At 37.6% G+C, this 1,153,433-nt stretch overlaps 5 protein-coding genes, 6 long non-coding RNA genes and 2 pseudogenes across 60 annotated transcripts, besides 22 other annotated features; 6 read left to right on the forward strand and 7 right to left on the reverse strand.

Moving 5' to 3' along the window:
• Positions 1–7,047: 7,047 nt before the first annotated feature.
• Positions 7,048–28,218, reverse strand: PRANCR (progenitor renewal associated non-coding RNA). Of its 3 annotated transcripts, none has more exons than NR_120460.1 (5): positions 28,170–28,218; positions 27,682–27,751; positions 27,039–27,087; positions 10,069–10,248; positions 7,048–7,235 (listed from the first exon to the last, which is right to left on the reverse strand). It is a non-coding gene; the product is annotated as a progenitor renewal associated non-coding RNA (long non-coding RNA). The 3 variants fall into 3 exon arrangements; NR_120461.1 differs by lacking the exons at positions 7,048–7,235; positions 27,039–27,087 and adding exons at positions 9,851–9,890; positions 27,924–28,062 and having other exon boundaries at positions 27,655–27,751; NR_120459.1 differs by lacking the exons at positions 7,048–7,235; positions 10,069–10,248; positions 27,039–27,087 and having other exon boundaries at positions 27,164–27,751; positions 27,924–28,218.
• Positions 27,577–28,776: an enhancer, noted in NCBI's record as "CDK7 strongly-dependent group 2 enhancer chr12:70636499-70637698 (GRCh37/hg19 assembly coordinates)". NCBI's record gives its function as "activates an origin of replication core promoter dependent on BRD2, BRD4, P300/CBP, MED14 and CDK7 cofactors, with strong dependence on CDK7, by STARR-seq in HCT116 cells {active_cell/tissue: HCT116}" and the evidence as "EXISTENCE:reporter gene assay evidence [ECO:0000049][PMID:35650434]".
• Positions 27,710–28,249: a silencer, noted in NCBI's record as "fragment chr12:70636632-70637171 (GRCh37/hg19 assembly coordinates)". NCBI's record gives its function as "represses an EF-1alpha promoter that drives an FKBP-Casp9 reporter gene in an ReSE screen in HepG2 liver carcinoma cells {active_cell/tissue: HepG2}" and the evidence as "EXISTENCE:reporter gene assay evidence [ECO:0000049][PMID:32094911]".
• Positions 27,876–139,851, forward strand: CNOT2 (CCR4-NOT transcription complex subunit 2). Of its 24 annotated transcripts, XM_047428882.1 has the most exons (19): positions 28,191–28,338; positions 62,990–63,132; positions 70,258–70,444; positions 79,095–79,152; positions 82,617–82,737; positions 92,556–95,875; positions 104,156–104,222; positions 114,281–114,428; positions 115,145–115,327; positions 117,625–117,704; positions 120,296–120,421; positions 122,247–122,371; positions 123,301–123,421; positions 123,524–123,680; positions 126,965–127,026; positions 127,116–127,165; positions 128,986–129,086; positions 131,038–131,182; positions 138,687–139,851. In XM_047428882.1, exons 6-19 carry the CDS (start codon positions 95,765–95,767, stop codon positions 138,771–138,773), a joined length of 1,563 nt encoding a protein of 520 aa, XP_047284838.1. In that variant the 5' UTR covers positions 28,191–28,338; positions 62,990–63,132; positions 70,258–70,444; positions 79,095–79,152; positions 82,617–82,737; positions 92,556–95,764; the 3' UTR covers positions 138,774–139,851. The 24 variants fall into 24 exon arrangements, 23 of the variants coding, with proteins under 23 accessions (NP_001186231.1, XP_047284838.1, XP_016874837.1 ...); XM_017019348.2 differs by lacking the exon at positions 82,617–82,737 and having other exon boundaries at positions 95,753–95,875; NM_001414655.1 differs by lacking the exon at positions 82,617–82,737 and having other exon boundaries at positions 28,291–28,338; positions 78,929–79,152; positions 95,753–95,875.
• Positions 27,951–28,150: an enhancer, noted in NCBI's record as "active region_6657". NCBI's record gives its function as "activates an Ori minimal core promoter by ATAC-STARR-seq in GM12878 lymphoblastoid cells {active_cell/tissue: GM12878}" and the evidence as "EXISTENCE:reporter gene assay evidence [ECO:0000049][PMID:35858748]".
• Positions 28,321–28,580: a silencer, noted in NCBI's record as "silent region_4655". NCBI's record gives its function as "represses an Ori minimal core promoter by ATAC-STARR-seq in GM12878 lymphoblastoid cells {active_cell/tissue: GM12878}" and the evidence as "EXISTENCE:reporter gene assay evidence [ECO:0000049][PMID:35858748]".
• Positions 28,881–29,020: an enhancer, noted in NCBI's record as "active region_6658". NCBI's record gives its function as "activates an Ori minimal core promoter by ATAC-STARR-seq in GM12878 lymphoblastoid cells {active_cell/tissue: GM12878}" and the evidence as "EXISTENCE:reporter gene assay evidence [ECO:0000049][PMID:35858748]".
• Positions 40,293–40,493: a silencer, noted in NCBI's record as "peak1799 fragment used in MPRA reporter construct". NCBI's record gives its function as "represses an SCP1 promoter by STARR-seq MPRAs in K562 erythroleukemia cells {active_cell/tissue: K562}" and the evidence as "EXISTENCE:reporter gene assay evidence [ECO:0000049][PMID:32103011]".
• Positions 41,940–42,440: an enhancer, noted in NCBI's record as "H3K4me1 hESC enhancer chr12:70650862-70651362 (GRCh37/hg19 assembly coordinates)". NCBI's record gives its function as "activates a minimal SCP1, AML or CMV promoter by ChIP-STARR-seq in naive H9 embryonic stem cells {active_cell/tissue: H9 hESC(naive)}" and the evidence as "EXISTENCE:reporter gene assay evidence [ECO:0000049][PMID:30033119]".
• Positions 43,424–43,957: an enhancer, noted in NCBI's record as "NANOG hESC enhancer chr12:70652346-70652879 (GRCh37/hg19 assembly coordinates)". NCBI's record gives its function as "activates a minimal SCP1, AML or CMV promoter by ChIP-STARR-seq in naive H9 embryonic stem cells {active_cell/tissue: H9 hESC(naive)}" and the evidence as "EXISTENCE:reporter gene assay evidence [ECO:0000049][PMID:30033119]".
• Positions 136,893–137,093: a silencer, noted in NCBI's record as "peak1802 fragment used in MPRA reporter construct". NCBI's record gives its function as "represses an SCP1 promoter by STARR-seq MPRAs in K562 erythroleukemia cells {active_cell/tissue: K562}" and the evidence as "EXISTENCE:reporter gene assay evidence [ECO:0000049][PMID:32103011]".
• Positions 150,964–151,203: a silencer, noted in NCBI's record as "silent region_4656". NCBI's record gives its function as "represses an Ori minimal core promoter by ATAC-STARR-seq in GM12878 lymphoblastoid cells {active_cell/tissue: GM12878}" and the evidence as "EXISTENCE:reporter gene assay evidence [ECO:0000049][PMID:35858748]".
• On the forward strand, positions 151,148–219,150 carry KCNMB4 (potassium calcium-activated channel subfamily M regulatory beta subunit 4). 3 transcript variants are annotated; one of them, NM_014505.6, is made up of 3 exons: positions 151,148–151,928; positions 185,067–185,194; positions 215,343–219,150. In NM_014505.6, exons 1-3 carry the CDS (start codon positions 151,593–151,595, stop codon positions 215,509–215,511), a joined length of 633 nt encoding a protein of 210 aa, NP_055320.4. In that variant the 5' UTR covers positions 151,148–151,592; the 3' UTR covers positions 215,512–219,150. The 3 variants fall into 3 exon arrangements, with proteins under 3 accessions (NP_055320.4, XP_047284657.1, XP_011536490.1); XM_047428701.1 differs by lacking the exon at positions 215,343–219,150 and adding an exon at positions 207,565–207,704; XM_011538188.3 differs by lacking the exon at positions 215,343–219,150 and adding an exon at positions 194,301–207,483.
• Positions 154,703–154,903: a silencer, noted in NCBI's record as "peak1805 fragment used in MPRA reporter construct". NCBI's record gives its function as "represses an SCP1 promoter by STARR-seq MPRAs in K562 erythroleukemia cells {active_cell/tissue: K562}" and the evidence as "EXISTENCE:reporter gene assay evidence [ECO:0000049][PMID:32103011]".
• Positions 186,493–186,693: a silencer, noted in NCBI's record as "peak1806 fragment used in MPRA reporter construct". NCBI's record gives its function as "represses an SCP1 promoter by STARR-seq MPRAs in K562 erythroleukemia cells {active_cell/tissue: K562}" and the evidence as "EXISTENCE:reporter gene assay evidence [ECO:0000049][PMID:32103011]".
• RNU4-65P (RNA, U4 small nuclear 65, pseudogene) lies at positions 228,642–228,781 on the reverse strand (annotated as a pseudogene).
• Positions 252,666–253,638: an enhancer, noted in NCBI's record as "H3K27ac-H3K4me1 hESC enhancer chr12:70861588-70862560 (GRCh37/hg19 assembly coordinates)". NCBI's record gives its function as "activates a minimal SCP1, AML or CMV promoter by ChIP-STARR-seq in naive H9 embryonic stem cells {active_cell/tissue: H9 hESC(naive)}" and the evidence as "EXISTENCE:reporter gene assay evidence [ECO:0000049][PMID:30033119]".
• Positions 252,937–356,308, forward strand: PTPRB-AS1 (PTPRB antisense RNA 1). Of its 3 annotated transcripts, XR_001749196.2 has the most exons (9): positions 252,937–253,185; positions 292,753–292,859; positions 295,070–295,142; positions 298,043–307,488; positions 310,218–310,284; positions 312,533–312,596; positions 342,838–342,936; positions 345,463–345,854; positions 354,356–356,308. It is a non-coding gene; the product is annotated as a PTPRB antisense RNA 1 (long non-coding RNA). The 3 variants fall into 3 exon arrangements; XR_007063360.1 differs by lacking the exons at positions 310,218–310,284; positions 342,838–342,936; positions 345,463–345,854; positions 354,356–356,308 and adding an exon at positions 322,908–327,899; XR_945075.4 differs by lacking the exons at positions 252,937–253,185; positions 292,753–292,859; positions 295,070–295,142; ... (1 more) ...; positions 310,218–310,284; positions 312,533–312,596 and adding an exon at positions 335,180–335,305.
• Positions 300,728–422,287, reverse strand: PTPRB (protein tyrosine phosphatase receptor type B). 10 transcript variants are annotated; one of them, NM_001109754.4, is made up of 34 exons: positions 422,199–422,287; positions 420,529–420,924; positions 407,248–407,504; positions 393,927–394,197; positions 380,907–381,185; positions 379,325–379,582; positions 377,140–377,403; positions 374,822–375,091; positions 371,865–372,125; positions 365,894–366,160; positions 361,240–361,503; positions 356,682–356,945; positions 355,884–356,147; positions 354,533–354,796; positions 351,293–351,562; positions 347,702–347,965; positions 345,529–345,792; positions 344,201–344,482; positions 340,728–341,006; positions 340,018–340,167; positions 337,635–337,878; positions 329,415–329,521; positions 325,716–325,815; positions 324,797–324,880; positions 324,685–324,702; positions 324,483–324,564; positions 323,782–323,872; positions 323,013–323,089; positions 320,883–321,017; positions 319,691–319,813; positions 319,346–319,509; positions 316,893–317,028; positions 309,329–309,449; positions 300,728–306,369 (listed from the first exon to the last, which is right to left on the reverse strand). In NM_001109754.4, the coding sequence occupies exons 1-34, from the start codon at positions 422,251–422,253 to the stop codon at positions 306,347–306,349; spliced, it is 6,648 nt and encodes a 2,215-aa protein (NP_001103224.1). In that variant the 5' UTR covers positions 422,254–422,287; the 3' UTR covers positions 300,728–306,346. The 10 variants fall into 10 exon arrangements, 9 of the variants coding, with proteins under 9 accessions (NP_001103224.1, NP_001317133.1, NP_002828.3 ...); NM_001330204.2 differs by lacking the exon at positions 361,240–361,503; XM_006719528.2 differs by lacking the exon at positions 300,728–306,369 and having other exon boundaries at positions 309,147–309,449.
• Positions 422,931–705,596, reverse strand: PTPRR (protein tyrosine phosphatase receptor type R). 9 transcript variants are annotated; one of them, XM_011538615.3, is made up of 14 exons: positions 688,522–688,583; positions 677,537–677,835; positions 549,523–549,636; positions 546,329–546,484; positions 539,049–539,159; positions 530,676–530,944; positions 485,995–486,181; positions 483,123–483,207; positions 469,562–469,641; positions 468,985–469,122; positions 447,353–447,463; positions 445,798–445,955; positions 441,562–441,675; positions 422,931–424,135 (listed from the first exon to the last, which is right to left on the reverse strand). In XM_011538615.3, the coding sequence occupies exons 1-14, from the start codon at positions 688,553–688,555 to the stop codon at positions 424,042–424,044; spliced, it is 1,950 nt and encodes a 649-aa protein (XP_011536917.1). In that variant the 5' UTR covers positions 688,556–688,583; the 3' UTR covers positions 422,931–424,041. The 9 variants fall into 9 exon arrangements, 8 of the variants coding, with proteins under 8 accessions (XP_011536917.1, NP_001193945.1, NP_002840.2 ...); NM_002849.4 differs by lacking the exon at positions 688,522–688,583 and adding an exon at positions 705,191–705,596 and having other exon boundaries at positions 422,937–424,135; NM_001207015.2 differs by lacking the exons at positions 677,537–677,835; positions 688,522–688,583 and adding an exon at positions 573,674–573,778 and having other exon boundaries at positions 422,937–424,135.
• FAHD2P1 (fumarylacetoacetate hydrolase domain containing 2 pseudogene 1) lies at positions 456,647–457,890 on the forward strand (annotated as a pseudogene).
• Positions 504,054–558,655, forward strand: LOC124902960 (uncharacterized). Of its 2 annotated transcripts, none has more exons than XR_007063361.1 (2): positions 504,054–504,681; positions 558,295–558,655. It is a non-coding gene; the product is annotated as an uncharacterized LOC124902960 (long non-coding RNA). The 2 variants fall into 2 exon arrangements; XR_007063362.1 differs by lacking the exon at positions 504,054–504,681 and adding an exon at positions 539,152–539,453.
• Positions 542,675–543,481: an enhancer, noted in NCBI's record as "OCT4-NANOG hESC enhancer chr12:71151597-71152403 (GRCh37/hg19 assembly coordinates)". NCBI's record gives its function as "activates a minimal SCP1, AML or CMV promoter by ChIP-STARR-seq in naive H9 embryonic stem cells {active_cell/tissue: H9 hESC(naive)}" and the evidence as "EXISTENCE:reporter gene assay evidence [ECO:0000049][PMID:30033119]".
• Positions 608,093–608,293: a silencer, noted in NCBI's record as "peak1808 fragment used in MPRA reporter construct". NCBI's record gives its function as "represses an SCP1 promoter by STARR-seq MPRAs in K562 erythroleukemia cells {active_cell/tissue: K562}" and the evidence as "EXISTENCE:reporter gene assay evidence [ECO:0000049][PMID:32103011]".
• Positions 620,733–620,933: a silencer, noted in NCBI's record as "peak1809 fragment used in MPRA reporter construct". NCBI's record gives its function as "represses an SCP1 promoter by STARR-seq MPRAs in K562 erythroleukemia cells {active_cell/tissue: K562}" and the evidence as "EXISTENCE:reporter gene assay evidence [ECO:0000049][PMID:32103011]".
• Positions 720,953–721,153: a silencer, noted in NCBI's record as "peak1810 fragment used in MPRA reporter construct". NCBI's record gives its function as "represses an SCP1 promoter by STARR-seq MPRAs in K562 erythroleukemia cells {active_cell/tissue: K562}" and the evidence as "EXISTENCE:reporter gene assay evidence [ECO:0000049][PMID:32103011]".
• LOC124902961 (uncharacterized) lies at positions 895,074–903,443 on the reverse strand. Its single transcript, XR_007063363.1, has 2 exons — positions 902,928–903,443; positions 895,074–900,816 (listed from the first exon to the last, which is right to left on the reverse strand). It is a non-coding gene; the product is annotated as an uncharacterized LOC124902961 (long non-coding RNA).
• Positions 902,564–903,102: an enhancer, noted in NCBI's record as "H3K27ac-H3K4me1 hESC enhancer chr12:71511486-71512024 (GRCh37/hg19 assembly coordinates)". NCBI's record gives its function as "activates a minimal SCP1, AML or CMV promoter by ChIP-STARR-seq in naive H9 embryonic stem cells {active_cell/tissue: H9 hESC(naive)}" and the evidence as "EXISTENCE:reporter gene assay evidence [ECO:0000049][PMID:30033119]".
• Positions 909,954–942,857, reverse strand: TSPAN8 (tetraspanin 8). 2 transcript variants are annotated; one of them, NM_004616.3, is made up of 9 exons: positions 942,788–942,857; positions 942,477–942,645; positions 929,009–929,071; positions 924,569–924,706; positions 923,014–923,088; positions 922,811–922,918; positions 917,551–917,682; positions 914,189–914,272; positions 909,954–910,245 (listed from the first exon to the last, which is right to left on the reverse strand). In NM_004616.3, exons 2-9 carry the CDS (start codon positions 942,534–942,536, stop codon positions 910,192–910,194), a joined length of 714 nt encoding a protein of 237 aa, NP_004607.1. In that variant the 5' UTR covers positions 942,537–942,645; positions 942,788–942,857; the 3' UTR covers positions 909,954–910,191. The 2 variants fall into 2 exon arrangements, with proteins under 2 accessions (NP_004607.1, NP_001356689.1); NM_001369760.1 differs by lacking the exon at positions 942,788–942,857 and having other exon boundaries at positions 942,477–942,667.
• Positions 949,835–951,034: an enhancer, noted in NCBI's record as "MED14-independent group 3 enhancer chr12:71558757-71559956 (GRCh37/hg19 assembly coordinates)". NCBI's record gives its function as "activates an origin of replication core promoter dependent on BRD2, BRD4, P300/CBP and CDK7 cofactors, and independent of MED14, by STARR-seq in HCT116 cells {active_cell/tissue: HCT116}" and the evidence as "EXISTENCE:reporter gene assay evidence [ECO:0000049][PMID:35650434]".
• LOC105369831 (uncharacterized) lies at positions 1,001,692–1,005,692 on the forward strand. The gene is made up of 3 exons (XR_945081.2): positions 1,001,692–1,001,968; positions 1,004,251–1,004,364; positions 1,005,160–1,005,692. It is a non-coding gene; the product is annotated as an uncharacterized LOC105369831 (long non-coding RNA).
• A 56,517-nt stretch (positions 1,005,693–1,062,209) lies between these two features.
• LOC105369832 (uncharacterized) lies at positions 1,062,210–1,100,227 on the reverse strand. 2 transcript variants are annotated; one of them, XR_001749199.1, is made up of 3 exons: positions 1,100,181–1,100,227; positions 1,067,574–1,067,677; positions 1,062,210–1,062,270 (listed from the first exon to the last, which is right to left on the reverse strand). It is a non-coding gene; the product is annotated as an uncharacterized LOC105369832 (long non-coding RNA). The 2 variants fall into 2 exon arrangements; XR_001749198.2 differs by lacking the exon at positions 1,100,181–1,100,227 and adding an exon at positions 1,080,738–1,080,928.
• Positions 1,066,897–1,067,429: an enhancer, noted in NCBI's record as "NANOG hESC enhancer chr12:71675819-71676351 (GRCh37/hg19 assembly coordinates)". NCBI's record gives its function as "activates a minimal SCP1, AML or CMV promoter by ChIP-STARR-seq in primed H9 embryonic stem cells {active_cell/tissue: H9 hESC(primed)}" and the evidence as "EXISTENCE:reporter gene assay evidence [ECO:0000049][PMID:30033119]".
• Positions 1,106,473–1,106,673: a silencer, noted in NCBI's record as "peak1815 fragment used in MPRA reporter construct". NCBI's record gives its function as "represses an SCP1 promoter by STARR-seq MPRAs in K562 erythroleukemia cells {active_cell/tissue: K562}" and the evidence as "EXISTENCE:reporter gene assay evidence [ECO:0000049][PMID:32103011]".
• Positions 1,142,338–1,142,838: an enhancer, noted in NCBI's record as "H3K27ac hESC enhancer chr12:71751260-71751760 (GRCh37/hg19 assembly coordinates)". NCBI's record gives its function as "activates a minimal SCP1, AML or CMV promoter by ChIP-STARR-seq in naive H9 embryonic stem cells {active_cell/tissue: H9 hESC(naive)}" and the evidence as "EXISTENCE:reporter gene assay evidence [ECO:0000049][PMID:30033119]".

The raw sequence follows: 1,153,433 nt of genomic DNA on the forward strand, positions 1-1,153,433 counted from the left end.
TATTTAGCAAGAGCCTAGGGCAATAGGACAGAAGACTTGGCAGGTTTGTTGGACAAAGTATAACATGGTCATCAAAAATAAGGACTCTGGAAAGAAATGAGACACCAAAGCGAATATACTATATAATTCCACTTCTAGGAAGTTCAAAAATAAACAAAGTTAATCCATAGTGAGAGATAGCAGAATGTTGTTTACCTTTGGAGGCCTGGAGCTTGTGTCCAAGGGGCTGGCCTAGAACCTAAGGCTGCAAGGTCAAGCCTGTCTCTCGGTTGGGCCTGGAGCCTGTGACCACATGAGCTGGTCTGGAGACTGGGACAGTTGGCCTGGAGACTCCTGGTGCTGGGGTGGTCCTAGAGTCTGGGCTTACTGGGGTAGGCCTGCTGCCAGGGTCTGAAGTGAAGGTGAGAGCTCACTTCACACTGCTTTTCCCACATGAAGGGTATTTATCTGCATGATGTGTTGCCCAGGCTTGTGAAAACAGTGACATGGTGTCTTTAGTCTGTTTTGTGCTGCTATAACAAAATATCTGAGAGACTGGATAATTTATAAATAGCAAATTTATTTTCTCATCATTCTGGAGGCTAAGAAGTCCAAAATCAAGGCCCTGATAGGTTTGGTTGTTTGGTGAGGGATGCTCTCTGCTTTCAAGATGGCATCTTATTGTTGCATCTTCTGGAGGGGAGTAATACTAGGTCTTCACATGGCAAAAGGTGGAAAGGCAATGAGGTGAACACTACACAAAGCCCCTTTTATAAAGGCCTTAATCATGAGAGAAGGAGAGCTCATGACCTCTTAAAGGCCCCATCTCTTAATACCATCATATTGGTCATTAAGTTTCAGCACATGAAGTTTGGAGAGGACACATTCAAACCATAGCACACAGGTAATGTAAAACTGTCTTTCCTGTCGTCATGAATACATGTTTTCTTATTTCCATGCTACATCCAGGTGCTATAATCCCTCACTTGAATTTCTTAGTTCTTGTAAAGGTATTTTTTTAGTGTGGATAGATGTTTAAATTTATGTTTCTGTGAGATGAGTACTAGGAACTTCTGTTCCACTATTTTGCTGATGTCATTCTTCAACAAGTTCCTTGTTCTAATCTCTGAACATAATTGTTTTGTTTGTCAAACATTGTCTGACTTAATTTACCAGTAGATGGCAGTCCAAAGTAAAGCGGAACATATTATTACTACCCATCCTCCTACCCAGCGTGCCTCCCCACCCCACGCCAATTTTTTTAAATTGGCTATAAATTAGTAAGTGGTTATCAGCAGGGCACGGTGGCTCACGCCTGTAATCCCAGCACTTAGGGAGGCCGAGGCAGGCAGATCATCTGAGGTCGGGAGTTCGAGACCAGCCTGACCAACATGGAGAAATCCCATATCTACTAAAAATACAAAATTAGCCGGGCATGGTGGCGCATGCTTGTAATCCCAGCTACTCAGGAAGGCTGAGGCAGGAGAATCACTTGAACCCGGGAGGGGGAGGTTGCAGTAAGCCAAGATTGCGCCACTGTACTACAGCCTGGGCAACAAGAGCGAAACTCGGTCTCAAAATAATAATAATAATAATAATTGGTTATCAGTATGAAGTCTTTCACATTTTTCTAATAAATTCTTCACACTCTTACCTGACAATTAAATAATTCTTGTTACAGGAGAATCCCTAGGCAAATTCACGTGTGACATGCAAGAAACTCTAAGGAAAAGGGTAAAAGTAAAAAAATTATGTCTTGCTTTCCAACAAAATTTATCACTGAGAAGAGGTGAAATGTAAAAGCAAAAGGAAATGGGAAAGAAAATTGCTCTTGTATTTTTCCAAATCCATTCATTTAGAGTTCTGACAAACTTGAACTGAGTGACTGGAAGCCTGGGTTATTAAATTAGAAGTTCTTCAAAAACAATGTCATTAAGACTTTCTATTGCATCAGGTGGTTACAGTATTCAATTTTTCATATATCTAATATTGTATTAACTATTTTATGACAGTGATATGTGTATATATATAAAGCTTCATATATGAGACTTTATAAAGCACATTAATATAAACTAGCTTATTTCATATTTAATCTTCACACCAATCCTGTCAGGCAGGGTAAATGTTTTTATGCATATACTGAAGTTGACTCAGAAAGATTAGGTGATTTAAGCGAGGTAATTAGCTGGTAAGCTGCAGAGCAGTGACTAGAACCCAAAACTTTTGACAACTTCAATGTTCATTTTTCTATATGACATTAACATTTCTTTTTATACATCTAAGATTTCTTCTGTGGTATTTCAATTTCAGTTATAGATACAACATTTACATTTTAGAAATAAATTTTAAAGGTCCACAATTAGTGTACCAGTGCTATGATTTGAATATTTGTGTCCCCTCCAAAATTCATGTTGAAACTCAATCCCCAATGCAAGAGTACTAAGAGAGAGATGATTAAGTCATGAGGGCTCTGACCTCATAAATGGGATTAGCACCCTTATAAAAGGGCTCAAAGGTTGAAGGGAGCTCTCTCTTGCCTTTCTGCTCTTTTGCCATGTGAGGAAAAAACATTTGTTCCCTTTTTGCCCTTCTACCATGTAAGGACACCTAGATGGCACCATCTATGGAAAATGGGGCTTTACCAGTCATCAGACTTGCTGGTGCCTTGATCTGTGACTTCTGAGCCTCCAGAACTAAGAGAAATAAATGTCTATTGTTTATAAATTACTAAGTCTCAGGTATTTAGTTACAGCAGGAGAAATGGACCAGGACACTCCCCTCTCCCAATACCATAAAACTCATACAGCCTTTCTTTGCCCAGAAGTATTTACATACTTTCAGTTTCCCCCTTTTTTTCAGCTTTTGCTTTCCTTCTATGCATTCATTTATGAGCATCTTTCCTAAAGTTAACAAACCATATAAAACTGGAACTAGCTAGGCCCCTTTTGCCTAAAAGTCTCTCAGACTCTACTTAGAATTTTCATAATAGTCATTCTTCTCAGCTTAAGGTCAGTTATGATACTAATAAGTTATCCCCCCAAAAAAGTAACTTAAACAATTTTCACCCACTAATATTTTAGCAAGAATTAGCATATTACATCATCAACATAGGTTACTTAGCAAGAGCCTAGGAAAATAGGACAGAGGACTTGGCAGTTTTGTTGGACAAAGTATAACATGGTCATTAAAAATAAGGACTCTGGAAAGAAATGAGACACTGAAGAAAATATACTATATGATTCTACTTCTAGAAAGTTCAAAAATAAAGTTAATTCATGGTGATATATAACAGAATGTTGTTTATCTTTGGAGGATTATCTACTGTTAAGGGGGGTGATTAAGGAGTCTTTCCATCAGGGAATGTTCTGGGTGATGATAATTACACAGGTATAGAACATATCAGAGTTCATCATACTAAATATTTAGGAGTTGTGCATCTTAAATCATGTAAGTTATACCTTGGTTTTACATCGAATTTTTTTAAAAGTAGAAGCTTTGAAGTCAGACAGATCCAACCAACCCAGGGTCTGCCATTTATTAGTATTATGATCCCACATATGTCACTTAACCTCTCTAAGCCATAGAAATATCCTCTGGAATATGAGGATGATAATAGTATCTACCTCATATGGTTGTTGTTTGAATTAAAAGAGCTGGCACACTTAGTGCTCAATACATTTAGCAATCTGTACTACTATCATTATAAAGGAAAAGAGGAAAAGTAGGAGACAAAAAAGAAAAGCTAAATTTCACATATGAGACTGGATTCCATGGGATATCACAAAAAAGGACACCTTGGAAGCTTGTGGGAAGAATGAAAGCACACTGCATAAGGTTGAGAATAGAGTCAGTATAACCTGATGGTTTAAATTACAGGCTCCTGAAGCTAGGTTACCTGAGCTTGAATCTAGGCTCTGCTACTTACTAGGTCTAAGTTCCTTAGCCTCTATATAGTAAGTCTGAATATTAATGCCTACTTCATATAGTTTTTGCAAAGAAGGACTTTGGAGTGCAAAGAAAAATAATGACTTTATTTTAGAATTATTTAAAATACCAGTAGAACATTTACCACTGAGCTGGAATAACACCAGTGAGTTTGATTCCCAGTGATATTTTTAACTTGGCTGGGACAGTCTCATCATTTATGTCTCTGTTTAAATGTCATATAGTTCAAGAAGCCTTCCTAACTGATCTAAAGTAGTTTATTTGTTTCCCAGGGCTTCTATAACAAATTAATACAAATTGGGTGGTTTAAAACAATGGAAACTTACTCTCTCACAGTTCTAGAGGCTGGAAGTCCAAAATCAAGATGTGGCAGAATCATGCTTTCCAAAGGCTCTAGAAAGTCCTTTCTTGCCTCTTCTAGCTTCTAGTAGTTGCTGGCAATTTTTGGTGTTCCTTGGCTTGTAGATGCATCACTCCATTCTGCCTCCATTTTCATATGGCACTCTCCCTTGTGTGTCTGTGTCTCTATTTCTGTTTTTATAAGGATACCAATCACTGGATTAGGGCCAATCCTAACCCAATATGACCTCCTCTTAACTAATTATATTGGCAAAGACCCCACTTCTAATAAAGCCACATTCTGAGGTTCTGGGTGAACAAGAATTTTGAGGGAACATTATTCAATCCAATACAAGTAACTTTTGCCAAAAAGACCAAAATAAAGTAGTTCCCTAACAAACTGTAAGTATTGTTTATCAAAAATACAGATTTTCGGCCGGATGTGGTAGCTCACGCCTGTAATCTCAGCACTTTGGGAGGCCGAGGCAGGTGGATCACCTGAGGTCAGGAGTTCGAGACCAGCCTGACTAACATGGTGAAACCCCGTCTCTACTAAAAGTACAAAAATTAGCTGGGCATAGTGGTGGGCGCCTGTAATCCCAGCTACTAGGGAGGCTGAGGCAGAAGAATCGCTTGAACCCGGGAGGCGGAGGTTGCAGTGAGCCAAGATTGTGCCTTTGCACTCCAGCCTGAGGGACAGAGCGAGGCTCTGTCTCAAAACAAACAAACAAACAAACAAAAAAACAGATTTTCTTTATAGCACAAATTGATTTTTTTTTCACTTCTTTATTATCTGTCTCTTCCAGACAGATTCTAGACTTCTTGAAGGTAGGAATCAGTATAGTGCCTGGCATTTACTTGAAGTTCAAAAATCATTTGATAGAATAAATTTATTGATTCTGGCTGGGAGAAACAAGGAAAGATAATTCAGTATAACATAAAAGTGAGCCATTGCCCCAGAAACTGTTTCCCCCTTTCAAATCACTTTTTTTTTTTTTTTGACATGGAGTCTCGCACTGTCACCCAGGCTGGTGTGCAGGGGTGCGATCTCAGCTCGCTGCGGCTTCCACCTCCTGGGTTCAAGCGATTCTCCTGCCTCAGCCTCCCGAGTAGCTGGGACTACAGGTGCGCACCACCATGCCCAGCTAATTTTTGTTGGCCAGGCTGGTCTCAAACTCCTGACCTCGTGATCCGCCCACCTTGGCCTCCCAAAGTGCTGGGATTACAGGTGTGAGCCACCATGCCCAGCCCAAATCACATTTTTTAGATAACCAAAATAAATCAGTTGAATATTTAAAAAGTAAGCCAATCAACCAAGTGTTCCAGCCACAACATGGCCTATTAAATGACATTCTGAATTCTGGAATTTGTAAATTTTTCTTCCGATGTTACATGGAGAATTAGAGGAGAGAACTGGGTAGGGAGCAAATAGAGCTACATCCCCCCCATCTTTCACTTGTACCCCCACTTCAACCATTTTCACTTGTTTTATGTAGCTTTCTGTGGGGGAAAAATAACTTTTTTTTTCAACTTTGAAAATCACTAATGTAAAGACAACAAGCAAACATCTCACCAGATTTTCTTCTCTTAAATATTTTGTCTAAGTAGATATTCTCTTACAGTTAAAACAGTTAATTACTATATAGCACTGTCTTCCTGATAATGAGAGCTAATTTATATCCTTATACTTACCTTGGGCTATTTAGTGTTTTAAAAGTAAAGCAGTCATGTGGTTGATGGTGGTTGGTTGGTTGTTTTGTTGTTGTTGTTGTTTACATTTTAACTACTATAACTGCTTACAATCAACATTACAGATGTGTCAAACTGCTCTAATGCTTGGATCCCAATCTCTTAAGCAGCACAGTATGGTTAAAAGAGTATGGGCTTTGAAGTCAGAAAGAACTGGGCTTGAAATTATCTTTGTCACTTCCTACTTGTGATACTAAGTAAATCACTTCTCTTAGTTTCTTTGCTTGCAAAGTAAGGATAATATCTATTTCACAGATTATGACAATTATATGCACAAATTATACAAAAGCACCTCACACACAGCAGTTATCAAATAAATGTTGGTTTCAAAATATTTTTCAAGGATATGTTATAGCATTTTCCTAATTTCAACTTTCTCATGTTGAAGAAGTCTATTATTCTATTTATTAGTTAGTAAAGTTAAAATTTTGCTGATAATGTTGCTTTCCATATATGCCTAATTGAAAGTTATCTCAAATTGGTAAGTGGCTAAAGTTCTTTCTAAAAACATAATTCAAAAAGTTCAAATAATAGATTATTTATACCTCAAGGAATATATATTTCCAATCTTGGTTTACACATGACTTTTTGAAACTGGAATAAACCTCATGAGTGGGCATAATGCCCTATAAACAGATGGATGTGAATGCTCAGGTGCCAGAAATCCAACATGGCCACAGCTGATGGAGAATGTTAAAATAGTGACAGTTCTTGCAACTGGTCATCTGTTCCTGGTAATAACTAAGTCTATCAGAAATAGAAAACAAATTCCAAAATACATGAATGTTTATTTAGTCTTCAGTAGGAATTTATATATAGTTCATATTCAAATATTTTTGGCACCCTTTAAAATCTATCAATATGCATCTGATATAATCTTTTCTTTCTACGGTTATAGATGGGAAAAAACCCAATGTACACTGTACCCAATGTGTAGACTTTTATCCTTCATCCAGCCCCCACCCTTCCCCACTAGTCCCCAAAGTCCATTGTATCATTCTTACTCCTTTGTGTCCTCATAGCTTAGCTCCCACTTTTAAGAGCTCCCACTTATAAGTGAGAACATACGATATTTGTTCTCACTGAGTTACTTCACTTAGAATAATGGTCTCCGACTCCATCCAGGTTGCTGGGAATTCCATTATTTTGTTCCGTTTTATGGCTGAGTAGTATTCCAAAAAACCTATCCACATAACCAAACACCACCTGTTCCATAAAAACTACTGAAATAATAAAAAAAAGAAAAAAGTAATTCTTTGATTAAAAATAAACACAATGAAAAAATAAATATGATGAAAAAAATTGTTTAAATAGGCAGAGATTCCTAAGTAATACAGTGACCACATTTTCAAAGATATAGCAATGCAGATGTTCATTTAAGTGGTATTTATAATACAGAAAAACTGGAAAATGTATAAATGGCCAACAATAGAATACTGGATAAATAAACTGTTCTATCTATAAAATGGCTAAATTATGCTATATCCAAACTACATTATTCAGCCACTAATACTATGGTGTGAGAAAATATTTAAAGAAATAGGAAATTATCACAATATATAAAAATACATATAATGGGTAATAAAATGATTTTTGTATGATCACATTTGAATAAATATAAGCTACATACACACATACATTTAGAAAAAGTGAAAGACTATCCATCAAATGTTTAGAGTGAGGTTCTGAGTGATTTTTACTTTTTCACCTACCTATATTTTCAAACATTTTACTATGAAAGTATATATCACAAATAATTATAAAAACAGTACTTCAGTCAATGATAAGCTAAATGGATTTAATGGCTCTTTATTCTACATTCAGAAGCTGACTGCTTCTCACCACCACCTCTGTTACTGCTCTGTTTCAAGTCATTATCTCCTTTTACCTGGAATATTCCTATAGTATCCTACCTGGCCTTCCTCCTGCTTCTGCTTCTTGCCCCAATTCAGTTAGCTCTTCTTAATAAAATAGATCATGTCACCTCTCTACTTCAAGTCCTCCAAAGGCTTATTTCACTTAGAGTAAAAATCAAAATTACCAAAATAGCTTAGAGTGACTTATGATTGGAACTCTCTACTCTTCTTCATTGGACTCCTTCTACTCTCACCTCATTACATCTTTTACTTCGTCTCCTAGTGAGCTTCCACTTTGCACACTACTTTCCAGCCTCATTGGTCTTCATGCTGGACCTTGAACACACTGGGGTTTTGCATGTGCAGCTCCCTTTGCCTGAAATGCTCCTCCCTGGATATTCAATGGCTTGTACTTTTCTTCCTCCAGGTTTCTATGTAGTTGTCTTTTCAGACTTTCTTTTTATCGGATTTAGTATTATAATCCTCCATGCTCCTACCTCTACCCAGACTCCTTACATTCCTTCTTTGCTTTATCTTTCTCCCATAGTACCTAACCACATCTAACATACCAAAATTTTACTTGTGATTTTTCTATTGCCTGCCTCACTCTCTCTAGGGTTGAAGCCCTCTGAGGCAAGGGTTAGGGTATCTCCATCTGTTAAACAGTGGATTGCTAGAGAGAAGGTAGTGTGAAAAGAGATTTCATTCAGCGATCCAGTTTCTCAAGGGCAACAGTAAGTTGTAAAGTCCAAGGGAGCAATTTAGGAAGGCTGAAACTTAAGTTCTGCATTTTAAATTTATTTCACAACAAACTGTCACAGTGAAAATCATCATGCCTATTTATCAATTTCATCCACTAGTTAGGTAGCTAACCTAAAAGTCAAAATCAGAAATTTAAAAAAACTTTAGCTTAGCTTTCTTAACTGTCATAAAGTTTTTAAGGACAGAAGGGCAATTAAATCTGTTATAATAGATTGGGTTGAAAGGTTCTTGGTCAAATTCCACTTTCCACATTATAACAATATGTAAACTGAATAAGCTCGATTAACCACACTGCAATTTAGTTGCTATACTTTTTAGGTTTTAAAGTCATAAGCTTGTCTGACAAATGTGAAATGTGGTGTTTTTTCCCTAGTTCTTTGTCTAATGATTATTAATGATCAGGACAATGAAGCAAGTCCTTGGCATAACACTGGGTTCCCTCAGTAAAGCATATTTTTTTTTATTAGTGAGGCCAAAATAATGTTCTACTAAAACTATGATAACTTCAACCTGATGCCATTCACATAGAAAATAAGACCAAAAACTGATAATTTTTTCTCCTTAGAGAGTCTGAATTTTTGTTATTTAGAAAAATATTAAAAATATGGTTTAACTAGGACTAATATATGAATTTTTAACATAGCTATACATTTTAACTTGCATTAGGAGAAAACAGCTAATAACTCTTTATGATTACGATATCAAATAATTTTCCAAGTAAAACCTTAATAAGCATACATACTCTTAAGAGTTCTCATAGGAGACAAAACTAGAAGTTCTGTTAGTTAAAGTAATAGACTTTTAAGATTTTCATTATTTGCTTGCACTTCTTATTTAGAGGATCTGCTTCATAGGCATGCAACCTGTGCAGTAAGTAGCACAGGGCACCATGTTTGGTTATATTATTAGATTAACTGCTTGGTATCCTTTTCAAAGTAGCGATCACTGGACTTTGAGAAGATCATGTATCAAACAAGTAAATTTCAGCTCTGCCCAAAGGTGACACTTCAATCATGGTTAGTTTTTCCTAACAAGTGACAACACTGACCTGTTCAAACTTGTTAGGAAAAACTGAAGAAGCGCAGTGTCCACAGCTCAGATAACTCTGCATCAAGTTAATCTTTTTCCAACTTTCTGTAATAATTCTGGTCAAAGTAGTTGGATTGCTAGGCCTTGATAACTTGTACAATACCTTATTTCTCTAAGATTAGAGTCTATCCTCTCACCCAACTCCTAATCTCCTCTGGAACTGGATTATTCCTGCAAGAAATAAAGTAGTCATCAGGGATAAGGACCTAAAGTGAGTAGAGAGTGGGTGCTAAAGATTAACCTGTGAGTTTTTCCGAAGGACAGCTTAAACATAACTGAATCTTACACATGATCTAAGATAAGTAGGATGAGGATATGTATTTTTGGGTAGAACCAGATAATATGTTACCTTAGTTGTTGCAAGTTGAAGTCTATCAAAGAGCAGAGTTCTCATGGCTGCTTTTAAAGTACAATAATCATATTTTGATGGCCAGAACTGCTGCACTGCTACATTTAACCTTTTGTGCAGATTAGAGGGGAAAGAAGTAAATGGAAGTCCTTTAAATTGCTTCTCTTTTGAATTTTCAGACTGTACAGATATAAAAGCAAAATATTTTGGTGTCAATATAAAACAAAAACATTTTAGGTTTAAATTTATTTCTATATAGTACTACTTAGGATCAACTTTTTATACGTACAAGCTGGTTATTGGCGCTTTGGCTACACAATTTTTCAGGTAATAGAACCTTAACCACCAAAGACAGAGGAGGGATGATGGAAAGCCTTTTTTTCTCTATCTCAAGGAGGTAGACTAAATAAACCCTTTCAATTTTAAAAAGATTTCAATTTTAGTATAGCATAATTTTGTATACTATACTATATCTATATTTAGATATAGATAGGTAGATATCTAGATAAAATATAACTTTGAGTTTTACAAGTATAGTGGAAGAATTACTTTGGGAAACAATCATTATGCTAACTGATAAGAATTGGATCTTTGTCCTTGGAAAATGTATGGTCTATTTTTGGAAGCTAAAACAGACACAAGACAACACATACTATTAGGTTGGTTTTTGCCATTAAAAAAGTAATTGCAAAAACTGCAATTCCTTTTGCACCAAACTAATAAGTGTCACATAGGTAATACGAAAGTAAATTCAGAAGACAGAAGGAGACACTGTAGACAGGATTTGAAAGGAAGGGTTTTATGAAGAAAAAAAGTTATTTTTTAAAGCAAATCAAATCTATTACTTCCAGGTTAGTAAAAGAAGTACAAAAAGTATATAAGCTTATGGAACATTTATGATCTTTTTAGTAAAATATTGTATCTAAAGTTACAAACAGTTACCTGTTATTTAACATTGATTCAAAAATAAAAACAGAACACAATTTGAAAATGGAAAGGAAATACAGTTACAATACCTAGATGCCTGGTTGTAACTGTGTGGTTACTTTTTTTAAAAGTCATGCTTTTAGAAACATAAAGATTAGAAGATTTTACTCTGCAGAATAACAAGTATATGTAGATTAATAATGTTAACTTTAAACACCTTTGTAATAAAGTCAGTGATATCTGGAAGGCAGATGGAATGAAGCAAAAATAAAAGAATTGAAAGTATTCTAATTTTATTGAATAAACTCATAAAAGTCAATTTTTCTAACTACACATACCAACATACCACACTTGTTAGCTCTGCACTCAATTTATAGCATGCAGTGAGTAATCTACCATGTCTTCCAACTTATCTTAAATTATTATTTTGGATTTCTAACATATCTTCAAGAACACCATTACCTTTTAACTGGAAAGCATAAAGTATATTTGTAGTGTGACCTACACATGCCAGTATATAAAAATATATGTTTTCTAATCATAAGTTATTTTTCAGTGCCTTTAAAAATAGTAGTTCTTGGCTGGGTGTGGTGGCTCACGCATGTAATCCCAGCACTTTGGGAGGCTAAGGTGGGCGGATCACTAGAGGTCAAGAGCTCAAGAGCAGTCTGGCCAACAAGGTGAAACTCCGTCTCTACTAAAAATACAAAAAAATTAGCTGAGCATGGTGGCGCACGCCTGTAATTCCAGCTACTGGGGGAGGTTGAGGCAGGAGAATCGCTTGAACCCGGGAGATGGAGGTTGCAGTGAGCTGAGATCGCGCCACTGCACTCCAGACTGGGTGACGAAGCAAGACTCCATCTCAAAAAAAAAAAAAAAAAAAAAAAGGTAGTTCTTCACACTTTCAGATGATAAAAATTTAAAATCATATATATGTCATATATATAAATCATATATGTATATATGTATGTGTGCATGTGTGTATAGTAGTGGCTACCTATGTAAATAAAAAATAAAATCACGTATTCAAGTAAATTATATACAGTGATGGTGTATCATAGCTACTCTATTTTTTTTTTGCTAAAAAAATAGTAAGAGTTGGAAAAAAGATAGTAACTTTCTTGGAGGCAAAAGCGTATGTAGATATGTATGAGTCAAGGAGAGCTGTTTTCTCAGACAGGCACTTGGCTAACTCCCTCAGGTCCCTGTTGTTTGCTCAGGTCTAACCTAATTGAGGGCCACTCTGCTAGCATACTTACTAATGGAAGCTGTTCTTCTCCAAGTAATTAGTACCTCCCTTTCTCTGGCCTACATACCCCATTACAGCACAAATCACCTTCTAACACAGTATATAATTTATTATGTTTATTGCTTATTGTCTGCATTTTCCTGCTAGAATGCAATCTCCAGGTAGCCAGGGTTCATTATTTTATTCAATGGTATATAGCAAAAACCTAGAATAAAGCCTTGAAGTACAGCAATTACTCAATAAAGATCTGTTGAATCAAAATGAAATGAGTAAGACCAGAAGCAACAACCAGATTTTATGAAGATATTACTGTACATAACAATATGCTATTTTTTTGTAAAGGCAAGTTAATTGTATTTCTCGGATGGGGTTGTTCAGAATATACAAAAAATACTGTCCTTAAGAAATATTAAATTCATAGTCTGACACCTAAATCATATGTACATCAACATGCACTTGATGCAACCTCATTTCCTGCAGATCTTTTGCTTCTGTTACCTGCTCAGAGATGTCTTCACTGACTTTATCTAAAAGAGCACACCATCCCCTTATCATTCTCTAGCTGTTATTTCCTTGATAGTTCTAATCACTGCATATTATATTGAATATTTATTGTTTATCTCCTCCATAAAAACAGGAACCTTATCTGCCTTCCTTACTGCTCTACTTTCCCTGTATTTGGATGAGTGCCTGGTACACAGTAAATACCAGCATGAATGCACTGGGAATTTGCATGGACCCATGTTGTCCTTCATATAAAAGAATGATCTAATTGTTTGTATCCAGATCTGAAGTTGGAAAGCAATCACTTGTATTATTCCCTCACCAATAAAACAAACAAACGAAGAACAGTTCTTCATGCTTCACACCATATAGACTGCGATGGTTAAAAGGCTTGACTAGATACATGCTAGATGTTATTGCACCAAATATCAATGAAATTCAATATTCACCTGGAAGATTAAATCTTCAATCATATTAAATACAAGTTTTAGATTTACTCTGTTTTTTTCTGGGGTTAAATTATATTCATTTAATTGATTAGAAGTGAAGATACTGATCTAAAATTCTGTGAAATTCTGTTTAATTTTAAAACTTCAGCAAGGTGAATGCTAAAAGTAAAGCAGTAGTTCAGACTCAGTTGCTCTTTCATCCCACTTTTCTGTTTAAAATATAAGACTGAGTGACAATATCTGGATTGAATGACATAGCTGTCTGTCTTTGTAATGGGTGGCAAATGCAAAGAGGAGCAAGATTTTTAAGAATAACATTCTGCAAAGGATGTTGCTTACCTAGTCTGCTCTGTCTGAACACCAGAATCTTCACTCAAACTGTTAATTGTAGATATCTTTAAAATTCTGCCCAGAATGTTTTCAATTGCAGAACTTTATAAAGTTCACCAAAGAAGTTGATAAAGACTGAAAGCACATTTTGAAATGAACTATATAATGTAAGCATACATGTTATTAAATATCTATCTGGTTTACTAAAAGTCCTGCTTCTTTTTGCATTTGCTACCCATTACAAAGACAGGCAGCTATGTCATTCAATCCTGATATTGTTACCCATAGGCAGCAAAATCATTCAATCTGGATATTGTCAGCCAGTCCAGATTTTAAACAGAAAAGTAGGATTAGAGAGCAACTGAGTCTGAACTACCACTTTAGCATTGGCTTAAGGTTTTTTTTGTTTGTTTTTTTTTTTTAGATGGAGTCTTGCTCTTGTCACCTGGAGTGCAGGGGCGCAATCTCGGCTCACTGCAACCTCCAACTCCCTGGTTCAAGCGATTCTCCTGCCTCAGCCTCCTGAGTAGCTGAGATTACAGGCACCTATCACCACACAAGGCTAATTTTTGTACTTTTTTAGTAGAGACGGGGTTTCACCATGTTGGCCAGGCTGGTCTCGAACTTCTGATCTCAGGTGATCTGCCCGCCTCGGCCTCCCAAAGTGCTGGGATTACAGGCATGAGCCACCACGCCCAGCCCTGGCTTTACTTAAGTTTTAAAATCAAATAGAAAAAAAGAGGGATGACTCCTTTAATTATATCCTACATAGATTCTCTGATTTTTCAGTTATTTAAAGTTATTAGAACAATCACAATATATTAAAGAATCATGTTGTTAACTTTAAAGCTTCAATCTCCAGCTCAATTCAAAGCTCTTTACACTATTCCCCTCTACTCTCCCCCGACCCCAAGTACAGAGAAAAGGGCGATTATTTTCTTACTTGACTGGGTAAGGATGCAGTCCTCATTAACTGGATTTTGATAACCTCTGTGTGACAGTATCCAAAAGCTAGATCTATAATGAGGCTTCTTTGAGGGAGCCTGCAGGGGCTTCCCATTATGTAGTTTCCTGATGTTGGTCATCTGGATCCAGTTTACTGAACCACTTTAATTTCTCTTGCTGCAGAGATTCCCTCTTGCTGAGGTCAGCGCGCATACTGACAAAATGGCTGAAGCTCACCTACTTTCCCTGGTGTTCATACCATCCATGGGAATCTCCGTTATTCTTGACACACTAAATGATGGGCATGAAGACCACTTTCTTGCTGTCCTGGCCTCTGTTAGTCTATCATCTCTTGCAAATTCTCTTTCCTCTACTCATATAGCTCCAGGAGCTCAGCAAGTCCTCTGTCCCAGCAAACACCCAACAGAGAAAAGAAATATGCCTCTTATTTTGGTAATCCCAATCTTTGGATATAATTCTCTTCATGCAACCCCGACTCCAATTATATATTGGGAACAGTCCTGTCCACAAACTGATTCTCCAAAAGGCCTCCTTATTTTCTCTCAGGCCTACCATTTTTTTAATGAAGGGTGAGTAGGAGTGGTGGTGGTGAGGTAGTGGTGGTGGTGATAGGTATGCTTGTGACACTACTTGGCTAATACTATGGGATTATTCAGTTATTTTAACTTAGAATGTGAAGTATTTAATAATTTTATTCTCAGTTTTGGGGCATAATCATAATTACGGGGCAATGGGAAAACTCCCACTCAATATTATATTATAAATGCATCAACAAAAAAGAAAGATTCTGTTGTACCTATAGTATTATGATATCAAGTGTTAGCCAGTCCTTGCCTAATGTATTGGCAAAACCTCAGTCCTAAAAGGGTAAGAGAAATATCTTATTTGGTCCTGTTAAAAACATCTTCTGTGATACCCAATTCACATCATGTGTCAACTTTTTCAGAGAGGAGGTCTCACTAGATTGCCCAGGCTGGTCTCAAACTCCTGCACTCAAGTGATCCTCCTGCCTAGGCCTCCCTACGTGCTGGGATTAGAGGCGTGAGCAGCCACGCCTGGCCTTGTGTCAATTTCTTATAACAAAGCTGTGGTAGAGAATTCTCAATCCCTATGTACAGGAACCCAAAATTCAGCCTTTCAAGTACAGTATCTCCATCAAATGTAGTTAGATAGCTTGTGGTTTTGTAAGATATTAATTAAAATCTTCAATAAAAAAGAACTAAGGTACTTAGGTACACATATATTAACACCTTAACATACCAATGGGCTGGGCACAGTGGCTCACACCTGTAATCTCAGTACTTTGGGAGGCCAAGGTGGGAGGAGTCTCAAACCCAGGAGTTTGAGAACAGCCTGGGCAATATAGGGAGACCTTGTCTCTACAAAAAAATTATTAAAAGTTAGCTGGATGTGGTGATGCATGCCTCTAGTCCCATCTGCTCTGAAGGCTGAGGTGAGTGGATCACTTGAGCCCAGGAGTTGGAGACTGCAGTGAGCTCTGATTGCGCCACACTGTACTCTAGCCTGGGTGACAGAGTGAGACCCTGTCTCAAAAACATACGGGGAAAAAAAAAAAAAGAAGAAGAAAAAAAAGTAACAAACAAATTTGGCAATAATGAAACCTCTTAATTCAGAGCATTACAATGAAATCCTTTGCTTTTTAACAGAATACTTACCAGTATCTTATGGAACTAGTGTACTGAGGAATCTAGTTTAGAACCTTCCTTTCCTTTTACTTTTTCCTTTCCTTTTTCCTTTCCCTTTTCCTTTTTTTCTTCCTTCCTTTTTCCTTCCTCTCTCCCTCCTTCATTCCCTTTTTGTAATTTTTGTTTCTATAAGGAACTAGGCAAAGCCAAGTAAATTCTTTAACTTAATTAAAGAAGTGTAATAGCTCTCTTTTGCTCCCACTCCACCATGTTGAGATGCCTGCTCACCCTTCACCTTCCACCATGATTGTAAGCTTCCTGAAGCCCTCATTAGAAGTCAGGCAGATTCTGGTACCATGCTTCCTGTACAGCCTGCAGAACTGTGATCCAATTAAATCTTTTTTTCTTATAAATTAAAAAAAAGTATAATAAATATGTCTGTTGTTGTTGGTTCATTCAAAACAGATTTTCTCTTCCCTCTGCTCTATTGTAAGTGGTGTTGTTTTTAATAAGATTCTAAGATTCCCTAGCTTTTAGCAAGAAGAGATGTTTTCAGGATAAGGCTTTCAAAAAGGTCTTCCTTACTAAGTATTTAGAAGTCCTGTGTTTTACGGTATCTTTTTGTGCTACATTATCACCTGTTTCTTCAGTGGCAGCTGCTGAGTTTGTAAAAGATCAATTGGCTGTTTCTCTGGATTTTGCCATTTAACTATTACATGCTCGCTTATATGGGTTATGCTTATGAAGAGTTGTTTCCTAATTGCAGGCTGCTTCATTAGAAGGAAAAGAAGAGGTTTTGGGATAATATTCCTCCAGAATCACCTTCACCAAAGTTATGGCAGCTGTAGCAACTTTTATAATCTAGAATCTAATGGAAACTAATCTTACTCTTACTGAGGAAGTACAATAAGTGTTTTATAAAATATGGTGTTTACCTCTACATTAGGCAGTGTTTTTAAAAATCTTAATTAACACTATCAATTCTAACTACTTCAGAGTTGGACATCATATTAAAAATGTAAGGTTGTTTAAGAACTGTTGTAAATATCTGGTAACTATCTTCTTCTAAACAATGTCTTTAAAAAGTGGTGCGTCTTTTAAAACCCTCTTAGTAATTGTGAAAGGGATGCCATTACATAAACTCAAGATTAGTTAACATGTTTATTTTTTAAAGTGACTTAAAAACATATTTTTATGGCAGGAAAATAAAACATGATCACTAGTTGACGCTATAAAATGTAATCATTTAGGGATATGTTTTACGTCCCCACCTTACCTGATTTTAGTTCTCAACAGAAAATATTTAACTCAACTAGCTAGCACATTTATATTTCTGTTGTTGTTTTTTTACATGGCTGTCTATATAGTCTATTATTTTCTTGCATTTTCCTTTTCAGGTGCCTCATTAGTAATTTTATTAAAAATTCTTAGATTACGTGTGGTTTTCCACATAAAACTATTATCATCATCATCGCAACTATTTGAGTGGTTGGTTCATTCCATACACTATACTAAGCATTTGCATATGTCGTCTGATGAAATTTTTTTTTTTTTTTGAGATGGAGTCTCGCTCTGTCATCCATGCTGGAGTGCAGTGGCGCAATCTCGGCTCACCGCAAGCTCCACCTCCCGGGTTCATGCCATTCTCCTGCCTTAGCCTCGAGTAGCTGGGACTACAGGCGCCCACCACCACGCCGGGCTAAGTTTTTTGTATTTTTAGTAGAGATGGGGTTTCACCGTATTAGCCAGGATGGTCTCGATCTCCTGACCTCGTGATCTGCTCGCCCCGACCTCCCAAAGTGCTGAGATTACAGGCGTGAGCCACCGCGCCTGGCCCATCCGATAAAATTTTTATGACAATCCTGAAAGGCATAGTCATATTTTTATGCTCGAATTTTAGGCAGCAAAACTGAGGTTTGTAGAAGTAATTTTTAAAATACTGCATTTTTTTCAAAGGGCACTGAAGCTTGCATGTGTTTCGGTTAGATAAAATTGCAGATCTTAGCTATTCAAAACCCTTACGCTCATAATCTTGCTTCTTAAATCCCTAGTGGCCCACTAACATATTCTTTAGTATTTGTGAGTTCTCACAAAAAATCTTTAGTTTTGTAGCTTTATTTCAAAGGTAATCTAAAAGTTAACATAACTCTGTTTTGGATTAAAAAAACACCATTATATAAATAAATACTTCGACTTGAGTGCCCATGTTTTTGTTTGCTTATAATGGAGTTGGAGCCAGACTATCTAACTTAAAATTGCCCTGGACTACAGTAAAGAGTAAGTTAATTAATGATCCATTTATGCCAGGTAAAGGTCAAATACTGTAATTGCTTGCTTCTGGTATAAAGGTTTCAAAAAAATCGTAAGAGAAAACTGTTAGGAAAATTGAGTTATCACATAGCAACATAGGTATCTCAAATTCAAATAAATCTGTGCTCTATTTCCAGTGATGATTTAGGCTTAACAAAAAACTTACACATTAATGTTAACTTAAAATATTTTAGTTTTATTTCATTCCTAATTTTTTTCTAGTTTAATAGTTAAAATAGAGCTAAAAACCTAAGTTTACTCCTAGTTTTCTATTTGTACATATTAGGGTAACTTTATAAGAAAAATAGTTTATCACACTGGGTATCCACAAAAATTCATAAAAGGTGCTCCTATAGTACTCAAGACTGAGAAACAGTAGTGTATAATCTGTGAGGCCAGTGCATAATAGCAATTCAATAGTTAGTTGAATCAGAATTTTAAGCATCTACCTAGGTTCTCCATATTTATTCATTTGATTGATTAGTAACAATTAAAAAATATATTCTGTGGCCAAACTATGTCAGAGTTACTTTCTTCCCCATTATTAAGTGCACTAAATTCATAGTAGGGAGTTTTAGTGGTTCTTAGACATTTTTTTTTTCAGTAAGGACCCCTTCGAGAATCTTGTGACATCTATGGATCCTCTCCCAAGAAAACGGATATACAAAAATATTACACACAACATTTTAAAAATTACATACATTTAAAAAAGAAAGAATAGGTTCTGTAGTTACAAAACCTGAATTCCAATCCTCTCTCTTTATAATCTTTGTAATCTAAAGCAGCCTCGTTTTTTTTTAAATTATACTTTAAGTCTTAGGGTACATGTGCACAACGTGCAGGTTAGTTACATATGTATACATGTGCCATGTTGGTGTGCTGCACCCATTAACTCATCATGTAACATTAGGTATATCTCCTAATGCTATCCCTCCCCCCTCCCCCCACCCCACAACAGTCCCCAGAGTGTGATGTTACCCTTCCTGTGTCCATGTGTTCTCATTGTTCAATTCCCACCTATGAGTGAGAACATGCAGTGTCTGGATTTTTGTCCTTGCGATAGTTTGCTGAGAATGATGGCTTCCAGTTTCATCCATATCCCTACAAAGGACATGAACTCATCCTTTTTTATGGCTACATAGTATTCCATGGTGTATATGTGCCACATTTTCTTAATCCAGTCTATCATGGTTGGACATTTGGGTTGGTTCCAAGTCTTTGCTATCGTGAATAGTACCGCAATAAACATACGTGTGCATGTGTCTTTACAGCAGCATGATTTATAATACTTTGGGTATATACCCAGTAATGGGATGGCTGGCTCAAATGGTATTTCTAGTTCTAGATCCCTGAGGAATCGCCACACTGACTTCCACAATGGTTGAACTAGTTTACAGTCCCACCAACAGTGTAAAAGTGTTCCTATTTCTCCACATCCTCTCCAGCACCTGTTGTTTCCTGACTTTTTAATGATCACCATTCTAACTGGTATGAGATGGTATCTCATTGTGGTTTTGATTTGCATTTCTCTGATGGCCAGTGATGATAAGCATTTTTTCACGTGTCTTTTGGCTGCATAAATGTCTTCTTTTGAGAAGTGTCTGTTCATATCCTTTGCCCACTTTTTGATGGGGTTGTTTTTTTCTTGTAAATTTGTTTGAGTTCATTGTAGATTCTGGATCTACATTGTAGTTCATTGTAGCCCTTTGTCAGATGAGTAGATTGCAGTAGATTTTCTCCTATTCTGTCGGTTGCCTTTTCACTCTGATGGTAGTTTCTTTTGCTGTGCAGAAGCTCTTTAATTAGATCCCATTTGTCAATTTTGGCTTTTGTTGCCATTGCTTTTGGTGTTTTAGACATGAAGTCCTTGCCCATGCCTATGTCCTGAATAGTATTGCCTCGGTTTTCTTCTAGGGTTTTTATGGTTTTAGGTCTAACGTTTAAGTCTTTAATCTATCTTGAATTAATTTTTGTATAAGGTGTAAGGAAGTGATCCAGTTTCAGCTTTCAACATATGGCTAGCCAGTTTTCCCAGCACCATTTATTAAATAGGGAATCCTTTCCCCATTGCTTGTTTTTGTCAGGTTTGTCAAAGATCAGATGGTTGTAGATATGCAGCATTATTTCTGAGGGCTCTGTTCTGTTCCATTGGTCTACATCTCTGTTTTGGTACCAGTACCATGCTGTTTTGGTTACTGTAGCCTTGTAGCATAGTTTGAAGTCAGGTAGCTTGATGCCTCCAGCTTTGTTCTTTTGGCTTAGGATTGACTTGGCGATGTGGGCTCTTTTTTTGGTTCCATATGAACTTTAAAGTAGTTTTTTCCAATTCTGTGAAGAAAGTCATTGGTAGCTTGATGGGGATGGCACTGAATCTATAAGTTACCTTGGGCAGTATGGCCATTTTCACGATATTGATTCTTCCTACGTATGAGCATGGAATGTTCTTCCATTTGTTTGTATCCTCTTTTATTTCATTGAGCAGTGGTTTGTAGTTCTCCTTGAAGAGGTCCTTCACATCCCTTGTAAGTTGGATTCCTAGGTATTTTATTCTCTTTGAAGCAATTGTGAATGGGAGTTCACTCATGATTTGGCTCTCTGTTATTGGTGTATAAGAATGCTTGTGATTTTTGCACATTGATCTTGTATCCTGAGACTTTGCGCAAGTTGCCTATCAGCTTAAGGAGATTTTGGGCTGAGACAATGGGGTTTTCTAGATATATCTAGCAACCTCTCTTAAAGCCTCCATTTCCTCATCTGTAAAATGCAAATACCACCTATCACACAGAAATGTTACACAGATTGAGTGAAATCATGTAATTATGGTGCTTGCCATTTAGCAGATGCTAAACTAAGTGGTTAACTATTTTTCTATTGTTAGAGGTTTTATTATGCTGATTGGTTACAGCCATTTTTTAGATTCCAAGGATCTTATATTCTTTCCACTGATTACCTCATTTATTTGGCTTCTCCTTTTAGGATATTTTTTATAGATGATAGTGACCCACAAAAGCACTGGAGGGGTAATAGCATCTTTAATGTTCAGTTCAGAATAGAAGTGCCTTTAATACTGCCATGATCAATTCCAAAGGTGATGAGTATTAGAGAGATTCAATATATGGACAAGGATATTTAAAGGGGGGGAAATGTGGTTCACCAATTTAAATGATATCTGCTACATACATGTAGCATACAAGAAAATGGAAAAAATTATACTATTATTCTGACATCACATAGTTTTCTTGAGAACTAAATGACAAGGTGATGTGATTTATAATATTATATATATAGATCTATCTTCTGTATGCACGTTTTAGTTTTCGTCTCTGTTTCCTAGCCCAGAGGTCCTAAAACTTCTAGATAAAGGGCACTAGGAGAATCTTATTCTATTCAGTCTTTGACCCTTGGTTCCTGACAGAGCTCCTAAGCCCCTTGGAATTTCCTGGACGATAGGAGAATCTTTTGTTCTAATGAGGTAACTCTTGATGGGCTCCTGGGTAGCCTCAGGATGGGAGCTGGTTGCCAGGGAAGCCAACCATGTGATTAGGGAGTTGGAACTTTAACCTGGCTCCTCACCTCCAGGGAGGGGAGAGGGGGTTAAAGGTTATTTGCTCACCAGTGACCAATAATGTAATCAATCATGCCTACATAATGAAGTATCCATAAAAGCCCAAAAGGACAGGCAGGGTTCAGAGAGCTTCCTGATAGCTGAACACTAGGAGGTTCCTGGAAGCTGGCCTGCCTGGAGAAGGCATGGAATTGCCACACCTCTTCTCCCTACCTATACATAGGGCAAGGTATGGGAGAAAAGGTGTGCAGATTCCTCTTCCATCCAGCTGTTCACCTGTATGCTTTGTAATATCCTTTATAATAAATGGGTAAATGCTAGTAAAGTGTTTCTCCGACTTCTGTGAGCCACTCTAGTGAACTAATTGAACCTGAGGAAGGGATCATGGGAATCCTGATTTACAGCTTGGTCAGGAGTATCGGTGACAACCTACTACTTGTGGCTGGTACTGGAAGTGGTGGGGGCAGTCTTGCAGAACCGAGCCCTCAATCTGTTCGATCTGATGCTGCCTCCAGGTAGATAGTGTCAGAACTGAATAGAATTGAGACACCCAGCTGATGTCTGCTAGAAAATTGATGGTTTGATGTGGGCGGGGGTGAGGGGGGACCGCTATCCCACCCCATCTTGTTGCAGAAGTATTGTATTGAGTAGTATTTGAGAACAGGGAAAAAGTTTGGTTTTTCCTCTCTCAGAGACAAAACATAGTGCCTGGAACATGACTGAGATTTCAGCTACATTTGAAAAATAAATGGCAAATGAATACTGAGTCAGAACAGAACATCTTATTAAGGTGAGAAGGCATTTATTCTATTATTCTCAAAACTGGTAATATTAAAAACATACTTTATGTTCATATCTGAAACACAAACAAATAACTCTAAGGAACTATCCAAATTTCTTTCATTTTCATTGTCACTTTGGTATTTTAAGCATCAAATATTGCTTGAAATATTTGAGCATAAACATATTCTGGTTATGTGTTTTATATAGTGTCACTATAGCCATCATAACAAGATTTCACAGAAGGCTGAAGAAGTTTTAATAAAGATCCTCAGTCAATATAAAATGCTCCAATAACAGTAACTGATATAAAAATAATGAAAAAATAGTTACGTTTGCAAGGCTGACTTAACACCTCGTGTATATTTCGTTAGATGATGTTTGTGAGACTTACAAATTAAACATTTGTATTTTAAAACTTTTTCTTTTGCTCTTAACAATGTATCATGTCAATAAAATTTCCTCCACATCATTTCAAATGGCTGAATACTGTTCACTGTATGGATGTTGCTTAACCAATCTCCTAATAAATGATGCAGTAAAGAATACTCTTGCAATTAACTTGTTAAACACACCCTTATTTGCTTATAATACATTTCTCTTTTTTTTTTTTTTTTTTGAGACGGAGTCTCGCTCTGTCACCTAGGCTGGAATGCAGTGGCACAATCTCGGCTCACTACAACCTCTGCCTCCTGGGCTCAAGTGATTCTCCCATCTCAGCCTTCCCAATAGCTGAAACTACAGGCACCCGCCAGCATGCCCAGCTAATTTTTGTATTTTTAGTAGAGATGGGGTCTCACCATGTTGGCCAGGCTGGTCTTCAACTTGTGCCCTCAGGTGATCCAACCCCACCTCAGACTCCCAAAGTGCTGGCATTACAGGTGGCTCTCTGAGCCACCGTGCCTGGCCTTTTCTTTTGGACAGAGTCTTGCTCTGTCACCCAAGCTGGAGTGCAGTGGCATGATCTCAGCTCACCGCAACCTCCGCCTTCCGGGTTCAAGCGATTCTCCTGCCTCAGCCTCCAAGTAGCTGGGACTACAGGCGTGCACCACCACACCTAGCTAATTTGTTTGTATTTAGTAGAGACGGGGTTTCACCATGTTGGCCAGGCTGGTCTCAAACTCCTGGCCTCAGGTGATCCACCCGCCTTGGCCTCCCAAAGTGCTGGGATTACAGGCATGAGCCACTGCACCCAGCCTGCTTATGACACATTTCTAAAAGAATCGCTGGGTCAAATGCACATGGCTCAAGGCTTTTGATACATATTGCCAAACTGCACTCTAGAAAAGTGCTGCCAACATACACTCTCAGCAATATAAGCAGCCCTGTTTCTCTGAATCCTTGCCAGTATTATCAAGAAATAACCACTTGTTAAAATAGTGCCTGAAGACTAAATTAATGTTTAACATGTTTTGTCACTCATAAGTTGGGCTTACTATTAAACTTTTAACTGTTATAGTATTACCATTCAAAGCTTACACATATTTAAGATGAAGAAACTGAGGTCTAGTAAATTATAATTCAGACCCCTTTTAGTGTGAATTTTAGCCCTGGATATACTGCAGTGCAGTCTTTTTTTTTTTAACTTGTACTAGCCTTACAGATTTCCCAGAAAAAGGTAGACATCTTCTTTATTAAGTTGGAGGTCAGGAATATCCTATTAGTTTAGTACTGTTTTTCCTGTTTCCTAGATTGGATTTTACAAATTTTGTGTTAAGGATATCTGTTGACATTTACTCATTTATTATTTAAAAAGTCTAGCTAATCTTGGATAAGAATTTTGTTGATTCATTCACTCACTAATTTAACAGCATTTATCTAATGCCTACCATGTGTGAAGGATAAAGTAGTGGAAAAAAACAGGTGTAGTTTATATTTTTGTAGGGTGAAGGGAGGTAGAAAATAAACAGTGAATAAACAAGATAATGATAAATTATAAATGCTATTAAGAAAATAGAGGGGCACGTGATTGACAGAGAATAAATGGGAACGTGAGCTATTTTAGATACGGTGGCCAGGGAAGGCCTGTCAGAGATATTTGGGTTAACCTGAAGGAAGAGAATGAGTCAGCCATATCCAAGACAGAAGACCACATCCCAGGCAGAAAAAAAATAAATAAATAAAAAATAAAAAGCAAGTGCAAAGGCCCTGAGACAGAGTATCAGGTAAGATTAAATTCAGTTGAGAACAAGAGACTCCAAAATAGTGGCTTTAATAATATAGACATTTACGACTGCAGGGCTAGCATGGTGCTCTGATCCATAAAGTTCTCACAGACCCTGGTTTCCACCAGTTTAGTTTTGCCATCCCTAGAATGAGAGAACTTGCATGAGGCACAAATTGGCAGCTACAGTTCTAAGCCATCACATCTATATTCCACGGTACAGGATAAAGGAAAAGCCGCATTGAAGGTGTGCACCAACTATCTTTTAAGGATGGTTTTACAAGTGTGCCACATGATATACTGCTTACATCCCATCAGCCAGCACTATTACATGGCTACAAGGAAGGCTGCAAAATATAGTCTTTGTTCTGGGTAGCCATGTATCCATGTCTATTACTATGAAAAAAATGGAGGAATTTTTGGGGACAACTAACAGACTCTGCTACAGACTAGAAAAAGCACAGCCCACGACAGAAAGGAGGCAGTAAGAAGGGTGAGAACAACTTCCTGTGCTGCTTCCTGGGAAGATGGAGAAGTGGGCAGGAGCCAGATTATGCAGTCTTGAAGGCTATGGTAAGGAATTCCGATTTCATTCTGTGTGCATAAGGAAGCTATTGGAGGGTTTTAAACAAGGGAGTGACATAACCTAATAACATTTTTTAAGTGATTGCTTTGGTTGGTATATAGAGAATGGTTTAAATGGGAAAATATTCATGAGGGTACAGATAGAAAGTGATAGCAACTAGTGTGGTTATTGCTGTGGTCCAGCAACAGATGATGGTGGCTCCCAAGGGTTGTACCAGTGGAAGTGATAAGTAGCTAAATTCAGAATGTATTTGTCAGGAAGAACTGATGGTACTGTCTGATGAGTTGTATGAGTGTGAAGAATCAGAAAATTCCAAGTTTTATGCCTGAGCAAATAAGTGAATGGTGGTACTATTTATGAAAATCAGGAATTCTAAAGGAGCAGCAGATTTAGGGAATGAACAAAGGGGATTCAAATGTTGTTTCAGACACATTAGAGAAGCCTGTCCTTTTTATCCCTTGCCATGGCAAAATTTTCAATACCATCCATATTTTTCTAAAAATGGGTGGCCTCCTTCTTCTACAAGTTATACACAAACTCATTCTTCCCTTAATAGGGTATTTTTTTTCCCTCAACGTCTGTAATTTTTAAATAAAGTGTACAGAGAATTTAACATAATACATATTTTGGAAATATACAAAACATGTGCCTATTAGTAAGGACTACTTTTCAGGTAAAAGTAAGAAAATCTAGTAAGATAGTTAAAAGAAACCAAACTACCAAATGGGCAAACTTAATCAACATTACCAATAAAGATGAACTTTTTGATGCAACAGGACAATTTAAAAAATATACCATCTATTGGTAAGAACTCTTACTATAAGAATTCTTACTATACAAGCCTTTAACAAATGCTAGCTCATTAAATACCTAGAGTACCCTCTAAGGTAGGTATTAAAAATTTTTTAACAAATTTATAATAGATTTGGCACAAATAATAGGACAATTAAAGGCTTGTTCTTCAACCCGGCTTAAAGTGAATTCATCCTAAACAAATAGGTGTTCAGTGAGAGTCAAAGTAAGTAGTATCAAATATTGAAAGTAATAGTATCAGTGTATTTTCTCCTAACACTCCTAACCCACACATTTATTATGAAAATGTTTGTTGTTCTATCTCTTCCAGTAAAATACTCAAGGTAATAAAACTCTCATATCAGACTTACACCCTCTGGAAGTCATTCCATAGAGGTATATTCAATCTTTTAACACACCATCTTATGGTTGAAGATGTTAACATGAGAAGGAGGAGAAAGCAGGAAGAGGAAGGGACTATTTGCAGAAGACGGGGAGAAAGAAAGGAAAGACACTAGTATGTGTTGTTCCTCCTCGAATTTTCCTGAAGTGAAAAAAAAACAGTGAAGTAGAGTGTTTGATGAAATGAATAACCAAGCAAAACATTTTCTACCTACACCAGTACCACTAGGAGTTGAAATAAATTCACACAATGTCTGCTGATATGTCAAAACACCTTACCTTCAAAAACATGACAGTTACCTTTTATTTTATAGTATGCTTGTGTTTCTTCCTATTTCTTGCTTTTGACCTTCAATGATAAATGTAAACTGGATTACAGTGATTCTTTTGTAAGTAAAAGGTGACTTTTTAAAAGAAACAACCAATGGAAATAGAAATTTTATTTACTTCAAATTAACTGTACTTTACTCAAATAGAAAAGAATAATTTTCACATTATGAAGCTACACAATTCCAAAATACACATGCTGAGGCTCTTTTTAAGTCCGAATTGTCTAGTAATTACAAAAAAGTGAAGAGTTTACAGATATACAAGGAAATAAAGGCGAATTATTGCAAAGAAAACAAGTTTAATTTCACTTTGAATGACAACGATTTTTCTGGAAAGCAGATACTTCACTCCTTTAAGTTTCCACCCAAGCCACAATAATTTCAAACGGTCTTGCGGATGACCCAGCTGGTCACTCTTGTTTATGTGGGGACTGGAGGTAATGAGAGCCAAAAAAAGTGCTATAAACCTAATTTGGCTAGAGCAAGTTCACACGACACGACCGTGCTTTAAAAACTTGCTCTCCATTATGTACTTCCTTCCATCAGGTTGGGGAAAAAAAAATGGTGGGGATGGTGAGTAAACACACCAGTGGTTTCATCAGAGGGGAACTCACTACTCAGGAGGTGACGGTGACGTGGTGCCGGTCCCTGAAGTACGCGCACAAGCTCCGGAGGTTGCGGGAGCTGAGGGAGGAAACAGGGACACGATCAGATTCGCTCCAGGTGGCGGGAGTGAGGAGGGGAGGAGTGACGAGGCGGACGTGCGGGGGCGGGGGTGTCCAACACAAACACAAACACAAACACGAACACGAACACGCTCAGCGTCCCCGGGGAGGGCGGACTGAAGCCACCTCACCATTCATCGCCCCTGGACCCCGCAGTCCCCCTCGGACTCAGGGCCAGAGCCTTCTGCGAAGCAACCTAGCCCCAGGGAAACGGTAGCGGCCGCAGAAGCCCCGCTCTCTGTAACGGCCGCGGAGGAGCAGCAAGCCTCCCTGTGAGTCGGTGGGAGACAAGACGGAGCGGCGGTAAGGGCGGTAGGGAAGTGAAGCGCCTCTCTCCACCTTGTTAGAAGCGCGCTGAAAGCGGCCTGCCTACCCACCCCATCGCTGCCGTTTTGCAGTCGTCGCTCCCACCTTCCGCTGCCGCCTGGAGGGAAGCCGGAGCGACGGGGGTCACGGCGGCGGTCAGAGGGTAAAGGTCTTGCTCCCAGCAGCCTCCGCGGTGGATACGTCGCCATCTTGGATCCGCGGGACAAGAAAATTCATGCGGTGAGTTTTTGGTAAATTTTCGGAAGTCTGGCAGCGGGGCGCGCGGCGGGGGCGGCAGATTCGGGGCCCCCGCAAGGCGGGGGAATGCCCCGGGGCCGGTCCGGTCGCGCCCAGGGTCCGCCGGTAGCGTCCCGGCCCACCGCTTCCCGTTGCTTTTGTCTCGGCTCCAATCGAGAGACGGAGAGCGGAGCGGGCGGGGAGGGGGGTGGCGGCGGTGGAGGGAGGGAGGGGGTGTGTATGGGGGTGGTGGTGGACCGGACGTAAAGCGTCGCTGTACTCGGGCCGCTGCAGCAGCAGCAGCTCCAGATCCTAGGCCCGGTCCCATCCGCGAGTGGTGGGGCTTCCCCAGACTCCACTCCCCTAGGCTCCCGCCAGCGCGGAGGAGCCGCTGCCGCCGCGCTGCTTCCTGGGGGAGAAGAGAAGGCGGCAGCGGCCGTGGCCGTGGCCGACGAGCTCGAGCCCGCTTTAGACGGCTCTGCCGCCTTCCCGGCAGCTGGTGCTGTCTGTGGCTTCTTACCTTCTCTCAATACACGTATATCATCTGCCAGTTATGTGTATTTCTGTTAGTGTGTTTGCAAGTGTCAGATGGGAGACACTGGACTGGCTAACGGGTGTCAGGATCCTGCAGGCCCTGGGATACCGAAGGCTGTGCATGGTGGAGGGAGAAGGAATGCAACTGCGATGCCGCCTCTGCCACCGCACCAGGAAGGTGAAGCTTCCGTAGTGTCGTAGACTGAGTCCGGATGATCCTGGGGCGGCGGAGGAACCACAGACGCTTCTGTCTGTGAAGTTGCAAGTCCTGGGTTTCTACTTCCGCAGGGGCCTCTCCACCTTTTGCTGTCGTAGGTCTCGCTTAAAAGTTTAACAGAAGAAAAGAGTAGGGTTAAAAGAGGCCTTTGTAGTTCTTCATTGAAGCACTGTTGTCTGTCCGGGTGAAAGCTGATAACTCTTGGTAACTGTGGTCCTTAGCAAAAGAGAATTGGAGTTTTCTTTTATACAAAGTATTTCCAAGGTTTTAGACCTTATATTTATTCCAGGCCTGTAGGTACGGTATTACTACCACAAAAGTCTTACATTAAGGGTACCACCCTCTCAGAGGGAACCTAAACATCAACTTCCTTCGAATCCTTGGAGACATCTTCACTTTTCAACATCCGGAAGACTGAGTGCAACATATTTTGTTTCATTTTCATAAAAGTCTTGGTCAGAGAATCCCACTCCTTTTAAAATCGTTTGGGCAATTCCTCATAATTAAGTACACTGCTTTGAACCCTTAGTTCTTGGCGAAATGGTAAAAAGTACTCAGTTAAAATCAGTTCACGAGGGAGGCCAACTTGAATTTAAGGTTCAAAGTTGAACATATTTAGTGTCATGCTTAATATTAGGAATTTTTAGAGCTCGGAATCATAAGTGTGACTGTTGATTTCCCTTTTGAAGCAATATAAATGGAAAGAATAAAGTATGGGGTGAGGGATGAGATAGAAATTTTAAAGTATCCATTTACATGCAAGGTTGATGTTGAGTTTGGGAATGCTTGGCATAATTGACAACAGTTCTTTCCAAACGTCAATGAATAAATCTCACAATTTTGTAAGGTAACTATTGCAGATTGAAAGGGTTAAGAATCATAGTTGGCTGAAATGGTTAAGTGTCTATATTCACATCCCAGTTCATTGAAATGTTTTATAATGGACCAAGATAATTAGTAAGCTCTGTATGTTGAATTTGTTTAGTTTGTAGTTCTATTATAATGTTAAATCTAAAGAAAAAAATACAAAATACACTTAAAGACAAAACATGTTCCACTCTACTCACTTATTTCTTGACTTTGTAAGATCCTTACTGTAAAAAAGGTACTTTTCTCTCATATTTTCTGAGAGCTTGAATTGTAATAATTTTTGTGAATACTTTGTATTTTAGAGAGGAAGTGAGAAACTGCTGAAGTTTTTTTTGCATCTTGATTAGTGCTTTATCAATACAAATAAGTTAATGTAAACATTTGTTGGCAGGAATCTTTTTCTAAGTATACAATGTAGAGATATCTGTAACCTAATCTGATCTCAGGGAATGAGAATTGCCTGTTTAACCAAGCAACAAATACAGCCTATACAATTTTTCAATTTCTATAATACTTTAATTTACATGGTGGAAAAATGAGGGCAAAATGCTTGTGTATGAGTGATTTATATCCCCAAGTACCTGCTCTTGAAGATAAAACTCAGATTGTGGCTTATCTTCTGATGCTGGGCAAAAAACAAAAACAAAAAAATTCAGAATGATACAACTTCCCATATACCTCCCTACAAGAACTAATTACCTTTGTTTTTGCTTTATAACTTTGGATGTTGCACTTTTTGATTTTTCAGAGATGCTTTACAGTTATTGTAATCTGAAAATTATTTGTTCAAAAGTAAATAAAATTTTCAGGTGTATGAATAGATTTTATTAGAAGTGATTCTAACCCAGTTCTCATTTGTATTCCTTTAGTAGATACTGGTGTTAAAAGTACCTGTATTTTGAAAGACCATTACAGAATTTTTTACAACCTGTATAAGTTATAGTTTTATCTTTTCTAGTGACAGACTTACTTCATAAGATTTTCTGATAATATGAATAAAATGTATGCTTCACATGTATATATGAAATAATGAGTAAGCATTAATAGACCAATGAAAAGAACTTAGCTTACAATTTATTTTCTTGCTCTTTAAAAGCAGTGGTAAATAATAGCTTTTTTTTGTTGTTAAAATTTGTAACTGTAGAAAGTTCATTCTGTTGGGATCACATATTTGAAGGCAAACTAACAATGCCATGTGCTTGCTTGAATAGGCATTTGAGGACAGGTTATTTTCCTGAGATTTCAGGAAAATATACCACCAAACATTTATGATGTTATTTGTTACCTGGATCTGTAGTGGATTTTGTAACACAAAGAGGCAGAATATCCAGGGTACCAGGTAGGGCAGTTTAGGGGCAGAGTTAATATGAGGTGTACTGTAATGTTTGAGTGGAATTACATACAGTGTTAATCAAGAGATCTAGTGCTATGGTAGAACTTATTCTGCTTGATGATACAGGTGACTGTTCTTCCTTACTAAGAGCAGTTTCTACCTGTGATACTTAAAGGGATTGAATTTCACTGTGACTTATATCAGATATTTTGAAAAGAGCTGTGCTAAAGTTGATGTCATTGTAGAAAGTTTGCCTTGAAGTGGAATGAAAGTTAGGTTTTTATTTCTTTGGTTTTTCTGTTTGACATCCTTTGATTTCTATTTTAGAATTCAACTCTTATGACTAATCATGCTGATGTGGTTTGTTCATTTATTTTCTTTGTCTATACTATTAGGAATGTCCTGGAAATAGAATTTGTACTGTGTTTTCTGAGAGCTTGTTCTCTGAAATACAGATGCAAATCTGTTGGTATCTGTTGGTATATCCCTTGGGGGTGTGCTGCATTATAAAGTAATAAAACAGTTTACAATGTTTGCTTTTTGTCAAGAGCTTATGACATATAATATGGAAATACAAAAAAGTGAATTATTTAGGAAAAAATGGGAAATTTTTCCTTTTCTGGGCACTTCAGGGTTTTGTATATGCGTAGACTCAGGATCTAAGTCCACTTAGATATATAGTTAGATATTTTGGACTATTTGCCACTTAACCCTGCACATTTTCTTTTCCTTATTCTTTTTTTTTTTTCTTTGAGACGAAGTTTTGCTCGTCGCTGAGGCTGGAGTGCAATGGCGTGATCTTGGCTCGCTACCACCTCCGCCTCCCGGGTTCAAGCGGTTCTCCTGCCTCAGCCTCCTGAGTAGCTGGGATTACAGGCATGCACCCAGCTAATTTTGTATTTTCAGTAGAGACAGGGTTTCACCATGTTGGTCAGGCATGTCTCAAACTCCTGACCTCAGACGATCCGCCTGCCTCACCCTCCCAAAGTGCTGGGATTACAGGCATGAGCCACCACGCCCGTCCTATTCTTTTTATTCATGTGTATGTTATTGCATGTATGTGTGTGGGGGGCAGGTGGTAGTGCATATTTTATGTATCTTTCACTTCTCTGTTGTTTGATGAACTTCTTCCATACTCCTCTTTGGTATCACTTTCTTCATAAATCTTTCCTGACTCCCCAAATCCTTTGCTGTATTGCTTTTTACTCTTCAAACTTCTATTATAGAATGTCACACTGTATTGTAATTTACTGTCCATCTGGACTGGGAGCACCTGAGAGGTATGGCCTTGACTTGTTTATGTTTATGTTTTGAATGCCTCTATAGTGCATAATACTTAATAGGTTCTCAATACGTATCTATTAAACTGAACTGTTGCTAGATTGTCATTTGACAGTGCTGTTTCACAATCCACAGATCTGAAGCAACAGATTGGAAAAGTGGTGGGGAGAATAGCTTCCTGTATTCCTTCACTTCCTTGAATCCTTTCTTACAGTTTTGCTTCTTAATTACATATGGAAAAATAGATAACTAGCTTCTTAGGGAAGTGTGTGTAAAGTTAGTATGGAATTAGGGAAGGATGTTAGTAATAGAGTGATTAATACCCTGTTTTGCTTCTGGCAGGATGTTTAGATCTGTATTTCTTGCATTTCTCGCTGTATTTTGTATGGTTATGGCTATTATGTGAAGGAGATATTTTGTATTTGTCTTTACAAGGTATCATGTTTACCAGTACTTACCCATGAGCTCATATTAGATTTGGGGCTTCTGAAGATAGATTCTGTTTTTCTCACCTTTTTCCTCCTAATGCCTGGCCCATTGGTTAGTAGAAAGCAGGATTTCTCTAGTTTGAATAAAATTGCCCTTATGGAAATAAGGTGAGATGTGTCTTATTGGAGGTCCAAAATTTAAAAAGCTCTGAAAGTTGATCATTTCTTTTGTTTTGTTTTGAATAAGCAAGGTGAGAAAATATCAACTGGAATTATACCTGTGAATTTGATTATTATTATCTTTCTTAATCTGATTTTCCTACATTTTCATATGGAAATGTTCACGTGTTTGACTGCAGGTGTTGCCATTGGCAGATGTTACATCATATATGATACATACAACATTTTACCTTTCTCAAATCTGAAACTGTGTTTTGAGAAACATCTGGCCTTTATAGGTTTGTTTAAGAGATTGTGAGCCAATTTTCTGCCCATTTTAGAGATGTAGAAATCAAAACAGGATAGATGACTCTCAGAATTGCATTTTAGTAGATATGCTAATATTGATAATGATTTTAGGAATATTATGTCTTAATTGCCTGTATATGTTCCAGAGACCTTTTAGTGACTAAGAGCTGCCAAAGATACAGAGTGTATATTTTTAAAAAGGGAGTATGATCCAGTACTCAGGACACCAGTCCTTTCTCTGCCTTTTCTGAATGGAAATGTCTTTCCTTATACGTGAGTAGATGAAAATGCACATTTAGTAAGTTTTTACTAAAACTTAGTAAAAACTAATGATAAAATGAGTGAGGGAAAATTATGTATCCTGGCAATTTAGGTAACAGTGAGTAGACTTGCTTGTTTTTCAAACATATTGATATACTATTTTTCCATTTGTGTATTCAGATGTTGAAACAGCTCCAGTTTGTATTAGCATCTGGACAAAATGTAATGACTGATTATGTAATACAATGTGTTTGAGAGAGGAGCATTTGGTTTTGTGTCATATCTGGCAAGAATGTGCTTTTGTATTACTTTCTACATTGTAAATTATAATGCCTATCCTGCATACAAATTTTGTATTTAGTTTTCTGCTTGTAAGAATCTTTCATAGGTCAGTAAAATAAAATATTAAGTTTACTATGCCATTCCAAGCACCTGACTACTTTTGGCTTTGCTACTTAATATTTTTAAAATGTTTTACAGCTTGCAGAGAGGACTTTTATATACATTATCTTAATTTTATATATATTAAAATAAGTTTAAAACTTAGCATTTATGTTTATAAACAAGCTATTTTGGTCAATAAGAAAATTAGAAGTTGGGAATTATGAAGGCCGTTTTCATCTTCAGACTGGACTCAGAGTCTAATTTCTTTCTCATTTATTTTAGCGCTACTTTATAGAGAAAATCGTGATTTATTAAATCAAATAGATGTTAATGGAAGACTTGTTTTTGTTTGCATCTGATCATCTTGCAGATCCTGGATATTTAATCAAATTGATGCAGAAGTTTGAAAGACAAGCAGCAGTAGGAAATTTTTGTTTCAAGCTTGACTTTTCTGACAATATCCAACAGCTGCTCATATTTTTAAAAATTAGAAACATTCACTGAGAAACGTTAAAAACTTAAAAGCAAATACTGTGTTATAATGAGAATAGGTAATAACATATCATTGATGCTACACTTTACATATTATTGCACCATTATTCTGAGGTAATCATATGCCGAACAGATTACTGCACAAAGTAATGCTTTAGGGGTGTAGTTTTTATGGGAATGAACATGTCTGGCCTGAAATTAGAAAAAAAATTGGAGCCATAATCTTTCTAATCTATGCTTGCTTATGAGAAATTCTAGGTATATTTATGTCAGGCCAAACTATTTGCTACAGCAAACCGGTTAACCTGACATCTGAGATAGTCTTTAAAGTGTTTAAGTTTGGTATACAATGCACTTGTGTGTGTATATGACTCATCCTAAAATGGATGGATGTGTGTAAAAAAATTGTAATCCAATGCTTAAATGAATTTGTGAAGCACAAATAAGTGAAACACTAAGATGTTTCAGAGCATAGTTTGAAAATCCCTGTGCTCGATCACCAAAGTCACTTCCAACAGTAAAATTCTGTGTATTTTAAAAGTTCTTTTTCTATTCCCTGCACATGCAAAATTCATATAATTTAGCTGCTTTTTAGTAGTATTTGGATAGAAATTGTTTATTAAATTTAAAGTTGAGGCTCTGCTGGTTATATGTTAGCACTCTAGATGTTTTCAAGTAAATCCTTTAGTAATATGAGTGTTTAGTCTCTGCTTGACATTGTTATTGGATATATGACGGTGATCCAGACAAGTCTCCACCTTCATTAATGTAACATTCTGGAGGAGGAGACAGACAGTAAACAAATAAATAAACATAATTTCAGGTAATGGTAACTTAGGAAAAAATAAAGGGGGATAAAGGTACAGCAATTGATTAGAAATGGAAAAAAGATTAAGTAGGGTGATGAGAGAAGACTTCTGTGGAGGTATCAGTTGAGCAGAAAGGAGTAAGCCATGCAGAAATGTGGTTGAATGGTTTTCCAGGCAGAAGTAATAGAAGGCCCTGAGATAGGGTCAAGTTTTGTATGTTTGAAGATAAGAAATTTCATAAACAATTACTTAGTGCTTTCTGCATAAATGGGGGTAAGCTCTAAAGGGGAGAAGAGGTGATTAAAGCATAATGATCTGTGTCTTTCACTTCAGAAAATATTGTGGTGGACCCAGTAATCTGTAATAGGTTTTACAAAGAGCAATAGGAAGGAGGGATTATTTTTTATTAAGGTGCCTTGAAATTGTTTTCTACATCAGATGAATTGCAGGGGTTGAGGGGTGGTCTGTCTGGAGTACTGGAAAATGACATAGGAAAGCAAACTGAAAACTTTCCTTAATTCATGTGTTTATGTAGAATAATAAAACCTATACTTTTCTTAGAAATTAGTAATAAGTTTCATATTTAATTAGATTTTCTTGTACAGTCCAATAAATGTTACTTTGTGCTGTGCACTATTATAGTTGCACTGCGTAATTCCTCAAGTTAAATTTTTGTCATACTGTAGAAACATCCTAGAGTAGAGTAACTTTGTTTCAGGGAGTTAATGAGTTGGCTTCAAGGAGGTGATAAGTGAGCTCTGGGTTCTGAAGGGTGATTTGTAGTTAACTAGGTGGGGGAGGGTAGGGAATCAGCATTGTAAATGCACAAATCCTAGGAAAATGTTCTAGATTTGGAGAATGGTGAGGTAATCCTCCATAGCCCTTGATGGAATTCTGGGACCTCATAGGAGAAGTTAGTTGAAGGAATGAAGTAGCCACAGTATGAGGTCTTATCTTTTATGTGATGAGGGAACCATTAACCATTAGGAGGGGAAAAAAAAGCCAGTGAGATTGATAAGCAGATTCGTGTTTCAGGGGAAAGTTTAGATTCCACAGTCGATTTACAATTAAAATTATAAGCTTAATGGTGTATGTTTATGACATTTTTGAAAGATTATTTTCTCTCCATTAAACAAATTGAGTACTTTGCATTCATATAAGCAGGATTTTTATTTGTTAAGAACTGTATGACTTTGAAACTCTGTAGTCTATCTTTTAGAGAACTTGTTATATATGTAAATGAATGCCAACTGTTCAAGATTTTTCCGTTACTGGGGTGGAATTTTTGTATACGTTTTGGGGCAGGCAAAGTTTGAGTATTATCATCTGATGTAATGTGTTAGGCATGAGATTTAACATTCTTGGATAAATTGAAATAATACCAAGAAAATCTAAATCAGTGATAAAATCCCTACATAGGTGCTGATATTTATGTTATGTTACTAGAAGTGCTTATTTTACAATGCTATGATATGTGTTTGTGTGTTTCTCAAAATATATAACACTTGGATATATTAGGTTGCTAGCATTATCTGTTAATTGACATGCAGAAACAAATCCTAAATTAATGTTTTTAAAGAGAAAGAATTGCTTCTCTGAGAATGTAGTTTCAGCAAGTTATTTTTATTTTTATTTATTTATTTCTTTTTTTGAGACAGGTCTCACTTTGTCACCCAGGCTGGAATGCAGTATCATGATCACGGTGCACTGCAGCCTTGACCTCCTGGGCTTAATCAATCCTCCCACCTAAGCCTCCTGAGTAGCTGGGACTACAGGCGCATGCCACCATGCCCGGCAAATTTTTGTATCTTTTGTAGAGACAGGGTTCCTCCATGTTGCCCAGGGTGGTCTTGAACTCCTGCGCTCAAGCCATCTGCCTGCCTCATCTTCCCAAAGTGCTGGGATTACTGGCCTAAATTATTGCTTTTATTGTATGCATTATATACTATTTTATCATAACAAAAGTTAATGGTTCAACTATGGCATTTAGAGCTGCCCACGTAGCCTGATTGTCTATTTAGTTCACTTTTGACTGAGTAAAATGGAGCTGATCTATCTGCTATTAAAGAGAGTTATATTCTGAAATTTTACATGATGTTCATAATGCCTGGAACTAACCAGCCTGAAATGGAATCACCGTTGTACTGTTTTCAATTGGCTAGGTGACTTATTCTCCCTATACTTCAGTTTTCTCATTTGAAAAATGTAGATAAAAATAAATAAATAAAAACAAAGAAAAATGTAGATAAATAACAATACTTACCCAGTAGAACTGATGTAAGGATTAAAGTTTTTTGTGGGTTTTTTGTTCGTGTTCGTTTTGGAGTGGGACTTGTTAGGTTAAAGAGGAGCTTCTGGGGTATACAAGAATTAGCCACAATTTATTTCATAGAGTGCACTATACTCTTTTTTGTATCAGATTCGTAAATGTAAACAAGAATGCAGTCTTGCTCTTAGAGTCTAAACATGTTTTTCCTACCAGGAATTTTGTTTAGATGACCTTCTGTGAAGTAAGATGTGTAATATTTTGAGTAACATAAATAAATCGTCATATTGCTCTGTCTGTAGTACTTGGCAAAGCACAGGGCACATAATAGGCATTTAATAATTCCTGTGTTAAGTGGGATAAATCTAATGGGTTAGGATTCAGACAGACTGGTGTCTACCTTTTTCAACCTGAATAGTGCAGAGTTAGTTACCTGTAGTAGTTTTTTCTTCTGTGCCTGTTTTCTTCCTTAAAATTAATAAAATATTTTCTTCCCTTAAGTGTATTTAGTAGGTTTAAATATGACCCTGTAAAACTCCTGACAAGTAGGTATTTACTGTTGTTGGTTCCCATGCCATTTCCTTTATTTAGAGCAAAAATTGCAAAAATCCTGGAAGTTCAGAAGAAACACTTAGCACCTTTTATTTATTTTTTTGAAAGTTGAGAAATGTACCATTGAGTACGTGCTCATCTTTAATGAAGAGATAATATATTATTTTGGAAAGACTTCACACTTTGATTCAGATGATGGGTTCCAGTCTGGGCTCTATAAACTTACTAGCTGTGTGCCTGGACAAATCAATTAGTATTGAAGAGCCTCAGCTGTTTGATAATTTATACCTCCCAGTGTTGCTGATGGCAACTCAGATAATGAAAGAAAAAGTGTTTAACTGTAGAGCATGTCAAAGTATCATGATAATTATTCCTGATTATTAGTTACTGTAGTGAAACTAGTATAGTAGTTTCCCCTTAATTCAAGGGGAAATATGTTCTGAGACCCCAGTGGATGCCTGAAACTACAGATAGCACTGAACCTTATATGTACTGTTCCCCCCTATACATACATACCTATGATAAAGTTTAACTTGCACATTAGGTACAATAAGAGATGAGCAACAATAGCTAATAATAAAATAGGCCAGGCGCAGTGGCTCACGCCTGTAGTCCCAACACTTTGGGAGACCAAGGCGGGCAGATCACGAGGTCAGGAGATTGAGACCATCCTGGCTAGCACGATGAAACCCCGCCTCTACTAAAAAATACAAAAATTAGCCGGGAGTGGTGGCACGCGCCTGTAGTCCTAGCTACTCAGGAGGCGGAGGCAGGAGAATCGCTTGAACCCGGGAGGTGGAGTTTGCAGTGAGCCGAGATCACGCCACTGCACTCCAGCCTGGGGGACAGAGCGAGACTCTGTCTCAAAAAAAAAAAAAAAAGAACAATTATATAATATAAAAAAGTTAAATGAATGTGATCTCTCTCTCAAAACACCTCTTGTACTGTACTTCTTGTGATCTGTCAGTCTGATAATCAAGATAGTTACTAATGTGAATAAGGGGTGGGTAGCATATGTAGCAAGGATATCATGTCCCAGGTGGGATGGAGCGGGATGTCAGAAAATTTCATCACACTCCTCAGACTGGTGCCCAATTTAAAACGTATGAATTATTTATTTCTGGAATTTTCCATGTAATATTTTTGTACTGCGGTTCACCATGAATAACTGAAACTGAAGAAGAAGAAACCGCGGATAAGGGGAGAACTACTGTAGTTTCTTAAGTTGTATGATTGAATGATTCATTCATTTTTACCTGGTGATGCTGCTGCATTTGGGTGCTTTGCCCTTTATGCATTTTTATTTAAATAGATATCTGGTTTATTAGGCTAGGCGCAGTAGCTCATGCCTGTAATCCCAGCACTTTGGGAGGCCGAGGCGGGTGGATTGTAAGTTTTAGGAGTTCAAGATCAGCCTGGCCAACATGGAAAACCCTGTCTCTACTAAAAATACAAAAAATTAGCCAGGCATGGTGGCACGTGTCTCTAATCCGAGATGCTTGGGAGGCTGTGGCAGGAGAATCGCTTGAACCTGGGAGGCGGAGGTTGCAGTGAGTTGACATCATGCCAGTGTACACCAGCCTGGGTGACAGAGCAAGACTGCATCTCAAAAAAAAAAAAAAAAAAGAAGAAGAAGAAAAAAAGAAAACTGGCTTATTGGACTTTGGGAGGGGAGTTTGGAGAGATTGTGGGAGTGGTAAAAAAAGATTCTGCTATGTTCATCGGAGCAGGCCAGTTAATTGAGTATTTTTGCATGCTGAGGTCCTGATGCTTTCTCTATGTATCTATAGCAGGAAATTTACTTCATCTTAACTCCTGCTTCATTAGGGTAAAATATCATGATAATCTTTGGGGTATTCCCATTTTTGTAACTGTATTTGTGTCCTTTCTCTTTATCATTGTTAGCCAAGTGTATTTTTTGTGAACATCGTGTCTGTTTTTTTGAAATTCATTTTTAATTTATAGTTAGAGCATTGAGAATGTCAGTGCAGTAGTTTGAAACTCTTGTGTATTCTTGTGCATATGTGTATGAATAACTTACGCTGTTCTTTGTCCCTTAAATCTGTAAGATCTCTTGGGTACTGAGCCTTTTGAAGCATTAAAAGTAAATACCATATAAGGCAAGCAGAATAGTACTAAATAGCTGCAGTAGCAAAGCAAGGAAAGTGAATCACAGAGTAATGAATTTGGAAAATGACTGTCGTGCATTGTAGGAAAAGGCATTGCTTTTACTATCATCCTTGTAAAATCTAGTTGCTGACATTAAGTATTTGTTGTATGTGCTGATTATTTAATCGTGTACTGTAACAAAGGCACTTACAAGCAAAATACTTTTTCTTCTAAAAACATATACTGAAACTCTAGAAATTGGAGTACAGCTACCCTAAATCCTCAGTTAGTTTGCTATTCAATTCTTTCATATTAACTAAGGCAAATAATTTAAAATTGAGCAAATAACTCATATCTAAAACTTATTTATAAAACATATTTGTAATATAAAACATGAACTTCTAGAAGATCTACAGATTCTGGTCAAGATATGCCCCTTTATAATTTCAATAGTTTAAATAATGATTGTCAGGCACAGCAAAATACTCAGGCATCAGATACTCAGTTAACTCTGTTATGTTTGCTATTCTTAGAAGATTATTACCACACTTTAGAACAGTTTTCAATATCCAAGGCTGTTTGCTTATTTCACTGGAATTAACTAAAAGTAATTAGGGAATTCATTCCTCAGAATAATTTATATCCTAAGCTTTATGATGAAGAAGGCTTTTATTTCTAATTGTATATTCCAGCCTTGGACCAAAAATGTACATGCTAAAATATCAAGACAAGGCAAAGATATATTTTTGCTTTTCTGTCACTTAATACTATTTCAAAATAGTTTCAGATTTATCAATTGGCCCAGAAAAAGAGTATTTAATTCCTTTGATTTGGAACATCTGATTCAAATTAATGATTTGAGAAGTTTTTAATATACTTTGGGAACTTCAACTTGGAATTCTGAGGTAAATTGTTTTAAAGGGAAGATTCTTTTGTAATAGAAAGTTTCTCTATAACTTACCTATTTTGTAATTTTGGATTCTTGTATATTGATATGTATTATTACAGCATACCAAGGAAGTAATAGTGTTATTTACTGGTTTTTAAATTTTTATATGGAGTGAATTAAATGTGAGGTTCTGCTGAAGGAGACCTGTGGGTAAAAAAAAAAAAAAAAAAAAAGTGGTAATAGCATATACTTATTACAGAAAAAGTAGAAAGGTTGGTGAGAGAAGAAAATAAAAATCACTTCCAAGCCTATAACCTAGAGAACCGTTGTTAACTGAGGCAAACATTGCCATTTCCTTTGCATGCATGTGTTTGTAAGCTCTACAGTCTCTCGTTTTTCTCTCTGATTATTAAGGTAATATGGGGGATGTGAAAATGCAGGAGAGTTGTAATAAAGAGAGGAGAAAAAGCCACTCAGAGACATCCATGAAAGTTTGCATTTTTGTGATGAAGAAATTGGAGTAGACATGGTAATTTGTAACCTGTATTGAAAAAACAAAACTGACACCATAAGCATTTTCCAGTGTCATATATTTATCCAAAACAGGATTCTTAATGGCCAGAGCATAACTGATTTAATGATTGTGTATGATTGAACATTTTATTTTTTTTTTACTTTTATAAATAGCACTGTGATGAACATTCTTGTACCTGAATTGTTTGTACATTTATTTCTTTAGAAGAAATTTCTATAAGTACAATCATTTCAAAGTATATGAATTTTGGAGGTAAGCAGGTCCAGTGCTTAGCCAATTGCTGTGTCCTTAGTGAGATTACTTTTCAAGCCTTAGTATTCTCTCTGTAAGAACAGGTATAATATACTTAACTCAGAGGTTAGAAGGAGTAAATGACAACATATGTATAGCATTTAGCACATCCGATAGTATACAGGATACTCTCAGTGAGTCTTTCCCCAACTACCCCCTTTTTTTTTTTTTTTTTTCTTTTTGAGACGGAGTCTCGCTCTTTCGCCCAGGCTGGAGGGCAGTGGCACCATCTCGGCTCACTGCAAGCTCCGCCTTCCGGGTTCACGCCATTCTCCTGCCTCAGCCTCCCAAGTTGCTGGGACTACAGGTGCCTGCCACTGTGCCCGGCTATTTTTTTGTATTTTTTTTTTTAAGTAGAGATGGGGTTTCACCGTGTTAGCCAGGATGCTCTCGATCTCCTGACCTCGTGAGCCACCTGCCTCGGCCTCCCAAAGTGCTGGGATTACAGGTGTGAGCCACCGCGCCCGGCCCCAACTACCCTTTTCTTAAGTAGACTCTTCTTCCCTAGCATCTATTGTAATTAGCTATTACGCTAAAAAAATTTTGTCTTTCATTCCACCACTAGATCATGAGTAGGGACAAGTTCAGTCTAGTTCATTAATGTATATTGAAAACTCGTACAGGCCTAACAAATGTAAATATGTTGGATGTATGAAAAGTTATCTTCCAAAGCTTTTAATATTCAGTTGCTTTTTTTCTTACAGCAAAGCTGTGCCAGTTTACATTCTCTGCAGCTCTGTGTAAATTGTGTCCTTTTTAATTTACTGTCACTGATACTGAGTATGTTGTGTTAACAAAAAGTTCTAAATTTCAAAGTTATAAACTGATAATTTTAAAAACTTGTATTTTTTGGCTTTTTCTCTGAAGAAGCAATATTTTATATTCACTTCTATTTTCACGTTTTCTGTTTATGTTTTTCATTCTTACTAATAAGAATAAAGACAAAATAAGAGTAATATGTTATAGTCCTGTCCGTGGTCCCCTCCCAAGCATTATTCCATACTTCCTGGGAAGAAAAAGTAAATAGCATCACACAATTATGAGACAGGGTTAATATACAGAAGTACCATATCAAAACTGATCTCCAAGGGGTTTAAACTGGATAAACTTACGGTGAAAAAGTTTAAAAGAATTTTTGCCTAATTTAATTTACTGTATTAACACTGAAAATGTAGGTTAAGATGTTATGTTAAAATCAGATTGTATTTTCAGTATTAAGCTTATGTTTTCTGGAGGGCTTCAAAATCACTTTCATATCTGTGGATGTATTTGAAAATAGTATTTTGCTTGTGGGAAGTAGGCAAAGACAAGTAATATTTAGGTATTGTATTAGATATTTTATGTTACTCATTCATTAATTTAACAAATATTTATTTAACTCCTACCGTGTGCCCCAAGTGCTATTCCAAAAGAATATAGCAGTGTACAAAATAAAATCTATATAGATACATATAATCTGACAGATGGTGGTAAGGATAAGGAGGAAAAGAAACTAAGGGAAAGTATGGAGTGTGTATGAGGTGCAGATTTAAATAGGCTGGTCAGGGAAGTCCTTTCCCACTGATTTCCCCTCAAGGCGTGAGCCTGTGGTGAGGGAGCAATCCTGTGCTTGTTCAGGAGAAAGGGCTTTCAGGAAGGGACAACAACAAAGAACAAAAAACCTGAGAGAGACGGATTCTTGATGTCTTATGATTAAAAAATTGCAAAGCAGTATGTGTGGCTAGAGTGTAGTGGGAAAGGAAGAGAATGGTAGATGGGTACAGAAAAGGGCAAATGAGGAAAGACTTTGCTAGGCTACCATAAGGACATTTTTACTTACAGTAAAATATACCTTGTATATACTCTTCACAGTTGTTACACGAGGTTAGCTGAATTTTTCCCATTTTACAGTTGAGTAAATAAGGTAGGTTCTAGCATATAACTGGTAATTAACTTCTTCAAGGTCACATAAGCTAGCCAGTAAGATCCAGAGTCAGGTCTTTGACTTCAAAACCTCCTGAATTTTTGTTTGTACTGTTCTTGTTCAAGCATACTTACAGAGCCTTTCACTTTTACAGTGAAATTCAGACCGGGCTTAGTTTTTAGTGTTGATCTAGGGTGAGTTTTCATGCAGGGCTTATTTTTTTTTAATATCCATAGGAACTAATACCATTCTTATTTTTAAATCAACTTTGTCAAGGAAGTTTACATATAATACAAGGTACCCGTTTAAGTGTCCTTTTTTAAATTAGTTTTCACAAATTTATACACCCGTTTAACCATCACCATCATTCAGATACAGAATATTCCCATCAACCCTCAAGTTCACTGATTCCATGGAGACCCCAATCATGGCCCTGGCAACCACAGATCTGCTTTCTGTCAGTATATTTGAGATTTTTTCTAGAGATTCGAACAAACGGGTTTGTAGGTACTGCATTGTTTTGTGCCTTCTTTTGCTCAACATAATTTCATGACTTATTTATGTTGCATGTATCAGTTGTTCACTTCTGTTGGATATTGTTTTGTTGGCTAGTACTCTTCTAACTGGTGCCTGAAACGTTTGTTGAATGAATGCATATAATAAATATCCTCTTCCCCCAGTTTTGCCGCTTTCCTTTATCATGAGACTGCTAAAACCTCTTCTAGATTTTGTATGTTGCTAGACTTAAATTTGTGTATAGAGTATTTGAAGAGATAATAGTGAAAAATGTGCATGATTTGGAGCTCAGTATTTGTTAAAAAGACTGTTTTCTCTATTTATTTATCTTAGTACCCTTCTCTAAAATGAGCTGACTGTATATGTGAAGCTTTATTTCTGGACTCTCAATTCTGTTTCATTGATTGGTATGCCTATCCTTATGCCAGTATCCCTTGATTACGATCTGCAATTTTGAAAACAGGAATTTTTGAGAATCCTCCAACTCTGTTCTTTTTCGAGATTGTTTTATTAGTATCTGCTCCATGAATTTCCATATGAATTTTAGAACTAGCTTGCTAATTTCTCCAAAGAAACCAGGTGGAATTTTGATAGAATTGTGTTGAAACTGAACATGGGATGTCTTTCTATTTATATAGTTATTTAATTTCTTTTTTTTTAATCAATTGAGTACCAAAATAGACTTTAATTTCTTTTAAGAATGTTTTGTAGTTTTTATGGTATGTTTTGTATTACTTTTGTTAAACTTACACCTAAGTGTTTTATTCTCTTGGATGCTTCAGAAATGGAGTTATTTTCTTAATTTCATTTTTGGATTGTTCATTGTTATTGTATAGAAATGCAATTAATTTTGGCGTATTGATTTTGTACCCTGCAACCTTGTTGCACTTGTTTACTTAATTATTATAAAACATTACTATTAATAAAATCTTAAGTATTAAACTGCTATGTAAACTGTTGTATATTTTCAAGTCTCCTGTTGACTTATCTTGTATCTAGTTGTTGTATTCATTATTGACATGGAGTATTAAAAGTCTCCCAACCACTGTTGTTGAATTGGCTATTTTCTCTCTTCAGGTGTCAGTTTTTGCTTCATTCATTTCGGTGCTCTTTTGTTAGGTTTATGTGTTTATAATAATCTTTTTAGTGGCTTCTTTAGGATTTTCTTATCTATGATATCATGTAATCTGCAATTAGAGGTAGTTTCACTTCTTCTTTTCCAATCCAGATGCATTCTATTTTTTTTTTTTTTGCCTAATTGTTCTGGCTAGAATCTTTAGTACAGTATGAAATAGAAATGGCAATTCTGTTTAGTGGACAACCTTGTATTATCTCTGATCATATAAGGAAAGCATTCAGACTTTCACCTTTGAGTATATACCTGTGTTTTTGTTTTTTTTTCCATGGATACCTTTTATCAGTTTGAGGATGTTCCTTTCTATTTCTAGTATGTTGAGTGCTTTTATTATGAAGGGCTGTTAGATTTTTTCAGATGCTTTTTTTGGTGCATCTTTTGAGATGATCATGTGGTTGTTCTAATATGTTGTATTACATTATTTTGTTTTTATGATGTTGAACAGTTCTTGAATTTTTGGGATAAATCCAACTGGTCATGTTGTATAATCCCTATTTTGCTGTATTTGTTTTCTGGTATTTTGTTGTGGATCTTTGTGCCTATTTTCTTTCTTTCTTTTTTTTTTTTTTTTTTTTTTTTTTTGAGACGGAGTCTTGTTCTGTTGCCCAGGCTGGAGTGCAGTGGCATGATCTCGGCTCACTGCAACCTCCACCTCCTAGGTTCACGCCATTCTCCTGCCTCGGCCTCCTGAGTAGCTGGGACTACAGGCGCCTGCCACCATGCCCAGCTAATTTTTTTGTATTTTTTAGTAGAGACGGGGTTTCACCATGTTAGCCAGGATGGTCTCAATCTCCTGACCTCGTTGTCCTCCTGCCTCAGCCTCCCAAAGTGCTGGGATTACAGGCGTGAGCTACCACGCCTGGCCAGTTTTTGTGCCTATTTTCATAAGATATATCAGTCTGTAGTTTTCATTTCTTGAGATTTCTTTGATGTTGTTAACTGGATAATAATGGTCTTGTAAAATGAATTAGGAAATGTTCCAGGTTCCAAAACTCTTCTCTGTTTTAGAAGAGTTTGTGAAGAATTGGTATCAGTTTTTCTTAAAATTGGTACAATTCACCAGTGAAGCTGCCTGGGCCTGAGATTTTTTTTTTTTTTTTATGGGAAGTTTTAAAATTACTAATGCAATCTCTTCACTTGTTACAGGTTTATTCAGATTGTCTGTTTCATCCTAAGTCAATTTTGATAGTCTGTGACTTTGTAAGAATTTGTCCCTTCCCTTTAGTTATTTAATTTGTTAGTATTCAGTTCACATTATTTCTTTACGATCCTTGTTATGCCTACCCTACAAAGTTGTAGTAATGTACTGTTTCTTTCCTGTTTTTAGTACTTTGAGTTTTCTTTTTTTTTCTTTTCTTGGTCAGTTTAGCTCAAAGTTTGTCAATCTCTTTATCTTTTTAGATAATAAACTTTAAAAAGTATTTCTCATTTTTTTATTCTCTAGTTCACTTATATCGGCTCTCATCTTTATTATATCCATTGTTTGCTTTTGGTTTAGTTTGCTCATCTTTTTCTAGGTTTTGTTTTGTTTTGTTTTGTTTGAGACGGAGTCTCGCTCTGTCGCCCAGGCTGGAGTGCAATGGCGCAATCTCGGCTCACTGCAAGCTCCACCTCCCAGGTTCACGCCATTCTCCTGCCTCAGCCTCCGAAGTAGCTGGGACTACAGGCGCCCGCCACTACACCCGGTCAATTTTTTTGTATTTTTTAGTGGAGACGGGGTTTCACCGTGTTAGCCACGATGGTCTCGATCTCCTGACCTCGTGATCTGCCTGCCTTGGCCTCCCAAAGTGCTGGGATTATAGGCGTGAGCCACGGCGCCCGGCCTAATTACATAATTATTTTTATCAGTCTGTCAAGTTTGCTAGCAGTGAATTCTGCCAATCCATCTTAATCTCCAAGTTTATTTTGCCTTATTTTTTTTTCCGGTTATTTGTGTTTTTTGCGATGGAGTCTTTCTCTGTTACCCAGGCTGGAGTGCAGTGGTGTGATCTCGGCTCACCGCAACCTCTACCTCCCGGGTTCAAGCACTTCCCCTGCCTCAGCCTCCAGAGTATCTGGGATTACAGGCGCCTGCCACCACACCTGGCTATTTTTGTATTTTTTGTAGAGATGGAGTTTTGCCATGTTGGCCAGGCTGGTCTTGAATTCCTGACCTCAGGTAATCTGTCTACCTCGGCCTCTCAAAGTACTGAGATAACAGGCATGAGCCACCACACCCGGCCTATTTTGCCTTTTTTGAAGGATGGTTTTGCTGGATATAAAATTCTTTATTGACAGTTTTTTCTTCATTGTTTTGAATATGTCATCCTACATCTTTCTGGCCACCATTATTTCTAATGAAAAGTTAGTTGTGACAAGTCACTTTTCTCTTGCTGCTTTCAAGAGTCTTTTTGTCATTGGCTTCCAACGTTTTGTGCTATGATGTTTCTGGGCATGAATCGTTTTGTTTACCCTACTTGGTAACTCTTCTTGGATGTGTAGATTAGTGTTTTTCTTCAATTTCAGAGGTTATCAGCCATTATTTCCTGAAATATTTTTCTGTTCTTTTCTCTCTCCTTTCTTCTTACTCCCATTACACATATGTTGATTCACTTAATAGTATCCTATGCTTTTTTTTCCTGAGGTTTTGTTCACATTTTTTAATTAATTTTTCTCTGAATTGCACAACCCTATGAATCTGTTGTCAAATTTACATTCTCCTTGTTCTCCTGGTTCAGATATGCTTTTGAGCCCCTCTTATTTTTGAGCCTCTGAATTTTTCAGTTCATTTTACTTGTTAACTACATAATATCTCTTTTTTTCTTATCTCTTTCTTAAAGATAAGACATTGTCACATCACACTTTCCTTTACGTCTTTGATCATGATTTCCTTAAATTATTGAATATATTTTTAACGACTGCTTTGAAGTCTTTATTAAGTCTGACATCTTGGCTCTTAAACAGGCAGTTTTCGTTGACTGCTTTTTCACCCTGTGTATGAATTACTTCTATTTATTTGCATGTCATAATTTGTGGGCGAGAGGCTGGACATTTTACATGAACTTTGCAGCATCTCTGGATACTGATCTTTCTTCTCCTTTGTGCTTGTTTGCTTGTTTAATGGCTTGGCTGGGCTTTTTCAATGAAGTTTTATATTTCTTGCCGTGTGAAGTGCCTGATGTCACCCATGAGAGGGTACAGCCTTGGACATGGGCAATTATATTGGGATGACAGTGATTTTAGTAGGACCATTTCCGATTGTCTTTTTCACTTATATATATCTGTTAAAACCTCTGCTTCTGTTGGTGTCACACCCAGATATGATAGCCTTTACTAACTGCTGGTGACTGCTCTTTTGTTATTAACAGTTCTCTGGAGCATAAATTTCTCCACAGTGAGATCAAATTAAATTTTGGCCCCTTTGTAGGGGCATTTTTTTGAGGCTAGTCTTCAGTGTTTGTTATGAACTGCGGAGGTCTGTTCCTAGCTATCTCTCTTCCCAGTTCTCTTTGGTACACTAGCTAGCCCGTGGTTTAACTTGTTCCTGTCTTAGAGCTACCAGCTTCCTTTTAGTTGCTTACTGCCCAAATCTCCATATTTTTGAGGGTACCCTTAGGCTTGAACTTCTCTACACTCTGTCCCAAATAAAGTCTTTTCTTTTTGGGAGGCTTTTAGAGTTCTCTGCTCTTAGGTCTGCTCCTGCTCTGCAGCAGAATCTCTGAGCCACTACCAGTGGGCAGGGTGGTAGCCTCTAGTCTTTTTGGCTTACCTATCCCTGTGTGTAACCACGGTCTTATGAGTGAGATGGGTTGAAGGCAAATGGGGCCCCTGTGTTCTAGGCCTGTCATGTTTACGGTAGAGCCTCTGCCTGTGTTTTGAGGCTGGTGGCAGAAGTGAGGGAGTTGAGTATAAGAAATTCTGTTGGCCTGTCTGTCCTGGAGAGATACTCTAACCCTTGACTGGAAACTAGGCAGGGAGAGAGCCCTGTCTTGACCCCATCTGCCAGGATTAGAAATTTCATTATGCTGAGCGGGCAGAGGGAAGAAAGGGGCAGTGTGGCTCAGATACTATAGATTCTTGCTATTTCTATTGAGATTTAGTAGATTATTTAAAATAAAATAGTTTTTCGTTTGCTGTATTCCCTTAGAACACTCCCCAGAGCACTGAGTTTTTGTTTTCTTTTCAAGCAGTTTTCTCCAATTATGTTTTTTTTCATTGATTGAATTTTGACAATTAAGTCAGTCTTATTTTCTCTGGATAAACCTTACTTGTTCGTAGATCTTTGGGCATTTTATTGAATTTGATTTGCTAATATTTTGTTGAGAATTTTTGCCTTTATATTTATGAGGAATATTGGTCTTTAATTTTTTTTTGTTTGTTATTGTTTTCTTGTTTTTAGTTTTGGTATCAGTAATGCCTCAAAAATGACTTAAGTGTTTTGTGTCCCATTTTCTGGAAAACATGTCAAGTTGGTATTACTTCTTCTTTAAGTGTTTTGGTAGAGTTCACTAGTAAAACTACCAAACCTGGAGTTTCGTTTTGTTTCTTCTCTTCTCTTCTCTTCTCTTCTCTTCTCTTCTCTTCTCTTCTCTTCTCTTTCTTTCTTTTTTCTTTCTTTCTCTCTTTCACTGTGAGTTCATTTGTTTCTGTAGGTGTAAGACTTCAGGTTTTTTGAGGAATAGGTGCATTTCATCTAAGTTGCTGATTTTATTTTTATAGAGTTGTTCTGGTATTATTATCCTTTTAATGCCTGTGGGTTCTATATTTTCTCTTTTATTCCTGATAGTGGTAGTTTCTGACTTTTTTCTTTGTCAGTCTGCCTTAGAGGTACATCAGTTTTGGTGATTTTCCTTTTAAAGAATTAGATTTTCTGTTTTGTTTAATTCTTTTTTTCAATTTCTGTGTTTTTTCCTCTCATCTTTATTTATTATTTTTGTTTACTTTTGGTTTATTTTGTGCCCTTTTTCAAGGTTTTTGAGATGTAAGCTTAGGTGATTGACCTGAGAGCTTTTCAAAGATAAGCACTTGAAATTATAAATTTCCCCTTGAGTACTAATTTGGTTACATCCTACAGATTGTATGTTTTATTTTTGTTTTCAATCAGTTCAAAATATTTCTAAATTTCCCTTTATAATACCTCTATGACCATGGATTACTTAGATATGCACAGTTCAATTTTTATGTATTTGGAGATACTTTCCAGTTTCTCATGTCACTTTTTAGTGTAATTCTCTTATAGTCAGAAAATATTTGTATGAATTCAATTCTTTTAACTTTTTTTTTTTTTTTAAAAGAACTAAGATGCAACTAATTTGATGAATGTTTCATTTTCTCCTTTTAGGAATTTGTAATCTACTGTCGTTGATGTTGTATTATTATTATTATTATTATTTTTCAGACAGAGTTCTCTCTTGTTGCCCAGGCTGGAGTGCAATGGCGCCATCTTGGCTCACCACAACCTCCACCTCTGGGTGGAGGCTGAGGCAGTAGTTCAAGCGGTTCTCCTGCCTCAGCCTCCCCAGTAGCTAGAATTATAGGCATGCACCACCATGCCCAGCTAATTTTGTATTTTTAGCAGAGATGGGGTTTCTCCATGTTGGTCAGACTTGCCTCAAACTCCTGACCTCAGGTGATCCGCCCACCTTGGCCTCCCAAAGTGCTGGGATTACAGGCGTGAGCCACAGCACCCGGCCGTTGAAATTATATTCTATAAATGTCAATTAGATCTAGTTGGTTAATGATGGTGTTCTGTTTTTCTGTATCCTTGCTGACTTTTGTTTACTTGCTTTATAATTACTTAGAGGAGTATTGAAATTTCCAAATGTAATGCTGGAATGGTCAGTTTCTCCTTTCAGGCTTATTAGTTTTTGGTATTTTTAACTTGAAGCTCTGTTGTAAGTGCGTACACATTTAAGGGATATTATGTCTTCCTGGTAAGTTGGCCTTTTTATCATTATTTAACATACATTTCTTAGCCCTGGTAATATTTTTTAATTGCTCTGAAGTGTACTTATTCTGATGGTAAGGTAGCCACTCCAGCTTCTCTTTGTTTACTTTTTGCATGGTATATCTTTTTTCACCTGTATGTTTCCTGTAGACAGCATATAGTCTTTTTTTTGTTTTTTTAACCATTTTGACAATCTCATTCTTTTGGACTATCTATATCTAATATAATTATTGTTCTATTTGGATTTAGATAAACCCTTTGCTTTTTTAAATTTTCTGTTTGTTCCATTTGCTTTTTCACTCATGTGATTGATTCTTCTTTCCTGCCATCTTTTGGATTATCTGACTACTTTTAATATTGCATTTTACTTATTGAGTTTTTTAGTATATTCTTTGTGTATTTTTTTTTAGAGATTACTTTAGGGATTACAATGCACATTCTTAACTTTTCAGAATTTACTTATTATGTCAGTTTCCTGGGGCTCCTATAATAAATTGCCACAAACTGTAGCTTAAAATACCAGAAATTTATTCTTTCATGGTTCTGGAGGTTGGAAGCCCCAAATCTCAAGGTATCATCAGGGCCGTAAATCCTTTGAAGGGTATAGAGAAGAAACCTTCCTTCTAGTTTTGGTGGTTGCCAGCAATCGTGTTCCTTGGCTTATCCCTGCATCACTCCAGTCTCTGCCTCTGTTTTCACATGGTCTTCTTTCTCTTCCCACTGTGTTTCTGTACTTAATCGCTCCTTTCTTTTGTGAAGACACAAGTCATTGGATTTAGGGCCTTCATAAATCCAGTATGACTTCCTGTTAATTTGGTGAGATTTGCAATGACTCTGTGGCCAAATAAGGTGAAATTCAGAGGTCCTGGGGGTTAAGTCTTGAACACATCTTTTTTGAGTACACAACTCACTGCACTGCACTTATATCACTTCAAGTGGAATGTGGAAACCTTGTCAGCATGTAGTTCCCTTTACTCATCCCCTTTTATGTTGTAGTTTCATATGTATTACATTTGTATACTTCAGATACTCGTCACACAGTGAGGTCACTTGCTTTCAACTATCATCATGTTTTAAAGGATTTAAGAGGAAAAGAATAGTCTATCACAGGGATTGCAAACTATGGCTGCAGGCCAAGTCTAGCCTGACATCTGCTTTTTGTAAATAAAGTTTTATTGGAATACTGCCACATTTGTTAGTTTATATATTGTCTCTGGCTGCTTTTGCACTACAATGCAGAATTGATTAGTTACAATGGAGACTGTTAGGCTTGTGAAACTTGAAATATTTTCTATCTGGCCCTTTACAAAGTATTTACTATCTGACCCTTTACGAAAAAGTTTGCCAACTCCTGGTCTGACATGTACACACACATATTTTCCATTTTTTTCCCATTCATTCATAAAACTCTAAGTTTTCTACCGGTATTATTTTCATTTTGTCCAAAGAATCTTCCTTTCTTTATAGCAGGTCTGCTAGCAATGAATTCTCTTAGTTTCTTTCATCCGAAAGTGTCTTTATTTCACCTTTGTTTTTGAAGGATGCTTTTGATCCATGTAGAATTCTGGGTGGACAGTTCTCTCGGTAGCAATTAGCTAGAGTAGAGTAGCAGCAACTGCCTTCTTTAGGTGGTCTGTGGACCTTCCAGTTTGCCATACTTTTTGATACTTTCTCTTGTCTCTTTGACATTGATACCCACTGCCATTCTTGATATTTACTATTGTGCCTATGTGGTGGTTTTTCTTATCAAAGGATCAGAAGAAAGTAAAATTTATTTGTTATTTTCTGAGACAGGGTCTTGTTCTTTTTCCCAGGCTGGAGTGCAGTGGTGCAGTCAGGGCTCACTTGCAGCCTTGAACTTCTGGGCTCAAGTGATCCTCCCACCTTAGCCTCCCAAGTAGTTGGGACTACAGGGTGCGTGTGCCATCACGCTCAGCTTATTTAAAAAAAATTTTTTTTTTTTTGGTAGTGATGGGGTCTCACTATGTTGCCTGGTCTGGCCTCGAACTCTGGGCTCAAGTGATTTTTCCTACTTTGGCTTCCCAAAGTGCTGGGATTACAGGTGTGAGCCACCACACCTAGCCAGAAGTAAAATTTTTACTGTACTCCTGTTTCTATGTAGTGGGAAAACAAAATCATAAGTCCGTGTTTCAAGAAATGTGGGAGAAACAATAATTTTTAATGGCATTTGGAATGTTTATACATGTCCGGTATGCAAAAAGGATCATACCTGTTTTCAGACTTGTCTTTTTAAACACTTGAGTTGGCATCTTATGCTGCAACATATATTTTCAAAATGCTTTAACATCTCACCCATCATTTTCTTTTTCAAAGTAGCACTTTTTCCTGTATAATTTATGTCTTTCCCTAATAACTTTTTGGCATATATTTTCAGTGTCTTTGCCCTGTCTTGCTTTCTTATAGCCAAGTCACATCAAAGTTGATTTAGCCCTGGGTTGTGAATCAGAAATGCTGGATTCTGTTTTCTCTCACTCTGTCACTAATTAGCTGTGTGTATGAGACCTTGAACAAGGTTAGGCCTACCAGACTACAATGTATCTCTGAAACAAGGTGTTTAAACTCAATTTCGCTCTGAAGCTTTTTTTTTTTAAGCTTTTTTTTTTTTTAAGGTCTTTACTATTCGAAGTTACTCTCTGCCAACAACCTTGTTCATGCTGTGATATTCTCATCCAGAGGTTATTAATATTTTTTGTTCCATGAACCTTTTTGGCTCTCTGGTGAAGAATGTGGACCCCTTCTCAATAATAGTTTACATGTGCAAAATTAAATACATATGCTTATGAGGTCACCAGTTATATTGGAGTACAGTTTTTAAAATATTGACTAAACAAACTCAGTAACATGCATATCAACACGAAGTCTACTGGTATATAGTATTAATAACTTTTAGACTTGTGATGAATATAAATGATAATTTGAGATTTGAAGCAACTAAAGTGATATGAAAATATCTGTGGTTTCTAGTGGTAACAAAAATCATCACAGGTGCCTCTAGCACCACTGTGGCTTGTTACCTACATTTTAAATTAAGGAAATACTAAATTTCAGTTAGAGGTTTGTAAAATTAAAGCTCTAGCTTTTTTACCCCAGCCAAGTTTATGTACCTTCTGCATTCAGTCAAAAGACTGAAGATTTATAGAACCTGGTTAAGAATTCTGTCTTTTCCAGCCCATGAGACATTTGGCTTAGTGCCTAATATATATTAGGTGAACATAAGTTATGTGTAATACATATGAAATACATTCCTCAGTGAAAAAGTATTGCTAATAAAGGTTTTAATATTATTGCCATTTGTGACCTTGTGTTAATTATAATTAGTGCTTTATAAATCCATAGAGAACAATTGGCAAACACAGAGTTTTATTTACTACCTGGCATATAGTAGGGCTCAGTATTTTTGGAAGGAAGTTAGAAGAGTCTCTGATTATTAGTATCAATGATTTTTGACCATTTTATTTTTAAATACTTGTTTCAAAATCTCTGGTAAATTTCTGTGTGAAATAATTTGTTTACTTTAGTATTTCTTGACAGGGAATACAGGTATCCCCTATAAATGGCAAGCTGCTATAGTTATCCTTAGTATAACACATGATAAACTGAAACTTAGTTCTTAGATAAATAAAGCAAACAATACGTTTGTCTGCACTGCCTGAAAATTTTGAATTGCACAATTTTTCAAATATTCTCAATTCAGTAGCAGTGAAACAACACATATTGAGGTTAAAGTTCTTTACATTAATAGTATACTACCACTGTTCTTAGAGTAGACTCATACCCCTACTTCTTTGATTCTAGGTTTACTCTAATTTTAATGTTTCTCCTGGAAATGTAAGTCCTAAGTTTTTATAGGGCTTTTTAGTTGCCTTCTTCCTCCTCATAGGAAAATATCCATTTGTTAAATAAAGATATTAATATATACAGAAATATGTTTGTAACCAATATTCTTAAACCTACACTTAACTGACCCACTCTTTTAAACAAACCATTATTTTAGATTCTTAGTCCTGAGTATTCTGAGCATTTATAGCTAGTAAACTACTCTCTAGTTTACCCTTGTACCCTTTTCTCCACCAGGTTAGTTATATGCCTAACAAGAATCAGTTTTTATGCCAATGTTAATGTAATTTTTACTTTAAATGTGATCTAAGTGAATAAAATATGAGCACAGAAAGATAGAACTATTGTTTTAATGAAAAGCACGGTGAATGGTTCGGAAGGACTTATATAAAGTTCTTTACAAATTGCTAAAGGATTAGGTGTGGATAAGCCCAGAGGTTTAGGAAACTTTTGGTTCAATTGACTAAACAGTATGGAAAACTATTTTCTCACATATCTGGAGGAATGGAAGCTTTTGTGTGGTTGGTTAATGCAGTGGTTTAATAATTAATTCCAGGGTCAGATTCTTTCTGTTTGTTCTGCCATTGTCAGAGTGTCAGCTTGTCCACAGGCTAGCTCTCTTTATGGTTACAAGATGGATATAGTAGCTCTAGTTGTGCTATTCTGATATAACAACACCTATTGGGGAAAGAGGGTCTGTTTTTTCTTTCTTTCCTAGAATCCTACCATCAGTTTTTCCCTTATGTCTCACTAGCCAGGATTGGTTTAAATGCCCTTTCATAAATCAATTACTGACAAGAGGGATAGGATTACCAAATTGGCTTACACTGATCACATTTCCTTTTTTTTTTTTTTTTTTTTTTGAGACAGGGTTTCTTGCCCAGGCTGGAGTGCAGTGGCACAATCTCAGCTCACTGCAACCTCTACCTCCCAGGTTCAAGCGATTTTACTGCTTCTGCCTCCTGAGCGACTGGGATTACAGGCACCCACCATCACGCCTGGCTAATTTTTGTATTTTTAGTAGAGATGGGGTGTGCCATGTTGGCCAGACTGGTCTTGAACTCCTGACCTTAGGTGATCAGCCCGCCTCAGCCTCCCAAACTGCTAGGATTACAGGCGTGAGCCACTGTGCCCGACCAGCATTTACTCTTGAACCATGTGGGAAAGTTTGAATATTTGGACAACTATGGTGGTCACAGATAGAAGGGCTTTTAGAGTGTCAACCAGGAGTGTTTGCTATGGTGAGACAGCTATTAAAAAATTAGAAAGTATTTGTTAAATTTCAGAAAGATTCTGCTATTTATTTGCCTTTAAGGTCTTGTTCAACTTTAAACAAAATTGAAACTGGACATCTTAAAAGATGCATTATAGATGTGCATTATACAAAAAATGATGTGAAAAGTTAATTACTAATCCTACACTCAAAAGCTTGTCCTACGTCAGACTATCAAGGGGGAATAAATGTCCATTTGTATTTTAAAAGTATTTGATTTGGCAGGAACTAACTTTTAAAATTAACCTTCCGGTTGCTGGTCTTTTTCTTACTAGACAAGGTGCTTCTGCTGCAGTCCTTGTAAGGAAAATGATGTTTCCATAAAATTAAAGTTAGTAAAGGATTTAGTATATTTCTTGTGCTTCATTTATTCAGTAAAATGTATCTGTTATGTATCACTTATTGTAGGTACTTGTGATAACAGTGATAAGCTTAATAGACAAGGTTCTTCTGCTTAAGGAACTTCAGGGATACAGACAGAAAACAAATGAGAACAAAATTCAGACTGTTGGGTGTTCAGTGAAGGCCTTTCTGAAAAGAGATAGTCAAGCAGACATGTTAACGTCAAGAAGCAGTTTGGCATTTGGAGATTTGGGGTAAGATCGTTGAAAAGGAGCAGCAAATATAAAGGCCCTAAATTGAGAACTGACTGGATGTGTTTGAGAAACACAAAGAAAGGCAATATGGCTAGTACTTACTGAGATATTCTCACTTCTTTTCTTACTCTTTGTTTTCTTACCTATCATTAGTAATCACTATATTGCTTATACCGTTAAGTCTGTTGCTTCTCTCATGCTTCTTAATACTCACAACTTTTGGTTAAGTCTGCTTCTACCTATACTGTTCCTGCATCCCTGCAGTTGTGTGTGGCTAGAGAACACCAGCCTCCCATGGGTCCTTAGTACTACTTGGCAATTCTACCTACTGTCGTTCCTCTAATCCCTTCACTCTCCCTTTCTTAGAAGACCTTTTCCTCCCTCCTCAGACCTGTAACACTTCCTCCCATATTCTTATGCTCACCCGATAACTTCATTTCTTATTTTACTAAGAAAACAGAAACAGCTGAATGAGAACTTCCATAGCTTTTATTACTATGGCCTACCTGAATCTGTTCCTGTTTACTATCTTTGTTTCTGTTTCTATTGATGATATATCTTTGTGCCTATCTAAGGCCATTCTCTTATTAATGCCATCCACATCTGCTCAGAGTCATTACTCCAGTAATTTCTCTCTCTCCATCTTGTATCATCAGCATTTCCCTCTGTGCCATAATTTTTCCTGTCTTTAAAAAAAGCCTTCTGTCAACGCTAAATTTTTTCAGCTATTACCATTTTTCACTTTTATGGCAAAACTTCTTGAAAATGATGTCTGTACTTTGTCTCCAGTTTCTCTCTTCCTGTTCTCTTGTGAATCCAGTCTAGTTAGTACATTTATTTCACCAAAGCTATCTACGAAGATTACCAAGTAGGTGATCTCCATGCTGCAATCCAAAGATTAATTCTCATCTTTTTTTTTTAGTCAACAGCATTTTGAAACAGTTGATTACATTCTTCCTTGAACCACTTATTCCAGTTAACTTTCAAGATATCTACCATACTCTCTTTGGTTTTCATCTCCCTCGCTGGCTGCTCCTTCTCTAAACCATGAACTAGACCATGCAGATATATTATTTTCATTTATAATAGGAAATTAAATCACACAGAAGCTAAGCAACTTGTGTAAACAGATGTACTTTTCGGGCAGCAGGAAGACTAGAAACAGCCCCTGTTGTCTGAATTTCAGACCCCAGTTTTATTTAAGCCCATATCAAATGAAGAGCTTTTAATTTTCAAGCCTGTGGTTCAGAAATTATTGAACTTTTGTCGTTTAAGATCAGTAGGATTCCCTTTATAAGTATTCACTTCATTTGAAACTTTTAAGCCACAGTAGAAGAAAATTTCTGTCTCGAGATGGTGGGCCTTTTAGATAGACCTGACTCTCTACTTATAGTAAATTTTGTGTATCAGATGTGTAGAATCCTCCTTGGAGTATGGATGTGAGACAACTGTACAGTTGAGTTAAAAGTAGTACCACTGTGGAAAATGGAAGACACATACAACATTGTTATAAAACATTATGACAACCAGAGAGCAAATTCATTTCAATAGATTATTGTTAAGTTGTATTTGTTTTTCTTTGTAGATATAGGCAACTTTTCATTTTACATGCTAATTATAGGTCTGTGAAACCCATATTACTAAAATACTCAGAGAAACTGTTCTTAGTTAATATGGCAATTTTCCCAGACCAGGTATGGTATTCTTGAGTTTTATTTATTTTTATTTCACTGAAATTCTTGAGTTTTATTTATATTTATTTCATCTGTCCATCAACTCAGAATTTTTAAAACATCCATGTGATCAAGCAAAAAATTAGTTCATAAGGGCAAGGAAATATTTATGTGACTGCAGTCTACCTATTAAGAAAACATTGCTTGATGTAGTTCTAGAATTTGAGGAACCCTTATTTTAAAGATAATGGCTAAATGCATTTACTGCATGTTTTATTGAGCTCCAGTGAAATCGGTCACATCTTGTAGTTTGTCCTAATTAATAGCCACCCCAGAATGTAATGTCTTCTGTTAAAAAAAGAGAAAACCTGTTCAGCTGGTTCAGCTGTCTTAACCTAACCAAATTCATATTTTAACTTTGAGTATGGTAATGACTACCAAATTACAGATATTTTAGATACTATTTTCAGCTTCTAAAAGGTTTGGGCATTGTTTAAATACTATTGAGTAATGAAGTGGGATGAGGGGAACATGGGGAAGGTTTTTTAAAAAGTTTAAAAGAAGAAAAAGTTAAAAAAGATTCATCTAAGTCATTTTATTTTATAGCTTAGGAAACTAAGGCCAGAGAGAAGTAATTGATCTATTTTTTGGGTTTGTAATTTTGCCTTTTCCATAATGTCATATTAATGGAATTGTTCAACGTGTGGCCTTTGGGGTCTGGTTTGTTTCCTGTAATGTAGCAAAAATGCACTTAAGATTCATCCATCTTGCATGAATTAACAGCTTCTTCCATTTTGTTGTTGAGAGTATTCTGTTGTGTAGATACTCTGTTTATCCATTCACCTATTAAAGGACATCACGTCTTCACTGGAATGAAGTACATCTTCATACATGTACTGGTTTTGGTGTGAACCTGTTTTCAGTTTATACTGGTAAATAACTTTGGGGCATAGTTGCTGAGTTGTATGGTAAGCTTGTGTTTACCTTTATAAGAAACTGCCTAACCTTCTAACATGGCTGTACTTACCTTCATTTTTGAAAGATATTTTAGCTGGGCTTAGAATTCTTTGTAGATAGTTTTCTTTTCTTTTCTATACTTTAAATATATTGAACCACTCTCCTCTGATTTGCATTGTTTCTGATGAGAAGTCTGATGTCATTCCTACCTTTGTTACTCTATGTATTTTTTTCCCCTGCTTTAAGATTCTTGTTTATTGCTGTTTTGCAGCTATTTTACTCTGAGATGTTGTGATCATGTGGTTTTGTTTTTGTTATTCTCTTTAGAGGTTGTTGAATTTGGATCTGTGGGTTTATAGTGCTCATCAAATATATTTAAAAAATTTAGTTCCAGTTTCCCCTCCTTGTGCTTCAGCCTCAAAACTACAGGCAGTGAGCTGGGTGTACTACGTTTGTTCTTTTTCTTGACGATCTCTGTCCTGAGAAGATTGTTGTGTGATGTCTGGAAACCATTGTTTCATATATTTTGTCTAGTTTTCTGTTTATTTAAGGTAGAAGGGTAAACATAGCCTCCTTTTTTCATCATGAAATACATCCTTGCCTTATAGAAAATTTCATTGTAGTTTTGCAAATATTTGTCTTTTCTGAATTCTTGAATATAGGACTTGGTGGGAGAACAGTGTATAAACCTTAATAAATTTTGGCACCTAGGGTGCATGCTGTCTCTCATACTTGTTCCTTTTCACAGATTGTGTCTCTCTTTGACGTATTGTACATCCTTTCATTTCCAATATGAAGGTTATCAACAGAATTTATTGCTGAATATTTTTATTTAATATAGTACAGTGAAGATAGTGGTGACAGATGTTAACTTTTCATGTTTATTTGGAAGAAAATACAGTGTCTTCAGTCATTTTTCTTTTTTGTTTATTAAAAGGAGATAATGATTCTTAGTTCACTATAGAATATTAGCTCCCACATTGATTAGAGTATATAATGGCTATGGATTGAAACTCCAGGCCATGAAATATTTCCAGTTATCCCCAGAAGAGGAAACAAAGCAAATAATAAATAGATTTTCCCTTTATACAAAAATCCATAATTCTTCAAAGTGAACTTGTATCTGGTAAATTCTTACAGATTAAATATTAATACGTATTGTTGTGGTGTTAGCCTATAAATTTCAGTCATTATTTTTTGTATATAATTAGGTTGTATTAAAGATGTATACAGCATTAGGGTATTGAAAATTATCTTACCTGATTATAGATTTCCAACATTCTTTTGCTGACATTAATATAATTGGAGGTAATTCGTAGACCCTAAATATTATATAAGAAGGAAAACATTTTATTCTATAAGTACTGACTGAAATTTTGCATTTATTATCCACTGAATTCAGAGTCACCATGTATGTATTAATGGTAAGGCATGTACTACTTTACAATTTAATATTATACAACACTAATATTAAAACGGTTAATATTTAGGGGATGCATAATAAAATAATCTTGCTTTCTTTTTGTGACAATCGTGAAAATTTGAGTTGGAGCCAAATGTGCGTCATTTAACAATTCCTGAATATCCAATTCATTTGTAACTTTCCTTATGAATAACCTCATTGCTTGCTAAATGATAAAGATTACATTTATAATAGTAAATATGCTTTAAAACTTTACTCCTTTGTTATTTTTGAAAGAGATATTTAATTCCAAAGGTATTTATAAATTTGGTAATCAATAATTACAATTTTGTCATACAGCCTGACTGAAGTATTTTGGCTAAACGTACACTGTAAGATAGTCAGACTTAAGTAAAAATACAACTCCCACTACCTTTGTGATGAAACATAAAAGAGGAGCCAGAAGATAGGTTTTTGTCACCTGGGTTCTTTTTAAAACTTAAATTTAGTAATATTCATTTTTAATTTTTTTTTAAATGTTCTGCCCGTATAGATTGCTTTTTAGAGGTACTCCATATATATGTGTACATGTGTGTTTGTTGGTTTTAATAATTCTAATTCACTCTCCTTATAAATTATAGATTAGATGTTATCTCCTCACAAAATGTTTGTTGATATTAAATAATAGCTCTGAATTTGAATACCAATGTTTAGTGGCTAGCAAGATTATTAGTTCAGTAGGTATGCATACTACTTCCTTAGGGAGAATGCTTAACAAAACTTAGGTAAGAGATATCTGTCTTGAAAATGCATATTTACAAATTCTTTGTAGACCCACCTTTGAATATTTGAACTCTCATTTTCAATATTCATTTTAAAGACAGCATTTCTTGTGACTGTCACCTCAGCTTCAGTGCTTTTTTTATTTTTATTTTTTATTTTTTGGTGGGAGGTGGTACCTGGAGTGCAAGTCATTTTGACTTATTTATATCTCTGCAGTTTAAGAAATCATCCCCATTATTTTTTCGCCCAATGTAAAAAAGTGAATTCCCTATTGGAGTATGCATGAAATTGGATGACTGAAAGACAAAAGCATCAAAGGAAGTTGACATTTTTTGCTCTTCTTTTTGGAGTAAAGTTTAATAGATTATTGAGTTATGTTTGTATCTCTTAATCGTGTTAAGAATATATGTTGCATTCTCATTTTGTTGCATGGGAATAAACCTACACAGAATGAATCGGTAGCTGTGTGAATAACTTGTATTTCTATCTATCATATATAATCATTTGGAGGGGAAGGATTTATAGTTAAATGATTGAATGTGAATTGTATATTTTTGAGATAACTGGAGAAGATTCATGTAAAAGAAAAAAATATGTCAGTTGTGGGAGGGGTAAACTTTTTTGTCCACTTCATTTTTTATTCACTGTAAATTTCTCCCTTGTGTGTGATGTCTGGCAGACAGTCTTAATTGAAGAAAGTAGAAGTGGGTAGGAAGAATGTTTCATATTTAATAATTTCTGTTGCAAATAAAGTATGCCAGTCTAGCCCGCGAAAATGGTTACGAGGAAGACTAGAGTATAGAACAATTACTTTTTGTTTTTTGTTTTCTGTGTATCATATTGAATATTTTTGCTGCTGTTGATATATTTACATGTTAGTAATTTTGATGGCTTTTGGATAATTCCACTCTAGAGGGAGACGTGGTGGGCGGTCCTTCCTGTGACACGACCCTTGAGTGACAGTTCTATTTGATTGCCTCCGGTACTGTGAGGAAAGGACACGACTCTATGGTGAGGACTGATGGACATACATTATCTGAGAAAAGAAACTACCAGGTAAGACCAGTCTTTCTTCTTTTTTCTCTATTGGTCTTATAGCTACATTGAAACTGTTCAAATGTGTTATATGTAATTGGAACCAGCAAATTGGTTACACCTCAATTTGAAAATTTGGGTTTATAATTTTAAATTAAGTACTGGATTTGATAGTTGAAATAGTTGGGAACACTTTTCAAAATAAAGCATATTCATAATGTATATTTTTTAGTGTCAAATCAGGTTTTCTGAGATATTTGTCAAAACTTAGATTATTTGATATACAAGTTATGACTTCATGACTGAATTCAAAATGGTAAAAACAAAAGTGTTGATTGCTTTTACGTATATTATTCCTGGAAGACTAAACCCGAAGTCTTGTGCTATATTTTGGATAACAAAGTATATATCACAGAAATGTAGACAAAATTGAGTAGAGTATAGAAGAAATAGAAATGAGAAACCCAGGGTGCTTAGAGACCCAAATTCTATTGAATTTGTTATTAGTTTGCTGTCCTTAAATGCTAGATTCTTGTTTTCTCATTTAATAAGGTGGTTAATAATATTCATTCCTTATTCAGTGTGTAGGAAGGCTGGAAGAATAGTGGAAATGTAACATTGCTATTTCTGAGCTTTGAAAAGAAGGTGAATTTTAAAGATTGTGCTATTAAACAGTGATTTAAAGAAAACCAACATATTTGAATTTAGTTTTTTAAAGGAAATATCCTTTATTCATTTGATAGTGATCTGTTATCACATTTATTTAGTTATCCAGAATACAGAATACTTTAAAGTTTGAGTACAAATAAACTTTTAGGCTTCCTGCACAGATATGTGTCCAACCTCCCCACCTCCCACACTTCCTTTCACTCATCAGTTCATTCCCTCTAGGTTGTGAAGGCAGCTAGTATGATAGCAGCAGCTTTGGTTAACTAACTGTTTATCTGCTAACCATTTATTTTAGCCCAGTTAATCTTTTCTTCCCTCAAATTGGAAAAGTTAGCAGTGGAGCAAATTGTAAATTAGTCTTTTTGGTGTATGGTATAACAAAGAGGCTTTGATTATAAGATCTGGGTTCTGGTTTAGGCACTGTTCCTAATTAAAAATAATGTCATATTTAACCTTTCTAGAATTTCTTCTAACTTGGTATCTAAAGTTTCTTGCCAGATCTTTATGATTTTAATAAGCCAGAGAAAACTGAGGGTATGCTGAATCAGTTTTCTCTGTAACCTTTCTTCTGAGTTGTCCTCATAGACTTGACCAACATAGCCTTTGCTAATGATCTGTACTCAGGTGTAGCTCCTGCTTCCCACCCACTTCCAATTACCTTGACTCATAAGATTTTAATTGGTCACACTTCTTGGACTTCTGCATCTTTTGGTAGGTTCTGCCAAATTATTTTAAGAATTTTGTGATTCTGAATTATATGGCTTTTCAGTGCTCATAATCCAATTTGTAAAGTGTGAATGTAGAATTTTTATGTGATTACACACTATAGTTAATTTGTCTCATGGAACCACATTAATATAGAATTCCAAAATTTATACTTAAGAAAGAAAACAGAATTATGTTTTATACATGAAGAGATTTGCTTATTCTTGCTCTTTCTACACTAAAAGTACTCCATTGTTTCAGTCATATTATTTACAAATAATCCAGGTTTTTGAGCATACCTGGAAAATGCATTTTTGGTTATGGGTTTGCTGCCTCAAAATGTTTTCCCTTTTCTCTCTTCGTTTATTGATACATAATTGTACGTATTTATGGGGTACATGTGGTATTTTGTTACATGTATAGAATGTCTATATAAGAATGTATGGGAAATTCAAAGGAATGTTCATCACTAAAGTAACATTTATATTTGTACTGGTAGTCTAAGAATTTTTATATTCTTAATATATTCATCATAATACCAAACAGGAAATTTTGTTTCTATACATGTGCTTTTCAGAGTAGGGTTCAAAAATAAAATAATTTTACAATCCAGCTTTAAACAGCTGTTTCCAAGGTATACTTCAATATGCATTTAGCATCACTAAGTAAAAACAAAAGAGAAAAGGGACATAGAGGGATAAATTCTAATGTTCCATAGCAGAGTAGGGTGACTATAATTAACAAGAAGGTATTGTATATTTCAAAATAGCTAGAAGAGAGAACTTAAATCTTCCGAATTGATGAAAATGATTTTGGATTTTTAAAAATTCTACTTTGGAGGAAATTTATGTATTTTTCATAGATAAAGTAGAATTTCTTTGTGTCTATGTTTATAACCATTTTCATTTATCTTTGAGGGCTTTTGCTTTTGAGGGACACTTAATATTTTATATTTATTTGAACATTCTGATAATAGGCTAATATTGAAGAGTTTAACAAGAATTTTTGTAAAATTTATCCAGGTCTCATTTCCTTACAGACCTGATTAAAGCCTTAGGAATTAAGTTTAGGAAGGTGCATTCCCTTGGCTCTATACTAAAGATAGTGACTTTTAAATGGGCTTGGTTTGAAGTATTGATTTTTATGGTGGTATCTACTTTGTGTGTTTTCTTTCTTACTATAAGTTTAAGCCCAGTTAGGTATTTGGAGTTTGAATACAGTAGCTGAAGTTTATTTGCAGAGATAGACTGGCATATTAGTTCAGATAAAACAATTTATTATATGGCTCATGGTTCATTTTTGGATTGTCAAGCTTTTTCCAAGGAAATGCACCTTCAGTTTTTGTAACCATTTTCTTATCTTCCTCTAATTTAGACTAACTTACCCTAGCTATGAGCATGCACATGCACAAATGTAAACCATCTTAATTACCAATTTAACTAATCAATGGCTTTCCCTTTTTTTTTTTTTTTCTTTTTTTTTGAGACGGACTCTTGCTCTGTCACCCAGGCTGGAGTGCAGTGGTGCGCTCACTGCAACCTCCGCCTCCTGGGTTCAAGCGATTCTCCTGCCTCAGTCTCCTGAGTAGCTGGGATTACAGGCGTGCGCCACCACACCCAGCTAATTTTTGTATTTTTAGTAGAGATGGAGTTTCACCATGTTGGTCAGGCTGGCCTCGAACTCCTGACCTCGTGATCTGCCCGCCTTGGCCTCTGAAAGTGCTGGGATTACAGGCGTGAGCCACCGGTGCCCGATCCGGCTTTCCCTTTGTTACATAACATATTCAAGCTTCTAAACATTACCTTTAGACTTTCCAAATTCTGGCCTCCTTACATCCATTTACCTTTCCAATATATCTCCTGTTACTTTTTGTAGTAGATTTTCCCATTTAATAATACAACACTGCTTTTAATCTCCCTGCCATGCAGTTTCACACCCACAGGGGTTTACTTATATTGGTTATTTTCATGTAATGCCTCACCTTTGTTCACATGATTCAAGAATTAAGTATCAGTTTTTCCAGACGTCACCCTATGGTAGATTCAGTGTTCCTTTCCCTTTCTTTCATAGCCTTTACATACTTCTAGTTTAGTGTTTACCATAATACATTGTAGTTGTGTTTATTTGTCCTTGTCTTCCTATAGACTTGTGCAGTCCAATGCCGTAGGAACTAGTCACAAGTAGCTATTTAAATTTAAACTCATTTAAATTAAATAAATTTAAACTCATTTAAATTAAATAAATTTTAAAGTTCATTGGTCACATTAACCACATTTCAAATGCTCAGTGGCTACATGCTGCTAATGGCTACTGTATTGAACAGTGTAGATACAGAACATTTCTATCATTGCAGAAAATCGTATTAGATAATACTGCTGTATCTAATAAGCTTCTTGAAAACTGGGACCGTATCTGTTTATTTTGGTACTGCCAATACCTAGCTTGGTGCTTGGTATGTAGATAGGTGTTCAATGCATGTTGTTCCAATAAAATTAAATAAAACAGTGAAAGAAGGGAAAGGAAGAAATGGAAAGTATACTGGGTAACATACCAGTGTAAGTGGTATGGGAAGGTAGAGGTATTTGCAAGATATTTAGATGTTACTTTGAATGGAACTTTTCAGTATGAGGTCATTGGTCACATCATATGCTAGCTAATTCAATGCATTATCTACAAACTGGGTCTAATGCATCCTATTCCGTACGTTTCTGAAGAATGATTCATAATCTAAAACATTGTATTTTTGTGGAATATAGTATGTCAGAGAACTGTAAAAATGATTGTATTGCCATTTTCTTCCCCAACATTAAATATCTTACTTCCTTTTAATTAACTTTAAAAATCACAGATGCCTATTACCAAAACGTTGAAGAAAAATACGGAATATAAAATACAGTGTGAAAGTTTGCCTTGACAACTTTACTCTTAACAGTTTGGTGTGTACCTCTTCAGATCTTTACTAGTGACTATATAGTGTAGATGTGATTCATTGTCTTTGTCTCTAACAAATGTGTATTTTTCTGCATTGTACTTAATGGAGCTATTTCCGTTTCCCATTCTTTCCTCTGCCCTCTTCCCCAGAAGTAATCAATAGTTTTAATTTTGTGTTTCATTCTTTATATTTTTATAACTTATTACATATATGTTTTTCAGTATATTGAGGTACATCTTTTTTATGTATTGTGTGGCAATTTTTTGGAAAGTGGTGCCCCATATTTTATTATTTTGAGTAGGAAAAATCATAATTTCCAGCCCACTTAAGACCCTAAACAATTTCCTAGATATAGCTAAAGTACTCAACACCTACTTGATAATTCACCAAGGATTTCTGCATAATACAGAGTATTTAAAATACAAACTACTTAATATAAACAGAAACAAATGAATCACTAAGTATATTTCCATTTAGTATGTACTGTATTCAGATAATACTTTTTCTTTTATACTGCAATAAAATTGTAATTGTAAATAAACAGTTAAGTGTATTTCCTTTCTTTTATTGTTAAGTGGCACATTATTGAACATGTTTCTCTCTCTGAAGTCAGGATGCATCTTACAGCTGATGGTGACTTCAAGTCATAGTTGTGACAAACAGTACCAGCACCAAAGCATCTTAGAATCTATGATATATAGTATGTTAAAGATATATAATGAATATAAAGAACACTTAATAAAATAAAATCATAGCTGAGTGTAGTGCTGTGCACCTGTAGTCCTAGCTACTGGAGAGGCTGAGGCGGGAGATTAGCTTGAGCCCCAGAGTTTGAGGCTGCAGTGAGCTATCATCACACCACTGCACTCCAGCCTGTGTGACAGAGCAAGACCCTCAGTCAGTCGATTGATAGATAGATAGATAGATAGATAGATAGATAGATAGATAGAATTTTATTAAATTAATACTTAACAATTGAAAAGTTGTCAGATCTGGTGCCCAGAGAAGAAAAATTGAGTTTGTAGTTATTATTGCTGCTTGGTGTTAGGTGAAGATGAATAAGAGCGACCTAATGAAAGAATGAGTTTAAAAAAAAAAAAAAAAAAAAGGAAAAAAGCCTGAATCCAATGAATTGGTTCAGTTTCCTCTTCTTTGCTCTTGAAAGCCTTGCAACCAGATGGCTGTGACATGTTATCACTAGCCAGAGATAAAGTAAAGGGGTAGAATGACTTTTTATGTGCCCTTTACTTGCATTTATACAGCTGCTTAAGATGAAGTTGCTCTTATAATTACATTTTTGATTGTGAAAGCTCTGTTCATGTCATGATCACATGATCAGCAACGGAAGTCACTTTGACTTCATGATGTAAATTTTTTTTTTTTTTTTTTTTTTTGAGATGGAGTTTCGCTCTTGTTGCCCAGGCTGGAGTGCAGTGGCGCGATCGCTGGAGTGCTCACCACAACCTCTGTCTCCTGGGTTGAAGCGATTCTCCTGCCTCAGCCTCCTGAGTAGCTGGGATTACAGGCATGTGCCACCATGCCCAGCTAATTGTGTATTTGTTTTTTGGTAGAGACAGAGTTTCTCCATGTTGGTCAGGCTGGTCTCGAACTCCTGACCTGAGGTGATCCATCTGCCTCGACCTCCCAATGTGCTGGGATTATAGGTGTGATCCACTATGCCCAGCTTTTTTTTTTTTCTTTTTGAGACAGGGTCTCACTCTGTCACCCAGGCTGGAGTGCAGTGGCACCATCTCCGCTCACTGCAACCTCTGCCACCTGGGTTCAAGCAATTTTCGTGCCTCAGCCTCCCAAGTAGTTAGAACTACCTACACGCACCACCACATCCGACTAATTTTTGTATTTTTCGGTAGATACAGGATTTTACCATGTTGGCCACGCTAGTCTCAAACTCCTGACCTCAGGTGATCTCCCTGCCTTGGCCTCCCCAAAGTGTTGGAATTACAGGCATGAGCCACTGTGCCGACCTAATCTAAATTTTTAAAAATAAAATTTGACCTTTTTTTTTTTTTTTTTTTGGCATTCATGGCTTCTCTTTGTCCTCTTTCTCAGGCCAACCAGTAATGTCAAATCAAGTTAAATGAATTCCCAAGTTCCTCATTGGTTGGCTCATTGCCGTGTGATGCTAAGTGTTAACCTTTCTTTGAATGCATTATACGTTCTGATACTTTTTTTATTATCATCTGAAATCATCAAATAAGGTGACATTTGTTTTCCAAAAAATAAGTTTCACCAAGACACCTGGTTTATAGCACCCTTAGTGAATTGGTAATTTTTTCATAGTGCCCTTGGGCCAAAAGAAACTCTGCTAAATAAGTAATTAGGTCCAAATCACTTATATTCATATGATTATCTGATAGATATTGCTGTATTTCCTAAGAAGATATAAAATATCTAGTAGCACCCCTGTGTGTTCGCTCTGGTGTTCCTTTTGGCAACGTATGACGTAGACTTTATATATGAAATATGAAGTGTTCTCTTTCAGAAAAATAGTTTACATTTAAGTGGTTTGCCTTAATCATGAATGTGAAATGTGTACTCATTAAATCAAAAGTTAAGACATTAATGCGGATATTTCTGTGAATCAGAGAAAATACAGAAGCAAGCAAAGTTATGTTTTGATTTTGTTTTTGTTTTTGTTTTTTTTTTTTAGACGAACTCTTGCTCTGTTGCCCAGGCTGGAGTGCAGTGGCCTGATCTCGGCTCACCGCAAGCTCTGCCTCCCAGGTTTATGCCATTCTCCTGCCTCAGCCTCCTGAGTAGCTGGGACTAAGGTGCCCACCACGACGCCTGGCTAATTTTTTGTATTTTTTTTTTTTTAGTAAAGACGGGGTTTCACCGTGTTAGCCAGGATGGTCTCGATCTCCTGACTTCATGATCCGCCTGCCTTGGCCTCCCAAAGTGCTTGGATTACAGGCGTGAGCCACCGCACCTGGCCGCAAAGTTATCTTTTAAGAGGTTATCTTAGGTCTTGCGTGGAGTCTAGGATGATAGCACTGATGGTGGCAGGTTAGTTTTTTGTTTTTTTTTTTAAATCTTTCTGAATTTCCACATAAAAATAGAACCAGCTAGACAGCAAAACTAAAACTCGTGAAACATAACAGAACTTCTTGACAAAGTGTCCCCATGAACCCCAATATAAGCAGATGAGAACTAAGAAAAAGACCTACAGTTTTCAGTTTTTATGCATAAAATGAGACCCATTGGGATGTCTGATGGACCTGAGAGTGGAGGCACCCAATGTAGTCAACAGGTATTCACTGGTAAGTACAATTAGCCAGTTTGAAATTGGGAGAGATTTTGTCAACCTCATAAGGTGAGTGAGGAACCCATGGTAAGGCTAAAGTGATTGGAGCAGCTTAGCTCTCTGACCTCTTGAGAGTGACCCACCAGTGTGTCCTTCTAGGATTCCACTGAGGAGAGGAATTAAAATTGAGCAGGAAAGGGACAACAGTGACATTGGAAAGAGAAGGTCCAGATAAAAATGGGAGAGGGGAGCAGAACCAGGAAATCTCAGTAAATAAGCGATCATATTTTCAAACACTATGTGAAAATAACAGAAGAGAGAACTTTATGACGTTAGAGAAGTTTATCTGAACAAAGCAGTATTCTAAAACTTCAGGAAGATTACATTCCTAAGAGGTCTTCTAGGAATGTATTTGGGAGTGTTTATACCAATTTTGAGCCCCATCAGTAGTCCTCATATTCATCTGACATTTGATAATTTCAGAATTAAAATTTTTTTCCATCTATTGAGGTTGTGTTTGAGATATATTGAGATATTCTTCATAGTCTTTTAAAAAAGATTTTTTGTTTTGTCTTCCATATTTAATCTACCTGAAATTGATTTTTGTACATGGTGTTAGAAGTACAGTTTCCTTTCCCCTGCACCTAAATTATCATATTAGCATTGTGTACCAATTTATTCTAACCTCCTTAACTATTCAGTAGTGCTAGCTCTATTGTAAATCAAGTTTCTCTTTATATGCATGGATTTCTTATGTCTCTGTTACCTTGATGTGTTTGTCTGTGCCTATACCAATATCATGTTTTCTTAAATACTAAAGCTTTGTGTTAAATCTTCATGTCTGTCTGTCAACCTTTTTCTTCATAAGAGTCTTGACTTGGCCTTTTGCTCTGTGACAAATTTAGAATATTCATGAGAATGCTCCCCTCCAACACAAAAAGAAGTATTGAGTTTGTAAGTGGAATTGCATTGACTTTAGTTTTCTTTGTGGAAGAATCGATAAGTTTATGTATTCTTTCATGTTTTCTCTCAAAGTTTTATATTTTTTTCATAAGGGACTTAGAAATCTTTAGTCCAATTTATGACTACTTTTGTTGCTTTTCTTGGTTGTAAATTAAAAAAAAATTTTTAGTTATAGGTGTTATTGAAATATAGTTGACTTTTAAAATTGATTTTTGTATCTCAATGTTGCTAAACTTTTTAATTTTTATAATTTATCTGTAGGCTTTTTGGGGGGTTCATATAAGTAAACACATCCTTTGGAAATGACAGTTTTGAAATTGTCACCAGTTTTGAAGTTGTCATCATTAAATAATATTTGATACAGGATTTTTTTTATAGATATACTTTATCAGGGTAAAGAAATTGTTCATAATGCTACCTTATATATTTTTTTCCTCTGTAGCATCTTTTTCTTCTTAAGGTTGTTTACTATGTGCGTTTTCCCCTTATTTGGTCAGACTTACTAGTGATTCGTCAGTTTTACTAGGGGTCAAATTTTAGCCTTTATTTATTTCTAAAATTTAATTTTGTTTTCTATTCATCAGTGTTCTTTAATGTTTTCCTTTCACTTCTTAGGGTTTGTTATACTGTTCTTTAATCTTACGTTTTTAATTTTCCAGGTAATTATCAGGTTTGTCTAGTTATCTTTTTGTTGCTGATTTCTCATATAATTCCATTTTGGTTCAAGAATGTGGTCTGTATGATACAATTATTTGTTTATGTGTTTGAACAAAATGTATATTAACCAAATTGGCAGGTGTATTGCTTTGTTTCTCTCCATTAGATCAAGTGTTAATCTTATTATGTACATCTTATGTATCCATATAATCATTTATCCCTTTGTTTAGATCTAGATTCCAATATATCTTATTTCTTTAATTATTTTATAAATTTTTGTGTTTAGCCTGTGATAAATCCAACAATTGGAAGTTGTCACATATTATGCTAATGTTTTTGTTTCTGCTGGTTCTCATTGTGCCTTGTTTCCTTGTGTGTATATTAAGCTATCATTTCATGTTTCTTAGAACTCTGGGAATTCTTTGAGCACTGGGTAGAAGGGGACATTTCTCCCAAGGGGATTTTCACTTGTTTTTGCTAAGACCCTAAGGCACTACCAATCCAGAACCAATTCCAAATAAAATATTAGCTTGAGGTTGCAGTCCACATAGGCAATGTGAATTTATGCTTTTTTGTGGCTATAAATTTTCAGAGCATTCCTTCACCACTTTTTGCTTACCATAAATAACAGGAACATCAAGATTTTTTGCTGTCCTCTTTACTAAGGGGTTATTACAATTATGGTGTAGCTCTTTTTTTTTTTTTTTTTTTTTTTTGAAACGGAGTTTCGCTCTTGTTGCCTAGGCTGGAGTGCAATGGTACGATCTTGGCTCACTGCAACCTCTGCCTGCCTGGTTCAAGCAATTCTCCTGCCTCAGCCTCCCAAGTAGCTGGGATTACAGGCACCTGCCACCATGTTCAGCTAATTTTTTTTGTATTTTTAGTATGGATGAGGTTTCACCACATTGGCCAGGCTGGTCTCCAACTCCTGACCTCAGGTGATCCACCTACCTCGGCCTGGGATTACAGTGCTGGGATTACAGGCATGAGCCACCGCTCTCAGCCAGGGTGTAACATTTTAAGGTACATGATTTATAAAAAGCTTTTTTAAATAGCTTCTCCTTTAGGGATATAAGCTTGTGGCTTCTCTGGAATTCTAGCTTTTACTCTCATTTAAGGGTGTTGAATTTCCCTTCCTCCCTTGCAGGTTCAGCTGTACACTTAAAAATGTAACCTCTGTTAGTGTTTATTTTGTTCATTGCTGTATCCTCACCTGAGAATAATGTCTGGCATGTAGTAAGTATTGTTGATTGGATAAAGTTAGTATTTTATGGAGTGATTTTAGTTGTTATTTAGTGGGGCATTCTGGGTTCTTAGTTGTACTACCAAACAACATCTATTTTAATTATTCTTTAGATCTCAGCTGAAATCTCACTTCCTAAGGGAAACATTTTCTGCTTAGACTTCTGTTACATTTTCTCATTGTTCATGGTAATTTTAGGGATGGTGGTAATGTTATTTCTGCGTTTTATTATCATTCATAATGGAATAGGTTTGTTGACTCTTTTTCTCTTTTTCTTCCCATCTTTTCCTGTTTTTACTTCTTATCCCTTTCTTCTCTCCTTTCGCTTTTTTTTTATTCCCTCCCTTGCCCTGCTTTATTTTCTTGCTCACTTCTCTTCCTTTTTTCTTTCTTCCCTTCTTTCTTCATAATATTTTTCTTCTACCTAAAGGATTAAAAAATTTTTTTTCTAAGGCACTTCTAGTGGTGATGAATTATTTTAGGTTTTGTTTGAAAAGTCTTTATTTCACCTTTATTTGTAAATATACTTTCACTGAGTCTGAAGTTCAAAATTGACGGGTTTTTTGCTTTTAGAATTTTTTAAATGATGATTCGCTGTCTTCTTATTTCCTATGAAAAGTCTGCTGTCATTCTTATGTTTAGTCTTGTGTGTATAATATACCTTTTTCTCTCTGGCTAATATTAAGATTTTTAAATTTGTCACTTATTTTACACAGCTTGATTAAGGTCTATGTCGGTATAATTTTTTTTATGAGTCTTACACGTGGGATTTGTTGAGCTTCTTGAATTTGTATGTTTATACAAATTTAGGAATTTTTTTCATCCATTATTTATTTGAATATATTCTCTGTCTTCACTGTCCTTTGAGGACTCCAATTACGCATATACCTAATTGCCTGGAGTTGTCCCATAGCTTACTGATGCTTTGTTCATTTTTTTCTTTCTTTTTTTCTCACCATGCTTTAGTTAGGATAGTTTTTATTACTGTTTTTTTAAGTTTGCTAATCTTTTCTTCAGCATGCCAATTATTCTGCCTTCTTTTACATACAAAATGTAATTATAACTCCTTGCATATCATTGTCTACTAATTCTGTTACTCATGTTTACTAATAGAAACTATGTCTGTTTCTATTGAGTGTTGGTTTTTTTTTCCTCCTCATTATCTGTTCTCTTTTAGGGCTTCTTTGCATGGCTGGTGATTTTTGCTTGGATGCCAGTCTTTGGAAACTTTATCTTGTTGAGTGCTATATAATGTTTGTATTTCTGTTAATATTCTTTAGATTTCTTGTGGTTGCAGTTAAGTTACTTATAATAGAAGCCATTTGATCTTTGAGACATCCTTTTCTTTTTTTTCTTTTTTTTAGGTCTTGTTTAACAGAACCAGAGTAATCTTTAGGGTTAATTTTCTTCCAACTACTTAAGCAATTCTTTTCTGAATTATGTAAATTATGTTTTTCTACTCTGGCTCATAGGAAAATAAATGATTCCCAGCCCTGTCTGGGCCCTGGGGATTGTTTTCTCTGTTTCTTTCAGGTGGCCTTTTTTTTTTGTTTTTTTTAGCTTCTGGTAGTTTCCTTCCATGCATGTGCTAATCAGTACTTAGCTGAAATCTCAGAGGAACCCTCTGCATATTTTCAGAGATCTTTCTCTGTGCCAGTCATTCTTGTTTAGTATCCCAGCCTATTCTGGCTGCCTTTAATTGCCCTCTTCTCCACTTCCTCAATTCACAAAGATTGCTGGGCTCCACCAATCTGGAATCCCTCTCCCTCACTGCACACTGAAAATTCTTTCAGTCTTATAAGCAAGGGTAGTTGTTGAGCCCTCAATGATTCTTTCTCTGGTCTCAAGGATTATTGTCCTGCACGGCCTGATATCCTGTGTCTGAAATCAATTGTTTAATATATTTTGTCCATTTTCAAGTTGTTTTAGGTGGGCTGCTGCTACAACTAATACTACCACACTACTCTCTCGGTTGGAAGTGAAAGTCTTAATGTTTCATTTTTTAAAATTATTTTTTCTTATTAAAATTTTTTTTATAGAGACAGGGTCTCACTATGTTGCCCAGGCTTGTCAAGTGATCCTCCCACCTCAGCCTCTCAAGATGCTGGGATTACAGGTGTGAGCCACTGCACCCTTATTTCATTTTTAAAAACTATATTTTGGTTGAGAAGATGAATGAAAACCATCCCTGATAAAGAGAATAAGCTTTTGTGTCAATATTCAGATAAGGCTTGGATGCTTTCTCTTGTATAAAATACTATACAGTGTGCAATATACACAAATTTCAGACCATTTCTCAGCATTTAAGGTCATTTAGAATGAAAAATAAAACAGTACAGGTCAGTAAATGAATTCCAGTTCTTATGTAGAATTGTCATAGTCCTGATTCAATTTAACTTAAAAATTGGACTGTTTCCTCTGAATTTCCTGATTCCCTTAAGATTCCCTAGAATCCAGTAGGCCCATAGATACAGTGGTCATTCATTTTCTCAGCTGTCAGGTAAAAATTTTACCAATAAGCATTTCTTACTTTAAAAAAATCTGTGTTGTATAGCATAAAATAGTATATTATCTCTGTATTGTTTTATCTGGATCAGTAAATTAAAGACATTATAATAAATGTGCTAATGAAAATATAAGATGTTTTCAAGGAAAAAGGAAAGACCCTTATTAGGGCCAAAAATGCTACCGGCACATGAAATTTTACACCTATTCTTTTCTACCAAGGCACTTTTCTAAAGGCACTGTGATAAAACTAAAACAAATGTGCTTGGTAGAGTGAAGAGCCTTTAGTTTGAGCCACTAGTCTTCACATTCTACCTGAATCACTTGGGTCCATTTATGTAAAGTCTTTGACACCGTGTTCATAGTTAACAGTGAAACCTTTAAAAGATTTGGTTTGCTTTGTTAAAGCATTTCCATTAAATAGAGAAGGAAAGTAGAAAATTACCATTAAAACACCATGGTAGGCCAGGCGTGGTGGCTCACGCCTCTAATCCCAGCACTTTGGGAGGCTGAGGCGGGCAGATCACCAGGTCAGGAGATCGAGACCAGCCTGGCTAACACGGTGAAACCCCATCTCTACTAAAAATACAAAAAATTAGCCAGGCGTGGTGGCGGGCACCTGTAGTCCCAGCTACTTGGGAGGCTGAGGCAGGAGAATGGCGTGAACCAGGGAGGCGGAGTTTGCAGTGAGCCGAGATCGTGCCACTGCACTCCAGTCTGGGCGACAGAGTGAGACTCCGTCTCAAAAAAACAAAACAAAACAACACCACGGTAATAGATACTGCGAGCAATATTCACGGATGAATGCTATAAGGAGTGGACAGAAATGTAAGGGCAGACAGGTATTTGCATGTTCTCACAGTACTCCAAAACATTTCTTATTTAAAAAGAGAAAACTAGTAGTTTACAGTGGAGAAAACTTCCAGATGCACCACTTCACCTGTAATAAGACATATTAACATCATATGCACTCATATATTGGAATATATGCATCACATATGATGCACTTGAGAAGACTACATCAGCTCTGTGGTGATGTGGCTTTCAGAATGCATAACTTCAGTCTAATGAGAAAACATCTGACAAACCCCAACTGTGGGACATTCTGCAGTGTGTATGATATAACATCAATATTATGAAAGAAGAAAGACTAGGATAAGTCTCGGATTGGAGAAGACTAAGGAAATGTAAAACTAAATGTAAGGGGTGGGGGACAAAGTGTTGTAATTTTAAATACACAAGGAATTCCTTACTGAGATGACTTCACACCTGAAGTAGGTGAAGTAGGAAGCCATCTGGATGTCTAGAGGAAGAGCATTCCTGGAGGATAACAAAGGCAAGGGCTTGGAGACAGGAGTATGTCCGATGTGTTTGAGGAATAGCAAGGAGGCCAGTATGGCAGGAGCACATGAAGAGAAGGGGAGAATGCTAACAGGGGAGATTAGAGATAACAAAGAGTAAGGTCATGAAGGCCTTGGAGGCCTTGGTAATGGTGCAGGAGTCCATTGTAAATGTGTTTCACCTCTATTCCGTTTGATTTCTGATGTTCTTTTATTCTGAGCCTGAAGGGGATAAAGTGTATAAGTATAAAATGTAATACCTAACATCTAGCACTGTGTGTAGTAGATGCTAACTCAGTGATTATTGAATTAGTGTACATGGTGAGATGTTTAGAAACATTTTAAAGATCATGTCTTCCCTTGCTAAAGGAATACTTTTCATTTTTAATTACTTCCTGTAACATAAATTAGGATTCTGATACCTCTGTATATTTTTAAAATGTAAAGGTTTTAAAATAATTTGTCACCTTCAATAATATCTATTTATGCTATTGAACAGATGTCTTAAATAAGCTTCTATTTTTATTAGTTTTAGTATTTGTAATAGAGTTTATTTTTCTTTGAAAATAACTCACTTTTTATATTTTCAAGGATTCAACATTTTTGTAAAAGTGAATTGATTTCATATCTTTTTTTTTTTTTTTTGAGATAGAGTTTTGCTCTTATCACCCAGGCTGGAGTGCAGTGGCACGATCTAAACTCAATGCACCCTCTACCTCCTGGGTTCAAGAGATTCTCCTGCCTCCGCCTCCCGAGTAGCTGGGGTTACAGGCATGTGCCACCATGCCCGGCTAATTTTGTATTTTTAATAGAGAAGGGTTTCTCCATGTTGGTCAGGCTGGTCTCAAACTCCCGACCTCAGGTGATCTGCCCGCCTCAGCCTCCCAAAGTGCTGGGATTACAGGCATGAGCCACTGTGTCTGGCCTGGATTTCATATCTTATTTAAATCCTATATTCAGATTGTTTTGTTTTAAAATCTTAAAATTTTTCTCTTTATTATCTTGTTTGGTTAAAGTGCCAGGTTTTTTTTGATGGAGGGGTCCTTATTTGTTTTTATCAGCATGGAGCAGTTAAGAAATTCACTTTTTCCCAAGGATTGTACTTATATCAGAGTTATGTGTAGGTTTTAAAAGTTCACTGGTCCACCTTTACGAATTTTAAGTACATCCATATAGTACAACTTTAATTCTGCTTGTTGATGGTGTTAATGTGTATGAGAGCCTTAGATTTAATGTTGAGTACTCAAGAGAGCAAGAGAGTGTACAAGGAGTGGATAGGCACAAAGTATTTGAACACACTGTCTTACATGTTTTCATAATGGCCAGGTAAGCTCTGTCTTTGCATTTTCTGGAAAAGTGTGCAAGTTTGTGGTGAGCACTGCTTTTTTTTTTTTTTTTTTTTTTTTTTAAACTTAGTACTTTGAATTAGTCTGAAAGATGAATCTGGGTTTGGCCAGTAATGAAGAGGTGAACAGGGAGTCATAATGTTGAAACTGGACATTCAGATCTTTATAGCATGATTTCCTTATTTTTCAAAGAGCGGAAGAATCCCATCGTTTATCATGTTCTGGTTGGACTTTCTTACTGTTTGCTGGAGTTGAACTTCAGAGCTATGGCGTCAACCCTGCTGTAATATCTCAGGGGAGCTCCTAGGGTGGGGCTGGTGCCATGGCTCACCCTCCAACCTTTCCTTCTTCACTTCAGCCTCCAGCTCTGAGCTTTCCAATCCCCAGAGTAGCAAATGTTGAAAGAAGTTGCACAGGTAAGTATGTGGTGGGGAAAGCCGGGGGAAAAATGGTACTGTCATCAGTATTTTGAGGGTGGATGTTGGGCCATTTTATCAATGAGTCATTTTGTTAGTTTAGAAATATAATGTTTGTTATCAATTATTTTTCTCATAAAACTCATAAATTATTTAAAAAATAGTGAAGAAATAATTTTAATTCTTGTTAGATGTGAAATAAGAAAAAAACCTTAATAAACTATTAATATTATAATGCAAAGGAAGGTTCTTACATTTTTTTAAACTTTATATTCTCCACAGTGTATATAGCAGGTCCAGAAAACCCATGTTCAAAAAAGAAGCTAAAAAAAAAGTTGGGGAAGGCCTAAGTCCATAGACTATAATTTTGCCATATGTAACTTGGTCTCAGGAGGAGGCAAGTTTTAGTTTTCTTCCACTAGCTTTAGATGTGCTATTTTTTCCTGAGGTATTAGGCAGGTAGCTATGTTTTAATCTTTACAGAAATAGAAATTTCAAACATCTTTTTCCTTGAAGTCTTGACAGGAGGACTGGAACATTTCTACCAATCTCTAGGTTTGAAGTTAACAAAAATAAGTATAGATATCTGGTACGTAATTCAGCAAATGTTTGTTGAACGAATGAATAAACTCATCAGATCCTGTGTCGTGTGTGTGTGTGTGAGAGAGAGAGAGAGATGCCAACACTCCTGGCATTTTCTCCTTGTCTGCCTTGCACTGGAAATCATGATCTAAACATCACAGATTTAATTTTGTAGGGATGTAGCTCTGGGTCTTCACTACCTTACTTTTGAGCTTCTTCTCAGAAAGCTTTCAAAACGTGTTTCTTTCGTTCTCCTACATCTATCCCATATAATTCATGTTCATTGATTTATAGATTTTTGCACATACAAGACATTCACATTAAACCCAAGAAAAACAGACTCTTAAGATGGCCCATGGTTGCTAAGTTTCTTCAGAGAAAGTATGTGAGGGTTAAAAGAGATTGGGGTTCTAGTGTATTTGGTATTTCAGGTCTCAAAACAAGTCATCAAAATACAGACTTCCCAGCAGTTTGTCTCCCTTTTTTTCTTGAGTTTTTTAGATAACTGGACGCTCTATATAAACACATCTCCCTCAGCAAAGTACATCCCGTTTTTTTCTCAATATGTATTCATATTCCCTTCCTTCCTCCCTCTTTATCAGACCCATCTTTGCCTACCGTCTTTTAAGGATTTAAAATATTCTCATTAGAAGATTTTCCTTCTGTATGCATAGAGGATTTGTTTTTATTCTAAATGTAGAGATTTTCTACTGTTATATGTCCTTCCATTTGTATTTTATAGTTTTACATCCTAATATTTAAAGATAAAGTACTACTTTAATTTTAGGCTCTATTATGTGAGTTCTCAACTCCAACTTCTTACTGCTCATAAGAGGTACTAATTATATTTAGTTCTTTAGTATATGTGTACTTTTTTCCTATGGATTAGCACTTTTTGAATAATTAGAATTTTGGTTTTAGGATGATGCACTTAGCTTTTAAAGCTTATATATTAATTGTTCAAATGTGAATCTATATAAAGCATATTGGTGCAGCACATTTTAAGATTCTAGAAAACCACAAAATCTGTTTATTCATGTTGAAACATACAGAACATATTCTCCCTAGATCAGAGTCAAACTTGTGGAGGTATTTGTAGCATTTTGGTAACACTCCCTAGAGAATTTGTAGACTTTGGGGGTGCATATTAAGGGATAACATACATGGCTTTTCAGAATATTTTCTGAATAAAGCAGCTTCAGACACCAGATTTTAGTTTTTGGATTAGGAAAGAGTGATGTGTTTTTCCACCCTCCCCTCCCCCACCAACACACACACACATACCCTCCCCATCTTTCAGATATAGGCCATCTTGTTTTATTGGATGAGCCCCCCAAAAATACACAGAAATATGCTAAATATTTCTGTAAACCTTGGAAAGGACTCTGCCAGGATATTTATCTACTCTCCAAAATAGTGATTGTGGAAGTGTTTGTATAGGTCCCTAGCTTTCTACTAAAGCCTATTTCCAACCAGTCATAGATTTTTGTGTGTGTGTGTATCTACATGTTAACTATCTTTGGTATTCATTGAGGCCTTTTTTGCTTATTTATGGTTATTCTGCATTGGCTAAAACAATGAGTTGCTCTTATTTGTTTCCATGCTATCGATTTGATGATTTGTAATTCTAGACTTTAAAATTTATCTATATCTTCACTTTTCTTAGATCCATCCTAAGCAGATTCATGAACTTTTCATTATACCTATATCATATTAAAAATATGAAACCATAGTATTCTAGAACTCGGAGGACTTGAATTTGTTTCTCACATGAAGAGTTTTTTTTTTTTTGGTAAAGATTTCCAGGTATTAATATCTTTGTTCTTTAAGAAGCTAGAATTTTTTTGTGCAGTGTAGGTGCCTTTCTGTCCTTTATTTAAGCCCCCCCCCCTTTTTAAATTGTTTTTCAAGAATTAAATAAAATTAGAATTATTTATAGTAGTTGCGAAGCAGGATAAGCAGTTTAAAATCCTATCACAAAAAATACTACTGAAACAAAAATATCTTTGTTAACAAATATTTCCAGGTTGTAACAATATAATATTTGATATACGAATATTCTACTTCCATAGAATTTGGGCAGTCTGTGAGATTTTTACCTATCATGTTTTCCCTCTAAAGGGCAATTATAAAAACGCTAGATTATCTTCAGGTATTAGGACTCCTCATCATTGGTTTCAGATGTTAATTGGCTACACCTTGATAAAAGGCAGATAAGTGTTAATGGCAGTTGGCTGTGATTTTATATTAAGTTTCTGCCTATTTTATAGCCAAGAACTTGTGCATATTTGTATATTGTTTGTTGATATTGAATATGGAATTCAGAGAGAAAATAAGAACTCAAATTCTAAATTACTCAGATCTCCATTAGGAAAACAGTGCCTGAGAAACACTTTTTCCCCCTTCTCAGGTACTGTATATCTTGCAGTTAGCAGTCTTCATCTTGTATAATGCAAGCAGACTACAAACTCTGTAGCTGGGAGTGAAAATTTGTTACTCAGTATGAAGCAGTGAATGAGACAATTGATTTTATCGTGTGACACCTGTACCAACATGTTAGCAGTAAAACTCCTCCCTACATTAGAGAATCTACAATAAAAAGTTGCTACTAGGGAATTGTTTTTGTTTTAACACAAGTTCTAGATGTGCCCTACATATGTAATGCTATAATGTCTACATTAGAGCTATTATAATGAAATTAAGAGTTTGGTTATAATTATCCTAATTCCTTGAAAGGTTAAATTGTGTTCACTATACTTAAGTACCTAAAAATGTTAGTTCTTTGGGAACATGGAAACCAGGTATATATAGCTTTTAGTAGTTATTTCTACTTATCTGAAGCCCTCCTTGGATAATAATTTTTTTTTGTTTTCATTTTTGAGACGTGGTCTCACTCTGTCACCCAGGCTGGACTGCAGTGGCGTCATCTTGGCTCACTGCAACCTCCGCCTCCCAAGTTCAAGTGATTCTCCTGCCTCGGCCTCCAAGTAGCTGGGACTACAGGTGCGTACCACCACGCCCAACTAATTTTTGTATTTTTAGTAGAGATGGGGTTTCGCCATGTTGGCCAGGCTGCTCTTGAATTCCTGACCTCAGGTGATCCACCCACCTCAACCTCTGGGAGTTGAGTGGGATTACAGGCGTGAACCACTGCACCTGGTGGATAATAATTTTTAATTGGTATAATAGTATTTCTTTTAAGCATAACTTCATTTTCAAATTAATGCAACTTTCTGTAAAATACATGTGATTAGTCTTGTAGAGACTGGCTTTTGTCTCACATGTCTATAATCAGTCATAATCAGTCCATTCTTGTTCTTGTGCTAAAGTGATCTTTTTGACACACATAAATATTCGATTGTGGTATACCCTACTTACCATTGTTCACAATATAAGGACCTTCCTCCTCCAATCGGCTTTTTATTTGCTCCTTACTGCTTTTCCCTTTACAAATTCAAGAACAAAACACACATTAAATTGTTAGTTGTATATTTGAGAGTCAGTGTACTATCATGGTTAAAAAGGGGGACTCCAGCAAATTGGTCTGGGTTCAAAACCCATCTCCGCATTTATCAGATATATAACCTTAGGAAGTTAACCTAACTTCTCTGGTCCTTAGCTACAAAATAGGGATAGTTAATTGTTCTTACTTTCTAGCGTTATCTTGATAATTACATAAATAAATTTTAAAGCATTTAGAATATTCCCTGGCACAATAATTTATTATTATTTTATAGTTATGATAAAGTGTTTTCAGAGACTGTATAAAACAAGAGTCCTAATTTAGTGTGAAAGTTTCAAAGAATGGGAGAAAGGGCATTTTAAGTAGCCGTATCAGCATATGCAAAGACCGGGACATGGAAACTAACTTCTGTTCTGAGTAACTGAAGGTATGGCAAGGGTTTGGTGGTGTCAGGGGACTTAGGAGAGAAGTTAGAGGTTACAAAACATCTTATAAGCCTTATTGATTTGGGAGTGCTGTTGAGGAATTTTTATCAGAAAGTCCATGAAGATAAATAATTTTTACTTTAAAAAATCACTTTGATGTGGGAGAGTAGAATTGAGGGGAAGAAGAATAGATTAATAAAGACCTGTTTGGAGGCTATTGGAGTGGCTTGTTCTAGTGTATTATTAGTCCGTTCTCATGCTAACAAAGACGTACCCGAGACTGGGTAGTTTATAAGGGAAAGAGGTTTAATTGACTCACATGGCTGGGGAGGTCTCACAATCGTGGCAGAAGGCAAATGAGGAGCAGTCACGTCTCACATGGCGGCAGGCAAGAGTGAATGTGTGCAGGGGAACCCCCCTGTATAAACCACCAGATCTCATGAGACTTATTTTTTTTTTAATTTTATTATTATTATACTTTAAGTTTTAAGGTACATGTGCACAACGTGCAGGTTTGTTACATATGTATACATGGGCCATGTTGGTGTGCTGCACCCATTAACTTGTCATTTAGCATTAGGTATAGCTGCTAATGCTGTCCCTCCCCCCTCCCCCCACCCCCCAACAGTCCCCGGTGTGTGATGTTCCCCTTCCTGTGTCCATGTGTTCTCATTGTTCAATTCCCACCTATGAGTGAGAACATGCGGTGTTTGGTTTTTTGTCCTTGCGATAGTTTGCTGAGAATAATGGTTTCCAGCTTCATCCACGTCCCTACAAAGGACATGAACTCATCCTTTTTTATGACTGCATAGTATTCCATGGTGTATATGTGCCACATTTTCTTAATCCAGTCTATCATTGTTGGACCTTTCGGTTGGTTCCAAGTCTTTGCTATTGTGAATAGTGCTGCAGTAAACATAAGTGTGCATGTGTCTTTATAGTAGCATGATTTATAATCCTTTGGGTATATACCCAGTAATGGGATGGCTGGGTCAAATGGTATTTCTAGTTCTAGATCCCTGAGGAATCGCCACACTGACTTCCACAATGGTTGAACTAGTTTACAGTCCCACCAGCAGTGTAAAAGTGTTCCTATTTCTCCACATCCTCTCTAGCACCTGTTGTTTCCTGACTTTTTAATGATTGCCATTCTAACTGTTGTGAGATGGTATCTCATTGTGGTTTTGATTTGCATTTCTCTAATGGCCAGTGATGATGAGCATTTTTTCATGTGTTTTTTTGGCTGCATAAATGTCTTCTTTTGAGAAGTGTCTGTTCATGTCCTTTGCCCACTTTTTGATGGGGTTGTTTTTTCTTGTAAATTTGTTGGAGTTCATTGTAGATTCTGGATATTAGCCCTTTGTCAGATGAGTAGATTGCAGAAATTTTCTCCCATTCTGTAGAAGCCTGTTCACTCTGATGGTCGTTTCTTTTGCTGTGCAGAAGCTCTTTAGTTTAATTAGATCCCATTTGTCAATTTTGGCTTTTGTTGCCATTGCTTTTGGTGTTTTAGACATGAAGTCCTTGCCCATGCCTATGTCCTGAATGGTATTGCCTAGGTTTTCTTCTAGAGTTTTTATGGTTTTAGGTCTAACATTTAAGTCTTTAATCTATCTTGAATTAATTTTTGTATAAGGTGTAAGGAAGTGATCCAGTTTCAGCTTTCTACATATGGCTAGCCAGTTTTCCCAGCACCATTTATTAAATAGGCAATCCTTTCCCCATTGCTTGTTTTTGTCAGGTTTGTCAAAGATCAGATGGTTGTAGATATGTGGCGTTATTTCTGAGGGCTCTGTTCTGTTCCATTGGTCTGTATCTCTGTTTTGATACCAGTACCATGCTGTTTTGGTTACTGTAGCCTTGTAGTATAGTTTGAAGTCAGGTAGCGTGATGCCTCCAGCTTTGTTCTTTTGGCTTAGGATTGACTTGGCAATGAGGGCCCTTTTTTGGTGCCATATGAACTTTAAAGTAGTTTTTTCCAATTCTGTGAAGAAAGTCGTTGGTAGCTTGATGGGGATGGCATTGAATCTATAAATTACCTTGGGCAGTATGGCCATTTTCACGATATTGATTCTTCCTACGTATGAGCATGGAATGTTCTTCCATTTGTTTGTATCCTCTTTTATTTCATTGAGCAGTGGTTTGTAGTTCTCCTTGAAGAGGTCCTTCACATCCCTTGTAAGTTGGATTCCTAGGTATTTTATTCTCTTTGAAGCAATTGTGAATGGGAGTTCTTTCATGATTTGGCTCTCTGTTTGTCTGTTATTGGTGTATAAGAATGCTTGTGATTTTTGCACATTGATCTTGTATCCCGAGACTTTGCTGAAGTTGATTATCAGCTTAAGGAGATTTTGGGCTGAGATGCTGGAGTTTTCTAGATATACAGTCATGTCACCTGCAAACAGGGTCAATTTGACTTCCTCTTTTCCTAATTGAATGCCCTTTATTTCCTTCTCCTGCCTGATTGCCCTGGCCAGAACTTCCAACACTGTGTTGAATAGGAGTGGTGAGAGAGGGCATCCTTCTCTTGTGCCAGTTTTCAAAGGGAATGCTTCCAGTTTTTGTACATTCACTGTGATACTGGCTGTGGGTTTGTCATAGATAGCTCTTATTATTTTGAGATATGTCCCATCAATACCTAATTTATTGAGAGTTTTTAGCATGAAGAGCTGTTGAATTTTGTCAAAGGCCTTTTCTGCATCTATTGAGATAATCATGCCGTTTTTTTTCTTTGGTTCTGTTTATATGCTGGACTACGTTTATTGATTTTCTTATGTTGAACCAGCCTTGCATCCCAGGGATGAAGCCCACTTGATCATGGTGGATAAGCTTTTTGATGTGCTGCTGGATTCGGTTTGCCTGTATTTTATTGAGGATTTTTGCATCAATGTTTATCAAGGATATTGGTCTAAAATTCTTTTTTTGTTGTGTCTCTGCCAGGCTTTGGTATCAGGATGATGCTGGCCTCATAAAATGAATTAGGGAGGATTCCCTCTTTTTCTATTTATTGGAATAGTTTCAGAAGGAATGGTACCAGCTCCTCCTTGTACCTCTGGTAGAATTCGGCTGTGAATCCATCTGGTCCTGGATTTTTTTGGTTGGTAAGCTATTAATTATTGCCTCCATTTCAGAGCCTGTTATTGGTCTATTCAGAGATTCAATTTCTTCCTGGTTTAGTCTTGGGAGGGTGTATGTGTCAAGGAATTTATCCATTTCCTCTAGATTTTCTAGTTTATTTGTGTAGAGGTGTTTATAGTATTCTCTGATGGTGGTATGTATTTCTGTGGGATCAGTGGTGATATCCCCTTTGGCATTTTTTATTGCATCTATTTGATTCTTCTCTCTTCTTTATTAATCTTGCTAGCGGTCTATCAATTTTGTTGATCCTTTCAAAAAACCAGCTCCTGGATTCATTAATTTTTTTGAAGGGTTTTTTGTGTCTCTATTTCCTTCAGTTCTGCTCTGATTTTAGTTATTTCTTGCCTTCTGCTAGCTTTTGAATGTGTTTGCTCTTGCTTCTCTAGTTCTTTTAATTGTGATGTTAGGGTGTCAATTTTAGATCTTTCCTGCTTTCTCTTGTGGGCATTTAGTGCTATAAATTTCCCTCTACACACTGCTTTGAATGTGTCCCAGAGATTCTGGTATGTTGTGTCTTTGTTCTCGTTGGTTTCAAAGAACATCTTTATTTCTGCCTTCATTTCGTTATGTACCCAGTAGTCATTCAGGAGCAGGTTGTTCAGTTTCCATGTAGTTGAGAGGTTTTGAGTGAGTTTCTTAATCCCGAGTTCTAGTTTGATTGCACTGTGGTCTGAGAGACAGTTTGTTATAATTTCTGATCTTTTACATTTGCTGAGGAGTGCTTTACTTCCAACTATGTGGTCAACTTTGGAATAGGTGTGGTGTGGTGCTGAAAAGAATGTATATTCTGTTGATTTGGGGTGGAGAGTTCTGTAGATGTCTATTAGGTCCACTTGGTGCAGAGCTGAGTTCAATTCCTGGATATCCTTGTTAACTTTCTGTCTCGTTGATCTGTCTAATGTTGACAGTGGGGTGTTAAAGTCTCCCATTATTATTGTGTGGGAGTCTAAGTCTCTTTGTAGGTCACTAAGGACTTGCTTTATGAATTTGGGTGCTCCTGTATTGGGTGTATATATATTTAGGATAGTTAGTTCTTCTTGTTGAATTGATCCCTTTACCATTGTGTAATGGCCTTCTTTGTCTCTTTTGATCTTTGTTGGTTTAAAGTCTGTTTTATCAGAGACTAGGATTGCAACCCCTGCCTTTTTTTGTTTTCCATTTGCTTGGTAGATCTTCCTCCATCCCTTTATTTTGAGCCTATGTGTGTCTCTGCACATGAGATGGGTTTCCTGAATACAGCACACTGATGGGTCTTGACTCTTTATCCAATTTGCCAGTCTGTGCCTTTTAATTGGAGCATATAGCCCGTTCACATTTAAGGTTAGTATTGTTATGTGTGAATTTGATCCTGTCATTATGATGTTAGCTGGTGATTTTGCTCGTTAGTTGATGCAGTTTCTTCCTAGCCTTGATGGTCTTTACAATTTGGCATGTTTTTGCAGTGGCTGGTACCGGTTGTTCCTTTCCGTGTTTAGTGCTTCCTTCATGAGCTATTTTAGGGCAGGCCTGGTGGTGACAAAATGTCTCAGCATTTGCTTGTCTGTAAAGTATTTTATTTCTCCTTCACTTACGAAGCTTAGTTTGGCTGGATATGAAATTCTGGGTTGAAAATTCTTTTCTTTAAGAATGTTGAATATTGGTCCCCACTCTCTTCTGGCTTGTAGAGTTTCTGCCGAGAGATCAGCTTTTAGTCCGATGGGCTTCCCTTTGTGGGTAACCCGACCTTTCTCTCTGGATGCCCTTAACATTTTTTCCTTCATTTCAACTTTGGTGAATCTGACAATTATGTGTCTTGGCGTTGCTCTTCTCGAGGAGTATCTTTGTGGAGTCCTCTCTATTTCCTGAATGTGAATGTTGGCCTGCCTTGCCAGACTGGGGAAGTTCTCCTGGATAATATCCTCCAGAGTGTTTTCCAACTTGGTTCCATTCTCCCCGTCACTTTCAGGTACACCAAGTAGATTTGGTCTTTTCACATAGTCCCATATTTCTTGGAGACTTTGTTTATTTCTTTTTATTCTTTTTTCTCTAAACTTCTCGCTGCATTTCATTCATTTCGTCTTCCATCGCTGATACCCTTTCTTCCAGCTGATCTCATTGGCTACTGAGGCTTGTGCATTCGTCACGTTCTCGTGCCGTGGTTTTCAGCTCCATCAGGTCCTTTAAGGACTTCTCTGCATTGGTTATTCTAGTTATCCATTCGTCTAATTTTTTTTCAAGGTTTTTAACTTCTTTGCCATTGGTTCGAACTTCCTCCTTAGTTCGGAGTAGTTTGATCTTCTGAAGCCTTCTTGTCTCAACTCATCAAAGTCATTCTCGGTCCAGCTTTGTTCCGTTGCTGGTGAGGAGCTACATTCCTTTGGAGGAGGAGAGGCGCTCTGCTTTTTAGAGTTTCCAGTTTTTCTGCTCTGTTTTTTCCCCATCTTTGTGGTTTTATCTACCTTTGGTCTTTGATGATGGTGACGTACAGGTGGGTTTTTGGTGTGGATGTCCTTTCTGTTTGTTAGTTTTCCTTCTAACAGCCAGGACCCTCAGCTGCAGGTCTGTTGGAGTTTGCTGGAGGTCCACTCCAGACCCTGTTTGCCTGGGTATCAGCAGCGGTGGCTGCAGAAGAGCAGATATTGGTGAACCACAAATGCTGCTGCCTGATCATTCCTCTGGAAGTTTTGTCTCAGGAGTATCTGGCCGTGTGGGGTGTCAGTCCGCCCCTACTGGGGGGTCAGGGACCCACTTGTGGAGGCAGTCTGCCCGTTCTCACATCTCAAGCTGTGTGCTGGTAGAACCACTACTCTCTTCATAGCAGTCAGACAGGGACATTTAAGTCTGCAGAGGTTACTGCTGCCTTTTGTTTGTCTGTGCCCTGCCCCCAGAGGTGGAGCCTACAGAGGCAGGCAGGCCTCCTTGAGCTGTGGTGGGCTCCACCCAGTTCGAGCTTCCTGGCTGCTTTGTTTACCTACTCAAGCCTTGGCAATGGCGGGCACCCCTCCCCCAGCCTGGCTGCTGCCTTGCAGTTTGATCTCAGACTGCTGTGCTAGCAATGAGCCGGGCTCCGTGGGCGTAGGACCCTCTGAGCCAGGTGCGGGATATAATCTGGTGTGCCTTTTGTTAAACCTGTTGGAAAAGTGCAGTATTAGGGTGGGAGTGACCCGATTTTCCAGGTGCCATTCGTCACCCCTTTCTTTGACTAGGAAAGGGAATTCCCTGACCCCTTGGGCTTCCCGGGTGAGGCGATGCCCCGCCCTGTTTCGGCTCACGCATGGTGCGCCGCACCCACTGTCCCGCACCCACTGTCCGGCACTGCCCAGTGAGATGAACCCGGTACCTCAGTTGGAAATGCAGAAATCACCCATCTTCTGCGACACTCATGCTGGGAGCTATAGACTGGAGCTGTTCCTATTCGGCCATCTTGGCTCCACCCTCATGAGACTTATTCACAATCATGAGAACAGCACAGGAAATACCCGCCTTCATGATTCAGTCACCTCCCACGGGGTTCCTTCTGCGACACGTGGGGATTATTACAGTTCAAGGTGATATTTGGGTTCAGACACAGAGCCAAACCATATCAGCTAGGAAATGACCGTAGAGATGAAAAGATATTGATGATATAAATAATTTCAATAAATATATAGGGTTGGTTTGATCAGCTTGAATTTTAATTGTTGAAGATCACAAAGGTTACAGACAGCATTTTTGAGAGTTAAAGTGACATTTTTCAGAGATTACCATGAACAGTAACAACTGTGAATAGCCAAAATTAAGCTGAAACATAAGATTTGTGTTGGGTTCTAAGATAGTTAGTGCTGCAAAGTCATGTTGAGGTGATGATCTCAGGGATTTTTAGGTGTATCCTCTGTGTATCTTCAGGCCTGCCTCTTACTTCGTTGGTTCCCTAATTGCCATTCATCCTGCCTGTATCAGGGACCACTTTACCCGTCTTCTCTGAAGTTCTTGGTTATTTTATCTGAAGTTTGTTTTTTTTTTTTTTTTTTTTTGGTAAATTTCTGTGATTATTCTGATTTACCACATTTGGCTTTGAAATACTGTATTTAAATGTTGAGAATGTCATGCCTTAGGAATTCATAGCTAGTCTAAACTAAATAATGAAGGAGGAATATACTGGGAAAATCCAGCCAACTTAAGTGGCTCCATTACGTCTTCCAGTTTAATTCTTTATTACTTTCTGAGACCAATTCCTTTTGGGGATTTGGTTTGGTACAGAGGATTAGCTTACTTATCTCTGTATTTTTAATTTAATTTTATTTTATTTTAAGACGTAGTCTCGTGGTGTCGGCCAGGCTAGAGTGCAGTGGCATGATGATCTTGGCTCACTGCAACCTCCACCTCCTGGGTTCAAGCAGTTCTCCCACCTCAGCCTCCTGAGTAGCTGGGATTACAGGTGCATGCCACCATGCCTGGCTAATTTTTTGTATTTTTAGTAGAGACAGGGTTTCACGTTGTTGGCCAGGCTGGTCTTGAACTCCTGACCTCAAGTGATCTGCCTGCCTTGGCCTCCCAAAGTGCTGGCATTGTAGGCATGAGCCACCATTCCTGACCTCTGTTTACTTTTTAGAATATGCTGCTTAGTTCTTATGAAATCAAAGGAAAGATTAAATGTCTTGATTAAACGTTTTAGATCTGTGTTCAAAAAAGGTTTAAGAAACATTGGTTTTGCTACATGCATATATTCTTTCCTGGTAAAAAAAAATCTCAATTTGTCTTAGAAAGTCTGGTGTGAGTGTCAAGTAAAAAGGTGGTCACTTAACAAAGTATATATAAGCCCTTGACTTGTTTGCTTGAATAAAGCTGACAAATTGTACACACCAAAGATTCTAATGCTGTATATCCAAGATGAAGTCTGATTTAATTTTAAACTACAGCCATAGTTTAAACTACAGCCATAACAATGGGAGTACATTCTGAGAAATGCGTCAGGCACTTTTGTGAATGTGGACCATACTTAAACAAACCTGGATGATATAACCTCTTGCTCCTAGGCTATAAACATGTACAGCATATTGCTATACGAATTCTGTAGGCAGTTGTAACACATTGGTATTTGTGTATTTAAACATACCTAAACACAGAAAGGGTACAGTGAAAATAAGATACAAAACATTTTTTTAAAAAGGTTACACCTTTATAGGGCACTTATCATAAACGGAGCTTGCAGAACTGGAAGTTGTTCTGGGTAATTCAGTAAGTGGTGTGTGAATGTAAAGGCTTAGGACATTACAGTATACTACTGTGGACATTGGAAACACTGTACACTTAGGCTACACTAAATTTATTTAAAAATTTTCATTCTCGAATAATGAGTTAACCTTAGCTTACCGTAACTTTTTTACTTTATAACCTTTTTAATTTTTTAAAATCTTTTGGACTCTTTAATACTTGACTTAAACACGTACAGCTGTACAAAAATATTTTCTTCCCTTATATTCATACTTAGCTTTTTTCTATTTGAATTTTTTTGTTTTTTTACTTTTTAGATGTTTTTGTTTTGTTGAAAACTGATACACACACTCATGTATTTGCTTAGGTCTATCAAGGCATCACTAGGCAATAGGAATTTTTCAGCTTGTTTATAATCTTACGGGACCACCGTTGTATATATGGTCCATCATTGACTGAAATGTCATGCTGCACATGACTGTCGTTTATTAAAATTTTTATTTACCAAATTAACTTTTTAACATACGTTGTAACCAGTAATTTCAATGTATTTCGATATAATTGACATATCCTCTTTGAAATTTATAGAAATTGATTTTTATGTACCCTAATTTCTCTTTCAGGGAGAAGATGGGTATAGTTTAACCCTTTCATATCATCCATCCATCCATTCCTACTAGTTCTGCCTCAGAGTATATCCTTTATTCAACTACTACTCACCACCCTATTAGGCCATCATTATCTATCACTGGCCTCCTAATGCATTTTCCTGCTTTCGTTTTATACCCTCTTTAGCCCATTCCTCATGGAGTAGCTAGGACCTTTAAAAAAAAAAAAAAGCCAAATTAAGTTACTCTTAAGCTTCGCCTAAATCCTCTCTTGATTTCCCGTCTAACAAAGAATAAAATCCAAAGTCTCTCAGGCTCTCGAGGTGTACTATATGGTCTAGCCCCAACCAGTCTCTCTGACATGAGTTCCTACCCTTCACCACCTAAGTTCATGCTGCCTGAGCCATACCAGTGAGGGGTTTACTGACCCTCTGAACTGACTGCTTTTCCTTCAAGCATTTGCCTGGTCAGTTACTTCTCTGCTTGTTTTCATCTCAGTTTTATGTTCCCTGATTATTTTTAAATACTTCCTACCCTGTTCCATCATTCTATGTAGAATAAAGGACGGGCACTTTAAAATTAAATAAATCTAGCTTTATGAAAAACCTGTGTTGTCTTTTTCTCTTGTGATTTTGCCATGGATTAGAATTGTCTCATACCAGCACCCATCTCTGGATGGGGGTTTGCATTCATGGGGGAGAGTAAAACACCCTTACCTCTCCCTCCCTCCATCTGTCTTTCTCTCTGTCTCACTCTCGTTTTGTTTTTTAATTATTTGCTGAAGTCATGTAAGAATAATTAGTATTGTCACTGATGTGTAATTTCTGTGCCAGAGCACACAAAACAGAAATTAAGCTTAAGTTTGGTATATTTTCTCTCTCTCTCTCTCTCTCTCTCTCTCTCACACACACACACACACACACACAGTGACTCTTGAGAAAATCTGGTATTGATGGAAAAGGAACATTTCTTCATTTTCTTTCGTCTGGAACATATGTTTAATTTTGCCTTCAAACCAAACCTTTTTGCAAGATATTAAGCATAAAAATTTTAATTCTATACAATTAATTTCAATTTTAGAATTCTAGGAGTCTATAATGGTCTTGATGATAAGTGTTATACAAACAGTGTCAAAAGAAGAGTTTATCAATTTGAGCTTATTTATGTGTATAAAATTTGATGAGAGATGCCTTGATATTCACCTGAAACTTTATTGAATAATTATTGAATTATGCATTTTCCATGTTTATTCTTTCTTAGAATTAGAGCTCAATAGTAAGAGTTCTATAAAGATAATTAAATGTATCTTTAACTTTCAAAAAACAAACTTCTAAAATCTTATGTGTAGTGAATCTTAATTTGCAAGCTCTAAAGTGATTTTTTGCCACTGTTTCCTTTTTGAAATTACTCACTAAGAAACATCTGTTTTCCCCCTAGTAGGGACTACTTAGGGAGCTGGTGGATAGGCATGCGGGATCCTGGTCTGAAATAACAGAGTTACAGAATAGCATTCTGAGATTCACCAGGAGTCTGTTTCCCAAAAAAAGATTAAGTACCTGTGTTCTAATAAATTGTTAGACCCTTAAAAAATATCTTTGTATATTTCACACCTCAAGCGATTACTTGCCTAAAAGCATATAGCAAAGTAATAGGTTAGCTGTCCTTAGACTTTATTTATACCTGACTGAATAGGTTTTCAGACCTCAGGAGGAAAGACAGTCAAATAATTAAGTTTCCTACATATTTAACAGGGAACTTAAAATATATAAGAAATATTAAACAGCATGGGTGCTTTCAACAGAGTTACACGTAAAGTTTGGCCTTCAAAGTCTGCAACATAGTTCACCACGTCTACTGATATGTAATAGTGACTACAGCATTTTTTGAAATGAGACATGGAAATTGTTCACTCATTTATAATGGAAGGAAATATTCTTAGTCATAATGAATGTACAAGACAGATATCAAATTTGAGATGAGTTTTCCCCAAAAATGTACTTGTGAAAAGACATAGTCACCTTGTATTCAAGTCTTTAAAATCTCTTTTCTCATTGACATTGGTTTACCTTGATTTTCAAAGTACTGTTAGGAGAAAGACACATTGACCTTAAATAACTTTAGTCAGTTAATAGTTTTGATAATTTTATAGAGGTCACATTTTAAAAATAATTAAAAATTAAAATTAGCACAGATTTTAATAATTACAGTTGGCCCTTCATACCCATGGGTTCTGCATCTGTGGGTCAACCAGCTGCAGATTGAAAATATTTGGGGAAAAATAATGGATGGTTGTGTCTGTACTGAACATGTACAGACTGTTTTTTCTTGTAATTATTCCCTGAGCAATACAGTGACTATTTATATAGCATTTACATTGTATTAGATATTATAAGTAATCTAGAGATGATTTAAAGTATATGAAAGGATGTGTGTAGGTTATATGCAAATATTATAAACCATTTTATGTGAGAGAATTGAGCATCCGTGGATTTTATTTTTTAATCCATGAGGGGAGAGGTCCTAGAACCATTTCTTCACAGATAGCAAGTGACAACAATTTATGTTGGTGTGAGCTCAAAATTGCTAATGTTGGATGTTACAAAGACTGGAAAAACAAATGAATAAGCAGGTTATATCATTGAAATAATAACTTTATACCAGTATGATCAATGAAAGATTGTACTTCAGTTACATGAGTGGGTACTTGCTTGAGATAAAATTCTAGTATGCCACTATATATGCACTGATTCAAAAAACGGTATATTTCAGTAAACTTAGATTGTAAGGAAAGATGAATGCTTGGGAAAACAGATAACTGAGAAAATAAGGTGATGACAGATACACAAATGTGGAAGATGCATGTGAAGATTTTGAATAATTAAACCTAAACTTAATTTTTAAAAAATCTATGTATGGGAAAATGATATTGGCCATTTTTGAAGAGTAAGGTATACTTAGTTTTTTAAAAGGAAATGGAATTGTTAAGATAGGCTTTATGTGATTCTCCTACTTTTAGGGTCTGGAAATAAACATCTAACACTTTATTGTTATAATCAGATTTATGACTTTATCACATGCGCCACTAGCCATTAGTTGATCAATTTCTGTATCTTAGCAATGCTCCCTTCATGTTCTGTTTTCCACATAGGAGTAAGGTAACACTGAACATTTTCCAAAGTATTACCCCTGATAAAAGTAATATTTTTGTTTAGGTGACAAACAGCATGTTTGGTGCTTCAAGAAAGAAGTTTGTAGAGGGGGTCGACAGTGACTACCATGACGAAAACATGTACTACAGCCAGTCTTCTATGTTTCCACATCGGTCAGAAAAAGATGTAAGTTAATCAATTATGTTGTATTTTTTCAGCAATGTAAGTCTGTGTCTGGGTTCCTGAAAAACAGCATATCAAGTGCAGAATACTGTCTGTGGTTGAGTGACAATCTTTTCAGCACAGTGCTAGTCCCTTTGGTGCTTGTATCCTTTTGGGATACAAAGACAATGAATTTGTATTCTAATGGGGAAAATAAATATCCCATGATTCTCAAATTGGGATATGGTAATACTGTGATAGAAGTACTCAAAGACATGGAGTAAACATGGTATAACTTCTAGATCACTGATTTTTTTTGTTTGTTCAATATGGGAAATAACTTGTTTGATATTAAAACAAATGCAGATATAGAACAGAAAGCAGATTTACGCAGACTTGAAGATATAATGGCAAGCTGTAATAAAACTTTATGCTTATTGTGTCATCTAGCTGTAATTCTGGACCTCAGGTGTATCTCTCCTCTGTTCAGCCATAGGGATACTATAATAGGAAAAATTTGGAAGAACTGTATTCAAAATGTGATGGATGATATAGAGATATGAATTAAATGCTTTGGAAGGCTAATAGTTCAATAATCCCATTTGGGATAAAAGGATTTAGAATGCAACCAAGTCATAATTAGCAAATTTATAAAATACTTAAAAATGAATGTAATTACTAAAATTCTGTTAAGCTACTTTAAATTATACAATGTACTCTCTAGTCACACCAGTTGCATTCTTATACTTTGTACACCTGCCCAGCTTTTTTTACCTTTCACACTTTATAAACTTGCTATGCCAAATCTCCTTATGTATAAAACAATCTACTCTAGCTATTAACCTAATGAGATTTATACTGATGTTTGAAGCATTTATAAAGTTCTAAGATATGGAACAAATGCCCTTGTTTTTCTTTGAAGTTGATCATTAGTAAATCACTTCCTTTGACTTTGCAGAATTTTGCAAATCAGCTTAACCTACTAGGTTTATGTTAGGATGTTTGTTATTCTGTTTTTGTATTTTCCTTTTTTATTTTGATTTGAACATTCTTGTGTCATTTTGAAAACAAACTATCAATGGCATTATTGGGCTTTTTTCAACTAATGTGTGTTGTGGCTTTGTTGATAATTAGTGTGTAGTTTAATAGCTTATGGAATAATGTCATCTAATTTTCTGTTATCTTATTGCGCTTTTAGCTATGTGCTATGTAACTTATAATTGAATTATTATTTACACAGGTTTCTATTTAAGTATTGACCTTGTAAATAAAGAATTTGGGATATATTTTTGGTAGTATCGCCGCAGAAACGAAAACCTACAATTTGTGTGTATTGCTGTGATTATATAATGAAAGTTAAGTTTGCTTGGAAAATGTTAATGAAATATTTATTACTGATGAAATGCATTTATTCTAATTAGGAAGATAGGAAGCTTTCAGACTGAAATCTAAAAGTATATAAAGAGAATGAATGACAAAGAGATATATGTCTTCTCAAAAGCAGAAATACTATATGTCTACATTTTAAAATCAGAATTAGTATATATACTTACACACATACTCACAAATGTTGGCCACCATTCTGATCCAGCTGGTTGGCACAGAAGTAACAGAATGGTTTGATTCACAAAACCTTTTTTAAAAAAACATTAATTAAGAACATAGTATGGCATAGGAATTAAGAACTTGGACTCTAAAGCAATACAAATATGTGTGTTTGGATCCTGACTTTGCCTGTTAGCAAGAACTTCTCCAAGTCTCAGTTTCCTTTTCTGTAAAAATAGGAGTAATAATATATTGGCTACCTTATACATTGGCTGCTGTTGCTGTTACTTTTTTAAAATTACAAAATAGCACAGGTAAATTATACAAATTTTTAAAAATACACTTGAAGAAAAATTACCTATAATGCTATCAGAAATAATTGCTAAAATTCTAATTTTATGCTTTAAATATTTTTATTGAAAAATACACAATTATTTAAATCTTCTAGGTCATACAGACATATTTTCCATCAAAAAGTTTGTACCAGTTTTTACTGTAATCACCACTCTCCATGCCAACAAGAATACCAGCAATTACATTTAAGTCTTTGCTAATAGACAAGCTTATTGTTTTCATGTACATACAGTAAAACATCATTAATTTTACACACACACAGTGTGATGGGTCTTTTCCATATAGTTATTGGTCATTTGTATTTCTTCCTTTGTGTACCTTTTTTGTGTCATTTTCTATTTCTCTATTGAGATCTTAAGTCTTACTAGTTTGCATTCTCCATGTATTGAGGATAACAACCTCTTGTCATTCATTACAAATATTTTCCCAGTTTTTCACCTTTAATTCTTGGTATATGTAGTATACGTATATTTGTCATTTTAATTAAATGTGATCCATCAGTCTTATTTTTAAATGGCTTCTGTTTTCGAGATCATACTTAGGAAGACATTTCCCAATTACTTTCTTATAATACTTTTATGTTTTGTTCTTCACATATAATTTATGTCCATTAGAAATGTGTTTTGGTTTAACCTGTGAATTGTAGGGTTCCAAATACTTTTTTTTTCTACAAGCTTATCCAATTGCACCGACACCATTTATGCTTTAAATCACGGGTCAGAAAACTTTCCCTTAAAGAACCAGATAGTAACTATTTTAGGCTTTGTGGACCAAGAAGCAAAATCAAGGATATATATAAAATCAAAACCTATTTTGTATAATAGGCCTTTATATAACCATCTGTAATGTAAAAACTTTCTTAGTTCATGTATCTTACAAAAACAGGCAGTGTGCTGGATTTGTCCTGCAGGAAATAATTTGCCCACCCCTGGGTTAGATCATTAATTTATGGCTAATTAAAATATCCCTTTATTATATGTGCTAGTGTCTCATACATTCTTGGGCCTGTTTCTAAGATCTTGTTCTGTTTACCATACTGATCCTGTGTCAGAACTACAACATAATTGAATTGCCATAGCTTTGTAGACCACTTTAACATCTTGGGTAAGAATCTTTGACATCCTTTGTTTTAAAAAAATGGTTTTTGATTGTTGCACATTAATATCAATATAGATGGTTTTTCGGAAGGATATTTCTCCCTTTAATCTTGTTCTTTATGCGTTTTAATAGGGTTTTGCAGTTGCCATTTTCATTGCATTTTTCAGATTGGTTTTTACTGACCTATGGAATACTTTGTGTAGTTATTTTATAACAAACTGCCATGTAAAAGTCTTCTATTAGTTTTTGGTGATTGAGAATGTAAGCCCTGGAAATCCTACTATGTAAGTTTTTATGTCAGCTACCTGATTTGCTAGCTGTGTGTCTTAGGACATCAGTCTCTGTGTGTCTCAGTTTTCTCATCTGTAAAATAGGAACAATAGTACCTAGCTCATGAAGGATTTTTTTTTTTTAAGTGGGAGAATAGTTAGTGTTTGTGAGGGGGGCACTGAAGTGACTGCTGTAATTAAGACAGACTGTAGAAAATAGGTTAGCAATGAATATTGAAAACCTTTAAAATGTAAACATTCCTTGAGTCAGTCATATGTCTTTCCGTAAATTTGTACTTCAGCTGTAACCTGACATTCAGACAATATAATATAATGCCATACTTGTTTTTAACAAAAAATTTGAGGCTCAAGTGTTTAAGGAATTAAGTACATTGAGTATTACACTATTTTTCAAATGTTCCTTATGTAAGCTTAAGAATATTTTAATGAAAATTATTTGAAATACCTAGTAGATGCATATCATCAGTTACCTGATTTGTAAGCTACCCTGTTCTGTGACTTAATGACTATTTTATTTTACTGTCTGCCTCCTCCCTTGCCCCTTTTCTCTTTTGTTCTTGTTTGTTTGTTTGTTTGTTTGTTTGTTTTGGGGGATATTTTGAGACAGAATTTCGCTCTTGTTGCCCAGGCTGGAGTGTAATGGCACGATCTTGGCTCACAGCAACCTCCGCCTCCTGGGTTCAAGTGATTCTCCTGCTTCAGCCTTCTGAGTAGCTGGGATTACAGGCATGCATCACCACGCCCGGCTAATTTTTGTATTTTTAGTAGAAACGGGGTTTCTCCTTGTTGGTCAGGCCGGTCACGAACTCCTGACCTCAGGGGATCTGCCCTCCTCAGCCTCCCAAAGTGCTGGGATTACAGGTGTGAGCCACCGTGCCTGGCCTTGTTCTTTTTAATGTATTACCTTCTCATAGTTTTCTTTTTTTGTGCCTGTTTGCTAGATTTCATTAGTTTCATGTTTTAAGTTATCCGTTTTCCAATTTTAAAGGTTCTTTAGCTTCTGTCTAGATCTGGAACTCTTATGTGTGTGCATGCATATGCTTTCTTCCTTTTTCTTTGTCTCTTTTTCTCTTTGTAGATATGGTACAGTTAAAAAGTCATAATTCATTTGTGGTTTTTGTCCTGGAATAATAACATAGTGCTAGGAATTATATTATCACCATAATTTTGAGTATATTATACAGAGTCTTTTAAAAATAATATTTTAAAACTTAAATATCATTTTTTAATTGCTGTCATGGTCATGGAATTTTTATTTAACAAAATTTTGTTGTATTTCCTTGCAACAATTTGTGGATTTCTTTGACATTCTGTATATTAAAGGATAAAGAAGTTCTGTGAAGGGTTAGGGGAATAACCAGAATCACATTACTGTTTCTTCTAGTTGCTTCCTGGTTTTTATTGTTGTTGTTTGACTGCAGTGTGCATTGTAGATTTCTGAGAGATATGGAAGACCTGATTATTATGATGATTTTAGAGTGTGCTGTAACTTGTTGTTTTCAGCATTCTATTAATCTTTTTCTACCGTTTGCCACTCTTAAGAGCACAAGTTCTATGCCTTATTTTACCTGGAATTTGTGAAGATAAACTTTCTTTAGCCCCTTGGGCAAAAAGTTATATAAATTAAGGGTATTATTTAATACATTTCTCAAGAGTCTGAATGCCCCCTCTCACTCCTATTAATGAGAGTTCTGCAACTGAGGGGAAGATTAGATTATTAGCAGCTGCTGCTACCATTTATTGAGCACATACTATATGCCATATCTTATTTCATTTAACCTATACTTCAGCTCTGTGAGGTAGGTAGTTATTTTCATTTTATAGGAAGGAAACCAAGTATTGGTTGTTCCATAGGTAAGTGGCAGAACCAGGATTCAAACCCAGATTATTTCTGACTCCAAAACTAGACTCTTTTTACTTGTGCTGCATCCCCTACTGTAATGTGTTTCTTGATCTAAAGTTTTATATTTTTCTAAGAAATTTACCTTTATATTATTAACTTTCAGAATTTAAAAAATATATACATTTTGTTTTCTGCTAATAGTACTTACTGTTCTGTCAGAGTATATTTCTTGTGCATTTTCTATACTCATAAAAAGCATTTCTGTGACATTCACATTTCTTCACTGTGTATTAAATCCATTTTTAGCACCGATTTGTTTGATGAAATATTGCCTTCAGAATTTAAAAGTACAGGTTCTTAGGGATAGACTTTATAAGAAATTAGATATTTGCATTTTTGACACATTTTGAGGCAGTAATTTTAAGATATGTCTGTATAGCTGATCGATGCTTATTTTACATGAATGTGTTGAAGGTTACAAACTCTTAAATTTAACATTAAACTACTTTTATTATTCCTGTAAAGCTGTGTTTACTAACCACCTTCATGTAGTGGCACATAGAGAAAATTGTATATAATATTACACACTGTGGTAAGTGAATCAGCCTACGGTTCTTGATCTCAAGTAATTGGCCTAGGGACCTACCACCTCTTTACCTTCATGCTCTGCTTCCCCTCCCTACTTACTCCCTCCTCCCATTTTGAGAGGGCAGGTAGATACCCAGGCATATCTGTAACTCATGGATGTATAATCAGTGTGAGAAAGTAGACTAAAATGTGTGTTGTCTGGAGTTAACTATTCAATAAACATAAATATCTGATGAAAAATGTTTTAAGTGTTTTGTTTGACAATATTCACATTATGGATTGTTCTAAGTCATGCATTTATGTTGGCCAGCATCTTATATTTGCAGCCTTTAGAAACAACTGTACTTTTTCATTTATAGCTTATAATGACAGAAAATCATGATTCTTAAGAATTTTATATAAATCTTTTACCTCCTTTTTTTGATGGTTGATTTGTATTACTATTAGGAAAACCAGATTTTAAGATATCAAGCATTATTTGGGATAAAGAAGGCCACTACATAATCATAAAAGAAAACTTACTAAAAAGGATAAAACTTCCTTTTTTATTTTTTAATTTTACTTTTAAGTTCCAGGATACGTGCGCACAACGTGCAGGTTTGTTACATAGGTATACATGTGCCATAAACCTTTTACCTTCTGTGATCAACTAAAGCTTTATTATATATTCTTGTTCTTGCAATTTGGAAATGAACTTTTAATATACCTACAAAATATTTTCAGTTAATGCAGTAACAGTAATCTATAATACCTAAGAAAAGAACTTATCAGGCATCTTTTGATCTGTTGGGTTATAATTGGGAAAGAATATATAGTTTAATTGTATAGATAAAGGATGTTAGTTTAATTATCTAGGTTGCACAACCTCTGGATTTGGGAGGGAATATTTATAAGGTTTGATTTTTTTTTTTTTTTTTTTTTTTTTAGAAAAATCACTACTGTCGTATTAATATTACTGTTTTCTTTAGAGTGGTGTATAACTCAGCCCTACCTCAAGAGTTACTGATGTGTACCATTGGTCTAAAACTATAGTATAAAAAATTTTGCAAACTTTAGTATAATTGAAACAACTTAGAATTTTGACATGAAAATAGTATGAAATGTATATTGTAAAACCTCTACCCTTTAAATGTTTTACCTCAGCACCACAAGACAGGGTGAGAAAATAGAAAAAAAAACAAACAAAAATACATGTTTCACTTCTTGGTTTTTCTAACTGTGGTCAGTGTCAGCATGATTTTTCATCCCTGGAAACCACAGATCAGCCTCTGATAGTTCTCTCTTTTGTGAGTCTCCATTAACCTCCTTTTCCCGTTATACCCCAGCTAGTCAACAGGACATAAAATAACTGTTACTTCTACCACCAGAATGCGTCTTATTTTTAGTCTCACTTCTGCTGTTGTCGTTTAGTATCTCAGCATATCCCATTTCTGCTATTAGAGGTATCTTCCCAAAACCCATTTTGATTGCCACCTTCTTGCTTAATATTATTTTTCTTTTTATTGCTATAGTTGGTAGCCATTCTTGTATGACATTTATTTCGCATTCTTCTATGCCATAACATGGGTGAGCTTTATCTCCAAATAGAGATGAACTTTATCTCCTTTCATAGTTATCCTATCACCACTGTTTATGTTCTCTAATAATATTACAAATCTTTATTTTTTTTAACAACTGGATACTGGGTTTTTGTGTTCAATTTTTAAATTTTTGTTCAATTTTTTTGAATTTCAATAGTTTTGGGGGTACAGGTGGTTTCTGATTACATTACTAACCTTTGTTACACTTATACTCACTGCATATTCTTGAGGGAAGACCCCTTCATTGTATGTACCTAAATGTTACCACTCTATAGAGTATTCCTGATACCTTTGTGTAGCTCCAGTGATGTTTCATGTTTCCTTTAGAGCATTTACCACACTGTGCCTTAAAATATAATGAGTTGTATAATTCATTCTCTTTCCCCACTAGATTGTAAGCCCCTTGATGACATGGCTCATGTCTTATTTAATTAGGATGTTTTGATGGTTGTCTAATATAAGACAGGAAATACGCAAATATGCACACACACATATTTTCATTTACTCAGCTTCAGTATTTACTTTTGAGTATATAACACTGCTACATTCATTTCTATGAGGATATATATAATGAATGTATGTTCTGTGAACATATCTTCAAATAATTTACATCTACAAGGAAAAAAAAATGGATAAATTCAAAGGCATTGTACAAGTGCCATGAAGTTCACATCACAAATACATAAATTATATACCATGTCTATATAATTTTATTTTTTTAACTTGCTAAGTGAAAGAGTAGTGCTGCTGTAACTCAAGTTAGTGTGACTTTTAGAAAACTTATAGTATTAAAAATTAATTTCATTTCTACAGTTTGGTTTTATCGAATTGTGATATTCTCTTAAGAAACATGGAATATATTATAGAATGTTTGTTTTATGTTTTTCTGAAGAATGAGAAAATGTTAGATTTTCACATTTATGGTATGATTTACAGATTTGTGGAGTGTAAATGCAATGCTCTGCTCTGTTTTCTTTATGCTCTAATATAATTAATTTGTTTCTAGATGCTGGCATCACCATCTACATCAGGTCAGCTGTCTCAGTTTGGGGCAAGTTTATACGGGCAACAAAGTAAGAATTTTGTATTTATTCTGGGATACTTTATTTAAAGAGAAAAATAAGTAACTACCAAATAAAGAACAACCAGTACTTCCTTTGTGGGTTTATTGTATGACTTAAAAGGAAAAATGTTTAATTTTCAGAGTTTTATTTTACTTACATAGCAAAACCTCATTATTTCAGACCTTATTGATCCTATGGTTGCTATTACTTGGATATAGCATAGATTGAAATTTATTTCAACATCTTTTACATCTGTAAATTTTTTGCAGTATTTTTGAAGAATTTGCTAAACTAAAAATAGACATTCTCTGTGTTTTCAATTAAAGGAAGTTAAAAGCTTTTTTAGTTTATTTGACTGGCTACTCTGTGTGTGTGTGTGTGTGTATGTGCACGCCTGTTTATTAAGTAAACTCATTACTTAGCAGTTTGTAAAATGTTCTTTGTTTCACAAGTATTTCTTAAATATTTCTTCTTTTGCTTTAGCTCAGTCTGGATATAGAATCTAGATTTTTGACTCACGGTTTAATGCTTGTTCCGTTTTGCAGGCTTCTACTTCTATTTTTTTAAAGTGTTGTAATACTTTTAAAGCGCTTAGCACAGAGCCTAGTGCATAGTAAGTGCTCAATAAATGTTAGCTATTATCACATAAAATTTTTATAAAACTAAACAATAAAATATCTTTATATTTTCTCAAATTAACTTCCCAAATTGTTAAATATTAGTATGATTTTATCATCTCTGTTAATGTCAGATCTGTTGATCTCCCATTTCTGTTAATGTAATCTCTGTTAATAGAAGAAGGGAATTAAAAGTGTTATAAATTCCCATCAGACATTATAGGATAATTGAATAACTGAAGAAGACATCTGATGACTATCCTAACCAGTTTCAAGTAAAAATCAATAATTTGATTTGGAACTCTCCCAGTATAATGAAAAGCAAAGTTTTGACAGGTATCAGAATAGTTTGTCATAACACTTTACCTTCCAAATTGATTCGAAGTGGGAGGATGAAACTAATTTTGTATACAAGCATGGTTTCCATTTACTTTTTTCTGTCTATCTTTTGTGGCTTTTCTCTTTTTTGCTATGGAACACAATTTTGTTAATATAGAATTAGTAGATAAAAGTTATTCTGTATTAACAGTTTCTCCAATTAAACCAAGAAACGTATTTCCAAAGCTTATTACATAAAAAAATTGTTTATCTACAAATATTTATCCTAGTTGTTGAAGGACTATTATTAGCTAGTAATTTATTCTGCTTACCCTGTGTTTTAGTGTGGCTTTCACCCTTCTGGTAACCCTTACTATAGAAATATCTAGCTATTTTAAAGCTACCTTTTATTTCTTCAGAGCAACTGCAAAGAACTTACTTTACCTTTTGGAAGACCACCGTTTATCACAGCAGAAAGTAGATATGGATTGGAGAAAAATTGTATTTGAGAAACTAAGGTTATTTTGTAAAGGATAATGGCAATTACTATACTTATAATCAGCTATCTGGATTTTTTAAAATTCTGGTCTAATTTTTTTAGCCTACAAATCTGAAATTCTAACTGGGCTAAGATATGGAATGGGTTATGTTTAAAATGCAGTTATATCATTGGTATGACAGACATTTATGTTTTTGTTTTTAAGGACATACAAAGATTAATACATGAGAAAATTTATTTTCATTAGAAAAAGAATTTTTAAGGTACTTACTAGTTTAAAAAGAAGCCATGTATGGCAAACATTTTCCATTGGAGTTCAGTATATTAAATAACTATATTCCTGTAACATTGGTGAAGCAACATTTTGAATGTATGGCTTACTCTTTTAAAATGACATTTTAAGTGTTAGATAGAGTACAGAAAAATTGAATCTTAGATCAACTGGAACTGTAATGTTTCAGGTCAGGGTGTAATTATGTTTTTCCAAGATATCGATCTAGAAGCTATAACTAGTGGAAAAAGAAAGAGTCTAGGTTGCCAATTTCTATCTGTTAGGACAGACCCGAGAAGGCCAAATAGGTCATTCAGCTGGTAGGTAATCTGAACAAACACCTTGTCAGACAGCAGAACACAAGCTACCATGTGGGTCTTGAGGGTTAAGGTTTTAATAATTTAAGTCAGAATGACAAAACTTAAGGAACTGAGTTAAATGAAGGATGGAGAGATAAGGAATTAGTAGGTGAGTGTAGATTAGAGATATTATTCTTATGGCAACTTACTGTAATTGCACATTGAGATTGGTGTAACTAAAAGTTCGTTTCCCAAGTGCATTGAGTACCACTATTAATTCTGTTCAGTTGGCAAACTTTTATTGTAATTTGTGCCATTAAAAATGTGAGATCTACTATCTATTGTATGTTCTTGATGGTTAGAAAGGTTAGAGGTGGAAGAGATATAGAAGGAAGAGTGCCCTCTCTAGAAGTAAGAGTCACTGAGATTAAACAAGAAAGGGAGTTTGTCTTGGAATAGATACAGAAGTGCTTAAACTTAGATTTGGCTAGATTTGGGTGGAAGTGATTATGCAGTGCCATGAGGTAGCCAGAAAATGCTGGAACAGAGACCTGTATGGTCTTCAGTTCTAGTATAGTATGATTGTATCCAAATATGTAAATAATTGGACTTTTCATCCAATAATTCACGTGAATACTGTACATGGAATGATAACTATAGAAACCAATGAACATACTCTTGTATTCAAGTTGCATAATGTTTCCTATTTGTTATATTTGAGTGTGTGATAAGCTTTCAGGTGAATTAAGTCCTCACTTAACATAAGTTTTTTGAAACTGCGACTTGAAGCAAAACTACATATAACAAAACCAATTTTTTGTTCTCATCAACATTACAATGGAATGAAGTTGAATGAAACAACACTATTCAAGGACCTGCTGTATGTATTTTTGCCTGAAATCACAGTTTCCAAGAATGATCAGTGGCATTAAGTGAAGACTTACTGTACACCTTATAAGCTTCAAGACCCATGAGCTCCCTTAAGCTGTCTCCTAGATTAGAATCAACAGGGAACCAGGAATTAATTTCTCCTGGATAGTCAAAGCATTGGAATTAAGTGGTTGATAGTTGCATTTACCTTTTCTTAGTTACCAACAGGATCTAGGACCTTGTAAGATTGGAGAAAAAGGAAACTGTCATTTACTGAGTGCTTTCTGTGTGCATATTATCTTATAGGCACCTAGCTTAGCAAAATATCTGGGTGAATTCATTATACAAATTTGTGTCTGAATTCTCAGAGGACCCAGGCATCTAGATGGAAGAAGAGCTAAATCTGTCAGAATTTCTAAGTTCTGGACTCCTAGCTTGAGAACAATGACATAGTCTCATGCTTCCAGCAGACATTTCTTTGGCCTCCTGCTTTAAGAACACCTATGTGAAAGCTACTTGTTTCATAGAGAACCCAGAGCACAGGTGGGGTGGTTCAGAAGTGATGCTATCAGCTATGTAAATAGGTGCATGACATATTTTGGTTGCTTTCGGAAATTGTAGGACCATTGAACAGATACTAAATGCTTAGTAATAAGTACAGAGTGCTCTAGGATTTCTTGCTCTTTTGAACACATGTTTTATAGTTGGGGAAGATAGGACATATTTATATGTAAAATATTAAATAACAGCCTGTGATGCTAACACATAGATTAAAAGATACCATGTGCAGAATGGTGTAGACAGACTTTTAGGGAGCAAATTCTGTCTATACCATTCTCCTTGAGGAGAACCAAAAAAAAAGGGAAGCTATAGTGGTATGGAAAAACTTCAAAAAGCAGGTAGGAATTAAAGTTGACAAATACTTATGGGTCCCTACCATACATGTTGTGCCATTCTAGATACTGCAGATGTGTGGTAGAAGAGATCATCCTCATTTATGCCATCTCTGCATAGTGTACCTACTGCTATGGTGTTGCTGCATTATTTATTGCATGTCCTCATTGCCTTTGTATCCTCTGTACCTCGCATATGACAAGCACTCAGTAAATCTTGAATGCATGATGAACAAGAAGCAGTCTCATATAATCTAGTAGGATAAGTACACAAATGATTTTACTATGTAGTAGAATAAGAAGTTCGAGGTTATTTGGATGTTTCAGATGAGATAGGGCACATTCAGGATGGTACGGCTGTAGACTATTTGGATATTTCAAAGACAGGAGTAATCAGGTATCTTGGAAAATGATTAGGAAAAGAATTTACTGATGAGATTATATTTGAGATTAGCATTGAACAGACTGTGAGTAAAGTTGTTTTAGCAGTGGGAATAACATCCACAGCATGGGATAGATTTAGGAATGGCCTACTTTATCAAGACAGGAGACACCTGTTAGGCTGTTATATTGATTTCAGCAAGAAGTACAGTCTTCACATTTCTGAGAGATTTATTTCAAGATCATTGCTACTTTTAAAGTTCAAGAACACAGCTATAGAATAACATTTTCCACCATAAAACATCCTTTTTGTGTGTGTGAAAACCATCACTTGATTAGACTATCTTATTTTATCTTCACTTTTGGTACCACCTGTTGGCTTTCTTTTCATAAGTATGACACACGCACACACACACACACAGAGCTAATATTTATTGAATATTATCTACTGTGTATCAGATGCGATTTTAAGTATTTATGTGAATTAACTCATTTAACCTTCACAGCAGCTCCACAAGAGTTTAAGGAATTTGTTCAAGGTTACACAGATTGTAAGTAGTAGAACCAGGATTATATTACTTTGTAAGAGTAACTATGTGAACATGAGCTGAAAACATCAGTTTCTTTGATACCTGAATGCCATGACCCTAGAAAGCCATTTGTACATAGTAGAAACTACCAGTGTTAAATCCACAGGTGCCAAGAATCTGTTGAATTAAGACATTGTGATAGAATGTATTCATTCTAATAATTATGTATTTATTGGGTGCCTACAATGAATGAGGTATTATTTCAAGATATAGATAAGAATATAGCAAATAACAAATGTCCTGTTTTTATGGAGAGAGAGAGAGAGAATGTTAGTAATACTGCAGTAGTCCAGGCAAAAAAAAATGGGATGACTTGGACTAGTGGAGGTGTTGAGAAGTGATCAGATTTGGTACATTTTGTAGATAGAGCTAACAGGACTTGATGATGTAGGAGTGAAAGAAAGGGATCAAGAATGATTTCTAAGGTTTCCGACCTGCAAACCTTTGTGAATGAGTGCCACTAATCTAGAGCAGAAATTTAGGTTGAGGAAGTGTAGAGTGTACTTGGGAGATCCACACAGCTATTCCACAGGTAAAGATTCTGTGGCACTCCTCTAAAGATCCAGCCAGATGTTGAGACTCTCAGCTGATTCGAGCACAGCAGCCACTTCTCATAGTTGTGGAAGCCACTTAGCTCCATCCATGTTTCTTGTCTTATACATTCTTAGCACCTAGAAGGCAAAGCCTGTTCCTCCGCCAGGTGTATAACTTGTCCTCATTTTCATATATCTCGTCATTCTCTCAGACTGAACTATTGTAACATTTATACCCACCTGACTCCCCACCACTGCCACCACCAAACACCTGGCTGAGTCTCATATGTTATTTAATTCATATACTATCTTCTGTCTCCTCCAGGAAAATTTTTCTGCTTCCAGACTCACTCTATTCCCAAGTCTGAGTTAGTGTGGTCCCTCCTACAAGCAGTCAAGCACGCTATGTCTACTGCATGTAAACACCTTGGTCATAGCACTTATTTATTTTTAAGTAGTCTTTTATATCTCTAGAACAAGAGAAGGGAAAGTATTCTTGCTGAGGAGTTAGATATGAGTAGTAAAGGACAGATTTGAGGAAAGGAATAGAGAAAGAAGAAAGAAGATTATAAATCAGATATGTAGTGTGTAAACAGAGTAAAATGCTTGTTAAGGTTAGAAAACATCTTTGGGTCTTGACAGAATTTTAATACTCTAGAACAGTGGTTCTCAACCCTGACTGCACCCATGGAAACACCTGGGGAATTTTTAAAATTCCACTGCCATGATTGCCCAAAATCACAATTGCTGGAGAGGAGACCTAGACATTAAAGTTCCCTGGATGATGCAAACATTATTAACTACCATTAAAAAATGGAAAATGATATTGGTTGCAAAAAAGGCATTGAAATAGGAGTCAAGAAATTGGATCATTGTCTTTAATGCCTCATTACTTGTGATCTTGAGCAAGTCACTTAATGCCTAGTGTGAATTCTTTATCTGTAACCTACTTGGATAATCTCTGGAGTCTTTTCTATTCTAAAATACTTTGAATTTAATGAAGAAAATTGCATAAGGAAATAATTTTACAGGAATCATTAACCAGCTAAGTGCAAGACAGGTTGAAGGTAAGAAGCCATTGAGATAAAGCACCATTTATGTTGTCCTTTTTAGTATGGGCATGCCAGTGAGTTCCTAGAGGAAGCTGGCTGCTTTGCAAATGGAAAAGGGGACACTTTAAGGCATCAGTTAAGGACTACTCTCTCCTGCCCCTATAAAGATTTTAGGGGACTTTATTTAAGTATGAATATTCAGGGATTTGGTTGCTATGATTTTATTTTTTCATGTAACTTAATATTTTTTATTTCTAGCAAAAAATTGAATAAAGAATGACGTATTTTGCCATAAGTGTTTAAGTGATGTGCTGTTAATCAGTTTGTGCAGTGGAAATAATTAATGGAATAATTTCTTAGATCATATTCTTTAAGGGTTTCTGAAAAATGATCAATAAGGAATTTGACTAACACCCTGCCAGATAAGAGGTAGGAATCTATTTAGAATGTGTTCGTATAGTCCTCCTAATATTGTGTTGTTATTATCAATTGTTAGATTGAAAGAAAAATTTGACTCAAAATTATAACCTTTTAAACTTTTTTTAAAATTTGTTTTTATTCTTTGTAAAAAGGTGATAACCTTTTTTATAAGATGATTATAAGAAGGAATTGAGAGGAAGTAGTATAGTGCTTTGTTGATAAGTGCCCAATAAATTTTAATTTTACTGTCCTTCCAGTCACCTGCTCATATACAAGCTCATTTATACATATTTATATTTTTGCCTGTTTTAGTTTTTTTATGCCAAGAAAAACTCCTTGAGTTCTTCCCATTTTTCTTTTTTTTTCTTTTTTTCAGCTGTATGTCCTATTCTTGGCATAATATTTTAGAGATGATTTTTCTGTGATTGTTTCTAATTATACTAGTGAGAGATTAGATTTTTTTCCCCTTGACCCTATTCAGTTGTGTTAGTTTGACTCAAGCAACTCAAAGTTAATGACTTAGTATATTTAGTTTCCAAAAAACAAATCTTTATATATACCTTTCCAGTGCCATTCTTTATGTTTTAAAGAAATTCAGTTTTTAAAATAAATTTAAAGTAACAATTATTAAGTATTCAGGGGTTGATGATCCAATTTGAAGTGATATATTCTTTTTTGATCTTTTTATACTACTTCAACAAAATTAAACTTAGACTTTTTGAATTTATTAGCTGTTTTTGTGAAGATTAATTTTAGAAAGCTAAAATTAAACACTGAAAGTAAGTTACTTTATTCCATACGGTCTCTGTCCAGTTTTAGCACTAAAATCAGTTCAAGGATGCCAATCCCTAATTGGCCAAATAGCCTTACCATTCTTGTTTTCTTCTCCAAATTTGTTTTTTTGCTGGTCAGATAACTTCCAATTTCTAAAATATTCCTGAAATGATAAATTTTTATGATACAGCATAGAATAATATGTATGTGGAGACTTGAAGGAGTCAAATCTCAATGAGCCTTTTGTAGGGCTTAACGATTGTTAAAAGGGGGCCAAAAGGGCACTAATTTTTGGAAAGTGTATGTTTGTTTATGGTGGTGAATGTGTAGAGAGGGTGAAAAGTAAAGGAAAAGTAGAACAAGAAGAAAGAAAACTGATAGGTATGACGATGAGAGAGAAAGAAAATGGAAGAGAGCAAGACGTGGAGATTTAGAAAAAAGGTTGAGGGAAACATATTCAAAAGGGAAAAAGAAAGCAGGGGGAAAATACATTAGAGGTGTTGAAATTAGTAGGCACTCACAGAGGTGCTAATCGAGAGTTCTGTTGGGCTCCTGTCATGCTGCTATTAAAGAGCATTAGCAGCTAAGAGATCTAAATTCTAGTCCTAGTTCTTTGTGTTGCCGTGGAGAAGTCAGTTAACTTACATGAGGCTCAGGTTCCTTACCTGTGTGTAAAATGGGAACATTGAACTAGGTGATCTTTAAGATCCCTTCCGGCTCTAAAATTGTTTGACATTATCTTGGTGGTCAGTAACTGTGAGAAACACATTCCTGAGGAAAATTTGCAGCTATAGTTGACTTCAGGACAGCATGTTTAGGGAGTAGAATGTAAGCTCCCTGAGGGTAGGGGCCTTTTCTGTTGTGTTCACTGCCATATCCCCAGCAGCTAGCACAATGCGTGTTACATAGTAGGCATTCATTAAATGTTTGTTGAATGAATGATGTGAAAAGTATGTTGATGGTTTGTTAGGAGCACACCTAGAAAGCCTCAAAGAAAAATGGTGTGCTTTAGGGAGGGAAAAGACAGATTTCTTCTGAAGAAATCTTAAGCAAGCTGATTTTTAATCCTTATTCTTCCTTATTTTGTCCCAGATTCAAAGAAAGTGGCTTCAGCTAGTGACATTCTCATAGTCACAAAACTTACGGTGACTGTAGACATACATAAAAGTGTACATGTAATCTAGGCCAGTTCCCTTAAAGTATCTTACAGAAAGGCAGGACCAAGCTTAGGTCTCCATGGAATCTGAGTGAAAAGTATATACATGGAATATATTAGTTATATTGAATTAGATTGATTGGATTAAAATTCATTCAGTTGAGAGGCACAGTTAGTCTACAAGCTGAGATACAGGCTGCCAAATTTAAGATAACGATCAGTGAGATACTCGCTAACCACTCCTATCCCTAGGTTAGAAGGTGAAACATTATTATGCCAAAGGATAAAATCACCTTAAATCCCTAGCACTGAAGTCATCTACTTACTGATTAGTTCTCACTCTATCTTATCACTTTTATTTAATCTCCAGTTCAGAATAAGTTTGGTTGATGAAGCAGACTAGAAGTAGAAAGCACTAAAAAGTGTGGGTCAGGAAGATGGAGGAAAGGGAGAGGAATTCGTAGACAGATATAACAGTGTAAGTGATAGCTGTACTTCTTGACTTTGAAGCATAAAAGGGAAAAAAATAAACGTATGCTGTCTATGATAATTATCCTGGATTATTAAAAAATTTATAATTCCTATGATCTGAATAAAAACTCAGGAAATATACATTTCTAAAAAAAGTTTATCCACAGTGGTTTTGTTTGTTTGTTTCGTATGAGAATGATAAAACTCTTAGCAGTCTTTAAAAAAAAAAAAACCTATTAGAATGTATAGTCCATCCCCACACCTGGCTCCAGGGGTACTAGATAAATACAGGGGCATTATATTTTGACGTCTTTTTAAATGTTTTAAAATTTTGTCTTTTATAGCTATATCAGTTTGAGTTTTTTTTAACAGTTGCTGGCATTTTATGTTGGGTTTGTAAAAACAGTAATGTTGAGAAATATGTATAAATAGTAAATTGGCTTTTTCTAAAATATAATTTTAAAGGATCACATAAAATTAAAGCTACTTCAGCAAAGCGGGGTTAAATGTCTTTCTGTATACATTAGTTGTGAATAAAGACATAAAAACACATTACTGCAAAATTTCATAATGGCCTCTTTGTATATACACATGTACATATATGCAAATAGGCCTTTAAGAAATTTTAGAGCAATATCCATTCATAATATTGTAACTTGTTAGTCATTTACATACTTCATAATGAAATTGAAATATGAAAAATAGGAATATGAAAGAAATATCCATTCATAATATTAAATTTCAGACTGGAACATATTTTTTGTTAAAATCAGAGTTTATTTGGAGTGAATCGAATATATCCATTTAAAATTTGCGTACTATGTTAGGTCATTAAAAGTGTCTTAAATCGCCAACTCCAGAAGATGGATAACAATTTCATTCCTGATGGCAATGAATTTCCTTCTTCTGAATTTTTTTATTAGGTGCACTAGGCCTTCCAATGAGGGGGATGAGCAACAATACCCCTCAGTTAAATCGCAGCTTATCACAAGGCACTCAGTTACCGAGCCACGTCACGCCAACAACAGGGGTACCAACAATGTCACTTCACACGCCTCCATCTCCAAGCAGGTATTTATTGATGGACCAGAATATTTTTCAAAATGTATCTTGGTAGAGTAAACAAACTTTTAGTTTTTTAATAAGGTAATTAATTACTTGATTTTCTGGTTCAGTGCCTTTCACTGAGGAAGAAAATACCTATGCTCTTTTTATTTCAGTGCAAATTGTTAAGTACAGTACAAGTGGTTTTTATACTGCAGCTCGCATACTGGTTGTCAGTGGGGTGGATATCAAGGGTTAATCATTTCCTGGGGAGCTTTTTCAAAAGGCACCTGTCTTCCTCAAAGGAATATGTGCAATTTAAAATTCCTCCCCAGATGATTGTGATCATTGCTCCCTCGCCACACATCCATTGCTCTAATGAGCATAAAGTAAAACAGATGACATAGACTATACATTTAGTATGCAGAGGATAGAACGATATGCCATTGAAATGAAATTATTCTAAATATGTGTGTGAAATACATTTATATTTTATGTCACAGTCACACCAGTAGTTCTCTCATCTTAGATACCACCTTTTATCAGTTGCACTATAATTTGCCCTTTATTGTTTGTTTACTTTTTCTTTTCAAAGAGCTAGAATGACTAAAGAATTAATAAAAATTAGAACTGCAATTTGAAAGTATATTTGAGATTCTAGGGTTGGACCAATTGATTATTTAAAGAGAATTTTAATGAGTGATTGTAGAGAGCTTATTTAGTATAATGGACTTCTTTTTCAGGGGTATTTTGCCTATGAATCCTAGGAATATGATGAACCACTCCCAGGTTGGTCAGGGCATTGGAATTCCTAGCAGGACAAATAGCATGAGCAGTTCAGGGTTAGGTAGCCCCAACAGAAGCTCGCCAAGCATAATATGTATGCCAAAGCAGCAGCCTTCTCGACAGCCTTTTACTGTGAACAGGTAAGATGTTTATTGATACTGTGTATAATTGTCTTTCTGGGTATACTCAGATTTGCCTTTTCATATTTTCACTTTGTTCTTGAGGTGTGGCTTCTCTCTAATAAGTGTGTTTCATCATGCATTTATGTCCAAAGATTCTGTTACCCATCACAAAACGATACGTTTTCTTGAAAATCAGGTTGATTTTGGAAAGCACATTAAAACATTTTGTTGTTGTGGTTGTTAGAAAAGGATTGTTCTTGGATTCGCCACCAGGCAAATTTTGGTTGATATGTCCTCTCTTTATAAAATAAGTTGATTACCTGTGTGGTAAGAGTTCTAGGTTTATGAATAGAACTGGAGACATGTTTGACTATTACTACTTTGCTTTAGTTATACTTTGAGTACCTTCTCAAGTAAGATTTGGTTTTGTGCATTGGAGACTTACCAACAAAAGACTTTTTAAGATCACATCTATAGTATTTGAAAACCGTATCATGTTTAGGGATTCAAAACAAAAAAACGGGTTTTTGTACTTTTTCACTTCTCTTTGTACTGTCTGTTGCATATACTTTGCGAATAAGAGGAGTTACTCATTTTGTTAGGATTTTCAAGCTGTTTGGGTAATTTGTATGAGAATTATGTCTGAAATATAACACTTTCTTGCAAAAGTAGTATTTAAGCTTGATTGCCTACATGTATATATATGTATTTTTTAAATGGAGAAATGTAGGGGCAAAACTACCTTGATCTAGTTGTTATCATCATACCTGTTTGATTCACTTTATTCTGTCTAGTAAAATCTGAATTAAAATAGGTTTAGCACATTTACTGTTTAATCCTCATTCCATAAACTCCAGGTTTTGCTTTTATTTAGATATCTATAATTTTACTGCTCTTTTAAATTTTAAAAAACTTATTTGTGAAGGGTTATCAAAATTCTCATCTCCTTGATACCTTTCTAACCTTATATCTTTATCATAACTTTATCATATCTTTGTGCGTTCTCATAGTATTGGGCATTGAATGTATAAATTTTTACCTTTCCATAGTTTTTCACATTTTGTTTTTAAAATACACTTTGCTTAAATTGTCAATGTAACATGGATCTCTAAAACCCTGCTTATTTCTACTATTGACAGATTGTATTTATTATAAATTGTTTTCATCTCTGAGCACTTATTCCATGTTTGATGGTACCTGTAATAGCATCAGCAATTCTAATATGCTATTAAACAAAAATTTCCATTGACTTTCTGGCTCTTCTCTAGAGTGTTTGTTGTTTTGTCAGCTGCATGTTTTATCAAAAAATTGTTTCACTATAGGTTTATAGATTTAGTCAAAACCCAAAAAACCCTGTCATCTTCATACAGATTAACCCCGCTTACAGCATTGATACACTAAGTGCCTTTTATCAGAAGAATATATGACATTAAAGACATGTGGTTTCACTATAGAATCTGCATTAACAATTCCTGTTGACACTCTTAATTATTTGGCCTTGCTCTAAGTTCTGCCTTATTTTTTTTTTTTTCTTCACATGCTTAGTCTTGTACAAAAAAGGGAGGGAGGCAACTGTAACTATTTACGAAATACCAGTTGTGTATTAATTTAAAATTGGGGACACCATAGACTGTGTTTTCTTTTAAGTATATGAAAGGTAAACTATATTTAGATAAGAATGATGTATTTTTGAGCACTGAATTCAATTTTAAAACGCACCATTCAATTCAGGTCACTACATATTTATTGAATGTCTATTATGTCTTCCTGAACACTAAAGGGCAGAAGACACAGAGAGGAGTTTAACATGGGAGGAGTATGACATAAACTCCTGTGTCCATGAGGAGTTTATATTCTAGTTGGGAAGATGAATACTGTAAGAGAGAAGATCTATTATGAAAAGTAATATTTGCAAGCTTTACCAGTAAAGAAGAAAAACAACTATTTAGCAAGAATAATCTTAACACTAACCTGCATATTTTTGAGGTTAGGTAATTCAGGTATCCAGGAAGTTGGCTCTTCAAGTACACAAAATGGTGCCCTGAATCTGTTTTCCTCAAGGTTCATATATAAATTTTTGAGTTTTTGTTTTTTAACTAATCTGCCTAAAATGTTCTGGTTCTCATTTGTTCATGGAAGGACTTTAGAGAAGTTTTCAAGTAAAGATAAAGAATAGATTCAGAAAAATAATATTAGTGTTGGTTTTGAAACATATTGTTATTTTATATGGAGACCAAAAATACACACTTCTGTTTTTCTTCATCTGAAAGTTAGTGTTCTTACTGTATATCTAAAACTATTTTCTATGTACCCAGTATGTCTGGATTTGGAATGAACAGGAATCAGGCATTTGGAATGAATAACTCCTTATCAAGTAACATTTTTAATGGAACAGGTAAGCTTATTCTGGAGCTAGTACCCTACAAAAAGTATGATAGATTTATGAAATATAAAGCAATTCAACATACTGGTCTTTAAATACGGTAGGATTTTTTATTATGTTAGATGGTAGATTTTAATTCAGTGAAAAATAGGAATAGGATTCAATACAGTGAATAGTTGAGAGAGATGTAAATTTTTTTTACTTAGCATGGTAACGTAGTAATTTGTGTTATAACATCAGGATTATTTCCTTAACACCTGGAGAGAGCCTACACATTAACTTAGTTAGTATTTATGCCTCAAAATATTTTGCTTCATAGCTTTTACTGTCCTCAGCCCTGTCACTGTGAGAACTATAGCTTAGACTAGGTTGGGTGGTATGACATTCTGGCTATGGAGATCCAGATTGAAGAGAACCTTTAAAATTGTATGGAACACTTACGTTTTTTCTTAATAGTTTTAATAATACTAATGTTGGCATTTAACCTTTATGAATTGTTGATTCAGTTTTATGTATAAAATTTAGTTACATGGAAAACCAACTCTGATTTTGACAGTAAAAAATTCCTTCAGTCTTTTGGTTTATTTCTTTTATCAACTGCTTCAGATAGAAGAGAACAGGAAGCTTTGTTGCTATTTTGCTTTAGGTTTTACCTTCTCCACCCTACAGACCCTTTCCTGAGAAAGGAAATAAAGGATGTTATGATCATAGGAGCAAAAATGAACAGCATTATTGGAGAGGATTAAATGTAAAGGAAGTGGAAGGTAAAAGAATGCTCACTGAAATGGAGCATTTGTAGAGGCAAGAGAAGATTTAATAAGGAAATGTCATTTGTAGCTATGAGCTTTTAATTTCTAAATGTTAATGTATGCTCAGCAGCATAGATTAATCACACAAGATTAAAATCTTTGAAAAAAGATTCCAAATTTTAGCATTTGTAAGTGGTGGCTTGTGTTCAAGATGTAGTATGAAATACTGTATTCCATTCTTTCTAAAATGTACATTTCTTCATAATTTAATGTCTTTGAAATCAGGCTACATCTGCATATCATAGTTTAATTGTAGTTTTTTTCTAAATGTGATGTAAATTAACAGTAAAGATGTCTGACAGTGCCATCTTAGATTCTGCATTATGGTTTTATACAGTGCTATAAAACTTGAGAATTATTTTTTAAATTCTGTTTTAACTAAGCATATTTTATGCTAGGAAAATTCCCAATTCTTTCATAAAAATATAGATTGGGGGTTTATTAACTTTATTAGGTTGAAACATAGTCTCAAATAATAAATGGCAAATTTAAATTCCATCTTGGAGGACCTAAAGATATGTATTAAAAGTTAATATATATTCAAAATGTATGACTCATTTATAATCAAAGAATTTGAGAAATTATAAATTGAAACAGGATATAAATTTTTAATTTCTACTGTCTTATTCAGTGGTAATTTTTTATTCAAAGTTCTTAAGCTGCAGAAATAAATTTATAAACTGCAGTTTTTGTAAACAGCCAGGTATAAATGATTTATCCTTTACCCTTGTAATTTGAAATTGTCACCTGTCTTTGAATGTTAATAAATTAATGGTGTCTATTGTTTTTCTGTCAACAAAGTAATCTTGAGATAACAGTTACTGTTTGAGATTCTTACAGTTGTGAAATTTGGAGAAAACTAAAAATTAATTGGGAAGTGGCAAAATAAATTGAAAATGGTAAAACAAAAATTAAAAGCTATAGCGCAGGCTAAAAGGACGGTAGAAAGTTTTCTTCAAAAATTAAGAACCCAAGGTTATAAGAATACTAAAAAGTTAAGAAATTGAGATGATTAAAATAGACAAAGTAGAGAAGTTGGGTTAAATTTTAATTTTTAAAGGAAGCCAGCTGATTGTTTTAACTTAAAATGAACAAAAATACATTTAATTTATTCTATATATATTTATTGAGCGCCTACTGTGTAATAGGTAATATAAACTTCTGGGCTTTGTATCATATTTCTATATTTCCTATCCATTTACCATATATGGGAACCCTACTGCCACCCTGTTGTACCCCACCCTCAAAATGCGCACATGCGCACGCACACACGTTTGTATATGAAAGCGGTCAATTACAGGTGGAAGTCCTCAGGGCTTCTGCTTCACTGCCTGTGCCTCAGCTATATCTTTCTGGCCATTTGCAGGAGGCACTATCATTGTCACCATTTGTGTGTAACCGAAGCTTCAAGCATTCTAGATATAACCTCCATCTGAGCATAATGAAAAGACAAGTTATATCGTAACAATCTCCCTCTTGTTAGCTCACAAGCTATAATTTTAGGTTACCATCTTCCATGGGGGAAATATATGCTTTTTATTCTCTTTGTTACATCTCTAGGATTTGGGGTTTCTATTATGCTGGTTGCGTATTCCTTTGCTAAATTGTTCATGGAATTCTTTGACATGAAATCAATCTGCAAGTATCTTTTGAGCACCTACATACACCTAGTACAGTGCCGTGCATTATTTAGGAAGAAGGCGCAATCATTTCGAATTATATTATGGTTGGTTTTTATAATCTCTTAAAAAATATTTGTAGAATCAATAACCAGTGTCCTTTCTTATTATTTAGACGGAAGTGAAAATGTGACAGGATTGGACCTTTCAGATTTCCCAGCATTAGCAGACCGAAACAGGAGGGAAGGAAGTGGTAACCCAACTCCATTAATAAACCCCTTGGCTGGAAGAGCTCCTTATGGTAATTAAGCTTTTTAATGATGGCCAGTAGAAAGTTTCCATTGTATGTGCACACACATATACATTTACATGTACGTATACATATGCTTGTGTGTGTACACATGTATGTTTGCATTTTCTAATCAGGTTAGTGTAATTTTTTCAGAATTGATATATTAGAAGTGATTTTTCTTCCCAGAATACCATGATAGCAAAGTTAAATGGGAAAACTTTGTACAAAAACCCAAGAGGAAGTCCTCATTGGTATTCAGAAGTTATTTTCTTCTGTTATCCCTGCCTTAGTTTACCTTAAGTGTTTTATTTTGTGGTCTGCCTTTTCTCTCCTTAATTGATCACACATTTTTTCAAAATAATATATTCCTGGTGATTAATAATGACTGACTATACATTGAAGATGTTTTTCTGAGCCAAGGTTTTTCTCAACCTCCACACTGTTGACATTTGGGCCAGGTAATTCTTTGTAGAGAGGAGATGTGGGGGGCTATTGTGTTTATACAGAATGTTAAGCAATATTCCTGGCCTTGGCCTACAAGATGCTAGTAGCACTTTCTGTTTCTAACCCCCATAGCCTCTATTGTGACAGACACAAATGTTTTCAGACATTGGCAGATGTCACCTGGGGAAAAAAAATTGCCCCCTGTTGAAAACCATTGCTCATGGGTCATGTATAGCTTATGCAGACTCTTGGTCTCCGTTAATATCCTTCATCACCCTTTTTCACTGTCTCTAATAGATAAGAAATTTGGCTAATCAGGGATAAATGGAAATAAAGGAGGGGAAACATATGCAATAACAATATAACAATGTAGATATGAAAATTCTGTGACAGCAATGTAGCTATACTATTTTTATCACATAGTTTTTTTCTTTTGGGAAAACCTGATAGAGACCAGTAACAAAACGGTGAATTTAAAAGAATCAGTTCATCCATTATTTTAAGATAGAATTAATATTTGATCACATTTTCAACCAAGAAGGATTTCTGTGCCATTCAGATATGAATACAAATAACAGTATATGAAGAAGGGAAACATTTATTGTTTATATTCTAAAGTTTCCAAATTAGTCTCCCCAAAATAAAAAAAAAAATGATCTGCCCTGGAAGTTGAGTACCTAGCTACTTGATTCTCAGTTCAGACTCTAATGTTTTTAACCTTTCCTCATAGGTCCATTTTTTCATCCCTTTAATCATTCCCGTTGCTCTCCTTGGACCATCTCTAGTTTCTCCATATCGTTCTTGAATTGTGGAGCCCCAAACTGGATATTGTTCTCCAATAAGGGCCCGACTAATGCCAAGTATAGTGGGAGGATTATTTCCCAGTTCTTGCATGTTTTACATCTATAACATGGAGTCCAAGAAAATCTGAAATAATATGGAGTTGTTTTATAATTGATTGCAATTTGCTCACTCTGTAAGTCGCTTTCAAGTAGAATACTGACATATTCTTTTAAATTTTATTTTGTTCATTTGTATTTGAGAGTTAACTGGTATTTATAATATCTAGTCAAATATTTAAATAAAACAAGCTTTTAAACCAAAATTGTTAATAATTAATCCAATATCAAATTAAATTTTTAAGCACCTACGCATGACATGGATTACTGTTGATTTCCCTTGTATTATTTTGTATGTTGAGTTATTAATCAGTAAATGAAAATTTAGTTCTTCATTGTTACCCTGGATACTAATTTTTTGAAGTACGCTTTCATAGCATTAAAAAAAAGAAACCTTTTGGTGTATTATCATGAGGAAAGTTAACTTTATAATCTGTAGCAAAATATCATAAATATCAATTGCAATTCTCCGGATTATTTTCATTACATAGTTGGAATGGTAACAAAACCAGCAAATGAACAATCCCAGGACTTCTCAATACACAATGAAGATTTTCCAGCATTACCAGGCTCCAGCTATAAAGATCCAACATCAAGTAATGATGACAGTAAATCTGTAAGTAACTGAGAAGTGTGTATGTGAGTGATGTAGTTTTTCCCTTCAGATTTCTCTTATATTAACAATTACTTACTAAATACTATTACAAAACTGTTTTATCTTGATATCTGTAATAACCTAACTTCTGAAGAATGTGGAAAAGCTTTATAACTTAGAAGATAGCCTATTTTTTTCCTATTTCATATAGGTTTGCAAATTTCTGTTGAACTTCTCAGAGTTAATTTAGACTTTTATTGTAGTCCCTGTCAGCTGGATCCCATGAAGTTTGATAATATAGCCTTCTAAGGAGCTGTGTTTTTCTTGAGTAAGTTTTCTCCTTGAAGAATTTATACACATTTTTATACCTGTGTTGATTCAACCAACTCAGCTTCTTCTTTCTGACTTAACAAATATGTTTATTTCTTCCACATTTCACTGAAAATAGCTTTTCTCTGTGTGTGATGGGAGTTTATATATTATTAAAATAATTGATAAAGAAGATCGGTAAGAATTAAAATAAGTACAAAGTTTTAAAGCTTGTATGTCTAACTTATCTTCAAGGTAGCTTTGGTGATTTTAGGTAATATACTATATTTAGTTTCTCTTTTACATGAAAGCATTGAGGAGTGTAACTTCAAGTGTATCCCAAAGCATAAAGACCTGAGAAAGAGATAGATTTTTTTTTTTCTGTGACTGAAGATCTGAGATAAATAAGATATTTTCCCTTGATTTCTTTTTCTTTAAATACTCAAATGTGGATGATATAGGATTTATTTGTATACCATGGAACAATGATGGAAACAATTTTCTATAGAACTTGAAAAACAGGTAATAATTTAACTACCAATTTAAATGTAATAAAGAATAAATAGCAAGGTATTAATATGTGAACTTGAATTTGTATACTTAACAAATTTTAATGTCACATTTAATTTTTTTCATGCTAGAATTTGAATACATCTGGCAAGACAACTTCAAGTACAGATGGACCCAAATTCCCTGGAGATAAAAGTTCAACAACACAAAATAATAACCAGCAGAAAAAAGGGATCCAGGTGTTACCTGATGGTGGGACTCTAGAAATCTATGTCAAAGATATTATAGAATGCTTTTTTTTCTATTTTTTAACTTTTTCTTGAAAATAAAAGCAACTGTGTTTTTCCTACCCAGGTCGGGTTACTAACATTCCTCAAGGGATGGTGACGGACCAATTTGGAATGATTGGCCTGTTAACATTTATCAGGGCAGCAGAGACAGACCCAGGAATGGTACATCTTGCATTAGGAAGTGACTTAACAACATTAGGCCTCAATCTGAACTCTCCTGAGTAAGTTTTTTCTGTTTTTCCATGTCTGTATATAATACCTCTTCAGACTTCCAGTTTTTAATATCATGTCATCAAATTATCTCACCTACTGCTACTCATTGTTAACCTGCTGATTCTCTGGGTCATTCCCATTCATGTTAGCTCTTAGATCACTGTCACTCTGCAGTATTCCTTTTATAATTTGGCATTTTATGTGTGTGTGTGTGTGTGTGTGTGTGTGTGTGTGTGCATGTGCATGTATATATGTGTGTGTGTATATATATATATATACACACACACACACACACACACCTTCCAGAATCCTGAAATCTCAGCTCCTTGAATTTCTTTCCTCCAGGAATTTTTGTCCTGTAGTATACTTCAGCCACTCCTTTAGTTATCCCTTTGACCTAGTCATTGTTCGTAACTGCAGTCTCTCAATTTTAAAATCTGAGCTCGCATGCTTTCCGACTTCCACTTTCTATTTTCTATTTCTCTTCTTCTAGTACTGTGATTCCTGTAATCATTTCACTCCATTGGGACCTTCAATCTATTGATTCTTCGGTATTTTAACTGTTCTTCCAGATCCCCGTCTCTTTTCCCCTGTGATCAACTCCCTTCTTACCCATGAAATTCTGTGGTCAGTCATAATTGTTCATTTACATATCCCATGACTACTTGCCATTTTCTCATGTTGTTATACTTGCATGGCCAAAGCTACAGTACTGATTGTTTCTGCCTATTTCATTCCTGACCTGTGCTACTGAGCTCTGCTAGAGAAAAACACATGATATCACTGCCTGGTCTTCCTTTATTTTCATGCCCAGGAGCCTCAAAAGTAGGCTCTTAATTCTACCAGTGATAATTATACCTTGCATGCTTAGTCCATTTACTCTTTTGCTCTCTTATGCAACTATCGTACACTTCTGCATGCCCCTAATACCTTTTCTCCTTATTCTTACTATCAAATGATGATCTTGCTTTTCACTTTTACTGTACTAAGAAAGATGGAAGCAATTAGAAGAGCACATTTAGCACAGTCTAGCCAACAAATCTGACTACCTACAGCCACCTACACCTATGTTATTCTTGTTTTCCACCCTATTACCATAATTGACCCATGCGTTCTACTTACAACACATTTTCACACTTTGTTGGGTCATTTTCATCAACATAGAAATACATTGTTACTTCTCTCATCTTAGAAGAAAATCTTCCTTTGATCCAACCTCCTCCGTAAGTTACTTTCCCATTTCTTTATTTCCCTTTGAAGCGAAACTTTTCAAAGAGTCATCTCCATTTCTCCGACTTGGTCTTCTCCCATTCTCTGGTAAGCCCATTTCAGTCAGGATTTTGTCCCTGCCACTTCACTAAAGCTGCTTTTATCAAGGTCACCAAATGACCTTCATGTTATTAAATTCAGTGGTCACTTGGAGGAACTCTTGCTCCTTGATACACATTCTTGTACTTGAATTTGAGAGCACCATTTTTACCTCATCTTCACTGGTTGGTCTTTTTCAGTTTCCTTTGCTGGTACCTCCTCCTTTTCTTCTTGACCTCAGTGTCATTCCTCTTCTCTGCATTTACATCCTTGATGATCTTTTTCTAGTCTTATTGTTTTAAATACCATATATATTGAGGAATCCCAAACATATGTTTCCATTCCACACTTCTGAGTTTGAGATTTCTACATTCAATTGCCAATTAAATATTTCTTGAATGATCACCCCCCAACTTATTCTGTCTACAGCCTTTCCAATCTCAGTTAGTGGTAACTCTGTACTTCCAGAAACTTGGCATTATTCTTAACTCCTCTTTCTTTTATACCCCATAATCAGGCTTTTCCCAAAATATATACAGAATCTAACCAAAGCTCACTACTTTTAACTGCTACCACCCTTGTTTGAATCATTCTCTCTTGCCTGAATACTCCATTAGCCAGTCACTGGGGGTCCCTGATTGTCCTTATACCCCTTCCCGTACAATCTCTTCATATAACAGCCAAGACAATCCTTTTTTAATACATTACTCCTCTGCTCAACACCCAGTAAATGTTTGTGGTTTCATTATGATTAAAAACCCCAAATCTTTTTTTTTTTTTTTTTTTTTTTGAGACAGAGTATTGCTCTTGTCGCCCAGGCTGGAGTGCAGTGATGCAATCTCGGGTCATTACAACCTCCACCTCCCAGGTCCAAGCGATTCTCCTGAGTAGCTGGGATTGCAGGCATGTGCCACCATGCCCAGCTAATTTTTGTATTTTTAGTAGAGACGGGATTTCACCATGTTGGCCAGGCTGGTCTCTTAACTCCTCACTTTTCAAGTGGTCTGCCCACCTTGGCCTTCCAGAGTATTGGAATTATAGGTGTGAGCCACCGCGCTTGACCAGAAACCCCAAATCTTCACAGGCCTGCAAGGTCTTACATGATTATTGTTTGTCCCCTAACCCCACCTCAACAGCTTTTCCCTTTGTTCACTGTATTCCAGCTTCACTGGCCACCTTGTTATATCTCAGGCATGTCAGTCATGTCCCTGCCTTAGTTGCTCTAGGAGTTCCCTCAGACTAGAAGAGTCTTCTGCCAGATAATTAATATGACTATGTCCCTTATAGCCTTCAAATCTTCAGATCTGACCACCTTAATGAAACCTAACTGACCACCCTATTTAATAATTATGCATCCAGTCTCCCCTCCCAGTTCCCCTCTAACATGGGCCATTGTTTATTTATTTATTCTGTTAATTGATTTTGTCTGTCCCCCTCCAATCCACCATCCTCAACCAGAAAGTAAGTTTCATGTTGTCAGTGATCTTGTTTTGCTCACTGATGTGTCGTAAGCTCCTAGAACAGTGCCAGGCATATAATAGGCACTCAGTAAATATTTGATGAATTTAAACTTTTGCAAATAGTTACTCAGTTTTCTTCTTGCCACACAAATAAATGGGAAATTTATTTAAAATTTATTTAAAATTTAATTTATATTGGGAGCATGGTATTGAAGAATTTAAAGCATCTTGAGTTGAAATCAAGTAAAAGTAGAAAATTTTTAATCATGTTTTGTATATTGTGATATGTTGTGTTATTTATACTGTATTGCAAGAATACTGAGGGAAGGAGTCCTATCATATTTTACAGACACACACACAAACACACACAGTCTTCATTTGCTTCTGTATAAGTCAGTAAACCCAAGTAAGGGAATTAGAAGTAAAGATGGTCATTTTACAGTTGGAGTCTTTGTTTTTCCTGAAATAAAATTAGAAATCTCTTTTTCTGGATTTCAAAATGTTTTCTTTTCCTCCTTATTCAGAAATCTCTACCCCAAATTTGCGTCACCCTGGGCATCTTCACCTTGTCGACCTCAAGACATAGGTAGGAGAATCTATTTGTGTTTAGACCTTTTAAAAAGAAATTTACAATTGAGAATCAGTTAATAAGGCTTTTTTCATTTTATTATCCAGACTTCCATGTTCCATCTGAGTACTTAACGAACATTCACATTAGGGATAAGGTGAGTGTAGTTTATTATTCTACTCAGTCAGCATGAATTTATCTATTTTTCACATGTTTTTCAGTTCAGGCAGCATACTATTTTTGAAATAATTAGTAATGGTCTCAGGGATATGCTTTCATATGTCCATGTTAACTTGTTAAATGGTAAATGTTAGGACTGGTAAAAAATAAAAATTCTTACATTTAACAACAGGTTACAACCATAACCGCAGTTGATGAGAATAAACTAGATTGGAACATTTGATAAATATCCTTCTGATAATCTTATTTTATGACCTTACCAGTAAAAAGATTTTCGTTACAAGTATTACAGATACAGTGTTTTTAATGAGATGGTCTGTATCTTTAAAAACTATTTATGACCTTTGACTTTTCTCTGTATTTTTTCATTTCCATTTTTTTAAATCACCTAAAATTCTAATTCTAAAGTAGTTATTAACAACAGATTACAGCTTAATCTCTCTTTTTTCAATCTAAGAAAGAAAATGGTGGCACTTTTTGCTTTAGAAGAACTGAGAGTTTGTTTCTATTACCAAAAAATATTCACAATGGTACCTAAATTTTAGCCTTGGGAAACTACAATTTAGTGAAAAAATATATTTTTGTTATATATTTGTGTATAAATATCTATGTGTATGTGTATATATACAACAGCATTCTGAGTGTGCCTTACAGTTCTGTGGTCAAGTGGATGTTGATGTGGACAGGCAAGTAAAGGGATACCTTTCTCAATGTCTTCTAATACTTGAGTAGATAAAAGGCAAGAAATACAAGATGGAGAGGTCTCCTATTTTCTATTTGCGGATTGTGTGATTTGCTCCCACCACCACTGTAGAGCTCTTTCGCTCCAATTACCAAAGTGTTCCAGAACCTTTTCTTATTACCAATTTGAGAAATACTAATTTAGGAGAATTTGTCACATTGGGGCTGCTGCCTGAATAGGGATAACATGAATGGAGAGAAAAATTACATTCAGAGAATGTGTAATAACCAAATAAGTATTTCGATATAGGATCAAATAACGAGATAAAAATGTTGTTTTGGGACACTTTTAAGGTTTATTTAAATGTGAAAATTTGAGACTATTGAACCTATGTTTTACAGTTTGGTAAGCAGTTATGTTTCTACCTTGGGGAGAGAAATGTAAAGCAATCATCTTTCAGACATCTATTTAAACAAACTGAAAAGCCATTTCTTTATGATTTTTGTATTCATCATCTGTGATTTGCTGAAAGCATACAACTGACTTGTGAATCATTCACTGTCAGATATAGATTCAGTTTAACATTTTTTATAAGCCGTCTATATATTTGGCACTCTACAAGGTGCTTTCATATACCTTCACTCATTTTATTTACTTTCTTAGTAACCCTCATAGGTGTCATTGTCCACATTTGACAAGTAAAGCTAAGAGATTTTAAATAACTAGGACACAGTCATATTAATGAGTAATAAAACCAGGACTTGAATACAAGTCCTAGATCTCTGAGCACAATGCTATTGTTAGGTTCTTTTCCCCATTGGGTATTAAATCCTTTTAGTGGATCTTGCTTGGAAGTCTTTATTGAGCTTTTCTTCCAGTCAGCATATCAATTAGATGTATCAGAAATAATTGTTTAAATGACTTCAGTCATTTAAATGAGGAAATTCCCTTTTAGAATCTTAACTACCTATCTGTGTAATCATGTAATAACAGTTATCTACTACAAAGTGGGGAGTTTCTGTTTATCTCTCCATTTTTTCTTTAGTAGTAGCAACTATATATTAGGATTTGCAGATTTGTTTTATATTTCAGAATAAGTTATTTTTCTTTTTCAGCTGGCTGCAATAAAACTTGGCCGATATGGTGAAGACCTTCTCTTCTATCTCTATTACATGAATGGAGGAGACGTATTACAACTTTTAGCTGCAGTGGAGCTGTATGTTCAAAGTATTTTAATCACTTTTGTATTATAGTGGATCTTGACTATGCTGAAAACATCTTTAAGTGATGATGGCTATCTTTAAATGGAACTATTTCTCCATCAAGAAATTTATTTTTACATTATTAAAGTGAATTTAATTTAGATTAAAACCGTATCTTAACCATGGCTTCATAATCTATATACCTAAAAAGAATTTCAAACTTAATGCTGAAGCTGGGTGCAGTGGCTCACACTTGTAATCCCAGCACTTTGGTGAGGTGGACAGATCACTTGAGGCCAGAAGTTAGGGACAGCCTGGGCAACACAGCAAACCACATTTCTACAAAAAATAAAGGAAAATATTAGCTAGGTGTGGTGGCACACATCTATATAGTCCTAGCTACTTGGGAGGCTACAGCAGGAGGATCGCTTGAGCCCAGGAGTTTGAGGTGTCAGTGAGCTATGATTGTGCCATTGCACTCTAGTGTGGCTGACAGTGCAAGACCCTGTCTCTAAAAATAACTAATAAGTGCCAAATTTGTAAGAAGACAGAATTGACATAACTCATGGATTTGGTGAATCTAATTTTTGTAAATATGTGAATTATATGATATTCATGACTATGTTTTTTATTCCTTGTGGAACCATATGTATAAATAATTCGATACTGAATTTAATCATTTCATAAACATTATTACTTATAAGCAAGGCAGTGTGCATATTTGTTGTACGTTTTGAAGTGCTGATTAAAGTCCACATTTTCATTATCAGCAGTCTATTGGCCAGTTTAAACAAATATTAATGTAAAGAAATTGGTTCATTGATATTTTTTCCCTGAGCAGTTCTGTATTTACCTGATGCTCTAAAATTAAGTTTTCTGTCGTTACTCAAATGTACAGTTGGCAACACATTTTGTTATCAATAGACAATTATGTTTACTATAGAGTAAACTATTAGTAATTATTTATGACCTTATGATTGGGAGACCTTTTCACAAATTTAAGTATTTCATAACATTTCTAATAACATTTCTATAAATGGCTTTGGATCAAATAGTTTAAAGTATATAATTCAGTATGTTGATAATGAATTGTTTCGTTTCATTTCACAACTGAGAGGATTTTTCCCTTATGTTTTTCCTTCATTTTTGTGAGAATAGAGATTATTACCTGTTGTTCCTTTTAATTGTTCATAAGTAAATAAATACATTCAGGCACTCATTCATCTATCACTGGCAGTTCTGTTTTCATATTTTATTTATGTCTTAAAAACTACCTCATGACGTTGGTAGGAAAGCATTTCTTTACATGGAGGTTTATTTTGTGGGACATTACCTCCTCTGGATGTTACTTCCTCAGTTTACAAGTAGTGTAAATTCTCATTGATTCTTTTATGAATTGTAATGGATTTTCTCTTAGCTTTTGAGAATTTAGAATCTGAAATTTGAATAAAAAGTAAATATATTCAGTATAATTTTTCAAAATGCTCTAGTTTCAAGATAGTTAAAAAATTATGTGGAATTTACATAATTAATTCAAATATAGTTTGTATTTAGTTCCTTATCAAATAATGCAAATAGTTGGAGATACCTCAATTTCTTTTGAGTGTTAAGAAGAGCAAGAAAGGAGTGAAGTTTTTGCAACACATTGTGTCTTTATTTGGTCTGCCTATGTTTTTATCACATTGCTTATAAAACTTTTAAAATCCTTGTTTGTATAAAAAGTTTCTTTAGTTAAATAAAAGTGTGTGTATTAATTAGTGTGCCTTCTGGACAAATTAAGAAATATTTTTTCTATATTTCAATGCGGTTGTATTTAATAACTTATAATAAATGAGTAGGAAGCATTCATATTTATTTATTTTATGTGTAATTTTTTTTTTCCGGAGGAAAGCTTTACAAAATGTAGAACATGTTTGATGTAAGCCACAGGAAAAAGTTAATTATCTTTTCTTTTAAAAATTGAAGTTTTAACCGTGATTGGAGATACCACAAAGAAGAACGAGTATGGATTACCAGGGCACCAGGCATGGAGCCAACAATGAAAACCAATACCTATGAGAGGGGAACATATTACTTCTTTGACTGTCTTAACTGGAGGAAAGTAGCTAAGGTATATTTCTTTCCATGTGCAAATGTATAAATCTAAACTTGAAAAAAGAAGTGTCCTCTTTTATCTGTTTATAAGTACCAATACATCCAGTTCCAGTAATGTGCCACATATTTGCCAACTGTTTAATTCCATCTCCTTGGCTTGACACTCTTAGAAGAGTGTCCCAAAACAATTGGTTTCACTGATAGTTACATTATTGAATTTGGTAAGAGGTTTTGTAATTTTGCATAAGCCTTGGTAACATTTGAAATATTTTTTGTGTCTACTGCTTTGTAAAATAAAGATACTCTCTTGCAACCCCAGTCATATATTTTTATATTTTTGTAACTTTAAGCAAGGATGAGATTTTTCTAAAAGCAGTATATAAACAGGCTTTTTACACTTGGACTAGTTGCAGGAAATACATCTGAATGTTTATTTGCAAGTAATTTTAAGAAAGAAAATTACAGGCGTTAACTATGACTATTTCTGTGACTATTTTGCTAAATATTGGGGAGAAATCGGCTATGGAGAAATGTTGATTATTTTATTTTGGTTTTGCAACTTTTCCTCACTTAAACGCCTTTCTAACCGTCCCATGTGCAAAATTTTCATCAGTGTCAATGCATATTTCATACCTGCATTTAGTACGTTGTGTTTATTTAGTCTGCCTAGTAGAGAATATATTATTCTCTACATGTGGAGAGAATATATTCTCTCCACTCTATATATTATTCTCCACATTATCTGATTTCACAACTCCATGATTTTTCTGATACATTTTCCATCAATGATTCTGAGGTTTATAATTAAAGAGTTAAATTTGTTTGTTTTAAATAAATTTAAACAGCAGAAAAATGTTTCTGACAGTTCTTTGGACAATTTTTTAGTTGTCAATTTGTTTTTTTGTTTGTTTGTAGTTTTGAATCTGCTTTACTAAAATGATTATTTAAAAAGGTAAAACATTTTAAGAAGACAATGTAAAATGCCTACCAGATATTTATCACAAAAATTTTTACATCCCAAGATTTCATATAAAACTCAAAAAGCCGGGTGCAGTGGCTCACACCTGTAATCCCAGCACTTTGGGAGGCTGAGGTGGGTGGATCATGAGATCAGGAGATCAAGACCATCCTGGGTAACAGAGAAACCCCGTCTCTACTAAAAATACAAAAAAAAATTAGCTGGGCCTGGTGGAGGGTGCCTGTAGTCCCAGCTACTCGGGAGGCTGAGGCAGGAGAATGGCGTGAACCTGGGAGGCGGAGCTTGCAGTGAGCCGAGATCGCGCCACTGCACTCCAGCCTGGGCGACAGAGCGAGACTCCGTCTCAAAAAAAAAAAAACAAAAACAGATGTCCCCTAACAGACAACACCAAATAAGATCCACATAAGAAATTAAATCTTTTTTTTTAGATGTTTCTCAGTGGTAAATGTCTTTACTTCTCAGACCAAGTCCACATACTGTATTTTGTATCTGAATTATTTTAACAGTTCCAATTCATGTGACTATTGTGTTTTCAGAAGGTGTATTTATGAGTTAACCTTCTAGTTAAATAATCACATTAATTAAAAATAGTGCCTGAGCTATTGTATATGTTACCTGCTTTTTAAGATATGTAGTATACAGTAGAAAGCTATAGCCTTTGTATCATGGATTTGAATTTAACTCCTATTGCTGTTATTTATGCTTTGACCTTCTACAATTTTCTTTTTCATGCCTGTTTCCTCTTTTGTAAAATTGAGGTGAGATTTTCCTCTAAGTTTTTATGAAGATTAAATGAGATTTCATATATGTTTATATACACACACACATGCTGATTACAGTGCTTGGCACACGTTGGGTATTTGATACATGGTGGTGGTTGTACTAGTTTACTGCTATTGTTTTTATCATCGTTATTATAGCTACTGTTTTTGCAAGGATGAAAAAATTAGAGCTGATTGTTAATTAGGTTAGGTCATTGGTTCTCAAACTATAGCTTGTATCAGAATTACCTGGAAAACTTGTTAAAACACAAATTTCTGGACCATACCTCCATCATTTATGATTTAGTGAGTCTGTGGGTGGGGCCTGAGAATTGCATTTCTAACAAGCTCCTAAGTGACGGTAGTAATGACATGCTGGTCTTGGTCCAGAACTATATTTAAAGAACCTGTGGATTAGGTGATGCTACAGGAGTCAAAAACATCTTTGGAAGAAGAAAAAAATTTTATTAGGAAAGAACTGAAGTTTTCTCCATTCAATTTGAACATTTTTGCTCAATATTATTGTAAATTATTCCAAACTTACATATGTAAAAAGGGGTGGATATTTTCAGTAAACAGCTACATAATTTTAGTTAAATTTTGTTAGATATATGTATGAAGAAATCAATTTGTGAGAAAATCAGCTTTCCAGAATTAAGTTCTCCTCATGAAGTTAAATATTTAGAAAACAATGTTAACATTAATGTAGGACTCCTTTAATTTCCAGCAAAAGCAATTCCTCAGTCAGGTAAATGTCATTTTAAAGAAAATTGTATCTATTTAAATATGGATTTACATATTTTTTATATATTATATATAAAACATAATTTAGCTCAGTTTTATCTATCGTGTACAGTTGAGCTTTTGTCTTTATCTTTAAATTTTTTAACTGTGATGTGAAAAATGTGAGAAATAATATCATTAAGTTACTCCCTCAGAAATCTCTTTCAAGGTAATAGTTTGTTGGTACCTTGCACTGACACGCTTTAAAATTATTTTCATAGTAATGAAAACAGGCAGAATTGTTGGTATTAAGATATTAATGAGCAGCTCACTCTTGGTTATATTAAAATACAAATTCATGCACTTAAAATTTTGAAGTTGCAGTATATTAACGGGATAAATTTTTCAAAAAATTCTTTAAAGGATGTGTTCAGTGCTTTCCCAGAATATTGATTAGTAATTAAGAAATCTGGGACCTGTTCATAAGTATATTTATTAACAGCCTTCATCAAATTATAGAAAATCCATTAACATGTCATGTCACAAGTTGAGTCCCCATCTGTAAAGTGGGTGTGCCTTACTATTCACAGTTAAAGAACGTATATTAAATAACCTCAATTCACTGTAAGAAGCCTACAGTATGAATTAACATTTTAAATAATAGCTGATATTATGGTGTTCTTGAAAGGTACTGAACTGGTCTACACCATAATCCTGGAGTCCATTCATAATATTTTATGTCCATTCATAATATTTTGTATGAGCATTTTTCCCCAAATCACTTACTATTTTCAGATAATTGTAATATTAAATAAGGGATTAGATAATCTAAACCAGAAGTATTTCTTATCCTCTAAAAATTTTGTGACCCTGAGTTCTAGAATCCAATCCATTATTTATTTACATAATTTCCTGTAAATAATATATACATTAAAATGTTGACATTGGTTGGGCATGGTGGCTCATGCCTGTAATCCTAACACTTTGGGAGAATGAGGCAAGACGATCACTTGAAGCTGGGAGTTTAAGATCAGCCTGGGCAACATAGCAAGACTCTGTCTCTATAGAAAGAGAGAGAGAGAGAAACATAGCCAGGTGTGGTGGTATGCTCCTGCAGTCCTAGCTACTTGGGAGGCTGAGGTAGGAGGATTGCTTGAGCCCAGGAGTTCAAGGTTGCAGTGAGCTGTGATTGCATCACTATACTCCAGCCCAGGTGACAGAGCCAGATCCTATTTTTTTTTTTAATTTAACATTGTATTTTGCTTATTCTTTCCTTTTATATACTCATTAACTTTTTAGCAGGCCATGTTCTCCTGTGTCGTTTTGCTGGAATTACTCATATTTTACTAATTTTAAATTTGCAGCAATTCAGATAGTATATATAATCTTCATGCATTAAATTTTTAAAATAATTTCTTCCACAGTTAATTTTTAGGTGATAGAGGCTGCCTTATTATCAGTAGCTTTCTCAAAGACTTAAAATTTAAGAATTCTTTCGGCCTAATTTGACCTCGTGGATCTATCAGGATTTCTAACAGTTAAGATTTTTTATGTCACAGTCTGATATAAATGTGATTTTTCATTAATTTCACAGTTACATATTAGTACATCCTTATACTTTAGTAATGTGTACTTTTCTTCAAAGATTATTTCTAATAACTGTATTTAAGATAGTTTGCTACTTCCTAAAATTTAAGTTAATATGGATTTATTATACAGGTTGAGCATTCTGATTCAAAAATCTAAAACCTGAATACTCCAAAATCTGTAACTTCTGAATGCCAACATGGTGTCACAAGTGGAAAATTCCATACCTGACACCTTTGCTTTCTGATGGTTCAGTGTACAGTGTAAACAAACCTTATTTTCTGCACAAAATATTAGTAACATTGTATAAAATTACCCTCAGGGTATGTGAATAAGGTATATATAAAACATAAATGAATTTCATGGTTAGACTTGGGTCCCATCCCCAAGATACCTCATTTTATATGTATAAATATTCCAAAATCCAAACACTTCTGTTCCCAGAATAAGCAAAATCTCAGATAAGAGATACTCAACATGTAGGTAAGAGAAAGCTGACATTTCATGAGAATTTGAGAAAACACCTCTGCAGTGTGTGTTTCTCTACATAACTAGATCAGTGATTACATTAATGTTTTTGTAATATTATTTGACTATATGAATCCATTGCATTCAGTTTTGCTTGAATTGAACAAGTAACCTTTGGAGAATACATAGCCTAATTTTATTAATAGAAGAACTAAGGTATGAAAAAGTTGTCTAAAAAGTATTTGGAACTCTTTCTAGCCTTTGCAATCATATTATAATCTAGAAATCCTTTTTTTTCCACTAAAAGCAAATATATACATAGACCCTCTAATGTATCATTTGATAATATTAGAAAAATTAAATGTTTTGTTCCTAAAACAAAGGAAGAAAGCTTGTGTTTATTCATCATATATTAATTACACATCCATTAGGGGCTTGGCACTATTCCAAGTTGTAGGTAGTAGTATACAAAGTAGATAGACACTTGCTCCTACAGAATGTATGAGGTTGTGCATGTGTGTAGTATGTGTGTGTATATATAACAAACATGTAAATGGTGTTACCAGTAATCAAAGTAACTTATGTATTTTAAGAAGAATAAAAGTACGTGGAAAACAAGATTTTAAAACGTGGAAGGCAAAATTTTACCTATGTAATTTCTAAATCTCTGATCTCTATATCAAAATTTCTAAATCTCTATATCAAAATTATTTACGCTGCTTAGGTTTAAACTATATTTTTCTGGGGGAAAATGTACATTGATAAAGTTAATCTAGTTTGAATTCCTAGTCATACATTGTAGTTCATCAATGTGAAAAATTTTAGTTAACTTACTCAGTATAACTTACCACTTTGTGGAAGTTACAATTAGACTTTTTTTCCCTGTAACTACACATTTTGAAAACAAAAATGCCAATTTTAATTTCAGAAGAATGATAACAAATTTTCTTCACGAATTCAGATAGTCAACTTGAACCAAGCAATAAAATTATTTTAATTCCTAGCTAGGGCTGGGAGAGGGGGAGTAGTGCTACACAGTGTATTAGGGCAGGATGTCATGGTTGTGGTGGTGATTCTGGTGTTTGCTAATTTTTACTGATAAGCAAATAACCTCTGTGTCTTAATTACTGTACCAGTCACATGAAGGCAACCTTTTCAGGCTAAAGTCACCATGGTGTACCTTCTTTATAAACTCTCAGGGGACTGATTTTTTTTTTCCTTTTTCTTCACCTTATACCAAGAGAGAAGGGGACTGAATTCTTTCAGCATTTCTGGATTGCCTTGTAATGAAGTAAATGAATCTGTTTTGGATCTTGGACTAAAAATATTAAAAATAATGTGTTACACTACAAAAGACACAGGCTTTTTGTCACATGGAGGCTTTTTGTCACATGGGTCTGGATCCTAATGCTAGGTGTGCCGCTTACTGATGACTTGTCCAAGTTACTTGTAAGCCTCATTTTCTTCAGGTACAAAATGAAAATAATGATATCTGCTTTACAGAATTATTACAAAGATTAGAATAAAATTAGCTGTATCTCTAATTTTAGCACATACTAGGCTTTCAATAAATTCTGCTGTTAGGTCTGTAATATCTTTAAATTTATTTAAGTGTAATATCTTTAAATTTTAAATACTTGGTGTTCCATCTTAAAATTTGGTCATTATAGTCTAGGTTTTCATTTTAATTTAATAATGGAAATACTCATCATGGAATCAGTTTGAAACCAGACAGATAAGGTAAAATATGTTAACCCATGGTAGCTAATGTCACTTGTTGCCTTAATCTTTAATACATAATACATATTAAGCTTCATAATTCTTTAAGTTGGATTATGCAGTAATTTGTGCTAATTCAGATGGTAGAATTGGTAAGAGGCTTTTAGAGCCTCTTGCTTATTGGGGTTGCAGAGGTATTTGTTGTTTGCATTTTTTTCTAATATACATAGCTATTCTGCATCTCTATTCTTGATCTTGGGTGGGAAGTATCATGAAGAAATTATGTCACCATTCTTAAATTTTAAAACTCATGAAGTTAATACAGTATTTTGAAAGTTTGATTAAAGTGAGCTGCTATCTAGTTTTCAAATGTTCCTACAGCAGAACCATTGTCTAGTTTTCGGTGGCAGTTGATTTATATTTGAGTCAGGGTTTTGGGTTTGTGAAATGCAAGTCTAGTGATGTGTGAGTTTTAAGTTCATTATTTTCCCCAGATTTTAATGAGGTTAGAATAATTTTATGTGTTTTCCTTTTTTTTTTTTTTTTAGACGGAGTCTTGCTTTGTCATCTGGGCTGGAGTGCAGTGGTGCAATCTTGGCTCACTGCAACCTCCACCTGCCAGGTTCAAGCGATTCTCCTGCCTCAGCCTCCTGAGTAGCTGCTACTACAGGCGTGCACCACTACGCCCAGCTAATTTTTGTATTTTTAGTACAGACGGGGTTTCACCATGTTGATTGGTAAAGATGGTCTTGATCTCCTGACCTCGTGATCTGCCCACCTAAGCCTCCCAAAGTGCTGGGATTACAGACGTGAGCCACTGTGCGCGGCCCTGCTTATTTTTTAATATAAATGTAATAAAGACAATTTGGAAAATTATTTCTAAACTTTTTTCATGGACAAAATCTTTAGGTTTTTATACTTCGTTGAAGGGGGCTTTATTTTAAATATCCTGTAATTTCCAGTGATTCAGAGATACAGTAATTGCCCCCTCTTTTTTTAAGTTAAAAACAATACACAACATTTCAGTGTCAAGTGGTCCATTAGTAGTCTCTTGACTTACACACAGAAAGCCTGTCTGTATTTTTTGTACTCATTGGTTAGAAACTACAGCACATTATTTTTCTTCAAGCTGTATTTTATGTAGAGGAAAAACAGTTGGTATATCTGTGTTGATGTTGATTCATATATATTGGGTATTTTATTTATTTTTATAGTAAAATGTATTTTGACAAATGTAAAATGAAAAGGGGAAGATATCTAAATTCTTGAATTTGTTTTTATAGGAGTTCCATCTGGAATATGACAAATTAGAAGAACGGCCTCACCTGCCATCCACCTTCAACTACAACCCTGCTCAGCAAGCCTTCTAAAAAAAAAAAAAAAAAAAAAAAAAGACTTCCCTTTTCTTGGGGTATGGCTGTCTCAGCACAATACTCAACATAACTGCAGAACTGATGTGGCTCAGGCACCCTGGTTTTAATTCCTTGAGGATCTGGCAATTGGCTTACGCAAAAGGTCACCATTTGAGGTCCTGCCTTACTAATTATGTGCTGCCCAACAACTAAATTTGTAATTTGTTTTTCTCTAGTTTGAGCAGGGTCTGAATTTTTTCATTTATTTCCTTTTTTGCCAGCAGACAGACTTGAGTCTGTAAAGACAAGCAAATACACTGACAGAAGTTTACCATAGTTTCTAAAATGTAAAAAAGAAAACCCCCAAAAGACTCAAGAAAATTAGACCACAAATTTTGCATTGTTCATTGTAGCACTATTGGTAATAAAATAACAAATGTTTGTGCATTTTTATGTGAAGATCCTTCTCGTATTTCATTTGGAAAGATGAGCAAGAGGTCTGCTTCCTTCATTTTACTTCCCCTTCTGTTTTTGAAAGGCAGTTTCGCCAAGCTTAATGCAAGAATATCTGACTGTTTAGAAGAAAGATATTGCCACAATCTCTGGATGGTTTTCCAGGGTTGTGTTATTACTGAGCTTCATCTTTCCAGAATGAGCAAAACACTGTCCAGTCTTTGTTACGATTTTGTAATAAATGTGTACATTTTTTTTAAATTTTTGGACATCACATGAATAAAGGTATGTATGTACGAATGTGTATATATTATATATATGACATCTATTTTGGAAAATGTTTGCCCTGCTGTACCTCATTTTTAGGAGGTGTGCATGGATGCAATATATGAAAATGGGACATTCTGGAACTGCTGGTCAGGGGACTTTGTCGCCCTGTGCACTAAAAGGGCCAGATTTTCAGCAGCCAAGGACATCCATACCCAAGTGAATGTGATGGGACTTAAAAGAAGTGAACTGAGACAATTCACTCTGGCTGTTTGAACAGCAGCGTTTCATAGGAAGAGAAAAAAAGATCAATCTTGTATTTTCTGACCACATAAAGGCTTCTTCTCTTTGTAATAAAGTAGAAAAGCTCTCCTCACTGCAGTGTTGGCTTTGATTTGAAATTGCGAAATTATTTCTTCAACATGAAAAATAGAGGAAACAAACTGAAGTTTTACAGATATCAAACTGAATGGTGTGACTCAAATGTCTTTTTCAGCTTCCAACAAGTAATTTAATGGAAATATAGTGAACCGTTTCACTTGTAGGTTAAAAATGTAGACAGTATTAATCAGAGAAAACTTTTTTAAATGGGTTGTGGCAGCATTAGAAATAAAACATTCTGAATACTCTTGGAACCCAACCAAAGTACTTCTGTGAAAAATTTATGAGAAATTTCTTGATAGACCTTTAAATTTATCTTTAAGAAGTAATGTGCAAATGAAGGTAAGCCATAAGGTGGGAATGGGTAGACTTTACCTTCAGTTTGCTGGCCTAGATATCTCATATTTACAAGTTAGTGGATTCTTTTCCCATCTAAATACAAATACTGTATTTTAAAAATCAGAAGATTGAAGCTTCCAAAGCAGAACTAGAGAGTAGAAAAAAGGCAATGAGTTTTGATCCTTTAAATTTTCATTTTTAACCTATTTTTCTATGAAGAGTAAAAGTCTGTTGGCATTAACCAAATCTTTTGAAAATGAAACATTTATGACATTGCTGTGTTTGTGTACCAGGAATATAAAGTGGCTTAAAATTTACCTTTTTCTATGCATTTTGAGATATGAGAAACACTATAAAAAACAGGATTTTCTATCTTTCATAATTAAACCAAAGCATCTCCTCAGTAAGAAAGATAGCACTATATAAATCATTTTATCTATTGTGCACAAACCTTCACAGAACACTATACCTTATTTGACATAAACCAGAGTCAAAGCATAGAAATCAATCTAGAAAAAAAAAGATTACATTTTTCCTAGTAATTCACTTTGTAAAATAAAATGTAATTTTTCCTACATAACCACAAAAAACAAGTAGGAAGAAAAATGTGGAAGGGGATCTTTATTCTCATGAATATAAACAACAATATAGATTGAAGTCTCAGCTGAAGCGTGATCATGACTGGTACTGATGAATGACTCCGAAAAATAAGATAGCTCATACCAAGTGGTTTGTTGTCTTGGCTGTAATCTTTTTTTCTCTTTTTTTGTTAACTGCCATATACAGAGTTTTAAATGCACACTTTTCCATTTTTTTGAGTTCTTTTTATCCTGAATCATCAAAATGAAGAAACTCTTGCATGTTAGCCAACTTTTTATAACTTGTTAATATCAGAAATTACCATGCTATGGACTTCAAAATACAAATTACTCTATTTGAAATATTTAAAACACTACTTTGAACTTTTTAAATGTAACAGTTATAATACGCCTTGATTTTATAACGTGGTTATACATGTAAAGAGGCTGAATCCAACTAATTATATTTCACATTTTCTTTCAAAGCTTTAATTCTGTTAATTTCCCCCTATATAGCTAGTGAAATAGATGTGTACACTATGTTAAATAAATTTTTTAGATTAAACTATGATTGGCTTTCTGGGAATAAAAGCTATTTAATTGCAAAGGGAAATCCTTTATTTGGTTTCAAATATAATTATTTAGGTGGTATTATAATTTATATGCTAAAGCTCTATTTTCAGAGACTTAACTACACAAATAGTTTTCCTTAGATATAATACATTTTAAGAACTGAAAGTTTATGTTAATTCTTAAAGTATATATAACTAGTCTGTTTCTTTTTGACACTGAAATTGGGACAAAGCAGGTGCTTGATAGTTGTTGACTGATAAAAGTTGATATTTCAATTTGAAAATAAAGTATAAAGCATTGGGCTTTGAGATAGCTTACTCAATTATCATTTGCTATAATTTCATTTTCACAATAATCTTTTTAAGCATTTTCAATAACTTTTAAATATTTCAAATTTTTCCAGTCTATAGCTTCTCTAATTGATAAATCCTCTTCTATTCACAAGCCATAGATCTTCCACTTTGTTATATCCATTGCTCATAAAATATGTGGCATCTGAGCATGGCTGTACAGTAGGACTCATTTCATTTAACTTAGATTTAATAGCTCAATTTTGCAAAAAGTTGCTGAAAACCTATACGTGTGTGGAAACAGGATTGTATAATACATTAACCATGGTTTGTCTATGTAGTTAATAAGATCTAGAAATATCTACTAACTAGGTTCCATTGAGATAGTCTCTGGAGAATGAACTAAGCCAGACATTGAGATGCCTTTACTTTCTAAAAGTTGGATCCTAATGGCAGGTCACAAGGCTGTCTCCTTGCCACTGGCATTACCAGTGACTTTGATTATACCATGAATACATGACAGATCTGGAAGATGAAGCAAATAAACTCACTGAAGGTTAAAATTGGGATCTAAATCTAACCAAGTAGTTTGGTGTGTAGAGTTGAATCAAATAGGATACATTCAATCAAGAAAATTACTTAGTTTTGCACTTTGATTGTTAATAAAGAATGGTGGAATATAACATGATTTGAGTGGTTCATATATAGATCAGTAAGAATTGTGATCCTGTTGCCAAAAATACTAATGTAATCTTCAGCTACATTAAGAAAAATATAGCACTCAGAAAAAGATAGGAAGCCCACTCTACTGGAAGTAATCACTCATCTGAAATGTCATCTTCTGTTTGAATGCTGTATTAGAAGAGCTGCCATGCCTGGGGAAGGCAGAAGGGGATGGAGAAGTAGCATGCCTTCTAGCTGCCTGGCAAATGCTGTGTGTTTTTATATACATTGTTGTCTGAAGAATAGCATCATGAGGTGAAATTTAGTGTTCCCATTTTAGAGTAAATTTTAAAAACAAATAGGAATACAATTTTGGAAACATGGTATTTGTCTTCAGGTATCAAATTCAAGAGCTGTCAATGAAAGGCAATTAAGCTCATTCTTGTGACTGGAAGAGCAGAACTAGGACAAATAAGGGATTTCAGTGCAATATTAAAAAGTAACTGAGTTAATTCAGATTTTTAAATCAGTTGCTTTGTAAGGCGTTAGATTTAACTTCATAGGACATAACCTAGGAGAGACTGGCTGGATAGTGTTCTGTGCATAAGGTAAGGAGTTGAATGTCTTAATGTTCCTGTGGCTCATTGAAAAAGTGTTAAAGTAAGTGAGATAATTACTGTATTTCAGCAAATCTAATTGCCATCAATTGTAAGGGACACCATTTTATGTACCACTAAGACAAGCTGCCAATTACAGAATGTATCTATTATGTGAAGAAAGAACGTGCATCTTAGAATTGATGAGATGTAGGTCTTGGAGACAACTAAAGAATACTAAGGGGAGGCATGACAGTTGTCATCAAACACAGGAAGAACTGGAATAGGGCAAGTCTCAAACCAATAAGGAGAAGTTGAATGAAACAGACTTTTTCTATATTAAGGTGCTACACAGTACTAGCTGCTTCATGAAGTAAAGGTTCAGTCAATGTGCAAACAAACTGAATGACTCTCAATTAGTTGACAGGACTGCCTTTTTAAATAAAAAGTTGAATGTGATTACTTCCAGACCTCTTTTCAGCTCTTTAAGGTACTGATACCCTTTTCTTGATTTGAAGTTGGAGACTATGATGTCATCAGGGCTAAAAGGTATATACTTAAAGCATTGACCTTTAAGTACATAAGAATATGCTGTTCTGTGAATCATGGATAAGGTATACTTAAAATCACTGCTATATCTTTGGAAAGAAATTTAAATCAAAAAAGAATTACAAAAGGCAACTTTATTGAACTTACATGTAGAGTTGTTTTGATGTTAGGAGTAGGAATGTGAAACATTAATAAAGCACAACAAATAGTAATCATATGTATGTGTGTATTCACCAGATTTATTTATGTGTATATTTCTACATTTGAAAGAGGAAAAAGACAATTTTTAAGTTTTGACGTAAATGTTTAGTCTGAAATTGTACGTTGCATTAGTGTGCAATCTCCTGGGTACAAGTACTAAGTAGAATAAAATCTTGTTTCTTAAAATCCCACTAAATATTATAATCCCTGTGTATCAGGGGCATTCATTTACTTTTTCCTATAACATCCAATGTTCTAGGGCAGAAACCATGTTACTACAATAGTATTTGTTAGCAGAACAGGAGGAAAGCTGAATCCATATATAAATATAAAACAGCAAAAGTGCTTTTATCTCAGTTATTTCCTGGGAATATTTCTGCTGATCTTAAGATTTCCTCTTCAGTTTGTATGTATAAAAACTGATAATGTAATGGGAATTACATTATCAGTTATGTATGCATTAATTGAAGGTTTTTTAATCCAATTAAACAGTTGTGTAAATACTGTGACAAGATTTTAGTGACATGTCTCTTTATCATAAGAACTCAAGATTTATAGGGCTTTTTAAAAAGCTAGTCATTTCCATGTTTATTGTACAGTTTTCTCTCAGTTATTTAAATGACTTCTTGAAAGTGTCAAAATTCACAAGGTCCTAATTGTCATAATTCTCTATCTTGAAAATCCAAATTATTGCATAGTCAAATAGCATATGATAACCAGTTGACATGTGCTAAAATACTTAAACTATCTTCTACATAGCAAAGCCAATTTTTCATTCTTTTTGAAATTTATCTTAGTTTTCATTTCTAGGCCTGAAAGGCCATACCATACCACCAAAATGTTTTGACATCTTTCTTAGAGAAGATTAAATAAAACTGGCTTTATGCCAAAAGTGTTAGTTCTTTTAGACAATAATTGAAGGCACTAGCTGAGGAAAACAAATCTTTACTATGAATCAGAGCTGGTCTCTAATTTGTATGTGTTTCCTGAAATGTAATGTTTTTGTGATTTGCATTTATTTTTGGCCTAAGTGACATTTTGACCATATAATTTACTTTTAAAACTTACAATACATGCTTTTTTCTTCCAGGCCAAACTATTTCCTAGTGCATAATGAAGATAATTTTGATGATAATACATGAATTCTTCAAACATTTTGGAAGAATACTTCAAATTTCAAGGGTGGTATGATGTCCACAAATCGCTGAGTCTGCTTGATTCTTTTTAGAATCAGGCCTCTTGATACTAATTTATAATGAGAAAACTATTTTAAATTAAACATTTATTCTTCAAAATTATACATCTGAATGAGAAAACATTACATGAGGGAATGATATAAATAGTTTCATCTTCTTATGTATAAAAATAAAGATTTGGGGCAGCCAGAATGTTTCAAAGCTACCTTTAAATCTGTTACATACTGAACATTTATTTTAAGATGGAGTTTTAATTACCATATGTAACAGTGCATGAAAAATGGGCTGTCTTTGAGTTAAATATTTCCCCTCTTAAGAGAAAGATATGTTTGTTTTTTTATTTTGAATGTTTTAACTTATTGTCTTCAAGTGGTTAATATTCTTCAAATATAACATGCTGTCTATTGCATGAGTTATATCTCAGTTTTAAAAAATGCAAGTCATGTTACTCCTCTGCTCAAAAAGTTATTTCCAGATTTCCCTTTTTTTATCTAAAGTTTTGTATAATTTTTTTCAGTTCACTCTAAATGACTTAATATAGGTCTAAAATTTGAATATTAGTTGACTTGTATATCACTATTAGGAATCCAAATTCCCTACATTTGCAATGACACTGTCATTGAACAACAAAATCCATTATCCTAGAAGTGTTTGTAAATTGGAATATCATGGAAAAGAAAAGCTCAGACTTTCGAATGTTAAAGTGGGGCATCCTTTCCAACTTTGACTTATTATTCTTAGCATTTTGGACTAAGGGTAAAACCTTAGTTTCCTACATCATATCAAAAGAGAATACTGAAGAAACTGGAAGTTGTGCATAACAAAAGGCCTAGGAGAGACATAATGGCTGTCTTCTCACCTCTGAGGTAGAGTCATTTGTAAGGCTTAATCCTTTTTTTTTTTTTTTTTTTTCTTGAGACGGAGTCTTGCTCTGTCGCCCAGGCTGGAGTGCAGTGGTGCGATCTCGGCTCACTGCAAGCTCCACCTCCCAGGTTCACGCCATTCTGCCTCATGTAAGGCTTTATTCTTAAAAATATCTTTATCCTACATAACGCCAGAGGACAGAATAAGGACCATTACATAGCTGTTATGGCAAGGCAAATTTCAATCTACAGTAATAAAGTACCAGTTTATAATTTTTCAAAAGTTCCAGAAATCATTAGGAGTTATATCTTTCCATCACTGGAAGTGTCCAAGAAAAGGCAAAAAAAAAAAAAAGTATTATTAGAAATATTCGATGATGCTTTTCAGTCTGCAGAGGATAGGATTTCCTTCTGCCTTATAACTATTGCACATCTAGTTATTCCCTGTATTTACTTCTACCTTGAATTTTAGCTTGAATTTTTAGCAAGCCACTAGAAACCTAACTTAATCTCTCTGTTCCACATAAAACAGTACTACTACTATTTGCTAAGCATCTGAAGAGGCTATTTTCAACACAAATGTGATTCAGAGTAAAATTAAGCAGGGGGACCAGATTAAATTATTAGTTCCTTCAGCCTCTACTCACCGTCCCCTTCATAATCGTTTCACAGTAGAGATTTTGATTAAGCCTAACTGTACTTAAATATAAGTATAGAAACACATTTTAAATCCATTCATAAATGCTTTTTGTATTATCTACACTTCATTTTTGTTAACAAATTTCTTAGAAGTGGCATAGTATAGTAGAAAAATTGTTTTAGGTAATTTATTATCTTCGAGTAGTTAGTATTTCTTAAATATAAGATACTATGTAAAATGCAAATATAAAATCCCCTGGCCCTGTCACAATATGTGTGCAGTCTTGCAAAAATTACCTAATCTCTGAATGTTTTTCCCTCTTCTTCTCATGGGAAGGTTAAATTAAGGCATTTGTAAATAACCTAGCTTATATTAGGTGTTGCATCGACGTAGGTCCATTTCTCTAAAGACAAACACTCTTCCTGTTAGCCATCATGCTAGGACAGGCTCTCCATGTTTTTGGATTCTGTTCAAGACCTTTTAACTTCACTAGATACTGTTATATAGCAATACCCAATTTTCTAAAGTGCATGGCAAAACAAAAATGGGAATTAGATACTAGAATACTAAAACTCTTCTAGACCAACCCTTTTGTACGACAAGGAGGAAACTAATATTGCTATGGTTTAAAAGTGTCCCCCAAATTTAATGTGTTAGAACATATTCCCCAAATTCATATTTTTGATGGCATTTCGAGATGGGGCCTTTGGGAGATAATTAGGATTAAATAAGGTCATCAGGGTGTGGGGCCTGATGGGACTGGTGGCTTTATATGTACAGTGGCCTGAGTTAATAGGCATTCTTGCTTTCTTGCTATGGAACTGCCTTCTGCCATGTTAGGGTACACAAGGACCTGACCAGATACTACTGTCATGCTCTTGGACTTCCCAGCATCTAGAATTGTAAGAAATAAGTTTCTTTATAAATTACCCAGTCTCAGGTATTCAGTTATAGCAACAGAAAATAGACTAAGAGGATTATTTACCTTGTGTCAAATTATTTACTACTAAAGCTGGGACCAAAACCTCTTGGCCTCTATGTTTCAAGTTCCAAAGCTGATTTCCCTTTTACTACATACCTGTGTATATCTCTCCCATACAGATTCACTGCAGTTAACATGAAAGACTCAACAGTTGGTGAGATTTTAGGAACTCTAGAGCACTACCAGTATGGTATTAAAAATTTGCTAATCTATCCAGAATGTAAATTTTAATGGAAAAAATGTGAATTGATTGTCTGTGTTTTGCTTTCCTCAGTTGCAAACATAAAGGCTATACACAAACATAAATTTGAGCTTTTAAAAAATATTTTAAATAACTACAATTACAAGCAAAATGCAAAGTCTGGGAGCTTCTTGGTTAATGTTGAACTAGGCAATGGTTAAAATCCCTTCCTGTTCTAATTTACTGTAATTAGAGATAGTAAGTAGTGTTCTTAGTAATAATTATATGCTCATTTTAATAGGTGAAGTTTATGGCCAGGAAAAAACAATCAGAAAAAATAGTGACCACATAGGAAATGTATTTTGAATTTAAAATTCTGAGGCTAATAACAAATATTTAACACTCATAATGGAGCATGGCAAGGAAATTAATTTGGTATCAGCAAGCTGGAACTCAATTTCCTATGACATTAACAAAATCTATAATTATAGCTGCTGAATCAAGAAGAAAATATAAAATGGTTTTATATGGTTTTCTTTGTTGGATCACTCATACTTTCATCATGTGTAATATCTAGTAAAAAAGGTCTAAACTCTAGAACGTAAATTTTAATAGAAAAAGTGATTATACATTATTTTCCTATGTATTTTCGCTTTTCAAGTGTTTAGTGGCAGTTATCAAAAAACTTCATAATGTGCCAATTTTTGAAAAAATTTTCCCACCTGCTGTAAATTCCCTTCTATTCCTAGGATACAAAAGCCTGCCTTAAAATTATTTTTAGAATCTTTTATTAAAAAGTATATATACATATGATATTGTATACTGCAACTTTAGCATCAGCCACAGGACTTTTTGAATATTGATCATGAGAACAAATTATAAGTAACATGGCTTTGATGCCCTTGTTTAGACAGGCTTTATTTTTCTTTTAAATTGAACTTTATCAAGACCTGGCCATGATCCTACTGGAAAAACTACTGCAGACGATGTACATCAAATAAGTCAGTCTGGTTCTTAATATTACATTTTTAATCTTAATTGGTGGAACACTATTCAAAGAAAGGACTAGCTGCTTTTTCTGTGCTACTTCCACCTTTCACAGGGAACAGAGATTTTAAGTGACCTCAGATCTTAGCATTTCTGAGCTTTCCTGGAGTTCTTACTACCATTCTGACTTAGTAAGTGGTGACCTGTATTCTGAAACTGAGGGGCTGACATATCCAATCTTCCTTGGGAATGTGATAAAGCAGCTCCGCTTCAAGTAAGTAAAACTAATAAACACTTCCAGTGTTTCATTAAGAATAAAATAGAAATTGATTTAATTTGTGAAGTCTTAATACGTTTGACTTTCAATAAAGATGTGAAGATAAAAGTGTTCAGAGAAAAGCTAAATTAAAAACAGGAAACAGGAGAAAAAAATGTCTAGAGAACAGAAGACACAAGTTTCTTTAAATACTTTAAGAATAATTGCCAAGAAAGAAATTGACTAAATGCAGAACTGAAAGAAAATGAATTTTAAAACTTCAAGAATTTCAGTTAAAATAAGATAGAATTTTCTGATTTTGTTCCCTAGACTTAGACCACCGTACTTCAGTTTTGAGGCAGAGGTTTCATTCACAGAAGACTTTGAGCTCTGGAATCATTGAAAAACGAACCATATTCATTAAATTATTGGTAGTCCCCCAACTGCTGTGCATTAATAGGAATTAATTCTGCCTCATTTCAGTTCCTCAACATACTGAGCTAGAATAATTGTATCTTGTTATTTGTTCATCATTGCTTCAGATCTTAGACATAGCTTTTCCTTTCTTGGAAAAGAAGATTATAACAATAGAAAAAAAAGATTATTTCCTATGTTTTTTATTTTTCCTGCAATAGGAAAAAGATTCAGATTGAAGATTTGTGATTTTCGGTTATGCTATTTCAATTATTAAACTCACTTTTAAGCAATGTAATCACAATTGTCTTTATGCTAACAGGAAAAGAATACAATTCTTACATTTAAATTAAAAAAAGAAAATCTCAAAACCTGAAAGGTATTAGAGAACAAAGCATCTTCCTAATTTGGACGTTTTTCAAACTCTACATCTTCTTAATTTATTGAGAAAAAGACACTTAGGATCTTCCTGTAATTAATTTGCCCATTGCTGGGAAATACTTGTTACCTGTCATAATGTAGTGCTTCAAAATAACGTTATCAGAACTGCAGTCGAAAGGTACTCAATACCAGTTAAGTAACATTTGAAGTCCAGGAAAGAGAAGTCAAGAATTCCATGATTCCATGTTTCCGTATTCATCAGGAACATAATTAAGAGTTTATTCATTTGAGACTTACAAGCAAACAAAAAAAGTTTATGTAGTTTGCAAGGAAGTTAATATTCTGATTTTATTCTTCGAAATGTACATATAAATAGTTCTCAAGTTTGATTTTATGATAAAAGTGTAGTTTGGGAAAAGGTCATTCTAACTTTAAAAAGGTCGCGAAAACAATAGAGGCTGAAGCATTGTTAGCGTAATTGGGGGAGGAGGGAGCAACGGCAAGAATTAAGAGCAGAACACAGGTCTAGAAACAGTACCTGTCCCAAAGTGGGTCTGCCCGGCGCTGTCGCTTTAAGCAGCGCTCCTGGAAACCTCATCTACAAATCCTGGGGCGGGTCAGGGGTGGCAAGACTCCTAAGGAGGGAAACGACAGAAATGATTCTGTTCTTGCGAGCCCCAAAGCAAGAGTACTTTTCTGATGGGTAAAGTGGTATTTCTTTCCAGGCTGCAAAGCTCTCCACCTTTTTCCTTTGGTCTCAGTCAGCCCCAGCCATGGGGGCAAATCAAGTTGGGGTCAACTCGGCTGCCAGAGACCTAAGTTGCCACAAGGGTCACCGACGACCTAAGCAGCAAGTTTCCTTCGTCCAGCCTCCTGCCCCCACGCACATTGCCTCCACAGCAAACTCCACCTGACTCAGCTTGTTTAACTCCAATCCTGCAGCCCTCCCGGCCTCAGCAGGGTCAGGGGGCGCGGGTCTGCGCCAAGACGGTTAGGAGGCCCAAGTCCTGGGACTGGACGGTTACTGCGCTCCCTTGGGCGCAGCCGCTGGCGGCGTGGGCGCGGCTGGGTCACGCCTCCGGCACCACCGCGCGCCAGCCCGCCCGTGGCATGGGAACCTGCGATTCAGTCGTCCCCGGGGACCTCCCAGCGCACACCGCTAGCCTGGGGCTTTCACCTCGATCCGCCCGGCCTGGGCGGCTCGTGTCCTCCCACACCGCCACCCGTGCCCGCTTCCCGGGGTGCGCCCGGAGCCTGGCCGCTCTCCCTGCAGGTGACCAGTACTCGTTTGGAGTTCAAGATTCCCGCCGCTCCACTTGAACTCCACCCTCCCCTCTTATTATTATTATTATTTTAACTTCCCTCCGGTTAAGCTAAATTGATCTTAATCTTTCATCTCGGACGTCCCTCTAAGGGGAGTGAGCGAAGATTCCGATTGCAAGTCGCCGCTGTCGCTTGTGCCCGTCAGCCCCTCGCCCAAAGGAGACGCCCCCGGGCGGGGCGGGGCGGAGCGGGGCGGGGCGGAAGGGCCCGGGTCTGCTGCGGACGGGGCGGGGCGGAGCCTCCTCCTGCACGGGGGAGCCCCCGGGCTCGCCCCAGCTCAGACACTCCTAGCCTTGGGGCAGCTGCCGGGCGAGTCAGCGGAGTAGCGGCCAGCGGGCGATGGAGACAGAGAGACACCCGACGAGAGGAGGCGGGGTGGGGGAGGCGGGGAGAGTGCGGGGGCGGAGGCTGGCAGGGGGCGCTGGAAGCTGGAGCGGTCCGTGCGCTCCCCGCGCCCGAGGGTGCAGGAGGCTCTGAAGCGGCTGCTGCACCGCGGGGCCCAGGCGGCGGCTGGGGGGCTGGGGGGCGCTGCCGCCGCCGCCGCCGGGGGCGTCGCTGGCCTCGGCCCCTTTGTTCTCGCGCGCTCCCCCTCGCCGCCCACTCCCCTGCTGTCGCGCGGCGGCGGCGGTGGCGGCGGCGGCTCCTCCCGCCCGAGGCAGTCGGGCTCGGCGCCGGGGGCGGGAGGGGGCGGGGGGAGCACGCCAGCCGCCGAGAGTGGGGGGCGATGGCGAAGCTCCGGGTGGCTTACGAGTACACGGAAGCCGAGGACAAGAGCATCCGGCTCGGCTTGTTTCTCATCATCTCCGGCGTCGTGTCGCTCTTCATCTTCGGCTTCTGCTGGCTGAGTCCCGCGCTGCAGGATCTGCAAGCCACGGAGGCCAATTGCACGGTGCTGTCGGTGCAGCAGATCGGCGAGGTGTTCGAGTGCACCTTCACCTGTGGCGCCGACTGCAGGGGCACCTCGCAGTACCCCTGCGTCCAGGTCTACGTGAACAACTCTGAGTCCAACTCTAGGGCGCTGCTGCACAGCGACGAGCACCAGCTCCTGACCAACCCCAAGGTAAGAACGCCCCGCGCACCCAGGGGCTCCCCGCGAGGGAGGTTTGGAGGCAGCGTCGGTGTTAGACTCCGCGCGGGGAGGGTTCGGCGTGTGCTCGCATTGCTAGGAGGAGACCAGGTGGCGCAGGCTGTGCTCAAACCAGGAATGACTACATCAGGGAGCCCCAGGGCTCCGGTCTTTTCAGGTGGGTTTACGCGCGGCGACCAGTGGTGCCCAGAGGCTTACTTTAAAACCTGTCTTGCCTGGTCTCAGATTTTGAGGCCTCGACCCAGTCCGGGTCCTGCGCCTACCGGACTGGGTTTGGAGAAGTGCAAGGAGCCAAGAAAGTTAACTTTTCCTCCATTTAAAGCCAGTGGTTAGCGGGGATCCACCTACTCCAGCTCACGGTCAAGGTCCGAGCTTCAGCTGGTCTCATCTAGAACTCAGATGGAATGACCTTCCTTGAAAGGTCGAGGGGACTCTCGAAAGTTGTGAGAGAGTTCCTCACCTTTTCGCTCTACATAGGCATTTTCAACTTGGGGTTCAAAGATAAGCTTTTGTGGCTTGACAAACGACCCGGAATCAAATGTGGAATATTGCGGGTCCATTTTGGGAAGTACAGAGGGCTCCTAGTTTTCATGAAATAGATTCTCAAAAGAGTCTACAGGGAGCCTAGTTACCCTTTGTGTTTAGGGACAGTCAGGAGTCGTCTGGAGAACAGTAAAACTTGCTGAAAATAGAAAACCTTCAGTGAAATGTACCTAATATGACTTCTCTGACAACTTCTATTGGTCTCGAAAGCAAGCAAGAAGAAAAAGAAAAAGAAAAAAAAAAAAGATAAAACCTGGTTAGGACTCCCGGGATGGAGAGCAGAGAGAGGAAGTCTCAGAAAACTGTTCCCAATGGAGAAAAATAACTTATAAAAAGCAGTGTCCTTAGCCTGTGAACTAATTGAGCTTTGTAGTGCACCTGGTTCTGGTTCCGTTTCTACTTCCCTTGATCTTTTCTGCTCTCCTTGTTGCTTAACTATCAAAGGTATGTATCTTTTTAAAAGTTACTGACATTTTTCCTTTTTTTGAGGGATCAAGCAGAAAAACAGTCCAAAAGGGAATGCATCTTGTGTTCACAGGAAAACTTTCTGTTAACTCTAACAAGATATATTTATATTAATCCAAAAGAAAAAAATTCTACATTAATATTATAATAGTATTTAAAACAGCTTACCGTCACTCTGCAATAAAACTTGTGGTCTTACCTCCTGAACAGTAAATTCTTGAATTTGAGACATTTAGAAAATATTTCTTTTTAAAAATATGAATGACTCCTCTCAAAAAAAAAATGCTCCTGTCGACAAATGAATATTGATTTACCTTAAAAAATATCAATAATACATAAGCAGTAAATATAGGACTAAGAATATAGAATTTGGAGTATAATGTTAAAGATCTTGAAGAGGTGATAACGTCTCAAAGACAAATGTTGTAACTTGATCCTCTTAATGCTCAGGAATTTAAAAAGAAATCTCAGGGTTTTAGAAACATTTTTTTTTTTAGAATTAAATCAATAATGTCAAAGATGAGTGCCAACCAGTAGTAATGATTTAGAAATTATATGGCAGTTCATCATTTAGAAGTTGTTATAGTTGGTGAAACGTTGCTAATTATTTTAAGATAGTGGTTCAAGCACTAATAAATTTCATATCTATATATACATATATATGCACACACACATTAATAAATGGCTAATATCTAATCAAGACAAGGACAAATTATAATTTATTACAAAAAGACTGCTTCACAATTTTCAGGCAGTTTGAAGTATCTGGCAGAAAAAGTAAATTGAAATCATTGGGACGTTGATTTTTAAATTACCTAGAAGCAATCCCAATGCTTTATGTAATACTAAAATTTCTCCTCTCTCTTTTCTTTATCTCTCTCTCCCCTGAAAATAATCATTTTTTTTCCAGTGCCAGTTCAGATCTTGGCAACAGTTGTTTTGAAAAAGTACCTGAACAAAATACATTTTATAAAGTAAAGTATTCAGGAACTGACAGAACTGGAGAAGAATATATTTATGTTACAGAAGTCATGGACAACATCCTATTCATTTTAGTCAAGGTTTTCTCAGCCAAACCAATTTATATCTCTTTATCCAGATTATAATTATGTTGTATCATTTATAGACTGTAAGTTTGTTCTTTAGCATCACCTTTCTATTTTTGACCAATAAATTCTCAATTTGGAAATTCTTATAGGCAGTGTGATGGAAAAATTCAATGTAATAAAAATATTATGCCAGAGTCATGTACATAAGCAGAGTGTTTCCACAGTGTCCCTGCAATTAGGCAATACCCATTGTCCATTCCTGTTGGCTCTTGGCTGCCTAGATCTTTTCTTTGCCTTACTTTACCTCTTTATTGAAGGCCTATGCTTCCCCTCTGTTTCTTTGTAGAATGTCTAGATTCCCAACAGTGTCTTGAATCCCAGCCGCCTCCAGGCTTTTCTTCATGACCCACCAACACAAGAAACCACTTAGGAAATCACTTCTTAGAAAAAATAGAATAAGGAGTTTTTTCCTCTCCCTTGAGTTTCCTGCATTAATTACAGTAAGAGGCAGGAGAGGGAAAGAATACATTGCAAATACAGAATTTCTTAAGCCATAAGCTGCTGAAGAAGATACTGTGAGTAAATTTGATCTTTGACTAATAATTTCTTTAAAATACCTTGAGTTCCTACTGAATTTATTTGTATTTTGAATCATATCCTTATTGTCTAAAGCAATCACTATATCCAGTCTTGTAATAGAGTATTCAAGGCAACAAATTGTCCACAGGGAGATTATCTCTGTGGATTAACCATAGCAAAATCTAAATTCGGGGTCAACTTCCTCTTGCTACTATTCCAGTCACTGCACTATCTCTTGGTGACTCACAGTTGTATATGCTAGGAGCTTTGGTTCTCACCTATGGCTGTACCTTAGAATCACCAGGGGAACTTTAAAAAGAAGTTCTTATGGCTGGGTCCAACTCTCCAAGATTCTGATTTGGTCTTGGGTGGGGCCTGGGCATTGATGTTTTTTAAAAGTTCTGTGATGATTCTAATGTGAAGACAAGATTCAAAAACCACTGTCTTAGAAAATGTTCTCATCTGCTGTGCAAGAAAAACAACCTGAGAACCAAAAAGGAGTCATTGTGATTAATATTTGTGTTTTCAGATTAAAAGATATTGTTGGTGCTACTGAATTTTTTGTTTTTTTTTGTTTTTTTGTTTTTTTTTTGAGACAGAGTCTCGCTCTGTCGCCCAGGCTGGAGTGCATTGGCATGATCTCGGCTCACTGCAAGCTCCGCCTCCCTGGTTCATGCCATTCTCCTGCCTCAGCCTCCCGAGTAGCTGGGACTACAGGCGCCCACCACCACGCCTGGCTAATTTTTTCTATTTTTAGTGAGATGAGGTTTCACCATGTTAGCCAGGATGGTCTCGATCTCCTGACCTCGTGATCCACCCCTGCCTTGGCCTCCCAAAGGGCTGGGATTACAGGCATGAGCCACCGCGCCCGGCCAGTGCTACTGAATTTAGGGAGTCGGTATAAAAGGAAATTCTGAAGGAAAGGGAGAGTATTATTTAAAATTATTATGTAAATAATAGTTTAAAACCAATAAGTTTAAATGAAATGAACTTGATTCCAGACATTTGCATTTGCATAATTATATACATTGGATGGCCAAAAAAAAAAAAAGGTGAGTTTTTAAAACTGCCCTCTTGTATGTGAGACAAGACAGAGTGAGTGATTAGAGATAATATGGTTATTTCATTTATTTATTTATTTATTTTTGAGTCTCATTCTGTTGTCCAGGCTGGAGTGCAGTGGCATGATCTCAGCTCACTGCAACTTCCGCCTCCTGGGTTCAAGCAATTCCCCTGCATCAGCCACCCAAGTAGCTGGGCTTACGGGCATGTGCTACCACACCCAGCTAATTTTTGTATATTTAGTAGAGACAGGGTTTCACTATGTTGGCCAGGCGGGTCTCCAACTCCTGGCCTCAAGTGATCCCCCTGCCTCAGCCTCCCAAAGTGCTGGGATTACAGGCGTGAGCCAACACGCCCGGTCTATATGTTTATTTTTATTTTGAGTTTTTTTTTCCCCTTCCTCTAATAATAAAAACCTAGAAACAAAGGATAAAAGGCTCCTTCTAAGAAACCAGTACTCTAGAAGTGAGAGAAATGCATTAAGGAGAAGAAAAACTTAGGTGGGACTGAATAAGGCTTCAGGCATTACGTTTGCTGAAGTTGGATGTACCTAACTACAGGGCGTGGTGGCTCACAGTCACCTAGGCCCTCTCCACATCCACTCATGTACCCTGTCCCAGTGCACTGTAGGAGAGGCAGTGTGGCCTGCCTGGAATTGTTTCTGAACTCCTTCCTGGAACATTCAGTTTGATACATTTTGCGCTCTAGAGACATCCATCATATCAGAACTACATGATAAAAGGCTAAGCAGAATTGTGATGACTTCTTTGTAACCTTTATTTATCTTGAAAAAGTGGCATTTCTTGGTTGTTTTTCCTTTGGAGATGATGTTATATAATGTTTGGTATATACATAAAATTCAATCAGGAAATCCTTTTTCAGCATCTATTATAATGATCAAAGAACTGGGCAAGAAACTAGAGGGCATACAAAGATGAATATGTTCACTTAACAAATATTCATGAAACACGTATCCTGAGCTATGTGTGCATTCAGGTGCTGAGACTAGAATATAGGTCAAAACAAAGTTCCTGCACTCATGGAACTTATATTCTGCTGGGAAGTAACAGACAAGAAATAAATGTATAATGCCATGTCATGTAATGATAGGTGGATAAAGAAAATTTGGGCAGGATAAGAGTATAGACAGTGACAAAATACGTGAAGGGCTCTTCTTTTGGACAGGGTGGTCAGGGAAGGCCGCTCTGATGAAGTGACATTTACACAGAGACCCAAAGAACATGAGGGGATGAGCAGAGACAGAAGGGATGTAAGTAATGAATCATGTGGCTATCTGGAGACAAGAGTGTCCACCAGCTGAGGAAATAGCACATGCAAAGGCCCTGTGACAAGTGTCTGTGTGAGGAACTATGAGGGCGAAAGTGAGGTTGGACCACAGTGAGCAAGGTGGACAGTGGGAAATGAGGTTAGGGTCCTAAAGAACACGATACGGACTTTGGATTTTATTCCAAGCATGATGGGAATCTGTGACATTAAGCGGGGCTGAAATATCATCAGACTTAGACTTTTAAAAAATGCAAATGATCCCTCTCGCTGCTGAGTTGAAAACAGAATTTATATGTATGTTTACATGCACATGCACACATTCTGACTTGTGCAGTGAGAGGTGCAGAGGCAAGACTTGAAACAGGAAGTCCTGTAGGACAGGCAAAAGATGGTGGTGGCTTAGATCAGTGGGTAGCACTGGTAAAATTTACTAATGAATTGGATATGAGGAATGAGGGAAAGAGGAGTTGAGAATGGCTCCAAAGTTTGTGTCAAGTGCAACTGGGTGAACGGAGGTGCTTTTAGTGATGGGAAAAACTAAAGGAATAGTAGGTCTGGAGGAGTGTGGATGAAAATCAAGGGTTCAGTTTTGCATATGCCTAACAGACATTAAATATGAGGATGAATCCATGAGCCTCTGTCCTCAAGGAAATTATTACCTAGCAGAGGAGATAAGGACACAAATAACTGTCAAACAAGGCAGAATGTCAAGTTCTACAGAGAGGTACAAACATTATGATATGAACATCCAGAGGGAAAAAGTTAGGGGGAAAGCTTCATGGAGAAAGAAGCATTTGCTATAAGTCCGAGGATGAACAGAGTTTCATCTTGGTGGTGAGTAAAGGGAGGCAGGGTGGAATGAAGAGAACATCAAAGAAGATAAAATGCAAGAAACAAAGCTATGAGCTGTGTGAGTGTGGGGTGTGTTGGGGGATCTGGATGGACTGGTGTGTGTGGAACACAGGGCACATAGAATGAGGTCTTGGGGGTAAGGCTGGAGAGTAAATTCGAGCCCACAGTGTAGAAGACCCAGGCAGCCAGGATGGGTTTGCTAGATACTGGGAAGCCATGGTAGGAGGAATAATGTCTCCCTTCCACGATGTCCACATCCTAACCCTCAAAAACTGTAAGTGTCTTATGTCACATAGCAAAGAGAAATTAGAGTTAAAGAGGGAGTTAAGGTTGTTAAACAGTTGATGTTAAAATAAGGAGATTATCCTGAGTTATCCAGACAATCCCAATGGAATCACAAGGTACTTAAAAGTAGAAGACAGAGGCAGGTCAGAGTGATAGAGTTTGAGAAAGATCCAACCAGCCATTGCTAGCTTTGAATACAGAAGAGGGCCATGCGCCAAAAAAAGCATGTAGACTCCTTCTCCAAGGAAGTGGTAAAAGGCAAGAAAATGAATTTTCCGCTAGGCATTCAGAAGAGAACGCAGCCTGGCATCTTGGTTTTAGCCCAGTGAGACACATTCTAGATTCTGACCTCCAGAATTGTAAGATAATAAATTTGTGCCATTTTAAGCCACTAAGTTTGTGTTACAGCAGCAATAGGAAACTAATACAGAAGTCAAGGACGGTTTTTGAGTAGGTGACTTATGATTAGATATTTAAAGGCGTGGTCAGAATATCTCTTTAGAAACAATCTAATTTGGGCTGGGTGTGGTGGCTCTTACCTATAATCCCAGCTACTTGGGAGGCTGAGGCCTGTACCACGTAGTAAGATCCCATCTCTTAAAAAAATATCAAGGAAATTGGCTGGTCATTGTGGTGCACACCTGTAGTCCCAGCTACTCTGGAGGCTGAGGAGGGAGGATTACTTGAGCCTAAGAGTACAAGACTGCAGTGAGCTAAATTTAAGTATGTGCTTTAGGACTTTAGCTTGGGTGACAGAGCAAGACTCCATTTCTAAAACAAAAGCAATCTAATCTGCAGGATGCTATGATCTATCTGTCTGAGATTATCGTAATGTATCTCCAGCCCCCATTTGTGGATGTCATTTATGAAGATCTCAATTATATCTGTAAGGTCCCCAAAACTTATGCATAAAAAAGAATCAGAAACTAAAAATCAAAAGAGATTTGTGACATTACAATACATATCAGTTATAATTTGCTTACAAAATACATTTATTTGATCACAAACTTGCCTCGTTATATAGCTTTTTATAAGTTGACACATTTTGTTTATTTAAAATGTTTTGGGCACTTATTTATGAATGAAGATGTCAAGTTTTATTTCCTTTGGGTTTAAATTTTTTTTCAGTCCTTAGCAGAATTTCAATTCAGTTTAGTTCCTAGATCAGCAGTACATTTATATTACAATTACCATAATTACTCACAGTAAAATACTGAACAGAATAGTTTTTAACATTGCATATGTTTCCAACCATTCCTCATGCTGAGCCTTAGGTATTCTCTACAACACATAAATTAATGTGTAAAAAATTGTACTTGTGAGTTGTAATATCCTCTTCTATTCTTTTAAAATAACCAATATAATACTTGTAAATCATTGTGTTTATTAAGTTATTTAATTCTGTGGCCATTTTTATAAATAAACTAGGATACATTTATTTTAAGTAAGTGCTTTCTTGAGTACTGTAATCCAACAGATTAGGTTACTAGATGGTCTCTTTATACTGAAGCACATGTGAAAAAATATCTAGACTTGCTTTGTCTTCATGTAATTGATGTAGTTGATCAAATGGACTTTGAAACCTCATCTAATGTCCAGTTTACTGGTTTTAATCTAACTATATTGCAGCAGCATATATTGATATTATATTTCACTGGAGAAAACTAAATCCTAGAAAGTAAAAATTTAGTCCATTTTGTTCTTTGTAATAAATATATTTATGATTGTCTTTATCCAAACAGTTTTATTTTAAAATAGACCTAAAGAAGGGAAAACCAGACAATAATACTCTATAGTGAGTGCTAAATTTGTAATTCTTATTTTAATTACCTTTTGTTTTCTCTGTTTCAAGGATAAAAATGGCAACAAAATTCATCACTATTTCTCCCAAACCCACTTTTATTCTGGAGTTTTTTGTTTCTGTTAATTGTATCATCATTCTCTGGTATTAATATTTTTTATAAATTTCACTGCCACTCTCTTGTTTAGTGCTGTCTTTTGCTTTGATTACCATATCTGTTCATTGAGTTTATGGCTAGTCTATTTCTTCCTCCAAACCGGTGGTTTTCAAAGTATGGTCAGTGGACGGGCAGCATCAGAATTATCTGTGAACTTGTTAGAGATGCACATTCTGGCTGAGCGTGGTGGCTCACACCTGTAATACCAATACTCTGGGAGGTTGAGGCAGGAGGATTGCTTGAGGCCAGGAGTTCAAGACCAGCCTGGGCAACATAGCCAAGACCACATCTCTACAAAAATTAAAAAAAAAAAAAATTAGCCAGACATGATGACATACACTGGTAGTCCTAGCTACTCAGGAGGCTAAGGCTCCTTGCTTGAGCTGAGGAGGTCAAGGCTGCAGTAAGTTGTGATCATACCACTGTAATCCAGCCTAGGGAACAGAGCAAGACCCCATCTCTAAAAAGAAAAGAAATGCACATTCTCAGGTCCCATCCTCGACCCAATAAATCAAAAGCTCTACCTGAGTTTCAGATTTAGTAGTTCCGTGTTGGGGTTCAACAATGTGTAGGGGTCCTATACGTATTAGCTCTCACTCCTTATTCCTCCAACTTGGTCATGGTATATAATTCTTTTTATAGATTCCTGGATTTTGTTTGCTAATATTTTATTGAGGATTTTTGCATTTATATTTATACAGGATATATGTCTGTCCTTTTCTTGTGATGTCTTTGTCTGATTTTGGTATCATAGTAATAGAATGAGCTGGGAAGTGTTCCCCCTTCTGTTTTTTTGGAAGAGTTTGTGATTATATACCATGATGAAGTGGGATTTATTCCAGGAATGCAAGTTTGGTTCAACGTGCTAAAACCAATCAATGTAATAGATTACTAGCATAAAGAACAAGAAAAGCATAATTATCTCAGTATATGGAGAAAAAAACATTGACAAAATTTAACAATCCTTTCATGATAAAAAAAAAAAAAACCAACAAATTAGGAATAGAAGGGAACTTCTCAACCTGAAAAAGGACACCTATGAAAAAGCCTCAGCTAATATCATACTTAATGATGAAACATTGAAAGCTTTACCCCTAAGATCAAGAAGAAGACGAGGATGTCCACTCTTACCACTCTTGTTCAACATTGTAGTGGCAGTTCTAGCCAGGGGCAGTTAAGCAAGAAAAAGAAATAAAAGGCAACCAGATTGGAAAGGAAAAATAAAACTATTTTCAGAAATCACATGATCTTATATATAGTAACTCCTAAAGAACCTCCCCTAAAATTTATTAGAGCTAATAAATGAATTCAGCAAAGTTGCAGGATACAATATCAATATACAAAAATTAATTATATTTTTATACACTAGGAATGAACAATCCTAAAATGAAATTAAGAACACAATTCTGGCTGGGCATGATGTCTCACGCCTGTAATCCCAGCACTTTGGGAGGCCAAAGCAGGAGGACCGCTTAGCCCGGGAGTTTAAGACCAGCCTAGGCAACATGGTGAAACCCCACCTCTACAAAAATTAAAAAAAAACAAAACGCCAGATGTCATGGCACGTGCCTGTAGTCCCAGCAACTTGGGAGGCTGAAGTGGGAGGATCACTTGATCCTGGGAGATTAAGGCTGCAGTGAGCTGTGATCATGCCACTGCACTCCAGCCTGGGCAACAGAGTGAGACCTTGTCTCAAAAAAAAAAAAAGAAAAAAGAATGTAATTTTATAATAACATAAAAATAAAATGTCTTGGAATAAATTTTATAAATTTAACAAAAGTACAAGACCTATAACCTGAAGACTACAAAGCACTGCTGAGAAAAATTACAGAAGACTTAGATAAATGGAAAGACATCCTTTGTTCCTGGATAGGAAGACCCAATATTGTTAAGATGGCAGTATTCCTCAGGTTGATCTACAGATTCATTACAGTCTCTAGCAAAACCCCAGCTGGATTAGTTATTTTTTTCTTTTTGCATAAATTGACGAGCTGATTCTAAAATTCACACGGAAATGCAAGAGAACCATAATAAACAAAACCATCTTGAAAAAAGAGAACAAAATGGAAAGATTCACATTTCCTGAGATACACTGGAAATATTGCAGATTTGGTTCCAGACCACTTCAACAAAGCCAATATTACGATAAAAGAGTCACACAAATTTTTTAGTTTCCCAGTACATATAAAAATTACATTTATACTATATTAATGTGCAGTACCATTATGTCTTAAAAATGTACATACCTTAATTTAAAAATATTTTATTACTGAAAAATGCTAGTAATGATCTGAGCATTTAGAAAGTCATAATCATTTTGCGGGTGGAGGATCATGCCTCGATGTTGATGGTTGCTGACTAATCAGGGTGGTGGTTGCTGAAGGTTGAGGTGGCTGTGGAAATTACTTAAGCTAAGACAACGAAGTTTCCTGCATCAATTGACTCTTCCACAAAATGTTTCTCTGTTGCATGTGATGCTATTTAATAGCATTTTACTTACAGTAGAACTCCTTTCAAAATTGGAGTCAGTCCTCTCAAATCCCTCCACTGCTTTATCAACTCAGTTTAGGTAATATCTAGGTTAATTGTTGTCATTTGTCATTTCAACAGTGTTCACAGCATTTTCACCAGAAGTGGAGTCCATCTCAAGAAACCACTTTCTTTGCTCATCCAAATGAGGATTTGCAAATCCTCACTTGTTCAAATTTTATCATGGGATTCCAGAAATTCAAGCTATACTTCTAATTCTAGTAGAATCTCTTCAAGCTCTACTTCTTTTTTTTTTTTTTTGAGATGGAGTCTTGCCCTGTTGCCCAGGCTGGAGTGCAGTGGTGTAATCTCGTCTCACTGCAGCCTCCACCTCGCGAGTTCAAGTGACTCTCCTGCGTCAGCCTCCTGAGTAGCTGAGATTACAGGCATGCACCACCACACCCAGCTAATTTTTTTTTCTGTATTGGTAGTAGAGACAGGGTTTCATCATGTTGGTCAGGCTGGTCTCAAACTCCTGACCTCAAATGATCTGCCTGCCTTGGCCTCCCAAAGTGCTAAGATTACAAGCATGAGCCACCGCGCCCGGCCTTCAAGCTCTACTTCTAATTCTAGTTCTTTCCTATTTCTACCACATCTGTAGTTACTTTCTCCATTGATGTCTTGAACACCACAAGTCATCCATGAGGGTTGGAATCAACTTCTTCCAAACTCCTATAATGTTATTTTAACCTCCGTTCATGATTTACTAATGTTCATAATGGCATCAAATTGTTGAATCCCTTCCAGAAAGTTTTTCATTTACTTTGCCCAGATCCATCAGAGGAATCACTATAGCTACAGCTTTATGAAGTGTATTTTTTATTTTTTATTTTATTTATTTACTTTTTGAGATGGAGTCTCGCTGTGCCACCCAGGCTCGAGTACAATGGTGTGGTCTTGGCTCGCTTCACCCTCTGCCTCCTGGGTTCAAGTGATTCTCCTGCCTCAGCTTCCTGAGTAGCTGGGACTACAGTTGCACGCCACCATGCCCGGCTAATTTTTGTATTTTTAGTAGAGACAAGGCTTCACCATGTTGATCAGGCTGGTCTTGAACTCCTGACCTCAAGTGATTCACCCATCTCGGCCTCCCAAAATGCTGGGATTACAGGTGTAAGCCACCACACCCAGCCCAAAGTGTATTTTTTAAATAATAAGACATGAAAGTCGAACTTACTCCCTGATCCATGGGCTGCAGTATGGATGTCATGTTAGCAGGCATGAAAACAACATTAATCTCCTCATACATCTCCATCAGAGCTCTTGGGTGATGAGGTACACTGTCAGTTAGCAGTAGTATTTTGAAAGGAATCTTTTTTTCTGAACAGTAGGTCTCAACAGTGGGCTTTAAATATTCAGTAAACCATGCTGTAAACTGATGTGCTATCATCCAGGCTTTCTTGTTCCATTTCTAAAGCACAGGCAGAGTAGACTTAGCACAATTTTTAAGGGCCGTAGGATCTTTGAAATGGTAAATGAGCACTGGCTTCAGCTTAAAGTCACCAGCTACACTAGCCTCTAACAAGAGTCAGCCTGTTCTTTGAAACTTTGAAGCCTGGACTTTATAGCTATGAAAGTCCTAGATCTTCTTCCAATAGAGGGCTGTTTCATCCATGGTGAAAATCTGTTGTTTAGTGTAGCCACCTTTATAAATTATCTAAGCTAGATCTTCTAGATAACTTGCAGCTTCTACATGAGCACTTGCTGCTTCACTTTGCACTTTTTTTTTCTTTTTGAGACAAGGTCTGGCTGTCACCCAGGCTGGAGTGCAGTGGTGTGATCTCTGCTCACTACAACCTCCACCCCAAGCTCAAGCCATCCTCCCACCTCAGCCTCCCAAGTAGCTAGGACTACAGGTGCACTCTACCACACCTGGCTAATGTTTGTATTTTTTGTAGAGATGGGGTTTGGCCATGTTTCCCAGGCTGGTCTTGAATTTGCTCAAGTGATCTGCCTTCTTCTCCCTTCAGAATGCTGGGATTACAGGCATGAGCCACCATGCCCAGCCCATTTTGCACTTTTATGTTATGAAGATGGCTTCTTTTCTTAAACCTCATGAATGAACCTCTGTTAGCTTCTGTAGCTTCCTCACTTCTGGCAGCCTTCATAAAATTAAAGAGGGTAGAGCATTGCTCTGGATTAGGCTTTGGCTTAAAGAAATGTTGTGGCTGGTTTGATCCTCTATCCAGACCACTAAACCTTTCTCCATATCAGCAATAAGGCTGTTTCACTTTCTTATCATTCGTGTGTTCACTAGAGTAGCACTTTGAATTTTTTTGCAGAAGCTTTTCCTCTGCATTCACAACTTGGCTGTTTGGCAGAAGAGGCCTACCTTTCAGCCTGTCTCAGCTTTTGATGTGCTCTCCTCATTAAGCTTAGTCATTTCTAGTTTTTAATTTAGAGTGAGAGACAATGACTCTTCCTTTCACTTGAACACTTAGAGGCTGTTGTAGAGGTATTAATTGGCCTAATTTCAATATTGTTTTGTTTCAGGAATAGAGAGGCCCCAGAAGAGGTAGAGAGACAGGGGAACAGGTGGTTGGTGGAGCACTTAGAACACTCACACATTCATTGATTAACTTTGTCCTCATATGGGCATGGTTTGTGGCATCCCCAAAGCAATTATAATAGTAACATCAAAGATTACTGATCACAGATCACCATAACAGATATAATAATCATGAAAAGTTTGAAATACTGTGAAAATTACCAAAATGTGGCACAGAGACATGAAGTAAGTGCATGCTGTTGGAAAAAATGGTGCCAATGGACTTGTTCTCAGGGTTGCCACAAACCTTCCATCTGTAAAAGAATGCAATATCTGCAAAACACAATAAAGCAAGCAATAAAACGAAGTGTGCCTGTACAACAAAGCTACAGTACTCAGGACTGTGTGATACTGAATAAGGATGGACCTACCAACCTATGGAATAGAACTGAGAGTCCAAAAAAAAAAAAAAACCTATACATCATGGACGGTTGATTTTTGACAAGAGTGTCAAGAGCATTCAATAGGGAAAGAACAGTCTTTTCAATCAGTGGTGCTTGAACAGCTGAATATCCACATGCCAAGGAATGAAGTTGAACTCTGATTGCACATTAAAATAATGGATGGGAGACCTAAATATAAGTGCTAAAACTTTAATGCTTGAATATGATACTAAAAGCACAAGCAACTAAAGGACAAATAGATATGTTGGACTTAATTAAAATTAAAAACATTTGTGCTTCAAAGGACACCATCAATAAAATGAAAAGACAAGTGTAACAGAAAGAAAATATTTGCAAATAATGTATCTGATAAGTGTCTAGTACCAAGAAAATAATGAAGAATGCTTACAACACAACAAGACAAATAATCCAATTTAAAAGTGGGCAAAGGATGTGAATAGTTTTTTTTTTTCCAAAGAAGGTATCCAAATGGCCAATGAGCACATGAAAAAATGTTTGACATTTTTAGTCATGAGGGAAATGAAAATCAAAACCCCAATGAAATACCACTTCAGATCCATTAGAATGGCTGTAAAAAAGACAATAACAAGTGTTGTCAAAATAAATTGGAATCTTCATACAAGAATGTAAGAATGAAAAAGATAACAGCCACTTTGGAAAACAGTTTGACAGTTCCTCAAAACGCTAAACAGTTGCCATGTGACCAAGCAACTTTTTCCTAATTATATATCCAAGAGAAACGAAAACATGTCCATGCAGAAACTTTGTACATGACTCTTCATAGCAGCATTATTCATAATAGCTAAAAGGTGGAAACAAACCAAACATCCATCAACTGATGAATGGATAAATGAAATATGCTAATTCATACAATGGAAAATTACTTGGCTGTAAAAAGAATGAAGTGTTAATACAATATGGATGAACTTCAAAAATATGGTAAGTATAGGAAGCCAGCCACAAAAAAACACACGTTATATGAGTCCATTTACAGGAAATGTCCAGAATAAGGAAGGAAATCTATAGAGACTGAAAGTAGATTAGTGGTTGCCTAAAGCTAGAAGGCATGGGAAGATTGGGAATGACAGCTAAAGGGTACAGGGGTCTTTTTGGTGTAATGAAAACATTCTAAAATTGATTGTGATGATTGTTGCACACCTCTGTGCAATCTACTAAAAACCATTAAATTGTACACTTTTAATGGGTAAATTGGATGGTATGTGAATTATATTTCAATAAATCTCTTGCCCAAAAAATAATAATGAATGATTGCTTTGCAAATTTCAGCATTTCAAATAACTTGTAAAGCAATGTATTATTCAGCAAGTGGTGTTAAAACTGCCTATTATTTTTTGGAAATAAATTTTAAAAAACTAATTTTCTAAATTTAAAAACTTGTTTGGAAAATACTAGGAATCATCAAAATGTTATTTGGAAAATATTTACTTAGAAATATACATCTAATTAAAATTAAAATTTTAGTTTTGATGGAATAAAATTTTAAAGGTGGCCGGGCGCGGTGGCTCACGCCTGTAATCCCAGCACTTTGGGAGGCCGAGGCGGGCGGATCACGAGGTCAGGAGATCGAGACCACGGTGAAACCCTGTCTCTACTAAAAATACAAAAAATTAGCCGGGCGCAGTGGCGGGCGCCTGTAGTCCCAGCTACTCTGGAGGCTGAGGCAGGAGAATGGCGTGAACCCGGAAGGCGGAGCTTGCAGTGAGCGGAGATCGCGCCACAGCACTCCCGCCTGGGCGACAGAACGAGACTCCGTCTCAAAAAAAAAAAAAAAAAAAAAAAAATTTAAAGGTACAAAAATAAATTATGAAAGTACTAAATAAAATTTGGGTAAATATATATTTTATACATTAATATTGTATATATGGGGTGGGCAAAGCTTTTCTAAACATGTAGCAAGGACAGAAATCATAAAGGAATACACTGATTAATGATATAATAAGGGAAAACTTACACATTTTTTTGAACATTAAAATTGAAGGAAAAATGATAAATTTGGACAAATGTTTGCAACATGGTGGGGAAATGATTAAAAAGTCAACATATGAAGTACTCTTAGCAATAAAAGACCATCTCTTCAGTAAAATACTAGGCATGAACATGCGTAGGCAGTTCAGTAAAGAATTACAAATAAAAACATGAAAAATATGTGGTATCTCACTAAAAATCAAAGAAATACAGTCGTTCATTGTTTAAGGTGATTTTGTCCTGTGAACATCATAGAGTGTACTTACACAAACCTAGATAGTATAGCCTACTACACACCCAGGCTATATGATATAGCCTATTGCTCCTAGGCTACAAACCTGTACTATGAGTGTACTGAATACTATAGGCAGTTGTAGCAGAATGGTAAGTTTTTGTGTATTTAAACATAGAAAAGGTACAGTAAAAATACAGTATTATAATCTCATGAGACCACAGTCATAAATGCAGTTCATCATTGACTGAAATGTCATTATTCAGCACAGGACTGTACTAATCAGATCATAACTATGTAAGGTGATGGACGTGCTAATTAGATTGTGGCAGTTATTTCACAACGTACACATATATCAAAACATCACGTTATATACCTTAAATATGTGCAATTTTTATTTGTCAAGTATATTTCAGTAAAGCTAAGGGGAAAAAAGAAATATTAATTAATGCAATGTTGAGATACCTTTTCTGCCTATCAAGTTGGTACATATTAAATTGGTGGCAATATGGGGATGTGGGCAGTCTTGTGCACTGCTGGTGGCAACATGTTGCAGGAGCAATTGCATGTCAACTTGGAAATACATATCAAAATCCTGAAAAATACATGTCTTAGGGTCTTAGGGCTGCCATAACAAAGTACTACAAACGAGGTTGCTTAACTCAACAGAGATTTATTTGTCCACAGTTCTGAAGTCTGTAAGTCCAAAATCAAACAGGTCCATGCTCCCCTGAAGGCTCTAGAAAAACACCCTTCCTTGCCTCTTCCTAGCAATGGTTGTTTCCTGCAATCCTTGCATTCCTTGGCCTGCAGTTGCATCACTCCAGTTGCTGCCTCTGTCTTCACATGGCCTTTTTCCCTCTGTATGTGTCTCCGTATCCCTTTCTTCTTTCTCTTATAAAAACACCAGTACAGCCAGGTGCGGTGGCTTACGCCTGTAATCCCAGCACTTTGGGAGGCCAAGTTGGGTGGATCACTTGAGGCCAGGAGTTTGAGACCAGCCTGGCCAACATGGTGAAACCCTGTCTCTCCTAAAAACATAAAAATTAGCTGGGCTTGATGATGTGCACCTATAACCCCAGCTACTCAGGAGGCTGAGGCAGGAAAATCACTTGAACCCAGGGGGCAGAAGTTGCAGTGAGCCGAGACCGTGCCACTGCATTCCAGCCTGAGTGACAGAGCAAGATTCCATCTCAAAACAAACAAAAAACACCAGTCATTGAATTTAGGGCCTACTCTAATCCACTGTGACCTCATCTTAACTAATTCCATCTGCAAGACCCTATTGTGTTCATGTAAATTGAACATTTTTATATGAAAAAAGACTATATACAAAGATCAAAGATAAATGACAAAATGGAAAAAATGCACACCATAAATACGATTTTTGACCACCTGTAGCTTCTAAATTTCTCCAATAAAGAAGGCTTATTTTTGTGAGAGAAAACTGAGAACTGTTACTTTAAAATAAATGCTCTGTGAAACACAAGAGACTAAATATTACAATGGAGAGGATCGATGTATTAAGATAAAACTACCTTCTTACAAAACCATGCTGTTTTACTTAAATACCCCTCTCCCATCCCAACTTGTCACCACGATAATGAATGACTGAAAAGGCCTCTCACAGTCCCCGTTGGGGAAACACCTCGGGATTCACTAACAGAGTCTAGGACAGAGCTGGGCACATAGACATTTGAGAAGCTACCTGGTATAATGGAAAACGCCAGTCTAAGTGTAGTGGCTCATGCCTGTAATCCCAACACTTTCAGAAGTCAAGGTGAAAAGATAATTTGAGGAGAGGAGTTTGAGGCCAGCCTAGACAACATAGTGAAACTCTGTTTCTAAAACAATTTTTTTTTAATTAGCCAGGCATGGTGGTACACACCTGTAGTTCTAGCAAGACGGTAGGATCGCTTGAGCCCAGGAGTTTAAGGTTACAGTGAGCTATGACTATGTCGCTGTACTCCAGCCTGAGCAACACAGTGAGACCCTGTCTCAAAAAAAAAAAAAAAAAAAAAAAGAAGAAAAAGAAAGAAAAGGCCCATGTGCCTGAATCTAGATGCTCCCTATTTAAAGGTGAACATCTATAGGTCAGTCACTTAACCTCTTGATCAAGAAACCTTTACAAGCTGAGGACTATAGATGATATATATAATGTTCCAAGCAGATATTATTGATAAATACTTCTGGAATAAATACATCTTGGTATTTGTATTTGTAGTTACTGAGGTGTCAAGCGGGGGGAATTTCACAGATGAGGACAGAGTTTAGGGACTTTGTCACAAACTTCAGAATTGTTAGTTCAACAAATGTTTATTGGGTATCTGCCATGTTACAGGCCCTATCCTAACTGCTGTGAATGCTGTCTGATTCACAAAACCCCTCCTGGGTTGGAGCTTTCTTTCTGGCACAGTCTCTGGAGGACATCACACAGTGTTGTGGTGGGGTGCATTTACTCTTGGATTTGAGAGCATCTACCTCCTCAATCTGTTGAGCTTTCTTTCATCTAGCTTTATCTCCCATGTCCCTGTGATGTACTGAATATTTTCTTCGGTTAATGTCAAACACCTTTCCCTTCAATGTTTTTAATGAACATTTATTTGATTTTGCATAAGAGTTGGATAGAAAATTAATAGCACAACTTTATAGCCTTGAAATTTTTCAGGGCTTCAAAATTCCCATTGAAGATATGCTGAGCATCTTCAACGAGTGCAGAATTGTCTTTATTTTTGGAAAGATAAATTCAGTTATGAATCCTCAGCAAGTTTAATTGCCAAAGAAATGTTCTTCAAAAATACAAAATTAGAAACAAAAATGAGGAAACAACCACAAATACAGGAAAAGTTAAATGAACTTCAAGTGAATACTTCGATCAATTCTATGCCAATAAATTTGAACTCATAGGATGAGATAATGATTCTTAGGATAATATAAACTTCCCAAATAAAACAATCTATAGAGATTTCTAAAAAATAGACCAATTACCATAGAGGAAATGGAGAAAGCTGTCAACGAACTACAACTGTAAATGTTTCCAGGTCAACTCTGTGAAAACAGGTAACTTTAATCCTACTTTGAACTATGCCAGAGAAACAGAAATAAGGAAAACTTCCAAATTCTTTTCATATATTTATGATTACATTGAAACAAAAACCTATAATAACATATATATACAGATGAAAGTTACAGGACAGCTTCTCTTCAAGAATATTTACTTAAAATCCAAAATGAAATTAGTAATCTCAGTGATGACGGTATCAGAGGTTTCTAAATTTTATTTTTGCTTATCTCTATTTTCTAAAAACCTTTTTCAGACAGTCACATACCTCATCTTGTAAGTCTGAGGCATTGTGATAGTGGAGATCTTGTTTCAGAGATTACAATATATGTTTTTATAGATAATGGGTCTGTCTTCAAAGTGGGTCTAATTATATAAATTTTCACAGATTGATTTCATAAAAATTAATTTTTTTATGTAGTAAATGTACCACAAATAAAGACAAGAAAAATCAGGAGGGAAACTGGGATTGTGAGACAATTTTTTTTTAACTATATGAAGACTTTTAAACATCAATGAGAAAATGACCAAGATAGGCAAAGATCATGGATGGTCAGTTTGCAGAAAAGAAATGTTCATTTAAAAATGTAAATTAAAATAAGAAGCTCCATGTTTCACCATCAGAAAAGTTTAATTGTAGCCTTTTTGTTTGTTTGTTTGTTGTTTTTTTTTTTTTTAAGGAGATGGGGAAAGGTGCTTTCATGAACTCTCATGCAGGTTCTTTGGAATACCATAATTACAGTTTTTGAAAATACATGCCAGCTTTTATTCCTGTTCTCACACATGTGTGCATAGATGCTGGTACAAGGAAGTTTGTTGCTCTTTTGTTTGTAATTGCAAAAGACTAGAAACTTCTATAATGTTTTTCATTAGAGGACCAACTGATAAATTTTGACACAGCTATGCAGTGAGCATTCAAAAGAATGAGACCTCTATCTGTACACATGAGAGCACTAAGATATTTTGGTTAGTGAAAGAACAAAGCAATAAACAGAAGAGTGTGCTCACATTCTTGTTAAGATAGAGTATAGAGAATATCTGGAAGAATGCACAATGACTGTTAAGCATAACTGCCTGGGGTAAGGGTCAGTCAGAGGGAGACATTTCATTTTGTAACCTTTCCCACTGTTTGCATTTTTACGTTGTGTGTCTATTATGCTTTATTTTTGTTGTTTTTTTTTTGAAGGGAAACAAAGCTTATTGCTTTCTTAAGCTTTTATCATATATTTCCAAATTATACTAAATAAGTAATAAAAATGTATCATTCCGACAGCTGTGTGTGAAAGAGCCTATTTTTTGCAGATACTTGTCTGCACGGGATATTGGCTGTGATTTTCATTTTTAGCAGTTTAATTTTGCCAGCACCTTTGGTATCTAGTTTGTTTGAACATTTCATCACATATTTGTGGGCCATTTTATTTCTTCATTTGTGACTCACTGATTCGTCTTTTTTAAATTTTTTAATTTTTTTTTTTTTTTTTTTGTGAGATGGAGTTTTGCTCTTGTTGCCCAGGCTAGAGTGTGGTGGTACAGTCTTGGCTCACTGCAACCTCCTTCTACCAGTTTCAAGCAATTCTCCTGCCTCAGCCTCCCAAGTAGCTGGGATTACAGGCGTGCACCACCATGCCCAGCCAATTTTGTATTTTTAGTACAGACGGGGTTTTACCATGTTGGTAAGGCTGGTGTCAAACTCCTGACCTCAAGTCAGCCACCATGCCTGGAGTGTTGTTTTTTTTTAATTGTTTTAATTTTTGTGGATACATAGTAGGTATATATATTTAAGAGGTACATGAGATGAGTTTTGATGCAGGCATGCAAAGTGACATAAGCACATCATGGAGAATGGGGAATCTATCCCCTCAAGCATTTATCCTTTGAGTTACAAACAATCCAGTTATACTCTTTAAGTTATTTTAAAATGTACAATTAAGTTGTTATTGACTAGAGTCACCCTACTGTGCTATCAAATAATAGGTCTTATTCATTCTTTTTATTTTTATTTTTTGTACTCATTAACCATCCCCACCTCCCCCACAGCCCTCCACTACCCTTCCTAGCTTCTGGTAACCATCCTTCTACTCTCTATCCATGAGTTCAATTGTTTTGATTTTTAGATCTCTCAAATAAGTGAGAACATGTAACCATTGTCTTTCTATGCCTTGCTTATTTCACTTAACTTAATGATCTCCAGTTCCGTCCATGATGTTGCAAATGATGGGATCTCATTCTTTTTTATAGCTCAATAGTACTCTATTGTATATATGTACCCCATTTTCTTTATCCATTCATCTGTTGATGGACACTTAGGTCACTTCCAAATCTTACCTATTGAAAACAGTGCTGCAACAAATACAGGAGTGCAGACGTTTCTTTGATATACTGATTTCTTTTCTTTTGGGTATATACCCAGCAGTGGGATTGCTGAATCGGATGGTAGCTAAATTTTTAGTTTTTTGAGTAACTACATTGTTCTCCAGTTTAGTTACTCAAAACTGTTCTCCAAACTGTTCTCCCTAGTGGTTGTACTAATTTACACTCCCACCAAGAGTGTACAAGGATTCCCTTTTCTCTACATCCTTGCCAGCATTTGTTATTGTCTGTCTTTTGAATAAAAGCCATTTTAACTGGGGTGAGATGATATCTCATTGTAGTTTTGATTTGCATTTCTCTGATGATCAGTGATATTGAGTACCTTTTCATATGCCTGTTTGCCATTTGTATGTCTTGATTATTAATTTTTAATTAGAATAGCAGTGTGACTTCAGATGTGCCTCAGTTCCCTCACCTGTAAAATGAGAATTATAATAGAGCCTGTCTCCTTGGGTTATGAGGAGTAATGAGTTAATATATGGAAAGCTCCTAGGATAGTTCCTTGCATATGGTAAGCCTTCAGTGAATGTTTGCTCTTGTTATTATGAACATAGTTTTGAAAATCAAATTGCACTGTACTTTTATTTGAGGGTAAGGAGTAGTACTCCACTGCTCCAAACCCTTGTGCCACCCAGAGATAACTGGTTTTAACTATTTTTAGGGCTTTTTTTTTTTTCTGGTTTTTACCTCTGTGTTTCTAAACAATAGGTTTTCTGATGTATGCAGTTGAGATACTGTTGACCACCTATGATGGATTATATGGACTTAGCTTTCTTGCACCACACCATCCTACCCCATTTTCCTCTCTTTATTCTTTAAATAAATATGATTCTATCATAATTTTTGGATAAATTAATATTGAGTGCTCAACTTACTTTAACTATGTAAAGTACTGTTCACTTCTATAACTTATTTTCCTTGAGGTAAGAATCATCTCCCTTTTTTATTTTCTTACTTTCCTGTACCTTTCCTGTGTACCTTTCTCTTATTTTTCCAAAATTCTCCTGCAGAATTGTAAAACCCATTTGTATACTGTTTGTCATATGACCATTCTCAATAGGTAGTCATTTAGTTCCACATTTCTCTCATTCTTTTTAAAAATTTCTTAGCCAGGCATGGTGGCTCACGCCTGGGATCCCAGCACTTTGGGAGGCTGAGGCAGGCAGATCCCTTGAGCCCAGGAGTTTGGGACCAGCCTGGGCAACATATTGAGAATCTGTCTCTACAAAAAATACAAAAATTAGCTGGGCATGGTAGCATGTGCCTGTAGTCCCAGCTACTTGGGGGGCTAAGGCAGAAGGATCACTTGAGCCTGGGAGGTTGAGGCTGCAGTGAGCCAAGATCACACCACTGCACTTTAGCCTGGGTGACAGAGTGAGACCCTGTGTCAAAAAAATAAGATCAAATAAAAATTTCGTGGGACACCCTTGCTGGGCCCCATCTGCCTACTTCTCATACTGAACTGGATGCACCTTAGGCCTGCTGCATCTTTCTTGTGTTGAGTACCTTGTTTCCTTGATCCCATGCCTTCCTCTTTCTTAATTTATTTCTTTGTTTTGTTGGAGTACATCCTCAAATAGCTTTCCGAGAATGGGTGAATGGGAAATAGAATTTGTAGGCCCATGTATAGATCAGAGTTCTATTTCTGAGGATTTAACACACTCTAATCATGTTACTTGAAACAAGTTTACTATTTGTTAACCAGTGTCCATAAAATATTGTAGGACTGTACCTCCATCATTTCTTTCAAGAGAAATAAACAATCAGATGTTCTGCCCAGAGTTATGCTCAATGAGCTCAAATTTGCTCATCCATCAAAACTGATCATAGGCTTTAAGAACCTCCTGGCACACTGCAGAGTATTCCTTGGGGTCTGTATATCCCAGTATGAGGAAAACCAACCCAGATTAACAACTGCATTTTAGCACAAGATGGGGCAGGTGGTGGTATAAAAAGAGAAGGTGCCTTGGGAGTGTGAGCCATTTGCTTCTGAAATTTATTTGCCAACAAGTCCTGCTTCAGCCCTGTAAATCCCAACTTTATGTTTTAGTGAGTCAAAATAGCCCAGCATACAGTGGGTAAAATGGTAAATTGATGTTGCATGTTCAGGCATTCAGACCCTACTGGGACCCAGTAACAAACCACTTGTTTCTCAAAAGGAGAATAGTCACTTGCCAAAGAAAGCATGGGTTTGCTTTATACCATCAGGGCTCTCTCTGGGCTCCATATATCCGCTGATCTGTCATAGACTCTTGTTTGTTATTGAAGCCACTGAGCCATAGAGATGAATTGAGACAGCTTCCTGCTCTGTAGCCTTGAGCAGGTTTTCCTGCTCTGATTGCTACTGAAAGCTGGCAGGTTCTGGGTTACTCAGTATATTGATCAGAGAAGCAATCCCAAATGTCAGTATATGTTTCCTCCAAAATGTGAAGACGCTATACTTTCAGGATCTGTAGGAACAATCGTGAAGAGAGTTCATGGACTCCCTGGGCCTATTGTGACACTAACTTGGACCAAAACTTCATTTTCCCCTGACCCCCATGAGCTCTCATTCTAAGCACAGGTGTACTTAGAGTCCCCAGGGATTAGCATTAGCGTAGAGCCAGTGTTCAATACTATTCTGAATATCTGCCCTTTCTGCTCTATACTACTCTGCTACATGTCGGCATGTTCTGCTGGGAAAGGCTAGATTTTCAGTAGGTAGGACTTGAGGTTCTACCACAAGGGCTTTAAGTATAAACCAGCCCCCTCACCCTTCCTCTAAGGAGCTTTGGGCCTGGGATTGGCTGAGGAGTCCTACCTTACATCACAGTGACTCATAGACTTCATTTCATCAAACCTCAAGTGTTTTTATACTTTCAGGTATGTAAATAAAGAAGAACCTTAGAAGGTTATCTATTTATTTTAATCTTAGATGTCCTGTGATCTCAGCCACTGTCAAAGATCCCTGTGGCTCAAGTCATTTTTCATATGTTCACACATTCTTTTATTTTTTATTTATTATTATTTTTTTTTAGAGAAAGGGTCTTGCTCTGTCACCCAGGCTGGAGTGCAGTGGCACAATCATAGCTCACTGTAACCTCAAACTCCAGGGCTCAAGCTATCCTCACCTCTCAATCTCCTGACTAACTATGACTAAAGACATATACCAGTACACCCAGCTAATTAAAAAAATATGTTCTGTAGACAGAGGGTCTTGCTATGTTGCCCTGGCTAGTCTCGAACTCCTGGGTTCAAGCAGTCCCCCTGCCTTGGCCTCCGAAGGCTCTAGGATTACAGGTGTGAGCCACTGCGCCTGGCCTATGTTCACAAATTCTGTGGGTCAGAAATTTATAAAGGACACAGAGAAGAATATAGTCTGAGGTCCTCTCCACATAGGCCTTTCATGTGATCTCTCATTATGGGCCAGTTTGGGTTTCCTTGTAGAATACTGTCTGGAGACCAAGGATGAGCATTCTCGAGAGAGATGCAAGCAGGTGCTTTATCACCTTTTCTGATCTAACCTTGAAGTCACACTGAATCATTGCTGTAATCAATGGCTCATTTATGTGCTAAGGAAGAGAAGCTAGACCTCCACCTCTCAATTGAGGAGTGCCAACATCACATTGTAAGAGTATGTGAAATGGGATGTATATTAATGCAGCTCTCTTTAGAAAACATATTCTGCTACAAATAGGAAGCACCAGTTTTTTTTATCATCACCATACTGGTTCTAGAGGACTTACAATAGACAGGGCTTGTTGATCCCCTTCATGCAGAAATGATGGTTGTAATATTTCATTGTATATATATCCATACATACACACATTGAATTTGTGTACCTTACAGTACACAATATAGCTACAAATAATGCCATCAATGAAGCCATCTGAATGTGTGCATGAACATTTAAGAAAGTTTTATTTCATTTCAGTGTCATAAGAGTATTGACCATCTCCATTAGAGAAATGCAAATCAAAACCACAATGAGATACCATCTCACACCAGTTAGAATGGCAGTCATTAAAAAGTCAGGAAATAACAGATGCTGGAGAGGATGTGGAGAAATAGGAATGCTTTTACACTGTTGGTGGGAGTGTACATTAGTTCAACCATTGTGGAAGACAATGTGGTGATTCCTCAAGGATCTAGAACCAGAAATACCATTTGACCCAGCAAATGGTATACTGGGTATACTGGGTGTATACCCAAAGGATTATAAATCATTCTATAAAGACACATGCACACGTTTGTTTATTGCAGCACTGTTCACAATAGCAAAAACTTGGAACCAACCTAAATGCCCATCAATGATAGACTGGATAAAGAAAATGTGGCACGTATACACCATGGAATACTAATGCAGCCATAAAAAAAGATGAGTTCATGTCCTTTGCAGGGACATGGATGAAGCTGGAAACCATCATTCTCAGCAAACTAACACAGGAACAGAAAACCAAACACTGCATGTTCTCACTCATAAGTGGAAGTTGAAAAATGAGAACATAGGGACATAGGGAGGGCAACATCACACACTGGGGCCTGTTGGGGAGTGGGAAACTCGGGGAGAAATAGCATTAGGAGAAATACCTACTATAGATGAGGGGTTGATGGGTGCAGCAAACCACCATGGCACATGTATGTCTATGTAACAAACCTGCATGTTCTGCACATGTATCCCATAAAATATAATAAAAAAATAATAAAATTTAAAGAAAGAGTATTGGCCATCTCCTCAGGATTTTAAATTCTGATCAGGAGTTATTAAACAAATGTTTATAGGCCCTGTCATGTTTGTTATAATTATTAATAACTATTGAACTTCTTCCAGATTAAAATTTCTTGTTTTGGTGTGATTGCTTCTATTTGGATTCAACTTCTATTTTTGGCAAAGACTGTGTGTTTTTATTTTATTTTATTTATTTTATTTTATTTTTGAGAAAGAGTCTCACTCTGTCGCCCAGACTGGAGTGCAGTGGCGCGATCTCGGCTCACTACAACCTCTGCCTCCCGGGTTCAAGCGATTCTCCTGCCTCAGCCTCCTAAGTAGCTGGGATTACAGGCTCCTGCCACCATGCCTAGCTAATTTTTGTTGTTTTAGTAGAGAAGGAGTTTCACCATCTTGGCCAGCCTGATCTTGAACTCCTGACCTTGTGACCCACCCGCCTTGGCCCCCCAAAGTGCTGGGATTACAGGTGTGAGCCACCACGCCCCGCCGTGTTTTTATTTTCTAACTCTAAAACTAAATGAACTATTTTGAAGATGGAATGCCATGCCGAACTTTTCAGTCTTAATAATATAACCAACCTTAGCAGTCTGCCTGAATGCAGAAGTTAAGTGAATATTATTAAATTCCAAAAATCCAGATATCATATCAACATATGATAGTAAATTCTAACTAAAAAAACTATGCATTGGAGCGTGGGTGTATTCTCTGGGAGGTAGTGAGCAACTTTTTACAGAAACATTTAAGGAGAGAGGAACAATTCTTCAGTGAATAGTAGGTCAGATAATTTGGGCATTTTCCAACGCCATCTCCTATGCCCCTTGTCCTCCAAGGCACATTAGATGACTCAGTCTTTCTGGAACATCCATACACAGCCTCTGTACATTCCATTTCTTCTTGGGATGTCACCTTCCCAGCCCATTCTCTGACAAGCAAATTCCTGTTCAGCCTTAAAGACACAAATCAAGTCATCTCTTCTGTGAAGCCTTCTCTTATACTCTGGAGGCCAAAATATTCATGTCTTCTTTTGTAGTCACAAAGCACTTTGTAAATATGCTACTATTACTACACTGCTTGCTTCGGGGGAGGTGGAGAGGGAGAGAGAGGGAGAAGGGAGTGAGTAATAGCTAATCTTTGTTTCCTATGCAGTACTCAGCAATCAAGAATAGTTTATTGCATAAATTATCAATTCTAAAAATCTGTCATTCCAAGGGCAGGAGAGCTGTTAATAATGCAGATTCCTAGTCTTAATCACACTTTGAGGAGGGTGGATCTTTTTGACAAGCAGTTCAAGTGATCTGTGGAACAGACTTTGACCATCTCTGCTCTAGGCTGGGCACTACTCTTTCTGCCCAGCCTACTCTTGCCTAAGAGCTCATTTTAGCTTCTCCTGTTCTTAGTTAACCTTGCTTTTCACATTTTCTAAGCCATTTATTTAACTCTGAATTCTTCCATAAGATTACTTTCATTTAGCTTTCAGATGTGGATAAACATTCTGGACTACCTGCCCTAGAATTTAGTTTTTTAGCTGACATATAATTTCGTATATATTTGTTCAATTAACCTACATTCATAAGGACTCTGTATGTGTGTATGTGTGTGTGTGTGCGCGCCCATGCACATATGCACCCACAACATTTGAAACATTATGGAGTTTATTTATTTATTTATTTTTGAGATAGGATCTTGCTCTGTTTCCCAGGCTGGAGTACAGTGGGACGATCACGGCTCACTGCAGCCTTGACTTCCTGGTCTCAAGCAGTCCTCCCACTTCAGCTTTCTGAGTAGCGGTGACTACAGGTGTGTACTACCATGCCTGGCTGATTATTTAATACTTTGTAAAGATGAGATCTCACTTTGTTGCCCAGTGTGGTCTTGAACTCCTGAGCTCAAGTGATCCTCCTGCCTCATCCTCCCAACATGTTGGGATTACAGGCTTGAGCCACTGCACCTGACTGTTAATGGAGTTTATAAATGGCTCAGTTATACTTTTTATTTCACAGTGTTTTCTGATTATATGCTCATACTGTCAAAAGTATCACTAAAATTACAATGATAGCTGACAGATATTTCTTATAGGAGTTCAGAAAATGAGGGATTATGGTATAAAATATAATTAAACATGTGTTCCAGTAGATAATGTTTTAAGAATTCATTTTGTAACCAAATTTATTTGGAAATCATTTAATCAGCTGCATGCATGTTTTCAGCTGTATTATGTCTTTCAGTACTACCCTCCCTAACCAAATGAAGTCAATGGAAAACTGGAGAAACAAATTTCCTCATTTCTGTTTCTTAGATAATTCCTAACATAGAACCCAGTCCCTGATATTTAACTAAGTAGACCACAGGATTTATGCAATAATCTTTAAATGATTCAGTAACAGAAGAAAGTTAATTCTGCCTACTCTGCCCAAATGATTGAAATGCAGTCCTCTCAAGACACTTATCACAAAGAACCTACTCAAAAACGATTCTATTAAAATATAAATCCCATTGTGGTTGGCAGAAAAAAAAATGCTGTTATAAATCTTGACAAACCCTAACATATGATAATGGAAAACTAAGTAATAATAAGTACGTAATCAAGCATTCCATGTTGTGTGATGATACTGTCTTTTCTTAATAAACTCATTGGAAGACTTTATGTTATTCTTGTCAGGATAGCCCACTCGGTTCCATGAACTTTGTTCATGAATGCAAAAGTTCAAAAAATCTTTTTCGAAAATATTTTTTCAAAGAAGTTATTTCATCCAAGTTCAGGCAGCAAACAATATGGGCTCTAGTGAAGGTTATTTGTGCAATAATGATATTAGAAGCCTGGAAATGCTGCCTTTGCAAATGAAAAACAAAATAGGTCAGAACTATATGAAGAAATTTCTCTAAGGAAATGCTATTGTCCTCCATGACCAAAGGCATTATGTCTATAAATTCACCTAAGTGAAATTACATCCATGGCACCGGAAACCAACCCTGAAGCCAAATTGAAACAGGAGGGAACAAGCAAAGACTTACAGTGCATTTCTCTGAGGATGTACCAGGAAGACAAAGGACTGCAACAGACTTGCCTCAACCCATCAGCTCTCAGGAGGACTACATCAATTCCATTCCAATAAAAATACTACACTGGTGCTCCAAGAGAGGGATGCAGAGGGCAGGGGATCTCCTTGTCCTAAATCAGGAGCTCCAAAGAGAGAAGACTAGGAATCCCTAAAGATAGAGATATGGAAAGCAGTAGTTAGGACCACTCTGCAGTCTGAATCCCAGCTTTTCCATTTGCCATTGGGACCTTGAGAAAGTTTTCTTCTTCTTTTAGACAGAGTCTTGCTCTGTCACCGAAGCTGGAGTGCAAGTGGTATAATCTCAGCTCACTGCAGCCTCCGCCTCCTGGGTTTAAGTGATTCTCTTGTCTCAGCCTCCCAAGTAGCTGGGATTATGGGTGTGTGCCACCACGCCCTGCTAATTTTTGTATTTTCAGTAGAGATGGGGTTTTACCCTGCTGTCCAGGCTGGTCTCAAACTCCTGACCTCAAGTGATCTGCCCGCCTCAACCTCCCAAAGTGTTGGAATTACAGGCGTGAGCCATGGTACCTGGCCAAGAAAGTTTTCTTAAGTCCCTCTGTCCCTCAGTTTCCTCATCCAAAAATGGAAGTAATTATAATATTTGCTCGTTTGAATTAATGCAACACTTGACATATAGTCAATAAATGCTGGTTGTGATGATGACGTTACCATGTAGGTTGTTATTTGTGGTCCTCCCCAAATGAGAGACATCCATGGTGGAACTATTATGAAGCCTCGAAAACCACCAGGCTTGAACAATCTAGAAATAAAAGGCATTTGTGTGACTGGATTCTCGAGTTCTTTTTCCAGCACCGTGCTTTGGACTTTCATTTCTAATTTATGTAAAAATTCTGGCAATCTACGATGATACACTAAGTGAATTGAGAAGGAATCTAGGGAGGATCTGAGTTAGGCTTCACGGTAACTTGAGAATAAAGATTTAAGGAAATGGAGCCATAATGATTTTTAAGAATTTGATGTTTGCCTTAAAATGTAGCTTTTCAGACCAGGTGTGATGGCTCACACCTGTAACCCCAGCACTCTTAGAGGCCAGGGTGGGACAATTGAGCCCAGGAGTTCGAGACCAGCCTGGACAACCAAAGGAGACAGACACCTTCTCTACAAAAAATTAGCTGGGTGTGGTGGAGTAGCTGTAGTCCTAGCTACTCAAGAGGCTAGGCAGCAGGATTGCTTGAGCCCCAAGAGTTCAAGGCTGCAGTTAGCTATGATCTCACCACAGCACTCCAGCCTGGGTCACAGAGCAAGTCCTTGACTCTTGAAAAAAAATTCTTTCCAGGCAATGTTAGTTTTAAAAAGTTGCTAGAGTATTGTTAAGTATAGATCACTTAATCTATGTCACTCTTTGGAAAGAATGCAGTGCATAAAAAGAATACTCAAATTTTGATCTCAGATTATTTTCTCCAATGTAAAAAAGTACTTTCCATCCAAAAATCCATCCACACAACCTCAGACTTTCCAAAAAAGCAAGAATTTTTTTAAAAATCTCACATGAAACTTCAGCATACCTAATACAGAACTTTACACACTCAGTGAAAGTTTTTGACCTTTTCAGAAGCATGTCAATGTAATTCTTCTGGTCAAATCTTAGGTTATCATTTGAGAGAGACATTTCTTTTAAACCCATTTCTCCCCAAAAAACTAAATAGCAAAGAATTCAAACTGAGTTAACTTAGAAATATTTAAAATCTGTTTTGATTACATGTGGTTATGAATTGTTCTTTCCTAACGCACTTAGTATATCTCTTGTGTCAAGTATTTACCCATTGCAAAAAGGGCTCTGATGAATTTTTAGGCCTTCACACTTCACAGCTTCTACCTCCAAATTGGGAAATTTCTCCTTCGTAGAAGAGCACAATAAATTGGCACTTGCTCACACTTTATAAACTAATTGACTATAATGTAGAAAAATATATATTTTAATAGAAGGAAACAAAATATCCAACACCTTAGAGAAAGTAAGCAATAAGAAAATCATGGTTCTCTTGTGAACATTTTTCTAATGCAAAGTGCTGGCCCCTAAGGAAGGACCTACCACACTCCTCCTCTTTGCTGGCTGGAATACTGGCTTAGTCAGGGTTCCCAGCCATCTCCCCAGTGGGCAGGATCTCTTCTGGGAAAAATACTGTGACAGTGTTTGTAGTCCTGCCTTCTGCTGGGTTCTTTCTTGGTGTACCTCCAAGAATAGAATCATAGAAATGTAGAGCTAGAAATTATTTTGGAGATTTTGCATATTTGAAAAAATGAAGTCCAGAAAAGGGAAGTAATTTACCCAAGGCCTAACACCTAATAGACAATAGGACTGGAGCCCTATCTAATGGTCTCCATTGCTTCCAAACCCAACTGCTGCTTTGGAAGAACTCAGAATCCATAATTTCACAGACATTTTTAGCTTCGTATTATTGTTATTAATAGATGTAGAACTATATGTGCAGAAGATAAACATTCAGTGATTCAATCATTAAAATAACATTTGCATAACATGTTGTGAATGTATTGTATATAATAGACAACCAAATTTACTAAAATTTATAATGTCTATATTTTTTAAAAGTTTAAACACTGTGAAAATAATGTCATCATCTTGAATAAAAATGTATCCGTGTTATCATTAACGAATTCAACCAACATTTTTGCAGTTTCACCATTAGCAGACATAGTCATAAGTGTGAAAATATAGAAAAGACAGAAAACAGGTCTTGTTCTCACCTCGCCAGCAAATTGGGAAGGCTGACATAAAACAGGCAAGTATGATACTGTGTGTTTCCAGCTGTGATATCACGTGGCGTGAGTCCCATGGCAGCACAAATGAGGGGCACTTAACTGTGGTAGAAGAAAAAGAAGGCTCCCTCAAGTAGGTAACACCAAACTTGAAGCTTAAAATAAAGGAGATTTAGGAACAAAGGGCATTAAAAGGAGAGAGAACAGCCTGTGCCAAGCAAGTAGGTTGACAGCACGTGGCAGATTTGGAGAGCAAGTACATCCATATGGCTGCATCCCAGAATTAAATGAGGGTGAAGACAGGCAGGGACCAGATCACAAAGAGCTTTGTGCATCATGCTAAAACATTTCAGTTTTACCAGAAAATAGTGAGAAGGTGTTGAATAATTGTATGCTGTAAATTAAACAATGTGACTGAAATTATACTATAAAACTCTATGTTGTGTTGGTTTGGTTTTTCCCTGCTCCTTAATATCAGATACCTTGGTAGAACACCTAAGAGTAGAATGTGGTAAGACCACCAGAATCTAGTTGTGGTTGTAGAGCTGACGAAAATCTCAATGTCTGCATCTATAAAATGGAAATTGTTATAGGGTTGTAAAAAGTACACAAGTTAAGTCCTGTTAAGCATTTGCGTCTGCTGTATTGCAAACACTCAATAAATAGAAACTGGCATCATCTTCGTCATCGTTGTAAAAAGCTGAATTGCAGAAAATGGATTAGAATGCCGAGAGTTCATTTTAACATCTGGACTTAAGAACAGTTGTCTGATTCTGCTTAATCTATATTGCTTACGATAATAGAGCTCCTTTAAGAGAACTACTTTGTCAGAGGCATGGCTAGGAAAAGACATCAGTTAGCAAAATACACTGATTATGTATTTGAAAGGAAATTTTCCACTGATTTTGTTGTCCAAGAGAATGTACGAAAAGAAAACTTGGGTTTCAGCAGTTAGGAGCAGTATCCTGAGAAGAGCTATGTGCTTGAATTTATTAGTTACAGGTAGAAGACAGAAATGCCAAGGTTCATAGATAGCAATTGGGGATAAAAATAAACTTTTTTATGCCTCCCTCTGTTGACGGACAGGTCACCAAAAGAGAGAGTATATTATGCTTTTAATTTGCTATTACATGGTAACTAATAGTTTATAAAATACCCTTACACCATAATGACTGAAGTTTATTTTTTGCTGTGTTTTTGTATTTGGAATACTTTCTGTCCTTGTGCCAAATTGGAAATTTGGAATATAGTTTAGTAATTTCAATTTGGTTGTATTTAAAAATTAGGGAGGCCTAAATTAGATTTACTGTCTTTATAATGCCATCTTTCTATAAAAAAAGACTGTATCTCAATGTTCCATAAAATAATAGGTTTACTTTCTGTATTCTATTTTGTTAGTGCTCCTATATCCCTCCCTGTAAGAGAGAAAATCAGAAGAATTTGGAAAGTGTCATGAATTGGCAACAGTACTGGAAAGATGAGATTGGTTCCCAGCCATTTACTTGCTATTTTAATCAACATCAAAGGTAAGTCAATATTTGCATGTGCGTGTTAAAATTGTTTGTAGACTCTGCAGCTTATTACACTGTTATATCGTAGATTATGCCCACTTGACAGCATGGAGATAGCCTCAACTCTTCTTTGCGTGTAATTAGGGAAACCCATATAATGAATCTGCAGGACAGAGAAAAAGACTTGTGTTGTACACCTTACCCTGTGAATATACTACAAAATGATAGTGACTTTAGGTAGGAACATTACTTTGCATTTCCTAAGAATTGCAGATTGATGCACATAAGCTAAGCAATGTGCAGATTTGCCAGCACTTTTAGACTGCATCGAATCTTACCTTTCCTTTTCCTTTCTATTCTGATGAAGCGTCAATAACGTGAGTTCACACCATTAAAACCTTACTTGACTTAGTACTCAGTTTATACCATATAAACCATGTAAAGATGGTTCCTTGGACTAGGGCACTTTGGTACCCACTCAGATTAATCAGTAATTTATTCATCAAACATTTATTGAGTATTCACAATTCCTTGCTGTACATCTCCACTTGGATGTTCCAGGGTTACCGCAAACCTTCACTTGCTCCCATAATCTCTGTCTTAGAAAATGGCATGACCATTCACTCATTTACCAAATCCAGAAACCTTTGAGTAATGCTTAGTTCATTTTTCTCCTTTGTACTTTGTAACCTATGTCACCATCATGTATTTTTGTTTGTTTTTAGACAGAGTCTCACTCTGTCACCCAGGCTGGAGTGCAGTGACGAGATCTTGGCTCACTGCAGCCTGCACCTCCCAGGTCCAAGTGATTCTTGTGCCTCAGCCTCCCGAGTAGCTGGGACTACAGGCACACACCACCACAGCTGGCTAATTCGTGTATTTTTAGTAGAGACAGGGTTTCACCATGTTGACCAGGCTGGTATCTAACTCCTGACCTCAAGTGATCTGCCTGCCTCAGCCTCCCAAAGTGCTGAAATTACAGGCGTGAGCCACTGTGTCCAACACATCATGTTGATTTTTACCTGTATCATGACTCTTCTCTGCCTCCCCACTATCACTGTCTTAGTTTACATCCAGATTTCTCAGCTCCATTAACGCAATAGTCTTGTAACAAGTCTTCCGCCTCCACCGTGGACCCACTCCAAGCCACTCTCCATAGTACTGCCAAGGTAATCTTTCTAACACATGAGTCTAATCAGGTTACTCTGCATAGTTTTCAGAATAAAGCTCAAACATCTTGGCATGGCCTATGTCAGATACCTATTGCTGCATAACAAACCACCCTAAACGTAGTGGCTTACTACAGCAATGACACTTTTTTTTTTTTTTTTTATGATTCTGTGGGTTGGCTGTGCTCATTTGTAGTCGGATGATGGCTGAAATAGCTGCATGGTTCAAGATGGCCTCCTCCCTCACATGCCCAGCAGTCAGTGCTGGCTGTCAGCTGGGGCGCCTCAGTATCCCCACCACCTGGCCTCTCATTCTTCAGTAGGCTAGATTGCCTTCCTTACAACGTGGCAGCCTCAGATAGCATTTCAAGAGAGGTAGGCCTCGGCTCTGGAATTTGAATAATATCACTTCTGACACCTTCTATTGGTCAAAGCAAGTCATGAAGCCAGCCGTATTCATGAGGTTCTGGAGTAGGCTTTGCCTCTTGATAGGAGGAGCTGCAAAACATTTGTCACCACATTTAATCTACCACAGGATACAAGGCTTCTCAAGATCTTGTCCCAGACTGTCACTTCTCCAACCTCATTTCCTTGCTCAAACTCTTTGCAATAGCCATTCTGAACTATGTGCACTTCCCAGAATATTTTATACTTTTATATGTATGCCTTTTTATTTGCTTTTCCTGCTTCTTGGCGGCCATACTGGAAATTCCTCAGATATCACCTTCTCTGGGGTGCCTTCCTTGATCCCCAATTTTGATTTAGTTCTGTATCAGTTGAGATGTGATGTGTTGCAGGTAATCAGAATTTTGACTCAAAGCATCATAAAGAAATTAGGAAATGTATTATTTTATACATCAAGAAATGCAAGGCCAGGCATGGTGGTTCACGCCTGTAATCCCAACACCGTGGAAGACTGAGGCGGGAGGATCACTTGAGCCCAGGAGTTCAAGGCCAGCCTGGGCAGCGTAGGGAGACCCTGTCTCTACAAAAAATTTTAAAAATTAGCCAGGCATGATGATGTGCACCTGTAGTCCCAGCTACTCAGGAAGCTAACATGGGAGGATCGCTTGGGTCCTACTAAGCCTTGGGAGGTTGAGGCTGCAATGAGCCATGATCACACCACTGCACTTTAGCCTGGGTGACAAAATGAGACCCTGCCTCAAAAAAAAAAAAAAAAAAAAAGGAAGAAAGAAAAAAATGAAAATGAAGGAGAAATGCACAGGTGGACGGATGTCAGGGTTGTTTGATGCAATGACTTAATAGTGTTACCAAAACCCAGCTCCTTTTCAAATCTGGCCTCAAGGTGGCTCTTTTCACAGTTATAATATAGTTGCTTCAGTTCCAGATGTCCCAGCCAGATGCAGCAGTGTCCAAAGAGAGAAAGAGCCTGTCTTTCTTGATGCATTTTTCTTGGGATTTGGAAAACTTTTCCCATCTTCCCACAGGCAACCTCCCTTCATGTATCCTTGTTCACAGTGAGTTCCTTTGCCCACACCTAAACCAATCACAAGAAAGAACAATCAGAATCAACCCCTGACTTGGGGCTAGTGTTACATCTCTTAAGTCACTTGGAGACGGGGTATACCCCTGAGTAGATTTGGGAAGGAAGAAGAAAGGGAACAAGGTGTTGTGGAACAACCAAAAATGCCAATGAAAAGGTTGTCTCCCATATTCCATAGTCATCGTCTTTTATTTTATTTTATTTTATTTTATTTTATTTTATTTTTTCAGGAAATGTTTCTGAGTCATAATATTCCATAGGCTTCTATTTACAACTCTCTCCCAGGAGCTTGCAAGGGTTGCTTCACATAACTAGGCCAGAGGAGCTTTTTATTTTATTTTCTTTTTGTTTTGTTTGAGTAGGAGTCTCGCTCTGTCACTCAGGCTGGAGTGCAGTGGCACGATCTTGGCTCACTGCAACCTCTGCCTCTCAGGTTCAAGTGATTCTCCTGCCTCAGCCTCCCAAGTAGCTGGGATTACAGGTGCATGCCACCATGCCCAGCTAATTTTTGTATTATTTAGTAGAAACGGGGTTTCACCATGTTAGCCAGGCTGGTCTTGAACTCCTGACCTCAGGCGATCCTCCCATCTTGAAGTACTGGGATTACAGGCGGGAGCCTCTGTGCCCAGCTAGAGGAACTTTAAAAAAAGAAAATTTACCACAGACCAATTAATTAGAATCTTTGGTGGTTGAAACCGGGCATTAGCATTTTGTAAAATCGATGCTAGGGATTCTAATCTATAACCAGAAACTACAGTCACTGTTCTGCCCTTTCACTTTTCACCCATTACTGGAATTGTTTGTATGCCCATTTTCCTCACCAGGCTGCACACTTGTTAAGGGTATGGGCCAGTCTTCTTTGTTTATGTATCTCTAATATCTAGCACAATGTCTGGGTTTCAGGTAATAAATATTTGGTGAGTGAATGAATAAGTGAATGCAATGTGTCAAATTAAAAGGAGGGTTCTTTGCTTCCAAGGAATTAGGACTTATTGCTGAAAGCATATGCATATGCACATATAAATATGATTACATCAGCTAGAAATAGAAGGGGGAAGACTGAACATTGAGGTGGCAACAATAAAGAAATTAAGGCTTGACAATGTAAGATACCTTAGGTAAATAAGTTATGTAATATGGAGTAATGAGTTTGTAAGCTAGAAAGGTAGCTTGGGGTTAGATTTCTAATGGGTCATTAGTGTCAAACTAAAGAGATTCTTTGTCATATAGGCAATAAAAATTTGTCAAAAGTTTTTTTTTTTTAATTGAAGACTGACATGAGTAGACCTTTTGAGTTAGAAAGTAACTGGTGTGAATGTTGAATGTATACTGGCTGGGAAAGATGGGTTAAAGGCAGAAAGAAAGGAGAGTACTGAGTGAAAAACATTTTTGAATGGTTACTGTGTGCCTGCCATTGTGAATGACATTTTGTTTAGATTACTAAATCTCTAAATACTAGCCCCATTTAACATATGAATAAATTGCATATTTAAAAAGTTAAATAACTTCTCCAGTGCACACAACTGTTAAGTGCAAAAACTGGAATCCAGTTAGTCTGATTCCCAAAGTTCCCATCGACTATCTGCTGGTCCTCGTAAGAGACTTTGAGGGCATAAACGAGAATAGTGGTGGTGAAAGTAGCAACAAGGATTATAGCAGTAAGATTTTTTAGTTAGAATCAACAGAACTTAATGACAATGTAAGTGATAAGGAAAAAGGTGTCAAACTTGACTGAGTGTTAGAAAAGGACAGTCTAGCTCTGAGTATGCTGAATTTGAGAGATTCTTAAAATATCCAGAAGATGCTTTGAAAGAGTTAGAAACACAGACTTTTAAGTTGAGGAGCAAGAGGTCAGAAGCAGTGCTATTCAGATGTGGGAATCATGGCGCACAAGCTGTAGTTGAAGCGAAGACAAAGAGTGCATATTGTGAACATTTAGAGTGAGGAGGGAAATGTTGACAGAATCTTAGGATCATCTACATTTAAGTTATAGGCAGAAGGAGATGAAGGAAGAGTGGCCAGAGGGTGAAAGGAAAATCAAATAAGAACGTCTTAAAAGGAGAGTATTTTAAGGAGAAGAAGTTAGTCAAGAAGAAGATAATTTAGGTACAGCCTTTGATAAGTACAGACTACTCATTCAAGAAGTTTGCCATGGACTACATCATACTAAATAGCAAAGAAAACACTCAACAGAGTGAAAAGGCAACCTACAGAATAGGAGAAGATATTTGCAAACTATATATCTGCTAAAGAGTTAATCCCCTGAATACATAAGGAACTCCTACAACTCAATAGTAAAAGAAACTAATAATCTGATTTAAAAAAAGGCTAAGGGCTTAAATAGATATTTCTCAAAAATAGACATCTAAATGGCTGACAGGTATATGAAACATTGCTGAACCTCACTAATCATCAGAGAAATGCAAATCAAAGCCACAATGTAATGTCACCTCACGCCTCTCAGAATGACTATTAACAAAAAAACAAAAGACAGGTATTGGTGAGGATACGGACAAATTGGAACCCTTGCATACCGTTGGTGGGAATGCAAAAGGATGCAGCTGCTATGGAAGACAGTATGGATGTTCCTCAAAAAATTAAAAGTAGAACTACTGTATGATCCAGCAATCCCACTCCTGGGTATTTCTCCAAAAGACTTGAAATCAGGATCTTGACTCTTCAAGATCCTGAAGAGCACTCCTCCTTTTACCACAGCAGTATTCACAATAGCCAAGATGTGGAAACAACCTAAATGTCCATCAGCAGATGAATGGATAAAGAATATGTGAAGCCAGGCGCAATGGTGATACCTGGGGTCTCAGCTAGGGGAGGCTGAGGCGGGAGGATTGCTTGGGGCCAGGAGTCCAGCCTGGGCCACATAGCGAGATCCGATCTCGAAAAGAAATAGAAAGAAAATATGGTATGTACATACAATGGAAGTGTTCAGCCTTTGAAAAGAAGGAAACTCTGCAACATGTGACGACATGGATGAACCTGGAGGACATTATACCAAGTGAAAGAAGCCAGACACAAAAAGGCAAATACTGTATGATTCCACTTATATGAAGTATCTAAAATAGTCAAATTCATAGATTAAAAAAGTGGAATGGTGGTAGTTATCAGGGGCTGGGAGGAGGGGGTAACGGAAGTTACTAATCAATGGCCATAAAGTTTCAGTCAAGTAAGATCAATAGGCTCTACAGACTTGTACAGTACAAGTCAACACTTGTGTACAACAATACTGTACTATCACCAACAGTAATGTATTGTACACTTAAAAATTGAAGAGGGTATATCTCATCTTAAGTATTCTTACCACAATAAAATAAAATTAAAGTTTCCTATGACTGGAAAAAGGCTTGGGGAGGAGGTGAGTAACTGAGGAGTGGATATAGAGAAATAAGCCTCCTGCAGATGAAAACTGTTGGAGGGAGAGAGAAAAATGGAATGTATATCGTAAAGTAAAAATGGAACGTGCCCTGAAGAAAACGAGACAGAATGAAATAAAATGCTGAAGGAGTACGCAGATTTCTTTTTCTGTGAGGTGGGACTCTTTGAGCCTGAACCCACTGCTGTGTGAATCAGGTGCTTCCTTGAAGCTTCCTGCCCTGGACTGGGAACTGGTTTCAGAACGTTCCTGAGCTTGAGCTTGCAGTTGGAGGTGAACAAGGCACCCCTTCCATGTGCTGTCCTGACTAGCTGGTGACCATGTTGATGAACGTCCTCTCACTCCCCACTTGGGAACTGCGTGTTGTAAGGGCTGCCTCCCCCTGACAGGGTTGTCTCCTCCTGTCAGGGCATGAATTTTGAATATTCTCAATACCCAGTCAAGAAGGACTATTCCTCCAGAAGTGTGAGGTCTACCTAAAAAGAGCTAAACCAAATTATATACTAAAAGTATAAAAGTATTTTTTTGTACTCTCGCAACAATTCTGACACCAAATGTGTGGGGTATTTCCACACCAAGCAGTTCAGTTCTCTGGTGACACTAGCTGGTGTCCTACAGTTCAGTTTGTTTCTGGAGTTGGCATCAGATCCCACAAATTAAAGGGTCCAGCCCCACAAGATGACCCCCACTTCAGATGTCAAGCGCATGTCCCAGCTATCTACCTGTACTTCTGGCTGACCTTCTCTAAGTCAGGGGTTCCCACATCCTCCCTCCTTGCATTCAATAATTTGCTAGAATGGCTCACAGAACACTACTTACTATTCCAGTTTATTATAAAGGACACAACTCAGGAACTGCCAGATGGAAGAGATGCATTGAGCAAGGGGCCCTCTCCAGGCACACCACCTTCCCAGCACCTTGATGTATGCACCAACCCAGGAGCTCTGGAGTTGTTAGGGTTTTTATGGCTATTACATAGGCACGATTGATTACAGCATTGGCCCTTGGTGGTTGAGTTGATCTCTAGCCAACTCTCCCTTGCCTGGAGAGGTGGCTAGAGAGAGGTGGTGCTGAATTCTTTTTTTTTTTTTTTTTTTTTTTTTGAGATGGAGTCTCACTCTGTCGCCCAGGCTGGAGTGCAGTGGCTTGATCTCTGCTCACTGCAAGCTCCGCCTCCCGGGTTCACACCATTCTCCTGCCTCAGCCTCCCGAGTAGCTGGGACTACAGGCGCCCGCCACCACACCCGGCTAATTTTTTGTATTTTTAGTAGAGACGGGGTTTCACCGTGTTAGCCAGGATGGTCTCGATCTCCTGACCTCGTGATCCGCCCGCCTCAGCCTCCCAAAGTGCTGGGATTACAGGCGTGAGCCACCGCGCCCAGCCTGAGGTGGTGCTGAATTCTAATCCTCTATTCACATGGTTGGTTCTTCTGACAACCGGTCCCCATCCTCCAAGAGTCACCTCACTAGTATAAACTTGGGCATGGTTGAAAGGGGCTTACTATGAAAAAACGAAGATTCTCCTCTCACCCCGACTACTCAGGAAATTACAAGGGTTTTACAAGTTCTGTGCCAGGAACCGGGGCAGAGACCAAATACAAATTTCTTATTATGTCACCTATAGCAGTTGTGTTAACTTCAGTACAGTAAATTTAAGCTCATTATACCTCCTTCAGAACGGATACACATTCCCTATCCATCATCTCACTGTCCCATTCCCAAACGGTGGGGGTGTAGATAGAAGCGGGGGTGGTCTATCACAGCCCAGCAGCACTCAAGACAGGATTTTTCAGCGACTCTGGGAAGGCAGGCGTTCGGAGTTTGGCTCTTTTACCATGACATATGTGAGAGGAAACAGGAGTGCTGTTTGGAGGTGTGAAAAATGGCAGCTCCCTGGTGCCATCTACTCTTAGTACACTTTTTACTACTGCTAAATATGAAATTAAAATAGACTTACTGTAGGGACTCCCAGATGCTCTTGAAAAGATGAACTTTATATTTAAAGAAACCTTTCGATTTCGCTCAAATGCAGGAAATTAGGGAGAATAGTCCAGTTTTGACTTTCAAGAAAAGGGTGTTATTTTAAAAATCTAAGACAAAGATTAGAGGAGTCTTAGCTTTCCACTGGTTAAGTCCTGTTGAGGCAAGCTGTATTCCAGTGTTGAGTCTGCAGCGGCCGAAGCAGCCCCGAAGCAGCTGTGCCTGCCGTGGGCAGTCAGTCTCGGTGCGGCCATCCCTCTCTACACCCAGGAAGGATTCTGCAGAGGCGTCACTGGGGTGAATTCATGCCAAGGGTTGAGTCCATTTGTGGCCCTCCCATATAACCTTTCCACTCTTTGCCTCCCTTAACCTCGAGGCTCAGTCTCCTTCCAAAATGTGTAGATTTTGTTTTTACACTTTTTTATTCAGGTAAGTTCACAATTCTCCCTATATCATGTTTTCATTTTTTTTCTCAGTCTTTCCCTGGCTTATTCCTTCTCAGCAAAACCTAACTTATACCCCCTTAACGAGTATACTTTGAAACCCCCTTTTCATTGCCAGAAAACTTCTCTGTATTCTCAATCTTTTCATACAATTTCCTTTCTTCATCTTTGCCTTAACTGGCTTCTCCTTGAAGAGGGCTTGTCCCTTTGAAAATAACTATTCATTCTTCAATTCCCTTTGGATCTAAAGGCCAAAAGGAGTGATCAGTCTTTTTATCTTTTCCTCTTGTTGGAGAGCATAGAGTTTTTCTATACAGGTTTACTTTTTAGTACTTTGTTTTATACCTCTGGATAGTAGGTCACAGAGTACACGGAGCAGGCTTACACAAACACACACGTCAAATGAACAAATCCAGCCACACCACCTGTGCAGTCTCTTGAATTCACTTCCTCCACCACTGCCTGGATTCAGGCTCTCACCTGGCTTGTTGAAGGCATCCTCAACTAGTCTGTCAGCCTTGGTCTTTCTCTTGTCTGTCATCCACACCACGCTAGGTTTTGTTTTGCTTTGTTTAAGCCTCCTTTTGATCTTGTCACAGTCCTTGATTAAATTTTTCTGCCTTCTTCTTATCTATAGGATAAAGGCCATGCTCTTCCAATTCCAACTTAAACTTCTGCCATTGAATTATGTGCCAGTCAAGGAAAACCAAAGACAAAACAACAAGAAAACAACAACAAAATAGCAGACACGGTCCTTGCCTTCATGGAGCCTATAGTCTGTAGTCACAACAGTAGTATAATTACAAAGTAGGGTAGTGCTATGAAGGGGAAGCTGAGGATGCTGCTATGAGATATTACGGCATGATGGGGAATTTCAAAGACCTTTCTGTGTAAATTAAAATTAGGTCAAGACCAGAGGATGTTCAAGAATTAGCTAGGTAAAAAGCTAGGGGGAGAATATTTCAGAATGAGATACTACCATGTGCCAATGTTCTGCAGCAAAAAAGAGCTTGGTGGTTTTAGGTACTGGAAGGCCAGTGTGTCAGGAGAACTGTGAATGAGTGGGAGAGTGGAGCAAGAACTATACAGGGCTTAGATTTCTCTTAAAATGTAGTGAGCAGCCAGTCGTTGGTTTTAAGCAGAGTGGTAATATGGTCTGCTTTACATATTTTAACTTTTATTCCAGCTGCATCAGTCACCTCGAGTCATTCTGTTTCCCATACACCTTGATGCCTTTGCTCCTGTCTCTTTCTCCTCACCTGGGGACACCTTCACCTTTTTTACTTCTGGGAATTAGCACAGCACAGTAGTCCTAGAATGAACTCTAGAACCAAACGCTTTCTAGTGGCGTGGTCTTAGATATGTTACTTAAATCTATCTGTGCCTCAGTTTCCTTTGCAGAAGTGGGATATAATATCAAGGAGATGGCATGTGCCTAACCCACAATAATTCCTACAAAAGTGTTTGCTATTATTGTTTTTATTACTATTATTAAGATTCACCTCAAATGTTACTGTGTAACCTTCTCCCACCTTTTCAGGTATAATTCATTACTTCCTCTTCTGCAGTCCCACACTGCCATGGTTGCTTTTATCACACTGTTAAGAGAGTTGAATATGTACTTTTTTGTTGTTATAGATTATGAATTCCTTAAGGGCAGCAGTCATGTGACATCAAGCATCGGGATTTACATTTCTCCTCTATCACTGATTAATTGTACGACCTTGGATAAATTGTGCAGCTTCTCCATCTTGGTTTCCTCGCCTGTAAAATGAGGATAGCATTACCCATCTTAAGAGCTTCTGTTTTGGTTTTGTAAGAAACACATTTGCACCATAGCTAATACTTAGTAAACACATATGCTTTTCTTCCCTGCCTCTGTAGATTTCTAACAACTAAGTTAGAAACAAAGTTGGGCCTGGTTATTTACTGATTGGAGGCTGAGGTGTTGAATAAATAAATAATGAGGGTTTTATGAATGAGTAAAACAACAACACAAAAAAAAGGAAGAAAGAAGAAATTCTGTTGTTAAATATGTTGTACTCCTGATGCTAACAGATATATCCTAATTTCTAAGTTCACTCAAAGTGTGTTTATCCTGTAGCATATGTTTTTAAATCCAGTTTACCCTTAGCATTTTAAAGAAAGATAAACATAATGGCCTGAGCTCAAATTGAGTAGTGGTTTCTTCAGAACACAGTTTTAAAGCCATTAAAATAGAAGATGAAAAGCAACTGATTAGAAAAAGACTGCTCACTTACTTAGGGTTTAGTTTTCTTAACTATAAAATTTGATAGACTGATGGATGAAATGATCTCTAAAATTCCTTCAAACTCTCAAATTCTATGGTTTTATGATTCCCTGGTTCTGAAGACTTGTACAAAATTACAACAACTTAAGATGCTAGATAAAATCCTAATGGTGAAAGGGAGAGGCAATTAGTAAAGAAATAAATGGTTAACAGTCTAGAGCCATTTAATGGAGAGGGAGACAGCCCTGCTACCTCAACGGTAATTGAGTTTCATAATGATGACACTGAGTCATCAAAAAAGGTTAAATTTGGTTCAACCTACTCTCCTTAAAAGGCAAAGAAATGTGTAATGCATTTTTAGGAAGATTTTTACCAATAATATTTTAATATTTTATTAGTTTTTATTCAACTTAAAATTTAAGCTTTAATTATTTGGAAAATTCACTTTTGTAAATGTCTATTTCCTCTCCGTGAAGCAAGCCCATTTCAGGGGCTACAGAGATCTTCCTGCCGCCACAGAATAGCTTATCACTCTGGTATCATGGTTGTTACTCTTTTTGTAATTTAGTGTCCTAAATTTTACACATAAAAATGCTACCATCTCAAGCTGGGAACAGTGGCATATACCTGTAGTCCCCACTACTTGGGAGGCTGAGATGGGAGGATCATTTGAGTCCAGGAGTTTAAGGCTAGCCTGGGCAGCATAGGGAGACCCTGTCTAAAAAAAGAAAAAAGAAAGTGGTAGATGAACTGAAGAGGTTGAAATAGATAATACTGTGCGTGTATGTCATGCTAAGGGGTTTAAATTTGTCTTAAGGGCAGTGGAGGAGTGACAGTCACATTTAAGTTTTAGAAAGATGAGTCTAGTGGCAGCATGGAGGGTAGATTGATAGAAGCCAAAGCTGGAGGATCCATGAACAATTTGGAGACTGTTGTACCAGTCTAGACAAGGGATGGTAGGAGCTTGGACAAAGGTAGAATTAGTGGAGGAAGAAAAGGAGGAATGGACATAGGACTTGAAGGAAGTGGAATCTGCAGATTTAGAGAAGTACATGATGCTTGATAGGGGTTGAGGTTAAGAACTGGATGGAATTGGATCCAGTTCTGGCTTTCTGTCCTGGGTAACTGTTTTGGAGGCACCATTAACTGGAATGTTCTGGGAAAGCCTTTGCTTTTCTGATGTGAGTGCTGCTGCCTCCTGCTTTCTGATGCCACAACAGCAAAAGGCATCATGCAGCTTTGAGGTGATAAACAGGAGAGTGGACATCTACACATTAGTAAGAGTGGAGCAAAAAGAGCCAGCTTCCTGGCACTCTTGTGGAATAGCTGCCCCTGCCCTGGCCATGCTACCTCTGGATTTCTTGTTATGTGTGACAGACAACACTTACATGCTTAGAAATAGGCATCTGAATATGTTTATAACCAATAGAGTGAAAAATGATTGGTCAGTTGTAGTTTATTTTCCGGACGTCTTTGCATTCTAAAAACAGATTGAGCTCTAAAAACAGATGCAAGCTCAAAAAAAGATTTATTTTAATATATTTATATGTTGAATTTAATTGTACCATTGGCTTCTAAGTTTTTCTTTTGGCTTTTTTATAGAGCAAATTACTAAAGAAAAAACTTTGTTTTTACTAGCAGACCTCTTAGTATACAAATGGGGAAAATGTGCATATAAAGATGGGACCTAAGATTTGGAACAAATTCCAGAGGAAAATTTTGTTGACATTGGAATGAATTACTAAATACTGTGTTTGATATTTGGTAAAAATTACTTATTTTTGTCTTCTACTCTGAGAAGTATTTCTTACAGTCTTATCATTAGAGAATAGACTGGTTCTAAGGCTATTTTTTACAGGAACATATTGGCTTTTTCTTTAGACATTAAACCCAATGATATATCCTGTATCTTAAAAAACAAAACAGTAAATCTGGAATCTTACCGAAACCAAGTATTTTCCATATACATTTGTGTCTGTCTCCATATTAAGAGAGATTACATCAGAGTTGAAGGCTTTCTTTGGTCCCAAAATCTGTACTTTTTAAAAAAAGCAGTGATTGCTGTGGCTTCTCCAGTATGCTGTGGAATATATATGGAAGTTATTCCAGTGTTTTTTCTCAGTCTGACATCCAAATGGCTGTACATTACTTAAAATCTACATTTGAGAGTCTGTTTTCTAATGGTTAATCAAAGTGTTTTCATGCTTGCAAATTCATCTTCTAACAGCTTTTATCATCGTGGCATTAAAGTTAAGAATTTGATGTTATTAAATCACTTTTCATTTAAGATATTTTATGCAGCCTTCAAACAAAGCCCTGAGGGAATTTGGGAGGAAAAATACAAGAACCGTAGGACAAGTAGGTCATAGAGTGCAGCATCATCAGATGGTGGAATGCAGGGCAGGGCTGTGCGTCAGGAGACTCCACTCCATTTCTATCCATGGCTCTCTTCGTGACTTAGTGATTGACCTTGGGCTACTTATCAAAGAGCTCTTGCCTCAGTTTCATCTTAGATAAAATGGGGCTAGAAGTCACCGGAAACACATGTCAAATGTATTGTGGAGTTCACAGACTCATAGACTGTCAAATCTGGGAGACACTTTTCATTCATTTGCTGCAACCCAAAATGAATCCCCACCACATAATTTTTTGAAGTGTTTTCTGTTCTCTACTTGAACGACTCTTGTGACAGTGGACATCACCTCCTCCTGAAGAAACCCACTCCATTTTTAAACGTTTTTAGTTGTCAAGAAATTAATCCTGGGAAATACCTAAAATAGGCAAATTCATAGAGACAGAAAGTATATTAAGTTTATCAGGGACTGAGGGAAGTGGAAAGTGGGGAGCTATTGCTCAATGGCTAGAGAGTTTCTGTCTGGTGAGATTTAAGTTTTGGGCTGGGTGCGGTGGCTCACACTTGTAATCCCAGCACTTTGGGAGGCTGAGGCAGGCAGATCATGAGGTCAAGAGTTCGAGACCAGCCTGACCAACATGGTGAAACCCCATCTCTACCAAAAATACAAAAATTAGCCAGGCGTGGTGGTGCATGCCTGTAATCCCAGCTACTCAGGAGGCTGAGGCAGGAGAATTGCTTGAACCCGGGAGGCAGAGATTGCAGTGAGCTGAGATCGCACCACTGCACTCTAGCCTGGGTGACAGAGCGAGACTCTGTCTCAAAAAAAAAGATTTTGGAAATAAATTATGTGAATCTAATTAATGCCACTAAATTGTGAGTCTAATTAATGCCACTCAGTTGTATACTTTACCACAATTTTTAAAGATTCACTGTGGTTAGTTCTATAATCTCAGTGTGGAGGTAGACCATATTGTCCAAGTTTTACAGAAGAGACAACAGAGGCTTTAAGATCACATGGCTAGGGAGGAGCAGTGTCAGGATCTGCACCTGAGTACTTGACCTTCAGACTGTGGGTGTCACCAAGTTCATATTGCCATCACTGTTGGGAACAGATTTGTTCTCATCATTTGGGATGCTTTTCTTACTGTGCCCTGAGCTGGCCAGTGCAGAGGAAGGCAGAACATTTCTACCACCCTTGATAAATCCAGAGACTGAAACTCAGTTAACGACATGGCATGAGCTTTTTTGGCAGCTACAGCACACTATTGATTCATATGGAGCTTATACTTAATTAAATTTGCTCTCCCAACATTTGATTTATACATGCTGCTCTTTATTAAAGCAGGTTCCCTCCATTCTTAAACTGTTGAGATTTGTGTAGCATTTAAATACGCAAGAATTTAAAATTTATTCCTATATGTGACTACATCTTGTTGCTTTTGACCGATTGTTCCAGTCTCATGATTATTTTGACTCTTGATTATGGTACCCATCATATTTGTTATATCTTCCATCATAATTCTATCTTAATTGTAAGTCAAAATGGCTTTGATTTTTCTCATCCAAGTTATCGATAAAAATGCTGAAAAGGACTAGGACATAGACCTATTTCACTGCTGATCTTCCTTTGGCCTTTCATAATAGCCGATACCTGTTTACCATGCTGCCTCTGTACCAGAAACTATTTAAATGTTTTTTACATATTAACTCATTGAATCTGCACAACACCCCTACAAGGCATTATTAACACAATCCTCATTTTATACATGAGGGAACTGGAACACAGAGGTTAAGCAATATGACCAAATCACATAGCTGGCAAGTGACAGAGCCAGGATTCAAACCTCTTAGTTCCAGAAGCCTCTTCTGTAAAACTTGGACAATATGGTCTACCTCCACACTGAGATTACAGAACTAACCATGGTGAATCTTTAAAAATTGTGGTAAAGTGCACAATTTAGTGGCATTAATTAGACTCACAATTTAGTGGCATTAATTAGATTCACAGAGTCTGTTCTCTTAAGCATTCTGCTCTGGTGCTGCTAACATCAGCCAGGATTCTAGTCCATATTGGGTTAGGATAACATAAGGGACTGTATTAAATCTAATTAATAAGATTGCTATTATAACATTTTTTAAAGTGCGTTGTTGGTGGCAAAATAATCTGAAATGCCAGACCAAAGCATTTGTGCTGTATCTTCTACCAAGAAATTCTTTCCCCATTTTTTCACCAAACTCTAATCTGTTCTTTCATGTCTGCTGAAAAGATACTTCCTTTTTATTTTCCCAGGCAAACTTCAGTTCTCCTTCTTTAATATTACCTCTGCACTTTGTACAAATGTCCATTGCATTTTGAAATGGATTTCAACAGTAAGCCAACAACAAACATTTATGAGCACCTAGAGCACATGCCAAGCATTATTCTGGGTAATGGGAATATAAACATGGGAAAATGGTGCTCCTGCCCTCGGATTTACAGCTGACTAGTGAGAGCCAACACACAAATATGGCCCTGGTCCCTGCTACATCATAGTTGTTCTGCAAATATCACATGGCTGAATGGAAGAGAGCTGAGTACCAAGAAAGTCTTTTAAAATGCCCAAATAAACATCTCTAAACTTTTTTGTGCTTTAGATTAAGATTATTTTTGACCATCATGGCTGTTTCCTTAGTGAAACCATTGGATCCTCAGCCCTTCCTGGTGTGTGTCAATGAGCTTAGGCTAAATTAGGCTGTGGTAACAACCTGAAAATCTCAGAAGCTTGTAACAACCAATGTTTATTTCCTGTCTAGGTCTGTCTTGGGTCGTGTGCAGCTCTGCTCCATGTCAGTTTCACTATGGGACCCCAGATGAAGGAGGGGCACCTATCTGGGACATTAATGCTAGTATCAAGGTGAAAGAGCAGAAAACAGGTTTCTGTAGGAATACCTGTGGCTATACTTTTTAGTGATTTTCAAATTCTTTACCATGTTTATTCCACCAATCTGACAGTTATTTACATGTGTTTTCTTGAATTTTGAATATCACATGCTACCAGGATAAAGTTAAGCTGCTGGCACATCTAAGAGAAACTTGAAGACTGATAGGGTCTTTTTCATTACTCAAGTTTTAAAATTCTATTGTTGAACTGTAAGTCACCACTTTAATTGTTATGCATATTTCTGTATAGTATTTTTGTTCTCCAAACATATTTGTAATCCTTCATTTAGGAAAAGAGCCTCAAAATTAATTTAGCTAATTTTACTTTGCAAAGGCATTTCAAGATGTTTAATGCATTTTAACTGAGAGATATTGCTTGACAGACTACAACAAAATTGAATGTAAAAATTGAATGTATAGTAAAGTATTCTTTACTATATAATTTAGGGGTTAGGATGAATGATTCATTGCTAGCCTTGATAGAAATGCTAGCCTATTTCTGTCTTCCTACAAGCAATAGCAAAATATATATAAGCTGCTAATTATTTAATTTAAAAAAACCGGTGTGTAATACACTTTAATGAAATAGGCTGTTAACAATTGGGAATCTTCTAGAATGATGATATTATAACAGAAGGTAGCGCTTTCTTCAGAAAGACATGCAGCTGACTTTCCCTTCACCCAGGATATATTTTTCAAATCCTTTCTCCAGAGCTGCCAAAATAATGGTACAATACTGATGCTGGAGCTATAGAAAAGAAAATAAATTGTGGTGATGGGTAGATTTTTCTTCACTGAGGATCTAATTACAGGGAATTGGACTTAACCTAATCAGACTTTAACGACAATTTCCTAAGAGTAAATTAGGGAACAAATTACTGTGAGATGAGTTGCAGAATCTTTTTCAGAGGTTTGGAGAAAGACAGAATGTCTGTTCACCTGTTTGGCCCCATTTAGTATTGGCTTAACCAGGCGCTGGCAGCAGTTCCTAGCATGCTGGGTCTGAAATTGTGACATGTATAGGAGCAGCAGCATTGGAGGCTCCTCAAGGAGGACAAAGCACCTAAACAGGGATGGGGCAGGTGAGTTGAAGGAACAGGAACTGCTTGTGACAGTTGTTATGCACACATTGGGGTTGGCTGGGCTAGATAGAGATCGATTAAAAGATGAAGCAGGAAGAAGAACAGTAATGACAGAATGAGTAGTAAATATGATCATTCATTCTTGGAAATTATCTGAAAATAGTTGGCACAGTCTGTAAAAACACAAGCAAATACACATGCCTGTTTATGCAAATACATCCATGATATTTGCAATTTCAAACAAATATATGTGGCCTTTGGAAAAAACCTCCATGAAATCTAAGATCTTGTTCCCTGCCCGCTACCTTAATTTGCTTAACTGACACTCTATGGCACTGGATTTTCACTTTCTTCTTTGAAGTCTTTTCTTATTCCACTAACATTTACTGAGCTCTCACTTTGAGCTTAGCAGGGTGTGATGCTCTTCTAGGAGCGGGAATACTGGGAAAAAAATCCAGGTTATTGGGAGTTGAACAAACTCACTGAGACCACCGACCATTCTTTATGGGGGCATTTGTGGTTGAGCCATGGGAGACTCAGCTAGCCCGTGTTGCTATGCCCCACTTCAATTGTCCTATCTAAGAAGCCATCTTGATTTTATATCAAAATTCATGGGGAAAATGTGCCTTGACTTCCTTTTAAATGCCTTATTTTGTCTGTGCACATCATACCCAGGACTGTTGAGATGGTAAGAAGATACATTGGCATTTGGGGGGATTCCTTACCCACCTCATTTCCTTGAGAACCAAATTCTAAAGCTCTTGCCAGCCTTACAGACACCCAATGGAATCCCTGCTCATATGCATATTTTGGGTGCATCAGTATGTTTGTCATTTTCTCCCTGGAAACGGTTTCTCACACCCACGTTGCAAGTGTGTGATCTGTGATTATATCTCTTTTCTGTGTCCTCTTTGCCTGGAGCGAGGGCTGAGAACATGATTCAGCTTAGGGAAATGATACAAAATGTGGTTGTTAAAGTGATCTTTCAAAAAGCAGCTTTTTATATGTGTGCAGTCACTATGCTTGGTGTAGCCTATGACTTCATTCACCTGAAGCAATGAAGCAGATTCCAGGATTTTAGAATTATGGTCTTGGACAAACCTAGAAGACACCTGCTTTTAGGCCCTTGGATATAATCTTATTTCATTTAAAAGATTTTGAAGATTTTGAGACAAAGGCGCGTGCTAACTTTGCTCCGTGATTAATCCTTCCAGAGTTTGTTGCCATCTTGATTTTATATCAAAAATCATGAGGAAAATGTTTCTTGACCTCCTTTTAAATGCCATATTTCATCTGTGCACATTGTACCCAGGATTGTTGAGATGGTAAGAAGATACATTGACATTTGGGGGGATTCCTTACCCACCTCATTTCCTTGAGAACCAAATTCTAAAGCTCTTGCCAGCCTTATAGATACCCAATGGAATCCCTGCTCATATGCATACTTTGGGTTCATCGGTGATTTTTGCTCACTGTGACTAATCCTTCCAGTGTTTGTAGCCTTTCTTATAAGGAGAACTTCTATTTCAGCTTTGTTAATTTGGCTTCACAAAGTAAAATAAGGGGCCCCATTGTTTTGTCTTAATCAGTGAAGGGAATATGGGATGTCCTGATATAATTAGTCCTTTGATTTTTAGTCCTATCCAGCCCGGGCTTGCTTGAGAAGTCCCTTGTGTAGCCCTATATTATCAGACATGCTATATCACAGCAAGCACCTTTTGATGTTTAAGAATTAATTCCTTTAAGGAATTCTAAAAAAGAAAGATATTTTCAGCATTAACATCCTAAATCAACATTTCCATTTTCTGAGGATGTTTCTTTAGCACTAGGCATCGCTGAGATAGAAAATGAGTTCTGAGAGACTTTCTTTGGAAACAAAATGGCTCACCCTTAAATTTCCCCGTTTCTGGATGAAATCTGATTTAATAATACAGTATTGCTCTTCAAATATGAGAGAAATCATTGTAAGGAAGAATGTGGGTTTTAAAGAATAGAATGGGTTGGATAAATGTTTTTATAAAATAGAAGTGAAAGGATCAGAAATCAGCAGTATCAAAACAACAAGAAGAACTGATTAAACCATGCACTTGTTACCTCTGAATTTCTCTTTGCAGAAATTCTACTTCAATTTTAAAATTCAGAATTAAAAAAAAATATTCAAAGGATAGTTAATGAACAAAAACTTTAGGAAAGTCAAACATGGTGTGGCATAGGATTGGGGCTAAAGTGAATATGCAGTTTAGAATTGCTAGTGACATTGTATCATAAAAGAACTGAGTAAAGAAGAACCAAGAATCTTTGGGCACATTTGATAAAAAATAAAGTTGAAAAGGAAATATCAAAGATGTATTACAAAGACAAAAAGGATATTCTATAAAAAGTAAGGAGGCACTTAGGGAGGATGGATATTAAAATTGCAAAGTGTTATTAATGCTGTGGTTAGGAACAGCAGATAGTGGTGGAAATAGTGGAGATCTACCTAGGCAAAGGCACAATGTAGGAAAAGGATGAAGGAAAGAGAAGTATTTCATAACGTGTGCTAATCTTTGGGCAGGTGTGTCTTGTATGTAAATGCCTGTCATAAAAGGCAAACACTGAAAAAAGAATGAAAAAAGTAAATCTTATAACTCAGATTGTAGATCTGAGTTATAAAATAGAATTAATAGAAAACAGTTTATTCCCTAGGTTATTTTTAAATACTTCTGTTGATGATTTAATTCTGAATGACTAACTGGGAAAGGGGATAGAAAACTTGTGCTAGTAAGGAACTGATTACAGTATAGGAGAGCGGTTTATGGTACTGTGGCTGTCTGAATAGTGGCCCCCAAAGATGTCCACACCATAATCCCGATGGATTTATGTTATTTTACTTTGCTACCATGTTACCTTGTATGATAAAAGGAACTTTGCAGATGTGATTAAGGATTTTGAGATGGGGAAATTATACTGGATTGCCTGAGTGTGCCCCAAATGCAATCATGGGATACTTATAAGGGGGAGATGAGATCAGAGAGAGTAGTAGGGGATGTGATCAGGGAAAGGAGATTAGAGTGATGCCAGGGAGGGGGCCATGAGCCAAAGAATGCAGGAAAGGATGCTGGGAAAGGCAAGGAAACAGATTCTCTCCTAGAACCTCCAGAAGGAACACAGCCCTGCTGACACCTTCATTTTAGTCCAGTGAAACAGATTGCAAACCTCTGACCTCCAGAACTGTAAGAAACTACATCTGTGTTGCTTTAAGCTACTAGAGCAGCAATAGGAAATAGATACAGGCAGTAATTTGCAGATAGTTCTAAGTGTAATTGACTTTTACAATGAATATGAGCTTTTCTTCAACTTTGAGCTTTGAAAATACTACAGATTGCCAGGCGCAGTGGCTCACACCTGTAATCCCAGCACTTTGGGAGGCCGAGGCGGGCGGATCATGAGGTCAAGAGATCGAGACCATCCTGGCTAACACGGTGAAACCCCGTCTCTACTAAAAATACAAAAAATTAGCCGGGCGTGGTGGCAGGCACCTGTAGTCCCAGCGGGAGGCTGAGGCAGGAGAATGGTGTGAACCTGGGAGGGGAGCTTCCAGTGAGCTGAGATAGCGCCACTGCACTCCAGCCTGGGCGACGTAGCGAGACTCCGTCTCAAAAAAAAAAAAAAAAATACTACAAATTTTAAAAGGTTCTGGTTCTGTATCATACTCTTGGGGTTGTCAAATTCATTTCTTCAAGGTTGGAAAAGTTGGACTTGGACTAGATTTGAGGTCACCTATGCTGTGTAGGGTTTTGTAGAAAACTGCTTCCCAGCTGAGTATGGTCGCTCATATCTGTAATCCCAGTGCTTTGGGAGCCCAAAGTTGGAGGATTGCTTGAGTCCAGAGTTCGAGACTGGCCTGGGTAACATAATGAGATCCTGTCTCTACAAAAAATTGTAAAAATTAGCTGAGCGTGATGGTGGGCACCTGTAGTCCCAGCTACTAGGGAGGCTGAGGTGAGAGGATTGCTTGAGCCCAGGAGGTTAAGCACTCCAGCCTGGGCGACAGAGTGAGACCTTGTCTCAAAAAAGAAAAAAAAAAAAAAAAAAAAAAACTTTTCCCATACATACCCTCATTTGATCTTCTTAATGAGGGTTTTATTTCCCATTTTACAAATGAGGAAACTCCAAGGGTTTTTATTTATTTATTTATTTATTTTTGAGACAGAGTCTCGCTCTGTCGCCCAGGCTGGAGTGCAGTGGCGCAATCTTGGCTCACTGCAAGCTCCACCTCCCAAGTTCACGCCATTCTCCTGCCTCAGCCTCCCGAGTAGCTGGGACTACAGGTGGCCGCCACCACACCCATCTAATTTTTTGTATTTTTAGTAGAGACGAGGTTTCACTATGTTAGCCAGGATGGTCTTGACCCCCTGACCTCTTGATCCGCCCGCCTTGGCCTCCCAAAGTGCTGGGATTACAGGCGTGAGCCAGCATGCCTGGCCTTTTTTTTTTTTTTTTTAACGAAGTTATTTTTCTAGAGCATTCATAGTTTGTTTTTATACAGTTAAGGTTCTCATCCATCTGGATTTTTTGGTAAGTGTGGGGAGAATAAAATGAGGAGCCGCTGTTTTTTTCTCCAAATGGCATGTATTGTCCCAACACAATTTATTGAATCAATAATTCATCTCTCCCATACGAATTTAAACTATTGAACTTTCACATCAAATTTGGAACTACAAAGTAGGTTAACAAGGTGAGAACTATTATAAGAATAATCTGTCTCAAATGAAGAATGTAAATGTCTTCTTGTCTCCAGTTTATTTCTGCTTAAACCTTAAGTTTAAATGTTTGGACAGAAAAACACTTATAGTCCTCTATGAAATAAATAACTTGGTAACTCAGAGAAACCACAGACCAAATTACTCTGAAGAACAGCAATTCTTAAAGGAAACCTCTCAGGAATTTCTGGAACAAGGCTGTCAGCTAGTTTTCAAAATCCTGCACTTCTGATGAAATCAATGAATTGAAAGTCCTCCTCTCTGGTGTGGAGATAACGTTGAACTGATCCAGGTTCCTGAGCAGCTCAAGGAGGTCGATGGAAGAGGAAAAGGATTTAATGTAAATTTAATGCAGTTTCTTAGATCTGATCTTAGAGAATATCTAACTAGGTTGAAAATTCTCTTTCTGTTGTATTTTCAATGGAAGAGCAACAAAGGATTTCTAATTAATAAAGCCTTTTTGTGCCAAGCTGACTTTAGAATAAAATTCATTCGTTGATTTGCCTTTTTAAAAAAGACAGAAAGTCATAAGCATCCTTCTGGTTTGCAGGTCTTGATGATTACCCCTCTTTATTTCTGAGAACTCAGGAAGCATCTCCGGCAGGGGTTATCCTTAATAGGCCCCCGATCTCAGGGTTTTAAGAATCACATTGGGAAAACCGACAGATGGATAAAAAATAATTACCACACAGTGTGAGTAAAACCTTTTAAAAAGTCTATTACTCTGGGAGCACAGAGTGGCGACGGTTTCCCCAGGCCTCTACTTTAGGAGACTTGGTTGAGACAATTACTTCACTGGGCTGCATCTGAAGGGACGGTCATCTTAATCAGTAGGAAAACATTTGCCAAACCCAGCTACCGTAAGAATTTAATGCTGTTAAATGATAGTTTGTGGGATAAGTTTGGGGTATAACTTCTATTTGTAGTCCTAATCATGGGTCTAGTGCTACTGAATTATTTTTTTCCTTGCTGTACCTGAGATACATATATAACACTTTATTTCTCCAAAATAACATACCTGCCAGTTTTCTGGATATCCTGCCAAAACTGAATGCAAATTTTTCTCTCCAAAAACTGCAAGTTTGGGGCTTGATTTAATTTTCTCCATGAAGAATAGGCAAGCTTGATGGGCAGCAACTCTTGTACAATTAAACATTAGTACTTAAAATTAACCTACTTTGAGAAAACAGCTAAGGAAAATGTAAGGCTGTTTATAACATTCATACATCTATAATCAGCCTTTCGTTCATAGATAGGAAGCATCTGTGGAGCAAACCATAATCTTGTTATAATACCTCCCTAGCCTTTTTCTTTTTCATCTTTTTTTTTTGGAGAAGGTCTCAGTCTGTCGCCCAGGCTGGAATGCCGTGGTGCAATCTTGGCTCACTGTAGGCCCACTGCAGCCTCAACCTCCTAGGCTCAAGCGATACTTTCACCTCAGCCCCTAAATAGCCAAGACTACAGGCGTATGCCACCACGCCCATCGAATTTTTTTATATTTTGTAGAGACAGGGTCTCCCTATGTTGCCCAGGCTGGTCTTGGTCTGGGCTCAAGCAGTCCTCCCTCCTCGACCTCCCAAAGTGCTGGGATTACAGGCATGAACCACTGTGCATGGCCACCTCCCAAGCTTTTAAAAGCCCTTATCACAATATCATTGGTAGACCCCAGTGGGCAAAAATTGGCTCATGATACTGTAGGGGACAAAAACAAACAAACAAAATACTTTTCCTTTACATTTCAGGTTTAGTGGCTGGGGCCTGTGAATTAAACTGACAAAAGGTAAATTAACCAGAGAAAAAGCATACACATTTTATCAATGTTAACATTTTTATGAGCATGGGGCTTCACAGTAGTATATAAGAAGTGTTTAGACTCAGGGCTTGTCTACCTAACTTAGTAGGGAAAAGGGAGAGGAAGAAAAGTTTCCTATGGGAAGGACAAATGGCTTTTTAGGAGGACAAGTTAGTGGTAATGTTTTTCTTTATGAGTATTAGTGGTCTTTCTGTCTCCCTCAGGGCCACAAAATTCCCCTGGAGAAGGGATTTACAGTAGCCTCAAATCTCAGAAGCTACTGCTTTTAGTCAGATAAGGGAAGATCCAAGAAAGCTTTGTTTAGCACTTGTTGAATCTAAAATGTCTTCAGCTTAAGATAATCTTGAAACCAATGCTGGAGTTCTGAGTGGATCCCCACAACAGAGCAGTTCAATGTAAAGAATACTGCAAAGGTGAGCCGAGATCGCGCCACTGCAGTCCAGCCTGGGCAACAGAGCGAGACTCCATCTCAGAAAAAAAAAAAAAAAATATTGCAAAGGCTGGGTGCGGCAGGGCATGCCTGTAATCCCAGCAATTTGGGAGGCTGAGGCAAGGGGATCAGTTGAAATCAGGAGTTTGAGACCAGCCTGGCCAACGTGACAAAACCTTGTCTCTACTAAACGTACAAAAATTAGCCGGATGTGGTGGCACACGCCTGTAATCCCAGCTACTCAGGAGGCTGAGGCAGGAGAATCGCTTGAACCCAGGAGGCAGAGGCTGCAGTGAGCCGAGATCGTGCCACTGCACTCCAGCCTGGGCGACAAGAGCAAAACTCCGTCTCAAAAAAAAAAAGAATACTACAAAGGGTCTCTGTGTTCTGGTCTCTGTAGTCCCACTATAATTTATAACATAACTTGATATAGCTTTTAGGTTGCCTTCCTGTGATTGCATAGGAAGACAAGCACGCTCTGCTGCTCTCTTGGCAAGGTCTTACGATTGCCTCAAACAACAACTAGACACACTGGCTAATTACTCTCAGTAAGATCAGCTCAGTTATGCCAAAACCAAATCCAACACTTTTCTCAGTTAATTGTTAACATCTTTCAGTAGAAAACATCTTGGAAATCTTTTAAAAGTCATGAATCAATAGATCAAGTCAGATATTTTCATGGGTTGTGTTTTAATACAATCTCTTTCCAGAAATCCCATAGCATGGAGTTTTGCCAAAAAAACAAAAAACATTGAGGCCAGGTGTGGTGGCTCATGCCTGTAATCCCAGCACTTAGAGAGGCCGAGGTGGGCAGATCACAAGGTCAGGAGATCAAGACCATCCTGGCTAACACAGTGAAACCCCGTCTCTACTAAAAACACAAAAAAAATTAGCCAGGTGTGGTGGTGGGCGCCTGTAGTCCCAGCTACTCGGGAGGCTGAGGCAGGAGAATGGCGTAAACTCAGGAGGCAGAGCTTGCAGTGAGCCGAGATCGGGCCATTGCACTTCAGCCTGGGCGACAGAGCAAGACCCCATCTCAAAAAAACAAAAACAAAACAAAACACTGAATAATACTCGCATCAAGGCTTTCTAGATTACATATCGTGGTCAGTAACTTTTGCCTGAAAACCTATGACATAGGCACCTCTTTCACTTGTGGCATCTCATTTAAAGATTTGTTTATACACTTGACATTTCTGTAGAAGACTTTCTGAGGCTCTCTGAAACCCAGCCTCAAGCAAAGTTATCTGGGAAAGATCACATGTCAGGTCTTCTTTGGTTTTCATTATAAAAAAATCATTGTGCCACCTCCATGTTAGGAATCTAACCTGATGGGACACCCTCACCCAGAAACATAGGACACTTCAGGCACCTCAGTGATTTGAGTCTTGAACGATTTGCTCTTCAGCCATTGTCAAAAACTAGGCTGATGCATTTGATATTTAAAAAGCATTTTTAGCTGGGCGCAGTGGCTCACGCCCATAATCCCAGTAGTTTGGGGGGCCGAGGCAGGCGGATTGCTTAAGCTCAAGAGTTCAAGACCAGCCTGGGCAACATAGTAAAACCCCATCTCTACACAAAAATATGTAGAGATCATGAAAATGACCTGAACAGGCCAGGCGGGGTGGCTCACGTCTGTAATCCCAGCACTTTGGGAGGCTGAGGCGGGTGGATCACAAGGTCAGGAGTTCAAGACCAGCCTGGCCAAATATGGTGAAACCCCATCTCTACTAAAAGTACAAAAATTAGTGGGGTGTGGTGGCAGGCGCCTGTAGTCCCAGCTACCCAGGAGGCTGAGGCAGGAGAATCGCTTGAACCCAGGAGGCGGAGGTTGCAGTGAGCCAAGATCGTGCCACTGCACTCCAGCCTGGGTGACAGAGCGAGATTCCGTCTCAAAAAAAAAAAAAGAAAAAAAGAAAATGACCTGAACATAAGTGTCAATTAGGCAGTTTGGGAAATAGCTAGCTAAGTAGCATTGCATTTCATATTTCATTTTTTTAACTATTAGAACTTTACACAATGCTTCTTAAACCGAAGTGCACATAAGAATCATCTCAGAGCTTCTCCAAAATGCAGATTTCTGGATCCCACAAACTCAGATGCTGATTATAGTAAATCAAGGGTTGAAAACCAGGGAACTGTACTTCAACAAGCACCGTTAAGTGATTCAAATTTGAGAAAAGCTGGCTTAAGGGTAAATAAATAGTACAATTTAAAAAATCTTACAGACAGGGTTTCAAATCATGTCATTATTTTAAATTGTGTAATCCTGGGGAAACTAATCTTTTTTACCTCAGTTTCTTCCATTATAAAGTGAAAATTAAAAATTACTTGAGCAAAGGGTCATTTTAAGGATCAAATGAGTCTGAATGTCCTACCACAGCACCGGGAGGATAGAAAGCACATAATAAATGCTGACTGTCATTATTATCACCACATATTTTCAAACCTTGACTCAGGGTAGTGCCAGTGCTTAGGGAAGTTTTTCTATGGGTACCCACAGTATTTACTCTTCTTTTGTAGCCCTGACCCAGGGCTTAAAAGTGTTTTTCATTTGTGTTCCTGCATACTCCAAGAGAAATCTCTTGCTTGCTTTTTTGAAGTCCCTAGATATAGAGTAATTACCCCTTTTTTGCTTATTGTCCACATATTCTTGTCACCATCCTGGTTTTATTATGTCAGCTCCCGTCATGCCATTTATCCAGTTTGCCACATGTGGCAAACAGTGATTATTTATAAAGAAATTGTAGTTCATTCCCTACCATATAATTACGGCAAATTGAATTCTAAGCCCAAACCCCTTTGCAAATAGTTTTTGGCTAAACAATCTGAAAACTGCCTGCCTGATAAAATTGGAGGAAACTGAGACAGGGGAGTGCCTTCAATTAAGGCACTACAAGCCCAGTTTGAATGAGCTAGACTTTAATTAGGACACAAGAAGCAATTTAGAGATAATCTCACTAAATCAAAAAACTGAATGATAAGCGTGAGCATTACTGTGCAGAGAAATGATTTTCCTGTTGAAGGAGATTATGGAGCACCTTAGAGCTGTAGGAAGTGGAAACGGACATGAATTATTTTTAAAGAAATGTGTACATTTATATATAACATTTGCACCTCAAAGAACGCTTTTGAAGTAATTACAAATTCAGTATAGCTAACTCGGAGGGACTGATGTTGTTTTGTCATTTAAGATATTAAAATAAAGTTTTACTCCAAGCGCTCTGGTAGGAGGTGGAATGCCAAGAAGTTTCTGAATAAAACAAATATCTGGGTCCAGCATTTTCCAGTTATTATTTTTCTCTCCTCCTCTTCTTTTTACTCACATTCTTTTTTGGTACATGTTCTTCAAACTGTGTTTCAGAAAATATGTATGATTCCCACCACTGTCATCTGGGCTATTTTTCTGGCTCAATTGCACAATATTGTGAAAGCATTCAACATCAGTTAAGAGTGACTGGAGTATGAATACAAACGAGGATCCACGCTGAAGCATTTTACTAGAAAATTAGTTGCAAAAACATATTACTTATGGAAATTACATGCACATTTATTAAAATAATGTTAAAAAATCCAAGTCCCTCACCCTGAATCCTTTTTCTTTTTTTTAACATCAAAACCATTTTTTTTTCTTTTGGAGGCAGGGTGTCACTCTGTCACCCAAGCTGGAGTGCAGCAGCTTGATCGTGGCTCACTGCAGCCTCGACCTCCTGGGCTCGAGAGATCTCCCACCTCAGCCTCCCAAATAACTAGGTCTACAGGCATGTAGTTTTTTGTAGAGACAGGGTTTCGCTATGTTGCCCAGGCTGGTCTTGAACTCCTCATCTCAAGCATCCTGCCCGCCTCTGTCTCCCAAAGTGCTGGGATTACAGGCATGAGCCACTACGCCCAGCCATCTTAACCATTTTAAAATGTACACTTCAGTGATACTAAGTAAAATTCACATTGTTGTGCACCCTTAGCCATTTTGATGAAGAATTTAAGACTCATTTTTGTATCAGTAGATTATGGAGGAGCATAATAGTCCTTCACAGAAAGAAGGAAAGAGCAACCTGAGAGACAGCTTTTACCTTCCCTCACACTTAGGGAGAGGTTTTTGACAGCTATGAGCACTGTACCTGGGAAAAGAATCACGGCAGTGCTGGGATGGGGATTTCAGACTCTTAAATATGATTCTTTCTATCCTGTGTCCTGACTCTTTTTTTAGACCTCAGCCTTGACTTTTTTAGACTTTTTAGACAAGCATGAAGTTTCTTGAAAATTTGCATGGATAATAAGGCTGCAACAGAGGCAGGCTCCTCTTTCTCAGTAGCAACATCTATTTGTAGAATAGCAGCAATGACAATGTCATAGCCCTAATGGGCCTTACAGAAGAAAAGAATATATACATCAATGTATACACATATACTAATGGTAGCACAAGTCTTGGAGATAATTTCGTGCTATAAGAATTCCAAAAAAAGGCAATTTCTGAAAGCTGGGATGATTGTTGCCTAATTGTTAAAATGACTGCGTTTACTTAATATAAATTTTATTTGAAATACTATGAAATAAAACATCAATAGAAATCTTGTATTATGTGCAAAATTTGAAATTACACTGTGCATCAAAGGAAAAAATGCAAGGATTTTGTAATTTCAAAGCCAGTCTGTAAAACTATTTATGTTAATGGCACATGATAGCTCCACTATAAGTAAAAAGAAATACCCAACACCCTTTGTCAATCTTCAGGGAAAATGGGTTCTGAATTATGAGAGCTGTGACTAATGAGTGATTTTCAGGAATGCATTTCTGTGTTAGATGCACTGCCCTTGTGCTCTGAAGGCTTTGATGTTCTTAAGGGCAGTTGGACTCATTATTCTGCATTATTTTCATTTTTTTCCTGGAGGAAACATAGCTACTCTAGTGTAGCAGGGCAAACCTTGTGGATGAAACGGAAATATCTTACAAAATGTAAACCTCTTGTATTAAAAAGTTAAAATTCCGGCCGGGTGCGGTGACTCACGCCTGTAATGCCAGCACTTTGGGAGGCCGAGGAGGGCGGATCACGAGGTCAGGAGATCGAGACCATCCGGGCTAACATGGTGAAACCCCGTCTCTACTAAAAATACAAAAAAATTAGCTGGACGTGGTGGCGGGCGCCTGTAGTCCCAGCTACTCAGGAGGCTGAGGCAGGAGAATGGCATGAACCCAGGAGGCGGAGCTTGCAGTGAGCCAAGATGGCACCACTGCGCTCCAGCCTAGGTGACAGAGTGAGACTCCATCTCAAAAAAAAAAAAAAAAAAGAAAAAAGTTAGATTTCCAGGATCTCTTTCTAATGGCCGAAGATTAGAGATCATGGCTTGTGGAGCACATCTCATCTTCACTTTCTGTGAATGGGACCAATGCAGGAATTGAAAAATAGAGCCTCACATTGACAAGACAGAAATCTATTGCTAGGACTTTGCAAGATTTATTAAGAAAGTGGTCAGTGTTTTAAAATGACGGCTAATTTCACCCAGAAGCATGGAAAAAGGCACTCATTCAGCCATTGTCTGCTTATTAATAAAAACCTGTAGCTTACATAGTGAAGCTGAGTTGCCCTGAGAATTACACCAGCTGTCTTTCTGACTAAATTCAAGCAGTGGCTTTAACTGACCTTTTTTTTTTTTTATCTGAATTAAGATCATTTGGGCCACACCTATGAGCTGAGGTCTAGTTCAGATTTGTTGGAGAATGCTCACCCATCAGTAATTTTTTGACTGATTCAAGCCCCTTGACCAATGGACATTAGAGGATGAATGAGAAAGTGGAATACATTAAGTAACTTAGAATGAAGAAAAATCATAGCATAAGAGATACATTTTTGACACTTTGTAACATGTAAATTATAATTAATACATAAATTTGCACCAATTACTTGACTCAAGAGCTCAAAACTTTCTGTAATGGGTTTGAAGCACAAAAATACAGTGTTTATAGTCAGAGTGCAGCCTTTACTTTCAATAATGGTTATGGAAAGCAAGTTTGGCTTTAGGTTGTAAAGAGTTTTTCAGTGCCAAGGCATTTGACTGCCCTTTCTTTCTTATTCTCCATTGTCTTGCAGACCAGATGATGTGCTTCTGCATCGCACTCATGATGAGATTGTCCTCCTGCATTGCTTCCTCTGGCCCCTGGTGACATTTGTGGTGGGCGTTCTCATTGTGGTCCTGACCATCTGTGCCAAGAGCTTGGCGGTCAAGGCGGAAGCCATGAAGAAGCGCAAGTTCTCTTAAAGGGGAAGGAGGCTTGTAGAAAGCAAAGTACAGAAGCTGTACTCATCGGCACGCGTCCACCTGCGGAACCTGTGTTTCCTGGCGCAGGAGATGGACAGGGCCACGACAGGGCTCTGAGAGGCTCATCCCTCAGTGGCAACAGAAACAGGCACAACTGGAAGACTTGGAACCTCAAAGCTTGTATTCCATCTGCTGTAGCAATGGCTAAAGGGTCAAGATCTTAGCTGTATGGAGTAACTATTTCAGAAAACCCTATAAGAAGTTCATTTTCTTTCAAAAGTAACAGTATATTATTTGTACAGTGTAGTATACAAACCATTATGATTTATGCTACTTAAAAATATTAAAATAGAGTGGTCTGTGTTATTTTCTATTTCCTTTTTTATGCTTAGAACACCAGGGTTTAAAAAAAAAAAAAAGGTGAGGACATCTGGGTCTCATTTGCTTCTGCTAGGTTAAACTTTTACTTGACAACAAGGATTCCTGCTGAAGTCTGAACCTTACTGTGTAACCCTCAGTTTCCACTATTAAAGAGTATCTTTTGACGTCTGCTTGGAAAATGAATAGTATACTGGTAACTCAGTCTCCAGTCACCTCTGTGTCTCTTAAGCAAGAGATTCTAAAAGATTGGGAAAACATATCCTCCAACACCTGCCTTTGCCTAACCATTATTTTTCACCAGATTACTTCTTAAGAGAGGGAGGTGATTCTGAAGAAGGCTTCTATCTCAAAAAGCACTGGGCTTCCTTATTCATCTGTTCTTGTTGTTTTTGACGGAGTTAAAAAAGTTTGTGTGCAATACAATATACATGATGTGAAGGACACTCTTCAGCTTAGTGAAACGCTGTTTTCATTTTTTTTTTTTTTTGTAGGTCAGAAAAAAACAACAAAATCAGTTCAAGCATTTTTTTTTCTTTGTCCTTGCCTTGATGTTATGAGTATTAAAACCAGGAGGATTGCTGCCATTGTGCAGTTTGCTTAGACAAACCTGGAGATGCAACCCAGCTCACATCATTGCTACTGATGAGCTTTCTGTGCCTTTATCAAAAGTTGATTGAGAAGACCATATTTCTTTGTATCTTTTTATAAACTCAAATTCCAAGTATCAAATCGCAGGTCTCAGTGAACATCAAACCTATTTACTACATAGAATCAAACCTTTGTTTAGGTGAGATGTACATCGTTAGTGGAGGAAAAACTGACAACCTAATTTCATTTGTTTTCTTCTGATACTCTTCAGACATGCCTCTATTAGAATAAAGGTAAACTGGAATTTAAAGACAAGTTCCCCTCAGTTATTTCCATGGAGCTGTAATATGTATATATGGAGTGATGGTTTCCTGACCTTTAGTCCACATACCAATGTTTTCTTTTTTCTTTTTTTTTTTTTTTTTTGAGATGGTGTCTCACTCTGTTGCCAGGCTGGAGTGCAGTGGCACGATCTCGGCTCACTACAGTCTCCACCTCCTGGGTTCAAGTCATTCCTCTGCCTCAGCCTCCCGAGTAGCTGGGACTACAGGCACGCACCACCACGCCTGGCTAATTTTTTTGTATTTTTAGTAGAGACGGGGTTTCACCGTGTTAGCCAGGATGGTCTCAATCTCCTGACCTTGTGATCTGCCCACTTCACCTCCCAAAGTGCTGGGATTACAGGCCAATGTTTTCTTAATCTTAGAATGTGAATAACTGAAAATCATAGTCTGTGGAAAGGTGTTGAATTGAGTATAATCTTCTTCTGTTTATTTTTGTGTTTTGTTTTTTAACAGATGGGTATCTTGCTATGTTGCCCAGGATGGAGTGCAGTAGCTATTCACAGGTATGATCATAGCACACTGCAGCCTCAAGCTCCTGGGCTCAAGCGATCCCCCTCCCTCAGCCTCCCAAGTATCTGGGGTTACTGGTGTGCACCACCGTGCTTGGCTCCAATAATTTTTTTTCTAATTCAAAAGTTACAGTTTCACTGTGAAAAAGGCCTTGAACACACTATTTATGACATCTTTTGAGGCAGCTCCAGTGCCTTGACTTCAATCCCAGTTTCCGGTTGCAGCATCCTTGTTGTCTTAGCAACACAGTGAACTATTCTGAAGCATAGAGTAACACGAAACTGGGAGTCCGAGAAATAATCATCTCTGCATCACATTATGGGAGACGAAGTCTGCTTTATCCATTTTATCTTTATTCAGTTGTCTATGATTAATTGATTACAGAGTAGTAGATTAGAATAGTGCATGGATATACATTTGTGTTGAAAAAAGGGGAAGTTGATATATATCAATCTTAGTTTTCATTTATCAGTTTGATATTCATGCATTTACACTAAACGCTTCCATTTATCCCGAAAAAGTATATGCAACTGTATTCTGTAGGTTGATTTTTGGAAAAGGGGAGAAGCACACTGAATTCATAAGGTCACATGTAGTCTTAAGGTCTTACTTGCTTACAGCCAATTAAATTTGAAGCACCTTATTTATACTTGTTAAAGGTAAAACCCAAAAGAACAAGCAGAGGACATTTTAAGGTCATAAAAGGTAAATAAGCTTACCTTCTTAATGTTTTCATTCTCTTTTTGTATAAATCAGAAAATGATCTAAACTGCTGTAACAAAGAGACCCCAAAATATGATGGCTCATGTAAGATAATTTATTTTTTTCTCACATAGCAATCCAGAAGTGGCTTCATTTCACAAGGTATTCAAGGGATATAGGAGTCATCTACCTTGTTAGTTCTCTTAATACCCAAGGGTATTGTTCTTTCCATGGTCAAAGCTGGCTCAAGACTTCCTAGCCTGTGAAAAAAGAAGAAGGTGGAGCAAGCCATTTCCTTTTTAGGAAATTACAGCCATCACTTCTGCCCACCGTCCATTCATGAATACTTACTATATAGCTATACCTAGCTTCAAGAAAGCCTGGGACGTGTCTCTAACTAGATGGACATGTGCCCTACTAAAACTCCAGGGAAAGGGTTCTATTACTAAAGCTAAAAAGAGGGGAATGAATACTAGAGTTAAAGACAAAAATGATAGCAGCCAATGGCCCATGCCGTGATAATCTGCTGAGCAGGCATGATGGAGATCCCTTGCCCAGCAGAAAGTGTTCCTTGGTGAAATCATGAATCTGCTATCTAGGAGAAACTCCCTTGTCCATTGTCTTCTGTGGCCACTAGTTTGACCTCTAGGAAAGTCTTGCTCGTCAGCTTCTGTGGCCCCGTCTGAAACTTTTGAGGGACATCGCAGCTTTTGCAGCCCCTGCTTGCTGGTGCAGACTTTTAGACCTAGATTGCCTTAGAGACTGAAAAATATACGCTTTTATAGGCCGGGGTTTTAGTTCATTTGACTGTAATAAAGACGTCAATGCCGTTTTTAATGTTTGACTGCTGACATCTTTCAAGACTCACCTTTCCCTTCTCCCTTATGCTGCACATCTGGGCAAGCTGATGGAAGCATGGGTGCCTCCTCCTTTGGCCCCAGCAGGAAGTTCAAATCACGCAAGCCCTGGCATGCATGCAGGAAGCTTCACCCCAGCCTCACACTCTAAGACGGATAAAAGCCAAACCAATTAAGCCGTTTCTCGACCCTCCTGGGAGCCTGCCCTATCTCCCTGGAAAGTCTCAGTATGTGAGTAATAAACCTTTTTATACCCATTTCTTGTGTGTGTGGCATTATCAGTCTCAGCATCCGAACTGAATTCGTGGTAATTTTCTATGAATTTTGGGAGGAGGAAGTTCATCTGACATCTTAAGGGTCATCATAGCATTGGTGACATCATTTTATCAAAAATACTAGAGGTTTCTGGTTCATTTGCTTTCAGTCAGTTCATGTGAAAGTAGCCACAGCCAAAGAGCTGTTCTAGTTATAGTTCTTTAAGCCAGCAATGTGTTATTTATTAGTCACTGTGCCTGGCCCATACCTCTGTCCCTCAAATTAATGGCAGCCATCTTGAAGTCTTCTCCAACAATGAGTTTAAGTGGTGATGCAACATTCTTCATCTGATCTTTTCTGCCGAAATGACTCCCATTGTCTGACCAGTAACACAATGGAGACTTTTTTTTTTTTTTTTTTTTGAGACGGAGTCTTGCTCTGTCACTCAGGCTGGAATGCAGTGGCGTAATCTTGGCTCACTGCAACCCCTGCCTCCCGGTTCAAGCAATTTTCTTGCCTCAGCCTCCTGAATAACTTAGATTACAGGCTTCTGCTGGCTAATTTTTGTATTTTTTAGTAAAGACAGGGTTTCACTATGTTGGCCAGGTTGATCGTGAACTCCTGACCTTTGGTGATCCCCCCATCTCGGCGTCCCAAAGTGCTGAGATTACAGGCGTGAGCCTCTGCACCCAGCCACAGTGGTGACTATTGAACAAAACTGAATAATAGTCACATCTCCTGCTCCCTTGAATGCAGAAGCAATTGTACTTCAGGGCATGGTGTTATCTACTTGCAAACTTTTTATTTTTTGATCTTACAGCAACTACTTTTGATAGTACCTCACTAAAAACATCAGCAAGGAGCCACCAATATACATTAACCACTCTGGTTCTAACTGCTTTCCCCATAGCTAGTCTGCCTTTCAAATTGTTGCTGGTGTCAGTTTTACCTAGTGATTGGTCAAAACATAACAAGGGTCTCTAGTTTTTCATCCTGCAATATCTGTTTCCACACTGCCGGTTGCCTGGCAACACAATACCAGAGCCACATATTTTAGATTTTTGTTATGATGGCACTTTTCCATTCCTACGTATCAGTCAGCTAGAGCTGCATAACAAATAGCAAAGACTGGGTGGCTTAAACAACCAAAATTTGTTTTTTAACAGTTCTGAGGGCCAAAAGTTCAAGGTCAAAGTGTTGGCAAGTTTGGTTTCTCCTGAGGCCTCTCTCCTTGGCTTGCAGATGGCTCCCTTCTTGCTGTGTCCTTACACTAGGCACTTGTGCCCCTAATGTCTCCCTGTGTGTTCCAGTGTTCTCTTATAAGGACACCAGTCTTATAAGATTAGGGCCCCTCTCTATGATTTCATTTAACCTTAATTATCTCCTGAAAGGCCCTATCTTCCAATATAGTTACATTGGGGCTTTGGCCTTCAACCTATAAATTTTGGGGGTCTACAACTTAGTCCATAATATTCTGGTACTGAATTTAAAACTATTAGGGTGTCGGCTAAGCCACTGTAACAGAGAAACCCCCAAATACTGTAGTTCCAATAAGATAATTTATTTTCTTTCTTGTAGCCATCAGGAGGTAGCCCATGAAATTGTCCAGGGACTTATATTTATTCTACCATTATTTTTACTCTATTATTATTTTATATTATTATTATACTTATTCTACCATTTATTCTGCCATTCCCTAGAGTGTCCTCTTCATAGTGGTCAACCTGTGGGATGGAGAAGAGAAAAGTAAAGGGCAAGCACATACATTTGAATAAAATGAGATAGAAGTTGCACACATCAAGTTTGTATATTCTTTTGGTAAGAAATTAACTGCAGAGGAACCTCTTGCTGAGCAGCCATGCCTTCTAAAACCTGGGACAGAGATTTTATTATTAAAATGAGGAAAGGGAGAATGAACGGGGGGGAGGATTATCAGTTCCTTCCTACATTCCTCTTCTATACATCTTACATTTTGTATTGAGTATGAGAAGAGACCTGAAATTTAGATGATTCTTTACATTTTTATTTATCTAAAATTGAAGTTTACCTAATTTAGTTTAATTTAATTATTTTACTGATTTAAATTAATCAGAATTTTCTTAAAATTCAGTAAAAGAAAAAAACGTAAGGGAAGCTTTGTTGCTTTGCAAAATAGGGAGATATTTCAGGAAGGTAAGGGGAGAGGTCTATCCTACAGTATGGAGTACAGAAGTGGGACTTAGAGATAGCCAAGAGAGTTTGAAATATTCAAAGAATATATACAATAGAATCTGTAGCCTTTTTTAAAAAAAAAATTAGAATTTCCATCTCTCTGAATGTATTCCAGTTGTAAAAAAAAAATGTATTGAGTGTCCCATCATATGGAAGTTTTTAAAATTGTAGGAAATAAAATATTCAGAAGGCTACACAAGGTATTAAAAAAGGGGACAGGGATATAATAGCTTACTAGCTTATTAGAATGAATTTGGTTCCTTATGAGGGATAATCTAGAGAAAAGAGGCATAGAATAAGATCTTTGGAACCAAACAGTCTGAGTTTGAATCCTGGCTCTCCCTTTTGGCATCTGTGTGATCTTGGGCAAGCTACCTAATTTCTATTACAGCTTTGTTATCTCAACTGTAAAATGAGGCTGATATTGATATATCATTGGAGAGGACTAAATGAGACCATGCAAAATGTGTACTTGGCACAGTGCCTGATCCACAAATACTGATGATGATGATGATGATGATGGTGGTGGTGGTGGTGGTGATGATGGTGATAATAACAGTGATGATGATGGTAGTATAGCATTAGTGCAGCAAAAAGGAAAAATGGACTCAAAACTAATTTTTCCTAAAAATTTGTGCTTTTATTTATCAGATGCTTCTAACTTAGTCCCCACCAGTCTAAGACTAGAACAATATTGGGATTTTCCTTTTCAGAAGTTCTATCATTGGCAAGTTGTTTTTATTTCCAGAACTCCAACTCAGAAGAAATCACCTCTGAATTCATTGTCTATTTAATAAAGTCAAGATTCTTCAAATTCTCCATTTTATTCAGTATTAAATAACTTTCAAAATATGGCTATCTTGAAAGTCTCCACTTCCTCATACTTAGCAATTTCCAGCATTATTTAAAAAAAAAATGTGTCTTTTCTTTGATGCAAAGCAATTACTGGGATACTTTCTTCTCAGAGAGGAAATGCAAAGAACATGATCCTTTCTGCCTGGTCCCTGTACAACATTGAAAACAACTGGGGTAATTTTTTATTAATGCATTTGTTAAAAAGATGCAACATTTCTATCTCCAAGAAGTTTGAAATATATAAAATGTATTCTGTGTCTCATTATCAGGTCTCTGACTCAGAGTAACTTTTACAAAGGTTTTTATCTTTTTTTCCCCTCTATGCTTCCCAAAGCATGACTAATGAGGCTGATGAATGTCATCATAGGAGCGCCGCGTTTCTGGCAGGTAGAAAAAGATCACATTAGGGCTTGGACTTCCAAGTGACATCTAGAAGCAATGAGAAATTCAAACAAGACTACCCTGAGTCTATGCAGGAATTGGTAGTGTTTGAAATTTGGGAGAAATGTTTTAATTTTTGTGAAAGTCAGTGGTGTTAAAGGTCAGAAATGTAACTACCTCCAGAGTTCTAGCATTCAGGGTAGTGAAGATGTGGTGAGAGTTAATGAAATAAAATCAAGAAAGGAAAAACATACATGTTGGTGTCAGGAGATGTGTCTGGTTAAATGTCAGTTCTTGTTCACAGCAAGTAGAAATGTTCAGTCTTTCAGAGTCACTGCCAAAGGCACCATATACATTTCTCCACATCAGGAACCTGAGAATCGTTTTCTCTTTTCCCAATTCTACAAGGGTTTATAATTCACAGAACCGTGCAGGGATCGCTTTTGGACATTTGTCCCCTTTACCAGACAGCAGTTAATGAACTTGCATCTCTGCTTTAAGCTTAGGACACCTAGGTGAAAGCAGCCACTGCTGAATTAGTGTGTACTTCATTAGAAAACTAATGTGAGGAAGATTCCTGGTGGAAATATGGCAGTGGTTTCTGAGCCTGTGGGCTAGGCAGTGCTTAGTTAGAATCTCAGACCCTGATCCTCCCAGCTCACTCTACCCACAAAGAACAACATATACATATTTATTCTTCTGCCAGTGCTTGAAATCAAGCTTGATCAGCCATGGCAGTAGGATGGGAGGTGACCTAGAACAGACTATGGGAAAGTGAGAAGAGAGTCTCTGACTGGGATGATGTTGATGTGTTCTTGAGGATGTCTTTCTGCATACACCTAGCTGTCTGCAATTATCACTAAGGTGACCTAGAAAATACAGCCAAAGAAACATATACTGAATAATTGTGGGGTATAGTACTATCCTGTTATCTGGTAAATATTAGATATATTTCTTCTCTATAGGATTTTCCGTACATTACCATAATGGATGAGACCCATCCATTCCCTAGCTTTTCTGTGATCTCAGCTGTGATTACCAGATTATTATCTCTTGTCCCCTGTTTCAAGCTCTGGATGTATATCACAATAGCTCAGATGCATTCTTATGTCTCTGTCTCAAGCTTACTGATGGACGGAAATTACAATAACAGAGTAATGGGACAAAATATTCTCAGACAACATGGATAGGGAGCCATTTGCCTGGCTCAGATAATGTGTCCTTCTGAAAAGTTACCATATCAAACCATATAACAACCTTTTCCTAATACCTCAACATTTTCATTACACGCTCTGCAGTTCAGTTGCACTGTACTTTTCTCAGGACCTTGAGCCTCTCTTCTCATCATGTTTCAATATCTGGTTCTTCTGATCCATCAGGTCTAAGCTTAAATATTGACTCTTTCCTGAAGTCCTTTGTATGTATGGTGATCTTATGTAAGCAGATTTCTCCTGTCATTCTCTCCTCTTCATGCCGCTTTCTTCTTTTCTAGTACTTTTAATTGCTTTATTTATTTATTTATTTGTGTACTTGTCCATTACTTATCTCTCTTCCTAGTTCTAAGATTCATGAAGGTAGAACAATGTTGATGGGCTTTTTTTTCCACCACTGACACAGTGCCATATTTATGGAATGAATGAATGTCCTTCCCTGCCTTGGGAAATTTTATTCCACTTTCAAGGCCCAACCTCATCCCTTTATGCTTCCCCGAAGAATTAATCACTTCTTCCTCTGTGATCCCACAAAAATGTGTACATACATCTATCATTTTAAGAATTTAGCATGTATTACAATAATTTATCTTGTGTTATATGGCTGTTAATTCACTGATTCTTTCTTACCTCTCCACCTTGTGAGACAAAAAACATAATTTATTGACCTTTTTATCCATATGATAATAATAATAATTCCCAACTCTTATTAAGTGCTTTCTGTGTGCATTTAAGTTTTTTTTATCAAACATCATTCTAAACTCTTCATTAAAGGTTGGCAGAATGAGACATTAAGCATACTACCTAGGGCATAGTTAACCCTGTAAAATGTAAATGAATGAATAATAAATATCTATTCCAATCTTGGTCTTAAAAACTTATGATGAAGATAAGGTAATGTACTTAAATATTATATACTACTCTTTAAACAGATAGACAGCAGAAAAATTACTGTGTTCACTATCAAATTACCCTAAAACATAGCAACTTAAAACAACAGACGTTTTTTATCTCACACAGTTTCTGAATTAGGAAGTAAGGAATCTGGAAGTAGCTTAGCTGTAATTCTAAATTATTTTTGGTAAAATTATGCCACTTAGAAAGATAAGTCTATAGATTAGGGTTATAGTGGAATAAACATTAGCTCGTTAGCAGGAACCCTGCAGAATTATAGTGGGGAACTTTTTATAAGAATACTGGGATTTGATATATTTGATAAGAATAGTGTATTTGACAGACATCTTACAACAAAAAGTGAGCAAAGTCCAAGTGTCTGCTTTCTTTGGGGAGGGGAATGAAGAGTCTTCCAAAAGAAGTAACTGGAGACGTCAGGGATAGTCTTTTTAATAACTTCAGATAGCTTTCAAGAGTAGATACTGAAACATACATGACCCTTAAGCTTTCCTCACTTTTTGTGAACAGCCTTAAGCCAGAAATAGGGCTTAACACTGCCTTCCCCATGGAAACACTGAAATTGGGAATAGCCCTATGGCCAGATCTTTAACACCTAACTGAAATTTTTGAAAGAGGCCTAGACACTGGGCGCGGTGGCTCACGCCTGTAATTCCAGCACTTTGGGAGGCTGAGGTGGGTGGAACACGGGAGGTCCAGTCCGAGACCAACCTGACCAACATGGAGAAACCCCGTTTCTACTAAAAATACAAAATTAGCCGGACATGGTGGTGCATGCCTGAAATCCCAGCTACTCGGGAGGCTGAGGCAGGAGAGTCGCTTGAACCTGGGAGGTGGAGGTTGCAGTGAGCCGAGATCACGCCATTGCACTCCAGCCTGGGCAACAAGAGTGAAACTCCGTCTAAAAACAAACAAACAAACAAAGGGCCTAGAGCCCTCAGACCTAGAATAAACTTATGCCTTTACAGATAAAAACTAATAAAAGCATCCAGGGAAAGAAGACCCTTGATAAAGAAGTATGTAAATACTGTAAACAGAAAAGATATTGGAAAAACAATTGTGCTAGTTAACAAACTGAAGGGGGGAAAAGGTCAGTAAAAAATAAAGTTGCTCTAAGGGGGACTCAAGTACCCAATTAACCATTTTATTTTTATTTTTATTTTTTTTCTGAGACGGAGTCTCGCTCTGTCGCCCAGGCTGGAGTGCAGTGGCGCGATCTCGGCTCACTGCAAGCTCCGCCTTCCGGGTTCACGCCATTCTCCTGCCTCAGCCTCCCAAGTAGCTGAGACTACAGGTGCCTGCCACCACACCCGTCTAATTTTTTGTATTTTCAGGAGAGATGGGGTTTCACTGTGTTAGCCAGGATGGTCCCGATCTCCTGACCTTGTGATCCGCCCACCTCGGCCTCCCAAAGTGCTGGGATTACAGGTGTGAACCACTGCGCCCGGCCGCTTTACTCTTAAGTTCACGAGAAAAATTTATGTCAATGTTATAGAACAGTCTTGAAAATGTTTTTTTGATGATGAGTATTAGAATACCTCCCTTTAACTCAGGTGCTGAGATATCACATCTCCCAGAAGGTCAACAAACTACTCAGGTGGTGGGATCTATTGTGTAAATGAATCTGCCAGATTAACTGCTCCACTAAACACCTCTTCTTTGAGATCCATAGGGACTTCCCTATTAAAACACAGGCCAAGGCTAGTTTGAAAATGTACTGGTATCCTTGTGCCTAAATCAAGCTCACATTGAAGGTCTCTATAATGTCCTGTACTGGCCTCCTTATGGACTTAAAGTTCTACTGATATACGTAGTGTAGGGGAGGAAAAACTTTTCTTCAACCCTCGTTGGTTCAGTAACTGGGGCCCTGCAAATTAAACTGACCAAAAATAGGCTAGCAGGATAAATAGTTATGTATGCACCCAGAGGCATCCACAGAAACAAAATGAAGACAAAGAAACAGACTTGGAGGCTTTATATACCATTTTAACAAACAGCAGTATAAAGAAGTGGCAAGACAAAGGAAAGGGAGTTCAGCCTTGTAGGGGTGGTAAATTGTGGATTTTCCTGGTATGAAAGAGTGAAGGGAGGACGTTTTCTTAAACAAAAATTTATGCCCTGCTTTCAAGCAAGTAGGGGGAGGGCACAGAGCTTTTCTGTGCCTGCTATTTCTTGATTGCCTTCAGCTTAAAATAATTCTTATGTCAAAGAGGAAAATTTTGGGGTGGCATACTCTGATCTGTAGAATTCAGTAGAATTTTTAGGGCTGAATCTATCAAGGTTATGTTGACACATTCAAAACATATTCAAGCTTGCACAATAACTTCTAAAAACAGTAGATAAAGAACTAAAATCAATAGTTGAAAGCCTAATTTAAAAAAAAGACTCTCTGGCTGGGCGTGGTGGCTCACGACTGTAATCCCAGCACTTTGGGAGGCCGAGGCAGGCAGATCACCTGAGGTTGGAAGTTTTGAGACCAGCGTGACAAACATGGAGAAACCCCATCTCTACTAAAAATACAAAAAAATTAGCCGGGCTTGGTGGTTGCATGCCTATAATCCCAGCTATGCAGGAGGCTGAGGCAGGAGAATTGCTTGAACCCAGGAGGCAGAGGTTGCAGTGAGCCGAGATTGTGCCATTGCAATCCAGCCTGGGCAACAAGAGCGAAACTCCGTCTCAGAAAAAAAAAAAAAAAAAAAAAAAAAAAAAAGACTCACCATAACTTGTACTGGTCCTTACGTCAAATAACACAATCTGCAATGATATATATTAGTTTAGGACCTCAGGGTCATAAACAAAACTGCCATTCCTGAACTTTCTGTATACTGAGCTCTAATACTATTTTCTTGTGGGGTTACATATTCTGGACTTAGAAATCTGTGCTATGCCCTCTTTAGTGGTTCCTTAGGGTAGATTGAAATAGTTAATCGTGCTCACTTTTTCCTGGTAAAGTCAACGATATGCTTTGACAGTTATGCTTTAGTGATTTACCTTTTTTTCACAAGTTCATGATTAGGACCTTCTGAACCTTAAATTTCCTTGAAACTCTACTTGTATCCCATATGTAGATGACCACTTGTTATATTCTAAAAATGAGTTGAGCTCTCTTAGTCATTTATGTTCTTACAGTTTTAACTCAGAAAGGACTTAAAGTTAGAAGGAAAGTTACAATTTTCTCAAAACAGATTGTGTGACTTAGATCAAGATTTATTCAAGAGTAAATACCCCACTTAGGACAGAGGAAAAGCCATTCAACGGTTTTCCAGGCCAAAGCTACACACCATGATATACACCTGTAGTCCTAGCTTCTCAGGAGGCTGAGGCAGGAGCAGGAGGATCTCTTGAGCCCAGGAATTTCAGCCTGTCTAGGATTGCTCCAGTGAATAGCAACTGTACTCCAGCCTGGGCAAAAAACCAAGATCCCATCTCTAAAACAAAAACAAACACAAACAAACTTTTCTGGGCCAGTTATTCAGAGTCAATTAAGAGGATTCCAACTGTCCTAAAATCATCATGACTCTATCTGATTTAAACAAGTTTTAAATAATCAAAACTCTTCCTTGGGAGCCTAGATATGAGCCAGCATTTTATGATTTAAAATGAGATTTTTAACATCTTCATATGCTGAGTCATCTTAAGTATTTTAAACCACTTTACCTATTTGCATATAAGCAATGATGGACAAGCCCTTAGTATTCTGACTCAGCTTTATAGCATTTATCAGAGACTTGCTACAGCTTTCCTCTTGACCCAATGGCAAAAGTGCACCTTCCTTGTCTCAGGGCAATAGCAACTCAGCTAAATTAGTGAAGGCTACTGCTAACTCACTCGTAGGGTCTCCCTTAGACTCAATGGACCCTCATCATGTACAATAGTTGCATGCTAAAAATTCACTATATTTCTTTCTTTTTTTACTTTATTCAATCTGTAGAGATTGTCAAAATTTTCCGATGCCAACTGTATTGCAAATCATCACCACCGGGTATTGGGAAGTTTTCAATTAGCAATAATCACACCTCAGAAAAACCTCACTGGCTGCATGAAGCTGAAAATGTACTTAAAGGATATGCTTACTATTCATGAAATTTTATTGCTTTCTCACTTACGTTTCCTTCCCTGGTAGTACCATAATATATGTACTGTTGCTTTCCTTCTTTTACCAGAAGAAGGGGTAAATCATGACTGCCTAACCTCTGGCCAAGAACAGTCCATGCCCTAAACAGATTAGAAACTCTTCCAGAAAATTGAGAGTTAGCCTTGTTTGTTCATGGCGATACTGTTTGGATTTGTGTTCCTGCCCAAATCTCATGTCAAATTGTGATCCTCAGTGTTGAAGGAGGGGCCTGAAGGGAGGTGACTGGATCATGGGGGCAGATTTTTTCCCTTGCTATTCTCATGATAGTGAATTATCGTGAGATCTGGCTGTTTCAAAGTGTGTAGCACCTTTCCCTTTGCTCTCTTCCTTCTGCTGAAGCCATGTAGGACATGCCTGCTTCTACTTCACCTTCTGCCATAATTGGAAGTTTCCTGAGACCTCCCTAGCCATCCTTCCTGTACAGCCTGCAGAACCCATGAGCCAATTAAACCTCTTTTCTTTATAAATTACCCAGTCTCAGGTAGTTCTTTATAACAATGCAAGAATGGACTAATACAGAAAATTGGTACCAGGAGTGAGGCACTGCTGTAAATATACCTGAAAATGTGGAAGCAGCTTTGGAACTGGGTAATGGGCAGAGGTTGGAACAGTTTGGAGGGCTCAGAAGAAGACAGGAAGGTGAGGGCAAGTTTGGAACTTCCTAGAGACTTGTTAAATGGCTGTGACCAAAATGCTGATAGTGATATCGACAGTGACGTCCAGGCTGAGGAGGTCTCAGATGGAAATGAGGAACTTATTGGGAACTGGAGTAAAGGTAACTCTTGATATGCTTTAGCAAAGAGATGGCAGCATTGTGCCCCTGCTCTAGGGATCTGTGGAACTTTGAACTTGAGAGTGATGATTTAGAAAAAATGGCAGATGAAATTTCTAAGTGCAGCTTGCTCTTCAGTGAACACCAATAAATAAGTATTCAGACAGTTACAGCTGAACAGGGCGGGGAGCAGCTCCTCCAAGGGAGTGCTGCTTTAAGATCTGTCTGCCAGGTATTTACTGAGAAGGCTTGTTAAACTACAGTTTAGACAAATAAGAAACATCCACCAGGTGGCTATTTGGGGTCGGGTCATGAGGTGCATATGGCCTCTGTTTATTACGTCTGAAAGCACTCAAACCACATTCTTAGGAGGCTGTGTTCAGCACTCCTTATCACACATCCTGTTCCTTGTCTTGTTTTCAGGGTCAAGGAGTTACAGTCTCATGCACAAACAACATACACACAGTGCCTCAGTATTTTTCCATGCTTCGATCTCAAATGCCTTGTACATAAGCTTGACTGTATTGTTGTACACCCCCCCATATCGCCCCCTTTTTTGTTTATTAATATATACTTTAAGAGTTCGATGAGCTTGTTCAACAATGGCCTGACCAGTTGAGTTATAAGGAATACCAGTTTTATGTTGTATGTGCCAATGTTTCAATGCATATGCAAATCGAGCGCTAAGATAGCGAGGACCATTATCAGTTTTTATAGTTTTTGGAAGGCCTAAGGTCATAATAGATTTTAAAAGATGAGCAATTGCTCTTTAGTTTTTTGTCCAGTCCAGGGAGTAGCATGTTTCAGGCCCGTATAAGTGTCCACAGTAACGTGGAGAAATTTAAAGCATTCAAAGGTAGATGCTGAGTAATATCAGTGTACCAGATAGCATTAGGTACCAGACCTCATGGGTTGGCACCAAGTTCCAATGAAAAAGGGGAGAGAGAATGCCCTTGGCAATCAGGACAAGTTTTAATAATCATGCGAGCTTGAGCAAGCGTTAAATGAAACTGTTGTGTAAGACTGCGGGCGTTCTGATGAAAAAAAGGAATGATCAGCTTGAGCTCACAAAAAAGCAAGAGAGTCTGAAAACCACATCTGTGGTTGTACCAGAGCATCAACTCAAACATTCCCTTCTGACAGGGACCAGGTAGCCCAGAATGAGAGCGAATATGTGTGATATAAAGGGGGTGATGACGGGCACAGAGGAGCTCCTGCACTGTGAGAAGTAGGGTTAGTAGGGGTTCATTAGTAGTGCCTTTCAGATGTGCGAGATCTAAATGAGTAATACTACACACCGCATAAGAGGAATCACTAATTATATTTATGTCTTGGTGAGGAAAAGTTTGTAAGGCCAGCATTAGGGCACCTAACTTTGCCTGTTGCATAGTTTTGAAATGTTCCTGGATTTTGTGCTGCCAGTTTTGCATGGCATCTTGCACACTATACCTGCCTTTTTTGTTTTTCCTGAATCATCTGTAAAGACAGTAGTGGCGTGAGGCAAGGGCTCAGAAACAACAATAGATACGAATTTTTAACAGGTACAGTTTGTAAAAAGTTCAGGAGCTTAGAGGCTGGTAAATGGAAACTGATATTACCAACAAAGTCGGCCATTGCAACTTGCCAATCAAGATCACAAGCTAACAGAGTATGAAATTGTTCCTTGCTTAAAGGTAAGAAAAGAGTAGCAGGGTCATATCCTGACAATTGGATGGCATCCCTTTATGAGAAGAGAAGCTATTAAATCTGTGGTCTTTTGTATGGGTTTAGAGGGGTTATGAGGCAGGTAAAGCCACTCCAAAGGAGACACATCTGTTCCAACTTGCCCAAGCATCCTTGTAGGGCTATGAGAGGTATTAAAAAGATCTAGAGGTCTGTCAGGATCTAAACGCGAGATGCACCATTGGGCCAAGGCTTGCTCCACAGTGTTAAGGTCTGCCTGTGCTAGTGGAGAGAGGTCTCGCAGCAAATTTAAAGCAGGGTGACCTTTCAGGGTGACAAAAGATTAGTCAAGGAATTTGCAGGAATGCCTAAATAGGGACATATCCAATTAATCTGTCCGAAGACTTGCTGTAATGTATTAAGGGTTAAGTGCTGTGGAAGAATTGTTTTTGTAAGTTGTGGCCTAGGGGTAGTAGATAAAATAAGACTTCCTAGATAGAGCCACAGAGATGTCAGCTGGACTTTTTTGTGTGTGTAATAACAAGACCATACTATGACATACGCTATATTACCATTGTGTAAAGTTGATGCAGTAATGACTGGTATTGAGCAGCTATCAAAATATCATCCACATAGTGGAAGATTTTTGCCTGGGGGAAGGATGGACGCACAGAAAGTAAGGCTTCAAGTACGTAAAGCTGACATGTAGTGGGCTATTTATCATCTCTTGGGGTAGAACTCTCCATTGATAACGTTGAACTGGTTGCTGATTGTTATAAGTGGGAATGGTAAAAGTAAATTTTTCTCGATCCTCGGGATGCAAGGGTATGGTAAAAAAACAATTTCTTAGATTAATGATAATAAGAAGCCAGTCTTTGGGGATCATACCCGGAGAAGGCAATCTTGGTTGCAAAGGTCCCATAGGAAGCATCACAGCATTAATAGCACAGAGGTCATGCAATAACCCCCATTTTCCTGACCTCTTTGGAATAGTAAAAATAGGAGTGTTCCAGGGACTAGCAGGAGGCTCAATGTGGCCAGCATGTTGTTCTTGTACTAGACGTTGAATATGTTCCAATTTTTCCTTCTTAATGGGCCACTGCTCCACCCATACTGGGCTAGTAGTTTTCCTCTTAATTTTGATAATTTTCAAAGGAGCAGTGGCCCCTACCAAAAAGGTGGCAGGACAGAGAGGTTTAAGCCCCACTGTTCTAGGGCATCTTGTCCCCACAGAGAAAATGGAATTTCTAAGATAAAGGGCTGAACCTGGGCAACCTTGCCTTCCAGGCCCAAAAGTGGAAGGTTATGCCTACTTTTTAATGGCTGCTGATACTCTCCAACACCCATGATAGAACATAAGGCAGAAGAGGAGGCCCAATCTGAAGGCCAGTGTTTTTTAGCTATAATAGTTTGATCAGCTCTTGTGTCAATAATTCCCATAAACATAACTCCATTAATTTTTACTTCCAAGTATGGTTTATGAGATGACACTGGACTACTCCAAAAAACTTTCATGCCTGAGTGGCCGAATCCTGAGGCCCCACCATTTTCTGTTGAGTATTACCTTGAAGGTAAGGAATAAGAATAGTCTGAGCAAGGCGAGTTCCTTTAGAGATGGTGTGGACCCCTGACACCTGTGCCATAAGTTTTATTTCTCCTAAATAGTCTGAATCTATCACTCCAGGGAGAATTTGAATCCCTTTAAGTGTATTAGAAGACCTTCCAATAATCAATCCAAACATTCCTCTGGGTAACCGGTCACAGATTCCAGTTGAAATCAACTGGACCGCATCTTGCTCTTTAAGCACCATGACTGTTATGACTGCGAGGTCCAGCCCTTCGCTGCTGGAGGTGGCAGAAGAGAGGTCATGGATGCTATTTCTGGTCCTGACTCCGAGGAAAAAGCTATTCCCCAAGTCTGGGGATTGGTGTTCCTCCATGGATTTTTCTGGGCGCTGGAGATCTCACCCCTCTTCCTGTTTCTTGATAACGGGTTTCCATCCTTATCAAATTTTGATTTGCACTGGTTAGCCCAGTGCTTACCTTTACTGCATTGCAGGCATTCTTTAGAGGGTATTTTAGAGGCCTTTGATTTCTTTGGGACTCCCTTCTATCAGCATTCTTTGGCCATATGCCCGGTTTGGCCACAGTTATAACATGTGGCCCCAGTCATCATTGCAGCAAAAGTCTGGGCCAGATGAGTTGTAGTGCCTACATTCTGGCATGCTTTAATAAACACACTGATTTCAGTGGCAGTGGCTCGGACTGGGGTTATTGCTGCCTGACAATCCTTATTTGCATTTTCAAAAGCCAATTACAACTTAAGAAGTCTGGTGGCTTCAGGATGGGGTACCTGTCTTTTGATTGCAGCCTGCAATTGGTTGATAAATTCAATGTATGTTTCTGTTGCATCCTGTCTAACCATCACAAAGGAACCCTGGGATTGTCCCACGGGTATCCTCTTCCATACTTGTATGGCTAGCTGCGAGCATTGAGGAAATCAACTGCTGTCCACCTGAGCCTGAGCCTGAGCTGAAGAAAAGGCCCTGTTACCAATAGCATATAAAGCTGTATCAGGATATCATTATCCAAAATTTGTAATCATTGCTGCATGGCTAAATGACTGTACTCGCTCCCCCACACAGTATATTCGGCAGCTGAAACCAAAACTTTTACCAGAGTGTCTTCTTTATGCCCTACTGAAGGGAGTGAAGTGGGGCGAGGAGCCCCTCTTTGTTGTTCTGGTTCCTGTGTACCCTTTCCCTTTAAATCTTCTGAATTCCCTTCAGGTGAAGAAAATGGGTGATGTGACTCATCACAGTCTGGCATATCAAAAGGGTATAACGCAGAGTGTAACCAACTCCAGGTGGTCAAAACGGTAACATTAGCAAAATGGCCCTGCTCCAATCCTCTTTTCAGGCAGCAACGCACCTGCTCCCATAACTTTAAATCTAATGTTCCTTGATCATGTAACCAAGGGCATTCCTGCCAAATTAAAAGCATAAGCTTATGCAAAGCTTCGGACTCTACAGTGCACTGGATAGCCTTAAGTAATTGTTGCACCATTTTATAAAAAACTTTCTGCTCTTTGGTCAACTCCTGACTCATGGTAACCCGACCCTTGGTATTATACACTTTGGTCACATCCTCCTGAAAACGGGTTGGGACTGTTCCTTACTGGTATTCCCCAAAGATTGGTGAGTCATCCTACTCCACGTGTAACTTCAAAGCAGTCGCATCAGGGTCACCACTTGCAGGTTGCTCTGCAGTGAACGCCGAGAAATAAGTATTCATACAATTACAATGAACGGGGTGGGGAGCAGCTCCTTCAAGGGATTGCTGCTTTAAGATCTGTCTGTCAAGTATTTGTTGAGAAGGCTTGTTAAACTACAATTTAGACAAACAAGAAACATCCACCAGGTGGCTATTTGGGGGTCAGGTCATGAGGTACATATGGCCTTATTTATTACATCTGAAAGCACTCAAACCACATTCTTAGGATGCTGTCTTCAGCACTCCTTATCACACATCCTGTTCCTTGTCCTGTTTTCAGAGTCAAGGAGTTACAGTATCATGCACAAACAACATACACACAGTGCCTTAGTATTTTTCCATGCCTCAACCTCAAATGCCTTGTATATAAGCTTGAATGTATTGTCGTACACCCCCACACACTGAGCAGCAAAGCATTGAAGATGTCGCCTGGCTGCTTCTAACAGCATATGGTCATATGTGTGAGCAAAGAGATGTCTGAAACTGGAAGTTATATTTAAAGGGGAAGCAGGGCATAAAAGTTTAGAATATTTGCAGTCTGACCATGCACTAGAAAAGAAAACCCCATTTTCTGGGAGGAATTCAAGCCATCTACAGAAATTTGCATAAGTAACATTGCAGAATGTTAATAGCCAAGACAATGGGGAAAATGCCTTGAAAGCATTTCAGAGAACTTTGTAGCAGCCCCTCCCATCACAAGCCCAGAGGTCTTGGAGAGAAGAATGGTTTCATGGTCCAGGCCCAGGGCCCTGCTGCCCTGCACAACCATGGGACATTGCTCCCTGTGTCCCAGCCACTCAAGTGCCAGTTGTAGCTAAAAGGGCCCCAGATACATGTTAACCCACTGCTCTAGAGGGTGTCAGCCATAAGACTTAGTGGCTTTCATGTGGTGTTAAGCCTGCAGATGCACAGAGCACAAGAGTTGTGGCTTGGAAGCCTCAGCCTAGATATCAGAGGATGTATGGAAATGCCTGGATGTCCAGGCAGAAGTCTGCTGCAGGGGCAGAGGCCTCATGGAGAACTTCTACTGGGACAGTGCAGAGGGGAAATGTGGGGTTGGAGCCCCCACACAGAGTCCCCATGGGGGCACTACCTAGTGGAGCTGAGAAGAGGGCCAGCATCCTCTATATCCCAGACAGATAGATCCACTAGCAGCTTGCACCATGTACCTGAAAAAGCCACAAGCACTCAGCGCCAGCCCTGGGACCTGAGCGCAGCAGAGCCACAGGGGCAGAACAGCCCAAGGCTTTGGGAGCCCACCCCTTGCATCAGTGTGGCCTGGATACAGGACATGGAGTCAAAGAAGATTATATCAGAGCTTTAAGATTTAATGACTACCCTAGTAGTCATTATCTAAAGCTGGGCTTCAGAATTGTATGAGGCCTGTAGCCCCTTTGTTTTGACTAATTTATCTCTTTTGGAATGGGTTCATTTACCCAATGCCTGTACCCTCATTGTATCTTGGAAGTAACTAACTTGTTTTTTATTTTACTGGCTCATAAGCAGTAGGGACTTGCTTTGTCTCACAAGAAACTTTGGACTATAGATTTTTCACTTAATGCTAAAATGAGTTGAGACTGGGGGGATGTTGAGAAGGGCTAATTGTATTTCACAATATGAGAAAGACATGATATTTGGGAGGGGACAGAGGCAGAATGGTATGGTTTTGATGTGTCCCTGCCCAAGCCTCATGTCAAATTGTAATCCCTAATGTTGGAGGAGGGGCCTGATAAGAGGTGATTGGATCATGGGGGCAGATTTCCTCCTTGCTGTTCTCATGATAGCAAGTGAGTTCTCATGAGATTTGGTTGTTTAAAAGTGTGTAGCACCTCTCCCTGTATTCTCTTCTTCCTGCTCCAGCCATGCTTCCCCTTCACCTTCCACCATGATTGTAAGTTTCCTGAAGCCTCCCCAGCCATGCTTCCAGTACAGTCTATGAACTGTGAGCCAATTAAACCTCTTTTGTTTATAAACTACCCAGTCTCAGGTAGTTCTTTATAGAAATGTGAGAATGGACTAATACAATGAGTCATACTTTAAGACCAAACAGGAAATTATCAGGCTGAATATGTCATCACAGATCTCAACTAACACCTGGAATAATAATTTGTTATTATCATTATTATTTCTTTCTTAGACAAGATCTCACTTTGTCACTCAGACTGGAGTACAGTGGTGTGATCATGGCTCACTGTAGCCTTGATCACCCGGGCTCAAGCAATTCTCCCACCTCAGCTTCCTGGGTAGCTGGGACCACAGGTGTGTGCCAGCACACCCTGCTAATTTTTAAATTATTTGTAGGGACAAGGTCTCACTATGTTGCCCAGGATGGTATTGAACTCCTGGGCTGAAGTGCCTCAGCTTCCTAAAGTGCTGGGATTACAGGAAAGAGCACTTTCCCTAGAATAAAGCCCACCCTAGAATAATGATATTTTACTGAATCCAAAGTATATACAGGAGGCAGAATTTATTGTATTCACCATGACTTGTCAACAAACTAGAGATAAGAGAATTAATACCAATGGCAAGAGGTGGGGAAAGTTTTAAATAACTAAGAATATTGATATCTGCAGAGGAAAAAGCAAATAAAAATAGTCAAAGGATTAAGTGTTCTAATGTTTCTTAAGGAGGTAGAATGCCAAACAAAAGGGATAATCCGAAGATTGAAGGAAATGCCTTACCTGGTCATTATGACAGATGAACGACTCCCACTAAGAATCCTGTTTTCGTAATACCACAGGAGGCCATATTATTGGAGAGTTCAAAGAAGTTACTACAAAATACCAAAGATTAGCTCCAAAATTAGGAAAAAAGTTTTATTAGGACAACAATTAATCAAGTTTTGCCTCATGATCCTCACCTTTGAACTTATCTTAGTTACAGAAAATTATTTGCCTTCAAACACCTGTCTTGTCTGGGCACAGTGGTTCATGCCTGTAATCCCAGCACTTTGAGAGGCCGAGGCGGGCAGATCACCAGAGGTCAGGAGTTTGAGACCAGCCTGACCAACACGGTGAAACCTCGTCTCTACTAAAAATACAAAAATTAGCCAGGCATGGTGGTGCTTGCCTGTAATCCCAGTGACTGGGGAGGCTGAGGCAAGAGAATCACTTGGACCCAGGAGGCGGAGGTTGCAGTGAGCTGAGATCGTGCCATTGCACTGCAGCCTGGGCAACAGAGCAAGACTCCATCTCAAAAACTAAAAAACGAACAAACAAACAAAACACACCTGTCTTAAACGATTTGCGTTCAGATGCCCAAACCGTATAAATATCCTTCCCTAACTTTCTCTTTTTGAGTCACTGCGAAGACTTTGTTAAAATAGTCTCCTTTGGAATAAATTTAATAAACTCAGCTTTGTTTGGTCAACAGCTTTTTCTGGGATCTCCAACCAAATTCTTCTGGTTGAAACCATGAAGCAGCCTTTGGTTTCTTTAGAAGTTATTTAGTACTACTAGCCAGATTGACTAAATGTCTTTCTTGGAAGTGTGTGAGACACTTTGAGATAAAAGATGATTGGTGACATAATGTATGGAAAGATAATGTATGCAAATGCTTAATGCTTGGTATAGTTTCTGGCACAATGTAGGTGTTCAATGAATGTTAGCTATATTAAAATCCCCTAATTTGGCCAGGCACGGTGGCTCCTGCCTGTAGTCCCAGCATTTTGGGAGGCAGAGACAGGTGGATAGCTTGAGCTCAGGAGTTTGAGACCAGCCTGTGCAACATGGCAAAACCCCATCTCTACAAAAAATATAAAAAATTAGTTGGGTATGGTGGTGTGCACCCTGTAGTCCCAGCTACTTGGGAGGCTGAGATGAGATAATCTCTTGATCTGGGAGGCAGAGGTTGCAGTGAGCAGAGATTGTGCCACTGTACTGCAGCCTGGGTAATAGAGCAAGACTCAGTCTCAAAAAAAAAAAAAAATCCGAATTCTCCATTTCTTCCTTACTTGGACCCCCAGGCAGCCTTCAAATTCCAGGCTAATTGTCTCTGAATTAAAGCTCTGATTTATAAATCATCACTGGTTTCCATCGATGTGATTGGCAGAGATCATTTTTTTTTCTTCCCTCCTATCCTTTGACTCCTGTTCTCCTCTATTACCACCAGCAAGCTGAGGGAGGAATTCAACTCCACATTTGCCCCTCTTTAGCTGTCTTAGAGGAATTTTTCCTGAGGGGAATTAACTCTGAGTAGAGGACCTCGGTTCATTGATGTTTTATTTTAATGATGAAAGGTGGGCTGGGCGCAGTGGCTCACGCCTGTAATCCCAGCATTTTGAGAGGCCGAGGAGGGCGGATCACGAGGTCAGGAGATCGAGACCATCCTGGCTAACACGGTGAAATTCCGTTTCTACTAAAAATACAAAAAATTAGCCGGGCGTGGTGAGGGGCGCCTGTAGTCCCAGGTACTCGGGAGGCTGAGGCAGGAGAATGGCACGAACCCAGGAGGCAGAGGTTGCAGTGAGCAGAGATCGGGCCACTGCACTCCAGCCTGGGCAACAGAGCGAGACTCCATCTCAAAAAAAAAAAAAAAAAAAAGAAAGAAAAGGACGAAAGATGAAAAATACTTTGACCCTGATAACTGAACAGATTTTCTTTTCTGCCACTTTCCCTAAATAAAGGAACAAATCTACGTCTTCTCAAAAGCATTTTGGATGGCATTGCTGAACAGGAGAATCTTGGTTAAGTCATAAGGTTAATGAAATTGGGAGTCTAGGAGAAACCTCAGTATATATTTATTTTTATTTTAATTTTTTTTATTTTACTTTAAGTTCCGGGATACATGTGCAGAATGTGCAGATTTATAACATAGGTATACATGTGCCATGGTGGTTTGCTGCACCTGTCAACTCATCATCTAGGTTTTAAGCTCCACATGCATTAGATATTTGTCCTAATGCTCTCCCTCCCCTTGCCTGGCACCCCCTGAGAGGCCCCAGTGTGGGTTGTTCCCCTCCCTGTGTCCATGTGTTTTCATTGTTCAACTTCCATATATGAGGGAGAACAAGCAGTGTTTGGTTTTCTGTTCCAGTGTTAGTTTGCTGAGAATGATGGCTTCCAGCTTTATCCATGTCCCTGCAAAGACGTGAACTCATTCTTTTTTATGGCTGCATAGTATTCCATGGTATATATGTGCCACATTTTATTTAACCAGTTTATCATTGATGGACATTTGGGTTAGTTACAAATCTTTGCTATTGCAAATAGTGCTGCAGTAAACATATGTGTGCATGTGTCTTTATATTAGAATGATTTGTAATCCTCTGGGTATATACCCAGTAATGGGATTGCTGGGTCAAATGATATTTCTGGTTCTAGATGCTTGAGGAATGCCACACTGTCTTCCACAATGACTGAACTAATTTACACCCCCACCAACAGTGTAAAAGTGTTTCTATTTCTCCACAGCCTCACCAGCATCTATTGTTTCCTGACTTTTTAATAATCGCCATTCCAACTGGTGTTAGATGGTATCTCATTGAGGTTTTGACTTGCATTTCTCTAATGATCAGTGATGTTGAGTTTTTTTTCATATGTTTGTTGGCCATATAAATGTCTTCTTTTGAGAAGTGTCTGTTCTTATCCTTTGCCCACTTTTTGATGCAGTTGTTTGTTTTCTTATTGAAAATTTGTTTAAGCTCCTTGTAGATTCTGGATATTAGACATTTGTCAGATGGGTAGACTGCAAAATTTTTTTCCCATTCTGTAGGTTGCCTGTTCACTCTGATGATAGTTTCTTTTGCTGTGCAAAAGTTCTTTAGTTCGATTAGATCCCATTTGTCAATGTTGGCTTTTGTTGCCATTGCTTTTGATGTTTTAGTCATGAAGTCTTTGCCCATGCCTATGTCCTGAATGTTATTGTCTAGGTTTTCTTCCAGGGTTTTTATGGTTTTGGGTTTTACATTTAGCTCTTTAATTTATCTTGAGTTAATTTTTGTATAAGGTGTAAGGAAGAGGTCCGGTTTCAGTTTTCTGCATATGGCTGGCCAGTTTTCTCAGCACTATTTATTAATTAGGGAATCCTTTCCCCATTTCTTGTTTTTGTCAGGTTTGTTGAAGATCAGATGGTTGTAGACATGTGGTGTTATTTCTGAGGTCTCTTTTCTGTTCCATTGATCTATATCTCTGTTTTGGCACCAGTACCATGCTGTTTTGGTTACTGTAGCCTCATAGCATTGTTTGAAGTTGGGTAGTGTGATGCCTCCATCTTTGTTCTTTTTGCTTAGGATTGTCTTGGCTATATGGGCTCTTTTGTGTTTCCATATGAAATTTGAAGTAGTTTTTTTCCAATCCTGTGAAGAAAGTCAATGGTAGCTTGATGGGAATAGCATTGAATCTATAAATTACCTTGGGCAGTATGGCCATTTTCACAATATTGATTCTTCCTACCCATGAGCATGGAATGTTTTTCCATTTGTTTGTGTCCTCTCTTATTTCCTTGAGCAGTGGTTTGTAGTTCTCCTTGAAGAGGTCCTTTACATCCCTTGTAAGTTGTATTCCTAGGTATTTTATTCTCTTAGTAGCAATTGTGAATGGGAGTTCACTCATGATTTGGCTCTCTGCTTGTCTATTATTTGGTGTATAGGGATGCTTGTGATTTTTGCACATTGATTTTGTATGCTGAGACTTTGCTAAAGTTGCTTATCAGCTTAAGGAATTTTGGGCTGAGATGGCGGGGTTTTCTAAATATAGAATCATGTCATCTGCAAACAGAGACAATTTGACATCCTCTCTTCCTATTTGAATACCCTTTATTTTTTTCTCTTGCCTGATTGCCCTGGACAGAACTTCTGATACTATGTTGAATAGGAGTTGTGAGAGAGGGCATCCTTGTCTTTTGCTGGTTTTTTAGGCAAATGCTTCCATCTTTTGCCCATTCAGTACGATATTAGCTATGAGTTTGTCATAAATAGCTCTTATTATTTTGAGATATGTTCCATTAATACCTAGTTTATTGAGAGTTTTTAACATGAAGGGATGTTGAATTTTATCGAAGGCCTTTCTGCATCTATTGAGATAATCACGTGGTTTTTGTCAGTACATCTAATTAATGAGTTCCAGTATCATGAACATAAAAGGTAGTTTAGGAAGAGGGATGCCTCAGAAGGTTTCCCATGTTGTTTCATTCATCAGAGATCAAGAGACACCATAAATCACTGCAATATCCCCATTAGTTCCTAAAATTTTGCTTTCTGAGACAGCATATCTTAAATGCCAACTCTGGGTTATAAAATTCAAATTGACTCTGAAATTTAAAGAGGAAACATATGAACTGTAAATGTGTGAAGGAAATCTTCCAACCCCCCATCCCAAAATCCACTACAGCAATGTTTACTTTGTCCTTTATAATTATGGGATGAAATGATAAGACTGATGACTTCACTCTTTGATTGGGATGAGTGGGGTACAGTGTTTGTGTGTGTTTGGGGGTGGGAGTAGGAAGGTTTACTGCTGGGAATTGATGTGTTGGTAAATGCTTGACAACCAGCCAAGAGTGTGATGGATGCCCTCATTTACATCATTGCTGATTTCTGTGGTATCAGTACTCCCATTGTAGCTGATTGCAAGCTATCAGTGTGACATTACTGAACTTGGAGTTGGAAAGTAATGTGCAATAGCACACCATTATATAGTATTTCAACCATGCAAAATCAGTCAACAAAAATAACCTAAAGAGCAGAAGTAACAGTCAAATATGGTAAAAATATAAGGAAGTGATGAGTTTGGGTATTTATTACCTTTGGTTTAGATATAATTTATTAAGTTATAAGCTTATATCATTTAATTTTTAATAATGGCTGTGTTTAACAACTTGTTTAGAAAATTTAACATGTGGCCTGGCACAGTGGGTCATGCCTGTAATTCCAACACTTTGGGAGGCTAAGGCAGGAGGATCGCTTGAGCCCAGGAGTTTGAGACCAGCCTGGGCAACAGAGCAGGACCCCATCTCTACAAAAAAAAAATTTGTTTTAAATTTACTGGGTGTGGTGGTGCACACCTGGAGTCCCAGCTACTCAGGAGGATGAGGTGGGAGGATTGCATAAGCCTGGGAGGTTAAGGCTGCAGTGAGCTGCAATCATCATGTCACTGTACCCCAGCCTGGGTGACAGAGCAGGAGCCTATCTCAAAAAAAGAAAAAAGAAAGAAAGAAAGAAAGAGGAAAAAAATAGAAGAAAGAAAATTTGGCTGGGCATTATGGCTCACACCTGTAATCCTAGCACTTTGTGAGGCCAAGGTGGGAAGATGGTTTGAACTCAGGAGTCCAAGACCATCTTGGGCAATATGGCAAAACCCCATTATTACAAAAAAAAAAAAAAAATTAGCCGGCCACATTGGCACGTGCCTGTGGTCCCAGCTCTTTGAGAGGCTGAGGTGAGAGGATTGCTGGAGCTTGGGAAGTTGAGGCTGCAGTGAGCTGTAATTGAACTACTGCACTCCAGCCTGGGTGACAGAGTCTCACTCTGTCTTAATAAATAAATAAATAAATAAAAAGAGAAAAGAAGGAAAATTTGACACTTAACGCTTTTTTTAAATTAATCAATTTTATTTGCTTATTTTGACAGAGTGAGACCCTGTGTCAAAAAATAAATAAATAAAAATAGAAAAGAAAAGAAAATTTGACACTTACCTCTTTTTTTAAAAAATTAATCAATTTTATTGGCTTATTTTTATTTTTTTTCTTCCAACTTTTATTTTAGGTTCAGGGGAACATTTAACTCTCATGAGCCAACATCAAAACACTTTTGTGACAGCAGAGTACATTACTCTATCTCTTTTTGCCTGTCATGATGTACTAGCAGTTCTTATTGGCCACGTGGGTTATTTTAAACCTGAAGTCTCAATCTCCCACCCACTTTTTCTTACCAAGACCCTGCCTCTAATAGAAAGCATATGGTCCCATTGAATCTCAGTCTCAAGTAAAAATTTATTTTTTGGGGTGGGAAAAGGGTAGCCAGATGGACTGTACAGCTGTGCATTCTTCCTGAGGAGCATTCTACCCTTCAAGACCTAAGAGTTAGGGTGAGAAGGCAAGAAGGAAGCCTGCGCTATTAGTACTACAGCCAAGCATCAGGACTTTTTTGAAATGATCTGTACAGGGACAGAGCAGTGACATTTTGCTTAGAGTCATGTGGACTCAGCTGCTCAAATAATTAATGTTCCAACATAGATGACTCATTTTGTAAGAACATTAAGTTCATAGCCAATTTGTTAATACAAGAAAACTATCACCTCATTTTTTTAACTGAAAAAGTATTGCTTAAATTTTATGAGTTATAATTTTCATTTTGGATGAAGGTGGATTGAAATGCACAAAGATGGTGCTGGAGCCATACTGGCACTGTTTTCAATGTGGGTGTCTTATTTTCCAGGATGGTTAGGGGACAGAAAGCTGTCATCTGAGGATGGTTTGAAGAAACTGTGCTTTTCCTAGAGAAGACAGAAGGAAGCCATGATATCTACTTTCAAAAGCTAAAAACGTTGCCAGGTGGAAGAGGGATTAGAACTTGTTTTGCAAATTATCATGGCAGTTAGAAATAGGGGCCCTGTATTACAGACATCTGAGTTCCAATACTGGCTCTCATCACTTACTAGCTGTATGTCCTTGGACAAATTATGGAAACTCTTTAAACTTCAGATCTCTTATCTGTAAAATGAAGTGTATTCATTTCCTATTGCTACTGTAACAAATTACTACATATTTAGTGGCTTAAAACAACATAAACTTATTATCTTACAATTCTGGTGGTCAAGCTCCAAAGTGGGTCTCACTAGGCTAAAATCAAGGTGTTATCGAAACACCAGGGGTTTGGGCTAAGTCCTGCAGCTTGCTGCACAGAAAGCCAATGACTGAGACAATGAGTATTGCCAGTGGAGAAGGCTTTCATCTGGTGCTGCAGCTAAGGAGATGGGAAATCAGTGTCAAATCCATCTCCCTGAGTGACTAAAATTAGGGGTTTATATAGCAGGGAAGAAATGCAACTATGTATGGGAAAACAGAAACTTAGGAGGGGTAAGGAAGCAATCAGGATGAATGAGGGGCCTAGTATCTCATTGTCTGGATGGATAAATTGGTGAGCCACAGGTTTTTGATACTTTTTGAGAGGGTTAGAAGTCCTTTCCTGAGGAAGGAACTCAGATAAAAACAAATGTAAGTTTCAAGATTTAAGACCAAACTGAAGGGTCAATTTCTATGTTTATGTAACAAAAAAGTCTATGGGACTATTGAGATAGTTTCAGTTCCCCCTCTCCATTTATCAGTTCCTCAGTCATGGGGAATCTGGTTGTCAATCTTTCTGACTGCTTCATGCTGAGAAGAGGTGTTGTGGGCAGCTCAAAGATTAATCTAAAACTATAGTTTCATTCTGAAACACAATCTTTCTCTTTCCAGTCCCCCACTTCCACCAGAGACAAATCACAGCAGCACCAATCTACCTGAAAAATAAGCTTCAGTCCCATGTACTTGGCCTGATTACCCACACATAGCAGGAAGAATCAGTGTCCACATAGGCTTTCCTCAATCAGCTTTGTTGGAACCTCTCACAAGGACATTTCAGTCAAAGCCCTGGAAGAAAACCAGTTCCTCCAACTGTGTCCCATTATAAAAGAAAACAGATTCTTATTGAACTTATACAAACAAACACATTGCCATAAATTAAGAATATTCATAAATAATTTACAAATTCTGGAGAAATGAGGCACAGAAAAATATGCCTCAAATTCTGTTTAGAAGAGTATACTCTACTCAATTGTTAAAGGCTATAAATAGCTCGAAGGGATAAAAGTTCTCCAGACTCTGAGGAATCAGTGATGTTTCTTTCTTTTTTTTTTTTTTTTTTTTAGGCCAAGTCTCACTCTGTCACCCAGGCTGGAGTGCAGTGGCGCTATCTCGGCTCACTGCAAGCTCCACCTTCCAGGTTCACTCCATTCTCCTGCCTCAGCCTCCTGAGTAGCTGGAACTACAGGTGCCCGCCATCATGCCTGGCTAATATTTTGTATTTTTAGTAGAGATGGGGTTTCACCATATTAGCCAGGATGGTCTCGATCTCCTGACCTCGTGATTCGCCTGCCTCAGCCTCCCAAAGTGCTGGGATTACAGGCATGAGCCACTGTGCCCAGCCATCAGTGATGTTTCAAACAAACAAACAAACAAAAAGCCCTAAAAAGTTATTTCAGTCCTCCATTCATTCAGTCCATGTGCCCAAAGCCTTAGGATCCCACACCTTGCATCACTGTGGCCAGGATGTGAGACATGGAATCAAGGGAGATTATTTTGGAGATTTAAAATTTAATCACTGCCCTGCTGGGTTTCAGACTTGCATGGGGCCTATAGCCCCTTTCTTTTGGCTGATTTTTCCCCTTTGGAATAGGAGTATTTACTCAATGCCTACACCCCCATTGTATCTTGAGAGTAACTAACTTGTTTTTTATTTTACAGGCTCATTGGCAGAAGGGACTTGCCTTGTCTCTGATGAGAATTTGGACTTTGTACTTTTGAGTTAATGCTGAAATGAGTTAAGACTTTGGGGGTTCTGTTGCATCACAAGGTTAAAAAAGACTTTGGAGGACTGTTGGGAAGACATGATTATATTTTGAAATGTAAGAAGAACATGAGATTTGGGAGGGGCCAGTAGAGAATGATATGGTTTGGGTCTGTGTTCCCACCCAAATCTCATGTCAAATCCCCAACAGTGGAGGTGGGGCCTGATGGGAGGTAATTGGTAATTGGATCATGGAGAAGATTTTCCCCTTTGGTGTTGTTCTCATGATAATTAGTGAGTTATCATGAAATTTGGTTGTTTAAACCTCCCCACTCCCTCTCTTCCCCCTGCTCTAGCCACGTAAGACATGCCTGCTTCCCCTCTGCCTTCCACCATGATTGTAGGTTTCCCGAGGCCTCCCCAGCCATGCTTTCTGTACAGTTTGTAGAACTATGAGCCATTTAAACCTCTTTTCTTTATAAATTACCCATTCTCAGGTATTTCTTTAGGGCAGCACAAGAACAGTCTGATGCACTATGAAATCAACTCCTGATCTGCTTCATATTGGGTTAGAAATCTTTATAAATGTTTCTATCAGCCTTTAATTAGAATCCTAGTTTTCTCTCTAATCCAGTGGCAAAATCTCCAAATTTATCAGAAAAGAGTCCTTTTCAGGAAGGAAGGAGTCCTTTTCATGAAACCCCAAAGAAGCAAGGGACAGTAGCTGATTATAAGTCAATTTTTGAGAAGAATCCATGCAAAACAACAATTGTGGATGACAAAGTCTTAGGACAGCAATAGTTAAAGATACAATTGATAAAGAAATTTGGTTATTTCTATGGTATACAACAATTTAACATAATAATCATAATAATTACTGACAAGAAATATTAAAACATCAGAATTTCAGGAATCTCAAACAATTCTGGACACTTATTAACAACACATCTATATAAATGTAACACAAAAAAAGCTAAACACACCTAAGATTTTGACAATGCTTCCTGCATAATTCTAACATAATAAATAAGCCTAATAAGGCTAATAAGTCCCTCTTGGACTTCAGTGAACCTAATATTTGAAAAAGTTATTTTGAGGTCAAAAAGACTGAATTTAGAACTTGAAATTTTGCTCTTGGAAAGTCTGCCACCTATCAAAGGTTTAAGACACTTGATATCACAAAATAGGATTATAGGTGACTATAAAATAGTCATTCATTTAGCAAAATGCTAAAACAAGAATATTCATACTTTAATAGAGAAGATGACTTAATTTCCAAAACAATAAGACCTAATAAAGACAATATGAAGCCAACTAAATCTGTCTTTTGCCCTCCCTTTTTTCATTCTTCTGTAGTTTTATTCAAAAGGTAAACACAATATTTTATTATCTCTCACCTGAAAATTTTGTTCCAAAGACAAAATCAAATTTTTGCTTTGTATGGTGTATTACTAATGTTAAATGTTAATAAAACCTTATAAGCAAATCTGTCTAATGTTAATCAGTTTGACCATAAGGTAAGATTTCCATAATCTTTCTATACCCTATTAAATAGCATATCAATGATCCAAGAAAACCCTGTTATTCCAACAGACAGGCCCAGATGCTGGCCTTGCATTAGTGTGCTTTTGATATTAATGTTTAATTTATATAAAAATTCTGAATAAATCTTATCCCTCAGAGTTTGCCCTTACAATCTCATGTGCCCACCTCTTCCACAATAATCCCTGGGCCTAGAGGGGTTGAATAGTGTTAACATCTGGATCTGTATTTCACTAAAGCAGTTTATTTTGATTGTCACCTTCTCCTGGGACTGAAGACGAGACTTCGACTGATGTCAATGCTCAAGATTTAGCAGAGGTCAGTACCTTTTTCAATCCCAGGAGTCAAAGTCCTGTAACTTAACAGCACAAGGTTTAGTTAATAGGATATTTATACAACAGAAAGTCCTATCATGCTAACATGTCACAAATTAAAACACTGTGATTTGGTGTCCAGTAGTTATTGCCTGAAGCACTTCAAACTATTGTATTAAAGTGATTAGGTTACTCCTTGCATATATCTAATTGCTAGGATTCTAGTGACAAAACTGTGACCAAAAGCATCAAAAAGTGATAGGTTCCTTTTGTAGAGCAGCAGCATAAAAGCCTGAGTATGCAGAACTCCATCCCACTTTCCCATTCAAAAGCAAACTCCAGATTCCAAAGAATATTGGGGGTAAACAGTATTACAAAATAATATCAGTTTATCTAATTCAAATTTCCCATGGCTATATGGACACACACAAAAACAATCACCAAAACACAATCCAACTGCTGCAGCAACAAACAAGCCCCAAAAGTGTCCAAACTGAAAGAGTTAGGGTGCTTCATCTCTTCATTGGTTGAGCTTGATCAACCTACAAACAGAAATTCCTTCAGAATTTCTCAGTTGAGAGGAGCCAATCTCTCTGTCTGGTACCCACAAAAGATACTCACTTGCCTGGACACACACATACAACACGATTACAAACAAGACCCCAAGAATGTTTATACTGAAACAGCCAGGGTGCTTCCCTCATGTCAGTTGGGCTTGTTCAACCTGCAAATGAAAATTACTGAAAAAATTTCCCGAATTGAGAGGAATAGACCCTGCTGCCTGGGCACACAAAGAACTCTCACCTATCCAGATGTGGATGCCAAATCTCAAAGGCAGTTCTTCCTGGGTAATCAGGAATGCAACTGGGGCCAGCAGCAGCAGCAGGGCCGGAGAGAAACAGAAACTCACCTCCAGCCAAAATTGGGTGGGCAGCTGCTTAGCAGGGCTTCTGGGCCTCCTGGCCCATGGCAGCTGAGCACAAGCAATGCATTGTTGGATAGGAAACCAAAATCTGTTACTAAAACACCAGGGGTTTGGTGTAAGTCCTGCTGCTCACCACACAGAAAGCCGATGACTGAGACAATGAGTATTGCCAAGGAAGAAGGCTTTCATCGGGTGCTGCAGCTGAGGAGATGGGAGATCAGTGTCAAATCCATCTCCCTGAGTGACTAAAATTAGGGATTTTTATAGCAGGGGAGAAATGTAACTGTGTAGGGGAAAACAGGAACTCAGGAGGGGTAAGAAAGAAATCTTGATGAATGAGGGCTTAATGTCTCGTCTGGATGCTGTGACTTGGTGAGTTTCATTCTTTGATACTTTTTGAGAGGTCTACGGTTCCTTTTTTGAGGAAGGAACTCAGATAAAACAAATGTAAGTTTCAAGATTTAAAACTAAAAGTGTCAATTTCTATGTTTATTTTGAAAAACTGTCTATGTGACTACTGGGTCTGTTTCAGTGTCAGCAGGGCTGCATTCCTTCTGGAGGCTCTAGGAAAGAATCCATCTCCTTGCTTTTTGCAGCTTCTAGAGGCCACCTGCAGTCCTTGGCTCATTTCCCCATTCCTCTATCTTCAAAGCCAACAAAGTTGGGCCAAGTTCTTCTCACACTGCTATCTTTCTGGTTCACTATCTTCTGCCTCCCTCTTCAATTTACAAGGACTCTAGTGATTACATTCAGCTGTAACTTCCCCTCCATCTTCTGAAGGTTCACAGAAAAATTAACTCATAAAGAGCAGATAAATTGGAGAAAAGACATACAAATTCATTCACATGACCATGAGGGCAAATCACAGAATGGTTATCTATCCCTCAACTGGGTTCAGAAGCCTAAATAGTATCTTGAGGTTACAGAAAGAATGGGGGCTTGGATCCTGGCAAAACACATTATGGGAGGGGGGAAAAGAGGAATTCTGTTGAGGGGCAGTAAATCTTTCTGAGGAAAATGAATGGATTAGAGAACAGAGGTTCACTTGTAAATTAGTTCTCTTTGGAATTTTTATGAACCTGAGAGACAGACATTATCTTGTGAAAGGGTCTGCTGAGGTGTGGTTACATTCATGGTCATCCTTTCTGCAATAGATAATGAGATAGAAAGGAAGGCAAGAAAAAAAAAAACTATTGTTCTCCTTGGCGTGTCCTTCTGGTCTTTATGTAGATAGGGGAAAAGTCTCTTACAGTGTGTATTGATCTCTAAGAGCCTTTAATTCAAAATACTCATTATACCAAGTGATCATATTTTGGAGTAAAGTTCCTTGTGCTCCTTTATTCCACCTGTCTGGAACTTCCTTGCAAGTTTCATGCATTAAAAGCTGAGTTGGTGGCTGTGAAGTGAGAAATCAGATTAGTAGTCGAGTAGCAAGAGATAGGCAAAGGAGGGGGAAAAAAACAATTTGGGATAAGCAGAAAAGAGCAAATTTAAATATATTGTCCCATATCTGCCTGAATCAGTCTCTTAGTCCTGAGAATAGATCAGTTCAGTTAAACAGCTGTGTCCCATTTCAGGAGATGGCATTGCAGATGGGCTAAGCCTCTATATATAATGCAGGCAAACATCTTTAATAAAAAGGCATTTCTATGGAAACAGAATAAAAACAAAGGTTAATGTCTGGAGTAGTCTATAAACTAAGTTTTCTATAAACTAGCTTTTCTAGTTTATAGACTGCTCCAGAGTCTGTGAAGCATATTCAGATTATAGTGGCAATCTGACAGATATTCCCTGGATTATAGTTTGAATCAGGTGTTCAAGTCAACTTTTGGAATAGTTCATACACCAAAAGGCATGAAGGCCATTTATAAATAAGTTGCTGCGGTGATTTCTCCTGAAGTTTATATCAGGTTGTCTAGCTTCAGTTTGCAGGGCTTCAAGAAAAGAAGATTTAATTTCTAGTGATTTCAAATCAGTAAAAGGGGAGGAAATTTTGAAAACATTAGTTTGGAGACTTGTAGCAAGGAAGAAATTTAGAATTTAGTCCAAATTGTAGGCAAATAATAAAAACTTTAAAACAATGGAAAGGCTAGAACCTAATTACAGGTGTACTATGACAGAGCAGGAGCATCGCCATCTTGGACAAGCCCCTCATTCTAAAGTTCACCTTAATAAAAAACCACCTAAATCCAAAGGACATCAGCCTAATGGCTAAGGTCAGCATGACCATAAACCACAAATAACATCTCCAACCAGAAACATTCCAAACTCCTCCCTGACCAGAGACATGCCAGACCAGAGATAAACCCTGCTCTGGCCTGGAAGATGCTAGCCCTGAGATAACCCCGTTCCAGGCTGGAAAGATGTCTGTCCTAAGATAACCTCCCCTCCTCCCAGAAAGATTCTGCCATAAACTTTTCCACACACATAAACATTCATAAGCCCCCTCACCCTAAAACCAATATATACTCCTAGTCTGCAAGAGAAAGGGCTTCTGACCAAAATGGGCCGGGGATACCTCTCAGGTTTGATCTAAAGTAAACCTGTCTTCAACTGCAAGCTGTGTTTTGTGTTCCTTTCCTCTTTCTTTAACTCTTACATACTATAGTTTTCTTTTGACTTTTTTTTTTTTTTTTTTTTTTTTTTTTTTTTTTTGTCAGAGACAGGGTCTTATTCTATTGCCCAGGCTGGAGTGCAATGGTGTGATCATGGCTCACTGTAGTCTTGACCTCCTGGGCACAAATGATTCTGCCACCTCTGCCTCCTGAGTAGCTGGAGACAACGGGCACATGCCAGGACACCTGGCTAGTACTTTTTTTTATTTTTGTAAAGACGGTGGTCTCACTATGTTGCTTAGGCTGGGTCTTGAACTTCTGGCCTCAAGTGATCCTCCCACCTTGACCTCCCAAAATGCTGGGATTACAGGTGTCAGCCACTACACCCAGCTATAGTTTTCTTTTCGAAACATAGTTTTTCTCTCCAGTTCCTCATTTCTACCAAAGGCAAATCACAGTAGGACAAATCTAAGTTTTAGTCTTTTTATGCTTGGCCTGTGCTCCTTTGGGACACACACAGATAATTCAGGATAATCTCTCTATCTCAGGGCCAGCTGAGTACCAGCCTTAATTTTATCTGCAGTATTGGTTCTCCTTTGCAATGTAATCTAAATAGTCACAGGTTCCAAGGGTTAGGATGAGAACATCTTTGGCGGCCCATTATTCTGCCTGCCACATGAGGATACTAAAATATAATGAGGATAAAAATAGTACCTACTCACAGCATTGTACTGAGGAAAAGTACATTCTAGAGTTCTTACTTATCTTTGAGTAAGAATTTAAATATGAGCATTTATTATTATTAATAACAATCTATATTAGTTTGCTAGGGCTGCCTTAACAAACTACTGCAAAGTGAGTGGCTTAAAACAACAGGAGTATATTGTCTGTCAGTCCTGGAGGCCAGAAGCCTGAGATCAAGGTGTCATCAGCGTGGTTCCTTCTGAGGGCTTTGAGGGAAGAATCTATTCCATGCCTCTACCCTAGCTTCTGGCAGTTTATTGGCAATCTTTATGTTCCTTGGCTTGTAGATGCATCACTTGATCTCTGCCTTCATGTTCACATGGTGTTTTCCCTGTGTGCATGTCTGTGTCCAATTTTCCCCTTTTTATAAGGACACCAGACACATTGGATTGAGCTCATTCTACTTCAGGGTGACGTCATCTTAATTAGTTACATCTACAATAATCCTCTTCTCAAATAAGGTCACATTCTGAGGCGCTGGGGGCCAGGACTTTAACATATGAACTTTTGGGATATTTGGCTTAACCCATAACACAATCCAAAGGATAGGACTAGGACCATAGGATGGAAGGCATAGGAAGAGCATCATCATTTTCAGCTAATTTTTAAATTTTTTTTTAGAGATGTCTCTCTCTCTCTCTCCTGCCACCATGTGAAAAAGGTGCTTGCTTCCCAACTTTGCCTTCCACCTTGATTGTGAGGCAGCCAGGTGGGTGAGCGTCCCTGCAGAAACTCCAACCTGCCGGCCCACTGAGGTGGAGCCCCGGGAGGTTCACACCCTTTGCAGCAGGGAGGAGCCTGGCCCCTCCTCTTCCTGTTTGGAACCTGGGATTCAAATGGCCTGGCAGGAAGTGCTCTAGCAGAGGGACTCTGGCCTTGCAAGAGTCCCTATTTCCCCCTTTTTTTTTGCTTTTCACACAGTAAAACCCTGCTTTACTTCCCTTTGAGTCGTCTGTGAGCCTAAATTTTTGTGGCTGTGGGAAGGACAAGAACCCCATCTTTAGCTGAAATAAGGAAAAGTTCCGCAACATTTTTGGCACACACCCTGGGGGCTCCGGAAGTGGTGAGTGAAATGGTAACTCAAAACCTCTCACTGTTGCTTCTGAGCCTTTTCATCCTCAAACTTCTGAAGGTGGGGGAAACCATGTCCCCACCCCACCCCTCTTCACTCCTGGGCCTTTTCATGTCCTCCTTCCTTTTTTGGGACCGACTGGGGAACAGAAGCTCCCTTCTCCCTTATCTCCTTACCTCTCCCTTACCTCCAGGGGCTGAGACGCATGGACCAAGGGTCCGGCATAGCTGGTTGGCAGTCCCCACCCCACAGAACTGCTGGAGCGTTCTCCTTTCCCAGTCAAGGGGTTTTACTCCATCTGACAGTAATTGAGCTTTTCTCCTGGTGGAGGAACCACTTGCCTAAGAATAAGAGATTCTTCCCCAGGCACTTTAAAACTGTTCCTTTTCTTTCCCCTTCTCCACCCTGTCAACAGTTAACCTTTACAGTTTTTTCCCCCCATTTACTAGGCCAGGCCCCCAAACTATCACTGTTTAAATTTTCTGTAAACCTTTAATTATGAAAAAGGATTTGTGGGGCTAGTCTTAGGCTGTGGCCAATCTGGTGTGTTTTGCATGTCTATATGGTTTGTGCTACAAGCCTCCACCTTGCTTTAAATCCTGGGGGCATGGCCAGTAACAGCTTGGCAAGGCTTTGTTTAGCAACCCTGCCTTAGGGGATGAGCCCTCTCTGGTTCCTTATCTGCATGTTTTTTTTTTTCTTTCTTTCTTTTTTTTTTTTTTCTTTGTTGCCCAGGCTGGAGTGCAATGGCGTGTTCTTGGCTCACCACAACCTCCGCCTCCTGGGTTCAAGCGATTCTCCTGCCTCAGCCTCCCGAGTAGCTGGGATTACAGGCATGCACCACCAGGCCTGGCTAATTTTGTATTTTTGTAGAGACGGGGTTTCTCCATGTTGGTTAGGCTGGTTGCGAAGTCCCAACCTCAGCTGATCCGCCTGCCCCGGCCTCCCAAAGTGCTGGGATTACAGGCGGGAGCCACCGCGCCCAGCCAATCTGCATGTTTTCTTAACCCTGTCTCTTAAAGAACCCTACCTAGCGACTGGGCTTTCTCCTGTGTGTGTGTGTGTTGCGTGTAATGTCTAAAAAGAGCTCTGATTAATTTGGCCCAAAGACAAGCGCTTCCCTTTTTAAAGGGAAGTTAAAAGCTGTGGAGCCTTTCAGTTCATGTAACTTTAATTTTTGAGAAATAAAAACAGCCCTAAAGACTATTGGTAAAATGCAGGTCACATGCAAGGTTTGCTAAGAGTTTTGAGGTTATGAACTGCTTTTTGGGTTTTGAGAACTATTTGACTTGACGGTTTCACAATTGGTAAGGCCTGGGGACGTAGGGACCTAACCATACCCTTAATAAAGAAGGCAAACCTTGGCTACACTTAGCACACAATTAATACAACTAACCAATTTTTACGTTAAAATTAAAAATTGCTAGAAGTTAATTGAAACTACTAGAAATAGATTTACATGCAAGCTGTGTAAGAAAAGTAAAATGCATTTATTTGTAAAATGTTTTATATAAGAAGGCATGGAAATGTAAACTCTTGCCTAGGGTTAAATGATTGCTTTGAGTTAAATTAGGAAAAAGCTGAAGGTTCAAATAAGTAGTGGAAGAATTGTGGAAATTAATCTTGCAGAAGAGGTTCTCTGTGTGAACATATAGACTAAATTCAAAAACCGGTATTATATGGTTTTTCTGTAAATTGAGCATTGAAATAAAAGCATAACATGGTTTTCCTAAGGTGCTAATCTGCTCTTTGGCAAAATTTGTAAAGGATTATAAAAGGTTTTTTTGCTTCCTTAAAACTTCTGTGTCATTTTGGCAAAATAAATAGTTTCTGGTAATCTGGAACTCTATTTAAGTGCTTTAAACATATTTAACAGGTTTCCCTAAATCGAACTTCAGTTTCAAAATCGTCTTCCCTGGCACCTGGCTTTTTGAATACTTCAGAGGGCCCCTGAAGTGTCCAGAAAAGAGCGGTAAACAGGATTATTTGACATGTTTAGGTACATGGGATTGCCAAAATGATGTTCAATCTGCTTTAGGTTATATCTTGGTAAATAATGCTAACATATGTTCTAAAATTGTGTGGGATTTCTAAAATTCTAATGTCTGAGTATATCCTATCAATTATAATTAAGGTTGTTACGTTATCGTACATCACAGAGATAACCAAACTTCTTTGTCATTTGTGTTTCTGACTGTAACTACTCTGGACATTTTGCTATTCACAGACAGTTGTTGTCTTCTTTTAATCATTTTCAAAAGATAGTTTATAATAAGCTGTAGGACTTTGACAGGTGCTCTCAAATACAGTCTTCTGATAACTTTGGATATTATGACATTGGAATACAGGAAAATGTATAGGACTCATGAAGAGCTGAAATGCTCACAAATATCAAGCAAAACAAGAGTTAACTAAATGGACTGAACTCAGGAACCTGAAGCAACATTTTTGCTTTTGCTTGGAATATTGTTAACCCATGTTTTGTTTTGCAGAGTCAAGGAAACTTATTTTGAACTATTTAGAACCTTTAATAATTTTATAAGGTATGCTGCTATGAACACAATTTGAAGCATGTTTGTTTGTCTCTGCCTGTTTCCTCTAGAATTTGGAAACTATCTGTGGGTATTCTTATGGCAATATAGTTGTTTGCATCAGTGCAATAAAAATCCATTTTTCTTTTGCAACAGTGTACAATTACAGAAAGTAGTTATTTTACCAAGGCTTTGACTGGAAGGGTATGTTTCCCTTTAAGGGGTCAAGCTTGACTTGCAGAGCCAATAAAAGCCCCATGGAAAAACTGGACTCATATCCTTGTCTACACAGTCCCTGTACATTGTTCCTGACCTGTGGTCAGTAAAGAATGTTACTTTCTAACAGGTCCAGGAGCTCCAAGTTTATCTTGGGACCTTAAGAGGAAAGGATCACCCAACTCACAGGTGTTTGAGGATACAAACCCATAGTTGGGCTCAACTTTAAAAGGTCTTCTGTAAGATTTTTTGTGGAATAAACTTCCATCAAAGCCAATCCAAAAGGCTTATGTAGAAATAGTTATTCTTGCTGCACTTTATGCAAATAATCAGGCCAAGTACAAGACTAAAGTCTATTTTGCAAACCACTCAGTGCTATTATAATTTTTTTTATAACAAACATGAGGACTGGAGAGGGAGAAATCATGTTTCAAAACTTATCACATATTTATCATTAAATTCTAAACTCACTAGTTGTTTTAAAGTTTTCACCTACATTTTAGATTAACCCTACTTGTTCCTGTGAACCAATCAGCAATCTCTGGCTGCTGTTCAGAAAGAACAAAAGGGATGGGTAATGTAAAAATCTGGATCAATATTCTAGTTCTGAGCAATTATCCTGCAAATCCTGCAAGGCTGTGGGAATAAACAGGATGCCCAATACTCAGAGGTTCCCTTTTGGGAAAGTAAGACCCAGGGAACTAACAAAAGTCAGGCATCATGTACCCAAATTCTAGCAAGCATAACTATAGCTACAAGTTATCTGGGTGTGTCACAAGACATCCTTTCCTCTCCCTTGTTGGAAGAGGACTCAATTCCACAGCTTCACCTTAGCATTTGGCTTGTGATAAGGAGTCCATGCAACCCCCCTGAGATACATTTTTGTCTCAGATTCAATTCTAAGCTTCGGGTCAAAGCCCTAGAAAGAAAACTGGATCTAATTCTGTGAAGAAAGTCATTGGTAGCTTGATGGGGATGGCATTGAATCTATAAATTACCTTGGGCAGTATGGCCATTTTCACGATATTGATCTTCCTATCCATGAGCATGGAATGTTCTTCCATTTGTTTGTGTCCTCTCTTATTTCGTAGAGCAGTGGTTTGTAGTTCTTGAAGAGGTCCTTCACATCCCTTGTAAGTTGTATTCCTAGGTATTTTATTCTCTTTGTAGTAATTGTGAATGGGAGTTCACTCATGATTTGACTCTCTGTCTGTTATTGGTGTATAAGAATACTTGTGATTTTTGCACATTGATTTTGTATCCTGAGACTTTGCTGAAGTTGCCTATCAGCTTAAGGAGATTTTGGGCTGAGACAATGGGGTTTTCTAAATATACAATCATGTCATCTGCAAACAGGGACAGTTTGACTTCCTCTTTTCCTAATTAAATACCCTTTATTTCTTTCTCCTGCCTGATTGCCCTGGCCAGAACTTCCAACACTATGTTGAATAGGAGTGGTGAGAGAGGGCATCCCTGTCTTATGCCAGTTTTCAAAGGAAATGCTTCCAGTTTTTGCCCATTCAGTATGATATTGGCTGTGGGTTTGTCATAAATAGCTCTTATTATTTTGAGATACGTCCCATCAATACCTAATATATTGAGAGTTTTTAGCATGAAGGGCTGTTGAATTTTGTCAGAGGCCTTTTCTACATCTATTGAGATAATCGTGGTTTTTGTCTTTGTTTCTGTTTATATGCTGGATTACATTTATTGATTTGTGTATGTTGAACCAGCCTTGCATCCCAGGGATGAAGCCCATTTGTTCATGGTGGATAAGCTTTTTGATATGCTGCTGGATTCGGTTTGCCTGTATTTTATTGAGGATTTTTGCATCGATGTTCATCAGGGAGGGATGTTGGTCTAAAATTCTCTTTTTTTGTTGTGTCTCTGCCAGGTTTTGGTATCAGGATGATGCTGGCCTCATAAAATGAGTTAGGGAGGATTCCCTCTTTTTCTATTGATTGGAATAGTTTCAGAAGGAATGGTACCAGCTCCTCCTTGTACCTCTGGTAGAATTCGGTTGTAAATCCGTCTGGTACTGGACTTTTTATGGTTGGTAGGCTATTAATTATTGCCTCAATTTCAGAGCCTGTTATTGGTCTATTCAGGGATTCAGCTTCTTCCTGGTTTAGTCTTGGGAGGGTGTATGTGTCCAGGAATTTTTTCATTTCTTCTAGATTTTCTAGTTTATTTGCATAGAAGTGTTTATAATATTCTCTGATGGTAGTTTGTATTGCTGTGGGATCAGTGGTGATATCCCCTTTATCATTTTTTATTGTGTCTATTTGATTCTTCTCTTTTCTTCTTTATTAGTCTTGCTAGCGGTCTGTCAATTTTGTTGATCCTTTCAAAAAACCAGGTCCTGAATTCATTGATTTTTTTTGAAGGGTTTTTTGTGTCTCTATCTCCTTCAGTTCTGCTCTGATCTTAGTTATTTCTTGCCTTCTGCTAGCTTTTGAATGTGTTTGCTCTTGCTTCTCTAGTTCTTTTAATTGTGATGTTAGGTTGTCAATTTTAGATCTTTCCTGCTTTCTCTTGTGGGCTTTTATTGCTATAAATTTCCCTCTACACACTGCTTTAAATGTGTCCCAGAGATTCTGGTATGTTGTGTCTTTGTTCTCATTGGTTTCAAAGAACATCTTTATTTCTGCCTTCATTTCGTTATGTACCCAGTAGTCATTCAGGAGCAGGTTGTTCAGTTTCCATGTAGTTGAGCGGTTTTGAGTGAGTTTCTTAATCCTGAGTTCTAGTTTGACTGCACTGTGGTCTGAGAGACAGTTTGTTATAATTTCTGTTCTTTTACATTTGCTGAGGAGTGCTTTACTTCCAACTATGTGGTCAATTTTAGAATAAGTGTGATGTGGTGCTGAGAAGAATGTATATTCTGTTGATTTGGGGTGGAGAGTTCTGTAGATGTCTATTAGGTCTGCTTGGTGCAGAGCTGAGTTCAATTCCTGGATATCCTTGTTAACTTTCTGTCTCATTGATCTGTCTAATGTTGACAGTGGGGTGTTAAAGCCTCCCATTATTATTGTGTGGGAGTCTAAGTCTCTTTGTAGGTCTCTAAGGACTTGCTTTATGAATCTGGGTTCTCCCGTATTGGGTGCATATATATTTAGGATAGTTAGGTCTTCTTGTTGAATTGATCCCTTTACCATTATGTAACGGCCTTCTTTGTCTCTTTTGATCTTTGTTGGTTTAAAGTTTGTTTTATCAGAGACTAGGATTGCACCCCCTGCCTTTTTTTGTTTTCCATTTGCTTGGTAGATGTTCCTCCATCTACTTTAAAGTTCATATGGAACCAAAAAAGAGCCTGCATTGCCAAGACAATCCTAAGCCAGAAGAACAAAGCTGGAGGCATCACGCTACCTGACTTCAAACTATACTACAAGGCTACAGTAACCAAAACAGCATGGTACTGGTACCAAAACAGAGATATAGACCAATGGAACAGAACAGAGCCCTCAGAAATAGTACCACACATCTACAACCATCTGATCTTTGACAAACCTGACAAAAGCAATGGGGAAAGGATTCCCTATTTAATAAATGGTGCTGGGAAGACTGGCTAGCCATATGTAGAAAGCTGAAACTAGATCCCTTCCTTACACCTTATACAAAAATTAATTCAAGAGGGATTAAAGACTTAAATGTTAGACCTGAAACCATAAAAACTGTAGAAGAAAACCTAGGCAATAGCATTCAGGACATAGGCAGGGGCAAGGACTTTGTGTCTAAAACACCAAAAGCAATGGCAACAAAAGCCAAAATTGACAAATGGGATCTAATTAAACTAAAGAGCTTCTGCACAGCAAAAGAAACTACCATCAGAGTGAACAGGCAACCTACAGAATGGGAGAAAATTTCTGCAATCTACTCATATGACAAAAGGCTAATATCCAGAATCTACAAAGAACTCAAACAAATTTACAAGAAAAAAACAAACAACCCCATTAACAAGTGGGTGAAGGATATGAACAGACACTTCTCAAAAGAAGACATTTCTGCAGCCAACAGACACATGAAAAAATGCTCATCATCACTGGCCATCAGAGAAATGCAAATCAAAACCACAGTGGGATACCATTTCATACCAGTTAGAATGGCAATCACTAAAAAGTCAGGAAACAACAGGTGTTGGAGAGGATGTGGAGAAATAGGAACACTTTTACACTGTTGGTTGGGCTGTAAACTAGTTCAACCATTGTGGAAGACAGTGTGGCGATTCCTCAAGGATCTAGAACTAGAAATACCATTTGACCCAGCCATCCCATTACTGGATCTATACCCAAAGGATTATAAATCATGCTGCTATGAAGATGCATGCACACGTATGTTTCTTGTGGCACTATTCACAATAGCAAAGACTTGGAACCAACCCAAATGCCCATCAATGATAGACTGGATTAAGAAAATGTGGCACATATACACCATGGAATACCATGCAGCCATAAAAAAGGATGAGTTCATGTCCTTTGTAGGGACATGGATGAAGCTGAGAAACCATCATTTTCAGCAAACTATCACAAGGACAAAAAACCAAACACCACACGTTCTCACTTATAGGTGGGAATTGAACAATGAGAATGCCTGGACACAGAAAGGGAAACATCACACACCGGGGCCTGTCGTGGGGTAGTGGGAGGGGGTAGGGATAGCATTAGGAGATACACCTAATGTAAATGATGAGTTAATGGGTACAGCACACCAACATGGCACATGTATACATATGTAAGAAACCTTTACGTTGTACACATGTACCCTAGAATAAAAAACAAACAAACAAACAAAAAACTGGATCTAAGGGATCCAGAGGCAGAGAGCAACAGAAGTTAAAAGGCACAGCGCAGGTAAGCGTGGCTGATTCCTGATGAGTAAGCCAACCCCAAGCTTCCTGTTGCATTGATAAAGGCCACATTAGTATCCATGGCATAAATGAGGTCTAGGGAACTCCAGGGCTACTGACAGTAGGTGGGAAAGAGACATAAGTGAGAGTGGATAATTCCATTCTCTAGCCCCCGCCGCTTCATGGGTTTAAGCCACTTTGGCACTCGTGGTGGTGTCTGCCAAGGTCGCCGGGACTCAGGGATGCAAGGATGGAAGACAGAAAGAGGATGCTTTTCCCTCTCTCTCTTACTCTGGGTATCTGCTAGGAAGAGAAGAGAACCAGGTATGCCTGCTCCCCTCTTTCTAGGTGGGTAGCTATTCTCCTTCAGTCTGTACCCCTTTCAAATGCATGCTGAACCATTGGGACTTCTTTTAAAAATGCCTTCCTTTTCCTTTCTTCCTCTTGGTTCTCTCTTCACTGATAAGAAATTGTGTCTCTGTACTATGGGATGCTTCCCTCAGATGCATCCTCCAAACTGAAAAGAGTTAATTTCCCAGACCTTAAATTGGTTGGCTTAGAATTGAGCTTAGGGGAAAGGAACCCAGAAGCCCAACATGCTGGTAAAAAGGTAAATTTTTTTTTCATGTCAGGCTTTTGGCCTCCCTTTCCCTGTACAAACTGGTAAAAGGCCTCAGAATTTTTGAGCTGTTTTGTTTTGATAGATGTTTTTAATAACCCGGTTTGTCTGTTCTTGCCTTCAGGCCATCAGACTCCAAATGGTCATGCAACCGGAGCCTCCAACAATAACCCCTTTTGCCAGGAACCCTTAGACAGAACTCTGAGGGAGCTCTGACTGCTGTTTCCCCAAAACATTGCCCCGTGTCAGCAGGAAGCAGTTAAGATTGGTCTTCGTCCTTATCCTTCATCTATTGGCAGTTAGATGTACTTCTTATAGAAGGAGTAATGAGACAGTCAGGTGGGAGGGGGGTCCCTGAAGAAACTCCAACCAGCCTGCCCTCTGAGGTGGAGCCTCAGGAAGTTCACGCCCTTTGTAGCGAGGAGGAGCCTGGTCCCTCCTCTTCCTGTGTGGAACCTGGGATTCGAAAGGTGGGTGGGAAGCGCTCTAGCAGAGGGACTCTGGCCTTGCAAGAGTCCTTGTTTCCCCGCTTTTTCTCCTCTTTTCGCCCAATAAAACCCTGCTTTACTCACCCTTTAAACCATCTGCAAGCCTAAATTTTTGTGGCTGTGGGATGTACAAGAACCCCATCCTTAGCTAAACTAAGGAAAAGTCCTGCAACAATTGTAAGCTTCCTGAGGCCTCCCAGTCATGGTTTCTGTTAAGTCTGTGGAACTCTGAGTCAATTAAACCTCTTTTCTTCATAAATTACCCAGTCTCAGGTAGTTCTTTATAGTAGTGTGAAAACAAACTAATACAAGATCCTTATAGGTTCTTGATACTAAATCTTTGTAGGATACGTAGTTTGCAAATATTTTCTCCCATTCTATAGGTTGTCTCTTTACTCTGTTGATAGTTTCTTTTGCTATGCAGAAGCTCTTTAGTGTAATAAGATCCCATTTGTCAGTTTTTGTTTTTGTAGCAGTTGCTTTTGAGGGCTCAGTCATAAATTCTTTCCCAAGGCCAATGTACAGAGTGGTATTTCCTAGGTTTTCTTCTAGGATTCTTACAGTTGGAGGTCTTACATTTAAATCTTTAATTCATCTTGAGTTAATTTATATATATGGTGAAAGGTATGAATCCAGTTTCATTCTTCTGCATATGGTTAGCTAGCTATCCCAGTGCCATTTATTAAATAGTGAGTCCTTTCTCCATTGTTTGTTTTTGTTGACTTCGTCAAAGATCAGATGGCTGTAGATATGCAGCTTTACTTCTGGGTTCTCTGTTCTGTTCCATTGATCTGTTTGTTTTTGTGACAGTACTCTGCTGTTTTGGTTACTGTAGCCTTATAGTATAGTTTGAAATTGGGTAATGTGATGCCTGTGGCTTTGTTCTTTTTGTTAGGATTGCTTTGGCAATTTGGGCTCTTTTTTTGGTTACATATGAAATTTAGAATAGTTTTTTTCCTCATTCTGTGAAAAATAATGTTGATAATTTGATAGGAATTGTGTTGAATCCAAAGATTACTTTGGCCAGTAGAGCCACTTTAGCGATACTAACTTTTCCAGTCCATGATCATGGTGTTTCCATTTGTTTGTGTCATCTGTGATTTCTTTCAGCAGTGTTTTGTCATTTTCCTTGTAGAGATCGTTCACCTCCTTGGTTAGATGTATTCCTAGATGATTTTTTTGGTGGCTATTGTAAATAGGATTGCATTCTTGATTTGGCTCTCAGCTTGAATGTTATTGGTGTATAGAAATGCTAGTGATTTTTGTACATTGATTTTGTGTCCTGAAATGTTACTAATTTATCAGTTCCAGGAGGCTTTTGGTGATGTCTACTGGGTTTTCTAGGTATCGAATTACATAGTCTGAAGAGAGAGAGTTTGACTTCCTCTCTTCCTCTTTGCATGCCTTTTAGTTCTTTCTCTTGCCTGTTTGCTTTGCCTAGGACTTCCAGTACTATGTTGAATAGAAGTGGTAAAAGTGGACATCCTTGTCTTGTTCCAGTTCCCAAGGGAAATGCTTCCTGATTCTTCTTTTTCAGTATGTTTGCTATGCGTTTGTCATAGATGTCTCTTATTATTTTGAGGCATGCTCCTTCAACTCCTAGTTTGTTAAGGATTTTTAACTTAAAGGGATGTGGGTTTTATTGAAGGGATTTTCTGCATCTATAGAGATGATCATATGACTTTTGTTTTTAATTCTGTTTATGTGGTGAAATCACATTTATTGATTTGCATGTGTTGAACCAAACTTGCATCCCAGGAATGAAGCCTACTTGATCATGGTGGATAAGCTTTTTGATGTGCTGCTGAATTTGATTTCTAGTATTTTGTTGAGGAGTTTTGCATCTATGTTCATAAGGGATATTTGCCTGAAGTTTTCTTTTTTCATTGTGTCTCTGCCAGGTTTTGGTATCTGAGTGATGCTGGCTTCATAAAATGAGTTAGGGAGGAGTTCTTCTTCCCTAATTTTTTGGAATAGTTGCAGTAGGATTGGTGCCAGCTGTTCTTTGTATGTCTGGTAGAATTCGGTTGTGAATCCATCTGGTCTAGGACCTTTTTAGCTGGTAGGGTTTTTTAAATTACTGATTCAATTTTGTAACTAAATATTGGTCTGTTCAGGGTTTCAATTTCTTACTGATTTAATCTTGTGAGGTTTTGTGTTTCCCGGAATTTATCTATTTTCTAGTTTGGGTGCAGGGAGGTGTTCATAATATTCTCTGAGAATCTTTTGTATTTCCGTGGTATTGGTTGTAATGTCATCTTTGTCATTTCTGATTATGCTTATTTGGATCTTCTCTCTTTTTTTCTTTGTTTATCTAGCTAGTGGTCTATCACTCTTGTTTATCCTTTTGAAAAACCAATTTTTTGTTTTGTTGATTATTTTATGGATTTGGGGGTCTCAGTTTTATTCAGTTCTCCTCTGATTTTAGTTATTTTATTCTACTAGCTTTGGGGGTTAGTGAATATGGTTTGGCTCTGTGTCCCCACCCAAATCGCACTCAAACTAATTCTCACCATTGCGGGAGGGACCTGGTGGGAGGCAATTGGATCATGGGGGCAGATATCCCCATAGCTGTTCCTGTGACAGTGAGTGTGTTCTCATGTGATCTGGTTGTTTAAAAGTGTGTAGCATTTCCCCCTTCACTCTCCCTCTCTTGCCACCATGTGAAGATATGTTTGCTTCTCCTTTGCCCGTCTGCCATGATTGTAAGTTTCCTGAGGCCTCCCTAAGCCATTTCTCCTGTATGGCCAGTGGAACTGTGAGTCAATTAAGTGCCTCTTTTCTTTATAAATTACCCAGTCTCAGGTAGTTCTTTATAGCAGTGTGAGAACAGACTAATACAGTTAGTTTGTTGTTTTTCTATTTCTTCTAAATGTGATGTTAGATCATTAGTGATCTAACATCTTGAATTCCCACATGTTGTGAAAGGGACCTGGTTGGAGGTAATTGACTCATGGGGGCTGGTCTTTTCCGTGCTGTTCTCATGATAGTGAATAAGTTACACAAGAGCTGATGGTTTCAAAAATGGGAGTTTCCCTACACAAGCTCTCTCTGCCTGCCACCATTCATGTAAGACATGACTTGCTCCTCCTTGCCTTCCACCGTGATTGTGGGGTCTCCACATCTAGGTGGAACTGTAAACCCAATAAACCTCTTTCCTTTGTAAATTGCCCAGTCTTGGGTATGTCTTTATCAGCAGTGTGATAACAGACTAATAGTTTGGGATCTTTGTAATTTTTTGAAGTGGGTATTGATTGCATAAACTTTCCTCTTACTACTATTTTTCCTGCATCCCAGATTGATTGCTTTTAAAAAGTGTGAACGTTTTTTCCCTGATACATGGTTATCTATTTAATAAGATTAAATCTTTATCAAATAATTTCATGAAATAACTTTTAATATTTTGGTTCATTATTTTTAGTAACGTCAGGGTATATTATAAATCTATTGATTTAGAAACTATGAATGGAGCCCAACCATTTTTATTTTAATAGTAAGCCCTCCAGGTAATTCTGATGCACATTAAAGTTTTAGAACTACTAGTATACAATCTGAGCACACTTGCTGTGAAGCCAGATTGCCTAGGTCTGAATTCTGGCTTTGCCATTTATTGCCAGTGACCTCTGTAAGTCTTAGTTTCGTATCTCATAGGATTCTTGGAGGGATTAGTCCATTAAAATGTATATAAAGGCAATGAGTGATGCTGGATACTTTTGAAATGTTTCCATTAGTATTGTATATTATTATTATAACTATTATATATGGAATCAATCCAAATTTGTTTGCTTGGTGCCTTGAAAACCCTGCTCTCAAGCAGCTCACAGTCCAGCAGGGAAAACAGAACAAATAATTTCAATGAAATGTGCCATGGGCATGAGAAATGTCCTGTAGGTACAGACATAATGCCAGGGAGCAGGAAGTTTATGGAGTTAAGTTAGGGAAGAAGTCAGCAGCAGGTTTTAGAGGCAAAGAGAGGGTCACTGCCTTTTTTAAAATTTAATTTTTTTTTTTTTTTTAGTCTTCTGGTATGGTAAAAAATTTTAAAGTAAAAAAGGTGTGTAATCAGGGTTACAAAAATTGTGTAATTTACAAAATAAAGGATTTATTTTGTAAAATTTCTTTATAATGCATTATCGGTAGATTGATTTAATTATGGGACTGAGTTTAAAGTTATATGGAGCATGTCTTCATTTCCCATTACTGTCTGCATCTTTGTGACTCTACATTTAACTTTATTTGTAGATAAATTGAAGGGCTATATTCACAGCCCTTTGTGAGGGTGAGGCCTGGGCTAATAACCTTCCCTTTTCCCACCACCTGTCACCCCCAGGATGGGTCCTGGGTGTTAGAGTAGAGACGAAAACCATTTTAGGGGAGAAAATGGAATATACAGGAGCAAAAATATAAAAAACAGCAATGTGTATTCTGGAAGTCACAAGTGATTTAAGTCAATGAAGCATAAATTGCAAGGAGAGGAGTGGTTACTGCTAAAGCTGGGGAGAAAACTACAGGCCAAGTCATGACAGGCCTCATATGCTCATCAAGGAGCCTGGGTTTTGTAAATAATTGGGTGTCACTGGTCAATTTCTGAAGCATCATGGTCAGTTTTATATTTTAGATAAATCATTCTGGTGGCAGTGTGGAAGGTGGATGGAAGTGCCAGGCAGAGATACAGAGACCACATAAAGGACTTCTGGGTTTAGGAGAGATTATGGGACCTGAGCTCGGGCAGGACAGTGATATGGAGAAGGGTGGGCTGTCTAGAAGATTAATAGAAACAGTGGCACTTAAAGGCTTCCTGTTCAAGAGGTGTTAAGTAGGAAGATAATTGATCTTGAGACTTGTCCAAAATCACACAGCTTCTGACTGGGTCTAGAATCTACCACTCTACCTTCAATCCTGTGCTTTTCTCCTTGTGCTATACTGCCTAGCAAAGTGCTTGCACGGCCTTGAGTGCTGGGGCCCTGAGAAGCTGCTCACAGAAGACCAGTCCAGGGACATACCAGTGGATCTGGGAAGGCTACCTAGTACATTGCCGGTGGTTCCCTTGTTGAGTTCTCCTCATTACTCCATTTCAATATATCATGTATCTTTTGCTGGACCTCTGACTGATGTATCAATGTTCTCTTAAATGGAAGTGAGGAGTGAGCATTTCATCCCACCTTCCTTGCTCATGGCTGGGTTGAGGGATAGAGTGGCAGTGGCACCTTTGAGACCCTGGGCTTCCCATCCTTATTCTTGCTCTTCATGACTTGGGTAATGCTTAATTTCTTGTCTTGCATATTCTGAACAATGTTGAAGAAACCTGTTTCTCCTCTCCTTTTCTCCAATGGCTCAGCAATCATTTGGGCCTGACTTTTATATACTCAAGTTATTAGAATCTCTTGAGTTGGGAGCTAAATGTTAGGGCCCATTTCTTCCACCTTATTTGTGGAGTGCTTCTTTTTATGTCTCCCATTCTGAGTTAACATGCTAGTTCTACATGGGATAATCATTGTCCCTTTGCTCTAATAATTTATTATCATTCTAAGAGTTGTCTAGCAGCATATTCCTGGGCCCCAGAGGGAACATATGAGATTGAATTTAGAGTAGGTGAATTTAGAGTAGACACATTTAGTCTAAAATGCTGAGAGGGATGTCAACATCAGGGCTAATGGACACATGAGCTTTTTCTTGGCCAGAGTTGGATAGGATGAAGAAAGTGATTTGCAGCACATGTGAATCTGAAAAACTAAATTGAAAGCTGGAAGCCTAAAATTAAATTGAATTTAAGCTGTAGCACTTAAGCACTTAATCTGTCTTTTCTCTACCCCATGAAACACAAGGAAGTGGTTAAGAACATAAGTTCTAGAATTATATTGTCCGTATTCAAAGTAAGCCTCTGGCATTTGGTAGCTATGTGACAGAGAAAAAAGAGAACAGCTCAGAGCAGTCTGAACTGTAAGGTATGCAAAATTTATCAGGCATAGAAAGACATGAGTATGAGACTTCAGTCATGCACCCAGCACCCATGCCCAGGGGCAATTGTTTAAAGACATTTTGTTCTTCTTTTCTTCCCTGTAGTTTCCTGACTAGCAAACTCACCAGTTATTTTCATGTTCCTGAGATTTTTGATGCAAAGGAGAATGTATAGCCAATCAATAGCTTATGTTACTTTAATGTACATTTATTACCAAAATGCCAGGGGTTTGGTCTAGACGAAACCTGCTGCTCACTGCACAGAATGCCAATCACTGAGATAAGTATTGCCAGGGAAGAAGGCTTTAATTGTGTGCTATAGCTGTAGAGAATGAGAGAGAAAGTCTCAAATCCATCTTCCCAACTGATTAAAATTGGGGGGTTTATATAGTGCGGAAGGGAGGCAAACAGGAATTAAGGAGGGGTAAGGAAATATTCATGATGGATGAGGTGTCTGGCATCTCATTGTTTGGATGTGATGATATGATGAATTGCAGTTCCTTGCTTGAGGTTTGGTTTTCCTGAAAAAGAAACTCATGGGACAAATATAAGTTTCAAGTTTTAAGACCAGGGAGGGTCAATTTCTATGTATTTTATTTTTAAAAAACAACATAAATATTAGTTTTGTGGGAAAAATGTGCCAGTTTCAAATTCCTGGTAAACAACTTAGAAACTGCCTCTTCTTTTTTTCCTTCAAAAACCCACTTGTAACTGCTGTAAAATCAGAGCATATATTAAGGGCAGCTTGAATCTATCTTCCTGGGTTACAGTTCTTGAAGTTGGCTCAAAGAGACTCTCAACTTACATTAATTTTGCCTCAGCATTTTCCTTTCTGTCAACATTATCTGGAGAAAATGGACAGGACTCACAGTGACCTCCTCCTTACCACCTGGTGTTCCCTCTCAGGCTCAGCACTCAGTATCAGCATGAACCTAACATGTTCCTCTAACTCCAGAGGTTTGACTGGATGCAAAAAGGTGAGTGCTCCTAGATCCAGACCTTCCTTTTATATTTAGTTGAGGTCTAGATTTTATTTAGGTTGGTTTTCAAACCATTTCTTTCCCTTAGGAGTGAGGGCTTCAGTCTCAGTCTTTGGACAGGAGATTCAGGTAAAGATCTCTGCAGAGAACTGCCTTCTCTGCCTCTGCCTCAGGACAAGAGGTTTGGGGTCACAGTTAGACAAGGAGGTCTGCAGAGGACTTCTACTTTCTCTGCCTCTGACTTATAAAAGATTTGGGTTATAGTATCGGCATCTGGCACCAGTGATTTTACTTCTTTTGGTCTAAAATTACAAAGCATGCTTTTAAACTTGCAGCTGCTTTATATTGTTTGTAATTCAGACTTTATATTTTCATTTTTGACCAATTTCTGCTAGTTTCAGACCAAAAGATGCATAAGGGTGGGTTCTGTTGCCATTAAGAGAAAAGGCAATTGTTCCCTCTGACCCATTTGGGTGCTCCAGGTGACTAGAGACTTTGCAGAGGTGTCAGGACATTTCCCAGGATGTGAAGTGGCCTCATAAGTCATTCCTCAGCAGGAGAATATTTTAGGGACTCTTGCTCAATCTAAAGGGTATAAATAAGGAACTGGTTACTTCTATACCTTGAGCATCCTACTAACACCTGGCAGTTAGAGGTGGTCCGAGACACATAAAAGAGAGACTCATGACACTTGGGTGACACCTTGTGTAGTGACACTCATAAGCAGCATACTTTGACCCAAAACACATTTCTGCCCTTGGTCACTTTTAAAAAATTCCTAAATAATGGGAAATCAAGCTTTAAAATCTGAACACTTTTTAAAAATGAAATCTTCTTTAGAAACATCAGCTGGTTTTATGTACAAAACTTAATGTGGTGTCCTCTTGTAAATGTCTAGGAAAATGAGCCCATATAACCTGGGATAGTCATAAGTAGCAGTGGTTAAATGGGTCTTCTTTGAAATGCCTAAAATGTTTCATTTGTGCACATAATTGGAAAACTTGGTCTTAGAACTGGACAAATTAAATAGAAAACCTATTTTCTGTTTGTCTTGGCTGAAGTCTGATAAAAAGAGATTTGAAAAGCTTTTTTTTTAAAAAGAGCTCTGTGGTCAGAAATCACCTTAATCAAAAGCTGATATTCATGCTATAATTTAAAAAAAGCCTTTTTGCTTTTTCTCTTTTAGGTCTTATTTCTGGGAATGTTTTTCAGCCAACTGAAGCCTCTCTTTAAATACGTTTGGTCCCTCTATTTGCTTCCTTTCCTGTTGGCATGATTTTGCTTAGAAAAATGTGAAACTTTAGCCTTTGAGAAAGCTTAAAATCTCCCCAAATTGGTTCCTTTAAAACTTGATCTTCCATTTCTTTTTCTTTTTCGTTTTTTTTTTTCCCCCTGAGTCTTGCTCTATCACAAGGCTGGAGTGCAGTGGCATGATCTTGGCTCACTGCATCCTCTGCCTCCCGGGTTCAAGTGATTCTCCTGCCTCAGCCTCCTGAGTAGCTGGGACTACAGGTGCATGCCACCATGCCCAGCTAATTTTTGTATTTTTAGTAGAGACAGGGTTTCACTATGTTGGCCAGGATGATCTCGATCTCTTGACCTCGTGATCCACCTGCCTTGGCCTCCCAAAGATCTTCCATTTCTTCCCACTTGGCTTCTCCTTTTCCTTGCCATCTTCAGTACTACATAGGAGGTTTCTAGCAACCTCAAGACCCCTTGAGGAACACACAAAAAAAGCATCATTCATAACCCCTTTTTGGGAGTCTCGAGTCATGGGCAATTCTGTTAAAGTGAGGGCATTAGAAAAAAAAAAGTCATGGGCAGGCTTCTCTCAGATCTACAGTCCTGCTCTCTTTTGCACTGATTTCTTAATCTCTTTGGCTTGTGTGTTTCCAGAGATTGCTTTGTACTTTGAGAAGGAACTTGACCTTTGAGTGCGATGGCTGGCAAGTCACTAGTGAGATTTATAGTTTTGAAAGTGGCCTGTTACAGTAGGTAGCTAGTCATACATGAGCAGGGCAGGAGAGGGATTCCCATCACCAGGAATCACAGGTGACCATCAGGTGGTGGTCAGGAAGTTGCTAACTGTCTCTCTAAAATAATAATTGGTCATAGCCAACACCACGGAAAAGCAGTCTCCCAATAGATAGAAAATACCTGAAACTGGTGATCAGCAGCTTCCTGATAAAATCTCAGTAGTTGGGCAAGTGGGCTGAAGCATGTACATTAAGAGGCAAAATGGCAGAATTTAACTGGTACGTGACCTCTCAGGGACATTTGAGCAGTAAGGGAAGAACACCTCAAGTTAGCATGCATATAACTCCAGTAAACGCACTGTGCATGCTCCCCTCCCAAGTGCTAGCAGGCCACTGTGCATGTGGACAGCCACCCCAAGAGAAAAATCAGGGTAGAAGGTAATGCAAGACCCTAGAAGTAGGCCAGCAAATAAACCCCCATGTCAAACAGCACACTTGATCTCTCAAGTCACCCACCTGGCCGTCTTCCAAGTATACTTTACTTCCTTTCTTTCCTGCTGTAAAGCTTATTAATAAACCTTAACTCCTCCTCTAAAACTTGCCTCAGTTTCTCCTTCTGCATCATGCCCCTGACTCAAATTCTTCTGAGGAGGCAAGAATTGAGGTTGTTGCAGACCCATACAGCTTTGCTGCTGCTAACAGGCCAACTATGGTTGCAATGGGTGGTTATTACTGCAGAAAGCTATTTATTTGCACTTGTAGATAAGAAAAGTGGTTTGAACAATTCGAGGCTGTGGAAATACTTGCCAAAAAGAGAGAAGACTCTTATAGGGGTTGAGTTAATTACAGAGTGGACTGGTTGGTATTGGATTTCTAACCAGCCTTGGGGGAATACCCTTGTAGTGAGGAGCACTGCAGAACTGTTGCATGGGCAAGTCCCATGGCATTTCCCTATTTTGGGGACCCAGAATTCAATGTAAATGTGAAATCCTTAATTTTTAAAGATCTAGATGCTCTGCCTTCCGGTTGTGTCTGCTTCTCATATATTAGATATTAAACTCTAAAAACAGCAAATTTTTTTTTGTGCTATTCATTAAATGGCTCCACCCTGAAGCCAGTGATTCAATTAAGAAACAAGCTAAGCTGAAAAAACCAACTATCAAACTAAATCAGTCTCCAAAATACAACTTTCTACACTGGGATAGCTGGCAAGCTATATGCAGAAGAATGAAACTGGACCACTACATTTCACCATGTACAAAAATTAACTAAAGATGAATTAAAGATTTAAATGTAAGATCCTCAAACTATAAGAATCCTAGAAGAAAACCTAGGAAATACCATTCTGTACATTGGCCTTGGGAAAGAATTTATGACTGAGGCTGCAAAAACAGTTGCAATGAAAACAAAAATTGACAGATGGGAGCTAATTAAACTAAAAAGCTTCTGCATAGCAAAAGAAACTATTAACAGAGTAAACAGACAACTAACAGAATGGGAGAAACTATTTGCAAACTATGCATTCTGCAAAGATTTAATATCCATAAGCTATAAGAAACATAAGCAAATAAGTCTATTAAAAAGTGGGCAAGAGACACGAACAGACACTTCTCAAAATGACATACTAGCGGCCAACAAATATATGAAAAAATGCTCCACATCACTAATCATCAGAGAAATGCAAATCAAAACCACAGTGAGATACCATGCCACACCAGTCAGAATGGCTATTAGTGAAAAGTCAAAAAACAACAGATGTTGGCCAAGCTCTGGCAAAAAGAGAATGCTTATAAACTGTTGGTGGGAATGTAAATTAGTTCAGTTCCTGTGGAAAGCAGTTTGGAGGTTTCTCAAAGAACTTAAAACAGAACTACCATTTGATTCAGGAATCCCATTACTGGATATATATCCAAAAGAAAATACATCATTCTGTTACCAGAAGGGGGTCCCAGTCCAGACCCCAAAAGAGGGTTCTTGGATCTCATACAAGAAAGAAAGAATTCAGGGTGAGTCCATAGAATAAAGTGAAAGCAAATTTATTAAGAAAGTAAAGGAGTAAAAGAATAGCTACTTAATAGGCAGAGCAGCCTTGAGAGCTGCTGGTTGCCCATATTTATGATTAGCTCTTGATTATATGCTAAACAAGGGGTGGATTATCCATACCTCGCCTTTTTAGACCATATTGGGTAACTTCCTGACATTGCCATGGTATTTGTAAACTGTCATGGTGCTGGTGGGAGTGTAGCAGTGAGGACAACCAGAGGTCACTCTGATCACCATCTTGGTTTTGGTGGATTTTGGCCAGCTACTTTCCTGCAACCTGTTTTATCAGCAAAGTCTTTATGACCTGTATCTTGAGCTGACCTCCTGTCTTATTCTGTGACTTAGAGTGCCTAACCATCTGGGAGTGTAGCCCAGTAGATTTCAGCCTCATTTATCTCAGCTCCTATTTAAGATGGAGTTTCTCTGGTTCCAATGCCTCTAACGTTTACCCCCTCCCTTTTATAAGAGAACCGTTAATCCTAAGAGTTGCAGAAGGGCAAAGATCCATCACCTATAACTTCTTCATGCTGAATAGGGGTGATGATATTCCTGCCTAACTATTAGGGTCTCCTGCATTCAGGGGAGAGAGGAGCTCTGTCAGAAAACATCAGTATGCTGAGGACCATTCATAACTCCAAGTGCTAACAAAAAGTGATATCTGGAAGATTAGTATGTATTTAATTTAAGAAAACATTGAGTAAGCTTATCCTGTATTCCAACACAAAGAGTACAACAGCAAGACGTTCCACAACAGTAAAGCAAAATAACCCCATAGCAGCTAGCAACCTGCTATGGGGTTGCTAGCTGATTCCAATACATGCCCAGAATTAGAATATTGATCCAGATTTTTATGTTACCAATCCCTCTTGTTTATTCTGAGTAACAGCCAGAGATCACTGATTGGTTCACAGGAATAAGCAGGGTTGGTTTAATTGCAGAAGAAAACTAGAATCTAATACCAAGTATGATACAGTTTTTGAAACAATTTTTTTCTCTCTAGTCTCCCATTTTCACTAAAGACAAATCATGGTAAGACCAATTTGATTTATTATAGTTCGCCTGATCATTTGTATAAAGTGCAGCAAGAATAATTTTTTTTTTTACATAGGCTCTTTTAAAATTGGCTTTGGTGGAACTCTGTTCCATAAGGAATCTCATATAAGATGTTTTTGAAGCTGATCCCAGCCATGGGTTTGTACCCTCAAATACCTATAACTTGGGTAAATTTCTTTCCTCTTGAGACTCCAAGATAACTTGGGGCTCCTGGACCTGTCAGAAAGTGACATTCTTTACTTACTGCAGGTTAGAAACCTGCACAGGGACTGCATAGACAAGGTATGAGGCCAGTTTTCCCAAGGGGCTTTCATTGGCTTTACAAATCAAATTTGAGTCCTTAAATAAAAGTATGCCGTTCCAGTCAAAGCTTTGATAAAATAACCAATTTACTCAATTGTGTCCTGTTACGAATGAAAGCATTCTTATTGCACTTGTGTAAATAACTATATGCCATAAGTTAAGAATATGCACAAATAGTTTCCAAATTTTGGAGAAATCATATAGAGAGGAACAAATATGCCCCTAATTTTGTTCACAGGAGTATACTTTACTCAATTGTTAAAAGCTGTAAATAGCTCAGAAGAACAGTTTAACTCTGAAAAACAGAACAAAGGATCAGCAATGTTTTTAAACAAAGTCAAAAAGATTATTTCAGTCTTCTATTAGTTCAGTCCATGCAGTTAACTCCTGTTTTGCTATTCATGAACATTTCAGATCTCCATGAGAGTCCTGAAAAGTTTTCCTCTATTCTAATGTCACAATTTCCAAAGTTGTCAGAAACCTGCATTCAAGAACACCTGTTGGAGTCATTGTTTATTATAAACCACCTTCTAAAGAGGACCAAAAAAGACAATTGTCTATGGAAGAGATTACAAAAAGTCTTAGGACAGCTGCTATTAAAGCCATAATTGACAAGGAAATTTTGCTTCTGTGGCATACAACATTTTATATAACTCAATTATTAATAACATACACTAAGCCGTATCAGAATTGTAGGAGATTCTTATAATTTTGGAACACATACCTATAACATATTTATACAAATACAGCCCAAAGAAAGCCAAATACCACTTCATATTTGACAATGCTTCCTATATGATTTTATACTAAATAAACCAGATTTCATCTTTACATTAGTGTGTTATTAATGTCAAATCCAATTCTTAGTAAAACCTTATAGACAAATTGATCCAATTTTAATATCTGACTGTATGGTAAGATTTTTATTAACTTTTTATAACCCTTTACAATTTTTGTGAAAGAGATCAGTGCTCTGAGAGAAAACCTGTTGTATTTTAATTCCAATGTTCAATATATGGAAAAACTGAATAATACCTCTCTAACTTTAGCCAATGTGTTCACACATAGTTTTTTTTTAACCATTTTTTTTTTTTTTACAAACCTTCCACAACTTGCTTAAACCTTCAGCTATACTTTATCTAACTTAAAACAATCCTTTAACCTTTTAATCTAGGCCAAAAAAAAAAAAAAAAAAAAAGGCATGGAAGACATTCCCATGCCTTCTTATAATCTTTTACCAAAAAACACATTTCTCTTTCCTTGCACACCTTGCATGTAAAACTGTCTTTGTTTCCCAAAAATTACTTAAGTCACATAAACTAAAAGGCATTACAGTTTTTACTTTTCTGCCAAATATTTGATTTGAGCACTTACTAATTTCGAACCAATTAAAGCTTTTATATATCCCACACAAAACATATATAAATACGCAGAAGATCCTACAGTTACAAGGTTTTTCATTCACCAGTTTTTTTTTTTTTAATCTAAGTTCTGTGGTGCATGTGCAGAATGTGCAGGTTTGTTACATAGGTATATATGTGCCATGGTGGTTTGTTGCACCCATCAACCCATTATCTACATTAGGTATTTCTCCTAATGCTATCCCTCCCTTAGCTCCCCACCCCCTGAACAGGCCCAGGTGTGTGACATTCCCCTCCTTGTGTCCATGTGTTCTCATTGTTCAGCTCCCACTTATGAATGAGAACATGTGGTGTTTGGTTTTCTGTTCTTGTGTTAGTTTGCTGAGAATGATTGTTTCCAGCTTCATTCATGTTCCCTGCAAAGGACATGAAGTCATCCCTTTTTATGGCTGCATAGTATTCCATGGTGTATAGGTGCCACATTTTCTTTATCCAGTCTATCATTGATGGGCATTTGGGTTGGTTCCAAGTCTTTGCTATTGTGAATAGTGCTGCAATAAACATACATGTGCATGTGTCTTTATAGTAGCATGATTTCTAATCCTTTGGGTATGTATCCAGTAATGGGATTCCTGGGTCAAATGGTATTTCTAGTTCTAGATCCTTGAGAAATCACCACGCTGTCTTCCACAAAGGTTGAACTAATTTACACTCCCACCAACAGTGTAAAAGTGTTCCTATTTCTCCACATCCTCTCCAGCATCTGTTATTTCCTGAATTTTTAATGATCCCCTTTCTAACTGGTGTGAGATGGTATCTCATTGTGGTTTTGATGTGCATTTCTCTGATGACCAGTGATGATGAGCTTTTTGTCGTATGTTTGTTGGCTGCGTAAATGTCTTCTTTTGAGAAGTGTCTGTTCATATCCTTCACCCACTTTTTGATGGGGTTGTTTTTTTCTTATAAATGTGTTTAAGTTCTTTGTAGATTCTGGGTATTAGCCCTTTGTTAGATGGATAAATTACAAAAATTTTCTCTCATTTTGTAGGTTGCCTGTTCACTCTGATGATAGTTTCTTTTGCTGTGCAGAAGTTTTTTTTGTTTGTTTTTTGTTTTTGTTTTTTTTTGAGATGGAGTCTCGCTCTGTCACACAGGCTGGAGTGCAGTGGCATGATCTCGGCTCACTGCAAGCTCTGCCTCCTGGGTTCACGCCATTCTCCTGCCTCAGCCTCGTGAGTAGCTGGGACTACAGGTGCCCACCACCATGCCCGGCTGATTTTTTTTAATGTATTTTCAGTGGAGATGGGGTTTCACCATGTTAGCCAGGATGGTCCTGATCTCCTGACCTCATGATCCACCCACCCGGCCTCCCAAAGTGCTGGGATTACAGGCGTGAGCCACCATGCCCAGCCAGAAGTTCTTTAGTTTGATTAGATGTCATTTGTCAATTTTCGCTTTTGTTGCCATTGCTTTTGCTGTTTTAGTCATGAAGTCTTTGCCCATGCCTATGTCCTGAATATTATTGCCTAGGTTTTCTTCTAGAATTTTTATGGTTTTGTGTTTTACATTTAAGTCTTTAATCCATCTTGAGTTAATTTTTGTATAAGGTGTAAGGAAGGGGTCCAGTCTCAGTTTTCTGCATATAGTTGGCCAGTTTTCTCAGCCCCATTTATTAAATAGGGAATCCATTCCCCATTGCTTGTTTTTATCAGGTTTGTCGAAGATCAGATGGTTGTAGATGTGTGGTGTTATTTCTGAGGTCTCTCTTCTGATCCATTGGTCTATATATCTGTTTTGGTACCAGTGCCATGCTATTTTGGTTACTGGAGCCTTGTATAGCTTGAAGTCAGGTAGTGTGATGCCTCCAGCTTTGTTTTTTGTTTTGTTTTGTTTTCTGTTTTTTGTTTTTTTTTTGCTTAGGGTTGTTTCGGTTATGCAGGCCCTTTTTTGGTTCCATATCAAATTTAAAGTAGTTTTTTTTCTAAATCTGCGAAAAATGTCAATGGTAGTTTGATGGGAATAGCATTGAATCTATAAATTATTTTGGGTATTATGACCATTTTCACAATATCAGTTCTTCTTATCATGAGCATGGAATGTGTTTCCACTTGTTTGTGTCCTGTCTTATTTCCTTGAGCAGTGATGTGTAGTTCTCCTTGAAGAGGTCCTTCACATCCTTGTAAATTGTATTCCTAGGTATTTTATTCTCTTTGTAGCAATTGTGAATGGGTGTTCATTCATTATTTGTCTCCCTGTTTGTCTGTTATTGGTGTATAGGAATGCCTGTGATTTTTGCACATTGATTTTTTATCCTGAGACTTTTCTCAAGTTGCTTATCAGCTTCAGGAGATTTTGGGCTGAGTTGATGGGGTTTTCTAAATATAGAATCATGTCATCTGCAAACAGCCACTTTGACTTCCTCTTTTCCTATTTGAATACCCTTTATTTCTTTCTCTTGCCTGTTTGCCCTGGTCAGAACTTTCAATACTATGTTGAACAGGAGTGGTGAGAGAGGGTATCCTTGTCTTGTGCCGGTTTTCAAAGGGAATGCTTTTAGTTCTTGCCTATTCAGTACAATATTGGCTATGGGTTTGCCATAAATAACTCTTATTATTTTGAGATATGTTCTCAAATTAATACCTAGTTCATTGAGAGTTTTTAGTATGAAGGGCTGTTGAATTTTGTTGAAGGCCTTTTCTGCATCTATTGAGATAATCATGTCTGGTTTTTGTCATTGGTTCTGTTTATGTGATGGATTATGTTTATTGATTTGCATATATTGAACCAGCCTTGCATCCCAGGGATGAATCCCACTTGATAGTGGTGGATAAGCTTTTTGATGTGCTGCTGGATTCGGTTTGCCAGTATTTTATTGAGATTTTCGTGTCGATGTTCATCAGGGATATTGGCCTGAAATTTTCTTTTTTTGTTGTGTCTCTACCAGGTTTTGGTATCAGGATGATGGCTGGCCTCATAAAATGAGTTAGGAAGGATTCCCTCTTTTTCTATTGATTGGAATAGTTTCAGAAGGAATGGTACCAGATCCTCTTCGTACTTCTGGTAGAATTCGGCTGTGAATCTGTCTGGTCCTGGACTTTTTTTGGTTGGTAGGCTATTAATTACTGCCTTAATTTCAGAACTTGTTATTGGTCTATTCAGGGATTCGACTTCTTCCTGATTTAGACTTGGGAGGGTGTATGTGTCCAGGAATTTATCCATTTTTTTCTAGATTTTCTAGTTTATTTGCGTAGAGGTGTTTATAGTATTCTCTGATGGTAGTTTGTATTTCTGTGGAATTGGTGGTAATATCCCCTTTATCATTTTTTATTGCATCCATTTGATTCTTCTCTCTTTTCTTCTTTATTAGTCTGGCTAGTGGTCTATTTTGTTGATCTTTTCAATACCAGCTCCTGGATTCATTGATTTTTTTGAAGGCGTTTTCGTGTCTCTATCTCCTTCAGTTCTGCCCTGATCTTAGTAATTTCTTGTCTTCTACTAGCTTTTGAGTTTGTTTGCTCTTGCTTCTCTAGTTCTTTTAATTGTGATGTTAGGTTGTCAATTTTAGATCTTTCCTGCTTTCTCTTGTGGGCATTTATTGCTATAAGTTTCCATCTAAACACTGCTTTAAATGTGTCCCAGAGATTCTGGTATGTTGTTTTTGTTCTCATTGGTTTCAAAGATCATCTTTGTTTCATTGTGTCTTTGTTGTCATTGGTTTCAAAGGACATCTTTAATTCTGCCTTAATTTTGTTATATACCCAGTAGTCACTCAGGAGCAGGTTGTTTAGTTTCCATGTAGTTATGTGGTTTTGAGTGAGTTTCTTAATCCTGAGTTCTAATTTGATTGCACTGTGGTCTGAGAGACAGTTCATCATGATTTCCATTCTTTTGCATTTGCTGAGGAGTGTTTTACTTAGAATTATGTGGTCAATTTTAGAATAAGTCTGATGTTGTGGTGAGAAGAGTGTATATTCTGTTTATTTGGGGCGGGGAGTTCTGTAGATGTCTATTAGTTCTGCTTGGTCCAGAGCTAAGTTTGAGTCCTGAATATCCTTGTCAATTTTCTGTCTCTTGGATCTAATATTGACAGTGGGGTGTTAAAGTCTCCCACTATTATTGTGTGGGAGTCTAAGTCTCTTTGTAGGTCTCTAAGAACTTGCTTTATGAATCTGGTTGCTCCTGTACTGGGTGCATATATATTTAGGATAGTTAGCTCTTCTTGTTGCATTGATCCCTTTACCATTATGTAATGCCCTTCTTTGTCTCTTTTGATCTTTGTTGGTTTAAAGCCTGTTTTATCAGAGACTAGGATTGCAACCCTGTTTTTTTTTTTTTTTTTTTTTTTTTGCTTCCCATTTGCTTGGTAAATATTTCTCCATTCCTTTATTTTGAGTCTATGTGCGTCTTTGCACGTGAGATGGGTTTCCTGAATACACTACATTGATGGGTCTTGACTTTTCATCCAGTTTGCCAGTCTGTGTCTTCTAATTGCGGCATTTAGCCCATTTACATTTAAGGTTAATATTGTTATGTGTAAATTTGATCCTGTGATTATGATGCTAGCTGGTTATTTTGCCCGTTAGTTAATGCAGTTTCTTCACAGTGTCAATGGCCTTTACAATTTGGTACGTTTTTGCAGTGGCTGGTACTGGTTGTTCCTTTGCATGTTTAGTGCTTCCTTCAGGAGCTCTTGTACGGCAGGCCTGGTGGTCTCTTAGCATTTGCTTGTCTGTAAAGGATTTTATTTCTCCTTTGCTTATGAAGTTTAGTTTGGCTGGATGTGAAATTCTGGGTAGAAAATTATTTTCTTTAAGAATGTTAAATATTGGCCCCCACTGTTTTCTGGCTCATAGGGTTTCTGCAGAGAGATCCGCTGTTAGTCTGATGGGCTTCCCTTGTGGGTAACCTGACCTTTCTCTCTGGCTGCTCTTAACCTTTTTTCCTTTATTTCAACTTTGGTGAATCTGATGATTATGTGTCTTGGGGTTACCCTTCTCTAGGAGTGTCTTTGTGGTGTTCTCTGTATTTCCCGAATTTGAATTTTGGCCTGTCTTGCTAGGTTGGGGAAGTTCTCCTGGATAATATCCTGAAGAGTGTTTTCCAACTTGCTTCCATTCTCCCCATCACTTTTCAGGTACACCAAGCAAATGTAGATTTGGTCTTTTCACATAGTCCCATATTTCTTGGAGGCTTTGTTCTTTCCTTTTCATTCTTTTTTCTCTAATCTTGTTTTCACATTTTATTTCATTAATTTGATCTTCAGTCGCTGATATCCTTTCTTCCACTTGATTGATTTGGCTATTGACACTTGTGTATACTTCACGAAGTTCTCATGCTGTGTTTTTCAGCTCTATCAAGTCATTTATTCTCTTCTCCAAACTGGTTATTCTAGTTAGCAATTTATTTAATCTTTTTTCAAGGTTCTTAGCTTCCTTGCATTGGGTTAGAACATGCTCCTTTAGCTCAGAGGAGTTTGTTATTACCCACCTTCTGAAGCCTACTTCTGTCAATTCATCAAACTCATTCTCCATCCAGTTTTGTTCCCTTGCTGGCGAGGAGTTGTGATCCTATGAAGGAGAAGAGACATTCTGGTTTTGGGAATTTTCAGTCTTTTTGCACTGGTTTCTCCCCATCTTCATGGATTTATCTACCTTTGGTCTTTGATGTTGGTGACCTTTGGATGGGGTCTCTGAGTGGACATCCTTCTGTTGATGTTGATGTTATTCCTTTCTGTTTGTTAGTTTTCCTTCTAACAGTCTGGCCCCTCTGCTGCAGGTTTGCTGCAGTTTGCTGGAGGTCCACTCCAGACTCTGTTTGCCTGGGTATCACTAGCGGAGGCTGCAGAACAACAAAGATTGCTGCCTGTTCCTTCCTCTGCAAGCTTCTTCCCAGAGGGACACCCACCAGCTGCCAGCCGGAGCTCTTTTGTATGAGGTGTCTGTTGGCCCCCACTGGGAGGTGTCTCCCAGTCAGGCAATGTGGGGGTCAGGGACCCGCTTGGAGGAGGCAGTCTGACTCTTAGCAGAGCTCAAACGCTGTGCTGGGAGATCCACTGCTCTCTTAAGAGCCATCAGGCAGGAGTGTTTAAGTTTACTGAAGTTGTGCCCACAGCCGCCCCTTCCCCCAGGTGCTCTGTCTCAGGGAGATTGGGGTTTTATCTCTAAGCCCCTGACTGGGACTGCTGCCTTTTTTTCAGAGATGCCTTGCCCAGAGAGGGGGAATCTAAAGAGGCAGTCTTTCCACAGCAGTGTTGCTCCACCCAGTTCGAACTTCCCGGTGGCTTTGTTTACACTGTGAGGGTAAAACTGCCTACTCAAGTCTCAGAATTGTGGACGCTCTTCCCCCCACCAAGTTTGAGTGTCCCGGCTTGCCTTCTGACTGCTGTGCTGGCAGTGAGAATTTCAAGCCAGTGGATCTGAGCTTCTTGGGCTCCGTGGGGGTGGGACCTTCCAAGCCAACCACTTAGCTCCCTGGCTTCAGCCCCCTTTCCAGGGGAGTGAACGGTTTTGTCTCACTGGCATTCCAAGCGCCACTGGGGTATGAAAAAAAACTCCCGCAGCTAGCTTGGTGTCTGCCCAAACAACTGCTCAGTTTTGTGCTTAAAACCCAGGGCCCTGGTGGCATAGGCACTGGAGGGAATCTCCTGGTTTGCAGGTTGCAAAGACCATGGGGAAAGCACAGTATCTAGGCCAGAGTGCACTGTTCACAGTCCCTCATGGCTTCCCTTGGCTAGGGCAGGGAATTCCTTGACTCCTTGCACTTCCTGGGTGAGGCAATACCCCACCCTGCTTTGGCTCACCCTCCATGGGCTGCACCCACTGTCCAACCAGCCCCAGTAAGATGAACTGGGTACCTCAGTTGGAAATGCAGAAATCACCTGCCTTCTGCGTCGATCTCGCTGGGAGCTATAGACTGGAGCTGTTCCTACTCAATTATTTTGCCAGCGATCTCATTCACCGGTTTTTAAGTTGTCTTTAAAGCATGCAGTTTCTAAGGCCTAATAAGCAGACACAACTGGAAGGCAAAACAGATCTCCAGAAATTAAGGACTCCATTTTTATATCAGATCCTTGATCCCAAAAAGATTGAATTGGCCCTTCTCCAAAGGATGTTGCCTACCTAGTTATTACACACCACATTTTTCTTATTATGTGTAGTAATTTCTGATACCCTCAAAAGTCAAAAACATCAGCTAATGTAATGCAAAACAGAACATAGCCTTAGATTTTGAGAAGGATCTATCCACTTTTAATTCCTTGTATTCCATGAGGAAAACATTTATTTTTCCCGGAAACTGGGTCTGTGGTTCCACCTCTGTTTTTCCTAAGGAGTCCCAAGCTATCAGAGCTTGGATATCAACTTTTAGTTAAACTGACTTTTAATCATAGCACTCTAAAAAAAAAATCCTTTTAAATTTTTTATTACCCCACTTTAGCTAGGCCAAACAGTTGATATTTCTGGTTTTTGAACTGCAACAAAAATAACCTCACACATGCTCTGAAAAGGAAATTCAAGACAGTTTGCGGAAAAGAAGAGAATCAAAAGATGGCAAAGGTCACCCAAATATCAGTCAGATATGCTCGTCCCCTAAGGTAGGGGTTGAACTCTGAACCCAGGCCACCACTGTGAAAAGAGAAAGTACGGCCACATGGTTATAAGGTCAAGCTCCCAAGGACAAACAAGACAAGAGAGAAACCTCATCCAGTTTTTTTTTTTTTTTTCCTTTTCAGGACCCTTCAGCAAAGTTTATAACTGACCAATTTGCTGGGCCATCTTTAACAGCAGGCTTATGAGGTCCTAGGCCCGCATTCTATCCTACGGTACCCCTCTTTATGACAGAACAAAACAGAAAGACCCACAAAGCACATCAGATTCACTACAGCTTAAGACTAGCCTCACAAATCCTTTTTTCCATTAATCAAAACTTTACAGAGGAGATAAATAGTGATTTTTTAAAACCATTCATTCAACTGGTTTGCACAGAGAGAGAGAGAAAGAGAGGAAAGCATTGCCTGATGTAAGGTGGGGAAGGTGAAGAGCTCAGGGAGGCTAGAGAAAGATGAGATAGAGACAGAGAGAGAGAGAGAGAAGCATTGCCTGATGTAAGATGGGGAAGGTGAAGAGTTCAGGGAAGCCAGAGAAAGACTCACCCATTGCTCAAAAGTTCAGGCAACTGCTTGTTGGTCAGAGAGGGATCTTTTCCAGCAGTCTCATCAGCTGTCAAATTTCCTTTTTTTGGGAAGGAAAAAGCTTCCTATGTCCCATGGTCCTATATGTGCCTAATTCTGTCACCCATAGCTGTCAGCAAAGAGTGCAAGGCAGATTACTTCAAACAGAATAGTTAATATCCCATAGTGCCAAACTCGTTCTTAGGCAACACGGACTTTACCTGGAGGGGCCTCTAATCCCCTAAATCTTAGGAAGGACTCTAACCTTCCTAAGTTGTGCCTCAAACCCATGTTTGGTCAAGCATCCTTTTCTTTTATTGAGAGGAGTCTTTAACCCACACAGTCTTAGGAGAGATTCTAACTCCTCTATGTTGGGCCTCTAACCCAATCCCATCCTTTACCTGGTTAAATGCACCCCACTTACCCAAAGTCAGCCAATTGGTGTTGCATGCAGATGATTTTCCTTTGGATAGGGGGTCTCCTCAGTATGGTCCCTTCAGGGTTCACCATGAAGATGTTACTGGACCCTATCACTTACCCAAAGTTAGCCTTTGGGTCAAGGGTTTCCTCATTCTCATCCTTTCCATGGTTGCCAGAAAGATGTTACCACAAAAGGGTCCCAATCCAGATTCCAAGAGAGGTTTCTTGGATCTCATACAAGAAAGAATTCAGGGTGAGTCCATCGAGTATAGTGAAAGCATGTTTTATTTTATTTTATTTTATTTTATTTTATTTTGTTTATGAGACAGAGTCTCACTCCATCACCCGTGCTGGAGTGCAGTGTCACAGTCTCTGCTCACTGCAACCTCCACCTCCAGGGTTTAAGCGATTCTCCTGCCTCAGCCTCCCAAGTAGCTGGGATTACAGGTACCTGCCACCATGACTGGCTAATTTTTGTATTTTGTTTTTGAGATGAAGTCTCACTCTGTCACCCAAGCTGGAGCGCAGTGGCACGATCTCGGCTCACTGCAACCTCCACCTCCCGGGTTCAAGCAGTTCTCCTGCCTCTGCCTCCTAAGTAGCAGGGACTACGGGCATGTACCACCATGCCCAGCTAATTTTTGTATTTTTTTTAGTAGAGATGGGGTTTCACAATGTTGGCCAGACTGGTCTCGAGCTCCTGAACTTGTGATCCAGCCACCTTGGCCTCCCAAAGTGTTGGGATTACAGGCGTGAGCCACCACGCCCGGCCTAATTTTTGTATTTTTAGTAGAGACGGGTTCCACCATGTTGGCCAGGCTGGTCTCGAACTCCTGACCTCAGGTGATCCACCCTCCTTGGCCTTCCAAAGTGCTGGGATTACAGGCATGAGCCACCACACCGAAAGCATGTTTATTAAGAAAGTAGAGGAGAGCAATTACTAAGTATGGCTACTCCATTAGGCAGTGCAGCCCTGAGGGCTGCTAGTTGCCCATATTTATTTTTCTTGATTATATGCTAAACAAGAGGTGGATTATTCATGCCTCCCCTTTTTAGACCATGTAGGGTAACTTCCTGACGTTATGTCATTTATAACCTGTCATGGTGCTGGTGGGACTGCAGCATTGAGGATGACAAGAGGTCATTTTTGTCGCCATCTTGGTTTTGGCCAGCTTCTTTACTGCAACTTGTTTATCAGCAAAGTCTTTATGACCTGTATCTTGTGCTGATCTCCTATCTCATTCTGTGACCTAGAATGCATAATTGTCTGGAAATGTAGGTCAGTAGGTTTCAGCCTCATTTTACCCAGCTACTAAGATGGAGTTGCTCTGGTTACAACACCTCTGACAATTTCACCAAAGAGACACATACCCTCTTATGTTTATCACAGCATAGTTCTCAATAGCAAAGATGTGGAATCGATCTAGGTGCCCATCAACAGTGGATTGATGTGGAAATGTACATATACATATACACCATGGAATACTGGGCAGCCATAAAACAGAACAAAATCACGTTCTGTAGACCCTGTATCAAACAACAACATCAACAACAACAAACCAGACACTGGGGATTATTAGATGGGGGAGGGAGAGAGGGGAGTCAAGGGTTGAAAAACTAACTTTGGGTACTGTGCTCACTACCTGAGAGACTGGATCATTTGTACCCCAAACCTGAACATCAAGCAATACACTCATGTAACAAACCTGCAAATGTATCCCCTGAATCTAAAATAAAAGTTGAAATTATAAAGAGAAAAAAATACTACATTTTCTTTTTTTTAATACAACTTTATGAAATTTAGCTGGCTAGTTTGAGACTCTTTGAAATAAATTTACATCGATAAAAGAAATATTTATTTGTAAAGGTATCTTCTTTTCTGAACCTAAACCCCTTGAAACATTTAGTGCTTTGTTTGTTTTACTTTAAGTTTGGGATATATGTGCAGAACATGCAGGTTTGTTACATAGCTACATGTGCCATGGTGGTTTGCTGCACCTATTGACCCATCCTCCAAGTCCCCTTCCCTTGCTCCCCATCCCCCAACAGGACCTGGTGTGTGTTGTTCTCCTCCCTGTGTCCATGTGTTCTCATTATTCAACTCCCATGTATGAGTGAGAACATGCTTTGTTTGGTTTTCTGTTCCTGTGTTAGTTTGCTAAGGATGATGGCTTCCATCTTCATCGATGTCCCTGCAAAGGACATGATCTCATTCCTTTTTATGGCTGCATACTATTCATGATGTATATGTACCACATTTTCTTTATCCAGTCTATCATTGATTGGCATTTGGGTTGGTTCCATGTCTTTGCTATTGTAACTAGTGCTGCAATAAATATACGTGTGCATGTGTCTTCATAGAAGAATGATTTATATTCCTTTGGGTATATACTCAGTAATGGGGTTGCTGGGTCAATTGGTATTTCTGATCCTAGATCCCTGAGGAATCGCCATATTGTCTTCCACGATGATTGAGCTGATTTATATTTCCATCAACAGTGTAAAATGTTCCAATTTATCCACAGCCTCACCAGCACCTATTGTTTCCTGACTTTTTTTGTGTGTGTGTGAGATGGAGTCTCGCTCTTTCACCCAGGCTGAAGTGCAGTGGCGCGATCTCGGCTCACTGCAAGCTCCGCCTCCTGAGTTCACGCCATTCTCCTGCCTCAGCCTCCCAAGTAGCTGGGACTACATGTGCCCGCCACCGCGCCCAGCTAATTTTTTGTATTTTTAGTAGAGCCGGGGTTTCACCGTGTTAGCCAGGATGGTCTTGATCTCCTGACCTCATGATCCACCCGCCTGGGCCTCCCAAAGTGCTGGGATTACAGGCATGAGCCACCACGCCCGGCCTCCTGGCTTTTTAATGATTACCATTCAGACTCATGTGAGATAGTATCTCATGGTGGTTTTGATTTGCATTTCTCTAATGATTAGTGATGCGGGGCTTTTTTTTTTTTTAATATGTTCATTGGCCACATAAATGTCTTCTTTTGAGAAGTGTCTGTTCATATCCTTTCCCCACTTTTCGATGGGGTTGTTTGTTTTTTTCTTGTAAATTTATTTATGTTCCTTGTAAATTCTGGATATTAGACCTTTGTCAGGTGGGTAGATTGCAAAAACGTTCTCCCATTCTGTAGGTTGCCTGTTCACTCTGATGCTAGTTTCTTTTGCTGTGCAGAAGCTCTTTAGGTTAATTAGATCCAATTTCTCAATTTTGGCTTTTGTTACAATTGCTTTTGGCGTTTTCATCTTGAAGTCTTTGCCCTGCCTATGCCCTGAGTGTTATTGCCTAGGTTTTCTTCTAGGGTTTTTATGGTTTTGGGTTTTACATGTAAGTCTGTAGTCCATCTTGAGTTAATTTTTGTATTAGGTGTAAGGAAGGGGTCTAGTTTTATTTTTCTGCATATGGCTAGCCAGTTTTCCCAGCACCATTTATTGAATAGAAGATCCTTTCCTCATTGCTTGTTTTTGTCAGGTTTGTCAAAGACCAGATGGTTGTGTAGATGTGTGGTGTTATTTCTAAGGTCTCTATTCTGTTCCATTGGTCTATATGTCTGTTTTGGCACCAGTACCATGCTGTTTTGGTCACCATACCCTTATAGTATATTTTGAGGTCAGGTAGCATGATGCCAGCTTTGTTTTTTTGCTTAAGATTTTCTTGGCTATATGGGGTCTTTTTGGTTCCATATGAAATTTAAAATAGTTTTTTCTAAATCTGTAAAGAATGTCAATGGTAGCTTGATGGGAATAGCATTGAATCTGTAAATTATTTTGGGCAGTATGACCATTTTCACGATATCGATTTTTCCTATCCATGAGCATGGAATGTTTTTCCATTTGTTTGTATCCTCTCTTATTTCCTTGAGCAGTGGTTTGTAGTTCTCCTTGAAGAGGTCCTTCACATTCCTTGTTAGTTGTATTCCTATGTATTTCATTCTCTTTGTTGCAGTTGTGAGTGGGAGTTCATTTATGATTTGGCTTATAGCTCTTTTGTTGTTGGTGTAAAAAAATGCTTGTGAATTTTGCACATTGATTTTGTATCCTGAGACTTTGCTGAAGTTAACAGCTTAAGGAGTTTTTGGGCCAAGATGTTGGGGTTTTCTAAATATAGAATCATGTTGTCTGCAAACAGAGACAATTTGACTTTCTCTTTTCCTATTTGAATACCCTTTATTTCTTTCTCTTGCCTGATTGCCCTGGCCAGAACTTCCAATACTATGTTGACTATGAGTGGTGAGAGCGGGCATCCTTGTATTGTACCAGTTTTCAAAGCCATTGCTTCCAGCTTTTCCCCATTCAATATGATATTGGCTGTGTGTTTTTCATAAATAGCTCTTATTATTTTGAGATATGTTCCATCAATACTTGGTTTATTGAGAGTTTTTAACATGAAGGGATGTTGAATTTTATCAAAGGTCTCTTCTGCATCTATTGAGATAATCATGTCGTTTTTTTCTTTGGTTCTGTTTATATGATGGATTATGTTCATTGATTTGTGTATGTTGAACCAGGCTTGCATCCCAGGGATGAAGCCAACTTGATTGTGGTGGATAAGTTTTTTGATTTGCTGCTGGATTTGGTTTGCCATTATTTTATTAAGGCTTTTCACATCGATTTTCTTACGGAACATTGGCGTGAAGTTTTCTTTTTTTTGTTGTGTCTCTGCCAGGTTTTGGTATCAGGATGATGCTAGCTTCATAAAATGAGTTAGGGAGGAGTCCCTCCTCTATTGTTTGGAACAGTTTCTAAAGGAATAGTACCAGTTCCTCTTTGTACCTCTAGTAGAATTTGGCTGTGAATCCATCTCTTTTTTTTTTTTGGTTGGTAGGCTGTTAATTACTGTCTCAATTTCAAAACTTGTTATTGGTCTGTTGAAGGATTCGACTTCTTCCTGGTTTAGTCTTTTTAGACCATGGTGGCATGGGAAACAGGACCCATTTAGTGAAGCACCTCATCCCTTGGTAGAGGAGGTGTGCTTTGCTGGGGGGAAACCCACTCATCTGGGCTGCCCGGATTCCTCAGAACTTCCAGGAGGAAAGGCTAAGTCTCCTGGTCTGCAGAGGTGTGGCCACCCCTCCTTCTAGGGGCTCAGGCCCATAGAGATCAGGGTTCTGTCCTTGAGCCTCTGGATGGAATTGTTGGAGTACCTGCAGGAACTCCCTCCCTGCAGGCCTCCCTGCAGGGAGGCCTTACCCAGTGAGGAAGGATGGGTCAGGGTCAGGCCTAAAGAGGGGCTCTGGCCACAGTCTGCCACAGCTGGTGTTTTGGGCTGTGGGGGAAACCTTGGGACCAAGCCGTTCAGTCTCCCTTGCTCTGGCAGTGGAAAAGCACGGCCTGCAGCTATAGAGATGGCTGCCGTCCTTCCCCTGCCCAGGAGCTTAGCGTTTTAGGCAGTTAGCGCTGGCTGCTGACCCTCACGCAAGGAGCTCAAATGGCTTAGACAGCAGGCAGCTGCAGCTGTGGTACTGGTTTCCTCTCCCACGGGGAACTCAGCAGGCTTAAGCAGATTCTATCTGAGAGGCTGTTGAGAATCTGCGCAGCTCTGGGGTTTGGACCCTAGGCCTTGGTGGCGTGGGTTCATGAGTGGGATTTTCTGACCACGGGTTGCACAGTTCTGTGGAAAAAGCACAGTTTCCCTGGCTAGGTAGCACGCTCAACTCACTGCCTCCCTTGGTTGGTGGGTGGGGGCTCCCCTGCCCCATGTGGCCCTCAGGTGGGCTGCAGCACCACACCGCTCTTCCTTTCTCTCCATGGATCATGCCAGCCACTTAGTGAGTTCTGATGAGAGAACCTGGATACCTTGGTTGCTGGTACAGGATTCATTAGTTATAATCATTCGTTTCAATGACAGCCTCCAATTGCTGCTGCTTCTAGTCAGCCATCTTGGCCCCAACCCCCCATTTAGTGGTTTTTAATGAGAAAGACAGTGGCTTGAAGTTTACATAAGAAACCTTACTTTTGTTTGAGATACTTTTCCTGGTAATCTTGTCTTAACTGAGCTTTTACCTATGTCCTTCATTATGTCAGCAAAAATGATATTTAGATCTAAGTTCTGTGCCTTTGAGATGTAAATTTTCTGCCTGTCACTTAAGAGTCGCATCCTTGGAGGTACACATTTACAGTTGCCTAGCTAACAGTTATTTAGGGCAATGGAACAGGTAACCAAGAGATTGATAGTCTAAAGACAAGAGAGAAACTATATGAAAACTGGCAAATGAAGAATCTTATAAAAGCTATATGGGTCAGGGACAGTGGCTTACACCTGTAATCCCAGTACTTTGGGAGGCTGAGGTGGGCAGATCACTTGAGGCCAGGAGTTCGAGACCAGACTGCCCAATATGGCGAAACCCCGCCTCTACTAAAAATAAAAAAATTAGCTGGGCATGGTAGTGCATGCCTGTAATCCCAGCTAGTCAAGAGGCTGAGGCATGAGAATCGCTTCAACCAGGAGCCTGGAGGTGGAAGTTGCAGTGAGCTGAGATTGCACCACTGCACTCCAGCTTGGGTGATAGAGCAAGACTATCTCAAAAAAAAAAAAAAAAAAAAAAAGCTAGATGATCTGCTTCTATCTGTATGTCTGTATGTTTATGTGTTTATGTATCTTATATGTATGTGATATTTAACTGCCAAAATATATATTTAAAAAGCTCTAATTAATTGCATAAAGAAAAAGTAGTACTGTTGGCTGGGCACAGTGACTCATGCCTGTAATCCCAGCACTTTAGAAGGCCAATGTGGGAAAGTTGCTTGAGATCAGGAGTTCAGGACCTGCCTGGGCAACAAGGTGGGACCCCATCTCTACAAAAAATAAAAAAATTAGCCTGGCATGGCAGTGCATGCCTGCGGTCCCAGCTACATGGGAAACTGAGGTGGGAGGATCACTTGAGCTAGGGAGGTCAAGGCTGCAGTAAGCTATGTTTGCTCCACTGCACTCCAGCCTGGGTGACAGAGCGAGACCCTGTCTCAAAAAGAAGAAGGGCCAGGCGCAGTGGCTCACGCCTGTAATCCCAGCACTTTGGGAGGCTGAGGCAGGCAGATCATGAGATCAGGAGATCGAGACCATCCTGGCTAACACGGTGAAACCCATCTCCACTAAAAACGCAAAAAATTAGACAGGCGTGGTGGTGGGCGACTGTAGTCCCAGCTACTCAGGAGGCTGAGGCAGGAGAATGGCGTGAACCCTGGAGGCAGAGCTTGCAGTTCGTTGAGATAGTGCCCCTGGGTGACAGAGTGAGACTCTGTCTCAAAAAAAAAAAAAAAAAAAAAAAGGGAGGAGGAGGAAGAATGAAGGAAGAGGAGGAAGGAGAAGAAAAAGAAGAAGAACAACAACTAACAACTTACATCAAATATTTTATCAGGAAAATAGAAAGTAACTCAAATGCCTTTTAGTTCACATGACTTGGGTATATCTTTGGCAAATAAGAGTAGTTTAATATTGTTAATGAAAATAGTTTTGTCTTCTGATCAACAAAATACCCACGTATTTAACTTTAGGGTTTTTGCTTAAGTGGTTACTGCCTAACATTTTCAAGTTGTCAAAATTATTAAGAAAGAAATAACTTGAGATGATGGCTACCTTTGTTTAATAGACAGTTCAAGCATAATTGTTAAAAATGAATGCATTAGATAAATGTAAATGGAATAAATGAACTTTTTATTGTTTCAAAAATATTTTCAGTAACCTAATCTTACAGTCGTGTTAAATTAAGTTAACAAATAATCATAAAATGTCTGAGTCATTTCTAGGTAAGTTAAAATACTGGAATATTAATTGTTAAATATAGGTTTGTTTACATACTTCAGCATCTTATTTTTATATAGTGTAGGAAAGCTAAATATATTTAGATCTGTTAATAAATAATCAAACATCTTTCTAAAAATTATGAAGTGATTTTTATTTACAAATGCTGATATAAAACAGTTGAAAATTATGTCTAGGTTCTTCACTAGAAATTAAGGCTATTAAGAGTTAAAATTGTAGTTAAACTACTAGATAGAAGAGAAACAATTCTGTATACAGAGTGTATAAGGAAAAGTAGGATCCATTTTTGATAAAGAATGTTATAAAGAAGGCATGAGAGAGTGGTTTTTGTTAAAGGAAAAGTAATTTTGTCCTGAAGTTTTTAAAGGTTAAGTTGAAGGGATTTTAAAAAATAATAGCTAAAACTGGATGAATATAGAAAGTTGGTGAAAGAAAGAGAATGGGAAAAATTGTAGGAGATTGTAAAAGGCTTACAGATATCTTATCTTGTGTGGCCAAAGCTGATTGAGATTGGATGAATCAGCATTTCCATTGTGCATACTACCCTCAGTCTTCCAGACTGGTGGAAGGAGGAAATGGAATAATAAAAACAACAATCGGTAAGGCTTACAGAAACATTTAGACTATTGAGGCCTACGGCTCTTTTATTTGCTTAACTTACATTCTACCCCATTTGGAAAACAACAGCTTTCTCCCTTTGAAATGGTAACAGATGCCCCATGCACCTAGCTGAAGGAGTCTATGAACCAGCTCTCCTATGGTATTCTTCATTATTGCCAAGGCCTTATAAGTGTCTCTCTAAAAATTCTAAATTAATTATGGATTCTTTTGACAGAAAGTTCCCAGGAGATGAAGACATTGAAACTGCCATCATAAAATTAATAAAAGGTTCAAGATTAGAATTATGGTATTGGCCTGGATTTTGTTAAGACAGAGACATAGGTAAATCATTAGATGTTTCTTATACTTATTTTCCTTTCTTTGACCTTTTCTTCCTCCATGTCTAATTCCTTATATATAGTCATTTTAATAAATTATAGTTACTAGTAATTAATTATCTTCCTATTCCTGCCCCATCAGGCATGCTGCCCACAAGATTAATGAACTTGTTTTTCTCTTAAAGAACAATTATCTTTAGGTCATGTAGGTCTCCTTGATGGCTTCCAGAAGTTGAACTGGTGAAGGGGCCAAGAAGCTTTGACCACTGGGGATCTCACTTCCTGCAAACCTTTCTGCTAAGCTCTAGGCATAGTTAAACAATAACCTGCCATTGTTCCCTAGCTTGCTTTTCTATAGTAACAGCATTCACAAGCACTATTATGAAACCTAAGACTGGTCTCTGAGATATTTTTTCATACTTTGCATCCAAATGGACCAGCTGACACCAACCAGACAAGTGACCTATGACCTCAACCTAAGAACTGACTCAGTGCGTGAAGTTAGTTTTGATACTCTATGATTTCATCTCCAACTACTCAGTAGCACACATTCCCTAGCACTCCCTGCCTGCCAAACCATCCTTAAAAATCCTAGCTTTTGAATTCTTGGGGAGGTGGATTTGAGAAGCATCTCCTTGAGTGTCTGTCTCACTCAGTTGCCTTATAATAATTAAATTCTTTCTCTGCCGCAACACTTGCTGGCTTAGTGTTTTGGCTTCTTCTGTGCAGTTAGCAGGAATCCAATTAGGTGATAACAACATCAAATATGGTATCCAATCTGGAGATTTTATTTATTGGAAAAATCCATAAAATAAATGAACCATATCCAGCAGCCCCACTTGAGTGAACATCTTCATTACCGAAGGTTTTCAATACCTTGCTCTTCATATCAGGATAGGAAATAAATGAAATATTTATTTGGTTCCCTTCAGTAATAGGAACCCTTTTTGGATCTGCATTTCAGTTGTTTTGTTAATAATTGTCCTATTTGCATCATACTTTTGATTCTGAAATTGATCATGCTTTGTATTTCTAGATGTTTAAAGTCAACAACAAAAAAACTAATCATGATAGCAAGATCCTTAGAACTGATCCAACATGCTGCAGCTCCTTTGTAAGCAGATGGCCTGGTTAAGAACATTGCTGTGCCAGGCGTGGTGGCTCACGCCTGTAGTCTCAGCACTTTGGGAGGCCGAGGTGGGTGGATCACGAGGTCAGGAGATCGAGACCATCCTGGCTAACACGGTGAAACCCCGTCTCTACTAAAAAAATACAAAAAATTAGCCGGGCGTGGTGGCTGGTGCCTGTAGTCCCAGCTACTCGGGAGGCTGAGGCAGGAGAATGGCGTGAACCCGGGAGGGGGAGCTTGCAGTGAGCCAAGATTGCGCCACTGCACTCTAGCCTGGGTGACAGAGCGAGACTCCGTCTAAAAAATAAAAAATAAAAACAAAATAAAGAACATTGCTGTGTTCCTTGGAGTTGCCAATCAGTTTGACCTTGAGACCTCATGAAGATGATAAGCCATAGTGTCTCTCCTTTTTCTCTCTCTGTGGAATGAGATTACCTGGAAATGAACTTTCCTAGTAAAGTTTGTCAGACTTATATCTAAAATGTTAATCTTCAGTGCTTTTAGAAGAGAAAAATTTTAATCAAAAGGGGGAAGTGAGAATAAAAAATAGCTCAGATAAGTCTGAACTATGTGAACTTTGCAAAATGTGTCAGGCCCAGGGAGACATGAGTATGAGACTTCAGTCATGCACCCATTCCATGCCTAAATGCAATTGCTCAAAGGCATATTATTCTTTCTTTTCTTACCTGTGGTTTTCTGACTAGCTGCCTCACCCATTATCTTCATGTTCCTGGGATTTTTGATACAAAGAACAATGTATAGCAAATCAATAGTTTATGTTATTGTCATTTCTTGGTAAACAACCAAGGAAGTGCCTCTTCTTATTTCTTTTTTCTTTCTTTCTTTTTCCTTGGCTATGTCTTCTGCATGCCTGTTCTTTTTTCCTTTAAAAGCCCACTTGTAACTGCTGTAAAGTCGGGACATATATTTAGGGCAACTTGAGTCCATGCTTCTGGGTTTCAGTCTTCAAACTTGGCCCAAATAAACTCTCTCCTTATGTTAATTTTGTCTGTTTTTTCTTTAGGTTGACATGTCCTAGGGCAAAATTACTTACTTTCTGTATGCCTCTGTTTCTTCATTTATAGGATTATGTTGGCTCGGAGAATGATACCTCAAAGGCTGGTGCTGAGAGTTCTTAGAAGCTGCTTCAGAATCAAGGTTTAACCGTGTTTCTCCCCTTCCCTTACAACCCTAAGCTCAGGGAGGGACTCTTTGGATTTCCTTATCTGATGAAGAAAGCTTTCTAAAAGAAATTCTGTGGTCTTAATCCCCCTCCCTAAGGATCTCTCCAGAGATCAACCACTGGAGAAAAGATACTAGGAGTCATCACCACATCTAGACAGAGTGCTGCTCCAAGAGATTAACTGAGGGATTTCATCTGCATAATAAGTCAACCTTTTTTCCGGGCGCAATGGCTCACGCCTGTAATCCTAGCACTTTCGGAGGCCCAGGTGAGTGGATCACCTGAGATCAGGAGTTTGAGACCAACCTGGCCAACTTTGTGAAACCCTGTCTCTACTAAAAATACAAAAATTGCCAGGCATGGTGGTGCACGCCTGTAATCTCAGCTACTCGGGAGGCTGAGGCAGGAGAATTGCTTGAACCCGGGAGGTGGAGGTTGCAGTGAGCCGAGATCGCACCACTGCGCTCCAGCCTGGGTGACAGAGCGAGACTCTGTTTCAAAAAAAAAAAAAAAAAAAAAAAGACAATCTTTGTTTCTGTGCAGCTCTGCCCCTGTAATGTCTACTTCAACTTCCCAGGTCCATTCATTCTCCCTAATGGTTTATTGCGCCTCAAAAGAATTGTCTACATTCCCTATCTTCTCTTCTATGAAAAAGGATATATAAGCTTCTATACCATACTGGGTTATAGAGCAATCACTGTGATTTTCCCTCAAGCATGTTAATAATTTGTATGCCTTTTCTCCTATTAATTTGCCTTTTGTCAGTTGATTTTCAGCACATCTTCAGAGGACAAAGAAGCAGCTCTTTTCACTCCTACAATGGGAATGATAATCTCCACCTTATTTAGTTTTAAAAGAATTAAATGAGATAATGCAGCTAAAGCAGTTCAGAATAAAACCTGACATGTAGTAATACTAGTTGCTAATGATTATTAAGTGCTTATTATGTGCTAGGGCTCAAAAATATTACATGTTTCTATTCCTTTTTGTCAAACAGGGCATGTTCAAAGAGTTAAATTTGACAGATGAGAATCTACAAAGCAGGGAGGTTGCCCAAACTCAATACTGAATATCATGCATCAGAATCACCTTGGAGGACTTGTTAATAAAACACAGATTGCTGGGCCCCATCCCCAGATTTTCATATTCAGTAGGACTGGAGAGTGCTATCTAAGAATATGCATTTCTAACAACATCCCAGGTGATGCTGATGCTGCTGGTCTGGGGACCAAACTTTGAGCTACGTGGGCATAGAGGTTAAGAGGTCACATTTTGAAATCAGAAGGATTCATATTGGAAGCTGAGCTTTAATACTAGATGGCCTTGGGAAAATTACCTTGTCTTTTTTTTTTGAGATGGAGTCTCACTCTGTTACCTAGGCTGGAGTGCAGTGGCGTGATCTCGGCTCACTGCAACCTCTGCCTCCCAGGTTCAAGTGATTCTCCTGCCTCAGCCTCCCGAGTAGCTGGGATTACAAGTGCATGCCACCACGTCCAGCTACTTTTTTGTATTTTTAGTAGAGACAGGGTTTCACCGTGTTCGCCAGGATGGTCTCGATCTCCTGACCTCATGATCCACCTGCCTCAGCCTCCCAAAGTGCTGGGATTACAGGCATGAGCCACCGCACCAGGCCTACCTTGTCTTTTTAAGCTTCAATTTCTTTGTCTCCAAATAGGTATAACAACAAGAGTTGTATAAAGAGTTGAATTAGATGAGACATATAGAACATTTGGCACACAATTAGTGCATAATGTGCATTAGCCATTGTTCCTATTCTGCTAAATTTTGGGCCACTCTCCAGTCTTTTCTGTGCATCTACCTCTGTATTTGTAAAGTGAGGATATTAATCTGTATTGTATGGAAGTTGAAGGCACTCAAAAATAGCCTCAGGTGCCTTTTATTTATTATTATTATTATTATTATTATTATTATTTTTAGACAGAGTCCTGTTCTGTCGCCCAGGCTGGAGTGCAGTGGCACGATCTTGGCTCACTGCAACCTCTGACTCGCGGTTTCAAGCGATTCTCCTGCCTCAGCCTCCTGAGTAGCTGGGACTACAGGCACCCATCACCATGCCCAGCTAATTTTTGTATTTTTAGTAGAGATGGGGTTTCACCATGTTGGCCAGGATGGTCTTGATCTCCTGACCTCGTGATCCACCCACCTCATCCTCCCAAAATTCTGGGATTACAGGTGTGAGCCACCATGCCTGGCCTTATTATTATTTTTAAACTTATTTTTGGTTCAGGTTTGTTATCCAGGTAATCTCGTGTCACAGGATTTTGCTGTACAGATTATTTCGCCAAGTACCTTGGGTGCCATTTAAAAGTAAAAAGCTCTGTCTAAATCAGTGGTCCCCAACCTTTTTGGCACCAGGGACCAGTTTTGTGGAAGAAAATTTTTCTATGGACTTGGGGGGTGGTGGAAGGAGGGGGATGGTTTCAGGATGAAACTGTTCCACCTCAGATCATCAGGTGCTAGATTCTCATAAGGAGTGCTCAGCCTAGATCCCTCACATATGCAGTTCATAACAGGGTTCGCAGTCCTTTGAGAATCTAATGCTACTGCTTATCTGACAGGAGGTGGAGCTCAGGTGGTAATGCTCTCTCACCCATTGCTCACCTCCTGCTGTGCAACCTGGGTTTCTAACAGGCCACAGACCAGTACCTATCTGTCGCCTGGGGGTTGGGGACCCTTGCTTTAAATGTTACAGCTTTTAATGACCATCCTAGAGGTTGAACTTCTGGTCCCCTTAAACAGGTCTTGGAATGTCTTCCTCTTGGGTTGAATTTGAAAATCCTCTGCTATTACAAGAGGTCTAAGACTCCTAATAGCTCTTTCAGACCTGACTCTCACCTTTAATTTTACTCCCCAGTTGTCTTCTCCTCATAGTCCTCCACTAAAGCCTGAACAACAAGGTAGGACCATTCGTTTTATTTCCCCTTTTGTCCTGGCTCATCTTTCTTTATTGCTGATGTGTTATTCTTTGCAGGTAGACAGTTGTTTCCTCCCCCTGCTATCTGTTCTGAGTCAGGGAGAAACGTCAACTTGGGTGACGACTAAGTTAGTGGTCATTGCAAAGTTCTTTAGGAAAAAAAAAAAGTCTTAAAATGTTTAAATTTATATGTCTTACAAATAGTATTATCTGATTAAAGCATAGACTTAGAAATATTCCCTGGCTTCTGAACTTCTCCACTCTTATTGCACTTTGTTTCTATGGTTGTATTGTCAGCTTCTGTGATTTTTTTTGTTGTTGTTGTTTACTGTAACTCTTTGGCAAGCCCTAAGATACAGAAACTTCTTGGCCACCAGTGGTTTGCAGCAGGATAATAGAGATAGGAAACATATTTCATTGCCAATTCTTTCTTAAGATGTAAATAGATGCCAAGTTTCTTCCAGGGGCCAAAGAGGAAAGTACTTTTATATTAAGATAATTTACACAAAGGTTGTTGCATCATTAAAATTGTTGAAGAAAAATTATTCATGACACTTGTTAAAGACAGCAAGGCAGGCTTTATTTAAGAGGGGCCGTAGTAGTAAGTATAAGGACATCTGCAATGGGGTTTTGCAGTAGGGGAGAGAAATTGGACTCATCTTCAACTTCAGCAAGGACAAGTGGGGATTAAATTAAAAAGGAAAATTAAGCTTTCCTATTTAAAGCAGGAGCAGGATGGGAGGTCAGTGAATGAAAACTCACTAAGAGGAGGAAACATCAGGGGTAAAGGGAATTCCTGCTGAAGGCAGGCCAGGGTGATAAGATATCAAGGGTGGTCAGGTACCTCGGTTGGGGGATTTTCACTAACCTGACTTTAAACTGGAGTCTACAAGGACAGAGAGGGAAGCCCAAGGATGGGCCTAGTCAGGCAGAGGACACTGAGGAACCTAACTAAAGTTTTGGTCAAAGGAGAAGTTATTGTCACAACAAATCCTAGAAAAAAAGCAAGCTTCATTCATATCAGCAGTTCTCTATTATAATAGTAAAATTTTCCTTGGAAAATACTGGATTGGGAGATATTTTAGTGAGCACGGCCTTTGGGGTTTGTTACCTCCTTTGGGAGGAGGTAAATGTTGGTTAACTTCTATACAGAACCATCCCTGCGTGGTTTTCTCTTACTATTCAGGCTTGGATTCTACCAGTTAATTTTTACTCTTCTATTATGAATGCTCCTTTCATCAGCAGCATCAAAAGTCTTGCCAGGTCTCTGAAAATCTAGCTGTAGAAACTTCTGGATTCTAGAAGGTTTGATACAATTAGTTTCAATAATGTTTTATAATAATATTGTGTTAGAAAAATCCTGCCTTTTCCTTTTATATGTAATATTATTTCAGATTTCAGACTGTGATGACTTTTGTTCAGGTATGACTCTTAAATACAGCCTGAGATTTGTTTAATACATGGGTGTTTCCAGACATATGAGATACCAAAAAAAGAGGATTAACCATGCAAAACATTGAAGGTTCCACTGACAGTTCTGCCTTAGTGTTGGAAGTAGCTATTGTGTACATTGGCTTCTGAGCACCTTTCTTAAACTCCTGGCCTCGAGTGATCCTCATGCTTCAGCCTCCCAAAGCACTGGGATTACAAGTGTGAGCCACTGTGCTGGCAATGAGCAGCATTTTTATTTGTCTGTATTTACATATGAACAGGTCCTCCCCCTGAGTAACAGGAAAACCAGGTTTGATTTCAGCATTGTCTTATTTTGCTGTATTATTTTTATTTTTATATTTTATTTTATTTGCTGTATTGCTTTTAAACTTGTGTCTTGGTTTCCTACATTCTTGGTCCCAAGTTGGCCCTTCCAGCTCTAATATTTTATGATTATGGAAGATTTATCAGCAAAATTACCAAGTGATTAGTTCAAATTGCAATACCCTCTTTTTCTTTAAGAATAAATTCTGTCAAATAGCTACTTTGGAAAAAAAATCTAGCTTCATAGATGAATTTATTTTGTTAACCTACTTCTTTGAGTCCAGAAACTGTTTTAAAAGGAAGGATTACTTTGATTTAATGATTTTATTTGTAAATCTGCTACTGTACATTTTTTAAAAAAATAAAGGTTTCTGTGAACAAGTTATAGAAAAATGAAATATTGGAGTTGTGAAGGACAGTGATCTTTCCACTAAAATATGAAAAAGGCAAAAGGGCAAACTCATAACTCTGGAAATAGTCATGGCGTCTCTTTACCAAATGCCACACTGTCCGCAAATGTGTGAAGTGTCTCTGAAGGGCTCAGTGGAAATCTAGCCAGGGCAGTACCTCTGAGAGTACACCAACACTGTTGGTAACAGATGACATTTTGGTTATTAATGAAGTAAAGAACTGAAAACAGGAATTTAGTTGGAGACGGTCAGCTGGAGAGTCTATTATTATGTACACAATACTGTAGGTAACCAACTCAGTACTTACAGGACTAAAGGTTAAGACAACTATATTCTTCATGATAATGTCCTGGAAGATTTTTCTCATTTTAAAGCAGTCACTTTTGGCCTTTCTCCTGAACAGACAGATGACAAAAATTGATAAATGAGGAGCAGGTGAATAGAAGACAGAGCACTCTCCTTCAACAAACTGCAGTTTTATTCCTGTACTAGTGAGAATGTATGCAAGATGCTATATAGATTTTTTTTTTACCACAGTTACAAATATAAAAATGTATTAAGCAAATACATAATTTAAATTGAAAGACTAAGGAAGTTCTTTGTTCAAATACAGTTAGTTAGAAATATTGTGGGTAGATGCTATAATATGAAAAAATAGAATCATCTGCCATCTTAACTGGATTTTCAGAGAAATAATAAATGATATTAAAAACATAAAAGTGCTCTATTATAGAACATAAAAAGTTCAGTTGCTGTATTTACTTACATTATTTATGCTTCACACAAATGAAGGAATGGCTAGATTAACCTGCACGGACAACAGTATTATTGGACACTGACTACCTAACATCCAAAATATCAGGCCAGGAGCAATTTCAAGAAGTGTGTGTAGAATGTCTATGAGCTGTGCACTAATTTCCACAAGGTAGGAGTCGAGACGAGATTAAAGACTTGGTCCTTGTTCTTGAGGAATTTATAAGCCCAATAGTCCTGCATAGAAAACCAGAAATACTCTTCCAGTAGAGCACTGGTGCACCCTCTTGTCAGTGTGGCAGACTAGGACATTCCACAAAGGCTGGTACAGGCTTTCCTACTAACCTGCAGATGGAATGCTGTCCAACTCTGCCACAAACTCTTAAAGCCACAATTTCATGTGTTCCTTTCTTGATGGAGGTGCTTATCTACGCACACAGCTATTAGAACATCTCAGCATAACTGAACGTTTGTTCTTGGGGTGAGGATATTATTTATTAAAATAGCTATAACCAATTCTTTTTGTGACTGTTCTAGAAGGGACACATTGCATTTGTCTGACATTATTCACAGTTTTGAATAACTTATTTTGGTGTCTTATATAAGATCATGTGAATTGGCATAGAGGTTATAAAAATAATCTTTGGTAAACCTGTTAATCTCTTATTTCCATTACATAAGCCTCTATTTTCAGAGCATTCACCAACAATTTCTTTATTTAATAAGTGTATCTTATATAGACAATCTTTTAAAAAATAAAATGCCTTATTTGTGTTGCATACATTTATTCCGAGGGAGCCTCCCTACAAGTCAAGAGTATTCTCTTAGCCAGAAATACTTCTATTGCTAGAAACATTTTTAGAACAGAACAGATTTTTCCTGTTATCATGGCTGCATCAAATGTTACCCTGCATTTTAACTAAAATGGCCAAACATTTTCAAAGTCATCATGCACTACAAGAATCTAAGGCAGTGTGTCTAAAATGCCAAACCCAGTACATTTAGTTAAATATCTGGTCAATTCAAAAAGCAAAATAAATTGATTCAATTGTTTAATCAGTTAAACCATCTGGCCAACATAGAGTGAATCCTCAAAAGGGCAACATGTCCTAATAGAAACGTGTGACAGGATTGTCCAAGCACACCCAGGCCACACAGAAGAGATGCCATTTTATCTTCATGATGATGTCTGGTTAGATTCTGTTTTGCAAATATTTTCTCTTTGCATCATTTCACTTGCTTTTTGCAGTCATCGTTTACAGATTTTCCTTTGATAGGGAACATTCTTTGAATACCTGATGTAATTCTAAATTTCAGGTTAAAAATAGCAGGGCAGAAAATTAGCACGGCATTTTCTCCTTCAACTCTTCAGGAATGAGGTAGGCTTGAGGGCTTGCTCACTGCAACTTGGAGGAGGATCAGTTATTCCTTATTGCCACTCTGTCTTGGCTAATCAGTTATATTTTCATTTCCTCAGTGAAATGGAACCCAGAAAGCCCTTGAACTGCTATCATATACAAGCAGTTTATTACCTATTGATTTTCACCAGGTCAGGTTTGGTCTGGCTCATGTTTGTAAACTAAAACTCTAGAGCGTCTCAGAGTTTGGGCTCAGATACTACCACTGCTGTTGTGCAGATCTGGTAGCTTTATGATTTCAGGATTCCAACCTCAAAGAATTCTTAGAAAGCTAAGTGAATGAGAATTTAGTATATGGCCAATAATATTATTGCAAAAGGTAAGGAAAATGTTTAACATAAGAAACTGGATCCTTAAACAGCAAGGCAAGAGAATCAGCATGTGAAGGGTAGCATGTGAGGTCTATTTTTATATTGCTGGACATCTGGTAAATGGTTTAATATTATTTTCACATGTCATTTTGGGCTTTCTTCCGAGAGGTGATTACAAAATTTATCAAAGACCCTCCCAAAGAAAACTGCCCCGAAAATGTCTGTGTGCTGTGTGCCTTTTAGTATTTAAAAGTGAATTGGCCAGGTGCGGTGGCTCACTCTTGTAATCCTAGCACTTTGGGAGGTTGAGGTGGGTGGATCACCTAAGGTCACGAGTTCAAGACCAGCCTGGCCAACATGGTGAAACCCCATCTCTACTAAAAACACAAAAATTAGCCAGACATGGTGGCAGGCACCTGTAATTCCAGCTACTTGGGAGGCTAAGGCAGAATCGCTTGAACCTGGGAGGCGGAGGTTGTAGTGAGCTGAGATTGTGCCACTGCACTCCAGCCTGGGCAACAGAGCAAGACTTCATTTCAAAAAAAAGTGAAATTATGGTCATCTCTTTGATGATGTGGAACCTGAAAGGACTATGAAATTATACTCATGGGTATAAAAGATAATATGAACAGTAGATAAAAATCACATTCAACTGGGAAAACAAACATATTCAAGTAGGAGGAGTGGGGCAAGTAATAAAACAGAGGGACTCAGAGGTTTAAGGGATAGAGAATTACTTAGGACAAATATGTGCAAGCCCAGGTAAGAGAGGTGAGTCTTTGAAAATTCTGATTCAAGAGCTGAACAATTGGCTGCTTTCCAGAGAACAACAGAATGACAATACAAAATTGATTTAATGAGATGAGGTTAAAGGAGTTAATTATAACGAACTTGGAAAAATAATTATTAAGATGCTAGATGGGACTCTCCCAAGATTTGATAGCTCAAAAGCACTTTGAAGTCTTGATGATTAAAGTGTACTGCACAGGTACACAGACAGGATGCCCACCAAGACAGGAAATGGAGTGTTTACCAAGACATAACACATGATGCAATTAAATGGAAATAAATCCAATAGAGCTGAATGTCAAGGAAAACTTTTTTTTTCTCCTAAATTTAATAAATAAGTCAATTATATATTTAGTCTTCCCAGGAGTAGGAGCGAATAGTGAAATATTTGTTGCTAAGAAGGTTTAAAATTAGGTGTAGGGTAGGAATAAACATTTCCTGGGTTGGATTAGACTAAAAAAACCTACGATTTTTCCCTGTCATGTCCATTTACATAATTCTGATACTACCCTAGATGTTGCCAGAGTACGTGAGTGTTATTTACTATTACAGATGCATAGGTTTTTTTTATGGTTTTAACTCCTGGTTTGTGCAATTAATTGCTCTCTCTCCTAGATCCAGAGGTTTGCTATTAAAGTAGCATTAGCACTTTCCAGTGTGTGGCCTGTGGAAGGTGACCACTGTCCTAGACTGGCTCAGTTATCCCATTCCCTTGATGAGGCTGTCTTTTAAGCTCAATTGAAGGTAGTAACAACAATCCTAACTTTATGAGGATTCTCTTTATGTGAGTAGAAATGTGTAGATTCTGGAACAGTGCCTAGCAGGTTGCAGATACTTACTAGAAGTTTTCTGAGTGAATGAAAAGTCGAAAATGAATGTATCCTTCCAAGCATTAATGTGCTTTGCATCAAGCAACATTAGTGTAAAATTCTGCTTTTTCTCTTTTTTCTTTTCAATGTAGGAAAGGTGATTTCTAATGGATGCCACACGTTGTAGATCTCTGACCTCTATTTTCTCGCTGGTGGTACATCTACTGCACTTACACATATGTTGTTCCTTTTCATTTCCAGAAGATTCACTTAGTTCCTTGATACAGAATCAGAGCTTAAGACTGTCATTTCACAAGAGCATTGAGCACAATGAAACTGTGAATCTTTGAAGCTTATGATTATGCTTCACATTTTTGTAAACTTCAAATAACCTTGGAAAAATTTCCAGATTGGGTGTAGAGTTATTTAATTATAAAGAACTATTTTAGGTATAGTCAATGATTTTCAATTATTATGTCAATTACATTCGTTGTATTCACTTACGGACTTTATGGTAGGTTACAAAAATATATACTTTGAAAAGAAATATACTCTTTATGCAAAGGAAGCTATGCCATCAACAAACTTGACCTCTAATTCCCAAGTTTATTACAGAAAAATTTGTAGTGTGAAAAAGGCAAACATCTCCAGCTCATCTTCTCAGGTATCTATGAAGATTCCGTACAAACTCCTTTCAAATTTTTCCCAGGAATGCTGTCGGAACTGGACCTTGATGAAGGAAATACTTTCTGACTCATTGGAATTTGTTATAGTCAAAGTAAGTAAGGCACAAATATTGAAGATAAACTTGGTACAGTATGTAGTGCCTTTTGTTATTAAATGCAACTTTGGGTGATTACTTGACATTTTGACTTCATTGATTTACTAAAAGAAGTTTTGAAAATTTTACTGAAGACCACTGTTTTTGTTTTTGCTATTGTTTTTAAATTTACTATATATGATGTTTGTAGTCATTTCTATGAAAATGTTGGCATTAAGCCTTTTAATGAGGGGCACAATCTGCTACCATAATATTCTTTTAATGGGAAATCAAGTAGGAATGGATAATTGTGACTTTTCTAGGAATGGAGACCACTGAAAATGAGACAGAAACTAGTGTGTATAAATACATTACAGTATGGGTGTGGATGTTCACACTCCACACCATGAATGCAATGAAAGGATCTCTAATCACTGTAGATAGTGCTTTGCATGTTATGTTTCCAGTCTGGGTATAGCTGGCATCTTATTAACAAAAGGAATTCATCACTTCTGTTTGGAATCATTCTCTATCAGAACCCTCAACCCTGCATCCTACCATCCTGGGCTTGCACTGCAAGTTACATGATCCCTGAGCTGACCACTTTGGCTTGAATCCCTGGAAGGAGAAAGGAGAGAGAGAGCAACTAGTTCAGACACAAGCATCTAGTTCAGCTTTGGTACTGCTTAATTCTTTTTTCTCCCTCCCTCTAATCCTTTTTTTGACTGTCACATTTGTCCTAATAGCAAGTTAGGACATGTCTGTTGGCTCTCGAGATTCATGGGACAGCAATGCAGCAAATCTAGCCATAGTATTTGCTCTCTCTAGCCCTGCCCTTTTTCCTGTCCAGTGAATATCAAAACAGGTAGAAAACATGGCCTGAAGGATTGTCTCTGCCACCACCTCCATATGCATTTTACCAGTAGTCCTGTCATACAGGTTGAATTAGTTTTATGTAGAACAAGTCATGAACACTTTAGTGTGGAAAAATAGTATTATATAAAGCTTAATATTAAACATTATGAAAAATACATATTTACAGAAGAAACTACAAAATACAACTATGTACAATAATATCTGTTACCTTTAAATTATATAAAATTTTAAACATTCTCCAGATTAATAAATTATACATAGTATCAACAGAAATAGCTGGCACCTCTGTAGGGCATGAAGCAAGTTTTTAAAAACAAATCACACAGTGAATAATTTTTATCCAGGAGCTCTTCAGGTACATTCTCAATGCCTTGAATAGACTGGATCTGAAAGGAAGAACACTGTAATTAGAGACTGCCGCAGGGTGTGTCATAATTGTTTACGCTGTTTATGAAAATTACCAATGTGAAAGACCAGCAGAAACATATAGCTCAACCTAGTTTAAGATGAGACCATTCCTATTGGGACCAGGTAATTCCATTTAGAAAGACAGATTATTAGACTTGGAAGGGACTAGTGATTCTAGCCCATCGCCTCTGTTTTTATGGATGAAGCCATAGGCCCAGAGAGGCAGAGTAACTTACTCAGGGTTACACAGCTTGTTACAGCTAGTTAGTTCGAGAGTTCGGACCTGAATCTTAGCCTTCAGCTACGTGGTGGTTATCCTTTTCTATACCATAGTTAGCTTCTTTCAGGAGTGCTCAAGATTACTCTAAAAAAAGATTCTTAAGTCAAAACAAGACAAAGGAACCTCCAAGATCCCTCAGAACTTGCTCATACTGAAGCCTCTTAAGGAATCTCCCATGCAAAAACCTTAATTTACTATACAGATCAATTAGGGTGTAATTTGTAATTATTCATAATACAAAATAATTATCTGATTTACAAAGGACTCCTCTAAATAGTAGCTCTTTATTTGTGCTTTACAGATGCTAACTCATTAACATACTGGCTAGGCTGGGTGGTAGAGAGAACTAAGTAAAAGGTTAGGAGACACTACCTGTTGAAGATCATTTAGAATGGAGATAAGAGGGTATGAAATAATGTTTGTCAAAGAAAGATTATCTGATTTATAGAGAGATACCAGTCCACATGGCAAGGAATTGTGGCTGCATCTGCCCACAGCCATGTGAACAAGCCATTATGAAGCGAGTCCTCCAGCCCCAGTCAAACCTTCAGATAATGGCAGCCCCAGTCTAAGTCTTGACTGCAACCTCCTGAAAGACTCTGGGCCAGAGCCACCAGTGAGACAATAAATGCTGATTTAAACTGCTAAATGTTGGGGTAATTTGTTAGGCAGTAATAGATAACTAATACAATCCTCCTTCACATTTGCAGTTTGCCTATGTGATAACTTAGGTCTTCACGATGGCCCAGAGTAAGACGACGCAGGAGGACCCTTCTAGTCATTTAATTATTGCTTGACCAGAACTGTGCCTTGTAAGGTTTGTGTTTTTTTTCTATTGAATTTCCCACTTGAAAAGTGTTATGTGCTTATTCTAGAACATTTATAAAATACAAAAAAATAGAAGGAAAAATAATAATTTTTCTAATGTTCAGGGAAATTTATATTTTCTCCAGTCTTTTTCCTTATGCGTTGTTTTTGTTTTACATCCTGCTTTTCTTTATTTAGCTATTATAACATCCTCAAAAATAGCATTCTTTTGTTTGTTTTTTCTTTTTTTTTTTTTTTTTGAGATGGACTCTTGCTTTGTGGCCCATGCTGGAGTGCAGTGGCATGATCTTGGCTCACTGCAACCTTCGCCTCTCGGGTTCAAGCAGTTCTCCTGCCTCAGCCTCCCAAGTAGCTGGAACTACAGGCACACGTCACCATGCCCGGCTAATTTTTGTATTTTTAGTAGAGATGGGGTTTCGTCATGTTGGCCAGGCTGGTCTTGAGCTCCTGACCTCAGCTGATCACCCACCTTGGCCTCCCAAAGTGCTGGGATTACAGTCTTGAGCCACTATGCCCAACCTGTTTGTTTTTTGAGATACAATCTTGCTCTATCACCCAGGTGGAGTGCAGTGGCACAATTACAGCTCACTGTAGCCTTCAACTCCTGGGCTCAAGTGATTCTCCTGCCTCAGCCTCCCAAGTAGCTGGGACTACAGGTGCACACCATGCCTGGTTAATTTTTAAATTTATTGTAGAGAAGGGGTCTCACTTTGCTGCCCAGGCTTGTCAAACTTTTAGCTACAAAAAGCTTCATGCATAATTTTTTTTTTGTTTTGTATATAGTGTGGTAGGAGAAATACAGGGTCACAAGATAAGAACATATGAAGGACCCTGATACCTTGATTGACAAATTATTTTCCAAAGGGATTTTACAATTTGAACTAGTTGTGATTTCAAAGAATCCTCCCCAAGTAGTAAAGCTTATTGCTTGGAAAAGAAAGGTTAAGCAGAGTCCTTCATAGCAGGCATCCTCAGCTAGGCTGGAAGAGATACCTTGTGAAACTGCTGCTCAGCTGCAGGAACCCCCTCCCTACCCTCCCTCTCTTCCCCGTTGCCACTCTTTATGGGTAGGAGAAGAAATGGGTGGTGTACATTGGAAGAGCTTTAGGTTATTAATGGTTTCCAGAATCTTTTTCTTTTTTCTCTTTTCTTCTCCCCTCCCCTCTCCTCTTCTTTTCTTTTCTTTTTTTTGAGACAGAGTCTCGCTCTTGTTGCCCAGTCTGGAGTGCAGTGGTGGGATCTCGGCCCACTGCAACTTCTACCTCCCAGGTTCAAGCAGTTCTGCCTCAGCCTCCCGAGTAGCTGGGATTACAGGCGTGAGCCACCATGCCTGGCTCTTTTGTACTTTTAGTAGAGATGGGGTTTCATCATGTTGGCCAGGCTGGTCTCGAGGTGATCTGCCCGCCTTGGCCTCCCAAAGTGCTGGTATTACAGGCATGAGCCACTGCACTCAGCTAGAATCTTTTCTTTCTTTCTTTTTTCTTAGAGGCAGGATCTTGCTTTGTCACCCAGGCTGGAGTGCAGTGGTACGATCTCAGCTCACTGTAGCCTTGACCTCCCAAGCCCAAGTGATCCTCCCCCTCAGCCTCCCAAGTAATTGGGACTACGGGCATGCACCATGATGTCTGGCTATTTTTTTTTTTTTTAGTTTTTTGTAGAGATAGGATCTCCCTATGTTGCCCAGGCTGGTTTCAAACTCTTAGGCTCAAGTGATCCTCCTGCCTCAGCCTCCCAAAGTGCTGGGATTACAGGTGTAAGCCTCTATGCCTGGCCAGATTGACCATATCTTGATGAAGAAACTTGGGGAAGTAAGTGAAGTAAGTGCCCACCTCTGTGATACTCTGGATTCACATTTTCATAGATTGGAAACAAGGGGTTTTCTTGTTCACTCCGTAGCTTTCTTGCTCTGAGGACATCTCTTACACACTGATGTAGGTAGACATACTGACACTGTGGAAAAGCAGAAACATGTCAGAGGAGGGCCTGTTCTCATGCATAAGAAAGATGAGAAACTCACAAACTGTTGACAATGATGGGATTATATAGTTAGCAAATTTCTTGAACATCGCTTCACTAATGGTCTCTGGTAAATAAAAGAGTGACTGTCTTTTATTACCACTGAAAAGAGAACAATGGTAATGGGCAGAGAGGTGGCATTTTTCATTCTTTTTATATATATATGTGTGTGTGCATATATGTGTGTATATATGTGTGTATATGTGTGTATATATGTGTGTATATATGTATATATGTGTATATATGTGTATATATGTATGTATATATGTGTGTATATGTATGTATATATATGTGTATATATGTATGTGTATATATGTGTGTGTGTGTGTGTGTATATATATATATAAAATATTCTGTGAGAGCCTACAACTGTGTCTAGTACGTAGTAGGTCCTTTACAAATTGAGTAGATGAACAAATGCCGGACACTCCTATGTAGCTTACGTAAATTACCTCATTTAATGATTTCAAAAACCTTGTGAAGTAAATACAATTATCAGTACAAAGTGAGACTCAAAAGTAACTTCTCCAAGGTCACACAGCTAAGAAATGGGGCCCTAGGGTTTGATCTTGGAGATGTGACCTCAAAGTTCATGTCTTTTTCACTACACCAGTTTTCTTAGATGAATCCCAATTTCATTGCATTACTGAATGAGAAAATCATTTCACTGCATACTCTGCTGGTTTGTTCCCTTTATTCTAGGAAGATAGTGAAAAAAAGGAGGTGTGTACAATAAGCCCCGCTGGACTGTTAGTTCTTTGAGTGCAAGGTCAGTGTCTTATCCACCTCTGTTCTCTCAGCATCTGGGTCTGCCACGTGGAAGAATCTCAAAGATGTTGGCTAACTGCAGAGAACTACAAGGGTTACATAGCGAGGACAGACCCATCTGTTGGCTATTTAAGAATTTACTACTTTTGAAATATAAATAGATATAGAAGAGTCAGTGCTTTGGTGACCATAAAGACCTCCACTGCCACTGTGTCTCAGCCACAGGCAGCCAAGCTTGTGCATTGGGCCCCCTTCCTTATACTCCGTGAGTTCTCTTATAAGGAAATTGATTTCTGCGGAACCTTCCCTTGCTGATAACTTCCCTTGCTGAGCAACTGCTCAGAGGGAGTTGTGAGCAGTGAAGGAGACTGGGCTCTCAGCAGCCTCCAGCCAGGCCAGGCTGAGCCATCAGGCTTCTGGGGATCCCAGTTTCCCCACTTATTAAACAAGGAGGCAAAGGTCTCTTTTATAGCTAACATCCTTTGTCTATTAAAGGATATAGATTGATGTCAGACAGATAGATATTGAAAAATATTTCCAGACCTTGTGTTTAAGGCAATCAGTGTAGTCAGTCTTAAAAGTATTTTAGAGGTTTGAGATACAAAGTAGAACAATTAGCTCTTTCCTCACTAACAATCTTTCCAAGTAAACAGGTACTTATTTTTATGGGTTGGCACTAGATACTGTCCCTGATTGGAACCTAGCTTGGCCAGCTATCCATGGGACTATATAAGGTAGGTCTGGTATAATCAATAGATAAGAACATTTAATTTAATTAATTTATTTATTTTTTAAGAAACAGGGTCTTGTTCTGTCGCCTAAGCTGGAGTACAGTGACACAATCATAGCTCACTGCAGCTTTGAACTCCTGGTCTTAAGTGATTCTCACACCTCAGTCTCCTGAGTAGTTGGGATTATAGGTATGGACCATCAGGCCTGGATAAATTAAAAAAAAATTTTTTTAGCGACAGGATCTTGCTCTGTTGCCCAGGCTGGTCTGAAACTCCTGGCCTCAAGCCATCCTCCTGCCTTGGCCTCCCACACTGCTAGGATTACAGGTGTGTGCCACTGTACCCAGCCTAGAAAAGGACATTTTAAACAAATCAATAAGAAGTGAGGCCTGCAATAATATTGATAACTATTCTCTGCTTTTCTGCTCACAGACCTTTGTCATTTATTATGAATGTTACATGCAATCTCAATCTTGAAAATCTGAGAAAGGTACAATCTGAGAATGGTTGTTAGTATAAAGCAGTCTCTTTTTGCTACCTTAAAAAGGATCCACCAAATTATAGGCTGACACCTCCCTGTTTCCTCCCACCCAAAGCATAATTCATCTTTTCAGTTCTACTGGGATATTACATTACTTTGGGACTTTAGAGGTAAGCTGTGAATGAACTCTAGTGCATCTGTGCTATGGCCTATTAATAAATTCTTTAACAATGATTCACCGTGGGCTTTGAAACAAGTTAATATCTATTAATTTGCCTTGCCTTAAATACAAATTCTTCCTTTCCCAATAGAACGTCCCTTTGAAAATGATTACTACTAAAACGGTGAGATTGTTAATGTGCTTCTCACTTTATTCTTAATGAAAAGTAGACAAAATATATGAATCTCAGATCACAAAAGATAATTTTTTGTTAACTGGTGAAGGCTTGGCTTAGTGTTCACACATTCAGTTCCATTCAATTTCATCAATATTTGGAGTATTAGATATTATTTATAGTATTACAGTCTCTTTGTGATCCCTGAGTGCATGGCTTAGTATTTAGTGAACAAATACCTATAAGATGCTAAACATCAGATACAATTGTGTATAAGGTTTCATACAGGAGAGAAAGCCATTAGGCTCACTTTGAGGGAAGGAAACTATCAAGCTAAAGAGAAAAGGTGATATTTATAAGAATTCAAGCAAAGAAGTAAGGCAACATAACATACAATTTCACATATATTCTGGAAACCATGAGAAGTCTAGTGCAGCTAAAATGCTGGTTGCATGGGTCATGGGAAACCCCTCGAACAATGCCCCAAATGCAACCTGAGGTCCTTAGTCCTACAACATCTCAGTGTTTCCTTCCCAGGAGAAGCAAATGAGATGATTGAGACTGTGACTATCATCTATTGTTCTTTAACAGGTTATTGCTCCCTTAATGTGTCTCTCAGGGTCAGGCTGCAAATTTCCCTCAAAGCAGCATAAAAGAAGAAGGGACACTCACAAATCCCCTGACCAATGCCTCTTTGTTTAGAAATGCTTGCTGTTTGGAAACTTGTGAAGACCTGCATCCCTTTGTATCTCAAATAAAGACAGAGGTAAGTTGAAGTTCACTGTCACCATGGACCCAGAAAAATAATACAAGGGGTCCAAATGTCCTCTGTCTTTTGCTGAAATAGTCACCCACAGGGGCTCAGCCACAGATCACACCCCTCTGCACCCACTCCCATTACCAAATGCCAGCTCTAGCACCAGGGTTTCTGAGCCTGTAGAAACAACTCAACTTCAGCAGAGGCTTAAAGCAAGGCAGATGATACTAGGTTGATGCAAAAGTAATCACGGTTTTTGCCATTAAAAGTAATGCATTTAAATGCCATTAAAATGCAATTAATGCCATTAAAAGTAATGGCAAAAACCGTGACTACTTTTGCACCAACCTAATACCTGGATAGCATTTGGAATTTTGTTTGAGAAAAAAGGGAGAGAGAAAATTTTATCTTACTGCAATGTTTATTTCATTATGATGGAAAGACTGAAAGTGGATTCTGGCCCAGGTGGGTAAACCTTCCTTAATCTGGCAGACCCTAAACACTGGTGGTGGCTAGTACGATGACATGAAGCTGGAGGAGTAAGTAGGGGCCAGGTTATAAAGAAGCTTGTACCCAGGATGAGGTTTGAACTTCATTTTACAAGCAGTGGTGAGCTTTTCACGATTTTTTTGCAGGGAGCTGGCAGAGTCAGCAAGGGAACTTTGATGGTGGCAGTGGTGGCGAAGGATCATTAGGGCAGAGCTGGAGGCAGGAGACCCATTAGGAGGCTACTCATTAGCAGGGCTAATGAGAGTTGATCAAGGGCAGTGGCAGTGGGATGAGGGGCTAGCTCCAAGGGAAGGAAAGGACTTCGTGACTGCTTGGATGTGGGAACTGGAGGAAAAGAAATCCACTCCATTGAGCCCAGGAGTTTGAGTCTAGCCTGGTGAACATAGTGAGATCTTATCTCCCCACGTAAATAAACAAACAAAAAATAGAAATAATAAATAAATGCACATATCCATGCATGTAAGCATGCCAGGTGTGGTGGTGCACATCTGTAGAAGATTGCTTGAGCACAGAGTTTGAGTCCAGTCTGGGCAACATAATGAGACTGCATCCCTTAAAAAATATAAGAAGTCAGCTCCCTGGCTTGGGCAAACACATGGATGGCAATACTATTAAATGAAACTGGAAGGTGCAAAAGCAGGAGGAAGGTTTTTGTTGTTGTTTTCTGTTTTGAAAGAGAATGAGTTTGACTTTGATCTTTTTGAAGTTAGATGGCTATAAGGCTTTTGGGGGGATCCATCTGGTAGGCGGGCATTTACATGTATGCGGAGGCAGGAGATTAGATTTGGGTAACATGAGCATGTACAGGAATGGAGAATATCACAAAGAATGAAGACTGAGAGAAAGGGTGGTGCCTTGAGGACAAAACCTTGGGGAACTCAAACATTAAGAAGGCAAGCTGAGGAACTATGCCACAGTGTCCTCAGTGAGGCAGGAGGAAAAGGAGAACAGAACAGGGAAAAGATGGAGTTATTTCTAAGGAGAAGGAGGAAGAGGAACATTGTGTTACCTCTGCTCTGAAAGTCAGCCAGTGATATTGACAGTAGAGTCCCTCCTAGTTGCCAAAATGCATTATGAGTTTGGGGCAGGTGTATGGAGGTGATACATGGCCCAAGAATCCTTTGACAATTACTAGAGCACACAAATACACACAGTTTGAGACTATTTACAATACGATAACCTCCTCTTTCCCAAGTTACAAATTAATTAGGGTTTGAGTTTGTGAAAGTGACAATAAACTAACAAAATATTAATGCTGACTTTTTAGCAACATAATTGTAGGATATTTGTTCATTCATTTAAAAGATTAAAAAATATTGAGGATATAGAAGAGGAGGAAAACAGGCTCCCACCCTCTAGGAATGCATAGTCTTGTGGAGAAAGCTGAAGGATAATAATTAATAAGAAGGATAATAATTAATAATTATGATACAGGGTTATATAATTCTGCAACCTTTGATGAAATAACAGCGCTAGGCAGAGGTCATCAGTGGCTGCTAAAACCATTAAGTGAAGGGTTGATGGGGATAATGAAGGGTTCAGGCTGACACTGCCTGAACTCACTGTCAGTTTCCTCAGCGCTGAAAGAGAGACAGACATGGTGATCTGCCTTCTGATGTCATGCAACAGAAAGCCCTCAGCACCACCCATGAAGCATTGAGTTTAATCAGGCCTCTAGATCTAACCACCAGCTGACAAAATCCATGGGGAGTAGAGGAAAAATCCATGGGGAGTAGAGGAATATATTACCACCATGAAAAAGCAATCAGCCACATCTAGAATGTGGGAAAATCTGCCGAAGAAATCAGCTGGCTTCTTTAACAAATAAATATCATGGAAAACAAATGGGAGGGAGGATTATAGATTATAGAAAGATTTCAGAGACACTTCAACCAAATGAAATATGTAAACTCTGGATTCTAATGAAAACCAAATATAGTTTTTTATAAAAAGTAATTTTTTGAGATAATTAGGGATATTTAAATACTGACTGGATATTAGGTGAGATTTAGGAATAACGGTTAAGAAAGACATAGATGTGATAATGACATTGTGGTCATAGTTTTAAAGAGTATCTCAAATATACATATATATGTATACATGTTCACATGTACACACTTATATACCCGTACATATGTATATATGCAATATATGTAATATCACATATGCATACAAATGTACACATATAGGTGTATACATATACACATGCACATATACACATGTACACATATATGCAATATGACATGTATTACACACATACATATATACATACACACGTGTACACATACATATGTGTATATAAGTATATGTGTATTTAAGGATGAGATAATATGATAAGTGGGATTTGCTTTAAAATATTTCAGTGGGATAAGGTCATGGGGTAGGGGAACATTAAATGTGGGATACAGATGGGAAAAGAACACAGAATACTGATAATTGTAGAAGCAGGGGTTTGGGTACATGGAAACTCACTATACTATTTTTCCTAGTTTTGTGTATTTTCTTTTTAAAAATTTTTTGTGGAGATGGGCTCTTGCTATGTGGCCTAGGCTGGTGTCAAACTCCTGGCCTCAAGTGATCTGCCCCTCTCCAGGCCTCCCAAAGCACCAGGATTACAGGCATGAGCCACTGTACCCAGCCATGTTTTGTATATTTTTTCAAAACAATTTCATAATAAAACATTCAAAATATGGTAGAATCATTGTTATAATGAAAGTACTCCCAGCCCAGGACAATAGTGGTGGCAGAGGTTCCTGCCTGCAGGAGGCAATGATGCCATTGTTTTGTCAAATGTGAGTTCTGCAGAATATTTTTAATTTTTATTTTCATTTCTCTGGTTCAATTGTTACTGGCTTGAATGCAGGATATTAATATGTGCTGCACAAGAAAAGAATTCAGGGGTCAAGGTGGTTTTGGGATTAGTGGGTTCAATAAAGCTCAAAGGGGGCCTTGGCTGCAGGAAGCTCTCTTTTTATGGAGCATTGCTGTCTGTGCATTGTCCTTGGGTACTGTGGCTCTAAGAGGGGACACAGAAGCATGTAGAACTTTTTACTTTTCCAACCATGGATTTTTTTTTTTAATACAGAGGATTTTGCTTAGTTACTTGGAGAAAAACTTGTGAAACACGAGGGTAAGAGAATTTGAGCCTTAGAAGGCATTGATGCAGAGGAGTGAATGCTTGGTCTCTATTGAGGAAGAGATCTGACCCTGAGGCTAGTACGCTTATAGCACAATCAAGGGCCCAGGTTTCTCTAGAATAGTGGCCAAGCCACCTCAGCCACTTCATGGCTGTGGGCTTTGTGCAAAGCCCTTAAGCTTTTGGACCTTCATTTTCTAGTCTGGAAGTAGAATATAATATGTCTCGCTTGGTTATTGTGAAAATTTAATGAGATAACATGTTCAAAAATGCCCTGCAAATGTCAAAGTGCTGCACAAATGGAAGCACGTGGTCTTTACCATCTACATACACTCCCTTGGGGTCTCCTGAAATGGGGGTGTAGGTGGAGGGAGTGGGGCTGGGGGAGAGAAGAGATTGGGATCTTCTTCTTTCCTAAGTGAAGTTCTTATGCTCATCTGCCAGCCTATCTTAAAATGATCCCCAAGATGGTCACCTTCAAGACCAGTGAGATTTGTTTTAAAATAACAAGTCTTAGAAAATATCTACATGCAGTTCTTTTTTTCTCTTCCTAATGTGTCATAGTTATTTCCCCTTGTCAGATTAAGGTCCTGGATATTTTTTTGTGGGAATACAGTGGGGAGGAGGGTGGCCTGTAACTTTCAGTCTATAACTCTTACCTCAGTCTGGACCATGTGAACCCTGTGAAGTCTTAGGTCGTGCACTGCTCCATAAATGTCCACAGAGTCTTTGGAGTCTAACTGCTGGAGGATTCGGTCCAATGCAATAAAGGTTCCAGTCCTACCCACACCAGCACTAGAAGAGATGGCAAAGGAAGATTGAGCCTTTTTATTAAATTTGCCTTTCAAGATTGCATCTAGAGACTCTGGCACAATCTTTTTTTTCCCTTCCCAGTTATGGGAGAAGATAGGAATATTTCTTTCTCTCAAATAAGTTTAACCTAGAGTCCCCCAACCCCACCCCCCCACAGCCTTCTATCTCTTTCCACTCCCTTCCTGTCCCTCCTCCACTCTACCAGGGATAAGTACTGCTCTGCACTTACTGTGTATCATTTCCACGCATGTTTTTAATACTTTTCCTACATACAGGTAAATCTATAAACATTTATGTTTGAAAAATCTACTGAAATGGTAACATATGTGCTTTAGGTATCTTTTTGTCAACTTTCCTACTCAATATTATGTTTTCAGATTTATCTATATTGCTACATATAGATCTTCTCGTTTCTTCTTTCCTTCCTTCTTTCTTTCTCTCTCCTTCCTTCCTCCCTCCCTCTTTCCGTCCTTCACAGGGTCTTGCTCTGTTGCCCAGGCTGGAGTGCAGTGGCACAAGCATAGCTCACTGCAGCCTCGACCTCCCAGGTTCAAGCAGTCCTCTCACCTCAGCCTCCTGAGTAGCTGGGACCACAGGCATGTGTAACTACTCCCAGCTAATTAAAAAAAAAGACTTGTAGAGATAAGGTCTCCCTAATAGTTGCCCAGCTTGGTCTTGAACTCCTGGCCTCAAGTGATCCTTCCACTTTGGCCTCCAAAGTGCTGGGATTAGAGGCAGGATATACCACACCCAGCTGATCTAATTTCTTTTAATTAATTCTCTTCATAAACCACTGCTAATCCAGTGGCAGTGAGATCATTTTAAATTTTTCTCTATTAAAACATGTGTTGCAAAGAACATGAATATATGTGGAGATTTCTCAGGGGTCAACACCTAGAAGCAGAACTCTTGGGTTGGTCATGGGCATGAACACCTTCAGCTGCACTAGGGATTGCCAAATTCCTCCCCAAAATGGTTGTGTCATCTGGGGATTTTTGATACACACATTTATAAGATAACAGTTCTCCAGTGGTCCTGGACAAAAATGCCTGCCATTTTTCAAAAAGCAGAAAGCTCTGAGGTGAGTGCCTCACCTTCCTATTAAAAGTGTCAAGGTTCCAAGGACATAGGAAAGCAGGGCTCCTAGGGTGCTGGGCTGACAGGGAGGAGATGAGTACACTTGGCATTTCTCTTACTGCTGCAGTTCCCTGCTCCATATTTATTAGTGCCATTCAGTTAGGGCTATCAAAATGTTGCTGCAAACATTAATTTGCTAGATACCAGGCTCGCCAGAGAGAGAGAGATTTCACTTGTTAGGTTGATTTTCTGGACAGACTGAAGCAAAGAGAAATCAAGAGAACAAATTTAAGAGAAAAAATTAGGTGCTACAGGTGGCAATTGCTGTGCTGTGGTTTGAATGTTTGTGTCCCCTCCAAAAATTCATGTTGAAACTTAATCTTCAATGCAACAGTATTAAGAGGTGGAGGAGGTGATTAGGTCATGAGGGCTCTGCCCTCATGAACGGGACTGGTGCCTTGTGAAACAGTTGGAGGGAACTAGCTAGGTTCTTTTGCCCTTCCATCCCTCCCTCTATGTGAGGACACAGCCTTTGTCTGCTCTGGAGGACACAGTAACAAGGCACCATCTTGGAAGCAGAGACTAAGCTCTCAACAGACACTGAAGCTGCCAGTGCCTTGATTTTGGACTTCCAGCCTCTAGACTATGACAGATAAATTTCTATTATTTATTATCCAGTCTGTGGTATTTTGTTTTAGCAGCACAAATAGACAAAGACATGCTACTAGACCTGGAGGGAAGATTAGAAAATAAATCTTGAAGGATAGGTAGGACTTAGGTGGAGAAGAGAGATAAAGCCATTCCAAAATGGAAGAATGGCCAGAGGCAAGAATAAGCTTGTGTGCTCACTTTCCTGGCTAGAATGTGAAGGGAGTTATTGGGAACTTAGATTGAAGGTGATATGCCTGATGATGGAAAGCATGGAATTCCCATCAGGACTTTGCATTTCAGAAAGTAGGAAAAAAGCAAGAGGGAGAGAGAAGGCTGGAGAGTGAGGATGAGAGAGAGGCTACAGGGGAAGAAAGTGGAAAAGAAGTCAGGGAAGAGAAATGATGTTGGCAGAAGGGGAGGAACGTTATAAAACCCTCTGGGGGCGAGGCAGGCTGGTTGGTCCAGACAAATCCTCCACCCACCAAATTCCCCATGCTTATGTATTTTTCCAGACTCCCAGGCACAACCCCCTTATGGCTGCCATTTTATTGGCTGCTAGGTTTCCTAGTACCTGCAGTGCACCACAGTGGGCCCAGCACCCGGGCTTCTGTTGATGTAGTCCCTGACAGTTCTCACAAACTGGATCAGAGACTGGGTGGTTTCTGGGACTCCATGGTCTGGCCACACCGTATAGTGAAAGTGGCGGATGAGTCTGTGTGCATCAAGCTGTTCCTCCTGTAAGAGCAGAGAGCAGGATAAAAGAGGAACTGTCCAATGCAAACCTTCAAACTTGACAGCTGAGCCATGGAGCAACTCCTATGGGCTGAAACTACAAGAGAGGAACCAGCGAAAGTGGGGTTCACAGATCTCATTCATCTCCCCAAGCTCGGTTGTTAAGTCAAGCAAGCTAACATACACCGCATATCTTAAACTCCCGGATGGTCCACTCAGGCAGGACGGACTCTGAGAGCATCTGCAGGATGAGGTCCCCATAGTAGAGGGAATCCTGGTCCGCTGGCCAGTAATGATCACACTTTACCTAGAACAGGACAGACAGAAAAAACATGAGTCCGGAAAAGTGACTCCTTGGTGAACCTGGGGTTTCCCTCCTCTAAATGTCTTCCAAAGTTAGGAATCTGGGATCAGCTGCTAAAGCAATTTGACCATCTACTTTATATTAACCTTCTCATGGCCAGTGCTGAAGCTGAGGTGCTGCTCCAAGTGAAGGGGAGAGCCTGTACAAGGAGCACCCCTGACTCCAACCTTTGGGTTCACTCATTTTTTAGGCCCAGTAATATATGGCTTGAGTTTTTTTTTTTTTTTTTTTTTTTTTTCCCCTCAGCATTTCAGTTCCACTAGCAGGTAAACTGTGGTTCACAACGTATTGTTCTTTCTAAAGAAAGAAATATCTAGTTGGGTAGAGGAAGGCACTGTCTTCCTGGCCCTTCTTCGTTCATATTTTTATGTCACTGTCCTAACGTGGGCCGTGTGCCAAGAGATCTTTGAGAAGTTAGAACGTTTAGCTAAGCTCGCCTTTACATGTATACAGACAAGGGGAAGAGGAATGTAAGCATATGTTTACTGAGCGCAGATACTAGGCACTTTATACGTAATCTCTCTTTTAATCCTCAATCTTTTAATCCTCAAAATAACCATATAAAGTAGAGGATGGTAAGTGCATTACAAGGGGGTTTGGTTGATTTGTCTGGATTATTATTTTACTTTGTGTCTGCCAACACAGTCTACAACTCACTTCTCCTTTCCTGGGATGAGGGGCAGGTCCAGTGACTCTGGCAGGGTCTCTCCTCCAGCCAGACACTGAAGAATGGAGTAGCCAAGTGGCCAGGTAATTTTTGGTGTAATGGGCACTGCCACTAATCCCAGTCCTCAAATGGAAACAGCTTTGACTGGAACTTCAGACCCAGAATCAGAATCAGGCATCACTTGGGTTTACTATTAGAGTCTTTTGAACAGAGTGGTATAAGTCACTAACAATGCTCTCACATGATCCCTACGTTGTTTTGCGGGGTTTCACTTTGATGATGGGGCAGAATTCTATCCAGGTGGCAGAAAGCAAAGCTTTGATGCCAGGAAGGCTGTTTACTCACTCGGCCCTTCTCAACACACTGGGTCACCATGACGATGTTGTGAACGTTTTGTTCCCACACCATTTTCCAGAAGTCATCCTTGGTGCCAGGAAGCGGTCCCTGAGTGACAATGTATTCTCTTCTGAAGTTGTTGCCCTGCAATGAATTTACAATATGGAGAGTCAGAAACAATGGGCCTCTTCAGAACTATAAACAAAGAGTTCTTCAGATTAGATGATAGGGAGGTCTCTGCCAAGTCTCTGACTTCAGAAAAAGATACTAACACAAGTGTCAATGCTTGGGAGCAGGAAGGACAAAGGTCAGAACATTGAACTAGTGTTAAGAGCCACATTCCCTTTTACTTGCCTGGGTCTATTCTGAAAGCAAATGGGGGACTTAGGCAATGATCTAGAAAACACTTCACCCTCAATTATATGTGTGTGTTGGGGGGTATTTGTGTAGACTGTTGGAGGGACTGTAATCAGGCTCTTTCCCTATTTAATGTAGAAGAGTGTTAGTCATTTTGGATAATCAATGTCAGAATAATTTGGTAAGATATATCATCCACAGGAAGCATCACGGAAGAGAAACTGTTGACTGAGCGTCTACCATCTAATGTGTCGCAGGTCAGGACTTATTTAATCCAAACCACAGTCCAAGAGCGGGATATTTTCATCTACTCCTTCTGCACTCCGGCAATGACAGCAATTCCTTGTCAATTCTAATCGAAGCTCTTTCTCTTTGCCTTTCCTCAGGGTCTCCACATTATGTCACCTCTGCCATCGCCACCCCCGCCCACCCAAACACTGCTTCTCATCTGACCAATCCTTACTTATCCTCAGCATGGTGCCTGCTTGGCTGAGCCTTCTTTTATCTTTCTCTCTGCTGGGGGATATTCTCCAAGATGCCCCATGGCAATCTCTAGCCTCTCGCTACTGAGTGCCGTTCTCAGACCAGCAGCACTGAAATCACCAAGAGGCTTGTCAGAAATGCAGACTCGGCCGGGCGCAGTGGCTCACCCCTGTAATCCCAGCACTTTGGGAGGCCAAGGCGGGCGGATCATGAGGTCAGGAGATGGAGATCTTCCTGGCTAACACGGTGAAACCCCGTCTCTACTAAAAATACAAAAAAATATTAGCCAGGCGTGGTGGCAGGTGCCTGTAGTCTCAGCTACTCGGGCGGCTGAGGCAGGAGAATGGCGTGAACCCGGGAGGCGGAGCTTGCAGTGAGCAGAGATCGCGCCACTGCACTACAGCCTGGCAGACAGAGCAAGACCATCTCAAAAAAAAAAAAAAAAAAAAAAAAGAAAGAAATACAGATTCCCAGGCCCTGCCTCAGCCCTGATGGATCAGAATCTGCCTTTTCACAAGATCCTCAGATGGCGCAGACATCTTTCAATGTAGGAGAGGCACTGCTGTGGCAGGTTTCCCATGCCATTGCCTTTTCTTGCCTCAACTCTTCTGAGAGTTCCTTTAGGGTCAGGATTCCATCTTATCCCATGCCTGTAAACAGCTCAGTTAGCACTTAATTTCTAAGTGTTTATTGAGTGAATGGATGGTTGCTTGAGGTATGAGGTAAATATTATTATCATCAGTTTTTGGAAAAGAAAATGGAGGCCCAAAAAGGTGACATAATGTGCCCAAGGTCACAGAATCAACAAGGGGCAGAAGTGGGATTCAAACCTAGATTTGTTTGACCCGAAAGCTTTTTCCACTGCAGTATGCCATAGGAAGGTGGCAAGATGCTAACCAAAACCAGAGCCCAAAGATTTGATATAACCTTTGAGTTGTGTCTGTGGTTGTGAAGATTCCAAATAACATGGGATCAGCTTCTCTAGCTAGGCAGCTTTAGCAGGGGAGGTCCATCTTCCTTAGGAAGCTCTCATCTTGGTTAAGGACTGCAGAGAGTAGATGATCTATGAAAATGCATCTTGGGCTCATAATTTCATTTGACTATAGCCATTGTGAAAAATGTGGCGTAGCAGGAACTGAATTGGATACCCCATTTTTTTTATGGCATTCAGATGTGCTCTTCTGAAATCTACAGGTGTTTCCAGACCTAAGAATAACAGGAACATGGAGGAGTGGCATCTCCAGTGTAGCCACCCACCAAAGCCTCATCCTGAACACTATGGCCTAGTGGGTCACTTACAGGGATGTAGCTGGCATTGATGTAGTCAGAGCAAGGATCATCATCTACATTGGAGAGCTTCACTCGCGTGGCATCATCTGGAAGGAGAGATTTGCTGCTGAGTCTTGGAGTGACTTTTCTACAGTTTATGTGATGTGTGTGATGTGCCTTAGCTCTGATCCCCACAACAGCCACAGATGGGAAGTGATCTTATCTCCATTTTGCAGATGAGGCTCAGGCAGGATAACTAACTTGCCCCATGTTGCATAGGTGGCCTATAACCAGTCAGACACAGGAGACAACATGAAGCCCCATCTGTGCTTCCCTTTCTGACATTACCACATTTGCCTGATGGAGTGGCCAGCTCCCTTTCACTGCTGGAATGAATACAATCCAGAAAACCTACCTTCTATTGCTTTACCTAATGGGGTAAGGAAATTTAAGTAGAAATTGCTAACCGAAGACTTTGCTAAGCAAACCCAGGTCTGCTTGATGTCAGAGCCCTTGCTGTTAACCCCATTTACTGCTTAGCCTCCAAAGAGAAGCAATAGCATCACATGGGGAAATGTCAACAGCATAAGAGGACTTTCATAATCAGAATTTAAACTGGCTATTATCCCTCTGGAGGGAAGTGCAGGAATATACAAGCTATTTCTTATTAAAGGCATTCAGAGCTTGAGATTGTCCATATCGAGCTATATTATATTTCTTTAGCCTCATTTCATTTTTGGAGAAAAATGCAGAAATGGCTAGAGGAAGACAGTATTACAAATTTTGACACAAAACTTACAGGGCAATATATTGTTGTATCGATTTTTCCCTCTATTCTCCGGCAAGAGTGCAATGTCACATGACTGGTTTCGGCCCACGTCTTTTAACTCCTGTTAGGTCAAATATGAGTTTGTAAGTGGAGAATATGAAATAGAATAAAGCAAATCATACAGTCCTGGAGATAACATAATAACATGAAAATATATACACTAGCTATTGTTTATGAATGCCTAGTACTCAACATGCATTAGCCCTGATCCCCACAACAGCCCCACAAGGGAGGTGGTGGTCTCACTATTTTACAGGTGAGGCTCAGTCAGGATAACTGATGTGCCCCAGGTCACCCAAGTGGCAAACCTGAGAATCAGTTCCAAAAGCTACGTGCTTTTTGCGAAACCACGGCATCTTCCAGCCAAGCAAATGGCCAGGCTGAATATCTGACAGCTTTAGGTCTGCATTTGAGATTTGTTAATTCTTCCTTACTATCTGATCCAGGTAGCCCTTGGTTTGCTGTGTTATTCTGGAGCTCAAGCTGGCCTCTAAGATTAGATGGTATATTCTATTCAGGGCATAGTTTAGGCATAAAAGAGTGCTCAGCTGAGATTCTAAGCAGCCTCCTAACTTCTGAGCTCAATCAGCCTATGATGACACAGTAAACATTAGGAAGGAAATTCTGCTAAGAACTAGGGATGCTGAAGCTTCATTCTGCCTGAGTTGTACCTCGTATTCCTTGGATAGAAGGTAGTTGGAGTCAGCCTGTAGCTTCATGAAATGCCCTTCAAACTGATTTATTTTTATTGGACTGTAATTAAAAATGAAACAAACAGAAAAGAGTTACTGCAGAAAAGGGAAAGTGCCATAACTATTCTGACTCATATTTCAAAGGCAGATAATATAGTAATTAATGTGTTCTCTCTCTTACCAAGAAGTTTTCCGGTTACTGTGAAGAGAAGCCAAAAGAGGAAGACTTTGTTAGCAAATTTCACATAATACCATCTTTCAACAAATTATACGAAGGCAAATGTGGTGCTTACCCTTTCTGGCCCAGGTTTAAGTGGACAGATAATGGTCGATCCCTACGAATGCTCAGACGGGCAGAGGGTCTTTCTCGACCATGGCTGAAACATAAGGGAGATAACTTTTATTCTGATTATGATACTTGGCTTGAACAAATTTTTCCATTTATGGTAAGGCTGTGGATGTTTGTGCAAATATGGATTTTTCAGTATTCATACAGATTTGCACTCAGCCAACATCTCTGAGGGAGGGAAAGGAAAGAGAATAAAGTAGATCATTCCCACCCAGAAACGGATCTCTGCAAAAACTGAAGATTTGTCTCCTGGTTTTTGGCTACAGGTTATAATCACTTCCCACATTCTCAATAAAACTTTGCTTTAAAAAAATCCAGTAAATTTCAGATGCCAGACACGACTTCAATAAAGAGGAACATGTGCCAAATTAAGAAAAAAAATTCACTAAGAGAAGAAGGCACGACACTTGGGGCCACATGCTATTTGGTTCTTTTTGGTCCCTTCTTAAATTAGGATGGCAGATATGAACTACAAAATGGTGATGTCAACCACACTTTTCAGGATATTTCAGAAAAGCACTTGGGCATGCAATTTGCAAACATCTCTGTCTTCATGAGGATATGAACCACACACACACACAAAATATTTTTTTCCTGTGCAAAAGGAGTCACTTCATCTTTAAATAAAGCTATAGATGGCCCCTCAGTCCTTTGGTAAGGGCTGAATTCATCAATGGGATATAAAAGAGCTGAGAAAAGTGAGTCATGGCTTTAGAGTTTGACTTGTTTTTATTGAGAAAACAGTGACAATTTAACCTGGAAAAATTAAATTATTTTCCCTTCTTAGTTTTCAGCCTAAAGGGAATTTTCAGTTGCATTTTTAAAGTTGTGGGTCCAATCACCAAAAGGATCTTTGTACTTACCTCACTTTCTGTCTGCAGATCAATAAGGCAACAACAGCCACTAGCATGCCAATTAAAAACAGACCAGCACTCACACCTTCAATAGCTCCAAACAAGGGCTCTACAATAATCCAGATAGAAACAACAAACGCAGGTGGGAAAATTAGTGCTAGGGAACCAGTAAGAAAGCTATTGAAGCCATATCTCCCAAGTAATGTTATTACAAATAGAATTCAAGTGATGCCCACGATGAGGCATTTACTTTCCAAAGGCTCTGAGTATGCACCTAAGAAGATGATGAAAGGCTGGCTCCCACCCTGTAGCAGTGAGGCCAGGTGTCACTGCATACTTTTGAAGTTAATGTTGCATAGCTTATAGAGGAATTTTGGACTTTGCACTTGTATATAAAGCTTGGGGCACCTGAGATAAAGGCCATAAGTTTGCCACCAAGATAAAAATGCCATTTCATTTATATAAAACATGTTACACAGCATCTGGGGCTTTGGAAAATCCAGTGGATTGCTTGGAGCTATTCTAAGAAGTCTTATTTTTATTATCTGGTATGGTAACGCTACTGGGAGTTTATGAAGAGGTAAGAGTGGCCTCATTTTTAAAATAGCTTTATTGAAATATCATTCATATAGCATGCAACTCACCCATCTAAGTTGTACAATTCAGTGGTCTTTAGTATAGTCAAAGTTTTGCAAATGTCACCACAATCAATTTTAAAACATTTTCATCACCCTCAAAAGAAACCGCGTACCTATTAGCAGTCAGTCCCACTCCTCCCTCCCCGCGATCCCTGGCAACCACTAATCTACTTTCTGTGTCTGTGGATTTGCCTATTCTGGATGTTTCATAGAAATGAAATCATAAATCTGTGATCTTTTGGGACTGGCTCCTTTCATTTAGCATAATGTTTTCAAGGTTCATCCATGTTATAGCATATACCAAGATTTCATTCCTTTTTATGGTTGAATAATCGTCCATTGTATGGATATATCACATTTTGTTTATCCATTGATGGACATTTAAATTGCTTCTACTTTTTGGCGATTATGAATAATGCTGCTATGAACATTCATGTACAAGTTTCTATGTGGACATATGTTTTCATTTCTCCTGGGTATATACTGAGGAGTGAAATTGCTGGGTCGTATGGTAACTCTAGGTTTAATATTTCTATAAACTGTTTTTCAAAGCAGTGACACCATTTTACATTCTCATAAGCAGTGTATGGAAGGTTCTGATTTCTTCATATCCTCACTAACTCTTGTTACTGTCTTTTTGATTATAGCCATGCTACTGGGTGTGAAGTGGTATCTTCTTGTGATTTTGATTTGCATTTCCCTAATGATTCATGATGTTGAGCATCTTTTCATGTGCTTATTAGTCAACTGTATATCTTCTTTGGAGACATGTCTATTCAGAGCCTTTGCCCATTTAAATATTGTGTAATTTGGCTGGGCACGGTGGCTCATACCTGTAATCCCAGCATTTTGGGAGGCTGAGGCAGGCAGATCACGAAGCCAGGAGTTCGAGACCAGCCTGGCCAACATGGTGAAACCTTGTCTCTACTAAAAATACAAAAATTAGCCGGGTGTGGTGGCGCATGCCTGTAGTCCCAGCTACTGGGGAGGCTGAGGCAGGAGAATTGCTTGAATTTGGGAGGTGGAGGTTGCATTGAGCCAAGGTGGCATCACCGCACTACAGCCTGGGTGACAGAGCAAGACTCCGTCTTGAAAAAAAAAAAATATATATATATATATGGCCTGGCGTGGTGGCTTACGCCTGTAATCCCAGCACTTTGGGAGGCCGAGACAGGTGGATCACAAGGTCAGGAGATCGAGAACATCCTGGCCAACACGTGAAACCCTGTCTCTACTAAAAATATAAAAAAATTAGCCAGGCGTGGTGGCGGGCGCCTGTAGTCCCTGCTACTTAGGAGGCTGAGGCAGGAGAATGGCGTGAACCTGGGAGGCGGAGCTTGCAGCGAGCCGAGATCGCACCACTGCACTCCAGCCTGGGCGACAGAGCGAGACTTTCTCAAAAAAAAGGAAAAAAAAAAAGGAAAAAAATATATATATTACACTATATATATAGTGTAATTTGTGTTTTTATTATTAAATTGTGAGGTAAGAGTTCTTTATATGCTATTCAGCCCTTATCAGATATGTGATTTGGAAAATAAATATTTTCTTCCTATTCTGTAGGTTGTCTTTTTACTTTGCTGATAGTGTCCTTTGAAGCACAAGTTTTTAATTTTGATTAAATCCAGAGTATCCATTTTTTCTTTTGTAGCTTATGCTTTTGGTGTCCTATCTAAAAAGCTATTTTCTAATCCAAGGTTACAAAGATTTACACCTATGTTTTCTTGTAAAAGTGTTACTGTGTTATCCCTTAAATTTAGGTCTATGAAGTGGCCCATTTTTGAAGTTGCATTTTAAGATCTTAGATTTGTTTGTTCCATGTTGCTTTTCAAGACTCATCAAATCAACACAATCATCTTTCCTTGAATGTAGTTAATATCCTTTTTTGAATATACGTTTACTGTCTTCCTGTACTGGACTACATGCAATTTTTGTCATGTAACAGTATTTCAAAAAGGAAAGAATTGTGTTTACAAAGTCCCTACATTAAATTATAAGTAAAGACATCTAAATCCTCTTAACTGTGTTCTCATCCCCCTTTAGCTTGAAATTGGGAGATTATCCCTATATTTGGCATAAATAGATTGGAATGTTTGTGAGGCTGAGTCATCGTTTGTCATGCAGCACGAGAGACAGTTTTAGCTGTAAAGAACTTCCCAGACCTAGAGATCAAGCATTGCAGAACACGGATTACAGGAAAAGGCTACGCAGACGATGGTGTTGGGAGGGAAGGTGATGAAATGATGCTATTCTCAGCCTGGTGGAAGTATTCAGAGACAGGGCAGTGCAGAGGTTGTACGCTTGGGCAGAAAGTGCCAGAATTTCAGCTGCACCATCTTGGGCAAATTACTTAATCTCTTGGTGCCTCATGTCCTCATCTTTAAGATGGGGATGATAATAGCATCTAGCTCAAAAGACTGTCATGAGAATTGGACAAGTTATCCCATGTAAAATGCTTAAAACTATGTCTCCATAGAGAAGGTGAACAGTAAATACTAGCCACTATTATTACTCAGGCTTTCCCTCTAACACACTAGAGAAGTCTCTTTCAGAAATTGTTATGCACAGTCTTTTATATTAATGGTTTTTAGTACTACAAAGTCAACACATAATAAGCAAAAGGAAGAAAAATCACCTGTATTTCCATTACTTTGAGATACACATCATTAATACTTTGGTGTTTTTTTCTTTTAGTCTTTTTTTCCTGAGCATTTCTGTGTATATGCATATATACATTCTCACTTTTAACTGAAAGTGTTTTGTAGTAACTTATATTTTGGCCTGTGAAAACTCTTGATTTTAATGGTTTTCACTCACTATTTAGAAAATAATTCATTTTTAATAGAAAAAAATACTGTACTTCCACCTTCTTTTTAGATTAACCCCCTTTCAATCCATTCTTCTAGAGAGGTTGTACAATCCCTTTGATCCACATCAATTTTTGGTCACATAAAGATTAAGTTCCAAATGAAAATAAATGTTCCCCCCACCATCAGCCAATATCTCCCCATTAGAGGCTCTTGTAGGTGACATGGCAGTTGGTAGAACATGATGTAAAGGTTAGCCTTACCTGATTCAGTAGTGATGGGTAAAGAAAAAAATGTGTCTGAATAGAGTGGCTTTGTGAATTCCTTCAGGTCCTCATCAAAGAGCTGTGTAAAAGCTCGAATGCTGATTCTGAAAAGAAAACCGATTTATTTAAATATAAATTAGTTGTTGAACACAGTAGCTGAAAAATGTGTTCAAGGAGAAATAGGGCGGGTTCCTGGTCAGTGGGTAGCAGGGTAGAATATGAGTTATGGAATCGGATAGACCTGGGTTCATGCATTCATTCATCAATTTATTCATAAATATTTATTGAGCCCCTGCCACACGCCAATCACTGTTCTAGTAGCTGGGACTTTGCAAGGAACAAAACAAAGTCCCTGCCATTCCAGAGGTTACATTCTCATGGAGGAAGTCAGACAATAAACACACAAATATAATAAATCAGATGAGATGTGTGCTATGAAAAAGAAAAGAGCAGGGTAAGGAAGATGGAAAGCAATGGGAATAAAGCATGTGGGACTGCTTCATTCAGAATGGTAGTGATGAAGGCAGTGAGTGAGAAGTGTTGGATATATCAAAGGAAGAACTAAAAGATTTGCTGATGAATATAGAGTATGGATGATTCCACATGTTCTGGATGGGGAACAACTGGAAGAATGGAGGTGTCACCTACTAACATGAGGGAAAACTATTGAGAAGTAGACTGGGGGGTTTGGGAAGATCCAGACAGATCAGTTGTGGAGGAAGTAATTCCGAGATGCCCATTAGAGAAGTCAAGTGGCCCAAATATCAATATTATTGTTGTTGTTATTTTAACTTACATATCTTTTGGCACTATTTTCTAAAGATCATTTTATCTAAAAATATTCTAATATCATATTTATTGTCAACAGGAAATATTTGTTAAAGCACTGCTTTATAAATTGCTGAAGTTAAAAAGAGATGTATGGTCACTAGTCTTGGAAACTTGAAAGACAAAATACAAAGGAATCAGGCAAATAGCAAAATAAGAAAGCATATATACAATGGCAAATGAGGAATGGTAGAATATGGAGGAAACAGTGTGTGTGGGCATAGGAGGTGAGGTGGCTGGAGCAGAGAGCTCAATGAAGAGACTGCTGGGATAGTCAGGCCAAGGACACAGGGCCCTGGCCAGGAGCCCTGGCAATGAGAATGGAAAGAAGACTGTGAAAGGCACTGAGAGGAGGAACTAGATGGGGCCCAGACTGAAGAGAAGCAGGGGAGAATCAAGGATGGCCTAAGACTTGAGCTCATGTCACTCAAGAGAACAGTGGGATCATTGATAGAAATAAGGAGACAGGCTGGGAGCGGTGGCTCACGCCTGTAATCCCAGCACTTTGGGAGGCCAAGGCAGGCAGATCACCTGAGGTCAGGAGTTCGAGATCAGCCTGGCCAACGTGGCAAAACCCCGTCTCTACTAAAAATACAAAAATTAGCCAGGCATGGTGGCGGGCACCTGTAATCCTGGCTACTTGGGAGGCTGAGGCAGGAGAATCACTTGAACATGGGAGGTGGAGGCTGCAGTGAGCCAAGATCATGCCACTGCACTCCAGCCTGGGTGACAAAGCAGGACTCCACCTCAAAAAAAAAAAAAAAAATGACAGACTGGTGAAGGAGGATATGCTTTGCTTGGGATATACTCGATTTAGAGGGACAGTGAGGCATTGATTTACAACTATCCAGCTGACACTGGCATTATTCCAGTCACCTGAGCAGGAGAGTTGCTGAGGTGGCTGTCCACATGTCCATGTGGGATAGTGCCTGAAAATCAGCTGGTCCTAAATTCAATAAACAAGCAAGATGCAGCTACAAACACACAGATTTGTAACCTCTGCTTGAATGAGAAGCCTGTGATCCCTATCATAGGACCTAAGTTTCATGCTCTCTGCATAAGTCAGCCCAGTCTGGAGAGCTGCACTCAATTTCTGGGGGCATATTTTAGGATGAATTAGAGATCATTTGAGTGACTGACCTGAACAATGATAGAGAAGACTTCAAGGGACATAATATAGTTAGCTTCAGATTTAAGGAAGACTGCCATGTAGAAGAGGAAAACAACATGATTATTTTTCTTCTTGAAGGAAGAATTAGGCTCTGTAGGCTGAATTTATAAGGAAGGAGGAGTTTAGGAACATTAAGCTGTTTTCTAACATTAGAATATGAGCTGCCTCCTAGGTTGAGAGCTCCCAGTCACTGGGGGTTGGAAGATGGGAGTGGGATTCTAGTAGAGGCTGGAGGAGAAGCAGTCCCAGGGAGGCTGGAGGAGAAGCAGTCCCAGGGAAGCTGGAGGAGGGCATCGCTGCTCTAAGTTAAAGATTGGCTTGGGTGACTTCTTAAGTCCCTCCTACTGTGAAGATTCTCTAATTGAACTGATGGAGTATTAGGCTTGGTTTATGTGGGAAAACTTTTGCTAGTGTTAATTTCAATTCTATGAAAGTGACGAGAAGTACTCCTTTTTTTTTTTGTTTTTGTTTTTTTAAAATCTATATTTCTTGAACCCAAAGGTATCTGGGCATGTCCTGTGATAATGCTGAAGCGGTACTAGGCCAGGGCAAATTGTTCTGACCCTGCTCCCGCTTCTTCTGACTTATGCCCAGATCCGAGTGTAATCCTGTAAAATGAACATCAAGATGATATTGATAAATCACATCTATAACTTCCATCTCCAAAAGATCCATTCCAAGTCAAAAGGTGTTCTTCCAGGAATAACAGCCTGTTAATGGAAGTATATTGAGAAAGGTCCACAAAGGGAAACAAGTAGTCACCACACATTAAAGGGGAAGGTGAGGAGTTGGTGTGTTTTGCTAATTTTGGAAGGCAGCTATGCTAACCACCATAACACCAATGCCTTGGCAAATATGTTGCTAATTTATTATACATTTGGAAATTCAGTGTCTCTCTGATAAGAGTTTCTTATTTATAAGTGTGGAAATACTTTTTTTCTTTTTCTTTCTTTTCTTTCCTTCCTTTTTTTTTTTTTTTTTTTTGAGACAGGGTCTTGCTCTGTCACCAGGTTGGAATGCACACTGCAACCTCCACCTCCCAAGCTCAAGTGATCCTCCAACCCCAGCCTCCTGAGTAGCTGGGATTACAAGTGCACACTACCATGGCCAGCTAATTTTTGTATTTTTATTACAGATGGGGTTTTGCCATGTTGCCCAGGCTAGTCTTGAACTCCTGGGCTCAAGCTATCTGCCTGTCTTGGCCTCCCAAAGTGCTCGGATTACAAGTGTGAGCCATCGCGCCCAGCCATAAGGACTTTTTCAAACATGTTTCTGTTTGATCATGTTCAACCTCTCCAATATAATAAAGAAGTTTATTATATTACTTCAGAGGTTTGGAACCTGAAGCTAGGAGAGAGTCCATGTCTTCTCGAAGATCACACAGAAAGATATGAACGAAAACTGAACTTCATATTTCTGGCTCCTAGTGCAGATCTCTTTTCTTATTTCCTCATGGCTTAATTTTTGGTTAAAAGCAATGACTTCTGGCTGGGCACAGTGGCTCATGCCTGTAATTCCAGCAATTTGGGAGGCCAAGGCAGGCAGATCACATGAGGCCAAGAATTTGAGGCCAGCCTGGCCAACACGGTGAAACCCCATCTCTATTAAAAATACAAAAATTAGCCAGGCCCGTGTGATGCGTGCCTGTAGTCCCAGCTACTTGGGAGGCTGAGGCATGAGAATTGCTTGAATCTAAAAAGTGGAGGTTGCAGTGAGCTGAGATCACACCACTGCACTCCAGCCTGGGCAACACAGCAAGACTCTCTCTCTCTCTCTCTCTCTCTCTCTCACACACACACACACACACACACACACACACACACACACGCCATGACTTTTGTAGGAAGGATGAAAAAAGCCTGGGCTAGGAACAAGAGGATCTGAAGTCTAGTTCTCACTCTTACTCCATTGCTGGCTACTTGAATGGTCCCTAAAGTTCTTTATGACTCATCTGTAAAATAAAAGCATTGGCTATAACAACCTTGACATGGTCTGCTCTGAAACCACAAGTGTAAACACAAAGTACTGAATGAATGCAGATAAAAAGGACCTTTAGGAAGGAGATAATTACCTAGTATAGGTTCAGCTTAAAATTAATGGGTTATCAGGCACTCTTCCCTTAAAACTTTTCCAAAAATGAATATCACAACTACTTTCCCCAGCCCAGCACTTAGCACCCACCCACAGTCCTCTCTCGTCCTATCATCCCAGTCTACTCCTTTTTATTCACCCTCTGTTTGAAACTGGACTGTTTGTTCTTCTCTAAACAATTTGTGTATTTAAACCTCCACGCTTTGACTCCCACTATTCATTCCACATTGAATCTCCTTCTGTCCCTATCTGGGTATTTCTAAATCCTTTCCTATGTTTTAATTCCTGTGTTTTAATACATCCTTTGAGAAGCCTTCTGAACCTTCACAGAATTTATTTTCCTTTATTCCTTATGTCCTTCAACATTTCTGCCTCTATTTTGCAGATGTGGCTTCTTTCTGTCTCCACATTGTAAGCTTCTTGAAGGCAGTGGCTCCACCTTATTTATCTATCACCCAACAACACGTATTGCCAGATAAGGCAATAAAATGTGCTGAATATATTATAGAAAGATAATTATGAATATGACACAATAACAAGACACTATTTTTAATGAACAAATATCTGATAGATTTTTTTCCACTTTAAATGTGTCCAGAATCAGAATTCTATAGCAGAAAGTTAGAGATCATGTGGTTCAATTTCCTTCCTTTGAAGAAAACGAGGTCAGGAGAAGCTGACCACCTTACTATGGTCACACTGCTCTTCTATTTAGAATAAAAACAAAACCAGACCAGCACTTTCCTAACCTTCCAACTCTCTCTCACCATAATGATCTGCCCTTTCTCTTTCCATATGGAACAATGGAATAAAACATATGAATCATAGGAACCCAACAATGAATGAAACACATTATATCTGTTGACATAATAAACTTGCGTATCAGCTAAACCTAGCATTTCCCATTTCTCAATCCTAATTATTCTTTTACCGTGCTATTTCCTGTCCACCTATTCGCTTTGGAAAAAAGGATGCCTAACAACAAGGAGGGTCACTGTGGTAATGACTGTCTTGAGACAGGCAGAATTCTGACTGGACTGAGTTCAGCAGCCACCACGCAAGAGGCTGATTTGCATGTGGTTCTCTGATGTGCTTTGGGAGACGACACCTCCTCTCATCAAGCATTATCTGTCTGGCATGCTTTTAACAGGACTGAAGTAAACATATATATTGGAGAAATATAGGAAAGGTGTGTTCTGAAAAACAAATATGTACACAGAGATGATGAAGCCATAACACGAATGTGTTACATCCTTAGAGCATCTTGGCTCATTCCCGTATTTGTTCATAAACATTTCACAAGCACATCCTTTGTGCCAGGAACTTGCCATATTGTTTTGTAACCAATGACACATCTGTCTCCCCTGTTGGACTGTGAGTTCTTGCAGTCTAGTAAAGAGGGCAGGTAATTCGATAAAGGGTTAAAAGCCACTGTAAATGTAGGATTAGAGGAATGTAGGCAGACGGTGATGGGGACGTGGACATGGGGCTGATGGAGCACCCAACTGCCCAGCTGTGGGCTGACAGGATAGTGTGGGTGGTTGAGGGTTGAGCTGGCTTTTGAAGTGTACAGAGAATTCGCCAGCCAGATAAGAGCGGAACGCATCTGAGAGTGAAAAGATTATGCAAAGGCTCAGGCGTATAAAAGAACCATGTCACATTCAGGAACTCTGAGGAGTGAGGAGTAGCAAGAGAGCAGTGGGTACTTGGAGCAAATACGATTGGAGACAAGGCTGGTGAGGCAGGCGGGAGAAAGCAGGGCTCAGTGTGCCCTGTACTGGAATCTGCTCTTGCTCTGGTAAGTGAATGGGAACTATGGGGAAACCTTAATTTAGAAGGGACATGACTAGGTTTGATCTGTCACATACTCAGGACTACTACTTAGGACAACCTTATGGAGCTTTGCAGGTGAGGAAGATGAGGATTAGAGAATTGAAATGCTGCTTACACAGTTAAAAAGTGGCAGAGCTGGAACTCAAATGCAGGGGCTCTTCCAAAGACCTCCGCAGTTACTATGGGTGCTGGGAGATTGGTGGGCTCTGGTCCAGACACAAATTTTTTATAGCTTCTTACTCTCTTTGAAATTTAGTAATGAGTTATCTTCACCCCTCCCCTTTCCATAAGTAAACAAACTAAATCAGCTTCAGTTTTCCAACTCAAAAAGAAAATAGCCCTTAGGTGACTTTTGCTTGAGTTTCCTTGAGCCCAGGTAACCAAGGAGCTGAGGAATCTCTTGAATCTTTTTTTTTTTCTTTTTTATTTTTTAGATGGAGTCTTGCTCTGTCGCCCAGGCTGGAGTACAGTGGCATGATCTCAGCTTACTGCAACCTCCACCTCTAGGGTTCAAGCAATTCTCCTGCCTCAGCTTCCCAAGTAGCTGGGATTACAGGCGTGCACCACCGTGCCTGGCCAACTTTTGTGTTTTTAGTAGAGACGGAGTTTTACCATGTTGGCCAGGCTAGTCTTGAACTCCTGACCTCAAGTGATTCGCCCACCTCGGCCTCCCAAAGTGCTGGGATTACAGGCGTGAGCCTCCACGCCCAGCCGCATCTCTTGATTCTTACAGGAACTGATAAATCCTGGTTTTCTGATCTTTCATGTTTCTCCCTTGTTCTTCTGAAATCTTGTTTCCTTTAGGTAGGCTTGTATGGTCTCTTTTTGAAGTAAGTATGACTAAAAAGTTTGTGTTTGTTTAATCTGGAGGTGCTGACCTTGCCTGGGAGGTAACAGTAACTGTCTGGTGAGTCCTGGGTAAAGGTAGCTTTACAGAGTTCCTGCCAAAAATGAGTGCTTTGTTTTAGGAAAAACATCTGTCTGACTTTTTTGATGTGAGGGAGGGGCTAAGAACTCTCTTGGGTGTAACAGTACGTCATAGTCTCCTTTTGGAAGTGGCAGGAGAGTTTTTTTTTCTACTGAGACCTAGGAGTGATACTTCAAATATGTGAGAACCAATAAGACCTCAGCATCAACAAAGCAGAACGAACACTGGCCCATGGAAAACCTAATTTACTGCCATATTGGTTAGGTATCAGCTCTTCCAACACCCAACAGAGAAGGTACATCCTCTGCAGAAGTAATAATGTTGGATGTCAGTAGCTCTATATCCAAGATGGTAGCCTAGGTTCCCTTTCTCTTGAGGATGCTGATTGGGATGCTATATACTTCTGCTTGTACCTGCTTTCTGAAAACACAGTGCAGAACAAGAGCACTGCCAATTCCTAGGGCCGAAGGGCCTAGTGACTGCAGTGATGTTTCCTGGAGCCAAAGCCAGACAGCTGCTCCTTTTCATTAGTCATCTCCATGGGGAAAAAAGGGTGTTCCCATTCATTCAGGGGTCTTTGCCTTCCAGAGTTCTGTCTGGAGCAAAGAGCGCTTCCATCTTTAGATGCCTTAGAAGGTAAATAAGTGAGTATAATTTCAGTTCACATTATAAGTAGAAGATATAACTTCATATTGTTTTTGGATCTCCCTAAACTCAGTCATTTTATTTGGAAATTTTTACAATAATGAGCAAAGTAAAGTATTGGACTCATATTTAGAAAGTTGTAGAAGGGCCAGGCATGGTGGCTCACACCTGTAATCCCAGCACTTTGGGAGGCCAAGGCAGGCAGATCACTTGAGGCCAGGAGTTGGAGACCAGCCTGGCCAACATGGTGAAACCCCATCTCTACTAAAAATACAAAACTTAGCCGGGTGTGGTGGCGTGCACTTGTAATCCCAGCTACTTGGGAGGCTGAGGCAAGAGAATTGCTTGAACCAGGGAGGCAGAGGTTGCAGTGAGCCGAGATGGCACCACTGCACTCCAGTCTGGGCAACAGAGTAAGACTCTGTCTCAAAAAAAAAAAAAAAAATAATGAAAGTTGTAGAAGAAAGAACAATCTATTAAGAACCTTCAGTTCTTCCCTTAATGAACTGGAGCTTTTGCATAGTGCTGAAGTCCCTTTTGACACATTACCTGCAAGTGGAGGCAGGAATCCAACGTTTATAAATTACCCAGTAAAATGCACAGTACTCTTGTAACGTAGGTTATTAATCTATGGAAGCTCGCATGCATCAGTTGCTCAGACAGCTGAGTGCTTAGTAATGTAGCATGTCCCTTCTAGCAAAACAGTGGTAATATATCTAACCTGTAGGCAGTGTGTGGCTTCAGTGGTCCATCACAGAATTTTTGCTGAGTGGGATCGCATTTTCCACCTAGGCTCTCCATCTCTGCTCCAAGCTTAATGTTAAAACTCTTGGAGTTGCTGTTAGGATTTTCGGCACATTTGCTGGCAAAATAATTAGTCTGATACACCCGAATGGAGGCATTGTGCCTGTACTCCAGGTAGGAAGGGAGAGGGTGCTGCTGTTCTGGCTTCAGCTCATCACTGCCTGGAGGAGAAAACCCACAGTTAAGGACTGCCTTTCTTGTGACTTAGGTGATTTCAGTGATTTTAAATTAGGTTTCTAAGGCTGCCTCCACATCCACTATCTCTGGCCATTTCCAAAGTACAGATTCTGCAATCTCAAAGAACGATGTGAAATTCTCCTAATAAAGTTAATTTTAATTCACTTTTTCCAAAATACATAAATAGTGTGTATATAAAATACACACACACACAGCATCATTTTCCTAGGAAATAAAATAAGGGTAGCTCATTGCATTAAATGAGAGCATGTCTCACAACTCCAGAGTGTTGGACAACTCCCATTGTGAGTGAACCCACTTGATAAACTATCTTGCCAATAACCATTGTAGTTGAGCTAATAAGGAAACCCCTATGACCTGGGAAATAGGAAAAAGATAAGAGAAATCATGTCCTAGGCCAGAGCAGTCATCCCACAAGGCGTGCTCCACATGTCATGCCCAGTTTGATTATTGCTCTGCATGTGGATCTGTTATCTTGAGTACAGTTTAATCCCCATCCAAATTTGGCCCCTTACTCAGAGCACTTCCCAGAACTCTTCCCCTGTCCACCCAGCCTGCTGTGTGTTTTGGCACTGCAAACCAGTTTTGATGTTGGCTGGAGAAAAGCGTAAGTAGAAAGATAAATACTATAGAGATCAGATACTATTTACAATGAGCTTCAAGAAGTGGTGCAGTGAGGGTTTATCATAGCATCCTGGATTGTTGTTTAATAAAATTTGCTCATAAGTGAGTCTTAGAAATATTTTGTTGGCAGTAGTTAAAAAGAAATGTTGTCTTTAGCATGAGTGTGTACACTATAAATGGCGTTTATATGAGATGGATTGTTATCTTAGCTAACCTGGAAATCACAGCTCATCTCCATGGACATCAATAATGGGAAGGCTGTCTGGCTGGGGAACACAAGGCTACTTTCTGGGGTGTGACTTTTTTGGTTACTGTCTCATATTCATGTAGCAAAACACTGTCTTCATTGCAGTCTAATTAAGTCTAAAGTCTTTCCACAGTTCACTAATTTATCTTCAATTATGTGGTGTGAGGAAATCTGGGACACACCACTGACCCTTGAAATTATTTAATTAATTGTGCATAACCAGATTTAGTACAATTAAATAAACTGTGAAAGCACATAGACTGTTAGATACTGTGAGCCTAAAATACCCATTGGCCTAGAAACTCCTCACAGTTTGTCAGGTTTCAAGTTTCCCCCTTACCCACAAATGGGTCAAAATTATTAGGGATGCTTAAGAAACTCATGCAGCACCTTAAACAGTATAAAAATATATAAGAAAGGTAAACTATATTAATGTCATTCCAGGCACAAGCATCTCTTTTGGAGAAATAACACACAAGACCTCAATGGCGAATACATATATGGACAGGTGTGCCCCAAATACAACACTCTTACAGGTGGTTTGACAAATGCTGATATAATAAGCTTGAAAGCTCATACTGAGTGGTTGTATGTGATGTTGTGATAACTATTCCCTAGACTTTGTTCTTATCTGTAGGAATTAGGTAGATATTGAATAATTTAGGAAACTAGAGAATAAAACTATTCAAAATTCAGTGGAGAAGGGAAGAATGTTTTTCATGAACATCTTTTCCTTCTTTTAAGCTTTTGGTTATTTTTGTGACTTGGTGGGTGGTTTGCAAGCATGATCAGTTGAGGCATTTGAGACAGGGAGGGGTGAAGACAGTTGAGGCATATTAATGTTTAATGGTAGAACAAAAGAGTAGTGAACAAGACTGACCCAATAATGAAGAGGACTGAATAAGGCATTACATGCAATGCACTTCCAATAGTGCACAGCACGTAGTAAGGGCTCAATAAATGATGGTTATTGTTATTATCGTTGTGGTTGCTATTATCATTACTCTTCTATTTAATAATTAAACCCAGAGGATAACAGGCTTTATTGCCCAAAGAGCCTTTGAGCAGCTTTTTCTTACATCTCCCTGTATCCAGCAGAGAGAGGGGTGAATGATACAAAAATTACATTTTCTACTTAAGTTTCTTAAACTTTGTCACAGAAAGATCTCCCACATGACCTCTGAGGAAGCAATTCTGTGTCTCAGAGTGGAGTTAACTCATGATAACTTACCATCAGCCTCTCTCACCACCACTGTGAAGTATTTCACAGCTCCATTGGTGTCGCTGAACCAGCTGCAGTTGACAGTAAAGTTGATGGAAGACTTGCTAATTAGCACATCCTTTTCATTCACACGAATGTGTGGGGGTGGAGGAGGGGGGCCTGGAAAAAGAGGTGGGGAAGGAACCAAGAGGGGTCACAACTCTGCTTTCACAGCATAAACAACAGTTAGTGAAATGAAGGATTCTGCTCTCCTGCATCAGACTGTGTGTGTGTGAGCGTGTGCCTGTGTTTAATGCTGTAATCAAGAAACTCTCCCCTTCTCCTGAAGGAAAACAGGCAGAGGAAGTGATTTGCCAGTGGCACATTAAACATAATGAAAGAGGTAGCTCTTCAGCAGAATTTCCTGAAGTTGTAGCTTCAAATTGCTTAAGAGCTCCATTATAGCTCTAACTATATGAGGCAAAGTGATATATTTAAATACTAACTCATTCAGGTACTTTAAGACCATCTAACTTGTTTGCTGTCAGGGTACTTTACCCAGAGAAATGTTTCCATTTCTGGAGACTTTTAGGTCCTCCTCTCCAGGTGGCAATCAGACAGGCTTATGCAAAAGTGAAGTGTATGCAAGTGAATAGCAGTGATGGATATGATAGAGAAAGGTGCACAGCCCCTTCACTCCAGTGACAGGAGGCTCTGTGCGCACCTCCAGGGACACTTACGGTCTATCATTGTGATAGTGCTGTCTTCAACCACCTCGCTGGTCATGCCGGCCGACTGCACTTTGATGGACACCAGGTACCTCTTATGGGGCACTAGCATCATGATGTTGAGCAGAGATTTTTCTTTCTCCAGCTTTCTGGAAAACTCAACTTCTTGGGTGTCCATTTTCCGGCATTCAATACTATAACCATCAAAGTCAGAATCAGGAGGGATCCAAGAACAGGCAATGGCCGTGGAGTTCTGAGGCCGGCAATGCAGGTTTTGTATCTTGTCAGGCTCTAAAGGAAACAGAGGAGGCAACACTTTTCAGAACTCAGGGAGAATTTTTTTTTTTCAGCTCCTTTGGGTCCAACTAGCTCTGAGATCTAGGTATAGGAGGGACAGACAGGCAAATACAGAGTGTCGTGGCTCACCCTAGCAGAGACACATGAGCATAAATCTCCCAGGGAACCAAGGTTGGGGTAGGAAAAGCTGGAGGACAGGTGTGGACAAGTCTGAGTAACAGTTAAAGAATGCCTTGATGGGCTTATTAATAGTTAGACGTGGCTGAGGACAGTCTCTGAGCCTGAGGATATATCAATAGAGACCTTCCAAATGGAAAAAGCAAAGAAAACAAAGACTGAAAAGCAGAACAGAAGATCGAAGGACCATGGAACAACCACAAAAGGTGTATCCTACACAAAATGGGAATACCAGAAGAAGAAAGAAAGGAACAGAAGAAATATCTGAAACAAGAATGACTAAGAATTTCCCACAAATAAATGTTAGACACCAACCACAGATCCAGGAAGCTCAGAAAACACCAAGGAGGATATATGCCAAAAAAACTATGGCTAGGCATATCGTTTTCACACTACAGAAAATCAAAGATAAAGAAAAATTCCTGAAAGAAGCCAGAGGGGGAAAAACAACTTACATATAGAGAAGCAAAGTTAAGAATTATGTCCTCCTCTGAAGCCATGCAAACAAAAAGAGAGTGGAGTGAACACTTCTTTCACGTGTTGAGAGAAACAAGTACCTACTATGTGCCAGGTGCTCTTCTGGGGATTATGAACAGTACAGAGGTAAATAAGACGTTAGCTCTAACCTCTACAAATGGAAATGAGTCCAAAATAGCCATAACACAAGGTAGAAAGGAAAACATACCAGAAGAAATGGTGAGAGAAGGTGCTATGTGGTGTGACACACAACTTTTAGCTGCTGGCTATTAGTGATCAGCAGGAGTTAGTAAAAGCTGTAAGGCAGAGGTGACACTCTGCCAAGGTATCACGAAAGAGGCATTCTACGTAGAGAAAAACCAGAAACCCAGGTACCAAAGGAGGAGGTGCCGGAGTGGGATGGTAGAAAATTGAGAACTGCAAATCATTCATTATGGTTGAAGCATATTTGTGAGAAATTGAGTACTGGAATGATTTTACATGAAAATTATAAACTTCTATTCTATTTAAACTTCTGCTATTTTGGATTTTCTGTTACCCATAGCCTCACCCGATCCTAATAAATACAAGCCTCGAAGAAAACAAAACAAAACATAACAAAACAAAAACAAGTTCCACCATAATCATTCCTCATGAAACAGCACTGAGTCTCTCTTTCATGGCAGTTTTTGTCCTCTTGGGCACTCCCCCTTTTGGTAAATGCCTCCCTTAAATTCTAGCACCCGGGACTGAATACAACAGTCCAGTTGTGACTTATAAGCCTAGCCTCTAACAGAGTTGTATGAGCTCTTAAACTGAGCACCTGCGAGGCTGTTGGGAAAGGCAGTCTCATGTGCATAGTCTATCAACCCCCATTTGGCTGTGTAAGAAATGGCCCTTGAGCTTAAGATACTTTCTTACCAAGAGATGGAGAGCCTACACACCCTGTGCTGGGCTCATTGCCTTGTGTGGGAGTATCATTCCCTGTTGCAAGCTCAATGTATGCTCTTTTGTTCTGCTTAAGCATGTGTGTCACATGGTAGATGGCGAACACCAATGCTATAGTTGTCCTCTGAGGAGACAGGACAGGGTCCTTCTACTGTGGCCCGAGAGGGGTGCACTTAGCCAACTGCCCTCCATTGGCTGCTGGAAGAGACCACAGACAATGCGCCCTTCTGTTTTCTGTTGTCAGGGTTGAAGATAGCAAGTGCATCTCTGGGCAACTACTGCAGCTGGCTGTGGGGGACTGATGCATACTGTTGAGGCTGATCTTACTCTGTCTCCTCTCTATGTAAGTAAAGCTTTGTTCCATCCAGTGTTTGCATTGTGTTTCCCTGGCTACTCTAATACCAGATGCAATGGTCAGAAGTGTTTAGAGTTCTGCCCTGGGTTTGGTAACCAGTGCAGGGTGTTCTGCTTAGCAGATTTCATGAACACAGCCCACAGTCAGCCACGGAAAACTCATCCTGAGCTCGCCATAAACTAAAACTCTTAGTTCTTTTTCACATATTTCTCTTGACACACAAATAACTGCTCTTTGGATACAATGTGGCATAAAAGTTATACTTGTTATAGTATTAATGCTTATTAAAAAAATAAAACAACTACTTGCTTAAATTTCTAACTTTCAACTATGTATTTTATCAACAACCAATAACTATCTGATCTGATCCCAGAAGCTACTTATACTGGGTATTATTGAAACACAAATATTTGGATTAAAGTCCCTACACTGAATACCTGTCTTTCTTTGAGGGTGATAGTATCTATCCCAAAATGCCTTTGGGAAGAAACTGGTATATGCTTCGTCGTCGAAGTATTTTTATCTCAGGGACATACAGCAGTATATGCTAACTATGATCCCTCTGCTTCTAGTTTTGCCTCTTTCAATCTATTCTCTACACTGTACCCAGAGTAACTTTCTAAAGTGTAAATAATGATTATGATATCTCTGCTGAAATTGAGTGGCTCCAGTTGGTTCAAAATAAAGTTCAAAGTAGTTACCATGGAATACAAAATATTTTATTATCTGATTCCCTTAATCCTCACCTTTTATGCTATGGCCAAATAAACTTCTTTCTGTTCCCCTATTGGTAGATCTTGTACTCTCCCTCCTCTCTCATCTTGGAATATTTTATTCTCTCTACCTGGAATATTCTCCACTTCTTCCCCTACCTCTACCTGGTAAATCTCTTGCTTTAGGTTTCTATTTGGATGTTTCCTTTTCCAAGAAGTTCTCTTGTATTGGGTCAGATTACCTAACAAGTGTCTCCATAGTACCATTTACTTCCCTCATCACACCCAAAATATAATGTCTATTTACAAATAGTACGTCCTACCTAATTGTAAGCCCCATGAGGGCAGAGAGAGATTTATTGTCCCTTGTTGTTAATGTTGAATGAACGAACAAATCTACAGAGACTTCTGCCTGAATTCAAATCCAGACCAATCCCATGTAAAAATATGGATTTAATCCAAGCCCTATTTGAGTAAGATGTTGAACATATACTTCCTCTACTCCATTTGAGAAATAAGAGTAGCAAAACATGTCATACTTGTCCTCACAGATCCAAAAATTGGTTTGCTGTAAGTTTTCCAGGAATCACCACTGACAGTCTTGACGTTGAATTGATAGGATCTCCCTGGACGAAGACCATACACAATGCGTCCTTCTGATTTTCTGTTGTTGTAGGGGTTGAAGACAGTAAGTGCATCTCTGGGCAACCACTGCAGCTCAAAGTCGTTGTAGTCTGTCCAGTCTGGGGGCCCTTTCCACGTGATGGCCAAGGATGTGTTTGCAATGTCAGCAAATGACATAAGACTGGGAGGACTTGGAGCTGAATGTAGGAGAAAGTGAAAAATCACATAATCACAGCTATGCCATAACATATACAAATAAGATAGCTGAGCAACATCAGACACACTTTTAATGTACTTTGTAGGAAGAGATAATATGATAATAATATAGTAGCAGGAGCTTTCATTAATAGTGTTTATTATGTGTAAGGCACTGTCTTCGAGCATTTTATGTACTTTTTTTTTTTTTTTTTCACTTTTTTTTTTTTGAGACAGAGTTTTGCTCTTGCTGCCCAGGCTGAAGTGCAGTGGAGTGATCTTGGCTCACTGCAACCTCCGCTTCCCAGGTAGCTGGGATTACAGGCACCTCAGCCTCCCAAGTAGCTGGGATTACAGGTGCCCACCACTACACCTGGCTAATTGTTGTATTTTTAGTAGAGACAGGGTTTCCTCTCGTTGACCAGGCTGGTCTCGAACTCCAGACCTCAAGTGATCCACCCACCTCGGCCTCCCAAAGTACTGGGATTATAGGCATGAGCCACGGTGCCCAGCCTCATATACCTTTTCTTAAATATTCATAGCCAGATCTTCCTTACCATGGTGCTGTGGAGCATGAGTGTGCCCTGAATGGGTTACAAGTGTGTGAAGATATTAATTCCATCAGATTTTGGGGTACAGGGCTGACGTCCACAGACAATTATGTTCAGTTGCAGATAGCCTTGTTGATTAACTCCAGGGTGGCACACAGACCTCTGTGTGTGCCCATGACATAAAAACAGTTAGGAAGCACTGGTGATAGCCACACAGTGATGATGTATATGATTATTCCCACTTTGCAGATAAGAAAACTGAGGCCTAGAGATGCTCAATGACTTGCCCAGATTCATAGAGCTAAGCTAAGGACATATTTCTTTTGGACCAAAGCCTTGTCCTTTATCTGTTGTCCCACAGTCCCTTCCCAAATTCAGGGGCTAGCTCAGGGTATATCATTATTGGCTTTATCTCTTGTCATTAAAATCAGAATCAAAATGTGTCTCTGGAAGCTACTTCCCACCATCCCTTGGCCATTGGCACCTGGGCTTCTCACCTGTTCTGCTCTCCGCTGTGACTTTATTGCTGAGATCTCCACTGTGAGTTACCACCCACAGCACGTACTTCCTTCCAGGAACAAGGCCTTGAAACCGCCACTCCGTCAGGTCCTTGTCTTTCCAGTTTTCCTTCTTTGTGCCATTGGGATTATAGAGAATCAGCTCATAAAAGTCAAAGTCCCCAGAGGCTGGACTCCAGTTGAACCAAAGGCTGTCTGTCGTGTTCCGATTGGACCCCCTGAGATGACTCACAGAGGCTGGGACTTAAACAGAAGAAAAATTGTTACTGAGAACAAAACAGAAACACAGGCATTTTGGCCCACAGGTGAGAGTATATGCTATGTTGGGCATGTGGGTGAGTCGTACATATTGTAGTCAGATCTTGCCTACATTTCAGGCCATTTAACTTTAAGGGCATATGGACTAGAGATATGGTATAAATTAAAACAAAACAAACCAGGTGGTGACTTCTAGATGCTTGCCACATGGACCCTGATAGGCATGTAAAATGAAATCTTCATAAATGATGAATAAATCGTTGTCATTTAGCTTATGAAAAAGGCCCAGAAAATGTATATACGAGGTTCCAGCTCCTCCCAGTGTGGCCTATCTCATTGCAGCCACCATCCCATAACAACCCTCTCTGGGTCTCTTTACATCCTCTGTACCCTCCTTTAGGTTCTCAGTTCTCTTGTGCTCTTTTTTATAAAATCTGTATTGGTACAACTTCATTTAGGGAGAGAAGTGTTAACAGTCACTCCTATCACTGTATAGATTAGTCATGCTGCCACCTATCCCAATAGCTTTGCTATTTTTTGGAGAATGAAGACTGTTGCCACATTGGGAGACCTTTAAGCATTAATGAGCAGGTAAGGAAAGATGTGCAAAGGGTGGGTTGCCTCAGAAATGATGACATCTAGGCAATTCTATTTGTGGTTGAAGCTTATCGCTGCTCTTTTTCACTCCTTTCAAAAGACAAACAGAACTTCTGTTGGGTGCCCTTGGAATATGTTCCCACGTGGCTCCCCTCACCTTTAGGTCTCTGCTGAAATGCCTTCTCCTATCTAAAGCAGTTGCTTGTCCTGCCAAGTCACTATCATGACACATCATTTTTTTCATAGAATTTAAGGCATTCCCAGATCATCTCCCTTTGATGATCTGTCCTTGTCCTCTTCCCTCCCCGCTATTGCAGAGTTCTCTGAGGGCAGGGCCCTTGACTGTCTTGTTCACCGTCACATTACAGCAGTGGGCCATGTGCCTGGCACAGAAGAGCACCTAAAACTATTGTCAAATGAGAAAAAAGAATTGAATAGGTGGGCTGACCGTGGTGGCTCACGCCTCTAATTCCAGCACTTTGGGAGGTCGAGGCAAGAGGATTGCTTTAGCCCAGGAGTTCAAGACCAGCCTGGGCAATACAGGGAGGCCCCCATCTCTACAAAAAATAAAAATTAAAAAGTTAAAAGTTTGCCATGCATGGTGTCGTGTGCCTGTAGTCCCAGCTACTCGGGAGGCTGAAGCAAGAGGATCACTTGAGCCCAGGTGGTCGAGGCTGCAGGGAGCCATGATGGCATCACTGCACTCCAGCCTGGGCAACAGAGTGAGAACTCGTCCCCCCCCAAAACATTTTTTTTTGAACAGGAGATAAAGGACTCAAATTATGGGAAAAGGGTAGATTCTGTTTTTTGTTTGCAGCCCAGAGAGATGTCTCTCACTTTCCTGGAACTCTGTGTTTTCACTTCATCTAGCGCTGTGTTTCTAATTCGCAGCAGTCACTGCCTGTTTGTTATATTTGTGGTTGCCCTTCTCTGCTCCTGCTCTCCTCTCCGTCTATTTCTTGTTAGAAAGCTGAAGGGTGTAGCTCGAATTAAACTATGATGGGTTACAGCCCTCTTGTACAGTTTGATGGCAAGAGGAGGAACCGCATTCATTTTTTACCAAGCCCTAGGAAGTAAATAAGTGGAGGCAAAAGAGCAGAAGCCAGTGCAAAAACTAGCCACAAATTAGTTATATATAATCAAAGGTGCGATTTAGGGTCAAACAGCCTGAAAGTCACAAATGCCATATAAAGCTACATCCTGAATAGAATAGGAAACTAAGGACCAACCAAGGAAAAGCCAGTGAATACCGGGACAATTCCCCCACGATTCATTACTGCTTGGGTCTTGGTCTTACCTGTTCTACCAAATATGAAAGACTCATTAGACAGCTCCCCACTGTGAGTTACAATCACCATCTTGTACATTCTGCCTTGTAGCAAGTTCTGGAAAGAGAAGCTCTGGACTAGTGGGTCAACTTGAGCTCTCTCCTGGAGATTCCCATCTGGGTTGTACAAAAAGATGTTGTACCAGCTGAGCTCCCCCTCTGAGGCGGTCCAGCGGAAGGACAGGTGCCTGGTGGAGTTCTCTGTGATCCTCAGGTCGGTGACAGCTGCTGGGACTGGAAAAGTCGAGGAGCAAGAGAATGAGGGAGGGAAATGCAGTGAGGAGAAGGGAGCAGGTGGGGAAGAGGGAAAAGCAAACAGAAAGAGGAAGTTGGATTCAGTGATACGGGAAACAGTAACAATAGGAAAAGCCAAAAGCACTTTACAAAAATCTTCATGTTAGAATTTTGCAAACCCTTTTGGACTTCTGTGCTACCTCTTGGCAAGGTCAAGTGCTGCTAGCAACCACCTCCTTGCAAACTGCTGGCACAGATGCTGCCTGATTCCTCAGAAGTCTTAAGATGCCAGTAGAAACAGAACAGGACATCTGCCTTGATTTCGCCTGAGTTCTCTTTCCTCCACCCCAAATGCTCTTTCTCAGGCTCTCTTTGCTTTCTCCTCTCCTTTTGTCAGGCCCTTACAAGGTGTTATTTCCCATGGATCCATCCTTTGTTTCCTTCATATTCTATAGCCCCAGCTGAGCAATCAGTCTCATTCAATTTATGGATTTAACTAGCATTCTGGTCCAGATCTTTTTATGTCCAGCTCACTTCTCTTCTGAGCTCAAATCCATATTTCCAAATACCTATGGTCCCTTCTCTCTGCAAGTCACTCAGGCATCTCAAACTCAATACACAGCTGAACTCTGGAGTTTTGCTTGACCCTCTCTCCTCCTTCTTCTATCTCAATTAATGGCATCATCTTCTACCAGACATCCCAGGTGAAAACTCTGGAATCTTCTGTCCCTTCCTCTATAATCCACTCAGCCCCCAAGTGCCACTTAAGCTAATGCAAAAATATTTCTTGACTGTACCCACTATTCTTCACCAGGGCCCCTGCATTCATTCAGCTATTGGTCCTTATCATCCTATGACTGCAGTCATGTCATGACCCCCATTACCTGTCCATCTGCATCCCCACCACTCATCCTCGCTCACTCTGTTCCAGCCATATGGGCCTCTTTACTGTTCCTCCAACAGGTCAGACACACACCCACTCAAGGTCTTTGTGTTGGCATTGGCTCTGCTTATAAATACCCAAATATTTGCATGACTTTCTCATTTCTTTCAGATTTTTACTCAAATGTCACTGCCTCAATGAAGTCTTTGGGGACTGTACTATCTAAAATTGTAAGTCCCGACCAGGTGCAGTGGCTCATGCCTGTAATCCCAGCACTTTGGGAGGCTGAGGAGGGTGGATCACCTGAGGTCAGGAGTTCAAGACCAGCCTGGCCAACATGGTGAAACCCTGTCTCTACTAAAAATATAAAAATTAGCCGGGTGTAGTGGTGCATACCTGTAGTCCCACTCGGTATGCACTCGGGAGGCTGAGGCAGGATAATTGCTTGAACCCAGGAGGTGGAGGTTGTGGTGAGCTAAGATCGCACCACTGCACTCCAGCTTGGGCAACAGAGGGAGACTCCATCTCAAAAAAAAAAAAAAAAAATTGTAAGCCCCTTGACCAGGCGTGGTGGCTCGTGCCTGTAATCCCAACACTTTGGGAGGTTGAGGCAGGTGGATTTCTTGAGCCCAGGAGTGCGAGACCAGCCTAGGCAATGTGGAGAAACCCTGTGTCTACAAGAAAATACAAAAATTAGCTGGGTGTGGTGGCACATGCCTGAAGTCCCAACTACTTGGGAGGTTGAGATGGGAGGATTGTTTGAGCCCAGGAGGCAGAGGTTGCAGTGAATTGAGATTGTGCCACTGCACTCCATCCTGGGTGCCAGAGCGAGGTTCTGTCTCCAAAAATAATAAATAATAATAATAATAATAATAATAATAATAATAATAATAATAATAAATAGATAGATAAAATTGTAAGCCCCAACTCTTGCTATCCCACCTTCCTAACTTAATTTCCTTCTTGGTCTTTATTACCACCCAACCTCCTACATCTTTTACTTATTTATTTTATTTATTGACTTTCTTCCCCACTAGACTATAAACATAATGACCATGGGAGTTTTTTTATTCACTTCTGTATATCCAGCAGTTAGAACAGTGCCTAGCCTATAGTAGGTACTCAATAATAAATGAATTGATAGGTGGATCTCCTCACTTCTGGTTCATTTCCATTCAATCCATTCCCCCATTGCTATCTGATTTATCTTTTTAAAGATACATCTTTTATTACAAAACAATTACTCTCTGGCTAAAAGTTTTGTATTGCTTTAAGATAAAATTCCTGAGGAAGGCTACCAGGCACCCTCTAATTTGGCTCCAATCTGGCTTTCAGTCTCACCTTTCCATCATGCAACACACATTTCAGCCACCCACAACTTCTCCTTTCTCCTGTTCATACCTCTTGGCCTTTGCACAGGACAGACTGTCTGTACAAAGTATTCTACCTTCTCTCCATAAGGAGAATTTCTTCATCCTTCAAGGCAGTACTGAAATGTCACTTTTATGAAGATGTCTCAATTCTACCTGACCTCCATGCTTCCCTGAATGCCAGACATCCCTCTCTTATATGTACTCTTTATCACAATGCATTGCCATTATTTGTCCATGTGTCTGTCTCGTCAGTCAGCTCTTTAAGGACGAGAAGCATGCCTGATTCATCTTTATGTCCCTGTCAACATAACCATCCCCGCCTTCAGACCTATGTACTTAATAAATAAGTTATCAATCAATTAGGCCAATGTGGTTGTCTGAATAATGGCCCCAAAGATGTCCATGTCCTAACCCCCAGAACCTGTGAATATGTTACCTTCTGTGGCAAAAAGGGCTTTGTAGATGTGATTAAGTTAAGGATCTTGAGACGAAGGAATTATCCTGGATTGTCCGGTTGGTGACCAAGGTAATCACAAGAGTCCTTAAAAGATGGAAGAGGGAGGCAGGAGAGCAGAGAAAGAGATGTAAGGTCCCATGCAGAGATTGGAGCAATGTCACTGTTGGGAGGGGGACACGAGCCAAGGAATGTGGGCGGCCTCAGAAGCTGAAAAAGGCAAGGAGTGGATTCTCCCTCTAAAGTGTCTACAAGAAACACAGCCCTGTTGTCTTGATTTCAGTCCCAAAAAACCATTTTCAGATTCTAATCTTCAGGACTAGAAAATAATAAATTTGGGTGGTATTAAGCCACTAAGATTGTGATAGTTTATTATAGCAGCAATAGGAAGCTAATAGCACCAATATTAATGAAAAATCAGAAACAGAGTGTGGTGGGCTGAGTCCTGCGTGGATAGGGCAACTGACATGGAAGTGGCAAATCAGGGTGAATGTTCCCAGCGTATCAAGAGATAGATATCATCTCCCAATGTTGCTTCATCCCTCTCACCCTGGGGTTCTTACACAATAGCAGACATTGGCAATATGTGCTACAAAACATTATGCTGTGCTAATTACCTGTTCGGCCTTCAGTCTGGGCTTCCTTGCTAAAGAGGCCTCCACTGACAGTTAGGATCTGTATCTTGTATTTCTTGCCTGGTGTTAGATCTTCAAATTTGTGTTGCTTAGTGGTGGCTGGCTCTGATGTGTTGCGCAGAAGGATTCCATTTTCAGTTAGAAGCAGGATATCATATCTTTCTGCCACACCAGCAGCTTTTTGCCAACTTACTATTAAGGAATAACTGCTGTATGCATTGTCTGCAATTACTCCTTGGACAGATGCTGGAACTGCAGAGAGACAAGTGGAGCAACAAAATACAGATTTTATCACTTAGGGTAAAGTCATCAATTGAGAAAAACTCCTGAATCAACTGCAGGTAGAAGATGATGCATTTGCTTTATTTGTGTGTCATTGACACTTTCTGTGTGCCCTTATGGAGAAAAGAGGAGAAAGGATTTGTTGGCTTAACCTGTCTGTACAACTACTTTGATTCTCCATTTTTTCTCTGATTTTAAATAGGATCTCAGATAGAAAAGTTAGTGAAAATGGCCCTGATAAATATGCAGAGTGGTGCATACCTATGAATCTAGAAAGTGAAGAATGCTGAGCAAGTTCATGTTCAGTGAATGTGGGTTTGACAGCTGAATTATGTCTCTTGTTTAGACTTTTATTACTAACATTAACTAAGGTCAAAACTTCAAGACTTGACTTCAGCAGTAGTGGATACTAGTATTTGTTCTATAGCTCCTGAGGTGAAAGGCAAAATAGTATTATTGTTATTATAATAATATTTTCTGTACTAGGTTCATTTCTTTTCTCATTCTACATAATCTTCCTAGATTTCGTCTATGTCCATGGTTTGAAGTGTCATCCATAAGGTGACAACTCCCAAATTTAAACTTTCAGTTTAGATGTTTCTCCTGCTTTTGCAAATTACATCTCTCCCTGAATGTACCACAGACATCCAACACTCAAGACGTCCAAATTGGACTCCTCATCTCCCTCCCCCAATATTCTCATTGTTTTTTTGTTTCTATCTCTTGGTTCAAGTCAGAAACTTCAGTTATCACTCTCACCCTTGTATATATAATCAAATACGAGTTTTATTTCTGTATCCTAAATCTTCTATCTCTTGAATCTAGCCACTCCCTCTTTGTGTACTGCTACTACCTCAGGACCACATCATACCCTTTAGCAAGTATAAATGAGACCATACATTATTGCAACTGCCTATTGACCAGTCACTTGTGTCCTTACCTCCTACTCTTTCAATCTGCAGACTCTATCTAGCATATTTTCATAGCACTCCCATGCTAATGGCCCTATAGTGGCTCTCCATAATTCCAAAACACCTTCACAGGCAAACAAAGCTCTTTGTGATTTGGTCTCTCTACTTACCTGGCCACATGCCTCACATTTTTTATTCTAGTATACTTTTGCTTTTTATACTTTTAGTAGAGATGGGGTTTTGCCACGTTGCCCAGGCTGGTCTCGAACTCCTGGACTTAGGCTATCCACTCACCTCAGCTTCCCAAAATGTGGGATTACAGGCATGAGCCACCGTGCCCGGCCTTTATTCTAGTATACTAAAAAAGGTGTAGGTTCCCAAATGTGCCATCCTTTCTCTCACCTCCAGGGCTTTGTTTTCTCTGTTGGAACGAAGACAACTTACACTTCACCTGGATGACTTCTTAGTCTTTCTTTAAATATTACTTCCTCCTGAAAGCCTTCCCTGACTCTTCTTGTTTGCTCCTCTAACATCTCATAACCACTTTTTTCTTAGCACGTACCATGTTTTACTGTAATTGCCTTTTTACTTTTCTATCTCCTTCACTAGATTATAAGGTTCTTGAGGTCAGGGGCTTTGCCTTGCTACTGAATGCCCACTTTCTTTTTTTGGAGACAGAGTCTCACTCTGTCACCAAGCTGGAGTGCAGTGGCATGATCTCAGCTCACTGCAAGCTCCGCCTCCTGGGTTCATGCCATTCTCCTGCCTCAGCCTCCCGAGTAGCTGGGACTACAGGCGTCTGCCATCACACCCAGCTAATTTTTTGTATTTTTAGTAGAGACGGGGTTTCACCATGTTAGCCAGGATGGTCTCAATCTCCTGACCTTGTGATCCACCCACCTTGGCCTCCCAAAGTGCTGGGATTACAGGCGTGAGCTACCGCGCCTGGCCCGAATGCCCACTTCTAACACAGGATTTGTCATAGGGTTAAAGATATGCAGATATAGATATAAATATAGATATGAAATAGAGGCATAGTAGGGCATGGTATAGAAGCCCCAGACCCCACAACTAAATAAGTGGTCATGAGAATGGGAGACATCTAAGAAGTATTGTGTCACAGTGGAGAGGGCACGAGGTTTGGGGCCAGACAGACCTAGACTTGAATTATAGCTTTAGGTCTTGTTATATACGTATCCTTGATACTGTTTTACAAGCTTTCTGAACTGTTCTTTCCTCATCTGTAAGAGAACTATAGTATGGCTAGAGATCTTTCAAAAATAATACATGAATAGTGATATTGATATAAACAGATATATTATTCATACATTTGATACTTGTTTTTTTAGCTCTACCAGGTAAAGTAGATGGCACAGATGTGTACTCTTTCTTAAAAGGTAGAACTTTTGAAAAATGCATAATTATGGAAGTCTCCTTATTAAAATTTATTTATTTATTTATTTACTTATTTATTGGGACAGGGTCTCACTCCGGTTGCCCAGGCTGGAGTGCAGTGGCACGATCACGACTCACTGCAGCCTTGACCTCCCGGGCTCAGGTGATTCTTCCACCTCAGCCTTCCAAGCAGCTGGGACTACAGGTGTGCACCACCACGCCTGGCTAATTTTTTGTATTTTTAGTAGAAATGGGGTTTAGCTATGTTGCCCAGGCTAGTCTCGAACTCCTGAACTCAAGCAATCTACCTGCCTTGGCCTTCCAGGGTGCTGGGATTACAGGCGTGAGCTACTGTGCCCAGCCTGCTTGTTAAAATTTAAAATTTTATTATCCTTTAGCAAGTATAAAAATGTGTTCAAATGATTTGGTTTCTGATTCCCTTTCATTTGTTTTGCAGATCTCTATTAAGAGAAAAATACAAAGAATAAATGAGTAAGGCTCTTGAAACCATTGAATTGTACAAACTTTGGTGGTTTTAAATCTGGATTTGTGAATAGCTGAGCCCGTTCACTGTCCCATTTTGGAGAACCATGAGGCATTCTACAATCTAGCCCTTCTCCAGGTGGATGCTTACCTGTCCGCCCAACCACATTTATCTGATTCTTCAGGGACCCGCTGACTGAGGCAATCATGATCTGGTACTGCTCCCCGGCCTCCAGTCTGTGGAACGTGTGCTCAAAGACGTGCTTGGGAATAGTCTGAGAGTCAACCTTTTGACTGTGCCTGAATGCCGACACCGTGTAGGAATCAACGTCTCCCCCACCAGGAGTCCAGTTCACCGTCAGGCTATCTGTTGCTCCATTGGGAGAAATGTGAATATTTTTGACAGCACTAGGAACTAAAACAGAAAATAAATTTAAAAGTCATCACTTAGAGAATGAACTGTTGAAATTTTCAAACAAAGTTTTGAATGCTTCTGATGTTTTGGCACCCACTGAGAGAACTCACATGAAAAAGAAAGTAACAATTTGCCACTTTTCTCTGATTTTTCTGTGTGAACTAAAGTTGATGGGGGAAAGCTTAGGGGGAAGTCAAAGCCGGTGAGTGGAAATGAGGAATGCTAATTATATAGCGAGGGGCTAGTTAGGGTGTCTTGGTCCAAGTTTTGGTTTTCTCACTCACTAGCTGTGGGACTACAGGCAAATTACTTGACCTCTGTAAGTTTTAGTTTCTTCATTAGGAAAAATGGCAGTGATGATAATACTAACCAGCCCATAGAGTTGTGAAGATTGATTCTTTTTTAATTTAATTTTATTTTATTTTTGAGGTAGGGTCTCTGTCTGTTGTCCAGGCTGGAGTGCAATGGCATGATTATGGCTCACTGCATCCTATACCTCCTGGGCTCAAGTGATTCTCCCACCTCAGCCTCCCCAGTAGCTGGGACTACAGGCACGTAACACCGTGCCCGGCTAATTTTTTTGTATTTTTTGTAGAGACAGGGTTTTGTCATGTTGCCCAGGCTGTGCTTGAACTCCTGGGCTCAAGCTATCCTCCTGCCTTGGCTTCCAAAGCATTGTGAAGACTGAACAAGATGTAGACATAAAATGCTTTGCTGTGGGTCTGGTTCATGGTGAACTGTCAGTACATGTTAACTACTATGGCAACACTCCTAAAAGAGTTCTAAAGAAGTGATACCCAAGTAACACTTAATTCTTAATCTGTGTGCCTCAGAAGCACCAGCTGATCACATCAGTTCATTGCTATTTCTCTGAAAGCACCCTCCAACCCCGCCACTCTCTGCTGACATCATACTTTATTTTCATTCATCCAGGTTGGACAACATCATTGTCACTATCAACATGACTTTGTCCCTTCTTGCTGTCTCCCTTTTATCCCTCCAAATGCTCAATCGAAATACCTGAACTACCCGAAAGTTAAATGCACCACTGCATCTATTCAGGTTCAAGAACAGTATTTCACATTACCTGTGAAGCCCTCAATGAAGGCTGACTGCTGTACATCCCCGCTAATCGTCAAGACAAGAATTTTGTATTGGCGGCCTGGTGTTAGGGAAGTAAATCGATACTCGGTTGCGGTATTTACAAGGTGAAAAGGAGGAAATACTTTCATGTCATTGAAGAGCAGCTGGATCTCATATTGGTCGACATCCCCATTAGCTCCTGACCAAGTCACATGCAAGTCCTCAGTGCTCCTGTTGCGCAATGTTAGATCCTTAACAGGCTCTGGAACTAGGGAGAAAAATGAGAAGACATTTCAGGAAAGGAACTGATCAGAGTTTACCTACATAATAATTTATGAATCACATTCAAGGAACTGGCAACATCTCCCTTCCCCAAATAAACCACTAGCACTACTTCATGCATAATTAAACAAGAAAAATTGGAAGCAACTATTAACATTGTGGTTTTTTCCTGACATAAATGTTACATGATCAGCATTGGTAGAACATAATTATAAAATGAGTTATGATCTCAATCATAAGATAAAACAAGAAGTCTAGAATCTAAATGCCATGATGCAGGAAGATAGGGAAGAAAAATGGGACATTTAGCCTTCTTGCTCCCTCACTATGTTTGCTTTTATCTACCAATAAATATTCTGTAATTATAGGCCATGGCTTGGCTGAATGATGTTAGCACCAAGTGAGACTTACTGGGAATGTAATGTACTAATGAATAAGCAGAAAAAATTCAAGGTTCAGATAAATTACTAGAGACTTTCAAGTCCAACCAACTGTCAGATTTTGCAATCGTTCCACTTACTTGTTCTCCCATTCCCTTGTTCATTGGCTTCATATTGTCCACTTTTTGTAGTAACAGTGACACTGTACAACCGTCCAGGGACTAGCTGAACAAATACACATTCGTTTTCTGACTTGGGAATGCTTTTAGTTTGAATGAAGTTGTTTTTGTTTTTAATGGTGACTTCATAGTGATCAAAGTCTCCAGTGGCATGCACCCAGGATACCCTTAAATAGTCACTCCTGGCTGAGTTGCTAACACTGACTCCCTGGACTTTGTCAGGCACTGAAAAGGAAACAGAGAGTAACTAAATATTTATGAATTCTGAGTGAGTAATTGATCACAGATGACAAGCTGGGACAATAAAAAGAGAGAGTAGATTATTATTGTGTGCATTTAAAAGAAAAATCTTAGACCTTAGGTTACAAATTTCTGGAGGGGAAAGATTGTTACACTATGTGGAGTGATTAAACGGATCTTTTAACAGAAGCTGATGAACTCATTCTAAGCCTGCTGTTTGCCTGCACAAAGTGTCATGTATAAGATGGAACATTAAACATGATGGCTGATGATTAATATGAGTGATGGTAAACGATATAGATAATTCCAACATACCTTGCTGACTCAAAAGTTACTAAGAAGAATATAAGCAATCCCCCAACCCGCCCCCCTCAAAAAAATGAGGCTATGCATGGTGGCTCACACCTGTAATCCTAACACTTTGGGAGGCTGAGGAGGGCAGATCACTTGAGGTCAGAAGTTTGAGAACAGCCTGGCCAACATGGTGAAACCCCGTCTCTACTAAAAAATACAAAAATTAGCTGGGCATGGTGGTGCACACCTGTAGTTCCAGCTACTCGGGAGGCTGAGATGGAAGAATCACTTGAACCCAGGAGGCACAGGTTGCAGTGAACCAAGATCACATCATGCCCCTGCACTCCAGCCTGGGTGATGGAGCAAGACTCCATCTCATAAAAAAAAAAAAAAAAAGAAAAGAAAAGGAAAAAGAAAAATGGAAGAAGAAACACATATGGTTATTTGCATAATAAATGAAGAGATTTTCCACATCACTGGTGATCAAGGAAATGCAAGTCAAAACCACAGTGAAATACTGTTTTACATCCATTTGACTGGCAAAATTAAAAAACTATATAAAAACCACGTGTAGAAGAATATATACAGGAGACTGGATAATGAATACATACATATACACACATACACACACACAGTGAAATATTATATAATAGTTATAATTAATTCCTTAACTCAAAACACAAAAATATGGATTTCTTGTCCTTAACATCAAAATACAAAATATGGATGAATCTTACCTGTATAATAAGTAAAACATCTAAGTCCCTAAGATATTAAATACTACATTAAAAATACCTTTTTAAATAATGTTAAAAACAACAAAAAATTTTGAAACCCATAATTTTAGGCCTGTATATAAATGCAATAAAACTATGCAAGATGGAAAGCAAGGGAGAGGTGAACATAGGAGTCAAGATGTTGGCTACCTTTGAGTGAATTCACGAGGTGGGGACCACATACTTTGATGTAGGTTATTGTCAAGGTCCTAGCTTTTATTTTAGGTACTGGTTGGTTTCTTGTGTACATGTTAAATTATCAAAAATTACTAACTAGATGCCTAAAAAGTAAAGGTGGCAGTTGATGCATGGTTTCTTTTTTCTTTTCTTTTCTTTTTTTTTTTTTTTTTTTGAGACAGAATCTCACTCTCTTGCCCGGGCTGGAGTGCAGTGGTGCGATCTTGGCTCACTGGAACCTCTGCCTTCTGGTTCAAGCGATTCTCCTGCCTCAGCCTCCCAAGTAGCTGGGATTACAGGTGCCTGCCACTACACCTAGCTAATTTTTTGTATTTTTAGTAGAGATGGGATTTCACCATGTTGGCCAGGCTGGTCTCAAACTCCTGACCTCATGATTCTCCCGCCTCGGCCTCCCAAAGTGCTGGGGATGCATGGTTTCTTGAACCAAGAATTATGATTAATACAATTTTGTGCATGTGAGGTTCTTTCTAATATATGAACGAAACCATTCTGTATATCTGTGGTCCCCTCCCCAACCAGTAAATAAATATATGCATGTTACTTAGGAACACTGTGGAATAAGGCAATTCTGTATTTAGAGCATGATATTAAGGAGATTTCATTTTTCCATTTGGGGCTGAATTTTAATTCAACAGTAGGCCACAGATTCATTACTATTTCACGGTAACTGGACATTATACATATTAATGAGGAGGAGCATTGAAAAGAGGCATGAACTCGGATCCAGGGTACTAAACTCTTGTCCTAATACTAGCATGTCCTCTGTATTTGGTATATATTAGGGGTTTCTGATCTGACCACATGCCAAGGCTGTGTCCAATTTTTCACCTCTACTTTTTCTCAAATCATGAAATGATCCAGAAATTTCAGTATTTTGGCATGGAAGCTCCATTTTCTCACACCTGCAAGTTGCATTAGCATCCTTTGTTGCCTTGTGTTTACTGATTAGTGTTTGGAATATAGCTCACCACAGATATGGAGCAAGGACAGATATGCTTTCTCCAAGATATTTACCTAAAACCAATTACAGTGTTGTTAGAATACAGTCATCACAGAGTTAAGGAGAGGAAATTATGAAGTGGCATTTTATGCATGGGCTAAGAAAGGTCAATGATCCAGGCAATTTGCTAAAGGCAAAGCAACTATTACAGGAAGAAAAACCTGGCTGAATATCACGTTAAGTCAATAAGGAGCTCTCCAGGTGGAACGGGGTAATTTGTGGAGACCTGCCTTGCTACACAGTGAGATGATGTGATACAGAATTAGAAATATTGGTATTTTCACCCAAAATGTAGAACAAGAGCATCAGAAATGGAAAAGGGCATTAAGATAATCAGCCAAAATCATCAAGAGAACAACTCAGACATGACCCTCCAGTTAAACTGATTTGTCAGGGGCAATGATTTGCCTCCATTAGTCGTGTACCAAGTCCAAGTTCATGCCGGTCAAGGAGTCAAGAGGATGCACTGAATAAAGAATCACTTTCTTGCATTTTAAAACAATCTCAGCAAAAGACTTGGCAATATTAAAGTCATACGGATAGGAAATCATCATGAATTGACATTGGTAGGAAGCAAGGGGTTGGTAGTTAGGTAACACATCCTTTAATTTCTGGTGATTTTTAGGCTCCAAGTTGATCAATATGAGACCCTGACATAAGACTGCTTTGTAAATAGAAATCTGCTTTTCAGATCTAAGTCATTATTGTGATTGTCAGTGTAATTGGGCTTCAAATTATTCAAGGGTAGGGATAATCTCTTTATATCCCTGACTAGTGCTCTCGGATACAGCATGATGGAATGGACAGCACTGGAGCTAGACTGAACTCCACTACCAGTCAGCCCTGCAACCCTGGAGAAGCCACACTCCTTCTCTGGGACTTCCTTTATATCCAAATGAGGAAACAGGATTAGATCATTCTAAGGACCCCTTCAATGTCAGCATCCTGTAACAATATAAATCAGAGGTTCTTAGCTTTTTGGAGGTCACAGAAACCATAAGAATCTGATAAAAGCCATGGACTGTTTCTTCTCAAAGAAATGCATATACCTTTCCTATCCCCAGCAACCTCATAAACAATTTCAGGGGTTACTACATTCCTAAAGTCTCCCATGAACCATGGACTCCCAGGTGGGACCCCTGATCTAAGTGATTTCTGATTATTCCTTTGCCAAGTATTTACTGAGTGCCTACTAAGCCCCAGGTCCTGCGCTAGGTAACAGGATAAGGACAATTGTCTCAGAACCTCATGGAAAAACTGACATTTTAAAATACAGAAATCAACCCATAGCTTAGTAGGAAACATTTGACAATGTATTGATGCCAACCTTAAGCAGAAATCTCAGGTATAAACCCCAGAAAGCATAAATATATTGGGAAAATGGTAGCTATTTAAATTTAATTCTTTCCAGCACATTGGACTGAACATTCATTTCCTTTGCTAAGATTTTTGCTCCCTAGTCCCAGAACCATAAAGGTTCACATTTTCACCTTGTGTGAAAAAGGATGAATAGTGGTTTTGACCAACAGACATTTCAGGATGGATTTTAGGATGGAGAGCTTTGTAGGCACTGGAGTCATTCAGAACTGGGTTTAAAACCAGGATCTGAAACACACTGGCTGTTTAACAAGGTAAACAGTTGGGCGAGTTACTTGACCTCCCTGAACCTTGGTTTCCTGATCTGTAAAATGGGAATAATAACAATGACTACCTCAATAAGGAGTTCATAAGGGTTAGTTATAGTTAAGATATATAAAGCCAGGCCCTAGCAACCAAAAAGTACTCCATAAACGGGAACACTTTTTTCACTATTTGAATATAATATAAATTCTAGTCACACAGGGTCTGCTCACATAAGGAGTTTCTTGGGTTAAAATACGAAGACTTCATAACAGTTTTGTGATCTCAAGGGCCTTTCATCCCATCATTACAGAATTGCTACAGCTCTGTGGTGCCCTGAGCCACATGTGAATTGGTTCTTACGGAGCCCTGAACCTTCATACAGCCTTACCTGTCCGCTCTTGGCTGAAGGAGTGATTTTCATACTTGCCACTCCTTGTAGTTATGGTCACGGTGTAGAGGCGGCCTGGGGTGAGGGAGCTGAAGGAACATTCTCTGACAGACTTGGCAATGACAAGGGACTGAACCACCTTGCCGTCATGAGACAATGTTACCTCATAGTTATCCACATCTCCGGGCGCCAGCAGCCAGGAAACGCTGAGGTAGTCATTACGACCGGAATTGTTCACCGTTACTCCACTCACACTGGAAGGGACTGTGATTTTGAAAGGTGGGGGGCGGGGGGGGGGGGGAAGGGGGATTCAAAAAGAAAGACACAGTCAAAAGTTTGAGTCGTCTATTGCAGTCAGCACAAACCGTGGACTCACTCAGGAGATCTAATCTGATTATATAAGAGGTCAAGGAAGCGTGAGGATTTCACTCAGCTTCCAGAAGCTGAGTGTTCTTACATCAGAAAACTAATCAAAATAAAAATGTCCGGAGGCCTTTGGGATGCCTCGTAAATACAAGGATGCCACTACTGCATTTTTATGGGGTTGCTGTTTGTAAAGCATTTCAAGTGGAGACATCCTTATACAATGTTTTAGAAGGTTCCCTGTAAGAAAGGGAACAAATATTTCAACAATCTAAATGAATCAACTTGAACCAAACTTACCAATAAAGCAAAAATGTTTGAGTGGAAAGGGGAAGAATACGATAGCTTTTCTAAAGACCTTAAACTGGGATAGCTTCAATTTTTTTGTGATGAAGTTATTCATTCCTGGGAAGTAATAGCTAACACAACCAGAGGGACCGTTTTCCCTTTGCAAGGCATTTCCTGCCCTCTAGTGGTAAGAAATAAGCCTAAAAACCTATCTTGGAAGTAAGAAGTCTGGAAGCTGGACCAACCAAGGGCAGAGAGAACTGTTATGGCGATAATGGGTTTTCTGATGTCAACTATAATCATTTGCTTATATGAATTGGGGATTAGTGTCACAAACGTTTACTGAGAACCTACTATTTGCCAGGTATACAAAAATGAAAAACGCATGAATGTCTTCAAGAAGTTCTCTGGTTGGAGGTATAGTCAGCAAATTAGTAATTGCAGTATTGAGTAAAAGTTGAACCACATATCAGAAATAGGTGCCCATTAAATAGTACTGCCATAAATGAATATAGGGTTAAAATATTACAGTATATATGAACTACACTACTGTTTTAATCATTAGTTGATTAACTTAACAGTTTCATATGATTGTCAATATCAGTACATCACTTATAATGGACAGGATTTGGCTAGATGACTTCTGAGAATCCTTCTAATGTAATATGTTCGGACTTTGTGAATTAAGCCCCAAAGCATACCTTATACTTAAAAGCACTTATCCATCACTAAAAATTATAAACTGCATTCTAGTGAACAACTCTGGTAATGTTGATCCACATATATGGACATTTCCTAGATATAAAGTTGAACTTTTTAGCCAGAAGATTTATATATTGGTACATCTCTTCCTTCCTTTTCTTTCCTTCTTTTCTTCCTTTTTGCTTTCTTTCCTTCCTTTCTTCTGCCATCCAACCATCTATACATCCTTTAGTTGCTCTCAAAAGCAACTCATTATGCTTGTTTTTAAAAACTGCTGGAAATATTTGCAACTACTAACATTTTATTAGAAAAGACACAATTATCAAAAGTTTTCACAGAAATATGATTCACATGTTTAAGAAAAAATAGATACAAAATTTGTTTTTGCTTTAGGATGAGCATTTTCCCAGATTAGAATTAGATTTGTTAAGTATATCTAATATCTTTAATTTTAAATATTCTGCCATCTTATCTGGGCTGGGAGGGTTTATTTATATGTTTCAACTCAGTGGAAACAGGTGAAATATAAGAATACCTTTCAAAATTATTTCAATATTGACTAATGTTTCAGCAATTTGAGGAGATGATAAGGATTATCAAGGCCTTACCCACTGAATTCTTTACAATTGACTGTGTACAAAATTTACTAAAAGAGGCACCTTTCAAAATCCCTATTATTGTGCTTTACAGGAGTCTCCCATTTTCCCCTTTATCGTGATAATGTGCACTCTTCATATGTTTGAGTAAAATAACTCGTGCTCAATTTATTCATATTTGATTCTCTCCTCAAAACTTTATGACCATTCTTCAAATAATTTCTTGTCCCTTTTTCCCTTTTTTGAATGCTTCTATTATATAATATGGGTCAAATACTTGTACCTTTATTCTAATTAAAATATAAATAAAAATATAAATTAAAAAATAAAAATAATTTTAAGTCCCACTTACTTAAAGTACACAGTTATTTCAAGAGATAGCACAGACTAGACTATTTTAGTAGCTCACAATAAGTTGGACAATCCTTGTGGTATATAAAATGAGAATCAACCTGTGTGGCAGAATATGGTTCCCCGACCATTTCCTTTTCCTCTTGACACACAGCTAGACTGCATTTCTCAGGCTCCCAGGCAGTCAGATGTAGCCATGTAACTGAGTTCTGGCCAGTGGAATGTGGGTGGAAGTGAAATGCCTACTCCCAAGTCTGATGAGTTGTACCCCTCCCCAACCTCCATTCTCTGGAGAAATGGGGAGAGCTCTGAGGACCTACAGCAAAGAAGAGCCACTGATAGTAGGAGACTGTATCCCAACCAATAGAGGCATCCAATCATGAACACCCACATTATACAGTGTCTAAGCATGAATTAAATCAGTCTAATGTGACTGATACAACTGCAAATCACTGGGAAATGAATGCAAGGTCGTCCTCCACTCCTCTCCTCAGCTTTATTATTTCTCCTTCCCTATTCTGACACCCAGGGTAGGAGTGAATTATTGTGTGTGGATTAAAACACAGAAGCTTAGGGAAATAAGTTAATGGCAGAGCTAGGACCAAAACCTAGGCCTCCTGATTTCCATGCTAAGCTTTTCAGCTACCTACCCCCAAGTATGCTACACCAATGGATGGTGCCAAGAACCATTAAAAGAAAGGAAAGAAAATATCAGGGAGAAAGATGCAGGTGACAGGCCGGGCGCAGTGGCTCACACCTGTGATCCCAGCCCTTTGGGAGGCCGAGGCAGGCAGATCACGAGGTCAGGAGATCGAGACCATCCTGGCCAACAAGCTGAAACCCTGTTTCTACTAAAAGTACAAAAATTAGCTGGGCGTGGTGGTGCGTGCCTGTAATCCCAGCTACTCGGGAGACTGAGACAGGAGAATCGCTTGAACCAGGGAGTCGGAGGTTGCAGTGAGCCAAGATCGTGCCACTGCACTCCAGCCTGGCGACAAAATGAGACTCCATCTCAAAAAAAAAAAAAAAAAAAAGAAACATGCAAGTGACAATGTCAGCTGTCATAGAATGAGGGAAATGGGCATACACCAGTGAATTTCTACCAAGACTATGAAACATCTTCTCAGTGACTTCATTGTTCTTCTGGGAGAGTTAATGAAGTTAATGTCCTCTGGGTTCATTAAGTAGATGAGATTCATGATTTTGGAAAGAGATGCATCTATGATGCCTGCAGCTGATAAACAGAATTTGAGTGTTGAGGATGCAGAAGGAGAAGCCTGAAATCCAACTTAAAATAATTATATAAAATTAAGTAGACAAGGTCCCACTAATAATTATCAAAGCTTCTATTGGGTTTATGTAATTTTTTTCTAAGAAATGAACATACATTTTATATATCATATATATTAATTTTTTATGTTCTTTCATTGTATTACATAGAAAATTCTATGTAATTTCTTCCTCGGTGCCATGGCTCCCTGACATACATGACCATAATGACACTTATTTGTTTACTTAGCTTTCTAACAGGGAGCTATTAAGGTCAAGAAAAATTGTTTAGATAGCATATTAAGCACTTGTTTAACGTTGCTTATGAAAATATATGAGACCTGAAAATTAGATCAACTCCACCTCTAACCATATTAATTGGAGATCATTTTCTTTTTATGTCTTGCAAACCAAGAATATATAAGAGTGAAAGATGCTTTCTTTGGGAGGTTTGTTTTGTTTTTTATCCATTATTGTTTACCTTAACTGGAACATAAACATTTCAAAGGAAATCAACTGAATAGGGGGATAAGTCTAGACATCGAGTGAGGAGTTCTTACATGTTCATTGGAGATGTTAAAATATTCAGCCAGGAGTGGTGGCTCACGCCTGTAATCCCAGAACTTTGGGAGGCCGAGGCGGGTGGATCACCTGAGGTCAGGAGTTCGAGAGCAGCCTGACCAACGTGGAGAAACCCTGTCTCTACTAAAAATACAAAGTTAGCAGGGCGTGGTGGCACACGCCTGTAATCCCAGCTACTCGGGAGACTGAGGCAGGAGAATTGCTGAACCCAGGAGGCGGAGGTTGCGGTGAGCCGAGATCACGCCATCGCACTCCAGCCTGAGCAACCAGAGCGAAATTCCGTCTCAAAAAAAAAAAAAAAAATCAGAATTTATTCTCTCTTGCCATCACCCATCGCCCAATTTCCATTCCATATACCTTCTGGATGGCTAGCTTTTGTGAAACTTAGCTTTTGTAAAGGCCAGGGATGAGTCTGATTTTAGGATATTTCTATAATATTCTGATTAGGGGTCTCATGTACTCAGATCTTAGTTAAGTCACAGACACATATCTCTACTTCTTACCTGTTCTTCCCTCCACAACCACTTGTCGGGAAGAGATCCCTCCACTCACTGTTGTTACCACCACGGAGTACAGGCTGCCGGACTTGAGAGAGTGGAAGCTGTATCTGCTGGTCTCACTGGAGATGCTTTCATTTTTAATGACCACATTTTCATGGATCAGTAAGACTTGGTAAAATTCTACGTCTCCTTGTGCCTGGGTCCAGTTAGTAAACAGACTACTGGTCATTCCTTGGTTGGCCACATGCAAGTCAGTCACTTGGGCAGGCACTAAAACAGTAGACAGAAGAAAAAACAAATGACACTTAGTCACCTTAAGAAAGTGTAAGAAAAATGAGTCAAAAAATGGAGACAGACTTGAAAGTACTAAAAATAATTTTTGTGTTGTTGCTATAGACTCTCAGTTCTATTTCCTGTGGCATATGGAGAACTACTCCTCTAGAGAGGCTCTAGTACTTTGAAAAAGCTGCTTATATAGGGAATCAAAATTATTTAAGATCCAAAGATGAGATGATGCATGCTTATTAAGTGGTTTTGATTTTAAATTTTAGATAATGAAGGCTGCTATTTTTGAAAACTGCTTAGTTAATGTGATTTTATCTGTCCTTACCCCATGAGAATTCAAAGCTATCTAATCTACCTGAGCCAATGATTGTTATGGGGTGGTATTGGGAATTCCCTTCAGTCTGTTGATTATGGTCTAGCAAACTGATTAGTTCTATACTGGCACATTCTTAAAGGGGCTGTTATTATACATGAACATGTGATAATAATATAAATTATAATATATATATTAAAAAATAATGATAATAACAACAACTACTGAAGGCCTACTATGTGCCAGTTATGAGCTATATGTCTCATAAAGGTTACATTATTTGACACCCATTCAGAACTCTATAAAGTTGACTTTATTATTCCATTTATTAACAAGGAAACCAAGGATCATAAAATGTAAGTAATTTAGCCTATATCACAGTGCTAACAAATAGCCAACCTGGAACTGAAAGCTAGATTTATCTAACCCCTAAGCCTGTGTCCTTTTCCTAATTAACAACATTTATTTCTTCCAACTTATCATTTAACAAATCTTATACACAGATCTTGAAGTTGGCACTTGGTCAACATACATTCTTCTTTGTGCCTCTTTCCTGAATTACAATAATCAAAGGGACTGGAACCTTGGCACCCCTCTTTCTCAAAGTTCATTGACTTCTGGATTAAGATACAAAAGCGTTCATTAAAAAAATCCTACTGTATATGGATCAGATTCAATTCTAAAGATTCAATTATAATTCTAAATTTTATATGAAAGGCAAACAGCTACAGTGGCCAAAGCAATTTTGAAAAAGATGAATAAAGTTAGAGGACTAACACCACCTGATTTCACTAAAAATCTTGTAATCAAGACAGGATAATACTGGCAAAGGGCAGACAGAAACATAGATTGATAGAACAGAATTGAGAGCCCAGAGATAGAAGAATATGCTATCAATGGATTTTTTAGAGATTCAAAGGCAATTTCATGGAGAAAAGATAGTCTTTTCAATACATAGAGGTAGAATTATCAGATGTCTATATGCAAAGAAAAAAACCTTCACCTATATCTCACATCATATATAAAAATTAACTCAAAATGGGTCGCAGACCTACATTTAAAACCTAAAACTATAACCTTCTAGGAGAAAACCTTTGTGACCTTGATTTAGGCAAATATTTTTAGATATGACACCACAGCATGATTTATGAAAGAAAAAAACTGATAAATTGGACATCAAAATGAAAAACCGACAGAAAACATTTTGACCAAGGACAAACAAACAATCCTATTTTAAAATCCAGCAAAATATTTGAACAAAAACTTCCCCAGAAAAGATAAATGGGTGACAAATAAGCTTGTGAAAGGATTCTCAAACCCATTAGACATTAGAAAAAGGCAAATTAAAACCACATGAGCTATCATTATCTTATTATAATGGCTATTCCATTAGAATGGCTAAATTTTAAAACAAACTGCTAATACCATGTACTACATGCTGAGAACACGGAGGAAGTGGAAATTTCATACATTGCTGGTGGGAATGTAAAATTTTACAATACTTTGGAAAGCAGTTTGGCAGTTTTCTACAAAGTTAAACATGCATTTACCATATGACCCAGCAATATGGGTGGTGGGGATGATAAAAATGACCTTAGGTCTAAAACAATGTCTTGGACTTCCCTTTCTGGCAGTATGATAGGCTAGATACCATGAAAATCCTTCTAATAAACACAACTATACATATTGGATAAAATGTGAAAATGTAAATGAATGACTTGTCAGGAATGTAAGAGATTCTCAAAGGCCAAAAAGTAAAGGATAGAGAGGTAATTGGATCATAAAGCGAACTGTTGTGTTGAGAGCACCTTTCAAATGCAAATGTAAGCTTTGATTTTATAGCACTGCAGGATATTGGAGAAAGGAGGTAAAGTGTAGATTTTTCCAGGCTGAAGAAACTCATAGCTGACCTTGCATAACATTGGAAAGGCTACATTCTAAGTATAAGTGAAATAAATAGTCTCTCTTTACTCCCCATACAACTTCAGCCTTCTTAATACTGGATGGAGAAAACGATTTCCTCTGAGAACTCATAACCTTAAGATAGTTTCAATGTGTTTGCAACCTGAATTTATAAAACCCAGGTGATCAAAGAACCTAAAGTTGACAATTTAGATTAAAGTAGGTCTGGTTTGATAGCAGTCTTGTGCACCTGAAAGAATCAAATGAAAATTCTTTCTGAAACTCACCTTCAAACATGGCCTTAAATAATTTCCACAGAATAAAATTCTAGGGAAAACAGGCTTACAGTAAAAAGAAATCACATACATTTAAAGAAATAAAGCAACATAAACAAAAGGCAGGAAAATCAAAAGACAACAGAACTTAACTCCTGAAGATTTCAGCTATTATAATTATCAGACATAGGATGGAAAATAAACATTGTTAATTTGCATATAACAATACAGGAGGGGAATGAAAATATAACTAAAGAGCAACAGAGCACAACATAAATTTGAAAGAGAGCCAAAGAGAATGCTTAAAAGTGAACATAACAATTAAAATTTAAAACAGTGGGTAGATTTTAAAATAGATTAGACAAAGCTGAAGAAAGAATTAATGAAATGAATCAAAGATATGAGAAAGTTACCTATACTGTAGTTCAGAGAGAAAACACATGGAAAATATGAAATATATTGATGTGTTCATATATGTGTGTTCTAGAATACCAGAAGATGACAGAGTGGGGAATGGAGAAGGGGCAAGAGGCAATATTAGAGAGTTAATAGCTGAGAATTTCCAGGATTGTAGAAAGACACTAGTTGGAAAGTACAGAAATGCCAATCAATCTTGAGCAAGAGAAACAAAAAGAAATATATCTACACCTTGATCATTATTGTGAAACAACTGAACCCCAAAGGCAAAAAAGCAGTCATAGCAAACAGACTCATAGAGAAATAAAAATCAGACTGACAGCTGACTCAGCGCAACAATAAATCCCAGAAAGACTAGAATAATATCTTTTATGTGCTGAGAGAAAGTAACTTTAAACACAGAGTTGGAACTTAAGGAAAATATCTTTCAAGACCGAGAGCTATATAAAAATGAGAGCTATATAAAAATATGCCCAGCAAAAACAAAATTTGAGAGAGTTTGTCCCTAGAAACTCTCAATGAAGAAATTTGAATAACGTTCTCCAGGATAAAGGAAAATAATCCCAGATAAAACATCTCAGATGCAGGGGGAAAAAATGAGAAAAAAGGTAGTAAATTGGTAGGTAAATCTAAACAGATGTTGACTATATAAAGCAATAATTATATTTTTGTGGGATCAAAAGAGGAGAGAAAAATAAGATACAGGACAATAGTATATACATTGAAAAAAGAAATTTCTTTTTTTTTTTTTTTTTGAGGCAGGTTCTCGCTCTATCACCCAGGCTAGTGTGCAGTGGCAGGATCTCGACTCATGCAACCTCCACCTCCTGGGTTTAAGTGATTCTTATGCCTCAGCCTCCCGAGTATCTGGGATTACAGGTATGTGCCACCACTCCCAGCTAATTTTTGTGTTTTTAGTAGAGACAGTGTCTTGCCATGTTGGCCAGGCTGGTCTTGAATTCCTGGCCTCAAGATCCACCCATCTCGGCCTCCCAAAGTGCTGGGATTACAGATGTGAGCCACGGCGTCCAACTAAAAAGGGAAATCTTGATGACTTTGCTTCCAATTACACTGAAAAAAATGAAAGCAATTAGAAGATAACTGCTCACCCTACAACGATCCACCTATTGGCATCTGCACCCACATATTCTCTCTTTCCTAGCTGATACGGTTTGGCTCTGTGTCCCCACCCAAATCTCATCTTGAATTGTAATCCCCATGTGTCCAAGGAGGGAGGTGACTGGATCATGGGAGTGGTTTCCCCCATGCTGTTCTTGTGTTAGTGAGTGATTTCTCACAAGATCTGATGGTTTTATAAGGGGCTCTTTCCCCTTTCATCTCCATCACTTCCCCTCCTGCCACCTTGTGAAGAAGGTGCCTGCTTCCCCTTCACCTTCCACCATGATTTTTAAAAATTAATTAATTAATTAATTTTATTACACTTTAAGTTCTAGGGTACCTGTGCACAACATGCAGTTTTGTTACATAGGTATACATGTGCCATGTTGGTGTGCTGTGCCCATTAACTCATCATTTACATTAGATATGTCTCCTAATGCTATCCCTCCCCCGACCCCCGACCCCACAACAGGCCCCGGTGTGTGATGTTCCCCACTCTGTGTCCAAGTGTTCTCATTGTTCAATTCCCACCTATGAGTGAGAACATGTGGTGTTTGATTTTCTGTCTTTGGGATAGTTTGCTCAGAATGATGGTTTCCAGCTTCATTCACGTCCCTACCAAGGACACGAACTCATCCTTTTTTATGGCTGCATAGTATTCTGTGGTGTAATATGTGCCACATTTTCCTAATCCAGTCTATCATTGATGGACATTCGGGTTGGTTCCAAGTCTTTGCTATTGTGAATAGTGCCGCAATAAACATACGTGTGCATGTGTCTTTATAGCAGCATGATTTATAATCTTTTGGGTATATACCTAGTAATGGGATGGCTGGGTCAAATGGTATTTCTAGTTCTAGATCCTTGAGGATTTGCCAGACTGTCTTCCACAATGGTTGAAATAGTTTACAGTCCCACCAACAGTGTAAAAGTGTTCGTATCTCTCCACATCCTCTCCAGCACCTGTTGTTTCTTGACTTTTTAATGATCGCCATTCTAACTGAACTTCCACCATGATTATAAGTTTCCTGAGGCCTCCCTAGTCATGTGGAACTGTGAGTCAATTAAACCTCTTTCCTTTATAAATTACCCAGTCTTGGGTAGGATCTTTATAGTAGTGTGAAAACAGACTAATATACCAGCTGACATTGAGATTAGATTCCCCATGCTCCTTTCTAAAGCCAATTCCTTCACTTGTGCTCTAGATCCCAATACCTCTTGCCTACTCATGGAATAACTGCAGCAATTCTTCCCTCTCACTTTACATCATCATGATTTCCCTTCTACATCTTCTAGATCATTCCCTCCAGCATAAAACATGCTGTTATTTCTTCTGCCTTTAAAAAATCATCCTCCTTTCAACCATAGTTCCTCTTCTAGATGCTGCCCTATTTCTCTGCTCTCCTTTACAGCAAAACTCCTTGAAACGGTTGTTCTTTACTCTTTTTCAAGTTTAGCAAACTAAATCCAAGCAAAGTAAAAAGAAGGAACTAATAAAGATAAGAACTGCAATTGGTAAAATAGAAAACAAACACAATAGAAAGGATCCATAAAGCAATGCCCAGTACATAATAGGCAGTTAATGAATACTTGTAAATTGCATGTTAAATAGTAATTCAGCAGACAGAACACTTTAAAATGTAAAATTTATAAAGGTTACTACCTGTTCTTCCTTTTACTGAAGAGGAATTTTTTAAGTCTCCACTAATACTGGTGACTGTAGCCATGTATTTTCGTCCAGGCACCAGGTCAGTAAAAGTGAATTCTTTGGCATCTTTGGAGAGTGACTTGTGGATCAGTAAGAGGTCTCTGTCAGCTAGGGAAATGATGTATTTCTCCCATTCTGCTACAGGGGTCTGCCACATGATACTCAGTGAGGTTTCATTGGCATGTTTGACACGAAGCTGGAGGACAGCCAGGGGGACTGAGGAAAAAGCAATGGAGATGGGTCATTGATGGACTGAGGCATATTCATAGGGTATACTTTTGATAGTTCTCCTCTTCCATCCTTAAGCGTGTTTCAGTTCAACATTTATTTTATGAATGTCTCTGAGCATTAAAACAAAATCTTATCACAAAAAACTTTGTTCATGTAATGTAACCAGAAATACAGACTCAATTAGAAAACATCTTGCCAGAAGAGTCATTGATTTTTGACTGTATAATACTTTGAGTTTATCTTTTTGTATGAATTCTGTAATACAAAAATATTTACTCCAATCTTGTCATTCACAAAATCACAAAGAAAAGTTCCTGTTTAAGTATTTAGGTGGAGTTAGGAGTATTTGTTACCCCCATAGGTTGAGGAGACCAAGTGCAACTTTCCCTCATTTCTGAGGTGGGGGACACTGATGTGTTCATGGAAGGGCGAGTTGGCTGGCAATAATAGCATTTAATTGAGGACTTATCTCAAAATTGATTCCTTTAAAAGGTTTTATTGTTAAAATTTCTAGGAGACATTAAGAATAAACTGTTGGTTGGGTGCGGTGGCTCACATCTGTAATCCCAGCACTTTGGGAGGCCGAGGCGGGTGGATCACTTGAGGTCAGGAGTTTGAGACCACCCTGGCCAATATGGCAAAACTCCATCTCTACTAAAAATACAAAAATTAGCCGGGCGTGGTGGCTCACATCTGTAGTCTCAGCGGGAGGCTGAGGCATGAGAATTGCTTAAGTGGGGGAGGTGGAGGTTGCAGTGAGCTGAGATGGTGCCACTGCACTCCAGCCTAGGCAACAGAGCAAGACTCTGTCTCAAAAAAAAAAAAAAAAAAGAAAAGAAAAGAAAAGAAAAGAATAAAGTGTTGCTGCCTTAAATTATGAAAGAATCAAGTATTAAAAATTTTCTTGTAAATTTTGCATCCATAAATTTTCTATAAATCCATTCTAATTGAGTCCCTAACTCTCCATCTTCCTTCTTCGGTATAGAGAAATAATTTGATTATTTACATCGAGGCCTACTTCAAGTTACCTGAATAAGGTGAACCAGAGACACAGTTTAAGAAAAGTTTGGGCCGGGTGCAGTGCCTCATGCCAGTAATCCCAGCACTTTGGGAGGTTGAGGCGGGTGGATCACCTGAGGTCAAGAGTTTGAGAGCAGCCTGGCCAATATGGTGAAACCCCATCTCTACTAAAAATGCAAAATTAGCCAGGTGTGGTGGCACATGCCTGTGATCCTAGCTACTTGGGAGGCTGAGGCAGGAGAATCGTTTGAACCTGGGAGGCAGAGGTTGCAGCGAGCCAAGATCATGCCATTGCACTCCAGCCTGGGCAACAAGAGTGAAACTCTATCTCAAAAATAAAAAAGAAAGAAAAAGAAAAACAAAAGTTTGGCCTGGCGCCGTGGCTTGTGCCTGTGATCCTAGCACTTTGGGAGGCCAAGGTAGGCGGACTGCTTGAGGCCAGGAGTTTGAGACCAGCCTGGCCAACATGGTAAAATCCTGTCTCTACTAAAAGAACAAAAATTAGCTGAGCCTGGTGGCACACGCCTGTAATCCCAGATACTTGGGAGGCTGAGGCACAAGAATTGCTTGAACCTAGGAGGTGGGGGTTGCAGCGAGCCGAGATTGTACCACTGCACTCCAGCCTAGGCCTGGGAGACAGAGCAAGACTCTGTCTCAAAATGTAAAAATAATAAATAAATAAATAAAAGTTCTCCTGAGAATTATGCTGACATGCTGAGAGCCCCTAATGTTCTGTGATCTTCCATTTCCAAGTTATTTGAGGTGAGTGATAAAATATTGGAGATGACAGAGATGCTTGTCCTGTGAAATACTAAAAGTCGCTTAGTTTAAGCTCTGTAGGTCTTTGATCATCATCCAGTGGATATTAATATTTGGAAGATGAGGAGATTACTGCAAGACACATTGGCAAGCTAAGTGGGTGTCATGATCCTTTTCTTTGACATTGTTCTAAGAAGAACAGTGAATCCATGTAGTTATTTCCCTATTATCAGGCGAACTAAGAAAGAAGGTATTTGAATTTCACTCTAAATATGGAGTATTTCACATTACAAGGATTATCAAGCAAATGTTGAACTTGGAAGTGCAACTCTCTTATTTGACAATATGAGTACAAGTATTTGACAGTATGAGGATACTGAAACATGAGTCTTGGTATTCTTGCTGTCACGATTATATTGCAAAGCTTTGGGCAAGTTATAACCTCTTTGAGCCTGTTTTCTCATTTCAGTATCCTTATTCTTCCCTTCCCTAAAATCCAAATATATCCCTCTCCACTTTAATCACTCTTCATTGGTACCTGAAATCCCCACATTAGTCAACATGAGGTCAAGGCAATGGTTCCCTAATGCTGATCACTAGCAAAAGGTTCTTCTTTTGTGGGAAGGGTCAGTGTTTGTTTTCAGAATGTATGCATCTTACTCTTTTGGTGTTTGAAATGGCTTTCTTTCATGAAATAATGGAGTTACTAGTGGAAGTGATTTTAAATGTTCTAATTTGACAAATTAGGTGTTAGAAACCCCATGTTAGCCTTAAAGTCCTTAATATCTCAAATTCAGAAAACACCAGGGTATGATATTAGCAGTTACGGCAGTTACCTGGGTTACCTGGGAGAGGGAACAAATTACTCTTCCATTGGTATTAACATCTTCATATTTGCCTACCTGTCCTGCCTTGGCAACGCTCAGAATTCTTCAAATTTCCACTCTCAACAATGACTTCCACCTCATACTGTCTTCCCGGTACGAGCCCCGTGTCATCCATGACATACTGTGTTTCTTCCTTTCCCACAGTGATGTTGAGCAGCACCACAGAATCATTGAAGAGTAGGATCCGATACTGCTCCCAGTCTCCAGCAGGGGGCGACCAGCTCACTACAAGAGACCTCATCCTGCCATTATTGTTTGCCTCCAGGTTTGCAACTTTGTCTGGAACTAAACGGTGAAATGATGTCAAAAAGGAGATATTACAGACCAAAAGTAAGGATACTCATTTACTTTTCTTGGGCAGCAGTAGATAGGAGACACAATATCTGCAGTTCAAAACATTTCTATCCCCTCTTGATGTCTGTGGATTGCAAATGAGTGTTCTTTATTTCGGAGACATTTGACACACAAGAAATGTCCGCTAAAATCATTTTAGTGATATCAGTAATGTAATCTTCTGTTGTAGTGTTAATAATCTAGTGATATGTGGCATCCTTTGTAAGAGATATTGGATGTCGTGATCATGAGGCATTCCTTTCTTTCTTTTCCAACTAAAAAGATTAATGTTCTTGCAAGATTAAGTTCTTTTTTTTTTTTTTTTTTTTGCTTAAAAACATTCAAGGTCTCTCTATAATCTGCAGAATAAAATGTCAAGCCCTCTGCTTACATTTTTGGCTCTTTAAGTTCAGACCCCATATCCTTCCAGTCTTAACTGAGACTACTTTCTGAAGCCATCCTCTCTCCTTCCCTACCCTTTGGAAAGCTGGCTTCCGGTTGTATGTTCTGTAGACCTGCAAGTCTCCTGGGCCCTTCTGCCTCTGGGCCTTTGCTTATTTTGTCCCCTCCACCCCAAAAGCTCTTCCCTCTTTTCCCTCTTTGTCACAAACGTTACATTTTTTAGGTCCTTATTAAAGATCATTTCTATTTCCTCCAAGTTTTTTTTTTTTTTTTTTTTTGAGACAGGGTCACACTCTATTGCTAGGCTGGAGTGAAGTGATGCAATCATGGCTCAACCACAGGGCTCAAGCAATCCTCCCAGCTCAGCCTCCTGAGTAGCTAGGACCACAGGCACATGTCACCATGCCCAGCTAATTAATTTTTTTTTTTTTTTTGTAGAGACGAGGTCTCATTATGTTGCTGAGGTTGGTCTCAAACTCCTGGGCTCAAGCAACCCTCCACCTCAGCCTCCTAAAGTGCTGGGATTATAGCCATGAGCCACCGCACCCTGCTCCCATTTCCTCCAAGTTTTTACTGCTCTTATGAAAGAAAATTTTATCTTTCCTTTTTGACCATATATCTCTTACTTCAGATCTCTAATAGCAGAGAGAATGGACTCTGGAATCAAATAGCCTGGTTTAAATTCTAGCTCTACCACTTACTGGCTGGATGACTATGGACAAATTATTTGACCTCTTTGAATTATCTGTATAATGGTAATAAATAACAAGACATCTCTCACAGTTTTGTTGTGAGAACTAAATGAAATAATGGATATAAATTATTTAGTCAGTGCCTGATACATGCAAATATCAATACAGTCACTATTATTAAAATGTACTATTTTTATTTTTGTACATGTGTGTATTCCACATCTGTGTGATTAAAATGAAAGTTTTCTAAAGCAGGAGTTGGACAATTTTTTCTGTAAGGATCAGGTAGTAAATATTTCAGGTTTTGCAGGACACATATGGTCTCTGTCTCATCTTTTTCTTGTTTGTTTCCTTATTTGTTTGTACAACCCTTTAAACATGTAAAAACCACTCTTAGCTTGAGGGCTAAACAAAATCAGGCCACAGACCAGATTTGGCACCAGATGGGGTAGTCTGCTGGATCCTGCCTTAAAGGCAAGTAGCATGTCTTAGTCGTTTTAACAATAGTACAGTAATTTACATATATAAGGCACTGGATAGATAAGTGAGGACATAAATTAATAAAATAATGTATGGAAAACATGGTTAAATGCTAACTGGTTCTCACTGTAAGAATGAATCAGAAATGTTTTATATACTGGTATCAATGCTAATGCATTTATGCTACTTAAGTGACGTGACATGAAAAAGCATAAGACAGAAACAACATGCAGATCATTCAGAAATCCAAACTCAGTTGCCTAAGTGACTCAGAAGAATGGGCCATACTACAGACACCTTCAGTTACATAGGCTCCACTTCTCAGATTGGGAAAGGAGTTTTCCTGCTGACTTATTTTGTCCTATTTTAAGGTGGATCAGAGAGTGATTTGAGCAACCAAGGAACATTCTGGAGCCCAAGACTCACATGTTCTGCCCACTGCCATCTTCTGAGCAGACAGTTCACCAGAGACACAGCTGACAGTAACTTGATAAAGTCGACCGGGGACTAACTCTTTAAAGTGAGTTTCAGTAATCCAAGGTGCTAATACTCTGGATTCCTTGATGGTCCCTTTGTGAGACAGGGTGATATTGTAAGAATCCACATTTCCAGGAGGTCTTTGCCATTTGACTTTTAGAGAGGTCAAACTGCCATCATTTGTCACCTTCAGATTTGAGACTTCCATGGGGGCTAATCAGGAAAGAACAGAAAGGAGACTTTTACTCAGGATCTCTCACAAGTCCTATGGCCAAATTTTGACCTGTAATTTTATTTCTGCAAGCCACATTCCTTGCTCTGGAGAAAACAAGCACTTCAAGAGGCAAATATTATCCTCTTCAGATGGTGAAAAAATAAAAATAAAAAAAGGTTTTAAAGAGGCAAAAAGTAATGTTGTAAAACCAAAGGTAGGCTATATGCCTAGTGGCAAGGCCAAAACCTTGGCAGGCAGAAGCCTGGATTCTGGTTCAGACTGGGCCATTAGTCAGCTGGGAAACTCTGGACAGCTCTTTCTAGTTCACTGAGCCTTATGGTGTTTCTTATTGGCAAATGAGGCTAGGTCAAAGACCTACAATGGTCCTTTCCAGTTCAGAAATTCTTTAAGTGGAATGCACAAAAAGGTCTGCCATCTGCCTCATTTCTTATCGCCTTTATATATTAATATTCAATAATATTGAGTACATAGTAAATAGATCGATCAATTGATTGATTACAAAATTTTATGTGATAAAACTACTTTAATTTTTATATTAAATCATGATAAAGTTAATGAGTTGTGTTACTACTTCATCAGAGGAAAATGATTAAAAAGGAGATACCCTTTGGTGAATACTCTTTCTAGAATATAAATTAATGAAGCTTCCTTAACAGAATGGGCGGCCAGGAGCAGTGGCTCATGCCTGTAATCCCAACACTTTGGGAGGCCAAGGCGGGTGAATCACCTGAAGTCAGGAGTTCAAGACCAGCCTGGCCAACATGGTGAAACCCCATCTCTACGAAAAATACAAAAATTAGCTGTGCGTGGTGGCAGGTGCCTGCAATCTTAGCTACTCGGGAGGCTGAAGCAAGAGAATCACTTGAACCTGGGAGGCTGAGGTTGCAGTGAGCTGAGATCGCACCATTGCACTCCAGCCCAGCCAACAAGAGCAAAACTCTGTCTCAAAAAAAAAAAAAAAAAAAAAAAAAAAGAATGGGCACAGCACTCTGATTTTGCACAAGGCAGTCAGGAATGCAATTTGCTCTTGATGTACATAAATAACTTTTAAGATATATAGAACATTTTTGGCCAGGAATATCTACATATATTTGAGGTGTGTTATAAAAGGTATGTAAATGTACCGGTGTCCTCAAATATCTTTCCCACCAGCCTCCCATAGTTCCAGAAACTAATGTCTAAGGCACTACATATATTAGAGTTTCTCTTAAAATTAGATAACTTACCAAGAGAGGAGATTTAATTCACACATTAGACTTGCTAGAAGCATTAGATTCTACTAAAATGTAAGCGCTGTGAGGGCAAAGACTTTGTCTCTCTTGGATATTATATCAGCAATGCCCAGCATCTAGCTTACATTCAATAACTATTGGCTGAATGAATGAAAGTTTGTATAAATTACTCATTAATACTTAGCATAGATTCATTTATTAGTCTAGGGTAGGCTGTGGGAGTAGGTCCTGTGGTATTGGGTCCCAGGTCATATGGTTAGATAGAAAATTTTGGAAATGACTGTCACACAGGAGTAGGGTATGTATAGCATGGAGAAAGTAACTCTGGTTCACTGTGAGTGATGTCATAAAGACAGCAGTTGCCTGTTTAAGAAAAGGAAGTAGGAATCCTTAGCAAGGAGATAGAGTATTAAAAAGAGAAGAAGAGAAGCTAGGTCCATATCAGTAATTAACTTTGCCTACTTCAAAATGTTGCCAAGGGCTAGCCTAAACTTTAGAATAAAAGAGAATCCTTCTTTTTCTGAGTAGAAAAGTGGATATGGGTCTTCTATACCTTATAAGAATTTCAATTTGTCCTATATTACAGTTATTCATATAATAAACTTGACTTATTAAACATTCCCTTGATTTCACTTTATTCTTCTTCAGCTAGCTAGGGGGAACTTACCTGTCCTGACTAGTTTCCACCTGTAGTTTTGCAGCCCTGCAGCCTCAGTCATAACAGTGAGGTTGTAGAGGTAGCCAGGGGTCAGCCCGTGAAAAGCATAGGAAGTAGCATGTTTGTCCACAACACCGCCATGAACTAGGATCCCTTTATCCATTAGCATCAGCCGGTATCGTTCCACATTCCCAGAACCATGGGACCAGGAAATCAGGAGAGAATTGGCTTTTGTGGAAATACCAATATCTTTCACTGGAGATGGCACTAGTGGGATAAAATGCATGTCCAAATGTCATTAATAATTCCCTTATAGGAGACATAGACACATTTAATTAGAAGTCACATATTCATTTGTGTTCCTCTGTACATCTTAACTTGATAATAGCATTAGTAAATAACAGGATTCTGGAAATTTCACTGGAACTTTGATTAGTGCTCTTTTCAAAGTCTGCAGCCTCAAGTTACATCATAATTTACTTGTCTGCCTCCCCCACTTAATAGGTATTAAGGTGGCTTTTGCCAGTGAAGTATATAACATTGCACAGCAGTAAGTAGAAGAGAGAAAGGAAAGAACTATAGAAGATGAAAAATGGAGAGGAAGATTTAAAAAAGAGAGGGAAAATGTGGCACATATACACCATGGAATACTAGGCAGCCATAAAAAAGGACGAGTTCATGTCCTTTGCAGGGACATGGATGAAGCTGGAAACCATCATTTTCAGCAAACTAACACAGGAACAGAAAACCAAACACTGCATGTTCTCACTCATAAGTGGGAGCTGAACAATGAGAACACATGGACACAGGGAGGGGAACATCACACACGGGGACCTGTTGGGGGGTGAGGGGGATAAGGAAGGGATAGCATTAGGAAAAATATCTAATGTAGATGATGGGTTGATGGGTGCAGCAAACCACCATGGCACGTGTATACCTATGTAACAAACCTGCATGTTCTGCACATGTATCCCAGAACTTAAAGTATAAATATCCCAGAACTTAAAGTATAATAAAAAAATTTAAGAAGAGAGAAAATGAGGGGAGAGCAAATGACATGAAAGACATGTACTTTATGGAAGGAGGTAGTGATGTGCCATGTATATCATAATATGTGGGTGCACAGATGCCTTATTTTTCACCACATTGGAGAAACAAAGACTTGTTTCAAACATAGGAATAGTTAGGAAACATTATGACTTGATGTTATGAGAAGAGTATACAAAGAATAAAAACATCTAAAAAATAAGTTTTATGGCACAAACTTAGAAAATGGGGCAGAAAGTCTTGTTGCTTTGGATTTGAGTTAGAAGGGCCATTAGGGAGTATCCATTCCAAGTTGGAGAAAACTCCAATTCCACAGAAGTCCCATGACTTCTTCAAAACCACTCAACAAGTTACCAGCATAGCCACGCATCCTATTTTCAGTCCAGTCTGTCCACTGTATCCCACAAGCTCCTTTTAAAAATTTAACTAATTGCTAATTAATTAACTTTGCTCTGGAGTAGCAATCTTACTCCTATTCCTTGAATAAAGTATAACTTGAAAAGTATCCTATTAACTACTCAGCTATAAAATAAACAGGTCTTACCTGTTGATCCATTGGTATAAACTGAAAAAGAACGTTTTCCTCCAGAAACAGCTGTGATGGCAATATTGTATTTACTACCAGCAGTGAGATTGAAAAAAGTGTATTCATTCCATGAAGTACTTTCTTGAATTTGAACCCCCTGTATCTTTTGGTTATTTTCATCAAATAATTGCACCTCATATGAGGTGACTTTTCCGGAAGAAGGAGTCCACCAAACATGCAAGCTGGTTGAAGTCGTCTTCTCTTTACTGACTCCAAACCTAGCAGGAGGTAAAGGATCTGCAAGGCAAATACACACACACACACAAAAAAAAAAAAGAAAGAAAAAGAAAAAAAAAGAACATGGCTTGAAGACTTTTGCAAATAACTGCTTATTTTACTGCAGTCCAGGTTCATTTTTCTCAAAAATCTGTTATTTGTGAAATAAATTGCCATTTTGCTTCACTTCCAAACCTACCCTTTCACTTTCTTAAAAAAAAAAAAACCCATTTAGCTACTAGTCATATGAATTCCTTTTTCTACTGAAACTTTTTTTGTTGTTGTTAAGGTAGCTCTGATCTTGAAAGTCCAAGCAAAGTTATATTTTCTTTGGCTTGCAGTTTAGCAACTTTTTCAAACATTGACAAACATCCAGGTTATGCCTGGATAAATACTGAAGATCTCAACAGAAAATCTAGATATTAAGAAATAATTTGAAATATACACTGAACTTCTTCCTAGGTTGTAGATTGTTGGTGTCTAGTATATGTAACTTTGGGTGGTTTTTAGATATTAGACAACCACAAAAGATACACATCTGATTATAAACCTAGGATAGGGTTGCTTACCAAAATGGATTCTCCCAGTAGCTGGGATTCCCTATATCCCTAGATTTTTTTTTTTTTTTAAGATGGAGTCTCGCTCTTGTCACACAGGCTGGAGTGCAGTGGCGTGATCTCGGCTCACTGCAACCTCCGCCTCCCGGGTTCAAGCAATTCTTCTGCCTCAGTTTCCCGAGTAGCTGGGATTACAGGCACACGCCACTGTGTCCGGTGAATTTTTTTTTGTATTTTTAGTAGAGACAGGGTTTCACCATGTTGGCCAGGCTGGTCTCAAACTCCTGACTTCAGGTGATCTGCCCGCCTCAGCTTCCCAAGGTGCTGGGATTACAGGCATGAGCCACCGCATCTGGCCCCCTATATCCCTAGGTTTTTAAAATCTCAATTTTGGGGCACTTTGGTGCTGCCAGAGCACCCAGAGTAAGTGGGAATGGGCAAATCTTGCACCCAGCTGTTCACCTTATTTCAACTCTCAAAGCCAAGGATCAGTTTGAGAAGTCCTGCTTTGCCTATGTTGAATCTCCACCATTGAACTTGAATAGAATAAAAAGCATATCAGGATTAGGAACTAAGTCAATGATATTTAGTGAGCAGCCATTCTTTTGGTACAGTGGGGAGTAAAGTCTAAGAAATAAGGGGCTGCCCCTACCCTGAGTGCTGAGAGTAGAACTATTGAGAGACCTCTTTATGAGAAATTTTCAGAAATCCAACATGGTTCTTGGTCTAGAAAGTGGGATCAAGATATTGGAGACCAATATTGAAGGGTCAGGTCAGATATTATAATGGCATGGCTATAGAAACTTCACTACTTCCTGGTAGACTATATTGTGTTCACAATATAACACCAGGAATTCTAGACCTTATTAGAAGATATAACCTTCTTATATGTTTTAAGATGATATTCACTTGTAATTTACATATAAAAGAAATAAGATAGCCTTACTCTATATTCAAAAGGCAGTTATAAACAGACAACTCATAAGACTATGTATGGCTGACCAATAGACACCATAGGCTTAATAGAGCCTATGAAATCTAATGTTTCTATGTTTTATGCTATGATTTATGCTAAGTACATCATATTGCAAAATTATATATGCCACATTTATAACATCAATAATTAATAATAACATAAATGTTAGCTGACAAGCAAGCTGAGGCAGCAGTAACTATGACAAAAATTAACAGAGTGCCCGAAACACAGGTGAGCTTGGAAGACAAGGTTGCATGGTTCACACCACAGCACAGCCCTTTGGTTCACCTGAAGAACATATGTTCTAGGGTTTGACAGCCCGGGCTTGAATTGGGCTCTCCTATTTGTAGCTGTGTGCTTTGGGCAATTCCTTAACCTCCCTGTGCCTCAGTTTCCTCATTTATGCAATCCTGATAATAATATCTTTTTAGTAGAATTGTTATGAAGATTACATTGAATATTATATAAAAAGTAGTTAGAACTGTATCTGGCACGTAGTAAGTACTCAGTGTTAGCTGTTATTATTTTTATTATTCCTATAATTAGGTGAAAATATTGCCACAGAAGCAGTGAAATGTAATGGCAGACAGCATGGGCTTTGGAGTCAGAATTAAATTTAAATCTCAGCTCTAACAAAGTCATGAGACTTTGGGCAAGCTATTTAACCTGTCTAAGCCTCCACTTTCCTATCTGGGGAGTATAATAATAATACTTATATTCCAAGGCAGTTTTGAAAAGTAACAAGATATAGAGGAGTCTATGAGATTCTAATAGCCAGTGAAACTCAAGAACAATGCTGTCGTACCCAATTGAGATGACATACTTTTGCTGAAGTGGCATTTTAAGGACAAGGATGAGAGGGACAGCTGCTTCCAGTGATAGTTCAAAAGGGATCAATACTATCATCTACATGTACTATCAAGCCAGATAAAAATTTTAAAAAATAATGTCATGATCAGTAGAATCCAAACATATATAATCCACAAAATATGAGATATAGAAATAAATTTTAAGGTTGCGTGTCTAGAGGGTGAAGTTCAGAAATGCAGACTTTATCTAATCTTTCTGAGCCAGAAAACAAAACAGTCAATCCTTTGTACATCCGCTAGAACAAAGGAACAATGAGACTGGGAAGTGCCTGGGCTGCGAGAACCTGCACTGGAAACAAACACTTAAAACCCCATTTATACTGTGATAAAGCCCTTTGCTGGCAGTTGTCCACTATTGCTATGCATGCTGCAGAAACTAAATAGTTTTCAGACTCCCTTTAAATCTAAGCCCAATAAAAACTCTGATGGATTTAAAAAGTTTTCAAAATTTTATTAGATACTTCTATCAGGGGTGCACATTTCATATAATATGACTGTGTGTGTATGTATTAAATATATGTATATAGATATATATATGGAGAAAGAGAAAATTTTTAATGCTACTTGAAAATTTAGTCATGTACCTATAGTCTTCTGATCATATGACAGATCGTACATAATTAGGAAATCCTACTTGACTTATATAATTTATGTGAATGGTTAAAGGTATCAATGCACAGATGTGTGCATTTATAGCCTCTGGTTTTTCCAATCATCACACTCATACGCATAGTAACCAGTGAAGTATTATAAAATATGAGAACTAATAATAAATCAAATCAAAAAATAATAAATCAAAGCTTTAGTCTTGATTAATATATCAATATTTATCATTAGCCATAAATTTAGAGCACTTTGTAATTCTTGGTTCCCAACAGACCTGAAATATGGAATGACAAATGCATAGTCAAAATGAATAACAACAGTAAGTTCTATAATATTCATTGTATATACTTGAATAAATCTACCAGCACCAGAAAGCCCCAGAGTTCCATAAGCAGGCTTGACGTCAACACAATTTTTCTTTTCTCAAAAGAAAAGACAAAGTATGGCAAAATTCCTGAACCAAAATGAATTCTTTTTTCCTTTTCTTTTTTTTAAATGTGACTTAGGAAGCCAAGTGTGATGATGTGTGCCCTTAGTTCCAGTTACTCAGGAGGCTGAGGCAGGAGGGTTGCTTGGGTCCAGGTATTGGAGGCTATAGTGCATCATAATAGTGCCTGTGAATAGCTACTGCACTTCAGCCTGGGCAACATAGAAAGACCCTGTTTTTTTTTTTTTTTTAATGTTATTTAGAAAGAGAAAGAAAGCTATATTTATAGCACAAATGATATTTGCTTCTTAATTGTTTTTGTGACAGCATGGTCATTAAAACATTAGTATTTATTGATATAGAAATGTCTAGACTCTTTAGAATTAGAAGTGATTGTATTTGCTATAGAAATAAATTCAACCTTATAACAAAAAGGGCAGCCAATCCATGAGTTGGTGCCAAAAGCTTTTCTTAAAGGCACGACAGCACCACATTACATCTGTATAGGACCTGATAATCTACAACATGCTTTCTCAGTTGGAATAGGGGCTCAGAGACATTAAATGACTCACTCGTGTTGTATAGGAACAGGTAGTAAAGTTGAGCTTCCAATACCTGTCTCTAAATCCTGTTTTCTCTCTATCACACCTTAGCTGTCCTAGTGTGGGAAATGATGTCATGAATTGCATATTCAGTGTAATGACAAAAAATAAAAATAGATGTCTACGGAAAATGATAGGCATATTTATAGAATTTTTCAGATGTTGGTTTGCTACTGTAGCATAGTCAAAATGAGTAACAACAGTAGTAACAGCTAAATCTAATTCTGTGAGCATGAAAGTTCCCTTTTCGAAAATAATATTTTTCTTGCCTGTTCCCTTTTTTCCTTATTTTATTGCCTTTACCTGGAGTCCCTTCATTTTGTGTTGGATTACTTTGAAAGCCTTCTAAGTGTCTTCCTTATTTTCTTTTGAGACAGGGCCTTGCTCTGTCACCCGGGCTGGAGTCCAGTGACGTGATCATGGCTCACTGCAGTCTCAACCTCCTGGGCTCAAGTGATTCTCCCACCTCAGCCTCATGAGTAGCCAGGACCACAGGTGCACACCACCATGCCCAGCTAATTTTTGTATTTTCTTTTTTTTTTGAGATGGAGTCTAGCTCTGTCGCTGAGGCTGGAGTGCAGTGGCATGATCTCGGCTCACTGCAACCTCCGCCTCCTGGGTTCAAGCGATTCTCCTGCCTCAGCCTCCTGAGTAGCTGGGATTACAGGCGCCTGCCACCACGCCCAGCTAATTTTTATATTTTTAGTAGAGATAGGGTTTCATTGTGTTGGCCAGGCTGGTCTCGAACTCCTGACCTCGTGATCCACCCGCCTTGGACTCCCAAAGTGCTGGGATTACAAGCATGAGCTAGCGTGCCCAGCCTAATTTTTGTATTATTTTGTAGAGATAGGGTTTCGCCATGTTGCCCCAGCTGGTCTCAAACTCCTGAGCTCACATGATCCTCCCACCTTAGCCTCCCAAAGTGCTGGGATTGCATGCGAACCACCACGCCCCGCCTCTTCCTTATTTTCCGTCTTTCCTCCATGATTGCCAAATAATCTCTTTGTACATCTGCCCCATCTGTCATCTTCATTCCCCTTGAAGCATCAAAAACTTTTCATGAGTTTCTATTTCAGGATAAAGTCTAAGTTTCTTTCTAGGCACTTGAGTTCTTCTCAAACTGGATTTTATCCCTGCCTCCCAACCAAACAACAGCATCTTTACAGAAATTGGGATACCAATCTAGTAACAAGCAGAGTGGTGAGGAGACTTGATTGGAACTGCATTTATGTAGCATTTTATGTAAAATGGAGTAAACATCCACTATTCATATGAAATAATTGGAGGATTACTTGTAAAAATCAGGGTGGGATGGGGCAAAAAACCAAACCATCCTTTGGTGCAGGTTTTTGAAAATGAGAAGAAAAACAAAACGGAAAAGAATTGTGCACAACCTCCAGTTAATTAAATACATTTCTAGAGAGGTAATTTCTTTTTTTCTTTTTTCTTTTTTTTTTTTTTTTTTTGAGATGGAGTCTCACTCTGTCACCCAGGCTGGAGTGCAGTGGCATGATCTTGGCTCACTGCAAGCTCCGCCTCCCAGGTCCTGCCATTCCCCTGCCTCAGCCTCCCGAGTAGCTGGGACTACAGGCGCCCGCCACCACGCCCGGCTAAGTTTTTTTTTTGTATTTTTAGTAGAGACGGGGTTTCACCGTGTTAGCCAGGATGGTCTTGATCTCCTGATGTTGTGATCTGCCCACCTCGGCCTCCCAAAGTGCTGGGATTACAGGCGTGAGCCACCGCATCTAGCTGAGAGATAATTTCTTTTACTTTGTTATTATTGCTGTTTGACAATAGTCAGTTTTCTGGCTTACTTTAAAGATGATGCATTAAATTATGCTAATACATCAGGTTGCTGTGCATTTAATGTAACATCTGTATACACTAGATCTAAAATTAGAAGCTCACTTTTAGTGAATATTAGAGAACCATGTCAGCACTGAGGGCACCCAGACAACTTAACAAGACTAATGCACCCTCATCCCCATGATATTCTTCAGTAGTTCCAGCCCAATTATTTAATATCAATAACTGAGGCTTTTTCAATATTATCTAAAATGCTGTATAAATGCAATATACAGAGAAGTCCCCTGGACCCCTCTTCTAATCAGATTGCTGTCCAAAAGCCTTCTTATGTAGAAATTCATGAGCTGTCACTTGATATGTACTTCTAAACCTGGACATCTAGGCATTAAGGCATTATTGTTAATGTTAGATGTGATAATTATATTGTGGTTATTACTCAGAGATGTAGACTGAAATATTTACAAGTGAAATGAAATAATCACGACTTGGATTGTATCAAAATGATGTGCAGTGGGGGAGTGGGTGGGGATATAGATGAAACAAGGTTGGCCATAAATTGGTAATTATTGAAGGAAGGTGATGAGTACATGGTAGTTCATTATACTATCCTTTTTTACCCTTTTAGGTACTGAGTTTTTCCATATAAAAGGAAGAAAACACAATATCAAAAACAAAAATCCCTGCAAACCTAGATATATACTTACTGTGTTCATTTTAGTTTCATATTATATGTTTAGGGGTATATGCATCTTAATTTATACACATTCATACATATAGAATGGGATTTGTTTCTCCTACCAGGTCAGAAAAATCTAATATTATCTTTTATTCCCAGGGGGATTCCAGCAAACTGGCATCTAGGAATGGAAGGCAAACAGTTTTCCTTTGTTTTTTTTTTGTTTGTTTTTTTCATTCTGTCCAGACAAATTAGATTTTATTTCTTCCTAGCTAATGTGTAAAGTGCCATGCCTACCAACAGAAGTCAGACTAATAGAGAAATATTTCTAGGCACATAAAGGAAGACCAATTTCAGAGAACTGGGCTGGTTCATTCCATATAGGTAGCTCAGCTTGACCTTAAAATTCCTGAAATAAATGAACTGTAAATGGCTGATTACAAAATACTGAAGTCATCACCAAAAGTTCAACACAATCAGAGATCAATAGTGACTCGCAATTGCTTCACACTAAAACATATTTAACCATTATTCTATTTTTGTGTATGCTAAGTATATATATATTTAAAAGATTTTATAAGATATTTGGTCCTCTTTAAAAGGACTTGACTTTGAAAAATAATAAAATAACACGTGGTAATTTGAAAAAGCTAATGCCAACTTAAAAATAATATACTTTTCGCAGAGTAGTGGAAAGAATACTGGAGTTGGAGCCAGTAAACCAGAGTTCAAGTTCTGACTCTATTGTATGTTAGCTGTGTGAATTCGTAAACATTGTCAGTTAATTCTTATGAAGACCAATCTCATCTCCAACCTGGAAGTAATAATAGGAAACTCACTACACACTTCATATGTGACAAAAGCTTTTCTAGATTTGATGTATGAACCAATGAAAACCTCATAACAACCCCATGAGTTATTGTTATACTATCCCCATTTTGTAGGTTTGGAAACAGACCTGGAAGTGTTAAATAACTTGCCCAAAATAACGTGGCTAGTAAGCGGTAGAGGCAGTCTACCTTCAAAACTCAACTCTTAGTCTCTATGCAAACTGCCCTTTCACAATACCCCCTCCACAGGGTTGCCATGAGAATAAAATTAGGCTATAGATGGTCAGTATAATATGTATTTCATACTGTTACCAATTAAACATAATATGTGGTAGTCTTTTATATGCTATAAAAGCACAAAACAGGCTGGCCACAGAGGCTCAAAACCAGCCTGAGCAACATAGGGAGACCCCATCTCTACAAATAATTTAAAAAACTAGCTGGGTGTGGTATTGGGTACCTGTAGTCCCAGCCACTCAGGAGGCTGAGGCAGGAGAATTGCCTGAGCCTGGGAGGTCAAGGCTGCAGTGAGCTGTGATTGTGCCACTGCACTCCAGCCTGGGTAACAGAGCAAGATCCTGTCTGAAAAAAATTAAAAAAATAAAATAAAATTTTAAAGAAGCACAAAACAAATACTAGAGTACTCTTCTCTTCCTGGGAAAGATAATAAATACTCCTAGGCATTATAGATTTGATCATGCATTAAGAAGAATTGTATCAAAATCTTAATGCCAACAAATAATAGAAAAATTATGTCAATAGTTCTTAAACTTGTGTGCATCGATTCACTCTGATATTTGTTTAAAATGCAGATTCCCTCAGCTCTATTCCTTCTAAATTCTAATTCTTTCCATGTGGGGTAGAAACCAAGAATATGTTTTCATAACCAGCTCTGCAAGATATTTCGATGCAGGTAACCTACAGATATTAAGAAATGATGGCTTATGTTTAAAACTATAGAAGTATTAGGGGATGAATTGTGTCCCCACCAAATTTATATGTTGAAACCCTAAACCCCAGTACCTCAGTATGTGGAGATACGGCCTTTAAAGAGGTGATTAAGTTAAAATGGGGCCATTAGAGCGGGCCCTAAGCCAATATGACTGGTGTTCTTATGAGAAGACATTAACAGACAGACAACAGAAACAGAGGTACCACTATATGAGGACATGCAAAAAGGTGCCATTTGCAGGCCAAGGAGAGGCCTCAGAAGAAACTAAACCTGCAGACACCTTCGCCTTGGACTTCTAGCCTCCAGGATTGTGAGAAAATAAATTTCTGTTGTTTAAGCCACCTAGAGTCAGGGGTATTTTGTTAAGACACTCCTAGTAAACCAATACAATAAGAAGTGGAAATAATAGCTGATATGGTGATTCAACAATTAACGTTCCTAAAATGTTTTTTATTAAAGACAAGTTAGCCATATTAAAATAATTAAAATCATTTGAGAGGTTTTGTTTTTTATTTTTCTAGGCTGACTAATAAGTAGCTGAAACTGACTTAACAAGAGGGAAAATGCTTTTAAAATATTATTTCTACAGGTAAAGTTATCTACCACTACAACTCTTCCCTGGGCTCTGTAATCTACCCATAATCCAATGAGAATAGAATATATTTTTAGTATATGTACATTCTCTCACTAAAATATTAATTTCATTCATTCACATCTACATGCTTATCTGTATCTATATATTGGTCTATCTATCTCTTCTACTCATCATCCGTGCCCAGATCCACCATTCATCCATCTTTCCATTCATCCATCTATCCATCCATTTAATCAGTATTTACGGAACACCTACCATGTATTAGATGCCATTTAAGTACTGAAAACCTACTTCTTATTGCCAGACAAATAAATGCTCCCTAAAATTTTCAAATGAAAACCACAAAGTAGAAGTCACAAATTCAAATGTCTTTAGAATGCATTCAGGTAAGGAAATGAATGAAGTGGTATTCCAGTGAGTTGGTATCTAAAAGGAGAAGACACAAGTCAGCTCTAGAGAGTTTTAGGCACAGTTTTGCCAAATCTTCCAAAATTTTAAGAGAATCCATACATTTGGGTTTTAATGTGAATTTTTGATTTTTAATGCTGGTGAAATGATCTGGATGTTTTCACAAACACTACATGAGCCAAACACAACATAGTTATTATTTAGACACCTAGCTATCTCTAGAGGCTACCAGTTTGCAACCTCTGCTCTAGACTCTGAGTACAGTCTTCAAAAGTGCCAAGTTTAAGAAGAGCTCTACAAGAAGTGAAAAAAAAATGCCAACTTATTCCATATCTGGTATGTTCATTGTCTGATTTCTGGTGAGTTCACACTAAATACTTTGGCTTTCAAAGGATATTCTTGTTGCGTTGACCGTTTAATGACCAAGTAAACCTGAGAATTGCCAAATATCTTGTCCTCTATGGTTATGAAAGCATGGCATACATGAGGCAGAGTAAAGTCCTCATCCAGAAAAGATGAGATAAAGCTCTGTTGCCACTTTCATCATAACCGTCTCTCACCTCTGCACGAGACAACAAGGTCAGGAACCACTTTTTGTTAGTCATCTTTATAAGCTTACTAATCACTACCTGGCATAGTTCCCAACAGTATTATGTTTGATACATGTGCACTGAACTGGGTTTAAATCCATTATGTTCTTCGATTCTGATTTTAAATCTGGAATGGAAAATGACTATTGCTGAAATATTGCCCATTTAATTCAATTTTTTTATCCTTAAGGTCGTGTCTATATGACATGAAAATAATGAGCTATTTTAGACAGTTTATCAGGAAAAATAATCAGGCCAGTCACATTTGGAATGATATAGAGATCATCTAAGCAACAACTATATTTCTATCCAAATCATGTCTTGCTCTCATTCTATTTTGTTTTAGACTGATAAGACAGGCATAATAGAATAAAGAAAGCACAGATATTTTCAATTACTTTTTTGTTTGAAGTTTGTCTGAGTTTGAATATTATACTAGTTGGCATTGCTTTAATAACAGTAAAATATGATTTATGCATCTCATCTCTATAGCTCAGCAATTAACATAGGGGAATACTAGTACTTTGTATTAACTAAGTGAACAATTCACATATGTCCTTAAAATGTAGAAAGAACTACTGACAAATAAATAACAACCGACTAAAAAATTCCTCCCTGAAACAATTTTTAAAATATCTTATTTAAAAAAGTAATTTAAATCTAAACAACCATCATACAAATACATGTGGGAAATTTATCATTATGCAAATACCACCTGCAACTTTCATGCTTCACATTTATCATGCAGCTCATAATATTTGTAGACAAGTAAAGTGTGTCTCTTTAAGAAAAATGGTGAGAACCCTGAATGCTAGCACATTGTGGATGCTGATGAAGTCTTGTTTCACTCAACATGGTCAATAAAATGCAAGTATTTCTTACATTTCAGAAATGCCTCTGGACTTGAATACCTACTTGCATAATTAAACTCAAAGCCTATTCTAACTAATTACACCCACAGTAAGTCCTTTTCCATTACTGTTTTTCCAAAAAGTAAATCCTCTGGTTTAAACAACCATATTCTGGCTTCTTAAAGGTCTTAATCTTTTCTCCAACAAACTTCTGAAAGCTCAGCCTGCTTTTACAAATTGCTCTGCTCCACTGAACACATACACTAGTTGGCCAGATGCCTTTCTAAACACAATTAACACATCTGTAAGTTCTATGTTATGTATTTCACAGTATTAGCAATATGAGTATTTATAAGAACTATCCTGTAATATTAAGAAACCAACAACATTTGGACTAAAAACCCAGCCTTTCAACTTTTGTAAAATGTTCTAATTATGTGGTCTATTTCAGGCTCTCTGATTCCATATTAGAAACCACCAGATTCATTTTCCTTTTCTTTTTTTTTTTTTTTTTGAGACAGAGTCTCCTCTGTTGCCCAGGCTGGAGTGCAGTGGCACAATCTGGCTTCTCTGCCTCCTGGGCTCAAGCAATTCTCTGCCTCAGCCTCCCAAGTAGCTGGGATTACAGGCGCCCGCCACCACACCAGGCGAATTTTTTATTTATTTATTTGTTTTATTTTTAGTAGAGACGAGGTTTTGCCATGTTGACCAAGGTGGTCTTGAACTCCTGACCTCATGATCCACCTGCCTCAGCCTCCCAAAGTGCTGCGATTACAGGTGTGAGCCACTGCGCCCAGTCAGAGAAACCACCAGATTCTTAACAAGCGATTTCTCTTTTCAACTTAAGATGCTGCAAATCTCAGATATCATCTAAAAGTTTCATCTGAAGTAAGTTAAGTGATGTAATTGGGCATTTTGATTTTTTTCTTTGAAAAAAAAAGATAATATCTAGTTGACTTACTACATGAGCCCAGTTAAATTCTCTGAAACTGCTGCACCTGCCTTTAGAGCTGAAAGTTCTCACACCTCTTTGAAGAACTGTAGCAAAAGAAATGATCCTGTTTCAGGTTGAAATGTGAAAGAATACTAAGGGCAACACATTTCTAAATTTGACTTTTAAAATTTTAACATAAATTTGAATCTCTGGATGAAGGTAAGGATACACTGTTGCAACAAATAGAGATAATGAAGACTAATGAAGTCAGAAAACCTGAAAATTGTTAAAGAATTTAGAGCATGTCTGAGGGTAGCTCTGAGGATTAAATGAGGTAATGTACATGACAGCCCATACCTAAGTGTTGAGCACTTGGTAAGAACTTGGACTTGAATGACCTAAGTCTAACACTCCCATTTTACAGATAAGAAAACTGAGGCAAGAAAGGCAAACTCTGAACATATCCACATGGAGGGATTCAGCAAAAGTGTAAGGAAAATAATTGCTGTAAAGTAATCAAAGGACGTTCTCTGATACTATGCTGTTTGGGTTATTACTCAAGAGATACAAAACAATTTTCATGTCCTCATTTCAAGAGACTTTTCTAATTTTCCCTGATGAATGGCTCCATTCTATTCCTGCAGATTTTATGTACAGTTCTAAAAATAAAACTAAGTTGAGGAAAGGCATACCCCTAATATTGTACTTCTATTATTTATTCTAAAAACGTTTACTTAAAATTATTCCAGGGTTTGACAATTTAATGCAATGGAAGCGTAAACCACATCACTTTAAAAAATTCCCACCGCAGCCCAAAGTTTCTCTTTGCTGACCGCCCTGCACCCCACCCCGACCCTTTCAGTAGCTAGTTGGCTGTTTTCAGCACTAAGGGAGTCTCTGAAAGTCCACCAAGCTGCTTCTGGCTAGATCCGAGGAAACCAGACATTTCTGTCAATATTTATCTTCACAGGTATTTTTACCTTCATTTTTTGTATCCCTGGAACTCAAATGAAACACCAGCTTGAAAAGGCAGGGCCCAACCCCGTGTGGCTTGGCCATCCAATTGCACCTGTCATCCTTTACCTGTTTGCAAGACCACTGTTCTCTCTTCATCCAGAGAAATAATCCTGAAGTTATAGATGGTTCCTGCTTGTAAATCTTGAAGGTTACATCCGTATGTGGTGTTGTCTATCCGAAAGGTAGGGCACAACGCGGCCCCCAGGGTGTCACTGCTATAGATGAGGCTAAAGTTACAGGGTGAGCCCAAAATTCTCCACTGGATAGACACAGAATGGCTGGAGGCCTTGGACTCCGCCAGGGTGAAGTTACATCTCTCTGGCTCCGCCAGTCCAGTCTGCAAAGGAATCAGACACAACAGTTTAAGTCCACAGTCTGGACTGCTCAGGGACATGTCCACAGCAAGCTCCTCAAGCCACACTTTCTCCTCTACTTATCCTTTGTCCCTTGCCTCAGCCAGTCCTTTTGCCCTCTGGCCAGAGAAGAGGCTTGCAGGGGAGGTGGATGGCAACTTTCTCCCTAGCTGCTGTCCCTTGAGAGCAGCTGGAGAGAGAAGGTGGCTTTTTGCTTTGACAGCTGGATAAGCTGTCATTCTGGGTTGGGGGGCTCACCAGAGGATCATTCTTCCCAAGGCAGAAGAAGAAATTTTGCCACCTCCCTCTTCAAAGCACAACCCGATAGACGAGAAAGTGGAGTGGGAATTTGGTTTTCGGCGGGGAGGGGGCGCATCAGCTCTGACCCCTTCTCGGGCCACTCACCTGCAGCAGGCTCAGTGTGATCCACAAGGCCAACCCGGCTCCATGGCTCAGCATTGCGCTCAGTAGTTAAGATCCAGAGGAGACCGAGGGGGCTGGACGTGGGACGGCCCGAGGGCCGGGGCAGGGGGTCACCTGTTGCGCGCGCTCAGCGCGCCCCGTGGGCGCAGCGCGCTTCCCTCGGGGCTGGCGACGCGCAGGGGCCACTGCGGCCACCGCTGCTGCTGCTGCTCCTGCCGCCCCGGGCGGGCTGCGGACGCGAGAGGCGGCGGGGACAGGCAGCGCGCCGCCCTTCCCACGCTGCCATTCTGACCCGCGCTGCCTCGCCCCAGCCCCGTCCGCTGACTTCCGCAATCAAAAGGCAATTTCCTCGTCTCCCGGCAAAGGAACAATGCGCCGGCGAGGGAGGGAGCCCCGAGGAGCCAACGCCTGAGCCTGCCAAGGGGCCCGATGTGGGCCAAGCTGCCCCCGCTGCCCCGCGCCGATACCTTCCCGGCCAGGGGTCCGGTCCGGCTCCGCGGGGCTCTGCCTCCTCCTCCTCCCGTACTCTCCCTTTTCCCCAGTCTGTGGTTCTCGACCCAGTCGCCTTAGCCACAATTAGTGCTTGCTCCCTGTCACTTTCCAGGCCCCCACCCCCGCCCCTTTCCTCCCTCCACACCCAGCGTCTCCCCCTCCCTATCTTCCTTCCTATCTTCCTCATCTGCTTTCTCCAGGACCACTTTTTCCCAGGATTAAACTTGACCGCAGCATATTTCCCCAGGTCGCCTGCACTCTTTCCTGAAGTCTTTTATTAGAGAGCTTTTGCCCTTCTCACTTCAAAGCATTCATTTGTCCCGGTGGCATCCCCTGACACTAGCAAGAGAAAAAGACCCCAAAAGGATTGTCAGCTTGACCATTCTTTTCTCCCAATCACTTTCCCTTTTCTCTTGTATAGGTTTGTATCCTCCCTAAATCTTATGTAAATAGCGCTAACGACAAATATAATCACTACCAAGTGTTCAACCCACAGCTAACAGTTTTATCATCCAGTAGTTAAAGCCATTTCATCCCTAATTGTCCAGCCAAAAGAAGACAGCCATGTAAACTCTCATTTGTGGAAACTACTGTTGATAGTCAGCTCTCCACAAGTTAAAAAAAAAATGGCATTTATTCAGCGTTCAGCCCTAACTGTATGCCCTTTAGCAACTGCTTCAGTACCCAAACGGTTATTTATCTGAAAACTGATTTTAGAAAAGCTCCCAATAACTAAAGAGCAAAAATATTTAATTGTACACAAGTGAGAAAAGCAAAATATTGCAACAAGTTTTATAATTTTTTATTGCTTTTTTGGAGCACCATCCCTAACAACTGCCAAAAGAAATGAAATTCCACATTCTAATTTTCAAATCAGCGGGAAGGATGGCATATTCCTTTCTTTTTCAAATAGGCTATACATAAAGCTATGTTATTGTCTACTATATCTACTGTGTCTACTTTGAGGAAAGTTAAAACAAGAAAAAAGAAAAAAGTGAAAATTGTTTCAATTCTATTTATTTATTTATTTATTTTTGAGTCAGAGTCTCACTCTGTCACCCAGGTTGGAGTACAGTGGTGCGATTTCAGCTCACTGCAACCTCTGCCTCCCGGGTTCAAGCAATTCTTAAGCCTCAGCCTTCCGTGTAGCTGGGATTACAGGCGTGTGCCACTACACCCAGCTAATTTTTTTTGTGTGTGTGTATTTTTAATAGAGACAGGGTTTCACCACGTTGACCAGGCTGGCCTTGAACTCCTGACCTCAAGTGATCGACCCGCCTTGGCCTCCCAAAGTGCTGGGATTACAGGCGTGTGCCACCGTGCCTGGCCTGCTTCAATTCTTTTAGAAAACATGCTTTTAAAAATACCTCTTAATGAAAAAACGAAGTTTCTTCCCCTCGAGAGATTCTACAGACTTTTAATCTACAGCCAGACCAGAGATTTCAAATCCTTTCAAGTTAACAAACACTCAAAGAAGGTCAAACCTAGAACATCTGTGTATTTCTGGGAACAAAAAAACTCCCTATTTCTCTGCCTAGGTCACCTGAAGAGTAAAGAACTTTTACTCTGTATTTTGTGCCCAAGTTCAGTGGCTCTTCACAGCCTGGCATACCTGTCAGCCTCATCAGTGGCAGGGGTCCCCTCCTGCTCTCCACAGATACTGCAAGCCTTCTTACAGGCTCTGGCTGCCCTCAGCCTTTATAGGAGCCTTTTCCCAGTTTTATTCCTTTGCAACATTATGTTTTTCTTCTCTTGCTGTATTTAGATAACAATGTACTTTCCTCAACTGTAACATTGGAATAATACCTACTCTAAATACACCACACAGCTATTATGAATAAATAATATCACAACTACATTAAACTACCTTTGCAAACTTTAATGTGCTAGCAGAACCTTAAGGCTGACAGCAGAGCTCCCAAATGATTAGTGAGTCCTAAATGACCCATAAACATGAGCATACTATGAAACAAGAGGAAGAGTTTAAACTCAGGCTTTTACCGATAACATTTTTCCTTTTAAAAGTACAAAACTTAACATGAGAAATCCAAGAAAACTGTAATATATTCAAGGAAGTATAGGACTGAAAAAAGCTTCCAGATATCATCTTTTCTATGAGGAGTTTATTTGAAACTACTGGACAAAGTATAAATAAATTGGTTCATTTTGGTTTTTGTTCTCATCTTTGTTTGGAATTCCTCAACTTCTCTTGAGCCTGCTTGTCCTACATAAGGACACTATTTGAATTAGAAGTTGCATTCCAGAAATTTGGAATCAGCCACTCTGTACCATTTCAGGGGACAAGCTTTCTTCCTTGCCACCAGGAAACCTTTCCCAGACTACATGGGAAGGGTGGGGCTGCTTTTGATTAAACATGAGTGAACAAGCAGCTGTCTTAAAAAAAAAAAGTCATAGCAATTTAAAAACATTAATTGGCCAGGTGCGGTGGCTCACACCTGTAATCATAGCACTTTGGGAGGCTGAGGCAGGTAGATCACTTGAGTCCAGGAGTTTGAGACCAGCCTGGATAACATGGAGAAACCCTGTCTCTACAAAAAATACAAAAATTAGCTGGATGCTGTGGTGCGTGCCTGTAATCCCAGCTACTCAGGAGGCTGCAGCAGGAGGATTGCTTAACCCCAGGACGCAGAGGTTGCCATAAGCCCAGATTGTGCCACTGCACTCCAGCCTCGGCAACAGAGTGAAAACCTTCTCTCAAAAAAAGTTATTAATTATGAGTTCATGGCTAAAAGTATGAATCTTGTCACATTATGAACATAGATGTTGAATAATACAATGGGTCATCAAGGGGTCTGGGAGCCACTGTTTGAGAACCGTTACTTTGGACAGGGGTTTGAACTGGACATGGGGATGAGGGGCAGTGGTGTTGGATGGATGAGGGGAGGGCAGAGTAGACTGGTTAGGTTAATCCACACTCCCATCACCCATGACCTAAAAGGTCATGGTCCTTACCCCGGCCCCTCATTACCTGGCCTCTGCCCATTTCTTTCCTCCCTCCTGCTTGCCTCCTATTCTCCACTTGCTTGGGTCTGATAATTCATTTACTTTCATTCAGCGAACACTGACTAGCCACCTATTGTGTGCCAGGCTCTGGTATAGGTTTTGGAGGCTCTGCTCCCCATCCCGTGCCTATGGAACTGACTTGCCCTAGAGCTCTTGTGCCTGTCATTTCCTCTTCTTCAGCCACTCCTCCCCAGGCTCTCTGTTTGGCAATCTTTCTCTCGTCCTTTAGGTTTCAGCTTCAGCACACCTCTAAGGGGCCAGTCCCTTTCTGACCTCACAAGGAAAAATTATGTCTTTATTATTCTTCATCTCAGTGGCCATTTAATTCAGAGCAATGACTTTTGGTAATAATCTAATCATTTATGTATTTGTGTGCTGTCTACCTTTCCCGGTCATATGGAGGATTCTGTTAGAGCAGAATCTTTGTCTGTCCTGCTCTTCTTGCACAGGGATTTTCATAGAGTCTCAACCAACATTTGCTGAATCTTCATGTCAGCTTAGTAAATATTGTTACATGAATAAATATCCTAAACAAGTCCTTCTAAACATGGTCCTGTTGGTCCTGCTGGACCATGTTTAGAATGAATGTTTAGAATCTTAAATACTATCCTGGAAGGGAAGAGGGGAAAGAGAAGAGAAAAAAGAGGGAAGAGCAAAGGAATGACAAAGAAGAAAAGATTCATTTTGAAGACAAAGAGAAAAAGGTGGGAAAAGTGAAGAGAGGGAAGATGAAAGGAGGAAAAGGAGAAGGAGGAGGGAGGCAGTACCCGTTAGAACAGTGGTTCTCAAAGTGTAGCTCTCAAATTATCGTCATCTGAGAACTTGCTAGAAATGTAAACTTACCAGCCTCACCACAGACCTAGGAATCAGAAATGCTGGGGATAGAGCTCAATAATGGAGCCCTCTGTATTTTAATAGGCCTTCCAGTACTAGTTCATGAGAAGGAGTTATTCAAATTCTGAACAAAGTCTCAGATTATACCCTAAACCCTGTACTTGATATCATTTTACATTCAGGAGAGTTAATGAGATCTTGGCTTTAATTTTTTTTTTAATAAATTTTACTGAGCTCTTTGCTTATAAGAAAACTACATAGATGACTTAGAAGAACAATTTTAGAATGTATTACTTAAGTGAATTGGTGACCTTTATAATATATAATATGCATATTTTGATATATATAACTTCTCATTAAAAATTAAGTGAGATCGCACCACTGCATTCCAGCCTGGGTGACAGAGTGAGACTCCATCTCAAAAACAAAAACAAACAAACAAAAAAAATTAACTGTGAATACTTAAGCAAAAAGGATCAACATGTAGCAAACTTAACACATGTTAGACATAAGGCCAGTTTGATACCTTTCCTCCTAGGAGGTAGTTTTGTTATGCAAACCTCAGGTATTTATTAGAAGAAAGCATAGCAATCAGGGAAATGTGTCAATTAAAAACAACTACAAGATGGCAAATCCTTTTCTGAGTTTTACTTCGAACCGGCTCAATAGTAAATTCTGGCAAAAGTGAATACAATTTTAACCTGCAGCAGGTGTGATGCATTAAAATGTAGAGAAATGTTACTTTGATAAGTAGTTTAAAGCCAAAAACCATGACCAGCCTATTTTGTGTTTAGAGAGACAGTCTGAGATACTTACTTTTCAAGGAATTTTTCTAGCTAAACTTCCTAGATCATAGGTCTCCAGGAAAATGGAAATAATAGAAGCATTAGGAGAGGGCGGTTGTAAGGATTAAATGAGAAGTTGCATGTCATATGTATAGTACAGTTCCTGTCTAAAGGGCTCAATAAATATTAAGTTCCATGATTATTAGTAATAATACTATTCTATGAATAACATTAAAATAAACAATGAATGCTGCGCAGTCGGTAAAATTAGAGAATGACAAAGTTCATGACTGAGAACTCATCTTTCTGAGAACATCCAAATGACCGTAAATTATCATTGCTTCCAATCTCGTACCTAAAATCATACCCAAGAAACTCTTCAGTAGATCAACACCCAAAGACATTTAACAGCTGCTCAGTCTGTTAGACCAGCCAAGATTTTTTTAAAATACTGCAAGGGAGGGGTGGGAGTGCCGGTTACGTCTCTAACAGCAGGCTCCACTGTCTCTCTAGAACACATCTCTAAGGTTTCCTGGTATTCTTTTTTCCCACACCCATTTATCAGCCTCTTCCCCTCCCCTACTTTTTATTTTGTTTTAATTTGAAGGAAATGGGCTTTACATAGCTTTTGTTATAGCTCTGTAACTACAAACAGCCAAATAATTTATAATCAGATGTGAGTGCAAGTGAGCCACTCTTCCAATCAGGCACTTCTGCTGCATCTTCTTTCACACCACAGTTCCTGCCACCCCACCCTTGGAAGGGAGTCTACTCCCAGATGAACCCAGTTGAGGCAGTAATGCTTGCAATGGGGCAGTCTATATGGGTGTAGCTGCTGTACGCTATGGATTTAGGAGCTAGCAAACATTTATTACCAAACCCTAGGATAGCAGACAAATAAAGCATGGCTTATGATAACATTGGCTTTAAAGAAAAGGAAATCAAAAACAGTCACCCACAGAAATTATGGGTGGAGGGAATAGGCTGCATATATCCTGAATTAAGTGTGCAATCTCAATAAAGTTATCAAATTCAGGAAATTCAAAATGGATATACTTAAATCCACAGTCTATATTTCAATTTTGTCAACGATCTCAATAATATCCTTTTTTTTGCTTGTTTTCTCTCTAGATCCAGCCCCAAGGATCCTGTATTGCATCTAATTGTCAGTGTCTTAATCTTCTTTTTAAATTTTTTAAATTATTTATTTTATAGAGATGGGATCTCCCCATGTTGCCCAGGCTAGTCTCAAACTCCTGGGCTCATGTGACCCTCCTGCCTCGGCCTCCCAAAGTGCTAGGATTACAGGTGTGAGCCACTGCACCCAGCCTCTTAATATTCTTTAATGTGGAACAATTCCTCAGTCTTTTAAAATGACCATTCTGACATTGGCCTTTTCGAATGATACAGGTTGGTTATTTCCATAGCATCTTCCTCCATCTGAATTTATCTGATGTCCTTGTGATTAGATTTAGGTTGTATATCCCCAACAACACTTCCTCCTTTTTCCTGCTTTAGAGTTTTTCTTAACAGGCTGATTATTCAGTTATTCTCCAATGGATTGCAAACCTGATTGCACATTAGAACCACTCTGGCAGATTTTCACACAATAGGTGCTGAGGTCCTACCTCAGTAAATCCTGATATAGGTCTGAGGTGGAATCTTAGAATATGTATCTTTCAAAAGCTTCCCAGGTGATTCCGATATATGTATAACCAATGGTAAGCACCACAAGCTTCCCCTCTCAATCAGCATGTCCTGGCTTCTCTTTTGATCTCATTTTGCTTTCCCATTGCCATTCTCTCTCCCCACTGTATCAACTTTCATCTAGGGTAGAACTCGTCTGCCCAGGGAGACCAATGTGGCAGAGAAATACTGTCATGTTAAAGGGCCCATTTCAATGCATGTGTTCTGTTCATGGTTGTATTTTATGTGCATATGATTATACAGTCATCCCTCAGTATGGGGGTGGATTGACTCCAGGACCCTTATGTATAACCAAATCTCCACATACTCAAGTAAAATAGTTGGCCTTGCAAAACCTGCATATACAAAAGTTGGTCCTCTGTATACCTGAGTTACAAATTCCACCAATAATGTATTTTTCATTTGCATTTGGTTGAAAGAAAGTCCCGTATAAATGGACCTGCACAGTTCAAAACCATGTTGTTCAAGGGTTAACTATATGTTCACAAAATAGCAACATGGTCTTTTTGTGCACAAAATGGAAAACAATGCAAATCGCCCATCACTAAAAGAAAATGAAAGAGAATAAAAATCCTTGAGATTTTCAGGCTGGTGGGGTCCAGTGAATTGTAGACCATCTTTATGCTATTGGCACATGGTAGTCCACTTTAACTGGCAAATTAAGAAAACTATAGTCCATGTTAGAATTAGGCTTGAAAGATGTTAATTATAAATTAAGTTCTTTTGAAACGTATCCTCCCCACAATATGTTATTTCCCAAGTGGCCTTTTTTGTAGCATCAGCAGTCTCAGAGTCTGTTTATATAGTATCCATTCACACTAGTCAATCTAGGAGTCGAGATGAAGGATCAGAGGATGGTTTCCTTTCCCCCTCTCCCCCGCTACTTCTTTGCCCTCCTCCCTCCAGGCATTTGCCTCAGTGAAGGGGAATTTTTTCCCATCTTTAGTTCTGGCTACAGAACAGTAGTAGCAGCGGGGTGTCTCCCCTGCATACTTTAAGTGACCCCAATATAGGAGGTTATCCCAGACTTGCAGGGGGTGGAGTTTTCTGCATTTGCAGGGGTGGGGTGTTTTCTGCATTTGCCTCCTCATTTATCTGGAGACTCACACTGGGCTGTGATCTCTTTGAAGGCCAAATAGAAGGAAACACAAAACTGTGAAAGCCCAGACCAGTACCACAATGGCTATTCATGAACTGAGGAAATGCAATCCTTCTCCCAGGCCGGAGCAAGGGTGGGTGGGCAGGGAAAGATTTAGAGATATTTAGCAGTATCAGAACCAGCCAGTAACATTTCTAATGCATGTTCTGCATTTTATCCCTTTCAAAGTATTTTCACATAATATGTTGACTCATCTGGTTTTTAACACCCTGTGAAGAAGGCAAGGTAGGAATGATGAAGCAGGAACAAGGAGAAGCTAGTATTAATAGCTAAAACTATTGAATATTTATCATGTATAGCCAGTGTTCTTGTTTGTTTTTTGTTTGTTTGTTTGTTTTGAAACAGGGTCTCATTCTGTCATCCAGGCTGGAGTGCAGGGGCATGATCACAGCTCACTGCAGCCCTGGCCTCCTGGGCTCAAATGATCCTTCTGCCTTAGCCTCCCCAGTAGCTGGGATCACAGGCACGCACCACCATATCTGGGTAATTTTTAATTTTTTTATTTTTTCTTGCAGAGACAGGGTTTTGCCCTGTTGCCCAGGCTGGTCTCGAACTCCTGGGCTTGAGTGATCTGCTCACCTCGGCCTCCCAAAGTGCTGGGATTATAGGTGTAAACCACTGCATCAGGCCTAGCCAGTATTCGAAAACATTTTACTTAATCAGAATTTAATCCTGTCTTATGAGGCAGAGTGAGTACCCATAACTATCCTTAAGTTAAAGAAGAAATGAGTGGGACTTGAGTAACTAGTAGATATCACCACTGGGATTTAAGCCAGGTTTCTCTGACACAGAGTCCCAGCTTCTGATTTATTAGGTCTAGAATAGGGTCCAAGTGGTTGCATGTCTAATAAGTTCTGGGACTAGGGTCCATACTTGGCGAACAATTGATCAAAGTATTTCCTGACTCATACCATAGACAAGTTTCCTGTTCTATCGATTTTGTCCTTGTGAAGACACGCAATCCACATAATACTATTTATAAAAGTGACAATAACAACAATGGCAGCTAAAATTAATTAAACACTATTTTACTATCATTCAGGCACTACTCTAGGCCTATGATATGTGTTAATTCATTTACTGCTCAGGGTTGGGGGCTAGAAGAGAGAGAGCACCACAGAGTTTTGAGGTCAAGTACCGGCCCAAGTATACAAACTTCCAAAGTCAGACCCCTCACACTGGCAGGTAAGGATGTGAGAAGAGAGAGAGAAAAGGAGAACGGCAGGGAATACTCTGATCCCCAATAGCCAACATAGGACAATCTTGCAGTAGCATTAGAGAGGAGTGATTGCTGGATTTCAAATCATGTCCTCCTTGGCATTTACCTTTATTATCAGGCACACTATGTAAGAGAATATGTGACTAGATGTTTAGGGGAGTGTGTGTGTGTGTGTGTGTGTGTGTGTGTGTGTGTATACTCTTCTTGGTCTGTTATTCCCTAGTCATTTAATCTTGGGCAAGTTCCTTTTTAAGTTTCAGCTGGGTATCTATAAAACAGAGATAGTGGGTGGTGGTGGTGATGATGATGATGATGATAATGATAATGATAATGATAATGATGATACTATGGTAGATTGCTTAATGGTCACAGATTCCTCCCACTCAATATGCACGCTCCTTTACAATGTGACTTTGCAGCTCTTCCCATCAAGAAATGGAATCTATTTCTACACTCCCTGAATCTAGCCTGGTTTGAGAGTTGCTTTGATCAATAGAATATCGCAGAAGTGATGTTGCATGGTTCCAGAGCCTCGGCCTCAAAAGGCTTGTAGCTTCCACCTTTGACTTCTGGTGAGGCTGCCCTAACCCATCATGAAAAGGAAGCTGGTGTAGCCTACTGGCAGATAAGAGGCCATGTGGAGGAGAACCTAGACTCCCCAGCCTACACCCAGCACTGACTGCTAGTCATGCAAGTGAACCCTAACCCTAACCCATCGGTCATCACAAACCAGATGCTGTCTGATAAGGAAAACAATGGACACATAGAGATTTTATTTTTACACAATTCCAAGCAATTAAGTCAAATGATTTTACTCCTTTCTTATACTTTTCTAGGCATCCTCTGTCGAGACAGAGTACCTTTTGAAATTACTTTCAAGGGACAGGCAATTTATATCCCAAGTGACTCATTTTTACTTTTCAAAGTATCTAACCACAGCTGTTTATAATGGACTGGTATAAAGTTAAAGCTCTTGCTAAATCAAATAATAACCTCTCAGGGATGCTCAGTCTAAGGCGTTAGAGTCATGAGAGCTGCAATTGTAGAAACTGTCTTTTGAAAGAGCATAGCTTTTACACATTAGCTTACCAGGACATAGTTAAAACTTTGCTTAAGCTTCAAGAAAAAAACTGGAACATGACAGTTGGATGCATAGTCATTCTGATGCCCTACCTGGGAGCTCATATAAACACTGCAGTGAATCTCACTCTAGAAAAAGGCTACATGATCCAAAGCTGCAAGCCAGGTCTGGGGCTGGATCATGTGAGCTCTGTAACACAGTGCTGGGTTGGCCCACTGGGTATTGTGTTTGCAGAGCTCTGGAACTGGTTGTCCCAGACTCTTGACTGCAGCAGAGCCTAGCTACCCCTTGGACTTCTCTCTGTGTTTCACAATGGTTAAAGCTAGGCAAAAATTGGAGACTGTTCTTTTTGCTAAAAGACAACCCTTTAGTGTTCAAGGCAGATAAATGTTTATAATAGTTTTTATTCAATATTTTTCTTATTTGACACACTTAATTTTTTTTCTCTACTGTTACATATATTTAAGCTATGATATAAATAAAATCTCTTGTAAACTGATGTTAGAATGGAAGTTTTGGCTAGGCACATTCAGCCACAATGAGGAGGTGCTCCTCCAAGAAACATTCATTTTCAAAAGTAAGTGGTGATACTATTCAGCCATGAAAAAGAATGAAATCATGTCTTTCACATCAACATGGATGGAACTGGAGGCCATTATCTTAAGAGAACTAAGTCAGACATAAACACTGAATTTTGTTCTAAGTGAGAGCTAAATAATGTGTACACATGGACATAGAATGTGGATTGGTAGACAATGAAAACTCAGGATGAGGGGGTTGGAAGAGGGTGGATAAAGAGAAATTACTTAGTGGGTACAATGTATGTTATTTGGGTGATAGAAACCCCCAAAACCCTGACTTTGCCACTATGCGATCTATGCATGTAAGAAGATTACTACTGTAATTGTAACTTTAACTAAATTTAAACAAAATTTTTAAAGAAGTTTAGTTTAAAAAAAGTAAGCGGTGAATCTCTCACTCATGTCAGTGGTTGAAAGGGTTTGAGAGCTGGAGATTTAGGGAGAGCACAGTGCCAGCTGATGATGGTATCCTTAAGTCATAACTCTCTTGCTTCCATTTCCTGTCTTCCTTTCCCATTTTCCACGCCCAGATAGATCTGAAACCATAATTATCAGGCTAGGAGAGGTGGGTGAAAAGCTTGGTGGAGAGTGAGAGAATTTGGACATGTTTCCCTTTCCCTGCTTTAAGCCCAAACTGGGTGGGGTGATGGGAGAGGAGAAGCTAACATTTAAGTCAAATTTAGAGTTCACATTATTTCCTGGAGTTGGTATTTTTGTTAATGAACTGAGAGTAAGTATTGAGTTTTAAAGTGATATAGAGTGTCCAGAAAAGTAATGGGGCTTTTCTAACTTCTATTCAGAAGTGAAGGAAGAACTAGGTCACAGGAAAGATTTATAGTAAAGGCGAAGTAGAGACAAAAATAAAGTCCCATGAGTTATTCAATGCACTGGCTATATTTGTTTTATGATCAATAATGAAACATGTGCTCACCAGCCAGGAACCATATGCAATGTGAAATTCTGCACAATGCAAAAGATACCAGAATGCTAAATGGATGTGAAGTCATATGACTTCTATAAATGATTTGGGTTGTTTATTAGGAAAAAGCTGAAGTCTGCCAGTGGAACCTTAGCTTTTTTGATGTGCTATAATTACATGTATTGCCTAAATGGTGGACTAAAACTCTGCAAGGAAAGCAAAACCAAAGAGATGAACACCTGAAGCAGAATCACTATTTGAACAGACTCCTATGATGGTGCCACCCTGCTTCTCAGTCATTTGACTAATGTCACCTGGTGGAGGTGGTTCAAGGGTATTGATGTGGAAGTGGTACGTGACTTTTGTTTATCTTTTAATGTGCTCCTGAATCAATTATAGTGATTCTTGAATCTGCCATTGCTTTAGTCTCTCTCCCTTCCTTTGGAGCATAAATGATTATGACATATACTCAGGGTTGCCTGCAGGGCACTGATTTCAATTTCTATTTTCTGGTTTCAGGACATGTGTAACACCATGAACCCTGACTTTGGTTCAGAAAATATGGCCAACATACAGTTATTCCATGGCAGCCTAATTATCGGCATCTCATAAAGATATAGAAATTTTGAGTCAATTGCAAAGATTTTCATTATGTAAAATGCTTTCCTGTACAATTAGCAGCCAGGACACAGGGTGAGAGTGCCTAATCCCCCTACTGCAGCAGTGGCATTTTTAGCAAAGCAAGTCTTTTCAAGCAATGAGCCTCCTGAGACGTGCACAGACCACACTCCACACACCCCCTCCTTTTACCTCTTCAGTGGTGCTGGAGAAGGGCTGAGTAGTCGACAAAACCCATGATGTGTCTGTAATTCCAGTCATGTGCAGATTGGGATGCTGCCTCTCGCTGCTGTTTTGGCTGTAGTTTTCTGCAGCATTTCTGATGAAGGCCTCTGTGGTATTCCTAATAAGGAATACCAGGCCATCTGGAACTGCATTAAAGGTAGTGAGAATCTGGGGTGGAGCCGTGTTTCTAGTGCTCCTCACCGAAACTTCTGCTCCCAGGCCAGCTGAGGTAAAGAAAAGATAGTTGCAAAGATTATTCTCATGTTTTATGAATTCTTCACATAAAATCAATTTTACTTAGCAAAAGAGGGCCTTTTCAATAATGGGCATGTGGATAAGCTTCAGTTATATGAAAAAGCAAATATACTTTGAGTGTGTGACAATGTTCATTTGTCCTGTCCAATTCACCCATCCTTTATCTATCTATCAATTTTATAACCTGGAAGGAAAGTTGTAGAAACTGTGCTACCAAAGAAAAACCCAGCGCTGTGTAGAAAAGAGAATTAAACCTATTCTATGAGAATTTAGGGGGGGGGTCACTGAATTGGCTTCAGGGGAATCCATGAGTCTCCAAAAACTGTGCAAAATTATATGTATATGTGAATATGTACTTTTCTTCTGTGGGGTACTGTCATAGCTTTTATCAGCTTCTCAAAGCAGGTTTTAAACAAAATACCAGGTTGAGAATCACTGTTAATGACTTGCCTAACTTCACCACAAAGATTGACAGTTCCTTGGAAAGTAATGACACTTCGTTAGCCACAGTGCAAACTGTTTCTAATCCAACTGTATGAGTTACAAATGATGAGACTGTTGTATTTTCTAAGCTATCTATCTTCTGGAAGAACAGAGAATTGACTTATAATTTATGAGCTGGTGGGATTAACTTATAGCTTTGTTTTGCAAGGCTGAATTGCCCATATTAAAAAAAACATACTGGTTCATGAATTAGGTTCACTTAGCCATAATTTTAAAATGTGCTCTCCATCTCCTGGGAATCTTGCTAATGTGCAAATTCTGACGCACTAGAGATGGTCAGAGCCAGCCTTTTTAACAAGCTCTCAGGTGATGCTGATGTTGCTGGTTTTTGGGCTGCACTGTGTAAGCAAGACCCTAGAGCACAAGTGAAGCACTGATAAGTTCTGTAAATTATGGTTTGAGGTGGTATGTTTAGATCTTCCCATCAACTCCATAGTGCACTAGAGTTTTATGGGATAGAAAACCCCACAAAACCTTATACAATCAGATAACTGTGCCTTTGAAGAGTTTCTGGCTAAAAGACTGGGAGAGCGAGGATTTTATTTTTAACTACTCATTTACTGGTTATTTATTCAAACAACTGTTTATTATACAACTACTATGTGCCAGGTGAGGTCTCCTAAATAAGCTATTTATCATCCTATTTTCCCTGATCTGTTCTGCCTTACTTAGCCCTCTTTTGAGTCTCACTCCTTTCCATTCCAATTTCAACTGATTAGTGCATTTCGTATGATAATGGATGTAAAGAGGAGGGCGATGAGGGCACAAAAAGAAGATTAAGCTGGAAAAGGTATTTTTATAATTTATCAAGATATAAATATCAGCAGTTCTTCTGAAAGTTAATAAAATAATCTTGGCTATAAAGCAGTCTTTCCTTGAGATACAAAGGGTTGTGCAAAGTACCCTGAACATAAGGTCGATGGATTTAGCAAATAAAAATACATTCTATCCAGTCAAATAATTTTAGATGAATAGCCAACCAATTTTTAGTATAATTCAGTATATTTAGTGTATCCCACATATACAATAATACAAGGATGATAACATACTATGTATTAGTAATATACTTATACTAAAGATTATTTGTTATTTATCTGATATTCAAATGTAACCGAGTGCTGCGTATATTATCTGGCGATCCTACTTGTACATCTACTAGATCTCGGCTTTGATTGATTTTTGGACATTCCTCTTAGTTTCTGTTTGTTTTTGCCTTTCTGAATCCTGTGCCGCTATTACTGCCTTTGTGCCCAGGTTAGCCACTCCGGACATAGATCAGATTTATTCGTCCTTGGGGTGTTTTCTACATGACAAACTCAATTATACTATTAGCGAGATTCCTTTACAACAAACTCCAGGAAACAATCTTAATTCTGCAGTCTTGCTTAAGTTAGGTGCTTGAACGTTCCCTTAAGTAGACGTTTGTCTATTGTAGGGATGTAAACATTTCTGTATATGCAGATTAGCATTTTGGTTGTTTTGAGCTGTGGTAGATCCTGATCCTCTGAGTTGACTGCTACGTATGACAATTTTAGCTCTTAGACCCTCAAAAAAAATTTAACCGTGGGGTTAGGACAAAAACAAGCTTCTAAATACCTAGCATCTAATTACATGTCTTAGTATGTCAACCTATGCTTACTCTTCTTCACTAAAGAGCTGTTGGTAAGTTTCTATCCTAAGAACTTTTTAAAAAAATTAGTCAGCTTACATAATCCAGTGGATAAAACTGGACTTTCCCAAAAGTAGATAAATTTTCAAAACACTCTTGAAATTTCTCTGCAAATAACATAGGTTATTACCATTGCATGTAGCTTTGGACTATCCTATGGAAAAAATTTCAGTCTTATGTCATTATCTTTAATTAACCTTCTAAATATATTTTTAAAGCATCCCATACCAAGCAAGTTCATTTTCCATTTTAGACCACCACCTTTTTTCCAAAGAAAGAAACTACAGAATATTCAGGTCCAGTACCCTTTCATTTTGTGTCTGTGTTTTTAACTTGTGCTATTTAAGAAGCAAGAAAGAAGATTTAGTCTTAACATTCAACTTCCAAGTTTTGTCAAATTTAAAGCAGTGGTTTGCAAACTTTTGTAGCCATCAGAATCATATTTGGAGCTTGTTAGAATATTGAAGCCTTGGTCCTGCTCCTGGAAACTGCGATTTAGCAGACTTGGTGTGGGACCTGAAACCTGCTATTATAACAAGTTTCTCAGGTGATTCCTAATATACATGTACGTATATGGTTTTAGTCATATACATAATATGAACCAAAAAGAAATTTGAATCATTTCTTATGTGGTTACTGAAGGATTATAAAATGGATGGGAAGAAAGAAAATCCATTATAGAAATATATAAGATGATTAAGTTTTTTTTTTTTTATCTCCTGAACTCTTTGTTGAAACAGGTGCTGTGAAATTTTATTTGAAATAGTAGATCTTTGGATATTTTGTTATCCATGAATTCTTTGGGTGTTCTTAAAAAAGGTATATATGTTTCACAGTTCATGGAATAGCAAGATGTTTTGACAAATGCAAGGAAAACTTCTTATACAATGGAACAATATGTGAAAGCTATTTTTGAAAGCTTTATTGTGTCATTGTTACTACATTGTTTCCCTACTATAACACAATTTCTCCCAGAACACAATTCAAGGTAAGGTCGACCATTCTTGGTCAATCTAAAAAGTTTTAGCATTTAAGTTGCATAAAGCTCTTTTTATAGGGTACTATCACCTTACAAAGTGATTTGTAATGACTGCATAATATCAAGACTATCTTTCAAATTCATTTTTAAAAGAGCAATGTGTATTTTATCTTATAAATTCATCTATGGCTCAGAAATAATAACAGAAATAAAAATTTTTATAAAGATAATATATTGTGTAAGTTTCCCTTCTTTAAATGATACAAATAACTTTTAAGCATGTTGAAAACAAAATAACTTGAATGAAACTCATTTTTGGAATAGAAGATTTTAACTATACTGGTACTTTCTATTCTGTAGGAAGATGCCAAATATAATGTGCCTTTTTAACAGAGAGCAAATCATCTGGAAAAAAGATAACAAATGAAACAGGAGATACTTTAGAAAAGGATGATGTCTATCCATCCATCTATCTATCTATCTATCTATCTATCTATCTATCTATCTATCTATCTATCTATCTATCTATCTATCTATATTCCTGCCTGCCTGCCTGCCTGCCTGCCTGCCTGCCTACCTACCTACCTACCTACCTAATCTATCTAGTTGGCTCTTTGTATCTGCGGGTTCCTCATCGGTGGATTCAACCAATTGCAGATCAAACATATTAGGAAAAAAATGGATGGTTGCATCTGTACTGAACATGTACAGACATTTTTTCCTTGTCATTATTCGCTAAGCAATACAACAACTATTTATATTTACATTTGTTAGGTGTTATTAGTAATCTAGAGATAATTTAAAGTATATAGGAGGATGTGTGTAGGTTATATGTAAACACTACATCTTTTTATATAAGGAATTTGAGCATCCTTGGATTTTGATGTCTGCAGGAGGTGCTGGAACCCATCCCCATGTTACTGAAGGATGACTGTACACACACACATACACACGTGTGTGTGTGTGCATTAAATAAGACTTGACTGGAATAGATGGGAATGATAATGGACTAAATAATTATTGGAAATGGTTAAAAGAATAATTAACATTTCAGAAAATATAATTAGTGAAATAAAGAGTGCACCTAAAATACATATCTAAATTACTTTTAAAAGACCCATGATTAGAAAGAAAGTAAAATTAATAAATGGAAATTGATACAAGACATAGCATAGTAAAACACTAAAGCATAGCACAGGGAATAAATTAGACTAAAAAAATAATTGAAAGGCTAACTAAATCAAAGAAATACATTTCAATAGCCAACTATTACTCAACGATTCTACTATGCATGGCATTATGAAGATGTGCCTGTTTTACCTAACACCCTATGTTTTCTTTAGGAGAAAAGACTGAAATAGTAGGGTGGAAGGAAGGCATGCTGGGTGGAGGAGGAAGAATGGCTCCAAAGTTCAGGGCTATCAGGCTATAGGAGAGAGGTGTTGAACCAGAGACTAAACAGAGTCAGGGAAAGGGGAGCTGGAAAGGGGGTGAATAACTTGGCGTGCGCAGGACTGACTTGTCCATTAGACGCAATAGGCACAGTGATTAGGGCCCATGATAATTTTAGGGCAACACAATGATTTAATTTGTTTGAAAATAAAAAAGAAACTTTAGAGTCAAAGAAAATGTTTTAACTTTTTCATAGATTAGGAAAAATGACAATTTTAGGCTACATGAAAATCTATTATTTTACTTTTCTTTTTTTCAGCAGAGGAAAGGGACCATAGAGGCAAAAGAACCCAGGGCCCATGAAAGTCATACATAGCCCTGTGTGTGCCCTGATAAGTTCAGTGACATGTCACAGGCTGAATATGGTTGGGGAATGCTGGATGCTATACCTGCTATCTTCAATGATCATATAAATCATATATCAATAATCATTGATAACATTATTTTCAGACATTATATTTAAAAATGGTCCACTACAAGGCCCATGTTGTTACAATGATGCAAGAAGAAAAACCCTAAAATGACCGTGACAGCCAATTTAGTACAAGTAGGGTTTGTATACACAAAAGGCACTTTCTGTTTTGTTTTGTTTTTCCCCACAAGCTCTTCGTATTCACAAGTACTTCTGCCGGCCAGTAAAGCCAACAACTTCTACGAAAACTTTTTTCCCAAGGGTGTATATGATTGCTTATCTTTTACAATGTTCACACATTTTATTCCCTCTCCCAAATCACTACAACTAAACAATTACTTTAACCAGCAGTTAAATCGAGCCTGCCAACAATATGGTTTAGTTCATCAGCAAAATCTCTTTTAGGGATTTTACCGGTTCGGCCATATCAGGGACACTTGAAAATTTGCCTACAAATATTTGCCTGCTTTCCAGTGCAGCCCTTGGAATTAAAAAAGAAAATTCCTGCCCTCAGATAAAGGTGAGATTTGAATGAATGAATCTGAATTGAGTGGTAAATAAATGAATAAATGCTGATTGGTTGGCTGACATTCTATATTCAGTGTTACTTTCTTCACAGAATGAAATGTCTGAGTGAAAAATAACAATTTTAGACAATTGACTAGCTTTTTATAAATGTAAGGAGACTTGACATTCCTTCGAAAAGTTATCCAAACCATGGATGGAGTTCTGCACCCTTCACCTGAAAGTTCTGGAATGACATAGGCATGGCCTATCGGCCCATGGATTTGCGTGAATGTTTTTGAAACCAGTTTTGAGTTTATAATGTTTTAATTTCCCCCTGGCAAGGAATATTTGCTTAGATCTAGTAGCAAACCAGTAATTTCCTTTGAGTAAATTTCCCTGTTTCTGTACAGGCCAAGGCATGAGAAATTTTCCCCATCTGATAGATTCATAAAACTTCAATAACTGGGTCACTGTAAGCTTTGTTGTCTGCTTGGGGCCAGTGCTATTTCTTGCTGGAATAGATGCAACTGTAACTTTTTTTTCTTTTACAGATAGGGTCTTGCTGTGTTGCCCAGGCTGGTCTTGAACTCCTGGCATCAAGCAATTCTCCCACCTTGGCCTCCCAGAGTGCTGGGGTTATAGGCATGAGCCACTGTGCCTGGTCAACTGTAACATTTGATTGCTTGGTGAGTTTAAAAATTATACTTGGATTGCACAGAAGACAAAAGCAATAATTTATGATGCCATACACTAACTATTCATGGCATTCCTGAAAGTAGTCCTTAAAGCTTTATTATTCCTTTTTCCTTTACTGTTCTGACAGTAAACACTTTGCACAAAGTTGAAACATTTATTAATTTATTCAGGAAGAAGAAGTGGTTAGTAATAATGGTGCTAGCTAAACTATTAATATGATAAACTCTTGTGTGCCCCCAAAAGACTGTTTAAAAATATGCAACTTTAAAATTACCCTTGAAACATTTTTTTAAAGAATGACTGCGTACTCCTCAGCAAATGTAAAAGAAGAGAAATCACAACAAACTGCCTCTCAGACCACAGTGCAATCAAATTAAAACTCAGCATTAAAAAATTCACTCAAAACCGCACAACTACATGGTAACTAAACAAGCTGCTCCTGAATGACTACTGGGTAAATAACAAAATGAAGGCAGAAATAAAGATGTTCTTTGAAACCAATGAGAACAAAGACACAATGTACAGAATCTCTGGGACACATTTAAAGCAGCGTACAGAGGGAAATTTATAGCACTAAATGCCCACAAGAGAAAGCATGAAAGATCTAAAATTGACAACCTAACATCACAATTAAAAGAACTAGAGAAACAACAGCAAACAAATTCAAAAGCTAGCAGAAGGTAAGAAATAACTAAGATCAGAGCAGAACTGAAAGAGATAGAGACACAAAAAACCCTTCAAAATATCAGTGAATCCAGGAGCTGTTATTTTGAAAACATCAACAAACTACATAAGACTGCTAACAAGACTAATAAAGAAGAAAACAGAGAAGAATCAAATAGATGCAATAAAAAATGATAAAGGGATATCACCACCGATCCCACAGAAATACAAACTACCATCAGAGAATATTATAAACACCTCTATGCAAATAAAACAGAAAATCTAGAAGAAATGGATACATTCCTGGACTCATAATGTGTCCAAGACTAAACCAGGAAGAAGTGGAATCTCTGAATAGACCAATAACAGGTTCTGAAATTGAGGCAATAATTAATAGCCTACCAACCAAAAAAAGTCCAGGACCAGATGGATTCACAGCCGAATTCTACCAGAGGTACAAAGAGGAGCTTGTACCATTCCTTCTGAAACTTTTCCAATCAACAGAAAAAGAGGGAATCCTCATCCTGATACCAAAGCCTGGCAGAGACACAACAAAAAAAGAGAATTTTAGACCAATATCCCTGATGAACATCAATGCAAAAATCCTCAATAAAATACTGGCAAACCGAATCCAGCAGCATATCAAAAAGCTTATCCACCACAACCAAGTCAGCTTCATCCCTGGGATGCAAGGCTGGTTCAACATATGCAAATCAATAAATGTAATCCATCACATAAACAGAACCAACAACAAAAACCACATGATTATCTCAATAGATGCAGAAAAAGCCTTTGACAAAATCCAACAGCCCTTCACGCTAAAAACTCTCAATAAACTAGGTATTGATGGAACAGATCTCAAAATAATAAGAGCTATTTATGATAAACCCACAGCCAATATCATACTGAATGGGCAAAAACTGGAAGCATTCCCTTTGAAAACCGGCATAAGACAAGGATGCCCTCTCTCACCACTCCTATTCGACATAGTGTTGGGAGTTCTGGCCAGGGCAATCAGGCAAGAGAAAGAAATAAAGGGTATTCGATTAGGAAAAGAGGAAATCAAATTGTCCCTGTTTGCAGATGACATGATTGTATATTTAGAAAATCCCATAGTCTCAGCTTTGGGCTGAAATTTTGGATCTCCTTAAGCTGTTAAGCAATTTCAGCAAAGTCTCAGGATACAAAATCAATGTGCAAAAATCACAAGCATTACTACACACCAATAACAGACAGAGAGCCAAGTCATGAATGAACTCCCATTCACAATTGCTACAAAGAGAATAAAATACCTAGGAATCCAACTTACAAGGGATGTGAAGGACCTCTTCAAGGAGAACTACAAACCACTGCTCAACGAAATAAAAGAGGACACAAACACATGGAAGAACATTCCATGCTCATGGATAGGAAGAATCAATATCGTGAAAATGGCCATACTGCCCAAGGTAATTTATAGATTCAATGCCATTCCCATCAAGCTACCAATGACTTTCTTCACAGAATTGGAAAAAACTACTTTAAAGTTCATATGGAACCAAAAAAGAGCCCACATAGCCAAGACAATCCTAAGCAAAAAGAACAAAGCTGGAGGCATCACACTACCTGACTTCAAACCATACTACAAGGCTACAGTAACCAAAACAGCATGGTACTGGTACCAAAACAGAGATATAGACCAATGGAACCGAACAGAGCCCTCAGAAATAATACCGCACATCTACAACCATCTGATCTTTGACAAACCTGACAAAAACAAGCAATGGGGAAAGGATTCCCTATTTAATAAATGGAGCTGGGAAAACTGGCTAGCCATATGTAGAAAGCTGAAACTGGATCCCTTCCTTACACCTTATACAAAAATCAATTCAAGATGGATTAAAGACTTAAATGTTAGACCTAAAACCATAAAAACCCTAGAAGAAAACCTAGGCAATACCATTCAGGACATAGGCATGGGCAAACACCTCATGACTAAAACACCAAAAGCAATGGCAACAAAAGCCAAAATAGACAAATGGGATCTAATTAAACTAAAGAGCTTCTGCACAGCAGAAGAAACTACCATCAGAGTGAACAGGCAACCTACAGAATGGGAGAAAATTTTTGCAATCTACCCATATGACAAAGGGCTAATATCCAGAATCTACAAAGAACTTAAACAAATTTACAAGAAAAAAACAAACAACCCCATCAAAAAGTGGGCAAAGGATATGAACAGACACTTCTAAAAAGAAGACATTTATGCAGCCAACAGACACATGAAAAAATGCTTATCATCACTGGTCATCAGAGAAATGCAAATCAAAACCACAATGAGATACCATCTCTTGCCAGTTAGAATGGCAATCATTAAAAAGTCAGGAAACAACAGATGCTGGAGAGGATGTGGAGAAATTGGAACACTTACACTGTTGGTAGGAGTGTAAACTAGTTCAACCACTGTGGAAGACAGTGTGGTGATTCTTCAAGGATCTAGAACTAGAAATACCATTTGACCCAGTGATTGCATTACTGGGTATATACTCAAAGGATTATAAATCAAGCTACTATAAAGACACATGCACGTGTATATTTATTGTGGCACTATTCACAATAGCAAAGACTTGGAACCAACCCAAATGTCCATCAATGGTAGACTAGATTAAGAAAATGTGGCACATATACACCATGGAATACTATTGCAGCCATAAAAAATGATGAGTTCATGTCATTTGCAGGGACATGGATGAAGCTGGAAACCATCATTCTCAGCAAACTATCACAAGGACAGAAAACCAAACACCGCGTGTACCACTCATAGGTGGAAATTGAACAACGAGAACACTTGGACACAGGGCAGGAGACATCACACACTGGGTCCTGTCGGGGGGTGGGGGACTGGGGGAAGGATAGCACTGGGAGAAATGCCTAGTGTAAATGACGAGTTGATGAGTGCAGCAAACCAACATGGCACACGTATACCTATGTAACAAACCTGCACATTGTGCACATGCACCCTAGAACTTAAAGTATAATTAAAAAAAAAAAAGGAATGAGTGCTTAATGTGACATACTGGCAAGGACATATATTGGAAAGGAAAGTACTTTCTTCTCTCTACATTCTATTGTAATTACCTATTTATTTACTTATCTGATTTCCCCATTACTTTAAGGAATAAGATGTATTTAATGATTTGCAACCTTGGCTGCACATCAGAATCACCTAGGAAGTACTTTAAAAATACAATACCTCATTTAGTCAGCTTAGAGGATAAAGCTCAGGTTTTATACTCTAGTATTAGTTAAAAGCTGCCATGTGAGTCTAATATGCAGCTTGGGTCAAAAATCACTTGTGGAGGGCACCTTAGTACTAGCACAGGGTACCTGAGTGCTAGCACAAGCTCTGGCACATAGTAGGTGTTAAATAAATATTACCTGGAAACTTGAATACAATCATTAATGTGTCTTTTATGAAACAAATATGAAACATGTGGCTTAGATTTTTACCTTCATAGGTCTGCTTTCTTTCATGGAAGAACACACAAAAAAATTCACATCCCATAGATGAACAACACATGTATTTGTGCTGCTGTAGATTATAATACTTAGTTACCAACTTAAACAATGATTTGAAATCACTCATTGCAAACATATGAATGCATTTCGGTTAATTTTTCACAGTAGCTACTCTAGCAAGTCAGTGAGCTCTCATGATATAGGTCTACAAGTATTATTCTTAAACTTTTATCAGGGCTGGGCATGGTGATTCATGCCTGTAATCCCAGTACTTTGGGAGGCTGAGGTGGGAGGATCACTTGAGCCCAGGAGTTGGAGGCTACATTGAGCTATGATCACACCATGGCTCTCCTGCCTGGGCAACAGAGCAAGACTTTGTTTCTAAAAACAAAAACCAAAGAAAAAACAAAAACAAAAAGAAAAAACCCCACAATGGCATATTTAAGATGGAGCAGAAAAATATATCTGTTAGCTTATAATTGTGTTAAAGCAAAAGTATGTGTTATACTTATGTGTACTCAAATATAAGGGTGTTTTTGTACCACAATTGTGCAAATTTTAACTTCTGCTTTTTCTAGAAATTAATTTCTTTCCCCAACACATATTATCAGGCATTTTTTGAATATAGCATTGTTCAGTGGTTAATTGCAAATGGCTTATTCTAGTTACCTTATTTTCGAAGTCTATTACTAGACATATTTGTATGAGGGTCATAGGAGGTAGTTTTTCTATGAATTATCTTTTATCTTGAATAACTCACCACTGAGTCCATATCTACTTTTTTTTAAAGTTCCAACTAAGTAATCTTATGTTAAATAAGGTTTGATTGGGGTTTGGGGATGAATCTCACTTCTTGTGTAAAACAGTAAAAATGGAACAGTTATAATGTTTCTATATTATTTAGGAGAGGCCTTGATAGATGAACCACAGGAAAGGTATTGTACAAATTGGTGCTATATGCTGAATATTTTCTGATAAAGTTGAATTTTTGAGTAGGTTTTTTTCTCATAGGCAGAAATGATATAAGAACAGAAACTATAACTCTCAACTTTTATTGTAGCAAAGCATACCACTTATTGTAGAAAAGCATAACACATTCAAATGGCATCTAGTTAAATGCTTGTTTTAACTTACAGAATGAATGAGTGAGAAAAAATTGTCCAAAGATTACCATGGTGGAAAGACTAATATAAGCCTCACAAATCAACACCTAAGGAAAAGACTTAACAATACAGTGGATGCTGATCTCCATATTGGATTATGGATCAAAATTTTCTGGTGATTAATAAATATCAAGTATTATGCACAAATCCAGATTTCCTGAAACAGAATCTTGGAGGTGGTTGTAGAGGAAAAAATGGTGGGAAAGAATCCTGGGAATGTGTATTTTTTTTTAAATTTTTATTTTTAGTTTTGGGGTACATGTGCAGGGTGTGCAGATTTGTTACATAGGTAAACGTGTGCCGTGGTGCTTTGTTGCACCTATCAACCCATCACCTAGGAATTAAGCCCAGGATGCATTAGCTACGGGAATGTGTATTTTTAGTAAGCCCTCCCTTTTCTACCCCAGGTGATTCTTAGGCAAGCCATGGGGCAAGTCTGTGGTCAAGCATTTGGGAACCTCTGGTATAGTAAAATGTACACTGAACAAAGAGTCAAAAAACTTAGGCTCTAATCATAGATCTGCTGCTAATTTATCTGGGACAATTTACTTAACCCTGAAAAATTTGTCTTCTTAGTGAGGCGCTTCGTTTCTTGATAACTTTTCCCATGCTTTGTAAGGTTCATTGGTGCCTAATATATTGTGATTCATCAGTTTTATCTTTCATGACTTTCTAAAGCAAACCTCTAATAGAAGAGTAAATACACAATTGCATGATTAACTTCAAGAGAAGATTAAACTGCCTATATATTCCACAAGCAAAAATTCCTAGCTCAGGACTGAACTGTGTCCTGCACCAGGAGCTTGCACATGTGTATAACATATTTTCTACATGTGTCCATTATCTGGGTTATATCCATTAATGGTCAATAAATTAGAAAAATCTGTGGCTGCCCATTGATTCTTAACATTTCAAAAGTGTGTTACCTCCAAAAGATATCTACCCCTAAACAGCAATACAAGAGATTTGCAAAAACACAACTATCTTCCAGTCTTATCAAGCACCATTCTGATGTTCTAATAATTTATTATAATTAGCAAATAGAAGTGTCTGTCAATAAAATCTAATAATTTTCCGATTACTGACTTTAGTCATTACATATATAGGCTGTGTATATGCCTACATCCATATTCCTACATCTAACAGTGCTTAACTGGCAGAGAAGAGAGGCTCATGAAATAGTTGTTGAATTAATAAAAGAAGCAAGACAAGAAGGGAAGGAAGAAAAAGCAATAGAAAAAGTTGGGCTTATTTTAATGAGGGTCATGAAGTTTTCCATCATTGGGCACGTCACCATCCACCTCCATTAGCTTATGAATCTTCCATAGGAAATATGTTGGGGCATGTGGACTTCCCTTAAATGTAAAACAAACAAACAAACAAACAAACAAAACCCCCAAGATATTTAGTAGAAAGACTTTCAGGATTTGCTCTGAAAGGAATAGCTCACCTTTTTGTAAACAGAGGCTTTCATTGACCAGTTTTCCCTCCTTGTTGACATCTATTTTCATCCAGCTATGGAGGTATTTCCTGGCCTTCTTGACCACTACTCTGGAGCCTTGTTTCTGGAGAAAGAGAGAGGCATTTTCCACCTCAAGGAAGCCTTCCTGATCATAGCAGGTCCATCGGGGTGCCTGGGAACAGCGGTCCAAGATGGCTGAGCGGGAGGGGCCGCGGGAAGAGTTGGAGATGGCCAAGCACAGTGCAGATTTAACATGAAGGAGCTTTTCATCCTCAGTCCACATCCACTGCTGGTTCTGGATGGTCCTGTTGCATGAGCCCACGACCACTTTCTCATTTTTGAAAAGACACTGTTGTTTCTGGACATGGACAATCTGAAACCCTTCTGGAAGATGAAAAGCTCATAAAGCACTATGTAGCAAATTATGAGGCCCATTAGAAAACGGAAGAACCCACCCACAAATGAGCTAAATAAAATCACTAGTTTTACTTATATTTTGTTATTTCTATCATTTCAAGTGAACATTCTCATATTTAACACATGTGATTTAAAATTCCAAAGCTGACGATATAAAATGTCAATATGTTACACTTAACTCCCCATCTTTTTTTTTTTTTTAATTTTCACATGCTTTAGGGGAAAAAAGCACACCTCTTATTGGAAAATGAAAGGAAGCTTGGAAAGAAACAAAACCATCCAAAGTATATAGTATATTTTAGCCCAATTAGTTAGATATGCTGAAGTTATGAAATGCTCAGCTCCCTTTTTAACCATTTGACATATTCGATATAAGCTTCCTCCCTTACCTTAAAAAAGCACCCCCTTTTCCAGTCTTTAAATTCACATTGCAGTATTTATATACAAATTTCATAGTTTGAATAACAATTTTTTAAAATTGCATACATTTATCAAAAAATAAAACAAATTTTCCCACTTCTCCAAGCACAACCTCCTAGCTAATTGCAGCCAATGAAAGTATTGATTATCACAAACTAAATTTCCTTTAGTCGTGGAGAGGAGCATTTCTCTATTTTATGACAATATCTACAGTTTTCTCTCAAATACGAATAGATTTTCTAAAAATCATCATGTGCCAGTGTAAGAAAATTAAACATCAAATTGCTAAACATCAGTATTAAAGAGCAAGATACTCTGGCTCAGAAACCATTTTCAATGAGGTTTTACTTAAATTGCCCAGCTCGCTCATGAAAATGTTCAGCCCTCCCAAATGACAACTTCCAAATAAAACACACTACATTTCCTCACCCCCTTTAATCATATTCCTTCAATTTTCTTTCTTCAACACAAAAGAAAATAAAACTATAACCGGGTCGGAAAAAGGCTTGGGGAAAGCCACAGACTGTTATATAATAATACAAACTTTTCCTCGGGGTTCTTTACGCTCTGCTCTAAATGTATCATTTCAGGGGCTGCCTGAAGCATTTGGAGGATGAGAGGAGAGCATTTATTTTCTTTTGGAGAGAAATCTCAACAGTATGGGCATAGCTGGCTCCTTTTATTCCTGCTTTTCATCGTCTTTGGCTAAACTGCCATGGAGACCTGGCCCCTTCTACCTTATTTCAGACACTTCAAAGACCAGGGACTCCTTGGCTAGATCTTGAAGAAATGCCTCAGGACACTGAGGCAGACCCACTCACCTGAGTTCCTGAAGATCAAGCAGGTAAGAATCACCATGTAAAATTCAGCCTCCATTTTCCACTTAGCAACTGTTCATGCTTCGCTTGGGGAAAAAAAAAATTCTCCCAGATAAGAGAAGCAAAGACTAGGAAGGAAATGTGCCTTCATGGTGGGGGGAAAAGTCAGTGACGAGCACTTCCTCCTATTGAATTGTTTGGGGAAGTTTTACACCAGTGTCCTTTTGTCTGTTTCCTTAGAAAGAAGGGATTATGATTACCTCTTTTTTTTAATGTAGAAAATATTCCAGCCTTCAAGAGCAGAGTAAATCTCGTTAAGACCTCACCTACCTTTCCTTTGGCATGTGACTGCTTCTTAACCTCAAGAAGAAAGAAAGGAATTGAAATCTCAGATAATTGAATGTTCCTGAAACATTACATCTCTTCAGGTGATGTGATTCTGCTGAATAAACATAAGCCATGTAATTGATGAGGGTCTATGACAAGTGATATAAAGACATAAACATGTACTGTTTGTATAATGATATGCTGCGAGTCTATTGAGGAAAACCACATAATGATGGCACTTCTAGATCATTATCTCCCAAGTGATGACAATATTACATTTTGAGATCGTCATCTTCACTGGGGAGATGCAGACACTAAAATTAAACCCATCACATTATCTACTTTGGTCTTCCCCAAACAGAGGATGGCGTCTTTCCAAATAGAAAAAAAAAAAAGAATATGCTTTACTCAGTATTTAGTATTAAGAGTTTATTGGCAGTATGAAACAAAGTCAACATTGCTGCATTAAAAATTCATATATGAGCAGAACAGCTAGTGTTTGCTGAGGGTAGTTATTTTAATTTTTTTTGTCTCTTGAAGATTGAAAGCTTTCAGAAATGTAAGGACATACATGGAAATGTCCTTATAAGGAGCCTCGAAAATGGGACAGATTATATCATTCCTGAAGGCATATACCTTTTGTTGAGAGAGAGATTCCAGGTAGATAGCATATTCAAAAATCCCTTCTTAGCAAAAGAGAGACAAGTAGTTAAAACTCTTGATACTTCAGAGTTGCTACAAATTTGTTTTTCCCTTTTAAAGTAAAATGACTCACGATGTGGAAATACAGTGGATAGAGTTCTGGAGCAGAAGCCACCTTTATGCCCAATAATAGAGAGTAAATACATATATACCCAATGACAATCATTGTGCTCTGTAATTGTTTGATAGGAGGGACTATAAATACACATTTAATAGGTAATATTATCAAGACACATTTCCATATAAAATAGTTACTGTTTTTGATTTTTGTTTTTCAAAAACAAAGACTTCTCTGTTAAAAATCCATTATCAATCACTTGCAACTTTAGCAGCAAGATTCTGGTAACTGAGAAAGGTAATAGCACTTCAAAACAGGAACAGTTTAACAGCTGACAGTCCATTCACAAGACAGATTTTGCAAACATTAAAGCATCTAACACATAATACGAATGTCTTCAGCAGCTCATCCAGTCATCACCTGATGACATTTATTACTGAATATTACATACATACATTCTGTGTGGCAGATAGAGTCAGTACAGACAAAACAAAATCTGCCTTAGGCTGTGTGATAAACCTATCATACCTCCATCATCAAAAAACCTTCAGAATAATTTGGGGGATGCTTACAAATGCATTCATATACACAAGGAGCTGGAAATCTTAAATATGTTGCCCAGTCTTCCACAATCCATGCCATACATGGGCTTCAGAGCTTCTCCTTCCTTCCATTGCAGGAAGCTCCTTCTAGAAGCCTTGGGTGGGTAATTTGATTAATCACCCCAAGAGATTGATGGTCTGACAAGTCTTCAATGACTCACTGGACAGTCTCTGCTGAAAGTCTGCTCTCATACAGGCACAGAGCATGGTGCACAAATTCATACTGCTCACTGGTTTGCACCATTCCACCTCTGCAAGGAAGAAATCATAAAATAACTGATTTTGCTAAAATCTTGCAATTTCAAGTAACACAGAGATTTCATCCAAGCTAGGGTATTATGCCAAAGACACATAGAACAGTCGACCTAGTGGTTCTTTTGTTATCCCTCTTACCTGTGTCCAAATGTCTCAACTATCAAAGTTAACATGGTAATGTATATAAAGGGCTTAACACAGTTCCCAGCACACACTAGGCACGTGATTAATTTTTACCTGTGTAACATTACTGGGGAGGTGGTACAGCCTAATGATCAAGTACTTGGATTTGGCATCAGCCAAGGTGAGTTCAAATCCCTCCTCTGCCAATTCTTAGCTGTATGCATCTTGGACAAATTCCTCGAAACCCCTTGCACTTTAGTTTCTTCCTCTGTTAAAGCAGGATAGTAACAGTAACTACTGCTGTGAAGGTTAAATAAATTCATTGTAGCTGGTATATTTGTATTACTTCTCAGGTGCCTCATGATTCATCTCTTGTTAAAATGGTTTATACATTTGGCTTAAAATTGATTGACGGAGACAAACCAAACAAAACTCATCTGCAAAATGTTGCTTTCTACAAGTAAAATGAAGTCTACCTTGGAATGGTTTATTTGAATATGTTGTACAGAAGCAACCTTAGCCTTTTGGTGTACGGGGTGTCTAAACACAATAGTGGGTGGGTCCTTAAATGAGTTGGAAAAAGGGAATTGGCTCTGCTGTGACATTTTCCTCTTGGTTATCACCATTATCATCACTAGCTGCCCAGCACCCTCCTTGTCAATGGATTCATAGAAAGCACTTGCCTTCATGAGAAATAACGGTGCTTCTCATTATGTTTTTATATACATAATACCTATATCACATTTTCCCCCTTCATAATTATGATCCTTTTTTAATTTTAGTTTTTGAGAAAACGTCTCCTTAATTGCTTAGGCTGTTGTGCAGTGGCATGATCACAGCTCAGTGCAGCCTCAACTTCCTGGGATCAAGCAATTCTCCCACCTCAGCCTCTGGTGTAGCTGGGACCACAGGCACCACCACACCTGGACAATTTTTAAATTTTTTTTTTCTTGTAGAGACAAGGCCTCACTATGTTGCCCAGGCTGGTCTCCTGGACTCAAGTGATCCTCTTGTCTTGGGCTCCCAAAGTGATGGAATCACAGGCTTGAACGACGGTGTCCAGTCCTATAATTATGATTTTTTAGCTTGACAAAGTTACCAGACATTAATATGTTACTATTCCTGCTCACTGTATAAAAGCATCACTATCGGTAACTATTTAAAGTCTTGTAAATTCTCTGTAACTCTGCAATCATGCAACTGATCTTATCTTTTAGTTTAACTCTATGTTTTAACCAGATTTTTCCAAGTGGTTGTTAGTATCATTCAAAATAACTTTCAGATTATTTAGGCACTTCAACTTAAAAACAAGATATCTTGTCTCACTGTAACAAGACTTCTAGTTAATGGTAATAATAAAAACTGGGCTTCTATGTTTATTTGTCAATCTATGTCAATATTAGAGCAGTAAAACTTCCTTGTTTTAAACTAAACAGTGATTCCCCAGGAAAATTAACATGATGTCAAAATGATGTAATTGGCAAAAAATAAAGAGGTAAATTCACAGTTTTTGGTGACAGCAACTTATTGACAGAAGTATTTAATTGGTCTTCCTCCCCTAGAGCTGTACATTTTGTTGCATTGAAGGCAACCTTCTGGGCTAAGTATTCCTTGGTCAGAAGTGAACAACAGAAATGGCCAGCTGAGAATGTGGTAATGGTTTATCTTCTTAGCTGTGTGATGACATCTGGGCTCATCTAAAATCATAGCAGGTGTTCCGAAGATGCTGGCTTGAACTGTGAAGCTTGGGAGACACCACCACAGTAAATATTAGGGTAGCTCCAGGGAGCTGAGAGGTGCCTCCCTTCCTCTGGCATTTGCACAGCTCAGGGCACCATTACTCCCTCTTGAGCTGCAGACAGTATGTGGAAGCTTCTATGTGCTCCACCTCTTAGGCTCTGGTCTGTCAGCTTCCTCTCACCATTTACCTCACTTTGAGGCAAGATTTTCCCCTTCTTGTATGTTCTGGTCAGCACTGGTATTTACATGTCCAACTGGTGAATGAATGGAGACACAGTTTAGAATTTAATAACTGTTTCACCCTAAGTGGGTCAGTGGTGTAATTTAATGGTTGGAGTATATTTACTATGACATTCTGTTCACTAAATCAAGGTTGTTTTAGCCAGTGAAAGTGGGGAAGATGGAGAAGCATACTCATTAATTGTGGGCTGGCAAAATTCTTGCAGGTCTGAAGGCTTCAGGAAAGTATATGAAAAGTTCTCTTACCTCCCACTTAATTTGGAAAATAAAAATGAAAAAAACTGGCATCAGAGGAATTCTTAGAGATCATCCATTCTAGTCACTGACAATATAGCTTTTTTAGAAATCTTGCAATTTTAGAGGCAGCCTTTTCCAAGGTTGGCAGGAAAACTTTTAAGACATCAACATGAATCTGTCCTTTCTAACTTTCACCGCATTGGTCCAACTGAAATAACCCAAAAGACGTCTTAAGGCTCCCCTGTAGTCACACAACAGCTCTCCAAAGGCTGGAAAACAGCCATCAAAGTCCTATAATCTTTTCTTCTTTAGACTAAACATCCTGTGGTCACTCAATATTTCTGTACAGCCTGGTTTTTCTGTCACTCACCACTCTAGTCTCCCTCTTCTACAGGCTATTTTATCAAATATGACCTTCTTAGAGAGTTGTGTCTCCTTCTGATGAGATCTATGAAGCAGGCTTATTTTCTCTTCCAGCTGCACGTTAGAGACCAATAGATCTGTGTTTGCAGGTGCATCAGGTGGTGAGGTCCCCCAGTGCCTACATGGTGCCTGGTTCTCGGTAGTATTTTAAGATACTAACTGACGGTGTAGATTAAATAAAAAGTCAACAAGACTTTTTTTGAATGTGGACATTATAGCTTTCTCCCATCCTGTAATTATGCTACTGGATTTTTGAAACTAAATGCAAGGCTTTCTATTTATTCTTGTTAATTTCAACTTGTTAGTTTCAGCACAATGCTCTTGTTTACTGGATCACTATCTATCGTCAATATATTAGTCTTCCATTTCTCACTCCCAGCGTTGTGTCTCCCAGGTATTTAACAAGGATCCCTTACATCTTTTTATCTAAGGCATTATTAAAAAATAGAAAAAGAGACAAAGTAGGGTCTTTAATATGAGTAAGTTGATATCATGATATATACTATCTAATCCCATTCTATAATTATTTCCAACTAGGTTGTAGGTCCTTTAAAGACCTACAAGCATAATGGCATGGTCTTCTTCTACTTGTAACAATAAAAAGCACTTACGAGTCCTAGGTAAATACTTGTCAAATGAATTACCCAGGTCATGCTATTTTCATGTCATGTGAAAACAGATAAACTCTAGGCTAAAAGAAAGCAAAAGGTATTCCAGGATGCATTCACTGGAGGCTGGTTCAAATTCAGGAACTCATCATAATCATCTCTGAAAATATTAAATAAATGTCCTATTGCATATATTGATATATAGAATAGTCTATTGGCTGGATGCAGTGGCTCATGCCTATAACCCCAGCACTTTGGGAGTGCTGGATGGATCACTCGAGCCCAAAGTGGGAGGATCACTTGAGCCCAGGAGCTCGAGACCAGCCTGGGTAACATAGTTAGACCCTGTCTACAATTTAAAAGAAAAATTAGCTGGACATGGTGGTATATGCCTGTGGTCCCAACTACACAGGAGGTTGAGGCCAGAGGATAGCATTTGCTCTATAACAGGTAATCCATTCTTAGAAAGGTCAACAGAGTCTTCTTTCTTCTTATTTTTGATATGGGGTCTTGCTTTGTTGCCCAGGCTGGAGTGTAGTCATGCAATCACAGCTCACTGCAGCCTTGGCCTCCCAGGCTCAGGTGATTCTCCCACCTCAGCCTCCCAAGTAGCTGGGATGACAGGTGCATGCCACCATACTGAGCTAATTTTTTCTGTGTGTGTGTGTTTTTTGTGTTTGTTTTGTTTGTTTTGTTTTTTAAGAGAGAGAGAGGGTTTTGCCATGTTGCCCAAGCTGGTCTTGAACTCCTAGGCTCAGGCAATCCATCCACCTCAGCCTCCCAAAGTGCTGGGATTACAGGCATGAGCCACCATGCCTGGCAAATGCAGTTTTTTAGATAGGCTGGTCATAGCAAAAAAAGAAACACCTAAGAAGCTAGTACAGTGTCTGTATACAAAATATATTTATGGAATAAATGTATAAAGCTTGGTTAACTATGGAACTCTCAAGAGAGCTCTATAGTTATTCATCCTCAGGAGAGCTCTGACTTGACTCCAGGAAGCTCTTAGGTCAGATAGGTTTCATGGATTTGCTAAAATCTGGATCTATATTACTGATATAAAGTTCCCAATACAAAGTGGTTCTGGGAGGTGAGAAACAAGGGTACTCTTTTTCTTACTTTTTTTTTCTTTTTCTTTTTGGGGCAGGGTCTCACTGTGTCATCCTGGCTGGATCGTGGCTCACTGCAGCCTCAACCTCCCAGGTCAACTGATCTCCTTAGCCTCCCAAGTAGCTGGGACTACAGGTGTGCACCAATATGCATGCACCTTAAATTGCAAACAGAAGTGAAACTTACCTCAGGTTCATATCTGATAAATGCTTATGTTAGAACTAAAACATAACCCCAGCCAATCATAAGCATCCAACTCACATATTGTTATGTCAGTAAGGACTTTCCAATACAGTACCTGAAAAAAGGCAATTATGTAATTGCAAACCAACCAAATAAATTGTTTGTTTCTGTACTTTCCCAATAAATACTTGCCTCTGGCGTTTTGTCATTGGAACACTAAACCTCTTTTGGTCTGGTGTTTCCCAATGTATGACTGGCTTCTTACTAAATAAACTCTTTAAAATTTTATTGTGCGTCAGATATTTCTTTTCCAGTACACGTTTGTTTTCCCAGGAGGTATAATACATTAAGTGAAAATACCTACTGCTAAGCAGGAGTTAGTTTACCAAAAAAGAGTAAGGTCAAATAAAAATGTCAAGAGAACCCCAGCTAGCTGAGAGAATGGTGCCAAGTTCATTACCAGGGGGGACCAGAGTATGTTAAGAGGGAAAAAGACAGCATACACTGTTGTCAAGACAAATTCTGTCTCCACCACTTACTAGATATTTTACCCAACTACACAATCTCTGCAGTGCTCAGTTTTTTCATCTGCAAATGATGCGACAATAAAAACAATAGTTCCTACTTTATAGCATTGTTGTGAGAAATAAATGGGACTATCACTTAACATGTTTAGCACATAGCCAAGCACATATCAATACCATAAATGTCAACTATTATTATTGTTATTGTTATTGTTACTCTTTGGTACCATCTGGTCAAATAGGACTGGTTAGGAGGCTCTGGAGTGAGGCCCCCAAAGACCCTGGAGAACCAAGAGCAAATCTGGCAGAGGACATTAGTTTGCCCATTAAGTTCCAAATATCTTTCTAAATATTGACCAGCCTAGAAGACAGGCACAGTGGAGGCAGATGATGAAAATAGTAGGCTTGGAGTCTGACAGATTCAGGTTTGAATCCTTGTTTTTTTAACTTACTTAGCTAAATGATTTTAGACAAGTCATTTAGTCCTTCCCAACCTGGCTTTTCTCACTTGTAAAATGGCATAAATGACAAACGTCATCGGGTTGTGAGGATTAAATGAATCAGAGCATATCAATGTCTGGCTGAAGGCTATTCACAGAATCCCCAGAAGCCCAGGGTTCTACAAAGGTGGCTGAGGACCCTGGGCAGGGCAGAGGAGGAGGATGGGTCATTAGGACTAGATGCCAATCCCAGCTTTGACCAGGGAAGTTGTGTTTTTTATTGGTTTTCTGTGTTGGTGTTCTGTGGAAGATTCTGCCTGCAAAAAGTTTTCCATTGTTCACAAAGAAGTTTGAAAACCACTGGCCTGGCTAATAAGGTATTTAGGTATTTATCTAATAAGGCTTCAAGTTTTACAAGGTTTAAATGAGAGAATCCACAAAACTCTTGGCACAGTAACTGCCCTTCAGTGAGTACTAAATAAATGCTGTGTATTATTTTTCTTATTCTTAGTTAATACGACACCTAGGGTAACCATGTTTGGAAGAGTTGTGGTTCATTGGTGTTGTCCTGGTGTCATTATCAATTGGGTCACCTTTCACTCTCAGAAGTACCTTGGTTTGGATGATAAATTATTTGTTCATCCTAATGATGCCCCATTCCATGCTGTGGAAGAAAGTCATTCCCTTTATTGCAAAAGTGGTGTTAGCCACGTGGCTTGGATTTCTTTGTGCCCACAGACTATGAAATGCTGTGTTTGGCCAGGCCAGAGAGGATTCAGATATACTACCCTCCTATAAATGTCAGATAATCTCATATCACATTAGCCCTGCCAAATACAAAGATCAGTGTCGTCTCAGTCTCCGTGCAGAACAGCACGTAGCTGTGTCAGCTGGGGGTAAACTCAGGTTAGAAAGGGAAAAAAAAATGTAGTTTTTTCCCTTTGCTACTGGGAGGGTGTTTTGAAAAAAACCTCTCCAGATGCCCAGGAGAGAGATTTGGCTTTTAACATGTTAAAATTTTGACCTTTTGTGACTATTCACTCACACATACAGAGAGCAACAGCCTTTCCTGTCGTACCGCCCAGCCCGTATCCGGTCTAATCAGTAGACAGAAGAAATTCTGCAGTGATGACTCACTTCTGGGCTAACAATGAAACTTATGCTCCTTTGCTTTTTATTATTTTCAAATCTGGAATTCTTTTGGTAAAGTTTGGTACAGTAAATTTAGAACAAAAGGTGTGGACGTTAATGTGCCTCCTGGGTAAAGTTCCAAGAGCTTGGGCATGAGTCAAGTGAGGCTACTGTCTGCTGTGCTTAGCCGGGGTCAGCTGTAAGGTGTGTCTGGCCCCTTGGACAGAGGATTTCCCATGGCTTTACACAGATGTCATATCAAGGAGGGAGAACTTAAATGTAAATTTGGCCAATTCTGACCAGGTATTTTGAACATAGACACCTTCTCCAAAATAGATGTGTTCTAAAGTATTTGTAGGTCATAAAAATCAGCATATATCAAATGATAATTCAATTGATGAGTCTAACATATTTTGAGTTCCATTTTTTTTTCCTCTGAAAATTAGCCGTTTTCCTCTGAACACTCAAGTTAACACCTAATTAACTCCAAGCTAGGAAGAAGGAAAATGTCCTGGCAGCCACTTGGAAGATTCAGTCAGCATAATATGTTTTACAAAGTAGACCTCTTGTTGTGATCTCAGGAATTATAATGTCAAGTAAATCCACACCAATTTCTAGGGCTTTATCTCCAAGTGTCCTTAAAATAAGCAAATCAAAATGTTGAATTCCTGATCTTCAAATGAGATCTTTGAAGTTCATTAATTAGAGGAATCTTTGTGATTATTTGGGAATGCAGAGAAATATGGATAAATGTAAGGTTACAGTTGATAAACCTTAGACCAACAAGCAGAAACTTTAGTTTTGAAATTATTTCAACCAGGTTTTGGAAACAAAAAATATGTTGGGGACATATATTAGCCTTGGAAATTGATGGCATATATATTCTTCTGAGATGGCTGTAGTTAAAAAAAAAAAGAAAAGAAAATCATCGAACTGAAGTGACTAATCAAAACATTTAAACAATGATATGATGCACATTGGAAGCATCTTTTTATCCTGTGTGGGAAGCCACAAGTGAGGCCTTTGGATGTCATTCCAGTTTAAGCCCTCTAAGGTAAGGATGTACAGGCAACTACAAATTCCATCCTTGACTCTTAAAAAGAAGGATTTGACAGATAATTTCCTGCTACTCAGGAAGAAAAAAAAGAGGAAAAAAAAGGCCTTGGAATAAGATATTATTTTATATGTTTCACTTCCCAGGTTCTGTTTTAAAATTCTTCCAGTGTCCAGTTGCCAATGGGATTAAAAGGAAAACGATGAGGAAAAAGTTATCTGAGGTCAATCTGCAATGGAATATGTTCCTTTCCTGCCTGCTTAGATGTCTTCTGATAGTCACGAATTGATTTGTAGTCATACTTCTGTAATATCTATATGCATGTGAAGCACTGTCTGATGTTAAAATATAAACATCATCTATAGTAATAAACTGAGACACTGCATCTCTCATGCTAAATGTGTAAATGACCTTCTGTCACTATCTCAAACTGTAGAACCTTGACATACCCAAGCCTAAATGAATCTTTTTTAGCAAGAGCTACATGCAGCGAAGCTGGTTGGCTTAGCTTTATAGCAATTGGTATTTTTAACTAGGTGGTATAGTTGAACAATTTAGTGATATTTGAGATTAGAAGGTTTAAGTATTATATGGAAGGGCTTTCTAAGTAATAAAAAATGATTATACTGTGTTCAGTTTAGTACTAATGTTATGGATCTTTTTTTCAACTATAATTTTAAAAAATTGACCTATACATTTACGGTAATCTCCTGTTAATAGGAAAATGTGATTGAGCAAAATATCCCTTTTGCAACAATGCTGGCCAACAGAAAGTTCATTGTACTTATCATATTCAGATATTAATAAGTAATCTAAACTAAAATAATCAGAGATAAACAATTTTTCCTGGTTTATATAGCAACTAGTTCAGGGTCATTGCTGAAGGCAGGATTAGAATGTGAACTTCCTCTCTCTTCATCTTGAGTGTAACCCACTTAGGCTTCCCACTGCAGAAAACAACAGCAGAACCCCCAAAATCCAGAATTTAGTCAATCTAATTTGAGCAAAATTGAAAGTTCAGTTCAGAGTGTTTTATAAAAACTTCAAAATTGGTCATGTGGCCTTGGAGATGTCCCCTTTTTTGGTTTTGGATTCTTCCTTTAGAATGAAAACTTTGGGCAATATATTCCTGAGGCTAGATTTTAAAAAAAAACCCACCCTTTTCCTAGGAGATGTTTGGCAAATGTTATGACTATTGCGGCTATCCCATTGTTCTCCACATAAACAAATCTTCAAAGACTCAAAGAAAGCAAGAGCTGAGAGGGATCTCAGAAAGCCAGTTGGTCACTCTGCAATCACTGAATTCCAGCATGGAAAAGCATCTTGTTAGAGGAGTCCTGACATCCACTTAAGCTTTGTTGTGAGTCACACAATGAATATTAACTTGCAAGCATTAAAATACAACAATCAGGTGGAGGTCCATGAAATATCTTACTCTTGATAGTAAGATATTTCTGGTTTTTATACCAGAAAAGGTTGGAGATCACTGTTACGCCCCACATCTCCTTTTACTATGTAGACAGAGAGGCCTAGAGTGGACAAATGGTCACACAGAAAATTAGGGGGCAGAGCCACGCACCAAGCTCCTTGACATCTAGTCCAGAGATGTCCGGCACCTCATTCTTTTGCTAGTCTTACCAGTGTTCAGTTGCAATTGCCATACCACCCACTTCATCTTTTAATTAAAAGCGAATGCAGTGGGAATGAAGGGATGATCCCTTAATGCCCTTCTAAATAAAACATTCGTGGGTGCCTTGCACTGAATTTGAACTCCTACTTGGAAAAAAAAAAAGAAATCTTATTTTAGTTCAAAATATGCTCAAAAGTATTAGTAAAAGGAGAATCACAGACTCATGAATCTGCAATGAGAACTGAGCATCTATTAATAGAAGTTGTCACAAAGCCAATAAAAATAATGTCTTGCCAGAGAATGAGGAATCTACCAAATGGTTTTGTCATTGTTATACTGGAAATATCCATTCAGCATAACACATTCGTCTCTGAACCAGACCATTTGAATTTATTACTAAAATGCAGATTTTTAACTTGAGTAGAAATTGCTTGTTCTTTTCATGTTAAATTACAATGACCAGGCATTGTAATTTTTGGGGTGGTGGTGGTGGAAATCAAAATTTTAATCCTATCCAGTGTTCAAGCTCTTGACTGATCGGTCATGAAATGAGCCCCATTTCAAGTATCCAAATCACTGCCTTGTCTTTTTCTTTGCTGTTAGCCATACCTGGACTCCTCAGAGGAGGCAGCTACAAGTGGAGAGGGGTAGATTATAAGAATAAGATGCACAGTATGCAGCCTTCATTGCTAGTGGTTGGAGGTTGTTAAAAAAGAGTAGAAAAGGATAGAGGAAGGCCTGTGAAGCTCGTATTCTGCCGAATACAAAATATCAGCCTTCTGATATACTGGTTCTGTCTTTTCTCTCTCTTATTACACTTAGCTGCTTTTAATTAGTTGGTTCCACCATTCCTTTCCCACCACCTTTGTTTTTTTGAGTCTCACTCTCTCGCCCAGCCTGGAGTGCAGTGGCGTGAAGTCGGCTCACCACAACTCTGCCTCCTGGGTTCCAGCAATTCTCCTGCCTCAGCCTCCTGAGTAGCTGGGACTACAGGTGTGCACCACCATGCCTGGCTAATTTTTGTGTTATTAGTAGAGATGGGGTTTCACCATGTTGGCCAGGCTGGTTTTGAACTCCTGACCTCAAGTGATCTGCCTGCCTCATCCTCCCAAAGTCTGGGACTACAGGCCTGAGACACCGTGCCGGGCCCTTTTCCTCTTTTTAGGGGTCCAGGTTCAGGCTTAAATTACTATCCTATCTCTAGTCTTCTCTTCACCACAAAGCTTCTTGAAAGAACAGCTTATCTTTATTATTACAACTTCTTTCCCTCTCATTTAGATGGTTCTTGAGGAAATTCATCTGTGGTCAAATAAATGTGAAAGAGTGCTTAAATAAAATTAAAGGAGTTTCTACATTGGAAGATTTTAGATTTTTTAATGCATTAATGCTTATTGTGAGTCTCCGAGTGGGGAAGACTTCGAAGAAATATAGTGTAGGGCTGGGTGCCATGGCTCATGCCTGCAGTCCCAGCACTTTGGCAGCCCGAGGCAGGTGGATCACCTGAGGTCAGGAGTTCGAGACCAGCCTGGCCAACATGGTGAAATCCTGCCTCTACTAAAAATACAAAAATTAGCCGGGAGTAATCCCAGCAACTCGGGAGGCTGAGGCAGGATAATCGCTTGAACCCAGGAGGTGGAGGTTGCAGTGGGCCCAGATAATGCTACTGCACTCCAGCCTGGGTGACAAGAAAGAAATTCCATCTCAAAAAAACAAACAAAACAAAACAAAATATATATATATATATAAACAGCTTTTCCCCGAACTTAGTCAAGAACCTACTTTGTGCCTGAACGCCACCAAGAGGGTTTGGCTTAGGAGGCTCTCAGTAAATAATTGTTAATTAAACTATGTCCTGAGAAGGACAATCTGGGAAACTGGGAAAGCTGGTTAAGACACCCATTTTTCTACACCCAGGTGCCTGATTCATGCTCAGTAGCAGATGTCTAGTGATGCCTGTTGAATGGATGAATGTATGCAGGATTCAGGAGCACCACTCTGTGCAGAGGTCTCAGATGCCTGTTCCACAGAACACAGGATGCAGGCCCATCTATTAGGTTGGTGCAAAAATAATTATAATAGCAAATACCCCAATTACTTTGGCACCAAACTAATACAAACACTCATTCCATTCTAAAAATATCCTAAGACAGAGTTAGCTTCAAGGGATCGTGACCAGTGCAGTCATATACCTCTCACCTTCTTGTGCTGAGAAGGACCCTGAACTTGGGTTAATGCTTTGCTGTCACTGTCTTGAAGTATTTGATACTTTTTAATCAACAGATGCCACATTTTCATTTTATACTGGGCCTCACAAATTATGTAGCTGGTCCTGCCCACAGTGTCCCTTGGAGTGCTCTTCAGCTCTGTCTTAGTGCCGCTTGCTTTCCCAAGACAAGCCATGAGCTTATCTAACAGTCTCCTTGATTGAAGGACCTCGCCATGGCGTGTCCAGCATCGGAAGCCCTCTTCAATTTCCCTTCACCAAAACCCAAGTTCTGAATGTATTCCTAATGCCAGGAGTTACACTCTCTCCAGCTACCACACTGAAAAGAACAGATCACTTCGTTTAGATTGAAGCGTTAATAGCATAGTAGATATGAAGTGTTATGCCATCTCCCATCTCCAGATTCAATAAACTTTAGAAAAAGATAATTCTTTTAAAAGAATCCATCCAAGATTAGCTCTTTACTAGCAGTATTTTAGACATTCGCTATACATTTTAGCATCCTCCATAGATAGATATTTTAAGAAGCAGCAATGTTTTGTCCCTCAAATTGTACTCTTAAGGCAGTTGCCGACAACGTCACTCCAACTATTCATAAAGGAGCTCTCATTTATACTAAAAACTGTTTTAAAAATTATGGTGTCCCGTTGTCATTGCATTTTGTTTTTAAGAGGTGGAGTTTTGCTATGTTGCCCAGGGTGGGTGGCCTCGAACTCCTGGGCTCATTTGTTTAAAATGGCAGAGTATTATCAAAGAGATATGTTTTTGTCAAGAAGTTTTACAATAAACATATTCCAAAAGCCTATTTACTTTTCTATAAGATTGATAAAGATCAGAGAAATAATTAGAGATCAGGCAAATGTCCCAGATTCCAATAGGTCCATTTTGTTACTTCCCAAGCTACTTGACTTTGGACAAGTTACTCGCTATCTCGAATTCTTTGGTTCCTCATTAAAAAAAAAAAAATTAGGCCAAGATGCTTCTTTTCCTTCACTTGGGTTTATTTTGGGAGTTAAATAAGTCATGTGCTTTGAAGACCATGGTGAAGAGTCCATGATTAAATACATTCTGTATGTATTAAATACATAGTGCATTCTGGAATCTCTGGACAGATTCAGAGCTGAAGGTAAGGATAGCCAGGAAAATCGGAATTTGGGGACAAGGTTTGAACAAGTGATGAAGAAAGATATGCTGCAAGTGCATAACGGTAGACATTTGGATTGGCTGAGACCAGTTTTCCCTTTACTGCCATGAGCCAAAAACATGGTTAATGGCAGCAGTTAGCCACACATTGGAATTTTTAAAATGAGGTATGATAGGAAAAAGCTGAAGGACTGGAACAAGAGGCAAGAATAATGTGGGAGAAAAAGAAGTAAGATGAGGTGAAACGAAAGGGATAGGTTTTCTGTTCTGCTTTTCATAACAACTAGAAGAGTGTACAACAGAAGGAAGAGACAAGAAAAGGAAAACATATGTTGATCCTGTGAAGGAAGGAGGCTGGAGGAAAGACCTTTCAAAGGAAGGTTCAAGGAGAGGATCTGTTTCATAAACAACAGAAACAGCTGCTCAGAAAGAATGCAGAAAGGGTCTTGATGAAGAAATCAGAATGATTTTGATGCATATATTGGCAGTCATTCAAACTCAAGGGGGTTGGGTGCCTATAGGCTTCAGATCAGCAGAGAAGTTGGATGTGTTTTCAAGATCCTATCAGAAGTGAAAAGACAAGACCTCTGGGAAGACCTTGGTGGTGACGGAAGGCCAAGGCTAAGGTTTCTGACCATTTGCTTTAGGAAGGAAGGAGCAGATAGAGGAGGCATTGTGATGTGGTTTAAAAAAATGCATTTGTAATTCCATTCAAAACTAGAGGACAATTTGTTAGACCTGAAAGGGGAATGTGACTGGGAAGTGGAACCCAAGGTGGAGGTCAGGCTATGAAAGTGGGCAGGGGAGGTGGGAGATGGGAGGGTGAGCAGGCAAGAATTAATGGTAACATAACAAGAGCCAAGAAAAAGAGCAAACCAAGCCTGTTTTTCAGCACGTTCTTCCAAATAGGATCAGAACAGGTGTTGCTGGAGGCCAGCTTGGTTTGGAGTCACTTTAGATCCATGCATGTGTTTGGCATTCATGGAGTTCTGGCACTAAACAAGAACACAGGACTCCAAGGTATGAACTGGAGTCCCCGGGTGATTTGGGGTCTCAGGTGGCAGCCTTGTCTACAGAAGCACAAATCAGGACAGATGAAAGTCAATGTGGGAGCAGCTCTGGCTGACTGAGTGCTGCTTCTCCCCCTCAGAGTTAGGGCCCCTTTCCTGTGTGAAGACAGGCCCTAAAATTTGAAGTGAAGCAACTGATCCTATTCCAGCTGAGGTGGACTACACAGGATGGAAGGCAAAGGAATATCAGGAGATTAAGGCAGCAATTATAAGAGGAGAAGGGATAATTGGAACTGATCTTTTTTATGTACCAAAAGAAAACATTTTTGGAAGCAGTTACATGTGGGGTGTGGTAAGAGGGAAGCAGGATTGGGGGGTAAAGAGAGGATAAGCAATGTAGGCTGAGTGTTCTACTAAATACATTTCAGGTTTAATGTCATTTAAATGTGGCTGAAGTCCTGTGAGTTATACATTACTATTTCCAGTTTACAGGCACATGTTAGGTTCCTTGCTACGTATAGTGATAACAACTGTGGAAACTTGATTGAATGCTTATTACACACCAGGCATTTCACATAGGTCATATCATCTTTTCATCCTTACAATAATAATAGGAAATATATACTACTATTACTCCAATTTTCCAAATGAGAAAACTGAGGCATGGAGAAGGGTAGTAACTTGCCCAAGGCCATACAACCAAAAAAATGGTGGAATCTGGGATGTAAACTCAGGCAGGCAATCTGTTTCCAGAGCCCAGAATGTTAATCGCCATGATGAACTGCTTCTAGAGTTTACATGCTAACAGAAAGAGAAAATAATAAAGAAAGAAACAAACATAGTAGAAAACAAACAGGGAAGATACGGTTAGAAAGACTTAGAGGCTACTGTCTAAAAAGGAGACAAGAATGTTACAGATGGGAAGGGAAAAACTAATCTGGATAGGGAAATTTGAATGTTTATTTTTTTAGAGGTAAGAGAAACTTCACAGATAATTTTAATAATAAAGATGATAATAACATAACAAACATTTATTGAGGGCTTACTATGTGCCAGACTCTATTCCAAGTGTTTTACATATATTATCTCATTTTTCAGAATAATCTTCTTGTCTTTTTTATTGAAATGCCAGGACATAGCACATAGTGCTCAAAGCATATTTGTTGAAAAAAAAATCTCGAAAGGTAATTATATGGCCTGGCACGGTGGCTCACACCTACAATCCCGGCACTTTGGGAGGCCAAGATGTGAGGATTGTTTGAGTCCAGGAGTTCGAGACTGGCCTGGGCAACATGGCAAAGCCCCAGCTCTACAAAAAATACAAAACTCAGCTGAGTGTGGCACACGCTTGTACTCCCAGGAGGTCAAGGCTGCAGTGGGCCATGATCACGCCACTGCACTCCAGCTTGGGCAACAGAGCGAGACTCTGTCTCCAGGAAAAAAAGAAAGGTTAGTGTATAATTTTATCTTTTTAGAAAACTCTAGGTCATAGGGCTGAAGCTCAAGGGAATCAATGCCTGTGTCCCTCTTTGTTTTATTACTTCACAGCATTTATTTCTGTCTGAAATTATCTTGGTTTATTTTGCTTGTTTATTATCTTTTTCTGCTAGCATATAAATTCTAAGAGAGCAGAAAATTCTTGTTTAATGCTGTATTTGCAGCATCTAGACCAATGCCTAGGCATATGAGGTGATTAGTAAACATTTGTTGTTTGCTGTTTGTTTTTAGAGACAGGGTCTCACTTTGTTGCTCAGGCTGGTCACAAACTCCTGAACTCAAGGGATCCTCCTGTTTTGGCCTGCCAAAGTGCTGAGATTACAGGCGAGAGCCACCATACCTAGCCAACAAAACTCTTGTTCCACTGTAGTACACTGAATTACTGAGCAGAGACGCCTGCTGCTCATCATTTTGTGCCTTCTCTGAAGCAGCATCTGTCCACTTTCTCCATCACTAACTCAATCGTCCATTTACCCAGGCAGGCTTAGTTGTGGAGCAAGGAAGAAGAGAAGTTTCTTGTTTATCTTGTTTTCAAAACAAATGGAGATTATAACAAAGGTGATCAAACCATATCTCTATAAAAATGACTCTTCCATCTCACCCTCATAAGGATGGCTACTATCAAAAAAAGCAAAGCAGAAAATAAAATGTCAGTGAAGTTGTGGAGAAACTGGAACCCTCCTGTGTTGTTGGTGGGAATGTAAAACAGTGCAGCCACTGCAGAAAATACTATGATGGTTTTCTCAAAAAATTAAAAATAGAATTCCGTATGATCCATCAATCCCACTTTTTGGGTATATACTCAAAAGAATTGAAAACAGGGTCTTGAACAGATATTTGCATACGCATGTTCATAGCAGCAGTATTCACAATAGTCAAAATATGGAAGCAACTGAAGTCTTCATCAATTGATGAATGGATAAACAAAATATGTGTCCTAAAATGGAATATTATTCAGCCTTAAAAAGCAAGGAAATTCTGACACATGCTACAACATAGATGAACCTTGAGGATATTATGCTAAGTGAAATAAGCCAGCCACAAACAGACAAATACTGTATGACTCCACTTACGTAAAAGGTGCCTAGAGCATTTAAACTGACAGAGACAGAAAATAGAATGGCAGTTACCAGTTGGGCTGAGAGAGGAATGGGGAGTTTTTTAATGGATACTGAGTTTTTCAACATGAACAGAATTCCAGAGATTGGTTGTACAACAATGTGAATGTACTTAACCCTAATAAATTGTCCACTTACAAATGGTTAGGATGATAAATTTTGTCATGTGCATTTTGTCACAATTTAATAAAAGGATTAAAAAATAACTTTGGGAGCCAGATGCAGTGCCTTTCACCTGTAATCCCAGCACTTTGGGAGGCCAAGAAAGGAGGATCCCTCGAGCCCAGGCATTCTAGACCAACCTGGGCAACATAGTAAGACCCTGTCTCTACAAAAAAAAAAATTACAAAAATTAGCCATGTGTAGTGGTGCTCGCCTATAGTCCCAGCTACTTGGGGGGATGAGGTAGGAGGACCACATGAGCCCAGGAAGTCTAGGCTGTAGTGAGCCATAATCACACCACTGCACTCCAGCTTGGGTGACAAAGTGAGACCCTGTCTCAAAAAAATAATAAATAAATAAATAACTTCAGGCCAGGCATGGTGGCTCATGCCTGTAATCTCAGCGCTTTGGGAAGCCCAAGTGGGAGATTCACTTGTGGTCAGGAGTTGAAGAACAACCTGAGTAATGTAACAAGACCCCATCTCTACAAAAAACTAAAAAAATTAGCCAGGCATGGCGCACACCTGTAGTCCTAGCTACGTGCGGGGGCTGAGGTGTGAGGATTGCTTGAGCCCAGGAGTTTGAGGCTGCTGGGAGCTGAGATTGCACCACTGCACTCCAGCCTGGATGACAGAGCAAGACCTTGTCTCAAAAAAGAGAGAAAAAAAGGCTTTTTAATATAATGCATATACTTAAGCATTTTACAAGCATCTCTACAGAGATTTAGGACCTTGGAGCCTGAGATGTTTATGCATGAAGTCAGGCTGATGAGATCAGGCTGTGAATGAAAACAGTGCTCTGAAGGCAAGCCTCTGTGACACTCACCTATCCATACGAAGCTGGCAGACAATGCTTAGTGCATCCACAACTCCTTCTTCTTTCAGCTGTTGACAGCCAATGGATGTAGCAATAAAACACCCTGTTCTACCTATTCCTGCACTGAAAAGAAAAGAAAAGAAATTTAAAAAGTGGGGGAAAATGACAAAGATAAGAAACATTCTTTTACAAGGGTACTTTTAAATCTGAAACCACAGTTAAAAGTAGTATTCACATATTGAGTATTATAAACCTGGCCCTGTGCTAAGTGCTTAAAATATATTTTTACATTTAATTATAAGTAGTAGGATGAGAGGGGTGGGGGGAAGTGGTGAGTTGGGGGAACAGTAAAAAGGCATTATAATTGTTCTAGAAAAAATAAAAAATAATTAAGGTCTGCACTTAGGCAAGATACAGGCAGTAGAAAGGAGGGGGAAGATTTAGGCACATTCCCAGTGTGAATCTGAAGGACTGGAGCTGAAGAGGGAGAAAAGCAAAAAGTCAAAGATGACTAGGCCTGGAGAGAAAGAAGAATGGTGATGCCCTGAGGCCAAGTGCATGCTGGAATAGGGTGAATTTGAAGGAGGCAGGGAAGGGGAGTTTTGCCTTGGACATACTGATGTTCAGAAGTCTAGTGAATAATTGAGCAATTGAAGATTGGATTCATTTTAGGAGAGGGTGCAGCTAGAGGCACATATTTCCAAGAGATTTGTATAGACATGATAATTGAACAGAAATGATGTCTGTCCTGGTGGGTTTATACATTCAACTGCCTTAGACGATATGTCCATAAAATCAACCTCACAAGCACACGTGCTCTCTCTGTCTCTGTCTGCAGTTTTAACCACTAACAGTCTCTATGTAAAAGATTCTTTCAAATCTACATCTAGACTCCCTAAATTTCCTAAACTCTAGATTGTCATTCCATCTCCTCCTTACTATTTTGGACTTGCTTCAGTTCAATGTATCTAAATTCAATGTATCTAAAACAGAATTAATTATCTTTTCCCTCAATGGCATTACCAGTCTGCCACAAGTTTTCCAGCCTAGAAGTCTTGGAACCATCTTTTACATCTCTCCCTTTCTCACCTCCCACATCCAATCTGTTACCACTTCTTCTATTTTCCATCTCTGCTGAGCCTGTGGGATTCATGCTTTCCTTTCTATAGACTGTAATCACGTTTTCAACATCTCCTTTTTTCATGATTAGCAGTGATCTCATTATAGTTTCCAAGTCTCAAGTCTTTTCCTTGACAAATTCGCACAGCTGCTAAGTTCATCTTTCTGAAATAGGGACTTAATTATATCATTCCCTACTCAAAACCTATAGATGGCTCCATTAACTATAGCATAATGTCTAACCTCCCTACCATGGTATTCATGACCTTGCAAAATCTGAATGTGACTAACTTTCAAGCCTTATGTATTTTGCTGTCTTCCCTCCCGTGTGCCATGATTTTCACTTACGTCAATTGTTTGGGCTTTTGGTTTTCCAATTTTTCTGTGTTAACAATGTTTTCTTGGTCAGAAATGCCCTCCCTCCTTTTAAAACCACAACATTGATTATTTCAAAAGGCTCAGTTCAGCATTATTCCAATTTTTAGAGGTTTTCTTCAGCTCCCATGGTTGGAAATAATTGCTCCCCTCTTGGCACTCAAATAGCACCTATTTCTCACATTTGGCACTTGTTTTCTGTTGAATGTGAGTGCAGAGGAATTCAGAGGAGTGGCTCTCTTTTAGCTGAAGTGTCCACAGAAAGTTCATTTCATTGAAGAAATAGGATTGGAACTGTGCCCCATGAATGGCAGGTATTTTGGCTGTTATAACTGAGAGAGAATATTCTAGGTACGACAATGATATACAATGAAAGAAGAAAAGAATTAATGAGAAACAGCAAATATGATTTGCAACAATAAGTAGAACAGCTTGTCTTGAAGAGAAAGTTATTTTAGTGGAACTATGGGAAATAAAGATAGAGAGGTACCCTGGGATCTTATATGGAAGGCTAAGTGGTTTGAAATACATCCTTTTTTTTTTTTTTAAGTAAGAATTTGATGAAGACTATAAGCTTCCACTCTTCAGAAAAATTCACATAAGTTTACATACTCAAATGTGTCCAAATAATTTCAAGGAGTTCACTGACCTCTGCGGTTTATGGATAGGTTCAACGTTAGGGACTTTTGCTCTAGTTTTTTTTTTTTTTTTTTTTTTTTTTTTTTTTATAAGACAGAGTCTTTCTCTGTCGCACAGGCTGCTGAAATACAGTGGCGGGATCTTGACTCACTGCAACCTCTGCCTCCTCGGTTCAAGCGATTCTCCTGCCTCCGCCTCCCAAGTAGCTAGGAGTACAGGCACATTCCACCACGCCTGGCTAATTTTTGTATTTTTAGTAGAGAGGGCGTTTCATCATATTGGCCAGGCTGGACTTGAACTCCTGACCTCAAGTGATCTGCCTGCCTCGGCCTCCCAAAGTGCTAGGATTGCAGGTGTGAGCTACCGCACCTGGCCCATTGACAAGCTTTGAGCAGAGACTCCATGTAAGGTGAGACGGAGAAAGGGCACAGGTAGGCCATGGTGGCGGTGAGAGCATGGGGGAATGCGGTATGTGTGTGCATTTTACCAGCTACTTCTAAAATACATGGATGAGGTCAGAAGGGCCTGAACTATGGTGGCTGGACAGGAAATGGTGATTATGGGAGAAGCTTTGAAGGGAAAGCCAATCTAGTGACTGATTAGATACTGATGTTGGAGTTAAAAGGAGGACCAGAGATAACTGTCAACATGGGATCCTGAGTGACTGGAAAAAAGATAGTCTCATTCTCAGAAATAGTAATCAGAAGGGGAGCTGGTTTTATAGGGGAAGTGACTAGTTCATTTTAGATATCCTGAGTGTTTAATGACTTTGGGTGGGGGACAGTTCCAGCCCTAACGCATAGTCAGTTAGGCTGTTTTTTTGTTTTTGTTTTTTTGGCTCCAAGTTAAGTTTAGGATAAAGCCAGTATTATCTACCTTTGGATAAATAGACACATAGTAAACTTTACTCTTAATTAAACCACACAATCTCAAAAAAGGAGGCTAAAATTATACTCTAAAATAATATATTTATTAAATATATCATCAAAAGCTGACTTAAGAGACCTATGCGGTTAAACAAAGCAACCCAAATTATTTTGAGAAAGCATGAAGAATAAATGGCTGGCTGGGCATGGTAGCTCACACTTGTAATCCCAGCACTTTGGGAGGCCAAGACAGGTGGATCACGTTTGAAGTCAGGAGTTTGAGACCAGCCTGGCCAACATGGTGAAACCCCCGCCTCTACTAAAAATATAAAAATTAGCCAGGCGTGGTGGTGCATGCCTGTAATTCCAGCTACTTTGGAGGCTGAGGCAGGGGAATCACTTGAGCCAAGGAGGCGGAGGTTGCAGTGAGCCGAGATAGCGCCACTGCACTCCAGCCTGGGTGATAGAGTGAGACTCTGTCTCATAATAAATAAATAAATAAATAAATAAATAAATAAATAGTTGTTCATATAAATTACTTTAAAAATGCTGCCTTCAGTTTGGTTACATTAAAAGGAAAATTAGGGGAAGGAGGTATCAGTTTTAGGAAGAGAGCTTTGAACTAGAAATTAGGGACAGGAACCAGCACAGACCCTGCTGCTGTTGTTGGCTTGGCCTCTAGTGCTCCATGTTCTGGTAACAGCACTTTGTTTTCCTTTGGTGACTTGCTCACTTCTCATTTCATAAATTTGTTTCAACCTGTTTTTCTGGAGATAACTCTTAAAATAATTGACTGGTTTTCACCAAACTTGAAATAGTAATGTTACCAAGATACAAGCCAAGCAGAGTTCACATGTCATGTTGAAACAACAAAAAAGCCACTGATAATTTCAAAAAGTGCATCTTTATTCCTGGTGTGTACAAGACTGATGAGACTAAATCAATCAATATAAGTTTCAAAGCAGATAACTGCTGAATAGGTCTCCTGTTCACTGAGCCATTTATTACGAACTTGTATTTCGCCGACTGTGTAATTGTTGTTTGTGAAAAATGACCTAAAAGCATGACTTCACTTCTGTCAGCATAATCTTGATTCAGACTCAAATATTACAGACTTAACCAATTTCAATAAATATTTAATTTGCCAACAAAGTCACATCCAGGAAGCAAAACCCACTTGCACCTGCTCTGTGACTTTACAAAGAATGGGCCATTGCTTAGACAGAAAGGACCATACACGTCTTACCTGCAGTGGACAACCACAGGCCCTCGGCCCTGGGAAGCAAGTCTGTCTTCTTCTACATCCAGCATGAGCTGTAGGAGGGGCTGGGCACTGTCTGGAGTCTTGTGATCAGGCCATGAGGTGTACCAGTAATGCTTCACATGTTGGGTGTGGCTTCCTTGCTGAAAATAGCAACAGCCACCAAATGCCTCATTCACTTGTAGAACTAAAAGTCATCCAAACCACAATACTGAATGCCTTTTATCACCCCCATCTTGCTGGCAATTTATTTCTAGGTGGGAAAAAAATTTAGAAGATTTTTGAAGAGTGCCCTTTTACTTTGAGAAGACTTTACTGTCAGTAACCTGTTTGCAAAGTGAGAAAGTCATACCTTTGTTGAGATTTACATCTCTACCTATAGTTATAATATAGATCATATAAGTAACATATGCTAAATATATATTTATAATTTATTATAATAAACAAGATGGTAGGTGAAAATGTAGCCAAGAAAGAATGAGATATATTTTGTTTCCTGCTCTATGAGCATTCCTGACAAGTTATTATAAACATGTTAATCAATAGAACACTTAATTTCATATCAGTCATGCTAATACTTCTACACTCATCCAAAACTCCAGTATTTAATAGGAGTGAGGAATCACAGCAATAAAGAAGCTACATGAGATCCCTCTATTGGAAACACTTGGGTGAGGGCCCACACACCTCATCTCCAAACCCAGCACGGGTGAGGGTGTGGCATGAACCTCGCACTCCAGAACATGTGTTGAAAAATAAGTTTTGGTAAATGCCTTCCTATTCCAAACTTCCCCGGCACTCCAGAACATGTGTTGAAAAACAGGTTTTGGTAAACGCCTTCCTATTCCAAACTTCCCAACAAAAGCCATCACTGTAGCTCTGCCCCTGTTTTCTTCCTCTTTGTGATGATTCTATCCCAGCAGTGAGGCTGCAGATAAGATCGAAATTTTTGGGTGATTATTCTCCAGAAGCAAAAATAATACCATGGTAACATTTCTCAGCATCTGCTGCCCATGAGTTAAATAAGATAGTTTTCCTATGACATAATCTCGTCTGGGGAAAGTCCCTATAAATTACTGTAACTCCACGCTTCTGAAGATCTCATCAACACTTCAGGCTTGCCTTGCTTCCCACTGCCACCCACAAATGCAGATTTTCTCTTTCACAGCTTCCAGGCCTTACGCAAAGCTGCTTAGATCAAAATGACATTAAAAAAAATCATGGTAAAGTCTCCAGCACAGCCTTTAGTTAAAAGCTTTCAAAAGGTTAAATCAGAGATATTTTATTAACGCAAATTAGAGGATCACAACATCCTACATAATGAATTTTCTTAATGTCTACTTACATTCATTTAATTATACTGCATATTAATAGTAGTTGACAACAAAAAATACATGAGGGAATGATTATAGTTTCTCTTTGATCTTAACATTATTTAATTTGCTTAAATTGCATTTGTAGTACTTAAATAATTTCAAAGTAGAAATGTAATCCTCTAACATCATCTACTTTGTAGATGGCTATAGCTACATAATCTTACCTTTAAGACAAGGTTTCGAATGGTGTAGTTATCACATTCATTTACACTGATAACCAGAACCTCAACTTTTCCATATATCCCTCTCTTTTCCGGCCAGTATAGCACACATTTCTGGAGGAAGGGAAAGAGAATACAGCAAATATTAATGGCTTTTATTAGCCATGGAGTACTTTTCATTCAAGCATCTCAAGAGTTTTATATCATTAGTTTTAAAATATCAAATATCAATTTTTATAGTTTTGTAAATATACTAAAACCATTGAATTGTAAATCTTAAGCAGCTAGATTTTATGGTATATAAATTATATCTCAACAGTTTTTTTTAAAGTATCAGTTTCATATGTGCCTATTAAACACTGTCACTGCTGGCTCCATACAAAAAAAAAAGGCAGAATTACCCAAAACTCCTCAGAGAAATTAAGAACTAATTAAGAAGTTAAGAAATTTAAGAGTTAAGAAATTGAGATCCAAATATTAGAATTTATCATGTGCTGACTAGAAATAAAAGAATGTTTTCCCACAATAATTGAGGAAAGTTACATTTTCCTGCTTCAACAAACTTATGTCTAATGAGAATATCTAATATGTTAGGTGGCATACAACCAAGTTTCCTTTATATGTAAGGCAGATATAATGATCATTAATACAACTATGGTATTATATTTTCCCGGACCAACAGTTTTTTTCACTTATGGAACTAATTTACAAAAATTACGTTAAAAATATTTTTATAATGGATCCTCCTGAGGAGCTTTAAAAGAGTGACAATAATTATACTGCAAGCAAGGCAACATAGCATGGTGGTTAAGGCGCAGGCTTTGAACTCGGAACCTGAGTCCAAATTTTGGTTCTACCATTCATTACCTGTGAATCCACGAACAAGATACTTAAACCCTTTGGTTATAGTTTCTTTATTATTGGCTATCTGGAAAGTACTTAGGATAAAGCCAGGCATAGAGTAAGCACTTACAACATGTTATTATTGCTGTTGTTATTTTAAAACTACTGGGTGATAGGTTTTTGGCCCAAAGTGATTAGATCTTCATGCATTAAATATTATTTTGGTATTATTATAGTCAGTTATCATTATTAAATAAAAATTGCAAAATGAGATTCAAGCATACATATAATCTCATTTTGCTTTTTAAACAACTGTAAAATAACTATTTTTTACCACAAATTTTGATGATAAAGAATGTAAAATGACAAATGTTTATGTTTTATTTTGAGTGCTCTTGGAAGCAATGTTAATTTTAGAAATGTTTAAATAGCACTTATTTTCTCCCAACCATACATACATTTACATAGAAATTCTTTCATTTGTTGCCTTCAATCAGAACCTTTTAATACCCAGGACACTTGTTTCTTCACATCTTTGTCAAAGGCATATGAATACACTTGATAAAAATTTAAATACTTATAGATTTAAAAGAGCAGCAAAAGACTCACAAAATTATAGAACTGAAGGAAAAGTGACACAAAGTATCAGAAACACACCTCCAGGGCTCTATTATGCTAAGTACCACTACTCTACAAGCTAGCACAGCGAAGGAAGTCACTTCACCTAGCAGAATCAGTTTCTTTCATCCATTACAATAAAAACACATTTACATCCTCTACATTTTGACCCTTTTTCTAAATGAAGTAAATTGTTTCAGCTTTATTTACATGCCACCTGAGACTCTCAGGCTATCAGACCAAAAGACTTACTCTGGCTGACTTAATGTTAACATTAAGAGAAGAAACCTTTTTAAAGTAGAGCAACTCATTTCTCTCGAAATCTATGAGTTGCCAAATGTCTAAAATTTTCCCACTTTGTTAAAGGTAATCATACAAACCAATTTGCCTGGTTTCTTTCAATGAAGCATCAATTATTTCGCTGTAAGACCCGAGCTACTGTGTATCTTAAAACCCATGCCTCCCGATGAGTCCAAGAAGAATGACAAAGAATCTTGGAAAAGGTATTGAACAAAGAAAGAGGCATTCATTCAGTAGTCCAGCAGTCTGGCGTACGTGCCCCATTGTCCACGATCAGACCTGAGCAGCAGGGCCCTCTTTAGGAAGGTGGCTCTCAAAACCAGTAAGAAAAGCTGCAAAGCAGGAGCTTGCCGCCTGCACCCTGACTCTTAATACTTGCACAGGCTTCTGCACCTACTTGATAAATGGAAATGCTGCTCGCTTCTCTCCCAAGCTTGCCGGGGGCCCTCTTGAATGTTTTTTTTGACTCGTTACCAAAAAAGCAATTGGCAGTCAGCTCCCAGTAGACAATGCAATGTGACTTGTTCATTCAAACAACCCTTAATTAGCATCCCATCTCCTTTCTGAGATACAATAGCTTATTTTTACACACTGAATACATTTTTCCCTCATTTAGATGACAGAAAAAGAGACCAGATAAGTGTGGGTACTTTTGAATATGAGGTGGGGGACAGCTGCAAATGCAGTTGTTTCTAAGAGTACAAGTTCATGTTCAAATTATTTTCCTGTACAGCTTTTTAGGGTTTCTTTATTGTGGTGCTAACAATGAGATAAAAGAGGCAGAAAAGGCAGGGAAGAAAAATGCTGCCTTACAGATAATACTGTGAAACCACACTAATTGTAGGTGATTCAAAATAGCATGCTATTTAGCAGAATATAACCCCAAATCATCACTATTCTTTTGCTAGCTAGGCTTATCCTTTCAGTAAAATTATCTATTAATTCTAAGAATCCATAATTTGGAAGAAAAAAATAGGTTTCCAGAGGACAGTGTCTCTTGTGCAAACAAGTTATTATCAAACTCTGACTGAAAAGATTCTGGACATTAACCAGTGCTTTGTAACTGGTGGTTTACAGCAAAAGTAGGATGTAACACAAAGCAATGCAAATTCTTTTTTTTTTTTTTTTTTTTTTTTTTTTTTTTTTTGTGATGGAGTCTCATTCTATCACTCAGGTTGGAGTGCAGTGGCACAATGTCAGCTTACTGCAACCTCCACCTCCCGGGTTCAAGCGATTCTCCCGCCTCAGCCTCCCAAGTAGCTGAGATTACAGGTGTGCACCATCACGCCCAGCTAATTTTTGTATTTTTAGTAGAGACGGGGTTTCACCATGTTGGCCAGACTGGTCTTGAACTCCTGACCTCAGGTGATCTGCCCACCTTGGCCTCCCAAAGTCCTGGGATTATAGGCGTGAGCCACTGCGCCCGGCCGCCAGCTCATATTTTTGTGATCTTTTTTCTTCCCTTGATTCTCCTTCTGGCCCCCACCAAGTTAGGGCTATGTGAGGAGGCGGTCTAGCTAGTTGTTTAGTTGCCTGAAAAAAAAAAACCTATTTTTAAGTTATTTTCTTTTTAGTTTCTATATATTTAAATATCAGAGATATTGCTCTATAAGCTAAAGATCTGTATCATCACATAGAATGTGGCTCTAAGTAAATAAAATCTTCATACTTAGCTTCATTTGGGTTATATTAATACATGAGAGGGATAGAATGGGTCAGGTTGTCTAAAATTATTATTACTATAGCTACTTTTATTCCTGGTGCTCCGATGGAATATTACTGACATAGGCTCAGAGATTTAAGTACCTTCACCAACATCATATCATTTAGCCCCTTCCACAATCCTTTGAAGTAGGTAGGGTGGGTAGCAGGTATTATTATTATTTAAATTATTTTTCAGATGAGGACATGAAGGCTCAGGTGTTTTGGTAGGGGAAAATTGCCTTGGGGGGCTAGAATTTTCCAAGAAAATATCACTTTATGAATGAAACTTTCCATCTTTGATTTCCACACTGACTCTTAACCAATGCTACTTAACCACAGCATTGACCAATGACCTGTTCCCTCTGTCAAATATGTTGAGGCACATGCAACCTTGCATAGTCTTGGTTCACTCTCCTACTGAGCTCAGTACTTCTGTTACCATCTTTTGATCTCTGTGTTCCTCAAGTTGTTTTTATACCAAAACACCTTTATGGCAGGTGTACTTATTATTGAAGTCCAGTAATTTAATTACATATTACAGAAATCAATAAAATATGAGGTTTAAAAGAGAAAAGAGCTTTATGAGATAATTGAATAAGTTGCGTAAGTTTTTCACTGGTGAAAAAAGTAAACCAGTAAAGAAAACTACAGTCAAATCAGGGACAGGTGAGACAATGACAGAAATTTGTCTCTAAGTTAAAAAATCTAAATAGAAAACTGCATTTATATTGTTTCATAGGCTTTTCTATTTTCTCTTTCATTTTAAATAAACTAAAATGGAAAATTTTGATAATATATAAACAATGTGATTGACATAAACTATATGATCTAGAACTCCATCTTCAGACCAACACTCATAAGACTGAACCCCATAATAAACAAACACATTTGAATATGAACAAATGTACATGTTTTAAAATAAAATACTTTTTTTATGATTCTCACATTGACCATTTTTGATTAACTGTGTGTTTTTCTGTTTTTTTTTTTTTTTTTTTTTTTTTTTTTTTTTTTTTTGAGACGGAGTCTCGCTCTGTCACTCAGGCTGGAGTGCAGTGGCACGATCTTGGCTCACTGCAAGCTCCGCCTCCCAGGTTCACCCCATTCTCCTGCCTCAGCCTCCCGAGTAGCTGGGACTACAGGCGCCCGCCACCATGCCTGGCTAATTTTTTGTATTTTTTAGTAGAGACGGAGTTTCACCGTGTTAGCCAGGATAGTCTCGATCTCCTGACGTCGTGATCCTCCTGCCTTGGCCTCCCAAAGTGCTAGGATTGCAGGCATGAGCCACCGTGCCTGGCTGATTAACTGTGTTAAACAAGAGGGCTTCTAACTATAGTTGGAAGTAAAGCAGGCTAATGCAGTTTAAACATAACACTGTGGATTAAACATTAAGGTGCAAAGTTAGATTTGGAATATATGCATGCCTGGAAGGACAGGAGAGTAATTTTGTTTGGGCGCAGTCAGCATCTGAATTTCTAGCCACCCTTAATTGCTTGGTCAGCATACCCATCAACCCCCTGGTTACCCATGAAATGAAATTAGGCTGCCTGTCACTGCTGGACAGTGGTGGCCAGGTTGCCTCTCCACCAACATGATGGCCCTAAGTCAGAGGCTAGGTGGCCTTGGTCATGCTTGTGGTGGCTTTGGTCTCTTTGCTTCCTGTTGAATCTATCTTGAATGGATTCGTGTTTCATAAGCAAAGTCCTGCATGAGATCCTAATTTATCTTGTGACTCCAATTTATGCTCATGAATCCAGTTGACCAGCGACAGCATTCATAATATCTAATTCTGATCCTCCAAAGGAAAGCTGAATACCAGAAAGGGACTCTCTTCTGCTTGCTTGCTAGGTTGGACTCCCACAATAATACCTTCTCTGACCTTGTTTGGATAGACCCTCTGGTTGTGGGACTTGGTTTGCTCGTTTCTTTTCATTCATTTTCAAAGCATGAATCCTTTAGTCTACTCCACAGTGATCTGCAAATTGAGGACGACTTCTCCCTCATAATCCTAGTCCACACTTTCAAAATTGTCCACTAGTTTGAATAAACAGATTCAACGTTTTTTTTAAAACCTGATCAAAATGTCTTGTCTATCTCCTCTTCCAAAAGAGAATGGTTATAGATTTCTAACCTTGAATGTAAGCAATCATACATACCACTTTCTGGATGCAATCACTTCTTGCACTGTAGACTATCCTTTCCCACCATAAGTGGATTCCAGGCAGCAGCATAGTGTAATGGTGAGGAGGAGGAAGAGAAGGAAGAGGAGGAGAGGAGGATAAGGAAGAGGAGGAGGAGGATAAGGATGAAGAAGAGGAGGAAGAGGAGGAGGAGGAGGAGCAGCAGCAGCTTGGGAGTCAGCTGTTTGGCTTTGGGCAAGTTGCCTTCCTGTGCCTCAGTGTTCTCATTTGTAATGGGGTTTACAAATATGTTTACTATAAAGATTAATTTTCAAGCACACTGTTAGTGCTCCATAAACAGTTGTTCTTCAGAAGATCCAACAGTCCAATTTCTGAGCTTTCCATGTATATTTGTTGAACCTTCTAGATTACCTTTTACTCTACTTTTTAAGCTAATTATAAATGATAGAGAAGATATATTTTCATTTTATGCATTTAGAATTTAACATGGCACACTTAACATTTTCTTATTAGTATCTTACCAGAATAATTTATTTTCTCCTCAAACATATAGTTTAATAAAGTCCACTTTATTTTAAAGTAAAATTTACATATCTATTGAGTAGCCAATCTTTCTATCTGAATGAATGCACATCTGATTTTATAATGAAATTTAAGGCAATGTACTCCATTAATGTATACTTACTACATACCCACAAAATTAAAAATAAAAATTTAAATAAAGAAACTCTTTTGTAAAGGCAAACATGGGCTGTGCTCAGTTGCTTAGTCAATATTTATATTTCCAAAAAAACTTTCTTGGAATGTATTTAATTAATCAAAGACATATATGGTAGCTGCAATTTGACTTAATGAGGTCTTAAGGTTTTTGTGGACAATAAATTGGAAACAATTTAAGTACCTATCAATAAGGAAATGATTACATTTTAGCACATCCACACAATGAAATTCTAGTAATTTAACATTTTGATGAATTATTAATGACATGGAGAATACTCATAATGTTAAAAGCAGAATATACATCATAATACAATACCCTCTTTTATTGTCTTTACACCAATGCTGTACCTTCTCATGACATCTGATCTCTCTCACCTGTGCATTTCTCCAGAGTACCCTTATTTCTAACTGCTTAATAGACTTAAAAGACTTTACCAGCCAGAAGTCTCCAACATTTATCAAACTTAACAGGTTAAAGATGAAACTGATATCACATCCACTCAACCTCCCAAACCAGAAGTCCTGAAGTCAAGCTCTCACTTACTCCCATTCGATGAGAAACTAAGCACTGTGGTTTCTACTGCTGGAACACTTAAATATATCTTCCAAAGCTATTTTATATATATATGCTATTTATATATATATATATACACACAAGCTATGTGTGTGTGTGTATATATATACGAGCTATATATATATATAAGCTATATATATACACACAAGCCATATATATATATGTTATACACACACACACACACACACACACACACAAGCTTGCACACTGTCAGCCAGGCTGGAGTGCAGTGGCACGATCATAGCTTACCGCATCCTCAAACTCCTGGGCTCAAGCGATCCTCTGGTCTCTGCCTTTCAAGTAGCTGGGGCTACATTTGTACACCACCATGCCTGGCTTGTTTATTTATTCCTATCATGGCAATGGCTAATTAAAAAAAAATTTCATTTGTAGAGACAAGGTATCCTTATGTTGCCCAGGCTGGTCTCGAATTCCTGGCCACAAGTGATCCTTTCACCTTGGTTTTCTGAAGTGCTGGGATTACAATGGAACATCTTTTAAATGTCTCCCCCTTGGGCACCTACTCACTTTTCAGACCCATAGGTATCATATGAGCTTTCTGGCCAAACATGTGTAATTAAAATGAATATTTTCTATAATTTTAGCAGATAGAAAAGGGAAGAGAATGAAAGAAGGAAAAAGTTAATATATGGCTCCTTATGTGGCTTTTTGAGATTGAACCGTTTGCAAAGTACTGAATAAGTCAATGGGCAAAATGGGGCTTAGAGTACTTAAGTCAAGTAGTTTAACTCAGATGAAAGATGCATGTAAATGTAGAGAAAGAGTACAGCTGTGTTAAACTGAGAGCAGTGTGTTAGGCCAAATTATCCAGTAATTCCTTCACTTCATGAAAGATAGGTTCAGGGTCTTATTGCTCTTTGGGACCAAAAGTGGGTTGCTTGCCTTCTAATGTCTTAATTCTTTATTTGGCTCCTTATAATGTTGGGGCAATGATTAAGTGCCTGGGCTTTGGAATTAAACAAGCCTGGATTGAAATTTGGACTCCATCAACTCACTAACTTTGAGGCTCTCATTCTCTCTGAGCTTTGGTTTTCTCATTTATAATATAGGAATAGTAAAACCTACTTTGTAGAGTTAGAGGAAAATAAACTGAATTTATGTGTGTTCAAATTGTGCTTAGCACATATGATCAATAAATGGTAGTGGCTAGAAAACATCTTCCACTGTGTATGTAATATGGTCAACATGTATACCTACTTCCCTTCTTTTCTGAAAGGGGAGAGAAATGCAGTAAGTAACTTCCAGAAGTAGTATGGGGGCTTTGTTTCGCTGGAAGTGTGCAAAAACTACTTGCCATTTTGGATTGCTCTTGCAGTTCCAGCTTTATAGGTTTAAGCCACTATGTCTTCTCTAGCAGTGGAATTTGAACACTGTCATTTCAATGTTTCCTTCTCTGAAGAGGAATTCCCTTTCTCTTGAGATTTATCTAAATGAAGGAACTCAAACTTACCAGCAATAAAATCTCTTTAATTGCAACTTAACTGTTTTTTCAGCTATGTATATTTTCATTTTTAATTTATTTTCATTTTATAAACATTGAGGTCATGAGAATATTGGAGTTATTAAATAAGAGATGGCAATTATTCATTTATTTATTTGCTAGAAAGTAGAAAGTTGCATGAAACTATAAAGCCTGGGAATTTCTAAAGATAACTCCATCTCCATATGTTTTTTGGAGGAAATGATTTTTGTCTTTTCCAAACAATGACGCTTAACACAATTGAAAGTTGGCACATTTTTGGTAAACAGAATTTTCCTGGTAGTGTGAAGTCTACTGTGTATTTCTTTTGTGCCAGACTTCTCAGTATCATTTTGATCTGTAAAACATCAGCGTTTCCTGTATTGTATTATATTTACGTCTTTGGAGAGTCTAGACAGAAATTTTTATTTTAAAGAGTAATGAATAATAAAAAATAACAAAATTTTTATTGTAATATTTGGGATTATGACTGGCTGTAGGGAAAAAAAGCACAAAGCAGATTACACATAAAAGACATATAACATAAATGTTTGACTTTGATATCCCCAGAAGGTATATCTCAGACATTAAAAAAGACAGGAGGCTAAAAATTGTAACACGCAAACAAAAATCATTTCTCCAATTTCTGAATTATGTGGTCAAAGAAAAAAATTAAAACTTCAACCACCCATTGGTGTAGGAATTGTTAAAAAAAATTCTAGCTTTCCACAGATCCATTTGGCTCTCCTGTAAAGACTGAAATCTGAGAATGGTAACAACAGGTTATCTCTGAGGACAATTACTGCACTTGAGAAAGAAAGAACAAGATACGCTTTATTCCCTTGCAGATACTGAATGGAGAGCTCTGAGCATCATAGGTAAACCAACTCTGTGTCACTCTGAAATACATATTTGAGGCTGCTGCATGCAGTTCCCCGGCTAGCTGCAGTCATTGGTGCCAGTGCTCAGGCACCTGCTGTCCTTGACCTCTGGCCCCACAAGCACTAACCCAGCGCAGGAGGACCAGCCACCGCCGCCAGGCTCTGATGCTGGTCTCTGGTAGAAGAAGGTTGCTCACAGCTCTGCTGCAGGCTCAGAAGTGGCCCTTTCAACCCTCCAGAGACATGAGACTAGTCCAGTTCCAGGCACCCCACCTGGTGGGGCCTCACTTGGGCCCAGAGATGGAGAATGGTGGAAGGGTTATCAACCTCAATGCCTTTGACTCTATGCTCCCCAAAATGATGACACAGTTCCTAGAGCAGGGAGAGGCCATCCTCTCAGTGGCAAGAAGAGCCTTGGGTGCCCAGTTGCCAGTCCTACCATGGTTGGAAGTGACCTCCCTGGCTCCAGCCACATGGCCAGATAAGGTGGTGTGTGTGGGCATGAATTATGTGGACCACTGCAAAGAACAGAATGTGCCCGTGCCCACGGAACCGATCAACTTCAGCAAGTTTGCCAACTCCATTGTGGAGCCCTATGATGAGATGGTCCTCCCATCAGAGAGCCAGGAGGTAGACTGGGAAGTGGAGCAGCTGTGGTCATTGGAAAGAAAGGCAAGCACATCAAGGCCACAGATGCCATGGCCCATGTGGCTGGCTTCACTGCGGCTCATAACGTGAGTGCTCATGACTGGCAAATGAGACATGATGGGAAACAGTGGCTGCTGGGAAAAACCTTCAACACCTTCTACCCTCTGGGCCTTGCCTTGGTGACCAAGGACAGTGTAGCAGATGCACACATCTTAAAGACCTGCTGCCAAGTGAATGGGGAAGTGGTCCAGAGCAACAACACCAACCAGATGGTGGTCAAGACAGAGGAGCGGATAGCGTGGGTCTCCCAGTTTGTCACCTTTTACCCAGGGGATGTCATCCTGACTGGGACCTCCCCAGGTGTTGGTGTATTCAGGAAACCTTCTGTCTTTCTCAAGAAGGGAGATGAAGTCCAGTGTGAAATTGAAGAACTAGGTGTCATCATCAGCAAGGTGGTGTGATGGCTCCTGCACAGGCCCTGGTCATAGGATGGGGGCATCTGCTCCCACTCAGCTTAGCCCAGGGAAATGTCGAATGCCAGGTGTGGGCAGGTGCCAGCCCTGTAAGCCTCCTCTTCTAGGTAGAAGGGAGAAGGATAGAGCTCTCTTCAATAAATACGTCGGGCCAAAGCAAAAAAAAAAAAAAAAAAGAAAGAAAGAAAGAAATATATATTTGACTTATACAGCAGTTCTGGTACAATGACATCCTTGGTCTTGGAGAAGGAGGATGAGAGCAACCGTCTGCTGGGGCTTTGGCATATTAATAATTGCTCACATCATCCCTATTGGATTTCTTTAAAATATGTCACATATTACACACCCTCTAGGAAATGTCTTCTGCCTAACCAGCAATCTTAGTTTCTGTCCTGCTAAAACCCTGATTCAAGAATGAGGTAAAGCACTAAAGGCACATTCCTGACTTTTTCTATAAGAGTGAACACAGATAAACATACATTACAAGATTCAAAGATTGAAATGCTCAAAAGAACAAACACCGTAATGTATCTTACACAGTTATTACAATGTATTCTGTAATCCTTGTGAGATATTGTTTCACATATCATTTGCCAAGTGTTAATCCTTAGTACATATGCAACACTAAATTGCATGTAATAAGTAAGTAATTTTTCTGGGGAAAATATTATTTGTTTTAAAACATTTACATACTTATATTTACAAATAGTTTCATAAATTATGGTGCTATGTTGATTTTATAAGATTTTATTTGTAATAGAAGAAGAAATAGAAATAATAAGAAATATTTAAGGGCATGAATGCACTTTGAAATAATATTTATTTTATGACAATTTACTCAGAAAATTCAAACCAAAGTGGGCAGGGGTAAGGCATTTTGCTCAGATCTACGAAATGGTGCTAAATATTGCATGAAGTTGTTCATAGTGTCCTCTTTTATTTAAATCTCTGCTTTAATTATAGTCATTTTTAATGGTTTTTTTTGCATTTCCTTTAATTCTGCTAGTTTTGCCTATTTTATTAGACTTCAAAAAATTGACTTTTGTTTACATCAATCCTTTTTAAAAATTTTTTTTAAGGCAGGGTCTCATTTTGTTGGCCAGGCTGAAGTGCAGAGTAGCCCAATCATAACTCACCACAACCTCAATCTTCTGGGCTCCAGGGATCCTTTTGCCTCAGCCTTCTGAGTAGCTAAGACAACAGGTGCGCACCACCACCCCTGGCTAATTTTTAAATTTTTTGTTGAGATATAAGTCTCATTACATTGTCTAGGCTGGTCTCAAACTCCTGGCCTCAAGCAATCTTCCTGACTCAGCCTCCCAAAGTGCTGGGATTACAGAAATGAGCCACCATGCCTGGCCTCATCAATCCTTTTATCTTTGTTTTATGTTTAACATTTATTCTTCATTATTCCTTCCTTTTTTCTCTCCTGTTCATTTTATAGTTCTTTTACTAACTTAAGTCTGTTGCTTAGATCACAAATTCTTTTATAATATCATATTCATGCCTATAAACTTCCTTCTATGAGCATTTTTAGCAGCATCTCACAAGATTTGATGTGTAGTATTTGCATCATCCCTGAATTGCAGGTAATTTACAGTTATATTATAAATTCATTTTCATCCATGAATTGTGTGTGTGTTAAAACTTTTTTTAAGCATCAAAGTGTATTTTTTAATCTTATCTTTCTGCTTTTTATTTCTAACTTAATGCACTGTAATCGAAGCATATATGTACAGTTATTCCTGGAAATTTGCCAAGACTTGCTATATAGTCGTAGTTGGTCACTTTTCACAAAATCTCATGCTTTGAAAATTTATATTATGAGATTATTGATTGGAAGGTTCTATATATCTTTCTTAAACTAAGCTTGCTAATTTGAATAAAGGTTATGTATAAACTTTTTCTATATTTTTATTTTTTGTCTGCTTAATAAATACTAATATCTGATTTTTATTGGGTTTTCTCCCAGTGTGATGGTGATTTATCAATTCCTTCTTTAATTCTGCCCATTAATGCTTCAGATATTTGGGGGGAGGTTATGTATATTATGCATTTATATATTTAGAATCTTACTTGTGAATTTCACATTTTAGTGTTATAGATTGACATTCCTTATCTCTAGTAAGCTCTCTGATAATGATTGTTTTGATTTGAAATTCATTTTCATCTGACATTCTTTATCTCTGGTAACCTCTCTAGTAATTATTCTTTTGAGAATATTCTTTTGAGAATTATTCTTTTGAGAGTCAGTTTTATCTAACTTGACTTTTGATTAGTATTAGTTTGGTGTATTTTTTTCCATCCTTTCCATTTTAACATTTCTGTGTCCTCTTGTAGGCAGCATTTAACTGAATTTATTTATTTTATCAGTTTGGTAATCTCTGATATTTAATTTGCAAGTTATTTGTTTATATTTAGTATGATTTGGATTTTTTTCTATCTCCCAATTAGGTAAAAGTTTATCCTGATTTTTCTATATTACCTTTTGTTTTCCCTTTTATTTTGGTTTATTTTCGAAATTCTGTCTTTTCTCTCTTCTACCAGATTGGAAATTATACATTCTAATTCCATCCTTTTAGTGGCTAATCTTAAAATTTGAACATGCATATTTACCTAAAAGTCTAACCTTGGCTTATATTTCTCTTTTCGTGAATAACACAGAAATATTTTAACTTTCCTCATCTTCTCAAATTTTAAATACTATCATTATCCAGTATTTTAGTTTCACCTTCATATTTTACTTTCTTTGCTCACTATTATTTCTTGTATTTGAGTACTTTTTTTCTGGATTGAATTCTTCTTCATTCTGTTTTATCCTCCCTTGTAGTTGTTTTGGTAAGATTTTTTTTGGTGGTGAATTCTTACCATTTTTGTTAGTTTGAAAATGTCTTTCACACCTGGCCCTGTAGGATAGATTTGTTGGGTATAAAGTTCTGGGTAGTCAAGTATTTTCTTTCAGTTCTTTGTAGGTAATATTCTACTGATTTTTGGCTTCTAGTTTTGCTATAGAAAAGCCTTTTTTTTTTTGGTTAGTTACTCTGGTGGGAGTAATTACTTTCTTTGGTGCTTTTTCAGTTCCAGAGATGTGTCTAGCTGTGATTTACATTTACCTATTCAGCCTAGGATTTATTGTGCTTTTTAGATTTTTGAACTCAAGTCTTCCATCAGTTTTGGAAAATCCCTATCTATTATTTCTTCAAATATTACTTCTTTTCTCATATCCTCTTCTTTCTCCTTCTAAAACACCTGTTATGGTATATTGGATATCAAATACTATCCTCTATGTCTCTTAGACACTCTTTTTTATTTTTTTGTCATTTTGATCTTCTAGGTATTTTCCTTAGCTTTATATTTGAATCCATTAGTTATTCATTTAGCTGTGTCTTGTTTGATGCTAAACCTATCTAATAAGATTTTTTTAAACTTTAATGTCTTTATAATGTTTATTTCTAGTATTTGTTGTTTTAAATCTTCATAGCCTTTTTGGATAGTAACTTGTTCCTGTGTCAAATTTTTTATGCTTTTTGTGCTTAATTATTTAAAAGAGTAGCCTACATTTATTATTTCAGTTATTTTAATTTATGTGAATCTATTTAATTGTTGCTGCTTCTGATTTTTTCTCATGGTTTTTATTGGTTGCTTGTATGCCTCATAATTTTGATTGTAGGCTTATGTTTGCTGAGAGTTTTTTAATTTTATTTTAATTGACACAGAATTGTACATATTCATATTAATGTGATACTTCAGTGCATGTATATATGGGTTAATGATCAAATAAAGGCAATCAGTATATCCATCACTGCAAACATTTATTATTTGTTGTTTGTAGTGAGAATATTCAAAATCCTTTCTTATTTCTGGGCTCTATGTTCCATATTCCATTCCATTGGTCTATGTATTTGTTTTTTTTGCCAATATCATGTTGCTTTCGATACTGTAACTTTGGGGTATATTTTGAAGTCAGGTAGTATGATGCCTCCAGCTTTTTTTTTTTTTTGTCTCAAGAATGATTTGGCTAGTCAAGATCTTTTGTCGCTTCATACAAATTTTAGGATTAAAAATTTTTTTCCATGAAGAATGTTATTGGTATTTTGATAGGGAATGCATTGAATCTATTGATTGTTTAGCGTAGTATGGACATTTTAACAATATTAATTATTCCACTCCATGAACACAGGATATATTTCTGTTTATTTGTGTTCTCTACAATTTCCTTCATCAATGATTTATAGTTTTCAGTATAAAAGATATTTCACCTCTTTGGTTAGATTTATTTTTAGGTATCTCTATTTATTGGTAGCAATTGTAAATGGAATTGTTTTCTTGATTTTGTTTTTAGCTAGCTCACCATTAGCATATACAAATGCTACTGATTTTTGAATGTTAAATCTGTATCCTTGAACTTTACTAAATTTGTCTATTAGTTCTAACAAGTTTTGGTGCAGTCTTTAGGGTTTTCCATATATATGATCATATGATCTGCAAGCAGGGATAGTTTGACGCCTTCCTTTCCGATTTTGCCTTTTATTTCTTTCTCTTGCCTGATTACTCTGGCTAGGACCCCCAGTACTATGTTGAATAGAAGTGGTGAAAGTGGATATCCTTATCCCAGATCTTAGGAGAAAAGCTTTCAACTTTTCCACATTCAATATGATGTTTGTTGTGGGCTTGTCATATATGGACTTTTTAGTGTTGAGGTACATACTTTCTGTATCTAATTTGTTGACAGTTCTTATCATGAAGGGATGAATTTTGTCAAATTATTTTTCTTCGTCTATTGAAATGATGATATGGATTTTATCCTTCATTCTGTTAACGTGATGTATCATATTTATTAGTTTGTGTAAACTGAACCATTCTTGCATCCCTGGGATGAATTCCCTTGATCATAGCGGATGATGTTTTTAATGTGCTATTGATTTTTACTAATGGTTTACTAATATTTTATGAGCATTTTTGCATGTATATCAGAGTGACCTGTAGTTTCTTTTTTGGTTGAGTCCTTGTCTGGTTTGGGTGCTAGGGTAATGCTGGCCTTGTAGAATGAGTTTGGATATGTTCTCTCCTCTTTAATTTTCTTGAATAGTTTGAGGAGAATTGGTATTCTTTAAATGTTTGGTAGAATTCATTGGTGAAGCCATCAGGTCCTGGGTTTTGTCTTCAATGGGATACTTTTTTTTTTGAGATGGAGTTGCACTCTGTCACCCAGGCTGGAGTACAGTGGCATGATCTTGGCTCACTGCAACCTCCCAGTCCCGGGTTCAAGTGATTCTCCTGCCTCAGCTTCCCAGGTAGCTGGGATTATAGGCACGCACCACCAAGCCCAGCTAATTTTTGTATTTTTAGTAGAGACAGGGTTTCACCATGTTGGCTGGGCTGGTGTGGAACTCCCAACCTCAGGTGATCTGGCTGCCTCGGCCTGCCAAAGTGCTGGGGTTACAGGCGTGAGCCACAGCACCCGGCCAGGATAGGTTCTGTTACTGATTTAATTTCCTCACTCATTAGCGTTTTCAGATTTTCTATTTCTTCATTGTTCAATCTTGGAAGGTTGCATGTGTCCAGGAATTTATTCATTTTTTTTTAGATTATCCAATTTGTTCGTGTAGTATTGTTCACCATAGTCTTTTATAATTCTTTGCATTTCTGTGGCATCTAAAGTTTTGTCAGTTTTATGTTTTCAAACATGATCTTTTCTTTTTATTGATGTTTTGTATTTTTCTGTCTGTATTTCATTTATTTCTGCTTTGATCTTTCTTATTTACTTCCTTCTACTAATTTTGGGTTTAATTTGTTCTTGTCCTTTTTTATTTTTTGAGATGGAGTCTCTCTCTCTGTCTCCCAACTGCCCAAGATGGAGTGCAGTGGCATGATCTCAGCTCACTGCAACCTCTGTCTCCTTAGTTCAATTGATTCTTTTGCCTCAGCCTCCCGAGTACCTGAGATTACAGGTGTGTACCACCAGGCCCAGTTAATTTTTGTATTTTTAGTAGAGACAGGGTTTCACCATGTTGGCCAGGCTGGTCTCGAACTCCTGACCTCAAGTGATCTGCCTGCCTCGGCCTCCCAAAGTGCTGGGATTACAAGCGTAAGCCACGCTGCCCAGCCTGTTCTTGTTTTTCTAGTTCCTTGAGGTGTGTCATTAAGTTATCATCTTTCACTTACATTTCAACAAATGTAAGCATTTATTGATATAAACTTCTCTTTTAGAACAGCTTTTTCTGTATTCCAAAGACTTTGATATGCTGTCTTTCTATTTGTCTCAAGGAATTTTTAAGTGTCCCTTTTAATGTCTTCATTGATCCATTGGTTGTTTAGGAGCATATTGTTTAATTTTCATTAAACAATATTTGTAAAGTTTCTGAATTTCTTCCTGTTGTTGATTTCTAGTTTTATAACATTGTGGTCAGAAAACATATTTAAAATGATTTTGATCTTTTAAAATTTGTTAAGGCTTGTCTTGTGCTGTTAAGAAAAACGTGTATTCTGCAGTTGTTGGGTGAAATATTCTGTAAATATCTGTTAGGTCCAATTGGTCTATTGTGTGGTTTAAATCCAATGTTTGTTTATTTTCTGTCTGGATGATCTGTCCATTGCTGAGAGTGGGGTGTTGAAGTTGAAGTTCATGATTATTACTATATAGCAGTCTATTTCTTTCTTTAATCTAATAAATAATTGCTCTTTATATTTGGGTACTCTAGTGTTAGGTGCATACATATTTACAATTTTTTTTTGTTGAATTAACCCATGTATCATTATATAATGATCTTCTTTGTGCTTTTTTGTGATTTTTGATTTGAAGTCTATTTTATCTGGTATAAGTGAAGCTACTCCTGGTCTCTTTTAGTTTCCATTTGCAAGTGATATCAATTTTTCATCCCTTCACTTTCAGTCTATATGTCTTTACATGTGAAGTGAGTTTCTTATAGACGTCATATAGGTGAGTCTTGCGTTTTTTTCTTTCCCCCATTTGGCCACTCTATATCTTTTAATTGGAAAATTTAATCTATTTCCATTCAAGATTATTACTGACAGGTAAGAACTTACTCCTGCCATTTTGTTAACTGTTTTCTAGATACTTTGTTTCTTTCTTCTACTTTTATTGTTTCCCTTTGTGACTTGGTGGTTTTCCATAGTGATAAGCTTTGATTCATTTCTCTTTTTGATTTGTGTATCTGCTGTAATTTTTTTCTTTGTGGTTATTCTGGGGCTTATGTAAAAAGAACTTAGAATATTTTAAGCTGATAACAACTTAACTTTGGTCACATACAAATATTCTAGACTTTCCCTTCCCCCATCCACAATTCATAATTTCCTTCAGGTCATTATTTTAAATTCCTTTTCAGGCAATTTATAAATTTCCATTTCTTTAGGGGTCAGTTACTGGAGGATTCTTCTGCTTCTTTGATGGTGTCATGTTTCTTTGCTTTTTCATGTATCTTGTATCCCTGTATTGATATTTGTGCATCTGATGGAATGGTCAACTCTTTTAATTTTATGGAGTGACTTTTGAAGGGAATGACTTTCACCAGCAGATGTGTCTGAGGGTATTGGTTGGGTAGGGTACATTGGCTTTTGCTCTATGTGTGTGCAGTAGTGTAGTCTCTGCAGGTTTTTAAGCTGTAGTCAACTTTATTGATAACCTCTGAAGGCCTTGGTGTGGCTAGTTTGCTGGCTCAGGACAGGTCACCCCTGGAAACAGCACACTTGGCTGGTGAGCACAAGAACAAATCCACTGGTTAAGGTGGGGACCCGCTGTGAGATGCATACATGGCTGGTGAGCATGCAGCAGCCAGTCTGCCAGCTTGGGTTAGGGATTCTCTGGGGGCAGTGTACTTGGCTGGCAAGCATGGGGCTTGGCTTGCCAACTCAGAGCAGAAGTCCCCTGAAAATGACATGCCCAGCTGGTGAGCTTACTGGTGGTATATGCGGACAGGTCTGCCAGCTCAGGTTGGGGCATCCTTAGAAGTAGTGCACCCAACTGTTGAGTGCACCAGGGACATGCAGGGGCTGGTCCACTGGTTTGGGTGGGACTCGCTTTGGAATGGTGCATTCGCTGGTGAGCATGCTGACTGCTCATGAGGCCAGTTTGGACTTGGTTTCTCTGCTGATCAAGATTGTCTGTTCCTTTGAGGGCAAGGTGCTATATGGGCTTCATGGATGGGGCACTGGATCTAGGCTCTGAGAGACAGGGTTCAGGGTGCTGCAGTCACTAGGATGTGAAAGGTGGAACACCTCCTAGGAGCTTGTTCCCAGGGGGTAGGGAGCTGTAGCAACTCAGCAAGGGAATGGTGTACTACTGTGTGTGAAGGTAGTGTAATGGCAGTGTAGCCTTAGGAATGAAAAGAGATGGTGGCTACTGGCCCCTGGAACAGGATGTACTCTAGTTGTGGCTCTGGTTTCAAAATGGCATCATATAGCTGCAGCTTGAATCACAGGGATGAGGGGATACAATGTGGGCTCCTTCTCTGGGGCATTGCAGCCATGTGGCTGTCAGGCAGCTCCCTAAACTGGACTCAGGGTCTGTAGAAACTGCAGGATTCTCAGCAACAAAGAGTGCAGATGTCTGTGACATTAATGGGGGCTGCTGGGGCCTCTTGCTTGCCTAGTCCCCACTGGGGATGCATCTCCTTGTTCTGAGCTAATACTGGCTGGGGAGATGGCGGTGTGGCAGAGGCAGAGTGCTTCATTCTCTTCTCTATGTGACCCTCACTAAAGGTCTCCTTGTCTCACAGGATTTCTGTCTCTCTCCTACTGTATTCCAGTGTGCTCCCTCAAACACTCCAGTTCAAACATACTTTCTTATTTGTTGTTTTGGCTCTTTTTTTTGGTGGGAAGTATGAGCATTCGGCTTCTCTAGTCGGCTCTCTTGCTTTGCCCTGGCTGGGCTTTTCTATGGAAATCTGTGAGGTATATGCTGAGAGTATGTGCATCAGAAAGTTTTTGCCTTCGTTTCTGTAAAGTATCATAGGGCGTTACCAACCTAGTATTACTTTTTATGTTAATGACTTCACTTGGTGTTTCTTGATTTTTGAATTCTGTGATTTCTCAGCTTTAAATACTCAAGAGAGCCTTTTCGTTTATACCATAAGAAGGCCAGACTTAGGCGAATTTCTTAGCATCATCCTATATTAGTAGGCAGATTTATTTTTGTTGTTCACTTTTTTTTTTTTTTTTTTTTTTTTTTTGAGACGGAGTCTCGCTCTGTCGCCCAGGCTGGAGTGCAGTGGCGCGATCTCGGCTCACTGCAAGCTCCGCCTCCCGGGTTCACGCCATTCTCCTGCCTCAGCCTCCCGAGTAGCTGGGACTACAGGCGCCCGCCACCACGCCCGGCTAATTTTTTGTATTTTTAGTAGAGACGGGGTTTCACCGTGTTAGCCAGGATGGTCTCGATCTCCTGACCTCGTGATCCGCCCGCCTCGGCCTCCCAAAGTGCTGGGATTACAGGCGTGAGCCACCGCGCCCGGCCGTTGTTCACTTTTTTACTGGAGGTGTTACCTTTGAAGGTGCTCACTTTATGTAAGGTCTCAGTTCCAACACCTGGCTCCTGCAAGATCAGGCTTTGTCTCCAGTTCTTGTATTACCATTACAATATGTTTAATTTTCTGGTTTTATGCCTTTTAGTCTCTTTTTATTAAGCACTGGGATTTCCTTTACTTTTTTTCAAAGCTCTTCTTTGCATGCTGTTTCATATTCTGCACAGTGTAACTGGTTTTGTAGTGAGAGGTTTTTCAGGTTATCTAGTCTGCTGTATTACATAAGTTCTATGTAGGAATGCACAAATGTACACATACAGAGAATACACCTCTTAAACTTGAAAAATCTTTTCTATCATAAAAATGTCATGCATATTAAACAACTGTGAAGGAATTGTCAGTGGCTTAATATGTTGATAGATTGACACTGTGTGGGAAACAGCTGAGAATATTAGGGGTTATTTTTATAATGCCACCTCAGGCTTTAATATCAGATTCATAGAAGTGTGTTTAGTTAGTAAGCCATGTAGTGAATTGAGTATATAACCTTATCTACTGGCCAAAAATATGCTATTTTTCCAGAATATAGTGTGTTTAGTTAGTAAGCCATGTAGTGAATTGAGTATATAACCTTATCTACTGGCCAAAAATATGCTATTTTTCCAGAATATAGTTCAGGAAAAAAAGTTTTATCTATTGTAGCAAAAATATAAGAAAATCACAAACTTTAAAACACATATAAATTGCTGTTTTGTGAGCCTAGATGATGTCCATTAGCAGCAGGATTATGCTGTACTCAAGGATTATAATCACCAAAGGCTTATAAAGGAATGCTTAGTTTTCTTAAATTCTTACTGTCATGGTGAAGCTCTGGTACAATATTTTTGACAAGAAAACAAACACTGAAATGCTGATTAAAATTAGACTGTAAATAATCCCAGTAAGTTGTCCTAAAATGAAAGCGGTACCTCGGATATCAGCCCTCAGGAATATTACAATTGTATTTTTATAATGCAAAATACAGAATAAGTATTCTGCAAGCTAAATCCTTAGAAAAGACTACTAGTATGGAAATGAAATCAAATTCTGTCTTTCTTGGATTTCTTATTATGAAGATATTGAGAAAGTTGATTGGTTTCTGTAACTGTCCTCAAATCTCGTTTTCTTAATGAGGCTCACCTTGCCCACCCTCTTTGCATTATTAAATGTAATCTGCAATTCCCCATCACCCCCTCCTTACTGCCTGGTATACCCATTCCACTTAGCCTGCTCTACTTTCTTTCCTATAGCATTTAATCTCTTCTCATATATTACACTATTTATAAGTTTATTATGTGTAGTGTTGTTTGTCTGTCTTCTCCCACTAGAAAGTTAAAATCTACCAAGGGCAGGGATCTTGGTGTGTTTTGTTTACTATTGTATCCCCAATGACTACAGTAGTACCTGTCACATAGTAGGTGTTCAAAAATGACTTGGGTGTGAATGAATAAGGTTTTATTTATCTGCTTATAAATTAGGGTGATAATTCATGGCCCCTTATTTCTTTTGTGGGTACAAATTAGATATGTATATGCCAAGTATATTGACTTGTCTGAAAGAAAGTTGACATTCATAGGATAATAGCACTTATTATATTTGGGATGTATTAAGTGACTTAGCCTTTAAATGTCTCAGAGTTTCCATCTTAAATCTAAGTCCATGGCAATTTTACTAACACAGTATCTCTTCTATAGCAACAGAACACATATAACATTCAGAACTTGATTAAAGATCATACCTCATTTTTTTCTTTGAGTTTTGTGATCATAACAATCACAGGGCTGTCTTCCTGCCAAACCATCTGCCAGAAATCATCCACGGTGTTGATCATGGGGCCCTGCGTGGCAATGAAGGCTTTCTCCTTGCCACTGTAGCCCTAGATGGAGTAAAGAAACAAAAATATTGGTTTTTAAGTTCATGCCTTGCAGTGAAAGTGTAGGTGAAAGATCTTCAACGAAATAGCTGGGCTAGTACAAAAGCAACACAGGTTACGGCTTCACTGACTCTAGTACAACAATTTCCATGGGTATTTTGGCAGCAAGTTAAGGATAGCACATGGTACTGAGGGTTGTAATGCCCAGTCCCCAGCAGAGTACCCATATAGAGCACTGTTGCCAGAGACTCACAGTGAAAGGAAAGTCATCATAAAAGACCCATTAACAATGTTGATTATGACTAAGATAAAAAACCAAACAAAATGAAATCTTGCTGGTAATCAAGTTAAACCAAGCTTAATCTACTCTAGGAAAAAGAAAATAAAACCAACAATTCCAAATAGGAAGTCACCAGAAAGAAATTTGTACTTATTTACTTACCCTAATATAATTAGCATTAATGTAGGTGCTCAATGAATCGGTTACATTTTTTGGTCTTAAACACACTCTGCTGAGGGGATCTAATGAAGAAAACAAAAAAGAATATATTAAACAGATTTACCCTTTTTAAAGTTCCTTAGAATGCCAATAACCAGTAAGTAGAAACCTGTTATGTATTGATTATCTGGTGCATGTCAATGTTTGTCTTTGGTGTCCATTGCTTGATCCATATGTTTATTGAGGGACATTTGGGCCTGTCTTCACTCCTGACATAAAGCTCATCCATAAGCCTAAGCTGATGAGTTTATATTTCAGGCCATTTCTCATCTGTTCCGGTTCTCGACCTCATTTCTCATTTTTGCGCCCACTCTTATACTTTTGATCTGGAATTTGTACCAGGTCTCCTCACTCCCATCTCTCTCCTTTCCCTATGGAGGTAAATCAGGCTATACTCTACCAATTATTTATATTTTACTATCTCATCTCATTTAGACCCTCAGGTCTGAACCTCACCTTGTCTGACCATTATGTCCTGGCCAGATCTCCTGATCTTCCGAGATGGATGAGATTAATAATCTATTACGTGCTATCTGTGTGAGGATAGGCAAGCCAGGGGAAGAGGGAGGTTGCAAAGATAAAGATAAACATGATTCATTTCGAGGCTGGGCACAGTGGCTTACACTGTAATCTCAGCACTTTGGGAGGCTGAGGCAGGAGGATCCCTTGAGCCTGGGGCTTCAAGCCTAGGCAACATAGTGAGACTTCATCTCAAAAAAAAAAAAAAAAAAAAAAAAAAATTAGCCAGGCATGGTGGCTTATGTCTGTGGTTCCAGCTACTTGGGAGGCTGAGGCATGAGAATTGCTTGAACCCGAAAGGCCAAGGTTGCAGTGAGCTGAGATTGTGCCACTGCACTCCAGCCTGGACAACAGAGGGAGAGCCTGTCTCAAAAACAAAAACGAAACAAAACAAAACAAAACAAAAAACTATGATTCATTTCAGTGAGTTTTCAGTCTGCTCATAAAATAACAAACAACATACATTTATTGTTTATTAGATGTCAGAGTCTGTTCTCATTGCTTTACAGATATTATATCATTTAATTTTCTTGTAACTTTAATAAAAGTACCTAAGATAATGGGTAAGACTCCTTCCCCATTTTTCAGATAGGAAACTAAGATAGGTTAAATAATTTGCCCAAAGGTACACAGCCAAGAAGTAGGTAATGGAGTCAGGCTTTGAATCCACACGAACACTAGGGTACCATTAGCCACTACGCTGTGCTGCAGCTCTCATGCGAAGATAGCTATGTAAGCTGACGATTAAAATACAAAATGTTATATCCTAGTGGTTGCTTAGTTACTTTCTTAAAAAACAGCAAATTCAATGCTTTTCAGCTTCCTTTCTCAGTGGAGTGTGGTGTAAAAACAGGGGTGCAGCAAAGAAAAACTTCTCCCATTCCCATATTTTTTTAGTAACACACTATCATTGAACATCTTCTGGGTAAACACAATCTCTTACGTTCCCCACGAAAACTGAGACAAAGAGGAGGTGAGGTAGGAAGTACTAGACGAAGAAAGTTTCATAGAATATATTTAAATGGGAGCTAAAAATAATTAAAAATTTAACAGGACTTGGCAAGCCAACATTTGTTTTAAATTTCACTTTATATATAACTGGGGTTAAAGATAATAAAGGCCATAATTAGTTTCAGAAAAAGGCTAACCAGCCCATGAGGACGGTGATGGTTTAAAAATGTAGTCATCCAATTATCTGACACTCCTTCTAAAAGAATGTAGTAGAGACTAATTCCTCTCATCTTGAATGTGGGCAGAAATTAAATAGAATATGGCAGTAGGGATGGTGTGTGACTTGGTCATAAAAGGTATTACAGTTTCCTCCTTGCGCTCTTTCTTGAGTTGCTTGCTCTGGAGGAAGCTAATGGCCATATTTTGAGGGCACTCAAGCAGCCCAATGAAGAGAGAAATAGTGGGGAACTGAGGCCTCCAGCTGATAGCATATGAATGAGCCCTCTTAGAAGCAGATCCCTCAGTGCCAGCCAAGTGTTCAGCTGACCAAAGGCTTGGCCAACAACTCAATTGAAATCTCATGAAAGACCTTGAGCCAGACACTCAACTAAGCCACTCCCCAATTCCCGGCACACAGAAATTGTGAGATATAAATGTGTATTGTTTTAAGCCACTAAATTTTGGGGTAATTTGTTCCATAGCAATAAATAGGTAATATAGGGACCAATAAGGAGTCAGTCACAAAACTCTGGAGTGATATCATGATCACTGTTATTGTCATTGCACTCATTGTTGACTCCTATATGTGTCAGGTAGAGCAGGTAACAGCATTTTATTCATTAGGTCACTTAATTATTACAATTCTATAACGTACATACTGTTAACAGTCTCTTTATTTAGATTAGGAAATTGCAGCACAGAGAGGTTAAGTAACTCACCCAAGGTCACACAGTAAGAAATGAAGCAGAGAGTTGAAACCAGATTACCAAACTTAGAATTTAACAAGGCCATTATCAAAGATGATGTTGAAAATATATAGTAAAATTTTGCTAATTTGTCACTAGGATATTTGAAATAAAGATATTTTATATATATGTTATATATATAAATAAAACAAGTAATAGGAGCTTCTATCCAAGGATGGATAAAGTAGATTTGAGCTATAAGGGATCTGGCTTTGGCAGGAGAAAGTCCCATTCTGCTTAAAGCTTTAGATTGACTTGTGAAGACCAAGATGCTTATCTGATCTTATAGGCCACAGGTAAAATAGCTCCTGATCATGCCATATGGAAGCAATGTCTAGAAGATGTTAATAAATTCTGGAAATCAGTGGGAAGACCCTTAGGTGGCATCCAAGAATCCTGTTGATCGAGGCAGGCTTTCATTCAGTTTGAACCAAAACACTTTGCAAAAGATCCTAGCATGTCCTTTTGGGTGACCTAAAGGAAGTAGGGTGACTACAGAGAAACTTACAGTGGAACAGGTAAGGACTGTTCGAATCAGGATATAACCTAACTGTGAACAAGGAATTGTGGTCCTATGCTCATCAGCATGGAAATCTCTTGAGACATGGGCTTTGAACTTATCAAAATTCCTCCTCAAGAGATATGTTGGGGCTACTGGTACTGAAGCAAACTACCCTCTTTAAAGCATTCTGGAAATAAGTCCAATCTCAGTCTTGTCCTTCAGAGCTTTCAAAATGTAGACCCTATGGAGATGGAAGCTAGCACCAAACTTTCAAAAGCACTTCATTTTCCCCCAAATCTCATACAGTCTTAACAGATCTATCTCTACATTTCCTACAATTGTTGGTCAGGGGCAGACTGACCCTCACTTGCATGAGCCATTTTCAATAAGAACCTTGTATCTTATTTTGTATTCATAATGTTGTATTCATTTTTTAAGAGTGTCTTCCAGGGCAAAGTTCCATGACATTGATGTGGGCAAAAATTTCTTGGATATGACCCTGAAAGCACAATGAAAGCAAAAATAGACACAGGGGATTGCATCAAACTAAAAAGCTTCTGCACAGCAAATCCACAGATTGGGAGAAAATATTTATAAATCATACCTTAAGAAGGGGCTAATATCCAAAATATATCAGAAACTCAAACTACTCAATAACAAGAAAATAATCGTATTAGAAAAGGGATAAAGATTTGAATAGACATTTCTAAAAACAAGACATGCAAATGTCCAACAGATCTACGAAAAAATGTTCCACATCTCAAATCATCAGAGAAATGCAAATTAAAACCACAGTATCACTTCATACCTGTTAGAAGGGCTATTATCAAAAAGATAAAAGATAAATGTTGGCAAGGTTGTGAAGAAAAGGGAGCTCTGGTAGGCTGTTGGTGAGAATGTAAATTAGCATAGCCATTTTGGAAAACAGTATGGAGATTCCTCAAAAACTATGAATGAACTACCATATGATCCAGCAATTCCACTTCTGAGTATATATCCAAAGGAACTGAAGTCAGTATGTTGAAGGCATTTCTGCACTCCTATGTTCTTGCAGCACTATTTACAATAGCCAAGGTTTGAAAACAACTGGAGTGTCCATCAACAGATGAATGGATTTTAAAAGTATGGTCTATATACATAATGGAGTTCTATCTGGCCTTTAAAAAGCAGGAAATTCTGTCATTTGTGACAACATAGATAGACTTCACAGATATTATGCTAAATGAAATAAGCCAGGCACAGAGAGACATGATCTTCTTTATGTGTGGAATCTAAAAAAGTTGAACTCATAGAAATAGAGAGTAGAATGGTGGTTACCAAAGGCTAGGTGGGTGGGTGAATGGGGAAAGGGGAGATGGTGGTCAAAGGATACAAAATTTCAGTTAGGAGAAATAGGTTCTGGCGATCTATTATAGACCATGGTGACTATTGTTTAATAATAATATTATATATTTCAAAATAGCTGAAATAATGGGATTTTAAATGTTCTCACCACAAAAAATAAATAAATATTTGAGGTAATGGATACATTAATATTAGCATGATATGATCATTCCACAATGTATACATGTATCAAAACATCACATTTTACCCCATAAATATATACAACTGTTATTTTCAATTAAAAATAAAATAAAACCTAAAGAGTAATCTCCAAATAATATAAGCTTTAGCTCCCCTCCCTTCCAAAAAACTAAATCTACCCTTGTTGGTAAAACCTCTCAGTCTGCATAAAATCTATTACACCCTTTGTAATGTAGAAAGACTTCTGCTAGACTGCTTTTTGTTACCTTATCTTTTTCCTCCAAGGGGTCTTGAACACCTGTGGAGCTGAATTTTAACATTGAGAGTGAAATTATTCCATTGTTTATACGTATCTTCCGTCAATCCTATTGATCAAAACTCTTGGCAGATCACAAAATAACAAACAAGGAGGAGAAGCCACAGTGGAGCAAACAACATTTATTGCACACTCTCCACCAAGAATCTCATGGAGGAGGTTCCCTGCTGGGAGCCTTTGGCTATACAGCGCCCTAAAAGCTTCTTGCCAAGCATGCTCCGTGCTGTCTGGCATTTTTGCTGTCAATAGCTGGAGCACACAATAGTACGCATATCCAAATATGTACTTTAAGAGCTAGTCGTCTCCTAGTAGTCACCATCCCTGTCTTTCTTTAGCAATAAGATCCCAATTCTGGCTGAGAACTTGGTAGGATGCACAGCTTAAGACTTCCCTTCTTACCACCCCTTGCATTAGTTGCGGCCATGTGACTAAGTTTTCACTTATAGCAGGTGAGAGGAAGTGATGCGCGTGACTTTTAGATCATGAAATTAAAGTGAGGAGTGATGTTCTTCTTCTACCACTTCTGATTCCATCTTGCTGCCTGGGATGTGGTCATGGTGATCAGGATCTTAGACCATGCAAAGGTAATACCCTAGGGATGGCGAGGTAACCAGAGAGATTAGTCTGGAGGTATAACATGGCAAAGCTGCCATATCAACCCTGGCAGGTATACTTGAGAGGGAAAAACACTTTTAAATTATTTAAACCACTGTTATTTGGGTTGTGGTTAATAGTATATATAAGTTTTCTGGCAAAAATATTTCAGAAAAGAATAGTATTATCACAAAATCAGTTCTGCCTAGGGAGGCATTAATAGAATAGGTACATCCCAAACATCTGGGGTTTGTATATATTCAGAAGTCAAATTCAGGGTTTCTTAGAGTTGGAGTTCGCATGTCCAATAATTATCACGATCTATAAAAAATAACGTTTTAGCAACATAACAAAAGGTAATCATCATTTTAGTCTAAAACTAAGCCCTCAGGCCCCATAACATTGCCATTAGAATGCACGCAGTGATTAGTTCAGTCTGGATAGCCCTAAATTGCTTATTGCACTGATTTCCTTTCTTCTGACCTACAACAAACACATGGCCTGGACAGAAGTCTTTTTCACTATTTGGAAGAAGCTGTCTTTAGTTAGCATATGTAGCGGTTTGTTCACTGACAGCACAAGTATCTGATATTGGTTAGATTCGTTTAGTGCTAGCAACATTGTCTTAAATTCTAAAATCACTTTCCATCAAGAGTTGAAAGACTCTTTGTGGACTAAAGTGTTACGGAAAATGTGGAAATTATTTTTACCATCATTTGCATACATTAATATTACTAATTCGTCTCTTTATGATTTCTTTGACCTGGTACACTCTGAGCTTTTTGAAGGCAGGGATGGGGATTTTTCACCATCTTTATAAGATCTAATGTCTTGCATAGCAGACCTTCAGTGAATGTCTACTGCACTGATTTAAAGATCTCTTCTATTTTTTAAAAAAAGGTCAGTTCTATATATCCTTCTCTAGCAATTATTCTATTGCTTTTCTTTTTTAGACAGGCAAACTTCTGAAAGAGTTTATTATACACACACTTCCTCCATGCTCATCTGCAACTCAATCCTCCTCATGTACACTGTGATCTATCCTAACCCTAGCACTGTGCAGAGACTGCCCTTGCTAAGGTCACCACTGACCCTCTTGTTGTTAAGCCCAGTGATCCCATTGTGGTATTTTTGTTCATGTCCTCTCTGAAGCATTCAAAAACTGTTGACTGTATATCCTTTTTTCGAGTTTTCTCTTCCCTTAGATTCTGGGACACAACGTTCTGGTTTTCCTGCTCCCTTTTCGGTGGCCTCTTTCCAATCTCCTGCTCATTTAATCTGCCCCTTTTCATGTTGCTAATTCTAGGATTCAACTTGACCCTCTTTTATCCTCACTTGATACTGCCTTGTTGAGTGACTCATTCATTCCTGTGACTTTATTACGCACATCCTGAGGGCTCTCAAATACATACTTCAGACCAGCCCGGTCTCCTCATTTATAGTCCAGCTTTTTCTATTTATTATTTCCTTCTGAATGGACCACAGGTTTGTGAAACTCCTCATGCCCTTCATGTGTTCCTGACAGCTTTCTGCTATTGTTTAGGTTAGGTGTGCTGCCACAGCTCTACAGTCCGTGTAGAGTTTCTGTGCATTTGAATGTTAGCATATTCTGCCTGTTCTGTCTCCTAAAATACGCTGGGGTCTGTCTTGCCTCTCTGTTTGCATGGCTGTCTTCTTGGACTAGGACTCAAGTATCTCCTGGTCTCCCTGCCTTCAATCTTGCTTTTTTCCAATCCATCCTCCTCATAGCTGTCAAGGTGCTCTGTAAAACAAAATCTGATCACATGATTCCATTGTCTAAATGTCATCCATACTTCCCAATTGCCCATAGCAGTATTTCCCAAAATATTTATTACCTGTAAATCATTACCTCTATAACATATAGAATTATACTATATGACTTATAAATTAAGTCATCTTTTACAAAAAGAGGTTAGTACCCAAATAAATATGGGAAACATTGGGTTAAACAAATCTGAACCATATTCTTTTTACTGCAGGACTTCTCAGGGTCTTCAGTATGTTAATGGACCCTGTGAATTTCCAAGAAGGTATTGTATATAATCCTATTTGTCCGTTGGACTCAATTTTATTATACCTACTGTATTTACATACTTAACTATTATATTTATATACTTATTGATAATTCAGTTTAGAGCAGCCCTGATCAATAGAATTTTCTGAGGTGATGAAAATATTATCTATCTGTGCTGTCCAAAAAATGTAGCCTCTAGCTTTCAAGCACTTGAAATGTGGCTAGTAAAAACTGAGAAACTAAAGTTTTAATTTTATTTAATTTTAATTCATTTAAGTGTAAACTGACCTAGCCATAAGTGGGTTCTGGTTGCTCTACTTGACAGTGCAGGCCTAGAAGATGAATGCCAAGAGGGGTACTTAGCAAGATAGAGCAGATCCTTAATGATCATCCCAAGGCCTCACCAACAGCTGCTTTCCCACGTGTATCATATAATCTAGCCCCATGGACCTAGGGCAATCTCCCAAATGTTCTATGTTTTTGCAGATTTTATGCTTTTGCACATATTGTTTCCTTTGCCTTCTCTGCATGGTAAAGTCTTCCTCATTACTCAGGGCTCAATTCAGAAAATACTGTCTTTCTGAAGTTCTCCCTGACCTTCCCAGGCAGAATTAGGCATTCTCTTCTTTGCTTGGGTCCCCTGAGTTTTATTTTAGTATTTATCATCTTGTATTTTAAGTGCTTAAATTTCTGCCTGCCCTCAATGGAGTGTGGTGAGCCCCTAGAGGGCAAAGGCTGTATTTAATTCACTTTTGTATCCTTTGTGATTTCTATTTGGGATGTGGCTCACAGAGGGTTTAATGTCAGAATTAATTTCTATGAGAAAGAGTTAAAGCCCTGTTTTTGACTTTCTAGATATTTTTTTCTTTTCTTAGCAAAGAGGACAAGAAATCTTTCATGCCTTTCAGTATCCACTGATTGTTAGAAGTTTCCATAAACATCCTACACCATTCAGGCTTGAAAAGAGGCCTGCTTCCTTCAGTTTTTATAATGCCTATGATGTATATGATTTACTGGTAAAGCTAAAAACTGCTTAGAAACAGTTTCCCTGTAAAGCTAAATTATGTTGGTAATTAGTAACTTACAGTATTTTCCAAGTATTTAGAAGTTTCCAAATCCTTTTTATTAAAAATTCAGAGAGGGGAGTCTCACTTTGTTGCCCAGGCTGAATTGCAGTGGCTACTCCCAGATGTGATCACAGCTCACTGCGACCTCAACCTCCCGGGCTCAAGTGATCCTCCTGCCTCAGCCTCCCAAGTAGCTGGGACCACACATGTGCACCACCATGCCTGGCTACATTTTGTATTTTTTGGTAGAGATGAGGTTTTGCCATGTTGCCCAGGCTAGTAATTAAACTTTTTTTGTGTGTGTGGAAATGGGGTCTTATTATATTGCCCAGGCTGGTCTCAAACTCCAGGACATGAGCCACTGTGTGTGGCTCCAACTACTTCCTTTTACAAATGCAAGAATACAACATATAACTGAGTATGGGGAAATGTAGGTTTCCAAGAAAAACTCTTGTAATATATAGCTTGTACTAAAAAAAAAAGCCAAGAATTAAACAAAAAATGTATAATCATCATCGTTTTCATCACTACTGTTATAAATGAATGAAAATGGGGCTCTTGAGTACTTTGCTTTTAAAACTGTAAACTTCTCTATACATAGATGGTACCCCTATTTCCTGGAATTGGTTCTGAGGTTAGAAATGGATTCATCTTCAGTTAGATAGGGAGGGAAAGAGAAACTAACATTAGCTGAGGGCTTACTATTAGTTGGAACTTTGACAGACATTTTACACATACTATCATTTAATTTTCTCGGTAGCCTTGTAGGAGAGTATTGTTATCACTACTTTTGGGAATAAAGGATGGCATAGGGAGATTAAATATCCTGCCAAAAATTATAAATGTTTTTGTTGGGGTAGGAAATCAAATCTAATTCCAGTATCTTGCTTTAGCTACATAACTTGTTGCTTTAATGAGTGGTTCACTTATTTGCATATCTACTCTGTGCTAGGTACTTTATATAATAAAAAAGGAAACATAATTTAAGTAGGAAACATTATTAGATGTTAAAATTTTAAATATAAAATGATGACCTGAGTAAATGGCATTCTTTAAGTGTATCTATATTATCTTATATTTGTATCAACACACTGCATAAAAGAAATATGCATACAATTTATTATTATAGTGCAGCACTATTCACAATAACAAAGACATGGAAACAACCTAGATGCCCATCAACAGTGGATTGGATAAAGAAAATGTGGTACACATACACCATGGAACACCATGAAGTCATAAAAAAGAACAAAATCATGTCCTTTGCAGCAACATGGATGCAGCTGGAGGCCATTATTCTAAGCAAATTAACACAGGAACAGAAAACCAAATATTGCATGTTCTCACTTATAAGTGAGAGCTAAATTCTGGATACACATAGACATAAAGATGAAAACAATAGTAACTGGGACTCCAAAAAAAGGGAGGGAGGGAAAGGGAGAAGGGCTGAAAATCTTCCTATTGGGTACTATGTTCACTCTCTGGGTGTCATGCCGTCAGAAGAAGCCCAAACGGCAGCATCACACAATATACCCTTGTAACAAACCTGCACAGGTACCCCCTGAATCTAAAGTAAAAATAAAAAATTTAAACTTATTATTACAGTATTTTATTGTGTGCTAATAATTTTCTATTGATGTATGATTATTATTACAGTATTATATTTTATTGTCTGCTAATAATTTTCTATTGATGTATGATTGTTTTTTCCTACTACTTTTGTGATTTAGGATGTAGACATATTTTTATCACTAATATTTGTTTACACTGCAAAATAATTTGATATAAACTTGACTTTAGCATTTTAATCTCAGCCAAGATAACACTGTCATTAGAGAAATGACTATAATTTAATTTATAATTATAAATTGATTTATTCATAATTGATTCTTGCCTATCCATATATCTGTTGCAAGGCATTCTCAGAATTGTATAATGTTGCTATTATGTACAAGCTGTCAAGCTTTTAGAACTAAGAAGAGTTTAGTGTAGGTTAAAACTAAAAACAATCATAATGTTTAAATTCTTGATCATTTAATAATCATCATTTTATGTAATATTTCAAGTTTATCTCATATTACAGTCTAAAACCATAAAGAACATCTTTGTGTATTCATTCCAGGCTTTTTGGATGCTTTCACCCAATAGTGTGGCTTTTCTAAGCTATATTTCCTAAATTATATTTTGTGCAACAGAGGGTGGTGGGTGGGGCATTCAGCCTGCAGACATTTTCAACAGAAAATCCATCATTTGCAACATCAGCTGTCAGCACAGGTGCCCTGAATCCAGCGGTCCACCCAGTTCTGTGAACGGAAAAACTGACACAGGACTATGAAGCAGTTGTCTGATATCATCTGGGCAGGAAATGGAGAAGGCTGAACTTTGAACTAATGCTAATAATTTCCAAATCCTTCTAAAATTAGATGATGGTTTGGGTATATATAATTGTGATGGAGGTATATTCCCTTATTACTTATGTTTGGTATATTTTAGATAAAAATTTAACAGAGAGAGAGAGAGGGAGAGAGAAAACACAAATTCTAACACGCAGCACTTTCATCCCCTTTGGCCAAGTATAGTCATAAAATAACCTTCAATGGTGACTCTACCTTAGGTAAATAAATTTAACTATATAGAGCAGTTAAAAATATGTTATAGTTTAACAATGTATTTCCAATTCCACCAGAAGGGGAAGGCCAAAGATAGTATTAACAGTAATTGTTTAATTACTTTATTACATCACCATTACTATGAATATAAAGAATTTGGTGTCTTATGAATGAATTAATGAACTAAATTATGAAGATTGCTATTTCAATGTCAAAAGTTAAAAAGACTTTGTGGCTCCATCTTTCCTGAGCTTTGTCGTGAGATGTTTACTGATTTTGCCAAAACTCCAACTATATCTGTTTGTTTAGTCATAGAAAATATTACTTCCTCTCCATTTTTTTTTTTTTGCCTAATTTCTCTGGACAGAATTAATTACTCAGTCCTCTCTGAACTCCTACACTGCTTGGGCAGTATCTTTATTCTGGCCTATGCACTGAGCATAATTACCATTTATATGACTCTCGTTTCTAGTCTGTGACCTCCTTGATTTTATAGACTGTTTCTTATTTCTTACTGGTCCCTGGCATTCAGGTCATTGCTTGACGTTAATAAATTCCATGAAGCTCAATCTAGTTTCACATATAGTAGTGGTTCTCAAAGTGGATCCTGGTTTCATCTGGATTGGAATCACCTAGGTGTTTGCTAAAAGTAGTTTTCTGTGCTCAACAGCAGATCTACTTAAACAAAATCCCTGGGGTTGGGCACAGGACTAACAAGGACTCCAGGTCATTGTCATGCACAGCAACATTTTTTTGGTAATAGTTTTATTGAGAAATAATTCACATTCCATACAATCCCCCCATTTCATGTGCCATCACAGCATTTTTTTTTAAATTTTCACAGAGCTGTGCAACAATCACTGTAAATCAATTTTATAACATTCAATTAGCCCCAAAATAAATACAGGTCCTTTAGCAGTCATTCTCCATATCCCCTAATGCTAAGCAACCACTAAGATATTTTCTGTCTGTATAGATTTAGCTATCTGGACATTTCATATAAATGGACTACAAAATATGAGGTCTTTTGTGCCTGGCTTCTTTCACTTAGCATGATGTTTTCAAGGTTCATTCAAGGTTCATCAGTGCCTTGTTCCTTTTTATTGATTCTATTGTGTGACTATACTACATTTTATCTATCCATTTCTCAGCTGATGGTTGCCACTCTTTGGCTATTATGAATAATGCTGTTATAAATATTTTTGTATCATTTTTGTGTGAACACATTTCATTTCTTTTAGGTAATATTTACCTAGAAGTAGAGTGTCCAGGTCATATAGCAACTCAGTTTTATCTTTTAAGGAACTGCCAAACTGTTTTCCTAAGTAGCTGTAGCTGTACTTAAAACTGTAGTGTTAAGTTTCCAATTCTCTACATCCTTGCCAGCATTTTTTATTGTCTATTTTTAAAATTATAGTTATCCTCATGGATATAAAGTACTATCTTGCTGTAGTTTTGATTTCACTGATGGCTAGTGATGTTAAACATCTTTTAATATGCTTGTTGGTCATTTGTACATCTTCTAGGGAGAAATATCCATTGAAATCTTTTGTCCATTTTTTGGGTTGTTTGTGTTTCTATTATTGAGTTGTAAGATTTGCGTATTGTAGCTACATGTCCCTTATTAGATACATGATTTGCAAATATTTATTTTCTTCCATTCTATGAGTTGTCTTTTCACTTCCTTGAAGGTATCCTTTGAAGCACAAAATTTTTAGTATTAATGAAGTTCAATTTTTTTTTGCTGCTGTTTGTGCTTTTGTTGGCTTATCTAAGAAACCACTGACTAATTCAAGGTCATAAAGATTTACAGCTGTTTTCGTTTATGAGTTTTGTAGTTCTAGCTCTTATGTGTAGGTCTCTGGTCCATTTTGAGTCAATTTTTGTCTTCAACTTCATTTTTTTGCATGTGGATATCTGGTTGTTTCTGCTCCATTTGTTGAAAAGACTCTCTTTTTCCCATTGAATTGTTTGACCCTTGACAAAAATCAGGTAGCCATAATGTGTGGCACAACAAAATTTTAGAATATGTGTCTATTGGAATTGTGACCTGGACATTATAATAAGAGTAAAAAGGTAAAATCATTAACTTCAGATAGTTTTAATGATTATTAGTCTTGACATGTGTTTGTAATTCCAAATTTGATATGAAGTGGGTGTTGTAAGAATTGGAAATGCTGAGGTAAGGGTTAATGGGAAGACTTGTCTTGTGCTTTACAATGTAAATTATTATTATTATTTATACTTTAAGTTCTGGGATACATGTGCAGAATGTGCAGGTTTGTTACATAGGTATACATGTGCCATTGTGGTTTGCTTTTGCTGCATCCATCAACCCATCATCTACATTAGGTATTTCTCCTAATGGCTATCCCTCCCCTTGCCCCCCATACAATGCAAATTATAAAATCAAGAAGCTTACTTGGTAAAATGGTCTTATAGCGATTTTTAGTTCCATGACGCGGAATATCAATTTCTTTGGGATCCACAAAGTTCATTGGTATTTCCTGCAAAAATAAATAATATCAAATTAGTGTATCTAATACTGCCACAAAGAAAATCTTCACAGGGGGGCATCTGATCCAGAGTTCTATTGGACTTCAAAGCCACTTAAAAACAACAGATCTAGCACCTCTGGTGGACCAACACCCTTCCTTTCCTAAACATATCAGCTGCATCCGGACAAGCTGACTTCTAAGAAACAGCTCTGTGTGTTAGAAAATATTGCTTAATATGTAGTCAGTAAGGAGACATATAACACTGGTTAGATTTTAAGAATCCTGCTGTGACATAATTGCTAGAAAGATTAGACAGATGCTAAAAAGTGAATTTTTTTAAAAAACAATGTATTCAAATATATTCCAGTTTTTACATAACTTTAGTACCAAAAATTTTACTATAATAGATTATCTTTTCACACTAATAGTGACTCTTTTAGGATTATTAAAACCTCTTTCCCAAAATGGTAAATATAAAGGGCTTTTTTGTTAATTCAAGTGATGACATGACTTTTTTTTGAATTAAGAAATGGTTTATAACTGGACTGTTCCATTTTAAGTTATAAATGCACTGTTTTTAGTGAAGGGCATTCAAACACTGTTTCTCCCACTTAAGAACATTACTATTCTTATTTTATCAGAGTATACATTATATGCCTCAAGTGATTGGACAGGGAACAATAGGAAAAGAGTGGCTGTATGTAAGTGCATTAGATCTAAAAAGGTGTGTATCTGTAGCTAACCAGGACAAATAAAGCAACAAGCCAAAGTTTTCAAAAGGGTCCAAACAAACATTTGTTTAAAGATTTGATTATACAAAATAGTATGTTCTCTAACTTTGATAAGATTAACATGAACAAAATAACTTTTATGTTATTTAATGACTGATAAACATTAAATATTTGATCAAATAAGATATTTTTACTACTTAAACTTTCTCCAGTAGAAAATTTAACTTAACAGTCTAATATTGATTGAAATAGAAGAAATCATCTTTAAATTCATTCAAATTATCCTAGTTTTCAGTCATTCTGAAAATTTGAGAAAAGCTGGACTATACTATGAATTTGAGGCTTGTTCTACAGAGAGAAACAGCTATTCGTTTATTAATTAATTTATTTTTAGAGATGGGATCTCACTCTGTCACCTAGGTCAGTGTGCAGTGGCACAATCATAGCTCACTGTAACCTCAAACTCCTGGGCTCAAGGCATCCTCCCATCTCAGCTTCCTGAGTAGCTGGGATTACAAGCATGAGCCACAACACCTGGCCCCAAGTTACTTATTTTTAAAATAATTTTTCCTTTACCTGCATTATGCTAGCTATCCATGATATTTATCCCTATTCTCTGCTCCAACTAAATGTTTTAACCTGTTTGTTCCAAGTTATAAAAATAAGCAAAATTGTTGAATATTCAATGGAAAACACATGTTCATGTTTGGTAATTTCAAGCACGTCAGTGTCTTTGGGCAAAGCCACAAAGGTAATATCTTTATTCCTCCCCTTCTTCCTTCTCACCTTCTGTTTTCTGACACACACTGACAGTCTGTCATCTTCCAGCATTCTCTTTCTCCTGTGTACTCCTTCTGGCCTTCAATTTCCTTTCAGGAAAGTGGGCTATGGTAAGGTCTTATTTCATAAACAAAGAGCTGTCTGCAGTTCTAGAAAAAAAAAGCTCTAGGTGTGCCTTTGGCTAGCTGTGTGACCACTGACTTGTTCTTTCATTCCTACAGGTCTCATTTTCTTCACATGTAAAATATGATACACCACAGAGTCTGATTTTCATGTTTGTATTTTACTTTGGACACTTAATAATAGTTGATGGGGCTAATAGTAGATCCAACCCATTGCTGAATCTGTCACCATTAGGATGGCTGCAAATGCCTGAACTAATAATCAATTTATTGTACTCAACCAATACGGCTTAAGATGCAAGAGGTGATCAACAAAGTCAATATTCTCCTTGGGCAACAATTAGACCTAAGAAGGTTTAATCTTACTTCATGTTCTCTGAGTTGATGTATGTTATCATGCTTTAAGCTTTCACTAGCAACACTGGTATGTCTAAAACTGAATTCATCATTCTTTTTAGCCCACACTTGGTCTTCCTCCTGTGTTCCTTATTTCGTTAAAGGGCACCATATGCACCCTGTTGGCCAAACCAAAAACACGAATATCAATCCCTGACTTTTCCATTACTTTTGGCTGCCTCATTCAATTAATCCCACTTCTTGTAGATTCCTACAGATTCTTTCCATTTTCCCTTCTACTATATTAGTTTAGGCCACCAACGCAGTTCCACAGGATTAACACTAGAGCCTCTAAACTGCTCCCTTTTAGTGCCTACTCCACTGCAAATAGAATGATCTATCCAAAACATAAGATAAAGTCCAAGCTCCTAAACATATATTAAGGCTAGGGTTTCTTTTATACTTCTGAGGCTCAACTTTTGCCACTTCCCACCTTGATTTCAATGTTCCAGTTAAACTGAACAGTTTAATTCCCCAGACAGTGACAGCAAGGCTATTCTTTGTCCTGGAATGCCCCTTCTCTGCCCAGCTCCCTATACCACTTATTTGCCTCACCAATTCTTGCATATTCTGCCTTAATTTAGCTCTACATTCCAATTTTAATACTTATCAATAGTGGATGAGACTGAGTGAATCTAAAACCATTTCACTTTGCCATTTGTTTACTGTAGACTGCTTAAGTATAGGACAGTATCATTTCCATACGTCTCTAGTGCCCCATGTATCAAAATACCGACTGAAGAGTGAACAATAAATAGAAGGCTCACCATGAATTCACTTTGGAGTAAATGTGAACTTGCCACGACGTCCCTCAGCTGAGACCTTGTGAGAATTCGGCTGGCTGACTGCAGATACTCCATTGCTACCTTCTCCCGTGGTGTTGGTATAGACACAAAGGGTTCAATGTTCCCCAAGCTACTCATGTCCAATGTAAGAGATACGTTGGACCCTCTTCTACATTGGAGAAGAATGTTATGTTTAAACACCACATACTTATTTTGATTGCAAAAACTTGTCTTTCTGTACATGCACACAATTCAGTGAGAACTTTTACAGAAATAACAACCAACTATATTTTCTCTTTTAGTATCATGGTTGGCCATAGCAACTACCCATAGTTCCTTCACAGGAAAATAACAATTTTGTTGTTGGAAAGAACTCTAAATTGAGAAAATATGCTATAATTTATGAATGCATATACTTATTACAGAAATCATAGGTTGGCTAATAATATTAAGTGAAAAATTAAGTAAAAAAAAATTAGGAAAAGCTATATCTATATCTATATCTTCTGAGTGAATCCCTAAAAAATGGCTTCTGGGGCCAGATGAGGTAGTTCATGACTGCAATCCCAGCACTTTGGGAGGCTGAGGTGGGTGGATTGCCTGAGTTCAGGAGTTCAAGACCAACCTGGGCAACATGGTAAAACCCTGTCTCTACAAAACATACAAAAAGTAGCTGGATGTGGTGACCCACACTTGTAGTCTCAGCTACTAGGGAGGCTGAGGTGAGAGAATCATTTGAGCCCGGGGGGTTGAGGCTGCAGTGAGCCGTGATGGTGCCACTGTACTCCAGCCTGGGCAGCAGAGAGAGACCTTGGCTCTAAAATAAATAAATAAAACAATAGATAAAAATAAAAAAAGATGGCTTCTGTATCCTCTATTTATGTGTATATGTATGCACGCATATGTGAATTGACACACGAATTCATTTAATTTTGTGGTAAACTTATAAGGGGCCATAGAAATCACAGACCCTTAAAATGAGTTACAATTTATCTTCCTCTCATAATTCCCCTTTTCCCGCTGGGGGGCAAGGGGATGCTCTTACAACTTACACAGACCCTGAGTCCTGAGTAGGAAGTGAGGATGCCTTTTACAAGTAATATTAGCTGTGTGGACCAAGGGGTAACTATGAAATAGCATGTGAGAGACTGAGGATTGAAGTCAGAGATGGTGTTTACAAAAACTGTTACATTTAAAGGGGCCGTAGGTGTGTGTCAGATCAAATATAGTGCCAAGCAGTTGGCGGCTCAAGGAAGTAGAGAGCAGGGAAAAACAGGCCAAAATATGTGAGAGTAAAGACAGTAAGAGTAGATGCTAGGCCCAGCAAATTATTCCCTCTGGTATTTTAATACTTACTCTGGAATGCGACATTAAGAAATATTACAGTGGCTTGAGCTTAATTTCAAACAGTGGAAAATTATTGGAATATACAACAACAACAACAAAATCCATTAACGAAAATCTATCAGTTTTCTTCTCTGATGAATCTGCCTCTGGTTGCATTTTTGTTGTCATTCTATAATTTGATATGTAATGTCATTTTTGTTAATTTCTAAATGGTTTGTAATTGAGATTTTAATTTCTACTTTAATTTGATGGATATCTGTAAGTTTAGACATTTATTTTCCTTATAATTTCTAGTTATAGTTGTGGAAATTAGAGAATGGCTGGCCTTTTAATGGTTGAAACTACTTGATTTTTTTTCGAGATAAACACTACATCATTTTCTAAATATTTCACAGATGTTTTGCTGGCATCTAGTTTGATTATCTGTATATGTTCATAAGTATCTATCTGCACATATATACATATATATCACCTTATTTATTATACCATTATTTTATTGAAGATATTACTTTATTCCAACCTATTCTTTCCTTCCTTTTTTTTTTTCTACTGGATTTGTCAAAGCCTGAGATATGTATGTGAGTCTTCCACAATAATTATGCTTGTTATTTTTCCTTCTAACAGTTTTTACCTTGTACATTGCAGCCATTGTGTTATTTGAAGGGATTTAGTCATATCTTCACTATAAATGTTACCAATATTACTTTCTTTCCTGTTAATTTTATATTTGCCCTCACATCTGGCTTTAAAAAATGAATATTGATATGCCTATATGTTTTGGGGGGTATGTTTCTGAAAACTTTTTCTCATCCTATTATTCTTCTTAACTCTTTTGGATCACTGGGTTAGGGATTAGGGAATAGCATTTATTCTAGATGCTCATAAAATCCTGCCTACCTAATAGAGGGATATTTTTCCCACTCCACTTTTTCTTATTTGGTTTTTGGTGGTGGTTGATAGGGTTCCTGTGCTTCTGAGTAGGAGGCAAATAGTTGAAGAAGAGCAAAGAATGGTTCTACTCATGGACCAAGAATTTAATCTATTTTTAGTGGGAAAGTAGTTTTTAAAGTTTTTCAGTTCAGTTCTGGACTTCAAATTGATAGAAAATCCTTACGGATTCTGATAATAGTTTGCCGATTGGTCTTAATATTTAGGGCATTTGTGAGAATTCAGCTTTTGCAAGCTTTATAGATATTTTAGTATGAAGGTGAGAGAGGCCGCTTAAGGGATGGCTAGTCCTATGCCCTTTAAAATCACCATGCCATTCAGTCAAATTTTCAGCCTCAAGAGACAAAATTGTCTGCCCTCTGTCAATGGAGTGATGCTTGTGCTATAGATGGTGAGATCTCTTCCATCTGGAGTGGTCAGAGCAGATTCATGAGGTAGAAGTCATTTAAGTTGGGCTTTGAAAGCAAACGTTTAATAGGTGAGTTTTTGGTCTAGAGTTAAAGAATCTGGTAGGAAAAAAAGTGTAGGAGAATAAATTAATACAACTTTGAAGAACAGCATAGAAGCAGTTTGAGCTAGAGTTCTCTTGTATAAAAATGTATTTTGAAATTGGGGAGCAGGCTTATGTAAGAGAGATGAGAGAGAAGCAACAGTCATAGACACTATAAGACTATAAAAAGCCCAAAAATAGTCCAGGGATGTTGGCTGACATCTGTAATCCCAGCACTTTGGGAGACTGAGGCAGGAGGATCACTTGAGGCCAGGAGTTTGAGACTGGCTTGGGCAACATAGCAAGACCCTGTCTCTACAAAAAATAAAATAGCTAAGTGTTGTGGTGCTTGCCTGTAGTCTCAGCTATTCGGGAGGATGAGGCCGGAAGATTGCTTGAGCCCAGGAGTTCGAGGCTGCAGTGAGGTAAGATTGCACCACTGTCGTACTCCAGGTTGGGTGACAGAGTGAGACCCCATGTCAAAAATAAATAAATAAATAAATACATAAATAACGAAAAAAAAAGCCAGATAAAAGAGGATCCAGAACATCATCAGGGTGTATTAATTTCTGTTTTGACTTCCCACAGTATACGCTGCCTAAACCTGGGAGATTAGAAGCCTTTGACATCCCGTGTCTAAGGTCTATTTGATTTAATGAGTTAATTTTCTAAGGATTCTGTGGTAAGCAGAGAGCTGTGGAAGCATTTTCATGCTAACTGACTTAAATAATAACCATTTATATATTACAGTCAGAAAGACATTTCAAAAACAAGATAAACATATAAACTTATGGGAAAATTCTAATTAAGACGTATAAAAAAATTGACAGAATTTAGAAAAAAAATCAACATAAATAATAGGAGAACTATACCTTTAATAAAAAAGGAATGTGGAAAGCAAGAAAACGAACTCTACTGAAAGCTTTACTTTTATTTTGTCTTGGAACTGTGGGCAAACTGTTTAGCCTTTTTAATGCCTCATGATTGCTGTTGGACAAAAGGGAACATAATAAAAAGCTTTATCAAGCTCCTGCTGCAGCACCAATTATTATTTATGCCAAAAAATAAATAAGAGGGAGGAAATTCAAAAGATACCAATGCAAACAATTGAAGGAAAAAGCAAATTCTTAGGGAAAGGTAAAAGGAATGCAATAAACAGCATGCTAATTATAATTAACTAAAAAGGAAAATATGTATAAATATTATGGGCCAGGGCGACACATCCATTTCAGCAAGAGAATATAAACAACTTTGGGTCAAAATTGTTCAATTCTAATGACATCAGTTTCTAATGACTTAGAGGTGGGAAGAAAACGTAGCTAAAAATACAGTAACATTACAACTGAGTGTTGGAATAACTCAGAAACCAGGCATTTATTTTCCCGGTAGTTGGGGACCATAATGCTAGATTTTAGAAGCTGAATTTAGGAAGAAAGGGCTAAAATTTCTAGTATCATGTCTACGGGCTCTAATTCTCAGACATGCTACTTTTTTTGCAGTACTTTGGTCACTGAGAACAGTGAGACTTCAAGCAGTATACCTCATTTAGCAACCAATAAAGAATGGAAATGGAAGAGGACAAAATGAAACAGATGATCATTTTTTCTTGTAGTCCCGGAAGATGTACTTTTGAAACTGTTGGATTATGAAATTAAGTTTCAGTGGGAAATGGTGGCAGCTGCTTATCTTGAAATACTTGAAATGAGAACGGAAAAATATGGATTTTAAAGATTATAAGAAGAATTTAGTACAGAATGAAAGCAAACAGATTTGACTTCCGAGATTTTTTTTTTTGGTTCTGTGAAAAGTATATATAATTTGTCTGGAGTTGTCTTCATTAGTGTACACGTCAAATCTTATGTGGTGAGAAGCAAGAACTTTAATGTTGATGTTGTCTTCAGAACTGAAAATGTGATCTTGAATCCTTTAGTCCAACTATTCATCCTTGTGTGTTACAGTGGCCATGAATCTGACAATCTTGGCTTGATCATAAAAGGTGACCTTAAACCCTCTCACCCACAACTTATTTAATTTTGCACATACAATTTTTCTACATAGTTTTCTAGAATAACTCTACTTAAACAGAATGAAAAAGGAAAAAAAAAACAAGTTTTTGCTCATTTGAATAACAAAGGAGACAAAAGTGGAGAAATGGAGAGATGGAATTCTTTTACTTTGTGTGGACTGAGTGGCATAGGCAGTTTTTGCAACTCCCAATTCTATGACTTTTAAGTTCCGAGGTTAATGGCATTTAATAATGTTATGCTGTTTCCATCTCTTTATCTTCCAGTAAATTATACATAGTACCAACCCTCTTTCTGGATCACTTGAAAGATGATAGGATAAAACAGAAATAAACACGGACCACTAGGAAAGTTAAATTGTGACATAAATGGAGTGTTACCAATTTCGAGAACTGAAATAAATGAGTAGGTATTGTGACCATTCATAATAAAATTTCCCAAAGGAAATCCTGAAGGGAAGAAATAATAATAAATATAAAAGATGCCAGGCATGAACCCAGGAAGATGATATATGAATTTCACCCTAAAGTAAAAAGAAAATCTTTTAACATAGAGAACATTTTTAGTGTAGGAAATGATCCATTTTCCTACCTGAAAGGACCTACACCTCACTAGGTAGAATGTTGCTATGCCTTTTGATTGAATCTATAAAAGTTTTGAATTCATAAAAAGATGTCTGACCTTTTATATGTGTATAGGACAAGGCAAAATTTACTACACCCTTATTTTACAAAAAAAATTCAAAACAATCATTTAAAAGAACCAGATACATTGAACTTGTCACATTACTCTTGAAATATTGACCTTGGAAAATGCGTTCAATCATTGTTCTGCATTTCGCTTAAGCAACTTGGACCTTAGACTGCATAATCTGCAAATGGGAATAATAATAAAACTCACAAAATTGACTCACACCATAAAAGATAAATAAGCAAGAATATGTGAATACTTCCACCCTAATGTCTGGGATATAATAAACATATATGAATTATTATCATAATTAATAATAACATGGTGATTTTTGCTTCACTCTCTATTTACACAGCTATGTGGGAGCTACATGAGTACACACTGATGAACATTTGAGGGAGGTAAAGTTGAGAAAATTGGTTAGTGATTAAGAGTTAGCAGCAGTATCACACATGCAAAATCAATGGTCGTCTAAGTTGGGACTATTTTTCATACTTCAAGTCCTTAACATTTATACCTAATGTCTTTAAAGTTAACAATGTTTTCATGATTCAAAAATAATGCATGTTAACTAAAGCTAAAAATAGAGATTTTACAAATTTCATAATACCCATATTTAGAGTAACTGCTAAGAACATTTTTTGTGTATGTCCTTCAAGTCCTTATATGTATGACAAAAATCTAGATTTTTATTCAATATATTCTTTTATGATTTACTTTTAAAAAAAGGAAGTAGGCACAGAACCATTGCATATGATTTACTTTTTAAAAAAACTATATCATGAATGTCTTTTCATGTCCTCAAATTTTTTTAAACACTGTTTTCAAACATTTGATAGTATCCCATTATTGAGATGTGTCATAGTTATTTAACCAATACTTTATTTTTGGACATTGAGTCATTTTCAATTTTTTCACCATTATAAACAAAACTGTAATGAACATCCTTGTACTTCAATGTTTGTGCATTTCCCTAATTACTTTTCAGTCAAGAAGTCTTAAAAACTAACTCAAAATCTCTTGAGTTTGGAGAAGTCAGTGGGCACTCGCAGTGTGGAAGAGGCATGAAGACAGACTCTTGGAGCTCGCTGATATTGATGTAGCTCAAACTCTCTTCCTCTTTGGTTCAGACCTTTGCAGTTGTTCCTTAGCAAGGCTTCCTAACTCTAAAATCTCCTAGTTCAGTAGATTTTTTCCAGATTTCACTGGAATATCTGAGCACTGAAAATATGATAAAACCTGCAAGTAGCTACCCTTTTGACGTAAGATGCTTCCTAATCTATCTACTGTGTATTTCTCCATCCTCATCTCCTGTCACATTCTCATCCGGACCTGTGTCCCAGGCAGACAATCTACCTGCAGTTCTGTTCTCTATGCCTCAAATGTGCTTGCCCCAACACTTTCAGGTTCAATCCTCCAAATGCCAGGGGCTCTTTCCTCTGAGACTTCCTAGCAATTTTCCCAATATGTATCCAATATATATCATATTCACTAGAAATGATTTGCAGTAAAGTGTGAACACATTGAGGCCAAAGACTTTGACTTGAGTTCTCCTGTTGTACCCAGTCATGAACAGATGGAGAGCAACACTTTTGGCATCTGCGTGGATGAATAGTTGCAAATGAATTGGTTAGGGGGATGCTATATGTAATTACTGTGCTTTGACGGTTTTTCCAGTCCTCTGAAAATACAGGAATTGGGGGGACTATATTAAACAGGAGTCTGAAAATTTGGAGTGTAGAAGCCAAGCTTACATAGGTAAATGTTACAGTTGTGATTCAGTTTGAATCTTGTTTAAGCATCAATAAAGTCTGAGCATTAACATCCTAAAGTTACATCCTATGTTAATTTTATTCAGAAAAAGGAAGAAAATGTACTGCTTTGTTTTGTAACCAAGGATGATTAATTTTTACTCCTTTTTTTTTTGTCATTTGGTATTGTTTTGACTGTCATTCATGGTGAGGAGGCTGTTTCCCTTTCAACAAAATAACAAAATGATAGTAGTTCTATTTTTAGTTCCTAAGTTAATTTTTCCTAGTTTATATAATTATTTAAGAAAAAGATGCTAAAAAAATTAATAAATCTCAATGACTAAGCCATTCCTTGTGAAATGAGAAGTCTTCTTTGAATTTCAGCTGATTTAAATATAAATACAAATACAAACACACACACACACACACACACACACACACGGCATTTTCTAAGTAGCACAATACAATGAATAACCTCCTGTCTCTTTATGCAATCAACTACCAAAGAACCCTTTTAATCCTGATCATTACAAATAAATTAAATATATTCATTTATTTGTAAGGCCAGAAATGACACCTATTGTCCTGATACCAAAACCTGGCAGAGATTCAATAAAAAAAGAAAACTTCTGGCCAGTATCCTTGATGAACATTGATACACTAATCCTCAATAAAATACTGGCAAACGAAATCCAGCAGCACATCAAAAAGCTTACCCACTGTGATCAAGTAGGCTTTATCCTGGGATGCAAGGTTGGTTCAACATATACAAATCAATAAATGTAATTCATCACATAAGCAGAACTAAAGACAAAATCACATGACCATCTCAATAGATACAGAAAAGAATAAAATTCAACATCCATTCATGTTAAAAACTCTTAATAAACTAGGTACTAAAGGAGCATACCTCAAAATACTAAGAGCCATATATGACAAACCCACAGTCAACATCATACTTGAATGGGCAAAAGCCGGAAGCATTCCCCTTGAAAATCAGCACAAGACAAGAATGCTTTCACCACTTGTAGTCAACATAGTATTGGATGTCCTGGCCAGAGAAATCAGGCAAGAGGAAGAAATAAAGAGCATTCAAATAGGAAAAGAGGAAGTAAACTATCCCTGTTTGCAGATGACATGATCCTGTTTGCAGATGACATGATCCTATATCTAGAAAACCCAGAGTTTCAGCCCAGAAGCTTCTGAAGCGAATAAACAACTTCAGCAAAGTTTCAGGATACAAAATCAATGTGCAATGTGCAAAAATCACTAGCATTCTTGTACACCAACAACAGTCAAGCCAAGAGGCAAATCAGGAATGAACTCCCATTCACAATTGCCCCAAAAGGATAAAATACCTAGGAATACAGCTAACTAGGGAGATGAAAGACTTCTACAAGGAGAACTGCAAAACACTGCTCAAGTAAATCAGAGATGATACAAACAAATGGAAAAACATTCCACGTTCATGTATAGGAAGAATTAATATTATTAAAATGGCCATACTACCCAAAATGATTTATAGATTCAATGATGGCACTTAATATTAATTAAGCCAAGTTTGTAAGAAATGGCTTACCTGAATTATCTCATTTAACTGTTACAACAATTTTTGAGAAAGACTATTCACAGAACTAGAAAAACTATTTTAAAATTCATATGGAACCAAAAAGGAGCCCAAATAGCCAAGACAATCCTGAGCAAAAAGAACAAAGCTGGAGGCATCATGCTACCTGACTTCAAACTATACTACAGGGCTACAGTAACCAAAACAGCATAGTACTGGGACAAAAACAGACACGGAGACCAATGGAACAGAATAGAGATGCCAGAAATAAGGCTGCACGTCTACAACTATTTGATCTTCAACAAATCTGACAAAAACAAGCAATGGGAAAGTATTCCCTATTCAGTAAATGGTGCTGGGAGAACTGACTAGCCATATGCAGAAAATTAAAACTGGACTCCTTCCTTATATCATATACAAAAATTAACTCAAGATGGCTTAAACGCTTAAATGTAAAAACCCAAACTATAAAAATCCTTTAAGAAAATCCAGACAATACCATTCAAGCCATAGGCAAGGACATAGGCATTTCATGATGAAGATGTCAAAAATGATTTCAACAAAAGGAAAAATTGACAAATGGGATTTAATTAAACCAAAGAGCTTCTGCACAGCAAAAGAAACTATCAACAGAGTATAACAGACAACCTACAGAATGGGGGAAAATTTTTGCCAACTCTGCATCAGACAAAGGTCTAATATCCAGCATCTATAAGGAACCTTAACAAATTTACAAGAAAAAAAATCTCATTAAAAGGTGATCAAAGGACAGGAACAGACACTTCCCAAAAGAAGATATAGGTGCAGTCAACAATCATATGAAAAAAATCTCAACATCACTGATAATTAGAGAAACGCAAATCAAAACCATAATGAGATACCCTCTCACACCAGTTAGAATGGCTACTATTAAAAAGTCAAAAAATGACATATGCTGGCAAGGTTGTGGAGAAAAAGGAATGCTTATACACTGTTGGTGGGAGTGTAAATTAATTCAACCATTGTGAAAGACACGGTGGCAATTCCTTAAAGACCTATAGACAGAAATATCATTCGACCCAGCAATCCCATATACCCAAAGGAATATAAATTGCTCTATTATAAAGACACATTCACACATATGTTCATTGCAGCGCTATTCACAACAGCAAAGACACGGAATCAACATAAATGCCCAGTAATGATGGACTGGATAAAGAAAATGTGCTACATATACACCATGTAATACTATGCAGCCATAAAAAAAGAACGAGATTATGTCCTTTGCAGGGACATGGATGGGTCTGGAGGCCATTAGCCTTAGCAAACTAACACAGGAACAGAAAATCAAACACTGTATATTCTCCCTTATAAGTGGGTGCTAAATGATGAGAACACATGGATATGTAGAGGGGAAAAACACACACTGGAGCCTATTGGAGGGTAGAGAGTGGGAGGAGGAAGAGGATCAGGAAAAATAACTAAGGGGTAGTAGGATTATTTAGTATATTTATATTTAGTATATTTATTTATATTTAGGGGTAGTAGGATAACTAAGGGGTAGTAGGTATTAACCTGGGTGATGAAATAATGTATACAACAAACCCCCATGACACAAGTTTATCTACGTAACAAACCTGCACATGTACCCCTGAACTTAACATAGAAGTCAAAAAAGAGCCCTTTATTTTAATTCCAAATCCTTAAATTTGTTTTTAGTCATTGGAAAGAAACATTTATAAAGTTAAGTATTCACAAAGAAAATTTTTACATTTATGCCAAGGATTATGTATTTTTAAAAGTACCCTTTAATATCTATCTGAAAGATTCTAGATTCCATCTCAGTCATTTGATATAAAAAGCAGATATCTTAAGTCATTAAGCAGGGTACATCAAGGTCTGCCTTTACCTAAAATGAACTCTCAATCAAAATTATGAAAATCTACTCTCTCCAGAGTTTCTCCAAATGTTTACCCAAGAACAGTAAGTTATTTAAATATACATCTCTGTGTTTGTTCAGTGTTCATTTAAAAGTGTACCACCCGCCATGTAATCGTGGGCTTTGGTCAGTTAGGTGCTTTGCAAATAAACCAGGATGACCTTTGCTCCCTACAAGTCACTGGCCTTTCACCTTGGAATTTCAGAGTAGGGAGTGGCTTCTTTTTGGCCAGTGGAGAGTCAATGACTTTGCTGGGTTACTCTGTGGCCACAGATTATATTTAAAGTATCATCAGTCTTCAGGTGGAAGGAAGGAAGGCGCCAATTACCTGGAAGGGCTGTGTTAGAATTAAATGAAGAGAATGCACTTGATTTGATCACCGTGATCAGATTCTTGCCAGTATAAATACACAATCATGTTATCGGTGATGCCTAGTACATGGATGAATGCCTAAATATAAATTATTTAACACAGTTGCCAATAGTTAAAATAAACCTCTCCCCATAAGTAACTGGGATTTGTTGATTTGATGCCATTCATAATAATTCATTTTTTTCTGGGTCCTTCCTCATCCAGTGTCAGATAAAATAATTGCAAGATAACCCTGAAAATCAAATAGCCATTCACTCAAGTGCAGATATTAGGCATACCAGATGAAGTAAAGAGTTTTTATTTTTGATACTGTGTTTTATTATCTATATTATGTCCAAGGAGCAGATAGACTGGTAAAAAATAAGTATTTCTGGAATGCAAAATATACACATTTTAGAGTGAACTGAAATTTGTCACGTAAAGGACGTTTTTATGCTTGCTATAAGAAATATATCCCTTTGCTTTTCCAGAAATAAAAATGTTCTAAATTAGCATGCTTTAACCAAATCAAACAAAATGAAAAAATGCCCAGAAGCAATTCCCAACCAATTTTATATAATATTAATGAGTAATATTTATGATAGAAAACTAAAGTTATATATACTCCCTCCTCTTTTTTATTGAGATCAACTTATGTACAATAAAATTCACATTTCCAAAGTGTAAAATTCAATGGTTTTTATTATAGTCACTTAGTTGTATAAGCATCACTACAATAAATTTTAAAGCATTTTCCTCACTCCCCCCAAAAAAATTCTCCCTGCTCACTGGCAGTTACTCTGTATTTCTCTCTCTCTCCAGGCTCTAGAAACCACTAATATACATGCTGTGTCTGTAGATTTACCTGCTTTGGACATTTCGTATAAATGGAATCATACAACGTATGGCCTCTTGTGTCTTGTCTGACTTCTTTTACGTAGCATAAATGTTTTCACGGTTCATCCATGTTGTAGCATCTATCAGTACTACATTCCTTTTCATGGCACAATATAGTCCATTGTATGGATACACCCACATTTTGTGTATTCATTCATCAGTTGATAGACATTTGGGTTGTTTCTACTTTTGGCTAGTATGAATTATTTTGCTACGAACATTTGTGTTTAAGTTTTGCATGAACATATGTTTTCATTTCTTTTGGGTATACACCTAGGAATGGAATTTCTGGGTTATATGGTAACTACATTTAACTTTTTGAGAAACTACCAAATTCTTTTCCAAAGTGGCTGTACCATTTTATGTTTCCATCTGCAATGTCTGAGATTTCCAATTTCTCCACATTCTTGCTAATACTTGCTGCTGCCTTTTTTTTTTTTTAATAATAGCCATCCTAGTAGGTGTGAAGTGTATCTCATTGTGGCTTTGGTTACATTTCCCTAATGACTGACAATGTTGAGCATGTTTTCTTTGGCTTACTGGACATTTATATATATTCTGTGGATAAATGCCTAATGAAATCCTTGGCCCATTTTTAATTTGGGTTGTCTTTTTATTTTGCGTTGTAAAATTATGTATATATTCTGGACACTAGACCCTTATTACATATATGCCTTCCCATTCTATGAATTGTCTTTTCACTTTCTGATAGTATTTGTGATGATTAATTTTATATGTCAAGTTGAGTGGGCCATGGTTTGCCTGGGTATTTGGTCAAACCTTATTGTGGGTGTTTCTCTGAGCGTGTTTTGGATGAGAGCAACATTTACATTGGAAGACGGAGTGAAGCAGAGCAACCCTCCTAATGTAGTAGGTCTTATCCCATCAGTTATGGAGACACAGCATAGATTAAAAGTGAAGTTTTGGCACTAAGTTATTCTGAAGTAGATACCTGAAGGTATCTCTGTGGTCTTCATGACTGTGTCTGCCTACATTATTATTCAAATAATGTGGTTACTGTTCTAGTCTCACTTCATTTTATATTGAATAGACATATCTATGATATAAATATCTATTAATTCAAAGAAAACAATATCTTGTTTTAATTATTAAAATGTTAATTTAATTATAAAATTAATACATACTTATACTAAAGTTTTCAAATAATGCAGAAGGAAGCAAATGAAAAAGAAAGCCCTCTTCCCCTAGTTCTTCCCGCCTCCTGATTTTCTGGCTCTGCTTCTCACAGCTCACCACAATTTGGGTTATGTACCCTTCTTTCAATTGCCCACGCACTTACAAAGACAAATATAAATTGGATCATAAAATTTCATATAGTTTTGCAACTTTTTCCCTACTTTACATTATATATTGGAAAATTTGTCTTATTAGAACAACAATGTGGATTTCATAATTAAATGCACAATTATATATATATGTTAATAGATATTTATTTCCAATTCTTTTTGCTATTACCAACAATGTTGCCATGGAAAGTCTTCTACTGTATATTTGTTTATTCATGCAAATGTATCTGTACGAACATAATATAAGTTTCTCCTATAGACCAGGTGCAGTGGCTCTCACCTTTACTCCCAGCACTTTGGGAGGCTGAGGCGGGCAGATTGCATGAGCCCAGGAGTTTGAGACCAGCCAAGGGAACATGGCAAAAGCCCATCTCTACAAAAAATACAAAAATTCGCTGGGCATGGTGGTGTGTTCCTGTAGTTCCAGCCACCTGGGAGGCTGAGTGGGAAGATCGCTGGAGCCTAGGGAGGTTGAGGCTACAGTGAGCCGTGATCACGCTACTGCACTCCAGCCTTGGTGACAGAGTGAGACCCTGTCTCCAAAAAAAGTTTCTTCTATATATTGAGTATGCCAAAATAATTTTTTTTTTGTTATTTAAGACATTACGATATCAGGGAACCTGCCCCGATAGTCATGTAGGTTCTTTTCTATTTTCCCTAAGCATCGGCTGGTTTGAGAAATAAAGGGACAGAGTACAAAAGAGAGAAATTTTAAAGCTGGGCGTCCGGGGGAGATATCACATGTCAGTAGGTTCTGTGATGCCCCACAAGCCGTAAAACCAGCAAGTTTTTATTAGGGAGTTTCAAAAGGGGAGGGAGTATACGAACAGGGTATGGGTCACAGACATCAAGTACTTCACAAGGTAATAGAATATCACAAGGCAAATGGAGGCAGGGTGAAATCACGAGACCACAGGACTACAGGACCGGGGCAAAGTTAAAATTGCTAATGAAGTTTCCGGCACCATTGTCATTGATAACATCTTATCAGGAGACAGGGTTTTGAGAGCAACCGGTCTGACCAAAATTTATTAGGTGGGAATTTCTTCTTCCCAATAAGCCTGGGAGCGCTATGCAAGACTGGGGTCTATTTCACCCCTACAGTCTACAGACCATAACAGATGGCCACGCCCAGGGGGGCCAGTTCAGAGACCCACCCCCAGGCGCGTATTCTCTTTCCCAGGGATGTTCCTTGCTGAGAAAAAGAATTCAGCGATATTTCTCCCATTTGCTTTTGAAAGAAGAGAAATATGGCTCTGCTCCGCCCGGCTCACTGGTGGTCAGAGTTTAAGGTTCTCTGTCTTGTTCCCTGAACATTGCTGTTTTCCTGTTCTTTCTTCAAGGTGCCCAGATTTCATATTGTTCAAACACAGGTACTCTACAATTTGTGCAGTTAATGCAATTATCATAGGGTCCTGAGGCGACATACATCCTTCTCAGCTGACAGGATTAAGAGATTAAAGTAAAGACAGGCATAGGAAATCACAAGGGTATTGATTGGGGAAGTGATAAGTGTCCATGAAATCTTTACAATTTATGTTTAGAGATTGCAGTAAAGACAGGCATAAGAAATTATAAAAGTATTAATTTGGGGGACTAATAAATGTCCATGAAATCTTCACAATCCAGGTTCTTCTGCCAAGGCTTCAGCCGGTCCCTCCGTTTGGGGTCCCTGACTTCCCGCAACCTTACATAAAGCAGCCTCTTTACCTCTTTTATCTATCAGCTTCTAAGTGTTTATAACAGGATAAAATCATTAAAATACTGGAATTCTAGACATGCTAGAAAACACTCAGATTGGGTCCACTATATATGTACTCTAACTTTATCTCCCATTTTTGGGTAGAATTGTTAATAATTTTCAATTTTTTTCTATTGTCTGTCTTCTAAGTAAAAAAAAAAAAAAAGTTTGCCTCTAATGAAATTTATGTATTTGTAAATTATATACATGTACTATTATACTTATGTATTATGCAAATTATGAAATATTTACAAAATTTGAAGTAGGAAAGGGCAAGATAAATGTACTTTTTTTGTAATATATATGTTTTACACCCTAATGGATCATTTTACACATTTCTTGGGATGCACATGCCCCACTTTGAGACCACTCTCTCAATTATCTAGACTTACATAGGTAATGGTAACTTTTTTCAGCCACTTTGGATATACAAGACAGTAAGCACCTAGGACCTATGGTATCTACCATATCAGCTACAAGTACTATTCATCAAAGATTATTTAAAATAGCATTTTGCTGGGCGTGGTGGCTCATGGCTGTAATACCAGCTACTTGGAAGGCTGAGGCAGGAAGGATCACTTGAGCCCAGGAGTTCAAGGCTGCAGTGAGCTATAATTGTGCCACTGCACTCTAGCCTGGGGACAGAACAAGTCCCTGTCCCATAAAATAAAATCATTTTGTGTATCACAGAAGACACTTCAGTCTTCCCTATAGATATGCAACTGGTAATCATTAAGTTCTCACTGCAAGAATATATCATCCAAATCACTACTATAACCATAAAGACAAAATTAAAATGTTCTAAACTTACTATATTCAACATTTCTCTCAGGCAGATGGCAGTGAAGAATATGTAAAAACAGACTTTTAAACAACGGCTACAAGAATATTCTTTGTTTCTCTAACATACTATTCTTCCTCAGGTATTGTTTTATGAGTTAATTCATTATTTCTTTTCATCAGAGATCTTTTAATATAAAAATCATAATATTTATCTGGACAACTCTTAATTTCTGATACTCAATAATGACATTTTTATTATATCTCCAATATATGTTTCTGTGAATGACATAATAATGAACACAGAAAATCTTTAAAAACATTGAGCACTAACATTCTTTTCAAATAAAGAGAGAGTGTTAGGTGAGAATAACTTCTGATACCAGCTAACTCTGTCATCTTAGCATATTAAGCTGTCCTAAGCTATACCAGTGACATTTCATTCTGAAAATGATCATTTCTGATGAAAATGAACTCAAGAAATACACAAATGAGTCTAAGTACTGAAAGACTCTAACAAAGGATTACAAGGGATAGGGTCACCAAATTGAGCAAACACAAGCACAAGACTCGCCCCAGTTAGATTTTGAAAAATAGCTCTATCACATTTTTGTAATTTAATGAAAAAATGCTTAGTACAGGACATGCAGCACATCCTGACAAAGTCAATACAAGACACAGGACAAAATTGTTAAATACAGAACATGTCCCATATCTACAGAATGCCTGGCTAACCTAACAAGATGGAACACAATTGACCTAATTTTAATTTCTTCCATGCATCCGGGCATTTCCTGTGTGCATGGCAGGGATTTGTAGGTGTGAAAAGGAAAATAAGAATGAAATACAAAGGAGTTTCCAAACTGACTAGAAATGAATTATTTCTTCTGTTTATCATAATGTTTTGCATTGATTCCAAAGGAAAAAAAATAGTATTTGCTTTTATTACATATTAAACAATTATCATATAAAACCTGATAATTGGTCAGTAATTTTCCTGTAATAATGCTTATTGATTTCTGGCATGAATAGGCATCTATGCTAAGAAAAGAAAAATACAATCTTCTTTTTAAAAATACTATACAGCCATGGTATTTGAAAAGTCTCTCAAATACTAACTGTCTGAATCAGGATAAAATGACTTTTAGAAAACCCATTACTTTGATTTAAATGTTATATTTTTTATAGAATTGGAATTGCTTCTTGTCTGCCGAACATTTGAGACAACAAAGTATTGTATAGATTTAACACTGGAAGCTATACTTCTAAGAGAGATTTAAAATAAATACCTCATGGTCCACTGTTTTTTTTTTTTCTTGAGATGGAGTCTTGCTCTGCTGCTGAGGTTGGAGTGCAATAGCACGATCTCAGCTCACTGCAATCGCTGCCTCCTGGGTTCAAGCGATTCTCCTGCCTCAGCCTCCCGAGTAGCTGGGATTACAGGCGTGTGCCACCATGCTCAGCTAATTTTTTGTATTTTTAGTAGAGACGGGGTTTCACCATGATGGCTGGGCTGGTCTCAAACTCCTGACCTCGTGATCCGCCTGCCTAGCCTCCCAAAATGCTGGGATTACAGGTGTGAGCCACTATGCCTGGCCGGTCCACTGTTTTAAACACAAATACACACCTTTTTTGTGTCTTACCATTCAGGGTTGAATATTTGGTGGAATGTTTTAAAGAGTTAGATGTTACATTAATCCTTTGTATTTTATGTGAAGAAAATGTATTCATGCTAAAAATAGTTTTCAACAATTTAAATATTTTGAGTGTGTATATTGTAGATGAGGTGAAATGTTTACAAAACAAGGATTCAATTATAATGGGGAAATACTAGAAGAATACATAAATTTACAGATTGAAACATATTTATACCATTTTGCACATGCTTGAAATATTGTGTAAAACAATTTGAAGATAAGTCCTTTGGACTTTTTTGCTTTCGTATGTCTGAATTATCAATACGCACATTTTCCACCAATAATTCTCCATGTCAGATGAGGACATTCGGAGAAGTGTGAATGAGATAAAAACGAGGTGCTTAAGACATTCTGTTCAAACGGATAGAGTTCATTTACTGAATACTCCTGACCGGTTCCTGGAGTTCAGATCCACACCTAACAAATTCCCAAAGTTCTTCAGACCTCAGCAAGTCAAAATACGCTACGGAAATCATTTTTGACAAGAACTCTCGGGCTAAGCTTTAAGTAATCAGTATCTGGTTAGGACAGGAATCACCCAGTATCCTGTGGAGGAAAACAGCCGACATGAAGGCCATTTCAGCTTTCCCTCTTCTAATCATGCTTTCTAACCTACTGCCAATTCGCTCCTAGGCTGTCCTCGATAAGGCATGCCGTAGGATTACGGGAACCCAAAGTTCACGAATGCAAACTTCACGAGGCTGCCCGGCCCCATCCTTTCCAGAAGATCATATCTACAGCAAAACGGTGCTTTATCCTAGAAATCCCTTTTCAATCCAAATCCTAATGGAACTCCTTGACAACCCCTTGACTAAATTACATTAGTAATATAGTTCCTAACAATTTCCTTTGTTAGGAAGGGGAGCAAAAGGGCAAAAAAAAAAATCATTTTTTTAAAAAAATAATGAAAATTGCAAAGGCTTAAATACTGAAAGAATTGCTTGCCTCTACAACAAATCTGTATCATTACTAACAAGCGATAAAAGGCCTTCCGATGGATACCAAATGAGAACCTTCCAGAGGGCCACGGGCGCCCAGCTGGAAACCCCTGCTAAGAGCATCTGCAGTCTGAACCCACAGTGACTGCGCGTCTTCTCTGGATGCCATTAACAGACCTCTGCGAAGGGAGGCTTCGGCTGCTCCACGTCAGCTTTAGGATTGGTACGTGGCCCTTTCTTTGTTTATCTGATTTGCCTTTAAATCTTACAATGGCAACAAGTGTCTCAAGTAGGATTGTTGAGGACAGAGAAACAATGCTCAAATGTCCTTTGAACAAAACCAAGAGCCCACCCTGCCGACGACCCTGAAACCTCTCCTGTCTGTAAGTGGCGCACAAGCGCCACCTGGAGGGTGCAAGGCGCAACCATCGCTCTTCTCAAAGTGGAATTGGTCTGTGTTAGGCTGAAGAGATTATTTTATTTTAAAATGCTTCCATTCCTCCACTGAAAAAATTTAATATAGTCTAATTATGAATATGGAGAAGGTGGAAAAAGAAAAATCCTCGGGTGCCTTAGTCATTAGGGGAAGCAGGAAATAGAAACAAGCGTGAGATCTGGGGGCACATTACCTGGGCTCGAATCCTATCTCTGCAGTAATGTACTCTGCGACCATGGAAATGTGCTTGAATGCCTGTGTCTCCGTTTCCTTATCATTAAATTTGAGATGATATAATTTACCCACCTGAGGTGGATATGAGGAGGAAATGATTTTATATATCTGTGATGCATCTTGTACAGTACCTGGCATATAGCAACTGCTCCACAAATGTTAGGTATAGGCATAGACTTACCAAGTCTTTTCCAGTTTTTTCCTCTCTATGTAGAGGTATTGCTCTGTTACCCTGGTAATTTTTTTTTTTTTTTTTTTTGAGACAGGGTCTTGCTCTGTCGCCCAGGCTGGAGTGCAGTTGCATGACCTCAGCTCACTGCAACCTCCAACTCCCGGGTTCAAGCGATTCTCCTGCCTCAGTCTCCAGAGTAGCTGGCTAATTTTTGTATTTTTAGTAGAGACAGGGTTTCTCCATGTTGCCCAGGCTGGTCTTGAACTGGTCTCAAGTGATCCCCCAGGCTTGGCCTCCCAAATTGCTAGGACTTACAGGCGTGAGCCACCACACCTGGCTCAGGTACATTTTTCTTATTGGTACTACCACTAGGCCCTAGGATATTATCCTATATTTGAATATGCTTGATACATAATCTTATTTCACCCCACTCCCTCATCTTCGACTCCAATAACTTTTTCTATTTGGTTTCAGATTAAAGCTCAGATTTGGTTCTTCACTGAATAGGGTTTGCCTATATAGAGGTGCTCCTTAACAGCACTGCTTTCTAGTATAAGCATGTCAACACAGGTTTAGTTATTTAAAATGCATATCTTATATAAACCAGATAATCCACAAAAACACTCGTGCCATATTCCCCTAAAAGAAATGTGTTGCAGGCATATACCCATTGTTACTTCTCTTGCTTGGAAGTCCTGCAAAAGCTCTTACTTACACATGGTACTGCCAAATATCCTAAAGTTCTCCAGTTAGAAATAGGTTAGAAATATACCGAGGAGTTAGAAATATACTGAGGAGAACCAAGAGAACAGTTTTGATTAGAGTCTGAGTCAGTCAACATTGCACATATATAAAACTTCTGTCTAAGAATAGGTAATTTATCTATCCTGGCAGAGCATTTCATGAGGGGCACCGCTATTGTGAATAACAATGGACAGCCACCTCCCTTGGGCACAACCCTTTCCTCGGCTGATGGAACAGCAGGTGGAAAGAAGAGCAGGCACACGGTGGATAGCTCCTGTCCAAATAGATTATCACACAAATCAAAAGGTGGACTATTGTGGGGGAGGAATTATAAAATATATTTCAACACATTTTAGGTATTTGGCAGGATTCTGTTTGGGTTCACCATCAGCTTTCTTATAGGGCCTTGGCAAATGCAGTTTCCCTGACTGCTTAGAAATATTTATGATCTTGGGCTTTTTTCTACTAGGCAAAACTGGAATTATGAATTCTGCACAGTATAGGATTCATAACACCGCAAACTTTTCTAGCCCGTTTAATCTTTATTTCACAGGCCTAGCTTTTCTATGGAAGATACCGTAGTGAACAAATAAACAAAGTGGATTGAAATTCGCCCTGCTAATATATCCAGGAAAGGAATCGTTGGGAGGATAGTTGGATGATTATTGGAACTGGCAGGTCAGTGAGGGCAGCAGACTCTCAAAGAGCATGAACATGCTGACCAATTCATTAGAGACTCTACAGCCCAAATTGACCCCAATTTAAAATGTATCCAAATTTTGGCATGGGAAGTATTGTATTAAGAAATAAGAACAAACTAGCAGAGTTTGTTTTCAAAATGAGGGAGGCATAGATGAAAAATGGCTAAAGGCTTTTTTACCCTTTGAAAAATCTGTCCCGGCTATGCGCCCCCCGTGGACGCTTCCTTTCCCACCCACTCCTTTCCTGCTTTCTTACTACCAGAACCCAGGGTCCTTTTAGGTCTTGTGCCTAGGACTTGCAAATGCCTCGGGTGAATAAGAATGCTTTTCCTGTGTAAGAGCACAAGACATTTTAGGAACAGGAAAAGCCTATCCGGTCCAACATACCTGCCCTTTTTAGGTTTATCTAAATCCCACCTTCCTGCATTGTTACCTTCCTTCATCTTCCTATATAGAGATAACATTTCTTGTATGTTTCTCATGATCTCTCCTGTCACTAGACCTGATAAAATTAGACCTATATTTTAGTACCACTCTCGTTAAAACAAATGATTTCTGAAAAGAGTTCGCAAGGCTAGTAAACAGTTTGTAATTTTTCTTTTTTAAGAGTCATAAACCATGAGTTTGAAAGAGGAGACTCCAAAGAAGCTTGACTTGGAGGGACGCGGAGGTCATCCGGCTTGACTTTGTGCTTAGCTTTTATTTATGAGTTATCTTATTTGCCAGAATCTGGGTACCAACATTTTCTCTCAGAGTGTTCAGTGACGAGGGATATGTTTATTTGGGATAAGACTCATTATGAAGAAAATATGCAGGTGGCTAAAGATTAATTACAAGCAGCAGAGGCCTGTTAAAAAGCTTAACATTCTCTGAGCCCTTCCTTGCCCCCTGTTTCACAGTTCATATCTGGAATTTACAATAGAGTGAGGTAAGCCACCCGCCGTCATAAAGAAGGTGAGATATTTATTGAACAGATGTTTCATTACTCAAGAAAATTCACATTTTCAAGTAAAAAGCCAAAAGATGGGCCTTCCACCCAAGTCCCTGAAAAAGATTCTTGGCAGCATTTATATTTAGTGCCTACAAGTTTTACGCACTGAGTTTTTACTGTTTAGATGTGCGGGTCAACAAATCACTGAGAAGACACCAAAACTGTCTGCCAGATGTCGACCACTGATTAATTTGTCTTAAGTTCAGCCAAAAGGGAAGAAAATATGATGGGTGGAGCATGAACAGCAAGCACAATCAACATCTGACCAACCAGGGTTTCCTGTCACCTTGGGAACAAAATTGATTGGCACTGGTTTCCTGTGTACAAGTTAAAAACCAGTAGCAACTGCAGTAACAAGAATAAACTACAGATAAGAGACTTGGAAATTAAATCAAGGCACATCACCAAAATTTCAGCTTGCAACCCTAAGCAGAAAAGTTCCAAGAGAACTTTTTGAGGGCTTTTTTTTTTCCCCTTTTAAGCTATTTTGTATGTAAACTTAATTTTTCTAATTTTGCCACTTCTGGCAATCTGAAATCATTAAAAAGGACACAATTCAAATTTATGTTAGAGGTCATAAATTTTGCCCAGGACTCAATATTTTCTCATTTTTCCAAAGATAAAATCTTATTTATGCATTATAGCGACTTGGTTTTCACTTTATCTTGAATTATAGCTTTTAAGAGGCAGAAAGAATCCTTTTTATAAGGACAGTCTCAAGTGTACACACAGATTAAATATTACAAATATAGGTTGCAAATAAAACTTTCAAAATGTGGGATTATAGGAAGCAAAAGAGAACCAACCAAAGCATCAACAAATTTACCTTTTTGTTTTTTTTAAAGATTTTTCTTATTTCCTTAGCTGCTTTTGCATTAGCATTAAATAACATTCTTATTGGAGTGGTATGTGCATGGCCCAACTCAATTTTATTTGCTTTTAGTGTGAATCTGAAGTTTTATTTTTTATTGCTTTATTCATTTATTTACAGAAACTTGTTAAGCACCTAAATATGTAGAGGCATGTCTATAAATTAAGGAGCATGGCAATTTGCTCTTTATTTTTAAAAATTCACAGTGAGAGACTCCCCAAAATTAGACAAACACACAAAAAAAGATACAGATTTTTGAGGAAGAATGAAATAGGAGAGCAAAATGTTTGCAAAATATGCTTTCTTTGATAGTCTAAGTTGGAAGTTGTAAAAAATGACCATTTTGGTTATAAGAGGTTTTTTAAGTTACTTCATATCCTTTCATTCTATTCTTCCAATTTCAGAATCACTTCCAAAATGTATTCATTCATTTTATAAGTGTATATAAATTGCAAAATACTCCTCATACTGAATTTTAGAATTCATGCTACTTCTGCTGTCACTACCAGTATAGTGGTTAAGAGTGGATTATGGAGCCAGACTGCCGGGGGTTCAAATTCAGGTTCTACCCTTTAAGACTGTGTCACCTTGGGCAACTTAACCTGTATGTGCCCAGTTTTCTCATCTGTAAAATGGGGATACAACTTGTGCACGTGCTTCACTGGAATTCTATGAGGCTTAATTGAGATAATATGTGTGAAACACAACAGGGCTTGATAACGTAATAAATGCAACAGTGTAACTCTTAACTGGTATTATTAATGTTTTTTATTACTACTGCACTGCTATTGCTGCTGTTTCTGCTACCAAGACACCTTCAGTGCTACTGCTACCCTTGTTGCAGCTTCCTCTGTGTTTCTGGCCATTGTAGTGATATATTCTCAGGTTGTTGCTATTACTGACCCCTATTGGTAGTTACCACTGCTACTGCTACTGTTACAAGTAGTGTTGGTGCGTGCTCCTGCTGCAATTGCTATCATTGCTGTTACTATTATTAGCAGTTACTAGAGGTGTAGTGTGTGTATATATATGTATGTGTATGTAAGTCTGGATATATATATATACACACACACACACATATATATATTTATATAATGTTAATGGTGGCTATTTTGGTGGTGCAACTGGCTAGGAAATAATCTTTATTTTTGTTTTTGCTTAAATATGCTTTCAAAATTTCTATAAGATGTGTTATTTGCACAGTTCATTTAAAATTAAAAATATTAATAAGGGCTGGAGAAATATTGAAATCTCATATTCGTCAATATTTTGTACTGCCTCATGGCCTATTCCACCTTCCTGAGAAAGAAAGGGTGTTGAGTGCACCCTGCCCCGGTATGAGAAGGGCATCTTATATTATATCCTCCTATTATAAAATAAGCATGAAGAGACAGGGCTGGGAGACATGATTTATTTGCCATCTAGCTATGTACTAAGAGCATACGAGACATTCAGTCACTGACTGATTTTGTTATTTTTATCTCATGTCAAAATTTTCCTCACTTATCTTTATGTTTAAGAAGAAATATTTTTGATAAGAGGAGAGATTTTTGTATGTTTTAGCCAAACTATTCTCAGGAGAATGCCCTTGGGTTGGCCCATAGCTCAATTGTGAACAATTACCCTGACATTATCCTGAAAACAATCCCACAAGTTCTACTAAGAATAAATAAAGCACAATAGAATAAAATTATCCACCAAATCTAGGAAAAGCAGCTATATTTTAGCCAGGAAATAGAAGTCCCCCCACCTCCCCAATGTATTAAGTTCTTGTACTTCTGTCAGCAAAGAATTTAGCACATGGAAAAATTCAGATTCTCCAGTTATTGATTTGGGGACTGATTATTAGGGGGAAAAAGTACCGAGAGCCAACTTAGGTGAGTTGTTGTACCCTGACAATTGTCCTTGTGGTACAAATGGTTTTAATAGAACAGAGAAAATGGGGGAAAAGAATTAAAAAAAATTAGAATTGGTTATTTCTTTAGAGTAATGGTAAAACATCCCTTAGTCTATTTATTTTTTACCTTTACCAAGTGTTACAAAATTTTAAACGTCAAAGAGTTAAATATCTGGCTCTCTGAGACATACAGGCCAATATTTCTAGACTCTGTCAAATTCTAGGATGAATGCACAGCCCTGGTTGAAGGTAAATTCAATGATGTGTCTCTCTTCGCTAAGGAGGGACATTACTGCGCCTGTTGAACCCTAAATAGTAAAATCATTGTCAATACTATTGCTTATAATGTACACATCATAGATAGATGATGATCACAAGTGATATTTTTCAACATCTTCTTTGTATGACATTACCCAGAAGATCCAAGCTAAAACCCAGTAAAGAATGATGCTTTTTTTTTTTGCAGTCTGCTTTATGTTTTTGCAAAACATTTTACATTACACTTGTAAAATATATACATATGTATATATTTTAGTCAACTTAATTCAAGAAAATTATACAAAAAATCTAATTTAATGCAACAAAAACCTATCATATGCCCAGTTTTTAGGGCAAAATCAGGCTTAAAATTTGGGTAGAAATTTAAGGCCCTAGAAATGTATGTACAGTGGTTGACAATTTGGGGTCTGGAGCCAGGCCACCTGTATTCTATATTTATTGCACACCTCTCATGGCCAATTGGATGCCCTTGAGCAAGTGACATAACCTCCTGCAGCCATGGTTTTCCTTTCTGTAAAATGGGGAAAATAATGATAGGGTAGTTTTGACTCTTATGAGTTATACATGTAAAGTATTTATAACAGTGCCTGGAATGTAGTAAGTGCTTGATAAATGTTATCTGTTATCAGTATCATCATGGGATAGTCTGCATTTAATTTTTTTTTTTTTTTTTGAGACAGAGTCTCACTCTGTCACCTAGGCTGGAGTGCAGTGGCGTGATCATAGCTCACTGCAACCTCCACCTCCTGAGTTCAAACGATTCTTACATCTCAGCCTCCCAAGTAGCTGGGATTACAGGTGTATGCCATTATGCCAGGCTTATTTTTGTATTTTTAGTAGAGATGAGATTACACCATGTCTCTGCTAAAAGGTCTTGAACACCTGGCCTCAAGTGATTCACCAGCCTCGACCTCCCAGAGTGCTGGGATTACAGGCATGAGCCACCACGCCTGGCTGCATTTACAAAATGCATTTCTTCCTACTTATTCCCATTTTTTTCTCTCCAATATTTCTAAGATTTGTATATTTACGCAGGGGATGGCTAGGGGAGAGAAGGGGGAAAGTGGAATAAGCTTTTGGAATTTGGAAGAAAGAACATGTATGTTAAAATTCCTATCTAGTATTAAACATAAGTCACATATTCATTATTGTGTATTTGATCATGTACAGCATATATTGTCAGACTTCGGTATCGTGGAAGAAGAAATCTTGAAATTGTCTCACAAATTTTAAGGGTTTTGTGCTGTCATGGAAGGATCCTAATTGGATGGAACTAAGTTTTGGTTCCTAGTCCCGATTTTTTTTTTTCTCTCTCAGCAAAATAAAACACTCAGGCACTTATTAATTCAAATGTCCTCATGGACAGAGGTTTTTGCTAAACAACTATTGCTTTCTCTGGGAAACTATAGTAGTTTCCAGAAAAGGGATTGATTGAAGACCTTAATTATAAAGATAAGGTAAAACACAGCCTTTAAAATGGGTTATAAGAATTAAAAAAACCAGAATTAACTTCTAAGCATAAATGTACATAACTTATGAGTTAATTTGTTAAAAAATTATCAAAGAAAAATTCATAAAAGAAGCTATCAGATACTTTTGTATTGTGATCAGGTTTTCCAAGTGGCCAGTAAAAAGTGTGTCTGAGAGTATTTTCTAGAAAGAATTGAAAATTTTATATTAGTTATGAACAGCCCTGGGAAACTCTAAAGATGTCTTGGATACATTGAGGGGAATGATAGGTGGCAGAGAATACTGCCTAGCTACATCACTGCACCAATAGAGGACTCAGACCCAGAGTCTCATAGAAAAATGCATCCAAACGGCACAGAATGGCCAAAACGTGAGAAAGACACATGTACTTGAACATCACATGATCTACTTCACCCTCAGGTCTTTGATTTCACTTGAACATGTTTAGCCCGAGCAGACTGTCTGAGTAAACAACTGTATCAGTGGTAATCAAACTCTTTTCAAAGCTGGGGGCTCTTGGTTAAGAAAGAAAATAAGATCATACCTGTAAGTCTAATAATCAAAACAAGTGCATGCAGAGCTCAGCTCATTGAGGCATCAGAGAAGGGCCCAGGCCCCACTAGCCTACCTCTTCCCTAAGGCCCCATAGAGCATAATTGAAAAGTACTGATTTATCAAAATGTGAAATAATCCATAGCTAGCCATGAATCCAGCTACAGTTCTATTGTTGAATAACCCAATACAGGTTGAGTATCCCTGTATCCCTTATCCGAAATGCTTGGGACCAGAAGTGTTTCAGATTTTGGATTTTTTTTTTTTCAGATTTTGGAATATTTGCCATACATATATACAGAGCTCAGCTCATTGAGGCATCAGAGAAGGGCCCAGGCCCCTTCTCTGATCTCTCTCTCTCTCTCTGTCTCTAGATATATATATATGGCAAATATTCCAAAATCTGAAAAAAAAACAAAAAATCCAAAATCTGAAACACTTCTGGTCCCAAGCATTTCGGATAAGGGATACAGGGATACTCAACCTGTACTGGGTTATTCAATTATATATATATACATATATGTGTATATATATATATATATATATGTATGTATGTATATGGCAAATATTCCAAAATCTGAATATATATATATATATATATATATATATATATATATGCCAGTTGAGGATCCCTAATCCAAAGATTCAAAATCTGAAATTCTACAGTGATCCTTTCCTTTGAGCATCATGTCAATGTTCAATAAGTTTTGAATTTTGGAGCACTTTGGATTTTGGATTTTTGGATTAGGGATATTCAACCTGTACTGACAGATGGCTTCCTTCAATTCTCAAAGTTCTTTGTAAACTAATTAGTTAACTTCTTTATCTCCATTCCTTGTCCACACAACACTAAAGAGGATGCCTTCTGGCACCAACAGCCTGTGATCCTAACAATTTTAGTAATGAATATGGCTATAGGAACCCAGTATAATAGAGTAGGTAAGAGCTGTTGGAATACTACGGGGCCAAAAATGAAACTGATTTTAGAAAATTATTAGAAAAGCTTCCAGGTTTGCAATCCATGAGTTGTTTCAGTTCTAGAACTCTGCTTCCAATAAGGGTTATGGCCACTGCTTTCACATCAGAGGCTCTGCAACAGCTGTAGAGTTATGGGAACATCCTTGCGACCTGGACCAGGGAGACTGAGATTACAGTTCCCAAATAGGAATAATTTAAATACAGATTATAGAAATATATACTAATATAAATATATTCAAATACACCATAGACATTTAAATATATGCATTTAAACTTAAATGTATTTAAACACATGCATTTAATGAATATATTTAAATATGTTATACATGTTTGCATATATGTGTGTATATATAGATCTTTATACAGATTACATGTAGAGATGATCTATTTGTATCTATCTGTCTATCTATCTATCTATCTATCTATCTATCTATCTATCTGAGTATCATCTTTCCCCAACCCTGGACCAGAGCTGTTGAAGCTGAATTTGGATTGGACTCTAGAATATTTTCCATCTGGAAAGTCTGTTTAGATAGGAATATCTAGAAATATTACAAAGTTTCCCTAGAGGACTATGTTAAATGAGTTTTGGGGACCACTACTCTAAGGTTTCTCCCAACTGTAAAATGCTATATTTTTGGCCTTTTGAGAGGCCCCCAGCTCTAAAATATTAACACTTACTTCTAGATTATAACTATGCCCACCATAACCACTTTTACCAACAGTGAGTGGGAATGAAGGACGAAATTAAGCATTTATTAAGGTCTAATGTACACCAGGCACCTTAATAGGCAATACAAATACATGGACATGGCAATAAAAAAGAGACATCCTTACCTCCAAGCAGCTTACAATTTAGTTTACTGAATTACACAGTTTACTTTCTTATGAAGAATCATAATGATTTAAGAAAAAAAAAACCTGAGGAGTCCAATAACCATGTTCAAGCCATGTTTTAATTATTTTACTTGTTATTTCTATTTTGAGGATTTTGACGTTCTAATGTCATTTGATATTTTTCATAATGTCATTTGATATTTTTATCCTCTTGGGGGGATACAACTAGTGGATGACAAAAAAACAATGAAAAAATAATAATTCCAAGCAAACTATTATTGACATTGTGTTAAAGATTTTGTGAGACACCCTGCCCACACTAGATTTCACTAGTATCACCCTAGAGGATGTAAGTTCTAATGAGAATTTCTGTCACACCCAAGCCTCGATTTTTACTTTTACAGTATAGTGCTGTTTCACTCTGCCACCTGCAGGTCATATATGGAAGAACATATTTAAATTAGAAGGCCTGGCTTGGTGGCTCACTCCTGTAATCCCAACACTTTGGGAGGCCAAGGCAGGTGGATCACCTCAGGTCAGGAGTTCAAGACCTGCCTGGCCAACATGGTGAAACCCCGTCTCTACTAAAAATACAAAAATTAGCCGGGCATGGTGACGGGCACCTGTAACCCCAGCTACTTGGGAGACTGAGGCAGGAGAATAGCTTGGACCCTGGAGGAGGAGGTTGCAGTGAGCTGAGATCATGCCACTGTGCTCCAGCCTGGGTGACAGAGCAAGACCCCGTCTCAAAAGAATAAATGAATTAAAAAAAAAAGGTAGAAATCAGAGGCCAGGCACAGTGGCTCATGCGTGTAATTCTAGCACTTTGGGAGGCTGAGACAAGAGGATCACTTGAGACCAGGAGTTGGAGATCAGCTAGTGAGACCCCCATCTCTGCAAAAAATAAAAGAATTAACTGGACATGGTGGCATGTGCTTATAGTCCTATTTACTTAGGAGGCTGGGGCGAGTGGACTACTTGAGCCCAGGAGTTTGAAGTTACAGTGAGCTAGGATCATGCCACGCCACTCCAGCTTGGGGGAGAGAGAGAGAGAGACAGAGAGAGGAAGGAGAGAGAATGAGAGAGAGCAGAAGGAAGGAGGAAGGAGATAGAGAAAGAGAGAGGAGGGAGGAAGGAGAGAGAGAGACAGAGAATGAAGGAGAGAGAGAGACAGAAGGAAGGAAAGAGAGAGGAAAGAGAGAGGAAGTGAGGAGGAAGGAGAGAGGAAGGAAGGAGGAAGGAGAGATAGAGGAAGGAGAGAGAGAGGAAGGAGAGAGAGGAAGGAGACAGAGAGGAAGGAAGGAGGAAGGCAAGAGAGAGGAAGGAAGGAGGAAGGAGAGAGAGGAAGGAAGGAGGAAGGAGAGAGAGAGGAAGGAAGGAGGAAGGAAAAGAAAGAAAATATACTTTAAAGTGAAATAAACAACTCTCTTCTATGAAACTGTGATGGAAAGTTAAACCATTGGTCAAGATTATAATGATTACCTGGATCAAAAATTTGGATGGAAGAAAAATCCCTCCCCAGAAATGAAAAAAAAATGTTGGAGTTTAAACATGTACAAATAGGAAAGCAATGGTAAGGACAGTCACCCCTCTACACAATGTTCAAAGATGAGGAAGTATTGCCTCACCTGGAGAAACTTGCAATCGCCTTGTCTGAGACCTCTCTCTAGATTTCTAGACCATTCTTTCACTAATATGGAACCACTCAATTGTAGGATATTTTCTTAAGTGTCTTGATGCATATTTACGCTGTATTAACAGGTTCAGGATAGAGTCTCTTAAAGTTTACAAAGTTTATTCATTAAACAGGAGCAGAGGGGCCACGACCACAGACCTTAAAAACCAATTGGCCACATAGGGTGGTTGGATAATTTAAGCACCCGTGAAGGAGGTGGCAAGTGAGAATTTCTCCCTTTCTCTGGGCTTTCTAGAATCAACTGGATGTTTTAGAGCTGAAATAGACGAATATGTCTAACTCCCATGAGTAAGGCTAACTCTGTATCATTCAGTCAATTTTTAGAGAACCTCTATTATGTGTGTGGTATTAGGAAGTAGGAAAACAAAAACGAATAAGCTCTCAGGAGATCCTACTGTGTGCACGTGTGCCTACACACACATGTGTGAGTTCTTGATGGGGTCAGGGAACAAGAGAGGTAATTTAGGATGGTTTATTCCTAGATTCTGTATTTTTCTATGTATCGGATGGGAGAAGAGAATTTAAGGACAGCAACACTGATTTTAAAAAGCTGCCTTGGGCAATGAAAAAAAGAGCTGCCTGGAAAAACGGACAGGTGTTTGAGTAGGGCTGACCATCCTCTGGAGACTGACAAGATGAAGGATCCACATCTGAGGTATATTCCTTCAGGCAAAGTGGGCCTCTGCCATACTTTGAATGTATTCATTCTCATAGATCCTTTAGTACTTCATCATTTTTACTCTTATTTTTGATTAAGGTGGGTTTAAAATTCCAACTTTTTTTTCTTAGAAACCTTAAGTAGACTAAGGATTCTGTCAGGAAAAAATATTCCTCTGAATAGGGATTTGGTAACAACATGCTAAGTTAGGAGCCAACGTAACAAGAGTAAAACAAATGATTCAGAAGATCATATTCACAGCAGGGACCGTGAGGGTTTTAGGAGCTCCCCTCAGAGCCCCAGGTGCAGCGTGACATTGCCAAGGACATGCAGGGAGCACAGCTCCAAGGGGCTCCCTCTCGATGTCTAATGAGGCCAGGCAACCTGCCAGCACCACAGGCTTCTGTGGGGCAAGGGCGAGGTGGTGGTGAGCATCCATTTTTTTTTTGTTTGTTTTCCTCCGAGGCAGAGTCTTGCTCTGTTGCCCAGGCTAGAGTGCAGTGGCATGATCTCAGCTCATTGCGACCTCCGCATCCTGGGTTCAAGCAATTATACTGCCTCAGCCTCCCAAGTAGCTGGGATTACAGGCGCACGTCACCACGCCTGGCTAATTTTTGTATTTTTAGTAGAGATGGGGTTTCACCATGTTGGCCAAGCTGGTCTCAAACTCCTGACTTTGTGATCTGACCACCTCAGCCTCCCAAAGTGCTAGGATTACAGGCATGAGCCACTATGCCCGGCGCATCATCTATTTTTATTTTTTTAAAACATATTTCTTCCTATAAAATTAACTTGATGTCCAAGAACTTGTTCCTTTTTTCATATTGAGATTTAACAAATATTTATGGAACACGTACAAGGTGGTAGGCATTGTGCTACAGACACCGCCTTGAGGGAAATCAAAGCCGAGAGGGAAAACGCAGGAAATGAAAAGTAAGGCAGGTGGGATGGGGAGGGCCTGGAAAAGGGGAGAATCCTTGAGGGCTGTGTTTTAATCCATGATTTGGAAAAAAAGGTTTCCTTAAATAAACAAATGTATACACTATAAGACATTATTAGGGAACAATAATTTCATTTGATACACTGTTGTTAAAATTACTTAAAATAATGAGAAATGAAAATGATTGGATGCCAAGCATTGTTAGAAAGTATATCATATTTAAAAGTGTTCACAAGAATTTGTCAATTCTCAAGTTAAAGCTGTTTCATCACTACACTGAGACCTGTTTTCTAAGGTATATACCAAAAAAAGATTATGCCTTACCCGCCAGAGAGGACGCTGTCATAAAAAAAATACAAACAAACAACAACAAAAAAAAAAAAAAAAAAGAAAGAAAAAAAGAAAAATTATGGCAAAAAAAAAAAGAAAAAAAAAGAAAAAAAAAGATTTCACCTTTCTTTTCCTTCCATGAGACAAGGGGCTAACAACTGTGTCAACATGAAGTTCTCCACTAGAGGGAACTAATTCCACGTCCTCCAATCGTGAGCTTCATCAGGATGTGTCTGAGAACAGTGCTCTCTCCATGTTTAGATTGTACCCAGATAATCATGCTGCATTGCTAAATGGGAACGACACTTTAAAGTGGTTTTTATAAGATTTCCAGAAAAAGATAGTTTTATATTTATATAAATAAATTGAAGTGTATATTTTATGTTACAGAAAAAACCCACATCAGTTGAAAAATAATTGTGTTCAAGTCGCCTGCCATGAGTAACTTGTGATTCTTCACTGTTCTGCTCTAGAGGTCATGTGCTAATATCTGGGTGAATTTGATGAGAGGAGAGTGGTGCCTCACTTCCCAGGAAAACAATGTTTGGGCAGTTCATAAAATGCACATAGTGGGACCCTGAACTACATAGCTTTATGACACATTTCCAAAAACTCCTAAGGCAAAAGTCTCTGGCTGCAAGGAAAAACCTCCTGACACAGTATCTAAGATTCAGAACTGGTCGCTCTTAAAATAGGAAGCAAAGCTTATGCTGGGAATTATCTGTGCCTGCCCTGATTAAAACGCTTCTTCAGAACAGGCCATTTCACCTAATTCTGTCAACCTATACATCAAGATTTGGAACATGGTCCCCTAGCAAAAATAAAAAAAAATCTCATTTTAAAAAGCACTGCATTTAGTACCCTCCAAAGTGAAACTCTAATTAATCACATGTAGAGGAATCAGAGAATTTGAATCTCAAAAAATTGTACCACGACCACCTCTTCTTTAGGGTCAAGACAAAAAGAACTTTATAGAAATGCACACCCTACTGAATTGCCAAAAGAGTTCCCAGGGTAGTTAGATTTTGTCCCCCATGGTATGAGTGCAAATGGAGAGTACCCTGTAAAGCTGGAAGCAGTGTCCTGGATGGGGTTGCAGGCTAATGGATGTTGAAGGATTGTTGGGGGTCAGGGTGGAAGGGCTGAGAAGTCCTTTCTGCTTGAACCTCAGGGTGAAGCAGCCTGTATGAGGGGTGGTCTGGGGGCAGATACAGCAGTTAGAGGACTCAGTGGGACTTATTCCTGCTGCTCTGCCAGGGACCACAAGTAGAGAAAGGGAAGGCAAGGAAAGGAAAGGAGCAATTACTGTGATTCCTCTTAGAGCCACTGCCAGGTCTACACTTTCAGGACTCATTAGACTACAATGGCTTAAACATTTCAGGGTCTGCTTGGAGAGAAATTATGCCAGGCCTGTGCTTTCCAATGAGTAGTGGCCAATTTTTACCTTTTTAGGCAAAGCTCCTCTACTTTTAATTCTTAAATAATATATGTTGGCTCCTGTTTTACTCACCCTGGGTTGTATCCACTGTCATTTCTTTCACTTAACAAGATTACATTTTTGTCTCATGACGTACCATTAATTTTCAGGCAGGTTTCAAAACTTTTGCCTCCTTTTTCTTCATTCCTGTGGGGTCTTTTATTTTTTTAGAATAAAAAACCCTATGAAAATTTTGTTCATAACCCTCCAGAATTCCAACCTACCTATATAAAATCTGACAAATAAAGAGAACAGCTTGATGCTCACTGTTCATGAAGGGCTTGTGCATGTTTCCAGTGCCTCCCTCAGCTCTGGACATCCCCATACAAGTATAAGAATATGAAAATATTTTATAAAAATGTTAGAAGGTGATTAGTCCGTTCTCACACTGCTAATAAAGACATACCTGAGATTGAGTTAATCTATAAGGAAAAAGAGGTTTAATGGACTCACAGTTCCACATGGCTGGGGAGGCCCCACAATCATGGCAGAAGGTGAAGGAGGAGCAAAGGCATGTCTTACATGGCAGCAGGCAAGAGAGTGTGTGCAAGGGACCTGCCCTTTATAAAACCATCAGATCTCGTGAGACTTATTCACTATCATGAGAACAGCATGGGAAAAACCTGCCCCCATGATTCAGTTACCTCCCACTGGGTCCCTCCCATGACATGTGGGGATTATGGGAGCTACGGTTCAAGATGAGATTTGGGTGGGGACATAGCCAAACCATATCAGAAGATTAAAATTTTGTCATCTGTATCACCTAGAAAAAGGTAAGACATGGTAGTTACGTGCAGATTTTGTAAGCAGGTTGTCAAGATTGTATCTTTGGCTAGATTTTTATTTCTTTGTGACATTGAGCATATTACTTATCTCTCTAAGTCTCTCTGTTAGCATAACTGCAAGATGGGCATAGAAATACTGCCTGCCTCCAGGATGTTGTGAAGGTTGTCTGAGATCATACATAAGCACAGTGGTTGGCAGGTGGCAGGTTAGTGTCCAACCCATCAGCTGTGACTCTGCATCCTTCTATTACAGCAGCACGGGCAGCAGCTTAGTGCAGGCATGACCATGTGCTTCTCTGCTGTTCCTGCCACCTCCACTGACAATCACACACACAATGAAGTGGGCGAGTTATTATGCAGGATGTTTGAACAATATGGAGACCACTCCATCCTTTTCTGACTTGAGTATTCTGAATTATTGCCTTATAGCCCCCTCACTTTGGCTTCTTTGCTCTATTCGTGTTCACCTTCCTCTTGGTCATTTATGTCAGATTACCACCAGGCCTCCAGAATGGCAAAAATCAGATTAAGGAAAAAACTGAGACAGACAATGTGCTTCTAGAATGGCAGTGAAATGGTTATCTGTCATGAGTGTTTTGAGTCCACCTCATGAAATTGCACTTTGCTTGATTTAAAATCTGAAAAATATTCTGAAAGCCAAGCATAAAATTTGCTAAGAGGAAAAACAGTGTGACGCTCCATAATATACCTACTTGCTAAATATACTGATTTGTAGTTTATTTTAAAATTGATTTCCCACAGATTATAGGTGTGTACGCCTCCTCCCAACCCCCAAAGCATGCCAATTTATTATTAATTAGGAGTACAGCCTCTGGAGCAATACTGCTTGGGTTCGCATTCTATTTGTCACCCTCACAATCCTACTGACTTACTATTAAGTTATTAGGGCCATAACTTATACTCTCTGAGCATGAGTTTCCACTCTAAGGAGGGGATAAAAAGTCCCTTGGGTTGGTGAAATGAGATAATGCATGTGAAGGGTCAACAGGGCATACTGAGTTGTTATTTTTATTGATGTTATTTGGAGTTAAACTGGAATTTACTTCTACGTGTTTGCTATATTTTATGTTTATAAGCCCTCATGTTGTCAGGCTGAGCAACTGAGTCATGGTTGATAGACTGTGTTCAATGGGGCTGGGTCATAGGTTCCAATAGAATGAATGGTGTTTATTTGAAGGAGGCCGTGTGGTACGTGTATAATGGCCTGGGAAAATCAAAGGAACCTGGAGTGTAAACTTAGCTCTGCTGCGACCTTTGGCAAGTACAGTAATGCTGTTGGTGCCCCACCCAGGTCGCCTTTCTCCAGCTGGTGCCCCATCCTCTCCTGCCCCACTGCTGGGAGGGTAGCCTGTTAGTGGTGCCCAGCTGCCACTTCGCTGGAGCAGCCCCCTCAGCTGATGGGTGTTGCTGAGCCAGAGGTGCCTAGGAAGTTATGCCTCCACCATCCCTGGGTGGCCTGGAGTCAGTGGTTGGCTGGCATGAGGGTGCAGAGGCTCAGCCCCCTCACCTCAAGGTGAGACAACTGTCCATGAGGGGCCACTCATGCTCAGAGATCCCTGTGCAATCAGGCTGAGGGTAGATGGCTGCTACCACCACCTCTTTGCTTGTCCTCTTCTCTGTTCTGCTTGCCCTGCTTTCCTAATAAGCTTCCCCTGAGAGCATCTTCTCAACACATCATTTGGACAAGAGCCCTTGTCTCAGGCTGTGCTTTTACAGAACCTCACCAAAGACCTAAGAGAAAGATTCTGGGCCCCATTTTTATTTGACAGAAAATGAGAGAGTTGGATCCATTTTCGATTATGGGTCTATTTAATGAATATCTATCTATCTATCTATCTATCTATCTATCTATCTATCTATCTATCTTTCGAGACAAAGTCTCGCTGTTTTGCCCAGGCTGGAGTACAGTGGTGTGACACAGCTCACTGCAACCTTGAGCTCCCAGGTTCAGGATATCCTCCTGCCTCAGCCTCCTAAGTAGCTGGGAGTACAGGTAAACACCACCATGCCTGGCTAATTTGTTAAAAAATTTTTGTAGAGACGGGGTCTCACTATGTTGCCCAGGTTGGTCTCAAACTCCTGGCTTCAAGTGATTCTCCTGCCTTAACCTCCCAAAATGCTGGGATTACAGGCGTGAGCCACCATTTGCAGCCATGAATACAGATTTTAACTTCCAGGGTATTTTTTACACTTTATGCTCTGATATGCAGTCATATTAATTCTATTCCCTTCTCTTTACTCATATGTCCCAAAAAGAGATCAGTGGAGGAATGATTAAAGATTCTCCAAGTTAAAATCTTTAAGCATCGAAATGTACCTCTACTAGGGAAAGCGAGGCAGATACATCAGGACATTCTGCCTTGCCAGGAGGAAATTGTAATACACAAAATCTTTTGAGTTTGAATGTAGAATGGTCAACATTTTCATGGCATGTACTGTCTTTTCATTGCTTCCACCATTGCAGACAAATTTCTAGTTCTGATAAAAATCTCCCAAGCTCAGCAACCCCTAAGGAAACCTTTAGACTCACAATCCTGGGTGTTATATCATTTTCACAGTATTTATTGTAAATCATAACATGTATACCCTATTATGGTACAGCTGAAGAAAAGTTAGTGAATGTTTGTTCGTTGGATATCAGCAACCCTTGGGGGCCTACTGAGACCTCCGTTTTGATAGAAAAAAACACCCATTAATATCATAGTCCTGATGGCCCACCAACTGATTACTGAGAAATGAAGTCAGGATGGAGAGTGCTATATTACAGTGTGCCACTCTTCCTTCCTGGACAGTTTTCTACCTCTCCTTGCACAGTGTTTACTTGTAATAGAAAATCAAGTGAGAAAAATGAGGAAATAATGTGAACATATCCAATTTGCCTGTTGATTTCCTTTCCATAAAATTGGCCATTAGCCGTACAGTAGCCCAAAGGGAAAATGTGCAGAATCTTTCAGATTCATAAGTTCTAGAAAATGTACTTTCTAGAGTTTGAATGTGATTCCTCATTTAATGGGAATTTGGAACTCAGCATGTATACAATTTCCCTTAGAGTGATCAGTGGAGCATTTTGGGAGGGCAAGGATGGGACAAAAGACAAGAGGGAACATGAACTAACTGTGGCCTCACACTGTGCCAGCCATGTGACATTTGTCATGTAGCTTAACTGTCCCAAGAGCTGTGCAAGGCACATGCTATGCTCCTCAATACAGGTGAATAAACAGGTTCCAACTTATATATGTGGTAGTTACAGAGCAAGTGTTTGAATTTGTACCTGGACTCGCCATGAGAAATGAATGCATTTGTTAGACCAGAATTGATTAAATTGATACTGTTATTTATTAGATAACATTTACTGGCCAATTTATAAGTATGTACTTATAAATTACATGTAACTGTATATTTACAAATAGGATGAACAAAACTATGTTAATTGACAGTTAAAAATATAATGTTATATGACAGGCTCAACTGTAGCAATTCAGTAGAAAATTAGCTTCAACTCCTGAGTTCAAAAGTATAACTGACCTAGTGTAGGCTTGTGAAATGGAATCAGAGAACAAAAACAAAAAGAATATTAGATTTCCTTTTCCTTCTCAAAGACACCATGCCATTTTGTATTGATTGTTAATTTTGTAGTATCCTTTGAAGGTGGAGCAGATATTATTTTATAGATTGGGAAAACTATACTACAGAGGACTTAATTAATCCGTTGAGCCACTTATTTAATAAGTGTCAGAGGTAGTATTAGCTGAGACTCAGGTCTATAGTTTATCATTAAGCTATTGGTTCTTATGGAAGATTCTTTAGAAACAGACGAGATCTTCAGATGTGAAGCAACATTAATTAACTCCATAATATTTTTGAGTGTTTACTATGTACCAGGGTTTACAGGAACCACAGGAGACACAGAGTATCTTGAGCCATAGTACCTGTTCTTAAAATTCTTGTCATCTGCTGAAAACACAAGACAAACCACTTAAAAACCAGTTCAAGTCCCTTTCTGAATGATTGTTCAATTAAAGTCATTGCCAGAGGAGTGGTATATCTGAGAATTTATAGGTGTTATACATCACTGTGGGCACAAATAGGTTACATGGCCAGTGGTAGGGGGTAAGTTTTGTGTTGGGCTCTGGAGACTAGAGATCGGTAGGCTGAGGGAAGAGGAAGGACCAGGCAAACAGAAATGCAAATGTGGACAGGAGCGCAGCACTCAGAGGGGGATGGGGATGGAAACAGAGAGCATGGAATAGAAGGTTTATTTTAGGATGTAGTTGCAAATGGATTTGGAGCAAATGATCAGGGCCAGATGGTATAGGACATCTGAGGCCCAACAAGATGGTCTATGCCTTATTCTGTAAGAAAATGGAGCCAAATGGGGATTTTTGCACAGCAAAGTATGATAATGAAAGATTGTTATAGCAAGATAAACCTGAAGACTATTGAAGGGGGAAAGAGAATTAGATGCAGACAGATAAGATGAAATAAAATAATATATATGAAACATATTACATATATTAGTCCTAATATCATTTGTACAATTATATGACACAACAATTTAATCATGAAGTAATGAGAGCTGGGTCCAAGGTGATGATTACAGAAAGAGATAATCAATAATGAGAAAGTTGGAGGAGCAAGAATCAATATGATTTGGCGATTAGTTTGAAAAAGGGAGAAAAGAAGACTGAATTGCTATGTTTCTCTTTTTTTTTTTTCTTTTTGAGACAGGGTCTCACTCTGTCACCCAGGCTGGAATGCAGTGGCACAATCTCAGTTCACTGCAACCTCTGCTTCCCAGGCTCAAGTGATCCTCCCACCTCAGCCTCCTGAGTAGCTGGGACTACAGGCATGCACCACCATGCCTGGCTAATATGTTCTTCTTTTTATAAGATTCTTTAATCTTCATAATTTCAGAGTGTATTCTTTATACTCAGTTAAGCAATCCATTTAGTCTCTAGATCTTATTTGACTTATCTTTTAATTTTAAAATTATATTTTATGATTAATGATATCAAAGTGATAGATTCTCCCAATCAGGGATGAGAAATTTATATGACATGATCCAAAAGATTGGGACAAGTGACTTATAATGCAGTCTTTATGGTCTCCTGGTGATTTTAATGAAGCCATACTTTTATGCAATAAGTAGAAGATTATTACCTCACTCCAGGATCAAAAGATGGAGAGCTATTAAACATGAGCCTATTTTAAAGGCACCATTAGAACACACATATATATATATAAATTAAATTTTAAGGCTTAAAACTGCCAGAAAAGCTTTCTGCATGGAACACTGTACATTCTTCAAATTTGGTCACTCTTAAAACTCTTCATTATGCCATCTTGGCAGGGAATTGTGGTAGAAAAATGGGAGTGAGAATAGAACAGGAAGGGATGGTGGAATAAGCAAAGTGTTTCCCAGTAACTGCTGGGAGTTAACCTGAGGTTAGTCATAAAAAAGAATCATTAATTGGTTAATTCACTCATTCAGGCATTTATCTCCAGGAGCTCCTGGTTTCCAGAAATTATGTTCTATATGTAACAGATAAGGAGACAATTCAATCATATATGTGTCCTCAAGAAGCTTAGAGTCTATTGGCTACAACAGATTAGTAAACCAGAACTTAAAGACAACAAAGAAGTGCTATAAATACTGTATGCACACTGGGTTATGGAACTAAAGCAGCGGGGAGCCTCCATACAGAAGAGAGGTAGCTGAATCAGTAGTGGGCTGGAGGAAGGAGGAGGAGGCAGAGGGAGCCTCAAATTGGCTTCCAAGAGGAAGTGATGCTTGAATGCCCCTCCCTGTATTCCTACTCCCTCTTTCACCTTTGGACCTTTGCTGTATTCGGGCTGCCAGGGTTTTTTGGTGTTTTATTGCATTTGAAGAAATCTGAGAGCAGAAAGCAGGGAAATTTGAGTCCTGTCATGGGCTTTGTGTTCTAAAGGCCAGGACTTTGGTGGAAGGTGGCGTCTCGGGGTGTGGATGTCAGATAAGGTAGAATATGAAATAAGCCAGAGTAGGGTTTTCTATTCCCAAAGCCTAAGAAAACGCCCATGGGCTCAGGGGAGGGTGAAGTGTTAGAACGGCTGCTTTGTGGGTGCAGGTGAGACCCCTGGATCCTTCACCGCTGAGCCCTGGGAAGTGGGGGACCCTCAATAGGAGGACTGTGATCCTTGGTAGAGCCATGAGAAATGGCTGGAAAGTGTTTCTGGGGGATCATGCCTTAGATATGCCCAGGTTTTCCTATGCCTCCATTTGGGGTAGAATAGTGAGATGATTCTTGGGCATCTAACAGTGGTTTGGATACAACTGAAAAAGAGGAAGAGAGAGAGAAAAGGAGAAAGCAACTGCTGGAAATGAAGGGGCTGCATGAATAGCAACAGGGAACAACATGGTGGTAACTGTCCTGGGAATACTTATGAGAACCAAAGAGATAATGGACATTTTAGCAGATGACAATGTGCACAGATGACATCAAGGCAGATAGGGGCCTTACTCTTCATGTTGAGAAAGTCTCCTTAAAACGTAGAGGAAACCCTAGGAAACCAGAAGTAGGTTAGATGAATCAGAAAAGGGCTGAGATTGAGTTTCTACCATTTAGGTGAAATGACATCTAGCAAAAAAGCTTAGGTTGAGTTACAGAAAAATAAAATTGCATTTCTTGTTTTTTTGATTTGTAGACCCAGATTCATGCCCACTATATTGGTGGTAATTTTCAAGGGCAAGGAGTAGGGAAAAGGACAGGTTCTAGGCAAGTATTAATTCTTAGGCTTAAAAGAGAATGGCATGGTACCTGGAAAAATGTCCAAGTAGCAGGATGAGTCCAAGGGGGTGTTTAGCAGGAAATAGGGGTCAACATAGGCTGCCAAAGGCCAGATCAGAAAGGGCTTCATATTTCATAAGTAGAAGTTATCAGTTTCTTCCTGAAGGCAGTGTGGAAACACTGAGGAATTTTATAAAGAGAAAAACACTCAAATATAATTTAGAAAACCAGTTTAAGAGGTCTAGAGAGTGGACTGGAAAAAAACAGAATTCGAGGTGGGGACCAGGAGGAGACTGGCTAGAATTAGGGAGATCCTGAGTTCTCAGTGGGATTGGGGTTGGACGGGGGAAACAGTTGGGAGAAGGTGCCAGGTCTTCATAATGTTCGGCTATATGGGGAGGGGAAAAACAACACGGAGAAGCTGAGGATATTACTGGTTTCAGAGACTCACAATTTAAAAAGAAGAGAAAGGATTTGATGAGGAAGGTCTTGAGTTCCATTTCTGAATGTTGTAAGTTGGTAGTGTTTAAGAAAGGTCAGAGTAGTGACACAGAGTTCAGAGCTGAAATATGGGTCTGGATTTCAACAGAAAGGTAGATTGAGCTAAAGGTACTTTTTCAGGAATCACTAAAAGGTGGTAAGATAAGAAGTGGCCATGGTTGGGTGATTCAGGAAGGAGAGAAGAGGACACAGAATGAAACTCTGAGGTTAACAAGAGAAGGGAATCTGGAGGAGACCGAAGGTAGCCATGCAAGAAACAGAAAAATGATATATATGAGGCCAAAGGAGGAGAGAAGTTTAAGAAGGAGATAGTTACTAGTGCTAGATGGGAAATGAAACATGTGCTTTGGATTTGGTAGTGAGACCATTGATAATTAACTTGATAATCGAGGATGTGAGAGAAGCAATGAGAATGAAAGGTGGGAGAAGAACAATGAGGCAGCAAGTACACTCTGTTCTTTTAAGACATGTATTTGAGAAAGGAAGGAAAAACAATACCAGAGGAGGCACTGGATTAAGGGAGTTTCTTTAATACAAGAAAGAACCTATTTGTATGCTGAGGGAACAGCATTAGAAAAGAGGGTACAGCTGAAGGTAGAGGAGGAAAACTGATGAAGTTACTAGGGTTGAGGTGAATGACCTGGAGCCCTTGTGGAGAGAATAGTCTTTTCCTGCTCTGAGGTGGAACAAAGTAGGAGGTGAAGTGTGGGATGCAGTGAAGTTGTAGATAAGGGGACAGAGGATCTATTTAACACTGATTACACACTTGCTCTGCTAGAATCCCCCACGTGGACCAAAGAGATGGGTATGATTCCGTCCTTGTATTCGCCCTTCTCAAAGATTCACTTTAATGAAATGAATAAGTGAATATTTAACCTTATACTCCTTTAAACTGTAGACCAACATGTCCAGCAGTGGTCTACAGAGGGCAGGATGCTGGGAATGGCTACTTTCCTAGACAATTTTATTCTGACCTTGCTTAGAATTGGTAGTGCATGATGATAATAAAAATTTGTCTTTTAATCAGTTTCATTATGACCCTTCATTGTTATCTACTATAGATAACATGGCCTCCTATTGCCTGCAGACCCTTTCTTGCCACCGGCCCTTCGTTCATCACTGATGCCCAGGTCTGTGCTTCAAAGTTCCTCTTTGAAGCAAACATAAAAGCACAAAAATAATGTGGATGACCAGAGTAAAAGAACCAGAAAGAAGCTAAAAAATCAAGTTAAACCTCTTTATCTTTTAGAAGAAAATGAGGTCCAGATGAGTGAATGACTCAGGTGAGGCCACCAAACCCAGGAACGGCAGGGCTGGGTCTGGAATCCAGTTCTCCTGACTCCCAGTTAGCCTTAGGGAGAAAGTTCCATTTTCTCTACCTTTCCACACTGAATCACAAAAAGCAATTTAGTGATATCTACGTAAGTGAATGTCACATGGAGACCTACATTGCCCATCAAGAAACCACAGGTATTTTAGGGGAGGAGGTGGAAAGAATGACTTGATCAATCTCTGTTTTCTTCCTGTTGTGGAGTCAAAGGGTTCAGTGTTTAAGGACTTTTAGAGATAAACACATTCCTTTATTTTTATGTCATCCATTGTTCCTTGGCAATACTTTCAAATAATTATGAAGGATCAATTTTGTATTCTGCAGTTCTTAAAATCCCAAGCTATATTTTCTGAAGGGTGTGTTTGTGTGTGTAAACCATAACTATTTGCATAGGGCATTGTGATGTATCATGGGAAATATATTCAAAATTTATATATGTGATTTAAAAACCTCAGGCAACAAAATATATGGGGTTAGAAAATGGAGACATGGAAAATAAGAGGAGAATGAACCTGGGATATTACTTTGAGAACTTACTCTCCCACTACCCTGGTGTTCAAAGTTGGATACACTACAAGTCATGTTTTAAATATAAAATTAAAGCTTCTTATTTTAAGAAACGCCATGGGAAAGCTTTACTTAATATTTTTGAGAGGCAAAGAATTAGTCTCTCATTTATGTATTTTGCAAATCCAAGTTTTCTTACATTGGATTTGCGTTTAATGGAAATGTATTGGTATAAAGTGAATCACATGTATAATACATCACAAAAAAGGTAAGGCAACAAAAATAATGTCATGGATTTTTTTTTTCTTTAGATAGAGTTTCACTCTGTTGCCAAGGCTGGAGTGCAGTGATGCTATCTCGGCTCACTGCAACGTCTGCCTCCCAGGTTCAAGCAATTCTCACATCCCAGCCTCCCAAGTAGCTGGGATTACAGGCATGCGCCACCTCACCTGGCTATTGGCCAGGCTGGTCTTGAACTCCTGGCCTCAAGTGATCCACCCACCTCAGCCTCCCAAAGTACTTGGATTATAGGCGTGAGCCACTGCGCCCGTCCAGTGTCATGGATCTTGATACTGAATGTTTGTTGTGGTTAAAAAATGCAGAGCTAAAACTTTAAAAAAAATTAATCTGTGGCATCAACTCCTGCCTAACTCCAGACAACGTGGGCTTTTGCAGGAAACACTCTGAGTTCATTCTCAGTCTTCTACCTACCAGAGTTTCATGACAATTAAACAAGATAGCATCTTGTGAGGTCAGTGAACCTCAATAAGCTAGAAATTGTCTTGTAGTTGAAGATGAACTTTGCTTGGATCTATACCATCTTGAATCTAGACAAGCTTAGCAGAATCAGACATACCTAACAGATTTTATCTAACACAGTTGGATTCCTTTGGGAGACAAGAAACACTACTTCATCTGACTGTCCATTTAGTGGTGAACAATTCTACCCAATTATGTCAATCATTACTAGTTCTTTCTTTTTTAGTTGATGAATACTCTTTTTATAAAAAGCCACACGTAGGGTATACAGAACAAGCTCTTACCTCTCTTGAAGTCCTATGGGCTTCATTTTGAAAGGAGAAGGGCAAACAGAGGTAGCGGTGGTAGCTTTGATCTCAGGAGCACCTCGGCCTTGAGGGTCCACGACAACATTCAGTACCTTTGGGGCCTGCTCAGGTTGGACCATGCTGTGGACTGTCTTTGCCTCGGACAGTGCTGGCTGTAATGTGATGGGCGATAGGTGGATCTCCTGGTTTTTCTCTTTGTCTTGTCTTAAGGAAAGCTGAAATCTTTCTTTTAATCTGTAAAGAATCTATAGAAGGAGATATAAAAAACTCCTGTCACATTTTCTCACACTAAACAAGAGTATGATCTCCTCCACCCCACCCTGGCCGACAAACCAAAATAAAGGCTTAACGATAAAGTAAACAAAGCCCTCTGAGAGATGATTTCTCAGTTTCATGGTATTGAGATTTTTCTCAAGACAGTACACTTGGTATTTCCAGTTATGCTGCACATATGTATCAAATAATTGTGCACATGAATCTGTTCCACAAAGATATATTCAAAAGTAAATTTAACCAATTTTATGAAAAATGCCAGATGTTAGTTTGGTCACATGGGGAAATGGTAGGCTTACAGAAGGAATAACCGTAAAACACACGTCTATGACATTTATAGAAATGGAGATATACATCCAACATGGCTTAGTAGAAAAAAGTAGTCTTGCAAGTATTAATAAAATAATAGTTATGCCATAAACCACAGTTTCTTATGTTGGTAAATCTCTGCATTAGTCATATATCAACTTGAGTATCTGGTAAATACTTGACAAATTAAATTTAGGGTATCTATGAAAGAATAATTTGGACAACCAGAATTTTTATTCTTACCACTTTGCCCTCTTAAATTTTAATATTTATTTTATTTTATTTCGATACAGGATCTGGCTCTGTTGCCCAAGCGAAAGTGCAGTGCTGTGATCATAGCTCACTGTAACCTCGAGCTCTCCTTAAGGGAAAAGACTATGCACCTACGAGATAGAACTAGAAATGCATATTAAACATTGAACTCCTAAGAAAAGAAAGACATTTTATTGTTTTTTATGTCAGTCCACCTCCTTGTAATCTGGAAACTTTTATACTGGTGATATTCATTGACTCTGGTAGGGTAAAGTTAAAGCTTAAATTTTGAAAAAAGGGTGGATTTGGAATATTCACATGATAAATATTTATCACATGAATGAGAAAGAAAAGATGTCTGATATTAAGTAAAAGGTCTTCTTACCTTTATAATAACTACTTTCAAGCAAGTGTAATGTGTTTTTTTAAGCTATAGGATGGAAAAGACTGAAGATGAATGCCTTTATCATGTGCATAGTGTCTAAGGTTTTTAACTCACTGCTTCTCTTCAGTTTCCATGACCTTCACGGTGTAAAAACAAAACCTGCACTAGAACAGTATCAATCAGATGATACATATATTTTAGGCTTATTGTGTTCAGCTAAACATTTAATTACTAAACGATGAGGCAACAGAATTTAAAATATTGTTTTAGTTGCAAGAAAGTTATTTTCCCAAATGAAGAAACAAATATATCTGTACCTTTACAAAAATACACTTAGAAGATAAGGCATATATTATATATTTTAAGCTCTTCACATCTAAATATAATATGCATATGAGAACATTTGCTTGCCTGTTTACACTTGGATTTTGGAGAAATATGAATCAACAACGAAAATGGGAAAGCCAAGGAAATCTTGACCTTCTCAATTGTTCTTGACAGGTCAATTTTATGATTTATATTAGTGTAAAACAAAGTCTAGTCCAAAGTCCTTCCTTACCATTCATGAGCTTATGTTTTTGATGAGAAACCTTTGTAACATATTTTCCAATCAGTCATCTGTTTACTTCATGTCTGGTTACAGGTCAACTTTGCAACCTGTCTCTGTGTGGTACGTGTACAAACTGATTTCTACATCTTTAATTAGGGAAAAGTAGAACCTGGAGAATGTATGATGTATATAAGATAGTGTTTAAAAATACTCAAGAGATTGGGCTGTCTGAAAAAATATGGAAAAAATGGAAGAGATTGCTACTTGGCAATAGGGTAGTTGTCATGAAATTAAGCTATAAGGCAGTGATTCTCAACTGGCAGGGATTTTGCCCTCAGGAAACGTTTGGCAGTGTCTGGAGGTATTTTTGGTTGTCATATTTTCAGGGTGTGGGGGAAGGAGAAGGGAAAGGGTGCTACTGGCATCTGGTAGGCAGAGGCTAACTACCTTTACAATGCATTGGAAAGGCTCACCACACACCCCCGCCAACAGAAATAGTAACTCCGAAATGTCAGTAGTGTTGTTTGTAAAACCCTGACGTAAGGGATCATAAAATTTTTGTGGTGTAATCTCCTCATTTCACATTTAAGTCCTGAGCTATTGGATGAGTTATGGAGGTTTGGAAAGAAAACCTAGAATCCAAGTTTTGTGACTTCCAGGTATGTGATCATTCAACTCTATTGTTTCCTCCAAAGTCTCATGTCCTTCTTTGAAACCTCTTTCCGAAAGCATCTGGAAAAGTGTGTCAGAGATTTTTCTCTGCACAGATTGAGATCTGGAATATAGCATATTCATATTTCTCTATGGGAATTCACTTTGTTGAAAAACTCAACCTAAAAGCTTACCGTAGCAATGGCAAGTCAACATTTTGCCTTCATCTCCAAGAGCTTGTTTGACTCTTGGACTGGAATAAAGTCATGTAATAATTTAAAAAAGGAAAAGAGAACAGATTATTGAATGAGAGGAGCTGTAAAACTCAAACTATAGCAAGAGAAAGAAAATAATAGTGGGAATAAAAAAACCAGAGGAACACAGAAATGGGAGGAAGCTAAAAAAATTCGATGAAGCTTTTCTGCAGCTTAAAATTTTCGTTCAAAAATCTCATGAGTAACACAAAACATTCTGTCAAATGTGTTCAGATTTCAAAACGATGCCACCAACCACTAGTCTTTAACATTTGTTCTTTACAGTGTTTTACAATTAGTTCTGAAAGAGTTCATTCACTCTTTTAATTTAATAATCCTGAGTCAATCCCTACTACATTCCATAAACAAGATATTGTAGATGCAAAAGTAACACAGAACTCTGTCTTCTGGGAATTCATAGGCTTCCAGAAAAGATAAATGTGTAAAAATTATGTTCAGTACAAAGTACTAAGTGCAAAAATAGAGGTGTGCCCACAGCACAGAGGTATAATGTGGCACACATTTACCAGTTCCATCTGGGTAGAATGGCTCTGATAAATACAGCCATTCGCATCTGCTACTACTGGAGTTATTTGTGGCCAGAAATATATGTTCACAAGACAGAGTGATAAGACTAAAAACAACAACAACAACAACAAACAACAACAACCACAGTTTGACTCCTTTATGAAAACAAATGGAATTATGGTAAAGAATGCTGACTTTCAATTTAGATAGACTTGGGTTTGAATTTTTACCACTTTCTACTCTGCCACCCCCATATCCACCCATTGCATGTTCTTGGTCAAGTCATTTATTTTTTCTGAATCTTAGTTTTCTCATAAGTAAAATTAGGAAACTAAAACATGTTAGGCATTTAGCACTACAGTAAATTTAGTACCAGTTTAGTACCAATAAGTGTGCAATAAATGGAAGAAACTAATTTTTAATGTTATTACTATTAAGACAATTGTATTCTTCTTAATACAGAAAAAAAATTGAAAATTAATTTGAGATATATGCCTACCTAACCAATCATTCCAGTTAGGAATCTGGTCCTAGTTCCCTTCATCCCGAGGGATTATATTTAACAAATGAGAAAATTATGTCCACCTTTGACATGTATTTATTACATGATGTTAAGGCTATAGCAGGTGGTTCAATGTAGGATTTCTTGCTGCGGCTACCAGACTACAACTAGAGAAACTCTTTCCCTCCCATATGGATGACTCTCCTATGGGTCTAACATGCCAGTGTTTTTATTGATCCAAACAACTATTTTCATGTGATTTCTAAAACTGCTTTCCAGAAGCAATCTGGCCTGTAGACATCTCTAGCTATATTTCATAAATGTCTTTGTACTTGTTAATAAACCTGTAAGGACATTTGGATGTCTAATTTAGATGATAAATGGTGTTCTTTCTATTATTTGTTCAAGTTTAAGAACTAATTCTTCTTAGTAAGTTTCTTTCATCTAAAACAGACTGAATGGATTGGAAGTTGCCCACACATTTTTTCTTGGAAAACTGTATTTTTCTATTTGTCGCTCCACCCACTGCACATTCACATTTGTGAGGTGCTAAATAAGTCAGCATATTTGAAAATGTCATGCCTGTCTAATTTTATGCCTGGCAACATTTTTTTTTTGTATTTTAAGGAAAGTAAACAATATGCCACTTTTCAAAAATTCTGCCAAGTCTTATGTTGTTGTTACATAGCACATACAACCTTCCATTACAGCAATTTACCTATATAATTTTATAATAAAACCCATGCTTTTCATTTCTACGGCATGTAGGAATGCCAATGCAAATGGAGGCACTTGATTTGTTATAAATATAATCAATGCCAGGGGGAAAATTCTGAGTTATATCTTTCCTTTGTCATGGAATCAACAAAACTATGGGAAACAGAGTTGGAATACATGTGTTTCAGAATCACGAAAGTGATAGTACAAGTATCACTGAGAAATGCACGTGAAACACTTACTTTAAATCAAGCTTATTATCAAAATAATTTGAACACTTAGAAAGATGAGCTTATTTTAGATAATCGCTTTGACATGTCCCTAAACATGAACTCTTGACTCCTCTGTGGTAAGTTCCATCAGATAAACTTGGCTTTGTGCTAATCCTATTAGGTAGTACTTCTTTTCTTGTGAATATGAACTTCCCGTCTGTGTGCTGCGGGTTCCTCTGTTACTTTTCAGAATTTGTTTTTATTTATATATTTTTCAGAGGCAGAGAATCTGAAGCCCAGGCTGGAGTAAAGTGGCATGATCATAGCTCACTGTAGCCTCAAACCCCTGGGCTCAAGTGCTCCTCCCCGTCAGTCTCCTCAGTAGCTGGGACTACAGGCATGTGCCATCAGCCTGGATGATTTTTTAAACCCTTTTTTTTTTTTTTGTAAAGACAGGGTCTCACTGTGTTGCTTAGGCTAGTTTTAGACCCCTGGGCTTATGCAATTCCCCTGCCTCTGCCTCCCAAGTGCAGGGATTACAGGCGTGAGCCACTGCACTTGGTCCCCCTGTTACTTTTAAAAGTGACTCCTTCAAATTAAAATTTAAGACAGTGTTTGAAATCCATCTAATTATTTCTTTCATTTCTTTAAGAACCATCTGAACACGCTCATCCTCATTCTGAACGTGTCCCTCTCCCAGGAAATGAGAACATTTCCACACAGTCAGGGAAGCCAAATAACCTAGGAGTCATCCTTAATTTTACCCCTGTTGCTGAGGATTGGGACACAGCAAGTTTTGTCGGTTCTACTTTCAAATAGATCTCAATCCTTCACTTCTCTCCTTCCCCACCACCCACCCCTGTTCTATGCCACCAGCATCTTCTTCACTGGGATATTGCAGAAGCCTCCAGAAAGATCCTCCTCCTTCCACAACTCTCCCCATCCTCTGTCCACCACCACTTTCTACCAGAAGAAAATGTGATTTTTAAACACACACAGCAGATCATATCAAGGCTCTGCCTAAAACATTCTTCCCCTAGAGCCTGAACAGGCTAAGCTTATTCTAACTGCACCCACAGTACCCTCTGCCTAGGGGTCCTTTACTCACATATTCACCCATAGGTCTCAAACATCTCAGGTTGCTCTGCTCCACTCACTCATTATTATGGTTTCTTCTTCATAGCACTTATCAACATTTGATTTTTTAAATTAATATACTATTTTTTAGAGTAGTTTTAGGTTTACAGAAAAACTGAGCAGAAAATACCAAGTTCTCACATACCCTTCTTCCCTATCTCTTCATTTTCCCGTTATTAACATCTTGCATTGGTGTGATTCATTTGTTGCAACTGATGAACCAATATTGATGTATTATTATTAAAGTCCATAGTGTAGATAGTGTAGATTAGAGCTCATTCTTCATACCTTGTACAGGTTTTGACAAATTCATAATGTCATGTATTCATCATTACAGAAAATAGAATAGTTTCACTGCCCTAAAATCTGCTGTCCCCTACCTAATCGTTCCCTTTCTCTGAAATCTCTGGCAACCACTGATATTTTCTATAGGCTTGACTTTTCCTGAATGTCATATAGTTGGACTCACATAGCATGTTCACCATTTGATTTTTTAAAATTAACTTAATTATTTTCTATGTCTCCCTCTAGAGTAAAGACTTCAAGAAAATAGGGATCTTATCTGTCTTGTTTTCTCCTTTGCCCACAGCACCAGCAACAAATAGACCCGCAGAGAATATTCTGCAGGAATCTGTTGATTGAATGAATAGATGAATCCACCTGCTAACCCAATAGAGAGCAATCACCTATACTTCTGAAATGCTCCTTTCTTGATTTGTTCTAATAACGTTAGAGTCGACTTCCCTAAGTTTCTGACCTTTACATTGATGTTTTGCAAATATTGGGAAAAGAAGAGTCATCCTCTGGCCCCAAGTGGTTGAGGGTGTGACTACTATAGGTCCTTTTGCCACAAGACCAACATAGGCATTTATCTAGTTACATTCAGTACATGAGCACGCCCTGAGTTAGAAATGCAGAATCTGAAACACATTCTATATGTTAATAGCAAGCTCTGCTCTGTTTCTGCTGCCCTTTAGTACTCAAAGGCTGGGCATGACTCTGCTTTCCCACTTCCCTTCTTCTATCCTTGCCTTTGCTCTTCTGAATCACATCCATTGATCCCCTGAATATTTTCCACTTTTATCACTTTCAATTCCTTTCTATTCTCCCCCTTCTCTTATCCTTTCTCATCTGCAAAGCAGAAAAATACCCTAATTGTGACTGACAAGAGAGGGAACAGCACTTGAGATTTCCCATATAAAGGAAGAATCACGTATATTAAAATGCAATTAACCATAACAAGGAACTATGTCCTTTAAAACAGAGATGCCCAGAAGACGCTGCCATAATTTCCCAAAACCTCCCACTTTCTCTCATTAAAATTCTTTCCTCTTAATCTCTGCCATGTGAAATATAAAAATCAGTTTTTACTCAATTCTAAATTATTCTTTTGTTTATTGAGTCACAATTCTTAGAAATTTTTTTTTTCTTAATGCTTGACCCATAGGAGCTACCTCTGAATTCATTATGGTGGAAGATTTAGGGTACTCTTGTTACTTCACAGATTTTAAACTCTAGAAAACATGCTTATCTTCACCCTGTTTAAGACTGTGCTTGTTTTATATCCTCTAAGTTTAGCCCATGCAGCCTGTCTTTCCAGAGGGAGCCCCAATCTTTCTAACAGTAACCCCTTCCCAGTAGGGGAAGCAGAAATAAACAAAATCCAATAAAACACTTAGCAACATTGTTGATTGTGGAGAGAAATAAGTAACATAATGACTTTTGGGGGGCACTTAAAAACTAAGGAAGAAGTATTTATTTAAATGTACAAAATTAAAAAGAACATAGCTCACAGGGAAAAAGGACATTAAAACCTATTTGTAAACTCTAATTATTATATTACATCTTGAAATTTTCAAATGAGTAGAAACATCTTATTCTACCCTAAAGATACCGTTAGTTCATTCAATGCCAAATAGTACTGCTTAATTTAGTGGGTTAAGTTTGTTTTGGGTTCTATTTTTAAAATTAGAAACATGCTTTTAAAGGCTACACATTATTACTTACAGAGCTATTCCAGCATATACATTTATACTTTTGTACTATTTATCCACCTTAAAAATGAATTAGTAGTCTACCTAACTTAGCCTTTGAGGGTATAATCATCTCCTTTTCATAGAATGCTTTCAAGTCCTTTTAAAAATAAGGAAATCAACCATTCCTTAGGGAGTAATCTTGTCTCAAAGACATATCTCTTTTTAAATTTTTTCCTGAGTTCCATAAAGATGATATAAAAGGAGAAATAAAGTAAACCCAAAGTGTGCCCGTGAGACTTTACTGACTTTGAGGGCTTCAGTGACCTCAGTAAATCACTGTCTAAAGCTTCATTCTCAGAGTTGATCAAGTTACTAAAAACTGCATTGCAATTACAGCCTTATTATTCAGGTCAGCATCCTTAATTCCATAAGCTCTCCTTTAGCAATCGCTCTGATGTCAGATATGAAATATTCCTAATCTAGCAGGATCATAGTCTTCCTTCTGCTCGGAAGCATTTTAACATTCATTTGAATGGCAATGTACCCACTAATATCAAGCAGTGGGCTGAGCAAAGGATAAAATATACAAAGAAGCAAACTTACCATCAAACACGTTACTATAATAACAAAGATGCTGAGAAAAATGACAACAGCATAAAATCCTTCTTTGCTCCAGATTTTGTCCGCTTCATGCTGCCCTTGTAAAACATTTTTCTTTAAAAGCAAAACAGAAAGTCCGACGTTAAATGAGAGCTTGAGAAAACTGGCGTTCTTATCAGACACTAAACATATTTTTAGCCTTATTCCATTCAGTGTAGTGCAACACACCTACACCCCCCGCTGCCAGAGCTGCTTCTCAAACTGATCTAAGACAACAGACTGCCATCCTTATATATCGAGATTATTTAGTCTCCTATGCAGGAGCAAGCGTGCCTGACATGGCATCTGCAGGTCCCAGGCTTTCTAAACATCCCTCAGCGTCTCTCTTGGAAACTACCTGGTTCATAGGTAAGAGAGTTCTGTTCTTTTCTGTGTGGAGGAAATTGTTTCTGATTTCCTTACTCTGTTTTAAGTCCCCTCCCACAACATCAGCACCCTGGATTACGTGCTGTACTACCTCTTTACTTTTAAACAAAAGTGAAACAAGTGCAAACAAAAGCTTGTGGTGCATTAATAAATACAGCAACAATGCCAGCATTATTTCCTTCTTTCTTTTAATCACATCTTTTTTTTTTTTCAAATAGAGTCTCTGCTGTCAAAACCTGACTAAAATATCATCTCAAGAATACATATTGTTAGAATATCACATATTTTTCTAAAGTAATACGGAACATTAAAAAGTTCAGAATTATTTGTCAATAAAAGGTAGAATACACAGGTTTATCTTTATTTGTATCATTTTTGTTCCACTTTGGGGGTGGAAGAGCAGAGAAGAAGCATGAATAAAGTGTGCATGACTCTATTAATTTTATTTTATTAATTTTTTTAAAGAAGCACATTGACTAAAATCCATTCTTAGATTAAAATTCAGTTGTATAATTTAGTGACAGTATAGATTTATAGTTAACGAAACTAACTTGAAACCAAATAGTCCATGATTGGGAAAAACATATAAAGGCTAAATCAAGTCAAATGCTTTAACTCATCTAAAATTTCATTTTGTTGAAGGGTGCCTTTTTATTCCCTTTAGTGAGAGTACATGTCTGTCCTTGGTTATTGTTTCCAGTGATTAAGAAGGCCTGGAGTAAAACACGTCTTGTAGGTGTCTGAACTTTGAAATCATTGCTAATTTATTTTTAAGGCTTTTAAAAAATAAAATATACCCAACATTTATAAATCAGACAAAAAATTTACCTTGAAAAATATTTTATGAGAACTTTCATTCTGGAATGCAAGTGTGTTTTGGTGGGAAGATAAGCAAGGCTGAACAGAAAAGATTTTTGAGTTCAATTGTGATTACAAAAATTATTTGGAGAAAGCCTTTATTAAATGCTAACGTAATCAGGATTCTATTTTCTTTACTTGTAAAACAGCGATGTGCTCACTAATTATAGTAGAATAGTATCTGGCCTACTTTCTAAGACATAGATAGATGCATAGATACAAGAAATGATTTAGATATGTATTTTAAAGATATATAAATGATAAATCGATGGAGAATCTGAAAACACTTGATTGATAAATGATTAGAAACCAAGTACCCTGCTGCAAAACAACTTTGGGTTCAAGCGACAAATTTTCTTTCACCTCTTTGACGTCAGCCATATCGTTTTTTTAAATTCCAATGTCTCTATAAGCATAGCTGGAAACTAATAGAAAACTCTTGCAGAAATCAGGTATAAATATGGAAATGAATTTTTTACAGGCAACAAAATAGCATCCATTGTTTGCTATAAAAGCAAACTAGTTAAGCCTTCAAGTAGGCAGCATAAATTTGTCAAATTTAAGTATAAGGAGTTGAGCTTAAGCCCATGTAAAATTTGGATAAAAAGGGGTGGTTAGGTGGGTGGAAAGAGATTTTGTGTTCCTAACCCGATTTGGTTCATTTTTTTTTCTTGCTGTAGTTCTACAACTCCTAGAATATCAACATGTTCCTTTCTGCTTAAGACAAACCTGTTTTGTTTTCTTTTTTAACTGAAGCAGTAATGATGAAAGAATTAACTCCCACCCTCCCATCCCCCACTCCCAGTTAGAAAGACACGTTTTAAACTCCTAGAACTTAGTCACTGCACTTTCTTGGTAAATAGATTTCTTTCTGAGTCATGCTACTCCTGCTGAACACTACTATATTTGTACAGAGATCTAAAAAACTTGATAAGGGCAGGGTAATAAATGGACAAGTTTGTAGTTAAGAGCTCACAAATCAAAAGACTATAATTCACAAGAATCTTCAATCTAACCTTTGCATAGGGTTAACCCCATGCTTTTTATATTTTGTCAGGTGGCCGAGAGTTGAATAATTCAGAGGCTCTGTTGTTGGGTCAAGCCAATGCCACTATATCATCTTTATGTTTTATTATTTCATAGCTACATTTCTTTGCCCTTTAACTTAGTTGCAGTGAAAGAAGCTGATGGGTTTTGTTCTATTATTTAAAATTTGGTCAGTTTTCTGTATAGTTAACAATGGCTTCTCTATATCCTGTTTAATAATTTGATGCACTATAGCTCATTCTTCTTTCTTTTGTCCTTTCTTTTTAAATATTTTAATCAATTCTGATCTCAGATGCAGAAGGAGATCCCAAATGCTAGGAGAGACGATTCAGAGATACAGAGGATCTAGGAGATACACCTCTTTAAGAGAGAGGAAGTACACAGAATAAGAATGAAGTGCAAATGTTACAAAGTATCTGGTTAATTTGATTGACTTGGCAGATAAATGAGATGTATCCTATAACAATATGGCTTTGTTGGATAAATGCCAAGCTTCCACTGTACTGTGCACAATGTGAGCAATTGTTCTGAATGGTCGAATACAGGTTAATATTGATTGTATGTCTCCTCAGCACTGTATGGCTAGGTCTACACTAATTTAGACAAGACTACCTGCTAGTGTTCCTAGTTTGAAGGAATAATCATTAAACTCACACATTATTGTTTACATTTGTATGTAATGGCTTTTTTTCTTTGTAAATATTTCATGAAGGTATCAGTTAGCACATTGGACTTTTATTTAAAGAAGGTCACTTTCTCCTTTGAAATATAAGATTTGGAAACTGGAGTAATTTGCAATTGAACAACAACAAAATTCCTGAATCATTTTTAAAAATGTCAACACAGAACTTACCGTTTTAATAGGTATTTAATTCATTTTGTAAAAACATTTAATTTTATTTTCCTGGGATTTTACTTATTAGGCAAGAGGAGGTCTAGTTTTATCTATATGAGTGCCTATAATGTTCTAGATATCATATACAAATATATAAAGGAAATAATGTCTTTTCCTTTAAGAAACAGATTACAAATGAAAACAAATGACTAAACAAGAACAGTTTTCTAGTTGGGTTTTTTTGTTTCTGAAGAGTCATTTTCAATTTAAAAAATCAAGCATATGAAAAAACAATAAAAAACCATATCCTTCCATGAAAGTAATTAACGTAAGTTTAGGAATAGATGCTTTGAGACATCATTCACGATGTTCTATAATTCATGCAAAGGATGAAAAGCCAAAATACCAGTGATCCTTTTTTTCTGTTAATGAATATGTTGCCATAACATGTTATAATTTTAAGATTAAAATGTGAAAAAATGGGTTGAGGTATAAGTTGTTATAAAAGATTAACCACAGAAAAAATGAATAAAGTTGTAAGAAAACTCACAGAATAGCATTTACCAGTTTTAAGCAACTATCAATCAATATTTTTGCAGGGCTTCTTTAGGTTGTATCTGTACCAAGCACCTCCCCACTGGGGTGCCTGCTCACTACAGACAGCTTTTCCCTGTTTCTGCATTTAGAGATTCTGGTCAAAGGTCAAAGGGTAATGCCTGGCCCCTTCTAGGAGTACTCAAACAAAAGGTTCAAATAATCCCTCTGTCCTTCATGATATGCTCCTTATATCTGATTCAAATACTTCCTCATCTTCTGTAATGCATATTTTCTAAATTCTAGATTTCTAGATTCCAACAATTTTATGAGAATCTATCACATTTATCATCAAAACACTTTCCTTATTCAAATGTAGTCTATTGTGAGCTAGTAGCTCTGTGAGAGGCCATTAAGCTAAGTACCTCACCTTCACTGGACTGGGGTATATTGGAGGATGCCCAGGTACTTGCTTTAAAGCCAGCTCTTTTTGTATAGGGAGCTTCTTTTGGTTTGCAAATCTGAGTGACTCAGTAAGTTGCTCTATTCTTAAAGCCTTCAGAATGGCTTTTAAACTGAGAATAAAGCAACAGGGAAGGCCGTTTACATGATTCTCTAAAAGCTTATGGGAAGCAGGATACATTTATCCAACGGTCTTTCTAAAATTTAAAGAATTGTCCTAGGCAAGATGTGTACCAGTCAGTCCGTGTAGGGCCTTGACTGTGGGAATGGGGTTTGGCTTTGTGCACAAGCGGAACTGCTTCAGATTCAGACGTGGGCAAGGCTGGGAGGGGCCTGGTGGTTCACCTCCTCCTGACCCTCTCCTCTGGCCTCTCTAAAGCATAAGGGGTCTCTTCTCCAAGGCACCCATGGCACAGTGTAGTAACTTTATTCATAGAACTATATTCTTATTATCTCTTTGTGTCGTATTTGCCCTATTAGTGCATAAATTCATTGAGAACAAACATCATTTATTGTTTGTTTTCTTGTTTATTTATTTTTCTGGCTTTAGATATTAGCTAGCACAGTACTTGGCTATTTGCTCTTGTTGTTGTTGTTGTTGTTGTCTGTTTGTTTTGGGACTCCACCCAGGCTGGAGTGCAGTGGCCTCATCATAGCTCATTACAACCGTAAATTCCTGGGCTCAGGTGATCCTCCTGCCTCAGCCTCCCAAGTAGCTGGGACCACAGTTACACACCACCATGCCCAGCTAATTTTTAACTTTTTTTGTAAAGTCAGAGTCTTGCTATGTTGCTCAGGTTGGTCTCAAACTCCTGGCCTCAACCAATCCTCTTCTCTTGACCTCCCAAAGTGCTGGGATTACAGGCTTGAGCCAACGCGCCCAGCATGACTATTTGTTGACTCAGTTTTGTTGTGTGCCCATTGCATGCCAGGCACTAAATGAAGGCAATGAAGACACAGATCAAATGACATGTCACAAGCTCTCAAAAAACCCACAGTGTAGAGATGAGCCTAAAGACTAATATGGAATAAGGAGTTTTTGTTTTAAGCTTGACGGGAACACAGGGTAAGGAGCATCTTCGTCTGTGGAGGTACAAGGGATACTTTGCTACACAGTAGACTGATCTTAAGAAATGAAAGGTATGCATGGTGAAATCCCATCTCTACTAAAAATACAAAAAATTAGCTGGGCGTGGTGGCAGGCGCCTGTAGTCCCAGCTACTCAGAAGGTTGAGGCAGGAGAATGGCATGAACTCGGGAGGCAGAGCTTGCAGTGAGCCGAGATGCACCACTGCACTCCAGCCTGGGAGACAGAGCAAGACTCCGTCTTAAAAAAAAAAAAAAAAAAAAAAAAAAACAAACGAAAGGTATGTAGATGAAACAACACATACAAAAGCATGAAGGAAGGAGAGAATATGGTGTATCATAGATCTATCGAGTTTAGAATTGCTGAAATGTAAACTAGGAAAGTGTTGTTCAACAATTATAAAGCCCAGCATACAAAGGACCATATACCATATTAAGAAATCTAGACTTCATTCCGTAGTATTTTGAAAGCCAGAGAAGAATCACGAAATTAGGAGGGCATGGCCAAATTTATGTTGAGAAAGATTACTTTGGTGGCAGGAAAGAAAACACATTGGGTATGTTTGGAAACAGAACAGAGAGAGGCGCAAAACCAAATGCAGGAAGACCAGTTGGGGGTGGTTGTGACAGTGATGGTTCAATGATGACATATATTCTCATTGTGCCAAGTCATCCTGCATTCAAATTACATTTGTCTGCTACCTAGGCTGTGTGAGAATTTCTGCATATACTTTAAAAATTCAATCCATATTTCAAGTTTATAAGTGCTATACCCATTTTGGATTTGAAGAAACTAAGGCTCAGGGAGGTTGATACCATGCAAAGGCAGACAACCTCACAGAGATTAAATGGCCTGCCCATGGTCACACACATTTTACGTGTGGCTTTGGGATACAAACTCCATCTGGGTGCAAGTGATCCTGCTGCCTCAGCCTCCCCAGTAGTTAGGATTACAAACATAAGCCACCATGCCCACCCAGAGCTTTTTATACCACACCTGTGATACTAAAATGAGAGGCAGTGTGATTTACTGTAAAGGTGAATAGACCAGGGATCAGGACATCTAGATTTTGGACAGGGAAGATGGCTCACTCACATCTGTAATCCCAGCACTTTTGGAGGCCAAGGTGGGAGAATTGCTTGAGGCCAGGCATTCAAGACCAGCCTGGGCAACATAGTAAAACCCTGCCTCTATAAGAGAGAAAAAAAAGACACCTAGATCTTAGGTGGTGCTTTACGCCTCTCTTGTTCTGTCACCTTGAGGGAGTCACTTAATTTCTATGGGCCATACTTTCTGTATCTACAAGGTGTTACACATATTCCCTCCAGTTTAATTTCATGATTCCATGAATTGAATTACACGTATTTAGGATGATGATCCTTTCAGTAGGTTTGTTAGAGCGGGATGGAGTAATAGAATTGGAAAGGAAATTAAATCCATTCAGGAGTGAGATGGTGGAGGTGGTAGAGGAAATTTTTTAAAAGCGACAAATTTGGAAAATACTATGAAGAAACATCTATAGTTCTTAAGACTTAAGTTCTTTAAAAAACTATAGTTTCTTCAGAAAAAGAAAAATCACATTTCAAATTAATTTCAAAGTTATGGGAAAAGGCGAATATCTGGTGACCATTTTGACAATGACGACAATGAGGGGAGGGGTGCACCTGTAGAGAAAGAAAGGTTTAAATGTATTTTTGTTTATTTGACATATCAGTTTCAAGCGATCAATTGACAAAATACATCTAAATCTTCTTTCTTCTAGAAAATTTACTGGATAAGTCAAAATAAGTTATAAGGCCACAAAGGTTTGAAGAAGAAAAATGCCAAAAAGTGAAAACCTTAATGTGAAAGTGCATTTCCTTAAGAAGTAAACATATACAATGTAAAGATCAGAGAATTCTGACACTCAGGGAAATTTTTATTATCAAATAACATACAATAAACAACTTCCATCTCAAAGCCTCTTGGGGTTGAATTACCATAGCATGCTAACTGTTCACATTTTTAAATGAATTGTTTCGTGCAACAACATACCTCAGGAGAGACTTCTGTAATTCCAAACTGGGATAAACTTTGATGCAAAACATTGATATTAAGTGAACGAAGAACTTCCTCAGAGGGCAGAGCATCAGAAATTCCTGTTTTTCGGTTTATGGGAGACACAAACAGTTCAATACTGTTCTTCTTTCCCTAATAAAAGCAGAATATTTGTATTTGTTATAGACATTTTAAACAACTTTGGATAATATTTTTACCTGTCCTTTAGAAACATTAAAGGAAGTCAGAATTCTAGAATCCTAAAAGGCTTTGTGGAGATTATATTTATTAGTTATTCTCTGATAGACTTAATGTTACCAGTCCAAAGTCTAAAATCTTCAAATAGCTTTCTTGCCATTAGTTGCCACCCCCCAAGATTTGTAATTTTATATTTCAGTGCATGCTTGCATGCTGATTCATTTACCATTCCATATTGTAATTTTTTGATGTAGATTGTTCAGATGTTCCCTGAGTAATTATGTTTAAAGAAGCATTTTAAAATCAAATGAATTAAAGTCCAAAGTAATAGTAAAATTACAAAATTACATATTAGACATCACCACTCTCTCTATTATTTTTATAACTTGTGTTAATGTGAAGGCTTGGCTAGCTAAAGAAGATGGTGCCAGATGATCTTTGAAGTCCTTTTCCTGATACTGTTCTTCACGTCAAATATGTCACACATTTAAAATTGGTCATTTGGTGGAAATGCATATCTTATGTAGTGATGTCATGAGACTTTTCCTATTAGTATTACCTCATTAGCTGAAATGGAGTCAGAGAATTTCTTACCATAAATGTCTGATATCCTACACACACATACACACACACACACACACAGAGAGCAGACAAAACCATGGCGATTGATAATATTATCTTTCACAACTTACACAACACACTAATAGAAGGAAATTATTCTTAGCTTTCTTTCTGACACATGGAGAGCTCTCATGCTAGAAAGTTTTCTTTTAATGTGCTTTATCAGAATTTTAGCTGGTATAAAATGAAGTATCAGTTTACTACTAGCAAGCCAGTAAAAGTTTTTTCATGTTTGCAGAGAACAACAGACAATAACTAAATACTGATGTGAAACATGTTTATAACAATTTAAATAGTTTGTGACCCAATAACAACTACTGTAGGTACAGAGCACTTGTGTTGTGCCTAACATGCTATTTACCTTAAATCTTTTATCTCATTTATTGCTCAAAACACCGCTAAGCGATAGGTATTATGGTTATCTCTATTTTACAAATAAAACGTAAGAGGCTTGCCCACATTCACATACATGGAATATGGCCACACTGGAAATGAAGTATGGTTTTGTCTGTCTCCAAAACACATGATGCTAATCAACATGCTTTGCTATGTCAGGTATTGTAACTCTAGCTATTATAATAACTACTTTGAACCATGCTACTAACATTCTCTGAGGATATGATAAGCATATTCCTTCCTCAGTCTGGCAAATCCCTCCTTCACCCTTGCAAACAGCTATTATGCTCATTAAACCTAATATGTATAAAAGTATATCTAAGATATCTATATCATCTCTCTATATATCTTAGCAAAATATATATGCACAGGTTGATGCATATATATTTTTATATGTATATATTGTATATATATAAAAAATCTAGATCTAGATCCAAGACTTTTTTTCTTTTTTTTTGAGATGGAGTTTCGCTCTTGTTGTCCAGGCTGGAGTGCCATGGAGTGATCTCTGCTCACTGCAACTTCCACCTCCTGGGTTCAAGTGATTCTCCTGCCTCAGCCTCCTGAGTAGCTGGGATTACAGATGCCTGCCACCATGCCCGGCCAATTTTTTGTATTTTAAGTAGTAGAGATGGGGTTTTACCATGTTGGCCAGGCTGGTCTCAAACTCCTGACCTCCAGTTATCCACCCTCCTGGCCTCCCAAAGTTCTGGGATTACAGGCGTGAGCCACCGGGTAACCTTCACTCATTCAGGGGAATGTTGTATTTCTTCTTCTGTGGTATGAGTTAAAACTTTTTAACAGCTTGTTTACTTCTAGAACATTGTTGATTCACAGAATACAAATTTTTATGAAGAAATGAAACAACTCACTCTCTACACACAGAAAAAATAAAAAGAAACATAAACCCCAAACCAAAACAAAAAGCAAATTCCCTCCATAGTGAATGCAGATGGGTGCAATAGAAAGCTGAGCTCCATGCAGCAGAAGCACAGCAATTTAAGGCTGGGGGAACATGGAGTCCTTGCTTAGACTCCCATTGCAGTGGACATTAAGAGCAATTTAAAACCTGTACAGTGATCCCAAAGTTCCTTTTCACATAAAACTGAGGTGACTAGCTTTTTACAGAAAGACAGTCATCTGATCTGAATTTACTTTTTTTTTGGCCTTTGCTCACGCCCACTTTCCAGTGCAGATGGGAACATGTAGTTGCATGAAATCCAGGTTCCCAAACACCGAGGAAAGAGAGGAAATAATGGATGTGGGTGATTGACATATAGGCCTAGACTGGGCCCTATACAACAGATCCTTTGGGTTTACTTTTTTTTTTTTTTTTTTTACTTTACCCACTCAGATGCCCATTCAAGTTTTCTCTTGGTTTTCCTGGACTACCAATTCCTGCATTCCACCTGGGCTGCAGTCCTCAGGGTCAGTTCTTTATTCTTTATTTAAAATGCCCTGCCTTGTGCACTCAATGTCCATTGTTCTACTGATATACTTGAAAGTATATCAATAATGTCTGGAAACTGCCTCACCTGATATACTTGAAAGTATATCAATAATGTCTGGAAACTGCCTTACCTGATATAGAAGCTTTCACTCTAATGGAGAATATTTTCGGAGTAGTGTCAGGTTGGTAAGGCAAGTGTTTTGGGCTCTTTCATATTTACCACAGGACCTAGACTTGAACTATGACAGAGTTAACAAACTTCCTCTATAAAGGGCCAGATGATAAACAGTTTAGGCTTCATGAGCCAATCTTTTGCAACTACTGAACTCTGCCACTGTAATACAAAAGGCATCATGGGCAATGGGTAGATGAGCAGATATAGCTTGTTTCATAAAATTTTATTTGCAAAAACATGACGTGCCGGATTTGGCTCATTAGCCATACAACTATAGCATGAGCCCTTTAGTGATTAAAAAAACCACACACACGGCTTGAATTTTGGAAATGCGAAATGTGGGTATCTTACAATGAGGCGATTGATGTGCACTTGCTGGGGTAAGAGTCCTAAAGCTGCAGCCACTCCTTGGCGGAAGATCCGAAGCAAGGTTATGTTCAGCTTGTTTACATCCATTTGCAGTGTCTAGAAAATAAGGACAAAAATAAATCCAAATTATAGTATTAATTTGTATAGATGTATAGAATACATCCAAATAAGTATTAATAAGTTCACGACATTCAGTTCTTGACTCATGACTGACCACAGTTTCTGTGACTCTGCTAAGTTTACACTAATAATGCTTTATTGCATTTTTGATAGAAATAAAATTATAGGAACATTGCATGTGAAATTTTAAATGGTATTAGTTAAAAAGATGTATTATAGGGGTGGAGCCAAGATGGCCAAATAGGAACAGCTCCAGTCTACAGCTCCCAGTGTGAGTGATGCAGAAGATGGGTGATTTCTGCATTTCCATCTGAGGTACCAGGTTCATCTCACTAGGGAGTGCCAGACAGTGGGCGCAGGACAGTGGGTGCAGTGCACCGTGCACGAGCCGAAGCAGGGTGAGGCATTGCCTCACTCGGGAAGTGCAAGGGCTCAGGGAGTTCCCTTTCCTATTCAAAGAAAGGGGTGACAGACGGCACCTGGAAAATCGGGTCACTCCCACCCCAATACTGCGCTTTTCCGACGGGCTTAAAAAATGGCACACCAGGAGATTATATCCCTCACCTGGCTTGGAGGGTCCTATGCCCATGGAGTCTTGCTGATTGCTAGCACAGCAGTCTGAGATCAAACTGCAAGGCAGCAGTGAGGCTGGGGGAGGGGTGCCCGCCATTGCCCAGGCTCACTTAGGTAAACAAAGCAGCCGGGAAGCTCCAACTGGGTGGAGCCCACCACAGCTCAAGGAGGCCTGCCTGCCTCTGTAGGCTCCACCTCTGGGGGCAGGGCACAGACAAACAAAAAGACAGCAGTAACCTCTGCAGACTTAAATGTCCCTGTCTGAGAGCTTTGAAGAGAGCAGTGGTTCTCCCAGCATGCAGCTGGAGATCTGAGAACGGGTAGACTGCCTCCTCAAGTGGGTCCCTGACCCCTGACCCCTGAGCAGGCTAACTGGGAGGCACCCCCCCAGAAGGGGCAGACTGACACCTCACACAGCCGGGTACTCCTCTGAGACAAAACTTCAAGAGGAACGATCAGACAGCAGCATTCGCAGTTCACAAACATCTGGTGTTCTGCAGCCACCGCTGCTATTACCCAAGAAAACAGGGTCTGGAGTAGACCTCTAGAAAACTCCAACAGACCTGCAGCTGAGGGTCCTGTCTGTTAGAAGGAAAACTAACAAACAGAAAGGACATCCACACCAAAAACCCATGTGCACATCACCATCATCAAAGACCAAAAGTAGATAAAACCACAAAGATGGGGAAAAAACAGAGCAGAAAAACTGGAAACTCTAAAAAGCAGAGCGCCTCTCCTCCTCCAAAGGAACACAGCTCCTCACCAGCAACGGAACAAAGCTGGACAGAGAATGACTTTGACGAGTTGAGAGAAGAAGGCTTCAGACAATGAAACTACTCCGAGCTACAGGAGGAAATTCAAACCAAAGGCAAAGAAGTTGAAAACTTTGAAAAAAATTTAGACAAATGTATAACTAGAATAACCAATACAGAGAAGTGCTTAAAGGAGCTGATGGAGCTGAAAGCCAAGGCTTGAGAACTACGTGAAGAATGCAGAAGCCTCAGGAGCTGATGCAATCAACTGGAAGAAAGGGTATCAGTGATGGAAGATGAAATGAATGAAATTAAGCGAGAAGGGAAGTTTAGAGAAAAAAGAATAAAAAGAAGTGAACAAAGCCTCCAAGAAATATGGGACTATGTGAAAAGACCAAATCTACGTCTGATTGGTGTACTTGAACGTGACGGGGAGAATGGAACCAAGTTGGAAAACACTCTGCAGGATATTATCCAGGAGAACTTCCCCAATCTAGCAAGGCAGGCCAGCATTCAGATTCAGGAAATACAGAGAATGCCACAAAGATACTCCTCGAGAAGAGCAACTCCAAGACACATAATTGTCAGATTCACCAAAGTTGAAAAGAAGGAAAAAATGTTAAGGGCAGCCAGAGAGAAAGGTCGGGTTACCCACAACGGGAAGCCCATCAGACTAACAGCGGATCTCTCAACAGAAACTCTACAAGCCAGAAGAGAGTGGGGGCCAATATTCAACATTCTTAAAGAAAAGAATTTTCAACCCGGAATTTTATATCCAGCCAAGCTAAGCTTCATAAGTGAAGGAGAAATAAAATACTTTACAGACAAGCAAATGCTGAGAGATTTTGTCACCACCAGGCCTGCCCTAAAAGAACTTCTGAAGGAAGCGCTAAACATGGAAAGGAACAACCGGTACCAGCCACTGCAAAATCACGCCAAAATGTAAAGACCATCGAGACTAGGAAGAAACTACATCAACTAATGAGCAAAATAATCAGCTAACATCATAATGACAGGATCAAATTCACACATAACAATATTAACTTTAAATGTAAATGGACTAAATGCTCCAGTTAAAAGACACAGACTGGCAAATTGGATAAAGAGTCAAGACCCATCAGTGTGCTGTATTCAGGAAACCCATCTCATGTGCAGAGACACACATAGGCTCAAAATAAAGGGATGGAGGAAGATCTACCAAGAAAATGGAAAACAAAAAATTACAGGGGTTGCAATCCTAGTCTCTGATAAAACAGACTTTAAACCAACAAAGATCAAAAGAGACAAAGGCGGCCATTACATAATGGTAAAGGGATCAATTCAACAAGAAGAGCTAACTATCCTAAATATATATGCACCCAATACAGGAGCACCCAGATTCATAAAGCCAGTCCTGAGTGACCTACAAAGAGACTTAGACTCCTACACAATAATAATGGGAGACGTTAACACCCCACTGTCAACATTAGACAGATCAACGAGATAGAAAGTTAACAAGGATACCCAGGAATTGAATTCAGCTCTGCACCAAGCAGACCTAATAGACATCTACAGAATTCTCCATCCCAAATCAACAGAATATACATTTTTTTCAGCACCACACCACACCTGTTCCAAAATTGACCACATACTTGGAAGTAAAGCTCTCCTCAGCAAATGTAAAAGAACAGAAATTGTAACAATTGTCTCTCAGACCACAGTGCAATCAAAGTAGAACTCAGGATTAAGAAACTCACTCAAAACCACTCAACTACATGGAAAATGAACAACCTGCTCCTGAATGACTACTGGGTACATAACGAAATGAAGGCAGAAATAAAGATGTTCTTTGAAACCAATGAGAACAAAGACACAACATACCAGAATCTCTGGGACACATTCAAAGCAGTGTGTAGAGGGAAATTTATAGCACTAAATGCCCACAAGAGAAAGCAGGAAAGATCCAAAACTGACACCCTAACATCACAATTAAAAGAACTAGAAAAGCAACAGCAAACACATTCAAAAGCTAGCAGAAGGCAAGAAATAACTAAAATCAGAGCAGAACTGAAGGAAATAGAGACACAAAAAACCCTTCAAAAAATTAATGAATCCAGGAGCTGGTTTTTTGAAAGGATCAACAAAATTGATAGACTGCTAGCAAGACTAATAAAGCAAGAGAAGAATCAAATAGACGCAATAAAAAATGATAAAGGGGATATCACCATCGATCCCACAGAAATACAAACTACCATCAGAGAATACTACAAACACCTCTACGCAAATAAACTAGAAAATCTAGAAGAAATGGATAAATTCCTTGACACATGCACTTTCCCAAGACTAAACCAGGAAGAAGTTGAATCTCTGAATAGACCAAAAATAGGATCTGAAATTGTGGCAATAATCAATAACTTACCAACCAAAAAGAGTCCAGGACCAGATGGATTCATAGCTGAATTCTAACAGAGGTACAAGGAGGAACTGGTACCATTCCTTCTGAAACTATTCCAATCAATAGAAAAAGAGGGAATCCTCCCTAACTCATTTTATGAGGCCAGCATCATCCTGATACCAAAGCCGGGCAGAGATACAACAAAAAAAGAGAATTTTAGACCAATATCCTTGATGAACATTGATGCAAAAATCCTCAATAAAATACGGGCAAACCGAATCCAGCAGCACATCAAAAAGCTTATCCACCATGATCAAGTGGGCTTCATCCCTGGGATGCAAGGCTGGTTCAATATATGCAAATCAATAAATGTAATCCAGCATATAAACAGAGCCAAAGACAAAAACCACATGATTATCTCAACAGATGCAGAAAAAGCCTTTGACAAAATTCAACAACCCTTCATGCTAAAAACTCTCAATGAATTAGGTATTGATGGGACATATCTCAAAATAATAAGAGGTATCTATGACAAACCCACAGCCAATATCATACTGAATGGGCAAAAACTGGAAGCATTCCCTTTGAAAACTGGCACAAGACAGGGATGCCCTCTCTCACCACTCCTATTCAACATAGTGTTGGAAGTTCTGGCCAGGGCAATTAGGCAGGAGAAGGAAATAAAGGGTATTCAATTAGGAAAAGAGGAAGTCAAATTGTCCCTGTTTGCAGACGACGTGATTGTATATCTAGAAAACCCCATTGTCTCAGCCCAAAATCTCCTTAAGCTGATAAGCAACTTCAGCAAAGTCTCAGGATACAAAATCAATGTACAAAAATCACAAGCATTCTTATACACCAATAACAGACAAACAGAGAGCCAAATCATGAGTGAACTCCCATTCACAATTGCTTCAAAGAATATAAAATACTTAGGAATCCAACTTACAAGGGACGTGAAGGACTTCTTCAAGGAGAACTACAAACCACTGCTCAATGAAATAAAAGAGGATACAAACAAATGGAAGAACATTCCATGCTCATGGGTAGGAAGAATCAATATCATGAAAATGGCCAACTGCCCAAGGTAATTTATAGATTCAATGCCATCCCCATCAAGCTACCAATGACTTTCTTCACAGAATTGGAAAAAACTACTTTAAAGTTCATATGGAACCAAAAAAGAGCCCGCATCACCAAGTCAATCCTAAGCCAAAAGAACAAAGCTGGAGGCATCATGCTACCTCACTTCAAACTATACTACAAGGCTACAGTAAACAAAACAGCATGGTACTGGTACCAAAACAGAGATATAGATCAATGGAACAGAACAGAGACCTCAGAAATAACGCCGCATATCTACAACTATCTGATCTTTGACAAACCTGACAAAAACAAGCAATGGGGAAAGATTCCCTATTTAATAAATGGTGCTGGGAAAACTGGCTAGCCATATGTAGAAAGCTGAAACTGGATCCCTTCCTTACACCTTATACAAAAATTAATTCAAGATGGAATAAAGACTTAAACATTAGACCTAAAACCATAAAAACCCTAGAAGAAAACCTAGGCATTACCATTCAGGACATAGGCATGGGCAAGGACTTCATGTCTAAAACACCAAAAGCAATGGCAACAAAAGACAAAATTGACAAATGGGATCTAATTAAACTAAAGAGCTTCTGCACAGCAAAAGAAACTACCATCAGAGTGAACAGGCAACCTACAAAATGGGAGAAAATTTTCGCAACCTACTCATCTGACAAAGGGCTAATATCCAGAATCTACAATGAACTCAAAGAAATTTACAAGAAAAAAACAAACAACCCCATCAAAAAGTGGGCAAAGGATATGAACAGACACTTCTCGAAAGAAGACATTTATGCAGCCAAAAGACACATGAAAAAATGCTCACCATCACTGGCCATCAGAGAAATGCAAATCATAACCACAATGAGATACCATCTCACACCAGTTAGAATGGCAATCATTAAAAAGTCAGGAAACAACAGGTGCTGGAGAGGATGTGGAGAAATAGGAACACTTTTATACTGTTGGTGGGACTGTAAACTAGTTCAACCATTGTGGAAGTCAGTGATTCCTCAGGGATCTAGAACTAGAAATACCATTTGACCCAGCCATCCCATTACTGGGTATATACCCAAAGGACTATAAATCATGCTGCTATAAAGACACATGCACACATAGGTTTATTGCGGCACAATTCACAATAGCAAAGACTTGGAACCACCCAAATGTCCAACAATGATAGACTGGATTAAGAAAATGTGGCACATATACACCACGGAATACTATGCAGCCATAAAAAATGATGAGTTCATGTCCTTTGTAGGGACATGGATGAAATTGGAAATCATCATTCTCAGTAAACTATCACAAGAACAAAAAACCAAACACCGCATATTCTCACTCATAGGTGGGAATTGAACAATGAGAACTCATGAACACAGGAAGGGGAACATCACACTCTGGGGACTGTTGTGGGGTGGGGGGAGGGGGGAGGTATAGTTTTAGGAGATATACCTAATGCTAAATGACGAGTCAACGGGTGCAGCACACCAGCATGGCACATGTATACATATGTAACTAACCTGCACATTGTGCACATGTACCCTAAAACTTAAAGTATAATAATAATAAATTAAAAAAAAATAAAAATAAAAAGATGTATTATATACACCATGGAACATTATGCAGCCATAAAAAATGAAATTATGTTCTTTGCAGCACATGGTTGCAGCCAGACCATTATCCCAAGCAAAGTAATGCAGGAACAGGAAACCATATACTGCATGTTCTCACTTATAAGTGGGAGCTGAACATTGAGTACCCATGGACATAAAGATGAGAGCAATGGACACTGGAGACTGCTAGAGGAGAGAGGGAGGGAAGGGGGTGAGGGACTGCTTAATGTGTGCTGTGCTCACTGCCTGGGTGATGGGATCATCTGCACTCTAAATCTCAGTGTTATGATCCAGTGTTCCCATGTCGCAAACCTGCACATGTACCCCCTGAATCTAAAATAAAAGTTGATTTTTTAAAAAGATGGTATATTATATAATAAAGCAATTTGTCTAGTTATAATAAAAAGCACAAATTAATGGTCAATTCATAAAGAATTTCATTGAAATGTGCCTTGAATAATTTTGCTTTAGTTTAGTTCCAGATGACAGAATGGAATCTGTGGCCAAGTGTATTTCAGTTATCCATCTTCAATTTGTGTTCATACAAGTCACAGAGAGAAAGATGCTGTGTAAGTTCCATAAGGCCTGTCTTGGCAGTTTCTATACATAGTGATTTGCTGCCAGTGCAAGGCAAAAGAATGAGGTGCAAGAATACATTTTCAAACTCTGGTAAAAATGCCAGTGGTACTGATGATTTGGTCTAAGATAAACAATTCTTATTCAGTTGTTTGGGCAAACACTCAGCTTTCAGGTTTGCTTAGGAAAAAATCTAAATATTAAAGAATTCCTAAAATAAAATCAAATTATGATAATATCATAATTATCATAGTAGTAATAATAACCCTCATTGAAGCCCCAGCATGATTACTACACTGAAACCATGAAGTAGTTTACTGTATGTATTTTCAAAAATGCATCATTAATCATTTGAGAGATACTCAAGGTAGGGAAACCAAATCTTTATGCATTTCTTTTATTCTTATAATACTTAATTCACTAATTTGAACATAGTAGGCTATCAATAACTATTGAATGGCTGCAACATCACCTGTTCTGTAAAGCTAGGCATACTTCTGAGTACACACTTCTCTAATAACGAGATTGGTTTACATGTGCAATCTCCTATAGAGTAGGAACTCTTTAGGGGAACTTCCCTCAGCTTGCTTTAAAAAGAGATTAATACTGTTTCAAGGATTTATAGTCTCAAAAGGAAATACCATAATATATCCTCTATTTTTTACCTGCAAGTATATTCTCTATTTTGTACCTGCAAGTAGGTAATAAATAAGTGATTGGAAACTGGATTAAATGCTCAATGCTATAGGAATCAGAGAGAATTTGGAAAGTCAAAAGAGGTATAGGGTTCCCAGTCAAGATGATGGGCCCAGCTAAAGCTCCAGCCTGCATTTCCACCTTAGGGTCTCTCAATGCTTGCATGGAGGTAGGGGCCCTAAGATTTGGTTAATTTAGGTTAACTGGACTCCTTGTGAAAAATTAAGATCCAGAAAAGGGCAGAATCATTGAAAAAAACTACCTAAGAGAGCCCAGTAATAGGCAACAATTTGCTTCTGGGGAGGAGAAATAAGAATGATGTTGGAGTATATAGAAAGCTATATCAAACACAATCAGTAACACTTTAAAATTTCTTAAAATTTATCTTACTTTATTTTTTTTTAAGCTTAAAACAACAGAAATTTCTTGTCTTGTCATACTAGAGGCTGGAAGTCTGAATCAAAGTGTCAGTGGGGCCATGTTCCCTCTTAAATTTGTAGGGGAGAATCCTTCCTTGCTTCTTCTAGCTTCTGGTGTTTGCCAGCAATCCTTGGGATTCCTTGGATTACAGATATATTACTCTAATCTTTGCATCTGTCATCACTTGGCTTTCTCCTCCCTGTGTCTTCACGTCTTCCCTCTGAGTGTCTGTGTCCAAATTTTCCCTTTTTATAAGGGCCTCCTTATATTGGATTAGGAGCCCACCCTACTCCAATAAGACCTCTTGTTAACTTTTGTTACACCTACAACAACCTTATTTTCAAATAAGGTCACATTCTTAGGTACTGGAAGGCTAGAACTTCAACATATGAATTCTGGGGTGGTGGTGAGGTGGGATGTAATTCCACCTTTAACGAGGAGAAAGTCAGAATTCTGAGGAAAGAAGCTGCTAACTTGTAGCCAGAGAATTGACCAAGAACCTTAGTAATTTTGCACATTTTCTTCTGTTTTCTTTTAGGCTCTGAGTCAATACAAGTAGGAAGTTCAACTGGTTCCCTGGGTGTTCATTCCTGGTTGGAGAGCTGTTTGGGAGGCTGGGAAGGTCCATTAGAAGCATAATTCTATTCCAGAGGTGGCTTGGCAGATGGAGCATATCATGGGTAAAGGCAGTGGTAAAGTCTTGGTGAGGCAAAAATAAAAGAGGTACATGAATCCAGACACAATTTGAAATAGATCTTTCTGTTCCAGGTTAATTTCTCAGCATGTCACAGAAAGCAATTCCTACTAGACCTGAAGAAAGTGGCTTCTCTCTTAACAGAATGTTATCTTCTTCTAGAGAGTAATATGTTTTTATTAAATAAAAAGCATCTAATAGTACACAAGTGTTTGCTACATTATTTTCTGTATTTTTAATAGCCTAAATATGCATCCATTATATAACAGAATGTTTTAATGCAGAAAGTAAGACTTGAAGCCAACCTTAAAGGACAAGTAGGATTTGGAAATGCAGTGATCAGGAAAGTAGCATTATACTGTTAAGCACAATATACGCATCTACCTGGCATACCTGGGAGACTAGAAAAACTCAGTACACCTGGTCATCCTGAGAAACAGAGGCTTCCTTTCATCCGTGGCCTGTTTTCATCTCTGCCAGACTACAGAAGCTGCCATTAAAGATGAGACACTGTATTGGAGACTCTGTCTACTACCCTTCCCTTGCAAGGCCAAAGATGGATTCCTTAGTTTTCTCAAATGGTGAATGAGTAACCTCTGTCTCACCAGCAGTGTTTGTCAGGCAGGGTGAGCTGGCACACAGTGTGCCTGAATCCCCAGAGGCAGGATTTGGAGCCAATTGTCTATGCTGGGAACCCACAAGCCCCCTCAAGGGGGTTGTGTACACACTGCAGAACTCAATTCCCAGAGGCATGATTAACTTGAGGCTTGTAACTGTGGAAACAGTATTACAGTTTCAGACTGAAATGGTAAATGGGAAGTGAAATGGGAACTAAAGATTTAAAAATCACTGAAAAAGGCAACTTTGCAAAAATATGAAAGCTGTACAAAAGCTGTACATTTGAAACAGAAATTTAGACTACCCAACTATAGTGAAGAAGTGAGTTGAAGTAATTAGTTGAAATTGAAATCATCTGGTTCATTGCATCAAAACATTTGAATGATTTTCCTCAGTTCTCTGCTTGTCTGAGAAAAGCTGGATTTTGTAGAGCATGCACAGATTTCTGACTCTTCCCCATAAAAATAGTGATGCTAAAATATAGTACAAACAGATATCTATGTATTTGAAGGCCTAATATATGCCAGGCATTATATATGAGTGCAATTTGAGAAAAAGAAAGGATTCTAGATAAAAATGGGAATTTTATTTCAGACAAAATAAAAAATATATGACTTTATATAGTTAGAAGATATATGCTACCTCCTTCTGTCTGGATAGATGCTAGAAATGCACAGCCTCTCCTCATCCTATTATGTGAAACCATAACAAGTATGACAGGATATAAATTTTCACAGCAGTAACAAGGCAACAGCTTTCAAGTTGCTGTACAACATTCTGCGATATATTTTTGTTTGGATGCTAAACCCATTTGGTCATTTTTAACATTTAACATACAAATGATTTAACATTTTAATTTCAAAGAGATTAAAATGTTCTTTCCAAATGCAAATGGTAAGCCACTTTACAACAGTACATAATTTCATAGAGTTACTACATAAGAACAATTGAGTATTTTTATTGTTATTACAAATATATAAACATACAGAAAAAACATACAAAATTCAAAGTCTTCCAATTCTACCTATATTTAAATATACCAGGCCTCTGTCTTGTTAGATTCCTTTGTCAGTTCCCCACTACTGTTCCCCTCCACAAAGGAAATAATATTTTATGACAAGACTTTCTTTCTTTGGTTCCCAGACTGTCCACCAAAGTAGTTAAAGCCTATGGGCCTTAGGTACAAGTTGAGGTGATAGGATTGATGAAATGTAGCACTTTCAGGTACCAGCATTATGTTTGAATTATAAGTATGTGATTAGCTTTTAGCTATTTATTTTGTAAAGGATAATTGAATTATTTTTGCCTAGCAGGGAGGCAGTTAGTCCCCTCCTGAAGTTATTAGGCAGCCTGGACTTTCATTTGGTCATACCCAGTAAGAGTCAGGACCACACCCAGTGGTCCAGTTAGTGGGCAAAGGACAAATGTCCATCTTTCTTCCTAAGAGATGCCTCAAGGCTCCTTAGAGAAGTGCTGTCTCAATTCCCAACAGCCACAAAAGGACCAAAGCTTCCTTTTGGACCAAAAGCTTGCTAGAAGAAATCCATCCACTTCTAACTCAAATGTGCCCCCCAACCCTTTTTTTTTTAACCTGGAATCTTTAACTCCATTCTTGGCCAAGGAGTTGGAATGGCAAGAGATTTCCAGGAATAAAAGCAAAAGGTTCTCTGTTTATGCCTTTGAACTGAGTAGAGAACGCTGACCTGTTAGAGACATTTTATGCTTTCACCCCTTCCCTTCTCACAATTCTCTGCACTTGTCCTCTGCTATTAGTTACAGATTAATTATTTTTATTTCTATATTACACATTTCCACCTTTCTCATGGTCTTACACCTGCTTCCCTCTTCCTGAATGTCCCACTTACACTTCAAACTCAACATTACCCAAACTGAACTTACCTTTCTCCTTCTTCCTATCCACAATCAAATTTGCTTCTCTTTCTACATTCACATAATGGAATGAGCTATCATATTTGGGTATCATCCCGACTCTTCTTTCTTTATTCTTTACACCACCACCACGACATCCAGTGAATAGTCAAGTTCTGTCTATTCTACCTGCTAAATAGTCCTTGAATGTTGAACCCATATTTTCTTTATCTATATTTCCATCATTTTAGTTCAGATCATCACCATGACTAACTGGACTATTTGGCTAGAATCCTAATGGGTTGCCAGTTTTCTGTGGTCTCTAATTAATTCCCCATATGGACATCATAGTTATCTGTGTAAAATGCTATCCCAATCAAGCTACTATTCTGTTCAAAATACTCTGAAAAAATCTCATTTTCTAATGAATGATCTTAACTCCTCCATTCACCAAATTTGCCCTGTCCTTCCAGTCTTAACCTCTTACACCTTTCCACCACACATGTCATACTCCAGGCATCCCTAAGGTTTATTAAACATGCCATGTCCTTTTCACATTGTTAGCGCACACCGGGATCAGTGCTAGGGGCTCTTTCTTCTCCTTGGAGACTCAGCCTTTTTGCTACCTGGAATCTTTAACTCCAGGTAGAAGAGTTAAAGATTCCAATTCAAGATCCATGGTTGGCAAAGACCATTCTGCCAGCCTTCCCTGACTTCTCCCCCTTCTTTTGTTGTTCCTTTCAGTTCTCCAGTAGTACTGTGTTGGACTTTAGGATTTTTTGTTTACATTTTTATAAAAATGTCATGCTTATTACAACAAAATTTAAGGTACAGATGGATATATGGTAAAAAGTGAAAATATGCTTCCCCTTCCTAGCCCTTCATCCTAATCCGCAGAAATAATCCTGCTAACCATATCTTGTGTATACTTCCAAATATTTTCTATGTGTACATGGTATAAAACAATATGTATATATCATACATAATATATATTACTATTAAATACAAATAGGATTGAACTATACATTTTGTTCCACAACTTGCTTTTTTCACTAATATATCTGAGATAGAGTTCTATATTTATAATATATACCATCATCAAATATCATGCTTTGATTCTTATAATTTCTTATTTTTAACAGATTAGTTTATTCCATTCACTTCTGTTATTTCAACAGATTTAGATGTGTTTTATTGCTTTGCTATTTTATGTTTTTTTGTTTTTATTCTTCCTTGGTTTTCTGTCTTTTGCTATATTGTCTGTTTTTAGTTGTTATTCTACATTTTTTCTTCCCATGTCTATATTATAACATAAAATAAGGCATGAAAATATATTTAAGCCATTATTTCTTGATTTATAAAATTTAGGAAGTATTTATTAACTTCTGCTATGAAAGATGAGAAAATATGCCACTCTTCCCACCAATTCTCATAACCTCCCAGTTTTTGTAATTATATTATTATTTCTATATTGTTATATCTAATGCTATTGACATTATATTCTGTGTATTAGAGACTACCCAGAATTCTCCATGATCAAGATAAGTAAAAGTAAAGTGATACCTTCAGTCTTACGCAGTTAACAATGAGGATGCCTTCTCCACCCTCTCTTTCTTCCTTCTGTCTGCAAGCTGGATGGGTCCAGGGTCACCCTAAAACTGCATTAAAAATGGTGGAGCTACACAAAGGAAGACATCTGAGCCCCCAGATCACTGCGTGGAGAAGAGGGTCCCACTCAGAAACCCACATTAAATAGTGACATGAGTTAAAAACAAATTTTTATTGTGTTAAGCCACTAAGATATGGGTATGTGTTAACACTGTTTATGCCAATGAATATATGCTGAAACCATAATTTCTACAGTTCTATAGTGATAGTTATATATTCAAATGGATTCAATGCTCATGACCAGTCTTTTATTTTTAGAAGGATGTCACCATTCTTGAATTCTATATTTTGATTTATCTGTTTTTCAGTTGGGTTTCATTTCAAATCGCTTCTTTCAAGTGAGGCTCATGAGTGCTCTATTTCCTGAGGCATTATATGTTTGTGAATATATTTGTGGTGCTTTTAACAATAAATAACAGCTTGGCTGGATATTAAACCCCTGATTCAATCTTTATTTCTATTTTTTTTTCTCTTTGAACTCTGCTGCTATTTTCCAATGCCTTCTGGCATTGAGAGTTGCTGTGAAAAATACTGTGGCCTGAGGCTAGTCTGTCTTGCCTTTCCCACCCCTCATCTCATAGAAGTCTTTATCTTTAAAGTTAGAAAACTTCACCAGGATATTTCTTTGGGTTGATAGTGCCTGTAATGTGGTATGCCGTTATAGTCTACAGATTCCAGAGCCTATTTCAGTAATATTTTCTCCTATTATGCATTTGAATGATTTTTCATCTAAACATTTTGGTCTCATCTTCAAAGACACTAATTATGCAACTATATATTCTTCATCTTTCTATCTCAGCACATTATTTTATGTGCTTATTTTCTCTAATCACTTGTATGTTTTTATTCAGCTAAAATTCTCTGAGGTCTGCACTCTGTCCTTATGTTTTTTCAGCAGAATCTTTTCTATTTCTTTTGTTTTAAATGTGATTTCAATTTCTCTAATGTTTTTTTTTACTGCCATCATTTCACTTCTGAATTCTGTCAATTTATTCTTTGTGATTGTTGTAGACAAGACATGGACTGTCTTGATTGCATCAGACAGGAGATGACACAAAACTTGTGTTTATAGTTTCTTGGTCTTTTGCATTCATTTTTGTTTTTGTTTGTTTTTTAGACAGAGTTTTCACTCTTGTTGCCTAGGCTGGAGTGCAGTGGCACGATCTCAGCTCACTGCAACCTCCACCTCCCAGGTTCAAGTGATTCTCCCGCCTCAGCCTCCCAAGTAGCTGGGATTACAGGCATGCACCACCACACCCAGCTAATTTTTTTGTATTTTTAGTAGAGACAGGGTTTCAACCACGTTGGCCACTTGGTCTTGAACTCCTGACCTCAGGTGATCCGCCCACCTCAGCCTCCCAAAGTGCTGGGTTTACAGGCGTGAGCCACCCTGCCCAACCCTCCATTCATTTTTAAATCTTTTTTTTTTTTTTTCTTTCAGGAGTTCAGCTTCTGTTTCTCTCTTAAAATCCTGCAACAACTTTCTATCCTGTTTAGAGTTAAATTCCATCATGTGGGCTCTCAAGGCCCTGCTTTATCTGGCTCCTATTAACTGTGAGCTTCATCTCATAGACCTTTTTCAAGGCACTCTGTCCTTTTTCCAGTTCCTCAAGCCAGCTATGCTCATTTTTACCTTATGGGCTTGGCATGCACCTGCCTGCTGCCTGGGGAAGTGTTCAAGATTATTGGGTGGTGCCTCCTTCTGGTTGTTCAGCTCGGTCTTAACATCACTTCCTCAGAGAGGCCTTCCCAGCCTGACCACTCTCTATCAGATCACCCTGCTTTCTTTTCCTCATAGCATTTATCACTATCTGACAGTTTCTTGTTTACTTGTTTATTGTATATTCTCACTTTACAAAATGTGGGCTCCATTGGTGCGGGTCCATGTCAGTCTGGTTCTCTGCTGTCTCCTCAAGACCCAAAACAGTGCCTGGCACATAGTAGGTATTTAATAAATTCTTGTAAAATGAAGGAACACATGAGTCATGATAACCAACACTGTAGTTACCAAGTGAAAGCATCTGAGTTATATGATAGGCTTGGAAAGGGTAACAAACCCAGGCCTCGTGCTTGAGGAAGGTATGTTCAATTTAGTTTACCTGTAATACCTAATCATTAAAAAACACACAGAATTGATTTAGCATAATTTGTATTCTATTTAGAATTAACATGTCTCTGACACTTTGACTACTATAACATTTAAGAGGGAGCAAAATCAAAAGTTAGTCTCATCAACTTTTTGAAACTCACTTTTTTTTTTTTTAAGACAGAGTCTCGCTCTGTTGCCAGGCTGAAGTGCAGTGGTGCAATCTTGGCTCACTGCAACCTCCGCCTACTGGGTTTAAGTGATTCTCCTGCCTCAGCCTCCCGAGTAGATGGGACTGCAGGTGCCCGCCACCATGCCCAGCTAGTTTTCGTATTTTTAGTAGAGACGGGGTTTCACCATGTTGGCCAGGATGGTCTTGATCTCTTGACCTTGTGATCCACCTGCCTTGGCCTCCCAAAGCGCTGGGATTACAGGCGTGAGCCACTGCACCTGGCTGAAACTCACTTTTAGTAGGCAATATCAATATATATTTTATGCTATATTGGTTGTAAATTAAATTCAAATGTATCCAGTGTTAGTGCCCATTTCTTGGTAATTTGAGAGTTTTAAAATTTACCTTTCTAATTATATAGTTAATGCATATGATAGAAAATTTATAAAATATAATGATTAGAAAAAAGAAATAAGGATTATTTATTTTGGGATAATCATGTATCCCATCACGCTGGGATAAGGTTGTGGTATTTTTAGTGTTAGTTTTTTTCCTGATACATAGGTTATATATATCATATAATGTACATATGCATATATGAATATATATGCATATACCTACACATATCATACAAATATTTATCCATTTTCATGTGATGCTATAACTACCACATTTCTATGGCTTTCCCCTTTACATGATATTGGGAGGAAATGCTTTATTCCCCAGCCCTGATGTTTTATTCTGTGTGGTAGCAGTTTTAATATAATAATATTCCTGGATTCTTCCTCTTGTCAGTCTCCCTAGAAGAGGAAAAGTGACTTGTGTAACTGGTGCATTTGGAATAAGATAGTGGGGCATGTGCAGGTCTGTGCTTTCCTTTAGGATTCTGCCTACCTGTAAAGACCATATAATCTGGTCTGTTCTTTGCAAGTGGTAAAGTAAGCCCAAAGGCATTGTCCCTGCAGGAGAGTGCTGTGGTTTACCATTGCTGCCTGTGACTGGTGAGAAAATTTGCTTGAAGGAGGTGCAGTCATAAAAGAATATCACTTTCGTGATTTGAAGTCACAAATGCAGCAGCTCTATCAGCAATATAATTGACATTTTGATCTCTGTAGGCCCAGTTCCTACGTCTTTTTCAGGCAGGAGAGACAGCTGCTATGTCTTGGTCCACTAAAACACCAACATATGGCACCAAAAAGTCAGACAAAAAAATGGGCTGACAACTTTACAACTTTTCTTGTTAGGTAGCCTTATTTCAGCACAGATATCTATGCTTGTAGACAGGTCAGAGAAACATCATGGTAAATGGTGTTATGGAAGAAGTCAGGAGTAGAGAGGTTCCAAAAGAGGTTTCTCAACAGAGCCAGATACTGCTGGAGGTTAAGAAAAATGTGAACAGAAAAAGGCTGTTTGATGTGTTAATGAGTAGATAATTGGAAGCCTTCAAGTCCTGATTCTCAAAATGTGGTTCAAGGTGCATTGGGAGGGCATGTGATCCTCACTGCAACTCACATGAAAAGTGCAAGTTCCCTGTGCAGCCATATAGGTGCATTCTGTACAACTGCAGACTTTTTTATGCCAAAGCGTTATTGAGTAAGTTTTTAAGGGTTGGTACAATTTGGTCTTAGTAAACTAAAATTAGTATGTTGTCAGTATATTGACCCTTTTAAGAGGTGAAAGAGTGAGGTATAATGAAGAAATAGGCAGAACACGAAGACCAATTTTGATCAGAACAAAAGGATAAAGACAGGATGGTAAACAGAGAGAATTCATTTTTTCCCCATAGTTTTAAATAACTATGACCTTTATACTACAGCAATAGTGTCTTAGATGACTTACTCTTCCTTCTTAAGCTCCCTGCATTACTGATGAGCTACTCCTTTTAACACATGAAATAACAATACTAACAGTATTGGTAAGAATATGTTGAGACATTTCATAAACAGTTGCAATACCAACTTCATGAGTTTTTCATATCCTTGCTCAGTTGTTGTTATGATCAATTGATAAGCTAATTAAAACAATTAACAAAGAGCTAAATGGGTATTGATAGTGAGTGAGAAAAGATACCCAAATTTCTTGTTTAAAAAGGGTAAGATCTTGTAGACAAGGACAATATTCAGGAGCTTCTTGAATTTTGTGTTCACACATTTAAAAGTGCTTGCCTGTTTTCTCAGTTGCTAGGGAGCCTGAGCACAGCTTAACAAAATAAATGTGTTTGTGTGTTCAGATGTTGCAGGTAGGTGAGCGAATACCAATCAAAAACTGCCACATTCGATTCCTCAAGGATCTAGAACTAGAAATACCATTTGACCCAGCCATCCCATTACTGGGTATATACCCAAAGGATTAAATATCATGCTGCTATAAAGACACATGCACACGTATGTTTATTGTGGCACTATTCACAATAGCAAAGACTTGGAACCAAGCCAAATGTCCATCAATGATAGACTGGATTAAGAAAATGTGGCACATATACACCATGGAATACTATGCAGCCATAAAAAAGGATGAGTTCATGTCCTTTGTAGGGACATGGATGAAGCTGGAAACCATCATTCTCAGCAAACTATCACAAGGACAAAAAACCAAACACCGCATGTTCTCACTCATAGTGGGAATTGAACAATGAGAACACTTGGACACAGGAAGGGAAACATCACACACCGGGGCCGTTGTGGGGTGGGGGGAGTGGGGAGGGATAGCATTAGGAGACACACCTAATGTAAATGACGAGTTAATAGGTGCAGCACACCAACATGGCACATGTATACATATGTAACAAAGCTGTACGTTGTGAACATGTACCCTAGAACTTAAAGTATAATAAAAAAATAAACAAATAAAAAACTACCACATTATCAAATAATAGTTAAGATAGGGGTTAGTAAGGCAGACTTGGGTTCAAACCTGGGTTGAGTGGCCTTGGTCAAATTTCTTCTCAGTTGAAGAAAATGAGGCTCAGTTTCTTCACCTGGCACATGGGAATGGTAACTGCATCCCTTTCATAGTCTTTAATGTGGGCCCTACATGAGCTATTGATAAGGGATCATTGGGGTCCGATTTTCCGGCCAGAAACCTCTGTGGCTGGTGGCACCTTTGCCTGAGTTCTTGTCCTGCATTCAGGAAGAATGAGGTATGCAGACAAGTGAAGGGTGAACAAGACAAAGATGAGCTTTATTAAGTGTTAGAACAGCTCAGAGGAGACCCACTGTTGATAGCTCTTCTCTGTAGGCTGGTCATCTGTGGAGTGTTCAGCTCTCAGCAGAGAGGAGGCTCTGGAGAGGGTAGCTCCTCTCTGCTACTGGTTGTGCAGACATCTACTGCTCTCAGCAGAGAGGAGGCCCTGGAGAAGATTGTTCCTCTCTGTAGCTGGTAGTCCCATCTTCCCAGGTCTCTGAAACTCTCAGCAGAGAGGGTAGCTCCTCTCTGTAGCTGATCATTCTGTCCTCCTACTTTCAGCAGAGAGGATAGCTCCTGTCTGCAGCTGGTTGTTGCCTCTCCCTCTTCATCTCTTCACCCTCTGTCTGCTCTGGCTGAGGCCTTTATGGGCCTCAGAGGGTGGGGAAGTGCATGCTGACTGGTTCATGGGCAGCCATGGGTGGGCCCAAGAAAAAGCACCATGAGCTCCTGCTCTGGGTCTGCAGGACTGGCGGCCCCGGACCCCAGGCTTTACTGGAGACCTGCCCTTTTCTGCCCAGGAGCCTGTCTGCCTCCCATGGCTATCCATGGTGCCCAGGCTGCTGGCACCAAGAGACACCTGCAGTTCAGCACCCAGCTGCCCTTAGTCCCCTTTTAGCTTCCCTTCTTTTTGGCACCCAAAGTCTGGAGGGTCTAAGGCTGTGTGGGGGGGACGGGGGGGGGGGGCGGGGGGCGGGGGTTGGCACGTCAGCACTGCCCTGAGCCTGTGCACACAGCTGGGGCTGTGACAGAACCTGGGCTCAGCCCCAACCCTGCTCCCAGATTAGAGCGGGTGCCCGGAGTAGGGAGAAGCCCGGCAACAGAGACAGGCACTCCAAGCTTGCAAAGGTAAGAATGCAGGGATGCCTGGGTCTGCGGTTTGGGTGGCTGCAGCTGAGGGCAGAGGGAGCAGGGTTCCTGCTTGCTCGGTGGAGCGGGAGGCCTAGATCCGCAGCCCTGACTTGGGCAGCTGCAGCCTGGCCCAGGAGGGCGGGGCTTCTGCCTACTCCTGTCTCCGGAGAGCACAGGGGTACCCAGGTTGCAGTGGTGGCCTGGACACCTTGCAGTTGCACCTGGGGAGCTCCCACCTGCCAACTTGGAAGGGGCAGGGCTCCCGCTTATCCCAGTTCCGCAGGCTCCATGGAGCAAGGCACCTGGCCATGCCCCCTGGCAGCCTGGGGTGGGGGCTCCAGATCCTTGCTGGGCCTGGGCTAGTAGCGGGGTTGGGTCGATGCTGCCGAGAGCTCTCCCTGTCTCTCCGGAGCTCCCCCTGTGGCCCGGGAGCTCAGGGGCTAGCCAGAGCTCCCCCTTGTCCGGAGCACAACCTAGCCCCGCTCCAATGGGCGGTGCCCAGGGCAGCAGGCTGCTGTTGGGGGTTCTGTCTGCCTCCTCCCAGTACCCTCCCTGCAGCGGCCGGCATGATGGCAGCAGCCGCACCAGATGGCCGCCGCTGCCATCACTATTAGCTATAAAACAGCTAGAAGTGGCAGATAAAAAGTAACAGTAAACTAGGCTTAAAGATACGTGTTTACTGCACATCAATGTTGAAAATGAATAGTTTAGTGACTTGCTTCTTTGGATATTCAGTACAAGGGGAAGTGGAGTAACAGCTTTGTTGATGAAATGAAGGTCTTGAACATAGTAACCAGGATAGTAATAATATCAACATTAAAAAGTGGCCTGATTGGATTTGCAGTGTTTACAGTTACTGATTATTACACTTGTCAAGGAGCTTTCACCAAAAGTCAATCAAAAACTCTAGGCCCCAGGAAAAAGCAATGGTCAAAACAATTTGGTTTTGCTGAAATGCTATCATTTGTTTCTGGAGAGAATATATATATTCGAGGTTGAAGGTCAAAACGGCACATTTTAAGAACAGTTTTTGAATTCAAAATCTCTGCTTCCATTCACTCTCCATCCTGTCCCTTCACATTATGGCTTCTGTGAACATGCAACTCAAATCCTAAATCATGTAGAAGACTCTTTAAGGACATCTAATTAAATTCATATTCATCTTTCTTTTCTTCATTTTTACCACTACCAATTAAATATTAATATTGAAACAAAGCCAAATTTAATGATTTAGAATAGAATCTCTTATCCTACTCATTTGAAATGCTTTTTATAACCTAGTTTTTCCTTCATTAGTCTCTGCCCTCTATTTTAATATTACCTCTTAATTAGTGTCCCCTTTCACATCCCCTAATAACATTCTTGTGATAAAAACTTTTCTTTCATGTGCAGAGACCTAAAATTTAGAAATTACATGAAGAACTTTTGTATATTGTTCTGGAAACTTTAAATTCTATACAATTTTGAGTAAGCCCCTATCCTTATAAGCTGTTTTTAAAAATTATGAAATGGTGAAGGTCTCCACTCTTCCAAGTACAAATTCACTGGAGGAGATAAAGCTTCCATAAAATATAAAATAATACTCTATATACTTTTTATGATAGTATCATTTCTATGCTTTGTGACTTCATGTCCATTTATGCTTGTAAAAATATTTTTATAAAAGTTACAGACAGGTCTATGGATGAAATAGAAGAAAACAGATTTAACGCAAAGTTCCTCAGAGACAGGAGAAAAATCACGATTTAACCACAAATAGATATTATCCTGGGTACAGTAAACAAACATAATAGCAAGTTACTTGTTTTTAACAGAGTTTTCAATTCTCATTATTATATGTTTGAGTCAACAGAACTTTCCACCTTCCACTCCCCTGATTATGTTTTCTATCTTTTATTGGGATGTTATTTTTCCCAGTTATTCTTGTTCCTTGTTCTCTTTCAGCCTCCCCTCCCCTTCCTTCAGTATTTCTCATGCTGATGGCAGAACCCAGCAGCCAAAGCTTGAGTTGAAAATGACTGGAATCAGGGTCAGGCAGAAACCCTGTGTGGCCAAAAGCTCAACACTCAGGCAAATGTCTGAAAAACGAGGTCAGACAAATTCAGGTTTCTACATCCAGCCCTATCAAAATAACAAAACTCTAATCATCACAGCCCTGACCTCTTCATTCATGGAGCTTTTCTGAAAGGACAGAGACTTCTCACTACAGTGTTCAGTAAGAATTGAGACCATGATTACTTCGAAGAGGCTTTTAGGGATGCTTAGAAGTAGATATCCATGGGCAAAATAATAATCCTTCAGCCCCCAACGACTTTGCATTCTAGTCATAAACTGATACTTTCCTGAGCCATTGAATATATAAATACTACTCTTTTTTAAAAAAATTAAGAAATTAAAAGTCCTTACAGGTCATTGGAGCTTTATTTCAGATGTGGGTGAAATAAGGAGATGGGTACCTTTTATGTGCTTATATTCAATCAATAGGAATAGACTCTTTTGGGACTTTCAACTGATCACATGCAAAAGCTTAAGCTCTGAAGGGGCACAGAGACCACACAAGCTCTGAAACATCAGTCTGATCACAAGAGTAGTTTGAAGTCTAATGCTCCGTGGAAGTGTGTTATACATTTCCTTTCATTTTTATTCCCTCCATGAAGTAGTTTATGTTTCACTTCAATGGCTGTAATGGGATTCTGTGTTTTCACTTTTCTGGTGAACTATACAATTCTCCAAGAAACACGGTAAAATGAAATGAGGTTTATTGGCATGTGGTTTTAACATGCAAATAAAAACTCTATGATTTAATGTCTTTCAACTTTTTTCTTAGTAATCCTGATTTTTTCTGTCATGGGGGAATTAATAATTTTCTGCATGGTTAAAATGAATAAAGGCAGAGTGTGGAATAAGTTTTAGCTAGTGTTTTTGTGGTTCTTTCAACTGAAGAAGGATATGGAAAAATAACAATAAGCATATAATTTTCCACAATGTGTTATTTTAGTGATTAGCACCTTGAGAACTGTCTCATTTCTAGAAAAGAAAGATTCTGAGTGATGTTGTCTGCAGCATAACTTTGATGCACAACATGACTCTGCCTATTTCATCCTGTTATTACTTCTCAATTACCACAATAAGAGTCTTCTTTTTCTTTTAGGAAGATTGAGGTCCTGGTATTTATTAGGACTGCACTATGTCTGATCTAATTATTAACTGTTAGAAGTATATATATTGATCAGAAAAACAAGGGAAACTATTTATAGCTTATTCCTTTTTGTGACAGCCAAATATAGACATGGCTAATTTGATACAACACAATCCAGCATCAATTATCAACTGAGTAATTCGCAATAGCAATTTTTAAAATTAACTTGAAGAGTATGAATGCTGTAGGGCAAGGTATTTTAGTGTACAAGGCTAAGAAGCCACATCTTCTTTAAAGCTTAATTTCTTTTAAATGAAAGATTTAAACAGGTTAGTCCTCCTCATATTAAAAGCTATATAAGCAATAAACATTACAAGAAAATCACTAAAAAAACTTTCCTTTCCCTTTAGTCTAAAATCTTGCTGCTGAGCCCTAAATCCTGCTGGAAATTCTTGCCAAGCCATCATTTGGCATTATTACCTGCTCATGTCTCACACCAGAGTTGCACTTAAAAAAATAACATCAAATCTGGCAGCCCTATATTTTGTGGGAAACAGAGCTTGACTTCTTGAATCAAATAATTTATTTGGGCCATCTTGATGACTGTTTTCTGCAATATTGAATCAGACAGAAAGTTAATCCAATTTTATTATTAAGATGGATGTAAACACCAGATGCATTATTTTTTGACATTGTTATTCATCATCAAGGACCACAGATAAAATTAAAATTATCTATGACTTTGTACCAACACTAGAACCATTATATTGTTTTTAAATATTGAAACTAAATTCTTATTTTTAATCTTTGTTGTCCAGAACTTCGTACAATGCCTAGAACACAGTGGAAACTAAATACATACTTTTTGAAATAAAGTTAAGTGGAATAAACATTGGGCGAGGTTTTTCACCTCAGGATAGCACTTTCTATACAGATTAATAAATTTATACATCATTTTAAATAAGAGCCATATTTAAGCCAACATTAAAGAGTAAGGTTCTTGGTTTACTGATAAAAAACAACAAAGCTGAGTTCCCCAGCTGGGAATTTAGCTGATGATGTCTCATAGCACTGACTTTCACTCACTGGACCCTACATGCAATTATAACAGAAGATACTGACTAGTCTTTTAGTGAAGTCTGCACACAAACACAGGGTATCCGAGATGTCATTATTATAAAAATGTCTAGATTTAGTGAATTAACCCACTGTAACCCTCTCTCAATTTTCGTTTCTAGTTGTAGTCATCTTTTCCCTGATGTCAGTGTGGGAACCACACTAAACAAAACAAAGAAAATATCTGCTCCACTCAATGTCTTTTAAGAACTTTTGAGTTCTGTTCAAGTGAACATATTTATAATTCTACTCTCCTTAGGATGATTATGAACTTTACAAGAAACTCCTTATGATTATGGTAGATATTTACTGTTAAGATATTTTGAATGACTGCATAGCATTTTCTTTTAATTTCAGACTTTTAGGCTAAAGATATTTCCCTAGATATCACATAAGTTCTATGCTGACTCATTTTTCTACATTTACATGAACAGATATAGACATAAATCTTAATATTTACCCTCCTAAGCTCTTAACATTACACCGAGGACCCTCTGCCTATCATGAGAGATTATCTCACCTGTTTGGAAATTGACTGCATGTTGTGATGAAGTCGACTTCCATTTGCACTCTTCTTTGTGTTATTTCCTTACCATAGCAAGCAGGACTAATCGTAAAGCTTTCTAAGCTTGTGTGCTGAGATGAAGCCTCATTTAGTCACCTGGAGGTAACCGCCTGGTACTGTTTCTAGAGACACTGCGGATCCCAGGTCTACTGCAGCAGCCTGTGCTTTCCCAAGAGATATCCCAGGTGCTTGCTGTTTCAACAGTTTACTAGAATTGAAATTCATGGGGATTTTTTTTTTCCATGGGAATTAGCAAAACTGTAAGATGAGAACTTTATGGGCTGTGGACAAGGTGTGTTGCATGAGGAATGTTTTTATCTTCCTGACCAACATGGCACATGTATACATATGTAACAAACCTGCATGTTGTGCACATGTACCCTAAAACTTAAAGTATAATAATAATAAAATAAAATAAAAATATTAAATACTCATAAGCTAGTTTCATAATAAACATAAATTTCTTTTCAAAGTTCCACTATTTCCACCAAAATTTTCTTACTTGGTGCTAGGGTCTTTATAGATATCTTATTTTAGCAGTCAGCATGACTTAGAAACAAGGGTTATTATTAATTTTTATATTGATTGGCAAATTAAAGTGACTCAATCAGAGGCAAAGTAACTAATCTGGGATTCAAATATTAGCTGGTCTGATTCCAAAACTGATGACTTTTTTTTTCTTACCATACCATATGCATACCATTATGATTGAACCCTGAGGGATTTCAGATAACTGTTGTAATTATTATTATTAGAGAAATATTTTGTCTAAAAATAGATGGCAACAAAAAAATTAAGACATTATCTCTGTCTTTTAGAAGCTAATAGTCTGATAGAAAAAGGGTAGTTGAAACACTAGGAATTCCATGAATTATGGACTCAAGTTATATGGCATAACTCTAGGAAGGTTACAATAAAACAATCATTTATACATTACTGGCCACATGGAATTGATTTTAAGGCAATAGGGCAGTGTTAAGGGTATTAAAAATGTTCATAATCTTTAATCCAGTAATTCCCCATCTGCAAATTTATCTTAAGAAAATGATCTCAACGAATAAAAAATAAGTAGGCACAAATATTTTCTTTGCAACATAATAGTAAAAAATCAGAAGCAACTTAAATGAACATCAACAGTAAAAAGGATAATGTTACATCAACAGGAGATAATTGTTGTCTAATTCTCCCTCTCATTCCTGCATCATTAGTTCACCCTTTCTACTAGATTTTTCTAATTTATATTCAAATGTGTTATAATATTTCTCATATTAAAACAAAAGCTGAACAAATCCAAATATCCTGTTATTCAGCTACCATTCCTTTTTTTAATCTCCTTTATAAACAAAGGTCTCAAAAGAGTTGCCCATATTTATTGTTTCTAATAACGCTTTCCACCTCCCATTCTCCCTGTATCAGCTCCTGTTAAACTAAACCAGGATTGCTACATCCAATGTTCAATCCTTAATATTCCTCCTGTTGATCTTCCTTCTTAACACAAATGATTCCTTCCTCTGCCCTGATACCCTTTCCTGCCTAGGCTTCCAGGGTGCCACACTTTCTTAGTTTTTCTTCTCATTGGCCATTCCTTTTCAAGTTCCCTTTGCTTATTTGTCCTCATCTTCCTCACCTCTATACAATGGACAGCCCAATGCTCAATTCTTAGTCTCTTCTTTTCCTCTATAGTCTGAAATTTAGCAGGATCTCTCCCTTAGAACTCAAGACTCATGCATCCAATTGCATCCTTGACATACCCCCTTAAATAACCAACTGGATCTTGTCCACACTGAACTCCTGATTCCTACTCTACTCACCTCTACCCTACATCTGTTTCTCTGTCAATTCTCTTCCTTTCCGTAACTAGCAACTTCAATCTTTCATGTGCTCAGGTTAAAAAACCAGCCATCCCAGGAAGCGGAGGTTGCAGTGAGCCAAGATAGCACCACCGCATTCCAGCCTGGGTGACAGAAGGAGACTCCATCTCAAAAACAAGAGACAAAAAACAAAAACAAAAACAAAAAAACCAGCCATCATTCTTGTCTCCCTTCTTTCTCTCACCCTCCAGAGTTGGTAAAACCAGTTAGCATTACCTATCAACAATATTCAGAACAAGACCACTTCTACCACCTCCACATCTATCATGGGCCAAAGCCACATCTATCATGGACCAAAGCCACTGCCAAAGCAGTTCTCCCTGCTTCCACTCTGCTTTTATTGTTTATTTTCTGCAAAAACCTGGAGTAATTTTTGAAACCATAAATTAGATCATGTCAGTACTTTTTAAAAAACCCTCTGGAGGCTTCTAACTCATTCAGAATAAAATTAGAATCTGACATGGTCCTATTTGATCTCTCTAATAGCACCTCCCCATCTTCCACCACTCTTCTTTGACTTCCACTTCATTTATTCTAGTCTCCTTGCTGCTTTTCAAACACACCAAGCCCCCGCCAGCCTCAGAGCCTTTTTAAAAACTGTCTCACTGTTAGAAATCCTCTGAGATATATGCAGGGCTAACTCCCTCCCTTCATTCAGGTCTCTACTGAAACATTACCTTTTCAGAGATGCCTCCACTAATCAGACTCTTTTAGAATACCACGTTTCCTGTCACCGTCTGCCTGCTTACCTTGCTTTATTATTTTTTTCCTTAGCACTTCTCATCATTGATGTATTATATTCTGTTCCTATTAGAAGGTATGCTTCAAAAAAGCAAGGATTTTGACTGTTTTGCTTACTGATGATCCACAGAGCCTAAATAATGCTTGGCTTATGGCAGAAACTCAATAAATATCTTTTGGATGAATGAATAAAGCAGGTCTATAATATTAGGTAAAATAAACATAATGCAAATATATGTATATGGTAATTACAACTACATAAATATGTTAAAGTCTATAAGATGTAATGGTTTTTTAAGATACAAAAAAATGTAAAATAGTTGTGGGTGATGGAATTTGAATAAAATATTTTGTTGAGCTGATTTCAGATATTTTTAAAATACAAAATTACCATGTGTATCTGGAAAATGATTGTGGTTGACAGTTACAGAGAATGCAGTGGCTATTTTTGAGAAACGACTTGCTTCAACCACATATCTCAGAGGAAAAAAAACACAGTGATTTCAGAGTTAATACCACTCCCCACATTTGGACATCATCTCCCATTAGGTATAGCACACCAGTTAAGTGCTATGATTCAAAGTCAGACTGGGTCTGAAGCATAACTCTTCAACTCAGCTGGATAAACCTGGGCTAGTTACTTAACCTCTCACAAGGTCAGTTTCTTCATCTGAAAGAGAAGATAATGGTCTACTACGTCAGAGGTTGTTAAGGGGATTGATTGAGAAAGCTTCTAAGATGTGTAGGGTGTTGCCTGGAACCTAATATGTACTCAATAAATGTTACCATAAGATAGTTTTGTTATTATTAAGTTGGGCAGAGATTTTCAGCGATGAAATTCAAAATGGTTAAATGACAACTAATAAATGGCAGAATTAGGCCTTCTTACCCCATATTTAATTTTTCAACTATGTCATGTGGCTACTCTTCAGGTGACAAGTAAAGGTTGGACCCATTCTGCTTAGTATGGTTGTCTCTTGGTGAACTTTTCTGTCATATCTTGTATCTATGTCATAATTTACTAATAGTGGCATCTCATAAGTGATGTAAATTTCAAACTTATATCTTGCAATTAGCTTATTTTAAAAATATGGACAATAAGATGTAATTATTTTAAAGATAGTTTAAAACCTTTAAGTTTCAAATAATTTTCAAATTCTCATATAGGGGATAGGTATTAAGAAAAACACTAAATTTTGTACCCATGCTGACTTCTGTTATATGAGAGGTCTTCAAAATCTTCATGGAAAATGCATATTATGAAAAAAGATGCATCAATTTAAATTTTTTTTGCACAAAGTAAACTCAAATGAACTTGTTGTAACATGTCTGAACAGGATCTACTTTGAGGCACTAAGAATAATGAGATATCAGTTTGAAAAGAGCCCCTGTCAGAGCAACATTAATTCTTCCAAAATTGAAGAATTTTAGCAGAATTCTTTCCATTTAAGGAAAGACAAAAACCAAATTTATGGTGAAGTTTGGATAGAATAGTGAAATCATTAATGATCTACTAAAAGTTTATTGAGACAATGTACCAAAGAGATCAGCAGTTTACCAATGGATAACTCGTTTTAAGAAGGGATGAGACAATGTTGAATGTGAAGCCTGCAGTACAGATCATCATATCAATTTGCAAGGAAAATTTTTATCTTATTTGTGCCCTAATTGAAGAGGGACAATGATTAACAGCAGAAACAATAGCAAATACTATTGACATCTCAATTGGTTCAGGTTACACAATTCTGACTGAAAAATTAAAGTTGAGCAAAGTTTCAACATGCTGGGAATCAGAATCATGCTCAGATCAGAGCAGAGTTTTCAATGGAAATTCTAAATACGTGGGATCAGAATCCTGAAGCATTTATATGAAGAATTGTAACAGGAGATTAAACATGGCTTTATCATTTTTAATCTTGTACAATCTTAGAGACAAAGCATAATCAAAACAATGGCTACCAAGAGGTGGAAGTGGTCCAGTCAAAGCAAAAGTAGATCAGTCAAGAGTGAAAGTCATGGCAACAGTCTTTTGGGATGCTCGAGACATTTTGTTTGTTGACTTTCTGGAGGGCCAGAGAACAATGACATCTACCTATTATGAGAGTGTTGTGAGAAAGTTAGCCAAAGCATTACTAGAAAAACACCTGGGAAAGCTTCACCAGAGAGCCCTTCTTCACCACAACAATGTTCCTGCTCATTCTTCCATCAAACGAGGGTAATTTTGTGAGAGGTTTGATAGGAAATCATTAGGCATCCAACTTACAGTTCTGATTTGGCTCCTTCTCACTTATTTTGGTTGCCTAATCTTAAAATATATTTCAAGGGCACAAATTTTTCTTCAGTTAATAATGTAAAAAATACTGTATTGACATAGTTAAATTCCCAGGACCCTCAGTTCTTTAGGGATGGACTAAATGGCTGGTATCATTGTCTACCAAAGTGTCTTGAACTCAAAATGGAGCTTATGTTGAGAAATAAGGTTTATATTTCTTATTTTTATCTTTTAATTCCATTTTCCATGAACTTTTTGAAGTTCCCTCATATACCACAAGCTAACCACATTTCTTTACTAATGAACTATTTAACAAGGTTTGAAGAAATGAGGGAGAAGATGGTAGCTAGTTAAGCCAGATACTTTGTCTCTAGAATCCCCCCCATAGACAACAGATGAAAATTCTGGAATCATATGTGAAATTTTAAAAATGTACATGTAATCACATTATAAATATATTTTGTAAAAGGTGTTTGTTGCTTAACTCAGTTGCCAAAAATACAGACCTAATATGAGAATGGCCATTGCTAGAAATAATGGTGTGTCCACCTGGGGATTCAGGAAAATCTGGCATAACCAGAAGGCCTATGAGCTAGAAATAGTGATGTGTCTATTTACATGAATGACTAAAGAACTTCTTGGAATGGAATTTGTCCTAAGTGACATGAGGGCTAGGTCTCAAAAGAGGAATTTAAGGACAATAAACTGGAGTGAAATGGAGGGGAGGGAAGAGGAATGTAGATCAAAACTTGTGTCAGAACTCTGGGGAAATGAAGCTTGAAATAAAACAAAACCAAACGAAGCCTTTACGACATTTTGGGCAAATATATAACTAACGAACACACACAAATGGAGGAAAAGACACGAGAGAAGACTCCCTTTCCTTTGGTGGTATTTAGTGCAGAGCTTCAGCCCAGAGGGCCTCCGACAGCTGATCAATACACATGGGTCCTCAATGACACAGGACCTTGAACCCCAGCAGCAATCAGAGAACAGTGTCCTTGGTGCAGATATCAATGACATCAGGATCAATCCTGGAAACCTTGACATAGCCACAGGCAGATACTACCACTGCCAACAACTATGGCAATTTCCTATGCACAGGAGACCCCATAGAAGGTGACCCGGAGAGTAAGAGCAGAAAACTTCACTTCTGCATATGTCATGCAAAACTAAAAGAACCCTTCTTATGACAGCAAGTGGATGTCTTCTAGAGATTCAGGGTGGGACAGTTGAGAAGGGCTAGAGATCTAGTGATAGTTGATGTGTAGAGGTGTGGTAAGAGAGAGGGTAGGGAGATTATAATCTCTGTTATAATGCAAGTCTTATTGCCATGCTAGTATGGCTAAGGCAATATATATTTTTTTAAAATCCTTTTGGGATGCCACATACTCTAACATATTCTCCTTGTCATTTTTCACCTGGCTTACTATTTCTCAAAATTCTCAAAAGGTCTCAGTTCAAATGACCCTTTCTCAGGGGCTCTTTTGTTACACACCCAACTTATATTAAATTACATCTCCTATTTCCTAAGGTGACATTCTTTCTAAATATAACTGTAATATTCTTTGAAGACTCAAGCAAGTTCAAGTAAATAGGATGTTGGAATAGCTTCAAAACAGAATAATAAGAAATGTGATCAACCTTTGATGATTTTCCAGAAAGCCACAAATGAAAATTTCATAGTAACTCTAAAATAAGATAAATCCTCATCCACTGAATGTGTGAGAATAAATTCACTGTTTGTTATTAACTCATAAGAATTCTTCTGAGTATATTATTTTTGACTTTTTATTACCATGATAAAAATATAGCCACATCATTTATTATTTATACAGTCCATTAGAGTTTGTATAAATATCATTTCTATTTGTATCACAAACTAGAGAAATATATGAGTACCTCAAAATTTATTATTCTCTTTACCCCAAAGCCAGCGGCAAAATTTTAAGATTTATTGTCATTGTTAGAATCATTCTTGATACAAAAAGTAAACAAAAATCTTAAATATGTTTGGTTACCAAATGCATCTTATTTGATGTGCATACTTTACGGTGTTGATTTTGGAGTACTGCTCACTGTCATGTGTTTTGAGGAAGGCAATTGCTAAATAACAAACTGTCAGAAACATTTTATTGGGTCCTATATGTTCAAAATGTATTTAGTAGATTTTTTTTTTTTTTTTTTTTTTTTTTTTGACACAGAGTCTTGCCCTGTGACCCAGGCTGGAGTGCAGTGGTGCGATCTCGGTTCACTGCAACTTCTGCCTCCAGGGTTCAAGTGATTCTCCTGCCTCAGCCTGCTGAGTAGCTGGGACTACAGGTGCTTGCCATGAAGCCCGACTAATCTTTATATTTTTAGTAGAGACGGGGTTTCACTATGTTGGGCAGGCTGGTCTTGAACTCCTGACCTCAGGTGATCCACCTGCCTTGGCCTCCCAAAGTGCTGGGATTATAGGCATGAGCCGCCATGCCTGGCCGTATTTAGCAGATTTTTAATAACAGATAATCTGTCTTCCATTTCATTTGACTACCCTGACATAGGCACAATAAAAGTGAGTAAAATGAGTTTATGTGTCCCTCATCAGAATATACACTTTTTTTTAACATTATAGTTTCCCTAGCCTTGTAAACAAACATTGACTCTATGACTGTGAATTAAATCTTACCAAGTGCCAATTAGCACCTTTAAGACAAAATAGATATGTGATTTATAAATATGTGTTTTGGTTTAACATAATCAGTACTTTTATCAGTGCTAAAGATAATCATGGAAGCTAAGGAAAATTACATGCTTCTCAACAAATGTATTAGATCCCTGCCCTGTATCTCAAAATGAATTACCAAGGTAGAAAACACATCTCTTCCATTGAGAATTTACGTTTTTAGGGGATCACAATAGACATAAAGTAAACCATGAAAAGGAAATTAATGAAATGCCACAGTGGCTGTATATGTATATTAAAAAAAAATCCGGTGTGATTTAAAAAAAAAATTTAACTAAGGCCGGGCATGGTGGCTCACGCCTGTAATCCCAGCACTTTGGGAGGCTGAGGCAGGTGGATTATCAGGTCAGGAGTTCGAGACCAGCCTGACCAACATGATGAAACCCTGTCTCCACTAAATTAGCCGGGCATGGTGGCGTGCACCTGTAATCCCAACTACTCAGGAGGCTGAGGCAGGAGAATCCCTCGAACCTAGGAGGCAGAGGTTGCTGTGAGCCGAGACTGCACCACTGTACTCCAGCCTGGGTGACAGAGCGAGACTCTGTCTAAAAAAAATTGTCTAAACACATTATAAAATAAGCAATAACTGATGAAGGAGTATGGATAAGTCGTATCCTTCTCTTTGCTTTTGACTATGCTTTGCTCTTTCAAGCTCTCTCTTTGGATATACTGCTTGTTTTGTTTCCCTGGCTTGAAATGAATGTTTACTTGATTCACTCAACAAATATTTGAGTTTCTAATATATGCCAAGGAATGTTGGGCATACAGTAGTTATGAAGGCCTCATCTCTGCCCTCACAGTCCTGTGAAAGCTCTTTTCTTCTCTTATCAAAGGCAAAATCCCTCCAATTATGCTCCCATCCCCAACTGTGTTCTCAAGAATTTTCTTCCCTTTTCATTTTCTACATCATCAGTTTCTCCTTCACTACTGGGTTACTCCTACAAGCTTATAAATATATATAAGCTACCTTGAAAATTAAACCTTCATAGATTCCACATCTCTCTCTACCCATTGGCCCATTTCTTTGTTTCCACATAAAGTATTTTCAAGCAAATCATCTACAGTTTCTGCCTCATCATCATCTCTATTCTGCTCTTCAATCACTCTCATCTGACATTATCTCAACAATGGAAAGAAACCAATCATGTCAATGGTCTCACCAATGACCTCCAAACTGCCACTTCCAATAGACACTGTGTGTCCTTATCTAGTTCTCAGGATCATTTTGGCACCATTGAGTACTCTTGTCTTCTTGAAACTTTCTTCTCTTAGCTTCTGTGGCATCATATATTCCTGGGTTTTCTCCAATGCCAGTGGTGTTCTTTCTCATCTCCTTCACTGGCTCCTCTTCTTCTACTCAACTTCTTAATGCTGATGATGCTTAGGGTTCCTGCCTGGACACTTTCTATTTCTACTCTTTCTATTTTTTATACTCTTTCCCTAGGAAATTTTATTCAGTCCCATGTTTTACACATTCTATGTGCTGATATTTTCCAAATGTCTCTGTCTTCAGCCAAAGTCTTTCCTCTGAGTTCCATAGACTTTTATATTTAACTACTACCTGATATCTCGATTGAGATGTCTGAAAGGAATCTCAAATTCAAGGTGCCCAAAATTGAGATACTGATTATTTTTAAACCTGTTATTCTAACATTCCCATTTTAGTAAGTGGAACTACTAATCATTCAATTATACAAGTAAAAACCTGGGAAGTACCTGTGAATCATGTTCTTCCCTCACCACACCCACTCCATCCTCAGATATGTTAGTTCTGCTTCCAAATATACAATAAAATCTTCCCATTTTTATCTGTCTCCACTGTCAGCACCAAATTCAACTACTGTCATCTATGTCTTGGGATACTATTATAGCATCCCTGCTTCCATTCTTGTCCCTTTCCAATCCATTCTTCATATAACATCAAGAGAAATATTTTAAAAATATACACGAGATCAAATCTATTTTATCTATTCAGTGCAGAAACTCTTTAAGTTGTCTTTTCCTACTGCTTTTACAACAGGCTCCACAGCTCACCCTGGTTTACAAAGCCCTGCATATCTAAGTCTCTGGCTCACTTCACTGGCCTTGTCTTTCTTTCCAGTGCTCCAGCCACACTGGCCTAGTTTCTGTTTTGCAAACCCTTGTCCTGGCTCTTCCTTCTGTTCATAATGTGATCTGCCAAATCTTGAAATGCTGCTTACTCTGATTCATCAGATCTTGACTTAAATGTTCATTTTCATGGAGGCTGCTCTAATCATTTTATCTAAAGAAGCACCCCACCCCCACCCTCATCACATTCTCTATCTCAGTATCTGGTATGTATCTTACATAGACCTTATTATAGTCTCTAATAACCCCATTTGTGTGGGCTTATTTGTTGTCTCAATGTTAGCTCTTTGAGGAGTAAGCCACTTTGCCTTGTTTAACCCAGTACCTATCCTAGTCCCTGGTACATAACTAGGTGCTCAATAGATTTTTTGTTGGATAAATAAATGCAGGCAAACAGAAAATAATAAAAAGTGTAAAGAAATAGTAAATAACAAAAAGTAGTCTAAGGACCTTGGTAGAAGAAGTATAAGGGGCTCCATAAGCAATCTTTTAAGGGCACCAAACCCCTCAATCAGAGAAAGACAAGTCTAAGATCCGCTTACCTCCCTGACCATACCTGTACACATTAATTTTTATCCTCAAAAAACAGTCCAGAGTACCTATAGCTTAAAGTACACCATTTAGCCATGTAGGATAAGTCTATGTCTATGTGTGTTGGATATGTATACCATATACACATACCACATGTATGTTATATATACCTATATTAAACACTCTTAAATCTAGACATACCTCAATGTATTATTTCATAATTACTTAAGTATATTGTTCTTGATTCCTCAGTTGTTAAAATTTTCAATTGAGCTCCCAGAATCGCATGTTTATTTCCTCTAAAATAAAGCTTCATCTTTGTGTATTGAGCTTTGGCAAGATGACATTTCAAAGAAATTAAGAGCCATGAGAGAAATTAATATGTACTTCTAACAAGCAGTGTTCAGATGTAATATTTATATTTGTCATTAAAGATGTTACAGCACTGATTTTTTTTTACCCTATGGACATATATTTTCACATAGATATGTGTGTGTTTTCTTATGAAATTTCCATTAAGTAACAAAAAGTCAATTCTTTCTTGGAAATAAACATCAGAAAATATCTTTGGTGATGAGAAAAAGAAGAGCACTCTAAATGTTTGATGTGCAAATAATTTCAAAGAAGAGATGAGTTTTTATAAAATAAGCCCAGTCCAAGCCCCGTTTTTTAAATTTACAGCATCCACAATAATCCATGCCACAAACACTTTGTCAGGTAGCAGGGCAGGTCATGGGGCAGAATCTCAGAGAGAGCAGCAGCAGGTAGGCTTCTTAGCCAGCCCTTTTAATTAGCAGCTCATCATAAATATTAATCATATTATAACGGTGATTCAGAAGCCAATAGTCACAAAGATATGGTTAAAATACATGACAGCCTAGACAGTTCTCGTCTCTTTGATGTTCAGTCTACCTATTTACCTGGAGGTGCAGCCAGCATCTGGGAATATGCAACCAATGTTGGAAGGCACTTGAGACTGTAATGAATGTGGGCACATACATTAGTTTGGCTATTTCGCTAAAATAAAATACCAAAAGCTAGCAAAGAATAGGCATACTAAAACACCTGGAGTGCATGATCAAGCCGCTTCCTGTCTCTTGAAATCTGTCTAAACCCTTTCCCCCCTACCCACTGCATTTTAGACATACTGTTCTCTCTCTTTTTTTTTTTTTGTGCTGAGGTTATAGAGCTTGATGTGGAAGTCCATGAGTACTTACAAAATGCGATATGGTATCAAAGAGAAACAGGAACCTGCTGACACATTAGGCCAGTGAGTAGGGCAAAAAAGGATGGGGCTAAGAGGAGCAATAAGCAGAAACTTGAATATATAAAATTTCATATCAAGAATAATAAAAAGAGCTAACACTTAGGTAGCACTTGCTATGTCCCAGTCACTGCAAATACACTTAACACATTGACCCAATTAATCTTTACAGCAAACTCATAAAGTAGGTATTTTTTTCATTTACTAATGAGGTAACTGAGGCTCAAAAGTATTAATGAGGCCAGGCATGGTGGCTCATGCCTGTAATCCCAGCACTGTGGGAGGCGGAGGTGGGTGGATCACCTGGGGTCAGGAGTTCAAGTCCAGTCTGGCCAACATGGTGAAACCCCATCTCCACTAAAAATACAAAAATTAGCTGGGTGTGGTGACACGTGCCTGTAATCTCAGCTATTCAGGAGGCTGAGGCAGGAGAATCGCTTGAACCCGGGTGGCGGAGGTTGTAGTGAGCTGAGATCGCACTATTGCACTCCAGCCTGGGAGACAAGAGCGAAACTCCATCTCATAAAAAAAAAAAAAAAAGTATTAATGACTTTTCCTAAGGCCACATGCCTATTAAGTCATGCACCTTCTCCCCACAAACCCCACCACACATGGTGTGGTATTCATTAACATGGAGAAGATCATATTTAAATTAGTTTTAATAACAATTTTAAAAAAGAACTACTGTAGCATAGTAGAATGAGAGTTAAATAGAGTAAAAAGATCTATAATAAAATATAAAGATTTAGGTTATGACCCTGAATCTTCCTCTAATTGTACAAACTAGGCAGTTCCTTTATATATCTGTTGTTCAGCATTCTTAGTTGGAAACAGATGGAGTTGGGCTCTACCTTCTTAAAGTCCATTGTCATGGTTAATTTTATGCATCAACTTGGCTGGGCTATGGGGTACCAGATATGGGGCACCCAGATATTTGGTTAAACATTATTCTGGGTGTGACTGTGAGGGTGTTTCTGGATGACATTAACATTTGAATTGAAAAATGAGTAAATAAGATTGCCTCCCCATTGTGGGTTGGCTTCTTCCAATCTGTTGAAAGCCTGAAAACAACAAAAGACTCACCCTCCCCCAAGTAAGAAATAATTTACTTTCTCTGCCTGACTGAGTAGGTACACCGGTTTTCTCCCGCTCTTGTACGTGGATTCAGATTCGAACTTACACCATTGCCTTTCTTGGTTCTCATGTCTTTGGATTACAACTTAAACTTGTATCATCAGCTCTCCTGGTTTTCAGGCTTTTGTACTCAGACTGGAACTATACTATTGGTTCTCCTGGATCACCAGCTAGCTGACTGCAGACCTTGGGACTTCTCAACCTCCATAACCACATGAGCCACTCCTTATAATAAATCTATCTATCTATCTATCTATAGCTATCTATCTCCCTCCCTCCCTCTCTATCTCCCATTGGTTTTGTTTCTTTGGAAAATCCAGACTAATATATCCATCTAATATTACTGGCAATCCAGAATAAACAGCTTTTCCTAAGATATTATGATTGAACTCTTCTTTCTCCCACATCCTCCTTACAGAAGGTTTTGGCTTTCATCCTATAGATAGGAGGGTAAAAACAGATGGTGCAGGGGTGTCGCAGAGTAGGTTGTGGCCACAAAATTGAGAGAATATTTATTGGAAACCTGTAAGAATCAGTTTGTCTTTAGCTCACATTGCTGAACAGAATGATTGTACAGTATAAATAATTGTCACCCTCTACTTTAGCTCCTTTTCCTGATAGCAAAGAAAAAATGTTAGATCATATGGCGTTCTCATTGAAATAAAATAAATAATACTAAAAGAATTATTGAATTATTTATAAAATACAAGCAGCACCAGCTTAAAACAGCTGTCTTTGCAAACATAATTTGTTAAATTAATACAACTTCGTAAAGAGTAATATTTTCACAGATGTCTTTTCATGATTGATGAAATACTGTCTCATTTACTCTATCAGGTAATGATGAGCAAATTATATTGAGAAGACTTATGTAGGAGAAGTCATATTTTGTCAGATTTTAATCAATATATGGTCATGGGAATTAGGCACAAGATACAACCATTAAAATGGCTTTAAATAATAATGGCAATGACAGGGCAGTGATTTTGTTATTTACCTCCAAATGTACTGTTACACTTTTTGCAAACATCTGTTAGATAATAATTAAGAAATAAGTCACATTAAAGTGCTGAGATTTTTAGAGATTATATTGTCTTATCTCTCTAAATTTACAAATGCATTTAACGAAATTTAGAGTAAGTTAGTTTCCCATCTGGGGTCATGAAGCTATTGGAAGACCTGGGCTTCCAACCCAGGTTTTCAGATGTCTATGCCAGGGATTCTTTCTCTTTGTTTCCAACATTTATAATTGGTGTCTATATCTTGAGATGTAGCTTTTCAATATATGATTCTGTGAGACTATAAATAAGTAATTACTTTCAGTATTGAATAAAATTTCTTCCAATTTTGTGCTTTGGAAATTGCTGATTTAAGAAAAGTTAGACCTGAAATGTCAATGTGAATGTAACTTTTGGTCTACATATGTCAAATTTACCTACTTTAACTCATGAGAATGAGTATTTGGGCAAAATATTATCATGTAGATTTGGTTTATATTACATGCCCACATAGAATAGAAGCCAATTTGATAAGGCTATCTGTTAATTTTATCTTCAAAACCCAAATTTAGAAAGAATATTTACCATATCTTAGAAAAATAAATTTTTGATTCAGGGTATGTGAAGATTTTGTCACTAAAGCAGTTGCCATCAGCTCATGAGCCAAATTGCTGGATTGTGCCCCTAATCTCTGAAGCGCTCCGGGGGGCATAATACAGTAATTCCAAATTTCAAATTTTTACAGAATTTCATTTCTTTAAAACCTTCTCCTGGCCAGTAGAGTCCAGGGGCCAGTTCTGAGTATAGGGAGTTAGCACCTGCAGATCACAGAAATAAAATTGCAGGGCAATCACCAAAAGAAGCACTCTTTGGGTTTGTCAATACCAAGTCAATATGTCCAGAGTTGAATACTAAATCTAAGTGCAAACACCAAGAAGAAGCAGTATGCAAATTCAAGTAGACAAGAGGCCAACAAGTACTTCACAAACATGTAACAACTTGAAGCTTGTGGTAAAAAGATCAGTTGGAAGATCTCACAGGACCACTGGATAGGTGCTCTGGTAGCTTCCCATACAGTTCCCATAGGTTCTACTATGAGAATTCTAGGATCATGCCGAGACAATGCTGCCCATGGAGAAACAGAAGGAAGTCATGCAGAAGTAAAATAAGGAAAATATAATGCCTGAGGAAAGAGATTCTCTACCATTCTTTACTACCTATCAGAAGGCAGGTCAGTTTCTTCTTTCTAAGCATGATTAGGCCATTTGTATCTATTTGATGAGGAAACAGAATTGAAAATTATTCTCAGAAATTATTTGCAATTGATCTTCTTTACTGCCACTAAGGTGTGCATGCATGTGTGCTTGTGTATATGCCTGCATGGGTGTGTGTAACATGCATGTGCAGGTGTGTGTGTATTTATGTATTCAGGTGGATGGCGGGTCTAGGATAAGAGGCACATAGGATGAAAAATTTAAGGAGATACCTACTGTTAGGGGAGTGCAAGCATTTGGCATTTTGGAGGTTTAGAAATGGAATTCAAATAAGATAGTCTGTTTGCATGACCCTGAGAGTGAGTGTCTTCTTAAATTTTTTGCCCTCAATGCCTGTCTTGTTTCACCTGTTCCTGGCTCTGTGTGTGTGTGTGTGTGTGTGTGTGTGTGTGTGTGTGTTAAGGTTAACTTTAAATTTGAGTCTTTATTTCTTGTATGCTTGTTATAGTTAGGTTGGTTAGCTGGCTATTTTCTTTACCATTTGAAGACCTCTGGGCCGGGTGCAGTGGCTCACTCCTGTGATCCCAGCACTTTGGGAGGCCAATATGAGTAGATTGCTTGAGCTCAGGAGTTTGAGACCAGCCTTGGCAACATGGCAAAACCCTGTCTCTACCAAAAAATATATAAAAATTAGGCAGCCATGGTGATATACACCTGTAGTCCCAGCTACTTGGGAGGCTGAGGTGGGAGGATCACTTGAGCCTGGGAGGTTGATGCTGCAGCTGCAGTAAGCCATGATCACACCACTGCATTCCAGCCTGGGTGACAGAAAAAAAAAAGAAGACTCCTGATGCTAGCTAATTAAATAAGAAGTAAACTTACCTACATCTTCATAGAAATACTATACCAATATCCATATGGCTCAATACAATTTAAGAAAGTTTGCTCAGGGCCACACAAGAAGTTAAGGACAGAAATGGGATTAGAATCAGTCTGTTTCCTGGTTCCTGGCTTCCACCACACTACCCACTGACTTCACATGCAAAGACAGACTGTTGACAGCCTTGATGAACGTGCGAACATATTGTAAACCACGGGTCACTGCACTGGTGTTTGCAGAAACTCAAATTTCAAGATGATCATTGCTACAAAAAGAAAGTTTTAGTTTCCAGATTGCCCATTGTGAAAATTTGAAAAAACAGTATAAAGAAATAAAGATCATGTCCATATATTCACTAAAAGATAGCAAATAATATTTTATGTATCTCTCCCCATGCTTATTTTGTCACACACGAACGAGATAGTATATATCCTTTATATCATTAATTTTTCTTTCACAGGAATAGCCTTTTATTTTCTATGATGTTATTCTTTTGCTGTCACTTAATATTTGATGCCATTTTCTAAACCAAAAGTATAGGTTTATCTTAGCATTGTATAAATATTTTAAAACATTTAATTAGATCTTACTGATGGACATTTATGCTGTTTCTATTTTATCCTGTAACATTCTTTTTGTACTTCTTGCAGTGCTTTCTTAGAATTTATAGAATTAGTTAAAATCAATGATTTTTGAGGGAGTTTATGTATATATGTATATGTATATATATAATTTTATTATTTATTATTATTTTTGGGACAGGATCTCATTCTGTGGCCCAGGCTGGAGTAGAGTGGTGTGATCATAGCTCCCTGAAGCCTGGAGTCAGCTATGATCCTGGGCTCCTGGGCTTAAGCGATCCTCCCACCTCATCCTCCCAAGTGGCTGGGACTACAAGTGGGCACCCCCATGGTGGGTTCCTTTTTTACTTTTTAAACTTGTGCAGAGATAGAGTCTGCCTATGTTGCCCAGGCTGGTTGTAAACTCCTGGTCTCAAGTGATCCTCCTGTTTCGGCTGGGACTTTTTATAATTTTGCCAAGTTGCCCTTCAGGGAGGTTGTAAAATATGAATTTCCATTAGCAGTTTATTAAACATGAGTTGTCTCATTTAATCCTTGCAACAACCAAATGTGGTAGATAATATTATTATTCCCATTCTAAGGATGAGGAAATTCGGATGCATTGCTCAAGATTATATAGGTTGTAAGTTGTAGAGTTGAAATTTAAACTGTGGCAGTTTGACTCCAGAGCCTATGCTCTTAATCACTAGGCTATATACACATATATAGTTCTAATATTAGAAAAATTATGTATATGTATTTCATATAGCATGTGTGGGTCTTGGCCAGAAACAGAATGTGGAATATAATTGTGCCAAAGCATAAAGTTCTTTATATGTAATATATAGACCTTTAAGTTCTGATGTGGTCTGCCCCCTGGCCAAGTGGTACAAAAGGCATTGATCTGGTAGATTTCTTACCCTCACAGGTCTGAGTTGACCAACCAACCAATTACAGATGTGTCTTCAGGAGGGAACAGGGAGAAACTAGAGCATTAGATCCATTCACTTGCATCCAAATCCTATGTATATTGGCTGCCTGTTTGGAAATCATTTCAAATGAAAGCAACCTTGAACTGGCTCTGAGTCATTACTCTAGACAGACTCTAGAGAGAGAGAGAGAACATTTCAGCATTTCAATAGAACCCACAGTAGGAGACATTGTGTGGCTACAGGAAAGTCTTGTTTGGGCTTAGTAGGTGATAAGATACGCAGTTTGACCATAGATATTGGCATATATACAAGATATAGTGGTTGGAAAGAATGAACAAGTAATGCAGGTTAGGTCCAAATCATCAAGGACCTTGATTGCTGGGCTATGGAGTTTGAGTTTGATTTTGTAAGTTCTGGGAAACTACTGAAAGTTAAACCATTTGTCAAAGCAATAAAGGTCCCCTATGAATGAACCTCAAAATCTGTTTGTAAATTCACAGCACATAACTTCCTTATAAAAACACTTGTACATTCTCTTAGATCCAGACATATCATACTACCATTTGCCTCTTCCTCAGACATGCCGTGCCATTTTTACTCCTATTGCCTTTCCATTGTTTATTCTGTTCGGAATCGTAGTTCCCATTTCCTTTACCAAATCTTACTTATCCCAAAATCCCCAACCTAAGTGCTACTTCCATGATCTTACTCTAAATCAGAAATTGCTCTTTTCCTGTCCTACAACTGATTTCTTTCTGTTTGATTTAGTTGTTCTATGTGGGGATAGTACTGGGAGATTGACCCCACAGAAATTCTCAAGTCCCTCCTTTTCTCTTGCCATTTCCCACAAGACGGGTTGGAAAAACTAAGTACTCATTTCTGCAGCCTTCCTTACAGCTAGGTGTGGTCACATAGCACAGTTCTGAGATGTCTGCAAGGAACTTAATAGGAAAGCTTATGTTTCCTTATAAGAAAGACATGCAGTAGAAGGGAACTCTTTGTCTCTTTCCCCTTCCTTCCTTAAACACTGACATGATGCTTAGAGATGTGCAGCTATTTTACAACCATGAAGTAGAAAGTACAAAGCCAGAAGGCACATGCAAAGGATAGACAAGTAAAGGGATGGGACATTGTTGAACTACTGCATCTACTCAGGACTGCTCATGTGTAGACTTCTTATATGTGAGAAGTTAAAATTATTTATTGCATCATCCTCTTAACTGAATTTGTTGGTTTTTGCTGCTGAATGCATTTCTAATAAATGTAATCTACTTGCCCACCTTTTAAAAAAATGCATTATTAAGAACTATAGTCATCATGTCATACAATAGATAGCTTGAACTTATTCCTCTTCACGAAATTTTGTATCTTCTAACCAATATCTTCTCCCCCCACCCCACCAGATACAATGTACTTGTCCATTTTTACCACTGGATTCTAAATTTTAGTTCAGTATATTTTAAATTCCTTGATGGAAAGTTTTAAGTATCTTACAGACCGGCTGAAGCCATGGCAGAAGAACATAAATTGTGAAGATTTCATGGACATTTATTAGTTACCCAAATTAACACTTTTATAATTTCTTACGCCTGTCTTTACTGCAATCTCTGAACATAATTTGTGAAGATTTCATGGACATTTATCACTTCCCCAATCAATACTCTTGTGATTTCCTATGCCTGTCTTTACTTTAATCTCTTAATCCCATCATCTTCATAAGCTGAGGATGTATGTCACCTCAGGACTCTGTGATGATTGCGTTAACTGCACAAATTGTTTAAACAATATCAAATCTGGGCACCTTAAGAAGAGGATAACAGCGATTTTCAGGGAACAAAGGAGATAAGCTTAAAGTCTGGCTGCCTGTGGGCTGGGCAGGACAGAGCCATATTTCTCTTATTACTGAAAACGGGTAAGAGAAGTATTGCTGAATTCTTTCCCCAGTAAGGAATACTAATAATTAGCAGCCCTGGGAAAAGAATGCATTCCCAGGGGAGGCCTCTGAAATGGCCACCCTGGGAGTGTCTGCTTTTATGCAGATGTAGATAGGGATGAAACACACCCTACTCTCCTGCAGCACCCCCAGGCTTGCTAGGATTAGGAAATTCCAGCCTGGCAAATTCTAGTCAGACTGGTTCTCTGCTCTTGAACTCTTTTAAGATGTTTATCAATGACAATGCGTGCACAGTGGGACATGGAAGTTCATTAGTGATTCTAGTTGCCCTGAACTTGTGATCTTGCCCTGCTCATCTGCCTTGTGATCTTTTGTTGCCCTTAAAGCATGTGATCTCTGTGACCCACACCCTATTTGTACACTCCCTCCCCTCTGAAAATTGCTAATAAAAACTTGCTGGTTTTACAGCTCAGGGGGCATCACAGAACCTGCTGACATGTGATGTCTCCCTTGGACACCCAGCTTTAAAATTTCTCTCTTTTGTACTCTCTCCCTCTATTTCTCAGACTGGCCAACACTTAGGGCAAATAGGAAAGGACTCACGTTGAATTATCGGAGGCAGTTTCCCCTGATACTACTGAAAGTTAGACCATTTGTCAAAGCAATAAAGGTCCTCTATGAATGAATCTCAAAATCTCTTTATAAATTCAGAGCACATAACTTCCTTATAAGCACACTTGTACATTCTCTTAGATCCAGACATATCATACTACCATTTGCCTCTTCCTCAGACATGCCGTGCCATTTTTACCCCTATTGCCTTTCCATTGTTTATTCTGTTCAGAATTGTAGTTCCCAATTCCTTTAACAAATCTTACTTATCCTAAAATCCCCAACCTAAGTGCTACTTCCATGATCTTCTTACTCTAAATCAGAAATTGCTCTTTTCCTGTCCTACAACTGATTTCTTTCTGTTTGATTTAGTTGTTCTATGTGGAGATAGTATAGGGAGATTGACCCCACAGAAATTCTCAAGTCCCTTCTTTTCTCTTGCCATTTCCCGCCAGAAGGGTTGGAAAAACTACTCATTTCTGCAGCCTTCCTTACAGCTAGGTGTGGTCACATGGCACAGTTCTGAGATGTCTGCAAGGAACTTAATAGGAAAGCTTATGTTTCCTTATAAAAAAGACAGGCAGTAGAAGGGAGCTCTTTGTCTCTTTCCCCTTCCTTCCTTAAACACTGACATGATGCTTAGAGATGTGCAGCTTTTGCAACCATGAGGTAGAAAGTACAAAGCCAGAAGGCAAATGCAAAGGATGGAGAAGTAAAGGGATGGGACATTGTTGAACTACTGCATCTACTCAGGATTGCTCATGTGTAGATTTCTTATATGTGAGAAGTTAAAATTATTCATTGTGTTAGCCTCTTAACTGAATTTGTTGGTTTTTGCTGCTGAATGCATTTCTAATAAATGTAATCTACTTGCCCATCTTTTAAAAATATGCATTATTAAGAACTATAGTCATTATGTCGTACAGTAGATAGCTTGAACTTATTCCTCTTCACTAAATTCTATATCTTCTAACCAATATCTTCTCCCACCACCCCACCAGATACAATGTACTTGTCCATTTTTACCACTGGATTCTAAATTTAAGTTCAGTATATTTTAAATTCCTTGATGGAAAGTTTTAAGTATCTTCATCTTTGTATTTATTTTTTGTTGATGAACTTTGAATACAGATCCTCAATAAATGCTAAATTGATTGAATATGGTTTCATCTATCAATACGAACAATTCAAATAAAAGTGTGAGAGAGAAACTAAACATGACCACTAAATAAACATTATGTAAAGTCGTACTTTTAAAAACGATATTCTGTGAAACATTTCTTTTAGATTTTAACTTTTCCCTTGTTGATATATTATCTAATTTTGGACAAAGGTGAGCTCAGAATGTTGCTGAGCCAGTTTCCACCTTATTTAGATGGACTTCGAAATGGAAAGCATATTAGCAATTTGTTTTCATAAGATATCCCACAAGGAAAGAATAAACAATCACCAGCAGTCATGTAAATACAGTGGGACTTTTCTAGTGACGTCATCATGTTTCACTATTTATCACTCCTCATTTGGACTATTCCCTTATAAATACCGCCAGGTAAGCATCAGATGGTTTGTGAAGCCTTAAAGAGCTACCCTGAAGTTATTTTCGGTAGCTCTGTCCCCAAAAAAACCTCAGCTAAAATTAATAAGCAATTGGTGCAGTTGAATGGGATGATTCAAAGCACATACAGTCCCTAGAATTTGCTTTGCAGAAGTCAGGTATAAAATGTCAAGTGGTAGAACAGCTCAGTGTGTATTTCCTAACATTAGGTAGTAATATTAAAAACACTTATTCTTTAAGAACGTAGACATAATATCATTACTTTCACAGAGGTCTTTTCCCTCATTTTCTAGGTACACGCAAAAATTAGTGGCAAAAGGTCAATGCATTAATCTCTTTGAGAGTCATCACTTAACTTTTAACAGTTATTTGATTATCAGTTTTAAAAGATCACTTTCTTGAATACTGAATTAATGCAACGATGTTACTGTTATGTATAATAAATATGAAAATCATACCAAAACCTTAAGTTGCCTGGAGGTGCTTACTGAGAAATCATTTCTCTGATAAATTGTTTGGAAGTTAAGTAGTTTCTCAACTAGAATGAGAATGCTCTAGTGAGAAATGTACCTAAAATTTTAAATGACAATGGCAATCTCAGTGCCATGCCTATTTCTTTCTCCTTAACAAAATAGCATGATTATATGTCTATCTTTCACAGAAAGACAAAAACTCTCTGAGCCAATTACCTTTAAGACCTCATATGTAAGAAAAGCAAACCTAATTGAAATGCGCTATGGCAATTCTATGACTGCACATCCTGTCAGCATTAACTAGGATTTGATTTAACTGATTATTCTCCTAAAGAGAAATGCATGTTAGTGAATGTGCAGTGAAGCGTTTAACAAAAAGTCAGTGTGCCCTTAGGTATCTTTGTGATTTCTCGGAGACAGTGAGGACCGTAGGATGTAGATTCCCTATAATAAAACCTCACATCAATAAAAACACAAGATAAAAAAAAGAGCAACTTCAGAGTAAATGTTAGATGTTTGCATTTGATGGACGCCACTGCAGTTTCTCAACCAATGCATAACAAACAAGGAAAGGTACTGTTCTGGAATAATAATTTCACGGGACATTATTATGAACTGACAGGTGCCTACAAAATATGACATTCTCATCTACATTTTATGTGGATTTTATGACAGAAGTTCAGTAAACATTCTCCCAAATGTGAAATTCTTTGGGCAGCTTTAAAAGCAAATGAAGACAGACATGATATTTGTAGTCTGGCTGGTTAAATAGGTGAAAGTATGCATTTTTAAGAATGCTTTGGCGGTTTTCTGAGAAAAAACTGCCTGCAAAAGGTTCAAAAGCAAATGCTATAGCTCTTAAAATAAATGCTTCTAAGTGAACACCATTAGGTAGAGGCAGGCCTCCATGCAAAACACAGCAGAAACCTTAGACCATCAACTCAGGCAACGCTGGTCTCCAGGCCACTTTCATTGTATATTCGCAGGTATCTGAAGCAAATGTAGGTTGTGTTGGATATTTATGATTGTTAACAATGTCAACATTTATTGAACCTTTTGCATGTACTAGTTCATTAAATTGTTCCCACACCCTGATGCAGTAAGATCTATTGCCATGTCCACACTACCAATGAGGAAGCAACAGATGAAGGGCAGAGAGGTCAGTGACTGGCCCAAGGTCAAATAGCTCTAAGCAGTGGACATAAGGCCCAATTCTACTGCTAAAACATTATTCATTGTGTTTTCTTGTACAGACTTTGCCTGATTCCAAAGCAGCCAATTAAGCAAAATTTTAATGATGTCATCTAGCACTGACTGATAGTCACAAAAAGATTTTCATGTTTTTATAATATTACCTTATTTTAGCTTTTCAGCTCACTTTAATCAAGAACTCCTTAAAAGAGGCATTGGTCAATTGGTAGGGATTGTCAAAGTGATCCCTCAGTCTTTCTGCTATGCAAGAACAGTTTACAATTCTGCTTTTCTATCAGTTGATCCTTACTGATCACTTTTTTTAGATTAGAAAAAATTAGAAAGCTACAAAATCTCAGAGGTGTTAGATTAGAAAAGTGAGTCCTCGGTTCTATAAGATGCTGTTGTAAATGGCAATATAATTGCACAAGAGACACTGGCAGTAGAGTGGGTGAAAGAAGCACCTCAGTAATGCATGAATCATTAACATGGGCAGCCACGTGACACCCAAAAGGGCAAGTTTCAGAGGTGCCACAATGCAAATTGTTCCAGAACATGAGAGCTTTCATGAAACATTAACACTGATTTACTATCCCAGGTGGACTACTCGTGAAAGTGCTTTAAAGGAGGGAGAGAGAAAAATCCACATGCCCACTCCATTTAATTCCTCAAGGAATAGGTTTATTTTCTGCCATGTGATCACCTCTAATAATACTGCAGCACTTTTAGAAAGGATAGATATGATTTCCCTAACCCACGTTTCCCATCTGAGAAACTGCAATAACAATTAACTATTAATGACAAGAAGAAAATAAGCTTTCTTTTCCCTTGGCAATCTGTCACAGTGAACTCCGCTGGTAGCTTGAGAAGCAGTTCGATGTGTTTATCTGTCAAAAGGATATCATCTTAGAGGTAAGAAAAGCACACTCTTCAGAAAAATGCCCTCCTTATGGATAAAACTAGAGCTAAATGTATTTTATTCTTGCAGATAGGTTTCCATTTTCATAAATCACAGACAGATTAAAAATTTCACTGAATAGAGTCAGAAACAGGAAAATTGTACCCCTGGCTTTCTGGAGCCATAAAATCAGCCCCCAGTTTAATTGCTTGCTCATTGAGCTATTCTGCTTTCTGAAAATCAATTTTGAGTATCAAATTAGTTTTAACTTTTCAAATCTGAGAGAAAGAATTTTAGAACTCTCCGACATAATTTGCTATACTTTGGATTGTCTCAAAATCATGACTGGAAACCACTTTATCCAAACTCTCTCTTGTATAATATGTGATCGCTTAACTTTTTAATACATGCAGCAGGAACTAAGCTTTTCATCTTTTTGCCCAAGCACATACATTCATCATCTTGTACATGGACATTGGCTAAATGAGATGCTACAACTTTTACCTAATTTTCTTCAAAATGTTGATATGCAATGTATAGTAAAATGTTAAGATTAAATGAAAACTCTACCATCTTTGCAAAGCCTTCTTAAAAAAGAGGATTAACTTTTGCATTGACCTATTACAGGTCCTTTGGGAAGCCTTCCAAAAATTCTGTGCATCTCAACGTGGATATTTTACGTTTTTGACAATAGAACTTAAACCTGTTAGAAATTTCCCTTTGAAATCATATATTCATCTCCTTTGAACTCAACAATTTTCTAAATACCATGCATATTGTGTTTCTTGAAATGTGAGAAGTTAGGAATTCCACTTGCAGGTGTCAAAGAGTAACAAGAACTGAGTTAGTGACTCTTCTGCCTTAAATGAGTATAAAACTAGACCAAATATGTGAAGCAAAAGTTTTCAGATGTTGGACAACAGGCAGCACAGGACAGTGATCCTTGAGAGGAGGAAATAGTGGGATGAGCGTCACCAGCACCTCAGCTTCCTGCCTGAAGAGAGGCCACACATCTCCCCAAGTTCAGAATTCAAAGAGGCCAAGGAGGCTAGAATTCTCAGGGCAGAGTACCAGAGAGCAGAGTGCTGTATGGAAAAGAGAGACCTACATAGAACGATCGCTTGCTCTACAGGGTTTTCCTGGAGTTTTCAGGTGAGTCCTGATCAGCACAAGGATGGGAGGAAGCTTCCTGAGGCAGGGGGAATAAAACCAACCAGAAAAGAACACGGGGAATAGTCCTCAGAGTTCACACAGGAATGGGGATAGTTCCTGTTTCCACCAGCCAGAGTATCAAAGCCTTATCATATACAGGGTACTGACAAGAGTATTCAGAATGACTTAGGCAAAATTAACCGTAGATCAGTGTCCATAAATTTTTTCTATAAAAGCTTATCTAATTTTAGGCTTTATAGTCTAAGAGGCAAAAGCAAATTTATTTTGTAGGTGCTTGCATAACAAGAGAGAAAACTCTTTTTCTCCCTCTTCCTCATTTGACCTAGAGGGGCAGGCTGTCCCTGTTTTGGGAATGCCTTGTCCTAATTGTCATCTGGGAATGTTCTTGGGATGAAAGTAACCAGCCTTAATTAAGGGGGAGGGCTTGCCCTTAAGATTGTGTGGGAGGGGAAGGGTGGTCACCTTGGGCGATTTTGTTCTCTGCCCAGTGACACCTAGATCCCGGTGCCCCTTTCTCTCCTCCCAGAGAGCCTGGCTGTCTTAACAGGGAAGACAAGCATCTAAAGGGAAGTTGGCTTGCTAAATTTCCCACTCCCAGATTGAGATTTCTACTGCATGTTGTTTGGCAGTTGCCAACAGGGAGGTCCCCAGCTTATAGTGGAGATCCAGCTTATAGTGGAGATCCTGAACAGCAGCAAGGCATGGCTGCTAGCAGGCTAGCAGGCTCTGGGAGTAGAGGGGGCCGGCCCGGCTTTGGCTTTGTCTCTGTGTTTCACAGTGCTTAGAGATGCCTTCAAGACATGAAAACAAACTGTAGGCTGAATGTAGGTAGCTTCTAGGCTGTAGTTTGACAACTCAGCTTTAGAGTAAACTGCTCTGGTTCCACCTAGCAAAGTTTAATGTAAGTCTCAAAAGAATTAAACTGGTTTTAAGTAACTCAATTACTTGGAAACATAATTAAAAATTTTAACAAAGCTCCAAATATTTGAAGGCATAAAAATATTTGGCACCCAACAAGGTACAATTCCCAATGTTTGGAATTCAATAAAAAGTCCCAGATATGCAAAGATTTAGGAAAATAAAACCAATAATGCAGAGAAAATAATAAAAAAAATAGAAAACAGACCAGAAATGATATAGATGATAGAATTTGTAGATAAGGGCATTAAAACAGTAATTACAACTACGCTCCATACACTTAATAAGTAGAAGAAAGTCTGAACATTCTAAGGAGAGATAAGATATCAAAAAAAAAAAAAAACCCACGTGTCACTTCTAGAAAAAAAATTGCAATGTCTAGAATAAAAAATGCAGGGGACAGGATTAACAGCTGATTAGACACTGGAGAAGAAGGGATTGGTAAGCTTGAAGACACAGCAATAGAAACTTTCCAAAATGAAACAGAAAAAAGATTGAAAAAGAATATGAACAAAGCCTCAGTTAGTTGTGGGACAAGCTTAAGTGGCCTAATAAATTGGTGGGGGGGAGTTCTTAAGTATATTTTAAGACATAATGGATGAAAAATCTATAAATTTAATAAAAGTCTTATAACCACATATGCAAGAAGTTCAATGAACCTAATGTAGAAATGTAAAGAAAACTGTAATACAGCACCTGATATACCGAACGGTTTTAAAATGTCAGAAGTCAGACTGTCATAATTGAGTTTACCGTTAATATAAGGAGGGTGAGGAAAGTAAGGATGTATGAGACTACTTGGGGGGACAGATTTAGCATCATGAAAATGGAGACTTCAAAGAGAATATAAAACTTCTGGTAGCTTCTATGTGTTAAGCATTTAGGTTGTTACTTCTGACTGAAATTATATGTTTTGAAGTTGGAAAATGATGTAAGGTCTCATTCATTGATTAACTCACTAACATTCATTTAACACACATTTGAGCTCTTATTTCTACAAAAGCACATTAGGACACATAAAAATGAAGAGCACCAACACTGGCCTCAGACAGCTGATAATCTAGTTAACTTCCAAGTGCTATGGCCTAAACAATTTTACAAGTGTTTGACAGACACATATATAGCTTTTAGCTGTTTTTTCCCTATTTCCTTGTCACATATTGCGATGAACATGAAATTACAACTAATTTAAAAGAAACACTCTTTCCTGAGTTATCTACGTCTTCTTAATGTGTGAAATCATCCTTTAGGAGGACTGAGGGAGTGGCATTGTTTACGGTAAAAATAGTTTTCCATTTAGTCACCTCTTTAATTCATTATTCTTTACCTTTAGCACAAATGTTTCCTGAAGTGTCTTATCTAAAACTTTATGACAAGCAAAAAATGTAAGAGTCACACTGTGGTGCACAAATATTTATAAACAAATATGAAATAAATGAGTACACCCCAGGAAAATGATCCTTACCTAGGAGTATATGCAAATATGAAAATGAATGCACATTCCTCAAGAAAAATATGACCTTTAAACAGGTCTATGTACTATAGTAGTAGTCACCACCATAAAACAATAACCTGGAATAGATAATGAAACATAAAATAGTTCAGCCTTGAAGATAAGTCCTGGCCCAAGGAAAGCATGGTGCAAGAACCCCAAGGATTGTTCAAGATAATTCATTGAAGTGAAAAAAAACATTCAAAATTTATTTATATTTATTTTTATTTGGCTCCTTAAAATTTTATTTTTGGTAAGTTTTATAATAAACATGTAATACTAGTATACTAGTAATACTTTTATAAATAAACCAGCACATATGCATTAGAGATATAAAATTTTTTTTAAACATATGTGGTGTGTGACCAAAAACATCCAGAAACCACAGGTCTAGACAAGTTATCTTTAAGCATTATTAGAAACAGAATCTTTTTTTAATAGAAAATCTTATGTAAAATCTCAATAACAAGAGAAAAACAGTATTTATTTAAAATATTTTAAAATAGAAACTATGTTTTTCAACTTCTAAGTTACAATGTTTGATTTTAACAAAATCATCCAGAAATTGATGAAGATGATTCGATTTTAAGTGAATGATTATGGACAGCTGTAGTATTTTATCAGCCTCAGCTTCTAGGTTTATTTCTATGAATTCTGCAATATTTATAGAATGATCACAGTCTATTAACAGGTCATCTCATCCTGTTAATGTCTCATCCTGTCTCAGTGCTATATAGATCTCCAACACTACTAGTACTGCTAAATAGATGGGTGAACAAATGAATGAATACTATTATGTGTTATACTTTTTAATTCAATAAGGTAGCAGAAGACACTTTAAGGTCACTTTAAACTATTTTAAAAAAGTAACACCTATGTTAAAGTTTGATACATGGCAGCCCACAAACACTTTAATGTGTTTTAAAAGTTTTAAAAGTTACTTAAAGAGCTTAAAATATATGAAAAATTAAGTAAAAATCAAATATTTGCAGACTTTTTCCTTTTTGTTGCTACAAAAGATAGAATAGAGAAAGATGCCAATGGATAAGGTCTGTATATTAAGTAATAGTATTGTATCAACGTTATTTTCCTTATTTTAATAATTGTTTTATGGATATAAAAGAGAATGGTCTTGTTCTTAGGAACCATACACTGAACTACTTAGAGGTAAAGAGCCATAATATCTGTAACACATTCTCAAGTAGTTAATTTTCATCTATTTTTGAGTCAAAATTCACAACTTAAACCATGTTGAATGATCTGCTCAAGAGCTAACTATTAGGTGCCACTCTACTACTTTTATACACAGTCTTGTTGAACAGGCTGAGAAAAGATTGAGAGTGATTCCAAAGGAAATGCCGGTTCAAAATGATTGTTCTGAAGAACACCAGGCTGTTGTTCAGACAGTGCCACATCCTCTAAGAAAGGAGATGTGAATACTTCACGAGATATGTTTGTCAATAAGAGATACATTTGATACAGACCCACAAGCACATGCACATATAACTTAAGATGTCACTCAGTTTATTTGACCTAAACCATTTATAGCTTTAATAGCTTTCTGAAATTATCTTTTTAAAATTAGTTTATAACTTTATTGCCTTTCTACCACATACTAGAAAGTCAATTTGGTTGGCCAGGTGCAGCGGCTCACGCCTGTAATCCCAGCAGTTTGGGAGGCCGAGGAGGTCGGATCATGAGGTCAGGAGCTCGAAACCAGCCTGACCAACATGGTGAAACCCCATCTCTACTAAAAATACAAAAATTAGCCGGATGTGGTGGTGCCTGCCTGTAATCCTAGCTACTCAGGAGGCTGAGGCAGGAGAATCTCCTGAACCCAGGATTGAGGCAGTTCAAGCTCTTGAAATGCAGAGGTTGCAGTGAGCCAAGATCATGCCATTGCACTCCAGCCTGGGTGACAAAGTGAAACTCCGTCTCAAAAAAAAAAAAAAAAAAAGAAAATAAATTTGTGAGACAGGACATACACACACAGATATGTGCCTCTCTCTCTATCTATCATCTATCAACTATTTATTTATTGAGAAAGAGAAAGAAGAAGAGAGAGAAGGATAGGTAGCTGATAACATCAATGTAAAACATTAACAATGGGGAATCTAGATGAATATAAGCGTACTATGGGAATATGAGAGCATTATTCTCACACTTTTCAGAGAGCTTGAAATTATTTAGAATCTAATATTATTTGAAAATTATTTGAGATCATTGCAGAAGAAGATTGAACTTGAGAATCTTGAAAGGAGTTATGTAGAATGAGGCTAATATGATTGAAAATTATGAAGTTTCTTTATGTCTTACAGTGATTTAAGTCATGGTTGGCTCATAGTTGTCATGTTGCCTTAGAGGCCTGTTTCATTCTATCTTATAGAATACTTTACCAAAAATCTGTGTCAAATCACTTTAAAGGTAACAGATATTCAATCAATTTTAAGATATTTATATTAAAGATATTTTCAGAAAAAAATAAAAGAAATAAATAATGATTTAAAAACTCACTTCACAGGTATCTATTCCAAAAAAAAATCATGGTAAGCCAAAGATCAATTTTAGATTTTTTGTCTTTTCTCTACTTTTGAATAAAAGTGAACAGCCTTATCCAAACTTGTAATTTGATTAAATTCTACAAACATGTACACAAATGAAGAAGCATGAACCCTGTCTACAAGGAGGTCACAATCTTCCACAGAAGAGGAGGAGTAAAATAGGGTAAAAAATAAAGAGAAGGTCAGGTGTGGTGGCTCACACCTGTAATCCCGGCATTTTGGGAGGCCAAGGCAGGCAGATCACTTGAGATCGGGAGTTTGAGACCAGACTAGTCGACATGGTGAAACCCCATCTCTACTAAAAATACAAAAATTAGCCAGGTGTGGTGGCGCATGCCTGTAGTCCCAGCTACTCCGGAGGCTGAGGCATGAGGAGGTGCAGGTTGCACTGAGCTGAGATTGCACCACTGCGCTCCAGCCTGGGTGACAGAGTGAGACTCTGTCTCAAAACAAACAAACAAACAAGAAAGAATAAAGAGCAAAAATAGACATTGGCTCATAGAGGTATGGTCAAATTGTGCATTTATGGGCTTCATATGTTTTGCAAAGTATTTATGGTCAGGGTTAGAAATGGAGTCAAAATTACAAATCAATGAGCTGTAATTTGAGGGGCTGCTGGAAGATTCCATCTGCTCAAAATTTTCACTTCAATTTATTACACATTGCCTGAGACTACTATAGAATGAAAATGTCTCATAAGATGTAGACCAGTAAGTCACTATTCTCTCATGGAAATCTCTTTATTCAGGTGTTTTGGTCTTCATGATATCTAGAAGAGGATTTTAAAGAAAAAGCAGTTTGGGAAGATCAAGGGTAATTTGGACATAGAATGGAAGAATTGGGTGGAATCCTGGAAGGAACAGAATACAGAGACTCAGAAAGGGAGGATGGCCGAGAATACACATTGCCTCTTTATGCATTGCTTTTGGTCAAACTTATTTGTACAATGGCATTAAATTGTCCAATAATATAAATGTGTACACTTTCTACATCATAGAATAATGTAAAGATATTTTCTGTGTTCAGTCTAAACTACAGCTATGAAGAGAAGTTCTTCAATTATGACAATCTAATTTTATGAAATGTGAGAAAAGATCAACTATTTTTTGAAACCTTAAGCCAAAAAATTTAAAGAAAGAATAAAAAGCTATATTTATATTTGGGATAAAGAATATTAGAAATAGGTTGAAATAATATGAAAGAAATGTAACATTTTTTATGAAAGCATACTGGCTGTGCGCAGAAATGTATGGAGGGGTGAGTTTATTTATGCATACATCAACAACAAGGCTTGGCATTTATAATTTAATCCATAATAATGACTTGCTTAAAAATAATCACTAGACACCACTCTGTTCTATTGTCTTGGCAGAAAATGATACTCAATAGTCTGGGAAAAGACTGAGAGTGATTCCTAACAGAGACTCTCTTCTTGATAAAACTTCAGACAGGCTCCCCTGAGCTCTTTTTTCTTTTTTCTTTTTTTGGTGAGATGGAGTCTCACTCTGTCGCCCAGGCTGGAGTGAGTGCAGTGGCGCGATCTCGGCTCACTGCAAGCTCCGCTTCCCGAGTTCACGCCATTCTCCTGCCTCAGCCTCCCGAGTACTTGGGACTACAGGCGCCCGCCACCACGCCTGGCTAATTTTTTGTATTTTTAGTAGCGACGGAGTTTCACCATGTTAGCCAGGGTGGTCTCGATCTCCTGAGCTCGTGATCTGCACATCTTGGCCTCCCAAAGTGCTGGGATTACAGGCGTGAGCCACTGCGCCCAGCCACTGTTTTTTCAATGAGGTCTCATCCTTGGGCTCTGCCTTTGGCCAGGCAAGAGGAGTTTCAGCAAGAATCCTGTTAAGCCAGTTTAGAGAGAATCCCCACTTGGTATCTTATCACTTTCATTTTCTGATCAAGTTCCTCATTCTTTACCTTTGAGTCCTTAGCCTGCCTTCAGCAAGAGTCCTGTTGTTTTAGCAAGAATCACACCACTCCACTTTTCCTATCTCCTCTTAGTAATTTACTATTCACTGACCCTTCACTCTCCTTGCTGGGTATAAGTCCTCAACTCTCTTTGTTGTATTCAGAGTTAAGCACAATTTCTCTCATCTTTCACAATTGTCTTGACATCAAATGCAGTAGTCCTGAATAAAGTTTTTCTTACTGTTTTAACAAGGGTCAAAATAAATTTTTCTTTAGCTCTCCAAAGTAAATGTGAATGCAAAAAGATTAATGAAGAAAAAATACTAGACTGGTTGTCCATATAGGACGATGTCCTCCAAGAAAGGAGATGTGCTTCTTTCAAGAGATACATTTGTCAATATTGCCCATATAAATGCAAAACATGTTGAAAGGGATCACTGCTTTTTTTTTTTTTTTTTTTTTTTTTTTTTAGGACAGAGTTTCACTCTGTCCCCCAGGCTGGAGTGCAGTGGCACAATCTTGGCTCACTGAAACTTCCGCCTCCCGGGTACAAGTGATTCTCCTGCCTCAGCCTCCTGAGTAGCTGGGATTACAGGCACACACCACCACGCCCAGCTAATTTTTTTGTATTTTTAGTAGAGATGAGGTTTAACCACTTTGGCCAGGCTGGTCTCGAACTCCTGACCTTGTGATCTGCCCACTCCGGCCTCTCAAAGTGCTGGGATTACAGGTGTGAGCCACTGTGCCCGGCTGCGATCACTCTTTTATTGCCTTGACCTCAGGCAGGAATAAGTTTGGCGTGCTTAAGAACTAGCAGAAAGGCTAGTGCAGCTGGAGCTTACTCTGTGAGGGAGAGCGTGGGGAGAAACCTATGTATGTATGTATGTACGTATGTATTTATTTTTTTGAGATGGAGTCTCACTCTGTCGCCCAGGCTGGAGTGCAGTGGAACGATCTCGGCTCACCACTGCAAGCTCCGCCTCCTGGGTTCACGCCATTCTCCTGCCTCAGCCTCCCAAGTAGCTGGGACTACAGGCGCCCGCCACCACGCCTGCCTAATTTTTTGTATTTTTAGTACAGATGGTGTTTCACTGTGTTAGCCAGGATGGTCTTGATCTCCTGACCTCATGATCTGCCTGCCTCGGCCTCCCAAAGTGCTGGGATTACAGGCATGAGCCACCACGCCCGGCCGAAACCTATGTATTTATTAAGTGAGGGAAGTATTTGTTGACATGTTTGATTTCTGTGGTTAATGTGTAGAATTCCAAATGCTGGTAGAAAGATCAACCTTAACATTCCAGGAAGTTCTCACCTATTTAATAAGCATTTAATGAGCATCACTGTATACAAGGCATGGTGTTGGATGTTGCAGAAAATGCAAAGGAAAGGCTGTATTGAACATATGACACTTTAACCTAACATGGAGAACAGAGAACACAGAAAGTGGTATAAAACCTGAACAGTCTGGAATTATCAATTGGAATCCATACAAGTGAATGGTAACAACAGCAGACAGCAAGGATTTCCCTAGAAAATGGATTAGGCTTGCAAAACATACCACAGAGAGCTACGTTTTTCTGCATTTGTAGAAACAAATAATTTGTGCTGCCAGAGGAAGACAGTGGAAATTAATGCCAGAACTCAGGTTTAATTTTCTCTCAAATAAAAAATAATAATTATAATATTCATGAAAAACATGTGTCATGCCCTGTAGAGGCTCAGCCAATTATTCATTTATTCATAATTTTGTGTCTCTGGTATCAGACACATGGTGGGGAAGCAGCAAGAGGTGCCAGGATTCTGCATGAAATTAGATGGCAAGCCATGGAGCCGTCTCCCTCCCAGCTCACATTTATATAAATAACTCCTCCCACCTTCCAGGCAGGATTTGAATGAATGCAGAGGAAGGAAATTAAATCACTCTATCCATCAATATCAAGGCAGGGTTGCCAATAAATGCATCCAACAGAAAGCATTTTAAAATGCTCTTTTAGCCTGTAGAAAGTTGCCGCTATGGAAAAGACATGGACTTCATACGACCATAATTTATTGAAATGTCCTCTCATCTCTTAATTTATTGGTAGATTAGAGCGTAATGTTAATAAAATTAAGGTCATAGGGCATAATCCTTTTTCAGACCTTTTTTTGGGTGTGCATTTCTCATCCTTGGGTAGAACCCTTTCCTCTAAAGCCCAATTAAAAAAAAAGTCAAGTGAAACCAAACATTTTGGGGGCTTATCTCCTTTTCCCTTAAGTTTTGCTTTCTTTGCCTTTCCCTCAGCAACACAAAGTTCTCTCTCTCTCTTTTCTCTTCTCTCTTGCTGTCTCTCTCTCTGACACACACACACACACACACACACACACACACACACACACACACACAGAGTTGTCGTTTTTCTTTCTGAAATAACACGACTGGTTCTACAAGATTACCCAGCAGTTTAAGACTGCCTTTTAGTTAAACTAGAATAAGAGTGAAACAAAAGAGATTGATCAAAGAAAGGATGGCAGGCTCCTGAAACACATTGACCCACAGTACGGCAGAGCAGTGACAGAAATATCTGCTCTGTAGAAACCTGGACACTGCTGTCAAGTGACATGGAAGCATCCAGCCTAGCTGACCACTGTATCTCATGGAAAGTAGAGCAAGTGATTAGAAGTAAAACTGCCCTGAATCGAATTCTGAAACAGTGTCAGAATTATCAGCTCCTCCTCTATATTCCCAGAGTGCCCTACACTTATTTTTTGTTACTGTGTGTTTTTTTTGTTTTGTTTTGTTTTTTAACAACTTGTACTTATTATGTTCCTCTCCTAACTCTCTTGGCTTAGCTTGGAGCTCCCTCTCCCTTCCTTACAGTTCCTGCAGTGTGGGGCAGCAAGAAAGATGGCCTAGTTCTCTGGAAGAGAACAAAGGGCTGACCTTGCTTAGGGAGGTGGCAGCTGCCTGCCAAGGGACAGGTCCTTGTCTGAGAGAGTTAGGAGCACACGGAGGATTCAGAGGCAGGAAGGCAGGGCCAGCAGCAGCCAAGAGAGGGCCAGTGAGGGCCGAACTAGATAGAAAGGGGCTGCTCCTGGGTCTTGTAAGCGGGATGTGCTACTCGGCCTGTGGGCCCTACTTCAACTGTCTAAGGGGCCATAGTGGTGGGTAGTGAGGCTCTGAGGAGGGGCAAGTAGTGGTGGCAATTGAGCAGTGAGGGAGACACAAGGGGAAGGTATGAGTCAGGGTTCTTCTCAGCCTGGGAAAAGAAACCCCTCCTTCCTCAACAACGGTTCACAGAACCCTTAGCATTGATACACTACTCTGGGCCAGAGGTCCCAACGTTAGACAGACTTATTGGGAAACCGCCCCAGGTTAGGCGCTCTTCTTCTGTGTCCTTGGAACATCGCTTAGTCCTTACACAGCAGCTCAGCATGCTGTGTTGTAGTTGCGTAATTATAAACCTTTTAATAGAGGGGCTGTATTGTATTCGCTCTTATGTCCTTAAAGCCTAGCATGGCACCTACCATATAGTAATCACTTAACAAATACTTTTCTTTTTTGGTAAATGCTTCTCAAGTAGAAACAAATACTTTTTCAATCAGAGGAATACATAATTTTGAGCAGGACAATCCTTTAATTTTTTTTTAAAATGTAAGAAATAATCATACTATAAAATTTGTCATCTCCATCAAGAAACCATGGTAGCTAAAGGCTACTGTGAAGGAATTAAATAAAATTGTATTTGATTGTCTCAAAAGGGCATTAACATACATGTGAAAATACCATCCCACCTACATTTCAGCCTGGATTACAGACAATGCTTGGTTCCCAAATGGATCAGCATTCTCTTGAATGACCCTGATTTTAGTAGTTGCCTGTACAGGGAGAAGCCACAGTGTGTCTGGTGGTGTCAGCTGCTGGTTCGTGTTGCTTTCCTTATCCTTCCAGTGCTAGAGAGCAAATATTTGGCTATGCCTTTGTCGGGATGGGGTTGGTGGGGGCGGAGGGATATCTGTGTAAGAGTAAAGATGAAAAAAATCACCATTCCTTCGGGACTAAACAAAGCTGACTCTCACATACTGCTTTGACAGTGGGCTTGCTAGAATTAACAATCATGAACATCTTAAGTGCTTATTAAGATTTCATGGACTATTCTAAGTGCTTTACATACTCCTCACAGTAACCCTGCTAGGTAGGCAATATCGTTGCTCCATGTACAGTCAAGAAAGCTGAGTAGAAATCTTAAGTTAGGCTGGGCGCGTTGGCTCACGCCTGTAATCCCAGCACTTTGGGAGGCTGAAGGGGGTGGATCACAAGGTCCGGAGTTCGAGACCAGCCTGGCCAATATGGTGAAACCCTGTCTGTACTAAAAATACAAAAATTAGCCAGGCGTGGTGGGCCTGTAGTCCCAACTACTCGGGAGGCTGAGGCAAGAGAATCGCTTGAACCCAGGAGGTGGAGGTTGCAGTGAGCCAAGATAGCGCCACTACACTCCAGCCTGGGCGACAGAGCAAGATTCTAGTCTCAAAAAAATAAAAATAAAAAATAAAAAAATAAATAAATGTTAAGTTACTTGTCAAAATTCACTTACAGAGTAAGTGACGGAGGCAGGATTGCAATCCAGACAGCCTGGCCCAAGAGTGCCCACTCACAATCACTACACAATCCTGCTGCATGTGCAAACTGCATCCAAATCCAAACACATACCTCTTGATACCACAGAGCCAGAATCAGCCCTCTACCACCCAAAATGTGGATTTAGTGCTAATGGAGAAAAGAGGCCTGGGCCTGCCTTAAAGCATTTAGAGATGGAGTCATCTGGTCTTTTCTCAAATCCCTTTCCCTCTATTAGACCTCCTCAAGGCCTGGGTTGGAATTACTCTCCCACTCATTCCTCAGTGTTACCTCTCTAATATCCTTGTTACAGACTCTGTTGCACGGTGCTCCCTTGTGGGCTCCCTGTCGCCTCATTGGATGTTTACTTCTAAAGGGCAGGAAGTGTGTCTTTACCATCTTATATCGCCCTCAGTTATCTAGCACTGTGCCTGGTATGAAAAAAGTCTTCAATAAATTGGGGGAAGAAGCAATGGATATAAAATAACAACGTAAGGCAAAGTGGCTCCCACGTTACAGCTGGTATTGTAGCAATCCTGCTGTTTTTGGGCTAGAAAACATATCACAACTCTTTTTATAACATATTTTTAAGCTTTTATAAGTCTTCATCTCATGATTCATATAAATTGATTATTGATCTTTTCAGAAACTAAATTTCTCTATGACAGGGGATTTTAAACATTTTTAATATAAGACTTTCTGGAGTTCTGAGTGAGCCTCTGCTAGAGAAGGAGGAATGGAGAGAGGGAAAGAAGAAGGGAGAGAAAGAAGGAGGATAGGGAGGGGTAGGAAAGCAAGAGAAATATCAGTGTTATCAAAATCCTAGATTATTACTGAGAAGAAAGCTGAAATTTTGTTAACACCTTTCCTCCAATTAATCCGGAAATGGAATAGTGCTAATAGGGTGTGGAGAGAAGCAGTGAGGTGCAAATGGAACGGTGATAGTGGGAAAGGTGAGAAGAGGGTGGGAAGGGCTGGGCATTTACACCCATCTCATTGCGGCCCAGTGACAGAGATGGGGCTCATGCTGAGCACAACTTGTGCTAATGAGCACTGCTGCCTTATCTGCTCCCAACCCCTTCTGGGAACTCCTTGAAATTGCTACTCAATAGCACTTAGGAAACACTTGCTATAAATCATATAGAACCAAGAATCCAGCCCCATGACAGGATGCATACAGCTAGGCACAATTAGAGACAAGGTTTTCCCCAAACAGTTCTAATCTAAAATATTCTGTCCTGGTCACCCTAGAAGCACGTGTAAACTTGTCAATCCATGTGCTTTGATTTTTATTTGAAAATATATTCAACAGAAACTAATGACATGAATACTCTGAGATAGGACTGGCTGCAAAACATGTATGGCGTTCACTAGTCCTTTGCTCCGGATAATGTCAATACTCTGCCAAGACTCTCCAGTGACTTTTACTAGCTCCAGAAGAAAATCTAAAATCCTTGCCTCATCCTCAAGGCTCTATTGGATCTGATCCCTCCTCCTCTACCCTTTAATCACTGCCTCCCAGTGACACTGGCCTGCTTTCTGTCCTGTGAACATGCCAAACCTGCACCTGCCTCAGGGGTTTTGGCCTTGCTCTTCCACCCTCCTAGAATGTTCTTCCACTTGAAGCCATTTACAGTGGGCTCCTTCTTATGGTTCAGACTTGGATTCAGATGTTAGCTCCACAGGACACCTTTTCTTACAGCCAAACCTCAGCTAGCACTATCCCCTCCCCAGATACTTTCTTGGGCATGGCCCTCTAATATCACCTTCATGGCATTTATCATGATCTATAATCACCTTATTTACAGGTTTAGTTGTTTATTTTCTGTTTTCCTCACTGGAATATAAGTTACAGTGGGGCAGGGCCCATGTCTCTCCAGCTGCTAGGATAGTGTCTAGCACATAGCAGGTACTTAATAAATGAATAGTAGGTATCCGTCTTGATCATTTTGGACTGATATAACAAACTGCTCTAGACTGAGTGGCTTAAAAATAACAGAAATTTATTTCTCAGAGTTCTGGAAGCTGGAAGATCTAGATCAAAGTGCTGGTAGAGTCAGTGTTTGGTAAAGGCCCAGTTCCTCGTTCATAGACAGTTGTCTTCTTGCTGGGTCCTCACACAGTGGAGGGGGTAAGGGAGCTCTCCAGAATATCTTTTCTTTTTTCTTTCTTTCTTTCTTTCTTTTTTTTTTTCTTTTTGACAGAGTCTCACTATGTTACCCAGGCTGGAGGGCAGTGGCATGATCTCGGCTCACTGCAACCTTTTTCTTCCAGGTTCAAGCAATTCTCCTGGCTCAGCCTCCTGAGTAGATGGGATTATAGGTGCCTGCCACCACACCTGGCTTTTTTTTTTTTTTTTTTTTTTTTTTGAGATGGAGTCTTGCTCTGTTGTCCAGGCTGGAGTGCAGTGGCACAGTCTCGGCTCACTGCAACCTCCACCTCCTCCTGGGTTCAAGCAATTCTCCTGTCTCAGCCTCCCGAGTAGCTGGGACTACAGGCGCCCACCACTACACCCAGCTAATTTTTTGTGTTTTTAGTAGAGACGGGTTTCACCATGTTGGCCAGTCTCACTTGAACTCCTGACTTCAAGTGATCTGTCTGCCTCAACCTCCCAAAGTGTTGGGATTACAGGCGTGAGCCACCATGCCTGGCCCAGAATTTCTTTCATAAGGGCGCTAATCCCGGTCATGAAGGTTCTGCTCTCATGACTTGATCACCTACCAAAGTCCCTACATTGGGGATTAGGTTTCAACATATGACATTCTGAGGGACATACATATTCAGTCTGTAACAGTATCTAATAAATAGATTTGATAAATAAAACTGTCTTGTCCCCTTTAGTAGTTAAACACAGTGTTAAGGACATAATAAGCCTCAGAAATTTGTCTCCACATTCCTTTTCTTGCCCTTTGATCTGCTCCTTTGTCCTTTGGGAACTTCTCACTTGTCGTTTTGGTTCTTCAGCCCCTGAACTAATATTGTCTTACAGAAAAAACACATTCTTCAGTCCACATATAGTTATACTAACTCCTGCAATATTCAAAGATTACATCTAAGTAGCCCTCTCTTGGGAATGGGGTAAGTGGGAGAAGAAAATATCTTTAAATGGAAAGAGAATTAGATGCATTTTGGCTTCATTTTTCTCTTTGCACATTTCCACAAGACTCATAAACCACAGGCTGTAGGAAGGCAGAGAGGTTACTCAGCTGGCCATAGTCATTCCCAGGCTTACCCTTGGCCATGTTATTATTTCTCAGTATGTAGTACTTTCTTATGCATATTATATGCAGTGATTCATATCGATTCTTATTAGCTAGAAGAATGTGGTTAGCTTTCTGAATGTATTCGAACTCTGATTCCTCTATGTCTGCCAACAAATGCAAAGCAGCACCTAAAACAACTTGTCTTGTTATAAATTTCTCAGAATAAACCACTTAATGTTGATAGTGTCGTGTGACTAAATCCTTTATTTCTCACATTTGTGGGGCGGGGGACTCAACATGAAAGCCAGGTCTTCTAATTCATGATATTTACTCATTTGAAATAAACATTTACTGCAAACCTTCTATATTCCAGGCAGCAGGCAAGGTGCCGGGGATACAAAGTCTAATGAGAGATGCTTCTTTCATATTTTCAAGGATCTTGTACTCTAAACCTATGAATATAGTCCACAGAGACTGTGGACTGTGATGGAGACATGCATAGGGAACTATGGACACATGAAACATCAGTTCCCCTCAGACAGGTAAGCTCCATGTGGGCAGTAACTTGTCTATTCCATATCTCAGTGTCTAGAACAGTGGCACATAATAGGCATTCAATGAATACTTGAAAATTGAAGGAAAGAAGGAAAGAAGGAAAGAGGAAGGAAGGAAGGAAAGAGAAATAAATAAATAAATAAATAAATAAATAAATAATGCTGTCCAGTAAGATTTCCTGGAAGGAAGATTGAAAAGCGGTCTACTTGAGGAAGAATAGTAAGGAAGGACATTCTTACTGACCCTGACCCTGCTTTGCCCTGGGATTTCTAGGCTGGGAAAGATGCTCAGGCTATTGCAAACCACTGTGTGAGATGATGAAGCATCTGTGAATATAACTTGGGAATAAATACATTTATTTATGTACTTTTATATCAGAATTCTGTGTTCATTGATGGTGGGATCTAAGTTTTTCTCCCTGAGACAATGCAGTTAAAAGACTATTGTAGTATTATTTGCCATAAGAAAATGCGTCCTTTGAAAAACCAAGGGATGTTATCATCAAGTCTCTTCTCTCTGCATGGCACTTTTGGACTGAGAAGTGTTTTTCAATTAGGGATATACCAGTTGAGAACTTTGACCTCCCACTCACAGACTAACCTTCTAAGGAGGTTGGTCTTGCCTTTTGCAGTCATGTCTGTCAGTCAATCAATGGTGTTGGCTGAGGATCTCATAGGTGCATAGAAAGTAAGGACTTTCTATGAGGTTATAAGAACTAGAAATGATTTTCTACATTAGTATCAAGCTTTATAAGGTGCTTCCTAAGAACAATTTGGGATACATTGAGCAGATACTTTGGTGTTACTCTTCCTGTTTTACCAAATAAGATTGAGGCTCCAATTGATTAATTGATTTGCTGAATATAATGAAGCTAAATAATGGGAGAGTTGGGTCTTAGAGTTTGGCTCTAGGTCCAGCACTCATTCTCCTACTCTGCATTCCCTCCAAGGGAACAGCAAGACCTGATCCACCAAGGACATAAAACAAACAAAAAAGCGTGCTCCTGCGGCAGTATTAGGGCCTGGGGTAGAAATATTGATGTATTTGTTGATGTTTTGTGGCCATCAAAGCAACCAGATTTACCTGTTTCTGATGTGTGAGTTAAAATAAAATAGATTATGCTGCATTAAGAAATGATCTCAAAGTCTTAGTAGCCTTTACAATAAAAGGATATTTCTCACTCACGCACTCCATGTCCACAGGGAGTTCTGCTCACTGCCCCAGTCTGAGGGAGGCTCCACCTTGACATGCTGCCATAATAGGCACTCAATAAATACTTAAAATAAATACATAAAAGGCAGGGCAAAGGAGTATGGTTAGCTGTGCCTTGGCTGTTAAAGCTCCTGCCTGGAAATGACAAATGTCAATCCACTACCGTTTTGTGACCAAAGTCACATGGCAAAGTCTGTCATCAGTATTCTTCTAGGAAAGGGCAATTAATATGCATGAACAATAGTACAATCTAGCAAGGTTGCTCAAGCAGCTTTCATTATATTTTAAGCTATAAAAGTGATGGACAACACCATTGCCAAACCAGCACCTCTGCATCGGAAACACAGTCACCTGACAAGGCTGTCAACACTTTGTGCTTCTGCTGGAGGATATCTTTGGGCAGGGATATGATCTCTTTGCCAGAGAAAAAAGGAGCAGCTGCTAATCAGGGCTCTGAGTTCTCTATGCATGCAAATGACCTGCCTGAAATTGTTGAATCAAAGCAGCTATGAAATATCTTACACTTTTTATAGCCAGCCACTAGTCTAAGGTCCATGAAGGGAAGGACTCTACCTATTTTATTTACCAACGAATATTCAGTACCTAGCACAATGCCTGACATATACAGTGTTGATAATAGCCAATATATGTGCCACTCTTAAAAGACTTTATTGTATTAGCTCTTTAAATCCTCATGACAACTCAACACAAGAAGGAGCTGTTATTATTCCCATTTTACAGATGAGGAAACTGTGGCACAGAGAGCTTACATAACATGCTTGAGTTCCTTAGAACATTAGTGAGTAGGAATTTGAACAAAGAGAGTTTACACTTTTACCCCTATTATTTCCTTGATTGAACAACAAAAAAACTCATATTATGTTGCAAAGAATAAATGTTCAATCTATTAATTGAGTATTCATTTTCATTTGTGAATTTGGTGGTAGGAGTTAGGTTAAAATCACTTCATTGGCAATTTATCAGAAGGTACTACTTCACTATTTTGAACCCAGCAGTCTTACTATACTAGCAGTCATAATCATCAATCAATAGCCTAGGTAAAGGCTCAGTTAAGCTCTTCAAATATCATTTTGGCATTCTGTGTAAATGAGGAGCCAGGCTGGTAAGAAAATTGAAAGGTGATTCAATCAGCCAGCAGGTGGAGAAGACATAATCAGAGAAAATCAGGGGTCCAACCCATCTAATCACCCATGGAATGTGCTGGCTTCATTCTGGGTGAAGTGTTCTGTTGTTACAAATGCTACAAAATAGAGCAGCCCACACAAGTGTTACCATTTTCGTTTTGGCTGGTGTTCTGAAGAGCAAGCACATGAGGACAGATGGCAAGCTATCATTTCAGGCCTGCCTTCTGGCTCACCTGCATGTAGCCACATAAAGCTTTCTCATTTCCTAAGAAAGCCTTTCCTATCTCAAGTCATATTTATAGCCTCTGACTCATCCTCATTACTCCTCCTAGATATCTTAAAGCCTTTCTTAAGGTCAGAAAGTCTGCCAACATAGAGCTTGCCGCTTGAACTGAGGGGTTCTTCTTGTAGCACTCTAATTATATTAAAGCCTGGAGCTCCAATTTTTACTCACCAACAGGTCTAGTTTTAATGTTCACATTCTGAAACAAAATCGCTTTCCCCATTTCAGTGTTCTCTTTCAGGGTCTAAATAGATATAACTTTATCATAGCAAATTTGTTACTCTCAATGTCTAGAATAGGTAAGAATAACAGAGAAGAATTTCCTGATCACTAAAGCAGCACTATTCATTTATGGCATAGTGTTCCTGTCGCTCCATATGCTGGACGCTCTGTGATGCATTAACAAATGATTTTGTGAGCTTTTGCATTTCTCTGGGTCAGGGATTGTAAATTTAAATACCTTTGGTGGCTAGACAAGTATGTAAGTAGAGTAGGGCTTGGGCCTGCTGCCCCAAAGCTCTGCCCAATTTTTGCTGTATGGGGAAGCAGGCTCTATGCTGCTAGATCAGTTTTTTTCCAAGAGAAGGTCAACATTCAGGTTTTTAAAAATGTACAATCTTCTGATTTTTAAATGCTATCTTAATTTTAAAATATTATGGATAAAGGGCATTTCAGGTAAAGGGAACTAGAGAGAACATGATACATTTGGAGAAATTCAAGTCATTTGATGTGATAGGGTGGTGAGTGCTTAGTGGGGAATAGCAGGAAATGGGACTAGACATTCACTTGCATCTTACTTGCAGGTGACATGGTTAGATTTACATTTATATTAGAATGGTTAAGAGGTGGTCTAAGAGGAGAAAACTGGGGTGGGGATAGGAACCAAGAGGATATCACAACAGTCCCAGGGATCATGTTGAGAACAGAACATGGGCAGTGTGTTAGTCCATTTTGTGTGGCCACAAAGGAATACCTGAGACTGGGTAATTTATAAAGAAAAGAGATTTGGCTGATGTTCTGCAGGCTGTACAAGCATGGACCAGCATTGACTGGGCTTCTGGTGAGTACTCAGAAAGCTTCTACTCATGGTGGGAGGTGAAGGGGGAGCAGGCATGCTACTTGGTGAGAGTGGGAGCAAGAGAGAGTGGAGGAGATGCCAGGCTCCTTTAGACAACTAACACAAGGTTCCTGTTCCCTACAAATGTGCCAGGGCAGATTCAGAAACTATCTGAACTATTTTGAACTATCAGAGCAAGAACTCATTACCATGGGCAGGGCACCAAGCCATTCATGAGGAATCTGCCCCCATGACCCAAACACCTCCCACCAGACCTCACCTCCAACACTGGGGATCACATTTCAACATGAGATTTGGAGGGAACAAATATCCTAACCATATGAGGCAGGGACTTTGAGGGGAGATGGACTTTAGAGATAAGTAGCAGGAAAAGAAGCAGGACATGGTGATGGATTCAATATGGTAGTGAGGGATAAGAAAGCATAGAGGTTGCCACTCAGATTTCTAGGTTGGAAAGGTGGGTCTTGGCTCCTGTCATTTGTTGAGACTATAACAAGAGGGGCAGGAACAGGTAGGCTGGAGTGGTGGGTGGGGGTAAAAATGGAGGTGATGAATTCAGTGTTTGATTAGTTTTGTGCTTGTTAGACAGCCAGGTGGGCTGGAGAAAAGTTGCTGGAAGACATCAGTGTAAAGGTGAGCTTGAACTCATGGGAGCAAATGAGAAACAGCCTGGGAATGGGAGCTGGAGTGCAACAATTTAAGGTAAAGAACAGAGGAGGATGACTTGTGAGATTAATGAAGACATAGTAGTCTCACTCCGATCACTGTTGTTCCTCAGAGACTTAAATCCCACCATAAGCCTCAATTGGTGGGTACAAACAATTCTTCATCTTGCCTGCATATTGCAATGGTTTGGATCGAAGCTGACAAGCGGGAAGCTCACCTTGTATGTGGCAACCTGATGAAAGACTCCTGGTGGATCTAAGTGTGACATCTGTAATAGTCCCTGAAAAGGCCCCAGATGACATGTATTGAATACATAAAGAACTTCAAGTTTTTCTGGGCTGCTCATTCCCTCCCATGCAATTCTTCTTCAAAAGGCAGCCCCAGCCAGGCATTTTATCACACTTTTAAAAGGGCCTACAATGATCTTGGCTCTGACTCTATCAGTGGGCTTTCTAGATATTCAGACAGTTATTGATTTCTGAATCTGCCCTGGCACATTTGTAGGGAACAGGAACTTTGCGTTTTGCCATAGATAACAGCCTCCTGGGCTTGGGCTACAGTTAACTGAAAATATCGCTTAGCACTGGGGCACCAGAGACACCTTTGCTGTTATTATGGGACACATAGTACCTTTAGAATATGGCAACCATACAGCATTTCTGAAACTTATTTCTAGAGATAAATCTATTTACATTTTGCTTATGTAATCTTTAAAAAATGTTTTATTCATTTTAAGTTTTTATTTTTTACAGGGCTGTGTGCTTTTGCTCCATATTTATGGTGACAAGCTTGTATATCTGTATAGCAAAGCCTCATGAATGACAATGTTGTGAGCTGTCTGCCACTGCACATCCCCACATTTCTTAGACCACCTAAATGAAAGTTTCCACATTTGAGATCTCCCTTGTTCAATTTTGTCAGGCTGTTCAAATAACATGGTTAACGCAAAATGCAAAATTGGCTCACTTTCTCAAATGAGTTTGGTGTTGGCATCCAGTAGAGAAACTGCTTTCATTATCTCATGTTGAAATATATTCATAATATTCACTTCAATATTTCATATTTCATTATTTTAGTGGTTCAAACTACTAGAGTTCAAATGATGAGAATGTTATTAACTGTTTTATTCCATGGTTAGAATCATGCCTAGGACACAGCAGGCACTCAATATGTAATTATTGAATAGTAGAAGGAAGTTACTTCCAGGTAATCTTTCAGAGTAATTCTCTCAAAAAGAGCATTTTTAAGGAGAAAAATCATATTGTTATTCTAGGAGGCAGTATTTATCATTCTACAGATAAGGCATCCTGATCATTTGCCTTCCTGGCTAGAGAATATTTTTCTAGCATCTCTTATTGGAAGTAGTTGATGCTCAAAGTTACATTAGAGTCAAACAATATGTCTACGATTAGTTGTGGGGATGATTTAATGAAAAGAGCATTGACTTACAATCAAAGACTTGGGTTTGATACTTACCCCTTCTTACACCACTGTATGCTCTTAAGAAAGACATTTAACCTCTCCCAAGTGGACTTTCTCTTCTGTAAAATGGGATAATAGCTCCCATAAAAACTTGTGAGATAAATAAGTACTTCTCTTCAACTTTTCAGACTCAGGAACAAAGTAAGAGGAAAATAATTAAAAATAATTAATTAAGAAGGTATTGTAGGTTTCTGCCTACCTTTTGAGATTGCTTTTATGATTAAAAGAGACTATATGCATAAATGCCCTTTGTATACTTAAAATTGCTATTTGAGAGGTCAGGCAATTGCTTACTTATAATTAGTGTTGAGTAATTTGTAATTAGTGCTAAGGGATTACTATAAATTCACTTATAGTATAATATTATTATTTATAGTAGATCATGATTAGGATTCAAATAGGGTTTCAGCAGTTTCAGGTATAATTCCTGTGTACTCTATGTTCCATTTAATAACTGATGGTGACTGAGCAGAGAGATATGGCCTGAATACCTATTAAGTACATAGAAAGTGGCTGGTGAGTATTCAATATCATCATGAGATATTGTTACACTGCCAGCCAAGCTACTCATGTATTCCATGAACACTGATTAAAAACTGACTCTAAAGTATTGAGCACATGGTAAAGAAAACTGGTAGAGCACACATGTTTCTCTACTTTAATAGTCTCTCTAGGTACTGAAGACAAATATTAACTTCTAGTTCCAAGCTTTCATGCTAGAAAAGTAAAACCTTGACTCTTGATTTTTCTTCAAATTTCAGATGTGTCAAAATGAATATCAATTTTAATAAAATAAACATTTCATTATAAACATAAGTGGATTAATTGTTGGGGAAAGTGAGCCCAGATATTTTCATTTTTATTTTACTCTCCCCAGTACACTTATTTCATTGAAACGGTAGCTCAGTAAACTCCTACTTAGCTAACATTTTGCAGAGGTGGCCATTCTGGTTCATAAAGTCATACTTCTGTTAACAAGCTCTCCCTCATACTTGTCCCCTTTTTCCCCTTTCCACTACTGCTCCCACAGATTTGGCCAATATCTTCTCTTTCCTATTGGGATGCCCATTGCACTGGCCATCCTGTCTGTAGCCTGTCTTCCACATTGCTGCAGAAGGACTCCACTAATACTTGAACCTGGTGATGTCATTCACTAGCTCAGATAACCTCAGCGGTTTCTCATCACCTACAGGATAGAATCCAGGCACCCTTGAATGGCATGTATGAGTTGGTCCCTGCCTACCAGAGCTATCTCATCTTTTCCTCTCTGCTTATGAACTGGGAACAATTCTAATGGCAGTATCTCAAGACATGTGTTTTTTTTTTTTTTCTCGGACTGGTGTGCTCTTGCTTCATCTGCCTGCCTGGAAACGCCCTATTTTTCCTTTAAATCTGAATGCATACATTACACCTTCTACAAATGTTTTCTTTACCCTCTCTGGGAAGCTTAGATAATTTTGCTGCACTTCTGCAGAAATAGGACATATCACCACAAATCAAAAAATTGTTTTGGACTAAAGTCCAAAACCTTAACATGATCAACCATACCCCATGTAATCTAGCCCCTTCTCATCACTCTCCTGCCCTTCTTCCATTAGGATCACTATGTTCAACTCACACTGACCTTGAAAGTGCATGCTCCTTGCTGCCTCAGGACCTTGGTACATGCTATTTCTTCAGCCTGAAGTCTCTCTGGATCTCCACTCTCACTCCTCACTCCCACTCCCACTCTTTGCTTGGCTATCTCTTATTCACCCTTCAGATTTCACCAGCTGCTACTTTATCAGGGAAGCTTTTCTTAACCTCTCAGACTGTTTTCCCCAGTTATATGCTTACACAGCCTACACATTCAGAGAATGTTATTGACCATTCTGGTCTCAATGACAGTATGTGTTCAATATATAATTAATTGAATAAACCTCTATGTAAACATTTATCTTGCTGATTATACATGTAATATATTTTATCACTAAACTATAAGTTCTCTAAAGAAAAATTATCTTATTTAAAATATTTTGCAATATTTAAGGTATATAAATGTATAAAGCATAATACTCCAAATAAGAAGTCTGTTAAGGTCAATGAAGCCAGAATACAATTGGGAACAAAAGGCTTAAAAAAAAGGCAAGCAGAGATAAAAGAAATTGTGGGTATAAATGTAGACCCAATAGAAACCCAAGATACTGTACACTGCATTGAGCATCCACATCTGGTTCCACTTTTGGCTTTCCCAGCTGAAAATTTCCTCACATCCATGGATGTGGCTTTTAGTCAGTGAAATGAAAGATGCTGAGCTATATAATCTGTAAGTGCTTTTCTATTTCTTATATTTCATGCTGCTGAGACCATTTGGCTGCCTTGATAAGCACTAATCAGCTAGTCTGACAGAAAAGAAATATTCAATTCAGTGGATCTGAGAATACAGTAATAACAAACAAACAATTTCTTCTACCACATTCTTACAACATGCTTCTGACACAAGATATGTGGGGGTTGTCCTCCACACATCAAGCAAGAAATCAATTCTAAAGCAGCTCTCGGAACTCAGGGAAACATGTTTACTTGTTTATTATAAAAGGTATTACAAAGGATACAGATGAAAAGATGTATAGGGTGAGACATATGGAAAGCAGTGCTGAGGTTTCATGCCCTCTCTGGGTATGCCACCCTCTAGAAACCTCCACATGTTCAGCTTTCCGGAAGCCTACTCCTTTTTGGGTTTTCATGGAGGCTTCATTACAAAGGCATGATGATTAAGTCATTGCCCATTGGTGATCAACATAACCTTCAGATCCCTTCCTTTCCTTGAGGTTGAAGATTGGGGCTGAAAGTCCCAATCCTCTAATCCTGCCTTGGTTTCCTGGGTGACCAGCCCAGATCCTGAGCTACCAGTAGGTTGCCAGCCTTCAGTCAACTCATTAGCATACAAAAGATACTTGTCACTCTGAAGATTCTAAGGATCTTATGAGTTGTATGCCAGGAAATGAGGACAAAGACCACATACATATTTCACAATATTACAGTGGAATATTATGATTTCCCCACCATAAGTTCAATTTATGCATTTCTTTTGCTGACCATTACTACAGAGAGAGCTATTGACCTGAAATGTCTTGTCTTGTCTTTGATCCTGAAGACTGGATCTCATTTTCTCCGCATTTCTTTACAAAACAAACAAAAATTTCCAAATGCCACAAAGCATCTTAAGGATATTGACAATAAATAATGTATTGAGGGTTGAGTCCTCAAGACTCGCCCACCTCACTACATTAGGATAGATGTGTTTTCATGAATGAGGTTGCATATTTACAGTCTAACATGGATTTGGTCTCAAAGCAATCCAATTTGCTTAAGTAGGGCTACTAACTGTTTAGCATTAGTTTTATCTACTCTAAAGGTCAATAACACTAAAACATAAGACCTGCTGATGTCATTCTTTCCTAATGCATCTTGACAAAGGAGAAAGCTCTTGTCTGCTGTCAGCATAAAGATGATTTGCATCACAGGTCATTGATTGAGACTATTTGGGAGTGAAAGAGAAGAATCTGGGCTATTTGGAATTTCAGGTTATTTGGTTGGCTGGGAAAGAACACTTAAATTCAGAATATGGCGGAGGCATATAACTGGAAACAAAAATAAATAAAAATGATATCACAGGAACATAGTGAAGAAAAAGATTATAAGCTGGTAGCAAAGGCTAGTGAAGCTACCATGAGCAAACACAGACATAGAGTGAAGTACAAGGACAGTAAATGGGCACCTAGAAATGAATCAAAATTAGGAAAATTGTAGCAGAAGCCAGGGGAAGATACACCTACAAAGGCCTAGGACCAATCTGGTTTGACTAACGGGGATTGTTCTAGCTCTGTGGACCCAGATTGCTAATTAATCCTCTATTTTTTGTTAACTAGTAGAATCTTCCAAGTGTCCACTGAACATATGGACACAAATCTGTAGATTACACTTCCCTGAGTCCCTTGCAGCTTGCTATGGCTATGTAACTAAATTCCGGCTAATGAGATGTTTACTGAGGTCATGCATACACCTTCCTGCATACCTCAAACAGAAGCTGTTTGCTGTCCACTTCTTTTCTTTATCTATAAACTAAAATGTGAATGTTGTGATGCTGAACCATGTGGAAAAGGGTTATTCCCTAAAACATAATAGAGCTGCTAGAAAGACAACATGGGTCTCTGGATAAACTCATAGATCAGAACTATCCCACCTACCTGGTCTGCCTGCCAGGACAAATTTTTGTAGGAAAATGAAGTAAAGCCACTGAACTAATATCCCATCTCAGTCATTTTTTTCCTCTTTATTCTGGATATGTGTGTGTGTGTGTGTGTGTGTTAAAAGTGTCCAATACATCATTGACCATTTGAACAGCATTACTACAACTCAGATGACTTATATTACTTAAAATTAAGGGAAAAATCTTAGAAATGTGCAACTGCAACATTTTCTTCTGTAGTTGCAGCATATGCTTCATTTGTGAAGTTATACAGACTATTTAAAAACTATTATTATATCCAGTGTAATTGTGTCAGCATTGGTTTAGTTAATTAAAGTTAAGGAGGATAAAACATTCTATGAAACATTATCCATATGGTCTGCAACTACCCTTTGTTTTAATGGTGTAAGAACACCCATAGAGAGCAAGTAAAAGAAATTATTAGTGGATTACCAACTTTGTGATAAATCCAACAGAACCTGGCTATTGTGTGCTTCTGGGCTCCCCCTTTTGGTAACTGGCTGCTTGTATTCACATGCGGGCCAGGTATAGAGCTTCGCTTCTCTCCTCCTGTGGAGCCAGGATACTGGTTGGTACTCTTATTTGAGTTTAAAATTTCTTTCTTAGAACCAGATAAAACTACTAGTCGTTCAAAACCAAAGTGCCTATGCTGTCCTGAAACATTAATACCCTCTTCTTGGCCTGACTACTTCCCTATAAATGTCACCATGTTTTTGGATTTCAAAACATGAATTAAGTAACTGTCTGCCGCTGGATTCTGATTCTGTGATTATTCCTGATTGCCACTGTATTAATTTCCTATCATTGCCATAATGAATTACCTCAACCTGATTGGCTTAATTAATACAGATATAACTTATAGCTCTGTAGGTCAGAAATCTGACACGGTCTTACTAGGCTAAAATCAAAGTATCACTGGGGCCATATTCCTTTCTGGAGGTTCTGGAGGGGGAATCTAGTGTTTTTTTTCCTCATTCCAGCTTCTACAGGTTATCGTGTTTCTTGTCTTGTGGCCCCATTCTTCCATCTCCAAAGCCAGAATAGCCTTGCTATGTTCTGCTCACACTGCATTATTCTGACGTCCTCTCCTGTCTTTTTCTCCCACTTTTAAGGTCCCTTGTGATTGCTTTGGGTCCAGAAATCCAGGATCAGCTTCTATGTCAAGGTCAGCTGATTAGTAACCACAGTTCCATCTGCAGTCCTTTGCCATGTAAAGCAACACATTCGCAGTTCCCAGGAACTAGGATGTGGACATCTTTGTGGGGCCATTATTTAGCCTATCACAGCCACTTTTGAGCTAAGTAGATTAATTTTGGGGTTTCTGATTCTATAATAGCTAGATCGCTTTTTTAACTTGACCTTTCCCAGCACAGGGCAGAGGTTTAAGAGAGTGAACAACTGGGAATAAAAGCACATGAGAGGGTTAAAAATGAATCATCTTAAGAAAGCCATAGAACACATTTACTGCAAATTTCTCACTATGTCGAAAGGTCTGGGACCCTATGGGGAGGGGTAGGAGTTATCTTTGTGTCTCCATTTGAGCACATTAATACATCTCACTGAATTGCAAGGAGGTAAGATAAAGGGCATTCCAGAATAGTCTCTTCCAACAAAATTATCACAACAGGGGCCAGGTTCACTAGAGATACTATGAAGTCACCGTGCCATTCACAACCAATATTATCAATGTGGTAAGACCAACTGTCTTTCTGTCTTGAGTTTTTATGGCTTTTTTTTTTTTTTTGTCTAAAACTGGGCTTATCTCGGAGATAAAACAGCCCTGCAACCAAGTTCTTCTGCACTGTCAGTAACTAAGTCTTGAGTTGGTCCAGGAGAATTTCCTGCACTAAACCTTTTCCCTGCCCCAGAAAAGCCATATGGTCAGAAATTCCATTCCAGCTCATACTACTATTAGAGGCATTAGAATCAGACTCCACTCTACCCTTACCCCCCCAACAAAAAAATTGCAAAGCATAAATAGCAACAGCCAGCTTTATCCTGAATCACCTGTGAATCAGCAAGAAAGTAAAATACAGCTTCTCGGTATGCTAAATGAAAAGATTTGATTTTAAATTTATCAGTGTAGTGTGGGCACTCCAATTTCCCAAAGAGGTGTTGCATAGTTTTCCACATTTCTTATTTTTTTTCATTTGCATTACAGACCGGAAATCCTGCACTTCTCAGCTTGTTCTCTCAACTCTGTTGAGTGATTTTCCAGAAATGAATGGTTACTATTTCTAGAACTTAAGTCTCACAACCTGACTCCCTCTGAGTTCCAGAGTCCATAAAAAATAGCTGAAAACTGATGTGATTGCACACAATATGTTTAATATTGTAAAGTAAGAAAACTTTTTTCATAGGAATTGAAAATAACTTACAGAACAAAAGTAAACATTAAGTCTGACTTTACCTAGTAGAATAATACTTTTAAAAATATTCAATGTCTCAAATATTTTATTTAAGCTGAATAAAAGTAAAGACATCATTTTCCTAAATCTAATAGAGATTTCTAATACAAAATGCAATAGCCTTTATTTTTTCATTTAATTTCTCATGGTATTAGTTTTCACTGTAAATTCAAAACCCAATTATTATTTTCATAATGAGAATATATGAATGGGCACATGGTACTTAGAAAACAATTTACTAATACCTTGTGGATAAGCCTTCCCATTGTTATCTCCATGGTGGTCTATTAGCATTGTCAATTTCCTTTAGGTAATATCAGCACCAGGTCCCATATCTTCAAATTTAATTTTACAAAAGATTTTTTCAAATAACAATGTTAATATATTCCCTGAAGTAATTTACAGCCATATTTCCTCTTAAAAAGCCCTACAAAGCAATTCCTATGGAAACAAAAATGTACGTATGCCCAACTGCTATGACTTTTTATGCATGACTTGTGAATTTTGTTTTTTAGATTACTATATTTTACCTTTTCCCTATAATTCTCTGTAAGCAACACAACAGATTATAATGAGTATAATCAGATCTGTAGAATTATTGAATTCCTCAAATACTGTTCTTTTGGAACTGTTTGTTTAGTGACATCCCAAATACCTGCTCTATGCTTCATCTTGGGTTGTTCCCAGCATAAAGATGAGCTGTTAGATACTTAGTACATTTATTTATGACATGCATGTTGGTTTCCTGTGGCTGCTGTAAGAAGTTACCACAAAATAGGTGGCTTAAAACAAAGGAAATTTATTCTCACACAGTTTTGGAGGCCAGAGTCTGAAATCAAAATGTTGCAGGGCTGCGCTTCCTCCCCCCAAAAATGGAGAATCTGTTCTTTGCCTCTTCCAACTTCTGGCAGCTGTTGGCATTGTTTGACTTGTGACCATTTCACTCTAACCTTTGCCTCTGTGGTCACATTGCCTCCTTCTTGTGTCTTGTCTTCTGTCTGTTCAAATCTACCTCTGTATTTCTCTTAGAAACACACTTGTCATTGGATTGAGAGCTTTCCAGGATTGCTCAGTGTGACCTCTTCATGTCAAGAGTCTTAATCACATCTGCAAAGATTCATCTTCCAAAATAAGATAATAGTCACAGATTCCAGAGATTTGGCATGGATATCTTTTGGGGCACCATTTTTTGGCCTACCACAGCAAGACATTTAAAACTGTTTTGCTTGAAATCTAGTTCTTCTGCCTTATAACACCATTGTTCTCTCAGCATATTTAATTTGAAGAGCTAGAAATAATTCTAGAACATTTTGTGCAGATAGGCACTACTTAGATATCTTAAGAAGCTTGTTCTAATCAAGTTTGGAAAAGTATTTTACTCCAGGAGTTGAAATAAATCACCCACAAAATGAAAAAACAAAGACATACTTGTACAAAAAAGTGACAAGTGACAATTGTCTGTCTTTGTATAATTGACTTTGTCACACTGAGAACAGAGGCTGGCAAAGAGCAGCCACTGAAAAAAGGATGTGTTGATTTGTTAAAATAATGAATAGAAGGAATAAACTAGACTTTGACTTCTGCAGTCTCACCACTGTTAGTCTTTATGCTCTCTGGTTATGGTTCCTCTTATCCCAGAAATGTCGATTGCAAATTAAACAGGCTACAAAAGTCTTTATGAACTGAAAACATTTAAAAATGTTTAACTTTCTCATGAAATGTAAATGGCTAATATTTATCAAATATTTATTGTGTGCTAAGGCTCTCTGGACCTGAACATAAACATCTTAAATTACAATATTAATATTACACAACCATAGAAGGTAACCTATCTTCATAGTTAAGTGCACTTTAATGAACTCTCCAATTGCTCTGTAAGATATATGGAATGAAGTTCAGAGCTTGCCGAGGCCTGCTGACAAGTGGATTAACTCCTAGTAAGACTGTATGATTCTGCGCCGAGTAGTTGTCTGTTTACTAAAAGTCAGTAGATGTTTCCAAACCTGTTTATGCTAATTATCTTTGTTATTGTAATTGATGTAATTTAAGAACTGTTATATAGAATGACTAATATGATTACCAAAAGTGGATTGTTGTTATTTCTATGAAAATTAAGTTGAGAGCTTTGAAAGATTTGAGACATAAATGTTGCTGAAAATTTTTTTTTTTTTTTTTTTTTTTTGAGAGAGAGTTTCACTCTTGTTGCCCAGGCTGGAGCGCAATGGCACAATCTCGGCTCACTGCAACACCTGCCTCCCAGGTTCAAGTGATTCTCCTGCCTCAGCCTCCCGAGTAGCTGGGTTTACAGGTGTCTGCCACCACGCCCAGCTAATTTTTGTGTTTTCAGTAGAGGCAGGGTTTCATCATGTTGGCCAGGCTCGTCTCAAACTCCTAACCGTGGGTGATCCACCCACCTCGGCCTCCCAAAGTGCTGGGATTACAGGCGTGAGTCACCATGCCCGGCTTAAAAAAATTATCGAATTAGATTTAGGTAAGACAATTGTAATAGACTAGGAAAAGTTATAAAATTATTAAAGGACTCGGTACTTATTGTATCTTTGTGTTCTCACTCCATTTTAAAGAAACCAAAAATGAATTAGAGATGATACATTTTGAGCCTGTTTTATACAAGAAAGACAATATGACACTAACTAGGGCATCCATATGCAAAAGATGGGTCAAGGGTTATGTGTTTGAAGCTAAATAAAATAAGACTAAAAGGTGTATGATTTTTATTATTCCCTACTGTGATTGAATTCAAGTAGTCAACCTATGATCAGTTTTGATCATATCACATAAGAAGGTTTATAATATTATATATGTCTAACATGTGATCTCACCTTCATGTGGAATCTAGTAATGTTGAACTCATACAAGCCGAGTAGAATAGTGGTTACTCCAGGGACTGGGAGGTAGGGAAAATGGGGAGATGTTGGTCAAGGGCACAATCTTGCAGTTATGGGATGAATAAGTTCTGGAGACCTAATGTACAGTGTGATGATTGTGGTTAATATATACTATATTTGGACTTGACTTATATGATAGTTTTAGTTTGAATTTAAGGTTCATCATTTACAAAATTCCAATAGACTTCAGCTGGGTACTATGGAAAGAGTGCCCAATTTACAGAAAGTAAAAAAGTCAATACAATTTTTACATATGATATATGTCTAGCATTGCACTAGATATCATATGAAAATACCAATATAGTATAAGTCATGTTTCATGCTCTCAAGGAATTAGAATTTGGTTGAGGGTAAGACCAAAACAACAATAACAAAAATAATAATCAATACATAGGATGTAAAAGTCTCAGGTATATTTTGTAAATACATAAAAAGAATGTATAAGGAAGGATTTATGTGGGCTGTTAGAATCAAACAAAGTTTCCAAAAGGAGACTGGCTTTGAACTGGACATGGAAAAAGGAAGATTTGGAAAGTTAGGGAAGACAGTTGGAGCTAATTCTAAAGACTGTGAATGCAGATCTTATGGGCTGCAGATGTTCACTTCCTTCTAGGAAGGTTTCAGTGGTGGGTGAGAGTTGACAGAATACAAAAGTGGAGGGAGAAAAGAAGCTTATAGGTGTGCACAGGAAAATCTCCCTAAAACAAGAGAAAGTCATAAGTATAAAAAAGGGAACATATTAGGAAGGAATTATCTTGATTAGAAAAACAACCACCCCCCAAAAAAAGGACAGAAATAATACTGAACCATACTAGGGATTGCATTGGACAGAGCCTTAATGTATGTACATGATCTAAGAGTAAAGACTGAAAAGTTGGAGTCACAGTAGGACGCATTTAGAAAGGATTCCTTTATGAGCTTAGAGCAATAACATTTATAGTGCTTTTTTATATCCCTTTAGGATGACTCCTGTACGCTTCCAGAATTAATCCTATCTCTCTCTTTGCCTTCCTTTGCTTCTCCCAGCTCTCCGTATTTTTAAATTAACCTAAAAAGTCTATTATTTCCTTTAAGAATGACCTCAACTGCATCATGAATCTTAAGTCTTCATTGGATAAAATGCCTAAGAAAGGAGAAGATTCAGCACCTAGTAGTTATATAAATGGTTGCATGAATGCAACCTAGGAAGTTAAAATTAGAAAATCCAGAAAGAAGGGAGGGCAATTCGCTAAATTGCTACATTTCTCTCTGTGAAGTCACTACCACTGATGTTTGGTGATCTAGTTTTTCTATAATCTTCTGGAATAAGATCATAAGCCTGCCTTTCCTGAACCTAAGTGCCCTGAATTTGGATTTATGACCAATTGTTTCAGAGTGTTAACATGAATCACAGTGCTTCAGTGGGACAAGAGAAGAAAAGCAATTTCAATACTGAAAAATAACAAAATGAAATAAAATATAGACCAAGAATGGAAAATAAATGGATAGTTAAATACAAGTATATGTAACCCAACTAAGCAACAACTTAAGGATTATGGGATAATAATCACCAAATATTTGAAGAATCTAAATAACAAAGTAGAAAACAAATTAGTTGGCTTGAAGGATAGTGTTATGGTTAATTAACATGGAAAGAAATGAGCAAAGAAAACGCTTCCTTTCCACTAGCTACGGACCAGAAAAAAGCTTTAGGTTCATTCAAAGACTAGATTATGAGATTACATACAAAGAAAACTCATAGGAAGCTTTTTAGAGAGACCTGTAAAAATGTGGCTTATGAGCATCTTGGAGGCAGACTGGCATCTCACCAGACATGGCCCAGAGGAAATGTGGAGCCCTGAACGTAGGTACCTGGCATGGGTAGGCACTTAAGACTCACTTGTTTATTTTAAGAAATGGTTATATTAGTTACGAAGAAGAAAGCGTATATAGGCATTGCTATTGTGTGAATGTTTGTGTCCTCTCAAAATTCTTGTTGAAATCCTAACCCCCAAGGTGATAGTGTTAGGAGGTGGGGCCTTTAGGGATTGATTAGATCATGAGGGCAGATCCCTCATGAATGGGACTAGTCCCCTTAAAAAAGAGGCCAGGAGAGAAGGGGCTTGTTTGCCCCCTTCCACCATTGAGGATGCAAAGGGAAAGCACCACTTATGAACCAGAGAGTGAGCCCTCACCAGACGCCAAATCTGCTGGGTCCTTGATCATGAACTTCACAGCCTCTAGAAATCTAAGAAATCAAGTTTCATTGCTTAAAAGCTACTTGGTTTAGTGTATTTCATCGTAGCAGCCTGAGTGGACTCAGATAGGCATCTGTCTTTCCTCAATCTATCCACAGCTTCCCCTGCTTGTCTCAGTGCAATATTTATCCGAACTGAAATTGCTTATGGGTATCTGCCTCTTCCCTCCCTCTCATGCCACTGTGTAAACTCCTGGCATGGGGATCTTTCCTGGGGTGTCCAGGCACTGTACATCCTAGTGCCTGACATCTTGTGAAACTCAATGATGGAAGACTAACTTTCCTGCTTTGAAGGATGTGAAAAACAAACGCCTGACACGAGAACTTGGATGTTAAGCACAAAAGTTTTGACAAGAGACCTTGCTCTGCCACAGTTTATGCAGCTGTAACATCAATATAACAATGGTGCCTATATCACAGGAGTTGTGTGAGGCTTAAATGTAGTGCATGTAATGTGCTTAGCACTTTGCCTGGCTTGGAGTAGCTGGTCATTAATTGTTAGCTCATTACTATTTATTATCGATGCACAAAATTTATGGTCAAACCACAAACATAATCAAAACATTTGGTCCAACATATCCTCTCTAAAAGCCAATAGAAATTATAATATGGTCAGTCTAGTTGGCTCTGATATTTCAGATGACTGATAATATTTTTTCTGCTTGTATTATTGCAGGAAACTTGGAAATTTACATCTCAAAATATGAGGTTTTGGGGCTGTGGATGTATAATTGCCACCTCCTTCAATTTGCTTGGTGAGGTTAAATTTTGGAAAGACTGGGTGAGCCATACTCTTCCTCTCCATTCTCCACTTGAACCAAGTTTAAAAATTTTTTATTGTTCCTACTTCACCAAAATAAAAATGCCAATTAATGGGATTTGTCCATAATGAGCTTTGGATTTAATCCTCCTACAACCCTAATGCTTAGAGAGAGGGAATTTTTAAACTTCAAAATTTTGTGGCTCTAAGCACCAGATGGACACTTAGAGGTTCCAGAAAGACTCAACACAATAAAGAAATTTGGCTGTATTTTCACTTTTAAGAAGTATTTGTTCGACTTTTTGGTAAAGAACAGCTTAAAAATAGTTGTAACATATAATTTGTGTTACTTTTCATAAACATAATGATTTTCAGTGAAAATAACTTGTAGTCAGTTGCTTTCGGGGTATCCCCTTCATCTTTTCCCTGAGATTCTGAAAACTATTTCATATGGGCATGATAATAATCTACTATTGCCTAAACCTAAGTGTGTCCTGAGGGTCATTACTATAAATTACAAGAGATTCCCATCCACTCATATTACATATAATGGGAGGAATGTCATTAAAATTCACTTAGTTCTCAGATTGACTCAGTACAGGCCTAAACGAACTGTCAAACAACTCTAAAAATAAAATATAATGACTTGATGTGTAGACAATCGTACTAGCACTGAATAATCTCCATTTGCAATAGTTATCCGGTTCTATGACCAATTTTTATTCTCATAGTATTATTCCCTTCGAATATTTCTATGTTCATCTGTGTTCACACAAATTAATGGTTGTTTTTTTGAGATGGAGTCTTGCTCTGTCACCCAGGCTAAAGTGCAGTAGTGGATCTCGGCTCACTGTAGCCTCTGCCTCCTGTGTTCAAGAGATTCTCCAGAGCAGTTGAAACTATAGGTGCATGCCACCATGCCCAGCTAATTTTTTAAATTATTTTATTTTTGGTAGTGACAGGGTTCTACCATCTTGGCCAGGCTGGTCTGAAACTCCTGACCTCAAGTGATCTGTCCGCCTTGGCCTCCCAAAGTGCTGGGATTAGACATGAGCAACCACATCCAGCCAGATTAATGAATATTAAATTGTAATGATCAGATTAGAGAATTATCTAATAATTTAAGAATGCAGATGTACTTTAAATGCCATTTGGTTATACTAAAAATGTTTTGAATAATTTAAAACAATCATTCACAATTTAGATGACTTATAGTTACACCAAAACACTGGGGTAGAATATGTGATAGATGCTTAGAGTTACAATTTGAATCTGGGAAAATAACTTCTAATGATACTTTCTGTGTAGTATCACTCAACCAAACACAATTAACATATTAAATAACCTCTGTTGGGAATTATTAAAGTTTTCACAAATAATTTTTTAATATAGATAATTTCTGACTGCTTCATCTTGATGTAAGTTAAATAATTTTTTTATCTTGCCCACATCCCCAATCACCATTTATAATTTTTTGTTTATGTGAAAATATGCCCTTTATTCAAAAAAATTGACTAATAGCAAACTTTGGGAATACAATTTAGCCTGGAGAAGAAAAGATGTAGGTAGAATTTATTAGCTGTTGAATTATTTGGATGACTATTATTTGGAAAACAATGTATTAGAAATGACTATTTCCAAAGGTAGATATTTGAACCATGGAAGTAGATATAAGAGATAAATTTCTTAGCAAAAAAAAAAATTTTCCAACAGGCACAGCTGACCAGAAGTAGACTGGCTGCTTTGGATGAGAGTAGCTTTCCTGTTAAAGAGAGTTCTTAAGAATAGGCCAGATAGCCACTCAAGAAGAAAGGTTTGGAGGGAATCCAAGTCTGGAAAGAATGTTTAGACATAGCTGCTAACGTTTTGTCAGTTTGTAGTTGCCAAAAATAAGAGTGGAGATTGACAGTGGATTTTTTCAACTCAACTACCAGTTTCTTTCATTAACATAGCATGGCACTTCTTTCTGTAGTAACACATCACCAAATTTGAGAAGAGGGACATCTGGTGGATGAAATAAGCAAAAGGAAAGGGGTTTTGTTTTTACATTATAATTTACAACATATTTTGACATTTCCATTGATTTTTCCATGAAAAGAAAATCTATCAGTCTACAAAAATATGTGGTTGACAATGGGCAAAAATTATTTGTGACCAAGTGATTTGGGTATGGTGATCGTTTCATCTGGCCCCTTACTATATGTTTAATAAATGCCTTTTTAGTCATTTTTCCTTAATTAATTCAAATTAGGATATTTGAGGATGAACTTGCTTGTCTTAATAAAACATAAACATGTGACTTTCTTGGCCAAGTAAGAGCTGTTATTTTTAGCTAAATTACTCAGTAGACGGAATGACAAACAAAAACCAAAAGACATCCAATTGCCTAAACTATAAATGCAATTGTTTTTAGTCTTTACAAAAATATTCATTTCAGTTTTTCTATTCTAATAAAATCAAAATTAATTTGAACTTAGACATTTAAATGTAGTGATACATTTCTCTATTTAAAAAAAAGTAATTTTCTGGCTGGGCATGGTGGCTCACCTCTGTAATCCCAGCACTTTGGGAGGCCGAGGTGGGCAGATCACCTGAGGTCAGGAGTTTGAGACCAGCCTGGCCAAAGTGGTAAAACCCTGTTGCTACTAAAAATGCAAAAATTAGCTGGGTGTGGTGGCGGGCGCCTATAGTCCTAGCTACTCGGGAGGCTGAGGGAGAATTGCTTGAACCCAGGAGACAGAGGTTGCAGTGAGCTGAGATCATGCCACTGCACTCCAGCCTGGGCAACAAAGCGAGATTCCATCTCAGAAAAAAAAAAATAAAAGGTAATTTTGTATCTATTTCCAGAAAGATCAATAGGGCAGCAATTTAAAGCAAGGTTGCTTGAAATAATAAGCTGAATCCAACTCTACTAACTAAAATGACTACCTACCTCATTAGTGATGTTTTCCCATCACCGATTTCTATATCTAAATCACAAATAAGTATTGGAAGCATCATTCTTGAAAGCAGAGCTATTATTTTATTCTTTATATCCTGAATACAATATATTGTAGGCACTTAAATATTTGGTGGATGAATCTCTTCAAATCCATTGTGACCGGGAATAATTTCACCCTTCCTTGAAAACCCAGACCTCTCTCTGTGCCTCTCGACGCTTTTGGGGAATACGAAATTGATGTACCTTTCACTCTCGCATTTTACTCAGTGCCAGGCCCAATGCAGAAAACAGAAGCATTTTGCAAGTTCCTTTTCTTCTTCAGACCTAGCTATAAGGAAGATGCTGTCCCTACATTGCTTTGCACACAATACAACCTCAGTACATCTTTTGTTGAATACATGAATGAGTTAATAAATTGCTAACTCTTCTGAGTGTTTCTCCTGTTTTTTTTTCCTCATTCTCTTCCCTTTTACTTCAGTCTCATATACTATGATTTCATAAATAAGCCAACATTTGTTGGGTATTCATTATATTTAGGTATTGTTCTAAATATGTTATACATAAGTCATTTGATTTAATTCTCATGATAACCCTATGAGGTAAACTTAAAAAAATACTTATTTTTTAAAAAAGAAAACTAACGTTAGGTAATTTGCCCAAAGTGACAGGGCTAGTAAGAGTCAAAGCCAGAATTTGGACCCAGTTAGTTTCTGATTTCAGAGATAGGTCTCTTAAATATTGCATTTATCCTGACTCTAATAATGACCCTCTGGTAAAATACCCAGACACACAGACAAAAATAAGTGAGAATGAGAATCCATATTCCAATGTCTTCACAGAAGATGATGGAATATTCTAAAAGACAAACCAAGAGATGGGAAAAGTGTCCAAAGTCCTATATGGAAAAATCAGAAAAACGTTTTGGGTAGAGGTTAAGAGCACAGCCTAGGGAAGGAGTCTGGGTTCATATCCTGACCCCATTACTTACTAGATATGGCACTTTCTTACTAGATATGGCAACCTCTTTCACTGCCTATCTCTCCTTGTTTCTGCAATCTGAAAACAGAGAGAATAAGAGAATCCACTCTGTAGGTGTTTTGTGAAGGTTAAAGAAGTTAACATGTATAAGGCATTTATGAAAATGAATGGCACACAATACTTGCTAGTATTTCTATCATCACAGTTCATCATATTGAAGACATACTCCATTATAAAATGATCTATTTTCTATATGACTCTAATAAAAAATGCCTATTGTAAATGCAAGAAGCCATTGATGTTTAGATGTATCCTGATGTCAGAGATATTGAAATGTGAAAAGAAGTACACGCTGGAATTATGTGCAGAATAGACAAGAAAGAAAAAGCCAGCTGGCAGAATTAAATGTTTTCATACATTAACAATTTCATTTTTTTCAATTCTCTTTTTTACTTTCTTTTCATTATTTTTTCAAATATTTTGTATCTAATCATGAGGTTTCAGTACCATGGTTCTGGGAAAACTACTCATGTTTAGGCTTTAAAGTTAGCTGTGGTACTAAATCCTTCGATGAAAGACAGAATGCCCTGGAAGGAAGGCAGACAGTGTATGAGTGCATGAGTGGGTGAAGGGAAGGGAGCTGAAGGGTGTGCAGGAAATGAAATTTACCTGATGAGACCAGATGCTTTAAAAATTTTTTTCAAGTCAAAATCCAAAGTCACTTGGCAAATACGAGAACTAGGAAGATGTAAAGGGTTGGAAAAATGAATCAGGGACAAATCAATTATTCAAATTATTCATTCAACAATTGTTAAATTAAACACCAATGTCAACTCAACTGGCTTTGCATGCTATATGAAAGAAATTAAAAAATAAGAAAAGATTACAAAAGAAAAATATCTAAGAGAAAATTGACATTAAATTGCATTACAAATGGCATAGTTAACTGCAACTATGACCTAGTTTCTGCAGTGGTAGCATGCTGTTTTCCTGATTAATACTGTATTACTTCTTTTTATACCCTGATTATTATCAAAGTAATCAGCACTGAGCAAACAGCAATCGAATCCCTTCTCAGGAGAGGCTGATTCTCTACTGATGTTAAGCTAAGCCCCTTCATGGAGCTTAAATCAGCCCCTGAGGAGCCACCAGATGGATTGTGAGAATTTAGAAGAGGCAGTATTAGTGTGGAATAGTGGAATAGACAACAGAAAAGGAGTTCAAGTAATTGAGTTCAAGGATCACCTTTGTAACAAACTAGCAGTGTGACATTGTGCAAATTATTTACTTTTTTTGGACTTCTACATACTTGCTCATATTGAGGACTTTACATTTTCTCCCCCCTTCTATTCTTTAATTTTCTGATATTGCGTTTAACATGATGAGACAGGCAGGAAAGGAGCTGCTGTCAGACACTGGGCTTGGTGTGCATGCCTTATGATTTACGGGCAGGATCTTGGGGCTTTCAAAAGAAGTTCTGTCCTCATGGGAGATTACCGTGGCAAATTTCTATCTTATGTTCCTTACAATAATCATGACTACCGTTCACGGGCCAGGGGCCGCCACACTTTATCTCATTTATTCCTCACTACAATCCTCTGAGGCAAGTGTTAGGACTTTTATTTTATGGAGGAGAAACAGGAACACAAAAGAGATTATCATTATAATAATGAGGAGAATAATTATTTGTGTTTACTCTGTGCAATTACTGTGCTAAGGGCTTCTCATATATTAATTCTCTCCATCCTTACATCCACATTTTAAGAAAGGTTCTGCTATAATTACCAGCCTTACGGCATCTAATAATTAAATAATCTGTTCATGTCATCACATGGCTGGTAGTGGGAAAACAGGATTCAAATGTAAACAGCTAGATTGCAGAATCCAGTACTTGACCATTACACATTCTGCATTAAAACTACATAAGGTCGCACAACTAATATGAAGAAAAATAGAAATCCAAATTTGACTCCAAAGCATGGACATTTGCTTAATGGACATTGCTTAATGGTTATTAAGCAATACTGCCTTTGGCCCTTGCCCAACCATATGTTGTCTTCCTTTGGATTTTCTGTGGTTTCTGGCCTTTCCACTCAATATTGCTCAATCTTGGTCTCGGACTTGATATGTAACATTGGCCTGACCGCAAATATGCTTTTGCTTCTTGTACCAAGCCCTGGGGTCCTATTGTGCCTATCCCAGGACATGGACCCATCTCTGGTCACTACTTCTTACTTGGCTCTGGCAGCTCTAGGGCCCCAAGCTTTGCTATAGGACCCAAGTCAGCCAGCCATGTCCCCGCTCCGCCTCCCGCAAAATGAAAAACACTGGTCACATATGTTTGTGAAAAAACTTACTATAGATCAATAAGTGGGAAAGATAAGGAGATTAAATGCCAAGTGGCGAGTTGTTTCTACCTTACTCTTACTGTACATCAAAAAGTGGGACATACAGAAAAGGTCGTAGATGTGTGTTTGTGACTCAACAACAAATCTCTGAGAATCAAGTAGCTACAATATCATCATTATTATCATTATTACCAGATTTAGAATAGTGTTCTATCAAACCTTAACACTTACAAACATCCAAATCATGTCCCTTCTTTCCCATTCTAAAATTGCATGCCAGCAAGGAATAACCTAATTATTTCAAAGGCATATATTGAAGAAAGGATAACTTTCTCTCCCCTTTTCTTTCCATGACCACCAACAGTCCCCTAGTTTGAATGCTAAGAGTTTTTTGGGAATCACATTCAACTTCTGTGTGTCACTGAGCAATATTAAGGGCTGGCAAAGAAGAGCAAAATTTCTAAGAAGGAAAACGCAGAGCAAAGCCAGCTGTTCCTGCCAATGTACTAATTTACATTTTTGCAAAATCAAAGCACCACAACGAGACACACTGCATTCAGTCGACTTCATGAGGTCACTCTATGCCATGTGCCCTTTTCAACTTTGTGACTGAAGCAGTAGGCACATCTTCATAAGGCTCTCAGAGTCTTCTGTGTCCAAAGAGGTGTATGCTTAGTGTTGCACATGCAAACATGGCATTCTCAGTTCATTTACTCCAAGGCTCCTTAGCTCTCTTTTCATTTAGAAAAACTATTCTTTGACCTCCTCTGATGCTAATGATCTATTTTCTGTTTCCTTTCATGGATCACACAAAAGTTGAAATTGCATCCAGGCACCAGAGGGTAGAGGCTGGCTCTGGATCTAGACAGCCTGGGTCTGAATCTAGCTCTGCCATCCACAAACTGTGTGACTGGGCAATGTCCTTAATTCTCAGTCCTTTGATTTCCTCATTTGGGAACAATGAAATAGTACTTACTAGGAAGAGTTGTTTACCTGTTAAGCGTTTGTTGTGAGGGTTAAATGTACTAACATTTGTAAAATGTTGAAGACAGTGCTTGGTACATAGAAGATGCTTGATAAATATTAGCTGCTATTTTTACCCAATGTGGTATATTAATATCGGCAGGCAGGGGTTGCAAACTCAAATATCTTCTAGGGTCAGAAATGTAAACAAATGACATAATAGGGTCCACAGCAATTTGAAGAGTGCATAGTTTGCCTAAAGTCTTCCAAATTCTAAGTGCTTTTTAAAGCACTGTGAAATCCAAACCAAACACATCTGCTGCTGAATTTAGTCTGGTGCAGAGAAATGTGGGCTAGGAGAATTCTTCCATGAATGGTACAATAAATATTCTAGCTCTCTTTGCAGAATTAAGGAATTTCAGTTTATCCTTGTTTTTTAAGAAAATTACTGCGATGGATGTTTTACATCCAAGAAGACGGAACCATGCAGAATTGAAGCTTAGACATAAACCCAAAAGGAATAGTTATCATATGGGGTGAGTGAAAGGATTTGCTGGTGTCAATAACCAGAGCTGGCAGCTCCAGCCTCAGCTAGGGCAGCAGGGAAGCCTGTTAAGGAAAAGCACTTGGGAAATGAAGAACTCCCACAACATCCATGGTCTTGAGACTGACTAGGGCCAAGAGCAGCATTGTAGGAATGCAAACTGAGCTGTACTTGTCCTGTACATAGAAATACCAAGGAGGCTACAAGGATAGAAAGAAGAAATGAGTTTAGCAGCCAGAAGTCCTAAATTCCAGCTCCAGGATCACCACACAGAAACTGCCAACCTTGAGCAAGCTTCCTAGCTTCTTAGACCTATGCCATATATAAAAAGATGATCATTTTTGTTCTGACTACCTCACTGAGATACTTTGAATACTGAATAAAAATGGCATGTGAAAACTGTTCAGAAACTTTAGCATACTATGTGAAGAAAAGTTATTCGTTTTTAAGGCTTTTAGGCCAAATTGCATTTAAACAACAAAGCACTGCTTGAAAACCTGCATATAACAACAATGTTTTGCAACATCCCCATGCCCTATTTACACTGGGAATTTGCGATACAATTGAAGCTATTATAGGTAGTTGGAGACAATCTTCTGAAGTTGCTCCTAATGGAATGAAATCTGTGCACTTTAGTAAATAGAAGAAAATTGTCACCCAAAACCCACAGCATTTTTTTACTCCACAATATTTTTTTCCTCCTATATCTCTTCAAGGACTGTTTTAGAATAACTTAGAAGATATACTAACTTTAAATTAAAAAAAAATCTTCAGGACTCAATTCACTCACTCACTCTCACTCATGTATTCATTCAGATACAAATATTATCAGGCACTTAAATGCCATCCACTACACCAAGCTCTGGAAATATACTGATGAAAAGATATAACCCCTGCATCTAATTAATGTTGTCTATGGTGGGGAGAAAGACATTCCAACTACAGGACAATGGTACTGGCTACAGTGAAGGTGTGTGAAACAAGTAATGGGAGAATTGAGGAAAATCATCTAATCTGTCTGGGATGTGAGAATGCCAGGCTGGCAGATGCAGTGGCAGATACACAAGGGCAAGTCAGAATGAGCATGGTGACTTCTATGCCAGTAGTTCAGGTCAAATGGAGCACAGAGAAGAAAAGTGAGACCAGAGGGCAATGACATTGAACATATTTTCAGGGGTAAGATGTTGAAGGCTCTCTGGGACACAGAAAGCAACATGTGAACTATTTGATAGTGAACCATTATAGAATATGAGTAATATAATGATATTTGTCTGTGAAAATCACTTCGGAGATAACAGAGGTCACACCTAGAGCTAGGGATGTCAACTTGGAGGACACTGTGCTAAACAGGGCAGGAAATTATTAGTCCTTAATTATTGCAATTGCAGTTATGATGGCGAAGAGTATATCAGTTAGAATTATTTAGGGTTGGTGTTTGATTTGACTTAGAAAGCAAGGATAGAGAGGGAGGCAGGAAGAGAGAGAGAGAGAGAGGTGAGGAGTGGAGTGGGGGAGAGAGGGGGAGAGAGAGAGAGAGAGAATCTACTGTCACTTGGTACTCTATATGCCTATATGCTTTAGGCAATTGGGTAGATATATTTACCAATACAGGAAATAACAGAAGAGAAGATGTGGACAAATATGTGTGATTTGATTTTTAAATGACTAAATTTGAGTTACCTGTGTAGCATCTAAAGGCAAATGTCTATGAAATGGTCAAATGACCAAATGATTATTAATGGTGTTTGGTTCTGGAGCTCTAGAGAGGAGTCTATTTGGAGATATAGGTTTTGGGAATCATCAGTAAATACATATTTGATATCCTGGATGAAAATGATGTTGACTAGAGAGAATACATACAGTCAAAATAAAGGAGCTGGGACACACCTCTGAGGAACACCAGAATTTTGGAAAGCTGAGAAAGAACAGACAGAGTAGTAGTAGGAAAGGCCGGAGAATATAGTGCCATGAAGAAGGGAGGAGTCAACAGTGTCAAAATCTCCAGCTACACAAGAAGCGAACATTTAACTGTCAATTAGGTCATGGGGACCATTATGATACTGTTTCATTGGAGTGATGGAGGTGAATCCATACTGTAGTGGATTAATGGAAACTGAGAAAGTAGAGAATGAGGATAGACTACTCTTTCAAGGTGCCTGACTTTGAGGCTGTATAATAGAATATAAAGTTTTTAGTGATTATTTTAGCTTGCACAAAATTAGAAAGTATAAAATGTAGTAAAATGTTAACATATTTGCAGGGTGAATGTTGGCAGTGATGGTAGAACAAGAAAATGACCCATAAAACTGGCAAATAAATTGGTTAGACTTTTAAAATCTATATAGAGTGAATATGGTTGGCTGCTTGTAAGATTGTCTATGAATGCGATGGGGAATTTGGAAACACATAAAAGCCTAATTGAGGTGACAAAGTTTACCCTAGGGAGACAGGAGAAGAATATATGCATAACTTAGAAGGCAAGAACATAACTCAATTATATTGTTTTTGACAATATACTGCAAGGCAAAAGTCAGGCTGGGGCAAGAAGAGGAACCTATAAGCCAGAAGTTGGGGCATTTCTCTAGGGATGTGGCAGCCATGGGGTTGTGCTGCTCAGATCTCCCTTCAAGAAAGGACTTGTTGCTGATGATCTCCAGCTGCTGCATCTTCAAGATGTGCCCCAGTTTCTTGACATTATATTCTCTCTGCACCACTCTAGCCAATGACTGAGTAGATCAGGGGCACTAGAGACAGGCCATTCCTGTCCATTGAGAGATTCCGCTTATGGCCAGTTTTTGCTCTTTGGTTCCTCATCAGTCTGGCTACACTGCAGTGTGAGGCTCTTCTTAATTGATTCTTTCTTTTTTCCCTCTCTCCTTTCAAAAGTGTCAGACCAGCATCATGGTCCAATGACTCTTCCCACCTATTTCTGCTCCCTTTCCCCACTTTCCTTCTCAAGAATTTCCTCCAATAAATCTCTTGCCCATCTATTTCCATCTTGGACTCTGTCTTGTAGGATGGACACTGACACAGGATAGATGCAGAAGTTTTAAATTGTCAGGGCATAACTTTTCCAATCATAAGAGAAGTGTGATCTACCTAAGTCAGGGATCACTTAGCACATCCCATTGTAGCAGTGGAATGTTTCTCTTGAAGGTCCTACCTCCCTTTATTCTGATCCACCCAAGATCATGCCTTTTGTGGAGAGAAAACTATCAGGTTTCCTATTAGAGTTTGGGCACTTTATCCTCTATTTGATAGTCTTATTTTCTTCTTCTCTGCATTTCAAGTAACTCTCTCCCATGATCTATTATTCTATTTTCTATTATTTCAATCATTTTCTTTTCAATATCTTCAGCACCTTGCCCCATGACCTTTCATCCCATCCACCTAGATGAAGCCGAGTGTCCAACTGCTTACCTTCTCCATATCTTTATAAAGGCTACTCAATGTTGCTGGAGAGAATATTTAAATTGGTGCCATTCTAAGTCCATAATGAGTTTTAGCTGGCAACTGCTTATATATTCGGTTGAGTCCTGATAACTGCCTATACTTCTAGATATGCTTTGTAGGCATTTTGAACACAATGTATCTAAACTTCATCTGATTTTCTTCTAGCATTTCGCCCTTTTTTTTTTTTTACATTGGCTCTAACAGGAAGGGATCTTGTATTTCTTATTTAAATAAATGGCACCAAAGGCTTGAGCATTGGTTTCTTAAGCACCAGTTCTTCATACCAGGACATCCAATCTGTTGCCAACTTCTGCCAGTTCTGACATCTAAATAGATTTTAACTCTATATTAGCCTTCGTGAATTCTTTAAAATTCAGTGGAAATAAACAGATGAATGACTGGTTGTTAAGGGGAGAAGAGAATAAGATATAGAATCACGTATGCCAATGTTTGTCAACTCTAGCTGTGAGTTAGAATCAGTAGAGTAGCTTTAAACAATATCAGTACTTGGGCTGCACCCCTCAAAGATATTATTCCCCTTCATCTGAGTTGGGCCTCCAGGTTTCTGTTCAGCAATCTCCAGGTGATTCTAATATGTATCCAGGGTTGACAACTACTGACATAGAGTCCAAAGAGAAGTTGTTTGTTGTTAATTGTATCATCGTTTTATGATAAAAGCACGTTTATGTACTGAGAGAAAAATGCTAATGAAGAAGGTTGAAGATTCTCAGGGAGGGGGGTAATTGATGGAGCTAGTGAGGGTATAAGATTTATAATGAATAGAATAGTCATTTCTCTGGCACTCTGGGGAAGGAGGAAAGGAAATATACAGATCTAGAGATGTTTATAGATTTGAGAAGCAGGAAAGGAATTGGAGTGAGTTTCTTTGTGATGTCTTTTACTGTTTTCCAAGAAATAGGCAACAAATATATCAGCTGAGAGGGAGGCTGAAAACTCATTACACCAAGATCCTGGCACTGGGTAAACACGGACTTCTGTGGAAATCTTTTCTCCCAAATAATTTATCATTCTAATGGAAAAATAACTCATATGTTTCTGCCCCTCCCCAAACAGGTATTACAGTGATAACCACAAACCAAGTGCTCAAAAAACATTTTGATTGATCTCAACTCATAGCTTATTTTTTCCTTTTCTGTTATTGAAATAATTCTCCTTTATTTTTTCTTCCTTATCCTAAAAGCTTTTTATTATGTACCCACTCCAAGTCATTGCTTTTTTCCCCCTCCTCAGGGGTTAAGTTTAAACTCTTCCCTTTCATAAAGCTCACAGGTCTTCGCTTTCACAAAATCCACACTGGGATACTTTCTGGCAAAAGGATACAGTGACAGTTTTCAGTACTACAGATACATCTCTTTTGGATTCCACAAGGCAGCATATCATTTTGTGTGTGAACATCACTTTTAATAGAGTCAAACTAAGGAAATGAATGCATAAGTACATACATCTTGTGTAAAATATATTTTCAGTTTTTCAACACAATGACAAGCACATATGAACATACTCCTTTAAGAAATACTTTCTTAAATGAAATTCTGTGTGACATTATTTGATACAGACCAAGTCAGTTCAAATCAAACCTAGAGAGTTCAGACTGCCTTTCAATTAAGGATAGCCCAAAAGGCCCATGGACATTTCAGAAATTATACAGGTAGACAGAAAGTTCACTTTAATGTATGGATACTTAGTTACATGTGGAAACTTCTGTATTAGTATGAAATAAACTTTTGCTAGGTGCTCCATGTCCTGTACTTCATGTGTATGTGCTACCTTACTTATGTATGTTCACACTTACTTGTGAAAATCCCACAATAAGGTTTGGATTTATCAACCAGCAACATTCTGAGACCCAGCTCCATGTAGTGTTTTACAGAGATCTGAAAATAAATGTAAGGTCCAGTCTTCTTCTGTAAAACATATACAACATAGACTAGTCAGGATATTAAGGTATTTGAGACACAAAATATCTGATAAAAAAGCATTTACTTAATATTTAATGTACTGGATGTTTGAATTCCTATTATGTGTCATATGTGTGCTAGGCAGTATGAACAACTGAAGCCTCTTCCTTGACCAGTTTATATAAACCAGGTCTACACATAACTCTCTATTCCCTTGCTTGTTTTATTTTTATTTTTGCCATTTTAAATTGTTTTCTAGAACTTAGTGCTGGAAATAGTATGCATGCATTTGTTTATGGTCTGTCTTCCTCCATTGGAATAAAAGCAGGGATTTTTTGTTTGTGTTGAATTCCTAGAATTTAATGTAGTGCTTAGAACGTAAAAATGCTCAATAAGTATTTGTTGAATAAACGAAGAACTCCTGCAAACTAGAATTAGAGTAGGGCAAGACTAATATAAACTAACAGTGTTCAAGAAGCTCCATAGAGGAAAGTCCTCTTGGCCTAGCAGGGAATGAGAGGTGGGATGCTCACATGGGGAGAAGATTCCAGCTAAGGAGAAAGACAGAGTATCTCATAGCACAGTCTCTGAGGGCATCTGTTAATGTAATGGTTAAATCATTTCCTTGCCATGGGTTTCTGTAAAATTAGTTTCACATGTGGTCTTTCCCATTCCTAGAATTGGTAAGTATTTTTCAAATCCCCAAACGCTTTTGTTATGGTGGCTGTAAAGTTGAGTTTGAGAACTGCCTGGCATATGAAAAATAGGATAAACTTTTGTAGAAGTCATCAGTCGGATTGTAAAATTTATAAAAGCGTAAGAAGGATGGGCTTTTCTGTTCCAAATATCCTTATGGAGATTTAATTCCAATGGCATCCATGCAAATTTCCCAAAGCCTTATGGAATGACTGGGATTGATCGCAGTTGGGGCTGTGTTCTAGGCTGCAGTGAACACAGTTGGATCACAGAGACCTTTGTTTAGTCCTGGGGCCGGGTAAGCAGATATACCCATTCTCCTCATACCAAATTACAGTCATCTGTCTAAGGGAGTTATGATATTGTTAAAGGGCCATCAATCTCTTTCTTTATATGAGGATTCATCCAAGCACAACACTGTGGATACAAACAGGTGGCCTTAATTGGCTACTACCTTCCTAATCTAGTTCTTAAAGGGTACAGTTTGGATTTCAAAACCAGACTGTAAACTTGAGTTCAGAAATGGAGCAAATGCTCAGATGGTCATGCTCTTTTAAGGAAGAATTTTAAACAGAGTGACATCTGGTCAGAGAGTGAGGGCACAAGGTAAATATATCAGAATTGCTCATGACCAGACCTTTCCCACACCAAAGCACAGCCAGTTTAACAAAGTCCATGATTAGTAGTAGAGAAAGTAAGGTAGTTGTTCATAGTTCCCAGGAAAAAGTGAAGCAGTGTGCAAAAAATTAGGAGAGTTTGAGCAAATTCTCCAAGGCCTACTGAAAGCTATGTCTCCACCAGGTTAAATTCCAGCTTCAGCTCTGCAGCCCTGGATAAGTTACCTATGGGTAACCTACTTGAGTCTCAGTTTCCTCATATATACCATGAAGATAAGGGTACCTTTTCTACAGAGTTGTAGTATAATTAGTGTAGTTAAGTGGTCAACGATTGCTAGACTTAATTATTTTTATTAAAGAAAATGTGGCACATATACACCATGGAATATTATGCAGCCATAAAAAATGATGAGTTCATGTCCTTTGTAGGGACATGGATGAAGTTGGAAATCATCATTCTCAGTAAACTATCACAAGAACAAAAAACCAAACACCGCATATTCTCACTCATAGGTGGGAATTGAACAATGAGAACACATGGACACAGGAAGGGGAACATCACACTCTGGGGACTGTTGTGGGGTGGGGGGAGGGGGGAGGGATAGCTTTAGGAGATGTACCTAATGCTAAATGACGTGTTAATGGGTGCAGCACACCAGCATGGCACATGTATACATATGTAACTAACCTGCACATTGTGCACATGTACCCTAAAACTTAAAGTATAATAATAATAAAATAAAAAAAAGGGAACTAAGGTGGTTAGAAAATTCAAAGGGTAAAAATTAAAGAAATTAAATCAATAATTCCAGAACAAAAAAGAAGTACACCAGCCATTCCACCTGTTTCTTAATTTTTCAAAAAAGAAAGAAAAGATCAATCAACTTATGTTTTATAATAGCCTCTCATTTGGAATCTAAAGCATGTCCAAGTTTACCATAGCAATTGACAGATAAGAAAGCATAAAAGGAAGAAGGAAACTGGATGGAGGAACAGGTGGACTAGTGTCAAGGCTGTAGTAGAATATGTCTTTTAATCAACCAATTGCCCTATTCTCTACTAGAGGTCTAACCCTACTCTTTGCTTTTACAGACACTTATAATACGTAATAACTTACATTGTATCTAACTAGCATTGATCAAATTACAAACAAAATATAAACAATGTGCACTGACCAGAAGAAGACTATAATTAAAGTCTCTTGACTAAACATGACTATATAACTATGCTTAATATACCAGGATATCAGCCTCCTAAAATTAATTATCTCCCTAATGCAAGTTGTGTGCTATCAGAATAACCAATTTACTTTTTTCAACAATCTATTCACACCAGTTTGCAATTAAGATTCAAAAAGCCAAGTCCTGATGAGCAAGGAAGTCATAAATGATGCATGACTGTCCTACTTTTATGTAATGTTACATCTATTATTCTGCTTTAATTGCCTAGCATGCTTTTTAATTTGTGAAAAATTAATGCTGGGGTTATTTTATACAGATTATACCTACTTTGAAGGTAACCATTCTAGGAAGCATATTATAAATATAAGTATGTCATCTTTTTAAATTTAGCAAGCTGATTCCTAAAATGGTCAATTAAATTTTAATAGTTTTTTTTGTTTAACTGACATCCTTTTTAGTCCAAAGATTCTAATGAACCAATTATCTATTGTTTCATCTTGCTTCATAACAGGGTGAAATATTTCTTGGGTATTTTCATCACTGTTTTTGTGTTCAGAATTTAAGGATTCAGGAACACTCACATCTTAGAAAATGTCCAGTACTTTAAACTGTTGAATCTCCATTCTGTTCAGAACAACTCTCTGGGAGTTGTAGTGCCCAAAGCGAAACTCTTGGTTGCCTGTGATCTTGACTCTGGCAATGCTACTACTCCACAATCCCTCCTTTAGTAAATTCCACTGCCATGCTAGGATCCTGGGTTAAGGCAATGTTCCAGGCAAGTGTTTTAATTATAAAGAACAGATAGCCTCGCTGAGATAAGGCAGAAGAGGAAAGTTGTAAAGATACAAAAGGGTAATTTTGTAGACATCCAAAGACAGCCAAGACTCACGTATATTGTATCTGGAAGCTGCAAAATCAGAAAATGAAATTCTCTTCTATCTCCCAGTGACTGCATTAGTTGTGCATATTCCTTTTGTGCATGACCAGACTGGCAACCAGTCCCTAATCCCTAGCATGACCCATTTGACCAAGCATCCTCCACTTTGTTGTCTCTTGGTTTGGGTTATGAAAAGGGAAAAGCTCTGAAATGCTAAGCTTATTTCTTGGGAATGCTCTTTGCAACAGGCCATGCCATAGGTTTCTGGTCAGCCAAAGATAGGGAGTCCTTGGCTTAGGAATCTTCTGTGGTCCCCTAATCTGTGGTCAGAAGAGAGGGTCACATGATCAATAGGGTTGATTTTCCAGGGCCTGTGGGAGGCAGGCACTCACAATGAATTTGTCTCCATCATGACTGCTATTGTTACTTCAAGCAAATATGCATAATTAAGTTCTCATAAATGTAAGCTATCATTATAAATACCATCATCACTATCAGAGTTCATTCATTCAACACATATTTGTTAATATTCCATTATGTGCCAGTCACTCTCTGAGACTGGACATAAAGATGACGATATGGTTTGGCTGTGTCCCCACCAAAATCTCATCTTGAATTGTAGCTCCCATAATTACCATGTGTTGTGGGAGGGACCTGGTGAGAGAGAATTGAATCATAGATGCAGTTTCCCTCATACTGTTCCCATGGTAGTGAATAAGTCTCACAAGATCCGATGATTTTGTTGCTGTTGTTGTTTTTGAGATGGAGCTCTCACTCTGTTGCTCAGGCTAGAGTACAGTGGTGGGATCTCCACTCACTGCAACCTCCACTTCCCGGGTTCAAGTGATTCTCCTGCCTTAGCCTCCTGAGTAGCTGGGATTACAGGCGTGCGTCACCACACCTGGCTAATTTTTTTTGTATTTTTAGTACAGACGGGGTTTTACCATGTTGGTCAGGCTGGTCTCGAACTCCTGACCTTGTGATCCGCCCGCCTTGGCCTCCCAAAGTGCTGGGATTACAGGCATGAGCCATTGTGCCCGACCGAGATCTGATGATTTTATAACGGGTTTCTCCTTTTGTTTGGCCCTCATTTCTCTCTTGCCTGTCGCCATGTAAGACGTGCCTTTTGCCTTCTGAGAATGATCGTGAGGCCTCCCCAGCTACGTGGAACTGTGAGTCCATTAGACCTCTTTTTCTTTATAAATTACCCAGTCTCAGGTGTATCTTTATCAGCAGCATGCAAACAGACTAATACAGATGAAGAAAGTCTTTATTTGAAATAAAGCAGATCCTAAACATTAAGGAACTGATATACTTACGAGACAGATTGGGAAGAGGAAAGGATGGTCACCTTCCAAATGACAGAGGACAGGTGGAAAATTTTCCTCCAGTGAAACGGAAGGGATACTAAAATGATGATGAGAAATGCCTCGCCTAGGTGTTGGTGGATTAAAGGCTGAGAGAGTCAGGCAGAAAAAAGAAATATCCAAAGGGAAGATCCAGCTAACCTACAAATCTTAGGATGATACTGAATGATAACGCTCATCCTCTGCTTCGTCTGAACCCATGTGGATTAACTCAAAGTTTTCTAATATATATGAAGTTACAGTCCCTGACAAAATTATCTGAACAAATGTCCTCTAAGATGTATGTTAATGCTTTGTTTTAGAATCACTGTTGTAAACTCAGATACTTAATACAGGGTCCAAGCAGTTCAAACAAATGAGTAGAACATACCAGATATAATATGGCAAGATCTAAGGTGATTGAGAGAGCACGTATTCTGTCTAAAGAGAGAAGCCATGACGCAACCACCTCAAAACAAGACACTGTTATACCAGATCTCTTAATTTTTTAAAGAAATACTGGGTAGATAACGAAATGAAGGCAGAAATAAAGATGTTCTTTGAAACCAATGAGAACAAAGACACAACATACCAGAATCTCTGGGACACATTCAAAGCAGTGTGTAGAGGGAAATTTATAGCACTAAATGCCCACAAGAGAAAGCAGGAAAGATCCAAAATTGACACCCTAACATCACAATTAAAAGAACTAGAAAAGCAACAGCAAACACATTCAAAAGCTAGCAGAAGGCAAGAAATAACTAAAATCAGAGCAGAACTGAAGGAAATAGAGACACAAAAAACCCTTCAAAAAATTAATGAATCCAGGAGGTGGTTTTGTGAAAGGATCAACAAAATCGATAGACCGCTAGCAAGACTAATAAAGAAAAGAGAGAAGAATCAAATAGATGCAATAAAAAATGATAAAGGGGATATCACCACCGATCCCACAGAAATACAAACTACCATCAGAGAATACTACAAACACCTCTATGCAAATAAACTAGAAAATCTAGAAGAAATGGATAAATTCCTCGACACATACACCCTCCCAAGACTAAACCAGGAAGAAGTTGAATCCCTGAATAGACCAATAACAGGCTCTGAAATTGTGGCAATAATCAATAGCTTACCAACCAAAAAAAGTCCAGGACCAGATGGATTCACAGCCGAATTCTACCAAAGGTACAAGGAGGAACTGGTACCATTCCTTCTGAAACTATTCCAATCAATAGAAAAAGAGGGAATCCTCCCTAACTCATTTTATGAGGCCAGCATCATCCTGATACCAATGCCTGGCAGAGACACAACCAAAAAAGAGAATTTTAGACCAATATCCTTGATGAACATTGATGCAAAAATCCTCAATAAAATACTGGCAAAACGAATCCAGCAGCACATCAAAAAGCTTATCCACCATGATCAAGTGGGCTTCATCCCTGGGATGCAAGGCTGGTTCAACACATGCAAATCAATAGATGTAATACAGCATATAAACAGAACCAAAGACAAAAACCGCATGATGATCTCAATAGATGCAGAAAAGGCCTTTGACAAAATTCAAAATTCAGCAACCCTTCATGCTAAAAACTCTCAATAAATTAGGTATTGGTAGGACGTATCTCAAAATAATAAGAGCTATCTATGACAAACCCACAGCCAATATCATACTGAATGGGCAAAAACTGGAAGCATTCCCTTTGAAAACTGGCACAAGACAGGGATGCCCTCTCTCACCACTCCTATTCAACATAGTGTTGGAAGTTCTGGCCAGGGCAATTAGGCAGGAGAAGGAAATAAAGGGTATTCAATCAGGAAAAGAGGAAGTCAAATTGTCCCTGTTTGTAGATGACATGATTGTATATCTAGAAAACCCCATTGTCTCAGCCCAAAATCTCCTTAAGCTGATAAGCAACTTCAGCAAAGTCTCAGGATACAAAATCAATGTACAAAAATCACAAGCATTCTTATACACCAATAACAGACAGAGAGCCAAATCACGAGTGAACTCCCATTCACAATTGCTTCAAAGAGAATAAAATACCTAGGAATCCAACTTACAAGGGATGTGAAGGACCTCTTCAAGGAGAACTACAAACCACTGCTCAATGAAATAAAAGAGGATACAAACAAATGGAAGAACATTCCATGCTCATGGGTAGGAAGAATCAATATCGTGAAAATGGCCATACTGCCCAAGGTAATTTATAGATTCAATGCCATCCCCATCAAGCTACCAATGACTTTCTTCACAGAATTGGAAAAAACTACTTTAAACTTCATATGGAACCAAAAAAGAGCCCACATCACCAAGTCAATCCTAAGCCAGAAGAACAAAACTAGAGGCATCACGCTACCTGACTTCAAACTATACTACAAGGCTACAGTAACCAAAACAGCATTGTACTGGTACCAAAACAGAGATACAGATCAATGGAACAGAACAGAGCCCTCAGAAATAATGCCGCATATCTACAACCATCTGATCTTTGACAAACCTGACAAAAACAAGCAATGGGGAAAGGATTCCCTATTTAACAAATGGTGCTGGGAAAACTGGCTAGCCATATGTAGAAAGCTGAAACTCGATCCCTTCCTTACACCTTATACAAAAATTAATTCAAGATGGATTAAAGACTTACATGTTAGACCTAAAACCATAAAAACCCTAGACGAAAACCTAGGCAATACCATTCACGACATAGGCATGAGCAAGGACTTCATGTCCAAAACACAAAAAGCAATGGCAATAAAAGACAAAATTGACAAATGGGATCTAATTAAACTAAAGAGCTTCTGCACAGCAAAAGAAACTACCATCAGAGTGAGCAGGCAACCTACAAAATGGGAAAAAATTTTCGCAACCTACTCATCTGACAAAGGGCTAATATCCAGAATCTACAATGAACTCAAACAAATTTACAAGAAAAAAAAAAACAACCCCATCAAAAAGTGGGAAAGGATATGAACAGACACTTCTGAAAAGAAGACATTTATGCAGCGAAAAGACACATGAAAAAATGCTCATCATCACTGGCCATCAGAGAAATGCAAATCAAAACCACAATGAGATACCATCTCACACCAGTTAGAATGGCAATCATTAAAAAGTCAGGAAACAACAGGTGCTGGAGAGGATGTGGAGAAATGGGAACACTTTTACACTGTTGGTGGGACTGTAAACTAGTTCAACCCTTGTGGAAGTCAGTGTGGCGATTCCTCAGGGATCTAGAACTAGAAATACCATTTGACCCAGCCATCCCATTACTGGGTATATACCCAAAGGATTATAAATCATGCTGCTATAAAGACACATGCACATGTATGTTGATTGCAGCACTATTCACAATAGCAAAGACTTGGAACCAACCCAAATGTCCAACGATAGACTGGATTAAGAAAATGTGGCACATATACACCATGCAATATTATGCAGCCATAAAAAATGATGAGTTCATGTCCTTTGTAGGGACATGGATGAAACTGGAAATCATCATTCTCAGCAAACTATCACAAGGACAAAAAACCAAACACCGCATGTTCTCACTCATAGGTGGGAATTGAGCAATGAGAACACATGGACACAGGAAGGGGAACATCACACTCTGGGGACTGTTGTGGGGTGGGGGGAGGGGGGAGGGATAGCATTAGGAGATATACCTAATGCTAAATGACGAGTTAATGGGTGCAGCACACCAACATGGCACATGAATACATATGTAACAAACCTGCACATTGTGCACTTGTACCCTAAAACTTAAAGTATAATAATAATAAAATTAAAAAAAATACTTAAAATGTATTTTTAGACAATAGAATTCCAAATTTAAGAAAAAAGGCTCACTGAGGGTCACTCAAAATATGTCTGGTCCAGTTTGTGGTCTATAAATTGCAAGCCCTGTTTGACAGTGAAGAGTGCAGATTGACCTGGCAATCACAGTCTTGCTTTGAGGAGACTCACACGAGGGGAACTCCAGATGCTGCGTCCTAGAAGTTGATGGAGCTGTCCTGAGTTGCCCAAAGTGGGACACTATTATCCATGGAGAAATCAACAGGGTTAGCAACTGTGGTAGACTGAATAATAGGCCCCCAAAGAGGTCTGTGTTTTAATTCTTGGGACCTGTGAATATTACTTTATGTGGTAAAAGGGACTTTGTCGATGTGATTAAGTTAACTATCTTGCCATGGGAGATTATCCTGGATTAGTAGGCCCAATATAATCACTGGAGTTCTTACAAGAGGGAGGGTCAGAATCAGAGAGAGAAGGAGATATGATGGCTGATGAAGAGGTCAGATGGGGCATTGCTATAAGGGGACCATTAGCCAAGGAATGAGGTGGTCTATAGAAGGTGGAAAAGGCAAGGAACCAATTTTTCCCCTAGAATCTCCGGAAGGAATTAGCCTTGTAGACACCTTGACATTAGCCAAAAACAGTGATTTTGCACTTGTAACTTCCAGAACTATAAGATAATAAATTTGTATTCTTGAAGCTACCATGTTTGCAGTCATATGTTACAGCAGCCATAGGAATCTAACACAGCCATACAGAAGTTCACAAAGAGTTGGACAACCTCTTCTGGTCAGAGAGAAGGCTGTGGGAGGGGAGAGTCAAAGAGGAAACATTTTCACCGGACCCATGCCATGAATTTAAGAGCTCCTTGACCCTGAAGGAAACTACTGTCTATTAGAAGGCCCTCAGCCTTCTCTACATAAACAATTATTCTGCTGGGAGCCCAGGACAGTAGCCATCAATCATCTCCAGTTCTGATCAGACCATTTCCAAAGCCCACAGATGAAAGGGGATGCAGAGCAACATGATGGAAAGAACATCATCTTTAAAATAAATGAGATACTTTGAGTGACGGCCTACCTGAGCCTCAATGTCATTATCTGCAAAATGGGAATAATAATATCACACAGAGTTATGAGACAGTAGAATGAAAAACCTCTACCATAGTGCTTTGTGAATATAGGAACCCTATAAATGGAAGAAATTGATTTGTTATTCCCTACTGCTACTCTTTATTCTGCAGATTTGCTATTATCACAAGATTAAGTTTTGCTCCCTATTCTCAGCAAATTAGCGCTCAATGGGAATGACAACAAAAATCTTTACATCTCATTTCAATGTCCTAATCTCCCAAAGACAGTGAATGAACATATGCTTCCGGCACTGTTAAAACGTTAGACTTACAATAAAACCTCCTGTCACTGGAATGTCAAAAGAATGAGAGGCTTCTCAAAAAGTTAACCATCCTAAGTCATCCTGACAACTATCATGTCCAATATGTACACTGTGTTGCTGATGCTTGTTAAAGAAGAGTTCAATTGTAGCAGCTTCAGACTGTGTGCTTGTGGCATTCAGCAGTCTTCAGGCTCTGCAAAGATGCACAGTAACATTTTGACCAAGATTTCCACAGTATTATTGCATTAATTAATACTGTGCAATATGTAAAGCAACATGAGCAGAGAATATGTAAAGCAACATGAATTCACAGACTTGTTCTTGAATAAAACAGGCAATGGGCACAAACACATTTTAGAGTAGACTAAAAATATAACCAACACTTGGGAAATAGAGGTTCACTGAACTTTGAAATCCAAAACCAGCATCACAAACTCAAATGATCTCAGGAGCCAGGAAGGAAGGCCAATGAGTAACGGAGAGGGATCTACCAGTGTTAAGGCTTGTGGCAAATTGGGTTGTAGGCTCTGCTTGAGGGTGCTCCCCTTCAATTCCATTCAAACATCACAGACTAACAGACTCTCTGTGGGCTAACTTTAGCTGATAGGCTGTGATGTGTAGCCCCTCTGGCAAATGGGTACTTGGCCAAAAACTTCAATAGCAGCAAACTCAGCCTGAGGGATACATAGGATTAGGAGAAGTTTGTCTTCAGAGCTGCTCATTCCACAAATCACCCTTGCTCCCACTCCTACATCTTAGGTGTGCATGCCCTGCGCTTTGCACTCTGACTGCTCACATCTCCCCTCGCACCTGGCCTGACTTTGCTCTTAGAGGCTATTCCAAACCTAGATCATTCTTTCTCTCCATGGGCAAAATTATGTATCTGAAGGCTCATTCATTCCCTTAGGACAAGGGTAGGAATCTACAGTTTCCCTGGTATAGCAATATACATTCTAATTTCAGTATCAATAAAGCATGCTGTAGAAATGAATACTTTGTTGGCAATATTTAGAAAAATTATATGGGGACTGTCTCAGTACTTGAGTATGGTAAACATCAAGTTCTACAATGTATACAGAGATATACCATCACATGATACTCCAGAAATATATATGGTTATTATTTGTCAGTTAAGAGTAAAATTAAAGACTTTAATCATCTCTGATATCCTAGAAATTAAATGTTCCTGTTAGAGTAAATTGTTCTCTGATAGTGAAATTTTAGGCTGTGACAAACTGCTTGAGTATATATTTTTGAGCAGGGAAACTCTTATCACCTCAGGTCACACCTTGGCCTCATTCCCATAAAGATTATAATAATGATGAGTGAAGACAGCTAGAAGAGTTTGGAGAAGTAACAACACTGGCCTTCAGAGTGGCTCTCTTGAGCCTGTTCTTGTAAAAACAAACATTTGTCTGAACACCAAACAACAAATAAATTTAGTAATCTTATTTCTTAGCTCTATTTTTTTCTTATAAAATAGACGTGATTTTCATAAACAGATTTGATTGTAGCCACATTTAGTTTTTTTTTCTAAAGTTCATTCTGTAAAAGGCCATCTAAAAATGTAAACAGAAATTACATTTAGATATAACTTTTATTTCATGCTTGTAAAATTACTTGTATTTCTATAGAAGATCACATAATGGCACATGAAGTAGGCTTTAGGAACCAGGGTTATTGAGCATGTGGACACTGGAAATGGTCTTCCTGAGTTTGAGGCCTTGCATACAATATATTGCCCATATTAAATGTTTTTCAAAGGAAAGATAGCAGAAACATCCTCCTGCTTGTTTACAGAATCCACCAAGTCAGCCGCTTGCGGTGGCTCACACCTGTAATCCCAGCACTTTGGGAGGCCGAGGCAGGCGGATCATGAGGTCAGGAGATCGAGACCATCCTGGCTAACATGATGAAACCCCGTCTCTACTAAAAATACAAAAAAATTAGCCAGGCGTGGTGGCGGGTGCCTGTAGTCCCAGCTACTCGGGAGGCTGAGGCGGGAGAATGGCATGAACCCAGGAGGCAGAGCTTGCATGAGCCAAGATCGCACCACTGCACTCCAATCTGGGCGACAGAGTGAGACTCTGTCTCAAAAAAAAAAAAAAAAAAAAAAAAAACAATCCACCAAGTCAACCATTTTGCCTTTTCAGGGCAAGGGTAAATGTGTGACAATGACAATCTTAAATGAGATGACTTTGTTAGAGAGCCTATTCATAGACAGTAACTCAGTAAATGATGGCTGTTGTAATCCATCCAGTGATGTCTGATGTTCCTACTAGAAGAAATATAACAATGAACTTTAAAACAATTTTATGATATCTGGCATTTGTGCATAATATAAATATTTCAAAGTGTTTTAATTTATTTGATCATTACTAAAATCCTTGTGAGGGAAACAGAACTGATATTAATATCCTGATTTTTATGAGAAAAAAATGAATTCAGATGATCCAGTTCAAGGTTCTTTTTGTCTCTGATGAGCTTCCTGTCTCAAACAAGCCATCTCATATTTCTTGGGGCTATCCACAAAATAAGTGAGTTGGACAGGTGGTAGGTAAGACTCCTACGCCTATGAGTAGTTTATAAATTTGGAGATCAAGTGACTGAAATGATCAAGACTTCACAGTGGAGCAAAATGATCAGGCTGCCAGCTCTCCATGATGTGGAACTGAGCCTTGAGACTCACTCCCTCTTGTCAGTGCCCAGGGTGATGGAACCCTGAGAGAGCAACTTATGCCAGTCAAAATGCCTGGGAAATGAAGGTGCCTAGGGATTTTATTTACACTGAGAAACAATTGCAGAGGAACCAGAATTCTTAAAATCCTTTTTATTGTTGCATTTTCACCCTGAAGTCAAGCTGGATGAGATGCCCATCTCTAAACAGAAGTCAGCTTTGTTGAGTCTACAATAAAAGTAAAAGGAATTGAAATGAACAATGCAACGTCTTTAAGAGAACTGAGGGATTTTCTCACTGTGGATGAATCTATGGAACAAAAATATGTGGAATCCTCTGATGAAGACTAGCTTCCCTGGGAGAGTGCTGGATGTACAGGACCACACTTACCATGTGTTACTTTTCCTTCTGTGTGATATCTTTATTATCTTTTCCTGAAGTCATATGTCTAGGCTGCAATTTTATCATGAGAATATACCAGGGACAATGTCGGGGAGTGGTGGGGGGTGGGTAAGAGAAAATACATGTTTCCACATGGCAGTGTTTGGGACACTCTAAAAATCAGAGTGTTTGTGAATGTGAGTGTTGTGATAGCAGTATGTGGGTAAGTGTAAACATACAGCATTATAGAATTTGTCAGGATGTCATAATGGAGATAGCCACTCTATTCTAAGCTGATGATTTTAGGTTAAAAAGTTTTCCTGCTATGTGCTAAGTGGGTTCTGAGGCTACTAATACCCTAATTAGACTGAAAGTGGTATTCAACAGCTTTAAGGAGCAGAACTCAAGCCTTTTAACTGTCCTTTATTAACTAAGATACTTTTCTGGAAGGCAACTTTTCTTTAAGAACTGAATGATTATTAAAATATCAAGCTAAAATCATAAACAGTACTCTTTGGGCCCATACTTTTACTCTTCAGTAAGAGTCTTATTGACTGATGTTTAAATATTTTGAACAAAAAAAGTCCCCTGATTTTAATGCCCAAACTTTTCAAACATATCAGAGACAACCAAATAAGTAGAGTGGTGGCATGGGCAAGGAGACCACTGGAGTCAGGCACAGGTGGCGACCAAGATATTCAGAGAGAGTCAGGAAACTCACAAAGCTAACAGACTGCACGATGCAGTAAAGAATGATGAATGATCTGGAGTTGTACAGAAAGGGCAAGTTATTTTTGGTAACTTCTTTGAGAAACTAGAATAATAATGAGATATAAATTTATGCCTTTCAGTCACAAAAACAAAGAGTGATTCTGGTAGGGATGAATGGTGGATACTCCAGAAATTATTGGTGGAAATGCAAATTGTCATTATCTTTCGGGAAACAATTCAGTTACATATAACTTTTGTTAAAAAGCAACCTCGGCCAGGCACGGTGGCTCACGCCTGTAATCCCAGCACTTTGGGAGGCCAAGGTGGGTGGATCACGAGGTCAAGAGATTGAGACCATCCTGGCCAACATGGTGAAACCCTGTCTCCACTAAAAATACAAAAATTAGCTGGGCGTGGTGGCGTGCACCTATAGTACCAGCTGCTCCAGAGCCTGAGGCAGGGGAATCGCTTGAACCCAGGAGGAGGAGGTTGCAGTTAGCGGAGATCGGGCCACTGCACTCCAGCCCAGTGACAGAGTGAGACTCCATCTCAAAAAAAAAAAAAAAAAAAAAATAGCAACCTCACGTTTGGGAATCTGTTCCACAGAAATAAAAGCACTAGCACGTAGCAGCAAATGTACAAAGATCTTTTTATAACATTATTCATATGGCCAAAAATAAAGGTATTAACAATGTGAATTATCATTCATAGAGGAATGGTTGAATAACTTATGGTATAACCATACCATGAAGTAATATGCACCATTAAAAAGAATCAGTTAGAATCATGAATCATGACCATTGAGTAGGAAAGTTTTCCCTGGATATTACTGAGACAGAAAGGAAAAATAAAGCAGAGAAGTGTCTATAATATTAGACCACGTTTGTAGAATACAAAACAACACAATTTCTATATGGATATGTGTAGGTATAAATGTACATATTTTTGTGTGATTGTGCATGTATGAGTGTATGATTATTTAAACATGAAGAAAATAAATGGAAGAATACATATACATATTGGGTTCTTAGCATGATGGACCAGGAGATACGGAGGTTCAATAGAAGACAATGAAGTGGGTAAAAGAATGGAGAAGAGGGGAAGGAAGCCAATAAAATGTCAAACAAAAATGGCTGCAACAAAAATGAAATCAATGATTTCTTACCTATGTAGAAGTATACATGCAGAAGTTTATCTACATATAAAGAAACCAGGGAATTATAAATAAGTTAAATCCGCCTTGTAAGAATGACTGGGATTTATTGCTAAGTAGAAAAAAAAAAAAAGACAGGGTCACAAAAGGTAGTTTTTTGAAAGAGACAAAAATGTTTGAACACAAAACAATTTTTAAAAAAAGACACAGAAAAAAGGGAAGTGATTATGTAGGAAGAAATATCTGTAACCCATATGGCAGACAAATGGATTATGTTCCAATAAACAAAGAGCAGCTACAAACTGTTGAGAAAGAGATAACCCAATATACCAGATAAGATTAAACAATTTGCATGAGAGGAATTCCAAGTAACTGATACACATGAAAGATGTTGTCCTTTTCCATAGTCAGGGAGATGCAAAGGAAAGCAGTAATGAGGTACAGTTTTCACCTCCCTGGTCAGCAAAAATTAAAAAGAACAACAATGAACTACTCCTGGTAAGACTATGAGTACATCAGGCACCTTTATGCACATTGCTGGTGGGAAGATAAATTGCTACAACTTTTCAAAAAATAATAATTTGGTAATTTATTAATTAAAATACTCTTGGGCTAAAAAATCTTTCTTTTGAAAATCTATCCAATTGACATATATATGTAAATGGAAAAGGAAGTCAATGGAAAAGGACATATATATGTAAATGTAAAAGGAAACATGTAGTATATATAATATATACATAAATATGTATCATTTATACACATACATAGACATGTTCCTCTTTCTCCAAAGATTTCTATAAAAGATGATTATCATAGCAATTTTGTGTGGCAAACATAAAACACATACACAAAGAATGAACTCTGTAAATGAAATAGATGTACATTGACTCAGAAGAATAGTTTCAGAAAGTAGTGTATATACAAACGTGAAAATTATGCAGCTATTTAGAAGAAATAATTTGACTTTATATCTAAAGACTGAGTTATACCTATGACATATTAAGAAAAGCCACTTGCAGAGTAAGTATGACCCAATTTTCAGAACAATACAAATTTATGTATGTATTTAAAGGAAATATAAATTAAAAAGATTTACATCCCTACATGAGTGTAAGCTTCAATTACCTAGAGTGTGTGTTTAATTGTATGGCATCTTTATTACTTGATCTTCCCTAATAAATTGGGAGTTATTTTGCATTTGGATTAATAACATCTTTTTTAAAAAATAGTCTTCTTTCTAACAGAAGTTGCTGATAATATAGCTAATGTTAAGAACTCAAAGGAAAATCGCTACATTATTTAATTCAAAAAAAATTTAGGTGAAATGAATGAGTCAGATCTAGAAGTAGGTGATAAGAGGTGAACATATGGCAAGTGTTGGGTAGCACATTCTGGCTGATGGAAAAGATGTTTGGGCTCTCAGGAGATAAGAGTAGCAGTTGGGTGTCTCACAAGAAGGGTGGACCACGGTGACATGAAAAGCTATCACCAGGTAGAAGTGGGCTGGCTGTGAGATCCAAAGTTCAAAGTCAAAACTAGTAAGCAGCCAGCTTTCCAGTCTCAGAGGAACTGACGTGCCAGTTGGCTCAACAAAGCAGACACTCAGGCAGGGAAGATGAGGTAACTAGAAATGGAATGTAAGTAGGGCTTCGGTCAGGCCAGCACATGTGGCTGTGTAGGCTGTGTGATGCACAGCTCCAGGGAATGCCATTTACTTAAACTGAAGTGTGAAGGGTACCTCCTAAATTTGTCCAAGGCAAGAAGCCCATTACACTTCTAAGATTTACTCCAAAATCAGAGTAGATCAGCAACAGAATGAAAACCCTGTCAATTATCATCATGGTCATCCCCACTACCAATACCAGAACCATGATAACTGACATAATTACAATTCAATGTGCTTTACAGAACACATTTACTGATGCCAGAAAGAATCAAATGAGGTATCCAGGTCAGGTATTACAATTACCATTAACATGCCCATTCACAATTGCTTCAAAGAGAATAAAATACCTAGGAATCCAACTTACAAGGGATGTGAAGGAACTACAAACCACTGCTGAATGAAATAAAAGAGGATACAAACAAATGGAAGAACATTCCATGCTCACGGGTAGGAAGAATCAATATGGTGAAAATGGCCATACTGCCCAAGGTAATTTATAGATTCAATGCCATCCCCATCAAGCTACCAATGACTTTCTTCACAGAATTGGAAAAAAACTACTTCAAAGTTCATATGGAACCAAAAAAGAGCCTGCATTGCCAAGTCCATCCTAAGCCAAAAGAACAAAGCTGGAGGCATCACACTACCTGACTTCAAACTATACTACAAGGCTACAGTAACCAAAACAGCATGGTACTGGTACCAAAACAGAGATATAGATCAATGGAACAGAACACAGCCCTAAGAAATAATGCTGCATATCTACAACTATCTGATCTTTGACAAACCTGAGAAAAACAAGCAATGGGGAAAGGATTCCCTATTTAACAAATGGTGCTGGGAAAACTGGCTAGCCATATGTAGAAAGCTGAAACTCGATCCCTTCCTTACACCTTATACAAAAATTAATTCAAGATGGATTAAAGACTTACATGTTAGACCTAAAACCATAAAAACCCTAGACGAAAACCTAGGCAATACCATTCACGACATAGGCATGAGCAAGGACTTCATGACTAAAACACCAAAAGCAATGGCAACAAAAGCCAAAATTGACAAATGGGATCTAATTAAACTAAAGAGCTTCTGCACAGCAAAAGAAACTACCATCAGAGTGAACAGGCAACCTTCAGAATGGGAGAAAACTTTTGCAAGCTGCTCACCTGACAAAGGGCTAATATCCAGAATCTACAATGAACTCAAACAAATTTACAAGAAAAAAACAAACAACCCCATCAAAAAGGGGGCAAAGGATATGAACAGACACTTCTCAAAAGAAGACATTTATGCAGCGAAAAGACACATGAAAAAATGCTCATCATCACTGGCCATCAGAGAAATGCAAATCAAAACCACAATGAGATACCATCTCACACCAGTTAGAATGGTGATCATTAAAAAGTCACGAAACAGCAGGTGCTGGAGAGGATGTGGAGAAATAGGAACACTTTTACACTGTTGGTGGGACTGTAAACTAGTTCAACCACTGTGGAAGACAGTGTGGCGATTCCTCAAGGATCTAGAACTAGAAATACCATTTGACCCAGCCATCCCATTACTGGGTATATACCCAAAGGATTATAAGTCAAGCTGCTATAAAGGCACATGCACACGTATGTTTATTGCAGCACTATTCACAATAGCAAAGACTTGGAACCAACCCAAATGTCCATCAATCATAGACTGGATTAAGAAAATATGGCACATAATACAACATGGAATACTATGCAGCCATAAAAAAGGATGAGTTCATGTCCTTTGTAGGGACATGGATGAAGCTGGAAACCATCATTCTCAGCAACCTATTGAAAGAACAAAAAACCAAACACCACATGTTCTCACTCATAGGTGGGAATTGAACAATGAGAACACTTGGACACAGGAAGGGGAACATCACACACCAGGGCCTGTTGTGGGGTGTGGGGAGGGGGAAGGGAAAGCATTGGGAGATATACCCAATGTAAATGACTAGTTAATGTGTGCAGCACACCAACATGGCACATGTATACATATGTAACAAACCTGCACATTGCACACATGTACCCTAGAACTTTAAGTATAATTAAAAAGAAAAAAACGATATGTAAAACCAACTGATGGCACATTATATTGCAAAGCAAGGTATCCTTTTGTAGTTACCTCCCTCCTTGTTTATTTTTAATGTTGATAAACAATTTGAAGAATAGAAATTTACAGATCCTATTGTAAAAAAAAAAAAAAGAAGAAACAAAGACTCAGAAATGTTCATTGATTTTTCCCACGATCTCAAAGGCAGTCTATAGTAGAACAAGCACATGAACCCGTCATGTCTACTTCCAAAACCATTCTGTTACCACTGCCTCAAGCTGCTCACATTAGGAAGGAGAATTGGTCCCCAACATTAAGATTGGACTGATGTTGGGGCTTGCTGAGCAATGAGCCAAACAGAACATTATGTATATTGTAATTCTATCTTAAGAAATATAGTTTCTTTTTTTCATGCTCAATGGATAAACAATTTCTCCCTGTAAGGGGAGTTCTTGCTGTGTAGTATTCAGACTCAACTTGTCCACACTGATTGCTATTTTGGCGTAGTGACTGTTTAGACAGAATATGTTACAGAAAAGATTTGGGGCAGCTTGCAAAAACACGCATAATACAAAATATAATTGAATAAAAAGTAAGGAAATAAAAAAATTAAATTAGAGGAAAAATGAGTGAAGAAAACATCCAGCCAAGAATGAGGTTAGTTCACAAAATAAATTAGGCATTCAGTAAAGGTCTCTGTATTTGTTAGACGTAAACCACAATTTTGGCCCTCAGCTTTTTAGCAGTCAAAGGAAATAAAATAATCATGATTCTCTGCATTTAAAAGTATAATCACCAGCCAACCAATGGCTTAGGAGAAATACAAGTTTTCTTGGTACTGAGGCCAAAAAGATACATTTTTCATTGTTCCATATAATGTTAATAATAACAGTCAATTTTTATAAGGATCTTAGTATGTGTCAAGAGTGATGCTAAATGCTTTCAATACCTTATGTCATTCAATTCCCATAATTCCATAGGGTGGGTATTATGAGTATCACTTTTTTTTATAAACAAGGAAACTGAAATACAAGATGCTAACTTAGTCATTGAAGGAAACACAATTAATTAGTAAATGCCTAATTTGGGATCCTAACACAGTTCTACTGACTCCATAGTTATTCTTCTACCACACAGCTTCTAATTATACCTTGATTTACTCTCAAAGTATCTCTGAATATCTAACAGAATCCTTCAATATCCAGTGTAAGGTAGTCCCCACTATTTTCTCCCTGCCACATGGTTTTGTTTTGTTTTTTTCATTGCACTTAGCACTATCCGAAATTATCATGTTCATTTGTTTACTTGTTTTGTTGTCTTTCTTCGATTAGAATATAAACTACACAGCTGCAATGATCTTGTTTATCTTGTTCCCTATTGTATCCCTAGAGTCTGTTGTACTGCTTAGAGTTCAGCAGAAATTAAATAATTTTTTTGAATGAATGAATGTTTCAAGGAGCAAGAATTCAGTGTCCATTCGAAATCTTTACACATCTGAGAAGCCCATTGTCCTTGCTTATTTCTAGTTCCTTACAGATATTACTTACAGATTCTCAAGTCTCCATGACTTATTTATGCTCCTCACCAGAATGTATTGTTTCCTTTAACTTGGCTATTTTTAATAATCCAGCTTGGCATAGACTTGATTTTATCAATTTGATTTTTTATTTTAAAAGTTATACTTAACATATAGATGACATCATCATTTGTAATACATGAAAAAAAATTTTGTAATTCATTTTCCCACACACAATGACTGCTGATTTTTTAAAGCCTATATCCAAAGAATTTGCTTAGCAGCCCATTCAAGTAGATTTTGCTATACGCTGCCTAAAATTTCCTATTTAAAAACAGACCAGCTTCAAAAAAAGAAACAGAAATGAACTTGATGGCTCAAGTCACATAGAAACAACATGTACTTGTTCAGGTTAAAAACCGTAATTCTAGTTGCCATGTTCTCAGGCAGGAAAAATAAACAAATTCTTAAATAATGCAGCTTCACTAGGTCAGCAATAGGAGCATGAAATAATTAAGGGAAACTTAGCAGTAAGACAGATTCCTCACCCTGGTCATCCTAACACATATTATTCTCAGTATTCTCTAAGTCCTTCAGGCTGTCTTGGAATTTTTATCACCTGGCTATCATTTTCAGAGAGGAGGGCAAACATCTCTCACACATACACACACCTCTTCCCACAATTGTAGAAATTGTTTGTGAACATTTGGCCTATCCCCTCAAAAATGGGCCTTTTTATTGGAAGTTATTTGCTGCTAACTTATTGTTTCAGTCAAAAGCCTAAACCATGTGAAAATGTAGGCCAAATGGAAAGATATCTAAAGTTGGTAATGTTCTCTTGACTTTGCTAGACTCAAAGGGTCCAAATATGTCACCTAGTAAGGAAAGAAACAACTTGAGATATGAATATTGGCTGGATTATATTTTCATCCTTCAAAAACAAAATTTAGAAAACGTCTTAAGTAGAAGATTCTGATCAATCTTCTTTATGAAAGGACAATGATAAATAGCTATGGTGACAACATGCGTGTTTGTATTTCTGAAGTCATTCTGACACAATGAATAGATTCAACAGCGAGAAGAAGCAAATATATTTGAAATAGTTCTCTTAAGATAAGCGTAAGGAAAGGATATTTTCTTTTTAATTAAAGGGTGGAGAGTTGAATATTTCCTATATTTGTTTTCTCTTCTAAAGTATTGGGTGTTTATTGTGACACTATTGTGACACAGCCTTTGCGTTACGCTGTTGGATTTCTTGTTTAGTTTCATACCGATAACTCTATTACCAATCTTCTTCAACCTGGTTAAAGGTTTTTATTCTGTCATCCTGTGTCTGGACCACTGAATCCCCTACATCAACATCTTTCTTTCCAAACTCCAAGAAGCAAATTGAAATCTAATCCTGCGCAAGAGAAAGTGAAGAGATCTCCAAATCTAGAAGCTTTGTCATTAAATATTTACACTGGCTTAGCCCTGGAGGTATTTCCTTTTGGAACTATTCCTTTACTTGTTATTGCTGATTCCAAGATTCTTTGCACCCCATCACTAGCTATGATAGATAGGAGGAGTGATGGTCAGAATCTGTATCCTAAGTCACTACCGTGACTGCTGCCCACCCCCTGGCTTCCCAGAGGATATAGAACACCAAGAACACTCTAGACTAAAACATCACCAGGAGACCCACCCTTATCATACTAAACACTTTGGAGAAAAGTGAAAAACAAGAAATAAGAGTCAAGGAGGCCAGTCCGGCAAGACGCAAGAGTTTGCCTCTGTGTTTACATTTATTTATAAAAACTTTATTCTCCCATAGTGACTGGGAATATGATGATTGAGTAAGACCCATTTTTTTTTTAATTTGCCAAAATCTTCATCTGAAACCTATTGCTGGTCTTCCTTGACAGACATTTTCTAATGTTTAGGCTTATATTACTTGTTGCCAACACTGATCCAAAGAGGCTTCATATCCTCAAGTGTTTGTAAGCTCCAGATCCTCATCTATTCCGCTACTGGTTTGAGTCCCAGTTATATTAACGAGTTACTTTGATGTATACTTTGCCTATAAAATAGCAATAACATTTCTCTTCCTATAGTTACTATTTATTGAGTGTTCACTATTCACTAGGTGACATGTAAGAGTATTCAATGTGTTTTATCATTTAATCTATACACCTCTATGAAGTTGGTAATTTTAATCCTCCCATTTAAAAGATAATGAAGGCTGGGCAAAGTGACTCATGCCTGTAATCCCAGCACTTTGGGAGTCTGAGGCTGGTAGCAGGAGTTTAAGACCAGCCTGGCCAACATAGTGAAACCCTGTTTCTACTAAAAATACAAAAATTAGCTGAACCTGGTGGCAGGTGCCTGTAAACCCAGCTACGGGGGAGGCTGAGGCAGGAGAATCGCTTGAACCCAGAAGGTGAAGGTTGCAGTGAGCTGAGATCTCACCATTGCACTCCAGCCTGGGTGACAAGAACAAAACTCCATCTCAAAAAACAACAATAAAAAAGATAATGAAACACAGACTTAAGTCACATAAAAATTAGAGGGGAAACAGCAAGGATTTGAGCCACTGTATTATGCTATGGCTATTTTTGAATTACTTCCAATGTTTTCCCCAGTCTTACCACTTCTCTGGTAAGCCGAATGATTACCTAAGTGTGCATAATATCTTAACAATAACAATATCTTCACACAGCTTAAGCTAGGACCTTGGCTTATTTTGATAATTTCTCCACATTCCCCCCTAGTTCTCTCCTTTAACCTGCAGATAATTTCTTTCTTTTTGGTGCAAGTATTTAAGAACTGTTGTGTGCCAAGGACTATACTAAGTTAAATGAAAAGCTTCGTGCTTTTCATTTTTTGAGTTTTTTTAAATGTCAGTAGAAACCGTGTTACTTTATTAAAATACTGAGTTTTATTTCACATGTCTTAATAATGTCACAGCCAGATCTGGGGTCTTATACCCTCCCAGGAAAAAAAATGAAAGGATTAGTTAGGAAGCAGACTTTGATTGTCATGAAAATCTAATATTTGGCTGAAATCTTTTGAGTGGTCAAGATTGCCAGAAGAATTTATACAATGAAGCTCCTACATTTCCATCTGTTCCTTCTCTGTGTTGGTCCTCTTTCCACTTCTGCCACAGTAATAGCTTATTCTATTCTATTGTTTCCCTCTGTCTGCATTCTCTCACCCACTCAAACAGTGTTAACAGCCATGCATGGGTCTGTGGATATCTCCCAGGTCTAAAGCTTTGGCTGTGACCTGTCTGAACTCTAGACTCACATTCCAATTGTAGACTAGCACTGGGAGTTAAGCTTCTTAACTTTGCCCAGGGAGAGAACCTTCTAGGGACTTTTAGCTTTTGTATTTTTCCTAAAAAAAGAGAAAGAAACACGTTGCTTCTACCACCTGAGTCATAGGGATCACAGTGAGAAACCTAAGCATTTTGCTAAGTGGTGCCAATCCCATCACTCAGGAGCAGGGCCAAATGCCCCGAAAGCCCAGTATAATCATCCATTAGCAGTGAGATTTTTAACTGAACTATTGAATAGTAACAAGATAGTAAGCATGATTTACAGGCACTTATGATTACAGATAAATAGACAAAGAAGGAAAGAAAGAAAAGGGGACAAAGTCATTAACAAAAGGCATACGGGAGAACAGTTCTTAACAACTGGAAAACCAAAGGCAATTTTAGAGAGAACTGAAAGCTCCAAGTAAATATTTGCTCCAGAGAAAAGATACTATTTTTGTTTATCTGCAGATCCCCCTTTTTGACATTATTGTGGAAATTTTGGATTAAAAATTTTTTTGCCAGGCGCGGTGGCTCACGCCTGTAATCCCAGCACTTTGGAAGGCCGAGGCGGGCGGATCACGAGGTCAGTAAATCGAGACCATCCTGGCTAACACGGTGAAACCCCGTCTCTACTAAAAAATACAAAAAAAAAATTACCCGGGCGTAGTGGCGGGCGCCTGTAGTCCCAGCTACTCCGGAGGCTGAGGCCAGGGAATGGCGTGAACCTGAGAGGCGGAGCTTGCAGTGAGCCGAGATCGTGCCACTGCACTCCAGTCTGGGCAACAGAGCAAAACTCTGTCTCAAAAAAAAAAAAAAAAAAAAAAAAAGTTTTGCAGGCTCCAACATAAAGAGGAACAGCACTGTCCTTCTTCCTCAAAGATAAGTTCTGAAATAGAATGTTTTGTATCTTCTAATCAGAACATTCTCTTTTTTTGTTCTGTTTACTCCTTTGGCTATTTTAAATATTTCACTTTACTTAAGATTTAAGGTCTAAGATCTTTGAAACGTACATAATTTGCCCAAATGAAAAAAATTAGATCCTATATTACAATTATATGAAGAATTTATAAAGAAAGTAGCTTTCCCTGAGATAAGCTCACCAAATTCTCTCAGTAATATTAATTGGGCAGTTGCTTAGAAAATAATACTATATTAGATATTGTCATCATTTATTTCTCCTTCTCAGGATGAGTGGCCTTAAATCAGTGACTGTATTGGGAATATAAGTCAATATATAAAATGTGAAAGCTACTATACAATGAAATTTTTAGCAGCTGTTAAAAGTGATGCTGTACAATGATACTTAACGACTTGGAAAGCCATCCATAATGTAAACATAAAACTAAAAAATTACAAAGCACATATATGCAGATTTCATACTTTTGTAAAAAATACATGCATACCTGTACATAGAAAAGAATATATAGAGAGAGCAAGATTACCTTAGTTATTTAACAGTTAAGGATTTTTTTTTTTTTTTTTTGAGACGGAGTCTTGCTCTGTTGCCCAGGCTGGAGTGCAGTGGCACAATCTCAGCTCACTGCAAGCTCTGCCTCCTGGGTTCATGCCATTCTCCTGCCTCAGCCTCCCGAGTAGCTGGGACTATAGGCGCCCACCACCATGCCCGGCTAATTTTTTGTATTTTTAGTAGAGATGGGGTTTCACCGTTAGCCAGGATGATCTCGATCTACTGACCACGTGATCCACCAGCCTTGGCCTCCCAAAGTGTTGGAATTACACGCTGAGCCACCACGCCTGGCTGGTTATGGATGGTTTTTATTTCCGCTTTTCCTTATCTAAACTTTCTAAATATTCTACAACTGTATGAAAATGCATAATTTTTGGAATTAGAACAAAAATATTACTAAGTTATTCCCTGCTCATTCACTGCACCTGGAGAGCAAGGCCTAATGACAATCAATTAAACCAGCTCTCTTAAGACTTGAGTCATCCTAATAGTGAATGTGTATGATCCCAAACAAGCAGATGCACTGAGTGGTCCAGGGTTGTAACCTCACACAGACATTGCTGAGGCTTAGCCTCTAGCTTTTCCAGAGTGCATTCCAGCATCGTCCTTGCTGCTTTAATAGCTAGAAATGGTGAAAAGCAACAGATGGTGACAGTTATGACTGTCAGGATGCCAAGCTCAAGAACGGAATTTCTACTTCAGGACTATTTTGCAAGGATACAGTAATAGCTGGGGAAATCTGAGCATAAAGCTTTCTGCAATGCTAGTCTGGCGATTATATAAGAAGGTGATTATATAAGAAGATCTTATAATTTAATAGGAAGCATTAACATTAAGTTAAGAGCAGAACAAAAGTTCAACCAAACTTCTGGAGTAGATCATTGAATTTCTTTTTCTAGGCTTTCTTAAAAATAAAATCTAACTGAAAGCTGTATTTTATTTTTTATTAGTATCTGTGAAATGGCTATTATGGATCCTTTAAGTCAACTCAAATGATTTTGAATCCTGGGAATAGATTAAGCAATCATCAATATTCATTGACTAGCTATTTTGCATTTGCTATTGAAAGGTTATAGATACAAAACAAGTATATTTTTAATGGAATTTCTACTCTAGGTGGGGAGAGAAAATGTAAAACGAGATCATATAATGGGTAATTAAGTGTTAAAATTGCATATTCAATCATATTTTCTTGATAATGAGATGTACTATTTATTTAATTACAAGCTTTTGAATTGTGTTTCTTTTGGCATCAACTCATTCTTTCATCAAATAAATAGTTATGAGCCCCTATATCATTGTGGTCACTGGAAATACAGCAGGAACAAAATAAAAAAATCTCAACATTGTGGAACATACATTATAACTCGGGAAGAAAGAGACATAAAAGATATTAGCTAGAAGTGCTTCATAAGTACTAAGAAGAAAAATAATGTAGGCAGGTGGACATAAATGTCTTTGGAAGCTGTAGTTTTAAACAGTGTCACCCTGGCTAGGTGTAAGACAGTGCCCTCCTTCTTTCAGTGATGGCGTATGTTCCCAATGTTTATTTTCTTTTTGGTTTTACATTTCTACTTTTGAAATTTGTTCCTGAAAACTATCCAAGCTGTCTGTTAAAAATTTAAGTAGGGGCCAGGCTCAGTGGCTCATGCCTGTAATCCCAGCACTTTGGGAGGCTGAGGCAGGTAGATCACTTGAGGTCAGGAGTTTGAGACCAGCTGGGCCAACATGGTGAAACCCCGCCTCTACTAAAAATACAAAAAATTTAGCTGGGCGTGGTGGTCCGTGCCTATCGTCCCAGCTACTTGAGAGGCTGAGGCAGGAGAATTGCTTGAACCCAGGAGGCGAAGGTTGCAGTCAGCCAAGATCGCACCACTGCACCGTGGCCTGGGCAACAGAGCGAGACTCTTTCCAAAAAAAAATTAAGTAATAAGGTGAAGAAAAAAGTAGGAAATTTACTGCAGGTTGAAGTAAAAAAATGCAATAAGAAATCTTTCATCATCTCAGTGTCCAAAACAACTGCATTCTGTTATTTGACATTTATTTATTAATTTAAAAATAATTAATGAGCCTTCATTATGTGCTAGACACAAGATTTGCAGGAAGTATATTATTCTAGGTAGAACAGCAAGAGTAAAATTCCTGATTCAGGCAGGAATAGGCTCACTGTCCTGAGGAAGAGAGAAGGCCAGAGCAGTTTGCAGGGAGTCAAGGAGAGGTGGAGTGGTAGGAGATGGACTCAGAGACACAGGGATAGGCCAGGTGGTGTGCTATGCTTCCCAAACCTCTGAAAACCCAAGTATCCTCCAGAATGCTTCCTGAATGCATTGATTCCTAGGATCCATCCTAGAACTATGGAATCAGAATCCTTAGGCAAGAGTTCTGGGAATCTTGGATCCCAGGTGATGTAGGATATAGGCCATGGGAAAATGTTTGAATTTTAGTTCAATGGCAATAAGAAGGCAGTCGTGAATGTGTGTATGTGTGTGTGTGGGTGTGTGTGTGTGGTGTGATATGATCTGATTCAAACTTTCTGCAGATCACCATAACAAAAATGGGAAAGAGTGGATACAGTGACTAGTTAGCAGCATGTTCCAATAATTTATTAGAGAAAGAAAAGCAAAAAATCAGAGATAATAGTTTTGTTGTTGCCACAGGCTTGCTGTAACAATTATATGAGATAATACTCGCATAGTTCTTAGCATACTATCAATGTTTTATGCTTAGCAAAAAATAATTTACTTATCACTATCATGATATCTTTTGAAAAAAAGCTATTCAATTGTTCCAGTCTCACATGGTCAATAATATTTTCCCACTCACTTGTGATGCCTCCCTTATCATTCTTTAATTTCTCATATGGACTCAGATTGCTCTATGATTTCTACTTTTCCATTTGTAAATTTGCATGCATGTACTTTCAGTAGTTGTTGTTTAACCAACTTTCTTGTGTTGCAACTTTTAAAATCAGATTTATTCTCTTAGGGCTTTATATGCATCCCATCTAGGAACTTGGGACAGGTGTTCTGGGACTATATGGAAGCACATCTGAGTCACACCTCACATTACAGTAGGCTTTCGCATTTCACCAGTTTAGTATTTTGGACTTGGTATTATATTATTTTGATCCCATATACCCTTAACACATATTAATTCAAAAAATTTCCCAAAGCCTGTGTTTGAATCATGCTTTCTTTGAGTTTGCCCACCAAGAGCAAGTCACTTAGCTCAAGAATAAGCCTAGACATCTGCTTCTCCACAGCTCAACACAGACCTATTGTCCCTACTATGTAAGTAATCACTGTCAAGAAGTATACAGGCTACTGTAGTTTTTCACAAAATTTGAGACTTTTCAGGGTCAAAATATAAAGAATTCAATAGGTTGTACTAAAGCATCGTGCTCAATGGCAAACAGTCTGAATTTTAAGACATATCCTAGGGATCTTAACTTTCTCCTATGTCAGGAGAAATGTTAAATGCTGATTGAACCATATCTAGAGCTAAATGTACTACAAAAGTGTTGGCATTTGAACCAATAAATTTTCTCCAGTTTGGGTTGGATTTGTCATCACTTACAACAACATATTCCTCAACAATACATCTTCTATGACATGGCTGAATTCTGTTGATATGTACATAGACTAAGCCCATCCTTCGGGTAATCCACTACACAAATATAAAATTATAATTAAACCAATTTGTCTATTGAAAAAGTATCCAACAGTTATTTATCCACATCACACAGTAAATGCTACAGAATTTCTTTACAGTGGCAAAGCAATGAGAAAGCCGGACTTTCAAAGCCCTTCACATAATGTCTAGAGATTATCACTTTACTTATAAGATGAATCCAAAAGGTAGTCAACAGCAGAACAAAGCTGAGGCATGCCATAAACCCGAGTTTAGAATGTAATTAAAACCCATAGCTATCACACGTTTTTGGATTTAATAGCTTTCTAAGTCAAATACCTGACAAAAAGTATTTGCAAAGAATTTTCTGTGTCACAGAAACAATAGAATGTCTGTCTATATGTTGATCTGGGTGAGTGGTGAGCAAGACAAGAAATTTTAGGATTCTAGGATCTCAAGGAGAGGATCGCAAGCCCCTGGAAACTCATCATCTTCCTATGTGCTCACAGAATGCTTCCTGCTTCCCTAAAAACTGCCTCTGTATCCTCTCCTCCCTTCTCCCCCCGCTTCTTTTTCCCTTCTTTCCTTGCCTCCTTTCCTTCTCCTGCTGCTCTTCTTCCTGTTTCTTCTCCTCCATCTTCTCCTTTCCTTTATTTTTCTTACCCATGAGTCCATCTCACAGAGTAAATCATAATCTTCCCATTTCCATGCCGTTTCACTGATGTCAAAAACCACCCCTTATATTCCCAAGCCTTACTAATCCTCAGTTTGCTCAGATTTCTGTCCAGGCTAGAACATTCTTCACTCAGCAGCCTATGCTGAACTGAAATGGCCTGTAGTTGCTACCATTCCACCATTTTCACTTGCACCTCTGGGTTCCCTCCTTCCTGGTGTTGTGGCCTTGTGTCTTGACAAATATCCTGAGGATCCAGTGACAAGAGCTATGGATTTTACAGCATACTTTCATCTAAAGCGGTATTTTTTTCCTCTTACCATAGTACTGACCTTGAGGCATTCAATATCTTCTCTACATTGTACTTGCACAGAAATCCTAATAACAGCTTCTTAATTGAGTTCCGGAACATAGTTAGCATTATTTGGGATAAACATTCTAATTGTGTTGTACTCTCCTTGTAACAAATAAACTATAAATTTTCCTGATTACTAATAAAAAGAAGAAAGAGGGAAAAAATTCATTTGTGGATAAATGCTCTTATGAAATGCTTTGCGGTGGCAATTGGGAATCAGGAAGGGAGGAGAGACACAACTTTCATGCCCTTTTTAAAGGTAGCATTCTAAAACTCATTGCCAATGATAGTTGAAACAAGAAAGAAAAAAGTATTGGAGGAAAAATGCTTGATCCTTCCTTCTGAGCTAGGAAGTCTTAGAAGTTACATATAAAGTTTAGAGGTTGAGTGTAGCTTTTTACCCTGGCTGGAAAAAAAATGCCTATAATTTCTCCAGTTCAAGACACTGATAGTCAGAACATGGTCTATTTGAGTATAAATTAAGTCTCAAAATAATTCTTAGTACCACTGCAATATCCCTCAAACAAGAAGGTCTGCATTGATGTATATGTTTTATACTCATGTACATATGATAAGCACAAACACACATCAATTATTCCATTAAAGTCATTATGCTGCCCCAGAATATATCCCTTGCTTCCTGTATGCCCCATCCATACATCCATTTTCTGTATGGAATGGGTCTTCAAATCAGCTGACATTTAATTGCATCACCCCTTTGCTTTTTGAGGAAGCTAAACATTATTGATTTATTTAAAAAATAACCCTGCCTCCCCAGTTTTGCTGCTAAATCATCATGCACATAAGTAATCTAAGTGGATTGCAGGAAACATTAGGACTGGCAATTGGTGTTGCCAGCTACCAAAGCCACAGCATGGTCAGAGGCTAGGGAAAGCTAATGCAGCAAAATTGCCTATTGCCTCTATGTAATCATCACCCCAAAGGAAAAGCACAGCTTCTTCATCAATCTCCAAACCACAAATAAGCTGAAAGTGAAATGACCTGCCAGAATTCCTCATTGGTGCCTTTTATTGTCCATGATATTAAATTAACTAGACAGTACATGACATTACAAGATAGAACAAGCCTCTTGAACTGTAATTCACAGTGACTTTAAGAGTTGATGACTATGGGTATATGATGGTCACTAAGGAAATATCTCCCATGAGCCCTAGCATTAACAGGAGCATCTCCAGATACAGAGACATCATTAACATCATTTATCTTCACTGAATAGACAGAGTACATGACTTTCACCTTCAGAACATCTGCTACTCATGTAAATGCAGAAAACTTGTTCAAGTATTTCAGGATGCCAAGTGACCCACATATTTTCTCTTAACAAGAGTTCATCTTGTGTTCTTAGCTTATGATTTTTATTGAATTATTGATATTTCCCTCTGGACATTTTCCAAGCAAAACAAGAGACTGTATTTCATTTGTCTCTGTTTCCAGATATCCCAAGGGGAAACTAGATCATAATAAATACTGAGTGTATGCTAGCTGAAAACATTGACGAATGGAACTTTGATTCTCAATATTAAGTAAAGTATACTATATGTAGTAGGTTAAAAAAATAAAGAAAAAAAAGAAGCTTGTTAGATTTAATTACATTTGGTGCATAGAGGAGTTGCCAAAATGCAAACATGGTTTCATTGAATTATCTTGGCCACACAAATCAACTCATTTGATTATATTTTGGAGCAGAGATGCAATAACAACCATTTAACTACTGATTTGTAGTTTCAATGTGGATCCTTCTATAATGATGTTAAACCAGAGAGTGACTGTAGTTCAAATAGGGTGTCAACCTCAGTATGTATTTAAACTATGATAACCTCCACAATTTGGAAACCTCTGACCTGGGTTATACAAGCAAGGGAACTTTAAGAACATAAGCAATGGGATCATTGTATCACTTTTATTAATAAAGAATGGTTATTATTCAGTAATATCAAAAATGTTATCTATCAATTACTCCCAACTCATTTTATTTGCTCCAGTGACAGAAAACTACTCTCCCTCTACCACACCTCCCCTTTCAGTTGTCTTATTTATTGTAATTTGAGTCAAGTGACCAGAGGATCTTCAATAAGTATTATTTATTTACACAGGCTGAGACTAAGGCCTATCTGCTTAAAACAGATTCTCACAGAAGGTAGGAGGCTCAGTACAAGATATAATCAACTATAATTGTAAGGCCTTCCTAAAGTAATCTTTTATTCAAATATTTATTAAGCATCTACCATGTACCATGCATTCTGCTATGAGCGGAGGATACAGACAAGTTTTCTGATTTCGTAAGAGGAAGAAAACAGACAACAGTCAAGTAAGAAATTAGAAGTACCACAGAATAAGTGCTGTGGTACATACCCGTTGGGATTCATTGATAACTATTCACAATCAGTGTTTTTCTTTTTTCAAGCATCAATGACAGGAAAGAATCAACATCAGCCTCAGCATCAGTTTAACATACTACTTACCACCACAATTACATTTGCTGCTGGGATTGGGAGATTTTCCACTTCAAGATCTTGACCATCCATGGCCAGCAGATTGAGAGACGGGTCATATGCGGGTCTAGGAAATGCTGAATTGACAATCTGGTGGCGTTTGCTTACTTGAGCTTCGGAAGAGGAATGGTAGCTATGTCTGTAGATTTTTTGTGGGGCTATATCCAGGCTCTTCTCAATGTCTTGTGAATGCTTATAAATGAATACCGGCTTCCCACTCTTCTTCTGATTAATTGCCAAAAAATGATCATTGTTTCCTGAAAAGCACCCTGAAAGAGGGAAGAAGCAGAAACAATATCAAAGACCCTATTCAGTAAGAGAGGTAGATATATCTGATGAAGAGGATTACCCTTTCTTGAGAGGCTTTAAGACTTGTGAAGGATTTAGGTTAGTCTCCATATTTCTTTGTCTGCTTCATGATCCTCAACAAATAGTATACACCTGGTGGTATGAAGGCCTCTCAAAGACTTTAGGTGGATAAAAGTGGGCGTACTTTGAAAAAGTTCTATTTTTCAGATATTCTGATGCCACTTTTACTAAGAAATTTCCTCCTTTATCTACACCCATAGTTTCAATACCTACTTGGGCTTCTATTCCTGGATGTCCTATCTGCTGCTGAAATTATAAATATTTTTATCATATTTAAGCTTTCCTTAAATATAAGCATTTCCTACAATTCTTATTTCATACTTATTGCTTGTATTACAATGAACAGTTTTCTTCACGCTTACAGAGTATTTAAGCTCTCTGAGGTAAGAAATCTGAGTGTACTTATTGTGGTAGCAACTTTCAGTAGTCCAAACAATATCCATCGTCTCCTTACTTGTGTAAGTAATATGGCCATCTAGATAGAGACTACATTTCTCTCAGTCTTCCCTGCAACTAAGCATTGCCATTTGATCAAGTTATAGCTATTGGAATGTGAGTAAACAGATGTTAGCAGAGATGTGATATGGCCTTCCTTTCTACATTTCCTCTTTTGTGCTGGCTGAAATGCAGAGAGTCTGGTAGGAGCATGAGGTAGAAACCATGTGTCAAAGATGGTAGAGCACTAAGACAAAATATTCTGATCCCTGATGAAAGTGAAACTACCATACCAACCTCACAGTTCCCACTCTGATTTTTAGAGAGAAAAACAATATTCTATTGTTTTACCTGCTATTATTTTAAGTATCTTTGTTAGAGCAATTGAATTTATTTAGTAACAAATACATTCATCTTTATTTCTTCTGTTAGATAAATATTCATTGCATTGAATAATGGCTTCTCCTGTTTGCTACTGGCCACAGGAGGAAACAGATAATACATATGAATCAAAAAGAATATTACTAGGTCAAATACCAGTTAGAAAAGCAAACATGAGATCTGTTTTATAACATAGTCCCTAGCAATGGTACCCCAGATTTTCACTGGAAATGCTTGTGGTAACAAGTGCTGTCCTTAGAAAATTACTTACCTCTTTTTACAAGAATTCTTCTCCAATCTCCTACTATTTTTATCTTTTACTTCCCAAATCATGCAAGCGTCTGTACTTTATTTTGTTTTTCTTGCAAATTTCAGCTATTTACATGCCCAAATTCAATAGAATTATCATGGCAGATCTAGTACTCATGCTACTGGGCATTTAAATTTCTCTATTTTCTCTTAGGTGAGAGACCCACGTTCATTTATGCATACAATATACCTTTCCCAAAGCACAGAATCACCTCTACATCAGTGGTATTAGAAAAGTAAACCAGGATGAAAGTAGTATATTATTTTATTTCTTAACCCCAAAGGAATCACTTCATTGTAGTGATATCAGATAGTTTTTCAGAGGGAAAGAAGAAAATTACTCTCCTTTCAGAAATGTAGAAACTCTTCTAGGACACTACAATATTATTTAGTAAATTATTTTTAGTAAAATAATAAATACACACCTTGTGGTCAGAAAGTTCATATACATCTAAAACATTTTGGCACCATTTTCCATTGATAAAACAGTGGTAAGAACAACAACATTGAGATATCCTGTTCTGAATTCCATTATACTACATATGTTCTTAATGAGAGTTTCATTTCCAAATCCGAGGAACTCATTTAATATGGAGAAATAAAATGTACAATTATTTAAGGGTCATCATTGTCCAATCATCATCTTTGGCAAACTATGGGTGGCTTGATTGTTTTAAAAAAGTTATGGTCAATTTAGCATGCTCGGAACTGAAGACATGATGATTAGTTTCCATTACTATTTCAGGATCCACATAAAATATAATTCAAGTGGTCCAAAAAGATAAAGCTACTGGTAACAGAAGATGATTCTCATACTATTATATCGTGGAATAAAGCACTTGGGCTAAGAAAATAACCCATCTTTATAACCCCACATGAAAGTTGAAGGGATACGGGTGAAACAGAGTTGCTGAAGATGTAAGACGTATATGTTGGTCACACAAGGCTTGATGGAAAGCAAAGCCTGTAAAAACTAGCAATTCCTCTACTCTGGATTCTCTATAAATAGTAAATAAAAAGAAAAAAGCAGCTTAGAAGATTGGGGAAAGTAGATATCTTAAAAGAGGAGAAATAACTGACAAACTGAGTAAATTACACAAATATCTTCAATCTTTCTTTTTATATATTATCAATCACACCAAGTCTTTTCAGAGCCACTTTATCTAAATAGAAAAGTCCAGTTAATAAATGCATGCTAAAATTGGCCTACCGAGAAAGGGACAAAATCTAAGTTGAAGCGCAATTGAAACACAATGAAAATTTTCCAACCTTATCCACTTGTCTGTGTGAATGAACTTAGTCCTGCCTTGTTCCTGAGTAATGAGTTCTAAGATAGCAGTGTAATATTAGGTGTCCTACCACAATCATTAGGTAAGAAAAAAAATTTCATAGTGCTGTCCTTAGGTTCTCTGTATCAGAGCTACCCGGGACATGATGATACAGTTTCTTAGACCCCAGACTAGAACTACCAAAGCATAATCTCTATAGATGTAGCCTAGGAATCTGGATTTATAATAGAATTCTTATGTTCAAACTCTGATGTTTGAGGACCACTGACCTAATGTCTGGAATTGGTTTTGTATTTTCTATCCTCAAATGCTACCTATTTCCTCCTTCACTTCAGCTTTATGAATATACTCAAGTAAAAATTTTGGAAAAGTGAAGACTGAGAAGCCAAGTTATCTATTAGTGAAGCCGTAATTCTAAAGCAGCCAACAATCATAGCTCTTTTCCCTCTCTCTCCTATCAATACCTGACCCTGGACTCAGATGCAGGTGTAGAAGCGCAAGAAACTCACTTCAAATATAATGATATGGACACATTTAAAGTGAAAGAGTGAAAAGCAACATATCATGAAAACCTAATCAAAAGAAACCTGGAGTGACTATATTAATATCAATTCAGCACAAAGAAATTCCCAAGGATAAAGAGGGACATTACATAATGATGGACATATGATGCAATGTACATAAGAATACATAATATTCCTAAATATATATGCATCAAAAATGAGCTTAAAATTCATGGAGCAAAGCTGACAAAAATGAAAGGAGAAATGGGAAAATTCACAATTATCATTGAAGATTTTAACTGTTCCCTCTCAATAGTAAGTAGATTGAGGAGAAAGAAAAGAAGCAAAGGCAAGGTTGTAAAAGAACACCACCATCAACCAACTGGATTTAATAGGTGTTTATAGAACACACAACCCAAAACACCAGAATACACAATCTTTTCACGTTCTTATGGGGTATTCATCTAGACAGATCATATACTGGGCCATAAAATAACACATGTTGAAAACTGAAATTATACAAGGTATACTCTTTGACCATGAAGGAATTAAACTAGGAATCAGTAACAGAAAGAAAAGAAGAATATTTCCAAAATTTGGAAATTAAAAAAACACATTTCTAAATATCCATGGGCCAAAGAGAAAGTCACAAGACAAATTAGAACATATTTTGAACTGAACTAAAATAAAAATATAACATATCCTGAATGGTATTGCCTAGGTTTTCTTCTAGGGTTTTTACGGTTTTAGGTCTAACATGTAAGTCTTTAATCCATCTTGAATTAATTTTTGTATCAGGTGTAAGGAAGGGATCCAGTTTCAGCTTTCTACATATGGCTAGCCAGTTTTCCCAGCACCATTTATTAAATAGGGAATCCTTTCCCCATTGCTTGTTTTTGTCAGGTTTGTCAAAGATCAGATAGTTGTAGATATGCGGCATTATTTCTGAGGGCTGTGTTCTGTTCCATTGGTCTATATCTCTGTTTTGGTACCAGTACCATGCTGTTTTGGTTACTGTAGCCTTGTAGTATAGTTTGAAGTCAGGTAGCGTGATGCCTCCAGCTTTGTTCGTTTGGCTTAGGATTGACTTGGCAATGTGGGAGGACTTCATGTCTAAAACACCAAAAGCAATGGCAACAAAAGACAAAATTGACAAATGGGATCTAATTATACTAAAGAGCTTCTGCACAGCAAAAGAAACCACCATCAGAGTGAACAGGCAACCTACAAAATGGGAGAAAATTTTTGCAACCTACTCATCTGACAAAGGGCTAATATCCAGAATCTACAATGAACTCAAACACATTTACAAGAAAAAAAACAAACAACCCCATCAAAAAGGAGGCAAAGGATATGAACAGACACTTCTCAAAAGAAGACATTTATGCAGCCAAAAAACACATGAAAAAATGCTCATCATCACTGGCCATCAGAGAAATGCAAATCAAAACCACAATGAGATACCATCTCACACCAGTTAGAATGGCAATCATTAAAAAGTCAGGAAACAACAGGTGCTGGAGAGGATGTGGAGAAATAGGAACACTTTTACACTGTTGGTGGGACTGTAAATTAGTTCAACCATTGTGGAAGTCAGTGTGGCGATTCCTCAGGGATCTAGAACTAGAAATACCATTTGACCCAGCCGTCCCATTACTGGGTATGTACCCAAAGGATTATAAATCGTGCTGCTATAAAGACACATGCACACATATGTTGGTTGTGGCACTATTCACAATAGCAAAGACTTGGAAGCAACCCAGATGTCCAACAATGATAGACTGGATTAAGAAAATGTGGCACATGTACACCATGGAATACTATGCAGCCATAAAAAAGGATGAGTTCATGTCCTTTGTAGGGACATGGATGAAGCTGGAAATCATTCTCAGCAAACTATCACAAGGACAAAAAACCAAACACCACATGTTCTCACTCATAGGTGGGAATTGAACAATGAGAACACATGGACACAGGAAGGGGAACATCACACACCAGAGACTGTTGTGGGGTGGGGGGAGGGGGAAGGGATAACATTAGGAGATATACCTAATGCTAAATGACTAGTTAATGGGTGCAGCACACCAACATGGCACATGTATATGTATGTAACAAACCTGCACGTTGTGCACATGTATCCTAAAACTTAAAGTATAATAATAATAATAAAAAAAGAGAATCCATATGTAGAAACCTATGTAGATAACCTGAATTAAAGCAATTAGAGAAACCTTAAAAAAAAAAAAGCCAGCCTAGTAAATGAGTATAGGGATTATGAAGTTTTTGCTTGTCTTCAAATTTCTAATTCAAAGTGATACTTCTATAAATGTGAACCCAATGCATTATCTTGTCAATATATGCACTTTTAAAAAGACACCTCATTTTATTTTAGTTGTTCTCTTATTTATATTGTTTTTCTACAGTTTATGTTTTTCTTTTCATCATCATTTAGTCTTTTTTTAACTCCTTGATACTCTTTATATAATTATTTTTACATATTACATATTACATATTCAATAAATATATATATTTTAAAAATCCTTAACCTATAAATATATATATACACACATATATATGTATATACATATATATAACATGATTTGTGGGATGCAGTTGAAACAGTGCTTAAGAAAAAATTATACCATTAAATGGTCTCAAATCAAAGGTCTCAAATCAAAAATATAAGCTTCCACTTTAAGAAACAAGAAAAAAGAGTAAAATAAATGTAAAGAAATTAAACTGTTAAAAGTAGAAATCATTACATTGAAAATACAGAGAGAGAAAAACGAGTGAAACAAAAGCTAGTTATTTGAAAAGATTAGTAAAGCTGATAAAACTCTAGCAAGACTGACAGAGAAAGAGAGAAACACAAATTTCTAATATCAGAAATGAAAGGAGGGATATCATTACGGACTTAGCAAGTGTAAAAATGTATAAAAAGGAAAATAACAATCCTCTACAAATAAATTCAACAATTTAGATAAAACGATCAAATCCTTAAAACCACAAACTATTGAAACTCACCAAAGATGAAATAAATAATCTAAATTGTGCTAAAATTATAAAAGAAATGAAATTTCTACTTAAACCTTTTCTGAATAAAAATCTTCAGGACCAAATGGCATAATTGAAAATGTCTACCAAACACTTAAAGAAAAAATAACATCAAATCTATATAATTTCTCCCAGAAAATAGAAGGGGGAACATTCACCGAAATCATCTGATGAAGCCAAAATTACCCTGATAACAAAAGCAGATAGAGACAATCCTAAAAAAAAACACTATAGACCAATATTGCTCATGAACACAAATGTAAAAGTCCTCAACAAAATATTAGCAAATTGAATGCAGAAATACAGAAAAAGACATATGCCACTACCAAATGGGGCTGATTTTCCTGGGAATGTAGGGCTGCTTCAATATTTGAAAAACAATCTACATAACCCACTCTACTGAGAGTCTAAAGAGGAAAAATAATAGTCATACTAATTGGTGGAAAAAACTATTTGACAAAATTCATGTCTATTCATAGTAAGAAAAAATTAAGTAACCTAGAAATAGAAGAGAATGTTCTCAACCTGATAAAAGGTACCTACACCAAACCCCACAGTACACATTATGCTTAATAGTGAAAAACTGAATCTTCCCCTTCTAAGACAAGGACAAGGCACCCATACCATTCCTATATAACACTGTATTAAGAGTCCTAGTCAGTGCAATGAGACAAAGAAAAGGAGCAAAAGACATAAAACTGTTCTATTTGCAGATGACATGATTGTCTATATAAAAAATCCCAAGGAATTTACCAAAATCTTCCTAGAACTGACAGGTCAGTTTAGCAAGGTCACAATATATAAAGGCAACCTACAAAACTAAATGGCATTTGTATAAGTTAGCAATGTATAATTGAAAACTAGAAGTAAAAAAAACAAACTGACCCAAAAATAAAATACTTAGGTATAAATCTAACAGAACATGTGCAAGATACATATATATACTGAAAACTATAAAATGTTGAACAAAGAAATCAGAGACGACCTAAATAAACAACAAATATACTATGTTCATGAATTAGAAGACTCTACATAATGAAGATGTCAATCATCTCCAATTACAATAAAATATCATTAGAATTTTTTGTAGATGTAGATATGCTGATTCTAAAATTTACATAGAAAGGCAAAATAAATAGAAAGCTAAAACAATTTTGAAAAAATAATAAAGTTAAAAAATACTGCTCAATTCTAAAACTTACTATAAAGCTATAGTTATTGAGGTAGTGTAGTGTTGGCAAAGAAATAGACAAACAGATCAATGGTGCAAAATAGAGATTTCATGCAGAAGCATGAAATTGGATTCATACATCACACCATATACAAAAATGAATTAAAGATTTCCATATAAAATCCAAAACAATAAAACTACTAGAAGAAAAGATAGGCAAAAATCTCCACAACATTAGTCTGGGCAATGATTTTTTTTAAATATGACCCCAAAAGCACAGGCAACTGAAGCAAAAATAGACAAATGGGATTGCATCAAACTAAAAAGCTTCTGCACAGCAAAGGAAACAATTAACAAAGTCAAGTGATAACCCACAGAATGGGAGAAAATATTTGCAAACCACACATCTGATAAGGAGTTAATATCAAAAATACATAAGGAACTCAAACAATGTAATACCAAAAAAATTAACCCAGTGAAAAGATGGGCAAAAGATTTGAACAGATATTTCTGAAAAGACGACTTACAAATTTCCAATAGGTAAATGAAAATATGCTCAGCATCACTAACCATTAGGAAAATGCAAATTAAAGCCACAATGAAGTAACACCACATACCTGTTAGAATGGGTTTATCAAAAAAGATGAAAGTTAAGTGTTGGCCAGGATGGGAAGAAAGGGGAACTCTTGCACATTGTTGTGGGAATGTAAATGAGTACAGGTGGTTTCTTTTCCAAAATGCTTGGGACCAGATATGTTTTGAATTTTGGATTTTTTTGGATTTCAGAATATTTGCAGAATATATACTAATTGAGCATCCCTGATTAAAAGGCCCAAAATTCAAAATACTCCAACAAGCATTTCCTTTGAGCATCATGTTGGTATGCAAAAAGTTTTCTATTTTGGAGAATTTAGGGTTTTGAATTTTTGAATTAGGGATCCTCAACCTGTACAGTCATTATGGGAAATGGTATGGCAGTTCCTCAAAAAACTAAAAATAGAACTACCATATGTTCCAGCAATCCCAATTCTGGGTGTCTATCTCCCCTAGATTAAAATGAATTGTCAAAGAGATGCCTGCACTCCTACGTTCACTGAAGCGTTATTCACAATAGCCAAGATACGAAAATAACCTAAGTGTCCATCAATAGACGAATGGGTAAAAGAGCATGGTACTGCTATAAAAATAGGCACATAGACCAATGGAACAGAATACAGAACCTGGAAATAAACCCAACTACTTACAGCCAAATGATCTTCGATAAAGCAAACAAAAATATAAAGTGGGGAAAGGATATCCTTTGCAAAAAGTGGTGCTGGGATCATTGGCTAGCCACATGTAGAAGAATGAAACTGGATCCTCATCTCTCACTTTATACAAAAATCAACTCAAGATGGATTAAGGACTTAGATCTGAGACCTAAAACTCTAAAAATCCTAGAATATTGGAAAAACCCTTCTAGATATTGTCTTAGGCGAGGATTTCATGGCCAATAACCCAAAAGCAAATGCAATAAAAAGAAAGATAAATAGTTGGGACTTAATCATTAATTTAATTATTAATTAATTTAATTAAGCTTTTGCATGGCAAAAGAATAGCAGAGTAAACAGATAACCCACAGAGTGGGAGAAAATCTTCACAATCTATTCTATTTTTAGTTTTTAAAGGAACCTCTATACCATTTCCCATAACACATCTGACAAAGGACTAATATTCAGAATCTATACAAACTCAAACAAATCAGCAAGAACAAAACAAACAATCCCATAAAAAAAGTGGGCTAAAGACATGAATAGACAATTCTCAAAAGAAGGTATACAAATGGCCAACCAACATATGAAAAAATGCTCGACATCACTAATGATCAGGGAAATGTAAATCAAAACCACAATGCAATACCACCTTACTCGTGCAAGAATGGCCATAATCAAAAAATCAGAAAACAGTAGATGTTGGCATGGATGCAGTGATCAGGGAACACTTTAACACTGCTGGTGGGAATGTAAACTAGTACAGCCACTATGGAAAACAGTGTGGAGATCCTTAAAGAACTAAAAGTAGAACTACTGTTTGATTCAGCAATCCCACTACTGGGTATCCACTCAGAGGAAAAGAAGTCGTTATATGAAAAAGATACTTGCAAACACACGTTTATAGCAGCACAATTCGCAATTGCAAAATCGTGGAACCAACCCAAATGCCCGTCAATCAACGAGTGGGTAAAGAGACTGAGATCTATGTCTATATGAGATACTGAGATATATAATCTATATATATGTCTCTATATATGTATAGCTATATCTATATATACACACAATGGAATACTACTCAGCCATAAGAAGGAATGAATTAATGGCATTCGCAGCAACCTGGATGGTATTGGAGACGGTTATTCTAAGTGAAGTAACTTCAGGAATGGAAAACCAAACATCGTATGTTCTCACTGATATGTGGGAGCTAAGCTATGAGGATGCAAAGCCATAAGAATGATACAATGGACTTTGGGGACCAGGGAGAAGAGTGGGAGGGGGGCAAGGGATAAAAGTCTAACAAATAGGGTGCAGTACATACTGGTTGGGTGATGGGTGCACCAAAAATCTCACAAATCAGCACTAAAGAACTTACCCATGTAACAAAACACCCCCTGTACCCCCAATAACTTATGGGAAAAAGAGAAAAGGTAGCATGTACATATAATGTAATACTATTCAGTCTTATAAAAGGAAGGAAATCCTAACCTTTGTGGCAACATGGATAAACCTAGAGGACATTATGCTGAGTGAAATAAGGTGGGCACAGAAAGACAAATATCATATGATCTCACTTATATGTGAAATCTAGAAAAGTAGAGAGTAGAAAGATGGTTATCAAAGGCTGGGACAGGGAATGGGGAAGGAATGAGGAGTTGTTGGTTAAAGGATATAAAGTTTAAGATAGGCAGGAAAAACAAATTTTGAGATCTATTGCACAGCAGGGTGACTATAGTCAATAATTTATTGTGTATTTCAAAATATCTAAGAGCATAAATTTGAAATGTCTCACCACAAAAATGCTAAACAAGTGAGGTGATAAATATGTTAATTGTCTTAATTTAATCATTTTACCCTGTATATCTATATAAAAACATCACATTTTACCCCATACATAAAATTATGATCTGTCAATTAAAAATAATGTAAATCAAAAATAAAATAACTGCTAAATAAAATTTAAAAAATGAATTCAGAGAAAGTATTACCATTTGATTTTTGATAAAGGTGAACAATAAAGGACAGCCTTTTCAAAATTACATTTAAAGTATTAGACATCCATATGTAACAAAATGAACATTTACCTAAACTTCACACTTTATACAAAATTAACTAAAAAGTTTCACAGATCTAAATGTGTAATGTACAAACTATAGAACTTTTAGAAGAAAACATAGAATAAAATCTTTATTACCTAAGGTTAGGCAAAGGTTCCTTGGACATGACATCAAAATCACAATCCACAGAGAAAAAGATAATCTGGATGGAATCAGAATAAAAAGAAATTTGCTCTGTGAAAGATACTGTTAAGAAAGGGAGAAAGCTAGCTAGAGAGTGGGAGAAAAATAATTACAAGTCACATATCCAACAAAAGGTTTGTAACTGGAATGTATAAAGAACTCTCAAAACTCAACAATTAGAAAACAAACCAGTTTAAAAATGGGCTAAAGACTTGAACAAACACTTTATTAAAGAGGATACATGAATGGCAAATTAGCAAATGAAAGTATGTCCATTTCTATTAGCCAATAGGAAAATGCATATTAAAAATTGTGATATGATATTAGAATTGCTAAAATGAAATGTACTAATAATACTGGAGAGGATCTGGAGCAACTGGAAGTCTCAGACCTTGCAGGTGAGAATGCAAAATGGCAAAGGCACTCTGGAAAATGGTTTGACAGTTTCTTGTAAAGTTAAACACATACTTAGCATATGATATAGCAATTTCACTTCTACATTCTTACCCCAGAGAAATAAAAATGTATATTCCCACAAATGTCTGTAAACAAATTTTATTAGCAAGTCTATTCATAATTGCCCCCAAATGGAAACAACTCAAATGTCCTTCAATGGGTGGATAGATAAACTATGATACATCTAAACAATGTAATACCACTCATCAGTAAAAAAAAGTGAGCTATTGATCCACACAACTTGAATATAAAAGGCATTAAGTTGAGCGAAAGAAGCCAGTCTCAAAAAGTCACTGTATTTTTCCATTACATGACATTCTCAAAAGACAAAAAAATATAGTTATGAAATACAGATCAGTGGTTATTTGGGTGTAGGAGTTGGAGACAAAAAGATAGTAGGAAGTTTTTTTGTGGTGAGCGAACTATTCTGTATCCAGATTGTGGTTGTGATGACATGAATCTATACATGTGTGAAAATTCATAGAACTATACACCAAAAAAGTCAATAGGTTATACTATGTTTTGTAAGCTACTTTTTTCAAGCGTAACTATATCAAACATCTTTTCTCATAACTAAATTTAAGTCTTTTTCATAAGAAATATCATTGATGAATTTATAAAAAGTAGTTTCAGTGTGTTGGGAAGGGACAGAAAGCTAAATTTAATTGAAATGAGGACTGAGTAGGAGATAAAGTAGAAACAAAATAAGTGGAAAAATCAAGTTTGGGTATAATAAGAGAGTGACTATGTGTTACCAGGAAGGAAAGATAGGGTTGAGGGATGTGTTTTTGGTTTCTTTTTAAGAAAGTAGAGATTTTGGCACATTTAATCCTCAAGGAGAAGGAGCCAGCTAAAAGGAGTGATCAGACATAAGAGAATGCAGCTGGAATAATTAGTAGACTGAACTCCCCCAGAAGATAGGAGGAGAGAGGACCCAGAGTACAGGCAGAGGAATGAGCCTTGGATTTGAGGAAGGTATTTATTTCATTATAGGTAGAGGGGAGGGAGATTAGGGATGTTAATGGGTTTGGTGTTGGAAGTTGAGAAAATTATCTTTTGATGGTGTCTATATTTTCTGTGTAGAAGGAGATGAAGTCATCTCATAAGAGAGTGAGGACTAGGGAGGAAAGATGAAAGGTTTCAGGAGAATGGAGAGGAATTGAAAGAGTTATTGTAAAGAAAGTTGATATGAAATACATGGTAGGATTTCTTGTCTTCATTGAGAGTTCAGTGACAGTTTTCCCTACCTGTGAGGGATAGAGTGTCTCTTACAGAATGTTTAGTAAGTAGCTTGCCAAAGATACTAATCTACATTTAAAATAAAAGAACTTTTATCATAAAAACAACATTTACATGAAAATAACCAGTGAGATTTGATGGTCATAAAATTGCACAGTTGAAATTGAAATTTCATTCTGGGTATGACCTTGGTAGCCTCTGAAGAGATCTTTAACAAAGGAAAGAGAAATGAATGAAATTACAATGTTTAGTTAGAGTACATTATGATTCATTATTTCAAATTCAGTGTTGGTTATTCCTGAATGCATAAGGTAGAATGGCCTTGTATACACTCTCTCAGAATAAATCCTCGCATTGCAAGTACTTAAGTCAATGTCAATAACTTGTGAAAGAAAGAATAAAACAGTGGTCTCCAAAGAGACTTGAAAAAGTGAACAATCAAAAAAAGGCTTTTACTGTGTAATCATTTTTTGAAAAGACAATCATTGTTTTGTTAGGAATGTTAACACCTTCTTCTCTAGAAAGGAGAGATAAATGGATAGCATCAAGGGCTTCCCTTGAGAATTTATGCATGAGAAATGATTAGGCTCCCATTTATTTGATTTGTTAATGCCTCTCAGGAAAATTAAAAATACATAATTGTAGCAATAAAAGTTCTTTTGGGAAAGGTGCCTATTTAGTATTGAGAAAGGAAAGAAACATGCTTTTTATTAAGAGGAAAGAATTAAGAAATAAAGGAAGGACCTAGATTCTAATTTAAATGACCTCCCAACTTCTCTCTTCTCGTCTGTGTTAGCTCACCCCAATGAGCCTCAGTCTTCTCATCAGAAAATGTAGGTGGTTTTTGCATATCTACAACTAGATTAGAAATATATTTCAGTAAAAAAGAAGCCACAATTCAGTTAGACAGATTTTGCATGGTCCTGATTTTTTTTCTAAAGAAATAAGTTTTTCCATAAATAGTATAAAAGACACTTTGGGAACTTACAGAAGCAGGGATTTCCAGAAATTCTACTCTGGGATGTAAGGAGGCTAATATTAAATCTATTATTTAGTTGTTCTATCATTCTATTGGTAATAGTAACAAGAGATAACCAGAATACTAATCTCCAGTTAAAAGTGTCAACAGTAATAACACTAAACCCCACTGATAAACATTACAGCCTTCCCAAAATATGACAACCAATGTTAGTTAGGATAACCTCCCAAAATACAACATATGCTATATACAAAGCCAGTTTTACAGAATTCAGTTTCTGTGCCTTAGTTATGTTCCAACAATATATGCATATGTATGTATATATTTGTATGTACACACATTGTTTTGTTTTGTATCCTGACACCAAATAACCAATTTGACAAAAATATTTATCCTTAAACTAGCCATTTTGTTACAAAAAGTTTTTTTAAAAAAAAATCAGTTTCTACGAGATGACAATAATTAAATTTGCCAAAATTATAAACATGGACCCAAAAAACACGTGGATAAACTTATTAAAAGAACACTTCCAAGGCTGGTCCCAGTGCAGTGGTGTTTACAACTAATTGATCACAACCAGTTGCGGATTTCTTTGTTCCTTCTCCACTCCTACTCCTTCAATTGACTAGCCTTAAAGAAAACTAAAATAAAATTTTAACACGTCCTTCCAGGACTGGTTTTTCTAAGATCCAGTCTACACACTGGCTACTAAGATGTGAAAATATAATTCTACCAGGAAGTGTTGTGACATTCTTTAATATTATTTAAACTCTCCACATATTTGAACAGTGATGTGTCCAATACATCTATAATAAAAATAAAGAAACCAATAGCAAAGTAATTGTTCTGTTTTTATAGTGCTAGCTCTGATCACTGCTATTTAAGAGAAGAACCTGAATCCCATTAGAGTAAGGGATGATTTTAATCACCTTGTAAAGTTTCCTCACATGTTTTTTCACATTTCCCAAAATATTCTATTAGGAAAAGTGGCTCCTCCTTCCACTGTCAGCCCAGCATAAATACTCTGGATATCCCTTACTTCTCCCTGTTTATCCATTGAAAGTTGAGCTGAACAGTGTAAACCTCTATTTGGGAGTTACAGAATTGACAACCGTTTCAGGAAAAATCCATTGTCTGCTATTTGCTGGTGGTAAAATTGCAATGAAAGGGGTTCATGTTTCCTGATTTTTGCCCAGCTTTAATAGAGTTATTTTTCATTTGATAAATATCTATTACAGAGTGGAACATAATACAATTAAAACGGTACCTTGGGACAATGTGACTAGACATAAGTCATGAAGAAAGAATGAGCATTAAGACCTTGGGCCTCAGACTCTGCTGGAAAAAGTGAAATGTGTGCCAGCTGAGGTATAGCAATCAGATGTCCCCCAGTTTCTGAAGTATTGAGTCAAAGGATACTGGGAGGAGAGGTTGACAGGAGTGAATGCTACTATATGTTAAATGTTATACAGCCATTAAGAGAGGACTATCAAACTACACCCTCTGGGAAAAGGCAGAAAAATGCTCATATGGCTAGAAAGCTAAGACTGCAGAAATCACAGGAGTTCAGTTCTGTTTGCACTCACTGAATAATGAAGTAGTACATTTAGAAACTAATTCTATACATCGTTCATTGTTATACAAACAGCTAAAATATAATTGTTTTCAAATAAAGATTAGAAACTATCTCCATTGTTTTCATAGCAGAGTTCTCCAGACAACTTAAAAACTGGGCTCCAATTTTAAGACAAAGGAAAAAAAAGTGTCTGTTTTAAGAATAATTCTCATAGCAGATTAGGAATTATATTAAAACATAGCAAAACGAACATTAGAACACATAAATATTAAAATCTCACCATAGTAATGATACTACAGAGACATTAATGCTTATATATTAGGGGAAGAGGAAAGTGGGTGTATTAGTCCATTCTCACGCTGTTAATAAAGACATACCAGAGACTGGGTAACTTATAAAGAAAAAGAGGTGTAATTGACTCACAGTTCCGCGTGGCTGGGAAGGCCTCAGAAAACTTACAATCGGCAGAAGGGGAAGCAAACACATCCCTCTTCACATGGCAGCAGGTGAGAGAATGAGTGCCCAGAGAAGGGGGGAAGTCCCTTATAAAACCATCAGATCTCGTGAGAACTAACTTACTACCACAAGAACAGGATAGAGGAAGCCGCCCCATGATTCAATTATCTCCACCTGGTCCCTCCCACAACAGGTGGGGATTATGAGAACTACAATTCAAGATGAGACTTGGGTGAGGACACAGCCAAACCGTATCAATGGGGAAAGAGGTCTGTAGCTGGCCACTTGAAGAGATCCCTGTCCTGGTCTCCCTTGCCTGTGTTTTGGGATTTGAGGGGCACTTGGTAGACCCTTTCAACACTGCTATTCCATCTCGTTCTTGCTCTTTCATCCACCATTTGAAATTAATGGCACTGGGCTAAGGCTCTGCTTTCTAATGATTCTTTGAAAAATCAAAATTAAGGAAGGGCCATATAATTAACAGCTATTCTTATCTGAAGTAGATCAGTGTGGCACATCCTTTCTGAGAAGAGATCTCTCCTGGAATAGGAAGCAGCAACTACCCAGTTTAGCTGAGGGTGGAGAAGAAAGAGAAAATTGGAGATTGAAGCTCAGATTAGAAACATAGTTCCCAAGTGTAAACTTCAAGACATGAAGGGCTGGTGGAGGGAGGACCTGAGGGGCGCTGCCAGCAGTGACAGCTGATGCTGCAGGGTGAGGTATTGGGTACCAGAGGCACAAGACAGGCCTGGACTGGCAGGAATTGATCCTGCACCCACTGGGAATTTGCTGCAGACTCAGCAAAACTTAACCCAAGGGGAGACAGGACACCTGATTCCCTAATTGTATGTGTGAGAACTCTCTTTGATTTCATAAAGTGCATACCCTCCCCCACCACACACACATCAAAGATATGTGGACAGGATTTTCAAATTGGAGTATGCAAATTGTGCACAGGCATGAAGAATCACTGTCCAGATCCTCAGCTTTTTTCTAAAATTTATCTGCTTCAGAATGTACCTATAGTCAGGGACACATTTCATGCTGGCACTCCTTTCCGGAACAAAGCATTTCATCAAACTTTACAAAAAAAAGGTACACCTGTAACTTAATCTGAACTGAATTTCTCCATCAGGGTAGAAAAACTTCTTTGAGTCTCCACTCAAAGGAACAAAACAAAACATTAGTATAAGCAAAGCCTCTGTTAATCAGGGCCCCCTTCACATAAACTCATTGTAGGATATCAAACTTTCCCTGTCTAGTACATATTTCTCTAAGACTGAAAGTCAGCATTAGAAGTGGAATGTTTTGGCCTTTGTTGGATGTTGTGGATTCATATAGTCTGTAGAGTAGGGTAGCAGAAGTGATGATACCGCATGTCCTACCCAATCCCTGAGACTGACAGATACTTTGTCAGAAGAAAGGTTGCCCGTGGTGGCAGTGCCTCTGGTGGTTAGAGGTTTTTTTTCTCTTATATACTTGTTTTGAAAGCAGGATTTAGTTTCTTCAACATGAACTTGCTAATTATGAGCATTTAAAAATTTATAAGACGAAGGTTTTACTAGTATTTTAAAAATTGGGACATGCTTATTTGATCTTCATAGCATGTACTCTTCACAAATGAAGGTTTTAGAGTGATTTTTTTTAATAGGTCAATAGTCAATGTGCACCATTTTTCTTTTTATATTTTCTTTTCATTGGTCTTATATTGCAGCTATAGGAAATACAGGACCAATGAAAGTTTTCACATGTTAATACAACTCCTACAACTACTAGTATTGAATATAGAATATATTCAGTGTTCCAGGTTCCATGCTGCAGGGTCTTATACATTAGCTTTTTAAATGGGAGAAGATGGGATTCGAACTCAGGTAGTCAAATCCTAGAGCCCAAATGTTTTTTTGTTTGTTTGTTTTTATTGTACTACATGAGTTAAGGCATATTTTTGTTGTTTCTGAAGTATAAGCATGCCATTTCAAAACATTTTTCAATCCTAAAAGGTAAGGCAATTATCTTACAAAAGCACCTTGGGTAGAGTTTAGCACATCAAAGGGATTTAGGAAATACTCATTTGTTATCTCCTTCCTGTCTTAAAAGGAAATCTATTTGTCTTTTCCATATGAAATTCAATGCTTGTCTTGAGAGGAAGACTTTTTATTATGTTTCTGTAGCTTCAGTTAATGCTCAGATTTAGGAGTTACAAATAACATGATAAAATTTATAATTTAAGCCCTCTAAATATCAGGCATTCCCAGTTTGAGGAAATAAAACAATCAAAAGTAACCAATGAATGCCTGATGGGAAATCCTGATGCTCTAGAGGTACAGAGGTTCCCAGCAATGCCAAGAGACATGCCCAAATGCCCAAGGGGACCAGGCTTGTGAGGACTCATGTGAATTGCCCTAGTGAGCTTCTTAAATGTCATGAAATTTTCAGAGGCACTGAAAGAGCTGCCAGATGTGTCTCTGGATTTGCATAGAGAAGTGAAGCATCATGAAAAAGTTTCTATAACTGAATTCTGAGTTTTCTTGTGAACTATGGGTCTCCAAGGGAGTCAAACTGAAGCTATAAATAATAGGTCACCTGAGGTAAAATCAGCAGCGAGAAGAGTCCTGGAAAAGCAGGGTCAGCTGAGTAGCCTGGGTTTTAGGGGAGTGGTGAGTAGTTCAATGAATAGGTTGTGGCTGCATGTGACCTTTTCCATTATGTTCTTCCCATACCCATGCCCCTCCTTCTATCCCTTTACATTCAAACACCCCTGTCTTGGCTGGTGTCTGCAGAACCACAGGCAGCCTTCCACATGGACCTACAGCCCAATGGTCTAGAAATTCCATGGGCTACAAATGGTAAATAGGATAGTATCAGTTGGTCAGTAGAGAAGAAGGATGGCCAGAGGAGTAGACAACAGATGGGAAGCCTATAGACCTATGAGCAGCATCCCTCGTCCATGCTTGAGCTTTTCACCCTTTGTGGGTCCCTAGAGGGATTAATTAGGAAGATGTATCCTAGGACAAGTCTAGACTGCCTGCTAAGCAAGGCAGTGCAGTAGGAACTAGGCACTTCAGATTTATGATGTTTATGTAAATGTTACACATTTTCAGTCACAATCAGGCATATCCAAGAGAAATTTTTATTTCACATTCATTTAAGTAGAACTTGCTGAAGACATGATGCTAGAATTCATGTTTAGATGAAACTTTTAGAAAAGGCATTGGGAGAGATATCTGCAGGGAGGTAGATATTTTCGAGCTTCATAGTCCACTACAAACCTGCACATATGGTCAGGCTCCTGCCTATAGCATACAGATGAAAACTATCAAGAAAAGGCTCAACTGAAAAAAAAAAAAAAAAACCACTCAGAATCCAGAATGTATCTAGGTGTGTATGCTTACCCAGTATTGGCATAAACATAAAAAGAATAAGAAATTCCTCCAAGGTACAATTAACCATTTATCATCTCCTTAGTCTAATCACGTAATGCCTAACACTTCTATGACACTCTCTAAGACTGCAAGTTTGGATATATTATCCCACTTAACTCTCAACTACTATGGAATTCTGCTAAAAAGTTATCTAGAAACATGACATTTCCCCTTGTTTAAATTTTCTCCTTTCTTCTGTTTAAGCTACTTTATTTTCTTCAGGGAGAATTTTAAAAATACCACCTTGAATCAAGAAGACAAAGAAACTAAATTGCTTATGATTGAAAGCCATACATTTACATTAATGGATTGATGGTCTTTCAACCTAACTAACTCACTATGATATTATGTTTGATCATTTTTCCCAGATAAGTGAAAGTCACCCAGTGGTGAACTGATTCTGTGCATTTATTGCTTCCTTTTCTCTCCAGTATGCCTCAGGAATTGGATCATTAGTACAGTGAAATAGCTGTAGAGTCTTGCTCTGTACATATTGCTGTACAGTCCAGTGAATCACTGTGAGATGCTTTTACTCTGTGCTCATTAAATGCTCCTTTCCAAAGAATCAGTAGTTTAGGACTGCCTGAGGCCAGTCTTCTCATTTAAGTCAGAAAATGGACATTGCTTTAGATCTGAAAAAAAGGAAATAAAAAATAAAATAGAAATAGGAAAAAATAATTCATGTCCCCAATGAACTTGGCATTTGCTAAGTTCTAGACTGCTGCATAATATAAATAATAGTTTTGCTTTGTTGTTGGTCCATGTGGCTGCAATTTTAATGGACATCAACATCTTAATATATTAAAATCAAATGAGATTTGATTATGAGGAAAGTTTATGCAGTCATTATGAATAAAAATGATTTAAGTGGAAAGTGCTAATGTTTATAATATAAATTTGCTAATTGTCCTTTTGTGGCAAATATCATTACTATAGTAGGCACTTATAGTTACATTATATGGTACATAAGCATTAGGAAATTTGATCTTAAAATAATATTTTAGCATTACATCTTTATTTTTCGAAACTACTAACATCCTTTATGTTGGGAAACATCAATGCTACTCTAAGTGTGTCAGCATTTGTAAATGCCTTGAAGATGAAAAATGCACTCATGGGCCAAGTAGAATCTTTCAAATCCCCTTTTAAAGGAAAAAATGGCTTTCACTAGCTTTTGAATTTGACTCACAGAACAACTTTTAAGATTTAACAATAAACTTGCCATAAAATATAACATCCGTGTTATCTCTAATACTAATGGCAATGAATGGGCTTTTGATTTGTGATCTGATCATCTCACATAAAGCGATTTTTAAATAATTCACAAAATAGTCTCCATTCTTCAGGTGTAAGAATGTCTTCTATGAGAAAAAATATGTGGGATCCAAAAACTTTATGGTTCTATAAAGACTGTATACACACAAAATGAGAGAAAAAATGTATACAACCACTCAAATATTCAGACATTTTGTGTGATGATTTGGTTTTTAATTCAGAGAGAAAAGGAGGGTTGAATAATTTTTGGTCTTGATTTATTGAAGCCACTGTCTCACACTCCCACCTGATTTTGAATGTGTAAATGTCTTGTATTTGCTATAGGTAGATAATAACCAATCAGTAATCAGGGTTAGGAGTTCCGGGTCCATTCTGTAGTGGACAACTATCATGCTATGTTGTTTATCTAACTCTTTGAGCTCTTTAAAGTAAAAAAAAAATCTCATTCTATTCTTAAGTAGTACTGGAAAATCATGCAAGAATGTCTATCCATCTAGAAAGAGTTCAGCACACAAGTACACTACAAATAGCATCATGCCCATGGGACACAAACTTATCTTATGGAGTGTATTTACATAGAAAATTTTCTGTCCCATCTCCATTTCCTTGTTGTCAATAAGTGTAAATTGCACTAAGGTGGCAGTAGTAAAGTCAATTACCTTCTTTATGGTCATGAAGATGAGATATAATCTCTTGGTCAATGTAAATTAATTTATCACAATTCATTTTAACAAATATATTTAATATATGTATTCATTCATTGAACACTTACTGATGCCATATTAGGTAACAAGCATAGTTCTAGGGAATAAGTATATAGAAATAAAGCTGCAATTGTGTTATTGTTCTCAAAAAACTTCAGTATACAGGTTAAGTACATTGACAGGGGAATATACAGGATTGAAAAGGGAAATGTAGGAGAGCTACTTGAATGAGGTGAGTCATCCAAAAAAAAGAAGATTCTCAAAGTGGGCTATGCCTGATCAACATTTGAAGTTGGAGAAAGAGTCATCTAAAAAAAGGAGCAGAGTATTGGTATTTAAGAGAAATAGAACAGTATGTGAAATGATTCAAGACATGGCAAACCAAAGGAAATTTTGTCTTAGTGTGATATTAGTGTGCAAAGGAGGGCAAGATGAGAAGACCTCATCGCAAAAGACTGCCTTCCTAATGAGTTTGGAGTTTATTCTAAAAGAAAAGGAGATAGCTGTATTAAAGAATTTTTTGGAGAAAGAATATGATCAGGTATGCTTTTAAGAGTTTCACCTCCGACATTATTATAAAGAATAAATTTGATAGGAGGTCATCACAAGATATTATGTGAGAAATAAGGATCTGTCTCAAGGCAGTGACATGATCATGGAGAGTGGAGAACATCTTATGAGAAGAGTTTGAAACCTTTAAGATGAAAGTAGCAAAGGGATGATCTAGGATCAATTATTTGTTTCAGACCTGGGTCATTGTGAAGAATCCTGGTGTTATTCACAATGTTAGGGAATATTTATCAGAGTAATTGTGTTGAGAAGTGTTGAGTAAAAATAGTTGTATATAAGATTATTGTGGGGCCAGGTACTGTGGCTCACACCTGTAATCCCAGCACTCTCTGAGGTTGAGGCAGGAGGACTGCTTGAGCCCAGGAGGTCGAGGCTGCAGGGAGCCATGATTGCACCACTGCACTCAAGCTTGGGCAACAGAGTGAGGCCCTGTCTCTAACAACAACAACAGCAACAACAACAACAACAAAAACAAAAAGATTACTATGGAATATACAATGACTTCTAGGTAATTTTAAATATAGAACCAGAGTTCAGGGGAGATAACTGAGATGGAAATGTGGATTTTGGAATCTTTGACGTGCAAGTCTGAGTATAATTATCCAGGGAGATTGTATACAGAGAAAAATAACAAAAAATCAATGACAAGCTGTAGAGAGCACTAACCATTAAATAATACACAGCAGAAGACCTAAAAGTACAAATTGAGAAATGGCTGGAGAAATAAGAGGGAAGCTAGGAAGTAATGACTGTCTGTGGAAGTCAAGTGAGGAAAAATTTTAAAATTCAGAAAGGGGTCAAAATATATAAGTACTATAGAAATGCATTGATAACAAGAACATACATTACAATAACCTCTTTAATTATGTTCAACCATAGGATGATAGGATGAGGACGGAAGCTGATAGAGAAGTAGGTGAGAAATAAAGAAGAAAAGGCTGAATGTGCATAATGCATCCCAGAATTTTTACAAGGTGTTAGGTAGGATGTGATTTTCAATGGAATATGTGAGGTGCTATTCTATTGGAGGTGCTAGAAATATGTCATCTCCAATATACATATTCCTGTGTCTCTTAAGTACCAAAGAAGCAAATCAGTTTTTTCTAGTGTATTAGACTCTCTGTTTGTAAATCAGCTGATCCCTGTAGCCATTCCTACATGTACAAGGCATTTCACTGAGAAGTGAAAATGTAGCCAATCAGCAAAGAATTTGGGCTGCACAATATCTGGCAATCAGTTTGAAAGACTTTTTTCACTGAGTTGATTAGTAGTTCTGGTCTAACACAAACCCATCCTTTATTGCCCTTCAGTTCACAATGACAGCAAAATCTGTTAGAGATAGTGTGTTTTGGGGGCATGTGAGGCAACATGAGTTTTGGACAAATGAGCTGTTTAAGTCCATTCCAGAAGTGGCTAAGTGGACTATGTGTGTTTTTTGTGGGTGTTAAGAAGATATTAAATGCAAAAAGAAGAGACCAGAAATATCACTGTATTACATTATTTATTTAACTTATTTATTTAATCTTTAGAAAGATTTTATGTCAGGAACTGCCCCCAGGTACTAGGTAGCCCAAGACCTCTAATACATGCAATAATAAACAAAACAGGCAAAAATATGTGCCCTAAATGGGCTTACATTTTAATACAGAGAGGGGAAACTACAATAAAAAAAGTAAAATATATTGTATGTTGGGTGGTGAAGACCTCTGGGGAAAGAAAAGTTAGGCAGGGAAAGGGTGCTAGAATTTTTATCTGGGTGATGGGGGGAAGGGAAAATGAAATATGAAATAGAATAACCTCATTAACAAGGTAATATTTAATTAAAGTTCTAAAATTATTGTGGGATTAAGCTGTGGAGACACCTGGAGAAAGAAAAAAGCAAAACAGTATGAAAGGGTGAGTGCCTGGCATCTTCTAGAAACAGAAGGATAAATATGGCTGGAGAGAGGTAAAAAAAGAAGAAAGTAGTGAGAGATAATATCATAGAAATAATGTGGAGAGAGACTCTAGACCATTGTAAGGTCTATATTGAGTGATTTTCAATAGGAAAAACAAATTCTGGAGTTCTAAGGAACATCTTAAAATCTTAAAATATATCATTTACCTGTTAGTCTATCGTTTCTTTTGAGGGTGGTACTTCTGCAAATCATCTCCCAGATCTTCTTGGCACCATCATAGAATACCTTTCTTCTCAGAGACTAGAGAAATTGACTATGCACTTCTCTGAGAGATTTTCAATAGGAAAAACAAATTCTGGAGTTCTAAGGAACATCTTAAAATCTTAAAATATATCATTTACCTGTTAGTCTATCCTTTCTTTTGAGGGTGGTACTTCTGCAAATCACCTCCCAGATCTTCTTGGTACTATCATAGAATACCTTTCTTCTTAGAGTCTAAGGAAATTGACTATGCACTTCTCTGAGAGTGAAGAGATAGTTTCAGGAGATACATTGAAGGCAGTCTTTGTGCCATTCAAAAAGGCTGATAGCAAGAACAACACAGAAATTTGAAAGAACCTTTTCCAGAACTCAAAGAGAAAGCAATGGATTGAAATCAGTTTCTGTATTTTGTTAGCAAAACATTCCCTAGGAAAAAGAAAGCTTTCACATGAGAATTTTTAATATATCTCAAAAATGTACTCTTTTGCAACTAAAATACAACACTATAAATAATATCTCCTCAAATGGAATATGCTTCTTTGGACAAAGGAAGAGGAGAAATGCTGAAGAAAATAAGCTCTGTGGATCTTCCACATAATATTTTTTTACCATTCGTATTATTGTGGTGGCTTTTAATTGCCTCCTTGAATATTCCTGAAGTGGTATTTTCAACTGGAGTTTATATATTAAACTGGTTCACGAAAGAGTAAAGAATAAGGACAGTTAGGTAAAAAGTATTTTGCACCACTAACTTAATCAATGGTGGCCTCACCTATTGTAGAACCAGTGTATAATTTTATATAGTATGCAACCACGGGTCTGGAAACCTGGGCTTTTATCCCGACTATGCTATTAACTACCACTTTAATACTCTAGATCTTCATTTTCTCACCTGTAAAATAAGCAGTTGGATGGACAATAACCACAACTTCCTTGTTAGGTGATCTATAAAAATCGGCTGCCATGGGTAGAGTAGTGTCCAGCTTCTCTAACAAGAACCATGCTTAGTAATCCTTTAGTGTTAATTTACCCAGAGATGCCACTTACACAGCATGGTACCCACTCCTCATTTTTCTCCCACAGCTATTATAGACCACAGTACTTCTCCCTAGCCAGAATGCGAGTCATAATCTTCTTTTTCCCCCCGATGGTGTCTTAGGCAACCATAAGCAAAATAATGGGAGATGGCACTCAAGTTGCAAGCAGTTTGCTACTTATCATTACAGGCATGGTTATATTGAAGGCAACAGTTCCTAATATAGCTAAAAAGAACACTTACATCCCGTTAGCACATTCCTCCCATCTCTAAAGCATTATAAGGTGTCATCAGTTCCACCAGCATAAAGCAGTTGCTGATACCCTGGGCGTAACCAAAATGGATCAATTAGCTTTACAGTTAAAGAGGCCTGAATGTATAGAATTCATTTCCCTTCTTTATGAAGTCAGCCTCTGTTCTGAGAGAAAAGTCTTCCATAAAAGTAACAAACTCACACCTTCAACAAGTAGAGATTAATATCTTGATTTCTTGATCTTTGTCATCCCATCCACTTATTTTCTTAATCTCCAAATGTATAGAAGCTTAGACCAAGGAGCTGTGTTTGTTTTAGTTCTGATGAAAAGCCCTAACAATGTTATTAGATAACTGTGATAAATTTTAATCTGATGACAGCTTGTGACCCACAAATTGCTGTTTAAAATTAAAATGCATTTAAAATGAAATTGGCAAGAGAACTATAATATTAAACTTACAATCTGCTGTGATAAAACACCAATGTATTTTACTATATTAAATATGAATACAATGAATAGTATCTTGCAATTGAAATATAAAAATGTCCTTAAATGCATTTTCTTATTAAATTAAAATTGGTTGATTAATCTTACTTTTTATCTTTGTTTTGCAAATTAAAAAGTTGAAGTAGAGATGGATTGGATTGGCTTTGGTAATATACCCTTTGGCAGAACTCCAGGTAAAATCTAGGGCTACAGGCTTCTAGGTTTCTCATCTGATGAGCAAAAGTCCTCATTTTTCTCATCCCGAATATTCATCTACAGTAAATCAAGACATGTTTTTCACATGCTTCAGTTTATTTATAACTTTTAAGATATAATTACTCAAGATGTATCAAATGTGATCTTTAAACTTTTTTATATGTTAGTTTTGAAAAAATGACTACACTGATATTGTTGGCAGACCAGCTAAATCATTGCTACCTTAGTAAGAATTGAGATTTTTCTGTAATGAATGTTTGTGTCAGTCTATTATTAAGCAATACTATAAATAAAACTCAACCCAATGTGTATGTTTTCATCCCACATTTCAGCATTGAAGAATTGTATGTGGTAACGAAATAATTCACTACAGCTGTTTGCAAATAATTTAATAATCAAGTCATAGCTATTTTCTACTTCTCAAAATGTGCCAAAGAACTATTGAAAACTCCACAATATAACATCATAATTATAACAATTAACATGTGTATTTAATAATAGCTTTAATAATCCTATGCATTATTTGCTCAAAAGATTCATGATACATTTAAATAATAGCGTTAGCTGGAATAAGAAAGTACCATATTTCACTCCTACTATTGTACACAGAGAATAAAATTCACCCACTCTTTTAAAAAAGATACTGCAAGGATTGTAATTTCAGAACAATTATTTTTACTCATTACCCCTAGAACATAGTATACACTCAGCAAATGTTGCTTGAAGGAATGAATGGATATGTGTGATTGGATGAGAAGCACACTCAGGGAAAATGCCTCGTCTCTGGTTGTTACAGGACTACTGCATGGACAACTGCTGTCACAGTAGGGTTTCTAAAATCTCCCTGCCATATTTTATTTTGGTTCATGTGTGTGTGACAATGATAAGGAATTCAGCCTAGCAAGTCTGTCTGCATTAAATAGAGGTGCTATGTATGCAAAAAGCAGGGACACCACATATAATATCTCTCAGGTACTTCCCAAGGTTTGCTTCCTCACGAGACTTGATATTGATTCTGGTGCCTCAAATCTATTTATATTTGGGAGCAGTCTCACTGTTACTCTTGGTTACACCTTATCAAATCTGTCCGAGGGACAGTGCCTAACCCAGGGTTGTCAGCTTTGGAACTGTAATTGTTTTTTTTTTTTTTTTTTTTTTTTTTTTTTTTAATATGCCAGCGGACGCTAGCCACGGTGCTGAAAGAGACAAGAGGATTCTATTTGAAACCTTTTCTTCCTCTTATTGGCTTAGAAAATTCGAGTGACAAGAGCAGGGGCCAAAGGAGCCTGGTGCAGCATCACTAATGTGAACCATGTATTTCGATCTTTTGGGCGGAGATGTGGTCCATCAGGTTACAGCCAATGCCTTCCTATGAGCGCTCGCTAGACCAAGAGACCTTATGAATGTAGTAGCCGCTGCAGTAGAAAAGGTTACATCTAGCAGGATGTCTTATCCCTCTCCTGAAAAATTGACAGTTAAGTGCATAGCCTAGAAACAAGAGCAGGGAATCTAGACGGAGGGGAGGCGAAGGGGGGAGCAAACCTGTATTCATATTGAAAATGTTCACTATTTTCGTATAAAGTAAAGAAAAATCAAGAGCTAATTTTAGGTTAAGTTTTCGGCCTCAGTTTTCCAACAGGTGCACGACTCCCTCACCCCTTCCCTGTCAGGTACTGTCCTGTTTTACCTTTTTAGAAAGGCTTTCTTCGCAAGGCAAGCTTTTCCTAGAGTCCTTAAGCATGTGCAGTTTCCCATCTCATGCACAGCTCCGGCTCTAAGCCTGGCAACCCCTTACCTGCAGCGTGAAGATTAAGGAGCAGGCACAGCGCAGGGAAGCAGACTGCTCTCCGCATAGTGTTTGCATTGAGAGGTGGAGGAGAAACTCCACCACGACCCCACTTCAGGTAAAGTGCTATTAGAAAGAGCCACCGCCAAGGGTCTTCTAGTCTCCGGGATTCAGGTCCTCGGCTGGGGTTTGCAGAGCAGTCAGTCTGTGGCGCCGACAGAAACCAGCACCAGCTTCAACCTCCCTAAGAGAGGGAGAGAGGAAGAGCAGTAGGAGGTTGCGGGTAAGGGGAACAGAAGCGCTCAGAGGCGGCAAATGCCTGGCCTTCTGGACGCCCAGAAGCCAAGGCGGAGACGGCAGGGTGGACTCCGCGCCAGCCCAGCAGCCCAGCAGCAGCGCCGCGGCTACTGAGCATGCCCAGCGCCGGCCCTCACGAGGCAAGGGAATTTCAAAGTGAAATTCCGCTTCTCCGGGTCTTAGCGGCGGCTTGGAGCAGAGTAGGCTCCATCGCTGGGGTGGTGGTTGGGGGTGGGGGTGGGGGTGGGGAAGGGGGAAGTGCGGGGGAGACACTTGCTGTGGTTACTAGGGACCCAGCGTCCATCACAAATCCGAAGGTGGGGTGTAGCTGAGTGAGAGTAGATGGGGGCACGACCACAGGAGTCAGAGGAGGGAGCTGATGACATTGTCAACCATGCCACCCACCCTACTCTTTCCCCAAATCTTGATTTACACGTGGACCGAGCTCACTGCTGGGAATTGGCATTTGCAGATTGACCAGCTTCCCAGGACTCGCCTACAGGAATAGAGGTGTCTTCCACTGCTGAGCATTCTGGCTGCTCGGGGGAAGCGTTCCCAAGGCAGCTTGCTTGGTGTAAGCAGTAACCATGTATCTTGGGGGTGACTTCGTCCTTCCTACAGCTTCCCCCTCTTTGCTTCTCTTTCCACTCTTTCCAGCTCAATGACTGTATTTAAACTTTCTTCTGACTCAAGTCCTCACAGTGACAGAAAGAAGTGAGAAGATACTTTTAGACTAGTAGAATATATCCATGTAATTGAAGCACAAGAAGGCACCTTTTTGTTTCGTGGAGGTAATTAACTTTAGTTTCCCTTTTACTCTTTAAGGTGAAAGATAATGGATCACGTCAGTGCCTGGACTCATCCGGCCCAGCTCTGTGTCTCTAGGGAGGCTACCACAGTCTGCCATTAGATGGTTTTTTATCCCTCCATCTAAGTCTTTGGAGTGTGGAAAGCCTTATTAGTCATGGCTAATTGCTGCTAGTCAAGTCAAGAAGTCCCTCAGCTAGACTTCTCTTTTAACTATCCCAGGGCCTCTGCCCTTTCTGCCTCTGTGTCTTTATGGACACTGTTGCCTCTTTCCCATTTTCCTCCACTTGCACCACCACCACACTAGTTTTCGAAGGTGTAATGTTGGTCTCACTTTTCCAGAAAGCCCTAACTCTAACTAACTCTAGATTACAGTGATCTTTCTCTTCCACAACACTTGTTTAGCCGTGCCTCATATTATTCTTTCAGACAGTTCATTTATCTGTGGTTTGTTCTACAGCACATTGAAGTCTCCATAAGAACTGCTGAGTTTTGTATTCCATTAACTTGAATAAAGTTGTCCTAGCCAAATAATTGGGGCTAACAAGTGCCCATTGAGTTGAGCTGCACATCTCATTCAGTGCTTTCTTTCTCCATCCTCTGTGAATTGAGACAACTAATGGGAAATAGGCTATCCACCAGAGCTTAAATTAGGTGGGACCTTATAAGATCAGAGAGCCCAGGCGGTACCATTTATTTCTTTTATGATTTATGTCATCTTCAGCTCTGAGAGACAAGGCCAGGAAGCACTCCAACAAGTGGGAGAAGGGGACAATGAGATGTACTTTTAATATCTTGACAGGCCTTCTCTGCTGAAAATAGAGACATATCTCCATGTCTAGCCCCTCTCTAGCAACGTGCTCCACCCCCTACTCCCCCATGCGTGTGGCACACTCCATTTCTGTGGCACTATCATTTCATCCCAAACCACTCTAAGCTGCAACCTCTTCTCCTATTCCTGATTCACTGTCCTCCAGTTTGCTTTTCCCGTATCACTTTCTAACAAACCAAAATAATTACTTATAAAATCTATTGTTTAGTATCTATTTCCCTACTCCCCCCCGCAAAACAGAATTTGAGCTCCAATGTTGAAGAACTTTGATGACTTTATTGATATGTCCCAACTCCCTAGAGCAATGCCTCATGCAAAATAGATACTCAAAAATGAATAAATGAAAATGATAGTTGACAAAGTTCAATACTGACAATTAACTCTTTGAAATTCTTACTGAGTCAACCTTTGAGATAATTTATTTAGCATTCTGTAAAGCTTAGAAGAATAACTCTTCTCATCTAACATCTGTTACTAGAAATGCTGCAGGGCTGGAGGTTAGGGAAAAATAATTGTATCCCACTTACAATAGGTCTATTTTTCTTATTTTCTTGTTTCCTAAAATAACTAATTATCAAACTTACATAGATCTCCAAGAATAAAATATACTTACTTATGGTAATGAAACAATGCTGCAGTAATGTTCTGAACCCCTTCCTTTTCCACAGATAATTCCAACATTTATTGGTGGGGCATTTAAAATTCCCATTATTATAATTGACTATGACTTTGCCAAAAAGCATCCTGCTGGCAATGTATTTTGTTCAGGGCTGCAGGTAGCTGAATTGTTAAACTATGCATGAAAATTCCGTTAGCAGCAAAAATTTCCAATTTCCAATTTGGCTGGATATATCATTAGAATAGTTAGTTCAGCATGGTAAAAATAACCCTGAGTGGGCTGTAATTTTGGTGACTAGACATTCATTATTAATTTACTTAGAAATGATAAAGTAACGAAAAAGGTCATATTCCTATGTGAGTCAATCTAATATCATACTTGTAACGGCTTCAATTCACTTTTTCACTAATTGGCTAATTCACTCATTGCTGTTCGTGAAGTCAAACAGCAATGAATGAATTAGCCAATTAGTGAAAAAGTCAACCACTTAACTCATACAGAAATATTCTGAGTCGATAGGTGCTGTTTTTCCTTAACTGTGATCTAATGCTAGTGAAGGTGACTTGGTGTTTTGGAAAAAAAGCTTGGTTAAAACACTGCATCAGGGTTTTAAAAAGTTAGCTGTAATTCAAAGAAGCATGGAAATTACTATGAGAGAACTATACAAATTAGTAGTGGCCTACAGAGCTATGTCATAAAAGAATCATTTACATTTTACAAGATAAATAAAAAATATCATATGGAATTTTCCTCCACATAAGATGCATAATTTCTTTTTCTTATGAGGTGAGTCTTAGAGAAAATTTATGCAAGAAAGAAGCTTTTCAGAGCCTGCCTTCAAAACAGATTTAATCATTATGAGCATCCATATTTACTTCTCTATAAATGGATGAAAATTATTCATGTCAGCCATCTTTCCTTAAGACACTTTAAATTGAGAAATCAGATCCATTGATTATAAGGATCTCCTACTTAAGTTATTTAGATTACTATTATTTAAGTATAATTATGGCTAACATTGACTGTGCTTCCTGTGTGCCAGGTTCTATTCTAAGCATTTGGATGTCCTATTTAAACATTATAATATTTCTACAAAAGGATACTATAATGATCTCATTTTAGAGATAATATAGTTGAGGCATGGAGAAGTAACTTGCCCAAAATCAAGTAGTAAGTAATCAGTTAAAAAGTAAATTGATAGAATTAAGATGTACATCTGATAATTTGATACCAAACCACTATATTATACTACCTCTAATAACACACACACACACACACACACACAGACACACACACACTCAGTTGTAGGTTGCTCACTAGAATTAGATGATTAGATCAGGGCTGGGCATGAGATGCCTGGCCCCACAGTAAAGCTCTGTGTTGAGGAACACTCATAGAAGACTGTCTCCAGGAGAACAAGAGACACTGCTTGTGGCAGTGGACTCTGGGCCCTAGCATCTAGTGAACAAAGACAGCAAGTAAAATCATGCTTAGAGGAACTGTGTTAGAAAGATGCTTAAGATAGAATGGAGAAGAATGGAGGAAATGATTTCTTCTATGGAGGGTGGGAGCAGAGGAGGGGATGGGCAGCAGGCAAGAAACTGGTGGGCAACAGGAAACGAACTGAGTCTGGCTGGATAAGTAGGTTCTAACTGCTCTACATGAAGAGAAAGGCCAGGGAATTGTGTGAGCCAGTGGCAGAGATATAAAGCAGCAAAATGGATTCAAGGAACTTCTGAACATGTAAGGGAGCAATAGGTAACAGTTATAAACACCTCACTAAGATTTGTTCTGTGCTTGCCCTTTCCCATCCTTTATGCAGCCACTTTATCAATCCCAAAGTCTGTTTCCTTTTGTCTGAGAGCTATCTTTTATAAGAGGAGAAAAGAAGAAAAATAATTTCTTTTTACAAAGTAAATAATTGATGTGAATTAAGCTATATTCAGAGTGGAATATAGCTCAGGATGAAAAGGAATGAATTCAAAATTCACAGATGAAAATACCATGTTCAGGTATATAAATTCACCATTATTATTTTTTAGTATTTTCCCAACCATAACAAGAAGAATGATCTACCCTTTCTCATAAGCATACAGTGAAGAGAACAATGAAATTGCAAGGGGCAATAAGAATAGGGGAGGAAAAGCACTAAAATTCTAAAAATATATATTATCACATTGAAGTCTCACAAGAGCTGTGTGAAGTATTATTTTTTTTTTTTTTTTGTAGTAGAGGAGAAAACTGAAGCTCAGCGAAGCTAGTAATTTGCCTATAGCCATCCAGTTGGTAAGTGGTGAAGCTGGGATTAGAACTCAGGTATGGTGACCCCTAGCACTATGCTGTTATCAGCTGTATTGTACAACATCCCTGCTTAATGACCGAACTTATTTTAATACTTAAATTGAAAACAGTGTTCTTATCCCAAGACACAGACTTCAAGATGGATAACAACAATTACATTTTATAACTTAACACAGTTGTAGTTTTGTTAAATTAAAGCATTTGATACACACACACAAAGGCAGCAATATGTATCCTAAGGAAAAAAATTAGGTACCTAAAACAAGGCAGATATACTTTTCTGTGCATATGTGAATTATGCTATTGTAGTAAAACATAAAATATGAAAAGCAGAAAGGCTATATGTACCTATAGATTCTGCTATTGGTTCATCATTAAAATTTTATTCAAAACGAAGAACAAAGTTTTCTTGGAGCTAGCCCTTGGTACCAATGTATTGTATTGTCATCTATTCTGGCACTGCAAAGGTCAGATTCATCCAAGATGTCAGTAATAGATTTATTTACAAACCTCTGACTCTCCTGCTTTAGCTCTCTGTTTATCCCAAGACACTAATCAGGCTGCACTTATATTATCCATCATCCTGAGCAGCACACAGATGTGACAGCCCTCTGTTATGGCTTAGACTATCTACTTTGAGCATTCAAATACATTTTCTGCAATGGTTGGCCATTCTTTTAGATTTCCTTGAATGAGGCCACTTTGGAACAACTTGTTCACACAATAGCCTGGGACACTAAGTATATCCTGGGATTGTAACTGTGGGTTGATTAGATCATTTAATCTTGCTCTCATTTCTCTACATTATTTTCTCACATAATTACAAGATGATTTAAAAGGACATCTCCCAAATATAGGCCTTAATGTCTCCCTCACTGACTCTTCATTCTTTTTTTTTTTGCATATATATATATCTTTATTATGCCTTAAGTTCTAGGGTACATGTGCACAACGTGCAGGTTTGTTACATATGTATACATGTGCCATGTTGGTGTGCTGCACCCATTAACTCGTCATTTACATTAGGTATATCTCCAATGCTATCCCTCCCTGCTCCCCCTGCCCCACAACAGGCCCCGGTGTTGACTTTTCATTCTTTAAAACTAAAAGTTTAAGGCCGGGCACGGTAGCTCACACCTGTAATCCCAGCACTTTGGGAGGCCAAGGCAGGCAGATCACCTGAGGTCAGGAGTCCAAAACCTGCCCTGGCCTGGCCAACATGGTGAAACCTCGTTTCTATGAAAATTCAAAAATTAGCCAGGCATGATGGTGGATGCCTGTAATCCCAGCTACTCGGGAGGCTGAGGTGGCAGAATCCCTTGAACCTATGAGGTGGAGGTTGCAGTGAGTTGAGATAGCATCATTGAATTCCAGCCTGAGCAACAGAGCAAGACTCCATCTCAAAATAATAATAATAATAATAATAATAATAATAATAATAATATTGAATAAAAGTTTAAACTTTTTAAAAATACTTATTTCTTTCACTCATTCTTGCTGCTGGATGCCTATAATAGAGAATGGGGTGGTTTATTAGTCTATAGTTCGTGGTTGCAAAGCATTTCAGAAGAAATTTTTTTTTCTTGTTAGACACCTGCACCTCTATAACATGAAGAGTTAATCTTACTAAAAATGTCCATTGACTATAACACAACCACTAATACACCCAGACAATGAAGCAGTTGTTTACGGTTTTAAGTTCGACTCATTCATCAGAAACCATATGTGATAGGGCAACACGGGTGCCTATGTTCAGTGAAGTCAAGTCATTTGAAGTCACATTACGGTAGGATATACTATATCGCATACATTCCAAAAACAGTGGAATCATCTGCCGACATTTCGTTGGTATGTTGCTTGATTTCAAATAATTAAACTATATATTGAGTACCTATGATGCATCAGGAAGTATATTAAGTACTTGGGATATATTGTTGAACAAAATAGACTAACATTTTTGCTTTAGCTTAAATTGTAAGTGAAATGTACCTTTAATAGTAAATATAAGAAATAAGTAAATTATATAGTATGATGGAAATTGATGACTGCTATGAGAAACAGAAAAAGTAGATCTAAGTAAGGGGAATTAGGCAGGTGGGGGTGGGGTGGGAGAAGAATATGAGTGCAAGGATTTTGCAGAATTAAGTAGGGTCTTTAAGTGGAGAAAGCGAGCATTGAGAAAGACTTGGAAGTTGAAATTAGCTGAGCAGAAACCTGGTTAAAGAACTTCCTAGGCCGAGGGAATAGCTACAGCAAAGACTCTCATGATTCCATAGATATCTTAACCAATCTGAAAAAAAAACCCCACAGTATCAGAAATAATTTTCAGCATATCTGTAAATATATAAAATATATAAAGAGAAATCCAGTTGGCAAATTGCCAAATTAGTTTAAATGAATATTTTTACACCAGAGATTTTCATTGATTCATGTTTCACTGATTTCAAATACAACTGTGAGATAGCAAAGCCGTTAACAAGATTCAGAAATTGGGACTACCCAAAGCCAACTGATGTACCAACTAAGAATTCTGCTCTTTATTCCATGTTTTTGGTGTAAAATAAACACCTTATTGATTTAGAAATGTGGGTGCCTATTTTGATATTTTATTCATTTTGAGAAACAAAGAAAAACTTTGTGAGCTGCCCTTATACTAAAACCACTAGCAAAAAGTCAAGCTAACATAATATGAATGAGAAATATAAGCAGGAAATGAGACCGGGCGCGGTGGCTCACACCTGTAATCCCAGCGCTTTGGGAGGCAGAGGCGGATGGATCACCTGAGGTCAGGAGTTTGAGACCAGGCTAGCTAACAGGGTGAAACCGTCTCTACTAAAAATACAAAAATTAGCCGGGTGTGGTGGCACATGCCTATAATCCCAGCTACCTGGGAGGCTGAGGCAGGAGAATCGCTTGAATCCAGGAGGCAGAGGTTGCAGTGAGCTGAGATCATACCACTGCACTCCAGCCTTGGTGACAGAGTGAGATTCTGTCTTAAAAAAAAAAAAAAAAAAGAAAAGAAAAAAAATATAAGCAGGAAAAGAATGAGAAAAATGCCCTAGCAAGCATTTTTGTTTTCTCAGCCTCCTGTGTGGCAAATGACATCAGAATATTTGGGTTAGTTATTGTCCAAATGCTGGAGGAAAACAGTTTGACAAATTCCTTGTTTCTTAGGATGGCTTAAGCAAATCATTTTGATACTTTATTATTTTTGGATGAAATAGAAGGTAGCTTCATTTTATTTTTAAGTAAAATTCCTTTTTTATTCAATTTAATGTGATAGGTGCCCATCAAAATACTACCTTACTGTGGCCGGGCGCGGTGGCTCACGCGTGTAATCCCAGCACTTTGGGAGGCCGAGGTGGGAGGATCACGAGGTCAGGAGATCAAGACCATCCTAGCTAACATGGTGAAACCCCATCTGTACTAAAAAAAAATACAAAAAAAAATTAGCCGGGCATGGTGGTGGGCGCCTGTAGTCCTAGCTACTTCGGAGGCTGAGGCAGGAGAATGGGGTGAACCCGGGAGGCGGAGGTTGCAGTGAGCCAAGATCGCGCCACTGCACTCCAGCCCGGGTGACAGAGCGAGACTCCATCTTAAAAACAAAACAAAAACAAACAAACAAAAAAACAAAAAAAACTACCTTACTGTTAATAGAAATAGAAAATATAAACCATTTCTCTTACAAAGGTGTCATTTGGAACCTCTAATCTTGGAAGTACTTTACTTTAGGAAAGATATCTACCCTCAAATTTGTCTTCCAAACTTAAACTAAAATCATATTTTATATTAGGTTTGTATCATAGAGATTAGAAAATGAATTCCTTTCAAAACCAAATTCAGCTCCAAAACTGGAAATAAAATGAAATTTTATTTGAATCAGTCATAAACATAATATATAGAAGCCCAATTTTACCTCACTATTTCTAGAAAGTAGGCAAAAACCAGGATGGTATTTCTGCAGTTTTCCTTCATCTAAATTAATTCTCTTCAGACTGAAATTGAACATTCTAAAGTACAAAATTTTGTAATATTGTGTCTATTGCACAATAGACAATAGAGAAAAAACAAAATAGAATGTGATCTATGGATTCTACCAACTGGTGACAAATACAGCTAATGCTTTGGCATAGCTGGTTTTCCTCTACCCTCATCTTGGGGATATGTGTGTCTTTGCATGCATGTACCTATAATTATTGTTAGTTTTAACATTATTTTTACATCATTGGGATCATGCTATGAATTTGGAAACTATTTCTTTACCTAATAATACTGTGAGACATAATTCCATGTCATTTAAGTTTGTTCACAATCATATTTTTAATTGTTGCAGAGCATCGTGCCATAGCATTCTATCATTGGCTTATTTTTTCAAGCCCTTCCTCAATTAAGGTGAATTGCTTCAGGAGAGCAAGGAAAGACATTCAGATAATGCTCACTTACTGTACAAAATAATGAAAATTATTATATATTTATAATATATTTCCAACATGGCAGTTCTAATCTGGCTCTGGTGAAACTATCACCCCATTAAAAGAAATTATCTAAAGTGTCAAAGCCAGGCATCAAGAAGGGGACATCAGGGATTCTGAGTCATACCTCAATCCCCGGCAAATTAAGGATAATCTAAATGTGTGCCTTCCAATCAGGAACCTGCCTATTTTAAGAATGATGGCTAAAAGCAGAGTTTGAATAAGGAGTCTTCATTTATCTTTTTCATGATCCCTGGATAACTCAATTGACTAACACTGATATAATTACAAAAATACCATTGTGTAAAAAGTACTATAACATGAATTGTATAAAAAAGAGTTATAAGTAATTGTGCTATTTCTTTTATTTTTAAAATTTGTTTATCTTTGCTTCTCATCTTTTTAACTTATTTTTTATTTCTATAGGTTTTTTGGGAACAAGTGGTATTTGGTACATAAGTAATTTCTTTAGTGGTGATTTTTGAGATTTTGGTGCATCCATCACCCAAGCAGTATACACTGAACCCTATTTGCAGTCTTTTATCCTTCACCTCCTTCCTACCGTTTCCCCATGAGTCCCCAAAGTCCACTGTGTCATTCTGATGTCTTTGCATCCCCATACTTTAGCTTCTACATATGAATGAGAAATACTATGTTTGGTTTTCCATTCCTGAATTACTTCACTTAGAATAGTAGGCTCCAATACCATTCAGGTTGCTGCAAATGCAATTAATTCATTTCTTTTTATGGCTGAGTAGTATTCCATCATATATATATATATATATATATATATATATATATATATATATATATACACACACATATATATATATATTTTTCCCCTTTTTTAGGTTTTCTTTTTTGTTTTTAAATTAAAATCTCACTACTGGGTATCTACCAGTAGTGGGAAATATATATATATTATCATATATATGACACATATATAAATATATGATATATATATATGATGGAATTTCCTTTTTATATCTTTTGCCTATTTTCACTGTTTTCGCTTTTCTAGTTAGTTTTTGGAAGTTATATATTCTAGAATTTAGATACTAAACTTTTAATTTCCATTTATGTTGCTAAAATATTCTGTCATTGTATTTTTTGTTTTATTATGTGTTTTGATTAATAGTTCTTAATTTTTTAAATTTATCTATTGACCTTTTGGCTATATATGATCTCTTTGTATCATTTCTTTAGTGGTTGTCCTAGGGAGTGAAATATGCATACCTCTTTCACAGTCTACTTAGAAATATTATTTTTTTACTTTAAGTAAAATGTAGATGACTTACAATTACATCTATATATACATAATTGATTTATACATATAATTGATTGAGATATATATATATCACAGTTTCTTTATTCACTTGTTGATTGATGGCCATTTCAGTTGATTCCACATTTTTGCAATGGTGAATTGTGCTGCTATAAACATGCATATGCAAATACCTTTTTTATATAATGACTTTTCCTCTGGGTAGATACCCAGCAGTGGGATTACTGGATCTTTTTTTTTTTAATTTAAAAACAAACAAGAAAACCTAATGATACAGCTACTCTCTCACCCCTATTCTCTTAGCCTCTGAATGTAACAACTATTATGATTTTGTAGTTCATCATTCCTAATCATATCTTTAAACTTTATTTGGGTATCCATAAACAATATGCAGTACTTTTTTAATTTTAAAATTTACTAATTAGAATTATGTTCCATAAAGCTTAATTGTTTCTACTTTTGTCCCTATTACAAACAGTATTTTTTATTTTAATACATTTTTGCATGCTTTCCAAGCATATTTAACATAGTTTCTCTAAGGTACACACATAAAAGTTAAATTGTTTCCTCATAGGCTATAACCATCTTTATCTTAAACATAAACCTTGACATTGCTCTATATAGTCTCAGTACCAGTTTGTATTCCAAACAATGTAAAAGAGTATCATATAGCTGTACCCGCTTATACATATTAGACTTTATAATTACTTTTCAAAGTCAATGCATATAAAATGGTATCTTATTTTTAAAATGTCTTTTTTTGGGCTAGTAACGAGAGCATGCTTATAAATCTTGAATAGCTATTAACGTTTCCTATTCTGTGAATTTCCTTTTTATATCTTTTGCCTATTTTCACTGTTTTCACTTTTCTAGTTAGTTTTGGGAAGTTATATATTCTAGAATTTAGATACTAAACTTTTAATTTCCATTTATGTTGCTAAAATATTCTGTCATTGTATTTTTTGTTTTATTATGTGATTGGATTAATGGTTCTTAATTTTTTTTTTTTTTTTTTGAGATGGAGTCTCGCTCTGTCACCCAGGCTGGAGTGCAATGGCGTGATCTCAGCTCATTGCAGCCTCTGCCTCCTGGGTTCAAGCAATTCTCTTGCCTCAGCATCATGAGTAGCTGGGATTACAGGCACACGCCACCACGCCTGGCTAATTTTTGTATTTTTAGTAGAGAAGGGATTTCACCATGTTGGTCAGACTGGTCTCGAACTCCTGACCTCATGATCTGCCCACCTTGGCCTCCCAAAGTGCTGGGATTACAGGTGTGAGCCACCATGCCCGGCCAATAGTTGTTAATTTTAATATAGTAATATTTATTAATCATTCATCTCTACAGAGTTTTTTTTCAGGTTTGTGTATCTTTTTTAAAAACAGGATTTTGGTTTTATTGATTTTTCTCTATTCTTTTTTATTTCAAACATTCCTGCTTTTGTTTTTATTAGAACCCTTTTTCTGTTTGTTTTTTATTTAACTTATTCCTTTTTTCTAGTTTCTTAAGGTAGAAGCCTAGATTCTTGATTCATGATTCTTGATACATGATTATTTTTTAAAAAAATAAGCATGTAGTGCTATAAGTTTCTATACAATCATTGCTTCAGTTGTTTTCCAACAATTTGTAATTTGTGTTTTCACTCAATTCAAATTAATTTCAAACTTTTTACATAATATTCTCTTCAACTTATAGGTTGTTTAGGATATGTTGTTTAATTTTCAAATATTTGAGAATTTTCCACATATCTTTCTGTTATTTGTTTCTTTTTTCTTTCTTTGAACCTATCGATGTCTTTATTTTTATTGTGGGTTTCTTGTGGGCAACATATAGTCTGGTCTTTAAAAAGAATTTTAAGATACAATCTGATAATTTCTATGTTTTGACTGCTTTGTTCACACTATTTACATTTAATATAAATATTGATATGATTGCACATAACACTATCATTTTATTATTTTATTTCTGTTCATCCTCTCTTTTTGTGTTTCCTCTGTGCCTCATTCCCTTCCTTCTTTTGTATTATTAAGTTTATTTTTAATATTTCATTTAAATTTATCTCGACTTTTCGGCTATATATGATCTCTTTGTATCATTTCTTTAGTGGTTGTCCTAGGGAGTGAAATATGCATACCTCTTTCACAGTCTACTTAGAATTATTATTTTGTTACTTTAAGTAAAATGTAGATGACTTACAATTACATCCATATAGATTCCTTAATCCTGTCCTAATTCTCAAATATATTATATCTACATACATTGAAAACCCATCAGACAATGTGATAAATTTGCTTTCAACATTCATACATATTTTGGATAACTTAAGAGAATATGGTCCTTTATATTTACCCAGATATAAACTATTTGTCTTTGTCCCTCATTCTTAATGTCTCACATTAACTTCTGACGTCATTTTCCTTTACCCCAATAAATGTCCTTTCGCATTTCTTTTAGAGCAAGTGTGTTGATAATTAATTCTCACAGTTTCCTTTTATCCAAGAATGTTCTTACTTCCTTTTCATTTATAAAGGAAATTTTTGCTGTATGTAAAATGAACGTATAGCTATACGATCAGCATGGGCCTTTTACAGGTTCTTACATAGAATTAGAGAGGTCCATTATACTTAGCTGGAATCTGTTTCCACCCATTGTGGTTTGTTTTTTAGACAGATTTTTGGGCAGAATTTATATATATTGTTTGGGCCCCCTGTTTTTCTTCCTTTCGCTTTTATGGGGTCCTTTCTTGATTTTCAGTAAAAGTTTCCCCAAATGACATTCCCTAGTTCTTTGTTTCAGAAGAGCTGCAGGTTTCTTTCTTTCTTTCTTTCTTTTTTTTTTTTTTTTTGAGACGAAGTCTCGCTCTGTGCCCAGGCTAGAGTGCAGTGGCGCGATCTCGGCTCACTGCAACCTCCGACTTCCGGGTTCACGACATTCTCCTGCCTCAGCCTCCCGAGTAGCTGCCCACCACCATGCCCGGCTAATTTTTTATATTTTTAGTAGAGACGGGGTTTCACCATGTTAGCCAGGATGGTCTCAATCTCCTGACCTCGTGATCCGCCCACCTCGGCTTCCCAAAGTGCTGGGATTACAGGCGTGAGCCACCGTGCCCGGCCTTTTTCTTAATGCAGTTGAGCTATACTACCATGTGCTAACTCTGGCATGCCCTCTAGCTAAATGCCACAAAAATGAGTAACTCATTCTATGCCATTCCATTCAAAATGCCACCTCTCCTCTATAATACAGTCTACCTACTTTTCTTTCCAGTACCAAGTTCATTTTTTGGTATCTTTTGTTTAGTGTTTTTGGTTTGTATCTGTGAAAGCATTGGCTTCTATTGTGCAAACCTGAATCTTAACTCAGAATTTTTTGTTTCTATTTATGTCAATCCTTTGATGCTTCCGAATATATGTAGAGGTCTTTCATTTTCCCCCATTTTACTTAAGGTTTATGATCTGTGTCTGTTGAAAATTAAAACCCAGGACCCTAGCTATTACACAATATGGTAACCTCCCTAATTTTCCCCTACTCTGTACCACCACTACCATCTATTCCACTATTCTACACCTCTTCTCCCTGCCTCTGTGCCAATTTGTGTTTATTTTCCTGACTTTCATTTCTCTGATGACTTTTTGTCACGTAGGGATATTGCATTATTTATTTTGAATTTGACTATACTTTAAACGTAACTGTCATAATTTATGTATCACTTCTAGGTATTTTTGTCTGGAAAACTTAAGGAGAAGTTTGTTTAGCCCACCATTTCATCAGAATAAGAGTACTATCCTTGCCTTCTTTATTATGTGGTTCTTCATTCTGGAACACTCTGAAGCAGTAGCATTGTATGTACTTGGCGTAACAGCCATTGACACTTGGTAGAAAAGATACAAATGAAACAGCATTCCAAAGAGTTAAAGAAGCCAGTAACTATCAACAGTTCTTGAGCCTGCAGCATAGCAGATTATAAAAACCCAACTTGCTAAAATGCTAAAACTCTCTGCCTGTAAGATAACTAAACTAGCTGAAATTGGTTGGAACCGATATGACCGATTGGAGTTTACACAGAATGAGCTTGCTGATGTTACAGCCTAAACTTCCAGTTTGTTTTATACCAACTTCCTCCAAATTTCCACAAAGGTCCTATGAAGAAGGATGAAGAGGTAACTGCACATTTCTTATGACTTTCCAGACCTCACCTTTCCTTCTGCCAAATCACCTACTAATCCCAGAATTCACCCTGTAAACCTTTTCTAATAAAATTACAGCCATAAAGCCAACACAAAGAGACAGGTTTGAGCTGGACTCTTGTCTCTTTGTCAGTCAACTAGCAATACAAAGCTTTTCTTTTCTTAAAATCCTGGTGACATATTGGCTTCTAATACATCAGGCAGTGAGCAATAACAATAACAATGATAATGCTGTTGGTGATTATAACTTTTGCTTAAAAAACCCTCTATAATCTAAAAATGAGGTATTTTTCTTGTATCCACATGTTGTTCTACAAAAATGTAATATATAAAATGCAACTTAGTGAGATCACCCTGGTAATCTCATATTGTCAACAGGGCATTGTTACATAACCACTAGCAAGAAGTTAGGTACAGTTTTCTCAGTATCAGGAAGCTGAATCAGGACCATGATTTTTTTCGTGAATTGTCCTCAAGAGCTCTGTAAATACATCAAACAGATCTGTGAAAGCGAATCTAGTTATTTAATAGGTTCTACTTCTAGTTCTACTTATTTAATAGGCCAAAAATGGCTTCTCAAAATTAGTTGCAACTGCAATCATAGTTACGTTTGCTTGGCTGGAAGAAGTCAAAGTCCTTTTCAAACTCTAGACTGGATAACTGTGAAGGTTAATTTGGGGGATAGAGAAGGTCAACAATAAATTGTATTTCCTCAATAATTTTGCTTGCTGATGTCACAGCCAAATAAAGCACATCTCTGCTTTATTTTTTTTTTTTAGTATAGATTGAATTTCATGCTTAGAAAACGTACCAGAAGCGTTGTTTTCTTTTGGTCGATAAAGAACATGATTAATTGATACCCTTCACTCAATGTGTATCCTGGCCAGTTTATTTTTCTCTGTTCTACCACCAGAAGCACACCATTTTTTTTTTGATCAGCTATTTCATAAATATGTGTGCTACTTATCACTAAGACTTGCCCCAATAAGCAAGAAGACATGGATTAACAACAATGTCACCCTACTCTCATAAGGATTTTTCAAAGCAGTGTAATCCTCTTACATCAAAAGTATTATCAGCTCTGCCTTCAAGCTTATTATACATGGTCATGAAACCGTGCTCCAAAGAGTTAAAGACACTGATGACTAACCAATCCTCGAGTTTGCAGGATGGCAGATAAAAAAAGAAACAACTTGCTGACACACAGACACTCCCTCCACTTGTAAGAGAATAAAACTGGCTGAAATCATTTGGAACCAATATGGCCAACTGGAGTTTATGCAGAATGAGCTTGCTGACATCACAGCCTGAATTCACACCGCATATTTTATACTAACTCCACTTGAATTTACACATACAATCCATGAGGTAGCAAAAAGAGATGACTGTGCATTCCCAGAGATGTTCCAGACCTCTCCTTTCCTTCCACCAGTCACCTACTAATCTCAGAATCCACCCACTAAATGTTTTCTAATGAAATTACTCCCATCAAGCCAGCACAGGGAGACAGATCTGAGCTGTACTCCTGTCTCCTTGCTAGCTGACTTGCAATAAGAAGCTTTTCTTTTCTCTAAAACCTGGTTTCATAGTATGGCTTCCAGGATATTTGGCAGGGAATCCCTTTTGCTTGGTAACCATCATTGGGAGCCACTGGTAATTTGATGTATGCAAGAAAGGAATATGCAGGTCACTTAGGAGTGCTTCACAGGCAGACATTTGCTCCTCTTGTCAGACATTGCTTGAAGAAGATTTTTGCTGAAAGCTTTCTATTGAGTTTTGGTTAAATAACTTGGCAATGAGTAAACAAAAAATTTTCATTTTGATATTTGTATTAACGATTTTTGGCTCAACATTTGAAATCCTTGAAATTGGAGATCTTCGATGCTTTGTTGGTTTCATCCTATGATACTCTGGGATTTTTCTGGTATAAAGTTTTACCAAGTTTTAGAAAACCACAATCCAATAAAATTTAACTGGAAGTAGAAAACACAATGATACTGATAAGATACCAATGATGTGTGGATATTTCTCTTTTTTCTCTCATTCTACACCAGAATTATTGTCAAAAGAGGAGTATAAAGGTATTCTCTTCCTGAAACTCAGGTAAATAGGACAAAGTTCAGAAAATTCTCTAGAGACAGGTCGCAGTATTTCCTGATAACTGATTTTTTTATACCATTTCATTTCAACTACCTTAATATTATGCACAAAATTCATAGATACATTTCATTTATACAACTTGACTGTGAATGAAAGGAAAGAACTATTGTGATAGCTGGAGGATAACATAATTTGTTTTTTCTTCTGGAGAAAGGGGAGGAATAAAACACCAAAAGCAATGGCAACAAAAGCCAAAATTGTCAGTTGGGATCTAATTAAACTAAAGAGCTTCTGCACAGCAAAAGAAACTATCATCAGACTGAACAGGCAACCTGCAGGACGGGAGAAAATTTTTGCAATCTATCCATCTGACAAAGGGCTAATATCCAGAATCTACAAAGAACTTAAACACATTTATGAGAAAAAAACAAACAACCCCATCGAAAAGTGGGCAAAGGATATGAACAGACACTTCTCAAAAGAAGACATTCATGCAGCCAACAAACATATGAAGAAAAAAGCTCATTATCACTGGTCATTAGAGAAACGCAAATAAAAACCATAATGAGATACCATCTCACGCTAAATAGAATGGCGATCATTAAAAAGTCAGGAAACAACAGATGCTGGAGAGGATGTGGAGAAATAGTAGGGGAGAGGGTGACATTACTCCCAGTATCACAGGGGCTGCCCACCCTTCTGTAATATTTTTCATAATATTCAAAGGTGGAGAGGATGATATTACTTCTAATATCACAGGTGGTGTACACCCCCCTGTGATATTTTTCTAATATTCAGGGGTCGGAGGATGATATTACTCCCAAAATCGCAGGGGGTGTACAACCCCTGTGATATTGTTTCTAATATCCAGGTATGGAGAGAATGATATTTCTCAAAATATCACGGGGTTGTAGACCCCTCTTGTAATATTGTTCCCAATATCCAGGTTGAGAGGAGATGATACTACTCACAATATCGCACTGGGTAGAGGCCCCTTCTGTGATATTGTTCCTAATATCCAGGGGAGGAGAATAGGATATTATTCCCAATATATATGAGGGACTGTACACCCCCCCTTTGATATCACACTTCCTGCAAAATTGGGAATAATATCCTCTCCCTTCATTGATATTAGGAACAATACCACAGAGGAGGTGTTCACCACCTGTGATATGAGGTGTAGTATCATAATCTCTTTCATGGATATTAAAAACAATATCACAGAAGGGGTGTAGACCCCCTGTGATACTGGGAGTAATATCATCCTCCTCTTACCTGGATATTGGGAACAATAACACAGGGAAGGTATACACTCCCTGCAATATTGGGAGTAATATTCTTCCTGCCCCCTGGATATTAGGGACAATAAATATCACATGGGAGGTGAACACCCCTGCGATAATGGGAGTTATACTCTCCTCCCTTAAATATTAGGAACAATATCACATAGGGAGTATACATTTCCTGCGATATTGAGAGTAATATTATCCTTTTTCGCATGGATGTTAGGTACAATATCACATGGGTGGTGTACAGCACCTGCGATATTGGGAGTAATATCACCCTCTTTCCTCCTGGATATTAGAAAAAGTATCACATGGGAGGTGTACACCCACTGTGATATTGAAAGTAATATGATTCTCTCCCCATGTGGATATTAGAAATAATATATCAGGGCGTTGTACACTTCCTGTGATATTGGAAATAATATCATACTCCCCCCCACTTGATATTAGGAACAATATCCCAGAGGGGGTTACACTTCCTGCAATATTGGGAATAATAGCATCCTCTCCCTTCTTGGATATTACGAACGATATCATAAAAGGGGTGAGCACTCCGTGCAATATTGGGTATAATATCATCCTCTCCCCTCATGGATATTACTAACCAGATCACAGGGGGTTGTACACACACCCTGATATGGGGAGTAATGTCACCCCCACCCCTCCTGCATATTAAGAACTAGATAACAGGGGAGTGTTCACTTTTCACGATATGGGGAGTAATATCACCCTCTCCCCTCCTAGATATTAGTAACAATACCACAGCGGGGGTGTACATCTCCTGCAATATTGGGAGTAATATCGACCTCTTCCCCACTGAATAATAGAAGCAATATAACAAGGGGGATGAACACCCCCTGTGATATTGCAAGTAAGATCATCCTTTCCCTTCTTGAATGTTAGGAACAATATAACAGAGGGGTGTACACCCCCTGCGATATTGGAAATAAAACATCCTCTCCCCCCTGGATATTACGAACAATATACATGGGGTTGTACACCCCCTGAGATATTTGGAGTAATATCCACTCTTCACCTGGTTATTGAAAATAATATTACGGCGTGGGGCGGTGTACACCCCCTGGGATATTGGGAGTAATATAATTCTCTCTCCTTTTGGATATTAGAAACAATGTTACAGGGGAGGTCTACCCCTTCGGCGATATTTAGAGTAATATCAACCTCTACCCCCTGGATATTAGGAAAAATATCACAGAGGGTGTGTATATTCCCTGTGATTTTGGGAGTAATATCATCCTCTCCCGCCCTGGATATTAGGAACAATATCACAGGGGGGATTGTGTACACCATTTGTGACATTGGGAGTAATATTATCTTTCCCCCCACTGGATATTATGAGCAATGTCATAGAGGGGGTATACACCCCCTGCAATATTGAGAGTAATATCATCCTCTCCCTTATGGATATTAGAAACAATATCACAGGGGAGATGTACAGCCCCTGGAATATTGGGAGTAATGGCATTCTCTACCCCACTGGATATGAGAAACAATACCACAGGGTGGGTATACACTCCCTGTGATATTGGCAGTAATATCACCCTCTCCCTGCCTGGATATAAGAAACAATATCACAGGCAGGGTTTACATCACCTGCAATATTGAGAATAATATCATCCTCTTTCTCCCTGTATATTAGAAACCATATCACAGCGGGTGTGTACACCCCCTGAGACATTTGTAGTAATATCATCTTCTACCTACAAGGATATTAGAAACAATATCCCAGCGGGGGTGTACACCCCCTGAGAAATTTGTGAGTAAAATCCTTTACTTCACCTGGTTATTAGGAACAAGATCACAGGGGTTTGTACATCCCTGAGATATTGGGAGTAATATCACTCTGTCCATCCCCCCCCGGATATTAGGAACAATATCACAGGGAAGGTGTACACCCCTTGAAATATTGGGATCAATATTATCCTCTCCCCAGTTGGATATTAGGGACAATATCACGGAGAGGGTATACACCCCTGCGATATTGAGAGTAAAATCATCCTTTCCACCCCTGGATATCAAAAAACAATATGACAGGGTGGGTGTACACTCCTTTCGATATTGGGAGTAATATAATCCTCTCCCCTTCTGGATATTAGAAACAACATTATGCAGGGCGCGTGCACGCCTAAGATATTTGGAGTAATATCATCCTCCATCAGCCAGAATATTAGAAACAATATTACAGGAGCGATGTATACCCCCTGCGATACTGGGAGTAAGTTCATCCTCTCCCCCCTTGGATATTAGGAACAGTATCACAGGTGGGCTGTACAGTCCCTGCAATATTGGGAGTAATGTCATCCTGACCTCCCTAGATATTAGGAGTAATATCACATGGAGGGTGTCCACCCCCAACGAAAATTGAATGTAACAAAATTTTTCCCCTCTCTGCATATTAGGAACAATATCCCAGAGGTAGTGTATACTCCTGTGATATTGGGAGTAATATCATCCTCTCTCTCCTTGCATATTAGGAATATCATAGGGGATGTACATCCCGTGCAATATTTGGGGTAATAACATCCTCTCAGTCTCTGGATATTAGGAACAATATCACAGAGGAGATGTACACTTCCAGCGACATTGGGAGTAATATCATCCTTTCCCTCCTTGGATATTAAAAAAAAAATCACAGGGGTTGTACACCTACTGCGATATTGGGAGTAATATCTTCCTCTGAGCCCCTGGATACTAAAAACTATAATACTGATGGGGTGAACATCCCCTGAGGTTTTGGGAGTAATATCAATCTCTCCTCGCTTGGAAATTCAGAAATAATCACAGCGCGGGTGTATACTTCCTATGATACTGGGAGTAATATCATCCTGGAGCCACCTGGATATTAGAAACAATATCACGGGGGGAGTGTACACCCCGGCGATATTATACTCTTTACCCCTGGATATTAGAAACAATATCACAGGGTGGCTGTACACCCCATGCGGTATTGGGAGTAATATTCTCTCCTCCCAAGAATATTAGGAAGATTGTCACAGAGTGGGTGTACACTCCATGCAATATTGAAAGTAACATCATCCTCTCCAGGGAGGAGATATTGTGCACCTGAGGGTGTACATTTCCTATGAAATTAAGTTTAATATCTTCTCTCCCCCACCTGGATGTTAGGAACAATATCACAGGGGAGGTGTACACCCCATGCGTTATTGGTAGTAATATCATTTTCTTTCCCCTAGTATATTAGGAACAATATCAAAGGGGGGCGGTGTACGTTCCCTGATATATTGGGAGTAATATCATCTTCTCTTTTCCTGGATATTAGGAACAATATCACAGTGGGGGGGGTGTCTACACAGTGTGACATTGGGAGTAATGTCATCTTCTTTCAACCTGGATATTAGGAGCAATATTACAGGAGGGGTGCACACCCCTGTGATGTTTTGAGTAATAGAATTCTCTCCCCACCTGGATATCGGAAACAACATCACAGGTGCTGTATACCCCCTGTGATACTGGGAGTAATATCATCCCCTCTGCCCCTGAATATTAGAAAAATATCACAGAGGGGTGTACACCCCCTGAGATACTGGGAGTAATTTCATCTTCTCCCCACTGGAAAGTAAGAACAATATCATGGAAGGGGCGTACACCATCTGAAATATTGGGAGTCATATCATCACCTCTCCTTCTAAATATTAAAAATAGTATTAAGGCGGGGTGTACACCTTCTGTGATATTGGGAGTAATATCATCTTTTTCTGCTCTGGATAGTAGGAACCATATCAAGGGGAGTGGGTGTACACCCCTTGTGTATGAGAAGTAATATTATCCTCCCAACCCTGAATATTAGGAACGATATCACAGGGGGTGGCGGTGTACATTCCCTGCGATATTGGGAGTAATATCATCTTCTCCACCCCTGGATATTAGGAACAATATCACAAAGCGGTGTACTCCCCCTGCAATATTGAGAGTAATATCTTCTTTCTCCCTGAATATTAAAAAAAATCACATGAGGGGTGTACACCCTCTGCAATATTGGGAGTAATATCATCCTATCACCCTCTGGGTATTAAAAAAAGAAAAAAGCAGGGCGTTTGTATACCCCCTGCAATATTGGGAGTAATATCATCCTCTTATTCCCTAAATATTAAAAACAATATCACAGGGGTGGTGTAAACTTTCTAAGATATTGGGAGTAATATCAGCCTCTGGATATTAGGAACAATATCACAGCGGGGGTGTACACTGTCTATGATATTGGCCATAATATCATCCTCTCCCCCTCTGGATATTAGGAACAATATCACAGGGTGGGTGTATACCTTCTGTCTTATAGAGAGCAATATCAGCCTGACCCATTTGGATATTAGGAACGATATCACGGGGGGTGGTACACTCCCTGCGATTTTGGAAGTAATATTATCATCTCACCCCTTGACATTAGAAACAATATCACAGAAAAGGTGTACACCCCCTGCGATATTGGGAGTAATATCATCCCCCCTTCATGGATATTTGGAACAATATCACAGGAGGGGTCTACACCCCCTGAGATGTTGAAAGTAATATTATTCTCTCCCTTCCTGGAAATTAGGAACAATATCACAAGTGGGATGTACACTCCCTGCGATACTGGGAGTAATGTCATCCTGTTCCCCCCAAGGATATTAGGAACAATATTACAGGGGGCGTGTCCACTGCCTGTGATATTGGATGTAACAAAATCCTCTACTCCCCTGCATATTAGAAACAATATCTCAGGGATATGTACACCCCCCTGCAATATTGGGAGTAATATCATCCTCTTGCATTCTGGGTATAGGAACAATGTAACAGACGGGGTGTACAACCTTAGCGATATTGGGAGTGATATCATCCTCTTTCTTTTCGGATATTAAAGAAAACAGGGGTTGTACACATTCTGTGGTATTGGGAGTAATATCATCTTCTTATTTCCTGGATATTAGGAACTATATCACTGGCGAGTGTACACCCTCTGCAATATTGTAAGTAATATTATTCTCTGTCCCTTGGCTATTAGGAACAATATCACAGTGGGGGTGGACACCCCCTGCGATATTGCACGTAATATTATCCTTTCCCCTCCTTGATATTAGGAACCACATCACAGGTTGGATGTACACTTAATGAGATGTTTGGAGTAATATTCTCTTTGCCCGTGGATATTAGGAACAATATCACAGGGTGAGTGTACAGCTCCTGTGATATTGCAAAATATCATCCTTTCCACACCTGAATATTAGGAACAATATCAAAGAGGGACTGTACACCCACTACCATATTTTGAGTAATATCATTTTCTCCTCCCGTGGTATTAGGAACAATATCACCGGAAGATATACACCTCCTGCGATATGGAAGTAATATCATCGTCTCCCCACTGGATATTAGGAATAATATCACAGGGATGGTGTACAGGACCGGCGATATTGAAAATAACATCATCCTGTCTTCCCATCGATATTAGGAACAATATCACATAGGACATGTACACTACCTGCAATATTGAATGTAATATCATCTACCCCGCCGGATATTAGAAACAATATCACAGGGGAGGTGTACAAGCCCTGCAATATTGGGAGTAATATCATTCTCTGACCCCTGGATATTAAAAACAATGTCACAGAAACGGTGTACACTCACTGCAATATAGAGAGTAATGTTATCCTCTCACCCCCTGGATATTAGGAACAATATCGCGGAGGGGGGGTGTACACACCCTGCGATAGTGGGAGTAATATCATCCTCTTCCTCTTTGGATATTAGGAATAATATCACAGGGGGTTGTACACTTCCTGCGATATGGGAAGTAATGCCATCCTCTCTCCCCTTGGATATTAGGAACAATAACACGGTGGGTGTACACCCCCTCCAATATTGAGAGTAATATAATTCTCTTTTCCCCTGAATATTAAAAAAAAAACTTCAGTGCGTGGGTATACACCCCTAAGATATTGAGAGTAATATCATCCTCTTCCTCCTTGGATATAAGTATCACAGGGGGCTGTACACACACTGTGATATTGGAAGTAATATTATTCTCTTTCCCCCTAAATATTAGGAACGCTATCACAAGGGAGATGTACACACCCTGTGATATTGAGAGTAATATCATACCCTCCTTCCATGGACAGTTTGAACAATATCATAGGGGTGGTGTACACTCCCTGTGATATAGGAAGTAATATCATCCACTCTTTCCCTGGATATTAGAAACAATGGCACGGGGGGGTGTACACCCCATGGGACATTGGGATTAATATAATTTTTCTCCTTCCCTGGATATTAGAAACAATATCATAGGAAGGGTGTAAACCCCCTGCGATATTGAGAGTAATATCATCCTCTCCCCCACTGGATATTAAGATCAATATCACAGAGGGTGTGTGCACCTTCTGTAATATTGGGAGTAATATCATCCTCTCCCCCACTGGATATTAGGAACAATACCACAGGGTGGGTGTACACCCCCTGCAATATTGGGAGTAATAACAACCTCTCCCACCCAAGATGTCAGGAACAATATCACAGGAGTGGTGTACAGCCCCTGTGATACTAAGAGTAAGGTCATTCTCTAACCCCTGAAGATTAGGAACAATATCATTGCAGAGGTGTACACCCCCTGTGAAACTAGATGTAATATTATCCTCTCCCTACCTGGATATTAGAAACAATGTCACAGGAGTGCTGTACACCCCATGCAAATTTGGGAGTAATATCATTTTCTTTCCAACCAGATATTAGAAACAATATCAATATCAAAGGTTGTTTGATTCTCATTGTTCAATTCCCACCTACGAGTGAGAACATGCGGTATTTGGTTTTCTGTCCTTGCGATAGTTTGCTGAGAATGATGGTTTCCAGCTTCATCCATGTCCCTACAAAGGGCATGAACTCTTCCTTTTTTATGGCTGCATAGTATTCCATGGTGTATATGTACCAGATTTTCTTAATCCAGTCTATCATTGATGGACATTTGGGTTGGTTCCAAGTCTTTGCTATTGCGCATAGTGCCACAATAAACATACATGTTCATGTGTCTTTACAGCAGCATGATTTATAACCCTTTGGGTATATGTCCAGCAATGGGATGGCTGGGTCAAATGGTATTTCTAGTAGTAGTGTTTTAGTAATGTTCTTCTGTGTTGTACCTTGTCATCATATAGTACTTTCTCATTAATATCTTTTTGAAAAGGACGTGTGCCAGTTGTTAAGCCACTAAGCGTGCTCTAAACCATAATGCACTGCAGAATGGAGGAGGTGCATGAGAATTTGTTCATAACCATGACCTTCCACATCATGCTGAGAAGGCAGGGAGCAGGCCTGTGGAGGTGCACTTACCAAAGAGGCTGTACCAGCCCATTAATGGGATGCCACAGACGGTGAGCTGTGTGTGCCGAGTGAAAGCTCTGCGGACACATTTTAAGCAAATTGATGTGCTTGTGTACCATCATTTGGACTATACCTGTGAGTACTTTGATATTTGCCTTGATGTATATTTGATGTGGGTTTTTAATGTATTTTAGAGTAAACCCTGCACATCTTTATCCTTGTCTGTTCCCTAAAGGGATGTTATTTGTGAATCTTATTAAAAATTAACGTGAATCTACTTTCCATACACTGTCTGTCACAGATGAAGAATGACCTGTGTTGATAAGTATAATCCATTCATTGATTTCTGAACCCAGATACACTGGAAAGCATCTCAAATCATGTGATAGATCTGCACAAAACTTAATGATTTATCTAAATGATGTACAAAATTTCATGTTTCATAAAAGCCCTCTGGTGGCTATAAATTCAGAGAATTATATTTCTCTCTGGAAGAGGGAAAATATAATAGCCCCTGAATTCAGTCCCAATCAATATAGCACTAACTGTACTTCCTTTTCACTCAAGCCACATGTGTTAGAACAAAACAACTCAAGTTAGCATCCTACCAGTGATGGATATAAAACTTGAAAGAAGTCAGCTAAACTGAGAATTAACTGGGAAAACCTTGCTAACATGACAGAACCCTTGTGGCAGCAGACCATTGTTTGAAGTATTCAAGTTCAATTTATATGTTGCAAAAAACCAAACAAATGGGAAAAAAAGAGACCCACTCACTACCAAAACTAGAAACACAACAAAAGCTCTATGGAACATAGGCCTACAAGTTCTGGATTAACCTTCTCCATCACACAAACATCACAAAGAGTTTTGGTAAGAATATTATCTTCTACCTACTTTAATATGTTCCCAGAAGATAACAGAAAAGCTAGGCAGAAGAGTGATAAAGAATTATAGACTCTAAGAGGCATTAGGTAAGTTATTTATCTTCTGTAACCTCAATTTCCTCACTGCAAAAGGGAAATAATATTCTCTAGTGTTATTGGGAAAACTAAATTATATAGTATATGTAAAGCTCTTACATAGTGCTTGGCACATGTAAAAGTGATGACTAAGTGTGATTATTATTATTGTTATTGGAGGGTTTGCATTGACATTCATCACTACTTGTAAATTAATTTTGCCATCTACTAGCAGGTGACATATAAAGAATTTGAGTGAAAAATATTAAGAGAGAAAAACAGGAAATGGACTAAATGATATTTATTAATTTTAGCTATAAATTAGGAAAATATTGCTGCTATTTAATTTAGTGCAGAAATACATGTGTTCTACAGAAACAGTTTGAAAACCAGTTTTCAAGACATGGCATAATTACACAGTCTGAAATGTACTATTGTGGAATATTTCTTTTTTTGCTTTTTTTAAATTAGACTTCGAGTTCTAGGGTACATGTGCACAACGTGCAGGTTTGTTACATATGTATACATGGGCCATGTTGGTGTGCTGCACCCATTAACTCGTCATTTACATTAGGTATTTCTCCTAATGTTATCCCTCCCCCCTCCCCCCTCTCCCCACCCCACTACAGGTCCCAGTGTGTGATGTTCCCCTTCCTGTGTCCAAGTGTTCTCATTGTTCAATTCCCCCCATGAGTGAGAACATGCAGTGTTTGGTTTTCTGTCCTTGTGATAGCTTGCTGAGAATGATTGTTTCCAGCTTCATCCATGTCCCTACAAAGGACATGAACTCATCCTTTTTTATGGCTGCATAGTATTCCATAGTGTATATGTGCCATATTTTCTTAATCCTGTCTATCATTGATGGACATTTGGGTTCGTTCCAAGTCTTTGCTATTGTGAATAGCACCGCAATAAACATACGTGTGCATGTGCCTTTATAGCAGCATAATTTATAATCCTTTGGGTACATACCCAGTAATGGGATGGCTGGGTCAAATGATATTTCTAGTTCTAGATCCTTGAGGAATCGTATGTGGAATATTTCTATTCTGTTTTTTCACAGCAAATAGAATTAAGCAAAGAATAACTTCAGTAATTATATTGTGTTGACCAACTTGCTTCTTTTGCAAAGATATGTGCATTTGGTGCTGTGATTTTTATATTGTACACACATAATATAGCCATGTTTTCTGTTAGTAAAATTTCTTCTCCTTTAAATGGGAGTTCAATACCTCAGCATGCATCATTCTTACAGTTTTGCCACCTGAATAAACTTGAGAAACTTCAAGTTAATTTAAAGATGGCTAATTTCAGAAGTTTGTGATAAATCTCCAGCAATGAAGATTGTACTGAATTTGAAGGGCTCTGATGAAAGACATAAGGAAGTAAGGTGGTAGAAAGAAAGTATTTTCATAATAAACAGTAAGTTAAACAATGAAGATACAGTGCTTGGGGTGCTCTATACAACACTTCCCACACATAAAAATGTGTTGACTAAATGAATGCTGGTGTCCCACCAGAAGGGACAAATGCCAAGATAAATATAACAAATATCCCCAAGCACCACAGGGAAAAAATTCACATAAATATTTATTCCTAATAAAAACCTGAGAAAAGCAAACAGCGGCAGGAGAATACAATGTAATTACACATGGAAAAGATGAAACTATTTCTGAACCTGACGCTGACCCATACACAATGACATTAACGGTCAAGCAGCCATTGTTATGAATATATTCACATGCTCAGTCCACACTTAATGATGCATGTCCTTCATTCCAAGTTTTATTCTGGGCACCAGGGATTCAGGGGTGAAAAAGATGCTGCCTAAGACAATATGGAACTCTTAGTATATTTGGAAAACAGCTGAGAAAGTGATACAATTACTGAAGAGTGAATTAACTAACGCGTGGTCACAGATGAGAGTTTCTCTCACTCCGCATGGAATGTCAGAATGCTTCCAAGAGGAAATGACACCTGACATGACTTTGCTGATTTGAAGGAATTCCTAGAATTAAAACAAGTTCTAGAAAACATTCCAATATACAAAGGCTCAGAAGTACAAAAGCACAGGAGGCATTTAGAGGGATGACAAGGAGTGCTGTATTTTAGGTCACAATGTGCCAAGTAAAAAGAATGATTGGTAAGAAGATGATAAGAACCCAAGTAATACAGCCTTGTTATGTACTGGAACAGAGGTGACTCAGATATATTTGGTGTCTAGCTTCTTTTGGAGGACTGGCTTTGGTGGTCTCTATATTCTGGGACAACAGCAGATGTCAGTAGTGTCTTTTATCCATGGCTTATGATGCTTAGGCCACAGAGCAAATACCAGAATAGTCTCTAAGGGGGAGAGACCAGGAAACTTTGAGCCAGGAAATTTTGTCTACAAGCAGCTAGGGATCCTGAGCCAAGCATGAGAAGCCAAGATTGAGAGCCAAATGGGAATCTGAGACTTAGACAGATGAGTGCAGAGAGCAGTGAGACAGAACAGGCAAATTGGTGTCAATTTGGGTAAGTTCTGAAGGTAGCTGAAAAACCCATGAGAAAATGTTTCAGCACTCTTGGCGATTTGTTTATGTGTGTGGTTGCTTTGAGGGTCCATAGTAGGACAGTTATCTGGCACACAGTTGGTTCGCAACAGGGTGTGTGGTTGTGTTATACTATTTGTCTATTTACATATTTGCCTACATACAATGATTCACCTTAGAGTCAAGAATCTCTTCGATGGAGAAAATCTTTTAGGACGCTTTAATATGAAGTGTATAGGTCTGGTGCAGTGGCTCACGCCTGTAATCCCAGCACTTTGGGAGACCGAGGCGGGTGGATCACCTGAGGTCAGGAGTTCAAGACCATCCTGGCCAACATGGCGAAACTCCGTCTCTACTAAAAATCAAAAACAAAATCAAAAATAAGCTGGGCGTGGTGGCACATGCCTGTAATCCCAGCTACTCGAGAGGCTGAGGCAGGAGAATCTCTTGAACCTGGGAGGTGGAGGTTGCAGTGAGCCGAGATTATGCCATTGCACTCCAGCCTGGGCAACAAGAGCTAAACTCTACCTCAACAACAACAACAACAACAACAACAACAACAACAACAACAACAAAATGAAGTGTATAAAATTCATTATAAAACATCATCTTCTTGTTCATTGCTGTACAACAGAGCCTATTATAGTGTCTGGAGTAGATGTAATCTCAATTGAAATGAAATGAAATAGCTATCTAATGAAGCCGCCCTTAAAAACCAGGTTAATTGTGGCAGAGAATTGATTTCTACACATTCTTCATCTTTAATTTTATTTATTTATTAAAAGTTTTTTTTTTTATTTCAATAGATTTGTGGTAAAAATGGACAGGATTTAGGGTGACATGGATGAATTGTGTAGTGATGAAATCTGGGTTTTTAGTGTGCCCATCACCCTAATAGCATACATTGTACCCAATAGATGATTTTTTCATCCCTCACCATCCTCCTACCCTCATCCCTTCTGAGTCTCCAATGCCCATTATACCACTCTGTATGCCTTTGTAAACTCATAGCTTAGCTCCCACTTATAAGTGAGAAGATGTTGTACTTGATTTTCCATTCCTGGGTTATTTCACTTAGGATAATGGCCTCCAGGTCCATCCAAGTTGCTGTAAAAGACATTATTTTGTTCTTTTTTATGGCTGAGTAGTATTCCATGATATAAATCCATGACATTGTAGTTACCCACTCACCAGTCGATGGCTACTTAGGTTGATTTTATATCTTTGGAATTATGACTTGGGCTGGGAAAAAACATATGAGTGCAGCTGTTTTCGATATTATGGTTTATTTTCCTTTTGGTAGATATCCAGCAGTAGGATTGCTGGATCAAATGTTAGATCTACTTTTAGTTCTTTGAGAAATTTCCATACTGTTTTCCATAGAGGTTATACTAACTAACATTCCCACCAACTAACATTCCCACCAGTGTATAAGTGTTCCCTTTGCATCATATCTGTGCCAATATCTATTGTTTTTTGACTTTTTAATAATGACAATTCTTATTGGGGTAAGGTAGTATCTCACTGTGGTTTTAATTTGCATTTCCCTGATAATCTTTAATTCTAAAACTGAAAGAATGCTTTAAAATAGTAATATAAGCATCAACTTTATTAAAAAATTAAAAATTGAAATAAATAATTTAAGACAAGCATTAAACTAAAATGAAAAATTATACTAATACAAGTAACAGACTTTATAACAAAATATAGAGGAATGCTTTGCAAAACGTTACCTAACTTTGGAAAAAAAGAGGGATTTTTATGATTAAAACATCAGAACAAATAATTTTTGCAGTTTAAAATGGCCTTTTAGGAAGTTTTAAAGGTCACTATAGAGGTATAAAACATGAAATTTTGAGAGCTGAGAGAAAAGAACGGATAGATTATTTGATACAATCAGTTTCTATTGTAGGTGAGTTGAGACCCACAAAATGACTTACTAAAAAGGGTTTTTTATATGAGACCCTCTCTTACACATTTTTTTCCTGTACTTGGGATGATACACTATAATCAAGTATAATACAACAGAGTCTTTATTGCCCCTACCTATAAGCTCTTAAGCATAGGCATTATACAAAAACGAGTATCACTGCATCTCCAAAACGCAGCATGGAGCTAGGCATGATAGGAAGTCAATGAATATTTGATGGATGACTAAATAAATTAATGAATAAATGCTGGTCTATGTATAAAAGTCTGCCCATGTGGGGAAAAATAATATTTTACATAAGATTGATATCTCCTGCATTAATATGCATCTGTTCTCTTTCCTGTCTATACTAGAACTCATCATAGAACACTTTAATTAGTATAAAGTTCTGAGATAGCCAGTGCCTGATTTTTTTTCCACATTAGCGAAGCTAGATTTGTTAAGACTCATAAGTTCATGTGATGCCAACAGTTTTCCCAGTCATCTGTGCCTGAACGCTTAACGTGGTTATCTTTCTATGGGGAATGTACCTTTTCCAAATTAACTCTGAGAACTCTGGTTGATTCTAGGTTTATCCTAGCTTTAGCCTCTTCTTTGGAGAGGCTAAGTTGTTTTATATCTGATATCATCATATTTTCCTGGCAAAGATTAAGAATTTAGTCCAAATACACAAACTTACTTTAAGATGAGCCATATTATAAACACTAAGTAAAGTCTGTTTCTAGTGGTTGTGAAATTGACCAAGATGAAAACTGAATTAACATTTTCTTTTCTTTTTTTGGTCAGTCTAATAGAGTAATGTATTTATTAATTTTTCCAGCTTCATTGCAGTACAGTTGACAAATAAAAATTGTATATATTAAAGGTGTATAGCATGTTGTGAAATGATCACCATAATCAAACTAATTAACATATCAATCACCTCTTATCATTGTGATTTTTCGTGTGTGGTGAGAATACTTAAGATCAACTCTTTCAGCAAATTTCAAGTATACAACACAGTATTACTAATATTTTCTTTGATTTGAGTCATACAAGAGGAGGCCAAGTTGAACCATTAAACCATAAGACATGATGCTGTCTGACACTCTCATTCAAAACAACTCCTTTTCTAAAAGACACAGCCTCCCAGCCAATGCTATTTGTAAACAGATGACTGAAGATATTGGCTTAATACTAAAAGGATACTCAACACTTTCTTTTTCATTAGATTTTCTTGCAGAAGATCACTGATGTGTGGGTTCAATAGGGTATTTATTCTTCAGAACTTACATATAGCTAGGGTTGTGTGGGCTGCGTATTATTGAGATTGTAATCTTTGGAGAGATGACTACTTCAGATATCCCCTTCTGCTTATAAGAAAGGGATGAGCAGCAGTTCATAACAGTGGGAATATCAAATCATGGGACAGCAGGCTATTGCCACTCACTTCTGTGTTCCATAAAGATCACTGTGTAATGCTCTGAAAATGCTTTTGAGCAAATGCAGACAGATTCTCAAAGAATTCTCTCTACAGCAGCAAAATACAATGGTAATTTTTTTCATATTATAATATTTTATTCTCATATTCAATAGAAAATAAATATAATAGTACCATTCTCCTTACAATTTGGATTCCTTTTCTTTCAGTGAAACTAACTTCTATGCCTGTTGATTATTCATATTGTATCAGGATGATAGTAGAAAAATGTCCACCAGTCATTAATACAACACACCAGATGGAAAAAAACCAAGCATCTCTCTTTTAATAGCAGAAACTCTGAAATGTATTAAGAAGGTACTCTTTATAAGAATAGCTATTTTCTCTTAGACATCTGTTTTATTCTCCTATAAGATTCGATCCATGCTTCAGAGTCATATTCTTTGGAATATTAAGTAGCTTGAGAAGTTATTACTTAGAGTGTAAAAACATAGACTTGTAGCCAGTTGACTGAAGAATGTAATTCATTGGGATGTTATGGTAATATAGATCTATTCTATTAACTACCCCCAACTATTCTATGTTGACTCCAACCTTCCAACAGGGTAAAGGGTCTCTTCCTAACACCTTGGTCAGATTCCATAACTTTCCTGACACATGTTTTAACTAGAATAGCCTCATTTAAGTATATAAAGTGTCAAAGTTTGTTTTAAAACTATAATGTCAAACTCTTTATAAAGTTTATTTCCCTGCAATGCTTAGTGCTAACTAGATGAACTAGTCACTCCACACATATTAGTTTCTGATAGAACTATATAAAGCAAATACTGTTATCATCCCCATTTTACAAATGAGGAAATTGAGGTTCATATAGGTTATTTGTACAATTTGTACAATAATGAGCAGCAAGTAAACTGTAGATACCTAGTTCTGAAGCCTGAGCCATTTCCAGTAAAACTTACTACACAATAGTAATGAAGATTTCATTACCACCCTTTGTGCCACATTTAAGCCATTTTTAAAATGCATTTGTAATCCTTTAGAATGATATTCTTGAAACATACACCTTGCTCATCTTCCACGAAGGCTCCAGAGGTTAGAAACTCACAAATATATATTTTTTTTCTAAAAAGAGATCCCTTTTCAATTTCCTTCATGGGTCTTCGATGTGTCCAATTTTCCACACCCAATTTTTTATATATTAACACATCATCAGTGCTGTCCATGTTATTTTTACATGCTTTAATATGTTGACAACATTAAACATAAAATCAAGGTTTCTTGTTTACAAGTTACATAGCTGAATGTAAAGAAGATCCCTGGGCCCTTATTTCTTTTTTTCCATCTTATTCAGAGGAGGATTGAAATTCTTTGTTTGATGGTCATTCTAATATTACACATTTCCCCTTTTGAGATAGTGATTATTTCCTCAAACCTATTTTCTCTGGTTTCTGTTTGACTTCTAAGGCATCAGCCAATTTTAGATATTCATTTAGCTTGTCGTTTGCCTCATGACTTTTATTTTCTTGGCCAATAGTTAATCATCAAAATAACCCTCAAAATCCTAATATCTGCGATTGCTGAAATGTACGTTTTCAATTTTCCTCAAGTAATCTTTCAGCTGTTTTTTGGTAATGGCTACAATGGCAAGATGTTTGCTAATCACTAGTGATCTCACATGTTCTTTTTTGAAAATGGACTTAAAACACCTACATATTCTTTCTTCCAAAATTTTCATATTTTGTTCTTTCTCTCCTTTTGCTAATACATTTATTTTTGTTTTAATGCTTCTGCCTACTTAAACGCACTTATAAAAGCCTTTCTAAGTTAGCAAAACTGCAAAATGTTCATGGTGATCTTGATAAAATAGCTCCTAGATATGTAATAAGATCATTTCTACCCATGACCAGATGATCATGCAAATTTCAGTTTACCTTTGACAATTCAATTTTTAAAGATAAAAATGTCTAATTGTTGCTATAACTAAAGAAATGGTACTCCAAAATTCAAGGTCTTACTTCTCTAATATTTTAGTGCTACTGTCACTTGCCCAATAAATTATCCAGATCATTTGATTAAAATGAATATTTAGGTTTTGACTGTTCATCTGCATTTCACTTTACTTTTTATCCCCCATTTGAATAATTGTCTTTCAAGCAAAGAGAGGCTGAAATAAACTGTAACAGACATTTTAAAATTCCACAATTTTAATTGTGATTGGTGCCTGTAAATTTGCCATGTGGAAGATCTTGAAAAAGCAGATGAGGAGAAAGGGAAGGTGGTCAGGTCATTTTCTTTTTCTTCAGAAATGAAATTTTTGTCTAGTTCTATGTGTTTCAATGGAAAAAGACCTGTTTTATTTATCTAAGTGAGCAAATGAAAGCACACAGTCTGAGCTTTCATGGACCATATCAGCTGAGAAACTAAAAATATTTAATGTTTTGGTTGATGTTGAAAATTTCTGTTGCAACATGTTGCATAAATATCACATCACGTTTTAAAAACAACTCCACTTGTTCTCCAGTATCTTCTGCCTTATCAAACTATAAGTCCAGGTTATTGAAAGTGATACTGCAAGTCACATTGAAATGTAAAATTTCATCTTCTCAAAATTTTTGCTTAATTATGTAATAGACTTTATTCATTCACCCACACATATTTCAAGCTAAAAAATTTATTAAGGACCTTCTGTATACTGTGCACTATACTTGGCATATGAATACAACAATCAATTAAGAAGTCATTAAATTCAAACAGCTTAAGATCTAGTGGTAGAAAATTAGATGACGGTTAAAGCAAGGTATGATATATGCTTATGAAGAAATAGAAAATTAGTGCTAAGGGTACACATAGAACACACAGAAACAATGCCTCCAGCTGTTACAATGGTTTCCTTCCTCTTCTTTTTATTTATTTATTTATTTATTTATTTATTTATTTATTTATTTATTTTGAGACAGGGTCTCACTTGTTGCCCAGGCTACAGTTCAGGGGTGTGATCATAGCTCATGGGAACCCTGCACTCCTGGATGGACTCAAGTGAGCCTCCTGCCTCAGCTAAGACTACATGCATGTGCCATCATGAGTAGCTAGGACCACAGGCATGCACCACTATGACTAGCTAATATATACATATACATATATTTTTTAATAGAGACAGGGTCTTGCAATATTGCCCAGGTTGGTCTTGGATTCCTGGCTTAAGCAAGTCTCTCATCTCAGCCTCCAAAAACGCTAAGATTATAGGCAAGAGCCACCACACCCAGTTAGCTTACTTCTTTTGAATACTTGTACAGAAAAGTGTGCAGCATATGGTTATAAATTTATATATATTCCATTTTTTCTCTGGAATAGGATGTTGCCTAACAGACAAGAGATTTGAGCAGAAGGGAGATTTATTTTGCCTTTACTAATTATCTTTTGAGATAAAGACATACCTTCTTTTAAAAAATCCATTGTCTATTCCAGACAGCAAAAAGTAAAGGAATTCATTACCGCTAGATCAGTCTTACAAGAAATTCTTAAGGGAGTCCTACAACTGGAAGTAAACAGATGATATTATTATCATGAAAAAATACAAAAGCATAAAACTCACTGGTGGAGCAGATACACAAAAAGGAAAGAGAAAAGAAAGAACTAAACCTTATCACTAAAGAAAACCACCAAAATGCAATGACAAACAATAGGGAGGAAGAAAGGAGCAAGGAATACACATGAACAACCAAAAACAATTAAGAGAATGACAGGAGTAAGTCTTCATCTATCAATAATAACCTGAATGTACATGGATTAAATTTCCACTTAAAAGATACAGACTGGCTGAATGGATTTTAAAAATAACCCATTTATATGCAGCCTACAGAAAAATCACTTTACCTGTAAAGACACCTATAGACTGAAAGTGAAGGAATGAAAAAAGACATTTCACACAAATAGAAAACAAAATTGAGCAGTGGTTGATATACCTATATCGGAAACAAACAGGCTTCAAGTAAAAAACTGTAGAAAGAGATAAAGGTCATTATGTAATGACAAATGGATAAATTCAGTGAGTATATAACAATTACATATGCACCCAGTATCAGAGCACCCAGGTGTCTAAATAAAATATTAGATCTAAAGAGAGAGATAGACTCTAATACAATAATAGTTGGGAACTTCAACATCCTACTCTCAATACTGGAAAGATATATAGACAGAACATAAACAAAAAACATAGGATTTAAGCTGCACTTTAAACAAAATGGACCTAGTAGACATTTGCAGAACATTTCACCTAACAGATGCAGAATACATATTTTTTTCATCAGCACATGGAACCTTCTCCAGAATAGACCATATCTTAGTGTGCAAAACAAGTCTCAACAAATTCAAATAAGTGGAAATCATATCAAGCACCTTTTCTGACCACATTGAACTAAAAGTAGAAATCAACAATAAGAGAAACTTTGGAAATTATACAAATACATGGAGATTAAACAACATACTCCTGAATGACCAATGGGTCAATGAAGAAATTAAGGAGAAGATTAAGAAATTTCTTGAAATAAACAAAAATAGAAACACCTCATACTAAAACCTGTGGGATACAGCAAAAACAATATTAAGGAGGAAGTTTCTAGCAAAAAAAACTATATCAAAAAAGTAGAAATATTTCAAATAAACAACCTAATGGTACATCTCAAGAAATTGGAAAAGCAAAAACAAACCAAATCCAAAATTAAAAGAAAAAAAGAAATACTGAGGATCAGAATTGAAATAAAATCAAGACAACAAATTACAAAAGATCAATGAAATTAAAAGTTCTTTTTTTAAAAGGTAAAGAAAATCAACAAACCATTAGCTAGACTAATCAATAAAAAAATACCCAAGTAAGTAAGTGAAATCAGAAATGAAAAAGAAAATATTAGAACTGATACCACAGAAAAACAAAGGATCATTAGAGACTGCTGGGAACAACTATACACCACAGAATTGGAAAAGCTAGTGGAAGTGGGTATATTCCTGAACACATACAACCTACCAAGATTAAACCAAGAGGAAATAGAAAACCTGAACAGACCAATTATGAGTAATGAGATTGAATCTGTAATGAAAATGCTCTCATTAAAAAATAATCTCAATGGCTTCACTGCTGAATTATACCAACTATTTAAAGAACTAATATGACTTCTTCTCAAACTCTTCCAGAAAACTGAAGAGGAGGTAATTTTTTCAAATTCATTCTACAAAGTCATTATCACTCTGATACCAAAATTAGCTAAGGACACAACAAAAAAAGAAAACTATAGGCCAACATACCTGGCAAACACAGATGCAAAAATTCTCAACGAAATACTAGCAAACCAATTTCAGCAGCACATTAAAAAGGTTGTTTACCATGATCAAATGGAATTTACCCCAGAAATGCAAGAATGCTTCAACCTATGCAAATTCATAAAAATGATACATTACATCAACAGAATGAAGGACAAAAAACAGTTGATAAAATTCAACATCCTTTATAATAAAAACTCTCAACCAGTTAAGTATAGAAGAAATGCACCTCAACACAATAAAGGCCAGAAACAGCAAACCCACAACTAACATCATACAGATTGGGAAAAGTTGTAAACTTTTTCTCTAAGATCTAGAACAAGACAAGGATGCCCACTTTCATCACCTTTATTCAACATAGTACTGGGAGTCTTAGCTGGAGCAATTAGGCATGAGAAGAAAATAAAGAACATCCACAGGAAAGGAGGAAATCAAATTATTCCTATTTGCAGATAATATAACATAACCTTACATGTAAGAAAACCCTTATATAGAAATCCCTAAAAGCTGCTCCAAAAACTCTTAGAGCTGATAAATTAATTCAATAAAGTTTCAACATACAAAATCAGCACACAGAGATCAGTAGCATTCCAACACACCAATAAGGAACTAGCAAAAAAGAAGTCAAGAAAGCATTTACAATAGCTACAAAAATATACCTAGTAATAAAATTAATCAAAGAAGTTAAAAAAAAAACTCTACAATAAAACTATAAAACACACTGATGAAAGAAACCAAAGAAACAAAGACACAGAAAGACATCCCATGTTCATGAATTGAAAGAAATTTATGATTATGAATTCCGTGATAATATTGTGAAAATGACCATACTATTCAAAGCAATATACAGTTTCAATGCAATCCCTATCAAAATATCAATGACATTCTTTACAGAAAAAATTTTAAAATTCTAAAATGTGTATAGAACCACAGAAGATCCTGAATAGCTAAAACAATCCTGAACAAAAAGGACAAAGCTGGAGGCATCAAATTGATGTATTTCAAAACATATTACAAAGCTATAGTAACAAAAACCAGATGGTGCAGGCATAAAAACAGGCACATAGACCAAGGGAACAGAATACAGAATCCAAAAATAAACCCACATATTTACAGCCAAATGATTTTCAACAAAAGCACCAAGAACATTCATTGGAAAGGAACAGTCTCTTCAATTAATGGTGCTAGGAAAACTGGATATCCTTATGCAGAAAAATAAAACTAGACCCCTATCTTTCACCATATACAAAATTTAACTCAAAATTTGAGACTTAACTGTAAGACCTGAAACTATGAAACTACTAGAAGGAAAACATAGAAGAAATGCTTTATTACATTAGTCTGGGCAAAGATTTTATGGAAAAGACTGGAAAAACACAGGCAACTAAAGCAAAAATAGACAAATGGAATCACATCAAACCAAAAATCTTCTGTACAGCAAAGGAAACAGAGTGAAGAGACAATCTGCAGAATAGGAGAAAATATTTACTAACTATTTATTGGACAGGAATTAATATCCAAATTATACAAAGAATTCAAACAACTCAACACACACAAAACCCACAAAATGAATAATTTGGTAAAAAATGAGCAAATGAGCTGAACAGACTCTCTCAAAAGAAGACATACAAATGGTAAGAGGCATATGAAAACATGCTCAACATTACTAATCATTAGGGAAATGCAAATCAAATTACAATAAGATATCATCTCATCCCAGTTAGAACGGCTATTATCAAAAAGACACAAAATAGCAAATGCTGGTGAGGATATGGAGAAAAAGGGATTCTATTTTTTTTTCTTTTTTGAGATACAGTCTCACTAGTTGCCCAGGCTGGTCTCAAACTCTTGGGCTCAAGCAATCCTTCCACCTTAGTTTCCCAGAGTGTTAGGATTACAGATGTGAGCCACTGCCCCTGACCAAAGAGCTCTTATTCACTGTTGGTGGGAATGTAAGTTAGTATACTCATTATGGAAAACAGTATAGAAGTTCCGCAAAAAACTAAAAATAGAACTACCATATGATCCATCAATTCCATTACTGGGTATATATCCAAAGGAAATGAAATTGGTATGTCTAACAGATATCTGCTTTCCCGTGTTTATTGCAGCAATATTCACAATAGCCAAGATATAGAATCAATCTAAGTGTCCATCAATAGATGAATGGACAGAGAAAATGTGGTATATATACATAATAAAATACTATTTAACCATAAAAAATAATGAAATTTTGTATTTGCGGCGACATAAATGGACTGGAGGTCATTATGTTAAGTGAAATAAACCAGGCACAGAAAGACAAGCATCACATGTTCTCACTTATTTGTGGGATCTAAAAATCAAAACAATTAAACTCGTGGTGATAGAGAGGAAAAGGATGATTACCAGAGGCTGGGAAAGGTAGTGGCACAAGTAAATTCTCACATCACCCATCCAAATTATTCATTTTAGCAACTTTTATAATCAATATTGATTACTGCAGCCAAGTTGATTGTATGAGAATCTGCATCAAATATTAAGGCTGAACAAACAATTTGCCACAATAGACATTTATTTTTGGTGTACAGATCCATTCAGTAGGTCTTTATTTAAGGTCATTAAAAAATAAGACTATGGATCTTTTTTTTTTTTTTTGTGAAGATGACTCATGGGAGAGGTGTGAGACTAAACCTACTCAGGCATGACCTTTTTAGACAGGCAGGAAAATGTACTTCTAACAATAGTGATATCAACCTCCATTTGCATAGCAAGATTTTCAAAGGTCCTTCTACTATTTCCTATTATTCTCGTGACAATTCTGTTATTTAGACAACACAGTTATTCCTCTCTTCATTATGCAAATGATGAAACCAAAGAAAGAGAGATTACACTGAAAACATGGTCAACAAGAAAATGTAATTCCTTTAACTAAGACCTCAGCACACTCCAGTACCTAGCATGCTTACTTAATACCACTGAAGAACTCTACTTCTCTGAGTGCCATGTCTTTAGTAACTATAGTATAAATTGTCTCAAAATTCATTCAATTACTCTCAGGTTTCCCCATATGCCTTTCCTTCTTTAGGCATTTCACTTAGAGTGGAAACAATAAACCTCCAAGTTTGGCTGGCTTGAATCATGTATAAAAGAAAATGGTTCCATTGATTATTAGGTATAATGTGAGATATTTGCCAGAACGGTTTGACTACTACTGACTATATCATTATTTTAGTTCTTTGTATTTTTAGTGATCATTTTTTGCCTTTATTATTTGCTCAACTATATTGCTAATTCCTCATGAACCATTGTTAACTCTTAGAGAAGAAATGATAATTTATACTTTGTATTCTTAGCACCTATGCTTAAACATAGATGGTCACTAAAAATAAATGCTTGTTGATAATTTTATGTAGAAGATAATTTAATATATGCATATAATTGGGAGCCAACAGTTCCCAAATGAATAAAAACTGCGGGAAGAAAAGCTTCTTTCAGGTTACTAAATCTACCATACAACTTAGGCATTGCTCACCATCTGCTGTATTTAAGCTTTTTATATTGTATCATGTTTCATACAGGAAATGTCACTGTAAGACTAACTTCATGATGTTTTCCTTCATTTCAATATAGTATATTTTGATCTATTTGAAGTTCATTCATCCAACAAATACTTACCAATCTCCCTTTCTATGCCAGACACTGGATATGAGCTCAGCCCATAGAAATATGCATAAAATTGGCCTGGACTTTAAGAAACTTTACATTTTATAGTTAATTTAAAACATGTGCATTCTCTATTTTTAAAACATGTACATTCTATTTCTATCTCTTCTCAATTCCCATTTCTCCTTAACTTTTTTCGTATTTGTTTATCTAGTCCAGCAGCAAATAACAAAAAGGCTTCTTTTATTGAATACTCACTGAGTAGCTAGCTGTGAGGAACTCTGCTAAGTGCTCTTAGCACAATGCCTTGTTGAATTCTATGTAAGCCCTGGAGCAAACCTACTTGGTGTTATTATTATCTGTTTATTTTGCAGTGGAGAAAATAAAAGTATAGAGTAGTCTAATGATTTGCATACGATCCATGGCTCACGTAGGGGAGCCAGGATTGAACCCAGATTTGTTCTCTTCAAATTCCCTTCACTTGCCCATTGTGATGGGTATACTAAGAATGAAGTAAATGATTTATACAACTGTTGGACTTTTGTGGCTTGCACACTTTTTCTTTTCCTGATGTATGTGAATCAATAGAAACACATGTAGAGAATAGAAGGAATATAGAGAGGGGCTTGAAATAATATCCACATGGGCTGAAGGAAGTGAGGCTGTTCAGATGGAAAAATAAAACCCTGTGAAGGAATATAACATCTTTCTGCCTTCAAGGATGTCATGTGAAAGAGGAATTTTACTTGCCTGTTACCGTAACCACAGAGCTAAGAGAGGGTCATTGTTAAAAGGAAGCAAGTTTGGGTTCCATATGAGGAAGGATTTTTATAATAGAATTGTTGTAGAATAAACTAATTCAGAAAGAGGAGAATCCAATTTGTAGAGATGTTCAAACATGACAGTATTACGGAGGGGCCTCAGCAGGATGGGGAAGTGAAAGAGAGATTGTGACTGTAGCTCTGCCTCTGAAGGCTAAAGAGCAAAAGAAATTGGCAGTCTTACACAGCCCCCAGGATCAGCCCCATTGAGCAGCAGAGTTCACTGTTTCATAGAAAGAGGAGTAAGGGGGCATATTTCTGGTTGTAAATGAGATACTTATAAGAGACATACACAGATTTGCCTCCCTTTTATATAGAGATAAGTTTCTTGAGAAAACATTTATGATTAATGTTACATCTAAGATATGCAACGAGGGACCCAACATTTTATAGCATTTTGCTTAAAAATCCTTAAGCCTTACTTTTATTGAAAGGTTAGCCCAACTTAGTAGTAGAAGTTTATATTAGTTTCAAAGGGTCTCCATGCATAAGATGAGGTCTAATGAAAAGGCAAAAATTCCTGTTCCCTAGCTGCTGGTGGTATTGAGGGTGACACACACACACACACACACACACACACATTTTGCACCAATGCTTATTTTGTTTGCCCTTCTGGCTCTCTATTCTTTCTGTATTAAACTCGAGGTCTGTAAGGAAAAGGGCAAGCTATGAGTACATATTGGCGAGTACATTTATATTTCTCATTTTGTAAAGACACAGAAGCTGAGATCACTGCATATCAAGTTCCAGGCAGAGGGAACTTTCCTTGCCAAAGTTAAAATCTGCTAAACCTGAAGATTGGGATTGAAATGACTCCTTAGTGCCAAATAAAGTTATAGGGTCATTGACATCTTTTAGTAATAGGAGACAGCAAAGCCCTATGGACCACATTCAAAGTGTACGCTCTTCCCTCTCTGCTTTGTCTCCTTAGTTCCAGAGATTCCCACTGGAGCACACAGGACCTGATCCTCATTTGACCTGTCTCCCTGGGGAGCTTTTCTCTGGGTAGAGGTTTCTTTAACTTCAAAGAAACTTCAAAGACAGAGAGAGGAAAAGAGCTGATGGGGTTCTCTAAACCTGCCCTCTTCATTGCCTATGAACTACTTCAACAAGGACTTCTTAAGAATCTATAAAACATGTGTAACTCCTGGTTGCATTCTCTTAAGGAGCTTATACTCTCTGTGGAGGGACGAAATGTAGACAAATGACCTAATAAAAAGTGGAATGCACCCTAAAAGTAGAACAAAGAGCCACATGTTTTAAAATACAAAAGTAAGCTGGAATAATCATAGAAAGTTTTGAGCATATGGAATTTTAATTAAGATGCTGAATGATGGGCAGAATTTTGGTTTATAAAAAAGAGAGGAGAATGACATTTTAAAATGAAGAAAGAAATGGTCATAGTGTAGGTGCAAAGGTGAAATAAGAAGGCATTTGTGGTTCTTGTTCAGATTAGTTAAAATTTAGGGCTTATAAAGGGGAAATAAAACTTACACAAATTATGATCAGGATCTTGCTATGCATATGGGGATAGACACTGAACAGTTTTTAGGAAGGAAATCATAGTTTTAAAAGGAATGCTTTAGAGAGATTACTATAATAATCTTTATATTGCCATGGTCTTTTAAAATATGGTGGTGATTTTCTTTCTAACAGGAAGCCAGATTTCCTGTTGACAGTAAGGAAGGTGGGCATGCAATTGGGATCTTCAAAAGTATGAAAAATTTGGAAAGTTACTATGAGGATTTTAATCTAGTAGGAAAGAAATAAAACATTGCAATGAGATCCAAGCAGGCTGAGGTCAGAAAGCCCAGATTATGAAGCGCGAATTAGTAACTACCAGCATAATACTGTAGTTAGCAGTTCTGGAGTTGAAACATGAAAAGAAGATGGTGGCGAGCACTCAAGGTCAGGAATGTGCATGGCAAGTAGGTCAGAGAATAAAGAAGTCCTGGAAATTCTAGCATATAGAGAGGGCAGGATTGAGAATGGCTAAATGTTAGTTTCTTTTCCGGTGGAAAAGTAAATAAAGTGTATGTATATATTTACCATTTTTCTGAGCACCTATGTGTGTGAGGCAAGGTATAAAACCATTAATTTTTACAAACTCCATGTGTTAGATGTTGATGTTATCATGTTACAGACAAGGAAATAGAGAGTTGGAATGGGACTGGTATGGCTGGTACGAGATAGGATTAGGACTCTAGACCAGGCCTGCCTGGTTAGAAGAGAGTGGTTGGTTGTTTTCTTTGGATGGCAAGGTGAAGATAAATGGGTGAAGTGGCCACTTTTGGAGAAGCCTGGGTCAAGACATGCCAGGTGGCTCTTAGGAGGTAAAAGGAGGATTATACAATGAAGGGCAAGAGGAGCTCAACTACTGTTTTGGGTGACTATTCATGTCATATGTTAGATGTTAGAATAATACAATTCTCTAAAATTAATATAATACAAAATAGTAAATCTCAGGATCAGAGTGGCTTTCCAGAGGAATGCAAGTTAATACCCCAGTGTTATTATTGGCACCCCCCACAGTCCTGTGAAAGAAAGACTGCTCTGGCCAGCAGGAGGACACTAGAGTCAGTCACTCTTCTACAACCAGGGCCTATCCAAGAGATAACCTCAAACTGTGAATACAGGAGCCCCTCAGGCCATCTGCTTGAAACTCCTCTGGTAGAGTGTAGGAGAGGACACCAAACTGGGGTAAAAAGGAGATTAGGTCTAGGCTGGTGTCCTCGCCCTGGGGCACTGCTTGCTTGGCCAATCCCAGTCACTAGACAGGGATTTACAAAACATGGGGCAGGGGATTGGGAGAAGGAGGGCTGAGGCTTGATCCTTTCCTTGGGTCTGCGGTGGCTCTGCTGTAAGTGCAGCACTGTTTACTATAGACACTTCAGTGTTGAAAAGCACGTTTTCTCCTGTCAGAGAGAACTACTTTAGATTCCAATCCCTGTCACTCGCCAAATACTAGTTATGTAATTTTGAGTAAATTGCTTCCCTGGGTCTCAGCTTTCTCATTTCTGTAAAAGTGGGACTAAGATGTCTCTCTTGTCAGCTACTTGGTATTTGCCCCACAACTAATAGCACAGCAACTGGCACATTGCCCAAATCAAAAAATGGTAGCTTCTACTAGCTGACAATAGGTTATAGAAAAAGGAAGTAATCTATTTAATGATAGAAGTTTGCTTTAAAAATTCACATTACTTCACATAAAGTCACCAAATTAGATCATGGTAGGATCTCATTTTTATAAAGAAAAAAAAGGAAGATTGGAATAAAGTAAGAAAGAGTGTGGAAGGTGAATTAATGATTGTTCTTTTTGCTTTTTTTGTGTATATTTTCTGTTTTTTTTTTGTGTGTATTTTTGTGCTTATAATGACACTGCTTTTGTAATTTCAAAAAAGGCAACAGAATTAAATAAGAGCAATTGTATTGAAAAAGTGAAAATATAGCTTTAAAAAATATTTTTAGGTCTTTGTTTCTCACTATTCCCCATGTTTCAAATTCAAAATGCTTAGGAATTTAGAACATTTTTGGTTCATTTATAACTATATTATAATAACATATCTAGCAATTTTAAAAGAGATACACTTGTTCACATATACATTTATGACTCAATCTGTATTGCCTCAAATTTTCTCCACTCAAACACAACTGGTTTTGTTCTTTCTGTTCCACTCCATTGCTTGCCCATATATAAACAAGTACTACATGTTGTAATCATAGAGTGTATAGAGATGTTGTGTGCTTTTTTCACTTAACATTTTTCACATTGCCCCATAGTCTCCATATCCGTGACTTTTCCCGGCTGTTTAGTAATCTTCTATTAAGCACTGTGATGTTATTTGTTTCCCTAAGTTTGAACATTTCAGACACTTCCCCATTTTAAAAGCATGGACTAACCACACAACCATAAAGTTTTGTGCAAATATATAAAAACCTTTTTCTTCTGGTGAACTGTTTCCTTAGAATAAAAATTTTTCAGAGATACAAGTAATATTTTTCTGGTTATTAAAATTTATTTCCAAATAGTTTTTCAAAACGTCTCTATAGATTTACAAATACACTCGCTTGGCAGCTGTGGTAGTTTGTTGGTCTTCTGGTCCAGTCTCACATTCTCCTTATTATCATTTTAATTTGTATTTCTCTGATCACTAGCAGGTTTAAGCATTGTCACTTCCATGCTCACTTTTTATGTTTCTTCTAGTAGCTCTGACATTTGGAAATAAATGCAACCTTTTCAAGTGTAAGGGAAGCAGATGAAGTTCCTTAGTCATCGTTTTTTTTTTTTTTACTTGTTTTAAAACTAACAAAAAGTATTCATTCTACTTTTGAATTGTCCCCAAAATGCCAAATGCGGCAATTGGAGATCAGAAATAAAAAGCAAATCCATCCATTGTTTTGCTTTTGCGCCATCTCACCCTCAAAAAAGAAACTGAGGGCCTTGATATGTCCTTGCTGAACATTCTGAGACCCGAGGCACCAATTCCACAGTCTCCTGGAGGAACTGGTTGTTGAGACAGTCGAAACAATCATACTTTGGATAACGGATTGAATTACTAACCAGAATCAACCATTTATGGGCCAGTTAGTTTGGTTGTTATAGCAACAAAACTTGATTTGGCATTCAGTTATTCAGTCAATAGTTCAGCAGCATTCAGCCAATGACCTGCAAATAGTACATGCTGTCGATAATGAAGGCTGCCTTTCCTTTCTCAATAAACCTTATGCCAAAGTCCATCTGCAAATGTTCAGGGGTTAGTATTTCGGGTTTGAAGCGTCTCTCCCTCCCCTTACCACCTGCCCCTGGAAATGGATCCAGGCCTTCTTCTGGATATTGGCATTAGCTTAAGTCAGAAATTATACAAAGATGTGCACAGCAGCATAGCTGGATAGAACGCTGTGTCACTCGTTAGATCCCAGCTTTGGGAAGCTGAGGGGATTTAATTTGCTTTACTCAGTTTTATAGGAGAACCAGAGAAAATGGCTGCCCTGGAGGATCAAGTAGTTTCTCTCCTTCCTGGCACTTCCTGAGTTTTGCTCTGTCTTACATTAATCATTCTGAATGTGACTCTCCCTCATGGCCCATTGAACTGTGGATCAATCACAACATTTTCAAAGTGCTGTAATTTCATACATATTTCAACACAGACCTAAGAGTTTCCATATACGTTGACCATTCCGGGCAAATGCTTCATAGACTAGTAACCTAATATGCTTAGTAATCCCTTAGGGAAGCAAGTGCAGTAGTTAGCTGCAGCTCTAGAGGTAAATCTCTACCTGGATGTCTGTTCCACTTGTAAGAAGTTTTACATTCTATCTTTAGGCAACTGTTACTTACACAATTACACAAAAATGTATAAAATTTTTCATCCAAGAACCTATTTTGAATTTACATTTAAAGTGTATATGCATGCATTTAAGAAGTCATAGAATAATAAAAAAAATTTTGGGGGAAAGCCACTGCTTGATTAAAGCCAACTTATAGGCTCCACCAACAATAAAGAAGCTATAAACATTATCTCCTGTTGCTCATGTGGCAACATTAAAAATGTGTTGCCACCTGACATGGTGGCTCACGCCTGTAATCCCAGCACTTTGGGAGGCTGTGGCGGGTGGATCACTTGAGGTCAGGAGTCAGCCTGGGCAACATGATGAAACCCCACCATTAATAAAAATACAAAAATTAGCCCGGTGTGGTGGTGGATGCCTGTAGTCCCAGCTACAGGCTGAGGCAGGAGAATCGCTTGAACCTGGGAGGCAGAGCTTGCAGTGAGCCAAAATGGCTGCTCTGTACTCCAATCTAGGTGACAGAGTGAGACTCCATCTAAAAAAAAAAAAATGTTGCACCGAATCTAATATATCTTCCTGTGGGTGCTTCCACAAGCTATGGTATATATAATCTAGATTTATGTTCTATTTTTTAAAAAATCTAAATAAAATTTTATTTTAATGTTTTGATAGGTCATTTTATTTTTGCTAATCTTTCTGCAGAAAGACAATGCTGCCAACAAACCATCAACCAATGTATGATGTACATTTTGAGGGCATCTATTTGCTTTTCCAGTAGTAGGGATGGCTTTGATTCTTTTACATATTATTCTACTTTCTGTCTCCAACCAAAGTATACATAGGGGAAATGCTCAACCAGAATTTAAAGTACAACACAGCTAACTGACCCACAAAATGATTGAACCCAGAACACCAGCTTGATCAGTATGCCAAGTCAGTTTTCTGTTACATGGTAGCCTTTTAAATAAAGAACATGGCAAGCTGGAGTTGGTTAGTCAAACTCATTTTCCTTAAATCAAGGAAGAACTAATAGTCTCTTGTAATGAATGTCTCTTTTTTCCCATTTGCTTTGTTATTGACTACATGCCTGAACAATTTAGCAAATTTAATGCAGCAGATTTTACAAAGAACTTTTTTTGACCTGTCATAATATTAAAAAGCCGAGTTTGGGTAATAGTTTCTGACTATTTTGATAAAGGGATTATATTTTTAAACTCACAGGTAATAACTCTGTAGCTTTCTTTAGTCCAGAATATCTAATCATGGAAGATCTCTGGAGACAGAAAGAAGATTTCTAGATATGAGTCCCTCCGTTTTTTAAAAGGACACATTCTATTTTTATAAACAAGTCTCGAACTGAGGTCACAGATAGAGTTTCAAGAGTCAAGGTCATCCAATTTGGGGCTTCAATTTTTGATGTTAAGTTCCACAGTTGATACTGATATCCATTTCCCTCTCCATTTTTGTCTCCCTCTCTTGGTTTCTAAAATTGTTTTCAGTATCAGGTGTTTTCTTTTGTCTTTTCTTGCTGCATTTGGAATGAGGCTAACTTCCTTCTGGCCTTAAGACTGCCTGTAGGGAGGGATTTGCACACAGGGTTGGGCAACCTCCCCAAACAGGATGATGAAAATTCCCTCAAGCCCTTCTTCTAGGCAGGTTCCCCTGATATCCAATCTTCGAGTTCCAGCCAAGTACAAAATGCAGATCTCTAAACACTTGATTCTTTCTTTGAAGCTATCTGCCCTTGCCCATATCATTTTGCATTCCAGGGTAGAGAATAAAAATTCTTTTTGGTTATAACTGAGAACATGAAGTGTTTGGTTTTCTGTTCCTGTGTTCATTGCTGAGGATAATGGCATCCAGCTCCATCCATATCACTGCAAAGGACATGATCTCATTCCTTTTTATGACTGCATAGTATTCCTTGGTGTATATATACATTTTCTTTATCCAGTCTATTATTGATGGGCATTTGGGTTCCATGTCTTTGCTATTGTGAATAGTGCTATAATATACACGTGCATGTATCTTTATTATGGAATGATTTATATTCATTTGGGCATATAACTAGTAATGGGAGCTGAACAATGAGAACAAATGGACACAGGGAGGCGAAAAACACACACTGGGACCTGTCAGGGAGGAGTGGGAGGGAGAGCATCAGGATAAATAGCTAATGCACGCACGGCTTAATACCTGAGTGATGGGTTGACAGGTGCAGAAAATCATCATGGTACACATTTACCTATGTAAGAAACCTGTACATCCTGCACATACATCCCAGAACTTAAAAGGAAAATAAAATTAACTTTTTTAAAAAAATCAACAAATACATATTCATTTAAATGGGAAAAAATATTTTTTGTTTAAACACTCTCCTGTCCATGTTCAGTCTTTTCATTCCTATGTCCTTTCCATGATTCCTTCTTTGGATCTGAACCACTCCAAAAAAAGGATGGTGCCGGGCATTTGATATTCATGGCTTATATATCATGACCATTTAACCATGTCATTTAGCTACTTAGGTCAGTCATTAGTCTTATCAGTTTAGCTGATGTATTTTAAAGCTTTCAAATCTTGTTTAGCTTTAGTTTCCGCTAACATAAAGAGAAAATATGGGCAGATATGAAATGCAGTGCTACAGATAAACGGATTTATTTAAGAGCCAAGTAGAAGAAGATGACTTTTCTTTCCAGTAAACGTCTTACCTGTTCTAAGCTCCCAATGAATTTTAGTGTGATCATGTGGGCAGATGAGTGATCTAACACATGGTGTGACCGTTTTCAAAACAAACATATACGGATGATTCAGGGTTGATAACCAAACATGCTCTCTTCTTGACATATCAGACCACTGTCAGAAAAGAAAAAGGGCTTACTTTGGAAAGAGACCTCACTTTTTGGCCCCACTCTCTGATGATGAAAAGCCCTTTATGTTGGAATTGTCCTTGTTCTGCTTCCAGTTGCGTGACCTTGAGCAAGTCACAACCTCCATGTTTGTTTATTCAACACTACATGAGTAAATTAGATTTTCATGACCCTTTCAGTTAAAGAATCTAGAACTATATATAGAGCAAAGAATCCATAAATTCAGAGGTAATGAAGCCATTTTATTTTTCATTGTTCGTTTGTCAGCCACAAAATTAACATGAGTTGGGTTGGTGTTAAATAGAAGACCCAGTCCAAGTGAGATTAACTGAGACTAAGAGTTAAGTGTACACCCAGTCGACCTCTGAGTACTCACTGATCAGTGCTGCTCCGTGAATGCACTTTCCAGAAACTTAACACAGCATGTTGTGCTCATGAACCCATCAGCCAACTGAATATCTCCTAATAACAATGAATGGCCAAGCCATTTCCACCTTTCACAAGTTACTTTAACTCTTCTTTCTTAACAAGAAGGAAACACTACGGCATCCAAGACATTGCTTGGGCCAGTGTGTTGGATGCATTTGTTGTACTACATTTTTAATGATCAAACTGTGAAAAGTTCTTGGCAATAAAGCAGACTATGGAACACACAGGAAAATGTGATTTTTAAGGGCAAAGAAAAATCTCCTTTCTTTTTTACAATAGCAAAATATTTTGGGTCAGGTTCTTTGACTAAAATTCAATTCCCCAAAAGCCTCTAAAGTTTTTTCATCATTTAAAAAAAAATCAGAAAACATTTCTATTTAAACAGCACAACTCTAACTCCAATAGAACCTGCATAGTTTTCCCAACAACCCTATCAATGCAATAGTGTTATGCAGTCTGGGAATAAATGAAATTCATTTTTAGCGTCACCATAGTCTTAAGCCAAGTGATATTGCCAACAATGCAGCAAAGATTAGCTCTAATGGAGAAGAAATGACAGCCTGAAGAATTTCTTCTCAAATTTCTTCCAACTGTCAGTGAGTCAAAACCACAAAGAGTAACTGATTCAACAGCCCAGAAAGAGATGAGGAGCTGAAAAACTTCCAATACCTGTCAAAGAAACTTGTAGTCTTTCTTACATTTTGAAATTAAGTTTTACTTATGTCAACCCCATCAGCACAAAGGAATAAACTAACACTCTGTTTATATGACACCACACCAACCAGGCAATTCAGTGGGCAGTGAACTCAAATCCTTTGATTGACTCAATTTTTTACTTTCAGTTTGCTATTTCATTATATTTAATTGGCCACAATCTTAAAATGGACATATTCTTTCAATACATTCATGTGGTATTTGATCAATAACAACTTTCTGCCCCAGTTAGTCCCAGAGATTGCAATAACATGCTTTCAGTTCTTAATCTGTGTTAATCATCTAAATAAAAATCAATGCCTGCAATTCTATATTTAGAAGTAGCACACAAACTTTGTTGAAAATTGTACTTATAATCTTCTATTCAACATGGAACAACCTATGTTGTTTACTGTCGTGAGAGTTTGAGTTAGTAATCAAAATATCCAACCCACTTCATTGAGCCAACTTTATTAATGTCTCTGTGCTGAGAGAGATTGAGAAAAAATCAATTTAAGTCTGGTGAATTTTTTACTGATAAAAAATTTTCCCACTTTTGAGAATTAATCTTTTCTAAAAGACACTACAGAAATGTACTCCCATGAATGATCATTACATGTATAAAAATAGTTAAATATGTACTAAATGAGAGAAAGTGATTTGAAATAGTCCCCAGATATTTGAAGTACATTTTTCCCCAATGGTAATAATCCACTTAGGTTATAATTGCTTAGCTGAACTGAATTAGTTAAAAACAGAAGCTATTTTTCAGGGAAAACAAACTGCAATGGCTCTTAATTGCTACTAACATTTGTTAATAGTTTCAGTTTATTTCATATGGATTTTTATTTTCTTTTTAAAATTAATTTTTTTTTGTATTTTTATTGGCATATCATAGTTGCACATATTTGGGGGTACATGTGATACTTTGATACGTATATCCAATGTGTGATGATCAAGTCAGCGTCATTGGGATATCTACCACCTCAAGCATTTATCTTTTCTTTGTGCTGGGAACGTTACAATTCTCTTTTAGCTATTTTGCAGATTTTTATTTTCAAGGGTATTATTTGGAAAGATGTCATTTTGTCTGGCCTAAGCCAAAATAGCACTTCTAGCTGAAAGCAGCTCTCAAAATCAGTCATGATTACCCATAGGAAATAATTATTTTATTGGGGTTGGACTTTGTAGATTCAACTACTTTAGAGAGAGCAAATATCCCACCACTGCATAGGATGATACAGACAACACCCAAAAAGAGAAGGACAGAGAATTCTTACACGTTAATGGTCTAGTCACATTTTATTTCCTTTCCTTCTATACATGCCCCAAATCATACAACAGGGACAATACTCACTACAAGAAAACTATATCCATGAACCTCATTCTCATAGACACAACTATCAAATGACCTTATGTCAGAGAATAACATGTCACCAGTAATGAAGGAGGCAAGGATTGTCAGCAATAGCTTGTACCTACTGAAATATCCATAGACATTATTGTGTTATTGTAATATTTTGAGCATATTCTTTTTAATTAAAGGTGAAATATTAGTTCTGCACTTAAAATACATATCACAACGTATTTGGAAACATTGTTACAGTAAATGATTCCAGATGTTCTCTGACAAGTCATGAGAGCCCATTTGAGAAAAATTGATATACAGTAATGTATGTGTGTGTATAAGTTAAACTGTGTTTACATATACATTTATGTATATCATATACAGGCAGACAGACACACACCCATATACATTCATACACAATGACAAGAAAATAAACCAGAGTAAATGTGGAAATTTGGGGAAAGAAATTGATAACTCTCCATAAACAATTTGCTAAAGTAAATCACTGAACTTAATGGTTGAAATGAAACACACAAGGGAGCAATTAGGTAGAGTAATGCAAAGGCAAATAAATAAGACCAAACTTCAAGCAAATATAATGGTTCTTCAATGCTGCTGATAAGTTTCAAGACAAGTTAGCTTGACTAGTTAAATCTCAGGAAGGAGCAGTATCATGAACATCTTCAGAATCTAGATGGAGCTATAAGTCGATAGTATTCAAAATCAAAAGTAAATATGGGGAAAATAAAACTTTACAAAGTAACTTCAAATAGACTCAGAACAAATATTAAGGTTTAATATTTTTACAAAGAATTAATAAAAGAACTAAAATATGACAATGATCATTTAAATTAGTAGAAAACACTGACTTATATTTTCTAAGTTCAATATTTAATTATCTTCTCCAAGACACATTTTTTAAAAGTTTGGGATACTTAAGAAAGATGAAAAGACATTAAAAAGCATTTTAATATTTTAAAGAAGGTATTATTCTTTTAAAATGACACCGATTTTTTTTTCTGACTGTAAGAGGAATAATGGCTTATTGTAGAAAATTTAGATGACTAGAAATGAATAAAACTAAAATTCGACACTCTGTAGGTGGAAATATCCAAAGCAATAAATAAATTGTATATGGATTGGAATAAAAATAACTATATATATATATAGATTGAAAAAGAACAGATAAAGACATTTACTTGGAAGTATGTGAACTAATACAAGAGTCAGCAAGGTGGGCCAGGCAGAATATTAGCATACAAAAATTAATAGCTTTCTATTACACAAACAAAAACAGATTAGATATGTATTATACTTTTAAAATATCTCATTTTCAAAAAGCAGTAAATCTTTTTCAAGTTATAAATAAGTAACAAGTTATGGCATAATCTATAAAGCTTTTTGAAGGCCTTAAAAGAGAAACAAGTGGAACATAAAATGTATTTAATCAATAGGAATGCTCAATGTTGTATCTTAATAACTCAAATTTCATAAAATAAATGAAATCCCAATCAAGGTCCCCCAAGGTATTTCATGAAACTTGATAATTTGATTTTAAAGTTCATATGGAGGAGCAAATACTTAAGAATAAACTGAGGCAGGAGAATGGCGTGAACCCGGGAGGCGGAGCTTGCCGTGAGCCCAGATCACACCACTGCACTCCAGCCTGGGTGACAGAGCGAGAGTCTGTCTCAAAAAAAACAAAAACAAACAAACATAAAAACAAAACAACAACAAAAAAGAATAACCAGGATAATCTTGAAATTGAAGAAAGCAACAAAGTGATACATTCAACTAGACACCAAAACAAAGTATAGAGATGTAATTAAAGTAATAACAAAGCAGCATGGTACAAGACAACATGAATTAATCTATATATCTGAGTTGAGTTCTGAACTTTCCATTTTGGATATATGGAAAGTTGTTAACTTTACTTAGGTGTGTGTGGTAATTTAATGTACATCCAAGGCCAGCATTTCAAATGAGTGGGAAAAGATGATAAGCTGAATCAATGTTTTGGGAAAATGAAAGGATGTAGAAGTGGAGTTCTACTTCAAATCATAAAATGAAATAAATTTTGGCTGAATTAAATAAAAATATTCATTCTTAATAATGAATACAGTGCAGTGTATTATGGTTTTACAGGTAAGGAAGGCTTTACTTAGCAAAACACAAAAAACAAATCCCATAAAAAGAAGAATGACATATTTGTCTAAATTGAATTTTAAAGTTAAGTGAAAAAATAATCATTACCTTCGGAGCATGTCAACATGTATACAGATAATCAATTATTATTCAGTAAAATATGATGTATTTTATACCTATATACCCTTCAAAGTCAATAAACTAAAGACAAACAACACAGCAGAAAAATGGGCAAGGGATACAAACAAGTACATAACTGACTAGTAAACATAAAACTATGTCCTACTTTACTAACAGTTAGAAAAGTTACAATTAAAATGATTTACCATATTTTAATCTCACAGAGAGGCCAATGCAAAAGTTTAATAATATCAACTGTCAACAAGGAATTAGGGCAATATGTGCTCTTTGCACAGCAAAGGACAGTGCGAATTGGCACAGCCATCTTGGTGGACAACTTGGCAAGCTCTGTTAAAATTGGAAATGTGTGAACCTTAGATTTGTTTGTAGAATAAAAATTGAAATCAAATCGAATAGCCATTATTGTAAGGATGGGAACTAAAGAATGAAGTAGATTTTTTTCGTATACTAGCATGACAAATCTCTTAAGTCATGGTTAGGTAAAAACAAAAAGGACAAAAATCAAAACAATGAAAAGCAGATCACAAATGAGTATACTACAATATGATATTTTGGGAAAAATACAATGAAAAACAAAACTGTATAATTTCACAAATGTAAATACAAAGAAACATTCTAGATGGATGCACATGAACTTCATAGCAATGAATTTTATAACAATGATACTCCTATGGAGGATGAAAGGGGATCAAGACATGGAATAAGGCCAAACATAGGGAAATTGTATCCTAGGATGCCTGGGACAATCCACATTTATTCTTGTTTCAATTACTCGTTGACTTCCTTATTCCCCAATTGCTTTTCTTTTTTACACCATTAGTCCTACATTATACTTTTGGAACAATAAGAATAATAACTAGCATATATTAAATGCTGCCAGACATTATTCTAAAAGCGGCTGTAGATCAATTTATTTATGTTCCACGTAAAGATTGTATTTTTCAGGACAGCTATAACAAAATTTCTCATCCTACATGCTCTTATAACATGATGTTTACACCCATCTCCATCCCACTGAGAGGCAGGATCCGTGTTCCCTTTCCTTAAATCTGAGTGAATCTGTGACTACAGTGAAAGTGACACAATGCAACTTCCAAGACTAGATCATAGGGATAGTGCAGCTTTCACCTGGAACTGTTAGAACATGTTCTCTTAAAATCCAGCCACCATGCTGTGAGGAAGTCCAGGCTGCATAAAGAAGCCACTTCTAGCTGTTCTAGACAAAAATTTCAGCTGATCTGTATCAATTATCTATGGTTCCTGATAAGTTATTTCAAAATTTAGTGGCTTAGAACAACAGCAATTGCTTTACTATTATGTCTCATGGTTTGAGGGGTTGACTTGGCTTAGCTAGGCAGTTATTACCCAGGGTTTCTTATGCAGTTGGAGTAGACAGTGCCTGGGCTGTGGTCATCTCAAAGGCTCCCCAACTTATATGGCTGACACTTAATAGTGGCTATTGTCTGGGACTTCGTTTGGAGCTGTCTGCTGACCTATACGTCTAGGATTCTTTATGGTGGCTGGGTTCCAAGAGTGAGCATCTTAAAAGAAAGCCAGGCAGGAGCTGCACAGTCTTATGAGCTAGGCTTGGAAGTCACCTACCTCCACTTCTGTCATTCCTTATTGGTGAGACAGTCAGAGTTCTTCCCAGGGTCAAGGAGAAAGAGTATATATTCCACTTCTTGGAGAGGGAGTAGCAAAATCACACTGTAAGAAGAACATGAAGGATGGGGGATATTATTCTAAGCATTTTAGGAAAATACAATCCACCACAGTCCACAATAATGCCATTATCATATCCACCTTACAAATGAGAAAACTGAAATGCAAACAAACAAACAAAAAAAACAGTAAGTTCATTTGTTCACAGACACATGTCTAGTATGTGTTAGAGATGAGATTTGAACTCAGGCAGTTTGATTCCAGAGCCTAAATTATTGATCTCAGTTTTGTGCCATGCTATCCACTCTAGTAGAAGCACATTTTGAGGTGAGCATATATGAGAGAATTTGATTCCACCACATTTAACAAATACTGAGATAATATATGTAAAACATTTAGAACTGATCCTGGTGCATACAGGCTTTCAACAAATATTAGTTATTTCCCAACTGGAAGATGAGGATTCTTGTTACACACGGGTATGTATAGAAGGTGAGACGGGAATGAAGGGGAAGAGATGTTCCAGGTAAAGAAAAACTATATTAAATTGGCTTGAAGAGTAGATGGTTTTTTATTATATCATAGAAGTTTTCAGCAGGTTGAAAGTCTCCCTACTACAGCCATAACTAATTTTGGTTCCGACCAGAGGATAGAGAGGCATTTTTTTAAATATCTGTGTTGTGTCAGGCACTGAAATAGCTGCTAGACATTCATCATCTCATTCAAGAGAAGAAACAAAAGGCTTCTAGCTGGAAGAGATTTACAATTTAACTACAAGAAAAAAAAGTCAGGATATTTTATATTTCATCAGTAAAACCTTCCTTGATCCTACCAGCAGGAATTAACATTATCTTCTGAATACTTTACAGAACTTTATTTGTGTTACTATAATTATAATGTTTTCTAATTTAGCATTTAAGTGTAGTTTGATCTCCCTCTGGGCCAAAAAAAACTAAGCTTTATTCCTCTTCATGTTGCCTACAACATCTTGCATATAGTTGAGTTTCACTTAAAAGAAATAAAAATTGAAAAAATGGCTTGGTTTTGAGCATAAACTTACATAAAGATCTAATACCTTGAGTCTTTAGTAAATCTCAATAATATTTTATAGTTTTAAGCTTAGAATCTAGACAAGTTAAATTAATTTCTTGATATTTTTTGTTTCATACTATTATAATAATTTCACTTTTTAAAAAATTGTGTTTTCCATTTGTTGCTAGTATGTGAAAATTTAATTGATTTTATATATGGACTTTGTATTCATATATTAATTCTGATAATTTGTCTTTAGTTATTTTTGTATTTTCTATGTATACCAACATTTCATCCATGAATAACAGCAGTTGTATTTCTTTCTCTAATTTTTATTCATTTTATTTATTTTTATATTCCTTACTGAATTGACAAGGACTTCCTTTACGTTGTTGAATAGAAATTATCATAGTAGGCATTCTGTTTTTTTTTCATGAGGAAACCTTTTAGTATTTTGCTACTAATTATAATGTCTGCTCATGTTATTTTGTAGATTTCTGTTGTGAAATTAATAATGTTTCCTCTATTTCTTGTCGGTTCAATGAGTGTTGAATTATGCCAAATTAATTTTTTGCATCAAGGTGACTATGACTTTTTTTCTTTCCTCTGTTAATGTGGTGAATTACATTAATTTATCTTTTAAAAATGCTAAACTACCCTTGTCTCTGGGGAAAAACATCTTAACATGGTCTGATATATGTATGTATGTGTGTATACACATATACAAACATAAATTCATGTAGATTTTCATATATGTATCACAGAATTTTATTTGCTAGTATTTTGTTTAGAATTTTGGCATCTGTGTGCTTGAGAGAAATTGGCTCATAGTTTGTTTTTTTTGTAATGCTCTTGTAAAGGTTGGTATTTAGGGCATGTTGGTCTCATTAAAAGAGTTCAGCTACATTATATTTTTCAAAAGACACAAAAGGAGAATTTTTAAAAGCCACAGAAGGGGAGGTACCGTTTTCAAAATATACAACTGATAAGGGATTTATACACTGAATAGAGAACTTCTGAAAATCAATAAGAAAAATAAGATTAAACATTATAATGGAGGAAAAACATGAACAGGCATAACACCAAATAGAAAAATCCTAATGACCAACAAACATATGACAAAATGTCAAACTTTAATAACTTTCTGGAAAACAGTAAGTTGAAACTAAAAGAAGATACCAACTACTGCACATATTCCCCAGACTGAAAAAACATTTAAAAGTCTGAGAGAATAACAAGTACCAAGCATTTTAAAAACTATGGAGTAAAAGGAATTATCATTTATGATTGGCAGATATATAAATTGATAAAACTGTTTTTAAAAAACTGGGAACATCACCTATTAAATTGAAACATACACATATCCCACAGCCCAGAAATTCTACTCCTGGGCATATACTCTAGAGAAATGTAATTATATGTGTGTCAGAAGAATGTACAAGAATATTTATACAGCATTGACTTGTAATAGCAACAAACTAGAAATAATCCAAATAGCCATCAACAGTGGAGTGGATAAATAAACATGGTAAGATTTCAAACAAATGAATAAAATAAAGCAATAAAAATGTGAAATTGGAGCAATATATAATAACAGAGGTGGAATTAACCAATATAATATCAAGTGAAAGAAGAAATCCTCAAAAGAATAGGCAATGAATACATAGGGATGGGGCTTCAGGGATGCTGTCAGTATTTATGTCTAATCTCATTTAGTCATTGTACTAAAGCTCACTTCATAATAATCAAGTATTCTGTACATTTAAATGTATTTTTCTGTGCATATGCTGTATTATACATGTGCCAAAATGTTTACACACATTTTTAAAAGAAAATAATGTACATTATATGTTTATGAAAGCACATACAGGCAATAACAGTGCTAACCTTCAGAGGTTAAACTTAGAGATGCATAACAAATATAATTGTGTCTGATAATGTATATCTTCAGCTATTTGTCATAATCTTCACTGATTTTTTTGAGCAGTGAACTTCTATGTCATGATGTAAATGACAATAAACTCAGCACAAAATGCAAGTTTTATTTCTTTAAGAAATTAACTTATTAATAAATATGCTAATACATAAGCATATATGCTTATATAATAATGGTTAATTTGTTCTTATTAACTCATACTTAATAATATAATTTAATAAAGACAAATTAACCATTAGGAAAAGGATGCTTTTTATAACTCAATTAAAAATAAGATGAATCCTATTAGTCTGAAAGAGACCACTATGTAATATTAGCCATGTATTCTGGAATATGTTGTATTTTGTTGGCACAAAATGAGTAGGAATGTAACTAAAGAGACATCTTTACAGGTCTATCCAGCCAAAAGCAAGTGTTTTTTTTTCTCAGAATTGAGTGAAATAGTTCTCTATATGTATTGAGATGTGCTTCTTTGTAGTTCAGGTATGCTTTTTGAGAAAGATCAGAAATACTCCCAAGAGAGCATGAACTTCAGAATCATGTAGAGATGGGACTCTGGGCAAGTTATTTCAGTTTTCTGAGCCTCAGTTTCCTTATTGTTAAAAAAGGAGATAAGATTAGGGAACGCTCAGGTTTGCTATGGTTATTTACACTGAGGAAATAAGATATGGCATATGATACACACATACTAAATGCTAGAAACTCGCTTTCCAGTTAGGGTCTTTTACAACCTTGTGACTCCATATCTAATATAAACGTAAAATCTTTGGTTTAGAATTTAATACATTCATGTTATACAAAATTCTTGCACCCAACCTCACTTTAGAAATTCTAGAAATAAGGAATAATATTAAAAATAAACTCATAATGTTACAGTCAGGCATTTTTACAAATAAGTATGTGTATTACAAACTTCAGTTTGAATCAAATTTAATGCATATATTGATTACCTTATACAAGCCATTTAGGAAGATGTCAAAAATATAACTTGAGGAAAATCTGATGATCTTCAACTCTATTTCAGGGCCAGGAGTAATGAGTTGTAAAAAACAAAACACAAAACAAAAACTGTACTTAAAATCATACAAAGTGGTTTCTATTCTTATGAATTTCACTAATCAGCTATGTGACCTTATACAGTTCATGTATCTTCTTTGAGTATGAGATTTCTTTACTCTAAAATGTGGCTAAATGCTTGCTTTGCTTTAAAACAAAAAACAAAACATTTTTTATAAGAATTTAATGAGAAAAAAGTGAAAATAGCATTTGATTAGGAATCTAAAGATCTTTGGTTTAATGAAAAAAATGAAAAAGACATTTGGTAATTTTGGACAAAAATAAAAGGAGTGTATCTACTTTAAATATTCAATGAATCTCCTTCAGAAAAAAAATTTCTAAAACACTGGAAGGGTAAAAACAAATAAACGTTTCAAAAACACTATGCTGTTTAGAGCTTGGTTTGCTTCATCATTTTCTCCCTGAAGTTTTTATTCTCCCCCACATAGACAAGAGTCAGGAGGGCACTCTTTAGGGGATAACAGCAAACCTTCCACATTGCAAGGCAGAAACCCAAGCCTGGCCCTGAGCAGATCATGAAGTCTCTCTAAACCTTGGTATTACATCTACAAAATCAAATGGTTAGGATACAATTCCTCCAAAGTTCTTTCTAACTCAAACTCTCTATGATTGCATTTGAGGAAGAGCTTCAATCATGGGACAATGACTGTCACTTTATATTAGCATAATAAAATCTCCTTGTGAACCAGATTTAGGATAAAATAAGAGTGAAACAGAACTTGAAATATTCGACAAACTTAATCAGAATTAGCAATTTTAATGCTTGCAAGTCCACAAAACATCTGTGCAAAGCTTTTCTCTAAATGAAACAGTCTACGTGAAAGCCCTTTGGAAGGCATAATATGCTATACAAATGTGAAGTATTATGAACATCATCATCTCCTTCAGTTGAGCCCATAGACTTGGCATAAGCAGCCCATACATTTCAGCTGTAACCAATCACCCTGGGTGGGCATGGCGGGGCGGGAGGAAGAGAAAAGGGAAAGTGGATTTGTTTCTCCTGCTTTGTAGTTTCTCCTTATTCTCTGAGCCTGTATGTCTGTGACATAGTATAAGCAGGTTTTTCTTGTTTATTTTTGCAAGCATTAAGAGGTGATTACTTTCTAATAGATAGACAAATAGCTAATCAAGTCTTTTTATGTGTTTAGTTTTAGGGAATAATCACTTTAAATTTGCATTTCTTTATTTGAGAGATTTTTAGACAAAGCAGGTGGTATGGTACATATTTTACCATCGTATCCAATATTTTCCATATGCTAGCTTATTTCTTTTCTAAAATAAACTGTAATTTGTATAAAATCCTTCTAATTGGTAAGTGCTTTAAAACAAGAATTGCTAGTTATGAGTCACTGCAATGATGTTAGACTGCGTGGGAGTTTTATCTGCATTTGGCCATAAGAGAAACTGAGGAGTTGACACAAAGAGCAATAACTAGACCTCCCAGCCAGTCTGCAGAATGCCAAATATTTGGAAAATAATAATGGTAGAATTATAATTTGGGAGATGCCTGAGAATGAACAAGCCTCTCTGCATAGATACCTAATCCCCAGCAAGTAAATTTGTGCTGTCTTAAAATCATATAACCTGGCTTAATGGCTTATTAGATGTTGCTTTTTAAATTGAATGTTGAATTGCATGAAGCTTTTAGAAAATAATTGTGAACAATTACAAATTAGGTTAAGAAGAAAAGGCAGGCCTAGCACTTGCTTAAAATTGTATTTTCATCAGATTTTATCTTTCTCATAAGAAGATAATTGCGTAAACATTGCATCTTGGCCTGGGGATTGAGGATGAGAGTGGCGACTGGAGAGAATCTTGCCTTTACGTTTTTCTTCTCCAATTTCCAGTCTTGGATAAGCCATTAGTCAAACTCCCTCATCGTAAGGGAATGATAATGTCAATATCAAAACTTCCAGAGCTGTTGATTTCCCCAAAGGCTTACCAAAATTAACTGCTCATCTCAGCTTGGGGTAGAGGATTTGGAGCTTGAAATACAAGTCTTTCTCAAACTTCAGCATTTCCCATGTATCCTCTGATAATTATAAAAGGAAGTCAACCAGTGCCGTTGGAATGCACATGATGTCAGTTGTTAAGTGATTAACAGTAATGTTTAGAGCTTCTGTGGCCTGGAGAGCTTTTAATGGCATTACGTAGCAAGTGCCATAGTATTACCCAGAAGGTGAAAGGAAGATCAAATTGGTGAGTAGGAGAATGAGGGCTGTTTCAATTTAAACTACAGCCAGAGAAACTCCTTTCTGCAATAAGAAACCCAATCCTTCACAAAGGCATGGAAGAGGAGAAAAGTTAACAACCAGTTATACTGTGGGCAGGGAATTTGTAGCACAAAGCATTACACAGTGATTCCCTGAGTAAACAAAAGAAACCTAAAAAACATCAGTGGTCAGAACTTTGAAGCAAGAGGTAGACATTCCAACACAGACTATGGCAGGGAAATAAGAACAAAATGAATCAAGCTTGAATCAATATAATTAATAAATTATGCTATCAGAACCCACTGCATCATTAAGATAGTTTATTACATACAACCTTCTATATGTAGCAGGGTAAAAATAATTTTAAAATTTGTTAACAGTAACAGCTAAATTTACTCTTAGGGTGAGAACAGCTTTTGTTAAGAAAATAACATTGTTAACTCACTTGGTATAGAAGGTGAAGTCCTGTGAACAGCGGAAGGAGGCAGCAAGCCATGAAGTCAAACTACTCTGCACAAGAAATCTTAGGAATGTTCAACCCTGGGAATGGTGAATCAGTAAAGAAAGGGATTTTAGAGGAGAGACAGAAGGCTAAAGTACATGGTGGGAAACTATGGTCGACAGATTCCAGCGAGAATCCCTGTGGGGAGGGGAAAATTGCCACCTGCCTTTTAAGAACAGAGATGCAGATAATCAGTTTTAAGTTGTTTCAGTTCTCCAGGCTGTTATCCCGAACCTGTCATACAGTCTGCTACATACAATTCCTTGCACAGAAAGTGTGTGGGGAATAACTGGCTGGGGATGGTGAGCAGGGCCTACAGAGGGTGAAGCAGTACAGAACCGTGGAAGCAGAAACTCAGAGCCAGGGTGACTCAAAGAAATGTAAATACATTCTTCCCAGCCTTCCCCTACCCCAAAAAATCTCTGGGGCCATGATGACAGCTTCCCATCTCCAGCATCCCAGTCTCTCTTCTCTGCATTGCAAGTGTGGAGAAGTTAATATCCTGGGGCCACTCTCAACCAGTGTGGGGTTTGGAGGCACGTGGATAAATGCCCAACCTTCCTTTTCTCTCCTTTGGGGGGTAAAGTTTGAAGTGTTTCACATAGTTTCTGAAAAGGTCTCCAGTGAGACTGAGCTCTGTCTGCCCACAGTGGCAACATGCTCATTAACACACTCTTTGGCTTTATTCCCTTTCCTGTCCCACTTTCTTTACTACTACACTTGTGCTTCCTGCCATTACATCTCATGAATACCTGCACCCAGTGCTTAACTTAGGGTCTGCTTTTGGGGAAAACCAAACTAAGACAGCCCCCCCTCGCTGTTCCTAGTCACACTATTCTAATCCCACTTCTGTTTCTTACCTTCAAAAAAAATTCTTTGCACAAGCAAGTATTTATACATATATGTATGTATGTTTATATATATGCATATATATGACATACGCTTTTAACAATTTCTCAACTATCAAAAATAGAAAAAGTCCATAACCTAAACAACAGCCTAAGATAGCTAAGTTTCTTTTATAAAAAGATACATCTGCACTTAAAAGAGAACGAATCTTACATGGCTAATCACATTTTAAAATCATGCATAATGCATGCCATTTGGCCTCCACTGTGTTGTCAACGGGTAGTCAAGGGCTCATGGTTCCTTAGTGGCTTGCTGTCTACTGTACTTATTTTATGTCAGCACAGTGTATAATTGATTGCACATACATGAAATATGTAGCACACTGGACTTCCAAGCAAGGTAGTTATTATATCTAAAGTAATAACTTCAAATACTTTAAAGTATTTGTTGTAAAAGATCGAAATTTTACATTAAATTGTCTTAAAATTAAGAACTTTAATAACATTTGATTTTAATGGTGCTATGTCTTAAAAGTTATTTTAGGCCGGGCGCGGTGGCTCACGCCTGTAATCCCAGCACTTTGGGAGGCCGAGGCGGGCGGATCACGAGGTCAGGAGATCGAGACCATCCCGGCTAAAACGGTGAAACCCCGTCTCTACTAAAAATACAAAAAATTAGCCGGGCGTAGTGGCGGGCGCCTGTAGTCCCAGCTACTTGGGAGGCTGAGGCAGGAGAATGGCGTGAACCCGGGAGGCGGAGCTTGCAGTGAGCCGAGATCCCGCCACTGCACTCCAGCCTGGGCGACAGAGCGAGACTCCGTCTCAAAAAAAAAAAAAAAAAAAAAAGTTATTTTAGTGTTCAAATGTTTTGTTTATTGTACTGACTATCCACGTGCTAAACCAGCAAATTAAGTTAGTTCTTTATAGCCTACTATTCCTTCTGTGGAACATGTGTTTTTCTCCAGCACATGGATGTGATATTTACTGTTAAACCTAGTACTTTTTGTTAAATTTTAAGAGATTAGTTTCTTGTGATCCTAATTTGATCTTATTACTGTTTGCCTAGAGTTGAACATAACCTTTCTAAAGTTAGATTCTAGGGTTAACGTGCTATGTGGATTTACAAATATGCACACATACACAGATATACATACACACACATACATACCTACTGTTTTATATTTACTATGGGAATTCAAAATGGAATGAATGTCAGTTGGATCAGTAATCCAAGAATAACAATTAGTAGAATTCTCTTTTATCATTAAGTTTTGCAGGCAACTTACATTCAATACAATTATACTCAGATGACTGAGTATCATAGGAACTACTTTTTTACCTCAGGGTGAGTCAACTTATTTTAGAGGGGGATGTACAAAATCAGCTATGTTGTCATGGTTTTTTGGCTTCTTTGAGTTCTTGTGAAATGTCTTTGTATTTTCACATGATGTATCTTCACATTATTTTTAAATGCTGAGCAGAACATGAGATCATAGCTGCAATCAGAAACAAATATCAGGAACTCGTTTTAATGTCCTCTCTATAGCAGGTGAACACTTCAAACTGTGTATTATTTTCCATCTAGAAATACTTTCAGCTTGTTTCCCTAATTAGCAATTTTAGTGGCATTCCTTTTTTGCCATCCCGCTGATATATTCTGTGCACGGATTTCTTTCTATGCTTCCTTATCAAAACTTGATCTCAAAATATATCTGGATCTAATTCACTCTAATATGTGACTTAGGGATGTAATTTGTTTTCTGGAAATTTGAAAGTCATGGGGGAAAATTTGCTTGGAGCATACAAAAGTTGGAAGCTGGGGGAAATTTAAACATATGTAAAATTGGTTTATTGAGTAGTTCAACATGGGTTATAAACATGAAATATTTTCATTTTTCTCCTGTTGCTTTGTCAAATGTCACTTCCCTCTTCCTGAAGCACCTCTTGGAAATGTGCCACACCTCTCACTAAAAGTTCAGGCTTGTTTAAGACTCCGATCTCATATTGGCTTTCTCATTTGTTCCCTTTCCTCCCTTCACCTCTTTTCTCTCCCCAGTTGTCCAGCCTTGTGGCTTGAAATACTTGGAGTGGGGAGAAGGAATGGTCTCATTCTGGTTACTTCCTTCCCTGCCCTATTTCAAAGCTCACTTCCCCCTGATTTGGGGGATTGGGAGAAGATACAGGGCAGGCAGAGATCTTTTGGGGTAATAGATTACCTGCTGCTGGTGAGAAGGCAACTAAGGTCTCAATATGACTCAGATTGATTCTGTCTGCTCTTCTGATATAAATGTCTCCACACAGATGCTGTGCATGCTTTCTTGGGAAGGTTTTCGGTCAGCCATCTTAGCCACTGGGTTCCCTCAAAAAGGGGCATTTTTGTCTCTCTTTAGTGTCTCTTAAGTAGTCCATGTCCCAACCTCCCTTAGAGTGGGGCATCTCCCTTTCCCTCTCCCTGAGAGCTTTGAGAACTGGAATGAGATGACCCTCTATCCTCTCCTAAGGCACACCAAACTAACATCTGTTATTGCCTCTCTGCTGCCAGATATTCCCTCAAGTCTTCTTCCTTTGCAGAAAATGTGCTGGCACCAATAATGAGTTTTACATATACCAACAAACTTCAAAGAATGGGCATCAAACCTTCCCTGGAACTCCCCTACCATGCTCTGCTCTTGTCCATTGGGGCCACTAGGACAGGACTGCAGTGAAGAAAGGGATTCATGTCTCCTCATCTCAGGCGACCTCTTACTATACTCGCAGAGCTCTATAAACATGTCTTATAACATCCTTTGTGATAGAATTCTCAGATAGCCCTCAAGATTCCTGCCCATCGGTGTACATGCCCTGTGTAAAGTTCTGTCCTTGAGTGGGCAGAACTTGAGAATCTGATTATATATCACTCTTTGAATCAATTATTAATTATTGGATTTTGAGTTAACCAAAACGGAGATGTCTATATGGGCCCAATCTAATCAGTTTAGCACTTAAAAGGAACTGGCCCTCCCTTCATGAAGGCAGAAAGATTGGATGTATAAGAGGGCATGGCAGGGACCATGTAGCCAAGACCTGAGAATGACCTCTAGAAGCTGACAGCAATTCCACGCCAACAGCTAGCAAGACAAGGGGGACCTCAATGCTACCAGTTCAGGGAAATGAATTTGACAAACTTCCTGAGGAAGCTTAGAAGCAAATCTTTTCCTAGCTGAGCCTCCAAGTGACGATGTGGTCTTGCTGAAACCTGGATTTCAGCATTGTGAGACTAAGCAGAGAACTCAGCTGAACTGTACCCAAGGAATCTCTGAGATAATATGTTTATGTTTTCTTAAGCCATTAATATTGGCCATTAAGCCATTTGTTATGCAGACATAGAACTTGTAAACTTCTCTTTTCTCTTTCTGTTCTTCGATTATCCTAGAGTGAGGATTGCTGCTGGCATTATATCTAGGAGGTAACAAGGCCAATTCAGCAATTTTATAGCAAACCTAAGACTATCTGGATGAAATTCTTGATGATGCTCCTCAGAATGGTGGAGATTGGGGGAATGATTAAGACATCTTTGTCCTTAAGTAGGAGCCTTAATCACAATTCCAGAGCATCAACATATTAAACATGCACAACTGGATGTTTTAGTGGCTTCCTTATATTGTTCAATTCTATTGAGAGTGAGAGAGAGATTGTGTGTGTGTGTGCGCACACATGTGTGTGTGTGTGTAAAACTTGGCTTAATTATGAAATTAACACAACGAAAAACTTTTTTTGCACTATAATGTACCATACATTCATTCAGGCAATTAAAAGGTTGTAGCCCTCATTCAACATTTGTTGAGATGCGTCTCTGTGCCAAGTCTTTGAATTTGATCTTAAATATTTATAATTGAAGACAAATTGAGCCTCAAGTTGCTGAACCTCAAGGAATCAATTCATTCAACAAATTCAACAAATATTTACTAACTGTCCTGGAAATGAAACCTGAATAAGGGAAAGCCCTCATCACCTAGGAGTGCAGCATACTGAAGATGGTCCAATAAATATTGAAATACAATGACAAACCTGGACACACTATCAATGTCTGGACATGTCAGAACAACTTTGTAGAGGACTGTGTCTAAGTCAGGGCACTTTATGCAAAATTCTGTGTATGTTTTTTTTTCCTTTTTAATGAGAAAAGAGTCCATAACTGCATCATATTTTCTAAGGAGTCCATGTCTAAGTTAACAAGGGAAGGTTGTCCTAATCAGAGGGAGTAAGATATGCAAAGACAAAGAGGCAACACAATATATTGCTTGGTCCAGGTAAGTGGATTGATGTGGTTATCTTACAGGGTATGTGTAGGTCATACTGGCATCTCTTCTCTTTTTATTGTTTTTTTTTTTTTAGAAGATCGCAAATACATGAAAATAATAAAAACTCTCAGTTGAGAACCAAGCAAAATAATCAAGGTTTTCCAAATTTAGGATGACTAATATCAAACAAGTACAAAGACCACTTGCTCCCAGAAAAAGTAAGAAAAAAAGAAAGCAGCTCTCCTCATATAAACTTTGTCCCATAAAACCAGGCTACAACCATTAGCAGCTTCTTTTATCACTTTGTATTAACAAAATTAAATTTTGGAACCTGGGCCTGTGTCCAATTTGAATAACAATTGTTTATTTTATATATATATTCATATATTTTATTTGTTGATTTGAAACAAATTTATACCACAAAAAATAATGGAATCTGAGACAACAGGAATTTGATCCCAAGAGGGATTTGGAGTCTGTTCAAATGTCTAACAAGTATTTTGCAACATACTTGCAAAGTCCCAGACTGCGTTGCTGGACCAAGTCTCTCTAGACAAAAGGTGTTCTGCAGTATCGAGGTATATTTCCATCATTCACTCCAAAAGCTGCTTGTTTGCCTTTATTTATTTTGGTGGAGATCTAGTTTTGCATTAGATTCCAATTATTACTTTCTGGATTTAGGTAACTTGCAATTGTGTGACTTTGCCTAATGATATGGCAATTGAAATGTTGCTTACTTCTAAGAACTCTTCTTTATTAATAATAAGTATGTTCCTAAGTATCCAGTGAAATAATCTAAAATTGCATACATTTCTATATTAACAATTTTCCTATGTCATAAAAATATTTCATTGGAAGTGAAGACCAAAAAGCAATGTAAGTACTAAATCTCAAGGATTTATCAACAGAAAACATTATAATTTTATAAAGACTATAAAACTATAATTATAATTATAACCAAGTTGTAATTATATAATTATTTAACTATAATTGCAAATTATAATTATTCCTAAAAATTACTGTAAACTTTCTTCACAAATTTGTGAAACCAAATAATTCTTTCCCCATTACTAGCTTTTCCTCAACTCTCAAAATGTTCTGAACCTACACATATTAACTTTTTCAGAGACTTTTTTTATTTAATAGTGAGCAGAGCTTCCAAATGAAGTTAAGACGTATGACATGTGAAACATGAAACAATTTTTAAAGAGCCAGCCTTCCTAAAGTCCCTGACATATCTTCACTCATGTTATGCTCCACTTCATGGTTGGATTAGACTGGTATGTGTGATCAATAGCCAGTTTCCTGAATCTTCCCATTGTGTCTGCTGTTCATGTGCATAATCGATCAGAGAAATTCCACAAACCATACTACTTTGTGCCTGTGTGCGTGCATATATATATATGCACATAGGTCTGAAATGAGCAATCCTAACACAAGGTTTAGAAATGTCCAATAGCTATATAACCACAGTTTTCAGAGTCATGGATCACCTCACTCATCTGATTTTATTCTGACAAGTTTGTAGGCCTGATTAAGACATAATGATGACACTACCTTCTCCTTCCAACCATTCCATTTTAGCATTACAGCAGTGCTTTGAAAGTGCTCTTCCGATTCTGATATTCCTCCTTATTCATACATCTTATTTACACATTTGGGAATTCACTGCTCCAGGGTCAATGTTATCTCAGATCTTGACGTCTTTCCACAACCCAATCTCAAGATGGTTTTCCCTTCCAGTTGACAACACTGACCTTTCCACCCATTGGGCTAAATAGTGGTAGCAAAATGTTAGGCTAACTTATACATTTCATAAAGTACCTTCTACTGGACAGAAATTTTGTTGTTCATAGACTTAAATATCAGGGGAATGAAAAATTTCTCCCTTTCTCTTCCCTAAATTCTGTACTTTCAGAACCAGAGAAACCCATATATATATCTATATATCATTCCATGACTCTGAAAATTGTAGTTATATAGCTACTGGACATTTCTAAATCTTATGTTAGGATTGCTCATTTCAGACCTATGTGCCTATGTATCTTTTATGAAGGAAGATTTGGATTACAAATCCAGACAATTACATCTGGTAGTATTCTACAAATCAGAGGCCCTTGCTGTGTGTGGCATCTCTCAGAACACTGGATTTCAAACTGGAGCAAAAAGTTGTTAATGTTTTTGTATGTAGTGTCTTTTTTTTTTTCTTTTTTTGAGACAGAGTCTCGCTCCATTGCCCAGGCTGGAGTGCAGTGGCGTGATCTCGGCTCACTGCAACCTCCGCCTCCCGGGTTCATGCCATTCTCCTGTCTCAGCCTTTCGAGTAGCTGGGACTGCAGGCACCTGCCACCACGCCCGGCTTTTTTTTTTTTTTTTTTTTTTTTTTTGTATTTTTAGTAGAGATGGGGTTTCACTGTGTTAGCCAGGATGGTCTTGATCTCCTGACCTCGTGATCTGCCCGCCTCGGCCTCCCGAAGTGCTGGGATTACAGGCGTGAGCCACCGCGCCTGGCCTGTGTGTAGGGTCTTAAAACACTTATCTAATGGAAAGAGTGACCTAAGCCACCCAAAGTTACTGCATCACAGAGTTATCATGACAATATTATAACACAGTACATACAAAATGCCTGATGTAGAACAAGGCATGTAGCAGGTGCTCAAAAATAGATACTGAAGAATTAAGTCTTAGCCAACTTGTCCTGCCACATAATTTAGTTTCCACTGTGACAAGCTGAGGTCTCAGTTCTTTGTCACAGAAGACTTGAGTATATGCTGCACAATGGTCACTTTCCATTATATTTGTTTTTTAAAAGCTATTGGTATATAATTGACGTACAATAAGCTACATATATTTAAGCTATATAACTTGTTGAATTTTAATACACCTTTGAAGCCCTCACCATGCTCAAGATAATTAACAAATCTATTCTCTTGAAATTGTTCTCTTGCATCTTGGTAATCCATTCCTCCTTCCCCTGCCTCCTTCCCTGGAAAATCACGAATCTGCTTTCTCTCACTGTTAAGTAGTTTACATTTTTGAGGCTTTTCTAGAATGGCCTCTAGAAATTGAGGCCCTCAGTCCTTCAACTGTAGGAAACTGAATCCTAACAACCCTTACAGAAGCCTGGAAGAGGACTCTGAGCCTCAGATGAGGTTGCAGCTCCAGCCAACACCTCAATTGCTGCTTGTGAGACACTGAGCAGAGGACCCAGTTATGTCGTGCTCAGATGTGTGACCTACAGAAGCTTCGCGATGCTAAATGCATGTTGTTTTAGGCTGCTAAGTTTCTAATAATTTGTTCTACAGCAATAGAAAAATAATACACTGCCAAAACAGTGACCCTATCCAGGCTACCATTTCTGAATATTTTAAACAGTCCCATTACATTTTAATGAGAAGGTTTTTTTTTTTTCGAAGAGTCCAGTACCATTTTTATGACCACCTTCCTAAACGATAGCTAAAAATGTAAACTGAAAATCTCCTTTATAATAGCATTGATCTGCCGAGATGCTGTAGCTGCTGTTTTATTGTTCACAGAATCTCTCCAGTGCATTTGATCATTCTGATGACTTATCATTTCTCTGCATATGTTAGTCAAGGAAGGATGGAACTGGAGAGTATTTTCCTTTGAAGCTTGGCATGGGGAATAAAAGAATTATGTGTATCAGAACTCTAGTTCTTTGAATCTCCTTTTCCTCTTTTGTTCTCCTACTCTTAGAACCAAATGAAATTGAAAATGCAAGAAGAAGCCAAAAAGCATCAGTAAGATACACTTGACAATTTTGATTGACACTTCCTACTGCAGGTGAATTCCACATTTCTACACGTATACTTTGCTTCAGAGAGCAAGACCATAAATACTGGCTCTCAGGCTGGTTGGAGGATAATGTTTTTCAAGTTCTAACATTGTGTTATTGATGTAAATACTACTACTATACCACCATTTTGCCATTTTCATGCATATTTTAAATTTTATATACAGTATTTTGGGTAAAAATTAACTTTGGAGTCAACCAGCCTGAGCTCTACTGCCTCTCTCAGTTACTTGCCATGTGCTTGTGTGTAAGTGAGCTAACCTCTCTGAACACCAGTGTATTAATCTGTAACATAACAATCAGAGCTCCCATTGAGTATAGTTGTGAAGATTAAATGAGAAATGTATGTTGTTTACTTAATGGTGATTGACATACAGATAGTAACGTTATTACTATTAATGTATTAACATGTTAACTTATTAATGGTAGCAAGTCTTAAGGTAAATTTATTTTAAAATCTGAACATTAATAAATTCAGTCAAACAAATTCCAAACATTCATTACCTCTACAAGTATTATATGCAAAGTATTGTACAGGAAATAAGCAAAAGTCTAGGCTAGGCAGAGTGGTATTTTTCAATTATAGGTTCTTTTTAAAGAAAAATGTCCTAGTGTATCTGTGTTAATTTGAATGATTTTTATTATAATATTACAAATACACACACACACACACACACACACAAAACCTTGTACCATGTCTTATGAGGTATAATATAAATGATAGGCATCAATTTGTTCATCCCACATGAACACAGTAGTAATAGTTATCTTTTGACTGTCATGCAATTTTTACATGTGATCTCATTTAGTCACCTAATAGCCTTGGTAAGTTCAATGATTATCCCTAACTCTCTGAGTGATTAGAAAAAAAAAAAAATGAAATGTAGCAGGAAAAGGGTTAGGAGAAATATCTGAGCTAGAGATATATACTAAAAACTGATAGTTGAAGATGAAATCATGAATACGAAATTTCAAGAGATAAGAAAAAGGATGCTTACCCTTCTATATATAAGTGAATGGCTAAGACATACATAAGAGAGTCCCATTTGAACCACGGTCTGTCTGACCCAAAGATTGTGCACTTACCACTACTTTGTATTTACAACTGGGCTAGCAGTCAGACCTAGTTTTATGCATAGTGAAATTAATAAGCTTTAGTGTTCCAACACTACTATTCAATTCACAATATAAGGAAATGAATACACTTTGCTGAATAGTTGTGACTCCTAAACCTTGTCAGGTCTAATATTATTTGCCTAGGTGAAAATTATCACTGCCACATTGACTACAATAAAAAGATTTGAATCCAGATTTTAATGCTATGTTCTTTCTATCTGTGTTATCAATGAAAGACCACACAGAAATCAAAAAGAAGAGGGCGGTTTCTAGAAAGCAAGTCTAGAAAGGAAGAGTAAAAAATAAATGTTTATTTGGGAGACACTCTTTTGGCCTTTGTCATTTCCAATATTCTGTTCATAGTTGTCCTATTAGTTTTGTGGTCTACGGAAATATTACGAAATCTTCAAGACCAAGAAATACACACTGTTCCTTCCAGAAGGCCAATTTTCTTTGCCAAACTAAACAGAAGTTCTTCAAAAATGCTCTGCTATGCTGGAATGTATGAACATCATTTCAGTTCAGCCTTGCCTATTCAGTTCCTAAGAAGGGAATCGTTATGAAGTGAGTATGAAAGCCACTCAATGTGTGTAAAGAAGATGAATGGCAATGCTGTCTTTTCAACTTCTCCCATCCATAGTTAAAATGGAATCATGGTTGTCCAGCTAAAGACTTTATTTGGCAGCCTTCCTTGCAATGAGGTGCGGTTATGTGATTAAGTCCTGGCTGATGCAACATGAGCATAAGCCATATAATTGTTGCTAAAAAATCAGTTACTGTTTACTTATGAAAGTAAGTCATGCATTTAAGAGAAAGCAATGTGCATTCCCCTTAATTGTTTCCCATTTCCAGTGGATATAATGTGGATATGATGACTAGAGCTGAAGAAATCATCGTAATCCACAAGGTGGAAATTGTCCACACAGCTGCCTTTCCTACACTGGATGCCTTTCACCTGGGCTGCCATGTGAGCCAGAAATAAGCCATTTTGTTTAAACTACTGTTATTTCAGAACCCTATAACAACGATTGTATCTACAGCCTAATTAATTTTGAATTTGATACTAGAATTGGTGTTGCCAGCTCACACCTGTAATCCCAGCACTTTTGAGAGGCTGAGGAATGTGGATTTCTTGAGCCCAGGAGTTTGAGACCAGCCTGGACAACATGGAAAAACCCGATCTCGACAAAAAATACAAAACTTAGCTGGCCATAGTGACGCATGCCTATGGTCCCAGCTACTCGGGAGGCTGAGACAGAAGATGGCTTGGGCCTGGGAGGCAGAGGTTGCAGCGAGCCAAGATCACAACTGCACTCCAGCCTGGGAGACAGAGTGAGACCCTGTCTCAAAAAAAAAAAAAAAAAAAAAAAATAGAATTAGGATTGCCACAACAGAATATAACTTCCTGGGTTAACAGTTGGACAGTAGGTAGAAAAGACACAGATATTAGAAGCTAGAAAATGGTGATTCTACCAGTATTTTGGAAACATGTTTAGAAAAATTGTTACCTCTGATACCTCAGAAGGCAGAACATATATGAGTGTAGCCTGTGACTCTAGGAGATTACTGGAAAAACAAACAAACAAAAACCAGAATGCTCGTGTGCATGGCAGCCTGTTGAAGCTTTTGGAAAAATCCTACAGAAAAGAAGGACTCAAGCTAGAACTAGAATGTTTGTGAGCATAGATCGAAGGGAATAAGGTAGTTTTTCTCTGCATGTAGCCTGAAATCTACTGGACAAAGAATCTAGTAATTTAGAAATACGCAACACTGAAAAAGTTAATTATTTCTTCCAAAACTGAAATGGGGCTAAGAAATAGCTCTAAAGATGAAGGCTTAGCAGAAACTAAAACTGTGTCCAGGCTTCTCTCATACTTCTTACCATAAGTACTCTCTGCTAGTCAGTGAGTCTAGTCCAGAAGCAATGATCAGATTAATGTTGGCCCTTTCCCAATCAATGCTATTGTTCTGGATGGCCTCAGATAGGCTACTAATAAAATGGGAATGGGCAAAGGCACAAGTCCAGGTAAAAAAGAAAAGGTCTCCAAATGTAAGAAGTCTGACTAGAGAATATCTTTGGCTGCTTACTTATGAAACCCGCTGGAAGCCAGTAGACTGTAAGCCAACTAAGATTTTGGGAAAAATACGTTACCCCCCAAAAACACACTTCTAGTATGAAAAAAACCTGTGTCAGTTGGACCTACAAAGCAGCCCAAACCTCCAAAGCTATACATTTCCCAAGAGCAACATACTCTCCAGCACTTCCTAAAGTTTCTATGGAGGAAAATGGACAAGGAAGAATGCCTCAGAAGGGCCACAGAGCAAATGGAGAAATAAGTTCCTCAGAGAGTATAATCAGCATTTCCAAATGAACTAACCAAGCTGCCAGACAGTTTGCAATATCATCCTCAGCAAGACATGATGATTACTAAAAACCAGTGACTGTTCTTTGGTTTCCCACTCTTCCCCATTTCAACTGCGCATTTGGATGTCCTGCTCTTCCTCTAACATTTTTATTAAGTTTGGGTGTGAAGAGGAAGAAACAGATATTTTTTAATTGTCATATTCCTGGACCATAATAAGCTTCATCTTCCTAATGGGGAGGACCACACATGACCTATGACCCTAGACTTTGTTGATTCTGTAACTGAATTGAACTCTGGGATTGACTCATTTGGAAAGAGACAGAATGTGTTAGACTGCTCATTGTCTTCTCCAATATTTATTCTCTGCTTTTTCCTCAGTTACAGAACTTTCAGCTGAGAATATGGGATGCCCAGTAAAAATCTATACATCCCAAAAGTTGTGATTTGTTTTTGTTTTTTTCTAGATTATGTCCTTAAAGGAACATCTACATCCTCCCTTTTTCCTTCCTATTGGCCAAAATGCAGATGTGATGGGTGGAGCTAAAGGAACCATTTTTGTCCGTGAAGTATCAATTCTAGGTTGAAAACTATAGAACCTCAAGCAGGCCCACCAATAATATTTTTAGGGTCTGGGAATTAGAGTTCAGATGGAAGACCAAATAACAGAGACACAAATATTTAAAAGTTATACATCTGCGAGAAAACTAGTAAATATAATATGTCCTAACCTCCTATCTTGACAAATATCAAATAATCTTGTATGCCAAGTTAAAGTGTAAAATCCTTGAAGTCCTTTGAATAATGCACCAGAATATGGTGAGTGCAGGAATACCCACCTAGCACTGGCTCCTGGCCCATGTCTATTCTCACCCAAATATAGCTCCATGCTGCACTGCAAGGGACCTCATGGCATGTATATCCATCCCAGCTCACAGATCTGTTTCCTATGAACAGTTGCCACTTAGCGACCCCTTGCCTTGAGCCTAAGGGAGTACAGACCAGTAACACAGATCATGCTGGGGTAGAGGTATGCTTGGGCCCTGGAAGCAGACTCAGGTCCACTTAAACTGGGTATGCTGAATTGTGAGTACCTAGCACTTGGTCTAGACTGTGGTGGGGAGCCAAACAGGTTCCACATAGGCGTACATCCTTGGTTTTGAAGATTTCTTGCTCTGTGGAAAATGCACACATCTGGAGAAGGGACAAGGCGAAACCCTCAAAGACAGGGCTAAGGGGAGGGGCCGTTCTAGCTCTAGTCTAAGGATGTCACTGGAAGCAAGATAAAGAGATTCATATCTCTGACACTGGGGAGCCATCATGTCTGCCCTAGAATACTTACTCTTAAATATTTTCATAAGAAATAAACATATTTTATATTGTTTATACTACTGCTGTTTTGAGTCTTTGTTATAATAATTATACCTATATCCTAACTGTAATGCTAGGTGTCTTCAGGCAGGTTACCTGGATTTTATTGCCATACAATATTATACAAAGAAATACCTGAATCTTTTCTCCAAAAACCCTAATCTTCTTTATAAGACATTTCCATAGTATTTTTCTGTCATAATTGTGGATAATTATATTCTATATATAAATTATAATTATATATAGTTTCTTATAGGTATGGTTAATGTCAGCTACATATCTTTCCTTTTTAGCTTGTGCTTCCAATGTCCTTTTCCTACTGGCTGAACTTAAACATTGCTGACAAAATAAATGGCAGGATTCCACTCAGGTTGGACCTAAACAAGAACAAAATAAACACGTGCCTGCAAATATAGTAAAAAGCATGACACTGGATGTTTCCTGTGATTAGGATGCTTTTCTCTCTTTTAAGACAATTTAAACACTTTGCTCTAAATATGTTTTTTCAGCATTTTTGTTTGGTCTGTTTATAAATGAATAGACCAAACTATACACCTATACTTAATGCACTCCTTAGTATCCATATGTTGCCAATTTTAAGCGTTGGTCTTCATAGATGATGTAGATATGTCAGTTTCTCAGAATGTCATATGACTTAAGTTAGTCAATTTAATATCTTCTCATCTAATGACCACTGTGCCCACATCCTGAAATCTTGAGATATCCAGCTGTGAAAGTTTATTGGTCCTAAGAGTGATAGGATGGCCTTGGCCATCTCTGGATTTGAATCAATTTAAGAAATGGTAGACTATTGAGTTCTTTCTAAGACACATAAATTATACCATTTGTTGTATACAGTTACCTATTTAATAATCTAAACCACTCTGAGGTAAATACAACAGGTAGAGAACTCAGACCACAAACTGAAGAGTATAAGAAATACAAATTTCTAATTTATTCATAATGAAACTTAATTTGTACATTAGGCCTCTATTCTGTGAAGTGGAGATAACTTAATCTCACTTGTATTAAGAATGCCAAGCTTTTTTTTGCCGTGAGTTGGCATCTAAGTACTGGAGGACTTTATGAGTGGCATGGTAAGGATCATAGTGAGGATAACTATAATCCTCAGTTTGCATTTTATAGCCACTCTGATATTATCCGAGACAGCAACATTCTTCAGGCTCTAGATCTGTGTTATCCAGTGTGGTAGGTGGTAGTCATCTGTGATGTTTAGTACTTGAAATGTGGCTATTCAGAATCGAAATGGGTTGTAAGTGTAAACTACACACTGACTATTAAAGATTTAGTACCAAAGAACTCCCTCACTTATAATATTTAATTGATTACATATTGAAATATTTGGGGCATGTTTGATTAAAGAAACTATTGTTAAATTAATTTCACCTGTTTACTTTGTAAAATATGGCCACTAGAAATTTAAGATTATATATGTGGGTCAGGAGCCGTGGCTCACGCCTGTAATCCTAGCACTTTGGGAGGCTGAAGTGGGTGGATTGCTTCAGGTCAGGAGTTCAAGACCAGCCTGGCTAACATGGTGAAACTCTGTCTCTACTAAAAATATAAAACAAAAACAAAAACAAAAAAACACAAAAACAAAATTAGCTGAGTGTGGTGGTAGGTGCCTGTAGTCCCAGCTACTCTGGAGGCTGAGGCATGAGAATTGCTTGAACCTGAAAGGCGGAGGTTGCAGTGAGCCAAGATTGCGCCACTGCACTCCAGCCTGGGAAACAGAACAAGACTGTCTCAAAAAATAAAATAAGATAAATAAATAAATATAAAGATTATATATATGGATTGCATTATCTCCATTGGGCAGCACTTCTCTGGATCTCTGCTCACTTCCTTTCTCCCAGCCACAAAGCTACCTTAGTCAAGCAAAGTCATCTCCATTAATATTACACCTAGTATTTTTGCAGATTAGTGGAACTATTATGAAAAAGTTAACTGAGGTTACTCTGGCTCAATTGCACAGTGTTGCTTAGATATTCTTAGATATCAAATCCTATAGGTAGAAAGAAATCTATTTCAATTTTTCTAAAAATCAAAATCACCATTCTCTTTTGAGGATCATGTAGGAAGTTTTCTTCTACAGGGCTCTGACGAACTCATAAACTTGTTCATTGGATATTTAGAACAAAAAATTCATGCCCTGTTTCTGACTACCAGGAAAACATCAATTTTTGTCACAAATGAACAAAGACGTTTCCATGATTTTTTCTTTAAATTGGGAGACCGCTCTGAGGGGAGTGCAGAGGTTGATGCTATTATAAGATACGGTACTATTCGAGCCATTCAGTTTCCAAAAGGAAAAATCATTCAATGTCCCGGAAGCAAGAATGTGTAGAATGTTATAAAATGCCTTAAACTGATGGGGGTAACTGTCTCAACAGGAAGCCCAAATCAAAGTTAACAAAGTCACTCTTTAGGAGGACAAAACACTCTAACAAGAACAGGGCCGAGCATGGTGGCTCACGCCTGTAATCCCAGCACTCCGGGAGGCTGAGACTGGCAGATCACTTGAGGTCAGGAATTCGAGACCAGCCTGGCCAACATTGTGAAACCCTGTCTCTGCTAAAAATACAAAAATTAGTTGGGTGGGGTAGTGCAGGCTTGTAATCCCAGCTATACGGGAGGCTGAGGCAGGAGAATCTCTTGAACCGGGGAGGCAGAGGTTACAGTGAGCTGAGATCAGGCCACTGCACTCCAGCCTGCGTGACAGAGTGAAGCTCCTTCTCAGAAAAACAAAACAAAAACAAAGCAAAACAAAACAAAACAAGGATATTCTAACAGAATAGGAAGCAGAGAAGACAGAAATTTAGTGACTCTCATTTCCTGGGAGGAAAATCTTGGTGGTTTGGGAAGGATTTGGCAAAACATTTTGTCTCTACCCCTTGTGTTAGAACTTGGAAAAAAGAAAATAGAAGCTGTTGAGGAAACAATTGTTTCTCCCTGTGTCTTCCTAAGGCTTGCTGAATAAAGACAAGGGCTAGCTAAGGGTTTAAGGTAGGCAGCTGATTGGAGACACAGTGCTTTTAGTTAATGGGCTGAGAGCAGTAAGAAAACTCTAGCAGAGTTACCACTCACAGTCATCTAGTGAGAAAAATGTGACTGTGGCGTGATGAATTAAGATGACAGTTTTAGGATCCTCCAGGGTAGCTCTCTAGTTGTCAAAAAGAAAGTCAAGTTTGCTTACCTTTTCATAGTGATACTGTAATAAATAGATAATTAGGAACAAAATACCCAATCTCCATCCCCCCGCTATCCCCCATACACACACAGGCTCAGAAGCAACATCAGCTGGCAGGCAGTACCAGGGTGAGGGAAGTTCTCCAAAGCAATCAAAGCAGAGAGAGCCAGAGGGCTGATATAAACCACATCCAAGAGAGAGCAACTGCCAAGACCAAAATAAGAAAAGTCAGACTAGATGTCAAATTGAATGGGGGCACAAGGTAGCATGGAGGAGAGAAGCCCAAATGTCCAGGAGTCAATGAAATGTAGAAGTGAAATCAAGGTCAAAAGGTAAGTGGGCACAAAGCAATATTCATTTAACAAAGTGAATACCTGTTATGTGCTAGGCAAAATAGGTGCTGAGGATGCAGTAATGAACTTGTCTTTAAGGAACCTATGGTCTAGTTGGGAAGGTAATAAATAAATAGCCCATTACACACAGAGTGCTGTGTATTGTGGGAGCACATAATCAGGGCACATAACTCAGTTTTGGGAGTCAGAGAATATTTCCAGAGTACATGGCATCAAGACTTAGGTCTAAAGGATGATTTCAACTCAGCAGCCAAGATGGTTTCTCAGGAAGTAAGGAGGGAAGGCAACGGAAGAGACAGAGGGAAGCCGAGAACAGCTTCCCAGGACAAGGGCAGAATACACAAAGGTTTAGAGTTAAGAGAGAATACAAAGAAATACAAATAAGGTGAAAACATGAAAAATTATACCATGTTGAGGAGTTTGGGCTTTACACTGGTGGCTAAAGGAAGCATCTAAATTGTCTGCTTTTCAGTAACACTGAAATATAGACAATAAATTTGTGGGAGGCAAGACTGAAGGCTGAGGTAACAGTAGGAAGCTCTGACAGTTATATAGGCAAGAGATGACAGCGACCTGAGCTAGGCTGGTTGCAGTAGGGTTGAAGAAAAGTGGACGGATTCTGAGATCTAGACATCAAATTGAGAGGATTTATTCCATGGTTGAATCCAAGATTCAGGGAACTCAGGATTTGGATCTGGACAAAGGCCTGAGCTTCTGGTACTTTTTCCAAGAATAGGGACAGACTCACCTTAGTCCCATATTCTAGAAACCTGTATGGTCAGCCTACTATGTAAAGGTGGAGTCTATGAGGATTCCTAGTTCTTTGAGCAAAGCTGCCCTGTGCATTGAGGGACCATCAGAGGAAAGTTGGGGCTTCTCTGTTCTGATTTGCAACAATAGCTTCTGAGAGATGAATGAAAAAAGAACAGCCACAAATATAATTCTTTCAAATACAGACCAGATCCTGGCCCAGCTGGAGGTGGAGCCACAGGGGAAGCTTACTGTTGTAAAAGAAACTCTATGGCAAATAATTTTGTAACATAAAGACTATTTTTATATTTCAAGGACTATGTATCAGTTTAAGCTTCTAAAACCTAATAATGACAGTCAATAAAAAACTGGATCTAGCAGAGTCTAAGAGGAAAAGATCATTTATCAACACCAGCACCAATATCTTACGGGTCCCAATGCACTTTATGAATAGCAAACATGAAGCAACCATTGCGGAAATCACCAACTTACCAGAAGCACACTGACCATAGGCAGTGGTATTCAGACAAGACTTCCATAGTGGGATTATGATTTTTTCCACTAATTTTGTAGGATAAAAAACTAAAGGGTTCTTCCTAATTTTCCTAATCATACCTACAAATTGATATTTTATATGTAAAAAATATATAGATTTTTCTCAGTGATGAAACATCACTTTCAATCTGATTTTAATGTATTCAAAGCTATTGACTTTATACTTTATATATAAATATAGCAAAGAATATTGGAATGGAATAACATTACAGATTTTGGAAAGCACAAAGGGAAAAGAATAAGCCACATAAAGTAATAGTAACAAGCCACATAAAAATTGAGACATTAATGTTAATAGTATTTTTTATTTGAAAGTTATGTTTTGATATTTGATATATTTGAAATAACTGAACTTGTTTGCTGAGTACTTTTGACATATAATTCAATCTGTTCTGTAAAATATTGTTTTTCACCATCCAGTGTCTTACTCTTCCAGAAGAAATTTTTATTTTCTCCTCTGAAGACTAATACACAAAATTTATATTTAAGTAGTTTAATATGCATATTAAAATCCAAATTATTTTCTATATTAGTACACAATCAACTGCTTACAGGATATAGTCTATAAGATATATATGTGTGTGTACCCACACACATACACACACACACATATATTCACAAATTAACTATAAATTTTGATGGAACTTCCAAAACCAAAACAATTTGGATGAAGTCTGAGTAGTTAACTATGTTTACATATTTTCATATGTGAAGTCACCATTTCACAAATTACAATTTTCCTGTTATCTTTAGGCTGTCTTATGGGAGTATAAGTAATCACATTTCTAAAGGAAGCCTCCATAAGCTTTCTATGGAAAAAACTCTTACGTCTCTAAAGCCTTAAAATGATACTTGGAAACAATAGTACCTTCAGGAAAGGCCCTGAACACAGAGCGAGGGGTAAAATGGCTGGCCATGAGAAGTATGAAGGGAGAGAAGCCCCTCTCTCATGTTCTTACAGACTAGAAACGCTCACCAGGGCAGTGGAAAAAGAGGTCCCCTATGATAAATGAGGTTTTATTTTGAAATTTACTGGCCAATCAGGATCAGCCAGGCAGGAGAATTTACAGGGCCAAACATTCAGTTCAGGCTTTTCATATCTAGAAGGAATTTTTATATCAATATGATGATATGAACTGGAAAGTTACACAAATTACACTGTTTTGAAAGGACAAATATTCACTCTGATGCAGAAGCATTGTAGAAAGAATGCTGAGGTAACCAAATATACAGGGCAAAGATGGGAAGGGTTGGTTACCTAAATTGATTCTAACTCAGCTGCCTGAGTTAGCAAGTTCCAACACAAAGAAAAATTGGGGAGTGAAAAAACCAGCCAAGATTTCAGAATCAAAGGCCAGTTAGGAGAAAGCTGAGAATGGGCAGGAAGTGTATTGGAGGAAGCTCACTTTTGTGGGAACAGCCAGAGAGTTGAATGTACAAAGGCAAAATGGTTTAGCAAGGCCAAAAGTGATACAGGCAAATGCTAGGACCAAGAAAAAAGAATGTAATGGGTAAGTGACAGCAGAGAGGAGCCATACAACAACATTACTACAAGAAAATTAGGCAGGGATAATTGGATCACAATCAATTCTGAATTGTAATTGGTGGTTTGAAGGACAGAACCTAACCTCCTAGAAGAAGTGACTGAGAAGGACTTGTTGGGGAATAAGGAACCAGTCGAACAGGCCAGGGTTTTAGAAAGAACTAATAGTGAAAATCTGAGTTGAGAAATAAAAAATAGGAGTTAGGGAAATTGAGGTACAGTCCTACTTATATAACACGGAAAGTAGAGAAATTCTGAAATTCATAAACGTGTATGCCTTACCTGGAAATAGAGCCTGTAAGGAGGTGATAAAGGTTAATGAGGTCAAAAGGGCTGGGCCCTAATCTGATAGGGATGGTGTCCTTATAGGAAGAGATATCAGCATTCTCTCTCTCCGCTATTTGAGGACACAGCGTAGGTGGCTGTCTGCAATCCGAGGAGAAAGCCTTTGCCAGATACTGGTCCTGCTGGCACCTTAATCTTGGACTTCCAGTCCTCAGATCTGCGATAAAATAAATTTCTAAATTCAAGCCACCCAATCTATGGTATTTTGTTGTGGCAACCTGAACAGACTAAGACAATAGGATAAAATCCAGACCCCCTTTATATAGCATTCAAGTCTGCCCCCAGCCAACTGCTATCCGATCTTACATGTCTTTTTATGCTAAATGCCCTGTCCTGCTTATTCCTCTAACCACACACCTGCCCAATTCTCTCGCTCCAACTTGTATTCACTCTTTCAGACACTACTCTGACGTCATATTCTCTGAGAGGTAGATGACTGTTATGGGTTGAATTGTGTTCACCCAAAAGTTATGTTCAAGTGCTAATTCTCTGGTACCTGTGAACATAATCTTATTTGGAAATAGGGTCACTACAGATGTAATCAAGTTAAAATGAGGTCATAATGGATTCAGTCGGGACCTAATCCAATGATCCATGCCCTAATAAAAAGAGAGAAATTTGTGCTTTTTAAAAACAAATGTTATTGTGTATATTTAAGGTATACAACATGATATGGGGTACATATAGATAGTTAAAAGGTTACTACAGTGAAGCAGATTCACATGTCCATCACCTTACAATAGTGACCCTTGTTTTTTTCCGAGGGCAACCAAAATCTACTCATGTAGCGTGAATCCCATATACAGTACAATTTTATTACCTCTCATCCTCATGTTCATTTAGTCTCTAGACTTGTTCGTCCTACATTATCGGCTATTTTCCATCCTCTGACTACATCTCCCTATTTCCTCCCCACCCCATGCCCTTTCCTGTTAACCACTGTTTTGTTCTTTATCTATGTATATTTTTAGATTCCACACATAAATGAGATAATGCAATTATTTTTCTATGTCTGGCTTATTTCACTTAGCATAATGTTCTCCAGGCTCATCTATATTGTAGCAAATGGTAATATCTCATTCTTGTTTATGGCTGAATAACATCCATTGTACATATGTACCATAGTATTTTTATCCATTCATCCATCGATGAATACTTATATTGTTTCCATATTTTGGCTATTGTGAATAATACTACAATAAACATGGAAGTACAGATATCTTAACAAGGTGGTGATTTCAGTTCCTTTGGATATATGACCAGAGGAAGAATTGCTAGGTGATATGGTAGTTCTATTTTTAATTTCTTTGGAAACCTCCATACTGTTTTCCATAAGGGCTGTACCCTTATGGAAATTCTACAATTCCCACCAACAATGTACAAGAGTTCAATCTACATTCACACCAACAGTATACAAGAGTTCCCTTTTCTTTACATCCTCATCAACATTTGCTATCTTTTGACTTTTTGATAATGGCCATCTTAACAGGTGTGAGATGGTATTTCACAGTGTAGCACAGCTCAGCCAAGGCTCTGATTACCTTGGATTCGAGGCACTGCATCTGACTGGTCCCAGAAAGCACTGCCACATAGGTCAGCCAGAGCCTCTGAATCCCTGGGAGTGGGATGTCACACCATTTGCGGTGCTTCTAGAAGATGAAACTGCTCCAATGTACCAGAGACTTGGAGCCCTAGGAGGGCAGGGGCTGCCTCAGCTGTAGTGCTGGGGACAGAGACAGACACACAGGAAGAATGTTACATGACAAGGGAGGCACAAATTGAAATTAATGCTGCCACAATCCGGGAATACCAAGAATTGCCAGCAACCACAAGAAGTGAGGAGAGAGGTGTGGAACATGTTCTCCTTCTGAGCCCTTCAGATGAAACTAACCCTGCAGACACCCCTTTATTTTAGACTTCTAGCCTCCAGAGCAGTGAGAGAATAAATTAGGTTTTAAGCTACACAGTTTACAGTACATTTTTGAACAGCAGCTCTAGGAAACTAATACAATGACAAACAATATTCCCACTCTTTCTCCAATCCTGAAATAATTAATTGCACTCCATAAGGCTTTGTTTTTCCCTGCAATCTTAGAACAAAATATTATTGATGTCTATCGTATATACCAAGCACTCTGCTAGATGTTGAGAGTACAACAGAGACCAAGAGAGACAAAGTTGTAGATTTTTTTTTTTTTTTTTGAGATGGAGTCTTGCTCTGTTGCCCAGGCTGGAGTGCAGTGGTGCGATCTTGGCTCACTGCAAGCTCTGCCTCCCGGGTTCATGCCATTCTCCTGCCTCAGCCTCCTGAGTAGCTGGGACTACAGGCGCTCACCACCATGCCCAGCTTATTTTTTTGTTTTTTAGTAGAGATGCGGTTTCACTGTGTTAGCCAGGATGGTCTCAATCTCCTGACCTCGTGATCCACCCGCCTCGGCCTCCCAAAGTGCTGGGATTACAGGTGTGAGCCATTGCGCCCAGCCAAAGATGTGATTTTATAAAATCTACTGGGAAGACAGATTAAAAAAAAAAAAAAAAAAAAAAAAAAAAAAAAAAAAAAACAAGGAAACAAACAAATACAAGGACACATAATAATGAAGATTAAAAGCAAAGTAGAAATGGAATTTAAAGTGTAGAACTTGTGGTCATCAACACCTTTCTAAGGAGGTGACACGTAAACCACTGGAGAGCTTCCCTTCAGGGAAAACAGCAGGCACCAGGTTTCTGAGTGAGGAAGTGCTTAGTTCCTTGTGAGAAATGACAGAAGCCCAGACTGAGTTGGTTAATTTTATTAAATGAGGATGGAGAGATAAGCAATGGCCAGGACCTACAGGGCTTTCTTATTGTTTTTTAATCACTTTAGTTCCTATGAATTGGAATGGGACGATGGTGTCTGGAGGGGAAGTATGAGAAGCAGATAAAAGTTTGTGGCAATAGTTCAGGAGAGATAACAGTTTCTTGGATGAGGGTGATGGCAGTAGCAATGGATAAATGTGGATAGATTTTTAGATATACATTGGAGTAGAATCAGCGGGAGTTGCTGATAGACTGGCAAATACCATTATAACAGCACTAATGCCTTATACTTAATTCAATTGCTTATATTTCTATCTACCCTATTAGACTGTATAGTTTTGACAGCAGGGATTATCAGAATCATCTTTTTAATTTCTACCACTTAGCATAAAGCTCAGTAATCAGTTGTTGAAATACATATGTCTACACACACATACATATGTTTGTATATATGTATATATCTTACTTTGCATCATACAGTTTATAAGATCCAGGTAAGCCAGATGCATAATCATAAAACTGAGAAGAGATGATCCAGTTAACTCTGGGTTGACTGTAGCCATATGCTGAAATAAATGTGTTCAGTTTCTAAATGAATAACTCTTACATTCACAAGCAATAGATAATCACCTGAAATGAGACAATTTTATTTTTGGGGAAGGGAGGGAGATCAAATGTGTCTGATATTAGAAACATTAGTCATTGCTCAAGTACTTTTCATTTCCCACAAGTGATGGTTTGTATTACGTAGACTTTAATTCAGCCTCTCTTTGGGTGGTCCCTTTTTAAAGGGGCTCCTTATGGTTTGTTCATCCTGTTGATACTCTCTTCTCATCAAAGCAGAGTAAGTGTTGCAGGGTTGATGTTAATAGAATCTGCAGTGAGATCTTAGCTGGAGAACACAAAACCACATTAACTGATATTTCCTCTTACATAGTGTGTAGATGATCTCTAATGATCAGGAGTGTTTAAGACCATGATGCTCTTGCATACATTCTACATGTGACCTTAGAATAGTCTCTAGGTTTTTGTTGTGATTCCTCATAAGCCAGAAAGATGGCAAAGCCTTAAAATGTGGGATAATGAATCACTGAGTACAGAAGTGAACTGTTTAGAGGTCTCCTCCTGGGTTTAATTATTTCATTTAAGGAAGAAGTCACAGCGTCAGCTCACAGTCCAGATCTAGTCTGCTGTTTGTTTCTAAAAAATACTTGAACAACAATGGAATATTTAAAAATATAAGAGATCATCTAAAAAATCCTGGATCTTGTGTTTCTTTTGAAATTAAAGAATGGAATCTCTAACAATGTTGGGCCTGTGTGGATTCTGCTTGGGAGCTGAGAAAAGTCTCCTTTTGTAAGAGTGTGCTGCCTGTTTACTACAGCACCCCCAGGCCCACTTTACTCATTTCCATCTTTTGCTTGGTACTTGTGTGCTTTTGTGTTTGCAACCCCTGGGCTAGGGTCACTGTAACCATTAGGAGCTACTGAGGCTTGGAAAATACTCTAGGGCACCCCAGGATTGTGGGTGAAAGACAGCGGGCCCCGCACACAGCCTGAGCCAGAACACAGGGCATCAAGGTTTTCAACTTCCCCAAAAGCATGCTTCTCATTTTTCTCAGTTGTTTCAAGTTGGGAAGCTGTGTGTACCTCTCTCTAGAGATGCCACATAAGAAGCTAAGTTGTGTGCAGTTCAGTTTACACTGCAACTGAAACTTGGCTTCTAGCTTCTTGTTGACAATGTGCTCATATAGGCAAAAAGCTTTCCTTAATACATTTTGTAATACAATTCAGAAACATTAAAAAATAAGTGTTTATCCACTTTTTATAGATCCTGGAGTCTGTATGTTTTCTGAATAGGTAAAATAGTCTCGTGTGAAGACAAGAATTTTGATGAGAAAATTTTCCAAGGGAATCCCTCTACTTAAAATTTTCAGGGCCTTCCCTGACCAGATATCTAAATAAATTCAACACTGAGTAATTTGAGAAAATGTATTCTAGGGTCAATATAGAAGAAGATTTTATTATAAAAGATTAGCACCCTTTGATTTAATTGAAACCTCCTAAGGAATTCAAAGTGCTTTATGGATTACATCTCATTTCCATACCATCCAACAAACTAAATGATCTCTAGTTTAAATGATTCTCAGAGTGAAAGTTAAGAATTGTCATCACAGCTATGTAAAGGCTTTACTTTTATAAGGCTAAAATTATGTAAATAATGATTTAAGTAACATTTTAAATTAGAGGATATTTTTTCTGGGGGATGGCAGATGCCCATTTCTCACCTTCCCCATCTTTTCTCATGCTTTCCCAGTGTGGAAAATAAAGCAGACAGATAGACTGACAGATACACAGACCGTCAGGCGGAGAGAAAGTGACCGTGAACAATAAATGATTAGATAGATAGGTAGGTAGGTAGAGAACAAAACGAGGAAAAAGAGGAACAGAGGGGGAGTTGCGGGGGAGAGATGTTATCAGAGGAAACAGATAAGACTAATGTTTTCTCTAGACCTTCCAAAACGCAGTCAAGAAGAAACAAGAAATGCAAGCCAACAAGCTCCTTTCTTCCTATGTCCTGGTATCATAGCAGGTTTTGAATACTAGTTTTCTGGGTTGTCAAGTTTCAATTCCACTCTCTTAATAAGGCAGAGTGATTACATGGATACATTTAAGGCATTAAAGACCTCCTAATCCTCCCCACCTATATTATTTAGCCAGAACTGTTAATAGGAACAGAATTAACTAATTTTGGCTTTATTCCTATTCCTACCCTGTCCTGATTAAATCTCAATCTGTGCCAATTAGGTCAGTTACTTAAAACCAGATGTGAAAGCATTCAAACTTGAGATTTGTCCTTCATAGGGTAGATATGTCAGACCTGGCTTTCATAGAAAAGTTCAATTTATCCAGATAACCTTTCTTCAGTCATATAGAAGGACTATTTTTCAGCCAAAGATAAAAAAGTAGCTGCCATCTTTTACTTGGATCTCCAAATGATTAATGCTTGAAACTAATAAAACCCAAATGATAGGTTCTATCTTTATACATCTCCATGAAGGAAACTGTACTCAGTCCACACACTGATCACTCAGCCTGTGTGATCATACATATGGTAGGATATCACTGACAGCCCCAGACAGATCACAGGGAGCCAATTTACATGGTGGGTGGTACCCTAGGCTGGGCATGGCACTAGGGGTTTCCTGCCTTAGATGGGCAGCACTCCCAGAGAGCCAAGTCATGTGAGGGTTGATGGCTAATGATGGGGCAGTGACTCACAGCACCACTATGGTGGACAAGGAACTGAGAGGGAACCATTCGCTCTTGAGAGGAGCACCCCCTTTCTCCATCTGGTTCCTGGGCAAAGATGTTGTTGTGAGTTGAGCATCAGAAAGAAGAGGATGCTTGTTAAACAAGCAAATAAGCAGACAGCATTCCAATAATTCACAAACTATATACAGGGTCACAAGCTGTATCCCAAGCTGTGGGCCAACTGTGTCTTAGAACTCAAAATTGTATGTATTTTAGAAAGTATTAAAGTGTATATACTGCATATTATATATCTCCCCACCAGGGCCTGAAGCGCTATTCTGTGATCAAACACAACAGTATTTCTGCAGCAAAATATGTGAATATTCACACTACGTGCATTAAATAAACAATGTACATTTTAGGGAATTCTTCAAGACTCTGTCAGATTAGGTCTGTTTTTACCTAAAGAAAAGAATTTCAGTGTTGAGTGGGTTTTTTTTTTTTTTTTTTTTTTTGGATTTTGTGTTTTTTTGAAATGGTGTCTTGCTGTGTCACCCAGGCTGGAGTGCAGTGGCGTGATCATAGCTCACTCTAGTCTCGAACTCCTAGACTCAAGCAATCCTCCTGCCGGGGCCTCCCAAGTAGCTAGGACTACAGGCTTATGCTATCATGCCCCGCTATATATATATATATAAATTTATTTATTATGATTATTTTTTGTAGAGATGGACTCTCGCTATGTTGCCCAGGCTGGGCTCAGACTTTTGGCCTCAAGCTATCCTCTCGCCTCAGACTGCCAAAGTGCCAGGATTACACGTGTAAGCCACTGTGCGCAGCCTAGATTTTGGAAATGAGCATAAAAGATCGTGAGCCTGCACTCTGCTTCAACTTAAAGCAGTTTAAAAATAAAGATGCTGCAAACTCTACCTCTGGCACTTTTCTTGCTGCTTTATTTTTGCGATTTCCTCCCAAATCTACTCTGTCACCCTGGAAGAGTCCTGAGTTATGCTGCATATTAATGCACTGCATCCACAAACTGACTCATTCAATAAACATGACTGACTTATTGGACATGTACTATCAGCTGGCATCACACTAGGGACAGATAGTGACTCAGCTATTCTATTGAGTGGTCCACTGGAGTCTAAGGCCATGGATTTCCAAATTCTAGACTTCGGAGTTTACCAAGGCTATTGAAATTAAAACAAAGAAATTTTTGTCTTTACACCTTATACTCAAAGGAATTCAACGGTGAACTCTATTCTTAAATTAGCATTTCCAAGTCATCTAACAAAATGCCATCAATGAACAAGTTTATGTGAAATTTAATCTTGGGCAGCAAGTAATACTTGAGAAAATATTTGTTTTTAAATTGTGTTTTATTTTCTTTTCCATTTACTTATTTTCATTGAGAGATAGTTGTCTGACCATTGCTGATTTCCTTTCTAGGAACAAGTTTTTATTATAAAACATCAAAGCATTAATCCAAATAATCCAAAGTTTATTCATTCTCTAAACAAATGAAAATCATAGGAAAGACTTATTATTCCACATGAGTTAGAACTTGGTTTAATTTGAAAATGGAAAAATTACTATCTTAGAGAGATGTAAGCTGACACACTGGAACTAATGATTCCTGTTTAAGGGTCTGTGTTGTTTTGTTTTTATTCTAATACAGCACATCCAATATTCCATTTTGGTAGAATTGTATTTCACCCTTAAGTAATAAAGTGGTCATCCAAAGGATTTTAAGCAGCCTTCCAGATTTGAAATGCTTCTAGTTTGATAAAGACAACTCAGAGAATGACTTAATGAGAAATTCAAAAGATGTGATCATAACACAATATCATGTCAAAAGAGGAAAAAAACCAGTAGGGGTATATTTGGTGTTAAAATGAAGAATACAAAAATTATGGCTCTGAACTTATAGGAAATCAATCTAATATTTTTAGCTTTTTGCCAATACCACACCTGGAACAAAATTTTCAGCCATGATGAAGTATTATTTACACCTTCATAATTTTTTGTTTCTTATGCCAGCAGCCTACAGGAAAATGCAACCCACGAGTTACAAGCAGACAATCTAGGTTTACTTTGAGAAAATTTGATGGATAAAAAATTTTTTTAATTTAATTTTTTTTTTTTTTGAGATGGAGTCTCACTCTGTCACCCAGGCTAGAGTGCAGTGGCGCGATCTCAGCTCACTGTAAGCTCCACCTCCCAGGTTCACGCCATTCTCCTGCCTCAGCCTCCCAAGTAGCTGGGACTACAGGCGCCCGCCACCACAACCGGCTAATTTTTTTTTTTTTTTTGTATTTTTAGTAGAGACGGGGTTTCACTATGTTAGCCAGGATGGTCTCAATCTCTTGACCTCGTGATCTGCCTGCCTTGGCCTCCCAGAAAATGTTAATTTTTACACTTCTTACAAACCTTACTGCCCAGGGGATGAATAAGTGAAAAGCTTTCAGTCAGTTGCCAAAGCATGCATGTATATATATTTTATATATATATATAAAACTACAATAATCTGACATGTTATACACTGTGGGGAAATAGGCAAAAAATTATGCATGCTAAAACAGAATCTTGTCACTATATGAAATATTAAAACTCAATGTGGTTAAACTCTATCAACCATATAGAGCTGAATGCAAGAATCATGAGATGTTAGTGGCACACATTTGTAGAGCAGCCCGCTAACTACAATTCAAATATTAGGTTTGTGGGCTATTTAGCTACATAGGAATGTTAACCTCCCACAGGAAACTCGTAATGGAAAATTCACAGCCCTTGGAGCTAAAAACCTTCACCAATACCTGAATACAAAATATTTATTAAAACAGAGCCTTACTTCTAAGAGATAATTCTGCTTGTTCAGATTATTCCCATATTTAAACTTTATTTTGGGTATCTTTTTCCAAATGTTAGGACATTTTTTAATTGTGCACTCAAAAATTTCATCGGCTTTAAATATGATTTATTCGCTATTTTTAATATTAGTCATCTAGCGCAATGCTACTCAGTCAATGATGAGCATAAACTCGCTTTTATGTTGTGTTGACAGCCTTGTTGACTACATTTATATAGCACATTTAAGATGTTTCATAAAATAAGCACTGATACTTCCTCACTAATAGACCTGATCAGTCCCATGTCCGTGTCCCACCTTCAGAATATAGTAATATTGTATATTCTTTCAAAATTAGTCATCTGATAGAAAGACATGGTTTTATAAAACCATAACAATAAGATATGTGATTACTGGCTTCAAAATGAGAAAACTAAAAAATATGTCTAGAATCCAATTCTTAAAGCTTGTAAGCCGCAAATTGCAATTTTGTGCATAGTATTAAGAGAAGGAAAAAAAAAATATAAATCCACATTTTTTTATCTTATTTCAGTCCTGGAATAGACTAGCTCTTCCTAGAAATGAAATCTGCTCAGAAGTATGATCAAAGGTCACTGTACTCTTTGGACCCTGTTCTATATTGATGCCTTCAGTGAGATCCTTGGCCATGACCAAAATGGCCCTGGCAATTTTCTTACCAAAGTCATCCTTTTCTACCTCATAATGGTTGCAATTTGTACATGTTTGGAAAGTGAACAGAACGCATGAAATACGAATTGAAATCATGATTGACCCTCTAATTCTAGTTGAGTAAAATACCTTGTGAAAATTAGGTAAATAATTCTACCAAAAATGTGGTTTCATTTCGTTATGTCAGGAACTAAAAAGCCAAAGTAGAATGAAAAACAGAATTCAGGCTTCCAACTTTGGGGTTCAACACTGCTATGAATTTCAGAACTGTAAGCCAACACTCTGTCTGACATTTATTACTGGACCAAAGGACAGATATTCCTGCTTGTCTATTTCACTTTTTCTAGGCTCCTTTCTAACTATTCCACCCTAATGCGTCTTAAAAGCATGTATTGTTTTGTACACCCAAGATGACGTCTGAACTGCTTTTCCTTAAGCAGTATTGACATCCAGTGGAGACTCAGATAATTACAGGTGTGTTAAAATCCCTAAGGAATATAGCTCAGAATGGATGCCTGGTTTAAGGTAGTTATCACAATTCAGTAACAAAGATAATTTTTCCCATGCACACAATTGAAACAGAATGAAACAAACAATACTTGAACAGTAGCAAACATAAAGGAGAAAATGTTTCTGACCTGAGGTTGGGAAGCATCAACCTGAGGTTGGGATGCTTAGATATAGCATCAAATTGAACATCAAAATTAAAACTTTTTCTCTACCCAAGACACAGTCAAGAGAATAAAATGATAAACTGTAGGTTGGGGAATATATTTGCAAATCATGTGTATGACAAAAGACTCATTTCCAAAATACATAAAGAACTCTCAAAACTCAATAGTGGACATCTGCTTCAACCCAAATAAATTAACAGGGTCTGAATTTACCTTCTCGAGGAAAACAACCAAAATAATGCAGGTGAAATATATGAAACAATAGTTTTTGAGATACTGGAATTAGATGATAAGGACAGTGATCATTGAGGGAGGGGAAACGGTGATTATCACCTCACTGCCTTGAGAGGGTTTACAGCATGCAGTACAAGGAGGGAGAACACAGAAAGCTCAGAGAGCTCCCTGTGCTGAGGGAAAGGAGCTGAGAATCTGGGGAGGTGAAAGAGGCTACATTTCAGAAGTTACGGTTAAGAAGAGAGTCTGTCTTATTCTTATTCTTCATTGTATGCCAGCCACACACAGAAGGACTGGCACATACTACATTCTTGAAAGCTATTGGATGGATGGACAGACAGATGGCTGGATCAATAGATGAGTGCTAGGGAAAATGGTCCCCAAGTGGGAGCAAGTTCTGAAAGAAAGATTTGTGAATGAAATAAGGGAAGTATTCCTCCATTCTTAGAAAGATTAGTTGGTGTATACTAACTACAAAACTTCTAATCTAACTTCTCGTTGGCCTATGACTTGTTTTTGTGTGTATTCAGTGGCTATCTATCATACATTGTGTACCAACTCTGTTGATGTAATTTTAAATTTCAGTGTAAAATAGAACTTAAATGGGGCACTGTGGAATGAAAATCAGGCTCCGACTTTGGAAGACTTTTTTCTGAAGTCCAAGAGGTGCTGATTTAATGTTCTGTATTTCTTATAAGTCCCTGAGGTTGTCTCCTGTGCTGATTGAGGGTGGGGCTAGACAGCAATTTTTTTGGCCCAGTTAAGCATATTCTGTTGAAAGCTTTCTTGACTCTTGTCTTAATACTTCTTCCCTAACATATTAGCTTTTCTAAAGTTCCCTGAAAAATATGTTTCATTTAAATGTCCAGTCTTTAAATGGCACCAGCGCTAGAAATTTAATATCAAAGTTTACCAGTTATATCTTTAAAAGATTATTGTTTTATGCCTTTGGAAAGTCCAAAGTGATCTAATAGTTTTATTCTACTTCCTTCTGCTTCCATAAGTTGCTTGGGCAACTGATACTTTTGTTAGCCATCTTCTGCAAACAGTCTAGATCTGTGAAAGCTAGATGTCTCAAATTAATATTCTAGTCTGTTCTAGGAGTGGTTGTAGGGGAAGTATATTTGTAGCATATTATACACAGCAATAGGAATTTATGTTTTCTGTTCACATTTCTTCTGTGACTTACAAAGAAATACACCATTGAGTAAAATTTGAGAATTGACAGAAAATGGTGGAGTGAATCAAAACTCCTAAGAATTCTTTTCCTCTTTTTATTAAAACACCTGTAGAATCATCCAAAGGAAGGAAACAATTTAGCAATTTCCAAAATAAATGTAAGTAGGCACATTCCTGTCTGTGTTCAGTAGTATTGAGGCAACCCTGATAGCCAACCTGAGCTATAGACATTGTCTCAAGAAGGACTTCTGACAGAAACCACACGGCCCTGTCCCAGGCCCTCCAGCATAAACTTCAGCAACAGGCAGGATTTCTTGTTTAACCCAGTTTCTCCTCTTGTCTAAATTGCCCAGTACATTTAGTAATTTCCTATAGTGTCTCAGATTCAAGACTCAACCCCGTTTTTTCCATTCCAAAGCCACTTATTTTGTTTTCTGTCTCAGTGTTTTATACCAGGTCTCTGCCTCCCTGTCTTTACACTGCTATTTCGTTTGCATTTTGTCCTTGGATCTTGACTCAGTTTTCATCACTCAATGCTAACTTCCTATCTTACTTTTTATCCCACTTTTAAACCCACAGGTCAATCAAGTCAATCTAGACTCACCTGTATGCTGTTCCTGGAACCTCAGCCCCTAGTATCCCAGACACATGAAATTATGAGTAATGCAACCACATTGAGAAAATAGCCCAAAACAAAAGAAAAAGAAAAGTGCAGAAAATAAACCCTGAAAGGAAATGCTCAAGTAAGAACTATTAACTATCCTTAACAAGATGGGAAAAAAAGAAAAGAAACGGCAAGTATAGACCAGGTTGAATTTGAGGACTACACAGGTTGAAAGTAGTGGCACTAAAAAGCCTAGGAAGTCCTGTGAGGAATCATATTAGTGAAACCACAGGTAGATTCCAGGAACATAATGGAGGAGGCATGATAAGAGACATTAATGTAAGAGAAGATGACAAATGTTGAAAGTAGAACATAAACTAGAAATTAATATCCATTTCTGAAGGAAAATATAAGACAAACATATTAGGACAGATAGCCAAGAGTATAATTTTAAAAAATTTTACAGATTTAAAACAAAACCATAAACTGCCTCCTTCCTAGTTATGAATGGCTTCCTATAGCACAGGAAACAGGTGGTCAAACAACAGGAAATGTAGGTCCTCCATTCTGGCTATCTTCTATCATCTTTTCAACTGCAAAACACTACTCATATTAGACACTGGAGAAAATGACAAATATAGTTCTTGTCCTTAGACTAGTGACAATCAGAAAACAGACAAACCAATAAGTACAATCCATTGTGATCCATACAGTAATAGACACATAATTCTAGGAGTTTTAAATTATTTTTACAGTCAGCAAGAACACCAACTAATCAGGACGGAAGCTGGCCAAAGGGCTGGCCTTGGGTCCTGGAGGCTTCCAACTGTACTGGCACTGCCCCTTTCATTGCTAGATCACGGGGCAGTCCAGAGAGTAATGAGGTGGGGCCAAGGTAACCAGGGTATTGGGACACTTTGGAGGCTCGGAGTAATGGCTGCTATCCAGCCTGCACGGAAGAATTTTAATGTTTTAACCACTGACATGGCCCTTCAGCAGTCTTGTGAAATCTGCATATATCATGTGGGCTCCTGTCTGTTGCATTCATCATAACCCCCATTTAGTTTATCAACTGAAGGCAACAAAGTTGCTCCCAAGCTGGCTAAATTCAAGATATGCAACTAGGAAGTTGATTTCTCCCTTTGCCACTTACTCTACCCTTCCCTTCTAACCTTCAGCAGACTTAATTCTCTTAGTATTTCCCAAAGTCTGATATTCATATGATTTGTAACACACATAATGATGTTAGATCCACAAATGAGTTTTAAAAAATTAATAGCTACGTATATGAAACTAGCAAATCAACCCCTAATTTTGTGGATATTATTTCTTAGAACAAGACTATTTTTTAATGCATGTATTTTAAAACCCAATATCATAGATGTGTTAGAGAAAAGCAAAAATCAGGAAAGTATTAAATGGAGGACAAGATCTGGGGAGTACCGCCCTATCTTAACTGAGATGATTTTCTTCATTCATCTTACATTTTTCTATAATGTATCTCCTTGCCATGGTTAAAGAATCTATTTTCCCCTTCTTTCTACTCTTCTAGGTCTCTCTTTTCCCTTCTTCAGCTCAAGAACTACCTCTTTTTAGAAATAACTATTTCCATATTCATAGCACTAGGGAGCTTCTGAAAACCAGTGATAGAAACTCAACTTGAACTATCTGAAGAAAAAGAAGAGAATTTATTGACTTAAATGTCTAAACCATATGGAGTGGATCCGACTTCAGGAATGACTGGATCCAGGAGCTAAAGTATTGTCAGAACTGACACTTTGTTGTCTGATTACTGGCCTCATTCTTCCTTATAGCAGATCAATTTTTTTCATATCACAGTCCAGGGTCACAACTTTGTAATGTATTATCAATTAAACATTTTCCAATAAACTCACTTAGAAAAATTCTAGGGAAGGAATCTGAACAGAACTAAGTCACATATTTGATGGAAATACATATTTGGAGTGGAAGGAAAGCATTTCTTCAAAAGAAAACTTACAAGAATGGTGGGATAAAATGTAAAAATATCAACTATAAAGAATAAAGAGTGTCATGTAATTTTTTGTCAAATTTTTGATGTTTTAAATGCTTGTCTCATATTAGAGAACCTCAGGTTTCTGAAGGGCAAAAAATTCTGTAAGAGCATGTACAGAGGTGCTTCTCTTATCTTATAAAGGGATCTTAAGATTTTACAGATGTGGAGATGCTTGAAGGATGAGTAATATTTTGCTACCTGAGCAGTAGGTAACAATTTAGACAAAGGAAACAATACATGAAAGTCAAGAAGAGATAAAAGAGCAAAGCCCGAGAGAAAATAATACTTAGCAGTGTGCTGACTTATTTCCTCCCTGTCATTCCCAACAGAGTTGTACTGACTAGCACAAAAACAGAGTGCTGTTACACCGACCAAAAGCAATAGAAAAATGACCAGGGAGCTGTATTAATCAGGATAGACCAGCTGCTATAGGAAGTAACCTGAAGATCTCTGAAGCTTAATGCAATACAAAATTTGCCTTACGTCACTGTCCAATGAGTAGGAAGGGTGACGAAGTCTCTGCTCCATGTAGTCATACAGGGACCCAGGATCCTACTAACCCATGGCCTTGACATTATCTATTAATAGAACAGTGGCTCTTAAATATTAGTGTGTATCAGAACCACCTAGAGGGCATGTTAATACACATATTGCTGGGCTGCAAAGCTTATAGCTTGCAGTGAACACCAAGAATTAGTTCTCAGACAATTCCAGCTGAGCGAGGAGGGGGACAGCTCTTGCCACCCCAGAATCCCTCTGTCAAGTATTTATTGAAAGGGCTTGTTAAACTACAAACATCCACTAGATGGTTTTTTGAGGTCAGGTCGTGAGACACCTATGGCCTTGTAAAAGCACTCAAACCTCATTCTCAAGAGGCTGTTTTCAGCGTTCCTTATCACACACTTCACTCCTTGTCCTGTTTTCAGGGTCAAGGAGTTACATTCTCATGCACAAATAACATACACACAGTGCCTCAGTATTTTTCCATGCTCCGACCTCAAATGCCATGTACATAAGCTTGAACATGTTGCCGTGCACTCGCCTCACTGGGCCTCACCTCCAGAGTTTCTGATTTGGTAGGTCTGGGGTGGGACCCAAGACCTGCATTTTGAACAAGTTCCCAAGTGATGCTGATGCTACTGATCTAGAGACAACATTTTGGGAACCACTACGCTAAAGCCCTTAGGGTCTGCCTTTTCAGCACTCAGCTGGTGAATGAGGGAGAAGACAGTATTTAGAAAAAGCACACTTGCTCTTGCCTTAGCTCAGAGGTGACAAATATCACTTCTATTCCTCACATTCATAATGGAACTAGTTAGCCAGCCCTACCTAGACACAGAAACTCTGGAAACGTGTTCTAGCAATATGGCAGAGAAAGGGAGAAGACATGATTTCTTTCTTTTTTTTTTTTGGACATTGACAGTTAATATTACAGAGTATAACAGAACTAAAAGCTTAAAAGAAAATATGAAATTCCCTCCTGTGGACAAAAGTGACGATTTGGTCACTGAACTATGAGATCGAAGAATACACTCATTTTTTAGAGTTAGATTCAGATAATATTTTGATGTTGCCATTCAGCTATTTTGTTCTTTCATTTAAGAAAATACAAAGATTTAGAATTATTCTGGATGGGTTTATTAGATAGTTTGCTCACAAGCATACCTTCAAACTTTAGTTTGCCTCGTATCCTACTTTTCTTTTTGGAGTGGAGTTAGACTGTGTCAAATCCTTTGTGAAAGTAGATAGATTGTAAGTTATAAAAAAAACAAAACCATGCTTATATTTAAATAAAAATTGTTTCCCACTGGGAGGGTGAGTTAGTAAGCTTCATTTCAGTTTGGGGCTCACAATCCAGGTAATGTTTTTGCCAAAATCATCCTTGCCTTTTGCTAACTTAATGATAATTTGAGAGGTTAAAATAGCTTCCCTTTGCTTATTATACAAATGAGCTGTTATGGAGTATATGCATGAATATGGTACTCATCTGGTGCCTAATTCATAATGCAGAATAAATAATGTGGCAGTTACCTCCCAAGTTGTAAGTTGTCTTCACCTGCAGATTAATTCTTCCAGCTGCCATTTGCTTGCTGAATTTTCTTTCAAATACAAAAGAACAGTAATTATGTCCTATTTTTAATTATGCATCCAATCTCAAGGGAAGAAAGGAATCTGATTGTTTCCATACACACTGAAATATCTTATCCTCACTCTGGACTTGCCATTGCTTTGACTTGCCATTGCACTGCAGTTGAATAAATGGTTTGTACTTGGCTTATTTGAATTTTCGACTCTTCTGAGATTGCAATTCCTTTGAATGACAATGTAGAATTACAAAGATTTTTAAGCAACAGACTTTTTGACATCTCTAATTCATTATTCCTTGCAGAGAGACTTTGTCAGAAGCTACAAATTGTGGGGCTTGTTAAATTTTATGAACATGCAATAAAAAACCCTGGAAAACTTTGATCAAATTTCAGGCTCTCAAGATATATTCAGCTTCTACAAGCAATTTAACGTTATATTAAATTAGTAGAAACTTATTATTAGGAGCATTTTTTTTGAGATTAATCTTTACTCCCCTAATACAAGAGTGAAGAAAGACTAAACCTCAGTAAAGCTAATACAGGGGTTTAACAGAAGCCACTTCCATAATGAGATTATAAACTAGAAAAATCAATGGATAATGTGGAATCCACTACTCTTGCAAATATCTAGCCCTACGTGTCTGTTTCCTAATATAAAGTACTCGGCAACTGGCATGTGATAGGCAGACTGGTGTCATGAAAAGAGAGGCTTTGCTATCAAAAGACTCCAGATCCAAGCACTCTCTCGGCAGCTTTCTAGTTGTGGCCTTGCATTGTTAATTTAATTCTTCTAAATTTCTGCTTCATTATCTGGAAAATGGGAATAAGGCCGTGAGAAAGGCAATAATCTTCACTGCATAAGGCTGTGAAGATGGCTTGTGAAGATCTGTGTGGAAGCATGTTGTGCAAGTATCTCTTACAGCTGTAAATCTGGGTTGCTGTTTCACTGACCCAGTGCTGAGCCTAAGACAAACATTACAAAGTATGTGCTTTATGGTCCCTGTATTAGTCCATTCTCACACTGCTATAAAGAAATGCCCAAGACTGGGTAATTTATGAAGAAAAAAGGTTTAATTGACTCACAGTTCTGCATGGCTGGGGGTGTCCTCAGCAAACTTACAATCACGGTGGAGGCAAAGCAGAAGCAGAGACCTTCGTCACGAGGCAGCAGGAAGGAGGAGTGCTGAGTGAAGGGGGAAAAGCCCCTTATAAAATCATCAGATCTCATGAGAAATCACTATCATGAGAACAGCTTGGGGGAAACTGCCCCCATGATTCAACTACCTCCACCTGGTTCCTCCCTCAATCCTTGGGGATTACGGGGATTACAATTCAAGATGAGATTTGGATGGGGACACAAAGCCTAACCATATTAGTCTCCTTGCCTGAGTCCTGCTTCCTGGGCCAACCATCCCCTAATGCCTTGTTTGCCCAGCCTCACCCGTTTGTGCTGCTTCTGTACTTCACTCAGTCGATGCTCTACTTGAAGGCTTTGTCTCAACTATGCTGTCTTTTGGAAACAGATGTACAAGGTGGATGCTCACAGCCATGACCATTTGAACTGGCAGTGGCTTTCAAAACTTTGAAATCATTTTGCATGGATAAGACTTTTTTCAGCTCTTCACCTAGATGCTGGCCAGTCCTGAATATTACATATCTTCTCTATCAGTTTTGAAGGTGCCATTTCAACCTTGCAGCCAAGTGTATCCCAAACTTTGATATAGAGTAGTGTTCTTGTTTTGAATTTTCTGTCTAGATGATCATGAGCAAGTCACCTAACTTTCCTGAATCCAGTTTATGTATCTATAAATAAGGAAAATATTTCCTTAAGACTGTTTTTGGAAGGATTTAATAAGGCAATAACTACAGTAAGCTAAGAATTATTGAGCAGTTATTACATACTAGGAATTTTTCTATGTACTTTTTATGTAATGACTCAGTTCATCCTCACAATAACCCTATGAGGTCAGATTATTATCCCCATTTATAGACAAAGTCCAAGGGGAGTAAGCAATTTGTCCCAAATCATACAACCAGTAATTGCTGGAACTGAGACTTGAATCCAGACCACCTGGCTCCAGAGCCCACATGTTTATCATACACATCAGGTACTCAGTTAATTGAAGCTGTAATTATCCACAGCAGAAAAAATCACAAATTTACTCACACAACATGACTTAGACAAGGAAATGCTAGTGTAGTAAAAGGAACATAGAACAAAATAAGTTAGATTTGAGTGTTAGTTTGTATATGTGAACCCAAAATATCTGAGACAGGTCTCAACCAACTTAGAAAGTTTATTTTGCCAAGGATAAGGATGCATCCACGACACAGCCTCAGAAGGTCTTGACAACATGTGCCCAGGGTGGTCGGGGTAGTTTTCTTTTATATATTTTAGAAAGACATGAGACAGTAATCAATATATGTAAGATGTACAATTGATTCAGTCTGGAAAGGCAGGACAATTCAAAGGGTGGAAGGTGGAGTTCCAGGTCATATGTAGATAAGAGACAGAAGGTTGCACTCTTTTGAGTCATTGAGCAGCCTTTCACTGAATACACAATTTAGTCTGGCTCAGTGAATCTGCATTTTTACATAAACAATAGGGCAGAGGAAGCAATCAAATATGCATTTATCTCAGGTGAGCAGATGGATGACTTTCTGTCCTGCACCTGTGAAGATCAGCTATCGGTTAACATTGCCAGGGTGAAATTCAGGAGAACTGTTTTAGAGTAAAGATCTTGAGGCCTACAAGGAATTGTCTTGTGGCCAAACTGTGAGGGCGGTCTGTAGCTTTATCTTTATAGCTACCTTATTTAGGAGTAAAATGGGAGGCAGGTTTGCCTGACATAGTTTCCAGCTTGACTTTTCCCTTGGCTTAGTGATTTTGAGGTCCCCGAGATTTATTTTCCTTTCACACTTAGGCCAGTGAAACAGCCTTTGCAAAAAATTATAACTGAGATTTCGTTTCTTTTTGCGTTTGTTGCTAACTGTGTGATCTTTGACAAGCCACTAACTTAATTGCTTCTAGGTTGTTTCCTCCTATGGACAACAAGAATACTGATTACTAAATTGCAATGTTGTTTGAAAAACGAATGCCATACTTTCTTAAGAACGCCTGACCCATCAAAGCTGGATAAATATGGGAGGTTTTTTTTAAGAGAACATTATTTCTGTTTCCTAATCTCTTTTTGTGCTTCTTTGTAGCAAATGTACTCTATCGTCTTCCACACTGGGACCCCAGACACTCATGGAGGAGGAAATTCTTGACCAAAAATATGGTATGCTTGTACTGACTTTTTTTTTTTTTTTTGAGATGGGGTCTCATTTTGTCACCCAGGCTGGAGTGCAGTGGTGTGATCTTGGCTCACTGCAACCTCTGCTTCTCGGGCTCAAGCAATCCTCCCACCTCAGCCCCAAGTAGCTAGGATCACAGGTGTGTACCACCATCCCCAGATAATTGTTTATATTTTTGGTAGAGACAGGGTTTTGCCTTGTTGCCCAGGCTGGTCTTGAACTCCTGAGCTCAAATGATCCACCTGCTGCGGCCTCCCAAAGTGTTGGAATTACAGGCGCGAGCCACCGTGCCTGGACTACATATTCTTTTATTCCTTTCTACAGTTTATGAGAGAGAGATTGGTTAATCTAAAAGAATGGCTTTGTAATAGTGGAATTTCAAGTAACTGTTTTGGTCACATAGGTGAGCTATTTAAGGCCAAAGGAATTTTCTCAATGTGCTTGAAATCACAAATCATACCATGTAGGTCACCCCTAAGGCAGGCGTTGCAAACTGGCCTAAACAGTACTGTTTGCAACACAGTGCTTCAAAAAAAACAATGGATATAAATCACTAGAGGTTAGAGGCTCAAATGTCTCAGTAACTTATATCCCTTCAACTTGGCCACCATCAGAGACAGGTGAATTTGCCATTTTTGTAGATTAGCACTTTTCTAGAACTTTGGGGAAAGTTTCAGTTGCTTAAATGAGCCACAAAGGATTGAACACCATGTGCTGTTTTTATTCATTTAGTTCTGTACTTTAAGGGAAAAGACCTTAGAATTTACTGTCAAAGGGAAAAATAACAAACCCTTTTGGATCTTAACCTCTAGTCAGTTTTAACCCACCCAAAAACTCCCTAAAGTACTTAGATATGTTGCATAGCACTGATTTATAGGGCAACAATATTTAATTAGGCTATAACTAAAGAACCTACACCAGAGATCCACAGTCAATGAAAACAATAGTAACAGGTTTATACTCATGAGATAATCCAGATGACTTTCCTCTCTATTAAAACCTACCTTGGCTTGCAAACAGCTGTGTAAAAATAATCCCTTGAACGGATTTCCACAGTAGTATTTGCTTAAACAGCTGCCCGCAGAATTGATGAGTGTAAGAATGAATTGATAGGAAGGCATTTGAGGATTAAGACTAGGATATGAACATTTCCCAAACCAAGTGAACCTCTGGAATGCTAGACAGGACTATTTTAAGAGACAATGTGTGTAAGTTACTATAGGGAATTTGACCTCGCAGGCATCAACTGTCATACCTGTGACCACTGTTATTTATTTAGCATCATTAGCAAAACAGTTGACTCTACAAAGCATAAAACACCAATAAAGTCTGTACTTCAGGGTGACACATACTTCATATTTTGTGTTAATCTGAGTTTTTCCAAGGGAAGTTAAAGGTCCTTAGTCCAGGTGAAGAGACTAAGGTAAGTGTTCTGGAGCAAATGTACCATCTAACTTTTTCTGGTGCTTATATGGAAAGTTAGTCACTCAGGCCCACCCACAACACTTGTAGAGCACAGAGCAAAAATACAGATGGAGGTTTTGACATCATATGCCAAATATTTAACATGTACTTTCAATATATAAAATTTACACTTTTGCTACCTTGACATAAAAACCTTCAAAATGATCTGGAAGATAGGGTTTGCATTTAGAATTCTCAGATCTCTCCAAGTTCCAAGCTCTATGTTAGAACCTGGCCTCCTTTCTGGGGTGCATGACCTTGCATCTCTCTTACACTGTGAGGGACCACACCCCAGCATGCATGTGGACACCCCAATAAGCATGTTCAAGCTTTATCCACAGCCCTGAAAACAGCCACCTTTTGGCCAAATCTTAGCCCAGGGGAGCACACACTGGCAGCATGGCAGCATAGACCATCCTCAGAGGGACAGACCAGACAAGAGGTCGATACAAGTCTGAACACTGGCTTGGGACAATTTGGCTAAGGAATTCTGGGGTTGTCCTATCTGGAGTACAACCTAGAAAGGCTGGGGACCACTAACTCTGGGTGACACATTCCCTTGACTAATTTGAAGGTAAGGGCACAGCCCAAGGAGGGCAAGAGCAGGACCCTCTAATGTGAGGGATCCTCTAATGTGAGGGACCCTCTAAAATTGAGGACTCAAGGTAACTCAAGGTAGGAGTCTCTTTTGCCTCTTCTGCCTAGGTCTAAGAGCAAAACTGGTTCTATCTAGAATGAAATCACAGTACTTTATCCATACTTTTATCTTTAGCACTCAGTATTGGAAATACGCACTGGATAATGTCATAATTCTGGTCAGTCCAGAGAATTCACAGAAGCCTGGGTGGTTTTAAGCTATTCTAAAAATTTGATTTGGTCGGCACCTGAGCTATTTTTCAAGGCGTCTAACTCCCATGGATGATGCTAGGCTAAATGGCACTCCAAGGGGTGTGCCAAGCAAGTAATGTCCCAACAGCTGGTTGTCTCAACCCAGCACTTCAACCCTTATTCCATTTGGAGTAAACACTTGACTTGGATGTTTCAAGTTCGGGGTCAGAACCAACCTGACTTCTCAGAGTGTAAGCTACACTTCTTGTAAGGATTTTTTTTCCCTCTTATTAACCAACCAAGAGGTTAACTAATTACATAATTTGTATGCATTGTTTCAGTTTTCCATTTTTTCACATACATTTTTCCAGAGCCAAGCAATGTTTATCATTTTCTTCCTCAGAGTCTGAAATGCAGTGCCTTTCATAAAATATGCTATTATAAAGGATTAGCTGAGTTTCTCTTAAAGGATGAAAGAAAATATATTACATTTACCTAGTCTTGTTTTAAAAGCATTGCAATTATCTTCATTTTAATTTTTATTTGTAACAGAAGTTGGAGGTTTTCAATTTAATCTTCTCATTTCAAATGGTGGAAACTGAAGCCCAGAGAGATCAGGAAACCTATACAATATCACACAGCATAATTCATGGTAGAACTGATTCCATTCCAGAGTCCTGTGTGCTTTGCTAGCCCCAATCAATCACAGCTTTCATTACATCACACAACTCTACTTTCGAGGGGAGAAAAGAGAGGGACTAGGAAAATTAGGGATTTGGGGAGCCCTGGATAACCTGGGTGCAAAGGTCATGGGTCTTGTGTTTTGCCATCTTACTATTTTTTCTTTTCATCTGAGCCTCCTAAGATGGAGCTTGCTGAGGATGGAGGGGAAGGGATATCATTGATTCTGTTTAGACACTTTAAAAAACTAAAAAAAAAAAAAAAATCACCAGCCAATGACTGAGAAACGAGTGCAGGTAATAATTTATAACTAAATGAAACTGCTTGTTGCATAAATAATCAAAATTCACTACTTATAGCAAATATTTCTAATGTCTTAACCATGTGATTTCAGTGTTACAGAACCTGAGAGAGAAGAAAAGTTTCAGGAAGACGATGACAGTCAATAAGATGAAATGATGAAGTAAATGTAAACATGATACAGACTGAGGCCATTGGCTCTGAATATCGAGACATCACTGGAATGTTTTGAGAAATTAACTTTGATTGCGAAGAGATTAAGAATTAGAATGCAGTAGGAAAATGAATTAACATCTGATAAGAAAAGAAACCAAAGAGTAAAGACCTGTAGTTCTGCAACACAGGTGCTCATCAGAAAAATGTGGGTAACTTTTTCAATAATAAACCCCTGGACCCACCCCCTGGAAAATCTGCTTAAGTATATCTGGGGCAGAAATGGGAAATTTACGTTTTTCTTCAACATTTCAGATGGTTCTGTTGGCTCTTTAAAAATTATGGCCTACGGGTAACAGGATGAAGAAATAATTATTTGCCAACTACGGTATAGACAGTATAGAATGTTTTCAACAGAGGGAAAGGAGCAGTGAGTAATGAGGAAGAAAATAAGAAAGAAATAGGTGGGAAGTGGTGGTCGAGAGCCGAAGTTCTCAGGCAGGGGTCCCCAACCCCTGCTGTCCTGTGTTGTCTGGTACCAGTCCCTGGTCTGTTAGGAACCAAGCCGCACAGCAGGAAGTGAGCTGCGGGCTAGTGAGCATTACTGCCTGAGCTCTGCCTCCTGTCAGATCAGCAGCGGCATCAGATTCTCACAGGAGCATGAACCCTATTGTGAACTGTGCATGCAGTTCCTTATGAGAATTCCGTGGTCCTTATGAGAATCTAACTAATGCCTGATGATCTGAGGTGGAACAGTTTCATCCTGAGATCATCCTCCCTCCCCTGTCTGTTGAAAAACTGTCTTCCACGAAACCAGCCCGTGGTGCCAAAAGGGTTGGGGACTGCTATTTTAGAAGACATGAAAGCGTGCTATCTAAAGTATAGGTGGAAGAAATAGCATTTGGAAAGGATAGTGGAGATGTCTTCCTTTGAAAACATGTAATAAGGACCTTGAGGATAAAGGTTCCACCATGTTTTGAGGCAAAAATCTGGTAGATGGCTTGGATCTCATAAGCAGATTAAGTGATGATCTACCAAGGAAAATAGTGGTTCAGCTGGAGTCTGGAGGAATGTGGCGTGGTTCCTCAGAATGCCCCACTGGAGCCACTCCAGCCAGTATGAGATGAATGATTGTGCATTAGATGGGCTTTAAATGTTGAATGTAGATTTTAAAAGAGTAAAACAGAAAAGATTCACAGGTGACTCAAAGTCTAATAATAGCCCTAACTTATAGTTTAACACATCTTTATAAACGACTTCTTGTAGGCTCTTCTTGTTTTGCTCTTCTATGTATCCTTCCACCAACATTTGCACTGAAGGTTTCCTCTGCCTGAAGCATTCTGCTCCCACCCCCGACTTTAGTTAGGTTCTTGCCAAATCACCTTGTCACAGAAATCTTCCTTGACCACCTATATTAAATAGGACTAACTCTTCTATCTTTCTTAGTCTGCTTTTTGTATACAGGCTTATACCCGATATATTATACATTTATTTTTTATTGCGTTTCCCCATCCTAACTAAAATGTAAGCTGCAAGGAAGCCAAAGCTGATTTGTTTTGTTCTTTGCAAAAACCTCAATGCATGTAGGAGCACCCAGCACATAGTAGATGCTCAAAGTATATTTGTTAGATAAATTTAAAAATAGTTGCTACTACTGCCAGAGCCTAGCCCAGACACTTCTGCGTAATTAGCCCTCAGCAAAAGTTGATCAATGTTTTGATGAATTAAATGAATGATTGTGGCAGCCAGCTGTCAAGATGACCTCCAGTGTAAACCCTTGTGTAGCCCCCTCCAACAATAAATAGGGCTGATTTGAGCAACCAATAGAATATTGTGGAAATGATGACATGTGACTTTTGAGACAAGGACATAAAAGACACTGGGGCTTCCACCTCAGTTTCTTCATCATTTGATCTAACCTCTGGGAGAAGTGAGTTGCCGTATATTGAAGATTCTCAGTCTTAGGGAAAGGTCTGTAGAGTGAGGACCATAAATCTGTCAACAGCCAGCACCAGCATGCCAGCCCTGTGAGTGAACCAATTTAGAAGTGGATTATCGAGCTCTAGTCAAACCCCTAGATAACCACAGCCCTGGCCAACATCTTGACTGCAAGATCTAGTTATTCCCTGAGACGGAATAACTAGCTATGCAGTTCCCAAAGTTCTAAGCCACATAACTGTATGAGATAACATTTATCATTGCTTAAGCCAGTAAGTTTTGGGATAGTTTGCTATATAGCAATGGACAATTAATAACAGTAGCTTAGAGCCAGTTTTCAAAATTTTGTCCCTTCTGTTTGATGTCAGGGACAGATCTATCGTTTATGAAATGTATAGTTTTCCCTAAAACCAAATAAAACCAGCAGGCTGATTTTGGGAACAACGATTTCAATAGATCTTGAAGTGTTTTCTATGCCTTATCACTGACAAGATTGCTGGCCACATGAAAACCTAGCATGCATTTATAACATGAATTCTTCACACAGTGATCATTTAAAGATCCTTAATATCCAGATTCTATTAATAATCCAACCCACAATCCTAGGAGTCTTAATCAAAGGATTACCAAAGTTCCATTACTTCCTGCATTTAGCTTACTTATTTATTTATTTGATCATTTTCTTTGCCAAAGGGAAAGAGAAAAACAATAACAAACAAACACCTTGTTTTACAATTTACTCTTCCTTTTATGGATGACTATGCTCATTTTCTCCACAGATAAGAATATGTGTGTTTCTTTGTGTGTGAAAAGAAGCCGCCTTGAAGGATCTATTTAAAATTTGACTCAGTGATTAGTTACTGTTAGGCAATGTGGGCAGACCTCTAAGTGAAGTCCTGGCAAGTGTGACTCTGGAAAGCTAAGGAAATGGAGAATATAGTTAAAATTCTGACACTTGGAACCTCATCTGAGAGTCATATGTTTTTGTCATGAGGTGGGAGGAATTACTGGGTGAGTGACACGTGGAAGGGATAAGCAGGAGGCATGAATTCTTAAGGGCACTTGTGAATAATATTATTATGTCTGAAAGAACCACAAGGGAGCTGAAAATTATAGAATCACAAATTTATAAATAATGAGATTAAAGGGAACTTCTTGGATTATAACTCAATTTTCTGTTTCTTCAGAGGAAAGAGTCACATGATGATCGACTGTTTTGAGCAATTAGAAAAGGAATATCCTGCCTTTCCTTTCTAGGGCCACCTACTTCCTAGTCACAAGAAACTGAAAACAAGTAAAAAAAAGAAAAATACTATACTGTTTTACACTGATTTGAGCAAAGGCAGAGATGAGACAGTGTGAAGTGATGCAAAGATGAGGAGAGGAAGTACAGCAATGTGACTGCATTTCAGCTGCTGTGTGCCTGGGAGAGGCAGATGACACAGCAGGCACAGGGCAGTGCAAGAAAGCTAGAGAGGGGAAGAAGGGCCAGTTGAGGCTGATTCTGGATGAGTGGCCAAGGAGTTGCCTTTTCTTTCTATGTGCAATTGAGTCATTAGAAATTTCAAAGCAATTTTTAAACTGTAATTGCTAAACTGACTTCAATTGACACAGATAACATCTGTTTGCTAAAGTGTTAAAATAGAGACTGTACTGAGGGTTGAACCTACCAGTTCCCTTAGGCTCACTCTTCAAATTTTGTTTTGTAGATAAGCTAAGATTTATATATCTAGCCCAGAGGGGGTCAGAGCTTTTCCTTTGATAAAAGAAAGTTGGAAATAGAGTCACATGTTTCTCAAAGGGGGTTTTCTGATTTTAAACACAGTACAATCCCAAGTGGCCAGTCACAGAAAATAGTATCTAGTCTACCTGAATTACAGATCAGGTGAAAAGCAGGTGAGAAAAAGTCCCTGTTCTGTTAAAAAAAAAAAAAAAGCCAACTTGGCCTTTGCATCTTGCAGCACCAATGTATGTAGACCATGGCCATAATGAAGACGGAGAGCTGGACAATTGCTTTAAGATGCCAGGGTTACCCATCAGGGTGGATAAGCAAAGACAAGGTCTTCTTTTGTAAAAGAAGAGGAGAAGATTGAGGAGGGGAGAGGAAGGGAGGAAGGAAAAGGAAAGAAGGAAGGAAAATTAGTAAACCAGAGTGAAGTCAACCTAGCAATTACAGTTTAAAATTATTTCCAACCTTGTTTCCAGTACTTCTTCAAGTTTGCATAGTTCCATTGCATAGTAGCCTGACCTTGGGCTGGTCATCACAGTTTATAAAGTAGAAGACTCTGTCAACTGAAAAACACACTGTTATTTTATGTGACACTATGAAAGAACAACAAAAAAATGCTGCCAATTAAACTATGACACTGTATTGATGGTAAAGTACATCTCTATATCAGAGATGTCAAAATGTAGAAAAAATATGAATCTTAAAATTAGTAAAAGCCTCAGTTTCCTTTTCTGTAAAATAGAGATGACAATAGTACTGCATAAAATTCTTTGCCCCCGCCCCCAGATCAATTTCCAACCTCTCCACCTGGTTCTGTGCCCTTGGATGCTGACCTCTAATGCAGTATTTCCGCTGGATTCCTGGTTGGGCTTAGTTGATGGGGCTGTGACCATAAATTAATGGATATGAGGTGAAAGAGTTTGAGGGTTTGTATTTCCCTTCATTGCTGTGGGGATGAGTGAGATAGTAGCTGTGATCCTCTCCACAAGGCCACACTTCAACTTGGTGGCTTCTCTCCTATGGCTTGGGTTTGCTTCAGGTTTCATTTCATTCATCATTCAGGTCTGCCCCTTCAGACCTAGGGTTGGGGAAGAGGTGGGCAGTGGATCGGCTTCCCGTGTTGCTGATTCCTGGATGCTTCACCATCTCTTCTTGGTGAGGTTAACTTTCCCCATAACTTTGTAACTAGGTTTTCATTAAGTTTTGTTTCTTGCTGGAAGCTTGACTGATACAAGCACCAACTTCACATGATTGCTGTGAATATTAAATGAAGTAATGAATGCAAGGAACTTAGCTTAGTATGCAGCATGGGGGAAGCACTCTAGATAATCAGGTTTTCTGTTTTTCAAACACGTTAAACTCACTCCTCTCTTTGGGCAGTTGTACTAGCTGTTCGCTCCTTCAATATTCTTGTCTCAGGTCTTCGTAGGGCCGGTGCTTTCTTGTCATTTAGATTTCAGCTCACATGTCATTACTCAGAGGACACTATCCTATCCACCTTATCTGTTAATCTAAATTAATTCCCCAGGCATCCCCTATCTCATTGCCTCTCATTTCCTTAATAGACATTTTTTCTTCATGATATTTCTTGGTTACATATTTGCTTATACCCTAGCTCTCTTGAATAGAATTTAAGTGTGATACATTGCTTTTTTGTTCCTTTGCCCCTGATGAATCCTGTGTCCAGAATGTAGCTAGCATGTAGTAGGGTTGCAGGACAAGTTACCTGGGAGCATATATTCTGAGGTAGAATGAGTGCAAAAGCCTTATTGGGAAGTAACACCTAAATTTGTGAAAGAAGGGAGGAAGCATTATGGATAGGGAGGGCCATCAGACCCTTTTCTGACATCATAAGATTTTAGCAGCCTAGCAAGGAACTCTTGTTCGAAGGTTTCTCATTAGAGGAGTCCCACATTGCCAATACATTGTCTCGCTACTTTATTCAGTCATAGGCTGAAGGTCGTCCCCAGAAAAGCATGACCTCAGCTGTCATCACCTTGCTCACTCATTGTCTGGGGCACTCCAAAAATAGCATGACTTTAGCTACAAAGCTGAGGAAGACCCTGATAAAGTTGACATCTAAAGACAGCGAGCTAAACAGGCTCTTTGCAGCTGGGTTCTGAGTTCTTTCTCAATGGGGAGGCCTAAATAACACATCTCTGTGTCTGCCAATAAATATTTTTTGTGGAATGGAACGCTCAATATGTTTGTTTTAAAATTTTTTGTCTTAACTTTATCATCATACCTAAATGAATCAAATCAAGAACAGAAGGATGTGCAAGCCTCTAATCTAACTGTTCAGCTAGATAACAGCTAAGTTAATACACATACCACAAGGAAAGAACATACTTGGCACTTTTGAAATACTAAAATATAGCCAGTGGGGCTGGAGAATAAGAAACTAAGGGGAGAATAGAAAGAGATGTCAGAGAAGTAGACACTGTGAGATTTTAAATAAGGATATTACATAATCTGATTCACATTTTAAGAAAATCACTTGGACTGCTTTATGGAGAATAGGTAATAGACGGACAAGAGCAAAAGTAGGGAGACCAGACCAGTTAGCAAGCTAAGGTGAACATCCAGGCAAGAGCTAAGAATGGCTAGGACTATGGTATTATGGCAGAGATGGAGAAGCAGACAAAGTTGGGATATATTTTGGAGGTAGAGTTTTAGGACTTCTAAGATATTAGAGCTGAGAGAGGAGGGGAGGAGACTCAAGGACAATGTCTTGATGTTTGGTAGGTGGTTGTGTCATTTTCTAGGATAAGGAAGAGTAATTAAGGAACAACTTTGGAAAGGAAAGATCTGCTTTGGACTTGTAACTTTTGAAATGTCATAATTAGGCATCCAAGTGAATATGTGAAATAAGCAATTGGCTCTATGAATCTATAGCTCAATGGAGATATCAAGAGCTGGAGATAAAATCATATGCAATTGGCATGAAGATGGTAGTTAAAGCCAAGGGACTTTCCTGGAATTCATGCATCTAAATGAATGAATGGGATTTCCTTCAGGGTGCTGACTCTCCTGGGGAAGCTTCATGATATATACATTTTTCTAATGATGTTGATCCATTGGCATAATTTTATTGGGCCTCAGATTCTAAGTAAAAAAAGAAAAGAAGAAGTTAGTGTTCTGTGAGATTAACAAGTTTTAAAACAAACAAAAGAAGTAGATTGTGATTGAATATCTCTTATTGCAAACTGCGCAGACCACCAAGCTCAGTAAAAGCATTGAGTAAGTGGAAAAACAATGTTGTATGAAAGGACATGAATGAAAACTATCTGGGAAACAACCCATATTTTGGTGTCAGGAAAGCCTGAGTTCAAGTCATGACTCAACCACTCACTGACCACAAACAAACTGTAATTTTCATAAATTTTTCACTTATTTTCCTTTAGGAGATAATAGAGATTATAACATCAATCTTTTGGAGTTTTTTTTTTTTTTTTGACAGAGTCTCACTCTGTCACCCAGGCTGGAGTGCAGTGGTGCAATCTCGGCTCACTGCAACCTCTGCCTCCCAGGTTCAAACAATTCTCCTGCCTCAGCCTCCCAAATACCTGGGATTACAGGTGCCCACCACTGCACCCTGCTAATTTTTGTATTTTTAGTAGAGATGGGGTTTCACCATGTTGGCCAGGCTGGTCTCAAACTCCTGACCTCATGATCCACCCACATTGGCCTCCCAAAGTGCTGGGATTACAGGCATGAGCCACCGTGCCTGGCCAATTTTTTGGAGTTTTTGTGCAAACTCTACATGACTACAGATAGAAGTATCTAGTAACAGTAATAACATAGTGACGGTTCAATACATTTTAACTATTTAAAGACTCTTTTGATGTATTAGTAAATTGAAATGAAACAAGCCACCATAACATCATCAGAATGGATGGGTGTTTGCCTAAAGCTACCAGACTAAAAATGTCTACTCAACAGAGGGATCACAGTGAGATTTACTCTTTCCATGGGAAAAAAAGGGAATGAAACATGGAAACGGATGTGAATCCCATGAGCTGAATGGGTAGTAGGCTTGTGTGTTATGCTGTTGTGTCTAGCATGGCTGGGGGATCTAAACTTCTTTATTGCTTTTCCCTATTAATAAAACATCTTTAGCACACCCTCTCTCTACCACTCTCCCCTTCCCCCAGGCGTCCCTTCTTTGGAGAACAATGGTCTAGAAAACTGCCTAGCAAAGCATCTCAATGGGGCTTAAGTATTTTATACTCAAAGGTTCACAAGTTGGCTGCCTTTGGAGTTAATCAGCCTACTGACATATTTTGTTTGTTTGAAATGGCATTTAACATTCTAGCCAAAGTTTAAACACTGAAAGAACTTATATATACATATATTTATATAGATGTTATATATATATGTATATATAAACACATAAACACACACGTACCCATATATAGGTATACACACACACATATATATATAAGAAAAAAAAGAAAAAAATTGAATCTTCCCTTAAAAAAATTCCCACATGGCAAGAATTAGCTGGATATGTTCTCTTTAGTTTGCTGCACTCCTTACCATTCCTTACTGTTTTCCAAATGAGGCCAGGATTGGCTACCATTTATTATTATGCTTGGATTATTATGTTTTTATAGTAAAAGCATAGTTATCTAAATCCACAATTAAACATAAAAATTCCCCTTTTCTATTTATATCGACTGACTCAATTTTATAAGCATTTACCTTTGCTTTCCAATTCTACCCATTACTGTTTATTTGGCAATTCTTGAGAAGTAATACGTTTTGTTTTGTGGTGGAATATGGCCCTGAAAAGAGTCAATTACTAGTGCTGATTATGGTAATGAAACAAAAATCAAGAAAAACTTTAAAATGATGGCTCTTGGCCAAAATTACATAGAAGTTTAGAATGGAATATTTAGTTAAGGATTGAAAATGTTATTTTATAGTTTCAAATTATAGTTTATTGCATTATAGGAGAGAAATTCAATGAGCTAGTCAGGTTTGCAAATTTAAAGATTCTTTAAGAACACATAGACACAGGGAGGGGAACATCACACACTGAGGCCTGTTGGGGGTCGGGGGGCTAGGGGAGGGGTAGCATTAGGAGAAATACCTAATGTAGATGATGGGTTGATGGGTGCAGCAAACCAACATGGCACGTTTATACCTATGTAACAAACATGCACGTTCTACACAAGTACCCCAGAACTTAAAGCATAATAATAATAATAATACTTTAAGTCCTCAGGACATGCCCCTAAATTTGTTTAATTGTCTTGAGTTACAGGTCCTGTTTCTTGTATCTGGATTTTAAAATTCAATGGTCACATTCAAAACAAAATTTATCAGTAGTCATTGAGGTTGCATGATCTACTATATTGTATTGTATCTGGGAAAACATTCCTCAATACAGAATCATAACATTAAAGTCATTCCTTTTATCTACCCAGGCCTATTGTTCCTTCTCTGGTTGCCTGCTCAAAGCACTTAATCAATTCATCAAAGGGAATGAAATAAGCCATAAAGCATGGGGCTTTCTTAGAACAAAGACATGACCTAATTTTTCCAATGGGAAATGACCTGCGAAAATTCTTCTCAATGTAAGGAAGCTATAGTTCTCCTCAAACCTCTCAATTCTCAAAAATGACATCATCAATCAACAACTCTCTTTTCTAAACTGTGGCTGAAATATGCTGTAGAAGCTATTCATTTTATGTCATGTTATCAGCAGAAAGATTATTGAAAGAACTGTGCATTTTAGCTTCCAGAATTATAAGACTATTGAATTCCCTAGAATAAAGCCCCAAATCCATACTGAGGCCTATCAGATCCTTCATGGGATGTTGTCCTGTAATCTCCCCAGACGAGTCATTCTCTCCAACGTTGCTCATCTCAGCACAATTACCACTGCCATGTCCACACACAGCACACCCCCAACACACATAAATACACCCAAAAAATACATAAAACAAAACAACACACAAAAAAACTCACATGGTCTCAGGCTTTAGGTATAAGTTATCCTTTTTAACATTTTAGAAGTACCCCAATACAATAGATACTTCTTCCCGTTTATAGAAATTCTTTTGGAGTATTGGAGACCCTCCACCATCAGGAATTGACCTTGACTATTCTAATTCTTAAAGGGAATCAATGGATGCAATAATTTTGTTGACAAGTCCGTCTATGTACATTCTTCTTGGTATCTTCTGTGTTCTCTGCAAGTGGCCTACATGGCCTTCTAGGATCCTAGCTTGCTATGAAAGTGGGAAGGATTTTAAAGCTTATTTGGTGGAAACTGTATCTTTTGCTGTAGAATCCAAATCTAAAACAAATCTTGCATTAGTCTGCCATCCTGACATTTCTTGTAAAACATCTCAAACACCCTTTGAGGAACAGTAGTTTGAATCACTTAATTTCATCAGTTCACATCTAGTGTCCATGCCTATCTACATAATTTGCCAAGCCCAGTGCAAAATGAAAATGTGAGACCCCTGTTCAAAGAGCAGGAAAAAAGTAGATCTAAAAGCAAAAGTTCTACCTTAAAAGCTCTTTACCTTTACCTTTAAGTTCTACCTTAAAAATATGTTAATATTTTTAAGATGTTATAAGGGTAAAAGTGATAAATGAGTAACAACATAAACTTAGAAATTGAATAAACATTTTTGTGTTATAATTCTATATCATATAACAAAAATTAATTTTATTAGTATGATATATTGATTGTAGAAATCTTTTGGCTTGGTTTGCTGAAAACTTATTTTTAGGTCATTAAAATTATTCTTTTAGCAACTTCATTTTCAATTGACATAATGGAAAATGATATCTGGCACTCTTGGCAAATGCAATATCACAAATAATTTGATAATTTTTAATTTTGAGAAATATCTTTTTTCAGATGCTACTGCTACTAGAGCTGTTAATATTTTTTATAGACTCTGACAACATTGGGATAAAATTCAGATAAATTATTTCAGAATATAAATTTTAACACATCTAGAGCTAATGATTCTGTGGAACAATTTTTCAGAAAGATTTATTTCTTCAAAAAATAAGTCTGAATTTAGTTGCAAATGTAAATTTATACAATGGCATTTTAATATTTCTTCTGACATTTCTTGTAACTTGTGGTGTTTTTGCAAGAAATTGAGACTAGGCATAGTGGTTCATACCTGTAGTCCCAGCACTTAGTGAGACTGAGGTGAGAGGATTGCTTGAGCCCAAGAGTTTGAAGCCAGCCTGGATAACATAGTGAGGTCCCAGTTCTACAACAATTTTTAAACATTAGCTGGGTGTGGTGGCATGTGCCTGTGATCCCAGCTACCTGGGAGGCTGAGGCAGGAGGACTGCTTGAGCCTGGGAGGTTGAGGCAATAATGAACTGTGATCATACCACTGCACTCCAGTCTGGGCAGCAAAAGCAAGATTCTGAGTAAAAGAAAGAAAGAAAAGAAAGAAAGAAAGAGAGAGAGAGAGAGAGAGAGAGAGAGAGGGAGGGAGGGAGGGAGGGGGAGAGAGAGAGAGAGAGAGAGAGAAAGAAAGAAAGAAAGAAAGAAAGAAAGAAAGAAAGAAAGAAAGAAAGAAAGAAAGGGAAAGAAAAAGAAAGAAAGAAAGAAAGAAAGAAAGGAAGGAAGGAAGGAAGGGAGGGAGAGAGAGAGAAAGAAAGAGAAAGAAGAAAGAAAGAAAGAAAGAAAGAAAGAAAGAGAAAGAAAGAAAGAAAGAAAAGAAAGAAAGAAAGAAGGAAAGAAAGAAAGGAGAAGAGAGGAGAGGAGAGGAAAAGAAAAGAAAAAAGAAAAGAAAGGAAAAGGAAGGAAGGAAGGGGAAAGTTTCTTTATGATTTGTATATAGTACAAAATGTTTCTTTACATATTCTATCACTGTATCTTCAACTATAAAAAATTTTAAAAGTTGTTTTCCTCTCAATTGGTTCATCCACAGCTTTATATGAAAATAGTGTTGTTTTCCAATGACTATGACTATCTTTAAATTCATTTCTATTTCTAAGCCTATGGACACAGTATTTGCTTTGCAATGATTCAGCAGTTTTCAAAAGTAGAGGTTCTAAAATCTGAAGAATTCTAGTAACCCCATGATATATTTTTTGGACTATCCAGGTGTACACTTTTATCTCATAATAATTCACTGATCACATTTACAGCCTGGGTGCCAGCAGTTCCTGTCCCGATGCTCAGGCCTCAAAGATGCCACAGAGACAGGACTGGCTATGAGAAATGACTGGCAAGTTGGCTTCCCACCTGAGTCCCCTAGCTGTCCCCAGGCAGAGCCCTCCTCTTTTCTGGGTCCTGGAGTGCTGTCATCACTGCAGATGCATCTGTTCCTGATGCATTCATAGACACCACCAATGTGGACCCAGGTACCAGAATCAGCCAACCACTTGGGCTCCCATCGTGCCCTGACTGCCCCAGTGCATGTACACAACAGGGAGCCTGAGCAACTGCTCTGTACAAGCTTGCCTGAGCCCTCCTGTGCACATGCTGCGACTCAGTGTAACCCCTCTATTATTTCGCAGGCTCCAGGGTCCCTTAGGACTTCTCCTATAAAACACAAGTTTAAATACTTAAAAAGTTATGAAAAATTTGAAGATGGTGACAGCAGAGTACTAAACCAGACACAGGGCTCCTTTTGAGAGTTGAGCCCCATAGGCTTGCATCGGTCCATGCCCTTGAAGCTGGGCCTGCTAGTATCCTGAGTTACCCATCATTCCTTGTGCCTTTGCTCATCAGCAATTCCCAAACCGTGCTCTGCATGATGTGGTTTGGATCTATGTCCATGCCCAAATCTCATGTCAAATTGTAAGCCCCAGTGTTGGAAGTGGGACATGGTGGGAGGTGATTGGATCATGAAGACGGAGTTCTCGTGAATGGTTTAGCACCTCCCCACTTAGTACTGTGCAGTGGTACTGTAGACTGAGTGAGTTCTCATGAGATCTGGTTGTTTAAAAGTGTGTGGCACCTCCCCCATCTCTTTTCCTCCTGCTCCTGGCCATGTGAAGTGCCTGCTTCCCCTTTGCCTTCCACCATGACTGTAAGTTTCCTGAGGCCTTCCCAGAAACAGAAGCCGTATGCTTCCTGTACAGCCTGCAGAATCGTGAGTCGATTAAACCTCTTTTCTTATAAAGCACCCAGTCTCAGGTATTTCTTTAAAACAGTGTGAGAATGAACTAATACACTGCAGAACAGGTGTTCTGTGAAAAAGAGTGAGAAATGCTGCATTCTACGTTCCCCTCTGGGGGATTCAGAGTGCTTATTAGCAAATTATAGGATCTTGAAGTCCTGAATTAAACGCACGTAATTTCATGTAGTCCATCCTTTCTGAGGCTTTTCTGGCACCAGAATCCCAGTTACATCAAGCACCTCTGAATATCTTGGGGAAATATAGTGTTTAGAATAAAATTTGGAGAATGCTGTGCCAAGCTGTGGAGCAGACTCCATTCAAAATCTCCACAGGCTTTTTTTTGGCCCCTAACTCAAAGTAGCCATTCTATTTGAATTACTATCTTCATAAGGATGTAAGTAAACTGAGTCTATCAAGGCTTAATATAATATATAAAAGTATAAGGAAATATATTTTGGCAATAATACAATTTTAATTCTTAAAAAATAATGTTTTATTCTAAAAATTACATACTAGTTACTGCCCATCTAAAGTAAAAATGATATAATTATCAGGTTATTTGTCTCCATAGAAAGAGTCATTTTTAATCTCACACAAAGTGTTTTTCTGTTAAGCATATTTACATAAAACAATTAAAATAGATGAGTAAGTGATGGGCCCATTGAACCTGTTCATGAGGATAATAAAACATTCAAGCTCACAATTTCATTGAAAAATGTTAAAACCTAAATCAGATTGTATTACAGCCACTTCTTATAATCTTCAATGGCTTCTTACTTCTCTGAGAAGAAAGTCCAAACTTCTTAAGATGGCCTACAAAGCCCTGCCTATTTTAAAAACCTCTACCTTCTCCATCTCATTTTGTACCATGCCTCTCCTCATTTACCATATATCAGTGTATTAGGTTGTCCTTACATTGCTATAAAGAAATACCTGAGATTGGGTAACTTACAAGGAAAAGAGATTTAATTGGCTCACTGTTCTGCAGGCTTTACAGGAAGCATGGCGTGGGCACCTGTTCAGCTTCTAGGGAGGCCTCAGGAAGCTTACAATCATGGCAGAAGGCAAAGGGGGAGCAGGCATGTCACACGGTGAAAGCAGGAACAAGAGAGAAAGGAGGGAGGAAATCCAACACATTTTTAAACGACCAGATCTTGCGAGAACTCACTCACTATCACAAAGTCAGCACCAAGCCATGAGGCATATGCCCCATGACCCAAACACCTCCCACCAGCCTCTGCCTCCAGCATTGGGGATTATAATTCAACATGAGATTCGGGCAGGGACAAATAACCATACTATATCAATCAGCCATCCTGGCTTTTACACATTCATTCCACACTATTTATTGAGTACCTGTAATGGGTCATAAACTTTTCCAGGTACTAGAACAATATGCAAAAGAAATAAGGACTATGACCTCAACAAAGCAAACAAATATGGAATGTATAATACAGTATCAGGTAGAACCAAGTGTGGAGACAGAGAGAGAAGTCAGAAAGCTCTTGCCTTGGGCCAAGTGAGGCACACCGGTGATTTATACCAAGGCAGCTGTGGTGGAGCTGTTGAAAAACAGCTATATTCAGGATATTTTAACTGCACAGCCAGTAGGATTTGCTGAGGGACTAAATGTGGATGTGAGAGCAAAAGAAGAGCTGAGGTTTAAAGGTTTTTTGGGCTGAGCAACCAAGTACATGGTGATGCTGAGATGGCAAATGCTAGGGAAGGAGCAGGCTTTTGGAGTAGAATCAAGATCTCTATTTTGTACTCGGTGAGTTTGAGCCATCTGTTAGACATCCAGAAGATGTCAGATTGACAACTAGATGGATGACAGTGGGTTTCATGTGGAGGCAGGAAAATGGACTCAAAAATTTAAAAGTAATCTACTACCTCTTAGCCCCTCAAATGCACCAGTCTCTGCCTCTAGTCCTTTGCACATGCTGTTCTCTCTGTCTGGACCCCTTCCCCGTGTCCCTCCTTTTATTTCTTCCATTAATTTTTCAGATTTTTGCTTAAATGTCACTTACCCCTGGAAGCCTAGATTCCCCAGACCAGGTTAGACCTCTTTGTCATATAATCTCCTTATAAGTTTTCCATCATAGTATAGATCACCACTGGTATCAAATAAGATTTTTCTGATTAATATTTGTCTAGCCTGTGTCAACAGTATTACAGCAATAATGTCTATCTTATTCACTTTTAATTACCAGCACCTGCAGCAGTGTCTATATGTAGCAAACACTTAGTAAATATTTGTGGAATGAAAGAATAAGTGAATGAATGAATAAGTTCTGGTAGACCTATTTCTTTATTGCCACTTCATTGCCCCTCCACCCTCTCTTGTTTTCCCAGCATATGAAGACATATCTGCTTACTGCCAGCTGCACCTGAAGGTTACTCTCAAATACATATTTTTAAATCTTGTGAAGATATTACTAACTGGGAGTACAGAAGCCAAATGTTCAGAGTTGATTTTATGTCCAGAATTGCATGTAGGGTCCAATTTTTTTAAATGACTGATAGAATTGTTTTTGAGAAAACAAAAGTGTTCATTGATGCCAAGAAATAATCAGAGAGAGAGATTACTTCAGTGTGTCTTTTTACCATAAAAGTAAATTATGAAACTGAACCATCAACCATATAAAAGCCTTCTCACCAACTGAGTACAGATCTGTTTTTCTGCTTCATTGCAATAAATTATAGATAGAAAGTTCAAAGACTTATTTATCAAGTAATGTTTAATTTACTACCTTGCCTTAGCTGGGGGAGAAGTGTTCAGCTAGAGAACTAAGGCATTTGAAAGGTAATTAGCTCTTTAAAAATCTGTTATCAGATCTACCTTTTTCCTATCATCAGATTAAGAAAGGATCCAGAAAAAACAACCTTATTCATCCAATTCGAATATAAGCCTATTTCAGGTAAAAGTATTTAAATAAATATTCCTGCCATCCCACTTCAGTGCCCCCATCTTTTATCTGAATGAGTTGTTATGTCCTTTAAATTTTAAACAAAGCTCTGGAGAAATCTTAAAGTAGCTTATAAAATCATAGGCCACAATAAAGTTGGTATAGATCTCCTTCAGTGTTTGTTTTAAAATAATAAAAAGAATAAAAACTTAGAACACCCCACAAGAACACTACTACTGACATTTACTCTTGGGGAAGACAAAGCTACGAGGAGTTAATTGGATAATCCCAAACTTATTGTTTCTTTTTCTGTTTTTCTAATTTAAGACTAATATTGTTCTAAGATACACCTAAAGTCACTGAAAGATAGATCATTTAGGATGAGGTTGTTTTTGCCATATGACATGATTTCAGGTAGAAATAATATCATGTTGCATCCAAGTGAATAGAACATTAGCGAAGTTACTCCTCAGATACTGGATAGCTGGGAAACCATAACTGAATGGTTTCAAATTTAACTTTTTTCTAGGAATCTTGAACCTGAAACTTAGAGAGTTTATATATTATTTACATTGCCTTCATTAGTTGACAGACATTAATGAACAAATTAAAGCCAAACTGAAGCTCTATGAGTCCAGAGTTCACAAATGCCATGTTCATTGCTGTATTTCTAAGGCCCAGCACTGTGCCAGGTGCTCAGTGCATGCTCAATGAATAGCAGTTATTCACACAAAGAAAATCTGGGGAAAATATAAATGATGGTTGAGGGCAACTATAAAACCACATACTTTTAAACAAATTAACCAGTTAACTTGCATTCGGATCTCAAAATTTGTTTATTTTGAATGAGATTTTACAAAGTTACTATATCATTCTCAGCTTCTAGGAATAATACCCAAGTTCTCTTTCAAATCTAAACATCTTTTATATTAGGTACCACTTTCTGCAAATCTCTCATTGAATTTTACAGGACTAAAATGTTAAAACAGCAATACAAGTTTACTGTGTCAAGTTAAAAAAAAATAGTGATCTTCCTCTTCTCTTCTTCCTGCCTTACTCCTAAAGTGACAGTGTTAATGCTTGGGTGTAAATCCTTCCACTCATACCTGTAATTAAACCTGTATATACTTCTCCCTAGATCACTGCCTCTCCAGCCCAAATGTGGAACACACATGCACCTTACCACCCTTCTCACCTTACCACCCACTCCTTCTCTGCTTAATTCCTACTCTTCTTTCAGACGTCGCCTCAACCATCAACTCCTCTAAAAATCCCAACACCTCCCTAAATTCCCCCTTGTAATGGGAACAATAGAGTCTGTTCATCAGACTCTATGGTCTCACTCTAGTGTGGTGTTATGAAGGCACAGCTAGGAACTACATTGCCCAGCCCCCTGTTGCACTTAGGTGTGCCCATGTGACTAAGCTCTTTTATGTGCAAGTGAAAGGACTGGAATTTATCTTCCCCCAGTCCTCATGTCCATCTCTCAAACTCATATATCTTTGGGGAGTCACAATTATTCCTTCATAAATTTCCACCAATTTTTTGGGATAGCTCTGAAGCACTGTTGCTTTCATGTACCCAGCATTCATGCCCTCTTGTTCTGATAACCCTGATTTTCACTTGAAAAAATGCCTATTCTTCACTCTGAGTCCTGTGATTTGCATGGACCTGACTCTACCCTTTACATTCCAGGGAAGCGGCACATGACCTAAGCCTCACCGATCAGTCTACTTCATTTGTCTGGCAACAATAATAATGTGTAGGCACTTCACCAAAGTTGCTCCCGCAAGAGGAAGCCCTGAGAGTTTTGCTGGAAATTCTTTGGAATATATACTCTTTTGTTGCTACTCTTACTCTGGTGGTATAGCCTAAATATGGAGCTACCAATGGTTATCTTTGCTACAACATGGATAGAGTCTTTCTTGAGATTAGCCCAACTGATAGGAAGGCAGAGTCAAAATAATATAGAAAGACTGATACCTGGTAGATCGTTTGAATACCTGATCAGCCTAAACCTAGTGCTACTTTTTACTCTGCAGTTGACTGAGGCCAGTAAATTCTCATTTGTGTTTTAAGTCAGCTTCAGTAGAGTTTCTGTCAGTTGGTACTGGGAATCCTTAGAGATATATACCCCTTATCAGTAAGATCCCCAAACTCTTTGATTTTACCTTATTGAGCACAGATACCACATTCTATCTTGTTTACCCTCTTTCCCAAGGTTTTAAGTTCCATGAGGGTAAGGATGCCTTACCATTATTTCTTGTGTCTCACAGTGCCTTAGCACAGTGCCTAATACTTAATAAATTTTGAAAGACTATATGGACAAAACAGATTCAATGGTACCCAGGGGACTGACTGAGGAAGGTGAAGACATAGTTCCTTTCCTCAAGGAGTTTATAAATTACAATGAATTATTCCCAGATGGAGGTATATTTATCCTAATTCATCAGCCCCAGCTATGAATTTGAGGAACTGTAAGTTACATGCTCCTATTGGATGGTTCTACAAATAGGTCTACTATAAATGATAATAACTCCATTCACCCTTAGATGTTTCCATCACTTTGTCTTTTGTGGGCTGCCTTGCCTGCTTAGCCTGAATTCTCTTCAAACATCCTTCCAGTCACATAATATTAATTCACTAGCATCAGAGAAGGGCTTCAGGGGAAGGGAGAGTGAAAGAGCAGAGAGGACAGAAGACAGAGGAAAGTGAAACCACATAAAATGGGCACAGTACCAAAAACATTTTTGAAGTCTCTGGTGAAGCTTTTTCTGGCATCACTACACAACAACAGCACATCATTTTCATTAACTTGAACAAACAAAACCAAGCAGAGATTAAAAAGCAGCACAGATGTGATATGACTCTCTTCTCCTGTCCTGGACTGGACAGCCTTGTGGAGTCACTTCCCTTAACAAGGCAGGAAATGTTCTTTCAGCCTGCCCCCGGAAAAACAGCACATGGCACCAAGATACAACCACAAATACACAACTCTGGGCTGGGTCACTTGTTCTCATTCTGCTCCTTCCCACAAGGCTCCTTTCTGATGACTGATATGATCCTGGCATTCTCTCCTCCATCTCTCACCTTTTTATTCCTTTTGGTGCTGACCTTCATGGTGTACCCCATACCTGAAAATATCTTGCTCCCTTAGGGCTAAGCAACTTTCCCTCCTTCCTCTCTTATCAAACTCTTCCTTTATCTGAGCCTTCCAAGGCTGATCTCATTGCAAACTATGTTTGAACAACATGACTAGCTTTTATATTATCTCATGAATCATGACCATCTGAATTCCATTTCCATTTCCTTGGAGAAAAGCCCAGTCTGGTATGTGTTCCACATAGCCCAACATGAAGAGATGGCACTCAATAAATAACACATTGTGATGATATCAATACCATGAACATATACTGCAGAAATATTTCACAATGAATGAATGACTGTTGGGCCCTTGGTCCAGGAACTGAACTTTTCTGGCCACCATGGGCTTTGGTCTGAGGGTATCTTACCTGCTGTGTATCAGTGGCTTCCCGACTGTCAGAAGTAGCAAATGGTTCTTTAGGGTTCCCAGAACTAAAGGGTGAATAGAATAACAAAAAACATGCAAAGAACCTTAGTGATATTATTTTCCTGGTGAGAATAAGAGCATTTTAGGAATTGCAATGTTCATATAGCCAAATCCAGAGCTTCCCTATCCCCAGAGATTTCCTCCGGATTAATCCAGCGCAAGCCATAGGAATCAGCTTCATTAAAGAGAAGATCTTACCAGCATGCATTCAAAGTAAGATAAACATGTTCCATGTGATCCAGGATTTTTCCTGACCCCTTCGTTGGACTTGCAATGGGGGCACCCTATTTACTTGGGCCATTGCACTCAACTCCTTCTGGGAGGGAGCATGTGAGAAAGTGAGTGCAGGGTCTGGCCAGCTGCTTTGGGCAACAACAAAAGCAAACTCCATGCAGGCCCTGCAGCAGGGTGCCTGCGACCCCAAAGCCTCAGAAGGCATGTTACAATGCTCCCTTAGCTCTGCTGTTTGTGGACAAACAGCTCAGTGGTGTGTTTGTGATGTGTTATCAGCTCAGTGGGCCCCTTGCCTCCTCACATGGGGTGACTGCCCTCTGCCATCAAGATCAAAGGACCAGTGTGACAGTCTTTTTTGGGTACCCACACTCATTAGGTCCCCAGCTCTTGTCCGGCATCCAAGAAGAATGAAGTCGCCCAGACACTTGAAGGATGGTGGAAGTGGAGAATTTTATTTAGCAATGGAAATGGCTCTAGTGGAGAGGAGAGCTGGAGAGGGGACAGGACAGGCAGGTAATCTTCCCCCAAAGTTCAGCTGTCTCAGGTCAGCTCTTCCCTGAAGTCAAGCAGTCTCTCCAAAGTCAAGTTGTCTCTCCTCCAAAGTCCTGCCATCCCTCTGAAGTCAAGTCACCTCTGTCCAGTCAAGCTGCTTCTCTTCCCTCTACCGAGTCTGGAGTCTTTATAGGCACAGGAGGGAGGGCAGGGCAGGCTGTAGGTAGTTTTGGAAAAGGCAATATTAGATTGGCAAAAAGGCATTATTCAGTAAGAACCAATTGGGAGAGAGTGGGCAAACAGGAATAGAAGATCTCACTTTGGGCTGTGGGTTTCAGGTTTCTCAGCTTAAAGGTGGGGTTTCACCTGGGACTCACTGCTGTTTGTCTCCTGCATGTATCACATGGAGTGGCAACCTGTGCACTTAGGACATAGTAGGACATACTCTACTTCCACTACCCACATAAAGAAAGAGAAAGAAAGTAGAAATAACATCTAAATACTGCATGCGATTCCGCCAGCCTTGCACTCAATGAGCCTGTGTCCCTGTAATGGAGTCCAGACTGGCTCCTTCTCAAGTTGGCCTCCGGGCCTGCATTCCACCCTGGAAGTATCCCTCCACACTGTGTCTGACTTTAGGATTTAGAGATACATATTTCTTCATATGCATGACTTCTAAGTAAAAGCCACTTCTTTTATCTGGTGCTCATCAAAAGAATCAAAATGATCTGCTCCTAACCTGGGGGAAAACATGACTGTTGCTTGAATTGCTGAGAGATGTTATTAGTATTCAACATCTCAGGGGATCTTCAAGGTATTTCAACGATGTATAATGGTGATAATACTCACCAATGTTAGACTATAACCCCTAATAATGCTAGACTATACCCCCCAATAAAATGGAGGAATAATCCAAGTAATGGAAGATAATGTGTGTATTGGTGATGGGGTAAGGTGTACTCTCTGCTACTAAGAGGGGGACAACTAAAAATATCTTTGAGAGAGAGATAAATTTAGGATTTATACCCTTCTTGAGTGGGTGGCTTAATGGCATCAAGTGAATTCCAGCTTTTTCTCAGGTTCTTATCCCTCCCTTGTATACAACAATAGCCAGCCATCAAAGGATAGTCCCTGTTATGTGCATATACTCTCCTAGACAGAGAATATAGATGTGAATAAAGCAAAGTATCTACCTTCGAGGAGCTTCAGGTCCAAAGGAGAAAGATAGAAAATAGAAGCAATAAATAAATAAGATCATTTCAACTTCTGATAAATGCTATGAACAAAATAAAAAACTGTATTTTATTAATTTTAAAATGTATTTTTTTCACATTTTACCATTTCTGAGATCTCGAAGCATCTTGCAATCTGATAGCAACTTTTATCTGAATTTAATTAGCAGCATTTTTTTTCTTTCTTTGTAATACATAAAATAATTGTTTACAACTGATGACAAATTCCATTCAATGAAAATGATACAAAATGTGGGAGACACTAACTACTGTATCTTTGCAGATCCATTTTTAATATCCATGCTGAGGTGACAAATTAATAAGATGACAGGGAGATATTTCAAATTTTTATAAATATGTTTACTTTCTTTTAGACAGGGGGATATTTCAAATTTTTATAAATATGTTTACTTTCTTTTAGCCTAACTTCTTTTAGTTGTTGACATATTTCTTTCCAACATGAACTAAATTTACACTAATTTAATTTATCCTTGAAATTCCTACATTGTCCCTTACACATATATAAAAACTACTGCTCCAGCAAGATTATCTTTCCTTACCTTTTTACAGTTTATGTTTCAAATTTTCCATCTCATCTTTTCATTTACTTTTTTTTTAATCTCCACCTCACTTTTCTCCATTCATTTTTGTTAGGCAGTGGTTGCTTCCTCCAGCCTTTCATCAGTATGTCTCTCCTTCTCATAGACTTGCACACAAATCTTACCTGTCTGTGGTTTCAATCCGCTTTTATTAATCCCTGCCAATTTTCCTCCCTGCTACCTGTGTTTCCTGAGGTCTGATGCCCACCGACCTCACGTTGCTGAAGTTCTACTGTGTATTCCCTTAGAGTGTCAGGTTTTCCTTTGGGACTCACCTTCAAACATGTACGCAACATGTTGGGCTTTAGCATTGTCCTTCATTTTTAAGTCTCATTTTACTTTTGGCAACTGAAATGATGGTTAGGAGAACTCTTTTTTTCTTCTAATGTTTCCATGTGGGAGCCTCTACACCCAGGCAGGAAGGGTATTGAGGTAACATGTCCAACCCTCCTTCTCCCAAGTCCATCTCTCCCTCCCTCCTCACCAAGGGAGAAGAAATTACTTATCCAGCTAGTAAATCTGGAGCAAGAACTAAGCATGCTCAGTTCTGCCCTTCTGTATTTCCTCTAGATGTCCCTGTGGAGAGGCTTTCTTGGCTTTGTTCCTAAGGCAGCCCCTGACCTCTATGGGGGGAAAGAGGCTGTGACCCAGGGGTTAAGTATGTCAAGTATTGGGAATCCATGTAGGTGCTATCTGAACTGCTTGGGAATCGAGTATTGGGAAGTGAGTGCTGGGAATCCATGTAGGTGCTATCTCAACTGCTTCCACCAATCCACCTTTACAAGTGTAGCTGATGTTTTGATGCCTATCTGACACCTGAGCTTTACTTTTCTATTGGCTCAGAAATAGTGAGAGCGGCAGGAGGCAGCCAAATGCCTAGGCAGGTAGGGGCAGGTCCTTGGTGAAACCCCACCTCCAAGCCAAAGGCAGTTTAAAGCCTGAAATCCAAGCTCAAACCGGATTGAGAACTTGTCTTCCCATTTGACATGCTTTCCTCTAATTGATCCCTACCCTTCACTTATTTTACATATACCTGCCCTTTCCTAATTGGTTTTCTACAGTGTCGTGCCCCACCTTTGAGTGGTGTCTTCACTTTAACCTTTTTTGCATACTCACAAACCAATCAGCATGCACTCCCCATTTTGAGTCCATAAAAGGCCACAAAAGGCTGTTCTGTTACTCAATAAAATTCTTCTCCGCCCTCCTCACCCTTCAATGTCCAGCATATCCTTATTCTTCTTGGGCACAATACAAGAGCTCAGGAACCACTGAACACACGTACAAGTTATAACACCAGTGAGCTGGGGCACACAAGCGTGGTGGAGCGAGGCCTGGGTGAAGCATCACTGCCTGGGGGTGCTGGCTTGCAAAATGACTGAGAAGCAAAATCGTACATCAACAGGGCAAATAAAAGAGAGAATTTGTTTTAGTGGTCTCCAAACATCCCCTCCGTACTATCAAGAGATATAAGAAAACAAATGGCATAATCAGAAGATGGGATTTAAAAAAATCAGAGGTGTTTAAAAATAAAATTGGCTACCTGAGGGTATAGTGGGCCCCCATTTCTGGAGATGCCCAGCCGTAAGGAAGGGAAAGGTAAGGTAAAGTTTATTACACTTCTGCTACATATTATAATTTTTTTTTTTTTTTGAGATGATGTCTCATTCTGTACCAGGCTGGAGTGCAGTGGCATGATCTCGGCTGAACTGCAACCCTGCTTCCTAGGTTCAAGTGATTCTTCTGCCTCAGCCACCTGAGTAGCTGGGACCACAGGTGCGTGCCACTACACCCAGTTAATTTTTTGTATTTTCTTAGTAGGGATGGGGTTTTGCCAAGTTGGCCATGCTGGTCTCAAACTCCTGGCCTCAAGTGACCTACCCACCTCGGCCTCCCAAAATGTTAGGATTATACTAGAAATTTTTGTGTGCATTTCTTCCATTTAATACTTACAACTGCCCCTGGAGTTGGATGGTATTAGACTGTTTTCATGGTTGACATAACTGAGGCCCACAGACCTTAGTCACTGACTGTAGATACCATAGATGATAAAGAAAACAAGATTGTATTTGTCAGCTTGGGCTGCCATAACAAAATGTCACAGACTGGGTGGCTTAAACAACAGAAGTGTATTTTTTCATAGTTTGGAAGCTAGACGTCTATAACCAAGGCTACAGTCAATTGAGTTTCTGGTGAGGGCTCTCTTCTCTTCTGGCTTGCTGTGTCCTCACATGGCCTTTCCTAAGTGAGTTCATTGTGTGAAGATGAGGACATGTAGAGGGACAAGACAAGCTCTCTGGTGTATTTTCTTATAAGGACACTAATCTTATTAAATCAGAGCCCCATCCTTATTACTTCACTTACTTAAATACTTTCTTAGCAACCCCATCTCTAAAAACAGCCAACACTAGGGGTTAAGTTTCAATATATAAATTTCAGGAAGAGAACACAAGCATTCAGTCCATAACAAAGATTCAGCTGAAGTCTATCAGATTCCAAAACTCATATATATGTCCTCTTTATCACGGTCACTTATGCTTTAGGCTGATGACTGCTAAGTAGTATGAGACCCCAGGACCTCCAACAAAGCCATTACTGTAGATACAGAAGTTCACTCCCTTTTCTAAATCAACTTAAAATTATGTAAAAAAATTACTTACATACAAAGCAAAACTCAAATTAATAAAAATAAATATACAGGTACCTGAATGAAGAAGGAACCCATAATCTAAGCTGGAAATAGGAACTGAGGCTCCCTCAGGAGGTCCTGGAACTGAATAGAGACCTGGGGTTCAGAGTTCTAAACCTGTCCAGAAAACAGGATCCCAGCTGTAAGCTTCGTGCACAGCATGGAGATTGGGAAATCTCTACAGGCTATCCCATGGTTGCCGCATAAAGAGAAATTTTCATCTAGAGTTATGAATGGAAACAGAAAAGCTCACCAAAACCAAAAACCAAATGGAACCACAAGCCATACTTTGCAGAAGTACAGAGCCAAATATTCACTATCCATGCAATATTAGAAACACTAAACCAAGGCACCAGCATGAAAATGTAGCCTGCAAATGTGGCGCATCTAAGAACTGTTCCATAACATCACATCCACATTCTGTGCCTCCGCTGATGGAGAACTACACACAAAATTACAGAACACGTCATTGCACATGGTCATCAGTATGTAAAAGAAATGGAAGAGCTCACCACCAAGGAACTGGAGGTTTTAAGTACTATGAAAGGGACTTTAAATAAATGAATTTACAAAGGGATAGAATCCTTAAAAACACAGAAAGGACAGAGGAGGAAAGAGAGAAAGATAAGAAGGAGGAGAAGAAGAGGAAGGAAGAAAAAAGATGATTTGGGAAAAAAAACAGGTAGAAATTCTAGAAATTAAAAAATACAATATACTAGATGAGAAATTTTAGGGTGGAAAGGAGGGGGGGTGAAATGGTTCAAATAAGCTGAAAGTTTCTTCTAAGTCTGTGCCTCTCTTTTCATTTCATGATAGAGAAATCCCAGGTCCAAACAAACCTGTATCTCAATAAGTGAATCTAATTTCCTAGTTCCAGGAGCCCAAGAACATGTTTGTATCCAATGGACTGACTATGGAGAATATGTTCATTTGCTGACATGATCCCCACCCAGATTTAATTCAATCTTGCCTCATTCCCTTGATGATCTCCTTTTTCTCCTTGGAAAGCCCTTAGAACCTGAAAACTTGTAATGCCTCTGAATGTGCAGGGCAGTGGCCTAGCATCCTTTGACCCCTTTGTCATAAAAGCCCTGTTGCCCTCTGCAAGAGTCAGTGCAAATTTTCCCCTAGCAAGAATATTTTCCAATATTCAGTTAACCATGTAGGGTAGTCTCACACTACAAGAGGTTGAGCTCAGGTGCTTTCCACATGTGATTACTTCAAAGAGCATTTCCCCATTTTTTAAAACTGAATTAGTTAATAAGTAAGCACAATTCCTCTCTTCCTTATTCTCTGTGGATTAATTCCCTTTAATTAATTCTCTTTTCACTCAAAAAAATGTTACTTGTAAATTTTCTCGTCCAAATTGTATTTGTTTTGAATTTGCAATTTCAAATGAAAGCAACGAGAAAAGTGAGTTTCCGAGGAAAGTACACTGAAAGAACCAGCTGAAAGAAACTCAAAAGCTTTTTAGCAATGTCTTTTTTTCTGAAAAGGGAGTAAGCTAAGGGATGATGTAGAGATAACAGTGCAGAACCAAACTATTAACAAGAAAGCCATTGTGGGAGTAAATATAATGGCTGAGAAACTCGGGATAAGGGCATCTCCCACAGCCTAAACAAGCCCATTGCTAATTATGTCTGTGTCCCCAACCCCTCATGAGTATATAGAAGTGTGCTTGTAAATTGTTGTTAGTTGCTTTCCGGCAAGAGACTAATTTATTGGAAACCCCTTCTGGAACAAGTTTTACGTAGTACCTTTTCCCCTTCTTTCTTCTGCTTTAGGTATTCTAGACAGACCTTGAAACCTCTGAGGAGTGTTTGAATCCTACTTATTTCTCCCTCCCCTGGAACAGATGCTGGCCTAGGTCTATATAAATCCAGGATGTATATAAGCTCACAAAGATCTAAACATAATCATGGAGTTCACAGTTATCCTAGAGCTTAAAAATGTAGTCAGAGGGCTGTACCCCTGAAAATTCTGAAAGACTGATATTTTCTGTAGGTTTATTTTTATTTTTATTTTATTTATTTATTTATTTTTGAGACACAGTTTTATTCTTGTCAGTGGCGCTATCTCGACTCACTGCAAAGTCTGCCGCCTGGGTTCAAGCGATTGTCCTGCCTCAGCCTCCCAAGTATCAGGGATTACAGGTGCCCAACACCACTCCCGGCTAATGTTTGTATTTTTAGTAGAGACAGGGTTTCACCACTTTGGCCAGGCTTGTCTCCATCTCCTGACCTCAAGTGATCTGCCCACCCTGGCCTCCCAAAGTGCTGGGATTACAGGCTTGAGCCACCGCGCCAGGCCTGTTGTACTTTTTAATACACTAGCCTTCTGGGAAAATTTTATTTTAAAAGTCTTGTATCTTGTAAAAATGAGGATTTCATTGAATGTCTTTAAGTCCAAACATCTGGAGCTTCTCTGGCTGGAGAAATGAATGGGAGAGGTAACATTCACCAGCTCGTTCATTCAACACGTTTGTTTCCATGGGAGACAACATGTAAGAGCATGGATTTCTTTGAAATCTCACAAGGCTGCATCCCAATTTCATATCACCCTGGCAAGTACCATCCCTGATCTCTGAGACTCAGATTTTACTTGTAGTGATAGCATTATCTCACAATAATCCTTTCCTTTTTATATTATTATTATCCACTTTTATGTATAGAAAAAAATAAGGTTCAAAAGAAACCACTCAGTGATGGTTTTAGGGAGGAAGTTAGAATTGAGTTCTGTCTTGACTGATAAATAGAATAAAAAGAAAAGGCTTGCCAGAACTGCACATTATGAGCCAGAGCCCAAAGATAAAAGCCAAGAAAGTATGTTGGGGCCGTTAGACCACCCTTGCTGGCACAGAGAGCTCGTCTAGAAGAGGAGATCTCAGCATTTAATATGTATGAGAATTATTTGGAGAGAGTAAATTTCATTTTTAATAAGTACCCATTTGTTTTATTGTTGTGTACATGACCTAAGAAGCATACCTTAAGAAAGAATAGTGATAATAACAGGAAATAAGAATGGAATATAGATGATGGAACTCTTGAATATCAGACTAAGGAGTTTGGACTCAATCCCAAAGATGAAGTGAAATCTACTAAATATTTCTGAACAGGAGAGTGACATATGCCAGGCATTTATTTTTAAACATGGCAACTCCTGTGCGGTACCTCTATTTTTCAGAGATGATATGGTCTGAAACTTTCTGAGCACAAAGAAAAGAGCTGAAGTTAGTATTTTCTCAGACTCATGGTCAAATCTAGCTTCTCTAAATCTCTGGTTACCTTAAAACGTGTTTACAAAGTGCCTAAAACCGAATTAAAAATTGAATAGATCTTGATGCTGTGAACACTTGGAGACAGGAGACATAATTAAAATGTTACTTTTCAAGTAACTATTTCCTCATAATTTTGCATTTCTTTTTCTTTAATTTTTTCTTTTTTTTTTTTTTCAGTAGAGATGGGGTTTCATCATGTTGGCCAGGCTGGTCTCGAACTCCTGACCTCAGGTGATCCACCCGCCTCGGCCTCCCAAAGTGCAGGGATTACAGGCATGAGCCACCACGCCCGGTTTTTTTTTTTTTTTTTTTTTTTTTCAAGAAACAGAGTCTCATTCTGTCATTCTGTCGCCCAGGCTGGAGTGCAATAGCACGCAATCACAGCGCACTGTAACCTTGAACTCCTGGGCTCAAGGGATTCTCCCATCTCAGCTTTCTGGGTAGTTGGGACTACAGGCATGTGCCATAATGTCTCTCTGGGTTTGGTTTTGTTTCGTTTTGTTTTGGTAGAGATGGGGTCTCTCTTGCCCAGACTGTTCCCAAACTCCGGCCTCAAGTGACTTTTCCACTTCAACCTCTCGAAGTGCTGGGATTACAGGCATGAGTCATCGCATCTGGTCCACATTTCTTCTTTTTCTTTTTATTTTTTCTAATTTGAAGAGGTCTTTATCAAGCACAGACAGTGACAGTCTTTTTGATTTATCTTGTGGATATAGACATTATGTTCAGAGCTTGAAATTCACACCCAAGAAAAATGTCAGGCATGATTAAAAGCAATAATAGTCTCCACAAGCCACTCATGAATACCAATCTTATGACTTAAAGAATCCCTTTATAAAATGCTATGAAAAATACATATGAGGAAAAATATTTATTATATGTTTCTTGACCACTCAAAGAAACACAATATATAATACTACAATATTGTACTTCTTTATTCATGAAATTTAAAAGTGATGGTGCTTCAATTCTGACAGAAAAGCCTAAACATACATGGTAACTGAGTTACTCATATCACATTTAAGTCATTTTAACCCTAGTTAGAGCACGTAAAGCCCCCACTGATCTCTTCTATATGAGGCTCTTGGTTAATTTGGACCTCACTCCTCATTTCTTGATTTAGTTTCTTTCCATAATAAGTCCCAGAACAATGCTGCTGGGTCATGTGCCTTGATGTTAAATTGATGATCACCATAGGTCAAAAGCCCGTCGAAGAAAGCAAGCAAATTTTGCTGATGAAGTCACATAAGTTGATGAAATCCATAAAGCCAGCTGTTCTTCTAGTCAAGTCAACCAAAATTTCCTTCAGAGTGACCCTCAATTTTTTTATCCTATGGTATTGCTGGCAGCCCAAGTTTTGTGCTTTGGTGTGTGTTTATAAAGCTTCCTGTGTGAATTTAAGGAAAATTTTGGAGAAATGAACTTAATAAGGTATTGATTATGTGGATGAAGTCTATATGGTTTCATAAGAAAATTCTTGACTGAAATGAAAATCTTTGTTCCTTCATTACTTGTTTTTATGTCCTCATATTTGCCTGTTAGTATCAAGATTTCATATCTTTCTTTTTTCGACCTTCCCACAAACCAGTAAAAACTGCTTTGCTACACAAGAAAGAAAAAGGGACCAAGAGTAAAGCCAGATGCACAAACATTGAGCACACACTCATGAGCTGTCTTTGGTCTTATCTCTACAGAATATACTTTTCTAAATGTTTCAAAGACTGCATAATAGCATCCCACACATACATCGATGTTCAATATTTGAGGATGATGTTTCCATCACAGCTAGGAGAGTGACAGGCAGAACTTTCAACAGTAGTTTGTCCAATCCAAAATTGATATAAATTGTACAATTTGTAAAGATATTTTGGAAGAATGCCCAGTGGACTAGTGAGATTTCACTCCACTTAACTCTTAACCTCAACTCTCTTTACCTGTAGAATTTAATGTAGTGTCAGTTTGAAAATGGAATGGAATTCTTATTTTCTTTCAGAAAGAGAAATATTGTGACTCTTAAACCCACCTAATTTTAGAAATATAAAGTTATTCAGCCTACAGGGAGACTAGAAGAGTCCAGAGATGGATCATACGGTATTTCCTGCCTTTTTTTCTTCAGAATAATTTAAACTTGTGGATATTGCACCTGGAAATGCTTTTCCCACTAAGCAGTCTGAAAAGACCATGAAGTTGGTATTACCAATTTGCTGGCGGACTCTGAACTGAAGTGGCATTTCACACATAATGTAACAGTCTTTCCTTAATTCAAAACCTCCAAGCAGGGTTGGCAATAGGCCAACACATCTGCTACATATCCCTGTGTATATCATCACCATCTAAATAGAGATGCATTTTGAAACTTCAACATTTTAGAATAATTTTTTCTTCATTTCTTCTTTAGAGAATTTAAAATTATTTCTTTGTTATTTTATTTCCAGATTGTCAGACTGTAGCCTTTGCACAATTTGATATTTTTAATAATCATTAATAAAATATCTAGATAAAACATCTATATTGCTGTGCTTTGTTTCATGCACTATGAGATGCTGAGAATGTTATGAAAAGATTTATTTTTAAAATGCTATATCAGAATGAAAATATCCTTTGAAGTCTAAAGTAAATTGTTTTGATTTTCTTTTCACAACAGATTTTCTTCATGCTACATGAATTCCAGAGACTATCTTTTCTTTCTTGTGCTCAACAAATTATTTTTATGTGCCTCTAAAGTTTTGAAGTGGATCTTTTAACAATATGTTTAGATCCCCTCCTTCAAATCAATAGGAAAAAGACAGACAACTCATTAGAAAAATGGGCAAAAGACCTGAACAGACATTTCACAAAAGAGGATTTCCAAATGTCCAATAACCATAAACATAAAAATGTGCTTACATTAGCCATCAGGAAAAAAACGTGAATTAAAACTATAGTGAAATACCAGTTGATATGGTTTGGCTCTGTGTCCCCACCCAAATCTCATCTTGCAGCTCCCATAATTCCCACATGTTATGGGAGGCACCTGGTGGGAGATGATTGAATTATGGGGGCAGGTCTTTCCCGTGCTGTTCCCATGATAGTGAATGGGTCTCATGAGATCTGATGGTTTTAAAAATGGGGGTTTCCCTGCATAAGTCTCTCTCTCTTGCCTACTGCCATGTAAGAAGTGCCTTTCACCTTCCACCATGATCATGAGGCCTCCCCAGCCACTGAGAGTCCAATAAATGTATTTCTTTTATAAATTGCACAGTCTTGGATATGTCTTTATCAGCAGCATGAAAACAGACTAATACACCAGTGTACAACTCATTAGTATGGCTAAAATGGACAAGACAGACAATACAAGTATTGCAATCATGTGGAGCAAACAGGACCTTCATATTGCTGATGGGAAAGTAAATAGGTACAGCCACTTTATAAAGCAGTCTGGCTGTTTTCTAAAGCTGGATATGTGCATTCCCTATAACTCAACAAGATCCTAGCTGGGCATGTGCCGCCTAACAAAAATACCTTCATGTGTTCACCAAAATACAGGTAACAAAATGTTCTTAAAAGTACTATTTGTAGTGGCCAGGCATGGTGGCTCACGCCTGTAATCCCAGCACTTTAGGAGGCCGAGGCGGGCAGATCATGAGGTCAGGAGATCGAGACTATCCTGGCTAACGCGGTGAAAACCCCGTCCTCTACTAAAAATACAAAAAAATTAGCCGGGCATGGTGATGGGCGCCTGTAGTCCCAGCTGCTTGGGAGGCTGAGACAGGAGAAGGGCATGAACCCAGGAGGCGGAGCTTGCAGTGAGCCAAGATCCCGCCACTGCACCCCAGCCTGGGCAACAGAGCGAGACTCTGTCTCAAAAAACAAAACAAAAAACAAACAAACAAAAAAACCCAAACAAACAAAAAAACCCAAACAAACAAAAAGGTACTATTTGTAGTAGTCAAAAACTGGAAGTTAACCAACTGTTTTCAATAGTAGAATGAATAAGTTATAAACAATGGGATTCTACCAGCAATGGAATGAATAGTCTTCAACTACATGCGATATGGATGAACCTCACAAAACAGTGAACACTATGATTCCATTTAAATAAAGCATAAGATTTGGCAAAATAGTCTATGATACTGGAAGGCATGAGTAAAGTGGAACACAAGGTAGTTTGTGGGGTTCCAGTAATGTACTGTTTCTTGTTCTAGGTGCTGCTTCAACTACCTGTACACCTAAGATTTATTTGTACGTTTCTGTGAGTATATTCTTGTATTTGTCTGTTCTTGCTTTGTTATAAAGAAATGCCCAAGGCTGGGTAATGTATAAGAAAAGAGGTTTAATTAGTTCACTCTTCTGCAGGCTGTACAGGAAGCATAGTGGCATCTGCTTCTGGAGAAGCCTCAGCAGGCTTACAATCATGACAGAAGTCCAAGCAGGAGCAGTCACCTCACATGATGAAAGCAGCGGGGAGAGGTGGGGGATGAAGGGAGGTACCACATACTTTTAAATGACTAGATCTCACAAGAACTCACTGACAAGAAGGCAGCATAAAGCAATGAGGGATTGGCTCCTATAATTCAACATGCAATTTGGGTATGGACAAATATTTAAACTATATCAATTGTATTTCAATAATTTGTAAGTGCTCAGACTACTATTCCCATCAAGTCTTGTTCTAGGAATTTAACCATCAACTTAGGAAAATGGGCTTTAGACACAGAATACACTCCTAACAAGGACACTTGTACAAATCTCTTTTTTCTTGTTGGAACTCTCCACGTTCTTCAATGCCTGCTTTAAGTTTTCGACTTCTTTGTGAACTTAGGAACTTCTGGACCATGCCAGCCAAATGAGCTGCTCTCCCTTCTCCAAACTCAGGTCTTACTTTTAATCAGTACAGTTTGTTCAATCCTTAGTAAATTCTACACAAGCTATCTTCCCAATTAGATGCTAAGCTTTCTGAGAGCAGAAAGGACCAAGGTACTTTCCTACTTCTGAGTAACCATTCCCCTTCCCCATCACACCTGGCATGGTGCTTTGTAGTAAAAATAAAATATTTATTAGTGCTCAATAAATACATGGATGATTGGTGAATCACAATGAAGGCCTCTATTAATGTTGGGTGGTTAAGGAGGAGAGCTATAAACTCAATAATAAAGAAGGGATGTAAAGAGATAATTAGAATCAGCCCCCACCGCTTTTAAAAAGGTGAATGTTTAAACTTGGGAGGACCAAGAATGCAGTTTATTCATTTTAATTACATCATTTCAGAGAATTCAGTTCTTCCCATAGGCAAAGAAGAGCATATCCTGTGGCAAGGCCTTGAGAGGTTCTTGGGAATGTGTAGGGCATAGAATGCAGCCCACAATCCCTACCGCCCAGTCTGCGGGTGGCAGAGATGAAGGGAGTGGCTTCACATGGAGTGTGTTCATCCATGGCAAATGGATTATAGCCTTTCTTTCTAAGCCACTCTAGCCAGATTATTTACTGAAGTATAGTCCTTAAGAAGATTAAGGCTAAATTATCAAGTAAAGCATGTATTCAGGAATTAAAGTCTGGTTGAAGTTACTCGCTTGCAAACTCTGGACATTATGATTAGGGGAAGCAGAGGCAGGAAACAAGATTGGAATCACAGAATCCCTTTAACAGGTAAATTTCCAAAGAGGAACTTCAGGGAAACAAACAAGATCAAGTGTTTAGCATCCAGGGCAATTAATACATGGTGGAAGCATCACATCAAGTTCCAACTCTGAAATCAAATCAAGCTTGACAAGTAGAGATGGAGGAGGAGGAAAGATGCAGTGGGAAGTTTGGAAAGGGTACAACATGAGGGCAGGTCAACAGATCTCTGGGCCTTAAACACGAGGATCTTCCTGTTCTGCCTGATCACAGCTCCAGCTCACTTGCTCTGTTTCTTTCAAGCTCCCTACATTTCTTTACAATTAAAAGCCATCAATTCATGTGTATCATATGAACCCAACCACTGTGCGAAATCTAAAAGAATAGAGAGAATTTTTTTTCTAGTTTCCTTGGCTAAGGAACATAATTCTTTCACCTTCCTGTGTTAAAAGAAAGAGCGAATTAATTTCAACATGATTTTGCACCTATTTCCTCACTGAACAAGCTGATAAAAGAACCTCATGTGTGTTGTTTTTTTCTTTCATGGGTGTTTCATTGATTAAAATTCACCTCCTATTCCACTAAAATTAAACCCAGGTCTCCGTACAATCTTTCTCATTTGCAGTTTTGCAAACATCCCACAGTGAACTACTTAGTGAGTACAAATGGAAAGCTGGAAGAGAGGGGGTGTGGGTTTATAAAGTGTCTCCTGGACTTTAGCCTCAGGCTACAATAAAATGTTAATGAAATGCATTAAAAAAACAGGGAAATAATAATTAACCATCTAGAACACCACTGATTCATTTAAAAAATTCTCCCCCTCCCCTGTCATTACACCTGTACAGGGAGAACAGGTCACATTGAGGCCATCTGGCAGCACTGCCTGAGGGTTATGGTCCAGGCAAACCAGGGAGAGCAAAGAACTCCAGAGGGAGCATGGATCATCTTCTGCTTGAGGTCAAATTTGGGGAAGTTATAGGAAACATATTGCACTGAACCCTGTCTTCAAATCCACGTTTAAATGCCTCCTGAATACTTCTCATTTTCATTTTGAAGATGCTACAGCAATAGAGACTCTACTGAAGATGTGGTGTAGAGGATTTACTCCTTGGTAATCTTCCAAAATAATGGATGCTAGTTCATGATTATTCTATTTTTTCCATAAATGTGCATTTCTATGTTTATTCCCTATCTGTCACCACACTGGATGCAATCAGATTTGTCATCTTTTGAGAAAATGATTTTTGAAATAGTTTTATGTGAGGTCAAGGAATGAAATGAATTATTTTTGTAGTGGAGATGAGAAGAGTAGGATGTTCTCTCAAAGGCACCCGTACCCTGGTCTGTCACATTCACGGGCCTTAAATTCCACAGAAATCTTCATACAGCAGAGCAACATTTGTTTTCTGAACCACAGGAGAAGAAATTCTAAAAATAAAAACCTGTCTCCAGGGACGCAAAGTACTGGTAAAGCAACACGGCAACATGCATAATGCAAAAAAAACAGGTCAAATTTAGTGATGGATGAACATCAAACGATTTCTAGCTCTGTTTCAATTTAGATACTTATTCAAAGCATGTCGAAATGATAGAAACCTCGTGGGTCTACATAATTGAGCTAAAAAAACTTTCTTGAGCATTTTTCCTCACAGCATTCCCTCTCTGTCTCTCTTTCTTTTTCTACCCCTCTGTTATTTCTTTTTCCTTTCCCCCTCTTTGCTTCTTTGCATAAAATCTGGAATGTGAAAGTTAAGAACTACACAAATATAGAAACAAGCATTGTGAAATTTATACATATGGTTCTGTTGGTTAGACTAACATGGAATTCTGTTTTTGTTCAGTCCACTTTTTCCTACTCAATTGTATTAAACCTGCTTCTCTTTGTGCTGTGCAGGATGAGGTGTTTACCTGACAAAAAATCCCAATTGTCTTCAAAGAATACTTTATGGATAACAAAAAAATATAATGCCACCATCTTGGAAATAGAGGTAACTTCCTTTCAAATTTTTCAAGTTATTTGTTTTTCCAATACTTCAATAATGTATACAGGGATACATAGTTTCATCCCTGATAAGAGTAATGTAAAGGACAGGAAACTGAGAATCAACAGGCCTCCTCGAGATTCCAGTTTTGCCACTTAATCTCTTATGAGTAAAGTTTTCTTGTCAATAAATTTGGAAGAATATTAACCATCAATGCCCTTAAAATACAATAAAAAGGACTAGTTATACCTGACGGTACTGAAGAAGGCTGCCACGTCAAGTCTAAGTATAAAGAGAAATGACAAAACAGAGAGGCTCAAGGATTTGCCCCAGAATCATAGTCACTGTGAAGATCTAGACAAAAGTCACAAAAATTTTGGAGTTCTAATCCTGTGGTCGCGCCCAACTCCTCATGTCAATATTCTGAAATGTGTCATATAAAATTCTTACGCAATAACACTTCACTTACAAAAAACCCTGCTTATTAGCAACAGATTCAGAAGGAAGGACGGTAAAGGGAAAACAAAAGACAGCCTCTGAACAATCTAAAACAAGGACTCAAATTTCATGCACTTTTTCCAGTTTGAACCGCTGAAGCCTTCCCTAAGACTGTTTACTTTTCCTTATATAGAAATTTAACAACACTAATAATATTGTTGCCAACCCATAATAAGTTAGAAAAAAAGAAAGGGCCCACTAGACAAAGACAACTTATAAAAGACATTTATTGATGTGTGGGACAAAGTCGAGGTTCTATTGATGTGTGGGGCAAAGCTGAGGTTCGGATATACCTTGTATAAATGTAAGTGATCTTATCACTGGTTTTTAGCAGAATCCCAAGATTTTCATTGTCTAAAAATATGTCATGAGAACGAGGTCTCAGTACATAATTGGAGATAGGATATATGCAGTCATGTTAGAGCAGAGAGGTGTGGCCACAGATTTCAAGTTATATAGGGCTCTTGAATAAAAAATTGCCATGATTTTAGAAAGAGGTTCAGACACAGAACATTCTGTTCATAAGAAGCAGTTGTTCTGGGGTAGAACATGAAGGCTGCACTCACATTCCCCCATCCATCCCTGAAATGTTATAAATTCAGGAGCCCTAGCAACTCTGCTGTAGAAATACCTACTCAATCCAAACAAGAGATGGATACTAGCCAAAAAGAGAAAGTTAAGACCCTGAGACCCAGTCTCATGTATCTGCAAGGAACGTAAAGCAGTTAATAGTGGAAAGAGCATCCCAAGGAGATTTGAAGTCACAGATGGATGAGCTTCACCACATCAAAGTCGCTAAGGAAAATGCAAGACCACAGAGGAACTGATGCTCCGTTACCTCCCTAATCTCATCTCCTACTGGTGTCTCTTAGTCTGGCCTACCTAACTTCCTTGCAATTCTTAAACAACGCCCTGTCCCTGTAGGGTCTTTACACTGTACGGTTCGTCTGCCTCAGGTATCCACATGAATAACTCGCTCATTTCCTCTAAGTCTCATTTCAGGTATCGCTTTGTCAATGAGTATTACTATAAGCATTGTGTTTCAGATTGCAACCTCCCTCCCCAACATCCCTGATTCCTATTACCCTTCTGAATGTTTTTCATAGCACATAATGCTTTCTATAGGCAATGTATTATGTATTATGTTTCTTATTACTTATGACAGTTATATTATTGTCTGCTTCCCCCCAGTGCTCCAGGAGAGCAGGAACTTTTGTCTGTTTTGTTTACTGCTGCAGCCTAAGGCCATAGAAGAATGTGTGGCAAATAGTAGGTGTTCAATAAATATTGATTATTTTGATGGTAAAATAAATCAGCAGAACTGTGGAGGAAGCACAGGCAATGAGTATATCCATAGTAGGCAACAGACATGATAGACAGTGGGAAGAGCTGCAGCTGAGGGATGATAGAAGCTGGAAGGGGTATGAATGATGTGTAGGACAATCCTCCCAGAAAGGAAAGAGCCGAGATTCTGTCACTTGACAAGTGGGGCTACGGATTCAGCAGACTTAGATACAAATGTTTAGGATGACCTTATTTAAGATCTACTGATCTGTGGGACCCAGGAGATGTTCAGGTTACAGGTGAAAATATCCCGATGCATCTCAAAAATGTCAGAGGTCATTGCCTCCTATAAATGGACTTTCAAAGAACATGTTCCTGATGCTACCTTGAGACATCAAAAAAGATTTATCATGCTTAATATGCTTTGGGAAATCTATGAAATCTCTAGGACTATTTCCATCAAAGGTATTTAAAATATAAAGACAGTAAGGCTAGGTTTCCATTATCTGGGAACCTGTCTTCTGTAAACAACCTCAACCCTAGACAATGGAGCAGTGGCAATGCAAAACCACAGGCTTGATTCTCTGTCCCAGTCACACCAGGGATGTTGTCTCTTGATTTGAGGTAAACAGGAGGATGGGGTCAGAGCTGAACATCAGCACAAGAAACGGATCCCGTGATTAATCACATTAAGGTCAGGGAGATCTAGAACAAAGTTCCCAGAAAAGAAGATACACTTAACAATCAGTGGGTGGACCCAGGAAGCATGAAACAAAGATAAAAGCTCAACTCTAAAATATTGTTAGGAAACTGTAATGCTAAGGACAAAAAGAACTTTACATATAAACATTGTATTCTTATAACTTCTAATGGCCTAAGCTGTAACAATTTGAGCAACACAGTAAATAATGATAGAACTGGCTAATAAGCCAAAGCATAGAACAATATCTATAAGTTTGTACTAATAGAAGTCATTGATTAAATAAATGAGGACAAATATTTTTTATTAAAGAATTCCAAATAATAAATGTAGAAGGAATTAGGAAAATAGAAAATCACCATAAGAACGCCACAGTAATAATTGCTGCAGGCAAGATCCATGAATGAATGCTAAAATTAGTGACTAAAACTTTTAGGGGAAAAATGATGTTTGAATAGACTCAATACATCTCCCACAAAATATATACTAAACACTCATCATTTTAACACATGTCCACAAATTCTTTGGTACTCCAGGAGAAGGAATTTGATATCTCTCCCCTTGAATGTGGGCTGAACTTAGTGACTTGCTTCCTAAGAGTATGGAAAGGGGAAAAAAATAAGAAATCAGGAAAAACTCTATTTAACAAAGTGATAATCACCAGTTAACATCACCAGTGATAAGCCATGCTGCTATCCTGTATTCCCTGATATGAAAAGAGCACTTCATTCCCGTGGTCTTCTTCCCCAAAATACATTACGGTAGTCCAATCATGAGAACATATCAAACCAACTCAAATTGAGGGTGTTTTACAGAAAACTCTTCAAAAGTATCAAGGTCATGAAAAGCAAGGAAAGACTGAGGAGCTGTCACAGATAAGAAGAAATTAAGAAGACATGCGTACCAAATGCAATGCAATTTCCTGGGTTGGATCCTGAACAGAAAAAGGACATTAGTGGAAAAACTGGCAAAATCCAAATAAGGTCCATAGTTTCCTTAACAGCCTTGCATCAATGCTAGATTTTTAGTTTTGATAAATGAGTCATAGTTATATAAGATAATAACATTAGGGGAAGCCAGGTGAAGGGTGTGTAGGAACTTTCTATGCTACTTGAAACCTTTCTGTAAATCTAAAATAATTCCAAAATTTTATATATATATATGTATTTACCTATAAATTTTATAAAATTTTAGAATGATATTATATATAAAAAGTTTATTACATACAAAATAGGATTAAAATAACTACCAGGATAAAAAATAAAAATAATATATGTAGGAAAAAATACACAGATTCAACTTTAACATAAAACTGAAATTGAGAAAACTCAGATGATTCTCAGGCCTTTGGCTTCTTGTTGCCAATACCATTGTCTTCAACAAAGGCAGGAACAAGTTAAGAAGAGGGTCATTGGCCTACTGAATTTTTATATGAATACAAAATTGAGAGGAGTCAACATCTAATTGATCTAAAACTAGAATGTTCTGTTACCCAGCTCATTGCAATTGAGTATTTGTCACTTAAAAGAATGGAAATTAAAAAAATAATTTTAAAAAACCATGATTTTCTCATCCACTTCTAAAGATTTGGGGAAGCTTAAACAAGATTATGTAAATCAAAGGACTTGGCAAAATATACAGAAGGTGGTCCTACAGGGTCCTCTGCATCTTCTAAAGAGATGAAATTATAAACTACATACTTTGGAAAGTTAATGTATTCTAGCAGCTGGCATGCTATGGGATTATAAGAAAGGTTCCCATAATAAGAATATGTAATTAACATAATAAGAATATGTAATTAAATACAAACCCTTCCTCCTCCATTATATCTGAAAACTGAAAGCTTTCTATAGTGGACTTTAAGTAGACTGGAAGGATACAGAGTTACAAGTAAATTCACTTCATTTCTCGGGATATCATTATCTCAATACACAGCTAACAAAATGAAAACACTCTTGATTGTCTCACCTGTAAAATAAAGAAATATGTAGATAATCTCCCAAAGCCTTTCCAGTTTAAAAGCTTTTTATGATACCTATAGTCTTCCAAGAAGAGAGAACTCAAGTTAATGCTTTGCATGATTACAGTTGGGGCATTGGGAAATAAATCCATGCTATCTGTAAGGTTGCTGTAGATTTCAATGCATGTCACATGAAAAAAAGTACAGCCTTTATAGTGAACATCCTTACTATGAACACACCCTGAGGAGATTCTGGACCCAGTAATCTCTCTAATTGCAAATTGCAGTTTCCTGCCTAGGTTCTTTGTGTTCCATTATCCACACCGCTCAATCTCTAACCACCAGTAATCCAACCAACCAATGAACCATAATAAAAAATGGCACTACATTTATTCCTGTCTCAGACATTACAGTGTATGGCAATTTATGTTTTCTTTACATTAAGGCCTCTGAATCAAGGTGAAAATAAACCTCATTAATTGTTTTCAGGCATATAGATTTGCCTGACTTCAAGTAGGCAAAATAAAAGAAATAAAGTATTTTTTTCCAACTTTGACCAATTCATAGGAAAGGAACTTATAAATCTAGTCCAAATAAATCTGTTACATATCAGTCCAGAATAATTACCCAAGCCCAGCTCAAACTCAGTTCAATTGACCATCTAGGGCCAATGTTTTTATCTCTGTGATGTTTACATAAATCTCATAATAATCATCATTCAGGGTTTGGCTTGAGGGCTGCTGAGAGAATAATACTATTTTTTTAATTTTTTTTTTTGTTGTTGTTGTGGGGAGGGCGATGGAGTATTGCTTTGTCACCCAGGCTGAATTCAAACTTCTGGGCTCCAGCAATCCTCTTGACTCAGTCCCCCAAGTAAATTGGAACTAAAGACCTGGATCACCACTCCTAGCTTGAAAAATAACTTTCAAAGGCACAAACTTCATGTTAAACCCCACCTTTACCAGCCTGCTAAAAAGAAACTTCAGCATATATTACTAAATATTGCCTTCTCTGTGAATTGAGAGTTACTTAAGATGTGAAAAAGTCTTTATATACCCCCTTCTATTTCAGAGGTGTGTTGCCCTGAAACAGCCACAGCTACTAACACATCTTGGCATCATATAATTAAGAGTGCTTGGTGTGATGTCACCAATCTGCCAACCCAAAGGAGTGTTTTAATTTATGCAAATTAACAAATTTGAGTAGACATATTCCTAATCTAAGTTACATGTATTTTGGGATTTGAAGTTTTCAGATTTGGGAGGGATAATAAGGCTCATATGAAGAGTACCAAATAGTATCTCCAGCGAAGTCTGCAGAAGCACCCAATAAAACATGATTATGACTACCGTAAAACACATGGATATTTGTAATCGGTGGGATAAATAAAGGTTATTACTGACCCCCATCAATTCAGGACAAGTTTTTCCCTCAAATAAATTATTTTTAAAAAGTCACTTTCAAGAACTTCTTGGATTTTGGAGTTGAGGTTAATGAATTGTGGACCTGTAATTGTGTGAACCAGTAATTATGTGTGAACCAGTAAGTGAGTGTAAGAAGGATACATTGAAAAAAAATCATTTTATTTTAATGTCCTCTTTTCTAGTAAAGAAATCGTTTCTCCACTTCAAAGAGTTAAAATAATCTTTTGAGAGTTGATCCTAATTGAGACCTCAGCACCTCACCTTCAAAAGGATCCATGTAAGTAGATCAGCACGTGTATGTGCTTCCAATGTAGACTCTATGGTAATTTATTGCTTCCAAATTCCATCCAGTTTCTTTTATAATGTTCACAGATTCAGAAGACAGTTCTGCTCACATCTAAAATAGCGGCCCACCTGTTTCCATTTATCCCCCTTTCATATTAAGGACAACGTAACCCCAAACCTTTATCTTCAACCTTTAAACATTTCACACAGGCCCATTTGGGAAATTTATTGTTGCCTTAAAGAGACTTGTCTTTTTCATTCAGTGTATCCCACTACAAAAATCAACTCAGTACCTGTTAACCATCTGGTCTCTGTATATATCAGGCCAAAATTTCCAGATTTTCTTCTTGGAGTTTTCTCTGTAGAAGATGAATCCTATTAGGTGAAAAATAATGCTGGAAGAATTGCAAGCCATTATTCTGAGCACAAATGACACTTTCCTTAATAAGTGTTCCCAGTCTAAATCAGCTTTGAACTTCAGATCTGCCTGGATTCTGGGGTTTGTTTTCAATAGTCATAGCCAACATGATGACATCTTTGGCAGAGACTTACATTTTTTAATCAGCAAAACTGTAGTGTATGAAACAAATTCAAATGCTCCTTCCTTTTCCATGTCAGAAATTTCCGGAAACCTAACTTAGCGATTCTAGAACAGAGAGAACAAAATTAAATCAGGCTTTATTGTTTCATAACAGCCAGTGTCTACCAGTAATTTGAAATCTAACAGGATTTTGTAACAATAAATAGGGAAAGATTTACTTTTTGAGAATGCATAGGATGATATAATAGTGATAGCAAACAATGGTGAGCACTCAATAATCTGAGCAAACCATTTTAACAGTTTATGAATGATTGTCTTTTCCTCCAGGTCAATGTTTCTCAAGTCTGTCTTCACATTAGAATCACCTGAGAACCTTTTTTAAAATGCCAATGCTCCACTACATAGCAGAAATTAAAACAGAAACTCTAAAAAATGGGTTTCAAACGTCTTTATTTTAAAAGCACTCTAGATGATTTAAATGTGCAGCCAGGTTTGATAACAACTGCTATGAGCTATTCATTCACTTATTCAATCATTCAACAAATATATGTTGCGTACCAACTATGTCCTAGTCCTTTTCTAGGTACCAAGGATTCAGAACAAACATTCAGAGTGTCTGGAAAATAGTTATTAAAGTTCACAGGTGATATTGGATGGGCCACAAGGGCCATGTCATGCAAAACATTGAAGAATTTCTGGTTTTATTCTAAGTGAAATGGAAAGCCATCAAGGGGAAGGGGGTTTAGCAAAGGAATGACATGATTTGATTTATATTTTAAAAAGAACATTTTGGCTGTTCCTTGGAGATTTAGATCAAGTCCAAGGACAGAACAAACCACAAGTTTGGGGAGCAAGACAATAGAAGATTTTGGGAACTTGCTTTTATGATTACCTTTGTCTTAGACCAACAAAGTGATGTGCATGTTGTTTTACAAAGTCATCATTCCTCTGGGCCGCATTTGGATGAATTACTCTTTCACCAACCCACTTAGTGACCAACTATGGTTTGAAGGAGACTGCATATGACTTCCTTTGCTACTAGAGAGAACTCACTTTCAGAGTTCAGTACATGTTTCTCAGCTTGATGATGCATGGCGGAGTGCTTCCCACACTAGGCATTTGCTTAGTAATAGGAGGATAAAAAGAATCTAGGAAATGACTCTTTCCAGCTGAGACACATATATACCATGTAGAAATGCTAACTCTGCTATAGGCTGCCAAACAGGTGCTCATGTCTACAACCAGGGAAAAAGCTATAGTCTCTAACTAAGATCCTATTTGGGTGATAACTAAAATAAGATCCTATGTGTTTATCATAAATTGTAAAGCAAGCATTTTCCCTGCAGTGGGTTTATATGTGAGTCATAGTACAAATAAAATAAGCCAATGGTTGATGAACTAAATAACTCAATATGTGTTGTGTTGTAACCAGACCGCAACTGAGAGTCAGTAGCAGCAACTAGGGAGGAGGAAAAAAGCTGGAACTGCAAATCCTAACAACACACAACCCACTCTGTTAGCATCTTTTATTTACCATTGCACAAATTTTTTTCTTCAGTTCAGACTATTCTGAAATGTGATGCAAACTAATACTGATACCAAGGCCAAGAACGATGAAAGAGTCTAAGATGTTCCTGCATAAATGGGCAGAAACCAAGTAGTGCAGCATTTCGGTTGGGTTTTCTCCATTTTAATCAATCAATTTATTAATTTTAGCCAGGAATTGTAAAACAGAATTTTTATAAGATGATATTGAAATACATGCACAAAAGTAATTTTACCATTTTGAATCAGAAACACAATAGCTGATAAACGCTCTCATTGAAATTGTTGTTTTTATAATGATACTTTTGAGGGTACACGTTTTCTTAGGAAGCAACCGATTTTATCTTAAAGCAGAATAAAAAGAAAGTGAAAAAATTATTTGAGATTAGGCAAACTGCTGCAAACGTCGATTTAAGCATACTCACTCTTGAAAATTCATACATTTCCAATCTACTGACAGATAGTAATGACTTTGGTTAGTAATTTACTTATATTTAAAACAGTAATCCCATTTGATAATACAAATGAATCAGTCATTCAACAAAGAATCACCGGGCGCCAGTGCTAGGCACTGGGACGTACAATGAGTAAGATAGATAGTGTTTCTGTTTATCCAAAGCTTGTTGGGCTGGGTGTCTGCCTCATTTTCTGTCCCCTCACTATGTTTCATAGCATTTGTCATTACTCAATTTTGTGCATTTATTTATTGTTATTTTCCTCTGTTAGCCTTGGAGAGGAATCAACTTATTTAATGCTCTTCCATCAGCTCTCAGTCAGTGCCTGACTCATAATTAGCTTTTCTTAAATATCTGCTGAATAAATCAGTGAATGAATAAACCCAAGATCATATGACTTATAAGTTACAGAACTCAAACCAAGCCCAGATCTCTCTGACAGCAGAGGTCACATTCTTCATTATACACTCCCCTAATCTTCATGGCTTCTTAAATTATGATACCTTCAAATGAGAAACAGCATATATGTTCTATAGGATGGGTGCCCATTCAATAGAATGGTACAACCAGTAGAATCAAGTTTTCAAATTACTTTTAATGATGCTAAAAATTGCTGATAACATAATTTTGAGCAGGAAGAAAAGTAGGATACCAACTTGCATACACAACATGAGAAACATTACTGAAAGAAGATGCCAAAACAAAGCTGAGAGGAAGATGATTAAAATGTTTAAAATAATTAACTCTGGATGATTGGATTGTGATAACTTTTGCCTTCTTCTTTTTACCTTTTCCTATTTTCTAAATGTTCTATTAAAAACATGTAACTACTTATATAACTATAAAAAAATTTAATACCTAAGTGTAATTTTTAGTGGAATAGAAGAGGAAAAAAAACCTCACTAGGCAAGACTTTCAGTATCAAAGAAACAGAGGAAACGATTTTCAGAAAATTAATTCAGCTAGCCCTAAGGCACTGTGGGAGGTAGACACTCTCCAGATGTACTTTTGAAGCTAAATTATAGAAAATCTCTCATGCTGACTGAGTTCAGAATTCATCTCAAAGTAATAGGGAGCCATTGAGGGTGGTTGAGATGATGGGGAAATGTTGTCAAATGCTCAAAGCCTAAGTAATTGTGAGAAAAGTGGCAAAACAAGAACACTAATCAACCACCATGCTAATGATTCCTCCTCATTGATAGGTCTTCGGATTTAACATTCCATATCCAGATGTCATAGATCCACACAAGCATAGATTTACTTGCCAAAAGCTGTGTTTTGCTCGAAATTTTTTGCCACTGCAAATATGTCAGTGTCCCCTCTGAAACACCTATCAAAAGAGTCTGACCTTAAAAATATAACAAATGAAAAACCTTTTCTCAAAATGTAGAGTTCAACTAGGCATTAGTTTTCTGTTTCTAGTATTTCTATTTGTTTCTTCTAATATGAAATTCATGATAGAGGATTGGCATATAATGTAAGAGTATCTTTATTATTCATTTGAATTTCTTTTGTAAAAATTCTGTTTTGTGAGGTTTTCATGCCAGGTATTTTCCATTTTACTTTCTTTTTCCCTTTGGTATGAAATAAAATTTTTCTAGCACTACATCTGGAAGCCAGTCAGCCAAGGGAATCAAAGGGGACAAAAGGAATAGACATGTTCCCATTAATATACATACTTACGAGATTAGTAGAGTGATTGGTCAAACATTTATCTTTTATTTTCTGCAGAGATAGACATCTGTAGAAATTTTTAAAAGTTAAGCATATAATAGAACCCTTTTCTAAGCAGGGATTCAAAAGCCTCATGAAATTTTCTACGTTTTTTAACTCTGAAAAGGAAATACTTAATATGTGCACCAATGTATGTAAAAATCATGTGTCCACCATTTCTACCATGAAAACTCATACTTGTTCTTCCCTATTTACCTTAAATGTCAATTTTTTGGTGAGGTCTACTATATTTGAATCTTTTTTATTTCAAGGGAAAGAAACCAAACTCGAACTAGCTTAAGGAAAAAAAAAAGGCTCATATAAATTAAATTGAAGTTTTGACTTATATCCTCCAAGCTTAGCAACCACAGCAGAAAGAGTGCAACTTTTTCATCACAATTCCACCAAGAATCCTAGATTTACCTTTCACAGGACTAGGTTGAGTATTATGCCTATCTCTGGGCTCATCACTGCGGTTGGGGCATGTAATGCTCTAATTGGTCTGAAGGGATACTGTCTCAGCAGTCAAGTGGGAAATCAGTTCTGGACAGAGAAAATAACAGGAGGAAAGGTCAAAGGCTTAGAATCAAAAGAGCATGGAGTGTCTGGGGAATTACAAAGTATATTGTTAAGGAAAAACATTTAGAAAGGGGGGAAATGCAGAGATGAGGCAGCAGAGTTAGCCTGCGACTGGATGATGAAAGACCAGGAATGTCGTGCTTAAGAGTTTGGTGATTATCCTGAAATTAGGAGGGCAGCAGTTGAAGGATTTAAAGCTAGGGACTAATATGGTTATATTTGCATCATTAGTTAGATAATTCTTTTTGTTTGTTTGTTTTTTATTTTTTAGTTAGATAATTCTTAAAGCCAAGTGAAAGATGGATTGGAAAAAGGAAAGTCTATACTGCATAAAATTTGGATCTATATTAGAGCAGTTATACTATTAAATTGTAACAATTGTTCATATGCCTGCTTTCCACACTTGACCCCCTGCTCCTCAAGGGCAGAGGAATTTTTTTTTTAATTCATCTATATAGTCCTATTCTGTCACTTAGATGCCAAACAAAACTCAATAAAATAAAATTACTTTTCAGTAAAATGACCAGAAGTTTTCTATATAAATCAGAAATGAAGGGAAAAGATATTACTGCAAATTCTATGTTTTAAAAATTCTATGAAAAAAGGCATAAAATATTAATCTAGGATTAGTTTGAGACATTAAAATGTACTGAACAATTACATACACACTTTTTCTCTGGATTGGAGAGTTTGTTTTGCTTTAGAAAGACTGTTGCAAATGTGGTAGCTCATGCGCCATTTTATTTTTTTCAATTCATGCCCTACAACAGGAGTTGGCAAACTTTTTCAGTAAAAATTCAAGGAGTAATTATTTCAGTCTTTGTAGGCCAAATGGTCTCTGTTGCAGCTATTCAAATCTGCCATTGTAGCATAAAAACAGCAATACACAATTCATAAACAGATTTGTGTGGTTGTGGTCCAATAAAACTTTGTTTATGAATACTGAAATTTGAATTTCATGAAATTTTATGTCACAAAATATTGTTATGCTTTGTTCTTTTACCAGCCATTTAAAATATAAGAACCATTTTTAGTTCACAGGCCATATCAAAATGAGGTGGCAGCAGGCAGGATTTGACCCCCAGGCTGTAGTTTGCCTACTTCTGCTCTACTAAATCTGGAGTAACTGATTTTGTTCACATCAATATCAACTAGCATGTTGTGTGCCTGCTATGTTCTCATAGTTTAACATCTTTTTCTTTTTGTTGAATTTTGTTCAGATTATATGTTCATTAAATGCTATCACAATACCATCATCTTTCCATCTTTGAAAATTCAGTTCAATATTTTCTCCATTTTATCCTTTAAAGTACTTTAAACTTTATTTTAAAATAAATGAATAATAAAAACACTTCTTGTTGTGATCATAAAAAGCAAGACTCCAGCCTATCTTGATTCTAATTTATCCTAATTATAATTTAAAAAGATAAGCAAGATGTTCATACAGACTAATTATACCTGGCAGACCAGTGAGTACTTATATTTATTTATTATGTTTATTAATCATCAACTTGCAATTTAACTTCTGAATAAGTAGTTAGGAACCCAACGTGAGATTTAAGCGATGTGGGAAAATCCTCCTGCCCCCAGATACTTCCCTTTGCCCTAGCATGGTGCCAGAAATACTAGACGTTCGTTTATTTGAATCTCAACTGATCAAGTATTCATTCCTTTGTGTAGGGCTCTCAGTTTTATTTTCTAACACCTTAAAAGATAAAGAATAGCAGTCAATTGAAAGCAAAAAATACACATAGGACTGAAACACTATATATAGGCTCCAATCCTGTGGCTACAGGGTAGGAAGAAAGAGGAGAGAAACAATGGAAAGGAGGGCATTAGGAAAAGAGTCTTGAAAGAGAAGGTAGAACACAGAGAAGAAAGCTATTTCTGATTTCGTGCTTATGCCTAAAATAATCCTCACAGTCCTGGATTTCCTGTGCGAGTCATGGCATAATGTTTCAATTGTTTAAAATATTAGTCTTCTTTTTTATGTGACACTACCTATTGATAAGATTGCTAAGGGAATAAATAAAATTATTCTTATTTCCTGAGTCTTTTATCCCCTTTCAAAGAGTCAAGTTCCCAAACAATGGTAATAAATGAACCGTGATAGAGCAATCTGGGGAAAGTTTTACTTGACCTGTAACTTAGCTTTGTAAATAATTCTAGACAGTCATGAAATGACTATGCTTGAAAGATAATTGCTCATTGAGGTAGCAAATAAACTCTGTTTATACAATTCAGCAAGAATATAATATCCACAAAAGAATTTACTTTAAAATTATAGTTTCTAACTGTCATTTGAATGTATAATTTGTATAGGATTTTTATATACCAGGATAATTGTATAACTTTACATTTTACAAAATATATGTTATACATTCTTTAAAGAAAGAAGAGAAAATAGTTTAGTATTCCAGGATTTTTAAATTTTATTTTTTTGTGAAGGGACACAGAGAGAGGGCAAAGGGAGGAGGCAGAGTTTGGGATGACACGATCAACCGAAATCGGGAAAACAAACTATAAGTGAGAAAGACACAAGTGCTGCCATCCCAAAGAATAATGCTTTGATGTGTGGGAGCAAAGAGAGGGAATGAAAGACACAATACACTATAACAACAGAGGGTTTTATTTTTCTTTTTTCCTAGTGGAATAGTCTTCCTGGTGTCTATCTTTCATTCGTGCATTCCAAAATATTTATTAACTTTACTGAACGATAATTTGTTACATATTATACTAGATGTTTTAAATACTAGGATAAATAATATACAATCCCTGACTCCACGGACCTGGAAATCTCATTAGTGAAAGACATGGACATGTAAACAAGTTATTTTTTACATTACAAATCAGAATGAGGTAAATCAAATATATGTCTATATAGTGCACTTTGGGTAATATCTACAAAAATGATCAAGAGATAAGAGCCTGTGAATGATAACATAATGGAGGCTCCTTGGGTGTTGAATTTTATTTAGAAAACCAGAGGGTAAGTGTTTGAGCTGATTCTAATAATGCTTTGAAAGTGTTACTTGTCTTAAACACTTGGGGCATAAGATAGAAGATGAGACCATGGACCTATTGAGTGCGAGATTGGAACTAAAACTCCCACATCAACCATAATCTTCAATGTATTGCATTCTCAGTAGAAAGGTAGGTTAGAACGATGGGCTAGTCACAATTCTTATTCTGATATAGAGATAAGATTGGGAACTTGGTGTTTCCATTTGGGATCCGAGAGGCAAAATCTCCTTGGAGATTTTGTGACTGCATTCATAAACACACACAATGTTAAAATTTGAAATTTATACTACAAAAATCATTTGAGAACACCCAAGCCCAAAAATTAATATAACAATCTGTCCCTAGGAATCCCAAACACAGAAATGCAAGAAAAAATACTAAAACCCTCTAAAATTAGCTCATAGTTTTGAAAAAAGTATAAAACAATAAAGAGTTGAGCAAGAACCAATAGAGAAATAGAAGCCCAAGAAATTGATAGAAAAACAATATGAAAGAGAATAAAAAATTAACACATGTAAAATGGAAAAAGGCCAAAGACATACAACATTAAAAAATAAATTTCTAGAAAAAAATACCAGTGACATGGCATTAAAGAGAGACATCGCTAGGAAGCAGGTTTCTGCATAGGTGAATATGTACAAAATGACTCTTGTCTTTGTTGTTTTAATGTCTAGATAATTAATATAAAAACATAAGAAAAGGAACTGCAATTCTAAATAAAACTATTATAAAAAAACAAATTGAATGAAGAAACAAACAGAATTTGTTCATGAATTGTTTTTTAAATTTTATTTAATTTCCTATCTGTATTTTCTTGTAATTTTTTGAAAACTTTAGGAAGTTTATTCTGAATTCTTTGTCAATTATTTCATAAATCTCTATTTCTTTTGGCTCCATTACTGGAGCTTTATTAGTTTTTTTGGTGGCATTATATTTCCATGGTTTTCCATAACTCTTGTGTCCTTAGGTCATTTGAGGAGATGGCCACCTCTTCTGGCCTTTGCAGGTGTTCTTTTGTAGTAAAGCTTAACTATTTAGTCTAGCCTGATATTCTGGATGGGTGGTCTGGCAGCAATCCCAACAGGAAGACCTTAACAAAATACTAGTGAACCGAATTTGACTACATAACAAAAAGAATCCATCATAATCAAGTGGGTTTCATACCAGGGATGCAGGGATGGTTTAACATACGCAAGTCAATAAATGTGATACATCATATAAAGAGAAATAAAAACAAAAATCACATGGTTATCTCAACAGTTGCAGAAAAAGCGTTTGACAAAATCCAGCATCCTTTATGATTAAAACCATCAGCAAAATTGGCATACAAGGGACACACCTCAACACAATAAGAGCCATCTATGACAAACCCACAGCCAACATAATACTGAATGGGGAAAAGTTGCACAAATCTTAAGAACAGAACTGAATATATTTTACACATGCATGAACATGGGCAACCATTTTGCACATCAAGATGCAGAACATTGATGCATGGATTCATCAGCAGAGAATGGAAGCCTTATTTCTCAAGGTGTTTGAGGACAACCTTTGTCCAATCACTGGATGATGACTAAGATATGCAGACACAAAGGCAAACTCTAGAAGACCAAACTTAAAAATAAAAACAGATCATATGAGAAAAGAAAAGGAGGCAGAGACATCAGTGGCCACACAATACAAGAGAGAAAGTTTTCACTGACCACCTCAGCAAGTTTCTTCAGGAAAAAAATGTCAGAATCTAGCATTGATACAATTTACTAATCTAAAATGTCAGCTTTTCAACAGAAATTTATGAGACAGAGTTTAACCTACATTCAGGAAAACAAGTAGCCAATACAATCTGTTTTTGAGTGTTCCCAGATATTGGATTTTGCAGACAAAGACTTCAAAGCAGCTATTTAAATATATGTTCAAAGAACTAAAGGAAACAATGCTTAAAGAATTAAGGAAAATCATGACAGCAATGAGTTTTAAAAATAGGGATTCTAATTAAAGACATTACATTATTTTTAAAAATAAAATAAAATTTTATAATTAAAGAGCATAATGATTAAAATCTTTTAAAATTACTAGAGGGCCTCAACAAATTTGATACAGCAGAAGAAATGATCAATGATTTGAAGACAGAATAATAGAAATTGTTCAACCTGAAGAACAGAGAGAAAAAAGATTGAAAAAAACTGAACAGTTAAAGACACCTACGGGACAACATTTGGCATAACAATATATACATAATGGGTGTCCAAGAAAGAGAGAAAAGAGAGAAAAAGGAATGGAAGAATGTGAAGAAATCATGTTTAAAACATCTTAAATAAAAATACAATCATAACCCATTGTATACATTTTTATTTTTGTAATTTATTTTATTGAAGAAATGTAGTAGTTACTAATTCAGCTGAATACTGGTAGACTGTATAGCCTCTTTCTGCAATATTCTGTGGACACAAGATGGGATTCTGTTCATTATGAAATTTTATGTAATAGAATTGCCAACACCATTTGCTCACATCTAACTACAATCAATTCTCCTACTCACCCACATCCCTCAACATTTCACCTTTTGAAGTTCAGTTGAGGTATCACCTATTCTAAGAATTATTTTCCTAACATCTGCTCTCCCAATCCTTCTCAGAATGGAATAGGTACACACAAATTGTGCTTCCAAGCACTCTATGAATATATTCAGTATTTCGCTAAAACATATCATTGTTTTATAGCAAATGGCTATATGATTTTCTTTTCTCCACTAGAATGAAACACATGGATTGTGTTTTATTTATTTTTCTATCCCAAATGCTTATTTTAACATCTAGTAAATAAAAAAATTGATTTATTTATGGAGAGAATGAATAAATGACTGAATGTAGGATTTAGGATAAATATCATTTTAAAACACATCATTCATATTTGCTCTGGAGATAATTTCATAATGGAACAAATATAGAATGTGTTTCTATAATCATCTATGAAAGAGGTGAAAACACTGGTTAAATACTTAGGTTCTGTCCTAATACTTCCTGATTTCCTTGTGTCTTCATCTTTTAGTAGCTGGGAAAATATCTTTCTTTTAAGGTCTCAGATTCTTCATTTGTAAAATAGAGATGGTTATTGTAAGGGTTAAATAAATATATATAAAGCAAATAGAAGAATACTTGGAAACAGTTGGCCCCCAAATAGCTGTTAATCATTAATTCATTGTTAAATAGATGTGTAAACATAAATCAAATATAGTTTATTAAAGCATGACTTGTATTAAAAGGCAGAAAAAAAAAAAGATTCAGAACATTTCCAGCACCCTAGAAGGTTGCTTCCCAGTTCTTACCTCTTTCCCAAGGGTAAGCATACTCTGACCTCTATTATCATTGATTAAATTTGACTGTTATTTAATTATGTATAGAGAGGATAATATGACATCTTTTCTTTATATTTGACTTCTTTTATTCAATAATATATCTGTAAGATTAATCCCTTTGTTTCGTGTATCAATAATTTGTAATTTCATTCATGTGTAGTATTTCATTTTATGAATGTAATACAATTTATTTACCCATTCTATTTTTGATGAACATTTGTGCTAGTTCCAGTTTTTTGCTACTACAAATAAAGTTGTTATAAACATTTTTGCTTATGTCATTTGGTGCACATAGAAATGGATTCAGGAGTGGAATTTCTCTGTCATAGAGTGTTCCTTTTAGTTTTCTTACAGATGGAGTATTGCCATATTTTCCAGGCTGGACTTGAACTCTCTTGGACTAAAGGGATCCTCCTGCCTCAGGCTGCCAAACAGCTAAAACTACAGGCACATGCCACCATGCCCAACTTGAGTACCTTATGTTTTGTTTTTTTAAAGACTGTCTTCCAAAATGATTCTTCTAACTTACATTCCTCATCAATGTAACAGTTTCAGTTGTTCCATATCCTTGCTAATGCTTATTGTCAGTCTTTTCAGCTGTTCTAGTAGGTAGTGTTATTTTATTGTAATTTTAATGTGAATTTATTTGATAATTAATGTTGCATATGTTTATAGACCTTTTTGATAGTCTTTCTTGTAGATTGGTTCTTCAAGTCTTTGCCTATTTTAAAACGAGATTATCTCTACTTTTATTAATGGTTTAAGGGTCTTCTTTATACATATCAGATATAAATCCTTTCAATTGGGGTCAATGAAAGACTGTTTGCACTCCTATGGCTGGAGACTCTGACAGTATCTGTCTGGTGAAATTTCTATAGACCAGTGACTGCTTTGTATCTTTCATTCTGTCCTGTTTGTAATTAGATGGCTTTTGTCCCATCACTTCACGTATTTCAAATACTTTTTCCAATCTGTAGCTTACCTCTTTACCCTTTCAATGATGGCTTTTTTATAAACAAAGTTGGTGATTTTATAGAAGTATATTTTATCAATCACTTCTTTTAAGGTTAATGGCCTTTGTGACTATGTAAAAAATATTTGCCTATCTCAAGGTTATAAAGATATCCTGTTGTCTCATAGAAGTATAATTTATTTCACATTTAGGTCTATGGTCCATCTTGAATTAATTTGTACATGCGGTTTGAAATAGTGGTTAAAGTTCATTTTTTACAACATGGAAATATAGTTGCTTTGACAGCATTTATTGCAAAGACTACATGTGCCAGTTATTAGGGTGTCTTTCAGCCCCAAACCTTCCCATCTATATGCTGCTTTGGGATGGTGGGTCTGGGACTTTGCAAACTACACTTCTGCTTTACCAGTTGGCTTCCAGTTAGGCTCTACCAATAGGGATTGAAGGAGGCTTCAAAGCTGGAGAAGGAGAAGACTTGTTTCTTCTTGTTTGTTTTGAGGACTTCTCTGGCTGATGGTTTCTGTGAGTGTCACCCCATTCCTGTGAGGCCGGGGTCCCAGTCTCACAGGCCTCCTCCCTCCAAGATCATAAGCACAAGCACCAGCTGGGCATCAGCCTGCAAGCCCTTCTTTAGTTTTCAAAGCTTTTCCCTTTGATCCTTCAGCCAGACGTGTGGTAGCTTTCTGAAATTGTGATACCCTACAGTTCTCAATTTACTTTTTAGTAGTTAATAACATTTTACTCTGTGAACAATGCTTTATATTAAATTCTCTTTGTTCAATTTTCTATCTCCTGACTGAACTTTTACTGATACACCATCTGTTCACCCCCTGAGTTGCAGTGGAATGTTACTGTAAGTCAGGTGACTTCATATAAATGGATATGTTTCTGGCATCTACTCTATGTTTTAAGTCTATTTGACTATTCTTGTGCCAGTAGCACATTGTATTAATTACTGTATTATTACGCTAAGTTTTAATATCCAGTAGTATCAGTTATACAGCTTTGTTTTTCTTTAAGCATTGTCTTGGCCCTTCTAGATACTGAATTTCCACCAAAATTTTAGAATCAGCTTATCCATTTTCATTTTTAAAATACACTGACATTTTGAGTGGGATTGTTGTGAATCTTCAAATCAATTTGTAAAATAACTGAAGTTTTACAATGTGGATTTTTTCATAACAAAGATATATTCATGAATATATCTATTTATTTAGGACTTCCATAATTTATCTCAAAAATGTTTTTTAGCTTTCATCATAGTGGTTTTCACATATTTCATTGGATTTAATCTTAGGTACTTGGTGTTTTTGATGCTGCTATAAAAGGTATAGTTTCCTATTTCATTTTCTACTTGTTTTTTGTCAATATATTAAAAACTATTTCTTATTGGTATTGTATTCACCAACTTTGTTAAATTTATTACTTCTAATAGTTTATAGGTTTCATTTATTCTTTTATAGTTTTGATAAGATGTGATTCTCAAGAAATGTGTCCTTTTAAACAAAGTTGTCAAATTTATAAGCATAAAATTGTCCAAAGTTGTCCATAATATCCTCTTATTTTTTTAATAGTCAAAGGTTCAGTAATGGCATCTTTGTTTTACTCTTTATATGGGAATGCTTTTTCCTCTATTTTATCATGATCATGTTGGATGTTTATTAATTTTATTAGTCTTTTCAAAGAATCAACTTCTGACTTTTGTTTTTCTCTATTAAGTATCTGTCTTTTTATTTTGTTGATGTTTTCACCTTTAATTTTTCCTCTTCTCTTCTTCTAGTATTTAATTTGCTCTCTTTTTATAACTTGTTGAAGATTAAATATGACTTCAAAGCATCGATTTGGCTGCATCTCACCAACTTTGATGTTGCATTTTTATTTTCATTTAGTTCACAATATTTTCTAATTTTTAAAAATCATATGTTGCTTAATTTCCAAACATTTTGTTGGCAGCTGTTGTGAGACCTTGGTTCTTGTCTTCTTAGTTCAAAAGAATTTAAACAAAAGATACACAGCAAAGGAGATGGAGAATAGAGTAATTTATTGCAAAAGAAAATGAATATTTTCAAAGTTAAGTGTAGAATAGACAGTACACCCTGAGAGAAAGAGACAGAATTCAGGGTGGGCTGCTCATAAGAATGAGATAGCATTGATTATTGCTGGAGAAATGCCTCCTATGAGAGTTTTGCATGATTATTCATAAGGAGGTGGGAAGAGGTGTTACTAGTAAGCATGTTCTAGGTGGTCTTCTGGATGCACATATGTAGTAGCTGTACATGCTTGTTCATAGATTGCACTTCTCATCAGCATCTTAAATCTCCACCCAGGACTGTGATTTTTATTATTATAATGAGTAAAGGGTCAGTTTGAGAACTGGTCTCTACGTGGTCTCTACACGGGAAATTCCCAACTGAAGACAGCTTTGCGTCAATGAGTTTAACTACAATGCAAATGCTGGGGCTTACTGTGTTGACTGAAGGGTTGCACATTTGCAGTGTCCTGAGGACATGGTTACTTCCTTGACTACCTATCCTGCCTCAATTTAAGAATTTTCTAGAACTTTTGTTATTGGTATTGATTTCCAGTTGAATTTTGTGTTGCTCAGAAAACCTAACCAGTATAATTTTAATCTTTTTACATTTATTAGTGTTTACTATGTATCCAAACATATGGTCTCTTTTGCCAAATGCTGAGTATTCTTCAGTTGTCTGGTATGATGTTCTATAAGTGTCAATTAAAGCAAGTGGAGTAATAATGTCATTCAAGTTTTCTATAGACTTATTTTTGTTGCGTCTTCTGTTAATTACTGAAAAAATATTCAACTTCTGTTAATTACTGAAAGATCTGATTATGGGTTTGTCTGTATTTCTTTTATATTCTGCCATTTTTTACTATGTTATTAGGTGCAAATACATTTTGAATGATTATGTCTTGTTGATGAATTTATTAAAAGACATAGAACAAATAGAGAGAGATAAAACAGTTTAAAATAAATATGATAAGCTTTCCAAATTAAACAGTAAGCTAAATGAAGACCAATCAAAATACCAACAACGTTCTTTTCTTGAAATTGTCATGCTCATTCCATAATTCATATAGAAGAATTAAAAGTCGAAAATAGATGAAACAACTCTGATGAATGAATATAAAAAGGGAGGATTTGGATTGTTATTCTTACAATTACAAATATACAGAAATTAAATCAGTATGGTACCATAATAGGGTAAGTACAAAAATCAAATGTATGGAAAATAAAATTTAGAACTTATCTATTTTTATGTCTATCTCTCTATCTCTAAGAGTTTGGTATGTGACAGAGGTACCATTACAAATTGGTGGGAAAAGATGGATTAATTCATAAATGGTCCCACTATTATTCATTTGGGAGGGGAAAGTGTCATATATCTACCTAATATACAAAAAAAATTGCACATGAATTAGAGACCTAAGTGTGATTTCTGGTTTGGGAAAAGTACAGGCTAGATACTTTGAGTTAAATTTCTGAGAATGTATATAAATGTTAAAAGTCTTTTAAAATACTTTGCTAAACTGGCAAAAAAAAAAAAAGAAATAAACGGAATGTGTAGAAGCCAAAACTGATGGAATAGTAGGATCATGTGATACATGTGCACTAAAGCAAGCTCTCATCCTAGGGAGTTTGGCTAAATCCTGGACACCTTGAGCTTCCAATTTGATGACTGCATGGGTCAAGGACAGAGGACAGCACTTGGGTCTAGCCAAAGTGGGGATTCTAACATAAAACTTCCACATAAAGCTGGTTTACCAAAGGGCTCTACCTTCCGTGTCAACAGGAAGAAGAAATAAACTGGCTATTCAGTATGTTTAGTCCTATGTGAAACTTTCCATTGAGCGAAAGTAAAAAAGCAAAAATCTACCCTGAGGATTTGTAACCACAAGTCATCACTCACAGTAGTTTATGAGCTGAATTAGCGCTACCTGTATGGTCTAAAAAAACCTCAAACAGAGGATTTTATTTAAAGTGGTCACAGGTTGTTGGTATCTTGATAAAATAAACAGAAGTAAACACAAATTATCTTGGAGAACCTCAACTACATTTCAAGCTTCAAAGAGCTCAAATAAAATAAAACCGTAAGGAAAATAATCATCTAGCAGTCAAAACACAGCATCAATATTGACAATTGATCGAGTGACAATTGACTGGTGTGACAATTAACAAATTATTTTTGAAAGCAATTTTTCAGTTTGGCAATACATTCTCAAGTGGCCCAGCATTTCCATTACTAGATGTATTCCCTAGAGAAACTTTTGTATATGTGTACATAGAGATATAAACGTATACATGATGTAGAGTACAGCCTGTTAGTTATTCAAAAGTTGAAGTAAATAAGCTGTCTCTCAGTAGGTGAATAAACTATGGTCATTGAAGGCAATTTCTTACAGTAGGAAGAATTAGCTCCCCTTGAATAAATCTAAAATTACGATGCTGAGTTTTTTTGAAAAAGAATGTGAGCAGGTTGTTATCATTCATCTAAATTTCTAAAATGCAAATTGCATGGTTATGTATACATATATTTAAAGCACAAAATCATACATGAGAATTGTAAACATTAACCTCTGAGTCATGATTACTTCTGGGGAGATAAGGAGGAAAGAGGTTTTGCAAGACAGGAGAAAATAAGACTTTAGCTATGTCTGCAATATTTACATTTTTTTGTATGAGACAGATATAAATTAAATAATGCATTTGTACATGGGAGACTATTTTATTCTTTTCTTGTCATATGTTTGAAACTTTTCAAATTATAAAATTTGAAACAAAATGAAAATGATAGGGAATCAAAGCCAAACTCATGTCTATAGAAGATATCTGTAATTAGTTGCCTTGTTTAATTTTACTCAATTAGGATATAACTAGTGCCAAATAATTCTTTTTTACAATTAAAGCTCAATTTAAAAATCCTAATTGGGTATGATTTGAAGAAGAAATCCTGAAACTACTACCCAATGTGATCTCACTCACAACCATATTTGTTTCAATTTTTAATTTTCATGGGTACATAGTAGGTGTATATATTTATGGAGTACCTGAGATGTTTTAACACAGACATGTAATATGTAATAATCACATCATGAAGAATGGGCTATCCTCCCCACAAGCATTTATTCTTTGTGTTACAAACAATCCAATTATACTCTATTGATTATTTTAAAATGTATAATTAAATTATTATTGACTTTAGTCACCCTGTTATGCTATCAAATACTAGGTTTTATTCATTTTAAAACTATTTTTTTTGTACCCTTCCACCCTCCGCTATCCTTTCCAGCCTCTGGTAATCATCCTCTTACTCTCTATCACCATGTGTTCAGTTGTTCTCATTTTTAGATCCCACAAATAAGTGAGAATATGCAACATTTGTCTTTCTGTGTCTGGCTTATTTTGCTTACATAATAATCTCCAGTTCCATCCATGTTGCTGCAAATGACTGGATCTCATTCTTTTTATGGCTGAGTGGCTGAGTAGACTCCAGTGTGTATATGTACCACATCTTTTTTTTTTTTTTTTTTTTTTTTTTTTTGAGATAGAGTCTCACTCTGTTGCTCAGGCTAGAGCGCAGTGGCACGATCTCGGCTCACTGCAACCTCTGCCTCAGGGATTCAAGTGATTCTCCTGCCACATCCTCCTCGGTAGCTGGACTACAGGCACACAGCACCACGCTTGGCTAATTTTTGGATTTTTAGTAGAGTTGGGGTTTTGACATGTTGGCCAAGCTAGTCTCGAGCTGCTGACCTCAAATGATCCACCCACCTTGGCCTTCCAAAGTGATGGGATTACAGGTGAGAGCCACCGGGCTCTCACATTTCCTTTATCCATTAACGTGTTGACGGACACTTAGGTTGTTTCAAAATCTTGGCTGTTGTGAACATTGCTGCAACAAATGTGGGAGTGCAGATATCTCTTTGATATACAGATTTCCTATCTTTTGGGTATATGCCCATCAGTGGGATTGCTGGCTCATATGGTAGCTCTATTTTTAGTTTATTGAGGAACCTCCAAACTGTTCTCCATAGTGGTGGTACTAATTTACATTTCCACCAACAGTGTACAAGGGTTCCCTTTTCTCCACAAGCTTGCCAGCATTTATTATTGCCTGTCTTTTGGATATAAGCCATTTTAACTAAAGCGAGATATTTTCTCATTGTAGTTTCAATTTGCATTTCTTTGATGATCAATGATGTTGAGCACAATTTTATATGCTTGTTTGCCATTTTGTATGTATGTCTTCTTTTAAGAAATGTATTTTTGAATCTTTTGTCTATTTTCTGATCTGATTATTAGATTTTTTTCCTCTAGAGTTATTTGAACTCCTTATAGATTCTGGTTATTAATCTCTTCTCAGATGGGTAGTCTGAAAACATCTCCCATTCTGTGGGTTGTCTCTTCACTTTGTTGATTGTTTCCTTTGCTGTACAGAAGCTTTTAAACTTGATGTGATCCCATTTGTCAATTGTTGCTTTGGTTGCCTGTTTTTGTGGGGTATTACTCAAGAAATTTTTGCTCAGACCAATGTCCTGGAGATTTTCCCCAGTGTTTTCTTCCAGTAGTTTCATAGTTTGATGGCTTAGATTTAAGCCTTTAATCCATTTTGGTTTGATTTTTGTATATGTTGAGAAATAGGGGTCTAGTTTCATTCTTCTGTGTATGGATATCCAGTTTGCCCAGCACTATTTCTTGAAGAGACCATCTTTTCCCCAGTGTATCTTCTTGGCACTTTTGTCGAAAATGAGTTCACTGTAAGTGTATGGATTTGTTTCTGTGTTCTAGAATCTGTTCCATAGGTCTATGTGTCTATTTTTATGCCAGTACCATGCTTTTTTTGTTACTAATGGCTCTTTAGTATAATCTGAAGTCAAGTAATGGGATTCCTCAGTTTTGTTCTTTTGCTTAGGATAGCTTTGGCTTTTCTTGGTCTTTTGTGGTTCCACATCAATTTTAGAATTGTTTTTTCTATTTCTCTGAAGAATGTAATTGGTATTTTGGTAGGGATTGCATTGAATCTACAGATTGCTTTGGGTAGTATGGACATTTTAACAATATTAATTCTTTCAATCCATGAACATGGACTATCTTTTCATTTTTTGTGTTTCTTCTTCAATTTCTTTCATCAGTGTTTTATAACTGCTATTGTAGAGATCTCTCACTTTGGTTAAACTATTTCCTAGGTATTTAATTTTATCTGTGGCTATTATAAATTGGATTTTTTATTTCTTTTTCTGATTGTTCACTGTTAGAATATACAAATGCTATGGATTTTTGTATGTTGATTTTGTATCCTGCAACTTTACTGAATTTGTTTATCAGTTCTAATAGTTTCTTTGTGGGGTCATTAGGTTTTTCTAATTATAACATTATATTATCTGCCAACAAGGATAATTTAACTTCTTCCTTTCAATTTGGATGTCCTTTATGTCTTTCTCTGGTCTGATTGCTCTGGTGAGGACTTCCAGTGCTATGTTGAATAACATGGTGAAAGTGAATGTCTTTCTTGTATTCCAGATCTTAGAGAAGAGGCTTTCAGTTTTCCCCATTCAGTATGATACTAGCTATGGATCCATCACACATGGCTATTATAGTGAGGTATGTTTCTTCTACACCCAGTTTTTTTAGAGGTATTTATCAGGAAGGTATGTTGAATTTTATCAAGTGCTTTTTGAACATCAATTGAAATGATTATACGCTTTTGTCCTTCATTCTTTTGGTATGATGCATCACACTGATTGATTTGCATGTGTTGAATCATCCTTGCATCCCTAGGATAAATTCCACTTGGTCATAATGGGTGGTCTTTTTAATATATTGCTGAATTCAGTTTGCTAGCATTTTGTTGAGGATTTGTACTTTAATATTCATCAGAGATATTAGCCTGTAGTCTTCTTTTTTTGATGTATCTTCATCTAATTTTGGTATCAGGGTAATACCGGCCTTATAGAATGAATTTGGAAATATTCCTTCCTCTGTTTATCATAATAGCATGAGTAGGATTGGTATTAGTTCTTCTTTAAAAGTCTGGTAGATTTCAGCAGTAAAGCCATCAGGTCCCAGTCTTTTCTTTACTGGAAGATTTTTTATTATGGCTTCTATCTTTTCACTTATAATGTGAGTCTGTTCAGGTTATGGATTTCTTCACAGTTCAATCTTAGTAGGTTGCATGTTTCTAGGAATTTCCCCAGTTCTTCTAAGTTTTCCAATTTATTGGCATATAGATGCTTATAATAGCCATTAATGATCCTTTGAATTTGTGTGGTGTCATATGTAATGTCTCCTTTTTCATCACTGATTTTATTCATTTTGGTTTCTCTTTTTTTTTCATTAGTCTGGCTAAAGTTTTATTGAATTTATTTAACTTTTCAAAAAACCAACTTTTGTTTCGTTGATTATTTGTATTGTTTTCTTCATTTCAAATTCATTTATTTCTGCTCTAATCTTTATTATTTCTTTTCTTCTAATAATTTTGAGTTTGGTTTGCTCTTGGCTTTCTAGTTCTTTAAGATGCATTGTTAGATTGTGTATTTTAAATTTTTCTCTTTTTTGACATAGGCACTTATAGCTATCAACTTCTCTATTTATACTGCTTTTGCTGTATCATGTAGGTTTTGCTATGTTGTGTTTCCAATATTATTTGTTTCAAGAAATTTTTCAGTTTTCTTAATTTTTTCTCTGGTCCATCAGTCATTCAGGAGCATAATTGCTTAATTTCCATGTATTTGTATAGTTTCCAAAATTTCTCTTGTAACTGATTTCCAGTTTTATTTTATTGTGTTCAGAGAAGATGCTTAATATTATTTTAATTTTTTTGAATGTTTTAAGGCTTGCTTTGTCACATAACATAAGGTTCACCTTTGAGAATAATCCATGTGCTGAGGGAAAAATGTGTATTCTGCAGCTGTTGGGTGAAATGTTCTTTAAATATTTCTTAGATCTATCTGGTCTTTAGTGCAAACTAAGTCTGATGTTTCTTTGTTTATTTTCTGTCTGGAAGATCTGTCCAATGCTGAAAGTGGGGTGTTGAAGTTTCCAGCAACTATTGTATTGGAATCTGTCTCTGTCTTCTTTATTTCTAATAATATTTGCTTTATATATCTGGGTACTCCAGTTTTGGGTGCATACATGTTTAAAATTGATATATCCTCTTGCTGAATTTATCCGTTTATCATTATATAGTGACCTTCTTTGTCTCTTCGTATAGTTTTTGTCTTGAAATCTATTCTGCCTGATAAAAGTATAGCTATTTTTGCTTTTTTTTTTTTGGGTCCCATTTGCATGGAATATTTTTTTTCCATCCCTTCATTTTCAGTCTACGTGTGTCATTATAGGTGAAGTGTGTTTCTTGCAGGCAACAGATCAATGGGTCTTATTTTTTCATCCATTCAACCACTCTATGTCTTTTGATCAGAGAGTTTAGTCTATTTACATTCAATGTTATACATAAGAACTTACTCTGACCATTTTGTGTTTGTTTTCTGGTTGTTTCATGGTCCTCTCTTCTTTCTTTCTTTTTCATCTTCATTTTAATGAAAGTGGTTTTTTCTGATGATATGATTTAACTTCTTCCTTTTTAATTTTTGTGTATTTATTGTACATTTTTTGCTTTAAGGTTACCATGAGGCTTCAAATGCCATCTTATAACCCATTACTTTAAGCTGATAACAACTTAACATGATTTGCATAAACAAACAAACCAGCAAAAAGAAAACTAATAAAAACTCTACACCTTAACTTCATCCTCCTGCTTTTTAACTTTTTGTTGTTTCTATTTATATCTTACTGTACTGTCTATGTCTTGAAAATTTGTTGTAGTTATTATTTTTCATGGGTTCATCATTTAGTCTTTCTACTTAAGAGTAGTTTACACACCAGTCATAGTTATAATATTCTGTGCACTTACTATTTCCAGTGAGTTTTCTGCCTTCCAGTGATTACTCATTGCTTTGAACATTCTATTATTTCTGATTGAAGTACTCCCTTTAGCATTTCTTGCAGGACAGGTTTGGTGTTGATGAAATCCCTCAGCTTTTCTTTGTCTAAAAAGGCCTGTATTTCTTCTTCATGCTTGAAGGATATTTTCGCTGAATATACTATTCTAGGGTATAAAGGTTTATTATTATTATTATTCAGCATTTTAAATATGTCATGCCATTCTTTCCTGGCCTGTAATGTTTCTACTGAAAAGTATGCTGCCAGACATATGAGGTCTATTGCACATTATTTGTTTCTTGTATCTTGCTGCTTTTAGAATCCTTTCTTTATCCTTGACCTTTCAGAGTTTATTAAATGCCTTGAGGTAGACTTCTTTGGGTTAAATCTGCTTGATGGTCTATAATCTTCTTGTACTCAAATGTTGATATCTTTCTCTATTGGTTACTTCTCTGATGTCATCCCTTTGAATTAATTTTCTACCCTGGTCTCTTTCTGTCTACCTCCTCTTTAAGGCCAACAAACTCAGATTTGCCCCTTTGAGGCTATTTTCTAGATTCTGCAGGCATGCTTCGGTGTTTTTTATTCTTTTTTCTTTTGTCTCCTCTGACTGTGTGTTTTCAAATACTGTCTTCAAACTCCCAAATTCTTTCTTCTGCTTGACCAATTCTACTATTAAGAAACTCTGATGCATTCTTCAGTATGCCAATTGTATTTTTCAGCTCCAGAATTTCTGCTTGATTCTTCTTAATTATTTTGATCTCTTTCTTAAACTTACTGGATAGACTTCTGAATTCCTTCTCTGTGTTACCTTGAATTTCTTTGGATTTGCTCAAAGCAGCAATTTTGAATTTTCTGCCTGAAAGGTCACATATTTCTGTTTCACCAGGATTGGTCCTTGGTGCCTTATTTAGTTTATTTGGTAAGGTCCTGTTTTCCTGGATTGTCTTGATACTTGTAGATGTTTGTCTATATATGGGCATTGAAGAGTTAGGTATTTATTATAGTCTTTGTAGTCTGGGCTTGTTTGTACTCATTCTTCTTGGGAAGGCTTTCCAGATACTCTAAAGGACTTGGTGTTGTGATTCAATCTTTATCTGCTTTAGGAGACCCCCTAGGCCCAATAACACTGTAGTTGTTACATACTCATAGAGGTACCACCTTGATGGTCTTGGAAAAGGCCCAAGAGGATTCTCTAGATTATCAGGCAGACACTCTTGTTTTCTTCCCTTACCTTCTCCCATGCACACAGTGTTTCTCTGTTCTGAGCCATTTGAAGTTGGGGATGGAGTGACACAAGCACCCCTGTGGTTACCACCACTGTGACTGTGCTGAGTCAGACCTGAAGCACGAACAGCACTGGGTCTCATGAAGGGCCTGCTGTAACCACTCCCTGGCTACTGCCTTTTTGTTCAAGGCCCTGGGGCTCTACAATCAATGGGCAGCAAAGCCAGCTAGGCCTGTGTCCTCCACTTCAGGGTGGTGAGTTTCCCCAGGCCCTGGGCAGGTCCAGGGGTACCGTCTGGAAATCAGGGACTACAGTAAAAATCCTTACAAGTCTACTTGGTGTTCTATTGTACTATGGCTGAGCTGACACTCAAATTACAGGATGAAATTGTTTCTCTCTTTTCTCTCCTTTACAAAAGCAGAGGAGCCTCACCCAATGGCCACTACCACCACAGGCCCATGAGGAGTACTGCCAGACTACTGTTGATATTCCATTAAGGCCTAAGGGCTCTTCAGTCAGCTTGTGGTAAATGCTGCCTTGCCTGGGATTCACCTTTCAGGGTGGTGGGCTCTCCTCTGGCCAGGAAAGGTCCAGAAATGCCATCCAAGAGCCAAGTCCTGGAATCAGGGACTCCAAGAGTCTGCTTGTTGCTCTATTCCCCTGTGGCCGAGTGGGTACTGGAGGTGCAAGACAAAGTCCTCTTTACTTTTTACTCTGCTTTTCTCAAGCAGAAGGAGTCTCACTCTATAGCCACCACAGCTGGGAATGTGCTGAGTCTCACCTGAAGCCAGCAATCCTCAGAGGCTCACCCAAAGCCCTCAACATAGTACCTAAGTATCACTGGTTATCAGGACCCAAGGGCTCTTCATTTAGCAGATGATGAATGTCACCAGGACTGGGTCCTTTCCTTCAGGGTAGCGAATTTGCTTCTGGTCCAGAGTGCATCTAGAAATGTCTTCTGGGAGCTAGGGCCTGGAACGGGAGCCTCATGACTCTGACTGGTACCCTATCATGCTGTGGCTAAGCTGGTATCCAAGTTGCAAGACAGTCTTTCCTCTTCTCCCCTCAAACAGAAGGAAAATATTTCTTTTGAAGCAACGAGTATGCAATCTGGGGTTGGGTGGGGGGGTAATGCTGGCACTCCCTTAGCCACCCTGGCTCGTGTCTCAGTAGGATGCATGCCTTCTTCTCAAGTCCACTGTCTCTGGGCTTATTTCGACACTAAGACTCTCCTAGGAGTTGCCATCCTTGTGTCTTAAACTGCCTTTCAAGTTTATTTAGTGTCTCAGAGCCCTTTAGCCTGTGGTGGCCGTAGTGGTGAAGCTTGTGGGAATGCTGGGATCAGAGATTCTCCTCCGGCTAGGGCTGGTTTAAATGCTCCCTACATGGGGTAGGAGAGGGGTGTGGTGTTGGTGAATCAAGATTGTTTTTTTCTACTTCTTCAGTGCCTCTTTCTGAAATTTGAGGTTAAAGCCAGGTACTGTGAGGGTTCATTTGAATTTTGGTTCTTATAGAGGTACATTTTTGTGTTGATAGTTGTTAAATTGATGTCCATGTGGGTGGAAAGTTTAGTGGAGCCTTCTATTTTACCATCTTGCTCCATCTCCTCCCACCTTCATATTTTATTCAACTATAAACTGGTATTATTATTCTTTAAATACATTTTCCCAGGTTTCTATTGCTGAAATGTTCAACATCTCACAGAAAAATTGAAATGCTGCAACAAACATGCTTATACCTTTTCCTAGATGAAAATTAACAATAGTTCCAAAATATTACCTGATCCTTATACATCTATCTAATTTCATCTAGTATATTCAATATCCAAATTTCCTCAACTGTCCCAAAAAAAGAAGGGGGAGGGTTTATAGTTACTTTAGTTGAATCAGGATACAGAGTCCATGTATTACACTGAGGGATTTCTTTTTTTTTTTTTTTTTTTTTTTTTGGTAGTCTTCAAAAATCTTAAACAGGCTTCTCTATGTTTTCTTTCTTCATGGCCTTCCAAAAAGTTCAGACCAGTTTTATAGTAGAATGTCCCTAAATGGAAAAGTTTAACAGCCGGTTCTATGTTTTTATTTTAGCCTCAAGGACATATGGAGGATTTGACTCTTGATGATATCTTTCTTTCAGAAAATTGTTAGGAGGTTACCAATACCAGATTCAAATAAATGAGAATTCAAGAAAGAACTGTGTATACAATGTATACATATATGATGTAATTCATTTTCTGGATAATCAAGTAACAAGAAATCAATATTGAAATGACATGACCACACTGGAGAATGGATGCTAATCATGTATTCCTGAGACAGGACACCATCAGCTATATATGAAAGCTAGAGCTGATGGTTTCCTAGAGCTGAGGCTCATGTGACCCAGCTCAGCCTCATCTCTGGTGACCCCACGAGACCCAAATGCAGAGCTGCCCCTTGGAAATAACAACAGCTTCACTATATTGTTGATGTGCATATAATTTGCTTTTCTGTCCTGACTCTTTTTTTAAGGCTAAGTAAATTTGGTGCTGGATGAAGCCTGTTGAGTATTGTGTGTCTGATTGTTCATCTAAATGTTAGAGTATTGCTGCCAGTAGAGCAGAATGGTCACGTAGTACCACATTCTGTTTTTGTCTAATTCCTGTTCCCACCATGGTGTCATTTAACCTATACCCCTACTCATAAAATATTTTGTAAACTGGAAGTTACATGTACAGGCATAATGAGATTCAGATTAAATAATTTTGGCAAACATGCTTAGTAGATGGATTTTGTCTATTTTACTTTATATTGCATGAAGGGGCACATAGCGTCATTAGTTCCTGCACTAGTTTATTTAGGTTGCGATAGCAAAATGCCATAACCTAGGTGGCTTATAAACAAAAGAAATTTATTTCTCACAGTCTGAAGGCTGGGAAATTCAGATCAAGATGCCATCAGATTCACTGTCCGATGAGAGCCCACTCCCTTGGTCATAGATGATGCCTTCTTGCTGTGTCCTCACATGGTGGAAGGGGCAAATAACGCTCCCTTGGGCCTATTTTATAACACGACTAATCCCACTCATGAGGACTCTGCCTTCATGACCTCCCCAAAGACCTCACCTTCTAATACCATCACCTTAGGAGATAAGATTTCAACATGTGAATTTTGTGGAACACAAAAATTCAGACCATAGCAGTCCCAGTCTAGTCATAATAGGTTTGATTGCCTGCCTATGGTATGGGCATTTAGAAACAAAGGTCTGGTAGCTCAGCATGGTCATTGTTACTGGAGTTTCATTGCTCCTATTATTTTTTAAGCCCTTGTAGTGAACGGAGGTAGGAAATACATGTTTTCTTAGTACAGTATAATTTTATGTTGATATTGCCAATTCAAATTATTATTACAGATTTTTTAAACTTATTTTGCCTTGTGTTTGTATCATTTTTTCTTTTATACTAAAAAATCTTCGCTCCGAGTAGTAGTAATATAGTTATTTATTTGCTTATCATAACAATATAGATAATAAAGTTTCAAAATGCCAATACTAATAGTACTACTAGGGGTAAAATTACTTAGTGAGGTATTTCTTTAAAAGTTTTATTGTTGTTGTTTGTCCTCAGAATGTATTAAACTATGTACAATTTCAAAAGTTACTTAAAATTAATCTTTGGTGATGTTATCAATTTTATATATAAATGCTCCCCAACTTATGATGGTTTGATTTACTACTTTTCAACTTTATGAGATGCAAAAGCAATATGCATTTAGTACACTTCCTAACTTAGAATAGGGTTACATCTGAGTAAGCTCATCCTCAGTTGAAAATATCATGTCAAAAATCCACTTTCAATTTGGGATAATTTCAATTCACAATGGGTTTATCTGTCTATAACCCCACCGTAAGTTGAGGAGAAGGTGTGCATTTGAGTCCTTTGTTTCTATTTGTGTTAAATTTTGGTGTTCACTTTGGTTTATTTTACATTTAATTCTGCATATGTGAAGCACTTAATTTAAAACCATATAAAAAAGTCAACAGAACATACTTTTGTGGGAATATATTCCAGGAACTCTCACTCTCATTCTTATCCCACCACTTCATTTTCATGCTTCCTTTATAGATAATCATTTTCATTGATTTCTGTTTTATCTTTCCTTGGCTTTCTTTTGCAAATATGTATAAGCAAATATATGTAAGCACATAAGCAAATATATATACATGTTATTTCTCTTTGTTTCTTACACACAAAAATAGCATATTATAATATTGATTGATATTTTCCTTAACAATATAGCCTAGATATCAGTCCACACCAGCTCATAAAGATACTCCTCATTCTTTTCTACAAATGCATAGTACCCCAATGATGGACCATCATTTAGTCCCTTACTTGTGAACATTTGGGTCATTTCCAATATATTGCTATCACAAATAACACTGCAATGAAAAAATATTGCATTTATTTCATATTTGTGGAGGTGCAGCTGCAAAGTAGATTCCTAGACATTGAGATTGCAAAATGAAAGGGGAATTGGATGTGTAGTTTTGCTAGTGGTTTCTTCATCCTCTTCCATAGAGATTAAACCATTCTGCAATCCAATCAGTATTCTATTAAAGGGACTATTTTCTATAGTCTTTCCAACAAAACATATCTTCAAGCATGTGGATGTCTGTTAATCTGGGAAGTCAGGAATGATATCTCAGTGTAGTTTTAATTTATAATTATCTTTTTTTGAGGGTTATTTGCATTTCTTTGTTTCTGTAGAGATGAGACCTCATCTACATTATGTTGTCCAGGCTGGTCTCAAACTCCTTGCCTCAAGCAATCCTCCCACCTTGGCTTCCCAGAGTGCTGAGATTACAAGCTTGAGCCACCACACCAAGCCAATTATTTGCATTTCTTTTCCATGAACTATCTTTATGTTTTCTTCCTCACTTTTATATTGGGTTTTTGGACCTTTTCTTCTTGATTGTAAATAGCCCTTTATATATGAAGGAAATTAGCCCTTGGAGTTACAAATATTTTCTATTAGTTGGTCCTTCATCTTTTGACTTTCCGTATAGTAGTTTAGATTTTTATGCTACTTTTAATACACACAATAATATGGTTATATCTCATGCAAACATTTGTTATTTTGTGGAATTAAATTTATTAATTTTTTATTGCTTCTTTATCTTATGAAATAATTTAGTAGTTTTACTTAGCTTCCAGATTATAAAAGAATTCAATGTTTCTTTTTACCATTTGTATGATTTATTTTCTCTAATTCATTTAGATTTCATCATTATACTGTGCAAAGTATGAATACAATTTTTTCTTTTTCAAATTCTATTTAGTTGCTTTAACATTATTTATTGCACCTCATGTATCCCCATGATTTAAGATGCCACTTTTACCATAAACAAAATTTTTAGGTGGCTTTGAGTCTATTTATAAAATTTTTTATCTATTTATTCCTCAATGTCATATTGTTTTAAGTATAGAGGCTTTAGAATATGTTTTTAATATCTGATAGCACTAATACATGAGTAGCCTTGGACTGGACATTGCATCATTGGCTCCTCTGGTCCTCAGGCCTCTGGACTTAAGACGAATTACACTACCAGCTTTTTTGATTCTACAGTTTGCAGGTGACATATTGTGGGACTTCTCAGCCTTCATAATTACATAAGCCAATTCCTATAATAAATCTCCTCCTATATATCTCTATATAACCTACTGGGTCTGTTTCTCTAGAAAATCCTAATATACCATCATTGATTATATTAGCTTTAGCATTGGTTTTTCTAGGTTTCCCCACTGAGTAAAATATCAAATTGGGGTCTGATGTATGTGTTGAGTATCCATAGATTTTTATTTTATTAATTATTTTTTGTTTTTTCAGGAATAGGTGTTTAATTTCATTCAAAGCATTTTGGTGTCTATGAAGATAATTAAATAATTCTTCTCATTATTCTATTTGTATATTAGATATATTTATGTTTATATATATGTAATGTGTGTGCATTTATATCTTTGTGACTTAAAGTGTGTGTGTGCGGCAGGGTATTCCAACAGACCTGCAGCTGAGGGTCCTGTCTGTTAGAAGGAAAACTAACAAACAGAAAGGACATCCACACCAAAAACCCATCTGTACATCACCATCATCAAAGACCAAAAGTAGATAAAACCACAAAGATGGGGAAAAAACAGAACACAAAAACTGGAAACTCTAAAACGCAGAGTGCCTCCCCTCTTCCAAAGGAATGCAGTTCCTCACCAGCAACGGAACAAAGCTGGATGGAGAATGACTTTGACGAGCTGAGAGAAGAAGGCTTCAGACGATCAAATTACTCTGAGCTACGGGAGGACATTCAAACCAAAGGCAAAGAAGTTGAAAACTTTGAAAAAAATTTTAGAAGAATGTATAACTAGAATAACCAATACAGAGAAGTGCTTAAAGGAGCTGATGGAGCTGAAAACCAAGGCTCGAGAACTACGTGGAGAATGCAGAAGCCTCAGGAGCCGATGCGATCAACTGGAAGAAAGGGTATCAGCAATGGAAGATGAAATGAATGAAATGAAGCGAGAAGGGAAGTTTAGAGAAAAAAGAATAAAAAGAAATGAGCAAAGCCTCCAAGAAATATGGGACTATGTGAAAAGACCAAATCTACGTCTGATTGGTGTACCTGAAAGTGATGGGGAGAATGGAACCAAGTTGGAAAACACTCTGCAGGATATTATCCAGGAGAACTTCCCCAATCTAGCAAGGCAGGCCAACGTTCAGATTCAGGAAATACAGAGAATGCCACAAAGATACTCCTCGAGAAGAGCAACTCCAAGACACATAATTGTCAGATTCACCAAAGTTGAAATGAAGGAAAAAATGTTAAGGGCAGCCAGAGAGAAAGGTCAGGCTACCCTCAAAGGGAAGCCCATCAGACTAACAGCGGATCTCTTGGCAGAAACCCTACAAGCCAGAAGAGAGTGGGGGCCAATATTCAACATTCTTAAAGAAAAGAATTTTCAACCCAGAATTTCATATCCAGCCAAACTAAGCTTCATAAGTGAAGGAGAAATAAAATTCTTTACAGACAAGCAAATGCTGAGAGATTTTGTCACCACCAGGCCTGCCCTAAAAGAGCTCCTGAAGGAAGCACTAAACATGGAAAGGAACAACCGGTACCAGCCGCTGCAAAATCATGCCAAAATGTAAAGACCATCGAGACTAGGAAGAAACTGCATCAACTAACAAGCAAAATAACCAGCTAACATCATAATGACAGGATCAAATTCACACATAACAATATTAACTTTACATGTAAATGGACTAAATGCTCCAATTAAAAGACACAGACTGGCAAATTGGATAAAGAGTCAAGACCCATCAGTGTGCTGTATTCAGGAAACCCATCTCACGTGCAGAGACCCACATAGGCTCAAAATAAAAGGATGGAGGAAGATCTACCAAGAAAATGGAAAACAAAAAAAGGCAGGGGTTGCAATCCTAGTCTCTGATAAAACAGACTTTAAACCAACAAAGATCAAAAGAGACAAAGAAGGCCCTTACATAATGGTAAAGGGATCAATTCAACGAGAAGAGCTAACTATCCTAAATATATATGCACCCAATACAGGAGCACCCAGATTCATAAAGCAAGTCCTGAGTGACCTACAAAGAGACTTAGACTCCCACACATTAATAATGGGAGACTTTAACACCCCACTGTCAACATTAGACAGATCAATGAGACAGAAAGTCAGCAAGGATACCCAGGAATTGAACTCAGCTCTGCACCAAGCAGTCCTAATAGACATCTACAGAACTCTCCAGCCCAAATCAAGAGAATATACATTTTTTTCAGCACCACACCACACCTATTCCAAAATTGACCACATACTTGGAAGTAAAGCTCTCCTCAGCAAATGTAAAAGAACAGAGATGATAACAAACTATCTCTCAGACCACAGTGCAATCAAACTAGAACTCAGGATTAAGAATCTCACTCAAAACCACTCAACTACATGGAAACTGAACAACCTGCTCCTGAATGACTACTGGATACATAACGAAATGAAGGCAGAAATAAAGATGTTCTTTGAAACCAACGAGAACAAAGACACAACATACCAGAATCTTTGGGATGCATTCAAAGCAGTGTGTAGAGGGAAATTTACAGCACTAAATGCCCACAAGAGAAAGCAGGAAAGATCCAAAATTGACACCCTAACATCACAATTAAAAGAACTAGAAAAGCAAGAGCAAACACATTCAAAAGCTAGCAGAAGGCAAGAAATAACTAAAATCAGAGCAGAACTGAAGGAAATAGAGACACAAAAAACTCTTCAAAAAATTAATGAATCCAGGAGCTGGTTTTCTGAAAGGATCAACAAAATTGATAGACCGCTAGCAAGACTAATAAAGAAAAAAAGACAGAAGAATCAAATAGACGCAATAAAAAATGATAAAGGGGATATTACCACTGATCCCACAGAAATACAAACTACCATCAGAGCATACTACAAACACCTCTACACAAATAAACTAGAAAAATAAAGAAGAAATGGATAAATTCCTCGACACATACACTCTCCCAAGACTAAACCAGGAAGAAGTTGAATCTCTGAATAGACCAATAACAGGAGCTGAAAATTGTGGCAATAATCAATAGTTTACCAACCAAAAAGAGTCCAGGACCAGATGGATTCACAGCCGAATTCTATCAGAGGTACAAGGAGGAACTGGTACCATTCCTTCTGAAACTATTCCAATCAATAGAAAAAGAGGGAATCCTCCCTAACTCATTTTATGAGGCCAGCATCATTCTGATACCAAAGCCGGGCAGAGACACAACCAAAAAAGAGAATTTTAGACCAATATCCTTGATGAACATTGATGCAAAAATCCTCAATAAAATACTGGCAAAATGAATCCAGCAGCACATCAAAAAGCTTATCCACCATGATCAAGTGGGCTTCATCCCTGGGATGCAAGGCTGGTTCAATATATGCAAATCAATAAATGTAATCCAGCATATAAACAGAGCCAAAGACAAAAACCACATGATTATCTCAATAGATGCAGAAAAAGCCTTTGATAAAATTCAACAACCCTTCATGCTAAAAACTCTCAATAAATTAGGTATTGATGGGACGTATTTCAACATAATAAGAGCTATCTATGACAAACCCACAGCCAATATCATACTGAATGGGCAAAAACTGGAAGCATTCCCTTTGAAAACTGGCACAAGACAGGGATGCCCTCTCTCACCACTCCTATTCAACATAGTGTTGGAAGTTCCGGCCAGGGCAATTAGGCAGGAGAAGGAAATAAAGGGTATTCAATTAGGAAAAGAGGAAGTCAAATTGTCCCTGTTTGCAGACGACATGACTGTATATCTAGAAAACCCCATTGTCTCAGCCCAAAATCTCCTTAAGCTGATAAGCAATTTCAGCAAAGTCTCAGGATACAAAATCAATGTACAAAAATCACAAGCATTCTTATACACCAACAACAGACAAACAGAGAGCCAAATCACGAGTGAACTCCCATTCACAATTGCTTCAAAGAGAATAAAATACCTAGGAATCCACCTTACAAGGGATGTGAAGGACCTCTTCAAGGAGAACTACAAACCACTGCTCGAGGAAATAAAAGAGGATACAAACAAATGGAAGAACATTCCATGCTCATGGGTAGGAAGAATCAATATCATGAAAATGGCCATACTGCCCAAGGTAATTTACAGATTCAATGCCATCCCCATCAAGCTACCAATGACTTTCTTCACAGAATTGGAAAAAACTACTTTAAAGTTCATATGGAACCAAAAAAGAGCCCGCATCGCCAAGGCAATCCTAAGCCAAAAGAACAAAGCTGGAGGCATCACACTACCTGACTTCAAACTATACTACAAGCCTACAGTAACCAAAACAGCATGGTACTGGTACCAAAACAGAGATATAGATCAATGGAACAGAACAGAGCCCTCAGAAATAACGCCGCATATCTACAACTATCTGATCTTTGACGAACCTGAGAAAAACAAGCAATGGGGAAAGGATTCCCTATTTAATAAATGGTGCTGGGAAAACTGGCTAGCCATATGTAGAAAGCTGAAACTGGATCCCTTCCTTACACCTTATACAAAAATCAATTCAAGATGGATTAAAGACTTAAACGTTAGACCTAAAACCATAAAAACCCTAGAAGAAAACCTAGGCAGTACCATTCAGGACATAGGCATGGGCAAGGACTTCATGTCCAAAACACCAAAAGCAATGGCAACAAAAGACAAAATTGACAAATGGGATCTAATTAAACTAAAGAGCTTCTGCACAGCAAAAGAAACTACCATCAGAGTGAACAGGAAACCTACAAAATGGGAGAAAATTTTCGCAACCTACTCATCTGACAAAGGGCTAATATCCAGAATCTACAATGAACTCAAACAAATTTACAAGAAAAAAACAAACAACCCCATCAAAAAGTGGGCAAAGGACATGAACAGACACTTCTCAAATGAAGACATTTATGCAGCCAAAAAACACATGAAAAAATGCTCATCATCACTGGCCATCAGAGAAATGCAAATCAAAACCACAATGAGATACCATCTCACACCAGTTAGAATGGCAATCATTAAAAAGTCAGGAAACAACAGGTGCTGGAGAGGATGTGGAGAAATAGGAACACTTTTACACTGTTGGTGGGACTGTAAACTAGTTCAACCATTGTGGAAGTCAGTGTGGTGATTCCTCAGGGATCTAGAACTAGAAATACCATTTGACCCAGCCATCCCATTACTGGGTATATACCCAAAGGACTATAAATCATGCTGCTATAAAGACACATGCACACGTATGTTTATTGCGGCATTATTCACAATAGCAAAGACTTGGAACCAACCCAAATGTCCAACAATGATAAACTGGATTAAGAAAATGTGGCACATATACACCATGGAATACTCTGCAGCCATAAAAAAGGATGAGTTCATGTCCTTTGTAGGGACATGGATGAAATTGGAAATCATCATTCTCAGTAAACTATCGCAAGAATAAAAAACCAAACACCGCATATTCTCACTCATAGGTGGGAATTGAACAATGAGATCACATGGACACAGGAAGAGGAATATCACACTCTGGGGACTGTGGTGGGGTGGGGGGAGGGGGGAGGGATAGCATTGGGAGATATACCTAATGCTAGATGACGAGTTAGTGGGTGCAGCGCACCAGCATGGCACATGTATACATATGTAACTAACCTGCACATTGTGCACATGTACCCTAAAACTTAAAGTATAATAAAAAAATAAAAAAAATAAAGTGTGTGTGTGTATGACTTTAATTAACTTGATCACCCACACACACACAAACACTGACCAAAATTAATATCAAGTCAGGTCTGTCTGAATGTAAAGCCAACAGCAAACATCCCTCTCTCCAAATGGAAAAGAAACAGGGGGTTATGGGCAGCTACACTGCTAAATGTTAAAACTTTATTTTTAAATGTGGCCATAAAAATCACTAAATAAAATTGATAATATATGTTTTTGATGAATAAATTTTATATATGTCTACACTGGAAACTATATAGCAATAAAAACTAACCATGTACAACTAAACTCATAAATTTCATAAACATAATAAGTAAAAGAAGCCAGACAAAAAGTAGTGTATACTGTTAAATTCCATTTATATAAAAGTTCAAAAAAGCCAAAAAGAAACTATGCTGTTAAAAGTAAGGATTATAGTTACTATTCAGGGAAGAGAGTAGTGGCTGGAAAGAAACATAAAGGGGGTCTCTGAAGTGGAATAATGTTCTGTTTTTTGATCTGGGTATTAGGGTGTTTAATTTCGGAAAATTATTTTATCTTTATACTTATTGTATTATTGATTTTTTGCTTAACAAATTACTCAAAACTTAGAGGTTTAAAAAAAATTAATTATTGTATTAATTTCTCTGGGCCAGGAATTGGAGAGAGCTTAGCTGGGTAGTTCTGGTTCAAAATTTCTCATGAGATTACCGTCAAGCTGTTGGAGGGGGCTGCATCATCTGAAGGCTTGACCGAGGCTAGAGGATCTACTTTCAAGATGGCCCACTCACATGGCTGTTGGCAAGAAGTTTCAGTTTCTCACTAGCTTCTAGCAGGAGGCCATAATTTCTCACCACATAGATCTCTCTATAGGGCTACTCGAGTGTCCTCACAGCAAGGTAGCTGGCTTTCTTCAGAGCCAAGTGACTCAAAGGCAAAGAGGAAGTCACTATGCCATTTATGACCTAGTTTTGGAACTCACACTTTGTTCCGAATTGACCTTCCATCACTTTCTAGTCATTAGGATTTAAGTCACTAACTCTGATCCATAGTCAAGGGGAGTAAAATTTGGCTTTATTGTTGGAGGATGGAGTAGCAAAGAATTTGTTGACACATTTTAAAACTACCATACTTAAACAGTTCATTTTTCTGAATATGCTTCAATTAGAAGTTAAAATGATGCAATTTTAAAACATTGTTTCAAATGAACACTGTTAGGGAGAGAAGTGCTTCTTCTCCATATCTAATGTTTCTTCCATATTTAGGGAGTTCCATTAGTTTAACACTTTAAGCCTCTCAGCATGCACCACAACCCCCGCACCACCCTAGCATATTGTCTTTCCTTCCCAAGGGGAGGCAAAGTGATGCATTTGATGGTCAGTTGGGTATGAATAATCTGGGCCTGCTTAACTTCGCTCCTCCTTTTCCCCCTTTGAAAGTTATCATCCCTCTTGGAATACTTGCTTCTCGGTAGGATTTTGTAATTTGGGGAGTTTTATCTCAAGACTCAACATTTGTACATATGCTTTCCATACTGAGAAAATTTGGTGTAGAATTTGTAAATAAACGTAATATGTCAAGAAGCTTCTCATAGGGTTTGAATTCATGAACCATGGACTTTGTGTGAGTAGCACACACCCCCTTTTTTGGTTGGTAAAATATTATATTATGCCAAGAAGTTTTTTTAACATTATGTGGTTGGCATTTAACTGTTATGGCATGATGTTGGCAGTTGACTGCTGCTATGGCCATATTGTACACAGGCAAGTGGCTATTTCATAGAAGCAGGACTGTACATGTGGGCAACTGCACTCAAATAATTTTTGGGCTGTGCACGTCTCAGCTATAGCATGGCAGTGGGAAGACTGGGGATGTGTAAAGAGGTATACTTCAAATTTCAGGAGAGGTATGTGCCGCTAGACCATTCTAAGCCTAATGGTGGAGGCTTTATAATGTAGGCTGCTGCATCTTACTTTGCAAGCATACCTGAAGCAAAGATTCAAGTCTAGGAAAAAGACAATCCTTCCACATTCGACAATGGAAGACAGAACAATATTAGTTGCTTTAAAGGCAAGACTGCTGAGTCCTACATACACTGTAGAACACTGGGGAAATAACAGTTGTAGATTGTTAGAGACAGTCTCTAGATAACCAGCACTCAATCTGCTGCCCCAAATTCCACTCTGAATTTAGGACCAAGGAGGAACCCATGGAAAGACTTTCTTTGTCTATTTTGTGTTGCTATAATAGAATACCACAGACTGGGTAATTTTTACAGAGGAGAAATTTATTTCTTACAGTTCTGGAGGCTGGGAACTCCAAGGTTAAGAAGCCCACTCTGGCAAGGGCTTTCTTGCTGTGTCATCTCATGGCAGAGGGTGAAAGGGCAAGACAACATGCACATGTGAGAGTGGATGTAAGAGGGGTCTGAACTTGCTTTATAACAAGCCCACTCTCACAATAACAAACACTCCTGCAATAATGACACTCATTCATGAGAGCAGAGTCCTATGGTATTGTGAAATATATATTTGATCTTTGGCCCTGCTTCCTGGAATATAAGTTTTAAAATCCTTAGAAACTCCAAAATGATGTCTTTTTGTATGCTAAAGAGTTGACTGGTGGCTGGGAGCCCCTAGGTAACTTTAGGATGGAGGCTGGTCATTGAAAAGACCAAGCAGGACTAGAAGGCTGGGACTTTCAGCTCACCCTCAGCCTCCAGGAAGAAGAGAGGGGCTGAAAGTTATCGCCAATAGCCAGTGATTTAATAATCATGCTTATGTAGTGAAACTTTCATAAAAACCCCAAAAGACTGGGTTCAGAGAGGTTCTAGATAGCTGAACATGTACATTCCTACAGGAAGGTAAATAAGAACTCATCTACATGCTGGGAAGGTGGTGCGCCCCAACACCACCAGGATAGAAGCTTCTGTGCTTGTGACTCTTCCAGATCTTACCCTATGTATAACTTCATCTGGCTGTTTACTTGTATCCTTTACAATATCCTTTGCAATAATCTGGTAAGTGTGAGTGTTTTCCTTAGTTCTGTGAGCTGCTCTAGCAAATTAATTGAACCTGAGGAGGGGATTGTGTAAACCCTAATTTATAGCCAGTTGGTCAGAAGCATAGACAAAATAACCTAAGGCTTGCAACTGGCATCAGAAGTAAGCAGGGAGGGGGTGGGCCCAAGTAAGCAGGGAGGGGGTGGGCCTTGGGAACTGACTCCTCAACTTTTAGAAACTGATGCTATCTCCAGGTAGATAGTGTCAAAATTGAATTAGAGGACAGCCAGCTGGTGTCTGCTGCAGAATTAATTGCTTACTTATTGGTAGGGGAAAACCTCCACACATTTGTTCACAGAGGTCTTCTGTGTTGATTGTTGTTGTAGAGTGAGGAATAGAAAAGTCATTTTGAGTTTGAGTGAGCTTTTCCACACACAGCCGTCATAACCTAATCACCCCTGAAAGGTCCCACTTCTCAACTTTGTTGCATTGGGGATTAAGTTGCTAGCACATGAACTTTTGGGAACACATTCAAATTATAGCAATGACTAACCTTGAATTTGTGAGGTTTGTACACAGGTTCAAGAGTGGAAAATATTTAAGAATTACTGGGTGTGTTTCAAGGTGATCCTGTTATTGTAGGTAGCATGCAGGTGCTTTAAAGAAATGTGCCCAAGAAAATTTATGGAATTCAACAGCACAGGAAAAAAAAGGTACTAGGGAGAATAAATTAGTTTTCATGGAACACCCAAAAGTCAGTGGTTCTTGGTCTCAGCTCTATATTATACTCACTAATTAATTCAAAATGTCTAGGGGTGCAATCCAGGGATTGTATTGATATATTTCCTTGGGATAAAACATGAAAAGTGCCTAGCCTTGAGCCTGACAGATAGCTGACATCTACTAAATAAATTGATTCCTGTATCAATTTCCTCTTCCACATACCATGGTCTTTCATTTTCCATTGAGGACTGGCTTAATTACATAAGGAATTTTAATTATCTTTCCACCTTTTTTTTTTCACAAGAACAGATAATCCAACATTGCAATGTAACCCATCAGCCTAAGAAAAGTCTTATTAAATGGCCATTTTTCTTTGAGACTTAGTGATCTAATAATTTCAACTGCGTTTCCTTCTTTTCGCCTCCCCTGAGTGAATATCGTAAGCTTCCCAGATCTTTAACTAGCACCAACATTACAATTTGACCATAAAGATATAGAATAATTACATATGAGAGTAAGCTGGGTAGTAAGAAAAATAAAATTTCTGCTTCCATTTTTCAAATATATGGTGTTTCCAAGATATTTTTAGATCTTTTATGGCTGGATGCTTCCCAGGAAAGAAAGTTGGCTCTTCCATCAGAAAATCATTCATTTTATCTAAGGATTTTTAGATCTTTAGATCTTTTGAAAGTGCTTTCCAAAGCCAAAAATTCTGAATCCCTGAGGGATACTTAGCGAGGATTAAAAAAAAGGTATTGGGGAGTCAGCCAGCATCACACAGATCCAGGCCCACAGCCTGTCTTAGAAGCCACAGTTCCAGCTTCTAGACCCATGAGACTCCCTTGTTCTCAATTCAACCAGTACTGGTCACATCCTATTACTCATTACACACATTTGATACATATTTTATTTCTGAGTACTTACTGGGCTTAGTTTGCTTGACTTGCTTGTTTCTATATTAAATATTTTTTGGTTATTAAGAAAAGCCCAATTGCCAGTTATTATGGCTTTCAGTTATAAACTTCCTAATAATTTCTTGCTTGTTTATAACATTCCAGATAATTTTCATCTCTATTTTGCCATGAACCCTAACCTGTTTCCCAAAAGCATGATTTATGCAGAGAACAACATGTTCTATTGGAATCACTTGAAATAGTGTTACAAATTACTCTTGGAGATACTGTGAGCCAGGTGCAATGTTGTGTTTGCCTTAGTTAGTTGTCGCTCTTGGCGCTGCCACAACTGATGCTCACATTGTATTAAGTAGACATGACTTATTTGGGGGTCACCTTGCCAGCAAAGCTGACAGAGCTATCACTCCACTTGTCTTGATGCATGCTGTTTCACATTAGGACGATTCTAAATTACATTCCTTTTCATTTACTGTCTGTCATTTTATGCGGCTCTGTTCCTGGCCCACTGTCCCTTCTCTGTCTTTTTTATTCCACTATTTATATGACAACTGGATATCAGCCTTGGAAAGAGATTCTGAGCAGAAGATTTATCCTTCTGGGAGGTGTTCTTGTCAAAACCCATTTCAAAAACTCAGAGCTTTGAAGATGAAGTTGTTGATGGGCCTAAACTTTCTCTGAAGTGTAAAGAAGCTTCATAATCAAAAACAAAGTTTGGTAAGTGTATACTTAAATACTAAGTGTAATTATTTTTACAATAATAATGATGTTATAGCTACTAACACAGAATGCTAACTCTACTATATGTTCTAAACAATTTGCATGTATTGTCTTATTTAATCTCACAGCAGTCCTATAGAGATTTCTTTTATCCTTGGTCTTCAGACGAGGCACAGATAAATTAAGTAACATGCCCAACATCACTCAGCACCTAGATGTTACAGCCATTATTTTGAACCCTGACAAATCTGACTCCAGATTCAACAGCTCTTAATCACCTCCCATTGTAATAGAGAAGATTAAAATAGTAACTAAATAAACTCTCATGAAAAAGGACATGATATTCTAATCTCATCTCTTAGAATTAAGTCAATTGGTGGTAAATCACAGGTCTTACCAACTTGTATTTATGGATGTGGCAATTTTATTTTCTTTTAAGATACATGGACTATTCCTTATCATTTTATCCAATAAACATTGGTTGGGCAAACATCTGCCAGTTACCATACTGTGCATGGATAGGTCACAAAGTAAAAAAAAAAAAAAAAAAAAAAAGACACATTTCTGACCACAAGTTGTTCCCAATCAGATAAAAGAGGCAGAATGGAAATAAATCCGAAATAATATAGTGGGAGTAATGTTAGGAAGGGAGTGTACACAAAATATAAGGATGGGTGAAAGGAGACCACTTTATTTGGATTCATGGTAACATGTCAACATACTCTAATGTTCAAGTATTATCCTCAGCAATTCAGCTACTCAAAAAGGATCTAAAACCCTGCTTTTTAGCCAAATCAACTTTTCCCCAAGAGATGGAGAATGGTATTATGGCTTGGATGTAAGCTGTGGAGCTAGGGTAGTGAGATGGGTTCCCTTGACCCCATGGGGCTTGTGAAGCGCTGGCTCGCTTACTCAGCCTGCAGTGCTCAAACCCCTTGAAAGAGGGGGAAGATGTAGGTGAGTGGGTGCAGGAGCTGGGGTGAGTGCCTTTGGGCACCAGCAGGAATAAACTCCTTACCAGCCCACAGCAGCGTCTAGGGGCTGTCCACAGCCTCTAGAGCCCCAGAGGGCATGTGTTACAGTGTGCTGTTTTAGCTTTGCTGTCTACAGACAACTTAAGTGTTAAACAGCTCAGTGGAGAGTCAGTGTGACAGCCTACTGCACCCGCAACTGGGTCCTTGTCCAGTGCCCAAGAGGAATGAGGTCACACGGACTTGAAGGATGGTGAATGTGAAGATTTTATTGAGTGGTAAATGTGGCTGACAGCAGGATGGGGAACTGAAAAGGGGATAGAATGTGCAGGCAGTCTTCCCCTGGAGCTCAGCCAAACTCCTCTCCTTTCACAGTTTCTGATGTCCAGCAGCTTCTTCTCTTCTTGATGTTCAGATGCTTCTCTCTTCCGTGTGTGTATGAGCTGAGTTTGGGGTCTGGAGTTCTTATCGGCACAGGATGGGGGCATGCTGGGCCAAAAGGCAACATTCAGGTGGGAAAACAGGGAAGTAAAGTTCTCATTTAGGGCTGTGGGGCCCAGCTTTAGGGTGGAACCCTTGCCAGGGACTCCACCCTCTTCTACCCAGTATTTTCCAGCCTCCTGTCCATATCAGTAGCAGAGTTTGAATCCTGGCACTACTAATTTTGAGCAACTTACTTAACCTCACTGCATTTCAATTTTCTTATCTGTAAAATGAGCATAAGTTTAATAATAGAATTATTGTAAGAACTGAATGAGTTAATATGCATGAATTCTTTAGAATAGTGCCAAACATATAATAAGTACTATGCTACATGTATTAGTTATTGTAATTATAAGTAAAATATCTATATTCAATGGAATATCTTTATAAAATAAAAATGGATACCATTCTGCAAATGTACTACGATGTTAATAATATATACTTATTGAGCTGCTAATATATTCTAGGTACCATGCTAGGCTCTGGGGTAAAAGTTTAATTCAGCAGATCAGGAGTACCTAGGGAGTTTATAATAAAATGCAGACAACAAAAAGCTAGCCAAATATATTAGGATAAGTGATATTTTAATATAATATGCTATGAAAAACATAAATAAATAAAAAAATTAATTTTATCCTGAATGGATTCAGAAAAGCTTCATACAGTAGGGGACATCAGAGCTAGACCTTGAAGGAATCCAACAACATAAATATGAAAGTCATTCTGGGCATAGGGAGCAACATGGCAAAGATGTGAAGGGATAAGAATAGGAAGTTGAAGGCTCACGGGGTGCATATGGAGGAGGGTCTGCAGAAGAGCAGGGCGTATTAGTCCATTTTCACACTGCTGATAAAGACATACTTAAGACTGGGAAATTTACAAAAGAAAGAGGTTTAATGGACTTACAGTTCCACATGGCTGGGGAGGCCTCACAATCATGGTGGAAGGCAAGGAGGAGCAAGTAACATCTTACACAGATGGTGGTAAGCAAAGAGAGAGCTTGTGCAGGGAACTCCTGTTTTTAAAGCCATCAGATCTTGTGAGACTCATTCACTATCATAAGAACAGAGCAGGAAAGACTCGCCCCTATAATTCAATCATCTCCCACCAGGTTCCTCCCATGATCACAGGGGAATTGTGGGAGTTAAAATTCAAGATGAGATTTGAGTGGGGACATAGCCAAACCATATCACTCTGCCCCTGGCCCCTCCCAAATCTCATGTCCTCACATTTCAAAACCAACCATGCCTCCCCAACAGTCCCCCAAAGTCTTAACTCATTTCAGCATTAACTGAAAAGTCAACAGTCCAACATCTCATCTGAAGCAAAGCAAATGCCTTGCGCCTATGAGCCTGTCAACTTAGTTACTTTCTAGACACAATGGGGATACAGGCATTGGGTAAATACAGCCATTCCAAATGAAAGAAATTGGCCAAAACAAAGGGCTACAGGCCCTAGGCAAGTCCAAAATCCATCAGAGCAGTCAAAGCTTAAAGCTCCAACATGATCTCCTTTGACTCCATGTCTTGCATGTGGGTCATGCTGATGCAAAAGGTGGGTTCCCATGGTCGTGCGCAGCTCCACCTCTGTGGCTTTGCAGGGTACAGCCTCTTTCCAGGCTGCTTTCATGGGGTGGTGTTGAGTGTCTGCAGCTTTTCCAGGCACATGATACAAGCTGTCAGTGGATCTACCATTCTGGGGTCTGGAGGATGGTGGCCCTCTCCTCACAGCTCCACTAGGTGATGCCCCAGTAGGGACTCTGTGTGTGGGTTCCAACCCCATATTTTCCTTCCTCACTGTCCTAGCAGAGGTTCTCCAATGAGAGTGCTGCCCCTGCAGCAAACTTCTGCTTGGACATCCAGCTATTTCCATACATCCTCTGAAATCTAGGCAGAGGCTCCCAAACCTCAATTCTTGATTTCTGTGCACCTGCAGGCTTAATGTCATGTGGAAGCTGTCAAGGTTTGGGGCTTACACCTTCTGAAGTCACAACCTGAGCTGTACTTTGGCCCCTTTTAGTCATAGCTGGAGCGGCTGGGATGCAGGGCACCAAACACAGCATGGGAACCCTGGGCCTGGTCCACAAAACCATTTTTTCTTCCTAGGTCTACAGGCCTGTGATGAGAGGCGCTGCCATGAAGACCTCTGATATGCCCTGGAGACATTTTCCCCATTGTCTTGGTGATTAACATTCAGATCCTTGTTACTTATGCAAATTCCTGCAGCCAGCTTTAATTTCTCCTCAGAAAATGGGATTTTATTTTCTATCACATTGTTAGGCTGCAAATTTTCTGAACTTTTATGCTCTGCTTCTGTTATAAAACTGAATGCCTTTAAGAGCACTCAAATCACTTTTGAATGCATTGCTGCTCGGAAATTTCTTCCACCAGATACCCTAAATCATTTCTCTCAAGTTCAAAGTTCCACAAATCTCTAGGACAAGAGCAAAATGCCACCAGTCTCTTTGCTAAAACATAACAAGAGTCACCTTTGCTCCAGTTCCCAACAAGTTCCTCATCTCCATCTGAGACCACCTCAGCCTGGACCTTATTGCTCATATCACTATCAGCATTTTTGTCAAAGCTATTCAACAAGTCTCTAGGAAGTTCCAAAATTCCCCACATTTTTCTGTCTTCTTCTGAGCCCTCGAAACTGTTCCAACCTCTGCCTGTTATCCAGTTCCAAAGTTGCTTCCACATTACACATTTTTATATATCTTTTCAGCAATGCCCCATTCTCCTGATAGCAATTTATTGTATTAGTCCATTTTCATGCTGCTGATAAAGACATACCTGAGACTGGGAAGAAAAACAGTTTTAATGAACTTACAGTTCCACATGGCTGGAGAGGCCTCACAATCATGGTGGAAGGCAAGAAGGAGCAAGTCATGTCTTACATGGATGGCAGTGGGGCAAACAGAGAGCTTGTGCAGGGAAACTCCCATTTTTAAAACCATCAGATCTCATGAGACTCATTCACTATCATGAGAACAGCACAGGAAAGACCCACCCCCATAATTCAACCACCTCTCACTCCCATAATTCAATCACCTCCCACTAGGTTCCTCCCATGACACGCAGGAATTGTGGGAGTTACAATTCAAGATGAGATTTGGGTGGGGACACAGCCAAACCATATCACAGGGAAAGGTGGAGTTGGTGCTTATGAAGGACCTGGTAGTCAGTAGAGGAGTAACCTTGAGAGAGAGTAATATAACACGATAACATCTGCATTAGATGGATCACTCCTGTAGCACCATGGGAAATGGATATAAAGAAGGAAAAAAATGTAGAAAACCCATCACAAGATCATTGCAATGATCCTTCCTCAGGATGGATTGGGAGAGAGAAGATAGGATGGAAGTGACAGGAAAGCAGAGCAGTGGACAGATTTGAGAAGCATTTGCCAAGCTTTAATATACATATTGTATATCTAAATTAGTACAATTGTACAGTCTTAAGCATAAGATAATTCCTACATTTCTGTGAAATGAAAGCAGCATTTCCATCTACACTGAATTATTAATTTGATGAGAGTTTACTTTTATTTTGTTCTTGCTATATTCCTTAAGTAATTTAATCAAATTTAATATATTTTTAAATATTGTGGCTTGACCTTGGAAACCTGAAGGTAAAGAATGAGCCTATTCTTAAATCTGAGTTTAATGTCCTTCAGGAGAGTAAAAATTTCTCTCATAATTGCCTTCAGTACAAAAACAATTAAGTTAAAGCCTAGGTGAACTATCATAAGCAAATAAATGTTGACATTTAAAAATACAGCAGAAAACCAAACACATTTAAGAAGTTAGTACATGCAGAGATTCTAGTAATGGTAGGGAACTTACTTAAATATCTTTTCAATAACATTTATTATTTGAAGATGAGGAAACTGAGTGACTTGCAAAGGATACAAAACCGGCAAGGAGTCAGAGCCTGATCTAGGACCGACTCCAATCCAATTCACTTTTTAACACGGATTTCACTGTCTCCCGACAAGGATATTTTGTTATTCACATGTGTGATTCTCTAAAGCAGGATCTCTCAATCACAGCAGTATTGACATTTTAGACTAAATAATTCTTTGTTGTGGGCATGTACCTGTACATTGTAGAAAGTTTAGCAGCATTCCTGGCCTCCACCCACTAGATACTAGTAACATCCCCCTGCTACCCATTGTAGCAACCAAAATGTCTCCAGACATTGACAAATATCCCCTGAGAGGCAAAATGACCCCCTCCAGTAAAGAACAACTGTTCTAAGTCCTCTAGACCCCTAAAATATTGTGAACTTGGAGCTAAAATAGAAAGAATCCCAAAAACTCTCATATAATTTTAAATCTCAGTTACACTTTCTGCAATTTTCATATCCTTTTCTCAAAAAGTTCAGAATCTGTTTGCCTACTCTCTAACTCTCAATTTGCTATTACAGTCTTGTTAAAAGAAAAATCACTGACAAGTTAAATTTAACAGAGCTTAATTGAGGAAAGAATAATTCACTGGAGTCAGAGAGACTCCAGCGCAGCCAGGTGGTAGAAGATTTATGGACACAAAGGGAAGTAATGTACAGAAAATGGAAGTGAGGTACAGAAACAGCTGGATTGCTTACAGTTCTGTGTTTGCCTTACTTGAACCGAGTTTGAATAGTTGGCTGCCTTTAATTGGCCAAAACTGAGTGACTGGCACAAGAGTAGGTTATGGTTGGTTTACACACCCAGTTAGGTTACAGTTCACTGTGCACAGAGAAACCTTTAGGTAAAACTTAGACTCTGTAAGAAGGCATCTTTGGGCTAAACTTAATCTAACAGTCTTTTCTTTCTGTCTGCTCTCAGCCCAGTCCTTGCCATTCTCAGCTCTGCTTCGGGTCAGAGGAAACTACATTTTCCAGGGCCACTTGTTTTCTGGTTTCTAGGTGGCCTCAGTCAATGGAAGTCTGAGAGAAGACTGAAGTGGGCGGGAGAGAAGCCAGGGCACTTCTCTCTGTCCTCTCTCTCTTCTTCTGATAATGAGTGCTACGTCTCCATGGCTCCTGTTCCTGTTAGTCTTTCTCTGGAATCCAAGCCATGGTTCATCTTCTACAACGTGGCCCTGGATCCTGGGCTCTGGTAACATTATCTCTGTTTCTCCAGTCCTAAGGGTAGTAGTAACTCCTACTGTTGCTAATCTCTGGTTTACTTTGCCTCCTAATTGTCCTCTTACTTTTTCCATCACCTCTGTAAGCAGTTACTATGGATTGAATTGTTTCCCCCTAAAATTCGTATGTTGAAGCCCCCATTGTGGCTGTATTTGGAGTAAGAAAGTAATTAATGTTAAATAAGGTCATAAGGGTGGAACCCTGGACTGATAGGATTATTGTCTTTATAAGAAGACAAAACAGAGTGTACACTCTCTCTCTCTCTCTTTTTACCTTGTGAAGACACAGCAAGAAGTAGTTCAACTGCAAGCCAGGAAGACAGCCCTTACCAGGAACTGAATAGGCCAGCACCCCGATCCTTGACTTCTCAGACTCCAGAACTCTGAGAAAAAAAATTCTGTTATTTAAGCTACCTAGTCAGGTGTATTTTGTTATGACAGTCCAAGCTAATATAGGAGTTCATTGTTTGAAATAGCTGACGTTTTTCCATCAACCCTGACTAATACAAGTTCTTTATATCATTGATACCATATAATATTTGTTGATCCTGTAATATGTAGCCAACATTATGCAAAAGACATGTTAATATTCATTTTCTCATCTATCCCAATAACACCGTAACATATGACAAAATGGTATGAAGTAAAAAACATGGATTTTGAGTTACTTAGACTGCATCACAACTCCTCCACTTACTAGCTGCATGACCTACGAAAAGTTAAATCTCTCTAGGCCCTGCTTTCCTTATCTGTAAATTGGTCTAGTAATAGTATCAAACTAAGAAGGTTGTTCTGAATTAAATGAGTTACTCTATGTAAAGTACTTAGAATATATGTAGGCATACAGTACACTCTCAATAAATCTATTATTTTTAGCTGCAATTTGTTAAGTGCCTATTTTATGCCAAGCACAGCAATAGGTACTGGAGAAATAAAGACAAATAAAAAACTATCAATGCCTTCAAAGAGTTTGAGGATGCTAACAGAGGCAAACACATGAATGGGTAATTATAATAAAATATGGCAAGTTTATTGATAAATTTATTATGGGAAAGCTAACATGATCAACAGTCAGGGATTGGGACACATTTGACAGGGTTTGATTCCCAGTTCTGCCAATTACTAATTGACTCTGAGCAAGATATCTATCTCCTCTGAGCCTCAATGTTCTTACCTGTGAAATGGGAATGATAATAGTACCTACCTCATAAGGATATAGTGATTAAAAATGAGATAATAAAAGCACAGATTTGGGTATTGTTCCTGGAAGTTGACATGTACTCAAAGAAGGATAGCTTTTTTTTTTTTTTTTTTTTTGAGATGGAGTCTTGCTCTGTCGCCCAGGCTGGAGTGCAGTGGTGCAATCTCAGCTCATTGCAAGCTCCGCCTCCCGGGTTCAAGCGATTCTCCTGTCTCAGCCTCCTGAGCAGCTGGGACTACAGGTGCCCACCACCACGCCTGGCTAATTTTTTGTATTTTTAGTAGAGACGGGGTTTCACCATGTTAGCCAGGATGGTCTCGATCTCCTGACCTCGTGATCCATCCGCCTCAGCCTTCCAAAGTGCTGGGATTACAGGCGTGAGCCACCTCACCCAGCCACTATTTTTATCATTAATACGGAAGCATAGAATAAGGGTGCCTAACCCAGCCCAAAGCTCCCCCAAGTTTCCTACTGCTTGGCAGCCACTCTAATCTGCTTGACAAGAACTGCTCTTAATGTTTCTCCTCCTCAGAAGATGAGACTGAGTCTCTTATACTTTTCCAGTATCAGCATAAATTAGGACAAGAACTTTAGAAAGGCTGGGCGTGGCAGCTCACCCTGTAATCCCAGCACTTTGGGAGGCCGAGGCGGGCGGATCATGAGTTCAGGAGATTGAGACCACCCTGGCTAACACGGTGAAACCCCATCTCTACTAAAAAATACAAAAAATTAGCCAGGTGTGGTGGTGGGCGCCTGTAGTCCCAGCTACTCGGGAGGCTGAGGCAGGAGAAGGGCGTGAACCTGGGAAGTGGAGGTTGCAGTGAGCAGAGATCCTGCCACTGCACTCCACCCTGGGCCACAGAGCGAGACTCCATCTCAAAAAAAAAAAAAAAAGAAAAATTTAGAAAATTTCTTGACAGAATCTATTAAAGCTAAACATATGTATGCAAAGCAGTTCCACTCCTGCATATATAGCCAGAAATGAGTACATATATGTTCCAAATGACATATAAAAGAATGTTTATAGAAGCTTTACTCATAATTGTGACAAACTGAATGCAAACTATATACCCATCAACAGAAGAATGGATATATACACTGCGATATATTCATATGCAATGAAATGCTACATAGCAACTAGAATAAACTACAGCTACATGCAACAAATAGATGAATCTCACACTCAAGATGTTGAGTCAAAGAAGCCAGGGTGCACACTTTATTATTCCATTTAGAGAAAATTCATGAACAGGCAAAACGAGTCTATGTCACAGAAGTCAGAAAAGTGGTTACCTTGGGGAGGAGCCAAGATGTCCGAATAGGAACAGCTCCGGTCTACAGCTCCCAGCGTGAGCGACACAGAAGACGGGTGATTTCTGCATTTCCATCTGAGGTACCGGGTTCATCTCACTAGGGAGTGCCAGACAGTGGGCGCAGGTCAGTGGGTGCGCGCACCGTGCGCGAGCCGAAGCAGGGCGAGGCATTGCCTCACTTGGGAAGCACAAGGGGTCAGGGAGTTCCCTTTCCGAGTCAAAGAAAGGGGTGACGGACGCACCTGGAAAATCAGGTCACTCCCACCCGAATATTGCGCTTTTCGGACCGGCTTAAAAAAACGGCGCACCACGAGATTATATCCGGCACCTGGCTGGGAGGGTCCTACCCTCACGGAGTCTCGATGATTGCTAGCACAGCAGTCTGAGATCAAACTGCAAGGCGGCAACGAGGCTGGGGGAGGGGCGCCCGCCATTGCCCAGGCTTGCTTAGGTAAACAAAGCAGCCAGGAAGCTCAAACTGGGTGGAGCCCACCACAGCTCAAGGAGGCCTGCCTGCCTCTGTAGGCTCCACCTCTGGGGGCAGGGCACAGACAAACAAAAAGACAGCAGTAACCTCTGCAGACTTAAATGTCCCTATCTGACAGCTTTGAAGAGAGCAGTGGTTCTCCCAGCACGCAGCTGGAGATCTGAGAACGGGCAGACTGCTTCCTCAAGTGGGTCCCTGACCCCTGACCCCCGAGCAGCCTAACTGGGAGGCACCCCCCAGCAGGGGCACACTGACAACTCACACGGCAGGGTATTCCAACAGACCTGCAGCTGAGGGTCCTGTCTGTTAGAAGGAAAACTAACAAACAGAAAGGACATCCACACCAAAAACCCATCTGCACATCACCATCATCAAAGACCAAAAGTAGATAAAACCACAAAGATGGGGATAAAACAGAACAGAAAAACTGGAAACTCTAAAACGCAGAGCGCCTCTCCTCCTCCAAAGGAACGCAGTTCCTCACCAGCAACGGAACAAAGCTGGATGGAGAATGACTTTGACGAGCTGAGAGAAGAAGGCTTCAGACGATCAAATTACTCTGAGCTACGGGAGGACATTCAAACCAAAGGCAAAGAAGTTGAAAACTTTGAAAAAAATTTTAGAAGAATGTATAACTAGAATAACCAATACAGAGAAGTGCTTAAAGGAGCTGATGGAGCTGAAAACCAAGGCTCGAGAACTACGTGAAGAATGCAGAAGCCTCAGGAGCCGATGCGATCAACTGGAAGAAAGGGTATCAGCAATGGAAGATGAAATGAATGAAATGAAGCGAGAAGGGAAGTTTAGAGAAAAAAGAATAAAAAGAAATGAGCAAAGCCTCCAAGAAATATGGGACTATGTGAAAAGACCAAATCTACGTCTGATTGGTGTACCTGAAAGTGATGGGGAGAATGGAACCAAGTTGGAAAACACTCTGCAGGATATTATCCAGGAGAACTTCCCCAATCTAGCAAGGCAGGCCAACGTTCAGATTCAGGAAATACAGAGAACGCCACAAAGATACTCCTCGAGAAGAGCAACTCCAAGACACATAATTGTCAGATTCACCAAAGTTGAAATGAAGGAAAAAATGTTAAGGGCAGCCAGAGAGAAAGGTCAGGCTACCCTCAAAGGGAAGCCCATCAGACTAACAGCGGATCTCTTGGCAGAAACCCTACAAGCCAGAAGAGAGTGGGGGCCAATATTCAACATTCTTAAAGAAAAGAATTTTCAACCCAGAATTTCATATCCAGCCAAACTAAGCTTCATAAGTGAAGGAGAAATAAAATTCTTTACAGACAAGCAAATGCTGAGAGATTTTGTCACCACCAGGCCTGCCCTAAAAGAGCTCCTGAAGGAAGCACTAAACATGGAAAGGAACAACCGGTACCAGCCGCTGCAAAATCATGCCAAAATGTAAAGACCATCGAGACTAGGAAGAAACTGCATCAACTAACAAGCAAAATAACCAGCTAACATCATAATGACAGGATCAAATTCACACATAACAATATTAACTTTACATGTAAATGGACTAAATGCTCCAATTAAAAGACACAGACTGGCAAATTGGATAGAGTCAAGACCCATCAGTGTGCTGTATTCAGGAAACCCATCTCACATGCAGAGACCCACACAGGCTCAAAATAAAAGGATGGAGGAAGATCTACCAAGAAAATGGAAAACAAAAAAAGGCAGGGGTTGCAATCCAAGTCTCTGATAAAACAGACTTTAAACCAACAAAGATCAAAAGAGACAAAGAAGGCCCTTACATAATGGTAAAGGGATCAATTCAACAAGAAGAGCTAACTATCCTAAATATATATGCACCCAATACAGGAGCACCCAGATTCATAAAGCAAGTCCTGAGTGACCTACAAAGAGACTTAGACTCCCACACATTAATAATGGGAGACTTTAACACCCCACTGTCAACATTAGACAGATCAACGAGACAGAAAGTCAGCAAGGATACCCAGGAATTGAACTCAGCTCTGCACCAAGCAGTCCTAATAGACATCTAAAGAACTCTCCATCCCAAATCAACAGAATATACATTTTTTTCAGCACCACACCACACCTATTCCAAAATTGACCACATACTTGGAAGTAAAGCTCTCCTCAGCAAATGTAAAAGAACAGAGATGATAACAAACTATCTCTCAGACCACAGTGCAATCAAACTAGAACTCAGGATTAAGAATCTCACTCAAAACCACTCAACTACATGGAAACTGAACAACCTGCTCCTGAATGACTACTGGATACATAACGAAATGAAGGCAGAAATGAAGATGTTCTTTGAAACCAACGAGAACAAAGACACAACATACCAGAATCTCTGGGACGCATTCAAAGCAGTGTGTAGAGGGAAATTTATAGCACTAAATGCCCACAAGAGAAAGCAGGAAAGATCCAAAATTGACACCCTAATATCACAATTAAAAGAACTAGAAAAGCAAGAGCAAACACATTCAAAAGCTAGCAGAAAGCAAGAAATAACTAAAATCAGAGCAGAACTGAAGGAAATAGAGACACAAAAAACCCTTCAAAAAATTAATGAATCCAGGAGCTGGTTTTTTGAAAGGATCAACAAAATTGATAGACTGCTAGCAAGACTAATAAAGAAAAAAAGAGAGAAGAATCAAATAGACACAATAAAAAATGATAAAGGGGTATCACCACCAATCCCACAGAAATACAAACTATCATCAGAGAATACTACAAACACCTCTATGCAAATAAACTAGAAAATCTAGAAGAAATGGATAAATTCCTCGACACATACACTCTCCCAAGACTAAACCAGGAAGAAGTTGAATCTCTGAATAGACCAATAACAGGAGCTGAAAATTGTGGCAATAATCAATAGTTTACCAACCAAAAAGAGTCCAGGACCAGATGGATTCACAGCCGAATTCTACCAGAGGTACAAGGAGGAACTGGTACCATTCCTTCTGAAACTATTCCAATCAATAGAAAAAGAGGGAGTCCTCCCTAACTCATTTTATGAGGCCAGCATCATTCTGATACCAAAGCCGGGCAGAGACACAACCAAAAAAGAGAATTTTAGACCAATATCCTTGACGAACATTGTTGCAAAAATCCTCAATAAAATACTGGCAAAACGAATCCAGCAGCACATCAAAAAGCTTATCCACCATGATCAAGTGGGCTTCATCCCTGGGATGCAAGGCTGGTTTAATATACGCAAATCAATAAATGTAATCCAGCATATAAACAGAGCCAAAGACAAAAACCACATGATTATCTCAATAGATGCAGAAAAAGACTTTGACAAAATTCAACAACCCTTCATGATAAAAACTCTCAATAAATTAGGTATTGATGGGATGTATTTCAAAATAATAAGAGCTATCTATGACAAACCCACAGCCAATATCATACTGAATGGGCAAAAACTGGAAGCATTCCCTTTGAAAACTGGCACAAGACAGGGATGCCCTCTCTCACCACTCCTATTCAACATAGTGTTGGAAGTTCTGGCCAGGGCAATTAGGCAGGAGAAGGAAATAAAGTGTATTCAATTAGGAAAAGAGGAAGTCAAATTGTCCCTGTTTGCAGACGACATGACTGTATATCTAGAAAACCCCATTGTCTCAGCCCAAAATCTCCTTAAGTTGATAAGCAACTTCAGCAAAGTCTCAGGATACAAAATCAATGTACAAAAATCACAAGCATTCTTATACACCAACAACAGACAAACAGAGAGCCAAATCATGAGTGAACTCCCATTCACAATTGCTTCAAAGAAAATAAAATACCTAGGAATCCACCTTACAAGGGATGTGAAGGACCTCTTCAAGGAGAACTACAAACCACTGCTCGAGGAAATAAAAAAGGATACAAACAAATGGAAGAACATTCCATGCTCATGGGTAGGAAGAATCAATATCATGAAAATGGCCATACTGCCCAAGGTAATTTACAGATTCAATGCCATCCCCATCAAGCTACCAATGACTTTCTTCACAGAATTGGAAAAAACTACTTTAAAGTTCATATGGAACCAAAAAAGAGCCCGCATCGCCAAGGCAATCCTAAGCCAAAAGAACAAAGCTGGAGGCATCACACTACCTGACTTCAAACTATACTACAAGCCTACAGTAACCAAAACAGCATGGTACTGGTACCAAAACAGAGATATAGATCAATGGAACAGAACAGAGCCCTCAGAAATAACGCCGCATATCTACAACTATCTGATCTTTGACGAACCTGAGAAAAACAAGCAATGGGGAAAGGATTCCCTATTTAATAAATGGTGCTGGGAAAACTGGCTAGCCATATGTAGAAAGCTGAAACTGGATCCCTTCCTTACACCTTATACAAAAATCAATTCAAGATGGATTAAAGACTTAAACATTAGACCTAAAACCATAAAAACCCTAGAAGAAAACCTAGGCAGTACCATTCAGGACATAGGCATGGGCAAGGACTTCATGTCCAAAACACCAAAAGCAATGGCAACAAAAGACAAAATTGACAAATGGGATCTAATTAGACTAAAGAGCTTCTGCACAGCAAAAGAAACTACCATCAGAGTGAACAGGCAACCTACAAAATGGGAGAAAATTTTCGCAACCTACTCATCTGACAAAGGGCTAATATCCAGAATCTACAATGAACTCAAACAAATTTACAAGAAAAAAACAAACAACCCCATCAAAAAGTGGGCGAAGGACATGAACAGACACTTCTCAAATGAAGACATTTACGCAGCCAAAAAACACATGAAAAAATGCTCATCATCACTGGCCATCAGAGAAATGCAAATCAAAACCACAATGAGATACCATCTCACACCAGTTAGAATGGCAATCATTAAAAAGTCAGGAAACAACAGGTGCTGGAGAGGATGTGGAGAAATAGGAACACTTTTACACTGTTGGTGGGACTGTAAACTAGTTCAACCATTGTGGAAGTCAGTGTGGCGATTCCTCAGGGATCTAGAACTAGAAATACCATTTGACCCAGCCATCCCATTACTGGGTATATACCCAAAGGACTATAAATCATGCTGCTATAAAGACACATGCACACGTATGTTTATTGCGGCATTATTCACAATAGCAAAGACTTGGAACCAACCCAAATGTCCAACAATGATAAACTGGATTAAGAAAATGTGGCACATATACACCATGGAATACTATGCAGCCATAAAAAAGGATGAGTTCATGTCCTTTGTAGGGACATGGATGAAATTGGAAATCATCATTCTCAGTAAACTATTGCAAGAACAAAAAACCAAACACCGCATATTCTCACTCATAGGTGGGAATTGAACAATGAGATCACATGGACACAGGAAGGGGAATATCACACTCTGGGGACTGTGGTGGGGTGGGGGGAGGGGGGAGGGATAGCATTGGGAGATATACCTAATGCTAGATGACGAGTTAGTGGGTGCAGCGCACCAGCATGGCACATGTATACATATGTAACTAACCTGCACAATGTGCACATGTACCCTAAAACTTAAAGTATAATAAAAAAAAAAAAAGAAAAGTGGTTACCTTTAGGGAAATATTTACAGAGAGGGCAGTATATTGGTAAATGTTTATCAACCAGCTCTCCAGAAAAGAAAGAAAAGAAAAGAAAGAAAAGCCCTGAATTTACAGCATTTGTTAGTTTCTATGGCATAAATACTCCGAGCATGGTAGATTTCAAGGTACCAATCTCATGTTACTGAACACAAAGTTGGGAAGAACTTTGTGTACAAAACTTTTGTGTATATGTGTACAATCTGCTTAGCAAGTCTGTGTGAGCCAAATACACCCCACCACTGAGAGGTGGCATGAAGGAGCATTCTGGTGTGCTAGAAATATTCTGTATCTTCTTTTTTTTTTTTTTGGAGATGGGGGTCTCACTTTATTATTCAGGCTGGTCTCAAACTCCTGGGGTCAAGAGACCCTACTGTCTCAGCTTCCCAAGTAGCTGAGCTTACAGGCATGAGCCACTGTGCCCAACTCTGATCTTAGTCCTTACACAGATGTACATATATTAAAAGAGCTATACTTTAAGAATTATCGACTATATTGTATGTATGTTATACTTCTATACAAAGCAAAAATGTTAAATATTTCTGAGAACTAGAAAGAAAAAAAAGTTACAACTGTTGTGTCTGAGAGGAAGATCCAGATGGGTACCAGAGAAGCAATGGCTGGGTGCTGGGCACTCAGACCTTTTTGTTCATACAATAGATATGCAGCAAAAGAGAGACATACTATTAGTAGCTTTGACATAAATAGAAAAGAGATGGTGACTCTTTTACCTGGATCATTGTCAATTATTTTAACATTAGACTTGATTCAGTCTTATCACCAATGGTTGATACATCATATAAAAGAGTGTCGTTTCTGAAAAGCCCCAGATCCACTGTCTTAACTATCTATGGCCCTGTCACCTTAGAGATGATTATTCCACTGGGTGGCTCCAGAAGAACATTTTAAGCACTGTAGCACCTGAATACAATGATCAGACATAGAAAAGCACCAACGTAAACAGTTACTTTTATTTTGAGTAAAAATACACATTCATATCATTTTCCCTTATATCCCTCAAATCTTAAATGTGTTCAATATGTCTAGAAGATATCTGTGGTCTAGCTAGCCGAGACATTTTAAAAAGACAGCTGCTCCTGACTTATATAGCACTTACATATTTAAATTTACAAAGCCAAAGCAACATTTTAAAGGGGTTTGACTGACGATAGGTTGATGCATCCACAGATTCATTTGTTCCCGATCTGGCAATACAGGACCATAGAAAACACCAAACCCAGTATCTAGAGAACAAAATAACAGGATTAACATGGAATTTAAGGGAAAACACTGGACACATTATAAATAAACAGAAAGAACATTATATATGAAAAGATTTTGTATATTGACAGTTCCAATCTTATCTAACTCATCTCTCTTGGGAAATTAGAGGTTCCAATGGGACAAAAGAGCACTGCAAAAGCTCTCTTGAGTTTTTTTTGTGTTTTAATCAGCTTTTTTAGCTGGCCAATCAGCCTCTATCTAACTGGCCCCATATAAACTGCACAGTAGCAGCTGCCACCAGAGGACCTACTCCCTTTTCTGGAACACACACATTCTTCTGCAGAGCGTCTCCTCTGGAGCACTGGGGATCTCAGGTCCCTGGGGGCTAAATATACGTAATGCTTCCATAAAAAGGTTATGATCATCTGGTTTAAATCATCTGCATAAAAATCAAGAAGTCTAGAATTTCTCTTGCTGTAGTTTTAGGCATTTCCAAGAGGAATAAAAAATGAAGTAACTCTTTTTTTAAAAAAGCTTCTAAACTATGGGGAACAGCTTAATTCAGGAATTTCTTTTGAAGTGAAAAAGCACAGCTGAAAATCTGGGGCATAATTTCCATCTCAAGTAGCTCTCCCAAGAATGAGGGACCCCAAAATTTGCTCTAATTGGCTCTACAGTTGGTGACTTGCATGCTGTATCTTTGACGTAGAAATGATAGACAGGACCTGTGTGCATTACCAATAGAAAGTTTCCTCCCCCACCAGCCCCTTTTGAAGGGAGGATGGAGGAAGGCAAAGTGACATTTATGCTGAGTCAACTTAAATGCTTCTACTGTGTTGAGACTTTCTGCTTACTAACACTTTCCTGGAAATGTAATTCAAATGAGAACTGCTAACCAATCTTTCTTCCTTCTTAAAAAGGTTGACACCAATTCTCTGCAAAAGTAATAATTTCCATTCAAAATGTGCTACAATTGAAGACTGAAATTTAGTCTTTTTGTCTTGATCCTGAGCCTTAAGTCTGTGGGACAAGTATCAAGAAAGAATTTTTTTAATGGGGAAAAAATAATGGGATAAGACAACTATCATCTTTCACTGCTACATCCTTGAAATAGAAGCCGTCAATTTATCAGCAGACTAGATAGTTAATATCACACTTTCTTGTATTTCATTGTCCCTGAAAAGAACATTTATGATTGTTCAAAAAAAAGCACATAATTAAAAGAGATTTGTCATTTTATAATGTACGCCAAGACTCATGATAAATTTGCTAAGAGGTATGCAGCAGTCTAAAAAAATGTAAAATTATCATTTTTCTTTTAACTGCTTTATTTCTAGGACCTCCTGTTGGGATAACTTTTATCCTACAAAGTGATGGCTCTCAGTGTGTAGCACTTTTTTTTTTTTAATTAAAGCAAGGAAAGTGCTGATCATCTTTTGTGCTTGTAAGTTGTTATAGTCAAATGAGGAGAGTATGATAGTCTGGCTGTTTTAAGCTAGAGTAATGAGAATTCCAAAAATGTCTATAGATAAATTTTTCTTGCAGAATAAGGTATTCTGCACAATCTTTAGCATCCAATGTGAGAAGAATCCCTTAGGTATATAGTCTTAACATAGCTTTGAAAACAAATATTGGCCCACCTCACTAAAACCTATGCCTAAACATACTAACATAAGGTCTAAATATGGGGCGGTCTTTTTTTATATGATATTTTTCTGTGGAGATAATCTGAACATATTTTCTGCAGGAAGACATTTGCTTCTGTTTTCTTAAAAGTATTTTTTAGAGGAGATTTTCTGTTTCTGTATCTTTGTGTTTTTTTGAATTTGAACTTTGGAAACAAAGAAGGGAGATAGGCCTAAGTCATAGGGCAATAGGAAACTTGTACTAATGACTGTAAGATGAGCTATAAAATGCTTTGTTTTTGGATACATAATTTATAGACTGGGTGTCAGAAGACTTTTCCAATCTACTTTTTGAATAAAGGAAGATGGAATATAAAATGATTTGTTTCCCTTAAAAAGAGGGAGGGCAGGTTATAGACTGAGGAACTGAACAATTTTAAAAAGTTCAAACAATTATTTGAACCAACTATTTACCATATCTGCAGAGAGTCTAGAAATCACAATTAATTTGACTTCTCGAATTCAAAAACGGTTCTGTTTTATGATAGTAACGCAAAAACTTCATACCTATAAATTACTGTATAGAATGTTTGTATTAAGCTATTTTTCTCTGAATATGTCTTTAGAAGAACAAATAAAATATTTAAACATGTAATTAATACATGGAATATAACAATTTCATAAAATACTGAAATACATTAATCTTTTTGTAATCTTATTTTCCACTAGATGTATTTAAATTCTTGAAAATGCCTTTGACTATGACACAAAGGATTTCATCAACCTCCCCAATCAAGTATGTCCTTACTTTTTCTGGTTTTGCTAACTGAGGAGCATCTGTGATTTGAGCTAGTGATAGTCAATTGTCAGAACTTGAGTCTAACATGAAATATAACTCTTATATTAAATATCTCATTTAAAGCATGCTCTCTCATTCACTTAAATCATTCATGTAAAATCACTCTTGATTCATTTAAATCATTCATTTCTTACTCATCTTCATGGCCATTAGTCCTTATTTCTAAATTAGCATAAACCCAGAATACAAAGCAGAGAAATAAAATACATCTTACAAAATGCAGAATCAAGAGAAATAGACCTAATCCATAGCACCATTTGACTCTGAACATATATCAGACCTAAAGAAAGACAGCCATAACCTACCAACAAAGAATGCTTCATATTTATACCTATTCATCTGGACTACAAGAAAGTAATAACCCACAGTTTAATTTGCTGCTAATAGTCCCTAACCTTTCTCTAATAGCTGCCTGGGAAATTCCACCAGCAAACTAAATAACCACTTAGGACACTAAATTGCTTCATTCCCAGTTAAAATTTCTTTCTGGCAGTGATGTGGCACGAGTAAGAGGTAGAAAATTACCAGAAAGCCCAAGGAGTACCTTGCACAGCATTCCATGAGTGTGAAGCACAAGGCACTCAGCTGAGCTAACCAGCTCTCACAGGCATTAACCAGGGAGACACTTCACATTCTTGCTAATGCCCTGGAATAGGATTGTGAGTGAATTTGATCTACTTGATATTAAAATTACCCAAGATCTGGGATGATTCCAAAATGCTTCTCTGAAGCAGTTTTAATTCATTTTCTTGGCAAAGATTTTTAGGCCATGTGAAAAGTATCTTTCAGGTTTTTTTTTTTTTTAAAAAAAAAACATGCCAAGAAAGTTCATCAAGACAAAAATCCTATGTGGGATATTTTTCCAACATCAATAATTAAAGTGATGAAAGTAATACATAAGCCTCAATTTTCCTTGAAAATTTCTCCAAGTGAGTCAATAGTACTTAAGCTGAGGAAATCAGAGACAATTACCTCTACTTTTTAGAACTTCTTGGATTTCTCTAGAATGTAATAAGTAACAAAGAAAGAGCTCCTCACACTCTTGAGTTCAGTTTTTATTTTCTGTTTCAAAATCAAGATGAGAAATAAGAAATTGTAAAGGTCGTATTTTGCTTTGTTTGGTGCTTTTTCTTCTAACTTTGGAAAACTGTAACCCCTGTGCTAGTTTTCAGTGGGAAAAATATACCTGGCACTAAGAACTATGTGAAAATTAATTCTATCTTTTTCCCGGTAGAGAGGTCATTCAGAAGCAAGAATCTCAACCCTGCTCACTTCATAAGACTGGAATCTCCCCCTCAGACTCAGGCTGATCGAGGGAGATGATGGGCCTTTAGCATCCAGTGCTTTTCTAAAGCATCTGCGTTTTTTATGGTTGTTGTGGTTTTTTTTTTTCTGTTTGTTTGTTCACCATCAATATTTCTTGAAATTAATGAACAAGCAAGGGAATAAAAGAGTCAATAATACAAGATTATACTGTACCTCAATAACTGCCAGTCCAAATGATATTCCAATAACTATAATCAAATTTTTTGCCAAGAAGTCTTTTATGAAAGAAATACAGGTCTGTTAAAAAAAAAAAACATTAAAAGTTACCTCTCAGAAAAATTCGACCTTATATTAATCAAAATTTTTATTAATCTGGTTGACTTTTTACATTGCTATCAAGAAACACACTTAACGACAAGGAACTGGGTTATTCCTTCCACTCCCTGCTTCACCTTTGCTCCAAAAGGTTGTAACTGTTGTGGTTTGTTTATACATTGAAAAGCAATTGAGGAACAAAATTTTGCTTGACTGCCTAATTGTTGAATCTAGGGATTAATAATTACAAATAATAATTTTTCACCAACATATCCTCAAATGACAGATTTTATAATTTATACTATAAATTTTATAGCTGATAAAGCTATATATTTTACAACATAAAAGTATAAATCATAATTTTATCTTAACTTTATTCATTTTAGAGCTGATACCACCTTGACTAAGGATTTTTTAGGTTTGTAATCTAAAACAGAAAGGTTTCTGGTTGAGATTTTAGATAATAATATTGTAAATTTTCATTTTTAAAACAAGGTATTTTCTTTTTTTCTTTCTTTCTTTTTTTTTTTTTTTCTTTGAGACAGGGTCTCCCTCCAGCGCTGAAGCTGGAGTGCAGAGGCGCAATCTTGGCTCACTGCAGCCTTGACTTCCTGGGCTCAAGTGATCCTCCCACCTAATCCTCCCAAGTAGCTGAGACTGCAGGCATGTGCCACCATGCCTGGCTAATTTTTGTTGTGTTTTGTAAAGACATGGTTTTGCCATATTGCCCAGGCTTGTCTTGAACTCCCGGGCTCAAGCAATCCACCGGCCTCAGCCTCTGAAAATGCTGGGATAACAGGCTTGAAGTCACTGCTGCCGGAAAAAACAACATATTTTCAAAATCCCTTAATATTTATCAGGGTTATTTTTATCTTAAAAAGAAAAAACTTACTATGTCTACCACTATGCCATTACTTTAGATAAAAAAGAGAAATTAGGAAGTTGCCTCTCTGCTACATTTTTGAAATGTATACAATCCAGGATGCATTTTCATGCTTAAAACATTTTGGACTAGACCTAATAACTTCAAGAATTGTAAATTATGTGAAGAATTTTTTAAATGGAAAAAGACTACACAGTATAATTGTGTTATTTTTGTACTGCCCTGAAATATATTATCCCTTTGATGGTCATATATGTGCAAAGGGCTAACAAAGTATTGCTATTTGTTAAATAAAATAAAATTTCTCCAGAAGGCTAAGTCATCTTTCCCCTTCATTCCTGAATGTATTGAGTTTCTTCATTCACATTTAACCCAACGTGGTAAACATTCAAGGAAATTATTATGTCATTTAGGTTAACAATGAGATTAATGATTATATCTACTGAGTCACATTCATTATGTTTCAGGGGTTTTTCTCTTCCTCTTTGCCTAAGATAATGAGGGTATCTTGGCAAAAGGAAGAGGAAAAAAAAGAAATGTGAATTATGGCCATTCCATATTTTTTATTTTACCAGACTTCTTGCAAATGACACATGGCAGATGGAAGTATTTTATGAATTTACAACCTTCCTTTTGGGAAACTGGTGTAGCTATCAGCCTATATTCAGCTGAATTATGTGTGAACTTACAGAAACTATCTAATAGTTTTTTTAGAATAATTCCAGGGGCTTTTCAGAATCTGTCTTGAGGAAAAACATCTTTCAGTTGAATTTGAACAGGAGACAAATAGCAATCTGCAATTGAATTTACTTATTTCCTCATTATCCTAAGTGGAAACTATTTTTATTTACTCTATATTTATTTCCCCTTTTCCTTGTAAATACTGTGTCACTAACATTAGGTAGGGAGGAGGGGAGCAGGGAGAATATAAAAAGTAAGAATCAAACTTTTTTTAGTAATATTACTTTGACAATGAAAAACGCAATATAACCTGTAGTCTGGTAGATTATTTATTGAGTTACTTTAAATCTTAGCGACATACTTTAAGTATTAATGACAGCAATTCCCCTTCAGGGCAGAGCCTCTTTAATTTTGATAAGATCAGTGAAAAAGATCAGTAGTCAAGGAAAGGGTAGTTTCCCCTGAGATACTTTCTATTTCCTTTTATAAATTATTTTCAGTAGCAGTTACTAAACCAAAACATTTCTAGATTGAAAAGAATCTTCGGGTATTATAGATATTAATATTAATTCATTGTGATTTATAGTGGTTTTTAATGTATCTGCCTCTCAACTAGATTGTAATCTCCTAGAGGATCCAGAAGCATGTCTGATCCTAGCAAGGGTCTGTCTGACATGTAGTAGGCACTGAAGAATAACAGTAAATAAATGAAATACTAATATCAATTGTAATTTTTGTACACATTTCTTCTAAGCAGAACGAACAACTTATGAAGGGACAGATGTCATGTTCTTCATGAAGCCATATCCTGAACCCCACAGACTAAGTGAGATGGGGTCCCATAACACCTTGCACCCATCTCTATCCAAGAGATACTAGTAGACCATTGGATTGAAGTTGCCTAACTATCTTTCTCTCTTCCTTACTTGAGCATCAGCTCCATGAGCGCAGACATTGTGCTCTGTTCAGGAATGAATTCCCGGTGACTGGTAGAAAGCTTGGCGCATAGGAGGTGGTCAGTAAGTATTTGATGAACTGATCAATAAGAAGAACTAGGACATCCATGTATTGACATTCACAAGTCACATAAATATGACATCTACAACACATAAAAGATTAACCTATCTTTTTCAATTGACATTAAATGTTCAAGGTAACTTCTCAATTGCAGCAATAACTAGGTAAATTGGTAGCTGTCAGTAACATAGAGAACCTAAACCCTTAAATGTATTTGGGAAGGACTTGGAGTCCTTTCTTTAAATTTTGGGAAAGAAGAAACCTCATTTCTTGAGAAAAGGAAATTTGATTAGAAAACAAAAAACATTGAAAATTGTAGTGAAAATATTGTTTTCTAGAACTTATGTTAAAGTAGGAAAAAATAAAAGAGAATAATGATTAAGATGACCAAAGAGAGGATAAAATAAACTTTTATGTTAGTTTGTACTTTGCCTCCCATTGCAGTAGAATGTTTCTTTGACCTATTAATATTGGGCTTAAATGATGCCAGACTCATAGAAGAAATGAAGTCTATCTGCTTTTATCTTTAAATAAGGATTTTTTTAATTTGGGAAATTTCTGAGATTTTTATATCATGATTCCCATGGTACTCCATGCATTTTAATTTTTTGTAGGGACTTTAATTGTGAAAAGAAAGTAACAGAATTGCTTATTGTACCAAATGTGATTTAGTTCTCACCTCTTTGTAAACTTGTTTTCCATTATAGCTTTGGCATGGTCTCTGCTTATCTAGACAGGCACATAATTCAGGATAGTGTTGAAAATTATTTCCCCAATCAGCAGCTCCATTGACCAAACCGCAGCATTTAAACTGTTTGATAAAAGGTAGAATGAGAAGCAGTCAGTAAGAAGATTAAAAACATTGGCAATACATTAAATTATAATCTTCTGAAATCATTATTAAAGGTTATTATGCTAAAATACCATGTAAGTCACCTTTCACCTTTCTCTGTGTAGAAGTAAAAATTAAGGATTTTTGCATTTTGATCTTTACATTAATGATGGAAAAATGGAGTTGCAGACTCAAAAATCTGAAGAAGTTGGGAAGATGAAAAACTCACCTACTAGGTTTTTTATTTTTATTTTTTTGAGATGGAGTCTTGCTCTGTCACCAGGCTGGAGTGCAGTGACGCGATCTCGGCTCACTGCAACCTCCAACTCCCTGGTTCAAGGGATTCTCCTACCTCAGCCTCCCGAGTAGCTGGGATTACAGGCATGCTGCACCACCACGCCCAGCTAATTTTTGTATTTTTAGCAGAGACCGCGTTTTACCATGTTGGCCAGGATTGTCTCAATCTCCTGACCTCGTGATCTGTCCACCTCAGCCTCCCAAAGTGCTGGGATTCCAGGCATAAGCCACGGTGCCCAGCCTCACCTACTAGTTTTTAATGACAAAAGAGAGTCAGATCTCTGTAATTTAGATATTGTCAAAAAAGTTTCCAAAGAATTCACAAGAGAGTCAAAGAATTGTTGCTCAAAAGAGACATGAAGTTTTAAAAGTGAAATTTCCACTCCATGATCTCTGATCACTTTTGAAAGACAGGAGGAAAAAAATGAGAGATATTGCAAAGACCCAAATAGATGCTCAAGGAGCCTCCCATAAGATTGAATTTTATGAACATCTTTAAAATATGGGAGGGAACACAAATGAAGAATGAAGCTCTTAGAATGTCAGGAAAGTTACAGTCCCAGAATAAACTGATCCATGGAAAACACTAAAAAAGAGGGTTTGCAGCCACATTTGAGGAAGAAAAACAAGGAAATGATAACCCCAAGAATCAGGGCATGTGGCACATGATATTATTAGATGGGAGAAAGAAAGATAATTATCCCTCATGTTGCTTCCATCTGCTCAATTAAGGGGAAAACACTTCGTGCAGAAATGGGAGGAAAAAAAAATGGCTGAGAAAAACAGAACCAAGACTGAGTGGTTTTCCCAGCTCTGATACATTGCAATGCCAAGATATTGAAAGAATTTTCACTTACTGGGCAGGTAATCATTAAATTTATTTATTACATTAATAATAAATGTGTAATAAAATCATTTATTACACATTAGTTTAACCTCTGTGCCAAAGTTTGTTCATCTGTAAAATACAGATAGTAACAGTTGCTAATAATAGCATTTAATTTGCAGATTTATCATAAAGATAAACATAAGAAAATCCATGTAAAGATAAGAACTCCCAGGTTGAAGAAAGCACTCAATAATGCATTTGCTTTTATTGTTTTTGTTTTCATTGTTTGCTGTTGGTGTTGTTTCTGTCATGCTCTCACAGGAACATGATCTGTTCAGCATTGTTATCAATGATTTGAATAAATAGAAAAAAATATCTTTCCAATTCTGTAGTTTCTGTAGAGCTAGGAATGACAATTAATATGCTGGAGATCAGAGTCAAATTTCAAAGATAGTTCAAATAACAGAGATAAACTAACAAATTCAACTGAGGCAGATACGAAGTCTTGTACTTATGTCCAAAGACTGAGTTACACAAAAACATTACTCAACAGATGTTTATATGACAAAGAGCTGGAAATTTCAGTTTGTTTCAAGGTCAGTACTAGCAAGGAGGGTGCTCTTGAAACAACCTCCTTTCCTGTTCCCATGGTAGACATGATTAATTGTTTATTCTTTCTGATTACATAATCTTGAGTAGTATTCACTGATACAGATACCCTCTGTCAAATGTAAATTAAATTCCACTATAAAATTTATATTCTCATTTACAGATCGGTTCATATTTGGAATATTGTAGACCTCAGGACTCCTTAGGGAGGCATAAAGTCATACTCATAGATGAGAGGGTAGAAGTTAGGAAGGTTAAAACTTGTCACGATATCAAGTCACTACATCAGAGATAAGAGCAGTTAAAGAAGAAGCTGGTCAGGACTTGTTGACAGTGGTGTAACAGCTGGATGAAAAAGGCAGTAGGCACTAATGATACAACGCCTCTAGACAAATAATAATGAGCAAGAATCCGAAAGGGGTGCATTCCATCAGTATGTTAACAGGGAATTTGTGCGGGAAATCCCTGAAATCCAAAGAGAAAGCCACTCAGCATCTGTAGCTTTTGTCAATGTGTTATGGGACTCCAGGTCATCCAGCCAGAGTTTGTGGTGGTAGGATTCTTTTCCCAAAGAAGCATAACTTATAAAAGAAAGCATAGTGGAGATGGAGGAGGAGGATAAGGATGAGGAGGAGGAGGAGGAAGAAGAAGGAGGAGGAGGAGGAGGAGGAGGAGGTAAGAAGAGGAGGAGGAGAAGGAAGAAGAAGAAGAAGGAGGAGGGGGAGGGGGAGGTGGCACAGGGAAGAGGAGAAGGAGGAGGAGGAAGAAGGAGGAGAAAGAAGAAGAAGAAGGAGGAGGAGGAGGAGGAGAAGGGGGGACAAGAAGGGAGAGCAGGAGGAAAACAAGAGGAGGAGGAAGAAAAAGAATCAGCAGAAGAAGCAGGAGAAAAAAGAAGAAGGGGAGGCGGAGGAGAAGAAAAGGAAGAAGGAGGAGGAGAAGGAGGAGAAGGGGAAGGAGAAGGAAAGAAGGAGAAGAAGGAGGAGAAGAAGAAGACTCATAATGGAAATTTGAAGAAATATAGTCCTAGGAACACAAGGAACTTCAGGCACAGGATTTCTTTACAAGAGCAAGAGCACTTCAGGAGAACATGCTACAACAAACAGCACATTTAGAAACCCAGGATTGGCATGGAGACCTTGAATCCAGGGATACGTGCAGCAGATGTTACTAGGACCCAAACCAGAGGCTCAGTGATTACCTCTAGTCTATTTTGTCCTAGGTCATCACCCTGGGAAGGGTCTGGGATGCTCAGCCCCACCCAGCAGAGGTACTGAGGCTGCATAAATTCTTCCTTCTTTAAGCCTGTTTTAAGCTGGGCTCTAGAGTAAGAATGATCCCGGAAAGAAGAGAGTCAAAGGATGCAGCTACAGGGGAGCTAGGAAAAGCACATCAGAAAGGAAGTTAAACAGGGACTGACCCATATCAGGTTTCAGCTTTCGGAAATGATGCTTTAAGCACAATTTTTACAAGCTGGCATCTACCCAAATAGGAACTAGTGAATGCTCTGAGGGAGAAAAAAAAAAGTCACCTGATAAAAAGTTTGAGAAACCAAGGATGTTTCCACTTGAAAAGCAAGGATTTTAGGAGTCGAACAATAGCCATTCTCAAAGAAAAATCTATCATATATAAAAGCATCAATAATTTTTTTTCCTCTGAAACTCTGGAAAAACTAGTACTAAATAATGTAAATCCTAGGGAGGCAGATTTTGTTTCAAATTAAGAAATAACATACTAATCATCAGACTTGCATATAAGCAGGATGGGCAAAAATTAGTAAACTTTCACCTCTTTAATATTTCATTTGAGGGTAGATGACCATAAATATAAAATATGTTTATCAGTGAGAAGTCAGATTAAGTGACCTATAAAATTCAAGCCTCTCCTAAGATTCTGTGAATTTCCATGACATGCATATATTCAGAAGGAAAAAGTAGTAAGAGCACTCCAAGGATGGAAACTGATGCAAAGGCAGGAAGGCAGTTGTTCAAGGGACCCTGAGTACACAAACCTGGCTGGACTAGAGTTTACTCTTTAGAGAGTAGTACTTAGTAAAGTTAAAATATTAGGTAGGATCCAGAGAGTAGAAGACCTTCAATGCCTACCCATATTTTGACTTTAAAGAAAAAAGGAGGGGATAGTATACTGATTTAAAAAATAACAGACTGGTCAGACAGATCTGGGTTCAAATTCCAACCCATCACTTGGTAGCTGTTAGACCTCCCTAAAACCCAATATCCTTATCTGTAAAATAGGGTTAATGAGGATAATGATATTACCCATCCACAGGGTTGTTGTGGGTATTAAATGAGCTACTGGATATAACACCTGCTACATAGTAGCAATTAATGTTAGCTATTACCATTTTTATGAGACAGAGAAGTGGTGGAGGCTGAGAAAGAAAAAAAGAGAGGTGGATGTGGTTGCTCACGCTTGCAATCCCAGCAATTTGGGAGGCCAAGGCAGGAGGATCACTTGAGGTCAGGAATTTGAGACCAGTCTAGGCAACATAGTAAGACCCCTCTCTCTACAAAAATGATAATTTTTTAAAAGGTAGCCAGGCATGGTGGTGTGTGCTTGTGGTCCTAACTACTCAGGAACCTGAGGTGGGAAGATCTCTTGAGCCCTGGTGGTCAAAATTGCAGTGAGCTATGATTATACTACTGCACTCCAGGCTGAGTGACACAGCAAGACCTTGTCCTCAAAATAATTAATTATTTTTTAAAAAGAAGAGAGAGAGGCCATGTGCGGTGGCTCACCTCTGTAATCCCAGCACTTTGGGAGGCTAAGGCGGGTGGATCACCTGAGGTCAGGAGTTCAAGACCAACCTTACCAACATGGTGAGACTCTGTCTCTACTAAAAATACAAAAAATGAGCCGGGCGTGGTGGCGCATGTCTGTAGTCTCAGCTACTCAGGAGGCTGAGACAGGAGAATCAGTTGAACCCGGGAGGCAGAGGTTGCAGCGAGCCAAGATTGCACCACTGCACTCCAGCCTGGGTGACAGAGCAAGACTCTGTCCCCCCCCAAAAAAAAGGGGGAGAGAGAGAGAAAGAGAGGAGATTCCCAGACACACTACCCTTTTAAATGGTAAATGGAAAATATTAAAACTATTATTGATTTGACTCATTCGAGGCTTAACCTGTCATAAATGTATCTTCTTAATTTCTCTCCTTCAAAACTGCTTCAGAACTTTGTATGAAGCGAGAAAGTAATTACAAATATCTTAGATTTTTCTTATTGCATGGTGACAGAATAATCAATCAAAATCTGCAAAATGGAGACATTTTTCAATCTTTAAGGAAGATGTTAAAAACTAAACAAACACAGAAGAACTATGTCCAACTCTTTAAAATGAACAATGAATTCTAATTACCTCTTCTTGAAACACAATTATGGCTTCCTGGAATTGTTTTTCACTTTCCCCTGTGGCGCTCAAAAGCTTTGTGTTTTCATAGAGAGTTTCATTCACAATGCGATCAGACTGAAAATTGAAAAGTATTTTACATTATTCACGCCACAAGGTAGTATTTCAATTTTTCAAACTTCTTCAAAATTTTCAAACATCTGTGCACACACCTTAGATTTGAAAACAGCTCCTAGGATACCTGTCGCCACCTGCAGGAGCAGGATCAGAAGCAAGCCTATGAAAAACTGAAGAAGAGAAAAAGAAATATACATTATCCTCAGTGCATTCAGTAACATCTGGGGACATTCTGGCACAGCACTTCTCTCTACAGCTGGGATTATATCACAGTGAGAGTGTCAGTCACACTCTTCATTTATTCCACTTTTTACTTCAAGCTGAAAATTTTGGGTTCATTACTACTCAGAAAATTGCTCCAGAGACTGATCGAGGAAAGTGGTTCAGGCAAAAAAATTATCAAAACAACCATTGATATCTGTATGATATTGACTAGAGGGAAGTTTGAAAACTTAGATGAGTTTATTTGAGTATTATTTTACTCCTTCCCTTTCTTCATCAAACACAACCTCACACAAACTCAGAATTGGCTTTGAAACAGCATCTCCACTACATTCAGAATCACCTGGCATCTTGTTACATATATAGATTCCTGAAATCGGCTTCAGATATGCTGAATCATAAGTTTGAAGGATGCAGCCCAAAGACAATTAGCTTTTTTTTTAAACAAGCTCCTTGAGTAATTAAATTCTTCAATTGCAAATGAGGCCTTATTGTTCAAAAAGCAATCAGTAGGAATGTTATTAGAGTCCCTTTAAAACTCTGTCTCTACCGTCCCTCACAATAAACAAACAGTTTTGAACATTTTTCTCAGGTACTGATATAATCCTTACTTTATTAGAGGAATAAGTTTAGATTAGACCTGATAAACTTTTATGTCATATTTGTATCTGATAAACACTTGATTTTTTTCTAATATTTTTACTATATCCATTTTCTACTGTATATGTTAAAAGTGAATGCCTGTGAATTATCCAAACCCAATTTATCCTCCTCAATGCTCTCTAAGAGATAATTCTGATTATCTCATTCATTTAAACTTTTTTTTTAGCATGGCATGTAGAACACCTATGATTTTACCACAACCCACACTTGGATTCATCTTCCATCATTTACTGGAAACAGTTTTGCCGGTCTCCTGCCATACCCAAGGCTTCTCAGTTCCCAAACACACCAGCACTGTACTGCCACGTTGTCTTTCCGGAAAGCTTTTCCTACCCTCACTCATACAAATACCTTATTCACTTCTGCCCTGGTTTGAAAATCCCATCCCCTGTCTTGCCCTTTGCTTCTGGGGCCACTCCCACTGTAGCTATTTGCTTACTTATTAACCTTCCCTAGTAGGTTCTAAAGGTCTTATGTATTATTTCGCACAATATCTGACACATAGAGGTATGGCAGTAATGTTGAATGAGTGAATGAATGAATGGATGAATGATTAAAATTTGTCTCCTCTCAGAGTATCCTCCAGTTTCTAAGCCAAACTAAGCCAAATCTAAGCCATATCAGCTTCCACAATCAAACCTTCTAAAGAGAAGTTGGAGTTAGAGTTTCATCAATCATGGCACGTTCTTTTAACAGACAATAGGGATGGGAGAGAATCCTCTGGAGTCTGAAGGTTGGACACTGGGATTTGTTTGGAGAACTCACCAACAGAAGCATGCAGCGACTTTCTTTTATAGCACCGCAGCATCCCAGGAAGCCCAGAATCATGATGATGGCACCTACAGCAATCAATATGTCCACAGCAACGTAGGAGCTAGAGCCTACATCTTCAGAACCAAAAATCTGAAGTAAAAAAGAGATTAATGGCAGAAAATTTATTTCCTTGAAGTTTATTTTGCTCATTCAACAAATATCCATTGAGTGCCTCCTATGTGTCAAGTCCTGTGCCAGGACCCTGAAATACATCAGTGATCTTAAAAAGTACAAATCCTTGCCCTCATGGAGCTCACATTCTATTGAAGTGCTTATATTTTTCTAAAATGATATGATGAAAGCTGGGTGGAAGAAATGTAATAGGTTTTTTTAAACCGTATTTTTAAAAGCTTAGGACAGTTACTTTTACTCTTCTTGATGTAATCTTTGGTTCACATATTTTGTGTATTCTATATAAAGTGCATTATAAAAGCATGTGTTGTTATGGTTTTTAATTCTTTAAAAAGTTCAAGCTCTTTAAACTATTGATAGACACAACAATATGAATTAATTTCAGAGTCATTATGCTGAGCTAAAGAAGCCATAGAAAAAAGTAAATACTGTATGATTCCATTTCTATAAAGTTCAATCATAAGCAAAACTATGGTTATAAAAATCAAAGCAGTGCTTGACTTTGAGCAAGGCAGAAGGGAAAGCAAGAGTTAACTGAAAAGGGACATGAGGGAACTTCCATGGGTTAATAAAAATGCTTTGTATCCTCATTAAAAAGAAATCCAGTTCCTGATATTTCATATCTATTTTATCTCTTTGTTCCCAAAAGCCATAGTCCATAGAGTCATCTAGAAACTCTATTTTGACTGTTAGTTAATGAGATATGAAGGGAAAAAAAATCCTAGAGCCCTTTATAGTGGGTGGGCTACCCATCAGGCATAATTCAGTTCTCCCAACAACACACACATACTCGTCTTCATCACCCTCATAACACTTAGCCTCAGCCACCTCTTGTCCTCGATAAGTGGATTTATCCAGAAGTAAATCACAATTAAAAAGTAAAGCCTTGTGCGTGTCTTATGCATAAATCCTATATGTAGCCCATTTGCCTTCTATAACCTCTATCTACTGGGCTGTCTCTAGATAGAGCACTAGTTCCTAGACTAACTCGAAACCTCTGCCTCCCAGAATGGGCTATATAGCATGTAGGTCAGCTCCCTTAACAGTCAATACAAAAATGACTGCTATGTTCTAATGATATTTTTGTTTCTCAAGGCTTTTTAAATCTACTTATTGCCTAGAGGAAACTTTTATTCAACAGTCAATAGGAAGGAATGTGCTGAAGTTATAAAAGCATTAAAACAAACATCTATATTTTGTCAGGGTCCTAATAAATAAGTTTGTAATCCTGGAACAGTCACCCAACCTAGTGGGCTCCAGTTTCCCCATTTATAAAAGGGAATTGGGTCAACCTCTGTGATAGCCAAGGCCTCCTTTGTCTCTAAAAGTCTATGCTTACAGATAATGTTTCAATTTACGTATTTTGAAAGCTTGGTTAAGTCCTAAAGATTTTTGTTTGTTGGTTTTTATTGTTTTCTCATTAATATTAGAGCTAAAAAATCAGTTTTGTTAATAAACAGGCAGGACATTGGAATCAAAATAAATGTGACAAAAATAGAAGTGTTAGGAAACTAGCTCTATGGACTTCCTGCTAAATATTGCTTCACTAGAATATTGTGGCCAGTACAGGCAAACCCTATGAGAGGATGGAAGCCTCGCTAGCTGGGTTATCAGAACTTAGAAAAGATATGCCAGACATACAAATAATAGTTCAAATATCTACACATGAGGCCAAGATAGTGTGACCAGCACTTGTGCAGCAGGTAGTGAGACACTTCTATGAGGCTAACCTGGGCAGGGTGACCCACTGCCAGAGACTAGCCAGAAAGCAGTGTGTTGACTGTCTAGTGGTCATTGTTCCAAGTCCAGCCCAACAAGTGGTTATTCTTATTCAAGAATGAAGTGGAAATCTGAGTTCAGATGTTTGCACCAGGGGAGGAACAGCAGGGTTTGAAAAGCTGTCTTGAATGAACACTGTGTCCCTGTGTGTCTTAGGACAAGGGGAGAATTTCTAAAGACAGAGAAATTCAGCTGGTCCTGAAAGATGAGGACTCAGGAATCCTCTTTGGATCAGAAGGGACCTCCTGGGACAAGGATGGCTGCTCATGTGCTTTTCCTCATGGTGCTAAGTTTATCCTGAGGTAGAAAAAAGGGTCTTCATGAGACACTTCAGCAGAAAGTTCTGTCATTTCCCTGACATCCTTCTTTTCTGTGTTTATGCTCATGTTTTTCCTTCCAAAACAGCTACCTCTGTTTTTTCACTAACAAAAAATTCAGCTCTTTGCTCTGTCTTGATTCTTTGTCACTGGCTTGAGAAAAATATAAACCAAGCCAATTTTATATAAGTCAAGCTGGTTAATGTTGTCCTGGCAGACACTGGCTTTTGTTCAGTGTGAGAGGCTGATGAAGCGTGAGTCAAAACGTAACTAAAGATGCTGTCTAGCTCTATTAATTCATTCTTATCCCCAGATGTGGAGGAGCACCCTCTCAAGGACAACAGTTCCCCTTTAATACATTCAATATGTGCAATTTTTTAACAGACTAAACACCAAATTTGTTTACCAGAAGCACTGGGAGGGAAAGAAAATACCAACAGGAAGTAAAATTAAAATAAAATAAATTGCAGGCTACACACACATCTTGAAGAGGCCACAGCACCCTGTAAGTAGGTGACTGTTAATCTCTGTGCTTAATTATGAGTCCCAAAGTCAGACTTCAGATTCTACAGGATGGTAATTCTGCACATCTTCAAATGCACTTCTTGGGCTCACACACCAGAGCTCCAGGCCATCAGGAAGTCACAGTTATGGTTATCAGTAGAAAACAATAAGTGAAATCCTGATGGACTAGGATGTTACTAAAAAGCTGCCACACCCATCTCCCACCCAATTTCTTCACCATGGTGAGGCACAGAATGTGGAAGCCGCTAATTGCCACTGTGATCCTCTGGGCTCCCTAAGGGCAGAAAGCAATTTTAAAAGGAAAAGAACAACAGGAGAGAGAGAGAGGAAAAAAACAAAAAAAAAAAAAACAGAGATAGAGTGAGAAAGAAATTTTCAGAAAAGCCACCCACTGCAGCGAAGAAAACAGAGCAGACATTAATTCCCTTTTCATCTTCCTTTCCACTAGGCTGTGTTCAAAGGCATTTAGCTGCACCATGGTGAAATACGTTTTAGTAGAAAATGCATTGTCTTAATTGCTGGCTTAATAAATCTCTCAGTAATTATCAACTTGGAATCAAAATTCTTCTCAGAGAGGAGAAACTCTCTTTATGTGGGCAAATACCTTAAAAAGGCTCTAGCAGTAGAAGAGGTGATCCTTTAGTGGCAAGAGCCCAGAAAACAAAGAACAAATTAATGGCTCTGAATGTGTTAGAATAATAATTTGTGGGGATGGAGCCCCAGAATAGAAGAAGGGAGAGAAAAGAATAAAAGCACGGGAGCCAGGAAATGGTGCCAGGGTGGTATTATGTTCCGTAAAACTGACAGAACAATCCCCGCACACTCGCCCCTCCCTCTTCCCCCAACCCTTTCCACATTTGTGATACTGTGGCATGGAACAGATACCACACGTATGGGGTCCAATAGCTGGAGCCAGAATTAACCATACGAAATACACTTCCTCCAGACCTGTAGATCTGGGTAAGAGCTTTGGCACTGGGCACGGAATGGTGTGTGGGGGAGGAAAATGGGTCATGTTCATCTTATACATATAGCAATAATCTGGACATCCCCAGAGAATTACTGAGTTTCACCAAGTTAGATTAGCCACTACTGGCAAGTGGTTACCTTCACTGCCAGTTGCCACAGGTAAATAACAAGTACCCTTGTACCTTGTTGCCTTTAAAATACAGATTCAAATTATTCTTCTCCAAGAAAACTTCTCATTTTCTTTCCTTTTGGACCAACCACATTGGGATCAACTAAATTATTGTCAAAACCTTCTACTATAAAAATTATTCTTCTTGGTGAGAAGGAGAGGTGGCCTATATCCTCAATATAGGCCTTAAACAAATAGTAAAGGAGGAAAATTTCCACTTTGGCCCCTTCCCACCTGCATCTCACTGAATTTTTTTGAATTTTTGAATAACACCTCCTCCATTCTCTAGAAAGATTTTTCCACATCTAGCACAGTGCCAGCCACATAGTAATTTTAATTGATTGAACTGAATTATAAAATCACATAACAGCACAAGTGATTACATGAAGCAGTTAAGAAAAATGTTTTAGACATGTTTATTACTATTATTGTTATAACTTTCATTATTATAAATGAAATAAACTACATTGGGGAAAGGGTGACTTGTTTTTGCATACTTACTGCTTGAGAGTCATTGCTTACTCGTACCCATATTGCTAATGCTAGGATCAAGATACCACATAGCTGCAGAAAAAAACAAACAAACAAAAAGAATACAATTAGGATCATATGAAACTCTATTTCCACACCCTCCTATCTATCCGGTGACAGTAGTTCATCATCGACTATACTATCACAACCTGGAAGACATAAATGAGGCATATTCATATACAGATCATTGTTGAAATGTTAAATTGCAATGTGTAAGTTTGATGAGAATAATTCTATTTCTCATCCACAACTCACTCACAGCTCTATGGACAAGAAGTTATTTCCATTAGGCCTGGAAAGATTATTTTTCCATGTAACTCTAGCCCTGTGTTTCTGCTAGATTTTAGCATACAAAAGAAAAGTCACAACAGTTTAAAGATAAAATATCCTTATCATGCCTCTGGGCTTGTTTGTGAGAAGCTATGTTGGACCAGGAAAAAAGGGAATGACGGAATAGTCACCATTCATTTAAGATTCGACAGGAAGGGAGATGTTGGGATAGAGGGGGAAAAAGTAAAACATACGACAAGATGTGCAGTTAAGCAACAAGGCTATATAATAATCAACACTTTTTGAACCCAAATAAACTCTCTTAAAAACAAGCTCTTTTAGGTGGTAAAGTTTACTCACAGAGAAGGAACAATGAAAGACAGAACTTGAAGTCTTAAATTCCTTTAATGATTTTACCAGATTATTTAATTTGGACCAATGCCAACACAATAAAATGTAAAACACATTTTACTTTAGTGTAAGGAAAACTCTTGTCATTCAGGGTTTAAAAAAAAAAGTTATGCATTGTGGCTTCAAAAACAAAAATCAAAGATCTATTATTAGATAGAGATGTTAAGAGCTGTGTCTGGTAACATACCAGACACAGCAGGCCTTGGGGGACTTAGTAGACAATTCTGACCTTGCTGTGCTCTGACAGACAAATGTCCTTGGAGCATCATTGCTTTCGTGCATGGTTGAGACATACGCCTAGAACCCCAAGACAGCACTTTTAATGGCTTCTCATTGAGTTTGCAGGGGAAATAGAGTCAAGGGCTCTGTTAAGGAATAGGAAGCACAATGAGTAGTTGAGTAACCATAGACTCTGTGCTCCCTAAAAGACCTTGAAAATCATCTAGGTCTAAACCTCTCATTTTGAATGGAGAAATTGGAATCCTGGGCGCTAATTATTACATCATGAAAACCCGGAGCAATTCCTAACCAATCTGCCCTTACAACATACTTCAGCTCCTACAAAATAACTAATGCAATTAAAAACCAAAGCTCTTTAACCACCAAATAACCTATGCAATTATCTCATACACACACATAGACACACACACACCATAAAATACAAATGATTAAAAAACACAGCTTTCGTGTTTGAAAACTTTCCTTACTTCTCTAACCCTGAGATTTATAGCATCCTTTCACAAAATTCTAATTTCATTTGCAAACAAAGACAAATGCTCATTTTAGCAGTCCTTTGTTAAACAGTTTGTGAGTGATAATTTATGTCAAATGATAATGAGACCCTCTGGGATTTTCAGTAATTTCATACCAACTGAATTTTTTGTTTGTTGTTTAGTTTGTTCACTGATTATCTTCTTTCGTTTTCTTCTCTTTTCACAAGCAGATTCATAATGATTGGCTTAATAGTCATTCTGGCCTTCATCTGTAACTAATGAACCTTGTAGCTATTATGAGTAGCATTCTTTCCTGATATTTGTTAAACTATCAACGAAAAAACTTTAAGAATTCTTAGTAAGAGCTTAGTAAGAACTCAGTGTGATATTTTTTAAAACTTTTTTTGTTCGTGTATCACTATTCACTTTTTCAAGGTATTTAGATATCAGATCATTCATAAATCTTATTAAATCAATCATATCTGCCCCTCAGATAGCAACTTTTAGTCTTCTCAGCCACTGAAAATTTTCTGTAACATTAACATTTAAAAGAAAGAGTAACCAGTTGTTTCAGAAGTCAAAAATATTTTGCCCAACTAATCTTCAGAATTAGACAATCTTTCTCAGGAACTTTGAAGTTGGCCAAAGTATCATTTCCACCCCTAACTCTTATCTTTTCTTCAAACTTCATTTTAAAAATGAAACAAATGTTTAGAGTATATCATTCTCATTTGAGTGGAGAAATTCCCATGTAAATATCAGTCTAATATCATGAAATTATTCGTAACTTTGTTGAATGACTTTGAAAGTCAATTTATTTTCTATCAAGAATGACCATCCTAGAGTCATGAATAATACTAAACTATTTCATCCCATTGTTAAAAGATTGACCATCATAATGGTACTTGGAGCCCTTTACCAAGTTTAGCTTTTAGAGCTTTTCCCCTAATGTTTTTATACTATTTTAAACAATTAAAAGTATAAATTAATAAATAAATGCCTGCTCTCTACTTTCGTTAATAACATTGTAAAAGTAAAATGGGTTAGTATGGTGGTTCCAGGACCCTGTGGAACTGACTAGGCCTACCTTTCCCCTGCTTCTGGTCTCTCTTTGAGAATTGTTCTGGTTTTCATTCAGCTTTCATGGAACAGCCATCATTTTATGGAATTTGGATGCAATTGGTCTGGACCAGCATCCTAAGAAATTAGGCAATTTTGATATTTGCTTATAATGGACTGAATTGTGTCTCCACAAAATTCATATGTTGAAGCCCTAACCTCCAATGTATCTGTTTTTGATGATAGGCTTTTAGAAGATAATTAAGATTAAATGAGGTCATGAAGATGGGGTTATAATCTGATAGAACTGGTGACCTTATAGGAGATAAATCTTTCTTTCTCTACTCATACCCAGGGAAAGGACATGTGAGAACATGAGAAGATGGCCACAGAAAGAGGGTCCTCACCGGAAACTCAGTTGGCTGGCACCTTAATCTTAGCCTTCCTAGCCTCCAGAACTATAAGAAAATTAATTTCTGTTGTTTAAGCCACCCAGTCTACAGTATCTTGTTATGAGAGCCCAAGCAGATGACTAAGAACAGGCAGATGCTGAAGACCATAAAATATCAGGAAAAAAAAGGGGGCGGGGGAAGATACCATCCAGAAGAAAGATAAATGGTAGAATGTTGATTTGTCCTTTTCTTTGATAATGTGTCTCCAATCATCCCTACTTCTTCCCTCCAAATTGTACCCTTTTATTTGGTGTTTATTGAAGTATGTTTGGAGAATGCTGAAAATGCTGTGTTAGGAGGAGGAGTGGATTTTGAACTACATCATTATTGGTCCCAAAATGGACACCTTTTAGGTAAGCTTAAGAAACTCTTCTTGTGCTGCTCCTGAGAGGATAAAAAAGAATAAGAAAATATGCAAGTGGATAACTACAAGATTTGTTTTTATGATAAACACAGAACACTAGAGGCGACTCCATGATTATAGGGAACAAGGATTCCGAAAGCCCTAACATACTAGGACTGTACTGCTGCTGCTACTGTTATTGTTCATTTTCAAGTTTCTTTTACTAAACATTTATTTAAAAGTCTTAGTTCAATTGTATTGTGGTAAGAGAATGCAGACTGTAGGATTGTTACTTGTGAGTTTTTTTGCATTTCCTTCATCAATTTCTAAAGATTCAGAGATACTAGAAAAGACAACAAAGTCTCAAGAGGGTACAAAGTTTATTAGAAATTTAGTAAATATACTTTATTCATTAAATCATTTAGATCCCCTGTATCCATGTTTTTTCTTTTCCTTCCTGAGTTATCAAAAACTGAGAGGCAGGTTAAGTTGTGTTAAGCTGAATTAATGGAGTTTGCATTTACTATTCTGTATCTCTAACAGTGTTCCCTCCATATAATCCAATAAATGCTATTTAGTGTAATCAGTCTTGGGCTTTAGCGCAGAGTAAATGTTACTAAATTGCTATTTTCTATTACATCTCTTTCCAAATATCCTTCCAATCTACATTTGAGATAATAAAAAATATAACTATTTAGACATGTGACTTCTTTATTTCCAGACCTAAAATGGTTAGCCATTTAACCATGATTTTCCCATGCTTCAATTATCCATTTTTACTTATACCTTAATCATTTTGGATATGTTTCAGTAAATTTTACAGTGTGAATACCTGAAGATCTCTTTCTCTCTTATTCATTTGTGAAAGGCTCTGAATACTCAGCAGACATTGTTTCATTGTCTTCTGACTTTCAGGGTTACAATAGGAGAAGAATATCACCAGCCTTATTTTCGTTCATGCATTATTTGCTTGTTTTCTTTTTTGTCAGTTGTATCTAGACATTTGTAAGATGTTTATTTATCTTTTAACTAAGTTAGTAGTTTTCTTAACATTTATTTAGGCATAGATGTCTTCTTTCACTGGGGTAGATCAGGCACTTGCCATCTGCATACAGGTATGTTTTCAGCTCCACAAAATTTCCATATATTAATTTGATTATTATTTGTGTTCCATTTATTTTGTCCTCTTTTTCAGGAGTACAGCTTATTTTGGGTTTCCATTCTCTGTTGTCTGTATCTATTATCTTCTTTCACAATATTCTGATTTCTTATTTGATTTTCCTGTGGGAAAGCTTATCAGTTTGGGATTCTATGTCACTGTCTTTATTTAATGTGATCTCTACAGTGAAGTTTAATTCTGCTATTATGTTTGTAGTTTACTTGCAGTCCTTACATATTTTATCCATTTCCCTTTTTATCTCATCCCGTTGTTTTCCAATAAATTTTATTTTCTCTTATGGCCTCCATTCACTGTTTCATGAGAGGTTACTTTCTAGCATCACATTGTGGATACCAATTTCTACATACATTTTTTCAGGATTCTAGAATATTTATTTCAGGGATGTGTGCTTGTCCTCTAAGTCTTCAGGGTGGCAATATCTTTCACTTGTTCAACAGTATTTTTTATTAGGTCTTATGCTAAATTTCCTTGAAAAAGATGAGACCAATTCTGATTTAGAGTTCATTCAGAGTAGAATGTGCTGAGGCAGGTGGATCACCTAAGGTCAGGAGTTCAAGACCAGTTTGGCCAACATGGTGAAACCTTGTCTCTACTAAAAATACCAAAAAAATTAGCCGAGTGTGGTGGCACGTGCCTGTAATCCCAGCTACTCAGGAGGCTGAGGCAGGAGAATTGCTTGAACCCGGCAGGTGGAGGTTGCAGTGAGCTAAGATCACGCCATTGCACTCCAGCCTGGGCAACAAGAGCAAAACTCTTGTCTCAAAAAAAAAAAAAAAAAGAGTAGAATGTGCATTCCCTTTACAAGCATGGCCTGATGTAGTTCTGATCTACTAAGCCTCATGCGATATTGGATTTTCTGATGCTGTAAACCAGCAGAGTAAATTAAAATCTTCAACTTTTAGCAGACTCTGCAATCATGGTTTTTAAAAAATCTTCAGCCCCATATTGTTGCAGGAAGTCAGGGACCCCAAACAGAGGGACTGGCTGGAGCCGCGGCAGCGGAACATAAATTGTGAAGATTTCATGGACATTTATCACTTCCTAAATAATACTCTTATAATTTCTTACACCTGTCTTACTTTAATCTCTTAATCCTGTTATCTTCGTAAGCTGAGGATGTACGTCACCTCAGGACCCTGTGATAATTGTGTTAACTGTATAAATTGATTGTAAAACATGTGCGTTTGAACAATATGAAATCAGTGCACCTTGCAAAAGAACAAAATAACAGTGATTTTAGGGAACAAGGGAAGACAACCATAAGGTCTGACTGCCTGTGGGGTCGAGCAAAAAGAGCCATATTTTTCTTCTTGCAGAGAGCCTATAAACGGACATGCAAGTAGGGAAGATATTGCTAAATTCTTTTCCTAGAAAGGAATATTGATATTAATACTATGGGGAAAGAATTGCATTCCTGCAGGGAGGTCTATAAACAGCTTCTCCGGGAGTGTCTGTCTTATGTGGTTGAGATAAGGACTGAAATACGCCCTGGTCTCCTGCAGTACCCTCAGGCTTACTAGGATTGGGAAACTCCACCCTGGTAAATTTGGGGTCAGACCGGTTCTCTGCTTTCAAACCCTGTTTTCTGTTGTTTAAGATGTTTATCAAGACAACACATGCACCGCTGAACACAGACCCTTATCAGTAATTCTGCTTTTGCCCTTTGCCTTATGATCTTTGCTTTTGCCCTTTGCCTTGTGATCTTTTTTGGACCCTTATCAGGAGTTTCTGATTTCGTCCTTGTCCTGTTTCCTCAGAAGCATGTGATCTTTGTTCTCCTTTTTGCCCTTTGAAGTATGTGATCTTGTGACCTACTCCCTGTTCTTGTACCCCTTCCCCTTTTGAAATCCTTAATAAAACTTGCTGGCTTTATGGCTCAGGTGGGCATCACGGTCCTACTGATATGTAATGTCACCCCCGGCAGCCCAGCTGTAAAATTCTTCTCTTTGTACTGTTTCTCTTTATTTCTCAGCCAGCTGACACTTATGGAAAATAGAACCTACGTTGAAATACTGGGGGCACGTTCCCCCAATACTATATTAATGGTGTTTATTGTATTGAGTGTTGACATGGTTTAGCTGTGTCCTCACCCAAATTTCATCTTGAATTGTATCTCCCATGGGACCCAGTGGGAGATAACTGAATCATGCGGGTGGTTCCCCCATACTGTTCTTGTGGTAGTGAATAATTCTCATGAGATCTGATGGTTTTATAAGGAGAAACCCCTTTCACTTGGCTCCCACTCTCTCTTGCCTGCCACCATGTAAGATGGGACTTTCATCTTCCACCATGATTGTGAGGCCTCCCCAGCCACATAGAACTGTGAGTCTATTAAACCTCTTTTTATTTATAAATTACCAGTCTCAGGTATGTCTTTATCAGCAGTGTGAAAACAGACTGATACAAGTGTTAAGTGTACACTCAATGTGTCTCCATGATTGCATTCACGTGCATCTTATTTTTTTTTTTTTTTGAGATGGAGTCTCACTCTATCACCCAGGCTGGAGTGCAGTGGCGCGATCTTGGCTCACTACAAGCTCCGCCTCCCGGGTTCATGCCATTCTCCTGCCTCAGCCTCCTGAGTAGCTAGGACTACAGGTGTCAGCCACCACGCCCAGCTAATTTTTTGTATTTTTAGTAGAGATGGGGTTTCACCGTGTTAGCCGGGATGGTCTCGATCTCCTGACCTTGTGATCCACCCACCTTGGCCTCCCAAAGTGCTGGGATTACAGGCATGAGCCACCGCGCCTGGTCTCATGTGCATCTTCTAACAAGCACTCAATATAACTGCTGCAAATTCTAATTTTTAAATAACTCTAAATTTAGGGAAAATAAATCAACCACATTGTTTTCCTTACACAAATAGGGCCTCAGTAACCACTAAAAGCCTACATTCAAAACATGTAGAGAGAGATGAATGTTTGGCATTTAATCTGTATCCTGATGTTTCTGAATCAAAAAATGACACAAATTCAGTAATATTCTTACCATATTGTTTCAAAAGTATAACGTTCATATAAGTAACAGTTGTAGACCTGTGCATCCATTTGAAAAGCCTGGGAAAAATACAAATGACAGCCCACAAGCCACAGGGCATTATATCAGGAAGTTATAACTCAAGGTAATATGCACAGACAACATGTATCCTATATTCCTACCTTGACAAATGTGCCCACTTAATCACCTGGAGGAAAAGGTTTGATTTAGAATTCTCAGGGCATTTGAGCAGGGAAATTTGGGTCCTATATTCAAAGTGGAAGCCAGCCTTGGGGCTGACATATCCCTCTACTCCTGCATATGCCTCACCCTGTGAGATGAGAAGAGGATCAGAGTAGGGCTAAAATTATATTTACCATTTGAAAGCCCATTATGTATAAAATACTGTCACAGTATATTCTAATAGTTGTAAATGAAAAAGCAATTACGATGTTTGGAATCAGGAAAAACATGTTAATTGTGCTATTATTGATGGTCAGTCCTTGGTTACAGGTTTTCATAAAATAGCTTAGTTAATGTTTCAAATTAATCCTGCCAGGTAAAGTGATCATTTTTATTTTACAAATCCAAAGACTGGAGCATGCAAAAGCCAAGGGACATGTTCCAGAACAAGAAGGGGTAGATTCAGGATTGAAATCTCAGTCAGTCTGTTTACAAAATCCACTTTTTCCCCATTCCCTTAATTCATGATAGAAGAATTTCTGCCTTATCATATTCTTGCTATCTTATTTCCTCTTCGTTTTAAAACTCAACATTTAAATTTATTCATCACTATGCCAAATAGTTACATATTTCTGCTTCATAAAAACACCTATAAAATACTGGTTGAAATGTCTTTTTCTTAAACATTTATCTAGTTAATTCCTACTTCTTTATATATATTAACTTATTTAATCATCACCACAAACCCATGAGGTAGATACTACTACTATCCCCATTTTTACAGATGAGGACAAATAAAGCACAGAGAGGTTAACCAATTTCCCCAAAGAAGCACAGCTACTGATGAAGGAGCTGATGTTTATCCTGCTCTATCAACCAGTGGACTCTAATGCCTTTTGGTGCTGTTTTAGCTCCATGCTAATTACATAGGGTCAGGCAACCACTGTATTTACAAAATTCATACACTTCAGCCATTGTTAGGTCTTCATTTTGAAAGATTCCATCAACGGACACAATAAGATATAATTGTGTCCTATTCCTTTTAGTGTACCACCATCTCAGGGTTATGTCTGCTTTGCCTCCAATCTTTTAATTGCTCTCAGCACATCCAATCTCAATAAAATACAATGATGAATATCGAAATGCTGGATCCTGGACTCTCTCCAAGTTCAGACTTCTTTCTGCGCTCTTCAAACCTCGTCATGCACTGGCTTCCTTCAGTTACTAATACATTCAGCTTTACAATTTGGCTCCTCCCTATGACTCATTTGGGATTGATAGTGTACCTCATTCTTCTTTCCCTCATTAAGAACTGGCCTCTCTATAGCTCTCTGTCTCTGGTCATTATTCTACTGCATCCACGAGCCAAAGGCCCCATGTTTCATACTTACTCAGACCCCTAAAGCACCATAAGCATCTACGATATTCCTAGGCTTGAACTATCTGAGAGGAGCATTAAAAAATTGGGGCATTTCATCTATTTTTGAAACAAGACTAGGGAAATAGGTTTCGTACCTATAATTTATCTATTATCTGCAGCACCTCCAGTTCTCTAACTTGCATCAAACTCTAGCATGAGTGATCAGGAATAACTTTCACTTTTACATGTTTTTCTTCAATTAGTGATTCTAACAAATGGAAATCACCATATACTTATGGGGCATATCTCAAGTTGTCCCCCAAAAGAACCTGGTCTGTTTAGATTAAATGACCACATGCATATCTAAGAGATATTTTAACATCGGCTCTACTTTGCAAAGGCTCAGTTTTGCAAGTTATACCAGAAAGAATGCATTTGAAAACATAAGGCCCTGGGCATCTATAAGAAAACCACATCAGTGGGGTCATTAAAATTTTTACTTAAGTAAACATTAGGAATGTGACAAATTGCTAATTTCCTATGAAGGATTGTAAAATTCCAACTGAGAGCTCAGAGCTGAGCATAGACGGGAGAGTAGATATAGGAACCTTTCCTAACCTCAGAGATTCCTCCTGCTGCCTATATTTGAATTTAAAATATTGATGTCACCTCTTGGCTAAGAAGTTATCACTGGTTTTTATAATTGTTGCTCTCACTGAAAGACTCCATTTCAAAATCTCTTATGTAGAGATTGTAAATCCGACCACATATGCTGGTGGTAGGAATCACCAAGGCACGTTAGTTAGAAAGATCTAACTGAAAACTACAGCATCAGAAAGACTTGTCTCTGTTATCAAAGAAACAAACAGATAATGTAACCATAAAATAATCAGAGCTCTGGCCAGGCGCGGTGCCTCATCCCTGTAATCCCAGCACTTTAGGAGGCAGAAGTAGATGGATCACCTGAGGTCAGGAGTTTGAGACCAGCCTGGCCAACATGGCAAAACCCTGTCTCCACTAAAAATACAAAAAGTTAGCTGGGCATGGTGGTGCGTGCCTGTAATCCCAGCTACTCGGGAGGCTGAGGCAGGAGAATCGCTAGAACCTGGGAAGCAGAGGCTGCAGTGACCCGAGATCATGCCGCTGTATTCCAGCCTGGGCAACAGAGCGAGACTCTGTCTCAAAATAATAATAATAATAATAATAATAATAATAATAATAATAATAATCAGAGCTCGCCAGGAAAGCAATGATAATATCTGGGTGTGGCATGGTACAGACCTCTACAATCTACCCTGAACCCTATCAAGGTAGGTAGGTAAATAATCCTGAATCTATAACCTACCCCTTCCTAGACTATTATTTTGATAATTTAGATCTATTCCAAATTTCTGATTAGCTGTTTAATGAAACACTGACCTCTGATGTCTTCATAATAGCTATTAGCACTTTCCAGGATGTTTTAATACAACAAAGATATATTTTAACTGTTTCATTATTTGAAGATTGCTACTGGTTTCAGTGCTTTGGAACATCTTTAATAAAATAGGAGCCTTGCATTTATTAGCATATTAATATTTTGGTTTGTTTAAATGTGCCATATATATTCTGTATTACATAAGGAAAACAATGACTATAGCTCTTTAAAGACAGATATCAGAACTTGGTGGAGAAATGGCTGATTCGAGGTCTGGACAGGAAATAAGCAAGTGATCTGGAACATGTCAAACCAAATACTAAAGAGGCTATCAAAGTTATTAGGATCATTTCAAAAGAACTTGAGTCACCTTGAAGAAGCTCCTGATGGCCAGAGATGGAACAAATTGCACATTAATAAGGGTAAACATTGTAATGGAGCTGATCTATTGTTTCATAAGGATACTTAAAGAAATACTAACTTATCACTGTTGGATAATATTAGTAACTTAACTCATCACTTGCAATCTGGTAAGTAAAGAGTGAGAAAGAAGTATTTTATGCCACTTAAAAAATATTAAAAATGGGATACCCAGGTAATTAAACAGTAAATGAGAAGTTTCTCCTTATAGAAAGTGTTCCAGCTAATAAAGAAAGAAAAGTTGATGAAACTAGAATATCATCACTTTGAACCACTTAATGAACTAATGATGGATTTTGGCACTTGACCATCAATGGCTACGAACGTCACAAAAGAGGGACACAATCAAACCTCCAGTGCCTCCTCATGAAAGAATACAAAATCACTTATGATTGTCGTGTGAAAAAAAAAGGACCTTGAATTGTATCAGGCTGCACCACAGGTATGCAAACAGCAAAATCCAGACTGTGGGCAATGTGATAAAACAAACAACACACACCAGTGCATAAAATTTCAGTAGGGAGAAAAAGAGATGTTGACTGAGGGAGAATCAACAGATTAAAATAGACATGAAACATATATTAACCAACCACACAGTGTGGACCTTATTTAGATCCTGATTCTAACAGGAACATTTATGAGGTAATCGGAAATTTCAGCCCTGAATGGGCTCAAATTTGACAGTTTGATTAAAATTGTCAAATCAATTTGACAATTGATTTAAAAAATTCTTATTAAATTTTTAAAGTGTAATAATGATATTGTGGTAACATTTTTTTTTTTCTGAGATGGAATCTCACTCTGTCGCCCAGGCTGGAGTGCAGTGGTGCGAGCTCGGCTCACTGCAACCTCCCCCTGCCAGGTTCAAGCAATTCTCCTGCCTCAGCCTCCCAAGTAGCTGGGACTACAGGGGCGTGCCACCATGCCCGGCTAATTTTTCATATTTTTAGTAGAGGCAGGGTTTCACCATGCTGGCCAGGCTGGTCTCAAACTCCTGACCTTGTGATCCACCCATCTCGGTCTCCCAAAGTGCTGGGATTACAGGCGTGAGCCACTGCGCCTGGTTGTGGTTACATTTTTTCAAGAATTATTATGTTTCAGAGATATATACTAAAATGCTTACAGACAAAATTATATATCTGAGATGTGCTTCAAAATAATATGGGGTGGGGGAAGTGAATACAGTAAAAATGGAGAAAGATTGGCCATCTTTCTGTGGCCACCTGGGCTGGCCAATGGAGTTGATTACCTATCCTATCTTCTTTAGTGAATATTCAAAGTTCTCCAAAAAAAAAAAAAAAAAACAAACAAAAAAAAAACTAGAAACAAAACAAAACCAAAGAATACAGGTCTTTCTTTTTTTGTATAACCTGCTCCCAATGTTTAATCAATTTAAGTATCTCAAGGGAAGAAATGTATCAGAACTAACTAAAAAACTGGCATATATGTAGCATGAGCTACATTAAATATTTGCAAAAGCAGCCCATTTTTTTAACCTAAAAACAGCAGCCCATTTTTTTTGCCTTCTTTATTTTACTTTTTTAAATATTTACTTACTTATTTAAAAGTCACCAATATATCCATTTGTACTCATTAGCACTACTGATCATTGAATGGAAAATCAGTCTATACAATAAAGCTGTATTCATGTAGTTAAGTTTAATTAAGTTCATCATTATTTTAATAGAACAGAAATATAGCAACACATAGGTATGAGATGTCTGTTTACTAAAGATCAGGTACAAAAACAAAACCAGAGTTCTTTCATCCTTGGAGTGGATAAGGTAGCTTTTAATCCAGTATACAAAATACTTTTTTCATTTAAATACTTTGTGCTATTTCCACTGATTGACATTTAAACAATCTTTAATTGTACCATATATGCTAAAAATGATAAGGTCAATGTCCCAACATCCCAGCCTGCTCTTTTCATACCTTGTTTTTCCATTATCTATTGATAGATATCAGTTATCAATTTGTTGGTTATGTCTATGTCAATGGACTTTCAAGAGAAACATAACAAATTGCTAAAATACAAATCCTGTCAATTAAAAGGTAGGGTGATGACACATCAAAATACTGACTTTAAAATGCCAATACATATATATATCCACGGTCTTAGTTTGATTTTCTTATGATTTAGGAATTTTATCATTTCCCCCTCAAGTTTTTCATGACCCATTTTTTTTGTCTTTGAGGCTCTGAAAATGATCTTTATTGTCCCACACCCTGCGATTCACCTGTTCAAACCCAGAAGTGAAGGGCGGGAATCAGGACCCGGGCTCCGGATGGAATCAGACCATGTTTTTACCACAGAGTCCTTAAATTAGGGAGGCCTGCTTGATATACAACTAAGGAAAATTGTCCTTTAATTAAGGGGCATTTGTGTTCCTCTGTGATTTTTTTTTGCAGCAATATGAAAACATTTATGAAATGTTTATCCTCACATTCTGAAGTGCACTTTTTTGAGTCCTTGGCTCATTTTCAATTACTGAAATAACCAAAGAAAGAACAAACAAATCCAAACAAGTACATGGAAAATACATTTTCCCCCTTCTCTTATTTCTCTAGTGTACAGTCTGTTCTTGTTTATGATATTTATATCAAGATCCCCTTTCTTGCATAAAATTGATAATTAAAAGGAAAACACTTACCCAGAACAAGAAGTTGAAGGTAAACATAGAATATTTTATACAGGCACTCACACCTGCCATTTCGGAAAAGGATTAGGAATCCAGATGCCGTGAATTTAACTATTCGTTACAGGCTTGTCCTGCAATATGCTCTGGAGCAACTTGCCTGCAGAGATTTCTGTATCCACGGCTTCAGAGCAGAAAGAGAAAGCAAAGAAGTAGAGGGAGGAATAAAAAGTTATTAAACTGGATAAAAAAATTAACCCACACATTTAAATATCGCAAAGGCTATTAACCCACACATTTAAATATCTCAAAGGCTATTAACTCACACATTTAAATATCGCAAAGGCTATCTCCAGGCAAGTATGTTCCTTTGCTTGTCATAGCTCCTGGGGCACTGGGCCAGGATATTTATGATCCTTTCTCAAAAACTGCCTCCTCTAAAGTAAACAGATATCAAGTGAAGGGAATGGCACTGGATCAGGCAAGAGAATGGCACAGTGCTACTAAGTTCTTGGCTTTCAGAAACCACTGCCTGACTTCCCCGCCCTCCATTTCAACTATGGGGAAATAAGGTTGTTTTGTTCTGAGTTAAATGGACATTGTATCTCTACTCATTTTTGCATTGCATTTTCTCAATACTACAAAATTCCTTCTAAATGCAATAAAATGCATTTAGAAATCTGCAAAATATCAAAGCTTAGACATAGCAACCTGTTATCATTAAACCTAGAATAGTAAAATAACCATTACATGTATCTGCCCTCCAAAACATCTAAATTTATTTCAAAAGAATTCCAGAGCTGCCGTAAATACACCACAGAAATTGCAGAGGGAGAGGCAGCCTTGCCTATCATGATAAGACCATTTGCTTTTTATCTTTATTTCTTTATGATACAAAGGGAAAGAAATCATAAAGTGGCACTGACTGCAACATTGTTTTCATTTTATAATGCGTAGTCATTCTGATAGCTTGGTTTGTTTTTAAGGTGGACACTGTAATTTCCTTCCTCTGATAAATTGTATCTAGCAACAGCTGTTCTCCACCAACTCAGTTTCTGGATTCCAGGTCCTCCCGGACAAAAAAATTCAAAATGGGAAGGTGGTCATGGATCAGTGACCATAGATTTTACTATTTGTTTCTAGTGCTAATAGAAGGCAGCTGTCTCAGGTAAAGGCAAAATGCTCCGACATCATCAGGGAGGTGTGGACTGCTTTGTGTAAACAGCCTGGGTCATGTTAGTTTCCACATCCTGCCTCTCAAAGGGAGTTCTTCTCCCCCTAAATAAAAGAACCCTCTACTTTAAAAGGTTGTTGAGAAAATTATTCTTTAGAATCTTTGCTAAGTTTTACACGATAAGCAAGCATGAACTCCTTACAAAAGAAAAATATTATTTCTAATTTTCACTGGCATACAATGTTTTTGAAACAATTCTACTCCCTGACTACAAATACAATATATTTTAATGCATTATCAACAATAATATATAGCGTTAAAGGCCAAATTTAGGATTAATTCCAAAAATAATGGCTTAATATATAAATCATCACTAAAATTGTTTGTGTTCTCTTTCCTACTAGAAAATGGATAGTTTCACAACCTTCTATTGAGATATTTTGTATATAGAATAATCCAAGGCTGAAAGAATAATTTCAGATTGAATGAAAACCAAAATTGATTCATAGTCCCAGAAATGATTATTTATCAGAGGCTAAAATTAAAAAAAAATTACAGATTTAAATGCTGCTTTGTTGAAAAGAATGTATTGAATACTACCAAATTTTAGTTTGAAATAGATATTTTGGTGGATGCTGAACATCCTTAAAAAGAATACTGTGTAGTCTTTAGTTGAATCACTCTTGAACTCTGTAACACAAAAATCAATGGATGTGTTTGTACAGGAGAATGACTGTGTAATAGAACCCCTAGTCTAATTCAAAACCTATATGAAACAGTTCACTCCTGGAAATTCCTATTCCTATTAATGTTATAATCACACAACACTCTCCCAGGCTGAATTTGTACAGATATTTTGTATTTCTCTTTCTTTCCATCCAATCACTCTTACTGGTCTGTGTAGCTCCTAAATTACTGTCAAAACTATTTCTTCCATCTCATCCTTTTGCATTTCATTATTCAGTCCTTTATCATTTCTTACTTGAGCTGTGTCAATAGAATGAGAATTAATTTCCCTGGCAGTTTCTCCCAGTTCCTCTCTGCCTTAGCACTTTAAAATTCTTTTTGAGAAATACTTATTGATTAGGTAATGATAATGATGAAAACCCAATCTAAGGATATTTTCCTTTTACCTACAAGATAAAGTTCAGATTCCTTAAAGTAGCATTTACAGCACACAGCAAACAAGTCCTCCACCCACTTTCCAGAATTTTGTCCCTCCCCTTTCTTCCTAGGCAGCCTCCACTTCTAGGCTCCATAACCACAGAATTATTTCCCAGGCCTAGAACACACCTTTGGATTTTATGCCTTGTTCCTTCTGCCTGGAATATCCTTTCCCACCTTCTCTATTGCAACATCCCTGTGGAGCCTTCCCTTCCTCATCCTCTGCCCCCACTCTGGGCAGATTTACTTGCTTCTCAGTCCTCAAGTCCATTATTATTTGAACAGACCTTAAATCTACAATTGCCACTATATCACATTTATTTGTGTCTCTCCCCCACATTTGATTCTATATGCCTGAAAAGCAGAAATCTTACCCTATTCACCTCTGTACCTACAGTAGCTGGCATTAGAGCTACAGAGATTTGCAATGGCAGCCAAGCTCCTCAGAAAGTTCAACTAGTGATTTCCTCATTAGGTTCTCTAGGGAACTACCAATATGCTACCTCTGCCTTTAAAAAATCTATTAGGTCAAGAAAAACAGTTTATTAATTTCAGGACTTGTCAGAGCCTTCAACTTTCTAATATTCAAGGAGGTGATATATAGCAATTCTGAAATGAATATAATCTCAGAACATATTTTTGAATGACATATTCAGGACTGGTGTTACAGAACACACATACGCACTTACAGAAGCACTGTTCTAGACAAACTCTCACTCTTACACCTGAGAAAAGAGCAGCATAGGCAGATTGAGTAGCCCAAGTTCACAAAACTGGTTAGATCTCCTTCTAGAAACAAGGTCACAGGATTATCAGATCAGTATTCTGTCTACTGGCGTCAACAATCTCTTGAGTTCTGTAGTATGAGAATGAGTCATTTACTCATTACTCATTTAACGTGTCTTAGATATTGAGAAATTTTCATATAACAGATATTTTAACAGTGGTGGGAGGTTGCAGGGGTTGGAGATTGTCAGTAATAAATCTTAGACCCTGTGAAAGACCGGGCCAGTAAGGAAAGAAATGGAGAGTGAAATATTATAAGAAGAAATGACAATCGAGGGAAAGAACAGAGGGAAAGTCTAAGTAAATTTAGATAAAGTTTTTCTAATGTTGCCATCATGCCAATTACTATTCATTGCAGCAAATGCACAGAGTAAGGCAGGATAATGATTCCAATTTGATTAATTGTGAAAAGTCTCCATGAGGCAGTCATCAGTGAACTAGATTTTGATAGCAGTATGGGAACCCATGCAGGGGAAAGAAAGAGAGAGAGAGATTCCTTATGCTCAGGGCAGAGGAAAGTGCATGAGTAGTACCATCAAATACCCCACAGAAAATATGGCATTTTCTCTAAGTCATCAGGCAAACCAGGCCTACGTTTGGGACTTGGACCAGAAATTAAGCATAGATAGTTCATATTTTCATCATGATATCATCTTCTCCTCCATAAGATAATATTCAAAAATTTATTCAACTGATGTATTGAATCCTTACCATATTCCAGGAATGAGACTAAGTGCTGGAAACATAGTAATTTATGAAACAAGATAAAAATCCCTGCCTTCCTAGGCCTTACACCATGGTGAAAAGGTAACTTCTTTGCCTTTTTGTTTCCAACATCTCGTTACCCGATATATTTGTCCATGGAATAGACAGTAAAAAAGCAATTCATGTGTGGTAGAGAAAAGATTATTTTTTTCTCTTGTCTTTTATACTCTCCCATTATCACTGTCCCTCTATACTATTTGTTTTTCATGACGTTGTTAATAATCAATTCATGTTCTCAAAGGCTAACAGCAGCAATAAAAACATAATGTTGAGATTTCTCTTCCTTATGACTGTACTGAGGGGTGTGTATGTAAGGACATGAGATCATACACTCTGAACAATTTGAGTGAAGAGATTCTGGTGCTTTTAGCATGTCTCATTTTGAAAAACCTTTTTTATTTTTGGAAAGTTGGAGTTCTCACTTAGGGGTTTTATGGTCTCTTTTACAGGAGCAGAGCCTTGGCTCTTGTGTTCTAGTCCCATTCTAGCCTTCCTGAGACCAATATTCTTCTTCTGCTTTCATGTGATCCCAATGCTCTGTTTCCTACCCTCTGTGCTTATGGAGCCTGGCTCATAAAAACCTTTCATGTATTCCCACTGGAAATGCACCAGATAGGAAGCATCCGGTATGGGAAAGATGCCTCTCCTCTCTTTGCAGGACATTTTAAAGCAACTGTCTCTACTTGAGAGTATTAATTCCAGCTCAGAACTAAAGTAGGGGTTAGAATTGTCATTGTGAAGTAGCAATACAGTGTTTACAGAAAATGGATACCCAGTATTCAACATTCTTCCTCTTCTATAGATACTTTATTCTAAAATATTAATGACTTGCACCTGGACATAAATTTACCATATAGGACACATAAGGAAAAATATGGAAATGTGTATGAAAGAAACAGACTTTAGCTCACCAAAATATGTGTGTATAAGGAAAATTGAGGCAAAATGGTGCAGTGATTAAAAATGCAGTTTATAACCATGGCAGATTAGAGATGCTGTGGATTCTTATTAAGCCTCACTATGGCATTTATACTCCTTTTACAGCAGGTTAAGAGACCAGCTGCTGGGTGGGAACCAGGGTCAGGTCCTTGGCTTGGCAGCCCTGAAGCTCCACTTTGCCAGCTTTTCCAGGGGTGATCTGCTTCTTGGGAAAGATTCACCTTAAAAGCTCTCACAGGAGCCAGAATGTCAATTTCCTACTTTATCATGAGAAATGCACCCATCAGACTATCCATCCAGCATAAGACAGTAGCTGATCAGAAAACTCTCTCCCTGAAAAAAAAAAAAAAACAGCACAGAAGCCAGAGCCATACACAGATGGTGTCTTGGGGCATACATTTGGCAAAGGGGTCAGTGTTGCCAAGATATGATACGCTGACAAGTCTAGAACCACCCCAGGGATCCAACAGTCAAACCTTCCAGAGGAGTTCAGTGGTCTTAGCATCCTCTCCCTACAATTGCTGTGATACACCACCAAATTCGTTCTTCTTGAGGTTGCCTTCTCTGTACTCCATTCAGTCCCTGCCCCCTCTGTGGCCACATCTATCTCCAGATAAGAGTCCATGATAACTGACTAGGTTTCCATTTGCCAGACTGTAAATACAATTCAGTCCTGCTTCCAAGGTCACATTTTAATTGCATTTTAGATACTTCTAAAATTCTTCACTCACACAAAATTGATCACTTGGTTCATGCCTATAGATTTTACTAGTTGATTTGTCAGAAGTCGATCTTATTTTTCTTCTCTCTAAACCAGGACTCGTGCCAATGCACAGGCTGCAATACTCAACAAGAAAACGGAGAATACAAAGCAGGGCTTTGTAATCAACCACGTCAGGATCATTGAACAGCCTATTTTTGTGCTTTATTATTTGCCTGGTTGTTTGCTTTTTGGGTTTAAAGTTTAAATGCTGGCCTGCTTTTCTCTGAGTTCTCTCTGAATCAGTTCTTTGTTTGCCAAGTTCACAAGGTACACATTAACTATTAAACATGATTAGGTTCTAATCTGGCTTAACACTACCTAACAGTGGTTAAGAGGTAGGAAGGTGAGTGGAACCCACCAATACAGAAGAAAAAAAAATAGACTAGGGTGGCGATATTAAACACTTGTATGAGACACCAGCTTCTCAAACTGCAGGAGCCAACAAAATATTACACTGAATTTAACACAGCCTTGTCCCATGACTGGTCAGAAATAGACACTTTACTCAAAATGCTAATTAGGATCTCACAAGTGACTAATTCCGAATTACAAACATTTATTCAGTCTCACACAGTGGGTATGTATTGCATGGCTATCCTAGTTCCCAAGGAAAAATAAAATAACAGGAAATCATTGTTAAGAGGTCATTTATGAGGAAATCCCAAACCTCCATTTCACACCTTTGTAAGAAGCAACAAAATATCCCAAATAAGCTCAGGTAGAAAATAACTCAATCTCTGGTTTGAAGGAATTTCTCTGTAGCCACAAAGAGGGATATTTTAGGTTTTTCTTGAGTACTTGGAAGACCTGATTTGCCCTTAATGTGAGAAGAAAATGGAAGATATGGATATCCCAGGAAACCTGTGGCTGAATGCCTGAACCATGGTTCCCTAAAAGAGAGAGCAATGGCCTGACTCCATTTTCCTCCACTGTTGTCCCAGATGAATGGACCATCCCAATTTTAATCATATCAAATAAAAGTGCATGTCTTTAAACATACAATATCCAAATGCAGTCTTTCCGGAATTCAAGGATGGAATACACCATTCCTCTGAGAATTCTCTTTTGGTTCGTTTCTCCATTTATGATCAGGCATTAAAGAGTCCCTCCTAGTAATTATTTACTTATTAATATCCTGGTTGATTCAGAAATTGCCTCACCCACAAAGCCCAAACATGTGAGAAAGTCAGATTTTTTTTTTATTTTTTTAATTAGGCTAGCCTTGAGGGTTATTCAAGTGCCTTTAGGTCAAACAAAGCCCAGAGATTGTTTTGCTTTACACGGAGTCACATTGATCTTTTATGTACACGAATCATTCAACCCTCAGAAACTATTCCAAAGGAGTCCTTACTGGTTTGGAGCGTTTTTCTTAATTATGGAAAAGGCCCAAACTCTTTCTGCATGCTAATTTATTTATATCATATTTCTACTTGAGGCTTCAGAGAGCCAGGGAATTCCTGTAAGTGCTCCGCTGTCTTTCCTCCTCACTCTTCATGCTTTCTTGAATACATGAGCGTGAATAAGTAGTGTTAAGCCAGAAAGACTGCCCTAGCCAAGACCCCTCAAGAAGGAATGTGCAAATCTGGGAACACGTTCCAGAATTTCTTGCTACCAGCACAGAGCCTGATGTATAAGAAGTATCAGCCAGAAATTTCAAGTTTCTCAAGAATCACTGTATTCTCAACCAATCTCCTAAGGAGCTCTCTGAGAAGGAAATAGTTCATAAAGCAATTCTCTGTGCAGTAAAAGATTACGTCACTCCCTACCTTTGAACCCTCTAATGGATTCCCATCACAATTAGAATAAAATCCAAAGCCACACAAGATGAGCCCTTGGCTGACTCATCAACCTCATTTTCCCCTGTTCTCTCCCTTACTCATGCTGCTGCAGCCACAGTGGACACCTTGCTGCTCCTTGGACTTGCCAAGCGTATTCCTAACTTAGGGGCTTCCCATTTCCTCTGTCTTCCCCACCAAATCCTCTTGTGTCTAGAATTGGTGGGTTCTTGGTCTCACTGACTTCAAGAATGAAGCCGCCGACCCTCGCGGTGAGTGTTACAGTTCTTAAAGGCGGCATGTCCAGAGTTTGTTCCTTCTGATGTTCGGATGTGTTCTGAGTTTCTTCCCTCTGGTGGGTTCGTGGTCTTGCTGGCTCAGGTGTGAAGCTGCAGACCTTCGCCATGAGTTTTACAGCTCTTAAGGCGGCGCCTCTGGAGTTGTTCATTCCTCCTGGTGGGTTCGTGGTCTCGATGGCTTCAGGAGTGAAGCTGAAGACCTTCATGGTGAGTCTTACAGCTCATAAAGGCAGTGTGGACCCAAAGAGTGAACAGTATCAAGATTTATCGCAAACAGCTAAATAACAAAGCTTCCTGGGGCGGCCTGCTTTTGTTCCCTTATCTGGCTCCACCCACATCCTGCTGATGGGTCCACTTTACAGAGAGCTGATTGGTCCGCTTTGACAGGGTGCTGATTGGTGCATTTACAAACCTTGAGCTACACACAAAAGTTCTCCAAGTCCCCACTAGATTCGCTAGACACAGAGCACTGATTGGTGCATTTACAAACCCTGAGCTAGACACAGAGTGCTGATTGGTGCATTCACAATCCCTTAACTAGACATAAAGGTTCTCCAAGTCCCCACCAGATCAGCTAGACACAGAGCGCAGATTGGTGCATTTATAAACCTTGAACTAGACACAGGGTGCTGATTGATGTATTTACAATCCCTTAGCTAAACATAAAGGTTCTCCAAGTCCCCCAGATCAGCTAGACACAGAGCGCTGATTGGTGTATCCATAAACCCTGAGCTAGACACAGGGTGCTGATTGGTGTGTTTACAAACCTTGAGCTAGATACAGAGTGCTGATCGGTGTATTTACACTCCCTTAGCTAGCCATAAAGGTTCTCCAAGTCCCCACTAGACTCAGGAGCCCAGCTGGCTTCACCCAGTGGATCCCACACCGGAGCCGCAGGTGGAGCTGCCTGCCAGTCCCGTGCCGTGCGCCTGCACTCCTCAGCCCTTGGGCGGTAGATGGGACCAGGCGCCTTGGAGAAGGGGGCGGCACTCGTCGGGGAGTCTCTGGCAGCCAGCGCAGGAGCCCACGGCGGGGGGACGCGGGGAGGCTCAGGCATGGCGGGCTGCAGGTCCCGAGCCCTGCCCCACGGAAGGCATCTAAGGCCCGGTGAGAAATTGAGCGCAGCGCCGGTTTGCCCGCACTGCTGGGGGACCCGGCGCACCCTCTGCAGCTGCTGGCCCGGGTGCAAAGCCCCTCACTGCCAGGGGCCGGCGGGGCCGGCCCGGCCACTCCGAGTGTGGGGCCCACCAAGCCCACACCCATCCGGAACTCTTGCTGGCCCGCAAGCACTGCGCAGCCCCGGTTCTCGCCCGCGCCTCTCCCGCCACACCTCCCCGCAGGCTGAGGGAGCCGGCTTTGGCCTCGGCCATCCCAGGAAGGGGCTCCCACAGTGCAGCGGCGGGCTGAAGGGCTCCTCAAGCGCGGCCAGAATGGGCGCCCGAAGCTGAGGAGGCGTCCAGAGCAAGCGAGGGCTGCGAGGGCTGCCAGCATGCTGTCACCTCTCACTCTTAGTTTGAAGAGCTAAACAGTTCATCCTCTTCATTGTATTTCATATCTCTTTATGTGTTGTTTCCTTTTCTTCTTTCTTTCTGGAATGTCTACTTCAGAAGGTCAAGGGCACTTTTTGTGTTGTTCACTGCCATATCCCCAAGGCTTGGAATATAGTAAGCTCTTAATAAATATTTCTTGAATGAATAACTGAATAACAAGTTATCTAAATATACTAATTCATTTTTAAATAACAAGAGAGCCCCTGTTTGTGTTCACCATTGCATTCCTGCTGCCTAGAAGAATGACTGGCAAATTATAATCATCACTATGTGCTGGGAGATAACGTTGCAAAAGAAAAACAAAGTTCACACGGCTCCTACAAGCATTATATTCAACCAACTTGAGATGGCAAACAAATAAATACATAAGTAAATATGCAAAAAAAAAAAAAACAGAAAGAGAAGAATGGCAGTATCCTGTGCTAGAAAGTGAGGAAACTACTTCACATTAGGTGTAACTCTGATAAGGTAACATTTAAGCTAAGTCCTGTCTGATAAGAAGGCATAAGCCGTGCTGAGATCTATGATGAGAGCATTCCAGACAGACAAAGGCAATAGCACAAAGCCTCTAAGGTGAGCAGATACTGAGTATGCTGGAGAAAGAAGGAGAGCATGTACGTAGCATAGTTATGGAGAGCATGGTATGAGATGAGTTTCAGAGAGGAAGTTCTTCAGGCCAGATCCTGTAGAGAGGTGTAAGCCAAGGAAAAGATAATAAAGTTGATTTAAGTGGTATTGGAGGTGCAGGCAGATTTTAAGCAATGAAGTGACACAACCCAGTGTTCTAGGCAGAAGATGATTGTGAGTGGTCTAGGGTGAATGTAGTGTAGAGGAAGAGAAGTGAATGGATTCAGGATATGCTTTAGAGGTGAAATCAACAGAGAGTGAGGGAAAGAGAGGAACATGGATACCACCCAAATTTTAACTTCAACAACTTGGTTGATAGAAAACTGGGGGAGGAGCATAGGTTCTGTTTTGAATATTTTGGATTCAAGATACCTATTAGATATGCAAGTGAAGATATCACATGGACAGTTCAATATATGAATATAGAATACAGGGAAAATTTCAGGGCCGGAGATACAGATTTGGGTGTCCTCACTGATAAAAGAAAAACTTCAGCCAAATTAAACTTAAAGGAGTTTAATTGAGCAATGAAAAATTCACGAATCGGGCAGCCCTCAGAATCATAGCAGATTCACAGAGACTCTTTATATACATATATTTTTAAATATATATATACTTTAAGTTCTGGGATACACGTGCAGAATGTGCAGGTTTGTTACATAGGTATACATGTACCATGGTGGCTTGCTGCACCCATCAACCCATCATTTACATTAGGTATTTCTCCTAATGCTATCCTTCCCACAGTCCACCCCCCAGCAGGCTCCGGTGTTCCCCTCCATGTGTCCATGCGTTCTCATTATTCAACTCCCACTTATGAGTGAGAACATGCAGTGTTTGGTTTTCTGTTCCTGTGTTAGTTTGCTAAAAATGATGGTTTCCAGCTTCATCCATATCCCTGTGAAGGACACGAACTCATCCTTTTTTATGGCTGCATAGTATTCCATGGTGTATAAGGGCCACATTTTCTTTATCCAGTCTATCATTGATGTACATTTGGGTTGGTTCCAAGTCTTTGCTATTGTGAACAGTGCTGCAATAAAGCACTGTGTGCTGCAATAAAGCACTGCAATAAAGACATATGCATGTGCATGTGTCTTTATAGTAGAATTATTTTTAATCCTTTGAGTATATACCCAGTAATGGGATTGCTGGGTCAAATCGTATTTCTGGTTCTAGCTCCTTGAGGAATCACCACACTGCCTTCCACAGTGGTTGAACTATTGCACTCCCACCAACAGTGTAAAAGCATTCCTATTTCTCCACATCCTCTCCAGCATCTGTTGTTTCTTGACTTTTTAATGATCACCATTCTAACAGGCGTGAGATGGTATCTCATTGTGGTTTTGATTTGCATTTCTCTAATGACCAGTGATGATGAACTTTTTTCATGTTTGTTGGCTGCATAAATGTCTTCTTTTGAGAAGTGTCTGTTCATATCCTTTGTCCACTTTTTGATGGGGTTGTTTGTGCAGCCTCATGGTGGAAGAAGATTTATAGACAAAAAAAGGGAAATGATGTATAGAAATTGGAAGTGAGGTACAGAATGGCTGGATTGGTTACAGGTTGCATTTGCCTTATTTGAATATAGTCTGAACACTCAGCAGTGTATGAATGGTTGAGGTACAGCCGCCGGGATTGGCCAAGACTCAGTTATTGTTATAGGCACATACTCCTAAGTTAGGTTTTCAGTCTTGTCTACCTATGAAGCTAGGCTGCAGTTAGTCATAAGGATTCAAATATAGAAGTACAGAGTCCTCAGGCCACATTTAGTTCACTTTCACATTACCATATAGAAGTTATTTAGAAGCTAAGTACTAGATAAAATTACCTAAGGAGAAGGCATAGATAGATCACATCAGAACCCTGACCCTATCCCTGGAGCATACCAATATTTAAATTTGAAGAAAGTGGGAATAAATACATATCACTGAAAAGCAGTTAAGAGGAAAACCATCAGGGTAATGTCCAGGAAGTCAGAAAAAGAATGTCTCAGAGAGAGTGAGGCAGCTGCCAAGTGCTGCTGAGAAGTCTAGTAAGATGAAAACTCCCAATCCCACTGGTTTTGGCAGCATGGGATTACTGCTGTCTTTGAGAGAAGACCATCCTTAGTCACATAGTGGAGACAGAGCCCAAATGGAAAAGACTGAAGAAAGAATGAGAGGAATGAAAGTGAAATTATTTATTTTAGACAATTATTTCAAGTTTTGTTGTAAAGGGAAGCACTCAATATATGGAAACTAGGATAATATGAGTTTATATAGTTCCACTGTCCACTGGGAATTTCAGAGGGATGTGAAAATTTGTTCCCGTATAAAATGAATTGATGAGTTTCTTACCCTATGGACAATTAAGATTACAAGGTTGTTCATGTAGAATTAAACTCTTTATTAATTATATCAAAGCCTGTAGGAAATCATGAATGCAGATCACAACTAAGTTAATTGTAATATGCAATAGAAAAATAGAAATGTAAAGCTTCTTGGATAATAACTTCCTATAGGCTCTCAGATGAAACGCTTTCAAAACCTACAGTAACTCGGAATTGTACCTTACATAATAGTAGTAAGGAACATTATATATCAATTGAATTAATAAATCCAATCAAATATTAAAAGTATTGTATGGGAAATCAAGGGAAACCTATGGTGAGAATTTTAATAGCTATATTATGCGATGCTCCAGAAAGAATCTTCGGCAACTTAGAAAAAGATACACATAGTTATAATGGTTATCAGTGGCTGGGAAGGTGATTGAGGGGTTGCAGGGAGAGGTGGGGATGGTCAATGGGAAAAAAAAACAGAAAGAATAAATAGACCTATTATTTGATAGCACAACAGGGAGACTATAGTCGATAATAACTTAATTGTACATTTTAAAGTAACTTGAAGAATGTAATTGGATTGTTTATAACTCAAAGAGTAAATGCTTGAGGGGGATGGATTCAAAAATACATAAATAAACAAGAAAATTTAAAGTGAAAGAATAGATGGGGAATAGGTGGAAACAAGACTTCTCACAGTATATGTTTTTATTTCCTTTTAATTTTGAAGTATGCAAATATATTAATTATGAAGAAAATTAAATTTTTTAAGAGTGCAGTGGTTTGATCCAAAGCTGAAGAGACAGGTTACTGAACAGGTCTTAGCAATCAGGCTGGAGTGGTGTTTTAGGTCTGCTGTGGGTCATATCGAATGGAAAACAGTAAGATAGGAGCTCTATGTTGGCTGGGTGGAGGCAAAGCCTAAATAAATAAAGGGAAAGCCAGTGACCAGGGGCCAAATCTAACATTTCAGAGAACTTTCAGTATGGGGAAATTGGGCATAATTATTATGATGTGATACAAGCAGGCAGATATATATTCAAGAACACTCTTCTCTGAGGATCCATTCTAGGACAGGGGCTTTGTTTCATGCTTTGATTTTTTATTTCAAATATTTCTGAGTAAAAAGGCCAATTTGGTGCATGTTAGACTGTTATCCAGAAGGAAAAAGATCTGGAAAAAAAGTCGGTTCTGCTGAAGCTAGAAGCCAATGTGAACAGCAAAGGGAGAGAGTTAGTTCTTCTTAAGGATCCTTCGGGTTTGAGCCCCAGCATTTTTCTGTCTTTCCTGAGGTTTAACAGCCAGACACAGGCAGTACTTTGAATGTGGGTGGTCCCTCAATTCCCACCAGGGTAGGTAACTGTTCTCAATTTTGACGCTGTTTTGCCCAATGTTTTGTTGGCCTTCCTACTGAGTCACTTTTTCCTCTGTTTAATTTATGTGCCATACTAGTATCTTCATATCTTGCAGGACCTCAGACCCAAGGCTATCAAATTAGATTGATTTGTTTCTCCAAATAACTGAGCATCACCTCCTATCTGTCCTATTTTTTTAATTAATGACTTCAGTTTTTAGAGCAGTTGCAGGTTTTCAGGAAAATTGGGCAGAAAGAGAGTTCCCATATATTCTCTCCCCCACCTCCCACCACAGTTTCCCCAGTTATTAGCATCTTGAATTACTGCGGTACATGTGTTCTTATTAATGAGCTAATATTGATATATTAGTGCTAAATAAAGTTTACATTAAAGTTCATTCTTTGTGTTGTACATTCTATGGATACTGACAGCTGTTTAAGACACTTGCCCTCCTTAGAGTATCATACAGTTTCATTGCCCTAAAAATCCCCTGTGCTCCATTGATTCATCCCTCTCTCTCTCTTCCTTCCACTCCCAACCTCCACCCACTGATCTTTTTATCTGTCTCCACAGTATTGCCTTTTTTTTTTTTTTTTTTTTTTGAGACGGAGTCTCGCCCTGTTGCCCAGGCTGGAGTGCAATGGAGTAATCTTGGCTTACGGCAACCTCTGCCTCCCGGGTTCAAACAATTCTCTGCCTCAGCCTCTGGAGTAGCTGGGATTACAGGCACCCGCCACCACGCCCAGCTAATTTTTGTATTTTTAATAGAGATGTGGTTTCACCAGGTTGGCCAGGCTGGTCTCAACTCCTGAACTCGTGATCCGCCCGCCTCGGCCTCCCAAAATGCTGGAATTACAGGCATGAGCCACCGTGTCCGGCCCATAGTATTGCCTCTTACAAAATGTCATACAATTGGAATCTCATAGTGTATAATTTTTCATATTGGCTTCTTTCACTTAGTAATGTGCCTTTAAGTTTCATCCATGTGTTTTTAGCTCAGGAGTTTATTTTTAATGTTGAATAATATCTCATTGTATGGATGCACTGTAATTTGTTTATCCAGTCACATATTGAAGGCTATCTTTGTTATTTCCAAGTTTTGGCCAGTATGAATAAAGTTGCTATAAACAGTCATGTGAAGGTTTTTATACAGTCATAGTTTTTAACACATTTAGGTAAATAGCAAATAACACAATTGCTGGATTGTATGTTAAGACTATGTTTAGTTTTGTAAGAAACTGTCAAACGATCTTCCAAAGTGGTTGCATCCTTTTACATTCCTACCAGCAATAAGTAGGTGTTCTTAATGATCCACATCCTTATTGGCATTTGGTATTGTCAGTATTTTTTATTTTAACCATTCTAGTAGTATTTCATTGTTGTTTTAACTCACAATTCCCTAATAATATATGATGTTGAACACCTTTTCATATGTTTACTTGTCATCTGTATATCTTCTTTTGTGAGGTGTTTTCAGATCTTTTGTCCAGTTTTTAATTGGATTGTTTGTTTTATTCTTTCTGAGTTTCAAGAGTTCTTTGTATATTTTGGAGGCCAGTCCTTTACCAGATAGGTGTTTTTACAAATATTTTATCCTTCTGTGGCTTGTCTTTTCATTATCTTAATCTAATTTATTTTTAATGAGACAAACATCATCTCATGTGAAATCGACACCCAAAAACTGTTTTTCTTGACCAGTTTATTTTCCCATTTTCCCAGTTTACAGACACATGTTGTTACTTCTGGAACAAGTTTAGCATCATATACACCATTAATACTTTACTGTGCCTTACTGAATTTCTATAATCACTGATTCCTTGAACTTTAAGATTTCACTCTGTTGAAAACTGTGAAGGCTCTGAGGTTTATCCTACTCGCAGACTAACAAGTTAACTCCCCATAGTTTGATGGTTGCCATCAAAAGACATGAGACTCCTGGGTAAGACAGAAATGACTTTACAACTCATGGCACAGCAAGCTTTACAAGCTTCATGTTTGTGCAGGTTCTCTTTGTTTCCCAAGTCCCACTGGGGAGATGCCGAGAAGCCCAGGTGGATGGTGAGTATGCAATAAATTTGTATCACACAGAGGGACTCTGAGCTTAGAAAACTCCAATCTTTTAAAGGGGTGCTTTTTCCTCTCCTATAAGGGAGACTTCCAAGACTGTTTGCTATATAAACATTCTTGAAAAGATAGTCTGGAACAAAATCTGTCAATTCCTCTGCTCAGAAGATATGTAGAAATGTGAGAGACCCATGGAGAATTTTCTTCCAAAGTAATCTTTCATCTCTCCAGGTCATGGTAAACTGCCAAAATAGTATTATATTTTAAAAAACCTCCTTATACTTAGCAAAAATACCTGTAATTGTTCTCTATTAGCTAGACAAAATATAAACTCCTTAGCAGAGCATCAAGAAGATTAAATATCGGTTTCCCAACTAACCTTTATAATCTTAATCCTAAAACTTCCCAACATGTATCATTCATACCAACCAATACAAACCTTTGTGCTCTTTTTCTTGTTTAACTAGTTCTATATTTCATTCCTTCCAGCCTCTCTGTCTCAAATGCTATGCCCATATTAACAACTTCATTGATACAATGAGACCTATTTGTTCAGGCATTAAACCAAATGGTACCTCTCACATAAGACATTTTTAAATGAATCCCTTCCTTCTCCAGAACTCTTCTAGCACTTTTTTTTCCCATAACTCAATTTAAGTATACTTTATAAAGTTGTCTATTTGCATTTTCTCTCTATTAGTGTGCAAAAAACTAGGGCCTATATCTCAATTTTGTTTTTCTTACACTAAGAACTATGTCTAGCAAATATTGAGTGAATGAAAGAATACATAAATATTGTGATTTTTGTATTTTCCTAAGGAATTTCTAGAGAGAGAAGATGGTATAATTTTAATAAACAATCATCTTCTATCAATAAAACAACTGTTTCTCAACTCTCCAACTTTTTTTCATCACTACAATAATCAGAGATTTTTTTAGACCTTCCTGGTATTTTAGGACACAACCCAGTGCTTCCTTTTATTAAACCTGCTGCAACATTTTAACTGAATGTGAAAGTAGAAAAGCAAAATAAAAAACTGCATTCTGGCTTGTCAACATCCCTCATTTTATCTCTTTTATCTCCACTAAAATCCTTCCTCAACTTTCCTAACTGTTTGACATCCTTTGAGTGCTTTCATATAAGCATTGCTTGTCATGAAGTCACCTTGCACAACCCAGCCCTCCCAAGAAGAGGGCAGGTTTCAATTAAGCTAACAGACAGCAGGGTGATAACAGTGTCCACTGGGATCAGAATAACACAATGTTTTCAAGAATGAAGGGTTTATAACTTTCTCCAGAAACTAACAAGCAAGGCAGCTCGGCTTGCAAGGAAGACAAGATGGCTCCATCACAGAGACTGTAAAGGGGCAAAACAAGGGTTAAAACTAGCTACTCAGAGATGCAAACCAAAGGCTTTTGGCAAAAGCATGGACTTTATTTTCACAAAATTCTGGGTTTTAAAGTATTTGCTTTTTACCAGCTCAGAGAAATTTGTTATTTTGTCTCTTCAACAAATATCTTTTAAATCCCTAATAAGACAATAGTCAACAGAGCAAAAGCAATCTCAGTCCTGGTAGATTTTGCAGTCTAGCAGGGCATAGATGGAAAGCAAATAAGCAAGCAAATCAATTTATATTTATGAATTAAGTGCCATGAAGGAAAAGCACAAGGTGTCAGGAAAGTTGTTTGTAAAAAGCTACCTAGATTGCATGGTCTAGAAAGCCTCCTATTGGGAGGTAGCTTTACTTGATAAGAAAAATAAGAAGCCAGTCATGCAAAGAGCATGGAGGGACTGGGAGGAGGAGGGAACAATTAATCAGGGAAAGTAAAAGTATTTTACCTCATCAGCAAAATGGGTGTTCTTATGAGAGTTTACATATAAAGGGTTTGGCACAGTTCTGATGCATTGTAAATGCTCAGCAAGTGATGGTTCTTGTTATTGCTATGGCTATTGACCTTATATACTTTTTAACCAATCTTTAAAAGCCTACAGATCACTGATCAATCTTTTAAACACCAATAGACACTTAAATAATAAGCATCAGCAGTTACATCTTTAAAAAAGAGGGAAATATGTAGAACATTATATACAACATAGAGAAAATCTCATAAGAAACTCAGTATCCTCACTAATGTATATGCTGATAATTAGGAATTTTACATTTGTTCTCTGAAGCAAGTGAAAATGTAATTGAAATGTAAGCAGGCAAAATGTTTAATTTAATGAAGAAAACCTGTTGTTTTTGAGCAGCTTTAACCATGTACACTTGCATACAATTAATGTGTTGATTACAAATGACTTGAGTTTTATTTTATCATTAAAGCATGGCAAGTAAGACCTTATTCTGTAACACTTGACCTTTGCAAATTTGCATTTCTTGACAAAGTTTGCCATACATAAATAATGCCACTAACTTAGACTGATTATTTTCTTCAGTTAGTCCAAATTAGAGGTTTTTTTGTGTGGTCAGTTCTAAATTTACCTGCTTTCCTTTAGTAGCTTTTTATAATTTATACTTTATCATTTTCCAGAAGGTAATGGATCCAATTAAGGTGGACTTTTCATGGTTAAACGACCTTTGTAATAGTTATAATTTGATAAAGATTGAAAAGCTGTTCAAGATATAATTTTCTTTACTTTATTATTCTGCCAAATCTTCCTTTCTATAATCCTTAAGACTATCCCTACATTTCTGATTCCATATGCGCAGAGCTCCATAAGGGCCCCATATGATTCTCTACATACTTAAAAAGATTTTTGTCTTTGTTGTCTGCCTCATGGGAGGAGATAAGTTGTTATAAAAGTTGTGCAAATTTTAGCACAAAATACCTAGAAACCAGCCTCCCATTAGACAAAAAGCCCCAAACTTGGCCTTACATGACTAATGTGTTTTATTAATTTTGAATGATAATCTTGATGTCCCACAGAAAGGATGGTTTCAGATCACGTCTAGAGTGTGTCCTTTACAGTTTGTCATGTAAAATATTTTGAAATGTATAAGATCGTCATGAGATAAGTGTCGAGCAATGTTAAAGGGTAATTTTCAAAATAAGGATAATATCATGGATTTCATACAGATGTCAAGTGAGTTTGTATTAGAGATTTTATTTAACTCATTATTAGTGAGGGCATTGGTAAGAGGTTACAAGCAATTCAAAGGAGAATTCAAAGAAAAACAATTTGTAGGTCAAGTTTATTGAAATGGAGGCAAAAGTCTTGCTACTTCCATAATAAGTAAAAAAGGCAATTGAATCTCTACTGGGCTGAATCTAGTTGAATGTCCAAAACAACAATTATCATTCATTTCTATCAATTATCTACAGTTTACAGAATTGTAAAATAGCTCAAAGTCAATGAAAGCCCAGAGCCTCCATAAAATCAGAATCAGATAACCTAGAAGAGATTGTTTTAACCAATTCAGTTTTCCAATGAAGCACAAAATTTTCCCTACAACATAAATAGTACATATACTTTCCACTGTTGTTAACAAACTCATTCATCCACAAACATATACTGATATCTTCCTATATGCAACACAGAAGGCTAGTCTCTGGGGACACAGAAGTGAATCATATATAATCTCTATCCTCGAAAAGCCTAAAATACCACAAGGAGAGACATATGCAAACAAATGAGGGTAAAAAGTGTCAGAGGAGTTATAATAAAGGTTTATACAGAACAGAGTAGTAAAAGGAATAATGAATAAGCTTCAGTATGTGCTTTATGCCTGTAATTGTTCTAAATGCTTCTCATACGGTTGTTTCCTTTAAACTTCATAGCTCCATGTGGTAAGTTCAATTTCAAACCCATTTTACAAATAAGGAATCTGAGGCACAAGGGAATTAAATAAATACATCCAAGATCCCACATATCCTACATGGTAGAGCCAGAATTTAGGCCTAAATCTGATTCTAGAGCCCATACTCCAATCTCTGTACTGTACTATCCTCCCATAAAAGATAGAGTACTTCATTTTACCTTGGGTGAGGGGTGGGGGTAGGAAACTGGAGGAGAAATCTAAGATGAATTTTAAAAGATGACTGATGTGCATCTACAGGTTGGAACAGGGGCTTTCCAGAAAGAGAGCCACATGGGCCAATGTACCAAGACCTGCCTTGCTCTGAAAGGTCACAGAGCACCTTTCAGGCCAAACTAAAAATGTTTATATGTATGATGAATGAAAAACTGACAAAGAATTTAAAGCTAGAGAGAAACATGATCCATTTTGCTTTTTAAAAAGAACTATGGTTTGATTGTTGTTTTTTTCCCCCCAAGATGGTAGATGGGAGGCATTGTTAGTATGCCTCTCCCACTTGCAAAGACAAAATAGAGTGTAGAGATTCACACTGTGAGCTTTTTTTCCAAGAAGCAACACAGGAACTTAACAGGAAAACTGAAAGAAAGCACAGATGCTTTGAAAGAAGCTCCCTACATGGAGCATCAACATTCTTGCAGATGAAAAAAGGGTCTTTCTGATCTGAATACCCAGAACACTGGGTCAGGAGTATGAATGACAGGTGGATGACTATCTAGCTGGCCTGGCAGGGGAGCTGAGGTGGCTCCCTCCCTTCCCCATGAAAGCTCCCCAGCCACCTCTGTTAAGGCTGCAACATCTGCCAACCATTGGGTATTGCATTTACCCACCTGCTTTAGCCACAACTGGCTTTAACCAATGGACATCTCCCCTACTGGCCTGAAGCCTGAACCATTCAACCACATTAGTAAAATCCTGAGGGAAAAATAACAAATAAATAAATGTACACCACTGGAGAAGAAGATAAACATATCAAGATACCTCTGCAATTCCAACCCCACAGGAGACAGTGAACCTGCTCACACACCTACCACGTTGCCACTGTCACCAGAATCTGAGAAAGACATCATACAAAGACTCTCTATAACCAAGAAACTCATACAGAGTCTTTACAACCCTGCAAGCACCAAGAGCCAAATTAGGCCACATTAAATTATAAACAATAAGGTCACATCCTCAAAGGGAAAAAATAGTGAAAAAACTACAGCCAAATAAAAAATAAAATCAGGAATAACTAGAAATAGTCTACCCAAATGAGGAGTCAGAAAAATAATTCTGGTAGGAGACAGATTATCCAGACACAAAGTCAACAAAGAAACACTAGAGTTAAACTAAACTCTAGCAAACAGACCTAATCAATATTTACAGAACATTCTACCCAAGATCTGCAAAGCATACTTTCATCTCATCAGCATATGGAACATTCTCCAAGATAGATCACACATTCTAGGACACAAAACAAGTCTCAATAAATTTTTAAAAATGAAAGTCATATCAAGTATCTTCTAAGACCCAGTGGAATAAAACTAGAAATCAACACCAAAAGGAGCCCTCAAAACTATACAAATACATAGAAATTAAACAATCTGCTCCTGAATGATTTTAGGGTTAACAATGAAATCAAGATGAAAATTGAAAAATTCTTCTAAATAAATGATAATGTGTCACAAGTTATCAAACCTCTGGGATACAGCAAAAGCAGTGCTAAGAGGAAAGTTTATAGTGCTAAGTACCTACATCAAAAAGTTCAAAAGGGCCAGGTGCAATGGCTCACGTCTGTAATCCCAGCACTTTGGGAGGCTGAGGCGAGTGGATCACGAGGTCAGGAGTTCAAGACCAGCCTGTCCAAGATGGTGAAACCCCGTCTCTCTAAAAATACAAAAATTAGCCAGGTGCAGTGGCAGGCACCTGTAATCCCAGCTACTCAGGAGGCTGAGGCAGGAGAATCGCTTGAACCCAGGGAACAGAGGCTGCAGTGAGCCAAGATTGTGCCACTACACTCCAGCCTGGGAGACAGAGTAAGACTCTGTCTCAAAAAAAAAAAAAAAGGTTCAAAAGATCACAGATTCACAACCTAATGTCATGCCTCAAGGAACTAGAGAAACAAGAACAAACCAAACTGAAAGCTAGCAGAAGAAAAGAAATAACAAAGATCAGAGCAGAACAAAATTAATTTGAAACAAAAAGTACAAAAGATCAATGAAACAAAAAGTTGGTTCTTTGAAAAAATAAACTAAATTTGATAGATTAACAAAGAAAAGAGAGAAGATTCAAATAAGTTCAACTAGAAATGAAAATGGAGACATTAAAACCAACACCACAGGAAAAAAAAATACAAATATTATTGAAGTCTACTATGAACACTTCTATGTATACAAACTAGAAAATCTAAAGGGAATGGATAAATTCTTGGAAACACAACTCTTCTTGATTGAAGCAGGAAGATATGGAAATCCTGAACAGACAAAAATGAGTAGTGAGATTGAATCAGTAATAATAATAATAATAATAATAAAAAGTTGCCAACAACAACCAAAAAACCCAGGGCCAGATGGATTCACAGCTGAATTCTACCAGATATTGAAGGGAGAATTAGTACCAATCCCACTGAAACTACTCCAAAAGAGTGAGAAAAAGGGAATCCTCCCTAACTAAGTCTATCAAGTCAGTGTCACTCTGATACCAAAACTAGGAAAGGACATTACAAAAAAAAAGAAAGCTATAGACCAATTTCCCTGATGAACATCGGTACAAAAATTCTCAACACAATACTAACACATCGAATCCAACATCACATTAAAAAGATAATATACCATAATCAAGCACGTTTCATCCCAGGGATGCAGGGATGTTTTAACATACACAAGTCAATAAATGCAATATATCACAAAAACAGAATTAAAACCAAACTATATGACCATCTCACTAGATTCAGAAAAAGCATTTGATAAAAGCCATCATCCATTCATGATAAAAAAAAAAACCTCAACAAACTAGGCACAGAAAGAACATACCTCAAAGTAATAAAAACTCTGTATGACAAGCATAAAGCCAACATCATACTGAATGGGAAAAAGTTGAAAGCATTCCCCCTAAGAACTAAAATAAGACAAGGACACCTACATTCACTTCTATTCAACAGAATACTGGAAGTCCTAGCCAGAGCAATCAGACAAGAGAAAGAAATTAAAGGTGTTCAAATTGGAAAAGAGGGAGTCAAACTATCTCTGTTGGCTGATGATATTCTCATATATCTAGAAAACCCTAAAGACTTGTCCAAAAGACTTCTAGATTTGATAAATGAATTCAGCAAAGTCTCAGGTTACAAAATCAATGTACATAAATAGGTAGCACTTCTATACACCAAAAATGACCAAGCTGAGAATCAAATCAATAACTCAATCCCTTTTCTGATAGCTGCAAAACATAAAATAAAATACCTAGGAATATACTTAACCAAGGAGGTGAAAGATCTCTACAAAGAGAACTATAAAACACTGCTGAAAGAAATCATAGATGACACAAACAAATACTTTCATCTCATCAGCATATGGAACATTCTCCAAGATAAATCATACACTCTAGGACACAAAACAAGTCTCAATAAATTTTTAAAAATCAAAGTCTCAATAAATTTTTAAAAATGAAAGCATGGGAAATACATCCCATGCTCATGGATTAGAAGAATCAATATTGTGCAAATGTACTATTCAAAGCAATCTACAAATTCAAAGCATTTCCTATCAAAATACCAACATCATTTTTTCACAGAATTAGAAAAAACAATCATAAAATGCATATGGAATCAAAAAAGAGCTCAAATAGCCAAAACGATCCCAAGCCAAAACAACAACAACAACAACAACAACAAAGCAAATTTAGAGGCATCACATTATCACATTACCTGACTTCAAATTATACTACAAGGCTATAGTTACCAAGACAGCATGGCACTGGTATAAAAGTAGATACATAGACCAATGGAACAGAATAGGAACACAGAAATAAAGCCAAATACTGCAACCAACTGATCTTCAATAAAGCATACAAAAACACAAATTGGGGAAAGCACATCCTATTCAATAAATGGTTCTGGGAAAACTGAATAGCCATATATACGAGAATTACACTAGACCCCTATCTCTCACTACATACAAAAATCAACTCCAGGTGTATCAAAGACTTAAATCTATGACCAGAAAGCATAAAAATTCTAGAAGAAAACCTAGAAAAAACTCTTCTGGACATTGGCCAGAAAGGAATTTATGACTAAGGCCCCAAAAGCAAATGCAACAAAAACAAAAATAAAGAAATGGGACCCATTTAAATTAAAAAGCCTCTTTGCATGGCAAAACAAATAATCACCAGAGTGAACCATCAACCCAGCAAGTGGGAGAAAAGGTTTGCAAACTATGCGTCTGACAAAAGACTAATATCCAGAATCTACAAGGAACTCAAACAAATCAGTGAGAAGAAAATAATCCCACCAAAAAGTGGGCAAATGACATACATAGATTTCTCAAAAGAAGACATAAAATAGGCCAACAAATATATGAAAAAATGCTCAACACCATTTGTCATCAGGGAATTGCAAATTAAAACCACAATGCAATACCACCTTACCTCAGCCAAAAGGGCCATTATTAAAAACTAAAAAAAAAAAAAAAAAAAAAAAAAAGATCTTGGTGTGGATGTGGTGAAAAGGGAACACTTACACACTGCTGGTGGGAATGCAAATTAGTACAACCTCTATAGAAAACTGTATGGAGATTTCTTAAATAACTAAAAATAAATCTACTATTCAATGCAGCAATCCCTCTACTGGGTAATTAGCCAAAGGGGGAAAAAAAGTCATTATATCAAAAAGACACCTGAATGTGTATGTTTATCACAACACAATTCACAATTGCAAATATATGGAACCAACTTAAGTGCCCATCCACTGATGAGCAGATTAAGAAAATATGGTGTAGATAACCATGGATTACTACTCAGCCACAAAAAAAGAATAAAATAATGTCTTTTGCAGCAACTTGAATGGAACTGGATGCCATTATTCTAAGTGAAGGAACTCAGAAAGGGAAAATTAAATATTGTATAATCTCGCTTATAATTGGGAGCTAAGCTATGGGTACACAAAGGCATACAGAGTGGTATAATGTACTTTGGAGACTTAGGATGGGGGAGGGTGGGAGGAGAGTAAAGAATAAATATATACCTGTTGGATACAATGTACACTACTCAGGTGATAGATGCAATAAAATCTCAGACTTTATCACTGTACAATTAATCTATGTAACCAAAAATCACTTCTACCCTAAAAGCTATTTAAATAAATAATTTGAACTATGGTCTTTATTCTTAAAATGGCAATATGGATGATGGATTACAGACTACAGAGAGAACTGTAAAACACTGCTGAAAGAAATCATAGATGACACAAACAAATGGAAATACATCCTATGCTCATGAATTAGAAGAATCACTATCATGCAAATGACCATACTATCTAAAGCAATCTACAGATTCAATGCATTAAGAATTGCATTGGGATAATCATTAAGAAACTATGGGAATAGGGCAGATAATGACCTAAACCAAGGCAGTAATACTGGAGAGGTAGAGGAGCAATACGCACACACACACATATGCACACACACACACACACATTGACACACACAGAACATGAAGGAAGTGAAGGAAGTATAGTTTATAGAACTCAGATATAGGGCTATCATAGACCACTGATTTTAAAATGACATATAATAAGCTTTCTATTTTAAGTTATAGGAGATGCCATACTATTCATTGAGGTTGAAAAAAAAAAGTAAGAAGAAACAGATTTGTTGGAAATATGAGCTTGATTACGGACGCGTTGAGTTTGAAGTGAAAACATCCAGAAGAAAGTTGGATATTAAGCAGAAGAGCCCAAGCAAAAAGTCTAAACACTGATGAAGATTCACGAATCTTGAATACCAAGGGGGTAGATGAAGCCATAAAAAGAAATCAAATTACCCTAGGCAGGCAGAAAAGTCAGAAGAGAAAAGAGAGAACATTGAGGCACATCAACAATAAAAGTATAGACCAAGAAAGACCTGTGATGAGACCAGGAAGGAAGAGAAGTAGGGGATTCGAAAGCAAGTGAGTTATGAATCATAGGGAGGAAAATGGTTTTCAAGGAAGATGGAAATTATTAGTTTCAAATACCACAGATAAGACAAGTCCTGTGGAGGCCTGAGTCATCAGTTCCCTTGCCAGAGTGGTTTCAGCAGTATGAAGTGCAGTTGGAGAAGTTACCTGAAAAGTGAGTGGGCATAGGTGGGTAAAGGTAGCAGAATGAAACCATTCATTTACCCATCCTCTCTTCTATATCCACCCACCTAACAGTAAAGGAATTTTTAAAACCCTTACCCTGTGATGGACAAAGCAAACAGGAGAGGAAAACAATTTTTGGAAGCTGGAAAACTGACAGATGAGTGGTAGATGATTTAACAAAGTGAAGAAAGTTGTATTCTCAACCAACAATGAGGAAAGCTAAGCAACCAATTTGCACCCCAGATCTCCCACCCAACTCTTCTGGAAATAATGGCACCAGATGTTGATGCCACTGGGATTTTGATGGAAGACAGGATTAAAAACAGAAGGATTATTTGAAAGTTTATTTAAAAAGCACTCAGACTCCAAATGGCCTCTCTTCTCCAGTAGACAGGCTTCCACTTTATGGAAAACTAGAGATTTATAGTCAGCAGAAAATGAAAAAAAAATAATTACGTGAGAAGACACAGTCCTTGGTTGTGTATCATACTGAATTCAGTGAGTTTTAAAGGAAATTTTCATACTCAATGTTGAAACCTTCAGCCCTCTTCCTATCTCTGTCCCAGAAAGTGGTATCCAGAATTACAGCTTCCAGGCAGGAGACTAAAAGAGTCTTCACCAGTGATTCTGATCAGCCTAAGGAAAAAAGACCTAAAAATACTGATATCTGGGATTCCCCAAAAAACAGCTGAAACAGCCAAAACCTGACCACAAAAATCAAGCCCATAGTTCACAAGCCAGAACTCACCCACTCTTACAGAGCTTTCCATCAGCTTTACAGTGTTACAACCTGAAACATAAACAGATAGTCACAGATCACCAGACAACTAAAGAAAACATCTAACATGCAAGGCAGAAAACAAAACAAGCAGCAAATAATCATCCATGCAGGGAGGTGAAAACTACAAAAAACTACCATTAACATAGTCAGAGATAAGGTTGATTACATCTGAAATAGAAGCAGAATATTATAAGTAAATAAAGGGAATAATCAAGAATAACAAAGAGCTCTTGGAAAAATAAAAATATATTTGTAGTAATAAAAATCTCAGAAAAGGGGTTTGAAGATATGGGGGACCTCTCCTATAAAGTAGGGCAAAAGACAGAGATCAAAAATAGAGAAAAGAGGATGAGTGTGGTGGCTCATGCCTATAATTCCTGCACTTTAGGACACCAAAGTGGGGGCATCACTCAAGCCTAAGAGTTCAAGACCAGCCTGAGCAACATAGTAAGACCCTGTTTCTACAAAATTAAAAAAAAAAATTATCCAGGCATGGTGATGCATGCCTGTAGCCCCAGCTACGTCTACTCAGGAGGCTGAGGAAGGAGGATTGCGTGAGCCCAGGAGGTCAAAGCTGAAGTGCACCAGCACCAGCCTGGGCCACAGAGTGAGATCACAGAATGAAACCCTGTTTCACACACACACACACACACACACACAAAAGAGAGTGATAGAGGGAGAAAGAAAAGAAAAGAGAAAAGAAAAAAAAAAGAAAAGAAAATTAGAGAATCAAAGGTGTCCAATATTCAAATAGTAGAAGTTTCAGAAAGAATAAATAGAGAAAATGGAGAAAAGGAAAGCATTAAAGAACAAATCCAAGAACAATTCCTACATTGAAAGCATACACTGATTGCCCAGAACAACAGATAAAAATGTACCCACATCAAGGCAGATCCTGAGAAGTTTCAGAACACTTGTATGAATATTTAAAACATAAGTAAAGTCACATAAAATAGAGCGGCCTTAGATTTTATTTCAGCTTTATTGAAGTGTATTTAACAAATAAAAATTGTATGTATTTAAGATGTACAACATGATGTTTTGATATATGTATACATTGTCAAATGATTACCACAATCAAGCAAATTAACACATCTCCCTTTTCACATAGTTATAATTTTTATGTGTGGTAACAATACTTAAGATCAATTTTCTTAGCAAATTTCAAGTATGCAATACAGTAGTATTATTAACTATAGTCATCATGCTATACAGTAGATCTTCAGAATATATTTATCCTGCATAACTAAATCTTCGTACCCTTTGACATCTCCCTATTTTACCTGCTCACCCACCTGTCCCTGGAAATCACAATTCTACTCTGCTTCTATGGGTTCAACTTTTTAAGATTCCACATATAAGTAAGATCCTGCAGTGTCTTTCTGTGTCTGGCTTATTTCACTTAGCATTATATCCTCCAGGTTTATTCATGCTATCTCAAATGACAGAATTTCCTTTTTTAAAGGCTGAATGATATTCCACTAAATAAAGTTCCATAGATATAATCTCACATTTTCTTTATTCATTCATCCAGCAACAGACACTTAGGTTGTTTTCATATCTTGATTATTGTGACTAATGCAGCAATGAACATGGAAGTTCAAAAAACTCTTTGACATATTGATTTCCTTTGCTCTGGATATATACCCAGAAGTGGGATTGCTGGATCTATTTTTCAAATTTTGAGGAACTTCCATACTATTTTTCATACTGGCTGTACTAATCATTCCCACCAATGTATAAAAGGGTTCTCTTTTCTTCACACCTTCACCAAAACTGATTTTTGTCCTTTTAATAATAGCCATTCTAACAGTAGTAAGATGATAACTCATTGTGGTTTTGATATGTTTTCCTGATGATTAATTATATTGAGCACTTTTTCATATATCTATTGGCCATTTGCATGTCTTCTTTGGAAAAATATCTTTTCAGATTCTTTCCCCACTTTTAGTTTTTTTTTGAGACAAGGTCTCACTCTATTTCCCAGGCTGGAGTGCAGTGGTGTGATCATAGCTTACTGCAGCCTCAAACTCCTGGCTCAAGGGATCCTCCTGCCTCAGCCTCCCATGTAGCTGGGATTACAAGTACGTGCCACCACACCACACCTGGCTAATTTTTTTTTTTTTAATAGAAAAGATCTTGTTATGTTGCCCAGGCTGGTCTTGAACTCCTGGACTCAAGCGATCCTCCCACCTTGGCCTCCCAAAGTGCTGGGATTACAGGCCTGAGCTGCTATGCCCAGCCCACTTTTTAATTAGATTATGTATTTTTTGCTCTTGAGTTATTTGAGTTCCTCATGTACTTTGGATATTAATCCTTCATTAGGTGTACAGTTTGGAAATATTTTCTCCCATTCCATAGGTTGATTTTTTTCCTTTTCTGTGCAGAAACTTTTCAGTCTGATGCAGTTTCATTTGTCTGTTTTTGCTTTTTTTTTTTGCCTGTGCTTTTGCTGTCACATACAAAGCATCATTGCTCAGAACAATGACAAGAAGCTTTATCCTTATGTTTTATTCTTAGTGTTTTACAGTTTCAGGTCTTACATTTAACTATTTAATCAATTTTGATATATTCAGGAGAGAGAAGATGGCAGATAGGAGGCAGGACTAACTTGCAGCTCCTGCTCAGACAGAGCAGTATGTGGGGACTTGCATCATGAACTTGCTCCAGAACTACTGCAGAAATATATCAGGGAAGCCAAGAAAACCCACAGGCCCTCTGAAGGAAGTGGATTGCTCCTGCAGGACCTGGGAGACAGCCCAAATTCTGTGAGTGCCCAAGCTGTGACAGTGAGAAAGGGGGATCATCCGCACCTGAACACACACTCTTACTGGGGAACCTGGAGGTATAGATCACAGGAGAAGGATTTGACCTTACCTGGAGCTGAGTCAATTTAGAGAGCCAAGTGAAATACGGGGTAGAGAAAGCAGCAGGAGAAGCCCTGTGGGCTCTCCAGGTCCCCAGGGAAACCATTTCTGATTTGTCTCACGTGAGTACTTGGGCAGGGCTGCCAGAGGAACTGGGAAAAGACCACAGGGAGAAGGAAACCTTCAGCTGAACTTTGTAACAATTCCAACTGAATACGAAGTCTCCTGGCCAGAACTTGAGGGAGGGCATGAATCCAGTGTACAGACTCAACAGGCCAGGAGGCACAGAAGTTCTGCTTGCTTTCTCAGCTGGTAGGCGGGTAGCCTGGGGCAAGTTCTCAGCCCTGCTCACCCACTGCCTGGAAACAAACTTGGTGCTGTTGTGGGGGGCACAGTGGGATTGAAAATAGCCTTTTTGGCTGTGTGGGAGCTGGATGAGGCCTGTAACTGCCAGCTTTCCTTAACTTCCCTCACAACCTACATGACACAACAGAGGCAGCCATAATCCTCCTGGAAACATAACTTCATTGAACCTGGAAACCACACCCCCATCTCCCACAGCAGCCACAGCAAGCCCCACCCAAGAAGAATCTGAGCTCAGACACACCTAGCACTGCCCCCACCTGATGATCCTTCCCCACCCACCCGGGACAAAGGGCTGAGGACAAAGAGCATAGTCTCTTGGGAGTTCTAGGGCCCCACGCACTGCCTGATCCCCCCTATACTACCACAGCTGATGCTCTCTTAAAAGCCCCACCTCCTGGTAGAGGACGACCAGCACAAAAATAGTGTATTAAACAACCAAAACTAAGGACCTCACAGAGTCTACTTCACTCCCCTGCCACCTCCACTGGAGCAGAAGCTGATACACATGGCTGAGAGACCTGAAGATGGTTCACATCATAGGACTCTGCAGACAGCCACCAGTGCCAGCCCAGAGCCTGGTAGCCCTGCTGGGTGGCCAGATTCAGAACAGAAATAACAATCACTACAGTATAGCTCTCAGGAAGCCACACCCCTAGGAAAAAGGGAAGAATACTACATTGGGGGGATACAAATGAGACAAAAGAATCTGAATAGCAGCCTTGAGCCCCAGATCTTCCCTCTGACATAGCCTACACAAATAAGAAGGAACCAGAAAAACAATTCTGGTGATATGATAAAACAAGGTTATTTAACACCCCCCAAAAATCACACTAGCTCAAGAGCAATGGATCCAAACTAAGAAGACATCCCTGATTTACCTAAAAAAGAATTCAGAAGGTCGATTATTAAGCTAATCAAGGAGACACCAGAGAAAGGTAAAGTCCAATTTAAGGAAATAAAAAAAAAAAGATACAAGATATGAGAGACGAAATCTTCAGTGAAACAGATAGCATAAATTAAAAAAATCATAACTTCAGGAAATAAGGAACACACTTAGAGAAATGCAAAATGTACTGGAAAGTCTCAGCAATAGAATCGAACAAGAAGAGGAAAGAACTTCACAGCTCGAAAACAAGGCTTTTGAATTGACCTAATCCAACAAAGACAAAGAAAAAATAATTTAAAAAAAAATGAACAAAGCCTCCAAGAAGTTTGGGATTATGTTAAATGACCAAACCTAAGAATAATTGGTGTTTCTGAGGAAGAAGAGAAATCCGAAAGCTTGGAAAACATATTTGGGGGAATAATCAAGGAAAACTTCCCTAGCCTTGCTAGCAACCTAGACATCCAAATACAAGAAGCTCAAAGAACACCCAGGAAATCCATCACAAAAAGACCATCACCTAGGCACATTGTCTTCAGGTTATATCTAAAGTCAAGATGAAGGAAAGAATCTCAAGAGCTGTGAGGCAAAACTACCAGGTAACCTAAAAGGAAAACTTACCAGATTAACAGCAGATTTCTCAGCAGAAACCCTACAATCAAGAGGGGATTGAGGGGGGTCTATCTTCAGCCTCTTTAAACAAAACAATTATCAGCCAAGAATTCTGTATCCAGGGAAATAAGCTCCATAAATGAAGGAAAGATACAGTCTTCTTTCCTTTAAACAAATGCTGAGAGAATTTGCCACTACCAACCCAGCACAATAAGCACTGCTAAAAAGGAGTTCTAAATCTTGAAACAAATCCTGGAAACACTTCAAAACAAAACCTCTTTAAAGAATAAATCTCACAGAACCTATAAAACAAAAATGTAATTTTAAAAACAGTCATACAGGCAAAAAATCATATGCATGAATGGAATAGTACTTCACATCTCAATACTAATGTGGAAGGTAAGTGGCGTTAATGCTCCACTTAAAAGATACAGAATTGCAGAATGGGTAAGAATTCATCCAACAAGTATCTGCTGCATTCAAGAGACTCACCTAACATAAGGATTCACATAAACTGAAGGTAAAGGGGTAGAAAAGGAGATTCCATGCAAATGGACACCAGAAGCAAGCACTCCGGAGTAGCTATTCTTATGTCAGAAAAATCAAACTTTAAAGCAATAGCAGTTCAAACAGACAAAGAGGGACATTACATAATGATAAAAGGCCTTGTCAAACAGGAAAATATCACAATCCTAAATAGATATGCACCTAACACTGGAGCTCCAAAATTTATAAAACAATTACTACTAGACCTAAGAAATGAGATAAACAGCAACACAATAATAGTGGGGCACTTCAATACTCCACTGACAGCACTAGACAGGTCATCAAGACAGAAAGTCAACAACAACAACAACAAAAAACAATGAATTTAAACTATACCCTAAAACAAGTGGACTCAACAGATATTTACAGAATATTCTACCCAACAACTGCAGAATATGCATTCTATTCATCAGCACATGGAACCTTCTCCAAGATGGACCATATGATAGGCCACAAAACAAGTGTCAATACATTTAAGAAAATTGAAATTATATCAAGTGCTTGCTCAGGCCACAGTGGAATAAAATTGGAAACCAACTCCAAAAGGAACCTTCAAAACCACACAAACAAATGAAAATCAAATAACCTCCTCCTGAATGATCATTGGGTCAACAATGAAATCAAGATGGAAATTTAAAAATCCTTTGAACTGAACAATAACACAACCTATCAAAACCTCTGGGATATGGCAAAGGTGGTGATAACAGGAAAGTTCATAGCCTTAAATGCCTTTACCAAACAGTCTGAAAGAGCACAAATGGACAATCTAATGTCACACCTCAAGGAACTAGAAAACAAGAACGAAACAAATCCAAACCCAGCAGAAGAAAGGAAATAACCAAGATCAGAGTATAACTAAATGAAATTGAAACAAAAAAGATACAAAAGATAAATGAAACAAAAAGCTGGTTCCCAGTACAGATGGATGTGGCTCCTCCCAGGTTCCTTGGTAAATGGGGCTGGATTTAGTACCATGGCCATATGCAGCTGGAGCTAGTCCATAATAAGTTGGTGTCACTTTTGGTCTGTAGCCAGGACTATGTTCATGAAGTCTGCCACTGTGGTCCAGGTCTGCCTTCTCAAAGTGGCTCTCCTTGGTCTTGGGCTTAACTTGGGTTTTGCAACCTCACACCTGAATCTCAAAGTTCTCACAATGGCATATTTGTCCATGAATGGCTTCCAGGTAACTGGGTGGAAGAACATGAGCTGGGAACCTCCTATTTTGCCATCTTGCTGACCTGAATTTCTTAACAACACTGTAACAATGACATTCAAAATTCTATAGGAAAGTGCCCTCCCACTCAGAATTCAATATACAACCACACTACAATTAAGTGTGATGATAGATTGTACATGGTGATATAGACCACACATGACAATGATAGACATACAAGGAGTCAAAATATTTACACACATACACTGTCTTTGCAGCCTTTCATGAGAAATTACTGAAAGGGATATTCTGCCAAATGAGGGTGTAGTAACAGGAAGCAAATCATAACTCACTTGCTTTTGAATCCCCTACTTCTCTTCCTTCCTGGTCTCGTCACAGGTCTTTCTTGGTCTATACTTTATACTTTTATTGTTGACATCCTTCCTGAATACTTTAGGGTTTGAATACAAGTGTGGTGTGAGTTCACATGCCAGGAACTATTTATATATTATCTTATCATATCTGACAACACCATCATGAGTTATACATTATTATCCCCGTTTTACGGAAAAGGAGATTGAGATTCAGAGGGGCTAAGGGACATGCCCTTCTTTGAATGGCTTGACACTGCCAGGCCTGAGAGTGAGCGAAACAAATGCAACCATAGAATCATCTTTTTAACAGAGCTGTAAGCTCTGCAGCTGGGAATAACAGTATGTATGGATGTATTCTCCCTCTCAGTTGCTTTTCAGTATATGACCCAATGGTGATGGAGATATGTAAATGTTTTTATTAATTTTAAAAAGCATCTTTTTGACAGCATCCATTTAGGAATATGGGAGATATATAATACATACGATACATATGCATGATATTATTGTATATATAATTGCATTATAGTAATATATGTTTGGGAAATCCTATATTTATAAGATTATACAAGAACACACAAAAAATGCATTCTAATCCCCATGTGGTTTAAATGTAGCAATTGAGAGTTTTTTAAGCACAGCTAATTATTTTTTATGATACAGGAACAGTCCAAGGATGTTCATTGCACATAAATATAAGATCATGCAACAATTATTCCTTCATAGGGCTTGTGTTGTACAACTCAAGGTTTAACAATCCCATCTGGATGCTGCAAACAGATGTGCCTGGTCCTTTTAAAAGACAAAGGCATTTCCCTGAACGACTTCATTTATTTCCTGCTAAAGCAGTCATGCTAATCATGAGTTCCCCTTGCCTTGCAATATTCAAAGGACAGTCTCTTCTCACGATGAACCAGGAAGCAATATGTTGTATGGAAAATTCGCCTGATCAAATTATCCTAACCTTGAGATGTTTTTAAAGTAGAATCAGTGTGAAAACTGCCTGTCGGCATTCCTCCAAGTTTCCTGAGAAATTTCCACCACCTGAACTGTTTAATCATGACTTTACTTTCCTTGCATCTTATTTTTTGGCCACTGAAAGGACCTTTGTTTATTTCAGCTGTAGCAAACAGAAGGATTGGCATAACACCGGGGCATTTTAATAATAAACCATATCCTCCAGAGTCAGCAAATGATAATTTATTTCTGTTTCTTTAAATATCTTGGTTTTTTTTTTAGAGCAATTTTAAGTTCACAGTAAAATTGAGAAGTACTGATTTCCCATATACTCCCTTCCCCCATACATGCATAACCTCCCCGACAGAAGTGGTATGTTTGTTACAATTGATGAACCTACACTGATACACCATTGCCACCCAAAGACAATAGTCTACATTAGGGTTCACTCTTGGTATTGTACATTCTATGAATTTGGACAAATATATACTCACATGTATTCACCATTATAATATCATATAGTTTCAGTGCCCTAAAAATCCTCTGTTCTCCACCTATTCATTGTTGGTCATTTCTTTTAAAAATCATATAAAGTCAAATTTTCCTTTTAAAGAACCCAGATGTATTAAGGAAATCAAAAATAGAGTATATGTGTGCATGCTATATGCACCATCTTCAGAGAGTTCTGCCTACTTTACAGACTTTTTTCTTTATACAAGGAAGATTCTAGAAGTTGTCTAAGTTTATTTTGTTAGAAAGTAAATAAGAACAAATTTGCACACAGATGCCAGCTAAACCCACAGCAGACTTTAAAATACAAAACAGTTCCACATTTGTAATTATGCAAAACATCACAAATATGAGACCGTTACACCCAAGGGAAACACACAAATTTAAAAATCTCATCACTTTCGTGACTTTCAGAGACTTGCACTCTTCTTCCATTTCATGCTACATCATGTGTTACTGTTTCATCAAAGCAAACAGTTTGTTTCATTTAAAATTTCTTCAATGAGCTTAGTGAGAACAGCTGCAATGCAGTTCTCTCCCCTCACATTGATACTACTGAGTATTCTATCTTGTTCTGTTTCCACTCTAAACTTGATTAACCATATTTGCAAAACTCTGCTTAGCTACCTGTCTCCATAACTAATTGTTGTTTCCCCCAGGTGAGTAGAATAGTGGATAAACAACATCAGTATACTTTTTATAGGAAGAACAAATAAGCTACTAATTACAAAGGAGGGAAGGAAGGAAGGAAGGAAGGAAGGAAGGAAGGAAGGAAGGAAGGAAGGAAGGAAGGAAGAGAGGGAGGGAGGGAGGGAGGGGAGGGGGGCAGAAGAAAGGAAAAGAACTTTACCCGGATCATTTTTTTTCCTTTTTTGGCATGACCCATCAACATAATAGTTAGATTGTCATTAGCATAAATCAGTTACTCTGGGACAGCAGTCAAGGCAGAGGCAAGAAGTATCTATTAATATTTGTCTCCCCTGGCTTTAGTATATAAACTATAGTGATGAATCTTACAGATGTTACTAATCATGACATTATCTGGCCAAGGTACATACTCCCCAAGATGGAAGGGATAAAGCACCCCATTCCCTGACCTCTTGCTGCCATCGTTTTAATAATTGACTTCACTACACTATGTTTCAAACTGGTTACAATTCAACAAACTCTTTTTCTTCAAGAAACAAAGATGTATGGACAAAAGTCAAAGAATAATTAAATAACACATTTAAGCCATAATATAAATGCACTCTGCTTTAATAGACTAATCAGATGCTCATCCATACATTGCACATAGAATTACCATTAATGAAGTAGAACTGCCAAGACTGAATCCTGGAAATCAATTAAAGGAAATGCCAACACTAAATTTACACACAGTTTGGATGTATAGAATTAATCCCTTAATTCTCTTTAATTTCACACATCTGGTACTCTTTATTCCTGTGAATTTCCATATACAAAGAATTACTAAAGACTAAACTTTGCATTGTTCTCTAAAACAATATGGTTTCTTTGGAGTTGCCTAAGATGCAACTTTGCAAACATGCCTCTTTGTTAGGGTAACATGTTAAGAAGAGTAGAAATTCATCACCTCTAAAAGATATGGTTATAAAAATCCAGCAATGCAGAAACTTCAGTGTCAAAAGCCGTTAACTCTAATACACACTGCCAAACCACTGGTAGCAAACTATATATACATGACACCCTTGATCAGAGGTATGTTACCACCTAAGCACATCTTATGTTGTAAAAGGGTCCTTTCTCTGGAAAAAAAATTCTGTATAGAACAGAAATGTATGCATTTGGGATCCAATAATTATGAATGGAAATCTAGGGGCAATAGATGCATTCAATATTAATTCCAAGCTTCATCTAATAATAACCCTGTCCTCCCAAGTGAAAGAGATGAAAAAAGTTCCTCCAAGATCCTGTTAATTTTACTGCCTACTGATGAAAAAAGGGAATACATTAGATCCGATTTAATTAGCTAAATGCCCTTACTTAGTTTTTCCAGGAAAATGAGTAAAAAGAGCCCCTACCTGAAATCTGTAAGACTACTCTTCATAACATCATATGCATGGCAGTCTCATTACTAAGAAGCAAAATAATGAAATAAGGTATTGGGATACCTGGTGTCTAGTCCTAGTTTTGCCATTCAGTAGCTATATGATAAGAAACTTGTTTAATTTCTCTGGGTTTTCATTTGTTTACATTTTGCTAATGGATGGGAATTATATCTGTCTGTCTTGCTTTATTCTGTCTTTCATTATTTATAATGGTTTCTAAACTCAGTTACAAAACTGTATAAAGGGCAGAAAAATTATATTATAGAACTAATAATGTTATCAACTTCCATTACATTTATTTCTATTTCTATTCCATTATTTCCTTAAGGTCACTGGTGACACACAACCATTACTAAGCAACATAGACAGCTTGTCAGGATCACAGGCAAATGTGAGCCAGATTGTCCAGTATGAATATCTACTGATGCAATTAATCAAGCTGGCAGACCTTCCTGGGAAAACAAGTGCCTACATCGAGAAAATGGCATGTATGCGTTTAACAGTGATTTCCAGGCAGCTCTCCTGGTTGATATCAGATGAGTGACTAAATTAGGGTTAAGCAAACTTTTTCTGTAAAAGTCTAGATAACAAATACTTTAGGCTTTGCAGGTCTTTGTCACAGCAACTCAACATAGCCACTGTAGTACAAAAGCAGCTATAGACAATACATAAATGAATAAGCAATGAATAAAGTGTTCCAATAAAACTTTATTTGTGGTCACTGATATTTGAATTTCATATACTTTTCACACGTCATGAAATATTCTGCTTCTTTTTATATTTTCTGACTTTAAAAAATATAAAAACCATTCTTAGCCATTGGGCATACAAAAGCAAGTGTTAGCCTTGATTTAGCCCAAGGGCCTTAGTTTGCCAATCCTTAGATGAATATTAAGAAATTATAGAGATTATCTATGTGCAATCTGTTGAGATTTCTGCTCGGGTTATATTGCTTGATTATTAATTGTTCTCAGCACTGATTACCCTTTGTAATGCATGATGATTTGATCTGTGGATTGGGGACACTGCATGAGGTGAATACATGAGAGAGAAAGGAAATCTCCCCTGTGGCACTGAGGGAGAGAGACTAGCAGTGGAGTGCATTGAGTCCTAAACCAGGTGGCAGGTGCTCTGATACACAGAACCACCATGAGACTACGGAAAGATAAAGGCAGGAGCCCAGACACAATCAAGGCAATGCCACACCATCTGCAAATAAAGCACATCATTCTCTCATCTTACAGAGCTTATCTAATACATTAACTGTCACTTCTTTCCAAACTGGCTTGACAGGTTTTGGGGGCTCCCTGACTACAGCCAACAGTAACATTCTAACATGAACACTCTGTCTTGTCTCTAACACCCTTTGGAAATTGCGAATACTTCTCAAAGAGGTAACTCTGTAAGTCGCCAATGTTAGTTTTGACCAGGTTGTTTTACTTGGTGCTTGGAGCAAACGGGAACAGCAGGTAGAGGTGGAAGGTGATCCGTCATTCAGGGAGGAGAAAGAAGGTCAAAAACAGGAAGGAGGCACCTAAGCTTTGTCAGTTTCAGAGTTTAAGCTAACTGGATTCCTACCATTCATTCTACAGTATTTACTGGGCTCCTGCTGAATTCAAAGTGTTTGGCAAGTGGAGCCTTTACCTTCACTATGCTTACAAACATGTAAACATGGCTAAGGCATTCTTTCTGTGTTCCTAACAGCTAACGTCAAATAAAGTCAATTGTACTCTAGTAAGAAAACCAAAGTTAATTAATAATTTCTGAAGTATACATTTGCATTCAAAGCAACCCATAATGAAACCTGTAGTGTAATGATATACTTAGCTGAGTGCCTAACAGATGATTTTTCTACATTTGTAACCAGAATACCTTGGTTATTCAATACTAATATAATGGTTGTAATGGTTCATCAATCTTGTACAAGGAAAATACATAAGAGGAATAATCCCAATCTTAGTTTGGCAGGAATTCCTACTATTTGCTTCACTAATATTTTGTAGTAGGAATAAAGCTTAACACATTCTCTGTGGAACACTCAACTCATTAAAATACACAACAATTACCATGTTGCCACTAACAGTGGAAAGACAGATCAGTCGGAAATGCCTAAAAATTTAGGGTAACACCAGGTATGAAATAAACTTTAGAGTCAGATGGGCCCAGATATGAGTCCCAGCTCAGTGGTCTAAGAACAGTGAGACCTTGGGCAAATGATGTCCACTTCCCAGACCTCAGTTTCCTCATCTGCAAAACAAGGGTAAGAATTCTTACCCATAGGTGGTTGTGAGCATTCCATGACATGTTGTCTATATGAGTGCTTAGGACAGTGTCTAGCACAGAGAAGGCTTCCAATCAATGTCAATTCTTCTTAAGAGACTATATTATGCTATGTTCTATAGGAAAGCCTTGAAAATAGGACTAGAACTCATAGTCACTGGCTTTTGGGTTAACAGAGGTTATATAGCAATCCTCTTTCCCCTGCTTCAAGTAAGCAGGCCTAGAGAAACAAATTTAGGTATTTTTTTTTTTTTTTTGTAACTGAGGACCTAGCAATGATTCTGTCTATATTTGAATACTGTCACTTACTATAGCTATTTGACCTTGCAAGTATAAAAAATAAAACCCTTTTTATGCTTCAGTCTTATCTTTCAAACCAAAATAATAGTAGTATCTAACTCTTAGACCCTTAGGGTTATTGTGTAGAAATATTTATATATCCACATATATATAGTTTGGTAACAATAATAATCCTAAGTAAGTATGTGTTAGCCATTATGATTAACTTTGACATGCTGGACATTAATAATAAGTATATATAAAAAGTATAATGATGCTAAAAGATTGAGAAGGTATAGGGGAGTCAGCCCAGTATATAAAGAAAGATTTATTCACTTAAGATTTATTCACTTAAGAAATCATTATTAAGTATTGCCATGTGCCAGAGCGTGTGTGTGTGTGTGTGTGTGTGTGTGTGTGTATGTGTGTGTGTGTGTTTGCCCTTCAAGGTTAGGGGATACACATATAATATACACCTATAAAGTTATTTGCTTGGCTTTTGAATTTTAAATAACTCTGTTATAAAGTTACACTATTTATAGTATAAATAAAGACACCTTTTGCCTCTTTCTCTTAAAATCTGAAGGCAGAGAAAAACAACTGAGTTTATTGAGTCATGTTTTCTTAGTCATAGTACCATCATAGATATGTTCCTTTAGTTAGTTCTGTAGGAGTCCTCCCTCTTCCATGTCTCACCTTAGCTTTGGATGGAGGTTGTACCATCCCTTTCTCACTGTGTCATATAGGATGTAGCTCATTGAAGAAGTCCCTATACTTGGAAACTACACTTAAATGTACCTTCTATAAAGGATCTAAAGTTCCATATAAGACAATGGGTAGCTATAGGCCAAGAGGAAACTGAAATAATTCTTAAAAACCCAAACCTAACATACTATGACAGACTCAGATTTCGGAAGTGTAAGCTCCAGTTTATAGTAAATAATGAAAGCAGATTGCCCTTAAAGAAGCTGTCACTTTGGTTATTGTTTTTCAGGGCTGGGGAGTGGTAAGGTGGACTTGTAATATGTTTTATTCAAGTCATCACTTAAGACTTAAAATATCTTTTTGCTAAAGATGACTAATAAAAATGAAATATGAAAGCTAATGTTCGGATGCCAGGTGCAGTGGCTCACACCTGTAATCCCAGCAATTTGGGAGGCCGAGGCAGGAAGATCACTTGAGGCCAAGAGTTCAAGACCAGCCTGAGAAACATAGTGAGATCCTATCTCTACAAAAAGTTTAAAAATTAGCCAGGGGTGGTGGCACATGCCTGTAATCCCAGCTACTCTGGAGGCTGAAGTGATAAGATAGCTTGAGCTCAGGAGTTTGAGGTTTTAGTGGGCCATGATTAAAGCACTGCATTCCAGCCTGGGCAACAGAGTGAGACCCTGTCTCTTAAAAACAGAAACAATAACAAAAACCTAAGTTTCGGAGTCAAGGTGGCAATTGATCAAAGTGGCACTATAGTGAATCCAATTCAATCTGTGCACTCACTTGATTACAGCAGCTGTGCTCCCTCTCATTACTTTCCAGATGAAGTCCAGAGCTCTCTTAGACTTCTTTGGATGTGAGGCTCAGGGGACAGTGAAAGCTACCTACCTAGGGTTCCACTGCTTGAAGAACCCTTCATCCTAACTTGCCCTGTGGTAGCAGCAGAAGCAGAAGGTCCTAGCTCTCCCAGATCACAGACAATCACTTTCTGGTGACCTGCACAGCCACTTCCCAGAGGACTGATCCTTTCCTTCACCACATGACACCAAGATGCTACTTGAGCCCACTTTCTCCCTTAGGCTAAAGGAAGCTTTCCTAGATTGTAGTTTGAAACTGTCAACACATAAAAGAACTAATTACATGCTTCCATCAGGAAAACACTTCCTACTTTCTCACAGTTATAGGAGGTAAACTAATTAAATATTTTCTACAGAATAAAGTAGTTTTGTTTGTCTTTCTTGCAAATAACACATTCTCTGCAAAGAAGAAAAAAACAGTCATCTCTAGAGAAGCTCTCTCTGTTTAGACATTTGCTCACAGCAATTAAAAGGGGCCTCTGGCTGACCAGGAAGAATCCAACTTGGGAAAATTACAAACCACATATTAACTACAGTGGTGTCAGTGCATTTTGGCATCCTTGTTTCAAAAGCAAAAACCAAAAAGCCACTCTTTTTGTTTTTTTGTTTTTGTTTTTCCTTGAAAAGCTTGCATTAATTCAGGAGGGTAACTTAATATCCATGACATCCTAACAGTGAGAGAAAACAGTAGAGAATCTTTTCCTAAAGTCCGAACAGAAATCAGATTGTGAATATGTGCTTATGTGCAAAGGACTTCATCTGGAAAGTAATGAGAGGGAGCACAGCTGCTGTAAGCAAGTGAGTGCATAGATTGAATTGGATTCACCATAGCAATTAGTCAAAACTAGTACAGAGGAAGGACTAGAAAGAAGCAGGAGGCAAAAACTAAGGTCAGCATTTAGAGGATCTATTTCTCTGGGACAGAAAAAGTCAGAACAAATCCCAGAGACATTTCAGAATGGAACCTCCAATATGCAGTTGTCATTCTGATGTAGGCCACGGTTGTGAGGAAGGGGATAGGCACATGATGAAAGCCTTATTGATCCTATTACTCAGTCCTGGAACTTGCAGGGAGAAGAATGATTGGCCTTCTTGAGTATATTCTCAAGAAGTAGCTCATATTCAAGGGTAGGTAAGCTGTGATGAAAGAGAGGAAATAAGGCAATACAACTGAAACATTCTGTGTTCACATCTTAAGTTAGATGGAGGAGGTGGTTAAAGCAAGGCCCCTTTTGTTATGTGCGGGACCCCTCACCAACCAATGCCCAGGCTCTGCTGCAACTTAGCACTGTCTCTCAACTGATTTTCACTGTTATCTGAACCTGTCTATCTCTCTTTTAAGGCCATATTAATTTATCATCATAAAAAACAATTATCCACCTATGGTCACAGTGCTGACTTTTGGGGGAAAAGCTACAAGGCCCACTGATAGGATTAGGAGCAACCCAACTCAGTAAGAGTTAGTCAGGCAGATACAGATGATGTTTCAGAAGAGAAATTCCAACAAGAAGGAGCTCAATTCCCATGGTTTGGCAAAAGGCAGCAAACAAAATGATCCTCATATTTTCTTGATTCGATGAGGCCATGAATTGTGAAATGTGCCATATTAATATCAGATTTTCAGGATAGCAGGGTGAAGGGGAGGGAGCCACCCAATTAAAAATATACATCATTTGTAACATATTTTCTAATTTCATAAATATTTTTAAAAATATGCATCTTAGAATGAGAAAATAAAGTACAGTTGACCCATGAATAAAGCAGGTTTGAACTGTGTGGGTTCACCTATTCACTGATTTTTTTTTCAATAAATACATTGGAAAATTTTTTAGAGATATGTGACAATTTGAAAAAAACAGACAACTGTATAGCCTAGAAATACTGAAAAATTAAGAAAAAGATATGTTGTGAATGCATAAAATATGTCTATTTTATCATTAAATACTATAAAATATATACAAATTTTTTAAAGTTAAAATTTATCAAAACTTACACACACAAACACAGACCTTACACAGGGTCTGTGTGTCATTTGCAGTTTAGAGAAATGTAAACAAATGTAAAGATGCAGTATTAACTCACAGTTGCATAAAATTAACTGTAGTACATACTGCACAACTGTAATAATTTCATAGCCACCTCCCATTGCTACTGGGGTGAACTCAAATGTTGCAAGCATTGGCTTAAAATGCGGAGTGACCTTGAGCAGTGCATCTCTCCAGTAAACTGTATATTGCAGTAAAAAGTGATCTCTTGCAGTTCTCACATATTTTTCATCATTTAGTACAGTATCTTAAATCTTGAATAACAACACCATGGTTCCCATATGTAGTGCTACTAGTGATGCTGGAAGTGTTCCCAAGAAGTGGAAAACAGTCATGGCATTACAAGAAAAAGCTGAATTTCTTGATATGTACCATAGAGTGAGGTCTGCAGCTGCAGTCGCCCTCCATTTCAGACAGATAATTCATCTTGTAAACAGATAGCATAAACTCACAATTGATAAATACAGTACATTACTATAAATGTATTATTTTAAATAATTTTCTTAACATTTTCTTCTCTTTATCTTACTTTATTGTAAGAATATAGTATATAATGCACATAACATACAGAACATGTGTTACTCTATTATTTATGTATGTATCGGTAAGGCTTCCAGTCAACAGTAGGCTATTAGTGGTTAAGTTTTTGGATACTCAAAAGGTATATGCAAATTTTTGACTGCATGAGGTAACAGTGTCCCTAATCCCCTCTTTGTTCAAGGGCCAACTGTAATTACAACCACAAAATAAAAGATTAAGTACAATAGCCAAGGGAAATTGGGTTCATTCTCTCATTTATTTACTTTTCTTATATGCCAGGCTCATGCTGTGTTCTGGAATTACAAAGCTGAACAAAGCAAAAAATCCCTCAGCCTGAGGTGAAGACAGACATGTAAACAAATTTAAAAGGGACCTCTGAGAGACAGTGCAACTCAGTGGTTCAAAACCTGACTGGCTATGTTCAGGTTCTAGGTGTGCCATTTATTAGCTGGGCTTCAGGGTGTTACTAAACCTGTATGCTCCTGTTTCATCAGCTATAAAATGAAGGGGTAATAACTGTACTTATCCTTGTAAAGTAGTAGGAAGAATTAAATCAGTTAACGTATGTAAAATGCTTAATGGTTTTGGACACATAATAAAAGTTGTCTCAATATTGCTATGTAAAGGATGCAATAGGATTAGAGCCTGTAACTGTGCATGGAAAGAGTCCAGGGAAGGCCTTGCAAAGAGGTGTGAAGAAGGACTGAAGGAATATGAATTCATTAGGCAGATGAGAGAGAGAAAGATTTTATTGTTGGGATGCCATGAGAAAGCATGTCACATTTTAGGAACCTAAAAGAGAAGATGGGATCCAGCAAATGAGACAAACTAGATAAAGTTACTTTGGATCATGAGATGATTTTGCATCAGAGTAGTTTGGATGTAGACAACAAAACCAAATTCTTGCCAACTTAAGCCAAAGAGTAGAGGAACAAGGAAAAGATGCTTTATGAGAAGGAAGTGGATGGCATACAGAAGCAAAGAAAACATTGAATGAGCATGTTTTTGAAAAAATCAAGGATAGTTAAAGGAATTTAGATAAAACAGTAATCCTCCCTTTACCCTTGAGAGATACATCCATCTGAAGACCCCAGGTGGATGACTAATACCACGGATAGTACCAAACACTATTTATGCTATGTTTATTCTTATACATGCATACCTATGTTAAGGTTTATATATATATATATATATATATATATATATATATATATATACACACACACACACATATTTTTTTTTTCAAGACAGCAGATTGAAGTCATTGTTAGCATACCTCTCCCACTTGGAAAGACAAAATAGTAAGAAGAGATTCACATTGTGAACTTTTTTCCAAGAAGCAACACAGGAACTTAACAGGAAAACTGAAAGAAATCACACGTTTGAAAGAAGCAGTGGGCTGCAGCCTACACCGTGAGCCAGTCAAAAAACTAGGAGTCCTGAGAGTATGACAGGGGAATAAACTGCCTCTGGGATATACATTCCCATCAGAGAACCTGGCAGTCCAGGCCATGGGGAGGCCTTAACCCTGCCCAGCATAGGAGCTGATTTAGTGAGCGGTGGGGAGTATGTGAGGAGTGGCATTGGGACATGCTTTGCATGTACTCCCAGTCTCTAGTGGGGATGGAGGGAAGCCATTCCTGATCCTACCTCATAGGTAATCTCCCAGAAATTGGTTAGGTAGCATAGGCGGTAGTCACAGGTTGAGAGAAGCTCTCAACTGAGATTCACAATATTATCTCAGGTGGGGAGAAACTTCCTTGGCCAGAACTGAAGGGCAAGTGAGAAGTGTGCTACAGCCACAAATGCAAAAGCTGGGTGGCAGACCAAGAGGTGCATGGCCTGAAAGCCCCAGTTGCTGTCTCCCTAGGGAGGATTTATGGCATGGGGCACTTTTGGGTTCTGAGCACACACTGCCTGGAGCCTAGCTAGCTGCTGCTGGTAGAATGCTGCTGGAGTAAGAACTGCCTTGCTACATATGTGGGAGCTAACCAGGAGGTTGTGAGTCTGTCCATAGGACCTGTTCATTACTACTATACCTGGCATTTGAGAAAGTAAACACGTTAAGGCTATTTATAACCAAGGAATTTTGCAAAGTCTATGTCACTCCCTGCCACCCCATCACAGCTGGTGCTGTTACCCACTGCTTGGAGACTTGAGGACAGGTCATATTACTGGCCTTGCTAGAGATTTAGATATCCAAACAGAAGAAGCTCAAAGAACTCCTGGGAGATAAATTGCTAAAAGGATATCACCAGGGTATATATTCATCAGGCTATCTAAAATCAACATGAAAGAAAGAATTCTAAGAGCAGTGAGACAAAAGCATCATGTAACCTATAAAGGAAAACTTATCAGACTAACAGCAGAATTCTCAGCAGAAACATTACAAAGCAGAAGGGCTTGGGGTCCTATATTTAGCCTCATTAAACAGAATTACTGTAAGCCCAAAATTTTGTATCCAGCAAAACTAAGTTTTATAAATGAAGAAATAAGATCTTTCTCAGACAAGCAAATGCTGAGGAAATTTGTCACTACCAGACCAATTCTATTAGAAATGCTGAAAGGAGTTCTAAATCTTGAAACAAAAGGTCAATATTCACCAGAATGGAACTCTTGAAAGCATCAAACCCATATGGCCTAGAAAACAATAACAAAATGAAACAAAAAAAACAACAACAAAGTATCTAGGTAACAATCAACATAACGACTGGCACAGTACCTTGCATCTCAATATTAGTGTTGAACATAAATGGTCTAAATGCTCCACTTAATAGATACAGATTGGTAAAATGGATTAAAAAATCACAAGCCAAATATCTGCTATCTTCAAGAGACTCACCTAACACGTAAGGATTCTTATAGATTCAAGGTAAAGGAGAGGAAAAAGATATTCCATCCAAATAGAAACCAAAGCAAGGAGGAGTCACTTACTTTAAAGCAATAATAGTAAAAAAAAAAAGAAGCAAAGAAGATTATTACATTACATAACGATAGAATATAATGATAGAATGATTCCTGCAACAAGAAGATATTACAATCCAAAATGCATATGCATCTAATTCTGGAGATCTCAAATTACCACTAGACCTGAGAAGAGAGATAGAGAGCCACACAATAATAGTGGGGGACTTCAGCATTCACTGACAGCACTAGAAAGATTATCCAGGCAGAAAGTCAGCAAAGAAACAATGAACTTAAACTTCACTCTAGAACAAATGGATGTAACAGATATTTACAGAACATTCTATCCAAGAACTGCAAAATATACATTCTTCTCATCAGTATATAAAACATTCTCCAAGATAGAGCATACAATAGGACACAAAACAAGTCTTAATAAATTTTTAAAATTGAAATTATACCAATATGATTTTATGGAAGCTGCAAAAAAATAAAATATTAATACCAAGGAATATACTTAACCAAGAAAATGAAAGATTGCTACAAGGAGAACTACAAAACACTGCTGAAAGAAATCGTAGATAACAGAAAAAAATGGAAATACATCCCATGCTTATGGAGCAGAAAGAAAAATATCATGCAAATGACCATACTATGCAAAGCACTCTGTAGATTCAATGGAATTCCTATCAAACTACCAACATCATTTTTCAGAGAATTAGAAAAAACAACCATGAAATTCATATGGAATCAAAGAAGAGCCCAAATAACCAAAACAATCCTAAGCAAAAAGAACAAATCTGGAGGCATCACATTACCTGACTTCAAATTATATCACAAGACTACAGTTACCAAAACAGCACGGTACTGGTATAAAGCAGATACATAGACCAATGGAACAGAACAGAGAACCAGAAATAAAGCCAAATACTTACAACCAACTGTTCATCAACAAAGCATATAAAATATAAATTGGGGAAAGGACACTCTATTTAATAAATGGTTCTGGAAAACTGGATAGCCACATGTAGAAAAATGAAACTCAATTCCTATATTTTACCATATTAAAAAAATCAACTGAAGATGGATTGTAGACTTAAATCTATGACCTAAAAACATAAGAATTCTAGAAGACAACCTGGGAAAAACTCTTCTTGGCATTGGCCTGTTAAAGCAAACTAAACATGGCCTGAGAAGGACTCTGTATTTCTATATCTGAGCCCTTGTGGATGAACTGCAACCTAGCTTTTAATAGGTAGACAAGACTGAAAACCTAACTTAGGAGTATGTGCCTGTAACAATAGCTGAGTTTTGGCCAATCCTAGCAGCTGTACTTTAACCATTCATACACTGCTGAGTGTTCAAACTGTGTTGAAATAAGGCAAACACCGAGCTATAACCAATCCAGCCATTCTGTAGCTCACTTCTGATTTCTGTACATCATTTCCTTTTTTTTGGTCTATAAATCTTCTTCCACCACGTGGCTGCACTGGAGTCTCTGTGAATCTGCTGTGATTCTGGAGCTGCCCAATTCACCAATTGTTCATTGCTCAATTAAATTCCTTTAAATTTCATTTGGCCAAAGTTTTTCTTTAATCAGATGGTGTCAGAAGCAGCAACTGAAGTAGAGCTTCTGGCGACCCCCAGGAGCACTGAGTGAACAAGCAAGGTACCTGCAGGACCCATTTGTGTCCACTGATGTCTCAGAGTAGCTGGGGATCATGAGTAAGTGCTCTCTCGGATTTCAGAGCCACATATTTGTGTTTTGAGCCATTGGAGTTTCTTTGAGTAAATTTCTGATCCAAACTGGGTTTGAAAGTTGTGACAGCAACTGGGCTGGGTCCAGGAATGGATTTGATCTGGGAATTAACTGGCTTGGATCCAATTAGAGACCTCTTACATCTGACTGGGTCAGAAAGGAACTGGCAGTTAGCAGTAATATTGCAGGAGTCATAAAATACGGCTTTTGAAAATTCACAGGGATTTTTGTGTCCTACCCCTTTGTTTCATTTTTCTTGCATGCCTAAGTAGGAAAAATTATTGGCTAAGTTAATCGGGAGAACCTAAGAGTAAAGCCAATATTTTAGGTAAAATGGGATCCTTAATCTCTTGAAAACTGAGTTCCTTCTGGTCTATGCATTAGGTCTTGGATGCAGTGAAGTCTTACAGAAATGGTAAAATCTTACTAAAGATAACTTACAGTGTAACATTCTGAATGAATTACAATGCATTGAAGTACATCTAAAAATAAGGGCTCTTGGTAAAGTCCCCTTTGGCTAAGAACGGGTTTGGCCCTATGGGATGTTAACTGTTATTCTCTTTGGATTAATCTGCCTTCCACTCTTTGCTGATGGCTAACGGTGACAGGATTAGGCATGTACAGGATTACAGGACATGGTGAGCTTTTTCCTTCCTAAAAGGGGAAACTTGAGAGCTGATGGGATTGCTGGAAAAGATCCTGTCACAACCAACAAGCAGCCACCGGAACTTTTCAGTGTCGCTGCAATGGGTGGGTCTTTCTCTGGCCTCCCTGAGGTCTTCACTTCCCCTTCCTGCCACAGGTAATGCTTTTTTTTCTCTCTCTCTCTTATCTTTTTTTTATTACTCAGGGCAACCATGTTGCCCAGAGACCACATGTTGAAACTCCTAGTCAGAGGTTGGATTAAAGATGGCAGGGCCCATCTGAGGGTAAATTTAAGCCTTGCCATTTGATATTGGGTGCTAAGCAAAGTGACAAATGTCTATGTCTTGTCAAATGTATTTTGCTCTGGCCAGAATGAAAAAAGATAATTTTGTTTTATGATGTAGCTTGGCCCCCCAGGGGATGGTGCAGCAAGTCAGGTCATTAGGGCTGCTCAGGGAAAGAAAACCCAGAAGCCTGGCATGCTGGCAAAAGGGTAAGAATTTCTTACCAGTCAGACTTCTGGCCTCTGACTCTCTCTCTGTGCAAACCAGTTGAATGAATGGTAAAAATCACTGTTTATCTCTTCTGTACAGTTTGGATTAATACAAAAAAAAATCTGAGTCTGGTCTTAAGCTATAGTGAATCTGGTGTGCTTTGTGTGGCTTTCTGTATTGTTCTGTCACAAAGAGGGGTGGGTACCTTGGGATAAAATGTGTGCCTAAAACCCCATGTGCCTGCTGTTCAAGACAGCCCAACAAACTGGTCAGTTATGTCCTTGGGAGCTTGACCTTGTAACTATGTGGCTGTGCTTTCTCTTTTCACAATGGTGGCCTGGGTTCAGGTTTCAATCCCTAGCTTAGGGGATGAAACTTTCTAATTGATATTTGGGTGACCTTTGCCATTTTAAAATTATAGTCCCCTCTACAAACTGTCTTGAATTTCCCTGTCTCAAAGCACCTGTGAGGTTACTTTCAATAAAGTTAAAAAGCCAGAAATATTGGCCATTTGGCCTGGGTAAAGTCAAGTAATAAGAATGTTTAAAAGGACTTTATTAAAGAGTGTTATGGTTAAAAGTCAGCTTAATTAAAAGTAGATATTCAGGCTCTAACAGCCTGAGACTCCTTGGAAAAAACAGGAGGCACCAGAGACCCTTTCCTGGACCTGTTTTTCCAAGGACTCCATCTGAAAGCCAATAATCCAATTAAGAAAATTAATAACTGGCAAATGAAAAATTTTACAACTACTGTAGTAATCTTCTGTCTGTCTAGGTAGTTTTATATACGTATTGTGTGTGTAATGTTTATATGTGAAAGAGTTTTAACTAATTGGTTTAATAATAATAAGTGCTTAAATCAAATATTTTGTCAGAAATGTAAAAAGTATAATGCCTTTTATTTAGTTCATGTAACTTTAGTATTCTTTGGTAAGTAAAGACAGTTTAAAAGATTATTGGTAAAATTAAAATGTCTTCAAAAGTGTAAATATTTGGTTTAAATTATGCAGGTCAGATGTTAAGTTTGCTAAATGCTTTAAGGTCATAAACTGCTTCTTTGACTTTTGAAAATTGTTGAATTTATTTTGGAGACATTAAATTCTAAGTAAGCCCTGGGGACACGTGAAATTAGCCATGCCCCTTAGCTATGCAAAGAAGGCATAAAAGAAAAGAGATTGTGTATAAGGAAGGATCTTTATGGTAAATTCTGGTCCTAAAGCTAAAGTAAAATGACTGTTTGTTTAAAAGAGAGATGTTTAGGACAAGTCAGAAAGTCCAAACATGTCATAGATGGTCAATGTAAGCCCATTTATAAAAGGATTTATAAAATTACATTTATGCACCAAAAGTGAAAGTTACTAAGCATTATCATTATAACATGTAATTGGGACTACTGAAAAAATAGGTTTACATGCATGGTGTATGAGGAGAATCAAATGTGTTTTTGGTAAGAGATTATAAGAAGGCATGAGAATGTAAATTTTTGCCTAGTTTAAAGGGTTAAATGATTGTGTTAAATTAAATAAAGCTGAAGGTTAAAACAAGTTGTGGAAGGTTTGTAAAAATTAACCTTGTAAAAGGAATTCTATGTGTGAAAATATTGACTAAATTTAAAAGGGTATTATTTGGTTTTACTGTAAATTGAACATCAAAATAAAAGCACAAGAGAGTTTTCTTAAAGCACTAATCTGCTCTTTAACAAAAATTTATAAAGGGTTATAAAAGGTTTATAAAAATCTTGCCATATGATCAAACTGATTAAGATTGGGTAGACTTGTCTATGAGGTTTTATTAAAAATTGGGATTGACATTAATAGTCTGCTAATGCAAGGGTGAAATTTGGCTTTCTTTCTTAAACAAGATTTTCAAGTAATATTAAAAGATAAGATAATGAAAGAGTTTTGTTTGCCTTTTAAATATACTATGAAAGAGAAAAGAAAAAGAAGGGAAAGACAAAAGACAGATTGTGTGGAAAGCTAAGTCTTCCTTCTATCAATGAGTAAAGGTTTTTGCCTTTTTAAACATTTCTGAGTCATCATTTTGATTAAATGAATGACTTATGGTGACCTGGAATTCTATTTCATAATATCAAGTGTTTTAAATCTTTAACATATTTAATAGGTTTCCCAAAATCAAATTTCAGCTTCAAAATGGTCTTTTCTGACCCCTTAACTTTGTAATGCTACAGACGGCATCCAAAAGAGAGGTAAACAGAATTATTTAACATGTTAAGTTACATGGGAAGCATTGTCAAAATAAAAATAATGTTTAATCTTCAAGTTATATTTTAGTGAATGATATTAATATGTGTTCCAAAATTGTATGGGATTTCTAAAATCCTAATATGCCTGAGTATATGCTATCAGTCATAATCATGGTTATTATGTTAAGTTATTGTGCACCACAGAAATAACCAAATTTCCTTGTATAAAACTGCTAACCCAAGTAGAACAAAAAAATTAACTAAATGTCAAGAAAACACTTTGCCAGATTTTCACGTTAAACCAGGCAATACTGAAATTGTTTACATATACAATTTGAACTCCATGTTCTAAGTCAACTTACCTATAATGACCCACTAGTTATCAATGCTATGCACCTAAATTGGAGAAACAACAAGTATTCAAGAGGACATAAGTCCAGTGTTAAGTATGGACTCATGGAGAACCAGGGCACCCTCCTTGTCCTTCCTGAGTCCTTAAAACTTGTGTTATTAAAGGTTCTGCATTCCACAATTCATCATGGAGAAAAATAAAATGATTTAAATTGAATATATTGATATGGTGACTTACAAATTGTGAAAGTAGTTTAAAACCAATGTTTGGTTCTATATTCCTGGGAAGACAATCAAACCTTCAGGTATATTTGGCTGCCTGATGGGTCATTTAAACATTTATAAAGATATTTTGTTCAATTGTCATTTTCAATCATGTTTTTTGTTATAAAAGTTAATTATTATGTCACAGTATATTTTCACCAGGTAAATAAAGCTTTTTATGGTTCACTGAGGACAATCAATTCCTTCACAATCTAGAACCTGAAGATTGAATATTCTGTGACCATCAGAGAAAGACTCTCCTTGCCATCCACACTGCAACAAAACTTTGGAACCTTGTACGTTGGATTCATAACCAAACAACTGAGAAGGGTCCCTCCATACTCTTGGAATTGTACACCCATTGGAACCCTTAAGGTAAAATGAACCAAGAAAGTTTCTCCCCAGAGGAAGATGGAATACTTGATGTGAACAGCTTTTCCCAAGATCACGAATCAAGACTTCTACTATCATGAGACTCTTATCTTTGAATATTTTTTACTTGTTTATGCTTCTATGAATAATAGAAATGGAAAGGAGGTCTATTATGTGCACTTAGAGGGTATATTTTTATTTGTGAAGGATTTTGCACCCAGCCTTATACATGAATAACCTTATACTTTGATAGATAAAAGATGAAGGCCCCATGTAGGTGAGAAACTTTAGTGGTACATACATTGCCTCATAATCAGTCAAAACTCCTCTTAACCCACATCATGGGTTAAAGAGAACATTGCAAGAAGCCCTTTATTCTTCTAGAAGGACACCATTTATTAGGTCCTTTTTCCATGGTTTAAAATAAAAGAGGCAATAATTAGAAATGCATCCCTCATAAGAGGCTCTATAGCAGATTCTACTATAAAGGCTATCATTACACAACAGACTTTATCTTGTGAAAGTTATGCTAATAATAGAGTTGGCTAAAAAGAAAAATACTTGTGCAGTTGTTGGCACTTGTGGCTTATGGAGAAATAACATCAAATGTAGATTATAAAAATTCAGTTGTAGGGGATTAATGAAAAGACCACTTAGTCAAGCAAGTAGACTCTTCATCCAGCTCCTTCTTTAATCTATTTAATTTTAGGTGGTTTGCTTTATGGGGACCCTGGCTAAGGAGCATACCCCAAACTCTTGGTATTATTATCTTCCCAATAGTCTAATAATAGTCTCCCTGATGTGCTATATTCTCTTAAAGATTTTAAATGTTTGCATGCAGCCATCAGTAGAATGTCAAATGGTCTCTCTTCAACTGGAATGATAAGAGCTGAAAGGAATATGTGCCCATAAGGGCACCATAACCTATGAATGATGTGCTGAGACTGGAAACCCAAAATAATGGCAACAGAGAGTGGTGCTAAGGCCCTAAATTTTGGTCACACTCTCACCTAAGTAAGAACCCAACCAAAAAAGGTGAACTTTTAAAACAAAATTATAGGAGGCCATTGTTTTGGACTAAGCTCATGCACTAGGACCCAACAGGCCAAACTGAACTAAAATAGAGTTACTCATGCTAAACGTGACATAATCAAACTAAGACTTTAAGGAAACATGTAGATCCTAGAACAGACTTGGTTTTGTTTTTCTTCTGTAAATAGAACGTTTCAGCAAAAAAGTTACCCTCTACTCAGCCCTTGTTCTTACCTTTTGCAAAACTCACTGTTCTACTATTTCCCAGTGGGTTTCAAGACCAAATAAGTACATTTACAATGGTGATAGTGACATCAATAACTGAAGTTTTTGTGAATCTCTCAAAACCGAGAAAATGACCAAAAAAGGGGAATTGTTAAAGAGAACTAAATATGGCCTGAGAAGGGCTCTGTACTTCTATATTTGAGTCCTTGTGGATGAACCGCAACCTAGCTTAATAGGTAGATAAGATTGAAAACGTAACTTAGGAGTATGTGCCTGTAACAATAGCTGAGTCTTGGCCCATCCTAGCAGCCATACCTCAACCATTCATACACTGCTGAGTGTTTAAACTGTGTTGAAATAAGGCAAACACCAAGCTGTAACCAATCCAGCCATTCTGCACCTCGCTTCTAATTTCTGTACGTCATTTCCCTTTTTTTTGTCTATAAATCTTCCACCACATAGTGGCACGGGAGTCTCTGTGAATCTGCTGTGATTCTTGGGGCTGCCTAATTTGTGAATCATTCATTGCCCAATTAAACTCCTTTAAATTTAATTTGGCTGAAGTTTTTTTTTGTTTGTTTTTTGTTTTTTTTTTACTCAGGCCTAGGCAAAAAATTTGACTAAGGCCCCAAAAGTAAATGCAACAAAAACAAAAATAAATATATAGGATCTTATTAAACTCAAATTAAGCCAAATTCCATACGTTCTCACTTATAAGTGGGAGCTAAGCTATGGGTACACAAAGACATAAGTGGTATGATGGAATTTGGAGACTCAGGATGGGGGAGAAAGATAGGGGAGTGAGGGATAAAAAAAACTACATATTGTGTGCAATGTACACTACTCAGGTGATACATACACTAAAACTCAGACTTCACCTTTATACAATTCATCCATGTAACCAAAACCACCAGTATCCCAGTTCATCCATATAACCAAAAACCACCAGTATCCCAAAAACCATTGAAATTAAAGTATATGTTTATATTTTTTACATATATGTTTCATATATATAAACTTTACATATGTATAAAGTTCAATTTATACATTACACACAGTAAAAGGTTAACAGCTATTAATAAAGTACAACAATTATATTAATAATAATATGCTATAATAAAACTTACATGAATGTGGTCTCTCTCTCAAAATACCTTTTTGTACTGTATTCACCCTTCTTGTGATAATGAAGTAAACTGAATAATATAGGTATTGTGCTGCAGCATTAGGCTACTACTACCTTCTGAAGCAACCTGAGAGGAAGGTTTATTTGCTTCTAATGACCCTGGTTCATTGAGCCATGATGATGTTAATGGTTGGACATTAGTAGCAGACAACGTTTATGACCATTAGGCAGACAGCATCTACATCATGGAATCACTGGATGAAGGAATGATTCACATCTGAGGGGTTTCAGCAGAAGGACACAAGGTTTCATCACTCTACTGAGAACTACACACAAGTTAAAACTTATTAATTGTTTACATTTGTAATTTTCCACTGAATATTTTCAGACCATGACTGACCATAAGAAACTGAAACCACAGAAAATGAAACCACAAATAAGGATGGGCTACTGTAGGAATAAATGGACAAACCCCTTAGAGTGCCTGAATCTACAATATGTCAGCAAAAGAACCTACAATATATGCCTGAAGTAAATCACCTTCAAGTATGTTCAATCATTCCTTCTCTTTATTCAAAATTGAAATTTCCAAAATTCAATTTGGAATTGAATTTTGCCCTAACTTTGTCAGGGCAGGGAAGAACATCTTAAAAAACAGTCCCCCAAACCTGCTGATGTTCCCCCAATGTAACATCTGTTGTTTGGCTTCCAAGATAACTGAGGATAGATACCCCACAAGCAAAGAGACCCAGAAGAGTGTTGGATGCTTGGCCAAGGAGTTTGGTCTTCATCTTATAGGCAGAGGAAAGTCATTGGAAAAATAAAGAATGGAGATAATCCACACTTCTGTTCTCTTTGGGAACATGATACACTCTGGGAACTGTCAACAAATAAAATCATAAATGAATGCAATATACAAATATGATATACAATTCTCATGACATTTATTGGTGAGCAATCTGGATGTTAGAAAGAGGAATGAAGTTAGAAGTGATTCGTTGAATACAATTTCATTTTGTAGGTAACTATGCAGAGAAGCAACATCTGTAGCTTTCCCTTGGTCACAAGTTTACCTACTGGCATTCAAGATTTAGGACTAACTTTCTTTGGTTATTATATGACACCATCATGCTGAGCCATTGTGATAAAAGCCTGTGTTAATGTACCTTTCTTCAGTAAAATACTGCTAACAGATCCTATTGTGACTTGGATCATGTCTACAGTATTCATAATGTTGGGCATTTCTCTCACTATTACTTCAAATGCTGAAGATGTAATGTTTCATCTTTCATTTCCTCATTTATTCAGCAAGGACCTAGTGAGCATCAGATGCTATGTTGGCTGAGGGTACAAAGATAATAGTAATGGTATTGATAATAATAATATCAACAATAATAATAGAGAACACTTACAAGGTGCCAGACAATATTCTGAGTGCTTTTCATGTGTCAATTCATTTAATCCTCATAAAAAACTGTGAGCAGGGATGGAGAGTGACTGCTGATGGGTTCAAGGTTTCTTTGGGGGATGATGAAAATGTTCTAAAATTAGATTGTGGGGTTGGTTGCACAAATCTGTAAATACACGAGAAAACACTGAGTTGAACACTCTAAATGGGTGAATTTTATACCATGTGAATTATATTTCAGTAAAGCTCTTAATAAATAAAATTAAACCCAGAAGATAGATTATTGGCCCCACAATGCAGATAAGTAATGTAAGGCACAGAGAGGTTCCATCATTTGTCCAAGGTCAAAAAGCTGCTAAGACACAGTGCTGGGATTTAAATCCAGGCAGACTCAGAGTCTATACAATATATATACAGTCCTTTACCTGAAAGAATTCAAAATATGGGGCATCTTTACAGAAAATGAAGCATACATATATAGCCCTTGTATTTCAGTTTGCAGTTCCATTAAATACACATTTGGAGAAAAAGAAAAAGTATATAAAAGAAAGCCAATGGATCGCAGAGTACTGAATATCAGGGCATGTGCCATTATGTCCAAAGCCTGATTCTCCTCCTGAAGACAGTGTGATCAGGAAAAAGTTTCATAAAATCAGTTGAAGAAAAGAAGGTAAAGAGAGCAGTTTACTCAGTGAGGGTTAACATGACAAGCATAAGCTGGCCTGTGTGTGGACACCCTTCTCCAGGAAGTCCTAGCACCTGGAGGAACACACAGGAAACAAACGGATAACTGTCGGTGAATGACACTCAGCTAGTTAAACAGTAGCTTAGGTTGAATTCCAACTTTCTATACTTTAGATTGACTCAACTTTAGGCCAGAAAAGAAGGCAAAAGAGCCGCACAAGATAATCTGAGATATGCAGGCATTAAATGATTTGGTGAGCACCTGGTGTTAATGAGGCCACAGCTCCAGGCTTCTACAGGTCAACTAGTTCTTACACAAAATCTTTTTCAAGAACACAGACTCTGGCTGTCTTGAAAATATATTTAAGTGGTTAAAAAAAAGAACTGAATAAGAGAAAACGGGTGGCTGAGCTCGAATTCTTTTCAACTCTAGGAAAAACTCACAGTGCATTCCTACTGATGGTGAGCTAAGGACAAAGCATTCCCTAAATAGTATGCATTCAACCATTAACAGATTGTTAACACCACAATGTAGCAGACATAGGAAATACTTAAACCAGAATGCAGTAACCAAATTTCAGTTCTATAAACTTGCAGTCTGCTTCAAATTCTACTCAACTGTATTTATGCACCAAGCAATGCACTAATCGTTGGATAAATAAGGCATATGACCTTTTGTGCCAAAAAAGTACACAGTATGTTTCTAAACTCCTCAAAATTTTTAGCATGACTGTATTATTACTTAGTTGAATATTTTTCTCATTTGGTAATGAATTATGAGTGTGATATTCATTAGGTCCCAAATAGTGCTCTTCTTATCCACTAAAAGAGCTACATAAAAAATACAAAAGTTGTAGCACTATTCACAATAGCCAAGATATGGAATCAGCCTAAGTGCTCATTAACAGATAAACAGATAAAGAAAATGTGGTATATATACACAATGGAATATTATTTCACCATAAAAAGAATGAAATACAGTCATTTGCAACAACATTAATGGAACTGGAAGACATTATGTTAAGTGAAATAAGCCAAAGACACAAAGGCAAATGGCATATGTTCTTACTCATATGTGGGAGCCAAAAAATAGGCTGGGAAGAATAGTGGAGAGGAAGGGATAAAGAGAGGTTGCTTAATGGGTACAAAAATACAGTTAGAAAGAAGGAATATGATCTAGTATTTGGTAGCACAAACACTTAGGGCGACTTTAGCTGACAATAGTTCATTGTATATTTCAAAATAACTAGAAGAGTAGAATTGGAATGTTCCCAACACAAAGTAATGATAAGTGTTTGAGGTGATGGGTATCCCGACTACCCATATTTGATGATTATACATTGTATGCTTGCATCAAAGTGTCACATATGTTTCAAAACATGTACAACTATAATGTGTCCATACAAATTAAAAATAAATTAGTTAAAAATGTAAAGGCAGATTTTCTTACTAAAATTCAAAAACTGCCTTTATATAAATTACAGAAGAAAATAAATTTTAAATAGGGTGATAAATCCCAAATAATTTATATTTAGTTTGTGAATGTTCAAAGCACACACACACACACACACACACACACACACACACAGAGATGTTCTAATTCAGATATGAGCCCTCTCTGAGTCCAATTTCTCTATCCACCACAAACTTTACACTTTCTTCTGTTAGCCTACTTATATATGCATACAACTAGTTGACCTGTAGAGGCCTGGAGCTGTGGACTCATCAACACCAGGTGCCCACCAAATCACATAATGCCTGCATATCTCTAATATATTAGAGGAAGGAGAACTAAGTAGATAAAAGCTCAGGTATCCATAAAATGTAATATCTAAACTAGGACAATGTTGAAAATGAAGAAAGCCATAATGATTACAGTGGGACAATAGAAGGAAACTGGGGCTATACTGGGCAAATTGAGACATTAGAGTCACCCTGTTAAAAGTCTGTGCTGAGTTCTGAGGTCACACTCTGCTAGTAGTTACAGAGAAACAGCTGAAGGCTTTTCAGTAGTGTTGTTAAATGACCAGAACTTCAGGAAGCTTAGCATAGAAGTGGGTTATGGCTCGATTGGAGCAGAGAGAGACTGAGGCTAGGAAAGCCCATGAACATTTTTATGACACCAGTGAAGACATAAGGAAAGGCCAAGCCACGATGGCAGCAATAAAAAGAGAAAACCTATATGAGACATTATCTAAAATCACAGTTAAAGCAGTTAAAGAAGATATACAAGTTGTGACACTGGTCCAAGTAGTTATAAACTTTTGAACACATCTCAAGGGACTTGATAGGTAAAGGTCAGGCATGGTAGAGCAATTGCCAGCAGGAGAAACCAAGGTGAGATCAGATTCCAGGGCCAAAGCTGTTTGCTTCATACTCATTTTTTTCATACTTCCTGTTCATCTGAGTGCCAGGATCACAGGTGTGTGCTTCACTCCACGGAGAACTCCACGGGGGGTAGTAAACATCCCCATTCTGTTTACTACCATGGAAGGCATAGGTAAGCCAAGAGGTTCTGTCACTAGTGGGGTAATAAAATGCCACCAACAATTGCTCCAGACACCACTTGGTGGCACCAGTACCCTGAAATGATTGAATGCAACCTGCTTATCTTGTTCTTCCATGGGAAATTCATATAAACCTTCAGCCAACCCTCAAGTTCAGTTTTTTCCAGGATTATTTGAGTTTGTCGGAACTGTCACATCCTCCTTTATTGTTATCCATGGAGATTCTGGTAGAAGATGAGAATGTCTTTATTTTAATGATCTCTTATTATTTCAAGTATTCCTTTGAATGTACACACACAGAATTTTGCATAAATATGACCATTTCTTACTGGATTTTGCCTATATTAGATTCTTCCCTTTTTGTTTAGCTTCCTCACCTACCATCACCACAATTCCCCCAACCCCTTCCAGAAAACCCACCTTAACAACCTGGTATGTATCTGTTCATATTTTTTCCATCATATAACCTTATACAAATGGATAGATAGACTATAGAGAGACAAATGAATACATACAAAAGTTGTTTTGGTCATTGATTCATAATGTAGACTCACATGTTCTTCTATACATGTTACTTTTCTATCTCAACAATACCAGGTGGTAATTCTTCAAAGTCAACTGGTATTGCTCCATTTTGCTCTTTTGAGTGGCTATATTATATTCTATGGTATAAATATGCCTTAATTTATTCACCAACAGTCCCTATTGAAGGGCATTCACTTGGTTTTACTTTTGCCACATTAAATAATGCTGCTGTTGTCTATATCCTTATGCACTGGTACGGACATAAGTATATATTTTTTTAATTTATGAAATGTTGCCAAATTTACTTTCAAAAAGCTGCTTAAAATTCCCATTTCCCCAGCAACGTATGAAAGTACTCCTTCCCTCACATCTTCACTTGCTATGTACAGTTTTGCTTTTTACTTTTTCTCAGCTTGATGGGTGTAAAATGATAACTTATTATTATTTACTTTTTGTTTTTCTGACTGTTTGTGATTTTTTTTTAGCATCTTTTCAGGTTGTTGGGCTATTTTGATTTGATTCTTCACAGCATTTGCCCAAAGCAGAGATTTTTTTAAAAGACCTCTACTTAATAAAGAAGCTAGAAGAATATTGCTAAAATATATTTTAGAAAGTAGAAAATATGATTTATTATAGTCACTAATATCCATATGAAATATCTAACACACACTAAAAGCATTGGAATGCCAGAAAATAATCTTGTAAGTACTATTTAATTTGAAATGTCTCCTCTGAAGACAGAATGTGCCTATTTTTCTCTTCATAAGGAATTGTCTCTTTCATAGTGTTTTACTTCTGATCGGACAATGTACTTTGCTGTGTATGCTTAAGTAGGATTAGGTATTAAATAGAACCAGTTCCATTTATTTGATTGCCATTCCAAATACTTGCTTTAAAAAAGAAAGAAAGAACAAAAAATCAGTAGGGAAAGAAATTGTATTTTTAAGCTTCTAAGAAGATTTTATAAACAATAGAGCCCAGAGAACAAAAAAAAAAAAGCCATAAAATGACTTGACAGTGTCCTTTTAAGTGAACATATGTGAGTTTTATGCATCCATATGTGTTCACATATGCCCTACATATGCACAGCCAGCTGCTAGCCGGCCAGATTGTTCAGTGTGTATGTTTACTGGAAAACAAGCCCAAAGTGTTTGGTCTCTTTGTTAGAGAAACAGCTCATAATTTCAAGTATACAAATGTCAGTTGTTTCTCATTTCTTTTTCTTCCAAGCCAAATGAGCTGTTGATGCTCAATTTGGCAAGAATCTAACTGAGGCTGACTATCAGCCAGCCACAGGAACCCAGCCCTGAAAGTTTGAGAAATTTTTACAAGAATAAGAAGCTTTTTCCTAATGGCTCCCTAAACCATAGAAAGTTTCCTTAGAGCCTCAGCCAGTTCTCTCCCACTCAATATCCCAAAGTATAACCGCTAACATTGTTTGGATACTAATGGATTAAGTTAGGGTGTGAAATGGGAATATTAAGTCCTCCCATACTTTGGCCAAATACTCTTTAGAAACCCTCTTAACAGAGAAGAGCCCGAGGGTGTAGAGATTTTATTTGTGATAGCAACCTGAGCTATGAGCCCTAACATCTCTCCTTTTATTTCATCTTTTATGACTGTCCCACAGCTTAAAATGATGAAGTAACATTTGGACCAATTTCCAATTGAAGATTAAGCCTTTAGATCAATTATATATCTGCTTCCACAATTAAGGTATTAAACCCAATTATCACTGTTATCTCTGCAGCCTGAATAGAGGAAGGAAAAGCATGTGGAAGCTGGATAGAGTGAAAGAACTTGTGCTTTGGGGCGAGAGAGTCTGTGTCCCATCCTGGATCATTCCCTGACCACATGGCCTTAGGTAAGCAGCTTCACACTTCCAACTTCAGTGTCCTTATCAGCTAGATGAAAATATGCCGATTTCCTAACATTCTGATGAAAATGAAATGAGAAAACCTACGTAAAGAACAATGCACAGTACTGGAGATAGGATAAGTGCTCAATAAATTTAAGTTCTATTCCCCCTTCTTTACATTTTTCTCACCCTAGTCCCTGCAAAAAGAGAGAGACATGAGAACCAGGAATATTTCTTGATCAACGACATAATCCAAAGGTCCCCAATCCTAATGGCAGGGAGGAAAAGGGCTGAATTAAACAAACAAAATTCATTTAAAATGTTGGTTTTTCATATCATAAACAGAGTCAGAACTGATAAGTTGTATTTATGTGTGAACATATTCATAAAAACATACTCATTTATTTAGCACCTATTGTGTCTCTATAACAGTACCTGACATGTACTAGTAGCCACAAATATTTCTTAAATAAATGAATAAAAACCAAGTCATTAGAGCACCATCATAATTTTTTCCTAAGTGCTCAGTTTCCTGGGATTTGTTTGTTAGTGATGGCTCCTTGCTTTCCAAGGTGAATGGAAAGGAAGGAAGGTAAGGAAGAACTACAAGTATCCATTGTCACAGACATATGCAGCCACTGAAGAATAACTAGAATTATCTTATCCACCTTCTGGCTTACCAACACAGGCTCCTTCTGTATCTAATCACTTCTCATTCCTTCTTTCCCTTACTCCATTCAACCTTCATGAAGCTGTCCAACATTTCCTCACAACTGAAAAATACAATTCCTATTGCTGCAGGTGTCCATGTGTTTGGGGCAAAAATGAGCCACTGCTAACAATTGTAAAGAAAGAGAGAACAGCTGTTTGCATCTGGATATGGGGTAAGAAAGAACAGCTGCTGGCAGCGGTGGCAGACAAGAAAGTGAGCAAATGAGCAGCTGTTGGTAATTCAGAATCTCATCAGCCACACAGAATAATTGAAATCCAGAACCATGCAGGGCTCGACTTAACAGCTTTATTGCATCCTGCTGTTCATTAGATCCTGCCTGTCCTCCATTAGAGATTCCTGTGATAGCTACATGAGGACTCTCAACAGGAATATCCACCCCGACATCCCCATCCACAACCCTTTGAAGAAGCAACCCAAGAGAGGTAAAAAGGCACAGACTTTTCTTCCAGTAAGTCCATACCTATTTTTACACAAAGGAAGACAAGGGAAGGGATATTAACACACATGGGAATGATCACAAGATTGGCCAAAAATAATTATTTCTGTATTATAAGAAATTATAGCCATTTTAATGATGAACTCACATTTCAGAATTCCAGCAAGCCAGCATAAATATGTGATAAGTATAACTTAAACTTGAAAAAATATATTTTGAAATACTGTCAGTGGTTTCAATGTCTCTTTTCATGTATATGTAATCCTATGACTATATATATATATATATACACACATACATCCCTCTTTTTTTTTACTTTTAATAAAAAGAAGAGAAAAACATGTTTGCATCACGCATTACAAAATGTGTTTGGTTTCCTTTTGGGCTTCATACTAGTTCTTCTAGCCAACTGGAATTCTAGGATAAATCTAGAATAGATTGGATAGGATAAATTTGAGTGACCCCAAAATATCAGTCCATCTCTCACCTTGCTTAATACAGAAGAAAAACATCTCATTACTCTCATATATAGAATTCCAATTCTTTAGTCACTGAAAGAAACAGTAGAAGAGAAGAAAAAAGAAACCAACCCCAATGTTATTTATTGCTGAACTATATACAACTAAATGTCCCCAAATAAAAGCATATTTAATTATATGGCAAGTTATCTGTATTTATAAAGGTGATCGTTTTGAAGATGTTAATAGGGGAAATACTTGTGACACAACACTTATGGAGAAGAGTCTGCAAAGATCATTTAGACAGGAAAAGTTGAATGCAAAATGTGCACCATAATTAACATTATGGTTTAAAGGTAGGCATAAGACAATTACATGAAAGAAATATTTTTAAATGGAGGAAGTCAAAATAAGAGAGCAGAAGGGAAATTTTAAATTTCATTTCTTTTGCTATTTTTCTCATTCTGCTGTTATTATAAAACGTAAAAGATCTAAATAATAATTAGATTATAATGGAAATTACTGATAAAATCCTAAACTGTTAGTAACGTAAGGACAGGGTCCTTCTTTGTTTTTGATCACCTTTTGTTTCCACTGCCAGACACAGTGTTCAGACATTTAACACATATTTGTTAAATGAAGAAGTAAATGAAATGAGTAAATCCTCTATGTTTTAAAACTGCCATTGCAGAAGAAAGAATGAAACCACTTCTACCAATGGCATATATGTGACTGAGAAAATACTTCCTCTACTGAAAGGATCAATTAGAAACATCCCTGAAGTTTTACACTCACAGCATCTTAAAATGGAGACTCCCATGATGAGATATGTGGCCCAACCAGATCTAATGAACCCACGAATTATGAATAATGAGAGGCAGAGAAACTAGCCAACCTCTGAATGTGTTTTCAACTGTAAGATATAATTCTATGACTCGGATTAAGAGAAGAAGGAGAAAGATTGATTGCCAAAAATTAATTTCACAGCATCTGACTCTTAATTTGCCAACTAGAATGGCCAAGACAAAGTTCTAGTAGTTTTGTGCTCCAGGTGGATAACTTTTGCCAAAGTGAAATTGTTTAGTGTAGCTATTCACAGCTCCCCTCTCAGGTCCAGGGTTTGTTCCCTGGTATGACACTAGAAGAAGCGTTTGAACTTTAAGCAAGTTGGTAAGAACACAGATGCTGTCCACCCTTGATTTTACTGCCCCACATTCCTGCAACAGTAGACTCCAAGGTTTAAAGACTTCCATTATGTCAAGAGCTGCCTCTGAATCAACCTTGTCTACTAAACCATTTCCTGGGAAAACTGTGATATACTCATCATTCTGGTATAAACATCTTAATATAAAGTCTGTTTTCCAGATATTTTAAAACTTCCCCAAGCCCTGCTTGCATAAAGTGTAAATGTTCCGTGTTAACATAAGGTACGCCTGCATTTTGAGTGTTGAGTAACTCAAGACCCTGACAAACTTGTATGTTATCCAAAATATGTTTGCAGACTTTTCCCCGTTGCCTATAAAATAGCATTAAAGGAAGTATCTCACTCCATAAATAAAACTGTCGAGTATTTAAGTGACTTACACTTCATCATCATCATCACCAAAACTGTAAAGTGCCCTTTCTCTCCAGGGCTGGGATCATAATATACTGGGCATATTCAACAGATATTTGAGTAACCCACTGAGAAGATGCAGTACTAAGTTTTTTTTCATCTTTCTTTTCTTTGATTCCTTGACAGCAGGAATCATGCCACCTACTAATCTCCAGATATAATTTCTGTATTACAAATGTAAAGCTTAATTTTATGTGATAACTTCACTGGGCCGTGGGGTACTCAGATATTTTGTCAAACATTATTTTGGGTGTTTACATCAGAGCATTTTTGAGTGAGACCAAAATTTAAATCAGAAGACTGAATAAAGCAAATTAACCTCTATAATGTTGGTGGGACTAATCTAATCAGTTGAAGGCCTGGATAGAACAAAATGGCTAACTCTCCCCCAGGTAAGACAGCAATCTTCTTACCTGATGACCTGTGAACTGGGCATTGGCTTTTATTCCTGCCTTTGGACTCCAACTGAAACATCAGGTCTTCCTGGGTCTCAAGCCTACCCACCTTTGAATTGGAGCTATGCCATCTGCTCTTCTGGTTCTCAGGCCATCAGATTTAGACTGGAACTAATTTGTCAGCTCTCTCAGGTCTCCAGCTTGCTGACTCATCCTGCAGATCCTGGGACTTGCCAGCCTTCCTAACCAATCATGTGAGCCAATTTCTGATCATTTCTTTCTGTATAGGAAATATACACACATATCTACACATACAAACTGTTGGTACTGTTTCTCTGGAAATCCTTTACTGACACAATAAGTAAGTCAGCAAATAACATCCAGTCCACTGAAATAATCAAGTAAAACCATTCTGCAATGTATATATATACTTCAAAACTTTATATTATACATAATAAATACATACAATTTTATGTCAGTTAAATCTTTTTTAACATTTTGAAAAAAAAATTCTTTCATGGTTACTTTCCATAATGGCAGAGAAAAGTTGGAAGTGGGCTCCAGATTCCAGGTAGTGGGGTAGAAAAGACTGGGATTAAAAAGAGTCTGGTGGGGGCAAAATAAATACTCTATGGATTAGATATTGAGAGAGTTTGTAATGTCCCTACCTTGGGTATTCCTACTGAATGATCCCTAAATTCTAAGTCAGGTGGTGTGAAGGAAAAAGCCTGGATTTTAGTAACGTAGTAGACTGGGGTGAATTGTATTCTACCATTTCTCACTGCATGATATTGGAAGTATCTTTGAGTCTCACGTCTTCACTCGAACAACAACAATAATGCCCACCCGAAGAATTGTAAAGATTAAATTACATGGCATGCAAAAGTCCCAGTCACACCATAAACTGATAAAACATAGCTTAATTTCCTTTCCTTCCATACTTAACCATAAGTTCTGGGCAGAGAGTAACCTTATTTTAAGCATCTTTATATTTCCCATAGATCTGTCCCAATTGTAGATCTTTAAGAATATTTGTTAAGCAAAGCAACCAATAAAGCTAGTAAAGTTAGAGCCATCATCCTTTTATTTCTAGCACAGAATTAATGACTCCATCTGTAAAAACAGCCCAGCACTATGCCTTCTAAAGGCATTTTTCAAAATCGTGAATTCATTTTGGATGTCTTGACACGTAAGATTTCAGTTAGACATTCAAGTGTATACAGGTCTAGTGCTTAGGAGAACAATCTAGACTAGAGATGTGGAGCTGGGAGCCATTGGCACCTAACTGAAATAACAGGAAAGCAATTGTGTAGAGCAAGAAGACTAACAGGTCATGTCAGGATCCTACAAGGTATCAACATTGAAGTCAGCCCCCAAAGGAGCATCCAGAGAAAAAGAAGAAATACAAACAAGTGTGGTATCACAGTAGTCATGACACAAGAATTTTTCAAAGAGGGAATGAATGCTCAATAATGCCAAATGTTGCTGAGAAGTCTAGGAAGATAAAGTCTGAAGGAATGGAGTAGGTAGTCAGGCTTAGTCACTGCTGAAGTCACTTCTAACTGGTCCTTCACCTCTGGTCTCACCTTCAATCCATCTTCCCTGGAATAATTATTTATCTAAAACACCAGCCTGATTCTGTTTTTCTCTTCTTAAAGCTCTCCCACGCTTCTCTGCTTCTCATAAAATCCTAAGTTCATAGTATTGTAGGCATAGCCAGCTACAATTTATTTCATTCGTAGACTTTCATCTTCCCCGAAATTATATTTTTGCCCAACATTTGCGTACACTTCAGTCTCAGCCCTTCTCCTTCCTCTTTATTCTTTGAATTCCATGTGAATGTCAGTTCCTTGCAAATATCCACTGATTCCCTCGAATTTAATCTTTCCTTTTCTGTGCATCATAGGAGTTGGTATGTATGTTGAAGATGCTGCATTCGGCTGCACAGCACTCAAGCTACGTGAATAAAGGCAGCTAGCTACCTTGATTAATTCATAGATCTCATATCACTAGTGTAATTATGGGTTAACTTCTCTTTCTCCCTTTTAGATGATAAGAACTTTCTCCCTCTTCAGGGTCACGAACAGAGCTGGAGTCTCTTTCACCTTTATAATCCAATCATAAAGCAAAGCTCCCAGTAAGGCTTGTCTCCTTGTAGAATGTTGCAAAGCTAAATAAATCATAACAAATAACAGATAGAGCTTGAAAAACAAGTTTACCTTCTATATGGGCAATGAATGGCCACACATAACTTAAATTGGAGTTCTATTGAAAAGATTCCATTTCTTGTCACATTCTCACTAAAAATTAGTGGGCAAAGTTTAATAGACTTTTCTAATTCTACCAATCACTGGGGAATTCTAGTTCACAATTATTTAAGGACTGAGTTTTTAATGGTTCCCAGCTTTACTTCTTGCTGATCTCTTAATAATCTGACTACCTGTAACATTTCCACCAGATATTACAAGAACAGAGCAATAAAATTCAAAGTGACTCCTTATAGAAGCAATCACCAACACTTGTTAAAGGAAATTTAAATAACAGCTTAAAATATGGCTTCATAATTATCTCTGATTGTTCTCTATAAATTCACCTAATTGAAAATGACAAATATCTAAAAAATTAACTGAGCATACATATTTCGATGCATAATGTTTAAATGTTTATTTTCTCAAAAACCCCAGAATTTGAAAAATCAGTTTTTCTTGCTCATGAACAAAAACCTTGCAAATTTGTCTTCTGAAGGGCCAGCCTTTTGAAGCATTTTATTTCATAATATGTTTGTCACTGAAGCTATATTTAAAGGTATATTATGACCATTATTTGTTTTCCTTTGACTTAATATAAGGTAAACATTAACTTTACTTATAGAGTGTTAATAGGCTGAAATTTTATGTCAAGCTTTTAAAAACAATTTTTCCTAGAAAATTAGGTCAAACGTTGGGATGTTTTTCCTTAAAATCAACAGGTACGATTTTAAGGCCATACACATCCTAAAGTATACTTCATGAAATAAATAAGATTCACAGTTTAATTTCTATAACTCATACAATTTTGGATAGAAATATTCCCAGAATAATATAATTTTAATTTCATTGAAAGAAAATTAATTTATAGAGTTGTAGCAAAGATCAAAAGCTAATACAGACAGAGCAGGGGTGGGGGGAGCAAGATGGTGGAATAGAAGCCTACACTGTTTGTCCCCCCAGAAGAGCAGCAAATTTTAACAACTATCAACACACAGAAAAGCACTGTCATAAGAACCAAAAAATAGATGAGCAATCACAGTGCCTGGTTTTACCTTCATATCACTGAAAAAAACATTGAAGAGCATCAGAGAGAAAGTCTTCATTTGTTTACACCACCCCTCCCCCATCCCACAGCAGTGGCTGTGTAGTGCAGAGAAAGAATCTGTGCACTTGGGGGAGGGAGAGGCAAGTGATGGGGGTACTTTACAATGAACTCAGTGCTGCCCTGTCACAGTGGAGAGCATGCTGGGCTCAGCCAGCTCCCACGCATGGAAGGAGCATTTGGACCAGCCATAGCCAAAAGGGAATTGCCCCTCCCAGAGGTCAAAACTTGAGTTTCTTGATGGGCCTTGCCACCATAGGCCAAGTGCTCTGGGGTCCTAGGTAAACTTGAAAGGCAGTCTGGGACACAAGGACTGCAATTCCTAGTCCTGAACTGGGCTCAGAGTCAGTGAACTAAGATGGCATGTGACCTAGGGAGGCACCAATTGTCATGAGGAGAGCTTGCACCATCCCTCTCCCAACCCCAAGCAGTACAGCTCATAGCAATGAAGGGAAGAGCCCAGTCCTGGCAGAATTCATCACCTGCTGACTAAAGAGCCCGTGGCCGCTGAATAACAGGCAGCAATACCCAGGTATTATGCCATGGGCCCTGGGCTCTGAGATGTGCTGACTTTAGGTGTGACCCAGCACATTCCCTGCTATGGTGGCTATGGTGAAAGTCTCCTTCTGTTTGAGAAAAGCAGAAGGAAAAAATAAAAGGGACTTTGTCTTGCACCTTATATACCAACTCAAACACTGTAAGGTAGAGCAACAAACAGGCTCTTGGGGTCCCCAAGTCAGGGCCTAGCTCTTAGACAGCATTTCTGGATCTTTCGTGGGCCAGAGGGGCGCCTACTGCCCTGAAGAGTGAGTCCCAGGCCTGGCAGCATTCACCATAAGCTAATTAAAGAGCCCTCGGCCTTTGAGTGAACATTGGTGGTGGCCTGGCAGAACCTCCCATGGGCTGTGGTGGGAATCTCCCTGAGCCACACGGAGATGCTCCTCTGCCTGTATAAAGGGAAGGAAGAGTGAGGGCTTTGTATAGAGGTTTTATTGTCTGCTTAGCAGCAGTAGAACAGAACATCAGGCAAATTTCTAAGGTTTCTGAGAGCCAATTTCTGGCTCTCAGACAGCATCTCTGGACCCACCAAGAGTCTAGGGAAGCTCACTTCCCTGAAGGGAAGGACACAAACCTGGCTGGCTTTGCCACTTGCTTATTGTAAGCCTGTAGGGCCTTCAGTGAACATAGGTGATAGCCAGATAGCAGTTTGTGGCTCAGCACAGAGGGAAAGACTCCATTTGTTTGGGAGAAAGTAAGGGAAAAGAACAAGAGTCTCTGCCTAGTAATCCACAGACCTCTCATGGATCTTATCCAAGACCACCAAAGTGGCACCTCTATGTGTCTCCAAAAACCATACATTACTGGGCTTGAGGCCTAAGTCCTTTCAAACATCTGGAAAGCCTTCTCAAGAAGGGTGGATACAAACAAGCCCAGGAGGTGAAAACTACAATAAATACCTTACTCTTCAATGTCCAAACAATGACAAATATATACAAGCATTAAGATTATTCAGGAAAACATGACCCTACCAAACAAACTAAATAAGGCACCAGGGGCTGATCCTGGAGAAACAGAGATATAGATATGTGACCTTTCATACAGACAATTCAAAATTGTTGTTCTGGGCAAACTCAAAGAAATTCAAGATAATACAGAGAAGGAATTCAGAATTCTATCAGATAAATTTAACAAAGAGATTGCACCAATTAAAAAGGATCAAGCAGAAATTCTACAGTTGAAAATGCAATTGACATACTAAAGAATGCATCAGAGTCTCTTAACAGCAGAACTGATCAAGCAGAAGAAAGAATTAGTGAGCTTGAATACAGGCTATTTGAAAATACACAATCAGGGGAGACCAAAGAAAAAAAGAATAAAAGAGAATGAAGCACACGTACAAAATCTAGAAAATAGCTTCAAGAGGGAAAATATGAGTTATTGGCCTTAAAAAGGAAGTCGAGAAAGAGATATTGGTAGAAAGTTTATTCAAAGGGATAACATTAGAGAATTCCCTAAATCTAAGGAAAGATATGAATATTAAAATACAAAAAAAGTTATAGAACACCAAGCACATTTAACCCAAATAAGACTACCTCAGGCATTTAATAATAAAACTCCCAAAGGTCAAGGATAAAGAAAGGATTCTAAAACAGCAGGAGAAAAGAAACAGATAACATATACTAGAGCTCCAATAAGTTTGGTAGCAACTTTTCACTGGAAGCCTTACAGCCCAGGAGAGAGTGGCATGACATATTTAAAGTGCTGAAGGCAAAACAAAAACAAAAAACACTTTTATCCTAGAATACCATATCCAGTGAAATTATTCTTCAAGCAAGAAGGAGAAATAAGGACCTTCCCAGACAAACAAAAGCTGGAGGATTTCATCAACACCAGATCTATCATACAAGACATGCTAAAGGGAGTTCTTCAATCTGAAAGAAAAGGATGTTAATGAGCAAGAAGGAATCACCCGAAGGTACAAAACTCACTAGTAATAGTAAGCATACAGAAAAACACAGAATATTATAACACCATAATTGTGGTGTGTAAACTACTCTTATCTTAAATATAAAGGCTAAATGATGAAACAATAAAATAACAACTACAACAACTTTTCAAGACATAGACAGTACAGTGAGTCATAAAGATAAGCCACAAAAAGTTAAAAAGCTGGGGGACAAAGTTAAAGTGTAGAGTTTTTATTAGTTTTCTTTTGGCATATTTGTTTATCCAATGAATGTTGTCATCAGTTTAAAACAATGGGTTATAAGATGGTAACCTCAAATAAAAAAGCATACAGTAGATACACACAAAACACACACGCAAAAACTTAAATTATACTACCAGAGAAAATCACGTTCACTAAAAGGAAGGCAGGAAAGAAGGAAAAGAAGAAGAAAAGACCACAAAATAACCAGAAAACAAATAACAAAATAGAAGTCAGTCTTTACTTATCCATAATAATATTGAATGTAAATGACTAAACTTTCCAATCAAAAGGTCGCTGAATGGTTGTAAAACAAGGCCCTAGAATCTGTTGCTTACAAGGAAACACACTTCGTCCATAAAGATATACATAGACTGAAAATAAAGGGATAGAAAAAGATATTCCGTCTCACTGGAAACCAAAAAACAGCAAGAGTAACTACATTTATATCAGACAAAATAGATTTCAAGACAAAAACTGCAAGAAGAGACAAAGGTCATTATATAATAATAAAGGGGCAAATTTAGCAAGAGGGTATAATGATTGCAAATATATATGCAGCCAATACTGGAGCACCCAGATACATAAAGCAAATATTATTAGAGCTAAAGAGAGAGGTAGACCTAAATACAACAACACCTGGAAACTTCAACATCCCACTTTCAGCATTGGACAGATCTCCCAGACAGAAAATCAACAAAGAAACATCAAATTTAATCTGTACTATAGAGCAAATGAATCTAATAGATATATGGAACATTTTATCCAAAACCTGCAGAATACACATTCTCCTCCTCAGCATGTGAATCATTCTCAAGGATAGACCATATGTTAGGTTACAAAACAAGTCTTAAAACATTCAAAAACTTGAAATAATATCATGCATCTTCTATGACCACAATGAAATAAAACTAGAAATCAGTAACAAAAAGGAATTTTGTAACTACACAAGCACATGGAAATTAAACAATATGCTCCTGAATGACCAAAGGGTCAATGAAGAAATTAAGAAGGAAATTGAAGGCTGTTGTAGTGGCTCACATCTATAATTCCAGCACTTTGGGAAGCCAAGATGGGAAAATCGCTTGAGCCCAGGTGTTTGAGACCAGCCTGGGCAACACAACAAGACCTTGTCTCTACAAATAACAAAAGGAAAAATTGGGTGGGCATGGTGGCATGTGCCTGTGATCCCAGCTACTTGGGAGACTGAGGTGGGAGGATCACTTGAGCCAAGAAATTTAAAGATGCAGCAAGCCATGATCATGCCACGACTCTCCAGCCTCAGTGACAGAGTGAGACCCCATCAAAAACAAAAAAGAAGAAAAATTTCTTGAAGCAAATGATAATGGAAACACAACATACCAAATCTGTGGGATATAGCAAAAGCAGTACTAGGAGGGAAGTGTATAGCTGTAAGTGTCTACACTGATAAAGAAGAGAAACTTCAAATGAATAACCTAAAAAGTATGCTAAGAAACTAGAAAAGCAAGAGTAAGCTGAACCCAAAATTAGTAGAAGAGGAGAAATAATAAATAAATAAATAAATAAATAAATAAATAAATAATAAATATCAGAGACAAAATAAATGAATTTGAAATGAAACAAAAATAATACAAAGAACAACTAACAAAAAGTTGGTTTTTTTAAAAAGATAAACAAAATTGACAAAGTTTTAGCCAGACTAACAAAGAAAAAAAATGGGAGAAGATTCAAATAAATAAAATCAGAGATGAAAAAGGAGGCACTAAAACTGATACCACACACATTCAAAGGATCATTAGTATATACTATGAGCAACTATATGCCAATAAATTGGAAAATCTAGAAGAAATAGGTAAACTCCTAGACACATACAGCCTACCAAGATTGAAATATGAAGAAATCCAAAACCTGAACAGATGAATAACAAGAAAAGAGACCAAGTCATAATAAAAAGTCTCCCCGTAAAGGAAAGGGTAGGACTGAAAGGCTTTATTGCTGAATTCCACCAGACATTTAAGGAACTAATACCAATCCTACTCAAGTATTCCGTAAAATAGAGGAGGACAGAATACCTCCAAACTCATTATATGAGGCCAAAACTAGACAAAGACACATTATTCAGCATGGTACTGGAACTCTTAGCTAGATAAATCAGAAGTAAAGAGCATTCAAATTGGAAAGGAAGAAAAAAATACACACAAATCAAACCCACAAATTATTCTTGTTTGCAGATGATATGATCTTATATTTGGAAAAATCTAAAGAATCCACCAAGGAACCTCAAAAATCTACCAAAACCTAAGGAATCCACCAAAAAACTATTAGAACTGATAGGCAAATTCTGTAAAGTTGCAGCATACAGAATCATCATACAAAAATCAGTAGCATTTCTATATGCCAACACAAAAAATAAATGCTTGAAGGGATGAATACTCCCTTTTTCCATGATGTTATTACACCCATTGCATGTCTGTATCAAAATATCTCATGTACCCCCTAAATTCATGTGCCTACTATGAACCCACAAAAATTAATTTTAAAAAGCTAATACAGTACAACCAAGATGTGCAAAGGATACAGAGTCTTTATTTTCTTATTCTTATAAACTCAATCTCTTCCAGATTAAATAACCTGTCTGGTAAATGTTCAGCATTTCAAACTTCCTTCCTCTCTCTTGCTTCTACCAAATATGTCATCTTGGTGTACATGCACTGATGCACCTTCATGGTGGCAAGGGTGGGGGGCATCTGGGATGTCAGTCACCATCTGAGCTCTGGCTGCTTCCAGCCTAGGATAACAGTCTAGTTCATGAAGCGGTATCTGCTAAAGTAAAACTAGACCTGTCTGTCTTTGGAGATGTGCTGGCATTCACTGCTGAGGTCAATAGCAGCAGCCAGTTCTCTCTGATCTTGAACTCTTAGATCTCCCACTGTGCTCTTTCTCTAGTCTCCAGGCCTCTATACAATCTAACCCTACTATCTTACCTCTCAGACCTCTTTCCTGTCATTCATCGCCATGCCCAACCTGCCTCCTTGCTGTTCCACCTCCTGACCCCATCGCTGTTTCTTGAACACACCTAGAATGCTCCCATCTCAAGGCCTTTGTACAGCTATTCCTCTCTCTGGGAGTAATGGCTTGCTCCCTTGCTATATTGGAATCTTTGTTCTTTCTTTGTGACACATTCCCTGACTATCTTATTTAAAACTGAACATCACTCCAGAGCTCCCATATTGCCTTCCTTGCTTTATTTACTTCTTTTTTTTCTTTTCTTTTCTTTTTTTCTATTTTTGAGACCGAGTCTTGCTCTGTCGCCCAGGCTGGAGTGCAGTGGCACGATATCTCGGCTCACTGCAACCTCCATCTCCCAGGCTCAAGTGATTCTCCTGCCTCAGCCTTTCAAGTGGCTGGGACTACAGGTGCAAGCAACTGCATCCGGCAAATTTTTGTATTTTTTTTGTAGAGACAAGGTTTCACCACGTTGCCCAGGCTGGTCTCGAACTCCTGAGCTCAGATGATCCGCATGCCTTGGTCTCGCAAAATGCTGGTATTACAGGCGTAAGCCAACACACATGGCCCTATTTACTTCTTTAGTCCATTAGATTAGATATCATTTGCCTGAAAAATCAGGTTAGCCATTGTTTCAAATGGGCTACTTACCGTCTAATATTTCATATGTCTTATTTATTTGCTTTATTTATTGTTTGTCTCTCTCCTCAAGAATGTAGGCTCACTGTAGATATTAGGGTTGGTAAATAGTGCGGAGGACTCAGAATTATTGTGGTGTTTGCTCCAAGACCTTGGCATTGAATGAAGTGCAACAGAGGTCTAAAATAAGGTCGAGCAGTGAATGGTACAATAAACGGAAGGATTTAAAGTTGGATGGAGTCAGCAACAGCCTTCCCCCATCCATTCATGTTCTCAATCTTTTAGATTTCCATATTTGCCCTCTTATCAGTCTCTACTGGCTTTCATTTTAAAATTCCAAAGGCGCTAACAATTGACAAAGATGTATATTTTTGGTCAAAAATGTATGAAGTGCCTACTAAAATTTTTGCACTAGTGAAGGTAACACTAGCTGCTATAACAAAAGTACTCCAACTATATAGAAGTTTATTTCTTGCTGAGACTACCAATCCCCTGTGATGTACCCAGTTGGCAAATGGGTTTTTCTACACGGGGATTTAAGGACCCAGACATCCTCCATCTTATGGTTCCACCCTTGCTATCAATTACTCAGCATCCAGGTGTGAGGGAAAAGGGAAGGTGGGACAAATATAACATATGTTCAATCACCTTGACCACACACATCACTTTTTCTCACATGCCATTGGTCAGAACTAGATCACAGCACAACTGGATGCAAAGAGCCAAGGAAAATGTAGTTCCTGCCTAGGTTTCTGTTTTCCTGTGACGGTTCTCTACCACGGAAGGAAAAGCATAGAACTTGCTGGACAGTGAGCTTTCTCTCTCATGCCTGCCATATGCTGTACAAGCATTCTCACATTCATCACTTCATTTATTATTAGATCACCCTTAGAAGGTATTATTATCACCCATTATAGCAACATTACACAAAAGAAGAGATTGACACTCAAACAGGCAAACTGACTTCCAAAGACCTTAGAACATTACTTTCTTTGTGGAGATTTGTATTTTTAATACAGCCTTTATTGCCATATAATTCACATACCATACAATTCGCTGAATTAAAGTGTACAATTCCATGGTTTTTAGTATATTCACAGAGTGCAACCATCGCCATGATCAATTTTAGAAAATTTTTATTGTCCCCAAGAGAAACCTTGTACTCATTTTACTACCTATTTCCTCTCTACCTCCTTGTAGCCCTAAGCAATCACTCGTCTACTTTCTGTCTCTATAGATTTGCCTGTCCTGGGCATTAAATATAAATGAGATCTTATGACTTGTGGCCTCTTGTGGCTGGCTTCTTTCACTTAGCATAATGCTCTCAAAGTTCATTCATTCTTTAGCGTGTATCAGTACTTCATTTATTTTTATTGCCTAATAATATTCTACACTTTGTTTACCAATTTTTGGCTATTAGGAATAATGCCACTAGGAACATTTGTGAAAAAGTGGCTGTGCCAGTTTACAATCCCACCAACAGTGTATGAGAGTGTTAATTTCTCCACACCCTCTCCAATATTTATTATTATCTGTCTTTTTCATTTTGGCAAAATTTGCATTTTGAAAGATGACTGTTTCTAGCAAATTCCAGGCCTAGAAATTATGGTTCAGTTCCCCCAGTAAGAATCTAGACAAGGAGTGGCATGAAAAAGTTTAAAGGATGGTTTGTCTTTTATACTCTTTCTTCCAGATACGCCTGCCCTAATCTGCTGGTTTTACTTCATATTCCAGATTTTTCCTGATCATCCTTTTCTTGATACTCCACGATAGATACTTGGGTGCAGAAGTGTTGAGCCATTTGTTTTGACCCAACCATTTTGGCTCTGTGGATGTTCTGACCTGAGAATCTTTTGACCCCTGGGTTTAAGAGTAGAAAGCATTGCATCAGAATTATACTTAGATGGATAAATACTCATTTAAAAAGTACTTTTAGTTCTAATTTCTATTAAGCTACTTTAATTTCTTGATAAAGTTTTTGTATCCCAAGGCACTAAAACATTTCTAATTTTTTTTCCATTTTGACTTTTAATTTACTGAAATTCTTTTCATTGGAATCAATTATTTTCCACATAAGGTTTAAATAAAAATGTTTTTCAATGTGGGGATTTTTTTGGTAGTGTTCATATTAAATTCTTACTGATTATAGTTTCTGCAATTACAAATTTTCTGTTATGGTCATTATTTGTACCAAATTCAATTGTCTTGAGTCAAATTATTCATATTAAACTTAGTAAAAAAGATTGGATTTTTCGGTCAATTTGAAGGCAATCATAAATTTTAACATGTTCCAATTTAGCTGTTCACAGTTTTATTTAGTATTGATTACTTCTGCCAAGTTTAATTTTTTCCTTTTCAATACTTGCATGTTTCAAGACGAGCATCAGCATAATTCTTCAGTCAGGTTTTCATCTCAAACATATGTTACCATGTGTTCTTTTAACTGTTGTCATTGTCTTTTGTGCTGATCATTTCTACCAATAATATTCGGTATGAATTGGATAAAGGACTAATTATTGATTTTTTTTCCTATTTAGCTAATTCATAAGAAAACTGCATGGTTTCCCCCAGCTGTGTCACTATTATTCTGCTGTCTGAAATTTCTCTGTATTGATGACCTAATTCTTCAACATATTTCCAATCAATTTGTGTGTTTAGTACTAACTGCCCATGTGGATAACAGGGCAAAATGCAAATGATGGGATCAGAATATTCTTGGGAAGTCAGCCAGAGAAAGATAAACATCACATATTCTCGCTCATATCAGAGAACTAAAAAAAAAAAAAAAAAAAAACTGGAAAGTTGGGGACCTAATTCTAATAAATTTCAGCATTTGGCTATTAAAGAATGTATATACTTGGTGTCAAATGTTCCTGATTCAAGATATGCTAGGCATTAAAATAATCCAGTGTTACAAAATTAATCTGGTCAATATGTTCTACACCCGACTAATTGTTAGAATTAACTGAGGTACTTCTTTTAAACATACACGTTCCTAATTTACCCCTTTCCATATCTGTCTGTCCCTGGCTAGCAATCTGTCACTTTATAGTCTCCCAGCATCTCTAATATTTTTAAAGTTCCTTCAGTAATTTTAATGTCTATCCACAAAGGTTTGGGAGCCTCCTGGACTAAGCCATACTAGTAGGAGGCTGTTCACATGGATCATGCATATGACCGAATCATCAGGTAATCTGATGGAGTAGGTATGAATGTCAGTCTATAATTCAACACAGGAAAGAAATGGAACTTTATTTTCTGTAATTCAACTTATTTTCTACTTTTGAGATGCCCATCTACCACAGAGAGGAGAATAAGTCCAAGTTAGCCCAAGGTGTCCTTGTTTTGTCCCAGGATGGGTCTGAAGTAGAGAGATAGAGAGGCAGTTTTAGTGACAAGGCATTTCAAGTGGAAGGCTGTTGTGTCACCTGCAGAAGCAGATGACATAACCCACCCAAACGCATGCAGTTTGGATGTCAATACTGATGATGCCACACACATACATCAAAAGAGTATAAAAATGTTTATTAATCACATAATTGAAGTATCTGGGGACAACAGGGCAGGCCTCTCAAGAAAGTCTGAAATGAAAGAGCAAAGAAAGGAGACTGGCCTTGGTTTTTATGATAGCTAAGGAGTGGGGCAGGGGACAAGAGTTCCTACAGGGCAGGCGATTGTGGTTTGGCTGGTACCAAAATTGAAAGCATGAGGCTTTCTTATCAGCTCGTCCAGATGTGGGGCAGAAGGGGAGGAGAGAGAGATGAAGCTTAAAAGCTGTGAGCAGTTGAATATTAAATTATGGAGTCACACTCTTCATCACAAGGGCAAATGCCCTTGATTTTATTTGTCCACACAGAAATTCTCTGAAGAAACCAGAAACCTGTCTGATCCTAGGTCTTTCATAGTAATTATTATGGTGGTTAGAGTTATGAATTAATTACAAAGTCCCAAGAACTGCTGTGTTTTATGTGTATATTTCATTTAATCTTGACTGTAATCTTATGAGACAAGTACTATCATTATTCCACTTAATAGATGAGGGAAGTGAGGCACAGAGGTAAAACATCTGCCTCAGCTGGTAAGAGGCAGAGCTGGGATTCCAACTCAGGCTGTCTGGTTCAGATTCTATACTCTAACCTTTGCATTATACCACTGTTTCCTATCTTCCTGGTCCTTCTCATCCTATCACTACATAATATGACTGAGCTGCTTTGGTGCATGGTACGTTCTTTGAGATGGTCTCTACTTCTTTTTACTTGGGACTCTAATTCTGGAGGCAAGGCTCAGGTCCCTACTCTCCAGAAACAGACTGGCCAGCATTCTAGAATAAATCAAGTGATACTTTCCAGTTGAATAATTTAAGACAATTTCATAAAGAAAATATAGAAAGAGTTTTGGAAAAGCAACAAGAGATGAGATCGGGAGCCATCACCACCCTACACCGCAACCTGAATGAATGAAGGGAGGAAGTGGCCCAGGAACTGAGAAAGTGAGCTGTGTGGAGAGTGCCCTCTCAGAGGAGCTGTGGCTTTCTGAGGAAGAGCATAGCTGTGAAGGCCTGGGAGACATACCCTGACCTGACTTTCTTCTTGTTCTCCAGATCTCTTGCCGGTGCCTTCTACTGGCCAAACCCAATAGAAAAATGGAGGATCAGAGAATTGTTTACGCAGTTTATATGCATCAGCTCCCCTGAGGCACCAGGTAGGGTGAAGGATAGAAAGTATCCTGGGGAAGTAAAATGGAAAATGTCCATTGTAGGCTTATCAATATCTATGCTTTTATCCATCCACCCTCCTCCTCCTCTTTTTTCTATCTCCAGTCCAGGTAAACACACACACACACACACACAGACACACACACACACACATTTGGACAGGAAGCTGGTAGGGTCAGGGAGCTCTTTCTCTCTCTTTACCCCCAAGCCCTCTTTTGTCCATTTGTTAAGAGCCCACTCAACTGCAAATACTAAGTAGCTCCCATATATTGGCTTAAACACAAGATTGTGTCATATGACCACCCAGGACGAGATGAGTATGTGCCCAGCAAGTAGTTTTAGCTGGTATAATTGGAATTCTCCTTAAAAGGACAGAGGAAACATGTATTAGGTAGGCAGCTATCAGTGCTTGGCATTCTTGCTATTTTATTTATATAAGAAATCCCCTCTGTTCCCTTAACTGCTCAGGCCTTTGGAAATCAAACCCAGGAGACTTACAGGCTTTCTGACATATGATATATATATATTATATGATATATATGATATATATATCTCAGATATATATATATTATATATATATCTGAGATATATATATATCATTGATGTAGAGTTGAATACATGGCTGTGTAGCTAGTCCCTATGTCTCAGAGCTTCTTCCAGCTTGGTATGACTATTTGATCATCTCACCAACAGATTGGTGCATAAGTGATGTGTGCCCCTTTGATCTGGGCCTTAAGACACTGGACATATGCTTCTGACAACTTCTTCCCCTTTTTACAGTTTAAAAGCTATCTATGATCAGCTTTGGCTATGCCGTATGGAATAATAAACCAACAAGGTAACATATCACTAAATGTCTTCATGGATGAAAGACATGCCCAAATCTGGATTGTTAAACCCAGCACTATTATGAGAAAGGCCTAAGAACTTCTTTGTTCTATAAGCAACTGCCATTTAGGGTCTCTTTGTTATATTATTTGTCCTATCTAATACAGCTTCTGTCCCAAATATGCTTTTCCTGGATGGTAACTGCCTTATGCAAAGCTGTACTGAGTTTATTTGTAATATTTTCCCAAAGCTCCACAAAGTCAGTGGTTGTGAATTCTTGCCTCTCATGTCTACTTGACATTTCCTATTTTCTGAGAATTTTCTTCCTTCTTCAAGCACTGGTTCCAGCCCTCTCACCCCCATCCATAAAGTTCAGATGGACATAGAGGGATTGTTCTTGTGAATTAGCACTATTGTTTGGGAAATCTAGATTTTACCAACAATGAAGATGAACAATTAGGAGTTAGGTCATGTGCAAGAGGGATATGGGGGAACAGCCAAAGGAGACTATGACACACAAAGGCCACAGTGGAAAATTTTCACCACCTTTTCTATAGGTCAGTGGGGAGCTTGATTTGTCATTTAACCAAATCTTGATTTGTTCGCAAGACTATACCACTCACTCAAGACTATACCACTCAAGTGGTATAGTCTCAGGTTCACTGGTGATGACAGCTATCAGGGCTTTTTCAAAGTAATTATACCTCTCTTTCCTGTCTTTCTGATGAAATTTTGCCAAATAATTGAATTTTAATGATTTCTCAAGTGAGGGTGCAGAAAAAAATTAAAATGTTACAGAGAATACAAGGAATGAATATCAAGGTAAGTACTGACAGGTGATAGGGTTTGGCTGTGTGTCCCCACCCAAATCTCATCTTGAATTGTACTCCCATAATTCCCACATGTTGTCAGAGGAACCCGGTGGGTGGTAGTTGAATCATGAAGTCAGGTCTTTCCCGTGCTGTTCTCACTATAGTGAATAAGTCTCACAAGATCTGATGATTTTATAAGGTGGAGTTTCCCTGAACAAGCGCTCTCTTTGCCTGCCACCATCCACGTAAGACGTGACTTGCTCCTCCTTGCCTTCTGCCATGATTGTGAGGCCTCTTCAGCCATGTGGACACAGTAGTAAGGACACATTCATAACCACATAAGGTGAGTAATGAAATGAAATCCACTTTCAGATTCAAGTTCAAAAGGGGGTCTAAAGTTTTGGCTTGTGTCCATGTCCCAGCTTTATAATTTCCCTGAAATGGTAGGCTTGACAGATAGGAAATGCACCAAAGATGTGCTCTACAATCCTATTGAAGTATCTCCACCAACACTTATTTATTATAGTTTTTAAATTTTCCTTTCCATGATGGGTGCATATAACATCTTTTGGGAGGCCCAGTTCAGCATCCTGAGCAAACCAAGAGACCATCTTGGTGCCACCACAGCTATCTGAGATGGGAAAACAATTTTATCTTTTCCAATACACTTCTTCAGAACCAAGTGTTTGATACTGGAGTCAATTCAAGACCAGATGCCAATAGTCAGGAGTTACTTTTGGCTTTGAATCTTGGACAGCCTGGAAGTGTTAAAGCAGCTCATTTAGTACTGCATAGTAATCTGCTCAAGCATTAGCCTTTGTTTCTTCAGTCTGCTTTTTACTATGAACTCAACCTTAATACAGCCAATTCCTTTGGAAGAAACAAGGCATATAATAGGATTTTTATGTGACTGCCATGTTTAATGGGAATACCAGATGCAGTTAAGAAACCTCATTGTTCCCAAAGCATACCAAGATTCATGAACCACCCCAAAAGCATATTTGCTATCTGTATAGATGTTCGCTCTCTTATATCTACCTAACAGGCAGGCTGAAGTAAGTGCTACAATTGTAGCAACTTGCAGAGATTTGGCCTCTTTGGAAGGATAATATCGAAGTAAGTCTGAATGGGTTTTGATTACATGTGCTTGATAGCTTCCTTGTTCAGTTCTCGAATAGACTCCATCCATAAACAGTTCTAAATCTGGGTTGTCTAAAAGAATTTTAAAGAGATCAGAGAAAGGCCAGAAAAACTGTTGCCTAAGTACATGACAGTAATGAGATTCTCTCTCCTATGGGAGAGAGACAAAGCTTGGGGGTTTTAGGGGATACAGAGATGAATAGAAATATGTATGGATGAAAAGAGAAAAATTTCTCAGGTTAATCTAGAAGCAAAGAAGCATTGGGTGCTTTCAGTTATGAGTAAGGTCTGAATGATATGAGGGACCATAAGGTTAAGGTGGAGATCTTAGGACTAGGTCAGCAGAAGCCTCATTTAACTGTGCTGTTGTTGCCACTACACACACAGAGCTAGGCTTCTGCCATCAGCAAAGTCAGAGGTTATTATAAATGTCAGATGTCTGATACTTATCATACTGTTAGGTTAGAACCGCAGAAGCTTCTTCATATCTTTCATGTGCAAAGAGAAAGAAAGGTCTATCGTAACTGGGAATCCTAAGCATAGGCACTTTTGAAGGATATTTTTTAAGTTACAGAAGGCTCTAGTGAGTCTGGCCCAGATAAAAGCTCAGATACTGGGAAATCAATCTCTGCCAAGATCAAATAATTTTCTTCCATGAATTTTCAGAAAAAGGCTCTCTATCCCACATTTAAGAGTGACACCCATTTGCAAAGTAGGTCTTTCTACAACAGATCCTACAGAGTGAAATCACTACACAGAAAAATATGTTGACTAGTAAGAGGAATATTTGAGATTCCGACCACTGAAAACTTTGGTTGCTCCAAGGAAAGAATGATGGAAAGTTGGCAAGGTTTATGGTAGACTGTGCAGTCCTGGCAGCAACTGAAAAAGGAACTTGCTAGGTTTTTTTGCAATTGCTTGAAAAGTTCTCCCTTTCGTTTTAAGGGAAATTGCGGACAAACCAGAGGACCCACTTACTCAAAAAGGGTCAATCTATCACACAAAATTTTCTCATCTTTTAAGATTCTGCCTTTCAAGTTAAAGTGGAGCAAGTGTTTTCCCAACATCCTTTTTCTTATGGGTCTTCTTCACAGTGTCTTTGTCTAGACTAGCTATAGAGATGTTCCTTTTATTGGGTTTATCTAATAGTTTAATCTGAAGACCTATTAATTTGGTCTGTACATTTTTTTCTGAGTCAAAGTGTTTTCACAGTGCTCATCAAGCTCTTGTAATTCAGAGATGTGGCAGCCTGCATTCTATCTTGTTTTCTAACTAAATCTGTTACCTCAGGTTTAAGACCATCAGTAAAGAAGGTGGTTAGGGCAGTTGTCATGTCTTCACTCCTATTGAGGACATAGTATTCTGAGAGGTGGTAATTAAGCTGTCTCAGAAATCAGGAATGAATCTATTTTTGCCCTTCTTACATAACTGGATTTTTTCAGGGAATCTTACACTATAAATTCCTAAGATAACATTTAAATTCTGTCTTTCCTTAGGAGGGACTGGAAAGTCCTTAGCTACATTATAAAAATCTTGACCATTTCCATTTCTATTGAAATATATTACAAAGGATATTCTCCAGTAAGAGGGCTATATTTAGCAAGAGGCAGTAGAGGATAAGAAAGGAGGTTGAGAGAAGGTACAGGGGAGGGAGAAAGTTGAAATACAGGAGAGTAGGAGGAAAGCCAATGCAAAGATGGGTTAGAAGAGGAAAAATAAGACTTTAAGTTTAGATTTTAGATTATCCCTGTTTCTACTAGCTTTTTCTAAGGAGCTCTTAGGAGAAGCAATTTTAGAATTTTGCTGTCCTTTAGAGTTGTTTTTTCTTTTTTTTACTTTAAGAGACCTCTTCATACCACTTAAAAACACTGACCATTGAATATTCGAAATCTTTAAAACATTCCATACAAATGGATTATTTTATTCACATCTCAAGTTCCTCAAAGTGGCCACTAAAGTTCTAAGCTATTCTTGAGAAAATCCTGCCAGAGTTTTCAATGGCTGGTGCTATTGGCTCTATAACATTAAACCCATATTTAAATGACCTGAAAAACAAACTCTCCTTAATGCTATACAAAGCAAATTTCAATGAGTAGAATAAATCAAACCAATAGGTGTATAGCAAGAACAACAAAGAAAAAAATAATAAAGGCTCAGGAGATACTTTAAGGCCGAGAGAGCCAGGCACTGGTCTGGTCCACGGAAGACTCACTCCTCTTTTAAGTGACCCAAGCTAAACAATAGGTCTAAACAGCAAAACTATGGAAGAAAATCAACCAAAGGGTCAACAAGTCTTCGAAGGAGCATTCTAACTTGGAGAAGGATGATAGAAAGTTTTGCATGGCTTTAGCAGGATGAAGCTGGCTGAAGTTCAGCTAGACTTAGCAGAAGGGGGATTGGCTGAGGTCCAGGTAGTTTCAGAAATAGAAATAGAGGGATTGTTCTTGTGGAGTAAAAGCCATTGTTTCAGCAATCTGGATTTTATTGAAAGGGGTGAATAGCAAGAATTGGGGGTTACAGTCATGAGCAAGAGAGAATAAGGAAAGACAGTTGTGGAGTAAGGGCAAGGCTACAAGAACTTGTAAAAGCCACAGTGGAAAATTCTCAGGTCACAAGTAGTTAGGGGTCTCTCACATACAATAGCAGTAAAACTTGTGTTTTCCCAGGGGACTTCAATGCGTTCATTCAAAGTAATTTCCAGCAAAGTGACAATGTCAGTGTGGGAAATGTCTTGTAGCAGAACTTCCTTGACCAAGCTTTATTAAGCTTCTGAATGAGGCTGTAGATTGAGGGATTCTGGGAGAATAGAAGGAACATTTCTTGTGATTGCCCCCTCCTCTTTTTACATGTGAAAATTCAGATTTGTGCAGAATTAAGCAGAGTGAAATTGAAATGGAAAGAGGTAAACCCAATGGATCCCTTTCTCCATACTACTGCATATCCAGATAAATATAAAAACTTTTTAGGATTTAGCAGTATTCTCTTATTCTATCAAGAGATCCCAGGATAATAAAGCATAATTTTGAGAAAGAGAATTCAAAGTACTTAGATGTTTGCTTATTTTGGTTTAGGGGAATGCTGGCACCCTTGAAAGATCAGCCATTAACTATGTGACATTGGAATGCAAGTCAAGTGGGATAAAAGCATTGGTTCTTCTGACATAAACTTCAGCAGCATATAACTTTCTTACGACACTTCAGCCTTTTTTTCCCTTCCTATCTTGGATAGAAATAAGTAAAAAGATATGACCAAAAGAAGAAATAACATTAAAAAGATTTTTCAGATGCTTTAAAATCCTGGGAAGTATTCAATTCTTGTTAGACCTAAGGTTGGAATTAGTCCACTTATTTTTTTTTCTCTGAATCATACAGCTGGTTCCTGAATTGAATGTTCATCCATGCCCTGTGAACAAGTTCCACCACAGTTAGAGGTGAAATTATTGGAGAAGTTTCCATAAATCTGAGTCACTGAAGGGAAATAATGTTACTTTGGTCCTTTGCTCCTCTTTATGATTAAAAAAAATTGTAAGAAAAGCCTCGTTTTTGCCCTAAATTCAAAGCATGTTATAACAGTTATGTATCTTGGCAAAACTGCCTTATTTAAGTAACTACTTATTCCAACTTTGAAACAAATGTAGGCTAACATGCTGTAGGTGTTACGTGTCTGTACTTAAGAGTCTCATGAAATATAAAACCCATTCACTATTAAATTTAAGTTTTATTTGAGGTTTATTTAACTTTTTTTCAATGTGCATGGAGTTTATGAAAAGGAACTTTGTACAAACCATTCATTTAATTGCTTTTGATTGCTTTGTTGGTTCACCATGTACCAGGCATGACAGTGTTTTGTGTTAAGAAAGTACAGTATTGAAACAGCAGAGAAACTATTGTCATAGTTTAATACAGAACTTGTCAGGGCCAGTACACTGATGTTCATTATTTCATGCAGGTATCCCTGAAAATGCTTTTGATTAATTATGTACTTTTTTGCACCATTTGGTTCTTTCAGAATGTACATATTTTTTCTCTTCATTTGCCAGTTAATTACTACATTCTGTTGAGGGAAATAGTTAGAACAACATTTTTTAGTTTACAGTAACTTTTTTCAGAAACATAAACTATAGAAATTCTTTAATTTTCAGTACTATACGTTTAAAATTATAAAGAGACAGTTACCATTTTCTGTACCTAAGAGTTTGCTTAAGAGAACTCAATTTAAAAACACTATGTCAAGTAAGCATCTAGCATTGTAATGAATTCTATAGATACATTTTTTCAAAGATAAGATTAGCTTATCAGTTTTTTCTGACAAAGATACTTAGAAAAAAATACAAGAGAAATTTAAAAAATAAGATTTTAAGAATGTGTTAAACTGGGAGTTTGGTTAAGCTTTATTTAAAGTTGTTACATAAATTTTATCTTCCATTGCTCTCCCTATCTTTCTTAGTATGATTTTCTCTCAATTGTGGATACACTTGTATAAAATTCTATAAAGCAATTCACATTGAGATACTCTTGATTGAAATCACTAAATATTCGTTGAACATCTCCCCACTGACCTAACACTGTGCTTGGGACTATAAGATTGCCTTCTTTAATCTTCAGACTATCCCCCAAAGTATTGGCATTATCAGCACACTTGTCAAGAATAGAGGATCCCAGACCAACTAAATTGTAATCTTCATGTTAACATAATTCTTGAGTGACTTGTAAGCACATTGAAATTTGAGACACAATGGTCTAGAGCAGTGATTCTTAAACTTTAATCAGATTCACCTGAGGGGTTTGTTATGGGTCTATACTTGAAGAATCTCCGGTCTAAAGTGATAAAAGAGGCCAAAAGTTATCTTTGTCTTTAATAATTGTATTATATAGCTGAGAAGAAAATTTTTCACACATCGAATAATTAGAGAGCAATTGAATGCTTATCTGTGTGCCTTTGACTTTCTCTTTTGAGAAGGGGAAGATTAATGTGGTGTTAGCTTGTCAGGAAAAATTCCATTACCTGGGAAAGTTATGGTACCACAGATGGAATTGAGAAAGGTGGAAAGTATGGCAAATTTTTAAGAGAAAAAGATATGTTTAAAGAGGCTGATAGGCCATCAAAGAAAGTGCATACCAATGGCAGCTGGAACTACATGAGCCTAGCACAGCTAAAGCTAAGATTAAAAGTCTGTAAGCATCTTGAGGGCAGGAACCTTACCTTGTTCACTTTTCTAGTTTCAGTACTAATGATGTACCTGACACACAGTAGGTGTTTAATGCTTTCTGTGGACTTAATTAATAAATCAATTTAGATGTGATCCTTAAAGCCATACCTGTTATAAATATTCTCACTCAGATGCATTTAATGTGGTCTTGAAAGAAGACCACAGCCATAACCAAAAGGCTTAACCCCAAATCAGAAATCTTTAATAGTGGATTTTCAGGTCCAAAAGTAGCCGGAAGAAAAGTACTTTTGGTAGAAGATATTTAATTTATGACACAGCCTATAATGATGCTAGTATACAGGAAACTATATATATATGCATTCTAGTTGGTTTTTGAAAATTGCTTGTTATTCGTTATCTTAGAAAAAATATTGTTAGCAATCTTAAATACCCCTGAATGCCTTTTAAAATGAAATTAAACTTTATTATTTTCCAATTATCTTATCAAAATGTACTAGGTACTACTGTATGCAAAGTCTCTTCTATGCAAAGAAAAACCTATTTACTGTAGGAAATTTTATAGAGAGAAACATGCTATCTAGCCAGTTCTTCTACAAGCAGCTATCATATCTCTCGATTTCCAGTCTTTATTTCTGGATTTCCAGTCTTTATTTCTGGAGCCCAGTTTATATACACAATGTTGAGTTTGCTTTACTGCTACCATTCACAGAGAGAATTTAACTACAATTAACTGAAGTCAATGTCAGGTATTCCATTTCTGTTATCTCATCCTTTGATTTTAAGGTAATATTTTACTGACTTTGTGATCTTGTGATATGATGTGACATTGCGTCTGGGTCATTCAAAGTATCTAAATGATGAGACAATATGTGATTCAGCTTACAAAAGAGTAGAAAAAGAGGTAAAATGAAGAGAGAGTCATAGCATCTTCTCTCACTGACACATGACAGATGAATCACAAACAATTTCAAAAAGCCAGCTTGTATTTATGTGCTTCTTCCATATGTATCATACTTTACTGTTTTATAAGCCTGCTGTAGTACATAAACAACCTGTGTAAAAGTTCAATTAAACTTAAATCTCTTTCTAGGGGTTTCTGAATTGGTAAACAGCTTTTTTCTCTACCCTGTTACAATGAGGCAATTTTAACACTTACAAATACCTACCATATAAACCCCACATAAATATGAATGAATATCCCCTGCTACCTTCTGAACCAGACTCCCCCTTTCCTATTGCTTGGGAGATATTACCAGAAAAAGCTGGGGCTCTTAAATACTTTATAGTGTAAAGATAAAAAAAATTTTTAAACTTTGGAAAATAAAAGTAGCGTAGGGCAGCTAACCCTAACTGTTTTCTTCATAAGGATGACATTAATCATAGATTCACTTAGATTAGGAAAGCATCTCCTTTTTAAAATGTTAACACTATTGTGAAGGTTATGTGACTATTTGATAACTGCATATTAGTGTAACTTGTTTAGCCCAATTGCTTTCCTTTTAATGATGGTTAAGGTGAATTGCACTCAGCATTGGGAGTTTTGACTGGATTAAGGGAGGCAGGTAACCATGGTATATGGGGCCATGGGGGCCATGGGAATCAAATATTAATAGCACATTGCAGTGAAGCACTTCTTAGGGTAACAAAATTATGAAGGATTGGAACTAGACAGCAGGAGAGAGATGTACAAAGCAAGGTGAGGCCAAAATTAAATTTCATGTGTTTCTAAATTTTGTTTTGTTAATACAAATATAGGAAAATAAATTTTTTTGTTTTCTCCTTCACATACCCCCAAAGACCTTCTCTCTTTGGATTCAGAAGTGTGGTTAGTATTCATTTAAAAAATTGTCTTGTCTGTCTTTGGTTGGTAAGTTTTTGAATGTTCAATCAATCATTTTGAACTTGTATTTCTCAACAACATGCCCATTCTCTATCTTAACTACTTTATGTACAAAAAGCTCCCTTTCCACAGTATTTTTACTTCACAGTATAATGAAGTGATACACACGGAGGCTGGGAAGATAGTTGTCTGGATGTACATACATTTAGAAACTTCAAACCCCCATGACAACTGTAAGGATTTTAATAATAAACATCTAGTTACAAAATTGATAAGATTGGGCTCTACCATGAGTTTTCCATCACTACCCAAGGTCACCAGAATAGTGTGATGTTTCCAGTCTAAGCCCTGAGGTTATAAAAAGTTTCAAACTTTTAAGATGGATTAAAATAAGTTGCATTGCTTTGAAAATTAATTTAACAGGAGCCAATTATACATGAGATAAGTTTCCTTCCCAGTACCTCACCCCACTCCCACCCCTGAAATATATTGAACCAATCATTTTACTCAAAGAGGTGTTGGTGTTATTGAAAATTGCCTTAACCCCAGGGGAAAGCTAGGTATAAACTTTGTTCCTCTGAAAATCAGAAGCTCATTTTAAACCATGTCAGATGATCTCACTACACCATACAGACTATCTTGCCTGTGGCTCATTGCCTATTGCCTGCTGAGTTTAGCTGAATCGAAGAAACTGAGAAAACCCATTCTTGCTGTGTTTGACTTAAACATAAAGAAAACTAGGAGCATTCATTTAAAGATTCCAGAGCTCAGAAAACAACTGTCTGCTGTGTAGAGTGTATAGATATAGATATGATATATTTAAAGTGTGAAATACAACATATACAGTCATACATCACTTAATTATGGAGATACATCTGAAGAAATGCCTTATTAGGTTATTTCTTCCTTGTGTAAATGTTATAGAGTGTACTTGTACAAACCTAGATAGTATAGCCTACTATACACCTAGGCTATATGGTATAGCCTGTGGCTCCTAGGATACAAAGTTGTACATCATGTTACTGTTCTGAAGGAATACTGTAGGCCATTGTAACGCAATGGTAACTATTTGTGTATCTAAGTACATCTAAATATAGAAAATGTACAATACAATACAGTATTATACTCTTACAGGACTACCATTGTATATGTGGTCCAACATTGATCATTGTTGTTGTTATGCGGACCATGATTGTAATATAAGTTTTAAGTATAAAATCAGATTAGCAAATACAACTATGAATTCTCTATCTTAGAGACTACTTCTGGTTTACCAAGCAGCCTTCAAACTGGATGTACAAGTCACATAATTAGTTTAGCCAGCTGGCCATTTGGGTTGTCTCTTCTAGTTTTGACAGGCTAGACCAAATAATTGTTTCTGAGAAATATTTCCATTGGCATGCACTATGCCTTTTTTTTCTTTTTTTTTTTTTTTTTTTTTTTTTTTTTTTTCTGAGACGGAGTCTCACTCTGTTGCCCAGGCTGGAGTGCAGTGGCACAATCTCAGCTCACTACAAAGTCCACCTCCCAGGTTCAAGTGATTCTCTCGCCTCAGCCTCCCAAGTAGCCAGGATTTTCAGGTGCACGCCACCATGCTCAGTTAGTGTTTTTGTATTTTTAGTAGAGACGGGGTTTTGCCATGTTGGCCAGGCTGGTCTCAAACTCCTGACCTCAGATGATCCACCCACCTCAGCCTCCCAAAATGTTGGAATTACAGGCATGAGCTACCGTGCCCGGCCACTCTAGGCCCTTTTTTTTTTTTTTAAGCTATTTGGTATGAAAACAAGCTGACTGTTATATTAGAATATCATTTGATATGGAAGTTTTCAGGACACATAATTAAATCATATCAGTATGCTACAGGAATACATGATTACATACCACACAAACACAAACACACACACACACACACACACACACACACACACACACACACACAGAGTATATTTTAATGTGACTGAGGTTTAGAACTACCATAGCGAGTTTCAGAAGCACACATTATGTTCAAGGGTCGAGTATACCTGGGAACATGATATTCCCAAAAGAAATGTATTTAGCTTCCAAATGATCCATTAAGAAAGTTATAGGCCGGGCACGGTGGCTCACGCCTGTAATCCCAGCACTTTGGGAGGCCGAGGCGGGTGGATCATGAGGTCAGGAGATCGAGACCATCCTGGCTAACAAGGTGAAACCCCGTCTCTACTAAAAATACAAAAAATTAGCCGGGCGTGGTGGCGGGCACCTGTAGTCCCAGCTACTCGGGAGGCTGAGGCAGGAGAATGGCGTGAACCCGGGAAGCGGAGCTTGCAGTGAGCCGAGATTGCGCCACTGCAGTCCGCAGTCCGGCCTGGGCTACAGAGCGAGACTCCGTCTCAAAAAAAAAAAAAAAAAAAAAGAAAGTTATAAAGTACAAGAAATGTTTCCAACTACTGTTTAGCAAAGACTTTAGTACATGTAGGTGAGTTCAGACGACACTAGTGTGTAACTATAATGAAAGTGCTGTGTTCCATGACCTTTTGCCAAGGTCATTTATATTTCATTTTGTTAACCATACTTTTAAGGATTACCCAGGATTTTTGCTTTATGTACTTATTTCCCTCTCTTCAGGAAAGAGGCTAATATCTCATGTATCCATATATTCTCTTTCACCTAATTTTAAGAATATATCAGAGCTAACCATAAACTCATCTACTATTATTGGGAGTCACTATGTGTGAAAGATAGTAAGGTTGATTCGAACTGCCAACATTTAAAATCATCTCCAGGTCATTTATTTATGTGAGTTCTTTGGAGGTAATTAGTAATAGCTTTTTATTTTAAAAATCTTTGTCTTTATTATCAACTAAATCTTAAACCTCACTTCAGGGTTGTTAGAATTTTGTAATTTGATCCAACATTTGCTCATCCGTCTGGGGAATCCCAATGAACAAATTACTTTTTGTTATTAAAAATGACTGGAAATTCCCTCCTAGGGAAAATCACAAATCTCCATTCAGCTAAGGCCAAAAGAATTTCAATATTATTTACTTAAAATAAAAATGACAAAGGATTAGCGAGTCTTACGCAATAACAAATTGCCAAAAATGTTATTACAAGCAAACTGGCTTTTAAATATAGGAAGACGGCTTTCAGACATCTTCCTGTCTAGTTGCTCTTTCTTCTTTTTCCTGTTTCAGAAAACAGTACTTCTACTTCAGTTACCCAAGTCAAAAACTTGGGAATCTGCCATCTCCCTTTGTGCTGCCCACATTTCATCTTCAGGTACCATAGTTTCTATCTGCTAAATATTTCTGGAATGTATTCACTAACACAATGTCTATTCAGGTCATCATTGACTCTTACCTGGATTACTCCTCCAGTTTGCTCTGTCTCCAGGCTTTCTACCTTTCAGACATTCTCCACATATTAGCTAGAATAGTCTTTCTAAAATAAGTCCCATCATTTTTCTTTTCTGCTAAACAACTATTAAAGGATTGTCACATAATCCTTATAAAAGCCAAATTTCTTAACATGGCATAAGGCTCTGTAACTCTGCCTCCTTCCATGCACTCCAGCCTCATCTCTTGGCCCAATTCTCTCATTTCCACCTCTTCTTCCAACTGTATTTCCTTGATTTCTCTAAATTAGGTTAGATGGCCTGTAAAACAAAACAAAACAAAACAAAACAAAAATACTAATGGTGGGGTGACACCAACCAGATGGCACAACAGAAAGCCCTAGCTCACTCTTTCTCCACAAACACATTGATTCAGTAACAATTCAAGTACAAATTATCTTTATGAGAAATCCAGAACTAATTGAAAGGTTCCTGCACCCTAGGAAAATGTGAAACCAGACTCCCTAAAGCCAGTAGAGAGATTGGGGACATTTTCTTATCAGAGACCCTGCCTTGCCCTGGTACAAAGCTCTGTGATCAGAAAGAGACTCCTAGATCTTAGTTTCATCCTAGGGAAGGAGTAGTTGGTTTACATATCCAGCACTCCAACTTTTCTGGAGGGTTTCTGCAGATGACTAGCTTCTGTCTTGCCAGCCTTGAAGCTCTGATTGGTCTGGCACTGTCCAGCCACCCAGGGGAAATAGAAATGGCAGCTTAGGCTGGTAAACACTATAGACTCTCCTCCCTGCTCAGCACAGGACAAGTAGACAAAAATTCCCCACCTCTCAGCTTCCCTCTGGGGAGAGTTGATCCATGGTTCTAACTTTCCAATTTATCCAAGGCTACTCAAAGAACTGTCATCTAACTTGCAAGTCTTGGAGCTCCGATAAGTCTGGTCAGTCTAGCTACCCAGGGGAGAACAGAGATGGTGGTTTAGACTGTAAATGCCATAGCCCTTTTCCCCTAGCTCAGGAGTACACTAGTGGACAAAATCCTCACCTGTCTACTTCCTTCTGGGGAGGTAAAAAGTTTGTATAAGCCCCCAGAATCTCTGGCCAAGATGACTGGTGGGCATCTTCTCCTTTATGAGGCCAGATCATGAAGACTCAGAGAGGTGCTTGTTTTGCCTAATGCACAGACAACAACACAGATAATCCAAAAACAGAAGAAGAAGGAGGAAAAGGAGGAGGAGGAGGAAGAGGAGGAGGAGGAGAAGGAAGAAGAAGAACCAGGCAAAGATGTTCCAAACAAAGCAAAAGATAAATTTCTAGAAACCAGCTTTAATGAACTGGAGTTATTAACTCACAGAGAATTCAACATAAAAATGCTGTCATAAAAAATGCTCACTGAGGTCAAGAAAACAATGCATGGAAAAAGTAAGAATTTTAACAAAGAGATAGAAAATACAAAAAATACCAAACAGAAGTTATGGAGCTAAAAAGGACAAAAATTGAACTGAAAATATGCACTAGACGGATTCAACAGCAGACTACATCAAACAGATAAAAGGATCAGTAAATCTGAAGACAGATTATTGAAAATAATTTGGTCAGAGGAGCAAAAAGAAAAAGGAATAAAAAAGAGTGAATAAAATGTAAGGAACTTATGGGACACTATCAAGCAGTTTAATATATACATTATGTGGTCCAAGAAGTAGAGAGAGAGCAAGAAAGAAAAAGAGAGCTAACTCAAAGAAATAATGACTGACAAATTCCAAAATCTGGGGAAGAAAATGGACTTCCATATCCAAGAGGCCAAAGAGACACAAAATAAGACAAACATAAAGAAATCCATATTAAGACATGTTATCATCAAATTGTCAAAAAACAAAGAGAGAATTTTGAAAGTAGCACAAGAAAAGCAACTTGTCACGTACAAGGGAACCTCCATAAGAATATCAGATTTTCATCAGAAACCTTGAAAGCCATAAGAAAGTGAGATTATATATTCCAAGGGCTGAGAGAAGAAAAAAGAAAAACACTGCAACTGTTAACCAAGAATACTATACCCAGCAAAACTGTTTTTCAATAATAAAGGAGAAATAAACCCGTTCCCAGACAACCAAAAGCTAAGGAGGGTCATTATTGCTAAATCTGCCTTACAAGAAGTGCTCAAAGGAGTTCTTATATTTGAAACAAAAGGATGGTAAACAACAACACAAGAACATATGAAAGTATAAAACTCACTGGTAAAGGTAAATATATACACAAATACAGAACACTATGTTACTCTAATGGTGGTGGGTAAGTCGCTTTTAATTCTAGTATAGAGTTAAAAGACAAAAATAATAATAACAGAAGAGGAAAATTCCTATTTTCTCTCTATTCTACTTTACTGTTCACACAGGACACTTTTGACACCAGATGTAGGTTTCCCACACCAAGTAATTCTGACACTAACTGCCTGGAGTTAGCACAGACCCCACAGGCCAAGGGCTCAGTCCCACAAGACTACCCATTCCCTTCCCACTTCAGATGCAAATCACAAGGGTGTTTCTCCAGGTAACTGAATACTTGTATCTGACTTGACTACAAATCAGAGGTTCCCAGGACCCCCCTCCTCAGGCTTGATCATTTGCTAAAACAGCTCACAAAACTCAGGAAAATAGTTTATTTACTAGATTACTAGTTTATTACAAAAGATATATTAAATAATACAAACGAACATCCAGATGAAGAAATACATAGGGTGAAGTCCAGAAGGATCTCAAGCACAGGAGTTTCTGTTCCCATGGAGTTTTGGAGCGTGCCACCTTGCTGGCACATAGTGTGCTCTTGTTCACCAACCTGGAAGCTCTCTGAACCCTATCCTTTTGGGTTATCATGGAGGCTTCAATTTGTAGTCATGATTGATTAAATCATTGGCCATTGGTGATTAAGTCAATCTCTAGTCCCTCTTCCATTTTCAGAGGTTGGAGTAGAGATGAAAGTTCCTAATCTCTAATCACATTGGTTTATCTGATAACTAACACTCGTCTAAGGGCTTGCTAAAACCTACCCAATTAACATAAACTCAGTTGTGGTTGAAAGGGCTTGTTATAAATAACAAAAACACCTCTTTTACCTTTATCACTCTGGAGCTATATCAGAAGCCAAGGAAAAAACCCAAATATTATAACAAAAGATGCTCAGGAAATTGCAAGAGTTTTAAAAGCCATGAGCCAAGAACTGTTGACAAAGATCAAAGCATGTATCTAATATTGTATCATAATAACTATAAATAAAAAATGTTAAAGATATACAATATGAATAGAGGTAAATTGTGACAACAATAACATAAATTGGAAAGGGAGAAGTTAAAGTATGGAGTTTTTGTAAGTAATTGAACTTAAGTTGTTATCAGCTGAAAATAGACTGCTATAACTATGAGACAATTTATGTAAGCCTCATGGTAACCACAGAAAAAAATATCTACAAAAGTTTCTTTCAAAAAAGAAAGGAATCAAAGCATATTACTACAAAAAATCAACAAACAACAAATGAAAATGGCAAGAGGGAGAAATCAGACAAAAGAACTACAAAACTAACAAAAGACCTAGCAAATGGTTATAGTATTTTTTTAATCAATAGTTATTTTAAATGTAAATGAATTAATTTCCTCAGTTCAATGTGGTTGAATGAATAAAAAAAAATCTTACTCTATGTAGTCCATAAGAAATTCATTTTAGCTTTAAGAACACACATAGGCTGAAAACGAAGGAATGAAAAAAGATATTCCATAAAAATAGTAACCAAAGGAGAGCAGAAGTGGCTATACTTATCAGACAAAATAGACTTTAATTCAAAAATGCTTACAAGACAATGAAGGCCATTATATAATAATAAAAGGATCAATTCACCAAGAAACTATAACAAATATATATGCACTGAACATCAGAGCACTGAAACATATAAAAGCAAACATTGACAAAACTGAAAAGAGAAATAGAAGCAACACAATCATAGTAGGAGACTTCAACAGTCCAGTTTTGTTAATAGTTAAATAATCCAGACAGAAGATCAAAAGACTTGAATAACACTATAGACCAAGTGGAACAAATATACACAGAATATTCCACCCAACAAGCATTCTTTCTAAGTGCACACGGATCTTTCTCCAGGATAGATCACATGTTAAGTCCCAAAACAATTCTTAACAAATTTAAGAAGACTGAAATCATACCAAGCATCTTTTCCGACCACAATGGAATGACACGAAACATCAATAGCAAAAGGAACACTAGAAAAACTACAAATATTTGGAAATTAAATAACACACTCTTGAACAACCATTTGGTCAAAGACAAAAAATAGAATATACCTCGAGATAAACAAAAATGAAAACACAACACACCAAACCCTATACGGCAAAAAAAATTAATGTAAGGAAAGTTCATAAAAATAAATATATACAATTTAAAAAGGAAAGATCTCAAATAACTCAATTTTATACCTCAATGAACTAGAAAAAAAAGCACAAACTAAGCCTAAATTTAGCAGAAGAAAGGAAATAATGAAGATTAAACAAAAAATAAGGAAAATAGTGAATTAAAAAATGAAACTAAAAGTTGGGTTTTTTGAACAAATAAATAAAATTGGCAAACACTTAGCTAGACTAGGAAAAACAGAAAGAAGACTCAAATAAATAAAATCAGATGAAAGAAGGTACATTACAACTGATGCCATAGAAATAAAAAGGATCATAAGAGACTGCTACAAACAATTATACACCAACCAATTGGAAAACCTGGAAGAAATGGATAAATTCTTAGAAACATAAATCCTGGCAAGGCACAGTGGCTCACACCTGTAATCCCAGCACTTTGGGAGGCTGAGGCAAGCGGATCACAAGTTCAGGTGTTGGAGACCATCCTGGCCAACATGGTAAAACCCTGTCTCTACTAAAAATACAAAAATTAGCTGGGCATGGTGGCTCACACGGGTAGTCCCAACCACTCAGGAGGGTGAGGCAGGAGAATCGCTTGAACCCGGGAGGCGGAGGTTGCGGTGAGTCGTGATCACACCACTGCCCTCCAGCCTGGGTGACAGAGCAAGACTCCATCTCAAAAAAAAACAAAAACAACAACAACAAAAAAAAACATAAATCCTACAAACTTTACATCATGAAGAAATAGAAAGTATGAACAGATCTGTAATTAGCACAAAGACTGAATCAGTAATCAAAAATCTCCCAACAAAGAGAGTCCATAACCAGACAACTTCACTGCTGAATTCTACCAAACACTCAAAAAATTGAAAGAGAAGACTTCCAAACTTACTTTATGAAGCCAACCTTATCCTGATACCAAAGCCAGACAAAAACACCACAAGCACAAAAAAATTTAAAGCCAATATCCATAATTAAAATTGATACAAAAATCCTCAACAAAATACTTGCAAAGTGAATCCAACAGCACATTAAGATGATCATACATCATAACTAAGTGGGGTTTATCCTTGGGGTTCAAGGTTGGGTCAACATATGAAAATCAATTAATGTGACACCCAATAGTAACAAAAAAAATTTTAAATCACACAATTGTCAAAATAAATGCAGAAAAAGCATTTGACAAAATTATTCAAACTCCTTTCATAATAAAAACTCTCAATAAGCTAGGAATAAAAGGAAATTACCCAAACATAATAAAGTTCATATATGAAAAGCCCACAGCAAACATCTTACTTGATGTTAAAAAACAATCTTCTTAATCTAAGACCAGGAACAAGGCAAGAATGTCCACTCTCATCACTTCTATTCACCATAGTACTGAAAATTATAACCAGAGCTATTAGGCAAGAAAAAGAGAAGGCATCCAAACCAGAATGTGAGAAGTAAAATTTTTCCCGTTTGCAGATAGCATAATTTTTGTCTTAGTCTCTTTGAGCTGCTATAACAAAACACCAGAAGCTGAGTAGTTTATAGGGAGCAGAAATTTGTTTCTCACAGTCCTGAAGACTGGAAAGTGTAAGATCAACGTGCCAGCAAAGTCAGTGTCTAGTGAAGTCCTGCCTTCTCATGTATGGCAGCTTCTCTGTCCTTACATGATGGAAGGGCAAACAAGCTTCCTCAGGCCTTTTAAAAGAGCACTAATCCCATTCTTAAAGGCTTCATCTTTATGATCTTATCCCCTCACAAAGGCCCTACCTCTTAATACCATCACCTCAGAAGTTAAGATTTCAATATATGAATTTTGGGAGAACACATTCAGACCATAGCCATCTTATAAATAGAAAACCTTAAAGACTATAATTAAAAACTATTAAAACTAATAAATGAATTCCGGAAAGTTATAGGATACAAATTCAACATACAAAAAACAGTTGTGTAATTATACACCTACAACAAATGATCTGAAAAGAAAATTGGGAAAACAATCTCATTTACAGTGGCACCTAAAATAATAAAATACTAGGAATAAACTTAAACAAGGGGTGAAAGACTCATATACCAAAAACTTCAAAACTTTGATGAAGAAAAGGAACTTAACACAAATAGAAAGACATCTTGTGTTAATAGACTGAAAGATTTAATATTGTTGAAATGTCCATACTACCCATAATGATTTATAGATTCAACAGAATCCTTATCAAAATTCCAGTGGCATTTTTTACAGAAATAGAAAAAAAAAGACACTAAAATTCTTATGAAACCACCAAAGACCATGAATAGCCAACTCAATCTTTAGAAAGAAGAACAAACAAACCTAAAAGTACCACACTTCCTTATTTCAAAATGTACCACAAAGATACAGTAATTAAAACAGTATTTTTAAAAACAGACTTATAAACCAATGAAATGAATGGAGATCCCAGGAATCATTCCATGCATTGATGGTCAACTGATCTTCAATAGGATGCAAGAAATACACAATGGGGGAAATAATAATCTCTTTAATAAATGATGATGGAAAAACTGGACATCCACATGCAAGAGAATGAAATTAATTGGAGCTTTATCTTATACCATACACAAAAATAAATTCAAAATGGACTGAAGACTTAAATGTAAGACCTGAAACTGTAAAATTCTTAGAGGAAAACATAGAGAAAAAGCTTCATGGCATTGACATTGGGAATCATTTTATAGATATAAAAGAACAGTCAATAAAAAACATAAACAAGGAGAATTACATCAAACTAAAAAGCTTCTGCACAGAAAAGGTAACAATCAACAGAGTGAAAAGGTAATATGACACAGGATAAATATTTGAAAACTTTATATATAAGGAGGTTAATATCCAAAAAATATAAGGAAATTTTACAACTCAAGAGTAAATAACCTAATAACCTGATTTTAAAAAATGAACAGGCTGAGCATGGTGGCTCACACTTGTAATCCCAGCACTTTGGGAAGCTGAGGTGGGCAGATCACCTGAGGTCAGGAGTTTGAGACCAACCTGACCAACATGGGAAAACCCCATCTCTACTAAAAATACAAAAATTAGCCAGGCATGGTGGCCCGTGCCTGTAATCCCAGCTACTTGGGAGGCTGAGGTAGGAGAATCGCTTGAACTGAGGAGGCAGAGGTTGCAGTGAGCCGAGTCACGCCACTGCACTCCAGCCTGGGCAACAGAGAGAAACTCCGATTCAAAAAATATATAAATAAGTAATAAATAAATAAATAAATAGATGGAATGAACAAAGAACTTAGATGTTTCTCCAAAGGAGACACACAAATGGCAAACAGGTATATGAAAAGATGCTCAATATCAGGGAAATGCAAATCAAAACCACAATGAGATATCAGCTCATACCTGTCAAGATGGTTATTACCAAAACAAAACAAAACAAAATAAGAGACATCAAGTGTTTGTAACAACGTGGAGAAATTGGAACCCTTGCACATTGTTGATGGGTATGCAAAATGGTACAGCTGCTACGGAAGACAGTATGGACATTCCTCAAAAAGTTAAAAATGGAACCACCATATAGTCCAGCAATCCCACTTCTGGGCATTTATCCAAAAGAACTGAAATCAGGATCCTGAAGAGGTATGAGCACTCCTTTGTTCATTACTGTACTAGTCATAATAACCAAAATGTGGAAACAACTTTAATGCCCATCCACAGATGAATGGACACAGAGACTGTGGTATATACACATAATGGAATACTGTTCGGCCTTAAAATAAAGGAAATTCTGCAATATGCAACTGCATGACTAAACCTTGAGGACATTATTCCAAGTAAAATAAGCCAGACACAGAAAGACAAATACTGCACGATTTCACTTATGTGTGGTATTTAAAATAGTCAAATTCATAAAAATCAAAAAGTACAATGGTGATTAGCAGGAGGTAGAAGAAGAGCAAGTGGGGTCTTACTAATAAATGGGCATACAGTTTCAGTTAAGCAAGATGAATAATCTCTAGAGTTCTTCTGTGTAACATTGTACCTATAGTCAAAAATCACATATTGTACACTTAAAACTTTATTAAAAGAGTAGATCTTATGTTAAATGTTCTTACCACAAAAAATTAAAAATTTTTGAAAGAACACTAACAGCTTGCTATACCTAGTTACTTAACCTAGCATGAATCATAATGTTTTTTGATAACTGTTTAATGTTCTGATTCTGCTGACATACTGCAGAAACCACACGAGAACAGGGATTATATCTGGCTTTGTTGAAAACTGTATCCTCAGCTACTAGCACTGAGCTTAACAAAACATAAGTGCTCTATAGACTGTAGCTGAATGAATGAGTAAGGCAAACAAACAAAAAAGAGGGCACAACCAGTTGGGGAGGAGGAGTTTTTGATGTCAATACAATAGACCAAGAGTGATTTCTTTATTAGCTAAAAACTCAAGCAAATAAGCAAAACATCCAGTACACAAATAAGCAAAGGACAAGAAAAGTATTTCACAAAAGTGGAAATAGGGCTCACTAAAAAATATATGGACAACTATTTAGCCCCACTTTAGTCAAATACCCTCTTCATGTAAAATGATTTTCAGATTTAATTTTGTTTTCTACTACAAGGCAATACTAGCAGCTTAACAAGGGTGTGGGGAAAGGATAAAAAAAGTCACAATTTCTGTGGGTAGTGCAAATTGATCCAAATATTTTTAAACATATTAGTTAATATGTAATCTTAATAGTTTAATCAACACAACTGGTAAATTTCAATTTTTTAGAAAATATTCAATAGAATATACTATGTAAAATATGATGTATCCTCTGGTTATATCATATAATTTTTATGAGGATGATTAAGAAGCAATAGAAAAATATGCTTATCATATGTGAAAAAATAAGAAATATAAAATTTTGAAGACTGTATCATTAAGTACATAAAAAGCTATAAATAGGTAGTTTTGAAGTCTTTGGGGAAAAACATTTTTAAAAACTATGAAGAGGGAAAAGAGCCGAAAACATTTTTAACTAACAGTCAAAACTACTTAGTTAATTCAATGAAAACAGAACTTGTGCCTGAATTATCTTTAAATTTCCACTTTGCTTTTTATGTGAGCTGGTCTAATCATTATACCTCTCTTATAAAGAAATAAAAATACTTTCCATTGCCTTTACTTTTGCTATTTTGATAGGTGTTTTGGGAGGAATTAGAAAAAGGAATAGTCACAATGACTCAAAACCATGCCATGTATGTGTGTTTCCTTTGTTTGCATGTTATCCTTATTATTCTTAAGAGGATACTAACTCAAATTCTTTTGGAATAGCCAGGATCATAAAAACATCAAGTGTGTTTCTTACAAACCATTTCTATAATTCATAAAGAAAGAATTTAATAGTTGGAAATGTGTGTGTTGTTAATATAGTATAAAACAGGTTATTGCTTATCCCCAAGTAAATGCATACTACAGATTGATAGGAAACTTAGCTACCAAATTACAAAACTGTAGAAAAATCTCAAAATGCAATTTCAAAGGAACCAATTGTGTAAAAGCAGACATCAAGATGGAATTCATCATGCAAGGGATTTAATGGGGGAAACACCAGCAAGAGAAAATAAATGAAGAAGTAACCAGAAGAAGCTTGGAGAGCTGTTAGACCATGCAGGTCTAACTCCAGTGAAGGAAGGAGAGAAGGATGAAAGCTTAAGTAGGAAACCTCTTAGACTGCAATGCAATCCTAAGGAAGTTCAGCAAAGTTGCTGAGGAGTCCTTGAGCCAAAGTCTCCCACCGGAGGAATCCTTTGCCTCCCAAGAATGGCCTTGCCTTAGTATTTCTACCATGTTCAGTCACAGACTTGCAGTAGCCCCTTGTAAGTCTGGCCTCTCTACAAATATAGTGTTGGATTCGGAGTGCAGCAGGTGGGACCGTCAGTTAATTATGCCTTCTGAAACAGTTTGCCGTAAGAGGCTCTTTTCCATGGCTGCCACAGGCATTAATATTTAACTACATTCAGAACTGAGCATCTTATTTTACAATAGAGAAATTATTTCAATGTTTTCTCAAAGTAGTCACTGTTTTTGGTGGAATTTGTTTTCTTAAAACTTTAAGAGGCATCTGTCACTTCTCAGCAATGTAGAACAGTATGCGAGATAAACATCTCATGACAACATCCCAGGTGATAACTAGAAAAGTTGTATTTCCATTGTTTTGATGGTGAAACTGAGGCATAGATAAGCTAAAGGAATTACCAAAGTTAACAATAAGTAAATGATACCAGAACCCAAATCACTGCTGTTTCAGTATAAGAAAGCTCCTTCTCTTTTATATTCATATAAATACAAATATAAGAGAAATTTCAGGGTGTTAGCATAGATACCATGCAAACACCCAGAACCAAATGGTGATCTAGATCACTGTTATACATTACAAGAGAGGAGACTACACAGTTAAATGCATTTATTTCAGAACGAGGTTAAAAGACCCAGCTGTCTAGTCATAAACTTCCCTGTGAGACACTTAAATTTTCATTAATTATTTCATTTTCTGCCCCAGAAAATTAAAGAAAAATATTAAGGTTTTCCTAAATAAGTCTTGAGAATATATGCTCAATTCTGGGCTTCAACCAAGGTATAGAAACCTAATGTTCTTCTGGCCAGTAGCTACAAAGAGGTTAATTGATGCCTTTAAAAGAACTCCTAGCTTCAAATATTCTGACTCACATGGAAAACAATTTCCTCTATTTAATTCTATACATGGAATGGTGTGTTTTTGAATAATTTACACCTTAAAAATGAATATTTTCTCTGGCCAACTGTCATGAGAATGGTTCCTTGTACTTTATTAAGTCAAATGTTGAAGCAAGCAAATTGATGACCTTTGAAAGCTGAATTAAGTTATTAATGCAAAATTATTACAACTTTCTTCATGATGATCTATTGGTCTAAAATAACTTGTTTCTGCTCAAGAAATGGTTGACAGTTGAACGATGCTTATATACTTTTAAATACATCCTGCATAAAACATGAAGAAAGAACTTTATTTTCCAAAGAGTGAGCACATGTCTGTCCAACATAAGTCTCCTCAGAGCCAACTCTAACCTTATCATCTCCTCTAGTGGCTGCTCTTAGTTCCAGACTTCTGGATTTGAAAATTTTTCGGGATCCTGTGAATATTATGTAGCAAAATTTGGGAGATGGACGGAAGGGTGTGGATATTAAACTTACTAAAAACATTCTCAAGGTACCCCTGGAATAAGGTACAAAGTTAATTTGTCTTGGATTTTTAAAAATTATCTTGAACAATCCATGAATTTTGTTAGCCAGCTACATGTATTCAAAATGATGAGCTTCATTAGTCATATTCACTCAGGTACATTATATTTCTAAAAAAACAAAAGAAAATTCATTGCCATAGAAAGTTGCTGTTTTCTCAGACTTAGAAAAGTGAAATCCCCTGTTTATTTATAACAACATTTATAGCAGTCCAAGTTTTAGAGACCATCATCGCCAGATTTTAAGTTGAGCCTGAAACAGCCTACCTCAAAGACCTCTCTTGGGTGGCTTAGTAATTTTATCTTTTTCTACTCAGGCCATCTACATAGTTACGCAGAATAAACTCACATCATTTCTTTTGCACATTTGGCTTCACTCCTTTGGGGCAAATTTACTCCTTGAATAAAACAGAATTGTAATGGGTGTCTGAGATACTTGATGATTTAAAAGGAAACAAAATATACACTCCATGTTCAACATGCATTAGGTCATTGGCATTTTTGCATAATGATTTCATAAAAATATAGCCATGTGCGGGACTGAAAATAAATTTATTTAAGTTTCACTCAGTAAAAAAGCATTCAAGGAAGTAATTCAAAGAGTTTAAAATAATTATTTTCATTTTCCAGTCAAAACTACTCAAATGTATTAGAATTCGAAATCAAACAAGGGTAAAACAGTCAGAGAATCTTGACGTTTGAAAGAACCTAAGAGCCTGTCTTAATTCAGACAGTTTTAGATGTGTGTAATAAGGAACCAAATTGACATTGCTTTAAGCAAGACAGAAAATAAGTTTTCTCTTGTGCAATACTGCAGAAGAAGGCCAACTTTGCTAACAAGGATGCTGTGCTCCATTGGGTCATCCAGGGACCCAGGATCCTATCATATCGCTCTGCATCACTAGTCCACAAAATCCAGGATTGCTCATCACTTCATTCCTATATCAGGCACACTCTAAATATTGCACATATCACTTCAGCTCATATCCCACAGCCGAAGGGATATGATGCAAAGGATGCAAAGGAGGCTGAGAGATGTATTGTTTATTCTAAACAGTTACATGGCTAAGAAAGAAAGGCATACAATATTTCAGAGGATAAGTAAAAGTCTGTGCCCTATCGGTCATTTTAGATCTCACTACATAAAACAAATAAAAAAAAAAAACCCTATCCATGGTTTCTTCATTCCCCATGAGGTTTCTCTAATGACTAGCACTCTATAAAACACATTTAGAAACAACTACTCAAGACCAGGATAGGAAACTAAAATGTCTTAAAGGGTCGGGCAGGTAAAGTGAATAAATGCAGCAAGTTGGGTGGGACCTGTGACAGGCAGCAGGACAATCTAAAGAGAACATTCCCAGGTAGGTCTAAAGGGGTCCGCTGCACTCTGTACCACTAATTGCTGCTTTGCAGAATTCTGAGTCCTGAGTTACCAGATATTTCAATTTTTCAAGAGAAGCCAGAAATCTGTATTTTAGTGAAATCTCCTAGTAACCAGCATCATCTTGATACCAAAGCCGGGCAGAGACACAACCAAAAAAGAGAATTTTAGACCAATATCCTTGATGAACATTGATGCAAAAGTCCTCAATAAAATACTGGCAAACCGAATCCAGCAGCACATCGAAAAGCTTATCCACCATGATCAAGTGGGCTTCATCCCTGGGATGCAAGGCTGGTTCAATATATGCAAATCAATAAATGTAATCCAGCATATAAACAGAAACAAAGACAAAAACCACATGATTATCTCAATAGATGCAGAAAAGGCCTTTGACAAAATTCAACAACCTTCATGCTAAAAACTCTCAATAAATTAGGTATTGATGGGACGTATTTCAAAATAATAAGAGCTACCTATGACAAACCCACAGCCAATATCATACTGAATGGGCAAAAACTGGAAGCATTCCCTTTGAAAACTGGCACAAGACAGGGATGCCCTCTCTCACCATTCCTATTCAGCATAGTGTTGGAAGTTCTGGCCAGGGCAATTAGGCAGGAGAAGGAAATAAAGGGTATTCAATTAGGAAAAGAGGAAGTCAAATTGTCCCTGTTTAGATGACATGATTGTACATCTAGAAAACCCCATTGTCTCAGCCCAAAATCTCCTTAAGCTGATAAGCAACTTCAGCAAAGTCTCAGGATACAAAATCAATGTCCAAAAATCACAAGCGTTATCATACACCAATAACAGACAAACAGAGAGCCAAATCATGAGTGAACTCCCATTCACAATTGCTTCAAAGAGAATAAAATACCTAGGAATCCAACTTACAAGGGACATGAAGGACCTCTTCAAGGAGAACTACAAACCACTGCTCAATGAAATAAAAGAGGATACAAACAAATGGAAGAACATTCCATGCTCATGGGTAGGAAGAATCAATATCGTGAAAATGGCCACACTGCCCAAGGTAATTTATAGATTCAATGCCATCCCCATCAAGCTACCAATGACTCTTCACAGAATTGGAAAAAACTACTTTAAAGTTCATATGGAACCAAAAAAGAGCCTGCATTGCCAAGTCAATCCTAAGCCAAAAGAACAAAGCTGGAGGCATCATGCTACCTGACTTCAAACTATACTACAAGGCTACAGTAACCAAAACAGCATGGTACTGGTACCAAAACAGAGATATAGATCAATGGGACAGAACACAGCCCTCAGAAATAACGCCACATATCTACAACTATCTGATCTTTGACAAACCTGACAAAAACAAGCAATGGGGAAAGGATTCCCTATTTAATAAATGGTGCTGGGAAAACTGGCTAGCCATATGTAGAAAGCTGAAACTGGATCCCTTCCTTACACCTTATACAAAAATCAATTCAAGATGGATTAAAGACTTAAACGTTAGACCTAAAACCATAAAAATCCTAGAAGAAAACCTAGGCATTACCATTCAGGACATAGGCATGGGCAAGGACTTCATGTCTAAAACACCAAAAGCAATGGCAACAAAAGACAAAATTGACAAATGGGATCTAATTAAACTAAAGAGCTTCTGCACAGCAAAAGAAACTACCATCAGAGTGAACAGGAAACCTACAAAATGGGAGAAAATTTTCGCAACCTACTCATCTGACAAAGGGCTAATATCCAGAATCTACAATGAACTCAAACAAATTTACAAGAAAAAAACAAACAACCCCATCAAAATGTGGGCAAAGGACATGAACAGACACTTCTCAAAAGAAGACATTTATGCAGCCAAAAAACACATGAAAAAATGCTCATCATCACTGGCCATCAGAGAAATGCAAATCAAAACCACAATGAGCTACCATCTCACACCAGTTAGAATGGCAATCATTAAAAAGTCAGGAAACAACAGGTGCTGGAGAGGATGTGGAGAAATAGGGACACTTTTACACTGTTGGTGGGACTGTAAACTAGTTCAACCATTGTGGAAGTCAGTGTGGCGATTCCTCAGGGATCTAGAACTAGAAATACCATTTGACCCAGCCATCCCATTACTGGGTATATACCCAAAGGACTATAAATCATGCTGCTATAAAGACACATGCACACGTGTGTTTACTGTGGCACTATTCACAACAGCAAAGACTTGGAACCAACCTAAATGTCCAACAGTGATAGACTGGATTAAGAAAATGTGGCACATATACACCATGGAATACTATGCAGCCATAAAAAAGGATGAGTTCATGTCCTTTGTAGGGACATGGATGAAATTGGAAATCATCATTCTCAGTAAACTATCACAAGGACAGAAAACCAAACACCGCATGTTCTCACTCATAGGTGGGAATTGAACAATGAGAACACTTGGACACAGGAAGGGGAACATCAAACACCGGGGCCTGTTGTGGGGTGGGGGGAGGGGGGAGGGATAGCATTAGGAGATATACCTAATGCTAAATGACGAGTTAATGGGTGCAGCACACCAGCATGGCACATGTATACATATGTAACTAACCTGCACATGGTGCACATGTACCCTAAAACTTAAAGTATAATAATAATAAAAATATATATATATATATTTTTTTTTTAAAAAAAGAAATCTCCTAGTAACCAATTAGTTAAAACATCTTATAATATTGTAAAGGACAGAAACACATCTACAGGCCAGATTTACTCAAGGGTCACTCAATGCAATGTGTAATCTTCTGGGCCAATCGTTTTATTTTCTAGACAAAGAAACAGAGACCTAGAGTGGTCAAGTGACTAGCCCCCAGTCACATAGCTAGCCACACCTGGTTAGTTGTTTTGTCTTTCAGTTCAATATTTCTTACGTTAGACAATCATAAAATATCAGTATGAAGTTCAGAATAAGCAAATAAAAATTATTTAAAAGTAATCTAATTCTATGCTATAATTTAGTGTTCAGCTTTGAAATGAAATAGTTGACAACAGATCAAGTGTGTGTTCCATGTCCAATTCCCTCCGAATCCCATAACTGAGAGTGAGCTCTGTTCTATTTTCTACCCTCCTGACTTGTATTTGCCAGAGACCCAGCTGCCTGATCAGTAACACATGAGGCCGGGAAGCGTCAAAGGATATCACTGGCTACGACCCAGGAGCCAATCTTTCCTTTCTCCAGCATGGACCATTTAATTGCATACTCATATCATATCAGTGGCAGATTCATTGCAAAACACATTTTTCACTTTTATATGTATTTTTTCTGTATGTTGTAAAGTTATATGGTTAAAATATTTTTGGCTGAAAATTTTAACTATATAAAATGGATAACATTTACTTTCTAAATGCCTGAGTTGAAATAAATTGTTCATGGATTAGTTATTAATATATGGTACTTGCATGTGCTGTTTTATCAACATTTCTATTCTTTAGAAGCTTCTTGCAGAATAATTTTATGCTAAAGTTTTTGAGCCCAGCATGGGAAAATACCTCATATCTTATTTCTACATTATGGTGAAATATTTTGAGTCTAAACATTAGATAAAGAGCTGGGCTTATTTTCTAATTTTTTTAAAAAAACTTTTGTTTTGATCAATCTTTCCAACACTTAAGTAGATTTTGTTCTGGTCTAGTGAATGTTATCCTAAACATATAGCAAGAGGAAAGGCTGAAAATATTAGTGTATACTCATATAATAATTCAAAAAGATAGTTTTCAAATTTGAATTTGCTTTAATTTAAAATATTTTATCTCTCTCTCTCTCTCTCTCTCTCTCTCTCTCTCTGTCTCCCCCTCCTCTTTCTCTCTTTAAACCAGAGGTTTTGGTGATTTCTGTGACACTAGCAGTGGGCAAAATTAATGCCTATAGGGGGCCAGCCTCAAAATGAGTTAAGAGGTGGGTTTGGTTTGGCTGAAAAAAATATAAAATGCTTCCACTCTCTATTTCTAATGTCTTAAATCATTATATTTTATTAATAGAATGAATTAGATCACATGGAACAATTCTAACTTCACCATTAGGAAAACACAGATACAAATGAACATGTAAAGCTGCTATTTCCTGATCACTTTCTGAAGTCTTATCTTTTTTCTCTTCTTTCTTTATTCTTCATTCTCTTTCTCTCTTCTGTTTGTTTCCATCACAGTTCCTTGTTTAATCTTTTAATTTTCCTTTAACATTCTCTCTAGTCCTCCAGTAATGAATACTGTCAGTGTATTCCTATACAGGTTGGTGTAAATCATTTATCAATTCTATTTTATTACAAATTTACCAAATACGTATATAAGTATGTCCCTTTAGAAAAAAATTGACAAATCATTTAATAATTGCATTGAAGACAAAAACAATCCTTTGTAAGTTTAACTGAAAGCTGCCTTCTAATATACCACCCTTAACACCCAACATATGAGATGTGGTATTGATAAAAAGTTTCACACTTACTAATACACTTGAGAGGATATTTGTTTTAGAACCATATTAATTCATTTACATTTTCTTTCCTCCAGTTGTTTATCTGTAAAGTAAAAAGGTCAGAGTAGAAAATATTTTTCTGAAGTCCTGTAGCTCTAAAAATCTGCTTCTGTTTGTCTTTCTGATGACACAGTTAAGCGTTGTTTTTGAGCACCATCCCCTCAACCAAAGGAACAAAAAAGATGCATTAAAATATACTAAACTTTTGCAAATGCTGATCTTTTTCCAGGCACCTTTATCTTCTTTTTATTGATGCATAATATTTGTACATATTTATGGGGCATATGTGATATTTTATTATGTACATAGAACGTGTAATGATCAAGTAAATCCGGGTACTTGGGGTATCCATTACCTTGAGTAGTTACCATTTGTATGTGTTGGGGATGCTTCAGATTCTCTCTTCTAGCCATTTTGAAATATACCATACATTTTTGTTAACTATAGTCATCCTACTCTGCTATCAAACATAGCAGAGTATTTTAACTTATTTCTTGTATCTAACTTATTTTAACTTATTTCTTTTGTCTAACTGCATGTTTGTACCCATTAATCAAATTCTCTTTATCTCCAACCACCAGCTTCACCTCCTAGTCTCTGTTATCTATCATCTTCTACTCTATGCCTTTATGCTTCCACATGTAAGTGAGAAAACTCAATATTTGTTTTTCTGCAGGCAACTTTATCTTTAACCTAAGTAAAAAGCATTCCATTTCCACTACATTTATGGTAAAGTCTTTTGTCTTCTTAAAATTTGACCCTTTTCTTTCCTCTGCTAAAGAGAACAGCCTTGCTTGGCTAATGTGCAGGTGGTAATTTTGCTTGCATTAAACAGGGAGCAAAGATAGAAATACAATAGAAAGATAAAACCTTAAGCAACAGGAGTTAGAGAAGAAAGTTTACCTAGCATTATGGCAAGAAAAAAAAATTATTCACCAAACACAGCCAAGGGCAAATGTGGTTTCAGCCCATCCCTGTGGATCATTTCACACAAACAATGTTGAATCACGGTCTTGATTTAAATGAATAATTAAACCAAATGAAGTACAGACCCACCCAAATGAAGGGGATCTTTACTTTCCTTGCCTCATTTTCACCCACCACCTTCCTCAATAACAAGCTGGATGCCAAAGCTCAGGAGTAAACGAGGATGAAAAGTAGTTATCAACTCAGTGAAAATAGATTTGATCTTCTGGTTTAATTTTCTGGTTCGATCTTATTTTGCTTACTGCAGCATTCTTCTTTTTTTAAGAATGCAGTTAAACTGAGGTAGTTCAATTTACCAATTATGTGAAAAATTAGTATGTGAAGGAAGCAATAGAAAAAAACATTGAGAGCACTGTGTGTGTCACTTAACCATAGGAATACATCCTGAGAAATGTATTGTTAAGTGAGCTCCTCATCATGTGAACATGGTAGAGTCACTTCCACAAACCTAGATGGCATAACTTACCACACACCTAAGCTATATGTCATAGCCTATTTCTCCTAGGATACAAGCCTGTACAGCATGTTATTATAGCGAATACGGTTAAGTTACCATAACACATAAGTATTTGTGTATCTGAACATAGAAAAAGGTAAAAATACAGTATTAATGATTTTTTTAAATGGCACACCTGTATAGGACACCTACCATGAATGGAGCCTGCAGGATTGAAAGTTGCTCTGGGTGAGTCAGTGAGTGAGTGGAGTGAATGTGAAGGCCTAGGACACTACTGCACACTACTATAGACTTTATAAACACTGTACACTGAGGCTATGCTAAATCTATTTTTTTAGTTGTATTTCTTCAATAATAAATTAACCTAGTCTTGCTATAACGTCTTTACTTTAAAAGCTTTTTAATTTTTAAAAACTTTTTGGCTCTTTAGTAGTAACACTTAGCTTAAAACACACACATTGTATAGCTGTACAAAAATAGTTTCTTTACATCCATATTTTATAAGTTGTTCTATTTTTACTTTTTTGCTTTTTAAACTTTCGTGTTAAAAACTAAGATGCAAATGCATACATTAGCCTAGGCCTGAACTATCTTCTCCCTCCACATCTTATCTCACTGGAAGGTCTGCAGTGGCAATAACATGCATGGAGCTGCTGTCTTCTATGATAAAAATGCCTTCTGGAATACCTCCGGACATGACTGATGCTGTTTTACAGTTTTTTATTTTATTTATTTTTAATCCCTTGAGTTTATTGAACATCAATTTTAGTACATTTTCTTTTGAAGCATCTTCTCGTACGTGTTACTCTTATTCATTTCCACCGCTACCACCCTGGTTCATGTTTTCATCATTTAAGTTTATATAAGCAGGTTATGGAGCTGTCTTAATCCAATTAGATACAAAAAGAAAAAAATATCCTTTACTTTTCATCTGCTACTTACTGTCTTAAACACACTCTTTTGACTTTCCTTCCCTCAATTCTTTTTTTAAAATTTTATTTTATTTTATTTTAAGTTACAGGATGCATGTGCAGGAGGTGCAGGTTTGTTACACAGGTAAATGTGTGCCATGGTGGTTTGCTGCACCTATCAAACCGTCACCTAGGTATTAAGCCCCACATGCATTAGCTATTTATCCTCATACTCTCCCTCCTCCCTGCTCTTCAACAGGCCATTGACCTAGCAATCCCATTACTGGGTATATACCCAAAGGAATATAAATCATACTGTTATAAAGCTACATGTATACATATGTTCACTGCAGCACTATTCATAATAGCAAAGACATGGAATCAACCCAAATGCCCACCATTGATAGACGGGATAAAGAAAGTATGGTACATATACACCATGGAATACTATACAGCCATAAAAAGGAATGAGATTATGTCTTTGCAGGGACATGAATGGAGCTGGAAGTCATTATCCTTAGCAAACTAACACAGGAACAGAAAACCAAACACCTTATGTTCTCACTTATAAGTGGGAGCTGAGCAATGAGACATGGACACAGGGAGGGAAACGACCTTTTTTATAAGTATAAGGAGTACCCTCTAAAATAATGATAAAGAGTATAGTAGATACATAAACCAATAACATAGCCATTTATTATCATTATGAAGTACTATGAAGTACACATAATTGCATCTGCTGTACTTTTATATGACTGGCAGTGCAGTAGATTTGTTTACACCAGCATCATCACAAACACATGGGTGATGTGTTGCACTATGATGTTGCAATGGCCACAATGTCTCTAGACAATAGGACTTTCTCAGCTGCATTATGATTTTATGGTACCATCACTGTACATGCAGTCCATCTTTGACCAAAACATTGTTATGTGGCACACAGCTGTACTTTTAGGGGCAGAGAGTTAAGCAAGAGAAAGAAATAAAAGAAAAAATAATGTAATAATGGGCAGTAAGTGCCTTAGTTCATTTCATGCTGCTATAATGGAATACCAGAGATGGGTAATTTATAAAGAACAGAAATTTATTTCATACAGTTCTGGAAGCTGGGAAGTCCAAGATCATGGCACCAGCAGATTTGGTAGTTCTAAGGGCCCAGTCTCTGTTTCTAAGTTGGTGCCTTGAACTCTACAGCCTCTGGAGGGAAGGAACACTGTTTCTCACATGGCAGAAAAATGGAAGATCAAAGAAAAAGAAGCCACTCCTGAAATTCTTTTGTTTTAAGGCATCAAATCTGTCAATCAGGGCAGAGCCCTCATGGACTAATCACTTCTTAAAGGTCCCACCTCTTAATACTGTTAAAATAGCCAATAGATTTCATCATGAGATTTTGAGGGGACTAACATTCAATTCAGCAATAAACAAGAAAAGGGATTCTCTGTCACTCTCTCTTCCTATGTATCTCCCCATTTCCCCCTTTCTTTATCTCTCCCGCTCTCCTTCCCTCTCTTTCTATCTCCTTGACTTTGCAGCTTCTAAACTATCTCCTCTACTTAGGAACCTATTCCTTGAAGAGCCATTCTTGTTCTTCTGCTCTTTACTTAGGACTCTTAGTGTTGTGTAAGTTGGGAAGGGGAGTGGGGTAGATTTACAAAGTAGTATATTCTCCACTAAATTGCTCTAATTCCTAACTGACTTCTCTACCATGAACTTGGCCCCTCACGAATCTATCCTCCACATCACTGCCAGAAAAATCATTCTAAAATGCAAAAATAATCACCTCATGACCATGCTTGAAGTCTTTTGAAATGACTCCTTAAGGTGTATGGATGCTGTTATCTAAATTAGCTGAGCTCAAAGATCATCACTCCATCTCCAACTACCCTAAAATACTTATAATTTCCCAAATATCTCATACAGGGTTCATACTAAGTGCCTTAGCACAGATTCCTCTGCATCTGGCTATTTTCTGACCATCCTTAAAGATTGACTTTGAGCCATCCTCCTCCAGGAAGCTTTCTCCTACCCATATGATTTAGTGATCTCTGCTCAACATGTGTCACAGCAAATCTTACATGTAATTATCATTATTAGATTTATTTGTCTGTCTTCTACTCACATACAAGACTGTGAGCAGGGCAGCAGAGTGTTAGCAATAAGGTAGGCATTAGGTGTTGGGGGATGCTAACACATAGCATTAAAATGTAGATGCTCCACCTTCATCACATACCAGTTGTATATAGTATGCACCTAACAGTCACATCACTTCACATCCTACACCTCAGTTTCCTCATCTGTAACACCGAAAAAGGCTGGCATATAGAAAACACTTGAGATATATTATCTAGTATAATCCACTCAATGATATCTTTTTAGTATCTCTAACCAATCTATGTTTATATCTATAGCTATATCTACGTCTATACCTTTGTATTTGTCTAGAGAATAATAGAACCTAGACCCTGTTGTGACTCTTAATATAGTTACATCTAAAGGCTACTCCAGTAGGGTTCTACTGTCTCAGAAATGTGCTCCAGAAGCCAGTTATAGATAAATATGCCAAATACTCTTTAAATTAAACATGTTCAATAGACACATTAGGATGTCACAGAATCTAAAAAAGACCTCAAGCCAAATTTTTTATTTTATTCAACCAGAACACACTATATACTCCTTCCTTGAGATGGTCTTAGTTTATGCCTTTACTTCTGGCATAATGATTAATAGTATCCCTTTTCACTTTCAAACATGTCCTGATTTGGACAATTAATTATATAACCATTCTATTTGTGGCTCATGCTGATTCTGATTGGTCATAAGTCATAGTGTTTTCTTCTGATTGGTCAGTGTCTGTGCAACACCAGTTGTTAAATATTTTTAAATAATTTATATGCCTGTGAGATAACTGAGGCATGGAAACGTGACATTATTTTTTTTGTAAAATAATTCATTCCTATAAAATGAATTGAATTCAAATTCATTAAATCCTTAGGATAAGAAAAATGAGAAGAACAAGACAAAAGAGAACCTACTTCACCCTCTAAGGACTGACCTGAAAACAGAAAAAAGACGTGGGCAATTTTGATTCTCACTGGCAATACCTTCCTCATTCCCACCCTTTCCACCTGGACTCTCTCTCTTCTTTCTGGTTTCTCTTAGGTTCAGTGACTGTTGAGTATATTTGTTCTTTATTACCTCCCTAACCTCACAGGAACTTAAGGTGCTAACCTAGACACCCAGTTGTTCCGTCTGCTCAAAATGGAAACTCAAACTATTGTCTCTTCTTTATATAAGCACTCTCCATTGATTTGCAGATGATTTAGATAGAACTGTCTTCTACTTGATCAGTCATAGAATTCCTTCAAAGAGTATATATCCTTGAAAGGCAGGGCAAGAACATCGAGTTCTGTACTTAAGCAAACATTATCCTTGCCATATCCATAAGGCTGTCCTTCTTAAACTAAAAGGATAATGAGAATTGTACCATACAATCATTTAGTGAAGAGAAAATGTTTCTGCCAAAGACTTTTTAATGTGAATTAAATTTTCATGTTAAGAAAAGCTATGCCATAAATATAGGATAAAGTGCTTCCCAAGAATCTTGAGGAAGAACCTTTTCCACTTCCCCAGGAGGCTTAAGGAGTTAAGATCTAAGATCTAAACAGTAAATCATGGTGTTTATTCCATGATTTCCTACAGATAGAGATAGAGTTGTAGTGGTTCAGGTTGGGGCTTAACAAAGTTATTTTAGTCCCAGTAAAGGTCTACTTATCTTCTGTCTATTTATTGCCAGCCATATGAAACATCTTCCAAAAAACATAGTGAAATGTGTAGGAAGTTGAATAGCGATGAATAAACCCAATAAAAACCATAATAATAATCCTTTAGAAGAAACCGCTGTTCTGATTTCTTTTACCATCAGAGTTTTCTGTTCCAGACTTTGATATTAACATAATTATACAACATGTATTATTTTAGGCCAATGAGTGCCACAGAGCTGCTTGTGTTTGGATTTTTTTTCTGGGGGGGGGGGGTTCCAATTAACCTATCAAGTTAGACCTACCCAGAGTAGTTTTTGCTTGTCCTCTATTGACCTACTGCTATTTCAACATAAATAGACACAAAAGGTTCATGAAAAAAGTAAATCCTTTGTTCATGTGTACCTAATACACCAACATATTTTTGTTATTGGGAAAGAATTTCTCAGGTCATTTGGTACATCAAAGATTGATATTTCAAAAAAGCAGAAATGATATAGCTTCAACAGAAGCTCTAAATCATAACCTCTAAATCTCTAAATGAAACTGCCTGGGCCTAAATCTTGGCTCCATCACTTACTCACTTACCTTAAGGTAAGTTACTTCTTTCTCTGCCTGTTACACATTTGTAAAGTGATGAATGTTATAGAATCATCCTCATAGAGCTGCTATGAGGATTAGATCAGTTCATATATAGAAAGCATTTACCACGGTGCCTGGCACAGAGCAAGCACACAGTAATGCTTTAGCTGTTATTACAGATACAAGTAATATGTGAATTTAAACATATCAAACAAACATATTTTACTTTTGTATTATATGAAAGTCACTGTTCCCATGGGACATAAAAATATATCAAAAACAAGAGAAAAGAATACAAAATTTATCTATTATAATTCATTATGTTATGCTAAGTTACCCCTAGAAAGTGGTTTTCTATTGTTAAAAATAGAAAAAAATATAAATATAAAGGTGTTTAAACTTTCTACTACCTGCTGTTGTCTACACATCAGGATAGCAGATAAGAATTGACCCATCATTCCAGCGCCACCTTCCAGGTTTTCTAAAGCCTTTGCTCTGGCAATTCAGGCCCAGCCAGAGTGCTTTTCCCAGGGCTACACTCTTGCTTTCATTGTGCTTTTCTGAACACAGTTATGGTGTCCATTTTCCTTGTTATTTCTCCCCTGCCTTTTGTTTGTTTGTTTGTTTGTTTTTGAGACACAGTCTCACTCTGTTGCCCAGGCTGGAGTGCAGTGGCATCATCTCAGCTCAACACAACCTCCATCTCCCAGGTTCAAGCAATTCTCCTGCCTCAGCCTCCCGAGTAGCTGGGACTACAGGTGCATGACACCACACCCAGCTATTTTTTGTGTTTTTAGTAGAGATGGGGTTTCACCATGTTGGCCAGGCTGGTCTTGAACTCCTGGCCTCAGGTCTTCCACCCACCTCAGCCTCCCAAAGTGCTGGGATTACAGGCAAGAGCCACTGCTCCTGGCCTCTCTCTCTCTTCTTTTCATATTTTATCTTATTTTCATGGATTTTTACCCTTGCTGTATATAATTCTTAAAATACATGTCCCAAAATTATGTTGCCATCAGAATTGCATCATAGAAATATCCTTTTAGTTATCCTAGTAGCTAAAAATAAAATAAAAATTTAAAAGCATGTTGAAACACATAGTACCTTCTAGAAGGTTTGTGGTTACAAAGTAAGAATCAGATTGATATCATATACATACTTGAAAATGTTTTTTCATACCGTATGTTTTCCAATCCTTCTGAATGATTGTACTCTCTTTAATTAATAAAAATACTTCTTGTTTCCCTTTAAGAGACAATTTATCTGCTTCTGTAAAATACAGGCAGGATAAAATTTGTTTAACTCTAATTTTTTATCTTCTCTTTATTTAATGTTTTCTATTTAAATATGTTAAAAGCCTAAATAAATATGTTCTCTCTTAAGGTTAAGATTTTTGTTCCTGCAGTAAAGCAATTTTCATAATATTCTGATCATGTGAGCACAAGTTAACAAATTCCTCAATATTCACAAGTTCACTTATCAGGGCAGGTTCACAGTGATTTCATTTATCAGTATTAACTTCTATTTGCTCCCAGAGAAGAATTTTTCACATATGGTTTTTCTAACTCTATTTTGTGTCCCTCTTTTTCATATTTCCATTGCCATATTCTGTTTTATTCAAGCAGCTTAAAACATCACAGTGTCTCTCTACCCATGCAACATTGTCTTTTCATTTCTATAATATGCACTTTTTTATTTTAATAGAATCTTGGACTGCTTAGTTGTATTTCTAGAACATCAAGCCAGAAGTTCTTGCTATTTTTTCCAGTTATTTCTTCCAAAATATATCACATTACTTTACTCTTAAAGCTTACATCATTCTCTTTCATCCCTGGCAAAGAATGACTACAACTATGCCTCTTGGAGTAATACTTAGTTATTTGATAATCAAAATTCTCATAGCATATTCTCCAGGCATCCCATGCTGATTTATTTTTGACTCTTTTTCTGGTAATAAAACATTGCTTAAAAAAATTCTGTGATGTCTGATTCATGGCTTCAAATAGACTTTCCCTTTCCCATTTTGACCTTTCCTTTCTTGACTTAGATCTCAGAAAATATGAGGAGGCACCTAAAGGAAAATAAGCCCTCATGTCCCACTAGCAGATAAATCTTAAATAGTTCTCCTTGACCTTATTCTTTGTTCTCTTTTTTAAGCATTAACTCCCCCTGCCCTGGATTGCTTTAGGTGATGGGAAGTTTTTCCAGACTAATGCCACCATGGGCCATCCCTGTTATGAAGTCCTTTAGCATTTACACTTAAAATATGAAACATATTACTGTACATCTGCTGAAATAATATTGCTAGATATGTGTATGTGCAGATAATTGTTTTGACTCATCAAGTAAAGGGTTGTTTCTTTTGCATCTTGCTTACTACTTATACAAATCATGAGAAGGCAACTATTACCAAATAAATACTTGAGGTATTCTATTGAATTGGTTGTTTATTCATTCATCCAACCTATTCAGTGTTACTCACTGTGCTAGCTGCTGTATGTACACGGATAAATCAGATGGTCTTATCTCCCAGCAGTTCATAGTCTAGAGGGAAAAAAGAAAAGAAAAACAAGAAAATAGACACACAGAATACAAAATCTGCAAGAAGCATGGAATTAAAAAGAAGAACCTGCTAAGTAAGTGTAAAATGAGGGTGGAAGAAGGAAAGAGTGGAAACAGGAGGACCAGTAGAACTTTAATGAGGCAAAAGACACGAGGGACAAAGTGCTCCAGGCAGAAGGCAAAGCAAAGAAGGAGGTACTGAGGTTGTGATGGAATGGTTGGGTAATGTGCATGTTTCCACAAAGCTATAGAGAAGAATCTTGAGAAATGGTGAGAGGTGAAGCTAAGAAGATGGCCAGAGCCAGATTATAAGGGACCTTGTATGGTATGTTGATCTCATACTTAGATCTCAGAAAGTATGAGGATGGACCTGAAGGAAAATAAGCCTTCATGTCCCACTAACAGATCAACCTTAAATATAGTTCTCTTTGACATTATTCTTTTCTTTGTTCTCTGTTTTAAGCATTAAATCCCCCTCTCCTGGATTGTTTTAGCTAATGTGAATGAAGCCTTTCCTGACTAAGGCCACCATGGGCCATCCGTCTGTTTTGAAGTGCTTTAGCACTTACATTTAAAATATGGAACACACTGCAGTATGTCTACTGTAACAGTGTTGCTAGTATGTGTGTACCTGTACTTTGCCCTGCCCACTGCTGGTCTGAGACTAGTCATTTGACTTCTGACTAGGACCAGGCAAGTGACTTCAGGTTCTGTCTGCTCCTCAGGTATCTGTTTTCCAATACTTGAAATTTCTTTCATTCCAGGCTGTACCCTCAGTCTCACACTCCATGCCAAATACTACTGTCAGATTATCTATATTCTTGTATTTTTCTCTCTCACATCTCTGTTATTACATCTCCAGTGTTTGATTACCTATGAAATACAGCAGAAATCCTGCACAATATGACCTCAAAAGTATCTCCACTATCATTTCCCATTTCCCCCTAAACACACTGTTTATGAATGGGAGCTATGGTTTCTCAATTCCACGTCCTGGCTCAAGCAGTTCTTTCCGCAATGTCCTTTCCATTTTCTGTCTGCTCAAACCTTCTCAGTCTTCTAGTCATGTCTCCCACATTACTTTGTCTTCTTAGAATCAACAGTGTATTTCATTTCTATTCTTTCAGCATTTATTGTTCTCTGCTCTGTCTTTGCATTTATTTATTTTATTCATCTGACAAAAATGACTGCTCCTTGATGGTCAGAACAAAGTCTTAGCCATGTTTTTTAATTTTCCCTAGTACATTGCACCATTTCTTAAGCAGAGGTGCTAGGTTAACATCAAATTAGAACATACTAAATTTGTGACCATTATTAATGAAGCTTAGTTAATCTACTCTTTTCTTCATAAATGATCATAGTAGTTACTTTATCACCTCAAATTACTTTACTATGTTATTTACAAGGAAGGTAGAGGCTGATGTCTTATCTCTATTTTATAGAAGTAAACATTTGAGTAATAAGGAGTTAAAAAATTTACTTAAGAGATTCGGGACTGGCATCTAAGTTCCTGATACCAATTCAGTATTTGTTTAGACTACGCTAGATCTAAGATGCTTTCCCTTGAAGAGATTAAAAGGTAAGCTTTAAGAAAATATTAAGAATTGCTTTTACTACTATTTATCATCAATACTGGAGGAAAGATAATGAAAAAGTTGTTAAATGTAAGTAAAAAAATAAGTTAGGTGGTTTCTAGTTTCATAACTCAGAGATATAAAGATTTCAATTAAAGGGATAGAAAGTGAAGACATAGTTTAGAGTGATCTAAGTTAATTTGAACTATTCTGGGTTTTAATATACTGAAAATAAATTTATTCAAAGCCATTTCACTACATGGCAAACCCACCCATAGACCATTTGGAGGAAAATGTCAGATCAATATCCTAAGGCCGTAAGAACCTTTGTTGCAACCATTTGAGGGCAGATTCAGGTGTGAAGACAACCTCACCAATATATAAAAGGCTATAAACTGTATTTAAGAAACATACCACCCATTCACAAATAAAGCATAAAGATTTGAGGAATACTAGTCATCCAAATTTTAAAACTTGCATAAAATTTGCATCCAGCTTTAAGTTAAACCAATAACAGCTTAGGAAAATGGCTAAGGCAAAAAGACTATAGTGAAATTAAAACGTTTTGAAAAACAATCTTCTGTCTATAACTCATCAATTGTTGGCAAATTGACCTTTTGGAAACTAATTTTCAGTAAATTGTCCTGTTTCCAGTTTGGAAAAATGTCTGGCCTCAGTTACTTACACACACTTCTTCTATTAAGGTTCTAGGTTTGTGTATAGATACTGCAGCTGATCTCCAATCCAAGGCCATAGTGTGAACCTTGACTCTATTACAACTAGTACTGCTTTTCTTACTTATGTCCTTCTTTAAGATTTTAAGTTCTATGATGATCAAGACCATACACCATATCTTATGATTCTATGTGCCAATATCTTGCACACTGTTTTATATTTGGTAGCTAGCACTGTTAGCTATTGAGTGAGAGCAGGGCATTAACCTAATTATCTCACTTTTGACAGGGCAATTAGGGGAACTCTCAAAAGATATTTCCTCCTTATCGTGGTTCAATAGTTTCATCTTTATATACAAAAGATATGGTAATTTTGCAACTAAATTGAGCTTATTCTTGAGCTGAATAGAGTTTAGCTGCCCTATTATAATCTCATTCAACTTGACTAAATACTTTTCTTGATTGGCAATTGGAAAAGGAACCCTATATTATCCTTCTAAATCCTACCAATTATTGAATAATGTTTATCTAAAAAACCTTGAATTACAAGATATTTCTGTCATTATTAATGATTACTTTCAGTCGGAATTTGAATTACTTTAATCACTTGTTCTTTCTGTTTTGTAATGAAGCAAAGCCCAACAAAAAAGCAAAGCTTCTCAAGCTATAAGCCAGGGCTCCTGGCTATTTTATTATTTTAGAAATGCCTCTCTCCAGATATATTGACCCTGAGACAGCCTGCTTTATCTCTGATCTACAGGGAGGAAGGCCATACCGTATCATATCTGGTATCCGAGATTTCTCTCCTACATTTCAGAGGTCCTGAACTCTTCTGCAATTACCTCCTAGAGTCTCCTTGATTCTCAGCCCTGAAAGTCTCTAGTTTGATCTAGCCTGTGTTGTGTCTTTTTCTGAACTATTTATTAGCTTGTTGTTAATGCTTCTCATGAAATCTGATTAATGCCCATTATTCTAAGCTGTATTTTGCTTACATGCTATCATATATTATCATAGTATTTTCTATATTATATTTTAGCTATACCCACACCTGACTTTCCCATTTGATTCTGAACATTCTTTTTGCCCTTTGTCCTCAAATAGACAGTTGTCCTTGATAATATATTCTTTCACACTAGGAAGATTCCCCTTTTATAGATGTGAAATGATTAGGTGTCCAAATCCCCTAAAATGTAATCTACTCAAATCCTAAAACTACCAGAACTTGAACTCCATAACAGCAAGGAGCTTCCTTGTCACGTCCATCATTAAATCCTAGTTCACAGAACATGCCTGGCAATAATCACTACTAGTCTCAATAATGCTTGTGGCACAAAAGAATACAATTAGTCCTTTGTATCTACGGGTTCTGCATCCATGTATCAACCAACCATAGATCGCAAATATTCCAAAAAGTTGCACTTGTCCTGAACAGGTACAGACTTTCTTCTTGTTGTTATTTTCTGAACAGTAAATTGTAATAACTACTTACACAGCATTTGCATTGTATTAGATATTATAAATAATCTAGAGATGATTTGGATTATACAAGAGAATGTGCATAGGTTGTATGCAAATGCTAGGCCATTTTACATCAGGAACTTGAGCATCCTCAGGTTTTGGTATCTGAGGAGGGAACTGAAAGCAATCCCCCCCGGATACTGAAAGATAACTGCACTTTGTTAATATGCGACATTATGAAAGGAACAGTGTTCAGTTGGTCTTTTTAGATATTTATAAATCATAAGGACTGCAACATTATTTTCAAGACTTAGAGACAGAACAGCATTTTTATGTAACAGTGATTCTTAAAATTTTCATCACTGATATATTTCGTTCATGGTGGTTTCACAGGAAACATTTATATCTGAATATGCAAATAATTGTCAGTTTTTAAGTTTTACAGTTTCTGGGCTTTCTGCTTTCAAAGTGACTGCCACTCCCACATAGAAACTCAAGCAACTGCTATTAACTTGGGTAGGGTAGCGTATTCTAGGCTGGCTTCAAGTTAGGCATCCTTTAGGATGACTTCAAGAGTCAGGCCATGCCACCCCCTAGAAGTTTCCTGTGTGTTCTGAGTGGTCCAAACTGTTCCCTGACATGGAATGTCCTGAGACCCTGATCTATCTGAGGCTCAGGAGCACTGTGGAAAATAATTTAAACCTGTCCAGCAACTTAGGTTTGCATGTGTGCTGATTCTGTGGGACTAGGATTCCCTAAAAGAGACCAGATTGGAGGAAGAAACAGTGGAATATTGAAAGAAAAACTGCCCGAGAGGAGGCAAAGCCTGGCCAAGTGGGCAGAGTGAGCATAAAAGGAAGCCAGCCTTCCAGGGACTGAGTCTGACCACTGGGTCCAAGCCTGGGTTCGAGCCTGAGTTTGAGCCTGGGTGGAGGGGAGCAGAGGTCCAGAGGGCTATTAGGGGTCTAGAGATCCAGACAGTGAGGATGGCAGCAGATCAATGGTGCTCACTGCAAAAAAAAAAAAAGTGGGGGAGGGAGGTGGAGGGGCTCTTGGAACAGCAGACACAAGAGCAGAGAGCATAAACTGGAGAGGCAACTGCTCCAATTACAAAGGAGACCCTCCTGGCCTTTTCGCTGGTGAAAGCTCAATGAGGTGAGAACGACTAGCTTTCCAACCAAACAATGCTCAAAGGACAGATTCCCACCCCCACCTCCAGTTAGAGGAAATATAGATTGTATGAGTAAGAAGCCTCAAGCTGAAAGGAAAAAAACGAAACTTTAAAAAAATTCAAGTCATGTCACTAATTCAGCTCCTAGCAGCCTTTTCAATGAAAGTGTAGACTCATGGAAAAAGAAAAACAACATGTATTTGAAAATTTGTTTTGTCCTTACAAGAGATGGTGGAGAGATGCAGATATTCTAGCCACAATTGGAAATAGAAGTATAGTGCCCCTGAAGCCATGCCAGCAAGGTGTGCTTACCCTCAGTGCGGGGTGTGGTGGGAGAAGGACATTCAATATTTCAGGGGTATTCAGCATGAGTGTTTCAAAGAAATACCACTGACAGGAGTTACTTACCAACTTGCTAGTACCTTGACAAGAAGTGGTGTATTCCAGTTCCGAGATTGCAGAGATGTCTGGGTCCAGAAGGCATGAGGTCTGGAGCAACAAGCCCACTGGACCTGAAATAATAGCAACCACTTACTACTTGCTGGGTACGTTCTATGTTCTTTGCATCTACTGTATTCACTTATTAATTTAATCCTCAAAACAACTCTATGAGATATCATATATATATATATATATATATTCAATATCTATGATATACGGATTGTTATTAAACCCAATTTTATAAAGGAGGGAATTGAGGTACAAAAAGGCTGAGTAATTTCCTCAAAGTCACACAGTTGGTGAGTAGCAGAGTTGAAATTCAAACCCAGATTGTCAGGCTGCACAGTCTGTACTCCTAACCCTAGTGTCTTCGTGCCTATGTGATGACACTTCTTTAGCACTTACACTGCACCAGGTTCCCTTCCAAGCACTAGGTTAACCCATTTGCGGTACGAAGTGAAGATAAGGATAGTGGAAGTTAAAATTTACCTAGGGCTTCTTCTATTCCGAAGTAATTTTTAAAAAGAAAATAACTGAGATTCTCTAATCTCCACTACTGAAGAATATAACTTGATAAGGAAATGAACTAATATAAAGAAAGAATGGATGCAATAAAAATCCCAATTTTTAAAATCATGGGATTCTTTTTTTCTCCTTTAATTGTTATTTTTTGTTCAGGGGTACATGTGCAGGCTTATTATATAGGTGAACACATGTCATGGGGGTTTGGTGTACAGATTATTTCATCACCCAGGTACTAAGCATAGAATCCAATAGGTATTTTTTCTGATCCTCTGCCTTTCACCCTCCACCCTCAAGTAGGCCCCAGTGTCTGTTGTTTCCCTCTGAAAATCACAGGATTCTAATGTTAAATAAACAGTAAGTAGATTCGCATCATTAAATCATAGAATACTACAGAATAAAAGTGAATGGAAAAGAAAGAGCTAAATGTATCAACCTTAGCAGATCCTCAAAAAAGTAAAAATGTTGAGTGAAAAAAAATCAAGTTGCAAAATACTACGTGCAGTGTGATACCATTTATATAAAGTTTTAAGATATGCAAAATAATTCTATACATTTTCTTAGTAGGGAAAGATATGTAGTAACATCCTAAAGACATGAATGAGAATGATAACCACCCAATTCCAAATGCTGGCTACCTCTGCACAGGAGGAAGGATATATGAATGCGGAGAATATCTAAGGGAATCAATCTGTTTTTCATATTTTATTTATTAGGTTGTGTGATAGTACATTACTGTTCTCTCTCCACAAACCTGAAAACTTCTAAAATGAAGAAATCATTAAGTAGTTTCAGACTAGATGGTAATGCCATAGATAGATAGATAGATAGATAGATAGATAGATAGATAGATAGATAGATAGATATAGATAGATAGATAATCACACACATATACACATTTCCATTCAGATAAATAACCTATGTCTCTCTTCTCATGTCTGTCTTTTAGGAATACTTTTCTCCACTAGATCAAAAGGAAATCTCTTGAAAAGAAAGCTGTAGCTGTACATAATACATATACTGGGTATCTTCCATTCTACTTGCCATACTCTGCACCCTGCTCTGTGCCTTGGGAGGCTAACCTGAATCAACTGCATCAACAGGACTTTCACACCTTCTGGGCCCTGGTTGGATTCAGCCAATGGTAAGCTCCCATGAAATCAGAGGAAAAGAGGAGAGGGAGGTTATGGTATTTATTCCCTTGTCTTCCTTCTGGTAGGCTGTCTTGACTTGGCAGACTCCTTCACCAAAAAAAAATTGCTCTTTTCAAAACAATTCAACATAAATCTTTCTATATTCTGGTTTCTTCTAGTTCCAGTAACTACTCTCTGCCTCAGTTCTTTGTGCTTATGAGTGGTAAACTATTGAGTTGCTATTATTAGCTCCTGGTTCCTGCACTATCCCTTGCAAATAATCTATTTAAAAATAAACTCTTCTTGAGTTGCCCCTCATATGTCACTAGTTTTATTCTCTTATCTTCAGATATTTTATGCCTTAACTAGCCTTTCATTCCCTAAAAACTGAAAATATATGCATCTTTATATATCCATTTATGTATGTATGTATTTTTTCTTTTATAGTGTTAAAACAAACTGGGATCCAGAGACATGAAGGGCCTTGCATACAGTAAGCATTCACTAATATAAAGGCACTTCCTGATGATTGTCCAAGTCCCTGGCTAATTGTTCATGTCTGCCCTCTGTCAGGACTGCCTGGCACTGCCTGAACTGGTCTCCTCCTTTGACATCTGCGAGCCCCACTTGGCCCAGGTACCCCTGCCTTGGGACCGTAACCCATTCACTTATTGAATTGCCAGCATGGTACATTTCCCACCTTGGCCCTGGTGCAGGCTGGCCCACTCCATGACCTCCACCACGTGGACAAAAACCCTCAGAAGGTGCAGGAATGTAGGGGTGGGCTTCATTAGGCCCCAGGCACCTGTGGGGAGAGGCCACTGGCTACTGCTGGAAGGAACGTAGGGAATCATCTACAGTCCAACTCATGTAAGAACACTTTACATGAGATCTACCTTCTTAAATTGTAAGTGCACACTACAGTATTGTTAACTATATGCCCAATGTTGTACAGATCTCTAGAACTTGTTCCTCTTGTATAATTGAAACAGTATACCTATTGAACAGCAACTCTCAATTTTCCCTTACCCTGACCCCTGCCAACCACCATTCAACTCTCTGTTTCTATGAGTCTATTTTAGATACCTCATATAAGTAAAGTCATGCAGTATTTGTCCTTCTGTGACCAACTTATTTTATTTAGCCCAACGTCCTCCAGAGTCATCCATGTTGTTGCATATTGCAGGATTTCCTTATTTTTTAAGGCTGAATAGTATTCCATTGTATTACATGTAGTTAGCACATTTTCTTTATCCATTCATCCATCAGTAGACATTTAGGTTGTTTCTGTATTGTGGCTATTGTGAATAGTCTTGCAAAGAACATGAGTATGCTATCTCTTCAAGATCCAGATTTTAATTACTTTGGACATATACCCAGAAATGAGATTTTTGGATCATATGGTGGTTCTATTTTTAATTTTTTGAGGAACCTCCATACTATTTTCCATAGCAGCTGCACCATTTTACATTCCCATCAACAGTATTCAAAGGTTTCCATTTCTCCACATTCTCACCAACCCTTGTTAGCTCTTTTTATATAAAACAGTCATCCTGACAGGTGTGAGATAATATCGTAGTTCTGATTTGCATTTCCATGATGATTAGTGAGGTTGGGCATCTTTTCATATACCTATTGGTCATTTGTATGTAATCTTTGGAGAAATATGTATTTGAGTCTTTTGCTCATTTTTAACTAGGTTATTAGTTTATTTTATATTGAGTTATAAAAGTCCCTTATATATTTTGGATATTAACCCCTTTCAAGATACATGTTTTGTAAATATTTTTTCCATTCTGTAGATTGCATTTTCATTTTGTTGATTGCTTCCTTTTCCGTGTAGTTTTTAGTTTGATATAATCACACTTGCCTATTTTTGCTTTTGTTGTTTCTGATTTGGTGTTATATGCAAGAAATCATTGCTTAAACCTATGTCATGAAGCTTTTACCCTATGTCTTCTTCCAGTTTTACAGTTTAAGGTCTTACACTTAAATCTTCAATGTATTTTGGGTTTACTTTTGTGTGTGATGTAAGATAAGGCTAACTTCATTCTTCTGTATGTGGATATCCAGTTTTCCCTGTACCATTTGTTGAAAAGACTCCTTTCTACATTATCTATTCTTGGCATCTTTGTTGAAAATCAACTGGCTGTTTATGAATGAGTTTATTTCTGAGCTCTATAGTATATATAGACCATTGGTCTATATATTTGTTTTTATGCTAATACTATACATTTTAATTTGTATAGCTTTGTAATATTGAAATTGGGAAGTGTGATACCTTCAGCTTTGTTCTTCTTGCTCAAGATTGCTTTGTCTATTCATGGCCTTTTGTGGTATCATCTGAATTTTAGGATTGTTTTTGCAATTCTGTAAAAAATGCCATTGGGATTCTGATAGGAATGTTAATGAATCTGTAGATTGCTTTGGGTATTAAGGACATTTTTAACAATATTAAGCCTTCCAATCCATGAACCAGAGATATTTTTTAATTTATTTGTGTCTATTTAAAATTTTTTATCAAAATTATACACTTTTCAGTGTACAAGTTTTTTACCTCCTTGGTTAAATTCATTCCTAAATATTTTATTCTTTTCAATAGTTTTGTAAATGGAAATCTGTTATGCCTTCTAACAGTATTTTTTCTCAAAGTCTTGATATCTACATTTAACATCATGCCATCTGAAAATAGAGAAAACATTACTCCTTCCTTACCAAATTGGCTCTCTTTTGTTTCTTTTTCTTGCCTAATTGCTCTCCCTAGGATTTCCAAGAGTATATTAAATAGAAGTGGCAAGAGTGGCCATCCTTGCCTTGATCGTGATCTTAGAAGAAAAGCTTTTGGTTTTTCCCTTTTGAGTGTGATGTTAGTGGTGAGTTTGTCATATATAATTTTAGTTGTGTTCAGGTAAATTCCTTCTACACCTAGTTTGTTCAGAGTTTTTATTATGAAAGGGCACTGTTTTTTTTTTCAAACGCTTTTTCTACATCTACCGAGATTATCTTGCAGTTTTTTTATGCTTCATTCTGTTGATGTGGTATGTCATATTAATTGATTAGCATACGTTGAACTATCCTTACATCCCAGGGATAAATCCCACTTGGACATGGTGTATGATCCTTTTAATGTACCGTTGAATTTGGTTTTCTTACACTTTACTGAGGATTTTTACATCTATGTCATGAGGGATCTTGACTTGTAGCTTTCTTTTCCTGTAATATCTTTGCCTGGCTTTGGTATCAAAGTAATATTGGCTTCATAAAATGAGTATGGAAGCATTTCCTTTTCTTGACTTTTTGGAAAAGTTTAAGAAGAATTGGTGTTAATTATTTTTTAAATGTTTGATAGAAGTCACCAGTGAATCCAACTGGTCCTGAGCTGTTCTTTGTTGAGCGTTTATTACTGAAACAGTCTCCTTATTAATTATTGGTCAATTCACTTTTTCTATTCGTAATTTACTCTTGGTAGATAGTATATTTTTAGGAATTCTTCTGGTCATCCAATTTGTTGGTGCATAATTGTTCATAGTATTCTTTGATAATCTTTTATTTCTCTGGCATCAGTTGTAATATCTCCTCTCTAATTTCTGATTTTATTTATTTGAATCTTCACTATTTTTATTTCAGATAGTCTAGCTAATGGTTTTTAAATTTTGTTGATCTTTTAAAAAAAAACCAACGCTTGGTTTTATTGATTTTTTCCATTGTATTTATAGTTTCAATTTCAAATTCTAATATTTATTATTTCCTCCCTTACTTTGTTCTTCTTTTTCTAGTTCATTGAGGAATAAAGCTAGATTGTTTAAGATCTTTCTCCTTTTTTAACATATGCATTTATCACTATGAATGGCTCTCTTTTGCTGCACTCCATAGTTTTGCTACATTGTTCAAGTCCATTGTTTCCCTACTAAGTTTCTGTTCTACTCATTATTGAAAGTGGTGTATTGAAGTATTTTACTAGTATTTTAATGTGGTCTATTTCTCCCTTCAGATATGTCAGTGTTGCTTCATATATTTGGGTGCTCTGATATTTGAGGTGCATATACATTTATAATTATTATATATTTCTGGTGAATTGACCATTACTATTGTGTAATGACTTTATTTGTCTTTTGTGACAGTTTTGCCTTCAAGTCAATTTTGTCTGATATGAATCTTGCTACCTCTGCTCTCTTTTGGTCACCATTTGCATGGAATATTTAAGAACACACTTACAGTGTGTTCTTAAATCTAAAGTGAGTCTCTTGTAGACAGCATATAGTTTGATGTTATTTTTATTTATCCACTCAGCTACTTTATATTTTTTGAATGATAGTTTAATCCACTTACATTTAAAGTAATTTTTTTCTTTTTTTTTTTTTTGAGACAAAGCCTCACTCTGTCACCCAGGCTGGAGTGCAGTGGCACGAACTCAGCTCACTGTAACCTCCACCTTCTAGGTTCAAGCCACTCTCCCCTGTCAGCCTCCTGAGTAGCTGGGATTACAGGCACGTGCCACCACACCTGGCTACTTTTTGTATTTTTAGTAGAGATGGAGTTTCATCATGTTGGCCAGGCTGGTCTTGAACTCCTGACCTCAAGTGATCCACCCGCCTCGGCCTCCCAAAGTGCTGGGATTACAGGTGTGAGCCACCGCTCCTGGCCTTAAAGTAATTATTGATGGAGTTAAACTTACTATTGCCATTTTTTTCAAATTTTTTCTGTCTTTCTTGTATTTCTTTTGTCTCTCTTTTCCTCTTTTGTTGTATATCTTTGTAATTTGTTGATCTTTTTTGTAGCAATATGCTTTGATTCCTTTCTCATTTTCTTTTGTGTGTCTTCCATAGGTATTTGTGGTTTCCATGATGCTTACATAAAACATGTTATATTAATAGTTATAACAATATATTTTAAGCTGATAACAACTTGACTTTGATCACCTACAAAAGCTTTACAATTTTACCTCTCACACATTCACTCTTATATTATTGATGTCACAATTTACACTTTTTAATATTGTATATTTATTGACAAGTTTTTGTAGTTATAGTTATTCCTAGTACTTTCGTCTTTTAACTTTTAAGCTAGAATTAAAAGTGATTTACTCACCACCATTACCATATTATAGTATTCTATATTTGTCCTTTAGGCTTCCTTAATCTGAATGTCCATTTTTCTGACCAGATTTGGAAAGTTTTGGGCCATTATTTTGTTAACTTTTTTTCTGCGTTTTTTTCTCTTTCTTTTGGGACTCCCATAACAAATGTTGGTTCACTTGATGGTGTTCCATAAATCCCATAGACTCCCTTCACTCTTTTTCATTCTTTTTTTCCTTGTGCTATTATAACTAGATACTTTAAAATGACTGGTTGTCAAGTTTATTGACTCTCTTTTGCTTGATAAAGTCTACTGTTGAAGCCCACTAGTACATTTTTCTGTTCCTTTATCATATTCTTTAGATATAATTTGTTTTAGGCCTTTTTTATAATTTCTATTTGTTGATATTCTGATTTTGTTCATATTTCACTTTTCTGAATTAACTTAGTTATCTATCTGTGTTCTGTAACTCACTGAGCTTTCTTAAGACTATTATTTTAAATTTTTGTCAGGCAATTCAGAAATCTGCATTTCTTTGGGGCTAATTACTGGAGATTATTTTATATCTTTGACTGTGTTCAATATGAAAGGAAAGCATGTTTACGATATGATAAATAATCACCTGAAGGTAAGAAACTCACTAGTAATAGTAAGTATACAGAAACACACCGGTTTGTTTCTGGGTTCTCTATTCTGTTCCATTGGTCCATGTGTCTGTTTTTATTCCAGTAGCAGGCTATTTTGGATACTAATACTTCTGTAGTATAATGAGAAGTCAGGTAATGTGATTCTTCCAATTTTATTCTTTTTGCTTAGGATAGCTTTGGCTATTCTGGGTCTTTTGTGGTTCCATATGGATTTTGGAATTCTTTTTGTATTTCTGTGAAAAATTGTGTTGGTATTTTGATAGGGATTGCATTGAATCTATGGATTGCTTTGGGTACTTTAAACATTTTAGCAATATTGATTCTTCCAATCCATGAATATGAAATATCTTTTCATTTTTTGGTGAAGTCTTCGATTTCTTTCATCAGTGTTTGATAGTTTTCATTAAAGAGATCTTTCACTTCTTGGTTAAGTTAATTTCAAGGTATTTAATTTCTTGGTTGGCTATTGTAAATGGGATTACTTTTTTATTTTTTTTCCACATTGTTCACTACTGGCATACAGAAAGAAATGCAACTGATTCTTGTACATTGATTTCATATCCTGCAACTTTACTGAATTTATCAGTTTTAATATATTTTTTGGTGGATTCTTTAGGTTTTTCCTAATATAAGATCATATCATCTGCAAATAAGGATAATCTGACTTCTTCTTTTTCAATTTGAATGTGCTTTATATCTTTCTTTTGTCTGATTGCTCTAGCTAGGACTTCCAGTACTATGCTGAATAATAGTGGTGACAGTGGGCATACCTTCAAGGAGACTTATTTACTATCATGAGAACAATATGGGAAAAACCTGCCCCCATGATTCAATTACCTCCCACTGGGTCCCTCCCACAACACGTGGGGATTCTCACAATTCAAGGTAATATTTGGGTGGGAACACAGAGCCAAATCATATCTCTCTGCCCCTAGTCCCTCCCAAATCTCATGCCCTCACATTTCAAAACCAATCATGCCTTCCCAACAGTCCCCCAAAGTGTTAACTCATTTCAGCATTAACTCAAAAGTCCACAGTCCAAAGTATCATCAGAGACAAGGCAAGTCCCTTCTACCTTTACCTACTATAAAATCAAAAGCAAGTTAGTTACTTCCTAGATAAAATGGGGGTACAAGCATTGGGTAAATACACCTGTTCCAAATGAGAGAAATTAGTCAAAATGAAGGGACTACAGGCCCCACGCAAGTCTGAAATCCAGCGAGGCACCCAAATCTTAAACTCCAAAATGATCTCCTTTGACTCCATGTCTCATATCCAGGTCACACTGATGTAAGAGTTGGGTTCCCATGGTCTTGGGTAGCTCCATTCCTGTGGCTTTTCAGTGTACAACCTCCCTCCTGGCTGCTTTCATGGGTTGGCATTGAGTATCTGTGGCTTTTCCAGGTGCATGATGCAAGCTGTTAGTGGATCTACAATTCTTAGGTCTGTACGATAGTAGTCCTCTTCTCACAACTCCACTAGGCAGTGCCTCAGTTGGGAGTCTATGTGGGGGTTCCAACCTTACATTTCCCTTCTGCACTGCCCTAGCAGAGGTTCTCAATGAGAACCCCACTCCTGCAGCAAACTTCTGCCTGGACATCCAGGAGTTTCCATACATCTTCTGAAATCTAGGCAGAGGTTCCCAAACTTCTATTCTTGACTTCTGTGCACCCACAGGATCAACACCATGTGGAAGCTACCAAGGCTGAGGACTTGCACCCTCTGAAGCCACAGTCTGAGCCATACCTTGACCCCTTTTAGCCACAGTTGAAATGGGATGCAGGGAACCAAGTCCTTAGGCTGCACCAACCAGAGGGACCCCAGGCCTGGCCCGCTAAACCATTTTTTCCTCCTAGGCCTCTGGGCCTGCAATGGGAGGGGCTGCTGCAAAGATCTCTGACATGCTTTGAAGACATTTTCTTGTCTTGGAAATTAACACTTTGTTCCTCATTACTTATGCTAATTTCTGCAGCCGGCTTGATTTTTTTTCTCAGAAAAATGGGTTTTTCTTTTCTATCACATCATCAGGCTGCAAATTTTCCAAACTTTTGGAAAAAGTCCACAAGTCACCTCTTGAATGCTTTGCTGCTTAGAAATTTCTTCCACCAGATACCCTAAATCATCTCTCTCAATTTCAAAGTTCCACAGATCTCTAGGGCAGGGGCAAAATGCCACCAGTCTCTTTGCTAAAGCCATAACAAGAGTCACCTTTGCTCCAGTTCCCAACACGTTCATCATCTCCATCTGAGACTGCCTCGAACTGAAGTTCATTGTCCGTATCACTATCAGCATTTTGGTCAAAAACATTCAACAAGTCTCTAGGAAGTTTCAAACTTTTTTCACATCTTTCTGTCTTCTGAGCTCTCCAAGTATCTAAGAAGTTCCAACCTTTCCCACATTTTCCTATCATCTTCTGAGCCCTCCAAACTGTTCCAACCCCTGCCTATTACCCAGTTCCAAAGCCAATTCCACATTTTTGGGTATCTCTACAGCAGCATCCCATTCTACTGGTACCAATTTACTGTACTAGTCCATTCTTATGCTGCTAACAAAGACATACCCCAAACTTGGTAATTTATAAAGGAAAGAGGTTTAATGGACTCACTATCATGAGAACAGCATGGGAAAAACCTGCCCCCATGATTCAATTACTGCCCACCGAGTCCCTCCCATGACACATGGGGATTATTACAATTCAAGGTGAGATTTGAGTGGGGACACAGAGCCAAATCATATCAAGCGTATACCACCAAAGGATTAATATGCCATTATATAAAAAAACTAAGAAACCCTCAGTGTTTTGATATAGAAGATCTCCAAGATATATCATGATGTGTAAAAACCAAGGGGCAGATTTTCCATTTGCTATGTAAGAAGCTGGAAGTCAGCCCTCTGTCCTAACAACTAAAAAGCTAAACAAACTAAAATATCACAAACCTTCACAGATTCATCAGAGACGTGGGAGTCATAGGGCAAACAGCTGCCCTCAAAATTGGAGAGACTGACAGTTGAACACACAGCTGGAGGCCATTATTCTAAGTGAAGGAACTCAGGAAGGGAAAACCAAATACTGTATGTTCTCACTGACAAGTGGGAACTAAGCTATAAGTATTCAAAGGCATAGAGTGGCATAATGGACACTGGAGACTCAGAAGAGGAGAAGGTGGGAGGGGAGTGACAGACAAACAACTACATATTGGGTAAAATGTACACTACTCAGGTGATGGGTGCAGTAAAATCTCAGACTTCACCATTACACAATGCACCCATGTAACCAGAAATCACTTGTACCCCGGAAGCTATTGAAATAAAATATATATATATAAAAAATTAAAGGACTGGAGTGAACTAGCTTAGGTCCTTTTGGCTCTTCTACTCTTCTGCCATTTGAGGACATAGCATTTTTCCCCCTTCTGCCCTTCCATTGCTTCTTCTATGTGAGGACAAAATGTTCCTCTCCTCCAGAGGAGCAGCAACATGGTGCCATCTGGAAGCAGAGAGAAGTCTTCACCAGACACCAATATTGTTAGCACCTTAATCTTGGACTTCCTAGCTAGCAGAACCATGAGGAATAAATTTTTATTATTTATAAATTACCCAGTGTGTGATTATTTTGTTACAGTAACACAAATGGACTAAGACATTATTCATTAATGTCCGAATACATTCTACCACACCAGTGTTTAGAGAAATTAAACTATGGCATTCACGTTTGCCTGAGACAACAGTTAGTTATTCCCACCATGAAGATGGCTTTCTTCAATTGGTCTCCTTTTATCTAATCAGTCTTACTTCCTTCCAGGCCTGCATTCCTCTTTCCATCTCCTCTTTTTCTGCTCTCTTCTCTTAACACTTTTTCTGCTCTCTTGCTTTCTCTTTGCAAAAACCTGTCCCTCATACAAGCATTACTGAGCCACACAGGCAGCATTCAAGACTAGATTTTTCATTATCTGTACCAAAGATTCTCATCATGTAAATCTCACCACTTGACTGCCCCCCAAAAAACTCTAATTTTGACTTTATTTATTACTTTCATGTCAAGTCTCTATTCCGTCATAAAACATTTTTATCTTAAAAGCCAAAACCTGAAGAATCGTTTAGCCAACAGCAACACCATCTGATTCACCATTTGAAGTTCATTAACTGTGTTCTCATTCTAGCCCCATTACTTATTTATCACTTCCCATTAGCTGAAAATCCACTCTCAAAACTAAAGGCCATAGGGAAATGTATTATTTGCATGTATGCTCATCTCTGTGCCAAACAGAATTTCTATTTCCAAAAATGGTATAAAAATAGTTTGAAGGTAGAAGTTTAATGGATAAAATGGAACAAAACTTAAAAGAAAAGCCACATTGACCCATTATTGTTTATTACAAGCTGTTTGTACACCCATGGAGTAATATGAGGCATAGAAAACACCAGTACTCAACAAGATTTTTCTTAGCCAAAGTAGATAGTTACCAGAGACAATGTTTGTTTATATCTATCTTATTTAATATAATTTTCATACTTTTTTATAGAGGATAATAAAAAGACATTCAAATTAATGGAAAGACAAAATGTGGTGGTTTATGAAATAAGCTTTGGAATCAGACCTACTATCTGTGTGATCATATGAAAACACACTTAGTTTCATCTCAAAATGGTGATGACAATTTTCATCTCCATAAGACTGTTGTGAAAATTATATGAGAATATGTCAAGTACTTAGCATAGAACATGGCACATAGTAAACAGTTAAAATTAGCTATTAACATTACTATTTTTAGAGCCCAGGTTGATATACCCTTACCATGGTTGACATGCAAAATCTAAACTTCATGGTCCTCTGCAACTCATCTCTGGTAAAACTGTACGACCACTTGCAAGCACCCATTTCACTATGGCTTTCACCTTATTCTGTGTGCTCATCTGAATTACAGGCTACCACTAGAACTGTGCAGAAAATAAAGCAGCCCTCCTCTCAGAAAAAGGTTATTTTTTAAATCAAACTTGTAATACACATTCACTGAAAAAAAAAATATCATCTCTGATGTCATTATTAAACCTCGTGTCTTCCAGCCTGGAAGATATCAGACTAGGCCTTAGGTAAATGGTTAAATGATAAAGTTGTAACAACAGTAAAGTCATCATCATCATAATAAGGACAAAATAAAGAAGGAGAAAATAACCATGCCAGAAAAGAGTAAGAGCAAGAAAGTAAGAACAAGAGAGTAAATCAATTTAAAATTTGAAACTGGGAAATAAAAGGAGAAGCAGTTCTGCTGAACATAATCCAGACCTGAAAGTGCATTATAGGAAAGAAGAAAAAGATAAACCCCTCAATCAAACTCAAATCACGTTCTAGCCCTGGCCGGACCCCTATGGTCAGCTGATGTGTTTACAAGAAATGTACAAGTCTGCATTAGTTCCTAATTAGGTTAGGATGGCTGCCAAAGAAAATAGCCGTATTTTTAAACGTATGGTTATGGTTACAAATGGATACCAAAAGCCTTGACACTTAAGTGTCCATGACAATAGCCCCCAACTGAATCTCCCTAATTGGTCCCCCAAGGTTGAACCAGAAACATGTTTTATTCCCACAGAAGCCTGCCCTCAAGCCTGCCCTAGAAGCCACAGCATCTAGAAAATGGCACAACATCAACTCATTAAATTCAGTGACATGAATAACTTGGGTTGGTATGAAGGCAAAAAGTAATTGATTTAAAAGAATTGTGGATTTTATTATTCTATTTACCTCTAGCACTCACCTGCTAAGAATGTCCTTTGATAGTGGTTTCTTTACAAATCTTGGATGTTTATTCAGGAAGAAAATAAAATTAACTGCCTCTATATAAAATGTGGACCCCTTTTTGTCCCACACAAGCCATTCTGAGAAATAAAATAATTGACTAAATTACCCAAATCAGATTAAATTGTCCTTTCAGTTTAATTTATTCTTATAAAGCAGGTCAATAAATAATAAGATTATACCATTTGGAATCATCATCAGTGGCATCGCCTCCAATGAATCATGCAGATGGAATTCTTGCAGATTACAAATCTAAACCCAATGTGTCTTATAATCCAACAAAATGTCATCAAAAGGCTCAAGGAATCCCTTTTTACACTGCACTGCCAAGGAAAAAAGTGGGAAAAATCTAAAGTGTCTGGAGAGCAGAGAAATCCTCTTGAACCACTCATGCCAAATAGCACATATATTTTATGTAGACATAATTTTTCTGCCATTTATTTTCCCAAGTTAAATGTTTGTCTTTAATGAGCCTTAAGAATATTGAAAATGGCATTTATTGTTAATGAAAATTCCTTCCTTCCTCCTGCAAAATTCAGTGCTGGATCAAAAGTAGTAAGTGGAATATCATGCAAATGCAATGAACCGTTATTCCTCACTCCAGAATTATATCAGGAGACCACTGGAATATTGCATTCATTTAAGATGGGTACATTGTCCACAATACAAAAATATTAATGTCATTTCTACTTAAATGTTATAGGGATCCAGCCCAACAAACCCATGGGAATTCCTGTAAACTCAATTTCACGCTCTCAAGAAAGATAAAGGGAACTACATGATCCTAGGGCTGAATAAAGTGTCTTATGTTCATCAGTTGCCTAAAATCCTGGCTCCCAATTAGGGGCCATTTGCATCCCAAGAGACATTTGGCAATTTCTGCAAATATTTTTGGTTGTCACAACTGGGAGGAGAAGAGGTGCTATTGGCATTTAGTAGGCAGAAACCAGGAACATTGCTAAACATTGTATAATACACAGCACAGCAACACCACCACCCCTCAAAAAGCATAAAAATCATGTGATCCAATATGTCAACAGCTCAGAAAACAACATCCCTGAGTCATTGTAAGAAATATTCTACATATATGGGAATACAATAGTTTCATTTTTTTGGTCAGCATCATCATCCAAATCCTCAAAGCATTATCTTAATATTAACAACAAAATAGATCATGTGTATCGAGCTGTTTCTTTATATGGTCTCTGCTATCCAGAGTTTTTTTCATACATAGTTTAATCCTCCCAGCGGCCCACTAATAAAAAAACTGTTGATTGTCACCATTTTACAGTCCAGAAAAATGAGGCAGAGGGAATTTGTGACCCACCCAGTTCACATAACTACAAAGAAGTGGAATGCAAACCCAGGTCTATCTAACTTCAGAAACAAACCCTTAATGCACACTGGCCCCCACCCCCAAATTAGTAAAATAAATGGAAACCTGAGGAGAAAACTTAGAGGCAAAAATAGAAAGACAGGATTTTTTTAAAAAATGAGCTGCTAGATGAGGTTAACTTGATGTTAACACCCCCAGTACCACTATTCAGTCTCTTTTCTTTCAATACATGTAATGACTAGAAACAGCCCAAGTTGCATATATTGAATTAACCCAATTTCCTTCTGGGTAGTTCTCCAAGCCTTATTTTATAGTTAAAAAAAATCCATGTCTAAACTAATTCAGAACTGACTTGTGTACATAAAAATAACTAATATTTTCCATGGAATCTTGAAGCAAGATTCTGGGCCTGATTGTGTTGAGTGTGTGAGGCGCAGCAGGCTACCTAGTCTTCTAACTATTTTGTTTTGTGTGGGAGACCCGATTAGAACTATTCTATACTGGCTTTGGCATCGTAACCCAACTTAGGCTAAACAAGACGGTAGGGTGGGCCCCTGCAGGCACTAGCATTTCAAGAACACACACACAGACACAACTGTAATTTGAAATGGAAACAGCTAATTGTTGCCATCTGTGTCTGAGTAAAGTGTCCTTCATCATCGGTATGGGGGCAGAATTGAGGAGATAAGGGAAGCATAGATAAGTTATGTAAAAGAAAAAGGGTCAAAAATATTCTTCACAGGAGGGCAATAAGTGGTTGTTTTTAACTAGCTGGTAAGAACATCCAGGCACAATAAAAAAGCAGAGTTGACAGCAGCATACCATAGCTGGGCCTTCAACTTAATGGTTAATAAAAACACAGTAGTGGTAATTTTTTAAGTATTGCATAAGAGTGTTTTTTTAACAAAGGCTCATAAGATTGGAAGTAAATGAGACAAGTGTTTCTAAACTATTTAGCTCTGCTTCACTCCAAATGGATTTTCATTATTCTATGATTATTCTACCAAAGTCCTGATTTTACCATTATCCCTTGTATATCCCTCTATTACAGCCCTCATCACACAGCATTGCATTGGTCTACTAATTTATTGTCTTCTTCATTAGGCTGTGAATCTCTTGAGAACAGTAACTAGTCCATGTTTATACTGTTATCCCCAGGACATAGTATGGCATTTGGCATATAGTAGGTGCCTAAGACGATATTAACAAATACAGTAATGTCATCTTGAGGAAGATCCTAGGAATACAGAACAAGCTTATTTCTGTTAAATATTTCTTATTAATGACTTGGATGATGACATAGAAGGGTTGGTACTATTTTTAAATGGCACAAGAATGGAAGGGTTAGCTAAATATGTTAGATGACAGAAATAGAATTAAAATATATCTCTATAGGTTTGACTATTTGGCCCAAACTAATAGGATGGAATTTAGCAGAGACAAATGTAAAATCCTGCACTTCGGTTTAAACACTCAGTTGTGCAAATACAAGCCAACGTTGTCTCAGTTTAGTGCTACTTTATATGACAAAGTTTCAGGGATTTTACTGACAGAAATTTTGGTACAAGCCAAGTGCATGACTGGCTGCTGGAAAAGCTAATGTGATCTTAGGCTACCTTAGCTGAAGTGTGCTATTTACAATTCGCAGCCTGCCTAATTAGAAAGTGGTTTGAAGTGGCTATTAGTTTTGGTGTAACACATAGAACAAGAAAGAGGGCCTGCTGCACTTAGCATTGTTGTGCCATATCAGTGCCCTGTGATCAGCTCTAGGTACCACATTTAAGAGGGATATTGAAAAGCTGCAGCATCTGATGATGACTCCTGCCAATTGGAAGAATCTCCAGAAACCAAATGCTATGCTCCTATGCTGGACAGCTGAAAAAACTTGAAATGTTTAGGCTGGAGAAGGAAAGGCTTTCCTTGAATATTTTAATAACTGAATGTAGAAAATGTGCCCCATTCCCTATCTTGCTATTTCCACGAATAGGACCATCTGACTACCATTTTTATTGTCATTAAACATCTCTAATGCACACTATCTGGAGACATGAATCCTGTTCCTACTAAAGGAAAGCCCAAATAACCCTGATTTAGTTGTGACACATTTGGATGTCACATTTAGTTGCAACAACTCAGTTGTGTCGGGGCCAAGTGAAATTGTTGGTGATCTCACATTAATTTTATGGACTCGCCCCTGTGACCAATCTCCCCATTTCCCATTTCAGCATCTGAGCTCTTGTTTGTTCTCCATGCTTTGATCACCTTCCTGACGATGTTGCCACCTGCCTGCCTCCTGCCTGGGATTTCTGAGTTTGATCCTTCCGAAGGCTTCCTGTCACTGTGCTGGGACAGATATCATCTTGAGGACCTCCTTCATGGGTCACTGTTGACCCTGGAGACTGTGTTCCTCATGCCGGGCTCATGAACATATCTCATCTCCAGGTCCCATACACTCCCACGGTGGCTTTGCCGGTGCCTTCCTATGCTGATAATCTCTGTGACTCAGAAGGCTTAATTGATCATGTGAAGAGAAACTAAGTAGAGAAGTGTTTTTTTTTTTCTTTTATTCAGTTACAAGGAAGATGTTTCTAATAGTCCAAACGTTTTTAAAAACGGGATAAGCTGCCTTGTGAGAGGGGAAGTTCACTGTCACCAGGAACTTTTATAAAGCCTGGGAATAATTGGTCTCCAATGCCATGAAAAGATTTCTGCATTGTTAGCAAACTGAACTGGAGTGATTCTAAGGATAGAATATCTCAAGATTTAGTGTACAAAAAGTCAGCCAGACAACTTGTTTTAAAAAATGTAGAATTCCCAGAATTCAGTAAGTCCAGATTGAAGTACAAGAATCAGCATTTCAGACAAATCCACTCCTCTTCCCTCTCCACCCTAGGTGATTCCAATGCATGTGAATGTGAGTCATACTTTTTAAAACATTCTTCACAGAAGGGCAACCAGAGTCTCCTCCTACTCTGTATTAAGGGCTTCACTTATTTTTCTTAATTAAGATGTAACAGAGTTCTGTGGGAGTTATGGCATAATTATTAAGAACCTGGGAACAAAAACCAGGCTGCCAAGGTTCTTGCCTCTCCTACTTCATAAACCTCTGACTCTCCTACTTCATAAACCTCTCTCTGTCTTAATTTCCCCATCTACAAAATGGGATTTATATTAGTAATGACCTCATAGGGTTGTAATGAGGATTTAATCAATCAATTCATGTAAAGTGCTTAGAACAGCTCCCAGCTCACAGTAAATATTCAATATTATGATTACTATGAGGTAGTATTGTAGTTCCTTCATTGTACATTTAAAGAAATTGAGGCTCAAGGAAATAAAGTCAGTTTGCCTCAGATCCTTCAGCTAGTAATGACCTCAGTCCATTTGTCTCCAAAGATTATACATTATCTGCTCCTCCCAATTCTGTGATTCTATAATCGTATCAGCCAAAGCGATCACTATTGATAGTTTTGGGTAGAAACTGATTCCAAAGATGGCCATATGCATATGGGGGATAGAGAGATACCTATCTAAAGTTCCACCATGAATTATTTTACAAATAAGAAAACTGAGGCTTAGGGAGTAAATGATTTTGACAAGGATCCATATCAAGAAAGTGACAGACTCAAAATTTGGACCTATGCTTCTTCCACCAGCAAATTGGAGTTCTCTTTGCTATTTCACAATACCTACCCTGTGGCTATAACCTAGAGCCAGTTACTGACCACCTGGAATATTCTCCTCATTCTAGTAAACACAAATGCTTTAAAAACAAAGGAAACAACAAAAGTGGAATGCAGGCTGGAACTAGTTCTTGTGAAAACACACTGCCATCCACAAACATAGAAACAGCATACTTCCTAACAATTATATTTTTGTCACATAGCCACAGCCTGAAAGACTTATCTAACAATCAACATTTCAAGAGTAACCAAAGACAGCACTATAATGGAAGAGAGGAAGAATTTGACTCTAAAAGACAAATGTCATAAATTGGCGTAGAAAGAATTGGCTTTGGAAATGAGCATCTTTATGTTAGAGGCTCTTCCTCTGCCACTTTCTAGAAGTTGACTTGCCCTTTCTGAAATTCAGTTTCCTCATTTACAGAAATGGGGCTGATGTTGTTTACCTCACGGAGTATAAGGAGTGAAATGATAACAATGCAGGCAAGGCCCCTAGCACGATACTTGTCACACAAAAAGTGTTCAGTGATGGTGGCTGCCAATCGGAACCTCCAAGACTGTCATGATTGGGAAACAGTGTTTATCTCAAGATACCAGGGAACCCATATAAACATATGGGCAGGAAAATGGAAGTTCAGGACACTGTTTAAGAGGGTAGAGAGAAAAGTTCACAGTCTGCAAGCATTGCAGCACATCTTGTGATAGAACTCTTCTCAAGAAAGAATTTGTAGGACCTAAAATTACCATGGTTCTCTGTCCACTAAGGCATTTCTTTGTAAACATTCTTAGTATGGCTGTCTTAATGACATGTAATCATTTCATATAATCTCCTCTTGGACAGAGAGTTTGTTTTACATATCTTTCTATTCCTAATGCTATTTCAGTATCAATACTCAAAATAGGCTTTATTGAATTTATGAATAAAAGGTTTAATTAATTAATCAATTAATGTCATTTGGCCTACCACAAAGGAAACATAACATATACAAGTCCTTACAGTAAATGCACTCAGAGACTTCCTAATCTAGGGATCAGCAAACTTTCTCTATAAAGGGATAGATAGTAAATATTTTTGGTTTTGAGGGGAATATAGTCTCTGTCATGTACACTCAACTTTGCCATTGTAACAAGAAAATGGCCACAGGTAACTGCAAAAATGAATGAATGTGTCTGTGAGATTTATGAACACTAAAATTTAAATTTCACATAACTTTCATGTGGCATAAAATATTCTTTTTATGTTTTTCAACCATTTAAAAATGTAAAAATCAGTTCCTACAAAAATAAGTGGGCTGTAATTTGTTGATCCCCAGGTTCCAGTCCATGCTACAATCATCTGAGAATGTTTCCATACAGAGCTACTTCCAATTATTTCTGATAAGATTGAATCTAAAGTCACTTCTCCAAAACTACCAAATTGTTTTTTACATAGAACCAAATTCAAAATATATACAAATGGTAACTATATTCTTATTTTCAAATTCCTATGGTTAACCTGATATGCCTGCATCATAATACAAGCATGAGGGTCTTTATTGCAGATATGATTTAGGAAAGTGCACTCTGTTAACAGATCTAGTCCCTTGAACTTAAGCATTTCTTCCTCTAAATGATATTTTATTGGAAAATCAATGGTTATTCCATAAATATAAGGTTCATAAAATATGCATCAGGATCTTCCTGAAACTAAATTTCATGATATATATTTTGTTTATTTTAAACTCATACATATAATCTGAATGAACTAACCTTATATGTTTATAAAGTTCAGATAATTATCCACATTGCTATTTATGCTGCATTTCTGTCATCTCTGGCTCTGTCTCCTACAAAATGTCATGCGAGAAAAACAGGAACAGGATATCTGTGAGATTTAAATATCTCCTAATCTAGTTAGTTTATATATCAGCTATTGAAAGCAAAGTGAAAACCAAGACAATAAATAATGAGACAATCTTTAGCTATTTTAAAAACCAAACAAGTACAGTCTTATCACTTGTGTTCATTTTGATTTTAAATTTGCCAGGTGTGGTGGCACACACCTGTAGTCCCAGCTACTCAGAAGGCTGAGGCAGGAGAATCACTTGAACCAGGAGGCAGAGGTTGCAGTGAGCGGAGATCATGCCACTGCACTCCAGCCTGGGTGACAGAGTGAGACGTCGTTAAAAAGGAAAAAAAAAAAAAGCATTATTTATGGTTTGCTGTGGGAAAAGGCATACTCTTACAAGAGCTAATCTTAGTGCCTAAAATGTAGAAGAAGAGTAGGGAAAATTCACTTAAAATGATTGTTTGGAGCCCATCTCAACATCATCACTGACTCACCTGAACTTTGGGAAGTTAAAAACTCCCCAAGTCACAGTTTCCCCTTTGTTAACTTTTCATAGAAATTCTTTTGTTCATGTGCTGGTGATTCAGAGAATACTTTAATGCCACATCTGTATAAGAGCAGCAAAGCTGGGTGAAAGCCAAGGGAAAAAAAAAAAAGAGGCCCATTGACCAGAGGTTACATTTCTGCCCCAAGAGTCAGGAGTAATAATTCCAGATCTCTGCAGTTAAATAAGTCACCAGAGTCAGTCTGAGTGGCTATTGTTGCCTGTTGCTTACTCATTTTTAAATACTAATTCAAGTTGACCAAGCATATATGTGTATATATACATGTATATGTATGTTACACAACAATTGATACCTAAAATAACCCTAGTTATCTAGTGTTATAATATTTTTAGAGCTATGTCTTCCAAGACTTCCAAAAGTTCATAGAATGTTTATCTCCTTCTCTTGGTTCTTGTGACACTTTTAGTGTACCTGTTGGGTTTCTAGCATTTATTCTTTTCCCTAGAGTTTCTAACTTTCTAAGAGTTCTAAAATCTTAATGTTTTACATTATCTATTTGCCTTACAAATTAATATCAATTTTATTTTTTCTACTATTGTAATTATTTGAAGTAGTATGTGCTCAATGTAAAAACACAGAAAAACAAAAATTAATCATCTTCTCCAGCCTCCAACCAACCTCTTCTGGAGACATTAATATTTCATATTAATATTCCACTGTATAATATTCCACAAATAAATCTATTAAAATATTTCCAGCCATTCTCTAAATTGATAAACATTCATATTTTTCTCATGTTTTGCATCTCTTCTAAACCCCAACCAATTCCATCCAAAGATTATCAGTGTTGCCTTTTTGATATCTATCCTCTCTCACCTGTCTCTATATACATTGAGGTGTACACCAACCTATATACCCATGTATTAATTTTTGTTTACTTCATTTTTGACAAAATTTAAGCAAAATATATTATTTCATTAAAACTTACTTCGTTTCATTTAAAAATGAATTGCGGACATGCTTGCATATAAATAAATTGATCTTATTCTATTTTGATGGCTGCACAATAATCCGCAAAGTGATTGTATTAAGATATTTCCAGTCATTCTCTAACTTGAACATTCAGATTTTTTTCCATGTTTTCCACTGCAAACATCCATATGCATATTTTTTCATGCGCTTGTGCAAATATTCTCTAGGACATATTTCCAAAGAGGAATTTGCTGTCAAGTAACTTTCCTGACAGGTTAAATGCGTTCACTCCAAGTGTATGTGAATACTGATGCTATCAAATTCTTTAATGTTTCTCAATAGCATGAGGGGAAAATTATATTTTTTTACTGCTTCAAGCACTTTTTGACTACTAATGAGATTAATCATATTTTCAAATATTTATTGGCCACTTGACTTTATTATTATTTTTCAGTTAGGTTATCTTTTTAAATCAATGTATGGTAATGCTTTACATGTTTGAAATAGTAACACCTTCTCTGTCATTAAGTATCAAATATATTTCCTCTGAATCTCTCATTTGACTTTTTATGATGTAGTTCAATGTATAGAAAAATATTTTCTTTCATAGTCATCCATTTATCTCTTCCCTTAAGGTCTCTATTGTTCTTTCTTTCCTAAAGAACTTTTCATTTTTACTTTCTTTTGTAGCTAGCCCTTTAATGTATTTGTGGGGTCTTTTGTATAACACATCATGTAAGAACATAATTTTGTGTTTTCCAACTAGATTGGGAAATCAATTCTGCCACCACTATTTACTGAATATATCATTCTTTCCCTACTGAATTGAAATGGCATCTTCACATTAGGTTCCACTATATGCATGAACTCTCTAGTTAGTTCTGTGATCTACTTATCTACTTCTATACCAAAATCATACAGGTTTGATGATAATAGCTTTGAAACAAGTTTTGATATCTGGTTATGCCAAGACCCCATTACTAATATTATTCTAAAAATTGTTGGCAATTCTGCAACATTTATTCCAGATGAACTTCTGTTTTGTCCTATTTTTAACAACATGTGAAAATTCTGATTGAATAAAAGCTTTATATATTCATTTTTGAATGACTGATATTTTTATAATACTAATTTTTAAAATTCTGAAACAAGACATGTCTCTTAATTTATTTAAAACGTTCAATAATATTTTATAATTTTTGTGCAGGATATGTGCAGGATATGTCTGCACATATCCTGAAGCCTTCTTTTAAATACATTTCTTCCTTTCTAACTGATTATTAATATAAAGAAAAGCAATTTATTTGCTTTTCCAATAATCTTATACCTTCTACTTTATTAAATTATAATACCTTTAGTTATATCACTTGGATTATATGCAAATAATAATGTTCTATGTTGTCATGGTTCTATAGTGTCTTCTAGGCCCTGCTTATAATATTTAAACTTGTTCATGTCACAGTTATTTAATATTTGTTGTTTATTGTCTTGAATGCTTCTGCATAGCTGCTGCCCAAATAGATGATCCAACAAATGATTCACAAACAATAACAGGATGAAATTATGCAAATAAAGATGTTTGTCTCTTTTAATATTTATGCTTTTTTTTTCTTGTCTCATTGCTTTATTTAGAACCTCCAAAATATCACTTAATAATGAAGATAACTGAGTATCTTAGTCTCACTTTATCTTTTCAATTTTACTTTAAATTCTGGGGGATACATGTGCAGAATGTGCAGGTTTGTTACGTAGGTATGCTTGTGGCATGGTGGTTTGCTGCACCTACTGAGCCGTCCTCTATTTCCCTCCCCTCGCCCCCCACCCCACCAGGCCCCAGTGTGTGTTGTTTCCTTCCCTGTGTCCATATGTTTTCATTGTTCAACTCCCACTTATGAGTGTTTTATGTTCCTGTGTCAGTTTGCTGAGGATATGGCTTCCAGCTTCACCCATGTCCCTGCAAAGGACATTATCTCATTCTTTTTTATGGCTGCATAGTATTCCATGGTGTATATGTACCAGATTTTCATTATCTAGTCTATCACTGATGGGCATTTGGGTTGGTTCCACGTCTTTGCAATTGTAAATAGCGCTGCAATAAACATACATGTGCCTGTGTCTTTACAGTAGAATGATTTATATTCCCTTGGGTATATACTTAGTAATGGGATTGCTGTGTCAAGTGGTATTTCTGGTTCTAGATCCTTGAGGAAACACCATACTGTCTTCCACAATGGTTGAACTTATATTTACATTCCCACCAACAGTGTAAAAGCATTCCTGTTTCTCCACAGCCTCACCAGCATCTATTGTTTCTTGACTTTTTAATAATTGCCATTCTGTTAGTCCCACTTTTAATGATAAGAATTCTAGTATTTTATTGTTTATTATGATGCACGCTATTGAGATTTTTAATAGTTTTATTATGTGGTGATCATTTTCTCTGTCTCCATTTTACTTATCATTTTATTAGGAATGCAGCTAAATTTAAGTGATTTTTAAGACTCAATAAAATGATATTGCTTTATTCTTCTTTCATTTGAAAATGAGATGAATTATGTTGCTGCCCTTTTTCTTATTGAGCCTTCCTTTCATTCCTGGAGTGCAACTTGCTTTGTTTTGTTATTCCTTTAAAAAACTCTAAATTTGAGTTACTTATATGGATCTAGTTCTAAAATGTTTATACTGTCAGTATTATTTCCATATTAAGGTTATGCTAGCTAAGTAAAATGTTGTGTGTGCTTTCTCTGTGATCTTGAGTTATTGCTTTATGCATGACTCATCTCTTTTTGAATGTTACCTAGGACACAGGTATAAAACCATCTGGACCTAATACGTTTAAAAATACTGAGAGTTCTATAACAAACTTTTATAGCAACATTTCTAATTTTTTCTGCAGCCATTGGTCTGTTTAGGTTTTCTCTTTTATATGGTAAAATCTAGCATTTATGTTTTGCTTGATAAAACTTTTTCTTTCTAATTTATAACCAGACAGTTCCACATACTTTCTTAAAATTCTGTTAATATCAATGACATCTATAATTATATTTTCTTTATTATATCTAATATTACATGTTTTTCTTTGTTCATAAGTCAGAAATCCAGGAAGTTACCTGATATATTTTTAATAATAAAATATATCAAATAAAATGAGGAGATAAATAATAACTCTCTTAAAGATCCCATTCATATGAGATAGATAACTTGTTATAGTAATCAAAAATTTTTTTTTTCTTCCCTGACATAGTAAGAAATCAACCCAGGCAAGGATGGCACAATAGACTAGTTTAATTTCTTAACCCAATCAGGTAACCTTGGATTTTATTTAGTTATTTTGGCCAACTGGGGGTTGGTACAACATGTTTCCACTTCATGTTATTTATTATAGGTGAGGTGGAATAATCTAAGCTAAAAGAAAAGGCATCCTGGCCTTCTAAAACAGACTTGGGGAAGTATTATCTTCTTGATCAGGCCTGAGAAATCTTTTGCCATGGTTCTATAGTGTCTTATAGGCCCTACTTATAATACTTAAACTTGTTCTTGTCACAGTTATTCAATAATTGTTGTTCATTGTCTTGAAAGCTTCTGCATAGCTGCTTTTCAAATAGATGGTCCAACAAATGATTCACTAACGAAAACAGGATGAAATCATGCTGATTAAAAATGAAACCTCATCTTCATTAAAATAAACAACAGTAGTGAATACTTTTGCAATCTTCCTGCTGCTTTATCCGGATAAGAAGTTAGAATACAAATATTGATACAATCTTTGGAAAAAGAGTGATTGTTCTTTAGCCATCATAGCAAGTAGTCCTAAGAACAACTTTTAAATCCATCCAATTGATTAATGGCAATTTTGCCTCAATTAACATGCTTTTTAAAGCCAATCAATCCATAGCCATCCCTCACTTCTGAAAGTCAACCAATAAGGAACAGACTCACTCTAAAAAACATGCCTCTGAATGCCAACCAATCAATAAAAATCTAAACTGAATAATCATGCTTGAACAGATTATGTCAATCTACTTATGCCTCTTAAAATGTGCTAATCCTTGAGCCCCATGCTGTCCAAAAACCTTGTATATAATCAGTAATCTACTCTTCTCCAGGAGACTGTGTCTGAATTAAATAGTTCTCCCTTGCTATAAGCAATCAGCTCAGCTTTGTCTTTTAATTTCAGATATTAAGTCATAATCTCACCCCCTTTGACAATCAATCAAGATTTATTTAATGCTAACCACTGAAATTAAAAAACAAACAAAGACGGCAAGATAAGTTGGCTGCTCCTCTGTCAATTTAAAGAGTAAAATGCACAATATTTTAAAATGTGTTTAATGGCCCCAAATATCCTAAAATACGGTAAAGACACAGGAAATATATAGGAATATATAGATGAGAAATTATTGACTTGATATATAGCTGATTAAAATAATTCTAATCTGGCATATGTACAAGTTACTTATGTTTCATATTACCTATAATTCTTATAACGCTGACTTCTAGTACTACCTTAAATCCATTTTGAGACTAGACAGATGGGAAAGAAAAGAAGGGAGAAGGAAAGTAGGATCTGAAAGAGGAAAGACAATAAAGGAGAAAAAGTAAAAGGAAGATAAAAAATAAGTCTAGCATATTATTTATGGGAAAGACAAAGCTTCAACAAATCAGTAAACTAAACAGTGGCTGTTTGGTCCTCTCTTTCATTTGCCATACCCTCACTCCCAGCCTCTGTGGTACTCTCTGTATGCTCTCTTTGTCTTAACTGAGGATCTAAGGTGACCTCACTTGACTGTCAACTGACCCCCATAAGTAGGTAATAAAGCCACCATTCAAAAACATTTATTATGCACTCACAATGTGTCAGATCCTTTGCTGCATGTTATCCCTCACAGACAGATTCTCAATGACCCAAGGCACATAAAACTCAAAGTAATAAATTTATTGGTGAAATTTTAAGCTCTTGAGTACCTGGCAAGGTATATATCTGGGAGCAGGGAACCACACAAATAGCCATAATAGTGTTTGTGAACTTTGGTAAATCCTATAAGCCTTATTAAATTTCAATCTACTTCTAACTTTTCCAAGAACAAGTTCAGGGGGAATAAAATTATTCCTTTCACATTTCTCTGTGTCTGCATGTGAAGGGAGAAGTGAAGGGTGAGAGGGACTTTTATTTAAAAGTTTACCACAAGCATGGCAGAAAACAACAAATTTGGCTGATACAACCTTGGTTATTATTATCAGAAACAGAGCATAAGCTGAATGGGTCTCTATGGTCTCCTACTATTTTGCATTTTATGACTGTCATTATTCTCTGTGTATAAGAAAGGTTATAGCTGTTATATTATATTCCTTTTGACCTCAAGTTTCTTTACTATAAAGACTTAAATATCTATGCTTACATTAATACAAACACAGTTTCCTAATTCTATTTGCTAAGTTACTGCTGAACACAATACCCATTTGATGGTGAAGCTTTCTTCACCACGAAAATGTCAGTTTCCATTATCTTTACTACAAAATTAGCCCTAAAAATTATTTTTTAAACTGGAAAGGGAAGCAACTGAACACTGTATGGGATATAATTGTTGGATACATTTAATGTGTCTTGAATTGTTAAATTTATCTCCTTAACAAAAACATTTGCTTTCTAAAACTATATTTATTGAATAAATAAACTTTTTAATGTTTCCCTACTTTTTTCACAAAACAGACTGTGTAATTCCTTTAAATGGAAAGTCACTGTCTGAATCTCAAATCTTCCAGCAGTTCTCTCTCTATGTCTGACATTTTCATAAGCCAGAAGTTAAGGTCCACAAAAGAATCTCAGGCATTGCCTGGCATTCTTCTCTCCTTTAATTTCCTCCCTTCCTTCCTTTATGAGGCATTGGCAGAACTGGTTTAATGTGGCCTCTTACAAAACTAAACCACAGAAAACACTTTTTGTATTTGCATGTGTGCATATCTGTGTGTGTTATTGGTTTGTTTACTAACATATTTGTATTAGTTTTAAACGGAAATAACTTCATTAAATGGACATAGCTCCTATAAAATTGTAAGAGTAATTGAAGCCAGAAGTTGTCATCCCATCAAGTAAACAAGCTGTTTACATAACAATATTATTTCAGAGGGAACCAGATCATAGTATCTTTTTGACAATCTATTGTTTTGCACTGTCCCTCACTATATGACTATAGGCAATTCCTGAAGTTCTCTCTTTCTCAGTTTCCCCATCTGTAAAAGGAGATAATAATTACTCTATGATGTGCAATCGTTAGAACTACATGAGGTCACACACAACAATTATGCAAAGTTTTGCATGAAAATTTCAAAAACAAATACTCTTTTCCAGCATACATATGGCAAGCTTGGGGAAAGGGTATGCAGAGGAAGGGGATTAAAATAAAAAATTGAATAAGACTAATAAAATGAGCATTTTTTCATGTGTCTCTTGGCTGCATAAATGTCTTCATTTGAGAAGTGTCTGTTTATATCCTTCGCCCACTTGTCAATGGGGTTGTTTGTTTTTTTCTTGTAAATTTGTTTGAGTTCATTGTAGATTCTGGATATTAGCTGTTTGTCAGATGAGTAGATTGCAAAAATTTTCTCCCATTCTGTAGGTTGCCTGTTCACTCTGATGGTGGTTTCTTTTGCTGTGCAGAAGCTCTTTAGTTTAATTAGATCCCATTTGTCAATTTTGGCTTTTGTTGCCATTGCTTTTGATGTTTTAGACATGAAGTCCTTGCCCATGCCTATGTCCTGAATGGTAATGCCTAGGTTTTCTTCTAGGGTTTTTATGGTTTTAGGTCTAACATTTAAGTCTTTAATCCATCTTGAATTAATTTTTGTATAAGGTGTAAGGAAGGGATCCAGTCTCAGCTTTCTACATATGGCTAGCCAGTTTTCCCAGCACCGTTTGTTAAATAGGGAATCCTTTCCCCATTTCTTGTTTTTGTCAGGTTTGTCAAAGATCAGATAGTTATAGATGTGTGGTATTATTTCTGAGGGCTCTGTTCTGTTCCATTGGTCTATATCTCTGTTTTGGTACCAGTACCATGCTGTTTTGGTTACTGTAGCCTTGTAGTATAGTTTGAAGTCAGGTAGCGTGATGCCTCCAGCTTTGTTCTTTTGGCTTAGGATTGACTTGGCAATGCGGGCTCTTTTTTTGGCCATGAGAGAAATGGAAATCAAAACCACAATGAGATACCATCTCATGCCAGTTAGAATGGTGATCATTAAAAAGTCAGGAAACAACAGGTGCTGGAGAGGATGTGGAGAAATAGGAACACTTTTACACTGTTGGTGGGACTGTAAACTAGTTCAACCATTGTGGAAGTTAGTGTGGCGATTCCTCAGGGATCTAGAACTAGAAATACCATTTGACCCTGCCATCCCATTACTGGGTATATACCCAAAGGATTATAAATCATGCTGCTATAAAGACACATGCAAACGTATGTTTATTGTGGCATATTCACAATAGCAAAGACTTGGAACCAACCCAAATGTCCAACAATGATAGACTGGATTAAGAAAATGTGGCACATATACACCATGGAATACTATGCAGCCATAAAAAATGATGAGTTCACGTCCATTGTAGGGACATGGATGAAGTTGGAAACCATCATTCTCAGCAAAGTATTGCAAGGACAGAAAACCAAACACCGCATGTTCTCACTCATAGGTGGGAATTGAACAATGAGAACACTTGGACACAGGAAGGGGAACATCAAACACCGGGGCCTGTTGTGGGGTGGGGGGAGGGGGGAGGGATAGCATTAGGAGATATACCTAATGTAAATGAGCAGTTAATGGTTGCAGCACACCAGCACGGCACATGTATACATATGTAACAAACCTGCACATTGTGCACATGTACCCTAGAACTTAAAGTATTATAAATATATATATATATATTAAATTAAATTAAAATAAAATTTTTAAAAAAGACTAATAAAATGCACAGTAGCTTCTCTCCTAAGCAGCCTAGAAAATAAGTTACACAACTACTATTTTGTTAACACTATTAGTGAGGAGGAATCCAGACCACGGGTCTAAGAATTCAAAGACAATTTGCCTTAAGTCAATTTGTTACACCAGACATACATACAATAAGCATTTCAAGAGATATATTCTGTGTATTCCTTGGTTTCTAAGAGACACTTTATTTTATAAAACCCTCCCACCAGTAATAAATTTTTTTCTTATTTTTACTTCATTTTGTTATTTTCAACTTTATTATTAAACCAAATGCTCTGTTATGAAATTCTGCCTACAAAATTCCATGGTGTCTATATCAGCTTCCACTGCATCTTTTTACGGTCAAATCTGTGTCTATGTTAGCATTTCTATTATACATTTGTTTTCTAGGAGTTTAAAGATCACCCATAAAAATTAACTAAGGCTGAAATGGCAGACAGCTCAGAAGCACATTTTGTTTTTACCAACTTTCAATAAATTCATATGGCTGTTTCTAAATTCTTATATATCAGGCTAAAGTAAAAGAAATCCTGGCCAACAGGTGACACTTATTTGGGCTAATTCACTGCAAAAACAATGGGATATTTTTGGTTTTGTATTTTTGTTTTTTAATGCAATTATTCCATGACTGGCTCTCATCTCTCCTCCAAGTCCCTCAGCCCCCTCCTGGCTAGATGCCTGGACACATTGGTAGCCGGCCTGACTGACACCTGCAGCCCAACACTTCTGGCCATGAGTTGCATAGCTAACATTTCATGCTGTCATAGGACTGTGAAGTTTTCTGGGCGCTGCCAACAGAATCATCACACTGCAAATTTCTTTGGCTCAGCCCTGCTCCTCCTCTGTCCCAACTGAAGATATGCCCCTTTGGGTATTGTAGTCACATCCATAAATCCCAGGAGGCAGCATGTGAAAAACTACTACTTACCCCTATAAGCAGAGCTGTCTTTACTCTGACAAATCAGGCCATCACTTTGAACTGTTGGGAAAGAATTCTCCATGGGTCTCTCGTGTTTCTGCATGTCTTGCAAATGAGTCATTGACTGATCTTTATTCAAAACTACCTTTTCAAGGAGTTTGTATGGTGAACAGACTTGGAAGATACAGATAATGCCTCCCTTTGGTGAAAAGGGCAGGCATGCTCACTGTCCAGCATAATAAAGGTAATGTTTCCCAGCAAATCGAAGGAAAGGCATGCTTACTGCCCATTAAGGACTTAGGCTCCTAAACTTAAAGTTCCTCTCCAGCTTTTGTGAGTATCCTCTGGCCCTCTTCCTAGTCACTCTGTGGGATTGGAGTTAAGGGAACCTGCACATAAATGCTGACTCTCTGGCAACTGCTATTGCTGTTAGTAATAATTTCCTTCATTTCTGACCCAGAAGTCTCATGTATTGTAACAGCATTCATGAAACTGTTGTAGGCTTTGCAAGTAGGGTGAAACTCAGCCTCTTCACAGTTCTCATTATGAACATACAGGCTGTCTCTTTTACTAAAATGTAAGCTCCTTGAAAGCTAAAATCCTTTATTTGTCACTGTATCTCCAAAACTTACACCAATACCTGCTAAATAAATGCTATTCCCTGAGGATAAAAGGCTTAATGAAGGAAGGGAGACTTGAGCTGAACTCTGATTTTTTCCCTTGCATCCTCTACTCTGCTGTGAGGTATTGAAAATACCATTCAGAAGCAGAATCAAAGCCTCTCCAGAAACACTGTTGTCTTTTAGATTGCCAGTAGAAACGTACGGTATACTCTTACTTCTTTGCTTCTAATAGATGACAGAATATAGCCTCAGACATTCTGTGTCCTCTCAGTTAGAATGAGCGTGAGATTTTTCGTCTTCAGACAGTCTCTGCTTCTTAAATGTTTCTGCTCGGTCTCCTCAGATGGCAGAATTGGGGCAGCCATCAAGTGAACAGTGGGTCATTCACACCTCACCTAAAAACTTGTCTGTCAAGGGATAATCAGCTCCTATTACTTATTTTTGAATATTTTTCCCCCAAATTTAGAAAAGATTCCTTCCCACTGTTCTTTGGTCTGAATTTATGACAATGCCTAATTTATTACACTGCTTTCAGAGGAGTATTTTTTCAATTTTTTAAATTTTACTTTATGTTCCAGGATACATGTGCAGAGGGAGAGTATTAGGACAAATACCTGATGCATGCAGGACTTAAAACCTAGATGACAGGTAGATTGGTGCAGCAAACCACCATAGCACATGTATACCTACATAACACGAGATTTTTATGTTCTTATAAATAGCTTAGGAAGTTTAAAGCTAGTTTGCAGTTTCGTTTAAAACTAAAAGGGCCAGTGTGCTATGTTCCAGAGCAGCAGTTATATTGGGCAAAGCCAAGAGAGGATAGTGTGGTTCATGACAGCCAAAAGAAAGAAAATCCTGCTTTGGCTTGAGCAGGTGCTCTGGTGTGGAGCAGCAGGAAAGCCTATGTGGGAAGTTTCTTTTTCTTTTCTTTCTTTCTTTCTTTTTTTTTTTTTTTTTTTGAGATGGAGTCTTGCTCTGTTGCCCAGGCTGGAGTGCAGTGGCGTGGCCTCCGCTCACTGCCAGCTCCGCCTCCCCAGTTCACGCCATTCTTCTGCCTCAGCCTACCGAGTAGCTGGGACTACAGGTGCCCGCCACCATGCCTGGCTAATTTTTTGTATTTTTTAGTAGAGACAGGGTTTCACCGTGCTAGCCAGGATGCTCTCGATCTCCTGACCTCGTGATCCACCCACCTCGGCCTCCCAAAGTGCTGGGATTACAGGCATGAGCCACCGTGCCTGGCCCCATGTGGGAAGTTTCTGTCTCAACTCTCAAATCTGCTGGATTTATACTGTTATTGGATAAAGAAGTTCCTTAAAATTAATGATGTAGAAAGCGTAAAACTTGTCAATATTTCTCAAGCCTTCCATTTTTACTTTTGCCATTATTTTCAAATGTCTAATGTGGAAAACCTTAAATGTTCACACCTCACTTCCAACTTACAAAAAGGTGACAGTAATACACTAATAGCTGGGAGGCCAAGAATACCCTGGTGCAATGAAAACAAAATGTTTTCAAAACTAGGACCCCATCCCAGTCCAACAGTTGTACTTACCAGTCTCATGTTTTAAATCATTACAGATTCCAACTTCAGAAGGGCAAATACCTCATGAATTAGCTCTAAATTAAAACAGAAAAAGTTTGACATGGATTTAGTGTTGAAGACAGAGAAGGATTAATAGTGCTTGGCCTAAAGAAAGCTCAAGCCCAGGCAGGTGGCAGGCAGAAATCCACTCAGTAGAGCCAACACACCTCAGCCAGGCCCTGTTTACCCAACCTCTGGCCTCCTCTTCAACAGACACTGCCAACCGAGCAAACCAAGCTAAATGGTATGGTGGTTTTCTAATGAGGCTAAGTAGGAACAAGAAGGAACGAAGTAAACTTTTCCTTGCGGCCAAAGCAAGTCTGATTATGAGCTCAGACCTCCCGAGGCGAGAGGCTTATGTACTCACCAGCTGCTGTTTCACTGGCCTTCACACGAAGGCTATGGTGTGGCCATTCACGAAGTGCTCTTAAAAGTGGTGCCAGGAGTTCCCTTGAAATGGTTTTTCATTCTGGGCAGTGGCGCAATCTCTGGGTGTGAAATCACGTCTGAGGTTTACAAGCTATTGCTGACATCAATGAAATGCAACATTTGTTTTGCTTCTTTCAGTGTCCTATAGGCATACTGGCACTCATTAAATGCTTCCTAAAAATATCATTTGGCAAACATTCATGTTTTGTTCATAAAGACTTATGTACATCATGGGGAGGGTCATGTTAGAAGGCTACTATAAAAATATAAGCACATGCATTCATCAAATCAAATTGTTTCATTTTAATTAATATGCAGGGTTTTTTTCTCTCTGTCCAGAAGCACAGCTTATATTCCAAAGGACTCCTTTTGGAGCTTCCGTGTGCCTTCAGATGAGTCCGCACCTCTCTCAACTTGAGGCAAAGTTACACGTCTGTGGGTCAGGTTTCCTAAGATAACATTTGAAACATAAAGAGCAGGCCACTTAAGAATACTTCAGCAGGATGTTTCACCAATTAATTCCTCAGTTAAACAATTAAACAAGCTTGCCTACATGAGATTCCCATTGCCATGAGACTCAAATGCTGTCTTTTCAGGGTATAAGTAAAGCACAAGAATTGGCAAGACCTGTTATTTGAACCAGACTAAAGAGTAAACTAATGAATGTCTTGTTTAACTCAAGCCAACATTTACTAAACACCTGTCATTACAACCCTGGGATCCATAAGAGAAGACATCAGTAGAGGAGAAAGCAGTTCCTCATTGCTCTATTTGCAGCCTCATCCCAACCCCAGGCAGCAGTTAAAGAGAGAACAGGAGTAAAAATTAACAGGAAATATAAATAAGAAGAAAAATGGTGACTGGTTGAAGAATTGTTGGCAGAAAACCTGCATTGACTGACTTTTCCACCCTCTCATGTGCACCCAAGTTTAAAGCAGAAAAATTATGTGAAGTAATCGAGCTATCTGCCTGCTATGGTTTGAGTGGTTGTCCCCTCCAAAACTCATGTTGAAATTTCATTTCAACAGTATTAAGAGGTGGGACCTTTGAGAAGTGATTAGGCCATAAGGGTTCCTACCTCATGGGTGAGATTACTGCCATTCTAAAAAGACATGTTTGGTCCCCTTTTGTCTCTTTGCCCTTCTACCTTCTGCCAATGTGAAGACAAAGCCTTCCTCTCCTCAGCATCATCTTGGCATCGGAATCACCAAACCTGCCAGTGCCTTGATATTGGACTTTCCAGACTCTAGAACTGTGAGCAAATAAATTTTTGTTCATTGTACATTACCAAATCTTAGGTATTCTGTCAAAGAAGCCCAAAACAGATTGACACACTGCCTCAGAGGAACTCTGGCTTTCAAGTAGGGCACTAAAGCCACATAATAGAGTCCTCATTGTTTTGGCAAGTCTTGTGGAGGTGGGAGTAGAGGATTCTGCCTTCCTGTCCCAAGCCTGCAGTAAAGTCAAATGGCCAGCAAGCTGTCTACACTACACTGAGCTCAGTAAACTCTCTCATTCAGGACATAGGCTAGTAAAGTCAGGTAAACAACAAAGCAGTAATCTATATGAATGAACCTAATTCTTCATTCACAAATACGAATATAAAACCCAGAACTATCAGACATTTAAGAAAACCCATCAAAACCAAGGAGAAGGACAAAGACAACCAAGTAGAACTGAACCCAAAGGAAACAAAAATAATTTCACTTCAATCAAGAGAATTTTAAATCACTGTTACTAAAGATATTGGAAGAGATTTTAAAACACATTTTTAGAAATCTCATAAAGGAGTAATGAGAAAGAAAGAAAAAGTTCTTGGAAAATAATAATGTGACAGCCAAAATAAAACTTGCAAAAGAAAGTTGGAATAAAACATTTAAGGCCATCTCCCAGTAAATATAAAAGGCATAATTATTTTAAAAATGAGAGAAAAACAAAAAGACAAAGAAAAAATCAAGGATGTCCAATATCTACTTAATAAGAGTTCCAGAAAAAGAAAAAGGAAAAGGAAAACAAAGCAAAGGAAATAATGAAAGAGTTAACAGCATAAACTTTGTGAAAACTAAAAACAGGTATTCAAATTGAAAGGTCTCACTGTTTGAAGAGCAGAATAAATAAAATAATACCCGCATCAGCGGTGGCTCATGCCTGTAATCTCATCACTTTGGGAGGCTGAGGCAGGCAGATCATGAGGTCAGGAGTTTAAGACCAGCCTGATCAATATGGTGAAACCCCGTCTCTACTAAAAATACAAAAATTAGCCGGGCGTGGCAGCGCCTGCCTGTAATCTCTGCTACTCAGGAGGCTGAGGCAGGAGAATCACTTGAATCTGGGGGTTAGAGGTTGCAGTGAGGCGAGATCTGTGCCACTGCACTCCAGCTTGGAAGACAGAGCAAGACTTCATCTAAAAACTAATAATAATAATAACAATAATAATAATACCCACATATTGGCTCATACTTACAAAATTCAGAACAGCAAGAAAAGAAATAGCCAAAAAGTATCCACAAAGAAGTTGACTACAAGGAAGCAAAAATCAGATTCATAACACATTTCTCATTAGCCATACTGAATATTGTATACTACTGAAACAATGTCTTTATGAATATTACAGGAAATTATTTTCAACTTAGAATTCTGTATCTAGCCAAAGTTTCAGTCAAAATATGAAAAAATTATAAAGACATTATTGTACATACAAATAATGAGCAAATTCATATTCCTTTCTATAAAAAGTTACTTGGGCCAGTCATAGTGGCTCATGGTTGTAATCCCAGCACTTTGGGAGGTTGAGGCAGGCAGATCACCTGAAGTCAGGAGTTCAAGACCAAAATAGTGGAACCCCGTCTCTACTAAAAATATAAAATTAGCTGGGCATAGTGGCGCATGACTGTAATCTCAGCTACTCGGAAGGCTGAGGCAGGAGAATTGCTTGAACCTGGAAGGCAGAGGTTGCAGTGAGCTGAGATCGCGCCATTGCACTCCAACCTGGGCAACAAGAGTGAAACTCCGTCTCAAAAAAAAAAAAAAAAGTTACTTAATGCACTACAGCTAAACTAAAATGGAAACCACAAAAGGGAAGACATAAAATCCAAGAGAATCCATAATAATGCTTCTGCAGCAGGACTAGGATGCATATCCGTGCATCCAACAAATAGTACAATTAAGAACTTGAATTATCTTAGGCATATAGTTATTTTTAAAGCCCCCATTCCTCCTATAAACACACACATACATGCATACACACATACCAATACACAAAAGGCATTACAAACTCTAAGAAGAACAAAAATTACACAAGAAAATTTGGATCCAAGTAAGAAACATATTAAAATGTCATTGTTTACAGCAACAGGCAACTGAGAAAAGAGAATTTATTTGACTTTCATGCTTGGAACATCTTCCTCCAAACAATACAGATTTAAAGATGTAAAATGTTATTTATTTTTCTGAATTTTTACATGTAGAAATATTTACATAATCATCACAATTTAAGTGCTTCTTCTTATTTTCCATTTTAAGTTCAATTTATAGGCAAAGCATGGAAGCCATAATTTTAGTAAAGGGAAAGAATGTAACTGTTGGAAAATCTGACCATGTAAATTGAGGGTACTGTTGGCAGATTTTGAAAGAGAAGAGGGGAAAGAGAAATGGAGATGAATATATAAGCAAACTAAAGTCTAATAAAGTTCTCATTTTATATAATTGGAAGTAAAGAAAATGTTCTGACATTCCCCAGGAGACAATGTAAAGGTATTATTTAAAGTTATAAAGATAGCCAGTACAAGTACCAAAAATAAAAATCAGGAAAGAAGAAATGAATGAAAAATAGTCAGAGAAGGGAGTGATTAGACACAAATTTAACTAGAAGATAACTAACTAGAGGTGTAAGCATATTATTTAACATGTGAAAGAGAAGTCAAACCCAGAAATGGTCAAACATAATTTTGTTTGACGCGGCAATTCTCCAAGTACAGCCTAGGACCCCAGACAAAGTCAAAACTATTTTTATAATAATATCATTTTTATTATATTTGCCTTTTTATTTGTCACTTTGACATCATTGTACAGTGGAGGATTCTACAGACTACATGATGTATGATATCTCAACAGATTGAAGCCTACTATCTTTTATTAATCAGGCATTAAAGAGATGTGCAAAAATACAAAAGAATGCCACTCTTCTAATTATGACTGACATTTTAAAATACATTTTAGTAAATTATGGTTTTCAATGTTAATAGGTAATTAGTGTGTTATGGTTTTTTATTAATATTTTATAATTTTTTAGTTTAAATTTCTCATATGATGTATATTGATAAATTAGCAAAAGCTTTTTGGGTTCTTCAATAATTTCTTAGAATCTAAAAGAGTCCTGATGGGAGTGACATCAGCAAGATGCTGGAATAGGAGGTTCCAGACCACCTCTCCTCAGAAACTCTGATGTTGGCAACCACCCATGAAGAGCATTTTTACTTTACTATTGTTATCCTATTCCAAAAGCAACACAACTTGATACTGAGAGAGGACCCCTTTGACCACAACATTCCCATGGGAAAAAGTGAGAGTGTGGTGAGCACTCACCCTCCTTGGCCTTGTGGGATGGAGTTGACCAAGAGGCCCACTTCTATGCTGCCCACAAGAACAGTGAGGAGATCAGTACAGCTAAATCATCTAGGGACAGCTAGGAGCCCAGAGAAGAGACAGAAGCACACAGCAACTGGTGCACAGATTTTAACATGCAGCCACACATCCTGCAAACTTGCTAACTGCCTCTACCAAGAGGCCTGCCCATGAACCCTGCAGGAAACCTCACCTGAAGACATCTCCCACTAACTATGTCCTTCAAATACCCATGGGTGGCACCCTGTGCATCTTCACTGCAACCCATGCAAAGTCCCATAGAAAGCACACAAATATCAACAGCAGGGGCAGATCTTAGCCACCAGCTTGACTCTGCTAGTTTTGGAGAAAGGATACAACCTCAGGGCACTGACCTAAGGAATGCCTCAGGGCACTGCCCTAGGGAAAACAGAAGGCTCTCAGCAGCAAGTCTGGCCTTACAGGATCAAAAGAAGGCATACAATCCTAACACATACCCCTTCAGATGGAACAAGAGAAATGGAGTGGGTGCATTGATAGAAGTCTGAGAGATCACTGGAATCTCAGGCCAAGTTCACTGTGGAAGATCTTTCTATCCAGAAGCCAGCCAGTAAAGACAGGAAAAGGTGATTCCTTCTTCAAATGTTAGGACAGCAAGGCAAGGCTTCAAGGAACACAAAGAATTAAGAAAATATAGCACCATCAAAGAAACAAAGTAAAACTCCAGTGGCTATCTCCAAAGAAATAAAGATTCTGAACTGCCTGACAAAGAATTTTAAAAAAAAAAGTCTTAAAAAGGCTCAGTGAGCTACAACGAAACAATGTCATGGAAACAATACAATAACAAAATGGGAAGTTCAACAAAGAGATAGACACCATTTTTTTAAAAAAACAGAAATTCTGGAGCTGAAGAATATGTCTGAAATAAAAAATTCAATAGAAAGCTTCAACAGCAGACTCAATCCAACAGAAAAAAGAATCAGGAAACTCAAAGCAAATTATTTGAAATTATCCAGTCAGGGAAACAAAAAGAAAAAAGAATGGAAAAGAATGAAGAAAGCTTATGGGACATGTAAGACACCATCAAGCAAACAAACCTACACATCATGGAATTCCAGAGGAGCAGAGAAAGGAAAAGAGGCAGAAATCTTATTTGAAGAAATAATGACAGAAAATTTCCAAGTCTGAAGAGGCAATTGAACATCTAGATCCAAGAGGCCTAAAGAATTCCAATAGGTTGAGCATAAAGAGGTCTTCACAGAGACACATTACAATCAAATTGTCAAAAGTCAAAGATAAAGAGAGAATTTGGAAAGAAGCAAGAAAAAAGTGACTTGTCACATATAAGGAAACCCACATAAGACTGTCAGCAGATTTCTCAAGAGAAATGCTGAAGGCCAGGAGAAAGTGGATAGATACCTTCAAAGTGAAAAAACAAACAAACAAACAAAACAAAACTCCTGCTAACTAAGAATAATAAACCCAGCAAATCTATCCTTCAGGAATGGAGAGATAGAATTTCCCAGACAAACAAAAGGTGATGAAGTTCATCACCACCAGATCCGCCTTATAGAAAATGCTGAAGGGAATCCTTCAAGTTGAAATAAAAGAATGCTAACAACATGAAGGCATATGAAGGTATGAAAATCACCAGCATAAGTAAATATATGGTTAAATTCACAATACTCTAATACTGAAATGGTGGTGTGAAAATCACTGTTAGCTCTAGTGTAAAAGTTTAAAGTCATAAATATTGAAATAACTATAGGTGGAATAATTTGTTAATGAGTGCATAATATAAAAAGATGTAAGTTGTGACAGCAATAATATAACATGTGAAGGAGGGAATAAACATGTAGAATTTTTGTATGTAATCAAAATTAAATTGATATCAGCTTCAAATAGATTACTGTAACTATAAGAGGTTTTATGTAAGCCTTGTGGTACTTACAAAGAAACAAAAACCTGTAGTAGATACATGAAGGATTAAAACAAAGGAATAAAAGCTACCGCTACAAAAAAAAAATCAAATCACAAAGATAGACAGCAAGAGAAGAAAAGAACAAAGGAACTACAAAACTATCAGAAAACAATTTTTTTAAATGGCAATAGTTAGTCCTCTCTAGCAATAATTACTTTAAGGTTAAATTGACCAATCTGAAGAAATAGAGTAACTGAATAGGTTAAATTTTTTTTAAATATCAAACTATATGCTGCCTTAAAAAAAAGGCTCACTTTAGTTTTAATGACACCATATGCTGAAATGAAGAGATTAAAATGTATATTCCTTGCCAATGGTAACCAAAAGAGAGCAGGGGTAGCTATACTTACATTAGGCAAAATAGACCTGAAGTCAAAAACTGTCACAAGAGACAAAATATAGTCACTATAATGATAAAGAAATCAATTCACCAAGAGGTATAGCATTGGTGTGTGTGTGTGTGTGTGTGTGTGTGTATATATATATATATACACATACACATATACATATATATATATATATATCTCACCAACATCAGGGCACATAAATATATAAAGCAAACACTGGTAGATCTGAAGAGAGAAATAGACAGCAATACAATAATTGTATATAAGACTTCAATATGCCACTTTCAACAACAGATGCATCATCCAGACAGAAAATCAATAGGGAAACATTGGACTTCAACTACACTTTAGGCCAAATGGAGCTGACATATACATAAGAACATTCTATCCAACGGCAACAGAATACACATTATTTTCAAGTGCACATGAAATATTTTCCAGAATAGGTCATATATTAGGCCAAAAAATAAGTGGTAACAAATTTAAGAACATTGAAATCATATCAATCATATCAAGTATCTTTTCTGACCACATAGATATGAAACTAGAAATCAATAACAGGAGAAAATTTGGAAAAATTACAAATATGTGGAAACTAAGCAACACACTCCTGAACAACAAATGGGTCAAAAAAGAAATAAAAAAGAGAAACAAAAAAAAATATTGAAACAAAGGAAAATGTAAATGCAACCTACCAAAATGTATGGGAGGTAGCAAAACAGTTCTAAGAGGAAAGTTTATAGTGATAAACTTCTCCCTTAAGAAAAAAAAAAAAAATCTCAAATAAAAAGACTTTACTTCTCAAGGACCCAGAAAAAGAAGAGCAAACTAAGATCAAAGTTAGCAGAAAGAAGCAAATAAAGCAGAAAAAAAAATAAAATACAAACTAGAAACACAACAGAAAAAAATCAGTGAAAGTAAGAGTTAACAACTGATAGAAAAGATAAAATTGACACACCTTTAGCCAAATTAAGAAAAAGAAGAGAAAAATCAAATACATAGAATTGCAAGTAAAACAGAAGACATTACAATTGATACCACAGAAATAAAAAGATTCATAAGAGACTACTACGAACAATTAAATGCCAACAAGGTGGATAAGTAGAAGAAATGGACAAAATTCTAGACACAAAGAACCTACCAAGACTGAAATCTGAAGAAGTGGAAAATGTGAATAAACCAATAATGAGTAAAGAGATTCAATCAGTAATCAAACATCTCCCAACAAAGAAAAACCTAGGACCAAATAAGTTCACTACTGACTTCTACCAAACATTTTTTTAAAAAATTAATGCCAATCCCTCTCAAACTCTTCTAAAATACTGAAGAGGAAGGAATACTTCCAAACTCATTTTATGAGGCCAGCATTACCCTGATACCAAAGCCAGATAAGTAGACTAGAAAAGAAAATTAGGGCCTAATATCCTTGATGAATACAGATGCAAAAATCCTCACTAAATACTAGCAAACTAATTTCAACTGCACATTAAAAAGATAATACATTATGATCAAGTGGCACTTATCCCTTGGATTAAAGGATGGTTCAACATATGAAAATCAATTAATGTGCATACCACATTAACAGAACAAAGGATTTAAAAATCACAATTGTCTTAAGAGATGCAGAAAAAGTGTTGGACAATTTTAAGTGTTGGACATTTTAAAAAAAGTGTTGGACAATTTGAAGTGTTGGACATTTTAAAAATGTTCATGACAAAAAACTCTCCAATAGAAGGAAACTCACCAGGAATAGAATGAGGAATAGAGGGAATAGAAGAGAAATTAACAAAACAAAATCCAGGAATAGAAGGAAATTGGCAAAACAAAATCACAGCTATACATGAAAAGCCCACATCGAATGCCATACTCAATAGTAAAAACTGAAAGTGTTTCCTCCAAGATCAGGCACACGACAAGATTGCCCACTCTTGCCACTTCTATTCAAGATAGTACTGGAAATTCTAGCCAGAGCACCTAGGCAAAAAAAGTGAACAAAAGACACTCAAATCAGAAAGGAAGAAATAAAATTGTCTCTATTGGCAGTTGACACAATCTTATTTATGGAAAACTATAAGTGTCCATTAAAAAACTGTTAGAACTAATACATGAATTCAGTAAAGTTACAGGATACAAAATAAACATACAAAAATCTGCTGTGTTTCTATATCTGCCAATAAACTATCCAAAAGAGAAATTGACAAAAATATTATATTTACATAAGTATCAAAAGAATTAAAATTTTAGGAATAAATTTAACTAAGGAGATGAAAACTGGTACATTAAAATCTATAAAACATTAATAAAAGTAGGCACAAATAAATAGAAAGATATCCCATTTTCATGGATTAGAAGAATTAATGTTATTAAAATATCTCTACTACCCAAAGTGATCCTATAGATTTAGTGCAATCTCTATTAAAATTCCAATCAACAGATTCAATGCATTTCACAGAAATAGAAAAAACAATCCTAAAATTTATATGGAATACCAAAAGACATCAAATGGCCAAAGGAATCTTAAGCAAAAAGAATAAAACTAGAGGCATCACACTTCTTTATTTCAAATAATATTGCAAAGCCATAGTAGTCAAAACAGTTTGATACTGGCAAAAAAACAGGCACATGGACCAGTGGAACAGAATAGAAAGCTCAGAAATAAACCTACACATACAAGGTTAAGTAATTTTTCATAAGAACACCAAGAATATACCTTGGGGAAAGGATAGCCTCTTCCATAAATAGTGTAGGGAAAACTGGGTATCCACATGGAAAAAAAAAAAAAATTGAACGCTTATCTTATGCCACACACAAAACTCTGTTAAAGACTTAAATATAAGACATGAAAGCACAAAACTCCTAAAAGAAAACGTAGGGATAAAGCTCCTAGACACTAGTATTAACAATGATTTTTTAAGATGTGTCCCCAAAAGCACAGGCAATGAAAGCAAAGATAAGCAAGTGAGATTACATCAAACTAAAAAGCTTCTGCATAGCAAAAGAAATGGCAAAAGGAAAAGGCTATCTATGAAGTGGGAGATATTTGCAAGCCATACATCTGAGAAAGAGTTAATATCCAAAATATATAAGGAACTCCTTCAACTGCATAGCAGAAAACCAAGCAACCCAATTTTTAAAATTGACAAAGGACCTGAATAAACATTTCTCCAAAAAAGACATACAGATGGGCAATAGGTATATGAAAAGATGCTCAACATCATTAAGCATCAAGGAAATGCAAATCAAAACCAGAGTGAGACATCACCTCACACCTGTTAGGATGGCTATTGTCAAAAACATAAAACAAGTGTTAGGAAAGATGTGGGAAAAAAGGAAATCCTTGTACACTGTTGGTGAGAATGTAAGTTGGTACAGACATTATGGAAAATAGAATGGGTGTTACCCAAAAAGTTAAAATATAACTACAATATGATTTAGCAACCCCAGTTTTGAGTGTTATATCCAGAGAAATTGAAATCAGGATCCCAAAGAGATATGTGCACTCCTATGTTCATTACAGCATTATTCATAATAGCCAAGAAATGGAAACACATTTTAGATTCCACATGTATGTAAAATAGTACAGTATTTATCTTTTTGGTCTGGCTTATTTCACTTAATATAATGCCCTAAAGGGCCATCCATGTTGTCACAAAGGCAGGATTTCCTTCTTTTCTAAGGTTAAATAATATTCTGTTGTATATATATATTCCATATTCCGCCACTATTCTGAAATAGAATCATAGAAGCAGAGTGTACAATGGTCATTGGGTGGGACTGGGGGGTGAGGGAAATAGGGACGAAATGGTTAAAAGGTACAAAGTTTCAGTTATGCATGATTAGTTGTGAAAATCTACTATACAACACAGTGCCTATATACATAACAATATTGTATTGTATACTTAAAATTTGCCAACCATAAGATTTATGGTTAGTGTTTTTACCAAAATGAAGATCGAAAACAATAGTAATAATAAAAGGAGTGGAAAGAAACTCTGGGAGATAATATTAATATCTATGCTTACAGCCTTGATGATAGTGATGCTGTCACAAGTGTATACTCATCCCCAAATTCATGAAGTATACATTAAACATATATAGCAGCTTTTTGTATGTCAATCATATCTCAAAAAATAAATTCAAAGTATTATAATAAAATTGAAAACCAAAAAATAAAGTAAAATAAAGCTTCCTGAAACCAGAAAGTTTTCTCTGAGGGGCTAGATCAGGATGAAAAAAAGAAAAACTTTACTTTCATATATACAGCTTTAACTATTTTCATGTACATACATTACTTTTAGAATAGCAAATTCTAGATGCACATACAAACAAGAAACAGTAGACCATATTGCTTAGATAAGAGAGGTGCAAAAATAGCAACTACATACCAATGATGACCAAAAAAGAGCTAACATTTTCAGAAAGCAGAAGCTCTTTTCCCAGAAAAGATCATTGAGATCAAGTAACAGGTTCTACCTGTGGAAAGACTTTAAATGAAACCAAGTAAGCAATCTTTTAATATTTTAGGTATATATCTGGGCAAAGGAGAGGCTGTGGGTAGACAATTTTGTGATTTCCTTAGAAACTCCAGGACACAGCATTCTTCTGAGTATTAACCTGACACCCCTCATGTTTAATAACATCTATCTAAATATGTTTCTAAATTTTTCTAGCATATTGATGGATGTCACATAAACACACATGCAGATAATAATGCTGTATTTGTGATGCCAGTTTTCTTTCATGAAGTTTAAATTACCTCACGAACATCACTTTAGTCCAATTTCTTATTCAAAAATTATACTTGGCCACGATATATTCTTTTTATGATTTTTCTCTTTTTCTGTCTTTTTTCTCTCCTCACCCCCTTTTGGGGTTTAAATACTCTTAGAAGTTGTAAGACAACAAATCTTGATTTTTTTGAAAAGGTCAAAATTTCCTAAGTAAAATCTATTATACCATTTATTGCCAAAATCAGAGAAGCCAATTAAACTGCAATTTTACTCCTGGCTTTAAGATGACAAAAACCGTAGCCAAGATTATATTTCAGCAATCTAAATTAATTTAGCTTTCAATGGTTGTTCAAAAGGAAAGTAAAGAGGACAATATTGATGACTTTACTGTGTTATCTTTGTAATTCACATCAGGTTACAATTGTTTTGTTTTTATATCACTAACAAGGAGCAATTTTTGTAGCATAATTAATGTTTATACTTATTTGTCTTGCTTTTTTAAAATTGCATAGACAAAAGGCAAGACTGATAATAGGCATACAGAGAAATTATATAACCAAAGATTTTGTGTCATGAGACATATCTACTTTATCTCCAAAGACATAAAGGAGTTACATGAAAAGCTTGCTCTCCACCTAATATTTGTTATGAAGATATCTTAGGATTGCACTTGACTACATAGAGGCTCAGAATAACAATGACAAGTATAATAATAGATAGCTTTAATTGAGAACCTGCTATATGCCCAGCACTGTGCTAAGCACTTTACATTCATAACTTACCAGTCCTCACAATCATCCTACATTAGACAAAAAGTGTTATTCCCCAATTGATGTACAAATAAATTGAAGCTTAGAGAAATTTTATAACTTACCCAAAGTTTCATAACTAGCATATGGCAAACACAGAACTTAAACCTGTATCTGCTTAACATCAAAGCCCAAGTCTTAACCACTTTTCTAAACATAAATAGCATATGAATGGCAATGTATGAATAGGAGAAGAGTGACTCTTATAATTATTTATCATCTATGATGTAGAATGGTCACTGGTCACTTTTCTCTGAACCCAAGACATGCAACGTAAGTTATTTTAAGGAATATTTATTGTATTCCTTCAAGACAGTACTCTTGGAGGTGCTAACGGAGACTATGAAGAGGGACAGGTAAAGCAGCTGATCTGAAAAGAGTTTTCAGTCAGTGAGGGAGAAAGCCATTCTAACACAGGTAGAATTAAATAAATCGAGAAAGAAGCATGAGTTCTCTGAATGCAGAGGCTTCATAGTAGACATTTAAGCTAGATCTAAAATGGCGAATGGTCACAGAGATGCAAATCAAAACCACAATGAGATACCATCTCACACCAGACACAATGGCTATTAAAAAGTCAAAAAGAAACAGATGTTGGAAAGGTTGCAGAGAAAAGGGAATGCTTATTCAGTGTTGGGGGTGGGGGATGTAAATTATTTCAGCCCCCATGGAAAGCAGTTTGAAGATTTCACAAAGAACTAAAAGTAAAACTGTCATTCGACCCAACAATCCCATTTACTGGGTATATACCCAAAGGAAAAGAAATCATTCTACCAAAAAGACACACACATTTGTATGTTTATCACAGCACTATTCACAATACCAAAGACATGGAATTAACCTAGGTGCCCGTCAATGGTGGATTGGATAAAGAAAATGTGGTACAGATACACCATGGAATACTACACAGCCATAAAAAAGAATGAAATCATGTTCTTTGCAGCAACATGGATGCAGCTGGAGACCATTATCCTAAGTAAATTAACACAAAAAACAGAAAACCAAACATCACATGTTCTGTTATAAGTGGGAGCTAAACAATGGGTACACATGGACATAAAGATGGGAATACCAGACACTGGTGACTACCAGAGAGGGGAGAAAGGGAGGTAGGCAAAGGCTGAAAAACTACCTATTGGGTATTATGTTCGCTTTTTGGGTGACAAGTTTAATAGAACCCCAAACCTCAGTGCATAAAGACTTCCTCATTTGCACTGCCCTTCCTCTTAAGTAAAATATTATTAATACATAAATAAATAAATAAATAAATAAATAAAGTGGCAAATGGGATTTCTTAATGGGAATAATCAAGAAAAGGAACACAGACTTACAGCAGAGCATGATTAAAGACACAGAGAAAAGAGGCCCAGGGAGTGTCCAATGGGAACAAATAGTCTAACAGGGCTGGCTGTGTCAAGACTGCAGAGGCAAATGAACCTAGAAAAATATCTGGGGGCCAGATTTCAGCAGAACGTCTAGGCCTTTATTAAAATAATTGGAAATTTTTTCTGGAAATAAATGATTATGTTTCTTCTGGAAGTAAGTGATTATGGAAATGATAATTATGTTGAGGAGGAGTTTGCAAAAGAGGGAAATAAACTGATGACACCAGAGACACAAGGCAAGAAGCCATTTCAGTTATTACAATAGCCAACATGGAAAACAATGAGAGTCTGAACAGAGCAGTGACAGAGAAACAGTAGGGAGGAGAAAAACAAGAAGACAGCTAGTGAGATGTGACCTAAGAAGCAGAAGATAGCTTCTTAGATAAATCGAAACTAAAATGATGAAAGCAGGAGAAGAAATGGTAGAACAGATTTAGTTTGTGACATAATATTCTTGAGGTGCCTAGGGGAAAACCTACGCAAATATGTCCAGGAGCTGTTGGAAATTCAAGCCTGGGAAATGGGATAAAGGTCAGTGTTAGAGGCATATGTTAAGGCATCATGATAAGCATAAAGATGATAAGGGAGGCTGCCAGGTAGAGTGTGAGTAAGAAGAGAAAAACAGCAGCATTCTAGTGAACATCCATTCTTAAGGAGAAGACCAAGGAAGAAGAGCTGCTAAAGAAAACAGTGCAGTAGACAAACATTAGACTTTTTCTAAAGAAGGGGGAGTATTTTTAAGAAGTAGTGAGTGATCAGCACCATATGCTCTTGGGAGATTAATAAAAATGGGACTGAGCTGAGGCTCAGAGCCGATATCCCTGTATTCTTTATGCAGTTTTTTGTGCTGGTTTTCCTGTGCAGGCACCACGTGCTTCTTCCTTGTTGCCTGTAGGTATCCTCAGAAGAGAGGTACAGTTTCGCTATGCAATAGATATGTGTTCATATGGTGATGATAATTATGTTGATTGACTGCATGAGAAGCATTAAATCCAGGAACTGCTTCGATTTATGTCTCAGGAGTTTGGGAACAGATTAACGTTTTTCCCCAGTTGGATCTTTGTTCCCACACAACTCATCATCAGGTGTCACTGAAAAGCAATTTCAGTTTCTCACCTGATTTTGGCATGTATTATAATGAAGCAGATTATTTGTGCTTCTAACTTGGAAAAGAAATGATTCCTTCTTATAGTAAAACAGCCATATACCATTTTGGCTTTACTCTAAATCAGTCATTAATTTGCTAACAAGCATTTATCATGCTCATGATGTGTACAAGATTGTGGTACAGTCTTAAGCTGAACAAATTCCCTGCCTACACAGAGCTTACATTCTACTGGCAGGAACAAATAATAAATGGATGAATGATGTTCAATCTCAAATTCTCTGTCTAAGTGCTCTAATGAAAACACCAAAGCAGATAGTGTGATCTACAAGGCAGGGCCTCTGAGAAGACATTTGAGCTAAGACTGAAATAAAGGGGGAAAGCCAATATGGGAATGGGAAAGGGGCATTCTTGGTAGAAAGAACAACCAATGCAAAGCTCTGAGGCTTAGCATGGGATCTTGGCATGTTGAAAGAACAGCAAGTAACTCTACAGCTTTAAAAATAAATTTAAAAGATGTGAAAAACTCAGAACATATTACTTCACAAAGTGCATCACTAAAACCATTTCTTCGAACTTTGCTTTCTAGTATTTCCCTAGCTCTTTTATTTCACATGATGTGAAATTCCTCAGATTTTCTTCCTCAATAGAAATTCTGAAAAACAGGGATTTTTAGTGGCCCCTCATATTTACTTTGTTTACCTGAATAAAGCAGGGGGAAGACCCAGAAATCTTCTCTTTGGGCACCAGATACCAGATGATTGACTTGCTTCAGTATTAAAGTTTGGTGAAGAACTATTATCATTTCCCAATTTAAGTGTTCATCGACATCAACACTGTGTATATATATCAAGAAAATATGGTGTATGTATACACAATGGAATACTTTTCAACCTAACAAAAGAAGGAAATTCTGTCATTTGCAATAACAGGAATGAATCTGGAGGACATTATGTTAAGTGAAATAAGGCAGACACAGAACGACAAATACCACATGATCTCACTTATATGTAGAATCTTAAAAAGTCAAAATCAGCCAGGTGCAGCGGCTCATGCCTGTGATCTGAGCACTTTGGGAGGCTGAGGTGGGTGGATCACCTGAGGTCAGGAGTTCAAAACCAGCCTGGCCAACATGGCAAAACCCTGTCTCTACTAAAAATACAAAAATTAGTCAGTTGTGATGGCTCACACATGTAATCCCAGCTACTCAGAGACTGAGACAAAAAAAAAAAGTCAAACTCATAAAAGTAGAGTAGAATGATGGTTACCAGAGGCTGAGCTGTGGGGAGGGGGGAATGGAGAATTGTTGGTCAAAGGGTAAAAAGTTTCGCTTTGTACAAGAGGAATAAGTTTTGATATCTATTGCTCAGCAGTGTGATTATAGTCAATAATAATATGTCATAATTTCAAAATTACTTGGCAAATTTCAAATATTTCATCACAAACAATAAGTGACTGAGGTGATTAATATGTTAATTAAATTTAACCATTCCACATTGTATGCATATGTCAAAACATTTCATTGTGCCCCATAAATGTATACAATTATGATTTACCCATAAAAATATTAATAAATTTTTTAAAGAACTATTACTGTTTCCTTTGAAATGATATGCTTGACAAAAGATGCCACAGAGGGAGAGGCAGTGTTCACTTATGGCCTTTTGAGACCTCAGCCTGCTTTTGCACAGCCCTTACACCTAATTTCTCTGGCATTGGGTCATGGGTTCTCAGCCACACGTGTTGTATATTTATGACTGTCTAGAGAACAGCTAACCATTGACCATTTCAGGTTTCCTCAGTGGTTCCATTTGAGGAACTGCTGACAGATGGGAATGAATAATTTAGCAGCACATGTGGTTAAAGTATAATTTGCTAGAGAAAGAGATAAACCCAGAAGATATTCTATTTCTGAATACAGATATTGTGTGATTTACATTTCTTAAGGTATACAAAACTTGCTATATACATTGCTTAGAGATCCAGGAGAAATTATTAACTATTAAAATGAGGTGGTCATTAGGAATTAAAATTTACATTTCCTGATTTTCCCATTACCATCCTAAGAGAAAATACATAAATTTACTCTTCAAAAGTTAAAAACAAATAACATTTCTTGTGCAGCTATCAGGTATGTACCTTCAATAGACAACTGAATTATTAAAATAAGGAAAGGCAGCATGCCATATTGGTAGAGCTCATAGCCAACTTTACTGCCTTATAGGAGATTATCTATCTATCTATATATCCATCTATCTATCTGTCTATCTATCTATCTCTATGTATCTATTTCAGACTCAAGGAATAGAAGATCTATAGCCAGTTCTGTAGATTTAATGTCATGAAAAGCCATTTGTGATGTAATTAAAATGTATCTTTTCCCATTGGAAAAGAATTATAAATATTATATAAGTATTAAAAATACTAAATATACTAAGCACTAAAATATCAAAACTTGTATTCTACAAAAGACGCACAAAGGAAACAGCAGTCGTTTTTTAGCTCTTCTTGGAAGCATAATTTCACCTAATACTAGACATGACATGTAGTTTAACTCATCACTTTTTTATATAAGGATCTGCTCACTGTTAAAGAATGAAGATGGGTAGAAGACCTCAGAGGTCTTTAATTAACCCCTTGATAATATGAAGTATGACAAGACAGCCCACACACTACACATAGAAGGAGAAAACTAGGTACAAGTTCTATTATTTAATATGGCCACCCATTGGCATCTTCTGACTATATTAGCATATCTATTTCCATAAGAGATAGAGAGGTGGGCCAGCCAGATCTTCTATTTCCTTTCACTTTCTTCTGGAATGAAATAGACATTCAACACATTTGCTGACCAACTGTCATTCCATGTTGCATCAGCAGGAGTAAATGGGCCACTTGGGTGTGTTCACACACTGCAGCTATCAGCCATAACCTCACTGAATTAATATGCTTACGTAACTTTTTGTGTTCAATATTATGACCCACTTTACTCCTGTAGTATAAAATTGATTCTTTGCAAATCTAAAAGGAATGCCCTTCAGACCAAAGTTGAAGAAAGGAAGGTTATTTGCTAAGATTGATCCTCCAAGCTCAAAGTCTCCAAAGAATATGGGTATTCTTTGCCCCATGTACTATGTCTAACTAGAATACATCTTGAAATATTCAAAATTTAGGATAGTCCAAGCTCTTTGGAGTTTTATAACATTTCACAAGACAGAGCAGAGTCATCTATAAGAAAAAGTCAACACATATCAAGCCTGTTTTACAAACTAGAGTTCTGGGATAATAAAAAGAAGTGAGGAGTGTTGACAAGAGATTTATTTTTCAGACATATAAAACCTGAATATCTGATTCTCAGCAAAAACAATGCATAGGAAACTTTATAATTAATCAAATTCACAAAGAAGTAGAAATACATTTAATGACCTCTAAAAGTAAATATTTCAACATAGAAAATGGGTAACTGGAAAATAAATCACTTAAAGTTATTCTTATGAAGTTTTGGTCTATAGTTTCCTATGTCTTATTAAATCAAAACCAAGAAAGACTATAGGAAGGTTACAATAAATTATGCATTTTGAACATAGCAAAATCTACTAGTCTAGGCTAAGTACACAATGGATAAATTATAATTTTTAAAAGCCAGAGGTACAAAATTAATTATCTCTTTTTTAAACAATGATCAGGAACTAATAAGCATTATTTCAAAGAATGAGTCTAAAATGAATTACAAACCCTTTTAAAAATGAAGATCTTCTGGGGATATATATTTCATAATCAATGTTGTGCTACTGGGATAGGTATTTTTCATATAATTTTAATGTAAGTAATTCAGTAAGTTGACCAACTGTTCCAGTTTGCATGCAACTATCCCTTGTCCCAGGAAATCCCTCAGTCATGGGCAAAAAAGGATGATTGTTTACCTATAGCTAAAACCTATACCACAGAATCCCAACATGATCTCAACAATAGCTTTTATAAGACTCCATCAAAAATTTAAAAAGCCATATTTGATGCCTGCATCATTCTTATGGAAAATATGAAGGGTATATCTGTGATTGAATAATAGAACCAATTTGAATTGACAGGAGTTTAAAGTAAACTTGGAGAATAAGAGGAGAGATAATGCACACTAAGAAAAATGAATTTCCACAGAAAGAAACATACTTTCCATCAGTGTTCATAAACTATACTTTAAACTGAAAAATGTCAGTCTCAAATTCTTTAGCATAAGACTCACTAGCATTAATAATATGAAAAGAGCAATGAAAGCATAGAGATTTCCATAGAAATATCAAATTTTCCTGCATCATGTTGATTTATTGAAATGCTTAACAATGGACATGTAAAATATACTCTTGCCACAGGCTATTCCCTAAAGGGAATTACTGAGCGATCAAGGTTATTCATTTTAAGTGAATTTGACAATAATAAACTGTTTAGTAGTTTTATGGTTAACATAGACAATGATTTCCAGAGAATTTTTGGACACCCATCTAACAGGCATAGCCAATTTTTTGAGAAGTCTAAATAATGTTCAACTCCTTCAGTACCTGATGCCAGTGAATCTATTATTTTTCAGTTTAAAGCTTTTGTTGTATCTGCTTTTCATTTAAGCTCAGGAGAAAACATTTTGTTTTTGGAATTGTTTCTTGGAAAAGGGCGTAAGCTGTTCCCTGGCCCATTCAGTACATTACCACAATCTAAGGGCTTTATTTCCTTTCCTTGATACAGCACTATATATTGCTGCCTAAAAATACTGACACGCGTGTCCTTGTCAATTGGCAATAAAAGCATCTCATCCTGCAGTGATGAAAGATAGACGTTTGAAAGAAAGCAATCTAATCTAATTTCACCACTAACACTTAAAGAGGGTCTAAATAAATTTGACAATACATCCAATATACATAGTACATTAACAGGGAGAATACTCAGTATCACAGGACACATTTTATCCAAGTACTTTTCAAAATGAGAAGTTTATGCCAATGAAAGTAATGAATGCTTTCTTGTATAGAACCAAAGGGAAATCAGGGGTTGATGTGAAGGACACTTACTCAAACACTAGTCTGGTTTTGATTATTAATGTGTTGCTCATTCTAAGACAAACAGACATGGCAAAATTCAGAAAGGAAAATAAGGACTTACAAATTTGAATCCTGTTTTTCCCAGTTAGTCCAAGAGATTACTCATTACATGGTTTTTAACTATCTTTTTTTGGTATTTCTGGAGTTCTTTATATCCTCCTTTCAAATATTTGCTGAATGCATTTTCATATGGTTACCTGGTATACCCAAGGAAACAGACTAGCTCTGAGAGCTAAGCAAGGCTAAGCACAAAAAATTTATTGAGTTTCAAATTTCCTGTGTTCCAAGGAGAAGAGATACATGATTCAGCTTTATCACCTATGCATAATACAAAGTCTGTGCCAAGGCCTAACAATTGTGAAAAAATATGTGTTAAATACAGTCTATTGAATACTGCTTCATTCTAGTAGTAGTACAAATATCTCACATTATAGGTTTACCAAGTAGTGTAAATATCTTACATCACATGTACACCATTTCATTTGATTATCACAAAACTCTTTGAAATAAAAAATCATTCTCCTTATTTTGTAATTGAAGAAATAAGGTTCACAGCTCCTATAATAACATTTATTCCACCAAGCTATCTCTTTAATAAGAACAGCATATAATTATTAAGTGCCTACTATGTCATAGGCACTGTGACAGAGAGCTGGGAACACAGTGGTGAATAAGAAAATTTCAGACCCTGCCCTCAAGAGTTTTACTAATAATTATTGCTTAATAACTTGCACAGTATGTGGTAATTAAGTTCTTTGACTAGATAGAAAACTTACCAACTAGACTGAAAAATATAATGCCAGAAAATCATTAATATTAGAGATGTTTCAATACAACTACTTGGAAATGACTAAATAGTGAAATTAAGGCAGAAATCAAAAAATTTTTTGAAATAAATGAAAACAGAGACAGAATATACCAAAAACTCTGGGATACAGCAAAGACAATGCTAAGGAGAAAGTTTATAGCACTAAATGCCAACCCCAAAAAGTTGGAAAGATCTCAAATTGACATTCTAACATCAAACCTAGAACTAGAAAAACAAGAACAAACTAACCCCAAAGCTAGCAGAAGGAAAGACATAACTAAAATCAGAGCAGAGCTGAATGAAATCGAGACCCAAAAATCCACACAATCAATGAAACTAAACTTTGGTTCTTCGAAAGAATAAACAAAATCAATAGACTACCAGATAGATTGACAAAGAAAAAGAGAGAAGATCCAAATAAGCACAATCAGAAATGACAAAGATGACATTACAACCAATCCCACAGAAATACAAAAGCTCCTCAGAGACTCTAATGAACACCTCTATGCACACAAACTAGAAAGTCTAGAGGAAATGAATAAATTCCTAGAAATACATAATCTCCCAAGATTGAATCAGGAAGAAGTTGAAACCCCAAACAGACTGAAATCGAGTTCCAAAACTGAATAAGCAATAAAAAACCTACCAATCAAAAAAAAAAAAAAAAGCCCTGGACCAGATAGATACAGCCAAATTCTACCAGACACACAAAGAAAAACTGTTACCAATACTACTGAAACTATTCCCAGAAACTGAAGATGAGGGATTCCTCCTTAACTCATTCTATGAAGCCAGCATCACCTTGATACTAAAACCTGGCAAAGACACGATGATAAAAGAAAACTATAGACCAATATCCTTGATTAACATAGGCCAAAAAAAAATCCTCAATGAAATAATAACAAAATCCAGCAGCACATCAAAAAGTTACCTCACCATGATCAAGTAGGCTTCATTCTTGGGGTGCAAGGCTGGTTCAACACATGCATATCAATAAATATGATTCACCACATAAACAGAATTAAAAACAAAAACCATATGATCATCTCAACAGATGCAGAAAAAGCTTTTGGTAAAATCCAACATTGCTTCATGATTTTAAAAAACCCTCAAGAAACTAGGCATTAAAGGAATATACCTTAAAATAATAAAAGCTACCTATGACAAACCCACAACAAACATCATTCTGAATAAGTAAAAACTGGCAGCATTTCCTGAAACCTGGAAAAAGACAAGGATGTCTGCTCTCACCACACCTATTCAGCATAGTACTGGAAGTGCTAGCAAGAGAAACTAGGCAAGAGAAAGAAATAAAAGGCATTTAGATAGGAAAAACAAGAGTCAAACTGTCTCTCTTCATTGATAATATGTTTCTATACTTAGAAAACCCTAAAGACTCTGCCAAAAGGCCTCTGGAACTGTTAAACAATTTCAGTAACATTTCAAGATACAAAATCAGTGTGCAAAAATCAGTAGCATTTCCATACACCCATAATGTTCAAGTTGAGAGCCAAATCAAGAATGCAATCCCGTTTACAATAGCTTCCAAAAAAAATAAAATGTGAGGAATACAGGCAAATAAGGAGGTGAAAGATCTCTATAAAGAGAATTATAAAACACTGCTGAAAGTCATCATAGATGACACAAACAAATGGAAAAACATTCCATGCCCATGGATGGATTGGAAGAATCAATATTGCTAAAATGGCCATACTGCCAAAAACAATCTACAGATTTCTATCAAGCTATCAACATTACTTTTCACAGAACTAGATAAAATTATTCTAAAATTCATATAAACCAAAAAAAGAGCCTGAACAGCCAAAGTAACCCTAAACAAAAAGAACAAAGCTGGAGGCATCACATTACCTGACTTAAAATTATATGTAAGGCTACAATAACCAAAACAGCATGGTATTGGTACAAAAACAGACACATAGATCAATGGAATAGAACAGAAAACACAGAAATAAAGCCACACACCTACAACCAACTGATCTTTGACAAACTCTACAAAAAATAAGCAATGGGAAAGTAACTCTCCATTCAATAAGTGGTTCTGGGACAGCTGGCTAGTTATATGCAGAAGAATAAAACTGAACTCCTATATTTTGTCATATAATAAAATTCACTCAAGATGGATTACAGATTTAAATGTAAAACCTCAAACTTTAAGAATTCTAGAAGAAAAGCTATAAAACCCCACTCTGAACATCAGCCTTGGGACATAATTTATGACTAATAAGTTGCAATTGCAACAAAAATAAAAATTGACAAGTGGGACCTAATTAAACTAAAGAGCTCTACACAGCAAAAGAAATTATCAACAGAGTAAACAGACAACCTACAGAAATAGAGAAAATATTCACAAACTATGCATTCAACAAAGACCTAATTTCTAACATCTATAAGGAACTTAAACAAATAACAAGCAAAAAACAAATAATCCCATTAAAAATGGGCAAAAGACATGAACAGACACTTCTTAAAAGAACATACACAAGCAGCCAAGAAATATATGAAAAAATGCTCCACATCACTAATTATCAGAGAAATGCAAATCAAAATCACAATGAGACACCATTTCACATCAGTCAGAATGGCTAATATTAAAAAGTCATAGAACAACAGATGATTGCAATGCTGTGGGAAAAAGGGAACACTTATACTCTGTTGGTGGTAAGATAAATTAGTTCAGCCACTGTGGAAAGCAGTCTGAAGATTTCTCAAAGAACTTAAAATGAATCTACCATTTGGGTCAGCAATCCCATTACTGGTTGTATGTCCGAAAGAAAATAAATTGTTCCACCGAAAAGACACATCCACTCAAATGTTAATCACAGTACTATTCACAATAACAAAGACATGAAATCAACCCAGGTACCCATCAACAGTAGACTGAATAAAGAAAATGTGGTACACATACACCATGGAATACTATGGAGCCGTAAAAAGAATGAAATCCTGTCCTTTGAAGCAACATGGATGCAGCTGGAGGCCATTATCCTAAGAGCAAATTAATGCAGGAAAATAATTTCTATGCAGTGAATTAACCCAGGAACAGAAAATCAAATACCATATGTTCTCACTTATAAGTGGGAGCTAAACAGCGGATTCTCGGGCATAAAGTTGGGAAGAATAGACACTGAGGACTACTAGAGCGGGAAGAGAAGGAGGAGGGCAAGGGGTGAAAAGCTATTGGATACTATGCTCAGTACCTGAGTGACAGATACAATTGTACCCCAAACCTCAGCATCATGCAATATACCCAGGTAACAAACCTGCACATAATACCCCCCGGATCTAAAATAAAATTTGAAATTGTTTTTTAAAAAGGATTACAGAGGTTTATTTGTAAGTATAATTTCAAATGTATTTATAAGATTTGATTAATAATATGGCCCCATACAAACTAACACATTTTTACAAGACTCAGGGTCTTTAAAGAAAGTCTGAAGCATAACCAATGTCATAGAGCACTATTAAAGCTGCATATGACACTTTTAAGAGATTCACTATGCATACTAGAATGGCTGCAAGAAGACGTAGATCGAGAAACTTGCTCAACTGTTTCCAAAACTTCTTACAGAATGGAAAGCTTTATTCAATATAACACTTATTAACTCTGAGAAATGCTAGTTAAGAAGACAGGTTTTAGAATTAGAAAGACAAAGCTTGAATCTCAATTCTGCCAGTGTATTAGTTAAAGTAACATAATCTATTTGCAACACATTAATCCCAAAATTTCAGTGGCTTAACACAGTGTAAGTTTATCTCTCACTCATGTAAAGTCAATCAGTAGACTAAAGAAAGTGGAAAAGAAAAGGCAGCTCTGTTCCACACAGTCATTCATAAATCACATTGCAGAAGTCCAGCCATCTTCAACGTGTGGTTCCCAGGATTGTCCTGGAAGTTGGTATCCAGCTGGCAGACTGAGAAAAAGAAAGAGTGGAGAAAAGCAATAATTTTTATGGGTCCAGTTATCCATTCATATTCCATTGTCAGAACTCGTTCTCATGCCAAACCTAACTTCAGGGGAAGTTGGAGAATGTAGACCAACTGTGACTAGCATAAAATAAAAACTGATTTTCTCAGTAATTAGCCATTGTATGTCACAACTAGTGTCTAGATGAGTAACACAGAAGAAATTATTTAACCTCCTCAGTTGCCTTTCTGAAATACAGATATGATATTTCATTGGATTCAAATCACTATCATTTTTTTCTTCAACTTTTATTTTAAGTTCTGGGGTACATGTATGTGCAGGATGTGCAAGTTTGTTTCATAGGTAAACGTGTGTCATGGTGGTTTGCTGCACAGATCAACCATCACCTAGGTATTAAGTCCAGTATCCATTAGCCATTCTTCCTGATGCTCTCCCTCTCCCCACCCCACCAAGAGGCCCCAGTGTATGTTGCTCCCCCACCCATGTGTCCATGTGTTTTCATCGTTGAGCTCCCATTTATAAATGAGAATATTCAGTATTCGGTTCTCTGTTTTTGCGTTAGTCTGCTGAGGGTAATGGCTTCCAACTCCATCCATAACCCCGCAAAGAACATGATCTCGTGCTTTTTTATGGCTGCATAATATTCCATGGCAAATCACCACCATGTTTAAGCTGCACTACTACTTTATGTGCCACTAAGAAGGAAAGTCATGCTGCCAATTAAACTAGACACATATCAATTTCAAGAGACATCCCGACTTAGTGATGTTAAAGTATGTGGAAGAAGGGAATATGTGACAGGTTTTATGCAATATGGTAATAATAGCTGTCCCCTTGGATTACTGGAGGACTAAATAATAAGTCATGTTGCAGGATCACCACACGATCTAACTTATCAGCCAACTAAAAATATAATGACACACCAATCAAAACCATACAAAACCTATACAAAAACAAAGCTTGGTTTGGAAATACAGAGCAGGTATTGAGACATTCTCATAACTGGCAAGTAGAATCAAGACAGGTCAAACCCTGAATGCCACCTACCCCCTTTCCTATCATTTCTGTAACATCACTCCCTCTGGAACCACCAGGACTTGGAGAGCAGAAAGGAAATGGCTGACTATAGTAGACATCAGTTCTCCTTCTTAATGTTTGCTTCACCGATGTTCCCTGGTATTGACATGGATCTTCCAATGACCTATTTGAATGGTGACAAGCACCTCTGCTTGATTATGCCATATTTATACTTAGAGACAGAGCAAAGCAATGATCAAGAGAGGTTGCCTCTCAAATCAAATTACCTGGATTTGAATGATTGGACCTCCAGATTACCTAACTTACCTAAGTCTCTCATCCATAAGATGAGAATAATGATAGTGCCCCTCCCTAGGTGCTGTTGTAAGGGTTAAAAGAAAAACTATATGAAGTCCTTAGCACCACACATGATTTACAGTAAGTGCTTAATAAGCATAGCAATTATTAGGACCAACGCCTCCTGCCCTACCTGCCTGTGGCTTTAGGTTCCATGATTGTAAGCCACTGCCCAGCAGGAACCACACAGACTTACCAGGAGCCACAGAAAATTGAATCTCCTCCACATCCTTCCCTGTTTTTTCTCCTTAAACACTGCTCTTCCCCCTAAGTGCTACTGTTTCTCAGTAGTACTGGATCCACCATTACTAGGAAAGAGATCCTCTGTTTCTGCATTTTTGTCTCACTGGCATCTTAAAACTCATGACAATATTGTCTCCTTAGCCCAAAGTAAAGACGTTGAAAATAACTTTTTTTTTTTTTGAGACAAGGTCTCTCTCTATCACCCAGGCCAGAGTGCAGTGGCTCAATCTCAGCTCACCACAATCTCCACCTCCTGGGCTCAAGCGATCCTCCCACCTCAGCCTCCCAGCGAGCTGGGACCACAGGCATATGCCACCATGCCCAGCTAATTTTTAGTATTTTTTTGTAGAGATGGAGTACGCCATGTTGCCCAGGCTGGTCTGGAACTCCTGGACTCAAGTGATTCACCCACCTCGGCCTCCTAGAGTGCTAGAAAATAACCATTAAGTAAAAATAATGAAAAATAAGAAAAATATCCCAGAGATGGTGGATCAGGCACTAGAATATTTGTTTTTGTTTATTTTTCTGTTTCCCATTTTAAAATCATTACTGACATCATTTATAAACCAAGGAGATACAGATAAACATAGAAATATAGAGATAGACATAGATATATAGATATGGACACATAGATATAGATAATGTTATGCAAGGTTCTAAGTAGTCATTCAACTTAAAAATACTATAACCATGGATTTACATGTACTTTCCATATGCATAAAGCAGTAACTGTCTAGTGATCAGTGGATGGAATTTAGCAGAAACACATGGGAATGTATTTCTACTACTGACCAATGTCAACAGATGCATCATTTCACAGGATATGAAAAGGTTAGCAAAACCAGGTCTGAGTTTCCTGGGAAAACAAATTCTGTCCTATAATCACTGAGGATATGAATTAGAAGTTTACTAATTAGTTTATTGGTGCTTTCCTTAGTAATTAACCTCTAAATGAACCAGCCTACCTATGAATCCATTGAAGGTGCAAATCCTGCTTCAGGTAAAGGGAAATACCACCTGAAGGCAGGAGATCATTACTAATTTATATTCATTTTAATGGGCTAGCATTTAGTCTCATCTGGCACAACCAACATAATGCTGCAAATAGGCAGTTACATCCCCAAATGAGCTATCTGGATATCTTTTCTCCATAGAGCACATTCACAAAATACTTCACTACTAGTGAACCTACCACCAAAAAAGTATTTCTTTAAAACAGAGTACTGTTCTATTACAAACATTCTATCTCAATTTTTCTGATGATTAAAGGGGATTTTAATTATACAATCAATGGGAAAATAGATAGAAACCATCTGGACATTCCTCTGTTTTCTGCCAAAGAATTTTCTTTTGTTTTACATATCAATGACTTAAGCTAACAACGGAATTTCAGTGCCAGTCATTTGTCCTTGGCAGAGCTGGATCTTTTTTATGTTATGAAAGATCTTTTAAATTTACTGATTAAGAGTCAAATTATCCCACATGGCCAGATAATTAACCTCAACATTTTCCTACACATAAAACTAAGAACAAAGAGTATTTTTTAATTACTTGATCTTTAAAGCATACAAACTTTGAATCTTTTTGTGCTTTAATGTTTTTACTAATCAGGGTGGTCAAAACTCAAAAACACTTTCTCTTTTTTAGGCACTGATGGAAAATGCTTAACCAATAAGGTACTGAAAAAATACTATTGGTTTGCAACAAAATAAAAGAATGGAGAAGAAGATGGCACTTTTTAAAAACCAAGAAAGCCTTCTAGAAGTTATATTGCTATAATATTAGGAGGCCAGTCTGTATGAATTAAACCTTTGGAAACTTTAGTAGAGAAGGATCCATGAGAATGACTGTCCACGAGTAAAGCTCAGAGTGTGCGGAGCAAGGGTGAACTACCTAAGAAAGCAAAATCAAATATTAAGACAAATACTGAGGGTCAGAAACAAATCTTCACTTCTACCATTTGTCCTAGAATGGAAGGAAAGAGTGGTATATTAGTCATGTACTTTGCCCAGTGCTTTACCACATTTCTCTGTTGAACATCATGACTTTGACTTTGAGCGGTGAATTTTGTTTCTTAAATGCATACTTTTTAAGGAAATATAAAACATAGGAAAATCACCTTCTGTGAAGGCAAGGAAGCAATATGATTTTTTCAACATTCTTTAGAGGTATCCTTATAATAGCAAGATTTGTCAATGTGACAGATTACCATAGAAAATCAGTAGCTTCCAGGATGTGGAAATTTAGTGGCTGAAAAAAAACTAATGAATTACATTACTATTTACAATAGGGGAAAAAGTGACTCATATGGAAATTTGATTCACAGTAATATATTTTAGAGATGATATGTGGGACTGACACACAAAAATTTTTCAGAAATGTCTTAAAGATTTCAGTGGAAGTAAGGAAAGAACTGGAAATTGGTTTAAATTCATTAAACTGCCAACAACTCTGTAGGATACAGAGAAAGAATTCGACCAAGAAACATTTTCCTCTTTTGGCACTTTTAAAAGAAAAGAAGAAGACAAAGAAGGAGGAAGAGGAGGAAGAGGAAGGAGGAAAGAAAAGAAGAGGAAGAAGAAGGAGGAGGAGGAGGAGGAGGAGGAGGAGAAGAAGAAGAAGAAGAAGAGGAAGAGGAAGAGGAAGAGGAAGAAGAAGAAGAAGAAGAAGAAGAAGAAGAAGAAGAAGAAGAAGAAGAAGAAGAAGAAGAAGAAGAAGAAGAAGAAGAAGAAATGTCATCAATTTGGGCTGGGAACTATTGTCAAAACTCACAGGGGAAAAAAAATCCAACAGGGAAGATACTTGTTATCTGTTACTAAGTTGACATCACTTTGTTATCCTCATTAAAACAAAAAACAAAAAATCTCTTCCCAATTTACTGTAATCAAATGAGCCTCTTTGATTGTGTTCTTGCTTTTAAGAATTACCAAGTCACTAGAAAATGTTGAGGGGATAGAACTTGATGACCCATTATGTGGAGTCCTGAAAAACTGATCCCCATCTGAAGATATGTTTTTATTATATTGTAAGGATTTTTAATAAAGAGTTTCAAAATGAAATTAGCAAGCTGCCTATGAACATGACAGAATTATTTTGTCTTCACCTTTATATTTATAGATCCTTGATGATTGCCAGATTTTAAGTTGTGTAACTCCCTGCAAATTAAACACAATATATTAAAGGGATAATATAGATATTTTAAAATAAAATAAACACATTTCCAAAAAGCTGTGTAGCATAGCATATTTTAGAGATATCTACTGAAGGAATACTAGAAATAGCAACATTAGAAACTATAAGAAGAATAGATTTGGTGGAGGCAGTGAAGAGATGTAAGCATATGTGCAGGGGTACATAAACTGCTTTGCCTTCCACACCTGGTCCTGGACCTTGTCAGTTTGGGCAAGTTACTCTATAAACTTCACTTTCCTCCTATTTCTTAGAACTGTTTTAAGGGTTAAATAAGATTATGTATGTGACATACCTACCACAGTGCCAGGTACACAATAAACCCTCAGCAAATGTGAATCCTCAGTCCCCTATATTGAAGGACTGGGGTAGGAGAAGGAAGAAACAAAAGGAAGAGACAGTTAAGGATGCAAATGGATAATCTTAGCTAGCTATATCTAGGACAATAAAGATTTGGAGGATGCTGAGTTGTGCTGTCCAGAGCTCCACTTCACTCCCGCAGACACCAAGGGTGTTGCCTGCTAACAGCTCACAGCTGAATCTCTTTCAGGGAATGGTCCTTGGCAAAATGAGGGTGTCTCTATCAAACTCGTGTCCCTTCCCCAGAGACAGCTGCAATTCAGGACACTTCTGAAATGCAAATTCCAGCCTCGGAATGACCTGTGGGATCAACTGAGACTTATATTGCAAATGCATCCCAGGTCATCTTCTCCCACCATCCACCCCACTTCCCTCGTCCTTTATAGGTGTTCCTGAGAGCACTCCCCAGTAAATGTGCTGCACCGTAATTCCCATCTCACAGTCTGTTTCCCTGGACAAAAGATAATACTGGGGGCAGAAGTGGGGAAGGAATTAATTTAACTGTGAGAAGCGGGGTTTTTTCTAGTTTACATGTAATTAGTATTATAATTATACTAGGCTGTTTGGATAGTTTTTCTTTTCAGAGATTATTTGACAGATTAAAAAAAACTGAGTGATTTGCCTAATGTCACAGAGCCAACAATTGCAAAGCTGAGATTTCAGCCGAAGGCTATTGAACCTGGGCTTCTTCCACTACATTATACTGTCTCCCAACCACATCACTTTAAAGCAGAGACATGTCAAACGCAGTAGGAAGAAGGGTAAAAGGCACAGTGGCTCTGGCTGACTTCCCAATCACCCATTTCAACTTTGGTTAATATGGCTCAGCCTCCACTTTCACTTTCTTGGGGCCTGAAGTTTTGAGTTCTTCTTCAAGGCTGTTTCTCAATCTCATAATCTCAAGTATTTTAGCAACTGGATATTCTTTATCTGTGTTTCCTTCTTTTTGTCTAAACATCCTATTTTAAAGGAAGGCAATATTTTATAATTAAATAAATAAATAAATAAAAGGGCATGGACCTTAGAGGTCTAAAGACTGAATTTTAATCCCAACCCTGCAATTTACTTGCCCTGTGGTCTCAGACAAATTGTTTATCCTCTTGCAATTATTCATCTCTGAGGTGGAGTAACAATAGCCATCTCATGTGGTTGTTGTGAGGTTCACATGAAATAACCTACTTATGAAGCACATAACACAATAAGTATTCCATCATGCTCAACTATACATCCTCATTCTTTTTTTTAATAGAAAGCTCCCTAATGATACCACTCACCCAACTCCACTGTCATCAAATCAAATTGTAGTGACTAAGTGAATAATTTGCCTCTCCCCAACCTATGTCATATCACCTTTATATATATATTTATTTGAATTCACAATACACATATATATTACAATAGCAATCCTTAGTTTCTCCTGGTCTTTATCATCATGTCTCTTATCTGGTCCTGGATGTAACATAAAAGGCATCTTAAATAGTTATGACATAGGAGTCCACACTCTCCTAGGAAGATGAGGGCTTTCCATTTCCTTTTCGTTTATCTCTGATACTCAGGACAAAGCAGCCTACCATACCAGGGAATCTGACGCTTTAGAGAAACAGAAATTATCCCTGCATGGAAAATCAGTCTGGATTCCCCTGAATTAAATATTTTAAATCTCATATTGAGATTTAAATCCATAAACTCTGATTTCTGGCAAGGATCACACCCCTCATTTCACAATCACTATGTAAGAAAATGTTTGCCACATTTTATTTCAGACTTTGAATTATAATACCTATAATTTATTTAATAGTAAGTACAAGACTTGCCACTAAGTGTTTTATACACATGGTGTTATTCAATCCTCATGAGAACCCTAGTTAAATATTATAAAAATTTCTATTTTATTTAAAAAGGATAAAAAAGGAAAATAGTATCAAAAAAAAATGCCCTTCCCCCTGATCCCAGCAGCAATGAAAAGCTGAGACCTCCTTAGTTGTCTGCTTAACCAAATTAGACAGATAGCTGAAGAACATAAGAACTAGAAGGAACCACCAATAAGAATAAGCTTGTAAGAAGAGGGGGTCGGGGGGTGACAGCTTTTCATTTTTATATACATCAGCCTACATTTGTAGTTCACAACTATCTGTTAAATAGGACTGATATTATTATAGAGATATTTTCTAAGAAAGAAACTGAATTTCCCAAAACCCTAGTTTCTTTTTTTTAAGTAGAAGAAAATAGAACTATATATTTAGTCAAGTGGGATGTTTGGTTTAGTTAAGAAAAAAAATTCAATATAAAGCAAAGGCAAGAAGCTAATTTAGAGTGATACAGCAATAAGCTCACAATGCCCAGAGAGAAGGCCAAAGTCTTGAAACCAGATAGTCTGCCCAATCCACTAAGCTTCATCATTTTAAATAAATTTGCACTACTGGGATATTATCTCTCTCTCTCTCTCTCTCTACTTTTTGCTTGTATTGACTGGATTTTTCCTGCGTTAAATGAAGTTATTTACTTGAATTGGTCATCCCTATTTACTAAAAGCCAGACAATTTGTATGTTTTACTAAGTATGATATTATAAAGCAAATTATGAACAAGTGAAACTAATTTAATTGAAGAAAATGAGATTGCATACTTCGGTAATTTAATGAAATTAAGAGTTGTTCATTCTCACTTTCTCTCTCAACCCAACGCATTGCCACTGAGGCCACTTTTCCCAGTCACTTTGCAAACAATTGTTAGGCACTTTGCACATGCAGTAAGCTTAGCGTCTATCGGTGATGTAAGGAAGACATTTAGCCCCTATTTCAGGAGGCTTGGAGAACCCCGGCATCCTTCCACTAGTCGAAAGTTATAATAAAAAGCTAGTCTCCTCCTCCATGTCCTTACACAGTTGGTGGGCTTCCGCATGGTAGCATAAAGATCGTGATGGATTTATCATCTTAGGTAAACAAGGAATTCACATAAAGTCCCACATTTTCCCTGGAGATCCCTCTACTTCACAGCCCACAGTTAGAAGGAAGTCTTCCCCACATGGCTCGAAAGTTATAGGGACAATTCTGGAGATTCTTAAACTAGCAGTTTAGTAACACAGAACTGGCACTGTGGCATTGCACGTCTGTCCCTGAATTCTATCACATAAGATGAGAATCTTGAATTTTCTTAACTAAAACAGCTTCCAAGGGGATAGTGATCTGGCTGGGACATCAGCCACCCACACTGGGCACAAAGACTATCTTAGAGGTGCTGCCATTTTGGTTGTAGTCTCTTTCTTATCTGTGATCACTCTTTCCCAACACTTCTTTCTCAGTCTAACCCAAAAAAGACAATATGAACCCATTAGAAATGGATATACTTTAAGTTACTGTTCTGCCATGCTGAAAATTTTGTATTATGTCACATTCCTTCAACCTGTTCCCTTTATAATGAACACCATGAATTTGCAGCATAACGCCACAGTACTGTTGGTTGTCTGCATTTATAGACTACATTGTAATCACTAGAGAGATTACTGTACCACTAGAGGATCAAGTACATACCCTTAGGCTTACTAACATGATTTTGTAAATATATGAGCTAGTCAGCAAGAGATATTTTCTATCCAAGTATTTTTTAGTATTTACTATATGTATGATACGGTGATTTTTTTTTAAGTGTATGGGCTTGCTGTTTTGTGTCTGTTCTTTACTTTCTCCATCTTAGACACACAACCTCAGAATGAACCTAGATCAGAGTCTGCGAATTTTTCCTGTAAAGGGTCAGACAGTAAGTATTTTAGGCTTTGAAGACCACAGTCTTTGTCCCAGCTACTCACTCTGCCACTGCAATGTGAAAGCAACCTTAGACAACATGTAAACAAATAAGCATGGCTGTGCCCCAATAAAACTTTATTTACTAAAACAGGTGACAGGCCAGATTTGGCCCATGGGCCATAGCTTGCTGCCCCCTGACCTAAACTTAAGGGTTAATGAGGGCAGGAAACTATCTGTTCTTGCACCTCTTGCACCTATCATACAAAGAATATTCAAATGTGTTAACTAAATGAATAAAAATAAATTTCAAGAAACAAAACTGTTCTGTATCAATCATAATAGCAACTGCATAATATTCTATATCTGTCAGTGTGGTATAAAGTAGCTTGTCATTAGAGAAGCATTTGCTGAATAACTGAAACTCAGCTTCATACCAAAGATCAAAGTCTATTTTTTATTCTTAATTTATCCACTGGGTTACCTTTGGGGAATTTATTCTTGTTTCAAAACATCACTAAAAGATGCATTAAACTTAGGCTGTGGCCCTGCATATATTTACTCCTTTTAAAAGTGCTCAAGTAGAAACAGGCATGTTTAAAAGCTCTTTTTATGCGTGTGTTCCCACTCACATGTTGTTTTAATTTTTCAGTTTCATCAGGGCAGGTAAGCTGCCATCTGGTTGATTCTTGACAGCTCTCAGTGGTTTTAGCAGAAACTTCGGCAGTTGATTTCTTTTTTTTTTAATGAAGGTAGCCAATGTTTTGACAAAACATTGTCAAACAAAACAAAACACCCCTCTATCCCTATAGAAATTATTGAGTCTTCAGAACTTGTTTTCTGACCAAGTATTCCCAGAAAGGATTCATAATTTTTCTTCCCTTTCAAGAATTCTCCCCTTTTTCAGTCAACTGTCACAACTGATAGCTTACTGGCAAAAAAGGGAGTTTTTAACTTTCAGTACAAAATAAACAACATAGCACTGCAAATAAACCTTTTGAAATGATAAGCATAATACTTTTGTAATGGCATTTTCACATCTACTGTTATTAAAAATATGTCCAGATGCCAAAATAAAGGAAATCAAAATTATGATCACCCAAAATAAATGATTTTTTTTCTGGTTAAATATAGAAGTGTTGGTTCTAAAGATTTATAATAAAAATTTATCATAACTGGGGGCCTATATTTCTTAACCAAAAAAAAAAAAACTTCCATTTTCAGGGCATAAAAATTTACCTGACTTCCACCCCATTTTCTAATGTACATTTTAACATCTTTAGTTCAAAAATCTTTATCCAGAGGCTTTATAAATAGAGAAATGAGCAGTACTCGAAAAAAAAAAAAGGTAGGGGGGGAGGCGAAAGAAAGGAAGAAAAAGATTGTATCTACTGTATCCTACATTCAACCCCAGATATGTCTGGCTATTAGAATCATCTGGTCAGTTTTTAAGAATACAAACAACTAGACCCCATGACAGGGTCAGGCTGGAGAATGTGTTGGTTTTGATTGGGGTGCTCTCCAGCTGGTCCTGATGGCATCAGATTCTGGAACCCCTCAACAGAGGACTCTTTCCCACTAAGACTGCTACATCTGGTCAAAGCTCTAATGATAATCAGAAAGGCCCCAGACGCCTCTTCTCATCAGTAGGTAGATTTTCTTTTCATCTTTTTTATCTTCACCTAAAATTAGGTGTCAGCCACAAAATCCTTTTTACTCCTGCTATAAGCCCATCATCTGTCTTAACAATCACAGACCCTCTTTCATTCTGTAGCTCTTCCAGTCTTTGAAAATAAAGGCTGATGTGCATACACAGAAGTGTACTTTTCATGGAACCATAAAATACAGTGACTGTTTCTAGTTCTGATGTAAAGAGAAGCCATTTATCAGTGTAAACACCTCATGCCTTGATTACAAACATAAGTATGTGAAAATATTTATGGAACTTAAATTATGGAATTCAATGCAGCATTATGTCATTCCACCATACTTGAGAAAATCAGACAATAAGCAGTAATGATTAAAAGGAAGCAAAACAACAACAAATATTTACTGAGTGCCTTGATATGCCAGGTACTAGGATGATAAACAAACACATTATTTAAAAACAATGACAATAACAACAACAACAACTAGAGGCCAGGAGTGGTGGCTTATGCCTATAATCCCAAAAACTAGAAGGCTGAGAAAGAAGGACCACTTGAAGCCAGGAATTGGAGAACAGATTTCTATAAAAAATTTAAAAATTTGCCAGACATGTATGTGCCTGTAATCTCAGCTACTTAGGACACTAAGGCAGGAGGATCTCTTTAGCTCAGGAATTCAAGACTTCAGAGAGCTATGATCATACCACTGTACTCCAGCCTAGGTGACAGAGTAAGACCCTGTCTCTAAAAAAATTAAAACTGAAACTAAATAAACAGTTTTAGTAGGCAATTTCAGTGCCATGATTAATTAATTTGTTCATACAATTTCCCAACAAGTGGTTAAGTTCACTGAAGGAAATAATATTTTAATGAAGCAAATTGTATAGATGTGGTAATGGCTGGTTTCTCTTTACTGCTGAGATTTTAAATATTTTTCTGTTATTGCAGACTGAATAAAATATCTAACAAAGGAGGTGAAAGATCCCTATGAGGACAACTACAAAGCACTGCTGGAAGGAATCAGAGATGACACAAATAAATGGAAAAATATTCTATGCTCATTGACTGGAAGAATCAATAGGGTTAAAATGGCCATACTGCCCAAAACAATCTGCAGACTCCTATCAAGCTACCAATGTCATTTTTCATAGAACTAAAAAAACTATTCTAAAATTCATATAAAACCCAAATAAAAAGAGCCTGAATGGCCAAAACAATCCTAAGTAAAAACAACTAAAGGCATTGTATTACCCAACTTCAAACTATATACAAGACTACAATAACCCAAACAGCATGGTACTGGTACAAAAACAGACATATAGACCAATGGAACAGAAAAGAGAACACAGAAATAAAGGTACACACCTACAATCATCTGATCTTTTACAAACTCAGCAAAAATAAGCAATAGGGAAAAGATTCCCTATTCAACAAATGGTGCTGGGATAACTGGCTCTCCATGTACAGAAGAATGAAACCACAGCCCTACCCATCACCATATACAAAAATCAACTCAAGATGGGTTAAAGATTTATTATTAATTATTATTATTATTATTATTATTATTTTGAGATGGAGTCTTTCTCTGTTGCCCAGGCTGGAATGCAGTGGCGCCCCGACTCACTGCAATCTCCCCGACCCAGGTTCAAGCGATTCTCCTGCCTCAGCCTCCCGAGTAGCTGGGATTACAGGCACACACCACCATGCCCCACTAATTTTTGTATTCTTAGTAGAGACTGGGTTTCATCATGTTGGCCAGGCTTGTCTCGAACTCCTGACCTCAAAGTGATCCGCCCGCCTCAGCCTCCCAAAGTGCTGAGATTACAGGCGTGAGCCATCATGCCTGGTTTTTGGGTTAAAGACTTAAATGAAAAACCTCCAACTATAAAAATCCTAGAAGAAAACCTAGGAAATATTCTTCTCGATAATGGTCTTGGCAAAGAATTTATGGCTAAGACCTCAAAAGTAGTTGCAACAAAAACAAAACTTGACAAGTGGGATTTAATTAAACTGAAAGTTTCTGCACAGCAAAAGAAGTTATCAACAGAGTAAACAGATAATTTACAGAATGGGAGAAAATATTTGCAAACTGTACATCCAACAAAGGTCTAATATCCAGAATCTGTGAGGAACTTTAGGAAATCAACAAGCAAAACACAAATAACCACTTTAAAAAGTGGGCAAAGGATATAAATGGACTCTTCTCAAAGGAAGGCATACCAGCAGCCAACAAACATATAAAAAAATGCTCATCATCACTAGTCATTAGAGAAATGCAAATCAAAACCATAATGAGATACCATCTCACACCAGCCAGAATGGTTTTTGTTCAAAGTCAAAAAATAACAGATGTAGGCAAGGCTGTAGAGAAAAGGGGACACTTACACACTGTTGGTGGGAATGTAAATTAGTTCAGCCACTGTGGAGAGCAGTTTGGAGATTTCTCAGATAACTAAGAGTTGAACTACCATTTGAACCAATGATCCCAGTACTGGGTATATATCCTAAGGAAAAGAAATCATTCTACCAAAAGGACATCTACACCCATATATTCATCACAGGACTATTCACAATAGCAAAGACATGGAATCAACTTAGGTACCCATCAGTGATGAGGACTGCATAAAGAAAATGTGATACACATACATAATGGAATACTACACAACCATGAAAAAGAATAAAATCATGTCCTTTGCACAACATGGATGCAACTGGAAGCCATTATCCTAAGCGAACTAACATAGAACAGAAAACCAAATGCCACATGTTCTCACTTATAAGTGGGAGCTAATCATTGGGTACACACAGACATAAAGATGGGAACAATAGACACTGGGGACTACCAGAGGTCGGGGAGAGGGAGAAGGGTAAGGGCTAAAAAATGACCTATTGGGTACTATGCTCACTTCAAGGGTGACAGGTTCAGTCACACCCCAAACCTCAGCATCATGCAATATCCCTTTGTAACAATTCTGCACATGTACTTCCTGATTCTTAAATAATAAAAGTTGAAAAAGAAAAAACAAACCATGACCTCTGCTTTATATTGTACACAGCTAATGGGTACTTTTGATAGTTAAATCAAGTTTCCAACAAGATTGATTTATTTTTTCTATGAAATGTTTGAGACCCTACGCTCTTATTTTCACCAGTTTCCCGCACTTAGCTTCTGGGGGGGCTTATACTGAGAGATTAGCTAGGAAGTTAATGAATATAACTTTTCTGAAGTAAGATACTAAAGGCTTCAAGTAAGACAGCCACAGTGCAGAAAGGGCAGGGAGGAAATGGAGAAGAAGAAATATTAAGCATGCCTCTAAGGTTTTTTTCTGGTTGGCAACCTGGGAGAGTTGTGGTACTGGATCCAACAAGATAGGAAACATGTAAGGAGCATCTCTGATGTGACAGATGGAAAGAAATGACCAATTCAATCACAAACACATTTCTTGTGTAATGCCCTCAGAATCAAATGCCTTCAGGTGTGATATTGTACTGGTAGAAGAAAATAACAACCCTATCTGAATACTCAAGAGGAAGGGCAATAAATATATACACTTATTACTTGTCAACTAAAAATAAAAAAAAAACAACTATTTTTTTAAAGGGTAGGAGCAAACTCAAGATATGTCAAAGTACTCTAAAGATGTATGTATCAGCTGTCTATTTGCCACAATGATGCTGCATAATGAAAAACTACATAAGCATTTATTTTGTTCAAGGTTCTGCTGGTGATTGGATGGTTCTGCTGGTGATTGGATGGTTCTGCTGGTGATTGGATGGTTCTGTTGGTTCCAGCTAGGCTCACTCATGTTGCTTTGGTCAGAGGCAAGCCTGGTTGGGTTAACATTGCTGATCTCGGCTAGCTTTAAAGCTTTGGCTGCAACAAAAAGGCTGTCTCAGCACTGCTATTGTGGTCTCTCATCCTCCGACAGACTGATTCTCAAGGGAGTGGCAAAGTTTAGTGAGAGGAAGCAAAGGCACAAAAGGCCTCTAGAGGCCTATCAACTGGGCACAGCTTTACTTCTGCACATTATATTGACTAAAGCAAGTTCTAAGGGCAACTCAGATTCAAGGGGTAGGGAAATAGACTCTGCCTCTTGATGGAAGAAGTTCAAAGTCATATTACAATGGGTATAAATAAAGAGAGGGAAGGAGAATAGGGGCCATTTTTGCAATCAATGTATCATATTTCTTAACCCATTTTTTTCTGAAACAACCTGTTTCTGTTCATTCAACTTAGAAAAAGAGAATTAGAGATCTGTAAAATTTTAGACCTAAATGGGACTTTCGTGGTTATGCTCTCAAATTGCATGCCAGAACCTGAAGTATAAGTAGATTTAATAACTTATGAACAAAATCTAAATAGGTATAAGCCTAAGATTAGAAAGTAGGCTTTCCAAGGTCTGGATCCACGCCCTTTCATCAAACCATGACACTGGTTCCCCAGAGTATTCAACCTTTTTAAATAACTGTTCACTCACAAGGCCTTTTTTTCCAGAACAATATTTGGAAATTTACAGTTTTTTAATTTAAATAATAAAATCTTCACTCGCAGGAAATATGAACACAAAGACACTTTTTACAAATGACTCCTTTTATCCATCATTATCCACAATTATTTAGTAAGTAATATAAAGATATTTGTGACTAAATATAATGACTATGTGCTATAAAAAGAAAATTATATAATGGATTTATCATTACTTAGCTTGACTCTGTAGCACTTGGATTAATAACTTCTTTAAAAACAGAACATAAACCATTCTAATCTCTTATTTAAGGTTTCTAGAAACACTTTCTGATTCATAAATGTTCTCTCCTCATGCTACTTGATTTTTCTAGTTTATCTTGCTTTACTAATAATTAAGGAACTCTAAATTGAGAGTACATGTAAGTTATTAGATGATGACAAATGTCAACCTGATTTCTCATGCATAGCAAACTAATTTAAGAGTACAGAATTTTATGCTTTCTATTTGAAGTACACTTTATTATAGTCCATAATCAGCCTTTATAAACAGGGGATGATGAGAATGAAGTCTATACCCCCTCCTTTTTTTCTAACTAGAAATGTAGAAATAACTAAATAACTAAACTATAAAAAGAAAATGGTTAAATTCTGGATATTCCACACAAAGGAATATCAAATCAATGACAAGGGAAAATGCTCTAAAGATAATGTTAAGATCAAAAAAAAAACAATAAAAGAAAGAAAGAAAATATTTATATATAGCATAATCCTGATTGTTTAAATGTATACAATACAAACACTGGAAGGATCTATGGCAAAATATGAACAGTGGTTTCTTTCTTTGGATGAAGAAACTTTAAGTGACTTATATTTTCTTCTTTGTACTTTTATGTATTTTTTAATCAAATCAAAATAAATTTTAAAATTACATTATTTAAAAGATTAGTAATTGAAAAACGAGAAAGGAAAGTAAATCACAAGATTAAAATGGTGAACATTTAAAATGCAATAAGCCTTTTAAAATTAATATATCTGAATAAAATAATTATTTAATAAAACGTTTTACATGAACTTGATTTTTTAATCATCCTGTTTTCAAAATTAGTTATGAAACCATAAAATTAGAATGCATGACACAACAATCCCATTTTGCAGAAAAGAAGCTGACTCATGCCCAGAAAGATTAAATGACTGATTTATCCAATAATATGTAGTCAGAACCAAGACTCACCACCTAGCCACATTCTTTCTATTTTATCATTCTTCCTCTCCAAAAACCCTAAAAGGAAAAATAAATTAAAATACTGAGAATTAATACATAATATACTAGCAGGCTGTTTTAGTATACAAATGTCTTGCTCATCTTCTTTTATTTATGAGTACATTTCTAGAAACAGTACCTCTGAAGTTTAGCACTTTTGTTTTAAAACATTATTACTTTCCAGATTCACATATGGCAATGTTTTGATTTTTTTGACATTTTCTTCTTGATAACAAATGACATTTTGCTTCAGAGGCTTTAGTTTAGAAAGACAGAGCAACACACAAAGCTAAGAACCAAAGCATCTATTTTTTACTTACTAGTAATTGAAAGACAGTGCACACCTTGAGCCAAAATTTATCTCATTAAATTTTTAGGCTGTTGATATTTTTAAAATGCACATGACATGGTTCCTGATTTCAAAGAGCTTATGGCACATTGGAGGGAGATAGATATACAAGTAACTAAGAGCAATGCAAGGCTGCAGTTACTAAAACAAATGTCTTTACAAGCATAAAGGAGAGGCTAGTTACTTCTACATTGGGAGATATGAAGTAAGGCCTTCAAGAACTGTTTTATAAACTGAAAGATTGAGCCGAAAATTCTTCAATATAGTTCAAAATTACATTTTTAAAAAAAAAATGAAGAAAACAATGAGTGACATCAGCAAGATGGCTGACTAGAAGCCTCGAGTCCTACTGCATGCATCAGAGGAGTAACAGAACCCTGGTGAGCACAAAATCCCAGGAGGGCCACATAGGGAACAGCAGAAAACACCAGGACCCCACAACCCCATCTCCCAGAAAGAATCAGCTGGGAACCAGGAGGAACTTCTCCCCCTCTCAAGGAGGTAAACAAGAGGATTTCAGCAACCCCCATTAACACCTTGGACACCTGCAGTCATTACACTGGGGTCCCCTGCAGTCCTCACAAGCACTAAGCCCAGCTAAGGGAGCTGCCTGGAGTTCACATAGCTGTAATCCCCCCGGAGAAGGAGCCGGCACTGTGCTCCACCCCATGGCCAGCGCAGCTACAGTGCTATGCCATTTTGGAAGTGGAACTACAGCTGGAGTGTCTTGTGCTAGGGGAGAGTAGCCACTTCATCCCTGAGCCTAAGCCACCACTGAGCCACCTCAGCCTAGCGGCCCAATATCCCTAATCAGAGCTGAAAGCAGCTGTTACACACTTCCCTGTGGGGCCAAGTAGAGATGGAGCTGCTTTACCTACTCCTGCTCTATCTACTCAGGCCAAAGCTGAAGTGGTATGCAGCCTTCTGGAAAAATAGCACCTTGGCTGCTCAGAACAATTTTGCCTCCATGGTACCTTACTTGCAGCAATGTCCTGCATCCCAGGAAATGGTGCTTGGATCACTCAGAACAGTCACACAGTATGACCTGAGCCAAAGCAGCACATTGTCCTGGGAAAATTGGTGCCCTGGCTGAGCTAATCAGCTGCACATCCCAGGGCTGAGCTGATGTAGTACACTTATCCCAGGAAAACAGGACAATGGCTAAGCTGAGACACCCCACCCTATATCCCTACTGGCCAAACAACTCTAATTACCCTGCTTCCCTGGAGCTGGACTACCTCCCTAGAGTCTGAGCTGCTGAGATACTCCTCTCACTGGACAGTGGAGTCATTACTGTGCTGTCCTTCCCCTCCAACCGCTGCAGAACCCTCTCAACAGCTACCTGCCATTCTGGGGTACTTGCTGCCACTGTACTGGGCCTAACAGAGTCTGGGATAGTGCTGAGCCCCATCATCCTGGAGTCTAGAGACACTACTACAAAGTGATTTATCTGCTAGGACATCAGTTGTCACAGAGCCCTATTGGCTAAGGTTCCCAAATTGCAGCTGTATTCTGTTCCCCAGGCTCAAATCTCCAGAGCACTCCTTCTTCCTCAAAGTTGGGCCAGTACTGTGCCTTGGCCCCCCAGGGGTAGAATCATAGCTACAACCAGCCCCCACAAGCCCAAGCTACTAGGAAGTGCCTCAGAGTCACAGATCCTGGTTCTGTGGGCAACTCTGCTACAGAAAGCAATTCTGTACCCCAATTCTACATTCAACTCTGCTACAGAAAGCAATTCTGTACCCCAATTCTACATTCAACTCTGCTACAGAAAGCAATTCTGTACCCCAAGACCCAGGTGCCACAAGAGGTTTACAAGATCCTGAGACTAGGACCCCAGCCCCACAGCAACTCTGAGCTCCTGCACCTGGAAACCTATGCCGTACAGCTGCTTATAGGCTATGTCAGACCTAACACCAAGAGGATCCCCTTGCCTAAGGCTCCTCAGGGGAGGTGGGGAATGTGAAAATAAGAGGATCTCAAAAGCCCTTGACACTGAGGACATTAACAAACTATGCCACTGCTACAAACTTCTACAGCATAGGTGACTGGAGTGCCCAGAATTATTGCTGATGTTGAACACAGCTGAAGAAGCTGCATGAAGACTGCACTTATCTGGAAACAGAGTCCCTATACCCTTCCTAACTAGTACACTAAAACCCAGTTGCAGGTGAAAGTATTTCTCTACGAAAGCCACTGTAGAAATTTTGGAAGAGGTATCAGATACAAACATCAATGCAGGGACAAAAGAAACATGAAAAAGCAAAAATATATGACACCACTAAAGGAACATAATTCCATAACAGACCCCAATAAGAAAGAGCGAACCCCAATAAAAAGGAAATTAATAAATTTCCAGATAAAGAATTAAAAATAATCATCTTGAGGGAACTAAATGAGATATAAGAAAATACAAACAGATAATTCAATAAAATCAGGAAAATTATTTATGATATGAATGAGAAATTCAACAGAGATAGAAATCAGAAAAGAATGGAACAAATCCTGCAGATAAAGAATTCAATAGGAATAAAATTTTAAAATACAATATAACAATAGAGAGCTTCAACAGCAGACATGATTAAACAGAACAATCTCTGAAATTGAATATAAGTCATTAGAAATTACCCAGTCCAAGAAATAAAAATGAAAGGGTGAGGAATGCCTACAAGACACATGGGACACCATTAAGCAAACAAAATTCTGTATTATGGCATTACCAGAAGGAGAAAAGTAGGGAAAAGGTATAGAAAACTGATTAATGAAATATCTGAAACCTTCCGAAGTCTGGAGAAAGATACAGGTATCTAGATCCAGGAAGCTCAAACAGATTCCCAAACAGATTCAACCCAAAAAGGTCCTCCCAAGGCTTACAGTCAAATTGTCAAAAGTCAAAGAAAAAAAGACAATTCTGTAAGTAGTAAGCGAAAAGCATCAAGTCACATATAAGGGAATCTCCTTTAGACTAACACCAGATTTCTCCATATAAACCTTACAGGCCAAGAAAGAATGAAGTGACATATTCAAAGTGCTGAAGAGAAAAAAAAATCCAGCCAAGAATACTATACCTAGCAACACTATCTTTCAGAAATGAAGGAGAAATAACATCTTTCCCAGATAAGCAAAAACTGAGAGAAATCATCTCTCATCACCACTAGACCAATTTATAAAATATTTTCAAGGTAGTCCTATGTCTAGAAGAAAAGAGATATAATTACTATCATGAAAACACACAAAAGTATGAAATTCACTAGTACAGCAGACACAAAGAAGAGAAAAGAATCAAATCTTATCACTACAGAAAACCACCAAACTGCAATGATACAAAATAAGAGGAAAAAATACACAAAAGCTATACAAAAAAAAAGAAAAAAACAGAAAGCTACTAACAAAATGACAGGAGTAGGTCCTTCCTTGTCAGTAATAACCTTGAATAAAATGAATTAAGTTTCTCCACCTAAAATTTTGATATGGACTGAATGAATGGATTTAAAAAAAACTCAACTATATACTGCATAGAAAAACATTCCACCTGTAGAGACACACATAGACAGAGAGTGAAGAAATGGAAAAAGATATTCTATACAAATGAATATCAAAAGCAAGCTGGAGTAGCTATACTTATGTTAGATAAAATGCACTTTACATCAAAAATAGCAAAAAAGAGGCCAAGAAGATCATTATATAATGATAAAATTATCAATATAGCAAAGGATGTAACAATTATATATGTAAATGCACCCAACACTGGAGCACCCAGATGTATAAGGCAAATATTATTAGAACTAAAGAGAGAGATCAACTCCAACACAATAATAGTTGGGGACTTCAATACCCCTACTCTCAGCATTGAACAGATCATCTAGGCAGAAAATCAACAGAGAAACATTGAATTTAAACTGCACTTTAAACTAAATGGACCTATCAAACATTTATTGAACATTTCATCTAACAGCTGCAGAACACATATTCTTTTCATCATTACATGAAACATTCTCTGGGAAAGACCACAAGCTAGGTCATGAAACAAGTCTCAACAAATCTAAAAGAACTGAAATCATACTATCTTTTCTAACCACAATGGAATAACATTAGACAATAACAACAGGAACTTCTGAAATTGTACAAATACATGGAAATTAAACAATGTACTACTGAATGACCAAAAGGATACACTGTTATACGCTGTTGATGGGAATGTTAATTAGTATAGCCATTATGCAAAACAATATGGATCAATGGGTCAATAAAAAAAATTAAGAAATAAATTAAAAACTCTTTGAAACAAGTGAAAATAGAAACACAGCATACTAAAACCTATGGAATACTGCAAAAGCAGTTTTAAGAAGGAAGTGCATAGTAATAAACACCAACATTAAAAAAGTAGAAAGATTTTTTTTAATTTTATTTTATTTTAAGTTCCAGGATATAGGTGCAGGACCTGCAGGTTTGTTATGTAGGTAAACGTGCGCCATGGTAGTTGGCTGCGCCTATCAACCTATCACCTAGGTATTAAGCCCCATATGCATTAGCAATTTATCCTGATGCTCTCCTTCCCCCCACGACCACAACAGACCCCAATGTGTGTTGTTCCCCTCCCTGTGTACATGTGTTCTCATTGTTCAGCTCCCACTTCTAAGTGAGAACATGTGGTGTTTGGTTTTTTGTTCCTGCATTAGTTTGCTAAGGATAATGGTTTCCAGCTCCATCCATGTCCCTGCAAAGGACATGAACTCATTCTTTTTTATGGCTGCATAGTATTCCATGGTGTACATGTACCACATTTTTCTTTATCCAATCTATCATTGATGGGCATTTGAGTTGATTCCATGTCTTTGCTATTGTGAATAGTGCTGCAATGAACATAAACTTGCTTGTATCTTTGTAATAGAATAGTTTATATTGTCATTCTATTATAAATTATTCAAAACCATTCTATTAGACAGATTTTAAATAAACAACCTAACAATGCATCTCAAGGAACTAGAAAAGCAAAAAAAAAAAAGAAAGAAAGAAAGAAAGAAAACCAAACCTACAATTAATGGAAGAAAAAATAATAATAAATATCAGTACAGAAACAAACAAAATTGAGATAAAAAAATCAGTGAAATAAAAAGTTGTGTTTTTCTGAAAAGACAAACAAAATTGGCAAACCATTAGCTAGGCTAACCAAGAAAAAAAAGATCCAAATAAATAAAATCAGAAATGAAAAGAAGAAATTTCTACATGTACCACAGAAATAGGAGGGATTATTAGGAACTATTATGAACAACTATACTACAACAAATTAGAAAACCTAGTAGAAATGGATAACTTCCTGGACACATACAACGTACAATTATTGAATTGGGAAGAAATAGAAAACCTGAACAGAAAACATTTGCAAACTATTCATCCAACAAGGAATTAATATCCAGAATACACAAGAAACTCAAACAACTCAACAACAACAAAAAAATCAAATAATCTGATTTTTAAAATGGGCAGATGAGCTAAATCGACATCTCTCAAAAGAAGACATACAAATGACAAATATGTATATGAAAAAATACTCAGTATCAGTCATCATAAGGAAAATGCAAATCAAAACTAAAATCAGATATCATCTCATCCCAGTTTGGATGACTCTTATCAAAAAGACAAAAAATATCAAACACTGGCAAGAATACAGAGAAAGAAGAACTCTTATACACTGTTAGTAGGAATGTTAATTAGTATACCCATTATGCAAAACAACATGAAGGTTTCTCAAAAACTAAAAGTAGAACTACCATATGATCCAGCAATCCCACTACTGGGTATATATCCAAAGGAAAGGAAATCAGTAATGTTAAAGAGATATCTGCACTCCCATGTTTACTGCAGCACTATTCACAGTAGCAAAGACACAGAATCAATCTAAGTGACTGACAAACAGATGAGTGTATGAAGAATATGCCACACGCACATACACATACACACACACACACAATGAAATATTATTTAGCCATAAAAAAGAATGAAATTCTGACATTTGCGACAGCATGGATGAACTTGAAGGATATTATGTTAAGTGAAATACGCCAGGCACAGAAAAATAAATACCTCGTTCTCACTCACATGAGTAAGCTAAGAAAAGCTGATCTCACAGAATTAGAAAATGGAATAGTGGCTACTAGAGGCAGGGAAGTGTAGAGAGGAAGAGATAAATATCCAAAGGTAGTCAATATATACAAAAGCACAGCTAGGTAAGAGGAATAAGTTGAGCATTCTGTACCACTATAGGGTGACTATAATTAAAACAATTTATTGTGTATTTTCAAATAGCAAGAAGAGCAGATTTTGAATGTTACCAACATGAAGAAATGATAAATGCTTGAGGTGATGGATATGCTATTTGCCCTGATTTGATCGTTACATATATATATCGAAATATCACACTGTACCCTATAAGTATGTACAATTATTGTGTTCATTAAAAACAACAAAAGCAAAAAAAAGAAAAAATTGTACTACTATTAAAAAATACTTATTATGTAATATTAATTGGAAAAACAGGATGCAAAATTAGTATACACAGTATAGCTCTGCTTAAAAGTGACATGCACAGGGCAGATAAACAGGTGGAGCACAGGGAATTTTTAGGAAAGTGTAACTATTCTGTATGATACTATAATGATGGATATACATCATTTTACATTCGTTCAAAACCCATAGAATGTACAACACAAAGAGTGAAACTTAATGTAAGCTTGGACTTATAATGTGTCAATATCAGCTCAATGGTCATAACAAATGTCATACTAATGTTTGATGTTATAATAGGGAAGACTGTAGGTGAAAGGGGTAGAAAAAAGGGTATATGGGAATTCTTTGTACTTTCTGCTCAATTTTTCTGTAAATTTAAAAGTGCTCAAGAAAATAAAGTCCTTTTTTTTGAGACATGGTCTCATTCAAGAAAATAAAGTCCTTTTTTTTTTAAAGACGTTCTCACTCTGTCACCCAGGCTGAAGTGCAGTGGCACAATCTCAGCTCACTGTAGCCTCAACCTCCTGGGCCCAAGTGATCCTCTCACCTCAACCTCCTGAGTAGCTGGGACCACAGGAGCACTCCACTACAGCAAGCTAACTCTTTGAGGGTGTTTTTTTTTTGTTTGATTTGGTTGCAGAGACAGGGTTTTGCCATGTTGCCCAGGCTAGTCTCAAACTCCTGGGCTCAAGCGATCTGCCTGCCTTGGCCTCCCAAAGTGCTGGGAATGTAAGCATTAGCCACCATGCCAGGCCCAGAAAATAAACTCTATTAATTAAAAAATAACAATCAAATCTAATGACTATCACCAAACCACTGTTCTATGTGTTAAGAAGGCAGTAAGAGATATTTCACAGATGGTTTCCCTCAAAACAACTTTCAATTATCTTACCTGATTTACAGAATTTTATAAACATAGATCCTTATGAAATGAAAAGAATGTACTTACCCCATATTAAGTGTTATAGTGGAAACAAAAATTTATGAGATACATTGCCAGATAGTGAGGAACATGAAATATTGTTACAGAGTCAATATATATACATAAAAACCAGATGGTGTACTAGTTAGGAAAATATTAGCAGCTGTAACAAATATACCCCAAAAATTCTGCGACCTAACACAATAAAAGTCTATTTCAGGAAGACAGATCTACTGCCATGTTCACTGCAACATTACAATAACCAAGATATGGAAACAACCTATGTTTCTAGAGACAGATGAATGGATATAGAAACTATGATGTATGTGTGTGTGTGTGTAATTAAATATCATTCAGCCTTTAAAAAAGGGGAGATCCTGCCATTTGCCACAGAATGAATGAACCTAGAAGACATTATGCTAAGTAAAATAAGACAGACACAGAAAGAAAAAATATTGCATGATCTCATTAATATGTGGAATATAAGGGAAAAACAAATATACAGAAATACAGAATAAAATGATGTTTACCAGGATCTATAAAGGGAGAGAAAATGGGGAGATATAGGTCAAAGAATACAAAGTAGCAGATATGTAGGATGAACTAAAAATCTAGTGTATAACATGAGGACTATAGTTAATAATAGTATGTTATATTTAGGATTTTTGCTAAATGAGTAGATTATAGCTGCTCTTGCCACAGGAGGGAAAACTGGATAACTATTTGAGATGATGAATATGTTACTTTGTTTCACTATAGTAATCATTGCGATATATATATATCATATATATATCATATATATCACATATATCATATATATATCATATATATCATATATATATCATATATATCATATATATCATATATATATCATATATATCATATATATATCATATACATATCATATATATATCATATATATATCATATATATATATCATAACACCATGTTCTATACCTTAAACACAAACAATAAATTTTTAAGCCTATTTCATAAGAGTTCAATGTGCATGTTCCTGGTTGGAAAATGACTTTTCTCTATGTGTTGATGCAGGGATACAGGCTCTTTCCAGCTTGTTTGCCATTTATTGGTAGCCCCACAGTCCCCTCATGTCAACTGGTGGATGAGCAAAGTTAGAGTTGAAAAGGCATGCCACTCCTTATCCTCCTTAGTTTAAACATAAAGTAGCTCTTTCTCCTTTACCCACTGGTGACAACTAATGACATAGTCACACCTACAACTGGGAGGGCTAGCTGGGCAACTGCTTCCTAGCAACAACTCCACACTGTGGAGGGTAGAACACAAATCTCTGGTAGATGTCTATCTGATCATTCCTGGCATAGATTTTTTTTTTGAAGGACATGGAGGAATTGATGGGTTTTTTTTATACCATATCAAAAAATTGCCTGATTGTAGATATAATTGGTGACTCTCTCTGATTGTTAGAAAAACTTGGTCTACACTAATGTTTCTCAAACCTTAGACTTCCTACAAAGATACATGCTTGTGAAGCTAGAATCTCTCATAGTAATTAAACAAATTATTCTTACATTGTGTTTTTTGGAGGTACTTTATAGTTGAAACCACCTTGTGTGAAGCCATTTTGGCACATGGGTAAGTTGACACACTTGGAGGCTTATTTAGTCCTTCAACAAATATTTATGAAGCATTAACCCTATTCCAGGACACACACTGCTCTTCAAGAAACAAAGACAACAGAAGATTTCCCAGGTGGCCGGAGGGAGAGGCTGACTTTCTAAATTAATCTAAACTGAGATTCTAGGGAATAATTAAAAGAAGATACTTTAACATCTGTTGCAGAATTTTTTATTTGAGACCCCCCAAACCATAAAAGTACGTGGACTATCCACTGCCGAGCATAAACTTTTGGGGCAAGGGTGGCAGAGGGTGAGGCTGGTACTGGGAATGAAAGAGATTATTCCACATGACACTAGATCTACATGTGGAATAATTATGAAGTAGGTCTATGATAAAAACCATGATTCAAAGGTATCCAAGAAGGGGAACAGAGTATGTGATGATACTCTTCATGGAACTAGAGGTGACCAGCAAATGATAAAGTTTTGAGAGAGACCATAAATTTTATTAGAGGGTGTTGAGTATGAGATAACTCTAGATTATACAAAAATTCATCTAGATGTAAGAAAAGTTATTTACTCCCAAGAACTTAAATACAGTTTATATTCAGATCTTATTCTGTTTTTCAAGCTTGTTTTTATAAATTAGTATACAAGGAAAAAAAAGAAAGAAGGGAAAAAAAAGAAAGAAAGGAAAAAGGAAAAGACAAACAAAGGTAGATAGATAATATCATTGTGTCTTTATGATATTATATTTGGCAAGATTTAGTCCTCCTTTTTAGAGGCTTTAACTGCATTTTGCAAACCAGGACAATTTTTTATTAAAAAATCAAAATCACCTGGCAGGAACACGCACATTGAACTCTTATGTGAACATGAAATAGACTTAAAATAATTTATTGTTTGTATTTAAGGTATACAACATGATGTTATGAGACACATATTCAAATATTGAGGCTGCATCAAACATTTTGAAACACTTATCAAAGGCATACTGTCTTTTAGGGACCACCTACTCTTTAAAACCAAACCAAACAAAACAAAGGTGCTGGTTTAAAAGCAAACCTAGCTTTATTGTGGGTCTGGTATAAAATCATCGCTATGGTGGTGCTATTCATCTCTTCTATTTCATCTCTTGGTATTTACACTCTGATTTTAACTGTACATTGTCAGTTATTCAAATCCACTTTCCAGAATCAAAATTCAGGTCAGTTCCCCTGACAATATTTGTACATCTCATCGAATCTTAACTTTTGTTCATTCTATAGAAATGACACCATGAGTAATTTTTAACATTGTTTCCTGGTTGGCAATATATTGTGAAGTGGCTTTATGAAGTAATCTCTAGGCAAGACAAATTCAGCACAAAATAGGATAAGGATATAAGCAACAATAGCTATACATTTTATTAACTGCCTGTGTTGACCTGGAATTCTTTTCTTTTCTTTTTTCTTTTTATTATACTTTAAGTTCTTGGCATACACGTGTGGAACGTGCAGGTTCATTACATAGGTATACATGTGCCATGGTGGTCTGCTGCACCCATCAACCCGTCATCTACATTAGGTATTTCTCCTAATGTTATCCCTCCCCTAGCCCCCCACTCCCCAACAGGCCCCAGTGTGTGATGTTCCCCTCCCTGTGCCCATATGTTCTCACTGTTCAACCCCCACTTATGAGTGAGAACATGTGGTCTTTGGTTTTCTGTTCCTGTGTTAGTTTGCTGAGAATGATGGTTTCCAGTTTCATCCATGTCCCTGCAAAGGACATGAACTCATTCTTTTTTATGGATGCATAGTATTCCATGGTGTGTATGTGCCATATTTTCTTTATCCAGTCTATCATTGATGGGCATTTGCATTGGTTCCAAGTCTTTACAATTGTGAATAGTGCTGCAGTAAACATACTTGTGCATGTGTCTTTACAGTAGAATAATTTATAATCCTTTGGGTATATACTCAGTAATGGGATTGCTGGGTCAAATGGTATTTCTAGTTCTAGATCCTTGAGGAATTGACACACTGTCTTCCAAAACTGTTGAACTAATTTACACTCCCACCAAAAGTGTAAAAGTGTTCCTATTTCTCCACATCCTCTCCAGCATCTGTTGTTTCCTGACTTTTTAATGATCGCCATTCTAACTGGCATGAGATGGTATCTCATTGTGGTTTTGATAAAGACCTAAACCATAAAAACCCTAGAAGAAAACCTAGGCAACACCATTCAGGACATGGGCATGGGCAAAGACTTCATGACTAAAACATCAAAAGCAATTGCAACATAAGCAAAAATTGACAAATGGGATCTAATTAAACCAAAGAGCTTCAGCACAGCAAAA

This window comes from Homo sapiens, chromosome 12, assembly GCF_000001405.40.
Source record: "Homo sapiens chromosome 12, GRCh38.p14 Primary Assembly".
Classification (NCBI taxonomy): domain Eukaryota; kingdom Metazoa; phylum Chordata; class Mammalia; order Primates; family Hominidae; genus Homo; species Homo sapiens.

Bases quoted from the DNA above. Each gene is read 5' to 3' on its own strand.
- CNOT2 (NM_001199302.2), top strand. From the start codon at position 63,085: ATGGTGAGGACTGATGGACATACATTATCTGAGAAAAGAAACTACCAG. The intron at 114,429-115,144 runs GTATTTATTGAT...CTTCTTTTTCAG, and splicing joins ACGCCTCCATCTCCAAGCAG to GGGTATTTTGCCTATGAATC. The intron at 127,027-127,115 runs GTAGGAGAATCT...TTTATTATCCAG, and splicing joins TTGTCGACCTCAAGACATAG to ACTTCCATGTTCCATCTGAG.
- KCNMB4 (NM_014505.6), top strand. From the start codon at position 151,593: ATGGCGAAGCTCCGGGTGGCTTACGAGTACACGGAAGCCGAGGACAAG. The intron at 151,929-185,066 runs GTAAGAACGCCC...CTATTTTGTTAG, and splicing joins AGCTCCTGACCAACCCCAAG to TGCTCCTATATCCCTCCCTG. The intron at 185,195-215,342 runs GTAAGTCAATAT...ATTGTCTTGCAG, and splicing joins TATTTTAATCAACATCAAAG to ACCAGATGATGTGCTTCTGC.
- PTPRB (XM_006719528.2), bottom strand. From the start codon at position 422,253: ATGGAGGCTGAATTTTACATGGTGATTCTTACCTGCTTGATCTTCAGG. The intron at 366,161-371,864 runs GTAGTAACCTTT...CTACTGTTTTAG, and splicing joins TTCAGTAAAAGGAAGAACAG to TGCCTGCCCAAGTGACTGAC. The intron at 337,879-340,017 runs GTAAGTTATCAT...TTTCTCCTCCAG, and splicing joins GGTGGTGAGAGAGGCTGATG to GCAGTGATGAGCTGAAGCCA.
- PTPRR (NM_002849.4), bottom strand. From the start codon at position 705,248: ATGCGGAGAGCAGTCTGCTTCCCTGCGCTGTGCCTGCTCCTTAATCTT. The intron at 549,637-677,536 runs GTAAGTAGTATG...CTTATTTTCTAG, and splicing joins CAGCAAATGTAATTGTGGTG to ACACTGCAAATGGATGTAAA. The intron at 546,485-549,522 runs GTAAGATACCCA...TGCTTTTATTAG, and splicing joins TGCACATCAATCGCCTCATT to GGAAAGAAGAACAGTATTGA.
- TSPAN8 (NM_004616.3), bottom strand. From the start codon at position 942,536: ATGGCAGGTGTGAGTGCCTGTATAAAATATTCTATGTTTACCTTCAAC. The intron at 929,072-942,476 runs GTAAGTGTTTTC...TTTTTTCTGCAG, and splicing joins CCTTCAACTTCTTGTTCTGG to CTATGTGGTATCTTGATCCT. The intron at 923,089-924,568 runs GTGAGTTCTCCA...TCTCTTCTTCAG, and splicing joins GTCGCTGCATGCTTCTGTTG to TTTTTCATAGGCTTGCTTCT.